This window comes from Carcharhinus amblyrhynchos, chromosome 24 (genome assembly GCF_965287045.1).
Source record: "Carcharhinus amblyrhynchos chromosome 24, sCarAmb.v2.hapA, whole genome shotgun sequence".
In the NCBI taxonomy this organism is placed as follows: domain Eukaryota; kingdom Metazoa; phylum Chordata; class Chondrichthyes; order Carcharhiniformes; family Carcharhinidae; genus Carcharhinus; species Carcharhinus amblyrhynchos.
The window spans coordinates 8,051,174-9,204,606 of NC_137347.1; the positions used below are offsets into that span (position 1 = coordinate 8,051,174).

Below are 1,153,433 nucleotides of genomic sequence, written 5' to 3' on the forward strand. Positions count from 1 at the left end.
AGACAACGGATGAGAACCTGCTAGCAGGTGACAGGAAGTTGGGAAATAAATTAGGAAAGAGTGCAGAGGAGGTTTAGAATTAATAATCAATCCAAATCAGTCTTCAAAATGGCTAATTTTCTGTAAGAAAATATAAGAATGCAAGGATGTTACCAGGGTAGAAAAGTATAGCTATGAGGAGAAATTGGATAGGTTGGGTTATTATCCTTGGAACAAAGAAGGCTGAAGGGTGATTTGATTGAGATGTACAAAATTATGAGGGGAAGAGATAGAGTGGACAGAATAAAATTGCTTCCCTTGGTAGAAAATTCTAGAACTAGGGGGACATAGATTCAAGATAAGTGGCAGTAGGTGCAGAGGGGACATGAGGAAGAATATTTTAATGCAGAGGATGGGTGTCTGGAATTCATTGCCCGAATTGGTGCAGGAGGCAGAGACTCTAAACTCTTTTAAAAAGTACCTGGATCTGCACCTCAAGTGCTGTAAACTGCAGGGCTATGGGCTGTGTGCAGGAAGGTGCGATTGGAGAGGTACTTAACTGTGTGTCTTCAGGCTGGAATCGACAAGTTGGGCCAAATGGCTTCCTTCCGTGCTGTAACTTTTCTCTGGTTCGATGGACTGCAGCAGTTCAAGAAAGCAGTTGGCCACCACCTTCTCAAGGGCACCAAGGGATGGGCAATAAATGTTGCCCTAGCCAGCCAATGCCCACATCCTGTAAATGAAGAAAATAAAATATTCCCTGAGTGTCACCAACTGAGAGAAATGAAAGGTCAAAAGTGTGAGGGATGATTTTAAGTCACCCATCAGCAGAAAATGAGCCATTTTTAAGACTGAGTTGGATTGATCATTAATTGACAAGAGAACCAAAGGGATCATTAATTGACAAGAGAACCAAAGGGAGCTGAGACCGCAGTCAGATCAGTCATGATGTTACTGAATGGCGGAGCAGGCGCGAGGATTCATATATTTGTGTGAAGTGTAACCTCAGCACTGTTCCAAACAAATGATTAAACAGTATCTCTGAAATCTTGTGGGATCTTATGGTCCCACCGACAGTCCCACCCTGCAGTCTTGACTTAATTTGAATCATAGAACCATAGAAATCCTACAGTGCAGAAGGAGGCCATTTGGCCCATTGAGACTACACCGACAACAATCCCACCCAGGCCCCATTTCCATAACCCCACATATTTGCCATGCTAATCCCTCTAATCTATGCATCCCGGGGCACTAAGACGTCACTTACCATCAATCAACCTAACCTAACATCTTTGGACTGTGGGAGGAAACTGGAGCACCTGGGGGAAATCCGCGCAGACATGGGGAGAATGTGCAGACTCCACACAGACTGTGACCCGAGGCCAGAATCGAATCCCAGTTCCTGGAGCTGTGAGGCAGCGGTACTAATTACTGTGCCTTTGATCACATACTTCCAGTTGGACTACTTCATCTGAAAGTGTAACATCGTCTAATGGGACTAATCCCTTTATCTCTGAGGTGCTTCTTGATGGAAAGAACCACTCAAAATCCTCTCCTGAAGAGCATCTCCAGCTTGAATATTCTAAAGCTTTGAAAAGCAAGTTTCTGAGATTCCTGCAGTTCCCAATCTTCTCACACTCTTCAAGTTGATCACCTTATTGTATTCATATATAATATACACCTCGAGAGGTTAACCATTTCCTTCAGAGCATTTCTTTCTCAACTGACTGAACAGCTGTTAATGTCCTTTCTCTGGTCTATTTATTTATCTTCATTACCTGCTCTTTCCCATTTATTATTGTCACACATACTGAGATACAGTAAAAAAGTACTGTTTCACATGCTATCCATACAAAACGGACCACACACAGCTTGCGAAGAGTCGCCATGCTCCAGCACCATGGCCGTCACTCTTCCACACTATGTGTGTTCAACGGGACGCTCTGTTGGCAATGTCAGGACCACAAGACACGTCACCAGTGAGTAGTGCATCACTGCGCTGCACACCGCAGAGGAGAGGAAAATCCCGCCCAATGTTTTATTGTTCCTGGTAAATCCAGAATGGGAAAGAGGAGGTAATAAACATAAATAAACAGACCAGAGAGAAAGGACATTAACACCAGATCAATCATTTGAGAAAGAAATGCTCTGAAGGAAATGGTTAACCTCTTGAGGTGTACATTATATATGAATATAATAAGGAGATTCAACTTGAAAAGTGTGAGAAGATTGGGAACTGCAGGAATCTCAGAAACTTGCTTTTCAAAGCTTTAGAATATTCAAGCTGGAGATGCTCTTCAGAAGAGGATTTTGAGTAGTTCTTTCCATCAAGAAGCACCTCAGAGATAACGGGATTAGTCCCATTAGACGATGTGACACTTTCAGATAAAGTAATCCAATTGGAAGTATGTGATCAAAGGGAATAAAAATTGATTGATGGAGATTTTCTATACACCACCAGTCAAACCAAAGATAAAGAGAACAGGTTACACAGAGATAAAAGAAGTTACGTGCCTCGCAAAGAGGTACGGTGGCACAGTGGTTAGCACTGCTGCCTCACAGAGCCAGAGACCCGGGTTCGATTCCCAGCTTGGGTCACTGTCTGTGCGGAGTCTGCACATTCTCCCTGTGTCTGTTTGGGTTTCCTCTAGGTCCTCTGGTTTCCTCCCACTGTCTAAAAGACTGGTTAGGTGCTGTGCTCAATTCTCCCTCTGTGTACCCAAACAGGTGCCGGAGCGTGGCAACTCGGGGGTTTTCACAGTAACTTCATTGCAGTATTAACATAAGCCTACTTGTGATATGAATAAATAAGCTTTAAATGTAATGGGTTGTAGGGATAGGACCTGTGTGGGGTTGTGGACGGTGAAGACTCGATGGGCCGAATGGCCTCCTGCACCATAGGGATTCTATGATGATGACTCTGAGATCATGAATTAACAGTAGCAAGTATAGCTCACACTCAGATATAAACTGGAATTGCCCAAGCAGTTATGGATTGGAGTTAATAAACTGAGTGAACGTGTTAAGAAGCCATGATGGGTGACTCACATCATGACCTGTGAATGTCAAGTGACCTAAGTAGCGTACTGGAGCTGGTAAGTGTAGCCCTGGGCAACAGTGCCACCACATGATTAAACTGATGTGATGTGGAACAAAGCAATACTTAGGTATGCAATTTTATAAAGGTCAGCTTCAACACAATAATCACAGCACATTGGCTGAGGCGTAACTCTTGTGAAACCTTTCATTGACAACAATAGAGAGTAGCTTTCAACTCAGTCTGATGGACAAATGTCACAGAATCATAGAACCATACAGCACAGGAGAAGGAAATTCAGCCCATCGGGCCTATACTAGCTCTTTGGTGGAGCAATCCAATTAATCCCAACCCCCTCCTCCTGCTCTCTCCCAATTACCCTGTAGTTTTACCTTTCAATTGTGTATGAAATTCTCTTTTGAATCTTACTGTTGAACCTGTTTCTAGTCCCTTTTCAGACAATGAGTTTCAGATCACAACAACTTACTGTGTAAAAACATGTTTCCTCATCTCACTTCTGATGTGAAGTTGGGTAGAGTGATTGTAGATTGGTGTTTGTAAAATTGTAAAATGCTAGGGAGAAAGCATTGCATGGTCCCTTTAAAAGGTAGTGCTTTGGGAGTTTAAAAAATGAAGTACACAGAGAGCCCAAACTGAAACATTTGTATCGAAAGACCAAGCAGCAATGTTACCAAGCCAATAGGCTTTTGAGTTTTTTTTTAAATTCAGCTGCTCAGTTTGAATTAGGCACTTAGATGCCAAGGACCTATTAAATTTAAACCTGATGGTTTTGACAACCTAGAACCAATCTTATTGTGGGAAATATTGATATGTCATCAGAGGTATAAAAGAAGAGGGAAGTGGGACAAAAAAGAGAGAGCAACGGCCACCTGCCACAGTTCACAGCTCTCAGCTCAAAGCATCAACTTGGTAGCAAAGGTAACAAAGAAGAAAGAAGTTTCAGGCAGACGAGAAGGCACAGAATATTCCAGAAGACACAAAACCTGGTTGTAATTTAAAGAGTGATTAAATGTATTTTTCGTTAATCAGTGTATTGTATTTACTTGAATAACATTCCATTAGAATCTTGTTTTATTTGGGAATAGTTAATAGTTAGAAGGGATTTATACATTTTGTTAATAGTTTAGAAAATTTGTTCACTGTTAATTGGATAAATAAATTGTTACATGTTAATTTTAGAGCGAGTATCAGGGGTTTATTTTGTATTTAACCACTTGAAGTTGCTGAAGTGCAGGTCAGACCACTTCATACACACATTTACCAGTCCTTGTAGCACTGGAAACAACGGAAACTCCTTATTTACTCTTTCAAATTCATTCATTCATGGGCAGCTCAGTGCTTGGCATTGTTGCCTCACAGCACCAGGGACCTAGATTCGATTCCTGCTTGGGTCAGTCTGTGTGGAGTCTGCATGTTCTCCCCATGTCTGCGTGGGTCTCCTCTGGGAGCTCCGATTTCCTCCCAAACTCTGAAAGACATCTTGGTTAGGTGCACTGGCCATGCTAAATTCTCCCTCACAGGTGCCGGAGTGTGGTGACTCAGGGATTTTCACATGTTTTAATGTAAGCCTACTTGTGACTCTAATAAATAAACGGTTAAAACTTTTCTGCTCAAAGGAGAAAAAAAAATAGGAAGTGTGGATCAAAGCAGATTGGCCATGAATTAATGAATTTAATATATGTCCAAAACAAAAAAGCTCCACAGAGGCTGGAGTAGGAAAAGTAAAGAACTCAGAGACCTCCCAAAAGAGGCAGCACAAGACACAGAGGGAGGATTAAGACTGGCCCCACCTGTAAACACAAAATGCAATTGTTAGAAACTCTTTCAGAACACTAACAGCTAATAGGTTATCAGGGAAGAACTGAGACCCATTAGTGTGAAAGTGGAGATGAAACTGAGAATGAGCTAAAAATAGTCAATGTGTTTAATAATTACTTCCTTGAAGTACTCACCACAGATGATAGTAGTATCTTGACATACATCAAAGGAGGTTAATTACTAAGCTTAATGACTTTGATATCACTTGCACGGATGTCCCAGACAGGTTTCAAGAGCTCATAACAGTCCCCCAGGGTACTAATGAATCTTGAGATGAAATATATAAAGTGCTGACAGTCGTCATAAGGGAAGTCAATGAATGAGAGGTAGGTCACACTGGATTAGAAGCAAGTCCCTGCGACTCGCTTTCAAGAAGATTGGGAAAACATAGTTGGGTAATTACGGATTCGGCAGCCCGGGGAGGAGCAGGCAAATCTCTTCAGCAGCTTGGAGAGGACCTTTTACTACTTTCTCCTTGTCTGAGACCAAAGGAGCCAGATTGCAAAAGAGGCCCCTATTTCCTAAGTGTAAAAGACAGACAACATCCTGCAGCACATCCTCAAGGAGTATAAATCCATAGAAATAGGAACAGGAGTCAGCCGTTTGGCCCTCGAGCCTGCTCCACTATTCAGTAGGATTATTGTTAGTCCTATGTTCTTCTTGTCCACTTTCCTTTCCTTTCTCTGAAACCCTTGATTCCTTTACTGATCAAAACTCTGTCCATCCATCCATCCATCTATCCATGCATCCATCCCAGCCTTAACTATGCACAAGGGCTCTGCCCCCATAGCTCTCTGTAGCAAAAAACTCCAAAAACTCACAACCCTTTGAGTGAAAGAATTCCTCCCCTTCTCAGTCTTAAATTTCCACCCCTGTTTTCTGAGACTGTGCCTTCTAGTCCTAGACTCTGCCATGAGGAGAAACATCCTCTCAGCATTTACTCTTCAAGCCCCTTAAGAATCCAATAGGTCTCCATGAGATCTTCTCTTATTCTTCTAAATTCCAATGGGTCATGCCCCAATCTGTTTAACCTTTCCTCATAAACCATTTATTTAAAAAAGATCTAGGCAATATGGGTTTCTCACCTAAGTCTCACAGGGCTGGGAATACACAGCAGAAAGGCCTGTACTGCACTGTAATGTTCTATGTTCTATGACCCACCAGCGTGAGCTAGCACAGGTAAAGGTGCTACAATGGTACAATCAAGGCAGTCTGTTATTGCTGGATTCTCTTGGAACATATTGGATGTCTTACTATAGCATGAGATCTGACTTGGGGGGGGGCAATGATCTTTTCTTAAAAGTATTTATATCACATAAACAGCTAGAATCATAGAACCCTACAGTGCAGAAAGGGACCCTTCAGCCCATCGAGTCTGCATCGAACACAATCCCACCCAGGTCATATCCCTACATGTTTTACCCACTAATCCCTCTAACCTATGCATCATTGGACACTAAGGGGCAATTTCTTAGCATGGCTAATCAACCTAACCTGCACATCTTTGGACTGTGGAAGGAAACTGGAGTACCCAGAGGAAACCCATGTAGACATGAGGAGAATGTGCAAACTCCACACAGACAGTGACCCGAGCCGGGAATCGAATGCAGGACCCTGGAGCTGTGAAGCAGCAGTGCTAACCACTGTGCTACCGTGCTAGCTTCAAGAATACAGAACACCAGGACACAGCTATTGCTTCTCTCTAAGATTCTTCTCCCTCATGTCTCTCTGACTCACATCATTTTGACATGGCTCCTCACTCACATGCTTAGTGGTAGTGTTGGAGTGAACCATTTACTCAGAGATAGGTTTTTGTTGTTGACCTTTTGAATAAACATTGGTTTAGGCTCCATGGAGATGTGCTGCATAATGCTGTCAGTCTTTTACACGTAGGAAAGAGAGACCTCTCTGGTGATCTGTCCCCTTTCTGTGTGACCCTTCCAATGAGGGCAAAATGCTGGAAGGGGTGAGAAGGGCTCCTCAATTGGGCCCTTATGTACTTCAACTTGCCATCTGGTGGGCAGCCAGGTTGTTGAGGTTCCCTTCATTGGCAATATGATAATATTGTGATTGCCTCCCCTCTGCTACCCACAACACTCTCCCCACCATATTCACTTACCCACTCTATCTCCAAAAGCCTGGTAAAATGCAATTGTAATGATCCGCGAGACCCAGGAGGTGGTCCCCTGGAGTATGAGCTCCCTGATTGAGGTAACGATTGACTTCCCAATCAGGGAGTCTCACCTGTGTATATAATGACGAGGGTCAGGGCTAGTAACACTCTGGATTAGGACTTTGTACCTGAATCACCCTTAGGAGTGGCGATACGAGTGTAAATAAAGGGAATCTGGTGAACACCAGCCTGCGAGGAGTATTCCAACAACCCAAAACTTGACTTCCATTAATGCTCACAAAGATTGATGACAAAGATTAACATCGAGGACACCTGTAAAATGGGTCGCACAAGTTTAGAAAAAGGTCCAGAGCTTGGGCAGGAACATCTGAGGTCATCCTAATGCTAAATTGGTCCACCCTGCATCTGTTTTAAGTCCGCAGAGCTTCATAATCAGCAGTGCCAGCTATTTATGAGGTCAGTTTAGCACACAGTGCTACCAAAGGACTGTAAAGTCTTCTGGCATTAATGTATATTAGTGTAAATTACTTTAACTTCTGCAGCTCTAAGCCCAGAAAAACTGGCAGAAGTTTGGGAGCTATGTTAATCCAGAGCAGAACACGATGCAAAAAATGAATAGCCAATTTTCCTTCTGCTTGTGTCTGTTTCTGTTGCCCCAGGCACTGGTGTGCAGGGGACAGAGCCACCCTAAGCAGATGCCAATCACGGTCCAGTTCCAATTTAGCCTGCGTTAGACAGTTCAGCGACAGACAGTTTCAATATCTCATTAGCATTTCAAAAGTGGCTGATGACATTGTTGAAACCAGAACACTTATTTAAGATGAATAAAGGCTCAGCTGACTCAGAAGGCACTGAACAAAATCTTTTCTAAGTGGCAAAAGGGAAGCATTAATAATCTTCCATTGAGTGAAAGAGGGCACAGTCGCTTAGGCGTAAGAATGTGCAACGTTCGGTCGGAAACCAAGGTATGGCCATGTATACTGGTGCTCTTCATGAACAGATAGCTAATTTTCAAATCCTCTGAGGACTGGAGGACATCAAATGTGGTGCCATTATTCAAGAAGGAAAATAGGAAAAAAAAAGGTAATTACAGGCCAGTGGCATTAGCGGTGAGGGAAATTATTGGAAAAAATCCACAGGGACAGTATTAATCTCCACACAGACAGGCAAGGGTTAATCAAGGATAGTCAGCATGGCCTTGTCAGGGGGAGATGGTGGCTAACACACTTGATTGAACTTTTTGAGGAGGTGCCTAGGTGTGTAGATGAGGGTGATGCAGATGATATAGTTTACATGGGCTTCAGTAAGGCTTTTGACAAGGTCCTGCATGGGGGACTGATCAAGAAGGTAAGAGCCCATGGGATCCATAGTAATTTGGCAAATTGGATCCAAAATTTCCTTAGTGGCAGGAGGCAGAGGATGATGGTCAAAAGTTGTTTCTGTGACCTGCAGCCTGATTCCATTGGTGTATTCCAGGAATTGGTGCTGGGTCCCACCCTGTTTGTAGTACGTATTTATGATTTAGACATGAATGTGGGGGGTATAATCAATAAGTTTGCAAATGGTGTGAAGATTGGTGGTGTGTAAATAGCAATGAGGAAAGCCTTAGATGACAGGACAATATAGACAAGCTGGTCAGTTGGGCAGGACAGTAGCAAATGCAATTTAATCCTAAAAAATGTGAGATGATACATTTTGGGAGGACTAATAACGCAAAGGAATACACAATGAACAGTAAGGCGCTAGGAAGTACAGAGGGCCAGAGAGACCTTGGGATGCACAGAACTCATAGAAGGCAGCAGGACAGGTGGTTAAAGAGGCATATAGCATACTTGCCTTTATTAGCCAAGGGATTTAATATAAGAGCAGAGAGGTTACGATAGAGCTGTATGAAACGCTGGTTAGGTCACAGCTAGAGCACTGTGTGCCGTTCTGGTCACCACACTATAGGAAGGATGTGACTGACTAGAAAGGGTGCAGAGGAGATTCTACCAGGATGTTGCCTGGGCTGAAGTATTTCAGCTATGAAGAGAGGCTGGTTAGGCTGGGGTTGTTTTCCTTAGAGCAGAAAAGGCTGAAGGGGAACCTGATTGAGGGGTACAAAATTATGAGGAACATGGATGAGTGGCCATGAAAAAACTCATTCACCAAAGTAGAGGAGTAAGTAACCAAGGGGAATAAATTTAAGGTAAGGGGTAGAAGATTTAGATGGGATTTGAGGAAAAATTTCTTTCACCCAGAGGGTGGTGGGAATTTGAAACTCACTGCCTGAAAGGCTGGTGGAGGTGAGAACTCTCACAACATTTAAAAAGTACTTACGTGAGCATTTAAAATAGTAAAAAGTCTGACAACACCAGGTTTTTGTCCAACCGATTTATTTGATAATAGACTCACAAGCTTTCGGGTTAGTCCCTTTGTCAGGTGAATGACGATTGGTTGGACTAAAACCTGGTGTTGTCAGACTTTTTACTGTGTTTACGCCAGTCCAACGCCGGCATACCCACAGCATTTAAAATGCCATGGCATACAAGGCTACAGACTAGAAAATGCAATTAAGATAGATAGGTGAGTGATGGACATCACAGATGTGAAGGACTCCTTTCTATGCTGTAAAACTCTGACTATGATTCGATAATAAAATAATGCCCAGCACTAAATTGTTCGATATTTGACTTTCATTTTCTTTCTTTCCAAAATGTCACCACGGCAATCTGCCAGGCTGAAGAATCAGAGAGCCTAGACTATGAGCTTCTCATTATGTATTTATACCACATCAAGGAAGAGGCGATGGCATGGTGGTATTATTGCTAGACAATTAATCCAGAAACTTCAGCTAATGTCCTGGGGATCCAGGTTCAAATCCCACCACGACAGATGGTGGAACTTGAATGCAATAAAAAAAAATCTGGAACTAAGAATCTACTGATGACCATGAAATCTTTATCGATTGTCAGAGGAAATTTGGTCACCAATTAGTCACTAATGTCTTTTAGGGAAGGAAATCTGCCATTCTTACTTGGTCTGGCCTCCATGTGACTCCAGATCCACAGCAACTCAACTGCCTTCTGATATGACCAAGCAGGGGTGGCATAGTGGTTAGCACTGTTGCCTCACAGCTCCAGGGATCTGGGTTCGATTCCTGGCTTGGGTCACTGTGTGGAGTAGCCGCATTCTCCCTGTAACTGCGTGGGTTTCCTCCAGGTGCTCCAGTTCCCTCCCATAATCTGAAAGACGTGCTGGTTGGGTGCATTGGCCATGCCAAATTCTCCCTCAGTGTACGCGAACAGGCGCCGGAGTATGGCGACTACAGGATTTTCACAGTAGCTTCATTGCAGTATTAATGTAAGCCTAATTGAGACACTAATACAAAAAACAACACCGCAAGCCACTGAGCTCAAGAGCAATTAGGGATGGGCAATAAATGCTGGCCAGCCAGTGACACCCATGTGTCAAGAATGAATAAAAGAAACAGGTGCTCCGTGGCATTCTGAAAAGAGGGGAACCCATGACTGCCTGGGCAGGATCCAGAATCCACAAGTTAATTCCTAAACAGAAAATGCTGGAAAATCTCAGCAGGTCTGGCAGCATATGTAAAGAGAGAAAAGAGCTGATGTTCCAAGTGCAGATAACCCTTGTCTCTGAACTCAGCACATCAGCTCTTTTCTCTCCTTACAGATGCTGCCCGTCCTGCTGAGATTTTCCAGCATTTTTTCTTGTGGTTTCAGATTCCAGCATCCCCAGTAACTTGCTTTTATCCACCATTGAATTGTTGGGTTTCCCAGGAACTGGAGTTCATATCCAAGTGACACCAGAAGAGAAAAAACAAACAGTAGAACGGGGAAATGAGAATTCTGGTCCGAACTGTTTTTGTCCTTGTCTGGTGAGGAATTGGGGTTTTGAACCTTCTGCTTGAGTGGCTAAACTGTTCTTCCAGTCGGAGAGGGAAATTAGGGGCGAGGCAGGAAGCCTGCAGACTGGGTAACAAAGATGATGAGTTATTCTAACAGCAGGGAGAGTGAGTGGCGGTCAACCTCTGTCACAGAAACATATAAGCTCTCCAGATTAATGAGTAACTTAAGGTCATAACATATCTAGTAAAATCCGCCCAACCTGCTTCCATTGACTTAAAAAATAACATTTGTTTAAACACTAGATCTCAGGGAAATGGGTTTGAATTCGGTGCTGAAATGTCAGACCCAGCCTTAGGTAGAAGGTCTTTAGCAGACTGGTTAGATATCATCCAGCCAAAATACATCTCCACCTGCAACAGCTCAAAAATAGCTCCTTCATATTTTGAGAGCTAATGCTCAAGGAAATAAAACAGCCTAAATCTTTGCTCCTCATATATAACGATTTCTTGTTTAATGCGAGAAGCTTATATGTTACTGGGTCAGAGGTTAATCAGGATCTGTGTTTCTTGTTGGAGAAAATGGTTGTTAGTGTTATTGAGCCTTCCAGAACACAAGCTCACCATTCCATACACGCTCCTGAGATGTAGTAAACTCCAATTATTTTTGAATACTTATCCAGAGCTGGGTCCATCCTGTTCAAAACCTTTCCCTTCCTCCTTTATTTTATTGCTCAGTTGCAGATATAATTCATTTACGAACTATTTTGTTCTACTCCCTACGGTGTGCTGTAATGGGGGAGCTTAATGTTAATCTGCCTCTTACCTGCAGCGATTGAAATGAAACAGCTCAAGGTGCGAGGATCAAGGAGCTTCAGACTTAGAACATCCCCTAAAAGATTAGGCTGAGATTTTAAGGATAAGGAGACGGCTCTGCCGTTAGATTTCTTTTAAATGGCGTAGAAGAATTGCAATGATTAATACAAGTGTAATAATGAAACAGCGCGATTCAACATTTTAACAGTCAGGGATCTGTAAAATAAATTCTGTGCTCATTAGGTCCTGAAGGAATTGTCAGCAATGCAGAGATTTAAGGAGGGCGTTCCAATACTTAGGAAGCTTAGGAGCACCGTTCCCAATGGTACAAGCAATGGAAATTGGGAATGCACAAAAAGTTAAAATTGAGGAGTGCAGATAACTGAAAATTAGTGTGGCGCAGTGGTTAGCACTGCTGCCTCACAGCTCCAGACCCGGGTTCAATTCCAGCCAGGACTATCTGTGTGGAGTTTGCTCATTCTCCCCACGTCTGTGTGGGTTTCCCCTGGGTGCTTCAGTTTCCTCCCACAATCCAAAGATGGATTGGCCATGCTAAATTGTCCCTTTGTGTCCCAAGACATGTAGATTAGATGGAATTGGGGAGAGGGACTGGATGGGATCCTCTGTCAGAGAATCAGCGCTGACTTGATGGGCCAAATGGCCTCTTCTGCACTGTAGGGACGCTATAATTCTATGATTGTGGAACAGTAGGATGTTTAAGAGGTAGAAAGGAGCGAGGTCAAGAAGTGGTTTGAAAACAAGGTTGAGAATTTTTACATTGGCTGCCAGTCAGGAGATTTATGTCAACTAGGAAGGAGCTGATGGGTTAACAGGCTTCGATGGAAGTTAGGAATGGAGAGTGGAACTTGGATAAGCTCAGGTTTACAGAGGCAGCAACGTCAGAGGAGCTATTCCCTTGCATCACTGAGATATCTCCCATTTTTTCAACAGTTATCCTCCAAAAGATAGTTTTATTTTGTGGGCTTTTGTCCAATGAGACTGAATTTCTACTGCCTGCAGATGGGTCAGTTTGAGCTGCCTTAGGCACCCTTGGGGGGAATATTCCAGCAGTGTGCATGACTAGCACATGCCTCGCTAGCTTCTACATCTTAAAGACAGGCTGCCCCTCCGAGAAGGAGGTTACTCTCTCTGTGTGGGTTGCCTGTGAAAGACTTGGTAAGAAGCAAAATTGCAGAAAATGGAGCAATGGGTGAGAGGGAGGGCAAGAGAGGTCTGCAGGAAGGGAGAGAAACAACATTTCTGGAGGAAGTCCTCAAGGCACATCCACATGGGACTGCCATTAAAGGAAAGATTAAACAGGTCGGGTCTGTACTTCTGGGAGTTCAGAAGAGTGAGAGGTGATATGATTGAAATGTATAAGTTTCTTCGCGGGGGAGTTAGACAGGGTAATAAATGCATATCATTGCAGATGCTGGAAACCTGAAATAAAAACAGAAAATGCTGGAAGAACTCAGCAGGTTTGGCAGCATCTGTGGAGAGAAGCAGGGTTAAGGGGCCAAATTGTCCCATCCCACAGGAATCTCAGCGGCTGGAGGCGGACAGTGCAAAGGTCTGTTGACCTCAGGTGGGAATTTCCAGCCTTGGGGTGAGCGCAGCTGGAAAATCCTGCCCAATGTTTCGGATCTAAGTGATCCTTCTTCATCTGTTTCTTTCCACAGATGCTGCCAGACTTTCTGAGATTATCCAGCATTTTCTATTATATTAGACAGGGTAATACTGGGGGGACGTTTCCACTCATGAGAGAGTGTCGGAGAAGAGGAGACAGTTGCAGAATAAGGGGGTGCTGTTTTAAGACAGATTTGAGGAGGAATTTATTTTCTGAAAGAGTTTAGAATCTTTGGAATTCTTCACCCTGGGAAGCTGTGAAGGCCAAGTCCTTGAAGATTTTCAAGGCTGTGATCTACAGGGCAAATTAGAAGACAGGAAAGTGGACCTTAGTGAGTGTTGGAATAGCCATGATCTGATTAAATAGCAGGGCAAGCTTAGTGGGCTGAATGGCCTACTCCTATTTCACAGGGTCACCCTGAGAGGGGAATTGGAGCCAGTGACATGGAGGCCAGTTGTTGTAAGGCCAGGAGTGGGACTGACTGGGTGAGTCAGGGTTAATCATGGGGACTCTTACTTTTGGTCATTGTCTAATGATCCGTGCCGGGAGAGCTGATGAGTGAAGGAAAGGTGAAACTCTGCTTTGATGACTTCCGCAGTTTCACAGCCTGCCAGTGCTCACATATGATGAATAGTCACCCAAGTGAGGTACCGAAACTCCGCTGATATCCAAGGAGTTCAGCAAATTCAGTGCTCCCAGGCAACAAAGGAAACACATCAGCACTTTTTGAAGAAGTTTGTATTTTGATCCACCCCTTATTCAATAATTCAAGATCCGCAACAGTCTTTTACCCCCTAGGCCCTTTGCTTTGAGAATGGACTCGATTAGTTTCTATTCCTTTTGAGCAATAAGATGAATAAGCAACTATTTTTGTAGTTACTTTTTCCAACATTACAAGCTTCAATTGGTGCATTCACCACTAACCCACACATCCCACGTCTCTACGATCGGACATCATGATGGCCCCAAGCTCACAGAGGTTACAGCGTTGTAGACGGCCATTTGTCAAACGCTCATCACTGCTGCTCCCTCAACTCGAGCTATCTACTCTACTCTATATCTCTGCATAGTATCAAATCTTCTGATCAAATCCACTCAAATAAGATGATACACTGAAACAGCCCAGATTGTTCCGCTCTGTCACTTCATCTTGTGATCAAATTGAAGATATTAAGTGACCAAACCAGAATTATTCTCTTGAACATTTCCAATCAGATTAGAGTCATAGGCAATGCCTCGCAAAATGGGTTTGTTGATGTGAAATGCAACCAGTGGCCTTTATTGTTGCAATGCTTTTTTTAAATTAATCTATGGGACATTGGTGTCGCTGACTGGCCAGCATTTATTGTGATGTGGGTATGCCGGCGTTGGACTGGCGTAAACAGAGTGAAAAGTCTGACAACACCAGGTTTTAGTCCAACGTATATATTTGATAATATACTCACAAGCTTTCGGGATTAGCCCCTTCGTCAGGTGAATGGAGAGTTCTGGCCTCAGACAGAGCATATAAAGCGCAGACAGTTTAGAGATTACTGATTAGAATGCGAATCCTTACACCTAACCTGCTGTTCAAGACCTGAAGTGGCTGCCAATGTGAGTGGAAGGAGCACTGATCACAGGTTACAGAGATGTGTATTGTCTCCAGACAGTACAGCAAGTGAGGTTTTGCAAACCCAGGCAAGTCACGGGGGTTACAGATAGTGCGACGTGAACCCAAGATCCCTGTTGAGACCGTCCTCATGTGTGCGGAACTTGGCTATCAGTCTCTGCTCAGCGACTCTGCGCTGTCGTGTGTCGTGAAGGCCGCCTTGGAGAATGCTTACCCGAAGGTCAGAGGCTGAATGCCCATGACCACTGAAGTGTTCGCCAACAGGAAGGGAACAGTCTTGCCTGGTGACTGTCGAGCGATGTTCATTCATCCGTTGTCGTAGCATCTGCATGGTCTCCCCAATGTACCATGCTTCGGGACATCCTTTCTTGCAACGTATCAGGTAGACAATGTTGGCCGAGTTGCAAGAGTATTTACCATGTACCTGGTGGATGGTATTCTCACGTGTGATGATGGTATCCATGTCGATGATCCGGCATGTCTTGCAGAGGTTGCTGTGGCAGGGTTGTGTGGTATTGTGGTCACTGTTCTCCTGAAGACTGGGTAGTTTGCTGCGAACAATGGTCTGTTTGAGGTTGTGTGGTTGTCTGAAAGCAAGAAGTGGGGGTGTGGGGATAGCCCTGGCGAGATGTTCGTCTTCATCAATGATATGTTGAAGACTCCGGAGAAGATGTCGTAGCTTCTCCGCTCCGGGGAAGTACTGGACGACGAAGGGTACTCTGTCCACTGTGTCCCGTGTTTGCCTTCTGAGGAGATCGGTGCGGTTTTTTGCTGTGGCGCATCGGAACTGCCGATCTATGAGTCGAGCACCATATCCTGTTCTTATGAGGGCATCTTTCAGGGTCTGGAGGTGTCTGTCACGATCCTCCTCATCTGAGCAAATCCTGTGTATACGGAGGGCTTGTCCATAGGGAATGGCTTCTTTAACATGTTTAGGGTGGAAACTGGAGAAGTGGAGCATTGTGAGGTTGCCTGTGGGCTTGCTGGTACAGTGAGGTGCTGAGGTGACCGTCCTTAATGGAGATGCGTGTGTCCAAGAATGCAACTGATTCTGGGGAATAGTCCATGGTGAGTCTGATGGTGGGGTGGAATTTGTTGATATCATCATATAGTTGTTTCAGTGATTGTTCACCATGAGGCCAAAGGAAGAAAATGTCATCGATGTATCTAGTGTACAGCATCAGTTGAAGATTCTGTGCAGCGAAGAAGTCTTGTTCGAACCTGTGCATGAAGATGTTGGCATATTGAGGTGCAAATTTGGTCCCCATGACTGTTCCATGTGTCTGGATGAAAAACTGGTTGTTGAAGGTGAAGACATTGTGGTCCAGGATAAAGCGGATGAGTTGTAAAATTGCATCTGGAAACTGGCAGTTGTCTGTATTGAGTACTGAGGCAGTCGCAGCAATGCCATCGTTGTGGGGGATGTTGGTGTAGAGCGCTGAGACATCCATTGTGACGAGGAGTGTCCCTGGTTCAACTGCTCTGTGTGTGCTGAGTTTCAGTAGGAAGTCCGTAGTGTCGCGACAAAAGCTGGGGGTTCTTTGTACAATGGGTTTCAGGATGCCCTCGACGTAGCCGGAGAGGTTCTCACACAGAGTTCCATTGCCCGATACGATGGGACGGCCAGGTGTGTTTGCCTTGTGTATCTTTGGGAGGCAGTAGAGATCGTGACAGACACCTCCAGACCCTGAAAGATGCCCTCATAAGAACAGGATATGGTGCTCGACTCATAGATCGGCAGTTCCGATGCGCCACAGCAAAAAACCGCACCGATCTCCTCAGAAGGCAAACACGGGACACAGTGGACAGAGTACCCTTCGTCGTCCAGTACTTCCCCGGAGCGGAGAAGCTACGACATCTTCTCCGGAGTCTTCAACATATCATTGATGAAGACGAACATCTCGCCAGGGCTATCCCCACACCCCCACTTCTTGCTTTCAGACAACCACACAACCTCAAACAGACCATTGTTCGCAGCAAACTACCCAGTCTTCAGGAGAACAGTGACCACAATACCACACAAGCTTGCCACAGCAACCTCTGCAAGACATGCCGGATCATCGACATGGATACCATCATCACACGTGAGAATACCGTCCACCAGGTACATGGTAAATACTCTTGCAACTCGGCCAACATTGTCTACCAGATACGTTGCAAGAAAGGATGTCCCGAAGCATGGTACATTGGGGAGACCATGCAGACGCTACGACAACGGATGAATGAACATCGCTCGACAGTCACCAGGCAAGACTGTTCCCTTCCTGTTGGCGAACACTTCAGTGGTCACGGGCATTCAGCCTCTGACCTTCGGGTAAGCATTCTCCAAGGCAGCCGTCACGACACACGACAGCGCAGAGTCGCTGAACAGAGACTGATAGCCAAGTTCCGCACACATGAGGACGGTCTCAACAGGGATCTTGGGTTCATGTCGCACTATCTGTAACCCCCGTGACTTGCCTGGGTTTGCAAAACCTCACTTACTGTACTGTCTGGAGACAATACACATCTCTTTAAACTGTGATCAGTGCTCCTTCCACTCACATTATCAGCCACTTCAGGTCTTGAACAGCAGATTAGGTGTAAGGATTCGCATTCTAATCAGTAATCTCTAAACTGTCTGTGCTTTATATGCTCTGTCTGAGGCCAGAACTCTCCATTCACCTGATGAAGGGGCTAACCCCGAAAGCTTGTGAGTATATTATCAAATAAATAGGTTGGACTAAAACCTGGTGTTGTCAGACTTTTCACAGCATTTATTGCCCATCCCTAGTTGCCCTTTGTGATGACTTCAGCCAGGCTAATGAGGTTGGCTTGCTAGAGTATGAACTACCTGATGAGTCCTTAAAACTGTGGCAAGACAGAGTGAAGGGAAATGGCCAGCACCAAACAACCAGCCTGCAAGTCCACCGAGGGGCAAAACCCCCCACAAGCAGCTGGCTACAAAGGTGGCTCGCAAGAGTGCCCCCTGTGACTGGAGGTGTGAAGAAGCCTCACCACTACTGGCCCTGGCACTATGGGAGATCCGACGCTACCACTGAGCTGTTGATTCGCCAACTGCCTTTCCAGCGCCTGGTGCGGGAGATCACCCAGGATTTCAAGACTGACTTACGCTTCCAGAGCTCGGCTGTCATGGCCCTGCAGGAGGGCAGTGAAGTTTACCTGGTGGGGCTCTTCGAGGACACCAAACTGTGCGCCATTCATGCCATCGGGTCACCATCATGCTGAAGGACATTCAACTGGCCTGATGTATCCATGGGGAGCGCACCTGAATCTGATGTTAGCTGCATAGAAATACTTGATAAGTCCTTATATTTTGTTGGTGTGAAAAGGCATATCTGATGAGTCCTAATTGATGGTTAAATCAGGGAGCCTCATGCTTCTTATTTAAAGCGGGTGTGTCAGACTCCCAACCTGCCTTCAGCAGGGAGCAACTGGGGAGCGTAAATAAAGTAACTTGGTAATGGGGCTTTCGCCTCCGTGGAGTTATTATAGGCTTGTTTGGAGGGAAGTTGAGAGTCAAACACATTGCTGTTGATCTGGAGTCACGTGATGAACAGGATGGTAGATTTCTTTCTTTCAAGGACACCAGTGAAGCAGATGGATTTTCCAACAATTGACAGTGGTTTCATTGATGGTCATCGGTAGATTCTTAATTCCAGAATTTTTAAAAATTGAATTCATATTCCACCATCTGCCATGGTGGGATTTGAACCTGGGTCCCCAAAACATTACAGCAGCTTCTGGATTAAGAGTCTAGTTATAATACCACTAGGCCATCCGAGCTTTGTATACCAAAGAAGGTGAATAACACCCATGGGGAATTCGAGCCTTCTATCTGAGCTAGCAACAATAATAACAACATACAAAGAACAAAGAAAACTACAGCAGAGGAACAGACCCTTCGGACTTCCAAACCTGCACCGACCATGCTGCCTGACTTAACTAAAACCTTCTACGCTTCCGGGGACCATATCCCCCTATTCCTATCCTATTCATGTACTTGTCAAGAATCCTCTTGAAAGTGACTACTGTACCCGCTTCCACTAACCCCCCACGGCAATGAGTTCCAGGCACCCACTACTCTCTGTGTAAAAAAATCTGCCTCGTACATCTCCTTTACACATATTTAAATCTTTAACTTAATAAAGAATCCCAAGTTCTTTCTCAAGCAGCATTATCCGATAACATTTGACACTGGGCTAAGGAGCCAGAAGGACAGATAGCCAAAAACTTGGAATTCCAGGACTTGAAGCCTAGACAGATGAAGCTGGTGGTAGATTGGAGGAAGAAACAGCTGAAGCTAAAATATTGATTCGTATCCTCAAGGCGTTCCAAAATGTTTTACAGCCAGTCAATTAATTTTGATATGCGCCCATGTTACACAGGCAAACACAACAGCTAGTTTGTAAACACCGTGATTCCATAAACAGCCGTGTGATAAATAATAGCCTGAGCTTATCGTCCCACATCAGGAGTGCAGAGTCTGGACAATTTTCCAGCTCCATGAACCCCATCCTGGGAAAAAGTGCCCTGGAAATTTGGATTTTGAACCCAGTGGCCAGGGGAAGATAAGAATTGTGGCGGGTCATACTTTGTTTTATAATGTTCATTCGAAATGCCTTAAGGGATTACTCTACATTAGACACGTTGTATAAACAGTTGTTGCATTTGGCTGGTGTTATAAGGACTGTGGAAACTCTTGCCTAAGGTCTATTTGAATAAGTTCAGCTGGAAGACAGTATCTCCAACAATGTCTTAGAATCCTGCAGTGCAGAAGGAGGCCATTTGACCCACCAAGTGCGCACCAACCACATCCCACCCAGGCACTATCCCCATACCCCCATGCATTTACCCTAACTAGCCCTCCTGACACTAAGGGGCAATTTAGCATGGTCAATCCACCTAACCTGCACATCTTTGGACTGTGGGAGGAAACCCATGTAGACACGAGGAGAATGTGCAGACTCCGCACAGACAGTGACCCAAGCCGGGAATCGAATCCGGGTCCCTGGTGCTGTGAGGCAGCAGTGCTAACCACTGTGCCACTGTGCTGCTCATAAATGCCAGCACACCTTCAATCCTACACTGGCGTGAAAGGCTTTTATTGGCAGACAACACTGGACTGAAGACAGGGGCTGCCAGCTGAGGAGGTGGGTTGGATGAAAGGCTGACATCAGTACACTGGAACTTTGTCAAGGCTATGAAAACAAACAATTAGATTAAAAACAGCCCTCCAGCTAATACCCCTCATGTTCTCTTACCCCCTCAGACAACTCACATGTCCCCTCCATGCCAGCCCATGCCCTCCTATGCATATTTCATGGCTGCTCCTACTCTCCATGTCAAACTTTTCCCTTCAATCCATCTCCTATGGCTTTCCATAGCCCACATAACAACATGGTCCCAACTCATGCCAACCCATGCGCCCACCCACCACCTTTTTCTTTTACAATTGCCATGCCAACCCACCCAGTAATCATGATAGGAAACCTCAGGAGCCAAGCTGAGATTAAATTCTTAAGTGTCTACCAATTAATTCACTATAAAAAAAAACACTCTCATTGGTAATAATTTATTCACTACATTCAACTTCCTTTAATACTTTATGAAAACAAGCTCTCCTATATATACTTCCACTTTAGAGATTATTACCACTTGGAGCTGACAATGAAACTGTGAACTGACAGGCAACCCAAAAATATACTTTATTCATAAAATTTATAAAGATGTCTTTCGTAGCAGTTTAACTTTGATATTACATACAGTGTAATGTTTTCTTCAATGCAGTATATGAGATGTCTCACTACTCTGGCCATCACAGGTTATATTTACAATGGACATTTACATTTCATGTCAGACATTCTCTTGTGCCTATGGGCTGAGGGTATTTCCATGGTTTACTATGGCAGAAAGACCTTAGACAGTGTTTTTTTCCCATTGAGCCTTTGTCTGCAGCACTCCGTTATCAGCAGTTCTTTGCACTCTAAGACCTGCATGTTTTGGGCAGTCCAAAGAGCATCTTTCACAAAGTTGATGTTCTCCCAATAGCAGTTGATGCTGGTCTCAGTGAGTATCCCTGGGAACCACCTGAGAGCACTGAGTTCTGTGTTACAGAGCTGTGTAATGACCTCAACAAGGCCCATGACATAGGCCGCTTGGAGTATGAGCTGCCTGATTGAGTAATGATTGCCTGCCCAATCAGGGAGTCTCACCTGACTACATAATGAGGATGAGAAGGGTTAGGTCTACAGTCACTCTGGATCCTGATTTTGCACTTGAAGCACTCTTAGGAGTGGAGATAAGCTTGTAAATAAAAGGAAGAAACACCAGCCTCTGGGGAGGTATTTAAAGCTGCTTAGCATGTGCTTTGACAAAGCTATTACGGCTCTTTACCGACCTACTTTTCAAAAGTGCAATTTAGAAGAAAGTGGCTGTTGGCCTCTTCCTCAGTGTAGTAACCTCTAGGACAGTGTGAGACTCCAGGTATGCAGCAGAGATCATACCACCGGCCACGGTACAACCTGGTGTTTGTTTGACAATTCTGGTGATGGGGCAAGTGTGAGGTTATCCATTTTGGCAGAAATAATAGTAGGAGGGATTACTATTTAAAGGGTGAAAAGCTGCAGCATGCTACAGTGTAGAGGGACCTGGGGGCCCTTGAGCATGAGTCACAAAAACCCAGCCTGCAGGTGCAGCAGGTGATCAAGATGGTGAATGGGATGCTGGCCTTTATAGCGGGGGGGATAGAATATAAAAGCAGAGAGGTCTTGCTGCAACTGTACAGTGCACTGGTGAGGCCACAGCTGGAATACTGTGTGCAGTTTTGGTCACCGCACTTGCACAAGGATATTTTAGCCTTGGAGGGAGTGCAGAGGAGGTTCACCAGGCTGATACTGGCAATGAGAGTGTTGGACTATGAAGAGAGACTAAATAGACTGGGTCTGCACTCGTTGGAGTTTAGAAGGATGAGGGGGGATCTTATAGAGACGTAAAAGATAATGAAAGGGATGGATAGGGTAGAGGTAGAGAGATTTTTCCTGCTTAGAAAGGGTAGCAGGACTAGAGGACACAGCCTCGAGATAAGGGGGGGGGGGTACAGTTTAGATCGGAGTTGAGGAGGAACTTCTTCACTCAAAGGGTGGTGATTCTCTGCCCGTTGAAGTGGTGGAGGCTGCCTCGCTGAATATATTTAAGTCACGGGTAGATAGGTTTCTGATAGACAGGGGAATTAAGGGTTATGGGGAGAAAGCGGGAAAGTGGAACTGATCCACTTCAGATCAGCCATGATCTTATTGAATGGCGGGGCAGGCTCGAAGGGCTAGATGGCCTACTCCTGCTCCTATTTCATATGTTCTTATTTGACCAAAAGACTTTGACAGTCAATGCAGGAAGTCACCTGACATGGTCCATCATATTTGTTTCCCACAAGGCCTCATAGACATTACTTGTGAACCACTGCCAGATGGAATTTAGGTCAAATGGGGCATTTTTACACAATTGTTTTCCAAGATAGACAGGTGACGTGGCCCGAGTGAATGGAGTGTTCCAGAACAATGTGCTCAGACTCATCCTTCAAAACACCAAGTTCAGCATGTGGTGGCATTCAGTGTATGTGAACCAAAGATCTATGCATAGCCGTATCCAAAAGTAGCCATCAGGATGAGAGCAACATTGGTACTCGTTCTCCTTTTTTTAACCTAAATCTAGGTGTTTAGTCTTAACCTTAAAATTGAAGTTTCATTCCAAACTACTGCACTTCTCTCAATGCAGCACTCCCTCAGGAGTATACTGAAGCATCAATCTCTATTGTAAACTCAACACTTGGAGTCGGTCTTTATCATAGAATCATAAAATCCCTATAGTGCAGAAGGAGGCCATTCGGCTCATCGAGTCTACACCAACCACTATCCCACCCAGGCCCCACTCCTGTAACACTACTCATTATTTACCCTGCTAATCCCCCAACACTAATGTCAATTTAGCAAGGCCAATCAACCTAACCCGCACATCATTGGAGTGTGAGAGGAAACTGGAGCACCGGGAGAGAACTCACTCAGACATGGGGAGAATGTGCAAACTCCACACAGACAGTGATCCGAGGTCAGAATTGAACTCTGTTCCCAGGTGTCGTGAAGCAGCTGTGCTAACCATTGTGCTGCCCCAGATTAACCCATAATCTGTAGACAATTAAATTGCTTATTAACGATTTAGCGATTTAGCAAATTATCAAATTACAAGAAATAAAAAATGAAAGCCAAAATAATGGCATGGGAAGGGAACAATGCAAATATTGCTCTGAATAAATGTAACTTTTATGTTTAATTGTGCCATCACCTTCAAGATAATTTCTTCAGTTTTGTGATACATTTGGTGGATCTCCAATTTGAAGTGTTACTTATCTCTAAGGGGCTCCTTGTGGTGAAGACTGCACAGGCATATTGCTTATTGAATGGTGTGCCAAATGATTAGTGTAATTGTTCATTTAATAGTTGTCTATAAAGAAGAAATAAAGAATTTTCATTAATATACCAGCTTTCCACCATCCCTCTGAACACTGTTATAATAAAAATGCTGTCATTATTATGTAACAAATATGGCAGCTCTTTTACACTCAGCAGGTGAACAGCCAGTTAATGTGTCTTGGGTATCGAAGGAAGAATACTTTACTTCCAGTTTATTTTTTGTTATTCATTCATGCGTGTTTAGCAAGGCCAACACTAATTGTCCATCTGGAATTGTCCATGAGGAGCTGGCAGTGAGTTGCCTTGGAAACCACTGCACTTCGGGAGATGGTGGCGCAGTAGTCATGTCACTAGACTAGTAATCCAGGGCCCTAAGATAATTCTTTGGGGGACACAGGTTCAAATCCCACCACGGCAGCTGGTGGAATCTAAATTCAATAAATATATTTGGAATTGAAAGTTACTCTCAGGAATAGAAAGCTATCATTGATTGTTGTAACTGGTTCACAAATGTCCTTCAAGAAAAGCAACCTGTCATCCTTACCTTGGTCAGCCTATATGTGACTCCAGATCCACTTCAGCAATGTGGTTGATTGTCAACTGCCAGGTCTCTGAACAAGTGAGCTAACCACTCGGTTTGAGGGCAATTAGGAATGGGCAACAAATGTTGGCCTTGCCCACACCCCATGAAAGAATAAAGGGAAAAAAAGCTCTTGTGATGAAGGCAACCCATAGCCACGCTTGCACCAAGACCAAATCTAAATCAAGGGATTTCTGATAGACAGGGGAATTAAGGGTCATGGGGAGAAGGCGGGAAAGTGGAACTGATCCACTTCAGATCAGCCATGATCTTATTGAATGACGGGGCAGGCTCGAAGGGCTAGATGGCCTACTCCTGCCCCTATTTCTTATGTTCTTATGCATGGTCCACCCCCTCACCTGCTAAGATTCCCGTGGCGGACAGGACGGGAAAATTCCACTTATAATATTCTTAGGGAGGCAGTTGCAAGATTTTAATCCAGTAACAGGAAAGGAAGCGATATAGTCCCAACTCAGGATGGTGTATCGCGAAGAGAGGAACTGGTTGATGGCGATGTTCCCAGGTGCTTTCTACCCTTGCCCTATGAGGTAGTAGAGAGTGGGAGTGCTGTCAAAGAAATCGCTCTGAGTTACTGCACTGAAACTTGTGGATGACACTTCCTGCATTCGTGAGGTACTGGTGGCAGAGGAAGTGGATATTTGAAGAGTAGCAAATGGAACTAAACATTATGATAAAGTGCCACACCACAGACATGTGATCAAATCTAAAGCTCATAAAGTAAAAGAGACAGCAACAGCATGGATATGAAATTACCTTACGACATGAAAGATAAAGAGTTGTGATGTTCAGTTGTTTCTTTGGGTCTGGAGATAGTTACATTGGAGTTTTCCAGAGATTGCTGTTTGGAACCCTTCTTTCTCTAATATATATTAATGACCTCCCCCTTGATGTACACAGTAACATTTCGAAATTTGCAGATGATGCAAAACTTGAAAGTATTATAAAATATGGGGAGGATAATGTGCAAGTTCTAAAGGACAGATTGGTGCAATGGGTGGACAAGGAGCAGATAAAGGTTAATGTAGAAAGCATTAATTCATTTTAGTAAAAAGAACCCAGAGTCACAATGCAAAGGGAATAATTCTAAAAAGGGTGCAAGAACTGAGTGATGTGTGTGTGCATAAATAACTGTAGGTGGTGGGACAGGTTAGCGGTGATGGCGGCATAGTTACAATGTCATTGGATGAGTAATCCAGAGGCCCAAGGCAGCACGATGGTTAGCACTGCTGCCCCACAGAGCCAGGGAACTGGGTTCGATTCCTGGCTTGGGTCACTGCCTGTTGGAGTCTGCACATTCTCCCCAAGTCTGCGTGGGTTTCCTTCAGGTGCTTCGGTTTCCTCCTACAGTCCAAAAGATGTGCTGAATAGGCGCATTGGCCTTGTTAAATTCTCCCTCAGTGTACTCGAATAGGCGCTGGAGTGTGGCGACTTGGGGATTTTCATGGTAATTTCACTGCAGTGTTAGCCTACTTGTGACACTGCTAAAATGAACATAAACATTTATATATTCTGGGGACAGGAGTTCAAATCCCAACATGGCAGCTGGTAGAATTTAAATTCATTTCGTAAATCTGGAATACAAATCTTGTCTCAGTTCATGATGATGTGAAACTATCATCGATTATTGTAAAGGCCCTACTGGTTCACTTAATGTCCTTTAGGGAAGGTAATCTGCTGACCTTACCTGGTCAGACTTACATGTGACACTAGAACAGCAGCAATGTGGTTTATTCTTAACTGCCCTCTGAAATGGCCGAGAAGGGCTCTTCCAGCAACAAATACATCCCATGAATGAACTAAGAAAATGAAGGTTACAGAGTAGTTAATTAGGGACATGGCATGCTGGGTTTTACCAGTTTGGTCATAGAATACAAAAGGAAGGAAGTGATGATGAGCCTGTATGAAAAACTTGTTTGCCCTCAACTTGAGTTCGACATCCAATTCTGGGCACCAGACCTTAGGGAAGATGTAGAGTCATTAGACATTTTGCAGGATGAGGAAGTTCAGTTACATAGATTGGCAAAGATTGCAGAAAAGAAGACTGAGAGGAGAATTGATAGAGATATTTGCAATCATAAGGAATCTGAACAGAGTACAAGGGGAAAACTTGGTTCCATTAATGGAATGTCAAGAACCAGGGGGCACGGATTTAAGGTAATTGGCAAAAGAAGCAATGACAACATGAGGAAAACAACCCTTTGCACTCAGCAAGTGGATAGGATCTGAAATCCATTGCCTGAGAATGTGGCCAATGCAATGGAGGCTTCCAAAAGGAAATTGGACCGATACCTGAGAAGCAGACAAACTGCAAGGGTTTGTGGGAGAGGTACCAGGGGAATTGGTCTTTCACATGGCCAACACATGTACAGCAGGCTGAATGGCCTCCTTCCATGCCGTAATTGTTCTGTCATTCTGTGCAATGATCAACGAACACCCCCATTTCTGAGCTTCTGCTGGAGGGAAGGTCATTGGTGCAGCAGTTGATTGGATCTGCCCTGAGGAGTTCCTGCAGCAATGTCCAGGGCTGAGATAATTGGCCTTTGATAACCACAGCCATATTTCTTTGTGCTCGGTATGTTTCCAGCTACTAGAGAGATCTCCCTTTGATTCCCATTGCCTTTGATTTGATTTGATTTAGATTTGTCACACGTATTAGCATGCAGTGAAAAGTATAGTTTCTTGCGTACTATACAGACAGAGCATACCATTCATAGAGGAGGAAAAGAGAGAGTGTAGAATGTAGTGTGACAGTCATAACTAGAGTGTAGAGAAAGATCAACTTAATGCGAGATAGGTCTATTCAAAAGTCTGACAGCAGCAGGGAAGAAGCTGTTCTTGAGTTGGTTGGTACGTGACCTCAGACTTTTGTATCTTTTTCCTGAAGGAAGAAGGTGGAAGAAAGAATGTCCGGGTGTGGACCTTTGACCTCAATTTTATAAGGGTTGCTGGATGCTACATGTCAAAGACTCATCTGGCTCACTAATGTCCTTTTAGGGAATCATCCTGTAGCAATACCCTTACTTGCTCCGGTCTACATGTGACCCCAGAGCCACAGTAATGTGGTTGACTTTCAACTGCCCTCTGAACATGGGCAGCTGGGGATGGGCAATAAATGCTGGCCAACTGACAATGCCCATATCCCATGAATGAAACAAAAAACTTTTAAAATTGATGTCTCAACCTTATGCTCACGAGCATGATTAGTGCTGCAATGATGTCAAGGGCAGTCACTCTCATCTCATCTATAGGATCCAATTCTTTTATTCTTGATTAGATCAAAGTTTTGCTGAGGCCTGCAGCTCACTAGTTCTGGGGGAAACCCAAACTCGGCATCAGTAAGCAGGTTATTGGTGTATCAATTCATAGCACTATCAATTTTAGTTTATTTATTAGCGTCACAAGTAGGCTTACATTAACACTGCAATGAAATTACTGTGAAAATCCCCTAGTCGCCACACTCTTGCACCTGTTCAGGGACACTGAGGGAGAATTTAGCATGGCCAATGCGCCTAACCAGCACATCTTTTGGACTGTGGAAGGAAACTGGACCTCCCGGAGAAATCGCACAAAGACATGGGGAGAGTGTGCAGACTCCGTACAGATGGTGACCCAAGCCAGGAATCGAACCTGGGTCCCTGGTGCTGTGAAGCAGCAGTGCTGACCACTGCTGTGCTAATCTTTCGTCACATTGCTGATTACTGAGAGTAGACTGATGGGGGTGGGTACATGGCCAAATTAGATTTTGAACTGCTAAATTAAGATATCATCTTCCGTTGAAATTGACTGATGGAATGTTTTCATTTCTGTATTCCAGGTATTAGCGTTGTTATTTTCATCCTTGAGATTGTAGATTCAACCTCCATGGTTAGGTCTTGAGTACACAAACTCATTTGGCATTTCGGGTTAGTACTAAGGGCTGCTGTATTATCAACGGTGCCCTTTCTCCAGATGGGACATTAAACTCATGCACTTTCTGCCTCACCAGATGGATGTAAGAAATCCTGTGGCATATTTGCCAAGACAAACAGAGAGCTGTGAGAGCACAGAGGAACAAACCAATAAGACATGAACCAAAGGGCACCAGACAAATCATTAACTTCCTCATCCCAATGTTTTCTCAAGGAGCTGCCTGGAAATTTACCATCCGCTTCAAGGAAAACAACATTGTTCCCTGGTATATTCTCACCTTAACCAATCAGTACCCGTTTCCCCTGTAGTGCAAAGTGTTGCTCCCTTTGAAATTTGGCACTCCTCCTCCTGTCCTGACGGCGCAAGACAAAAAAATTGTCTATTTTATCAGCAATACCCAAATTACAGCGGGTTATAGTTGCTGTGAGTAAGTTTTAGTGGCAGTATGGACGCAACTGATCATATGGCACAAAGAAGCCCCCAAATTTGTGGGCTTTGATCATTAAAATCAGTAATTGGCAGCACTACTCATGCTCTTGAGTCACGGTGTTGGGACATTGTAGAATCCCTACAGTGCACAAAGAGGCCATTCGGCCCTTTGAGTCTGCACTGACCACAATCCCACCTAGGCCCTATCCCCATTTCCCTACATATTTACCCGCTAATCCCTCTAACCTACGTATCTTGGGATGTTAAGGGGCAATTTAGCATGGCTAATCCACCAAACCCGCACATCTTTGGACAGTGGGAGGAAATCAGAGCACCTGGAGGAAACCCCCGCTGACACAGGGAGAATGTGCAAACTCCAGACAGGCAGTGACCCAAGCTGGGAATCGAACCCAGGTCTCCAGAGCTGTGAAGCAGCAGTGCTAACCACTGTGCTACCATGCCGCCCTTACAATTTTGCAAGTTTTTTTTATTCATTCATGGGACATGGGCAGCATTTATCACCAATCCCTAGTTGCTCTTGTTCAGAGGGCAGTTGAGAGTCAACCACATTGCTGTGGCTGTGAAGTCACATGTAGATCAGACTGGGTAAGGATGGAAGATTTCCTTTCCTAAAGGATGTTGGTGAACCAAATGGGTTTATCGACAATGGTCATCATTAGATTCTTCGGGTGGAGTTTCACCGGCATGTCCGTCTAAGGTTTGTATGTCCTGCCCAACGCCAACGGAGAATGCCATTCTCTGAGCCTCACCTGTCCCCGATATTGGGGCAGGTGGGCAAGTAAATTCCAACCTACGTCCAGATACTTATTACTGAATTCAAATTGCACCATCTGCTGTGGCGGGATTTGAACCTGGGTCCCCAGAACATTTGCTGAACTAATAGTCTAGCGATAATACCACTAGGCCATCGCCTTCCTGACATGCTTTAAAACCACCTCCTAAAAGGGAGAGACAGTCTAGCTGGAGGTAACTATGGGAGGCACAGGGAAACCTGCAAGGGTCTGACCCTCTGACCCACTGATTATCCCGGTGTTTGGACACGGCCGTACAGGTTTTGGTGAAAGAGTTTGGTAGGAGGAAATCATAGAAAATTCACAGCACAGAACAAAACCATTCATAAGAACGTAAGAACATAAGAAACAGGAGCAGGAGTAGGCCACCTAGCCCTTCGAGCCTGCCCCGCCATTCAATAAGATCATGGCTGATCTGAAGTGGATCAGTTCCACTTTCCTGCTTTCTCCCCATAACCCTTAATTCCCTTGTCTAGCAAAAACCTATCTACCTGTGACTTAAATATATTCAGCGAGGCAGCCTCCACCACTTCAACACGCAGAGAATTCCAGAGATTCATCACCCTTTGAGTGAAGAAGTTCCTCCCCAACTCCATTCTAAACTGCTTCCCCCTCACCCCCCTTATCTTGAGGCTGTGCCCTCTCGTTCTGCTATCCTTTCTAAGCGGGAAGAATCTCTCTACCTCTACCCTATCCATCCCCTTCATTATCTTATACGTCTCTATAAGATCCCCCCTCAGCCTTCTAAACTCCAACAAGTACAGACCCAGTCTATTTAGTCTCTCTTCATAGTCCAACCCCCTCATCTCCGGTATCAGCCTAGTGAACCTCCTCTGCACTCCTTCCAAGGCCAATATATCCTTCTGCAAGTGCGGCGACCAAAACTGCACACAGTACTCCAGCTGCGGCCTCACCAGTGCCCTGTACAGTTGCAGCAAGACCTCCCTACTTTTATATTCTATCCCCCTCGCTATAAAGGCCAGCATCCCATTCGCCTTCTTGATCACATTCGTGTCTGCGCCAGTTGAAAAAAGCTAGCCAGCCATTCTAAACCCACCTCCCAGCACTTGGTCCATTGCTCTGCCACTTCGTCTACAGCTCACGTTCCTTTTAAACGAGTTGAGGATTGTTGCCTCAACACCAATCTAAGAAGTGAATTCCAGACTCCCACCGCTCTGTGTGAAAGAGATTTTCTTGACATCCCCTCTAAACCTTTTCCCAACCACCTTAAATCTGTGTCTCCTGGTTATTGATCCTCCCAGCTAGGGGGAAGACATCATCCCACCTCACTCTATCAAAGCCCCTCATGATCTGGTATACCTCAATCAAGTCACCCCTCAGTCTCCTCTGTTCGAAGGAAAACGATCCTAGTCTACCCAATCTTTCCTCATAGCTGCAATGGTGAGAGGGAGAGCTCCAGGTTGATGGTGGTTTTGGTATCGCATGCCAGTTCTCAGTGTAATACAGACAGGGCTGCAAGGCAGGATGAAGTTCAATGGCCCCATAAGGATAGCTGAGGTAAGGCACCTAATTCAGGACAGGAAACAGGCCCTTTGGCCCTACAAGCCCATGCCACCCATTTAACAAACAGTGAGTGCCTGACTCAAGTCTTTCATTGCTCGTCGACGTTCTTGTCTACCTCTAGTGGAACTCCACAATAAAGGGGGTGCAGATTTAGGTAATTATATGATTCCCTTAAGATTAAGGGAGATCCAATTCAGGGACAATTTATTGACACCAATCAGCCTAAAAAGCACATTTTTGGGATGTGGGAGGAAACCGGAGCACCCGGAGAAAACCCGCAATATCTATCTTCGTGACGAATGCAGTGTAAACTGCTGTCTAGGCACTCAGCATCCTTCTCTCCCTCATTTTTTTTGTAATCACCCCACTTCCTTCCACTGATATTCCCGCATTCTGCATCTTTTGCCTGCTTAATCTTCTCGCCCCTCTGTCACTCTCCTCTGGCAGAGCGAGCTGCCACACAATGGGGAGCATGGAGGCTCAGGAGGAAGAATGTGTCACCTCAGGCATGTGCTGTCCTCAGTTGAAAAATGCATTACAGACAATGTGAGTAAAGGCCATGTCAGGGGCTTGGCGTAGAGTGAGGCTGGAGGATATGCCCTGCAAGGTCTTAAACCCACTTTCTCTTCCTCGACCCTACCTACCCTGTTTGACAAAGTGTTGCTGCTTCCCACTCATCTGATCCTGCTTAGCTGCCATATTAACTAGCCTCACGCCACCGGGTTAAAATCCAACAGGTTTATTTGGAAGCACAAACTTTCGGGATGTTGCTCCTTCATCAGGTGGGTGAAGCAGCAACCCTCCAAAAACTCGTGATGCCAAGTGAGCCTGTTGGACTTTAACCCGGTATTGCGAGATTTCTTACTGTGCCCACCCCAGCCCAACACCGGCATCTCCACATCATGGCCACATTAAATGATAAGTCTTAGGCCTTTTCTTGCCTTCGAGGTGCATAAGGTGCACACACAGCCCTCAGGAAGAAGAGGTGGCAGTGAAAGAGAACCCCCAGCACAGATGCAGCTAACACCAGGGCTCAGGAACATCACCAGCAAGGATAGAATGACCCAGGGCGCAGCTTGACAAAGGGAGAGCTCACATTCTAGCCCAGCTTCACAGGTTATGGATGAAGCCATCATGGAGCCACCATAACGAAGAAGGCGGATCACAACCTATGTGGACTTTCGAAGCATGCTGAGCTGTCTGCCAGAAAACATACACACAATGCCTGAGAACATGGAAGAGTCCAGCTCCAACTGTGCGTTGCCTTTACAAATTGTCTTCATATTGTTCAAACATGGAGACGGTAATTAGCTCGTTGAGCCATGCAGGCAACCCCACAGTGACAGACCCTGGAGTTGACTCTGGATTCCAGCTTCTCCTCTGTCTAGCAAAGCCTGAAGGAAAGCATTCACTGGGACTTTCAAGAGTGTCCCCGCACACCTGCACTCAGTTCTGGCACTGAACTGTGGGAGAGTTAATTCTCCTGTTCCTTAGAGTGACAATAATTCTATAGCGGAGACATCTGCTGTTTCCTTTCAGGATAACAGTGTGCCTGCTCCCCTGAAAGCCTATCAATCAACGTCCTCTTCGATGTGGAACTGAAACCCACATTTTGCGACCAGCGCTACAATAACCACAGCAGTTTGTAAGTGTTCAAAGGAGCAATCTCAAGTACCCTCAAAAGAAATGTAGCAGACTTCTGCCTCACCAGCTGTAGCCACTGGAGAATAATCTCAATTAGAACATCTACTGGAGCTTTGTGCAAAGGTGATTTGTGAATGGGTACTACTCAGGTCAAATGAAGCTTAGAGTTAATTGAAGTGGTGAAATTAAGTATTTTGTTTTGATATAATTTCTGGTCTTGATAATCTTATTGATGTGAGGAGAAGCACAGATATTGCAGTTTCAGTATATTGATATGGTGATGCCAGGAGTGGGTCAAATGGAAAGGGTTGGTGCATTGGGCAGAGGAGAAATTGATGAAGAGAATTTCAGCCTCTATTTTCTCAGGAGGCTAAGGAAATTCAGCATGTCCGCTACACCTCTCACGAACTTTACAGATGCACCACTGAATGTATCCTTTCTGGATGTATCACAGCTTAGTATGGCTCCTGCTCTGTCTAAGACTGCAAGAAACTACAGAGGGTCGTGAATGAAGCCCAGTCCAACACGCAAACCAGCCTCCCATCCCTTGACTCCATCTACACTTCCCACAGCTTCAGAAAAGCAGCCAGCATAATCAAGAACCCCACACACCCCGGACATTCTCTCTTCCACTCTCTTCCGTCAGGAAAAAGTAGCAGAAGTCTGAGGTCACGAGCCAACCGACTCAAGAACAGCTTCTTCCCTGCTGCTGTCAGACTTTTGAATGGATCTACCTTGCATTAAGTTGATCTTTCTCTACACCCTAGCTATGACTGTAACTCTACATTCTGCACACTCTCCTTTCCTTCTCTATGAACAGTATGCTTTGTCTGTATAGGGTGCAAGAAACAATACCTTTCACTGCATACTAATACACGTGACAATAGTAAATCAAATCAAACCATTTTGCTTCTTCCTGCACTGGCAGATCACAGAACTGCAGAATCACGTTCTTCTGAATCCTCTGACTCCTCAACTCTTCCTTCATCTTCCTGCTGTACTTTTTCATCCTCAGGAATTTCCAAGGTGGCTCTCTTTTGAATGGTTAGATTGCAGATTATGCAGCAAATGATTCTAAGGGGGTTTGACAGGATAGCTTCTGAGAGGCTGTTTCCCCTTGCGGGAGAGTTTAGGACCAGAGGGCACAATTTCAGAGTAAGGGACTGCCCATTTAAAACAAACACTGAGTCATTGAGGTTTACAGCATGGAAACAGGCCCTTTGGCCCAACATGTCCATGCTGCCCTTTCTTTTGAACCCTGAAGCTAGTCCTGATTGCCTGCATTTGGCCCAAATCCCTCTATACCCATTGTACTCTGGTAACTGTCTACGTGCTTTTTAAAAGACGAATTGTACCGCCTCAGCTTCTACCTCGGGCAGCTTGTTCCAGACACTCACCACCATCTATGTGAAAAAATTGAGCCTCTGGACCCTTTAGTGATGAGGACAAATTTCTTCTCTGCGGGTAGTGAATCTGTGGAACTCTTTACTGCAGAGGCTGAGTCGATAAATATGTTCAAGACTGAGATAGACTGATTTTTAAAAGGGAATCGAAAGTTATGGGGATAAGGTGGGACATGGAGCTGGAGATTATATCAGATCAGTCATGATTTCATTGAGTAGCAGAGCAGACTCGATGGGCCGAATGGCACACACTTCTGCTCCAATGTTGTTGTGATAATGAACTCTGAGGCTCGCTCTGGGCTGTATTGAAGAATCCATGTTCAGCTGTCCAAAGAGCAGAACTGGTGTTATATATTTCCTGTTCAATGCGAACACTTGATGATGCAAGGTCCTCAGCATATTGGAACGGGGCATCTGTGCCTGGGTTCCTGACAGGAGTCATGAGCCAGTTAAGGAAGGAACCGTTCAAGTCCCCAGCAGCCGGCTGGCTGCCTGATGGTCGGTGTGAAACATATGTCGAGGATTGACGCAGTACGAAACATCGCAATCACTGTTAGGGAATCAGACACTGACTCCGTGACTCACCACTGTCTGTGGTCACAGGCAACTTACGCGTTGAGCAAAGGGCAGCCTTTCCTATCCTGTGACAGGAACAGGACTGCGTCAGGATGAGGAGCGCACAAGGTTCTGTGTGTGCTGTCAGTGATGGTCTGCACATGGGAAATCCAGCCAATCCCAGCACTTTTTCTTCCTGCTCATCAGACTCTGTAGGGAAAGCAGATCACTGGTTGTCACCAACAATAGTTATGATGTGGAGATGCCGGTGTTGGACTGGGGTAAACACAGTAAGAAGTCTCACAACACCAGGTTAGAGTCCAACCAATTTATTTGATAGTAAACTCACAAGCTTTCGGGGTTTGCCCCTTTGTCAAGTGAATGGAGAATAAATTGGTTGGACTTTAACCTGATGTTGTGAGACTTCTTACTGTGCACCAACAACGCAGAGTCGCTGAGCAGAGACTGATAGCCAAGTCCCACACACATGAGGACAGCCTCAACTGGGATCTTGGGTTCATGTCCACACTACCTGTAACCCCCACTTGCCTGGGCTTGCAAAATCTCACTAACTGACCTGTCTGGCAACAATACACATCTCTTTAACCTGTGCTTATTGCTCTCTCCACTCACATTGTCTGTACCTTTAAGACTTGATTAGCTTGCATTCCAATTATTATTCTGTAAATTGAGTTTGTATTTTTATATGGCCTGTTTGTGAACAGATTTCCCACCCACCTGATGGAGGAGCAGCGCTCCGAAAGCTAGTAGAGTTTGCTACCCAATAAACCTGTTGGACTTTAACCTGATGTTGTGAGACTTCTTACTGTGTCACCAATCTGTCAGGAGCTCAGCTGGAAGTATACTCTATCTGTGCAGGTTATGAACTCAAGCCCTCGCTGCAGGGGAGCTGAACACAAAGTCAAGGCTGACACAGCACAGGGCTGAGGGAGTGCTGTCAGATGCTCTTCCAATGCACGATTGAATGAGATCATGCCTGCTCTCTCTCAGGTGGATGTCAAGGATCCCAGTGCACTATTGGACGAGCAGGGAAACCCTCCCTCATGTCTTGACCCAATCTTTATGCCTCAGCCAACATCACTGAATGACCTGATCATTATCATGTTGCTGTTTTGGAAGGAACTTGCTGTGTTCTGCTACATTGCCTGCATTGCTGCCAGGCAGTGCCTCAATAGACAGACACTTGTCACCATAAGACTCTAAAACAAGGAAATAGAGATTTAAGGTAATGATGGTGAGGATTCCTTTCAATATTGCTCTTTCAAGCAGCTTAGTAACTGTCCCCAACATGATTTACTGAACATCACAAAGCACAAAGCATGAACTCTGGGAAACATTTAAACAATGCATGTCTTTGTTGCGTGTGTGTGTGTGTGTGTGTGTGTGTGTGTGTGGGGGGGGGGGTGGTGGTGGAGGATGGCTATCGCGAATCTTTTCCAATATAACATTATGCACATTTCCAGATCTTTCCCTTCAACTCACTTGGCCACTGAAAATGGATGGGACACAGTGCCGATTTCTACCGCTTGGTGGTTATTTTGCCTCATTTGAACTAACTCATAGCAACCAACCAAAGTTCTGTAGCATTTACAAGATCAACACCCCCCCAATAGGATTAACAAAAACTACAAAGTGAACAAGTTTTTTTATTCATTCTTGGGACATGGGTATCACTGGCTACCAAGCATACATTGTTCAGAGGGCACTTGAGAGTTAACTGCATTACTGTGGCTTGGCATTCACCTGTACACCAGATCAGGTACGGATGCCAGATTTCCTTCTCTAAAGGACATTAGTGAACCAGGTGGGTTTTTCCAACAATGGTCTTATGGTGGGTTCTTAATTCCAGAAACTTTTTATTTGAATTCAAATTCCACTATCTGCTGTGACAGGGTTCGAACCTGGGTCCCCAGAACACTCGTTGAGTTTCCGGATTAATAGTCTAGCGATAACAGCAAAAGGCCATTGCCTGCCTGTGCTGCCTGCACCGCTCCCCCCCTTATTAAAACACCAAGGATAATGCAGGTGGCAGCATATATCAAACAGTAAAACCATAAGTATGTGTTATGAACTGACTGAATTCATTGAGAAGGTTGTATTGGTAGTTCAAGTTTGCTGCAGTAATTCAACACTACACGTTACTATCTCAGTGTCCAAGATTGACAGAGGGTCGGCGAGGTTACTTCAGATTAGGTTCTGTGTATAATTGAGAATTGGACAGCTCTGAATCGCAAGTCTGCTTAAAGAAAGAACTTGTATTTAAACAGCCTGTGTCTTTCCTGACCTCAAGCTCTTCCATTGTGTTTTACAGCCAATGAAGTACTTTGCAAGTGTACTTACTGTTGGAATGTACTTCAACTCATTGCTGATAACCTTAACAGCTTTCACAATTATTCCAGGGGTTTATACAAACTTGACCTTCCGAGTCCCTCGAAATGCTTCTTCTTTGCCTCCGGGACTTCCATGAAATGAGTCTCCGTTTGTCTTTGTAGTCTTTCTTCCTTCTTCTGAAGTCTCGATCTCTCTCTCAGCAGAATTAAGCTCCCATCTGTTCTCAGGAACTTAAACATTACATTCAAATGATGCACAGAATCATTTGCTTCCCTCAACTGCAATAGCCTCGCTCAATATCGACACTTTTTTCTACATGGCGGTTTTTGTGTACTCTTCCATATTGCTGGACTTTTGTGTTAAAAATACTATTTTTGATCAGCATTGGTGGAGGGTCATCGCTGTTTCTTTCTGCACGGGTGTTACCTGATCCACTGAGGGCGGCACGGTGGCACAGTGGTTAGCACTGCTGCCTCACAGCACCAGGGACCTGGATTCCATTCCCGGCTTGGGTCACTGTCTGTGTAGGGTTTGCACATTCTCCCCATGTCTGCGTGGGTTTCCTCCGGGTGCTCCAGTTTCCTCCCACAGTCCAAAGATATGTTGGTTAGATCGATTGGCCATGCTAAATTGCATCTGAGTGTAATTTCCCTGAAGGAGATTAGTAGGGTAAATATGTGGGGTTATGGAGATAGGTCCTGGGTGAGATTGTTATGGTTGCAGGCTCGATGGGCTGAATGGCCTCTTTCTGCACTGTAGGGATTCTATGATTTTATTTTTTAATTTTGAATTTGCACCTTGCACAATATTTCACTGTGGTTTTATTATCTTTTATAACTTGTGTTCTCATAATCAAATTTAGCTTATTTGAGTGATAGCTTACTCCAAGAATTCCCTTTTTTGCTGCCAAACACCTTCGACAAACACATAGCAGGAACTCAACAACAAGCACATTCTAATGATCTCATTAAAATTAAATGCATTAAAACCATCCAACTAGGGATGAGGTCATTCTCAGGTTCACTTGTATTGCCAACATAGCCCTTCATTCGAATTCCCTCAATGTCAACAAAATGAAGAAGATAGTTATTGACTTCAGGAAGGGTAGTGGAGGACATGCCCCTGTTTACATCAATGGGAATGGAGTTGAAATGGTTGAGAGCTTCAGGTTTTTATGTGTCTAAATCATCAACAACCTATCCTGGTCCCCCCATGTTGGCACTATAGTTAAGAAAGCCCACCAATGTCTCTACTTTCTCAGGAGACTGAGGAAATTTGACATGTCCGCTACAACTCTCATCAACTTTTACAGATGCACCATAGCAAGCATTCTTTCTGTTTGTATCACAGCTTGATCGCAATAAACTACAAAGGGTCATGAATAAAGCCCAGTCCATTACTCAAAGCAATCTCTCATCCATTGACTCTGTCTACACTTCCTGCTGCCCTGGAAAAGCAGCCAGCATAATTAAGGATCCCATATTGCCCAGGCATACTCTCTTCCACCTTCTTCCATCAGGAAAAAGATATAAAAGTCTGAGGTCACATGCCAACCGACTCAAGAACAGCTTCTTCCCTGCTGCCATCAGACTTTTGGATGGACCTCCCTCACATTAAGCTGATCTTTCTCTACACCCTAGCTATGACTGTAACACTACATTCTGCACTGTCTCCTTTTCTTCTCCATGTACTGTACGCTTTGTCTGTATAGCGTGCGAGAAACAATACTTTTCACTGTATGCTACTACGTGTGACATGAATAAATCAAATCAAATCAAATGCCTAATAGGGAAGCATGAGTCAACACGATGGCTTTCATTCTGTGCAGAATAATTTGGAACACCATGGGAGAGATACCCTTGAAACAAACAATGCTTCTTAATAGGGATACACCAAGGAAATTTACTGTTATTGGCTATTGGACTGCAGTCCTAAATCAGACTAGCAACAGCATCCACCTGCAGTACATCAACGTGAAAGCAGGAACCTTCGCTCACTCTCTGGACCTGTTCTACTTGCTGACTCCACCTGAAAACTCCGACTCATTGACTGTGGAAGACATCACAGCTGCTGATATCAACTTTAAGTTGCAATCTTCACTTTGGAAAGAAAACATTCAAGCAATGTGTCCACAAAGATATCTCACCGAGACTGATCTGAGATTTCATCCTGAGGCTTTTTTTTTAACATGTATCTGCTTTTAATCTTTGTATTTGCATGTTAGTTAATAACTTTATCACGTTTATCCTTGCAACTTTCAGCAGTTGCGTTTGTAATAAATTAAACTTTATCTTGTTTAAGATTAAAGCTTCTCTACAGGGTTATCTTTACATTGAACCACTTATAAATTAAAAGGGGCTACGTGTGCTGTGCAGGCGCGCACGCACACACACACACACACACACACACAAAAACACAGGCGTGCACACACACACACATACACACACACAGGTGCACACACACACACACACACACACAAACACAGGCGTGCACACACACACACACACTTACAGGCATACACACACACACACACACACAGGCACATACACACACACACAAAGCACACACACAGGTACAAAAGCACACACGTTGGCACACACAGAAACACAGAAACACATACACACAAAAACACACATGGAAACACACACACACAAACACAGAAGCACATGCACAGACACACACACACACATGCACACAGACACAGACACACATACACAGACACACAGGCAGTTACAGACACAGAAACATACACATGCAGACACACAGAGAAACATACACATGCAGACACACACAGAGACACACAAACAGATATACAGGCACATGCATGCGCGCACATTCAGACACACGTATATAGACTAGTTGTGCCAAATTGTTTCATTCTGTCCTGTACATTCAATGTAATTTATTGCACATGTACATTATTTAGAACACCCTGAAATGAAAAAGGCACAATATAATTTTTCTTTACTGGGAATGTGAAAGATAGAAATGCCGGTGAATGGGATCATCTTCCATTTCTGGTTTTGTGTAATAATGTAAAACACATGGTAGTGAGGTAGCAGCCTGATTTTTATCTCTACAGCCAGTGCTCCATCTTCAAAAGAGTATCCCTCATCTCTGAATTGAGGGTTATGAATTCAAATTGACCAATAAGATTAAAGTTTAATTTCTCTGCTGGTTGAAGTTAGTTGAATTCAGCCCAGTTTTAGGAGGGATGACTCCACGATATAAAACATTGATTATTTCATACAGGTTGACAGTGAATTAACAATCTCACTGCAGGACCATAAAGATGGCTGATATGGCCATAAATTATGTGACACTTTTCCAATTAGGCCCACTCTTAGTGGTCTGGTGTTAAGCAGCGATGGGGAGCCTTTGCTCTGCGGTGTGCCATTCCAAACTAGCAGTGCTTACTATTGACCCTGTGTCCGAAATGAAGTACAATGGGGGAGGCAATGGTCTTATGATATTATTGCTAGCCTATTAATCCAACAGCTCAGTCTGAGGGATCTTGATTCAAATTCCTGCCACGGCAGATTTGAACTCAATAAAAAATATCTGGAATTAAGAATCTACTGATGACCACTGTCGATTGTTGGAAAAATGCATCTGGTTCACTCATAAGTCCATGAAACATAGAAGCGGAATTAGGCCACTCGGCCCATCGAGCCTGTTCCGCCATTCAATCATGGCTGTTTTTTTTTCTCATCCCATTCTCCAGCTTTTTTTCCATAATCCCTGATCCCCTTATCAATCACTGATGTCCTTGAGGGAAGGAAATCTGCAGTCCTTACCTAGTCTGGCCTACATGTGACTCCAGAGCCACAGCAATGTGGTTGACTCTCAACTGCCCTCTGAAGTGAGTCACTCAATTTCAAGGGCAGTGAGGGATGGGCAAAAAATGCTGGCCAGGCAGTGATGCTCATGTCCCAATAATGAATTAAAAAAACAATCTCTATCTCTGGCATCACCTATTCTATGGCCGTCAAAATTTCTCCTAAAAGAATCAACCAAAATTAACAGGAACCTCATTCAAGACAACGATCTCTCTTGATTTTCTGTAGCAAAATTTGTTGATATTCACTTCAAAAGTGGAAGCTTTTAAATTGTGTTGATTGTAACAAATCCTCACGTATATTCTGTCAAAAAATTAGGCAAATGTATTAATGCACGTAACAGTAATAAAGTACAAAGCATATAGGGTGTCAATTTGGAAAATGAGTTCTCTGTATCATACTAATATTCATTAAAAATGCATTGTAAAAATATTTAAAATATTAAATTAGAATGCAAATTAAGCAGTGAAAGCACAAGAGGAAGTACTACACAGAGGTGTGTTGGAATGGTAGGCTGAAGGTTTGAACCTATGATTCACATGTCCAATTTCTCAATTTTGGTTAACCCTCAATGGGAAGGTTGCACACTGGCAAGGGACACTGCTGTCACATTCATGGAATGGCCATAACTTTCATGCAAGTTAAAAGTCTCACAGCACCAGGTTAAAGCCCAGCAGGTTTATTTGGAATCATGAGCTTTCAGAGTGCTGCTCCTTCCTCAGGTGGTGTCTAGTTAAATCTCCATGGAGGATGTTTCCAACTGTTCTGTTTCACAGTAAAAACCTAGTTCAACATCCTGACAACTGTTCATGCATTACAGAGTACACCTGTTTCTCTTGATCTCTCAAACCCTTGTGGATCATCTCATCCTGTTTTGTTTTCCTTCCCATGTCTATAGAGGGTTGAGCACACAGTTTATGAACACAATATTCAGTTCCTTTTGTGCTTTGCATCTTGGAGATACGCAGAGATGACATGCACAAGGTTGAACAGGAGGACACGAAGTCTAGAATTTTACCACCCTGCCCGTATGGGAATCGGAGTGGGCGAGGGGTGGACAATGAAAAGGTCGGTTGTGGAGGTGCACAAGATGGTTAACTCACTTTCATTGATTTCATTGACCTCGGGTGGAATTTTATGGTTCTGGGATGTGTGAGGCCACAAAATCCCACCCAAAGAATCTTTGCGATATGAAAGTGGTTGACAGTAGCACTAAGATCGATTAAGTTGAGATTGTGGTCCTTACAGATTGCTTTCTAAACTCTAATCACATCAAGGGGGTTGGAGAGGGAGTGGGAGTATGACATTGAGATAGAGTATCAGCCATGATCATATTGAATGATGGAGCAGAATCGAGGGGCTCACAAACCTTCTCCGAATTTCTATGTTTCTGTCACCTCGGTGAAACTGATGATCAACACTGTGGTCGCTCAATGGAAACAGAAAGTGATCTTCATAATCAATGTCCTTGAGCTATCCTGGTCTGGTCAAACAACGTGCTTTATGTTGCTGTGTAACAGAAGTGTCGGAAACAAACAACCACTTGATCTGCTTTTGTCCAGCTAGAGACGATTCCAGTTTGTTGTCACATTTGATGCAATGCCAATTTCAGATTGTGGTCTTCTAGACATACTCACCCGTAAAAGTAGGGATTCGCTTTATTCTGTCTATTCTGCTTTTCACTCTGATGTTCTCATTGGATAGCTTAACGAATGGTCAGTGGAATGCGGAAGTTATGACCGGCTATAAGTTTGGCCAGTGTCTTTCCAGTCGGAGTTTGGCATCGATCAATATGTGAGAAGTAGGACATGGATAGATAGTTCAAAAAAAGTTTTCTTCCAACTGCTGGACTGTCCTTGATCGCTCTGTGAATCACTCGATGGTGGATTGGATCGCAATGTCAGATTGTGGTAGCTCGCTCGGAAGTCCATGAGCTGACTGGAAACCAACCATTGTCTGTAATGACAGTCTCTGGCAAATCCCATTTTGTAAACATCATGCCTAGAATGTCACTGACTTATTTGTTGTTAGCGAGTTTGTTGAGCGTTTTCTGGTCATTTGCTATGTAGGTCATGAACAACAAGCAAAAAAAAAAGATTCCTCGGGGCTGCCTGCATTTCTCCAGAAATATCAAAAAAACATGGTTTTGTAGGCCATGGGGTCGGCTGTGGAGGTGCACAAGATGGTTAACTCATTTTCATTGATTGTACACAGTTTTAAATTAACTCTTAGATGTGGTGATCTATTGTTGACCACCAGACTGCTTTACAGAATCATTGCTTCATATTAACAACAGGCGGATTTCCTGCAAACAAAGGGTACAATATATGCTGTAGCACCTCCTGGATAAACAGTCCAGCACTGCGTTCAATATAGTTGCCATCAAACAATGTGAGTTCATTGTATATACTGTCACACAAGACCAATTCTTCATCTATTTTGTGAGGCTACTGGATTTTTATATTTTGGTTTACTTTCTGCAGTATGCTGCCTGTCTTTGACTCTACCTTCAACTCCTCTGGCGTAACAAAAATCACAGTTGAATACAAAATCAGCACAATCACATAGCTTTCAATCTTTCATAGAAATCGTAGAAACCCTACAGTGCAGAAGGAGGCCATTTGGCCCATCGAGTCCGCACTGACAAAAATTCCACTTAGGCCCTATCCCTGTAACCTCACATATTTATCCCACTAATCCATCTAACCTGCACATCCCAGCACACCAAGGGGCAATTTAGCATGGCCATGCACCTAGCCCGCACATCTTTAGACTGTGGGAGGAAACCAGAGCACCCGGAGGAAGCCCCAGGCAGACATGGGGGGAACATGCAAACTCCACATAGACAGAATCAGAGGCAGCAGTGCTAACCATTGTGCCACCATGCCACCCAAGTTGTTACACTATTGTGACAGTAGTAGAGTGAAGCATGCTAGCTAATTGATTGTGTGAACCTGTGCAGTATCTAACCTCAAAAGTTATACTCATGAAGGGAATCTGACCATCTGTAGAGGTGTAGTGGGTGATGACCTGACCCAGATGTGGATAACAGTGTGGTCAATGCTTGTTGGTTGATGCAGAGACTCAACAGAGATACATGTCAATGTTCACATGGATAAAGATACAGGCTAATGCTTCCCTCTCTCCAGTAGAGTCTTTGTGTCTGGTTTCTGACAATGAGAGTGACACATATGCCATTGGTTATTCATTGCATTGAATATACTGTGAAAGTAGATCTCTGATCTCATTTCCTGATGCATGTCGACAGACGTTTCTGCATGTGTGAGGACTTGTGAGATGCTATCTTCACCTTTAATATATCCAGCACTGTTTACTGTGCAGTTGTCTATTACATTGTGCATCTTTATGCAGAAGCTTCCAAAGAAGTTTCATGATCTCTGCGTACTTAGGAATGAATTTGAAACAAATAGGAGAGGCAATGGCAGAGTGGTAATGTCACTGGACTAGTAATCAAGAGACCCAGGGTAATCCTCTGGGGACCTAGGTTCGAATCTCACCACAGCAGATAGTGAAATTTGAATTCAAAAAAAAAAATCTGGTATTAACTGCTTAATGATGACCATGGAACCATTGTTGATTGTCGTAAAAACCCATCTGGTTCACTAATGTCCTTTTGGGAAGGAAACTGCCGTCCTTACTCCATCTGGCCTACACGTGACTCCAGACCCCCAGCAAGGTGGTTGACTCTCAGTTGGAATGGCCGAACAAAACATCCAGTTCAAATGCAATTATAGAGGGGCAGCAAATGTTGACCCAGCCAGCGACACCCACATCCCATTGAAGAATAATAAAAAAACATTGTTGGTGGTATTGGGGAAAGATACTAACTCTTTCATGCTAGGCTGGGTTGGAAGGGTGTGAATAGCTTTGATATTGTTGTTTGTAGGTTATATCCAGCTACAGTCACTCTGTACCCGAGAAAGTCAATCTCAGATGCCGCGAACATGCATTTGTCCTTGCTGACCATTAAGCTATGTTGTATGGATGGAGTGAGCGTTGCTGACTGTGTTCTGCTTTGTCCCTTCCACGAACAAGCAGGTTCAGTGTCCCTTCAACATCTGACAATACTGAAGAAATGGTCCTTCTGGAATGTGACAGAGTCCATTGGGCATTCTGCAGTGCTGAAACAAACCATAGTGATTCTGAAAAGTTGTAAGACATCGGTTTGGCTCAGAATCATAGAATTCCTACAGTGCAGGAGGCCATTGGGCCCATTGAGCCTGCACCGGCCACAATCCCACCCAAGCCATATTCCTGTAACCCCTCATGTTTACCCTGCTAATCCCCCTGCCACTGCGGTCGATTTAACATGGCAAATCAACCTAACTCACACATCTATGAACTGTAGGAGGATACTGGAGCACCTGGAGGAAACCCATGCAGACATGGGGAGAATGCGCAAATTCCACACAGACTGTGACCCAAGGCCAGAACTGAACCCCAGTCTTTCGTGCTGTGAGGCACAATGGTTAACACTGCTGCCTCACAGAGCCAGGGTGCTTGAAGACAGTTCCATCACACTTTGAGCTTTCTGAAGATTGTGGCATCATGAAATGATGCAGAAAGTTCTTGGATGTTTGGGAGTTGGTAAGTGTTTGGAACGATTGCTTTGCTGCCTTCCTTAAGATTGACACATTTGCCAATTTTGTGTTGTGCAGGGTTCAGTGTCCGCTAGCTTGAGTTAAGTCACTCAAAGATACCATCTGCTTCAATCATTTCAGCTCCTGTGACATTTCAGCATGGATAGAAAATGATAAGCAGGTCATTACTAGGTCATGGAACTAGTGGAATTGACATCTTGATATGAAGAGAATGAGAGTGCTCCTTAATCCCACCAGACCTGGTACATAAGGATGCATATAGCCAGTGTCATTGAGCACATCAATGTGTACCTTGGTAGGGTCTACAGATTTGAATCCAAGCCTATTGAAAAAGTTTACCCTCACGTAGTCGTGAATGTTAACCTAAGTTGATGATTTTGTAGCGCACTGATTTCCCTCAAACTGAATAATAGTCATCGTAAGCTTGAAGGATGTGTATCACGGAAGTGAGAAAACGGTCACAAACATTAACAGTGGGAAAGTTTGTCACTCTATACAGATGAGGACTGGCACTGAGATGCTTGCAATCTCTATTGTGCAATCCTTACCTGGGGCTTCACTGTCTGTGATGATATGTACAATCCCTGTAGAGACTGACAGCTTTTTAAAGGGTATATTTGAATTTCTAGTGGCCAACTGAAAGGCTCACGCAACACAATTTCAAATTTTAAGACTTTTACTATAATAAATGAACTAAAATCAACATTGACTAAACACTAATTTTTGTAGGCAAACTCTAGAATACAGAAAGGTTTCCTCCATTTAACTTATAAAAAGATTAAAAATTCCCAATCGCAATTGTAACTTACTCTTCTATAAATTGATCACTAAGTAGTTTTTTTTATCAAAGCTGAGACGAAGGGTTATCCAGACTCAAAACATTGGCTCCATTCTCTCTCCACAGATGCTGTCAGACCTGCTGAGATGTTCCAACACTTTCTGTTTTTGTTTCCAATTCCATATATTTTGCTTTTATTTTTGTTTAGTGGTTTGTCTGCCAAATGTACTTGGGAAAGCCAACTGCTATGAGTCTGCCACATGCGGTTTTATGAGTTAGAATCATAGAATCCTACAGTGCAGAAAGAGGCCATTCAGCCCATTGAGTCTGCACGAACCACAATCCCACCCAGGCCCTATCCCCATAACCCTACATATTTTACCCACTAATCCTTCTAACCTATGCATCCTGGGACACTAAGGGGCAATTTAGAATGGCCAATCAAACCAAGCCCGCACATCTTTGCGCTGAAATTTCCCTGCTGAAATGTACACTGTTTGACTCTCAGACTTCTTTCTTTCAAAGTATTTTGCAAGAGCACTTAACATCACATCAAACACAGACGTGCCTGCTGTGATCTGCTTAAATACACACTGGCCTTTTGCCCAGAGGCAATGAGCAATAGTTGTCTCCTTGCTGTTTGCTACTACCTGCAGATCATCCATTCCCATTTCAACCAAACAGCTCAAAATCCGTGGTATGAGTGGATGTCCTGGTGAAGAACACAAAGATGCTGGAACCAGTAAGCTTGAAATATTCTCCATCATTGTTACCAGACATTGGTCCGAGATTTACCACCCCACCGTAGAATCGGAGCGGGCGAGGGTCCGAGAACAAACACCTCCATTGACCTTGGGTGGGAATTTCCAGTCTCGCCCCAGCCAGGCCGCAAAATCCCACCCATTGCGCTTTGTGCCTTGGAGATAAACAGGAAGGGCATGCATTACGCTCTGTGGGTGCCCAGGTAGTTTATTTAAGAACGTAAGAACATAAGAAATAGGAGCAGGAGTAGGCCATCTAGCCCTTCGAGCCTGCCCCGCCATTCAATAAGATCATGGCTGATCTGAAGTGGCTAAGTTCCACTTTCCTGCTTTCTCCCCATAACCCTTAATCCCCTTGCCTACCAAAATCCTATCTACCCGTGTCTTAAATATATTTAGCGAGGTAGCCTCCACCACTTCAACGGGCAGAGAATTCCAGAGATTCACTACCCTTTGAGTGAAGAAGTTCCTCCTCAACTCCGTTCTAAACTGCACCCCCCCCTTATCTTGAGGCTGTGCCCTCTAGTCCTGCTGTCCTTTCTGAGCGGGAAGAACCTCTCCACCTCTACCCTATCCATCCCCTTCATCATCTTATACGTCTCAATAAGATCCCCCCTTATCCTTCTAAACTCCAACGAGTACAAGCCCAGTCTATTCAGCCTCTCTTTGTAGTTCAACCCCCTCAACTCCGGTATCAGCCTAGTGAACCTCCTCTGCACTCCCTCCAAGGCCAAAATATCCTTGCGCAAGTGCGGCGACCAAAACTGCACACAGTACTCCAGCTGTGGCCTCACCAGTGCCCTGTACAGTTGCAGCAAGACCTCCCTACTTTTATATTCAATCCCCCTCGCTGTGAAGGCCAGCATCCCATTTGCCTTCCTGATGACCTGCTGCACCTGTAGGCTGGGTTTTTACGACTCATGCACAAGGACCCCCAGGTCACTCTGCACTGTAGCATGCTGCAGCTTTTCGCCCTTTAAATAGTAGTCTCTCCTACTATTATTCCTGCCAAAGTGGATAACCTCACACTTGCCAACATTGTATTCCATCTGCCAGGTCCTCACCCACTCGCTTAGCCTATCTAGATCCCTCTGCAGACTTTCCACACCCTCCGCACAATTTGCTTTTCCACTTATCTTTGTGTCGTCAGCAAATTTCGACACCCTACACTCGGCTCCCTCCTCCAGATCATCTATATAAATGGTAAATAGCTGATGCCCCAGCACCGATCCCTGGGGCACTCCACTAATCACCGACCACCAATCCGAATAGCACCCATTGACACCTATTCTCTGCCTCCTATTAGACAGTCAATCCTCTATTCACGCTAACACCTTATCTGGATGCTTTTAAAATACCTGCCTTCGCCTGAGTGTGGTTAGCACTACTGCCACACAGCACCAGGGATATGGGTTCAATTGCAGCCTCAGGTAACTCAGGAATTTGCATGTTCTCCCCGTATCTGCGTGGGTTTCCCCCCAGATGCTGCTGTTTCCTCCCATATTCCAAAGATGTGCAGGTTAGGTTGATTGGCCACGATAAATTGCCCCTTAGCGTCAGGGGCATTAGTAGGATAAATACATAGGGTTACAGGGATAGGGTTTGGGTGGGATTCTTGTCGGTGCTGGCTTGATGGGCTCAATGGCCTTCTTCTGTAGGGATTCTATGATTCGAACTTACAGCTTGTTTCAGTTTCTCTAACCATACCCACAGGCTTGATTCACAGCACAGTCAACAGACACTCACAATCAAATACTGAAACTCAACTGTCCTTGTTCCATCATCTTTAAGCTCAGCCTCACCTTGATCCAGCCTTCAACCAATCTGGTTGTGTGTTTATTGGAATTTAGTTTGAAACAGGAGTAAAATATTACGGAAAAGGATTGAGGAACAAATCAGAGCCTCTAAACGTTTCATACGCAAGCAGATTTCACCATTGATTAAATTACTTCTGAATGATTTCACTGTTGTTTAACTTCTGGCTGCAGTTGCTTTACTGAAATTCGGAACAATGGATGAAAATTAAATGGTGTTTAAGTACTATTTATATTCCCAGTAATTCGTTTTAAACTCAATATAATTGCTTCCCTCTCCCGCCGTCGAAACAGTAAATATCTCCAGTCCTAGTAATAAAAATGAAGTTAATTCAGATGTATGTATAAGATAATCTGCTCAAAACAGGCAGATCTCTTTCTGCATGGCACAATATAAGGTTCTGAGCAAATGGATTGTGTAAAAATGGTGTTGGTTTCACTGAATCATATCCAGAAGTATTTTATGCAATTGGTTTCTCATCTTCTCGATTGTTGTGAGTCCTTGAGTTGATCATAAACTGTAAGATTCCCTGTGGGTCACAAACCTATTGAAGGAAAACTTTCCATTTGTGTGCATGAGCGTATCACAAATACAGAGAATGATGGAAAGACTCCAAAGCATCTGCAGGGAGAGAGAAATAGAGTTAATGGAAGTACTTTTACAGGGTCACTGGGAGGTGACAGTCTTGGAAAAATGGCGTGGGATGGCCTCAGTTGGCGTGCCATGCCATTTTGCCAGTGGAGGGAAAGGTGGCAGGCAACCTGCCCGCCTGAGGCCCAATTAAGACACTTAAGAGGTCTATGAAGGGTCTCTTCTTGCCACTGTTGGCATTTTATCAGAAGCAGTGTCTATAATCCTAATAATGTGGAGATGCTGGCATTGGACTCGGGTAAACACAGTAAGAAGTCTCACAACACCAGGTTAAAGTCCAACCAGTACATAATCCTGGTAGTCAGTGGTGAAGAAATAAATCAGAGCTACTCTTTATTTGGAATAGATTTACTCACAGGGTGAAAATTGCAGGCACATATCCCCTTGCATGACCCAGTCCCTATATCAGTAAGTCTTTCTTTATATGTACTCAAGTCATGATCCAATTAGTGGTTAGCATTGCTGCCTCACAGCACCAGGGATGTTTAAACTCATTAGCAGCATAGAATATTTCAAGGACCAAACTGGTCTTAATGACCGCTCACAGCATTACGCTTTTTGTTTCTGTTATGTTGCCTTAAATGATAGATAATTATAACTCAGAAAAATAAGTCCATGAAATTTCTACGTTATCCAGTTTTGAGATGTTAGCCACCTATACTCTTTATTTAAAGCCAAAGTAAATATTTGATTTACTGGGTTTGATTCCTGGCATGGGTCACTGTCTGTGTGGAGTCTGCATGCTCTCCCTGTGTCTCTGTGGGTTTCCTCCGGGTGCTCCAGTTTCCTCCCACAGCTCAAAAGATGTGCTGGTAAGGTGCATTGGCCATGCTAAATTCTCTCTCCGTGTACCCGGACAGGCGCCGGAGTATGGCAACTAGGAGATTTTCACTAGGGGACTTAATTGCAGTGTTAATGTAAGCCTACTTGTGACAATAATAAATTAAACTTAAAGCAATCAATGTCCTTCACTTGTATATACTTAACTTCAACTAATATATTTAACACATGGGGTCTTCAACTACATGAGGAGACTGCATGGTAAATCCTGATGATCTTCCAGTGAGTTCTGAGATTGGGAAGGGGGGACACACCATTGTGGGCACTCTTTAACCCAAAATGAAATATCTTGGGGACAGTGACCCCAAACTGCGTCACAAAGAACCGCTTGCGCTCAACAACCCACCTCCTCATTGCTGGGTCCTGCCTGACTGGGCCTGGGTCATAGATGTCCCCCCATAAGCTGAAACTTCCAAGGACTGCCTGACTGGGCCCCCAGCTTCACAGTTTGTGAGGGACCATTTCTATCACTGTGCCCTCGTCTTCCAGGTTCAGCCCAGGAGTGACCATCGCTCCAGGCGATTCTACTGATGCTGCTGGTCCTCTGCTTGAGCGGGGGGCAGCTTCTGCCCAGCTGGTGGATGCCTGTCTCCTCCAAAATCATCCCAACCCGCATTTCAGGTTAGAGGTGAACATTTCCAACATCTCCTGTTTTTAATTCTGATTCCCAACAGTATTTTGATTTTGCACCTCAGTAAACATTAGGATGGAATACTTGGGAAAAAATATTTGCCGGAACTTTACCACCTCACCTGCCTGAGGCTTGTAAGATCCCACCTGGATGGAGAATGGCATTCTGTGAGCCTTGTAAAAGTGCCAGTAAAATCCTGGCAATTGATTCTGGTAGGTTGTTCTGATGTGGAGGTGCCGGCATTGGACTGGGGGAAACACAGTAAGAAGTCTCACAACACCAGGTTAAAGTCCAACAGGTTTATTTATTAACTTATTAATAAAGTTGTTGGACTTTAACGTGGTGTTGTGAGACTTCTTACTAGGTTGTTCTGAGGTAGAGATTTGAATGAATAGAACAATATCCCTGGGACTATGTTGGTGACTCATTGTCTGCAGTGATCACCATGTGTGACGGGATCCCATATTCATCCCATCTTTGTGATGAGCTAGCTGAGTTTAGCGTTGAAGCGCTGTCCTTGTTGCTGAGTGAGGAAGGTGAAATATCCTTCTTCTGATAACCATCCCCTGAGCCTTACTGGATAGAATGGGGTTCTTGTGTTGGAACAGTGCCAGTTAAGAGTGAGATACACCATTGATTGGTTTGATTGATTCGCTCCCCACTATCCCATCTTTCATTAACTCCAGCCTGTACAACACTCTACAGCTCAATCCTCCACAAAGTCCTGTTTGCCCACCACTTCTCATTCACCTTGCCATCCATCCCACCTGGCTTACCCTGGCTGCCCTTTCTTTCAAGCTCAAATGTCTTCAATTTCACTGGAAACCTCACCACACCTCCATTTCCACATCAACTCCCCAACTGGTGCGGCGCCCAAAACTGCACACAGTACTCCAGCTGCGGCCTCACCAATGCCCTATACAGCTGCAGCAAGACCTCCCTACTTTTATATTCAATCCCCCTCGCTATGAAGGCCAGCATCCCATTCGCCTTCCTGACCACCTGCTGCACCTGCAGACTGGGTTTTTGCGACTCATGCACAAGGACCCCGAGGTCCCTCTGCACCATAAGAACATAAGAACATAAGAAATAGGAGCAGGAGTAGGCCATCTAGCCCTTCGAGCCTGCCCCATCGCCTGCTGCAGTTTTTCGCCCCGTAAGTAATAGTCCTTCCTACCATTCTTCCTACCAAAGTGGACCACCTCACACTTGCCAACATTAAATTCCATTTGCCATTTCCTGGCCCATTCGCCCAGCCTATCTAGATCCTTCTGCAGACTCTCCACACCCTCCGCACAATTTGCCGTTCCCCCAATCTTGGTGTCATCAGCAAATTTCGACACCCTACACTCGGTTCCCTCCTCCAGATCATCTATATAAATGGTAAAAAGCTGAGGCCCCAGCACCGACCCCTGGGGCACTCCACTAGTCACCATCCGCTGGGGAGAAAGCGGGAAAGTGGAACTGAGCAGCGACAGATCAGCCATGATCTTATTGAATGGCGGGGCAGGCTCGAAGGGCTAGATGGCCTACTCCTGCTCCTATTTCTTATGTTCTTATGTTCTTAACCCCAATATTGCCCCTGAACTCTTTGTTACTCCAAAAATCATTGTAGAATTCATTCCCCACCGCCAACAACACCCTTCACCCCAACAATGGGGGACTATGCTTCCAGGTCTCACTTCCCAGAATATATTCCCACAAGTTCCCTCAGTTCTCCACTTTCTCAGAGAATCACAGAATACTACAGTGAAGAAGAGGCCATTTGGCCCATCGAGTCTGCACTGATGAATGAAAGGCCCTGACCTGCCCACCTAATCCCACTTACCAGCTCTTGGCCCGTAGCCTTGAATGTTATGGTGTGCCAAGTACTCATCCAGGTACTTTTTAAACTTTGTGAGGCACCATCCTCCCAGGCAGCACATTCCAGACTGTCACCAGCCTCTGGGTAAAAACGTTTTTCCTCAAATCCCCTCTAAACCTCCCACCCCTCACTTTTAACTTGTGTCCCCTTGTAAATGACTCTTCAACTACGGGGGACAGCTGCTCCCTATCCATCCTATGTCCATGCCCCTCATAATCTTGAACACCTCTCTCCTCTCAGATTCTCAGAAAAATCCAACCCTTTTCATCAAACCTTTGGTCAGCACCCCCACCCCCCCCCCTCCCAATTTCCTTCCCCTCCCCTGTTATCCCCTGCTTTGGCTCAGTGTCCATACTCTTCATTGTGCCTTGATTAAATGCTTTGAGATGTGCTACAATGCAAATTGGTGTTGTCTGACTGGAACCTCAGTGAATAGCTAACTCTCGCTCCAGTTATACTGACACTCCAGATCAAAGTAGGTCTTTGCACTTTAATCAGCGTTAGTTTTACGGGTGGATGGATTGTGAACTGCTGACTTTTGGCATTTGAATTGAAACCACGGTCACCTAACAGGTTGACTTGAATGTCAAATAGCTTGCTTTCAGGAACGATCACTTCGATACTGATGATAGATGACAAGCACACTTTTACTTTGCATTTCAAAGGCCTGGCTCAATTAATTTTTTAAGTATTGGTTATTGCCACAAACCAGGAGATCACGTGGAGTTTAAAACTAAGACCTTTGAAGAATTTCTTCTGGAGATCTTATTTGATTAGATTTATTATTGTCATATGTATTAGTATACAGTGAAAAGTGTTGCTATAGAGACAAAGCATAGTAAGGAAGGGAGAGTGTGCTATAGTCATATCTAGGGTGTAAAGATTAGCTTAATATGAAGTAGGTCCACTCAAAAGTCTGATGGCAGCAGGAAAGAAGCTGTTCTTGAGTCGATTGGTACGTGATCTCAGATTTATGTATCTTTTTCCCAATGGAAGAAGGTGGAAGAGAGGATGTCCTGGGTGCGTGGGGGTCCTTGATTATACTGGCTGCTTTTCCGAGGCAGTGGGAAGTGTAGACAGTTTCGATGGGTGGGAGGCTGGTTTGATGGACTGGGCTTTGTTCATGACCATTTGTAGTTTTTGTAATCTTGGACAGAACAGGAGCCATACCAAGCTGTGATACAACCAGAAAGAATGCTTTCTATGGTGCACCTGTAAAAGTTGGTGAGAGTCGTAGCGGGCATGCCAAATTTCCTTAATCTCCTGAGAAAGTCGAGGCAGTGATGCACTTTCTTAACTATAGCATCGGAGAGACTGGGGAAGGTTGGACATCCAAAAACCTGACGCCCTCAACCATTTCCACTTCGTCCCTGTAGACAGGGGCGTGTCCTTCCTGAATGACAGTACCCATGATGATCACAAATTCCCTGACCATTTGTAGATGTTTTTAAGAACTGTGGCTTCACTACCAGTCTGTACAAGGTGATAGCTATAGACATACTTGGGAAATTTGAGCAGTAGAGATTGTACACCCTGGAGCTCAGTTTCTCTAAGGGGGTCTTCATTTGTATAGACAAAGATCTCGGGGATGAAATTGCTCTATATTGACAGCACTAAAACAGACTTGAAGTGAATCATTCATTTAACTTTCACTGTGGACAATCAAAGTTCCACTGAAGTTCGCAGAACGAGGGTTCAAATTCTTTGTCAAGACTCATCTTTTAGCCTCACTGTCACTCTTATCTGCCTTAAGTTTAAAAACCTTACAATATTTTCCAAGTTAATGGAAAATTGGAACTGAGGCAGTGAAATCATTTCCACTATGAAACTCTTCCACGCTGTTGACTTAGACCAATTTAATGCTTCACTAAAAGCAAATCACTGTGGATCTGAATCGAGAAACAGAAAATGCTGGAAAATCTCAGCCGGTCTGGTAGCATCTGTGGAGAGAGAATAGACCAACGTTTTGAGTCTAGATGACCCTTCATCAGAGCTAATGAAGCATTTTCTTTTGCCTTTTTGCTCCAGGCAACCATCCCAGGCACCTAAAGATCATCCAAGAGCATTATGTCATTGGCTATTCTTCAGGATTCCTGGACACGCAAGATTTAGTCCTCGAAACTGCTCATTTATGCCATCATTTTTTATAGCTATGACCAACATGTATCCCTGATGTTGTTATGGTTGATACATGTGTTCAATCTCAGACACACACCGGAACTCTCAACTTCCCAGAACAAGGTGGAATAGCCGTAAAATCATGGAATCATAGAACCATAAAATCCCTATAGTGCAGAAAGAGTCCCATTGAGTATGCACTGGCAACAATCCCACCCAGGTCCTACTCCCGTAACCCCATGTATTTACCCTGCTAATCTCCCTGTCATTAAGGGGCAATTTAGCATGACCAATCCACCTAACTTGCACATCTTTGGAGTGTGGGAGGAAACTGGAGCACGTGGAGGAAATGCACGCAGACACGGGGAGCATGTGCAAATTCTGCACAGACAGTGGCCCAAGGCCAGAATTGAACCTGGGTCCATTGCACTGTGAGGCAGCAATGTTAACCAATGTGCCACCATGACTTGTAAAAACAGCCCATGTTATTTAGGGGTGATACCAGAACACACTTCTTCACACAAATGGCTGCGGAAACTGGACCGCTCATCCTCAAAGGCCAGTTGAGATTGGAGGGTCAAAAAGAAACAGAACTGGGAGTGGTCAATTTCTGTTAGACAAGGATATTAAAGCTTATAGAACCAAGGTGGGTCAATGGGTGTAAGGCCTAGATCAGCTATGATTTTACTGAATACAGCATCCAGACACTGAATGGTCTACTCTTATTCTTAAGTTCCTTTAACATCAGTGAATAAATAAAATGGGAGGCAATGGAATAACTTGTCCCTCGTCACTTGTCACATAACTTGCCACATGTCCCCTGTCTGAAATGCATCTGGGACCCTAGACTCAGCACACTTGGGTAAGAAAGGAAAAATTGGAAAGAGAAGGGCAAAATAGCATCCCAATTGCACTCAGTGATTGTAAATTAGGGTAGGTGGGATTCGTCATTCTTCGTAAATGTTTCTTGCTGATACAGTAAAATGAAAATGAGTTGAAGCAAATAGCTAATTGGTGCCGGTGCATTTTAAGAAGAGAATTTGATACTCCCCGGTTTAAACACTCGGTGTGATGATAAGAGGCTCTGTACAACACAGTGCACGTATTTCAGATTACTGCAACTGTTAACAATTCCTGTACTAGATTCCTGTCAAAGTTGATTTGCTTAATAGTGGGCTTTGAGTTTGATTTTGTGCAATGGTATAAAATGGTTGACAGTGAATTGGAAGCCATTTCACATGTCCCCAAATTTTAATTCCCCTGAAGTCGATGTGCAGAGCGGTACAACGGGTGGGTCGACTGGCTGTTGCCTACTTTCACATTGTGCAACATTGGGATCTACCTGAGGAATAGTGATTCTATAGCTTGTGCTGTTCAGTGAGTGATGCAGCAAACCAAGATGGATATCCCCTATCTTTGAGTTCACCTCATGAGCTGAAACTTCCAAGGTGAGGCGATGGCTTATTGGTATTATTGCTAGACTATTAACCCAGAAACTCAGCTAATGTTCTGATGGACCTGGGTTCGAACCCCACCATGGCAGATGGTGGAATTTGAATTCAATAAAGAGTATCTGGAATTAAGGCCCCTCAATGGGGGAGGCGATAGCCTCAAGGTATTATCACTGGGCCTTTAATCCAAACATTCAGCTAGTGCTCTGGAGACCTTGGTTCGAATCCCACCATGGCAGATTAGAATTCAATAAAAAATACCTGGGATTAAGAATCTATTGGTGCCGATGAAACCATTGTCAGGAAAAATCCATCTGGTTCATTAATATCCTTTAGGGAAGGAAATCTGCTGTCCTTGCCTGGTCTGGCCTACAAGTGACTCCAGAGCTACAGCAATGTGGTTGACTCTCGACTACCCTCGGGCAACTAGGGATGGGCAATAAATGCTGGCCAGCCAACGACGCCCATGTCCCACGAATGAAGAAAAGTGCTGTCATTTGCATGTGCACACCCTCAGCATACATATTCAAACAAATCAAACTCAAAGCCCAGAACTGATATGTTCAATGCTTTCAATCAAAGCCACAAATTATAATTAGTGTAGACATTGGTAAATAGAGATGCTTCATTTGGGTTATATTGCACCATACCCAGTCCACGTTATTCAGACAGAATCTTTTAGTATCAATGTTTGTACATCTGGTTATGAAAGATTAAAAACTGTCCCTCACTTTTGTCACACATTTTGGTCGTCAAAAAGGATTTTTTAAACATTCGGAACAGCAGCTCCCCCTATTGGCTGAGAGGGCAAAGGCACTACATGGTTTTGATTGCAGCCATGCAGACCTGGAAAGTGAGGGGTTCAATTCTCATTAAGGGTAGTACTGGAACCACCAGTGTTTCTTCACTGCTCCACTGTTGTGTTATCTTTTGTGCTCAGAATATGGGGTTTGAAGACACAACTTTCTGACTCAGGAAACAAACCTTGCTCCTGCTCAACTAAGAGTGACAATTGACAGATCAGTGCAGGGTTCAGTTGTGAAGACCCTCTGTAATAAGTTCACAGAGGCAGAAGTCCCTTCAGCAGAAGCCCTTTATTTATAATTCCAACAGCTGTACACAGAGTGCTCAGTCAGTAGTCTACCTTCCGGAGTGCCAGAGGAACTGACACGCCCGGTTATATACAAGGAAAAGACTCCCTGATTGGCCCAACAATTGCCTCCCCTAATCAGGGAGTTGGCATTTCAATAGGCCAACTTCAATCGCCTGATTAAAGTCATTACACCCTCAGAATTAAATAACTTCCTCATCATCACTGCCTGAACTAAAAAGCAAAAAAAAACACCTTGACCCACTGCCTGTGAACTTATATTCTCGTGTGAGAACATTTATGGGGATCATACCAGCTGTATGGCGGCGATTCGAAACACAGCAAAAGGGGAAAGTACAATTGATTTGTCTTCCAAAATCTATCTGAACAAATGACAGTGCAATGCCACTATTCAGGGTTTGACAGAAGGTTGTGGGTTCGAGTCCCACGCAACATCCAGGCTGACACTCAAGTATTGAGGGAATGCAATGATTTGATTTGATTTGATTTATTATTGTCACATGTATTAACATACATGAAAAGTATTGTTTCCTGCGCGCTATACAGACAAAGCTTGAGATTCACAGAGAAGGAAAAGAGAGAGTGCAGAATGTAGTGTTACAGTCATAGCTAGGGTGTAGAGAAAGATCAACTTAATGCAAGGTAAGTCCATTCAAAAGTCTGGCAGCAGCAGGGAAGAAGTTGTTCTTGAGTCAGTTGGTATCTGACCTCAGACTTTTTTATCTTTTTCCCAACGGAAGAAGATGAAAGACAGAATGTCTGGGTGCGTGGCGTCCTTAATTATGCCGGCTGCTTTGCTGAGGAAGTGTAGACAAAGTCAATGGACAGGAGGCTGGTTTGCGTGATGGATTGGGCTTCATTCACAACCTTTCGTAGTTCCACTACAAAATGCTGTCGGAGGTGCCGATATTCAGATGAGATGTTAAACTGAGGCCAGTCTGCCCTCTAAGGAGGTTGTAAAAGATGGAGTTCTACAGGGGATAGTTGCAGAGAGAGTAATTACGGTGATTATGATTTTCCAATTTTCTCTGGACTCTAGAATGGCTCTAGTAGATTGCAAGTTAGCAAATGTAACAACGCTATTCAATAAAGGGAAAGAGAGGAGAAACGGAGCGATATAGACCATGAGCCTGATATCGATCATGGCAAAATATGGAATATAGTTGCATTGAAGATGGTACAGCAAAGCTTCATTTGATTGGTTTCTGGGATGAGAGGGTTGTCTTATCATGAAAGGTTGATTAAATTGGGTCTATGTTCTTTGGAGTTTTTTTTATTATGAGAGGCAATCTCATTGAAGCATGCAATATTCTGATGAGGGTTAGTGGATAATCACCTACATTTAAGAAGCAACATTAAGACACCACATTTAAGAAACATTCAGGTGAGCACTTGAAATGCCATAACTTACAAGGTGACTCACTGAGTGCTGGAAAATAGGATTAGAATAGATAGGTTCTTGAGAGCCAGCACAGACGCAATAGGCCAAAGGGCCTCTTTCTGCACGGTTAAAGTCCATGAGCATGGGTAGGATTTTCCAGCCCCGCTGAAGGGGATCCCTCCCCACAGCAAGTTCCCGGATGGTGCGGCCCATGAGCAATGCAAATGGCCACAAACATTGGCAAGGCAGGAAGATCCCATTGGTGGCCACTGGCAGGCTGAAAAGTCCCCTGGGTGGCGCTGGAAAATCCCAGCCTATAATTCCCCTAGCCGGGGAATCTAGAACATGGAAGCACAGGGTGGAACTTTCCAGCTGTGCTCCCTCCGAGACTGGGAAATCTTGCCCCAGATCAATGGACCTTTACATGGTCCGTGTCCCACCCGCTACGATTCCTGTGGCCGGCAGGATGGAAAATTCTGCCCACTGCCTCAGGATGAGGAGTTAATCATTTAGGACTGAGATGAAGAGAAAATTCTTCACAGATTGTGAGTAGAAACTCCAATGTTGAGTATATTTTAGGCTGGAATATACAGATTTTTCGTCTCTCGGGGAGTCAAGGGATATGGGGAGCGGGTGGGAAAGTAAAATTGAGACAGGACATCAGCCATGATTGTATGGAATGGGGGACCAGGCTCGAGGGGCTGAATGGTCTACTTTAGCTCTTAATTTTTTTATAACATGTTGGAACGTCCTGAGGTTGTGAAAGGTGGTGTATCTAAAGAGAAAACTTCCTTCGACATATATTGACCCACGATTTGACTTACACACCGAATTAAAGGTTAATAGATGTTTGTGAGTGCAAGTCACACAAGATCTATCACAACTGATCTGTACGTGATTACTTCCTGCAGAACGGAACAGCACAATATATAAAAATGAGTTATCCTAGTTTACTTACAAACTATGTTGATACTATAGAAGACACGAAAGATTGAAATGAATTGTAGCCTCACGCCACATTCTGTCTACTGAACGAGAGTAGGAAGAGCAGCAAGATACAGTGAGTCATAGAATCGTCAAATCATTACAGTGCAGAAGGAGACCATTTGGCCCACTGAGCCTGCACCACCAACAACAACCATTAGGGTGGGATTTTACAACTTCGCTCGGGCAAAGCTCACCCGAGATCCCTACGGAGATTTCCACCCTGGGAATGGTAGGGTTTCGACCTTAGAATTAGAGCTTTTATTTTTATGCTGGAATCTGTGATTGATTCCAGCAATCTGCGACTCGCAGGCCTTAAATTCATCAAATCTATTGTTGTTGAAAAAGTCTCTTTGCTAATATTTCAGGTTAGAAACAGAATCACATTAATACCTCCTTTTAGAACGTGTTTTTACCAGGTTGCAGACAACTTGTTATTCCATACACAATCATAGCTGTAAGAACAACTTCCAGAATTAATTAGAAAAACAGGGCTTGGTGCCCAGGCATGATACTGTAAGTCAGACAGGTTAAATAGCGTCTTTCTCATTGCTATTTTGTTATGCTTTTAGAGAGGGCGCCATACATAACATTGGCCTGTGATAAATAACTGTAACAGTGTGTGGACGGTGATGTTTCATTTGGATGAGATTTGGATACAATCTCATCCATAAGTGACGTGCACTAGTGGAGCTGTATTATTTTGGTGATATTCCTAAGAACACAAATCGAGTTTCTCCTGTATAAACAACAATGTGTTTGACTACCCGGGAAGAGTAAAGCGCAGTGAACAACTTTTTTTTAACCATTCCCATTTAGATCATAGATCATAGAAACCCCACAGTGCAGAAAGAGGCCATTCGGCCCATTGAGTCTGCATTGACCACTATCCCACCCAGGCCCTACCCCCATATCCCTACATATTTACTCGCTAACCCTCTAACCTACGCATCTCAGGACAATAAGGCGAAATTTTAGCATGGCGCATCAACCTAACCCACACATCTTTGGATTGTGGGAAGAAACCGGAGTACCCGGAGGAATCCCACGCAGACACGAGGAGAACATGCAAACTCCACACAAATAGTTCCCCAAGCCAGCAATCGAACCCGGGTCCCTGGAGCTGTGAAGTATCAGTGTTAACCACTGTGCTACCGTGTCGCCCACTCGCGAGGTAAGATGTTCCATACATCTTATGCGTAGACAAAGGTCATAGGTAGAAGGGGGCACTCACAATATTAAAATGGCGGTGCGGGCTCGTTGGGCCGAAGGGCCTGTTTCCCGTGCTGTGTTGCTCTTTGTTCTTTATCTCTTGTGAGTGTCAGATGTGACCAATGCAATAGTTATATAACCCAGGTGATCTTAAACTGGGGACGCAAGCATGCAGAAATATGAATTAGGAACAGGAGTGGGCCATTCAGCCCCTCGAGCCTGCTCTGTAGGCTGAGCTGATTGTTACCACAATCCCCCCCCCCCGATAACCTTTCACCCCCTTGTTAGTCAAGAATCTGCCTTAAAAATATTCAAAGACTCTTCTTCCACTGCCTCTTGAGGAAGAACTTTCCAGAGACTCACAACTCTCCAAAATAAAACATTTCTTCTCATCTCTGTCTTAAATGTGCGATCTCTTATTTTTAAACAGTGATGCCCCCAGTTACAGATTCCCCTACAAGATGAAGCATCTTTTGTAAATCCAGCCTATCAAGACTCCCTTTTAATTCATTTGTGGGACACGTGTGGTGCTGGCTGGTCAGCATTTATTGCCCATCCCTAGTTGCCCTTGGAGAGCAGTTGAGAGTCAACCACATTGCTGGGGCTCTAGAGTGACATGTAGGTCAGACCAGATAAGGATGGCAGATTTCCTCCCCTAAAGGACATTAGTGAACCTGATGTGATTTTCTGACAATTAACAATGGTTTCGTTGTCATCAGTAGATTTTTAATTCCAGATATTTTTTATTGAATTTAAATTCCACCATCTGTCGTGATGGGATTCTAACCCAGGTCCCCAGAACATTAGCTGAGTTTCTGGATTATGGGTCCAGCAATAGTACCACTAGGCCATCACCTCCTCCTCTCCCTCCTCATTTCAATCAAATCTTAGTCTTCTAAATTCTAGCTCACAAGCTGACCCCTGGAGTTCACGAAATATGGCGGAAGCCTGTCAGTTGGGCTCGTCCGTGGATGACTACTTAGGGTGCAAAGGTCAAGGTTCAGATCTCATCTTGCCAGCAGATAGATACTTCCAGCTACTGCTTATAAAGGGATCTTGGTTGAAAGCCCCACACAGGATGATATGTGAGATGCTAACAGAACCTGCAGCCTCTTGCATTGCTGCACAACCGGTCAGGGAGATGCATCAAATGCCAAACTAGCTTGGAACTTCCACTGGCCAGTCTCCCAGTGTTCTGTGGAGTCACTGCTGTTTCAATGTAACCAATAGCAACACACTGCGATGGCCAGTTGGCCAGCTGACCTGGTGGACAATGTAACCAATGGCAACATACTGTGGTGATCAGCTGACCTGGTGGACAATGTAACCAATGGCAACATACTGTGGTGGTCAGTTGACCAGCTGACCTAATGGAGAATGTAACCAATGGCAACATACTGTGGTGACCAGCTGACCCAGTGGACAATGTAACCAATGGCAACATACTGTGGTGACCAGCTGACCTGGTGGACAAAGTAACCAATGGCAACATACAGTGGTGGTCAGTTGACCAGCTGACCTAATGGAGAATGTAACCAATGGCAATGTACTGTGGTGATCAGCTGACCAGCTGGCCTGGTGGACAATGTAACCAACGGCAACATGCTATGGTGGTCAGATGACCAGCTGACCTGGTGGACAATATAACCAATGGCAACATGCTCTGGTGGTCAGTTGACCCAATGAAAATAGGAAGCAAAAACAAAATGCTGGAAGATGTCAGCAGGTGTGACAGCATCTGTGGAGAGGAAATGGAGCCAATGTTTCGAGTCTAGATGACCCTTTGTCAGAACTGATTATTATAGAAGTAGGAAGCAGGCGGGGATTGGTGAAATATTTGCGGTCCAGGGTGTGGCCCAAGTGGTGGTGCAATGAAGGATCTTCGTGCAATCTTGACTTTGTGGAGGTTGGTTTTGTTTGTTTTTTGTTGCTTGCTACTCTGACCACTTCTCACTGCCAGACAGTCAACTGCTTCACCAGACTCTGTGAAACAAATTCAATTGTTAATTATTTCAGATTTCTATGAGCGTTTTGTGGTATCGTTTTCAGGAACTCCATTTATTTTTCCTTGAAAAAAGCAGAAAGATTGTTTTCTGCGCAGAATGTCACTCTCAAATAACATGCCAAGGATAGACAGACTCTGCAGTGAGAACCACAACAATCATCTCATTGATAACTGTAAGGTAACACCAGTTTTCTTAAAAAAAAACATTTTTAAAGACTCTGTATGGTAGTAGTCTCACGTTGTGATTATTATATAATACTTTGATTTGCACAGTTGCTCCATGATTACCAAGGCATTTTTAGAAAGGGATTCTTCATAGAGTCAGAGAGGATTACAGCAGGGAAACAGGCCCTTCGGCCCAACTTGTCCATGCTGTCCTTTTTGTTGAACCGCTAAGCTGGTCCCAATTGCCTGCATTTGGCCCATATCCCGCTGCACCCATCTTACCCATGTAACTGTCTTAACGCTTTTTAAAAGACAAAATTGTACCCACCTCTACTACTACCTCTGGCAGCTTGTCCCAGACACTCACCACCCTCTGTGAAAAAAATTGCCCCTCTGGACACTTTTGTATCTCTCCCCTCTCACCTTAAACCTATGCCCACTAGTTTTAGACTCCCCTACCTTTGGGGAAAAGATATTGACTATCCAGCTGATCTACGCCCCTCATTATTTTAGGGACCTCTATAAGGTCACCCCTCAGCCTCCCACGCTCCTGGTCAAAACTACTTCAGTGTGCAACTGACACAATGCACAACAACTTTATAAGACCCTTGTCAGGCCTCATTTAGAGTATTGTGCGCAGTTCTGGTCGCCTCACTATAGGAAAGATGTAGAAGCTATTGAGAGGGTACAGAGGAGATTTACAAGGATGTTGCCTGGACTGGGAGGCATGCCTTATGAAGTTAGGTTGAGGGAGCTGGGACTCTTTTCCCTGGAGAGACGAAGGTTGAGAGGCGACCTGATAGAAGTTTACAAAATGTTGAGAGGAATAGATAGGGTGGACTCTCAGAGGCTATTTCCCTGGGTTGAAATGGTTGCTACGAGAGGACACAGATTTAAGGTGCAAGGAGGGAAGTTCAGAAGTGATGTTAGGGGTAAGTTTTTCACTCAGAGGGTGGTGAGTGAATGGAATCGGCTGCCATCAGTGGTGGTGGAGGCGAACTCGCTGGGGTCTTTTAAAAGACTTCTGGATGAGTATATGGGGTTTAATGAGATTGAGGGTTATAGATAGGTCTGTAGGTTGGTAGGTGTTGATGTGATCGGCGCAACTCGTGGGCCGAAGGGCCTGTTTGTGCTGTAGTGTTCTATGTTCTATGTTCTATGTTCTAACACCACTATTATCGGTTCTACTGATTATTGTGGCAAATTAGCAGAAGTATAATTGACCCAGGATCTGCCTCAGATAATTTTCTGCCTCCATCTGTGCCAAGAACAGTTGCTTGTTGCCTGGAAATCACAAAGGAGGTGGTCACAAAATTCTTCCACCTCGATAGCAGATCTTCAGCCTGTGGTGGCATTGCCAGTGGTTCTGAAAGTGAATGCCTTCCATTTCCTCATCGAGTCATAGAATCCCTACAGGGCAAAAGGAGGCCATTTGGCCCATCTAACTTGCACTGACCACAATCCCAGCCATGCCCTATCCCCGTAACTCCACATATTTACCTTGTTAATCCCCCTGACACCAGGGGCAATTTAGCATGGCCAGTAAGAACATAGGAAATAGGAGCTGGAGTAGGCCATCTAGCCCCTCGATCCTGCCCCACCATTCAATAAGATCGTGGCTGATCTGAAGTGGATCAGTTCCACTTTCCCGCTTTCTCCCCATAACCCTTAATTCCCCTGTCTATCAGAAATCTATCTACCCATGACTTAAATATATTCAGAGAGGTAGCCTCCACCACTTCAATGGGCAGAGAATTCCAGAGACTCACCACCCTTTGAGTGAAGAAGTTCCTCCTCAGCTCCGATCTAAACTGCACCCCCCCCCACCCCCCCCCCGTTATTGTGAGGCTGTGCCCTCTAGTCCTGCTATCCTTTCTAAGCGGGAAGAATCTCTCTACCTCTACCCTATCCATCCCCTTCATTATCTTATACGTCTCTATAAGATTCCCCCTCAGCCTTCTAAACTCCAACGAGTACAGACCCAGTCTATTCAATCTCTCCTCATAGACTAACCCCCTCATCTCCGGTATCAGCCTAGTGAACCTTCTCTGCAGTCCCTCCAAGGCCAAAGTATCCTTCCGCAAATGCGGCAACCGAAACCTAACCTACGTTAACCTAACCCACGCATCTTTGGAGGAAATTGGAGCATCCAGAGAAAACCCACACAGAGAGCATGCAAACTCCACACAGACAGTGACCCAAGGCTGGAATCGAACCCGGATCCCTGGCACTGTGAGGCAGCGGTGCTAACCAGTGTGCCACCATGCCGCCCCCCCATGTTGTCAGTGTCCTTTAAGGCTGGAAGAGGTGCCAGAGCTGAAATCTTCCAGCTCACCATCCGCGATTCCAACAGGGAAGCTCTTTACTTCCGAAGAGAGGATTCAGCATCTTCGCTCGGACAGTCAGGGCAGGATTTTCCGGCCGCAATCACCCCAAAACTGGAAAATCCCACTCGAGGTCAATGGGCCTTTGCATGGTCTGCCCCGCCTGCCCGCTAGGACTCCCATGGCAGGCGGGATGGAGAAATTCCCTCCTCAGAGTGGGCAAGTGGTTTACCGGAATAGGTGGAGGTATTAGCTTCATGCCTGTGACTTTGCAGACGCTGCATCTTAATGGTGACATACCCAGAAAGCACAAAGGTTATCACGCTTGCAGTGAGTGGTAATAGTGTGGGATGACAGGAACAGCAAGGACAATTCAACGCCCTGTGCACCTACTATTAGTGCAGCAATGGAAATGAGACTTTCTATGCGGTGAAGAGTGGAAGCTCCAGAGGTTCAAGGTGCAGGGGCAGCCAGTTGGCACTGTGATTAGCACTGCTGCCTCACGGCGCCAGAGACTCGGGTTCAATCCTGACCTCGGGTGACTGTGTGAAGTTTGTATGTTCTCCCCATGTCTGTGTGGGTTTCCTCCGGGTGCTCCGGTTTCCTCCCACAGTCCAAAATGTGCGGGTAAGGCGGATTGGCCATGTTAAATTGCCCCTTCGTGTCAGGAGGACTAGCTAGGGTAAATGCATGGGGTTATGGGGATAGGGCCTGGGTGGGATTGTGGTTAGTGCAGACTCAATGGGCCAAATGGCCTCCTTCTGCACTATGCGATTCTCAGACATTGGCCATCAGACCTTTGGACCCAAGAGGTTAACAACTACTGTCATAGAGCTGGCCACCATTTCCACACTGGGAAATATTCAGCTCTTCACCATATTAATTAACACCTTAAGTGATGAGGCAGAAGTCACATATCCGAGTTTACCACTGACATTAGGGCATTGTAAGCAGTGGGGATGGAAGGACTAAATCACAAAGAGATAAAATAATGTAGTGATAGGGCAAAGCTGTTTAAAATGGATTTGAATATAGGCAAATGCGAGCTCTCCCACTTTGAACCTAGAATGGATAAAACAGATGGTGAAAAGTTGGAGGTCCAGAGGTTTGAGGCACAGGGGCGGCACGGTGGCACAGTGGCGCGGTAGTTAGCCTCTCAGTGCCAGGGGCCCGGGTTTGATTCTGGACTCGGATCACTGCACATTCTCCTCGTGTCTGCGTGGGTTACCTCCAGGTGATCCAGTTTCCTCCCACACCCTAAAGAAGTGCAGGTTAGGTGGACTGGCCATGCTAAATTGCCCCTTTGTGTCAGGGAGACTAACTAAGGTAAATACATATGATTACAATGACCTGGCTTGGGATTGCTGGCAATGCAGGCTCGCTGGGCCTAATGATCACCCTCTGCACCATTGAGATTCTGTGATGCTGAGGTATGAAAATTATTCAAAATACAAATGGGATGCTGGCTTATTTCTCATGAAGACTAGAAAATTACAGGCATAGAAGTCATGCTTCAGCTGGTTAGATCACACCTGGAATATTATGAGCTGTTCAGGGCACCACACTATAGGGGGGAATACATTGGCCATGGAATTACCAGAATGATACCTGGATTCCAGTGATTAAATTATGAGGTGAGATTACACAAACACTGGCTGTGTTCCCTTGAATTTTCCCTGAGATGCCCTGATTAAAGCATTCAAGATTTTAAGGAGAACAGGCACAGATAGATATTTTTACTGGTAGAGGGTTAGACTGCTGACATTGACTTCAATGGCTATCTGTCCCCACTGCCCTCTGACTGGAGGACCTCTTGGTCCTAAATGGGTGGGGGATGTCCTGCACAAAGTTTCCAGCAGGGTAGCAGTCAGCTTTGGGATATGCCCTCTTGCCTGTTGTGCCACTTTTAAAAGTGCTTCCTGCTATTTAACTCCTCTTTTCCCACTCCCCGTCCCCACTGCAGACAGAGAACTTCTGGCAATTAAAAGGTTCAGACTGCTTTCAAATAGTGCAGGCTCTTCAAGTGCTGCGAGCCTCACTTGAGTTTGGACCCATGCTGGGGAGTGCAGACACACAGTAGTGGATCACATGCTGGGCTACATGCTGTCACCATTATAATTAGCAGGCATTTTGTTTGCAGGCTGCCTGTATAGCTTTGAAAGGCCATGGGTTAATCGCATATCTCCCCCCACAATTTTGGGGACTAACCCGTTTTGCCCTAACCCTTTCTCGCATGTCCAGTTTGGTCCAAAAATGGGAAGACAGATTGCTATCTGGCCATAAATTAGGAGAGACCTAGGTGCCCTTGTACATCAGTCACTGTAGCTAAGCGTACAGGTGCAGCTGTTGGTAAAGAAGGCAAATGGTATGTTGGCCTTCATAGCGAGAGATTTGAATTCAGGAGTAGGGATATCGTGATGCAATAATACAGGGCGTTGGTGAGGCCATACCTGAAACATTGTGTGCAGTTTTAAGAACATAAAAAATAGGAGCAGGAGTAGGCCATCTAGCCCCTCGAGCCTGCCCCACCATTCAATAAGATCATGGCTGATCTGTCGTGTCTCAGTGCCACATTCCCACCCTCTCCCCATAACCCTCAATCCCCTTGCTTATCAAAATCCCATCAACCCGCGTCTTAAAAATATTTAGTGAGGCAGCCTCCACCACCTCAACGGGCAGAGAATTCCAGAGATTCACCACCCTTTGAGTGAAGAAGTTCCTCCTCAACTCCGTTCTAAACCACCCCCCCCTTTATCTTGAGGCTGTGCCCTCTAGTCCTACTGTCCTTTCTGAGCAGGAAGAGTCTCTCCACCTCTATCCTATCCATCCCATTCATCATCTTATACGTCTCAATGAGATGTCCCCTCATTCTTCTAAACTCTAACGAGTACAAGCCTAGTTTATTCAGCCTCTCTTCATAGTTCAACCCCCTCAACTCCGGTATCAGCCTAGTAAACCTCCTCTGCACTCCCTCCAAGGCCAAAATATCCTTGCGTAAGTGCGGTTACCAAAACTGCACACAGTACTCCAGCTGCGGCCTCACCAATGCCCTATACAGCTGCAGCAAGACCCCCCTACTTTTATATTCAATCCCTCTCACTATGAAGGCCAGCATCCCATTCGCCTTCCTGACCACCTGCTGCACCTGCAGGCTGGGTTTTTGCGACTCATGCACAAGGACCCCGAGGTCCCTCTGCACCGTCGCATGCTGCAGTTTTTCGCCATGTAAGTAATAGTCCTTCCTACCATTATTCCTACCAAAGTGGACAACCTCACATTTGCCAACATTAAATTCCATTTGCCAGTTCCTGGCCCATTCGCCCAGCCTATCTAGATCCTTCTGCAGACTCTCCACACCCTCCGCACAATTTGCCGTTCCACCAATCGTGGTGTCATCAGCAAATTTCGACACCATACACTCGGTTCCCTCCTCCAGATCATCTATATAAATGGTAAATAGCTGAGGCCCCAGCACTGACCCTTGGGGCACTCCACTAGTCACCAACCGCCAATCCGAATAGCACCCATTAACCCCCACTCTCTGCCTCCTATTTGACAGCCAATCCTCTATCCACACTAACACCTACCCCCAACTCCATGCCCCCTGACCTTCTGTAATAACCTCTTGTGAGGTACCTTGTCAAACGCCTTCTGAAAATCAAGAAACACCACATCCACCGGCTCTCCTCTATCCACCGCCCTAGACACATCCTCATGGAACTCCAATAAATTCGTCAGACACGACTTCCCCTTAAAGAAACCGTGCTGCGTCTGCTCTGCCAAACAATTCTCCTCAAGATGCCTCGCTATTTTCTCCTTGATCGCGGATTCGAACATTTTTTCCTACAACAGACATCTACTTAGACTACTAATCTGAAAAAAGATTCTCTTGCTCTGGTGGGAGCACAGAAGAGGTTTACCAGACTGATTTTTGGGATGGTAAGACTGACATATGAGGACAGTGTCGGTTAGGATTATATTCACAGTTCAGAAGAACCAGGAGGATCTCATCGAAACTTACAAGGAATCTGTCAGATTTTCTACAGTTTGTTGCAGCCAGATTATTTCTTGAACCTGGATATAGATCTAGAAAAATCTCTGATAGTAAGTCCAATTTTTTTTTACATTTAGTATTCTGAAATCTTTCCAGTTACATTAAGCTTTCCATTTCATAGAAATGTCCTATATCTTAGATGTAAGAGACTGGCTTTAAGTTTGAAATGTATTCCTGTGACAACTCAACGTTGTTTTGCTATTTTGAAAGCTGGCTGGATGTTGCACAAGATGTGGCAATGATGGTAGATATCTGTGCCTCAGTTATCTGTGGAATTCCTTTGAGACTGGTACCAACTCCCATGACTGACCCTGCCAAAGTTCATAAGGTCAAGGGACAGTCTATTCATTTTCCTATAATAAGAACATAAGAAATAGGAGCAGGAGTAGGCCATCTAGCCCTTCGAGCCTGCCCCGCCATTCAATAAGATCATGGCTGATCTGTCGTGGCTCAGTTCCACATTCCCGCCCTCTCCCCATAACCCTTAATCCCCTTGCCTATCAAAAACCCATCAACCCGCGTCTTAAAAATATTTAGCGAGGCAGCCTCCACCACTTCAACGGGCAGAGAATTCCAGAGATTCACCACCCTTTGAGTGAAGAAGTTCCTCCTCAACTCCGTTCTAAACCACCCCCCCCCTTTATCTTGAGGCTGTGCCCTCTAGTCCTACTGTCCTTTCTGAGCGGGAAGAGTCTCTCCACCTCTATCCTATCCATCCCATTCATCATCTTATACGTCTCAATGAGATGTCCCCTCATTCTTCTAAACTCTAACGAGTACAAGCCTAGTTTATTCAGCCTCTCCTCATAGTTCAACCCCCTCAACTCCGGTATCAGCCTAGTAAACCTCCTCTGCACTCCCTCCAAGGCCAAAATATCCTTGCGTAAGTGCGGTTACCAAAACTGCACACAGTACTCCAGCTGCGGCCTCACCAATGCCCTATACAGCTGCAGCAAGACCTCCCTACTTTTATATTCAATCCCCCTCACTATGAAGGCCAGCATCCCATTCGCCTTCCTGACCACCTGCTGCACCTGCAGGCTGGGTTTTTACGACTCATGCACAAGGACCCCGAGGTCCCTCTGCACCGTCGCATGCTGCAGTTTTTCGCCATGTAAGTAATAGTCCTTCCTACCATTATTCCTACCAAAGTGGACAACCTCACATCTGCCAACATTAAATTCCATTTGCCAGTTCCTGGCCCATTCGCCCAGCCTATCTAGATCCTTCTGCAGACTCTCCACACCCTCCGCACAATTTGCCGTTCCACCAATCTTGGTGTCATCAGCAAATTTCGACACCCTACACTCGGTTCCCTCCTCCAGATCATCTATATAAATGGTAAAAAGCTGAGGCCCCAGCACCGACCCCTGGGGCACTCCACTCGTCACCAACCGCCAATCCGAATAGCACCCATTGACCCCCACTCTCTGCCTCCTATTTGACAGCCAATCCTCTATCCACGCTAACACCCTACCCCCAACTCCATGCCCCCTGACCTTCTGTAATAACCTCTTGTGAGGCACCTTGTCAAACGCCTCCTGAAAATCAAGAAACACCGCATCCACTGGCTCTCCTCTATCCACCGCCCTAGACACATCCTCATAGAACTCCAATAAATTCGTCAGACATGACTTCCCCTTAACGAAACCGTGCTGCGTCTGCTCTATCAAACAATTCCCCTCAAGATGCCTCGCTATTTTCTCCTTGATCACGGATTCTACATTTTACCTACAACAGACGTTAAACTAACTGGCCTATAATTCCCTGCCTTTTGCTCGCCATCCTTCTTAAACAACGGCGTAACATTAGCCGTTTTCCAATCTCCCGGCACTTCCCCGGAATCCAGCGACGTTTGGAAAATAATCACCAAGGCATCCACTATCACCTCCGCCATTTCTTTCAGAACCCTCGGATGCACTCCATCTGGTCCTGGGGACTTGTCCACAATCAGTCCCTCCAGTCTGTCGAGCACCGCCTCTCTAGTAACAATAATGTCATTGAGACCCTCCACTCCTACCATCTTTCCATCGCTAACACCCGGCAAATTATTCACATCCTCCTCCGTGAAGACCGAAACAAAAAAGTTATTCAAGGCCCCAGCCATTTCCCCATTCCCTACCACTAAGTCCCCCCTCTCATCCTCTAAGGGTCCAACGTTCCAATGAGTAAGTACTATGATGTTGAGGTATTGTCGGGGGGGGGGTGGGGGTGGGGGGTGGGGTGCGTTTTAACAACAGGGCCTGACGATCAGGTGTACATGCTCAGACCATGGTGTGGTGGTTGAGGTAATCTCACTCCACCAGCCCAGATATAGCCGTTGCTAATAGAATATATACAGTACTGAAGGAGGCCATTCAGCCCATTGAGCATGCACCAACAACAATCCCACTCTATCCCCTGTAACCCGACATATTTACCTTGCTAATTCCCCCGAAACCAGGGTCAATTCAGCATGGCCAATCAACCTAACCCGCACATTTTTGGACTGTGGGAGAAAACTGGAGCACCGAGAGGAAACCCACACAGACATGGAGAGAATGTGTAAACTCCACACAGTCACCCAAGCTGGGGGGATGAAAATATAGTGGGATTTTACTGGACAACGTAACCCAGGGGGCCTAGACTAATGCTTTGGCAATATAAGTTAAACACTAGAGGAACATAATTCAATTAATTAATCTGGATTTATCTCATTGATGGTGAAACTACTGAACTAATTGAGCTGGTTCACTAATATCCTTCAGAAGAGGAAATTTTCCATCCTTAATTTGGCCTACATATGAGTTCAGAACTCAATATAATTGGCTCTTAACTGCCCTCGGAAATGGTCCAGCTAGCCTCACAGTCGCAGAGGACCTTTAGGAATGAACACATACTGGCCTTGCTGTTGGCACTTGCCACCCCCCCTTTCACTCTACCACCACCCCCTGCCTTCAGAACAAATAATACAGTAAAACAGTTAGACGCTATGAGGAATCCTCCACCAGTCAAATGGACCTTGAACTTGAGACTTTCCCGCAGCCATTATTAATGCACTGCAGCAATTCACCAAAGATCCTTAGACAGCACCTTCCAAACCCGCGGACATTTCTATCTAGAAGGAGGAGGGCAGAAGATACGTGGGGACACCGCCACCTGTCAGTTCCCCTCCAAGCCACTCACCATCCTGGCTTGGAAGTATGTTGCCATTCCTTCGCAGTTGCTGAGTCAAAATTCAAGAAGGCAGCTCACCACCACCTTCTCAAAGTTAACTAGGGATGGGTAATAAATGCCGGCCAGCCAGCGACGCCCATGTCCCACAAATGAATTTAAAAAAGGGCAAATGATAGAATAAAAATAGGTGAACGCTATGAGGAATCCTCCACTGGGTCAACTGGACCTTGAACTTGAGACTCTTGTACAGCTACCAGTAATTGTCCGAATGGCAGGATGGATCGGGGCAATGATGTGAGTTATCAGCTTGTTCTTGCGCCCTCAGCTCTACGTTGAACCTATGTACACTGCTCCTTTTTGACATTCTAGCCGAGGATTGACAATACAGCACAGTGCGGTAGAGGTTACACTGCCTGTCTCTGTTCTTTCCTGCGCAGTTAATCTATGGGAGAATGATACACCACGCAAAGCAGTTAATTCTGAGTGTTTTTACACCAGGCTTTGGAATTGAGCTGTTCCAGTGTTTGCCTTATAAATGTCTCACTGAACCACAGTAACACGATCCATCGAATAAATATTAAATGCCAGCCTGTTGTTGTACCCCTCAAGGGTTGCTAAGTGAGGTGCCATATATTACAGTCTGTGAGCTGTGTCATATTAGAGTGCTACCATTTTAAAGGTCATCTTTCAGGCACAAGGTAGCTTTTCCCATACTTGATTGATCACACAAATAACTACGATGAAAGGTCAAGTGACAAGGTTTTCTATTTCTTTCTGCAAATTTATGTGAGGACTGAGATGCAAAGTGCTACCATGTTGAAATTTTAATTATTTGCATCTGTAATGTGGCTAGCTGTTGGTTACAACAGCAACGGGTTAATAATAATTCATTATGTGTTTGAGGCTTATTAATATTCACGAGATCCAACCCAGAGCCATCAGCGGATGTCATAGCTAATTAGATTGCCACCAGCTTTAATATTGAGCATCTCAGCCAGAAGACGCAAGGGAAAATATTGAAAGAAGAGCAGAAATGTTATTGGAAATAGTGGGTGGGATTTTCCAATCCCGTCCATCCTGGGATCTGGCTGGCACAGTGGTTAACACTGCTGTCTCTCAGCGCCAGGGATCCAGGTTCAATTCCAGCCTTGGCTGACCATCTGTGCGGAGTTTGCACCGTGCCTGCGAGGGTTCCCTCCGGCTGCTCCGGTTTCCTCCCCCAGCCCAAAGATGTGCACCTTATGTGGATTAGCTGTGCTAGATAGTCCCTTGGTGTCCAAAGATGTGTAGGTGATGTGCACTAGCTGTAGTAAATATGCAGGGTTACAGAGATGGGGTGGAAGGCTGGGTCTGGGTAAGGTGCTCTTTCGGAGAGTTGGCGCAGAAACAATGGGCCGAATGGCCGCTTTTTGCATTGTATGGATTCCAGGGAAACTCCTGTCCATGATCAATGGACTTTTCACTTCTCCTTCTCACTCGTGACGATTCCCACAACTGCTGGGACCTGAAGATTTAGGCCAATGTTTATCAGAATCAGTGATGGAAAAGGAAGTGTCAGGCAATTTTAAAAATAAATTCATTCATAGGACATGTGAGTCACTGGCTGGCCAGCATTTATTGTCCATCCTTTGTTGCCCTTGAGAAGATGGTAGTGAGCTGCCTTCTTGAATTGCTGTTGTCCACGTGCTATGGGTTGACCCACAATGCTGTTTAGGACTTCAGGATGCAAACAGCTTGATCATTAGTGCTGATGCCAAACCCCCACACATTTTACACCCTTGCCACCCTCAGTGCTTCCTCCAAGCTCTGTTCAACATGGAGCAATACTGATTGAAGGATGATGATGCGTGGTAACCAATAAGAGTTGCCCATGTTTTAACCTGAATTCTTAATGGGGTTCAGAGTCAATGCTAAAGACTCCCAGGGCTACTCCCTCCCGATTGTACCCCACTGTGCTGCCAGCTCTGCCGAGTCTGTGCTGCCGGTGGGACAGAACATATCCAGGGATGGCGGTGTCTAGGGTATTATCTGTAAGGTATAATTCCATAAGAAGACTATGTCAGGCTGTTGCTTGACTAGTCGATGAGAACAGCCCTCCCAATTTTGGAGCTAGGTGTTATCTAGGAGCACTTTGCAGGATCGAAAGGGTTGTTTGTTTTGCCGTTGTCTTTTCCGGTGCCTCGGTCGATGCCTGGTGGTCTGCCGGTTTAATTTCTTTGCTGAGACTTTGTACAGATTGATACAATTGAGTGGCTTGCTAGGGCATTTTCAGAGGGCAGCTGAGAGTCAGCCACATGGCTGTGGCTCTGGAGTTACGTGTGGGCGAGACTTGGTAAAGGCGGCAGATTCTCTTCCGTAAAGGACATTAGTGAACCAGATGGGTTTTTCCGACAATGGTTTCATGGTCATCAGTGGATTTGTAACTCCAGATACTTTTTTATTGAAATCAAATTCCACCAGCTGCCGTGGCGGGATTCGAACCTGGGTGCCCAGAACATTAGCTGAGCTTTTGGACGAATAGTCTATTGACTGTAGGTCCCCTGCTCCTCATTTAAAGTGTGAACCTTAGTCATTGTTTTCATTGAACAGAGAAGTTGGTTTATAAAGATCACTGTGTCCACAAAATGAACATCAGCTGGCTGTGCTGTGCAGGTTCCGTGACTCAGTCGAGGAACTGAATCACTTGCTGGAATTTTCCTGGCTCCTCCGACCACCCCCCCCCCCCCCCCCCCCCCCCCCCCCCGCAGCCCTGCTGCGGGTTCTCCTGTGGGTGGGGTTGACAAACCATTTAAATCTCCATTAACATCCGTGGCACAGGTGGATCCCACTGGTGTGAAGGGCTGGAAAATTCTGGACACTGTGTCACCAGGACAAAATGTGTGTTTCCAGCCTAAAAGCTGTTCATTACACATACTGTGGTAAAACCATCGGAAAATCTCCCTGGATTGAATGGGTCTTTTGTGGAAAAAATTAACTGTTTTGACCCATCGAAGGGGATCTCTTAATCAATGGGTCAGTAATCTAGGAACAACAAAGCACAAATAGGCCACTGTCCAAGAACACCTACGTATTTGATGATGGAACCAGAGTTGTGAGGAGACACATAGTGGAATAGCCATATTTGTCCTTATAACATAAGAAATAGGAGCAGGAGTAGGCCATCTACCCCCTCGAGCCTGCCCCGCCATTCAATAAGATCATGGCTGATCTGAAGTGGATCAGTTCCACTTACCCGCCTACTCCTCATAACCCTTAATTCCCTTATCGATCAGAAATCTATCTACCCGTGACTTAAACATATTCAACGAGGTAGCCTCCACCACTTCAATGGGCAGAGAATTCCCATTATGAAACTTGCAAATAACAAACACAGCCTGCAGAGAGAGAGAAAACATTGCAACATCTGGAGGATAAAGTTTATTTATTTATTAGTGTCACAAGTAAGATTACATTCACACTGCGGTGAAGTTACTGTGAAACTCCCCTTGTCACCACACTCCAGCACCTGTTCAGGTACAGTGAGGGAGAATTTAGCATGGCCAATGCACCTAACCAGCATGCCTTCTGGATTGTGGGAGGAAACAAGAGCACCCGGAGGAAACCCACGCAGACACGGGGACGAATGCGAAACTCCACTCAAACAGTGACCCAAGCTTGGAATTGAACCCAAGTCCCTGGTGCTGTGAGACAGCAGTGCTAACCACAGTGCCACCCTGCTGCCAATAAACCCTCACTTGGCCTGTGCTTTCCCCAGCCTGCAAAACAGACTAGTGTTTACCTGGATATGAACCCACACAAGGACTGACTGGTCACCAGTGAGGAAAAGGCCAGAAACCAACCTCATCCTTGCCAGAAGATTCCTTTAAAGCTCTTCAACCCTGACTGTTGGAAATGCTGTAACCCACTCTCCGATTAATGAGCAAGCCAGGAACCATGATTTCCAGACGAGATCAGACAGGTTACATATGATCATTTCCCTTTGTTCTATAACCTGTAACAGTGCTCTATCTTTTACCCCATCACTGTTTTATCTTGAGTTTGTTTGTGTGAGTGATTTGTCTCATGGAATAATGTTCATATTTGGGTTACTTAATTTAAAAAGAGACAAACAAATCATCGCTAAAACCAATTCCTGAAGGCCTGCTGCTGTGCAATGTCGAGACTGCGCACTCGGGGGGAAGAAGATAAATTCACAAACTGTTCCCAATTCTTGTAAATCCACTGATCACAGGCACTTTCAAAAGGAGATGGGAGTTGTCGCTTTCAAGTTGCCCGTGAGAGTACGTTCCCATTTATGATCTGGACTTTTTACTGACACAGCAGAAATTGAGAGCAGAAATGGTCTTCTTGGCTGTTGAACCCTGAGGTTTGTTGTTCATCGTGACTCCCCCAAGGGAACATGTGTCGTAACCGTTACGCGGTTGGCTCATTACATCCTGAAAGATATTTAAGTTGAGACTAAGTCCTGAGAACGTTTGGCACTTGTGTTAAGTGGAAACTGTAAGATATGATGACCTTTGACTGGGAAACAGTATAGTGAGGAAAATGTTGTAATTACTTTAAAATGCCTGTAGAATCTAATTGTAAATGTTTGAAAAGGATCTTTAAGACTGTTATGGTGGCCACAAAGGAAATGGGGGGATCATCAATAGATATCCCCTTAGCTTCATGGATTGTGACCTCCCCTATTGAGTGAGCCATGGATCACTGAAACAAGCAGGAGGGGCTTAAAACCAGCTGCCTTAACCCAGACCAGTGTTCTGTATTTATTTATTAGTGTCACAAGTAAGCTGACATTAACACTGCAATGAAGTTACTGTGTAAACCCCCTAGTCACCACATTCAGGCGCCTGTTCGGATACATTGAGGGGGAATTTAGCACGGCCAATTTACCACGGTCCCCGGGAGGGTAGGGGGTTTTAGTTGAGTCAGGCAGCATGGTCAGTGCAGGCTTGGAGGGCCGAAGAGCTCATCCCTGCGCAGTAATTTTCTTTATTCTTCGGTGCACACAACCAGCATGCCTTTCGGACTGTGGGAGGAAACCTGAGCACCCGGAGGAAATCTATGCAGACACGGGGAGAACGTGCGGAGTCTGCACATACAGCCACCCAAGCAGGGAATTGAACCTGGGTCCCTGGCGCTGTGAGGCAGCAGTGCTAACCATTCTGCCGCTGTGTGGCCCCCGTGTCACTGTAGGTCTCCAGGCTTGCACTTGTGTGCTGTAAGCCACTGATGCAGCCCTTCTCTGCTTGTAAATAAAGGGTTGTATTGTTGGAAGACTGGTCTTGGCGAGACTATTGCAAAGATTTGGGGCGGGTTCTCCAGCTGTTCATGCCAGCAGAATTCTCTGGTCCCAGAATTTTCTGGTTACTGAACAGAGATTTGGCTGAGTGCCAAATTCTTCACCCTCTCTGGCAGCAGTGGCGGATGTGAGCGGGTGAACAATTCCAGCTTTCGTATCAATTGTAAAAGACGTCAAATGGAAGTTTCTTGGATAATAGGAAATACATGTCCATGTGATCTGGAAACTCTCAACCTGAAGGTGCTTTCAACAGTAAAGGAGTTAAGGTACAAAGGTTCATAGCGAGGGGGATTGAATATAAAAGTAGGGAGGTCTTGCTGCGGCTGTATAGGGCATTGGTGAGACCGCAGCTGGAATACTGTGTGCAGTTTTGGGCGCCATACTTACTCAAGGATATTTTGGCCTTGGAGGGAGTGCAGAGGAGGTTTACTAGGCTGATGCCGGAGTTGAGGGGGTTGAGCTATGAGGAGAGGCTGAATAAACTAGGCTTGTACTCGTTAGAGTTTAGAAGAATGAGGGGACATCTCATTGAGGCGTATAAGATGATGAATGGGATGGATAGGATAGAGGTGGAGAGACTCTTCCCGCTCAGAAAGGACAGTAGGACTAGGGGGCACAGCCTCAAGATAAAGGGGGGTGCGGTTTAGAACGGAGTTGAGGAGGAACTTCTTCACTCAAAGGGTGGTGAATCTCTGGAATTCTCTGCCCATTGAAGTGGTGGAGGCTGCCTCGCTAAATATATTTAAGACACGGGTTGATGGGTTTTTGATGAGAGAGGGGATTAAGGGTTATGGGGAGAGGGCGGGAATGTGGAACTGAGCCACGACAGATCAGCCATGATCTTATTGAATGGCGGGGCAGGCTCGAAGGGCTAGATGGCCTACTCCTGCTCTTATTTCTTATGTCCTTATGTTCTTATGTCATGTATTCTAATACAGAAAAGACAGGCAAAAAAACTACTGCTGTATAGAACAGAGGAGGTCTCGAGGCAGAAGATGATCAGCGCACAGATGCAGACACAAAGAGAGAGCAAACAAAGGCAGAAAGAGGAACACAGAACCTCTCAGACATGAAGTTGGAATCATAGAATCATAGAACCCTACAGTGCAGAAAGAGGCCCTTCGGCCCATCGAGTCTGCACCGAACACAATCCCACCCAGGCCCTACCCCCATATCCCTACATATTATACCCACTAATCCCTCTAACCTACACATCCCTGGACACTAAGGGGTAATTTCTTAGCATGGCCAATCAACCTAACCCGCACATCTTTGGACTGTGGGAGGAAACCGGAATACCCGGAAGAAACCCACGCAGGCATGAGGAGAATGTGCAAACTCCACACAGACAGTGACCCGAGCCGGGAATCGAACCCAGGACCCTGTTGCCAAAACTTTTATTGAAAAGGTCAGTTTTCCACTTAGCAGTAAGGAGAAAAATGGAATTCTAGAAGCTCTTGGGGAGCTAATGTACGAGCTGTAAGGGACTAAATACTAAAAGCTCTGACAACAGCTCAGGCGTGTGAAAGAGCTGAGAGTTTGTATCAGAGGAGCAGATCAGGAACAGCGTGTAGTTTTGTCAGTCGAAAAGGAATTCTGGAAAGCTGCACCCGTGACCCAAGTGATAGAGGGTTTGTGGTTGTGTGTCTTGCTGGGGTTAACTGTATATGGGGACCTTGGATAGAATACAGCTGCCAGGGAAAGTGATGCCAGGGCTAAATCCAATGTATAGGAAAGAGAAAGATCCTATGCATTGGTCAAGGTGGAGAACTTTGGAACTGCATGTCATACTGTGTGTGAGGGGTACAATGCTGGGACTTGAATAAGACATCTTTCTTGTATCAACGACTTAAAGTGAAATTCACCACTTTCTTTGCAGTTAATTCATGTTTAATTTATGTTGATTCTGATTCTTGTTAGAGTAAGAGTTATAAAAAAATCTTGTTGGTAATTCCTTCATTTCATAGACTCCTAGAGCGCAGAAGGAGGCTTTTCGGCCTATCGAGTCTGCACCGACCACAATCCTACTCAGCCCCATCCATATATTTACCATGCTCACCCCCCTGGCACTAAGGGGCAATTTGACATGGCTTGCACATTTTTAGACTGTGGCAGGAAACCGGAGCACCTGGAGGAAACCCACGCAGAAGAAAATACAAACTCCATACAGACAGTGACCCCAGCCAAGAATTGAATCTGGATCCCTGGTGCTGTGAGGCAGCAGTTCTAACCACTGTGCCACCCTTTGGGGGAGTGTTTTTCAGTACATCTGCTTTCTGTTGATGGTTTTCCCCACAGGGATCATAACAAAGTGAGGAACATTCCCTTGTGTTCGTTCTTTTACTGTTAACATGACCCAATTCCTTTTGGATTTGCTGCCAGTACCAGCTGTGTGTTTTTCCACCTATTTTAGTCCATCTTAGCTTCTCAGCCGTTTAACTGTTTCGCTACAGAAGAGCATGCGTCCAACAGCTACAAATCATTTTGTTACCTCCAGACTCGTACATGACAAAGTTATTCTGGCCAGCTTCCTGTCTTTCAAACTCCATCAACCTGAGCTCATCTCAAACTCTGCTAACTGTATCCACACTAAGTCTTGTGTGCACTGACTTACATTGTTCACTAACAGTTCCATTATTTTTTTTAACATTCCCAATCTTGTGTGCAAGTTCCTCCATGATCTTGCTGCTCTTCCAATGTGGAATATTTGTCAATTCTACAACCTTTCAGGAACTCTGTATTCATCCAACTCCAGCCGAAATCACTTATTGTTTTTACTCCCACCCATTGGCAGCCATGTTTTCAGTCATCTAGGCCTCAGGCTCCGGGTTTCTTCGCTAAATCACGTCCCTCTAAGACTTCGTGATGCTCCTTAAGTCACGCTCCTTCAACCAAATCTTTGTTCACCAGTATTACCAGCCTTCGTTTGCTTCGTCTGGGGGACAAGTGTCAACGTTCATAGAATCCCTACAATGCAGAAGGAGCTATTTGGCCTACTGACTCTGCACCGACCACAATCCCATCCAGGCCCTATTCCTGTAATTCCACACATTCACCCTGCTAATCCCACTGACATTAGGGTCAATTTTGCATGGCCAACCCACCTAACCTGCACATCTTTGGACTGTGGGAGGAATCCTGAGCACCCGGAGAAAACCCATGCAGACATGGGGAGAACATGCAAACTCCACACAGACATTTACCTGAGGCCGGAATTGAACCTGGGTTTCTGGCACTGTGAGGCAGCAATGCTAATCACCTGATAAATAATCTAATATTGCATTTATATCCCAGTAACTGACAAAAGAGTCAGTGAGGAGCAGATGGTGGCTTTTTTCATTTGTTCAGGGAATGTGAGTGCTCTTTCATAGAATCCTGGTAGTGCAGAAGGAGGCCATTCAGTTCATCATGTCTGCACTAACCTCCATAGAATCATAGAAACCCTACATTGCAGAAGGAGGCCATTCAGCCTATCGAGTCTGCACCGACCACAATCCCACCCAGGCCCTACATGTTTACCTGCTAATCCCTCTAACCTTTGCATCTCAGGACTCTAAGGGGCAATTTTTAGCATGGCCAATCAACCTAACCTGCACACCTTTGCACTGTGGAAGGAAACTGGGGCACCTAGAGGAAACCCACGCAGACATGAGGAGAACGTGCAAACTCCACACAGACAGTAACCCAAGCTGGGAATCGAACCCAGGTCCCTGAAGCTGTGAAGCAGCAGTGCTAACCACTGTGCTACCGTGCCGCCCATGATAGAATATTTCTGATAGGATATTTTACCCAGGCCCTCTCCTCGACTCTATCTCCATAATCCCATATATTTATCATGACATATCCATCTAACCTGCACATCTTTGGGCTGAGAGAGGAAACTGGAGCACCTGGAGGAAACCCATGCAGACACAGGGAGAATGTGCAAACTCCACACAAGCCATCCCCGAGGCTGGAATTGAACCTGGGTCCTTTTCACTGGCAGCTCTAATCAGTATGCCACACTTCTGGACAACTTGGACGGAGCTGTGAGCAGCAGCACGGTGTTACAACTGGCAGGCTGTTGTTGGAGGAGGGTGGGGCGGGGGGAGAAGCGGGTGTGGGTAGTGATAGGTCACAGTGATGGATCACAGCGAGGGAAAACTGAAAATCCTGTCCTGGAGAAGGCCAGTTTCTGTCGGCTTTCTGGTCAGGACTTTGCACATTCTCCCGGTGTGTGTGTGGGTTTCCTGCGGTTGCTCCTGTTTCCTCCCACAGTCCAAAGATGTGCGGGTTAGTTCGATTGGCCATGCTAAATTACTCAGGAGGACCAACTGGGGTAAATGGATAGGGCTTAGGTGGGATTGTGGCCGGTGCAGACTCAATGGGCCAAATGGTCTCCTTCTGCCCTGTAGCAGTCTATGATTCGATAACAACAGCTACAGTCCAAAAACTGTAGATCAGACTATCCCATCTGTGTCCCTGAGGGAGGAGTTTGAGGAAAATCTGGAAGGGTGAAATGTAGACAGAAATGGACATTTAAAATGAGGAGTGTAAGATTCCATAGATGTAAAGCTGTGGAAACACATTTTAGCAGGAAGGTGAAAGAAGACATCTCTTGACATTTGAAGATGAAAAAGCAGTAAAATTCACTGCTTTAGAATTCAGACATTGCCCTTTTTAGAGCATTAAATTAAAGTCATTTGTTACAAGCCGATTTGAATGAGAGATGAAGCACCTGCTGACACTAGGGGTGGGATCCCCATACAATCATCTGCCACACTTCCCACTTCCATTGCCAGGTCATTGCGATAAGCCAGTCTTCTCAATCTGTTGACGTAAAACTGAGCACCAATGAGATAGGCGCAGATCCTTACCCTGCTGAATTGCACTGCAGAGCCCAGGCGTTTTGCCAGCAACACAAGACTGAGGCTGAGATTGGGAAAGGTACTGTCTTATTCATTTGGTGTACGACAGAGAAATGAATGCCAAAAGTGGCCCCCTTTGAACAACTTTCTGGATGGGAAAAAACTTTTCCAACATTTTATTTCATTTGCCTGGAGAAGGTTCACTAATAGCTCTTGATAATCACTAGACACAACAGTGATGATGTTAATCTAAAGTGATCATTCACCCGCTCTGCAAGTAAAGGTTATTTTGAAAATTGCAAGAAAGAAATGGTCAGTGATAAAACAAAGGTTAAAAAACACTACTTCTGCCAAGTAGCAGGAATAAGTGGAAGGTTTATGACTGCTAGAGTGAGTTCGTTCAGATCCGGTGCTTAACAGAGTCTCAAGTCAGGATCACAAAGAACACCCTGAATGAGCTCATCTCTTGTCAACCACAACCAGACATATTCCCCAGTGAAAAGTGAACATCGAAAATAGGAACAGGGGTAGGTTGTTCGGTCCTTCGAGCCCACTCTGCCATTCATTACAATCATGGCAGTTCTCACCCAACTCAGTAGCCTGATTCCCGCCCCCCCCTTCCCCCCATATCCTTTGATCCCTTTCACCCCAAGAGCTATATCTAACTCCTTCCTGAGAACATACAATGTTTTCCCTCAAATGCTTTCTGTGGTAACAAGTTCCGCCGACTCACCAAACCCTGGGTGAAGACCACATCTCACTGCTAAAATATATACTCTGTATCCTTCGACTCTGACTCCTGGTTCTGGGACATCCTTCCTGCATCTACTCTATCTAGCCCTATTAGAATTTTATAAGTTTCTGAAATCCCACCTCATCTAAACTCCAGTGAATATAATCCTAACCGACTCAATCTCTCCTCATGCATCTGTCTGCCATTCCAGGAATCAGTCTGGTAAACCTTCTCTGCGCTCCCTCTAGAGCAAGAACATCTTTCCTCAGATAAGGGGGGGGCAAAACTGTGTGTAATATTTATGATGTGGTTTCAGCAAGGACCTGTATAGTTGCATCAAGATATCCCTACTCCTGTACTTGAATTCTATCGCTATGAAGTCCAAAGATGTGCGGGTTAGGTTGATTGGCCGTACTAAGAAATTGTCCCTTCGTACCTAGGGATGCGTAGATTAGAGGGGTTAGTGGGTATAATATGTAGGGATATGGGGGTAGGGCCTGGGTGGGATTGTGTTCGGTGCAGACTCGATGGGCCGAAGGGCCTCTTTCTGCACTGTAGGATTCTGTGATCTATGATCTATGAACATACCATCTGCCTTCTTTACCAACTACTGCACCTGCATGCTTCCCTTCAGCGACTGGTGTATGAGGACACCCAGGTCTTGTTGCACCTTCTCCCCACCCCCTTTAATTAATAGCCATTCAGACAATAATCTAACCGCACAATTATCCACATATTGCATCTGCCATGCATTTGCCCATTCACTTGTCCAATTCACATTAAGCATCCTCTGTGTCCTCCTCACAACTCACACTCTCACCCAGCTTTGTGTCATCTGCAAATTTGGATATATCACATTTAGTTCCCTCATCTAAATCATTAATACATATTGTGAATAGCTAGGGTGCTAATACTAATCCCTCCAGTAACCCCCTGGTGCCATTTGGAAAATGACCCATTTGTTCCGACTCTCTGGGCCCTATTTTACCATTTTAATTCTAAGTGCTGGGCGGAATCGAAACTGGGAGTGTTTCAGATCTGACTTTTAGACCTGTTCTCAGGCTCCCTCATACACACTCTGCCTGAACAAATTGCAGCAATTCTGGATCATGCTGCAGGAGCCTGTGCGCAGGGCTTAACGCACCTGAAATCCCCACCAGAGATAATGCCCCACCAGAGAGCCATCTGACCCACCTACCCCACCCCCCCCACCACCGATCTGAGTCAGAGCTGCTGGAAGCTCTAAACTTCGCTCCTCAGAAGCTGTTGCACCCAAATTGGACCTTTGTGGACCATGTCTGTTTCGCACCAATTCTCAATGGGCGAATGTGGTGGTAAAGGGGGAACTGACGGTAGAGTTGGGCGTCCAGCCCATTAATTCAACTTAAATGTATTTAAATTGCTCTCGCACCGGTTTCAGGTGCGGTCCCGATTACCGCCATTTTCAGCCATGGGTAAAGGAAGAACGGCTGTGGAGGTATATCTGTTTTGCAGGGAATGGCCACAGGAGATTCCTGCACTGCCTGCCTAGTCCACTTAGGCAGTGGAGTATTAACCTGTGGTGTGACCCCCCCTCTCCATACTCTCCGCCATGTTGACGCTCCATCATGTCTCCATCTACTCAAAAGTCCAGGCTTTCAAGTTCTGCAGCTAGCAACACTTCCTGTGCACATGCTGCTCCAGGGCACTGGAAATGTTCCTGGCTTCCCACGTGGAACACGAGGAGCACACCACGGCTTTGCGCTCTCCTGCCATGATTTACCCATTTAAATGAAACCTTTGAAAGATGCTTAATATCAAATAATATCAATTATTCTAGGGCCCTTCTTCCCTGGTCTTCATTACTACAGAGTAGAAACACAGAAGATAGGAGCAGGAGAAGGCCATTTGGCCCTTTGAGCCTGCTTCGCCATTCATTATGATCATGGCTGATCATCCAACTCAATAGCCTCATCTAGCCCTATTATAGCCCTTACAAACTCTAAACCACAAAGAGGCCTGATAAACTAGAAGCAATGAAAGTAATAAGTAAGTCCCTAAATTAGTCTCCCCTCAATCTGGTTTCCAATGTGGAGTGCCATAAGCGTAGACAAAGGTCATGTGTGGAAGAGGGAACTCGCAATGTTAAAATGGCAGCGCGGGCTCGTTGGGCCGAAGGGCCTGTTTCTCGTGCTGTGTTGTTCTTTGTTCTTTGTTTTTACCTGACCTTACCCTCTACTTAGCTGTCATTTCTCTCCCCTGTAGCCTCTACCGCTGTGGCAAGGCAAGACTACTCTGAAGATTTAAGAAGTTAGAAAGCAAAGGAGGGAAAAAGCAATAAGGACCTTTTTCCTCTTTGCAACACATTCCCCCCATGTTCAAATTCCTGATGACCACACTCACTCTGGTTGTGTTTCACTCAGGATGAGGTCTCTCCCACTGCTCGTGCACATAGTTCACAGGTATTATTGAATCTAGCTCATATAATCAGCCTGCCATATCAAAGCCTTTATGGCCTCATCACCCAGTTCATTGGAAAGTTGGCACAGAGGGTGGTACCCTGACTGGGCACCTCCAACATGGAGGCACAGTCTCAGGATAAGGGAATAATCATATAGGACTGAGATGGGGGAGTTTTGAGGTGGGGAGAAATTCTATCACTGAATATATTCAAAGTTGGGATATGCAGTTTTGGTCTTGAGGGAATGAAGGAATATGGGGAACGGGCAGGAAAGTTGAAGCCCAAGGTCAGCCATGATGAATGGTGGAGCAGTCTCGACAGGCCCAAGGTGTGTTCCTGCTTGTATTTCTTACGTTCTTATATTTAACAAGAAAGTATCAGTTGATTTCAGTCTGGGAAGCTCCAATTGCCTTCGCCCTTTGGGGTATAGAATCCCTGATTTCTACTTGAAGAAAAGATGAGACTTCATTGCAAACTTCCAGTCTGTTGGCAAAGAATACAAATCATTGGCACAGTGGTTAGCACTGCTGCCTCACAGCGCCTGGGGCCCGGGTTCAATTCCTGGCTTGGGTCACTGTCTGTGTGGAGTTTGCATGTTCTCCCCGTGTCTGCATGGGTTTCCTCTGGGTGCTCCGGTTTCCTACCATAGTCCAAAGATGTGCAGGTTAGATGGACTGGCCATGCTAAATTGCCCCTTAGTGTCAGGGGGACTAGCTAGGGTAAATGCATGGGGATATGGGGATAGGGCCTGGATGACATTGTCATCACTACAGACACGTTGGGCCAAATGGCCTCCTCCTGCACGCTAGGATTCTATGATCAGGACTTCCTGCTAAGCTCTGGAGTAAGATAGAGATGAGATTATGCCAGAGGTTTCTGTTGGGCTGTGAATTGAGCAGGGAATGAGAGGGGGGTGGGAGATGGTGTTATGAAGGGGTAAGTCCAACCTGCAGTACTGAAACCTACCTAATCCTCCCCCAGTATGCATTCATCTCAAAAACCGAGTCCAGATATTTTAATGACTGAATATAGGCAGAGTGCAGCAATCTATTTTACTAACCTCTGCACTATCATAAAATAATTTGCCCAAGAATATCTTCATCACTGAAGATTTGCAAGCGCATAATTATTAGCAGATCACAAGCTAATTCTGCACGCAGGACATATTATTTTCATTTGCTCACATCAAAGTGAAACTGCTCCAATAGTGATACGCAATAAATTGACAATATTTCTATTGTTGCAGTAGTTACATGAGCAATTCTTGTAGAATACAGCATTATCCAGCCAGTTCACAAGGGGTTATCTACCCAGTCAGGTGAAATTCTTTCATACTTCTGGTAGATATTAAGATAACGTATGTGTTTCTCAGACCCCATGGGTACAGTGAGAGGGATTTTACAGCCTTGCTCATCCCGAAACTGAGGTCAATGGACTCTTTCCATGTTCCGCTCCTCGCCTGCTCCAATTCCCGTGGCAGGCGGGGTGGGAAATTCCAGCCAGTGCACAGACCAGCCGGATTGAGGCAACTTCACACTGAGAAGCCCCAGAATCTCTTGCTTCCTCAGCTAGATAAATCCAAACTGAGCAAGAGGTTGGTCATTCTGTAACATTCACATTCGTTAGAGGAGGCAATGGCTGAGTGGTGTTATCACTGGACTATTAATCCAGAAACTCAGCTAATGTTCTGGGGATCCGGGTTCAAATCCTGCCACGGCAGATGGTGGAATTTGAATTAAATAAACAATATCTGGAATTAAGAATCTACTGATGACCATGAAACCATTGTTAGAAAAACCCATCTGATTCACTAGTGTGCTTTAGGGAAGGAAATCTGCTGTCCTTACCTGGTCTGGCCTCCATGTGACTTCAGAGCGACAGCAATGTGGCTGACTCTCAATTGCCCTCTAAGGGCAACTAAGGATGGGCTGTAAATGTTGCCCATGTCCCATGCATGAATAAAATAATATATATATATTTCTCAAACTCGATGGACATAGCGGCAGGAATGAGGCAACTTCACAGTGAGAAACCCCATTCCCAGTTTCAATGACATCAATCAGGCCATTAAGGTTGGCCAATTGGAGTATGAACTCCCTGATTAACAATCCAGTTGATGGACCAATTAGGGAGTCTTTGCCTTGTACTAAACCGGGAGTGTCAGTTCCTCTGACACACCCAGAGGTAGACTGCTAACTGTTAGCACTCTGTGTACTGCTTTTAGGATCGCAAATAAAATGATTTTGGCGGAGGGATTTCTGCCTCTGCAGCCTTACTATACCAGCCCACAGCTCGATAAACTGAGCAAAAAGTTGGTTGTTCGGTAACAGTCACACTCTGGGTCGCAAACCGACCTTATTTGCTTTTCAGCTATTGTTGAATTTAACAGTTTTCACCAGAGATTTTTTGCTGGGCTGTGAGTTGAGTGTGGGATGAGAGAGGGAAATAAGGTAATGTTATGAAGGGACAGTCCTCATAAAGCGCCCATAACTATCTAATCCTCGAACAATACATGTTCAGCCTTATCGTAAAGCCTGATAGTGTATTAATAGAGTGAGAACAGCAAGCTACTTTATCGTCACCTGTACTGTCATAACATAATTCAAAGAGCATTACAGTAGCTTTGCAACTTCATTATTGCAGACTTACAAGAGCATAATTATTAGATTGCAAGGTTATTCTGCACACAGGATATATTATATTCATTTTCCAACATCAAAGTTCTCAGCATCTCCAACAGTCATACATAATAACTTACTGCAAAAGTAATATATTTATCTATAGAATTCTCTTTGCCACTATTATGAGTATTCTCATTAATACATTTCAATCCGTTGCTTCAGGTAACTTTATTGCTCATTATTGGGTATAATGTATTTAATCTGGTGGTTGGCATTAATTGATGACTTCACATTTTTCAGGATAGATATTTCTCACACATTTTCAGCGCAGGGCATGCACTCCAGGTGATAATGGAAAGACACAGCCACATCTCCTGTGTCCTTTGGAAGGGACGATTTTACAAGTTATTGGTGTGGCAGTGACTGATCTCGGTGAGGCTGGGTGCAACAGCCTCATTCACTCTGGTATGTTCCTGTCTTTTTCAAATCTCACTTCACTCTCTTCCCAAAATTGAGCATCAAATGCTAAATTGGGTCAGTTTCTTTCCAACCAATTCACTCCACTTCCCCCATCACTAACCCTCCCCATCCGCAGTTCTGCTTTCAATTACCCTGTACAGTGTGAAGCATGAAGGAGCTGAACCAGACTGATGACTGACGAAGGAACTCCATCACTCAGTTCAAACATAGAAGTCCCAACACTGCAAATATCATAGGTCAGTATAGGAGGTGGTTTCAGCTGTAGTGAGTGGCTAGACATTAGTGGGTCAGCCATTGTGTATGCCTGTCGACTCCCCTGGGGGCAAGGTTACAGGTAAGATTTCCCTCAGAGGAGGACTCCACTGAGATGTGCATAGTAAAGGATTGTTGGCAACGCGTACAAAACTGCTTGGTGCATTGTCCGGCCTACCACAGAGCACCTTGTCATTGTTAAGGAGCATGGAGGAGTCCAACTCCAACATGTCACAGGCCTTGGTGTCGAGCTTATAAACTACCCTTTTCAGTGTGGACGTGGTGACCAACTCCATGACAGGCCTAAGGGTTCCGACCTGACATCGTGAATGAAAGGGGTACCTGGAGGGACATCAAGGTGTCCCGTTCCCCTCTCACGTCACCCGTGGCAACAGTGATGGAGTGTAGGTCTGTGTGCATCACTGCGTTCTGCTGGATAAGAGTCTCCATGGCGACAACCACTCCTTCCATAGAGAGTTCAATGGATCACTTCAAAGACCGGCGAATGGATTCCTGCGACTCACATGCCCCATTGTCATAGGCACCCAGCAGACCTGCATGATATTGCTCAGTCTCTCACTGACTCTCCATTAGATGGAATGTCAGTTCCAGAGGCCCATCATCAGACTAGGGCCTCACATATGCCTCTTCCCCAGCTGTCCTCCGACAGTCAGGGCGTTGGGCTGAACTTGCCCCTTGAGCTACCGACACGTGTCTGTGCGGTGACTGCCTGTTTGTGTGACCCAACCTAAACTATCACTAATCACCCCCCCCCCCCCAACAGTGTTTAATTTGATTTGATTTATTATTGTCACGTATTACCACACAGTGAAAAGTATTGTTTCTTGCATGCTATACAGACAAAGCATACTGTTCATAGAGAAGGAAAGGGGAGAGTACAGAATGTAGAGTTACAGTCATAGCTAGGATGTAGAGAAAGATCAACTTAGTGCGAGGTAGGTCTATTCAAAGTCTGATGGCAACAGGGAAGAAGCTGTTCTTGAGTCAGTTGTATGCGACCTCAGACTTTTGTATCTTTTTCCCGACGCAAGAGGGTGGAAGAGAGAATGTCCGGGGTGCAGGGGTCCTTAATTATGCTGGCTGCTTTGCCAAGACAGCAGGAAGTGTAGACAGAGTCAATGGACGGGAGGCTGGTTTGCGTGATGGATTGGACTACATTCACGATTTTTTGTAATTCTTTGTGGTCTTGGGCGGAGCAGGAGCCCATACCAAGCTGTGATACGGCCAGAAAGAATGCTTTCTATGGCACATCTGTAAAAGCTGGTGAGAGTTGCAGTTGACATGTCAAATTTCCTTAGTTTTCTAAGAAAGTAGAGGCATTGGTGGGATTTCTTCACTATAGTGTCGGCATGAGGGGACCAGGACAGGTTGTTGGTGATCTGGCCACCTAAAAACTTCAAGCTTGAAGTGCGTGTGTCTGAGCTGGTAGAGGTGAGTAAATGATAGATGTGACACCTCAAATGGTGCGGAGCTCTTCTCTTCCACTCCCTCCTGGCTCACTCTTGGCCTGGTGGAGAGGATGGAGAAAGGGTTTCTCCTCCTCTTCCTCCTCTGGTCTTGGTCACTTCTTGGATGTATCTAGAATCATAGAATCCCTACAGTGCAGATTGCGGCTGTACAGGCCATTGAGCCTGCACCGACAACAATCCCACCCAGCCCATAACCCCATGAATTCACCTTGATAATCTCCCTAACCTACATATCCATGGACATCTAAAGAGCAATTTAGCATGGTCAACCAATCTAACCCGCACATATTTGGAGCGTGGAAGGAAACCAGATCACGTGGAGAAAACCCATACAGATATGGTGAGAATGTGCAAACTCGACACAGGCAGTTGCCCAAGCCAGAATTGAATTTGGGCCCCTGGCGCTCTGAGACTGTGCCACCGTGCCATGTTGAAAGTGAGAAAGAAAAGTGCAAGTGAAAGCAGCAGCTGCCCCAACGTGGAGGTGGAGGCATATTCGACTCCAGGTCCCCATTTAATGGGACTATCCTCAGTTGGTGCTCTGTGAAAGCCAAGCTCCGCATCACCAATGCCTCTGCCGTGTTTGGTGCCTGTGAGCTTTTAGGCCCTTTCCTCATATTCAGTGACATGACAGATTCCACCGACTCCCCCCCCATCACCCCCCCATCCCGGTCTTCTCCCGCTCCCTCCGGTTGTACCAGAGCTTCTCCTGGTCAAAGAAGAGAATGCTTGCATGTTAAATTATTTGGATCGCCTCATTTCAGATCATTCCTCGTTGCCCTCTTTGTAAGGTTCTGTGTGGCACTTCACACAGGTGCGAATCGGGCAAAGGTTGTGAACCATCACCCTTTAGAGCACCGAACACATCCGCATGCAAATAGAAAGCTCATGCATGCCTGTGATGTGGAGGCTGTTTATTCCCTCAATATCAGGTCATCCCCCCGCCCCCCCCCCCCGCATTCCCCCTACCCTCATTCCATGCAATGTCCATGTCTGCTGAAGAATGGGGGAGGAACAGTAGAGCTGTGAGGCAGGACATAACATTGTCGCTGATGTATGGACCCTGATACTTCAGAGTTTAAGACTGGCTCCATCAGGGTAAGTCTCACCCATGGCTGCACAATGGGATCATTCATCCTCTTTTGGCACTGGGTTGCTGATCTTCTCTGTACCCTGTGCACTCATGCTGTGTTTGCCTCCCATCTGAGTTATCAGTCTCTACAATCTGACCTTTAGTTGTCGATGTTTAGCAATGGGGATAAATGACGAACAATACTGGCTTCTTTGGAAACATGCTGGTATAATATGGCTGGTTATCAGCAGACAGGGAGAAGCACAGGCTAGACATCTTTCAGAGTAGACTAAACCACTTAGTTGCTTTATTCACATGAGTTGAACAGGGAAGTGGAGCATTCTCCAGCCAAGACACGAGGGGCTATCTATCCAGTCAGATGAGATTATTTGAACACTGTTGGCAAAAATTAAGATAACATATTTCTCAGAAGCAGATCCAGTGGACTCAGTGTGCAGATTTCTCAGGAATGAGGCAGTTTCACACCCCATCATCCCCTGCTCCACTGCGAAATAAATCCAAGCTGAGCCAACAATTGGTAGATCTGCGCCCTGGATCCCAGCTCCGTCTAAAATTTGCCTTTCAGCTCGTGCTGATCAAGGGAGAATTGTGATTTCAGCACAGGCTGGAGGTTGGACACAGGACATGAGAGTTGTAGAAGATAGTGTGAGGAAACGATAGTCCCCTAAAGCACTCATGAAGCTCCACCTGTAGGTGTTTAGCCCACACCAGAGTCTGTGTATTTTACAGACGGAGAATGTATATGAGGACGGCAAGCTATTTTATCAACAGCTGCACTGTCATAAAATAATTCATCAAAGAGTATTCCAATGACTTCCTCTCATTGTAATTGGAGATTTACAAGAGTGTAATTATTAGTAGATCACAAAGTAATTCTGCATACAGGACATATTATATCCATTTTCCATCAAAGCTAACAGCTTAACAGTGATATATAATAAATCAACAATGTTTCTGTAACTGCAATATGTTTAAAAGCAGAATTCTTATTACCTCTCTGAATATTCTCATTAATAGATTTTCAATTCACCACTTCAGGCGATATCATTTCTAATCATTAACTGCAATGTAATTAATATGGTGATTGGCATAAATTGATAACTTCACAGCCCACAAGATACATATTTTGCTCTCTTTTTCAGGACAAGGTCAACACATTACAAGAGGCAGTAGCAGAACGTAGGTGATAGAAAAGCAAATTCACATTGCCCGAGTCCTTTGTCGAAATTATTGACAGGGCAATGACTGAGGCTGTTGCTCCCAGCGTCAGTGAAATCATTCACTTTGATGGTATGTTCCTGCCTTACGCACCTTCACAAACCTCACTTCACCCTGGTCGCAATGTGGCCTCAAGTACGAGCTGCAGATGATGTTACCTTGGATCTCATTCTGACCCCTCACCTTCGCACTCAAGACCTGTTGAGTGGCTGGCCAGTGAAGCATGACCATGAAGGACCTGAGCAGGAGTAGATGACTGAAAGAAAAGCTCCATGAGTTGAATTTATGCCACGGCACCTCCGCCTCTCCTCCGCTGGCCGTGTTTTCTGCAGGGTGGGCACATAAAATATGCCAGGCGAGCAGTGGCACATCCTTCCTGTCCACCGGCAACACATTGCCCATTATAGGGGGATGAGTGGGTAAGGCGTCCATTAGTCCGCCCACCCTTTGTCCTTTTGAGGTTATGAAGTGACCAATTATTGGCCATTTAAGGCCCTCGCTCTGCCTCCACTGCCAAAAAGACTTGGCAGTGGCACACGGACAGGAGTCAGAAGGCCGTTTATTTTTCAAACTGCGCTGAAAAGGCAGGAAGATGCATAATTCAGGGGTGTTGTGGACACACCAGCTCCAACCCCAAGATGTTAACTAACTTTCTTCCTCGCTGGCATCCAACCCGCAACAACCCCCCCCCCGCCCCCCCCACCCCCCATTCCCACCGTGCCCCCGCATCGCCCATCCCCTCTCTGCACCCTCCCTCAGGTTCCCAATCTCTTCCTGCCCAAAAAGCCCAGGACTTACCTGGGCCCAGTGACCAGTGATGATCTCCATGTAGTGTCTCCTTGTAGTCTCAGTAGCGCCCCCTACTGAGTTATAATGTTGCTGGGACACTGCCGGCCAAGCAGATTGGCCAACGGCTCTTGAGGGTAGGACCTCTTGTCTACTGAGAGGCGGAGATTTAACTCTCTGGCTTATTTGGTCAGTCCCCCAGCATGTTTGACTGCTGTGCGGCAAGATCTTTAAAGGTTGGACTGGTCACACAACTGACTTTTATTGCAAAGGGTGTGGGGAGAGGGGAGGTAGGAGTGTCTCCATCCTTGCCATCGCACCCCGCCTTCTCCCCCACTAAATTCAGCCCCACCACTCGAGCCAGCACTTGCAACCACCAGCAGATTGGCACTGCACTTTAGATAGGAACAGCAGTAGGCCATTCAGCCCATCGATCCTGCTCCGCCATTTAATCCAATCATGGCTGATTGGACACTTACCCACTAACCCCATAACCCATTATTGTTCATCAGAAATCTACCAATCTCTGCTTTAACCATAGTGAGCTTCCACAGCCCTCAGACATCAAGAATTCCAAAGATTCCCAATCCTGTAAAAGGAATTTCGCCTCATCTCGGTCCTAATGGCATCCCCCTTATTTTGAAATTGTGCCCCCGGTTCTAGATTCCCCAACCGAAGGAAACATCCCAACTGCATCTACCCTGTCTATCCCTTTAAGTGTTTTGTAGGTTTCAATGAGATCACCTCTCATTCTTCAAAACTCTAGCGAATACAGACCCAGTTTCCCCAATCTCTCTTCACAAGACACTCCCTCCATCCCTGGAACAAGGCTGGTGAACCTTCGGTGCGGTCCTTCAATGGCAGTAGAAAGATGCTGGGCAGGATTTGACGGCTGTGCTCGTCCCGAAACCGTAAAATCTCGCCCAAGATCAATGGACCCTCCCAGTTTCCGCCCCTTCACCGCTCTGATTCCCGTGGGGTGATAAAATTCCGGCCGATCCCATCAACACGCGTTGAGTCACTGGTCAGAAGTGGGTGTAACCTGTTCAGGTGGGAGAATGAACGAGTGCATTAACCCAGGAGTTTGTGGATTATTGCTACCGATAGAGCTTACAGCTGAGGCACAGATAATTGGTCTTCCTAACTGCTTGTTGTTGCTGTACGTTAACTTCTGGTCATTGTAGATAAAGACCCCGCAAATGCCTCTGAATAAATGTAATTAAAATCTCACTCTTTAAAAAGCAAATTTGTTTTTTTATTCTTTCACGAAACTGGATAATTTTGCATTTCCCCACTTAATGTTCCATCTGCCATCTTCTTGCTCGATCAGTACTGCAATCGCTGTATACCTTTCTGAAGACTTACCTTCCCACTTAGCTTTCTATCTTCAACAAACTTACATCTATCACATTCCTCGTTGATAAGGATTGTAATGTTTGCGGCCTTATTTGTGATCCTTGGGCACTCCACCAGAAACACCCTGCCAAAAAAAGGCTCAGATTTCTTAATTCATTCACAGGATGTGGGTGCCACTGGCTGGGCCACATTTGTTGCCCATTGCGAGTTTCCCTTGAGCTTATTAAGAGTCAACCACATTGCTGTGGGTCTGGAATCACATGTAAGCCAGGGAGATAAGGATAGCAGATTTCCCTCCCTAAAGGATATTAGTGAACCAGATGGGTTTTGATGACAATGGGCAATGATTTCATGGTAATTAGCCTTTTAATCCCAGATTTTAAAAATTTAATTCAAAGATCACCATCTGTTGTGATAGGATTTGAACCTGGATCCCCAGGGTCTCTTGATTATTAGTCCAGTAACCATACCATTAAACAACCACCTCCCCATAATAGGTTTCCCACACAAGCTTTCAACTTTCATAAGATCATAGTGTGGTCTTCTAAGTGCCCTGTTACCACATTGTCTCCAGTTAATGCAATAGGCAGAGGTCACTACATTCAGAAGTCTAATTGTAGAAGATTAGTAATTGAGATGCAAAGTGCCACGTCACAAACAAGAATCCCTTCTTTACAAACTTACTGATGTAATAGTGCTTATGTCACTTTGGCAGACAAACACTAACAGCAGCCTAGACACCTTTCAGAGCAGACTAAACCATTAAATTGGTTGATTCACACGAGTTACTCGCAGAAACCAATGTTGAACAGACAAATAAAGCATTCTCCAGCCAGGTCACAAGGGGCTATCTACCCAGTCAGATGAGATTCCATGAACGCTGCTGGCAGAAATGAAGATAACACATTTCTCAGGAGCAGGCTCAAACTGTGCAGATTTATCGGGAATGAGGCAATTGCGAACTGAGAGTCCGCCACCTCTCCACAGCTAGATAAATCCAAACTGAGCAAAAATGTTGGTAGATCTGTATCATTCACACATTGGATCCCAGCCGATTTAAATTTGCCTTTCAGCTCATTTTGAACGAGAGAGTTATTTTTTCTTCTTGTGGGCTGGGAGTTGAGCACGGGCTGAGAGAATGCTCGAAGGTAGTATTATGAAAGCCCCCTCAAGCACGCTTAACTACCTAATCCTCCACCTGTAAGTGAGCAGGTCATACCACAGAGTTCTGCTAATTACGGTGCAGGAAAACATGTATGAGAAAAGCAAACCAGCTATATTATCAACACCTGTACTGTCATAAGATAATTCATCAAAAATATTGCAGTTTATTATCATTGAATCCCTACAGTGCAGAAGGAGGCCATTCGGCCCATCAAGTCTGCACCGACCATGATCCCACCCAGGCCCTATTCCCATAACCCCACATGGCAGTTGTAAATCAAATAACCAAATTTATCAGGCAAATCCCAGATAAAGAACAAATAAAATTACAGCACAGGAACAGGCCCTTCAGCCCTCCAAGCCTGCGTGCTGCCCAACTTAACTAGAACCCCCTACCCTTCCTACTCTTAAAGGGTCTGCTATTTACTGTATATTTCCTATCTTTATTATACCTTCCAAAATGCATTACCTCATATTTATCCGGATTAAACTCCACCTGCCATCTTTCCGCCCAAACCTCCAACCGATTTATATCCTGCTGTATTCTCTGATGGTCCTCATGTTATCCACAAATCCACCAACCTTTGTGTCATTCCCAAGCTTACCATTCAGAAATTGCCAACAAGATTTCACTTCTAGTTTTTACTTCAATACCTCAAAATAAAAGGTACATTTCACTTTAAATAGTAATTACAACAAAGATACACCTTTCACAACAGCATCAACCTTTTGGCAGACATGTGGCATTAAGTGCAGTGCCAAAATTCTCAAATTCAGCCTCATCTGAATTTCCTACTCAATCAATCTGGCCCATGAGCCCTGCTCACTGGTAGCTGTATTCCATCACTAAGGTCCCCAGTTGTGGTCATCACCTGAATGGCACATACCCAAAGAAGAGGGTGGATGGGAAGCTCTTCAACCTGAGGAGACTTCAAGCTATTCCCAAAGTGAAAGAGACTGTTCTGAGAGATTTCCTCTTTGCCGATGACTGCGCCCTGTACGTGGCTCAGAGCCAGAGATGCAAGTCAGTATGGACAAATTTTCCACGGCTTGTGACAACTTTGGACTCACCATCAACATTAAAAAGACTGAAGTCATGCACCAACCTGCTCCTCAAGCACTGTACACAGAACCCATAATCACAATCAAAGGACAGAAACTACAGGCAGTGGACCAGTTCACTTATCTTGGCAGCTCCCTCTCCCAAGCAGTGACTGTTGATACAGAAGTTAACTGCAGAATAGCAAAGGCAAGTTCTGCTTTCAGTAGACTGCGCTCCACTGTCTGGGAACATTGAGGAATCAGCCCAGCAACAAAACCAAAGGTCTACAGCGCCGCAGTTCTCACTACCCTCCTGTATGCCTGTGAAACGTGGACTGTGTATCGAAGGCATGCAAGACAGCTCAATCATTTCCACATGACTTATCTTCGCAGAATATTACGCATCAGATGGCAAGACAAAGTACCAGACACTGAAGTTCTCTCTAGAGCAAGTCGACCATCAGTCTACACACTGCTGATGAGAGCACAGACCCGGTGGGCAGGTTACGCCATCCGTATGTCAGACGAGGGCATAACCCAGCAGCTCCTTTTTGGGGAACTCTCTGCTGGAAGACGCTCGCATGCAAGGCAGAAGAAATGTTTCAAAGACACACTCAAGGCCTCCCTGAAGTCGCTTGACATTGACACAACTATCTGGGAAATGCTGGCACAAAACTGCCCTACCTGGCGCTGCCTCATCCACAAAGGCTGTCAAGCTTACGAAGCAAGGTGTATTGCTGAAGCACAACTTAAGCACAAGCTGCGCAAGTCCAGAGCCACCAGCGCAATAACTACAGTGTCCACACAAGTCTGTCCAATATGTGCCAGGACATTCCGTGCCCAAATTGGCCTGATCAGTCATCTTCGGACACACTGCAACCAGCCTCAAAATGACTAATGGCGTCGAGGTCCTCATCAATGACGATGGATGAGCAACAACATACCTGCAGAACCCCCTTTGTTAGATTTATGACCATTTTGATGGCATGGATTTCCCAGAGACTTCATTATCCAACCCTTTAATAAAGCTTGATTAGGCTCTAGCAAAACGTAAGCTGCAGCAGTAAAATTGTTTAATTCACAACCTCGGCTCTAACCCTGCCTTCGACTTCCTGCCCACTTTAACTGTATTACTCACAGCTTCTTGTAAATGTGCCTTCTCTGTTCTCCCCTCTGCAGCTCTCCTTAGTTCCTTAGAGCTGTAGCTGACTTATCTATTCTTTTCTGTCTGACCTTGTGATTCCTTTACCTTAATTTCCTTTTTGATATTACTGTTTTCAGTTTAATGATAACCACAGCTCACATGGACCAGTATTTCTTATTACTCATAAAAGAGGCTGAATGGCCATATAATGGTTAACAGTGATAGGGACCTGGGTTTGATTCCCAGTTTAAGTCACTATCCGTGTGGAGTCTGCACATTCTCCCCGTGTCTGCGTGGGTTTCCTCCGGGTACTCCAGTTTCCTTCCACAGTCCAAAGGACCTGTTGGTTAGGTGCATTGGCCATGCTAAATTTCCCTCAGTGTACCCGAACAGGCGCCAGAGTATGGCGACTAGTGAATTTTCATAGTAACTTCATTGCAGTGATAATGTAAGCCTACTTACGACACTAATAAATTCTCTTTTAGGAATTTACAATTGGTTTATTTAAATTGAAGCAAATTCCTTTTCAAACAGCAATTACAGATGCCGCAGGCATTTAAAAAGATTACAAATTTTCCTTCCTGTATTGTTTCTGGTCAAAGGTGATCATAAAATCAACAGTATTTTTGTAATTGTAATGTATTTATAGAATTCATATTGCCACTCTGAGAGTGCTCTCATTAATAGGTTTCCAGTTCAAAATTTCAGGCAACCACATTATAATCTTTGAATGCAATATAATTAAAATTATAATTGGTACAAATTGATAACTTCACTGCTCACATGATATATATTTCACTCATGAAAATCAATGTTGGACTGTTGTTACATAGAGGGAAGCAGCTCTGCAAATACTCATTAATTCTTTCTGGTTATATCACAGCTTGCTTTTGCTCCTGCTCTACCGATGACTGCAAGTAACCACAGAGAGTTGTGAATGTAGCCCAATCCATCACGCAAACCAGCCTCCCATCCATTGACTCTGTCTACACTTCCTGCTGCCTCAGAAAAGCCACCAGCATAATTAAGCACCCCACGCATCCTGGACATACTCTCTTCCACCTTCTCCCTTCGGGAAAAAGATACAAAAGCCTGAGGTCACGTACCAACTGACTCAAGAGCAGTTTCTTCCTGCTGCCATCAGACTTTTGAATGGACCTACCATACACTAAGTTGATCTTTCTCTACACCCTAGCTATGATTGTAACACTACATTCTGCATTCTCTCCTTTCCTTCTTTATGAACAGTATGCTTTGTCTGTGTAGTGTGCAAGAAACAATACTTTTCACTGTAGACCAATACATATGAAAATAATAAATCAAATCAAAACCAAATTAATCTACCCCCTCAGCTTTAACAAGGGCACTCGGAAAATTGAGAACACTGTGAGGAGATTCCTTTCAGAGAGACCATAAGAATAGGTTTACATAAGAAATAGAAGCAGGAGTAGGCCATCTAGCCCTTCGAGCCTGCCCCGCCATTCTTCAAAGCATGGTTGGAGGAAGTAAAATATAAGTGATGAAGGGAACTTTGTTCAATTCAGACATGTCTCATTTTCTCATTGCAATAGGCATTATCAACGCCTATGTTCAAAACTTTAATTGTAGATATTTAGTAATTGGGATACAAATTGCCACACTAATAAATACTTGCTTCACTGGAAACTCGCTTGAGTTTGCTTGTGTCACTTCAGTGGACAGATGATCTGGGCTGGCTTGACATTATTCCATACAGACTAAATTGCTTTATTCGCAAGAGTTATTTACCATAACCAATGCTAAACAGACAAACACGGCATTCTGCAGCCAGTTCTCGAGGGGCTACCTACCCAGTCAGATGAGATTCTTTAAATTCTCCTTGCAGAAATTAAGATAATATTTTTCTCAGAAGGAAACTTGTAGGCCAGACTAGAAAAGAGCGGCACAGTAGCACAGTGGTTAGCACTGCTGCTTCACAGCTCCTGGGACTGGGTTCGACTCCCGGCTCGGGTCACTGTCTGTGTGGAGTTTGCACATTCTCCTTGTGTCTGTGTGGGTTTCCTCCGGGTGCTCCGGTTTCCTCTCACAGTCCAAAGATGTGCAGGTTAGGTTGATTGGCCATGCTAAATTGCCCCTTAGTGTCCTGGGATGTGTAGATTAGTGGATAAGTGTGTAGGGGTTTGGGCATAGGGCCAAACAGTGTTTCCGAAAGCTTGTTGGATTACTATCAAATAAACTGGTTGGACTTAAACCTGTTGTGTGAAACTTCTTACTGTGCAAACTCCACGCAGACAGTGACCTGGGGCCAGAATCGAACCCGTGTCCCTGGTGCTGTGAGGCAGCAGTGCCAACCACTGTGCCGCCGTGTTACTCTAACTCACCAAGGCTCCTTATACTGTATCTTCCAAACCCACTACCATTACCATCTGGAAAGACGGGAGCAGCAGATATCTGGGAAAACCACCACCTGGAGGTTCCCCTCCAAGTCACTCACCATCCTGACTTGGAGAGTTTTTGCTGTGCCTTCACTGTTGCTGGGTCAAAATCCTGGAACTCCCTCCCTAGCAGCACTGTGGGTGTAACTACACCTTGGACCCTCAGACTTCAGCAATTCAAGAAAACAGCCCACCATTACCTTCTCAAGGGCAACTAGGGATGGGCAATAAATGCTGGTCTTACCGTATGTGTCTACATCCCATGAAAGAATAGAGAAAAGCAAAGATTTTTCTTCAGTATTGCATGTAGCAGATTAACCTTCAATTCCTATAGACAATTCTGATGATTGACACCCTTTAACAGCCTGAGGGTTTTTCACTTAATGTGTTTATCAAGATGAGTTTATTCTCACTGCAATGAGAGGTTGGTGGATGCAGATACCGAAACGCAAATCAATAACTTTAAGACAACATTGGGTTATGAAGCTATGAAAGAGAATTTGAGGATGGATGATATTATGTCCCCTGACTTTTAATTTAAAAAAATATCAAATACTTGGATTTACACAGCATCTTTCACAAGACCAGAATGTCCTGAAAACACTTCACACCCAGTTATATACTTCTGAAGTGCAGCCATTGTTGCAGGATTAGTTTCATGGCTGCCAATCTGTACACAGCAAGGTCAAGCAAATAGCTATCAGATAGTGATCAGATAAACTGTTTTCAGCTGCCTGTTAAGTGATAAAAATTGATGAATATTTGCCCTGAGCATGCCCCCCCACTTCCTACATCGCCCCAGCCCCCCATCTCCAACCAATCCCCATAAATCAGCGTTACTTAAAGAGAGTGACAAGTTACAAGCTCGTTGTTAATTACTCCTTCTGGCTCTTGTTTCAGTCTTGCATGTTTTTGGAGCTGTCCTATATGTCTGGCCAGTGGTGGAGTACTTTTTTTTTGTTGGTTTAAATGTGCTGAAGTAAACTGCTTGTGGACAGGGGTGTGTGTGAACCTTCTTCTTAGGATTGAGCATGACTGGGAGAAAGACTGGAGGCCATGCAAAGCAGGACAGCTGTTGGAAGAGGGAGGTTGAGGGAGCTGGCTACCATATCTACTCAGATCCTCAGGGATGAATTCTCTCACCTGAATTTCAATGAAAGATCTTTGCTTCATAGAAAAGGTTACCAATGGTTGCAGTTCTGGCTGAGAGGGAGCAGGGACAGCATTGCATTTGGCTATTAAGGTGAACCTGAATGTAAACATTTTTGCATCTGGTTCCTTCCAGGCCGGTGCTGGAGATTTAAGCAGCGTGTCACAGTTTGCAGAACATTACTGAATAAAGGAGGTCACTGGAGGCTCTTGATACAAAGAAAGACAACTTCATCTTACCTCCCCCTTGCCAAAGAGAAGCAGGCAGAGTGAGCACAAGGGTTTGCAGGTTTCTCCATTGTGCAGGCTGCCATTAACTGCATCCTTACTGATTTACCTACACCTCAGAGAAACTTTATCATTTCCCAGAATTGAAAAGGATTCCAGTCCCTAAATGTGCAGCTGGGCTGAGATCGCTAACAGTGCATCATGCACATGGATATCCCCACAGTATTCCTGATTCCTTCATTCTGCGTCAGTCCACCATGGAGATCAAAGGGTTACAAGGGTTATTTGCTCAGGAGAAGGCTCATAACACTGCTACTGAACACACACACACACACACACACACACACACACACACACACACACACACACACACACACACACACACACACAGTGAAAACAGACCTACCTGCCTCAGGACCTGGCATTGCGAGATCACGTGATGGCATCTCTTCAACTTCATTCTTCTTGTAATGACTGGGCTCTTGAGTATCAGAATGAAAGGGAGACAATGGCTATGTTGTGCTGAGAGGAGAGAAGGAAGTTAGAGAATGTCTGTGTATTCTCTCACTCTCGAGATTGAAGGACCAGGGAGAGAAGGGAAGGCGGTCTGAGTGCGGGGCTAACCTCTTCACCAATCGCAGAGGTAGTCAGCCTGACCATGGCTCCAGCAGTTCCCTTTCCAGAGAGGCTAAAACAAGCAGTCACTCCTCTCTTCCCCCTTTATGTTTGACTGATGTGGTTGTCATGGTTGATTAGCTGCCTGTGGGTGCAAGTTGAGCTTTGTGCAGTGTGTGCTGAGTTTGTAACACAGTGCTAAGGTCCATGAATGTTTGTGTTGAGTCCTGATTGGGGGAGATTGTTGGTTGGTGACTGATGTGGGTGCCGTGAATGGAGCAATCACCTTGACAACTCAGTGAGTTCATTCAACTTCTTCCTGCACTGTATGCATGTTCAACACACATCACTCCAGATATTGAGCTTCAGTGCCTGAACATGGATGTGGGGAACCGCCTGCCTCTACTGAGGATACATGCCATCCTGCCTCTGTGCCACACACTATTAGAAAAGTGTCGTGCGTAGCGTCTAGCACAGCACAAGTGCACCTCACAAAAGACTTCCAAGCATCTCCTTTTTAAGAGGTGCAGACTGCCTTAAAGTTGCACTAGTCACCTGTGATACTGGGTCTGCTGCTATGATAATTAGTCATGCTGGTTGCAAGAGGCAATACTCTTGCAACTCGCCCAACGTTGTCTACCTAACTCGCTGCAGGAAAGGATGTCCCGAAGCATGGTACACTGGGGAGAGCTTGCAGACGCTACGACAACGGATGAATGAACACCGCTCGACAATCATCAGGCAAGACTGTTCCCTTCCTGTTGGCGAACACTTCAGTGGTCATGGGCATTCGGCCTCTAACCTTCGGGTAAACATTCTCCAAAGCGGCCTTCACGACACACAACAGCGCAGAGTCGCTGAGCAGAGACTGATAGCCAAGTTCCACACACATGAGGACGGTCTTAACCAGGATCTTGGGTTCATGTCACACTATCTGTAACCCCCATGACTTGCCTGGGTTTGCAAAATCTCACTTACTGTCCTGTCTGGAGACAATACGCATCTCTTTAACCTAGCATAATGCTCTTTCCACTCACATTGTCTGCATCTTTAAGACTTGAATAGCAGGTTAGTTGTAAAGACTCGCATTCTAATCAGTAATCTGTAAACTGTCTGTGCTGTTATATGCTCTGTCTGAGGCCAGAACTCTCCATTCACCTGTCGAAGGGGCAAACCCCGAAAGCTTGTGAATTTACTCTCAAATAAATTGGTTGGACTTAAACCTGATGTTGTCAGACTTCTTACTGTGCATGAGGCAATCACATAGAACAGCAGGTAGCATGAATTTAACATCATGCAGGCATTGCAATGGATAGGCATGTGTTAATTGCAAATCATATCTATCACATCCGTTTTCAGGTCTTGCCCAAGTTTCCTTTTTGCCCTCAGTCTTGTTGGTGACAAACTTCACAGTTACATAACACAGAGAGAGAGAGAGAGAGAGAGATAGAGAGGGTGCACTAACAACGGACCAAAGCGCAGCCTTCTGTAGACTCCAGAGAAAAACAACTTTTGCATTATCTTCAGCTGAATGGGAAAGGATGTTGCAGCATTGACATACCCTGAAAAGGGATGGAATGAATAATAGGCTGGCTGATTCAAAGGCAAGTTACATAAAAGGAATTGCAAACAATGGAGGAGATTAAGAGGATTGTTGCAAGGTTAGAGGTTGATGTGTGATTAAACAACCTGCAATGACAAGTCTAAAGGCACCCTGCTCAAATAGTAAGCTAATAAACTGAACCTCAGAACAATGGGAGGGATGCAATGAAATGCATACAGTAAACACAATTAAAAAAATCAAAAATAGTCTTCAAAGGAGTTAAATTTGGGGGGGAAAGATTTGAATGCAGGTTAAAAAACTGAGAGAGAGGAAACACAAAGACTAATATTTTAATTGCGGTTGGGTCTCACTAGCGATAAAAGAGAAATGCAAATTCTGAAAATCTTTTTAAAACAAGCAGTCTAGTCCACAAAAGAAGAGGAGCTTCAGGGTTCTATTAAAGGATCCAACCAAAATGTTGCTCGATCGTTCTCTTTCAGATACTGACTCATCCACTGCGCATTTCCAGTGTGTACAATTGGTGCCATGGTTACACTGGTTCTCATTGTCCTTGATGATATCTGTTGCCTCGTACAAGGATTCTGACATTTTAACTATTTAGTGTCCTTTAACCCGTTTGTCTAGGTATAAAATACCTACATGCACAACAGCTTTATGTTTAATTCTGAGTTTTGGCTCCCCCTCAATTTCAGAGTTCTCTCACCTTGGTTTCATGTCTTAACGATACAGTTACAAGCCGATAGGCTTGAATTTCTTCCAGGTATTCTTGTACCCTGACCTGAACTGCTCTGAACCTGAATCTGAACATGTCCCAGTCTATCATGCCAACCAGCCTCCAATCCATTGACTCCATCTACACTTCCCCACTGCCTCGGAAAAACAGCCAGCATAATCCAGGACTCCAAGCACCCTGGACATACTCTCTTACATCTTCTTCCATTGGGAAAAAGATACATGAGTCTGAGATCACGTACAAAGTGACTCAAGGATAGCTTCTTCCCTGCTGCCAACAGACTTTAGAGTGGACCCACTATATATTAAGCTGATCTTTCTCTACACTCTAACTATGACTGCAACACTATATTTGGCACCCTCTCCTTTCCTTCTCCCCTGTGCGTTCTATGAATGGTATGTTTTGTCTGTAAAGCATGCAAGAAACAATACTTTTCACTGTATTCAATGCGCGGGGCAATAATAAATCAAATCAAACCAAATCATTGCCTCCAGTGTGATGGGCAACTCACCCTTCAGAGTGAGGATGTTCAGAGTGGATAATGATGTAGTTGATTCTGACACCAGGGTTCTGAATCTCAGTAAAGGTAAATATGATGGTATGAGGCATGAATTGGTTATAATGGACTGGGAAACACTGCTGAAAGGAAGGAGAGTGGACAGGCGATGGCAGGCATTTAAAGAATGAATAGGCGAACTCCAGAAGTTGTTTATGCCTGTTTGGCACAAGAATGGTAAGGGAACTGTGGCCAAATCATGGCTTACAAGGGAAATTAGAGATGCTATCAGATTAAAAGAAGAAGCATACAAATTGTCAAGAAAAAGCAATAGACCTGAGGATTGGGAGCAGTTTAAAATTCAGCAAAGGACAAGGGGACTGATTCATAAGGGAAACATAGAGAATGAAAGTAAGCTAGCAAGGAACATAAAAACTGACTGCAAAAGTTTCTATAGATATGTAAAGAGAAAAAAAGTGACACAAACGATTGTGGGTCATTTACAGTCAGAAATGGGAGAATTCATAACAGGTGAATAATGGGGAATAAAAAAATGTCTGAGGAATTAAAATTTGTACTTTGCTTCAGTCTTCACAAAGGAAGACATGAATAATGTACCAGAAGTGCTCAGGGAAACATGTTTTAGTGAGGAGCTGAAGGAAATCAGCATTAGCAGAGAAATGGTTTTGGGGAAATTGATGGGATTGAAGATGGACAAATATCCAGGTCCTGATAATCTTCATCCCAGAGTACTTAAGGAAATGGCCCTGGAAATAATAGATCCATTGGTGGTTATTTTTCAAAATTCTTTAGACTCTGGAATAGTTCCTGTAGATTGGAGAGAAGCTAATGTAAACCTGCTATTCAAAAAGGGAGGTAGAAAGAAAGCAGGGAACTATAGACCAGTAAGCCTAACGTCAGAACTGGGGAAGTTGCTAGAATCTATTATCAAAGATTTCATAACTCAGCATTTAGAAGGCAGTGGGATAATCAGACAAAGTCAGCATGGATTTACAAAAGGGAAATCATGCTTGACAAATCTATTGGACTTTTTTGAGGATATAACTAGTTGAGTTGACCAAGGAGAACCAGTGGATGTTGTTTATTTAAACTTTCAGAAGGCTTTCAACAAAATCTCACATAACACATTACTATGTAAAGTTAATGGGATTGCAGGTAATGTCTTGAGATGAATGGAAAGCTGGTTAGCAGACAGGAAGTAAAGAATTGCAATGAATGGACCTTTTTCTGATTGGCAGTCACTGACTAATGGGGTTCCGCAGGGATCTGCGCTCGGGCCCCAATCATTATATATTAATGATTTGGAAGTGGGAACTGTGCATTACCTCCACTTTTGCAGATGATACAAAGTTCGATGGGAGTGTGAACTGTGAGGAGGATGCAGAGATGCTTCAGTGTGATTTAGACGGACTGAGTGTGTGGGCATTTGTATGGCAGATGCAGTATAATGTGAGGTTATCCACTTTGGTAGGAATAATTGGAAGGCAGATTATTTCTTGAATAAGTATAAATTGAGAAAAGTAGATATTCAATGACACCTTGGAGTCCTCACACATCACTGAAAGTAAGCATGCAGGTATAGCAGGCAGTAAAGAAGACAAATGGTATGTTGGCCTTCACAGCTAGAGGATTTGAGTATAGGGATAGGGATGTTTTGCTGTAACTGTATAGGGCCTTGGTGAGGCCACACCTGGAGTATTGTGGGCAGTTTTGGTGTCCTTATCTGAGGAAGGATGTCCTTGTTATAGAGGAAGCACAGCGCAGGTTTATTGGGCTGATTCCTGGCTTGGTAGGTCTGTCATATGAGGAGAGACGAAGTCAGTTAGGACTATAGTCACTGGAGTTTAGAAGAGTGAGAGGGATCTCATAGAAACTTATAAAATTCTAACAGGGTTAGACAGGGTAGATTCGGAGAGAATGTTTCCAATGGTGGGGGAGTCCAGAACTAGGATCATAATTTGAGGATAAAGAGTGACCATTTTTTGAACTGAGGTGAGGAGAAGTTTCTTCACCAAGAGGGTGGTGAATGTATGTAATTCACTACCGCAGAAAGTAGTTGAGGCCAAAACATTGTCTGATTTTAAGAAGAAATTAGATTTCACTCTTGGGGCTAAAGGGATCAAGGGATGTGAGAGAAAGGGGGGAAAATCAGAATACTGAATTTGATTAGCCGTGATCAAGATGAATGGAGGAGCAGGCTGGAAGGGCTGAATGGTCTATTCCTGCTTGTAGTTTCTATGTTACTACGTTCCAATACACCTTTCCTTATTCGTTTTCCAGATGGATTCTTGACCACGAATGGAGCAATCTTTTGATCCTTAATGTGTTGGGAATCAGCCTAGAGAATGTAGATAGCCAACTCTCATACACCAGAGGAATCCACTGTTCACTTCCAGGCAATTTTTGGTGCGTTTGTTGTCAAGATATAATTATTAATTCCATGGACGAAGTTAATGGAACCACCAACTGCAGTGCCCGCATCACCATTTTCCAGGAAGGCTAGGTGAAGAAAGCGTCAACTATACACTTTCTGGGCAGTGGTGAGCCTTCACTGAATTTAAAGATCCTCAGGGTGGAGGTCCCGTCCACTAAGAATTTCCAACCAAGCCAAGGCCAGCAGCTGATCATTGCTCAGTAGCGCCACTTGGAGGCAGTGGCTGCTGGCTGTAATACACCCACCTGAGGCCCAGGATCACTGAGAGTTCCAAGCCACAGGACAGTGATGGCAGAGAGGGGATTGTGGGGTAAGGTTCATAGGGGATGGGGGAGGTGGGTCATCAGCAGGGGCAGGGAATGGATCCTACTGGACCACCTTGCCTTCCTGATATCAGGTACCTGAATGCCTGACAACAGGAATCTTCTCTGGGTGCCTGCAAGCAAGGCCAACAGTATTTGCTTTAAAGGCTTTCTGCCTGGTGAGTCTCCTTGAATAATTCCAGCGACAGTGGGATAAACCCGTAAGTGGACATTAACTGCCCATTTAGAGGCCTTGACTGGTGATGGGTTGGGGAGATAGCACACAAGCCTTGCCACCATGGACTTAACTGGGGCAGAGATGGGGACAGATTAGGGCTTCCACTCACCCAATTAAATGCCATCCCCTCCTTCCCCCCTGAACTGCCATACTTCCCATGTGTGAGGACATTGAAGTTTGCCCCATTTGGGCCATAAAATGGTCAAATTTAAAAAATATCATTCCCAATCTGCTTCACAAATTTCAGTGACATTTTAGCTCATGATTTTTAGAGTAAAATATGATGAGATTGTGAAAGGTAAATAAGCACAGAGCAGTTTCTCTCAGCTACATTCAGTTTCTCTCGGGAACAGAGATTACTCTTATTATTCATTTTCTCTCAAATTTCAACCAATTCTGTTTTTCCTGGTTCATTTCCTCCGTATCTTTGACATTCCAGTATAAACAAATAATTGCAATGTGGTTTGGTTAAGGTAGATTGGAGTAGCTCAAAATAACCCCATCACCCTTCCAGAAGGAACAGAAAGAAATTACGTTAATATAGTGCTTTTCGCAACTACAAATATCCTCAAGAGCTCTCCAGCCAACAAAGTGCTTTTGACATGCAGTCATTGGGTCGAATATTCTGAAGAGTAGTGTCACCCATCAGATTGTCATGCTATTCCCATTCCTTTATGATGTGGAGATGCCAGTGTTGGACTGGGGTAAACACAGTAAGAAGTCTCACAACACCAGGTTAAAGTCCAATGGTTTTATCTGTTAGCAAACGCCACTAGCTTTTGGGGTTTGCCCCTTCATCAGGTGAGTGGGAGTTCTGATCACAAACATAGCATATAAAGGCACACACAGTTTACAGAATACTGATTAGAATGTGAGTCTTGACAGCTAATCAAGTCTTAAAGGTGCAGACAATGTACTGGAGATAGCATTAAGCATAGTTTAGGAGATGTGTATTGTCTCCAGACAGGACAGTAAGTGAGATGTTGCAAGTTTAGGCAAGTCATGGGGGTTATCACCTCCCGATCATCTCACGCGAGATCATTCACCAGGTACGTGGCACATACTCTTGCGACTTGACCAACGTTGTCTACCTGATACACTGCGGGAAAGGATGCCCCTGAGACATGGTACACTGGGGAGACTATGCAGACGCTACGACAATGGATGAACGAACACTGCTTGACAATCACCAGGCAAGACTGTTCTCTTCCTGTTGGCGAACACTTCAGCGGTCACGGGCATTCGGCCTCTAATCTTTGGGTAAACGTTCTCCAAGGCGGCCTTCACGACACATGACAGCACAGAGTCGCTGAACAGAAACTAATAGCCAAGTTCCACACATGAGGACGGCCTCATCTGGGATCTTGTGTTCATGTCCACACTATCTGTAACCCCTACGACTTGCCTGGGCTTGCAACATCTCATTTACTGTCCTGTCTGGAGACAATACACATCTCTTTAACCTGTGCTTAATGCTATCTCCACTCACATTGTCTGCACCTTTAAGACTTCAGTGTAAAGACTCACATTCTAATCAGTATTCTGTAAACTGTGTGTGCTTTTATATGCTCTGTTTGTGATCAGAACTCCCACTCACCTGACGAAGGGGCAAACCCCGAAAGCTAGTGGTGTTTACTACCAAATAAACCTGTTGGACTTTAACCTGGTGTTGTGAGACTTCTTACTGTGTTTATCCCATTTCTTCACACAGCACCGGAACTCCGCATTGCTGGTGGCAACTTCCAAACTGCGCCTCTTCAGGACGTATCTGTTCCTGGGGTCGCCCATCGTAGTGCAGGATCCTCGAGCGAAAGCAAGCCATATATCCCTTTTATGGCACTAGCTGTCATATTCTGGGAAGCGTTCATTCATCGATACACTGAAAAACTTTGGGGCATTTAAATAACTTTTTCACCATGTCAGTAAAATGAATGTGAGTGAGATAAGTAGACAGGGTGGTGGTGTGCCAGCTGGGTGGTAGGTGACAAGGTGATAGGTGGCGAGGTAGTAGAAGGGTAGTTGATAGATGATAGGGTGCTCGCTGGAAAAGGTGGGTAGTATAGCAGTGTAATGGAGTTGGTCATAGAACAATACAGCAGGGAAACGGGTTTTTCGGCCCAACCGGTCCATGCCCACCATGGTGCCCACCCAGCTAGTTCCAATTGCCCGCATTTGGGTGGGAGGTGGATAGGGTAACAGCTTTTGGAGTAGTAGGTGTCAGGGTGGGTAGGGGTATTAGGTTGATCGGGAGGTGATGTCAGGTCAGGTCAGATTGTGGGGGTCAGGAAAGTCAGGAGTGTTGATGGGAAGTTGGAAGTTTGGGTGGAGAGGCAAAAAGTCAGGGAGGAGTTGGAGGTTCGGGGGCAGAGTTAGGGGATTGTCAGTGGGGAGTTAGTGGGGTCAGTTGTACTGTTACTGTTACTGATATGGTTACCTAGGAGTTCGATATGTTTTTTTTTCCTGTCGGATATTTCTTGGGCAACCATCCAGGTGAGTGAGTTGGAATTGTCCAAAGTCCCTGACTCTAACTCAGGATTAGGGAATGACCCTGTGGAAGGTGCAACTTCCCAGGCAATTCCTGAGGAATCCTTTCACTGGGGCTTTTGAGGAATCCCCCAGCACATTTTCAGGATATCTCCAGGATAGAATGATGTGCAGAGGGTAGCGGTGTCATTGCGGCATTGCCACTAGACTAGCAATCCAGAGTAACCTTCTGGTGAGCCGGGTTCAAATCCCACCATGGCAGATGGTGAAATTTGAATGCAATAAAAATCTGTAACTAAAAGCCTAATGATGACCATAAAAACCCATTGGGTTCACTAATGTCCTTTAGGAAAGGAAATCTGCCACCCTTATCTGGCCTGGCCTACATGTGACAGTAGTGCGGTTGACTCTTAAACGGAGGGAATTGGTTTGGGCAATAAATGCTGGCCCAGCCAGCGGGTCTTGCATTCCGTGAGCGAATATATAAAAGAACTGGAAGATCTGGGCCAATGTTTGAGTGGAGATATTAGCAGCCAATTTGCACAAAGCAGGCTCCAATGAATAAACATACAGTGAAGCTGTTTAAATGTTGTTTTCTGCAGGATAAATATTGATTATAACACTGAGGAGAACTTACCTGCTCTTCTTTACAATAAGGCGAGGGAATCTTTTCCATGTAGCTGGGAGAGTGGACAAGCCCCTGGTTTAACATCATTCAAAAGATTCTAATTCTGACATTAAGATACTCCTTCTGTGCTACATGTAAGTGTCACCCGACATTTTGTACTTGGGTGATGACGGGGATGTGGAATTCACCAGCCCTATTCGTCACTGGTGGGATTGGCGACATTCTGCTGAAGGGAACGTGGGGGCTAAACTGGGATTCCCGACAGGTGTCAAACCCGGCTTGCCCACTGACCGAGATCAAGTTCTTGCCCAGCAATTCACTGACTATGCAATTTGAATAGAGTTAGCAGACTTGAAGCCCGATTCAAAGCCCTCCAGCAAATCACCCACCTCCCCAGCAGGATTGGATAGGCTTCAGTGCTGGTCATGAGCGACGTGGACCTGGCATGGTGGACCCCGAGGGGTTCAAGGAGGTCAGTGCAGGACCCACCTGACCCTTTGCTGCTGCCAGGATGGTTCCAGTGTCCTGGGGTTTTGGAGGGCGAGGGCTGGGCTATGGAGTTGATCTTGGCACTACTCTCTGTGAACGAAGTCCTCCTGGCTTCCCAGGGTTAGAATAGACAGTCCTGACACAAGACCCCCATCCTGGGGACAGCGCTGAGTCCAACCCCCTTTGCCCCATCCTGAGCACAACCAAGCGCATAAGCACTGCACCCACCTCCTTACCCACCCTCCCTCCCACCCCACCCTTTGGAGTACAAGGCGGCAACAGGTTAGAGTATCACTGCCTCTGTGCAAGGGGCCAGTGTAAGGTTGGTACTGAGAGTCCTGAGGGGGTGTTGGAGAAAAGTCCTGAGGGAAGTTGTGAGGGGGGTCCAGAGGGGGAGTCATGAGGAAGATTATGGGGGTATTATTGGAAGTGTCTCTTTGTGAGGGGGCAGTACAGGCTTCTGGCTGAGGGGGTGGGTCACCCTCATGCCTGCGTGGTTTGCTGGGAATTGTCTCATTCTTTCTGTGGTGGGAGGGAGGGTGTCCCTCTGCAATGTGATGCTCCCATAGTCAGTGAGGGAGGAGGGGGTAGGGGTTACCATTCCTACTGCGGGAGATATTGGGGCCTGTCCATCGATACAGAGAGTGAGGTGCCCTTCGAAACGGGCTGGCGAGGGCGTATCCCGCGATGCATAAATTTGCATCGATAGGGTGGGAGAATCCCACCTCACAGCCGCTGCTAAGGGCTGTGGGGAACACTCAGTGGGCACTTAGAGGCGATTCAGGAGAATCCCTGCCCAAATTTCTGGCGTGGGTTTTAAAAGCCCAGCTTTGAAGCCAATGTACAAGACTGCTGCCTCCTAGCTCCTAGGCTATTGCCTCAGGCTCGAACTTAATTATTATTATTCATCTTAACATTTAATATTTAAGTCAGTGCTGTGAGATATCAGTCGCTGATGTTGACACGGTATATATTCCTCTATTCATTTCCATATGTGCTCTGGGTTGGGGGCGAGGGGGGGTTGGACTCAGTGCTCTCCCCCAGAATGGGGGTCTCGTGGCTGGACTGCCTGTTCTAACCATGGGAAACCAGAAGAACAGGGGGTAGTGCCAAGGTCAACCCCTTATCCCCGCCTCGCCCTCCCAATACCCAGGACACTTTGGGGACCCTCCCTCTGCAGCCTGGCAGCTGCAAAGGGTCACTTCCAAACTGAGGAGCAAATATGTAAGGAGATTATTGATAGCTCCAAGAAAAATAGGGTGTTAATAGTTGGAGATTTTAATTTTCCCAATTTTGACTGGGACAGCCATAGTATTAGAGGGTTGGAGGGAGAGAAATTTGTTGAGTGTATTCAGGAAGAATTTCTCATTCAGTATGTGGATGGCCTGCCTAGAGAGGGGGCAAAACTTGACCTCCTCTTTGGAAATAAGGAAGGGCAGGTGACAAAAGTGAGGGATCACTTTGGGACCAGTGACCATAATTCTATTGGTTTTAAGATAGCTATGGAGAATGATAGCGCTGGTTCAAAAGTTAAAATTCTAGATTGGGGCAAGGCCAATTTTGATGATATCAGGCAGGAATTATCAAAAGTTAATTGGGGGGAGTCTGTGGGAAGGCAAGGAGACGTCTGGTAAATGGGAAGCTTTCAAAAGTGTGTTAACCAAGTTTCAGGGTAAGCACATTCCTCTCAGAGTAAAGGGCAAGGCTGGTAGAAGTAGGGAACTCTGGATGACTCGGGATATTGAGGCCCTGGTCAAGAAGAAGAAAGAGGCACATGACATGCAAAGGCAGCTGGGATCAAGTGAATCCCTTGAAGAATCTAGGGGGGTGTCGGAGTAGAGTTAAGTGAGAAATCAGAAGGGCAAAAAGGGGACACGAGATTGTTTCGGTAGATGAGGCAAAGGAGAATCCAAAGAGCTTCTACAAATCCATAAGGAGCAAAAGAGTAACAAAGGAGAAATTAGGGCCACTTAAGGATTAATAAGGTCATTTATGTGCGGATCCACAAGAGATGGGTGAGATCCTAAATGAATATTTCTCATCAATATCTACTGTATTTACAATTTAGTGTTTACAATTTTAACCTTTAAAAAGCATTTAGATAGTTTAAAGGGTACAATGGGTATAGACGGATATGGGCCAAAAGTGGGCAATTAGGATTAGCTTTGGGGTTTAAAAAAAAGGATGGTGTGGACAAGTTAGGCCAAAGGGCCTGTTTCCATGCTGTAAACCTCTATGACTCTATTACTCCTGATTCATTTTCTTTACTGTTATTTTGATGTTTAACTAGCCACTCCCAATTCTGAATCCATATTTTATTTTAAACCTTGTTTTATATATATATTTCTTTTTTTTATTAATTCATGGGACATGGGTGTAGCTGGCTGGCCAGCACTTATTGCCCATCCCTAGCTGCCCTTGGAGAACAGTTGAGAGTCAACCACATTGCTGTGGCTCTGGAGTCACATATAGGCCAGACCGGGTAAGGACTGCAGATTTCCTTCTCTAAAGGACATTAATGACCCAGATGGGTTTTTCTGACAATCGACAATGGTTTCATGGCCATCAGTAGATACTTAATTCCAGATTTTTTTTATTGAATTCAAGTTCCACCATCTGCAGCATTGGGATTAGAACCCGGGTCCCCAGAACTTTAGCTGAGTTTCTGGATTAATAGTCTCATGATAATACCACTCGGCCATCACCTCCCTTCTACACACACATATATATATATGTATATTAAAGAAGATTAGCCTTCACACGGCATTCAACTACCTTTTGGTGGTCAAGTTATCACAATTTTCAACAGGGATGGGAGCCTGACACTGGATCATTAGTCGTCAAGTCTCGACCCTGTGCTGCGCTGGCATTTTTGATATGATATCTTTAAATGCAGGCTCCTTAACTGGGCCAGAAACAAGACCTGCGCCCAAATAGTGGCACCAAGTGGTGACAGGAGGCAGGAATGAACTTCAGAATACAATCCTCAAAGGCAGATGGCAGTCATGATGGGGTCTGTCACTACCTTACAGAACAGAGGAGACAAGGAGTCAGTCAATCAGCAGCCTCACTGCACTGACAAGTGGCAAATCAGTCAATAGCAAGGTGCTCAACCTGCACTGTGAGAATTAGCCTTAATTTGTACAATAACACCAGGAGATAACTGCAAAGGAATGGTGCTTTATTGCACAAAATTAAGTAAAGCAAAACCACAAGCCTGTGGTGAACACAAACAAGTCTCAACCGGGACAATATAATAATGGACCCACTCAGGGGCCTGCTTTATACAGGGCTCGGTGTACGAGCTCCACCTGGTAAGGTAATTATCAATCAGCAGAGAGCTCGTAATCCGTGAGTCCTACAGAGATGTTAATCAATGATTCCCCATGCAAGTCCTGGGAGTTATCACGCTTTGCAAAAAAATGTTCAGTTAAAACATCACTTTAATGGCCTCCCACATTACCCCCGAGGGCTGCGCTCTAATGAATGCTTTTGCCTGTCTGCAGAATTGAAATTGGTCTTCTGGGCCCTCTTCCACCAATTCACAAGTTCCTCGAGGAGCTTAAAGGCACTTAATGAGAGTTGAGCAAGTTGCCAGCCGTTCTACTCTCCTGTAGCCTCGTGGTATGGATCACGTACTGGTAAACCGCAAACCGAGAACAGTGCCCTGGAATTCCAGGTTTGAATCTCACCATGTCGATTATTAAACCTGAATTCTAATGTAAACTTCCACTCCCCTGCCCTTGTTTTGAAAATAGGAGTGTGTTCTGGACGCCTCGCGGCATTGACAGGCCACTGAGAAGTGTGATCTTCAAAGTACACTTGCACTTAACCTCATCTCCATGGGCAACTGAAAAATAAAACCCCTCAGCTCCCTCTTTCTACATTTCCACTGGAGTATCAATAAAATACACTTTTCGATTCCAAACTGACCGTTGATGGCCGCAAAGTTGTCTCCCTAGGATACAGGCTGAAATGTTTTATTTTAGTTCAGGTCCTTCTCCAAACTCCAATAATTATCAACCTGCAACATTTACAGTGACATCATCCCTGCTAATTATGGCTACCTATTTGTCAGTATGATTGAGGTCAACTGGGGGGTGATGGCACAGTGGTAATTCAGGGTAATGTTCTGGGGACCCAGGTTCGAATCTCACCATGGCAGATAGTGAAATTTTAACTCACCTTAACTACCTGTGTGGAGTTCTCCCTGTATCTGCGTGGGCTTCCTCTGGATGCTCCGGTTTCCCTCCCACGTTCCAAAGATGCGTGGTTTAGATGGATCGTCCTTGGTAAATTGGCCCCAGTGTCCCAAGATGTGTATGTTAGGTGGATTGGTCATGGTAAATGCACAGTGCTCCGGGGATAGAGTCATAGAGATTTACAGCATGGAAACAGGCCCTTCTGCCCATCTTGTCCATACTGCCTTTTTTTATTCACTAAGTTAGTCCCAATTGCCTGCATTTGGCCCATATCCCTCTATACTCATCTTACCCATCTGTAACTGTCTAAATGCTTTTTAAAAGACAAAATTGTTCCCTGGCAGCTTGTTCCAGACACTCACCGTCCTCTGTGCGAAAAAGTTGCCCCTCTGGACGGTTTTGCATCTCTCCTCTTTCACCTTAAATACATGGTTTTAGATTCCCCTATCATTAGGAAAAGATGTTGATTATCTAACTGATCTGTGCCCTTCATTATTTTATACACCTCTATAAGATCACTCCTAAGTCTCCTATGATCCAGGTAAAAAAGGCCCAGTCTATCCAGCCTCTCCTTATAACTCAAAACCATCAAATCCTGGTAGCATCCTAGTAAATCTTTTCTATGATCCAGGTAAAAATGTCCCAGTCTATCCAGCCTCTCCTTATAACTCAAAACCATCAAGTCCCGGTAGCATCCTTATAAATCTTTTCTGCACTCTTTCTAGTTTAATAATATCCTTTATATAATAGGGTGACCAGAGCTGTACACGGTATTCCAAGTGTGGCCTTACTAATGTCTTGTATAACTTTAACAAGATATCCCAACTCATGTATTCAATGTTCTGCATGCGGAATGCCGACTTCACCACTCTGTCCAGCTGTGACCCCACTTTCAAAACGCTATGGTGTTGTGCGCCTGGGTAAGTTCAGTGGGATGGTGCAGACTCGATGGGTCGCAAGGCCTCCTTCTGCATGTAGGGATTTTATGAAGGACAATTAGGGATGGATTATTCCCTCAGGTGGATGTAGTTGTTACTAGGGGGCATAACTTTAAGGTTCATGGTGGGAGATATAGGAGGGATGTCCGAGGTAGATTCTTTACTCAGAGAGTGGTTGGGTTGTGAAATGCACTGCCTGCTATGATAGTGGAATCAGACGCTTTAGGAATTTTCAAGCGGTTATTGGATAGGCACATGGAGCACACCAGAATGATAGGGAGGGTGATAGCTTGATCTTGGGTTTGGACATAGCTCGGCACAACATCGAGGACCGAAGGGCCTATACTGTGCTCTATGTTCTATGGGTGAAAATTGCTGGCCCAGCCAATGCCTACATCCCATGAATAATAAAAAAGAGATGCTGCTTCTAATGTGTTGACTTTGCTGGGTATTTTTGACAAACCAATAAGCTTTCCGCAGTTAAGTTGGGGCAGAATGGAAGGTCTGTGATAGGGTGGAAGACAGAAGTGGTTTAAATGAGAAGATCTCAGTTCAAGGCAAAATACTGTGAGAATTCAGAAATGTGAAGAAATAAAGAAACAGAAAATGCTGGATAAACTCAGCGGGTCTGGAGGCATCTGTAGACAGAGACGTAGAGTTAAAAGTTCAAATCCATGTGACCCCTCTACAGAACTGAAGAGGGATCGAAATGTGATAAATTATTGGAGGGGCAGAAGTGAAGGTCAGGGACAGGTCAGAGCTCAGGAGGGATTGACAAATATGTCATGGACATGGAACTCAGGAGGTGTTAATGGTGCTATGAAGGACTGGAGAATGCTAATACTGCTGAATAAATTAAGAGATGGGTTCAGAAGAGGGGGTAAATGGTTACAGCAAAACTATTAGCAGCAGCTATTGGCTGGAATTCTCCAATCTTGCACATCCTGCCAGTAAGTATGGAGAATTTGGCATTCAGCTAAATCTCCCTTCACAGCAGCGGGACTGGATAATCCCAGCCGGGGGCGAGGTTGGAGAACTCTGTGCTGTGGTGATGAGCTGAAGTTGTTGAATGCTGAGGCAGTAAGATTGCAAAGTGCAGAGGGGAAAGATGAGGGGCTGTCCCTCAGACCACGCGAGCATGGGCAGCAGGGTGGCACAGTGGTCAGCACTGCTGCCTCAGAGAGCCAGGGACCTGGGTTCAAATCCAGTCTTGGGTGACTGTCCATGTGGAGTTTGGACTTTCTCCCTGTGTCTGCGTGGGTTTCTGCCGGGTGCTCTGGTTTCTTTCCTCCCAGAGGTGTGTGGATTTGGTTGATTGGCCATGGTAAATTCTCCCTCGTGTCAAGGGTAAATAAGTGGGGATAAGGCATACAAGATGATCAAAGGATTGGATAGGGTGGACAGTGAGAGCCTTTTACCTCGGATGGTGATGGCTAACACAAGGGGACATAGCTTTAAATTGAGGGTGGTAATTATAGGACGGATGTCAGAGGTAGGCTCTTTACTCAGAGGGTAGTAAGGGTGTGGAATGCCCTGCCTGCAGCAGTTGTGGACTTGCCAACTTTGAGGGCATTCAGATGGTCAGTGGATAGGCATATGGATAACATTGGAATAGTTTAGGTTAGAGGGTCATTAGATTGGTTCCACTGGTCGGCGCAACATCGAGGGCCGAAGGGCCTGTACTGTGCTGTAATGTTCTATGTTCTAAGTGGGGCCTGGGTGGGATTGTGGTCGGTGCAGACTGGATGAGCCAAATGGCCTCCTTTTGCACCGCAGAGATTCTATACTTAAAGTTTCCACTTTCTGATATTCTGATCGAAATGAAACAAAACAAAAATGAACGTGTCGGAAATTTGAAATGATAAAAGCCTTAGAATGCTTGAAATGCGGTGCGGCTTAATCAGCAACTGACAGCAAGAGAGGCTTTACGCTTTTGGTTTAATTCTTTGTGAGAACTCTATTACAACCTGTCGTTCTCTTTCAGACGCTGACATCCCTGCTGTGCCTTCCCCAACATTTGTCTGCTTTCATTCATCGAGACAATCAGGAAACATTAGTAAGATGAAAGGAATTTTCTGCTGGAGGAAATCACTGTGATTATGAGGGGGACTTTGGCCTGACCGTGAGTCTCTGCTTGTGGGCTCCCTTTCAGCCAGGGGTCTCAGGCTGCTGGAACCAAGCAAAGCGAGACGGTGCATCCAAGATCGGCTCAGGCGGGCGGAGGCAAAGGATTACAGTTGATTTGCATGTTTTGACTGGAGGACTTTTCCAGTGGAGTTCGGCACAGATGCATTTACCATTCGTTTCAAATATCATCGATGTTGATTTAAATGTAGAGAGGGATGGGGGATGATTACAAAGTTTGCAGGTGATATGAAAATGGGCTATAAACAGAATAAGCAAGAGCACTGTCACTATGCCAAACTAGCAGTTACTCCTTCTCAGTATATCTGCGCATTACTGGTGGGTTTTGGTAGCAGATGGATTTCATGCTTCACAGCTTTTCTGTTCATTTTTGGATGGAATAATCCCACCGTTAATTTAATTACTGCAGAATAAATTCATCCCGTATTAAGAGGAGGGAATAATGAGGGTAGTGCTTCGAAGCGAAATGAAGGCATTTTTAAAAGGCTATTTTATACAATCTTTCTCTGATTAGCAGAAGATGCAAAAGCGGCAGGTGTCCTATTGCTTCAGCCAAAAGACCATTGCCACTCACTCACACCCACGGAGTTTCTGAGTCATGTGTCTTTATTTACCGCAAAAGAGAACTCTCTTGTGAGTCACCCAAACGGGTGGCACAGCCTTTGTTTAATCGATAAATTCATTGTGCGGGGAGGTGGTGAGAAGGATGAAATAATGTACAAAAGGCAGAAGCAAGCCAGCCAGAAGAAAATGAAGTCGGGAGCGCAGGAGATCATATCTCGGCTTACACAGACAAGACATGCTGCAAACACACACAAAGCAGTTCAGCCAGCGCTTGAGGGAGAGACGCAACACTTGACAAATTTAGCCAGCTTTCATTTCAACGTGCTAATCTATCTCCGATCCAATTCCTGTTCTCATTGTCACCCCATCGCTATGGTGATTGTCCCTTTAAGAATGACGCAGCAGAGCAAAGGCCACCTGGCCTGGAAGACTTTTCTGGACTCAGACACGCAGATTTTCCCGCTCCGCCGCCCACTCTGGGAATTGGAGCCGGCGAGGGGCCAACCCTGGAAAGGTCGACTGAACTCAGGTGGGGTTTTCCAGTTTCAGGGCAAGCATTGCCAGAAAATCCCACCCAGAGTGTGGAATAATTCCTGGCCAGTCAGTGACGCCCGAGTCCCACAAATGAATTCAACAAAATTCCCATGGTGAGAAAGGCTCTTTGGCAGAGATCTTCTGGGAGCTGCTGTGTGGCTGGTGTAAAGTTCTTATCCTGGTACCTTGTGTTATTTTTATTATTCACTTGCAGGATGCATGCATCGCCAGCTAGTCCAGCATTTATTTGCCCATCCCTAGTTTCCCTGACAAGGTGGTGGTGAGCTTGCCTTCTGCAATCCCTGCAGTGTAAATACATCCACAGCGCTGTTAGAAAGGGAATAACAGGATTTTGACCCAGTGACAGTGAAGGAACAGAGATATATTTCCAAGTCGGGAAGGTGAGTGATTTGGAAGGGAACTTCCAGGTGGTGGTGTTAGAATCACAGAATCATAGAATCCCAACAGTGCAGGAGGAGGCCATTTGGCCCATTGAGCCTGCACCGACAACAATCCCACCTATGTGTAGGCTGCTCTCGTCCTAGGTGGTAGTGGTTGTGGATTTGGAAGGTGCTGCTGAAGGGACCTTGGTGAGTTCCTGCAGTGCATGTGGTACACGCTGATGCGACTGTTCGCCGATGGAGGGATTGAATGTTTGTGAAAGGGGAAGCAATCAAGCGGGGTAGTCTTGGGTAGTGTCTAACTTCTTCCGTTATTGGAGCTGCACTTCCCCACGCAAGAGGAGAGTATTCTATCAGTCTCCTGATTTACGCCTTATAAACGGCTTTGGGGGGAATCAGGAGGTGAGTTACTTGTTGCAGGATCCCGAGCCTTTGACCTGCTCTGGTAGCCACCACATTTATATGGCTAATCCAGTTCAGTTTCTGGTCAATGGTAACACCTAGGATATTGATGGAAGGGGATTCAGTGATGGTAATGCCATCGAATGTCAAGGGGTGATGGTTAAATCCTCTCGTTTTGGAGATAGTCATTCCCTAGCATTTGAGTTGTGTGGCATGAATGTTACTTACCGCTTGTCAGCTCAAGCCTGGATATTGTCCAGGTCTTGCTGCATTTGGACATGGACTGCTTTAGTACCTGAGGAGTTGCAAGTGGTGCTGAACATTGTGTAGTCATCAGCAAACATCTCCACTTCCAACCTTATGATGGAAGGAAGGTCATTGATGAAGCAGTTGAAGATGATTGGACCTAAGACACTACCCTGAGGAACTCCTGCATCATAGAATCCATAGAATTCCTACAGCACGGAAGGAGGTCATTCGGCCCATCGAGTCTGCACCAACCACAATCCCATCCAGACCCTAATCCTGTAACTCCGCACATTTACCCTACTAATTCTCCTGACACCAGGGGCAATTTAGCATGGCCAATCCACCTCACCCGCACATCTTTGGATTGTGGGAGGAAACCGGAGCACCTGGAGGAAATTCACGGGGACACGGGGAGAAAGTGCAAACTCCACACAGATGGTGACCCAAGGCTGTAATTGAATCTGTATCCGTCCCCTCCCCTGCCCCCCCCGCCCGTGATATCCTGGTGTTGAGATCATTGACCTCCAACCCATCTTCTTTGTGCTAGATATAACTTCATCCATTGGAAAGTTTTCTTCCTGATTCCCATTGAGACCAGTTCTGCTGGGGCTTTTTGATTTCATGCTCTGAAATGCTGCCTTGGTGTCAATGGCTATCATTCTCACCTCACATCAGCTTTTCTGTCTGTGTTTTAAACAAGGTTGTAATGAGGTCAGGAGCTGAGTGACCCTGGCGTAACCCAAACTGAGCATCTGTGAGAGTAGCTTATTCCTGAGTAAGTGCTGCTTGATAACACTGATGACTCCTTCCATTACTTTACTGATGATAAAGTGTAGATTGATAGAGCAAGAATTGGCCAGGTTGGATTTGTCCTGTTTCTTGTGTACAGGACATTGTTGGGCATTTTTCCACATTGCTGGGTAGATGCCAATATTGTAGCTGTACAGGAGCAGTTTGGCTAAAGGAGCAGCAAGTTTTGGAGCACATCTTCAGTGATTATTGCTGGAGTATTGTCAGGACCCATAGCTTTGCAGTATCCAGTGCCTTCAGCCGTTTCCTGATATCATGTGGAGTGAATGGAATTGATTAAACATGATGCTTGGACCTCTGGAGGAGGCACTCGGCACTTCTGGCTGAAGATTGTTGCGAATGCTTCAGCCTAATGTTTTACACTGATGTGCTGGGCTCCTCCATTATTAAGGTTGGGGATCTTTATGGAGCCTCCTTTTTCAATGAGTTTTTTAATGGTCCATCACCATTCTTGACTGGATGTGGCAGGATTGCAGAGCTTAGTGTTCAGGTCCTGGACCAGAATCCTAAATTAGGAAGTCGGACTGGACCTCAATATTTTTTCTGTTTCGGCGTAAACGTGAGGATAGGATACTTCACCCCAGAAACAACTCCACTGACAAATTAGTGATATTTTAGAGTAAAACAAACTTTATTTAATAACGCAGTTTAACTATAACTCTCACAAAGGAAACAGCATAACTATTAACAGGAGAATAACTACAGCAGGCGACGGTGCCGAGGGACCTCGGGGTCCTTGTGCATGAGTCGCAAAAACCCAGCCTGCAGGTGCAGCAGGTGGTCAGGAAGGCGAATGGGATGCTGGCCTTCATAGCGAAGGGGATTGAATATAAAAGTAGGGAGGTCTTGCTGCGGCTGTATAGGGCATTGGTGAGGCCGCAGCTGGAGTACTATGTGCAGTTTTGGTCGCCGCACTTATGCAAAGATATTTTGGCCTTGGAGGGAGTGCAGAGGAGGTTTACTAGGCTGATACCGCAGTTGAGGGGGTTGAGCTATGAGGAGAGGCTGAATAAACTAGGATTGTACTCGTTAGAGTTTAGAAGAATGAGGGGAGATCTCATTGAGACATATAAGATGATGAATGGGATGGATAGGATAGAGGTGGAGAGACTCTTCCCGCTCAGAAAGGACAGTAGGACTAGGGGGCACAGCCTCAAGATAGAGGGGGTGCGGTTTAGAACGGAGTTGAGGAGGAACTTCTTCACTCAAAGGGTGGTGAATCTCTGGAATTCTCTGCCCGTTGAGGTGGTGGAGGCTGCCTCGCTAAATATTTTTAAGACGCGGGTTGATGGGTTTTTGATAAGCGAGGGGATTAAGGGTTATGGGGAGAGGGCGGGAATGTGGATCTGAGCCACGACAGATCAGCCATGATCTTATTGAATGGCGGGGCAGGCTCGAAGGGCTAGATGGCCTACTCCTGCTCCTATTTCTTATGTTCTTATGAAACAACTTTGATTTCTAGCTTATCACTATTTCAGTTCCAAATAAGCAATTTGCTTTTACAGACTTAAAAATCCACTTTAACTACAGTTAGCAACCATAAATGTAGTTGCTATAAAGGGTGTAAATAGCCTTGAAGCTTTAAAAGAGATTTTTATGGAGAGACAGCAGTTTGCAGACCTTTCTCTTTAAACAAACCCCACGCAATCTTGAAAGCTGTTTTTTCTCTGCAACCTACATAGTTCCTCCCATTCCCCACATTATCACATGACACTGTCAATCAATCTAATGAAAATCCCCAGGGAAAATCTTCCTGTATTGTCAAAAATTCATTAGCTCCTTCCTAAGTAAACAAAAATGCTGAATTTTAAAACATTTCTTTGAACATAAAGGGTGCGAACTTGCCAATTCACCATGACTGTTGATTGGTGTAGTGAGCTGGGAAAATTGCCAAAAATCTGATTTGCGTCCAGCGCAAATTTGATTGCTATCTTCCTGGCCCCTTTTTATTGGCAAGAGCCAGTTCGTACCTAGAAAGAGCGCATAACTTATTAGCATCAAATTGCCTGGATTTACATCTCATTAAGGGGTTCAGCATGGCAGCTCCCCTCTGCCTGGAAGCTTCCCACCTCTTTGGCAAGACATCATGCTGGTCTGAATCACTACTGGTTTCCACCAATGCAATTCAATGCAGACTGCTTGCAGAGTCGACATAAATTTTAAATGAGCAGTAGAAATTGCGCTGGCCATGGGAAACTCTGCAAAACATGTACCAGAGCTCCAGAGCTCACAAAATGGTGACATTCACCAGTCTGGGAAGGAACATGCAGCCAGCCGTGGTGCCAAAGTCATCGAAGCATCTCTGGAACGGCGAACAATTTAATCCACCAACAAAACAGAAAGGTACAGAATAGGCAATCAGCCAGCAATGCTTAAAGGGGAATGTTATGGTGACTGGTTAGCACTGCTGCTTCACAGTGCTAGGCAGCCATGTTCGATTCCTGGCTTGAGTCACTATCTGTACAGAGTCTGCATGTTCTCCCCGTGTCTGCGAGGGTTTCCTTCGGGTGCTCCGGTTTCCTGTCACAGTCTGAAAGACATGCTGGTTAGGTGCATGGCTAAATTCACCCAAAGAGGTGCCAGAGCGTGGCGACAAGGGGATTTTCACAGTAACTTCATTGCTGTGTTAATGTAAGCCTATTTGTGACTAACGAATGAACATTAAACTTTAACGGTGATGTGGAGGTAAGCAGACAGGGCCTCAGTTTATTATCTCATCCCATAAACTGTTCCTCCACTACTGCCTGGAGTGTAGGCCTAGAACAAGTCTCTGAGGGAGAAATTTGAACCAGAAAGCGTATTGGAGTAGTCCATTCTGAAGATGACATACATACTAAGAAAAATCTTAGAGAAATTGATGGAGGCAAATGAAGGTGAAGGTCTTTGTGAAGGAGAGGGAGGGGGCAGACCGGGGGAGGGAGGGTCACAAATTAGCATCAGGATCATATGAGATGTCAAGTTTTGAATTGACTCACTGAGATTCAGACAGTGGCCAGAACAGGCAGCAAAGGCACTCCGAATTGGTGCAAGAACTGAGAGCATTGGCTGTGGTGTTTCCAGATCAGTCGGAGGTCCCAGTCAAGAAGCCACTCCTGGAAACCTGGCCACAACCAGGTTTGCAACTACAGGCAGTGTTTCCCAATGACTCAGCGGCTGGTGTGGTGTGGTTGATTGTTTCAAAGGCTGTGAAGAGGGCACAGTGGGCGAATGCGTCACTGGAGCAAGAACAGCGAAGCCCGTTTATAACTGTCTGCTTCAGGGTGTCTCAGTGCCTCAGCCAGGCCGGATATCTGGTTGGACAGCTTGAACTGAGGAGTAGATGGACACTGAAATCATAAATGTTTGAGGACTTTTGAGTGGGAAGGAGATTGGAGATGGGGTGCTGGTTTGTAATCAGAGATGGTTTGAAATTGCGAGGGAAGGGGTAGATGATAGAAAGTGAAGGTAGAGTTTGCCTGAGTATAGAGAACTCCTAGTGATGTCAGTCTGTAAAGGGACCCAGGTGGGAAGTTGAATTTTGCAGAAGCAGAATCAGGGGACCAGGTTATGTGGCTCAGTGTCTAACTCCGAGAGAGCACACAGGCAGAGAGAAAAGAAGCCAGAGAGAGGTAGGGATTCAGGGCCAGAGTAAAGGGGTTCTGGGGGATGGTTGATCTTTATCCTCGTCACAAAGAAACTCACAAATTTCTTGCTCCTGCTGCAGCTGAGAACAGAGGTGGAAGGTGAGGGGGTTGGTGATTTGATTCATTATTGTCACATGTACTGGGATACAGTGGAAAATATTGTTTCTTGCATGCTATACAGACAAAGCATACCATTCATACAGTACATAGAGGAGAAGGAAAGGAGAGAGTACAGAATGGATTGTTACAGTTGTAGCTAGGGTGTAAAGAAAGATCAGCTTAATATGTAGTAGATCCATTCAAAAGTCTGGCAGCAGCAGGGAAGAAGCTGTTCTTGAGTCGGTGGCGTGTGATCACACTCTTCTGTATCTTTTTCTCAATGGGAGAAGGTGGGAGAGAGAATGTCCAGGGTGTGTGGGGGTCCTTGATTATGCAGAAAAGATAGCGCGGGAGAGAGGCGACTTCTTGCGAGCTGTCCCCAGCACTCCCTCCAATTCTATCTTTTACTCCCGTTCCGTGCTTTTAAAACTTAACTCTGACCCCTTTAAACTGTCCAGTAATGTTCTCTTTAAACCTCTTACAGGTGTGGCGATGTTCCGGACTCCGAAGACCTGGAAAGTGACCAGGATATAAAGGGATGGTTGGTCATGGAGTAATGGAGCTACGAGGAGGGGGTATGGCAGTGGGATGGGGAGGGGAGGTTGCTTTTATTTCTGGGATGATCAGGAATGGTTTGTGTCTCTGATTAATCTGCAGCAATTATAATCACAATCTCAAACCCTTGACGTCTGCCGGGAGATTTAGCATTGATTTTTTTTTGTTCAATAAAGTGCAACACGAATTCAAACGAGCCCACAAATTCCTCCACAGAATAACACGTAGGTTGATTACAAAGCAGCAATCTTGTTTTTTTTTTGGAATTCAGTCGACGCCTTTGCCCTTTCTGAGGTTCAGTTTTGTGCTACCTAATCTGAATCTCTGACAAGATCGTCATCACTTAATCAGTGACGAGTATTCTTAATTCTTCCAGTAACCTTTCATTATTTGGCAATCAACTGACAACCTCGCTCCACACAGTGGGAAACTGGAAAGTGGCGGGTGTCAATGCAGTCGGGATTTGCTCTTCCTCGAAAGAGTGGAAGCAGATTTATTCTGGATTTAACTCTGTGGGAATTTGGGAGAGTGACGCTGAATGCCTGAAGCGTTCGGGTATTCCCCCCGCCACACCCAAATTGCTCCTTTTTAAAAAAAAATGTTCATTCGTTTCTTCAAGAGACGCAGCGCTGTTACCCTCTATCACGGTGAGAAGTCTCACAACACCAGGTTCAAGTTCAACAGGTTTATTTGGTAGCAAATGCCACTAGCTTTCGGAGCGCTGCTCCTTAATCAGGTGGGTGGGAGATCTTTCCACTCACCTGACAAAGGGGAAGCAAGTGCTCAGAAAGCTGGTGGCGTTTGCTACCAAATAAACCTGTTGGACTTTAAGAACATAAGAACAAACCCTTTAATGACTTTAACCTGGTGTTGTAAGACTTCTTACTGTGTTTACCCCAGTCATAATAAGAACATAAGAAATAGGAGCAGGAGTAGGCCAACTAGCCCTTCGAGCCTGCCCCGCCATTCAATAAGATCATGGCTGATCTGTCTTGGCTCAGTTCCACATTCCCGCCCTCTCCCCATAACCCTTAATCCCCTCTCTTATCAAAAACCCATCAACCCGCGTCTTAAAAATATTTAGCAAGGCAGCCTCCACCACTTCAACGGGCAGAGAATTCCAGAGATTCACCACCCTTTTGAGTGAAGAAGTTCCTCCTCAACTCCGTTCTAAACCGCCCCCCCTTTATCTTGAGGCTGTGCCCCCTAGTCCTACTATCCTTTCTGAGCGGGAAGAGTCTCTCCACCTCTATCCTATCCATCCCATTCATCATCTTATATGTCTCAATGAGATCTCCCCTCATTCTTCTAAACTCTAACGAGTACAAGCCTAATTTATTCAGCCTCTCCTCATAGCTCAACCCCCTCAACTCCGGCATCAGCCTAGTAAACCTCCTCTGCACTCCCTCCAAAGCCAAAATATCCTTGCGTAAGCACGGCGCCCAAAACTGCACACAGTACTCCAGCTGCGGCCTCACCAATGCCCTATACAGCCGCAGCAAGACCTCCCTCCTTTTATATTCAATCCCCTTCGCGATGAAGGCCAGCATCCCATTCGCCTTCCTGACCACCTGCTGCACCTGCAAGCTGGGGTTTTTGCGACTCATGCACAAGGACCCCGAGGTCCCTCTGCACCCTCGCCTGCTGCAGTTTTTCTCCACGTAAGTAATAATCCTTCCTACCATTATTCCTACCAAAGTGGACCACCTCGCACTTGCCAACATTAAATTCCAATTGCCATTTCCTGGCCCATTTGCCCAGCCTATCTAGATCCTTCTGTAGACTCTCACCACCCTCCGCACAATTTGCCTTTCCACCAATTTTGGTGTCATCAGCAAATTTCGACACCCTACACTCGGTTCCCTCCTCCAGATCATCTATATAAATGGTAAATAGCTGAGGCCCCAGCACTGATCCCTGGGGCACTCCACTAGTCACCATCCACCAATCCGAATAGCACCCATTGACCCCCACTCTCTGCCTCCTATTTGACAACCAGTCCTCTATCCATGCTAACACTCTACCCCCAACTCCATGCCCCCTTACCCTCTGCAATAACTTCTTGTGAGGTACCTTGTCAAACACCTTCTGAAAATCAAGAAAGACCACATCCACCGGCTCTCCTCTATCCACCGCCCTAGACACATCCTCATAGAACTCCAGTAAATTTGTCAGACACGACTTCCCTTTAACGAAACCGTGCTGCGTCTGCTCTATCAAGCAGTTCCCCTCAAGATGCCTCGCTATTTCCTCCTTGATGACGGATTCTAACATTTTACCTACAACAGACGTTAAACTAACCGGCCTATAATTCCCCGCCTTTTGCCTGGCACCCTTCTTAAACAACGGCGTAACATTAGCCGTTTTTCAATCTTCCGGCACTTCCCCGGAATCCAGCGACGTTTGGAAAATAACCACCAAGGCATCCACTATCACCTCTGCCATTTCTTTCAGAACCCTCGGATGCATTCCATCCGGTCCTGGCGGCTTGTCCACAATCAGCCCCTCCAGTCTGCCGAGCACCACCTCTCTAGTAACAGTAATGTCATCGAGACCCTCCAGTCCTACCACCTTTCCATCTCTAACATCCGGCAAATTATTCACGTCCTCCTCCGTGAAGACCAAAACAAAAAAGTTATTTAAGACCTCAGCCATTTCCCCATCCCCTACCACTAAGTCCCCTTCTCATCCTCTAAGGGACCAACGTTTACCCTAGGCAGCCTCTTCCTTTTTATATATTTATAAAAACTCTTGCTATCCTTTTTTATATTAAGCGCTAGCCCAGCTTCATAGTTTCTCCTACCCTTCTTTATCAACTTCTTTGTCAATCTTTGTTGACATTTAAACCTCTCCCAATCCTCTTCTCGCCCACTACTCTTAGCTACTCTAAACGCCTCCGCTTTTAATTTAACACTTTCCTTCACCTCCTTCGTTATCCACGGCTTATTACCTCTCCTCCTACGGTCCTTTTTGACCATCGGAATAAATTTCTGCTGAGCACCAAGAAAGATCTCCTTAATGATCCTCCACTGCTCCTCAGCAGACCTACCTTCCAACGCGCTCCCCCAGTCCACATGCGCCAATTCTTCTCTCATCCTACCGTACTCCCCTCTGTTCAAACAAAGGATGCGTGTCCGGGAACCCACTTTGTCCTCCTCCATCTGCACCAGAAACTCCACAACGCCGCATCATGACCCTCTATCACTGCAGCTGACTGAAAAGAAGGAAAGTTCATCTGAGCACCACACCAGCAACGGTGAATATTTGAAACAAAGAAAAATCCTTAGAATCCCTAGTGTACAGAAGGAGGCCATTTGGCCCATCGAGTCTGTACTGACCACATCCCATCCAGCTCCTATTTCCGTAACGCCGCACATTTATCCTGCTGATCTCCCTGTCACTAAGGGGCAATTTAGCATGGCCAATCAACCTAACCTGCTCATCTTTGGACTGTTGAGGGAAACCAAAGCACCTGGAGAAAACCCATGCAGGCATGGGGAGAATGTGCAAACTCCACACACATAGTGACCCAAGGCGGGAATTGAACCTAGTTCCCTGGCACTATGAGGCAGCAGTGCTAACCACTGTGCCACCGTGTCGCCCTTTTTCCTTTTGAGGACACCACAAATACAACTGATTTTATTCTACCAACGATTTAACCCCACAAAAGCAAATTCAGAAATGAACGTCCACGCCCAATCCCCTCTCTACCTAAGAAAGGACATGTTTGTTGTGAAGAATAATGACTATCTGAACATAACCACAATATTTCTGCAGCTGTTTAATCACACCTGCACATTCACCTTTGATTCAATCGACCCCAACAAAATGCGTACCCCCTCGCGCCCAAGTTGTTCTCCTTGGTATGTGTCCATCATCTTTGCTCCTTTAAGTTCCCTTTTGTGCAATAACACTCCTGTGAAACGCTTTAGGTGGGTCACTACGTTAAAGGGGCTGTATGCATGCAGCTCATCATTGTGCAAGAGGCAGCTGAGGTTGAATCTCACGCTACAGGCAATCTTCCCAAACACTCATAAGAACATAATAAGAACATAAGAAATAGGAGCAGGAGTAGGCCATCTAGCTTCTCGAGCCTGCCCCGCCATTCAGTAAGATCATGGCTGATCTGTCGTGTCTCAGTTCCACATTCCCACCCTCTCCCCATAACCCTTAATCCCCTTGCCTATCAAAAACCTATCGACCTGTGTCTTAAAAATATTTAGCGAGGCAGCCTCCACCACTTCAACGGGCAGAGAATTCCAGAGATTCACCACCCTTTGAGTGAAGAAGTTCCTCCTCAACTCTGTTCTAAACTGCACCCCCCCCTTATCTTGAGGCTGTGCCCTCTAGTCCTACTGTCCTTTCTGAGCGGGAAGAGCCTCTCCACCTCTATCCTATCCATCCCATTCATCATCTTATATGTCTCAATGAGATCTCCCCTCATTCTTCTAAACTCTAACGAGTACAAGCCTAGTTTATTCAGCCTCTCCTCATAGTTCCACCCCCTCAACTCCGGCATCAGCCTAGTAAACCTCCTCTGCACTCCCTCCAAGGCCAAAATATCCTTGTGTAAGTGCGGCGACCAAAACTGCACACAGTACTCCAGCTGCGGCCTCACCAGTGCACTGTACAACTAAACACTCAGGGCGGGATTTTACAGCCTCGCTCGAGCGAGACCCGAAATTCCTGCCCGAGGTTAATGGACATTTCCATTGCCCGCCCATCACCCTGGGGTGGGATTCGGGTCGTTGTCGATCTTATAATCTGCCTGATTTTACTCTCCAATGAAGCCGAGTTTGACTAAAATCAGGGCGAGATAATCAGGGAAAAGGCCATTTGTTCATTAATTAATTAGCAATATCGAACCATTCATCCTCTGCCCGGACCGTCCCAATTTCCACCCTCTTCCAGATGGCCATCAGATTTATATGTCTGATATAAGGCCCTCGTCCACTCTGATTCTGTGGCTGGCGGGGCTGTAAAATTTTGGCGTCAATGTTTACCGAATGAGTTGAACTCTTTTCGCTGAATTCCATCCTTGTGATTTGATTCCGGCTGGAGTTTCTCCTCTAACCATAAAGCACTCACGTTCTCACTGTGAGTTATAGTAAGCAGTCGTACCAGGCAGAATTTGACACTAAGGTACATCAGCAGATATTGTGACAGGTAACTGAAAGCTTGCTCTAAGAGGTAGGTTTTGAAGAGTGTCTTAAAGGAGGAAAGGTAGAGATGCAAAGAGGTTTAGAGAAGGAATTTCTGCTGTTATGATCTAGAAGATTAAAGGCCTGGCTGCCAATGGCGAGATGGAGGAAGTGGTGGATATACAGAAGGGCTGAATTGGGGAAATGTCAAGTTTTGGTGGGTATTGGGGCTGGAAATTGTTATAGAGATTGGGTAGGGCGAGGCAATGTAGGGACTCGAACACAAAGGACTCTGCCCAAGGCCACAAGAAACTACAAAAGGTCATAAATGAAGTCCAGAATATCACTCAAACCAACCTCCTATCCATTGACTCTGTCTACACTTCCCACTGCCTCAGAAAAGCAGCCAGCATAATCAAGGATCCCATGTACCCCGGACATTCTCTCTTACACCTTCTTCCATGGGGAAATAGATGCAAACGTCTGAGATCATGTACTAACCCACTCAAGAACAGCTTCTTCCCTGCTGCCATCAGACTGTTGAATGGACCTACCTTGTATTAAGTTGATCTTTCTCTACACCCTAGCTACGAGTGTAACAATACATTTTGCACTCTTTCCTTCCCTTCTCTATGAACAGTATGCTTTGTCTGTATAGCACGCAAGAAACAATATTTTTCACTATATCCCAATACATAAGAACATAAGAAATAAGAGCAGGAATAGGCCATCTAGCCCTTCAAGCCTGCCCCGCCATTCAATAAGATCATGCTGACCTGAAGTGGATCAGTTCCACTTTCCCACTTTCTCCCCATAACCCTTAATTCCCCTGTCTATCAGAAATCTATCTACCCATGACTTAAATATATTCAGCGAGGTAGCCTCCACCACTTCAATGGTCAAAGAATTAGAGATTCACCATCCTTTGAGTGAAGAAGTTCCTCCTCAACTCCGACCTAAACTGCCTCCCCCCCCTTATCTTGAGGCTGTGCCCTCTAGTTCTGCTATCCTTTCTAAGCAGGAAGAATCTCTCTACCTCTACCCTATCCATCCCTTTCATTATATTATGTGTCTCAATAAGATCTCCCCTCAGCCTTCTAAACTCTAATGAGTACAGACTGAGATAAATATAAGTTGTAAGAGAATATTATCTTCCTGTGCACACAGTTATTGTGCACGTGAGACAAGTTGTATTACTTCAGGGTAACTGAGTGAGAATAAATAAGTCCTGTATTTTAAACTCACAAAAAGCTTGCTGCTGAAATCATTTAATTGGGACTGAGGGTAAGAAACAAGGACCACTTTCATACAAAACATGCTGATTCCAGGAAAAGCATTAACACGGTCTGCACGGCTCAGCAGAGCTGACCTTGTGATCAGCTTGATTAGTGTCATCAGAGCTTCATCTCAAGTTCCCGGAACACAACGCAGGTTGTATCCCAGGGACAGAAGACTGTATGAGTCACGGAACAATTGGGGATGGTTTCTAGCATTGGGAATTGGATGAAGGAAATGGGAAGTGTGAATGAGGCGGTTTATTGTTTTGATATTGGTTCCCATCACCAAAAGCATGGACCCACTCCAAGCACAAGCATTTTTGTTATTCGTTTGTGGGACATGGGAGTCACTGGCAGTTCAGCATTTACTGCCCAACCTGAGGTTCCCCTGAACTGAATGGCTTGCTAGGTCTCTTCAAAGCACAGTTGAGAGTCACATGTAAGCCAGGCCAGGTAAGGACGGCAGATTTCCTAAAGGGCATTAGTGAATCCAGAGGGGTTTTTCTGACAATTGACAATGGTTTCATGGTCATCGGGAGATTCTTAATTTCAGACATTTTTTATTGAATTGAAATTCCACCATCTGCAGTGGTGGGATTCGAGTCTGGGTTGCCAGAACATTAGCTGAGTTTTTGGCTTAAAAGGAATTTCTGTGGTTAGGACCAAGATTAAAGATAATACCACAAAGCCATCGCAGTAACATTGTGTGCTGATCACTTTGACTTTCAGGTTTTGTCACCCATTAAAACCCACTATCCGGGTAAATCAGACCAATCTTCCAGAATTAAATATTCGCTAGTTGAAATTGTATTAAATGCTGGTGCACTGAATTCATTGATGATTTGAATTCATGTGAAACAAGGGGAATCAGCAAAGAGATAGGAGAGAGAGCCCTGAATACATGAGACTGGGTTCACGGCTGATTTGTAAATTTGCTGACATCTGAAACAGGGATACTACAGGGACTTTGAGTCCCCTAATAAGTAGGGTAACTCAGTGTTAATTCCGGTGAAGCCTCTAAATAACTCATTAAATGATGCCTATATTCACTCTGTAGTGTTCCTTACTGTGTAATTTCCCAGGAAATTATGGCTTATCTCCCAGAGTTTATTTGACAACAAGCATTATTATTTATCGATAGTTGCGGAAGCGGCTCCAGCAATAGTCTAAATGTGTGTGCCAATGTCTTTACATCCATGTTATTAAATAGATCAACACCATCGTTAAACATGCACACACACAGACACTGTTAACAGACTCACACATCATTAGTATACTCAGCCCACTAAACGTGCTCACACATCACTAAACAAACTGATCACCAAACATACTCACGTCTCCAAACTTATTTATACATCACTGAACATTCTCAGAATTGAACATTCTTGTCACTAAATAGATTCACATACCACTAAGTTCACTCACTCACCATCAAGCACACATATAGAAGCAGACTTCAGGAGGATATTGGATTAGTGGAATGGACAGAAACGTGGTGCATGGAATATAATAGAGATGTGCAAAGTTTTGGTCGGGAGAATATGGAGGTGCAATGAAAATTAAATGGTACAATTTTAATGGGCATGCAGAAATAGAGACATCTAGGGTGGCACGCTGGCACAGTGGTTAGCACTGCTGCCTCACAGCGCCAGGGACCCGGGTTCGATTCCCGGCTTGGGTCACTGTCTATGCGGAGTCTGCATGCTCTCCCCATGTCTGCATGGGTTTCCTCCGGCTGCTCCAGTTTCCTCCCAAAGACTGGTTAGGTGCATTGGCCATGCTAAATTCTCCCTCAGTGTACCCAAACAGGCGCCGGAGTGTGGCAAGTAGGAGATTTTCACAGTAACTTAATTGTAGTATAGATGTAAGCCTACTTGTGACACTATTAAATAAATGTAAAACAACTAGGGGTGCAGACACAGACCTTTGAAGGTGGCTGGGCAGGTTGAAAAGACTGTTAAAAATATGGGATCCTGGACTTATAAATCAAGGCTAAGAGTGCAAAAGCAAAGCAGGTGTACAAAGAAGGTAGGGGAGGCAATGATGTAGTGGAACCAGAGGCCCAGGCTGATGCTCTGTGGACATGGGTTCAAATCCCACCACATCAGCTCGTGGGATTGAAATTCAATTAATAAATTGGGAAAATATAAAGGCAAAAACAGAAAATGCTGGAAAATCTCATCAGGTCTGACAGGTCGGGTCAGGGCTCTGACAAAGGGTCATCCAGTCTTGAAATGTTGGCTCTATTTTCTCCCCACAGATGCTGAGATTTTCCAGCATTTTCTCTTTTTGTTTCAGATTCCAGCATCCGCAGTCTTTTGCTTTTAAGCTAGTTTCAATGATAGTTCCAATGACATTGATTGTTTGAGTGGCACAGTGGGTAGCCCTACTCTCTCACAATGCCAGGGACCCGGGTTCAATTCCGGCCTCGGACGACTGCCTGTGTGGAATTTGCACGTTGTCCCCATGTCTGCATGGGTTTCCCCCGCGTGCTCCAGTTTCCTCCCACACTCCAAAGATATGCAGGTTAGGTGGATTAGTCATGCTAAATTGCCCCTTAGTGCTGGAGGGGTTAACAGGGTAAATACGTGGGGTTACGGAGATAGTGCCTATGTGGGATTGTTGCCGGGGCAGGATCGATGGGCTGAATGGCCTCCTTCAGTATTGTAGGGATTCTATGAAAACCTTTGTAAAACATTGACAAGTTGTGGGTGCCACACTTCAGTGGAACATTTCAAAGTTTTAGGGATGGAGCAAGGGGCTGGCATCAGAAATGAAAGACTTCAATTCTGTGAAGGGACTTGGGAAAGAGAATCTGTACTCCATACATACAGCAGAGACGATTATGGGGAGATTGACAGAGGTTTTCAAAATCTTGATGGATTTTGATGAAGTTAATCAGGAAAAACTGTTTTCAGTGGCGAGGGTCGGCAATCAGAGGATTTAAAGTGATTGGACAAAGTACCAGAGGGCACACTAGGAAGATAAAAATTCTGATGGTCTAAACGTGGGAAAAGGAGGTGGGAATGAAATTAAGAATGACTTTCAAAATAGAATTGAATAAATAAAGGAAAGAAATTTGCTGGACTATGTGGAAACAGCAGTGGAATGGTACTTAGTGGACTGCTTTCCAAAGTGCTGACACAGGCAAAATGGGCTGAATGGCCTCTCCCTCCAAAGCTGTATCTATCTACAATTCTATGATATCACAGAATCTACTCACATACCCACCCAATTTATCACGTGGTCAAACATATACACCCAATGCCAATTAACATAAACACGATTAAACATACATGCATTAAACATCCTGAGACACTGTTAAACATACACATTCATCTCTAAATATACACACGTATGATTAAATATATTTACCATTATTTGTACATACCCTGAATCATTCTCACAGGCTACAGAAGATGTTTACATGAGCTTAAGCACACAGACTCACTGTTAAATGCAGATTCCCTTAAAGATGTTGGCACACTATCATACATTTAATTTTAACAGTTTACTGTGCTTTATACCAAAGCAATTATGCAAATTATGCACCTTTAATATGACATTAGCTTGATAAACAGGCACAACTTTTCAAAGTTTACCCACTCCCCACCTTAAGCTAAAGGACTTGGTCAACACTTTACCTACCACTACCTAACTTAACGAAATTCCATCTTTAGAAAAGTGTCAAATCATTGCTTAGAATGAGGGAGTGCTGAGTAGAATACACAGCTTACTACAATCTTGTGTAAAATTATCAAGTTATCTATTTGCATGGTGGATGGCATGGTGACACTATGGTTTGCACTGCTGTTTCACAGTGCCAGGGACCTGGGTTTGATTTCTGGTTTGGGTCACTATCTGTGCAGAGTCTGCATGTTCTCCCTGTGTCTGTGTGGGATTTCTTTGAGTGCTCCAATTTCCTCCCACAGTCCGAAAGACATGCTAGTTAGGTGCATTGGCAATGCCAAATTCTCCCTCAGTGTACCCGAACAGGCGCTGGACTGTGGCGACTGGGGGGATTTTCACAGTACCTTCATTGCAGTGTTACTATGAGCCTACTTGTAACACTAATAAATAAGCTCAGGCTTAAAATGTGATACTGTAGCACTTCATAGAAGAAGGTGAATTTTAGCCTCCAGCCATATTTAGACCCCATTCCCCCAGCCATCCATATAGCCATAGGAGAACCACTGACATTTACAGCACTGAATGTGTCTCTGATAGTAGGTTGCTCAAGGAGTCCAAAGCTAAATCCAGCACACAATATTCAATAATAATTTAAAATTATTTTCCCCTTCTCTCTCACTCCCTGACCAGAGGAGATGGTCTTTCCCTACTCACGGTGTCAAGACCCTTCATAAAATTAAATACCTCCATCAAATCTCTTTGTATCCTTCTCTGCTTCATTGGAAATGGGTCCAGTGTCTTAAATTATTTCAAAATACAATAACCATTAAATAATGTTGGATCTGTGGCAACCTCCTGGTGAATCTATTCTGTATATCTCAAAAGTTTAAATGGTTTCTTTATAATCAACTACCGCTCTCCTGGTTCAGTTCTGCTCCTGAGACATGACAATACAATCTAGTCTGGCATTAGAATCATAGAATCCCTACAGTGCAGAAGGAGGCTATTTGGTCAATTGAGCCTGCACCGCCAACAATCCCATCCAGGCCCTATCCCCGTAACTGCCTATATTTACCCTGCAAATCTCCTTGACACTGAGGGACAATTTAGCATTGCTCAAGTCAACTAACCCACACATCTTTGGGCTGTGGGAGGAAACCGGAGCACCCGAAGGAAACCCACGCAGGCACAGGGAAAATGTGCAAACTTCACACAGCCAGTCACCCTGAGGCCAGAATTGAACCTGGGTCCCTGTGAGGTAGCTGTGCTAACCACTGTGCCACCCTGCTGCCCACTTCAGTGCAGTCCTAAGGGAAGGTGTCATTATCCAGGTAAAACAATAAGCTGAGGCAGTCTCTGCTCTCCAGGAAGGTATAAAAGATCCCATGCCACCATTTTGAAGAAGAGCAGGCGACCAATTTGTGGTGTCCTGTCCAGTGTTACTCCCTCACTCAACACAAGAAACTGATTATCTGGCCATTATCACATTGCTGTTAGTGGGTGCTTGCTGTGCACAAATTGACTGCTGCTTTTGTGACAATAGTGACTTCACATCAAAAGCATGTAACTGATTATAAAGCTAAATTTGTAATATCCTGATGTTGTAAAAAACACTCTATAAACTCAAGTCTTTTTCCTATGTTAAGATGCTTCTTAAAAATCTTTTTAACTGAGCTTTTGGTCTTCAGTCATCATCATTATGTGCACTCTGCTCAGAGGTAGGTCCTTGGTAAATTTTTTTCTGTATCTCACTATCTTGTGCAAGTCTGTTCAATTTCCAATAACTACCATGTTCAACCCACGCAGCATTGATATTATCTTCCTCCATTTATTCTTTGAAAGCTTCTCTCCATAACATCATCAACAGGTTCAGTTCCTCTGAAACTCTGTTCCGAATTATGTCCAGTAAGTGTTGTTATTCATTTGCTCTTCACGTACGCTTTATTTTTAGTACCTATCTGAACTTTTCCATTCTCCTCCTAACCCGTATTTCAAAGCAATTGAGCAGGTTGGCTTTCGGTCTCTCTGTAACGTCCAAGTCTCACATTCACATATTTGTCTGAACATCTCTTTATTTGATTTGACATCCATTATTCTCCTAAGTATGTTCATGCTCAAATGTGTTATATAAATGCAGTTGGTGCTCTCGGACAAACCACTTCCTTCAGTATCTTTTGAATAATGGGGTGGCACGATGGCACAGTGGTTAGCACTGCTGCCTCACAGTGCAAGGGATCTGGGTTCGATTCTCGGCTTTGGTCACTGTCTGAGTGGAGTCTGCACTTTCTCCCTGTGTCTGCGTGGGTTTCTTCCAGGGGCTTTGGTTTCCTCCCACAGTCTGAAAGATGTGCTGGTTAGGCGCATTGGCCATGCTAAATTCTCCCTCAATGTATCCAAACAGGCGCTGGAGTGTGGTAACTAGGGAATTTTCATAGTAACTTCATTGCAGTGTTAATGTAAGCCTACTTATGACACTAATAAATAAACATATACTTAAATTTCAACATCCATTCCTTGCCTCTCATCCTTCATGCATATCGATATAAAATTCATCTGCCAGATCTATCAACTTGTATGTTTTCTTCAATACTTTACTGTCATTTTTAAAACATTCATTAGTGGAATGTGAACATCACTGGATGGGCTAGAATTTGTTGCACATTCTTATTTGCCCTTGACAAAGTCTTCCTGAACCACTGCAGTCCCTGAAGTGTAGATACACCCATAGTGCTGTTAGGGAGGGAGTTCCAGGATTTTGACCAGCATCTGTGAAGGAACAGCGATACATTTCCAAATCATGATGGAGAGTGTCTTAGAGGGGAACTTCCAGGTGTTAATGTTCCCATGTGTCTTTCTAGTTGGTAGTGGTTGTGTGCTTGGAAGGTGCTGTCTAAGGAACCTTGGTTAGTCCCTACAGTGCATCTTTTAGATAGTCGCCACAGTGCACCAGTAGTGGAGGGAGTAAATATTTTTGGATGGGGTGCCAATCAAGCAGGCTTGATTGGTCACAGAGCACAGAAGCCATTCAGCCCATTCTGAATGTACTTCCTCATTTTTTTTGCCAACCCTCCAACTTTGCATCATCAGCAAATTTTAGGACTGCGTTCTTTGTCATGAAATCCGCTGTGTACAAAGAATAACAATGTGGCAATGCCGGCATTGGACTGGGGTGGGCACAGTAAGAAGTCTCACAACACCAGGTTAAAATCCAACAGGTTTATTTGGAATCATGAGCTTTGAGAGCGCTGCTCCTCCATCAGGTGAGTGGAGAGGTGGGTTCACAAACATGACATATATAGGCAAAGACACAATTGCAAGATGAATGTGAAACCCACCTCTCCACTCACCTGCTGAAGGAGCAGTGCTCTGAAAGCTTGTGACTCCAAATAAACCTGTTGGACTTGAAACCTGGTGTTGTGAGACTTCTTACTGTACAAAGAACAACAGGCACCGTGTTGACTGACCTTTGGAACATGTCATGACCCTGCCATTCTCCAGTCTGAGCCACATCTTCTCTTCCCTTTCTATCTACCCGGTCGTCAATTCTGATGAGTCACCGACCAAAAAATGTCAATTTTTTTCCCCCCACAGTGTGTCCAGAAACACTTGTCCCACTAGCGCTGCCAGCAAGGCTGGAGAATTCGGCTTGGGGCCAAATCTCCATTCACTGCAGCGGGACTGGAGAATCCCAGCCGTGGGCGAGGTTGGAGAATTCCAGCCGGCTCTTCTCTCCAAACAGATGCTGTCAGATTAGATGAGATTTTTTTCCCCAGCATTTTCTATTGTTGTTTCAGATTCCAGCATCCCCAGTATTTTACCTGTATCTGCCCACCCCCAACCACACCCGCCGCCCCCCCCTCCCGCTTGACCTGTTGAGTGTTTCCTGTTTTGATTTCCCTACTTTAACTTTCAGTATTTCTACTCAGAGAATTTCTGTCGTATCATATTCTTTTCCAACGAGCCTTTTGTGAGGCAAATTATCAAACCCTTGAAAGCCCACACATGTTGCAGCTGCTGTATGTGCCTTTAATGGGTGAAAATGAAACTCAATGAAATCCATCAAACGCGACTTGCCTTTAAGAACTGTTCGTCTCGATCAAGTCAGAGTATTTCTAAGCCGACTTGACTGCAAAAGAACGGGTTGTGAGAGTTTACCAACATCACTGTGGCACAGCATCACTCTGTCTGTGATCTTAATGCAACTGTGCTGAAACTTACAAATGTTCCACTCGATGCCTGTGAATGATGTAGAAATTTCTTCATCTTTATATAATTCAACTGTCCAAGTGTCAGTTCCCAGCTCTTTTTTTTTCCTTTTCTTGGGGGGGAGAAAAACGGGGAGGGGGTGGGGAACTAAAGTAAATTAGCTGGCTGGAATTAGACCCAGCCACTTGAAATGTGGAGCGTTTAACAGCGATCAATATAAAAAATTATTGTAAATTTCTTGCTCCCGGGGAGGTTGTCAAAGGGCAGGTCCCGGCTGTCGAACTGGATACACCTCTTTGGTCCCATTGGTCAGCTCTGACACTGGACCCGCCTTAATTGAGCCACTCGGCTCACCTATTGGCTGATAGCCCCTCCATCAACACTTCCAGGGTCCCGGCAAACGCCTGATCTGGGTTGTCATTGGCCCTTCCTGCTGTCAATCAGTGCCGGATCCCCCCCTCCCCCCTCCTCCTGGAAGACTTTGCTTCCACCTCGTTGATAATATTGGAGCAGATACCGGAATATTATAAAATATAAGGAACAAGCGGGGACAGTGACGACCTTGAGCTAACAAGAGGGAAATAAGCAGAGTCCATTTGAAATAGTTGTCAGTGTGCAGGCTGCTGCTACTGGGAGCAAAGTGTCGGGACAGGAAATTAAAATGACTTTGGTGGGAACCGCTCGCCTGCGCTTCTGCTGTCTCGTCCTCCTGAACTTTCTCCGACACAGTCCCCGGAGCGCTGCTAACGAAGGTGAGCAAGCGGCTACAGCCCTGTTAGAGGGAGCATGTAACCCGGGGGGAGCCTAGGGGCAAGTCAGGGAACTGGGGGGAGAAAGCTCGCTGCAGTGATGGGTGAGTGGATGGTCCGCAGTGTTCCTATAGTAAAGTCTGTCTGGGGAGGGGAAGCCTGCTTCCTTCTCTCTCTCCCCCCTCAATCCCGCTTCTTTCTATCTATCTAACCCTAACCCCTCCCACCTCCCTCTATCTATCCTCCTTCTCTCTATCCCACTTCTATCTATTCCCTCTCTATCCCACTTCTCTCTATCACCTTCTCTCTATCTCACCTCCTTCTATCTATCCTCCCTCTCTCTATCCCACTTTTCTCTAGCTAGTCCCTCTTTATCCCACTTTACTCTATTACCTTCTCTCTATCCCACTTTCCTCTATCTATCCTTCCTCTCTCTATCCCACTTCTATCACCTCTCTATCCCATCTCCTTCTATCTATCCTCCCTTTCTCTATCCCACTTCTCTCTATCCTCATTCTTTCTATCCCACTTTCTATATGTTCCCCTCTATCCCATTTCTTTCTATCCTTTCTCTCTCTATCCCACTTGTCTCACTTCTCTCTGTCTATCCCCTCTCACTCAATCCCACTTCTATTTATCCCTCTCTCTCTAGTCCACTTCTCTGCCATTCCACATCTCTCTATCACCCCTTTCCCTTCTATATTCCTCCCCCTCTCTTTCCCACTTCTCTCTCTCTATCTATCGTCCTCTCCATCCCACTTCTCTCTGTCCTCACTTCTCTCTATCTCACTTCTATCTCTCTCTCATTTCTCTCAATCCCACTTCACCCCACTTCACCCCACTTCACCCCACTTCAACCTATCCCCCCTCTCTATCTCACTTCCCTCTGTCATTCCACATCTCTCTATTACCCCTCTCCCCTATGTATCCCTCCCTCTCTTTATCCCACCTCTATCTATCCACCTCTTGCTCCATCTCACTTCTCTCTATCTATTCCCCTCTCTCTATTCCACCTCTTTCCTATGAATCCCCCAGCTCTTTCTTTATCTCCCCTGTGTCTGTACTCTTTGCCTGTTCTCTTTTTCTCTGCCTCTCTTTCTCTCCTCTTTCTGTCACCTCCTCGGTGTCCCTCTCTATTCCCACTCTCTCTGTCCACCACTCAGACTCTGTCCTCTCACTCTCTTGCTCTCTATCTCTGCTCTCTCTCTATCCACAACCTCTGTCTATCAGCACTCACTCTCTATCCTCCAACACTCTTTGTAACCCCTTACCCTCTCTCCCTATCCCACAATCTCTGCTTATTCCCCCACCTTCTCTCTCTAACCCACAATCTCTGCCTATTCCCCCACCCTCTCTACTCCCTGCTCTCTCTCCCTATCCATACTCTCCCTATCACTCACACTCTATCTATCCCCTGCTCTCTCTTTCCCCACTCACTCTTTCTCTCTATCCCCCACTCCTCCACTCTCTCTATCCCCCACTCCTCCACTCTCTCTATCCCCCACTCCTCCACTCTCTCTATCCCCCACTCCTCCACTCTCTCTATCCCCCACTCCTCCACTCTCTCTATCCCCCACTCCTCCACTCTCTCTATCCCCCACTCCTCCACTCTCTCTATCCCCCACTCCTCCACTCTCTCTATCCCCCACTCCTCCACTCTCTCTATCCCCCACTCCTCCACTCTCTCTATCCCCCACTCCTCCACTCTCTCTATCCCCCACTCCTCCACTCTCTCTATCCCCCACTCCTCCACTCTCTCTATCCCCCACTCCTCCACTCTCTCTATCCCCCACTCCTCCACTCTCTCTATCCCCCACTCCTCCACTCTCTCTATCCCCCACTCCTCCACTCTCTCTATCCCCCACTCCTCCACTCTCTCGTTCTATATCCCAGCTCTCTCTTTCTCCCGGTCTCTCTCTATCCCCAATCTCTCTATCTTCTCATGCTCTCTCTCTATACTCTGCTTTCTCTCTGTCCCCCCACTCTCTCTGTCTGTCCCCTGCTCTCTCTCTCTCTGTCTCCCACTCTCTCTTTATCCCCTGTGCTTTCTCTCTATCCCTTGTTTTCTCTATCTCTTGCTCTCTCACTCCATTCCCCACTCTCACTCCATTCCCCAGCCTTGCTCCATCGCCAACTCTCGCCCCATCCCCGGTTCTCTGTCTATCACCTGTTCTTTCTTTCTATACCCTCTCCATATCCCACTCTTTCTCCATCCCCCACTCTCTCTGGGACGGAGAGTGCTCTGTCCCCCTGTGCTCTCTATCCTCCTGCACTTTCTCTCTTTCTATCCCAACTCTCTTTTTCTATCCCCACTCTCTCTTTCTAAGCTCACTCTTGATCTTTCTAAGCCCACTCTCACGCTCTCTATCCCTGCTTTCTCTCTCTGCCCACTTTCTCTCGACTCCACCACTCTCTCTATCCCCACACTTTCTCTATCTCCCTGCACCTTCGTCCTCCCTGCCCTCTCTGTCTCCCTGTGCTCTATCCCCATTCTTTCTACCCCTAGTCTCTTTCCCTTTCTATCCTCATTATCTCTCTCTCCCTATCCCCACTTGCTCTCTATCCCACTCTCTTTCCCCCTTTGCCCTCTCCCTACCTACCTCTCTCAATCTCCACCTCCCTCTCTCCCATCTCCTCTCCCTCTCTTGTCTTGTCTATCCTCTGCCCATCTCCCGTCCCACTGTCTCCCCCAACCTTCCTGTCTCCCCCTGTCTCCTGACTCTCTCCCTGTCTCCCCTCCCCCTCCCACTTTGTCTCACCCCTCTTCTGTCTCCCCCTCCCTCCTGTCTTTCTCTCCCACTCTCTTCCTACCCCCTTTCCCTCCCCCTGGCTCTCTCTGCCTCTCCCAACCCCGCGCCCTCTATGCCCCTTCTTTCTCTCTCTACCCCTTTCCCTCCGTCTCTTTCCTTTTCCTTCTCCCACTGTTCAGGTTCCTCCACTCTTACCTGCACAGTTATGTTTTAGTGAGTGTGTGGATTCACTCCGCGCTACACTGCACTCCCACCAGGGAGAGAGAGAGGCCCGACGTGCAAACTGTTAACGTCAGGTTTTCGCCTTGTTTTTAGCCGGGGTATGTGAGTGTGTGAGTGAGTAGATACTCCGGCTCACTGCTCAGTGTTTGAACAAGACGCAGAACCTGTCTATGGAGCAAATGGCGCATCCTGCTTTTCTGAAAGCTCTCATTTCTTTCCCTCCGGGAGGAGGCGGGTGGATTGTAGCTGGCAGTGTTTGGGGTGGTTACCCCGAGTGCAGCACAGATTTCCCCCCTCCTGGACAGTGGAGGCGAGGTTTAGGAAGAGGCAACATGGAATCTGCAGAAATGTTCAGGGGAAATGGATGGATGGATAAATGGATGGATTAATGAATGGATGGATGGATAAATGGATGGATGGGTGGGTGGATAGATGGATGGATTAATGAATAAATGGATGGATGGATGGATTGCAACACAAAACGCGAGGTAGTCTCAGCTTGATGCCAGGGTGACTGGATGGTCATGGGGAAGGTGAAATGGGAAACTTGTCGCGTGTCTTTTGTTTCTGATCGGGTCAGAGGTGACTTTATATCCTGTCAAAATGTTCAGAATGTAAATGAGTTTCTTTGTCTCCAATTAGATGTGAGGCTGAGTGAATGGGAAAGCAGACACAGTAACTCCTCTCTGCCTTGCATCACTGTGGGACTGTTGTGTACAGTCGCCACTCGCCTCCATCCTTTCCCCGGTGTAGACTGGATGTTGAGCTCTCTATTATCCTGGATTTGATTTAGCCTGGAGCCTTGTGGAGTATGCTTGTGAGGATTGGAAATCGCTGCTGTCAAATCAGGCTCAGTTTGGGGAGAAGGGTATGGTGATAACGCTGAGAGTATCTCTCACATACACACACCCTAACACTGGGCACAGACAGAGTTCCAATCCCACTCTGTATCATTTTTTTCAAACCCTGTGAGCATTCATTATTGTTAAACAATTTACTTTGCCTGGACAGTGTGGATAGAGGAACAGGGTTCAAACGGTTCGCTTGCCGTTTGATCATTAGTTTAGTTTAATTAAGAAATAGCAAACTTCCAACTTGTTCCGTTCCACTGTCTCTGCAACCAGACTAGAGAAACATTTCTAGTCAAACGCTTCACGTCTGGCGTACCTTTGGAATGTGTGATTTTTATATCTTAAAAGAACTAGTCTTGGCTGGGTTCTTGAGTTAATTTTCCAAACCTTCTTTCCGAATATATAGGCATCGACAAATTATTTTCCTGTTGTATCGCTATTATTTGAGATCTACTTAGAGCAGGGTGTGTGTGTGTGTGTTAGACAGATCCTGCAATCTCGCCAGGATTCCTAATGGTCAGGGCTATTGGTGGAAACATCACACTGTTCCACACCCCACAGGCAGACACACAGAAACCTCGAGCTGTTCAGAGCAGGTTAACCCCATTGTTGTATGCAGGATGAGGAGGGGAATATTTTTATGTAAATAAACAGTGCAGCTTACACCGTTTTCCATTGAACAGATACACATAACCTGGCTCACAGAGCATTTATTTTTGCATACTACACACTAACCTGTGTGGGCAGACTGAAACTTATATATATAGGCCTGTGTACTGAACTGTGTACTCACCACCCAGTGTAGTCATACTATGTCCTTCACTCGCAGTCCAGTGAACTGGGCACCTTCAGTTATGTGCAGGCTGTCTTGTGTTAGGCAGTTTGGCACACTAAACAGTGAACATACCACCATGACTGAATGGTGTGCACATTGCTGTGTGTGTGGTACATTGAGTTGTGTGCATACAGCCCTGTGTCTGGTACACTGAGTGGTGTATACATTACTGTATGCCTGGTACACTAAGCAGTGTGCACACGACCCTGTTTCTGGTACACTGAGTCTTATGCACATTGCCCTGTGTCTGGTACACTGAGCTGTGGGCATGCAATCCTGTGTCTAGTACTCTGAGCGATGTGACATTTCTCTGTGTCTGATACACTGAGTCATGTGCACATTGCTCTGTGTCTGTTTCACTGAGCAGTGTGCATATTGCCCTCTATCTGGTACACTAAACAGCATGCATGCTACCCTGGTCTGGTACACTGATTTGTGTACACATTTGTTCTATGTCTGGTACACTGCACGGTGTGCACATTGCTCTGTGTCTGATACCCTGAATGATGTGCACATAACTCTGTGTCCTGTACACTGAGTGTTGTGCACATTACCCCATATCTGGCACACTGAGCGGTGTGCATATTGCCGTGTGTCTGGTACACTAAATGGTGTGCACATTGCACAGTATCTGGTACACTGTGTGGTGTGTACATTACCCTGTGTCTGGCACACTGACGTGTATATTGCCCTGTGTCTGGCTCACTGACTGGTGTGCATACTGCTCAGTATCTGGTACACTGAGTGATGTGGACATTACTCTGTGTTTGGTATGCTGAGTGGTGCGCGTGTGACCCTATGTCTGATAAGTGAGCGTTGTGCACATTGTTCTGTGTGTGGCCCATTGAGTGGTGTGCACATTGCTCGGTATTTGGCACCAAGTGGGGTGCACACATTGACCTGTGTTTGGTACATGAGTGGTGCATACATTTCTCTGAGTCTGTTACACTGAAGCACAGACTGAGATCCCTGCTGGGGAGCTAAATGCATGTGCAGAGTTCCAATTACAAGCCTTCAACTGTGAGTGATTTTTATTTGTTTTAAGTCAGGAAAAAGTTGACTGTCCCTCTAGCTCTTTGCTGCCTTAAACTGCAAGCAACAAAAAAGCTTTTGGTGAAAGAATGCTAATGTTAAAGTTTCTAAAATAAACTTCATGCTGGCTGCAGCTGCATCCGCTGATGGTCTCATGCTGTTAGAATACTGTCGTATTAATGTTCTATCAGGACAATCAGACTGTCTGTCTTGCATGAGGATTGCATGAAATCTGCTTCTCCATAACAAGCTCCAGAATGATTGCACTGCCGTAATGACATGAGTCACGTAGAATCACATAGACTAGGGCGGCACGGTAGCACAGTGGTTAGCACTGCTGCTTCACAGCTCCAGGGACCCGAGTTCGATTCCCAGCTCGTGTCACTGTCTGTGTGGAGTTTGCACATTCTCCTCATGTCTGCGTGGGTTTCCTCCGGGTACACTGGTTTCCTCCCACAGTCCAAAGATGTGCAGGTTAGGTTGATTGGCCATGCTAAGAAATTGCCCCTTAGTGTCCCAGGTGCTTAGGTTAGATGGGAATAGTGGGTAAAGTATTTAGGGATATGGGGGTAGGGCCTGGGTGGGATTGTTGTTGGCGCAGACTAGATGGGCCAAAAGGCCTCTTTCTGCACTGTAGGGTTCTTTGGTTCTATAAAGAGGCGAATAACATTCATATGTTTAAGAGGCAGCCAGATAAAGAGTAGACAGAAAGATAGCCTGATAGAATGACAGAATGGTTACACCACAGATGGGGATCATTTGGCCTGTTGTGTCTGTGCTAGCCCACTGGAGGGGCAATTCACCCAGTGTCCGCTTCCATAGACTGCACTTTTTTTTTGCTTTGCTAAGAACCCAATTTCCCCTCACATCCCACTGGAGGGGCAATGAGGATGGGAAAGGTTCACGTGAATGGTTACAGGGATAGTTTAGCAGATAGATTGGAGAAGTTTGAACTGCTCTCCTCACAGAAACAAAGGTTGAGAGGGCATTTAATCACATTGTTCATAATCATGAGAGGTTTGGACAAAATAGATAGGGATAAATCATTCCCTTTGGTGGGAGGATTGAGAGTCAGAGGATGTGGATTTCAGGATTAAGGGATTCGAGGGGAAATTGGGTTCTTAGCAAAACAAAAAAAAAGGTGCAGTCTGTGGAAGCAGACACTGGGTGAATTGCCCCTGCAGTGGGCTAGCACAGACACAACAGGCCAAATGATCTCCATCTGTGGTGTAACCATTCTGTCATTCTATCAGGCTATCTTTTCTATCTACTCCTTTCTCTTGTATCTACTTATCGAGCTGCCTCTTAAACATATGAACGTTATTCGCCTCTTTATAGTAAAGCGTTCATAGCAAAGAGTTCCACGTTCTCTCCAATCTCTGGGCAAACACATCGGTTTTGAGCCCTGACAAAGGGTCATCCAGGTCTCAATGTTGGATGTTTTCTCTCTCCACAGATGCTGTGATTTTCCAGCATTTTCTGTTTTTGGCTCCTGAATTTTCTATTGGATTTATTAGTGACTGTCCTTTATTATATCCCTTGGTCTCTACACCAAGCGGAAACAGCTCCACACATCTATCCTCCCAAACTCGACCATAATTTTAACAACCTCTATCAGAATAAATATCCCCAGCCCCCTTTAATCTTCCCCGAGAATTCGAACTTCTACTTGAGATGTGACTGCAGGACCCATCCATGGGTCACTTTGCTGCTCTTACAGTGGACACCGTGACACTGTTAGCAACTTCACATTTGCCCAGATGGTCTTAGGGGATCTTGAGTTCTCCACTGATTCATGTCCACGTCATTCAGTTCCTGTTGGGTTGGAGGCTGGCTGCTACTTCCAGCCCAGTGGCTAGCCTGTATTTCTCACAGCTTCCTTCTGAATATATGCAGCACTCATTCTACGTCAGTGTTCCCAGCTTTGCATGTTCCAGACTGTTTTGCATCTGTGCTATTGACTCGTTCCAGTAATGCATTCCTTTCTCCCAAGGGGCAGTGCTTATACAAATTGTCAGCTCTGCTTGCTCAGTTTAGCCTCACATGTAAATTTGCATCCTTTCTCAGTCTACGTATTTTCAGTTGTTTGTTCTTTGCATGTCATTGCACAATAATGAATCATAGAAACCTCAGCGCAGAGAACACTTAGTCAATCATCCCTGTTCCTGTGCTAAGTCCAAGTCGGAACTGGGCATTTTGAATTCCATGATCCACACAGGCTTTAATAGTCTTTTTTCCACCTCCCAAGTGTTTTGCTAAACTCCCTCCTAAAATGTTGTCCTTGTCCCTGAGGAAATGGCTCTTGCCTCTGAGTCAGAAGTTCACAGGTTCGATTCCCACTCCTGAGACTTCAGCACCTAATCATCAGCTGACTCTTGCCACCAAGTTTTGAGGGAGATTTGCACTGTTGGAGGTGCTGTTTATTGGGTCAGATGTTAAACCAAGCCCTGACAGCCCTGTGGATGTAAAAAATCCCACGTGCTATTTAAAGAACCATAGAATCCTTACAGTAAAGAAAGAGGCCATTTGGTTCATCGAATGTGCTCCGAAAGAGCATCTTACCCAGGCCTGCCAGCTTCCCCCCCAATGGTAAATCCACCTAACCAACACATCAATGTATGCTAAGGGGCAATTTAGTATGTCCAGTACACCTAACCTGCACATCTTTGGACAGTGGAAGGAAACCAGAACACCTGAAGGAAACCCACGCAGACAGGGGGAAGAACATGCAAACTCCACACAGACAATCACCCGAGGCTGGAATCGAACCCAGGTCCCTGACACTGTGAGGCAGCAGTGCTAACCACTGTGCCATCGAGATGCCCGAGAAACACATAACATTTCACTTCCCCTGATGTCCGGGCCAACATTTATCCCACATCCACAAACAAAAAGCAGATGATCTAGTTTATTTCATTTTTGCTTGTGGATGGTTACGGGTGGAAATTGGCTGCTGCCAATGAGCTACACCCCAATTGTATTTTAATAGCTGTAAAGCCCTGAGGTTGTGTAGGGGGTAATATAAATACAAGCCTGTCTTTTAATTGTCACATCGACTTTCTTGTCAGGACTTAAAGAACTGAGTTATCGTGAGAGATTGGACAGGCTAGGACTTTTTTCTTTGGAGCATAGCAGACTGAAGAGCGATCTTATAGAGGTGTATAAGATCATGAGGGGCATAGATAGGGTAAATGCACTCAGTCTTTTTCCCAGGGTTAGTGAATCGAGAACTAGAGGGCATAAACTAGGAGGGGAAAGAATTAATGGGAACCTGAAAAGTAACTTTTTTACACAAAGGGTGGTGTGTGGAATGAGCTGCTGGAGGAAGTGGTTGAGGCAGGGACATTAACAACATTTGGACAGATACGTGGACAGGAAAGGAGGGATATGGGCCAAATGCTGGCAAATAGGGTTAGCTGAGCTGGGCATTTTAGTTGGCATGGACCAGTTTGGGTCAAAGGGCCTGTCTCCATGCCATGGATTCGATAATTCTATGAACTTTGGATTTGATAGCTACTTTTATTAATATCTTGCATAATCAACATCAGGCAATCAGTCAAGTATCATTAAAAAGGCAGAGAAAGATCCTGTGACCATCTCATTTGGTCTAAAGATGTGTATTCAGTTGAGAGAGAGTATGGTGTATCTGTGGCTGGCTGGTTTTGCATCTGAATTTTACTGTACTGCAGGTTAGATTGAGGTGGACAAGAGGACATCTACGTCAAAGACTGTGATTCTCTTGGTAATTGCGTTGTGTAGTGTGGACCTGAGATTGTAGATCAGGACAGTTTGGTGTCTGAGCCAAGCTCAGCGTTCTGATTGCTGGCATCAGTCACAGTATCAGTGAGGATGCTGAATGTCCCTAGGCTAGGGAGCATAGTGAGACAGTCAGCCAAAGTTCTTGTCTTTGATTGTTATCAGGTGGAAAGTGACTGTGTGAATATTGAGAAGACATGCTTGGGATTGGTCCTGTCTCCAGTTCCGCTGTTTGACTTGTTTGCCAACGCTGACAGGTTGCCATCATACATCACTGGGCAATGCAGTGCAAGGAGTGTTTTGCCTGTGGAACCAAAACCCTGACACACGTCTTTGGTTTTAGGAGAGGAGGAGGAAAGTTATATTGCTGAAAATGATGGGACATGTGCATCTTTTTCATATCGCTCCACAAAATGTGGGTTTGCTTTTTACGTATATGTGGCACAAAGAACAAAACACTGCAGATGCCGGGAATCTGAAATAACAGCAGAGAAAAACACTCAGCAAGTCGAGCAGCATCCGGGCGGAAAGGAAATGAACAGCCTGCAGTTTGCGGTGAGCAGTTCACTAGTAACATTCACCATGTTAACACAATGGTTAGTACTGTTGCCTCACTGTGCCAGGGACCCCGGATTCAACTCCAGCCTTGGGTGACTGTCTGTGTAGAGCTTGCACATTCTCCCCATGTCTGCGTGGGTTTCCTCCGGGTGCTCTGATTTCCTCCCACAGTCCGAAAGATGTGCAGGTTAGATGGATTGCCATGCTAAGTTGCCACTTGGTAGCCACAGAAGTGTATTTTAGAGGGGATTGGTGAGATTGGGGCCTGGGTAGGATGCTGTGTTGGAGAGTCATGAAGACTTGATGAGCTGAATGGTCTCCCTCTGCACTGTACGGATTCAATGATTTGCACTTACACTTAGACTTTCTCTGGGCTTTCTCTCTGCACTTTGCAGTTGTTGAAGAGTCTTAAACAGTGCGGCACCCTCGACTGTGAGCAGAGACAGCAATGGGTGAGTCCCTTTAACCAGTCAGATTTGAGAAATGCCAGCCCACACATGAAGCCTAAACCAGGAAGTGTAACTTAAGCTATTTAGTTTGACGTAAGGTGGGGACAGAAAGTGAAATGGGGAGGGATTGAAGGGTGGGATTAAGAGAAAGATAAAGATACAGAAGATATGCTTATAAAATGTAATTTTTAATTTTTTGTAATCCCATAGGAAATTGAAATAGAAGGAATGGGAATCCACACTTATTAATTTTCAATGTCAGAGGATGTGATCATGCCAGTAAAAAAGAATCCTTTTAACTATTATTATTAATTATTATTTATTGTCACAAACAGGCTTACGTTAACACTGCAATGAAGTTACTGTGAAAATCCTCAGTCGCCAGACTCCGGTGCCTGTTCAGGTACACTGAAGGAGAATTTAGCTTGGCCAGTGCACCCAACCAGCATGTCTTTCAGACTGTGGGAAGAAACTGGAGCACCCGGAGAAAACCCATGCACAAATGGGGAGAACGTGCAATCTCCACACAGATACTAACCCAAGCTGGGAATTGAACCTGGGTCCCTGGCGCTGTGAGGCAGCAATGCTAATCACTGTGCCACCATGCCGTAGGAAATCATAGAAATCCTACAGTGCAGAAAGAGGCCATTTGGCCCATTGAGTCTACACTGACACAACCCCAGCCAGGCCCTACCCCCATATCCCGACACATTTACCCGCTAATCCCTCTAACCTACCCATCTCAGGACACTAAGGGGAAATTTTAGCATGGCCAATGAACCTAACCCGCACATCTTTGGACTGTGGGAGGAAACTGGAGCACCCGGAGGAAACTCACGCAGACAACTGAAGAATGCGCAAACTCAGCACAGACAGTGACCCAAGCCGGGAATTGAACCCAGGTCCCTGGAGCTGTGAAGCAGCAGTGTTAACCACTGTGCTACCATGCCACCCACTTGAATGGACAAGCTCTAATATTTTCTGGCGTTTTTAGTGGGTATGTGATCATTATGCATCCTAACTGCACATCCTTCATTGTCTGTGAATGCTGAGTGCATCTGCGAGATATGAGTATAGCCCACCTTGTGGAGAGGAAGATCAGGGCATTCTGCCGAGTGTGGTGCTGATTTCAGTGTTTAACTACACATGGAAGGATGCTGCAAGTTGCCATCTGTCCGATTTATTTCTTAGTAAGACTGAGCACTGATAGACCTGAGGCTTTCACCAGAACACTCAGGGCTCAAAGTCAGGGGATGGCTCTGTTTCTCTCTTGTCTGATGCTGCCTGACCTCTCTGTAACAGGGTGCGTGTCGAGAATGTGGCTCCTGCCCTCTGCCAATGCTGACCTTTGTGTGGTCTGGGGGTTGTGAGTTGGCCTCTGGCATCCTTTCCATCTTCACAAGCAAAGACTGAGCAGAATGACAGAGCCAGTAGATTTAAGCTTTGACACTGTACCACAGGGCTGCAATGCATTGTGCCACTGCAGTGCCATCGGGAACCACTTAATTGGACATCAAAATCTCAAGCTGTCATGCTACTTTTGAGTGTGAGTGGATAGCTGTTCTGACTTTAATGTGATATTCAACTGACTGCTGAAAGTTTAATTTTCCATCGAAGGGGGCCACTTGACACCAGATCAATGAAGGTGCATTGGAAATAACTTGTTTTAATTTACAGATTCCTTTACTCAAAGGATTCAGATATATCAGCTCTGAAGGGTTATGATTCATGATTATTTAAAAAAGTTGAAACTTTAATTTGGAGTTGCTAATTAATAAAAGTAACTGGATCTTTGCTTTTATGGAACAGAAAAGCTTCTGTGTATGAATCCATCTCGCAGAACCGCACATGCTTTTATTATCAAACTATCAGGTTACTTTTTTTGGCAGCCAGACATCACTCAATCCCCACAGAAAGACAGCATTCAATTTATAAAGTTTGATTAAAAAGAAATATATTCATTTAGACAAAATGAGTTATGAAATGAATGTTGCAGGATTGTTACACTGTTAATAGTGAACTCTTCTATGCTGTTACAGCTCATGATGTGACTGGATGTAACTTTGGCCCCTCTTGCATTGCAAAATGCCCTCAAGGAATGGAGTTGTAGCCAAATTCTTCCACCCTTGTCTGCGGCTGGGATTTTCCGGTGCTGCTGAAGTGAATAGAGTTTTGGCTGGATTCTCCATTCCCGCTTGCAACGGTCCCTCCACGGATGAAGTCGGAGAATCCCACCCGCTATATTAAACTAAGACTAGGATCTGTCCTTTCCATATTCTTGTGGAAGGGGTTTGATGAACACCATCTCATTAGAGACACAAACAGTTTTAATCCTTGAGTTACTTTAAGATCTCTCCCCATGGTCAAAGCTCCCAGTATTGACCCCGCTGCAAAGTAAGCTGGGACTTTTATCATGCTGTTCACCAGGCAAAGAAAGAATTTCATTCATGTAACACCTTTCACAATCTCGGGAAGGATCAAAGTGCTGTATGAAGTGTTGTCACCTTTGTCTGTTGGAAGTATGGCAGCCATCTTGGGTGCAGCTAACTTCTGCTGATGACAATATAATAATGAGGGATACACATCGGCAAAGACATTCCTGCTCTACTGCTGAAGTGTGTTATGGAATCTCTGATAGAGAAGAGAGGATCTCAATTTAACTTTTCATCTGAAAGACATTTCATTGGAAATCTCCAACAGGCAGTACTGATTTGATTTATTACTGTCACATGTTTTGGGATACAGCAAAAAATATTGTTTCTTACTAGCTATACAGACATAACATATCATTCATAGAGTACATAGGGGAGAAGGAAAAAAGATGGTGAAAAATATAGTGTTGTAGTCATGGATAGGGTGTAGAGAAAGATCAGCTGAATATATGGTAGGTCCATCCAAAAGCCTGATAGCAGCAGGGAAGAAGCTGTTCTTGAGTTGGTTGGTACGTGTTCTTAGCCTTTTGTATCTTTTTCCCAATGGAAGAAAGTGGAAGACAGTATGTCTGGCATTTGTGAGGTTCTTGATTACGCTGGCTGCTTTTCAGAGACAGTGGGGAGTATAGACAGCGTCAATGGTTGGGAGGCTGGTTTGCGTGATGGACTGGGCTATGTTCACACCCTCTGTAGTTTCTCCTGGTCTTGGGCAGAGCAGGAGTCATACCAACCTGTGATACATCTGGAAAGGATGCTTTCTATGGTATAAAAATTGGTGAGCGTCAGAGCAGAATGTTGAATTTCCTTAGTCTCCTGAGAAAGTAGAGGCTTTGGTGGGCTTTCTTAACTATTACGTCAGTGTGGAGGGACCAGGACAGATTGTTGGTGATCTGGATACCTATAAACTTGAAGCTTTTGATCATTTCCACTTCGTCATCATTGGTGTAGACAGAAGCATGTCCTCCACTAACCTTCCAGGAGCGTCAACCCAAATCTCTGTGCACAAGTTCCTGGGGCGAGACTTGAATCCACAGCCCACTTCTGACTTTGGTGATCTCACACATACATTAGGACAACCCCGATCATTGTGTTTAACCGTCAACTGCACTTATGGTGATCTCTTTGTGACTTGAATTCATGATCTCCACCACTTTGTTGCTTCAGAAGTAGCGAGGGAAGGCAGAGGAGGGGAGGGTACAGAGTGAATTCTTGATGTGAACTGGGGAGCAAATATGGTGTGAATTACTCTCCAACCTCCTGCACATGACTGAAATTTGAACTGGTATCTGTAGAGAAACAGAGATGGGGATGGTTGATATTAGAGTGGGAACAAGGCTATCGATTCCTCCAGGACTTTAAGAGATAAGGGAACAAGGCTGGTTGATTTGAGTTCAGATTCAGTTCTGTCATAATCGAATTGTATGAAGTCTCTCAATACCAGGTTAAAGTCCAACAGGTTTGTTTGGAAACAGGTTTGCTTTCGGAGTGCTGCTCCTTTATCGGGTGAGCCTAATGAAGGGGCAGTGCTCCAAAAGCTTGTGATTCCACATAAACCCTTTGGACTTTAGCCTGGTATTGTGAAACTTCTTACTGTGCCCACCCCAGTCCAACACCGGCACCTCCACGTCATAGGGCTGAATGAATGATCTCTGTACCTACCTTGCCATATTGTATCATAGCAGCTATATACTGCGATCTTTGTGTCTATTTATGAATGTGCAAAGCTTTTATGCCTGTTTACTGCATTGACTCTGCATTTACCGACTTTTAAGATCCTCTGTTTATTTCACAAATGATTATTTGTTGCTAAGGTGCCTGAATTTGGGAATATTATTTGGTGGTGCAAGTCAAAATTGGGGGAACTGGGCCAAACTGTGTTTCCACAGTACCGGTGATATTTAATCAATTGGGATGTTTTCTGGATTAGCATGTTCAGTGAATTACTGTGTGCAGTTCGCTGACTTAGGCACTGCTATTTGCAACAAATGGGCCGTTTACGCACATTGAGTAAAGTGATGTACAAACAGCATTGTGAAACATCTGTGGGTCGAAAATTGGACCAAGTGCCGATTAAATGATACACCAATAAGCGAAGGGTTGCCAAGGATTATTGTTTAAGAGTTTGTTACCTTGAACTGGCAGTGCTTTTGGTGCCACGCAATCCCAGCATGTTGTCTTGCTTATAGAATTAGGCTCAGAAGGAGACTATTTGGCCCATCCTGCCTGGACCAGCTCTCCAAATGAACATTATGACTGAGTGCCAATCACTTGCCTTTTCCCCGTATTCCCTGCACTTTGTTTCTATTCAAATAATCATCTAATTCCCTCTTGAATGCCTCGATTGAATCTGCCTCCACCACGCTTCCAGGCTGTGCATTCCACACCCAAACCACTGGTTGTGTGAAACAATTTATTTTCTCACATCCCATTTCTTCTTTTTGCAAATCACCTTAAATCTGTGCCCTCTCCTTCTCAATCCTTTCATCAGGGAAGGGGACAGTTTCTCCCTGTCTACTCTGTCCAGCTCCCTCATGATTTTGAATTTTTAATATCAGTCATAGTCATACAGGTTTGCAGCATGGAAACAGGCCCTTTGGCTCAACTTGTCCATGCCATCCTTTTTTTTAAACCACTAAGCTATCCCAATTGCCCACGTTTGGCCTATTCCCCTCTATACCCATCTTATTCATGTAACTATCTAAATGCTTCTCAAAAGACGAAATTGTACTTGCCTCTGCTACTACCTCTGATTGCTTGTTCCGGACACTCACTACCCTCTGTGTAAAAAGAACTGCCCCTCTGGACCCTTTTGTATCTCTTGCCTCTCACCTTAAACCTACGTCCTCTAGTTTTATACTCCTCTACCTTTGGGAAAAGATTGTGCCTATCTAGCTGATCTGTGTCCCTCATTATTTTATAGACCTTTATAAGATCAACCCTAAGCCTCCTACGCTCCAGGAAAGAGAGTCCCAGTCTATCCAGCCTCTCCTTTCAACTCAAACCACCAAGTCCCAGTAGCATCCTAGTAAATCTTTTCTGCACTCTTTCTAGTTTAAAGTGTTATAAGAGAACAGTAATTGCCTCCAGGAATTTCTGATCCGAACCATGCGGCACAGTAGCACAGTGGTTAGCACTGCTGCTTCACAGCTCCAGGGACCTGGGTTCGATTCCCAGCTTGGGTCACTGTCTGTGCGGAGTTTGCACATTCTCCTTGTGTCTGCATGGGTTTCCTCTAGGTGCTCCAGTTTCCTTCCACAGCCCAAAGATGTGGGGGTTAGGTTGATTGGCCATGCTAAATTGACCATAGATGCGTAGGTTAGAGGATTAGTGGGTAAAATATGTACGGATATGGGGGTAGGGCCTGGGTGGGATTGTGGTTGGTGCAGACTCGATGGGCCACAGTGGTTAGCTGCCTCATGGCGCCAGAGACCTGGGTTCAATTCTGGCCTTGGGTCATTGTCTGTGTAGAGTTTGCACATTGTCCCTGTGCCTGCATGGGTTTCCTCCAGGTGCTCCGATTTCCTCCCACAGTCTGAAAGATGTGCAGGTTAGGTGGATTGGCCATGGTAAATGCACAGGGTTACGGGAATGGGACGGAGGGCAGAGCCAGAGTGGATGCTCTTTCAGAGAGCTAGTGCAGACTCGATGGGCTGGATGGCCTCTTCTTGCACTGTAGCGATTCTATGATTGCACGGAATTATCAATGAGTGAGTCACCTGCTGCATTTAATAGAGGTATCCCAGAAGCTGCATGTCTGGATTAACAGAGATATCTCTGTATTATGCCCTAGTCAATGCCGTGTAGTGTTTCACATGAAGATGGTCACTTTACATTTGTTGTTCTTGCATTTCTCTCTTTCACTTCTTTTTTGCTTCTCTCTCTGTGTCTATCTTTTTCCTGCCAGCACAGTGGGAGCTGGTGATGGGAATTGTGTGCCCTTGTATGATGGGATGCAGGTGGGGGGACCCTCAGGGTGGAGGTGGTGGGGAACGTATAGGCCCCCTCAATGAGCTGTGACTTCCCCTTATCGTTTGTATCTTGTTGTACCACCTTCTCTATCCCTTCACCTTGTAACTGTCCTTTCCATTTTTCTTACACCACGACCCAATCCTCTTTGAACAATCCATTTGTTCTTTACCATCCTATCCTCCTTCCTGTTTTCAAGATTGAACCTCATTCAATTAACAAACAGGAATCAAATTAGAATAAGGAAGGAACGCTGCTTCTGTTTCCTTGCTTGAAACTTATTTGGTTTCCCATCATTCCAGCACACGTGTAATAACAACGCTCATTTATTTCTCTCTCTCACGTTTAAAACACAAGAAACAAAATCATAGTAAAGCTTTGGCAATTTGTCACATTTATTTGAATAAAAGCTATTGAGAGGTGCAGAGGTTAAGAGAAAGATCTGGATATTACAGATGACGCTTCCTTCAGACTTTAGTTCACAGTGAAAATTCAGTTTGCAGACTTAATGAGTGGGCAGAAGCATAACAGCTGATGTTCAGTATGACGATTTGTGAAGTCACCCACTTAGAATCTGGAAGCATATTTTGTACATGCACTGCGTTGTAAAACACTTTCTCACAAAGGTCAGCAGATGTGGGGCCAATTGAAATTTTCAAGACTGGGTTTGGAAGATTTCTATTGGGTAAAGGTATCAATGAATATGAGAAAAGGTGGGTTAAAATGGGTGGGCAGCACAGAAGGTGGCACAATGGCACAGTGGTTAGCGCTGCTGCCCCGCAGCGCCAACGACCTTAGTTTGATTCCGGGTCACTGTCCATTTGGAATTTACACATTCTCCCCGTGTCTGTGTGGGTTTCCTCTGTATGCTCTGGTTTCCTCCCTTAGTCCAAAGATGTGCAGGTTAGATGGATTGACGATGCTAAATTGCTCCTTGGCGTCCCAAGATGTATAGGTTAGGAGAATTGGCCGCCTGTGGGATTGCGGGGGTAGAGTAGGGAAGAGATCCTGGGTAAGATGCTCTGTCAGAAACCTGGTGAAGACTTGATGGGCTGAATGGCCTCTTCCACCCTGTAGGGATTTTATTATTCTAGGATTGAAATTAGAATTAAAATGAGGTAGAGAGGCTGAACTAATACTATCGAACATGGGTGGCACAGTGGTATGGGCGGGCTGGTGGCAGAATGGTTAGTACTGCTGCCTCATAGCACCAAGGACCTGGGTTCAATTCCAGCAACAGGTGACTGTCAGTGTGCAGTTTGCACATTCTCCCCGTGTTTGCATGGGTTTCCTCTGGGTGCTCTAGCTTCCTTCCACACTCCAAAGACGTGCGGGTTAGGTTGATTGACCGTGCTAAAATTGACCCTAGTGTCAGGGGGATTGGCAGGGTAAATATGTGGGGTACAAGAATAGGGCCTGGGTGGGATTGTGGTTGGTGCAAACTCGATGGGCTGAATGGCCTCCTTCTGCATTGTTGGGATTCTATGAACAGACGTATGTGTGAATGGCCTCTTCCTGTTACTGTGCAGAATCACAACTCTGGGCAAGTCCAATATAAGCTAGCGAGAGAGGCTGAGGACTTTGTAACTTGAATGAAGGCATTGAATACATAAAATTCAGTGTAAAAATTCATTGCAAGGTCTGACATTTTTAGCTTGAAATCTTTAGTTGTGGCTTTTTGAAATTTCACTCTCTGAGGACAGTGGATTAAAACATTTTCAGAAAGCATTGTTAATGTGGTGATCAGAATGCACACACAGAATAACATGCACTAATTATAAAATAGAAGCATTGTATATCGCACACCGTGACACCAAAAAAGAAAATATCTACTCCAGCACCACCTAATGGACTAGCAGGTATTGCAGGTAACTGCTAACCTTTCATGTCCCAATCTCCCAAATCAATAACGTAAAAATTGGAAAGGAGACTTCCTTCCCACTGAAAAATCAGTGAATGCTTTATTTAGGAACACAACATATTCAAACATTGCTTGAGTGGTTGGATTGGAGAGGCTCATTTCAAATGTTAACATTTGTGGCTTTTCCCTAGTTCGTCCTCAGGATGTGGGTGTTGCTGGCAAAGCCAGTGTCCACTGCCTATCGTTAATGGCCATTGAGAAGGTGGTGGTGATCTGCTCTCCATATGCTGCATGGGAGCAGATATGATAGCAGCATTTAAGGGGCAGCTGGAGGAATCCATGAACAGGATGGGAATGGAAGGATATGGACTCTGTGAGTGCACATGGTTTTAGTTTAGGCTAGCATCATGACCAGCGCAGGCTTGGAGGGCTGAAGGGCCTGTTCTTGTTCTGTCCTGTTCTTTGTATTCCCACAGCGAGGGAGGATGTTCTAGAATTTTGGCACTGAAAGGTCAGTGATATCGTTTGAGGTCAGGATGGTGTGTGACTCGGAGGGGAGCTTGTAGATGATGACGTTCCCATGCATCTGCTGCCCTTGTTTGGGGTTTGCTCAAGGAGCTTTGGTGAGTTGCTGCAGCACATTGCGTAGATTGTACACACTGCAGCCACTGTGCGCCTGTGGTGGAAGGAGTGAACGTTGAAGGATTTGGATTGGATGTCAGTCAAGCGGGCTGCTTTGTCCTGGATGGTATCAAGCTTGTTGTTGGAGCTGCATCCATCCAGGCAAGTGGAGAGCGTTCCATCACACTCCTGATTTTGTTCCTTTCAAATGGTGGAAAGGTTTTGGGGAGTCAAGAGAGGTCAATGCTCAACTGTTTACAATCTACAGCAATGATATTGATGAAGGGACCAAATGTAAGGCAGCTGAATTTGCTGGTGACACCAAGACAGGCAGGAAGGAAAGTTTTGAAGAGGAGTTAGAGTTTGCAAGATGGTGTGAACAGGTTAAGTGAGTGGGCAAAAATCTGGCAGATGAAGTATAATGTGGGAGAATGTGAACGTGACATTTTGGGAGGAAGAATAGGAAAGCAAGAGAGATTGCAGAACTGAATGGTACAGAGGGATCTGGGTGTCCTGGTGCATGAATCACAAAATATTAGTATGCAGATACAGCAGACGATAAGGAAGGCAAACAGATCATTGATATTAAATACAAGGGGACTGGAATACAGAAGCAGGCCATTCAGCCCATCATATCTCTAGCAGCTCTCCAAGTGAGCACTGCACATTATTATTTTCCTGCCTTCTCCCCATACCCCTGCACATTGTTTCTTTTCAAATAAACATCTAATTCCCTCTTGAATGCCTTGATTGAATCTGTCTCCACCGCACTCTCAGACAGTGCATCCGAGACCTTAACCACATCTGTGTGAAAAAGAGTTTTCTCATATTGCTTTTGCTTCTTTTCCCAGTGACTTTAAATATGTGCCATCTTATTCTCAATCCTTTCACTGGTGGGATCTGTTTCACCCTATCCATTCTCTTCAGGCCTGGTGACTATTTATTAGTGCCACAAGTAGGCTTACATTAACACTGCGATGAAGTTACTGTGAGAATTCCTAGTCACCACAATCTGGCACCTGGTTGGGTACACTGAAGGAGAACTTATCATGGCCAATGCACCTAACCAACATGCCTTTCAGATTGTGGGAAGAAACCAATGCAGACACAGGGAGAAAGTGCAGATTCCACACAGGCAGTGACCCAAGCAAGGAACTGAACCCGAGTCCCTGGCGCCTTGAGGCAGCAGTGCATCGCGCTAAGAATTTAAGTACTTCTATCAAATCTCCTCTTAGCCTTCTTTTCTCCATGGAAGAGAATCCCAACTTCTGCAATCATACTTCATCACTGAAGTTCCTCATCTCTGGAATGATTCTCGTGAATCTTTTCTGCACTCTCTCCAATGTCTTCACATCCTTCCTACAGTGCGGCACTCAGAACTGGACCCAATACTCTGGTGGAGGTCTAACAAGTGTGTTATACATGTTCAATATAACTTCCTTGTTCTTGTACACCATGCCCATATTAATAAAGCCCAGGATACTGTATGCTTTATTAACTGCTCGCTCAAACTGTCCTGTCACCTTCGATAACTTATGCACATACATACCCAGGTCCCTCTGTTCCTGCACCCCTTTAGAGTATTTTGCTGCAACTGTACAGGGTGTTGGTGAGACCATATCTGGAATTCTGTGTGCACTTTTGGTCTTATTTGATTAAATGTCTGATTGAGTTTGAAGCAGTCCAGAGAAGGCTCATTTGTCTCATTCCTGGGATCTCTGAAGAAAGATTAAACAAGTGACTTTAGAAGAATGAGAGGTGATCTTATTGAAACGTAAAAGATCCTGAGGGCACTTGTTAGGATAGATACTGGGAGAATGTTTCCACTTTTGGGGAACACAGTTTAAGATTTTCTCTGCGCTGCGTGGATTTCCTCTGGAAGCTCCGGTTTCCTCCCATAATCCAAAGATATGCAGGTTCGGTACAGCACAGCACAGGAAACAGGCTTTCAGTCCTACAAAATTGGCCAGGCTAAATTGTCCCTTGAGTGTCCCAAGATCTGCAGGTTAGCAGGGTAAATATGTGGCTTAACAGGGGAAATGGCCTGGTCAAGATGTTCTGTCGGAGGGTTGGCACAGACCTGATGGGCTGATTGGCCTCCTTCTGCACTGTAGGTTTTCGATGATACTATAAAGAATAGGAGAGCTCCCTTTTAATACTATCGAACATGAGATGAGGTGAAATTGTTTCTCTTAGACGGTTTATGCTAGGGGCAGTTCTTTTTCTCAGAAAGCAGTGGAGGCTGGATCATTGAATTTATCCAAATCACAGTCAGACAGATTACTGATGGATAAGGGAGTTGAGGCGAATCGGGACAGACAGCAAACGTGGAGTTGAGTCCGTAATCAAGATCAGCCTTGAATGGTGAAGCAGGCTCACAGGGCTGAATGGCCTACCCCAAATCCAAAGGCTTATGTTGCGAGGTTTCACTTCATAGATTTGGTTAGCCATGAGCGTATGACTAAGAAAATAGTTTGGTGAAAGTGTGTGCTTTGACAAGTACAAATTGAAAAAATGCCATTGCTTAACTTTGCCTTATTCCTAACAAGTCTGATTTATGATCGGCTTTGAGTTTTCAAACAGCATATTGCAGCAAATGACGTTAGCTTTATATTAGAAAAGAATGCACACTTGAAATGAAGAGCATTTTGTACATTCATTGCATGATATATTTTTTAAAATGTTGAGTTGTTGGAAATGTGTCCCTGGAGATTTAACTTCCAAGTGAGGAGATGTCTGGCTGTTGCACGTTGGACGAGGGAGAGCACTCAGGGTTTGAAATCGAAGGGAAAGCCACAAATGCTGGGAATCTGAAACAGACATGGAAAAACCTGGAATGCAGAGCTGATTAAGGAACATCTGAAAGACACTCGGTGTAGGCACAATGAGTTAGGACCTTTATGCAAAGGTGAGCGATTGGTGCAAACACTTTGAGATATCTATGTATTGTTGACCACTCTCCTGTTCACCCACCAGCCTCCAGCCCCAGTAAATTTGCAGCAATTTTTGTTTTTATCTCAATTAAGATTCAGACTGAATCATCTTCCTTCCAACATTTTGTTGGGAGTGAGCCGGTGCTGCTGCAGTTTCACGGGTTAACATCTGAAGGAGAGGATGTGTTTCTGCAATCAATCTGCTTTGTAGAATAGAAGGAGAGCTCGTTTGATATGATAGCGCACTGGTGGGTTCTGGAAGATTCTTGTAGAGGGTGACGCCAACTTGGCCACTCCTTAATAGCTGATTTAATAACTGTTTCACTAGGGCTGTGCTTTGAGATTACAAATGAGCATGTATTACATCTTCAATTACCTGCTTTATGCTTCAAGGTTACCTCTGAAAGAACTGATGAAGGCGATTGTGTGGCATAAAGGTCTCAATGTTCCTGCTAAGGGCGGCACGGTAGCAAAGTGGTTAGCACTGCTGCTTCACAGCTTCAGGGTTCTGGGTTCGATTCCTGGCTCGGGTCACTATCTGTGTGGAGTTTGCACGTTCTCCTAGTGTCTGTGTGGGTTTCCTCCGGGTATTCCGGTTTCCTCCCACAGTCCAAGGATGTGCGGGTTAGGTTGATTGGCCGTGCTAAGAAATCACCCCTCAGTGTCCAGGGATGCGTAGGTTAGAGGGATTAGTGGGTATAATATGTAGGGTTATGGGGGTAGGGCCTGGGTGGGATTGTGTTCGGTGCAGACTCAATGGGCCGGAGAGCCTCTTTCTGCACTGTAGGGTTCTATGGTCTAATCAAACCCTCTCTCTCAGTCTTTAGGTGTTTTTGGTGTGTAACAAATGTTGGACAAGGATCAGGGGATGGACTAGTTTTCCTCATTGCCGCCTTATGCAGATTACTCACTCCACTAGACTGTGCCATCTGGAATGTGCCAGCGGACTGTGAAATAACTGGTGTGTGGCAAAGCTGTGTCCAGTTGGGCTGAGATTGGTGATTCTGGTCAGGGCATGCGAATCTGAAGTAACCCCATTGTTAGTTCTGGAAGTGGGTGTGTGTAGATGAAATATGATCCACTGCTTTCCTTTGATCCATTCATTCCTTTGACTAGACAAGGATAGCACTGGTACAATGAATTTCTTTTATTGGACAGAACTTGAAGAAAATTAAATCTTTACAGAAACAAAAAGGAAGAAAAGTTGGGGAGACTAGCTTTTCCTGCTGCGTCAGTACTGATCACATTGACGTGGGCTTGAACAACATCCTGAAAACAAAACTACACAAACACATACTTAAACCAGAACATATCTCAACCTAATCTTGTTATTGTAAATGTTTCCTGCAAACTGCCTCTGTCTGGCATACACAGGTCTTGTAACTGTTATCAAAACTTGTGTTGCTTGTGATGTACTTTTCAGGAATGTGGTCATTTTTTAGCTAACCCAGCATGCCTTCTGAATTTTAAAATGTAGTCAAGTTTAGCTGTCAATTTTTTTTTAAACTTAGCAGAGTTAGTTGCATCGGCAGAAATACCTTAAAAGCAAACGGAGCTAAGCATACATAGTGTCCCTCAGCCATCTCTCCCATTTGTACACCCTGGAGATCCCCAGCAAAATTGCTGTGGATTCGGACTATGTCGAACCTAGCTGTGTGATCACTTCTATGTTGGAATACACAATTGGCAGTTGTCAGTGGTGAGAGATTATTGACCTGAGCCCTGAGATACAGAAGGGTGGGGTGTTCTAGTTCATGAATCACAAAAAGTTGGTTTGCAGGCACAGCAAGTAATTAGAGAATCTAGTAGAATTTTAATGTTTATTGTGAGGGGAATTGAATACAAAAAGTAGGGAGGTTATGCTCGAGTTATACAGGGCACTGGTGATACTATATCTGGAACACTAGTTATTTAAAGATATATATATATATATAAATGCATTGGAAGCAGTTCAGGGATGGTTTGCCAGACTAATACCTGTAATGGCTGGGATGCCTAATGAGGAAAAGTTGGGCAGGCTAGGCTGGTGCTGGAGTTTAGAGGAGTAAGAGGCAACTTGATTGAAACATAAGATCCTGAGGGATCTTGACAGGGTGGATAAGGAAGCATGTTTCATCTTGTCAGAGAATCTAGAACTAAAATAAGGGGCCACCCTTTTAAGAAAGAGATAATGGGAATGTTTTTTCTGAGGGTCATGAGTCTTTGGAATGCTCTTCCTGAAAAGGCAGTGTGGAAGCCGAGTCTTTGAATATTTTTTAAGATCAAGGTGGATAGATTCCTGAATAACGGCGGCATGGACAAGTTGGGCCGAAGGGCCTGTTTCCATGCTGTAAACCTCTATGACTCGAAGTGAGGGGGTGAAAGTGGAGGTGATGTTACAGCGAGGTTAGCCATGATCTTATTGGTTGGTGATGCAGGCTTGAAGGGCTGAGTGGCCTACTCCTGCTCTTAACTCATATCAAAGGTCACGTACAATTAATTTGGGTCCAACAAGGCAAAACCGGCAAGGAGAATAAATAGCATTGGTTGATTTGTGGGAGGTGATGGCCTAGTGGTATTGTCACTAGACTATTAATCCAGAAACTCAGCTAATGTTCTGGGGACCTGAGTTCGAATCCTACCATGGCAAGTGGTGGAATTTGAACTCAATAATAAATTAATTTATTAAGAATTAAGAAACTATGAAACTATTGTCAATAGTCAGAAAAACCCATCTGGGTCGCCAATGTCCTTTAGGGACAGAAATCTGCCATCCTTACCTGGTACTATATGGGACTCCAGAACCACAGTAATGTGGTTGACTCTCAACTGCCCTCGGGCAACGAGGGATGGGCAATAAATGCTGGCCAGCCAGCGACGCCCATGTCCCATGAATGAATAAAAAAAGAGTAACATTACATGATTGAATCTGAGTCTCGTCTTACTGTTGTTGTAAATTTGTTTGAGGTTATAAATAGACCATCATCGTCAGCAGAATTGTTAACCAGAATTGTAGTAATACTTCCTTCTCAGAGGTAGTGTCACGATCAGGCTTCACTCTTGGTAATTGTTGAATTCCTCTTCTCTTTGTTGTTTGCACCTTGAGATATGATAGTTGGCAGAAGTGTCTAGAAGGACACTGAACATATTGCGAGGGAGCTGGCACGAACAGCATACAATACAGACGAGAGCATCACTCCAGCTTCCCCGGAGACAATGATCCCAGTACATCAATTGATGCTAATTCAGTAACTGCACTCAACCTAGTTTCCCTATCGTCACCACTTCAGTATTTAGCCATTTTCTCATTTTCAGCGTTATTAATCATATGTCTGTTGGGACTCAGTCTGAGTTCCATCCCTGAAGCTCCGAGTGTAGCCCATTATTATGAGTCCAGGGGCTGGACTAATAATCTAGAGACGTGAGTTCCCATCTCATGACAGCATTTGAGGAATTTAAATTCAGGTAATTAAACTATTCTGGAATGGAAAATGAATATGAATATTGCTTAGGCTGAAATTATAGAATTGTTGAAAAGATCCAATGGATCTAATCGTGTTCTCCTGGACAGGGGATCTGCTCTTTTTTTTGCTGGTCTAGTCTATATATGTGACACCAGGCCAACAACAGATTAGTGGATTCTTAACCACCCTCTGAAATGGCATAGAAAGCCCCACTTTCTTGAGGCCAGTTCGAGGGGTGACACAGTGGCACAGGGGTTAGCACTGCTACCTCACAGCGCCAGGGACTTGGGTTCAATTCCAGCCTTGGGTAACTGTCTGTTTGGAGTTTGTATGTTCTCACCATGTTTGCATGGGTTTCCTCCGGGTGCTCTGGTTTCTTCCCACAATCCAGCGATGAGTAGGTCAGGTGGATTGGCCATGTTGGCTTGCTTCTTAGTGTCCCAAGATCTGTAGATTAAATGGATTAGCCAAGTTAGATGTATGGGATTACAGGGATAGGGCGAGGGGGAGAGCGCCTGAGTAAAATACTCTGTCAGAGAGTTGGTGCAGACTCGATGGGCTGAGTGGCTTTTTCTGCACTGTAGAGATTCTAGGAGATGGGCTATAAACACTGACATTATCAATGTCCGCATCCCATGATTAAAAGGAAGCTATGTCCACCTTGGCTGTGGTTGCTGAGTCAAATTGTTTTGCCTCCATCGCTACCCTTGTTAAGGTGGGTGAAGTCAGTACACATCAAGAAAGGAAGATGAGATTTTCCTGGTCTGTAACTCCCAGCTAACACCCAGCTCCACATTTCAGCCAGGATTTTCCACCATCCTCACAAAATAGATCCCTACCTGGATACCATTCCATGGCCACTTGTGGTTGCTTTGGGACCACTTGCAATTATTGATGTTACAGTAAATGGCTCGCCCACTGAAGCTGGAGGTACTGAGGCTAAGTGAGATATCCTTACTGCCAGTCCAGGCACACTGGTTAGCACACTGCTGCCTTACAGCACCTAGGTTCGATTCCCGGATTGGATCTCTGTCTGTGCGGAGTCTGCACATTCTCCCTGTGTCTGCGTGGGCTGCCTCTGGGTGCTCCAGTTTCCTCCCACATTCCGAAAGACGTGCTGGTTAGGTGCATTCTCCCTCAGTGTATCGGAACAGGCGCCGGAGTGTGGTGACATATTGTATAATGTAAGTCTACTTGTGACAATAATAAATAAACTTTAAACTTGGCACAGACTAAATTAAATCAGGTACCTTCCTGGTCTCTGATCAACCTATCGTATGTGTGATACCTACTCACTGCGCCAGCACAGGACCCCAGTGATTGCTTCATAACATAATCATAGAATCCCTACAGTGCAGAAGAAGGCTATTCGGCCCATCGAGCCTGCACCAACTACATTCCTGACCCGGCCCTATCCCCGTAACCCCATGTATTTAGCCTGCAAATCCCCCTGACCTAACTCGCACATCTTTGGACTGTGGGAGGAAACCAGAGCACCCAGAGGAAACCCACACAGACACACGGAGAATGTGCAGACTCCACACAGACAGTGAGGCTGGAATTGAACCTGGGTTCCTGGTGCTGTGAGGCAGCAGCGGAAACCACCCTGTCATCTTGCTGCCATAACAAATTGTTTTGGGTGGTTTTCAGGCAGGCAGAACAGACATGTTCTTCATGGGTTTACATCTGTTTAATGTCAAGAAATTAGGTATATTTCAACTTGAACTGATCCTTCCAAACACCCCATTTATTCAGAAAGATAAGATTCCATCCCAATTCTGAATTGGAATTGGAAACTCAAAAGTTCTGACTAACACACAGTGACCAATGAGAAGCTTTGTGTGATTAACCAGAAAGGGACATCCCAAAAGACAACCCCACATCATAAAATTTGATACGAATGCTGCCTGCAGTGGGAGATATTGGAAAGTGAGAACCATCAGTTCATAATAGACAGATCTGGGTGGGATTGTGTTCGGTGCAGACTCGATGGGCCAAAGGGCCTCTTTCTGCACTGTAGGACTCTGTGATTCTATGATCCTATCAGACACAAAAGCAAATGGGAAAAGCTATTGTGACTCTTAACTTTTCAATTCCTGGAGGCCAACAAATAAGTTTCAGCTTTTCGGGGAAGTTAAAAGATGGGCACAGATTTCCGTTCAGCCCTTGGCGCTCTGGAGTTGGGTTCAGTGCTATCTTCATGACCTCAGCTCCTGGATGTCTGCCCCTGTAGAGTTGGTGGTTAATTGCTGCAGCATCTGGGCATCATACACTGGCACGAGGCCCTGCAAATGGAGCAGATTGGGCATGTGCATTTGGAGAGGGAGAGGAGAGCATCTCCTCAAGCGAATAGTTATCGATGGACAATTGTACATGTTTAAACTTCTATTGTGGCCTTAATGCTGTAAAAACATCCCCAAAGTTGCTTCACAGGAGAGTAATCAGACAGAAATATGACGTTGAGCCACATAACCATTGAATCCCTACAGTGCAGAAGGACACCATTTGGCCATTCGAGTCTGCGGTGACTCTCCAAAAGAGCATCTTACCCAAGGCCAGAATCGAACCTGGCTCCGTGGTATTGTGAGGCCGCAGTGCTAATTATCACTCTGCCATCTATGCCCTGATACATTAGGCCAGACGGTCAAAAACAGAAGTAGGCTTTAAGAAATGTCTTAAAGGAGGAGGGAGAAGTGAAGTTACTTGCTTTGAGTTACTTGGGAGGTGGTAGAGATGCTTGACCTCTGCTGGGGAATGAGTAGTTTAAAATTCTGCCTTGTAGGAATTCAGAATGAACGGTGCAGCACCAGAGATAGGTTCTCAGCTGTCTGTCCCTATCTCGACCCCACTATCCAACCCCAGCCATATCTCCCATGTTTGACCCTGGCCCAGTCTCAGTGTGATGGGCGGTATGGACTGCTGGAGGAGGCTGGTCTCCAATGCTTTGATTGATGCCACGTGGAGTGTAACTCTGCTGGGGTATCCATAGTATCCCTACAATAGAGAAGAGGCCATTCGGCCCATTGAGTCTGGACCAATTCTCTGATAGGCCCTCTTTCCCCGCCTTATCCCTGTAACCCCACACATTTCTCATGGCTAACCCATCTAACCTACACTGGTGCACTGTCAAACTAACTTGCATTCATATAGCACCTGTCACGTCCTTGAGATATCCCAAAGTTCTTTGCAGTTATTGACTTGCTTCTGAAATGCAGGCTGGAATTCCGGGATGGGCGAGGCTTGCAGAATGACATTCTCTGTTGGCTTCTGACGGGATTTTACGAGCCTCGGGAGGCTGAGGCGATAAAATTCCAGACGCAGTTTCTGTTGTAATGTGGAATAAAAGCACTGTGTTAAAATTAAAACTATTCACGGTGTTCTTGCACCTGCTGTCGTGTTAGGACCTTATACCAATGCTTCAGGATCCATGTGGGAATAATTCTGTGGAAGTTCTATGCCTCATAGTTGGCGATGAATATTATTGAAGATTCTTATAAAAATCATGTGATGCAGTTAAATTAATAAACAAAAAAAATTGAACAGCGCTTTTAATCAGAAGAGTAACAAAGAAGCATTCAGTTTATCCGTAATCTTTAGGGGCAGAATCTGGGATAAGGTTTATTTATCCAAAAAGCTGGGAATGACGGTTATATTCATTTGGAAGCTTACATTAACACTGCAATGAAGTTTCTGTGAAAATCCCTAGTCGCCATGCTCTGCTTGAGTACTTGATCTAGACCGACACTTCATGGCAGTACTGAGGGGACACTTTATGGAATGAGATAATAAACTGATGCCCTGTCTGGTTACCTCCACATCATTAAAGTTTATTTATTAGTTACAAGTAAGGCTTACATTAACTCTGCAATGAAGTTACTGTGAGATTCCCCTAGTCACTACACTCCAGCACCTGTTTAGGTCAGTGCACCTCATCAGCACGTCTTTGAGAATGTGGGAGGAAACCAGAGCCCCAAGAGGAAGCCCACGCAGACACGGGGAGAATGTGCAAACTCCAGATAGACAATGACCCAGGCCAGGGATTGAACCTGGGTCCCTGGTGCTGTGAGGCAGCAGTGCTCACCACTGTGCCATCGCGCCTTAATCATTAACATTGCAATGAAGCGACTATGTAAATCCCCTAGTCGCTACACTCTAGCGCCTGTTCGGGTGCACTGAGGGAGAATTTAGCATGGCTAAAGCACCTAACCAGCACATCTTTTAGACTGTGGGAGGAAACCGGCACACTTGAAGGAAACCCATGCAGAGATGGGGAGAATGTGCAGATTCTGCACAGTCAGTCACCCAAAGCCAAAATAGAATCCGGGTCCTGTGCCACTGTGCCGCCCATGGTGATGGGAATAGGGATTATGAACCAACTCCCCTTCAACCATCCTAATAGTGGCATAGAACAGCAATAATGGTTTTTTTAACTAATCATAACATATCAGTGTCTCTCAATTTGTCTAAAACAGACTGAGGCATAAGATGAGGGAAGACCCCTGTGCTGGAGACTTTTCATGGAATCCTAGGTCCGATGTCAATGATTCATCTCACACACTGGGGATGTGACCAAGATCAAAATCCTTGAGATCCTGAGGGTTCTTGACAGGGTGAATGTGGGGAGGATTTTGTGGGAAATCTACAACTGTGTGGGGGGGTGTGGTTACTGTTTAAAAAATTATGGGTTACTCATTTAAGATGGAGATGAGGAGAAATTCTCCCGATAAGAGGGTGCTGAGTCTCTTCTTCAGAAGACAGTGGAAGACAATCTTTGAATATATATGAGGCAGAACTAGATAGATTCATGATTAACAAGCGGGTGAAAGGTTATTGGGGGTTGGCAGGAACGTAAGGATGAGGTTACGGTCAGATCAGCCGTGATCTTATTGCATGGTGGAGCAGGCTCGAGGAGCCGAGTGGCCCACTCCTGTTCCTAAATTTGTATGTTTGTGACTGTAACAGTGGTATGCACTCAATCCATTGTTCAATATTTGATAAAGAATAGATCAGGAGGGACACGGTTACTGTCTGGATGTCCCTTGATCTCTACTGTAAGGATACTATGGATATCACAGCAGAGTTACATTCCACATGGAGTCAATCAAAGCATTGGAAACCAGCCTCCTCCAGCAGCGAGTTAGTAATGGATTTCCCAGAATTGGTTAGATAAATGGGGTGATTACAACCAGGCAGAGTTATTTTTCCCTGATTGGAACTTGCAGGTCTGGGCCTGCGGTTCTGAACGGCGTACGATGCAGCAGACTCCTGTCAATCTAGGTATCAAGGCCTGGTGATCGGCTTAGCAGGCGTGTGGTGCAGGTTGGGAAGGGGATATCTCACTCCTTTGGCCCGATGTGAGAGCATATGAAAAATGCTTGGCGTCATGTTTGCAAGCACTGCAAAGCTGCAGGGGACAAGGAATCTAAACTGGGATTTGTAAGGGATTTACAGAAACCGGCCCGACTGGAAACTAATTCACACAGGCGTAAAGGGTCAGTTCCCCTGCAATAACTGTTTAGCTTTCCCATCTGTCTGGTCAAAGCTCTAATCTTAGGAGGTAAAGCTGCAACATGCAAGTTCACTGATCACATGGTCAGTAATAAATCATGTCGGAAATTATGGGATCATTGAGGTTCTCCCAGTTCCCTGAAAGAAAGGAATGGCTTACACTTTATGAAGCACATTTCAAGACCTCCAGATCTTTCAAAGCTTTTCACAGCCAGTGCATTACTTCTGCCAGTGCAGCTAATCTGTGTGCAGCAAGGTCCCACCACAATCTGATAATGATGTATGAGTGATGTTAGTTCGTACGGCATAGTGGTTCGATCTGCGGCCTCACAGCGCGAGGGATCCAGGTTCAATTCCAGCCTTGCATCACTGTCTGTGTGGAGTTTGCATGTTCTCCCCGTGTCTGTGGGGGTTTCCTCTGGATGCTCTGGGTTCTTCCCACAGCAAGAAGTCTCTCAACTCCAGGTTAAAGTCCAACAGATTTATTTGGTAGCAAACAGCTAGTGGTGTTTGCTGCCAAATAAACCTGTTGGACTTTAACCTGGTGTTGTGAGACTTTCTTACTGAGCTTACTCCAGTCCAATGCCGGCACCTCCACATCATTCTTCCCACAGTCCAAAGATGTGTGGTCAGGTGGATTGGCCATGCTAAATTGCCCCTGCGTGTCCAAAAATGTGTAGGTTAGGTGGATTAGCCATTGTCGATGTGTGGGCTTGTGAGGATAGGGTGGGGAAGAGGGTCTAGGTAACACTTTCTGTCAGAGAGTCAATGCAGACTTGATGGGCTGAACGGCCTCCTTCTGTACTGTAGGGATTGTAGAGAGAAAAATAACTTCCCTGTTCTTACAAATAATGTTATGGGATCTTCCACCTGGGGGACAGACTGGGCTTTATCATTCCGCTAGAAGGGTGGCATCTAGTGGACAGTGGAGCAGTCCCTCTGTGCTCCCCCTTATGGGACTAGCCCTTTATACCATCCACTTGTGAACCTAACTCTTGAGATCAGGGAAGAACGGTGCACTAGCTTAACTGTGCACATACTTCTCCCAAGCAGTAAACTTCAAGTGTGTTGTGCGAATGAATGGCAATTCTGTAGTGCAAAATTATGTTCAAAGTGGTTTCAGATTCTGTGCCAGAGTCTTGAGCACACACTCCAACTGACGTTCCAGTCCAGTGCTCGGGGAGTACCACAGGATCAGCAGTGCCATCTTTCAGATATGGTGTCTTCAGATAAGCATATCATAGCATACTACTGTGCAGAAGAGGCCCTTCAGCCCATCAAGTCTGCACTGATGCATGAAAGGCCCTGACCTGTCCATCCAAACCCAATTGCCAGCACTTGGCCCATAGCCTTGAATGTTAACAGATATAGAAATGAAAAAAAAACCACCTAATTTTTACATCATGCATTTCGGACTTCCACAAGTCCAAAGCAGTTCACGGCTAATGAACTATGTTTGCAGCATCACTGTTGCCAGGAGTACTTGATCACTTGGTGCACAAGGTCACAGAGAAGTGAGCTAATTATGTTTTAGTGAGACAAGGTTGGGGGTACAATTCCTTGGTCCTCTTTAAAGTAGAGCAGTGGGGTTGTTTATACCCTTGGTTTTAATGTCTCATCCAAAACCAAGAGTGGTAATCTACTGTGTAGAGCCCAAATTCACAGACAGCACATGACCCTACGTGTCAATACATGTGGATTCTAGCACTTGTGAGGAAACAATACTGCAAGCCTGACTCAGCATCTTAAATTGCATTTTTTGGTGGTGTCCTAAACACAATCAGCCTTGATCAGAGGGTGTTGCCCACATCACATCTGATATTGGATTTTGTGTTCTGAGTTTTGCAAGCGTGGAACTGGCTGGTACAGTCAGTATTATGTCTATTTTGAAGGGTTATGTTGTTTGACACAATCCAGATGTCACTGGGACATGCGTCCTATACACCTGGCATCAGACTTGCACTGAAATTCACAGAACACGGTGCTCATTTGTTTAACAAACAGAACATCTTTTGACTTGACGACAGCACCCTGTTAGTGGAGAATACCGTTAGTGCAGTGGGGTTGTTTATGGTTTTAATGTGTCATCCAAAATTTGGCATCTTTGGCAGTGCAGGTCTCTTTCAGCATTGCACTGGAGCGTCAACTTAGACTTTTGTGCTCAGGTCTCTGAAGTGGGACTTCACCCCACAACTTTCAAACCCCAAGATGAGGGCTTACCATTGGGTCAACCATCATTCTCTTTACATCTGCCAGATTCTTGAATCAGAGCATCAGTGCCAATAATCCTAACCAGGCACCAACAACCAGTGAAGTAGTTCCAAAGTGCCTGATAATGAGATTAGAGTTGAGTAAAGCTTAGCGAGCCGGTTTAATGTCCAAGTGAAACAGTCTAGGTCTCTAGAGATAAAAGCAAGTTATTGTGAATGAATTGTAGAATCCCTACAGTGCAGAAGGAGGCCATTCAGCCCATTGAGCCTGCACAATCAACAATTCCACCTAGTCCCCATCCCTGTAATCCCACACTTTTGCCCTGTTAAGGGGCAATTTAGTATGGACAATTACTCAAACCGCACATCTTTGGATGTGGGAGGAAACCAGAGTGCCCGGAGGAAACCCACACAGACACGGGGAGAACATGCAAACTCTGCACAGACAGTGACCGGAGGCCAGAATTGAACCTGGGTCCCTGGCGCTGTGAGTCAGCAGTGCTAACCCACTGTGCCACCATGCTGCCCGGAATCGGAAACAAAACAGAAAATGGTGGAAAACCTCAGCAGGTCTGACAACATCTGCGGAAAGATGATAGAGCCAACGTTTCAAGTCGACATTAGCTCTGTTCTGTCTCCACAGATGCTGTCAGACGTGTTGAGATTTTCCAGCATTTTTTGTTTTTGTTGTAGCCTAAGTCTCCCTCCACTTCTATGCAGGAAAGAGTTACAAGATGGGAAAGTGTGTTTTGTACCGACGTTTAATGGAAAGAATCTCAGTCTCAGATTGCTGCTGTCTCTAGCAGTCAATTTGAGAAAGATTTCCACTGCAAATATTCATGATATCACCACTATTTGCTTACTCTTCTTTTGCAAAGTCAATTCACTTAATAATTTAAACAGAAGTTAGTTCCAGTGTTGTAATGTTCCATCAGTCACTGAGACATACTAGGGAAGCAGATGATCTTACCAGCAGCCAGAAAGCAATTAATGGGAAGGTTTTTTTTTTGACATCTTCCATTACGTGGACATCAGGGCTAATGTTTGTACTCTGATGCAGATCCCAACCTTCCATTAGAGTCAAAAAGACTAGAGTAAGGAAACTATAACTGACCCAACAATATAAAGTATGGAGTGTGGAGCTGGGGGTGGGGTGGGCAGTTGGATATCATGGTCAGACCTGACGCTCTCTTTGCCTGTATCCATGCGCACGCATTTTCCAAAGGTGTCTCTGCATAGTAACTTGAACCAGGAGAGTTGGCTGGCATTTTCTTCCTCCTTTTACCCCTAGTCATAGTATCCTCACTCTGAAACATCTGTATGATTAAGATCTGTGCAGTGCAATGTATTCGTCACTGAAGCAGCGAAGATGGCCTCCCTTTTGGGTGCAATCCTTAGCACAATCAGGCTTGTTCAGAGGGTGTTGCCTAATCGTGAAATCGTATCTCATGTTGGACTCTGTGTTTTGAGTTTTGCAAGCATGGAACTGGTTGGGTACAGTCAGTGAACAGCTGAAGGGACATGCTGTTTGGTATGATCCAGCAGTCATTGAGACATGTATCCTACATACCTGACATCAGACCAATACTGAAATTCATCAAACACAGTACTTATTTGTTTGACAGACAGAACATCTTTATGTCTTGAAGGCAGCATCCTGTTTGTGGAGAATACCACTCGTGTTGCTACTGCATCGTAACGGCAGGCAATGGCGCTATACCCGTAACCCCATGCACCTACCCTAGCTCGTCCCCCTGACACTAAGGGGTAATTTAGCATGGCCTATCCCACACACCTTTGGGCTGTGGGAGGAAACCCTCGCAGACATGGGGAGAAGGTGCAAACTTCAGTCACCAGTGGAGTGCCCCACGGATCTGTTCTAGGGCCCTTGCTGTTTGTCATTTTCATAAATGACCTGGACGAGGAAGTGGAGGGATGGGTAAGTAAGTTCGCTGATGACACGAAGGTCGGTGGTGTTGTGGATGGTCTGGAAGGATGTCAAAAGTTGCAGCAGGACATAGATAGGATGCAGGACTGGGCGGAGAAGTGGCAGATGGACTTCAACGCGGATAAATGCGTAGTCGTCCATTTTGGCAGAACCAACGGGCTGAACGAGTACACTATCAAGGGCAGGAGTCTTAGTAGTGTTGAAGAGCAGAAGGATCTTGGGGTCCGGGTCCACAGGACTCTTAAATCGGCCTCGCAGGTGGAAGAGGTGGTCAAGAAGGCGTATGGTGTACTGGCCTTCATTAATCGAGGAATTGAGTTTAGGAGTCTGGAGGTAATGCTGCAACTTTATAAGACCCTTGTCAGGCCTCATTTGGAGTACTGTGCGCAGTTCTGGTCGCCTCACTATAGGAAGGACGTAGAAGCTATTGAAAGGGTACAGAGGAGATTTACAAGGATGTTGCCTGGACTGGGAGGCATGCCTTATGAAGTTAGGTTGAGGGAACTGGGACTCTTTTCCCTGGAGAGACGAAGGTTGAGAGGCGACCTGATAGAGGTTTATAAAATGTTGAGAGGAATAGATAGGGTGGATTCTCAGAGGCTATTTCCCCGGGTTGAAATGGTCGCTACAAGAGGACACAGATTTAAGGTGCGGGGAGGAAAGTACAGAAGTGATGTTAGGGGTAAGTTTTTCACTCAGAGGGTGGTGAGTGAGTGGAATCGGCTGCCATCAGTGGTGGTGGAGGCGAACTCGCTGGGGTCTTTTAAAAGACTTCTGGATGAGTATATGGGGTTTTATGGGATTGGGGGTTATAGATAGGTGTTGATGTGATCGGCGCAACTCATGGGCCAAAGGGCCTGTTTGTGCTGTAGTGTTCTATGTTCTATGTTCCACGCAGACGGTAACCCGAGACCAGAATTGAACCTGGGTCCCTGGTGCTGTGAGGCAGCAGTGCTAACCACTGTGCCACTGTGACTGTCCTTGATTAATCCTTGGCTTTCTAATGATCATTTATGTTGCTCCTCTCAATTTTCTCCAATAATTCGTCCACTACTGAAGATAGGTTCACTGACCTGTAATTACTCAGTCTATCACTTCATCCTTTTTTAATCAAGTGTACAGCATCAGTTGTCATCCAGAGCTCTAGCACTGTGCTTGTAACCAGCGATGATGACAAGTTGATGATCCACGCCTCCGCTATTTCTTCCCTTTCTTCTCTGACTAGCCTGGAATACATTAATCAGTCCTGAAGAATTGTCCATTTGCAAAGATTTTATGCCCCTTAATCGTGCCTCACTCACTATGTTCATCCCATCCAGTGTTTTATAGTCCTCCCCTTAATCACAGGACGGAATTTCCTGTCCCGCCAGCCACAGGAACCGTAGTGGGCCACGCAAAGGTCCGTTGATCTTGGATGGGAATTCCCAATCTTGGGGTGAGCGGGACTGGAAAATCCTGCCCACAGTACCTGTATTGTCCACCACCTTTCAAACATTTCCTGACCCGTCCACCACGGGTATCATAATGGGTGGGACAGGACCATGCAAAGGTCCATTGGCCTCAGGCGGGATTTTTGAGTCCTGGGGTAAACCCAGCTGGAAAATCCTGCCCAAAGTATAAGAAACATGCCCCCATCTTCTTCATCCATACAGAAGTTATCTCCTTTGGTCTCCAATTGGCCCTACTTTTTTCTCTCAATATATTTATTAAAACATCTTTTTGTCTTTTCCTTGATATTACTTTCCAATATGCACATGAAACATGAAGCTCTCGACCATTTCCACTTTGCTCCTGGGTCCCGTGAGATTTAACCTAATGCAACAACCTGCCATGCATTACCCTGTCAAAGGCCATGCTAAAGTCGATATAGACATGGCCCACTGCACTGCCCTCATCTACCTTCTTGGTTACCCCTTCAAATATCTCAATCAAATTTGTGAGACATGATTTTCCACTCACAAAGCCATGCTGACTGTTCCTGAACAGTCCTTGCCACTCCAAATGCCTGTAGATCCTATCTCTCAGAATACCTTCTTGCAACTTACTCAGTACAGACATTAGGCTCACCGGCCTGTAGCTCCCAGGTTTTTCCCTGTAGCCCTTCTTAAACAACATTTACTACCCTCCAATATTCAGGCACCTTACCTGTGGCTGCCGATGATTGAAATATCTCTGCTAGGGGACCCACAATTTCCTCCCTAGCCTCTACAACGTCCTGGGATACACTTCATCAGGTCCCAGGGATTTATCTACCCTGATATGCTTTAAGACTTCCAACACCTCCTTCTCTGTAATACATACACTCCTCAAGACATCTCTGTTTATTTCCCCATGTTCCCTAACATCCATGCCTTTCTCAACAGTAAATAATGATGAAAAATATTTAGAATCTCACCCATCTCTCGTACGTAGATGACTTTGTTGATCCTTAAGAGGTCCTACTCTCTCCCTAGTTACCATTTTGCCCTTTATGTATTGGTAGAAGCTCTTTGGATTCTCTTTTGCCTTACCTGCCAAAGCAATCTCGTGTTCCCTTTTCGCCCTCCCGATTTCTCTTTTAACGCTACTCCTACATCCTCTATACTCTTCAAGGGATCCACTTGATCCCAGCTTTAAACACTTACAGCCTGTGGAGTGAATGCATGTGACTAACTTGCATATGCATGCTTATTTTCTTAACACAAAGTAAGATGGCAAATGAATTGTATTCTAATTTCAAGTTAATTCAATTATCCTTTCTTAAAAAATAACTGTATTCAGGCAAGGGGAGTAGGTCACTGATGCAGGTCTTTTGACTTAAAATATTCCAGACCAAGTATAGCAATAGACTGCATGGTTGTAAAGATTCTTCCATACTGTGTGACGATACCTTTATCTCATTTAGTCCTTTCCCAATAGCATTGGGATAGGTTACCCGCCCGTGTCATGTTGATGTTAGTGGGACTTGTTGCCGCATTTCTCACATTACAGCATGCCTACACTACATAATAATGTTGTCACTTGACTTCAACATGCTTTGGGCCATTCTGAGGTTGTGAAACACAAGATATATGCTGTAGCGATTTGGCAGGGAAAAGTAACCTCCTGTTTAAAGTAAGCAAAGTTTGAAATACAAGTAACCCATTTGTAGAATAAAACCACAAGCTTTCACAATTTCAAACAAACAAAATAAACTGAATAAATCATATTCGATAAACCTGCTGGGTTTTTTTAGGATGTTACTGGTAGAATAGATAAGGGAGAACCCGTGGATGTTATATATTTGAATTTTCAGAAAGCTTTTAGTAAAGTCACACGTAAGCAGTTAATGTGCAAAGCTGATGCCACAGTGGTTAGCACTGCTGCCTCACAGTGTCAGGGTCCCAGGTTCAATTCCTGGCTTGGATCACTGTCTGTGTGGAGTCTGCATGTTCTCCCAGTGTCTGCGTAGGCTTCCTCTGGGTATTCGGTTTCCTCCTACAGTCCGAAAGACGTGCTGATTGGCCATGCTAAATTGTCCCTCAGTGTACCCGAGCAGGCACTGGAGTGTGGCGACTAGGGGATTTTCACAGTGACTTCATTGCAATGTTATTATAAGCCTATTTAATAAATATATAAAGTTAAAGCGTATGGATTGGGGTATGATATCGACATGGATTGAGAATTGGTTAACAAATAGGAAACTGAGAGTAGGAATAAATGGATCTTTTTCAGAGTGGAAGGTGGTTACTAGTGGGATACCACAGGGATCAGTGCTTGGGCACCAGCTGTTCATAACATACATCATGATTTGGATGATAGAATCAAATGTAAACACAAAACTAGGAGTTGTGAGTGGTGAGGAGGACATAAAGAAGTTTCAGGACAATTTGCAAAAGTTGAGTGAATGGGTAAATACATGGCAGATGCAGCACAATATGGACAAGTGCAAAGTTCTCCACTTTGGAAGGAGAAATAGAATGGCAGCGTATTAATCAATTGATGATAGATTGGGAAATGTTTCCATAAAAAGGGATCTTGGTGTCCTAGAACACCAGTCACTGAAAACAAGCATGCAAGTACAGCAAACAGTTGGGAAGGCAAATGGTATGTTGGCTTTTATTGAAGATTTGAGTATTGCAACAAGAATGTCTGTACAGGGCTTGGTGAGACCATACCTGGAGCGTTGTGTGCAATTTTGGTCTCCTTACTTAAGAAAAAATGTAAGACAGTGTGACAAAGATTCACCAGATTGATTCCTAGGATAGTGGGATTAAATGGGGAGTGAACGTGAGCATGGTGTTGAGATGGAGGATCAGCCATGATTGTATTGATGGGCTGAATGGCCTACTCCAGCTCTACTTCCTTTTTTTTAAATTTTTCTACCTCACACTCTTTGGCTGAATATTTGCTCCCAAGTTAGGACAGAGGAGTAGGGAAAATGCCTACCTCTGCAAAGCTGACTCAGTGAAAGTGCCCCGGATCTTCAGATTTTCATTCCAAAGGGGTGGGTGTAGGTGGGGATTTGGTCTTCCCACTCTAGAAAAAGTTCTGAGGCAGCACAGGGGCTGTCAGGTACCAAGCAGCTGTTTACAAGGCCCACCTTGGTGCTCCTGCACATTGTCTCAGCTGTATACTCCTTTATGGTCCTCACACTCCCCCTGTCCCAATTACATCCCCATGACCCATCGAACATCCCTGCCCAACTATACCCCACCTGCCCCATGTCAATTTAGTGCAAACCCTTGTTAACCCTTGACTGCCCACCCACCACCTTTTGCCTTTGCATCTTGTATGCCAACTCACCCAATTTCCACCATGGGCAGACCTCAAGATGCATGGAGTGATGAATCAAAATAAAGTTCTTGATGGCTTCAAAAATTATTTCTTTTTAAAATCAGTACACTTAAATTACCTCAGATACTTAATCTCTTACAAAAATAAATATTTCATTCAAGTACTTAATCCCTCATTAAAACAAGCATTTAATTTCATCATTGCATTTTATAACCACTTGGAGCTGTCAATCAAACCATGAACTAAAAACCCCTACCCCTCACAAATCGTGAGAATGGAAGGTTGTGGAATCAATCATGTAGCACTAATCCTTCAATGATAACCCTCAGACTCATCACAGAATCACAGAATACCACAGTGCAGAAGAGGCCCTTCAGCCCAACAAGTCCACACTGATGCACGAAAGGCCCTGAACTGCCCACATAATCCTACTTGCCAGCACGTGGCCCATAGCCTTGAATGCTATCACATACCAAGTACTTATCCAGGTACTTCTTAAAGGATGTGAGGCATCTTGCCTTCATTACCCTCCCTGGCAGTGCATTCCAGACTGTCACCACCTTCTGGGGAAAAAAAAAGACTTTTCCTTAAATTCCCTCAAAAATCTCCCACCCCTCACTTTTAACTTGTGTCCCTTTATAACCGACCCTTCAACTAAGGGGAACAGCTGCTCTCTATCCACCCTGTCCAAATCCCTCATAATCTTGAACATCTCAATCAGGTCACCCCCACCTCAGTCTTCTCTGCTCTAGAGAAAACAATCCAAGTCCATTCAACCTTTCTTTCTGTTCCATCCCAGGCAGCATCCTGGTGAATCTCCTCTGCACCCCCTCCAGTGCCTTCACGGTCTTCCTCTAATGTGGTGACCAGAACTGCACACAGTACTCCAGCTGTGGCCTCACCAAGGTCCTATACAACTCTGTGATGATCTCTCTGCTTTTGTAATCTATATCCCGATTGATAAAGGCGAGTGTGCCACATTCCTTTTTCACCAACCTATTAACCTGCCTATATCAAAAAAGAGCTGGCGAACATGCAAGCAGTCACAGCAGGTTGCTTTTTGTTTCAAAATGTAAAGACGTTACGGATTTAAATGCCTTGATTTGAATGTCAATCAGTTTCACTGAGTTTATCCAATTTATTTTTTATGCACAATCAATTTATAACAAATTCAGCAGCGCTGACCCTTCTTAAAAAGGGTACTTGACCCTCTCAAAAGGAGCATTTGGCCTCTTGCAAAATACTCTACATCTCCATTAACTCCACCAGCTTTATACACTTTTCTCAAATATCAAAAGCATCTTAAATATTCCATGAATAATGTTCTTTTATAGACGCAGCTGCCGCCATGAACTTGCTAACTTAAGATCTGCCTCTGTTCCTTCGCTCCCCCCGATACCCCATTGAGTCCAGGTCTGGGTGTGAATTTTCTGGACACAGGGTTTTGGCACCAGATTGGCTAAGGCACAGAACCCTTCCTACATGTGTGAAAATTTGGTCCTTTTCTAACCAAAGTTTTGTCCTGACTTGTTTGCTATGATACTTAGCTGTTCCGGCTGAGAAAGTGAGTGGAAATCTCCTTTCCTTTCAGTCTGGAGGACTGAACAAAAGCCACCTGCATCTGCAAATGTTCACAAGATTTTCTTTCCTGTCTCTGGATTGAGAGCGTATGGCATCTGCTGTGTGCCTTTGAGTGATAAAAGCTACAGTTGGAAACTGAGAGCCTCAGTGAAAGTCCTCCTGGTCTGCAGTACTCTCATGAGATTCGTTCCTCATTTGCTTAACCTTAAGTCTTTGGTTTATGTACACTGTATACTCTGAAATGTATGGAGTACATAAGAGTTGTGAATCTGTGGAATTTGCTACCCCAAAGTGCAGTGGACGCCGGGACAGTGAGTAAATTTAAGAAGGATTTAGGCAGATTCTTAATGGGTAATGGGGTTGAAGGGTCATGAGGAGAAGGCAGGAAAATGGGGATGAGGAGCATATCAGCCATGATCGAATGGCAGAGCAGACTCGATGGGCCGAATGGCCTAATTCTGCTCCCATATCTTATGAAGTTATGAAGTACTCATATCTTAATATTTCTAACATCTTACTCTATTAAAAAATTCAAATTTGAAAGGAAGAGGACAGATTGTTGGTGGTTTGATACTTGATTGGACCCTCATTTCTTTGGGAAAAATGAGCATGAGGGGGGCATGGGGCAGGATTTTCCAGCTGCGCTTGCCCCAAACCAGAAAATCCTGCTCATGGTCAACAGACCTTTGCATGGTCTGTTGCCTGTTATGATCCCCGTGGCGGGTGGAATGGAAAATCCTCCCCCCCCCAACCCTAGTCTCAGTGCTCCAGCTTAAATGTTTGCATGCTGATGTGAGCTGCTTCACATTTCACGTTGCCCTGGTGTAGTCGACACTTAGCCTGAGCTCAGTGCTGATTGCTGATTAATGGGCATAGAATCCCTACAGTGCAGGAGGAGGCCATTCAGCCCACCGAGTCTGCACTGACCACAATCCCATCCAGGCCCTATTCCCATAACCCCACATATTTACCCTGTTAACCCCCCTGACACTCAGGGTCAATTTAGCAAGCCAATCCGCACATCTTTGCAGCATCTTGGGCAGACAGTTGCGTGTTTTGCAAATTCCCACAACATTGAGATGAAACACCTTAAGAAAGATAAGAATTCTTTGATTAGTATTGTGCCCAGAATGTGGGTACTTGGTTAAGATTCCTGTTGGTGCAACAGAGCCCCCCATCATCTCTCCTGTGCCCTGGGCATTGATTATTGGCGCTGTCCCATCTCTTTTGGCACAAAACACATGATCTTGAAGGAATTATTCGCGTATCATCTTTTCGCTATAGTAGGAAATCTCTGTCCTGGCCAACTGCAGTGAAGAAATGTAATATTGTATTTGTCCTTTCGTGCTTTATCAACACTTCCTTCGTGACACTCACACATACGTCTCAATGGATGACTCCTTCAGTTGTACCTGAGCAGTACGGCGGCACAGTGGTTAGCACTGCTGCCTCACACTGCTAGGGACCAGGGTTCGATTCCCAACTTGGATCACTGTCTGTGTGGAGTTTGCACATTCTCCCCGTGTCTGTGTGGGTTTCCTCCAGGTACTCCGGTTTCCTCCCACACTCCGAAGATGTGGCCTGAGGATTGGCCATGCTAAATTGCCCCTTAGTGTCAGGGGGACTAGCTAGGGTAATACATGGTGTTATAGGGATAGGGTTGGGGTGGGACTGTGGTCAGTGCAGACTCAATGGGCCAAATGGCCTCCTTTTGCACTGTAGGGATTCTATGATTCTATACCTGCATCCTTTGTTCACTTTTGGTTTACAATGTGTGGTACTTATTGCTGTTAAGTGCTGTCTACTGTCAAGGCTGTGTCAGTCTATTCAGCTGATCTGAATGAAATCCAAGGTTTGTCCTTGGTCGCCAGCTGTTTTTATCCCACAGATGAACATCTGTTAATAGTGCTTACATCTGTGCTCAAGCTCTTGTTGCTGGGAATGGTGGCACAGTGGTTAGCACTGCCACTACGCAGCTCCAGGGACCCGGGTTCAATTCCGGACTTGGGTCACTGCACATTCTCCCCGTGTCTGAGTGGGTTTTCTCCCACACTCCAAAGATGTGCGGGTTATGTTGATTGGCCATGCTGAATTGCTCCTTAGTGTCAGGGGGGATTAGCAGGGTAAATTTGCGGGGTTACGGGAATAGGCCCTGGGTGGGCTGGTGGTCGGTACAGACTCGATGGGCCTCTTTTTGCACTGTAGGGATTCTACGATTCAAACAGATTTTTGTCTGAATCTAAAAACCCCTTCAGCTGGCCCTGCTGTTATTTACTGTACAATCTTTTAAGGAGCACAAAAATACATTAAACAAGAGCGAGAGGGGGTGACAGTCCCTGCTGTGGCACTGTAATTAAAACATAATATCAAATTTAACTAACTGAACCAAAATGTCACTCCTGGGAGGGTGATTTGACATCCCAGCCCCTGTGGCACCCACCAGTTGCAGACGGCTTGAAGTGCGGAGGTGGACTCCTCTTCCAAGACCACCCTGCTGCGAGTATGGCCACGGTAGAAGGGCAGACAGTCGGGTCGGCTGATCCCCTCGACCGCCTGCTGCCTGGACCCATTGATGGTCAATTTGACCAGGCCCAGGAGCACGTTTATGAGTAGGTCCTCACCCCACCCCCTTCTGCGCCAGCTGTTATTTAGTAAACCTGAAAAAGCATCAAATGACTGTGTTCGAACAAAGTGAGGGAGATGCAGATGGGTGGTACAATGCCATAGTGGTTAGCACCGCTGCCTTACAATGCCAGGGAACCAGGCTCGATTCCCGGCTTGGGTCACTGTCTATGCGGAGTCTGCATGTTCTCCCCATGTCTGCATGGGATTCTTCCTGTTTTGTCCCACAGTCTGAAAGATGTGCTGGTTAGATGCATTGGCCATGTTAAATTCCTCCTCAGTGTACCCGAACAGGTGCCAGAATGTGGCATCTAGGGGATTTGCACAGTAACTTCATTGCACTATTAACGTAAGTTAACATTACATTGTGAGATTAATAAAGTCAATTAAACTACGTGTCCTACACGTTGCGGCACAGTGGTTAACACTGCTACCTCACAGCGCCAGGGACCCGGTTTTAATTCTTGGCTTGGGTCAATGTTTATGTAGAGTTTACACATTCTCCCTGTGTCTGACTGGGTTTCCTCTCACACTCCAAAGATGTGCAGTTTAGGTGCATTGGCCATGCTAAATTCCCCTTTAGTGTCTCAGGGTGTGTAGGTTAGGGGGATTAGCTTGGTAAATATGTTTAGGGGGATAGGGCCTGGGTGGGAATGTGGTCAGTGCAGGCTCAATGGGCAGAATGGCCTCCTTCTGCACTGCAGGGTTTCTATGTTTCTACGCTGCTGGTTTGGATGATTATTATTGACAATAGGATGTATTTACTCTTTAGTAATGGATCTGAATTATTGGTAGTTTTATACCGTCTGCGTTTTATCCAGAATGTTCACAAAATCTACAGTAAAAGTATCTCTGATGTCTCAGCCACTGCCAGCCTCTCAATTCCCGGCATTGCTTCCTGAAGCTTTGCTTCCTCCAAATTGCCAAGGATGTGTAAGCTTGGCTGAGATACATGCCTTGGGGAAGATTCATTCCGTCTGTTACTTGTACCAAAGCCATCGCATTTGCTTCACGCTTAACTGGATAGTTTTCACTTTCTGCACAAGCAGCAAATGGAGAAAATCCTGTTGAGCTCACTTGTCTTGACTGAGTCAGCTCTGCTCTCGCACTCTCCCCGTCACATTACACTTGCTGTCATTATGGTGGGGCCTCAGTGACAAATCCTTTGACTATTCCGTCCTGATGGATCTTTCAGTTAGAGTTATAGAATCGTCGAATCCTCACAGTACTGAAGGAGGCCATTCGGCCCATCGAGTCTGTACCAACCACAATCCCACCCAGCTCCTATCCCCGTAACCCTACAGATTTACCCTGCTAATCCCTCTGACATTAGGGTAAATTTAGCACGGCCAGTCAACCTAACCCGCACGCACGTCTGTGGAGTGTGGGAGGAAACCCACACAGGCATAGGGGGAATGTGCAAAATCCACACTGACAGTGAGCCGAACCAGGAATTGAACCTGGGTCCCTGGCGTTGTGAGGGAGCAGTGCTAACCACTGTGCCACCATGCCGTCTAAGAAGTTTCACCTTATTATTTCCCCCCAAACCTTCCAGCATAGCATCCAGTTGCTTTCCAAATGGTTTCAGAGTTTTGATTCCAGGACATTCTCTCCTGAAGTCCTGATCACCTTCTTTTTCAAAGGGGAACTTCATAATACTGTCTTGGTACCATCAAAAGTCTGAGCAAGGAGACTCTAACAGTGGGAATGGAATTGAGAGAATGCAAAACCAGTGGAATCATTTTGGTCAACCATTTATACAAAGAGTTTGTTGTTTAATTCTATTGAAGCCACTGGAACTGAAACCACCTAAAAAGTATGATGCATCATTGCTTGTTATCTGGAATAAACTTGATTTGATTCATTATTGTCACATGTAGTGGGATTCAGTGAAAAGCACTGTTTCTTGTGCACTACACAGACAAAGCATATTGATCGTAGAGTACATAGGAAGGAGGAAAGGAGAGAGTGCAGAACGTGGTGTTACAGCCATAGCTAGGGTGTAGAGAAAGACCAACTTAATATGTGGTAGGTCCATTCAAAAGTTTGATAGCAGCAGGGAAGAAGCTGTTCTTGGGTCAATTGATACATGACATCAGACTTTTGTACCTTTTTCTCAACAGAAAAAAATGGAAGAGAGAATGTGTGGGGTGCGTGGTGTCCTTAATTATGCTGGCTGAGGGAACGGGAAGGGTAGACGGAGTCAGTGGATGGGAGGCTGGTTTGCGTGATGGTTTGGGCTACGTTCACAACCCTTTGTGTCTTCTTGCAGTCTTGGACAGAGCAGGAGGCAAACCAAGCTGTGATACATTCAGAAAGAATGCTCTCTATGATGCATCTGTACAAGTTGGTGGGAGTCCTAATGGACTTGCTGAATTTCTTGATGCATCATTGCTTGTTTTGGGTCTCCACATACATCAGAGGGGTGAAGCTGAATATGTTACAGTTTTTCCAAACTGCTCTGCTTTGAGTTGTCAACTAGAATGGGAGAGAAAGAATCCACTCCCTTTTTTGAATTGAAGTTCTGAAGTTTACAATGGGCAATTCAAATCTATCAGAAATGTTCTCCCTTGGTTCAGTTGTAGTACGCTTGCTTCTGAGTCAGAATGTTATGAGTTTGAGATGCACTCTGGAAGTTTGAACGCGTAGTCTGGGTTCACCTTTCAGGCCACTACTGAAGGAATCATCAGAACAAGACACGAAATTAAGATTCCTGAAAATATGATGTTACTTGAAGTGGAGATCGTGGCTGTTCCAGTGTTTTGACTGAAACATAATGGGCATAATCTTACCAGCCGTTCACACCATGTGCCCACTGCAGCGAGGTTGGAGAGTTTGGCGCCCAGCCAAATCTCCATTCACTGCAGTGGAACGGGAAAATCTTGCAGGTGCGAATGGCCATACCATTCTGGCCATTATCTGGTCACATCTCAATCTCTCGCTCTCTCATTCATATGTTCACCCCAATAATTTTTTTTTAATCATTGAGGAATAGTTGGGGAAGTGGTGGAAGGATTTCCCAGCTGAGTATCAGCACGTTGACCCGCATTATGAACGCTTTCTCCCCAGCCAACAAATCCAGGCATTGGACTCAAACCTGGGTTTCCTGATCCAGAAGTAGACGTGCTATCACTGTGCCACAAGGCCGCCACTTATTTTGTTGTTGCTACAGAGATAATGATGCGTGCAAATTAGCTGCTGTGTTCTGACTAAAGGGCTTCATTGGCTGTGACATGCTTTGGTATGTTGAGGTCAGGTTGAATGCTCTATAGGCAAGCTGGTTCCTCAAAATGCTGCCCCCTGTTGAGCAAGGTTCCACAATGCTCAGCAGCCTTTTTTATACAAGCGGCCATTTTTCATGAGTAGGCTTTTTGACAAAGGGATTTCTTTGACTGAGTTTCATCAGATCTAGCACCTGACTTTTTGCTGAAGGCACTTTGTTGTAATCAAAGGTAGGAGCTCAGTTCCAGTCCTGCGCTACCACCCCCTCCCCCCACCAAGCCCCTTCCCCATGACAATCAACACACATGATGTGGGTATGCCGGCGTTGGACTGGCGTAAACACAGTAAAAAGTCTGACAACACCAGGTTTTAGTCCAACCTATTTATTTGATAATATTCTCACAAGCTTTCGAGGGGTTACCCTCTTCGTCAGGTGAATGGAGAGTTCTGAACTCTCCATTCACCTGACGAAGAGGGTAACCCCTCGAAAGCTTGTGAGAATATTATCAAATAAATAGGTTGGACTAAAACCTGGTGTTGTCAGACTTTTTACTGAATCAACACACAGACAGTTGAGCCACTGAGACAGGCTATAATGTCTGCTGTAGGAACGTGGTGGCACAGTGGTTAGCATTGCTGCCGCACAGCGTCAGGGAGCTGGATTTGATTCCCAGCTTGGGTCACAATCTGTGTAAAGTTTGCACATTCTCCCCGTGTCTGTGTGGGCTTCCTCCGGGTGCTCTGGTTTCTTTCCACAGTCCAAAGATATACTGGTTAGGTGCATTGGCCATGTTAAATTCTCCCTCAGTGTACCCGAATAGGCTTCGGAGTATGGCGACTATGGGATTTTCACAGTAACCTCCTTACAGTGTGAATGTAAACCTACTTGTGACTCTAACAAATAAACTTTTTACTTTAGAAAGGTTTAGAACATAGAACATAGAACATAGAACATTACAGCGCGGAACAGGCCCTTCGGCCCACAATGTTGCGCCGACCAGTCTTATTTTTTAAAAAAAAACATTGACCCACTAATCTAAACCAATCCCTTTTCGTCCATAAACCTATCCACCAATCTCTTAAACGCCCCCAAACTAGGCGCATTTACAACTGCAGCAGGCAGGGCATTCCAGTCCCTCACCACCCTCTGGGTAAAGAACCTGCCCCTGACATCCGTCCTATAACTACCCCCCCTTAATTTAAAGCCATGCCCCCTCGTGCTAGCTTTCTCCATCCGAGGAAACAGGCTATCACCATCCACCCTATCTAAACCTCTAATCATCTTATATGTTTCTATAAGATCCCCTCTTAGCCGCCTTCTTTACAGTGAAAACAACCCCAAATCCCTCAGTCTCTCCTCATAGGACCTCCCCTGCATACCAGGCAACATCCTGGTAAACCTCCTCTGCACCCTCTCCAAAGCCTCCACATCCTTCCTGTAATGTGGTGACCAGAACTGCACACAGTACTCCAAGTGCGGCCGCACCAGAGTTGTGTACAGTTGCAATTGCAATTGCAATTATGTAGGACATAATTGGCAACATGGACCCGTTAGGCTGAACAGTCTATTCCTGTGCTGCCCATTGCATTTAATTCTCCAATGTGGCCCAAATCCACATAGCCCGAGATCGCCCAGTTGTGTATGACGTTGTCCCACATTAGATGGTGTCTCCAACTGGATCCATCCTGCTCGCTCACTGCTACAGCCTCACCAGTTGAACCATTGTTAGCCCTAGATATGAGAGGACATGGAATTATTTGGCATCACCACCTTCTGATCTCCTGCACACTGACTTACCAACTGGCAAAATTTATGATTTAAAGTCATAATTTTTCTAAAATGATTTGCAGAATTGCTGCTGCTCTTAGCATTGTATGACCATCACTAGTTCTTTTTTGGATAATTATGCTGACTACACACACACACACACACACACACACACACACACACATATATACACACACACACACACACACATATATACACACACACACACACACACATATATACACACACACACACACACACATATATACACACACACACACACACACACACACACACACATATACACACAGACATACACATACACACACTAATTTTATATGTGCTTTAGCTAACGTGGATCACAAACTCAACCCTTTTTAATATCCAATGCAGTCACAGGGTTAATAAATAAGAGAATAGACTTTTTGAGTCTGACATCAGCTTAATTTTCTTTCTTTTTCACCATTCATTGATGAATAGTTCAGAGTTTTCTTTTGCTTTTCTGTTTTTCTTCTAAGCAGAAGCTCCATGCCATGTATTATGTGTGACGGATGCTGGCCAGACATTCTGAAGATGCTGCGTGTCTTCATACACAGCCTCAGGACTATTGGCTCACCCCACATTTCGACCAAACAATAACTACGCTGTTTAAAGGCACAATCCTGAAGTTACCTCTCTGAGCTGCCCTAATGCAAAAGCGCTCTGTGTGCCTAATGCTTTGTATCTGTGAATATAATAGAAGAAAGAAACTACATCTGCAATAAAAATTTGATTCCAAACATTCATGGGTGTTTTGGCACCTCTGAAAGCTGCCTCCTCCACCACCAGAAAGGACAAGGGCAGCCAGTGTTGGGAAGAGAATGTCTAAATATTATTTAAATGGGGATAGATTGGGAAGTATTGATGTTTCCGCCCTATCCCCATAATCCCAGGCATTTATCTCGCTAACCACCGACGCCCCCCCCCCCCCCACAACCTATACATTTTGGGACACTAAGGGACAACTTAGCATGGCCAATCCATCTAACCTGCAGATCTTTGGACTGTGGGAGGGAACCGGGGCACCCGGAGGAAATTCACGCAGACACATATAAACTCCACAGCAACCCAAGGCCAGAATTGAACCTGGGTCCCAAACGCTGCCCACACCATCTCCCCCCATCTCTGTTGCTCCAATGTAGCTCACGTCACTCCTTTGGAGGCCACGCGGTCTGATTTCACATTCTGAGGTCATTTCAAAGGTAATGGGCGGGATTTTATGGCCTCGCTCGTCCCGAAAGCGTAAAATCCTGCCCGAGGTCCGTGGACCTTCTCATTGTCTCGCCTGCTCCGGAGTGGGAAAGTTCCGGCGAATGTTTCACTGTAGCTAAGCAGCAATGAGAACCAAATGCCTGCCGTCCTCTCTCAAATGTGTCTTTGTTTCACGGAACTTAGACATCTCTTTTTTTTTTGAAAAAAAGAGCAAGTGACTCACACCAGGGTTTTTACATGCAGATCGATTTAACAAATGTTTCTGTGTGACAGCAAGTAAAAGAGCAGTAATCACTGCGGTAATTCTCTCAGTGGTTTGTGTGTGTGTGGGTCTTGATTCCACTTCCTGCTGCTGGTGGGGTCACGCTTACCCAAGTCCACTTCATCTGACTTAGTCATCTTAGACTTTTTTTTAAAAAAGGTGTAAACTGGGTGAGGTGAAGGGCTGAAGTGAGATTTGAGACAATTTAGCCGAGGCCTGTTTGCTATGTGGGTAATCAGTGAGGACTTGCCCTCGGTCGTAGACGGCTATTGTCTCTAATTGATGTCGTTTGGGTCAAGCATAAGGAAGTTGTCACATCAGCGCTGCTGTTAATCATTCTTTCTGCAATATGTAATTAAAGCACTTAAACCACGGGCAGAGTGATCTTCTTTAACAGTTGGATGCTGAAATTCACGTTATAGCATAATGAAAGGTTACACATTTAAATATGAGCCAGTCATTCGCGGCTGTTGTAAGTGTGCAGTTTTAGCTGAGATTTCAGGAGTCTGTGATTAGTAGGTTACATTTGCAACATGCGTTCCAGCTCCTTTCATTCCAGTGACAGGCCCCAATCCTGTCAGGGAAAATTAATGTTCACCCAATCCCATTAGTTCCTGACAGGTGGGTTAGGTTAAAGTTACCCCTGTTATGGTTTCCGATTTGGGTCCATCCATGTCAGCCAGGTTTGGTAGTCACGCTCTCCCTTCAGAGGGCAACGGCCTAGTGGTATTGTCACAAGACTATTAATCCAGAAACTCAGCTAATGTTCTGGACACCCGGGTTCGAATCCCACCACGGCAGGTGGTGGAATTTGAATTCAATAAAAGATATCTGGAATCTACAGATGACTAGCAAACCATTGTCAGTTGTTGGAAAAACCCATCTACTGATATCCTTCAGGGAAGGAATCCCATCTACTGATATCCTTCAGGGAAGGAATCCCTTCTACTGATATCCTTCAGGGAAGGAATCCCATCTACTGATATCCTTCAGGGAAGGAATCCCATCTACTGATATCCTTCAGGGAAGGATAGTCTTACCTGGCCTGGCCTATATGTGACTCCAGAGTCAGAGCAATGTGGTTGATTTTCAACTGCCCCCCTAGGCAACTTGGGATGGGCAATAAATGCTGACCAGCCAGTGATGCCCAAGTCCCACAAATGAATTTTAAAAAAAAAGTTGCAAGATTGTGGAGGCGACTACTGAAATTGTGCTCACAATGTAACCATGCAATACTGAGGGAGTGCCACATTTTCAAGAGTGCCATCTTTCAGATTTCTTTAATCAAGTCCCCAAGCTACTCTGTGGCCAATGATTTCCCCTCTAACTGGCATTATCCAGACAGATTATCCAATCATGAATATCCTTGTTGCTGAGATAACAGTATGCCGTGTGAAAATTGGCTGCCACATTGCCGCAGTAACCACACTTCAGAGGCCGTTCAAGGGTTGTGCAGGACTATGGGATATCTTGAGGATATGGATTGCATTACATAAATGCAAGTTACCTGGTTCTTTCCAAGATGGCTGCCAGGATAGCACTGTTCGATTTAGCAGCAGTCCTTGGTGACGTTAAAATCAAACCTGTCGCTTTCTGAGGCAAGCCTGGGGCAGGGACTGTGGGAAGGAGCAGTGACCCAACTTTTAAAGCGCATTAATCTTGTTGACCAATGAGGCCTGGGTACCTACTTGTGCTTCCCCACAATCCCAGGTGCCATTAACCAGATCCCAGTAACACAGTCGAGGGTTGGGAGTTGAGGAAAAGTCGAGAACCCATACACATTACTTGTAAAGTCCCTTTTGCCTCCAGACTGAGAGTACGGGATTGGTCTCATCCAAACACCCTCCTTCATCTTCTAGAGACAGAACCCTAGGGGGGTTTTCATTGTTCCCTTATACAATTGTGTTCTATATTAAGGAGTAATACGGGGCACAAATCTGACTAAATTGGACTTGAGGAAAGATAATCAGATTGCTACATTCAAATTAATTAAAATGTATTAACAAATATTTCCTCTCTCTCGTATCCAGCCTCCCCTGCACACACATGAATAAAGACCACTCTGGTACCATTATAGCTCACAGACTCTCACACTTGACAATTTAAAAAACAAAGGGCTGCAAGCTTAAAAAAGACAAAGCATTTTAATTAGTAGCAATTTTTCTGTATCTGCTGTCCTTATCCCAACTGGTAGCAAGTCCCAATCACCCAATACTCTTCTGTTCACTTGACTCCCAGTCTGGCAATGTGTTCTGTTTTTAGAACATAGATCGTGGAACATAGAATCTTACAGTGCTGCAAGAGGCTGTTCAGTCCATCAAATCTACACCGACCACAATCCCACCCAAGCCCTATCCCCACAAACCCATGAGTTTACCTTAGCTAGTCCCCCTGACATGAAGGAACAATTTAGCATGGCCAATCAACCTAACCTACACAGAAGGAAACCGGAGTGCCCAGAGGAAACCCACGTGGACATGGGGAGAATGTGCACACTCCACACAGGCAGTGACCCAAACTGGGAATCGAACTTGCTGTGAGGCAGCAGAGATTTGTTTTCAAATCTTTTCATGACCTTGCTCCCTCTCATCTCTAAAACCTCTACCATAATCTTCTCTGTATTCCAATTCTGAACTCTGATGTGTCCCTGATCTGCACTATTCCACCATTGGTAGTTGTGCCTTCCACTGCCTGGGCCTTAGGCAATGGAAATCCCACTCTAAACCCCTTTACCCCTCTCTCTTCTTAACACTCCTTAAAACTTACCCAGCTTTGTGTGTGCCTGTCCTACCTCCTTAAGTGGCTTGTTGCCCAATTTTGTGAAGTGCCTCTGGATGTATCATTCCACAGGTGTGCACCTCTGCATGCTCGTTCTGTACTCTGCATTTTTCTCTCCATTTTGAGTATCTAATTTTAACTCACCTTTCCAGAAAGCATGGACTTTTCAGCAGTAATGACAGCAATGCTATCAGCATTTGTCATCATTGCTTCTCTGAAACTGACAGCAACTTCTGGGGTCTACACGTGTGGTGAAATATGGAAACCCCAGAAGTTGGTCTTGGTAATTCTTCTTGGTAAAGCCGCTCCAAAGGAGGCACTACTGAGGTGGCCCCTGAATTTCAATCAATAAGAAATCATTGAACAGATGAAAACTTCCACTCTTTGATCTCACTGGAAAAACCCTTGGAAAAGTTGCACGTTACTGAGTGAGAGGTAACTTGTTTTTTTTAATCGGGTATTCATTTCTTCATTATTGCTGGACAGCCTCACTGCCCCTCAAAAATTAAGTTGATATTTGTGGATTGAAATTGAAAAAGAAAAGTTTGAGCTTCCACCTTAATCTCATATGTTTGCCCTAATTTTTCATTCCACGGTTCATAAAAATTAAAAAAAAATTAAACGGAAGGAATTTGGAAGGAAAGGCTTCACTTTCTGTATTGCTGTCTGTGGGGCTACTTCAAGGTGATTGGCTGCTTGTTGACACTGCTGTTGTTGGACTCCTGGAGATCTCATTGACTTGGTGTCAGAGATGAGCTGCTGTTGGGATGTGACAGAGCTTGTTAGATCTTTGCGGTCACCTTCCTTTGAGAGCTGTGGTGAACAGCGAGCCCCTGGAGATCTAAGCCTACCAGGATCCAGTTGGCTTTTATAGGAGTTGAGATTTGACAAACTGCTTTTTGTTCAGACTCTTTGTTATTTCATGTTGCCACTAAGTCTAAGTAAATGTCATAGAACATTTAAAGTGAAGTAACCTGGGATTAGCTGATAGATCTGTTTGAGATTTTCACTGTTGCAGTTTGTGAGGTTGCCCCCAACGTGACTTCTTTTTAACCTGTAATGCTTTGCAGCTTTTGTTGGATGTAAACCATCATTATAATGTGGGAGCGCTGTCCATGGTACCTGGGTATATGTCTCACTGTTCATTGGGAAGAATAATTCATTCTAGACCCTCGAGATGCGCCTTTCTAATCCAGGCTAGAGGTTTCAATGAATGCAGAGACAACCTCATGCTTGTGTCCTCTGGGTCGCTGTGATGTAGAATAGAGCTAGCAGTGTTCCCAGGTTGGAATGTTACAGGGGAGTTTGATGCTTTGAGGTCAGTCTCCTACAACAGTTTAGTTCATTTATTAGTGTCACAAGTAGGTTTACATTATAACAGCACTGAAGTTATTGTGAAAATCCTAGAGTTGCCACACTCTGGCACCTGTTTGGGTACACTGAGGGAGAATTTAGCATGGTCAATGTGCTTAACCAGCTCGTCTTTTGGACTGTGGGAGGAAACCGGAGCACCTGAAGGAAACCCATGCAGACATGGGAAGAACAGGCAAACTCCACACAGATAGTGACCCAAGCCAGGAATTGAATCCCTGGCACTGTGAGGCAGCAGTGCTAACCACAGTGCCACCCTGAGTCAACAGGTTCATATCAGAGTGTCATTAAATACACTTCTGGGAAATACTGTCAATGTATGGATTGTCTATCTTTTTCTAATCAGGGTTTAAGAGCTGACAAGCTCTTAAACACGGGGTAATTTATAAGGAAACTCAGTTTTAGCTCATGCAAAATTATGCTGCAGCAACATTTGAGGGTGGTGCATTCTGATGGAGTCCTGCAGAGTGGGAACATCTACTTATTCAGCTGGCAAAGCCCTGAGTATGGGTGCACAGAGAGCAATGTGCATGTATATCTAACCCTGTTCTCTGGCTTCTGAATGTAAGCTATTGTTGAGGACCTCAGTCCTTTGGCTGTTGCATTTTTAATGATAAAGTAATTCAATTCATTACTGGCCCCTAGGAACTTGTTAAAAGTTTAATTTTGAACAGAAGTTTGCTTTGTCAGTTGTGTGAAAGTGATGAAGATTGTAGGGTGGTAGGTGGTTGAATAAACACTAGCTATTGGTCAGGTAGCTCTCATACCCGGAGCTAAAGGACGCTGACTTAGCCACTCTGAGAAAAACTACTTTGCAATGATCTAGGACTAGCTATCAATAGTATATCACTCCACAGATTTAGATGGAGGCAAGTATTACTGGCAGTAACATTCCTTTTCTTTTCCCTCTCCCTCGTGTGGTTTTTGACTTCTGTATTATTTAAGGTATGAACGCTCATTGAAAGCAGATCCACCCATGTGAGCTGAATTAACATGCACCTTATCGACACACTCTTGCAGTTAATGACTGTGCTGTTATCATTTCAGTCTCCTTGCACTGTCAAGCTGAGCAACTGCATCCAGCCTTGTCCCCGCTGTCATTAACACTCACTGTTTAAATGCCTTATCAAAGTTAAAAACAGCAGAACGAGAAATTAATGTGGCAAAGGCCATCAGTAAATAAGGAGCATCCGCTCGGGAAGGACATTCTCATCGTGGTTGGGAGAAAATTTCACTTTTGTTTTGCTCGACGGTTACATTTGGGCCCAGGACCTCAAGTGGTTAACACTGCTGCCTCACAGTGCCAGGGACCCAGGATCCATTCTGGCCTTGGGTCATTGTCTGTGTGGAGTTTGCATGTTCACCCCATGTCTGCGTGAGCTTCCTCAGGGTACTCTGGTTTCTTCCCACAGTCCGAAAGACGTGCTGGTTAGCTGCATCAGCCATGCTAGAGTCTCCCTCCGTGTACCCAAACAGGCATTGGACTGTGGCGACTAGGGGATTTTTCACAGTAACTTCATTGCAGTGTTAATGTAAGCCTACTTGTGGCACTAATGAATAAACTTAAACTTTAGTTTCCACACTATTTGCTCCAGATTCACAGCAACTTTCGGAAGGGCACAAGTCAAGTTACCTCATGATTATTGCAAACCAAGTTCAAACTCACCATGACAGGTTACGAAACTAAATTTGAATAGATGCCCACAGCTGGAAATCCACACAGTGTGAGTGCTACACAATGTAATTTTGTTATTTAAAAACCCAAACAGTTTGTGCCTGTCCTTCAGAGAAAGGACTCTTCCACCTGCTCTAGATCCACACTCTGTGCCTGACCCGACAGCAACTGGAGATGGAGGATAAATACTGCTTTGCCAATATCTTGCATCGCACAAAGCCTGCAACCCATGCTCCTCCAAGCACAGATAAGAAACTCAAAATGAGCAAAGTCTCAAAGGTTTTAACAACGAGATGAATTACAGAACTTGGAACTTTTTGCCTAGCAGAATTACATTGTTTTATGTGGGGCATATATTTTAAATTTTCTCTATTACTGGGGATTCTGTCCAATTAGTCACTGGGTAATTAGGAATCCAGATGTGGCTAATTATATTTTCAACTAATAATAACTATTCCTTGTTTTCATATGTTATTTCATTTCATTTGTTATCGCAATATTCATCATCACATGACTTGTGCACTTTGACCTTCATGTTTGATGGTGAGACACAAACCAGCCAGTGTTTTTTTGATCATTGGAGCACTTCATTCGCTATTTGATCATTTTGAGTGGTGAGAAATATTTATACTCGCATATCACCTCTGGACATACTTGGCTCTGCTTTGCGAGATTTTTCCTTAATGGGTTTCTGACAATTTATTCTCTTTGTCTTGAAGGTATAAATGTTTCAGTCTGGTAATTTGAGTCACCTCAGTCGCAACATTGGTTGTGATTTGGAATATGAGTTGATGTTTAAGGCTACTTTGATGGACTAGTAATGGCGATGCTGAGTTATCTCAGAGCGGCACAGTGGCACAGTGGTTAGCACTGTTGCCTCACAGTGCCGGGGACCTGGGTTTGATTCTTGGCTTGGGTCACTGTCTATATGGAGTTTGCACATTCTCCCCATGTCTGTGCGGATTTCCTCCAGGTGCTCTGGTTTCCTCCCTCTGTTCAAAGATGTGCAGGTTAGGTGGATTGCCTGGGCTAAATTGCCCCTTAGGGTCAGGAGAACTAGCTAGAATAAGTGCATGGGGTTATGGGGAATAAGGCCTGGGTGGGATTGTGGTCAGTGTAGACTCAATGGGCCGAATCTTTGGCTGATAGGATTAAGGAGAATCCTAAGGCGTTCTATAGGTATGTCAAGAACAGAAGGTTGGTCAGGGCAAGATTAGGGCCAGTTACAGACAGCAGGGGGAAGTTGTGTGTGGAACCGGAGGAGATTGGAGAAGTATTGAACCAATATTTCTCTTCGGTGTTCACGCAGGGGGACATGAATATAGCTGAGGAGGACATTGGGTTGCAGGGGTGTAAAATAGACAGTATTACGGTTGATAAAGGGGATGTGCTGGAAATTCTTGAGGGGCTGAAAATAGATAAGTCCCCTGGTCCGGATGGGATCTACCCTAGGATTCTCTGGGAGGCTAGAGAGGTGATTGCAGAGCCTCTGGCTCAGATCTTCAGGTCGTCATTGGTCTCTGGTGTAGTCCCGGAGGATTGGAGGATAGCGAATGTTGTCCCATTGTTTAAGAAGGGGAACAGAGACTTTGCCGGGAATTATAGACCGGTGAGTCTTACTTCTGTTGTGGGCAAGGTTTTAGAAAAATTTATTAGGGATAGGATTTATAGTTATTTGGAGTGTAACGAATTGATTAGAAATAGTCAGCATGGTTTTGTAGCGGGTAGGTCGTGCCTTACTAACCTTATTGAGTTTTTTGAGAAGGTGACCAAAGAGGTGGATGGGGGCAAGGCGGTTGACGTGGTATACATGGATTTTAGTAAGGCGTTCGATAAGGTTCACCATGGTAGGCTTCTGCAGAAAATGCAGATGTATGGGATTGTGGGTAATCTAGGAAGTTGGATCAGGAATTGGCTATCAGATAGGAGACAGAGGGTGGTGGTGGATGGTAAATATTCATCATGGAGTACAGTTACGAGTGGTGTGCCTCAGGGATCTGTTTTGGGGCCACTGTTGTTTGTAATTTTTATTAATGATCTGGATGAGGGTATAGTTGGGTGGATTAGTAAATTTGCTGATGACACCAAAATTGGAGGTGTGGTAGATTGTGAGGAAGGGTGTCATAGTCTGCAGGGAGACTTAGATAGGTTGCAGAGCTGGGCCGAGAGGTGGCGGATGGAATTTAATGCAGAGAAGTGTGAGGTAATTCACTTTGGTAGGAGCAACAGATGTGTCGAGTATAGGGCTAACGGGAGGACTTTGAATAGTGTGGATGAACAGAGGGATCTAGGTGTGTGTGTACATAGATCCCTGAAAGTTGGGAATCAAGTAGATAAGGTTGTTAAGAAGGCGTACGGTGTCTTGGCGTTTATTGGTAGGGGGATTGAATTTAGGAGTCGCAGTGTAATGTTGCAACTGTACACTACTCTAGTGCGGCCGCACTTGGAGTACTGTGTGCAGTTCTGGTCCCCGCATTACAAGAAGGATGTGGAGGCGTTGGAGAGGGTGCAGAGGAGGTTTACTAGGATGTTGCCTGGTATGGTGGGGAGGTCCTATGAGGAGAGACTGAGGGATTTAGGGTTGTTTTCGTTGGAAAGAAGGCGGCTAAGAGGGGATCTTATTGAAACATATAAGATGATTAGAGGTTTAGATAGGGTGGATAGTGATAGCCTTTTTCCTCGGATGGAGAAAGCTAGCACGAGGGGGCATGGCTTTAAATTAAGGGGGGGTAGCTACAGGACGGATGTCAGGGGTAGGTTCTTTACCCAGCGGGTGGTGAGGGATTGGAATGCCCTGCCTGCTGCAGTTGTAAATGCGTCTAGTTTGGGGGCGTTTAAGAGATCTCTGGATAGGTTTATGGACGAAAAGGGATTGGTATAGGCTAGTGGGTCATTGTTTTTGTAACTGGTCGGCGCAACATCGTGGGCCGAAGGGCCTGTTCTGCGCTGTAATGTTCTATGTTCTATGTTCTATGACCTCCTTCTGCACTGTAGGGACTCTATGATTCTAGAGTCTCACTTGGGTTCAAAGCTGTAGTCTGGATGAAATAGGAATGAGGAGCAATGGTCAAGTATTGTGTTAAAACAGTAATTTCATTAAATATTGAATACTGATTGTAATAATGTGACATTATAATTTATAATATATATCAGAAGAATATGTAAGAAAAATGATGGCCAGGATTCTCCGATCTCGTTCACCCTTCCACCACTGCTTGCGAGAATGGGGAATTTGGCACTCAGCCAAACCTCCATGCATTGTGGTGGGACAGAAAATGCTCAACTGTGGGCAAGTTCAGAGAATTCCAGCCAATATATATAAATAAAAGGAAGAAAGATGAGTTTATTGAAAGAAGGAAACGCTTTATATAAATCTGAAGAAAAAAAAGACAGACTGATGTTAGTTTAAATGTAGATTTAGCCAGTTCCGCGACAGCTCTCCCACATTACTCGGTACATACATTACCAAGTAACTAAGTGACATTAATGGGTGGATACTATGGTCATTCCTGGCTCTTCCTGCGTGGTTGACTATTCCACTTGGCTGCAGTACTGTGACTCTGAAGCAATGTTCAATTGGATTTTTAGCTCCATTCCAGTCTCTGGAAGTTTGCTACACAGTCTTTCCAAAGACAAATCTCAGCTCGAAAGAGTTCCCCGCACAGGGGACCTCAAGGTTAAGCAGACTCTGCAATGTTCAGGTTGTTTATGGAGCTCTTGGTGGTGTCTTCCCACCTGTCATCAGGTGTTATGTTCACTAATTAAACTTCATCATCTTAGGCTTCAGGTAACCAGACCAGTTAATTACCCAGTGACTTGGTTCGCTGTTCAATATAAATTAAGTTCTAATTTACAATATATATCAAAAGAATATGTAAAAAAGAGATGGCCGGGATTCTCCGATCTTGTTCACCACTCCACCTCAGCTAGTGAGAATACAGTAGAACAGTACTTTAAATATACTTGAAGACCTTACTTTAGTGTTCTAGCTTGAGAAAGTGGAGAAGTAGAAGATTTAGTCACAGCAACAGCTGCATGGGGCAGTAAAGAGAGGAACAAGATCTGGGTAAGCAGGTCATGCCTGATTATTATTGACTAATTAATCAACACACTGTCGTAGCTAGGTTAAGATCTGTGTCTGTCAAGTGAGAATATGCAAAATAACTTTAAATGTTAAAAAAATCAGAGCAGAAATAAAATGCAAAACTGCAAAAGTTAGTGGCTGCAGATCTCAGGCCTCGGGCCTACAGGGAACAGAAATCTCCCAATGAAAGCAAAGTGCACCATTCCAATTAAATCATCACGCTTTTGTGCCTATTGTCCAGGAGGCGCTGTATGCTCTGTGGTGCCTTCTGATCTGGTCAAATTAAATAAAACTGCCTCCCTGTTTTTCTGCTTTTGAGGTTTTCTATCAATCCCGATTGCCTCCCAGCCTGTGCCATTTCTATCCTGTGGTCTTCCATGAGTATCTGGCAGTCTTGTCTGCCGCCACATAAATGCCAGACTTTTCCTTGGTCCCCGATCCCCTTCCCCTCTGATCGAGGTGCGACTGTGTGGGAGGGGGGGCAGGGGGGGTTTTCCCGTCTCATGCCATGGGAATCATTGCGGACAGGGAGCGGACGATGCAAAGATCCGTTGTCCTCGGTGGGATTTCCCAGTTTTCGAGCGAATGCAGCTGGAAAATCCCACCCTGTATGTGAATCTTTGGCACACACTGTTGTCAGTAAACAGTGTATCAACGTCCTGGGTACTACCAGTGACCAGAAACTGAACTGGACCAGCCATATAAATACTGTAGCTACACAGGCAGTTCAGAGACTGAGAGTCCTGCTGAGAGTAACTCATTCTCCATTGCCTGCCCACCATCTACAAAGCACAAATCAGGCTTTGATGGAATACTTTCCACTTGCCTGGAAGACTGCAGTTCCAACATTCAAGAGTTTCGACAATCACCCAGGACCAAGCAGTGTGTTTGTTTGTTGTTCCATCCACCAACTTAAATGTTTGTCACAAAGTGGCGGCAGTGTGTACCATCTACAAGATGCACTGCAGCAACTCACCATGGCCCCTTCCATAGCATGTTCCAAACCCATGATATCTTACACCTCTAAGGGCAACAGCAGCAGATACATCTGGAGCACCATCACCTGCAAGTTCACCTCCAAGCGACTCACCATCCTGAGTTGGAAATCTATCACCGTTGCTTCACTGTCATTGGAACTCCCCCTCTAACAGCACTGTGGTATACCTACACCCAATTCTTGAGGTGAATTCAGGCTGGGCCATATGTGCTGCTCTAACCAGCGATGCCCAGATCCCATGAATGATTACAAAGAATAAAGAAAAGTACAGCACAGGAACAGACCCTTCAGCCCTCCAAGTCTGTGCTGATCATGATCCCCTAACTAAACTAAAAAAAGCCTTCTGCCCTTACTCGTTCTGTATCCCTCTACTCCCTCCCTATTCATATACCCACCCAGATGCCTCTTAACTGTTGCTAATTTGCCTGCTTCCACCACCTCCTCAGGCAGCTCATTCTAGGCACCCACCGCTCTCTGCATGAAGAACTTCCCCCGCACATCTCCCTTAAACTTTCCCCCTCTCACCTTGAACCTGTGCCCCCTTGTAATTGGCACTTCCACTCAACAAAGATGCCTATGTCAGACTCGTATTTATTGACTGCAGCTCAGCCTTCAACACCATTATTCCTACAAAACTCATCTCCAAACTCCATGGCCTGGGGCTCAGCTCCTCCCTCTGCGACAGGATCGTGAACTTCCTAACTCATGGACCACAATCAGTAAGGATAGGCAACAACACCTCTTCCACGATCACCCTCAACACCGATGCCCCACAAGGCTGTACCCTTAGCCTCTTACTATACTCCTTACACACCTATGACCGTGTGGCCAAATTCCCCTCCAACTCAATTTTCAAGTTTGCTACTGACACCACCGTAGTGGGTTGGATCTCAAACAATGACGAGAAGGAAAGAGATAGAGAATCTGGTGAACTGGTGTGATGGCAATAATCCCTCCCTCAATGTCAACTAAATAAAGGAGATTGTCATCGACTTCAGAAAGCGTAGTGGAGAACATGCCCCTGTCTACGTCAATGGGCTGAAGTAGAAATGGTCAAGAGCTTCAAGTTTTTCAGCATCCAGATCACCAACAACCTGTCCTTGTACCCCCTGCCTACACTTTAGTTAAAAAAGTCCACCAATGCCTCTACTTTCTCAGAAGACTCAGGATATTTGGCATGTTCACTATGACTCTCACCAACTTTTACAGATGAAATAGAAGTAGGAGTAGGCCATCTAGCCCCTCAAGCCTGCCCCGCCATTCAATAAGATCATGGCTGATCTGAAGTGGCTCAGTTCCACTTTCCCGCTTTCTCCCCATAACCCTTAATCCCCTTGCCTACCAAAAACCTATCTACCCGTGTCTTAAATATATTTAGCGAGGTAGCCTCCACCACTTCAACGGGCAGAGAATTCCAGAGATTCACCACCCTTTGAGTGAAGAAGTTCCTCCTCAACTCTGTTCTAAACTGCCCCCCCTTTATCTTGAGGCTGTGCCCTCTAGTCCTGCTGTCCTTTCAGAGCGGGAAGAATCTCTCTACCTCTACCCTATCCATCCCCTTCATCATCTTATACGTCTCTATAAGATCCCCCCTCATCCTTCTAAACTCCAACGAGTACAAGCCCAGTCTATCCAGCCTCTCCTCATAGCTCAACCCTGTCAACTCCGGTATTAGCCGAGTGGACCTCCTCTGCACTCCCTCCAAGGCCAAAATATCCTTGTGCAAGTGCAGCGACCAATACTGCACACAATACTCCAGCTGTGGCCTCACCAGTGCCCTGTACAGTTGCAGCAAGACCTCCCTACTTTTATATTCAATCCCCCTCGCTATGAAGGCCAGCATCCCATTTGCCTTCCTGATCACCTGCTGCACCTGCAGGCTGGGTTTTTGCGACTCATGCACGAGGACCTCCAGGTCCCTCTGCACCGTAGCATGCTGCAGCTTTTCGCCCTTTAAATAGTAATCCCTCCTATTATTCCTGCCAAAGTGGATAACCTCGCACTTGCCAACATTGTATTCCATCTGCCAGGTCTTCGCCCACTCGCTCAGCCTATCTAGATCCCTCTGCAGACTTTCTACACCCTCCACACAATTTGCTTTTCCATTTATCTTTGTGTCATCAGCAAATTTCGACACCCTGCACTCAGCTCCCTCCTCCAGGTCATCTATATAAATGGTAAATAGCTGAGGCCCCAGCACCAACCCCTGGAGCACTCCACTAGTCACCAACCACCAATCAGAATAGCACCCATTGACACCTACTCTCTGCCTCCTATTAGACAGCCAATCCTCTATCCACGCTAACATCCTACCCCCAACTCCATGCCCCCTAACCTTCTGTAACAACCTTTTGTGCAGCACCTTATCAAACGCCTTCTGAAAATCGAGAAACACCACATCCGCCGGTTCTCCTCTATCCACCGCACTAGACACATCCTCATAGAATTCCAATAAATTCATCAGACACGACTTCCCCTTAACGAATCCGTGCTGCGTCTGCTCTATCAAACAATTCTTCTCAAGGTGCCTCGCTATTTCTTCTTTGATGACGGATTCAAGCATTTTTCCTACAACAGACGTTAAACTAACTGGCCTATAATTCCCTGCCTTTTGCCTGCTACCCTTTTTAAACAGCGGCGTAACATTAGCCGTTTTCCAATCTTCCGGCACTTCCCCAGAATCCAGCGAGGTTTGGAAAATAATCACTAAGGCATCCACTATCTTTCTGGTTGTATCTGGCTTGGTATGGCTCCTGCTCTGCCCAAGACCACAAGAAACTACAAAGGGTCGTGAACAAAGCCCTGTCCATCACTCAAACCAGCCTCCCATCCATTGCCCCAGAAAAGCAACCAGCATAATTAAAGACCCCCACACACCCCGGACATACTCTCTTCCACCTTCTTCCATCTGGAAAAAGATACAAAAATCTGGGGACATATACCAACTGATTCAAGAATAGTTTCTTCCTGCTGTCATCAGACTTTTGAATGGATCTACCTCGCATTAAGTTGACCTTTCTCTACATCTTGGCTATCTCTGTAACACTACATTCTGCACTCTCTCATTTTCCTTGCTACGGTAAGCTTTGTTTGTATAGTGCGCAAGAAACAATGGTTTTCACTGTATGCATGTGACAATAATAAATCGAATCAAATCAAATTGATTGACCTCAAAACACCTCCTTCCAGATGAGTAACGTAAGTTAATATTCCGATTTTTGCTGTTATGCCTTAAGAACCTTGGAGCCTTCATTGGGCTCCAAAAATATTTTTCCTTTTCCCCCTCCAGCATAATTGTCTCACCTGGTTCCATTAAAGCACAAACATGAATAAAATGCATTAAAGTATCAGCAGCGCTGCAAAGAGTTGCAGTGGCAGCTACTGTGTGTGGGGTTTCTTACACTCAGAGCCTGACTCATTGCAAATGGGCTTCTAATTTTCAACACTGAGCGTCTGGGGCAAATTAAATTCTGAGTATCGATTTGTGGCAAATACTAGGTGACTTCAGCAGGTGGTTCAGCAACTACACAGTGACCTTTTGATCGGAATTCTCTTAACACCCCCATCCCCTGAGTTTGGTGGTGGGTAGATGTGAAGAATTTGACATGTTTGATTGAAGTACTATCCGATTGTTTGATCGAATACAGTCCACGAAGGGAGAATATGTGAGGTTATGGGGATAAAGCAGGGGAGCGAGACTGGGTCGGATGTTCCTTCGGAGAGCCAGTGCAGGCTCGATGGGCCAAATGGCCACCTTCTGCACTGTAAATGTTCTGTGTGAGCCAAAAAAGTCAGAAACCTGCTGGTGACTCCCCCAGTGGTGGGTTAATGGCGGGTCAGTGTTCCCGCTGGGAGGTGGCATGAATTCCATTTGCATTCACTTGCATCTGATGAATGCTCATTAAAACAGCCGCCCGCCAGCATCCCATCAGGCCTTCAAATAATGCAGGAAGCCACGTTCTGCGTGAAACCCGATTTATAAAGAATGCCATGCACAAGGCGACCCTCAGTTCACCAGAGACTTTGGGGTAAGTGCAGCAAATGGGACCGGTCACCACACTGCAATGCTCCTGATGCACTGTTCACTACTCTGCCAGGGCAGACTGGTTCCTGTCCCCATTTCCATGCTGAGCTGGTCTTTATGGACAGCACCATGCTGCCGGGTCCATGGATCCTCCTGTGTCACCGAGTCGGATCAGTAGAGCCTGCGGTTGGGGAGTACAGGATCGCCCGCCCTCCTCCTTCCTGGTTCCGCACACTCGTGTCCATCTGGACAGCACCGTGCCACAGGACTACGCAATCACTGCAACAAAGATGGGAAGTTCAGGGTGAGAGTGCAAAGTGAGGACGGGAGTGGCCTGATGAAGATAACTAAAGACTGGGCAATATGTGAGCAGGGCTGTGCTCGGAGGGGTTGGGGGATGTGTGAGGACTTACAATGGGAGACAGAGGCAGTAGTCAGTGGGTGAAGCGGTCAAACAGTGGAAGTCAGATGGAAGGTTGCATGGAACATAGACAAGCAAGGCAAGGGTAGGGGGTGGGGGGGGTTCAAATGGGTATCACGTGTATTACTGGAATGGGATGAAGGCGGACTGCAGTTTATGAGATGGGGCACATTAGGGAAGGTTTGCACAAACCCACACAAGCACAGGAAAAATGTGCAAACTCCATACAGTGACCTGAGGCCAGAATCGAACCGGGCTCCCTGGCGCTGTGAGGCAGCAGTGCTAACCATTGTGCCACCATGCCGCCATCCTCAGCAAGAGCGCAAATGGCATCTGTTAACAGATATGCATCTGTTAGTTAAAAACAGCTGGTGACCAGTGCTAACCACTGCACAGTAAGAAGTCTCACAACACCAGGTTAAAGTCCAACAGGTTTATTTGGTAGCGAAAGCCACTAGCTTTCGGAGCGCTGCTCCTTCATCAGGTAAATGGGCGTTCTGTTCACAAACAGGGCATATAAAGACAGAAACTGAATTTACAAAATAGTGGTTGGGATGTGAATCTTTGCAGGTAATCAAGTCTTAAAGGTACAGACAATGTGAGTGGAGAGAGCATTAAGCGCAGATTAAAGAGACATGTATTGTCTCCAGACAGGGCAGTTAGTGAGATTTTGCAAGCCCGGGCAAGTCATCACCGTACCACCATGCCACCCTGGTAACCATCTGGCATGGATGCTGGCATTGGACTGTAGTAAACACAGTAAGAAGTCTGACAACACCAGGTTTAAGTCCAACCAATTTATTTGATAGTAAACTCACAAGCGTTCGGGGTTTGCCCCTTCATCAGGTGAATGGAGAGTTCTGGCCTCAGACAGAGCATATAACAGCACACACAGTTTACAGAATACCGATTAGAGTCTTTTAAAGACTCGCATTCTAATCAGTATTCTGTGAACTGTGTGTGCTGTTATATGCTCTGTCTGAGACCAGAACTCTCCATTCACCTGACGAAGGGGCAAACCACGAAAGCTTGTGAGTTTACTAACAAATAAATTGGTTGGACTTAAACCTGGTGTTGTCAGACCTCTAACCATCTGGCAAACATGGTTAACATGGCATCAGAGGGATACTGGATGAGGAGGAGGTGTGGGGTGAATATATTTTTGAAGAGACAAAGGCAGGCTTCTGTTGGGACTCTAGGACACCAGCTCCTCTCCAAAGTCTTTAATTTCCCCTTGTGTGTGTGAGATTGGCCCTATTTCCTCGGGGTCCGATTCCACTTGGCGGCCTCTCAGTCCAATACCACCCCCACGGCACAAGAGACCAGATAAAGCTAGAGAAAAGTGCTTTGACTGATCCTGGAGCAGCTTATCATTAACGTCAAGACATCAGACTCCCTGTTTCAGAAGCAGTTTCATTTCACCGGGAGGGAAATGGAGAGAACCCTTTGTCCTCAGCTTTCCCACTTCGGCCGCCTTGCTGAAAGATTGCACTCGGGGTCAGGAAATTACAAAATTGCACCTATTAAATTCTCAGACAGCGAAGAGAAAGAGAGAGAGATGCAGCATTAGGTCCCGATGACAGAAAATTAATTCGCTCATTACGAGAGAACCAGTGGGAGTTGGTGTGAAACCCATGAGACAGAGCGTGGTTAATAACTTGACCTTTTTCCGAGGACACTGCTTTGCAATCTTGCACTTTTAATCCTTCTATGGATTGGGGGAGGGTTGGGAAGAAAAAAAGGGAGAACAGCATCTCTCTGTGAATCTGCTGATTCTGGTCATGCTACAGTTAATTTTAATTTCGATTTTATTTTAATGGTTCATGTCTCCACGCAAGAGTGCGATAGGTTGCTGGCTGGTGCTCATTAGTAGTTTTTGTACTTCGATCCCTGGGGCAACATCTGTTGTATCTGCGCTTTCCACAGATTTTTTTAACCGCACCGTAATCTTTCCCAACAGCCTTGTACTAAACAGTGATTTACACAAATGATATTGTGTAGTATTGGCCCTGCTGTCTGACACAGTACCATTAGACAGCTAGTTGGTCATTCTGACCTTCTATTTCTTGAGAAAACAGATGCCAGTTCCTCAACTTCCACAGAGCTAAAAACCTCCAAACTAGCAAATTTGTCAACACACATAATTCTGGTGTACAGTCTTGTAAACCCACCAATCTGATCCCTGGTTTCAAGGTGTTTGCTGTCTCTCAGTTAGGTCTGAGAGTACCTTGTGCCACAACAAGTTCCAGACTAAAAGGAGGAAGATTGTGCCTGGTCTCTGAAATAATTCCTCAGAGGCCAGTGTCTCATCACCAGATTCCCTGTTATTTACAAACTCAATTCCACTCTTCCAGTGCGTCAGGTACACAGTCAGAATCCAGAGTGTCAGTAGCACTGACACTCCTCTATATATATATATATATATATATATATATATATGTGTACAGATGAAATTCCATGATTGGGCAAACAATCATTACCAACCAAATAAATTAAAAGGGGACAAATTAAAAGGGACAGCTCCCAAAAGGTGGAGAACTGCCTGAAATAAAAGACAAGGTGGCAAGGAAACTTAAAACGTCAACTCAAAATGGGATTAAAGGGCTCAAAAATGCATCCCAGCCCCTGCCGTATCCAGCAGGCATGGAAGCAGGAAATCATTGCCACAACCAGGGACATCTTTCTGTGTCCAACCAAATAGATTAAATCAAATTAACTCAGGGACAAGTCAAAAAAAAAGTAGAAAGGAAACTTAAAACATCAAATTAAAATGTGATTAAGGGTGTCAGTAAAACACCCCAGTCCCTGCGGTGCCCAGCAGGTACGGAAGGCATCAACTGTGCCCTCGGCCACCGCATGCTCCCTTTCCAGGGACACCCGGCTGTGAATATAGCCGTGGTAGAGGGGCAGACAGTCAGGTTGGACGACCCCCTCGATTGCCCGCTGCCTGGACCTGTAGATGGCACACCTGATGTGGAGATGCCGGCGTTGGACTGGGGTAAACACAATAAGAAGTCTGACAACACCAGGTTTAAGTCCAACTGATTTATTTGATAGTCAACTCACAAGCTTTCGAGATTTCCCTCTTCGTCAGGTGAATGAAGAACTCTTCATTCATAATCTCGAAAGCTTGTGAGTTGACTATCAAATAAATCAGTTGGACTTAAACCTGGTGTTGTCAGACTTCTTACCATGGCACACCTTGCCAGGCCCAGGAGCAGGTTCACGAGGAGGTCCTCCTCCTTCCCCACCCCCCTCCCCACCAGGTGTACCACAATCAGGGAGCTCATACTCCACCTCATGGGCCTCATTGAGTTCATTACAGTCTCCTTCCATTGGCCTTGCTGGGAAAGGTGCATGTTTGTGAACAGGGTTTGGACTGGGCTCACTTTAAAGTTTAAATTAATCCTGCTCCAGCCCTTGCACTCTTAACTGTGGATGGGCAGCATCTGGGGCAGTGGCCATTAACCATTTCAACAAACAATGTTGAATTGAGGCCAAAAACAAAACAGTCTTTAATCACAGAGAAGGATTGAAGTAATCCTGTGAAAGTTTGAAGTCACTTCCTAGAAATTAATATGGAGCTCTTCTGAATTTTATATTTTGCAAGGAACCTAGCCCATTGAGAAAAATTAGATTTCGGATATCGCTTTTGGTGGCTCTCTTCTCATTTCAGTTGCAACTAATTTGCACGGTAGCAATTGCAAGGCGTAATTTCAATGAGAGATGTTCTCTTTCACAAGCTGCCTGACTTCACACAACAGTACCGCATGACATGTGAAAATTGTGCGGTGAAGCACTGATTTATGAACTTCCTGAGGGTTGTGTTTTTTAAATTAGTTTATTTTTAGAAGTCTTTTCATAAAGCGCCGTACTATTTTTTTTCCCTTGATGGCTTGTCTCCGCGGTTAAGAGAGTGTGAGACTGCAAGTTAGTCAACTGCACAGTGATCTAAAGTTGTGGGTAATTGAATGAACAGCAGCCATTTGTTTGACGCTTTTTTTTTAATGGAGCAGAAATTCTAATCCCATTTCGTTGGGAATTTTGATTAATCGTACGTAGGTCAAATAGTTGAAACCTGTTGTCCAGTCGCCGGTGCAACTGATATAAGCAGAGATCAAAAGACTTCCTTCTCGGCAATTTAAGACAAAAAAAATGTGGGCACTGACAATGCCAGCAGGGAGTACTACCCTGCAGCTACTGATCCCGCAGTGTGATGAGCCTAATTGGTATTGTCAATAAGTAATTAGTCCATGTTGCTTTATTACGACTGTCACTTCGACAGTACCAAGTGAATTTGCCTTGCTGGGGGCTGTCGTTCCTACAATACTACTGTCAGCGGCTAAAAGGATGCTGAGAGTGGAAGCACTGACGCTGTCACATCACCAACTATCTGTTAAGAATACTTACTGTAAAAAAAAATTTTAAAATCACAGAACAGCCCCGATCCCACCTTGTTTGTTTACGTCTTTGAGGCAGAATGCTAATGGGCAGGATTTTACAGCCCCGCGGAGGGAAGGGCTGTAAAATGCGGTGATGCATTGACAGGACTGGAAGATCCGGCGGGACCGTAAAATGCCACCCCACATTTTTTCACAGAGACTGTTCCTTTTTAGTATAAATCTTCATAACTGTTCTCAGTAAAAAAGGACCAACTTGGGTTTTTAAGGTGACTGACTACTGGCGAATAAATCATTGATGTTAAATGGTATGTCTGTAAGAGATGCCATCATAATATTAGCAGAGTCCTCTCCTGTAACCTGGCCAATAGACAACAAACATCACTAAACACACAATCTGCTTGTTGCTGTTTGTGGAAGTTTGCTGTATGCAAATTCACTCCCACGTTTCCCTTCATTAACACTAAATAATACTAAATTTTGTCGGCCATGCAAAGTTTTAAGTTCTTTTTTAAGTTTTATTTTATTACCGTAGGCATATATTAACACTGCAGTGAAGTTACTGTGAAAATGCCCTAGTCGCCACACTGCGGCGCCTGTTCGGTTACACTGAGGGAGAATTTAGCACGACCAATGCACCTACCCAGCAAGTCTTTTGGGCTGTGGGAGGAAACCGGAGCTCCCGGAGGAAACCCACAGAGATGTGGGGAGAACATGCGGACTATGCACAGACAGTTAAACAAGCTGGGAATTGAACCCGGCACAGTGGCAGCAGTGCTAACCACTGTGCCACTATGCCACCCAGATGTATGCATCTGTATGCAGTCGCATACAGGCTCGAAGGGCCAGATGGCCTACTCCTGCTCCTATTTCTTATGTTCTTATGTTCTTATACATTGTGTACCGCACTTGACACACAGACCATGCAGACTGCGATTGACACATGCAGCGTGGTGTCGATCTCCCATCCTTTGCCTAAGGTGCCTTCCTGGTTCAATTTTCTGTTTGAGTCAACCACTACAATTGCGTTTTGTTCTGTAGCTGTTGGCCCACGTTTAATGCGCTTATCCATGATTGTGGCACACTCCATGTGAATGTGTATGCATTTTGCCTTGAATGAAGTTTAAATTCCTGATTAAGGTTTCAGCTTTCAAAATTATTCCAGATCAGTGGCGGGGCGAGATTTATACAACCCATTAATTCCACAACTCTTAAGTAGATTGTTCCACTGTCTCCAAGAGGCTTAGATTGTTCACTACTGGCGTTGTTTTATTTGTGAAAAAAACAATTCTAGTTTTGTGATTTATTTAAAAAAATAATTTTAGTTTGTAATTATCTTTTTAGTTATTGATTATCATTGTTCACTGAGTCATTTTTTTTCTAGTCAATGGAATCCAATTGCCAGTTTGGTTATGCCATTCTTTGGGATTAAGGAATCATTTTCAATCTTCACGGTTTGCTATTTCCGCTGATATGTTGCTTAATGACATTAGTTCAGGAATGAAGAACTGCCCTGAAATGACCATCAAAATGATTATTTTGTAATTTTCCAGTAGCTTGCCATAACTGAGTCAAATGTTATTTCTCTGGAGTTGATGCTTTTTACTGTTAGTTTCCAAATATAACGCGAAACTAGACTTCCATAAAAAAGAAATGTTGAAATTGACTCATCACCATAGATTTCTGATAGACAAGGGAAGGAAGGGTTATGGGGAGAAAGGGGGAAAGTGGAACTGATCCACTTCAGATCAGCCATGATCTTATTGAATGGCGGGGCAGGCTCGAAGGGCTAGATGGCCTACTCCTGCTCCTATTTCTTATGTTCATACATCTAGATTGTTGCAAAACTGCAGTCAAAGTATTGTCCTTCCTGAGGATGGAGGTTGTGGGGGGTGTGGGGGTGGGGAGGGGGAAGTGGTGGGAGTTGGGGGGAGGGGGCAGATGGGCAATGGGGTGATGGTGGAGGGGGGGAGTTGGTCGGTGGGGGGAGGATGGGGGGGAAGCAGGGAATGACAGGCCAGTTGCTGTTGATGCATTTGGCTGTGGGACACATTTGGGAGTCCCACACTCACAGAGGATTCCTGCACTGCCTGCCTCTTACATGTCTTGTTATATAATTCGTGAACTGACATGCCGGGACCATTGGCATCCAAGTAATCACCCCACAAAAAGACTTAGAGTGGCAAGGGTGGCATGGCAGCACAGTAGTTAGCTCTGTTGCCTCACCATGCCAGGGAGCCAGGTTTGATTCCAGTGTTGGGAACTATATAGAGTTTGCACGTTCTCCCCATGTGTTTCCTCTGGGTGTTCTGGCTTCCTTTTATACTTGTGTGGGTTAGGTTGATTGGGCATGTTAAATTGCCCTTTAGTGTCAGGGAGAGTAGCAGAGTAAATACATGGGGGTGGGATTGTCAGTGCAGGCTCAATGGATCGAATGGCCTCCTTTTGCACTGTAGGGTTTCTATGATTGTATAATTCTATACTGTTAATGATGCCAGTGGGTTCCTTAGTGGACTAAAGCCTTGCAGTCCCTAGCTGGGGGTTGGTCAGCTTGAGTGTGATGTAGAATGGTGCCAACAAAGCTTAGGGTCAGTAGCTGTACCGGGCTCTGGTAGTTTAAGGAGATCTGCATCACTGCCTTGCCTACACTTGATGTGGCTACCCCTCAAGTGATACAACAAACTATCTCTCATTAGTGGAGAGGGATGTTTTGAAAGATGGTTGATCTGTCCCATTGAGGCCCATTTATCAACTGCAAAAGTCCCAACTTCTGCTATAGAATACTCGAACAAACCTCCACATCAAGTGTGGGGAGATGATAGCCTTTTGGTATTGTCGCTAGGCTATTAATCCAGAAACTCACCTAATGTTCTGGAAACCCGGTTCGAATCCCACCACAGCAGATGGTGGTATTTGAATTCAATAAAAAATATCTGGAATCTACTGATGACCGTGAAATCATTGTCAGAAAAACAAATCTGGGTTCACTAATGTCCTGTAAGGAAGAAAATCTGCCGTCCTTGCAGAGTCTGGCCTACATAGCCCACACAGCAATATGGTTGACTCCCAACTTGCTTGGGCAATAAATGCTGGCCAGTCAGTGATGTCCATGTCCCACGAATGGATAAAAAACAAATCAACTTCTTTTGGGAAGAACTGTGTAATATACTCTGAAAATGATGGTATATAAGAAGAAACTAACCCAGAAAGCTAGTCCTTGCAGTTTTTCAAGTGTTTCAAAAGGATCATTTAACAATTTCCTTCTGAATAATTTTTCTTAACTTAAGTTTTCAAATTGGGAGTCGGTGGAAGAGGAAGTCTAGATTAAATGTCTGCTTCATGACTTGCAAGAGTAATCCCTGCTACTTCACCTGATTTAAAATTCAAATTTCACAATTACTTCACCAATCCTCTTTTAAAAATTAGGATGGAATGGCGGGGGAAATGTAAAACTTTTTAGGGGAATTCCACCGAGTTTGAAAATCTCAGATTAAATGATAAAATCTTTCTCTTTGTGAAAGGTTAACATTTTTAAAATGTCTTCTCTTGCTCCATTAATGAGTTTACTTTGGTCAGACTGTATTAACTGAGAGTTTATTGATGGCCCCTCGAGTCTGCACCGACCCTCCGAAAGAGCAGCCAACCCAGGCTTTCCTCTCTACCCTATCTCTGTAACCCCATGCCTTTACCATGGCTAATCCACCTATCCTAAACATCTCTGAACACTATGGGACAATTTAGCTTGCATAATCCACTTAATTAGCACATCTTTGGACATTAAGGGGCAATTTAGTATGGCCAATCCACCTAACCAGCATGTCTTTGGGACTGTGGAAGGAAACTGGAGCACCCAGGGGAAAACCACACAGACACAGGGAGAATGTGCACACTGTACACAGACAGTCACCCAAGCTCGGAATCGAACCCAGATCCCTGGCACTGTGAAGCGCAGGCCTAACAGTGTAATATCATGGGATCAAGCTGTGCTCCCAGATTTAAGCAGTTGACGATAGGCCGATTTTTGTGTGGTGCTTTAGAGATGCAGCCTTTCAGATGAGTTAGAAGTGTAGGTTACTTTGGTGTCTGGTATAGAAATTGCGGGGAGCTTCTGAATCAATGTTGTGAGATGGATTTGCAGTGTTCAGTAGGTGACCATTTGGCCTATTATAAATCTACTGCATCTTTGGACAAGCTTCCAAATTATTCCCACTTGACTGCTCTCTCCCCAAAGCCTTGAAAATTTTTCTTTCTTAATTCTGTATCCAATATCCTGGCACATCCCTGGAGTCTGCCCCCATTGCTGGGTCACAGGAACTTTCACCTCTTTAGCTCATTTTCGATGCTCCCTTCTCCGTCTGGTATTCTGCTGTTGTTATTTATCCCTTTTGTGACTCTTTTTAAAGTTGTGTCTTCCTTTACTCTTCCCCTTTTGCCTTCCACCATCATTCCCTTTGTTATTTCATCAGTCCTGCCATCCACCCTGCCACTGAGCTTCTAGTTGTTTTTTTTCCTGCCAACACTTCCAGCACCAACGCCCACCCCCAGCGCCAACACCCACCCCCCATGCCAACACCCGCACCCAGTACCAACATCCAGCCCAACACCAACACCCACCCCCAGTACCAACACCCACCCCCAGTACCAATATCCAGCCCCCAGCACCAACACCCACCCCCACTACCAACATCCAGCCCCCAGCACCAACACCCACCCCCAGTACCAACACCCAGCCCTGGCACCAACACCCGCCCCAGCACCAACACCCACCCCCAGTACCAACATCCAGCCCCCAGCATCAGCACCCACCCCCAGTACCAACATCCAGCCCCCAGCACCAACACCCACCCCCAGTACCAACACCCAGCCCCCAGCACCAACACCCACCCCCAGTACCAACACCCAGCCCTGGCACCAACACCCACCCCTGGCACCAACACCCGCCCCAGCACCAACACCCACCCCCAGTACCAACACCCACCCCCAGTACCAACACCCACCCCCAGCACCAACACCAACCCCCAGCACCAACACCCACCCCCAGCACCAACACCCACCCCCAGCACCAACACCCACCCCCAGTACCAACACCCACCCCCGGCACCAACATCCAGCCCCAGTACCAACACCCACCCCCGGCACCAACATCCAGCCCCAGTACCAACACCCACCCCCAGCACCAACACCCACCCCCAGTACCAACACCCACCCCCGGTACCAACACCCACCCCAAGTACCAACATCCACCCCCAGCACCAACACCCACCCCAGCACCAACACCAACCCCCAGTACCAACACCCACCCCCAGTACCAACATCCACCCCCAGCACCAACACCCACCCCCAGTACCAACACCCACCCCCCAGCACCAACACCCACCCCCAGCACCAACACCCAGCCCCGGCACCAACACCCAGCCCCGGCACCAACACCCAGCCCCGGCACCAACACCCAGCCCCTAGTACCAACACCCACCCCCAGTACCAACACCCACCCCCAGTACCAACACCCAGCCCCAGTACCAACACCTACCCCCAGCACCAACACCCACCCCCAGTACCATCACCCACCCCCAGTACCAACACCCACCCCCAGCACCAACACCCACCCCCAGCACCAACACCCACCCCCAACACCAACACCCACCCCCAGCATCAGCTCCCACCCCCAGCACCAACACCCAACCCCAGCACCAACACCCAACCCCAGCACCAACACCCACCCCCAGTACCAACACCCACCCCCAGCACCAACACCCACCCCCAGCACCAACACTCACCCCCAGCACCAACACCCACCCCCAGCACCAACACCCACCCCCGGCACCAACATCCAGCCCCCAGCACCAACACCCACCCCAGCACCAACATCCACCCCCAGCACCAACATCCACCCCCAGCACCAACACCCACCCCCAGCACCAACACTCACCCCCGGCACCAACACCCAGCCCCGGCACCAACACCCAGCCCCGGCACCAACACCCAGCCCCTAGTACCAATATCCAGCCCCAGTACCAACACCCACCCCCAGCACCAACATCCACCCCCAGTACCAACACCCACCCCCAGCACCAACACCCACCCCCAACACCAACACCCACCCCCAGCATCAGCTCCCACCCCCAGCACCAACACCCAACCCCAGCACCAACACCCAACCCCAGCACCAACACCCACCCCCAGTACCAACACCCACCCCCAGCACCAACACCCACCCCCAGCACCAACACTCACCCCCAGCACCAATATCCAGCCCCAGTACCAACACCCACCCCCAGCACCAACACCCACCCCCAGCACCAACACCCACCCCCAGTACCAACACCCACCCCCAGCACCAACACCCAGCCCCAGTACCAACATCCACCCCCAGCACCAACACCCACCCCCAGCACCAACACTCACCCCCAGCACCAATATCCAGCCCCAGTACCAACACCCACCCCCAGCACCAACACCCACCCCCAGCACCAACACCCACCCCCAGTACCAACACCCACCCCCAGCACCAACACCCAGCCCCAGCACCAACACCCATCCCCAGCACCAACACCCACCCCCAGCACCAACGCCCACCCCCAGCACCAACACCCAGCCCCAGTACCAACGCTCACCCCCAGCACCAACACCCACCCCCAGCACCAACACCCAGCCCCCAGCACCAACATCCACCCCCAGCACCAACACCCACCCCCGGCACCAACACCCACCCCCGGCACCAACACCCACCCCCAGTACCAACACCCACCCCCAGTACCAACACCCACCCCCAGCACCAACACCCAGCCCCAGTACCAATATCCAGCCCCAGTACCAACACCCACCCCCAGCACCAACACCCACCCCCAGCACCAACACCCACCCCCAGTACCAACACCCACCCCCAGCACCAACACCCAGCCCCAGTACCAATATCCACCCCCAGCACCAACACCCAGCCCCAGCACCAACACCCATCCCCAGCACCAACACCCACCCCCAGCACCAACGCCCACCCCCAGCACCAACACCCAGCCCCAGTACCAACGCTCACCCCCAGCACCAACACCCACCCCCAGCACCAACACCCAGCCCCCAGCACCAACACCCACCCCCAGCACCAACACCCACCCCCAGTACCAACACCCACCCCCAGCATCAGCTCCCACCCCCAGCACCAACACCCACCCCCAGCACCAACACCCACCCCCAGCACCAACACCCAGCCCCAGCACCAACATCCACCCCCAGCACCAACACCCACCCCCGGCACCAACACCCACCCCCGGCACCAACACCCACCCCCAGTACCAACACACACCCCCAGTACCAACACCCACCCCCAGCACCAACACCCAGCCCCAGTACCAATATCCAGCCCCAGTACCAACACCCACCCCCAGCACCAACACCCACCCCCAGCACCAACACCCACCCCCAGCACCAACACCCAGCCCCAGTACCAATATCCACCCCCAGCACCAACACCCAGCCCCAGCACCAACACCCATCCCCAGCACCAACACCCACCCCCAGCACCAACGCCCACCCCCAGCACCAACACCCAGCCCCAGTACCAACGCTCACCCCCAGCACCAACACCCACCCCCAGCACCAACACCCAGCCCCCAGCACCAACACCCACCCCCAGCACCAACACCCACCCCCAGTACCAACACCCACCCCCAGCATCAGCGCCCACCCCCAGCACCAACACCCACCCCCAGCACCAACACCCACCCCCAGCACCAACACCCAGCCCCAGCACCAACATCCACCCCCAGCACCAACACCCACCCCAATACCAACACCCACCCCCAGCATCAGCTCCCACCCCCAGCACCAACACCCACCCCCAGCACCAACACCCACCCCCAGCACCAACACCCACCCCCAGTACCAACACCCAGCCCCAGCACCAACACCCACCCCCAGCACCAACACCCAGCCCCAGCACCAACACCCACCCCCAGCACCAACACCCACCCCCAGCACCAACACCCACCCCCAGCACCAACACCCAACCCCAGCACCAACACCCAACCCCAGCACCAACACCCACCCCCAGTACCAACACCCACCCCCAGCACCAACACCCACCCCCAGCACCAACACTCACCCCCAGCACCAACACCCACCCCCAGCACCAACACCCACCCCCGGCACCAACATCCAGCCCCCAGCACCAACACCCACCCCAGCACCAACATCCACCCCCAGCACCAACATCCACCCCCAGCACCAACACCCACCCCCAGCACCAACACTCACCCCCGGCACCAACACCCAGCCCCGGCACCAACACCCAGCCCCGGCACCAACACCCAGCCCCTAGTACCAATATCCAGCCCCAGTACCAACACCCACCCCCAGCACCAACATCCACCCCCAGTACCAACACCCACCCCCAGCACCAACACCCACCCCCAGCACCAACACCCACCCCCAACACCAACACCCACCCCCAGCATCAGCTCCCACGCCCAGCACCAACACCCAACCCCAGCACCAACACCCAACCCCAGCACCAACACCCACCCCCAGTACCAACACCCACCCCCAGCACCAACACCCACCCCCAGCACCAACACTCACCCCCAGCACCAATATCCAGCCCCAGTACCAACACCCACCCCCAGCACCAACACCCACCCCCAGCACCAACACCCACCCCCAGTACCAACACCCACCCCCAGCACCAACACCCACCCCCAGCACCAACACCCACCCCCAGTACCAACACCCACCCCCAGCACCAACACCCAGCCCCAGTACCAATATCCACCCCCAGCACCAACACCCAGCCCCAGCACCAACACCCATCCCCAGCACCAACACCCACCCCAGCACCAACGCCCACCGCCAGCACCAACGCTCACCCCCAGCACCAACACCCACCCCCAGCACCAACACCCAGCCCCCAGCACCAACACCCACCCCCAGCACCAACACCCACCCCCAGTACCAACACCCACCCCCAGCATCAGCTCCCACCCCCAGCATCAGCTCCCACCCCCAGCACCAACACCCACCCCCAGCACCAACACCCACCCCCAGCACCAACACCCAGCCCCAGCACCAACATCCACCCCCAGCACCAACACCCACCCCCGGCACCAACACCCACCCCCAGTACCAACACCCACCCCCAGCATCAGCGCCCACCCCCAGCACCAACACCCACCCCCAGCACCAACACCCACCCCCAGCACCAACACCCAGCCCCAGCACCAACATCCACCCCCAGCACCAACACCCACCCCAATACCAACACCCACCCCCAGCATCAGCTCCCACCCCCAGCACCAACACCCACCCCCAGCACCAACACCCACCCCCGGCACCAACACCCACCCCCAGTACCAACACCCAGCCCCAGCACCAACACCCACCCCCAGCACCAACACCCAGCCCCAGCACCAACACCCACCCCCAGCACCAACACCCACCCCCAGCACCAACACCCACCCCCAGCACCAACACCCAACCCCAGCACCAACACCCAACCCCAGCACCAACACCCACCCCCAGTACCAACACCCACCCCCAGCACCAACACCCACCCCCAGCACCAACACTCACCCCCAGCACCAACACCCACCCCCAGCACCAACACCCACCCCCAGCACCAACACTCACCCCCGGCACCAACACCCAGCCCCGGCACCAACACCCAGCCCCGGCACCAACACCCAGCCCCTAGTACCAATATCCAGCCCCAGTACCAACACCCACCCCCAGCACCAACACTCACCCCCAGCACCAATATCCAGCCCCAGTACCAACACCCACCCCCAGCACCAACACCCACCCCCAGCACCAACACCCACCCCCAGTACCAACACCCACCCCCAGCACCAACACCCAGCCCCAGTACCAATATCCACCCCCAGCACCAACACCCAGCCCCAGCACCAACACCCATCCCCAGCACCAACACCCACCCCCAGCACCAACGCCCACCCCCAGCACCAACGCTCACCCCCAGCACCAACACCCACCCCCAGCACCAACACCCAGCCCCCAGCACCAACACCCACCCCCAGCACCAACACCCACCCCCAGTACCAACACCCACCCCCAGCATCAGCTCCCACCCCCAGCACCAACACCCACCCCCAGCACCAACACCCACCCCCAGCACCAACACCCAGCCCCAGCACCAACATCCACCCCCAGCACCAACACCCACCCCCGGCACCAACACCCACCCCCGGCACCAACACCCACCCCCGGCACCAACACCCACCCCCAGTACCAACACCCACCCCCAGTACCAACACCCACCCCCAGCACCAACACCCAGCCCCAGTACCAATATCCAGCCCCAGTACCAACACCCACCCCCAGCACCAACACCCACCCCCAGCACCAACACCCACCCCCAGTACCAACACCCACCCCCAGCACCAACACCCAGCCCCAGTACCAATATCCACCCCCAGCACCAACACCCAGCCCCAGCACCAACACCCATCCCCAGCACCAACACCCACCCCCAGCACCAACGCCCACCCCCAGCACCAACACCCAGCCCCAGTACCAACGCTCACCCCCAGCACCAACACCCACCCCCAGCACCAACACCCAGCCCCCAGCACCAACACCCAGCCCCAGCACCAACACCCACCCCCAGCACCAACACCCACCCCCAGTACCAACACCCACCACCAGCACCAACACCCACCCCCAGCACCAACACCCACCCCCAGCACCAACACCCACCCCCAGCACCAACACCCACCCCCAGCACCAACACCCACCCCCAGCACCAACACCCACCCCCAGCACCAACACCCAACCCCAGCACCAACACCCAACCCCAGCACCAACACCCACCCCTAGTACCAACACCCACCCCCAGCACCAACACCCACCCCCAGCACCAACACTCACCCCCAGCACCAACACCCACCCCCAGCACCAACACCCACCCCCAGCACCAACACCCACCCCCAGCACCAACACTCACCCCCAGCACCAACACCCACCCCCAGCACCAACACCCACCCCCGGCACCAACATCCAGCCCCCAGCACCAACACCCACCCCAGCACCAACATCCACCCCCAGCACCAACATCCACCCCCAGCACCAACACCCACCCCCAGCACCAACACTCACCCCCGGCACCAACACCCAGCCCCGGCACCAACACCCAGCCCCGGCACCAACACCCAGCCCCTAGTACCAATATCCAGCCCCAGTACCAACACCCACCCCCAGCACCAACATCCACCCCCAGTACCAACACCCACCCCCAGCACCAACACCCACCCCCAGCACCAACACCCACCCCCAGCACCAACACCCACCCCCAACACCAACACCCACCCCCAGCATCAGCTCCCACCCCCAGCACCAACACCCAACCCCAGCACCAACACCCACCCCCAGTACCAACACCCACCCCCAGCACCAACACCCACCCCCAGCACCAACACTCACCCCCAGCACCAATATCCTGCCCCAGTACCAACACCCACCCCCAGCACCAACACCCACCCCCAGCACCAACACCCACCCCCAGTACCAACACCCACCCCCAGCACCAACACCCAGCCCCAGTACCAATATCCACCCCCAGCACCAACACCCACCCCCAGCACCAACACTCACCCCCAGCACCAATATCCAGCCCCAGTACCAACACCCACCCCCAGCACCAACACCCACCCCCAGCACCAACACCCACCCCCAGTACCAACACCCACCCCCAGCACCAACACCCAGCCCCAGTACCAATATCCACCCCCAGCACCAACACCCACCCCCAGCACCAACACCCACCCACAGCACCAACACCCACCCCCAGTACCAACACCCACCCCCAGCACCAACACCCAGCCCCAGTACCAATATCCACCCCCAGCACCAACACCCATCCCCAGCACCAACACCCACCCCCAGCACCAACGCCCACCCCCAGCACCACCACCCAGCCCCAGTACCAACGCTCATCCCCAGCACCAACACCCACCCCCAGCACCAACACCCAGCCCCCAGCACCAACACCCACCCCCAGCACCAACACCCACCCCCAGTACCAACACCCACCCCCAGCATCAGCTCCCACCCCCAGCACCAACACCCACCCCCAGCACCAACACCCACCCCCAGCACCAACACCCAGCCCCAGCACCAACATCCACCCCCAGCACCAACACCCACCCCCGGCACCAACACCCACCCCCGGCACCAACACCCACCCCCAGTACCAACACCCACCCCCAGTACCAACACCCACCCCCAGCACCAACACCCAGCCCCAGTACCAATATCCAGCCCCAGTACCAACACCCACCCCCAGCACCAACACCCACCCCCAGCACCAACACCCACCCCCAGTACCAACACCCACCCCCAGCACCAACACCCAGCCCCAGTACCAACATCCACCCCCAGCACCAACACCCAGCCCCAGCACCAACACCCATCCCCAGCACCAACACCCACCCCCAGCACCAACGCCCACCCCCAGCACCAACACCCAGCCCCAGTACCAACGCTCACCCCCAGCACCAACACCCACCCCCAGCACCAACACCCAGCCCCCAGCACCAACACCCACCCCCAGCACCAACACCCACCCCCAGTACCAACACCCACCCCCAGCATCAGCTCCCACCCCCAGCACCAACACCCACCCCCAGCACCAACACCCACCCCCAGCACCAACACCCAGCCCCAGCACCAACATCCACCCCCAGCACCAACACCCACCCCCGGCACCAACACCCACCCCCGGCACCAACACCCACCCCCAGTACCAACACCCACCCCCAGTACCAACACCCACCCCCAGCACCAACACCCAGCCCCAGTACCAATATCCAGCCCCAGTACCAACACCCACCCCCAGCACCAACACCCACTCCCAGCACCAACACCCACCCCCAGTACCAACACCCACCCCCAGCACCAACACCCACCCCCAGCACCAACACCCAGCCCCAGTACCAATATCCACCCCCAGCACCAACACCCAGCCCCAGCACCAACACCCATCCCCAGCACCAACACCCACCCCCAGCACCAACGCCCACCCCCAGCACCAACACCCAGCCCCAGTACCAACGCTCACCCCCAGCACCAACACCCACCCCCAGCACCAACACCCACCCCCAGTACCAACACCCACCACCAGCACCAACACCCACCCCCAGTACCAACACCCACCCCCAGCATCAGCTCCCACCCCCAGCACCAACACCCACCCCCAGCACCAACACCCACCCCCAGCACCAACACCCAGCCCCAGCACCAACATCCACCCCCAGCACCAACACCCACCCCCAGTACCAACACCCACCCCCAGCATCAGCTCCCACCCCCAGCACCAACACCCACCCCCAGCACCAACACCCACCCCCAGCACCAACACCCACCCCCAGCACCAACACCCACCCCCAGTACCAACACCCACCACCAGCACCAACACCCACCCCCAGCACCAACACCCAGCCCCAGCACCAACACCCACCCCCAGCACCAACACCCACCCCCAGCACCAACACCCACCCCCAGCCTCCCCATCTCCTCTCCCCAGACCAACACCGCCCCCACCCCAGCCAATCCAACTTTTTTCCTTGGCTCTGTGTTGGCTTTAACCTCTCATACAATCCATCCAGGCAGCCACTAATCAATGTGAAATGTAAGCTCTTCCTTCTCTCCATGCCTGACCTGCTGAGCGTTTGAAGCATTTTCTGTTTTTATTCCAGATTTGGAGCATTCACATATTTCGCTAGTGTTTGGACATTCATGGTGTTTTTCTTGGTAATAAATGGATGCAGGAAGGATTGTGCTTGGGCAATGTTTTGTTCAGAAACCATTTTCTGAACAATTCAATGAGTACCATTTTAGACATGATAATTTGACACTCAATCTGAGTGGAATCATGCGTTCCGGTGCATTCAGATTGGAGAAAAAAACCATTACATTGTTGATGAGAAGAATTTGATATTTTTTGGAGAGATTTCAGTTAGCAGGGGTGATATGAAGGGGGATGAAATGTCTTGTATTTTCTTTGTGTTGGGAGATTTGCTTTGCTAACCCATTGGACATTAGGGACAATTGTGACTCACTTGGTAGCACTCTCAACTCTGAGTCACGAGATTCATGGCCTCAAGTCCCAGCCCAGGACTTGAGTGCAAAAGTCAAGCTTACCCTCCAGTGCAGCACACAGGGGGTGCAGCATTGTTGGATGTTACATTTTTTAGACAATAGCCTAAGGCTCTGTCCGCCTCCTCAGGTGAAGGTGAAAGGGAACATGGCATTATTTCAGAGGAGAGCAGGGGAGTTATCCCTGTTGTTCTGGCCCATACTTATCCCTCAATTTACATCACAAAATCAGGGAAAATAAACCATTTGTGGGAGCTTGCTGTCTGCCGGTTTGCTACCCTGGGCGGGAACAGATAGCACAGCGGGAAAACAGCACTGTAGACATTGGCGGGATTTGAAGGTTCCAATGGCAAGCTGCCTCCACCGCCAGAAAACATGCTAAGGGGAGTTGGGGGGTGGGGGGGAGGTGGGGTGGCGGGTAGGGTGCCAGTAATCCTCACCTGGTCGAATTCCTGGCAGTGCAGCATTCCTTCAGTGGAATGCTCAAGTATCTGCCTTCATTCTTTTTACACAAGGACTGGAGGAGGGATTAATCTGTAGTTGATATTTGGGGGGAGAGGGGGGAAGATGGCAGGCTGGGGGGGCAGTTAGTAGGCTGGTCAGTGGGGGGGGGGGGTTGAGGGGGGCAGATGAATCTGATTGAGGAAGGGAGGGGTGAGATTGTGATTGGAGACGGGTTGTAGCTGAATCCTGCTGCAATGTGCAGGAATTTGAGGTTTATTAAACGTTTATTTATTGATTAGTCACAAATAGGCTTACATTAACACTGCATTCAAGTTATTGTAAAAATCCACTTGTTGCCACGCTCTGGCACCTATTCGGGTACAATGAGGGAGAATTTAACATGGCCAATGCACCTAACCAGTCTTTTGGAATGTGGGAGAAAACTGGAGCATCCAGAGGAAACCCACACAGACACAGGGAGAATGTGCTAACTCCGCACAGACAGTGACCCAAGCTGGGAATTGAACCTGGGTCTCTGGAGCTGTGAGGCCAGCAGTGCTAACCACTGTGCCACCATGCAACCCTCACTGAATCATAGAATCCTTAAGAGTAGAAGGAGGCCATTCAGCCCATCTTGAGCTTGCACCAACCACAATCCCACTCAGGCCCTATTCCCGTAACCCCACATATTTAGCTTACTAATCCCCTTGACACTAGTGGCCAATCCACCTATCTGAAGCATTAAGCAGAAAGAGAGAATTGTCAATGGCAGTGGGATGGTCAGTAGGCAGAGAACGATGGAGGTGGTTGCCGTTGGTTGTGCTGTGGCTAAAGCTGAAATTTACATAGCAAAGCCAGGCTCCTGTAAATTATCTCCTGCTAAAATGGAGATAATTTACATCCTGGATGTGCCTCTCAGGATTATTTATCTCCTCCTAAAATGGAGATAATTTGGAGATAAACACGTGTTGAGTTGTGAGAGGCCATCGTTGTCACCTCATTGTTACTGACTAATAGCAAATTATTAGTGTATGGATAAATTATGAAAATGCAGTTAATAACTAATACTGATTTGAGTGGTGAACTAACAAGCTGTGTACATTTGTAACAGTCCCCAGGCACCAACTCTACTCCTGTTGTACAAGACATTTCTAGTTTGCATATCTTGCCTTGTGAAATTGCCCTTTATGAGTGCAGACAATTAAACTCAGCGCGATAGGGATCAGACAATTTAAGTACAGTGTAATTATTGAGGCTCTTCTGTACATATCTTTGAGATCAAACTCTGTGTAGACTGTGCCATTGAAGTTTACATAAATGTATGAAACACTCGTTTCCCCAATCAAAGGAATAATGTTATTAGGGAATTATGATTACATAGCTGTGGAGAGGTTTATATCATAATTCTCAATATTGGTTCATACATCAAAGTACTTAAATTTGGATTATTTCCTCCCTTTGCTGCCTGATTTCTTTCACTCTCACTGCTTTAAGCACTTTCCTTGTGGCTAAATCAACTGACATTTTTGGGAGCACTTTTCACACTTTTTTTATTCATCTGTGGGACATGGGTGTCACTGGCTGGCCAGCATTTATTGCCCATCCCTTCTCGCCCCTTGAACTGAATGGCTTGCTAGATCATTTCAGAGTCAACCATATTGCTGTGGCTCTGGAGTCATATGTAAACCAGACCAGGTAAGGAACGGCAGATTTCCTTCCCTAAAGAACATTAGTGAACCAGGTGGGTTTTTACGTCAATCGGCAATGGTTTCATGGTCATTAGTAGATTCTTAATTCCAGATATTTTTTACTGAATTCCACTACGTGCCGTGGTGGGATTCGAACCCAAGTCTCCAGAACATTAGCTGAGTTTCTGGATTAATAATCCAGTGATAATACCACTAGGCTGTCACCTCCCCAAATCCTGAACGTCTGCTCTGATCAGTCTTTTAACTGAATAAGCCTCAGTTTGTTCATGCTGGTGGCAATTCTGACAATCGTATGTAGCATTTCAACCTTGAGGTTCTGTCCATTTACTTCCAGACACCAGCATCTTGGTAATAATGGATGTGCCACTCAGGATTATTTATTAACTTAGTGATGTGTCAGACAAGTTGGTGAAGTATGTTTCTCTGTTCTACCCCACTTCCCAAATTGCTGAGGTGAAAGACCGGGCAGGGATTTTCCTTATGAGTTGGGGTGTTGTTAGTTCTCAATGCTGCACGACAAAGATCCTGATCACTGCTACTGGGCACTTGGCATGAGGCCTCCTCGTTTGCACAAACCAATCTGTTAGCTATTAATAAAGGGCAGTGACCTGGGTGTTGTGGTGAGCAGTGAATCTTGCCATTGACCTTGAAGAAATCAAGACCAGAAAGAATTGGGAGGGGGGGCAGCAGCAGGCCATTCAGCCCTTTGAGTCTGTGCCGCCACTTCATAAGATCATGGCTGATTCAACACCCATATATTTCTGTAACCCTTAATTCCCTAAAATTTAGATTTAGATTAAAATAGATTAAAAATCTATCTATCTCACCCTTGAAAATGTTCAAGAACTTGATTTCTACAGCTTCCCAGGGTAAAGAATTACAGAGAATAGCCACTCTTTGATAGAAGAAATTCTTCCTCAAACTCATCTTAAATGACTACCCCCTTTTCGCTGCAACTGTGCCTCTGATCCTACACTCGCCCAGAAGTGGAAACATCCTCCCAACATTTACCCATTCTAACCCCCTCCAATCTTGAGCGAGATTCTCCAGCCTCCCAGCTGCATGTTTCCAGCCTGTGGGAGGTGGCGTGTTGTTTGCTAGCGGCAGGATTCTCTGGTCCCAGAGCTTGTAACAAAGGCAATGCAGGATTTTAATCTCCCGAGAGATCGGATCAATCAAATTGGCAAAGGTAGTCTGAAAGACTTGTGTATGGAATGTTTTCGTGACATTCCCTGGAGTAATACATTGTGGAGTCAACAAGGGATAAAGTTACTTTAGCTCTAGTATTGTGCAATGAGGCAAGGTTAATTAGTGAAATCACAACAAAAGATCCACTAGGAAATAGTAATCATAATACAATTGAATTCAACATTGAGTTTGAAAATGACAAAGTCCAATCACAAACAAGATTAAACAAAGTCAGCGACCGAGGTGTGAGGGGAGTCCTGGCTAAAATTGGTTGGGTAAGTAGGATAAAAAAGTTTGGCCATAAGCAAACATTTGGAAATATTTAATGAAACAATTCAAAAAGCTCAACAAAAAAAATTGAGAAATAAAAGCTCCTGAGAAAAATGCATATCATAAATTCCCTACAGTGAGAAGGAAGCCATTCGGACCATTGAGACTGCACTGATTTTCTGAAAGAACAGAGACAGGAGAAATGATCATGAGGAATGAGGAAATGGCAGGATCTCTCTGTATATATCTTCACAGCAGGAAACACAAATTATCTATCATAAATGGAGGGTAACCTAGAGACTAAGAAGAGTGAGGAAATTAGGATAATTAATATCACCAGACAAAAAGTATTGGAAGAACACCAGGGACCACAATTTGGGAAATGCCTGGCACCTGATGGGTTACATCCTAGGGTTCTAACAGAGACAGTTGCAGAAATGGTATTTTCACTGATTATTATTTTCCAAAATTCACTAGTTTCTGAAATGGTCCCAGCAGATGGCAAGTTCGCAAATCAAAGACCACTATTCAAGAAAGTGAGAAGGATGAAGGGGAGAGGAAAGATAGAACTGTAGGCCAGTCAGGCTGATGTTAGTCGTTTGGAAAGTGCTGTAATTTATCATTAAATGTGTCTTAATGATGCATTTGGAAAAGCATGGTATGATTAGAACAAGGCCAAACAGTTTTATGAAAGGAAAATCCTGTTTGTCAAATGTTTGGAGTTTTTTTTTGAGGAAGTAACTGGCAAGAAAGTGTGATGATTCCTTAGTGCAATTGATATAGAGCCATAGATGTTTACAGTACAGAAACAGACCCTTTGGCCCAATTTGTCCATGCCACCTCCTTTTTTAACCCGTAAGGTAGTCCTAATTGCCCACATTTGTCCCATGTCCCTCTATACCATTTTACCCATGTAACTTTCTAAATGCTTTTTAAAAGACAAAATTGTTCCAGCCTCTACTACTATCTCTGGCAGCTTGTTCCAGACACTCACCAACCTGTCTGTAAAAAAAAATGCCCCTCTGGACCCTTTTTGCCCCTCACCTCTCACCTTAAACTTATGCCCTCTAGTTATAGACTCCCCTACCTTTGGGAAAAGATATTGACTATCTGGCTGACCTGTGCCCCTCATTATTTTATGGACTCTATAAGATCACCCCTAAGCCTCCTACGCTCCAAAGAAAAATGTCCCATTCTACCCTGCCTCTCTTTATAACTCAAACCACCCAGTGCCGGTAGCATCCTAAAAAATCTTTTCTGCATTCTTTCTAGTTTAATAATAGTCTTTCTATAATAGGGAGAACATGTATATACATACATTTATGTTTATGTTTAAGGGGAATGTTTAAAAATTCAGCTTTATGCTATAGACTGTCAGTATGCGTGGAAGGAATGCAGCTCAGATTTTGGGAAAGCAGGATAATTAGTCATTTCAACCTTGCAAATGTTTGTGTTAAGTAGAGCTAATGGATTTTTGTTTACTTAAGTTATCCTGGAATTTCTAATTAGAGTGATTGACTGGGTCATGTGATAATGTGGTTAATGTGCAGAGCTGGATCTGTAGTAGAGAGGAAAAGGCTTTTGCAGCAAGCAGTTAAAGTCTGGTTGAAGTTAGAAGGATTTTGCAGGCTTCTGGAACTCTATTCTCTCCAATCGTGTTAACAAATGTTAAAGCAAGTACGCTTGGGTTTGCTAACTGTGTTTGGTTAAAATGCACTTGATCTATGCATGAATGGGGCTTATTTGTAACTGGAACAGTCATAAGCTATGAAACCGTTTTGTTTCATTTTTAAATATTATTCAACTGTTAATAGTTAAGCTGATTCATTTATTAAAATTATATTTAAACTGTACTGTTAAATAATGTTAGTTTCTTAAACAAAGATCCTACTTTGTCAGTGAAATCATTCCTGGAAAGAAATATCCTTTCCTTACATTTATGCTGAAAAAGAAAAAAATGTTGAGTTCTAGTCCGGCTTCCTAATATAACTTGGGGTTCTTGTCCAGCAGCCTAGCAGTAAACAAAAGGGAACTAATAAATGTAATATACTAGCATTTTCAAAAGACATTCAATTGAGTACCACACAAAAAGGTTAATATGCTCAATAATGGCTAATGGGGGTTAGAGATCATATATTAGCATGGATAAAGGACTTGTTCATTGACAAGAGGAGAGAGTAGGGATAGATGGGGTCTTTTTAAGTTCGTAAATTGTGACTGGCAAAGTGCCACATGGATCAGTGCTGGCACTTCAACTAATTACAATCTTTAATGACTTAGAGAGTAACATATCTAAATTTGCTGATGATACAAAGCACTGTAAGCTGTGAAGGGGACACAGTGCTACAAAGTGATATGGACAGATTAAGCAAGTGGGACAACAAGGTGGCAAATGGTGGCAGTGGAGATATTCACTTCCAACATAAGGATTGAAAAGCAGAATATTTTAAAACTGCGTGACGCTTGTGCACATTAATGTTCAGAGAGACTTGTGTGTGCTTGTACAAGGAACACAAAGTTAGCATGCAGGTATGGCATGTAATTAGGAAAGCAACTGGCATATTGACCTTTATTACGAGGAGACTGGAGTACAAGGATAATGAAGTCTTGCTACTGTTGTACAGGGCTTTGGTGAGACTGCACCTGGAATACTCTGTGCAATTTTTGTCTTCATACTTAAGCAAGCACATTCTTACGCTGGAGGCAGTACAGCGAAGGCTCTCTCCATTCACCTCTGGGATGAGAGGCTTATCCCATGATGAAAAGCTGAACAAATTGGGTCTATATTTTCTGGTGTTGAGAAGAGTGAGTGGCAATCCCATTGGAACATTCAGGATTGTGAAGGGGATTAATGGGGCAGATGCTGATGGGTTGTTTCCCCTGGCTGAGGAAATCTAGAACATCGGGACACAGTTTCAGGTTAAGGGGCTAATCATTTGGGACTAAGATGAACATTTCTACACTCAAAGGATCCTGAAACCTTAGCATTCTCTAGCCCAGAGTGTTGTGGATGCTCCATCGTCAGGGCGGCACAGTGGCACAATGGTTAGCACTGCTGCCTCACAGTGCCAGGGACCTAGGTTCGATCCCCGGCTTGGGTCACTGCCTGTGTGGAGTTTGCACATTCTCCCCTGTCTGCGTGGAGTTTCCTGCGGTTGCTCCAGTTTCCTCCCACAGCCCAAAGATGTGTGGGTTAGGTGAATTGGACATGCTAAATTGACCCTTAGTGTCAGGGGGAACTAGCTGGAGTAAATGTATGGGGATAAGGCCTGGGTGGGATTGTAGTCAGTGCAGACCCGATGGGCTGAATGGTCTCCTTCTGCACTGTCGGATTCTATCATTGAGTACATTTAAGAATTTCGGGGAGGGACTTTACGTTCTCATTCATTCCAAAACCACACAATCCCACTCAAGATCAATGGATCTTCCATGGTCTGCTCCTCACCCACTCTGATTCCCATGGCAGGTACATGGTAAAATTCTGGCCTTGGTCTCTTAGGGAAATAAGAGATATGGGGAGTGGCTGGGCAAGTACTCAGCCTTGGTCACATTGGATGGTGGAGCAGGTTCAGCAGGCTGCATGGTTGTCTTCAGCTCCTATTTCCAATGCCAACCAACTGATTCCATCTTCCGTACGTGGTCTGGCCTACATTTGACTCCAGCCTCACACTACCGAGAGAAAAACCAGGCAGAGTGTGCAGACACAGTGTGACCTGGTCTTTTCTGTTTCCCACTCGGTAGTTTAGGTTGAAGTGACCCATGTCCTCCCACAATGTGTTCATTCTTGCCAATGTAATGAATATTAATCTGGTGTTGTGAGACTTCTTATTCTTGCCCATGTCCACTGAAGAGCAAATTAAAAACTACACCTAGGATCAGAGCACGCTGAGTGATGCATAAAGGATTTCCAGTCCATTCCAAATTGGAGAAAATCAATCTTGACTGAGGCTTTGAAGTCTTGCTTCCAACAAGGAACAGGTGGACTGGAGGTTTTGGATTCTGGAGAGCAGGTTCATTCAGAATTTGTGACAGAGCTGTCGAAATTCTTTGCATGAATCAATTAAAATATACTGATTGTCGATTTAGTCATTCATATCTGTGTCTCGGCTATGAAGGCCTCCCTTTTTATAGAATTAACAATGATTAATTGATTTGTGTAACTTACCCTGAGTTTGTTTGGAATATGGAACTTGCTACCCTGTGGAGTAGCTGAGGCAAATTGAATTGATGCACTTAAGGAGAAGCTGGATAAGGACATAATGGGTGGCACGGTAGCACAGTGGTTAGCACTGCTGCTTCACAGCTCCAGGGACCTCGGTTCGATTCCTGGCTCGGGTCACTGTCTGTGTGGAGTTTGCACATTCTCCTCGTGTCTGCATGGGTTTCCCCTGGGTGCTCCGGTTTCCTCCCACAGTCCAAAGATGTGCGGGTTAGGTTGATTGGCTGTGTTAAAATTGCCCTTAGTGTCCTGAGATATGTAGGGTAGAGGGGTTAGTGGGTGGATTGGGGGGTAGGGCCTGGGTGGGATTGTGGTTGGTGCAGACTTGATGGGCCAAATGGCCTCTTTCTGCACTGTAGGGTTTCTATGACATGAGAGAGAATGAGATGGTTATGCTGATAGAGTTAGGTGAAATGATGAGGGAGGAGGCCTGTGGGAAGGGTACACACTGACATTGACCAGTTGGGCTGAACTGCTGATTTCTCTTCTTGTAGTTTGTGCTGGGTGGCACAATGGTTAGCACTGCTGCCTCACTGCGTCAGGGATCCGCGTTCGATTCCTAGCTTGGGTCACTGTCAGTGTGGGGTCTGCACATTCTTCCTGTGTCTGCATGGGTTTCCTCTGGGTGCTCTGGTTTCCTCCCACAGTCTGAAAAATGTGCTGCTTAGGTGCGTTGGCCGTGTTAAATTCTTCCTCAGTGTACCCAAACAGGTGCCACAGTGCGGCAACTAGGAGATTTTCACTGTAACTTCATTGCAATGTTAATGTAAGCCTACTTGTGACACTAATAGATACATCATAGAATCATAGAACCCTACAGTGCAGAAAGAGGCCCTTTGGCCCATCAAGTCTGCACTAAACACCATCCCACCCAGGCCCTACCCCCATATCCCACCCACTAATCCCTCTAACCTATGCATCCCTGGACACTAAGGGGCAATTTCTTAGCATGGCCAATCAACCTAACCCGCACATCTTTGAACTGTGGGAGGAAACCGGAGTACCTGCAGGAAACCCACGCAGACACGAGGAGAATGTGCAAACTCCACACAGACAGTGACCCGAGCCGGGAATCAAACCCAGGACCCTGGAGCTGTGAAGCAGCAGCGCTAACCACTGTGCTACTGTGCTGCCCACCAGCTTAAGCTTAAACTTCTATGTAATCCTATGGATGAAATTCCTGTAACCGTTCACCCCTTTATTGAGAATCCCACTGTCAGCATTCACTCACATAATACAATACTGAGGCACAGCAGAGCGTGGAAATTCAGATGTATGTACAATCCCTCCCTGTAAATCTCCCATAGTAGGCTTTGTTCCTTCGCTGAGGATTAATGTTCTCTACTGTGTTCGGAATCACTACTTTGTCAAATTCTTTCGTGCAAACCACACTTTGATTTGAGAAAAATGTTAAATCGCCCCTGATTCTGTGGATCTGTCTTGCTAATGTCCGTTATACATCCTCTGAACAGCCATTCCCTGTTGATGGACCAAGAGCACACATTCATTGCTTTATATGTTGCCTATTATTGGACGCTGAGTGAAAGATTTGTTGCGCTGTTAGACTTTTTTTTCAGTCCACAGTTTTTCACCTGGTTAAGCTCTGACCTGTCATTGTAAATGTGTACCGTTATAATTTACTGAAGAAATACAGGGTGGAGATGAGATATCGGGTGGAGGCGGTGCTCTGAGGGACAATGTAGAAGTGATAGGCTTGCAATGGAATCAATTCATTGAGAGGTGAATGGGGTGGTGGGGGAGCGGGGGAGAAAAAGTCATCACATCTTAGATGAGTTGTTCACTTCTCCAGAAACAATCAGCTTCCACCAACAAAACACTCAGCGCTGTAGATGTTTTGTCTCTGTAAGGATGGCTAATCATTTTGTCTTTTTGAACATTAAGATGAAAACTCGGAAGGGATACATGGACCGGGGTTGGATCTCCGACTTGGGTCGGTGTCTGTGGGAGTCTGCACATTCTCCCCGTGCTTGCGTGGGTTTTCTCCAGGTGGTCTGGTTTCCTCCCACACCCCAAAAATGAGCTTTTAGGCTGATTGGTGTCAACAAATTGTCCCTAAATTAGACCTCCCTCAATCTGGCACGCATATAATTCTCTAAATTTGCACCCCTTTATTGTGGAGTCCAAGAGGCGTAGGCAAAAGTCATAGGCAGAAAAAGGATTGGAATGAGGCGCTCACTGAATGTTAAAATGGCGGCGTGGGCTTGTTGGGCCAAAGGGCCTGTTTCCTGTGCTGTGTTGTTTTTTGTTTTGTTTGTCTGACACATAGGAACCAAGAAATAGGCCATTTAACCCCTCGAGCCTGTTCTGGCATTCAATCAGATCATGGCTAATGTGTAGTCTAACTCCACTTATGCCTTTTGCCCCCTATCTCTTGATATGATTGGCTAGCATCCATCGATCACAGTTCTAATGATTGATCTAGCATCAACGGTAATTTGTGGAGGAGAGCTTCAAATGTCCAGTGGAGGCTGGAAGAGTTTCATACTTTAATTCCTGAATGATCTGCTTCTAATTTTCAGATAATGCCCTTTTAATCTTGACTCTCCAACCAGCAGAAATAGTTTCTCACAATCTACCCTGTCCACTCCCCCAAATATCTTGAGAACTTGAATCAACTCACTCTTAACCTTCTGAATTCCACGAAATCTTGCTTAGAGATTTTTAACCTTTGGAGCTCAGTCGCATTCTGGTAAGTCTACACTGCACTCATTTCAAGGCCATTGTTCATCCTAAAATGCAATGTCCAGAGCTGCTCACAATACTCCAGACGTGGAGTATTGTGTGCATAGCTTGACTAGCTTGCTGACTGTCTCTGGTTAGTAACCGGTCGGAATTATTTTTAGATGGTCTGAGTGGCGATCTTAATTAGACAGACAATTAAGGGACTGTAATTGGTCTTAATGTCTCTTAGAGGTTAGTAAATAGGCTGGGATTTGTTGCCATATCATTCTCTACTCAAGGCCAGTTCATTTGCCAGTATTTGAAGGTGTTCCATTTTAAAGTTCACAAGACCAGTTCGGAACAGTATCCTTATTTCCCAGTTTTTACTGGAGTAAATTTCCCTCTTCTGCCCGTGATGAGAAATGTAGTGGGGCGGACCATGGAAATGTCCGTTGACCTTGTGAGAGTCTCAGTGTGAGTGTGGCCAGAAAATCCTGCCCACTTTTTTTTCCTTCATGCTCTCCAGGTAAATATACTCCACATGTTTACACTTTACCAATGCTTACCACCATTCAGCAAGCGGGGCATGTAAAACACATCAACTATCAAAACAATCCCTCTCATTCTTGTCTTTTCATCCTGCAATTTTTTCAGTAAATACACGTGGTTACAGTCACAAACCATGCAAATCTGTACTGAGGTCTCATGCTGAGCAATGGTGCCTTGTTATTCATTATTTTACTTGGGGCAACACGGTGGCACAGTGGTTAGCACTGCTGCCTCATAGTGCCAAGGACCCGGGTTCAATTCTGGCCTCAGGTCACTGTCTGTGCAGAGTTTGCACGTTCTCCCTGTATCTGCATGGGTTTTCTCTGAGCGCTCCAGTTTCCTCCCACAGTCAGAAAGACATGCTGGTTAGGTGCATCAGCCATGCTAAATTCTCCCTCAGTGTACCCAGACAGGTGCCGGAGTGTGGCGACTAGGGGATAGTCACAGTAACTTCACTGCAGTGTTCATGTTAAGCCCTTTTTGACAATAGTAAATAGACTTCACTTCCTAATTAAGTCACATCTGGATTCCCAATTAGTTGCATGACGCTAGTGGTTCCCATATTGGACCTTGCTGGAAATGTTCACCAGATGGTCACTGCTGTTTTAGGCTCAGCAATTACTGGGGGCAATTAGCTTTCTGACACTCACAGATAGCCAGGCACACAAGATTAATGAATGGTTGGAAGAGGGGACCTGTTCCCAGTAGCCCAGTAAGGAATAAACACCTCCAGAAGAGCAGGGTATAAACAACACACCTGGGAGGAAGATTTGTTGGCAAGAGCGAGAGACTAGTTGTAATGTGAAAATGATTAAGCCGGCTGTAGGATTCATGTGGAACTAAATAGGGCAGAGCATGAAAACCAGAGCATGAAATAAAAACCTGTACATAAGATGAATTTTGATGCAGCAAGGTGGTTCAACAAACAATGCAAAGAAGAAAATTGAGTTTATTGTGGCCTGACTCTCGCAGCATTGCAAGGCGTCTGATCTACTCATTGAGAATATGCCTTTTGATTTATGCCTGAAAGCTAGCTGGGTGGCGGGGAAATCAGGCTTTATCAAGATTGAAGAGCTTAGTGAGTATTTCTGAAATCCATTTAAAATTTGATCAGTGTTTTGAAAGTGCAGTGTTCTGCTCGGTTGCCCATGCTCCTCTTCAGACTCGATTAAGGAGAGCCAATCTTGGTTGGAGGAGTTGGAGCGGGAGGCTGATTGTAGACTGCAGCAAGGAGAGGTGGAAGTCTACAACACACATGGACTGTTTAAAGGCCAGATAAAGCTGAGGGGGGATCTTATAGAGATGTATAAGATAATGAAGGGGATGGATAGGGTAGAGGTAGAGAGATTCTTCCCGCTTAGAAAGGACAGCAGGACTAGAGGGCACAGCCTCAAAATAAGGGGGAGGGCAGTTTAGATCAGAGTTGAGGAGGAACTTCTTCACTCAAAGGGTGGTGAATCTCTGGAATTCTCTGCCCGTTGAAGTGGTGGAGGCTACCTCGCTAAATATATTTAAGTCACGGGTAGATAGGTTTCTGATAGACAAGGGAATTAAAGGTTATGGGGAGAAAGCGGGAAAGTGGAACTGATCCACTTCAGATCAGCCATGATCTTATTGAATGACGGGGCAGGCTCGAAGGGCTAGATGGCCTACTCCTGCTCCTATTTCTTATGTTCTTAAAGCGGTTTCTATGGGGAACGTGCGTCCAGAGGAGCTTGTGGAAAAACTTATTAGTTATACGAGTCATAGCAACCTGGGTGCACCAGCAAAGCATTTTGCACAAACATGCATTGGTGATGAGTGGATCTGAAATATAAAGTTTTTAAGTTTATTTATTCCTCATAGAATCACTACAGTACAGAAAGAGGCCATTCAGCCCATCGAACCTGTGCCGACCACAATTTCAACCAGGCCCTATTCCAGTAACCCCACACATTTACCTGTAATCCCCCTGACACTAGGGTCAATTTAGCATGGCCAATCAACCTAACCCACATATCTTTGGACTGTGGGAGGAAACTGGAGCACTCGGAGGAAACCCGTGCCAACACGGGGACAATATGTAGAGGCTACACATACGGTGTCACGAGTAGGTTTATTCGTGTCACAAGTCGGTTTACATTAACACTGCAATGAAGTTACTGTGAAAATTCCATTGTCACCATGTTCTGGCACATGTTTGGGTACACTAAAGGAGAATTTAGCATGCCTAATCCAACTAATCAGCACATCTTTCGAAACGTGGAAGTAAACCTGATCTCCGGGAGGAAAGCCACGCAGATACGGGAGAACGTGCAAACTCCGCACAGGCAATGACCCAAGCCGGGAATCGTACCCAAGTCCCTGGCATTGCGAGGCAGAAATGTGCCAAAATTTGGGCTGGAATTCTCCAACTTCATCTGTGGCTGGAATTCTCCAGTCCCACTGCAGTGAATGGAGTTTTGGCTGAGTCCGGTGCGGGGGGCTGGGGGGGAGGATGGTACGAGATCGGAGAATTCAGGCCATAATTTTTTACAATTAATTTATGGAGTGTGAGCGTCACTGCAAGAACTGCAGTCCCTGAAGTGTAGGTACACCTATAGTGCGGTTAGGAATTCCCTCTGCCAGTGGTACTGTGAGTCTGCCGACACCTCAGCGATTGCAGTGAATCAAAAAGGCAGCTCTCCATCATCTCCGAAGGGCAACTCAGGATGGGCAATAAATGTAGGTCTAGCCACATCCCATAAATGAATTTTAAAAAAGGTCATATTTCAGACTCAGTCAGAGATGAGGAGCTTATGTTGTGAAGGCTTGAATCACCAAGAATGTCCAGAGTTGTCCACACACGGTGAGTAGGATCCAGCAGAAATGGAAAATGGGAATAGCCAAAGTGTTTGGAGCTCAATAATCACCGGAACTGTGGATGACCAGAGAATTCCAAATCAGCCCTTTGGAGGAAGTAATTGATTTGAATTAGCCTTATAGATTAGTTTGTCCAGCATATTTTAACAAGGAAACTGTTCAACATTTAGCTACAATCAACATCCATCTAAAGATTCACCTGATTGAAATGGGCCTCGACACGGTGGATGCGGAGGGGATATTTCCCCTGTTGGGAGAATATAGAATAAAGGTCAATGTTTAAAAATGAGGGGTCACTAATTCAAAGCAGAGATGAGGAGAATTCTTTTCCCTGAGTGTCGTGAGCCTGGAACTCTCTTCCTCAAAAGGGGGCAGAGTCTTTGAATATTCTTAAGTCAGAACTAGATAGATTCTTGATTAACAACAGGGTGAAAGATTACCAGCAGGAATCATAGAATCCCTATAGTTCAGAAGGAGGCCATTTGGCCCATCGAGTTTGCATTGACTCGTACCCAGGCTTACCCCATAATCCTATATATTTACTCCACGAATCCTCCTAACCGATATACCTTGGGACATTGATCAACCTAACCTGCACATCTTTGGAGTGTGAGAGGATACCGGAGCAACCGAGGAAACCCATGCAGACACAGGGAGAACATGCTGGAGTCAAAGGCCCCACGCACTTGCACAAAATGCCAAACTCCTGGGAGAAGTGAGAGTGACAGCGAGAGGTTTAAAAAGAAACAGGGAGGAGTACAGGAAGAAATTCAAAACAGAATTCCCAGTAAGGGAAGAAGACAGAGAAAATAGGAGATGTGCTTCAGAATTTTTTGATCGTATGTAAGTGTGCCATGAAATATAAAAACGCTGGAAATAAGTGCTCTAAGGTATGTTTAGTACCACTCCCAGTGCTTTTTCTTCAGAGGTTTTGTGTAGCTCTTATCCTTCATGGTGAGGCTGCAGTGGCTGATCTTGGGAATCAAAGCAGAAATGTGGAAGAGGAGAGTTTGGAATGACTGTTGTGTTCAATGGTTTAATTGTTCAGTGTTTGATTATGTTAGTCTGCTCAGTTATCTATGTTCACTGTACTTGATTGCTTCAGCCTGCTGGTGGACACCACATGGAAGGTTCTAGAATCTGGGCTGTGAGCATGCATGTAGAAATCCTGTAATTGCTGAGATATTTTAAAGCACTGTAAATAAAACCTTATGTAGATGTAGAACTGCAGTCATCTCTGCATTGTGTTGAGTTAAATCCAATATGTAAGATGTACAGCAAATCTGTGAACGTGTAACTGGGAAGGAATGGGAATTGGTTGGGAAAAGAGGCCCTTGAACACATCATTTGCGGTTTGGAATTCGTGACAAATGACTGGATGAGGATGAGGTGAGGTTTGGAAAGGTACCTTCCTGCCTAATGTACCTTAATTTAAATGTTTTTGGCAATGTTGGATTCAATTCTCTTAATCACAGCTGGTCCAATAATGCTGACCAACATCACCCCCAGAGGACTTGGTTCATGTAGACAAATTTGTCTCCCACTGGTTCTCTGCTCCTCCCTGTCATTGTGAGCCATTCTTCCTGTGAGAGCCTCCTGGTCCCCAGTTGGAATCTCTCCCAATTTTCACCTCCTCACTAATTCCTCCAGGGCCATATTGGAAAGCCTGTGATCCATCTCCCCGGCTCTCTTGCTCCATTTCCGATGCTTTCCTTTCCAGAGACAGTTAAAACAACTCCTGCAGCAGGCATGCAGCTTCCCTTTTGGAGGACAGGCCGCCTTCAAGAGCTCCAGGCATCTGCACATGGTTCCAGCCATGCTCAGTGCTGGGCCCTCTCTTTGAGAGTACAGAGTGTGTTCTGCACTGGGCTTTACACTGAAATCGTTCTAGTGAGACACAGAATCCCTGCTGTACAGAAGGAGGCCATTCAGCCATAGAGTCTGCATCAACCACAATCTCACCCAGGCCCTATTCCCATAACCCAATGCATTTACCATAGCTAGCCTCCCCGATACTAAGGGACAATTTAGTATGGCCAATTCACTTAACCTTCACATCTTTAGACTGTGGGAGGAAAACAGGACTCCCGGAGGAAACCCATGCAGTTGTGACCCATATCAGGAATTGAACATGGATCCATGGCACTGTGAGGCAGCAAAGTGTTGCCCCTTAAGGAGGCAGTACAAAGCATCAATGCTGCCTGCCTGAATGGGACTGGGTGCACCGTGATTCCCCTGCCCCCAAAATGGTTGTTTCCAATCCCCCCATCTCCATCCTGTAAAATTTGCTCTTTTAGTTTCCTTCACTTGTTTCCAGATCCTTTCCAGCCTCAGGAAAAAAAATGATTGCATCTCCACCTCGGCTCCCAAACAAAGCTAGCTCTGAGAAACAAGCCTCGCTTTATCTCGCCCTGCACTCCTTCAACTCCGTCCGTGCCTGCAGGTCAAACCTGTTTCTGCAAACGGTCTTTAAAGCTGAGCGGCGTTGATGGGGCTCACCAGGCTGCCTGCTGAGCTGCCAGCACACTACCCCTGCCCCATTGCCTCTGGCACCATTGTTTTGATAAAATTGAAACACTGTGCCATCTCAGCAGTAACCTGACCTTGCTGGAATGAATAGCTGCTGTTAACAGAAAAACCCTTTCAAGGAATTGTTCCCCAGCATCTCATTGCAAAGTGTTGTGCTACTGTGCGGAGCATATTTATTGCTCAGTTGGCAGCACTTAAATAGGCTCTTGTCACAATAGTATTGTTGAACATAATGGTTTATCTTTTGCGCAGATGAATCACCACGTTCACCCCCTTCCAAAATGTAAATTCTGACTTGTATTCCCAATGTCTTTATCTGGGAGTTGCGACCTCTGCTTTAGGAACTGGTGCACAGATGGTGCCAGAAACTATTTCCCCAAGCCCATTCCCGTTATGAAAGAAGTCCAAAGGAAAATACATTGATATTAACTGTCTAACGCCAAGCAGTGAATTAGGTACGAGATTTATCCCATCTCGTTTTTGTTTAAAGGAGTTATGGGGATCGTGTGGGATAAAAGACGTTGAGGTGTTCGATCAGCCGTGATTGTATTAAATGATGGGCTGAATGGCCAACTCTGTTCCAATGTTCCAGGATGCTGCCTGGATTAGAGGGTCTGAGCTGTAAGGAGAGGCTGGACAAACTAGGGTCATTTTTCTCTGGAGTGACGGAGGCTGAGGAGGGGAACCTGATAGAAGTCTATAATATTATGAGAGGCACAGATAGGGTTGACAGTCAGAATCTTTTATCCCAGGGTTGAAATGTCTAATACTAGAGGGCATGCGTTTAAGGTGAGAGGGGGAAAGTTCAAAGGAGATGTGAGGGGCAGGTTTTTTACACAGAGAGTGGGAGGTGTTTGGAACACGCTGCCAGGGGCAGTGGGGCAGGCAGATATGATAGGGGCATTTAAGGGGCTTTTAGTTAAGCACATGAGTATGCAAGGATTAGAGGGATAGGGACCAAGGGCAGAAGGGATTAGTTTAATTTGGTGTCATACTTGGCACAAGATGGTGGGCCAAAGGGCCTGTTTCTGTGTTGTAGTGTTCTATGTCTGAAACGCCTCTGCTGAGTTGACTACAGAGAACAGAGAACAAAGTACACCACGGGAACAGGCCCTTCGGCCCTCCAAGCCTGCACCGGTCATGATGCCTGCCTAAACTAAAACTGTATGCACTTACGGAGTCCGTATCCTTCCATTCCCATCTTATTCCTGTATTTGTCTAGTTACCCCTTAAATGCTGCTATACTACCTGCTTCCACCACCTCCCCGGGCAGCATGTTCCAGACATTCACCACCCCCTGCGTAAAAAAATTCTTGCCTCGTACATCTCCTCTAAACTTTCCCCCACACACCTTAAACCTAGGCCAGTTATCTGCCAGAGAATATCTCAGTTGGAAAGAAAACTTATAAACGAGGGCAAAGAGGCAATTTCTCCCTTCCTCTGTTATACCTGCTTCCCAACCAGAGCAGGTTCTCTCTGATTGGAGTAGGTTTGGTGGATTCAATTGACACACGACAAATTAGAATAACTTTGCTGTGCTTCTTAACTAACTTAACTAACCATTTTTTTTGTGTTTCAACTTCAGTTGTTTTGCTGGATTCTAAAGAGTCACAAGCTGAACTGGGATGGACTGCTCACCCATCAGACGGAGTAAGTATGAATTTCTTTGCTGGTCAGATGATCTTCACATCACAATTCGTTTAAAGCCAAAATTTCCAGGACCCGCTGTCAGCCACCATCAATCTTGGGGAAACAAATGGATTTGAGTTGATTATTGGAGACTCTGGGCCAGTTTCTATATCTCGTGTGGCGTGGTGCCACAGGGGACGGGGCTAGTGTGCATACCTCTGGAAAGAACCAACTTTGGGATTTGCCCTACACCCCCACTCCTGCTGAATTAATCTGATTCCTGCCCGCCAGATTAACATCTTTACATCTCCATTTAAATACGTTTATTCAATTTCAAACCGGATTCTCCCTGCTTCCAGGAGTAACTGACTCTGGGACACAACAGGAACCTGCAAAAGGAGACCAGGCACGATGGCCTGGTGAAGCCTGCAGGTCAGGGAAATGGATGGGTAGTGTGCTGGCATTGTCCCCTCCAGCGCCTAGCAGGTTGGCTCTGACAGGCTGCATTTGCCAGGGTGCTCGGGAGCAGTGCCAGGCTGCCATTGCCAGCAGTGCCAAAGGTGGCAGGACTTAAGCGGGACATGGGCCGTCTTCTGAAGGGGGGAGGGGATGGCGTCTCCTGAAAGGGGGGAGGTCATGGGGGGCTCTTGAACGGGGGGAGGGGATTGGGGCTGCTGAAGGGGGGAGGGGATGGGGGTTCCTGAAGGGTGGAGTGCATAGGGGGGCTCCTGAAGGGGGGAGGGGATTGGGGCTGCTGAAGGGGGGAGGGCATGGGGGGCTCCTGAAGGGGGGAGGGCATGGGGGGCTCCTGAAGGGTGGAGTGCATAGGGGGGCTCCTGAAGGGGGGAGGGCATGGGGGGCTCCTGAAGGGGGGAGGGCATCTGGGAGGCTCCTGGAAGGGGAAAAGCAAGGGGGCTTCTGAAGGGGGGAGGGCAAAGGGGGCTTCTGAAGGGGGGAGGGCATAGGGGGCTCCTGAAGGGGGAGGTCATGGGGGGCTCCTGAAGGGTGGAGGGCATGGGGGGCTCCTGAAAGGGGAGATCTTTGGTGACCCCATTAGCAGGGTGTCTCTCACTTAAGAGGAGTGGGCTGAAGTCTGATGTCAGGGGTTGGGGAGGATGGTGGACAGGTGTATAGGGTTGATCGGACCCTAATCTCTGCGGAACCAGCTTTGCTGGTGTCTTTAGGTTCCCACTCTAAAAAACATCCGAAGGGGCAATCTTACTGGTCAGTTGGTGTGGGACGGAATCACTTGCCTCAGTGGCCAGGGCAGCGAATGGCTGGGGAGGGTATCGGGACGGCAATCAGTCACAGAGGCCAGTAACTGGGAGGGAGGGGGATGTTTGGGGATGAAGATGGAGGGGGGTGCTGATGGGATAATATTCAGGACGGGGGAGGTGTGGAGGAGTGACAGATTTCTCAGTGCTCTGTGTACACTTGTACACAGAACACTGAGAGAGTGAGGCGCATGCGCAGTAGCACACCTTGCAGTCAGCTTTCGGCTTTCTGGTGAGAATAGCCTGTCCACTCCCCTGACTGGCATAAATTGCACTTTGCCTTCTTTTTGGCACAAGATATCATATGATTGCATCTGAATGCGTGCTCAAAAAACTGAGTGTGATTCTCTCTGTTTTCATGCTCGTTCGGCACTTAGAATTGTTTTTGGTAAGATCGCCCCCTTTGGGTGGGAGATCTGTGAGAATCCGCCCAGACTCCAAATCATTTCTAAGGCCAAAATTCTCCCATCTAGCTGGCAGCTGGGATTTGGCTGAACGCCAAATTCTCCATTCACACAGTGGCGGGGCGAATGCATCAGTGAATTCTGGCCTCATTGTGAATGAATGGCAAACTGAATTTCACCAACAATCCCAGCAGGAATCTCATCAGCTTTCCCTACTGGGAATAACACAGAGAAGTTTTTTTGGGAGAATTCTGACCTGTCTCTTAGAAGGCCTGTGTCTCTGATCTTCTTGTCCTGCTGTGTCAGTCTGGTTAAGAGTATCATGCCATACAACAGTTTTAAATTCTGCTCACCGAACAGTTTAGTGATATATTGAGTGCTGTGTCTCGTGGTATCCTGAAATTCAAAATAACCACATTTTTAGACATAGACATCAGAACTTTGATAAATGTATTTTATAGATCGCAGTGTGTGCATGCGTGCGTGTTCAAATTTACTGCAGTTTCTCGCTAGTTTCTAGAGCGGCACGGTAGCACAGTGGTTAGCGCTGCTGCTTCAGAGCTCCAAGGACCTGGGCTCGATTGCTGGCTCGGATCACTGTCTGTGTGGAGTTTGCACATTCTCCTTGTGTTGGTGTGGGTTTCCTCCGGGTGCTCCAGTTTCCTCCCACAGTCCAAAGGTGTGCAGGTTAGGTTGATTGGCCATGCTAAAATTGCCCCTTAGTGTCCAGGGACACGTAGGTTAGAGGGATATGAGGGTAGGGCCTGGGTGGCATTGTGGTCGGTGCAGACTCGATGGGCCGAGGGGCTTCTTTCTGCACTGTAGAATTCTATGTTTGAATTGTTGCTAAGTAATGATCTGAGGATGAACTAGGTTCATTTGTGTTACTAAATCTACAGCAATCAAAATAGTAATTCAATCACTTCTATTCTCTGACGACAGCAGGATAGGTAGACAAGGTAGTTTAGATAGCATGTGGAGTACTTGCCTCTATTAGCCGACGCATTGAATATAAGAGCAGGGAGGTTATGATGGGGCTATATAAAATACTTGTTAAGCCACAGCTAGAGCACTGTGTGCGGTTCTAGTCACCATACTATAGGAAGGATGTGATTGTGCTAAAAAGGGTGCAGAGGAGATTCATCAGGAAGTTGCCTGGGCTGGAGCATCTCAGCTATGAAGAGAGGCTGGTTAGGTTGGGGTTGTTTCCTCAGAGCAGAGAAGGCAGAGGGGGAACCTGACTGAGATGTACAAAATTATCAGGGACATAGATTGGATGGATAGGAAGGAAATGTTCCTCTTTTCCAAGGTCCAAAGATGTGCGGGTTAGGTTGATTGGCCATGCTAAGAAACTGCCCCTTAGTATCCAGGGATGTGTAGGTTAGAGGGATTAGTGGGTATAATATGTAGGGACATGGGGGTAGGGCCTGGGTGAGATTGTGTTCGGTGTAGACTCGATGGGCTGAAGGGCCTCTTTCTGCACTGTTGGGTTCTATGATCTATGATCTTAGTAGAGGGGACAATATCCAGGGACATAGACTTAAGATAAGAGGCGGGAGATTTAGTGGAGATTTGAGGAAAGACATTTGCATCTCGAGGATGGTGGGAATTTGAACTTTCTGCCTAAAAGGGCGTTGGAGGCGGGAACCCTCACAACATTTAAGAAGCACTTAGATGAGAACTGGAAACACTATAGCACACACAGCAGTAGACCAAGTGCTGGAAAATGGGATTAGAATAGATAGGTGTTAGATGGCTAACATAGACACGATGGACCAAAGGGCCTCTTTCTTTGCTGTAAAACTCCACGGGTAGAATTTTCCAGCTGCATTCGCCCCAAAACTGGAAAATCCCACCCCAGGTCAACAGACCTTTGCATGATCTGCCCATGTCCACTACGATTCATATGTTGGGCAGGATGGGAAAATCCACTCTCTTCAGTACTAATTACCAGTTTACAGATTTTGAGGATTCACATTCACACAAACCTAAGCAACCCTACATTAAAACGATAGTCTTCTAACTTATTCTTTTTTTTTAAGATGAATGAATTCTTGTGCCCAGCAAGTGTTGCAGCAAATTTTGGATGCTCACAGCAGCATCCTTTCGAAAGTTATGTTTTGTTACGTGTGGCCGATTCATTTAAGTGCATGGGCCCTTTAAGATTTTTTGCATGGCTGTGCATGTGAGGTCACTCAGAGATATCGATTTGTGCTTGGCCTGTGTTGACCCTTGGTGTCAGTATTGAACACTCCTGGGTCAGAATTAACCGAGTTGTTTAACAAATAAAGCGTCCCCTACTTTGCCTCAAATGAAATGCCGGAGTTCAGCTTCAGGACTCCTGTATTTGACAGGTTTTATCTTCCCACAACAGCCACCTTGCATCCTCTCTGAATGAGCTTGATAAATTAGGGCCAATGCTGTATTTCATTCAAGACCTTCGACTTAAAACACCCAGAAGGTACATAATTACCTCTTGAGCAATGCCTTCATGGTACGTTCCTGTAGTTACTTTCAGGACAATCATTACCTATCACCATTATTCATTTGCTTTAGAGTTTAGTCTTCTATTGATTTTGAGATCATTAAAGATGTCCAAAGATGAGACCATTGTTTACTCAGTTATCGTATTTGATTAAATGGTCCTCTGCTGGATTATAAAGCCATTAGTCCTGCTGATACTGAGATGGAATGGTGTAACTTAATATGTTTTTACAGCGAGATCCACAAAGAACATTAGAACTGTGTGTTGCAAACCGTTGTTGTTAAGCCTGGTTTTGCGAAAGCATAGTAGCCGTGTGTTTCTCAGCAGAATTTAATGGAGTTTTAACTTTAGATTTTAAGGGGTTCAGGTGATCTCGGTCACCTCGCTGCCTTTTGGTTCTGAGTTCTAAGCTTGGTGGTCCTCAGACAATCTCACTCCCCCATTGAGTGGTATCCTTTGCTTCATTCACCTGCCTGCAGGTGTTGCCCCAGCGCTCCCACTCTCCCAACCCATCACACATCTCAAGGCAGCTTCCTGCTTCAACCTGTGAATGGAACCACTGCTTCTTTTGACCTTTCAATTCAGCAAGGTGCCTGTTTGCTCTCATTGAACACTGAGCCCCTCGCTGTCTGTATTGTAAAGAAATAGATTTATTTTCTATTATTATTGCGGCACAGTGGTTAGCACTGCCACCTCACAGTGCCAGGGACATGATCATTAAAGATATCCAAAGATGAGACCATTATTTACTCAGTTATTGTACTTGATTAAGGGGTTCTCTGCTGGTCATGCTAAATTTCCCCTTAATGTCAGGGGGACTAGCTAGATTAAACGCATGGGGTTACAGGGATAGGGCTTGGATGGGATTGTGGAAGGTGCAGACTTGATGGGCCGAACAGTCTCCTTCTGCACTGTAGGGATTCTATGATAAGCGTGAAAGAATGGAAAAATACCTAAATGTGACAGACCGTGCTAATTACAGACTTGTTGCAATTTTTGTTTATGCTGAAATTATAAATTCCATTCCATTATTTTTCTCAGTGGAATAACTAAATTGTATGTTTGTGTGATTTGAATACAGACCAAGTGACTAATTTGAGTTGGTTTTAAATTTCAAGATTTAAAGGAAAGTTTTTAATTATTTTAATTCAAATGCTTATGGGGATAAGATACAGGCATCTTTCCTCATCTTAAACTGGGTCAATTTTATTACATGAAAAGTGACTTGAATTTTGAAAGAGGGAGCCATCGATGCACAACCAGGAAGCAATTACAATGGTACGGTGGCACAGTGGGGTTAGCACTGCTGCCTCACAGCACCAAGGACCTGAGTTCAATTCCAGCCTCGATAAATGTCTGTGTGGAGTTCTTCCTGTGTGGGTTTTCTCTGGGTGCTCCGGTTTCCCCCCACAGTCCAAATACGTGCAGATTAGGTTGATTGGCTATGATAAATTGGCATCGGGGGATTAGCTAGGGTAAATATGTGTAGTTATGGGGCTAGGGCCTGGGTGGGGTTGTTGTTGGTGCAGACTTGATGGGCCAAATGGCCTTCTTCTGCACGGTAGGGATTCCATGAAAATACTGAATTCCGTAGAGATCTGCCGGAAACATTCAACACCATTGAGATAATCTTGGAGACCATCATTCCATACTTTCAGATCCTTGGCATCTCTCTCCCCAGACTCTGGGAATCTGCCAATGAGCCAAGTGAGATTCCACCAGTAGCTCTGCTAAGTCCTAGGTCCCCTGCTACAGGGATGCCAGACCAAAGGACCCTCCCTCCAGATAGTGCCACATTCTGGTCTCATCCATCCAATGCAGCTGAAGCAGAGAGTCACTCCGCACTGTAGCTAAACCCCTCCCCTCCCCCATACTGCAAAATAGCTGCCTCCGACTCTGCATGTTGTGAAATCAACTGTCTTCCCTCTGCTTTACAGATGATAATACATAGTTATAAGAGAAAAATAAATGTAAAGAACCATTGATTTACAGTTTTCACAGGTTTCAATATCTTATAAAAAACAAATTCCACAGGTCTGCTCATCCTCTGAGAAAATGTGAATTTCTTAAAAGGAATGTGGTCTAAAATGATCAAATCCTTACTTCAGGTACATTTGACAATTTTCTCATTCTGTAATAGGAATAGTTCAGTGTTACCTCACAATAGTCCCTGTGATGTATGGTACTGTATCCATTTATTGACATTTAAAACAGGAAATAAATGTTTCTTTCTCTTGGCAGAACTGTTGAATCCTTGGAGATCCCACATGGTGCAGTACACACCTCAGTGTCTCCAGACCCTATGATCCTAACCCATGAATATTTGAAAAAAACAACACCATGTGCTGTTAGCTAGTCAATATATTAAAGATTCAAAACCTGCAGACATCCCAGTCCAGATATTACCTTGTTACAGATGCTAACATCATCTTGCTGCTGAATGCTTTCTAATGGCAACCTGATATTGGCGAGAGTATGAAAATCCCAGAAGTTCCCTCACTAAACAATAATAAAAATATTGCACTATTGCGTCTGACAGGTAACCACTCTGCCAATTTCACTAACCAAACCAAAGCTTACTTCTCAATCAGCCTGAGTCTATTTTTACTGAACATTAGACTTCGCAACAGTTAACCAGTTGTTGAGAAGTGCACAGTGTGCGGATCTGTTCCTTCTGTCTGCAAAGGACAGGGCTCTGTGTGTGAATATATGTAGCCCCTTGTGTGTGTATGTGAGCCATGCTGCTAGCCCGGCTGATAATCTTAAATTAGTCTTCAGTGTAGTTCTTAGCACAATCAGGGTTGTTTAACAGGTGTTACCCAATCATGGAATCACGTCAAATGATACACACTATGGCCGGAATTCTCCAGCCGTTCACACTAGCAGGGTTCTTTGGTTGCTCTGGCAGCACACCCCATCCATGGGTTTCCCAGCAGTGAGCGTGGCCTCAGTGGGAAATTCCATTGACAGTGGCAGAACAAGAGAATCCCACCACCACCAACAAATGGCCAACTGCCTCCCGCCACCTAGAAACATGTAGCTAGGAGGTCGGAGAATCAGGCCCAATGTTTTGGGTGGTGCAGTGGTTAGCACTGCTGCCTCACAACGCCAGGGACCCGGGTTCAATTCCCAGCTTGGGTCACTGTCTGTGCAGAGTTTGCACATTCTCCCGTTGTCTGTGTGGGTTTCCTGTGGATGCTCCAGTTTCCTCACACATCCAAAGATGTGCAGATTAGATTGCTTCTTAATGTCAGAGGGATAAGCTAGGATAAATGCTTGGTGAGGATAGGGCTTGGGTGGGATTGTGTCGGTGCAGACTTGATAGGCCGAATGGCCTCTTTCTGCACTGTAGGATTCTATGATTCTACCAGTTTTGCGAACACGGATTGATTGGATATGGTCAACAGCTTGTCTGGTACCCATAACCAAAGGTCCATGCTTTGTTATGGCCTTTGGGACGTAAACTGATTTTACTAACAATTACACTATAAACCGATGTTGGATTTGTCAGTCAGACCTACAGAGTGGCTCACTTATGCAGGCTAGAAACCTCAGATATCCACACACAGGACCTTTCCCTTGGCAGACAAAAGGAACATGCCCACATATTGTACATTTCTCAGCTAAAGAAGAACTTAGGCAACAGTCATTTCCTGATTCATTCTCCAAGGCAATGCCATGACCAATCAGAGCCAACCTGGCCAATTTGATCTTTGAACAAAGCTGGCCAGTTAGCTATTCCATGCTGTTTCTCCATGTATTCTCCACCAGTCAGAGTCTACTTGCCAATAGGTTGCTGTACAACCTATTGTTTCCCCTTTAATTTGGAAATTTCTAGTGAGAAATCCTGATGAGTGCAAGGTGAAAAGCTTTGACAGTATGTCTCTTTTTTCAGCAATGCTCAATCTCTGTACCATCAAATCAGTATTGTTGCATAATATTTCGCTGTGGTAGTGAAACCTCACTTAAAACTTTTTTGTTTCTGTCTTCACGGAGGAGGATGTGAATAATTTGCCGGGTGTTAGCGATGGAAAGGTGGTAGGACTGGAGGGTCTTAATGACATTACTGTTACTAGAGAGGCGGTGCTCGACAGACTGGAGGGGCTGATTGTGGACAAGTCTCCAGGACCGGATGGAATGCATCCGAGGGTTCTGAAAGAAATGGCGGAGGTGATAGTGGATGCCTTGGTGGTTATTTTCCAGACGTCGCTGGATTCCAGGGAAGTGCCAGAAGATTGGAAAATGGCTAATGTTACGCCGTTGTTTAAGAAGGGTGCCAGGCAAAACGTGGGGAATTATAGGCCGGTTAGTTTAACGTCTGTGGTAGGTAAAATGTTAGAATCCGTCATTAAGGAGGAAATTGCGAGGCATCTTGAAGGGAATTGCTTGATAGAGCAGACGCAGCACGGTTTCATTAAAGGGAAGTCGTGTCTGACAAATTTACTGGAGTTCTATGAGGATGTGTCTAGGGCGGTTGATAGAGGAGAGCCGGTGGATGTGGTCTTTCTGGATTTTCAGAAGGAGGGAGTGCAGAGGAGGTTTACTAGGCTGATACCGGAGTTGAGGGGGTTGAGCTATGAGGAGAGGCTGAATAAACTAGGCTTGTACTCGTTAGAGTTTAGAAGAATGAGGGGAGATCTCATTGAGACATATAAGATGATGAATGGGATGGATAGGATAGAGGTGGAGAGACTCTTCCGGCTCAAAAAAGACAGTAGGACTAGGGGGCACAGCCTCAAGATAAAGGGGGGACGGTTTAGAATGGAGTTGAGGAGGAACTTCTTCACTCAAAGGGTGGTGAATCTCTGGAATTCTCTGTCCGTTGAAGTGGTGGAGGCTGCCTCGCTAAATATTTTTAAGACGCGGGTTGATGGGTTTTTGATAAGAGAGGGGATTAAGGGTTATGGGGAGAGGGCGGGAAAGTGGAACTGAGCCACGACAGATCAGCCATGATCTTATTGAATGGCGGGGCAGGCTCGAAGGGCTAGATGGCCTACTCCTGCTCCTATTTCTTATGTTCTTATGTTCTTAAAATACTGGACTGAGAATGAATAGCTTCAAGAGAATTGCAAACTGCCACCAAGTAATAATTAATTTTCAGAGCTTCAGTTGTAATTTACAAAAAAGACTTGCAAGTTGCATCATCTACACAGTAAACCAGCAAAGTGCTTCAAAAGATGGGAATGGATACTAGGTAGCAAATGAGAAAGGGTTAGTGGAGTTACCAAACGTCCTATTGCAAAAGTAAGCTTTTGAAAGTGGCCAGTTTTGGGAAGGCAATTGTAGAGTCCAGGGTCAAGAAGGCAGAGATAGCTTTGTGTTAATGTTACACAAACAGACTTTGTATAGATTATTTAAAGGTATCCAGGGTTGGCACAGTGGCACAGTGGTTAGCGTTGCTGCCTCACAGTACCACGGACCGAGGTTCGATTCCTGGCTTGGGTCACTGTCTGCAAAGTTTGCACTTTCTCCTTGTGTCTGCGTGGGTTTCCTCTGGTTGCTCTGGTTTCCTCCCACACTCCAAAGATGTGCAGGTTGGGTGGATTGGCCGTGCTAAATTGCCCCTTTGTGTCCAATGGCCTCTTTCTACACTGCAGGGATTCTTTGTTTCTGAGAAGAGAATTTCAGCCAAAAGGTCCATCCTGGATTTAAAGTTTATTTATTAGTCAAAAGTAGGTTTATGTTCACATTGCAATGAAGTTACTATTAAAATCCCCCAGTCGCCACACTGCAGTGCCTGTTCAGATACACTGAGGGATAATTCAGAATGGCCAATGCACCAAACCAGCACGTCTTTTAGACCGTGGGAGGAAATCAAAGAACCCGAAGGAAACACATGCAAACACGGGGGAAACATGCAAACTCCACACAGACAGTGATCCGAGCTGGGAATTGAGCCCGGGTCCCTGACTATTGTTGGATAATACTTCACTTGAACATGCCTTTACCCCATACCAAGGTGCAGTGTGGGCCAATATCACACTGTTAGCACCCAGCATGTTCATGGAGATGAAAAGAATCTACAAAAGCAGCTAGCTCCGTGTTGTGTAAAACTTGATTATCCTTTTGAAGAATGATAGCTGACAAGAAAATTATAGCATTATGTCTCTGTTTGTGTGAAAAAATTTGGAAAGAAAGTAATTCCCATTTATGAGTGTATATACGTGAATAAAAGATTTGGATAAAAGGGGAGGGGACAGTCGTTGGATACACAGCCCTGTTGCTATGTTTACTCTATAATGCACCTGTATTTGGAGATCCAAGATTGGGAGAGATGATGGCCTCGTGTTATTGTCACTGGATTAGTAATCCAGAGACCCTGCTCTGAGGTCTTGGGTTCAAATCCCGCCACTGCAGATGGTGAAATTTGAGCTCAATACTTCTCTGGTGGAATTAAAAGTCTAATGATGAGCATGAAACCAGTGTCAATTGTTGTTTAAATTAAAAACCCCACTTGGTTTACTAATGTTCCTTAGAGAAGAAAGTCTGGTTTGGCCTACGTATGATTCCAGTCCACAGCAATATCTTGGACTCTTCACTATCCTCAAGGGCACTGAGGGATAGATGATAAATGCGAGTCTAACCATGACACGCACATCCCATGAACAAATTAAAAAAAAGTTTATCAGATCTTGTCCCAGTTATCCACTTCCTGTTATAAAAACATATGACGGAATATGTGGAGGCCATTCAGCCCTTTCAAAAGCTTTCATCCAATTAGATTGTGATTGATCAAATGGATAACAAAGAGCACAGGAACAGGAACAGGCCCTTCAGCCCTCCAAGCCTGCACCAATCACATTGACCGATCTAAGCCAACTGCTCATATCCCGTTTGTTCATATGCCTATCAAGATAAGTCTTAAATGTGGCTACTGTAATTGCCTCAACCATCTCATTCATTCCAGGCCCCCACCACCCTCTGTGTAAAAAGCTTCCCTCCGCACATCTCCACTGAACTTTTCCCCCCTTATCTGGAACTTGTGGCCCCCTTGCAATTATCATTTCTGCCCTAGGAAAAAGCTTCCAACTGATCGCTCTATCTATTCCTCTCATAATTTTATAAACTTCTATCAGTCGCCTCTCAGCCTCCATCTTTCGAGGGAGAACAATCCCAGTATATTCAATCTCTCCTCAGACCTGATATGTGGAAGTTTGGTCACAAACAATTGTGAAAATTAAAGTTCCATAATGCGAAATGAGCAATTTTTCTAATCCTTCATTTGCAAACATATCCACCAATCGTAGCATAGCCTTTTGCCCTTTCTCGTCCAATAGAAAACTGTCAGTTCTTCATTAATGTAATATGCCCCCATACCTTGCTATTTGATTATTGTCATGGTAACTTGTACTTTGTTTCTATCCTGTGTCCGAGTCTTGGAACGCGGTGTTTACGGAACAAGGTTTTTGCATTTAGTTGCGTATCTTGAGAATGTAAGCATTGGCCTTACTGACAGCACTACTGAAAACCTCAATAAAGACCTTCTTTGGCTCATAATTCTTTTCCATTACTTGACAGAGGTTTTTGACAATTATAGAACTTTAATTCTCACAATTGTTTGTAAACTAACTTCCACAGATACCGACCCATTTAGGTTATCTACCCATTTTGGCTGCCAGTCCTTAATACCTTTGCCTGACAAAACTCTGTTCATCTCCATTTTGATGTTTTGAATTGACCGAGGTGCTCACAGTTTCTTTGCGAAGGGTCCTCTGCGTGAAGACTGGCTTTCGAACATCTTTAGGCCGTGTTCTAATTTCCAGGTTCAGTCCCCTCGTTCTGGACTGCTCCAGCTATCTATCCCGGTTTCTCTCTCTGTCTCCTCTTTTGACTGCCATTTAAATCACCTCTTAAATCCTGGCCACAAATCTCGTTTTGGACTGGGGAAAATTGACGTTGGGCTACGAGGAATGAGAGAGAGGAATTAGATATAACTCTGGGGGCTAAAGGGACCAAGGAATATGAGGGAACTGGGCGGGAAAGGATGTTGAATTTGATGATCAGCCATGATCAGAATCAATGGTGGAGTAGGCAAAAGGGCTGGATGGCCTACTCCTGCTTCGAGTTTCTATTGAGGTGAAATGCTGATTCCATAATCTTGATTTGAGGTTTGTAAACTTTGCTTTTCTCTCTCTTCAGTGGGAGGAGATCAGCGGAGTGGATGAAAACTATAAACCAATTCGCACTTATCAGGTCTGTAACGTCATGTCTCCCAATCAAAACAACTGGCTTCAGACCGGCTGGATTCCCCGGCGGAACGGACAGAGGATCTTCATTGAGCTGAAGTTCACGTTACGAGACTGCAACAGCATCCCGGGCGTGGTGGGAACATGCAAGGAGACTTTCAATCTCTACTACATTGAGTCAGACAACGACCTGGGCAGGAACATCGAGGAGAGCCGCTATGTGAAAATTGACACGATAGCGGCGGACGAAAGCTTCACGCAAGGGGATCTGGGCGAGCGCAAAATGAAACTTAACACGGAGGTTCGAGAAATTGAGCACCTGCGCAGGAAAGGATTTCACCTCGGCTTCCAGGACGTGGGGGCTTGCGTAGCCCTTGTTTCCGTGAGAGTCTACTACAAGACGTGCCTCTCCACGGTGCAAAGCTTGGCTGTCTTTCCGGACACTGTGGCAGAAGCTGCCTTCTCGACCCTGGTGGAAGTGCGAGGATCCTGTGTTAACGATTCCGAAGCAGAAATGGACAACCCCCCCAGGATGCACTGCAGTGCAGAGGGTGACTGGTTGGTACCGATTGGGAAATGTACTTGCAGCGCTGGGTACGAGGAGAAAGATGGCAGGTGTGAAGGTAAGCGCTCTGTTGCAGAATGTTTCCTTTTTGGTTCATGGGATCTTTGGGTTAGGAAGGCAGGAAGACAACCACGGAAATCGGCATTGATTAACTCATTGGTATTGCCAGGAGCTACAACGTGTTTTTAAAAAAGAACAAATATTGAGATTTTCCAAATGCAGGCAAAGATGCACTTATCACCTTTCCCCAGTTACCATGAAGGGATAATGGCTGGCTTCTTGAACTATTACTCTCTTAAAGTGTTGGATCTCTCACAATGTTGTTAGCTCGGTATTTTCGGGCTTTCAATTCAGTGGTAATGACAGAATGAGCCAATATTCCCAAGTCAGGGAAATGACGAACTGGGAGATGGTCTTGTGAGTTTGCTGTTTGCTCTTTCTTGTGGTGGTAATGGATGTGCCGGCTAAGTGAGTGAGTTACATCTTGGGGTCGGTTGCTTCACTGCATGTTGCGGCCAGAGTGAGCGGTGGATAATGGGTGTTTGAACCTCTCAGTTGCTGTGAAGGAGACACGAGTTCTGCTTCTTCGTAAAGTACCTTTATTTCTTTGATTCAACTCAACACACAATTTACCACCAACGATTAGTGCCATCTGTGGCCCCTTTATATATCAGTGACTTCTACTGAATAATTGACATCCAATTAATTGGAAGGTCTGTTAACCCATTTCTAACAATAGGTTCCATGGTTTCTCCTTGAATATGTCACTCTTCCTGAGTAATGTTGCAGTGGCAGCCACAGTATAAGTGGTGAGTGAAGCAGCACACTGCTGACTGGTGTCTTTGTAGATGGCAGAAAGGGTTTTGTGGTGAGCTACTTCCCTCATAATGTGGCATCTGCCCTGATCCTATTGCTCTCGCGAGATTGCTGTCATTGATCTGGCTGCTCCACCAAGCTTCTGGTTAGCGATGAATGCCGACGGTAGGGTACTCAGCCTGTTCTTGTTGGTCGTGATCATTACGTGGTACTTGAGAATGAATGACATCTGTCAGCTCAAGCCTAGTTGGTGTTTAGGACGTGCTATGGGCTGGTAGGGGCGTCTCCCTTATTTGTAGAAGTGGAAATTAAAGGTTGTCAAAATCTCAGCAGAAGGCTTGTGACTGGGCCACGGATAAAGCAGCTTGGGCTTTTTCTTGTAGTAACGACCTTAAGATGTGCTAATTGACCTCTCACAATCTCAACCATCTTCCCTGCGTGTACATGACTCCAGCTGAAAGCTTTTGTTTCCCCCCTTTTGACCTCAATTAACCTCTGGGTTGCTGGTGTTTTGATCTCTGGCTCCAGACCAGGACAAAAATCAGAAAATAAACATTTTCAACAGACATCCTAACTAAAAATATTAATAAGCAGATAATGGGTGAGTGGTTATTGTTTAATGGCACTCGTTAGTATTTATTCATTTGGATCATGATTAAGGGGAAGGAGACACATCAGTTGACCTCATTAATGTTATTAGAGGAGAGAGGCTCCCATTGCTGAACGATATCGAATTGAATCTCGGTTATTTTGACCCAGGTTCTTCACCAAGGCAAAGTTTATCTTTTTCCATCGCGCACAGTTGTGCAGCTAATTGGAGTCTATAATAACATTGCTGCAACTCATTTCCTTTCTGACTGCTAAGCTACAGATGGACTTCACATTGTATTAATGATGGATGGCAAGCACAATAAATTGCCTGGATATAAGGGAACAAAGTAATGGGTATGGTGAAATTTTGTTGAATTATAATTTCCCATAATGTTGCTTGGAGACTAATGCTTTAAAGTGCTTGATGTATTCTCTGTGAGTTTGTAAATAGATTGATAGCTTTTAAAAATTGATTTAAATTTTAGATTTCTCTCCCATTTTAGGTCACCAATTATTGCTGCATCCTCCAACCATTAGGAAGACTTCCAGGTCCCAAATTGTTGTACAAATGTTGAATATGCATGAGGCTGTTCAGCCTTTTTAACAGATGCCAATCCCATTAAAACAAAAGAAATTCTAACTCTGATTTTTCTCAAAATTCTTCTTCCGTGTAATTTAACCCAAAGGTTAGGGCAGCATGGTAGCACAGTGGTTAGCACCGCTGCTTCAAAGCTCCAGGGTCCTGGGTTCGATTCCCGGCTCGGGTCACTGTCTGTGTGGAGTTCGCACATTCTCCTTGTGTCTGTGTGGGTTTCCTCCAGGTACTCCGGTTTCCTCCCACAGAACATAAGAAATAGGAGCAGGAGTAGGCCATCTAGCCCTTTGAGCCTGCCCCGCCATTCAATAAGATCATGGCTGATCTGTCGTGGCTCAGTTCTACTTTCCCACCCTCTCCCCATAACTCTCAATTCCCTTGCCTATCAAAAACCTATCAACCCGCGTCTTAAAAATATTTAGCGAGGCAGCCTCCACCACTTCAACGGGCAGAGAATTCCAGAGATTCACCACCCTTTGAGTGAAGAAGTTCCTCCTCAACTCCGTTCTAAACCGCCCCCCCTTTATCTTGAGGCTGTGCCCTCTAGTCCTACTGTCCTTTCTGAGCGGGAAGAGCCTCTCCACCTCTATCCTATCCATCCCATTCATCATCTTATACGTCTCAATGAGATCTCCCCTCATTCTTCTAAACTCTAACGAGTACAAGCCTAGTTTATTCAGCCTCTCCTCATAGTTCAACCCCCTCAACTCCGGTATCAGCTTAGTAAACCTCCTCTGCACTCCCTCCAAGGCCAAAATATTCTTGCGTAAGTGCGGCGACCAAAACTGCACACAGTACTCCAGCTGCGGCCTCACCAGTGCCCTGTACAGTTGCAGCGAGACCTCCCTACTTTTATATTCAATCCCCCTCGCTATGAAGGCCAGCATCCCATTCGCCTTCCTGACCACCTGCTGCACCTGCAGGCTGGGCTTTTGCAACTTGTGCACAAGGACCCCGAGGTCCTTCTGCACCGTAGCATGCTGCAGTTTTTCGCCATGTAAGTAATAGTCCTTCCTACCATTATTCCTACCAAAGATGTGCAGGTTAGGTTGATTGGCCATGCAAAGAAATTGCCCCTTAGTGTCCGGGGATGTGTAGGTTAGTGGGTATAATATATCGGGATACGAGGGGAGGGCCTGGGTGGGATTGTATTTGGTGCAGACTCGATGGGCCGAAGGGCCTCTTTCTGCACTGTAGGGTTCTATGATTCTATATAAAGTACAACAGTATACTTCTGTACCATTTTTCCACTCACTAGCCCCAGCCCCTACAACCCCATCCCCCTGGAGAGGAGTCTCATTCCCGCTCTTATTAATGTCGTAAAGAGGGTGTACATTAACACTGTAATGAAAAATGTGAAAATCCCTGAGTCACCCCACTCTGGCGCCTACTCGGGTACACTGATGGAAAATTTAACATGGCCAATACACCTAAGCTGCATATCTGTGGGAGGAGACCGGAGCACCTGGAAGAAACCCACACAGACATGGGAGAATGTGCAGACTCTGCACACGCAGTCACCGAAGCTGGGAATTGAACCCAGGCCCCTGGCGTGGTGAGGCAGCAGTGCTAACCACTGTGCCACCACGTCCCCACCCTGTCTAGGAAAGCTTCTAGGCTCCGCGCTACTCAGTGTCAGGCATTCGCAGATTATTTACTTGTGCTAAGTTGAGGGCTAATCTAAATTGAGATCCTTTAGATGATTTAAAGTGATTTTGGGGCAGGTAGAAAAGTGTTTCCTCTTGCCATAGAATCCCTACCGTACAGAAGGAGGCCATGTGGCCCATCATGTCCACACCCACTTTCTGACAAACCCACACCCCTGCCCTATCCCTGTAACGTCATGATGTGGAGATGCCGGCGTTGGACTGGGGTAAGCACAGTAAGAAGTCCCACAACACCAGGTTAAAGTCCAACAAGTTTATTTGGATAGTAAACCCACAGGCTTTTGGAATGCTGTTCCTTCATCAGGTGTGTGGAAAGTTCTGATCAGAGAAGGACATATAAAGACACACACAGTTTACAGAATACTGATTAAAATGCGAGTCTTTACAGCTCGTCTGCTATTCAAGTCTTAAAGGTGCAGACAATGTGAGTGTGTTCCACTCACCTGCCGAAGGAACAGCGTTCCGAAAGCTTGTGGGTTTACTATCAAATAAACTTGTTGGACTTTAACCTGGTGTTGTGAGACTTCTTACTGTGTCTATCCCTGTAACCTCATGCATTTACTTCACTAATTTCCCTAAACCACACATCCTGGGACACCAAAGTGCAATTTATCATGACCAATCTGGCTAACCTATACATCTTTGGACTGTGGGAGGAAACTGGAGAACCCAGAGGAAACCCATGCAGACGCTGGGAGAACATGCAAACTCCCCACAGACAATGACCCGAGGCTGGAATTGTACCTAGGTCCCTGGCATTGTGAGGCAGCAGTGCTAACCACTGTGTCACCGTGCCACCCAGGTCGTAAAAGTTGTCAGGTCTCGAGGATTGTCTCTTGTGGGACAACCCAGAAAAGGAGAGCACAATCGTAAAATTCGAGCTTAGCCAAACCATGAAAACACTTTTTCCACATAGAGGATAAAACAAATCAAGAAGCAATCTTTCACTAAAAGGCTTTGAAGGCTGAGTCAATTAGACCTCTCAAGATGGAGATCGATAGATTTTTGCCAGTAACAGTATCATGGGATAAAAATGAAAAGTACTGGAATGACTCACCAGGTTTGGCAGTGTCTCGATGGATTATTCCCCTTGAAAGTCCGTGAACTTTTGCTGGGCTGCCATGTTAAATCTCATCCACTATAATCCCGCCAATGTCTCGAGCGGAATATGACTTCTCCAGAGATATATTGGACTCAAAATTTTGGCTGGGATTTTTCTGCTCCCATTATTTTTGGGGTGGGTTTGGTGACAGGAGTGGAAAATCCCATGAGAGACTCAAATCGTAACATTCACATTCTCCCTGTGTCTACATGGGTTTCCTCCGGGTGCTCCAGTTTCCTCCAAAGATGGGTGGGTTAGGCTGAATTGCCCCTTAATGTCAGGGTAAATATGTAGGGCTACGCAGGTAGGACACGACCTGGGTGGGATTGTGGTCGGTGCAGGCTCGATGGGCCAAAAGGCCTCCTTCTGTTCTGTGAATTCTATGATTCAATGTAGAAGTGTGACAAGCCCCCGCTTCCTCCACCAGTGATGTAATCAGACATCATGTCCATATATTAACATCTCATTTGCAGGCCTCTATGCATGAATCCTCCCATCCCTACTCCAGTAAGAAAGTCCATTCAAGTCAACATGAGAACAGATGGGTGTGAATTAGTCCATAGAACCCCTACAGTACAGAAAGAGGCCATTCGGCCCATCGAGTCTGCACCAACCACAATCCTACCCAGACCCAACATATCCCCACATATTTACCCATTAATCCCTCTAACCTGTGCATCTCAGAACACTAAGGGCAATTTTTAGCACGGCCAATCAACCTGACCGACGCATCTTTGGACTGTGGGAGGAAATAGGAGCACCCGGAAGAAACCCGTGCAGACGTGGGGAGAACATGCAAACTCCACACAGACAGTGACCCAAAGCCGGGAATTAAACCCGGTTCCCTGGCATTGTGAGGCAGTAGTGCTAACCACAGTGCCACCGTGCCATGTTTTGGAATTGTTAATTGGACAAATGGTGGGCGGGACACTGAGAGAATGCTTACCACATATTATTTAGCAGCTACTCAAACCACTGAAGGCAGGAACAGTTGCCATTCATACAATAAACAGTCGTATTCACCAAATTCCCATGCGATCAGTGTAATTTACTGCTGTGTGCACTACTCATTCAAATAGTCATTTTTCACCCAAGGATGTATTTTGCAAGATTTAAGGAGAATTAATTGAACTTGTTTTTCACTAATGCTCTGAGGTGTGGGCTGACTTTTGTTTTAAAATGTCTGTTAATTTGCATTTATCAAACAATATTGGAAGAAGAACATGGAATTTTTGCAATGCCTTGGTCAACATTCTTCCCTCAATCCTCAAAACCTTTAAGATCCTGAGGGGTATTGACAGGATGGATGTGGAGAGGATGCTTCCTCTTGTGGGAGAATCTAGAATTAGGGGTTACCATTTAAAATGAGGGGTGGCTTATTGTGGTGAACACAACTCCCACTCACCGGACGAAGGAACAGTGCTCCGAAAGCTTGTGCCAAATAAACCTGTTGGACTTTAACCTGGCGTTGTGAGACTTCTTACTGGCTCATTTAAGACAGAGATGAGGAGATTTTTTTTTCTCTCTCTGAGGGTCGCGAGTCTGTAGAACTCCCTTCCTCAGAAGGCAGTGGAAGCAGAAGCCTTTGTAATATTTTTAAGGCTGATTCCTGATTAACAAAGGGGTGAAAGGTTATTGGGACTAGGCAGGAATGGAGGGATGTGATTACTATCAGTTGTGATCTTGTTTAATGGTGGAACAGGCTCAAAGGGCAGAGTGGCCTGCTCGTGCTCCTAGTTCATAAGGGCGATTCTCTCAGCCCACTGCGTTGCTTTTGTAACTGCTACGCTGCCTGCCACTCCAGCGGGAATAGGGCTCGCGCACAGATTCATGCTTGGGCACTCTGCAGTGCACAGAGTTTGGGAAATTCATTTTGAAACTCTTGCTGAAACAAACAGCGGGATTTACTCCAGTTTTTATGCGAATTCGACAGTGAGAATTTTTTTGGGAGAAAAGTTAGTTTTAAGGGACTGGTAAACATTTGAACAAAGAGATAGTTTTAAATAGGTTTAATTTAATGTTTCTGTCCCTAGACATGTAAAACCTGGAGCTAGATTCTTGCTGGACGAAGTGTATGTGTGAATGTTGGTTTCAATTCCGACTGTGATTCTATTGTGCTTAGAAAATTACACTGATCGCATGGGAATTTGGTGACTACGACTGTTTATTGCATGAAAAATAAAGAGGCCAGCAGAACTATACAGGAGTTGCTTAGCTACTGGAAGCCTTTTGAAGGTTAGAAAAGCTTGTAAATATTCATAGAATTCTTATAATGCAGAAGGAGGGCATTCAGCCCATCGAGTGTGCACCAGCCACAATCCCACCAAGGCCCTACACCTGTGCACACAGAAAAACCCCAAAAGAGCAATATATGAAGATCAGAAGCAGCACGATGGTATAGTGGTTAGCACTGCTGCCTCACAGCGCCAGAGAACTGGGTTCGATTCCTGGCTTGGGTCACTGTCTGTATGTTCTCCTCGTGTCTGTGTGTGTTTCCTTCAGGTACTCTGGTTTCCTCCCACAGGCCAAAGATGTGCGGATTAGCACATTTACCTTAGCTAGTTCCCCCTGACACTAAGGGACAATTTTAGCAGGGCCAATCAACTTAATCCACACATCTTTGGACTGTGGAAGGAAACCAGAGCACCCGGAGGAAACCCATGCGGACACGTGGGAGAACATGCAAATTTCACAGTCACCCAAGGCTGGAATTGAACCCGGGTCCCTGGCACTGTGAGGCAGCAGTACTAATCACCATGCCACCATGCATGTATTTGACCACAGACAATCTGTGTGTTTACAGGGATTTTGTGTAAATAAGACCATTGTAATTTAAGATGTACTTTGTAATAAAGTACAAAGAACAATACAACACAGGAACAGATCCTGTGGCCCTCTAAAGATCATGGGAGAACATGGAAATTTCACAGTCACCTGAGGCCAGAATTGAACCCGGGTCCCTGGCTCTGTGAGCCAGCAGTGCTAACCACTATGCCACTGTGCATGTATTTGACCACAGGCAACCTGTGTATTTACAGGGATTTTGTGTAAGTAAGACCATTGTAATTTAAGATGTACTTTGTAATAAAGTACGAAGAACAAAGAAAAGTACCGCACAGGAACAGATCCCATGGCCCTCTAAATTTGTGTGGGATCATTAAATTAATGAGGAAGTGAAGAAGTAATGAATAATAATCAAACTTTTCATGTCTAATCATTTTCTTTTCTTGTTAAAACTAATTCGTGGTCCTGTGACTCTGTTCGTCAACGTTTTCAAAAAACAGTAAAAGTTACTGTATTTTGAGCCAGGGTTCCATTCTGAGATCGTTAGTTATAGCACCAATTTGGACCATAACAGTATGTAATCATAGCACCAGACACAGGTAAACAGGTCCAAACATGGATATCTTGGCCAACAAAAATTTCCTGTCAGAATTGTGACACAGCTTCAGAAATGAGGAGTCTGAGATGTCCTGAGATTGCGATAAGAATCTACATGATGCAGGTTCAGCCTGCCTAGGATTGGCTAAAATGTCAGTGAGAATTCACAAAATATTAACAATACCACTTAAATTTCTTTCCTCCACCCGCCCCCCTCCACCAGTTGCCTGTTTATTGTGTAGTTTATGTGGTTGTTGGGTGGTGTCAGTAGTATCGTCATAGGATGTGATTGAATCATAGAGTCCCTGTAGTGCAGAAAGAGGCCATTCGGCCCATCAAGTCTGCACTGACCACAATCCCACCCAGGCTCTATTTCCTACATATTTACCCTGCTAATCCCCCGATACTATGATCAACTTAGCATGGCCTAACCTGTACATCTTTGGAGTGTGGGAGGAAACAAGAGCACCCAGAGAAAATCCACACAGACACGGGGAGAATGTGCAAACTTCACACAGACAGTGATCCAAGGCCGGAATTGAACCCGGTCCCCGAGCATTGTGAGGCAGCAGTGCTAACCACTGTGCCACCCTGCCATCCAATCTCAACAACAATCTAAGATGAAGCTTTGGTTCTGAACCTACTGTTCCCAGAGCTGCATACTTTTTATGTGGTTATTAATCCACCTTCCCTGATCCTGGCCAATTGCATTGTGCATAAATTCATACTCTCACGGCAACAATCTTCTGCTCTTGGGAATGTGTAAATTAGTGATTTGGACACATTGGAATTTTAAATTCTTCACTATAATAGGCATTGTTTTGTGTCAACCGTAAACCAGCAAGAATAGAGGATGGGAGATCACCCTGGTGAGTTCAGGTTTCTGTTCCAGAATCTTCTTGGGAGCTTTTACCTGTAAATAAATGTTTTCTTATATTTTCCTAAACTAGTGAACAAAATTATTACGTTGTCCATCCCTAATTGCTCTTGAATTGAGTTGGTTGCTGGGTCAAGTAAGAGTTAACCATGTTGCTGTGAATCGGGAGTAACATGTAGGCCAGACCAGGTAAGGACAGCAGATTTCCTTCCCTAAAGGGAATTTGACAATGTTTTCGTTTCACTTTTAATTTTGGATTTTTATTGAATTCAAATTTCACAATTTGCCATGGTGGGGTTTGGATTCAAACTTAGGTTTCCAGAGCATTACCCTATCTCTGGATTACTTGTCCATTGGCAATACCACTATGCAGCCACTTGCCCCTTGGCAAAAGTGGACTAGAAACAGCTACTTGAAGGTAAATCAGTGGAAGCATTCAAAGGGGTTTAGAGTTAACCTGTTCCCACAGAAGAAAAGGGTTGGATGACTAAATCCAGAGCCCCCTGGATGTTAAGGAGCTTACAGAGTAAGAAAAGGCAAAAAAAGAGGATATATGTCCAAAGATATGTGAGTTAGGTGGATTGGTCATGCTAAATTGTCCCTTAGTGTCAGGGGGACGAGCTAGGGTAAATGCGTGGGGTTATGGAGATAGGGCTTGGGTGGGATTGTGGTCGGTGCAGACTCGATGGGCTGAACGGCCTCCTTCTGCACTGTAGGATTTTATGATTCTACGAATGATCTGACTTTTTGTAAAACATAAACTGCTCATCTTGGCATTGCAAGTGTTTGGGAAATCTTTAATTTTGTGTGATACGCCCCTGTCTTTAGAAACAATAAAGGACAAACTTAGATTTTTAAGACACCTTTCACAACCTCAGTGCTCCCAAATGGGTTAAAGAAGAAAGGTTCACCAGACAGATACCGGAGATGAGGGGCTTAGCTTATCAGGAGAGATTAAATAGACTGGGCCTGTACTCATTGGAGTTTAGAAGGCTGAGGGGGGATCTTATAGAGACTTACAAAATATTGAAGGGGCTGGATAGGGTAGAGGTAGAGAGATTCTTTCCACTTAGAAAGGGAACCAGAATTAGAGGGCACATCCTCAAAATAAGGCGGGGGGGGTGGGGTCAGTTTAGAACAGAGTTGAGGAGGAACTTCTTCTCTCAGAGGGTGGTGAATCTCTGGAATTCTCTGCCCATTGAAGTGGTGGAGGCTACCTCGCTGAATATATTTAAGTCACAGGTAGATAGATTTCTGATCGATAAGGGAATTAAGGGTTATGGAAAGCAAGCCAATTAAAATTTTGTTGGGGCAAAGAAGATTGACGGGTAACCTGATCGTGGTATACAAGATTATGAGAGACATGGACAGAGTGGATAAGGAGCAGCTGTTCCCCTTAGTTTAAGGGTCAGACACAAGGGGACATATGTTCAACGTGAAGGGCGGGATGTTGAGAAGGGATGTAAGGAAAACCTTTTTTACCCAGAGGGTGGTGACTGCCTGGAATGTGCTGCCTGGGAGGATGGTAGGGCTGGCTTGCATTTGGCACGTCATAACATTCAGGGCTATGGGCCAACTGTTGCTAGATGGGATGAGGTGGGAGTTCAGGTGTTTCTCATGTGTTTATGCCAACTCGATGGGCTGAAGGGCCTCTTCTGCACTCTATGGTTCTATGATTCTAAATATGTTAAGGGTGGCCATTGTTGTGACGTAAGGAAAGTAGTGGCCAAGATACCACAATCAGCAATGAAATAAATATCAGATAATCTCCTCGTAGGTGTGTGTCGATGGATAAATGTTAGACTTCCCTACTTTGATTCTTTTTAGAAATAGTGCCATGGGATTTTTTATAACCACCTTCCATTTGGCACTGCTCTGGGCTGTCAGCCTGGATCATAGATATGATGTGGAGTAGGAATTGAGGCCATGTTTTTCTGATTTTTTTCAGGGTGCATGGTGGCATAGTGGTTAGCACTGCTACCCCACAGTGCCAGAGACCCAGGTTCAATTCCAACCCTGGGCCACTGTCTGTGTGGTGTTTGCATGTCTTCCCCGTGTCTGCATGGGTTTCCTCTGATGCTCCGGTTTCCTCCCACAACTCAAAGACATGCAGCTTAGATGGATTGGCCATGCTAAATTGTCCTTTAGTGCGAGGGGATTAGCAGGGTAAATATGTAGGGTCACATGGATAGGGCCTGGGTGGGATTGTTGTCTCCTTCTGCACTGTAGCGATTCTATGGTTCATTGATCTAGTTGAAAGTGCTGTCACTGTACCATAGCTAATTTTAAACCTGTTTCTTTAAACAGCATGGAAGGACGGCACGTTGGCACAGTAGTTAGCAGTGCTGCCTCACAGCGCCAGGGAGCTGCGTTCAAATCCTGGCTTGGGTCACTATCTATGTGGAGTTTGCACATTCTCCCCATGCGTGTGTGGGTTTCTCTGGGCGCTCCGGTTTCCTCCCACAGTCGAAAGATTTACGGAGTAGGTAGATTGGCCATGCTAAATAGTCAGGAACTAGCTAAGGTAAATGCATGGGGTTATGGGAATAGAGAGTGGGTGGGATTGTGGTTGGTGAGACTCAATGGGCCAAATGGCCTCATTCTACGTTGTAATATTCTATGATCTATGATCTACGATTGTAAGCACTGTGTTTTCCTTCCCTGACTATTCGTTTTACTTGACTGGGTTGTAGGACAAGTGCACAGAGATAAATGTTGTGAAATTACATGGAAAATGCAGTGACTCCATTTTTGCTTGTACTTTGTCCCAAATGAATGTCCCATTGGTGGACGGCACCCTTGTTGCTCTTCAGAACTTGCCCTCAGGACATTAGACAAGGTGGAAATCTTACGCTATTTTGCAGCGGTGAATTTGGTGTAACCAAATGGAAAATGCACCTTCCTGTACTGGTCCTTTGGGTGGCCTTGTATGTGCCCTGAGAGCCAAATGGTGTGTACGGTGGAGCAGGCTCGAAGGGCCAAATGGCCTACTCCTGCTTCTAGTTTCTAGGAGTGCCTTTTCATTCATAGGCGGCCTGTCAATCACTGTCTGACCCATCAGGCTTCCTTTGGTGCATTGACCCAACTGTTGCCAGCCAGTACACCCCAACAACACGAGCAAAGGAAAAGCTCTTGTTTTATAAACACCTTCTTCCCTGCTCATTTACTTTGAAACACTTGATCTTTCAAATTGAACTGTCACAGGGACATCATCAAGCTGTTTTTCTGGCATCTTCCCGAGTCTCAGTAATTGACTCTTTCACCAATCAATACCATGGCCAAAGGAAAAGGAGGCGCATTGCTCTGGAAGATGCAGAGACCTGCACTGAGCACCATGCTTCTCCTGCCTTTGTATTGACAGTGATCACAAACCAGGTTGTTAGCCTGTCACTCGTTAGGCATAAGTCTGCGTCTTTTAGAAGATTACTCAATCTGTTTATATACCAGACACAAACACGGAGAATGGACGGGAGGATTATTTTGTTCACCAGTGTCTGCTGTCCTTTACTAATTGAGCTATTCGAGCGCCCTGCCAGCTGTGTGCAGAACCGCGTGTAATGTGTTGTGTCCCTCAACACATCAAATCCTGCAATGGAGATTCACCTGTTCACCTGAACACGAAAACTCACTAGGCTGATCCGAATGCACGTCTCCATTTCCTATCTGACCCCTTTGAGAATCGTGGCATTGTAAGAACCTGTTCAGATTTATAACATGAATCAGCTTTAACAATGTCCTTGCCGCACCGTGCGCTGTGCGGAAGGTACAGGTGTGGAAATTCTAACCGGGCTGCATTGAACATTTGTTGAAACTCATTATTGCCATCTGGTGCCTTTCTGCCAGTTCCATAATATCAAACTTAACCCCTAGCTGTGCTGGATAAATTAACTCGGACACGTTCAGCTCCACAAATGCTCATTCAGTGCAATTTCCATTTGCCAGCACAGCTCACAGAGTTAAAACTGATGATAACAATTGCAGATAGCGAGTATTGTATTCCAGGTTGCCATTGTTCCTTTGGATTTGCAGTGTTGAGTCCCAATAACTCTTCCAGATTTGCCAGTATCACGCCCAATAAAGTGCCATCCAACCTTAGTAGGAGTCGTTGGGTTGTTTTCGTCCATAGCAACCATTTGTTTGCTGTTAAGATTGCCACATTGCTGTCTTTAATTCCATATCTTTCACCTACTGCCATGTCCTTTCCCTTCCTGCCCTGCATAATAGGGCGACGCGGTGGCACAGTGGTTAGCACTGCTGCCTCATGGCGCAAGGGGACCTGGGTTCAATTCCTGGGCTTGGGTCTGATGCATGGTCTGCACATTCTCCCTGTGTCTGCGTGGGTTTCCTCTGGGTCCTCCAGTTTCCTCCCACAGTCTGAAAGACGTGCTCTTTGGGTACATTGGCCGTGCTAAATTCTCCCCCAGTGTACCCGAACAGGTGCTGGAGTGTGGTGACTAGGGATTTTCACGGTATCTTCATTGCAATGTTAATGTAAGCCTACTTGTGACACTAATAAACTTAAACTAATAGAATCATGGAATTCCTATAATACAGAAGGAGGCCATTTGGCCCATCGACCCTGCATCGACAATGATCCCACCCCGGCCCTCTACCTATAAACTCGTTTATTTACCTTGCTAATCCCCCTGACACTGATGGACAATTTATCATGACCAATCCACCTAACTCGCATTTCTTTGGAGCCTGTACTCACCAGCTTCACTGATTTTCACTGAACACAGATTCACTGGAGGGACAGGGAGGGGAGCAGTCCTTTTTTTTCTAATATTTGATTGTTTCTGCACGATTGGCAAATATACTTTTCCTTCTGACATTTTGGGTCCATTTGTGTTGAGTGCCTCCTTCAAAACTGAGCTGTAAGCCTGAGGAGAGGTTTCTCAGCCGTCGTCTTGGTTTTATGTTGATGGTGTCAGCAGCTTTTCAGCATTCATCAGCATAGTAAGCAGGGGAGATCTTTTTCAAATCTGTAGAAAGGTCTTGATCACCACATTGGCTTTATTCCAAGTAGTGATAGATGACTGTCACTATTATCCTTGAGAGTTGGGAATAGCTAGTTTAATTTGTCTATCTACAAATAACTATAAAAAGAATAAAAGCAGGCAGAACAATTGGCACCAGTGCTGGGCACAATCAAGGACACACTCAACCCCACATCCTGACAGAGTCTTCCTCAGTAACGTCCAGGAAATGATGACAAAATATCGGCAGCAATCCCATAAACAAGTTGAGCAATAGCCGGACAGAATCATTCTCACAGAATGCACCTTTTAGCCATTGTCCAACACGAGAAAATCTACCCATCTTCCTTTGAATTCAGCAGCTTTCCCCTCACTGACTACCCCACCATCAACATCCTAGGGTTACCGTTGACCGGGAGCTGAACTGGGCAGCCTTATAACTACTATATTTACAGGAACTGGTTAGAGGCTGGAGATTCTGGGGGTGTAATTCACCTCCTGTCTCCCCAAAGCCTGTCCATCATTTACAAGTCACCAAACCTTCTTCAATAGCACCCCCAAATCCACAACCTCTACTATCTAGAAGGACAAGAGCAGGAATAAGGGAATACCAGCACTTACAATTCTCCTCTAAGCCACAGATCATCCTACCTTGGAAATATGTTACCAGTCTTCCATTGTCATCGGCTCAAATCCTGAAAGTCCCTTCCTAACAGTACTGTGGATGTACTTACACAACATGGACTACATTGGCAAGAATAATCAGCAATAGCACTAAATGTTGGCCTGGTTAGTGCCCTGTCCATAAAAAGCAGATGTCAGGGAAGCAAAGGTAGTTTTAGATGAACTATATTTGTATTGTTAAATATTAGAAATAAGGTATTGTTTTGGGTGGGTTGAATTTAGTGCTGCTTTGTGAGGAAGGGTACAACTCTAAATAGATTCATGATAGACAAAGGTGTTTGTTTATGTGGGGGTTTGGTCAATTCAAACTATGCTTCTGTTGTCTTCGAGAGAGTTATAGACTGAAAAGTGATCAAGCTGGGAGAAATATACTAACCAAGGGCACCTTTAGAGTAGGAATGTTTTTTGAGTGTAGTTATTACCTAAATTCCCAGCAGTTAGTTATGGAAGGCTGGAAAGGAAACATCTCTCTCAGCTTTTCTAGAAGAAAAGCCATACCATGGACTAATGGATAAGAAACTAAGTGCAAGGAACTTAAAGATTTGCTACTTAAGGAAACTAGAAAAAAGAAGAGAAGTCTGAAATAAAAAGGCTGAAAGAGGATCTGCCTTTTTGGAACAGGATATAGTTTATGGAAGCCTAAAGTCACACCTAGGAAGAGAAGAGCTGAGGAGACTGTCTGTAGAAAAGCCAAACATCTGAAGCATTCATAAGGTTTGGTATCCCTATTTCTAGTGTTTAAAACAATAATCTTCTGTTGGTGTTTGTGTAGAATTTTGGATGTATGTTACAATTCAAAATAAAGGAAGTCTTAAAGGAAAATCTGGCACTGGATACCTTGTCGAAAGTGGAATGGAATTGTTTGAAAGGATCGTTGGAAAATCTGAAATGGATTTGTAATGCAAACAGCTGATGGAGAGCATTGTTTGGAAGAAGATTTTAAAGTGTGTCTTTTTGGGAATGGAGTTTGGAAACCCTCATGTAGTGATCATCTGCGAGGCCGGGGTGGGGATATGGGAGGGTGGTGGGGGTGATGATTGCGAGAGAAACCACAGAAGATTGGTTGAGTGGTATTGGCCGTTTGGTTTTAGAGTAGGATGTTACCTTTGAAAACTGTATATACATTTGTGAAGCTAAGGGGGGAGTCGATGAGTATTGTGTCATGATCAAACCTTTCATGTTTATTAAATGCTTTTGTCTTATTGTTAGAACTAATTAGTTTTAATTAGCAGTCATAGACTCAGAATCACTACACTACAGAAGAGCCATTCGGCCCATCAAGCGAGCACCTGGCGGATACTCTGACAGAGTATCTTACCCAGGCCCTCTCCTCCGCCCTATTCCCGCAACCCCACACATTTACTATGGTTAATCCATCTAACCTCCTTGAGACAGTAAGGGAAAAATTCCCCATGACTCCGTTCCTCCAGTTTCAAAAGAAATGTAAAATATTACAGTCGTTCGAGCCAGAGTTCCATTCTGGGATCTTCCTGTCCGCCAGCAACATCAGCTGTGTTTGTAACACTGGACAAATCCAGTCCAGCTGGCTACCACCCCATTGATCTACTCTCAATCATTAGCAAAGTGACGGAAGGTGTCATCTGTAGTGCATCAAGTAGCATTTGCTTCACAATAACTGGCACACCCGTGCCAAATCTGGGACCTGCTGGGATTACTCCATTTCAGAATTCATTACGGCCTTGATCCAAATATCAGCAAATGAGCTGAATTGAAGATGTGAAAATGATTGCCCTTAACATCAAGGCAGCACGTGAGCAAGTGTGATATCAGCGCAGGCATCTACACAGTCCAGTAAATGTTTAGTCAGTGGAAATCTGAGGTGGGTGGCAGGGGTATCTCTAATATAACTGGCATCCTACCTCGCACAAAGGTGGCCGAGGGATCTCTCATAGGACCAAAGAAGGTGGTTGTGGTTGTTGGAAGCCAATCCTCTCAGCCCCAGGAGTTCCTCAGGATACTCTCCCGCTATTTTCAGTTTCTTCAGTATTGATATTCCCTCGACCATTCGGTAAGAATTTGAGTGGTTTGTTGCTGATGATTGGACAGTGCTCAGTCCCTTTATAACACCTCAGAAAATTAAACAATCCCTATTCGTATGCAACTGGACCTAGACAACCTCCAGGCTTGCGTGGGGCAAATGAAATTCATGCCACACAATTGCCTGACAATAACCAACAAAAGACAAGCTAACCAGATCCTCTAGATAGTCAATGGCATTACCAGCACTGCATCACCACCATCAACATCCCGGTGGTTGACCACAAACTCTACTGGACATGTCATCTAAATGCTTTAAGAACAAGTCAGCGGTTGGGAGTTCTGTGGCAGATTTCTCCCCTCCTGACTCCCTACAACCTGTCCACCATCTACACGGCACAATACAGGAGTGTGATGGAAAACTCTTCACTTGCCTGGATAAGTACTGTGCTCATAACATTTGTACTTGACCCCATCAAGGACAAACCATTTGATTGACATCCTGGGTGAGATTCCCAGCCGTGTGTTTCCTGCCACCAGGAGGTGACGTGTTGTTTGCTAGCAGTGGGATGCTCTGGATCTGCCGCTCTCAATGGGAATTCCCATTGACCTCATCCCACGCCAGTGGGAAATTCGTGGGCCTGAGTGCACTGCCGGCGGGACTGGAGAATCCCACCAGTGTGAGTAGCTGGAGAATTCTGGCCCACATCTTCCTCCAGTGGTACACAGTGGCAGCAGTATGTAATATCTACTTGATACATGACGGCAACTCACCAGTTCTCCTTCGGTAGCGCATCCCAAACCTACAACTTCTCACACCCGGAATTCCAACGGCAACAGGAAACCATCACCTGAAAGTTCCCTCCAAGTTGCACACCACCTTGTTTTGGAACATCTTTGTTTCCAGTGAGAGGCCTAGGAGGAGTGGACAGGGGGAGGATGTTTTCACTAATGGGAGAGACTACAACTTGAGGGCACAACCTCAGAGTGAAGGGACATTCCTTTAAAACTGCCCTACCCTCATCAGTCATCCTTGTCACTTCCTCGAAAAACTCAATCAAGTTTGTGAGACACGACCTCCCCTTCACAAAACCATGTTGCCTCTCACTAATACGTCCACTTATTTCCAAGTGGGAATAAATCCTGTCTTGAAGAATCCTCTCTCCAATAGGCTGACCAGCCTGTAATTACCGGGATTATTGGAGTGCAGAGGAGGTTTACTAGGCTGATACTGGAGTTGAAGGGGTTGAGCTATGAGGAGAGGCTGAATAAACTAGGCTTGTACTTGTTAGAGTTTAGAAGAATGAGGGGAGATCTCATTGAGACGTATAAGATGATGAATGGGATGGATAGGATAGAGGTGGAGAGACTCTTCCCGCTCAGAAAGGACAGTAGGACTAGGGGGCACAGCCTCAAGATAAAGGGGGGGGTGGTTTAGAACGGAGTTGAGGAGGAACTTCTTCACTCAAAGGGTGGTGAATCTCTGGAATTCTCTGCCCGTTGAAGTGGTGGAGGCTGCCTCGCTAAATATTTTTAAGACGCGGGTTGATGGGTTTTTGATAAGCGAGGGGATTAAGGGTTATGGGGAGAGGGCGGGAATGTGGAACTGAGCCACGACAGATCAGCCATGATCTTATTGAATGGCGGGGCAGGCTCGAAGGGCTAGATGTCCTACTCCTGCTCCTATTTCTTATGTTCTTATGAATTTCTTCAGCCAGAGGGTGATGAATCTGTGGAACTCATTGCCACAGAGAGTTGCAGAGGCCGGGTCGTTGAGTGTCTTTAAGACAGGGATAGATGGGTTTTTGATCAATAAGGTGATTAAAGGATTCGGGGAGAGGGCAAGAAAATGTGGAAGAGAATCATATCAGCCATGACTGAATGGCAGAGCAGACTCGATGGGCCAAATGGCCTAATTCTGCTCCTGTATCTTATGGTCTTCTGGTTCCACCATCGTGGCAGTGTTATGATCTTGGAACAATGAGTGTTTCTCATTCAAGAAGCACTTCAAGAAGATCACCCATCACCACCTCTCCAGGGCAATTGAAGATGGGTAATAAATGCCTCCCTTGCCACCAATGCTCACATCCTGTGAAGGAATGAAGGAAAACAGATCACTGTCATCCCTGGTTTCCTGGGCGGAGTGGCAATGTTCAATGGTGATTATAATCCAGTCACATCTTGTGCAGCTATTTCTTTAAATTGTTCTTTGTTTTGATTTATTTTGGTGCTGTTGGAAGGACACAGTGTGGAACCTGCACAGCACAGTAATTCTCTATTGGTGCTGATTGATCAGTGACATTGAACAGCATCTTGTAAAGGATTTGAGAATCAGGCATGTAGATTCCCGTAGAGCTGACTTCCGGCTTTCCGACATATATAGATAGGTACATTTTCGAGCACTCGAGTAAATATATGTTGTCGCTATGTTTTACAATCAGACAAGTGGAAGGCTGGATTGTAGATTGTGTTGATGAATTCCATTTATAGTCATTTGCAATGTACTGTCTTTACAGATTAAAGAAAGTCTGTTATTGGACTTCCACTGTTCTTTCCTAGTACACGCTAGCGCAGTGGTTAGCACTGCTGCTTTACTGCTCCAGTGAGCTGGGTTCGATTCCCGGCTCGGGTCACTGTCTGTGTGGAGTTTGCACATTCTCCTCATGTCTGCGTGGGTTTCCTCTGGATGCTCCAGTTTCCTCCCACAGTCCAAAGATGTGCAGGTTACGTTGACTGGCCATGCTAAAATTGCCCTTTAGTGTCCTGAGTTGTGGGGAATTAGGAGGTAAATGTGTAAGGATGGAGGGGTAGAGCCTGGGTGGGATTGTGGCCGATGCAGACTCGATGGGCCAGATGGTCTGTTTCTGCACTGTAGGGTTTCTATGATTCCAATTCATTTCTATGATTCTACAACTACAGTGCAATTCAGAGAAGAATATTTGAGAAATGGTTTTCTTAAAATTCAGAATACCATAGAGGTGATCCAACAAGTCTCAGACAATAATAGTGTCATCCCACCTAATACAAATTTGATGGGGATATATAGTATAAATGGAGTATGTTAAACTAGGTCACATGAAGGATTCTTTATTCATTCTGAGACATAGGCATCATTGGCTAGCCAGCATTTATTGTCCATCCCTACTTGCCCAAGTGCAGTTGAGAGTTGACCACATTGCTGTGTGTAACTCCAGAGCCAAGTTGCACACCACCTTGCTTTGCTTACAGAACATTTTTGCTTACAGAACACTGAGAGGCCTAGGAGGAGTGGACACAGAGGGGGTATTTTCACTAATGGGAGAGACAAGAACTTGAGGGCACAACCTCAGAGTGAAGGGACATTCCTTTAAAACTGAGGAATTTCTTCAGCCAGAGGGTAATGAATCTGTGGAACCCATTGCCACAGAGAGTTGTGGAGACCAGGTCATTGAGTGTCTTTAAGACAGAGATAGATGGGTTTTTGATCAATAAGGTGATCAAGGGATTCGGGGAGAGGGCAAGAAAATGTGGATGAGAATCATATCAGCCATTATTCAATGGCAGAGCAGACTCGATGGCTCTGGAGTTACACGTAGACTAGACCAGGTAAGGGAGATTTCCTCCCCTGAAGGTCATTAGTGCACCAGATGGGTTTTTCAGACAATTGACAGCGGTTTCATTGTAGATTCTTGATTCCAGATTGTTTTAATTGAACTCAAATGCCACCATCTGCCATGGCGGGATTCGAATCTGGATCCCCAGAACATTGACTGAGTTCCTGGATTAATAGTCGAGTGATAATGCCACTTGGCCATCGTCTCCCCACTAGTAATTGTAATACTTCATGATGCCATAGAAGGACGTGACCTATTCCCTTATTCTGAGTGTGTAGGAGAAAGACCCGAGTGTAAAGGCATGTTCTCATGACTGTAAAAATGTTACAATGAAGTTATGTTTGCAGCTGATGTTTTCAGGAGTTATTGAAATTACTCCAACCCAACCACTCAATCCTATATCATAGAATCATAGAACCCTACAGTGCAGAAAGAGGCCCTTCAGCCCTTTGAGTCTGCACCGAACACAATCCCACCCAGGCCCTACCCCCATATCCCTACATATTATACCCACTAATCCCTCTAACCTACGCATCCCTGGACACTGAGGGGCAATTTCTTCGCATGGCCGATCAACTTAACCTGCACATCTTTGGACTGTGGGAGGAAACTGGAGCACCCGGAGGAAACCCACAGAGACACGAGGAGAATGTGCAAACTCCACACAGACAGTGACCCGAGCCAGGAATTGAACCCAGGTCCCTGGAGCTGTGAAGCAGCACTGCTAACCACTGTGCTACCGTGCTGCCCATGTGGGTGAGAGTTGCCCCACTAGAGGTGTGCAGTGTCCTTGGTGCAAAAAAAAGGAGCATTTTCAGGTAGCATGAAATTAGACAGTAGAAACAAAACAGACAGAATGTGCAAAAAGAAAGGATCTAAGTCCATGAAGGCGAAGATTCACACGACATTCAGACATCCTTAGGAGAGTTAAAAGAACTCAGTGCAACCTATTGGAATGCAGAGATCCTGGTAGAAGGTCACAGGACACGTGTATTTTAGACACAGAAGCAGCAGTTTCAGTTCTTTCTGTTGCTGAACCAGGGTCAAACAAGTGCGGTCTTCCATCCTACACAAAAAATACATGGATCTGGCAGGACAGAACTGAACGTTCTGGGAGAAATAACAGCTATTTTAAACACAGGGAGAAATTATTGAGGTACTGTGTGCAATTTAACATCTGAGATGAGCAGAGAGGTATGAATAGGACTGAATCTAATTCTCAGAATTGAAGAAATAAAGAATTCTGAAGATCCATCAGGAGACTTTGGAGCTGAATTCCTGAAGTTATTCATGAGATTGGAGAGTTAAAAACAGTGCATCATAGGACACCAAGCCCTGAAGTAAGCAAAACCAATATAAGACCATAAGACGTAGGAGCATAATTAGGCCAAATAGGTCATGAGAGTGAGAGCAGAGGAGATGGCGAGAGGCAGGACTGACGCTTAATAATAAGTGAGTTTCCACAGACATCAGTCAAGTTTCTTGGTGACAAATACATCAGGGATAAAGGCTGATCCACCAAAGACCAGAATGAAGTCTCAGAACACCAGGTTAAAGCCGAAGAGGTTTATTTGGAATCACAAGGTTTCAGAGTCGACTCATCTGGTGAAGGAGCAGTGCTCCGAAAGCTCGTGATACCAAATAAACCTGGTGGACTTTAACCAGGTGTTGTGAGACTTCATACTTTGCCTGTCCCAGTCCAACACCAGCATCTCCACATCATCCCTGAAGACCAGAGTCACAAAGCCCTGAGGAACATCATGGTGCTACAAATTGTTGGTGGCACAGTGGTTAGCACCGCTGCCTCGCAGCACCAGAAACACAGGTTCGATTCTGGCCTTGGTCACTGTCTGTGTGGAGTTTGCACGAGCTTTCGGAGCGCTGCCCCTCCATCAGGCACTCACTGTTGAAGGAGCAGCGCTCCTAAAGCTTGTGCTACCAAATAAGCCTGTCGGGCTTTAACCTGGTGTTGTGAGACTACTTACTGAGCCTTCCCCAGTCCAATGCTGGCAACTCCACATCAGTTCTGATAGTGTGCAAGGCGAGAAAGCTTTGATTCTTTCAGTTCCCCCCACAAGATGAAGCTCTTGTATTCCTTCCCCCCCTTGCCTTTTGCAGGGAAAGGAGGCGTCACTGAAGGCTTTCACAGCGACTGTCCTCTGACAACTGCAAATGAGTAGGATGACTGGAACCATGACTTCTCCGTTGGGTTGGTGTTTGCACTGTTGCTACTCAATGAGACTCTCTCAAACAGTGGTAGCTCTTACAGCTTTTCAAATAGACTCTTTATGTTCGGCTAAAAGGAGTTGCCTCAAATCATTCTCAGTCTTTGTTAGTTGGAATGTGGGAAGCCATGAAACCATTCTCCACTGCGGTAATGTTTTAGCCAGATTGTCAATCCCGCCAGCGCTGCGAGTTGCTGGAATCCTGCCGTCAATCATTTGATTTTAACAATAAAAGTCAAGAAAGGTGAATACTGAGGATGAAAGATGCCAAAAGCGATCTGATTGCATTCACTGAAACCGACTCCAAATTCTTGAAAGATTGCATTGTCAGTTTAAACAGTTTAATCTCACGAGGCAGTACAAGGCCAGTTATTTATTTGGTAGCCTTGTTGAGGAAATAAATATATGCTAACCTCCCATTCCCCTCCCCCCCCCCCTCAAAAAAAGAAAATTACAAGTCAAAAGACTGATTTGTGAAGCGTTGCTCTAATGGACATGAATTCAGTGACCAAATGGCCTGTTATTAGATGATGCCCTTGTTTTTGAAAGTAAATATTTGACGCAGGCACCATTTGTAGCTCCATTGGAAGTGCACTCTCTGCTGAGTCACAATGTTCTGGCTTTAATCCTTCTCTATTGAGTACAACAATCTTCGCCAGGTTTTTCAAAGTTCACCAGGCTGACACCGGAGATGAGGGGGTCAGCCTATGAAGACAGATTGAATAGACTGGGTCTGTACTCGTTAGAGTTTAGAAGGCTGAGGGGGGATCTTATAGAGACGTATAAGATAATGAAAGGGATGGATAGGGTAGAGGTAGAGAGATTCTTCCCGCTTAGAAAGGAAAACAGAACTAGAGGGCACAGCCTCAAGATAAGGGGGGGGGCAGTTTAGAACGGAGTTGAGGAGGAACTTCTTCACTCAAAGGGTGGTGAACCTCTGGAATTCTCTACCCATTGAAGTGGTGGAGGCTACCTCGCTAAATATATTTAAGTCACGGGTAGACAGGTTTTTGATTGACAAGGGAATTAAGGCTTATGGGGAGAAAGCGGGAAAGTGGAACTGATCCACTTCAGATCAGCCATGATCTTATTGAATGGCGGGGCAGGCTCGAAGGGCTGGATGGCCTACTCCTGCTCCTATTTCTTATGTTCTTTTGTTCTTATGTAAGTGGGGGTCGTGACTCGCAGGTGGATCACGGGATTTTAAAAATGGCCCTGTCAGTTGTTGCTGACCTGTAAACTGAATCTGTTCAAAAAAAAAACACTTTATTAATGTCAAAAGTAGGCTTATATTAACACTGCAATGAAGTTACTGTGAAAATCCCCTTGTCGCCACACTCCAGCACCTGTTCAGATACATTGAGGGAGAATTTAGCATGGCCAATGCACCTAACCAGCGCGTCTTTTGGACTGTGAGAGGAAACTGGAGCACCCGGAGGAAACTCACCCACCCACCCACACGGGGAGAATGTGCAAACTCTACAGAGACCATGACCCAAACCAGGGAATGAAACCCAGTTCATTGGCACTGTGAGGCATCAGTGCCAAACACTGTGCCACTATGCTGTCCTGTGATCCTTATAAAAAAAGAACATGGCATGTTCCGTGGTCCTGTGAAAATAAACAAGCAATGTTCGTTCAACCTGTTTTTAAAAAAAAGTGGGATTTTCTCTGATGCTGTTTAAAAAAAAATGCGAGATGTTCCGTGATACTGTGAAAATAAATGTGCGATATTCTGGTCCTGTTTGAAAAAAAAGGGATATTCTGTTTATAGTGCACAGCTAAGTAACTTTATTGCGGTGTTAATATAAGCCTGCTTGTGACACTAATAAACTTTTTTAATGTCATGCCAATGAGGACATCTCAGGCAATAACATAACTCCAGCTTGAGGACATTTTTTTTGTTTATTTATGAATCACGAGTTGGCTTACGTTAACACTGCAATTAAGTTACTGTGAAAATCCCCTAGTCGCCGCTCTCCGTCACCTGTTTGGGTAATTGAAGGATAATTTAGTGTGCCAATGCACCTAACCTGCGCATCTGTCAGACTGTGAGAGGAAACCAGAGCACCCAGAGGAAACCCACGCAGACATGGGGAGAATGTGCAAACTCCACACAGACAGTGATCCAGGTCCCTGGTGCTGTGAGGCAGCAGTGCTAACCACTGTGCCACCATGCCACCCCATGTCCTCATGTTAGTACAAATGGAAAGACTGTGTTTCGTTACACATCCCACGTGACGTGGGTCACAAGGAATGACCATTTGGTCAAAGTGGGTCACCAGAATAAAGGATTGAAAAACATTGATCTGGGCTGGCACTCGAGTGCAGTACTGAGGGAGTGCTGCATTGTCAGAGGTGCTGTCTTTTGAAAGAGATGTTAAATTGCATGCCAACTTGGGTGGGTGTAGAATCTCCCACAGTCTTATTTCAAAGAAGAGGAAGGGAGTTCTCCCCGGTGTCCTGGCCAAGCATTTAGTCCTCAATCAACAATACCGCAACAGATTATCTGCCCATTAACACATTGCTGACTGTGGGAGCTTACAGCAGCAATTTAGAATCATAGAACCCTACAGTGCAGAAAGAGGCCCTTCGACCCATCGAGTCTGCACCAAACACAGTCCCACCCAAGCCCTACCCCCCATACCCCTACATATTATACCCACTAATCCCTCTAACCTACGCATCCCTGGACACTAAGAGGTGATTTCTTAGCATGGCCGATCAACCTAACCCGCACATCTTTGGACTGTAGGAGGAAACTGTAGGAGCACCCAGAGGAAACCCACACAGACACAAGGAGAATGTGCAAACTCCACACAGACAGTGACCCGAGCCGGGAACCGAACCCAGGACCCTGGAGCTGTGAAGCAGCAGTGCTAACCACTGTGCTACCATGCTGCCCATCTGGCTGCAGTGCTTCCTGTTTTATAACAGTGACTGCACACAGCAATGTACGTCAGTGGCTGGAGAACGCTTTGATACGGTAGTCATGAACTATGCTACTGAAATGAAACTGCACTATAGGGATTCTATGAAATGCTGGCAACCCACATCGAATAGCACCTGGAAGAATAGAATACATTGTTAGAGAGTGGTTACAGCACCAAAGGAAGCCATTCAGTTAGACATGTCCATGCCAGGCCGCTGCAAGAACAAATTGAGTCCGACTACCCAACCCTTTCCCTTCCAGCAGGTGAATGATTTCTCTTCTGGTGCTTAGCCAAGTCAGTTTTGAGGGTCATGCGTGAATCGGCCTGCAGCATACCCTCAGGCAGTATATCCCAGATCCTCACCACTGGCTGTGTGAAAAAGTTTTCCTCCATGTTGCCGTCGATGGGTCTGCATTCTCATTTGAGGTATCGGCCGGAATTTTCCAACCCGTTCATGCCAGCGGGATTTTCCCATCCCACTGCAGCGAACGGAAACTTGGCTTGTTGCCAAGTTCTCTGTCTTCGCTGCAGTGGGGGCGTGGCATGAACGGGTGGGAAGATCACACCCACCGTGTTTGTAATGACCCTCGTGGGGACCGACAAACCAGAATCACTTTGACTAAACCATCCCAATGAAAAACCAATGGGCAATATTTCACTCTTTGTAACTTCTAACAATAGAACCAAAATCAACGTTAATAGAATAAGCCCAGTCAGTTTCAATGTCACATTGAATAGCAGACACAACAAGAAGATATCTTTGGTTTTAGCAGGTAATCCACTCTGCATTGTTAACACCAATTACAGCAACAAAGTCCTCCAAAACTCCTGTGTTCTTCGGATAGAATTCCAGCTCTTTTCCTTCAAAGATGCAGCTGATAAAATATTCAACAAAATGCCAGAATCTTCACAGCTCTTCTCTTCCGGTCTTAATGGCATAGATCCATCAGTATTACCTTTATCCAAACACTCCTTGTGCCTTACATGGCTGAGTCTGGTCAGCAATTTGCTAGCTTCTGAGTCCAACCTTCATTTAGTTCAGCCCATCTACACTGCACTGCTGGATGATGGAGCTCAAATGGTTCTGTGTTGCGGTCTGGTTTCAACTAGTTTCAGTTTCCACGGAGACCGGAAGTTTCAGTTTCCCTTTGACCTCACACCCTGTCCCCCCATGCCCCTCACTGGTCCCACAAACTGTGATTCCAACAAAAGTTGGTGTTGTTCCACATGTGAAATGACTAATTAATGTCATTATCCAAAGATGTGTGGATCAGGTTGATTGGCCATGATAAATTGCCTCTTGGGGGCATTGGCAGGGAAAATATGTGGGTTTTGGGGACAGGACAGAATTTGGGTGGGATTGTTGTCGGTGCAGGCTCGATGGACCAAATGGCCTCCTTCTGCACTGTAGATTTTATTCTATAACGAAGTAACTGTCAGTCTAATGGAAGCAATCATCTAATTTCAAGGAAGGTATGTTGGATCCCTTGGTACTCGATTAGAGACGGGATGCAGAAACATTGCAGTGTTTCCAGAGCAACGAAATAGATCTTTCCATTTAAAGATTAATCCAAAACCAGGGCAAACAAATACAAAATAAGATAGAAGCAAAATACTGAGGATGCTGGAATCTGAAACAAAAAGGGAGAATGCTGGAAAATCTCAGCAGGTCTGACAGCATCAGTGGAGAGAGGATGCAGCCAAGGTTTCAAGTCTAGATGATCCTTTGTCATGTAAAATAATTCCCTAATAAATACAATAAGAAATTCAGGAGAAACTATTTCACTCAGTGAGTGGTGAGAATATCGATCTTACTATCTATCATGTGGAATAGTCAAGTCAAGTGACATGGATACATATGATATAAGTCTGGGTCAGCGCATGGGGGAGAGAAGGATGTGTTGAAATGAAGTAAAATAGGAGATATGTTTTGTATGCAGCAAAAACACTGGTCAAGTGTCTTGTTTCAGTGGGGTAAATTTTGACATTTTATATCATTTACTCCAGAGAGTCTGGTAAAGAAGGGTCACTCGACATTATAGTATTTGTGCACCAAATACCGGTGCACTTAGGTTGGAGTTTTTTTTAGGAATGCTAGCACTGGTGTATTTGTCTTTTCAAAGTGGCTCTCTTCCTGCCTGAGAAAGTGCTGAAATTTCCTAACATTACCAGAAAGGTGGACAACGGCACCCTTTTTCACTCTCATAGCTTTTAGCAACTTTGGGTTTTCTGTCGAATGTTATGTTGTGAAAGTTCCAGTTTGACTCTCTGACCTCAAGTCCCCCTCATTTTTCAGCTCTGTGTGTGATTGAGTTCCAAATTCAGAACACGGAGCAATAGAGATATCACAGTGCTGACCTGGAGAGACCTTTCTCGCTTTCCTGAAAATTGTTGATTGTGTCCCTGAGTTTGGAAACCTTGTTCAGTGCTTTCTTTTTCCGTAATAATTTGTGTTCAATTTCTACAGAGAGAACAAAACAAAATGGATGGGTAATCTGGCCTTGCAAACAGCCTTGCCATTGTGCAGTTTCTGCTTTGTTTGCAATTGGCCATCAAGGCACAAATTGCATCCAAAGTTTTGTTAGCTTGGAGAATTAGTTTCCCTCCCCGCCCCAATCAAGGTCTGCTTATCTCTTTTACATGTTGCCAAAATAGGATCTGGTATGAATAAGCACAATTTGGCCACTTTGTGGAATGCAATTTTTTTTTTAGAAAAGATACTTTGACATGAAAAAATATACCTTGAAATATTTCAGTTGTGAGCTGATGCAGTTTGATCATGGGCGGCACGGTAACACAGTGGTTAGCACTGCTGCTTCACAGCTCCAGGGTCCTGAGTTCGATTCCCGGCTCGGGTCACTGTCTGTGTGGAGTTTGCACATTCTCCTTGTGTCTGCGTGGGTTTCCTCCGGCTACTCCGGTTTCCTCCCACAGTCCAAAGATGTGTGGGTTAGGTTGATTGGCCATGCTAAGAAATTGCCCCTTAGTGTCCAGGGATGTGTAGGTTAGAGGGATTAGTGGGTGTAATATGTGGGGGTAGGGCCTGGGTGGGATTGTGTTCGGGGCAGACTCGATGGGTTGAGGGGCCTCTTTCTGCACTGTAGGGCTCTATGTAATCGGTTTCTGGTCCACCATCTATGAGTAACCTTCAGTTACATTCTCCTGTCCCACCTGCTACAGAAAATTTAATGAACCATCTAAAAGGTCCATTGACCTCAGGTGAGAATTTCCAGTCCCGGAGTGACTGGAAAATCCTAACCCTGAATTTGAGTAATTGAAAACAATTTTAGAAAGTTACACCAGCACACATCTGTAAACCATATGCGATAAATTAGTATCTTTTGCAATAGTACGATAAACCCCACACCACTCCACCCTTCCCGTGCCATCTTGTCATGCCCATCCCGTTCCTTCCTTTTCTCTGAGCCCCATTTCAGTTCCCATATTCCCTATCCCAACTCTTCTCCCTTTGTATGCCACCCCCATCAAATATTGCCTCCCAGACTCTCTTCCCAGCACCCTCCTCGATCCCAATCCCTCCAGCCCGGGTCACATTGTTGGGTTTCCCTTTCATTCTGCTGTTCGTTTTCTCCACCAGCAGCTCCACCGTTGACCATCGGCAGCTGCCAAAGCAAGACATGCTCCAGTGCTGTGTGCATCCCGTGTGCCCCCATGTGCGCCAGGTTCTGGTCACCAAGTCAATGCAGCAACCAGTCAGAAAACTCTGCATTATTATTATAGATATTGATATATTCAAAAGTTTTTAAGAGGCGTCCATTAATATCCCCAGGCACAGCGGAACAGTAAGAGGCTTCTCTGAGGTCCACACGCAGACTGGCATAATTAATGAAACACAAAGTGTGGGAGACCTGGTTAGTCCTATGGGCAAGTCTAGCTTCCAGCCTGATTCATTTTAAGCTATTGCAAAAATATTGGAGAAATTCTATTTGTGCTCGTAATTGGTGATTAAAAAAATAATTCTTTTGGCTAATTTCAGATCAGTTGCACCAAGAGAATCCTTGTGGACAATCTTTAGTTGCTGCCATCCTGGCCATGCCAACCTGAAAACGTCCTAGCTCTTGATGAAGGGTCATCTGGACTCGAAACGCTGGTTCTATTCTCTCTATTCTCAGGAGTTGCCAGACCTACTGAGATTTTCCAGCATTTTCTGTTTTAGTTTCAGATTCCAGCATCTGCAGTGTTTTGCTTGTATGTTATGGCAGTGTCCTGGGCGGCAGTGTCAGGGGCAAAGCCTCTGGGTGCCCCATCGGGTGGGGGGGATTCTCCTAATGTGTGGTGGGGGATCTCCAAACAAGCACGGGGCTTCCCTCCACCCAAAAGCAAGAGGGCACCATCCACACAAGCATCTGACATTCTCCCACCTCAAGCATCAGACGCCCCCATCTCAATCCTTCCAAAAGCATTACGCAACCCCCCCTCCCTCATCCCCCGCCTGATGTTTATCAGGGGATGGGGGGGGCTGCACGGTGTCCCAATGCTTTTGGGAGGGTTGAGACGGGAGCGTCTGATGCTTGGGATGAGAGAATGCCAGATGCTTGTGTGGATGGTGCTCTGATGCTTTTGGGTGGTGGGGAGTGGGGGGGGGGGGGGGGGGGGGGGGGGCGGTGACCTTGTGCCTTTTTGGGGGTCCCCTGTGTGCATGAGGGAGGAATGGTGGGGGCTTCTTCTTCATGCAGTTTGGGGCTCCCTTTAAAGATGATGCACTGATCTCTGGAGCCCGCATACAATGGCTCTTTCAGGACCCTCCTCACCGCACCACACCCCCAGTCTCACTGTTGCAAAGAATGCTCTAAAATCTGGAAAAAAAGAATGACTAATGTTAATTTCAAGAAAGTATTCATAACAAATTCTGGCAGCAGGCAAAGTAGTTTTGAAGAAATGTGGGTACGTGTTACGACTGATTACCCAAGACAAAGCAAACTTGTCTGCCCCTAACCACCTGAAAGTTTCTACAGAATTGTTACAGAGCAGAGGGAGGTCTTTTGGCCCATCATAACTATAATAGCTCTCTAAATAAGCATCATGACTTAGTGTCAATCTGCTGCCTTTTCCATGCAACCCTACACCTTGTGTCCATTCAAATAATCATCTACGCCCTCTTGAATGCCTCAATTGAACCTGCCTCTACGTTTCCAGGGAATGCATTGCAGATCCACAATCACTAGTTGTGTGAAAAAATTTTAGTCTCACATCACATTTGCTTCTTTTGCAAATCGCTTTAAATCTGTGCCCTCTCATTCTTGACCTTTTTTACGAGCAAGAAAAGATTCTCTCTCGCCACTCTGTTCAGCCCCCTCATGATTTTGAAATTCTCCAACGCCTCTGTCAAATCCTATGGAACACCTATCCATTTTCAACATAAGCCACCATATATACAATCTCTCCTTTCAAACCAATACCCAAACAGTCACTGGAGTGTGGTGACTAGGGGATTTTCACAGTAACTTCATTGCAGCTGGAGCTGGCTTGCATCATGGAGTTAAGAAAGTAAGAGATATCGGCGTTACAATGGGTTGCACCAATCCATAACTACAAATTGGCCATCAGTCAAACCTTGGTGCACTTGGCAATTGGAATACCCTTGCAGAAGTTTGGAAACTTCCAGTTCTCCATAACATGAAGATTAATTTCTGCGAGAAAATGGCAATTGCAGGTACACTTTTATTTATTTATTAGTATCATCAGTAGGCTTACATTAACACTGCAATGAAGTTACTGTGAAAATCCCCTAATTGCCACACTTCGGTGACTGTTCGGGTACACTGAGGGAGAATTTAGCACGGCCAACGCACCTAGTCAGCGCATCTTTCAGACTGAGGGAGGAAACCGGAGCGACCAAAGGAAACCCATGCACGCATGGGAAGAATGTGCAAACTCCACATAGACAGTGACCCAATTTGGGAATCGAACCTGGATCCCTGATTCTGTGCGGCATCAGTGCTAACCGCGTGCCACCCCATATATGTGTATGTACATTTTATCATCCTCATTAGCCTTAGGAATGGTGAGTTCTGGCAAATATTGTGCACTTTTCCCCCTTTTCTCCTATTTCAGAGATGCGATGGTCCGTTGTATCGCCCCTATCACCTGCCAACTCATTACTGGGTAGAAACTGAGCCCAGGATTTTCCTGGTCTGTGTATATGGGTCAGTATATCCCATAAAGCAGTGAATTTACCCACCAAGCTATCCAGGGGCCTGAATCAGATCTTGCATTCTGTGCAGATTGAGAATTAAGAAAAGCATCCTGATATTCCTGACGAATTTACTCATTTATAATATAGCTTTTATTACTTTACTATATTCTCTTGTGTACAATATACCACAACAGCATTTATTTAATAAATAAAAACAGCTTTATATCTTGTTATCGTTTGGAGCAGCCATCGCTTGCTTGGCAGCACGCCTAAGGTAGCCATCTGTTTGAGAAGATTTTTTTTATGTATCAAGTCCCAGTGGACCTCTTGTAATGTTTCCACATTTCTTTGTACGGGGTTTAAATAATTCATATCCTCCAAGGGAAAATATTAGAAGTAATTTATTTAATATAATTAAGTTTTCTGCTTTAAAGGGGCTGAGTTATTGTCTCTGGGGATGGGTTTTAGATGTAAAAAGGTTAGCAAGTCCGAGCCCAAAAAAAAACGTTTGCGCAAATTTTGCTTTTTTTTGAAAACCATGGGCATTCAGTGTGGAACATTTTTTAAAAGGTATAATAACACTTTTTCCTTGGACTTGCGTTCAAACACACCCAAAATCAAAATAAGGAAAAGAGGCTTCCTGTTTTGAGCATTAGCGAGGTTCTAAACCAAAATGGACTTAGATATTCAGTCTAATTCCTCAAGAGCTACTGTCGCCATGTATTAAGAATTTATTGGAATGTTTGCCAATCTGCCAGTGAGAATTAATGGAGTTTATAAAACTGTCCCTGGGAAGGAGCTTTTAAATGAAACAGTTACCTGGTCTTGAATTCTCATATTATCCGCTGGAATATTTGTTTTTGGGCAAAATGACTATTTTCATTTGGGTTCTGCCCTCACTAAATGTGTCCCCGTGCCCCCTCAGGAAACATTGTCTTCCGGCACCCGGGTGCTCAGGCTGGTGCATTGCCCAATGGCAGCCGCTCAGGCTTGATCCTCAACAATGGCTGTCCAATACATCTCTGGCCATGGTACTGCTGCCAAATCCTATCCCCGTCCTTATTCTGTGCCTGATCCGTGCCCACTTTCAAGGTGGTGTTTCCTGCTTAGCAATCGGGCTGGGAACCTGGCCAATTACTGCCTCCCCCCCTGTCCCCCGGATCCCGGGCACTCAGAAGCCTATTGCAGCAGTCTGGTGCTGTCCTGGCTGGGACCAGCTAACTCTGAGCAGATGGAAAACCTCACCTGGCACCATTGGTCTGCCTGCTTCACTGGATTAACCTGCTGAGCCATTGGGAGAGTTTTGCATTTCCTAATTGTTCTCTGTCTGGTTTGTCTACTTGCTTCCCTTGGCTGATCTTTCTCCATTTGGACCAACACCCTGAGCTTGTGCAATGGAATTACTTGATTTCCATCTTTTCTAAGATGTAGATGCAGTTCCTGTAATGTGGGACCAAGCACCACTATAGCAACTCTGAAACCTGTATAATTTAGGCTATGTTTATTTGATTTGAACTATTATTGGCGTGTGTATTGGGATATGGTGAAAAGTATTGTTTCTTGCACGCTATTCAGATAAAGCATACTGTTCATAGAATACAAAGGGGAGAAGGAAAGAAGGGAGAGGGAGAGGCTGCAGAATATAGTGTTACAGTCATAGCTAAGGTATGGAGAAAGATCAACTTAATATAAGATAGGTCCATTCAAAAGTCTGAAAGCAGCAGCTGTTCTCAAGTCAGTTGGTACGTGATCTTAGGTTTTTATATCTTTTTCCCAATGGAATAAGGTGGAAGAGAGAATGTCCAGGGTACATGGGGTCCTTGATTATGCTGGCTGCTTTTCCAAGGCAGCAGGAAGTGTAGATGGACTTAATGGATGGGAGGCTGGTTTGAGTGATGGACTGGGCTTCGTTCACAACGCTTTGTAGCTTCTTGTGGTCTTGGTCAGAGCATACCAAGCTATGATATATCCGGAAAAGATGCCTTCTATGGTGCATAAGACATTGGAGCAGAATTAGGCCATTCTGCCCATCGGGTTTGCTCCGCCATTCGATCACGGCTGACATTTCTCTCATCCCCTTCTCCTGCCTTTTCCCCATAACCCCTGATCCCCTTCTGTAAAGATTGCTGAGAGTCGTAGCGGACATGCCGCATTTACATGTTAAATTTAGTGTATGGTTGGATTTCAGTGACAATTAAGATAACTGATGTGCCACCAATAAACTTTAAGGTGCAGCTATCTAATGAATGAGCACCCTGTTAGCTTTTATCTAAATTGAAACAATTTGGACCACTTTATTCGGATTGATAAAATAATTTCTGGAATAATTTGAAGCTGTCAACATTTTAGTCGATGAGGACTTTTCAGAAAGCATTTGATTAAAAGTTTTCATGCACAGAATTCAGAAGAACTTTTAGCTTTGTCGGAATTATTCATGAATGAACTTAGGTGGATCCAAATCGAGATGAGAAGTGTTAAAATTGACCATGCTGCTCAGCACCTGTGTAGAGAAAGGACTGGTTGTTATCTCACATCTGTGCCCTTCATCTGAACTTTAATTTTAGTTTGATAAATTGCATGGATTGATTGCAGGAAGCAGGTGATAATTGATGGGAAGTCTGTCATGTGGGGAGGGGCAGCAGCCTGTGTTTCTCTGTAGGGGGCCGTTCACGTAGCACTGAAATAACTTGGAGGCGCAAGTGTTCTGCCGATAATATGACAATTTGATGGCGCCAAGCTATGTGGCCAGACAATAAGTACAGGAGAAAATTGATGCTATTCGAAATGATCCTGACCAATTAAGCAGATGTGGCAAAAAAAAACAGCAGATGGATTTTAACGTGGATACATATAATATATCGCACAGGCTGTTAATTTATGGGAGGTGTGGATAAATGGAAGCTAACTTACACTGCTGCAGGAAGCCTGAAATATGTGCGCAGGGAAAGGGTCCAATGTGATGTGAGAGGAAAGAGATTTGGTTAAAAGGTTATTCATGTCACAATAGGCTTACAATAACACTGCAATGAAGTTACTGTGTAAATCCAGTCATCAGCTAGTCAGTGAAGAAGTTGCTTGCTTTGTAAAGGAATTTGGTTAGAAATTGAATGACTTTCCTCTTGGAAGTGGCACAGTAATTAGCACTGTTCCTTCACAGCGCCAGGGACCCAGGTTCGATTGCGGCCTTGGGTCACTGTCTGTGTGGAGTTTGCACCCATCACAGCCTCCCATTCGTTGAATCTGTCTACACTTCCCGTTGCTTCGGAAAAGCAGCCACCCACTCCAGACATACTCTCTTCCACCTTCTTCCACCGGGGAAAAAGATACAGAAGTCTGAGGTCATGTACCGACCGACTCAAGAACAGCTTCTTTCCTGCTGCCATCAGACTTTTGAATGGACCTACAATATATTAAGTTGATCTTTCTCTACACCCTAGCAATGACCGCAACACCACATTCTGCACCCTCTCATTTCCTTCTCTAAGAACAATGTATTTCGTCCATGTAGCACATAAGAAACAATACTTGTCGCTGTAAACCATTACATGTGACAATAAAAATCAAATCAATTCATGTGGACCTGGCAAGATGCTCTGTTGGAGAGTCGGTGCAGACTCGATGGGCCAAATGGCCTTGTTCTGCATTGTAGGGATTCTATGATTTTAAAGAGACAAAATATGTGCACAGATGAGAACCCCCTTTAGAGACATAGCTCCTAAAGTTCTCCTGAAGCATTTTTTTCCCTTTGCCTCTTGCCCTGAGACTAAATATCAGAACCACAGAGATGATAGGTCTTATCAGGCGCTAAACATTTAAAAAAGTTGCCAAGAACAGATTGATGGCAGCCAGGGATAAGGGACTTTTGATGATGTGGACAGACTGGAGAAGCTGAGAGGGAAGCAAACTCCTGCAGCTGCTGGAAATCTGAAAGAAAATCCAAATCTGGAAATACTCAGCGGGATCACCAGACAGCAAATGAGGAGTGAGAGACAGAAAAACGGGGTTAATATTTCACATTGTGACCCTTCATCGAAACTGAGGAAATTTTGCAGTGTAATAGGCTTTGAACTAAGTGGTTAAGAGAAAGGTCAGAAGGGAAGGTCTGTGACAGGGTGGAGGGCGGAGGAGATTAAAGAACAGATTGTTTTGTAACACAATGGCCAGAGGGAGTTAGTGGGTAGAGTAATGGGTATAGTATGGTCGGCGAGGTGGCACATTGGATAGCACTGCTGATTCACAGCACGAGGGATCAGGGTTCAACTGCAGCCTTGGATGACTGGCTGTGTGAGTTTGCACGTTCACCCCATGTCTGTGTGGGTTTCCTCCGGTTTCCTCCCATACTCCAAAGATGCACAGGTTAAGCGGATTGGCCATGCTAGATTGTCCTTTAGTCTCAGAGGGACCAGCAGGATAAATAAGTAAGGTTGTGGGGATGCGGCATGTGTGGGATTGTTGTTGGTGCAGACTCAATGGGCTGAGTGACCTCCTTCTGCGCTATAGGGATCCTATGATGTATACGAGAGTTCTGCCACTGTACCAAAGCAGATTAGATGGGTTGGCCATACTATATTGCCCCTTAGTGTCCAAAGATGTGTAGGTTAGTTGGATTAGCAATTGTAAATGCGTGAGGTTACAGAGATAGGGCAGGGGGTCACTGGGGGTGTGGGCATGGGTATGATGTTCTTTCGGAGAGTCAGTGTAGACTTGATAATCCCAATGGCCTCTTTCTGCACTATAGGGATTTTATGACTTCAAAGACATAAAAAATACTTTTTTTTATTCATTCATGGGACATGAATGTCACTGGCTGGCCAGCATTTATTGCCCATCCCTGATTGCCTGAGGACAGTTCAGAGTCAACCACGTTGCTGTGACTCTGGAGTTACATGTAGGCTCAACCAGGTAAGGACAGCAGATTTTATTTCCTAAAGGACATTAGTGAACCAGATGGTTTTTTTTCCTGACAATTGACAACGGTTTCATGGTCATTGGTAGATTCTTAATTCCAGATGCTTTTTTAAAATTCAAATTCCATTATCTGCTGTGGTGGGATTTGAACCCTGGTCTCCCGAGCACTGGCTGAGTTACTGGATTAAAAATCTAGGAATAATACCACTAAGCCATTGTCTCCCCTTAAACGCACATTATCTCCCCATGTACAGATGAGGTGCATTTGGCTGCATAGTAGCCATACAAGTGCAACATGAAGGAATAAAGAAATACTTAAGATAAAACCAAAGCCATAAAAAAGGCTGTACGGTGCTGAGTGGAAAGGTGAGATACTATTCCTTGGACACATTGTCCTCCTTGGTGCAGAAAAGTTTATGAGGGGATTTGAGGGGTGTTAAAATTCGTAAATAGTTTTGACCGAGTAATTAAGTGGAAGATTTTGCAGGGTTATGGGGAAAAGGCAGGGGGAGGGGCACTCGGTGAGAGAGCCAACACAAACACAACGGGCCAAATGGCCTCCTGCTATGCTGAAATAGTTTTATGATGAGGAATAACTGCAGCCAGTGCTGCAAGTGTCTCAACAAAGTAACGCAGATTTAAAGCACCGAGGAGGAAAGACACAACAAACTGCTATGATCTGGAACATGCTGCCTGAACGGGTGGTGGAAGGAGATACTTTCAAAAGAGAATTGGATAAATAATTAGACTTGGAAAACAACATTGCAGGGAAGGTGCAGGGGAGTGGGACTAAATGAATAGATGTACCAAAGAGCTAGCACAGCCCTAATGGGATGAATAACCTCTGTGCTGTAGCATTCTATGATTGTAATAACTACTCACTCCACTGGATCACCAGGCTGTGAACAATTAAAAATGCCCTATTACATTTTAACTGTATTTATGCAAACTTCAACTCAAATTCCTAGAAAAGAAGTCTTGTGGATAATTGAGTGTGGACAGTAGGCATGTAGATAATTATGTTTCTGTTACACTCTAGATCAGAGGAGTACCTCATTTACAGTAATGTATTCCTGTGCAATTCAATAAAATTGGTTACTGGTATGCTTCCTTAAGCCTCAGAATGAGAGATATGTTTCTTGAAAAATGTGCAACGCTTAAGAGATGTTTTATGGAAATCAGTTGAGGGCATTGTCACACTACAGTTAAGAGTTTTGTCACTTCGGAGAGATGAGGACTTTTTCTCATTCATTCATGGGACATGGGTGTCACTGGTTGGCCAGTATTTATTGCCTATCCCTTGTTGCCCTTGAGAAGGCGGTGGTGAGCTGCCTTCTTGAATCGCTGCAGTCCACGTGCTGTGGGTTAACCCACAATGTCATTAGGAAGGAATTCCAGGGTTTTGATCCAGTGACAGTGAAGGAATGGTGATATATTTCCAAGTCAGGATGGTGAGTGGCTTGAAAGGGAACTTGTATGTATTGCTGTTCCTATGTATCTGCTATCCTTGTTCTTCTAGGTAGAAGTGGTCGTGGGTTTGGAAGGTCCTGTCTAAGGATCTTTGGTGAATTGCTGCAGTGCATCTTGTAGACAGTGCACACTGCTGCTACTGAGCATTGGTGGTAAAGGGTGTGGATGTTTGTGGGAGAATTAGCAAACTTGACTGACATCTCATTGCCGTATCTTCATTTGAATTTCTTATGGATACAGTGAATCTGGAGTGTGGGAGATACTGTGCAACGTAACTTTTCCATCAATTGATTTAGTGGCTTTAAATCTCTGACTACCTTCCAGGCTTCAGGAGGACTCAGGTTGTGTTGCAGTCCATTGAGAGCCTTGGGTGGAATGGTGAAAAGGATGCCTAAAATACTGGCAAGTCTGTGGGCAATAGAAGGAGCATCCAACTTCACAACATATCACTACTAAAGGGGACATAGTGCCACATGAACTAGTTTGAGGAACGTTGCTGTCTCAGTGGAAGCTTAGGGGATAGCATTGAGTGTGAGGAAGTGGAATGCTGTGACCTCTGTTTGTCCTTCAAGTGGCAGTTGGGATATCATACAGCAATGTGAACCTTCTCTGACACAAATAAAACTCTTCAAAACAAAATCACAATATTGTCGGCACAGAGGTTACACTGCTGCCTCAGCGCACTGGAGACCTAAGTTCAATTCTACTCTTCGTAACTGTCTGTGTGGAGTTTGCACATTCTCCTCATGTCTGCATGGGTTTCCCCAGGGTGCTCCGGTTTCCTCCCACAGTCTAAAAGACGTGCTGGTTAGGCGCATTGGCCATGCTAAATTCTCCCTCAGTGTACCCAAACAGGCGCCGGAGTGTGGCGACTGGAGGATTTTCACAGTAGCTTCATTGCAGTGTTAATCAGAACATTATGGGTTCAATCAAACTTGAACACAGTTGTTCAAATGCATTGTTCAGTTAACGTGGCACAATCTCAGGTGCTGCCTTCTGTTAAGTGAGCTTTTGTTATCCTCTGAGGTAGTCACACGAGATCTAACAACACTATTTTGTAGCCAGCATTCATCCTTCAATCAGAATATTGAAAGATATTGAAGTAAATTTGCCAGGTCACAGGCTTCTCCCCCATCTGAGGAAGAGAGCTGACTGGTGGTGATCTAACCTATGGATCAGCACCCCTCAGGCAAGGGGCAAGTTGAGAAGATGTGGTGTTCATGAATAATCTCAGATGGTTTGTGAATTGAAACCGCACTGTTGCTGTTGTTCTGTGTCACTAATCAGCTGTCTAGCCAACTGTGCTAAACCAACCCCTATCGCGGGATATAATCAAAAGTAATCAAAAGAATTTGATTTTTGACCTATCTGGCTATTACTACTTTGTTATTTCTGGGAACATGCTGTTCATAAATTGGCTGTTGTGTTTCCTACATCAATACAGCGTCTACACTCCTAAAGTAGTTTACTGGCTGTAAAGTTTATAAAGTTTCTCTTTTTAACTATTAAACTCTTGCCTATGATCCAATTTTGAAATTCACAGGGTCTGAGAACTATAATCACAGGATGCATTAGTCTTTCTGCACTGTTGCAGCCTGTCTGAAGATGGTTTTCAATCCATGGCGGCCATTAGAATACCTCGTAAACTTTAGGTCTGGCATCCTCAAAAGGGTCAGTAAACTGACAAATTATTTTGATACTTTTGTGATGATACTGTGCCTTTAAGTAAGGTACTTGTATCATGTTTCTTGTAAGGGATATGTTCAAAATTCAGTGGGTGCCAAGTTGTCTGGGCAAATGTTGAGAATGCAGGATAATGACTGATTTTAGCTAATGGTGTTTGTCTGAACAGAGTTTGTGCATTTTTGTTTGTTTGGGTTCAACATAGAGTTTTGATTAGGCTGGTTGACAAAGACAGAAGCGTGTGTTAATGGGAGAGCTAAACATGCAGCGAAGATATACAGTTTGTCTTTTATTTTAAACCGGTCAGTTGCTGCCAGGTTCTGAAGGCAATGAAAGGAGTCTTTCTCTCTCTCTCTCTCTGGAGGTTGTTGTTTTGGCTGTCAGAAGACAAGTATCTCTCTGTCTGTCTGTCTGTCTGTCTGTCTCTCTCACTCACTCTGTCTCTCCAGAGGTGTTCAAAAGGCTCTATGACTGTTAACAAGTACCAGCATGTAAGCCAGTGTTTTGCTAACTGATTTTGAAGAGGAGTTTAAGTCTCAAAACAGATTATTGCTTGAATTGGAACTAATAGAGATAGGTTAGCAGTTAAGAATTGTACCTTGTCATGCTTTTAGTACTGTTCAAATGTTAAACGTTAAGTTGGTCCATTTGTTATATTTAAACTGTATTGCTGAATAAAGTTGGTTTTGGTAAAAAAAAATCTTATCAATAGAATTGCACCTAGGGTGAAATATCTTCCCTTCACACTAATGCTGAAATAGCAAAACTGTTGGAGTCTAGATTGATTTAATGGTATATCTTTGGGTTTATGATCAGTACCCTAATACTTTTGTACTCATGGGGAGTAATCTTCATACTTAGTAAGCAAGTAAAGTATGTCATGTTGATTTTTTTCCCCTCCTGGATAATCTTTCTTTAATAAATCCGATTATTGGTTTCTAGCCTCTGTTACAGTATTTGACAATGTATCCATTAGACATCAGAAGATTGGGAGAAATCAATCAGGCTGGAGTCCGTGCAGTAAGTTACGATGGAGACAAGGTGTAATAAATCAAAGACAGTTTGATGAAGCTAAATAACAAATAGCTTTATTGCCAATGAACAATTAATTATATTTACAACAGAGTCAAACAGAATAACCGTGCATTTGTACAATGCTTCTATCTGGCTCTAACTGTAGCTCCTCCCCTGATCCGGGAAACATGCCCTCACACATCATTGGCTCAGCTTCCCACTTTGACAGTCCTTAGCATCCAGTCTGACCATGTGGCCCTTAGGGAATGCTCTCTCAAAGAGGCCATGCCACCACACATGATTTGACTTGATTTGATTTATCATTGTCACATATATTAACATACAGTGAAAAGTATTGTTTCATGTGTGTGGCACAGACAAAACATACCGTTCATAGAGAAGGAAATGAGAGAGTGCAGAACGTAGTGTTACTGTCATAGCTAGAGGGTAGAGAAAGATCAACTTAATGCGAGGTAAGCCCATTCAAAAGTCTGACAGCAGCAGGGAAGACGCTGTTCTTGAGTCTGTTGGCACATGACCTCAGACTTTTGTATCATTTTCCCAACAGAAAAAGGTGGAAGAGAGAATGTCCGGGATACGTGGGGTCCTTAATTATGCTGACTGCTTTTCCAAGGCAGTGGGAGGTGTAGACAGAGTCAGTGGATGGGAGGCTGGTTTGCTTGATGGATTGGGCTACATTCAGGACCTTTTGTAGTTCCTTGTGGTCTTGGGCAGTGATACAACCAGAACCAGATGCTTCCTATGGCACACCTATAAAAATTAGTGTTGAAGGCTGAGCTGTTGTCAATAAGTAGGAGTCTGACATAGATATCCTTCTTATTGAGGTCTTCCAGGGTTGAGTGCAGGGCCAGGGAAATGGTTTCTGCTTAGACCTGTTGCAGCGGTAGGCAAACTGCAGTGGATCCAGGTAGCCCGGGAGGCTGGAATTGATTCGTGCCATGACTAACCTTTCAAAGTACTTCATAATGATGGCGATCAGAGCCACTGGCCAATAGTGATTAAGGCACTTGGTTTTTCTTAGGTAGTTTTCTCAAAGCTTTGACAGACGGTCATCTGAACTCTAAACATTAGCTCTTTTCTCTCCGTACAGATGCTGCCAGACCTGCTGAGATTTTCCAGCATTTTCTTTTGGTTGCAGATTCCAGTATTGGCAGTAATTTGCTTTTTTTTTACACATGACTTCTTGTTTGATCCATTTGCCACATGGGGATTAACTGTTGGTGGCAGGAAGTAGGCAAAAAGGATTGGCTACCCAGCTCCTTTGGCTTGAATGGTAAGGACACCCAGCAGGCAAGTACAAGATGCTCTACTTCATGCTATCTGCCACTGCAGTTCACCCTCAATGGTCCAAAGTTACATTCTGGTGTGCAGGGTGCCTAATCCTGAGCATGAGACAAAAGCCGAATAAAACCTAAAATCAGAGTAACGTTAGACAGACATGATTCTTTCCATATTCCCTGCCACCATTATGTAGTATCAGCCTTATTTAAAATTGATTTTGAAATATTTATCATGGTTACCATCATTGTGGTGCATTTTAAGTTCCCGTCACGTTGAGCTTTGGAGTTTTATTTTCTGTTTTTCGAATCAAAAATGTATTTGTTTTTGTGCACTGTTGGTTTAGACTCTGTTGTTAGAGCAGAAACCTCTCAGAATGATTCACAGGATTTAAAATAAAAGTGAAAAAAAATTCTTGAGCTTCCAAATGTGAATGGATTTGGGATAAATTAAATCAGTCACAAGTTGGAAAACAACTGAGCCGGGGAACTGTTCAATACAAAACAGATTTATACAGTTAGCAGACAATGTGATACTTCGGATGATGTGAAGAGTTTCCAGGAATGTTTATGATGCCAGTGTTTCTTGATACATGACGAGGGTAATTCTGACTTTGATCGATGTCAATTCTGCAGCCTGTTGTATCTGTCGCTCCTGCTTTTTATTTCTCTTGTAAAAATGAGTGAAGGGTTTCCACAAATAAAAAAAAATCTGTTAAGTAGTTGGCAGAGTTGTGTGCGTGGTTTAAAGGCACCTTCTACACAGTGCTGATTCACCAGCTGACAGCTGGGATGGGGAGAGCTCTGAGATACTGAAACTATTTGCAATGAAGTGGGGTAAGCTAAGAAGGAATTTAATAGAACTTTTGTTGAGATAATATCGAACTTTGTGGTGAATGAACGGGAAAAGGTATGGCCAATGAGGGGTGATCCACTTGAAGATATCAATAAATATGAGCAGTGAGGTTGAAAAATATTTCTTTACAAGTAATGCTTTGTTCCGGAGAGTAGTTGAGACATTGCACTTGCAAAGGAAAATTGAACACAGCTTGAAGCAGAGAAAGGTGCTTTGTAATTTTGAGTTAAGTTTTAAAGGTTTTTTTTATGTTTATTTATTAGTGTCACAAGTAGGCTTAAATTAACACTACAATTACTGTGAAAATCCCTTACTCTGATGCCTGTTTAGGTACACTGATGGAGAATTTAGCATGGCCAATGCACGTAACCAATTGTGGGAGGAAACCAGAGCACTCGGAGGAAACCCACGCAGACACGGGGAGAACATGCAGACTCTTCACAGACAGTGACTCAAGCTGGGAATCAAACTCGGGCCCCTGATACTTTGAGGCAGCAGTGCTAACCCCTGTGACACTATGCCGCCTCAAAGACTTGGGACCTTTAGTTTCCAACTAGTCACTGACTACTCTGGTATGAGGCATTTGGTATAAGCAGTACTATGTTTATTAAGAAGGTGCATAAATGGTGTGACAAATGATATTTAGCAAGGCAGTAGCCACAATCTGTTCTTACAAACAGTTCTCCGGATCCTCTAGTTGATTGGAGTGCTGCATCCTGCTCTGTTTTTGCTGTTGCTGCCGTCTTGTTGATTGGCCGCTCTCTTCCTCTCCTTGGCGACACGATGGCACAGTGGTTAGCGTTGCTGCCTCACAGCTCCAGAGAGCTGGGTTCGCTTTGAGGCTTGGGTCACTGTCTGTCTGGAGTTTGTACGTTTTCCCCGTGTCTGCGTGGATTTCCTCCCACAGTCAAAAGATGTGCAGGTTAGGGGGATTGGCCGTGATAAGTTCCCCCTTAGTGTCCCAGGATGCGTAGGTTAGAGGGATTAGTGGGGTAAATATGTGGGGTTACGGGGATAGGGGCTAGGTGGGGTTATTGTTGGTGCAGACTCGATGGGCCAAATGGCCACCTTCTGCACTGTAGGGTTTCTATGGTTGTGTACTGAGGGTCGCAAAACTTCTCCTGATTCCCTTCTTAGGCCGAGCCTTCTGCTGTATTCAGTGAAAATTTAATTACCCTTGAGTGGGGTGAAACCTCGTCTTAGCCAACCTGATTAGTTTACTGTTATGTTATTACTATCCTGATTAATTTTCCGTGATTTCATTATTGTCTGTTACTGCATTGTGAACTTACATGTCCCTCATGCATGATGTTTTTGTCCACTGAGCAAGCAACCTTTTAATTAACAGAGCCACACCTCTTTATCTTTGCTATTGTCTTATAGAGTTTGTCAGGAAATGTTAATCAAAGCTTCAAGTCAGCCAAAGGACAAGAGTACTTCCTGACCTAAGCTGCTTTAACTGTGTGACATTGCTTTCCACCATCTTCCATACATTGGAATCTTACATTAACTAAATTATTCAAAATTATGCCTCGCATCTCAGCATTTTCCAAATTCATTTTTCCACACTAACTTACAGTATAATTCCCAGGACTGATCAGGAGTTTTGGATTCTTCAAATCATAGATCCTACAGTGCAGAAGGAGGCCATTCAACTTATCGAGTCTGCACTGACAACAACCCCCCATATAGTCCCTATCCCCATATCCCCACATACTTTACCCTGCTAATCCCTCTGACATATGCATCCCAGGACACTAAGGGGCAATTTAACAAATGTACCAAACCTGCACATGTTTGGACTGTGGGAGGAAACCAGAGTACCTGGAGGAAACCCACGCAGACATGGGGAGAATGTGCAAACTCCACACAGACAGTGACCCGAGCTGGGAATAGAACCCAGGTGCGTGGTGTTGTGAGGCAGCAGGGCTAACCACTGTGCCAGCCAAACAAACGCTTGTCTTTTTTTTCGCTCAAGGCAACTTCATAGCAGATTTCAATAGATTGACTCTTTGTGATCATCCAAGCTGGTCTTAATTTAGGTATTATTTTTCTGTTGCTATTTATCTAATCAACAGGGATGCCACTTGCCACCATTCCATAACACATTTCCTCACTCCCTATGGATTATTGTGATCCTTTGAAAACTTGTTTCCTATTTCTAACACAGGGAACTGAATTAATGATTGGCATGCAGCCATGACGTGAATACAGTGGCTTTTCTGACACTGAAGACATATGTATCTGTACAAAGTCCTCCAATCTAAAGCACTCACCATCCTGGCTTGGAAGTATATCAGTGTTCCTTCACTGTCACTGGGTCAAAATCCTGGAGCTCCCTCCCTAACAGCACTGCAGCTGTATCTACACCACATGTACTGCAATGGCTCAAGAAGACAGCTCACTACCACATTCTCAAGGGCAATTAGGGATTAATTCTGACCTAGCCATCCCATGAGTGAATAAATAATTACAAAATTCGTATGTGTCATCTTACTATCCTCATCAAATTCGGTGGCACAGTGGTTAGCACTGCTGCCTCACAGTGCCAGAGACCTGGATTTGATTCCCCGTTTTGGGTCACTGTCTGTGTGGAGTCTGTACGTTCTCCCCGTGTTTGTGTAGGTTTCCTCCTGGTGCTCCGGTTTCCTCCAATTGTTCAAAAGGTGTGCTGGTTAGGTGCATTGGCCATGCTAATTTTCCCCCAGTGTACCCGATCAGACGCCGGAATGTGGCGACCTGGAGATTTTCACAGTGACTTCATTGCAGCGTCAATGCAAGCCTACTTGTGACACTGATAAATGAACGTTAAACTCAAACTGAAGTAAATGTAAGTAGCAGCCACTGTTTTTGAAGAACATCCAATTAGTTACTTGCTCTCGTCAATATAGTCCTGCCACAATTGACAGCACACATGGGGCGGAAGGTTCAAAAGGAAGATTGACTGTGGTAGTCACAATATTACGTTTCTAGAACTCATAATTTATTCAACTGCTGAAAAGAGATGTCCTGCTGAAAAAGCCAAGGGTACGGCTTCCAGCGATTCCATTCTTTGGAAAGGTCTCGGCCGTATTTGTAACACAAACTCCTTTTGTAATTGGACTTCAGACGGAATGAAGGGGCTGATTATTTCCTTCAATCCTGTTGTGAGCAATCAGTAAAGGAAAGTTATACCTCCACCGTTGCGCCTTTGCACAACAATTTACCTCAACTCCCAATCCATTATTGGGATACTTTGACAGTTGCAATTCCCACAGCTGTCATCGTTGTGTGGCCCAGATGACTGACTGCCAGTTTGATCCCAGTTAGTGTTGACTGAAGTTAGTTTCCTACTGGGACCCGCGCCAGCTGGGATCTCAATTGCAGTTGCCCAATCTAATTTCACTTCAGACTTTCACAGCCAGAGAGATCACCATTTCATTCTTTTTGTCATGTTTGGATCCAGGGTCCCAAGGGTTTTCCAATTCAATTTGCCACTCAGTTCAAAATGTAATGGCTATCTTTGTTTACTGCACAATCTACCCTTTGCTAGCCGTTTCAATACTTCTCCTTTCCCAACAAGTATTTTCTTCCAACACGAATTAATATTAGAAATAAGACTAGCAGCAGACTTTAATGAGCACCAGTTTGCTTCGCTATTCAATACAAGCAAAACTAGTTATCTACCCTCCACTGTACTCTCCTGCTTGCTCCCAAATCCTTTCATTCCCTGAGATACTATAAATCTGTCTACATATGCTCCATAATCGGGCATCGACAGCCTTCGACCATTCCAATGATTCACTATCCTCTTGACTGGAGAAATTTCTCACTATCTCAGTCCTAATGCTCTTTAGGGAAGGAACTATGCCGTCCTTACCTGGCCAAGTAACTCCAGTCTCACAGCAATGTAGTTGACTCTTAACTGCATGCAGTTCAAGGGCAATAAGGGACTGGTAACAAATGTTGGATTTGCCAGCAATGGGCACGTCCCATGAAAGAATAAAGGCAAAAAAAAACTTATTCTGACACTGTGCCCTGTGCTCTAGGTCACCAATTCAGTTCTGGCCTTGGGTGACTCTGGAGTCTGTGTGTTCTCCCTGTGTATCTGCGTGAGTTTCCTCCTGATGTGGAGATGCCGGCGTTGGACTGGGGTAAACACGCTAAGAAGTTTGACAACACCAGGTTTAAGTCCAACCGATTTATTTGATAGTAAACTCACAAGCTTTTGAGGTTAACGCCTTTGTCAGGTGAATGGAGAGTTCTGGCCTCAGACAGAGCATATAAAGCACAGACAATTTACAGATTACTGATTAGAATGCGAATCTTTACACCTAACCTGCTATTCAAGTCTTAAAGTGGCTGACAATGTGAGTGGAAGCAGGACTGATCACAGGTTAAAGAGATGTGTATTGTCTCCAGACAGTACAGTGAGGTTTGCAACCTCATTAACCTGTGATCAGTGCCCCTTCCACTCACATTGTCGGCCACTTTAAGACTTGAATAGCAGGTTAGGTGTAAAGATTCGCATTCTAATCAGTAATCTGTAAACTGTCTGTGCTTTATATGCTCTGTCTGAGGCCAGAACTCTCCATTCACCCGACGAAGAGGTTAACCTCGAAAGCTTGTGAGTTTACTATCAAATAAATCGGTTGGACTTAAACCTGGTGTTGTCAGACTTCTTACTGAATTTCCTCCCACAGCCCAAAGATATAAAGTTAGGTAGATTGGCCATGTTAAATTGCCCCTTACTGTCCCAAGATGTGTAGGTTAGGGGATTAGTGGGGTAAATATGTGGGGTTATGATGATGGGGTCTGGGTAAGGGCTGTTGGAGAACCTGTGCAGACTCATGCTGACTGGCCTCTTTCTGTACTGTAGGGATTCTGTGATTCTAAGGGAATGTACCTTGTGCCTGTTCTGTCAAATTACTTCAGAACCTTGCATGTTTCAATGACTTTACCTCACATTTTTTGACACTCCAAAGATTATTGGCTCAATTTCACTCAGTCTTTAATCCCAGGAACCAAGCTAGTGAAACTTTGCTGAACCGTCTCCAATGCAGTACCCCCCTCATTCATTATGGATACCACAAGCATACATAGTACTCCAGATATGGTCATACCAAAGTTCTCTGCAATAGTAAGAAACAAAACACTTGCTTTTATGTAGCCCATTTCACAACTGCTGGACATCGCAAAGCACTTTATATCCAGTGAAGTCCTTCTGAAGTGTAATCATTGGCCAGAATTTTCTGGCTGTTTCAGCTGGTGAGATCTTCCGATCCTGCCAATGGTGAGTGGCAGAAGGTGCCAAACAACAGGAAAATCTGTTGGCAGTGGCAGGACTGAGATATCCTGGCGCCAGTCAATGGTGGGCAGCCTCCACTGCGGGGGAGCAGAAAATCCCACCCATTATTTTAATGTTGGCGCAGTAGCACAATGGTTAGCACTGCTACCTCACAGCGCCTGGGACCCGGGTTAAATTCCGGCCTTGGGTCACTATCTGTACAGAGTCAGCACGTTCTCCCCGTATCAGTACGGATTTCCTCCCGTATCCTCCCACAGTCTGAAAGACATGCTGGTTAGGGTGGATCGGTCATGCTAAATTCAAGCTGGAATGTGGCGACTCGGGAATTTTCACAGTAGCTTCATTGCAATGTTAATGTAAGCCTACTTGCGACACTAATAAATAAACTTAACTTTAAACTTAATTTAACGTGAGTAACATGGCAGTCAATTGGCACACAGCTCACAAACAGCAATGCGATAATGACCATACAATCTCATCTCTTATGATACTGATTGAGGGGGTGAATGTTTGTTGGGTTACGAGTGAGAAGTATCCTGGTGTTTGTTGAAACAGTAGCGTGAGATATTTGCCTATTTTCTGATGCCTTGTAGAGATATCAGCCTTATTGAAACTTGACTTTGAAATATTTGTCATATTTACTGTGTGAACGTCAGTATGGTGGACTTTAAGCTGCAGATTCAATAAGCTTTGTGTGCATTTAGCAATTACCTTGGTACCAAAAGTGTAATTGTTTTCCTACCCTGTTGTCATAATTTTATACTTGAAATTTAAAACTTGATATTTAAAACAAAAACAATCGGAATAATTCACAAGATTTGAAGTGTGTGAAATGCAGTGCTTAAACTTATGGACAGGAATGGATTTGTGATGATTGAGATAAATTATACTAATCACAAATCAGAAAATCGACTGACGCGTGGAATACATCTCACCCAAAGAGGCTAATCTGGGCCTTGATTTAACATCTCTTCCAAAGTGGGAGATTTCTAATCAGTTAATAAGGTTTTAGATAGTATATATTAAAGTACTGACGGGATTACCACTAAAGAGAAAAATGATTCTTGAAACAAGTTAATAAGCTAATGATAGAATAGTTTACACATATGTGAATGCAGGAAAAGAAATAAACAAGTAATTAATTATGATTTCAAAATTATACATGCTGATATTTTAATGTATGAATAATTGGTCACTTTAGCTGTAGGTAAATTGCCGCAAGGGGTGATGGTAAAGGTGAATAGTTCAGAACCAAAGGCCTGGGAACCCTGTACTTAGCAAAATTCATTTCAGATAGTTTCTTACTCAGGAACATATATTCCAACATTTCATTGCCTGGACTTAGGATGGGAATGTGCCCGGATGTGGGATCACGTGTCTATCCAGTTTGGCAATGATCCGGTGGGAACATCCACTTTGACCCCTGTGGCGAGCGTCCAGGGTATTTTCTATTGTCTAAAGTTAAGACAGTACTGGTCATCTCGATATACCCCACAGCAAAAGGTGGCACTTCCAACTGTGACACCGTCACTCAGAACATTACTGAAGCTTTGATTTTTGCAGGCAAGTCCTGGAGTTAGAATTAAACTGGGACCTTGTGCCTTAATGACTAGATTAATATCCAATAAACATTAGCAGCAAACATTCTAGGTTTCCTTACTCTGCTCTTGCAATCTTGTAGCAGTAAGAGCTAAAATGCCTTTTGCCATCTTGATGACAGCATGCCTGAATGCCGACTTTCTGTATTCCTTGTGTGTACACATCCAAGTATCTCCAAAATCAACGTTTATAAGTTTTATGCCTTTTTTTAAAAATCTTATTTCTTTTATTCCTACAATCTTCCCCCAACTTCATTTCCAATCCTGTTGTTCACTTACTTGACATGTCTATGGGAAGTAATGGCCTATGGTACTATCGCTAAATTAATAACCCAGAAACTCAGTTAATGTTCTGGGGACCCGGGTTTGAATCCCGCCATGACAGATTATAGAATTTGAATTCAATAAACAATTATGGAATTAAGAACCTACTGATGACCATGAAACTATTGTCAATTGTCGGAAAAACCTATCTGATTTACCAGTGGCCTTTAGGGAAGAACATCTGCTGTCCTTACCCAGTCTGGGCTACATGTGACTCCAAAGCCACAGCAACGTGGTTGGCTCTCAACTGCCCTCTGAAATGGCCTAGCAAGCCATTTGGTCGGATTAGTATTTCAAGAAGGCAGCTCACCACCACCCTCTCAAGGGCAACTAGGGATGGGCAATAAATACTGGCCAGCCAGCGACACCCATGCCTCATGAGTGAATGAAAAAGAAACTCTTTGCAATCTCTTTGTAACCCCAAGGCATATACCGTGAGTCAATCCACCTAATCTGCACATCTTTGGAATGTGGGAGGAAACCGGCAGAAATGAGGAATGTGTAAACTCCACACTGACAGTCACGCAAGGCCAGATGTGGATGGCCATAAAACATTAGATAAGGGTCATGGGTGGAGGGGGGGGACTGGTGGTGTTAAGATGGCGGCACGGGCTCGTTGGGCCGAAGGGCCTGTTTCCTGGGCTGTTTTTGTACTTTGTTCTTTAATCGAACCTGGACCCCTGCCGCTGTGAGGCAGCAGTGCTAACCATTATGTCACTGTGTCGCCTATAATAAATAAAAGGGTAGTCTCTGTATCTTCCTCTCATGAGTGATTCAAGACTGGTTATATTCGCAATGGGGGAAGTGGCCAAGTTTTTGTGGCCTCTCCTGCTCGATAGACTATTACAGTCCCGCTGAAGCAAACCAACAACTTAAATGACCAGCCGCATCCATCATGGTGGTGGGGGAGGGGAACGATATGGGAGAGGGGGACATGGCCTGGGGTGGGTGGGGAACATGGCATTGTGGTGGAGAGGGGAATACAGCGTGGGCAGATCTGTAAAATCCTGGCCGCAGAGTTTCCAACTCTACATGATTGTCCTCAAGTTTCCAGGTCTTAAAATCTAATCTGTGCTGTGACTGCTCAGGGGAAAGTCATGGATATATTTGGGGAAAAGAACCACGTATTGCTCATTCCTTCCTCGTTTTTAATGAAATTGGAGATTCCGAGGGGAAAAAAGGAGGTTGTTTGAGTGTCGAGGTGCTTGGAGAGTCCTGTAATGAAACATCTGTGATAATAAGGGGTGACTGCCTTGGGAATGGAAGGGCTGAACTTGGATGACAAAACGTTACATCGGTAATAGAAAGCAGCAGCAGCTGGCTTGCACCAAGGTCATGATGTGGGTATGCCGGCGTTGGACTGGCGTAAACACAGTAAAAGGTCTGACAACACCAGGTTTTATCGGTTGGACTAAAACCTGGTGTTGTCAGACTTCTTACTGTGTTTGCACCAAGGTTGCAGTGATTCCACAAAGTCACTCTGCATGGATTTAATGCATTAGTTTGAAACCTGCGATTGTCAGTCCAGCTTTGCGATCAGCCTTTCCTCTTGTGTTCTGGGAGAAACAGGCTGTCCCTTCCCATTGCTGCTCCCCAACTAAAAGGTTTTCCCTGTACGTCCTGATAGGGCAGCACATGAACAGACAGGGGAACTGAGAGTAACGCTGAGTAAAACATGTTTGCAGGGCAGATTGCGGGGAAGGTCAGGGTCAAAAGAGAAATGTCATCCATCAAATCCTTGACATGCAGGTACCTCAGAATATTACCGACAGCACCAGGTTTAGCAGACTACCTTAGTTATCTGTTAGTTGGTTTCTGTATGCAAAAGTGGTGGTTGCCTTGGGTGGAAAGTGGCAGGATGTGAACAGATGTGATTTGCATTAAAAGATACGACTGACTTCTCTCATTAGATCCAACTGTTTTGTTTGGGCTTTTGCTTTGGGTGGTTCCTTCTCATTTGTTCTCACTTGTGAACAAGCCAGATAATAAATGCCCCTGCCTGGCAAATGGGAAAAGAGAACCTTGGTGTACTGTCCGACAATAGGGCGAAGAATCTGAATTTTATTAGTGAGCTGGGGTATGTATCTACTGTATAATTAACAAAAAGGGAATGGGTGGATAGAAATTGTTGTAAAGTAAGAATTCTACCAGAGTTTAAGTGATGTCTAGCAGAGTAGGAATGAATCCTGAACAATTTCTAATTGGTCCCTAATCCCAGAGATGAATATACAAATTGGGATTGCTCAGGCAGTCTAATGAATCTGTTATGAAGGTGAAAGACGTCCATTCCAGTCTGTGCATTTCCAGCATCAATCCTTAATTCTTTGTTGATGCTCAGGGGGTGGCACAGTGGTTAACACTGCTGCCTCACAGCGCCAGGGACCGGGGTTTGATTCCCATGCTTGGGTCACTGTCTGTTTGGAGTTTGCACATTCTCCCCGTGTTTGTGTGGGTTTCCTCCAGATGCTCCGACTTCCTCCCACAGTCCAAAAGACGTGCCGGTTAGGTGCGTTGGCCATGCTAAATTCTCCCTCAGTGTACCTGAACAGGTGCCAGAGTGTGGCGATTAAGGGATTTTCACAGCAACTTCATTGCAGTGTTAATGCAAGCCGACTTGTTCTACAAATAAATAAAATAAAAAGTTGTGTTCCCTGTGCGATTAATGATCCTAACAGAAATGCATTGATTTTTAATCCAGAATTGATCACTCGACAATAACTTGCTTTTAAATTTTTGAAAATACTCAGGGCTTGATGGGTGAGGTGAGGGTAGGGGTTGGGGGGGGGAGGCAGTTCTCCCAGTTCACTGGAAATCAGGGTGCCTGTACAATGCTGCCTCAAGCTCTCTGCAGTTAGCTTCACCGGTGAGGTTAGACTTCCCCCTCCCCCTACTGGTGAGAATTGCATTTCTGTCCAAAAAAATGATGGATTGTCATAAACTTGTACTTTCAACCTTGCCTGGATCTGAAACCCTCTCACTTTCTCGCTCGTTCAGCAATTCAACATTTTTTGAGAAGATCTCGACCTTGCAGTGAGCTTTAGTCACTTGTGTATCTGTGTCAGCTGCTGAGCACCTTTGTGTCTGGTGCCTGGTCTCGGTCAGATGATGAATAACTTGCCCCGGAGGATCCATGATGCATTGTGAGCAGATAGAAAGGTGCTGATCAAAAGCAACCTGTGCCTTGAGAAAATGATGAGAAACAGAGCAAGCTTAACCCTTGCCTCTAGTGCATTTCAACGCTGAAGCATTCTGTGGTCTATGTGGCGTCCAATGATGCAACGTATTGCTTCCAATTTATGGCACATCTGATGCAGGATTGGCAATGTGCAAAACAAGACACATTGGGCTCTCCAGCTAGGCAGGAATCGTTAAGTGCTTGTTGCAGGGTATTGAGACAGAATGAGGGGCTGAGGAAACAGTTTTGCTTCCAAACACCTGATAAGGGTGCCACAGATTTTACCAATTGCTGGTTTGGGTTGCCAATTCTCCAGTATCTAGCAGTTGAAGCTAATCTCCTGGATGCTGCTACAGGCAATACAGGAAAAAAGCTCGGGGGCACGATAAAAGGAAAACAATGCTTGTATTGGACTCGAGGGGAAAACTGGCAGTTTGATTTAATTATTGATTTGATTTACTATTGTCACATGTATAAAAATAAGTGAAAGGTTTTGTTTCTTGCGCGCTATACAGACAAAATATACTGTTCACAAAGAAGGAAAGGAGAGGGTGCAGAATATAGTATTATACTCAGAGCTGTGTTATAGAGAAAGATCAAGGTAAGGCGAGGTAGGGCCATTCAAAAGTCTGATGGCAGCAGGGGAGAAGCTGTTCTTGAGCCTGTTGGTACGTGACCTCAGACTTTGACTGTTTGGACGTGAGATCATGTGATGGGACCTTTGAGACCAATGGCAACTATAGTTGGGATGACAGTGGATGTCCTCAACTTTCAACAGCATGTATATTTATTAAAGTAAAAAGAGAAAATGCTGGATAAATTCAGCAGGCCTGGCAGCATCTGTGGTGAGAGAAATTTGAGTGCGTATGACTCTTTGCAGTAGAGGACCCTTGAAGGAGGAAGCATGTTATGAGGGCCACATGATTGACAAGGACCCTATAAGAACATAAGAACTAGGAGCATGAGTAGGCCATCTGGCCCCTCGCCTGCTCCGCCATTCAATAAGATCATAACTGATCTTTTGGTGGACTCAGCTCCACTTATCGTAACCCTTAATTCCTTTACTGTTCAAAAATGTATCTATCCTTGTCTTAAAAACATTCAATGAGGTAGCCTCAACTGCTTCACTGGGCAGGGAATTCCACAGATTCACAACCCTTTGTGTGAAGAAGTACCTCCTCAACTCAATCCTAAATCTGCTTCCCCTTATTTTGAGGCTATGCCCCTTAGTTCTAGTTTCACCCGCCCCGCCAGAGGAAATACCTTCCCTGCTTATATCTTATCTCTTCCCTTCATAATCTTGTATGTTTCTATAAGATCTCCCCTCATTCTTCTGAATTCCAATGAGTATAGCCCCAATCTACTCAGTCTGTCCTCATAAGCCAACCCTCTCAACCCCAGAATCAACTTAGTGAATCTCCTCTGCACCCTCTCCAGTGCCAGTATATCCTCTCTCAAGTAAGGGGACCAAAACTGTACACAGTACTCCAGGTGTGGCCTCACAGCTGCAATATAACCTCGCTGTTTTGAAACTCCATCTCTCTAGCAATGAAGGACAAAATTCCATTTGCCTTCTTAATTACCTGCTGCACCTGCAACCAACTCCTTGAGATTCCTGCACAAGGACACCCAGGTCCCTCTGTACAGCAGCATGCTGCAATTTTTTACCATTTAAATAATAGTCCATTTTGCTGTTATTCCTACCAAAATGGATGACCTCACATTTACCAACATTGTACTCCATCTGCCAGACCCTTGCCCACTCATTTAGTCTATCTATATCCCTTTGCAGACTTTCAGCATCCTCTGCACATTTTGCTCTGCCACTCATCTTAGTGCCATCTGCGAATTTTGACACACAATACTTGGTCCCCAACTCCAAATCATCTATGTAAATTGTAAACAATTGTGGTCCCAACACTGATCCCTGAGGCACACCACTAGTCACTGATCGCCAATCAGAAAAATACTCATTTACCTCCACTCTTTGCTTTCTGTTAGTTAACCAATCCTCTAACCATACTAATACATTACCCGTAATACCGTGCACCTTTATCTTATGCAGCAGTCTTTGGTGCGGCACCTTGTCAATTGCCTTCTGGAAATCCAGATACACCGCATCCACAGCTTCCCCATTGTCCACTGCACATGTAACGTTCTCAAAGAATTTCACCAAATTAGTCAAACATGACTTTGCCTTCATAAACCCATGCTACGTCTTACCAATGGGGCAATTTATATCCAGATGTCTCGCTATTTCTTCCTTGATGATAGATTCAAACATTTTCCCTATTACAGAAGTTAAACTAACCGGCCTATAATTACTCGCCTTTTATCTACCTCAGTTTTTAAACAGTGGCGTCATATTTGCTGTTTTCCAATCTGTGGGAACCATCCTGGAGTCCAGTGAATTTTGGTAAATTACCACTAGTGCATTTGTTATTTCTCCCGCCATCTCTTTTAGTAACGCTGGGATGCATTCCATCAGGACCAGGAGACTTGTCTACCTTTAGTTCCATTTGCTTGTCCAATACTACCTCTTTTGTTATAATGGTAGTTTTTAGGTTCTCACCTGCCATAGCCTTCCTGTCATCAGTTTTTGGCATGTTATTTGTGTCTTCCACTGTGAAGACCGAGACAAAATATCTGTTCAATGCCTCAGCCATTTTCTCATTTCCAGTTATTACATCCTCCTTCTCATCCTCTAAAGGACCAATGTTTACTTTAGCCACTCTTTTTCATTTTATATATTTGGAGAAACTTTTGCTATCTGTTTTTATATTCTGAGCTAGTTTACTCTCATAATTCATCTTACTTTTCTTGTAGGTTTTTTTCATGGCTTTCTGTTGACCTTTAAAGATTTCCCAATCTTCTACTTTCCCACTAATCTTTGCCACTTTGTATGCATTTTCTTTCAATTTAATACCCTCCTTTATTTCTTTAGATATCCATGGCTGATTATCTCTTTTTCTACAATCCCCCCTTATCACTGGTATATACTTTTGCTGAGCACTGTGAGAAGTTGCTTTGAAAGTCCTCCACTATTCCTCAATTGTCCCACCATAACGTTTTTGCTCCCAGTCTACCTTAGCCAACTCCTCCCTCATCCCATTGTGGTCTCCTTTGTTTAAGCACAAGACACTGGTATTGGATTTTACCTTCTCGTGGTCCATCTGTATTTTAAATTCAACCATACTGTGATCGCTTCTTCTGAGAGGATCCCGAACTGTAAGATCATGAACTATTCCCGTCTCATTACACAGGACCAGATCTGGGATAGCTTGCTCCCTCATAGGTTCCATTACATACTGTTCAAGGAAGCTATCGTGGATACATTCTATGAACGCCTCCTCAAGGTTGCCTTGACCAACCTGGTTTGACCAATTGACACTTGGATCAAAATCCCCCATGATAATTACTGTACTATGGATTGCTCTGACTATGGGTTGAAGGGGAACTGGCCATTAGAGCCATGAGTCCAGAAGAGCAATGGCACTTGTAGTCTAGTCTTACCTTTATTGTATAAGTATATGGATACTGTTTCAATAAAGCCTTTATAATGAAAGCTGCATCAAAATATCTATCTATCTATTGTTATTCTTCAACTCTGAAGAAGAAGAGGGCTTGAAACGCTGGCCAGAATTTTACTGCCCTGGGAATTGGAACAGGCGAAGGGAGGACAATGGGAAGGCCCGTTGACCTCAGGTGGGATTTTATGGTTTTAGGACAAGCGAGGCCATAAAATCCCCTCCGTTAACTCTGTTTCTCAGATGCTGTCAGACCTTCTGCGTTTATTCAGCATTTTCTGATTTTTTAAATTTCAGATTTCCATGATATTTTTTGCTTTTACAGAAGTTTCCTAATTGCTGTTTCATGAAGGGCGTGCCTCTTTTGGTGGAAAACACATTCAACTTCTGCCTTTGGAAATGGCCAATATTATAAAGAACAGGTCTTACATTGTTTGTATGTTGCATGAAGACAGAGCTGTGAGGTTTCGATCCTGGCAGCAGAGCCTTGCTGGGTCAAATACAGGGCTCGGTGCCTGTGTTTTTGTTCATCGCAGTACACTTCATGGCCAGTTCAAATTGCAGGAGAGAAGTTGTGCGAACCTCAGTGAAACATGATCATTTAACTCATCGGATGCCACACCGCAATTCATAATTCACATCTTGCCTGCACGGTATCATCCAGTATTTCCAATTCAGATCCTTAATTGGCTTCTAACTTGCTCTTGGTTGATGGTGGCACTGTTGGCAGCATGGTGGCACAATGGTTAGCACTGCTGCCTCACAGTACCAGTGATCCAGGCTCAATTCCCAGCGTGGGTCACTGTCTGTGTGGGTTTCCTCCAGATACTCCGCTTTCCTCCCGCAGTCCAAAGATATGCAGGTTAGGTGGATTGGCCAAGCTAAATTGTCCCTTAGTGCTAGGGGCACCAGCTAGGGTAAGTGCATGGGGTAATGGGGATAGGGCTTGGGTGGGATTGTGGTCAGTGCCAACTTGATGGGCCGAATAACCTCGTTATGCACTATAGGATTCAATGATTCTATGATTTGTAAAGTACATGTGCTTTTCCTACTTCCTATCCTGATACTTGACCCAAGTGCTCTTTGAGATGTAATATCCAAATGCTGTGTGGTGCTAGGATTTGTGGTGTTGTCCACATGGGAATAGAGGAGTTTTAAGTCTATTTATTATTGTCACCAGTAGACCAGAGCATGATATAGCCTATCGCTATAAGCAGCATGGTGGCACAATGGTTACATTGCTGCCTCACAGTGCCAGGAACCCAGGTTCAATTCCCGGCTTGAGTCACTGTCTGTGGGGAGTTAGCACGTTCACCCCATGTCTGCGAGGGTTTCCTCTGAGTGCTCTGGTTTCCTTCCACACTCCAAACTGTGCAGCTTAGGTGTATTGACCATGTTAAATTGCCTCGTAGTGTCCAGGGGACTAGCTAGGGTAAATACATGAGGATAGAGCCTGGGTGGGTTGTGGTTGGTGCAGACTCGATGGACTGAATGGCCTCCTTCTGCTATGTAGGGATTCTATGAAAAGTGCTGCCCTTCCTATTCTATGAATTTTTTAAGCGTGTGCCTGATGACTGCCATCTGAGGCTGCAGAAATCCTGGATGAAAGAACCTATGCACGACCATTCACCAGTTCAGGAAATACTGAAGATCTTTATACATGGTTAAGTTCTTTTGAAGTGTAGTCACTGAAGTTAAGGGGAAACATGGCAACAAATCTTTGTACAGCAAGCCTTGACAAATAGTAATCTGATAATGACTAGATCATCTGCTTCAGACATTGGCTGAGGGAAAAATATTGGCAAGGGTTGCTCTGTCTTTTGAAATTGTGCCAAGGGATCTTTTAAATTAAGTTAGATAGGGACTGGGCTTAATATCCTCTTTGAAAGACAGCACGCCTGACACACACAGGGCAGTGACAATCCAGGGGCCCAGGCTAATGCTCTGGGGCACCGGTTAAAATCGTAGGCACGGTCTTACCAACCGTTCATGCACCGCTGAGAATGGAGCAGTGGTGCATGAACGGTTGGTAAGATTGTGCAGTGAGAATGGAGAATTTGGCACTCAGTCAAATTTCAGTTCATTGCAACAGGACTAGAAAACCCTGCCCTTCCACCACAGCAGCTGCTGGAATTTAACAACTCGAATCTGGAATTTCCATTCTGGAATCAGTAATCGCCGCCATGGAATTATCATTGATTGCCATAAAACCTTCAGTAATATCCTTCCGGGAAGGAAATCTGCCACCCTTTCCCAGTCTGGCCTACACGTGTTTCCAGATCCACAGCAGTGTGGTTGACTCCTGACAACCCTCTGAAATGGCCGGGCAAGCCACTCAGTTAAAGGGCAAGATCCCATGAGAGAATAAACTAAAAAAAAACACTGATGTGTCAGCCGTGGCTATGTGTTCTAGTCTCTGAACTGGGGATTAAGCCATCCAAATTCAGAGGCAACAAGGTTACCACTGAGCCCAGGCTGAGGAGACTGTGTTGTGAGGATATCGGGATATTTTCAACTACCTCAGTGGGAGTGTTGCAGGTCACAAGCTTAGGCTGGGGTTTTCCAGGCCTTGTAAGAAGTCTCATAGCACCAGGTTAAAATCCAACAGGTTTATTTGGTAGTGAACGCCACTAGCTTTCAGGGTTTGCCCTTTTGTCAGGTGGGTGGGAGTTCTGATCACAAACAGAGCATATAAAGACACACACTCAGTTTACAGAATACTGATTAAAATGCAAATCTTTACAGCTAATCAAGTCTTAAAGGTGCAGGCAATGTGAGTGGAGATAGCATTAAGTATAGGTTAAAGAGATGTGTATTGTTCCAGACAGGGCAGTAAGTGAGATATTGCAAGCCCAGGCAAGTCATGGGGGTTATAAATAGTGTGTCATGTACCCAAGATCCCAGCTGAGGCCGTCCTCATGTGTGCAGAACGTGGCTATCAGTTTCTGCTCAGTGACTCAGGCCTTGCCATGGGCGAGATGGAAACTTCAGAGAGGCAGCCAAATGCCCATTGACTTTGAGTGTGAATATCCAGTCCTATTCAATTTGGCCTGGCCTGCCCTAAAAATAAAATGCTCACTTTACACTTTTTCTGATGCCAAACTTCTTCTTTGTTCCCTAGAAACACCAATTATTCTGTTGGTTATTTCTATCCCAGCAGTTGTATTTTTATAAGAGGGCTGTCTTCTGCTTCAGAGACAAGGGCCCTTTGTTACAATCCAGGCCAGAAACTCCAAGGTGTTTTATGAAGTCAGCCTAGACCATACGTTTTGCGCTTTGAATTTGGCACAGGTAAGCATAAGATGTTCTACTCCAGGTATGATTCAAATGACCCACTAGGGAGCTTTTAGCAAACAAAGTTTATTTAAGAATACAGTTAACATACAGTGCGGGAATCAGCAATGAATTTTACCAATTACAAAAAAAGTCTATAACAATGTATAAGAATGCTGTTCCAACACAAACATCCCTATGAACATACACCCCATTCCAGGCTTAGCAAAGTATGCTCGTGTGATGTTGGACCTTGCCGCTTTGCAACACTTGCTGGGAATTAGTCGCCCTCCCGCCTCATCCAATACACAGAGCCCAGTTATTTGTGGAGGGGAAGGAGGAGGAGCTGTAGCTTTGCAAAATTAGCTGAGTCCAGCTTCATCCTTACCACACAGGCTCACCCATGCCATGGGTAAAATCAGGGTATCAAGGTTTAAACTGGAACAAATTAGACTTGCCTTTTTAAAATGACGGCAAAATTCCTCCTGTCAATAATTTCTGTAAGGAACCTGGTATGAAGCATAGTTTTAAAGTTTAAAGTTTATTTATTAGTGTCACAATTAGGCTTAAGTTAACATTACAGTGAAGTTACTGTGAAAATCCCCTTGTCACCACACTCCGGTGCCTGTTCGGGTACACTGAGGGAGAATTTAGCATGGCCAATGCACCTAACCAGCACGTCTCTCGGACTGTGGGAGGAAACCGGAGCACTCAGAGGAAACCTACGCAGACACGGGGAGAACATGCAGATTTCATACAAACAGTGACCCGAACTGGAATTGAACCTGTGTCCTGGAGCTGTGAGGCTGCAGTGCTAACCACTGTGCCACCAGGCTGGGGTAATGCCAAAGTTTAAGCCCATTGGGCACCGGTAGTATGGTTACTGCCGTGGGTGTAAATAGCAGAGTGTAAACTCTCAGGCCTTGCCAAATGAACAGTAGGATAGACTGACCTACACACACACCTACACACACACACAAATTCCTTGCTCCTATCCCAAGATCCCAAGCTGCTTTCACTGACCGTAGACCACACGCAGTCTCTCTTCATCACTGCTATTCTGCTCTGGCTGATTCACCTCCCGGCAGCTCCTGCCTCATTTTGATTTCACTGTTGGCTGTGGATCTTTCTACCCAGCAACAGCGAGATCAAATGAGCCAATCAGAGCAAGGCCTCATGGGACACTGGATGCTGTATTCAGTGCTCCCAGAGGCCTTGCCCTGTTTGGCCCATTTTGATGTCTCTGATTCTTTTTAAACTCTTCGCATTCAAGTCATTTTTTCCCAGTCACATCATGGCCTCCAGCCTCACGGACCCCTTAGGTCCTTTTCAGCGACCTCTGGGGATCCACGGATCCAAGTTTGGGAACCGTCGCTCTAGTTTGTGTACTGGGCCTGGGACTATGCAGCAATATAATAATGAGCCAGACCAGGTTTGGAGCACATTGCTCTGTGGCTATGTGTGCTACAAATATCACCGTAAAGAGAAAGCTTCCTCCACACACAGAAGGCCTCAATCTGTGGCCTTTGTGTGGCCATTGCTAAAATGACAGAGGCTAGTTTGGGTTGGGAGTACACTCAGTATCTGTGCTGGCTGTTGTTCAGGTGTCAAAGCTATCTATCCTCTGATCATGTTCCTTTTAAAGAATGCTAAATATGAACTATTTTAAAATGGCAACATCTGGGTACAATAGGCATCTGCTCTTTTTGGCTTATTCTTATTAAAATTAAGGGTAGTATTGGAACATCAAACTCTTCACAGGCCTGAATTTTGCAGCAACCTATTTGTGTTTTCCTCCCAGCACCCACTGAAACAGGATAGAGACAGGAGGAGGCCATTTGGCCCTTTGAACCTGCTCTGCTATTTATTACGATCATGGCTGATCATCCATCTCAATAGCCTGATCCCTTCTCCACCCCTCCCCAGCCCGAATATTCTTTGATCCCCTTCACCCCAAGAGCTATATCTGCCTCCTTGAAAATATACAGGCTGGGATTTTCCGGCCAAGCTTGCCCCAAGACCGGAAAATCCCACCCGACGTCAACGGACCTTTGGATGGTCCACTACGATTCCCGTGGCATGTGGGACAGCAAAATTCCGCCCACAACATTTTGGCCACGCTGCTTTCTGTGGTAGTGAATTCCACAGGCTCACCACTCTCTGGGTGAAGAAATTTCCCCTCATCACAGTCCTAATATGTTCACCCTGTATCCTTCAGCTATCTATGTATCAGTGATGGACAACCTAAGCTGGTGAGTGGGGCTGTGTGAGTGACCCTCCTTCATCTTAATGGACCACAAGACTGAAATTGGGCTTGTACGCTAACCATGACCCCATGAATAAGATTCAATATGCGCCAAATATTTCACAATGAGTTAAAGCAAATGCTTAATCATTATTACATTAATAGAACTCTCATCAACTTCAAATAAAAGAAATATTTACACTTTGGGCACAAGGGGAGTGCACAGCTCTCACAGTCAATGTTGTGACTGAGTACAGCCCCAAAGCTAACATCCAAGTGTGCGAATTAGGGGTTTCCTTTAGAATCATAGAATCCCTACAGTGCAGAAGGAGGCCATTCGGCCCATCAAATCTGCACCGATAACAATTCCCCCCCAGGCCTTATTCCCGTAACCTCACATATTTACCACGCTAATCCCTCTAACCGACACATACCGGGACACAAAGGGACAATTGAGCATGGCCAATCAACCTAACCCACACATCTTTGGAGTGTGGGAGGAAACCAGAGATCCCAGAGGAAACCCACGCTGAGACAGGGAGAATGTACACCTCACTTCACTTGCCCTTGCTTTATGTGTATATCATTTTAATCATACCAGTGGGAAACAAACTGCGCAGATGGAAATCAGTGGATTGTGGCAACCCATCTCACGGTAAATGTTGAATAAAATGTCTTGCGGGCCGCACTCAGAAGCCTGATGGGCCGCACATGGCCCCCGGGTTGCAGGTTGCCTGTTAGTGGTAGATATCGTCATTGACTTGTGTCTGTCTAATGCTGAGGTTTAGTGTGTTGTCTCAGCTTTCTCTTTGCTCCACACTTCACTGCTTGGCTGATCAGAAAGATGGAAAGTGGCCCAACCAATGTGGCTTGAAGATGTTTTCAATGTCGTTTTCTGGAGAATGCAGGAATTGTTTGTATATAGGGTGGCACGATGGCACAATGGTTAGCACTGCTGCCTCACAACTCCAGGGAACTGGGGTCGATTCCCGGCTTGGATCACTGTCTGTCTGGAGTTTGCACATTCTCCCTGTCTCAGCGTGGGTTTCCTCTGGGTGCTCCGGTTTCCTCCTACACTCCACAGATGTGTGGGTTAGGATGATTGGCCATACTCAGTTGTCCCTTTGCGTCCCGGTATGTGTCGGTTAGAGGGATTAGCGAAGAAAATATGTGAGGTTACGGGGATAGGGCCTGTTGTCGGTGCAGATTCGATGGGCCAAATGGCCTCCCTCTGCACTGTAAGGATTCTATGATTTTAAAGGAAACCCCTAATTCGCACTCTTGGATGTTAGCTGTGGGGGGGGTGGGGGGTACTCTGTTCCTCATCATGTTGTCTTGTGAGTGATGCTGAACTGGATCCTGTGGCTCCAATCATATCTATGGGACAGCGGACACGGTGAGAAGCCTGTTCTGTGACCTGACCGTTTCTGCAAGTGCAAGATACCTCGCACGGACCCCACCTTGGGGCCGGCGGAACCTCGCTTTGCATATTTAATTTTGGTACTGACCCCGGTGGATCACGCAGCAAATTGCTGTTTTTATGGTTGTGGGAGCAGGTTCGGAGGAGCCCAGTAAGGCTGCACCTTGGCAGATTCCACCTCCACATTTGCTGCGCTCGTAGTCTTATCTTGCACGGCCATACAGGGAGAGAGCAGCATGCTGGCTGAAACACAGATAATGTTCCAAAGAATGGCTGGAATTTGTAAGAAGCGTCTCTGCTATTGTCCAGGCCAAATGGTTCCACATTAAAATGAGCGGAATATATAAATATGAAGCGGTTAAATGCCGCAGAGTAAATGTATGGGATTTTACCACCGCTGGTTCCTTTGCCTCCTCTCCCTCTTGACACTATTTGCATTGTTGTGAAGTCCGAATCCTTTTTGCTAATACATAAGGAGAATTTCAACGAAGCACAAGGTTAATATTTACAGATCTGCCATGTTGTAGATGTGAGCACTGGAAAGAAATGTTGAATTAATATGATGGAGGCATTATAGCAGTCTGACAACTGGTACTGTTAACAGCAACATATGGATTTCCTTCTGCATCTGCCTTCACCAATATGCCATTCTAACACATCACCCTTTCCTTCTACTGCACTGAAATCATCCATGCCGTTTCCATTCAGGTGGTTGTGCTTTATTTTTAGCGGTTGAAGAAGCCACAATTTCTCAGCCCGCCTGCCAGCTTTGTGTTGTGTTTGGCCTCGGGTTGAGTTCACGACTCCATCCCCCAGCACTGCTGAGACTCCCTACTTCCGTCTCTGTAACGTCCTTCAACATGGACTCGGTTCCTCTGCTGCTGAAAAATCTTTGATCTCCCAGACTTCACCATCCCAGAGCTCTCCTAGCACCCTCCCAACTTCCATGTGGATGGCACAGTGGCGCAGTGGGTAGCACTGCTGCCTCACAGCGCCAGGGACCCGGATTTAATTCTGGCCTTGGGTGACTGTGCGGGGTCTGCATGATCCCCTCATGCATGGGTTTTCCCTGGTTGCTCCAGTTTCCTCCCACAGTCCGAAAGGTTTATGCATTGACCATGTTAAATTCTCCCTCAGTGTGCTTGAACAGGTGCCGGAGTGTGGCAACTAGGGGATTTTCACAGTAACTTCATTGCAGTGTTAGTATAAGCCTACTTATGACACTAATAAAAAAGCAATAAAAATAAGGCACAAAAAAATTGCACCATCTAAAACCCTGATTGTTCTTGCTTCACGTGCTCTGAATCTCATTCGCCCATCATCCTTCGGGACTTGCTGATCTTTGCTGGGTCTCGGTCTGACAATGCCTCAAATTGAAAACCCTCATCCTTGTATTCAAATCCCTCCATGACTTCACTCCCTCCCTATCTCTTCCACACTAAGTAGTCTCACAACACCAAGTTAAAGTCCAACAGGTTTATCTGGTAGCACGAGCTTTTGGGGCATTGCTCCTTCATCAGGTGACTGATCTGATGAAGGAGCAGCTCTCTGAAAGCTCGTGCTACCAGATAAACCTGTTGGACTTTAACCTGGTGTTGTGAGACTACTCACTATGCTTACCCCAGTCCAATGCCGGCAACTCCACATCATATCTCTTCCACACAAGCATCTGAAATCTCCTTGCCCCTCTAGTGCTAGACCTTTGAACATCCCTGATTTTAATCACTCCACTAATAGTGATTATGCTTTCAGCTGCTGAGGCACCTCACTGTTTCTTGACTTTATTTAATTGCATCTGTAAAACTACCTCTTTGATTAAGTATTTGACCATCTGCCCTGATCTCTCTTGTGGCTCAGTGTCAAAAATGTTTATTTTTATTGCTATCACTCTTCTTAAGTGCCTTTGAGTGTTTTAGTAAGTTTAATATACGACATAATTGTGATTTGTTATCAACGGTGACTTCCAGCAAAATGCTCATCCTGAAGATTTCTTTCCAGGAAAATTCTTTTATGGGATATGGGCATCCTATATCTGCTCTTGAACTAAGTATCTTGCTTGGCTGTTTCGGAGGGCAGTTACAAGTCAACCACATTGTTGTGGGTCACATGCAGGCCAGACAGGTAGAGTTTGCAGATTTTTTTTCTTTCATTTGTGGGTCATGGGCGTCGCTGGCTGGGTCAGCATTTATTGCCCATCTCTAGTTACCCTTGAACTGAGAGACTTGTTAGGCCATTTCAGAGGGCACTTGAGAGCCAGACACAGTGCTGTGCCTCTGGAGTCACATGTAGGCCAGACCAGGTAAAGACGGCAGATTTCCCTCCCTAAAGTGCATCAAATGGGTTTTTATAACAATCGATAATGGTTTCATCCCAGATTTTGTTAACTCAGATCCCACCAGCAGCTGCGATGGGATTTGTCCTCCGAGCATTAGCCTGCTCTTCTGGAGAACTAGTCCAGTGCCTTTAAGACTACACCATTGTCTCCCCACCCCTCTCCTCCCCTGCCTTACACTACCATCTTCCTCCCCTTTGTACAAGTGTTGTCACCATTGGTGCACACATTCAACACTATTAGTGCGGCAGTGGCAGCCTTGAGAAACTGGTGTGGCCACAGTGCACTGGAGCACCAGTACACGGTGCCATGAACCCAATGGGAGATGCGTCACATTTCTCTCATTCTGCAGAACAGATGTGGGTAACTTGCTCTGGGAGTGAGGGACGCTGAGCAGAAGCCAGGAAGTCCCCAGGAGGGTCGAGAGTCATCCCAGTGCTATTGTCACACTGTAACAGCTCATTCACACAGTCATGAAAGGGATTATGAAAGGGACTTATCATTTTATGGATGATAGCAGTGGCTTATCCCATTACCTGTGTAAAGGTGGCGCAGTTTTATCGTATTAGGGATATGGGACTTCAGATAAAAACAGGGATTGATCTGAGAGCAGAGAAAGTTAAATGGAGATTTGGATTCTAATTTATGAAGGGTTGAGGAAGAGTAAATAAACGCAAATACTTTTCTGTAGCTGAAAGATCGATGATGAAAGGACTTGAGTCAAAGGTGATTGGGGTACAAAAGGTGCCATGGAACATGTTTTGCATGGTGAGTTATAGGGATTTGGAAAGCACGTCTGCGAGAATGAAAGAAGATTCAATAGTAACACTCAAAAGAAAATTAGTCAAATGCTCGAAGGGAAAAGAAGCTATAAGGTTAAGGAGTAAGAGCAACAAGCGGTAATCTGAAAACACATCAGGTTCTACTCTGACAACACTAAGCTCTGTGTCCACACACCCCCATCCCCCCCACCCCCACCCCCCACCCCGTTTTGTCTCCAATTTGTCAGACATCTTGTTTGACGTTCAGTACGAGATGAGCAGAAATTTCCTCCAACTAAATGTTGGGAAGACCAAAGCCATTGGTCAAAACCTTGCTGCTGTTCACGCTGGCAGGATCTTCCAGACCCCCCGGTGGTGTAGCCCTGCCATGGAAACGTACATACAGAGAACAGAAAACAAAATGGGGGCAAGAGATTCTGGTCCAATAAAGCTGTCAGGTACATAATTGAAAAATGAGGTGCTGGTCCACTGAGTGTGTGTTGACATTACTCCCATTTTTGCTTTTGGATGCCATTAATCGTCTGCCATTTACACCTCCTGGAGACAACATTTGGCGGGATTCTCCTGTCTCATCTGTGGTGGGACCCATGTGAGTGTGAACAGCATTCCAGAGGGAATTCCCTCCAAAGCCTTCCTGTCTCTTTGCTTCTCTTTTCTCATTCATGGTATTTAATACATAGCTTTTTGAACCAGTTTTTGGTTGTCTGCCCTAATCTCTTGTGCGTGCTTGGTGTCACATTTTCCATGAAACACCCCAGCAGAATTCACAATGTTGAAGTTGCTATAGAAAGAAAAGCATTTATAGAACAGTTGGCACAGGTTGATGGGATAGCTTCCTTCTGGCTGCATCAATGTGTTTGTCTCCCTTCCCCTCCTCTGCACTCCACTGAACTGCAAATGAGGATTGGTTCCTTAATCAAAACTGCAACATTTTTCTTCATTTTAGTTTCTGCCAAGCTTTCTTCCAGTAACCCTCATTTCCCCTGCTAATCCTCCTGACATTAGGGTCAGTTTAGTACAGCCAATCAACCTAACCCGCACATCTTTGGAATGTGGGAGGAAACCGGAGCACCCGGAGGAAACCCACGCTGTTGCAGCTTGACATTCTAATGGCATCAGCCTTGAATTATTTTTTAGTTCATTCCTGGGAAGGTGGACATCACTGGCTCGGCCTGTATTTATTGCCCATCTCTAATTGCCCCCGAGAAGGTGGTGCCTTCTTGAATGTGATGCTGCTGTACTAAGACCATAGTGAGCCATCAAAGTTGGAAATGAAAGCACTTGTTCAGTGATGCAGTCAATACCTGTGTTATTAGGCACATCAATCTAAAGCCACGCAGTGTAAATCACAGGCAAGCTGGATAGTGGTTGCCACTTAACACTTTGCACTCGGCATCTCTAGAGCTCGTGCTGAGGGCGGAGAGCAATGATTTCCTGGTTCATAAGTTCACCAATCAAATCTTCCACTTGTCAAGGAACAAATCTACAAATAACAACAACAAGGCCACCGACAGAAATTGAATGAAGCCAAGTCTGAGTGGTGCTTATTACATTCCGATAGATTTCATGCCAAGAGAACGGTATGAAGGAGTTTTCAGTTTCAATAGCCTGTCAAGGCCAAAAGGGCAAATGCAAGCTATTGGCCGTGCTTTTTATAAAACAAGCTTCTTCATTTGCATGTGCATCTGTGCAATGACTGCAATTTCAACCATGAAAGTGACTTCAGTATTTGAGTTCATTTACAAAGATGAATGGGCCCTTTCCACTGCCTTCACTCGGTGAGGCCGCAGTGACGCGTGAACAACACATTATTCTGGGGAGAGACAGCATTTGCCGACACTAGAGTTAAGAAGGCCCACCAAAGCCTCTCCTTTCTCAGAAGACTCAGAAGGAAATTTGGCATGTCAGCTACGACTCTCATCAACTTTTACAATTACACCATAGAAAGTATTCTTTCTGGTTGTATCACAGCTTGGTATGGCTCCTGCTCTGCCCGAGACAGCAAGAAAATGCAAAGGGTCATGAATAAAGCCCAGTCCATCACGCAAACCAGCCTCCCATCCATTGAGTCTGTCTATGCTTCCTGTTGCCTCGGAAAAGCAGGCAGCATAATTAAGGACCCCACACACCCTGGACATTCTCTCTTCCACCTTCTTCTGTCGGGAAAACAATATAAAAATCTGAGGTCACGTACCAACCAACTCAAGAACAGCTTCTTCACGGCTGCCATCAGACTTTTGAATGGACTTACCTTGTACTAAGTTGATCTTTCTCTACACCCTAACTATGACTGTAACACTTCATTCTGCACCCTGTCCTTTCCTTCTCTATGAATGGCATGCTTTGTCTATATAGTGTGCAAAAAACAATACTTTTCACTGCGTACTAATATATGTGATAATAATAAATCAAATCAAATCAAAATCAAATCAAGCATTTGATGAGGAAGCTATGGGTTAAGGAAAATACATTTCTTGCAAATGATGCCGATACAACAGACTATGAATGGTGATCGAGAACGCAACTGATTTAGTTAGTAACACAAACTGAGACAGCAGTGTGAACCACTGAGCCATCATGCCATCCCAGAAATCATGTCAGGCTCACGGAGTATTTCTGGAATGACATGGCGGCATAATGGTTAGCACTGCTACCTCACAGTGCCGGGGACCTGGGTTCAATTCTGGCCATGATGTGGATGTGCCGGCGTTGGACTGGGGTAAACACAGTAAAAAGTCTGACAACACCTGGTTTTAGTCCAACCGATTTATTTGATAGTAAACGCACTAGCTTTCGGGTTAGTTCCTTTGCCAGGTGAATGGAGAGTTCTGGCCTCAGACAGAGCATATAAAGCACAGACAGTTTAGAGATTACTGATTAGAATGCGAATCTTTACACCTAACCTGCTGTTCAAGTCTTGAAGTGGCTGACAATGTGAGTGGAAGGAGCACTGATCACAGGTTAAAGAGATCTGGAGACAATACACATCTCTTTAACCTGTGATCAGTGCTCCTTCCACTCACATTGTCGGCCACTTTAAGACTTGAACAGCAAGTTAGGTGTAAAGATTCGCATTCTAATCAGTAATCTCTAAACTGTCTGTGCTTTATATGCTCTGTCTGAGGCCAGAACTCTCCATTCACCTGACGAAGGGACTAACCCGAAAGCTTGTGCATTTACTATCAAATAAATCGGTTGGACTAAAACCACGTGTTGTCAGACTTTTTACTTCGATTCTGACCTCAAGTCAGTGTCTGTGTGGAGTTTGCACATTCTCCCCATGTCTGCGGAGGTTGCATCTGGGTGCTCCGGTTTCCTCCAAAGATGTTCAGGTTAGGTGGATTGGCCGTGATAAATTGCCCTTAGTGTTCAAAAACATGTAGGTTAGGGGGAATTAGTAGGAGTTACAGGAAAGAGCCTGAGTGGGACCCTCTGTCGGATAGTCGATGCAGACTTGATGGGCTGAATGGTGTCTTTCTGCACTGTTGGGTTTCTATCATTGTCTGATTGTAAGCATAAAACCTGTGAGCGTGAGTTGGGTTTGGGAGTGTACTTTCAGTGCAGAGCACTCTCTGGCATGGATTTTCTATTTTAGTTTACCTTCCCCACAATCTCTAATTTACTCTTCTTTTCTTTGTTCATCTGCCATGTTATATCTTGGTTAGCTGCCAAAGCAACATTACGGGGAAAGGAACTCAGCATAGGTTTGTACGACAGTCCATTATAAAAGATTTAATAGCAGAGCACTTGGAAAACAGTGGCAGGATCAGACAGAATCAGCTTGGTTTTATGAAAAGGAAATCATGCTTGACAACTCTACTGTAATTCATCAAGGATGTAACTAGTGGAATTGACAGGGGAGGGGGGAAGGGTGGTTAATGTGGTTTATTTGGACTTTCAGAAAGCTTTCAACAAGGTCCCATGCAAGAGGTTAATGTGTAAAACTAAAGCACGTGGAGTTGTGAGGAGGGTACAGGGATGTTTCAATGTAATTTGGGTCAATTGAGTGAGTGGGCAAGTGCATGGCAGATGCAGTATAATGTGGCTAATTGTGAGGCTATCCACTTTGGTAGCAAAAACAAGAAGGCCGATTATCTATGGATTGAGAGAGGGGGGATGTATAATGAACCTGGGTGTCCTCATACAGCAGTAAGGTAAGCGCACAGATGCAGCTGGTGGTGAAGGAGGCAAATGGTACATTTGTTTTCACAGCGAGATGATTCAAATAGAGGAACAGGGTTGTCTTGCTGCAATTATACAGGGCCTTAGTAAGGCCACACCTGGAATACTGTGCACAGCTTTGAACTCCCTACCCGAGGAAGGATGTTCTTGTTAGAGGGAGTGCAGGGCAGGTTCACCAGACTGATTCCTGGGAGAGGGGGACTGAAATTTAAGGAGAGAGTCAGTCGGTTAGGATTGTATTCACTGGAGTTTAGAAGAATGAGGGGAATCTCATAAAAACCCATGAAATTCTAACAGGACTGAAACAGGGTGGTTGCAGGGAGGATGTTTCTGCTGATGGGGACTCCAGGACTTGGGATCACAGCCTGAGGATATGGGGTAACACATATAGAACTGAGATGAGGAGACATTTCTTCAGCCAGTGAGTGGTGAGCCTGTGGAATTCTCTACCACAGAAAGTAGTTGAGGCCAAAACATTGTATGTTTTCAAGATGTACCTCTTGGCACCAAAGGGATCAAATAAGACGGGGTGGGGGGGGGGGGGGGGGGGGGGGCGAGGAGGGGTGGGGGGGAGGATGGAGAGGGGAGAGGGGTGGAGAGGGGGGAGTGGGAACAGGTTAGTGAGTTGGATAAAAGCAGATGATTTTGGATGCTGGAATCTGAAACCAAAATGCTGGGAAAATCTCAGCAGGTCTGGCAGCATTTGTAAGGAGGGGAAAGAGCTGATGCTTTGAGTCCAGATGACCCTTTACAAAGATTTGACAAAGGATCGTCTGGATTTGAAATGCTGTTTCTATTCTCTCCTTACAGATAGTGCCAGAACTGCTGAATTACTAGCATTTTCTCTTAGTTACTGAGTTGGATGATCAGGCATGATTAGAATAATTGGCAGAGCAGGTTTGAAGGATCGAATAGCCTCCTCCTGCTCCTATTTTCTATGTTTCAGTGTTAAGAGTGGACGAGATATTCATCCAGTGATATCCAACCAAAGCCTTTTTGCCCTCTGTTCTGAGACAGTGGCATATCTAGAATTGAATGGGGGTGCTCCATAATAAATGGCAACAGGTACTTCATTATGTCTTCAAGTGCAGCTGGATTCTCCTTCACGTGGTGAAGCTCTGATGAGAAGGAGGATGCTCCCTGCAGATATCAATAGAACGTGTGGGTGTATGTGCCCTTGAAAGGGTCTGCTTTCACTGAGCTTTACTGTAGCTAAGTAACTGAGGTGAATAGTTAATTACAGAAAGACTTGTGTCGGGCACTTTGACAATGACACACATTCTGTACAGAGAAAATATATAAGTGGAGAAAATATACGATTTGCACTGCCCAATGCAATGGTGAGTGTTGCTGGAGGAATAAGCCGATTGTAATTTTACATGTCCCTTCCATTTAGCAACCTCCAGCTATGCCACCTCCAAGATTGCATTTGGAATTGTCAATCATATTCATGTTTATCTTTTCCCTGTTGCCTTACCTGTCACACATCGTACAGTTACACGTATTTCTTTTTGTTCCATTTCCACTCGTTAGCCATTGTGCCCACAGTTGGCTTCTAGTCCTTGAGCATTATGACTTTGCTTCCTAGGATGTAGCTTTATAATGAAGTCCCATTTAATGGAAAACATAGTTTCTAGGGTAATTTGTATAAAAGTACTTATACTCCCATGCGGCCGCTTGCTGCTTATCTGCAAAGGAAACAGATTTGAAATTCTTTCCTGTCAAAGGAAGGTTTGTGTTCAAATTGACCAGTAATGAAGATTCTCTTTGAATGCACAAGTCCCATTGCACCACTACCATGGGCAGCACGGTAGCACAGTGGTTAGCACTGCTGCTTCACAGCTCCAGGGTCCTGGGTCCTGGGTTCGATTCCTGGCTCGGGTCACTGTCTGTGTGGAGTTTGCACATTCTGCGCAAAGATATTTTGGCCTTGGAGGGAGTGCAGAGGAGGTTTACTAGGCTGATACCGGAGTTGAGGGGGTTGAGCTATGAGGAGAGGCTGAATAAACTAGGCTTGTACTCGTTAGAGTTTAGAAGAATGAGGGGAGATCTCATCGAGACGTATAAGATGATGAATGGGATGGATAGGATAGAGGTGGAGAGACTCTTCCCACTCAGAAAGGACAGTAGGACTAGGGGGCACAGCCTCAAGATAAAGGGGGGGCGGTTTAGAACGGAGTTGAGGAGGAACTTCTTCACTCAAAGGGTGGTGAATCTCTGGAATTCTCTGCCCGTTGAAGTGGTGGAGGCTGCCTCGCTAAATATTTTTAAGAAGCGGGTTGATGGGTTTTTGATAAGAGAGGGGATTAAGGGTTATGGGGAGAGGGCGGGAAAGTGGAACTGAGCCACGACAGATCAGCCATGATCTTATTGAATGGCGGGGCAGGCTCGAAGGGCCAGATGGCCTACTCCTGCTCCTATTTCTTATGTTCTTATGTTCTTATGTTCTTATGTCTAAGTGGGTTTCCTCTCACAGTCCAAAGATGTGTGGGTTAGGTTGATTGACCATGCTAAGAAATTGCCCCTTAGTGTCAAGGGTAGCAGAGGTTAGAGGGGTTAGTGGGTATAATATGTAGGGATGTGAGGGTAGGGCCTGGATGGGATTGTGTTCAGTGCGGACTCGATGGGCTGAAGGGCCTCTTTCTGCACTGTAGGATTCTATGATCTACAACAGTTCAGTAATTACCCGGTCCAAACTAAATTAGTCCCACATGTGCAAGGGTGGAATAAATGTGTAGAGGGCAGCACGATGGCACAGTGGCCAGCACTGCAGCCTCACAGCACCAGGGACCTGGGTTTGATTCCCAGCTTGAGTCACTGGCTGTGTGGAGTCTGTACGTTCTCCCCATGTCTGTGTGGGTTTCCCCCAGGTACTGCAGTTTCCTTTACAGTCCGAAAGGCTTGCTGGTTAGGTGCATTGGCCATGCAAAATTCTCCCTCAGTGTACCTGAACAGGTGCCGGAGTGTGGTGATTTTCACAGTAGCTTCATTGCATGTTCATTCAATGTAAGCCCACTTGTGACACTAATAAATAAACTTTAAAATACTTGGAATTCTTAGAAACTTAGCAAATGGGTTGACTAAATAAAGGAAAATGTGTTGGTGAGTGGGAATGTTCTGTTTGGCTGGGCTTGGGTTGAGAATGAAATGTGTTTCTGTTTCACTTACACTAGAATCAGCGAAAGGTGAGGTGTGCATTGAGGTTTTAAATTCCAAAGTCTCTCCTCCACAACTTTAGAAACAAAAGCAGCCAAAGCAACCAACTGGATGGCACAGAATCAACTGGGATCAATACAATTAATGCTGAATTCTGGACAGTGATGGATGATGGCACTGTATGGCAAGAGTTAGACTTGCTGTGCCCCCATTCTTGGTTTCTGACTGGCATCTGCCTAATCTGTTTTATCCGGCTAGGCTGGTCGGAAAGCCTGCTCACAAAGCATCTGTGTTGGAACAGATGACGGGGGACAGACGCGAGCAAGGCAACATTGCCGAGTGTTTACAGCTGCCTTCAGGTCTCGGTTCTAGAATGTCCATACGCCGCCTGTGTAAAAAAATAAACAGGGATTGCTGGAGATGGAACGGTCAGTGAACAGCACCGGGTCTGGATAAATCGGAAAGTTTGGTAGCTCCAAGCTTGGTTAATGCTACGCACTGCACCACTTCATCAGATTAGATGCTGAGCAGCTGGCAATACAGATCCAGCATTTTTTATATTTCAGTTTGTACATTTTTTTTTGCCTGCTTTCCGTCTGCCTCTGCTTCACATGTTCAAGTAATGAACGGATCAGCGTCCTCCATCACTCAATAAATTTGGAACTGGAATTAATGGCCACTTGCTGAAGAGTAAAAATCCATTATTTTAATAAGCTTTCTCCAAACACAAACTGATAAGTACTGCACAGGCAAGGTCAACGAGGGCATTTTAATTGGAGCTGACTTAGCATGGGAATAACAGAACCATTAAAGCCATTTTCATCCCAACCGTGAAATATTGGTCCACTTGGTAGATATAAGACAACTATGGAATCAATTCCCAACTGGGAATATGTAATAGAAAAATAGAACGTGTTGGACAAACTCAGCAGGTCTGGCTGCATATGTCTAAAGCTTATTTATTCATGTCACAAGTAGGCTTAATATTAACACTGCAATTTAGTTACTGTGAAAATCCCTTAGTTGCCACAGTCCAGTGCCTGTGCAGGTACACTGAGAGAGAATTTAGCATGGCCAGTGCACCTAACCGGCACATCATTTCGACTGTGGGAGGAAACCAGAGCACCCGGAGGAAACTCACACAGACACGGGGAGAACATGCAGACTCCACACAGACAGTGACCCAAGCCAGGAATCGAACCTAGGTCCCTGATGCTGTGAGGCAGCAGCGCTAACCATTTTGCTGCCTTGCTGCCCATCTGGAAAGAGAAGCAGAGTTAATGTTTTCAAGACCAGTGTGACTCATCTTTGAAACTGAAGAGAGGTGGAAAGTGATGCTCTTGAGAAAGGAGGTGGGGGGAGGTGGTGTGTCGGGTGGTTAGGTGGAGAAGTAGGGAAGGTTGGGTGGAGGCTAGAGGGGAGGGAAATTTAAATTACACAGATGCCGTGGAACAAAGAGCGTGGTGATTGCAGTAGTAAAGGAACAAAGCAATGGTGCAAGAGCAGGTGTTAATAGCAGATCAAAGGTCAGTGCTGTCTGAAAGTAAAGGAGCAGAATGAAGGACAATACAGGACAAGAGGACAAGATACCGACTGGCACTTGGAGGGAAGAGTCAAAATGGGGGACACAGTTCATGCTCTGAAGTTGTTGAACACAATGTTGAGTCCAGAAGACCGGAATGTGTCTAATTGGGAGATGGGGCGCTCTTCCTTCAGCTTGTCTTGGGCTTCACTGGAACGATTCAGCAGGACAAGGACAGGGATACGAGAATTGCAGCAAAATATACTCGCATCGATAAGCTTCATTTTGAATCCCCCAACTCACCTTCTTTTGGGAGTTAATTTAGGGAAAAGAACAATGTGGGTGACGAGAGAAAGAACACGTGACTCAAAGGAACATTTAGTGTGCAGAAACAAAAAAACAAACTTGTAAAAACTACAGCAAAGGACCAAGCCATCAACAATTAAGGAAAGGAATGGGTTCCAACCAACATTCCCTTTAACCGTTAGACTTGACTAATCGAGCTTCATCCCCAGTTCTTCCCATTTCCCACTCCCTGAGTGAAAGGATTTCAGTTCCACTCCAGAGTCTGGTGTCCACACTGACACTCCAGTGCAATACTGGGGGAGTGTTGCACTGCCAGAGGTGCTGTCTTTAAGATGAGTTAAACCAAAACCCCTTCTGTCTTTTTAAGGGGTGGGGGCGAGGTGGTAACAGATTACACTATCTGATAACCATCTGCTAATGCCATGAACAGCATTTAGTCTGTAACAAATACCATCAAAACAAAGGATTAGCTGCCAATTTTTTTCTCATACAAACATACAAAACAGGAGTAGAGGTAGGTCATTCGGCCCTTGAGCCTGCTCCGCCAATTGATAGGGTAGTGATTGGTCTTTTTTCTGATGGTTTTGTGTGGGACCTTGATTGCATAATAATGACTACTCTCCAAAATACGTCACTCGTTGTGAAGCACTTTGCAATATGAAAAGGGCTATATCAATGTAAATGCTTTACTTTCTCAATAAGGCTTAAATTGTTACCTTTAGCATTCCACCCACTCTTCTACTCGACCAGTGCTTTAACTCAAAAGCCTTTTGGACGGCCTATTGGAAGTTTCAAAAAGATCCCGATCACATCGAGCTCCCAAACTTGGGTGGAAATTTCAAGCCTCCAAACGAAGTACTTTAAATGATCAGGATTGAGGCTGTGTGGAGTAAAATATGATGTGGAGGTGCCGGCGTTGGACTGGGGTGGGCCCAGTAAGAAGTCTCACCACACCAGGTTAAAGCCCAACAGGTTTATTTGGTATCACAAGCTTTCGGAGCGCTGCTCCCTCATCAGGTGATCAGGAGTAAAATAGCTCGTTCTCTCTATGTATGAAATTATTGGTAAAGCGTAATTCACTCAACCTTGTGGTTTGGCAACTCCTGCTCAATTTTACAAACACGGGAACTAAATGCTCAGTTCCCCGGAATTTCAGACTTATGGACACATTACCATTCCGAGATCCGCTGGAAATATACTCTGTCGCTGCGCACATAGGACAGGACTTTGAGGCCTGGCGGAGGTCAGGAACTTCATTAAGAGCCTTGTAAACAGTAATAGTTGAAGGAGGCTGCCTGGAATTTTCAATTGGCTTCCAGTTTCGCCACTCGGGTAGGGGAGGAGTTTGGGGGGGGGGGTGGGGCTGGTGAGGAGTAATGCAGTTCCACTGGTTGGAGGTGGGCAGCCAATGATAGACCAAGGAATCAATGCTCCACTCAGTCCTACAGATCCCACCCTGTGCTCCCAGGTCTGAGTGTCTGCCAATTCAGGTTGTTCTGTAGGATTCGCTCCCCACCCCACCCCTCACAGAATTTGTAATAAGGTGTATCTTCCCATTGAGGCACCCTCTCAGCTATTTACCCTTCAGTGCAGGTTTACCCACCCCCCCTCAAGTTAAAGGGTCACTGACTGGACGTCCAGCTTCAAGAGCCCCCCACCCCCTCCACCTCCAGCCCCTGCTCCCTCCTCTCTCCCTCCATTGCTCTTAATTGGATTGAGACCCTGGTTCCATGCCAGTTAAAGAGGGGTTTCCTCATCAAAGTCCCAAGGAGTGGCCATTGCCCGCACCACCGATCCTGGGGACAGGATTTAGATCTGGAAACATTCACCTCTAAAGCAAAAACTCAGGATCAGAGGCACTTTGTAGATCAGGATTTATTCAAACACAATCAATGTATTAATTTAAAATATCTAAATTGCAAAGTTCTGCTGTGATGGCTGCAATTTTGTAAGTAATTTGCAGTGAAATTTACAGTCGTGCAGTCATTTACTTGCTCATAAGTTACTTCGAACTGCAATTATTCCAGAATAATGTAACCTGGCAGCACAAGTCGTACAACATGACTGTATATATCCCTCAGCAGTGAAGTGGTGTACGATTAAAGCACGCACACGTGCATTGATGTGAGAGGGACAGGTAGCGTGTTTGTGGGAAAGAGCCTGTAGACCGCGTGGTCACGTGGGAATGTGATGAAGTGGCTACGAAAGAGTTCAGGTGGCGGGAGCGCCGGAGTTATCTCCGGGAGTGAGGGCAGAGTACAATGTTGAAGCAGCTGCAAAGCTAGTGAATAAACTACTCTTTGCTGACAGCGATTCCTGGCTGTCAGGGATTCGGGAACCCAACATATTTACGGAGCTGTTTACCTGTTCTCAATTCTAATATTAATAGAAGTAAGATACAATCAAATTGGAACACTGTGACCATACTGCAGGCAGCGCGGTGGCACAGTGGTTAGCAGTGCTGCCTTACAGCGTCAGGGACTTGGGTTCGATTCCAGCCTCGGGGTGGCTGTCTGCGTGGAGCTAACGTGCGTCTGGGTGGGCTTCCTCCCAGAGTCCAAAAGACATGCTGGTTAGACACACTGGCCATGCTGAATTCTCCCTCAGTGTACCTGAACGGGTGCTGGAGTGTGGCGACTGGGGGATCTTCACAGTAATTGCATTGCAATCTCAATGTAAGCCTACTAATAAATAAACTTTGTACAGTTTGCCATTAAATCCAGCAGGTAGTAAAAAGGAAGACAGACAGTCATTTCTCTGCCAAAAGCACTGTAATGATTATCATTGCAGGTTAGTACATAAGATAAAAGCCAACTTCTATTTCATTACTTGGAAGGGAATCATTGATTAGAATCGCCACACACCGATAAAATTAAGGTTGTCCACAGAATCGTATGTTTGCTCTATTCATTCTGAGGCTGGTTTATCGAAAAGAAAATGATCAGACTCTTCTGCATGTTGTAAGGAAGCAAAGCAGCTTTCGGCTGCTTTAGCCCACTCTCGAGAATGAAGAGACACGGAGCTTGGCAAATAAAACAATTATTTCCTCAGCACTCTGCGATCGGAGGAAGTTATTTGGAAAGGAGAAATTCAGCCAACTATAGCTGTTAAATTAGTGACGTTAAAGCTCTGTGAAATAACCTCTACCGTTCCGCAAACTTCTCAAAATTGCTTTGGTGCTCAGTGGCTTGCTGAGGGGAGATTGTCACGAGAAGGGAGCCAGGCATCTCAGCAAGTGGAGAGGAACAGATTGAGGATTAAGGAGGAATTATCAGCACTGACATTTATGATCTGGCTAATATAAAATGGGCATATATTTCTCCTTCGCCTGAGAATTCAAGGTCTCAAAATGATCTGGCCTGGCCCGACATTTACTTATGCATAATTTGGAACGTCTTGGTACCGTCGGAGTCTGCTGTAGGTCTGGAAGAGACTATGGCAGACGGACCAGCACCATAGCAGCTTTAGTTAACCCTTTTGTTACTGGTAGAAATCCGATTGGCACATTGGTTAGGACTGCCGCCTCACAGCGCCAGGGACTCGGGTCCAAATCCTGGCTTGGGTCGCTGTCTGTGCGGAGTCTGCACGTTCTCCGTGTGGGGGTTCCCCCTGGGTGCTCCGGTTTCCTCCCACTGTTCAAAAGACATACTGGTCGGGTGCATTGGCCATGCTAAATTCTCCCTCAGTGTACCTGAACAGGCTCTGGAGTGTGGCGACTAGGGGATTTTGACAGTAACTTCATTGAAGTGTTAATATAAGCCTACTTATGACAAATAGATAACTTATAATTCGCCACTAAACTTAACTTAATTTTAACTTTATTTAGAGTTACTTTGTCTGTCATCTATTGCTGGTCTATGCACCAGAAGTCTCTACTACTCTGATGAGCAATCATGGTGTGGAGATGCCGGCGTTGGACTGGGGTAAAAATACAAAGAAGTCTCACAACACCAGCTTAAAGTCCAACAGGTTTATTTGTAGCAAACGACACAAGCTTTCGGAACAGGCTGTCCCTTCGTTAGGTTGGTGGGAGTTCTGATCACAAACAGGACACAAAGACACAAAATCAATTTACATCAATAATGATTGGAATGTGAGTCTTTATAGCTCATCAAGTCTTAAAGATACAGACAATTTGAGTGGAGAGAGGGTTAAGCACAGGTTGAAAGGATGTGTATTGTTTCCAGACAGGAAAATTAGTGAGATTTTGCGAATCCAGGCAAGTTGTCCACTCACATTGTCTGTATCTTTAAGACTTGATTAGCTGTAAAATTGGCCATGCAAAATTGACCACAGAGACAGGGGGATTAGCAGGATAAACGAGTGTTACAGGAATAGGGCCTAGGTGGGATGTGGTCTTGATTAGCTGTGACCCTAGTTTTAGGGGGGAATAATAGGGTAAATTCTGCATGGTAGGATTATATGGCATTTCTTCTATGATGTTCAAGAATCATCGATTTGGGTTAAGTAGAATCAATTGGCTTTCTACCTGGAGGATGGAAGTGCCTGGCAGTCAATGGCAGAACTGTTTGGGTGGGAAGGTTGGAATCAGTAGGTCATGTGCTTTCAGTTTCAGGAATGTGAGCAGACAGATAGAGGAACTCTGATTAAATACATTCCCAGAGGCTTCACCGTACAATTTTCCTCCACACTCCAACCATTAGTCGGCCAACACCTTCACCCTCTGTGATACCCTGCTTTCCTACACCAATTGGAAAGAAAAAAGACTCGCTGGCCAGTTGGATGATGCTTGATAGTCAGCCAAACAACTTTTCCTTTCAGATGTCCAGAGATGTGCGGGTTAGGTTGATTGGCCATGCAAAGTTGACCCCAGTGTCGGGGGATTAGCAGGGTAAATGAGTGTTACGGGAATAGGGTCTAGATGGGATGTAGTCGGTACAGACACGATGGGCCAAATGGCCTCCTTCTGTACTATAGGGATTCTATGATTCTTAACCCATTTTCAATATTTTAATATCATGGTAAAAAGAAATGTTCAAAGAAAATTTAATAAGTGAAAGTATACGTTTTCATGCTTCCATACTTTTCTCCAGGGTACCACACAGTGTTTCCTGGAGATTGATCTTCATGGAATCATAGAATCGCGACAGTACAGAAGGAGGCCATTCAGCCCATCAAGTCTGTACCGATCACAATCCTACCCAGGCCCTCTTCCCGTAACTCCTCTCGTTACCCTGCTCATCACCCTGACGCAAGGGTCAATTTAGCATGGCTAGCCACCCTAATCGGCACATATTTGAACTGTGGGAGGAAACTGGAGCACCTAGAGGAAACCCATGCGGACACGGGGAGAATGTGCAAACTCCACACAAACAGTGACCCCAGGCCGGAATTGAACCTGGGTCCCTGACGCTGTGAGGCAGCTGTGCTAACCGCTGTGTCACCCAATACTTGGAGGCTGCAGACCAATCCTGGAGAGTTGGCAATCCCTAAGGGAAAAGCCAGCAGACCCAGATGATCTCAATCTGACCTTTGTACCATCGGTTCAGTGAGCTGGAAGCGGCAGGAGAGAACATCGCCCAATGCCACGGCAACATGTACTCAAATAGATTGATCTTATTTAATGTCGCAAGGCTGTTGCTTGCTGTTCGGATGCCTTTGGCTTGTCCCCGGAGATAGTAAGCGGAGATCATTTTCAATAAGAAACGGCGCCAGCATCGTTCAACTCAGTGAAGTTATAGATACGCAGCATAATGCAAGCCGATCAGTTCCACTTTATGCACTCGCTGAAATATCTTTTTTTTAATTGAACTGGTTTGCAACATGCAGGCATGCAGTCTTAATCCGCAGAATGTTGTATTTTCAAGCATTCGCAGAATCTTTGCTGAGGGAGTTACAAGCAGCGATGTATTTTTTTCAACCTGCGCTGAATAGTTACGAATGCAAGTAAACTCATATGAATGAAGCTTGTGGAACCGTGGCTTCACTGGCCCATCAGTGAGGCAGAAAGTATTTAAATATAACAAGCAAATGAACTCTAGAGCAGTGCAATATCTTAGTGTCTCTGCTGTGGGCTAATGTTGAGTTTTCTTTCGAGATTCACCAATGGTAATGTGTAGAATTTAATTTTGTGACATTCCATTGCAGAATGTACTGTTTGCTTTGGCCTATGTACCCTTTGCAGGTGCACTGTGGAAAATATCACTGCCCTTTTGCCTAGACAGTGATGGCTCTGCTACTCATTCATTCAAATAAGCTGCAAGATGGCATTGTGTATTTAAATTATTTGGAATGTAGTTAGAAAGCATGACTCGCAGGCACCCCAGATGAGGCGAGTGGCGTAGATGCATTTAATTTTTAAAGTTTAAAGTTTTAAAGTTTATTTTTCAGTGTCACAAGCGGGCTTACATTTAACACTGCAATGAAGTAACTGTGAAAATCCCCTAGTCGTCACACTCCACCTCCCGTTAAGGGTCACTGAGGGAGAACTTAGCATGGCCAATGCACCTATCCAGCACGTCTTTCGGATTTGTGGGAGGAAGCCAGAGCACCCACAGGAAACCCATGCAGGCATGGGGAGAACGCGCAGACTCCACACACCAACAGTGTCTTAAGTCTGGAATCGAACTCGGGTCCCTGGCACTGTGAGGCAGCAGTGCTGAGCCACCGTGATGAGCAGATGGGACAGTAAGGAATAGAAGATTCTGCTGATAGAATTAGATGGCGAGGAGTGGGGAACGTGCAAGAGATAGAGTCGTTGAGTTTTACAGCACAGACAAAGAGGTCATTCAGCCCACCGTGTCTGCGCTGGCCATCAAACACCTATCTAATCCCATTCTCCAGCACTTGCTTCATAACCTTGTATTGTATGGTGAGAGTGTACACAGTAAGAAGTCTCACAACACCAGGTTAAAGTCCAACCAATTTATTTGATAGTAAACTCACAAGCTTTCGGGGTTTGCCCCTTCATCACCTGATGAATAAATTGGTTGGACTTTAACCTGGTGTTGTGAGACTTCTTACTGTGTTTACCCCAGTCCAACTCCGGCATCCCCACGTCATGACTACTATCGAGAGTGTACATGCCAGAATGAACCAGTTGAATAGCTTGTTTGTGATGTCAATTCCATGTCTCATTCAATGTTATTGGATGTGCCTGAGGCTGGAGCACACACAACACAATAATAAAGACAAAATACTGTGAGTGCTGGAAGCTGAAAATGCTGGAAAATCTCAGCTTGCCTGACAGCCTCTGTGGAGAGAGAATAGAGCCAGCGTTTCAAGTCTGGATGAGCTCTGACAAAGAAACATTGGCTCTATTCTCTCTCCACAGTTGCTGTCAGATCTGCTGAGATTTTCCAGCATTTTCTGTTTTTGTCACAGAGCACAATGTTGGATCCACGAAAACGGAGTGAGTTCTCATTTTGTGCTTCTATTGAACAAGTATGTGACTACCTGCATGGTTCTCCAATGTTAACCTGCACTTGAAACTCTAGGTGCTATGACTTAGTTCATTCTGGTAACCGCAGAGACCCAGAGTTTGTAGACGTATTGCCAGATTCATCAGCTCTGTTTCTGCCCACTGAATGGGTGTCAATAATTTAGTACATGAATAAGCCACAAAGATAGGAATATAAAATCATCAGTAAGGTCAAAATTGGCTAAGAAAATTGGGATCAAATAGACACTTGAATGCAATTATTATAATCTTATGGAGAAAAAATGTGCAGGTACACAAACCACTGAAAGTAATGAAACTGCCCAAAAAATAGAGTTTAATCCTGACAAATGTGAGCTGTTGCGTTTTGGAGGATCAAATTTAGGTGTGAATTACACTGTAAATGACAGAACCTTTAAAAACATTAACATATAGAGGGATCTGGGCATGCAGGTCCACACTTCCCTAAATGTGGCAACACAGGTGGCCAAGGTGAGTAAGAAAGCATATGGCATTGAGTACAAAGGTTGGAAAATCACTTTGCAGCTATATAAAACTTGGTTAGGCTGCAGTTGGGGCATTGAGTGCAGTTCTGGTCATCACATTACCAGAAAGACGTGGAAGCTTTGGAGAGAGTGCAAAGAAGGTTCACCAGGCCTGGCCTCGAGAGTGTTGGTTATGAGGACAGGTTGAATGAACTAGGATTGTTTTCACTGAAAATACAGAGGCTGAGGAGAGACCTAGTAGAGGTCTACAAAATTATGAGAGGCGTAGACAAGTGGATGGTGAGAGCTTTTTTCTTAGGGTGGAAGTGTCAATTGCATGGGGGCACAGGTTCAGGGTGAGAGGGGGAAAGTTTAAGGGAGATGTGTGGCAGAAGGTTTTCACGCAGAAAGTGATGCCTGGAACACGCTGCCAGATGGGATGGTGGAAGCAGGCACGTTAGCAACATTTAAGAGACATCTGGATGGGTACATAAATAGGGAGGGAATAGAGGGATACAGACCGAGTAAGGGTGAAAGGTTTTTAGTTAGGGCATCATGATCGGCACAGGCTTGGAGGGCTAAAGGACATGTTCCTGTGCTGTACTTTTTTTTGCTCTTTATTCTTATTTCTCTACCACCACTTTATCAAAAACATTCTTGATGTGTGCATTGGTGTAAATGCGATACCGGCTGTGTTACTGCTGTCAGAGCCTGTGGCTGGAATTCTCTGACCGTTCATACCAGCCGGATTCTCTGTTTCTGGTGGTGGCGCAGTTCCTGCCAGGATTTCCTGGAAGCATGGGAATTCCCATTGACAGCGGCAGGACCGGAAGATCCGCTGCCTCTCGCTGCCGAGAAAAACACTGAGGGGAGACCCAAGATATGACACCCAAGTGCCATAAATTGGGCACTATTCATTGGAGTTTAGAAGAATGAGGAGTCATTTCATTGACACATCGAGGATTCTTAATGGTAAATGCTGAGAGGGTATTTCCTCTCATGGGAGAGCCTAGCACCAGAGGGCATAGTCTCGGAATTAGGAGCACCAATTTAGGGGGAATTTCTTCTCTCAGAAGGGTATAAGTCATTGGAACTCCTTGCTACAGAGAGCTGTGGGAGCAGAGTCCTTGTGTATATTTAAGGCTGAGACAGATAGAATTTTGGTCAGTGAGGGAACAAGGGTTATGGAGAAAGGGCAGGAAAGTGAATGTGGGAAATGTTGGATCAGCCATAATCCTGTTAAAAGGCAGAGCAGGCTCGAGAGGCTAAATGGACTACTCCTGATCCTAGTTCTTATGGTCTTAATTTCTCCCTTTGATATGCTACTGGGCCTTAAGAGAAGAAAAAAATATTTCATGGAGCAAACTGTTTTTGTCTACTTGTGAGCATCAGTGAAGTGATGGAAGGGGTCATCAACAGTGCTATCAAGCAGCACTTACTCAGCAATAACCTGCTTACTAATGCTCGATTTGGGTGACACCAGGGTCACTCAGCTCCTGACCTCATTACTGCCTTGGTTCAAACATGGACAAAAAAGCTGAATGTCCGAGGTAAGGTGAGAGTAACCACCATTGACACCCAGGCAGCATTTGAACCACTGTCGCATCACATCAAGGAGCCCAGAGCAAAACTGGAGTCAATGGAAATCAGGGGGAAGACTCTCAGCTGATTGGAGTCATACCTGGCACAAAGGAAGATGGCTGTGGTGGTTGGAGGTCCATCATCTGAGCTCCAGGATATCATTGCAGAAGTTCCCCAGGGGAGTATCCTAGGCCCAACCATCTTCAGCTGCTTCCTAAACTGGTTATTTCTCTGTCTGACCTTCCTTCCATCATAAAGTCAGAAGTGGGGACGTTCGCTGATGCTACACAATGTTCAGCACCATTTGCGACTCCTCAGATATTGAAGCAGTCCATGTTCCATGTCCAAATGCAACAAGTCCTGGACAGTATTCAGGCTTGAGCTGGCAAATGGCAAATAACATTCATGTTGTGCAAGTGCCAGGCAATGACCATCCCCAACAAGAAAGAATCGAACCATTATCTCTTGATATTGAGTAGCATTACTGACGCTGAATCTCCCACTACCAATATCCTGGAGATTCCCATTGACCAGAAACTGAATTGGACTAGCCATATAATTACTGTTGCCACAGGAACATCTCTGAGGCTAGCAATCCTGCAGTGAGTAACTCATTTCTTGACTCCCCAGACTCTGTCCACCATCTACAAGTCAGGAATGTGATGGAGTACCCTCCAATTGCTTGGATGACTGCAGCTCCAACAACACTGAAGAAGCTCGACAGCGTCCAGGATAAAGCAGCCTGCTCGATTGGCACCTCTTCTGCAAACATTCATTCCCTCCACCATCAACAAACAATAGCAGCAGTGTGTACCAGCTACGAGATGCACTGAAGGAACTCACTGAGGTTCCTTAGACAGCGCTTTTCAAACCTACAACCATTACCATCTAGAAAGACAAGGGCAGCAGAGACTTGGGAACACCATCATGTGGCGCTTCCCCTCCCAGTCACTCGCCATCCTGACTTGGAAATATAGCTCCATTCCTTTACTATCACTGGGTCAAAATCTTGGAACTCTCTCCGTAACAGCACTGTGGGTATACCTACACCTCAGCACTTCAAGAAGACAGCTCACCACCATCTTCTCAAGGACAACAAGGGATGGGCAATAAATGTTGACCTGGCCAGTGAAGACCACATCCAAGAATGAATATGAAACAAAGTAGCGGAGGATGACATTGGCTGGAATTGAGAGCATTTTTCATATGTCTTTGCCCATATGTCTGTGGGTCCCAATGTACCAAATGTGATTAAACAGGCCCCAGAATTGGGTATCACCTAGAGGTGCAGACAGAGAAATAACCAGTCTTATACTAAAGCAGGTGAGATCCAGGTGTGTAGTATCTCTGGGAAGTAATGGGACATAGGTATCTCCTGAACTTTCTCTATCCTAGTGAACTATGTAGTAAGTTTTGGTCTTTTTCCAGTTATCCCAAACTGATGCTGTATTGGTAACAGTGGGAGGTTGTATTTGATCTGACTTAATCTGCGGATTAATCTGAGGATTGTGCTATTCCAGTGTTCATTGGGTAAAAGTTGTGGCTCCTGTTTCTCTTCAGTTCCCCTTCAATCTAGGTGCTCTCTGCTGAATCTCAAGCAGTGAGATTCGTTCTAATCCCTGGCTATAACAAGAGCTTGCGGCAGGAATATGGCCATCCAAGTTTTCTCTCCCTACCTAACGGCACGGTAGCACAGTGGTTAGCACTGCTGCTCCACAGCTCCAGGGTCCTGGGTTCGATTTCTGGCTCGGGTCACTGTCTGTGTGGAGTTTGCACATTCTCCCTGTGTCTGCGTGGGTTTCTTCTGGGTGCTCTGGTTTCCTCCCACAGTCCAAAGATATGTGGGTTAGGTTGATTGGCCATGCTAAGAAATTGCCCCTTAGTGTTTAGAGATGCGTAGGTTTAGAAGGATTAGTGGGTATATGTAGGGATATGGGGGTAGGGCCTGGGTGGGATTGTGTTCGGTGCAGGCTTGATGGGCCGAAGGGCCTCTTTCTGCACTGTAGGGTTCTATGATTCTACCAAACCATAATATCTGACTTTAGTCTCATCTCCAGTTTCTATTGTCTCTGGGCTAATTGTTCATTCTGCAGACTTTAAGCCTAATGTGTTCACGTTTCAAAACATTACCTTCTTTACTAATTTAATTAGAGGAATGAATGTATCCGTGGCCCAACAGAGTTAAATGTAGTCTACCAAGGCCCAATATTATAAACTAATCAGAGACTATAGATTGTACAGAGGAATAAACAGATACTTATTAGACTGGAAAATCCCATTATCAATTGTAGCAATTAAGGTAAATCAGCAATTCTAGGACAAAGCACAATTTTAAACTCTTTCATGTGAGTTTCCCCAAATACCTTTGATGTTATAACCAGGTTGCTAAAAATGCAATTTTTACTCTGTTGGATATTTAATTGCAGTGTGAAGCATTGCAAGTATACACCTCCTAATTCGACCATACCCCAGTTTCGGTGCGCATCCCTTTACATCTGTTCAAGTGAAAGCCCAATTCATGCTTGCGTGTAATTAAACACAAATAATATAAAATTAATATTGTACACCCACATTTCTTTTACAACGACCAGCAATTTAATTCAGGGTATCAATGGAATGGCTACAGCTTCTGGCTAGTTGATCTAATCAGTAATCTAATTGTCTATGTACGGTTGATGAGTTGAAGTTGGCTACTATTCAGAGGTGGTTGTATAGCGAAGGAGAGTAAACCATATCGCCCTGAAAAATGTCACCATCACCCTTAAAGAACCAACACAGGGTGGGAAATTCAGGTATCAGGACACAGCCTGAGATATTGGCTCCCAAGATTAATTTTGAACATTTCTAATGTTGAAGTAACTGAGATATCAAGAGCGGAGTTTTCCCGTTGACCTCGGGCGGGGGTTTCCGGCCTTGGGGTGAGGGCAGCTGGAAAATCCTGCTCCCAAATCTCCAAACCGGTGCTTTTAACACAAACATTACAATGTGGGTCAGAGAAGAGAAGCTATACAGGAACAGGGAGCAGGAGTGGGTAATTCAGCTCTTGAGCCCACTCTGCCATTCAAGCCATCATGGCTGACCTCAGCTTATCCTCAATTCCACTCTACTGCCCATTCTCCATATTCCCTCAATCCATTACTAATTAATAATCCACCGATCTCCTCCTTAAATTTATTCAAATCTTCGGCACCCACTCTGTGGTAACGAATTCCACAGACTCACCGGCCTTTGGGAGAAGTAGTTCCTCCTCATCTCTGTTTGAAACCTGGTATCCTTTATCCTAAAACTATGACCTCTTGTTCTAGATTGTCCCACAAGAGGAAGCATCCTCTCTGTCCAAACCTTTCATCATTTTATATATCTCAATTTGAAGCTCGGAGGTTTAAGTTTTGCAAGCAGGATGTGCTAGTCCATTGAGTGTGAAAACAAATATTTCTGCCTTTTCAATTTTATTTGGTTCTGTCAGTTTATTTTATTGTACAGTAGGACATTGTGAGATATGAATTATAAGAGAAAATTATTGCCAAGGTTTTGTTTTACTGTTCATACCTTGTGTTTCATCTTTGCTATAAATTGAGTCATTAACTTATCTTGACTGGTCTGCATTATTCTCACATGACTGTAGCTGATTAATTCAATTTATTCCTTTAGCTGTGTTGCATACTTTCCAAATATTAATCATTAGGAACAGTCTGTAATGGGGATTTTCAAATTATAGAGATTGTTTACAACCTTGATGTCATATTTGATTCCAAGATCAACTTTCGACCTCAAATCCGCAGTGTCATTAAGAAGGAACACATGAGTTTGGGAAGAGCTCGGGGGTGGATAGCGCTGAAATTGCCAGCACATTGGCAAGTCAGCTACAATGCAGTGAGTTCTGCATTTAACTGTAGTGTGTTAGGTTGTGTAGAGGATTTCAATACAATTTCACTCATTAACAATGATATTAATATGGATTGTGGAATTTAATTGTTGGTGCATGGATTTCCTGGGCTCCTGAAATTCATGATGTAGAGATTGGTCCTGCAACCCAATTCTTTCTGGAATTCAACCAGTAAAAACATAGTAAGCACAAAATGGAAGTACAATGGTTAGTACTGTGTCCTCACAGCACCAGGGACCCAGGTTCAATTCCTACTGTCTGTGCGGAGTCTGCATGTTCTCCCTGTGCCTGCGTGGGTTTTGTCCGGGTGCTCCAGTTTCCTTCCAAAATGTGCAGGTTACGTGGATTGACCATGCTAAATTGCCCTGTGGTGTCAGGGGGGTTAGAAGGGTAAATACATGGGTTTGCAGGGAGAGCGCCCTGTGTTATTGTTGTTGGTACTGGCTCAATGGGCCAAATGGCCTTCTTCTGCACTAGGGATTCTATGAAATGAAAGCTCCATGAAAGTTGGGAGGATTGAAGACTTGGGATGGCGAGATGTCAATATTTGAAATGTTACAGCTGGAATCTTGTCTTCTTTGTACAAAAAGCTTAGCTTATAAAGGTGCCCATATATTATGGAGGTGTCTATAGTTTATAGAGGTGCCTGTAGATTATAGAGGTGCCTATAGATTATAGAGGTGCCTATAGATTATAGAGGTGCCCATAGATTATAGAGGTGCCTATAGTTTATGGAGGTGCCTATAGTTTATGGAGGTGCCTATAGATTATAGAGGTGCCTATAGTTTATGGAGGTGCCTATAGATTATAGTGCCTATAGATTATAGAGGTGCCTATAGATTATAGAGGTGCCTATAGATTATAGAGGTGACTATAAAGGTAACTCTCAACTCTGGAGGTTTGTATGTCTGATCTCCACTTTGGATCCATGACCAATCTGATCAGCTTGGGTGTTGCTAATGCAGTTGTGGTTTGGACCTCACGATGACCCTGCTGACCAGCAGCATCCACAGTCTGCTCCTCCGAGACCTTCCCATTCACAGGACGGAGGGGAAGAGCAGAAAGATGCAGTTCGGAGGAATCCTTACCCACAACACTGGCCGAGGTTAAGCTCCCTCACTGTGTCTAAACGCCAGCATCTCAAAGGACTCGGGGTCTTAGGTCATGCAGTGGCAGACATTTGCAGTCTTCTGGAACAAGACCTGGTGGCCATGCTTTACCAGTGATTGCTGAAGCAGCCGCCACCCTTGACAACTTTGCCTTTGGCTCCCTCCGGGATGGTGCCAGAGACCTTTGCAGGATCTTGCAGCCAGTGACCCACACTGATACAATTAAATAAATTAACACAGACAGAGAGAAGGTTCTCAGTGATCTGCCAGGCTTAAAATAGATAAATCTCCAGCGCTGGATGAAATGTGTGTCAGGCTGCTGAGTGAGGCAAGGGAGGAAATAGCAGGGGTGCTGGCAATAATTTTCAATTCCTCTCTGGCCACGGGAGAGGTGCTGGAAGACTGGAGGACTTAATTTGATTTATTATTATTGTCACATGTATTAACATAGTGAAAAGTATTGTTTCTTGCGCATTATACAGCCAAAACATACTGTTCATAGAGAAGGAAACGAGAGAGTGCAGAATGCAGTGTTACAGTCAAAGACAGGATATAGAGAAAGATCAACTTAATGCAAGGTAAGTCCATTCAAAAGTCTGATGGCAGCAGGGAAGAAGCTGTCCTTGAGTCAGTTGGGATGTGACCTCAGACTTCTGTATCTTTTTCCCAACGGAAGAAGGTGGAAGAAAGGATGCCTGGGGTGCGTGGGGCCCTTAATTATGCTGGCTGCTGTGCCAAGGCAGCGGGAAGTGGAGACAGAGTCAATGGGTGGGTGGCTGGTTTGCCTGATGGATTGGGCTACATTCACAATGTGGTAGCATTATTCAACAGCAGAGGAAGAGATAAACCAGGAAGTTGCAGTCCAGTCAGTCTAACCTCAGTGGTGGGGAAACAATTGGAAGCAATTCTGAAAAACCGAGTGATTGTGCATTTGGAGAGGCAGGGGTTAATCTAGAACAGTCAGCATGGTTTTGTTAAGGGGAGGTCATGTCTGACCAATTTGATTGAATTTTTCAAAGAGGGGACCAGATGTGTAGATGAGGACAATGCATTTGACATGGTCCATTTGGACTTTAGCAAGACTTTTGATAAGGTCCCACATGGGAGACTGATAGCAAAGGTAAGAGCCCATGGAATGCAAGGAAATTTGGCAAATTGCATCCAGAATTGGCTGAGTGGCAGAAAGAAAAGGATAATATTTTGAGGGATGTTCTCCTGACTGGAAGTCTGCGCCCAGTCAGGTCCTGCAAGGATCAGTATTGAGGCCCTTGCTATTTCTGGTTTACATCAATGATTTAGATCTGAATGTAGGAAGGTTGATCAGTAAGTTCGAGGATGGTGCAGAAAGAAAGCTCGCGGATGATACAGAAATTGGTGAGGTGGTAAATAGTCAGGAGGATAGCCTTGGATTGCAGGAGGTGAGATGGGCTTGTCAGATGGGCTGTTTAGTGGCAATTTGAATTCAATCTGGATAAGTGTGAGGTGATGCGCTGAGTAGGACAAACAAGGCAAGGGAATAGATGATGAATGGCAGAACCCTGGGACTCACTGAGGATCAGATGGACCTTAGTGTGTTTGTGCACCAATCCCTTAAGGTAGCAGGACAGGTGGATAAAGTACTTGTCATTATCAGCCAAGGCACAGAGTTTGAGAGCAGGGAAGTTATTGTAAGTGTATAAAAATTGGTTAGGCCGCAGCTAGAATAGTGTGTGTAGTTCTGGAAACTACATTATAGGAGGGATGTGATAGCACTGAAAAGGACTCAGAGAAGATACACCAGGATGTTGCCTGGGGTAGAGCGTTTTATTTATGAAGAGAGACTAGATAGACTGGGGCTGTTTTCCTAGGAACTGAGGAGAGTGGAGACATGGCTGAGATATATAAAATTATGAGGGGCATAAACGGAGTAGAGAGGAAGAGACTTTCACCTTGGAGGGGAAAGTAACTAAGGGAGCATAAAGGCAAAGTAAGGAGCAGGTGATTTAGAGGGGATGTGAGGAAAAACCATTTCACCCAGAGGGTGGTGGGAATCTGGAAGTCACTGCCTAAAAGGATTGTGGAGGCAGAGACCATCGTGACATTTAAGAAGTATTTAGATGCGCTGTTGCGATAGAAGGCTATGGGCCAAGTGCTGGAAAACAGAATTATAATAGCTAGGTGTTTGTTTTTTGATTGGCGCGGCCTTTTCTGTGCTGTGAACTCTCAAATTCACTATTAGTGCTAAATTAACTGTAATAAAAATTAAATGCTATGACTTATTTAAGAATCGAGTACATTTGGTGCAGACCAAACACCAGTGAGAGAATGTTCTTCAAAATAATAATCCTATCGTGTGTTTCGCAACTTTCAGAATTTTGGGTTGTCCGCATTGAATTTAAGATAACTCCATGTTATGGGAAGAGAATTTACATTCATCATAAGACAAGTTCTTTGATCAATCCTTAGAAAATTTTGGGTGGAATTTTATCTATTTTATGCAGCATGTTGCAGCGGGGAGGAAAATTGGCATTGAAACCACTGGTACCAAAGGCAGCATTCTCCCGCTGGATTACTAGGAACTTAATACATTACCATCTGCATCAAATGTATTTGATTCTTAAATAATTCATAGCATTTAATGTATGAAATTGAAGGAATGGGTCCCACGATGCCCGGCGAGCTCTGATGGAGCCTGAGCTGCCAGCAATTCAGTTTTTATAAAGATTGAAGTGTCATTGCACTAGCCACTGGCACATCCCGGGTACTGCTGGCATGTGACCCTCTTCGCCCTTGGTGATACACTCATGTGAGCTCCTCTGGTTGGTCTGTCTGCCCGCCAGGCGCACGCCATTGGAAACCAGTCGTAATTCACACCAGCGCACTCTCAGGCCAATGTGAATGGATTACCTAACGGGGGATGCGGGAATGATCAGGTTAAGAGGCTTGATAGTGACGTGCAAGTTTAGAATCGTAGAAAAACTACAGCACAAACAGGCCCTTCGGCCCACGAGTTGTGCCGATCTTATCTCTACCTACTAGGCCTACCTATAACCCTCAATCCTATTAAGTCCCATGTACTCATCCAGAAGTCTCTTAAATGACCCTAACAAATTTGCCTCCACCACCATCGACAGCAGCCGATTCCACTCACCCACCACCCCCTGAGTGAAAAACTCACCCCTGACATCTCCTCTGTACCTACTCCCCAGCACCTTAAACCTGTGTCCTCTTGTGGCAGCCATTTCAGCCCTGGGGAAAAGCCTCTGAGAATCCACCCGATCAATAATGGATTTCCGACATTGAACGTTGGCATTCCCATAATGTCACTGACTGGGGTGGGGGAGGAAGGGGCAATCGTGGCGAGACTTCCGACCGATGTAAAACATGATTTGGGCTTCTTGCAAGATTTTCCATTCCCATCACCAAACCCACCCCAGAAGAACAGGAGCGGAGAATCCCGGCCTCGGAGTTTTGCAGCACACGTTTTGGGATAATTTGCGAGGCCCTGAATTTTCACTTGGATTCAGCTAAGCCTTCCCCATTTCTCCCACTTGAAGTGTTGAATCTTTCCGAAACATTCCATTTTTTTTGTGTGTGTGTGTGGAAATAAGTGAATAATTGTCCTCTTACTTCCACAAAGAAAAAATGTACAAAGATATGTAGAAGTAAGGAAAGAGTTCAGTGTCTTTTACGTTAAGTTTGAACAAATCCACCATGATACAACCATATTTTCATGATTCTTGCGCACCTAGATGGATAAATCACCATGTCAAAAGCAATAATTACAATTATAATATCTGAAGAAGTGGAGAATACTCTGACGAAGGAGGGGGACTGGAACATTCTGAAGTTCAAGGATATAATACAGCTGGGAAATAGGTAAGGGGTGGCATGGTAGCACAGTGGTTAGCACTGCTGCTTTACAGCTCCAGGGTCCTGGGTTCGATTTCTGGCTTGGGTCACTGTCTGTGTGGAGTTTGCACATTCTCCTCGTGTCTGTGTGGGTTTCCTCCGGGTGCTCCGGTTTCCTCCCACAGTCCAAAGATGTGCGTGTTAGGTTGATTGGCCATGCGAAGAAATTGCCCCTTAGTGTCCAGGGATGCGTAGGTTTGAGGGATTAGTGGGTGGGATATGGGGGTAGGGCCTGGGTGGGATTATGTTCGGTGCAGACTTGATGGGCCGAAGAGCCTTTTTCTGCACTGTATGAGTTCTATGATTCTATGATAATCAGGAAGAACATTCCCAGTGGGCCCAGAACCTACCGTAGGAATACCCAACACATGGCTGCAGCAGCGATTGAAGATTTGGAAGGGCACTTTACTCACACAGGTCAAAGATTATCTTATTCAGTTTGACATATCAAAAGCAAGGTGAGGGGTAGGAATCACAGCAAAAAGAAACCTGTCATGGATTCGAGGCAGCCTGATTTACATTAGTTATTGCATCCTCTTGCTGCAGTTATCCAGCAATTCTCTGTGGAATAAACCCATAGACTGCACAAGGCTGTTACACTCCTCCATGTAGCCCACGGAACTTTGCTCAAAGCCACATAGTACTGTCTTATTTTCAGCCTGGGGAGATAATCTAGGAGCAATTATGCCATCTTGCATAGAAGCTCTGACCCTACTGGGATTGCTACAGGTTTAACCTTATTCACAAATAATAGATCCATTGATTGTAATAAAGCAAATTCCTGACGATCTAAGGTGCAAAAAGGTATTTTTCTTGGCTCTGAAGTCTGGTTGAATATTGCCTTAGTACATCACCCCTTTCAATTCTTGCTTGAAAATAAATAAAACTTGACTTAAGGCTCCACATGAACTTGCTCCGACCTTAGCTCATTGAATCCGCACCAATACGTTAGAAACATCTGACCTCCCGCTTAATCCCATTTACCAGCACTTGGCTATTAGCCCTGAATGTTATGTTGTGCCAAGTGCTCATCCAGGTACTTTCTAAAGGATGTGAGGCCTCCACCATCCTCCCAAGCAGCGCATTCTAGACCGTCACCATCCTCTGGGTAAAAAAAGCTTCACCTCATGTTCCCCCTAAACCTCCTGCCCCTTACCTCGGACTTGTGTTCCTTGTGACTGACTCTTCAACTAAGGGGAACAGCTGCTCCTTATCCATTTTGTCCATGTCCCTCATAATCTTGTACACCTCAATCGGGTCGCCCCTCAGCCTTCTCTGCTGCCTCAAAAACAGCCCAAGCCTATCCAACCTCTCTTTAAAACTGAAGCATTCCATCCCAGGCAGCATCCTGGTAAATTTCCTCGACCCTACTTTGTTCAACCTTATCACCTATCTTTTGATTCCCTTCTCAGTCACATGTTTATCTAACTTCTTTGCAGTGCCACTTGTGTATAAGGGTGTTTGAGCTGCTAAAGGGATAATGGGGGACTGGAGAATGGTACTCCAACCCTCCCCCCCACCCATGCCCCGCTCCAACAACATGAGGTCAAGAGTGACATAATAGTGCACCATGTGTAGAAGATTCTGGAAGGAATTAGCATGGAGTCTGCGCCTTGGAGATCATAAACTGTGTTTTTACCAATGAACAGTTTATGTTCAACAATACAAGTCTCTGGACCTCTTAGTGAGACACCAAACAACCACACAACACCTTTTCATTCATCACAACCACTCCTTCGCTGTTGGATGGTGTTCACCACTCTCTGGGTGAAGAAATGCTTCCTAAAATCTCCTGCTGAGTTTATGAGTGATGCTTACCGCTCTGTCTTTTCACATTAAAGAAAGACCCCCATCCTGTTTGATCTACTGAGTGAATTTAGCATGGCCAGTGCACCTAACCAGCACGTCAGTGTCCCAAGCCGGGAATCGAACCCGGGTCCCTGGTGCTGGGAGGCAGCAGTGCTAACCACTATGTCACTGTCGTGCTGCCCAAAGACTATGATCTGAAATTATTGAATATCAGCGTGGAGCTTTAAAGGCTGAAAAATTCCTAATCGAGAGATGGGGTGCTTGTTGGACTGATTTCTCATCTCATAACTTTAAAGATGAACCTTTTTAGCAGTCTTTGAGACATCAGACAATGTGAATACATGCTTTTTATTGAGCTTACAGTCCAACATGGGGACCTGGATACACTGCGTGACCGTAAACTATAATATGCATAGCATGCGCAGCAATGGGAAAGGCAGTGACAAGACTCATTCTACATTTGGTTTCTTATGGTCATTGTCCCTTTAAAGATTATTCTGCAGTGTAAGGATCACATGATCTGGGGAACCAATTGGGAAGCAAGGATCAACCTGGTAAGTGTGGGCTCCTACACTTAGAGTCATCTCAGGAGCTGATTGCAGTCATGAAGCTACAAGCCTTTGTATAGGTTTAATCTCTAAGTATACCAGTTGTGTATTCCCTAAACTGGTGAGCAAGTATTCTACATTTCTCAGTCCCATGCATAGTATCACCATGACACAATACATCAAAGAAACAGAAAGGTGACATCCTGTGGTACTGAAGGAGTGCCCCACTGTCAGAGGTGCTGTCTTTCGGATGAGGTGCTGGCTGAGTTGTTTAATCGCTAGACTATTAATCCAGAAACTCAGCTAATGTCCTGGGTGGCTGGGTTCAAATCAGCCAATGGTGGAATTTGAATTCAATAAAGAATATCTGGACCTAAGAGTCTACTGATGACCATGAAACCATTGTCAATTGTTGGAAAAACCCATTTAGTTCAGTAATGTCCTTTAGGGAAGGAAATCTGCCGTCCTTATCTGGCCTGGCCTGGCCTACGTGTGACTCCAGAACCACAGCAATGTGGATGACGCTGAATTGCCCTCCACTGACAACTAGGGATGGCAATAAGTGTTGGCCAGCCAGTGACACCCAAACAAGATCTGCATACACGAGGGGATGTAAGAGCTCCCACGGTACAGTTTTGGAGCAGGGCAAGGGAGTTACCCCTGGCCAATATTTATGCCTCAATCAACATCACAGAAAGCAGGTTATCTGGCCATTATCACACTGCTGTGTGTGTGAGCATTTGCTGTATGCGGTTGGCAGCTGCTACTTCTACATTTCAACAGCGACTGTACTTCAAAAATGTACTTCACTGCTCGTGACGTTCTTTGAGGCACTCATGAAAATCATTGCATAGACACGAGTTTGTCTTTCTGCTTGTCTCTGCCTTTCTTCCCTCCCTCTCGTTCATGGAGGCCCACTTGAAAATTGGAATGGATCCGACCTCAGGACTGAGTTGATACCGACTGCTTTGGTCAGGCTACCAATTACCTTCCACTCAAATGGTGCAGGAAGAACATGATAATCCCTGTTATTTTCAAATCCTATTTGTTCTCTTATCAGCACACGCTCTCTCCCTCCAAATACAACCTCAGCTTTTATTGATTTTTTCAGCTGAAGATTCATCAACTTGTCCAGTTTCTTCCGCGTATTTTTTTTGTGTGTAAGTCTTGTGAGTTTGGAGGGCAGATTTTGTGTACTTGGCTCCATTTTGCCACCTGTTTTAATGTCAACCTTCTGAAGCAAAATGACCCTTGATCTGGAGGTACGTATAGGCTGGGATTTCCCGGTCATTCACGCCGGCAGGATTCTCCAGTCCCGCCGGAAGTGCACTCCCGTCTGCGTTTTCCCGCCAATGTGAGCTGACGTCAGTGGGAATTCCCATTGATGGCGACGGGATCAAACAACGCTCCATCTCTCACTGGCAGGAAACACGCGGATGGGAGGCCGGCGAATCTCGCTAACGGTGTTTACAACCTTTGTCAATTATATTCACTTCATTCAGTTAATTAGGTGCCTTCCCTTTTGAGTTCTTGAACCCTCAATGAAGCATTGAAAAAATATACACTGTAATTGAGTTTGTCTTTCTGGATTCCATTGGGTTTAGAATCATTTTGTCTTCCTGTTTCGTTTGGTACTTGCTCCATGTTATAATTTTCAAAATATCTTTGATATCTTTCATTTTCAGGGGTGGGATGAAGTTAGGGTGGGGTGGGTAGCAGGGTGCGGGGGGGGTGGGGGCAGGTGCGCTTCAGTGCAGAAAAATGCATGAAAAGTCAACATACAGAAAGTCAGAGTTTTCTAACAGATGAACCATCATAGTCAAAGTTATTTGTTTGGCTGTCACTTGTATGGGTTTAAAGTTTATTTATTAGTGTGACAAGTCGGCTTACATTAACACTGTAATGAAGTTACTGTGAAAATCCCGTATTCGCCACTCTCTGGTGCTTATTTGGGTACACAGGGAGAATTTAGCATGGCCAATGTGCCTAAACAGCAGGTTTTTTGGACTGTGGGAGGAAACCGGAGCACCCGGCGGAAACTCATGCAGACACGGGGAGAATGTGCAAAACTCCGCACAGAAAGTGATCCAAGCCGAGAATCGAACCCATGTTCCAAGAGCTGTGAGGCAGCATTGCTAAGAGATTTACTGTTTAAAATGAGCTAGGTCTCAAACTATTTCATACGCAATGAATGAATGTTGTTAGTAGAGCATTACGGCAGTTGTTTTGTCCCAGTAGTTAATCTGATTTTCGTGATGTAGAGTGGAAGGGGAATCCTAACCAGACCAGCTACCTGACACTTCAAACCATACCATAGCACACTTTCCAATTCTAATTCTCTTCAGGACTCTGTTTCCAGAGCTAGTTGTTCCTGGAACAGGTCACTAGTCCGTCCTGAGGGACTCGTAGCTTGCGGGGAGCCACTCCACATCAAGCGTGGCTGCCCAGGAGTCTCTCCCACTCTTACCTCCAGCCATTGGTGTGTTTGGAAGGATTTGCAGATTGATTCTCAACCTGTTGGGCCGTGTTATGTACCCACCTTCCTTGGCCGGCAAATCCTGGGTGGGACTCGAACCCAGAGCTTCTGGCTCAGAGGCAGGAATACTAACCACTGTGCCACAAGACATTCATGGCTTACATCAGATAACGTAATGAAACAGTCAGTTGGCAGCCTGTACAACTACTTCCAAGTTAACTAGTTAATTAATTCACATTCAGGGAAACATGTACCCAGAAGTGGCATTTCATCCCACCAGCAGGAATGATCCCAGCATGGCTGGGCTGGCACCCAAAGACAAAGGAAGCAAGTTGCCATCTTCTTCAGCTGTTGTCTTTGGCTAATTTTCAAGGATAGCTATTAGTTCCATAGAAGTTAGTAAAAACATTGACTTTAGGGAGTCGTGGCAGACAGATGCAGGCTCCCCAACTTAGCATAAATATTCAGTGCAATTGACTTAAGTATAACTTTGTGATAGGCAGAAATCTGTAGTCTCTCTTAGGAGTGCTAAACATTTGCAGGAACTGAATTTATCTACTATAAATGGTTCCAACGGGGATTAACATGGTAGCAATGAGTTTAAACCTATTCTTCAAGTTCTTTAAGCAGCCTCCTCTGCAAGATTTTCGAAAATGAAACCTCCTATTTAGGGAAAAAAAACCTTTCTCAGGCTGTGGGCATCATTGGCCACACTAGCATTAATTGCCCTTCAAAAGGTGCAAGGTTCCAAGTTTCACTCCCTTTCCCAGTTGGGAGTTTGTTCAGAGAGCAATATGATGCTTCATTGTGAAACTGTAACACAATGATGATATTTGCCCAAAAGATATTTTGTTGACCTTTTATGGTATTTGAATAATTTCTGATTTAAATTTTGTAGTCTTTGCCAAATAGCTAGTGAAAGATAATTAAGTGTGCTCAGTGATCGGCTCCAGTACTGTAAGTGCTAATCTACAACATCAGGATACAGTGAGTAATTTTGCAGTGACCTAATGTCACTATTTGCATGTGCAAAGTGTAAAGTGCATGTCCGTAGATGGCTGCATATCTAACTACATTGGAATATCTTCAAGAGAGAACAGGGTGCTTTTTTTTGAATTAACATAGGATTGAAATGTCATAGAAATTAGTAACAGTCTTTTTTTATAACTTTCAGCTGATAGGTTGCTGTTTTTATCTTGGATGTATGCAGTTAGAACAACACCTGATTTTTAAAAAAATCACATAAAGCAGCCATGTAGCTTTTTTACCCACCCTTTCGCTGACTATTGATCAACACTCATCATGAGAAAAATTCCAATGTTTTCTCTTCACAATTTATATTTATTTAATTTTAGATCTGCAACTCAAGGGGGGAAGAAAATAATCATAATCTTATCAACTAAATGTAATAATCCCCATCATCAAGCAAAGGATGTTCCAGTGATAGTTAAAGGGCTGGAAAGACTGCACACCATCGGATAGTGTTCAAGCACAGGAATCCCCGTGAATACCCACCCATTGTCTGAAATGCCTCACAGCGTCAGGGTGCCGGGTTTGATTCCTGGCTTGGCCCACTGCCTGTGCGGAGTCTGCATGTTGTTCCCATGTCTGCATGGGTTCCTTCCCACAGAACGAAAGACGTGCTAGTTAATGCTTTAAAGTTTATTTATTCGTGCTACATGTCGGCTTATATTAACATTGCAGTGAAGTTACTGAGAAAATCCCCTAGTTGCCACATTCAGGCGCCGTGTCAGGGTACATTGAAGGAAAATTTAGCATGGCCAATGCACCTAACCAGCGTATGTTTCGGGCAGTGGGAAGAAACCACAGCACCAGAGGAAACCCACACAGACACGGAGAGAACATGCAGATCCTGCACAGACAGCCACCCAAGCCAGGAATTGAAACCAAGTCCCTAGTGTTGTGAGGCAGCAGTGCTAACCACTGTGTCACTGTGTCGCCCAAGTTAAATTCTCCCTCGGTGCATGCGAACGGATGCCAGAGTGCGGCGACTAGGGGATTTTCACAGTAACTTCATTGCAGTGTGAATGTAAGCCTACTCATGACACTAATAACTAAACTTAAACCTAAAAATGAAAACTCCTTCCTGCAAATGATGGTCTCTGCAATTTATGCAGGAAAAGAAAACAAAAGATCTTGGATTCATTTGGGATGTAGTGATGTCCTGGGGGTGCTCCAAGGTATTTTGACATCCAGTTAATTATTTTTGAAGAGCTGTAGTTTGGGTGCCTTCTCCAGTCCTTTGTTCAGTGTTTGGATTTTGTGGAACTTTTCGATCACCAAATGTTGCTGGTTTCTTTCATGCTGGAGGCATACCCACCAGGACAATTTGTAAGTGCTGGGAGAAGTCCTTGGGATTTACATTATAAATCATCAAAAAAACATGATTGCACAATGAATTACTACTCGCCTGTTCCTGTGCACTGTTTTCCTAAAGATTCGTAATGACATCACCTTAATCGGCTCAGTCAACATACTAGTTGCTGTCATTTATCTTTTAGTCGCTGTTGACTGAAGGTTGGAGTCCAGTGAGGATTCAATTTCTGCCCTCTGAGGAAGACAGCAGCCAAACGCGCAGTAAATAATTTAGATGCAAATTTATTGATTACTTAGAAAGCGAGTTTTAATTACAAGGACATATCATTGCAGAAAGTAGCTTCTTGATGTAATCGTTCAGGGGAACCTTAATTAACAGAGGGCAATCGTTAATAGACCAAAGCATTCACCTAGTCCATTAGCCGAGGCTCATTATTGTCTCTGTTTAACAAGAAACGGTTGTTGGGAAGTCACTGCAAAGTGTAGCTGTTTGATCTGTTGCTGAGTCTTTGTAGACACAGTTAGTTTGTTGGTTGCAGGTGTAAAGCTGCATTTACAATGTAGGTCCCAGTTTGATACGAGAAGGGACTTGCAGCCATTTGAGGTGGCAGCACTGATTCATTGGGCATACACCATATCGTTTCAAATTCCATGCAAACTGAGGGAGTGGAGCAATTTTTAGAAGTGCCTAACCTCACACAAGCAGTGCTTTGCTGTCTAGCACCCTGATGTTTAAGTTAGTCAAGCTGGTCTGTTCTTTAGCAGCATCAATAACTTGAATTAAATTAGTCACCCAAGGCTGCAAAATTAAAGATGAATAAATTTACTTTGCACCTTGCTCCACTGTAGCTGATGTGGAACCGGATCTGAGTGCAAGCAATAAGGAGCTTTCAAAGGTGATCTTTATAATTTGAATAAGATTGCTATTTATATTATAATTCAGTTTAATTTTAATTATATTGTGCTTGAATTTGCATGGATGTAATGAAATGTCCTAAAGCTCTGCCCAGGAGTGTTAATGTTGAGTGTTAATGCAGAGTCACATAAGGACAGGTGAGAAAAGCTTGATTTTATTCATTTATGGGAAGTGGGCATAACTGGCTGGGTCAACAATAATTGCCGATCTCTAATTGCCCCTTGAACTCTGCAGCTCTGAGGGCATTGCTGTAGTTCTGGAGTTACATGTAGGCCAGACCAGGTAAAGGTGGCAAAGGACGTGAATGAACCAGATGGGTTTTTACCAATAATCAGCAATGGTTTCATGGTCATCATTAGACTTTTAATTTTAGATTTTTATTAAATTCAAATTTCACCATCTGCCATGGTGGGATTTGAACCCCGGTCCCTGGGTCTCTGGACACTGCAGTTCAATGACAACACCACTTCATCATTGCATCCCCTATATGATGTATGAATGATCATGAGGACACAACTTTTTTCTTTAAACAAATCTTATGGGACTTGGTTTACATTTACCTGAACAGACAGGTAGTATTTAACATCGATAGATTGGTATTAACCCCTCAGCCTTCTGATGCCACACCCTAAGAGGGTACCCAGACGTATTGACTTCCATTGGATTGGTTCATGAGTATGCCTGAATGTACCACAGTGGTTGCTGTTGCTTTCTGCAGGAGGCTTCTGTACCAAACTTTAGATAGGATATTTGGTCACCTATTTTAATATGTCCTCATATTTCAGTAGCATCTTAAATGTGGAGACTAGGGTGGACAACCAGAGAAATACTTGGAGGGAATTCCAAGGAATCTGTGCCGCTGGTGAGGCAAAAACTCTCAAGGGACCAGAACTGGTGGAGTGTAGGTGTCCTGAATGGTTGTAGAGAGATGGGGAGCATTGAGGCCATGGAGAGATTTGAAAAGTAGGATAACATTTTCAAAATGGAGACATCAATGGACTGGAAACTGGTGTAAATCTATGAGCATCTATTCTTAGATGTTTGATGAATTACTTTGACACAGAGTCACTTAAGCATGCTGAAGAAGTGGGTGTTTTGCAAACCATGAACAGAAGTAAAATGAATGATCAAATGAATCTGCTTTAGTTTAAGGAGGAATTGCATCTCATATGAAACCGAACTGGATGAGCCATATTAATGGTCTGGTTACCAGAGCAGGTCAAAGGCTAAGAATCATGTGGTGAGAAACTCACTTCTTGACTCTGAAAAGCCTGTCCACCACCTGCAAGGCACAGTTCAGGAGTGTAATGGCATATTCCCCACTTGCCGGGGTAAGTGCAGCTCCAATAACATTCCTGCTCGATCGTTGCCCCTTCCATAAACATTCAACCCCAGTGCCACCAACCAGCAGTGGCAGCCATGTGCACCATCTACAACATGCAGTGCACCAAGTTCCCTTAGGTAGTACCTTCCAAACACATCTCTGCTACCATGTAGAAGGACAAGGGCAGATACCTGGAAACACTACCATCTGGAGGTTCCCCTCCAAGTCACTCACTGTCCTGACCTGGAAATACATCATCGTTCCTTCACTGTCACTGGATCAAAATCCTGGAACTCCCTCCCCTAACAGCACTGTGGTTGTACCTACACCTCACCTTCTGAAGGCCAATTAGGGATCCGTAAATGGATAGCAAAAACACTGGCAAGCCAAATCCAAATCTTCGATTTCAGTTTTAATTGCTGTGAGGCAGAAGTTGCTGCATAGTGACCCAGGAAATGGTGCACAACTGGTTTGTAAGTGTGGATATTCAATGTTTTGAATTTCTGTGGAGAGAGGATTGAGGACTATGTTTTACAGAGTGGGAGAAAACAGCTCACTGCAGAGATCCCATTAATTAAAATACAGTTTTGTGCTCAAGTTGTGTTCTCTTAGTGATATATTCACTGTTCTTAGTGCATGGATGAGGCTGTAGTTTAAGGTTCCAATAATTAGTTAGAAGAGCAGCAATGACATTTGCATTTCTCACATAACCCTAAGGGGGTCTGCCTGCCAAATTGTACACGGTCTTGTGTGCTTGACTCATCTGTGCTGGGAACTGAGCCAACGCTGCCCAAACCTATTTAATTCAGTACCTGTAAAAATTGTCAGTGGGAGAAGCCTCTTACTCTGTCCAACTTAGCTAGATCCAAGCCCAGTAACCTGGAGAGTGAAGTGGTCAGTGAGTTTCAACTATTATGTTGCTCTGTAGCTCATGCACTTCAATTTGTTCAACCAAATTAACTGTTGGCCCAGTGCGTTGGATGGCAATATCGGAGTTTAAAAGGTGCAGCGATTGGAACTATCATCACACAGTACTCGGGATATGTACCTTTGTCCCTGACTACCTCCTGGATGGATGTTTAGCACAGTAGTTAGCACTGCTGCCTCACAGCGCCAGGGGACCTGGGTTCGATTCCTGGCTTGGATCACTGTCTACGTGGAGCCTGCATGCTCTCCCTGTAAATGTGTATGTTTCCCCCGGGTGCTCCAGTTTCCACCCACAGTCTGTAGGACGTGCTAGTTAGGTGCTAAATCCTCCCGCAGTGTACCCAAACAGGCACCAGAATGTGGCAACTAGGGGATTTTCACAGTAACTTCATTGTAGTGTTAATGTAAGCCTACTTGTGGAACTAATAAATAAACTTTAAACTCTGATCTCATTTAAAATATTAATAACTTCAGGAGGTTGAATGGTTTGTCTGCACTGTATTTCTTCTGTGAACTTATGGATAAAGGAGTGATTTTAAAGCAGCTAATGTGAACCACGGTCAAATTCACAAAACCAGCTTCCCATCCATTGACACTGTCTATACTTCCTGCTGCCTCGGAAAAGCAGCCAGCATAATTAAGGACCTCATGCACCCCGGATATGCTCTCTTATAGAAGCAAATTACTGTGGATGCTGGAATCTGAAACCAAAAGAGAAAATGCTGGAAAATCTCAGCAGGTCCGGCAGCATCTGGACTTGAAATATCAGCTCTTTTCTCTCCTTACAGATGCTACCAGAGCTGCTGAGACTTTCTAGCACACTGTCTTCCACCTTCTCCCATTGAGAAAAGTCTGAGGTCACATACCAACCGACTCAAGAACAGCTTCTTCCCTGCTGCCATCAGACATCTGAATGGACCTACCTCATATTATATTGATCTTTCTCTACACCCTAGCTAACATTGTAACACTACGTTCTGCACCCTCTCCTTTCCTTCTCCCTATGTACTCTATAAATGGTGTGTTTTGTCTGTGTGGCATGCAAGAAACAATACTTCTCACTGGATCCCAATAGATGTGACAATAATAAATCAAGTCAAAAAAAATTCTGTTTCCTTTACATTTCAACTTAGGCTGATTTTTCACCAACAATGTTCTGAGATTTACAGCTTCAACCAAACGATACCTAGGCTGGGATTTTCCATTCCCCTAGTGATTGATTTTCTAGTCCCGCCGAAGACAGTGACATTTTCCACGTCTCGTCGGCTGCCAGGGAAGCCTATGGTAGACTGCCTCTGCTGCTGGAAAACCTGCTACAGCAGGGGCTGGAAAATCATGGCCTTACTTCTACTGAACTAACACTACACAAGAAATATTTCAACCCTGTTTCTTTTTCTTGTAAAAGAGCTGATTTCCCTCAGCAGATACTACGTTGGAATATGATGTGGCTATCACATAATCCGTAACTGTGAGAAATAAAACATAACCAGAAGGAGGATTGGGAATTCTTCCCAATGGCACTCGAACAATCTCCTGTGGCAGCCTGACTGTTAATGGCTACATAGCTTGGATGGAGATATTCTAGATTTAGTACTCTTGGAACCGAGCTTCATGTGATGGGAGTACGTATAAATTAAAGTACAGTGGTTAGCAAGTGCAATTTGTCGCACATTAATTTTAATGAATACCAAATTGTATGAGTCATATAGTGAGCACAGTAATCACAGTTTCCACATTCCTTACGTATTCCCATCTCACAAAGCTAAGATATAAAATTTACTCCAATGTGTGTTCCTTGGGTTTTAACTCAGACTTATTACAGCAATGAGGAAAGGCCATTTGTCTCTCGCAAGTCCCTGTTGGACGTACAATGGATATGAATATTTCTCTGTTCTCCCTGGAATCCTATCCTCATATTAGTTATGTACCAAACAGATCAAAGTCTCCTCTCTAAAAGACTTGGTTTAAAGTTAAAGTTTATTTATTCGCGTCACAAGTAAGTTTACATCAACTCTGCAATGAAGTTAGTGTGAAAATCTCCTAGTCGCTACACTCCGGCGTCTATTTGGGTACACAGAGGGAGAATTTAGCATGGCCAATACACCTAATCAGCATGTCTTTCAGACTTTGGGAGAAAACCGGAGCACCTGGAGGAAACCCACACAGACACGGGGAAAATATGCGGACTCCACACAGACAGTGACCCAAGCTGGGTCCCTGGTGCTGTGGTCCAGGAGTATGTTTAGTCAAGTGCCGCAGTGGTTTGCTGTTGCTTTCTGCTGTACGGCTGATCAGGAAACTCTCCCACTCTTACTGGAAGGACAGTAAGAAGCCTCACAACACCAGGTTAAAGTCCAACATGTTTGATTCTTGGCTCGGGTCACTGTGTGGAGTTTGCACATTCTCCCCAAGTCTGCGTGAGTTTCCTTCGGGTGCTTTGGTTCCCTCCCACAGTCCAAAGATGTGTGGGTTAGATGGATTGGCCATGCTAAATTGCCCCTTGGTGTCCCGGGATGTGTAGGTTAGAGAGATTAACGGGTAAATATTGTAGGGATACGGGGATAGGGTCTGGGTGGGATTGTGGTCAGTGCAGACTCAATGGGCCGAATGGTTTCTTTCTGCACTGTAGGGTTCTATGGTTTATTTGGAATCATGAGCTTTCAGAGTGCTGCTCTTTCATTGTGTGAGTGGACACTCTAACGCCGACATCTCCACATCACTGAAAGGTTACTGAAAGGAATGACAGGCTGATAATCAACCTGTTATGAAATCACCTTCCATGGCTACTAGAACTCCGAGATTCCGGCCCAGAGGAAGGGATGCTACTCGTGGTGTTACAAGACCTCTTATACCCCCCTGAGTCTAAATTACCTAAATCTTAGATCAGGCTTAGCACACAACTTCCCGCCTTTAGTGAGAGCGCTAAGGCCGACACGATGATTGTTAAAAAGTTATTTCCGTCTTAATGGTCAATAGCCCAATGCAAATCTCAGAGAGGCAATGACAACTGTACCCACCTGTTCACAGGCCTCAAAATCTGTGGGTAACTTAATGGATTGAGCAATCTGATACCAAATGCTATTAGTGTTAAATACAGGTGTCATAAATTAGACCCTTTTAGCTACAGCATAAAGATCTTGTGAAATCCTCAATAATTAACAGCACCTCATTATGCTGCTACATTGCAGGCCACCAGAGGAAGTATTCTAATGGAAGACCTGCATGTGTTAAAACCAGCTGCCATCCACTGCCCAGGGGGCCTGTTAGGAGACCTTTGACTTTTCCCTATATTAGTAGAATTGTTTCAATTATACTGACAGTAATAGCTCGACAGTGTTTAGCACCAGAGGCACTTTAGCACCAACGTAGTGCTTCATTTCTGTCTTGTCACGTAAGGGGAGAAGGCATCCCGTCGGTGGCAGCTAATTTGAAGCTATCAAAAGTGAGGCCTTTGCCATGCCTGAAATGGAGAGATCGTGCTCTCAGCGGAAGTCCAGCTTTGCTTTCTCGCAATTTGGCTTTGTGTCACTCACACTGAAAGCCTAAGACAGCTAACTCTCACTTTCTTTCTCCCCCCGCAGTGAAAATACTTACATTCTGCAGGTTTTCGCAGCATCTTGCAAAGGTGTGGAGCCATTTCCTCCAGTTGTGCGATATAGGCGCTTGCAAGTTCCGCTTATACCCCGGTTAAACATAAATTTTGCCCCACGCTTCAACTCCAGTGGGAGCCACTTCTGGGCCAGAATGTTCTCAACCTGATTTACACAGCAAACACGCTTAAAACTGTTTCTATACTTCTATGATTCTAAAACATTAATGTCCGGTCTTACACCTGTCTTGCCGAAGGCAACCCGCTCTGAAAATTTCCTGAGAATCTCGTCAGCATATGTCTAGATTTAAGAGCCAGGGTAAAAGCAGCAGAAATCAGCATAAACAATTAGTGCCTGAAGACAGTTTGGAACATATGCTGTCTCTTATATTTACGCCGTGCCAATTGGGGCTTGGAGCAATTATTTATTCATATTAAATGTGGTGTGTTTAAGTGCCCACCCGGCTTCAACCTGTCATGCCAACATCGGGCAACTCCTCAAATATTTCCACACTGCCAGAGGCTGTAGTAGAGGCGGGTACTATCTTGTCTTTCAAAAAGCACTTAGACAGTTACATGGGTATAGCGAGATATGGGCCAAATGCGGGCATTTGGGACTAGCTTAGTGGTAAAAACTGGGTGGCACAGACAAGTTGGGCCGAGGGGCCTGTTTCCGTGCTGTAAACCTCTATGACACACAGGCCGAGGACTTTTGTGCAGCAAGTGGGCACAAATGGGGCCTTGCAGGGAACCGTAGGCGTGGTTCTCCTCAATCAATGACTTAGAGCATTACAGACTGCCCTCTGACAACATTCAGCAGAGGACTCATGGAGCTCCACCTATTCACTGCGGAAGCTATTCACAGAATCACAGAATTGTTACAGTGCAGAAGAAGGCCATTCAGCCCATTGAGTCTGCATCGACAACAATCCCACCCGGCTCCTATCCCCTTAATACCAAGTGTTTACCCTGCTAGCCCTCCTGACCCTAAGGGGCAAATTGGCATGGGCAATCCACCTAACCTGTACATGCTTGGACGACTTGGTAATTATTGCAAACACTAAAAATAAGCCAGTATGGTGAAACTACAAAAACGCTTTAAAGCATGCATTTTAATTCACCAGAAATAGTGATTTCAAGCCCTAAAGCGTTTAGAAACATAGAAAGTAGGAGCAGAAGGAGGCCATTCAGCCCTTCGAGCCTGCTCTGTCTGTCATTATGATCACGGCTGATCATCCAACTCAATAACCTGATCCCGTCTTCCCCCCATATCCTTTGATCCCTTTTGCCTCAAGAGCTATATCTACCTGCTTCTTGATGATATACAATGTTTAGGCCTCAACTATTTTCTGTGGTAGAGAATTTCATTTCTGTCTTGTCAGGTAAGGAAAAGCCATCCTGTCGATGACAGCTAATTTGAAGCTATGAGAAGTGAGGCCTTTCCAATGACTAAAATTGCTGACCAATCTCTGGGTGAAGAAACTTTTCTTCATCTATGTCTTAAACCAACTACCCTGTATCCTAAGACTGTGACCCTGGTTCTGGACTCCCCCACCATCAGGAACTCCCTTCTTGCCTCCACCCTTCTGTCTCGTCCTGCTAGTATTTTATAGGTTTCTATGAGATTCCTCCTCATTCTTCTGAACTCCAGCAAATACAATCCTAGCTGACTCAATCTCTCCACATACATTTGCCCCACAATCCCAGGAATCAGCCTGGTAAACCTTTGTTTCACTCCCTCCATAGTAGGGACCTCTTTCCTCGGAAAAGACCAAAACTGCACACAATATTCCCGATGCGGCCTCACCCTGTACAACTGCATCAAAGTCAAAGTTTATTTATTAGTGTCACAAGTAGGCTTACATTAACACTGCAACGAAGTTACTGTGAAAATCCCCCCAGTTGCCACACTCCGGCAGCTGTTCAGGTACACTGGGGAAGGACTTAGACTGGCCAATGCACCTAACCAGCACATCTTTCGGACTATGGGAGGAAACCAGAGCGCCCGGAGGAAACTCACGCAGACATGGGGAGAATGTACAAACTCCACACAGACAGTGACCCAAGCCGGGAATTGAACCCGGAATCCCTGGCACTGTGAGGCAGCAGTGCTAAACACCGTGACACCATGCAACCCAGACATCCCTGCTCTTGCATTCAAATTCTCTCGCTATGAAGGCCAACATACCATTTGCCTATTTTACTGCCTGCTGCACTTGCATACAACCCCCAGTGATTGGTATGCAAAGGTGCCCAGGTCTTGTTGCGCATTTATTGCAAACTTCTGCCTATTCAGTCCTAGTGTAAAGGCATGGGGCTTAGACTATGTTAGTGATTTAAGTGATGTCCAAGTTGGTATAAAAGAAGAAAGTCCCCTGCACGTATTTATTAGAGTAAACTAGTCACATGTCAATACCTTTATCTGGAGCCTGTGTATGGTTTGCTTCAGTTAATGCAGAGACTTCATTTTAAGATATTTCTGCCTGTGTAACTAACTGTGCTAAGCTTTAAAGCTAACTTGGCCACATTTTAAAACTTAGCTGGGATGCTGTGATTAGCTTGGAAAGTTGGCTCCATTCTTTGAAAGTACAGCGCAAGCAAGGTGTTTTCATAAGCAAAACAAAGTTTTTTATAAACAAAGCCTTTGTGGCCACAACTGCGAATTGTTTATGAAAGTTAGAGACACAGCTTGTACCAAGTCATTTCATATCACAGAGAACGGCAAAGTTATAATGCTCTCTATAACGATATGTGGGCAGTGTAAGGATTGGATCAAGTCTGTATCAGGACTGGCTTTTGCTGGCCTCTCTCTCTCCAGAAAATCGGTTCTTTCACTTTCTGTAATATGTTAACTTTAAAATCCTGCACAATAAAAGAACTTCAAAGTTCAAGTGCTGTCTACGTCTATTCTGAGGAATGAATGGACCCCACACCTCAGGAGAAAACTGCGTTAGGAAGCCTTGATCTTTGCAACACTCAAAGCTAGAAGGGTTTAACAGAAGCAGAATGCAGTGACAAAAAGGCTGGAAGCAATCTGCAGTCCAAACATAATTGCTTGTGGAGAGAATAATAGGGTAAACATTTCATTGTTCTTATCTTCCTCTCTCTACACCTGCTGCCTGGCCTGCTGAGCATTTCCCGTTCTGTTTCAAATTTCCAGCATTTGCTTTACTCGCTTATTTGACATCAGGTTGAACACAAAGTGGGGAATCTTCTGTTTCAGCAGCTCTGCACTTAGCCCCTGGACTGGTTCAAGAGCAAAAACAGAACATGCTGGAAAATCTCAGCGGGTCTGACAGCATCTCTGAAGAGAGAATAGAGCCAATGTTTCAAATCAGAGCTGCTGATGGGTCATCTAGACTCGAAACGTGAGCTCTATTCTCTCTCCGCAGATGCTGTCAGACCCGCTGAGGTTTTCCAGCATTTTCTGTTTTTGCTCCAGCATCCGCAGTATTTTGCTTTTATCCGATTGGTTTAAGAAGGCTGCTGCCCATTTGACGCTGGGAGCCAGCGTTCAGTCTTACTGAAAGCCCCAGCTGAAGAGCAAAAGGCCGAAGAGTGGCAAAAAAACAAAGGACTGGAGGTGATTTTAACCAACAATACTAAACCTGGATTTCAGAAGCTTGTAGATGGTCTCAGAAAGGGAAAACTCAAAGTGGAAAGTAATTGTTTAAATTTAAGTTTGGGGAAAGAGTGAGGGAGAGTGAAACTGCATTGAGTGTTGATTTGAGCAGGGAATCATAGAATCCCTACTGCACAGAAGGAGGCCATTTGGCCCATCGAGCCTGCACCGACAACAATCCCACCCTGGCCCTATCCCTGTAAAATTATATATTTACCCTGCTAATCCGCCTGACACTAAGGTCTATTTAGCATGGCCAATCAACCTAACCCGCACATCTTTGGATTGTGGGGGGAAACCGGAGCACCCAGAGGAAACCCATGCAGACGTGGGGAGAACGTGCAAACTCCACACAGACAGTGACCTGAGGTTGGAATTGAACTTATGTCCCTGGCACTGTGAGGCAGCAGTGCTAACCACTGTGCCACTGTGCCACCCAGTGATCTAGGGTACAGAGGTGACAGTGTACAGATAGCATGTTGATTTTCGAAACAAATACTTTGGAAAGTCTGCGAGGCTGCAGAGGGTTTACATGGTAATGTGGCTTAAATATTGGAGAAGTAACATTCAGCTCCTGTCATCCATCTGTCTACACTCCAACCCTATTCCCAACATACTCTTCCAGGCTCACCAATCCAATTCTTATTCATTGGCCACAACTGAGAGGCTGTAGCGTAATGGACTAGTCATCCTATGACCCAGGCTAATGCTCTGAGTTCGAATCTCACCACAGTAGATGTTGAAATTTGAATTCAGTAAAAACATCTGGAATTGAAAGTCTAATGCTAGCCATGAAATCGGAGTATTGAGTATAAAAGTTGGAGTGTTATGGTAAGGTTGTATAAGGCATTGGTGAAGCCGAATTTAGAGTATTGTGTACAGTTTTGGTCACCTAGTTGCAGGAAGGATGTAAATAAGGTTGAAAGAGTGCAGAGAAGGTTCACAAGGATGTTGCTGAGACTTGAGAAGCTGAGTTACGGAGAGAGATTGAATAGGTTAGGACTTTATTCCCTGGAGCGTACAAGAATGAGGGGAGATTTGATAGAGGTGTATAAGATTTTGATGGGTATAGATAGAGTGAATGCAGGCAGGCTTTTCCCACTGAGGCTAGGGGAGGGAAAAAAACCAGAGGGCATGGGTTCAGGGTGAAAGGAGAAAAGTTTAAAGGGAATATTGGGGGGGATTCTTCACGCAGAGAGTGGTGGGAGTGTGGAATGAGCTGCCGGATATAGTGGTAAATGCGGGGTTACTTTTAACATTTAAGAAAAACTTGGACGGGTTCATGGATGAGAGGGGTGTGGAGGGAAATGGTCCAAGTGCAGGTCAGTGCAGCTAGGCAAAAAATGGTTCAGCACAGACAAGAAGGGCCAAAAGGCCTGTTTCTGAGCTGTAATGGTTCTATGTGACTCCAAATCTGCAGCAATGTTAAAAAGAATGCTCCGAAATGGTTCAGCAAACCATTCAGTTCAGGTGCACTAAATGCTGGGTAGCCAGCAATGCCCACTTCCCATGAACAAGTATACATATATAAAAACAAAACACAACTGCAGCTGGCAAAGTCTGCTGTGCAATGGATGTCACCCATTTGCGTTTTCCCCTATTGGGCCTAGTTCCTTGCTTAAGCTGATGGCGAACAATGTTTTGTGTCTGGATAAATCAACTGATTTAGATGCCCTTGGCGTGACTTGGATCAGCACAGAGGAGCGTTCTGAGCCTTGCTCTTGGGAAATGGTGGACAACTGAGGAAAAGTTACTCTCAAAAGTCTGGGGTGGGCGGTGGCGGTTCGATTCAGCGCTGCTTTTGAGGAATGAGAGGGGAAATTTCAGAGAGAAAACAACTGCTGCGAAAACTGGCAGCATATGCAAGAAGGCAGTGCAATGGGCCAAATGGCCTGCTCTCGTGCCACAGTTGTTTCAGTATTTCTAAGGTGGCATCAGACGGAGAGATTAGCAGTTGAGGATGAGAGGAGAATTGTCTGTTGCCCAAGTGGATTTTATTTTATATTCTCATTCAGGGGGTTTGAGGGAGCTTCACTAGATCTCCTTTGAAGTGCTGGAAGGTGATGATATGAAGTGCAGATTTGCAGAATAAACGGTGCTTTCTTTTTTGGCTTTCTTTGCACATTGAAAGCACAGTCCTGCGTGTGATGCAGTCCTTTTGTGCAATTAATATTTTGGCACGCTTTAACAGCCAAATTAATGCCTTTTGTTAAACGAATTGAAACCAACTGTGAAGATCAAAGTTAGCAAAATGCACATTCTAGTAGAGAATAATCTGAACAGGATGAGCAGCTGTTTGTTGGCCTCACATCTTAGTGTGGATACTTAGTAAGCAATCTTTATACATGCTTCAGAATGAATAAAAACTCATCAAGATCACTCGACTGAAATAAATTAGGGTTTTCAGTGGGAAGTGAAGAGTTCCAGTTAAGCATGATGCATGTGAGGAATTGAGAGAGTGTGTCAGATGCCAAGGAGTCCTCCTGATAAAAGGTAATGCAGATCACAATTATCTCTGCTTTTAAACCACAGAGCAGAGATTGATCTTACAATCCGCCTTTTGGCCTTAACGTTTGAACATAAAATGCTTTGAAATGATCTCTTAGTTCTTCACAGTTCCTTTCCATGATTGAATTGCAACTTTTTTGCATTTGTTTATTTTACTCAGAACCATAGACTCCCTACATGGGGCGACATGGTGGTTAGCACTGCTGCTTCACGGCGCCAGGGTTCAATCCCTGACTTGGGTCACTGTGTGTGTGGAGTCTGCACCTTCTCCCTGTGTCTGCGTGGGTTTCCTTCGGGTGCTCCGGTTTCCTCCCACAGTCCAAAAAACATGCTGGTTTGGGGCATTGGCCATGCAAAATTCTCCCTCGGTGTACCCGAACAGGTGCCGGAGTGTGGCGACTGGCGGATTTTCACAGTAATGTCATCGCAGTGTTAATGTAAGCCTACTTGTGACACTAATAATTAGTAAACCACAGTGCAGAAAGAGGCCATTCAACCCATTGAGTCTGCACTGACTGTCCCAAAGGGCCAGACCCCCCTCTCTGTTCTATTCCCGTAGCCCTGCCATGGCCAATGCACCTAACCTACATATCTTTGGACACTAAGGAGCAATTCACCTAACCTGCACACCTTTAGACTGTGGGCAGAAACCAGAGCACTGGAGGAAACTCACGCAGACATGGGGAGAATGTGCAGACTCTGCACAGACAGTCACCCGAGGCCGGAATCAAAACTGGATCAAAACTAGGTTGATTCCAGGGTTGAGCGGATAAGCTTATGAGAAGAAAATGAGTAGACTGGGACCATACTCATTGGAATTTAGAAGAATAAGGGGGGGATCTTATAGAAACAGAAACAAATTATGAAGGGAATAGATATAATGGAAGCAAGGAGGTTGTTTCCACTGGTGAATGAAACCAGAACTAGGGACATAGCCTCAAAATAAGGAGGAGCAGATTTAGGACTGAGTTGAGGAGGAACTTCTTCACACAAAGGGTTGTGAATCTGTGGAATTCCCTGCCCAGTGAAGCAGTTGAGGTTACCTCATTGAATGTTTTTAACACAAAGATTTTTGAACAGTGAAGGAATTAAGGGTTACGGTGAGCGGGCGGGTAAGTGGAGCTGAGTCCAGAAAAAGATCAGCCATGATCTTATTGAATGGCGGAGCAGGCTCGAGGGGCCAGATGGCCGACTCCTGCTCCTAGTTCATATGTTCTTATTAGATAAATCACAATAATCTTGTCAGGTGATCATTTGTTACAAGTTGCTAACAAGAAAGAAATCTCGAGTAGAATTGGTGCTCAGTGCAACTTTGACAACATATTAACACTGACAGTTGTTGAGATGGCTATTTATTGCTCCATTCACACCTTAGCTCAGTTTTGATCAGGTAACCTTTTGCTGATGCCTGATACATTTAAGTGCAATATTGAATTGTGAGATTGATTGTGAGACATTTTGCCAATGCTCCTGGGGAGAGTTTAAACCAGTTTGGCAGGGCTGGGTGGGGACCTGAAGATAGATTCAGTTAGGACAAATACAGAAATGAAAACGGAAGGCAGGGGAAACAAAATATAGAAAACAAAAAGAAAAGATTTTGACAGTGCTGAAGGGTGTGTACTTCAATGGAAGGAGTGTAGCAAATAAAGCAATTGAGTGGAGGACACAGATAGAAACATGGCAGAATGCTATCCCAGCTATTACAGAGAGGTGGCCAAAGGAGGGCCAGGAATGGCAGCTCAATATTCCTGGTTACAGTGTTTTCAGACAGGATAGAAGGGGAGGAAAAAAGTGGGGAGGGTGGCAATTTTGGTCAAAGGAGCAATATCAGATGTGAAGGGGGATGATGTATTAGAAGGATCATCAATTGGGATTCACGCCAGCCGAATTCGCTGGTCCCGCTGCATTGAATGAACACTTGGCTGAGCACCAAATTCTCCATCCTCGCTGGCGGTGGCAGCAGAGCCATGGACAGCCGGTGGCTGCTAAGGAACAGCTAAGGAATAAGATAAAAAGGGGCAGTCACACTGCTGGGAATTTACTGTAGACCCACAGTCAGACGAAGATAAAAAAGCAAATAAGTCGACAAGAAAACAATGGAGGATTTTTAACTACCCCAATATTAACAGGGGTAGCTTTAGTGTAAAAGGAATTGGGGTGGGGGGGGTGGCAAAGTTTTGAGGGGCATTCCGGAGAACCTTTTTGGCCAGCATGTAGCAAATCCAACAATAGATTCTGCGATTCTGGATTTTGGATTTAATTTTAGGAAATTAAGCCGTGCTATGGGAGTGGGGAGCATTTTGGTTACAGTAATCATAATTCAGTTAATTTTAACATGGTTAAGGAAAAGATAGTGCAGGAGTTCTAAATTGGTACATGGCCAGTTTTACTGAAGAGTGATGTTCTGTTCTGTTCATTGCTGAGTTGGCCACCCATTTATCATGTGTGCTGATGCCCCTTTAAGGATCCAGCTGTAGAGTAAGAGTCACATGACCTGGGGAACCAATCAGGGAGCAGGATGGGAGATCACCCTGGTGAGTTCAGGTTTCTGTTGCAAATCTTCTTGGGAGCTTTTACTTGTAAATAAATGTTTTGTTATTTTTTCCTAAACTAGTAAACAAAATTATTACATTGTTTACTAGTTAATTGCTCTTGAGTTGGTTGCTGGGCCGAGTAAGAGTTAACCACATTGTGGATTGGGAGTTACATGTAGGCCAGACCAGGTAAGGACAGCAGATTTCCTTCCCTAAAGGGAATTTGACAATGTTTTCATTAGACTTTTAATTTTGGATTTTTATTGAATTCAAATTTCACAATTTGCCATGGTGGAGTTTGGATTCAAACTTAGATTTCCAGAGCATTACCCTATCTCTGGATTACTTGTCCATTGGCAATACCACTATGCAGCCACTTGCCCATTGACAAAAGTGGATTAGAGACAGCTACTTGAAGGTAAATCAGTGGAAGCGTTCATAGGGGTTCAGAGTTAACCTGTTCCCACAAAAGAAAAGGGTTGGATGACTAAATCTAGAGCCCCCTGCATGTTAAGGAGCTTACAGAGTAAGAAAAGGCAAAAAAAGAAAATATATGTCCAAAGATATGTGAGTTAGATGGATTGGTCATGCTAAATTGCCCCTTAGTGTCAGGGGGGCGAGCTAGGGTAAATGCATGGAGTTATGGGGCTAAGGCCTGGGTGGGATTGTGGTTGGTGAAGACTCAATGGGCCGAATGGCCTCCTTCTGCACTGTATGATTCTAACACTGGAACTTAATACCATCAAAAGCCGAGGAGTATAAAGAAAGTGGGGGAACAAAATCAAAAAGATAATTAGAAAAGTGAAGAGAGGGTGGCACAGTGGTTAGCACAGCACCAGAGGCCCAGGTTAAATTCCAGCCTTGGGTCACTGCCTGTGTGGAATTTGCATGTATGTTCTCACTGTGCCTGCGTGGGTTTCCTCTGGGTGCTCCAATTTCCTCCTACAGTCCAAAGATGGGCAGGTTAGGTGGATTGACAGAACTAAATTGCCCGTAAGTGACCCAGATGTGTAGGTTGGGGGATTAGTGGGATAAATATGCGGGATTGCAGGGTCTGGATGAGATGATTTGTTGGCGAGTCAATGCAAACTCAATGGGCTGCTTCTACTCTATGAAATAATATTGGTAGGCAATGGAAACATGTTTTATCAATGCATTATGAGTAAGAAGATAACTAAATAAAGGAATAGAGCTCATCAAATACTATAAGGATAACCTGTATGGAGAGGTGGGAGGTATTGGTATCTACCTTCACAACAAAAGAGGACAATGCAGAATTGTAGATGATAAGTAGTGAAGTATTGTATGTGATAAACTTAGGGAGGAAGTGTTAAAGAGACTAACATCCCTCAAACTGGATAAACACCAGAGCTTGATTACATTTGTCCCTGGCTGGTACAGGAAGTCGGGGGGAACTATTGGAAGGTAATTCTGTCCCATCACTGGGACAGAAACAAATGCTGCACAAAAAAAAAATTAAGATGGAGGGGATAGTTCACAATCTAAACTTGTTGAATTCTGTGTTGAATCCAAAAAAGACTGTAATGTGCCGATATGGAAGATGAGGTGCTGTTCCTCCAGTTTGCGTTGGGCTTCACTATAACATTTCAGTAGCCCAAGGACAGGCATGACAGCATAATGGTGCGTTGAAAGCCATGGGAAGGTTGAGGTCTGCAAAATGGTCACCCGGTCTATGTTAATGTCCCCAGTGTGGAGGAGACCGCATTGGGAGCAGCCAATGTGATAGATGAACACTGACCTTTTCTCCTTCTATTCAGCTACTGCTATCTTATTTTTATGCCACTGATTCCCTCCTATAGTCTTTAACAGTGCCATTGTTGTTTCCCTTGTCTTGTTCCCTTGCACAATCTTGCCTAGTTCCCCTATCCTTGATCTATTTCACTCCACCCTCTCCCGCTTTGTGCAGTATAAAATCCAACACGTTTCTCCCTCTTTTGCTCTGAAGCAAAGTCAGATGGACTTGAAACATTGGGTGGAATTTTCCAGCTGTTCACACTGGTGGCATTCTCCAGTCCGGTTCCAGTGATGGAGATTAGGCTGTGCGCCAAATTCTCCGTCCATGCTTGCAGCTCAGTGGGGCATGAGCGACCAGGATGATTGCGTCCAATAACTCTGTTTCTTTCCCCACAGATGCTGCTGGAACCGCTGAGTTTACCGAGAATTTTCGGTTTTTATTTCGAATACCCAGCAATCACAGCTTTTTGCTGCTAAAGTGGTATCTTTGTTAAATAGGAGCCAGGGATAGATTGAATAATTACAGACCGGTCAGTCTGACCTCAGTCGTGGGAAAATTATTGTAATCAATTCTAAGAGACAGGAGAAACCATCTCTTAGAAACACACAAGCCAGAATTCTCCCTTCAGAGAATCCCACCCACAGATTAATCATGGTGGCGCAGTAGTTAGCACTGCTGCCTCACAGTGCCAGGGACACGGGTCCGATTCCTGGCTTGGGTCGCTGCCTGTGCGGAGTCTGCACATTCTCCCTGTATCTGCGTGGGTTTCTTCCAGGTGCTGCGGTTTTCTCCCACAGTTTGAAAGACGTGCTGGTTGGATGGATTGGCCACGCTAAATTCTCCCTCTGTGTTCCCGAACAGCTGCCGGAGTGTGGCGACGAGGGGATTTTCACTGTAACTTCATTGCAGTGTTAATGCAAGTCTACTCCTGACAATAAATAAACTAAATTTTAATCATGGATAGTCGGCACGGATTTGTTAAGGGAAGGTTATGTCTGACTAACTTGATTGAATATTTTGAGGAAGTAACAAGGAGGATTGATAAGGACAGTAATGTTGCCTTAAAGTTTTCAAAGAGTCTGCTCCCCTGCCTTTTGGAGAGAGAGTTCCAAAGACATTCTAACCTCTGAGAGAGAAAATTCTTCTCATCTCTGTCTTAAGTGAATGACCCCCCCAGTTAAACAGTAGCCCCTAGTTCTAGATTCTCCTACAAGAGGAAGCATCCTCTCCACATCCATCCTGCCAAAACCTCCCAGGATTTTACATGTTTCAATCTTTTTTATTCATTTATGGGACATGGATGTCACTGGCTGGCCAGTATTTATTGCCCATCCCTAACTGCCCTTGAATAGGTGGTGGTGAGCTGCCTTCTTGAATCGCTGCAGTCTATGTGTTATGGGTTGACCCACAATGCTGTTAGGGAGGAAATTCCAGGATTTTGACCCAGCGACTGCAAAGGGAAGGTGATAAATTTCCAAGTCATGATGATGAGTGGCTTGGAGGGGAAACTTGCAGGTGATGGTGTTCCCGTGTATTTGCTGTCCTTGCTTTTCTAGGTGGAAGTGGTCGAGGGTTTGGAAGATGCTGTCTCAGGATCTTTGGTGAATTGCTGCAGTGCATCTTGTAGATAGTTATTGTAGATAGCTATTACTGAGTGTCGGTGGTGGAGAGATTGGCACCACAAACATTCAATCAAGCAGGCAAAAAAAAATTCTGTAATACTTTCCTGGCGCTTATTGTCAGTAACTAACTAAATGAAATGAGTACAAAACTAAAAACTTGAATGAAAAAGAAACGAAAGGTTCCACTTATCAAGAAAAGCTGAACAGGCTTTGGAAATCTTCCTCTGGAGAAGAGAAAAGGGTCAGGGGGTGATGGAGATCTTTAGAACGATGAAGAGATTTCATAGAATTGAGATAAAACAGTTGCTTCTCTCCTCTTGTGTGGGTGGGGGGAGCTCTAAAACTAAGGACTATTTGTAGAAGATATTCAAGAATTAATTGGATAAGGGATTCAGGAATTTTTTTACCTGGTGAATTGCTGGAGTGTGGAACTCGTTACCACAAGAATAACTGAGGCAATACGATAGAGCAGAAACTAGATATGTCCATGAGAGAGAAATATAGAACCTAGAAGCAGGAGTAGGCCATTTGGCCCATCGAGCCTGCTCCACCATTCATTTTGATCATGGCTGATCATCGAATTCAATATTGTGATCCTGCCTTCCCTAAATGTTCATGGGATGTGAGCATCACTGGCTGAGCCAGCATTTATTACCCACCCCTGTGGGTATTTAGAGAAGGAATAGTGTGAGAAAAAGACATTTTTTAAATTCACGTTGTGGGGTGTCAGTGGCTGGCCGACATTTATTGCCCATCCCTAGTTGGCCTAGGGCAGTTGAGAGTCAACCACATTGCTGTGGCCCTGGAATCACATATAGCCGGATTTCATTCCCTGAAGGGCATTAAGGAACCAGACAGGTTTTTTTTAACAGCAGTGGTTTCATGGTTCTCATTGGACTTTGAATTCCAGATTTTTATTGAATTCAAATTTCACCATCTACCATGGTGGGGGCTTCGAACCCAGGTCTCCAAAGCATTACCCTGGCTCTCTGGATTATTAGTCCAGTGACAATACCACTGCCTCCTCTAAATCCCTTTAGCCCCAAGACCGCTATCTAATTTCTTCTTGAAAGGGATAGAGAGACGATCGGGTCGGGTACGCTTGAGTGAGAGGAGAATAGTGTGCAGCGTTTACACCAGCAGAGACTGGTGAGGCTGAATGGCCTGTTCCAGTGCTCCAGAGAGAAAGTAACCATCTCAGCTGAACTCCATTCAGCGAATTGTAGTCTGGGTGCTGCTGTTTCTTAGCGGGTGGAGCTCAGCGATTGCTGTCGTTTGCCCTCCCACCCAAACATTCCTCATTCCTTTCAAGCAACCAGTGGCACCTGATAGTCACCAGTCCTTCACATTTGGCATGATTACAGCCCTTCCGTTTTTCACTCAGACACCAAAAGGTTTTAAATTGTAATTATTAACAGTTTAAATATTGAAGTTCTCACAATATGCTTGCCATCAATTTTGGTGGAAGTGTAAGGAGTGAGATTGATCGCTTCAGTCTGTTCAGAAACCTGTGGCCCGCGCTAACTTAGTATTGTGCATAATTACATGGCAGAGTCCTTGTGTTTGTAATGTGCACTTTTACATTTGAGAGGGAATTAGTGTGTGTTTTTCCTTTGTCCGGTAAGATGTGCCACTGAAATGGGAAATCACTAGTGTCTCAGTGACAGAATCATTTTGTGATGGGATTGAAATCTCCACAGGGATAGATTTTACTGCAAAATCCACAGCAGTTCTACCGCAGTCGAAATCTTTAATGCTCCATCTATCCATTTTTACATATTTGCATCCATTCCGAACACTAACAAGCCCTGGTAACCAGACTTGCCAATTGAGCGAGCGAGAGTTTTATTTCTATTTAAATTTCTCTCCTTCCTCTCTGAAGACAGCTCTTCGCTCTATGTGTATCTCTTCCACTGGAGAATTCTTTTTCATGCGGATTCTGTACCTCAGCAAGGAGGCTGACAGATTATCCCCTCCGAGAGCTGGATGAGGGTGAAATTTTCTACCTTTGCAGCTGAACTCAAAGGCAGTCAGTTGGCAATGCAAACCTAGATTTGATCTTTGTCCTCTGTAGGACACAGGCTCTCAAACAGTTGAAGCTCCCGCAATTGGGCCCCACTCATTGCGATTAGTCAGATCAACACAGATTAAGAATTAAATTGCTGATCTCGGTGGCTACATTTCACATGCGGAGAGTCCCCTGAACAATGGAGGTTCCCTTTTTAAACTGCAATGAGTTTGGAGCTAACGACGACGTCACTTATACAAGGAATGTTATGTAGCCGCTCAAAATGGCAACTCTTGTGTGATCAGGGCCCAAGGTTGAGGCCGTGTTGGTTTAATGCAGTGATTACAGAGTTCTGTAGCGAAGACAGTGATATATGGAGAAAGTGAAAGCCCTTGTAATTGCTTAATGGAATGTTCTTAAGGTTCACGAAAGGGAGTCTTATTTTCTCATCAATGACAAAGATGAATGTAATTATCACCACCTAATTTTCTCTGTCCTGTCACTTCACCCTACCTCATTGCTGGTTAATATTTGGTACTCTTGACCCAAGACTCTGATTAACAAACCTATCCATTAAATACAAAAGGTCTGGACTTGGGAAATAAATTATGGAGTGGGTAAACGTACAGTGTCAATAATTGTGTAAATGCCACACTGACTAATGTGGAGACAAATTGGTACGAAATTCTTTTGTGTGAACGTTTTTTTGCGTGTTGACATGTCAACTAATGCATGACAACTGAAAGGCTGTTGCCGCAGGAAATGACTGGTTTATTAAAATTGAATGCCTGCAATTTGTGCTGCAGCCGTAGTGTTGTCGTACAATTTCATTATGTGCCAATCTGCCATGCTGCTGTGCGGTAACCCCCATTTAATATTGCGAAGGGCAGCGTAACGGGCCATCTCAGCCCCTTCAGCTAACTTGGCAAAAACAAATTCCTGTTAGCAAAATTGCAGCAAGTCAAATGAAGGCCAAAGGTTTTAATATAACAGGCGTCAGTCATGGCTTATCAGTAACACTCTTGCCTCTGAATCAGAAGGCCAGGGATCTCCTATTCTGGTGAAAATCTATACTGAAGCTCCAGTGTAGCACTGAGGGACTGCTACACTGTCTGCGGAGCCGGGTTTTGGATGTCACAATAAACCAAGGCCTCATCTGTCTCTCACCTGGCATGGTGGTTAGCACTGCTGCCTCTCAGTGTCAGGGAGCCGGGTTCAATTCCTGGCTTGGGTCACTGCCTGCACGTTCTCCCTATGTCTGCGTGGGTTTCCTCCAGGTGCCCCGTTTTCCTCCGAAAGACGTGCTGGTTAGGTACATTAGCTCTGTTAAATGCCCCCTCAGTTTACCCAAGCAGGTGCCGGAATATGACAACTAGGGGATTTTCATAGTAACTTCATTGCAGTGTTAATGTAAGCCCGCTTGTGACACTAGTAAATAAACTTTAGTGGGTGGGAAAGATCATTTGGCACTATTGGAAGAAGAGCAGGGGAGTTCCCACAGCCGATAGTTATCCTTCACCCAACATCATTTACCTGGAGTTTACTGGATTGATAACAGTAAGGGTGTCTCTGTGACTGGAACACTGTACTCTGCACCCTGTCCTTTCCTTCTCCCCTGTGTACTCAATGAATGATATCGTAGAATTCCTACAATGCAGAAGGAGGCCATTCGGTCCATTGAGTCTGTACCAACAACGATCCCACCCTATCCCTGTGACCCCACATATTTATCCTGCTAACCCTCCCTAACACTAAGGTCAATTTAGCATGGCCAAACCAGCTAACCTGCACGTCCTTGGACTGTGGGAGGAAACCCACACAGACACGGGGAGAATGTGCAGACTCCACACAAACAGTGACCCGAGGCCGGAATTGAACTCAAATCCCTGGTGCTATGAGGCAGTCGTGCTAATCATTGCCACCTTGCCACCCCACGTCTGTGTCTTGTCTGTACAGCGTGCAAGAAACAATACTTCTCATTGCATTCCAATGCATGTGACAATAATAAATCAAATCAAAGTATGTTTTGCTGTAATGGGTAGAACTGGCAGCAAATTCTGGGATCCCTGCATAGATAGTTGAATGGAGAAATTAGGAAGTTGCTATAGATGCCTACAATTGCACCGTTACAAAGGAACGTCAGTAGAATCTACACAGGAATAAGTGTACAGTCGTGACATGAATTTAGAGTAATTACCCATTAGTCTCATAATACAGAAATTTGAATAACTTATCAGGATCCTCAAACTGCGGCGGTCCGTGCCCGCACACAGAGAGACCTGGACATCATTGTGGATTGAAATGATAAGTCACATCCATATCCCACAAGTGCCAGGCATTAACCGACTCCAACAAGAGAGAAACTGACCATCTCCCTTTGGCATTCATTGACATTACCATCATTGAATCCCCCAGCATCAATATGGGTTTACTGTTGAGCAGAGGTATAACTGGATCAGTTATAACTGGATAACTGCAATAATGGGTCAGAGGCTGGAAACTTTGCAGGGAGTAGCTCACGTCCTAATTCTCCAAAGCTTGTTCCCCATCCAGGAGGCACGAGTCAGGAGTGTAATGGAATATTCTCCACTTGCCTGGATAAGTGGAGCTCAGGACCGTTCAGGACAAAGTAGCCCGTTAACTTCTTAATCCTTAATCCACCCCCGCCCCCCCCACCCTACCCACAGTGTGTATCACCTACAGGTTGCACTGCTATACTCACCAAAGCCATTTTGACAGCACCTCCCAAACTTACCACCTCTACCACCCAGAAGAACAAGGAGAGCAGGCAAAAGCAAAATACTGCAGATGCTGGAATCTGAAACAAAAACAGAAAATGCTGGAAAATGTCAGCAGGTCTGAGAGCATCTGTGGAGAGACAATACAGCCAATATTTTGAGCCTGGAGAGCCTGTGGAGAGAGAACACAGCCAACATTTCGAGACTGGGCTCTATTCTCTCTCCACAGATGCTGTCAGACCTGTTGAGCATTTTCTGTTTAAAGACAGCAGACATATGGGAGTGCTGCCACTTGCAAATTCCTCTCCAAGTCTCACACTATCTGTTGGGTCCATTCATTCCTCAATAGACGAAAACAGCACTGGTACTAATTTGAATTTCTTTTATTGGACAGACATTAACATTACAGAAAGCAAACTGAAAAGGATTATGGAGAGAGAGAAACATTGGCTTTTGCCATCCTGTACTGATTAAAGTAGCATTAATGAACTAATGACAAAGATCTGTGGCTACAATATCTGTTAATTCTTATCTGTGTTATTAAAATTGTTTAGTTCGTGCTGTCTCTGGCTGCCAAAACAACCCTGTGGCCCTGAAAAGCTGCTCTTTTTGCTTGCCTTGTACTTTCAAAAACTTTTCCTAGCTAACCCAGCATGCTTTGTTTCTTAAAATGTGGTCAAGTTATAGCTGAGTTAATTATTTTTTTTGAAGCTTAACATTAAGATGTTATTGTATAGGCAGAAATATCTGAGTAAAATGAAATCTTAGCATAAGTGAAGCAAACAGAGCTAAGCATACACAGAATCCATCACCATCTTTATTTGGAAGTATGTTACTGCCCTGTTGCTGGCTAAACCCTGGAGCTCCCTCCCTAACAGCACAGTGGGTGCAGTGATACTGTATAAACTGCAGTGGTTTAAGGTGGCAACTCACCACCACATTCACAGAGGCAATTAGAACTGGGAATTAAATGCTTGCCCTGCTAGCAATGCAATCATCCCATGAATGAATAAAGTAACAACACCGATTATTATCTCAGCGTTGTTTGTGGGACCTTGTGTACAAATTGATTTCCACGTTTCCTACGAATACATCTGCGACCACATCCTTAAATTTGTTTGTTGGTGAAGGACTTTGGGACATTCCGAGGTTACGGAAGGCGCCTCATTAATCTGAGTCTTTGTGTTTTGATTTATATTTCTCTCTAAAGCAGTGTCGGTGATGGAACAGAAATAACTGGTCTGCACTTTCTTCCTTTGTAACTTTATTAAGAGCAATGTCGAGTGTACGTGTTTGGAATTGCTTGGCCGAGGGAGTTTCTGAGGGCGCCCCACAGTTTCACAGCTGTCTGAACCTGGGAAACATAGCCCATTAATCAGGTTCATGATCAGTCCCAAGTACCTGAACCAAGGAAAGCTGTGGCGAGAGAGGTCACCGCTTCCTTCAGGGTGATTGGTTTGCACTGAGGCACAGGAATATTTCTTAGTAATGGGAGAAGGTACCAGGAGCATAGAGTTATAGAGATATGCAGCACAGCGATGGATGCTTCGGCTTAACTTGTCCATGCCAACCAGGTTTCCTACACTGAACTAGTCCCACTTGCCTGAATTTTTAGCCCATGTCCTCTAAACCTTTCCCTATCTGTGTACCTGTCCAAATGGCTTTTAAATGTTGTAATTGTACCCACCTCTACCATCTCCTCTGGCAACTCATTCCAATTACACACCATCCTCTGTGTGAAAAAGTTGCCCCTCAGGTTCCTTTTAAATCTTTCCTCTCACTTTAAACCTATGCCCCTAGTTTTGGACTCCCCTACCCTGGGAAAAGACCTTAGCTATTCACCTTATCAATGCCCCTCGTGATTTTATAAATCTCTCTATGCCCCTCATATAAACCTCCATAAGGTTACCCCTCATCCTCCTACACTCCAGGGAAAAAGGTCCCAGCCTCTCCTTGTAATTCAAATCTTCCAGTCCTGGTAACATCCTTGTAAATCTTTTTTTTCTGCACCCTTTTCAGTTTAATAACATCCATCCTATAGCAGGACAAACAGAATTGCACACAATACTTTAAATGTGGCCTTACCGATCTCTTGTACGGTTATAACATAACATGCCAACTCCTGTACTTGGTGATATGTTTAAACAATATCCAACCACATCAACATTGAAAATGGTGGAAAGTTACCAGATGGGCAGTATGGTGGTACAGTGGTTAACACTGCTGCTTCACAGCTTCAGGGATCTGGGTTTGACTCCTGGCTTGGGTTGTTGTCTGTGCGGAGTTTGCATGTTCTCCCCGTGTCTGCATGGGTTTCCTCCCACAGTCCAAAGATGCACGGGTTAGGTTGATTGGCCATGCTCAATTGCCCCTTAGTGTCACGGGATGCGTGACACCAAGGGGCTCCCTCTGTACTGTAGGGTTCTTAGAAAAGTTTCTTCTATGAAATATATTGTACAAATACCTGGGAGCTGTCTCACTTACCCGGTCCGTTTGTACGTTTGAACAGTTCCCAAACCGAGCTGCCAATGATGGCGGGGGATTGTTCCCAAATTCCAATTAAACAGAATGACCCACAAGCTCCTCTCGGAGTGGAATGACTGTCTTGTAACCAGTGCTCTCAAGTTGAAGACTGGAGGGAATTTCACTCCCAGGCCTCATTTTAATATTCATGTATTTTAATATTCAAGCAAGCCCGTTCCCGACCAAATCTGATAGAAATGATTGCCTGCATTATGGAGGAGGGGAAGAAATGGGGGAGGCATGTAGAAATTTGAGTGGCCTGAGGCTTAAGTTAAGAGCTGGCATTCCTCAATTTGAAACTTAATTTGCCGCGGCCTTTGCTCTCCTTGATTCAGCTCCCAGCAGGTTTTCCGTGGGTCTTTTTCTAAAGAGAATGTCACCAGCCCTGGATGGCCAGGTATTTGTTGGGATTAGAATGCATGGAATAGAATACTTACCATGCAGAAGGAAGCCATTCGGCCCATCAAGTCTGCACTGGCTCGCTGACAGAATACCTTACCCAGATCCACCATCCCGCCCTATCCTGTGGCTAATCTATCCGACCTAGACATCTTGGGACACTAAGTAGCAATTTATCATGGCCAGTTCACCTAACCTACACACCTTTTGGAGTGTGGGAGTAAACCGGAGTACCCGGAGGAAACCCACATAAGTGCCGGGAGAATGTGCGGACTGTTCACACATGGTCACCCGTGGCTGGAATTGAACCGAGTCCCTGGTGCTGTGAGGCAGCAGTGCTAACCACTGTGCCATCGTGCCGCCCTCATTTGCAGCTGGCTGAAAAATAGAGTTGGGGAAAGGTTAAAGTCAATGTGTGAATCTCCAAAAGGCTTTTGTTGTAAATGAGGTATCTCTACAAATTATCTCAGAATCACAGGTTGAAAGTGTGCCAGTGCTATTAGTATTTAGTCCCGTGCATTTGTGTGGAATTATCTTTATCTTTACTATGATTATTTCAAATGCTTAGTGACCATAACATTGCAAGTAGGATCTTTCATATGAATGCGCCCAATTGTTCATCACTAATATAGCACAAAAGGCTTATAAACTCAAATTGATAAACTGTGCAGGAATCCAGATTTCTCAATTATCAGTCAATTCCAGTTTGCCAAACAATTACTTTCTCATATCACATGACTCCTAATTTAAGTAGACTGACTAAATTATCATCTTGTGAGTTCTCCAAGGTGGAGGGAGGAATTTGAAGGTTCTATCCCCAGTGTGGAATTTGAATTTAATAAGAATATCTGGAATTAAGAATCTACTGATGACCATGGAAACCATTGTCAATTCTCAGAAAAACCCACCTTGTTCTAATGCCCTTTAGGGAGGGAAGTCTGCTGTCTCTACCTGGTCTGGCCTAGAGTTACTCCAGAGTCACAGCAATGTGGTTGACCTCACCTGCCCTCTGTGGGCATCGCTGGCTGGCCAGCATTTATTGCCCATCCCTAGTTGTCCACGTCCCACGAATGAATTGGGAAAAAGAGTCTTTTTCCCACACTACCCTCATATCCCTTTATGTCATTGTTATTTAGAAATCTGTCAATCTCCGCTTTAAACTTAATGACTGAACTTGCACAGCCCTCTGGGGTAGAGAATTCCAGGGGGTTCACAGCCCTCTGTGTAAAAATAATTCCCCTCATCTCGGTCACTGATTGTCGTACACTCATTTGGTTCACTAATGAACTTTAAGTTTAAAATTTATTTATAAGTGTCACAAGTAGGCTTACATTAACACTGCAATGAAGTGACTGTGAAAACCCTCTAGTCGCCACATTCCTGTTTGGGTACACGGAGGGAGAATTTAGCATGACCAGTTTAAAGTTTTTTTAAGGGAAGGAAATCTGCCATCTTTACCTGGTCTGGCCTACATGTGACTCCAGACCCACAGTGATGCTTTAACTGGTGACTGAAATGGCCTGGAAAGCCACTCAGTTCGAGGGCGATTTGGGCTGGACAGTAAAGGCTGGCTTTGCTAGTGATACCCACATCCCATGACAGGAAGAAAAATAGTAGAGTATTGAAATATCCAGCAGCATAGTGGTAACAGCAATAGGAGTACTTCAAAAGGAAAGCTATGAAAAATAAACCTTTGATAAGCTTTCACAGTAACTTCATTGCAGTGTTAATGTAAGCCTACTTGTGACACTTAAATAAATTTTAAACTTAAAGGACTTAAGTGAACCAAGTGAGTGTATGACAATCGGTGATAGTCATCATTTCTGAGACCAGTTTTATCTTCCAGATGTTATTAATTGAATTTAAATTCCAGCGCGCCCCCAGAGTATTAACCTGGATCTCTGGATTACAATTCTAGTGACATTGTTACTACTCCACTGTTTTCGCCCAACGTTGGGCATAACCAAAATGGAATAATAATTTATCTGTGTCCCCCACACTGTTCCAACTAACTTCACACAAGTTTCAGCAGCTGCGGTTGTGAGGAGCCATCGACATCTAAAACCCTGCACAGCCACTGATCGTATTTCAACAACAGTGGCAACTGGCAGGTTGCCTCTGCCATTGCCAAACATGTCGTGGTGGACAGGAGGGACACAGAAAATCTTGAGTTCACGTGACTGTAAACCATTTGTGCTTTTATATATTTTATGATATTTGAAACCGTGTTGTCCACTGCTACTTTATAATAACTTCCAGATGTTGCCTGCTGTCTGTCGGGGTTATGGGATTGGAATCATTTCTGATCAAATGTAGTGAGGTAGTGTCACCATAGCTGTCCCTTGTGTGAACACATCTCACAGTGCCGTGACATGCTAATGCTTGAATTGCCAGTTGCTGCTTGTGCAAGTATGGGTCTTACATAAGAACGTAAGAAATAGGAGCAGGAGTAGGCCATCTAGCCCTTCGAGCCTGCCCCGCCATTCAATAAGATCATGGCTGATCTGAAATGGCTCAGTTCCACTTTCCCGCTTTCTCCCCATAACCCTAATTCCCCTGTCTATCAGAAACCTATCTACCTGTGATTTAAATATATTTAGCGAGGCAGCCTCCACCACTTCAACGGGCAGAGAATTCCAGAGATTCACCACCCTTTGAGTAAAGAAGTTCATCCTCAACTCCAATCTAAACTGCAAACCGCCCCCCGCTTATTGAGGCTGTGCCCTCTAGTCCTGCTATCCTTTCTAAGCGGGAAGAATCTCTCTACCTCTACCCTATCCATCCCCTTCATTATCTTATACGTCTCTATAAGATTCCCCCTCATCCTTCTAAACTCCAACGAGTACAGACCCAGTCTATTTAGTGTCTCTTCATAGCCCAGCCCCCTCACCTCTGCTATCAGCCTAGTGAACCTAGTGAGTCTTAACTCAAATAATCCTGCATGTTTATCTGTTTTTCATTTATAAAAGAAATTTCAAAGCAGTATTTTAAACTTGGGTTCAAAAGCGGGAAGTGCACATGGTGTGAAATAGACATGGCAGAATTCTTCAATGTCACCTGCTTTGCTGCCGCTGCCAGTGAGGATGGAGAATTTGGCGCTCAGCCAAATCTCGCAGCGGGACTGGAGATTCCCAGCCACAGACGAGGTTGGAGAATTGCGATCAGTGTTGTGTTGGCTGAAGGGACCGAGTGTCAGTCGGTGCTTGTAACTTTGCACGATTCCTCGGCATGTCCACGCATAAGGAGACTCGCCTCACTCTGGTAGCAACCGTGAACAGTTGATGGTCCGGTTTTTGGAGAGGGGCCTCCATGCTGCCTCACTCTTGTTGGCACCTGAGTAGAACAGTGCAAGGTAGAGAGTGAAGTGATGGGGAATGGCAGGAAAGATGGCGCGAGAGAGCACCAAGGATCTGGGTTCGATTCCTGGCTTGGATCATTGTTTTTGCGGAGTCTGCATGTTCTCCCCACATCTGCGTGTGTTTCCTCCGGGTGCTCCGTTTTTCTCCCACAGTCCGAAAGACAAGCTGGTTAGGTGCAACGGCCATGCTAAATTCTCCCTCAGTGTACCCAAATAAGCGCTGGAGTGTGGCAACTAGGGATTCTCACAGTAACTTCATTGCGGTGTTAACATAAGCCTACTTGTGGCACTAGTAAATAAACTTTAAGCGTTAGAGTACTGTAATTTGTGTGAAAGAGCAATGCAATGGTAAAATAGCTTTAACCAACACATAGTTGGATATTATCTGAAAACTCTTTGATTACAAGTTGCAAACAATTTTTTGTTGTTCAGTGTACTGGTGACTCGCTCGAGCGCTCCTGCAAGTAAGCGGAAATTGTCCTTTTTCCCAGTTATCCATTTCATCCTGCTCTTTGGGCTTGCAATGTAAGACATTGATTCCTTCTCAACCAGCTTACTGGTATTGTGGCATGAACTACGCTGTTGTGTCAGCCCCGAGTATGAAGTAACATTTAAACGCAGTTAGAAAATAGATTGATCCAAACATCTCCATTAAGTTCATGCACGATTTGAAACAATGGTGGGCTGAAAGCAGGTTCTGTTGGGGACAAATAGATCCAAATTTCATACCTGACTGGTTAGCTTGATGCTATCATGCTTTTAAGTTGTCATGTTAGACTAATGATGTACTAAATCCCCAACCGAACGCAAGTATTTTGACTTCTCTGGTGATATGGATGTACTGCTATAGACACAAGGTATTATTAACTTGAATAGAATGACAAAAGTGCTTCACCAAAGACAGGGAGAACAATGGGCTTATTGTTCATGTACAGACAATGGAATTCCTAGCACCTGATGGTGACTGTGCTGCGATTAAATCCAACATGATTTATGGATTCATCACATTCAAGAATGGAACAATTTTTGTACCTATCAGACCAATACCAACACTCGGCCATAGAACTGTCCATCGGGATTGAATATCGAACTGAGAATTTAATGAAAAACACGGTTTTATAAAGGAAAGGTCTTAACTTAGTTGAGGAAAATGCACCATGGGATAAAATGACTCATTTTGGTTCTGTGATAGCAACTTCGACCGAGTTTGTCACCTCTCTGTTTTTGATGGATGGGAAAGTCAGTGGAGGCGGAGAAACCAACGGGAGGCCCCACATGGCTTTTACTCTACTTCCTGTCTTTGCCAGCGACGTAATGAGGTTCCCGCCATGAAAGGTCAGGAACCCTATTAGCATACATTTAAATATCATTAGCTGGGCTTCCCACTCACATTGGGAATTTATGATGTAAGACCTTATGATGTAAGACCTTAAGATATAGGAGCAGAATTAGGCCATTTGGCTCATCACATCTGCTCCTCCATTCAACCATGGCTGATATGATACTCAACCCCATTCTCCTTCCTTCTCCCCGTAACCATTAACCAAGTTAATTAAGGGTTTAATCAAGAACTTATCTATCTCTGTCTTAAAGGCACTCAGTGACCCGACCTCCACACCCTCTGTGGCAAAGATTCACCATCCTCTGGCTGAAGAAATCCCTCCTCATCTCAGTTTTAAAGGAGCGCACCTTCACTCTGAGGTTGTGCCCTCAAGTTCTCGTTTTTCCTGCTAGTGGAAACATCTTCCCCACGTCCACTCTACCCAGGCCTCTCAGTATTCTGTAAGTTTCAATTAGACCCCCTCCTCCACCCTTTATCCTCCCAAAGTCCATGGGGTATAAACCCAGACCTTTCAACCACTTTTCATATGACAAAGACTTAATTCCTGGGACCATTCTTGTGAACCTCCTCTGGACCGCTTCCAATGTCAGCACATCCTTCCTTGGATATGAGGCTCCAAATCGCTCACAATATTCCAAATGGTGTCTGACCAGAGCCTTCTCCAGCCTCAGAAGTACATCCCTGCTCTTATATTCTAGCCCTCTAGGTTGTGACAAACAGGGATCTAGAAAGTAAGTAGTAGTAAGTACAGCCTCGAGGGCCGGGGAGAGGGTCAGCTCCAGGCGGTGCTCTGGCAATGCCCCCTGGTAGGGCTGAGGAGCATGGCATTGTACAGGTGGGTGTGGGGGGGGGGGGGGGGGTGGTAGGTTACTTACTTTTTAAAAAAATTGTTCATGGAATGTGGGCACCGCTGGCTCGCCAGCATTTATTGCCCATTTGTGTGGCAATTGAGAGTCAGGCACATTGCTGTGGATCTGGATTCGCATGTAGTCCAGCCCAGGTAAGGCTGGCAGATTTCCTTCCCTAAAGGACATTTGTTAACTAGGTGGGTTTTTACGACAATCGGCAATCATTTCATGGTCACCATTAGGCGTTTAATTCCAGATTGTTAGTGAATTCAAATTTCACCATCTTTCAAAGAACAAAGAACAGCACAGGAAACAGACCCTTTGGCCCTACAAGCCCGCGCTGCCCATTTTAACATCAGTGAGTGCCTTATTCAAGTCCTTCTTCTACCTATGACTTTTGTCTACATCTCGTGGACTCCACAATAAAGGGGGTGCAAATTTAGGGAATTATATGTGTGCCAGATTAAGGGAGATCCAGTTTAAGGACAATTTATTGACACCAGTCAGCCTAAAAGCATGTTTTTGGGGTGTGGGAGGAAACCGGAGCACCCGGAGAAAACCCACGCGAGCATGGGGAGAATGTGCAAACTCCCACAGACTTTGACCCAAGCCGGAGATCCGGCCCGGGTCCCTGTAACTGTACAGCAAACAGTGATAGTCACTGAGCTGTCGTGTTGCCTGTCAATTGGTCCAGTTTAAGCGTACACTAACGACGTGAAGCACTAGGCAACTCTTGAAGCAACACCCAAGAGCAGCCCTCGCACGACCCACCGCGTGTATTTTGTGGTGGGATTCGAACCGTGGTCCCCAGAGCATTACCCTGGATCTCTGGATTACTAGTCCAGTCAATACCACCATGTCACTGCCACCCTATGGGGATAGGGCCCCATGCCCCCAGGAGGGATGGGGGGAGGGGTTACAGTGATATGGGGGGAGACTTTTCTTTCTGTCAATTTTTTTCAGATTAAAAAGAGTGGTCCAATTTTTTAGGAGCGAAGATTGGTGTTGGGGAAGGCTCCATGATGGCGTCTGTTCCACTCCTTCCATTTTCTTCCCAAAGTGTTTCAAAATTTGGTGGGAAAAGCCGGGCAAGGTAGCGGACAGGCTGCCCTCCGCCTTTCCCACTCGAGACATTCTGGGGCAGAAATAAAAGAAAAAATTCCACTCTATCTCCTAAACCACAATATAATCAGCCCAAGTACCACTGCAGCTATTGAACATGTAATGTAGGCTGACACGTAGGGGAAGTGTTACACTGTCATTGGCGCTATCCTTTGAAATAGATGTTAAGCAGGTGTCTTGGCCACTAGTTGTTGCGTTTATAAATGATCCTATGGCATTGTTTGAGCAAAAGCAATGAGTTCCACCAGTAGCTGAGCCAATACTCCCCTTAAGTTGCCATCAATCTCTCAGCCAAAACCATCATAACATCACAACCTTTTGTAGTTCCTGGTGGTCTTGGGCAGAGCAGGAGCCATACCAAGCTGTGCTACAACCAGAAGGAATGCTTTCTATGATGCAGCCGTAAAAATTGGTGAGAGTTGTAGCTGACATGCCAAATTTCCTTAATCTTCTGAGAACATAGAGGCGTTGTTGGGCTTTCTTAACCATAATGACGATACGGGGGGACGAGGACAGGTTGTTGGTAATCTGGATACTTAAAAACGTAAAGGTCTCAACTCTTTCTACTTTGTCCTGTTGATGTAGGCACTTAGTGGGCATGGTTGAATGTAAGCACTAGTGGAGATAGGGCACCATTTTGTATGGAATGTTTGGCATTAAAATTCACTTTGTTCGCCCACAGAACTGCCACCCTCTCTGTTCCTGCCACCAAACTTGTGGGAAATCTCTGCACCTCTCCCTGTGAAGTGTGAGAATGGCAGTGCCATGTCCATCCCACCTTCTTGCCAGAGCCCACTAAAAAAGGACATTCCTTCAGCTGTGATATGGACAGGAACCCAGAAAGGAGGAGATGGGAAGTGTTGCCAACATACCAGCTTTGGCAACCCCTTTAGAGAAAGGGACATGAAGAGGAGGCAAGGTCAGTCAGTGACCCTTCTTGACCGCTCTTCCCAGAATGAATCTGGGACCCCTACCCCAGGCTCCAAGCTGTACTTATCCATGTTCCTCAAGTTCTCTCTCATGCCCCCTGAGCAGGGCACTCTGCAGAGGGTGCTGGTCACCTGAGCACTCCCCTTCGAACTCCCGCCTGGAGGTGAAGGCACCATCTTCACACATATGTAGAAATGTTCAGACCATAAGACATAGGAGCAGAATTAGGCCACTCGGCCCATCAAGTCTGTTCTGCCAGTCAATCCTGGCTGATATTTTTCACGTCCCCATTCTCCTGCCTTTTCCCCATAACCCCTGATCCCCTTATTAATCAGGAACCTATCTATCTCTGTCTTAAAGATACTCAGTGACCCTCCACAACCTTCTATGGCAAAGAGTTCTGCAGATTCAGCACTCTGTGGCTGAAGAAATTCCTCCTCATCTCTATTTTAAAGGATTGTCTCTTTAGCCTGAGGTTGTGCCCTCTGGTTCTAGTTTTTCTGACTAATGGAAACATCCTCTCCACATCCACTCTATCCAGGCCTCGCAGTATCCTGTAAGTTTCAATAAGATCCCCCCCTCATTCTTCTAAACTGCAACGAGTGCAGACCCAGAGTCTCAACCGTTCCTCGTGTGACAAGCTCTTCATTCCAGGGGTCATTCTTGTGAACCTCCTCTGGACTCTTTCCAAGGCCAGCACACCCTTCCTTAGATATGGCGCCCAAAACTGTCCATAATACTCCAAATCGGGTCTGACCAGAGCCTTATATAGTCTCAGAAGTATGTCCCTGCTCTTGTATCCTCTCGACATGAATGCTAACATTGCATTTCCCTCCCTAACTGCTGACTGAGACTGCACGTTAACCTTAAGAGAATCTTGAACCAGGACTCCCAAGGCCCTGTTGTAAATGGTGCTGGCGTGATGTCACACCAATGATATGACATTGAATATTCAGTGAGGGGGAAGTCTTAGAGAGAGGGCTCATTAATGACATGTTAATGTATTAAAATAAGCTTTCTGCAGTCCTGTGGCATGTTTCCCGTCGTTCCCCTGGCAAGGGGCTGGTAAGATTGGAACTCAAACTTACTGGCACGAATCGCAAATCGATTTTAAATGTGTGCCACCAGTCCTGCAGATGGAAAGCATAGGCTCAGAATTGCTCACCTTTTATTATTGGCTGCATTGCACAGTTTAAAAGGCCTCTAAACTAGGTACAAGTTTTTTTTTTAAGTTTAAAATTTATATTAGACCAGATATAACTAGAACCCTACAATGAGAAGGAAGCCATTTGGCCCATCATATCTCTGCTAACTCTCTAAAGAGTTAACCAAATAGTTACAGTCTTCTGTTCTTTACCATACCTGTGCACGGGTGGTATACTGATTAGTACTGTTGCCTCTTAGTGCCAGGGACCGGTTCGATTCCCGGCTTGGGTCACCATCTATGCGAGGTCTGCACGCTCTCCCCAAGCCTGCCTGGGTTCCCTCCGGATGCTCCGGTTTCCTCCTATAGTTGGAAAGATGCGCTGGTTAGGTGTTTTGGCCCTGCCAAATTCAGTGCACCCAAACAGGTGCCGGGGAGTGGGGTGACTAGGGGATTTTCACAGTAACTTCATTGCAGTGTTAATGTAAGTCTACTTGCGACACTAATAAATAAACTTTAAACTGCAATACTTTCCCTTTCAAATATATTTATCCAATACCCTTTTGAAGGTTACCATTTAATCTGGTATTTATTTCTAAAGCGCTGCAGCTTGGCACAATCCTATGGAGAACTAGACACTGAATGCCTGCCCTACACCAGCCATGTTTCCATTCTTAATGGGAGCTTCCTGACTTTGTCGAGTCTCTTGTACTCTCCAATACAGGGAGAATGGTGGTGGTGAAAACCCACATTCCTCCTTGCAGGGTTTTTTTGAACTAGACTTAATAGATCCTGTACAAATGTTGTCAGTGAGAATGATGAAATGGAGCTCTGTGTAAACTAATGGAGCAAGCTACTTGTTATGTTCAAGGCAATAGAGTATTCCCGCACTGAAATTGTTGAGACAAGCAATTACTGGTTGGCTGTATGCCTGTGTGCATTTGTTAAATGACCCTCCAGTGCTGCCCTTGAGATGTCTGACATTCAGTTAAAAGGTATTTGGTAAAGAATTACAGAGAAAATAATTTTGCCTTGTGTTCTAATGCAATGTCTAATATAATTAGGGAGCCCAGAAGCTTGTTGCACGCTGAGATTTATTGCATTTAAAGCGTCTGCTTCGAAACCATTACAACTGCAGTTGAAATAAACTGATATTAACTAATTAGTTGACGTGGTGCCATGTGCAGAGCTAATGTAGAAAGGGCTTTGTTAGAATGAGCTACAAGGTGTACCCTTTTTAGCAGATTTTCTCTCACAAGTTTTCCTCACTGCTGTTTGAGGGAGCTTCCTTTGGGAAAAGGCAACTTGTGTTTAGCCAGCATCTTTCACAAACTGTCCCAAAGCACGGTGCAGCCAGTGAAGTATTTCTGAAGTGTTGTCACTGCGGTAATATTGGCAACGCAGCAGATAATTTCTGCACAGCAAGCTCCCAGTTGTCACCAGATCGTCTGTTTCTTTTTTTGTGTGATGTTGTTCAAGGAATAAATATTGGCCTGGCAGCTGAGGGTAATCCCCGCCTGCTCTCCTTCGAATTAGTGCCTCAGAATCTCTACATCCATCAGAGAGGACATTAACGTCTCATTCAAAAGCCTCCAACAATGCTGCACCTGAAGTATTGCGCTGGTGTGTCAGCCTACGTATTTGTCCTAGAGTGGGACTTGATTCCTGACATCAGAACAGTGACTATACTTCCAAAGCACTTCATTTGATGTAGTGTCAATACATTTTGACATTGTGAAATGTGCCATATGAGTGAAAGTTCCATCTTTCTCTTAAGAAGACAGTAAATGCTTTGTGGGACACCATTGTTCCAGTCTTCCTGTCGCTTGTCATTTCAACTTCACATCTTGCTCTCATGCCCACGTCTCCAACTCTGTCTCTTATTAGCAAGTGGGTGTATGCTTGGCATGTCTGCTATGACTCACCAATTTCTACAGGTGCACTACAGAAAGCATCCTTTCTGATCGTATCACAGCTTGGCATGTCACTGCTCTGACCAAGAATGCAAGAAACCTCAAAGGGTTGTGAACAAAGCCCAGTCCTTCACGCAAACCAGCCTCCCATCCCTCAGCCAGCATATTCAAGGACACACACACACACACACACACACACACACACACACCAGCCATACTCTCTTCCACCACCTTCTATCGGGAAGAAGATACAAAAGTCTGAGATCATGTACCACAACTGACTCGAGAACAACTTCTTCCCTGTTGCCATCAGACTTTTGAAAGGACCTATCTTGAATTAAGCTGATCTTTCTCTACCCCCGAGCCAGGAACGGAACACTATGTTCTGCACCCTCTCCTTTCCATCTCCCCTATGCACTCCATGATGGGTGGTACATTGGTAAGCACTGCTGCCTCACAGTGCCAGGGATCCGGGTTCGGTTCCCCGCTTGGGTGACTATCTGTGCAGAGCTTGCATGTTCTCTCCATGTCTGCGTGGGTTTCCTTCCACAGTCCAAAGATGTGCATGTTAGGTGGACTGGCCATTCTAAATTGCCCCTTAATGTCAGGGGGAATAGCTAGGGTAAATGCATGGGTTTAGGGATTGGGTGGGATTGTGTCAGTGCAGACTCGATGGCTGAGTGGCTTCCTTTTGCACTGTAGGGATTGTATGAATGGTTTGCTTTGTCTGTAAAGCGCACTAGAAACAATACTTGCCACTATATCCCAATACATGTGACAATAATAAATCAACTCAGTTTGTTGAACAGTTTGCCCAGTTGAAGTAATATTGTTTGGAATTTATATCCTGACACTCGACCTTACTGTATATAACAAAGTTCCTCTGAAGAACCCATTACTTGTGAACAAACAAGCCCTTAGTAGTGAACATGAGTTACTGCTGCTGCTTGGCTGGCAACCTAAAGAAATAATCGATGGAAAGAGCACGATAAAAAATTATTTTCTGTGTATTGAACAGTTGGATGAGAAAACGTTATCACGTATTGTGGGAGGTGGACTACAGTTTAGTTCTATGTGCCAATGTTGTAAAAAATGGGTACGTATAAAACTTCATATTGCTGCAATATTTGCTTTGGTACTGAAATATTTCCCAAAGCCATTGATCATCATAAACCAGCTTGGACAGAACTGAATTAGAAATAGTGTGACCTTAAGCGCTTGTGATTTTTGTACCATTTTTTTCACAAAAGTAAACTAAAGCAAGTGATGGAGATCATTATAACTAGAGATGCATTGTAGGTTAGAGGTGGAATATCACTGAGACTAACATGCTATTCAGTAGTTGTGTAATTATATGCTTCTGTTATAATACTTGTGCACTGCACTTTCTGTTACTATTGTGTGGGCCTCCCTATCTTACAATTAAGATACAAATGTCAATATGTATAACATGTACAAAAGATTCTGCTTATCTATCACCCTAAAGCCTAAAAAAGTGAAGAGACTATTTCAATTTAACTACTACAATTTAATACAGTGTGCCAGGTGTATGGAATGTACAAGCAAGGAATGTAGTGAGGGTACGGTTTCATAGAACATAGAACAGTACAGCACAGTTCAGGCCCTTTGGCCCTCAATGTTGTGCCGAGCTATGTCTGAACCCAAGATCAAGCTATCCCACTCCCTATCATTCTGGTGTGCTTCATGTGCCTATCCAATAACCACTTGAAAGTTCCTAAAGTGTCTGATTCCACTATCACAGCAGGCTGTGCCTTCCAGCCCCAACCACTTTCTGAGTAAAGAATCTACCTTGGACATCCCTCCTATATCTCCCACCATGAACCTTATAGTTATGGCCCCTAGTAACAGCTACATCCACCCAAGGAAATAGTCTGAGTTTCAAAATTGAGAGAGTTGGGTGATCAACTGGATAGTCTTCTGAAGCTGGATGAGATATGAGATTTCCCAGGCACTGAAATCACCAGATGGAGTCCCCTGGCTTTTTTTCTGGTCCCTTATATTCTGATAGACTCACAGAATCCCTTCGAGTCCGCACCAACAACAATCCCACCCAGGCCCTATCCTTGTAGACCCACATATTTACCCTGCGAGTCCCGCAGTCACTAAGGGGCGATTAAGCATGGCCAGTTCATCTAACCCACACATCTTTGGAATGTGGGAGGAAACCAGAGCACCTGGCGGAAACCCACGCAGACGCGGGGAGAATGTGCAAACTCCACACAGTCACCCAAGGCTGGAATTGAATCCAGGTCCCTGGCACTGTGAGGTAGCAGTGCTAACCACTGTGCCACCTTGCTGCAAGACATATTGGCATGTCCAAAGAGCTCGGATAGATGACAATTTTAAGACCTGTTTGGCAGAGGTAATGTTGAGCACTTAGTATACTGGGAGTGATTGCACATTAGGTCAGTGATGGTGTGCTTTTTACTCTCAGGGATTGAATCGAGCTGCAGTCCTTTTACATCAGTGGTGCATAGCTAATTGGGAGACCTTTTGAGTATATATAACTAAGTAGTGAGACCACTTAGCAAATGTTTGCACCTGATGAATTTCCAAATCTATGGTCGATACTCTTTTGGATCTGCTGACATTGGGTACTCAGTTGAGTGAAACTTGTGTACGCTGTTATCAGCAAGTTATCTTTTGCTGTGCCTTTAACCTTTTCTGATTTGTTGATGTTTTAGTTTAAGCACCATCGGCTGTTGTTATCAATTGACTGATTGACCAGGACTGTTTGCACCCAAGATGGCGGGCGTGTTGAGTTTAAGCAAGAGTGTAAGATGGGAAAGAACACCTTAATTACAGCAAAAGCTACTGAAAGAAATTCTTTGATAAAACACTTGTCATGACTATTGTAGCTGTGTCAGTGTTTACAGCCAATGAGGTAGTTTTGAAGTGGTTTAAAGTTTTATTTATTAATCACAAGTAGGCTTACATTAACACCGCAATGAAGTTACTGTGAAAATCCCTTAGTCGCCACAATCCGGTGCCCCTTTGGGTATAGTGAGGGAGAATTTAATATGACTAATGCACCTAACCAGCACATCTTTGGATTGTGAGAGGAAACTGGAGCACCCAGAGGAAACCCACACAGGCACGGGGAGAATGTACAGACTATGCACAGACAATGACCCAAACCAGCAATTGAAACTGGGTCCCTGGCACTGTGAGGCAGCAGTGCTAACCACCGTGCCATCCATTTGTCCATGATATAATGAAGGAAATCTCTGGCAACTAACTTGCACACAACAAAGTCCCACAAACAGCAATCTGATACTGACCAGATAATCTGTGTTTTTAGTCATGTTGACCAGGTGATAAATTTTGGCCAGGACACTGGAGGTAATTCCTTTGTTTCTCTTCAAAAAAAAGCACCATGGGATATTTCACATCTATCTGAGCAGTAATTTTTGGGGTCTTGGTTTAAATCTTATCTAAAAGATGGTATGTTCAACAGTGCAGTGATCCTGAGTGCAGTATTGAGTGTCAACCTCCGTTTCTGTGCTCAGGCCTAAAGGGTTGACGTGGTTATGAGTACCAGTCCAGGTGGGGTAGGAAAACTAGCACGTGTGAACAGGTCTTTCCTCCTCCTTCGTCTTCTCATTGCCTCACAGCTTGATGGTTTCTCAACTATGCAAGAGCGTGAGCATGGATCTACCCTCAGGAATTTGTCTTCGTGGCCTCCTGAAGTTCCCCAAGTTGACCTAGATGAATTACTGATAGAGGCTTATGGCCAGATCCATAAAATGGTGAAGTCTTTGTCTAAACCATGGGCCCGCCCTTAATGGTATCTATTACTTGCTTTGCGTGTAACTTCTCTCCTTTATCAACCAGACCCTTGCATTATCATCACCTTATCTTGTGTTGTTTCCTGGAGCTTCAATTTCTTCAACAAAAGTCTCATTTCCAACTATCAACCTAACCCTCAAAGTTTTCACTATTTCTATCTTTGTTTAAGTTTACTGTTTCATAAGATTTGGATGAGCATGTCGCTGGCAAAACCAACCTTTGTTGCCCGTCACTAATTGCCCTTGAACTGAGTGGGTTGCCAGGCCATTTCAGAGGGCAGTTCAGAGTCAACCACATTGCTGTGAGTATCACATGCAGGCCAGAACGGGACAGCAGATTTCTCCCCCTAAAGGACGTTAGTGAAGCAGATGGATTTTCCAATAGTTTTATGGTGGCCATCATTATGAGTAGTTTCCAGTTTTGAATCACTGAATTTTAATTTCTCCAGTTGCCACGTTGGGATTTGAACCCGTGTTCCAAGAAAGTTAGCCTGTGCCTGTGAATTTGCTAATCTGTTCTCTTATCGCTGGTTGATGTCTAAGGCTGTTCATAGAACCTGTTAGAGCTGGCTACTGCGGCCTTCATTATTTCCTTTCAGTTGAACTCATGGCTTGTTCACTAAAATAACTCCCATTTACCTATGCACACTAATTAACTTCTGTGTTTTGGTGAGTATCATAATTAATAGGATTAAGTGACAAACTGGTTACAACTTCTCAATATAATGTTTGTTTAAGTATGTACCCAGTTTTTTTTCCTGTATTGCAAAGTTCAGATCATGGTCCCTTTTTAAGATGATCTAAGCGGTCACCATTACAGGTTTCAGTAAAACCAAACTCACTGCACTATCCTATATAGGGTGGCACAGTGGTTAGCACCGCTGTCTCACAGCGCCAGGGACCTGGGTTCAATTCCAGCTGTGTCTGTGTGGGTTTCCTCCGGGTGCTCCGGTTTCCTCCAAAGATGTGCGGGTTCGGTTGATTATCTGTGAAAGATTGCCTCTGATTGTCAGGGGGATTAGCAGGGTAAATCTGTGAGGTTACAGAGATAGGACCTGGCTGGGATTGTTGTCAGTGCAGGTTCGATGGGCTGAATGGCCTCAGTCTGCACTGTAGGGATTCTGTGATCATCTTCACCCATTTCAGACTGATTACTAAATATATATTTATTTTAAGCATCTTTCTAATTCTAGTACTATTTTGTTGAATATCTAGTTGTATATAGTGGTGTGACCTGAAGGCCACAACAATGAAAGTCCACATTGTGTGCACTGGATGATATCATCTCTCAATGCCTGCCTTCTGTCTTCTGCAAGGCAGACTGGAGTGAGATTGTTTGCAGTGTTTTAGGGCTTTTGTATACTTGGCAGTGTTTTTGTGTCTTTGAAGCAGTTTGTATTGGAGTTAAACTGTTTATTGCCAACATCGCTGTGTCTGGACTTGTAACGAATGTTCTATTAATCAGCCGATATTATGAGACCTGCATGACTTATAACTGCTGCGTGGCACTGGATTTACAATGTGCTTCATGTGTCAGCTATAGCATTCAGAACAGTATTGTGAATAATGTTTTGTAGTGAAGACATTGAGGTGCAGAAGTCAAGCTCTTGCAGCTATGACTTGGTGCCTTTTCGGGTTGATCCCTGTTACCACAACCAATCCATTACAAGTTTTAGATCCTGATAAATTCTAGCAATAAAATTTATTGACAGAAGTTGACCATGGAACTTGTGGAGATTATGTAGCTTATACAGCTGCAAAGTTCATATTTCTGTTCTGCCAGTGAAACTACCATTGAGATCTGGCCGGAAGGCTTTGCAAATCTCCCATTGCAATATTGATACTTCAAACCTTATAGATTAGCTTCTGTGTTGTGGGTGACACGGTGGCACAGTAATTAGCATTGCTGCCTCACAGTGCCAGGGACCCAGGTTCAATTCCCGGCTTGGATCGCTGGCTGTGTGGTGTTTGCGCATTCTCCCTGTGTCTGTGTGGGTTTCCTCCGGGTGCTCTGCTTTCCTCCCACAATCCAAAGATGTGTGGGTTAGGTGGATTGGCCCTGTTAAATTGTCCCTCAGTGCCAGAGGGACTAGCTAAGGTAAATGCATGGGTTTATGGACTTATGGCCTGGTTGGGACTGTGGTTGGTGCAGACTCCATGAGCTGAATGGCCCCCTCCTGTGCTGTTGGATTCTATGAAAATAAAATCTTGCTGCAGTAAATGTATTGAAACAGTTGGCACTACAGGAGCCAAGTCAGGTAATGCCTGTCGCAATTTGAACTCCAATGATAGCCAATACTTAGCTCCTATATTGAGGGCATTAGAATTCAGTGCCAGAGCTTAACTCCAAAGATTCCCAGTAAAAGCAACACAGTCTCTGCCTCAAGTAAATGTGCTGCTTAAATTGCACTTTGTAACTCAAAATATCAATTTCCTGCAAAATGTCCCCTCTCTGTCCCTCTTGCTGAGAGGTTTTATTTTTCACTTTTTTTATATAACAAGAACATTTCTGAAGCTCTGCCTTCAAAACGGCAGTCACATCCTCTGCACTTGCTCGAGGCATGGTAATGGTGCAAAGTTAACGGTCTCCATATGATGTTAACAGGGGTCAGTCAGGCTTCAGCAGGCAGGAACGGGTAACTGTGGCATTATTAACTGCCATAGCACCAAGGAGAGGGACTGGAGAAGAGAAGATGTGGTAATGTGGTAATTCACGTATCATTTATTTCTAAAATCCTTCTTCCTTTTCTCTCCTGCTTCCTGGGGTGTGAGATCCCTCACATTACATGTCATCCCGATTGGATAGGTCAACAATTGATCTGCTCTGAGGCCTGTGTTAATGATCCTCTTTAACCAATCTCAGAAGTTGGTGGAAGCGAGTCTACCAGCTTTCCTCCTCAGTGTCGAACTGGTTGAGGTTCAGTTCTCAGCTCAAGATCCCATGACTTAAGTCAATGACTCACGTAGTATATGCCAGCTGTAATCGGACAATTGTGTTACCACTCTCCATTACGCAATGCTCTAGCCAACAAGGGTCATTTGGACTTCACACTAATACTATTTCTCTTCACAGACTTTACCCAGTGGTTTCTGTCTTTATTTCAGAGTTCGAACATCGGCAGTATTTTGCTTTTATTTCAGTTGGCATTTTAAGTTTAAATGTCTTGAGGGGTGTCTGTGTTTGGGTGAGTGAATGGATTAGTAGGGAGGGTAAGGTGGTAGGTGCATAAAATCAGGAGGGATAGTCAGGGGACGGGGCATTTGAGCTGCTGACGAGATTGTCAGGTTTCCGGTATGGAGTGCCATAAGCGTGGATAGGGGTCATGGGTGGAAAAGGGGACTCACAGTGTTAAAATGGCAGCGTGGGCTCTTTGGACCGAAGGGCCTGTTTCCCATGCTGTGTTGTTCTTTGTCCTTTGTTCTTTGAGTTGGGCCTGGCATGAGTTTAGTCAGTGAGGGAGTTGGAGGAGATGCAGAGATCAGTGTTTTTTTTTAAATTCATTTGTGGGGCATGGGCATCGCTGGCTGGCCAGCATTTATTGTTGATCCCTAGTTGCCCTTGTTCAGACGGCTGTTGAGAGTCAATCTCATTGCTGTGGTTCTGGAATCACATGGAGGCCAGACCAGGTAAGAATGGCAGATTGCCTTCCCTCAATGACATTGGTGAACCAGATGGGTTTTTCTGCCAATGGTTTCATGATCATCAGTAGATTCTTCATTCCAGATATTTGTAATTGAATTTAAATTCCGCCATCTGCTGTTGCAGGATTTGAACCCGGGTCCACAGAACATTAGCTGAGTTTCTGAGTTAATAGTCCAGCGATAATACCACAAGGCCATCACCTCCCCATGTGTGATTTAGGTGTCACTATAATTATAGAACTACAATAGTTATCCCCAACGATAGACTAGAAGATGTCTAGGCAACTAGAGTCAGAGATGTTCATAAGGTCCCTGATGGCAAAGTGATTCCCTGTCAGGAGTTCAAACTTCTCGAGGAACTCCCTTTGAGGCCTCCATGTCAGGACTTCACATGGTCCAATGCACATCTTGAATTGTATATCTGATGGCCAACGATCGAGAGACCAGAAGAGCTGAGCCATGATTATTATAAGATAATTGTAAATCAGATGTTGAAATGTAATCCACCTGATACATTCCAAACATGGAGCATCCGTTCCCTATGTTACCAGGAGGCCAGATTCTTTCAAGGTTTGATCTGACTTATGCTTACTTGCAACTTGAGATAGATGATGTGTCTAAGTCACATTTGATTCATGACACACACAGGTTTACTGTAGGTTCATGGTCTGCCATTTGGTGCTGCTTCAACCCCTGGAATTTTTCAAGGGATGAAATTTTGCAAAGAGTATGACAAGATATTCCAGTTGTGGAAAGGAAATTGGTTTTGTACCATGTTTGTACATCACTATGTGTCCAGAGAGATTAAGCTAATACATGATGCCTCTCTATACAGAGAATAGTACAGTGCTGTGATCTCTCTTGCATTGGTCAATGGCGAAGAGAGACCAATTACATTTGCTTCACGTACCCTCGGTGAGTGAAGCTATGCTCAGATAAAACATGAAGCATTGTCTTTGATTTTTGCAGTAAGAAGATTTCATAAAAACTTGCGTGGTCATCACTTCACAATCAGAACTGATCATAAGCCACTGACAGCTATGTTCAGTCCAAAGTCTCCAGTACCTACTTTAGCTGGAGCCTGAGTGCGGAGATGAGCTTGGACTCTGTCTGTCTGCTTATCAATATGACATTAAATATAGATGATCAGAAGATCCTTGCAATACTGATGCGATGTCTAGATTATTCATCAAAGGCCAACAGGGAAGATGTACTTTTCTTTTCACATATAGACAAGTTGCTAATTACAGAAGATGACATTGTCAGAACAACTCACAGGGGCCCTGTATTGACAAGGTTTGAGTGGCCTACACAGATACTGGATTTTGAAATCCAGCAGATGAGTTGTCAATTGATAAAGGTTGTGTAATGAGGAGAGCCAGAGATGTCATTTCTTAAAGCTCCTCGTTGCAGTTACTCCGTTACATTCATAATCATCATGAGCTTAACAAAGCAAGAAGCTGTCTTTGGTGGCCAGAGTTAGATAAGAGTATAGAAGACACAGTGTAGAGTATGTCAAACAGTAGAAAAGAGGCTTCCATCAGTACCTTTGTAATCATGAAAATGGCCAGCTAGGTTGTGGCATAGGCTGCACATAGGTTTGAATGGCAACAGCTCTTCATTATGATAAATAGCCATTCAAAGGAGGTTGAATGGGTTCTAATGAGCCAAACAATAATTAACAAAACCCTTAGGGTGGAGTTTTCCCATCCTGCCCACCAAGGGAATCGTAGCGGGTGCGACGCAGACCATGCAAATGTTCGTTGAGCTTGGGTGGGATTTTCCAGTCTTGGGGTGAGCATGGCCAAAAAAAAATCCCACCCCTTAGGTATTCTCACAAAGTTTATTATGGGTTCCCAGAAGAAGTTGTGTACAAAAAGGAAGATGTTTTGTTCAGAGGAATTTGTAAAATTCATGAGACTGGGGAACACACTGGAGCTCCACTGTATCACCCTGCTTGAGGTAGAGCAGCAGAGTACAAACTGTTAGCCAAGCCCTTGTTAGACCAACAGGAAGAAACGTCAGATATTGAATCGCAAACGGACAGTTGTTCTGTATATTTTCCATAACTCACCTCACTATAGCCAGCAGCACGCCAACTGAATTGTTTCTTCAAAGACAGTCTGGTTAACAAGGTTTTAATTGCTGAAGCTACGTTTAGCATGGTCAGTTTAAAAAAAAATCCAAGTAGGAAGAGTTATGACTGGTAGAAGAGTAAGGGAAAGGAAGTCTGAAGTTGAACCATAAGGTTAGGGTGAAAGATCAAAAGTGGTTGCCAAGAAGGGTTTGTAAAAATATGTGGCCCTCACACATTTTTACCAAGATGGTTGGTAGTGGAAAGGTTAGGTTTGTACGTATAGATCATAGAAATCATCATAGAATCCCTACAGTGCAGAAGGAGGCCATTCGCCCCATCGAGCCTGCAGCGCCAACAATCCCACCCTGTAACCCTGTGTATTTCTGCTAGTCTCCCTGATATGAAGGGGCAATTTAGAGTGGCCAAAGCACCAAACCAGCACATCTTTGGAATGTGGGAGGAAACCGGAACACCTGGAGGAAACCAAACTGGCACAGGGATAATGTGCAAACTCCACACAGAAATTGACCCAAGCCGGGAATCGAACCCAGGTCCCTGGAGCTGTAAGGCAGCAGTGCTAGCCATTGTGCTACCCATTTTACCTTCATGAATTGGATAGCTGGGATATGAGTATCAGTGGTTAATCCAAAACAAATTGAGCTTGGAGCTAGTTCCAATGTGAGTCAGATTCAGACAGACACGTCTGAAGTGAAAAAATTAAATTGAGGGTCAGGAACAAAATCCGTCTTTGGAAAAAACATTGTCTCAGACTCAGGCTAAGATGGATCTAGGAGCTTCCCTGAGTGATGAAAGTTGGTCAAGAAAGACAATAGGAATAGGAAACCAGTGGCTAAGTTTGAATTTGTAAATAAGTGAAAAATAAGAAATATATGTAAGTTGTATGGAATTTGAATATTGTGTACCCTTTTAATTAAGGAGGGAGAATTATAATAACTCTTAGGACCTCTGGTGCATTGTTATAACCCAACCATGTGATCCAAATTCCAAAAAGGGAAGGTTGACAGACCATCACAAGTATTTTCAATTTACATTTTGTCATCAGAAAATATATGTATTAACCCAGGAATCATAAATTTCAGTACCACTTTTGGAAATGTTAAATATTAAATTAAAGCATTTATTAATGAAAGAAAACTTAAAGTGTTGGCTGCCAGTATAGTGACAACATTAGATGACTCTGTGCAGTGGTTACAAAACTTAAATAGTGCAAATTGTTTTGCACAATTTGAATGGATGATCCTTCTCAGCCACGCATTGGTACAGGAGTCAGACACTTAATCCTTTGAACCTTCTCCATCATTCAGTTGCACCATGGTTCCACTGTATCCCAACACCATTTATTCAGCTTGGACCTATATCCTCAGTTTTAACACCCTCAAAAACTATCCATCCGAGTTTTGAAAATTTCAGTTGGCTCCTGGAGGGCAAACTTCCAGATTTCTACTGTCCTTTGTATGAAGAGGTGCTTCTTGATGTCATTCTGAAATCATAGAATCCGTACAAAGCACAGTGAGACCCTTTGGCCCATTTGAGTCTGCACTGACTCACTAACAGAGCATCCCACCTAAGCTCTATTTCCATAACCCCACGTATTTTTCCCAATAATCCCTCTAACCGACACATTGGAACACCTAAGGAACAATTTAAACAAAGAACAAAAACAGCCCGGGAAACAGGCCCTTCGGTCCAATGAGCCTGCGCCGCCATTTTAATATTACCAGTCCCCCCCTCCACCCATGACCCTTATCTATTATTGTTATGGCAATCTACATTGAGGGAAACTAATTTAGGGACAATTTATTACTTCCAGTCAGCCTCATAGCACATCTTTGGGGTGTGGGAGGAAACCGGAGCACCCGGAGAAAACCCACGCAAGCACGGGGAGAATGCGCAAACTCCCACAGACACCAACCCAAATCCATGTGTCTGCACAGCAAACAGTGATAGTCACTGAGCTGTCGTGTTGCCCAGTATCTGGTCCAGTTTAAGCACACACCAGTGACATGAAGAACTAGGCCAATCTCAAACATTCAAGAGCAGCCCAAGTACGACCCGTCGCATGTATGCCCCTCGTTGGAGAACAAGGCAGACTGACTTAAAACTTGTGAATTAAAAGAGAAAAACATTTAGCATGGCCAATCCACTTAACCTACACACCTTTGGACTAGCCTAGCTCTGCTTACAGGATTGTGTGGCCTCTTACTCTGGAATCCTCCAGGCAGCACAGTAGCACAGTGGTTAGCACTGGTGCTTCATGGTGCCTGGGTTCAATTCCTGCCTCTGGACACTGTCTGTGTGGAGTTTGTACATTCTCCTTGTGTCTGCATGGGTTTCCTCCCAGTGCTTCGGTTTCCTCCAACAGCCCAATGTGGTGTGGCTTACGTTGATTGGCCATGCTAAATTGCCCCTTCGTGTCAGAGGGGCTAGCTGGGTAAATAGGTGGGGTTATGGGGATAGGGTCTGGGTGGGATTGTTGCTGGTGCAGGCTCAATGGGCTGAATGGCCTCCTTAGGCACAGTAGAGTTTCCATGATTCATTGAATCCTCCACCAGGGGAATTTTTTTGTTCTCTGTATTGGCTCTGCCAAACCCCATTTATAAGTAAGCTCAGCCTGGGTCTCTGTAGCTGCTCTCAAGTGCCTTCTGACTGCAGTAAGCTGGGTTTAAAGGTGAAGGCATTGGTAAGGTAAATGAGGCAAGGGGAGTTCGATAGTTGTCTGATGAGAGATCGATTTGAGGGGGTAGGGAACTTGTGTACGAGAGGAAAATAAGCAGAGTCATGGAAGAATCTGGGATTGCACTAGATCGAAACCTGGCGTGGAGAAATGAAATTGCGATTAAAAGTTTAATGAGATTTGTGTTTTCGTGTGACAGCTTGCTTTGAGAATTGGTTGTCATGATGGCCATCTGGGAGGGAGGTTTGGCAGCCCCTTTACACTTGTTTTGAGTTCTCCGCAAGCTCCCTGAGATTGAAGTGTGATTGCAACAGGAGTCTTGCTGAGCATTCCATCTGGGAGCGCTCACTGAAAACTAAGACAATCAACCTGTAATGGAATTCTTTCTCTCTTTCTGAGCCATCATTCAATTACGTTTCCAACAGAGCCTCCAAAACTTTTCAAAATTGCACTCATCTGCTCTTTCACTTTCAGGAGGTTTTTGGAAAGTTTCTTTCATTCTGAGAAATTCTTAAAATCTACTTTTCACAAATTGTTGAGTAGAAGTGCTTGATCATTTGGACCAACGATGATTCTTACCTTCCACTTACTTTGTTCCTCACCATAGTTTTATATGCAGACAACTTATTTTTATTTTATTTATTTGTGTCACAAGTAGGCTTACATTAATACTACAATGGAGTTACTGTGAAAATCCCCTAGTGAAGAGGATTGTCAGAGGACACAACAAGATATAGACCAGCTGGAGACTTGGGCAGAGAAAGGGCAGATGGAGTTTAATTCGGACAAATGTGAGGTAATGCATTTTGGAAGACCTAATGCATGTAGGAATTATGCAGTAAATGGTAGAACCCTTTGGAATATTGACAGGCAGAGAGATCTGTACACTGATCACTGAAAGCAGCAATGCAGGTGGACAAGGTAGTCAAGAAGGCATGCAGCCTTCATCGATCTGTAAGAAGTCTTACAACACCAGCTTAAAGTCCAACAGGTTTATTTGGTAGTAAAACCCACAAGTAAACCTGTTGGACTTTAACCTGGTGTTGTGAGACTTCTTACTGTGTTTACCCTAGTCCAACGCCGGCATCTCCACTTTGTCGATCTGGGCATTGAGTATAAAAATCCGTAGGTCATGCTGTAGCTGTACAGAACCTCAGTTAGGCCTCGTTTGGAATATTGTGTTCAGTTCTGGTCACCACACTACCAGAAGGATGTGGATGCTATGGAGAGGGTACAGAATAGGTTTACCAGGATGTTGCCTGTTCTGTTGGGTATTAGCAATCAGGAGAGGTTGGATCAACTTGGTTTGTTCTCACTGGAATGACGGAGATTGAGGGGCGATCTGATAGAGTTGTACAAGATTATGAGTGACATGGATAGAGTGGATACTCAGATGCTCTTTCCTAGGGTAGAAAAGTCAAGTACTAGGGGACGTAGGTTTAAGGTGCATGGGGAAAAGTTTAGAGGAGATGTGCGAGGCACATTTTTTTACACAGAGGGTGGTGAATATCTGGAACGCGCTACCTGGGGAGATGGTGGGAGCAGATATGATAGTGGCGTTTAAGGGACATCTAGATGAATACATGAATAGCATGGGACTAGAAGGATATGAACTCTGCGAGTGCATACAGTTTTAGTGTAGGCAGGCATTATCATTGGTGCAGGCTTGGAGGGCTGAAGGGCCTGTTCCTGTGTTGTCTTTGTTCTTTGTAATCTTAAAACTTAAGTTGACCGTGTGTGTTGCTGAAACAATCTGACCAAATCATAGTTGGGATGGTGGGAAATAAGCATAGTAACAAATAAAGTTTATATATAAAAAAAACTTTCTTGAATTGAATATTGTTTCAATTCTTAAGAAAAAAATGTATCTTAGTTGTGCAACACCCTACACAAGATATTTGAGATAATACCAAATTGAGATCAATGTCCTCATAGGATAACTTCCTATGGCTGCAGTGGAGGCTTAAATTAATTTGGCAAAGAGATAGGAATCAGGAGATCGCATTAGAAACATGGTGTACAGAGGATTGGAAGCAAATAGCAGTAGAATAGTAAGTAGTAAGGAATGAAGTGAAGTTAAATTAAGGGTGCATAGCAGCACCTAATTCAGGTTCACGGTGTGTGTAAGCACAGAGGGTGTGAAAAGTAAGGTTGGTGAAGCGTTCCAGGTGCAAATGGTCATGGGGTCATATGATATCATGGGGATAACTGAGACCTGGCTTAAAAAAAGAGCAGGAATTAGTACTAAATATTCCTGGGATTTTCTATCCCCAGTAAGAAGTCCCGCAACACCAGGTTTAAGTCCAACCAGTTTATTTGATAGTAATCCCACAGTGTGTTTCCAAAAGCTTGTGGGATTACTATCAAATGTGTGGAAGATTCTGATCAGAGAAAGGCATATAAAGACACACACAAGTTTACAGAATACTGATTAGAATGCAAGTCTTTGCAGCTAACCTGCTATTCAAGTCTTAAAGATGCAGACAATGTGACTGGAGAGAGCGTTAAGCATAGGTTAAAGAGATGTGTATTGCCTGCAGACAGGACAGTAAGTGAGATTTTACAAGCCCAGGCAAGTCATGGGGGTTACAGTGCGACATGAACCCCAGATCCCGGTTGAGGCCGTCCTCATGTGCGGAACTTGGCTATCAGTCTCTGCTCAGCGATTCTGCGCTGTCGTGTGTCATGAAGGCCACCTTGGAGAACGCTTACCTGAAGATCAGAGACCGAATGCCCGTGACCGCTGAAGTGTTCAGACAACAGGGAAGTGTTCAGCCAACTGTCCTGGCTGGAGACGATACACATTTCTTTAACCTGTGCTTAACCCTCTCTCCAATTACATTGTCTGTACCTTTAAGACTTGCTTATCTGTAAAGACTCGCATTCCAACTATTGTTTTGTAAATTGAGTTTGTGTCTTTACATGGCCTGTTTGTGGACAGAACTCCCACTTGCCCGACGAAGGAGCAGCTCTCCAAAAGCCAGTGGCTTTTGCTACCAAATAAGCCTATTGGACTTTAACCTGGTGTTGTGAGACTTCTTACTGTGTTTACCCCAGTCCAATGCTGGCATCTCCACATCGTGGATGGCAGATGCCAGGTTGGTAATACAAACACTTAAGAAAGTGACTGAAAATAGAAAGTTCTTAAAATTGATAAGGTACCTGAACTAAATGGGATGCATCCAAGGATGCTGAGGTAAGTCAAGGTGGGAATTATGATGAGACTGCTCAGTCTTCCAATCCTGCTGTCACATGGAGGTGGTACCAGAGGACTGGAAGGTTGCAAATGTTATACTTTTGTCTGGAAATGGATGTAAGGGTTAATTCAGCAATGACAGGTCAGTCAGTTTGAGCACATGTTTAGAAATGAGAAACTAGGATATTTGCACTCACTCGGATAAGCATGGATTATGATGAAAAAGCAGCATGGAATTGCCAAAGACAAATTCTGTTTAACCAATTAGATTTGAATTTTTTGATGAAGAAACAGAAAGGATGATCTGCCTTCCAACAGGCAGATAATAAAGATTATTTATTGTTGTTACAAGTAGGCTTACATTAACACTGCAATGAAGTTACTGTGAACCCCCTAGTTGCCACACTCTGGCACCTATTCGGTTACACTGAGGGAGAATTTAGTATGGCCAATGCACCTAACCAGCACATCATTCTGACTGTGGGATGAAACCGGAGCAGCCGGAGGAAACCCAGGCAGACCCGGGGAGAATGTGCAAACTCCACACAACTCCAGGGGCCCAAGCCAGGAATCGAACCCAGGTCCTTGGAACTGAGAGGCAGCAGTGCTAAACACTGTGCTACCTTGCTGCACCTCAAGCTCCTACAAACAGTAGGGACCTGATCTGTCTTCAATGTTGGTTGATGGATAAGTACTAACCAGGACAGTGGGAAGAACTCATCTGCTCTTCTTTGGAATAATTCCTGAAGGAGCAGATGAGACTTCAGTTTAACTTCTAATCAAAGGATCCCTAGACCAGCGTTTATTGCCCATCCCTCATTGCCCTTGAGAAGGTGGTGGTACATAGTCTTCCTGAATTGCTGAGGCCCTGTTTAACAGATACGCTCAGAGTGCTGTTAGGGAGGGAGTTCCAGGATTTTGATCCAGTGTCAGTGAAGGAACGGCAATATATTTCCAAGTCAGGATGGTGAACGTCTCAGAGAGGAACTTACAGGTGATGATATTTCCATGTGCCCTCTGCCCGTGTTTTTCTGGGTGTGGAGGTCGAGGGTTTGGAAGGTGTTGTCGAAGGATTCTTTGTGAGTTGCTGCAGTGTATCTATTAGATGGCACACATTGCTGCCTCTGTGCTTTGATGGAGGAAGTGAATGTTTGTGGAAGGGATATCAATCAACTGAGCTCCTTTGCCTAGGATGGAGTTGAACTTGTTGAGTGTTGTTGAAGCTGCACCCACCCAGGCAATTGGAGAGTGTTTTGTTACATTCCTGGTTTGTGTCTTATAGATGGTGGACAGGCTTTGGATAGTCAATAGGTGAATTACTGTCTGCAGAATTCTCAACCTCTAACTTACTTTTATAGCCATAGTATTTATTTACTGGTCCAATTTAGTTTCTAATCAATGGTAACCACCACGATGTTGATAGTGGGGGTTCAGCTAAGGTAATGTCTTTGCAACGCAAAGGATGAGGGTTAAACTCTTCCTTGTTGGAGATGGCTATTGCCTGAATATTGTCCAGGTCTTGGTGCAAGTGGACTTGGACTGTTTGGGTATCTGATGAATCACAAATGGTGCTGAACATCATCAATCATTAATGAATGTCCCCACATCCAACCTTATGGCTGGTTTATTTTAGTCTCTAATCAATGGTAATCCCCCACTCCCAGAATGTTGGTATAAAAGCAGGTTGCATTCTCCCTTATTGGAGATGGTCACTGCCTAGCGCTTGTATGGGGCGAGTGTACCATAGAGTCCCTACAGTGTAGAAAGAGGCTTCCGACCCATCAAGTCTGCACTGATTCTCCGAAGGAGCATCCCACACAGATCCTTCCCCTCTGCCTTCTCCCCATGCTACTACCCCTTTACTATGGCTAATCCACCTAATTACACGTTCTTGGACATGAAGGGATAGTTCAGCATGGTCAATCAACTTAATGTGCCCACGTTTGGAGTGCAGGAGGAAACCCACGCAGACACCGGGAGAATGTGCTGATCTACGCACAGTCAGCCAAGGTCGGAATTAAACCTGGCTCCCTGTCACTGTGAGGCTGCAATGCTAACCACTCTTCCACCCTTGACAGATGTTACTTGCCACTTATCAGCCCAAAACCAGAGTGTTGCCTAGATCTTGCTGCATTCGGACATGGACTGTTTCATTATTGGAGTCACCGTGAATGGTGCTGAATAATGTGCAGTTGTGAACGACTATCCCCACTTTTGATCTTATGACGGAAGGAAGCTCGTTTATTGAAGCAGCTGAAGATGGTTGGGCTGTAGAAACTACACTGAGGAACTCCTGCAGTGGTGTCCTGTGGCTGAGTTGATCGACTTCCAACCACCACAACCATCTTCATGACATTGGAAGGTTCCCCCGCACACCTCAATTGCCATTTTAGTTTCCAGGTAGAAGTGTTTGCAGCAGCAGTTTGGCTTGGCTGCAATTACAGACAATGTGGGGAGGCAAGTACACAAAGCATGCTTGACAGCACTGTCCTCCTATTTTTGCAGCCTACTGTCATGTTTACATAAGTTGCGGGAAGCGTATCCGTTGCCCAGCTTTATTGCTTTGCCATAAGTTATCAGCTCATGTTGATTGGTTAGAGCTGCAGAAATATTTGCCTTGGCTACAGGACAGGGAGAATATATGTGCTTGCTTTGTCTTCTGCACTGTACTGAGGGGTGAATCAATTATCCAGCCTATTCCTATGGAGGGAGCTACCTGTCACTGACATGCAGACAGAATTCTTTAAGCTTCACGCCCCACTGTGCCAGAGAGCTCACTGAGATCCAAAGTGCATCAATTAGGTTTTCTGTATGGTGTTTCATGACTTTTTTTTCAGTTGGAGCTACATTCCTGTGAAGTTATTTTGGATGTTTCCAGAATACAAAACCTGCTGTTAATCAGGGCAGTGAACTTATTCCGTCACTGAGATTTTTGGGAAGCGAGAAATTGACTGCCAGTGCTATGCCAAGCAAGTTGGAATTTGGGTCAATCTCTCTGTATGAGAGCTGCATTATTGAAAAGTATTCAGTTTTTGAGTCCTGCCCACAGATCCAGGCTAACTTCCCAAAACTTGCCTGTGATGAGTTGTTAGTAAAGGGGTTGATAGATGTTGTCCCATTGTATGTGCTGACCTTTGAGGATATGTCAACTTACTGAACGGCCCTCCAATGGGAGCACTCAACGTAGGAAGGCCCAATTGCTAGTCTTACCTCCTTTTGTGTTTTTGCAAGTTAAACAGCACGAGAATGATGCTGAGGGGAATCTCCCGTTATCAGCTGGAATCTGGCATATCTGGCCCTTTTTCACAGCCTTCTGCTGCACTGTGGCCAGAGACACATGTGAGAGTGTTCTGAATTACCCATATGTTCAACCTTTTAGTGTTTAAACAATATTCATTTATTTTATTTCACGAAACTGGGGAAGTGCCAGATGTAGATGGCTCAATCTACCTCCCACCAGCCCATTTCCTGGTACCATCCCATCTCACCCCATCTTAGACGTTAGGTCAGGTTCTTGGGATCGGACAGAATTGTTCCCATTGTGGTGAAAATCCCTGTTGCACAATTTTAATTTATGTGACCTCCTACTGACCCCGCAATTTTCCAATTCGATAGGTCATGCAGAGGAGCATAGGAACAGGGGTAGATTATCCAGCCAGTCGAACCTCCTCTGCCCTTTAATACAATCATGGCTGATTGGATAGGGTGGCTTGATGGTTAGCACTGCTACCTCACAGCTCTAGGGACCCTGGATTCAATTCTGGCCTTGGGTTGCAGTCTGTGTGGGGTTTGCACATTCTGCCCGTGTTTGCGAGGGTTTCCTCTGGGTGCTCTGGTTTCCTCCCACAGTCCAAGGGTGTGCAGGTTAGATGGATTGGCCATGTGGGGTTACAGGGATAGGACAGGGGATAGGGCCTGGGTAAGATACTCTAAGAGTTGGTGCAGGCTCAATGGGTCGAATGGCCTCTTCTGCCTAATGGGAATTCCAACGACTATGACTCTTCAAAGCCTTTTATCCACATTATCCTGTGACACTCCATATTATTAAGAACATAAGAAATAGGAGCAGGAGTAGGCCATCTAGCCCTTCGAGCCTGCCCCGCCATTCAATAAGATCATGACTGATCTGTTGTGGCTCAGTTCCACATTCCCGCCCTCTCCCCATAACCCTTAATCCCCTCCCTTATCAAAAACCCATCAACCCGCGTCTTAAAAATATTTAGTGAGGTAGCCTCCACCACTTCAACGGGCAGAGAATTCCAGAGATTCACCACCCTTTGAGTGAAGAAGTTCTTCCTCAACTCCGTTCTGAACCGCCCCCCCTTTATCTTGAGGCTGTGCCCCCTAGTCCTACTGTCCTTTCTGAGCGGGAAGAATCTCTCCACCTCTATCCTATCCATCCCATTCATTATCTTATACGTCTCAATGAGATCTCCCCTCATTCTTCTAAACTCTAACGAGTACAAGCCTAGTTTATTCAGCCTCTCCTCATAGCTCAACCCCTTCAACTCCGGTATCAGCCTAGTAAACCTCCTCTGCACTCCCTCCATGGCCAAAATATCCTTGCGTAAGTACGGCGACCAAAACTGCACACAGTATTCCAGCTGCGGCCTCACCAATGCCCTATACAGCCGCAGCAAGACCTCCCTACTTTTATATTCAATCCCCCTCGCTATGAAGGCCAGCATCCCATTAGCCTTCCTGACCACCTGCTGCACCTGCAGGCTGGGTTTTTGCGACTCACGCACAAGGACCTCGAGGTCCCTCTGCACCGTCGCCTGCTGCAGTTTTTCGCCACGTAAGTAATAATCCTTCCTACCACTATTCCTACCAAAGTGGACCACCTCGCACTTGCCAACATTAAATTCCATTTGCCAATTCCTGGCCCATTCGCCCAGCCTATCTAGATCCTTCTGTAGACTCTCCACACCCTCTGTGCAATTTGCCGTTCCACCAATCTTGGTGTCATCAGCAAATTTCGACACCACACACTCGGTTCCCTCCTCCAGATCATCTATATAAATGGTAAATAGCTGAGGCCCCAGCACCGACCCCTGGGGCACTCCACTAGTCACCATCCGCCAATCCGAATAGCACCCATTGACCCCCACTCTCTGCCTCCTATTTGACAACCAATCCTCTATCCACGCTAACACCCTACCCCCAACTCCATGTCCCCTGACCTTCTGCAATAACCTCTTGTGAGGTTATTGTTAATCAGAAATCTATCAGTCTCTACTTTAAGCATACCCGATGGCTGAGCTTCCACGCTGGGCTGGACATTTCCAAAGATTCATAACCCTCCCTGCAGTTTCCAATCTGTGTATGATTACTGGAACCACTGCCCCACTGTACACCTGGCCCAAGCACTCAGCTCCTACCTTAGGAAAAGGGAAAAAAAAATCTTTCATTTAAATAACACCTTTCACAAGTCATTGTAGTAATCACTGTTATAATGTTTGATTTGATTTATTATTGCCACATGTATTAGTATACAGTGAACAGTATTGTTTCTTGCGTGGCATACAGACAAAGCATACCGAACATAGAGAAAGAAAGGAGAGAGTGCAGAATGCAGTGTTGCAGTCATAGCTAAGGTGTAGAGAAAGATCAACTTAATGTGAGTTAAGTCCATTCAAAAGTCTGACAGCAGCAGGGAAGAAGCTGTTCTTGAGTCGGTTGCTGTGTGACCTCAGATTTTTGTACCTTTATCCCAATGGAAGAAGGTGGAAGAGAGTATGTTGGGGTGCGTGGGTTCCTGACTATGCTGGCTGCTTTCCTAAGCCAGCGGGAAGTGTAGACAGTGTCAATGGGTGGGAGGCTGGTTTGAGTGATGGACTGGGCTTCATTCACGATCCTTTGTAGTTTCTTGTAATCTTGGGCAGAGCAGGAGCCGAACCAAGCTGTGATACAACCAGAAAGAATGCTTTCCATAGTGCATCTGTAGAAGTCGGTGAAAATCGTAGCTGACGTACCAAAGTTCGTTAGTCTTCTGAGAAAGTAAAGACGTTGGTGGGCTTTCGTGGCTATAGTGTTGGCATGGGGGGCCCAGGACAGGTTGTTGGTGATCTGGAAATCTGAAAACCTAAAGCTCTCAACCATTTCTGCTTCGTCCCCATTGATGAAGACAGGTTCCTGAAGTCGATGACTATCTCCTTCATTTTGTCCATTCAAAAGTCTGACAGCAGCAGGGAAGAAGCTGTTCTTGAGTCAGTTGGTACGTGACCTCAGATTTTTGTATCTCTTTTCCAGATGAAGCAAGGTGGAAGAGAGAATGTCCAGGGTACATGGGTGCTTGATTCTGCTTTTCCAAGGCAGAGGGAAGTGTAGACAGTCAATGGATGGGTGGCTGTCTTATGTGATGGACTGGGCTATGCTCACAACTCTTTGTAGTTTCTGACTCAGAAGCAAGGGTGCTTCCACTGAGCCGTGGCAGTTGCTGGAAAGTTGGTAAAATATCATGAGCTACACACATGGAGGTGACTGAACCAAACCTGTGAACCATCTGAACGATTGATGACCTACAGGCCAGAGCTGAGGGACAGGAATCAGTTTCTAACTGGTTTATCTGATCTCAGTAGCATTCTCTCGACAGCAGTGTTGAACACTAGACTGAGAAAATAAGAGAAGTCAGTGATGCACACAAAGACAGCTGGCCCATGAAGCTGATCTCTTGATCAAGTTGATCAGAATTCTTCATAGCAAGTTTAAGACAGGCCTAATAATGAGGCTGCTACATTGACTTACCATTACTTATAAGTGAATCTAAATTCAGTTGAAGTTCCTTCATCAGACTGAATCAACTCTAATATTCTTGTGACGACTTTGTCTCACATTTAGTTCCTGTTTTCTGTCAAATGAATCAGATATTCTCTATTTGTGAGCTTCCTCTGGTGGTCACACATCAGCATACAAACAACAGAAGCATCTTGCATTTACATAATGCCTTTGATCTTCCTTGGCATTTATAGAGTGCAATTGTACCAGTATCACCGCAGATGTAAAGGGGGAGATAATGAGACAGGTGACCAAAAACAGGATTGAACAGGCAGTAGTGTCTTAAAGGAGTAAAGAGAGAGATAGAGGTTAAACTGCACATCCATTCCTGGTTTTGCTCAGAGTGATTAGTACACTGATGTGAGTCATGTTTATTTTATTATATTTCGATTCCAGCGTGTAATATTGAACCATGTCTAACAACTGCCGGCATTTTAATGTCCGCTGTATAATTCCAATGAGAACTCTGGTTAGAATGAGTTCCTGCCTACAGCAGGGGTCAATGTTGTCAGCAGTAGGAGTTGCCCGGAGGAAAGTGGTAGACTGGTCCTCAATTCCATCTCTTAGTGGTTGGTCTTAAGCAGCAGTGACATTGTAATGAATGGTATTAGAGAGAAGGCAGTGGAAAATTCGAAATGGAAATTTCTTCAATACCATAACTCCCACCACTTGAGCCCAAGTCCACACTCCATGTTAAAATAATACCTCCTCCCCGTGCTGGGTGTAAAGGTTGTAAACAATAACTGGTTGGACAAACTTAAAGCAATTCTTAATAGCTATTGGCCTAAGCAAAAAGGGTCTTAAAGTAAGACATTGTAATAAGGATATTAATCAGTAAGGTTGCCAAGAACAGACGTGGGTGGCATGGTGGTTAGCACTGCTGCCTCATTGTGTCAGGACCCAGGTTCCATTCCCGGCTTGGGCCACTGTCTGTGCGGAGTCTGCACATTCTTCCTGTGTCTGTGTGGGTTTCCCCTGGGTGCTCCGGCTTCCTCCCACAGTCTGAAAGACATTCTGGCTAGTTGCATGCTATGCCGTGCTAAATTCTCCCTCAGTGTACCCGAGCAGGTGTCAGAGTGTGGCGACAAGGGAATTTTCACAGTAATTTCATTGCAGTGTTAACATAAGGTTACTTGAGACACTAATAAATAAACTTAAACAAGACAGAATCCAACCTATGCCCTTTGACATTCAATTGCTTTACTATCTCTCAATCCCCTACTATCATCATCGTTGGGATTACTATTGACCCTAAACTGAACTGTACAAGTCACATAAATATTATGGCTACGGGAGCAGGTCAGAGGCTGAATGAGTGCAACTCCAACAACACTCGAGCGTAATACCATCCAGGACAAAGCAACCCATTTGATTACCATGTTGCGATCTCAGTTGATATAATTGGACAGGAAGATCCCAGAATAGAACCCTGGCTCAGAAGACCAGAAAACATGGAGAAACAGAGTCACAACAACAAAAGAAAAAAAAAAATTAGAACATAGAAAAACTACAGCACAAGCAGGCCCTTCAGGTCAAAAGTTGCGCCGAAAAATATTTATTAAACATGAAAACACTGATTATGATAAAATTATTCCCCTTTCCCAAATATGCGCAAATTGTGCGTACGGTTGACGTGAAAGTATATCTTAGACTATAATGGTCTCAGTGATACAAAATCCCTTTAAATACACAGGCTGACTGCGGTCAGACACACTCCATTCCGAACCCGAGTGAATGCCAGTGGATTTCAACTCAAAATCCTCCCAGAAGATTCTTCTATCAAAAGCCATCTTAACTCTGGCTTTCTCACAAGTGATTTCAAATTCCACTTTCAAAAAGATACACTTTCAAATCCTTTAAATGATGCTTTCTCTCAGCTGTTCCCATCAAAGTTTCACTTCTAGGTTTTACACCTCCCTCCTCAGAATTTATTTTGTCTTAAAGGCTGTTACACAAACTCTGAGGTCCAGCCACCCATTTTCACAATTATTTCAAATAATCTCTCCCGAAGTGTAGTAAAATCACCCAAACCAGAAAATCCTTTCAGATATCTTTCTGGCATCTCAGATTCTTCTTAACTCTGTCTGTCTTTACTGAACCGTTCTCTGTTGTTGTTCTTTTAACATCAGGCTTCTCTTCATTTTTTTTTTGGTTTCCTCAACTCTTGGGATAACCATTACTCCGACGTATGGTTTTTCATATGGCTAAGCTGAGAGAGTTGTTCCCTCTCTAGCCTTCTAAACCAACTGTCAATGAATTCAGCTCAAACTAAAAACAGATGGTTTTTCCTGCCATAAAAGGGCCCCAGCTTGCTAAGCAATGACTATTATTTCTCTAATTTTATTCTTCACACCATAACTTCTCGAAGCACAATAGAAGCAAAGTTAAAATTATAACCAAAACTCCCACACATACGAATGCTTTTGTCCAGCGTGAATCTAACTCGAGTTTTATCCTTGTACAGAAACACTAAATTAATCCCCCTGAAAACTATACATTATCAAATACAACTATAAATCACTTGGAAAAAAAAGACCTTTGTTTTCTTGACCGGCATCTCATCCCAAACATTGATTCTCTCCACCACCAATGCACAGTGGGAGCATTGCATACCACTCACAAGTTGCACTGCAAGAATTCAACAAAACTCCTTAGGTAGGACTGTGGCTGGGTCCTTTAACATGGAGGATTATGTGAGCTTGTGTTCAAGTGGCGGGAGTTGTGGTATTGAAGAAATTTTCATTTAGAATTTTCGACTGCCTTTTCTCCAATACTATTCGTTACAATTCCACTCCTTACACAACTCAGCAAGATCCCTTCCAAACCTATGATTACTACCATGTGGAAGGACAAGGGCAGCAGACACATGAGAATATCACCATTAAGAAGTCCCCTTTCGAGACACTCACTATCCTGACTTGGAAATATATCGGAGTTCCTTCACTGTGACTGGGTCGAAATCCTGTTACGGTAGGTGTACCTACACCGCATGGACCACAAGAAGGCAGCTCCCCTCCACCTTCTCAAGAGCAATTAGGGATGGGTAATAAATGCTGGCCTATCCTGTGATGCCCAAGAATGATTTTTAAAAAGGTGACTGGCATGAGAAATGGAGAAACTGTTCAGATTTTAATTGATGCTAAGCCCAGGCTGCCAAAAAGAAGGCGATTTGGAATGATGACATGTTATTGTTCCTGGTTAACAGCGAGCAGTTTCTTTATATGAATGTCAGTCATAAAAAAAAATGACAGATGGCCATTGCTGGGACCAGTGTTGTATTTTCCCACTCTTTGCCCCAAGCGTTGACCTGCGCCATTAAGTGTATAGTGTGAAAACAAGCTCGCAAGCTGTCCTACAACGACCTCTCCCGACCCTAGCAAAAGAGCACCACACCAGCTCTTTCAGGGCCAACTGCGTTTGGCATGTAAACGTGAAGAGCTAGCTTCAGATTACTCGGCTCTTGCCAATATACCATTGCTGAAGCAGCCATCATCAGTCTTAATGGTCTAGGTTGGATCTGAATCACGGTTAATAGGTCCCAGACAATATTGCATTATTTGGATTTCCTGATGAATGGATACAGCAGTTTGCTCACAAAACATATAATATTTAATTGGAGTTGGATGGGTTAGCAGTTTGACTGAATTTTATTGATTTGATTTACAATTGTCACATGTACTGGGATATAGTGAAAAGTATTTTTCTTGTGTGATATATAGACATACCGTACACAGCTGGGAGAAGGAAAGGAGAGAGTGCAGAATATAGTATTACAGTCATAGTTAGGGTATAGTGAAAGATCAGCTGAATATCAGGTGGGTCTATTCAAAAGTCTGATGGCAGCGGGGAAGAAGTTGTTCTTGAGTTGATTGGTATGTGACCTCAGACTTTTGCATCTTTTACCTGATAGAAATAGGTGGAAAGAGTATGCCCAAGGTTGTGTGAGGTCCTTGATTATGTTGGCTGCTTTTCCGAGGCAGGTGGAAATGTAGACAGAGTCACTGGATGGGAGGCTGGTTTGTGTGATGGACTGGGCCTTTGTGTCTTGTAGTGCTAGTGTTTTGACTTTATGCATCAGACAAAAATACCATTAAACCTACAGCAAACCGTAAGTTAGTTTGTTAACAGCAGAGAACTCTGTGCCAGCCTTTGTCAATGCTATCTTTGAGTCATGTTTCAGGGTTCTATCAAAATGTGGAATAAAATTCATTTTCCAGTTGAAGTGACAGGAATTTCCAAGAGAGGTATTCAACATGGTCCAATACCCTCTTAAATAGGTGGCTGGCTATAGTTTTATCTGCTGTGATACGGAGCTTCTAGCATTCAAAGGCAGAGGAAGTTCAGATTCTGGTTACATTGGTTCCTGCTTCCTGACCATGGTGGGACTCTCTGGGAGTGTCTTGATAGGTTTCCAGAGTAGTTACATAAGAACATAAGAAATAGGAGCAGCAGTAGGCCGTCTAGCCCTTCGAACATGCCCCACCATTCAATAAGATGATGGCTGATCTGAAGTGGATCAGTTCCACTTACCCACTTGCTCCCCGTAACCCTTAATTCCCTTATCGATTAGAAATCTATCTATCCGTGACTTCAGGACTAAATGAACAACTTTTTGTCAGGGATTGAATTTGGGGCAGTCCGATGGCCACAAAATGTCACAGACACAAGTACAAGGACAAGCCCTGTTTAAGCGAAGGGAGCAAAGAAATAGATTCTGAATTAAAGAAAGGGATGTCGTTAGCAGTCTGATTCCACGCTGTGGGCTGGAGGATCTTCAAAAGTGGAGATTGGAAACCCTTGTAAGAACGATGAAGTTTCAGTGAGATTGGTTGACTCAATGAGTCTAATGTATGGGTGATTGCTTGAGAAACCCATGGACTCTGACATGGTTGCATCTGTCATTTACTCTGTGGCGTGGTGTGTTTGACTACAGTTTGTTAATTCACATATGCCTCACACTAAGTGTAAGATATATATTGTAAATTGTTTAACTTTTTTGAATTTTTATGGTAAATTTTGTTTTTGTTTGATCAAAACCCGTGGAACCTTTTGTCTTTATTCCAAAAGCAGTTGTCTTTAACCTCAGCCTTAAACTACTTTAAACAAAATGTTACATGGTCCCTAACGGGATCTCCCCTCATGTCCCAGAGTCTGGCCAAGGATAACAATGTAAACAATACTATCCAGCAACATCTTAGGGTGGCACAGTGGTTAGCACTGCTGCCTCACAGTACCAGGAACCCAGGTTTGATTCCCAGCTTGTGTCATTGTCCGTGTGGAGTCTGCATGTTCTCCCCGTGTCTGTGTGGATTTCCTCCAGTAGCTCCAGTTTCCCCTCTTAGTCCAAAGCTGTGCAGGTTAAGCGGATTGACCATGCTAAATTTCCCCTTGGTGTCAGGGGCACTAGATAGGGGTAAATGCATGAGGTTAGGGCCTGGATAGGATTGTAGCAGGTGCAGACTCGATGGGCCGAATGGCCTCCTTCTGTTCTGTAGGGATTCTGTGATTCTATCTGCGTCAGCAGGCAGGTGTGTGCATTGACTTTACAGAGAGAGGCCATTCGGTTTTTACTTACAACCCTATCAACGTGTCCTTTCTGCCTCATTTACTTATCTGGCTTCACTTGAAATATTATTTGCCTCAACTATTCCATGTGGTAGCAAGTTAACACTCTCTGGGTAAAGACATTTCTCCTGAATCCCCTGTTGTATTTATTAGAGACTGTCATATATACGAAGCTCCTAGTTTTACAAGAGGTTGTGTGTCGTAATGAAACAAAATGGAACGTATTGAGTTCCAGACAGGAGTTATGTTCGATTGAAACACAAACTCTGTTTCTTTCTCCACAGATGCTGCCAGACCTGCTGAGCTTTTCCAGCATTTCCTGCTTTTATTTCAAACGGGACATTTATTTGTACTTCGATCAGCCTAAGGATTTATCATTATGTTGAGATTTGAATGACTCAATTTGACATTTGATTAGCTGTAACAAGCAATTTGAATTTCTTTTCTTCACTTGCAAGGAAGAACCGTATTTGCTTTAATTGAGTACTGATTGTTATTTGGAGAGAGATGAGGAAACGTGAGGAGGATTAGTTGGGTAATAGTATGTTTTAGAAACTTGAAGATTATATCAGAAAGGGAAGGAGTTTGAAAGGTGGCTGCTGTTCACACCACTAGGGGGGTGTTGTAGGAAGGGTTTCGAGACCCATGCTACAAAGGAACTGAGTGCTTAAGTCACAGCAGCCCATGTAAAGGTTGTGCCGTATTGAAGTTAGATTGTAGCCTGCTTCACAATGTCCGTTCCTCCGAAGTCTCATCTTTTTTTCCCACTTAAGCAAAAATATAATTACCTAAAAACGCAGCAACTCTGTTGAAGACTTATCTGAGTTTTAAAGGAAGGAGTCTTGGCCACACAGGCCTTTGGGAGCTCAGCACTGACAAGTTCGGTGCTTGGAATCCAATCTTCAGGTTATTGTTCAACATAAACAGGCCACTTTTGAGAGAGGAGTGAGTTTGAAGTTAAATTGAGTTAGAACACTGTCTTTTTACCTCTGGGAACTGGGTCTGGATCTAACCTGGACAGATGGAAGGAAAAGGCTCTTCTAGTCTGTTAACATAATTACATGAAATGAGTATTGGGCAAAAGCAGCCAGTGCTGGTAGGTTAGTCAATGCAATAAGAAGTCTCACAACACCAGGTTAGAGTCCAACCAGTTTATTTGATAGTAATCTCACAAGCTTTCGGAAACGGTGGAACCTTCCACACACCTGACGGAGGAACACCGTTTCCGAAAGCTTGTGGGTTTACTATCAAATAAACAGGTTGGACTCTAACCTGGTGTTGTGAGACTTCTTACTGTGTTTATCCCAGTCCAACGCCGGCATCTCTACATCAGGTTAATCAATGGTCAGTGCTCCATTGTCGTCCTGTATAGTATGCAGCAGTTCCCATCTTCAGACACCTTGTTTGGCTAAAATAGAAGATTGATACAGCCCTTGCATGGAATAAAGCATTTTATAACCAGTGAACTACTTGTGAAGCATAGTCACTGTTGTAATATAGAATAAATTCCCTTCCTCATGAAACCTGCTTTTGATAGCATTTGGTTTGATTTATTGTTGTCCCATGTATTGGGATACAGTGAAAAGTATTATTTCTTGTGGACAAAGCATATCATTCATAGAGTACGTGGGGAGAGGGAAAGAAGAGTTTACAGTCATAGGTTATAGAGAAAGGTCAACTTAATACAAGTTAGGTCTATTCAAAAGTCTAATGGCAGTAGCGGAAGAAGCTGTTCTTGAGTCGGTTGGTATTTTGTATCTTTTTCTCGATGGAAGAAGGTGGAAGAGAGAATGTCTGGGATGCGTAGGGTCCTTGATTATGCTGGCTGCTTTTCCGAGGCAGCAGGAAGCGTAGACAGACTCAATGGATAAAATGGGATAAAAGCAAAATACTGAGGATGCTGAAATATGAAACAAAAACAGAGTATGCTGGAAAACCTCAGCAGGTCTGACAGCCTCTGTGGAGAGAGAACAGAGCCAATAGTTCGAGTCTAGATGACCCTCCATCAAAACTGATGGGAGGCTGTCTTGCAAGATGGACTGGGCTATGTTCACAACCCTTTGTAGTTTCTTGTGGTCTTGGTCAGAGCAGGAGCTCTCTCAGGCTCTGCCTCTTTGCCGTTGCCTTCAGACTCTTTAGATCTTTCCTGTTACTGTTGCAACGTTGTAAACACAACAACCAATACGCACATGGGGATGTCCCACAAACAGCAATGTGATAATGACCAGGCAATGGGTTTTGAGTGATGTTTAAGGTTTAATATTGGCCAGGGTCCCTGGGGGGGCTTCCCTGTCCTGCTTCAGATCAGCACCATGACATATTTTTGATCTACCCGAGAGGGTACAGAAGTTTAATGGTCACACGATTACGTGACTGGACTATTAATTGGGAGGTTCGGATGTTTAATTCAGAGACACGAGTTCAATTCCTGCCACTCAGCAACTTGAGAGTTCAAAATTGGTCAATTAAATAAATCTAGCATTAAAAAGGTAATTACTATGAGTAAGTGTGAACATGAAACCCCTGGATTACTATAAAACCGCAGCTGCTTCACCAATGCCCTTTCAGGAAGACATTGTGCTATCCATACCTGGTCTGGCCTACAGATTCCAGGACCTCAGCAATGTGGTTGAAATGTAACTGTCTTCTGAAATGACTGAGCAAGCTCCTTAGCTGTCCAGGGGTAGGCAATAACTGGCCTTAACAATGACACCTACCTCTTACGAATGAAGAGTAAAAAAAAAAGTGAATCATCTTAACAATTCATTCCAAAGTGGCGCCTCCGAGAGTGTGATGCTGTGCCAAAATCTCTAAAGGAGGTTTCGAAGCAGCAACCTTTTGACAAACAGACTTGGGAACACAGCCTCAGTTGACAACTGCCGTGCTGCTCTCCTCTAATAGCATGTTGCTTTACTAAATTCTGTACACGGTATCAAAAGCGTCCCATACTTTTATCTGAGTTGAGATTAGGCCAGCCGGGTGGCACAGTGGTTAGCACTGCTGCCTCACAGCACCAGGGACCTGGGTTCAATTCAGGCCTCGGGTGACTGTCTGTCTGTGTGGAGTTTGCACATTCCCCCTGTGTCTGCGTGGGCTTCCTCCGGGTACTCCAGTTTTCTCCCACTGTCCAAAGATGTCCGCACTAAGTTGATTGGCCATGCCTTAGTGTCATGTGGATCAGCAGGTAAATATGTGACATTACAGGAATAGGGCCTGGCTGGGATTGTTATTGGTGCAGGCTCGATGGTCCGAATGGCCTCCTTCTGCACTGTAGGGATTCTATGATGCACTGAGAACTTGGAATGGTGGGCGGGGGGGGGGGTGCAGAAAGTGCTGCTGGTTTATTCAGGCTAGTGGGAAAGTATCAGAGTAAGATTTTCAGCTGGTGCTTTGACATGTTATGGGCCCCATCTTAAACCATGGGGGTGCGGCTATGAGAGTGTTGGGATTTCACAGTGACACAGCGCTGTTCTGGGATGAAGGATCTCAGAGATAAAGAAAAGTACCCTGAATAATTTTTATTCCCATTTCCTGAAGAGAACAGAGGGTAAATGTGTTAAAGGTCAAAGATCCCTTCCAGATCAATTGATCTCTCTCAGCTCACGGTGACATCAACACTTCCTCTCAGTAGGTGTGGCTTCCTCTGGGCCTAACTGGGTCAAACTCCCAGAGTATCCCAGGAAGGGCCCCAGACATTCCCTATTGTTCCTTCTGAGAAAGGTCCATTCCCAAACCGAGCTCAATTTATAACCCTTGTTGGGGCAGAAACTCGGCCAGTATTGCATCCCATTCCTTCTCTGTCCAGATTGGAGAATTTTAAGTCTTTCTGCCTTGACAGTGGCCATCACTAAATGATATTTGGAAGGGTGGAAGACACATTGGAGGGCTATGGGGAAAACACAAGGAAAAGGAACTAATTCACGCCGGCACAATGGTTCGCACTGCTGCCTCACAGCACCAGGGAGCTGGTTCGATTCTGGCCTTGGGTCACTGTCTGTGCAGAGTCTGCATGTTCTCCCCGTGTCTGCGTGGGTTTCCTCTGGGTTCTCTGATTCCCTCCCACAGTCCAGAAGGCATGCTGGTTAGGTGCATTGGCCACGCTAAATTCTCCCTCGGTGTACCCGAACAGGGGCCGGAGTGTGGCAACTTGGAGATTTTCACAGCAACTTCATTGCAGTGATAATGTAAGTCGATTTGTGACAGTCGTAAATAAACTTAAATGTAATCGCATAGCTCTCTAAAAAGAGCTAGTGCAAACACAAGCGGCCGAATGGCCTCTTGCTATACTGTATGATTCTGGGATAACCACACTGATTGGATTATGACGCTTGTAGAATGGAAAAGTGTTCTACTGTCCAAAAATTAACGAAAAGGAAAATGAAGAGAATCTAGGTGATTAGTGCTTGGTAATAACGTTCAACATGTTGTTTATTGTGCATTTCTGTTTATCCACCGGATGAGAATGATAGAGGGATGATTAATTATTCTGCAATGCAATAATTAGAGGCAGCTTGAAATAATCACCAGTCTAGAACAGACAAATTATGCTGTGATAAGTATAGATTTATCAATACCTGCCTTGTACATTGTCAGCAGTCATCTGCCTTGTTCATTGTTTGATATAAAACAAACATGTTACATACTGTCAGGAATACTGTAGATCGGGAATGAATCAACAAGGCTGGAGCTTAGTTGATATCATCTTATTCTGCATCTGGCAAACATAGAAACTAGAAGCAGGAATAGGCCATTCGGCCCTTTGAGTCTGCTTCACCATTCATTTTGATCATGGCTGATCATCAAATTCAATATCCCTATACCCCCTTTCCCCCCATATTCCTTGATCCCTTGATCCCTTTACCCCCAAGAGCTCTATCTAATTTCTTCTTGAAATCGGACAACATTTTGCCCTCAGCTACTTTCTGTGGCTGTGAATTCCACACATTCACCACCCTCCAGGTCAAGAAATTTCTCCTTGCCTCAGTTCGTAGAATCCCTACAGTACAGAGAGAGCCATTCAGCCCAATGAGTCTGTACCGACCACAATCCCACCCAAGCCCCATTCCCCTAACCCCACACATTTACCCTGCTGACACTACAGTCAATTTAGATTGGCCAATCAACCTAACCTGCACATCTTTGGAGTGTGGGAGGATACTGGAGCATGCGGAAGAAACCGATGCAGACACGGGGAGAATGTGCAAGCTCCACACAGACAGTGACTCAAGCCGGGAACCGAACCCAGGTCCCAGTGCTAACTACGGTGCCACCATGCCGCCCTTCTAAAAGGGCTTATCCCCTAGTTTTGGACTCCCCCACCATTAGGAACATTCTTTCTGAATCTACCCATTAGAGTTTTGTAAGTTTCTATGAGGGACCACGTTGTTTGTAACTTGAGAAGGTTATGTTTAAAAAGTTGCAGCATACATCCCGTCCCTTCTGTGGATGTCTTGTTAGGACCATGTTGGCCTTGCTGCGAGGTTCTGTCCATGACTACATAGGAAAACTCTTATTTGTCCTTGAGTTGTGATTTTCTTTCTGAGAGGCTTGCCTAGCCTCCAGCCTCCTGCCAAATCTGGGAATATCGGCCGGAATTCTCCCATCCCACCTGCCACTGGAATTTTAATGGGCGGGTTGCAGACAATGTGAAATCCCACTGACAGTTGGACAGGAATTTCCAGCTTTTAGACCAACACGGCCAGAGAATTCCGCCCATCATATCCACCTCTGTCCTTATGCTCCATCCTATAAGTAGCTCAGCTGGGGTGACCCCCGTGGTCACCTTTGGCATGATGTTGTAAGACAACAAAAAATTGGCTATCCATGGGGTTAGAGGCTGATTGACTTGCTTCATTATCAATGATTAGAACGTTTGTACAGCATCTTCTGTTAACCCATTAGAGGCTGGGTGGTACGGTGCCAACCTGACATGGTGAATACCATTTGATTTGACAAACTTTTGAACCACCTCCATTGTGAATGATATGCCATTGCCAGATACGAGGAGCTCTGGGATGTCAGAAGGCATGTTCGCTTGGAAGCATATCATTTTTTCATTGTCACAGAGTCAAAATCCAGAAATCCCTTCCTTTCAGCATTGTGGATGTATCTACGTTACATGGACTCCAGCGGCTTAAGAAGGTAGCTCACTTCCACATTCTCCAAGGCAACTGATGGTGGCTGAGCCAGCAATCCCCCACCCCAATATCCTGTGAACAAATACATAAAAATCATTTTGATGGACTCCAGTGGAAAGAAAAATCAGTTAGGGTGTGGAACCCACACTTTTAAGAAGTTATTAGGTACAGAGGTGTCATGAGGTTGAGGGAAGCGGTTGTCCTTGTATATCTTGGGAAATTGACCACTAGCCTACAAACTGTAGGGGATCATAAGGTTTGGGAAGGGAGTTAGTTTGTTCTACATTATTACAGTGACTGCATTTCAAATGCAATTCATTGGCCCTGTTGTGTCACCATAAAAGGAGTTAGTTTGTCTCCTATTTTCATTCATTTATGGGACATGGGCATCACTGGCTGGGCCAGCATTTATTGCCCATCCCTTGTTGCCCGAGGGCAGTTGAATGTGAACCAAGTTGCTGTGGCTCTGGAGTCACATGTAGAGCAGTCTAGATAAGCACAACAGGCTTCCTTCCCTAAAGGACATTAGTGAACCAGATGGGTTTTTCCAACAATTGACGATGGTTTCATGGTCATCAGTAGACACTTAATTCCAGATATTTCTTAATATCTAAATTCCAGATATTTTAATTAAAATTGAATTCCATCACCTGACGTAGCAGGATTGGAAATTGGGTTCCCCAGGGCATTAGTTTCTGGATTAATACCGATAATGCCACTTCGCCATCGCCTCCCCATGAGGAAGAAGACACTTGATGCCCTAGTCACTCTCTCCTGCTCCCAAATATTTGAGAACTATTTCTGTAGCTAGCATCTGGCGCATCATTGGTTAACCAGCAGGAAAACAAGAATAAACTGGAACAACCTGAATTACATTGCACTTTCTGCTGTTGCCCGTTAATGTTCCATTTCTTTGAAATTATACGGTACAGGTCCACATTGTAGGGAAACTGCAGAAAGAGCAGATGCTGCTATTCCCCCTGTCCCCTTGCTATAGGCTCACAGGGCACAATATCACAGGTCTGTGAAGGAAACAAATGATGAGGACAATCATCTTTACACTATCTGATTCACCCTCGGCAATGCCATTGGGAAGAGAATGCTGGAAGGTACAGCATTTACAGGACGGATTTGGATTTCTCCCACTTCAAACACTAATTTTCTTTTACCCTGGGAACCAATTAGTGGTTTCAACGGATGAAAGGTCCCATAACCAGGGCAGATCGCTGTCTTCTTTTCTCATCCCTGTGCTTTCCTGAGGTGAGAGACAGAGGAGGAGGTGGAAAGTGATGAATTCATTGATATCGCCCATTGTGATGGATATTTCCCCCCGTCTCGGTCAGGTCCTTGTTCAAATACTGTTACACTTCAGTGGGCATTTAGTAACTTTGCAGATGGGATAATTACCATGTCCTTCCAGCTTCCTTGTGAGTCGAGTGAAACGTATTTTGCTCATTCTGTAATGAAATGTGTGGGATGAAAATCTGCCCCTGCCTTTCTAACACCTAGACTGGGTTCATTTTCATTTGGTCTTTTCCTCTCTGAATCAATATCTCTTTCTTGTTTCCCACACAGAACACACAACCCTACAGTGCAGAAACAGGCCCTTCGGCCCATCGAGTCCGCACCGACCACAATCCCACCCAGGCCCTATCCCCATATCCCTACACATTTACCCACTAATCCCTCTAACCTGCACATCCCAGGACACTAAGGGGCAATTTTAGCACAGCCAATCAACCTAACCCGCGCATCTTTAGACTGTGGGAGGAAACCGGAGCGCCCGGAGGAAACCCACCCAGACACGAGGAGAATGTGCAAACTCTACACAGACAGTGACCTGAGCCGAGAATCGAACCCAGGACCCTGGAACTGTGGAGCAGCAGTGCTAACCACTGTGCTACCGTGCTGCCCGTTTCCTGGCTGCAGACTGCTAGTTTTACAGATCCATCAGTCTTTTTGCTCACATAATCAGATGCCTTTTGCAAGGACGTTTACTTCCTATGTGACCATTCCAAAGAATGTCTTCTCTGATTAATTAGGACAGCATGGTGGCATATAGTGTGTTAGCACTACTGTCTCACAACATCAGGGAGCCTGATTTAATTCCAGCCTCAGGTCACTGTCTGTGCAGAGTCTGCACATTCTCCCCGTGTCTGCATGGGTTTTCTCTGGGTGCTCCAGTTTTCTTCCACATTCCAAAGATGTGCAGGTTAGGTGGATTGGCCACAGTAAATGTGCAGGGGATAGTGTGGAGGTTGGGCTTGGGTAAGGTGCTTTTGGAAAGTTAGTGCGGTCTTGATGGCCTGCTTCTGCACTGGAGGGATTCTGTGTTTGCATCATGCCAGTTATAGTCGATAATTGTGCGGATTAATCTGGAAACAGGTTAGCAGTGTAATTCCACAGGAATTGGTGTTAGACCGACAACTGTATATTGCTTTCAATCTCTGAAAAGTTGGGTTGAACGTACGATACCAATGTCTCATTCATGGAACCAGAAAGGGAGACTTATAGAGTCACAGAAGTTTACAGCATGGCCCAATTTGTCCATGCTGCCCCTTTTTCTTTAACCACTAAGCTAAGCCCAGTTGCCCATTTTTGGGCCATGTCGCTCTGTACCCATCTTGTCCATGTAATTGTCTATGTGTTTTTGAAAAGACAAAATTGTACCCACTTCATTGTGGACGGTGAAAGTATTGAATTCTCTTGAAGTAATCTAGTAGAGCGATGTTCTTTGATAAGAGAGTCATAGTTGGGCAAGCAAGGAAGCTTATTGGTGCTAAGTGCTGAAAAGCTATGCAGTTTTTAGCTGATTGAAGTCCAGCAGTGTCCCTTCACACAGTTGTTTGTCCTGAAGCCTTGGCTCAGCCAACTTGTTTAAGTCAGTAGGATATGACCCGAACGAGAAGAGAATGATCCATGGTGGTCAGATAGATGTAGGTTGATTTGTGGCCTGTTAAAATGAACGGTGAAACTTTCGGCGTGCCTTGCATTCAGGTGATTCTAAATTAATCTGGGAAGAGTCAAAGGATGTTATTGTGTCAGGGCTCCTCATGGGAAGAATTGAATATGAAAACAACATTTGGAATTTTATCACCGACATTTTTGAGTTCAATAAAAATATCTGGAATTAAGAATCTACTGATGACCATGAAACCATTGTCAATTGTTGGAAAAAACCCATCTGGTTCACCAATGTCTTTTAGGGAAGGAAATCTGCTGTCCTTACCTGGTGTCGCCTACATGTGACTCCAGAGCCACAGCAATGTGGTTGACTCTCAACTACCCTCCAAGGGCAATTAGGGATGGGCAATAAATACTGGCCAGGCAATGATGCCCATATCCCATGAGTGAATACAAAAAAAATCTCTTTATGGAAGTATGCCATTCAGCCCATTGCCCCTATTAGATTATGGCCAGTCTGTAGCTCTGTTCTGTTTCCTCCCTTAATATCCTTGCCTAACTATCTAACTGTCTGAAGCATCTATTGCTTTCTGGGGGCATGAGTTTTAGATTCCTGCCTTCCTTAATGTGAAGAAGCATTTCTTGGCATCAGCCATGGCTGCCTAGCTCTAACTTTAAAGTTACCTTCTCTTTCTGGGATCAGCTCAATGTCAGTAAACTCATTATTGGCTGCCTAGAAGATTTTTGATGTGATTTATTATTGTCACGTATTGGTATATAGTGAAAAGTACTCTTTCTTGCACATTATACAGACAAAGCATACAATTCAGAGAGAAAGAAAGCAGAATGTAGTATTACAGTCGTAGCTAGGGTATAGAGAAAGATCAATTTAATGCCAGACAGGTCCTTATAAAATTCTGATGGCAGCAGGGAACAAGCTGTTCTTGAGTCAGTTGGTATGTGCCCTCAGACATTTGTATCTTTCTCCTGACGGAAAAAGTGGAAGAGAGAATGTTTGGGGTATGTGGGGTCCTTAATTATGCTGGCTGCTTTTCTGAGGCAGCAGGAGTGTCAATAGATGAGAGGCTAGTTTGTGTGATGGGCTGGGCTTCGTTCACGACTCTCTCTAATTTCTTGCCGTTTTGGATAGAGCAAGAGCCATGCCAGAAAGAGTGTTTTCTATGATGCACCTGTAAAAGTTGGTGAGAGTCATAATGGACGTGCCAAATTTCCTTAGTCTTCTAAGAAAGTAGAGGAGTTGATGGGCTTTCTTAACTATAGTGTTGGCATGGGGAGAGGGTGGGGGGTGTCCAGGAGAGGGTATTGGTGACTTGGACACCTAAAAATTTGAAGCTCTTGACCCTTTCTACTTCATCTCTGTTGAAGTAGACATGGGCACACTCTCCAATACCCTTCCTGAAGTCAATGACTATCTCCTTCATTTTGTTGGCATTGAGGGAGAGATTATTATATTCCTGATCCTCCACCTTGTCCATTAGTCTCATTAACATTAAATAGGGAGGTGCTGGTGTCATGTTTTTGTCAATAGACCAGTAATCCAGGGTAATGTTTTAGAGACCAAGGTTCAAAACCCAGCACAGTAGATGGAGAAATTTGAATTCAACAAAAATCTGGAATTAAAAGTTGAATGATGACTACGAAGCCACTGTTGATTTTTCTAAAAGTGGCATGTCAGCTACAACTCACACCAACTTTTACAGATGCACCATAGAAAGCATTCTTTCTGGTTGATTCACAGCTTGGTATGGCTCCTGCTCTGCCCAAGACCGCAAGAAACTAGGAAAAGTTGTGAATGTAGCCCAATCCATCACACAAACCAGTCTCCCATCCATTGACTCTGTCTACACTTACCACTGCCTCAGCAAAGCAGCCAGCATAATTAAGGACCCCGCGCATCCCGGACATTCTCTCTTCCACCTTCTTCCATTGGGGAAAAAGATACATAAGTCTGAGGTCACGTACTAATCGACTTGAGAGCAAGTACCTCCCTGCTACCTTCAGACTTTCAAATGGACCTACCTTGCATTAAATTGATCTTTGTTTACACCCTAGCTATGACTGTAACACTACATTCTGCACTGTCTCATTTCCTCCTCTATGAACGGTATGCTTTGTCTGTGTAGCGCACAAGAAACAATACTTTTCACTGAATGCTAATACAGGTGACAATAAATCAAATCAAATCATAAACATTAACTTTGAATTTGCCACTCTTGTTCCAGTCTGAGCCCCCATCTCAGTTGAAAACACTTAGCAACAGGCTAACTTTATAAAACATCTGTGATGAAGAACATCGAGAATTGTGGAAATTGGGCTGAAACAGAAAATGATGGAAATATCCGAGAAATCAAAGACACTTCAAATGAGATTCTGCTTGAAAACTTGACTTGAATTCTATTGCAATAAAACTATAGAATCGAATCATAGAATTCTTACAATGCAGAAAGAGGCCATCTGGCCCATTGGATGGAATTTTCCTGCCACACTTGCCCTGAAACCAGAACATTCCGTGGTCCGCCCCTTGCCTGCTCTGATCCCCATGGCGGGAGAATTGGAAAATTTGCCCCATTGTGTCTGCAAGGTCATCCCACTCAGGCCATCTCTTCTGCGCTATCCCCGTAACCCCACACATGGCGAATCACCCCAACCTATACATCTTCGGACTGTGGAAGGAAATCAGACTACCCGGAGGGAACGCACGCAGACACAGGAAGAACGTACAAAGGGGCGGCACGGTAGCACAGTGGTTAGCACTGCTGCTTACAGCTCCAGGGTCCTGGGTTCGGTTCCCGGCTTGGGTCACTGTCTGTGCGGAGTTTGCACATTCTCCTCGTGTCTGCGTGGGTTTCCTCCAGGTGCTCCCGTTTCCTCCCACAGTCCAAAGGTTAGGTTGATTGGCCAGCTAAAATTGCCCCTTAGTGTCCAGGGGTGTGTAGGTTAGAGGGATTAGTGATTAAATGTGTAAGGATATGGGGGGTAGGGCCTGGATGGGATTGTGGTCAGTGCAGACTCGATGGGCCGAAGGGCCTGTGTCTGCACTGTAGGTTCTATGTTCTACATCCACACAGAAAGGTGGCAATCAAACCAGGCTTCCTGGTGCTGTGAGGCAGCAGTGCTAACCACTGTGCCATCAAGAGACTTAAATATTTGTGGTTTAATGTACCTTTCCTCCCTTTAAATGATTCCCTTAATTTTTGATCTGCCTGGACGTGATTTAATAGTTACTGAGAGGACAGACAGCTTACTGCTGCCCCATTGCTCCTGCTACACCTGCGACCCATCACATAAAGATGCCAGTGCTTACCTTGGTGTGACTGACTCTCCAATAAGTTCTGCTTCCTGCAGGGATTTAGCACAACCTCAGCTCCGTCCCTCTATGCTTGGCACAGCACAGATTAGTAATTGAGCTGAACAAACACTTGGCACCTCTAGCACCAGTCAAAACTAATCCTCCGGCCTTGTACTTTCCTCTGCTTCAAATGTTCTCCAATTTTCCCTTTAAATGATTCAATCATTTCTGTTTCAGCAACTGCCTGAGACACACAATTCCATGCTCCAACAACCCATTGCATAAAATATTTCTCTGAACGTCCCTGGATACATTATTGGTGATCATTTTAAATCAATGGTCTTGAATTGAAGAAATAGTTTTTTCCCTATTCGCTCTGCCAAATCACTCCTTAATTTTAAGTCTTTTTATTCATTTTCCTCTGAGCCTTTTGCTGTTTTAATGTTAACAGTGTCAATATCTCAAGTCTTTCCCCTGTCTCTGGCTTCGTAGAATCCCGACAGTGCAGAAAGAGTCCAGTTAGCCTATCCAGACTGCACCGACTCTCTCTGACAGAGTATCTCACCCAGGCCTTTTCCCCCACCATGAGTCAATAATCCCACACATTTACTATTACCTAACCTGCATATCTTTGGATTGAGAGATCACCGGGTAGAAACTCACGCAGACATGGGGAGAATGTGCGTACTCTGCAGTCACCCCACGGCTGGAAACAAACCCAGTTACTGGCACTGTGAGGCAGCAGTGCTTACCACTGTGCGTAGATTCACCTGGTGAATTTACGCTGTACACTCCTATTATCCCAATGTCCTTTCTCTGATGGGACATCCAAACTGGTTCTCTGATTGTGGACTGACCAGTGCTTTGTCTACATTTTTCATTCCTCTCCTGCTCTTGTACTCACAGAACATAGAACATTACAGCACAAACAGGCCCTTCGGCCCACAAGTTGCACCGATCACATCCATACCTACCAAGCCATAGAACTATCTGTCACTCCCAATCCCATTAGATCCCATATACTCATCCAGAAGTCTTTTAAAAGACCCCAGCGAGTTCGCCTCTACCACCACCGACGGCAGCCGATTCCACTCACTCACCACCCTCTGTGAAAAACTTACCCCTAACATCTCCTCTGTACTTGCTTCCCGGCACCCATGCTTCCCATGTTTTTGTTTCATTCAATCTTAACTGCCATTGGCCTTTTTTATGGCTCCCACTGACACGTGTACTTCCAGGGAATTGTGTGCTTCAACCTACAGCTGCTTCTTTTCATCCTCGATACTTTTCCCTTGAGTGAATATCTCACACCTTTCCACGTTAAATTGCATCTGCCACATGGCTGCCCATTCCCACTACTGGTAACCCTGGGGAGGTTTTCACCAGCTCTACAGATCGGCAAGAACAATTGATTAGAAAACATCTGCACAGTTTACTGGAGATCAGGATCAGTCGGGAAGATCTGCTGTTCTGGCATTTGCCTCCGATATACTCCCTGCAGATCGAGGGGAAGGTCAAAAGTGGAACTATGGCCGGGGTTCTCAGATTTTGTTTGACTCGCCTCCGTTGCAGCGAGAATGGTGAATTTGGCGTTCAGCCCAAAACTCCATTCGCTGCAGCGAGAATGGAGAATCCCAGCCACAGGCGAGGCAGGAGAATTCTGACGTATATCAAGTGCGATGGAATGGACCACATGAAATTTCGCCAACCGTAGGCATTGGAGATTGTGGCATGAGTGCCCCTTCGTTCTGTTAATTCACCAATTGGAGGCCAAGACAGCCCCCTCTATCTTGGGTTTGACATAAATACCTCCTCCAACAATGGTTTTCATTTGCTCAGCTTTGCGGGTGGGGAGGGGAATGGCCGCAAAGCCGTGGAGGGAGAGATTTAGACAATGGCAAACTAAATTCTCATGTATTTTGAATTTGCTCTATGGCTACCCCATAGTGTTGTATAGTTGCCTACGATGTGGGTATGCCAGCGTTGGACTGGCATAAACACAGTAAAAAGTCTGACAACACCAGGTTTTAGTCCAACCTATTTATTTGATAATATACTCACAAGCTTTCGAGGTTTCCCTCTTCGTCAGGTGAATGGAGAGTTCTGGCCTCAGACAGAGCATATAAAGCGCAGACAGTTTAGAGATTACTGATTAGAATGCGAATCCTTACACCTAACCTGCTGTTCAAGACCTGAAGTGGCTGCCAATGTGCGTGGAAGGAGCACTGATCACAGGTTACAGAGATGTGTATTGTCTCCAGACAGTACAGTAAGTGAGGTTTTGCAAACCCAGGCAAGTCACGGGGGTTACAGATAGTGCGACATGAACCCAAGATCCCTGTTGAGACCGTCCTCATGTGTGCGGAACTTGGCTATCAGTCTCTGTTCAGTGACTCTGCGCTGTCGTGTGTCGTGAAGGCCGCCTTGGAGAATGCTTACCCGAAGGTCAGAGGCTGAATGCCCGTGACCACTGAAGTGTTCGCCAACAGGCAGGGAACAGTCTTGCCTGGTGACTGTCGAGCGATGTTCATTCATCCGTTGTCGTAACGTCTGCATGGTCTCCCCAATGTACCATGCTTCGGGACATCCTTTCTTGCAACGTATCAGGTAGACAATGTTGGCCGAGTTGCAAGAGTATTTACCGTGTACCTGGTGGATGGTATTCTCACGTGTGATGATGGTATCCATGTCGATGATCCGGCATGTCTTGCAGAGGTTGCTGTGGCAAGGGTTGTGTGGAATTGTGGTCACTGTTCTCCTGAAGACTGGGTAGTTTGCTGCGAACAATGGTCTGTTTGAGGTTGTGTGGTTGTCTGAAGGCAAGAAGTGGGGGTGTGGGGATAGCCCTGGTGAGATGTTCGTCTTCATCAATGATATGTTGAAGACTCCGGAGAAGATGTCGTAGCTTCTCCGCTCCGGGGAGTTGCCTACGTACAGTTTTTCTCAGGTGACCTGCTGCATATTTCTTTAGGAAAGCTTAATGTCCATAAAATAAAATTCTGCCACATTCTTTCAGGTATCAAAACCCAGGTGTGTTCTCCATGCTCAGTGTTAATGATTTGTTAATCGTAGAATCTCTACAGTGCAGAAGGAGGCCATTCAGCCCATCGAGTCTATACTGACCACGATCCCACCTGGCCCTATTCCCCATAACCCCATGTATCTACCCTAGCTAATCCCTCTGAAACTAAGGGGAAAGTTAGTAGTACCAACGTACCTAACCCTCACACCTTTGAACTGCGGGAGGAAACCGCAGTACCCAGAGGAGATCCACGCACACAACGTGCAGACTCCGTACAAGACAGTGACCCAAGCTGGGATCAAACCCAGGTACGTGGCTCTGCGAGGCAGCAATGCTAACCACTGTGCTGCCCTAACATATATAGCTAAAGGGCATTGTTTAATTAAGTACTTTGAGCATGTTCCAATGACTCCCAGGGGGATATCACCCCCTCCTGTTTTTGTTTCATTTATTGATCTTTTATTTTATGAAGAGTATAAGTTGGGGACACACCCAGTGAGGAGGGAGAGGGGGCAGGAAGGGCAGGGGACCACCCTATAAGTCTACCCCTGGGCTAGGCCGAGGTGGCCATCCAACAGATCCTGGTGGCAAGCGACCAAGGAGGTCTCTTACCCTGACTACCTGCTCTCTACTGCGGCCAGGTAGCCTTGAGGAGGCATGGTGCCCATTGGTGTGCTTCAGGGCTTCCATGACCGGTGGGCATCCTGGGGACTGGGGTACGTCACCCCCAGGAATGACTTTTTAATTTGGTTTTGTAAGCTTTCTTTGAAGTTTTAATTTGTTGTTACAATGCCCATCAGGGGCTGTCACACCTTCCCCTCACTTACTGATCTTTTAGTTTAATTTATTGATTACTGAAAGAGGGTATATGTAGAGGACATTCCATGACCAATGGGCATCACAGGGGCTGGAGTGCTAAAAAAAAACAGATTTTAATTTGATTAGATAAGCTTCGTTTGGAGTTTGTTTCTTTTGCAGTACCCAATTAATAGCTATCACCTGAATTTCATAGAATCCTTACAGTGCAGAAGGCCGTTTGGCCCATTGAGCCTGCACTGACAACAATCCCACACAGGCCCTATCCCTCGTAAACCCCACGCAGACATGGGGAGAATGTCTGTGTGGACTTTGCATAGTCATCCAAAGCCGGAATTTTTATCGAGTTAAGGGAGAGTTGGGACATTGGGTGAGTGAGGAGAGAGCTGTGAGACTGAACAAAGTCAGTAAACACTCTAAGTCCAGAAAATGTTCTTTGGCTTAGTTTTTGACTTCACCAAATATCTTTGTTAACACTAAGGATGTGAGAATTATTAAGGGCTTTGACAAAATAAGATTGAGAGAGATCATTCCCATTGGCTGAAAGTCCAGGACCTAGATTGGAACAAGAACCAAATGCAACTTGAGGGAAAACCAGTGGCATTGTGGCACAGTGGATGGCACTGCTGCCTCTCAGTGCCAGGGACCCGGGTTCAGTTCTAGCCTTGGATCGTTGTCTGTATGGGGTTTGCACTTTCTCCCTGTGTCTGTGTCCGTGTTTCCTCCGGGTGCTCCGGTTTCCTCCCACAGCCCAAAGATGTGCGAGTTAGGTTGACTGGCCATGATAAACTGACCCTAGTGGTAGGGGGATTAGCAGGGTAAATATGTGAGGTTACAGGAATAGGGCCTGGGTGGGATTGTGGTCGGTGCAGATGCAATGGGCCAAATGGCCTCTTTCTGCACTGTCGGGGCTCTATGATTCTGTGAATGCCTGCCATTTGGAATGAAAGAAAGGTTGGTGGAGACAGATTCTCTCATGGCTTTCAAAAAGACAATTGGGTTTATATGTGAAGGGTGAACAAAAATTGCAGAACTACAGGGAAAGGGCAGGTGAGTGGAGCTAGCTAAATTGCATTAGGCCTTTTGGCTAAGATCAAGTGTAGTATCGACACATTGTGCTTGGTTGAAGTCGTTAGGTTACATTTTAGCTTCATTTGAAACAATTTTTAAAAGCGGCATCTTTTGGCTAAGATGCAAATGAGATCAAACCTTGGAGGGGGAGCTATGCCTACTCCAATCAGCTTGGATCATGTAGATCAAGCCCAAGACAGGAGGTGAGAGCCCTGTCTTGTCAGCTTGGATCAGGAATGTCCCAACTTGTTGAGACTCTGAATTGGACTTGATTGGATTGAATTAGAATGAAGACAAAAAAAAGGCACTCAGAGACATGATGGGCCAAATGGCCACTTGCAGTTTTATATCATTCTGTGTGAGAAGGGGGAGCTGGAGGTGTGCCGAGGCTTATGGAGGGCATTCCCGTGTTGAAGATGTGGACAACAGGTGATGTAGTTACCAATAGTGAGGGGAAGGAAATGGCCATGAGGTGAGAGGCAAGCGAATAAAGCGTCAAGAGTTGGAAGACTGAAGAGTGCGCTGAGATAACACAGTAATTTTCTCGTGTCTTTGATTAGTGCTCAATAGCCTGAGAGACTGACTGTATACCTGCTACCCACAGTCATTCTGTACAGCAACACCTTTTTAACGGCAATAGGTTCATTTCTTTAACACAACACTGTAATCAGTTTTGGGGAATAACCTCAGATTGGGCTTGTGAAAAGTGAGTTGATTGGATGGATTGCAGTTATACCGTCTGTCTTACAATGGCGTAAAATAGATTTGGGATTGCATCCTTACAGATGTGGCAGTCTATCTGACTTAGTCCACTAAAGTGCAGATCATGGAAAATGCTGGAAAATCTCAGCTGGTCAGACAGCACCTGTGGAGAGAGAATAGAACCAACGTTTCAAGTCAGGATGGCCCCTTATCACGTTGGCTTGATTCACCCTCCACAGATGCTGCCAGACCAGTGGAGGTTTTCCAGCACTTTCTCTTTTTGTTTCTGATTCCAGCATCCAGAGTATTTTGCCTATATAAGGCTGCAGGTCACTTTGCTCAGTACTTGGTGCACTTCCAAAGCTACCCGTTAGAACCTTCAGAAGTTATTGTTCAGTAACTTAGCGTGAGGAGAAAGCAGAAGAACTGCCTGTGTTGGTGCAGCATTTGAAATGAGCCACCCAGTGCACGATGTGTACAGTCTGCAGTATAACTCCAATGTGTGCGATCCATATTGTGAATGTTAGCATCTGAGACTGGTATCTGCTGCATTACTCCCACCATCCTAAACTGTTGGAACGAATGTGGAATTCACAGAGATAATTGGCAAGAGACTTGGGTGGCACAGTGGTTGGCACTGCTGCCTCATAGCTCCAGGGACCCGGGTTCAATTCCAGCCTCGGGTGACTAGCTGGCATGGAGTTTGAATGTTCTCTCCATGTCTGCATGGGTTTTCTCCAAATTCCTTCCACACTCCAAAGATATGCGGGTTACGTTGATTGGCCATGGTAAATTGTCAGGGTAACTACGTAGAGTTACAGGGATAAGGCCTGGGTGGTATTGTGGTCGTTCTACATTTTACATTTCACGCTGGCATCATTTAAGACTTATCTGGATAGTCACATGAGCAGACTGGGAATGGAGGGATACAAACGAATGGTCTAGTTGGGCCAATGAGCGGCACAGGCTTGGAGGGCCGAAGGGCCTGTTTCCTGTGCTGTACTGTTCTTTGTTGTTTGATTGCCGTGCAGACTCGATTTTCTCCTTCTGCACGGTCGGGATTCTATGATTCTTTGGCTGCAATCTGGCCTCACTCTGCATCATTATGTGTTTCTGACAGAGGCAAATATTGTATTGAATGTCATTCCCCAAAGAGAGCAGCTTCATTGCACCGCAATAGACAGCAAAACATTTAAGTCAGATTTTCACTAAATATTTTCCTACGACCTCGTACATTGGCGTCTCCCCCTGAGCAGCCACAAGCTGTGACTGGATTGCTGTCCACCTGTGCACTTGTCACATCGATAAGCACAGTCTCCTGGATTCTCACCAGCCAGTTCAAACACTTTCTGCCTCTGAAAGCAGACATGCTGGGGAAAGCCTGTCTCGCGAGCATGGTTGCTAGCTCACCAAGTGAAAAGTTTTGAATAGGCTGTTACAGACTAAATGACACTTCTTTTCCCCCCAAATGATTGCAGGGAAGCTTTATAGTCCCCGTTCCTCCTTCGGAAGCTATGTGTGCCGTTGTGGACCAGTAGGGGGGTCAAGGCCTGACTCTTGAAGAAAAATAAATGTGCTGGCTGTCAGAGTGTCCACCCTGCAGCTGGATTTTATTCTTGTGTTGAGGCTTCATTCAGAAACAGTTTGGAATTTTACACTGACCTTTTCAAGCCTTTTTTTTGAAGAGAATTAAATGGTATTGTGGACCTTGTTTCTAGTGTACAGATTTTGTTCTGAAAACAATGTATGTTAATAAAATTACTCTTGACAACTTGATTGGCTTCAGAGAATTAAATTACAATGAATTTTGATTAATATCGGTGGAAGATAGGACATTTATCATTTTAACCAGCATTATTAAGTGTGCTAGTCCTGATGGACGTAGCATTTCTGTTCACTTACGATGTAGGACAACATTTTTGTATATGCAATGCTGAAGCATTTCGGTTTTGGGTTAGGTTACAGATTCTCATTTATACTGCCTTCTCTGGAATTTGCCTGAGTTTTTGTGAGAGTTTTTTTATTTCATTTGTATTTCTTCCTGCCGCAATCTTCCATAATTTGTTACCAGATCTTGTTTATTGTCATGGACTTTTGGTTCAGAGGTGTGAGCTGGATTTTATGTTACCCTCCACTGAGTGTGCCTGCAACATGTCAGGTGGCCACGCTGCCTTCCTGCTCACCCCATCCGGTTCGCATAATACAGAGGGTGGATAAGGTGCCCTCTAGCCCATCCTTAGACCTGTTGAGGGCCTTAAGCAGCCTAGCATTTCTCCATGAAGGCTCTCGATCCTGCTACAAAACGCTTGGCAGTGACAGGCAGGTGAGAGTGGGAAGGCTATTTTTTTAAACAACCTTGATGGAAAAGCAGGAAAGAAGGGGGTCGCATATCATTTTGAGTCTGCTTGTGTGTGCTGGGTACATCTGCTCCCCCGCACGTGTAATTTCCCCATGCTTTGGCCCTCTCTACCCATCCAAACCCCACACTTTTGACAAGGTACCGCGTGGTAGGTTGTTGCGTAAAGTTAAATCTCACAGGATCCAGGGTGAGGTATCTAAATGGATACAAAATTGACTTCTTGACAGAAGCCAGAGATTGTACAGAGTTATTTTTCAAACTGGAGACCTGTGACCAGCGGTGTGCCTTAAAGATCAGTGCTGGACACTGTTATTTGTCATTTATATTAATGATTTGGATGAGGATATAGAAGGCATGGTTAGTAAGTTTGCAGATGACACCAAGATTGGTGGCATAGTGGACACAGAAGAAAGTTATCTCCAATTGCAATGGGATCTTGATCAATTGGGCAGTGGGCTGACGAATGGCAGATGAAGTTTAATTTAGACAAATGCGAGGCGATGCATTTTGGTAGATTGAATCAGGGCAGGACTTAGTTAATGGTAGGGCACTGGGAAGACTTACAGACCAAAGAGACCTAGAGGTACATGTTCATAGCTCTTTGACAGTGGAGTCACAGGTGGATAGAATGGTGAAGAAGGCATTCGGCATGCTTGGTTTCATTAGTTGGAACATTGAATTGGGATGTCTTGTTAAAGTTGAACAGGACATTGATTGCTAAGGCCACACTTGGAATACTGTGTGCAATTCTGGCCACCCTATTATAGAAATAATATTATTAAACTAGAAAGAGTGCAGAAAAGATTTACTAGGATGCTATCAGGACTTGACAGATTGAGTTAAAAGGAGAGGCTAAATAGACTGGGACTTTTTCCTCTGGAGCTTAGGAGGCTGAGGGGTGATCTTAGAAACCATAGAAACCCTACAGTGCAGAAAGAGGCCATTTGGCCCATCGAGTCTGCACTGAAAACAATCCCACCCAGGCCCAATCCCCGTATTTACCTGTTAATTCCTTTAACCTAAGGGGCAATTTAGCTTGGCCAATCCACCTAACCCGCACATCTTTGGACTGTGGGAAGAAACCGGAGCACCCGGAGGAAACCCATGCAGACGTGGGGAGAATATGCAAATGGGGAGACAATGACCCGAGACGGGAATCAAACCCAGGTCCTTGGAGCTGTGAAGCAATAGCACTAACCACTATGCTACTGTGCCGCCCACCTTATAGAGGTCTACAAAATAATGAGGGGCATAGACAAAGTAGATAGTCTATATCTTTTCCCAAAGGTAGGGGAGTCTAAATCTAGAGGGCATAGGTTTAGGGTGAGAGGGGAGAGATACAATAGTGTCCAGAGGGGCAATTTTTTTCTCACAGGGTGGTGAGCGTCTGGAGCAAGCTGCCAAAGTTAGTAGTAGAGGCGGGTACAATTTTATCTTTCAAAAAGCATTTAGATAGTTCCATAGGTACGATGGGTATAGAGGGATATGGGCCAAATGCGGGCAATTGGGATTAGCTTAGGGGCTTTTAAAAAAAAAGGGTGGCATGGACAAGTTGGGCCGAAGGGCCAATTTCTACGTTGTAAACCTCTGACTCTATGACATGCCTGCCTACTTTCTCTCCCATTCCCTCCCACTTCCCCCCCACTCCTCACCTTCCCAACTCCTCACCTGCCCAACTCCTCACCTGCCCAACTCCTCACCTGCCCAACTCCTCACCTGCCCACCCAGCACCCCCCTTCCCCCCTACTGTCCACTACTGAGTTCTGGGACTGCATTCAGATTGACTGGCAACTCATGAGTGTGGGTCTTCCTTTGACTGAGGGCCAGTAGCCTTATTTCAAGTCTTTTTGTTTAGAACTGACTTTCCTTTTGAGGAAATCCAGCCCTGTCAGCTCCACTGCGTTGCTATTCTCTCACTGTATGCTGTGCTGAAATAAGAGCTTTGGTGTAATTCCCATTTTAGGAGCTAATGGCTTGTGGTTTCAGAGTCTATGAGAAGAAATGTTTTATAGAAGATTAGTAGTGCTATGGTGATGAAGCACTTGATCTTGGTACTCGGGTGAAGATGGAAACTGGACGCCGTAGGCTTGAACGTTGGGTGGAGTGTATAACAGATATCTAATCAGATGCTCCCCATTTTGTGTTGCATTTATGATGAATTCCTATCCCTTTTGTGCATAATACTTGTGCCTGAGTCAGGTCATGCTAGTGGTAGAGGGAGACGATAGCCTGGTGGCATTATTGCTACACTATTAATCCAGAAACTCAGCTAATGTTGTGGGGACCCGACTTGAATCCCATCACAGCAGATGGTGGAATTTGAATTCAATAGAAAAACTTGGGGTGGCATAGTGATTAACAGTGCTGCCTCAGCGTCAGGGACCTGGGCTCGATTCCTGGCCTCAGCTCACTGTCTGTGTGGAGTTTGCACATTCTCCCCGTGTCTGTGTGGGTTTCCTCTGGGTACTCCAGTTTCCTCCCACAGCCCAAAGATGTGTGGGTTAGCTGGATTGGATACATTAAATTGTCCCTTAGTATCAGGGGGACTAAGTAGGGTAAATGTATGGGGTTATGGAGAGAGAGCCTGGGTGGGATTGTTGTTGATGGAGACTTGGTAGGCCAAATGGCCTCATTCTGCATAAGACCATGGCTGAATACATAGTAACCTCGAATCTGCAACCCTTCTACCCCGGATAACCCATTACCTCCTTGCTTGCCTAGAGTCTGTCCATCTTTGCCTTAAAAATATTCCAAGATTCTGCTTCCAGCACCTTTTCAGGAAGAGACTTCCAAAGACTCTCAATCCTCCAAGTGAAAAAAATTCTCCATATTAAATTGGTGATCCCTTATTTTTAAACAGTTGTTCCTAGTTCTAGATTCACCCACAAGAGGAAACATCCACTCTGTCAAGATCCCTCAGAATCTTACATTTTTGAATCAAATCATCTCTTAGTCTTCTAAACTCCAGCAGATACAAACCTAGCCTGGTAAATCTTTTCTCCTAAGACAACCCACCCATTCCAGGTACTAGTCTAGTAAATCCTCTCTGAACTGCTTCCACTGAATTTACGTCCTTCCCTAAATAAGGTGACCAATAAGGTCTAAATGACTAAATAAGGTGACCAGTACTGTACATGGTGCTCTAAATGGGGCTCACTATTCTCCGATATAAGTCATAACCTCCCTCCTTTTGTATTCAATTACACTCGCAATAAATAATTACATTCCATTAGCTTTCCGAATTACTTTAATGACTCATATATTAGGACACCCAGATTCCTCCACACCACAAGCTCTGCAATCTCTCACCATATAGATAACATGGTTCTTTTTTAATTCTTCTTGCCAAAATGGACAATTCACATTTTCCCACATAATGCTCCATTAGCCAGATCTTTGCCCACTCACTTAACCTATCAGTATCTTTTTGTAGCCTCCTTGTGTCCTCTTTACAACTTACTTTCCTACTTATCCTTGTATCATCAGCAAATTTGGCAATCACCTTTTTAATCCCTTCACCCGAGTCATTTATATGAATGGTTGAGATCCCAGCAGTGGTCCCTGTGGCACACTCCTTATTGCAACTTGCCAACCAACCTGCAAAAGACCCATTTATGCCAACTCTCTGCTTTCTGCTAGCAAGCCAATCTTCAATCCATGCCAACATGTCACCCTCTATAACATGAGATTTTATTTTCTGGAGTAATTTTTGCCTTGGCACCTCATCAAATTCCTTTTGGGAATCTAAGTATAGTACATTCACCAGTTCTCCTTTATCCAGCACATAGCATCATAGAATCATAGAAACCCTACAGTGTAGAAAGAGGCCATTTGGCCCATCGAGTCTGCACTGACCACAATCCCACCCAGGCCCTAACCCATATCCCTACATATTTTGCCCACTAATTCTTATAACCTACACATCTCAGGACACTAAGGGGCAGTTTTAGCATGGCCAATCAACCTAACCTGCACATCTTTGGACTGTGGGAGGAAACCGGAGCACCCAGAGGAAACCCACACAGACACAAGGAGAATGTGCAAACTCCAGACAGACAGTGATCCAAGCCGGGAATTGAACCCAGCTGCCTGGAGCTGTGAAGCAGCAGTGCTAACCATTGTGCTACCATGCCACCCATTGTTTCTTCCTGATAGAACTCCAATAAGTTGGTTAAACATAATTTCCCTTTCATAAACTCATGCTGACTCTGCCTGATTATCTTGAGCTTATCCAAGTACTATGTTATCACTTCTTTAATAATAGCTTCTAACGGTTTACCTGTGACAAATGTCAGGCTAACTGGTCTGTGGTTTCCTGCTTTCTGTTTCCCTCCCTTTTTGAATAAACAAGTTACATTTGCTATTTTCCAATCCATTTGGGCCTGCCTTGAGTCTAGGAGTTTTGGAAAATTAAAACCAATGTAGCAACCGTCACACAAATCTCGCAAGACATTTCTTTTAAATCTTTAGGATGAAGTCCATCTGGACCCAGGCTCTTGTTAATCTGCAGTTCCAACAATTTGCTCAGTACCACTTCTCCGGTGACTGTAATTTTCCTGAGTTCCTCCCTTCCACTTCCTGGTCCATATCCGCTTCTGGGATGTTGTTTGTATCCTCCATAGTGAAGACTGATGCAAAATCCTTGTTTACTCCACCTGGCGATTAATTTATATATTTCGGTGTCTCATTATAAAGTGGGATTTTACAGCCATGCTCATCCCAAAACAGCAAAATCCCACTCAAGGTCAACAAATCTTTCCAATTTCTGTTCCTAGCCAGCTCCAATTCCCATGGCTGGGTGGGTGGGAAAATTCCAGCCTAAGAATCTTTGTGAAAGGGTTAAGGCTTGTATATTTGTATCTCAAGATTCAACTCCTGCCTTTCCCCTAGTGTTTCAGGAAATTGACACCTCTTTTCAGATTGGATGGCGTTGACGGGGAGATAAAGACCACTGTACCTCCAAAGAAGCTTTTCATGCACATTATTATCTCAGCCCTAAACCCCAATGAACACGTCTTGAAGTTGTGATCTTTCTTTTCAGCTTGCCCCCCAGGGTCCTATAAGATCTCAGCGGGAGAGGAAGAGTGCTCTTGGTGCCCTGAGCATAGCTACACAGAAGAAGCAGGATCAGTGCAGTGCAACTGTGAGGACCACTATTACAGACTGCCTTTGGACCCTCCATCTGCTCCTTGCACCAGTAAGTCTACCAACTGATTTGTCTTGTTGCAGTAAAGAGAGAAAATGCTTGGGAGGCATGTGGGACGACTCAACAGCGTCTGTGGGACAGAGAAACAGAGTTGACAGGTAAGATTTTCCAGTCCTGCCTGCCCACCGGGATCATCCAGTCCCACCAAAAGTCAGTGGAATTCCGGCTGGCCCGTCGCATTCCCTGCAGCGGCTCCTGCCATAGCAGAGTCAGAAAATCCCAGCCAACATTTCGAGTCCCTTTGACTTCTATCAAGGGGGGAAGGGGTGGTGTAGTGATATTGTTGTTGGACTAGTGATCCAGAGTAATGATGTGGGTTCGAATCCCGGCGTTGGACTGGCGTAAACACAGTAAAAAGTCTGACAACAACAGGTTTTAACTAAAACCTGGTGTTGTCAGACTTTTTACTGGGTTCGAATCCCACCATGGCAGATAGTGAAATTTGATTCCAGTAAAAAAAATATGGAAATAAAAGTCTAATGATCACCATGAAATCATGATTGTCATAAAAACTAATGTCCTTTCGGGAATGTCCTTACCTGGTCTGGCCTAGGTGACTCCAGACCCGCATCAATATAGTTGACTCTTAAATGCCCTCCAGGATGGGCAATAAACACTGGCCCAGCCAGCGACACCCACATCCCACGAACAAATAAAAAAGAAACACGGATTCGAAACATTAACTCTGGGCGCGATTTTACCGACCGTTCACGCCACGTTCCCACTGCAGCAAAGCTGGAGAACGTGGTGCCCAGCCAATTCTCTGTTTGCTGCAGCGGGGTGGGAAAATCCCACTGGCGTGAATGGCCGTACGATTCCAGTCTCGGTTTCTCTTTCTCCAGTAATGTTGAGTTGTTTTCACCACCCTTTTCTATTTTTATTTCAGAATTCCAGCATTCGGAGTATTTTGCTTTTAGTTTTGTATTTATTGCAGGCTTTTATTGTGAGACAATGGAGAAATGAGCCAAATTACTTTCTCGGTCTGGCTAACCGAAACGTCTTAAGGGGCTCGCTAAAGCCAGGACTGAAAGAAAAATTCAGGTCAATATCTGAGAGTGTTTCTGTAAAATTATAAATGTTCAGGAGGAGATCAGTGCTTTTACTGGTGGAGTGTGTCTTAGGCCCTTTGATACTTTCTTTTTATTGTGTGGTAACGGTGTGCATTAGTTAAATTGCTAACCCTTGTAGCTGAACAAAGATAATTGGTGAGCGTCTCGCATGTGAATAATGCAATATCAATAAGGTTATAAAAGCTTGGGACTGGTAAAGCACAAGAGTTATTGAATCAATGCTGTTCATTTTATTACTGGCCTTTGGAAAGAAAATTGCGAGATGTAAATTCATTCCGTTTCCCCGTTGGAATGGGTATGTTCCTCAAAAACCATCTTTCAAGTATTCCAGTCCATTTTTGCCCCTGTAATTAAGTCTCCTTCCTCCCCCCACCCCAACATCTCCAGTTTGGTACGGAGTGGAAAGGGGTAGTCTGCTTTATGGTTCAGGAATGACTCGTCTCCCACCGCTGGGGAGACAATGGCCTAGTGGTAATATCACAAGGTTATTAATCCAGAAACTCAATGTTCTGGGGACCTAGGTTCGAATCCCACCACAGCAAATGTGGAACTTGAATACAATTTTTAAAAGATCTGGAATTAAGAATCTACTAATGAATATAGAACCATTATCGATTGTCAGAAAAATCCACCTAGTTCACTAATGTCCTTTAGGGAAGGAAATCTGTCATCATTGTCTGATCTGGCCTACACGTGACTCCAGAGCCACAGCAATGTGGTTGACTCTCAACCGCCCTCTGGCAAATAGGGATGGGCAGTAAATGCTGGCCAGCCAGTGACATCGCAAGTCCCACGATTGAGTAATAAAAAGTCAGGTAGTCTAGACAGTGTTCAGGAGTGGTTTATGTTCAACCAACTGTCTGTTCCCTGTCATTAGCATACATGTAAACAGCAGGTGGGAGAATAGCACTCTGTAGGACTTCTGAGGTAAATTGGTGGGGAGGCAGTTGGGGATAGAGTGAGGGGCTTATACTCCTTTGCAGGAAGGAATACTTCTGATTGAAACCAAACCAATAGAGGAGAGGCAGGGAAGAAGATTAGAATAATGGACTGAATTGAATGCTGACAAGGAGAGAAGGAAAATGTGAATCTCCGTGCAAATCTGTGCATTGGAAACGGAAGTTGAGAACTTGGCCAGAGTCAAAATCCGGTGGAGAGGGAGAAAGCGATAAGCCCTTTAATAGCGTTAACTGTGTCAATTAATTGTGGCACAGTGGTTAGTACTGCTGCCTCATAGTGCTAGGGACCTGGGTTTGATTCCCTATCTGTGTGGAGTCTGCAGTTCTTTTTGCATCTGGGTGGGTTTGCTCCGGTTTCCTCCCACAGTCGGAAAGACGTGCTGGTTGGGTGCATTGACCATGCTAAATTCTCCCTCAGTGTACCCAAACAGGCACCATGTGTGACGAGAGAATTTTCACAGTAACTTCATTGCAGTGTTAATGTAAGCTGACTTGTGACACTATTAAATCAACTTTAAGCTTAACTTAAACATAAATATATAGGTTAGGTAAAGAAGGCAATGCAGAAGTTGTGGGAGTTTCAGGAAGCAATATGATTATGGATAATCAGCACAGCATTTGGAAACTAGTGGTATAATCAGACTAAATCGGCATGGAAAATCATGGTTGATGAATCTGTTGGAATTTTTTGAGGATGTAACTGGTAGGATTGGCCAAAGAGAACTGTTGGATGTGGTTTATTTAGACTTTCAGAAGGCTTTTGATAAGGTCTCACATTGTAGAATATTATGTAAAGTTAAAGCGCATGGGATTGCGGGTAGTGTCTTGAGATGGATCGAAAGCTAATTAGCAGGTAGGAAGCCAAGATTTGGAATATATGGGTCTTTTTTCCAATTGGCAGGCATGACTAGTGGGGTGCTGCAGGGATCTGTGCCAGGACCCCAGCTGTTCACCGTATATATGAATAATTTGGATGAGGGAACTAAGGGCATTATCTTCAAATTTGCAGATGATATAAATTGGGTGGGTGGGTGAGCTGTGAGGAGGATGCAGTGATGCTTTGGTATGATTTGAACAGCATGGTGGCACCGTGGCTAGCAATGCTGTCTTTCACAGCGCCAGGGACCCGGGTTTAATTCCAGCCTTGTGTGACTGTCTCTGTGGAGTTGCACGTTCACCCCTTGTCTGCATGGGTTTTCTCCTGGTGCTTTAGTTTCCTCACATAGCCCCAAAGATGTGCAGGATAGGTGGCCATGCTAGTGTCTCAAGATGTGTGGGTCAAGGTGTTAAGTGGGGCAAATACATGGGGTTTAGGTGATGGGGCCTCGGTAAGATCAAAAAGGTGGGTTGGTGCAGATTCAGTGGGCTAAGTGGCCTCCTTCTGCATTGTAGGGATTCTATTTAATGAATTGTTCAGTGGGAATATGCATGGCAGATGAGGTATAATGTGGATAAATGTGAGGTATCTCCTTTGATAGCAAAAATAAGAAGCAGATTATTATCTGAATGGGTGTAAATTCAAAGAGGTGGATACTCAGCGAGACTTTGGTGTCCTTGTGCATCAGCTGTTGAAAGTAAGTGTGCAAGTACAACAGGCAGTAAAGAATGCAAATGGCCTTCATAGCAAGATAATTTGAGTATAGAAATACGGATGTTTTATTGCAATTGCATGGAGCATTGGTGAGGCCACATTTAGAGTAAGTACTGTGTGCAGTTTTGGTGTCCTTATCTGAGGAAGGATGCTTTTGCTATAGAGGGAGTACAACAAAGGTTTACCAGGCAGATTCCTGGGATGACAGGGCTGTCATATGAGGAGAGACGGGGTTATGTTAATTGGAGTTTAGATGAGGGAGAGGGGATCTCATAGAAACTTATTAAATTCTAACAAGGTTAGACAGGCTAGATTCAGAAAGAAATGTTCCTGATTGAAAGGCGGAGGTGGGGAGCGGTGGGTGGGAGGGGGGTGGAGAGCGCAGAACTAGGGGTCCCAATGAGGGATATAATCCTTTTAGGACTGAGGTAAGGAGAAATTTCTTCACCCAGAGAGTGGTGAATCTGTGGAATTCACTACCATAGAAAGTAGTTGAGGCTAAAATGTTGTGTGATGTCAAAAAGAAATTAGATATAGCTCTCGGGGGCGATAGGGATCAAGGGAGGGGAAGATGTGATCAGGATATTGAATTTAATGACCAGCCACGAGTGGCAGGTTAAACGTGTGACTGAAGGCGAGGTGTGGGAGGCACGGATTTCAATTATGGGGTTTGGGCAAACCGGGAGTAGTGGGAGCTGTTTCGCTGAGACAGAATCCATTTAACCTGGTGTTGCAATCCAGTAGCTCAGAGAGTGGACAGTGCTTCAAACTAATAGGGATGTAGGAAGATTTGGATAAAGATCAACATATAAATCTGAAGAGAACTGTTAAGGCTGTGGAACAGAATAGTGATTGAAGGGATGATGAGATTGGCGATGGTTAAGAGGGAATTAGTGAATGAACACATTTCAGGGATGAAAGGTAAAAAAAGAATTAAAATTAAAGGTGCAACATTGCAATGTGTAAAACACTTGCAACAAGGTAGATGGATTAATGGTACTGACGCTGATTAATATATTTGATCCCGTATTCGTTACAGAAACATGGTCGCAAGAACTAATATTCCGAGGCTTTTCGAAAAAGATAGGCAAAATAGGAGAGGAGATGAGATAATTACAATAAGGAAGAGTGAGATGAAGAATGATGAAAAGGATTTTCACCCTGAAAGTCCAGCTGTGGACCCTGTGGAGCTACGAGATTAAAATAAGAATGGAAAGCATTGGTGCAAGTAATGTATAGGTTCTCAAACAGCAATCATTGTGCTGGACAGAAAGTCCCAGGAGAATGTGAGGAGGGTTGTTAATCTTCATCAGGACAGGGCAAACCAGTAGTGCAGAGGTATTGTCACTGGACTACTAATCCAGAGATCCAGGGTAATGCTCTGGGAACCTGGCTTCGAATCCCACCATGGCAAATGGCGAAATTTGAATTCAATTTAAAAAAAACCTGGAATTTAAAGTCTAATGATGACCATTGCCAAGTGTTGTAAAAACTCATCTGGTTCACGAATATCCTTTAGGGAAGGAAATCTGTCTTCCTTATCCGGTCTGGCCTACATGTGATTCCAGATCCACGGCAATATGGTTGACTCGCAAATGCCCTCTGAAATGGAGGGCAATAAATCCTGGGCCCAGCCAGCGATGCCCACATCTCATGAACAAAAAAATTTCTAAAACAATTAGTGGAATTTTCCAGGCCCATTACGATGGGGGAGCACTGGGGCTGGAAAATGCAGCAAGCTGTTCAAAACTTCATGGACTTTGGCAGGACTGGAAGATCCCACTGGTGGGAAGAGCCAGAAAATTCCAGCCAATGCATTGAGGATCTAACCAGGGGACAGGTTATTTTATATTTAAGTGTGTAACGAGACATTAGAATTGTTAAAGTAACGGACCCTTAGGTGAAGATTTGTTGTAACATTAGATTTTCATGTTGAATTCAAGAGTGATGTGATCAAACCTTGAATCTTAAAATTAAACAAAGCCAGGTACAAGGGTATGAGAGGTGAGTTGGCTGAAGTAGTTTGGGAAATTAGGTCAAAAGTTGCGTAAGAAGATAATACACATTCCCTTGAGGAATAAAAACATGTTTGGAAAAGTGATGCAGCCTTGGTTAACTAGAGAAATTATTGTTGTTTGTTTCTTTTTCTTTTCCCACACAGAATGGTACACAAGGCAGACTTTGATCTGTTCCTACAGTGAGGTTTTTCTTGGAATAGACCTCTTGCCCACCACCAGGGGCTTGTAACTTGAGGGGCACCGCTCTGCATCAAGCATGGTTGACAAGTCTCTCCTGCTCTTCGTGCCAGCTATTGGCATGTGCTGGAAGTGTTTTATAGGTTAATGTTCTACATTTAGCCCCATTATGAACCCACCTTCTGTGGCCATCAAGGCCTACAGTGGAATTTGAACCTGGAGCCTCTGGCTCAGAGACAGGGACACCACCCATTGTGTCGCAAGACCTCCAAAGTTGTGACTGGTATTAGATTAAAAGAAGCTGACAATATTGTCAAAAAGTGTAGTCAGTCAGAAGATTGGGCAAGTTCAAAAAAATCAGTAAATGATGACTAAAAATTAATGGGAGGTGGGGAGCATAAAATCTGTGTAGCAAGCTAGCAAAATTTCTAAGAACATGTTGTTAGAACTTTTATGCGTGCAAGTTCAGAGGGGATTAGTGAAAGTGAACTGATAATAAATGGATCTCTTAGAGGCAGAGACAGGAGAAATTATAACGGAGAAGAGAGGTATGGCAGAGTGTTAAACAAATATTTTGTATCTGTCATCGTATTGAAGCCAAAACGAACATTCCAGAAGTTGTGGGAAATCAAGATTTTAATGAGTGAGGAATATCAAGCAAATCATATCAGTAAAATATGCGTGATAAAGTAATGGGACAAAAAGCTGCCAAATCCCCTGGACCTGAATGGCTACACCCCAGACTTTGATAATGGCAAAGGAGAGGCAGTGGCGTAGTGGTATTATCACTGGACTGGTAATCCAGAGACCCAGGGTAATGCTGGGACCTGGGTTTGAATCCCACCATGGCAGATGGTGAAATTTGAATTCAATAACAATTGGAATTACAAGTTTAATGATGACTCTGCAACCATTGTTGATTGTTGAAAATCCCATCTGGTTTATTAATGTCCTTCAGGGAAGGAAATCTGCTGTCCTTGCCTGGTCTGGCCGATGTGTGACTCCAGACTCACAACAACGTGGTTGACTCTTAAATGCCTGAGGGATGGCCAATAAATGCTGGTTAGCCAGTGACGCTTACATCCCATGAAAAAAAAAGGATGCATTGGTTTTGATCTGGTAGAAATCCTGGGATTCTAGAATGATCCCTGTGGATTTGTAGGTAGAAAGCCTCATCCTGCTTTTAAGGAAAGGAAGGCAAGAGAATATTGTAAAATGTTAGCTGGAATTCTCCGGCCGTTCATGCTGGTGGGATTCTTTGTCCCGCTGGTAGTGCACCCCCAGCCGCAGGTTTGCCAGGGGTGTGGGATGGCTTCAATGAGAATTCCCATTGATAGCAGCAGGACCTGAATATCCAACATCCAACGAGTAGCATCCCGCTGCTGAAGGGAGGCCAGGGAATCTCACCCATAGCCTGACATCAATAGTCGGAAAAATGCCGCTAAGGATATGATGGCAAGCCACTTGGGGAAAAAAAAAATCACAATATGATTCAGGAGACAGCACGGTTTGATGAACAGAAATTGCAGTTGAAAAATCTCTGTGTTCGAGAGTGTACCTAGCAGGGCAAATAAGAGGAAATTGATGATTGTAATAGATTGGGATTTTCAGAAGGCATTTGATTCAGTGCCACATGAAAGGCCTGTTGCCCGGGAGACCCGTGGGATTGAGAATAATATATTAGTGTGAATTGAGAATCGGTTAACGACAGAATTTGGGGAGCAGTAATCAACAGGTCAATCCAGAATGGCAGAGTGTAACTGGCAGAGTGTTTCACAAATCATTGCTTGGGCCTCAGTTATTTATTCATGTCAAGGAACCAATTCACGTTTGCAAAGCTGAGTAGGGAAGTAAGACGTGAGGTCAGTTCAAAAAGATGCCAAAGGGGTATGGATTAGTAATTGGGCAAGAGATTGGTAGATGGGGGCCATGCAAAGTGATCCATTGTGATGTGAATAATGAAAAAGTAGAACGTTTTTTGGGATGATGAAAGATTAATAGATGTTGTTATTCAAGGAGGTGTTTGGACGCCCTTGTATGTAAAATCACACAAAGTTAACATGTAGGTACAGCAAGCAAATATAAAGGAAAATGGTATGATAGGCTTCATTACAGCAACTGCACAGGGCTTCGATGAAATTAGACCGGCATACACTTTTGGTCTCCTTACCTAAGGAAAGATGTTCTTGCACTGGAGGGGGTGCGACAAAGATTCATTGGATTGATTCTTGGGATCATTGAACTGTTCTGGGGAATAGATCTCTGGGATTTAAAAACATATTATTGAAGTGGGGGGCACAGTGGTTAGCATTGCTGCTTCACAGCACCAGGAACGCAGGTTCAATTCCCAGCCTCAGGTCACTGTCCATGAAGAGTTAGCATGTTATCCCCATGTCTGCATGGGTTTCCTTTGGATGCTCCAGTTTCCTCCCACAGTCCAAAGATGTGTGAGTTAGGTGGATTGGCCGTGCTAAATTGCGCCTCTGTGTCAGGGGGACTATCTAAAGTAAATGCATGGGGTTATGGGTATAGGGCATGGGTGAGATTGTGGTCGGTGCAGACTCGATGGGTCCAATGGCCTCCTTCTGCACTGTAGATTTTAAGTGGATGAAATTCATAGAATGGCTGATAGGGTAGGTGCTGAAAGACAGCTACCTCTGAGTGTCTCAAACTCGTCTCAGGATAAAGGATCAGCTTTTTAGGACGGAGATGAGGAAAAATTTCTTCACTCAGAGTTGTGAAACTTCGGAATTCTCTAACTAGAAGGTTGTGGATGCTTGGTCATTGTGTATGCCGAAGGCAGAGGATGATAGATTTTTTGGATACTGAGGATATGGGAAAAGGGCAGGAAAGTGGAGATCATGTAGAAATTTAGCCATGATTTTACTGGATGGTGAAGCAGCCTTGATAGGCTTACTGGGCTGTGTCTGTTCCTACTTCCTATGTTGAATCCGTTGTTTATGACGGTGCTCAATAGGATTACCTGATGGAACATCATTGACTAAGGATGTTGTGCTACTCGTCTTTTGGACCTAGACTGCAATTTGAGTTTAATTTCCCTCTGATGTCCCTGGTCCTTAGTCCCTCTCCCCTTTCCATCTTTTCAAAGGTTTCCAAAGGGCTGAGTTTTTTTTTGAGGTTTTCCAAATGCTGTAAAATTTCTCTGTTTTACTCACTTTCCTATTTTCCTCTTCATTATCCACAACATTTTTGATTTTTATCGAATCACAATTTTCCACTCTGGTTGTCGATGTGATTCCAATAATAAATCTGTTCCTGGGATTGTGAATAATAATGTAAGTTAATTGGGGGAGACTGTGGCACAGCGGTACCGTCACTGGATTAGTAATCCAGGCGCCAGGCTAATTCTCTTGGGTTGCGGGTTCAATTCCCAACATGGCAGCTAGTGAAATTTAATTGATAAGTCTGTGATATAAAGCTGATCTTAGTAATGGTGACCATGACCAGTGAGCGGCATAGTGGTTAGCACTGTTGCCTCACAGAGCCAGTGACCCAGGTTCGATTCTAGCCTTGGGTGACTCTCTGTGTGGAGTCTGCACACACTCCCTGTGTCTGCGTGGGTTTCCTCTGGGCACTCTGGTGTTCAAAGTTAGGTGGATTGGTCGTGCTAAATTGCCCCTTAGTGTCCCAAGAGGTACAGACTAGACGGATTAATTGTGGTAAATGTGTTGAGTTATGGGGATAGGGTGGAGGAAAGGGTCTGGGTAATATACTCTGCCAGAGAGTCGGTGCAGATGCAATGATTGAATGGCCTCCTTCTGCACTGTAGGGATTCCACCTGGTTCCCTAATGCACTTTAGGGATGAAAATCTGCCATCCTTACCTGGTCTGGCCCAATGTGACCCACAGCAATGTGGTTGACTCTTAACTGCCCTCTAAAATGACTGAGCAAGTCACTCAGTTCGAGGGAGATTTGTGATGGGCCTTGCCAGTGACACCCACATCCTATAAAAGAAGAGAAAAAAAGAAAATCCAGGGAAATTAGTTGCATTTTACCATTCCGGTGAGCTTTTAGTTCTAGCCCAGTTGTACCACCACATAAAATTCAGCGTGCTCACCTAAGTACAGAGATCAAGCTACAACAATGATCATAGCCAAAGACTGCCTGAATGTTCAATCATTTGGCTTCCACTCTGGTCTCTGAGGTCAGGAATTCCCTGCTCAATCCTGAGGAACGGGAACTGGAGCTGTCTGTCTGTGGTTTGACGTACCCGTGCCATCATTGTGTCAGTCCCTGCTAGTGCAGAATTATAATATTTACATACACGTACACACACACGGTGACCAATATACTCAGTAACGATGCTAGGCTGACTCGTGGTATTTTACTGGTCAGTGTCTCCATTGTTGAGCAGTGTGACTGTTTACTGCACGCTTTTTTCAAGGGCTCTCTGGAATGCAGCCTTTTTGCATGAACAGTACAAAGCACTTGTGGGCAATAATTGCTTCTTCTCACTCTGCCTTTCGAGGATGCTCTTGTGCACGCAACCAGCAATGTCCCCTTTAAAATCCTGGCATGCCAGCTCATCCCTGCAACTCGCTGCCAATGTAAAAGGAGCAGAGCTGCATCCCTTTGATAATGCGTGCACCCCTCCTCTGCTGTGGCCTAATGAGGCTGTAGTTTGTGAATGGGTTTGCCATGGATGGGGCTGGGTAACAGATAGATGGGCCACTAATGCAGTTCCTGTGTGATGACGGTCAATGCTGCAAATTGTCCCTTGACTCTGAATGATTGTGTGTTTATTACACACTACGAAACTCAGTGACTTTATGATTGGCTCCTTTACACAAATCAGTTGACCTTTACAATATTGACTTAGGATTATGACTCAAAATTGCAGAGAAGGGTAAAATATTTATTGCATATATAAATATTTCACTTCCTTATATTCGAGTTGTTTACCATCAGGAACAAATATTAATCACTTTATACCGCGGTAGTTTTTTAATTTAATTTAGTCAGCGTAATATTAAAATATTAACTAGACTGTCACATGTCAATCACCTACATCATGTTACCAAAACATGCATTATTTTTTAATTTGTTAATGGGGAGTTGGCAGCAGTTGCGAGGCAAACATTTATTGTTTAATCTTAATTGTCCTTGAGAAGATGATGGTGAGCAAATTACTTGAACTGCTGCAGTCTGTGTGATGAAGGTTACCCCCCCCCAGATTGCTATCGTTGAAGGAGTTTCAAGATTTTGACCCATTGATTGTGATGGAGCAGCAATATGGTTTCAAGTCAAGCTGGCGAGCGACTTGGAAGGGAACCAGGCAGTCTTATACCCAAGTGTCTGTTGCCATTTCCTGGCATGTAGAAGTCAGGGGTTTGGAAGCCATCACCTAACCAGCCTTGGCAATTGCTACGATGCACCTTGTAGTATGTCAGTGTTCAACAGAATTGATGTTGAAGTTGGTGGTTGGGGTGCCCAGTCAAGTGGTGTTTCTTTGGCCTGGATGTTGTTGAGCTTCTTGAGTTTTGTTGGTGCTGCACTCATCCAGGAAAGTGGGCAGTCTTCCATTACTTCAAACTCGAGTCTTGTAAATGACACACGGACTTTGGGGAGTCAGGAGGTGAGTTACCACAAAATTTCCAGCCTGTACTCTACCCTGGCAGCCAAAGTATTTATATAACTGGTCCAGTTAAATTTCTCATCAATGGTAACCCTCAGGATATTGATCAATGGAATCCAGAGATGGTAATGCCATTGAGCAGCAAGGGCAGATGGTTGGATTCTCTCTTGTTGGGGGTATTATTGCCTAGCACTTGTGACAGTTAGCTATAATCACGTAATTGTTCTTTCACCCCCATTCTTAATACAAATCTTTATTTAAAATCCACAGTCAACAGTCATGTATGTTGGTGCCACTGGGAAAAGTGGTATTTGAATGGTGGTTTGAGACTGGAAGATGTGTACCCTGAATAGAAGTGCAAGTCTAAGAGTACACTGATGGTGAGATTGGAGGGTGTGTGCAGTGAATGGGGCGGGAGACTGAAGTTAACGCTTGGTTAATGGGTGTGTAAGGCAGTGTGACTTGTGTCATTGCTGAAGCGAGTGACCAGTTACCGTTGGTTTAACAGCTTGCATGTGGCTTCACTAAAGTCTACCTTTGTTCTGAAGAAATTATTTTACATGAATTTCATAAATTTAGAAATTAACACAAGTCTCAGGTTAAACATTTTGGCCCCAGACATCCATATTTATGATCTTAGCAGCGAAATCAGTGTTAGAATTTGGGTGATCAGTTCAGACGGTCATTAGCACAATGTTGGATGACATCTGCACATCTGAATGTGCATCTTTGGTGCCCTTGCCTCATGCTGCCCAAATATCTGCTGTCCAACCAACTCTAGGTGCCCAGCCACTATGCGCATACATAGCCTCCATCACCCCATCCCTTCCCTATCTAAGACCCAATTCAGGTCCTTCTAAACTCCATGTAGCTGAATCAATTTTCAGATATCCTGTATTGTGGAGTTACTTTCCTGTCTTGCATCTTCTCGTGGGGACCAGTTCTTCATATTCGAGAGCTAATTAGCCTCAAGAGGATAGGCATCCGGTGCTTCTCTTGATCTGTGTCTACCAGTAGAGCAACAGAGGGAGCCCTCACTCCTTGATATTGGGCATAAGGGTTGTAAGCTTAGCAAGCCAACCAGTATTGCACAATTGAAGTCAGAACTTGTTATACATTGACCTAAACTATTTATGATGAGGAACTTCAGTTAAAAGCAGTAACTGGAAGAGCTGGGATCATTCTCCTTGGAGCGTTGATGTTGAGAAGGTATTTAATAATAGGTTCAATATTGTTTTGGTAACACAACTAAAGAAAAGTGTTTTCCCCTGCGAGGAAGGTCAGTAACCAGCAGTCAAAGATTTAAGGCGATTGGCAACAGTGCCCAAGGTGTTGTGAAGATGATTTTGAGAAGTGAGTTGTTATGACCTGATGAGTACACTGCCTGAAGAGTGGAAGGAAGCAGGTTCTACAGTAAATTTCCTGAAGGAATTAGATGGATATATATTTGAAAATTGGGGGGAAAAAATAAGGTAGGAGCTTGGAGAAAGAATAAGGAATGGGACTAATTGGATAGCCCTTCAAAGAGCTGCCAAAGTTACGATGGGCTGAATAGCTTTATTGTCTGCTGTGTGATTCTGTGACTGATTTCAATGGATTCCATCCTGAGTGTCAGCTGGAATATGCCGGAATCCGCTGGGGATACTCACCCCTATTTGCTTTAATGGGTCTGAAATTAACTTAGATCGAATCCAGCTATTTTAAGAAATCAATTTTTAGAGTTAAAATTGAAAAAGAATGTCTGTGTACTGAGTTATACAACTTGCCAGTAATTCCCAGCCCATCAGAAACCGAATCATACGCCATGCCTGCTGTGTTGTAGAGTCATAGAAGGTTTACAGCATGGAAACAGGCCCTTTTGGCCCAACTTGTCCATGCTGCCTTTTTTAAAACCACTAAGCTAATCCCAATTGCCCGCGTTTGGCCCATATCCCTCCATACCCATATTACCCATGCAACTGTCTAAATGTTTTTTAAAAGACAAAATTGTACCCGCCTCTACTAATACTTCTGTAACTTGCTCCAGAAACTCACCACCCTCTGTGTGAAAAAATTGCTCTTCTGGGCACTTTTGCATCTCTCCCCCCTCATCTTAACCCAATGCCCTCTAATTCATATATGTTCAGTTACTGTGTCGTGTTCCACACTTCACTCAGTCAAAATCACATCACTCTTACTTTTACGAAAGTGATTATGAAAAGTTAAGACACCTTTGAGCAAATCTGTATATATTTTTTTCCTTCTCTGTTTAAAAGATTTATTCGTGAGTGTCACAAGTAAGGCTTACATTAACACTGCAATGAAGTTACTGTGAAAATCCCCTAGTCACCACACTTCGGCGCCTGTTCGGGTACACTGAGGGAGAATTTAGCGCGGCTAATGCACTTAACCAGCCTGTCCTTTGGACTGAAAGGGGAAACTGGAGTGCCCGGAGGAAACCCACGCAGACACAGGGAGAACGTGCAAACTCCGTAAAGACAGTGACCCAATCCAGGGATCGAACTGGTCTACGATATCAATGTCACCCACTCTCTCACAAATTTAGGGCAGAATTTTCCTACTTTGCCCGCCACAGTGGGTGGAGGCGAACACTACAAAGGTCCGTTGACGTTGGATGGGAATTCCCGGCCTTGGGACAAGTGCGGTCAGAAAAATCCCTCCCTTAGTCTGAGTCATGGGCCCCTGTACCAGGTTTCTTGTTGACTTGGTTGCTGGAAGGGTTGAGAGAGTCCCACATCCGATTGGGCATCTTCCTGGGGGCACGTTCACATGACCTCTTGACTCCAACTGTTCCACCCCCAAGCTCCTATCACTGGCCACCTGACATGTCCACCTTCATAGTGCTCCACGTTATACACCAATCAGAAAGCAGACAGACTACCTTCGTGGGGTAATTTTCACTGTCAGTCGGTTCCTTTCATTGCCATTTCTGAATGAACAAAAGGATTCATCGAAAACATTTTTTTAAAGCAAAAACAATTTTTATACCCCACACTTGAGCAGACCAGTTGCTTAGAATGTGGCGCAGAATAACGCCCATGGTACATGTTCAATCCTCATCCTGGCAATCCTCATGGTGCTTCATTGCCTTGCCCCATGGTGGCATCGTAACATCTGCTAGGATTAAAAGCCTCAGGCCATGAAGGTGCTGCGGGAGTGAGGGATGTGAGTAGCAGTCTCCCAGAGATTTATCTTTAATTCCTGGGGCCTTCAGGTTAATCCTGTGTTGAAGGGTTGAATCTCTTCTCTTTCTCTCCCTTTACCCTAATTCCAACATCCATCAGGCCTTGCCTCAGTCGGACTCGGTTATTTTCCTGACGGGTTATTCAAAATCTAGCAGCTCAATACGGAACAGAGGATTTTGCCCCATGTGGCAGTGAAAATGTCAGCGCAAAACTGCTTTACTCTCCCATTAGTGAATGGCTATAGGAAACCAGAAGGAGCCACAAGCTCAGTGCAGTTCCTACTTCTATAAGCACAGCATCACTTGCTGTTAACAAATCTCAGTGGAAAGTTCCTACTTTGGTCGCCAATTATAATCTGCATTTTGGAGGTCTTTGAGACGTTTTAGCAGTTACGTTCTCAGTTAGTTTCCTTTCTGTGGCAATGATAGTTACTCTAGTTAAGAATGTAGGACTGACAGCAAATCTCACCACATTAATTTTGCACCCTGCTTGAGCTGCAGTGGAATCTGTAGTCAAAAAAGTCGAAGTGAGCTGAATATCAAATGCATGGTTAGCATCGACAGAATTGCAAAAACTGCAAGTGCAATAGAGAAAGAACCGCTTTGTGCTCCTGCACTTGACGCTGTTGCTCTGTTTCGTTCCCCCCACAGAACCCCCAACTGCTCCGCAAACTCTCGGTTACAGCACCAGGCAGTCGGCGGTGCTCTTAGACTGGAAGCCCCCTGAGGACAGTGGGGGTCGGACAGATGTCATGTACAACGCTCTGTGCAGCAGGTGCGCGGTGACCCTCCAGACGTGCGGGCCGTGCGACAGCCGCATTGAGTTTGTCCCCCAGCAGCTGGGATTGGTCGATACGGCCGTCACGGTGGTTAACCTGCTGCCGTACGTCAACTACACCTTCAGGGTGGAGGCTGTGAACGGAGTCTCGGACCTGAGTCCCTCTCCGCGGATGTACGTGGAGATTACCGTGGTCATAAGCCAAGGAGGTAAGTGCTAGTGGTTTCTGATTATCAATTAAAAAGTACTTCCTGGAATTTCTTCAGCCCCAATTGCTGATGAGTGGTTTGCTGTGCAGTGGACTGTAGATTGTTACCCAGAAGTATTCGTATAAAGGATCCTGGGAGCCGGACAAGACAGGGGATTTATTGTGCTTTGTGAAGACCTTTCGATTGGAGGGCTCATGCTTTAGGTCAGGAACAGTAATAATCACCATTGGATCCTTGAGTCTTATGTGATAAAGAAACTTATTTGGCACCATGTGGCATTGCCACAGTGCGTTTGGAAGACTTAGCCCTGGATTCCAACATGTTACGCACCTGGAATCGAACTGGATGTTGGCCCATTGGCATTGAGTGGCAAGGAGATGTAAACATCTCCACCGCTATTTTCCAGAGACACCATCAGCCTTGACCGTCTTTGTCCACAACCCGTTAATTATGGTGGGCAGGTGGATAACGGCAAGCAACCCATTTGTTCCATCTATAGCCTCTTCCCCCACCCAACCTTTACCCCAGTTTGTTCAGGAGCATTGGCAGAGAGGGTAGCAGGCCACAGTTTGTAGGTGGGAAAGAGCGAGCAATGATTGCTTGCTCTCTCTCTCTCTCTCCCTAATGTCCAAAAAACCCCACTCGTTGGAGCCCCATGTCTTGTCCGCAGCATTTGAAACACAATGCAATGAAGGTTTTGGGTTGCGCCTCATATCCTGACTTCAGTCGACGTGAGCTCCCTCTTAGTGAAGGTGCAATGTGACCCTCGACCTAGGAAGTGAAAGTAGACTCCTCGTGGTCTGAGCAGCAAGAGAAAGCATGAGGATTGTTGTAGATTTGCATCATGTGGTTTGTCTGTGAAGAAACAACTGCAGCACTGTGATTTTTAGATTGTACATTTACCCTCCAAATGTATTGATTTTGCTGCAAATGGATTTTGAGAAATGGTTCTTGAGAAATAGTCTGCAGGAAGCTATCTCCATTTGAGTATTAGAATTAGTGAAGAATATATATTTGGGCAGATGTCAGATGAAATTTAATGCAGAGGAATGTGAAATGGAAATCGCTGAAGATGATGTGCAATGCTGTAAAAGTGAAGAGAATGGCTAATATGGCGGGAATTCTAAGTTTCATAAGTAGAAGATCAGTGCATAAAAGATGTGCTGAGACATTTAGATGAGGGTGGGTGGGAGGTGGCACAGTGGTTAGCGCTGCTGCCTCACAGCGCCAGGAACCTCGGTTTGACTCATGCTTGGGTCACTGCCTGTGTGGAGACTGCACGTTCTCCCTGTGTCTGCGTGGGTTTCATCCGGTTTCCTCCCTCAAGACGTGGCATTGGCCATGTTAAATTCTCCCTCAGTGTGCCCGAACAGGTGCCAGAATGTGGCAACTAGGGGATTTTCACAGTAACTTCATTGCAGTGTTAATGGAAGCCTACTTGTGACAGTAATAAATAAACATTTAAGATGGCTTATTTCGACCTTAACACCAGTAGGAAGCAGTTGGGCCAAATGGCCCGTTTCTGTTCTGTGGGAGGAAACCCGCGCAGACACAGGGAGAACGTGCAGACTCCACACAGACAGTAACCCAAGCATAAATTCCATATCTGAAGTTAATGCTGAACAGGACATCAGTCCGGCCACAAGTTCAAATACTGTGTCCAGTTTTGGGTGGTTTAACTGGAGAGGCGTTTGGAGGTTAGAGGGTGGGTTATAGAGTTGAATTGTTGCCTGCGTGGCTCAAAGGGTTGGGCTGTTAGACCCTGGTAACATCTTAGTGAATTTGATAAGAATCCAAGGGCTCCAAAGCAGATGGGTAAAGATCAATTATCAACAAGATACAAGCTATAGTGGAGGACAAACTCCTGAAAGCCATCCTAATTGGCACTTTCATAATGAGGTTGGGAGAAGAGCTTAATAACGGGAGAGCTACATTCTGAGCTTCCCAAACAGTGTGACGTTTCAGCAAGCTAGCTCAATTTAAAGTGAAGAATCACAGAATCATAGAAACTGAAATGCAGAAGGAGGCCATTTGGTCCATCAAGCCTGAACTGACAACAATCCCTCCAGGTCCTATCCTATCCCCTTTTCATAGAATCATAGAACTCTACAGTACAGCCCTTCGGCCCATCGAGTCTGCACCAATCATAATCCCACCCAGGCCCTACTTCCATACCCCTACACTTTTAGCCTCTAATCACTCTAACCTACACATCCAGGATACTAAGGGGCAATTTTAGCAAGGCCAATCAACCTAACCCGCACATCTTTGGACTATGGGAGGAAACCGGAGCACCTGGAAGAAACCCATGCAGACATGAGGAGAATGTGCAAACTCCACGTAGACAGTGACCCGAGCTGGGAATTGAACCCAGGTCCTTGGAGCTGTGAAGCAGCAGTGCTAACCACTGTGCTACCGTGCTGCTCTCCTAAATCCCCTTGACGTTCAGGGGCAATTTACCATGACCAATCAACCTAACCTGCACATATCTGGACTGTGGGAGGAATGATGTGGGTATGCCGGCGTTGGACTGGCGTAAACACAGTAAAAAGCCTGGTGTTGTCAGACTTTTTACTGTGGGAGGAAACCAGAGCACCCAGAGGAAACCCAAGCAGACATGGGGAGATTGTGCAAATTCCAACGCCAGGATCCCGGATGCGATTGGGTCACTGTCTGTGCGGAGACTGCACGTTCTCTCCATGTCTGTCTGGGTTTCCTCGAAGTACCCAAGACCGGAATTGAACTCGTCTCCCTGGCGCTGTAAGGCTAGTGATGTGCCTCAGGGATCAGTATTGGGACCGCAATTGTTTATGATTTACATAGATGATTTGGAGTTGGGGACCAAGTGTAGTGTGTCAAAGTTCGCAGATGGCACTAAGATGAGTGGCAGAGCAAAGTGTGCAGAGGATGCTGAAAGTCTGCAAAGGGATATAGATAGTCTATATGAGTGGGTGAGGGTCTGGCAGATGGAGTACAATGTTGCTAAATGTGAGGTCATTCATTTTGGTAGGAATAACAGCAAAATGGACTGTTATGTAAATGGTAAAAAAATTGCAGTATGCTGCTGTGCAGAGGGACCTTGGTGTCCTTGTGCATGAATCACGAAAAAGTGATTTGCAGGTGCAGCAGGTAATCAAGAAGGCAAATGGAATTTTGTCCTTCATTGCTGGAGGGATGGAGTTTAAAAACAGCGAGGTTGTGTTGCAGCTGTATAAGGTGCTGGTGAGGCCACACCTGGATTAAGAGTGTACAGTTTTGATCTCCTTACTTGAGAATGGATGTACAGGCACTGGAGGGGATGCAGGGTAGATTCACTGGGTTGATTCCGGAGTTGAGAGTGTTGGCTCATGAGGAGAGACTGAGTAAACTGGGACTGTATTCATTGGAATTCAGAAGAATGAGGGAAAATATTATAGAAACATATATGAGAATATGAAGGGAATAGATAAGATAGAAGCAGGGAAGTTGTTTCCACTGGCAGGTGAAACCAGAACTAGGGGGCATGACCTCAAAATAAAGGGGAAGCAGATTTAGGACTGAGTTGAGGAGAAACTTCTTCACACAAAGGGTTGTGAACCTGTGGAATTCCCTGCCTAGTGAAGCAGTTGAGGCTACCTCATTGAATGATTTTAAGGCAAAATTAGATACATTTTTGAACAGTAAAGGAATTAATGGTTATGATGAATGGGTGGGTAAGTGGAGCTGAGTCCATGAAAAGATCAGCCAGGATCTTGTTGAATGGTGGAGCAGGCTCGAGGGGCCAGATGGCCTACTCCTGCTCCTAGTTCTTATGTAACCACAAAGTGACCACTCCCCTAAAACAGATTGTAAAGCACAGCATTGGCAGAAGCAGAGTTGAAGGAGAAATCAAGCTCTTGGAATAGTGGTCAGTTTATTGCGATAAAGAATCACAAGCGAATTATACTATCACACGAAATAGGAGCAGAAGTAGGCCATTCAGCCCTTTTGAACCTGCTGCACCATCCTCTAAGATCATGACTGATTGGTTTGTGTTCCAAGTTCCACTTCCCAATCTACCCCCATAACCTCGATTCCCTGGCCTAAGCAGAATCTATCTACATCTGCCTTAAAACTACTCAGTGACCCTGCCTCCACCACCTTCTGAGCAAGTTCCAGAGCCACATAACCCTCAGAGAGAATTTCACCACATCTCTGTCCTAAAAGGGTGATCACTAACTTTAAAATAGTGCCCTTTAGTTCTGGACGCACCCACAAGAGGAAATATCCTTTCCACATCCATCTTGTTGAGAACATTCAAGATCTGATACACTTCGATCAAATCATTCCTCACCCTTATAAACTCCAGTGGAAACAGGTCCAGTCTGTCCGACCTTTCCTTATCAGGCAACCCACTGATTCCAAGTATTGATCACGTCAATCCATTTAGAATGAAGCTAACTTTGAAAGGGAGAAAGTTTACTGAAAGGGCAAACTGACTTGAACAAAGAGGTGAAGGGCAAATCAAAGTAAAATCGGGGGGGGGGGGGGGGGGGGGGAGAGAAAGAGACGTTTTTGAGAGATCATGAAGCATGTTTGCTATGGGATGGTCCTGAAAGAAAAGGCCAGATTTAATCAATGGATTAGGCACTGAAAGGTCAATTAAAAGGAACCATGTGATAATTGCAGCACTCCTGTGACAATAGTCATAGAATGATCTGTGTGCCACTTGATCTAAGAGTCAGAGTTACCTATCTGAGGTGAATAAGACCCTTTACAAGAACCTTGTCAGACCCCACTTGGTGTGCTGTGCACCGTTCTGGTCGCCCTCACTACAGGAAGGATGTGGAAGCTATTGAGAGGGTGCAGAGGAGATTTACAAGGATGTTGCCTGGATTGGGAGGCATGCCTTATGAAGATAGGTTGAGGGAGCTAGGTCTCTTCTCCCTGGAGAGACGAAGGTTGAGAGGCGACCTGATAGAGGTTTATAACATGTTGAGAGGAATAGATAGGGTGGATTCTCGGAGGCTATCTCCCAGGGCTGAAATGGTCACTACGAGAGGACACAGGTTTAAGGTGCTGGGGAGCAAGTACAGAGGAGATGTTAGGGGTAAGTTTTTCACTCAGAGGGTGAGTGAGTGGAATCGGCTGCCATCGGTGGTGGTAGAGGCGAACTCGCGGGGATGTTTTAAAAGACTTTTGGATGAGTACATGGGATTTAGTAGGATTGGGAGTTACAGATAGCTCTATGGCCTGGTAGGTAGGGATATGATTGGTGCAACTTGTGGGCCGAAGGGCCTGTTTGTGCTGTAGTGTTCTATGTTCTATGTTAATAGCTTGGTCTTTCAGACAATCAGTGCAGGGTTAGATGGTCTCATCCCTTTCTGTGGATTGCCATCTTGCCGTGGTGAAGAGTCTTGAGCTTTCCATTGATCCCAAGAGCGAAGCTGTCGGGAGTCTTAAACTCCTGGTAGGGTCACCCATGATGGTAAGGTCAGAGGGGAGGAGCCTGACAAATACACAATCCAAAACAAGTTCTCAATGTTGGATCAGGCGGTAGATTCTTGTGTGATATCAACTGCTGTGATAGCGGATGGAGACTGCAGCAGTAGGGAAATCCCTAGTCATTGAGGTTCCTTTACCACTGGAACTTGAGTTAGCTTCTGTCAAGGGAAGTTGTGTCTGCTGATGTGCAACAGTGCACCCATGTTAAAAGTTGGCATCTACCTAGAGGAAACAACATCAACCGCGCCCCCCCGCCACCCCCCCACACACACACAGGAGCCCTGCGGCAATTGGTGAGAGGTGACAGGGACAGGACCATGAGACCTGGAAGTCCCTAGCTTCAGGCTGGTGTGTAAGCGTGGAGTTTCATTCAATTGTTTCAGTTTTGGAATAGGAAGAAGAGATCATTTCAGCAGCTTTCCTCGCGACTGAGTGGCCCTTTTCAGGCTCCAGTCTCCTCACCCCCATGGAGAAGCGCGTAGAAAAGGTGCCCTAAAAATAGTCTGTTCTCCTTTGCCCAGCCCAAGGAAGGCACCCAAACAAAAGGAGGACACATTAATGACTTTGCAAATTAAAACATTACAGGTGGCAAAGAATTTGTCAAGTATTGAGGAGGATAATGACAAGAGTTCAAGAGGAGATGGACAGTGTGATGGAATGGGCAGAGGTCTGGCAGATGTAATTTCAAGAAATGACGTGAAGTCTTCAGAGAAAGGTTTCCGGGAATGGTTGTAAGGATGAGGAACTTCAATTGCCGGGATAGATGGAGAAGATGGAGGGGAGGCTTGAAGTGGACAAGCTGGGTGAATGGGCAAGAAAATGGCAGATGGAATATGAGTAAGTGTGAAGTTATCCACTTTGTGGACAGTCTGTGGGTGGTATTGTGCACTGAGTGCTGGCAGGGGTGAAAAAAAACCAGGGTGCAGCTTGTCAGTGGCACAGTCGGGCTTTTCTCCAGATATTATGGCACTCTACACAAAATATCTGGAGGCACTGTCTTCACTGTCATAGTGGTGGGTGCAGCCTACGCCAGTTCCCCAGAACCATTTTTAAAGGATATCCTGAAATGAAATAAAAATACAGTTAAAAAAAAGCTCATTATGTCACTGTTGCGGGGTGGGGAATTAAAAAAAAATGAGATCTCGCCGGCGAGAATCTCGTTTTCCGATTCTTGTCAGATTTTGCACCTGTGTCACCATTTGTGATCATGGCTAATGCGGGCGCTAAATCAGCCTCTGTCTCTAAATGGTGAGATGTTGGGAAGTGCCAGCGTCCAAAGCGACCTGGGTGTCCGTGTTCATGAGTCATCATGCAGGTGTAACAAGATGTGTTGGCTTTCGTCACACGGGGCTTGGTGTACAGAGGTAAAAATGTCTCGCTTCAATTGTATAGAGCTTTGTTCAGACTGTACCTGGAGCAAAAGAGGCACGGTGGCACAATGGTTAGTGCTGTTGCCTCACAGCACCAGGGACCCGGGTTCGATTCCCGGCTTGGGTCACTGTCCGTGTGGAGTCTGCACATTCTCCCTGTGTCTGCGTGGGTTTCCTTCGGGTTCTCCGGTTTCCTCTCACGGTCCAAAAGACGTGCTGGTTGGGTTAACTTTAAAAACAATGTACAAGTTTTGGTTTCTTTATCTTATGGAGGGTATAAGGAGGGAGTGCACTACAGATTCACCAGACTAATCTCTGGTGAATACCTTATGAGGAGCGACTGAGGAAGCTGGACACGTATTATTTAGAGTTTCGAAGAATGATCTCTTTGCAAAATTCATACAGGGCTTGATAGGATATTTTTCCTGGCAGATGAGAGTCGAAGCTGAGGACATAGACTCAGAATTTAAGACAGCATTGGGGAGAAGGTTCTTCACTCGGGGTGAATCTTTGAAATTCTCTACTCCAGAGAGCTGTGGAAGCTTAAATCACTGAGCATGTTCAAGAAAGAAATCAATAAATTTCTAGCAAATAATGACATCAACAGATAGTGTGGGAAATTTGCTTTGAGGCAGATGATCAGCTGTGATCAAATTAAATGGCGGAACAGGCTGGATGGCCTGAATGGCCTACTCGTGTTTCTATGTTCCTCCGAGTAGGTTGAGGAGATTGGGTAGAGGTGTTCAAAATTGAGTCATCAGGATAAAGTAGACAGGAAAATCTTTTCCCATTGGGTCAAAAACCGGAGGGTCCCATTGAAGGGGATTGACAATTGAGCCAACAGAGGCCTGTGTGGTTAGGATGTAGAACGCATTGCCTGTGTGTGTGGTAGAATCAACATCCAAATGCGGCCTTCAAAAGCGGATTGGCGACGCATTGTAGGGAAATAGCTAAAAACTGGAGGGGCTGAAGGGCCTCTTCTGCTCTGTAGCATTCGGGAATAATTTGCAGGCTGACGAGGAGGGGATGGAACTTGTCAAATTGCTCTTGCAGAGAGCTGGCCTGGACATGGTGGGCAGAATGGCCTCCTGTCCTACAATGATCTTTATGTTTTTTATAATGCAAAAAATAATGCAACCACTCCATACTTTAGTTCCCTGTTCTAGCAATTCTGTCGGGAATGGGAAAGGAAGCTCTGAGCAGGTGCGGTTGCTGGAGCCCCTGAATGAGAGTCTGGTCCAGATCGTTCAGTTTCCACATCGTCAGGGGCCAGCCTTGTGACTCATGATACGCAGGGAACCCTGCAGACGTTCTGCTGCACTAACCTCCGTGGGAATAGCCCGGGAATTTGAACTTTGCCGTTTCTCTGTGAATGTGGCAGACACTGAATTAGAGACTACAGAAGGTTCCACTGTACGTATTGTGATGGTTACCCAGCAAACACCAACTCTCTGCTTGAATCCCACCACCAAACTCACATCCTCAGACTGCATCCTGATTCTCTCCAGATACCTCCTGATTTCCCCCCCTACAACTACCCCTTAACCCTTGCAAAATGTCCGCTGACTCCACTCGACTACTCCGACCTACCCTCCCCACTAATCCGCTGACTCTGTCTGACTACCCACATCACTATCCCTCTGACCCCTGAGCCACCACCGCACACCCCCACCTCCCCCCTCCCCAACAGCCTGACCATCATCCAACTACCCCTCCTGATTCATCCCGACTACCTTGATCCACCTGCCCATCCTACAAGCCTATCCATTCATACACCCACCCATTCACCAACATTCACATTGGGCATTTAGACTTGCCATGTGGCAACAATCCTGTAAAAAAAGGACATGTAACCTGGTTCTCCTCACCAGGGCTCCAGCTCTGAGGTGGAACTTTCCATTAGTCGCTGGGCTCGGAGCTCCTGACATGAAAAGTGGAGCAGCATCACGGGGCGGAAATGTTTCGGTGGAGAAGATCCCCCCGGTCTGTGTAGGTTTCCTCCGGGTTCTCTGGTTTCCTGCCACAGTCTGAAAGACATGTTGCTTAGGTGCTAAATTCTCCCTCAAAACAGGCGCCTGAGTGTGTTGACTAGGGGATTTTCACAATAACTTCATTGCGCTGTTAAGCTCGTGACGCTGATAAATAAACTTCAACTCCGTGGGCGACCTGGGCCTCTTTCTTGAAATTGCGGTCAGTTTAATGGGCAGCGGTATGTTTGGTCGTCAGGGTCAATTGCCAACCAGCAAGTATCAGGGAGATTTGGGCATATTAGCCCATATCTGTGCTGGAGGCTCCACCATCTTGTACGTCGGTTATCTCTGGGCACAGTTGTGGAGGCTGGTTTCAGAGTCGAGCTTTCTGCTATCCAATAACAATCTCAGAGAAACATTGCTAGTGACAATGGAAAGAATGATCCAGAATACTCGCTTATTTAAGCAGATACATCAACGTGTTAGTAGGGCTGATGCGCAATGAGTTCTTGCCTTCATGGATAACATTCTGGCAGATCCACTACTTTAGGGAGACCATGAGCAGTAGTGTGCCTCCAGCTAAAAGTCTAACATATGCTGCATGTCTTGAGCCTTTTCCAAGTAGAGCTAGATTCAGGGACTTGAACGCATAATCCGTGCTAACACCCCAGTGTAGTGCACTGCAGGAACTCACCGAGGCTCCTTAGACAGCACCTGGCAGACCCACTGACATCTGGAAGGACAAGAGACAGATGGGAAGACCACCATCTGGAGGTTTCTCCCAAGCCACTCACCATCCTGAATTGGGACTACGTCGCTGTTCCCTCATTGTCAGTGGGCCAAAATCCTGAAACTCCCTCCCTAACAGCACTGTGGGTGTCCCTACACCACATGGACTGCAGAGGTTCATCACCACTTTCTCGAGGGCAGTTAGGGATGGACAATGGATGCTGGCCTAGGCAATGGCAGACATATCCATAAATTAAAATAAGTATTGAGGGAAAGCTGCGCTGTCTGAGATGACATCATTCAGATGTTAAACTGAGGATCCGTATACACCTCTCAGTGAACATTAATGATCCCAATGTTCCAATCAGAGATGATAAAGGATGCTTATCCCAGTCTCCCGGTTAATAATCATCACTCAAACAACATCACTGAAACAATCTCCAATTGTGTATCGCATTACTGGATCTTGCTATGTGCAAATTGGCTGCCATATTTCACTACATTACAACAATGATTAAACCTCACAAATAATTCATTGGTTGTGAGGTTTTCCTGTGGTTATGACAGAAGCTACAATAACGCAAGCTAATTCTTATCGTTCCAAATCTTGTTTTGTAAGCTGCACTGGGGCTACAAGTTGAGGGGCACATCTCTCCCCAATCCTTCATATATCGAGGTCAAAATAAACCATCGGTATGGAATGCTTCCATTTATTTACGGCAAAGGTGTTGAGGACGCTACTCCCAGCAGGATATCATGGTCCCACTGAAGTAAATGGCAGTTTAAATTGCCCACCACATCTGCTGAGTGTGGGAGAGGAGCACCATAAAATCTTGGCCAAGGACTCGGCTGTGAAACAGATGGCGGGGGGGGAAGAGAGATCCTAAAGAAATCTTCCCATTTTTTCTTCCAGTTCCACCACCCCCCGCCCCCCAAGATTGGCTTAGGGCTTTAGCTGGAGATGTTATTCTCGCAGGAGATTGCACAGCCTCTGTGTTGTGGATCTATTATGATCAAAGGTTCCACAGGCCAGGCTGCAATAAAGGATCTCTGAGGGCCTTTGCCCATCCGTCCTGACTCATAGGAAGTAATGACTTTGGAACCCTGAGATGTTTCTGGAAAATTGAGCTTCCAGCTTTGAATGCTTGAGGGGATGGCGGAACTGATGTACGAGGAAAGATTGACTCGGTTAGGATTGTTTTCGCTGGAGTTCAGACGAATGAGGTGGGGGGGGAATCTCAGAGACTTATAAAATTCTAACAGGACTAGACGGGGTAGATGCAGGGAGGAAGTTCCCGATGGTGGGAGTGTCCAGATCAAGGGGTCACAGTCTGAGGATACAGGGTAGACCATTTAGGATGGAAATGAGGAGACATTCGTTCACCCAAAGAGTGCTGAGCCTGTGGAATTCATTCCCTCAGGAAGTAGTTGATGCCAAAACATTGGATGTATTCAAGAGGCGGCTGGATATAGCATTCGGGGTGAATGGGATCAAAGGTTATGAGGAGAAAGCAGGGTTTGATCATGATGAATGATAGAGTAGGCTCAAAGGGTCAGATGGACCCCTCTTGCTCCTATCTTCTATGTTTCTATGAAAATATTTGATGCTTTTTTTTGTTAAAATAGTTTCAGATTCCGTATGTTTTCATTGGCAAGGTGAGGAGTAAACACAGTAAGAAGTCTCACAACACCAGGTTTAAGTCCAACCAGTTTATTTGGTAGTAATCCCACAAGCTTTCGGAAATGGTATTCCTGATGTGGTGTGAGAACCTTCCACACACCTGACGAAGGAACACCATTTTGGAAAGCTTGTAGAATTACTATCAAATAAACTGGTTGGACTTAAATGTGGTGTTGTGAGACTTCCTCCTGTGTTTACCCCAGTCCAACGCCTGCATCTCTACAAGGTGAGGAGTGACCAGCGGGTCTCTGTCAATTGTACGAGACTTCCATATACCCTGGTTTGATACTCGGCTATTGATCGGAGCCAAAACGATTACATAAACTGCAGCTGAAAATAATTAAAGAAAAGGTTTTGTCCTTCGAGGCGGTTAAGCATCCATTCCACATTACAAATGTGAATCATTGTGAATGGACTGATTTCTATCCTTCAAACAGTGCATTGAGAGGGAGAACTGGACTTGGACATGTATTACTTTGGAGGCAAATTGAAAGAGCTTCCTGATAAGCTGATAGCAGGCATTAGTGGTTTCATGCAATCTCTTTTTTTTCAATAGGTGCTTTTGTTGTATTTCAGATGGGAAAAAAAGAATGGCTTTGGTTTAATCCCACGAACTGGCGTCTGTCTGGAATTGGGCTACAATCAAAACTGTGCCCACTTAAGCTGCAGAAACAGCAGCGCAGAGTTACCATCTCCCCAGCCTTTGTTTCCCCGGGACATTGAAATAGGTATTATCCTTATCAGACGTACAGGTGCTGAGGTGCTGTCAAAAGCTAAAACTGTCGCCTGTTAAAATTAAAAGCTTCTACTATTTAATCTATTGCTCCTCATAAGCACACTTTGGGAATGAAAGCAGTTTTTCCACACTTGCAATGATTAACAAATTCTGCAACATCATGTTCTTCTGTTTGCTTATCTTGTTGAAAAATAATTAATGCTACCTGTATTTAGATTTCCCAGTGCAAGTCCTTGCAGTTAGAATATTCCTGTTGCCCAGGCCACTAAACAAGCATCACATCAATGGCTTTGACAACTCTCTAACATGGATCTTAACAGAAAGGCCAGAGATCCAATCACAGAATTCCTACAGTGAAGAAGGAGGCCTATCGGGACTGCACTGACCCTCTGACAGAGTATCTTACCCAGATCCTCTCCCCGTAAGCCCACACATTTTATTAGCTAAGCCTTTGAAGCTACACATTTTGGGACACTAAGGGACAATTTAGCATGGCCAATCCACCTAACCTGCAGATTTTTGGACAGTGGGAGGAAACTGGAGAAAACCCATGCAGACATGGGGAGAATGTGTGGAGTTTGCACAATCACCCAAGCCTGGAATCGAACCCGGGTCCCTGGAGCTGTGAGGCAGCAGTGCTAACCACTGTGCCACCCAATAAATGAACTGAATTATAGAATAGAATCCCTACAGTGCAGAAAGAGGCCCTTCGGCCCATCAAGCCTGCACCGAACACAATCCCACCCAGGCCCTACCCCCATATCCTGACATATTTTACCCACTAATCCCTCTAAACTACGCATCCCTGGACACTAAGGGGTAATTTCTTAGCATGGCCAATCAACCTAACCCGCACATCTTTGGACTGTGGGAGGAAACCGGAATACCCGAAGGAAACCCACGCAGACACAAGGAGAATGTGCAAACTCCACACAGACAGCGATCCAAGCTGGGAATCGAACCCAGGACCAGGGAGCTGCAAAGCAGCTGTGCTAACCACTATGCTACTGTGCCGCCCTATTAATTTATTTATTATTGTCACGTTTTGGGAGACAGTCAAAAAGTATACTTTCTTGTGAGCTGTTACAGACAAAACATACCATTCACTGAGGCGAGAAGGGAAGGAGAGGGTTCAGAATATAGTGTTGAAGTTACAGATAAGGTGAAGAGAAAGATCAACTTAATGTGTAATAGGACCATTCAAAAGTCTGATGGCCACAGGGAAGAAGCTGTTCTGCAGTTGGCTGGTGTGTGTTTTCAGTCTTCTGTATCTTTTTCCCAATGAAAGAAGGTGGAAGAGAGTATGTCCGGGGTGTGTGAGGTCTTTGATTATGTTGGCTGCTTTTCCAAGGCAGTGGGAAGTGTAGACGGAGTCAATGGATGGGAGGCTGGTTTGCGTGATGGACTGGAAGCTGTGTGTCTGGAGATTACAGACGTTTTCGCATAGCTGGTTCCCAAGAGATTACGTTGTGTTTTTTTTCAATGCATTTCATCCGAAACCAGTCACACCAATGCAAAATGCCATGTGTTTCTAGGTATAAATTTAGCTTCCGCTATTTTTGGAATGATGTAAAATGTCATGTCAAAGGCTGACTCCACCTACGGAATAGGCCACAATAGGTCAATCATTCCTGCACTGACTCTCTGACAGAGTATCTTACCCAGACCCTATTAGTAGGCCCTGGAGGAGATTATACAAACACACAAACATATACAGCAAGGCGCAGGAGTAGGCCATTCTGCCTCTTGAGCCTAACCCACCATTAAACAGTCATGGCTGATATGATAGTCACCTCAAATCTGCATCCCACCTACATCATATAGCACCCCCTTGCTTACCAAAAAACTGTCCACCCGTGTTCCACCATCTTTTCAGGGAGAGACTTCCGAAGACAACTGTATCTAAGACTGCAAGAAACTACAAAGGGTCCTGAATGATGCCCAGTCTGTCACACAAACCAACCTCCCATCCATTGACTCTGTCTACACCTCCTGCTGCCTCGGCAAAGCAGCCAGCATAATTAAGGACCCCTGCACCCCGGACATTCTGTCTTCTACCTTGTTCCATTGGGAAAAAGATACAAAAGTCTGAGGTCGCGTACCAATCAGCTCAAGAATAGCTTTTTCCCTGCTTCCATCAGATTTTTGAATGGACCTACCACGCACTGAGTTGATCTTTCTCTACACCGTAGCTATGACTGTAACAGTATATTCTGCATCCTGTCCTTTCCTTTTCTATGAACGGTATGCTTTGACTTTATAGCACGCAAGAAACAATACTTTCCAGTCTATGCTAATACATGTGACAATAAATCAAATCAAAAAAGACGTATGGCCCTCGGAGGCAAAAAATCATCTTATCTCTGTTTTAAATGGGTGACCCCCTAGTGACACCTCGTTTCAGATTCTTCCACAAGATGGATGAGCATGTTGGTCACAGTACTATGGTTCAGGAAACCATTTAAGTTGCAGGGGATCAAAATGGAGTGGGGGGGCGGTGGCGAAAGCACCACCATTGCCCCCAACTCCTCCAATCCCACTCCCATGAAAATCTGGCTGGGATCTTTCTAGTCTTAAATAATGGGCTGATTTAGATGTCACATTGGGTCTGTTGCCATTTTGAAGCAGTTGTTATTTAAACAAGGTGGGAGCCACATATTTAACAAAAATATATTTATTATTCGCCTTTAGTTCCTCTGAGACCATTGAGTCACTTGTGTTCGGGTATATGTTCCTTCCTTGGAGGCCACTAGAAGGCCTTACATTTATATCGCGCCATTCGTGGCACCATGATTGCTCCAAGGTAAGTGTCGCCAGTGAAGTCTCTTTTTGAAGTGCAGTCACTGTTCCGATGTTCCAGTCAATTTGCACTTGCCAACCGCAAAAACAGGATTAAGATGATGGCCAAGTGCCCTGTTTCAGTGACATACTCAGTATTGGCCAGGACTGCAGTGACATGTTCACTGAGCTTTTCAGCTCAAGTCTTGAGAGTGCGACATGAACGTGAGACCATCTGATGCAGAGACGCAAGTACAACATTGAGTCATAGAAATCATAGAAACCCTACAGTACAGAAAGAGGCCATTCAGCCCATCAAGTCTGCTCTGACCACAATCCCACCCAGGCCCTAACCCCATATCTGTTCATATTTTGCCCACTAATCCTTGAACCTATGCATGTACGGTCAAGTTAGCATGGCCAATCAACCTAACCCGCACATCTTTGGACTGTGGGAGGAAACCGGAGCACCCAGAGGAAACCCACGCAGACACGAGAATGTGCAAATTCCACACAGACACTGACCCAATCTGGGAATCGATCCCTGGTCCCTGGAGCTGTGAAGCAGCAGTGCTAACCACTGTGCTACTGTGCCGCCCCTCCACTACATGTCATTGAGTCACCGCTGACCTGGTTATACCAGTTGTGATCTTATGACAGTCCAGCAGATTTTATGGCTATTTGCTAAGACCAGAAGCAAGTTTATTGAAGACAATTTCAATCGCACAGCAAGTTGCCTGAGGTGACCATCGTCACCGACTTGCTTGTACAACCAAATTGAAACTTAAAATCTCAATTATGTGAGAAGTGATTTGACAGGAAGACACTTTCTGATTTTCCTCCTAATTGATATTTTTACATCATACTTATATTTATTGAGCTTGTGAGCAAAGCTCCTCAATTGGAGGAGATTGGGGGAAAGATCATAAGCAGTTCGAGCGACAATCTTGTGTGTACTTGGTCTCTTCGTAACATTGATACTTCTCTCGTACAGACTCGTATCAATCAGACTGAACCCGCCCACCGCTTTCTGCCCTGATATACTACACACATCCTTACATTGTTGAATTATCAGATGGAAACTGAAGGGTGTATTTTTGTTACTGGGGGCAGGAAAGGCCTCAGAGGTTTGCCATGTTTATTAAACTTGGACTCGAAGACAAATGTCGGGTGTTCATCAGGCTGAGCACTTCTTAGATTCGTACAATCCCAACGATGCAGAAAGAGGCGATTCAGGTCCATCAAGTCTGCACCAATCACAATTCCTCCCAGCCCGTATGCCTGTAGCCCTAATTATTTACCCTGCTAGTCCCCCTAACACTAAGCGGTAATTTAGCATGGCTAATCCACATAACTCGCCCAATTTTGGACTGAGAGGAAACCGAGGCATCCCGAAGAAATCCATGCAGACACGTTGAGAATGTGCAAACTCCACACTGACACAGAGTGTACCATCCGAACTATGCCCACCCTTGCTTACTAACCAAATCCTATCTATGGGTGGCACAGTGATTAGCTCACAGGACCAGGGACCCAGGTACAATTCTGGCCTCAGGTCACTGTGTGTGTGGAGTCTGCACATTCTCCCCGTGTTTGCGTGGGGATCCTCTTGTTTCCTCCCACAGTCCAAAGAAATGCGGGTTAAGTTGATTGGCCATGCTAAATTGCCCCTTAGTATCAAGGAAATTAGCCGGATAAATATGGGGATGGGGCCTGGGTGGGTGTCAGTGTAGGCTTGATGGGCCGAATGGCTTTCTTCTGCACTGTATGAGTCCATCTCTGGGTATATTAAAACAGGTAATAAGAAATGCATGTATGTTTTAACATGCTGATTAAATGCCAGATAAAAAGAGAAACGTGCAATAATTGTGGAATTCAATTTCATTTCTGCAATGATGCGAAACAGATGAAATCAATTTAAGTGCACAAAGGGAGGTGTGTGCATATATCTGCACAATAAACTACGCAGGAACACCAGAAGGGGTTGTTGAGCTTATTTGTGTGTGTATAAAAGATCTCACTGTCCAATTATCTCTCTCTTGTTCCAATGGGGTAGTGGCTTGCGATACACATAGCTGTGATTTGGTTTGCTTGTGCAGTATGAACAGAATAACTGAAGACATTAAAGTTTAATGTTTATTTATTAGTCTCACAAGTAAGCTTACATTAACACTGCAATGAATTGCTGTGAAAATCCTCCAGTTGCCAGTGCCTGTTCGGGTACGTTGAGGGAGAATTTAGCATGGCCAATGCATCTGACCAGCACGTCTTTCCGACTGTGAAAGGAAACCGGAGCACCCGGAGGGAACCCATGCAGACACTGGGAGAACATGCGGACTCCACACAGTGACCCAAGCCAGGAATCGAACCCGGGTCTCTGGTGCTGTGAGACAACAGTGCTAAACTACAGTCTCCAGCTGGACTGGATAAAACTGTAACGGTGTCGGCCCTGACTCAGTGGTGGCATTCACACTGCTGAGTTCGAAGGTCAAGGATTTGAGCTCCACTGCACAGAGACTAGTACAGTACTGAGAGAGTGCGGCACTGTCAGAAGTGCAGCCTTCTGTGGGAGGGGGTGTACTGAGACCCTAGCTGCCCCCTCTCCCACTGAGACAGATTGCCTCTGCTGATTGAGATCTTGCTGCGCGCATATTGAAAAACATTTCAATGTCGATTACACTTCGGAGCTGCTCCGTTAGCTAGCAAGTACTGTGGGCTGTCTCAAGATAAAAGTGCGAGATAGGAGATAGAACACAGAACACTACAGCACAAACAGGCCCTTCGGCCCACAAGTTGCGCCAATCACATCCATTACCTACCAGGCCATAAACCTATCTGTAACTCCCAATCCCATTAAATCCCATATACTCATCCAGAAGTCTTTTAAAAGACCCCAGTGAGTTCGCCTCTACCACCACTGACGGCAGCCAATTCCACTCACTCACCACTAGAATATTTTGGCCCCCTCCCCAAGAAAGGATATACTTGCCATGGAGGGAGTTATTCATGGGATGGCAGATTGTTGTACGAGGAGAGATTGTGTTGACTCAGCCTTTACTCACTGAAATTTAGGAGAATGAGACGTCTTCGAAATGTATAGATTTCTGACAGGGCTGAACAAGTTGGAGATAGAGATTTTGTGAAAAACTAAGTGAACTTTGTGAAAACTAAGTAACTTTGTGAAAAAATAAGTGAAAAACTTACCCCTAACATCTCCTCTGTACTGGTTTCCCAGCACCTTAAATCTGTGTCTACACTTTTTTTCCTTTATACCCAGTTGTCTGTCACTGATTCTCCTATTTGATATTTTTAAATTACAGCCCTGGGAATAAACTCCTCAGGCAATATGAAAAGTGTAGAAATCAATACTTTTTTTAAAAGTAGTATTGGATTTAAACATTTTCCATTGCAGCAGAAAGTGTCATTCCTGCAGCATGACATTTTATGCATTGCATTGGTGTTAAAGCATAGAAAATAGGGGGAGGAGCAGGCCATTCAGCCCGACCCAAGCCCGCTCCGCCATTCAATATGATCATGGCTGATTCTCCATCTCGATGTCCTGCGTCCGTTCTCTCCCCATACCCCGTGATAACAGAATCCCTCCAGTGGAGAAGGAGACCATTCGGCCCATTCGAGTCTGCACCAACCACAATCCCACCCACATCCTATCCCTGTAACCCCACGTATTTACCCTAGCTAGTTCCTCTGACACTGAGGGGTAATTTAGCATCGCCAATCCACCTAACCCCCACGTTTTTGGACTGTGCGAGGAAACCGGAGCACCCGCTTAGACATGGAGAGAAGGTGCAAACTCCACACAGGCAGTGGCCTAGGCTGGGAATCAAACCCAGGTTCCTGGTACTGTGAGGCATATGCTAACCACTGTGCTACCATGCCACCCCAAATGATGCCTTGAGTGTTTAGAGGGGGATAGATAGAGTGGACATGCAGAGACTATTTCCTTGGGTGGATGTAGCTGTTACTAGGGGGCATAACTATAAGGTTCATGGTGGGAGATATAGGAGGGATATCCGCGGTAGATTCTTTACTCAGAGAGTGGTTGGGGTGTGGAATGCACTGCCTGCTGTGATAGTGGAGTCAGACATTTCAGGAACTTTCAAACGGTTATTGGATGGACACGTGGAACACACCAGAATGGTAGGGAGTGGGATAGCTTGATCTTGGGTTCAGACATAGCTCAGCACAACATCGAGGACCAAAGAGCCTGTAATGTGCTGCACTGTTTTATGTTCTATGTTCTCCATCTATTGTCTCCTTAAATATGTTCAGCGAGTTGGCCTCTGCAGCCATCTATCGTAGAAAATTCCACAGGTTCACCACCCTCTGAGTGAAGAAATTTCCCTTCATTTCAGTTCTAAATGGCCTACCCCATAACCTGAGTCTGTGACCCCCATTGTTCTAGCCCCCTCTAAGCCCGAGGAAACAAAATCTCTATCTCCAACTTGTTCAGCCCTGTCAGAAATCTATACATTTCGAAGACGTCTCATTCTCCTAAATTTCAGTGAGTAAAGGCTGAGTCAACACAATCTCTCCTCGTACAACAATCTGCCATCCCAGGAATAACTCCCTCCATGGCAAGTATATCCTTTCTTGGGGAGGGGGCCAAAATATTCTAGATGTGGTTTCACCAAGGCACTGTACAGCTGCAGTTAGACATCCTTGCTTCTGTACCCAAGTCCTCTTGCATTGAAGGCCAATGTACCATTTGCCTTCCTAACTGCTTACTACATCTACATGTATGCTTTCAGCTACTGGTGTACTAGGATGCCCAGGTCCCATTGGACATCAACATTTCATAGAAATCATAGAACCCTACAATGCAGAAAGAGGCCCTTCGGCCCATCGAGACTACACCGAACACAATCCCACCATATCCCCATATCCCAATACATTAACTTACACATCCCTGGACACTACGGGACAAATTATTAGCATGGCTAATCAACCTAACCCACACATCTTTGGACTGGTGATAGATTAAATGGTGTTAGATTTCCCAATCTATCACCGTTTAAATAATACTCTGCCATTCTGTTTTTTATACCAATGTGGAAAGTTTCATACTGTATCCGCATTATGCTGCATGTGCCATGAGTTTGTTCATTCACTCAACTTGTCTAAGTTGCCTTGAAGCCTCCTCACCACTCACATTCCCACTTAGTTTTGTATCTTTAGCAAACTTGGAGATATTACATTTGGTTCCCTCATCCAAATATATTGTGAATAGTCAGGACCCAAGCACAGATCCCTGCGGGATCCAACTGGTTATCGCTGCCACTTCAAAAGAGACTCATTTATTCCCACTCTTTATTTCCTGTCTACTGACTAATTCTCAGTCCGTGCCAATATATTACCCCCAATCCCATGTGTTTTAATTTTGTACGCTAACTTCTCACGTGAGACTTTATCAAAAGCTTTCTGAAATATGCTACCGGATGCCTTATCTACTCTGCTAGTTACATCCTCAAAAAATTCCAGTAGGTTTGTCAAATATGATTTTCTTTTCATAAATCCATGTTGACTTTGTCTAATCCTGTTGATATTTAGTAAGTCTCCTGTTCTCACATCCTTTGTAACAGACTTGAGCTTTTGATGTTAGGCTAATCGGTCTGTAATTCCCTATTATCTCCCTCCGTTTAAACAGCGGAGTTACATTTGCTACCCACCATTCAGTTGTAGAATCCACAGGTTTTGGAAGTGATGTAGTCACTTTGAGATGACTGATATGCATTGCTAAAGTTAAGGTGTTTTTTTTTAACATGGGCTAGGCCAGCATTTATTGTTCATCCTTAATTGCTATTGAGAAGGTGCTGGTGAGTTGCATTCTTGAACCTCCTCAGCCCATTTGGTGTAGATACACCCACTGTGCTACTTGCGTGGTGGTAGCAGTGGGGTATGAGGTGGTGTTATGTGGAATTCAAGGATTTTGACCCAGCGACAGTGGAGGAACAGAAATATGTTTCCAAGTCAATATACTGTTCAGGATGATGGTGAGTGGCTTAGAAGGGAACTTGGGTGCTTGCATGTATCTGCTGCCCTTGTCCTTCCAGGTAATAGAGGAGCCAAGTTTGGAAGGTGCTCTGTAAGGAGCCTTGGTGAGTTACTGCAACGTACCTTGTAGATGGTGCACATTGCTGTCACTGTGCATGCGTAAAGGAGGGAGTGAATGCTGGAGATGGTAGATGGGGAACTGATCAAGCAAGCTGCTTTGTCCTGGATGGTGTCAAACCTCAAGTGTTGTTGAACCTATATCCATTCAGATATGGAGAGAGGATTCCCATCACACCCCTGACTTGTGCCTTTTAGATGGTGGACAGACTTTGGAGAGTCAGGTGGTCAGTGACTCCTTATGGGATTCCTAGCCCCTGGCCTGCTCTGGTAGCCTGATTATTTACATGGCTGGCCCTTTTCAGTATCTGGTCAGTGATAACCCCCAGGTTGTTGACAGTGGGAGATTCACTGATGGTAAAGTCATTGAATGTCAAGGGAAGATGGTTGGATTTTCTTTTGCTTGAGATGGTCATTGCCTGACACTTGTATGGCACGAATGTCCCTTATTGGTCCAAGCCTGAACATTATCCAGATTATGTTGCATTTGACATGGTCAGTTCTTGTACTTGAATCATGAATGATACTACACATCAACTGCAAACATCCACACTTCTGACCTTATGTTGCATGGGAGGTTTTTGAAGAAGCAGCTGGAGATGGTTAGGCTGAGGACAGTACCCTGAGAACCCTGCAGTGATGCCATGGAACTAAGGTGGTTGACCTCAAGAACCGCAACTATCTTCCTTTGTACCAGGTAGAGCTCCAATTAGTGCAGAGTTTCCCCCTGATTCCCATTGACTCCAGTTTTACTGGGGGTAGTTGATGCCACACTCAAATACTGCCTTGATGTCTCTCACCTCACCTCTGGAGTTCAGCTCTTTTGTCCATTTTTGGATTAAGGCTGTAATGAGGTCAGGGGAACCCACAGTGAGCAGGTTATTGCTGAGCAGAGTTCTTGATGACCCCTTCCATCACTTTATTGATGACCGAGAGTAGGCTGATGGTGTGATAACTGGTCTGGTTGAATTTATCCTGCTTTTCATGGCAGGACCTCCCTGAGCACTTTCCCACATTGCTGGGTAAATATCCGTGTTGTGGCTGTCCTGGAACAGCTTGCGAGATGGGAAGTGTGGTGAGGAACGGCTAGTGTGGAGGGGGTGTCTCTGCTGTAGCTGAAGCCTGAAGTTGTTCCAGGATGCTGGTTGTGCCCATTCAGGGAGACCTTCAAGAAGTCGAGAAGTGTTTTCAACCTCAGCATAGCTTTACCAACATTCAGTTGAAGCAAATTATTCAGGTCTTGATGTCTGGTAATTTGTGGGTCGAATCTTGGTGAATTAGATTAGTGAAAGAGCTCAGGATGAACTTAGTTTTATTATCATGGTAAACGTACTCGTTAACACAAGGGAGATATCACCTATTGTATTTTATATGTTCAGCAGTGGGATGGCAGGCGGTCTCCATGGCAGCCCCGAAAAGACATCTGCACCTATTTAATTCTGGCCTTTAGAGTCCCCTATTTTAATTGCTCCTCCACAGGTGGGCATACCTTCAGCTGCCTTGGACCATGCTCTGGAACTCCCACCCTAACCTTCTCCACCTCTCTCTCCCCCATTCAGACATTCCTTAAAAGCTACTTCCTTGACCAAATTATTGACCACCTGCCTGAGTATTGCTTTCAGTGACCCGGAGTCACATTGGGATTTATAATGCTCCTGGGAAGGTTTCATTAACATATTCTTTTACAACAAATGGCACTAAATAAATGCAGGATGTTCTGAGTATCAAAAATTAGAATTGGTCAGTTGAATACTGTAGTAATCTCGCCAGTGCCAGTCCTCCACTGCAACACTGCTGTATTAAAGTTTATTTATTAGTGTCACAAGTGGGCTTACATTAACATTGCAATGAAGTTACTGTGAAAATCCCCTAGTTGCCACAGTCCGGCGCCTGCTCAGGTACTCTGAGGGAGAATTTAGCATGGCCAACGCACCTAACTAGCACGTCTTTCAGACTGTGGAAGGAAACCGGAGACCCCAAAGGGAATTGACACAAATACAGGGAGAACATGCAGACTCTGCACAGACAGCGGCCCAAGCTGGGAATCGAACCCAGGTCCCTGGCGCTGTGAGGCAGCAGCGATAACCAGTGTGCTAGCGTGTCGCTCAAGGCTTCACTGAATATTGTAACAGTCACTACACTTCAAAAGTACTTTGACTGTCAAGAGTTTTGAGATGCCCAAACATTACGTAAATGCAAGTCTTTTCTTTAAAACAACAGGTTTTCTGAGTTGCAGAATAATTTCGCCATAGATGACAGTGCATTAAGAGACTTTCTGTAACATTTTGTTCTTTTGTACTCAGCCTGTGAAAGGAGGTGGTTTGATGATCCATTGCTCATTCCGTTTTCCTTAGCTGCTTTTATTTCTATTCATCAAGATGAGAGATGGCGGTGCTGGGAAGCAGATCAGTTCTATTTAAAAACCATTGCATACTCGGATCAGATATATGGCCTACTTCAGATAGCTTTTTTGCGTTTAAAAAGAATTGAATTACTCAAAAGTTTGAATTAATCAAAGTCAAAAAGCAGACAGTGTGCAGAGTTTAATACTTAATAAATGGATTCATGTAATTTAAGTTGTGTTTTGAATTAAAAGTAGATGGTAACATGAATTGGATATTAAAAACGTGACCTAGCGTCAACAAATTATGTTCCAGAATTAATACCATAGATGCCAGTACCTTGACACAGTACATGGTACTACATTGTAGCTGTGTGTTACCAAAATCTGTAGTGCTGGAATTCTCTGGCTGTTCACGTCAGTCGGATCTTCTGGTCCCAATAACGGCACGCCACCAACGCGGGTTTCCCGATGTCAAAGGGTACAGTCAGTGGGGAATCCCATTGACAGCAGTGGACCAAAAGATGCCACCGGCAGTGAACAGTGCGCGCCTTCTGCTACCAGAGATACACTGTGGGGAGGCCAGAGAGTTTCCCCTCATGATTTGGGTGTCCTTGTTCTAGCATGCTGGTACAGCAGATAATAAAAAAAAAGCAAATGGAATGTTGGCATTTATAACGAAAGAACTAGAATATAAAGGTAAGGAAATATTGGTGAGACCTGGAATATTGTGCTTGGAGTATTAAGCTTTGGTCCCCTTATTTGAGGAAAGATGCAGTGGCATTGGAGGCAGTTCAGAGGAGGTTCACTAGACCGATTCCAGAGAAGAAGGATTTGTCGTGCGAAGAGAGATTGAACAGTTTAGGCCTATATTCTCTGGAATTTAAAAGAATGAGGGGAGATCAAATTGAGGTATGCAAGATAAAAGGTATGGATAAAATAGACGTGGAGCGGATGCTCTGAAAACCATCAGCATATGAACTTCAAGGCCTCAGTAGGGTATCATGGTAGCACAGTGGTTAGCACTGCTGCTTCACAGCTCCAGGGACCTGGGTTCGAATCTTGGCTTGAGTCACTGTCTGTGTGGAGTTTGCACATTCTCCCTGTGTCTGTGTGGGTTTTCTCCGGGTGCTACGGTTTCCTCCCACAGTCCAAAGATGTGTGGGCTAGGTTGATTGGCCATTCTAAATTGCCCCTTAGTGTCCCGGGATGCATAAGTTAGAGGGATTAGTGGTAAATATGTAGGGAAATGGAGATAGGTCTTGGGTGGGATTGTGGTTGGTGCAGACTCCATGGGCCAAATAGATTCTAAGATTCAAGCAGCTTTCAGACTGACCTGGAATCTTATCGTTCTGTAGCTTTGAATTCCTTAATTCAAATAAACTTCTTCGCCTCCCCAGAAATTTAAGAACTTTTGCTTTGACAGCTCCAGTCCATTTCCAGCAGGGGATCCCCAGAGAGCTTAGAATAGTCACATTAAGTTCTTTGAACTCCTCCAATCCATTTCAAAGTAGCTCTTAGCTCTGTTTCTTTACACAATTACTTCATGCTTCATTAACCTTTACAGCTCCTGAGATTGACAGGTCCAGGCTAGTTCAAAGCCGGCAGAGAGATTGTTTATTTACACAAATTCTTTCATGGCCCATTAACTATGAAGTTCTTCCTCTTTTGAGCAGCTAACTGTATTCTCCAACTGCAGGTTTTCTCGTAGTGGACCTTTTTATCTGAAATGGATTATAATAAGGACAGGTGCTGATATTTCAGATCCTTTACTGCCTGAATTGAATACCAGCACTAGAGGTGGCATTCCACCGTGCAGGCGACTGGCACTACTCAAGGCATTGAGGTTCAGGGGATCCTTGTTGTAGCCACTATTCAAATCCCTGGATAGACATCGTGACCTCACTGGGGGCACTGAGAAGCCTTTGTAGCCCCTGGTGGTCAGGGACATGGCTGTACAGTTCCCAGGCCCTGCCCCCTGGCACCTAGGAATTGCCAACATGGCAGTGAGTGGTTGATACTGCCAGGTTGGAAATGTCAGAGAGAGGGCAGTGTCAAGTTGGCTCTGCTGAGATGGAGGGGGGAGCTGAAGGAGGAGGGGCCTTTGGCAACCTGAACGCAGAATGTTGCTCACTTGTTAAGGGTGCGAATGATGCCGGCGAGGATGGAGAGGGTTGGGCCACCATAATTCTTGCATTGTGTGGATGGCATAATTTGAACATTTAGCAGTAGGTGGTGGGCTGGGAGTTTTCCCCTGTGTGTTAAAAGGTGGAGGGGTGTTCCCCTTGTCTCTAGAGGACAAGGCCACAAGAAACATTGGGGAGAGGAAGGGGAAGGGGGGCAGTCACTGTTCTTTTAGATTGGGCGCCCTTTAAAAACAGCACTCCAACCTCTGTGAAGCAGGACCTGTCAGCATGTTTAGGCCCTGCCCCTCAGTGCAAAACTTGTTCTTCTCCAAAAAAAAATTCCAAGTGTGGTTGATTTCCTCCTCATAACCACTGCCAGGGCCATGGTAACTTCATTGCCGTGTTAATGTCAGCCAGGGCCAATGAAAAAAGTAACAATTTTCCTGCAGTGTCGGCACTTCATTTTTTTTTTACAGACACTATTGCCCATTGTGTTCATGCCTTTGCAATGTTTAGGCAATCGGCAGAGCAAGGGTTAATATGGGACTGGAGGGTGGTACTGCCCACGGTATGATGTATAGAGGCACATGGTAATAGACTCAGAGAGAACACCCTGAAAGCCTCCCCTACAAAGGGAAGCAGCTCCATGCATGACAATAACCTGGGATCTGTAAACGGTTAAACACTTAACAATAAACGGTCTGTGTTTAAATGTACAAGTTCTAAGATCTCATTATTGAACCATCAAAACAACCCATGTTACAATAATGGCTGCCATAGAAATATTAGCTGAGTGGTGAATTTTTAAGGTCAGTCTAAGTCTCATTTATTCTGCATCTTACCTGCAAGTGCTTAATGCTGCTGTGAAAGTGAGGCAAACTTACTGTTGTTTGGCACACAGCAGTGCTAGTTTAATAATGGTTATAGCAGCAATCTAAATGCAGACTTATGTAAGTAGTGAGCCTGTTAGCTGGATGACAGCTATTTCTGATTGGTGCCCTGGTGAACAGTGGATGAAAGATAACCTGCAGTTTTAAGATGAGAGATTGTGAGAATTTTACACATCATTGGCCATTGTGCAACTGCTGGAGCATTGCCTCAGATGTATCCGACAGTGATCGATGACCAAGCTTCACTTACGATTCAATGGTGGTGATACCATTTTAATATGTAGCTTTAATGGTTCAGAGAAGTTGCAGCAATTAAGGCACGTCAGTTTATCTTTTTTGCTGAAAAGAGTTTTAAAGTGTATATTACAAATGTTGAGGTGACTTCCTGCATGGTGGCACGGTGGTTAGCACTGCTGCCTCACAGCGCCAAGGACCTGGGTTCGATTCCCGGCTTGGGTCACTGTCTGTGCGGAGTCTGCATGTTCTCCCCGTGTCTGCATGGGTTTCCTCCGCGTGCTCCAGTTTCCTCCCACATTCTGAAAGACGTGCTGGTTAGGGTGCATTGAACAAACAAGGCTCCGGACTGTGGCGACTAGGGGAATTTCGCAGTAACTTCATTGCTGTGTTAATGTAAGCTTTACATATAACTAATAAATAAATTTTAAGGTTGAAATTTCACTCAGGTTTGGTCAGTGGGCATAAATCCATTATTAGGTTCTTGCTAACACAGAAAATACAGTAAGATTGAAGAGGGAAAATTGACCTGTGCTAACAAATTAAATACAGGTTCACTAGTCTGTCTCCAGTCAGATAGACAGTTTTGTTTGAAGCCAGTTTAAAATGTCACTTGACCATTTTGCCACTTTACCAATTGCCATCTTTAAGACAGTGGAATGGGAATAAACAGGCAAAGGCAGAAATGCTTCCTCTCATCGTCAAATGTCAGTGCAGTGGAGGTTAGAGGTACTGGGACCATATCGGACAGTGATAATCAGTTGTTTAATTATACATCTACTGTGAAGACTTGGATCCACTTTCTATCCTGTTACTGGCCCTACATAAGGAGAGGAAGCAGTCATAAAGTTGTTAAAACATATCTTTACGTATCTTTCAGTAAACTATAAGGGATTTATCATCCAGTGGAGTTTAATTGTATTTAGGCTCCTTCTAAGAGTCCTTCCTATCGCAGCTAAAACTCAGTCCTGAAATTACTTACATCTGCTAAATTCATAGGTTATGTGGATTGGCCATGTTAAATTGCCTTTTGGTGTTCCAAGATATATAGATTAGATGGACTAGCCATGCTAAGTGTGTGGGGTTACAGGGATAGGATGGGGCAAAGGGCCAGACTAAGATGCTCTGTCAGAGAGAGTTAGTGCAGACTGGATGGGCCAAATGGCTTCCTTCTGCACTGTAGGGATTCTATGATTCATTCTTTTACAGACCTTTACAGAGTGGTACTGATGTTCCAATATGTAGTGCATAGATCAAGCATGGTTTTTCTGTTGTGACATTCTACAGCATGACTTTGTATTCTAAACCACACCACCAGAAGAAGAAGCCATGTGGCATCCAGCGTGTGCGGGCTCTGGAACAATGAACGTTAAGGAGTACAGTTACTCTGACCCCTCTTCCTGACCTGACACTCTCAGCTTTGGCAAAGACTCGGAAACAGGTTCCATTTTTCCGCTGTAAGCATTAATACAAACCTTTTGGCTTCCACACTCACTACATTATTACCATATTTTACCTGGCACCATTATCTTTGCACAGGAAACAGGTTCCTAACTTTACCCCTGCTCCGGGAATGATGTCCATCAGTGAAGGATCTAAAATAGGACAAAACACAAGAATTAAAAAACTGAAAATGGTGACATTTTATGCAGACGCTAACAATGAGAAGCTGACAGGCCCAAGTTGTTTTGACACTTTAACTGACTCAGCACGTTTTTCTACTCATGAACTGACAGGATGAAGTTCTCACGTAAGCATTAGGCGATGCTTGTCGGTGCACTTTGCAACTATTGCTTTTGCGTGCTTTGCCAATGTCGTCTGGTTCTGCTAAATGAACAGCTAGGGGTGTCTTGAGGGAGCTCGGTGATGTTGCCTGGTTCATTTTTCATTGTCATGTGCCTCTGCTCGAGTTATGAATCAAATTAGGCATGCTGCTACCAGTTATGCACACAATTACTGACCGTAATTATTAGCAAACCCAGTTACCAGAACAGACATGGAGAACTACTCAAACTGAATCGAACACACTCAGCTAAGGGAACGTCATTCAATGATGTATAGAGAGTACTGAAGGGCAAATTATAGAATGTGATTTATAACACTTGAGCGTGCTATGTAGGTTATCTTTACTGGTGTTTTGCATACGTCTGTACTTCAGAATTTTGTTGATGCACAAAATGTGTTAAAAGCCAATTTGCTTAATGCCACGGTGTTCGTCAGGAATGCTGAGCCAGCAGGAATGCTGATGTCTGCATTCTGGGCAATTGTTCTATTCCCCTTGGCTACTCTGGATTTCAAACAAAGAAGCCAATCCAAAATGGGAACAAAAAAAATTCCAGAGACGCTCATCAGGTCAGGCAGCATCTGTGAGGAGAGAAATTGAGTTAATGCTTCCATTGGGTGATCTTTCATTTGGGCCAAATACTTTTTGAGCGAGTAGAGAGAAGGTTGGGGAAGGCGGATCAGAAAGAATGAAAGAGAAAGTGCGTGAAGAATAGGATTAAGTTTAAAGTTCATTTATTAGTGTCACAAGTAGGCATATATTAACACTGCAATGAAGTTACTGTGAAAATCCCCGAGTCACCTCACTCCGGCACCTGTTCGAGTGCACAGAGGAAGAATTCGGCATGGCCAATGCACTTAACCAGCATATCTTTCAGACTGTGGGAGGAAACCGGAGCACCCAGAAGAAACCCATGCAGGCATGGAGAGAACCTGCAGACTCTGCTCAGACAATGACCCAAGCCGGGAATTGAACCCGGGCCCTTGGCGCTGTGAGGCAGCGGTGCTAACCACTGTGCGATGATAATGACGCAAGGTAAAATATGGTAATAGTGTAACAAGTGTGGAAGCCAACGCTTAAAGCAGAAAAGTGGCACAGAAAGTGTTACGGATGCAGAGAGGGTTGCTATAACTTTGAAATGCGGTGAAAGAAATGTAGGCCTGTCAATATATTCTCAATTCAATTGAGGTTTATTGATAATTACATTGTTCAAGTTAAGAGAAACAGGTGATCGGTATTACTTGTCTCTGAGCACAGATTGGTAGAGATTGGCTGCAACACTGGGGAATGGGAGCAGAACTGAGACCGAACAAGTCAATAAACTCTCCCAAAAAGAAAAACATTTCATGTCTCGTTTTCTGTTCCAGCATCCAGTTAAAATTTTGTTACAAGAATTAGTGCACAAGGTATGTGGACTATGCAATCAGCCATGTACTAATCGGGGATGACCAGCACAAACTACAGTCCACACCTAGCTTTTGGATGACATTTTAAACCGAGTCATTGTATGCTCCTCTCAGGTGGATGCCAAAGATCCAGTGGTGCTTGAACAGCAGGAGACTTTGCTGCAGCTAACGGTGAACTAGGTGATTGCAGATCCATCAAGTGTGGAATCACAAGTAGTCCTGCCTACTTGTGATTCCAGGTAAATGGGCCAAGATGCCTTTCTAACTCGATGAAAGTTGATTTCTTTTTCGATTCATATATGGGACCTGGGTGTCCCTGGCTGGCCCACATTTATTGCCCATCCCTCCTTGCCCTTGAAACTGAAAAGCTTGCTAGACCTTTTCAGAAGGCAGATGAGAGTCAACCACATTGCTGTGACTCTGGAGTCACATTTTCGCCAGACTGGGTAAGGATGGCAGATTTCCCTCCTAAAGGGCATTAGTGAGCCAGATGGGATTTTTCAACAATTGACAATGGTTTAAATGTACTAATTTGGCTTTGAAGTGCTTGGAGACATTGTGAAGTAATAAAAAATGACAATTAATGTAAGCCTCTAATTAATAAAATGTCAGCCTTTATCATGGGTGGCACGGTGGCAAACACTGCTGCCTCATAGCGCCAGGGACCCAGCCTCGGATCACTTTCTGTATAGAGTTTGCACATTCTCTCTGTGTCTGTGTGGGTTTCCTCCGGGTGCTCTGGTTTCTTCCCATAGTTCAAAGGTGTGTGGGTTAGGTTGATTGGCCATGCTGAATTGCATCTTAGCGTCAGTGGGTTTGGAGGGGGTAAATATATGGAATTACGGGGATGGGACCTGCGTGGAATTGTGGTCAGTGCAGACTCAATGGGCCAAATAGCCTCCTCCTGTACTGTAGATTCTATGATTATGTAGTAGTGGAAGTCTCCCAAACAACTACTGATGTTGGGTCAATCAAAACTATTGGTAGACTGTTGTTGGTTGATGATATCAAGGACTTTTGAATAAATAGAAGAGGTAAACAAACTTGGGTGCAATCGAATTGAATGTTGGGACTGGTTCCAGGAGCTGGATTGCCTCCTCTGGTTCCGAAGTAAAAATGTTTTTAGGTAGTTGGATTGCTAAGCAGGAAATTCTCCTTGTTTTACACTGCCCAAGCAGGTGTGCAGATCAGGAATTTAGGTGCACCCCCTCCCTCTATTTATTTCATGTTGGAAGTGTGAAAGATTCACCACGTGTGTACGTGTACAGTCGTGATGTGGATATGCTGGCGTTGGACTGGGGTAAACACAGTAAAAAGTCTGACAACACCAGGTTTAAGTCACTTAGTGAGTTTACTATCAAATAAATCGGTTGGACTTAAACCTGGTGTTGTCAGACTTTTTACTGCATGTACAGTCGCGCAGACCTCTGCTTTTCTGAGTGAACTGGTGCCATGAGCAAGGCCTGTGATGTGTAACCTGAGCCAGTCAGGAGATCCAGTAAAAGGAAGCCTTTACAATAGCCCTTGATAATTTAATCAGCTTTTAACATGTAACGGCATGGTGGCACAGTGCTTAGCACTGCTGCCTCACAGCTTCAATGACCTGAGTTCAATTCTAGCCTCGGGACACTATCTGTGCGGAGTCTGCATATTTCGCGGTGTCTGTGTGGGTTTCCTCCGGGTGCCCTGGTTTCCTCCCACAGTCCAAAGATGTGCGGGTTAGGTGTATTGGCCATGCTAAATTGCCCCTTGTTGTCAGGGGGGATTAACAGGGAAAATGCATAGGGTCGTGGGGATAGAGCCTGGGTGGATTTGTTGTCAGTGCAGACTCGCTAGGCCAAATGGCCTCCTTTTACGCTGTAGGGATTCTATGGTAATTATTGTAGGCCTGCATTTGTGTGCACTAAAAATGAAATTTATCAGGTTTGTAACATTTTGCACTAATCTTCCTAACATACATATTTTGGGAAAATGAGGGGCAATTTAGCATGGCCAGTCAATCTGACCTGAAAATCTTTGGGATGTGCAAACTCCATACAGTCACTCAAGGCTGGAATTGAACCCTGTCTCTGGCACTGAGAGCTGGCTGTGCTTATCACTGTGCCAATGTGAAATGAAAGAATTATGATATCTGTTCTGAAATCTGCCTAACAACAAGCCTGGGTGATGTGGCTGTTAAAGTTTAAAGAGAGGCCTCAGTTGTTTTGTTGGAAAGATGGTCTGAGGTTTTCACACTTGGAGACAATAGCGCCAGCATCTGTGTTTACTATGGTTGGACAACTAATCCTTTGAGTCCTTGGTTGGCGTTAAGAATGTTGGGTTGTATTTTAAACTGTCTGTATACTCTCAAGATAGAATATGTCTAAAGAACAGCAAATCAGAATTTCTACCTGACTACAGGCCCATGTGATCTATGTTGCCATGGCAGTGGGCTTTGAGAGGGAGAGAGTCCTTTGGAACCATTGAAGGATCTCTGAATCTCAAAAACAAGTTAGTCTTCCAGGGTCTAGGAGAGAGAGAGCAAAGGAGCAAAAGGCTCTATGGTTCACTGCACACGAACGCGGGTGAGACTTCACACTCGTAATGAAAAGACCAAATTTGTAAGGATTTGAAAAGTGGCTCGAAGGTTCACATAGCTTGTGCTAGCAACAGAATCTTCAGCAAAGAAACCTTGCCAATGAATGGGGTTACCAACTAGGAAAGGGGAAAAAATGGATACAAGCCATTGGGAGCTAAGAATGTCTACTTAAGAACAGTGTGGTTCTTAAGTGGGATTTCTGGCTGTGTTAAAAGTTAGAAGGGGAACATTATGTTTGGTAGCTTAAAATATAAGTTGCCTGCAAATAGTGTTTAATAAGTGTTGCTCCTAGCTTCCTTGTTACAGTAAAAGTCTCAAAACGTGAAATTGTGTTCTGCCAACTTTTCAGCTGGAAGTTCTAATTTCATTTTAAAAGTTATTGGAGTCGCAGTGTTTGCAACAATGTGGGATTGACACCTGATAAAATATGCATCACCTGATGGAAGATAAAGTAATGAATAATCATTAGAAACTCAGGGAATTGTATTTACATAGAGCTGGCAAAGCGGCGTGGAGGTAGGAATTAATGCAACTTTTTTTACTGTACGTTATAGAGCCACATTGCACCAGTCAAATATAGAAGCTGCAAAGCCACACCATAATTGAAATAATGTGCGCAAGTGCATTTTTCTAAGGTATTTCTCTCCCTCGGCAACCCATCAGCCCTGGGTTTTCCTCTGAGTTTTCAATTTGCACAACTGTGGCCCAACATGTCGCTTTAAGTTGCCCCTCATCTTGCAGCTGTTTTTGGATTTGGGAAGATGAGACCTGTGAGCCAGTGTTTATCCTCCCTTATCCCAGCGACCGTCCCACAAACACGGTTTTTCAGTGCCTGCGCATCTGTTGCAAGGATTTTCAAACAAAGCCTGATTGAATGACTGCAGATCCTGGTTTTCTAGAATCTAATTTAAAACAGCTCCAGTATAAAGGCGATTGTACTGAGCCATGGATACACACATTATAGTGAATGACGCTTTATATATAAGTGAAGTACCTGTGTTAATAGCTCCTTTAAGTATCGTTCCATTTCAATTGTCATTCTAATAATAAAAGAGATGGGCACCACCGAGGAAGCAATTTTGTTGAATTAAAAGGCCCAGTGGATTGATTATTCCCCTCCCCTTGGATTTATACATTCAACTTTCAAAGCTTTTGTTGTATTTTTGCAATAAAAAAACTTCCACTTGTTATATTACAGCCATTATTATTTCAGCATCATATTGACACTTTTGTCACTCACACATAATAACCCGTGTCCTTCATTTTAGAAAAAGACTCCCACCAACTACACTCTGCACATAAGTGGTTCCACAGTTGTAATTACAACGAGATTCAATCTTCTGAATTTGTTGTGCAGACTGAGCTCCGGGACAAGCTTGAGGCCTGCAGATATCCTGAATATTTAATATTCTCTCCGCTGCCCACAGGGTTTCATAGAATCGTACAGCCTACATTGCAGAGGGAGGCCATTTGGCCCATTGAGCCTGCACCAACAACCATCCCATCCAGACCCTATTCCCATAACCCCGCAGTGGCACAGTGGTTAGCATTGCTGCTTCACAGTGCCAGGAACCCGGGTTCGATGCGATTCCCGGCGTGGATCGTTGCCTGTGCAGAGTCTGCTAGTTCTCCCTGTGTCTGCAAGGGTTTCCTTCAAGTGCTCCGGTTTCCTCCCACATTCTGAAAGACGTGCTGGTTCGGTGCATTGACCTGAACAGGCGCTGGACTGTGGCGACTAGGGAAATTTCACAGTAACTTAATTGCAGTGTTAATGTGAGCCTACTTGTGACTGATAAATAAACTTTTCTTCACTTTTTATCTTTACAATCCTAGTCCCTCTGACACGAAGGGGCAATTTAGCATGGCCAATCAACCTAACCCACACATCTTTGGACTGTGGGAGGAAACCAGAACACCCGGAGGAAACCCACGTAGACACGGGGAGAATGTGCAAACTCCACACAGACAGTGACTTGAGGCTGGAATTGAACCCAGAAACCTGGAGCTGTGAGGCAGCAGTGCTAACCACTGTGCCACCGTGCTGCCCAAAATGCACGCATCCGTTTCCAAATATGCCCATTCCTCGATCCAACCAACATCTTTTATTGGTTCATTGGTCAGTTTAGGCTGTCGCATTATTTTGACTGGTGCAAGTACCTACTTGAGGATCATCTGCCATTCTCTGAGCCTGACAGTAGGAGTGGCCTGTGGGTTGCATGCAGAAGTACAAAGGATTTGGTAAAATTTCCTCAGTCAGCACTTTGACATTCGCTGGTGGATTCTCATCAACTTGAAAACATGGAGCCCTTTATCACTTTAACAATCTCACTCCATTTCTGGTCTACTGCTGTCATCTCATTTTTATTGTAAAGCAGAAGACAACATGACTTGGCAGGCCACTTTGCCAACAAGAGTGGCACAGTGGCACATTGGTTAATACTGCTGCCTCACAGCACCAAGGACCTGGGTTCAATTCCGGCCTTGGGTGACTGTCTGTGTGGAATTTGCACATTGTCCCCATATCTCCGTGGGTTTCCTCTTGGTGCTCTGGTTTCCCCCCACACTCCAAAGATGTGCAGGTTAGGTGAATTAATTGCCCCTTAGTGTTTAAAGATGTGTTGGTTAGAGGGATTAGCCAGGCTGAATGTGCAGGGTTATGGGGATAGAACGGGGGCTGGGATGGGGGTGAGCCTGGGTAAGATACTCTTTCAGACAGTCAGTGCAGAATATCCTATATTCCAGCCACTGCTTCTTCAACTCGGTCTTGTTGCTGAAAGACTCTCCTCGGGTTGATTTCATGATGGGGTGAATGGCGGCCTCCTACCCTGTAGGGATTCTATTATTCTAAGTCTGAGATAGGTGTCAGGTGAGGTAACTTGTGGGTGTTTAATTATTTTGCAATCCTTCATAAATCCATCTCTGTAGCTGGATTTATGCACTACATGTGTATTAGGAATGGAACTGCCATAACCCTGTACCACTGGAATGTCAGCCCAGTTTAGTTTCTGGTCAATGGTAATGCCCCATTGAAGAACCACCTTCTTTGAGCTGGACCATTGCAAAGAATCAGGGGCTTGCTTGGGGAAGGGGCCCAATTTCACGCATAAGGCTCTATTCAACTGTGAGGGGCATCTTTATGTCTGTACTCATTCACTTTTGTTTGTTTGACCTGCGGTATTATCATATCCTGATATTAGGCAGATGCAGGAGCCTGAACTGCACCACCAATGGGGGAGTGATGCATCACCAGAGGTGCTACCCTTTAGATAAGGACAAAGTTGTGTCTGTTGCTTTGGGTGGACACTGAAGATCCCACAGCCGTATTTGAAAAGGTGTTGTAGGGTTTCCTCTTGCGTCTTTGCCAACTTTTACTCTTCAATCAACGTCTAAAACAGATGATCCAGTCACTTTTATCTCCTTGCTGTTTGTGGAATCTTGCTGTGCTCAAATCGGCTGTCACTTTGGCCTATGTTACAGTGGTACCTGCAGTTCAAAAGTTCTTCATTTGCTGTAAAGCAGCCTGGGACATTTTCAAGATGTACTGTTAAAGTAAATGTAATTTATTTAACTGTGGTGAGGGAAGGAAAAATCAGGTTAAACAACAGAATCATACAGCATAGCTATTTGCCTTTGTGCCTGTGTTGGCCATTTGAAACAGCTATCCAATTAAACTCTTCCCACCGCAATCTTGCAATTTTTTTTTCTATACCAAGCTTACATCCCTTCTGAAAGTTAGTTTTCAATTTGCTATCATTGCCATATTGGATAGCCCATTCCAGGCAATAAAAACTCACTCCGGGGACACATTCACCTTATCCTTGTGAGGTTCTTGGGACTTGAAACAGGCAGCGACAGGCCAGAATAAGAACTACATGAGAAACTCAGCTCCTTTATTAAAACAGCTTTCTCAGACTCTCTGCCTTGGTGTGTAGACTCCCTCTGCTGGCACAATCCTAGATGCTAAGCTCGAGTGAATCAAACATATACATTGCACTTTTAAAACAGTAGAGGTGCAGACTCAATGGGGGGGCGGGGGGGAAGCGTCTTTTGTGTGCTGCACAATGCTATGACTCTATAATTCTATACAATTTCCTTCTCATTGCTGTGGCTATTACTTTAAATTACTGTGTCCTCACTTACCGAGTTTCCTGCCAGTGGACAGTTTCTTCCTATTTACTCCATCAAAGCTGCTCATAACAACAGCCTCGTGTTCCTGGTATCTTTCTGATAAATCTCTGCACCCTGAATGACCACATGGAAGCCGGTTTCCTTAACTTGCCCCATGCTTCACGCAGAATGGTGCCTTTCAAGCTGATAACCATTTCTCTCTCTCTCATTCTAATAGAGGGATGTCTATGGCCCTTCAGAGACTGTGGCTAATTGACTGCATCCTTTCTAAAGCCTTGACAACCTTCCTGTAGTGCATGGCCCTGAATTGAACACAATACTCCAGCTAAGGTTTAGTAATTTATAACTCCATTGGTCAGTGGAAATGTTGAGCATGAGAGAACTGATGTTTTCCGCTGCTTAGTGTTGGGTGTATATTTTGGGAGTGGAAGATGTAGGTCTTGTGGCCATAAGGCATGGAAGCAGAATTAGGCCACTCAGCCCATCGAGTCTGTGCTATCATTCAATCACGGCTGATACTTTTTCATTCTCATTCTCCTGCCTTTTCCCCGAGCCCACTGATAAACAAGAAAGCCTGTGCCCTTGGTTACTGATGCTCAAATGAAGCAGGACACAGATCTCGTTGTGAACAGCATGATGCTAGTGTACAGGTTGCTTCATTAATCTAGATGTTGACAGCCCCAATCTGGAATCCCAGTGCGGTAACTGCTGGCAGCTGAAGGGAAATGGTTGACCTCACAGCATTGAATTGGCCAGACATTTGAGTTGAATGAGTCGGGATTGTGCACTGGTGGACGGCATGGTGACACAGTGGTTAGCATTGCTGCCAGCCAGCGCTCGGATTCTATTCTGGCCTCGGGCCACTGTCTGTGTGGAGTTGCACATTCTCGCCATGTCTGCATGGATTTCCTCCGGGTGCTCTGGTTTCCTCCCACAGTCCAAAGAAATGTAGGTTAGGTACATTTACCTAAAGGTAGGTAGGAAATGTAGGTAGGTTAGGCCATGCTAAATTGCCCCTTAGTCCCCCTGACACTATCATGATAAATACATGGGGTGATGGGGAAAGGGCTTGGTTGGGACTGTTTTTATTGCAGGCTACATGGGCTGAATGGCCTCCTTCTGCACTGTAGGGATTCTATGAAAGCTATGAAATAAAGTAACCAAATAATTCTCAATGGAATTGAGAAGTAACTACCCTTTAATCCAACTGAGGTCAAACATTAAAAATTGCTTCAAAACACTGGATCTATTCTCTTTAGTAAAAGGCTTTACTCAATTTGCAGAGAACTTGTTCTCAAACAGCTCAATTACAAGAGTGTCCATCGAGTTAACACGGAATGGAGGGCAACCCAGGTGAAGGATCCCTGGGGCGATTGGAGAGGAAGTCTGCCATTGTAACCCTGCCATGATTAGCTAACAGAAATGTTAAAGAATGAAACAGAGTTTACTGGTATACTTGATGTGTACAGACAGCTGCATTGAATAATAAGAATTGTATTTAGCCCTCAGCCACATATTAGCAGTCATGTGAACTCTACATTGAGCTCCAAAGAGAGGCATGTTGGACTCAAAATGTTAACTCCAGAACGTGCCGGGCTTGGCAGATTCTGGAGTTAACATTTTGAGTTCAGTTCTACAGTCCCTGTTGGAAAATCTCAATTTTCCTAGTGCTTCGGGCTTTTATTTCTGCAGTGATCCCATGGGTGAGATTCTCCGATCTCATCTGTATCTGTCCTGCTCCCAGTGAATTTGGCACTCAGCCAAAACTCTGTTCACCTCAGCAGCACCGGACGATCCCAGCCGCAGACTAAGTCGGAAATTCTTGACGCACGTCTCTAGACGTTGGCTGAAGGGAGCACTGTAGTTTCCTGTTACGTTGGTGACCAACCAAACTCAATAATGTCCATTTGAGAGCAGTTCTGAAGTTTGTGAGTATAGAAACCTATGTTTTCTATACAATGGCTGGTGCAGCGACAATGTTGAATTGTGTAATGCCACCACATTCCCTGATAAAGTCTGCACATGATTGATTGATTTATACCATTTTTACTCCAAAGCATTCTCTTCATGTGTACACTTCCAAATTACATGTGCTGAAACCTCACTTGGCTTGTGAGTGTTAGTCCCTCCAAATCTCGACAGGCATGAATGTAAAATCATAGAATGGCTAGAAGAGACCGTGGGAGGTGATAGCTTAGGGGTATTATTGCCTAGACTATGAATCCAGAAACTCAGCTTATGTTCTGGGGATCTGGGTTCGAATCCCACCACGGCAGATGGTGGGATTTGAATTCAGTAAAAATATCTGGAATTAAGAATCTGCAGATGACCATGAAACCATTGTTGATTGTCAGAAAAAAGCCATCTGGTTCACTGATATCCTTGAGGGAAAGAAATCTGCCATTCTTATCTGATCTGGCCTACACATGACTCAGAGCTACAGCCATGTAGTTGACTCTCAAGTGCCCTCAGGCAACTAGGGATGGGCAATAAATGTTTGCCAGCCAGCAACACCTGTGTCCCACAAATGATTAAAAAAGAACATCGAAGGTGTACCAGCCCTTTACAAGAGCAGTTTAGCTTGTTCCCCCTGTTCCCTCCCCCCACCTTTTCCCTTTAGCCCTTCAGTTTTTTTTCCCAACAATTACTTACGAAATTCCCTGTTTTAAGCCATGATTGAATCTGCCTCTGCCATGCTTTCAAGCAGTGCCTCCCACATCCTAACCACTGGCTGTGTTTAAAAAGCATATTCTCCTGAGATCACCTTTAGTTCTTTTGCAAATCATTTTGAACCTGCCTCTCCCGGGTTTCGATCCTTCCATCATTGGGAAAAATTGCACTCCATCTACTCTGCCCTTGTGATATTGAATCTCCACTTCAGCTAGTCTTTTCTAAGGTTAGCAATCACAGCTTTTCCAGTCTGTGAGTATAAATGAAATGCCTCATTTTTGGAAACATTCTTTTTCTGCACCCTTTCTTAAAGCTTTCACACAGTCTTCCTAAAACATGGTGTCTGGAATTGGACATAATATTCAGCTGAGGCAGAACCTGTATTTTTATCCTTTTCACTAAAATACTTCCGCCCAAATATCCCCAGGACTCAAAAGTTCATTTATTAGTCACTGTATGTTTGAATTCCCTTAGTCGCAACGCTCCGGTGTCAGTCTGGGTACACTGAGGGATAATTTAGTACGGCCAGTGCATCTAACCAGCATGTCTTTCAGACTGTGGGAGGGAAACTGGAGCACTCGGAGGAAACCCACACACATTACAGGGAGAATGTGCGGAGTCTGCACAGTGACGCAAGCTGGGAATCGAACCTAGGTCCTAGCATTGTGAGGCAGCAGTGCTAACCACAGTGTCACTGCGCCACCCAGGAGTTTCTGGAATGCATCACATTTTGTATTGTATCCTTGTGTTTGTACAACATTTCCTTAATTTTCTGACCAAAATGTATTATTTTGCACTTCCCAGTGTTAAATATCATCTGTCATCTGGCTGCTCATTCCTGTCTATATCTGGAGTCTCTCACTATCTCCCACAGTTCACATTACTTTGAGTTTTGCATCATTGGCAAATTAAAGTTTATTTATTAGTGTGACAAATAGGCTTACATTAACTCTGCAATGGGGTTACTGTGAAAATTCCCTAGTCGTCACACTCCAGTGCCTGTTTGGGTACACTGAGGGACAATTTAGCACCCAACCTGCACATCTTTCGGATTGTGGGAGGAAACCGGAGCACCAGGAGGAAATCCACGCAGACGTGGGGAGAAGCCATACCAAGCTGTGATACAACCGGAAAGAATGCTTTCTATGATGCATCTGTAAAAGTCGGTGAGAGTCATAACGGACATGGCAAATTTCTTTAGTCTTCTAACAAAGTAATGGCCTTGGTGGGCTTTCTTAACTGTAGTGTCGGCATGGAGGGGACCAGGATTGTTGGTGATCTGGACACCTAAAAACTTGAAGCTCCCGACCATTTCTACTTCGTCCCCATTTATGTGGCGGCACGGTAGCACAGTGGTTAGCACTGCTGTTTCGCAACTCTAGAGGCCTGGGTTCGATTCCCGGCTTGAGTCACTGTCTGTATGGAGTTTGCACATTCCCCTCGTGTCTGCGTGGGTTTCCTCCGGGTGCTCCGGTTTCTTCCCACAGTCCAAAGATGCGTGGGTTAGGTTGATTGGCCATGCTAAAAAATTGCCTCGCTGTCCTGAGATGTGTGGGTTAGAGGGATTAGCGGGTAAATATGTAGGGATACAAAGGTAGGGCCTGGGTGGGATTGTGGTCGGTGCAGACTCGATGGGCCAAATGGCCTCTTTCTGCACTGTAGGGGTTCTATGATTCTATAACGTGCAGACTCTGCACAGACAGTGACCCACCAGAAATCAAACCCAAGTCCCTGGTGCTGTGAAGCAGCAGTGCTAACCATTGTGCCACCGTGCCCTGTACTCTCTAAGCCCAAATCATTAACATATTATCAGGAAAAGCAATAATTTTAACTCTCATCCCTGGGGAACCTGTCTGTATGCTTTCCACTGGTCTGAAAAGTAACCATTCACCACTACCGTTTCCTGTCACTCAACCAACACTATCCATGCTGCCAATGTTCATTTTATTCACTGGGTTTACTGACAAGCCTGTTATGCAGCATTTTATCAAATGCCTTTGGCTGCATGACAGTCAAAATGCTCTCTATTCCCCAATCAAAAAGTTCAATCAAATTTGTTCATTATGATTTGCCTTTAATAAATCCATGCTGGCTTCATTAATCCACACTTTTCCAAGTGACTGTTAATCATGTCCTGCAGTATCTTCCCAAAATGTTTTCTCACCATCAATAGCTTTTAAACTGACAGACCCGTAGTTGTCGCTTTATCCTTAGACCCTTGTTGAATAAGATTGTAATACTGGCACTTCTCCAGTCAATGGCATCTTATCAGAAAAGGATTAGAAAGTTGTAGCCTGTGCCCTGCAATTTCCAGCCTTACTTTTCTCAGCAGCCCAGACGCGTTCCATCCAGGTAAATTAGCAACTTTAAGTGCAGGCAATCTTCCTATTACCTCCTCCTCATCAAGTTTAATCCATTCAGTGTCTCTTAACTTGTCTTTCAATCTGGGGTGCCAATCAAACGGACTGCTTTGTCATAGAATCATAGAACCCTGCAGTGCAGAAATAGGCCCTTCGGCCCATCGAGTCTGCACCGAACACAATCCCACCCAGGCCCTACCCCCATATCCCTACATATTATACCCACTAATCCCTCTAACCTACGCATCCCTGGACACTAAGGGGCAATTTCTTAGCATGGCCAATCAACCTAACCCGCACATCTTTGGACTGTGGGAGGAAACCGGAGTACCCAGAGGAAACCCACGCAGACACGAGGAGAATGTGCAGGCTCCACACAGACAGTGACCCGAGCCGGGGATCGAACCCAGGACCCTGGCGCTGTGAAGCAGCAGTGCTAACCACTGTGCTACCGTGCCAATTGACCTTGATGGTGTTGAACTTCTTGAGTGTTGTTGGAGTTGCATTCATCCAGGCAGGTGAAGAACATTCTGTCAAACCCCTGACTTGTGCTTGTGGATAGTGGACAGGCCACGGGGGGTCGGGAGGGTGAAATACTTGCTGTAAGGAATCCTAGCCTCTGACTTGCTCTTGTAGCCACAGTATTCCTATAGCTATTCCAGTTCAGTTTTCAGTCATTGGTAATCTCTTCCCCTCCCTATCCTTTACACTATTGCTGTCCCAGCTTCTATAAATAAAATTCATGACTGAGCTTTCTTCTTACATTGATTAAATTAAATAGACATACATCAGTGCCGTTCACCGACTGGGAGGAACTGCTGCTTCCCTCCCTGCCTGGGCGCTCCATGCCCAGCCTTGTCTACTCACTGCTGCATTCCCAGGGTTCATCCCACTGTATGACTCCACTGCCATCATTACCCTTTCTGACTGCTCCACTTGCTGCATTGCCTTCTCCCCCGTCTCATCATTCTGCTCCCAGTCTCAGCCACTCTGAAGCTCTTGCTCTCATTGCTGCCTCACCTTTTAAGTTCAGTAGGAACCAAAATCACCATTTCCTGCTTTATTAAGATCTTTTTGATGTTGCTTACTGATATCTGTGCTGCACTTGGCTGATTTTTATGGTACTTAAATCTGCAAAATTTAAAAGCAGCGATTCTGCCATCGTATTTTGTCTAACACGCTGGTTAATAAACAAGGATTTGATGTCTTCCAATTTTAAACTCTGCTCACATCAGTAAGTGAAAGAGGTTAGGTTATCTGCAGTTATCTTGGTTCCCAGCTGCTCAGACTGATTTCCATTTGTTTTATGACCGCTTTTGTATTCCATATTTTCTAAAGAGATTCTCAGGAAATTTTGCTAAGTTGCTATTAGTAAGGTCAGCATAGATGCCGTGAAAAATGGCAATGTAAGTCAGATAGAGAAGGTTACAGCCTAAATAAATAGGGAAATAAGAAACTGAGCTGTTTGAACAAAGGTGAGCATTAGAAAAGGGACTTGCAATCTCCCCGTGTCAATCCTCCCTCTTTTTATTTGGTGGATGTGATGAGGAGATGCCGGCATTGGGCTGGGGTGGGCACAGTAAGAAGTCTCAGAACATCAGCTCCGAAACCTGTTTATTTGCTAGCACGAGCTTTCGGAGCGCTGCTCCTTCATCAGGTGAGTGGAGGTTTTATTTTCAAACACGGCGTATATAGGCAAAGACACAATTGCAAAATAATTACAGATTGGAAATTGAAGAATGGTTATCTGTAAAGACTCGCATTCCAACCATTCCGTAACCAGTCCAAAACTCAAACCAGCCTCCCATCCATTAACTCCGTCTAGATTTCCTGCTGCCTCAGGAAAGCAACCAGCGTAATCAAGGATCCCACGCACTCCGGACATACTCTACCTTCTCTTTTTTTTAACAGAGGTCTGAAAACATGTACCAACAGATTCAACAAAAGCTTCTTCCCTGTTGTCATCAGACTTTTGAATGGACCTATATTTAATAAGCTGATCTTTCTCTTCGTCTTAACTGTAACTGCAGCACTATATCCTTTTCCCCTCTGTACTTTATGAATGGTATGTTCAGCCTGTGTAGCATGCAAGAAACAATACTTTTCACAGTATCCCAGTACATGTACAAATAATAAATCAAATCAGATCAAAAGATCCCATCAGTATGAAGGGCCAGGAAATTGTGCCCATGGTCTCTGATCCTATGAAGTTTCAGACTGTGGTACTTTTCATTCCAAATTGTCCTTAACTGCGATGTGGAGATGCTGGCCTTGGACTGGGGTAGACACAGTAAGTAGCCTCACAACACCAGGTTAAAGTCCAACAAGATTATTTGGCAGCATGAGCTTTCGGAGCGCTAGTCCTTCATCAGGCACCTGATGAAGGAGCAGCGCTCCAAAAGCTCGTGCTGCCAGATAAACCTGTTGGACTTTAAGCTGGTGTTGTGAGGCTACTTACTGTCCTTAATTACTGTAGTTTGTTGTGGCGCTCTTTCAATGGAAAACTGCCTTAAGGAACACAGAAGGCAGTGAAGGGAGATCAGTGGAAGAACAGTAAATTAGGTGTTGACTATATATCAAGTTCAAGTTTCCTTTTCGACACGAGTGAACGGGAAGGGTGCATAAATACAGTCAACTGCCAAATGTTGACATGCTCCTGACTTATGTTGTCTGTTGAACACAAAGCGATGTTTGTATTAAATTTTGGTTGTGTGTTCTTTGGACTGAAAGTTCTGCTCCACATGCACTAAATAACAAAAGAAGCCATCCTTCCAAGCAATTTTGTGTCTCGTGCTTCAGTGACTTTCTGTTGTCACTGCCAGTTGGTCAGATGGTTTAATTTTTAACTCCACACGACGACCACTGGTGAATAGCTGATATGTGAAATTTGATGGAACATTTCAAGCAGAAGTATTTTCATTATCCTTCATCATGGGAAATGGGATAATACGGCTGGGAATAGTTTCACGAACACAGTCTATCCCTCACTATGCAATTGCAGTTTATTTATTATTAAAATGTCACATTGAAAAGGTGACTCCTGTCAGTCAGATTGGAAATCAGCAAATCCGTTGTTAAGTTTGATTTCCCTGTGCAATTTGAAAGCTGTGATATTTTTACCTTCCATGTTCAGTGGGCGAATGTGAAATTGTGACTCTCCTTTGCCTCTACCTTTTTCAAACATAATTATGAAAATCAAAAGTCAATATATCGAAGGTAATAAGCTTTTGTCGTGAAAGAAATGTGCTCATGTTATGAGCTGGTCAACCAGTAACCTTTTGAATAAATTGCCTTTGAAACTGGTGGGATTTTGTCCCTTGGGTGGCTGACCCCTTTTCCCAGAATAAGAATCCAGCTTTACCAGGGCCTAATATCATCTACTCTCTAGCTATGGCACGTAGAGAGTAGGGGGAGGGTGAGCAGCCAGAGGTGGTTGTACGTAATGGTAGCAACAACGTAGGTAGGAAAAGAGATGAGGTCCCGAAGTGTGAATATAGAGAGTTAGGCAGAAGGCTAAAGTGCAGGACCTCAAAGGTAATAATTTCAGGATTGCTATTGCTGCCACATGCTACTGAGACTAGGAGTAGGAGGATTAGGCAGATGAATGTGTGGTTTGAGAGCTGGTGCAGGAGGCAGGGGTTTAGATTTCTGGGTCATTGGGATCTTTTCTGGGCAAGGGCTGACCTGTTCACATGGGATGGGTTACATCTGAACTGGAGGGGAACTAACATTCTGGCGGGCAGATTTGCTAGAGCCACTCGGGAGGGTTTAAACTAGTTTGGTTAGGGCACTGGGATCCAAAACAGTAAGGAGACAGAAGAGAAGTTTGAGGAGAGCACAAAAGTTAAGGAGAGATGTTAAGTAGTAAAGGTGGTGTCAGTAATCCCAGTACCAGACAGATCAGGCAAAAGCAAGACAGAGAGCAAGGGAAGTCCAGATTAAACTGCGTTTATTTCAATGCAAGAGGCCTGACGGGCAAGGCAGATGAATTCAGGGCATGGATGGGTACATGGAACTGGGATATTATAGCAATTACTGAAACATGGTTAAGGGAGGGACAGGACTGGCAGCTCAATGTTCCAGGGTACAGATGCTATAGGAAAGATAGAACAGGAGGTAAGAGAGGAGGGGAAGTTGCACTTTTGATCAGGGAAATCATCACAGCAATAACAAGAGGGGATATATCTGAGTGTTTGGCCATTGAGTCTATATGGGTAGAACTGAGAAATAAGAAGGGGGAAATCACTTTGTTAGGGTTGTACTATAGGCCCCCAAATAGTCGGCATGAAATTGAGGAGCAAATACGCAAGGAGATTACAGATAGCTGCTCCAAGAAAAATAGAGTGTGATAGTCAGAGATTTTAACTTTCCCAACATTGACTGGGAAAGCCATAGTATTAGAGGGTTGGATGGAGAGAAATATGTTGAGTGTATTCAGGAAGAATTTCTCATTTACTATGTGGATGGCCCGACTAGAGAGGGGGCAAAATCTGACCTCCTCTTGGGAAATAAGAAAGGGCAAGTGACAGAAGTGTTAGTGAGGGATCGCTGGGACCAGTGACCATAATTCTATTGGTTTTAAGGTAGCTATGGAGAATGATAGGTCTGGTCCAAAAGTTAAAATTCTAAATTGAGGCAAGGTCAATTTTGATGGTATTAGGCAGGAACTTTCAAAAGTTAATTGGGGGAATCTGTGGGAAGGGAAAGGGACCTCTGGTAAGTGGCACACTTTCAGTCCAGAGATGTGTGGGTTAGGTGGATTGGCCGTGGTAAATTGCCTCTTAATGTCAGGGGGACTAGCTGGGATGAATGCATGGTGTTATGGGGATAGGGCCTGGGCGGGATTGTGGTCAGTGCAGACTTGATGGGCCTCATGGCCTCCTTCTGCATTGTATGATTCTATGAGTCACGTTATCCAGATCAGATCAGGACTGGAGATTTCCTTCCTTAAAGGATATTAGTGAGCCAGATGGGTTTTTATGATAATCGACAATAGTTTTGTGGTCATCATTCGACTTTAAATTCCAGATTGTTATTGAATTCAGATTTCACCATCTGCCATGGTGGGATTGGGACCCAGGTCGAGTCTCCCTGGGTCTCTGGATTACTAGTCCAGTGACAATACCACTGCACTACCGCTTCCCCTATCCTTTAGAAATATTTATCTCATTTCCGTTAGAAAGTTAGCGTTGAATATGCTTCCACCATCTTTTGAGGCAGCATGCTCCACAGCTCTGCGTATTAAAAAGATTCTCCCCGTCTCCAATCTGTTGCTTTTGCTGATTTATCTTCAGTCTCTGATTACAACCCTCTTAATAGCAGACACAGCTTCTCATTTTTTACTCCTACCTAAATCTCTCTCAAGTTTGAGCTTCTGTTAATTTCTGATCAAAGGTTAACGATTTCAACTTCTTTAGCTTCTGCATTATAGGTTTAACTACTCAAAGATAGGCTGAGAAGTTTCCTCCTTTTATTGCTTTTATTCATTCATGGGGCACGGGTGTCGCCGGCTGGCCAGCATTTATTACCCATCCTGCCTTGGAGGACAGTTGAGGGCATTACTGTGGCTCTGGAATCATATGGAGGCCAGGCCGGGTAGGGACGGCAGATTCCCTTCCTTGAAGGACGTTGGTGAACCGGAAAGGCTTTTCCGACAATCGTTTCATGGCTATCAGTAGATTCTTAATTCCAAATTTTTTTTACTAAATTCAAATTCCATCAGCTGTCACGGCTCAGGTGCATTAGCTGAGCTTCTGGATTAATAGTCCAGCGATAATACCATCACCTCCTATATGGGGGGAGGAGGTGGCAAAATGCTCAACCGAAGTCATATCTATCTTTTCAGGTTTAGAATCATAGAATCCTCCAGTGCAGAAGGAGGCCATTCGGCCCATTGAGCCTGCACTGACAACAACCCCACCCAGGCCCCATCCTTGTAACCCCATGTATTTCCCCTGCTAATGCCCATGACTCTAAGGAGCAATTTAGCATGGCCAGTTCACCTAACCCGCACATTTTAGGATTGTGGGAGGAAACTCACACAGACATAGGGAGAAGATGCAGACTCCGCAAAGACAGTGATCCGAGGCTGGAATTGAATCCGGGTCTCTGGCAATGTCAGGCAGCAGTGCTAACCACTGTGCCATGTTAAACACAAGATCACATTTTTCTAAGATGAGTCGGCCCTCTGTCCTGGCCATTGTTTATTCTTCAGTTAACAAGCTGCTCTGGCTATTGTTATCTGCAGGTTGTGGGATCTTGCTGTGTGAAAATTACCTGATTCATTTTCCACATTACAACCGTGATTGCTTCAAAAATATCTTAGTTGCTGCAAACTTTTATGAGGCTGGGTCATTAAGTATGTTCAAGGCTGAGAGGGGCAGATTTTTAATCAGTAAAGGAATCAAGGGTTAGGGGGATAAGATGGGAAAGTGAAGTTGAGGATTATCATATCAGATCAATCATGATCACATTGCAAGGTTGGGTAAACTTGAAGGGCTGAATGGCCTACTTCTATGTGTTAGGGGCACCCTGATTGTAAAAGATGCAATATAAATGTATGTCTTTTTTTCCCCATTTGACATTTTCTGTTCAATAGAATATTGTTTGTTTCATCAAAGATAATGTGAACTTTCCATAGACATATAATTCATAATATCTTAACCACAGTGGTCCATTCATAATCTCAAACCCATGGGCTGTTTGTGAAGCAGTTGAGCAACACAGTAGTGGTTGAGACCTCATTGTGTCCTCCTGGATTAAATAATGAGACTGTCTTATGGAGAGAGACTGGGAAAACTTATAGAATCATAGAACTTGGTCAGGGTTGTCCAGAACTTTGAAGAATGAGAGGTGACCTCATTGAAAACTACAAAACATTTAAAGGGATAGACCAGGGGAGAAACCAGTAAGATGTTTCTTCCTGGATGGGGATTCTCGAACCAAGAGGGGTATAATCATTCCAGGGCTCAGTTGTAAAGGAACAGTGCTTTTATCACACAAAATAAAGTAAAACAAGAACCACGAGCCTGTGGTGGACACAACTGGTCCCAACTGGGACAATGAAATAGTGGACCCTCTCAGGGACCTGCTTCACGCAGGGATCGATATATGAACTTCACCTGGTTGGTTAATTACCAATCGCCAGGGATTCGTATTCAATAATTCCGACACTTTAAAATTATTTATTGGTGTCACAAGTAGGCTTATATTAACACTGCAATGAAGTTACTGTGAAAATCCCCTAGTCACCACGCTCTGGCACCTTTTTGGGTACGCTGAGGGAGAATTTAGCATGGCCAATGCATCTACCTATGTCTTTTGGACTGTGGGAGGAAACCAGAGCACCTGGAGGAAACCCACGCAGACACTGGGAGAACGTGCAGACTCTACACTCGTAGCGGCCCAAGCCGGGAATTGAACCCGGTTCCCTGGTGCTTGATATGAAAGTCATGGGGGTTATCAGAGGGACACAATTTCAAAACAAAGGGAGAAGCCACTTGGACCCGAGATAAAGAGAAATATTTTAACTCCGAGGGTTGTTGATCTTTGGAATTCTCTACCTTAGTGGACTGTGGATGCTCTGTTATTGAGTGTGTTTAGAGACTGACAGATTTTGAAATGTCAGTGGTGTAAAGGGATACGGCGATAGTGTGGCAACAAGGTCTTGAAGTGGATAGTCAGCCATGATCACATTTAGTGATTAAACGATTTTCACAGTAACTTCATTGCAGTGTTAACGTAAGCCTACTTGTGACGCCAACAAATAATTTTAAAGTGTAGGAATTATTGAATACGAATCCCTGGGGATTGGTAATTAACCAACCAGGTGAAGCTCATATATAGGTCCCTGAGATCTCGTACCAACCGACTTAAGAACAGTTTTCTTCCCTGTTGCCATTACGCTTTTGAATGGATCTACCTTTCTCTGCGCCCTAGCTATGACTATAACACTATTCTGCACCCTCTCTTTTCCTTCTCCCCTGCAGCCATTAGACTTTTGAATGGACCTATCTTATATTAAGCTAATCTTTCTCCACGCCCTAGCTATGACTGTAACACGACATTGTGCACCCTCTCCTTTCCTTCCCCCCTGTGTACTCTTTGAACGGTTAGTTTTGGCTGTATAGTGCGCAAGAAGCAATGCTTTTCGCAATATCGTAATATACGTGACAATGATAAATCAAATCAAAACCAAGCATCAATAGATGATGCAATTCGGGACAACTCAGGAAGTGCCTGGATGCTTTTGCATCTGAGTTGAGAAATAATTGAGCAGAGACTGCTGGCTACAGTAATGAGGCTGTTTTGAGTGTGTTGGGTGTTCAGTGGCTTATGGAATGGTGCTCCGGATGGAAGTCTGCATCTTCAGACTTTGCAGGTTTTGTAAGCAGTTGACATTTTGAGTAGCTTGTTACTGTGGCTCAAGCTGATTGTGCTCCATATGTATGGGAACAGCAGGAAACCTCCAGGCAAAGATAATGGTTATCAGCTCATAAATTATATAGTTCATGAATACTTGATTACAGCTACTGTTCAGTATGCCTGTGGTAGAAGCTGTGTTTCTGCGAGGGGGAGGGGGAGGGCAGTGGCTGGTATGGGGGTGGGTAGAGAGTCTGCAGCGCTGGCTAACAGTCGGCACATTGTGAGGCAGGACAACAGGGGCAGCTCTGGCAGCGGAGGGTAAGGATGATGGATGAGATTGAATCGAGGTGACACCAAGACAGAGTGAGAACAAAAGGCAAACGCAAGGAGGTGAGTGCTCAGCTGATGCCTTATGAGCGGTGATGGATGTTGATACACGCAGCCCAGCAGATTTGCGTGGAGCTCGTGGCTGTGTCAGGGTTACGGAGGACACCAGCCTACAATCAATTAAACGAGACATGTGAATCTCAGGTCACCTCACACGCCTCGGTATTTATCACTTTGTCTCCCCTTCACTTGTAGATCTGCGGCTAAGCACAAGCTGTGGAGTACTTAATGTCCAACAGGAAGGTCATACCTGGACTTCCCAGTATCCCAAACCTACTTACCTCAGTGCAGGTTGTGTTGTGAGGTCACTATGGGCCCCCAGAAGGGGATCCAAGTGCTAATGGCCACTTGGTACAGCAGTAAAGCTGGGGCTCGCGTTGTTTAATGTTCTCGCTCAAAGCATTCCCACTTCCCATCAGAGAGTACACCCGCTGGTTGTACCACTGTGGTGGACAGAGAATAAAAGATAGGTGCACGTTACATTATCATTTCCATTAGGTTTGTACAACTTCAAGAACTGTTGGCTGAGGAGATGAGAGAGGAGTTTGTCTGTAGAACGCTATAGAATCTCTACAGCCCATTCGGCCTAACTGACTCTCCAATAGAGCGGCATCCTGCTCAGGCCCCTTCTGGAACCTCTCACATTTGCCATGCTAATCCCGCTAATCTATACATCCTGGGACATAAGGGGCAATTTAGGATTGTCAACCCACCTAACCTGCATGTCTTTTGGACTGTGGGAGGAAACCAAAGCACCCGGAAGAATCCCATGTAGACATGGCGAAAATGTGCAGACTCCGCGCAGACGGTGACCCGAGCCAGGAATCGGTGCCGGGTCCCTGATGCTGTGAGGCAGCAGTGCTAACCACTGTGCTGTGGTATTGTTGTAGAGAGCTATTTCAAGTTGATGCCTGAACTTCTATTTTATAAAAAGCATGTGCAGGTGAACTTAATATCAGCCAGGTAAATGTTCCTGCAATTGCAATGGTTGGGGAGGGGGTGAAGAAGACCACCAGGTGTAGAGGCTTGATAATAAGATTCAAACTGACGTAAATGGGGATTCTGACTTCTCAGCCTTTTGGTTAAGATCAAGCTTCTGACCTTATCCAAAATGGGGTGCGATGCCTTATCTTGTTCACTTGGATCTTGCTTTTCTCTCTTGCGAGGACCGTGAATTGGATTTGGATTTTGGAGCAAGCAAGGAATGGAATGAGGTTTGTCTGGTCCATCCTGAGCTTTGGCTTTGTAACTCTAAGAATGGAGTAAATATTAAAGTTGGAATTCCTGTTCCATTGTTGGTGAGGTTTGGGGGGAGGGGGTAGTTGGAGAGACAGCGGGGAAATCTTGCCAGAGCAAAAGCCATTTTGGGAATCTCCTTCGATTCTCTGCTCCCTCTGCTGTTCCCACAACCACATCTCCTCCCTCCCCACGCCCCCACCACCACCACCTCCTATCTCCTGAAAACAGGGGCTGTAAATCCTGACCAGTAATTGTCACTTCCCAGTTGACACTAAAAGCCAGCATTCAGATGGCAAAGCACGTGCAGTGATGTGGAACTGGCAACGTGACTCAGGTGTGGCAGCCCCATGTTACTGTAAACAAGAACTCTCACGACACCAGGTTAAGAGTCCAACAGGTTTATTTGGTAGCACAAACCACGAGCTTTCGGAGTGCTGCTGCTTCATCAGGTGAATGGGAGTTCTGTTCACAAACAGAGTATATAAAGACACAAACTCAATTTACAAAATAATGATTGGAATGCGAGTCTTTACAGGTAATTAAGTCTTAAAGGTACAGACAATGTGAGTGGGGAGAGTGTCAAGCACAGGTTAAAGAGATGTGTATTGTCTCCAGCCAGGACAGTTAGTGAGATGTTGCAAGCCCAGACAACCGTGGGTGTTACAGATAGTGTGACATGAACCCAAGATCCCGATTGAGGCCGTTCTTGTGTGCGGAACTTGGCTATCAGTCTCTGCTCAGCGACTCTGCGCTGTTGTGTATCGCGAAGGCTGCCTTGGAGGATGTTTACCCGAAGATCAGAGGCTGAATGCCCGTGACCGCTGAAGTGTTTGCCGACAAGAAGGGAACAGTCTTCCCTGGTGATTGTTGAGCGGTGTCCATTCATCTGTTGTCGTAGCATCTGCATTGTCTCCCCAGTGTAGCATGCCTTAGGACATCCTTTCCTGCAATGGATCAGGTAGACAATGTTGGCCGAGTTGCAGCAGTATGGACCTGTTGAATGGTGTTTTCACGTGAGATTCTCACCAATTATTCTGGCTGAAGACAATACATATCTCTTTAAACTGTGCTTAACTCTCTCCACTCGCATTGTCTGTGTCTTTTGACTTGATTACCTGTAAAAACCTGCATTCCGATCATTATTTTGTAAATTGAGTTTGTGTCTTTGTATGCCCTGTTTGTGAACAGAACTCCCACTTACCTGACGAAGGAGCAGCGCTCTGAAAGCTAGTGGCATTTGCTGCAAGTAAACCTGTTGGACTTTAACCTGATGTTGTGAGATTTCTTATTGTGTTTACCCCGGTCCCACACCGGCATCTCCACATTATGATTGTAAACAAGTACCAGTCGGAGGGAGACTAATCACCACAACAACATTGCCATAATTTTGGTAGGTCAGATCATAGCCCTGTGTTGCTGCTGGTGTTTAATTGTGAAGTGTAGTGTTGAGCTCAAAGCAGTGTGCGTTTGACAAGGCTGGAGAGGATTTGTCTCTTGTTGCAGGTGAGATTACTGGGAATACATAGTGACTTCTGGAGCATCTCAGCCCCATAGCGCTTACTGTTCCTCGGGCAGTTTTCTGATTCATTCACCAGTGCTTTACTTTTATCTTCAACCCAACATGATCACATTCCTCCTGGGAATGCATCTGTTAGGCTGGAGTGAAAGGACATTCCAGCTTCAGTCCTTGTTCTGGATTTATCCTTCTGTTTAAGCTAATAAATCATTCAAGCTACTTTCAACATCCCTGATGTTAAAGGAATTGATTAAATCTTAAGTTTCCCCGCCGAAACTTTGCCTTCAGAGGGATTTTTCTCCAAATAAATGTACTTTATTCATGAAACATTGTAAAATTGTATTCCATAACAGTACAAATTGCACATCAGAGAAAATGAAATTGAGCTCAAGATTTTTGCATACATCTTAAGGTATCGCAATAAAATAGCAATTACACATGATATTTACGACACATGACAGATATACCACCCAATGGGTTTTACATAGTTTCTAGACCCGTGCTGTGCTATAGCACAGGTGGGACGTCAGAAATGTTCTTTCGCCATTGAACCTTTTGCTGTGGCTGTCCCAAGCTTTAATGCATCACTCAATTTGTGGTCCTGGAACTTGGAATGTGCCAGTCTGCAACAATCAGTCGTGAACAATTCTCTACATTGGAAGACCAACAAGTTTTAGACAGACCAAAAAAGTGTCTTGTACCAAGTTGATGGTTCTCCAGCAACAGTTAATATTTGTCTTGAATGTGTCCCTGCAAACAGTCCGGAGATCTCCCACTCCTGTGTTACGGAGCTGCTTGGGATAAACTTGACAAAAACCATTGCATCTTTTTTTCTATATTCACTTGTGGGCCATGGGCGTTCCTGGCTGGCTAGCATTTATTGCTTACCCTCATCTGTCTCCAGACTTGCTGTGCAAAGCCACATTTGAGGTGGACAATGGTCTCTTCCTTACTGCAGCTACCTTGAGCAGAAGGTGCAGAGGAGATGAGACTCTCAGATTCTAACATGCAGCAAGGATCTGATGGGAAAGTGTGCCTCACTATCGCTGCCAAACTACATCTTAATGCTTGTGTAAAAGTTCTGGTAATGAGGCACTCCACCAAAGTGGTGAAGTACTGTACTCGGGAAGCACCTGACAAGATCCATCATCTCCTTCTCCCACAAGCCACTGTCTTTATGTCTTGTGGTCAAAGGTTTTTTCTGCATTAACTTCTCTATTAGGAACAGGTAGTACTGCATAGTCTAACTGGCTGGAGTATTCCCTGGCAACGTGGCCAAACCTGTCCTTTGCAACAGGGACGTATAGAACTGCAGCATGTAGCAACACTTTGTTGTTGCCTACCATGAGTCTACACAGCTTGATTCAGACACGTAGAAAGATGGTCACCAGGTTGAGGGAGACGTTGGGTATTTATTTTCCGCCTTTGCCTGATGACTTGTCCATCATATTCCTGTGGACACGGTCCATTTTCAATCTCCAGGCACAGCAGAAGATTGCACAGATGACCACCACAGTGGAGAAGTGTGGAATGGGCCAGATCTGCACCACATACACCAAAACCCAGAGTGCCTTGCACCGGAGACCAGGAACTACATAAACGCTTAAAATAAACATCTCGACACACCTGCCGGACCATAACACCAGTCTGTACTTTTTCTAACAGCATTATTCTTTTGTCAGTGTAGATGTTGTGCATCCTGGATAGTCAGATGCTCTTTCATAGGGTAGAAAAGTCAAGTGCTAGGGGATATAGGTTTAAGGTAATAAGGTAGGTAGATTTAAGGTGCATGGGGAAAAGTTTAGACGAGATGTGCGAGGCAAGTTTTTTTGCACAGAGGGTAGTGAATGTCTGGAATACACTGCCCGGGGAGGTGATGGGAGCAACGATATCTAAAGAACATCTAAACAAATATATGAATAGGATGGGATTGGAAGGATACAGACTCCGTAAGTTTTAGTTTAGGCAGGCATCATGGTTGGCTCGGGCTTGGAGGGCCGAAAGGCCTGTTCCTGTGCTGTACTGTTCTCTGTTCTTTGTCTCTTGAGCATGTGCATCTTTGTTTTAAAGTGATGCACGGTAGCATCGACTGATTTATCAGAAACGCTTGATCACGTTGTTAAGATTGTGGAGGGCTCACCATTAAATGTAATACACAGCATTTGACTCACCGTTGTGTAAACTTCATGTTTAATGCAAGGAATATCTGGCAGAGTTGCTTAGCTCTGTAATTGCAGTCTGTGGTTGCCCTGAGTCTGCTTTCTCAGATCTTTTGTGGACGAGTCTGTTTGGATGTTAAGAAATGTGCAGCCCTGCTTACGAATCAGCAGCGTAACTGTCTGCTGAATGCCCCCCAAGGTCACTGCTGCCATTTAATTATATAGCTTACAGCCACTTACCAAGACCTTCCATTAGCTTAGAATTCTCAGGGCAGTGAACAGGGTCCATGCAGATAAATGTGCCAAGACTACAGTCTGAAAGCTCTACTTTCATTTAGAAGTGAAGCACAGTTATCTTCCTGTAAATATTTTTCAATAAGTATTTCCCTCAACAAATGTGTCTTCCAGCTCTTTTTCTTTCCTTATGCCGCTGAATAAATATGACAAGTCCACGGCGAGTATAAATTAACATCTGGAGATGCTGCCTGCAGAGACAAAACACTACCCTTACTTCAAACTCATTGTTTTAAATTATTTTGATTTATATGTCACTCAATCGATCTGTTATTAATAACTTTCCTTCATTAGGAGCTTAATTACTTTACCATTTGATGCACATTGTTATTACCTCTCCGGCTAATTAATTTCTTGCGCTCTGGCGCTACTTTTTTCCCCTTTGGCAATCGTCATTCTCTTCAGTGCTCCAGCACTTCACGGGTCATTAGGGAGTCGCGGTGAGACTTTAATGCAGGATTTTTAAACGAAAACTGTTCCAAGCACTCTGAAGTATACGCTGTTTGGTTCTGCTGGTCTGAGTGATCAATACAACTTAAAGACGTGGCTGTAAATTTACTCCAAGTGAAATACAGACTGAACCAGCTAAACTGTGCATTATGTCCTTATCGCTGCCATGCAATTTCTTTTATTCATTTGCATAGCAGTCCATTTTATATCCAAGGTTAATGCAGATGAATGATTTCCATGTACTTTTCGAAAGGAACTTCCAACGCCATTTAATTAAAAGGAGGACAGGTTTTGTTTTGTCTTCTCGGGAAACGGTTTTATCCATTTGGAGTGGATTTTCCTCCAGTGTTCTTCATCTGGGGCAGCCATGATAACACAGTGGTTAACACAGTAAAAAGTCTGACAACACCAGGTTTTAGTCCGACCGATTTATTTGATAGTAAACTCACAAGCTTTCGAGGGGACTCCCTCTTCATCAGGTGAATGGAGATCAAATAAATCGGTTGGACTAAAACCTGGTGGTGTCAGACATTTTACTGTGTTTACCCCAGTCCAACACCGGCACATCCACATCAACACAGTGGTTAGCATTGCTGCCTCACGATGCCAGGGACCCGGGTTCAATTCCCAGCTTGGGTCCTTGTCTGTGCGGAGTTTGCACGTTCTCTCCCTTGTCTGCATGGTTTTCCTTTGGGTGCTCTGGTTTCCTCCCACAGTTCGAAAGACGTTCTGGTTAGGTGCATTGGCCATGCTAAATTCTCCCTCAGTGTATCTGTGCTAGAGAGTGATGACTAGGGGATTTTGACAGCAACTTCACTGCAGTGTTAATGTAAGACTACTTGTGACAATATTGAATAAACATAAACTTAAAAACTTTTTCATTTGTCCTTCCGTAGGATGTGGACATCCCTGGCCGGGGCAGTATTTATCATCCATCCCTAATTAAGAATCCCTAGTTAAGAATTAAAGACATTGCTGTGGATCTGGAGTCACCTGTACCTGTAAGGACATTAGTGGACCAGATGGGTTTTTATTACAATGGTTTCATGGCCATCATTCGACTTCCAATTCATAAGAACATAAGAACATAAGAAATAGGAGCAGGAGTAGGCCATCCAGCCCTTCGAGCCTGCCCCGCCATTCAATAAGATCATGGCTGATCTGTCGCTGCTCAGTTCCACTTTCCCGCCCTCTCCCCATAACCCTTAATCCCCTCTCCTATCAGAAACCCATCAACCCGCGTCTTAAAAATATTTAGCGAGGCAGCCTCCACCACTTCAACGGGCAGAGAATTCCAGAGATTCACCACCCTTTGAGTGAAGAAGTTCCTCCTCAACTCCGTTCTAAACCGCCCCCCTTTTATCTTGAGGCTGTGCCCCCTAGTCCTACTGTCTTTTTTGAGTGGGAAGAGTCTTTCCACCTCTATCCTATCCATCCCATTCATCATCTTACACATCTCAATGAGATCTCCCCTCATTCTTCTAAACTCTAACGAGCACAAGCCTAGTTTATTCAGCCTCTCCTCATAGCTCAACCCCCTCAACTCCGGTATCAGCCTAGTAAACCTCCTCTGCACTCCCTCCAAGGCCAAAATATCTTTGCGCAGGTGCGGCGCCCAAAAATGCACACAGTACTCCAGTTGCGGCCTCACCAATGCCCTATACAGCTGCAGCAAGACCTCCCTACTTTTATATTCAATCCCCCTCGCTATGAAGGCCAACATCCCATTAGCCTTCCTGACCACCTGCTGCACCTGCAAGCTGGGTTTTTGCAACTCATGCACAAGGACCCCGAGGTCCCTCTGCACCGTCGCCTGCTGCAGTTTTTCGCCCCGTAAGTAATAGTCCTTCCTACCATTCTTCCTACCAAAGTGGACCACCTCACACTTGCCAACATTAAATTCCATTTGCCATTTCCTGGCCCATTCGCCCAGCCTATCTAGATCCTTCTGCAGACTCTCCACACCCTCCGCACAATTTGCCGTTCCCCCAATCTTGGTGTCATCAGCAAATTTCGACACTCTACACTCGGTTCCCTCCTCCAGATCATCTATATAAATGGTAAAAAGCTGAGGCCCCAGCACCGACCCCTGGGGCACTCCACTAGTCACCATCCGCCAATCCGAATAGCACCCGTTGACCCCCACTCTCTGTCTCCTATTTGACAACCAATCCTCTATCCACGCTAACACCCTACCCCCAACTCCATGTCCCTCGACCTTCTGCAATAACCTCTTGTGAGGCACTTTGTCAAACGCCTTCTGAAAATCTAGAAAGACCACATCCACCGGCTCTCCTCTATCCACCGCCCTAGACACATCCTCATAGAACTCCAGTAAATTTGTTAGACACGACTTCCCTTTAATGAAACCATGCTGCATCTGCTCTATCAAGCAATTCCCTTCAAGATGCCTCGCAATTTCCTCCTTAATGACAGATTCTAACATTTTACCTACCACAGACGTTAAACTAACCGGCCTATAATTCCCCGCCTTTTGCCTGGCACCCTTCTTAAACAACGGCGTAACATTAGCCGTTTTCCAATCATCCGGCACTTCCCCGGAATCCAGCGACGTTTGGAAAATAACCACCAAGGCATCCACTATCACCTCCGCCATTTCTTTCAGAACCCTCGGATGCATTCCATCTGGTCCTGGCGACTTGTCCACAATCAGCCCCTCCAGTCTGTCAAGCACCTCTTCTCTAGTAACAGTAATGTCATTAAGACCCTCCAGTCCTACCACCTTTCCATCGCTAACACCCGGCAAATTATTCATGTCCTCCTCCGTGAAGACAGAAACAAAAAAGTTATTCAATACCTTAGCCATATCCCCATCCCCTACCACTAGGTCCCCTTTCTCATCCTCTAAAGGACCAATATTCACCCTAGCCAGCCTCTTCCTTTTTATATATTTATAAAAACTCTTGCTATCCTTTTTTATATTAAGCGCTAGCCCAGCTTCATAGTTTCTCCTACCCTTCCTTATCAACTTCTTTGTCAATCTTTGTTGACATTTAAACCTCTCCCAATCCTCTTCTCGCCCACTACTCTGAGCTACTCTAAATTCCTCTGCTTTTAGTTTAACACTTTCCTTCACCTCCTTTGTTATCCACGGCTTATTACCTCTCCTCCTACTATCCTTTTTGACCATCGGAATAAATTTCCGCTGAGCACCAAGAAAGATCTCCTTAAAGATCCTCCACTGCTCCTCAACAGACCCTCCCTCCAACACGCTCTCCCAGTCCACATTCGCCAATTCTTCTCTCATCCTACCGTACTCCCCTCTATTCAAACAAAGGACGCGTGTCCGGGAACCCACTTTCTCCTCCTCCATCTGCACCAGAAACTCCACCATACAATGGTCACTCTCCCCAAGAGGATCCTTCACCACAAGGTCCCTAATTCTACCCGCTTCATTACATAGCACCAGATCCAAGATAGCTCGCTCCCTCGTCGGCTCCAACACACACTGTTCGAGGAAACTATCCCGGCAGCATTCCAAGAACTCTTCCTCGAGCCCCCCACGTCCAACATGGGTCGACCAATCAATATTCAGATTGAAATCCCCCATAACTACGGCCATCCCATTCCTGCACGCCGCACTTATTTGCGCGTTAACAGCCCGCCCCACCTCCAGATCATTATTCGGAGGCCTATAGACGACACCCACCAGCGTCTTCCTCCCTTTGCTGTTCCTAATCTCCACCCACAGCGATTCCACCCTCTGCTCCTTGGTTCCAATATCATCCCTTGCTACCACCGTGATGCTCTCCTTAATCAGCAGAGCTACGCCCCCCCCTTTTCCCTCCTGCCTATCCTTCCTAAACACTTGATAGCCCTGTACATTCAGATTTTTAAATTGAATTCAAATTTCACCATCTGCAACGGTGGGATTCGAATCTGGGCCCTCGGAGCATTATCCTGAGTCTCTGGATTACGAGTCCGGTGAGGATATCTTACCCCACTGCATCTCTTTGATCACTTCCTTCTTGGCTGTGGCTACTCTATTTTCCAATCTTCCCGCAGCCCCTGGCTACAATGGCAATAAGATCTGCAGTTCAGTTGCTTTGATGTAAGACATTAAGACCCCAGAGAGAGTGCAGAGGAGATTTAGCAGACCGTCACCAGGGATTGAGGGACAAGTTACATGGAGGGACTGGAGAAGATGGCGGTTGTTCTCTTCGGAGCAGAGCGGGCTAAGGGAAGATCCCATAGAGGTGCTCAGGATAATTGTGAGGTTTGACAGAGTAAATCGAGAGAGAGTGAGTTTCCTGGCAGCCAGGTACATAACCAGAAGAGAGAGATTCCAGGTCAATCTCAACCGGGGAAGGGGAGATGTGGACAGAATGACTTTTAATGCAGCGAGTTGTTATGATCTGGAGTGCACAGCAAGGAAAGCCAGTGGAGACAGATTTAATGCTAACTTGAAAAAATGACTTATAATGATCGATTTACTTCAAATACTACTTCATTGGCAAGAAAGCCTATTGAAATGCCTGGTGCTAAGTGCTATATAAATCAGAAAACAAGAACATTTATATTTTTGTATTGTATTGCTGCCAATCATGTTGTTGCAAACAATTGTTGCTTATGGAAACATGTATTATCTCAGAATCCCTACAGTGCAAATGGAGGCCATTCACACCACCCACAATCCCACCCAGTCCCTATTCCCATAACCCCATATATTTATCCAGTTAATCTGCTAACGCTAGGGTCAATTTAACATGGCCAATCAATCTAACCCGCGGAGAATGTACAAGCTCCACACACAAAGTCACCCGAGGCCAGAATCAAATCTGAGTCCCTGGCACTGTGAGCACCAGAGACCTGGGTTTAATCCTGGCCTTGGATGACTGTGTGCAGTTTGCACATTCTCCCTGTGTCTGCGTGGGTTTCCTCCGGGTGCTCCAGTTTCCTCCCATGATGGGCTGAACAGCCTCCTTCTGTGCTGTAAGATATTATGGGTGAGATTTTGTGGCCCCCACATCATTTGTGTGCATCATTGTGGCAGGACAGGAAAACTAGCTCTCCAATGCTTCCAAGGCAGGGAATTATAGGCCGGTTAGTTTAACGTCTGTTATGGGTAAAATGTTAGAATCTGTCATCAAGGAGGAAATAGCGAGGCGGCTTGAGGAGAATTGTTTGATAGAGCAGACGCAGCACGGTTTCGTTAAGGGGAAGTCGTGTTTGACAAATTTATTGGAGTTCTATGAGGATGCGTCTAGGGCGGTGGATAGAGGAGAGCCGGTGGATGTGGTCTTTCTTAATTTTCAGAAGGCGTTTGACAAGGTACCTCACAAGAGGTTATTGCAGAAGGTCAGGGGACATGGAGTTGGGGGTAGGGTGTTAGCGTGGATAGGGGATTGGTTGTCAAATAGGAGACAGAGAGTGGGGGTCAATGGGTGCTATTCGGATTGGCGGTTGGTGACTAGTAGAGTGCCCCAGGGGTCGGTGCTGGGGCCTCAGCTGTTTACCATTTATATAGATGATCTGGAGGAGGGAACCGAGTGTATGGTGTCGAAATTTGCTGATGACACCAACATTGGTGGAACGGCAAATTGCGCAGAGGGTGTGGAGAGTCTGCAGAAGGATCTAGATAGGCTGGGTGAATGGGCCAGGAACTGGCAAATGGAATTTAATGTTGGCAAGTGCGAGGTGGTCCACTTTGGTAGGAATAATGGTAGGAAGGACTGTTACTTACGTGGCGAAAAACTGCAGCAGGCGATGGTGCAGAGGGACCTCGGGGTCCTTGTGCATGAGTCGCAAAAACCCAGCCTGCAGGTGCAGCAGGTGGTCAGGAAGGCTAATGGGATGCTGGCCTTCATAGCGAGGGGGATTGAATATAAAAGTAGGGAGGTCTTGCTGCAGCTGTATAGGGCATTGGTGAGGCTGCAGCTGGAGTACTGTGTGCAGTTTTGGGCGCCGTACTTACGCAAGGATATTTTGGCCTTGGAGGGAGTGCAGAGGAGGTTTACTAGGCTGATACCGGAGTTGAGGGGGTTGAGCTATGAGGAGAGGCTGAATAAACTAGGCTTGTACTCGTTAGAGTTTAGAAGAATGAGGGGAGATCTCATTGAGACATATAAGATGATGAATGGGATGGATAGGATCGAGGTGGAGAGACTCTTCCCGCTCAGAAAGGACAGTAGGACTAGGGGGCACAGCCTCAAGATAAAGGGGGGTGCGGTTTAGAACGGAGTTGAGGAGGAACTTCTTCACTCAAAGGGTGGTGAATCTCTGGAATTCTCTGCCCGTTGAAGTGGTGGAGGCTGCCTCACTAAATATTTTTAAGACGCGGGTTGATGGGTTTTTGATAAGAGAGGGGATTAAGGGTTATGGGGAGAGGGCGGGAATGTGGAACTGAGCCACGACAGATCAGCCATGATCTTCTTGAATGGCGGGGCAGGCTCGAAGGGCTGGATGGCCTACTCCTGCTCCTATTTCTTATGTTTTAATCCCACGTGGGATGATGCTAGCAGAGCTGGGGCTGGAAAATCCCTGCCTCTGATGCTCAACCTGGAATTGTCCAGTCCTGCTGTGGAAGAACTTATTGTGGGGGATGCCAGCCGTAAGCCCATTGACTTTTGGAGGGAATGTCAGATCCTGGCCATAAGTGGGGATGGAAAACCCCAGCCAATATTTCTATGTGAAATATGTAGAAATAGTGGCAAAATACATTAAACATTCCAATTCTGGACTTTATAAATGGGGAAACCAAATTTTAAAAAGTGTTGGCTTTTTCCAGCATTAGTTTTTCTCTAAGTGACTATGTTTGAAGTTTGCGATATTAAATGCCAGTTATGTAGCATTCGGTTACAATTGCAGCAAATGTACTCTCCTTCTGACAGTGAGACTTTACATTTGGCCCAAGTGTAGAGATACAAGCCAATATTTTCTTGCTCTTCCCGCTGGCGGGATTTTCCGATCCTGCTGATGGTAACCCTCTGCAGCAGGTTACCTGGCGGCAGGATGGGTTGACCACCCCATTGTCATCTGTGGAACGGGATGGCGATTTACATTCCTTGCCTGCTCCACTGTTGGGAAGCCCGCGCTGGGGGACAACTTTGATGGGACCAGAAGATGCGACGGGAAGGGCTGGAAAATTCTGCACGTTGGGAGGGAATTCCATCCCTTAGGCGCCTGGACAACTGAAGCCATAGCTGAGAGATTGAACACAAGGATAAGAACTTTAATGGCAAGAGACTTTTGGATCAATGTAGCTCAGTGAGCACAGGGGTGATGGGTGACCCAGCCATTGTGTGATTCAGGAAAGCAAAGCTTTGGATGATCTCACATTTACGGATTGTCATGACTGGGATGTTGGCCAAGATAGCATCAGAGTAGATGTGTCTGAAGCTACCCAAAACATGAGGCTTCTTCAAAAGCAGAAAGGCTGTGGGAAGTGAAGGGCAATGTTAGGGAGATGATTGAGTTGCCTTGGCAGTGGGGGAGGGGATATGGGATCTGAAGCTCAGCTTAGGGTTGACCTCAGATCTGGTTCAGACAGTGACCACAGGAAATATTTTGTCATTGGCTCGAGATGGAGGTTAGTGAGTGCTTCTCAATATTTAATTATGGGAGAATTCTGATTTCAGGCTGGCAACGTGACACGTCATTAGTGGAATGATCAAGGGAGATGATGGTGAGGCAGAGTTGGGTGTCACCAGCGTGCATGGAGAGCCTGTTGTGTTGTTAGATGACACCATCAGAGGGTACACATGTATAAAATGACTCTTATTCTGATCTCATGGGAGCCAAAGGTTTCAAATATCCGTTACTTCCATGAGGCTGGCTGGTCCTTTAACTCCCGCCATCTCTTACAGCATATGTTAATTTATTCTCCTAACTCTGAGAAAAGAAATCCTCAGATTTCCTAGCCTTAATCCAGTTTGAGTTGTCATCCGAAAACCTGTTGTCAGTGGAGTGAGAATGCAGCATCTGGGCATTCAACTGGTACTGGGCAGTTCCCAAGAGGCAAGCCAAGGTCACCACCCCCCAGACAGAGCAGCAATCAGAGTCAAGAAACACATGAAACCACCTGTCTTGGACTTTTGTTTTATATTTTCAACATACACTTATTTCCCTTTTGAGAATAGTGGGAAAGTGTTGGAAGGGTTATGGGGATCAGTTAGCACAGTTATTAGTTAGCATGTGAGTAACACCAACAGCAATGGGTGCAGTGCTCTGTACTGGCTGTATTCATGGAGGCCTACCACATTGCCTTGCCCTGTGTTGGAGTGCAACCCTCAGGTTGTATAATCAATTGTCTGTCTCAATGGAGAGAGATAACCCAGGTTCCTTTGTGGGTTTTGGCTAATTGCTTCTGCTGGATCTTCAACCTGTTGACCTGTATTATAAATGCTCCTTGAGATAAGATTTCGGAATACTTGGAAGTGCGTGGTAAAATAAGGCAATGTCAACATGAGTCCATCACGGGGAGGTCATGCCTGACAAACCTGTTAGAACTCTTTGAGGAGGTAACAAGCAGGTTAGACAAAGAAGAGCCAGGGATATTATCTACTTGGATTTCCAAAAGGCTCCTGACAAGGTGCCGCAGAGGACGCTGCTGAGTAAGATAAGAGCCCACGGTATTAGATACAAGCTGCTAGCATGGATAGAAGATTGGCTGACTGGCAAAAGGCAGAAGGTGGGGATAAAAGGGTCCGTTTCAGGTTGGCAGCCAGGGACTAGTGGAGTTCCATAGGGGCCAGAGTTGGGACCGCAACTTTTTACTTTATACATCAATGATCTAGATGAAGGAACTGAGGGCATTAAGTTTGCAGATTATACAAAGATAGGTGGAGGCACAAGTAGTCTTGAGGAAGCAGGGAGGCTGCGGAATGACTTGATAGGTTAAGAGAGTGTGCAAAGAAGTGGCAGATGGTATACAATTGGGAAATTGTGAGGTTATGCACTTAGAAGAATAGAGGCATAGACTAATTTCTAAGTGGGGAGAGAATTCAGAAATCAGAAGCACAACAGGATTTGGGAGTCCTGGTTCAGGATTCTCTTAAGGTTAACTTGAAGGTTGAGTTGGTAGTTAGGAAGGCGAATGTGATGTTAGCATTCATTTCAAGAGGACTAGAATACAAAAGCAGGGACGTACTGCTGAGGCTCTGGTCAGACCACATTTGGAGTATTGTGATCACTTTGGGGCCCTGTATGTAAGGAAGGATGTGCTGAGGGTCCAGAGGAGGTACACGAGAACCTGGGAATGAAAAGCTTTGACTTGTCAGGAGCGGTTGACGACTCTGGGTCTATACTCGATGGAGTTTAGAAAGATGAGGGGGAATCTCATTGAAACTGACGGAATACTGAAAGGCCTGGATAGAGTGGATGTGGAGAAGATGTTTCTATTAGTAGGAGAGACTGAGGGCACAGCCTCAGAATAAAGGGATGACCCTTCAGAACTAAGAAGAAGAGGAATTAATTTAGCCAGAGAGTGGTGAATCTATGGAATTCACTGCCACAGAAGGCTGTGGAGGCCAGCTCATTGAGTGTATTTAAGGCAGAGGTAAATAGGTTCTTAATTGGTAAAGGGATAAAAGGGGGGAGAATGGGATTGAGGAATTTATAAGCCATGATTGAATGGTGGAGGAGACTTAATGGGCTGAATGGCCCAATTCTGCTCCTATATCTTGTGGTCATATGATCTGTTTGTGTAGCATTACTCCATGCACAGAGCATGCTTCTAGCCTTCCTGTTTCCCTCCAGTCCGTCCCTAACTAGCTGCCTCCACCAGCTCAGCACAGACCGGAAGGATGATATATTGTAAAGGATGCCGAAGAGATTTACCAGGAAGTTCTTGGTTTGGAGAATATGGACTGTGCAGAAAGGATGAACAAACTTGGATTGTTTTCATGGAGGGTCGAAGGATGAGGGGGGACCCGTTGCGGTTAACAAGATTATGACAAGAGTGGATAGTCAGTCTCTTCCCCTGGGTTGAAGGGTCAATTACCCAGGAGCTTAGGTTGAAAGTGAGCGGGAGAAAGTTTAAAAGAGATATAAGGGGCAAGCTTTTCACATACAGGTTGGTGAATGCCTGGAACATGCTGCTGGAAAAGGAGATGGAAGCAGATTCTATAACAGTATAACAGAGAGGCATCCAGATAGATACACGAATAGGCAGTGAATGGAGGGATATGGACCATGTAGAGGCAAGGAAATATTAGATTAGAGAGGCATATGTGTCAGCATGGACTTGGTGGGCCGAAGGGCCTGTTCCTGAGCTGTACTGTTCTTTGTACTTACTTCACTTACTCTACTAACCTGCTAACTATATACATATCTACAGCAGAGTGTATAGATATGGAGCTGACTCCATTCTAGGTCTTTACATTTCATTCTTGTATCACCATTTGGTGATACAAGGCTCAGTCCCTCTATCCTTTATAGGGGAGGTGATGGCCTAGTGATATTATCACTGGACTATTAATCCAGAAACTCAGCTAATGTACTGGGGGGACAGGTTCAAATCCCACCATGGCAGATGGTGAAATTTGAATTCAATCAAGAACGTCTGGAATTAAGAACCTACTGTTGTTATGAAGCCATGGTCGATTGTTGGAAAAACCCATCTGGTTCAGGGAAGGAAATCTGCTGTCCTTACTTGGTCTGGCCTACGTGTGACTCCAGAGCCAGCAATGTGCCATTAGGCAACCAGGGATGGGTAATAAATGCTGGACAGCCAGCCATGCCCATGGTCCATGAATGAATAAGAAAATGTACTAGACCCTATTACGACAATTCACACTCGCTCACTGGGTGGGTTTGATTAACCAGCCACCATGGTACATCTTGGAGTGAAAACCAATAAGAGGCTAGCAAAGTGCAGCAAAAGGTTGTTACTCTGCTAACATTGTGGCTGGAGGCGTTGGAGTGCGGCACTGGAGAGATGTAATGATCTGTATCATGGAGAAGGCAGCACTGCCAAACATAATACAATGTCTCCACTTTTTCATCTAACTGTGATTTTAATGGGACAGATTTGTACAGAGAAAATAATTTCATCCTTTTCCACTTCGATTTCCAATCCGATGCAAGGAGGAGAGGACAAAATTAATAACCAAAAGAGAAAATGCTGGAAAATCTCCGCAGAACTGGCAGGAGAGAAAAGAGCTGACATTTTGAGTTCAGATGACTCTTTGTCAAAGCTAATTTTTCCAATACTAAGAGAGAAATGGAAATCAGTGAAGGTGGACAGGGTGGGGAGAGATGTACAGAAGTCCTGTCGGAGAGAAGAGAAATACTTCTTCAGGTTAGGCATTCGTGGAAGAGACATGGCAGTGAGTTAAACACTGGATAAAAGCAAATCCAGTATCTTTTATCCAGTACAAAATTAATAATGAATTTCTGATGTTTCAAAGTGTAGTGGTGAAGAATGGCTTTGATGGGCACCAGGGGATGGAACAGAGGTTCAGAGCTCAAGAAAGGAGCAACAAAACAAATGAGAGAGAAATGCAGAGTGTTGGGTGAAGCGAGGGAGAGAGAAGGAGCCTGAGGGGAGGCAGAGCAGGGGCATGGGTGTGAAGAAGAACGTGGAAGAGAGAGAGAGGGAAGGGAGAAAAAGAACCTGAGCAGTGTAGAAAGAGAGAGAGGCAGAATGTTGGGGAAAGAGAGGGCTTGAGGAAGAAAGGAGGGGAGAGAGAAAGAGACTGACCTGAATGGACAGGAAAGGGGGGAGTGGGCAAAGTGTTGGGGGGAAGCTTTAGGAGGAACAGAAAGAGAGTGGGAGGGTGGGGAGAGAGGGAGACAGAACAGGGTGGATGGGGAGAGGGGCAGAATGCTGGAGGTGAAGAGGGAAGAAAGGAAGCTTGAGGGGAGAGAAAGCGAGAGAGAGAAAGACAGTGGGAGGGAAGAAGAGGGGGAGGAGGATGATGAGAGAGAGAGAGACAGCCCAAGATGGGGAGATGGCTGGGAAGAAAGAGAGAGCACAGTTGAGAAAGAAGGAAAGCAGAGAGTGGGTAGTCAGAGGCGGAGAGAGAGCGGGTGAAAGAAAAACAGAGTATAGGAGGGAAAAACCAAGTTGGGGAGATGGAGGGTGGCAGAATGGGGAGATAGCAAGAACGAGAGACATACAGTCTCGTTCTTGACACTTACGTTGATTGTGTAATATCCTTGCTTTACACTTTGGAAAAGACATTAGGTTAAATATTTTTGTTTGTAGGGTTTGTGTTGCTACTTCAGCTTTAATATTTAACACCCTGTTACTGATTCCCCATGTAAATTTAAAGTCATTTATACAAACATATGAACTGGAAGCAGGATAAGGCCATTCAGCCCCTTGAGTCTGCTCCACCATTCAATAAGATCATGGCTGATCTCATTTTAACCTCAATTCCACATTCCTGCATATCTGATAACCTTGCACCCATTTGCTTAATAAGAATCTATCTAGCTCTGCCTCAAAGATATTCAAACACTCTACCTTAACCACTTTTTGAAGAAGAGAATGGCAAAGTCTCATCACTAAGAGAAAATGTTTCTCCTCATCTCTGTTTTAAATGAGGGATCCCTTATTTTTAGACAGTAACCCCTATTCTAGATTCGTCCACAAGAGTTATAAGAGGTTTACAGCATTGAAACAAGCCCTTTGCCCGAACTTCTCCATGCTGCCCAATTTTTACCACTAAGTTGTCAATTGCTTACGTTTTGCCAATATCCCTCTGTACCCATCTTAGCCATGTAACTATCTAAATGTTTTTTAAAAGACAGAATTGTACCAGTCTCTACTACTACCTCTGGCAGCTTGTTCCAGACACGCAACATCCTCTGTTTAAAAAAAATTGCCCTTCTGGACCCCTTTGCATCTCTCCCTTCTCATCTTAAACCTATGCTCTCGAGTTTTATACTCCCCTACCTTTGGGAAAAGATGTTGACTATCTAGCTGATCTGTGCCCCTCGTTATTTTATAAAGGAACCATCCTCTCTGCATCCACCCTGTCAATATTCCTCAGGATCTTATGTGTTTCAATCAAGTTATCTCTTTTCTAAACTCCAGTGGATCCAAGACAAGCCTGTCCAACCCTCTCCTCATAAACTACCCTGCCCAATCCAGATACTAAAATGGCAAACCTTCTCTGTATTTCCAATGCATTTACATCTTCCCTTAAATAAGGACATCGATATGTACATATTGTACATATCCCTGATAACCTTGCACCCACTTGGTTAATAAGAATCTATCTAGCTCTGCCTTAAAGATATTCAAACACTCTGCCTCAACTACCTTTTGAAGAAGAGAATCGCAAAGTCTCATCACTAAGAGAAAATGTTTCTCCTCATCTCTGTTATCAATAGGGGATCCCTTATTTTTAGACAGTAACCCCTATTCCAGATTCTTCCACAAGTCATAAGAGGTTTACAGCATTATAACAGGCTGTTTGCCCCAACTTGTCCATGTTGCCCAGTTTTTACCACTAAGCTGTCAATTGCTCATGTTTGGCCCATATCCGTCTGTACCCATCTTACCCATGTAACTGTTTAAATGCTTTTTAAAAGACAGAATTGTACCAGACTGTACTCCTACTTCTGGCAGTTTGTTCCAGGCATGTACCAGCTTCTGTGAAAAAGTTGCCCTTCTGGACCCTTTTGCATCCCTTCCTTCTCATCTTAAACCTTTACCCTTGAGTTTTACTCCCAATGTGGCCTCAACACAGCTCTGTACAACTGAAGCATAACTTCCCTACTTCCATAAAAGCAAAATATGGGGATGCTGGAAATCGGAAATGAAAACAGAAAATGCTGGAAAATCTCAGCAGGTCTGGCAGCATTTGTTATGAGGTGCCAGACCAGCTAAGATTCTCCAGCATTTTCTGTTTTTCCCCCTAATTTGTGTATTTAATTCCCCGCTTAGTAAATTATAACATTCTGGTAACTTTGCCAGTTGTTTGCTGCGCTTGCATGTTGACCTTTTGTGATTCGTGCACTGGGACACCCAGATCCCGCTGCACCTCAGAGCTTTGCAATCTCTCACGATTTAGATAATTTGCTTCTCTTTCATTCTGCCAAAATGGACAACCTCCCGTTTTCCCACATTATACTTCAATTGCTAGATCTTTGCTCATTCATCTAACCGATCATAACATTTGCAGCCTCCTTATGTCCTCTTTACAACTTACTTTCCAGCTGATCCTTGTCATTCACTTGTAAAACACTTATGAAATTAAAAATAACCTGTTACTATGGGCATATATTTGGAGAAAAGAGCATATTGTGCAAAATATGTTTTTATTTATTTGTGGCAAATGGACATTGCTGGCTGGGCAGTATTTATTGCCCATCCCTAGTTGCCCAAGGGCAGTTGCGAGTCAACCACGTTGCTGTGGCTCTGGAGTCACGTGTGAGCCAGACCCAGTAAGGACGGCAGATTTCCTTCCTTGAAGGACATCAGTGAATGAGATGGATTTTTATAACAATCGACAATGATTTCATGGTCATCAGTACATTCTTAACTCCAGATATATTTTTTAATGGAATTCTAATTCTACCATCTGCTGTGGTGGGATTTGAACCCAGAACATTGGCTCAGACTCTGGATTAATAGTCTAACGCTAATACCACTAGACCATTGCTTATTAAATGAACGATTAAACAATAATATTTTTGGTATAATGTTTCTCCTTATGCGTATATTAAAGAAAAGATTCATTTTAGAGACAAAGTCTCCTTTCAGGCATTGAAAATATTCATAAGAACATAAGAAATAGGAGCAGGAGTAGGCCATCTAGCCCTTCGAGCCTGCCCCGCCATTCAATAAGATCATGGCTGATCTGTCGTGGCTCAGTTCCACATTCCCGCCCTCTCCCCATAACCTTTAATCCCCTCTCTTATCAAAAACCCATCAACCCGCGTCTTAAAAATATTTAGCGAGGCAGCCTCCACCACCTCAACGGGCAGAGAATTCCAGAGATTCGCCACCCTTTGAGTGAAGAAGTTCCTCCTCAACTCCGTTCTAAACCGCCCCCCCTTTATCTTGAGGCTGTGCCCCCTAGTCCTACTGTCCTTTCTGAGCGGGAAGAGTCTCTCCACCTCTATCCTATCCATCCCATTCATCATCTTATACGTCTCAATGAGATCTCCCCTCATTCTTCTAAAATTCATTCGAAGAGCTTGTCTGGATACTCCCTCCGAACCTTATATGTTCCAGGAAAGCTAGCTGGAAAGGCTCATTGTAACTACCTGGATGACTGTTCACTATGGAGCTCATTTTCCCCTCACAAAAAATACTCAACAATACCCTCAACAAGAATCATGGGCTGAATTCTCCCAAGTCCCAGCCCGCAGGTTCAATCACCGACTCGGAGGGGGGAAAGAATTTGATGGATTGAATCTCATTTACTTCAGGATGCAGGTAAAGGCCTGACCAGAACCTTCTACCAAAGCCCAATTTTCCACAATACCATTGGGAAATGCACCAATGTGAAACACATATGGAACAATGTGATGTGCAGATGTCTAGACTCACATGAACAGTGCCTGGGGCTGCCTTTGGAGTTCAGGATGGAGGGAGCAGTACGATGGCACAGTGGTTAGCACTGCTGCCTCTCAGCGCCAAGGACCTGGGTTCAATTCCCGGCTTGGGTCACTGTCGGTTTGGAATCTTCATGTTCTCCCCATGTCTGCATTTCATAAGAACATAAGAACATAAGAAATAGGAGCAGGAGTAGGCCATCCAGCCCTTCGAGCCTGCCCCGCCATTCAATAAGATCATGGCTGATCTGTTGTGGCTCAGTTCCACATTCCCGCCCTCTCCCCATAACCCTTAATCCCCTCGCTTATCAGAAACCCATCAACCCGCGTCTTAAAAATATTTAGTGAGGCAGCCTCCACCACCTCAATGGGCAGAGAATTCCAGAGATTCACCACCCTTTGAGTGAAGAAGTTCCTCCTCAACTCCGTTCTAAACCGTCCCCCCTTTATCTTGAGGCTGTGCCCTCTAGTCCTACTGTCCTTTCTGAGCGGGAAGAGTCTCTCCATCTCTATCCTATCCATCCCATTCATCATCTTATACGTCTCAATGAGATCTCCCCTCATTCTTCTAAACTCTAACGAGTACAAGCCTAGTTTATTCAGCCTCTCCTCATAGCTCAACTCCCTCAACTCCGGTATCAGCCTAGTAAACCTCCTCTGCACTCCCTCCAAGGCCAAAATATCCCTGTGTAAGTACGGCGACCAAAACTGCACACAGTACTCCAGCTGCGGCCTCACCAATGCCCTATACAGCTGCAGCAAGACCTCCCTACTTTTATATTCAATCCCCCTCGCTATGAAGGCCAGCATCCCATTAGCCTTCCCGACCACCTGCTGCACCTGCAGGCTGGGTTTTTGCGACTCATGCACAAGGACCCCGAGGTCCCTCTGCACCGTCGCCTGCTGCAGTTTTTCGCCCCGTAAGTAATAGTCCTTCCTACCATTATTCCTACCAAAGTGGATCACCTCGCACTTGCCAACATTAAATTCCATTTGCCATTTCCTGGCCCATTCGCCTAGCCTATCTAGATCCTTCTGCAGACTCTCCACACCCTCCGCGCAATTTGCCGTTCCATCAATCTTGGTGTCATCAGCAAATTTCGACACCATACACTCGGTTCCCTCCTCCAGATCATCTATATAAATGGTAAATAGCTGAGGCCCCAGCACCGACCTCTGGGGCACTCCACTAGTCACCAACCACCAATCCGAATAGCATCCATTAACCCCCACTCTCTGTCTCCTATTTGACAACCAATCCTCTATCCACGCTAACACCCTACCCCCAACTCCATGCCCCTTTACCTTCTGCAATAACCTCTTGTGAGGTACCTTGTCAAACGCCTTCTGAAAATCAAGAAATACCACATCCACCGGCTCTCCTCTATCCACCACCCTAGACACGACTTCCCCTTAACGAAACCGTGCTGCGTCTGCTCCGTCAAGCAATTCCTCTCAAGATGCCTCGCTATTTTCTCCTTGATGACAGATTCTAACATTTTACCCACAACAGACGTTAAACTAACCGGCCTATAATTCCCTGCCTTTTGCCTGGCACCCTTCTTAAACAACGGCGTAACATTAGCCATTTTCCAATCTTCAGGCACTTCCCCGGAATCCAGCGACGTCTGGAAAATAACCACCAAGGCATCCACTATCACCTCCGCCATTTCTTTCAGACCCCTCAGATGCATTCCATCCGGTCCTGGAGCTCCGGGTGCTCCAGTTTCCTCCCACAGTTTGAAAGATATTTGATTAGGTGCATTTGCGATGCTAAATTCTCCCTCTGTGTACCCGAATAGACACTGGAATATGGCAACCAGGGACTTTTCGCAGTAATTTCATTGCAGTGTTAATGTAAGCCTATTTGTGACACTAATAAATAAACTTTGCTTTTAACCCTGGACCCCAGAACACCACAGGAATGGGTGGGGTGAGCATTTACAGGTGGACATTCCCTCTTCCGGTCCCAGAATGTCTGTGAGATCCATCTTAATTTTCAGGAAGCCCACCTTTTTTCAATCATGGTTCAGTGATGTTGGGTACCTTTTCAATATGGCACCGGGATAGCACGGTGGACTATGTGCTGTCGGGCCTGCACACCAAGGAGTATCCTACAAGACATTCAATTGGTTAATTAACAAGCTCGGGGCAGAAAGATTTGCCGTGTTTCCCCTCTGGTCTCCGGAGCAGGAAACACTCCCCGTTCCTGCCCATCATGAGCTTCATTCCCAGGATGGGAGAATTCCATCCCATGTTTTTAAATGGTCACATCAATGAGTATGTTAATTAAATTTTCAAAGGTACTTGAAGCACAGTCTGTGGTGGAGTAATTTCTCAAGGTTGCTCAGTTCTTTGGTGGAGCGGTTGACAGGTTGCTTAGAATTAAATAGCACACAGAACGTGACTTGTAAATAACACAAGCCCAAACTAGACTGAGCATCGGTACCAGTAGTCAGCCCTGGTAATATCCTTTTTCCTTCATGTTTATCCCTCAACCAGCATCATTGAAGTGGATTATCTTTTTTTATTCATTCGTGAGACATGGGCATCGCCAGCTGGCCTGCTTTTTTTGCCCATTCCTAGTTACCTAAGGGCAGTTGAGAGTGAACCACATTGCTGTGGCTCTGGAGTCACATGTAGGCCAGACAGGGTAACGATGGCAGATTTCCTTCCCTAAAGGGTATTAGTGAACCAGGTAGTTTTTCCAACAATCAACAATGGTTTCATGGTCATCAGTAGATTCTTAATTCCGGATTTATTTTTATTGAATTCAAATTCCACCAACTACCATGGCGGGATTCGAATCCGAGTCCCCGGAACAGTATCTGGTTGCCGTCATGTTGCTGGGAGCTTGCTGTGTGCAAGTTGGTGTGCCTTTCCCATATTGCAAAAGTGACTATATTTCAAAAAGAAATTAATTGTCTGTGAAGAATTTCAGGACGTTATGGTTTTGCAAACAGTGCTATATAAATGTAGGTTGTTAATTCAGCCTTTCGCTGTTCTCCAGAAGGCACTGATTCATGCTGAGTTCTGTGGAACTTGCACCTCTTTTATCTGGAGAAATGTCTTTTTAAGCTCTACGCTGTTTAAATTTAATATTTAATTTAATGTGATCCGTATCCGAACAGGAGAATCCAGCATAAACTATGGCTTTAAGTGAAATGGATTATTTATTATATACCAGACTAATAGGAGCCTAGAGTTAACATTTCTACAGTTCTTAAATCATTTAGAATTGCTTTAGCAAACAAAAAAAACCGTTTGAGTCAAATGCATACTGTTATTAAATCCTGAAAGGGCCAATGTTATTCTAACTCCTAATAAGAAAGTTTGACATATACTTAGGCATTCAGCTCTGTTGAGGTCTTGTAGATGTCTTAATGCACGTAGGCAGTTGCACTGCAAATGTTTCCTGAGGGATCAAAGCAGTATTAAAGAAGCAGTGAAGGGCAGCAAAGTATGGCTTCCTCTATGAGACATTTTGGTGTTTGTTTTTATTCATTCGTGGGACATGAGTGTTGCCGGCTGGCCAACATTTACTGTCCATCCTTTGTTTCCCAGGGCAGTTGAGAGTCAACCACATTGCTGTGGCTCTGCAGTCTAATAAGGACAGTGAAGCCATTCTCAATTGTTATAAAAACCTATCTCATTCACTAAAGTTAAGGTTAAAGTTAATTTATTAGTCACAAGTAAGGCTGACATTAACATTGCAATTAACTTCTTGTGAAATTCCCCTAGTCGCCACAATCCGGCGTCTGTTCGGGTCAATGCACCCAACCAGCACCTCTTTCAGACTGTGAAAGGAAACCCATGCAGACACGGAGAGAAAGTGCACACTCCACACAGTGACCCGAACCCAGGTCCTTAGCACTGAGGCAGCAGTGCTCACCATTCTGTCACCGTGCAGTCCTATGTCCGTTAGGGAAGGAAATCTGCCATCCTTACTTGGTCTGGCCTACGTGTCAATCCAGCACCACAGAAAGCTGCTTGGCTCTTAAATAGCCGATCAATTCAGTAAGTTCAAGGGCAATTAGAGATGGGCCATCAATGCTGCTCCAGCCAGCGACACCCACACCCCATGAACTACTAAAAAAAAAGTCCACTATTGGCAACTGTCCCTTGGGCTGTCTAGACCCCAACTTCAAGGAATACCTCCTAAAACCTTCCTGTCCCTATTTCCCCTGAGGACACTTTACTATGTTAAAGGTGCCAAATAAATGCATGTTTTTGCTGTGGTTCAGATACAGCTGAAGAATCCAGTCGCACTCCCTTGCCTCCATTGTGCCAGTCTCCATGGCGACCAATCTTCCTTTTGTGTCCACAGTGAAGAATGAATTAATGATCTTTTAGTCCAGTCTTTTTGAAGCCAGGTTCTACCCCTTCTATCAACGCTTTATTGATTTTTTTTCTTCCCTAAACTATCCAGGATGTTATCCACAAATCAGCCCAGTACCTGTCCCCAACTGAGATTCGAGCCAGTGCCCTTCCCTCTAAGGGTTGTGAGGCATTGATTGGATGCTTTTGCCCCTTCCCTGGGAGCATAAAGGTCAATTGTTATTTACTATGGTCTTTCCAGAGATCTGCTAACACAGCAGAGGAGATAAATCAAACTGCAGACATTCCCAACCTATGTAATTCAGCACCTAATTTTGTAGATCATTTATCTGCAGGGCTTCTGGGGGGAGTTTTTAAGATCCTTTAACATGCTTTGTTAATAAGGTGACCATATATATTTTCCAGATATTTGTGTTGTTTTGATTCATTACACTCCCAACGCATTGGCAAATTGTCCAATTAGCCCTCCTTCATCTTGTCAAGGGCAGCAAGGTAGCACAGTAGTTAGCACTGCTGCCTCACAGTGCCAGGGATCAGGGTTCAATTCTCAGCTTGGGTCACTGTCTACGTGGAGCCTGCTCATTGTCCCAGTGTTTCCCTGTGTTTCCTCCGGGTACTCCAGCTTTGTCCCACAGTCTAAAAAACACGCTGGTTAGATGCATTGACCATGCTAAAATCTCCCTCAGTGTTCCCAAACAGGAATGTGGCGAATGGGGATTTTCGCAGTGACTTCATTGCAGTGTTAATGTAAGCCTGCTTGTGACAGTAATAAGTAAACTAATTGCAAAGTCACCTTTCCCTTGAATATCAGCCTTGGTTTGCCATTGATTATGTTCATACCCCCTTTTCATTTTTGTAAGAATAACTATAGAGACAAATCTTATATTCTCAATCAAATAAAATGTTCTTTTTGGAAAAAAGTAACCAACTTTTATGACTTGATGTTTGATAATGGATTTAAGAAGGTGTAGACTGGAATTTTCCAGTCCCGCCTGCCATGAGAGTCATAGTGGGCGGGTCACAGACCATGCAAAAGCCTGTTGACCACAGACAGGATTTTCCAGTCTTGGGGAGGGGGGAGCGCAGACGGAAAATCACACCCTATGTAGCGATTGATGGATAATTTAGTACTTAAGAAATGGAGGTACCTCTTTATAATCCGATGTTTTTACTTCTTTCATTATTCCAAAACTTAAAACGTGAACATGTTTGCAAGGAATTAGAAAATCTCTTGTCCTGTGTTGAGCTTCCACATTCTTTCGCCTGAATTTTAAGATTTGGAAAATGTGTCAGAAAATGTCACTGTAGTGCAAACTGTGCAGCGATGATATCCGAAAGTGAGTGTCATACTTGAGAAGTATCATCAAAGTAATTTTGTGGGAGTTGATTTAATAAATAGAGTCTGTTGCCGTGGAAACCACACAGGCAGAAATAAAGTCATTTAGCAAGGGACCAAAATGGTGCTTAACTTCTATTGTGAAGTGGTGCGTGAGGTACACTTTAAGACATGTAGGTTGAGTCAGATTAGTGTAGAAGTGTATGGGCCCAGTATTGCAAATAAAACAGGATAAAATCTAATCAACGCTGTATTGTTGAAAACCTCCCAATTCCACTGAATTATGAAAAGAAGGACGCCGGTTGGAAGGATTTCCTGCCCTCTCTTATTTTCCGCACTGATTGCTTCAAGATTGGAGTGGAGTTGCAGACCTCACAATTCGTTACTGGTCCAAAGGTTTGAGAGTGTCATATGCAAATGGTTCATTAATGCAGCTTCTGATGTCACCCCGGCCGACTCGATGTTCCGCGCTGATGAATTCAGCTGCTTATAAGCCACGCTGGTTGTGATGGCAGCCGGAATTAAAAAGGCGCTCTCACAAAAAAGGGCGAGCAAATTGCATCGAGCGCTTATCATATTAATCAGATCCTGAAGTGCTTTGAGCTACCTTTTGGAGTTGAAGACTATCAGCGTGGGGAAATGAGAAGCTTTGCACACCAAATATCAGCACCAAAACCACAATAATCCTTATTTATGTGGCCATCGATTCCTATAGGATGGAAGGAAGCCGTTTGGCACCATTGTGTCTCTCTGCTGGGTGTTTCAAAGGGCTGCCCAATGAGTTTCACTTCCTCAGCCTTCCCTGCAACCCTGCAAACTTTCCCCTGTAAAAAAAGGTCTCCTGAAGATGAAGGGGCCTGTACGTGCAGGGAAATGCAATGTTTTCCTTCTTTGTGTGTCAGCATAAAGCATTCCCAGGTTTATATCAGTATGAGTTGGATGCAGAGTGAACTATCCATTGTTCTAACTACATAATGGGGCTAATTTTGATGTTGGGCAATAGTGTAATGTTTCCTGTTTCTGTGTGTTCTAATCCCAGTTGATACTACTAGAAGGAAGGTCCCAGAATGGAACCATACTTCAAAAGACCGTAACTTTTACTTATTTCAGAAATTGAGACTAAACAGAGTCACAGGACTGTTTTTAATAACAAAAGATATTTATTAAATATGAAACTTTCGACTATAATACAATATTGACTAGAATTCATTCCCACTTCATAAATGTATGCAGATTTTAAGGTTAACAAAGGTTACAATATATATCTCATGCTATAATATTTCCATAAATATATGATAAATATATCGACAGCACCCCACTCTGAAACTAAGTGGCAGAAGCTACCCAATTGAACTTTTGTAAATCCCTCCAGATAATTATTACATTCTAAACCAATTGGCCTCACTGGATTCCAGTTTCCATGTGAATGTTTCCAAACTCCACTCTCAAAAAGACATGCCTTAGTATCTTCCTCTAAACAGCACTTTTTCTCAGATATTTTCAGCAAGGATCCATTTCCAGGACTTCCACCTCTCCTTTCGGTATTCCTCTGTCTTGAATTACCATGTACATTCAAGCTTCCACACAATCTTCAGGTACTTTGCCACCGTAGAATAGAACACTATTGCTTTACAGGCTTTACTAAGGTCACTTTAGGATTGCTTCAGATATCTGGCTTCTTTCCACCCAACTTCACCAGGCCTTCTCTTTGCAGCTGTCTCTAACTTCAGTGAACAGTACCTTGTTCAAATTCCAGTTCCGTTTTAATCTTTTGACTTCAATCTTTCTGAACCTTTTCATTTCCGGGTTTCTGGAATTAGCTGTTCTTTAGTTTCTGGGACTTGTTTTTCTGCCCATTACTCCATTCTTCTGCTTTGACACAGTGATTAGCACTGCTGCCTCACAGTCACTTGGGTCACTGTCTCTGCAGAGGCTGCACGTTCTCCCTGTGTCTGTATGGGTTTCCTCTGGGTGCTCCGATTTCCTCCCACGGTCCGAAAGACGTGCTGGTTGGATGCATTGGCCACGTTAAATTCTTCCTCAGTGTACCTGAACAGGCATCAAAGTGTGGCAACTTGGGGATTTTCACAGTAACTTCACTGCAGTGTTAGTGTAAGCATACTTGTGATACTAATAATAGACTTTAAATTTTTGGCAGAGCTGCTTTTTCTCCTACTCACTACTCCAACTGCCTTGAGTCCAATTAAAACTAAATTCAAAAATCCCTCAACCTAAAATTGGCATCTGGTTGCTAAGCAACAACTCAGTCTTTCTTTAAACTGTTGTCTTTTTTTACGTTGCAAATTCTCTACACAATGAGAGCATAGTCTAAAATAAAACCAAAATGCATGTGAACACTTTTGATTCACATGAATCTAAATGGATGTTGATCCTTGCTTGCACAGAAACACTAAATTAAACTTGCTTAAATCTAGACTGTACTTTCTAATACCCAGCAATAGAAACATAGATTATTCAAAGCTACCTCTGCTTCCTGGCAGGTCTGTTTACAATTGAAGCTCACTGTGCTTGCTTGGTTAAACCCGGACATGGACTGAGGGAGAAGGAGGAGTAAATAAACTGTAGTAGAAGCGTGGTGGAGACATTTTAAATCATTGGAAGTAAAACCTGTGGCACACACACAAAGAAGTGTTTGGATGCAAGATATAAAACTGAGATAGTACAACCACCAAAATCAATGGAAATTGGCATGGCTCAGTCATCGTGCCACCAGGGAACCCATTGCGGGGTTAACTTTGGTGGGACCAGAAGATCCAACAGCCTGATTGACTGGGAAACCCATTGTTGCTTTGGTATGCTGACTGTAGCACAGTAGTGACTGATGCAGCATTCAGGATGTACATGCACAAATAAATAACAATATATTCCTGACACTTTCCAAATAATATAACAAGCTAGCACTTAGTATTCATTCACAATCTGCGTTCTCATATTGTAATTTGGGGTATTGCGTGCAATTCTGGTCACCACACTGCCAGAAGGATGTGGAAGCTTTGGAGAGAGTGCAGAGAAGGTTCACCAGGTTGTTGCCTAGTCTCCAAAGCACTGACTATGAAGAGAAACTAGGATTGTTTTCACTGGAAAGATGGATGCTGAGGGGAAACCTGATAGAGGTCTACAAATTATGAGAGGCATAAATAGGTTAGTTAGAGGGTGGAGGTGCCAGTTACAAGAGGGCACAGATTTAAGGTGAAGGAGAAAGTTTGAGAGAGATGTGTGGAAGAGTTTTTCACTGAGAATGGTGGTGCCTGGAATGCACTGCCAGAAGAGCTGGTGGAAGCAGGGTTAACAGCAACATGTAAGAGGCAGTTGGATGTGTACATTAATGGGGGGATTTCAATCAAGTAAGAGTAGAAGTTTGTTTTTTAGTTTAGTTAGGACAGTGTGATCGGCACGGGCTTGGAGGGCTGAAGAGCCTGTTCCTGTCCTGTACTTTTCCTTGTTCTTTGATCCTGTCATCTCTACTACCTTTGTACCTGCTGTTGTTCTGGAATCGATCATAAACCCGGCTTGTTTTTAAGGGTTGGTGCAGAGGTCCTGTGCACTAGGATTTCAGGCATGCCACTAATGCATAGGAAGCCCTGAATTCGTAGATCAGAATCCGTGCCGGCTCTTTGTTCCTGCCAAGTTGCAATTCAGCAATCTGGGATTTAGTGAAAGACTTGTTCCCATTTTACACGCCGCACACACTAAGGACCGAAGCCACAAAGAATGAATTTGAAAGTGATACAGTTTGTGCAAGGTTTGCTCTTTTTCCCGTGTCCTCCCTTTTGAGTGGAGACGAACTAAGATCATTGGAGTGGGTAGGCGAACCCGTAAAGTGACAATTTATAGAGGAAATGCTTCAAATGTTGGTACAAAACTTAATTCAAGTTTATTTATAAATACACTGTGAATTGAACTCAATTTGAATTGGTTTCTGGAGCCAACAAGGAGATGGATTAAGATCTTGTTTTGTCCACTCTTTGTAACTTTAAAAATGGAGCAAAAATTAAAAGATCTCATTGGTAAGTGGTGCAAAATTGTGGCATGTAGCTTTGATCACTCAACCACTTCCACAAGACTGGAATTTGGGGTTTAGATCCCTAAATTTACTTCAATATCGATTGATTAATAATTGCAGTGACGTTGCTGGTGGAAGAATCAGGTAGTAATCTATTATTTATTGTTGGTTTTGACCAGGGAGATTTGGCTTTTGATTTGATTTATTATTGTCACATATTACAGTGTTATTAGTGTTGTAATGAAAAGTATAATTTCTTGCGTGCTAAATAGACAACGCATACTGTTAATAGAGTACATGGGAGAAGGAAATGAGAGTGTGCAGAATGTAGTGTTACAGTCATAGGTAGGGTGTGGAGAAAGATCAACTTAAGATGAGGTAGGTCCATTCAAAGTCTGGCTGTTCTCGAGTCAGTTGGTATGTGACCTCAGACTTTTGTATCTTTTTCCTGACAGAAGAAGGTGAAAGAGAGAATGCCCGTGGGGTCCTTTAGTTATGTTGGCTGCTTTTCCGAGGCAGCAGTAAGTGTAGACTGTGTCAATGGATGTGAGGCTTGTCAATGGATTTGAGTGATGGAGTGGGCTTCGTTCATGAAGCTTTGTAATTTCTTGAGGTCTTGGACCGAGCGGGAACCATAACAAGCTGTGATACAACCACAAAGAATGCTTTTAATGGTACATCTGTAAAAATTGATGAGAGTTGTAGTAGACATGCCAAATTTCTTTAACCTCCTGAGAAAGTAGGCATTGGTGGACTTTCTTGAATATAGCGTCAGCATGGAGGGATCAGAACAGGCTGTTGGTGACCTGGTCACCTAGAAACTTGAAGCTCCTAACCATTTTTACTTTGTCCTCATTGACATAGACAGGGGCATGTCCCCCATTATGCTTCCTGTAGTTAATGACTATCTTTTTTTGACTGACATTGAGGGAGTTGTCAGCATTGGATTAGTTTCTGTTTTGGCATTCAGCATCAAAGAGGGCATTTCTAGATCAGCTATTGCATAGACTATCTGCGAGGGTAAAACTCCCTTTCAACCAGCTTACCACATGACAAAAAATTGGCATTTCCATTTCCTACATTAGTGCTCTTTGTGAAGAGGCCTTCAACTAATCAGTCAGGAAAAGTTTCAGATCCTGGGCCCAGAGATGCCAGGAGGAGTCCCAACCTGCTGCAAAAACTGGACATGTCCTCATTCTTGACCCACATGCTTGGTATCATGGAATGAAATAATCATGCAACACAAAAGGAGGTTAATTAGCTCATTGCCCCCCTCCTTTGAAAAGGCTAGTCGAGCAGTACCGCTCACTAACCCTTTCCACATAAAGTTTGATTCTTCAAATATGAACAATTGAAGCCTTTCGGCAGATGCTGAATGATAACATTTTCTTCTCAGAAAAAAAAATGACCTTTGCCAGTAGGCGTTTAAATTGCTCACTTTGTAAAGTTGCAGTGATTGATGGCCAGTGTCGAGAAAGAAATGGAATTATGCATCTCAATTAGAAATAATGTTACCAACTCCAGGACAGCAAAGGGATTCAATACATGGCAATCTATTGTTCAGGGGTTCAAATTGAAAGAGTTATTGTAGCGTTGATGCATAAAAATAGTATAGGAATCTAATCTTCCCCTTGGCTTTTCAAACTATGGATGGCTGGTAATCTCTACAACATGACCAACATTGGCTGGTTCTTACTGAACAACTGTGCAAGGTTATGTCAAGGTACTGGAATAGTTGACTATGCTGATCATTAACATTGCAGTTAAGATTAATGTCTTCGTTCATCATTCTTTGGGATGTGGGCATCATTGACAAACCAGGATTTATTTCCTATTCCGAACTGGTGATGACCTAGAAATGATCATTATCACTAAAGAGGTGGTGTTGGGCAACTTAATGGGGGGCTAAAGGTAGACAAGTCTCCTGGCCCGGATGGAATGCATCCCAGGGTACTAAAAGAGATGGCAAGGGAAATAACAAATGTCTAAGTGGGTAATTTACCAAAATTGGCTGGAATCTAGGGTAGTTCTGACAGATTGGAAAACAGCAAATGTCACACCACTGTTTAAAAAAGGAATAGACAAAAGGCGGGTAACTATAGGCCAGTTAGAAAAATGTTTGAATCTATGATCAAGGAAGAAATATCGAGACATCTAGGTAGAAATTGTCCCATTGGGCAAACACAGCATGGGTTCGTGAAAGACAAATCATGTTAAACTAATTTACTGAAATTCTTTGAGGACATTGAGTGTGGTGGACATCAGGGAGCTGGTGGATGTGGTGTATCTGGATTTCCAGAAAGCATGCGACAAAGTGCCACACAAAAGGTTGCTGCATAAAGTTAAGGTGCATGGCGTTATGGGTAATGTATTAGCACAGATGGAAAATTGGTTTACTAACAGAAAGCAAAGAGTGGGGATAAATGGATGTTGTTCTGATTGTTGATCGGTATCTAGTGGTGTGCCTCAGGGATCAGTGTTTGGACTCCAATTGTTTACAATTTACATAGATGATTTGGAGTTAGGGACAAGTGTAATGTGTCAAAATTCGCAGATGACACTAAGATGGGTGGTGGAGCAAAGTGTGCAAAGGGCACTGAAAGTCTGCAGAGGGAAATAAATAGGTTAAGTGAGTGGACAAGGGTCTGGAAGATGGAGTATAATGTTGGTAAATGTGAGGTCATCTATTTTGGTAAGAATAATAGTAAAATGGACCATTATTTAAATGGTAAAAAAATTGTAGCTTGCTGCTGTGCAGAGGGACCTGGGTGTCCTTGTGCATGAATCACAAAATGTTGGTTTGCAGATGCAGCAGATAATTAAGAAGGCAAGTGGGATAGGGTTTAAAAACAGCAAGGTTATATGGCAGCTGTATAAGGTGCTGGCGAGGCCACGATTGAAATACTGTGTATAGTTTTGGTCGTCTTACTTGAGAAAGGAGGAGGTGCAAAGGAGATTCATGAGGTTGATTCCAGAGTTGAGAGGGTTGGCTTATAACAAGAGAGTGAGTAGGCTTGGACTATGCTCATTGGAATTTAGAAGAATGAGGGGGGATCTTATAGAAACATATAAGATTATGAAGGGAATAGATAAGATAGAAGCAGGGAGGTTGTTTCCACTGGTGGGTGAAACCAGAACTAGGGGACATAGTCCTAAATTTGGTCTTCCTTATTTTTAGGCTGAGTTGAGGAGGAACCTCTTCACCCTAAGGGTTGTGAATCTGATATTTCCTGCCCAGTTGAAGCAGTTGAGGCTACCTCATTGATTGTTTTTAAGGCAAAGATGGAGAGATTTTTGAACAATAAAGGAATTAAGGGTTATGGTTAGCGGGTGGGTAAGTGAAGTTGAGTCCACAAGAAGCATGATCTTATTGAATGGCGGAGCAGGCTCAAGGGGTCAGATGGCCTACTCATGCTCCCGGTTCTTACGTTCGTATTGCCCTCAAGAAGGCAACTGTGAGCTTCCTTCTTGAAGTCCGTGTGGTGAAGTTGCTCTAGTGATGCTTTGAGAAAGGATTTTAACAGAGTAACAAAGAGTAAATGACAGTCTTGCATGTCCAAGTTAGGATGGCATGCAACCCATAGCTGATGGTGCAGCCCTTGCCCTACTAGACGGTAGAGGTTAGTAGGTGCTATTCAAGAAAAGAATTTATTAGTCACAAGTAGGCTTACGTTAACACTGCAATGAAGTTAGTGTGAAAATCCCCTAGTTGTCACACTCTGGCGCCTGTTCAGGTACGCCAGAATCTAGCATGTCTTTCATACTGTGGGAGGAAACCCATGCAGACAGGGAGAATGTGCACAACAGTGACACAAGCTGGGAATTGAACCTGGGTCCCTGATGCCATGCGGCAGCAGTGCTAACCACTGTGTCACCGTGCTGCCCAGATTGCCATTATTATGGGCTGCATGGTAGCACAGTGGTTAGCACTGCTGCTTCACAGCTCCAGGGACCTGGGTTTGATTCCCGGCTCGGGTCACTGTCTGTGTGGAGTTTGCACGTTCTCCTCGTGTTTGAGTGGGTTTCCTCCGGGTACTTCGGTTTCTCCCACAGCCCAAAGATGTGCGGGTTAGGTTGATTGGCCATGCTAAAATTGCCCCTTAGTGTCCTAAGATGCTTAGATTAGACGGACTAGTGGGTAATAATATATGGGGGTAGGGCCCGTGTAGGATTGTGGCCGGTGCAGACTCGATGGGCCGAATGGCCTCTTTCTGCTCTGTGGGGTTCTATGATTTCATAGTTGCAGAACTAGCATATGTGAATTTTCGAAAAGAGCTTGTCTCATGCCACGTTACTATTGAAGGTTTATGGAGATTTTAATTATCGGACAGAATATGCAAGGCACAGAAGATCCTCACTGGGCATTCGTTCGGCATTGCCAAACCAGCAGGACTCATTATATGGAGCTCACCAAAGACATGACACTTCCTGCTTCATGAAGAATGCCAACATCATACAATTAGAATGTCCATAGTTGATGAATATGTCACAAAATAAGAAAACATTGATTGTCTTTATGCTGCAGGACAACATTCGGGCAAGATGTCAGGGGTAATTAATAATCTGGCAGGTAGGTGATTTTTTTTGTATGGAGCAGGATACCATAAAGGATATCCTGATAACCAGACTCGCTACTAAAGGACACCATGTGATATCGTTCCTACCTTGGTGCTGAGAACAGTGGGGTGGATGTCCTTTGGGTACAAGTGCAGACATTTGTCCTGCTCTACAATCAGTATAGGAACCTGTGAAAGATGATTTATTGCGGTTTACAGCATGGAAATAGGCCCTTCAGACCAACTTGTCCATGCCACCTTTTTTTTTAAAAAAACCTAAGCTAACCCCAATTGCCTGCATTTGGCCCATATCCCTCTACATCCATCACACCCATACAACTATCGAGATGCTTTTTAAAAGATAAAATTGTACCCGTCTCTACTACTACCTCTGGCAGTTTGTTCCAGACACTCACCACCCTCTCTGAAAAAATTGCCCCTCTGGACACTTTTATATTTCTCCCCTCTCACCTTAAACCTATGCCCTCTAGTTTTAGACTCCCCTACCTTTGGGAAAAGATATTGCCTATCTACCTTGTCTATGCCCCTCATTATTTTATAGACCTCTATAAGGTCACCTCTCAGCCTCCTACGCTCCAGAGAAAAAAGTCCCAGTCTATTTAGCCTCTCCTTATAACTCAATTTAAATACTGATATGTGTACCTCATAATATTGATATCGAACACAAGATTATAATTAAAGATGAAGCGATGGAGTTTCAGGATGATTTTCCCATTTTTTTTCTATAGTAGCTGCCTAACCCACAGCCTATGCACATGGAGCAGTTTCTGGTGTACCTTCAATGATGTTCCCTCCATGCGTTTTAACCTGTTCACTTGGCACCTAGTAATCACATGATTAATTGGGTGACACTTTTTATTCAGAAAACATGTAAGCTGGAGCCTCTGAGATTGGACTGGTGACTAGGTTTTAGTTTCCTGTGCCAGCACAAGAGTAAATATAGACATCAGTTCTTCCATAATGGAAATGTGCAAGAACGATCCTGTCCAATATGTTAGGCAATATAACCATGTGTGGCTAATTACAAATACAAATCTGTCAAATTGCTAATCAGATTAGTAAATAATAAATTAGTAATACTCATATTGTTTCATCTCAGAAAACCAGCTGGTAAAGAACGGAGCTGCAGGCAATCTTTCACATGCTTTCATGTTTATTTACAGCATTGCACAATACAAGCATGTTGCTCATCCATCGTCATCGATGAGGACCTCAACACCATTAGTCATTTTGAGGCTGGTTGCGGTATGTCTGAAGATGACTGATCAGGCCAATTTGGGCACGGAATGTCCTGGCACATATTGGACAGACTTGTGTGGACACTGTAGTTGTTACGCTGGTGGTTCTGGATTTGTGCAGCTTGTGCTTAAGTTGTGCTTCAGTAATACACCTTGCTTGGTGAGCTTGACAGCCTTTGTGGATGAGGCAGCACCAGGTAGGGCGGTTTTGTGCCAGCGTTTCCCAGGTGGTCGTGTCAATGTCAAGCGACTTCAGGGAGGCTTTGAGTGTGTCGTTGAAACGTTTCTTCTGCCCTCCATGCGAGCGTCTTCCAGCAGAGAGTTCCCCAAAAAGGAGCTGCTTGGGTACACGCTCATCTGACATACAGATGACATGACCTGCCCAGCGGGTCTGTGCTCTCATCAGCAGTGTGTGGACTGATGGTAGACTTGCACCAGAGAGAACTTCAGTGTCTGATACTTTGTCTTGCCATTGGCTGCATAATATTCTGCCAAGACAAGTCATGTGGAAGTGATTGAGCTGTCTTGCATGCCTTCGATATACAGTCCATGTTTCACAGGCATACAGGAGGCTAGTGAGTGCCACGGCGTTGTAGACCTTCGGTTTTGTTGCTGGGCTGATTCCTCAATGTTCCCAGACAGTGGAGCGCAGTCTACCGAAAGCAGAACTTGCCTTTGCTATTCTGCAGTTAACTTCTGTATCGATAGTCACTGCTTGGGAGAGGGAGCTGCCAAGATAAGTGAACTGGTCCGCTGCCTGTAGTTTCTACCCTTTGATTGTGATTATGGGTTCTGTGTACAGTGCTTGAGGAGCAGGTTGGTGCATGACTCCAGTGTTTTTAATGTTGATGGTGAGTCCAAAGTTGTCACAAGCCGTGGAAAATTTGTCCATACTGACTTGCATCCCCGCTTCGGTCATTGTCTGTGTGGAGTCTGCGCATTCTCCCTGTGTCTGCGTGGGTTTCCTCCGGGTGCTCCGGTTTCCTCCCACTGTCCGAAAGACGTGCTGGTTATGTGCATTGGCCATGCTAAGGTCTCCCTCTGTGTACCCTAATGGGCACCGGAGTGTGGCGACTAGGGGATTTTCACAGTAACTTCATTGCAGTGTTAATGTAAGCCTACTTGTGACACTAATAAATAAACAATTTTTTTGTTGGGGTTAGTGTGAATCTTGTGCTCCTTTCGATGAGCTATCAATGCTGAGAATGGGAACATTTTCATGCCCACAGTGCCGGAAATAAGGTCAGCTTTGTTACCCGTTATTGATCTGAGTCTGCCCCAGCGTCATCACTTTGATGGAAATGTTACTGAGAGGGACTTTATTGTTGTTATTATTATTTCAAAAAAAAACACCTTCAAAGCTGGAATTGGAACATCCCCGAGTGAGTGGGTTGGAGAGATGGTCACAGGACTGGGTGAGGGTGTTAAGAGTTCTTAAATTTATAGTGTGTCAGGAAACCCTCTCCAATCCAACCATTGAATTCAGCATTTAACAGCAGTGTGTTAGGCTGCGTGTGAGCTCACACCTCGGAAAAGGCGGCTTGTATCTTCCGATATGCTAATAGCTGATTAGAAGCTTTTTTAACAAGAGTTTCCCAGGTTCCCCTTCACTTAAAAATGAAAACAAGTTAAAAGTAAAGTTTACTTATTAGTCACAAGTAGGCTTACATTAACACCGCATGAAGTTATTGTGAAAATCCTCTCGTTGCCACACTCCAGTGCCTGTTTGGGCACACTGAGGGAGAATTTAGCATGGCCAATGCACCTAACCAGCACGTCTTTCAGACTGTGGGAGGAAAGCGGAGAACCCGGAGGAAACTCACGCAGACATGGGGAGAATGTGCAGACTCTGCACAGTTGGTGACCCAAGCTGGGAATCAAACGCAGGTCCCTGCACTGTAAGGCAGTAACACCAACCACCATGTTACCGTGCTGTCATTGCTAGCACAGCAGCAACAGGGACCAAATAATGAGGGGCTCAACTTCCCATTATTGCTGAGACCTCACTCTTGCTTCTTTGTGTAATCATGTGAATTGCTTTTATTCGCAGCACCTATCCTGAGAATTTACTCTCACTGCTTTTATTGGTGATTCCTACCACTTTGGACTTCCCTTTCACTATGAGGGTGTCTGATTTCCACTTTCCCTCTGCGATTATAGAGTCATGGAATGGGAGTTCCCAGCTCCTCTCCCCTGTGGGATTTTCCGTCCTGCCGAAGTTGAGCTTTTGCAACCGATCGCTTGATGGCGGCGCGTGTGAGCCACGCAGAAACCCATTGGCTTTGACAGGACCAGAAGATCCCTTGGGTGGCCAATGGCTCACTGGATACCAGTAGAAAATCTCGGTCATATAGTTAGGAAGGCACACAATGAGGCTGTTCTGCCCATCATGCCCATGCACCACAGAAGGCTATGGAGTCCAGGAAGAGATAGATAATGTTTTAGATATTAATGGCATCAAAGGTAATGGGGAGAAAGTGGGAATATAACATTAACATTGAGGATTAGCCTTGATCATATTGAATGGCAGAGCAGGCACAAAGGGTTGAATGGCCTACTCCTGATCCTTGTTTCAATGTTTCTGTGAATTTGTGTGGGTTCTCTGAGACAATCCAGTTAGTCCCATTCTCGTGCGTTATACCACTTTAGCCCCACAAGCTTATATCCCTTAAACTCTCATCGAATTTCCTTTCCAAATCTTTGATTGCCTCCCTTGTAGGCTGAAAGTTCTAAGTCATCAGGTCAGTGTTGGCACCACTTATTTGATTTTAGTTTGGATCCTAGATGAGGAACAGGGTGACCACATCAGCAGCCTTTTCCTCATGGACCGACTGCTGAGAAGGGGAAGTGGAATGCACCGAGAGAAGCAGCTGACAGGAGGACGCTGCCACTGCAATTGGTGCAAAAACAGAGGATAAACTTCCGAGACAACAGTGCATCAGGAGGCTCAGAGCTTTACATCAGGTGGTGGCAGACATCTGTAGCCTGCAGGAGCAAGACCCACTGCCCAGGTGTACCAGTTATTATAATGTAACTCGTGATAACATTGGATCTATTGTAATGTGACCAATGGTAACCGGCTGTAAGAGTCACCTAACCCTGTAAACCAATGACAGCATGATATGAAGGTCAGCTGACTCAGTATAAATTAGAACCTGTTGGGAATTGTGGGGAACTTGGAATGGCTCAGGGTGAGGCCTCAAGTTTGGAGTAATGAAGTTTCTTTATTAAACCTTTTCTTTAATTTATAAGTTGGAGTAAATTTTGTTATATTTTTATTGTCTATGCTGGAAGGGTTCCTTCTGGAGCAATGCTAGAAGGAGTGTGTCATTTACCAATGCCTGTCAGAGTCATCACTTCCCTTACATCCTTTGTCTCCAGCACTTCCTAGAGATCTACAGGAGATAATTTCCAGGATTGTGGAGATTATGCCCCCCCGCCCCCCCCCCCCCCCCCCCCCCCCCCACCACCCCCCAGCCACTCCAAACACTTCACATAGGCAACCTTGACCATGGCCAAGACTAGCGTGAACATATTGGCATTGCTGATGCCAGTCAGAATGCTTGGTGGCATCCGTGCCTTCAGATTAGTTTTCCTACAAGTGCAGGGCATCAATAACTGCACAAATTGGCAACTCTGGCAACCCCAGATCACCCAGTAATATCCATGAAATGTAAAGTCTTCCAAACCATCAACGTACAGTGCACCCTCAGTAAGATGACTATACAGGTAACTCCAAGATTTGCAGGGGCTTTCTTTTATCATTTAAGCGATGTGGGCGCCACTGGCTAGGCTGACATTTATTGCCTATTCCTAATTGTCCTTGCGAAGATGGTGGTGAGCCGCTTTCATGAACCACTGCAGTCCGTGTAGTGTAGTTTCCCATTGTGCCATTAAGGATGGTGTTCCTGGATTTTGATCCTGCCACAGTGCAGCTACGGTGATATATTTGTGAGTCAGGTTAGTGAATGGCTTGGAGGAGAAGTTCCAGTGGTGTTGCCATGTCTCCGCTGCCCTTGTCCTTCCAGATGGTGTGTTAGTAGGTTTGGAAGTAGTGTCTGGGAAGGCTTAGTGAGCTGCACTGACGCATTTGTCCTGCATCTGTCCACTGGCCTTGAGGCATTGACACCTCGAAACGGGCTTGACTAACTGGCTGCTTGGTGACAGGGGCCACCCTCTTAAAACATGATACCCACGACCAGCCCAGGTACTTGGGCCCCTGAGTGCCATAGCTATAATAAGGGAGATCATTGAAGAAGAAATCAGTGCACTGAAAATATATTTCAGCTGCCTCGACAGATCTGTAGGAGTTCATGAAAGTGGAGGAGGCAAGCAATTCAATTTAAATCATCCTCCAATTTGTGCTGAGGGAGCCAGATTTAAATATTCTAAAGATGTCCCCCATCCCTCTGTAAAATGGAACATCTGTTGAGTTTGTCTTTTGTACATTTTTGAGGGCTCAAACCTACCCCCACTCCCACTCCCACCTCCAACTCCCTCCCGTTATCGTGTGGGTGGGGGATGGGGATGGTGGGATTTGTTATCGAGCCTTAAGTAACACAGAATTCTGGGAATTGGAAAGAAGAATGGCAAATTGTACCTTTTCATTTTAGGTCAGCTGGACACTAAAGGAGAAAGTGAGGTTGGATCTTTTATTGGAACTGGGTCCAGTAAGGCTGGGATTCTCCAAGCTCCTTTGCCCTGCTACCGCTCCAAGTGAGAACGGAGGATTCGGCACTCAGCCATATCTCCATTCACAGCAGCGGGACTGGAGAATCTCAGCCACGAGCAAGACTGGAGAATTCTGGCCTAAGTCCATGAATTCCGGGAGTGTACCATCAGATAGCCCTGAACCAGTGAAAATAACATTTGTTATTACTGAGTTCCAATAATTCAATGATTTCAGTTGATGCTCATACCTGTTGATGGGATAGCAAGGGCACTGACCCACATCCAGAATCTTCTACACCCCTGGTAAGGACCCACTGTCATGGAACGGAGCTGAAAGAATGTTGAACATAGAATCTTAGAATTCTACAGTGCAGGGGTAGGCCATTCGTCCCATCGAGTCTGCACCAACCACAATCCCACCCAGGCCCTATCCCCATAGCCTTATGCTCTTATCCTAGCTAGTCCCTCTGATTGTCCAATTTAGCATGGACAGTCCACCTAACCCACACATCTTTGGATTGTGCAAAGAAACCAGCGCACCTGGAGGAAACCCATGCAGACATGGGGAGAATGTGCAAACTCCACAAAGACAGTGAGCCAAGCTGGGAATCAAATCTGGGTCCCTAGTGGTGTGAGGCAGCAGTGCTAACCGCCGTGCCACTGCCCCTGTGTACCACCGATAAAACCGGCTACAAATTGAATTCTGTCAACCGCAAACCGCTTGCGTTTGATCCTTTCACAACAGTGCACATTTGTCCAGTAATTATGGACTTCACTCAGACATTAGCTCCACAGCTTAGTGCCTGGTGACATCTTGTCCTAGGTCCAGTTCACACTGTCATGGTGCCAAGTTTCACTGTTCACCCTGGGGACTAATATCCCAGATAATCTGTGGGTGTTGTCAAGTTTCAGCCCAGAGAAAACAGACTTGATTCTGGAAGCTAAGATTCGTGGCGGAAGAGCACTGGGAATTAGCCTGACCTGTAACAGCTGCATTTTGAATAACAGCTACAAAACTATGATGTGCACATTAATCAAAAACTAACCCTAAAATAGACTGCACAGGATTTGAGATCAGTTCAACCCTATTATGGCACTGTGCCCTCAACAGAATCTTTGGAAAGTATATCAGGCTGAGTGGCACATTGTGTAATGTTGCCAAGGTGTTCTATAAGTTTCACTGGAGACCTTGATTATGCTGGCTGCTTTTCCAAGGCAGTGGAAGCACAGATGGAGTTGATGGATGGGAGGCTGGTTTGTCTGATGGACTGGGCTTCGTTCGCAACCCTTTGTAGTTTTTTTTGTAGTCTTGACAGAGCAGGAGCCATGCCAAGCTATGATGCATCTGGAAAGGATGCTTTCCATGGTGCATCTGTACAAATTGATGAGAGTCAATTGTACATTGTTCCCAACAGACCCGGATAGATTTCCTCTTCTGTGCAGTCCAGCAGTGTTTTGTGTGAAAGGTCAAGATTACAATTATCTGGAGACTCAGTGGTTGTCCTTCAGGTCCTCTCCTAGAATGGGCAATTCACCAAGGAAGGAACAAATCCCAAAGCACATGACCAATCAGCTAAGTAAATAGATGCACTTGACTGATGAAGTAACCTTTAAGTGTCTAAATCAAGTCAGACTGAGATGTCCAGATTGAATTTGCACACCAGCGGCTTACAGAGGTAATAACCAATGCTGAGCATTAACTCCCAGTCCTCCTTAGGTGTACAGAGGGTATCAGAGGATTGGAGAATTGCAAATCATAGAAACCTTACAGTGCGGAAGGAGGCCATTTGGTCCATTGAGCCTGCACCAACAATAATCTCACCCAGGCCCTATCCTCGTGATCCCATGTATTTACCCTGTGAGGCTCCCCGACCCAAAGGGACAATTTAGCATGGCCAGTCCACATCTTTGGGCTGTGGGAGGAAACCGGAGCACCCGGAGGAAACTCGCACAGACACGGAAAGAATGGACAACCTTCCCACACGTGGATCTTCCGGATTACTGGTTCCTTGGTAGTATCATTGAGCCATCATCTTCCTCAACCAAACATACCGGTAGTTTGCCTCATTGCCAATAGCCTATGAATCATTGGCAATTTTGATGTATGACTCAGTGTTGTATGGCAGATGTTGTCAAAACCCATTGCTCTTTGGAACTCTTATATTTCATCAGTTAGATTTATGTGTTTGAGCCACATTGCATGTCAAGGCCTCAGAGGTTAAAGGTCAGTGCGCTGACACCCCACATCATCCAGTGAGCAAAACATGAGCAATTTGCATTAATTCCCAACACACAATCATGGACAAAACCATTTCACTTTTGGTTCCTAAACTCTGACTGTACAGTCCATTAACATCATTTTTGTTAATGCACAATTTTAGAAAACAATGTCGACTGATTCCTTTCCACAGATCAGCTGATCACAGCACCAGCATAATAACTTTGACTGTTTGTTCTTTATGTGCGACAAATGTGAAGCCTCTAGTCAGTATAGCTACTTGCTTCTCGTTTTCAGAATCAGTTTATTATGGCACGGCGTGGCGATACAGTGGTGAGCACTGCTGCCTCACAACGCCAGGGACCCGGGTTCGATTCCCGGCTTGGGTCACTGTCTGTGTGGAATTTGCATGTTCTCTTCGTGTCTGCGTGGGTTTCTTCTGGGAGCTCCAATTTCCTCCCACAGTCTGAAAAACGTGCTGGTTAGGTGCATTGACCCGAACAGGTGCTAGAGTGTGGCGACGAGGTGAATTTCACAGTAACTTCATTGCAGTGTTAATGTAAGCCTTACTTTTGCTAATAAACAAAGTAACTAATAAATAAGCAAGTACTAATACCACAGTTTGTTTTATATTTGAGTTCTCCTACACTGAAATAAAATTGTATCCCCCTGTTGAACTACCGTTTGCTATTTGAAGCAAGCAAAGTAATGAACTGCGGGTTTTGGGATGATGATAGAACTGATTTATTTTCCAAACTAAATAATGCATATTTGCATTAGGCGGGGTAGGGGTTGGTTACTTATATTTGTTGCATTGATGTTGAATTGTGCAGCAGTTCTCAAACGATCTAATAGGTTATTTTAAATTGAATATAATGCAGCCATTAAATATATATCCATTGGGTGGTAAATCTTGGTGGCTATCTCAATAATTAATGAGCGGTGCATATTAGATTTTAATTTTGGATCTTTGAACCAAGGGAGGGGGTCTATAGCCTGTTCTTTCCATCTCGGCCCCTTGCTGGTTTTAAGATAGCTGAAAAACGCATCTATCCTGAGAAAGAACCTTCAGGGATTTTCAAAACTTAAGCTGTGTAAGGCGAGCTTGGTGTAATATTGATTGTTTGCTGCGATCATTCATCCTGGGTAAATGCCGACTACTTCACTACTAATTGATTTGTAATACAAATCGCCATCTTGCCAAATTGCATTGTGCTTGAATTATATTGATGTTCACCTCCCCAACCTCTTATCAACAGAGCCACAAATTTATATCCCACGTGAAGTAAGTGCAATCTTAATGTATGCGGGTAGGAGCTGTACAAGAGAAGGTCACAGCTCTTTTGATTTGATTTGCTTTGATTTATTATTGTCACGTATTAGCATACAGTGAAAATATTGTTTCATGCACTATAGACAGAGCATACTATTCATAGAGAAGGAAACGAGAGCATGCAGAATGTAGTGTCTTCACAGCTAGGGTGTAGAGAAAGATCAACTTAATGCGAGGTAATTCCATTCAAAAGTCTGACAGCAGCAGGGAAGAAGCTGTTCGTGAGTGGGTCGGTACGTGACCTCAGACTTTTGTATCTTTTTCCCAACAGAAGAAGGTGGAAGAGAAAATGGCAGCAGTGTGTGGGGTCCTTGATTATGCTGGCTGCTTTCCTGGGGCGGTGGGAAGTGTAGACAGAGTCAATGGATGGGAGGCTGGTTTGCGTGATGGATTGGGCTACATTCACGATCTTTTGTAGTTTCTTGTGTTCTCGGTCAGATCAGGAGCCATTACCAAGCTGTGATACAAGCAGAAAGAATGCTTTCTACGGTGCATCTGTAAAAGTTGGTGGGAGTTGTAGCTGACATGCCAAATTTCCTTAGTCTCCTGAGAAAATAGGGGCGTTGGTGGGCTTTCTTAGTGTCAGTATGCTTTCTATGGTGCATCTGTAAAAGTTGGTGAGAGTTGTGGCTGACATGCCAAATTTCCTTAGTCTACTGAGAAAACAGTGGTGTTGGTGGGCTTTCTTAGTGTCGGTATGGGGGGGGGGGAAACCAGGCCAGGTTGTTGATGGTCTGGACATCTAAAAACTTGAAGCTCTCATCCCTTTCTCCTACATCTCCATTGATGTAGACAAGGACATGTTCTCCTCTACATGTCCCAAAATCGATGACAATCTCCTTAGTTTTGTTGACATTGAGAGAGGGATTATTGTCGCTGCACCAGTTCACCAGGTTCCCTATCTCATTCTCGTACTCTGCTTTGACACTGAAGCTTGCAGTCTGTAATATTGAAGGTCACGCTAAACAGAACCAGCAAGCTGACAACATTTTGCATTGCTATATATGTTTTGAGGAGCTTATTCATGCTGAAAGTAGGCAGATGCTCTTTTGGAGCACTAACACCAGCACTAATTTTATGTGTTGGTGGTTATGGGCTTGCCCTGACACCCCTCTTCAATCTTCCACCATCCACATTATCATGGACAGTTTGCATTCCGTAATCCACTCCAGGTTTTCCAAACAAAACTTTTCAAACAAATGTTCCGCTTCACTTTTGACAATTAATCCAGTCCAGAATTTCACCAGCTCCTTCAGCATTCCTTTGCCTTGACTGCTGTACAAACTGTTAACAATTGTTTCAACTCTCGATTCCCAAACTTAAGTAAAATGGCATCAAATGTTTCATTTACCTCTGAAGTCTGCTGTCCCACTTTAAGTGTGGTAGCTGCAATTGTCTCTAACTCAGAGTGCTTTGTGCACTCTTCCTTGATTTCTTCTGAACAATAACTTGGTTCTAAGGAGGAAAGCAAAGTGAGAGGTTTAGGGATGGAATTCTAGAGCTTGGGCCACAGTGGCCCAGTGGTTAGCACTGCTGCCTCTAAGCTTCAGAGACCCGGGTTCAATTCCGGCCTTGGGTGACTCCCTGTGCTGAGTTTGCACATCCTCCCCGTATCTGCGTGGGTTTCCTTCAGGTGCTCCAGTTTCCTCCCGCAGTCCAAAGATGTGTAGGTTAGGTGGATTGGCCATGGGAAATGTGTGGAATTATGGGAGTAGGGCTGGGTAGAGGGCCTACTTAAGATACTCTGCCCAAGAGTCAGTGCAGACCCAATGGGCCAAATGGCCTTTTCTGCACTGAAGGGATCCTATGAAAGGAAATTGATGAGCAAGAGGCTGGAATTTGGGGAGTGCAGAGATCCTTGAGGGTTGTTGGGCCAGAGGAGGTTATGGAGATGGAGATGGGTGAGACCATGGAGGCATTTCAGCACAAATCTTGAATTTAGAATTGTGATAATGCAGGTTAGTGAGCACAGGAGTGACGGTGAATGGGATTTGGTACGTGTTAGGGCAGCAGAGCTTAACAGAGAAGGAAGTCATCATTCCCCATTCAGTGCAGAAACTTGCTAATGTTCCACTCTTTGAGAGAATGTTGTGTTGGCACCATGCTGGCTCTGAGCATGCTCAGAAACTCAGCACGATAGCTCCTACTGTAGTGTGCCTGTGGAGCAGTTGTTGATGGCACAAAATGGATGTGACCCACTGTCCCCAGGTACAATACAAGATCAAAATAAGTGATTAGTGTTGATATCTTGGGGCCAGGGAATGGAGAATGCTTATTTCTGAACCATTGAAGTTCCACACTGGTGATTTCTCTTGGAAATGCAGATATAACATTTGCAAACTTTGGGAAACAGCAGCACGGAAGACCAATGAGCTCCCATTTCTCTGCCAGCTCTTTAAGAGAACTATCCAATCAGTCTCAATGTTCTGCACTTTCTCCATAGCCAGTTTTTATTCCAGATACTATGAACTCTCAAACAATGCCTAAAAATTTGAAGTTTCTTCCCACAATCCAAAAATGTGCAAGTTAGATGGGTTAGCTATGCAAAATTGCAGAAGGAGGCTATTCAGCCCATCGAGCCTGCACCAACTCACCAAAAGAGCACCTTACCCAGGTCCACCCATTATCCCATTCATTTACCATGGTTAATCCATCTTGCCTGGACATCTTTGGACACTAAGAGGCATTTTAAATTGTCTATCTACCTAACCCGCACGTCCTTGGAGTGTGGGAGAAAACTGGAGCACCCGGAGGAAACCCATAGACGCACAGGGAGAACATGCAAACTCCACACAGTGACCCAAACCGGGAATTGAACCCGAGTCCCTGGCACTGTTCCTCAAGCTGATTGAGGTAGAAGTTGTGTAAGTTGACCAAGTGCTCATGTTGTCTAACTAGACCCAGGCTACAGGGGCATCGCAGCTGAGCATGGTTTGCACACGGGAAGTTTCCAGCCTCAGCCCCTGTGTAGTGATGAGGAACAGGAACCCTGGCTGGATTTTAGCCCTCTTCATCCCTGTGAAGTGCCACTGGAGGCAGGTGCAGTACCTGTGCCCCACCTGAGGCTGGGCAGTCCCACACCCACACAGCGGGTATCTCTCTGTGACTGAGTAGCACAGCCAAAGCAGGCTATTCATCACTGCCCAGTTAGAAGAGCTGCCAGCGGTCTCGGTTCATAGAGATAGAGGGGTTTATAGAGACTGACAGCAGGAGGGCCACCAGATTCACAGATAAAAAGCAACATGAATTATTCATCAAGCTGCCTCTAAACAGTGAGCAACAAACAGTGGAAGAAAAATGGGAACGTACAACGATGTAATAGGTTTCTCGGGAATATCTCGACTGTCCCTAAGGAACGTGAGTGATGTTTACAGGTTTTTCAGCAAATTCATTACAAACACTTGTCCTGGTTTCCCCCCTTATAGATTCAACATTTAACATGTGGAAAAGAAAACGGGGAAGAAAGCCTTGTATATCAAAAGCATTTTTCACTATCTTGGGATGATGTATAGTGAATGAAATATGTCTCAAGTGTAGTTAATGCTTTGTAGGAAGCGTGGCAGCTGGTTTCCACATAGCAAGATTCCACACGCAGCTGTGGTTAACACTGCTGCCTCACAGCGCCAGGGACCTGGGTTCGATTGGGCCACTGTCTTTGTGAAGTCTGCACATTCTCCCCATGTCTACATGGGTTTCCTCTGGGTGCTCTGGTTTCCTCCCACAGTCTGAAAGATGTGCTAGTTAGGTGCTTTGGCCATGCTAAATTCTCCCTCAGTGCACCCGAACAGAGTGTGGGATTTTCACAGTGACTTCATTGCAGTGTTAATGTAAGCCTACTTGTGACACTAATAAATGAGCATAAACTAAACTAAAAAAAAGTGTCAATGACCAGATGAGAACATGGAGGTATATTGGCCACAATTTCCTCAATTGCGGCATGGTGGCACACTGGTTAGCACTGCTGCCTCACAGTGCCAGGGATCCAGGTTCGATTCCTGGCTTGGGTCACCGTGTGGTGTTTGCATGTTCTCCTTGTGTCTGCGTGGGTTTCCTCCCACAGTTGAAAGACATGCTGGATAGGTGGCTTGGCCATGCTAAATCCTCCATTAGTGTCAGGGGGACTAGCTAGTGTAACTACATGGGGTTATGGGGATAGGGATGGGATTGTGGTCGGTGCAGACTCAATGAACCAAACAGCCTCCTGCACTGTCGGGATTGTATGGTAACAATTAGCAATGCAAAGAATCGCAGAATTTTAAATGAATTGTGCTCTGCATGATCTGAGTTTCCATGCCCTTTTGCACCATTTTAAAATATTGTGTGAGGAGTTAACCCCAGTTATTCACAATGGAATCTTCCGCTGATTTCACTCACTGCAGGCCTTGGAAGAGAACCCAAAAATGAAGCTGGATCTTTTGGGGCAAGGGGACGTGTAGGTGAATTTTCAAAGGCGATTTTTTTTTTAAACATACAAAGGAACACAGTGGCACAGTGGTTAGCACTGCTGCCTCACAGTGCGAGGGACCCAGCTTCAAATCCAGCCTGGGATCACTATCTGCGCGGAGTCTGCACGTTCTCCCCGTGTCTGCGTGAGTTTCCCCCGGTTTCCTCCCACAGTCTGAAGACGTGCCATGCTAAATTGTCACTTAGGGGGATTAGCAGGGTAAATACATGTGGTTACAGGGGGTAGGGCCTGGGTGAGATTGTTGTCTGTGGCGGCTCGATGGCCCGAATGGCCTCCTTCTGCACTGTTGGGATTCTATGAGCAGATTACTGTATCACAAGTTAACTAGAAAATCATTGTGTACATTTTTAAAAGCCTTTCTCATCATTTAAAGTGTCGTTACTTACTGGTGATGCTTTTTATTGTGGTAAACCCATTTTCAGCTATATTAATCAAACAGCACCAAGTTGCTATTCTTAAATAATCAAGAATCACAGGATTTAGGAGCAGGGAGTGGTCCATTTGGCACTTTGAGCCTGTTCCCCATTCAATAAGATCATGGCTGGTCTGGTTGTGGTCCCAACTCCTCATTATGCCTTCTGCATAACCCTTGACACTCTCGTTGAACAGAAATATTCTCTTAACTCAACCTTGAATAAATTTAAAGACATAGCTCGCATTGTCTGTTGGAGAAGAAATTTCATCACTCTAAATACCCTCAGAGAGCAAGTAAATTCTTCTTCACTGCCTTAAGCGGGAGATTTATTATTCTTAAACCATGTCCTCGATTTCTAGTGCCCTTCTCAAGGGGAAGCATCATCCTCCTCCGATCCACCCTATCTAGTCCCCTTAAGATCTTATGGCCAGGATTCATCTGAATTGAGTGCCCCCTTCTGTCAGGCAGGATTCACCAACCTGAACAATGCAAATGAGACCACCTTAACAAATCCACTGGCTAACCCAGCTGTTCAGAGATTGAAGGGCTATTTTTAGAGGGTACCCCAATCTCTGGGAGATGAGTCCCTCTACCCGACCCAAAAAATGAAAATGGCCCTTCGCGCCAACCGATCTCCCCCCCCACCCCAGCCAAGAGAGACAACCCACCCCCCAACTAAAGCGAGCCCCAGTTGAATGGTACCCCTGACCAGTACAGCACTCTATGACTCTGTTAAAGTCCTTGGAGTGCAAATTGAATGCTTAACCTTCTTGGAAACTGCAGTGCTACCAATGAGCCACAGCTGAACACAAAAGATTTTAGGAACACAATTCCAATAATAAATTAGCACCACGCCATTATCCTTCAACTAATTTCAGTTCGCAGGCAACAACCGCAAGAAATATTTCTTGCTATGTCTTGAACTCACTCTGTTATTGAAAGTTGCATTGACTATGTACATCCAAAGCATTTGTTCTCAAATCTTTTATGTGTATGAAATGTACAAAAAAAAAGCTTGAGTGAGGAGAAAAAATGTATATAGTCTGTGGGTCTGGTTTGTCTGTCTGTCTACCTGCCTCTGTGCATGTGCTGGTGTTGTAGAGTGATGCCAATAGCGCCGGTTCAATTCCCGTACCGACTGAGGGGTTATTCAACCTTGCCCCTCGCCTGAGGTGTGGTGATCCTCAGCTTAGATCACCACCAGTCAGCTCTCCCCATCACAGCGGAGAGCAGCCTATGGTCATCTGAGACTGTAGTGACTCTACCTTCACCTATACCTACGTACAGACACATATATTCTCCCCCCTCACAGAAGCTTTCTTGATTCAGGGAGAGAGATGGGACCTTTCGTGCAAAATATTGATGCGCTTTATCACCTAGTAGAAGGATCAAGCGAATATCAGGGAATGGCATTGCGATTCAAGGTAGCCTTTGGGCATGAATCCATTGAACGTGTGTTATTATTATGCAGGATCGCTGCTGCGGCGATGATTTGAGGCTTAGCATGAAGTTAAAGTCGGCTGTGCTACCGAGTGATGTTCATTTCAGAAAAAAAAAATGTTCTTTAGGTTGAAAGACTGAGTTCAAATGAAAGAGAGCTGGTTTGAATGAAAGGCTCTCCTGTTACAATGATATGCTGAGCAAAAAGGAATGAAGGACAATTCATTCTTGCGCCGTGACTTTGTGCAAAGTTGCAGAATCTACTTAGAGACCCATTAGAATATTCTGTCTGCCATAGTTGGCCACACAGTTGCGCTCACTGTTTAATGTCAGCATTTCTGGTGATCCAAAATCCCTCAATGAGACATTCTTTTCAGGTTTCACCTTCTGGTTCAGTATTTTTTAAGTTTTTTTTAAAGTTTATTTATTATTTTCACACTTACAGCAACATTGCAATGAAGTTACTGTGAAAATCCTCTAGTCGCCACACTCCGGCACCTATACACTGAGGGAGAGTTTAGCACGGCTAACCAGCACATCTTTGGAGTGTGGGAGGAAACTGGAGCACACAGACGAAACCCACGCAGACACGGGAGAACGTGCAGACTCCGCACGGACAGCGACCCAAACCAAGGACCAAACCCAGGTCCCTGGTGCTGCGAGGCAGTAGTGTCACTGTGCCACATTAGTGCGGAGCTAGCTATGCATAGAGTGCAAATTTATTCTCTGCAGACTATATTCTCGAAACTCACCCCTACAAAAAATGTTCTGCATTGTACCGTTTTCATTTGCCAACCCCCAGGCATCATTATTGACTTTACTGGGGATATTGTCAGTTTGGGCTATATTAATAGCACAAGTTATGCTCCATTTGCTGGTGTCCAGTAGGAATTGGTTTGAGACAGCCTGAGTCTCATTCCACCCTCTGACCTCTACATCCAGCACAGCTCACTGGGGGAATTGGAATTTTCATTTGGCAAAGACAACGTGCTGGGAAGCAGTTAAAATAGAGCAAGTTATTAACCCTCTCCATTCCCTTCCTCAATCTTTTTGACAGCAAGTTTAAAGTGCAGGCAGCAAGCACACCTGCCTGGCCTGTGAACGGAACTCCCACTTACCTGACGAAGGGGCAGCCAGCGCTCTGAAAGCTCGTGGATTTTGCTACCAAATAAATCTGTTGGACTTTAACCTGGTGTTGTGAGACTTCTTACTGTACTCGCTTTAATATTTGCAGGTGTGGAGATCAGCCCAGCACCCTCTAATTTAGCACTCAGCTTGAGTGGAAAAGCAAACACAAACTGTTGGGAACAGCTAGGTTTTTAATTTTAAAAAAAAGAGCACGTTTCTTGGTGACCCACAGAAAAATTGGGCCTGGCCTCCCCTGGACCTGCCCCAGCCTGGACTTTCCTGGGACCTGGTGTTGTCAAACTTTTTACACAGTTCCTGTGTGCCAGGATTCCCCTGAGTGCTGCTGAGTCGCGCCCGATTTCAGCAACTGGACAGCTGCTTTGCACTGAAGTCATGATGTGGAGTTGCCGGCGTTGGACAGGGATAAACACAGCAAGAAGTCTCACTGCACCAGGTTAAAGCCCAACCAGTTTATTCGATAGTAAACTCACAAGCTCTCGGGGTTAACCTGGTGTTGTGAGACTTCTTACCGTGTCGCACTGAAGTGCCAGTTGTTTGGTCCAGGAGTCGGGGCCCGCACAAAGAAAGCAGCTTGGCCATTGAAATGGACGAACCTCACTGCCCAGTGACTGGACCGTGCCGCTGCTCCTGAGAGACAGCTGACCCCAAGATGTCCCCTGGGTTAGATTAGAACCTCAACTCGAAAGACAAAGTTCATCCACTGTGCTAGTCAATGTCTAGTCTGAAGAGGGATTGTGTGTATTTTCCTTTGAAACCCAAATGCTCCTCCACTGCCTCTTCACTCTGTGAATTCATGGCAGGAAGAATGGGGGCGACAGTGAGGACCATTCTCCCAGCCCGCTGCACTCTGGCAACCGGATTTCCAGAAGGCAGGATAAATTATTCAGAATCTAATTTGAACGTATTTTAAATATCATTAGCGGGTCTGGGTCTGAAATCTCTGGGCCTGTTCGCGCCTCCCTCACCAGGAGTATTTCACTCCAACGGGGTTTATAGTCACTGCCCGCTTGCGGGGAGCTGGCGACCGGACCTCACTGGAATGAAGGGAGGGGCAGGTGCTGGGGGGAGGTGCCCCCAGGCATTGCCACCTTAGCCAACTACGGCAGACGGAATATTCTAATGGGTTTCTAAGTGAATGATATAATCTTGCACAAAGTCATGGCGTGAGTATGAATTGCCCTTATTGCTTTTCATATCTTTGTAACAGGAGACCCCCTGCCACTGCTCAAGGGGCAAAGAGGGCAACATGACACTGCCCACCAGTGCCAAGGGATGGGGCCTAATGTGGAGGGGCTGGGCCCCTGGGGCAATGTGTATGGGTGGGGGAACTCATGCCACTCTGCACAGGAATCACAAGCAGAGACCGGAAGGCCAGCAATTGGGGCTGGTCATCTTGGGGGGAGGCATGGTCCTGCTGGAGGGTGTAGGGGATGCTAGCGAGGGGGGGGGGATCAGGGCTGCTGGGGGTTTGGGAGGGGTGTCAGTTCAGGGCTTCTGGTGGGGAGGATCAGTAGATTGGGGCTGTGGGTTGGGGGGGGGGGGTGTGTCGGGCTGCCAGTGGGGGTCGGAGAGCAGGGTAGATTGAGGCAGGCGAAACATTTGAGGCTGGCCTGGGCACGTTCTGGGTGGAGGGGGGCGCAGATCAGGCCATGCGGGGGGGTTATACAGCAGCAGTGCAGGGCCGCGGGGCTGGTCAGTGATCAGGAGGTCAATAGACAGAGGCCTCTGCGCATGTGCCAATCTCAGCGCTGACAGATTGGCACAGTGGCCCACTCAGTGTGAAGCTGCCAGCCTCTCCAGCGGGAATAGACCCCGCGCACTGATTTTCAGCGTGATTCACACTGAGGCACACCGCAATGCAGAGGGTGGGAGATTTGTTTCAAAACTCCCACTGAAAAAAAAACAATGGGATTTACTCCAGTCTTTACATGAATTTGATGCTTGGAATATTTTGGGAGAATCGCCCCCGACCCCACCATATTTTTGGCAACTAGTTAAAAAAAAAGACACCATGTGGTCCACATTCAACCAAAGGCTGTTCCTGAAATGGGCCTATAGTTTCCAAACCTCCTCAGATATCCTTCATCTTCATATTAAACTCTCAGGCAGTGTTGTGATGAAGAATCATCAGGTCAATAAAACTGATGGCTGCAATCTTACCACCGTTCACACTGATGAAATTTTCAGTGCAGTGAATGGAGATTTGGCTGCCTGTCGAACTCTCCGACTTTGCTGCAGCGCGAGTGAGATGTGAACCGGTGGGCAAGGTCGCACCTGGGGTTTTTCAAACTTCCTTTGATTATTTTGTTTAACGGGGTGGCACAGTGGTTAGCACTGCTTCAGAGAACTTGGGTTCCCGGCTTGGGTCACTGTGTCTGTGTGGGAGTTTGCACGTTCTCCCCATGTCTGCGTGGGTTTCCTGCGGGTGCTCCCGTTTCCTCCCACAGTCCAAAGATGTGCAGGTTAGGTGCATTGGTCGGGCTAAATTGCTGCGTAGTTTCCCGGGATGGAGGGATTAATGGGGTAAAATATAAAGGGATAGGACCTGGATGGGACTGTTGTGGGTACAGATTCCATGGGCTGAATGGCCTCCTTCTGCACTGTAGGGACTCTGTGGTTATGAAAATGTTGGACATGGCCTTCTGATTGGCTGGTTCCACACAGCCAATCAGGTAATGAAGAGCCTGTTCTCTTTCTGATTGGTGGATAAAGGTTGTCATGTATGAAGAGGACTTGCTAGGTGACCAAGGGTGGGAAGGTATGGGCGGCGTGGAATTAAATGGTTGCAGGTGGTCATGTGGTGAAACCTCCAGAAATATGTCCAACCAGAATTGGTAAGCTGCAATTACAACTCTGAAACTCAGCTTGAGCCCAAGGTGAGCTTAACTGAGCCCTCCTTGTCTGTGAATGTTAGAATGAAGCGTGGGTTAGTAAATTTGCTGATGGCATCAAGATTGGAGCAGTGGATGAGGTGGGGGGCTCTTGTAGGCTGCAAAGTGACATTGATAGGATGCAGAGCTGGGCAGAAAAGTGGCAGGTGGAGTTTAACCCTGATAAGTGTGAGTTGATTCATTTTGGTAGGATAAACTGATATGTGGATTATAGGGTCAATGGCAGAGTTCTGAAAAATGTGGAGGAACAGAGAGATCTTGGGGTTTATATCCACAGATCTCTGAAGGTTGCCACTCAAATGGATAGAGCTGTGAAGAAGGCTTATAGTGTGTTATTAACAGGGGGTTTGAGTTCAAGAGCCATGGGGTTATACAGGACCTTGGTGAGATCACATTTGGAATATTGTGTGCAGTTCAGGTCACCTCACTATAAGAAGGATGTGGAAGCATTGGCGAGAGTGCAGAGGAGATTTACCAGGATGCTGCCTGGTTTGGAGGGTAGGTCTTATGAGGAAAGGTTGAGGGAGCTGGGGCTTTTTACTTTGGAGCAGATGAGGATGAGAGGCGACTTAATAGAGGTTTATAAGATGTTGAGGGGATAGATAGAGTGGACATGCAGAGACTATTTCCTCGGGTGGATGTAGCTGTTACTAGGGGGCATAACTATAAGGTTCATGGTGGGAGATATAGGAGGGATGACTGAAGTAGATTCTTTACTCAGAGAATGGTTAGGGCGTGGAATGCACTGCCCGCTGTGATAATGGAGTCAGACACTTCAGGAACTTTCAAGTGGTTATTGGATAGGCACGTGGAGCACACCAGAATGATAGGGAGTGGGGTAGCTTGATCTTGGGTTCGGACATAGCTTGGTACAACATTGAGGGCTGAAGGGCCTGTACTGTGCTGTACTGTCCTATGTTCGAATGTCAGGATGGAGTGTTGGGCAAATCACTCACCCTTGTAAAGATGAGGGCAGGAGACAGTGCAGTGTGTTGAAATGAAGTAGACTCCTAGTTCCGTCTCTGGCAGCTGGGGACTCCGGTGCGTCTGAGTCTTTGTGAATCACACACATCCCATTGATATCACCGGAATGATATTTTATTGATTCTCATTTATAAGAAAAAGACAGTATGGTTAATTAGGTAATAATATGGTTGATTTCCTGCCCAGTGATAGCTTGAAAGAATATTCACAGCAGGACTTAACACAGCGTATCGCCACATGAAATGTAATTAAATTCTTTATTACTCCATGTTAGGTAGCCAGTCGAATTAAGTGATAACCGTAAAGACCACAATGGCTGATGTTAAGAGAAATTTCCATTATACTCATGATTTGGCTTCACTTTTAGCCTTGCGGTTTCAGGTCAGTGCAGACTCTTGGCTGCATCTCAGGATTTGGTTAGACAGACTCTTCCCTCTATGGGCAGCACGGTGGCCCAGTGGTTAGCACTGCTGACTTACAGCACCGGGACTCAGGTTCAACTCCCGGCTTGGGTCACTGTCTGTGTGGAGGTTACACGCTCTCCCCATGTCTACATGGGTTTCCTCTGGGTGCTCCGGTTTCCTTCCACAGTCTGAAAGACGTGCTGGTTAGGGTGCAGTGACCCGAACGGGCGCCAGAGTGTGGCGAATAGGGGAATTTCACAGTAACTTTGTTGCAATGTTAATGTAGGTTTTGCTTGTGACTAATAAAGAAACTTTAAACCTTGTATGGCAAAAGTGTTCAAGCCACGTTGACCAAATCTTGAGGATGTGAAGGGAAATCCTGCCATGTGGGTCCATATAGTTGGGGAGAGGGGTGTGCGCGCTGCCATTGCTGAGAGTATGAGGCTGTGTCAGAGCTGTAACATAGAAAATAGGAGCAGAAGGAGATCAATCAGCCTTTCTGCACCACCATTCAGTAAGAACACGGCTAAATATCAACTCAGTAGCCTGATACCACCTTCCCCCCGTATTCTTTGATTCCCTTCACTCCAAGAGCTATATCTAACTCCTTCTTGAAAACACAATGGTTTGGCCTCAACTGCTTCTGTGGTAGTGAATTCCACAACAACCATTCTCTGGATGACGAGATCTCTGCCCCAAAAGATTTACGCCAGATCCTTAGACTTTGACTCTGGTTCTGGATTCCCCTTACTGTTGGGAACATCCTTTGTGCATCTACCCTGTCTAGTCCTGTTAGAATGTTATAGGTTTCTATGAGATTTAACCCTCACCCTCCCCCATTCTTATAATTCTAACTGACTCAGTCACTCCTTATACGTCAGTCCTGCCATCCCAGGGATCAATTTGGTAAAGCTTTGTTGTATTCCTGGAGCAAGAACATCTTTCCTCAGATAAGGAAACCAAAACCTCTTCATAGAGAGAGGGCAAACAGGAGAGAGAGTGTGTGTGTGTGCGCAAACTGTAAGGTTTGGAATTATGGGACAGATGGTGTTTCAGCAGCTGGACAGCGGATTCAGATACAGGACAATTATGTAAAATAAGGGACAGCTGGTTATCCTAGTGTCACAGCCACTATTACACATTCAGTTGAAGGATCTGTCTGCTGCAGCTCTCATTTCCTTAGTTAGAACCATAGAACCCTACAGTGCAGAAATAGGCCCTTCGGCCCATCGAGTCTGCACCGGACACAATCCCACCCAGGCCCTACCCCGATATCCCTCCATACTATACCCACTAATCCCTCTAAACTACACATCCCTGGACACTAAGGGGCAATTTCTTATCATGGCCAGTCAACCTAACCCGCACATCTTTGGACTGTGGGAGGAAACCGGAGTACCCGGAGGAAACCCACACAGACATGAGGAGAATGTGCAAACTCCACATGGACAGTGACCGGAGCTGGGAATCGAACCCAGTACCCTGGAGCTGTGAAGCAGCGGTGCTAACCACTGTGCTACCGTGTCACCCCAAGTTGGTGCAGGAACGTTCAAAGATCCGTCCTTGGTGACCTTTGTAATGGGGTGCAAGGAAGAGCAGGGAGGCAGCCTCAAATATTTTCAATTGCTAATCAAATGGCTCCCAAAATTGATTACCTCCATTGTTCAAAAACTCTCATTTTCATATTAGGAAACATGTATTTCCCCGATATCAAAGGACGGCATAAGGTCTGCTTTCTTCTTGTGAATAGACGTAAGCACAACTGTTTTGAAATAGAACTTCTTCAGTGAGCATCGTTTAAAATGAGCATTTACAGAAAGCAAAATAAGGATTACTTAAGAAAGAGAAAATAGCGAAAATAGCGAAAGCCAGTACTGTGCTGGCCAAAGAACTCAAAACGTAGTCTGGATCGAATTGACTATAATTGACCTGTGTCTACAGTATAACTGAATACTTACCTTTGGTATGAAATGACTGGAAACAAGTAGCCTTTAACTTTCATAAACAATTGGCAGCTGTGGCCATGAAACACCACTGTTTACCATATGCGAAAGCCTGTTTACCTTACATTATACTTTCAAAGAATGTAACCAATTTTCTAGGCTCAACCCAGAATTCCAAGTTGGGTTTTAAAATGTGGCCAAGTTAATTTGAGTTAATGTTGAAGCGTAGCACAGTTAGTTACATTAGACAGAAATACTTTACATTGAAAAGCCTTTGAACTAAAACCAACCGTACAGCGGATCCCACGGAAGGGCTGTGGTCTCTGGCTTTTATGATCATTCCAGCCCAGAGATTTGTCAAAACCCATCAATCCAGCTCCTTTTAAAAAGGTTAATTAATTATTTCCAGCAGATTTTGGGTCAGGTGTCACAACCTTGCTGTGGGCGCAGGAAGGATTACCAGAATGCTACATGGGATAAGAAATTCAGTGATGTAGTGACATTGGAGAAGCTGGAATTTTTGTCATTCGAGCAGAGATGGTTAAGGGGAGATTGGGTAAAATTGCTGAGTATTAATTGGCAAATAGGCTCAATCTTAGGGACTACTTGCAGGTGGCAAAGAGATGGGTGGAGCTGTGAATTAGGATGCCATGCAATCGCTGGTATACCTGCTACCAGTTCACCCACACCCACCTCTCCAACATTTCATAGGTGGCTGAGATGGCGTTAGATAGGTCACTTAGCTTTGGCTCAGTTGAGGCCCTCAAGTGAGTGATTAATGCCCAATTAAGGATCCAATATAATGGGTGGTGAGAGAGGCTTGTGCCCGGCATGGAGCTGAACAGGTTTAACTGTGAGATTTACTGGTCAAAGTTGAGGGAAGGAGAATGTGGTGGGGAACTGGCTGCTTCCTGGATCCCCTGTCTCAATCAGAATCCTTCCTCTCTCCTGCCCTCCCCACACCGCTGCTCGTTCCAACTTCCCCCATGCCCGTTCTCAAGGGTCTGTAAGCCTGGGGTGTAAAACCTGCCTGAAAGTCTAGGACCCGCGCCAACACCGCTAACTTAACCTATCAGTGGCCCCAACAACAGCCACTATTTCAGGTGGTGTTGCTGGCTTCCAACTGGCTAGAAGCTCATGTGAGTTGGGATCTCCTCCTGGAGATGGACGTAAGTCCCACCTCATACTACTTAAAAGGGCCATTGGTCAAAAAATTAAAGTGGGGTGAGTGGGCCAAGTGGAGTTGGGTTTGCTCCAGATGTTTACACTGGGGTGTGGTGGGGACTGCCCTCTGGGTCATTAGCCAGATGGACCAATCACACTCTCTTTGTGCTTTTCTGATTCTGTTTGTCTCGCTTGTATTCCTTTAGTCAGTGAGTAGAATGTCGCTTCACTGGGAACAATGTGTCTACTGAAGTAATACCAGGAGTGTGTTGCTAGGTATCTTCAGTATTGGTTTGTCACAGCCCACTAGCTTGTCATTTTGTTAAATGTCAGCGTCATTACTTCAAGTAGCCCATTCTTGATAGTGAATTGATATTGCTCTGTACTCCCCTTAGCTGAATTGCCTTCCACTACCGATGCACCAAGATGAGTAGAGCCTGTCACTTGCCATTTTTATAAGTTTTGATTTGATTTATTATTGTCACGTGAATTAGTATAGATGAAAAATATTTTTCTTGTGCACTATACAGACAAAACATACCATTCATAGAGAAGGAAAGGACAGAGTGCAGAATGTAGTGTTACAGGCATAGCCAGGCTGAAGAGAAAGATCAATTTAATGTGAGTTAGGTCCATTCAAAAGTCTGACGGTAGCAGGGAAGAAGCTGTCTTTGAGTCAGTTGGTACGTGACCTCAGAATTTTGTGCCTTTTTCCCGACGGAACAAGGTGGAAAAGGGTATGTTTTGGGTCCTTCACCACACCACTCTGCTCTCCTGTCCGTTCTTGGCTTTTTGTAATGTTCCAGCGAACCCCAACTCAAACTGGAGGAACAGAACCTCATCTCGCGATGGGGCACTTTAGAGCCTTCCGATCTGAACATTGAGTTCAACAACTTCAGAGCGTGATGTCTTCTCCCTTCACCTTCATCCCATTTCCATTCTTCTTTTCATGTCATTCATCCATTGTTATCATGTTTCATTTTTCTTTTTTCCCACTTCTGAAATCTCACACTCTTATCTTGTTTCCAAACCTCCCCTCCCTGCCACCCCTCCTCCCACCCACCCCCTTCAGAGCCAACTGCCATACTTCTCAGTCCCTTAACAATCTGTATCTCTGTTCTGTCGTTCACACATTCCAGTCACTCAATGGATGCTTCTAGCACTTTTTACAGCCTTCATCATCACCATTTACATTTCCTTTGCCCAATTACAGCCCGCCCACCGACCCTCATTGTATAAATATTAAAGCAAAATACTGCAGATGCTGGAATCTGAAACAAAAACAGAAGATGCTGGAACTTGCAGAGGGTGCAGTGAAGGGTTACCAGAATGCAACTTGGGATGGTCGACTTCAGTGTTGTGGTGAAATTGGAGAAGCTCTCATGTGAGCGAAAGGTTGGCTCTGTTCCCTCTAAGAAGTCTCTCAACATCAGGTTAAAGTCCAACAGGTTTATCTCTCTTCCTGTCCGACCTGCTGAGATTTTCCAGCATTTTCTATTTCAGATTCCAGCATCCCAGTATTTTGCCTTTATGATATGAGTAGAACCAAGTTCCTTTAAAGATCAGCAAAGATTGAACTGGTGAAGTGCCCCTGCACTCTGTAGATAGATTGGAGAAGTTGAGACTATTCTGATTGGCGAAGGGAAGGCTGAGAGATTTGATTCGGGTGTTGAAAATCCTGTGGCGTCTGGACAGAAAGCATGGGGAGAGGTTGTTCCCATTGGTGGAAAGGTCAAGAGCCAAAGGGCACAGACTTGAGAAAATTGCCAAAAGGAGCAATGGCGAAGCGAGGAGAAGCCATATTGCACAGCGAGTGCACGAATCTGGAATGCACGGTCTGGGAGTGCAGTGAAGACAGGTTCAATCGAGGTACTTAAAAAAAAAAGCAGAGTGATCACTATCTGAAAAGGAAAACTGTGCAAGGCTACTGGGAAGAGGTTAAGGGAGTCCTCCCACAGAGGGCCAGCATTAACATGGCGGGCTGAGTGGCCACCTCTTGTGCTGCAGCCATTCTACGTTAGGAACATAGGAATAGGGTGGCACAGTGGTTAGCACTGCTGCCTCACTGTGCCAGGGACTGAGTTTGATTCCCAGCTTGAGTCACTATCTGTGCACATTCTCCCCGTGTCTGTGTGGGCTTCCTCCCACTGTCTAAAAGACATGCTGGTTAGGTGCATTGTCCATGCCAGAGTGTGGTGACTAGGGGATTTTCACAGTTTAAAAAAAAGTAGTCCATTCAACCCATCGAGCCTGCTCCACTATTTAATAACTGAGCAGACACTTCAATGCTGTTTACATCCACTGTTCCCATAACCTGAGAATTCTGTGAAGAAGTTGAAGTTTGAAATGAAGATACAGTGCTGGCAAAGTGCCTGATGAAGTGTCATTGCTCATTCTTCAGAATACGTAGTGTAATCCGTTTGCAGTGCTGTGTCAACTGCTTGCTTGTATAATTAAATATTCTCTCAAATGCTGAAACTGTTGATCAAATATTATGCACTTGACTTGCAGCAAATTGCCACATTTAGAAAAGAAATGTGAATTAATTTTCTTATCGTGGTTTTGGATGTTGTTACAATAAAAGCTGCTTTCTGTCCCCCCCTTGATGTTCTGTGTTTCCTTTCCTGGCTTGGGTCACCGTCTGTACGGAGACTGCACGTTCTCCCCATGTCTGCGTGGGTTTCCTCCGGGTGCTCTGGTTTCCTCCCACAGTCCGAATAACATGCTGGTTAGGGTGCATTGGCCATGCTACATTCTCCCTCAGTGTACCCGAACAGGCACCGGAATGTGGCGACTAGGGGATTTTCACAGTAACTTGATTGCAGTTTTAACGTAAGCCTACTTGTGACACTAATAAATAAACTTAATAAACTTTATGTAGCTTTGGTTGTAGGCTGTGCCTTTCCCTGGGGTGCTGAATCATAAACTGTCTGGTCAGTTCTTTTTTTAATTCACTCACGGGACATGGGTGTCACTGGCTGGCCAGCATTTATAGCCCATCCCTAGTTATAAGCATGCTGTTCTTATGAATGTAATAAAATTAATTGCACATGTGCCTGCTGAACAGATGTTTGTTAGCTCCAAGGTACAGAGTTGTCTTCAGTCATTTTTTTTTGAAGTGAAATGGACTGTGGACAGAAATATTACTGGGAGAGCTTCGTGTTGAATGGACTGATTGTGACTCACTCTCGATGTAACACCTTTTACGGCCTTTCAACACATTAAACCAATGTGAAATAGCTTCCCGTTGTGTTTGGGTTATAGTTTCAACCCAAAGGCATCTCAGCAGGTCAGCAATAAACATAAACCTTGAAGATTTAAACTGCTGGAGGAATGCTGTAACGTGCACATCGATGCTTTGCAGTGACCCAACAGTGCACTAAGACAAATGGAAGGGGATGTCCCCACCAGTCCCTCCTCCCACTCTCCCTGTCTACAGTCCGAGTTCTGCTGTAGTGTTTAGAAAAGCTACAGAATAAAACCCACTGAGGGAGTTAACACTGGAAGATTGAGAACATTCCCACACACCTCAATAAAGGGTATTAGATTTACACCTGCCCCTTTTCTTTATCAGATTAGGAAGTAACATGTATAGAGTCATTGAATCCCTACAGCGCAGAAGGAGGCCATTCAGCCCGTCTAGACTGCACCAACAACAACCCCATCCTATCCCAGTCATCCTACGTATTCACCCTGCTAAGTGCCCTTGACACTAAGGGGCAATTTAGTGTGGCAATTAACCTAATATCTTTGGACTGTGGGAAGAAACCGGAGCACCTGGAGGAAACACATGCAGACATGGGGAGAATGTGCCGATTCCACATGGAGAGTCACCCATAAACCAGAATTGAACCTGGGTCCCTGGCGCTGTGAGGCAGCAGTGCTAACCATTGTGCCACCGTGCCAACCGCAATGGGAAAACTACAACCACGTTGCCCGATTTGATTTTACTAGTGGGGTGATGTTGTCTTCTTCAGATTGTGCAGTGAACAGGATGCATCCAGCTCTCGTGCCCACTTTAATTCTGCTATTCATATCGAGGTATGAGGAGTATGAACTGTTTAAGACTAGCCCCATGTAGAATGAAGTGTCGAACTTTCTCAGAGTTGCTCCCCACTGAGCCGCACTGCGCAATATATTTTTTCAACGATGTAAGCTGAACAGATGATTCAAACTGCTAACCCTCTGAAGTGTGCAAGGTTCTGGAGCCCATGTTATGAAAGGGATGTGGGGCGTTGCTGAAGGCGTATAAAAGGTGAGATCAGAGTTGCCGAGTTAACCATTATCAGCACAGACAGGCTGGGGCTTTTTGCTGCAAAAGGAGAGAGGGCTGAGGGATGACGTGACAGTGGTCTGTACAATTATCAAGGGGTTTGATCAGTGTTTTATATGGTGGGTGTAGGTAATTTGACCAACAAACGGGTGGATTTGTGTCAGGCAGCAAGTAAAAATATCAAAAACCGACTACATCCTGCCTCAAAACTTTCCAGGGGGTTTTAATGGAACCAGGAGGTGGAAGGTCAAAACATTTTAAGCAGGCCACATGCCTCCGTTTTAGCACGGTTACTATTTTTAAGTAATCATGTAAGCCAGGATTTCCAGAGCGCATATAACCTGGCAGGCAGGAAGGACAGAATTCATTATGCCGAGTGCCTTTACAGCACAGCTTGTGGGCCAGGAGGAGCAGAAATATTTCCTCCAGGTCCTACGAGCTAACCCTGTAAATCCAATTCCCCGCAGGTGGCTGTCGCACATAGCGTACCCGTTTTTCTAGTTGTATATGACGGATCCTCGGCAGCTGCCCTGTCCACTGTGGTGGAGAACGCAGACAGATCTCCATGTGGTGTAAGGGTTAACCTGGTTGCTGTTAAACACCACCGAATGAAGATTGCATTTCAGTATGGATATTAAAGTGTAACAGAGTGTTAGCAAGCCCTTTACACAGGTTTTGTGTGACCAGTGAGAAGCGTAACTGAGCATGAGACTGAAGAATCATTCAGAGTACGTAAATCGCCCCATGAGAGCAGGTGCAGCAAATATACTGCAGCTCTCGTGTCAAAAATGTAAAGAAGTTCATCGACGAACTTCAGAAAAACAATATTTCCACGAGCAAAAGGTAATAGCTGTGGAACGAGCTCGTACGGATGGTGAAAGCAGATAGTGTTGATTGATTCATTCGCTTATTAAATCTGTTCCAGTAATATTTGATGTATGAGTAATTGGAAATGTGAGGCATGGTGAGAGTCAGATGCTTGGGTGGAACAAATGACTTTGAAACTATGTTGGTCAGTTACTGAGGCAGTCCATATCCAAATGCAGCAAGACTTGGCCAATATTCAGGTTTGGGCTGATAAGTGGCAAGTAACATTCACGCTAGCCAATGACCATCTCCAGCAAGAGAGAATCTAACCATCTCACCTTGTTGATGCCACTGAATGTCATCATGGAATCCCCTACTGTCAACATCCTGGGAGTTACCACTGACCAGAAAATGAACTGGACTAGTTGTATGCATAGATAAAAGCTCTTCTCCACTGAAGATTCTGTGCATATCAAGCCCCATAAAAACTAGAGGTAAGAGTAGGTCACTGGCGCCTGCTCCACCATTCATTTTGATCATGGCTGATCATCAAATTCAATATCCTGATTTTCCCCCCTCTCTTCCCTCCATATCCCTGAATCCCTACATTCTCGATCTGCTGTAGACTACTTGATAGAGTTAACTGATATTAACAGTCAACAGTTCCATGAGTGGTGTGCCACTTGTCTACTAGGATGTTAGAAGCCAGCCAGTTGGACCTTTGTCCATCTTAATTTTGCAGTTCTTGCATTTGAAACCACCTAGCAATTAGAGCGTAATGTGGATCATAAACGTTAGCAGTGCGAAGCGCTGCAAGTTTCAAATCTGCAAAACAAACTTACATCTTGCAAATACTTTTGATGGATTTCACTTCGATTTTGTTTCCTTAAAAACATTCATTATACCGAATGCCAATGTAGTTTGCACTCTATTAAGTTCAATGAGGTTTTCATTCAGGACATGGAGGAAATCAGGAGGTTTGTTACTCTGCAGAATTTCCAGCATCTGACTTGGTCTTGTGTCCACAGTCTGTGGACTAACAAAAACAGAAAATGCTGGAAAATCTCAGCAGGTCTGACAGTACCTGTGGGGAGAGAATAGAGGCAATGTTTTGACTCCAGAGTGTCACAATGGAGCCTCAAAACATTGACTCTATTCCCTCTCCACAGATGCTTTCAGACCTGCTGAGATTTTCCAGCATTTTCTGTGTTTGTTTCAGATTCCAGAATCCGTAGTATTTTGCTTTTATCGATGGATATGACTCGTCCAGTTCATTTTCTGGTCAGTGGTAACTCCCAGGATTCCGTGATGGTGATGCCACTGAATGTCAAGGTGAGATGCTTAGATTCTGTCTTGTTGGCGACGGTCATTGTCTGGCATTTGTGTCGCATGAATGTTACTTGCCACTTATCAGCCCAAACCTGAATGTTGGCCAAGTCTTGTTGCATCTGGATATGGACTGCTTCAGTATCTGAGGAAGCACGGATGGTGCTGAACATTGTACAGTGAACACCTCCACTCCTGACTCGAATGGAGAATGGTGGGGCATAGGACACCACCCTGTGATTATCCTGCTGTGATTTCCTAGGACTGAGATGATTGACCTCCAACAACCACCATCATCTTTCTTTATGACTCAAACCGTTGGACAATTTTCCTCCAATTTCTATTGACTCCAGTTTCGCTGGGACTCTTAGATGCCACAATGGGTTAAATGCTTCCTCAGTTTCAAGGGCAGTCATTCTTGTATCACTTCAATTCTTCTGCGCTGGAACAATAACCTAGCTTTGGGAGTGAGATTTCAGCCAGGACCTGATTCAGAGGCAAGAATCCTATTAATAAAGCTAAACTAATCAGTCCAACGCAGGACTGTGTTTCTTCTCAATATAAATACATTTAATGGGCAAGATTTCTCTGACCTGCCTTTCTGAAATTGATTTTTAAGTTTAGCTTTTTAAATTCAGGCACTGTGATTATAACTTAAATGAAATAACTTTCCTCATTCTGCATACTGATTTCTAGTTTAATTACTTGGACCATCCTTTACAGCATCAGATTTCTGAACTTGCTCAGACCTGAAAGATGGTCCTGGTTCATATTGCTATCAATATGAGTTTTATGTGTTATATTGCAGAGGAGAGTGGTCCAAAGCTACATTGTTAGATGTTTCATTTTAAGGGGTTTATTGCACATCTCAACTCAAATATGGATCTGCCTGCCCACCACACACACATACCTCCCTCCCTCTCTCTCCCTCACACGCGCATGCACACACACACACTTTTTTCTCCCCCCACACATAGACACACTCTCTCGCTCACACACAACACATGCACGTACAGACACATGCGCACCTCTCTCTCACACACACCTCCCTCTTTCGCACACACACGTCTTGCTCTCTCTCTCTCACTCTCACACACACACACACACACACACACACACACACACCTCTTGCTCTCTCTCTCACACACACACACACCTCTTGCTGTCTCTCACACACACACACCTCTTGCTCTCTCTCTCTCACACACACACACACCTCTTGGTGTCTCTCACACACACACCTCTTGCTCTCTCCCACACACACACACACCTCTTGCTCTCTCCCTCACACACACATACACACACACACCTCTTGCTCTCTCTCTCACACACACACACACACACACCTCTTGCTCTCTCTCACACACACACACATCTTGCTCTTAAATACACATTCTCTCTTGCAGGGAATCAAGAGTTATGGGAATAAGTGGAGTTGAAGATTACCACATTGGGTCAGTCATGATTTTAGATGGGCAGAGCAAACTCGATGGGCTGAAGAACCTGTTTCTATTCCTGCGTCTTGTGGTCTAACTTGGAAAGCAAAGCTTTCTCCTGTTGAAGTAAATCTTCATTATCCCACATTGTACCGACAGGATAACAATCTCAAATAGGGTAAATCGAATAGCTTAAAGAATCTGTGATAAAGTTTGATGAAGTCACTTTATTGTGATTTTATTACCTTAATAAGAAGAAATTAGCATTCATTTATCCGATTGTGACAGCAACGACCTACCCGGGCATCATTCGGTGGTGCTGAATTCCCACATCTCTGCTTAAAAATGATTTGATTATTACGGTCAGAGTAACAGCTTTTACGATGCATATTTATTTCAGTCTTACTACAAACGTAATTTGTGTTTATAGTAAAAATGTAACATCCATGATTCATAGTACTTCACTAAAATGCAGTTCCTTTTGCATAATATGATTCAAATTCATAAAAATAAGCCTGTCTGCCCCTCAAGGACCACTGGGTGAGTGCAGCATGTGGTTTACTTCTACACTACACAGATTAATTATTTTTTATGACTCCTACTTACCTCACAGCAGACGCATTCTTTACTTATGTTAGAGTGTTTCATAGCTGGTTGTCTTTTTTTTAGTGTAGTCAGTGTTGTTTGAAGGTGCACACACTGGGGCCAAGGGGAGGTGATGGCCTTGAGGTATCATCACTAGACCATTAATCCAGAAACTCAGCTAATATTCTGGGGACGAGGGTTCGAATCCTGCCACGGCAGATGGTGGATTCGAATTCAACAAAACTATTTGGAATTAAGAACCTACTGATTACTATGGAACCATTGTCGATTGTCAGAAAAACCCATCTGGTTCACTAATGCCCTTTAGGACAGGAAATCTGCCGTCCTTACCTCGTCTGGCTTACTTGTGACTCCAGACCCACAGCAATAAGATTGCCCTCCAAGGGCAACTAGGGATGGGCAATAAATGCTGGTCGTCCAGCTATGCTCATGTCCCACAAAGAAAATCTGCGTGCAACAGGTAACTAAGTGTGTGGATGAAGGTAGAGCTGTTGATGTCGTCTACATGGATTTTAGTAAGGCGTTTGATAAGGTTCCCCATGGCAGGCTCATGAGGAAGATAAGGAGGTGTGGGATAGAAGGAAATTTGGCCAATTGGATAAGTAACTGGCTGTATCATAGAAGACAGAGGGTGGTGGTGGAGAGAAAATTTTCAGACTGGAGGTCAGTTACCAGCGGTGTGCCAGAGGGGTCAGTGCTGGGTCCTCTGCTTTTTGTGATTTTTATCAATGACTTGAAAGAAGGGGCTGAAGGGTGGGTTAGTAAATTTACTGACGACACCAAGATTGGTGGAGTAGTGGATGTGGTGGGGGGCTCTTGCAGTCTGCAAAGAGACATTGATAGGATGCAGAGCTGGGCCGAAAAATGACAGATGGAGTCTAACCCTGATAAGTGTGAGGTGATTCATTTTGGTGGGACAAACTTGAATGTAGATTACAGGGTCAACGGCAGGGTCCTAAGGAATGTGGAGGAACAGAGATCTTGGGGTCTATATCCACAGGTCTCTGAAGGTTGCCGCTCAAGTGGATAGAGCCTTGAAGAAGGCTTATAGTGTGTTAGTGTTTATTAACAGGGGTTTTGAGTTTAAGAGCCGTGGGGTTATGCTGCAACTATACCGGACGTTGGTGAGGCCACGTTTGGAATATTGTGCTCAGTTCTGGTCACCTCACTGTAAGAAGGATGTGGAAGCATTGGAGAGAGTGCAGAGGAGATTTACCAGGATGCTGCCTGGTTTGGAGGGTAGGTCTTATGAAGAAAGGTTGAGGGAGCTGGGGCTTTTCTGTTTAGGGTGGAGGAGGTTGAGAGGCGACTTAATAGAGGTTTATAAGATGATGAGAGGGATTGATAGAGTGGACGTGCAGAGACTATTTCCTCAGGTGGATGTAACTGTTACTAGGGGGCATAACTATAAGGTTCATGGTGGGAGATATAGGAAGGATGTCCGAGGTAGATTCTTCACTTAGAGAGTGGTTGGGGTGTGGAACGCACTGCCTGCTGTGATAGTGGAGTCGGACACATTAGGAACTTTCAAGCGGTTATTGGATAGGCACATGGAGCACACCAGAATGATCGGGACGGGATGGCTTGATCTTGGGATTGGACACAGCTTGGCACAACATTGAGGGCCGAAGGGCCTGTACTGTGCTGTAGTATGTTTCTAAGATGCTTCCACAATCCACATTTCTGGTGACTTAAGGGATAATTGTTAGCTTGAATGGCTGGCAGGAACTAACATCTGGGCAATCTTCTTCCTAATTATCATTCAGTAACCCATGCAGGAAATGCATCTACATGGATGCCAGCTGAAGAAGTGTTGTCTCCATGGTCAGGTAGTCTACTGGCAGTCGATAGCGGAGCTCTGTATGGTAAACTGTGGCCTGTGCAACCTGGACAGAGTTCAGAGCAGAGAAGCAAAGTGTAAAAAAACTGCAATGTAAGAAATAGCGTTGTGAAGCAGCGGTTGATTGCCCCCCTCTGAGAACTAACATCTAACCACTCAAAGAGAAGTACCTTGCCCTATAATCTGTAAAAGTAAGTGTGAAGCGGCGTAATCTGCTCGTCAGCAACATTTAGTGATTAAATCAAAATAACTCCCTGACACACACACACACACACACACACACAAGTAACAATGTATTTACCTAACTAAGAGTGAACAAGTTAACTAAACTTAATAAACCAAATAAAACACAATTCTAATGGAATGCTGTTCCAGCAAATACAATTCCCACTCATTAACAAAAATTAGAATTTTAATCATGCTCTAAATTGCAACCAGGTTTTGTGTCTTCGAATATTCTGGGCCTCCTCTGTTGATTCTTCTTTGGTATCTAGATGAGGTTTTGAGCTGTGGTAGGTGATAGTTGCTCTCTCCCCTTGTCCCACTGCCCCTTTCCTTTTATACCAGTGATGACGTATCACTGCCCCCACTATAGGATTGGTCGTAAGTTGCCAAAAACCATTAGATTTAAATTTAATAGGTTGTTGGTCTCTCAGTGCCTGATTCAAACTGGCTAAATTTCAAAAGCCTGTTCTGATTCAAATTGATTGGCTATATTCAAAAGCCTGTAAGCTGGTTGCCTTGGTAATACTACTGCTTGGTTGTTTAAAAATATTTCTGTTTGGATACTCTGTGCTTGCACTTTTAACCCCCAAGCCCAAAAAACGCCTTTTAACAGAACCATGCAATGCTTCCTCTTCTTGAAGTTTTAGAAACACAAATCTACAATTGCTCTACCCAACTTCACAACAAAAGATCCAGATATACATGCTCCTATTCTGCCTCCCCAAGGATAGGGGTGGCGAAGTGATATTGCTGCACTGGTAATCTCAAGACCCAGGGTAAAGCTCTGGGGATCTGGGATGGATTTGCAGATTTGGGGTGACCAGCAACAAGTAACATTCACGCCACACAAGTGTTAGGCTACGGCTATATCCAACTAGAGAAAACCTATCGATTGACACTTGATATTCAAGGGCATTGCCATCACTGAATCCTTCACTATCAACATCCTAGGGGTTACCATTGACCAGAAACCCTACTGGATTAGCCATGTCAATACTGTGGTTACAAGAATATGTCAAAGGCTGTGGTGAGTAACTCATCTTCTGATTTTCCCTAAAGCCTGTCCACCATCTACAAGTCAGGAGTGTAACAGAATACTCTCCCCTTACCTGTATAAGTGCAGATCCAAAAGCACACAAAACGCTTGACGCTATCCAGGATGAAGCAGCCCTTCTGCAAACGTTCATTCTCTCCACCAATGTAACACAATAGCTGCAGCGTGCACCATCCACAAGATGCATTGTAGGAACTCACCAAGGCACTTTGGATAGCACTTTCTATACCATCTAGGACAAAGACAGCAAATACATGGGAGGACCACCATCGGTAAGTTCCCCACTTGGCTACCCGCCATCCTGACTTGCTGTACCTTCACTGTCACTGAGTCAAAATCCCCAACTCCCTTCCCAACGGCACTATGGGTGCACCTACACCACATGGACTACAGCGCTTCAAGATGGCAGTTCACCACCACCATCTCAAGGGCAATTAGGAATAGGCAATAAATGCTGGCCTAGCCAGTGAAGCCCACGTCCCTCGAATTAATGAGCCCACTTGTGACAATAATAAAGAAAACTTAAAAACTAAAGTCCTACCTGTTGGCTCAACAATGATCAACGTGTCTAGAAAGTTATATATGTAACCGCTTCCAAATGTGGCACACATTATTGCAATTTTGCACCACAGATTTTCAGTGTAAATTCTGCAGTATTGAATGGCAGGCTTTGCTTACTTAGTGCAGAGCAGACCTGTTCAAAGCATGAATGTTAATAGCACAACAATTGGCCTATAAATCCCCATCTCCTGAGATTACTGAGGGTCCAAAAAAACAACTGATTTGAATTTAAGACGAGTGGGAGGGGGAAGAGGGGTGGATGGGTTGTGTGTTACACTCATTAGTCACTTCATCATGAAAGAATTCAGTGTTGCCCAGTTAGCGTGGCACCTCACAGATATCACTGCGAGTTCAGTTTACCTGCTGGGACATCAAAAGCTTTCATCCTTTTAATGCATTTTCAGATGTGTCTGTAGCAATTCTGCTTGTAGATAATGTGACATATTTTAAAGAGTTATCTAACCTGCCAGTTTCTGTGTGCCTTCTTTCATTGATGACGCTAACCCTTTTAATTTTCTGCTTTCGTCTTCAGGGATATTACAGATGACCGATATCAGGACGGAACGCATTGATCAGAAGAGTATCACCTTGGCATGGCACGAGTTGGACTACTCCAGTGATAACGACACAGAGTACGAGATCAAATACTACGAAAAGGTGCTTTATGCCGTTCTGTGTAAGACCCGATATGTTTGAAAGGAAGGAACACAACAGTTTTAAAACCAGCTTCATTTCCACTAATTTAAAGTTTATTTATTAGTGTCACAAGTAGTCTTACATTAACACTGTAATGAAGTTACTGTGAAAATCCCCTAGTCGCCACACTCTGGCGCTTGTTCGGGTACACTGAGGGAGAATTTAACATGGCCAATCCACCTAACCAGCATGTCTTTCAGATTGTGGGAGGAAACCAGAGCACTCAGAAGGTGTAAAGAAAGATCAAATTACTGCGAGATAGATCCATTCAAAAGTCTGGCAGCAGGGAAGAAGTTGGTTGGTATGTGACTTCAGACTTTTGTACTTTCTTCCCCCCATGGAAGAAGGTGGAAGAGAGACTGTCCAGGGTGCATGGGGACCTTGATTATGCTGGCTGCACTTCCGAGGCAGTGGGAAGTGTAGACAGAGTCAATGGGTGGAAGGCTGGTTTGAGTGATGGATTGGCCTACATTCACAACCCTTTGTAGTTTCTCTGGAGATGGGAATTCCAAACACTTGTGTCCTTCTGAGAGAAAATCATTCTTCTCATCTCTGTCTTACACTCCGTTCCCTAGATATTGTCTATCATCCAAAGGGAAATTCCCTTTCAGCATCCACCCCATCATGTCAGAATCTACTATATTTCAAAAGGTTATCTCATTCATCTAGACTCCAATGGATATAGGCCCAGCCTGTCTCCCACTTCCTCATAAAATAACCCTCCATCAGTTGCATGAATCTTCTCTGAACTGCATGACAATGCACTTATATACACTCTGAAGTAATGAGACCGAAATTGTACACACTACTCTATATGTAGTCTCAGCAATGTTCTATACATTTGTAACAAAACATCTCTGCTAGTATATTCTATTCCCCGTTAAATAAATGTCAATATTCTATTTGCCTTCCAATCACTTTCTATACCTGCATATTAACTGTAAGTGGTTAATGTACCAGGATGTTCTGCAATCTCTCTCTATCCTGTAAAATAGAAAGTTCAAATTTTCCCACATTATGATCCATCTGCCAATTTTATGTCTACTTAATTGATCAATCTATATCCCTTTGAAGACTCCTTCTGTCATCTTTATAACTTAATTACTATCTTTACTCCAATCATCAAATTTAGCACCATGTCCCTTCACCCAAGCTGTTGATATGAATTGTAAATAGTTGAGGGTGTCACACTGATCCCCGTTACATCTTGCCAACTCAAAAATGGCCCATTGATGTGTATTTTGTATAACAACCCTTGATGTGGAATCTTGTCAACTGCCTTCTGGAAATCTAAGTATAGCACATCCACAAGTTCTCCTTTATCCACATTGCCCATTACTTCCTCAATGAACTCCAGTAACTTAATCAAACATGAGTTCCCTTGCACAAAACCATGCTGGCTCTTCCTGATTGCATTGAGATTTTCCAAGAGTTCTGCTATACCCTCCTTAATAAACAATTCCAGCAATTTCCCTTTGATAAGTTAACTGTAGTTTCCTGATTTCTGTCTTTCTTGAATAAAGGAATCATATTCACTATTTTCCAATCTGATGGAACCTTTCCAGAATCTAGGGAATGATGGTCGATTGCAACCAATGCATCAACTGTCTCAGCAACTTCCGTCGGGACCTGGGGACTTGTCAGCTTTGCAGCCCAATAATTTTCTCTCTACTGTCTCCTTGATGTTTGGAATTGTTTAAAGTTCCTCCCTCCCTTTTTCTCCCGATTCACGATTATTTCTGGGATGTTGAGAACTCCAAGGCCAATTTCCTCCTGACTGTATATCACTGTGCATGTCCCTTTGGTGCTACCAGATGGTGATTTGATTTATTATTGTCACATGAATATCTAAGGTATTATTTCTTGTGCGTTATACAGACAAAGCATACCTTTCATAGGGAAGGAAACGAGAGTGTGCAGAATGTAGTGTTACAATCATAGCTAGGGTGTAGAGAAAGATCAACTTAATGTAATGTAGGTCCATTCAAAAGTCTGATGGCAGCAGGAAAGTAGCTGTTTTTGAGTCAGTCAGTATGTGATCTCAGACTTTTGTATCTTTTACCTGACGGAAGAAGGTGGAAAAGAGTATGTCCGGGGTGCGTGGAGTCCTTAATTATGCTGGCTGCTTTTCCAAGGCAGCAGGAAGTGTAGACAGAGTCAATGGCTGGGAAGCTGTTTGAATGATGGTCTAGGCTTCATTCTTGCTCTGCCTTGGGCAGAGCAGGAGCCAAACCAAGCTGTGATACAACCAGAAAGAATGCTTTCTATGGTGCATCTGTAAAAGTTGGTGAGAGTTGTAGCTGACACACCAAATTTCCTTAATCTCCTGAGAATGTAGAGGCATTTGTGGGTTTTCTTATCCACAGTGTTGGTATAGAGAGACCAGGACAGGTTGTTGGTGATCTGGAAATCTAGAAACTTGAAGCTCTTGGCTATTTCTCCTACATTCCCATTGATGTAGACAGGGGCATGCCCTCCACTACGCTTCCTGAAGTTGATGACTATCTCCTTTGTTTTGTTGAAGGAGAGATTATCGGCGTTGCAGCAGTTCACCAAGTGATGGTGATGTCTGGGACTTTATCTGTAAGGTATGATTCTATGAGTATGTCTAAATCAGGCTGTTGATTGATTTGTCGGTGGGGTCACTCTTCAATTTTGGTACAAACCCTCAGATATTAGTAAGGAAGACTGAGTGGCTCGCTAGGCATTTCAAAATGCACCACCTTGCTTGGATCTGGAGCCACATGTAGGCCAAATCAAATAAGGGCAGAAGATTTTACAAACCTAAAGGACATTAATGAACCAGGTGTGTCAATTGTTGTAAAAACAATGACTTCCAGGTCACTATGACCAAGAATTAAGTCTTCATTCCAGCTTTTTTATTATTGAAGCAAGATTCCTCTAGTTGGAATTTGAATTCCGTGTCCCCTGGGGATAAGCCTGGACCCTGGGACTATGAATCCAGTGACCCTACCACCTTGCCATTGCCTCCTCTTTTGCCTGAGATTTGCTTAGTAACAAGGTAGCAAAATTGCATTCAACTCACAAGGTTGCAGTGTGGTTTCGGTGAGTTTAAATTCACTTTGTAGACAGGTTGTTGCTGCTGTTAGAGTAACTCAGTGCTGGCACTCCAGACTGAGAGTCAGGAACTTATTGTTTAAAGGCTCACCCTCAGGATTTGAGCAAAACTGACAACACTACTGTGGTCCTGCGGAAATTTTTCTTTTGAGATTCTGTCTGCTTCTCTGTGCAGACGTTAAAGTTCCCCAGGTGCAATTTTGAAGAAGAGGAAGGGAATTCTCTCCAGTTTCCTGGAAAACTCTTACTCACTAACAAACGTACTGACCACAGATTATATGGTGATTATCGCATTGTGTTCGCTGTATGGAAATTGGCTACCACCTTCCTGATATTACAATAGTTACTCCACCTCAAGGAGCACTTCATTGACCTTAAACGCTTTGGGATGCCCAGAGATGCTGGACGGGATTCTCCGGCCTTTCCCGCCAGCTCTGCTGTTGCTGCAGTGAACGGAGATTTGGCTGAGTGACAAATTCTCCGTCCTCACTGGTGGGGTGTTGGGGGTGGGTGGGTGGGTGATGGTGGCGAATGGCCAGAGAATTCCGGCCACTCTAAATCTTTGTAAATCCGCGGTTGGACCTCAGCTCGAGTCCTGGGGACAACCTGTGCACCTCCATCACAAAGATGCAGATGTGAAGGTCTAAGAGGAGGTCTACCAAAGTATTACCAGGGAGAAAGAGTATAGTTACAAGGAAAGTTTGGAAAAACTATGACTGTCCTCCTTTGAACAGCAATGGTGAAGAGATGACCTGAGAAATTTTAACAGTGGTGACAGGTTTTTGTGGCCAAGTGGTTCACATGAGGACGTGATGACAAAGGAGGTTAGGTGGCTGGAGTGTGGGAGTTTCACCTGGGAGCACACATGTTGAAGTGGTTGCTAAGTTAGTGAATAAACTATCCTTTGTTTCAAGTCCTGGCTGTCAGTGATTCGAGAACCCACAACATGTAGAGTTTTGATTGAATCGATGGGGTAAAGCTATTTCCCTCTGATGAGCAAGTCAACAAATATTTAAGACAACACATTGGAATAAGAGGGGAGACGAGGAGAAATGTTTTTCTGCTCTGCGTTGTTGGCATCTGGATCAATCTAGTTGAAAAGATAATCATAGAACCCCTACAGTGCAGAAGGAGGCCATTCAATCCGTCGAGCCAGCACCGACAACAATCCCAGCCAGGCCCACTGCTATAACCCTACACGTTTACTCTGCTAATCCCGCTGACACGAAGGGTCAATTTAGCACGGCCAATCAACCTAACCTGCACATCTTTGGATTGTGGAAGGAAACTGAAGGAAACCCACGCAGACACAGGGAGAACGTGCAAACTCCACACAGACAGTAATAGAAGCTAATTCCACAAACAATATGAAAAGCGAGTTGGACAGGCAGTTGTGAGCAAGGAACTTCCAGGGTTGTAGATAATAAAAAAAAGAGTGAGGGCCATGGGAGTGCTCATTTAAAGAGGCCATATGGGCACATTGGGTTGAATGGTCTTCTGTAAGTTTCTTTGATTCTATATAAGTACAGCCTGTCTTTTTCTTTATGCCTCCAGTGTTAGGGCTGTGCTTTGTTTGTGTAAGAATAAATGTCTCTTTGAGTAGCGGGCCGTTGTTAAAATCATGCTGTGTTGTTCTGTAGTCACTTTTGGGTGATTTCTACGCAAACCTTTTGCTGCTTCCTTTCATCAGTTGGCTTTTCATTCTTAACTAGCAGGGCACATAGTGTAACATTCTCTGACTTTATACTGCTACTTTGTGAGGGCTTGAAGACTTTGATGCAATTATAGCTCTTAAGGACTTTTATGTTATTGATCTAAGCTTGCGGTCAACTTTAAAAGACCCTCTTGAGCTTCGAACCTCTCTTAAACATTCATGGTGCATTTCCTCGTACTTTCATCATTTTAAAGATCCACACAGAGAGTCCCACCTTGGGTGGCCTAACTAATCAGGAGGTATTTTTATTGCAAAGACCCCACCGAGGTGTCAGAAGTGCCATGGGCAATTGTAACTGTCAGCCTATAGTTTTAAGTTTTATTTTAAAGTTATTTAGTAGCGTCACAAGTGGGCTTATGTTAAACACTGAAATGAAGTTAGTGTGAAAATCTCCTAGTCGCCACGCTCTGGTGCCTGTTCGGGTACAGTGAGGGAGTATTTAGCATGGCGTCTAACCAGTACGTCTTTCAGACTGATCGGAACTTTAGTCAGGGGGCATGCTGCATGTAAAGGTTTAGTGCACAGTGCCCTTAATTATAAAACAGGCTGGTCCCTGGTCTTATCCAAGGACCAAGCTCACTTGACCTAGTGAAGAACACTCCTTCCTTGATCCACTTCACCTCTTCATGTAGGGAAAAATCTATTTTCATCTGAATGCTACATTACCTGGAGAAGGAATTAATTTTTTTTTAGCTGAACAACTGGAAATTAATCCCTTTGTTGCACTTCAGTTATTACACTGATAATTATGTGTATTCCTCCTGTTTACTTTACAGATGGCTGTTGTGTTTCTTTCAGCTACGGGATATTAACCAGCAGTGCAGTTTGAAAATCCCACTCTATCTATCACCATGCAGGTGCAAAGTTCCCATTCTGTCTTGCCCCATTGTGTGTGAATGCACTTCGATTTTACTCGGTGGGTTTGTCATGCAAAGACCCTTTATGACAGCAGTGTGCTCAGGTTTTCAGCGACTAAACGCCAGCCAGAATTGGTGTCGCATTGAGCATTGAAGGGCCACAATGTAACATGAGTCATTTGTGTTGATCTGCAGTTAATTTGTCTCAGATTGCATACAAACAGTTTGATAGATACGTGCTTTGCCTATCTATGTGGCGCTGACTGATGGAGAGTTGTATCTTAGATGGTTTCGTTCGAGTTCTGCCAACTACCTTTTTTCTTCTTGGACTGAAAAACTTGTTTTAACACACCTTTTGTGTCACCTGCTGTTGAATCCTTTGACATACACCTGTGGGGAACCAGCATAGACCAGAGTGTGTTCTTCACTTTCTGCAGCAGTCATTGTTCTTAGCAACCTTACAGTGCAGAAGGAGGCCATTCTGCCCTTTGAGTCTGCACCAACGACAATCCAACCCAGGCTCTATTCCCCTTAACCCTGCTAATCCCCCTGACATTAAGGGGCAATTTAGCATGGCCAATCCACCTAACCTGCAGACCTTGGTATTGCAACATCAGTTAGTCTTTATTTGATCCATTCTCTTATAGAAATGAGAAGATTAGAATAACCTAGGGTAAAAACATGTTCCTTAAAGCTCCTTAAACCTCAAAATATGTGAGTTCTGTATCTCCAGCAAAGTGCAGCATGGGGATTTGTGGAAAGATAAAATTGGCCCTGAGCTTGGAAAATAAATCCTGGCATCCCTGCCGCAATATTCCCTCACAAATGTTCCAGAGAATAAATAGCCTCCGACTGTTGTTGCAGTAAGGAGATAGAAGTGGCCTAGGAAGAAAACTTTCTGACCCACACCCGGCATTCGTGGAGCCATACTTCATGTTTAGTTCAGTTTAGTTTATTATTGGTGTCACAGGTGGACCTACATTAACACTGTAATGAAGTTACTGTGAAAATCCCCTAGTTGCCACACTCTGGTTGGGTACATTGAGGGAGAATTTAGCATGGCCAATGCACCTAACCAGCACATCTTTCGGGAGGAAAGCGGAGCAGCTGGAGGAAACCCACACAGACACGGGGAGAATGTACAGACTCCACACAGTAACCCAACTCGAGAATCGAACCCGGCTCTCTGGCGCTGTGAGGCAGCAGTGCTAACTACTGTGCCACCGTGCCGCCCAGGGTCCCCAGCGGGACAGAAAATGTCTCTGCTTCTTCTCCTTCCACAAGGCAATATTTAAAATAAGTAAAATCCAGAAACAAGATGGATATTGTTAGAGACCAGATCAGAAGCTCCAAGATATACTGTGTACTCTGCCTGGACCCCAGGGTGAGCATAAGGTGTTTCACTCCAGATATGATGCAATTGACCCACTAGGAAGCTTTTATCAAAGCAAATTTACTTAACGACATAGCTGGAATGTAACAAAAAGGAATAGCATAACTTTTACCAATTTAAATACTTAAACATGACAAAGTATAATTCTTAATAGCGATCAATCTCTCTTGTTTCAATTTAGCAGCATCCCCACAGATACAAACCCCTTCCTCAGAACCAATTAGCACCAAAAGCACAGATGCTCATATGGATGCTAGATTTCCAGCCTTTTAACGCCTCTGGACTGAGATCCAGAAAAATATATATCTTCTGACACTCATGTAGCAGACTCTCGGAGAAAGATCCGCTGCCGAACAGCAGAATCCCCTAGTTGCCACACTCCTATACCTTTCTGGGTACACTGAGGGAGAATGCACCAACAATAGACAAACTACCAATCCCAATCCCATCCAGACCCTATCCCCATAACCCCATGTATTTACCCTGTTAGTCCCCTGATTCCACAGGGCAATTTAGCATGGCCAATCAACTTATCCCAACATCTTTGGACTGTGGGAGGAAAGCTGAGGACCCAGCAGAACCCCACGCAGACAGAGGTGGAATGTAAAAACTCCACACAGACACTGACTTGTGTCTGCATACCATTCAGTCTACTAGAATTTAATCTATTAGTGGCAGTTTCCAGTATTGAAACAGATCTTTGTGTGTGTCACAATAGTGAGTAACGGTTGAGAACTTGCAGCTGCATTCATTTGTAAGTACAATAATGATAATACTGAAATTATGACTGCTAGATAGCCCAGCAAATAAGTCTTCAGTCAGTGGCAGTGGATATTGCTTAGCAGAGAATTTGAGTTAATCATCGTCTTGAACTCTCCAGGTACCTAAATCTCCACATATCTTTGAGCCATCAGGTTTTAGCACAGGCTCTATTGGTGTAGCCCAATCATGTAGTAAGTAACTGGTGCAGAGACTCCTATGAGGACCAGCCTTTCTAGTTCTTTGACTTCTGGCTTGAATAGAATAGACGGGAGGAAGATGTTTCCACTGGGATCCGAGGGCACAGTCTCAGAGTAAAGAGATGTTAAAACCGAGATAAGGAGGAATTTCTTCAGTCAGAGAGTGGTGAATCTATAGAATTCATTGCCACAGGAGACTGTGTAGAGACAGGTCATTGAGTGTATTTAAGGCAGAGATAGATAGATTCTTGATTGTTAAGGGAATCAAAAATTATGGGGGGGAAAACGGAAGAATGGGTTTGAGAAACTTATCACTGGTAGCAGTCAGTAAAACATGGCAACAATTGGTAGGTATTACTTAACCAAAGCAGTGTAGGTTATGAGCAAACTGTACCGCATTTTGATCCGGCCACACCTTAGCCAAAGTTTTCTGTCCTTATTCATGGCTGAGATTCTCCCTGTGTCTGCGTGGGTTTCCTCTGTGAGTTGCCTCTGCATGCTTTGACTTTTCCCCACAGTTCAAAAGACGTGCTGGTTAGGTGGATTGGCCATGCTAAATGCTCCCTCAGTGTACCCAAACAGGCACAACTAGGAGATCTTCACAGTAACTTCCATTGCAGCGTTAATGTGAGCCTACTTGTGGCATCAATTAATAAACTTAAACTTAAAGTATCCAATTGATTCTAATATAAACTCAGAGCATTTAACTCCATTGGTCTATCTAGATGTCAGTCTACATGTTGACAACGTTTTCCTGGGAAGAGGAGCTTCCTGATATCTGTCCTAAATTTGCTTTTAACCGATTCACACTTGTAATTCCTTAGCTTGCCTTCACAGTTTCAATTGAAGCAAATTCCTTGATGAAAAATTCCTTTTTGATATGAATTACAATGTGGTGTATCCTCTCAAGGTTAAAACACCCAAGCTCCTCCGACCTGAACTCCGAATGCAAGCCATGAGCACTGAGCTCATCCTTGTATTTCATTGCACTCTCTCCAATGTTTGTTACTCTCAATGCCCAGAAGTAGACTCAGTATTCAAGGGACGGGATTCTCCGGTCTCATCCCATTGTGAACAAGGACGGAAACTTAGCGTTCCTGCCAAAAGTCCATTCACTGTCAAGGGCACTGGGAAATCTCAGCCGCGAATGAGGACGGAAAACTTTGGCTAAGGTGTGGCCAGATCAAAATGCGATACAGTTTGCTCATAACCTACATTGCTTTGGTTAAATAGCACCTACTGATTGTTGCCATGCTTTACTGACTGCTTCCAGTGATCTCTCTGCCTCTGTCCACTTCAGCCTCAAGCTTAGAAACACCTTTCGCATAAACCCATCTGAATCAGTGCAACTGTTAAACCAATGTAATGCCCCCAGTACTGGTTGGAGAGAGGCAGTGGCATTGGAATATCACTGCTATAACCTGCTGCTTAGAAATACAAATGGATGAAATAGGAGCGGAAGAAGGCCTTTTGGCCCGTCGAGCTCTCTGTCATTCAATTAGATCATGGCTGATCTGTTGCTCTTCCTGCTTCAACATCCCCATCGACCCCCGGTGACCTTAAATTCCTATTAGACAAGAGAATCAATCTACCTCCTGCCTTAACAATATTCAATGACTCGGATTCCATCACTTTCTGAATCAGAGTTCCAAAGTCACACAGCCCTCAGAGAAACAGTTCTCCCCATCTCAGTCCAAAGTGGGCGGCCTCTGATTTTAAAATGGTACACTCCCCGTCCTCATTCTGGACTCTTTCCATGGTGAGAGGGATAATAATCATATAAACTGCTATGAGAAAAGAAAAGGCCTTTATAAAATCTTCGCAGATAAGCACCAAGGCCTTTAGTCTGAGAGAATTCATTAAAGCAGATAGCTAGAACTGGGAGAAGGTAGTGATATCCACAGAGAGCGACACAGACTGGGACTCACTGATAACTTGGAGCAATGAAGAATTAGGTCAGCTAACATGATTATGTCTTCACACTGAATGGATATTATAATTGAGCAAGCATGAGGTGGTTTTGTTTGGTTTTAATATCTGTATCTTATGAATGATGTAAGCTTAATCAATAATTGTGAATGGATAAGAGTTAATAACTCCTGTACTTTGATTGGAATATGTTAATGGCGGGCTGCATGATGGCACAGTGGTTAACACTGCTGCCTCACACTCCAGAGACCTACCTGGGTTTGATTCCTGGCTTGGGTCACTGTGTAAAATTTGTACATTCTCCCTGTATCTGCATATATTTACTCCTCACAGTCCAAAGACGTGCATGTTAGGTGCATTGGCCATGTCAAATTGCCCCTTAGTGTTCCAGGATGCATCAGCTAGTAGGATTAGCAGGGTAAAAATTTGGGATTACTGGGATAGGGCCTGGGTGGGATTGTCGTCAATGTAGACACGAAGGGCTGAATGGCCTCTTTCTGCACGGTAGAGGTTCTATGAAACTATAATTGCTTGTGTATCCCTGAATTCTGGGCTCTGGCTAGTTACCAGCACTGACCTGTGACCTTCCAGTGATCTTCCTATAGCTTGAATTAAAACAGCGTGACTCGGTCTGGTTACTTGCAGAGTAAGGCTGTGATCAATTAGAAGGCTAACATCAAAGCCCACAACACACGGTATGTTCTGAGTGAGGACACACCAATTTAAGTAAACTCATAGAATCCCTACAGTGGAGATGGAGGCCATTCAGCCCATCGAGTCATGTCGCCCGCATCAGCATATTCCAATCAAGGTACAGGAGTTATTATCTCTTATCCATTCACAGACCATAATCCCACCCAGACCCTATTCCTGTAACCCTATATATTTACCCTGCTAATCCCTGATACTAGGAAAAATTTAGCATGGCCAATCCACCTAATCTGCACATCTTTGGACTGTGGGTGGAACCCGGAACACCTGGAAGAAACCCACACAGACACGGGGGCAATGTGTAAACCCCACACAGCCAGTGACCCACGGCTGGAATTGAACCCAGGTCCCTGGCACTGTGAGGCAGCAGAGCTAACCACTGTACCACCCATGCCAACTCACAGCCGTTTAGTAGTGTTCAGTGCTGTAATCAAAAATATATCCCAACAGTGTAGATCAGTCGCTTCCTTAAGGAACATCTCAGCCTTGTGTTGTACTGCAGTGATTTGGACTGGTGCCAGCGATGGCTGTCATTTGTGTAGGCTGTGGACTTTCCATGATGGGTGACTGTGCACTCCCTTCCTGATGCCAGATTTCTGTGAATCCCATTGTAGATTCTGTGCTGAATTGCTAGAATAAAAAGAACATAACATTCTGAAATATACCCAGTACTCAGTGTTGAGACTGCAGCCCTATGCTCTCCCAGACACTTGCTTTAAGTGAGGCATTAATTAGCTGTTTGTATTAGCTGTCTGCCTTTCAAGTGAGAAAGTGCACGTAAATGACCCCATGGCGCTATTCAAAGATGAAAGGGAAGTTATCCCCTGTGTCTTGGCCAATGTTTATTCTTCCACCAACCCTACTGAAACAGATTAACTTGTCATTGCCACTTGTAGGCTGTACAATGCCCAGATTTGGATACAATGCTACAGCAGTGACAATGCTGAAGTAGTCATAGAATCCTACAGTGCAGAAAGAGGCCCTTCGGCCCATCGAGTCTGCAACGACCACAATCCCACCCACGCCCTACCCCCATATATCTACATAATTACCCACTAATCCCTCTAACCTAAGCATCCTAGTACACTAAGGGACAATTTAGCATGGCCAATCAACCTAACCCGCACATCTTTGGACTGTGGCAGGAAACCGGAGCACCCGGAGGAAACCCATGCAGACACGAGGAGAACGTGCAAACTCCACACAGACAGTGACCCGAGCCGGGAATCGAACCCAGGTCCCTGGAGCTGTGAAGCAGCTGTGCTTTCATGTTTTGCACTTTTCATAGTCATCCTATGAAAGGTGCAAAATAAATACAAGGACTTTCACCTTTTTCAGTGATATCTCCTCCACTGTGAACAGCTTTCACAGCAACTCGAGATGTCTATGTGACAGTAAAATTATAGAATCCCTACAGTGCATAAGTGACAGTGACTCAAGCCAGGAATCGAACCCAGGTCAACTTTATAATGAAATAGCTTGGAGATGCAGCTTTCCTGTCCTGTAACACTCATGAATGGCTTGTCCGTTCTCTACATCGCATCACCTTATGTTCCAGCCATGGCTTTCTCTTATTGCCAGTTTCTGCTCATCAGGCTCCATAGTTCCACCCGTGTAAATCTTAACTCTGCTTCCCAAGATCTTGCTCACCCACCTTCGAGGGACACTGAGCAGGAACAGGAATCCTGATTATTTTTCCCCCTTTTCCTTGAGGGGGAACTACTGCCAGCTGATGAACCCCTGCTATTCCCCCTCCCTCCCTCCCTCCAATCAAGCAACTAGCCATGCAAGAGATGGAAGCAGAAGTCTCTGTGGTATGTATAGCTGGTCATTACATTCCTGGCAGGCAGCAGGGTGGCACAGTGGTTAGCACTGCTGTCTCACAATGCCAGAGACCCAGGTTCGATTCCCGGCTTGGTGACTGTCTGTGCAGAGACTAAATATTTTCCCCATGTCTGCTCCAGTTTCCTCCCACAGTCCAAAGATGTGCAAGTTAGTGGATTGGCCATGCTAAAGTTGCCCCTTAGTGACCCAAGGTGTATAGGTTAGATGGATTAACCATGGTACGTGCAAGGTTATGGGGAAAGGCCGGGGGGTGGGCCTGGGTAGTTCGTCTTTCGGAGAGTCAGTGCAGACTTGATGAGCTGAACGGCCCCCTTCTGCATTGTAGAGATTCTTTGGATTTTCAGGAACGGGGTTGTTTTTAAAAACAATAACATATGGATCATAAGCAATCCTTTTCTTCAAAATTCCAACAAGGCCAGTTTACTGTAGAGTGGATCAGCAGAGTTTGATTTGTCATTATTGAGTAAATCTCATTAAGGTGGTAAATAAATGGACAGCTTTGAATGCTGCCTGAATCACGTGATTTGCAACTAGAAGAGATCACCAGAGAATTGACTTTGAATTGCAGTCATTGTTGTACCAGATAAATGTTGGTAACCAAGTTGTACACAGGTTCTCAAAAATAATAATTCAATAATAACCAGATTATCCATTATTCTGTGATATTGGTCGAAGGATAACTATTGGCTTTAGTAACTCCTCTGCTGTTCTTGGAAACTATGCTAATCATGATTTTACGTCTGCCAGACAGGACCTTGGTTTAACATCTCATTAGAAAGATGGTGTTTTAAGACAGCACAGCACTCCCTCAGTATGACACAGGAGTAGCAACCTAATTTTCAATAGACTTGTATTTGATATACGCTTACTCCTTTTACAATTTGCAGATCTAAAGAGAGAATATGGTAATGTATCATTATTTATTAAATTAGCAAGCTGCCCAATTGACTTTTTACACTGTGAATAGATAGAAAAGTGACGCCCCTTTGGCAGGGTTCAACAATACTCTGAGGAACATGAGTTACAATGTGAAGCCAACTCTCAGGGTGGCACAATGGCACAGTGGTTAGCACTTCTATCTCACAGTGCCAGGAACCTGGGTTCGGTTCCCAGCTTAGGTCACTGTCTGTGTGAAGTCTGCACGTTTTCCCCATGCCTGCATGGGTTTCCTCTGGGTGCTCCCCTAAGATGCGCTGGTTATGTCCATTGGACATAAGATTGGAGGAAAGGCAAATTGTGCGGAGGGTGTGGAGAGTCTACAGAAGGATCTAGACAGGCTGCGCGAATGGGCCAGGAAATGGCAAATGGAATTTAATGTTGGCAAGTGCGAGGTGGTCCACTTTGGTAGGAATAATGGTAGGAAGGATTATCACTTACGTGGCGAAAAACTGCAGCAGGCGACGGTGCAGAGGGACCTCGGGGTCCTTGTGCATGAGTCACAAAAACCCAGCCTGCAGGTGCAGCAGGTGGTCAGGAAGGTGAATGGGATGCTGGCCTTCATAGCGAGGGGGATTGAATATAAAAGTAGGGAGGTCTTGCTGCGGCTGTATAGGGCATTGGTGAGGCCGCACCTGGAGTACTGTGTGCAGTTTTGGGCGCCGTACTTACGCAAGGATATTTTGGCCTTGGAGGGAGTGCAGAGGAGGTTTGCTAGGCTGATGCCGGAGTTGAACGGGTTGAGCTATGAGTAGAGGCTGAATAAACTAGGCTTGTACTCGTTAGAGTTTAGAAGAATGAGGGGAGATCTCATTGAGATGTATATGATGATGAATGGGATGGATAGGATCGAGGCGGAGAGACTCTTCCCGCTCAGAAAGGATAATAGGACTAGGGGGCACAGCCTCAAGATAAAGGGGGTGCGGTTTAGAACGGAGTTGAGGAGGAACTTCTTCACTCAAAGGGTGGTGAATCTCTGGAATTCTCTGCCCGTTGAAGTGGTGGAGGCTACCTCGCTAAATATTTTTAAGACGCGGATTGATGGGTTTTTGATAAGAGAGGGGATTAAGGGTTATGGGGAGAGGGCGGGAATGTGGAACTGAGCCACGACAGATCAGCCGTGATCTTATTGAATGGCAGGGCAGGCTCGAAGGGCTAGATGGCCTACTCCTGCTCCTATTTCTTATGTTCTTATGGATGTGATAAATTCTCCCTCAGTGTAACCGAACAGGTGAAGGAGTGTGGCGACTAGGGGATTTTCATAGTAACTTCATTACAGTGTTAATGTAAGCCCTCTTGTGACACTGATAAATAAACTTTAACTTGAAGTGATTCAGCAGCTGTGTTAATTAGATAGTGATTTACCTATTGTATACGTGTGGCAGAACTGTACATTAGATCTTTCAAAATGATTTGGAAGTGCAGAGATCACCAATACAATGAGGGAACAACTGTTTTATGCACAGGTTTAGGTGAATAAACCTACCTGAGGGCAAATATGCAAACTTCAGAATCTCAGTGTAGTCTATAACCAAATCTTGTTGAGCAGCTTTAATAGGGCAGTTCAAAGATGTTGTTTGTTTGTCTACATCCTCAAAAGGCCTCTTCACCTCTTGCTGGGAAATAATTCAGCAATCCCTGCCAATCCCTTATCTAAGTGAGCGTGTGGACTGCCTAGTCAGACATGGGAGGGTATCACAGCTGAATCTAACACTCCTTTGACATCTTGACAGGTTGCAGTGGTGTTAAGCCTTGTCTCAGTGGTAGCATGCTTGGGCCTCTGAATCAGAAGATTGGAAAGCTCAAGTCTCACTCTGGAGCCTTGAGAAGGAGTCTTGCACTGATGGAAGGGATGGACAGAATGCAGGGGACCCTTGTGTCTTGGGTGCAAATCTTGTTATGGCCATTAAATCTCGTCAGAGGAGATTTGCGCCAGCGAGATCTCAGTTTGAGATCTATCCCACTGCTTGTCAGTGATGTGATTAAGGTTTACAGCCAGAAAAGGCACAAAAAGGTGAGTAAGAAACAAAGGTTGAACTGACTTACCGTTAAATAAAGTGGGTAGACTTCCAAGCTGCAGAGACCGCACACGTGCCAAAGGAAAACGGGTTGTGGGAATGGAGACTCACAGGACAGAAAAGAAAACTCTGTGAAGTGTTAAAGAAACTACCCTTCTGGGAAAAGGAAACAAAAAATTCCAAACAAAAGAACAATGTTGCATTGTTGGTTGGGGTGACCTCTTGCATAGTAAGAGGAAGAAGGAGAAACTGAAGAAAGTATAAAACCTGGGAGCCAGTAACCAAAAATGGTGGGAAAAGGTGACGCAATGGATGAATTTGATGAAGATTGACTGACTTGAAACTCTCATGAAGAAAGATTCTAATATTATCTTCAAGTAAGTGGAATACCAGATGACATAAAGGTTGTAATATTTCTCATTTTGGTAGGATGTAAGATTTTAAGTTACTACGAAGTCCAGTCCAGCCAGCAAAGCTAAATGTTAAAACCTACAATGAACTCTTGCCAAAGCTCGTGCTTGTTGATCCATTAGGCAAGTGGAAGCAATTGGACAAACAGCAGAGTTGCCTCTTCACGTTATCCGTGGGGACTTTATGAAGGCTAGCTAAATTGTGAAATTAGTGCAACGCTTGATAATACTGTTTGCAGTAGGTTGGTATGTAGATCAGAGAAAGCTGCTCACTAAATGAAACCTGACTCTTAAATCAGCAGTAGAAGTTGCAGTGTCAATGGAGCTGGCTGCGAAAGAGGCTTCGCATAGAGGAGGTAACGCAAAGTTTCACAAAATGGAGACCACTAAAAATAAATCTGCAAAACTACAGCATGTCACTGATGTGCACATGTTGGACACTCAGCAGGAAAATAGGGAAAAGAAGTGAAAAAACTGTGGCAAAAAGGCCAAAGCATTTTCGTTCACTAATATCCTTTAGGGAAGGAAATCTTCCGTCTTTACCTGGCTTACATGTAACTCTAGAGCCGTGGCAATGTGGTTAACTTTCAACTGCCCTCAGGCAACTTGGGGGCGGGAATAAATGCTGCTTAGCTAATGCCGCCCTTGTCCCTCAAAGAACATGGCAAACTTTCCTTATACCAAAAACATGCAAGAGAAAGAACACATCACAGTCGGCAAGAAGGAACAATAAAATGGCAGGCGAAGGTGAAGACATCTTTGAATACAGTGTGCCAAGACAAGTTCAGGAGTTGATTCTTGGCATCTTGTCAAGACATGATGATCCACGTTTTTGAGCATTCCCAAAACTTGATGGCTAAAATGGAATTGGATACTGGGGCTGCAATATCATTGATATCTGAGATTATCTACAATTAAAAGTTAAAGCATTTGTCGTTGAGACATCCTATGGCTGTACACAGAAGAGGCTGTATCACTAAAACTGGGAGTAAGTGGACAAACAGTGGAGTTGCCTCTGCACATCATCTGTGGGAACCTGCCTGCTTTATTCAGTACAGCATGGTTGGGAAAAATTAAACTCAATTGGGGAGCTCTAAATCAAATGGTCGATAGAAAGACAAACTTCTAGAAAAGTGCAAAAATAATTCTAATCTCACGATGTGGCTGGGTGTTAAATTTTACTTTATAATGCTAAGAACATAAGAAACAGAAGGAGGAGTAGACCAGATGGCCTGCTGAGCATGCTGTATTGTTCAAGATAATCGTAGCTGATCTTCGGCTTCAATTCCACTTTCCCGTCCCATATCCCATAATTCTCTGTGATTCCCCTGTGAAGCATTTTGGAATATTTTATGTTAAAGGCGCTTTTTGATACAAGCTGTGACTTTTTCTTACTGCACCAAGGATTTGCAATTCCTAGCTTTCTCAAAAAGAAGATGGCTAAGCTGCCATTCACAAGGTCACATGATAATTTAGCACCAGAAAGCATCGGTTAAATGTTGGTCCATCTTAGCTCATCTACCAAGAGTAACTTGAAAGATCCCATTGCAGGATGGTGGCACAATGGTTAGCACTGCTGCCTCACGGTGCCAGGGATCCAGGTTCGATTCCCCACTTTAGTATGGCCAATCAACATAAACCACACATCTTTGGACTGTGGGAGGAAACCAGAGCACCCAGAGGAAATCCATGCAGACACGGGGAGAATGTGCAAACTCCAGAATCCAGTCACCCAAGGCTGGAATCGAACACAGGTTCCTGACGCTCTGAGGCAGCAGTGCTAACTATTGTGTTACCCTGTCGCCTCCCACAGTCTGAAAGATGTGCTGGCCAGGTGCAGTGGCCATGCTAAATTCTCCCTCAGTGTACCGAACAAGTGCCGGAGTGTGGCAACTAGGGAATTTTCGCAGCAATTTCATTGCGCTGTTAATATAAGCCTACATGTGACACTAATAAATAAACTTTTAAACTTTAAACTTGAGAGAAAGCCTAGCTTGGTGGGCTAGGGAAAAGGAGGGAAGTGGTTAATATGGGAATCACATTAATACAATCAAACCCAGAAAATGGTTAGAAGGAAATCATCGTTGATCATATTTTAGCCCATTTAAAATGTATCAAAATGAATACTAACGTGTGAAAAATGTATGAATACTCTGGATATTTTGTGAAGAATTATCAGTCACTGCATTTGAAATTCCAGTGATGACAAATCATTCCAGTTCAGAGGGGTCTGTGGTTGTTTAACAAGAGGAGATTGATAGCTTTTCTCTATGTCAGCTCCATGAGTTTTCTACTCCTTTTCAAAGGGAATGTTAAAATAACAATTGTATGGCTGCGGTGTAGTTTCAACATCTATCTGTTAGCTTTTAATTTCTTTCTTTCATTCTCTCGTGCTGACAAAATAATACCATAATACAAGTGAACGCTGATGATTAGATGGTGACCTCTGGGCTGCAAAGCAGTTCAATTAACATCAGAGGCTGAAAATGACATGATCGCTGAAGCACTATTGATTAATGTTGAATTCCTTCATTGAATTTACAACACAGAAGGTGCCCCTTCTGTTGAACATGCCTGAGCTCGTTCAAACTCTTCAACTGGAGCTAACTACTCTACAACAACATCTTGCGTTCACATAGTGCTGCTAATGTAGGAAAGGGTCCCAAGGCGCTGCCACCAAAGTAAAATCTGACACAAAATCCAACATCGAGCCAAAGAAGGAACGCTGAGGAATGGTAAACTCGTAGCTTTTGTCATCGTGGTAGGTTTTAAGGCAGGTATTTAAAGGGGTGAGAAAGGCAGAGAGGGGAGTGGGAAAGGAATTACAGTTTTGGACCTCAATGGCTTAAGGCAAGTGGGCACCAACGATGAGAGGAGAGGCTAGTGTTTGAGAACTGTGGACAAAATTTATTCCACCTTGTAGTTTCTCAACTAATGTTGGCAGAGAGTTAGATCCCATTAATTTGGATGAGACTTAAACTAATTGCCACAGATGTAAAGGGCTGGCTGCTTCAGCCTGTGTCCTTTGCAGACTTATTTTGAAGGCTGTTAAATATGTGTTACGTAATCTTTCTTTTAATCAGGTAAGGATGTGGTTTTCTGAAGTTCCACCACATGGAATTACGCAGCCTGTTACTATGCTTTAAGTTTTATTCAGCCCAACTGACTCACCTGTGGGTGGAATGTGGCACAGTGATTAGCACTGTTGCCTCACAGCACCAGGAGCCTGGGTTCAGTTCCCGGCTCGGGTCACTGTCTGTGCGGAGTCTGCACATTCTCCCTATGTCTGTGTGGGCTTCCTCTGGGTGCTCCTGTTTCCTCCCACAGTCCAAAAGACGTGCTAATTAGGTGCATTGGCCAGATTAAGTTCCCTCTCGCTGTAACCTGAATAGTTGCTGCGTGTGGCAACTAGGGGATTTTCATAGTAACTTCATTGCAGTGTTAATGTAAGCTGACTTGTCACTCTAATAAACTTAAAAACTTAAACTTAAGCTGAGTGTTTATGTTCAGCACAACCTTTCTCCCGTCCCACCTAATTCAAACACATCGGCATATTCTTCAATTAATTTTCCCTGATATAGTTTCCAAGCTTCCCATTGCGATCCAGAACCCGAAAGAACACCGCCCCCCCCCCCTCCCCCGCATTGTGAACCAGAAACATACAATGAACAAGAGTGAATATCCTTTAACTTCACATTTCTTCTCTAGGTCCTTGCCCGAGTCTTGAACTTGAACTTGAACATTTGGCTTTTCTAGGCTAGGAAATCTCTCCCTCTGTCCTCCACCCATCCCCCTAACTCCTCTTTCTCTCCCCATCTCTGCCCCTTTCCCTCCCTCTCCCCGACCAGCTGATTGCATCCTCTTTTTTTTCAAAACTTCATTGCACAAGAGAATTGTGTGTCCATAATATCAATTTATTTAACAGTAACCAATGTAGTTCATAAGAACATAAGAACTAGGAGCAGCAGTAGGCTGTCTGGGCCCTTGAGCCTGCTCCGCCATTCAATAAGATCATGGCTGATCTTTTTGTGGACTCAGCTCCAATTACCCGCCTGCTCATCATGACCCTTAATTCCTTTAATGTTCAAAAATTTATCTATCCTTGCTTTAAAAACATTCAATGAGGTAGCCTCAACTGCTTCACTGGGTGGGGAATTCCATAGATTCACAACCGGTTGTGTGAAGAAGTTCCTCCTCAACTCAGTCCTAAATCTGCTTCCCCTTATTTTGAGGCAATGCACCCTAGTTCTAGTTTCACCCACTGGTGGGAATAACTTCCCTCCTTCTATCTTATCTACTCCCTTCATAATCTTGTATGTTTCTATAAGATCTCCCCTCATTCTTCTGAATTCCAATGAGTATCGCCCCAATCTACTCAGTTTCTCCTCATAAGCCAATGCGCTCAACCCCAGAATCAACCTAGTGAATCTCCTCTGCACCCCCTCCAGTGCCAGTATATCCTTTCTCAAGTAAGGAGACCAAAACTGTACACAATACTCCAGGTGTGGCCTCACCATACATCCCTCTTATACTTCATCTCTTAGATCTCACATCTTGTACAGCTGCAACATGACCTCGCTGTTCTTAACCTCCATATCTCCAGCAATGAAGGACAAAATTCCATTTGCCTTCTTAATTACCTGCTGCACCTGCAAATCAACTCCTTGAGATTCCTGCACAAGGACACCCAGGTCCCTCTGTACAGCAGCATGCTGCAATTTTTTACCATTTAAATAATAGTCCATTTTGCTGTCATTCCTTCCAAAATGGATGACCTCACATTTACCAGCATTGTGCTTCATCTGCCAGACCCTCACCCACTCACTTAGACTATCTATATCCCTTTGCAGACTTTGTGTCCTCTGCACTCTTTGCTCTTCCATCCAACTTAGTGTCATCTGCGAATTTTGACACACTATACGTGGTCCCTAACTCCAAATCATCTATGTAAATCAAACAATTGCGGTTCCAACACTGACCCCTGAGGCACACCACCAGTCACTGATTGCCAACCAGAAAAACACCCATTTACCCCCACTCTTTGCTTTCTGTTAGCTAATCAATCTTCTATCCATGCTAATATATTACCCGTAACACCGTGCACCTTTACCTTATGCAGCAGTCTTTGGTGCGGCATCTTGTCAAATGCCTTCTGGAAATCCAGATACACCACATCCACAGCTTCCCCACTGTCCACTGCGCACATAATGTTCTCAAAGAATTCCACCAAATTAGTCAAACATGACTTGCCCTTGCTGCGTCTTACCAATGGGACAATTTATATTCAGACATCTCGCTATTTCTTCCTTGATGATAGATTCAAGCGTTTTCCCTGCTACAGAAGTTAAGCTAACCGGCCTATAGTTACCTACCTTTTGTCTACCTCCTTTTTTTTAAACAGTGGCGTAACATTTGCTGTTCATCTCTGCCAAAGCCATTATTCCGTCTCATTACAGCTCTCTCCATCACTGACTAAATCCAATCCCAGAAACTATTGTCGTTGTGCCTATGGTGAGCCTGTGGTGGGGGAAGAAACTACTTTGGATTCCCAGTTTTTAACAGTTTTACGTGCATTTGCACCGTGAAGTTGCCCATTGTTAACCTGTTTGGCTAGTAACTTAAAACATTGCTTATATCGAGTGCTACTAATTAGAAAAAAATGTGATCAAGATTTTATCATTGAATAGAACCATAGAATCCCCACAGTGCAGAAGGAGGCTATTTGGCCCATTGAGTCTGCACCAGCTCTCTGATGGAGCATCTTACCCAGGCTCTCTATTCCATCCAATGCCCGTAACCCTATGCATTTGCCACCATGGCTAATCCACCCAACCCCCACATCTTTTGGAGTGTGGGAGGAAACCGGAGCACCCGGAGGAAACCCACACAGGCACTGGCAGAGCTCGCAAACTCCACACAGACAGCAACCCGAGGCTGGAATTGAACCTGGGTCCCTGGCGCTGTGAGGCAGCAGTGCTAACCACTGTGCCTCCCCTTAGGATGCAGAAGATTAAGGGGAACTGGAAGAGAGATATTCAAAATGGTGAGATGCTCTGATGGAGAAAGTGTGGGCGGCGCGGTAGCACGGCGGTTAGCACTGCTGCTTCACAGATCCAGGGATGTGGGTTCGATTCCCCGCTCAGGTCACTGTCTGTGTGGAGTTTGCACATTCTCCTCGTGTCTGCGTGGGTTTCCTCCGGGTGTTCCAGTTTCCTCCCTCAGTCCAACGATGTGCGGGTTAGGTTGATTGGCCATGCTAAAATTGCCCCTTAGTGTCCTGGGATGCATAGGTTAGAGGGATTAGCGGGTAAATGTGTCGGGATATTGGGGTAGAGCCTGGGTGAGATTGTGGTCGGCGCAGACTCGATGGGCCGAAGGGCCTCTTTCTGCACTGTAGGATTCTATGTTTCCTCTGGCAAGTGGCTGGACAAATCGCTGTGAGGCAACAGTGCTAACCTCTGTGCCATTTTTCTTGTAAATAAATACTTTGATCTTCATCTTCACTAAACTGCTGTAATGCTTCAGTGAGATTTCCTTTCCTACTCAGAGTTTGAGATTGGATTTTCTGTAACTCTTTATTCTGTTGACTCCATTCAATCATCTTTGTTGGACCTGCGGTGAATTAATGCAGTCAACAGAATTTTTAAGGCAATGGTGTTGATTAGCAAGGCTGGCCATCTTTGGAATATTTACATGAAGGACTCTGCCAAGCACTAACATCCCAGAGTTGAATGTTGGCAGTGTGCAGAGGATGCCCACCTGCATGCACAAATGGAAACTTAACCATTCAGAGATAATGGCAGGCAGCCCTTCACACAAAGGTTAGAGGGGATCTGGAACACTCTACTGTGAGAAGGAAAATGAAGCTATGTAAAGCTGGAAATTTAAAACCGAGATTGGTTGGATTTTGTTAGAAAAGGGCACTGAGAACCAAAACAAAGAGATGGTGTTCAGATTGAGGTATTCAGTAATCTATTTGAATGCTCTACTCTTGAGTACAGGGACAGCGTAGTGGTTAGCACTGCTGCCTCAAGGCACCACGGACCTGGATTCCGTTCTCAACTTGTGTTACTATCTATATGGGGTTTGCACATTTTCCCCGTGTCCACGTGGGTTTGCTCTGGGTGCTCTGGTTTCCCCCCACAGTCCAAAGATGTGCTGGTTAGGTGCTTTGGCCATTAGTGCCAATTGCCCCTTAGTGTCCTGGGATGCAGAAGGTTAGAGGGATTAGCAGGGTAAGTATGTGGGGTTGTGGTGATAGGGCCTGGGTGGGATTGTTGTCGGTGCAGACTCGATGGGCCAAATGGTCTCCTCCTGCCCTGTAGGAATTCTAGGATTGTGTGTGTGTGTGTGTGTGTGTGTGTGCGCGCGCGTGTGTGTGTGCCTTTTTTAGATCACCAGTAACCAGTGTTACAGATCGGCCATTGATTAGCTATCGTCACCGTTGTTGATCTGTCCATCCTTCAGTGTTGGGCGCTTTTCATGTCGGTAATTTATAGTTTGGATTTATCACTGAAACCACGTACATTTTTCTGGCAGGAACAGAACGATCAAAGCTACTCAACAGTAAAAACCGCATCGACGACTGTGACCATCAATAACCTGAAACCTGGGACGCTGTACGTATTCCAAGTGCGAGCGTTTTCATCCACCAACTATGGGAACTACAGCCCAAGCATTGAGGTGCAGACATTAGGGGAGCGTAAGTAACACTGAAAGGGGGAAATGCCCATTTTGTTTGTGTTTACCTTCATGTGCCTGAGAGTTTAAAAAGTTTTAAGTTTTATTTATTAGTCACAAGTAGGCTTGCATTAACCCCTACAATGAAGTTGCTGTGAAAATCCCCTAGTTGCCACACTCCGGCGCCTGTTCAGGAACCCGAGGGAGAATTTAACATGTCCAACATAAGATTGTGGAAGGAAACAGGAGTACTTGGAGGAAATCCACGCAGACATGAGGAGAACATGCAGACTCCATGTTCTCCTGTGACCCAAGCCAGAATCGAACCCAGGTCCATGGCACTGTGAGGCAGCAGTGCTAATCACTATGCTGCCCTGAGAGTTAGTGTCTCATTGTAACTCCTATTACTAGAGTATTGTTGAATCTTGCCAATGGGCCATCACTCTTCTACTTATTCACCAAGTAAAAAGTCAATTGAGCTGCTTGCTAATTTAATAAAAATTAAAATAATGGTGCATTACCATATTCTCGCCCTAGATCTGTGGGTGATTTAAGCTGTGTTATTATGCAATCATTACAAAGCCTAATGAGAACTTCAAAGGGCAGATCTCCATTTTATCGACTTGAACTTTAGTCTTTTCAAAACCAGTGACTCCTGAATGAACCTACATCTAACCAGGCAATGGGACATATATGGCTGTCACACTCTCAACTGTAATTGAGCCATCTCACAAACTCAACTAATTATTGCAGAGTGTAGCAATCTCGAACATATACAATGAGTTTCAGGCTTTCCGACTGTACTTAACTACATCACATTACAGAGGATGCAGCACTTCAATGGGCTGTTCGGCCCAACCAATCCTTGCTGGTGTTTTATGCTTCACTCAAACCTCTTCCCATCTTTTTCCATCTAAACCTATTGCTGTAACTCTCTGTTCCTTCTCCCTCAGATACTTGTCTTGCTTCCCCGTCGATACTACGCACCCCAGTCACTCCCTGTGGCAGCGGCTTCCACATTCTTACCATCCTTTGGAGGCAGAGGTTTCTTCTGAATTCCCTACTGGATTTTTTTGATGGTCATTTCACATCGCTACCTTCTAAACGACGCTGTTTCCCACAAAAGGAAACATTCTCACTGTATCCGCGCGATGAAAACTTTTCAGCAGTTTAAAGACTTCTGTTAGGGCATCCTTCTTTGAAAAAGCACACACCCAAACTGTCAGTTGATATGGATAAGCCCTGCCCACCCTGTGTCACCCTGTAAATCTTCTCTGTAGTCTTTATAATGTCTCTGTATCCCTTTCATAATAGGATGATCAGAATTGCATGTGGTGCTATGATTTAACCCAATGATACAGGTTTTGCATCACTTCCATATTTCTCAGTTCTGTCCCTCTCAGAATACAACACAGCGCTTGATACACCTTTTAGGAGGATTGGCTAACCTGTGCACAACTTTCAGTGCTTTTGATATATTTATGTTCTGAGATCCCCTTATACCTGTACCCCACTTGGCATATGCTAAGCTCTAAGTAAGCTCCCTATCCTTCCTACAAAACTATCTCGCATTTAAACAGGAAGTGCTGGAAAAACTCAGCGGGTCCGGCAGCATTTGTGGAGAGAGAAACAGTTAAATTTTCAAATAAACATGTCTCTCCTGAATTCTGAACTTTTCATGTCAGTGATTTACGTATTCAAAAAATTAACTCTCTTTCTCACTCAGATGATGCCAGACCTGCTGAGATTTTCCAGCATTTCCTGTTTCTATTTCAGATTTGTAGCATCCGCAGTATTTTGCTTTAACTTCATGTTTATCTGTGTCAAACTTCATTCGCCAAACATTTGCCCATTCTGTAAGTTTGTCCTCCTGTATTTTGTTGCAGTCTTCCTTAGCATTGCCACTTCCCCTCTCTGCACCTCCACCAAGAAGAAAATTGGTGTAACCTGCAATTTAGAAACTGTGCTTTCATTGTAAAATCCAAATTATCAATTGTGACAAGCAATAATCCCACTGCTGATTCTTGTGGAATATCACTCCCTACCTTCCTCCACTCTGAAAAATTACTCCTTACTCCCATTCTCTGACTCCTGTCTTGAAGCCAGTTAGCCACCCATTCTGCCACTTGTCCCCAACTCCACATTGTCTGGTGCACGGCTGCCTCACAGCGCCAGGGGACCCAGGTTTAAATCCAAGCTTGGGTGACTGTTTGTGTGGAGTTTGCACATTGTCCTCGAGCCTGGGTGGGTTTCACCCAGGTGCTCTGGTTTCCTCCCACACTCCAAAGATGTGAAAGTTAGGTGGATTGGCCAAGCTAAGTTGTCCCTTAGTGCCCCAAGGTGTGTAAATTAGGGGGATTAGTGGGGTGAATGCATGGGTTATGAAGATCGGGTGGGCGGTGGGGCTGAGTAAGACACTCTGATGGAGATTCAATGCAGGATCAATGGGCCGAATTGCCTCTTCAGTACTGTAAGGATTCTATGAAAATAAGTTTTTTTTTCACTTGTTTAGCTAATCTCATGCATAATCCAGCCTGTAAATTTGACATTTACTCTTCGCCATTAGTAAAACTACGCTGAGCTGCTGATAAAACTTTTTGCGACCACGATACCACTGCTCATAATGTGCAAGGGTTTAAAGCTGAAGTTGTCCCATTCTATAGATTGTGAGGACATGGTTTGTTACCTGATAAGATCGTGCTTTCTATTTTTGGATCTGGATGCTTTCCACAACAAAGCTCCCTTCACATCAGTTTAGATGCCATGAATCTCCAGATAATTATCAAGGGAGGTTGAACAGGCTGAGGCTTTTATTCTCCAGAAAAGAGAAGCTGAGGCATGATCTCATTGATTTATTTGATATGGTCGATGTAGGGAATATGCATATGTGATAATCCAAAGCCAGAGATCATAAAAATCAACGAATCATCAATCAACCTGAAAGGAACTTCCTTATCCAGAGGCTGGTAAGAATGTGGAACTTGCTATTAAAGAAGTTATTAAAATACACAGGACAGAAAGGAAGCAGCGATCGAGAGTGGCACAGTGGTTAACACTGCTGCCTCACAGCGCCAGGGACCTGGGTTAGATTCCAGCCTTGAGTAACTGGCTGTGTGGAGTTTGTACGTTCTCCCCATATCCGTATGGGTTTCCCCCGGGTGCTCCGGTTTCTCACCCATAGCCCAAAGATGCTCGTTAGCCTCCCTAATTTTGGGAGGAGTAGCAGAGTAAATGCACGAGATTATGGGGATAGGGTGGGCTGTGGGCCTGGGTGAGGTGCTCTGTTGATCATTATCTAGAGGTTCACTGCATCTAAACCGATGGGAAGGGAGCTTTGTCGTGGAAGGCATCCAGACCCAAAAGCAGAAAGCGTAGTCTTATCGGTTAGCTAACCACGTCTTCACAATCTATAGAATGGGACAACTTCAGCTTTAAACTCTTGCACATTATGAGCAGTGCTATCGTGGTTGCAAAAAGTTTCATGGGCAGCTCAGCGTAGTTTTACTAATTGCGATGCAGCAAATGTCAAATTTACAGGCTGAGTTATGCATGAGTCAGTGCAGCATTGAATGGCCTCCTTCCGCACTGTAGGGAATTTAAAGATATGCTCAGAGGGCGAGATAAAATATGATGGAAGGAGGTTTTCTGTGAAGCATAGACTGGCTGGGCTGAATGGCCTATGCCTCATAGAATCCCTGCAGAGCAGAAAGAGGCCATTCGACCCATCGAGTCTGCACTGACCACAACCCCATCCTATTCCCGTACCCTATTAATCCCCTGACACGAGGGTCAATTTAGTGTGGCCGATCCACCCACACATCTTGGGACTGTGGGAGGAAACTGGATGAAACCCACGCAGACACAGGGAGAACGTACAAATTCTGCACAGTAACCTGAGGCCGGAATCGAACCTGAGTCCCTGGCGCTGTGAGGCAGCAGTGCTAACCAATTTGCCGCCATACCACTGCTCTCCTGTGTGATAGATTTTATATTGTTGAATTCTATGGAAGCTCTCCAGTGAGATTGAATGTTGTGCCCTTTCGATGGCGCAGCTGTTGTGTAGCACAGATAAGTGGCATTTTGTCCGAGTTGGACTATTCTGCTTTCACAGATTGAAGTAATATCCAAACATAGCAACATTTGATTGGAAAGGTAATGTAGCTACAGCAACAGGATTATTAGGATTTGATTTGAAGGCAGCCCATCTCCCAGGGGAATTTTGAATCACCAGTGCAGAGACCTGCTGCCCATCATTGCAAGGATCCCTGCTCCCCGTGGCACTGCTTGTAAATGCACCTTTTGAGAGTTTTCCTGCATTCCAGGATCATCTCCCGAGTTTTGAAATGTTGTATCATGTTTAAACAAGAGACTAGACACGCAGTGGGGGGAAGTTGGTAATTTGAGCATTCCTATATAACTTTAAAGGGATCTTGAATCACCACCGTGCAGAAGAGGCCATTCAGCCCATCAAGTCTAGATCAGCTCTCCAAAAAGGCATCCTACTCTGACTTGCACATCTTGGGACACCGAGGGTCAATTTAGCATAGCCAATCAACCTAACCCATTCATCTTTGGACTGAGGGAGGAAATCGGAGCACCCAGAGGAAACCCACGCAGGCACGGGCAGAATGTGCAAACTCCACACAGACAGTGACCCAAGGCCGGAATCGAACCTGGGTCCCCGACGTTGCGAGGAAGCCGTGCTAAGCACTGTGCCACCGTGCTGGCACTCAAACTGTTCAAAATTATCCCCTTCCCAAAGCTGGCAGGAATATAGTCTTGGCTGCTGGGTGAGACCGTCAATTTGTGTCTGATTAGTGCTGGGGTGACGGAAGGAGGCTGAGTTGATATTGATGCTGGGAGGGAGAGGAAAGGCCAGGAGTGAGGGGGCCCCAAGGATAGTTTGCAGGGCTCAGAGAAGGACTTTGACTTGTCCAGACCGTAATGGTCTTTCTTGATTTTCAGAAGGCGTTTGACAAGGTACCTCACAAGAGGTTATTGCAGAAGGTCAGGGGGCATGGAGTTGGGGGTAGGGTGTTAGCGTGGATAGAGGACTGGTTGTCAAATAAGAGGCAGAGAGTGGGGGTCAATGGGTGCTATTCGGATTGGCGGATGGTGACTAGTGGAGTGCCCCAGGGGTTGGTGCTGGGGCCTCAGCTATTTACCATTTATATAGATGATCTGGAGGAGGGAACCGAGTGTAGGGTGTCGAAATTTGCTGATGTCACCAAAATTGGTGGAAAGGCAAATTGTGCGGAGGGTGGGGAGAGTCTACAGAAGGATCTAGATAGGCTGGGCGAATGGGCCAAGAAATGGCAAATGGAATTTAATGTTGGCAATTGCAAGGTGGTCCACTTTGGTAGGAATAATGGTAGGAAGGACTATTACTTACGGGGCGAAAAACTGCAGCAGGCGACGGTGCAGAGGGACCTCGGGGTCCTTGTGCATGAGTCGCAAAAACCCAGCTTGCAGGTGCAGCAGGTTGTCAGGAAGGCGAATGGGATGCTGGCCTTCATAGCGAGGGGGATTGAATATAAAAGTAGGGAGGTCTTGCTGCGGCTGTATAGGGCATTGGTGAGGCCGCAGCTGGAGTACTATGTGCAGTTTTGGTCGCCGTGCTTACGCAAGGATATTTTGGCCTTGGAGGGAGTGCAGAGGAGGTTTACTAGGCTGATGCCAGAGTTGAGGGGGTTGAGCTATGAGGAGAGGCTGAATAAACTAGGCTTGTACTCGTTAGAGTTTAGAAGAATGAGGGGAGATCTCATTGAGACGTATAAGATGATGAATGGGATGGATAGGATAGAGGTGGAAAGGCTCTTCCCGCTCAGAAAGGACAGTAGGACAAGGGGGCAGAGCCTCAAGATAAAGAGGGGGCGGTTTAGAACGGAGTTGAGGAGGAACTTCTTCACTCAAAGGGTGGTGAATCTCTGGAATTCTCTGCCCGTTGAAGTGGTGGAGGCTGCCTCGCTAAATATTTTTAAGAAGCGGGTTGATGGGTTTTTGATAAGAGAGGGGATTAAGGGTTATGGGGAGAGGGCGGGAATGTGGAACTGAGCCACGACAGATCAACCATGATCTTATTGAATGGCGGAGCAGGCTCGAAGGCCTAGTTGGCCTACTCCTGCTCTTATTTCTTATGTTCTTATAAGCAAATACTTATTCCAACCTTTACAACAACTCTGCTGATTGCCCACTTAGATTTTGCCAAGGGTTTTTGACAATGTCAGAGGCACTCCCTAGCTAAAATTGCATTGGGGTGTGAATGATAATATTATGCCATGATATCTGAATGTGAGGTAAGCCAATATCTACTTGGGTTGGTGTGACCACTCAGAAAAACATGTTGCTGAGTTAAAGTGGCGTCAAGAACACATTTTAGAGTCTCTGTCAGTTGCCTACCTTATGATGTATGCATATAATATATGTGAGGGGTTGAGGGGTGCGTACTGCCCCTTTAAGAGTGCAGGTCAGGCGACCCTTGAGGATTAGCTCCTCCCAGTGAGGGACCCAGTTGTGCAGTCTTAGATCTGACTGTGGAACAGTGCACATCTGTAACAAAGAACTCCCAATGTTCCAAGTTACCAAGCCTAACTCGTGATTCTTCATGTGCCCTTAAAGTTTAAAAAGTTTAAAGTATTTAAAGTTTATTTATTAATTTCATGAATAGGCTTACATTAACACTGCAATGAAGCTACCGTGAAAATCCCCTAATTGCCACACTCTGGCACCTGTTTGGGTACACGGAGGGAGAATGTAGCATGGCCAATGTACCTAACCAGCACGTCTTTGGGCTGTGGGAGGGGTGAATCTGTGGAACTCTTTGCCACAGAGAGTTGTGGAGGCCAGGTTATTGAGACAGAGATAGCTAGGTCCTTGTACTGTGTGCAGTTTTGGGCGCCGTACTTACGCAAGGATATTTTGGCCTTGGAGGGAGTGCAGAGGAGGTTTACTAGGCTGATACTGGAGTTGAGGGGGTTGAGCTATGAGGAGAGGCTGAATAAACTGGGCTTGTACTCGTTAGAGTTTAGAAGAATGAGGGGAGATCTCATTGAGACGTATAAGATGATGAATGGGATGGGTAGGATAGAGGTGGAGAGACTCTTCCCGCTCAGAAAGGACAGTAGGACTAGGGGGCACAGCCTCAAGATAAAGGGGGGGCAGTTTAGAACGGAGTTGAGGAGGAACTTCTTCACTCAAAGGGTGGTGAATCTCTGGAATTCTCTGCCCGTTGAAGTGGTGGAGGCTGCCTCGCTAAATATTTTTAAGACGCGGGTTGATGGGTTTTTGATAAGAGAGGGGATTAAGGGTTATGAGGAGAGGGCGGGAATGTGGAACTGAGCAGCGACAGATCAGCCATGATCTTATTGAATGGCGGGGCAGGCTCGAAGGGCTAGTTGGCCTACTCCTGCTCCTATTTCTTATGTTCTTATGTTATGGGGAGGAGGCAGGAGAATGGGGTCGAGAAACGTATCAGCCGTAACTGAATGGCAGAGCAGACTCGATGGGCCTAATTCTGCTCCTATATCTTATGAGAATGAGGCTCCACACAGTGACCCAAGCCAGGAATCGAGCCTGGGTCCCTGGCACTGAAGCAGCAGTGCTAACCACTATGCCACCGTGCTGCCCTCAGAATACTTGGGGCATATGTAAAATAATCCTCCTCTTGCTGGGTTAAACTGGGGCTATAGTGCCTTGATGCCTCTTATCAGAAACATCTGAAGGCATTCCACGTAGGCAGAATTACCTTTTGAAGTGTGGTGACTGCTGTTATATAGGCAAATAAAAAAATCGTGCCACCCCGCTGAGTTTATCTGTCAGATCAAATCCTGATGGTTATTTTTTAAAATCGAATGCTAACTGAGTGTGTGACAGCCTGTTCGCTCTGAGGTAACCATGTAATCTGTAAAAGCTTGTGCAATTTTAATTCAGCCATACATTATTTATATTTTGGGAAAAAAAAGTAGAGTAATTATAGTGTATTTTCTTCACAATTAAAGAACACGCATATTGAACGTAGCTAAATGTGGACATAATGAAGCTGAGCAGAATAATCTGTCGCAAAGAAATAGAGGTACAGCGTCACGTAAGCTTGAAATGTTCTGGAGGGAGATGTCAGTGTGTGTTCAACAATGCGATTTGTGATCTGAGAAACTGTTGATGGCAGGGCACCGGGGAGAGGTTGCTACATTAATGTCTGGTGGCAGTTCACAGGGAGGACTGAGAGAGGGTCATTGCTGTAGAGGATTATCACTGTTTGAAGGTTGGCAAGAGGTGTAAATTTGGTCAGTCATCATTCCACTTTAGACCTGCTCTCTTAGGATTTGGTTTGATTTGCTTTGAACATAAGAACATAAGAAATAGGAGCAGGAGTAGGCCATCTAGCCCTTCGAGCCTGCCCCACCATTCAATAAGATCATGGCTGATCTGAAGTGGCTCAGTTCCACTTTCCCGCTTTTTCCCCATAACCCTTAATTCCCTTGTCTGCCAAAAACCTACCTATCCGCGTCTTAAATATGTTAGCGAAGTAGCCTCCACCACTTCAACAGGCAGAGAATTCCAAAGATTCACCACCCTTTCAGTGAAGAAGTTCCTCCTCAATCTGTTCTAAACTGCACCCCCCTTATCTTGAGGCTGTGCCCTCTAGTCCTGCTGTCCTTTCTGAGCAGGAAGAATCTTTCTACCTCTACCCTATCCATCCCTTTCATTATCTTATACATCTCTATAAGATCCCCCCTCATCCTTCTAAACTCCAATGAGTACAGAACCAGCCTATTTAGTCTCTCTTCATAGTCCAACCCCCTCAACTCCGGTATCAGCCTAGTGAACCTCCTCTGCACTCCCTCCAAGGCTAAAATATCCTTGCTCAAGTGCGGCGACCAAAACTGCACACAGTACTCCAGCTGTGGCCTCACCAGTACCCTGTACAGTTGCAGCAAGACCTCTCTGCTTTTATATTCAATCCCCCTCGCTATAAAGGCCAACATTCCATTCGCCTTCTTGATCACCTGCAGACTGGGTTTTTGTGACTCATGCACAAGGACCCCCAGGTCCCTCTGCACCGTAGCATGCTGCAGCTTTATTATTGTCGCATGTGTTGGTATACAGTGAAAAGTATTGTTTCTTGCGCACTGCACAGACAAAGCATATCCTTCATTGAGGAAACAGGGGAGAACGAAAGGAGAGGGTATAGTATGTAGTGTTACAGTCACAGGATGAAGAGAAGGATCAGGATAATATATTCAAAAGTTTGACGGTAGAAGGAAAGAAGCTTTTCTTGAGTTGATTGCTATGTGATCTCAGACTTTTGTATCTTGGAAGGTGGAAGGGAGTAAATCCCAAGTGTGTGGGGTCTTTGATTATGCTGGCTGCTTTTCTGAGGCAGCGGGAACTGTAGTTGGAGTCAGTGGATGGGAGGCTGGTTTGCCTGATGGACTGGGCCTACTTTCACAACAATTTGTAGTTTCTTGCGGTCTTGGTCAGAGCAGGTTGTTAACTCTGAAAGCACCAGGTCCCCCTAGTGCAGAACCTCCTTGTCTTCAGCAAAGAACAAACCTTGTTAATGCACCGCCTGAGCAAGTCAGCAAAGGAGCAGCATCTTGCATTCCAAGTGCCATTCACATAATAAGTATGTCAATCCCCTGCTCTTTAGCTATTTAAATACTCGATAAATTGAGGATCCCAGCAATGGCGAAGGAACGGCGATATATTTCCAAGTCAGGATGCTGTGTAGCTTGGAGGGAAACCCGCAGGTGGTGGGCATGCCCATGTATCTGATGCCTTTGTCCTTCCAGGTGGTGAAGGTTTGGCAGGTGCTTTTGAAGGAACCTTGGGCAGTATTTATTGCCCATCCCTAGTCACCCTTGGAGGCCAGTTAAGAGCCAACCACGTTGCTGTGGGTCTGGAGTTACACGTGGGCCAAACCAACTAAGGAAGGCAGATTTCCTTCCCGAAAAGACACAAGTGAACTAGATGGGGTTTTCCTGCAGTGAATTGTTTTCCCAAAACAAATTTTGTCCAGTGTGAATTGAGCTAGGAAATTATGTTAGAGATTTTCCGCCTGTTTCTTTTAACGTGGAAAATATTGGAATTTGGTATTTAAATTAGAAAATTATTTGAATTGTCATGAAGAAGATGAAAGGAGGATCAAAGGTAGAACAGCAGGAAAGTGGGTTTTTGGGTTAAAAAAGGAAAAGATTTTATTTCCTGTATAAAAGGTGATTTTTTTTTACCATTCATCAGTTCATTTAATTGCATAAGGTGGGGTTTTCACATGTGTCACTGGTGACAATACCACTTTATTAGGAGCCAATCACAACTGCGTTTATAATGATTCTTGTATTCATTCATGGGACATGGGCATCGCTGGCTGGCCAGCAATTTATTGCCCGTGGCAGGCAGTGAGGATCAACCAATTGCCCATGGCGGGCAGTTGAGGATCAACCAATTGCCCATGGCGGGCAGTTGAGGATCAACCACATTGCCCAAGGTAGGCAGTTGAGGGTCAACCACATTGCTGTGGCTCTGGAGTCATGTGTAGGCCAGACTGGGTAAGGACGCAGATTTCATTCCCTAAAGGACATTAGTGAACCAGATGGGTTTTCCTGACAATCCACAATGGTTTCATGGTCATCGGTAAATTCTTAATTTCAGATTTTTTTTTAATTGAATACTAATTCCATCATCTGCTATGGTGGGATTCGAACCCAGGTCCCCAGAGCAATAGCTGACTTTCAGGAATAATAATCTAGTGATAATATCACTCGGCCGTTGCCTTTTGGAGTAGTTCCTGAGTTATCTCTCCAGTCTGAGCTGAGCTGTTTGTAAATGAATTGTCAGGGCTGAACCTTTTGGATTTTGGAACTTCCTGGGTGTTGGATCCATCTTCAGCTCTCAACCCCCAATCACAGCGAGAGAACTTCAAGCTCAATCTACTGCACGCTGACCAATTGAGAACTCTTCCTCCCCGCACCCCCCCCACCTCCCCACCACCCCACCCCGACAATCCCCTGGCCTTCAAGTAATGCCATTCAATTAAGGAGGAGGGGGTGGATACAGTGTGGTCTGTTGCTAGGGCAGCTGGCTGTCTTCGCAGTGAGAATACTGCTGAGAGGCAAGGAGAAGCGGTGGTTGGGGGGCAGAGAGGGGAAGTGGGGGGTAGGCACTGAAGGTGCCATTGTTATAAGTCCCAACATTATCAGAGACATCAATCACTGGCCCCTCACACTGGGTGGGATTTTCCATGCCCCTCGTACTCTGTACCATAGCAGGGGAGGAGGTCCACCAGTGGCCAGTGGCTGGATCATCTGGTCAATGGGGTGACCCATTGTGTGCATCCCCTGCTGTCAGGGAACCCATGGTGGGGGATCACCATCAGCAGGACCATCATATTTTGCCAGGGGAACCAGTCAGAATATTCTGACCACTATGTCCGGCCTCAGACGCGGGGATGCATTCACTTTGTCATCTTCCTGCTCTTGAATATTAATAAGCCATATGCAGCCACTGTGTTTATTTATTAATGTCACAAGTAGGCTTACATTAACACTGCAATGAAGTTACTGCGAAAATCCCCTCGTTGCCAAGCTCCAGCACCTGTTTGGGTACACTGAGGGAGAATTTAACAAAGCACGTCTTTCTGACTGTGGGAAGAAACTGGAGCATCCAGAGGAAACCCACACAGACACAGGAAGAATGTGCAAACTCCGCACTGACAGTGACCCAAGTCGGGAATCGAACCTGGGTCCCTGGCTCTGAGAGACAGCAGTGTTATCCACTGTGCCACCGTGCAGCCACCTTCTCCGATTTGCTGTGGTGTTGATACAACAGGAGGGCCCATGCAATGCAAGCAAACGTACTATTTTGTATAAATCAACTAAACAATTAAACAAAGTCAAATAAACTGAGGGACAACAAAATCCCCTTGTGCGGGAAAATCATTGAAAATTGACCCCTTAACTACCTTTATTGGCTTCCTGCCGTGTTCGCATGGGCTCCTGCCATTAATCCAGCCTGCCCTTGGGAAAATTGACCGGAGGAGGGAGCACCGGAATTGTGTGGGATATTTAGGTGAAGTTTGAGGAAAAAGGAGAGATTAGAGAGCAGGCCTCACTTGTAAATTAGGAAGCTGCTCTCAGTGATTAATGTGGGCTGACTGTGGGTTTGGAATCCTGTCCTCTGAAGATCTTGCTTCATCTTGAAGAAATGATGTAGAAACATCAGCACAAACACTTTGTCATTGTGCAGAATCACGAGCCAAAAATAAACAGGACGGAAAGATAGAGGGAAGGATTTTCTCTTCCCACTGATGGCGACTGCCCCCTTATCCCCCACCACGGGTTCCCCAGCAGCAGAGTGTGCAAATTCCATTGGCAGCAGCGGGACTGGAAGATCCTGCTTGTAATTTTTAAAGGTTTGTGAAAAGTGACGGCCAGTGGCTGAAGTGTAGAACCTGCTACCATATTTACAAAGTTGATACAATTGAGGGGAAGCCAGATAAGCACATGAGGGAGAAAGGAACAGAACGGTATTCTGAAAGAGTGAGGTGATGAAAGATGGGCTGAATGGCCCATTGCTCCTGTGTGTGACAGTATATCAGTCTGTAAGATGCAGAGAGTGAGGGAAATCAGCATAACAGCTAGCATAATAATCATGATCCATATTACTGTGTAAAGGTATGCATGTTGGCTTACATGTTTAATAACGCACTAATGCAATGGATAAATGATCTGGTGTTCCTTAATTTCATGCTTGCATTCTTTATAGATTCAGGAGAACTTGTTGGTACAGGTGCAGAGCACATAACATGACCAGCCCCACTTGAATCACATCTGTGCACAGCTCCACACACACATTGCAGAGTTCTGTAAAGTAAGATTCACATACAGCTCAGGGTAGTGAAGTTCCCATTTTACACAAAATGATTGACTACCTTTTCCCAGCTCTATCTCATCATATGGGACAGCAGCAGACCATGACACGCACAGTGTAATTTAGTTAGATTTGACCAACAGTGGCTGCGTGACGTGGGTCGGAGGTTTTCAGCGGGTTTTCCTGCAGCTCACCGTTGGCCATTGGCGGGCGGGATGTGCCAGTCCCACAGATGTCCTGCATGGCTCACTTGCCCCGCCATTGGGCAACCCATAGTGGGGATCGACTGGCCGATCCCGTTGGTGAGAATCCACTGTGTTTTGAGTAAGTGGCACCATTAGTGTGTCTACTTTGGGACCTGGGTGATGCAGGGCAGAGCCAGGGGGATGGGTTTTCCCCATGGATGTTCGCATTGCTGCTGCTTTGGGTTAAGACCCAAACAGCAGGCCATAAGCCACAGCCTGCTTCGTCTGACTTGCAGACAACTGTGAGCAAACAATGTCTTACAACCTCTCCGTGTGGTTTATAGACTGATACAGCTGGGCACTTGACTTCAGTGCAGCAATAAATGTGGCACCTGGATGCACATTCACATAAAAATAAGGTTTCCTAGCTCTTTAAGGGAATAAACAGTAAAACTTGGAAATGAAGGTTGCCAGTAAAACTTGTCCCAACTGCCTTTTTTGTACCTTAAAATTGAACTCCAGTATTACTGATTTGTATCGGGATTTGAAAATTTTCAGCCGGTTTTTCCTCAAGATTTTTGGAAGTGTGGAGAGAGATAGAATCCCCGCAGTGCAGAAGGAGGCCATTCGGCCCACTGAATCTGCACAGACCACACTCCCACCCAGGCCCTAGCCCCATAATCACATGTACTTACCCTGCTAGTTCCCCTGAGACTAAGGGACAATTTAGCATGGCCAACGCACCCAACCCACACATCTTTGAACTGTGGGAGGAAACTGGAGCACCCGGAGGAAACCCACGCAGACATAGGAAGAACGTGCAAACTCTACAGAGGCAGTGACCTATGGCCGGAATCGAACCCAAACCCTGTAAGGCTGCAGTGCTAACCACTGTGCCACCCTGACTGTGCCACCATGCCATCCTTGAACACTGTCCATGATGCCGCACAAATCTCCCTGGAGAATCTCTACTGTCTCAGAAATCCCTGAAACGAGGTCGAAAGTTCTGGGCTGTAGGGCAGACAACCCCTTCAGTTGGCTGCAGGAGTGTTGGTGGGTGCACTGCCAATCCGTGCCTACGTCCGCTGACCAAAATGTCGCACAAATGCAGGATGACATTGGGTGCATCGCGTGCTATTTTACGCTCTCCTGGTGCATGTGTGCCCTCCTGGGACGCATAAAATTCTGCCCAATGATTACGAGGTGGGTGACCTCCATTGCAAGTCAGGGGATGGCGTGAACATTCGGCCTCGGGGCTGAAAACAGATGCACGCTATTCGGGTCATTGTAATTTACTGGTGAGAGAGGATCAAAAGCCAGCAGCTCCTCCTAGTCGGTGACATGTGTAGGTATGTTGAGAGGACAGATTGGCATTCTAGCCGGAGAACCATCAAATCCTTACAGTGCAGAAAGAGGCCATTCGGCCCATTTGAGCCTGCACTGACAACAATCCCACCCAGGCCCTATCCCCGTAATCCATGCATATTTGACCTGTTAATCCACCTGGCACTAAGGGTCAATCTAACCCATCTTTGGAGTGTGGGAGGAAACACATGCAGACATGGGGAGAACACGCAAACTCCATACAGTGACCCTAAGCCAGAATTGAACCCGAGTCCCTGTATTGTGAGGCAACAGTGCTACCCACTGTGCCACCCCTTGGGTAACAGTTTTGGCTGAGGTGGTATCTTGGTAGAATATTAACTGTGTGCAACTTCAGAAAGCATGTTTCTAAATACAATTAATTGGGAGAAAGGAAACATTTTGGTTATGTGGCGCGATTATGTAAATTACACACATTCCCACTGGAACTGTGTTGATATGACTGCGGTTTTTACAGAGAGCCAGCCAATCGCCCAACACCCCCGCCCCCCCCCCACATCACTGATCTGTGTCTTTCCTGCTTCAGCCACTGGTGGCGCTGCTGAGCTGCTGGCTCCTGATTGTCTTCCACCCAGGTCTGATCACTCTCCATTCACCTGGCGAAGGGGCAAACCCCGAAAGCTTGTGGGTTTACTATCAAATAAATTGGTTGGACTCTAACCTGGTCTTGCGAGACTTCTTACTGTGTTTACCCCAGTCCAACGCCGACATCTCCACAAGTTGTGATTCAGCCAGCCTTCCTTCCAGGAAACAGCATGGACCTTTGCTGGAACTCCCTTCCTGTCAATGTTGCGGGTGTTCCCGAGACATAGGGACTTCCGCAGGTGGCTTATGATTTGGGGTTGTGAGCCAGTGTCAGTAGCCATGACTGAATGGTCTTGTCTTTGTCCCAGGTTAAAGCAAAAGCCAGGATAGTTCACTACCACAACAAATAAGTTCATGATAATTATGACATAAGACATACGAGTAGGAGTAAGCCTCTTGGCCTTTGAACGCACCCCAGCATTGAATAAGATCATGACTGATCTGATCATGGCCTCAACTTCACTTTCTTGCCAACTTTTGACTGCCTTGTGGATCAAAAATCTGACTAACTCAGCATTCAGTGACCCAGCCTCCACTGTTCTCTGGGTAAAGGATTGCATAAAGTATGGCAGGAGCTTTGTCTAATGCATCAGTCTGGTCATGTACATCTTGAACATGAATGGAATGAAATGCTTTTATTCATAGAATCCCTACAGTGCAGAAGGAGGCCATTCAGCCCATTGAGTCTGCACCAACAACAATCCTACCCAAGCCCTATCCCCATCGCCCCACACATTTTTATCCTAGCTAGTCCCCCTAACACAAAGTAGCAATTTAGCATGGCCAGTCCACCTAACCGGCACATCTTTGGACTGTGGGAGGAAACCGGAGCACCCAGAGGAAACCCACGCAGACACGAGGAGAATGTGCAAACTCCACACAGACAGTGACCCAAGCAGGAATCGAACCCAGGTCCCTGGCGCTATGAGGCAGCAGTGCTAACCACTGTGCCACAGTGCCGCTCATGTTTAGGCTCATGACATCCTGAGGTGTCCTGCTGACAACACAAGAGCAGTCGATCACACCCTGGCACCATAGCCCTGAATCTTAAGGCCCTATCTTTATTGTTATCTAAAATATAAAGTGATGTATTGTCTTACAGATAGTGCATCAGTGATTTGTTTGAAGTGTTCATGGAAGGTGTGAGAGATTCTTTGCGTGTGCCCAGTCTCGTTTGAGAAAGATGCTGAGGCAATTAAATTAAAGGCAGTAGGAACTGGGATAGCCTCATAAATGTCATTGTCCCCGGTTGAAGAGACGGCAGATTTTGTTGTGGTGACTGTAGAGATCAAACACTGCCAGCAAGCTCAGGAGAAGCCACCTCTGGCACTGCTCCTCAAGTTACTTGAGAAAGCCACCCTTGATCTGATTTTGATTTGATTTATTATTGCTACCTGTATTTAGCATACAGTGAAAAGTAATGTTTCTTGCACATTATACAGACAGGGCATACTGTTCACAGAGAAGGAAAGGAGAGAGTACAGAACGTAGTGTTACAGTCCCAGCTGGGGTGCAGAGAAAGATCAACTTAGTGCAAGGTAGGTCCACTTAAAAGCCTGACAGCAGCAGGGATGAAGCTGTTCTCGAGTCTCAGACTTCTGTTTCATTTTCACGATGGAAATATAAGAGAATATGTCCGGGGTGCGTGCGGTCATTAATGATGCTGTCTGCTTTGCCGAGGCAGTGGGAAGTGTGGACAGAGTCAATGGATGGGAGGTTGGTTTGCGTGATGGATTGGGCTACATTCACAACCCTTTGTAGTTTCTTGCGGTTTTGGTCAGATCAGGAGCCATACCAAGCTGTGATACAACCAGAAAGAATGCTTTCCATTGTGCATCTGTTAAAGTTGGTGAGAGTCATAGGGTACATGGCCTATGGACCTTGCTGTTGAGATTTTCTCTGGTGCCTATGGAAGGGTTAAGATCCATGTATTCCTGTGCATTGAGAGGGCGCTCCTTCCTCCCTTTCCTACATGTAGCACAGTGCCACTCTTTCCTGTTTTACTGATGGTGTTAGCTGAAATCCCAAACCAAACCAGTACCAAATTGGCAACTGCCAGACTGTCCGAATTGAACAAGCTTCAGATTGGAACCATTCTGAACACCTTCCACATGTACCTCCACATTCTTCAGCCAATTCCATCTACTATCCCTTTTGATTTGATTTATCATTGTTGCATGTATTGGTATACAGTGAAAAGTATTGTTTCTTGCACACTATTCAGATAAAGCATACCGTACATAGAGAAGAAAAGGCGAGAGTGCAGAATGTAGTCATAGCATTGTTAGAGGGTTTAAAGGAGTTAGAATGAAGTTTCAGAAGCATAGAATGAGAGTAAAAGATAGAATTAGAAAATATGCTGGGGACAGCTTGCAAGACGTTGCCTCGGTCTGGTGCCATCTTGAGAAACAAGAAACAACTGACCAGTATATGGGACATCCAGCTCAATTGTGCTAAAGTGGCATTGGAATCCAGATTTTATCATAAAACCCCTGACACAGGTTGTAACAATGAGCCTCCTACCTGCCTGTCACAAGACCCCCAACCCTTGAAACTCTGAAGATAAAATATCGGATGATAGGAATGGAGTAATCGAAACTGGTAAATTGGGTCAAAACAGATATCACTCCTCCCATACAGTTCCCACTGGGGGAGGGTTGCTAAAATTTGAAGTGTGTTCTGTTCAATGTTTTTTGTCTTTTTTTCTGACTTTGTGTCTTTCTATCTTTAACTCCATCAGTGTTGTTGTAATTGACATTTCACAAGCACAAACAAGATAGCTGTTTGTCACCAATGTATAGATATTTCTCTTGACATCAGCTAGGAATTAAAATTCAGTGGGACTCTGCCTTTACCTTGGTCTCATACTAATCTGTAACTAACAAATTATGGTCTACACCATCTCTGTGAATTATGGGCACAGGCTGTACAGAAATGAGCAGGCAGAATTAATATAGATTTTTTTTTACCCATTGCCTAAATCATTACCAGTCGCTGTAATAAGCATTAAATTGAACCATTAGTGATGTGTATTGCACATATACCCATCAAAAGTAAAGATACATCAGTTTGCATTTTAATACAATTTTCTTAGAACCAGTTCCATCTGCAAATAGACGCTCTGTAGCAAATCAAGACAATTTGAAGCCTTGTTAACTTTCATCTTAAAAAGGGCAGGCGGTGGAGATGTTATACGGGTTTCTTCAACAACAAATGAAGGTTAGAGAATTGCTTTTTTTTCTTGAGTTGTACAATAAATGTGAAAGTACACGGGAAAAGGAGATTGTTTCTCAAAATATATCACCGTGTAAGAGGCAGCACGGTGGCACAATGGTTAGCACTGCTGCCTCACAGCTCCAAGGACCTTAGGTTTGATTCCTAGCTTGGGTCACTATCTGTGTAGAGTCTGCATGTTCTCCCCGTGTCTGCGTGGGTTTCCTCTGGATGCTCTGGTTTCCTCCCATGGGTTATGCGGGTTAGGGTGATTGGTCACGCTAAATTGACCCTTATTGTCCCAGGATGTGTAGGTTAGAGGGATTAGCGGGGTGAATGTGCGGGATTCTGGGGATAGGGCTTGTTTGCTGTCGGTGCAGACTTGATGGGCCAAATGTCCTCCTGCTCTGTAGGTTTCTCTGGTTTCTATAATTTCTATGAAATGCAGGTCTTATGAAAGAAAAGCATCTCGGAGAAAATTTTCAAAGCACTTAATTCAGCACACTAATTCTATGGGCAGAATTACCTGGCCCCAACATCAGCAGACATTGTTGTGGGGTGGGGAATGGGAACCCTTGAAGAGCCATAACCTGTCCCACAGAGGCACTGCCCAACAGAACAGAAAATATCCCACCCTATATCTTGATTTTCTGAGCTAAGATCCTTTCTTGCAACTCTCCTTAGTGGATCCTGTGTTTCACTAACAAAACTTTACCATTGTGTTCATCTCTTCAAAAAATCAAAGATCTTCGAATATTCAGTTACCAGCCTTGGTCACTTTGCAAATAGTAATAACCATTGAATAAATCCATTTATTTCTATCTGTGCTATTAATTATCCGTTCTGTTGTGAATGCTCCATGCATTTATATCAAATGTATTTAAACTGAACTTTCAAATTTTCCCAACTTAGTCGCTAATATCCCATTCCCTTTGTTCATCTCACTATCCCTCTCTGACCCACTCAGCTCATTTTTATCTCAATCACTCCTCTGCTCCACAACTTTTCTTACTGTTTTTGAGTTTAGTCTTTCCTGAATCCTCCTAGCTTAAACCCTTTGCGTGCATTCCCCCCTCCCCCGCCTTATCTTATTTCAATTCCCTATTTATTAAATTCCCCGGAACAATATGGCCCCATGATGTGGAGACACTGGGGTGGACACAGTAAGATATCTCACAACACCAGGTTAAAATCCAACAGGTTTATTTAGAATCACGAGCTTTTGGAGCGCTTCTTTGATGTGTCTAGGGCGGTGGATAGAGGAGAGCCGGTGGATGTGGTCTTTCTTGATTTTCAGAAGGCGTTTGCCATGGTACCTCACAAGAGGTTATTGCAGAAGGTCAGGGGGCATGGAGTTGGGGGTAGGGTGTTAGCGTGGATAGAGGATTGGCTGTCAAATAGGAGGCAGAGAGTGGGGGTTAATGGGTGCTATTCGGATTGGCGGTTGGTGACTAGTGGAGTGCCCCAGGGGTCGGTGCTGGGGCCTCAGCTATTTACCATTTATATAGATGATCTGGAGGAGGGAACCGAGTGTAGGGTGTCGAAATTTGCTGATGACACCAAGATTGGTGGAACGGCAAATTGCGCGGAGGGTGTGGAGAGTCTGCAGAAGGATCTAGATAGGCTGGGCGAATGGAATTTAATGTTGGCAAGTGCGAGGTGGTCCACTTTGGTAGGAATAATGGTAGGAAGGACTATTACTTACGTGGCGAAAAACTGCAGCAGGCGACGGTGCAGAGGGACCTCGGGGTCCTTGTGCATGAGTCGCAAAAACCCAGCCTGCAGGTGCAGCAGGTGGTCAGGAAGGCTAATGGGATGCTGGCCTTCATAGTGAGGGGGATTGAATATAAAAGTAGGGAGGTCTTGCTGCGGCTGTATAGGGCATTGGTGAGGCTGCAGCTGGAGTACTATGTGCAGTTTTGGTCGCCGTACTTACGCAAGGATATTTTGGCCTTGGAGGGAGTGCAGAGGAGGTTTACTAGGCTGATGCCGGAGTTGAGGGGGTTGAGCTATGAGGAGAGGCTGAATAAACTAGGCTTGTACTCGTTAGAGTTTAGAAGAATGAGGGGAGATCTCATTGAGACGTATAAGATGATGAATGGGATGGATAGGATACAGGTGGAGAGACTCTTCCTGCTCAGAAAGGACAGTAGGACTAGGGGGCACAGCCTCAAGATAAGGGGGGGGCGGTTTAGAACGGAGTTGAGGAGGAACTTCTTCACTCAAAGGGTGGTGAATCTCTGGAATTCTCTGCCCGTTGAAGTGGTGGAGGCTGCCTCGCTAAATATTTTTAAGACACAGGTTGATGGGATTTTGATAAGAGAGGGGATTAAGGGTTATGGGGAGAGGGCGGGAATGTGGAACTGAGACACGACAGATCAGCCATGATCTTATTGAATGGCGGGGCAGGCTCGAAGGGCTGGATGGCCTACTCCTGCTCCTATTTCTTATGTTCTTATGTTCTCCTTCATCAGGTGGGTGGAACTCACCTGATGAAGGAACAGCGCTCTGAAGCTCGTGATTCCAAATAAACCTGTTGGACTTTAACCTGGTACTGTGAGTCTTCTTATTATGGTCCCAATTTAAGTGGAGTCCATCCCAATGGAATAGCTCCCTTTTTTCCCCTGTACTTGTGTCGGTGACCCATGAAGTGAAACCATTGCCTCCCACGCCACCCCTACAGCCACACAGTTAACCTTCCAATCTGTTTGTCTCTGTATTGTTGGCTCAGTTATTATTCCAGGGGTTTTTACCTGCAAGAGTCTGCATTTCAATTTCAACCCAACTCCTCAGACTCTTCCAGGAGAAGCTGATTCCCAGTTCCGCCAGTGTTATTGCTTCCTATGTGAACCACGACAGCTGAATTATCTCCCTCTACAGCTGCGGAACTGTTCTTAACTCTGAAACTAATCACACAAGTCAACTTTCCAAGTTCCTGGCCATGGTTGCAGAGAGCAACATATACCCCCTTGTCTGCTATCATTACCATATTTCCTTTCTGTCCCTCTTTCTGTGAATAGCCTCCTGTGTAAGATGCTGTGGTCAGTTCGCTCATCCACCCTGCAGACTTTGTCCTCATACGCACAGGCACCGAGAACCTTTGTACTTGTCGGAGAAGGTGAAAGGTTCAGTCTCCTTCAATACTACATTTGGACCCCTCCTCATCTGTCTAAATTGTAGACACACTCCTGTCCCGAGTCAGTGACCAAATCTGTACAGCCAGTTAATCGTGACTGCTCAGGACTACCTTCTGTATCAACGTATTCAGATAACCTTTCCCCCTCCTTGACTGTAATGATGGTAGCTTCATCTTCAGCTCTGAGCTGAAGTTCCTCAGGATTCAGACAATCACTGCAGATGTGTATCCTCTACGATCGCAGTGCCCTGCATAAAATGCCACTGTTTTGTAGTCGAGGAACAGCACCTCCATAGCCATGTTTTATTCATCTAATCATTAAATTAGGGAATCTTTTTTTAAACTTCGCCGATTCCCACTTTTCACCTTTAATCCTTGTGTTTTTTTGGAAATAACTTTTTATTCCGTACCTGACCATTACCCATTGGCCCAGGTCTTCCAGTCCATTTCAAACACGTGGCTCGTGCCACTGACTGCGTTTTGAATTATCGTAGAATCAAAGAATCCCTACAGTGCAAAAGGAGGCCACTCAACCCATCGAGCCTGCACTAACAATGATCCTACCCAGGCCCTATCCATGTATTTACCCTACTAATCCCCCTGACAACTTAGCATGGCCAATCAACCTAATCCATACATCTTTGGACTGTGGAAGGAAACTCACGCTGACACAGGGATAATGTGCAAACTCCACACACACAGTAACCGAAGGCCAGAATTGAACCTGGGTCCCTGACACTGTGAGGCAGCAGTGCTATCCATTGTGCCACCCTGGTGTTATTATCATAGGAACCTTGCAGTGCAGAAAGAGGCCATTTGGCCTATCGAGTCTGCACTGACAACAATCCCACCCCAGGCTCTATCCCCACAACCTCACATATTCACCCTGCTAATTCCTCTAACTTACACATTCTGGGACACTAAAGGACAATTTAGCGTGGCCAATCAACCACATCTTCGGACTGTGGGAGGAAACCAGAGCACTGGAGGAAACCCACGCAGACACAGGGAGAACATGCAAACTTTACACAGATATTGACCCAAGCCAGGAATAGATCCCAGGTCCCTGGCACTGTGAAGCAGCAGTGCTAACCACTGTGCCACCATGCTGCCCATTATTATCTTTCTCGTTGGTTGCCACTTATTGTTCTAAATTCAACTTGCTTCTTGAGGTTCACCTTCAGTTTAGGTGTTTTAAAGTCACTTTTTAATCGATGTTTCATTCCAGCTTTGCTCTCCCTGCATCTCCAGAGCCACTCACCAGCTACAAACAAAGGACACTTTCTAAACCTGCCAGCGATGAAACTAAGACAAATGCACTTCTCCAAGTGAGTGCATCGTTTTGTTTTCCATCCCAGCGGTGTTACACATCTAATGTACTATTCTGCCCTTTCTGTTGTCTCTTTACAGTTGCCATGGCATCCAGCGAGCAAAACCCAGTGATTGTCATCGCCGTGGTTTCGGTGGCAGGCCTGATTGTTCTGGTGTCCATGGTCTTTGGATTTGTCATCTGGAGAAGGTAGAGGCAGTTCGCACTGGGGCCCGTTTCTGCTCTGACCATGAGGGGAGGGAGTTGATGTGACTGGCCTGATACTAGAGAAGTTGTACGCTTCCCCGAAAACAGAACTATGGAAAATGCCACCTTCCTTCACTCCCCACCTGGAGTGATTACTGATTTTTCTCTCCCGACTGCTCGTCCAACCCTTATTCTACCAGGATGGAGGAGCAGCTGAATTGACCGTGTGACTGTTAGAGGTTGCTGGAGTCATTGTATTTGTTCAGCATTCAGTCCTGAGGCCTAGAGTAATATAAACTTACTGTGCAATGTTTTAAGGCAATTCAACAGATTGAATGTTTGTCCTGCAGATAAATGTCACGGAGCCAACAGTGAAGTATTTGAAGCATATCACTGAATAATAGAATCCCTACAGTGCAGAAGGAGAGACTATTGAACCTGCACCGACGACAATCCCACCCAGGCCTTACCCTGCTAGTTCCTCTAACGCCAAGGGGCAATTTATCATGGTCAATCCACCTAACCTGCACATCTTTGGAGTATGGGAGGAAACCAGAGGCCACCCACACGGTCACGAGGAGAATGTACAAACTTCACACAGTCACCCAAGGCCGGAATTGAACCCGGGCCCTTGGCGTTGTGAGGCAGCAGTGCTAACCACTGTCCCACTGCCTCAGTGAGTTGTTTCAGGAATCCTTATTGTTCTTTTCTCTCCCTGCCACAAAGTACAAAGGTTGGCATTCAAGTATTTTGCTAATTTGCCTGGTGCTCTAATTTAATGAACTGCAACATTGGGTTTGCCCAGAATCTAAATGAGCTGTTAACAAGTGAGCTATTTAAGACCATTCAGCGACACAAGATGTCTCTCAAGTTGTGAAATCAGTTTGGGTCTTTCTGTCTGCAGAGCTTCTCTCTTTCTCTCTGCACAGTGGCACGGTGGTTCGCACTGATGCCTCAAAGAAAAAACAACCTCAGGTGACTGCGGAATTTGCATGTTGTCCTCCTCATGTCTGCATGGGTTTCCTCCAGGTGCTCTGGTTTCCTCCCCCAGTAAATGTGCAGGTTGGGTGCATTGGCCATGCTAAATTGACCCTTAGTGCCGGGGATTAGTAGAGTGGATATTTGGGGATAGGGTCTGGGTGGGATTGTTGTCAATGCAGGCCCCAAGGGCCAAATGGCCTCATTCTGCAATGTAGGGATTCTATGAACTTGTTTAACTCTTGCAAGAATAGTGCTTTTGAACAGCTGATGTAGGAATGATGGGTAGAATAGCCTCCTTCTCCATGTATCTCTAACAACTTTACACTAGAGATCTGCCAAAATTGACAGATGGGAGAGAACAGTGGGGGGGGGGCGGTGGGATGTGACAGGCAAGGGAGAATATCTTTGTATAATTCCATAGGATGTGAAGTCATTAGAGAGGAGACAGAAAAGGTTTGTGAAAAAGGTTCCAGATGTTTAGTTACGTGGACAGATTGAGTGGGATGGTTCCTCTTGGCAAAGAGAAGATTAAGGGGAAATTTGATAGAGTGTACAAAATCATGAGAAGTCTGGGTATGGTAGTTATGGAGACACTGCTGGCAGGAGGGTAGAGCACCAGAAGGCACCCGTTTAAGGTGATTGGCAAATGAAGCACCAGCACCACAAGGGAAAACAGTCCAAAGATGTGCGGGTTAGGCTGGTTGGTCATGCTGAAATTGCCCCTTAGTCTACTAGGATGCTTAGGTTAGAGGGATTAGTAGGTAAAATATGTAGGGATTGGGGGTAGGGCCTGGGTGGGATTGTGGTTGGTGCAGACTCGATGGGCCGAAGGGCCTCTTTCTGCACTACAGGGTTCTATGGTTCTATGCAAAATGTTTTTACACATCAAATGGTTAAGATCTGAAATGCACTGCCTGAGAGTGTGGTGGAGGCAGATTCAATTGTGGCTGTCAAAAGCGAATGGACAAGTACCTAAAAAAAATGTAAGGCTACAGAGAGAATGCAGAAGCGAGAGAAACTAGGTGAGTTTATCTTCCAAAGAGCAGATACAGGTTAGCTGGATGAAATGGCCTCTTTCTGTGCTGCAATCCTTCTATGATTAAGTGCTTAGCTGAATCTGAGAAACTCTGAAGTTGTGGGGGCTGGTGGGAGAGAGAGATGATTGTTGAGTTGGCAGACATCAACAATGATGATGTAAAGTTCAATAGAGTTGACCTGATCAGGTACTCTCCTGTGGGAGCCATTGTCCTCTTGATTGATGTCAAGTTGGGGTTTATTCTTTCTTCAAGGCTGTGCTTGTCACAAAAATACTGCCACACACACAAGGAGGGCCTTGAATCAGTCTCCAGTTTGTGTTGAATAAGCCCAGCATGAGTCAGGGTGTAAGTTGAAGCTATATGGTGAGATCCGCTGCAAAAAAAGCTCGGGAGAGAAAGGAGAGAGAATCGTCCAGTGGTCCTGCTCTTGATTGCAAAGCACCATGTTTGATTTGATTTGATTTATTATTGTTACATGTATTAGTATACAATGAAAAATATTGTTTCTTATGCACTATACAGACAAAGCTTAGAGAAGGAAAGGAGAGAGTGCAGAATGTAGTGTTACAGTCATAGCAAGGGTGCAGAGAAAGATCAACTTAATGCAAGGTAGGTCCATTCAAAAGTCTGACAGCAGCAGGGAAGAAGCTGTTTGGTTGGTACATGACCTCAGACTTTGTATCTTTTTCCTGATGGAAGAAGGTGGAAGAGTGCGTGGGGTCCTTGATTATGCTGGCTGTTTTTCCGAGGCAGTGGGAAGTGTAGACAGAATCAATGGATGGATGGCTGGTTTGAGAGATGGGCTGAGCTTCATTCATGACTCTTTGTAGTTTCTTGTGGTTTTGGTCAGAGCAGAAGCCATACCGAGCTGTGATACATCCAGAAAGAATATTTGCGTGGGTATGTGCAAGGCAGATTGCCTTCCAGTTATCATTAGCTTGGCTCAGACTTGTATAATAATTATTTGGATCAAATGGCAGAAAATGACTGCAGCAAAAGCTGTAGCCAGTGTAATGATGAAAAGAGAATTGGCAAATTGTTATTTTACAGCTAACTATTGGGCACTGGGAATTAAAAATATCATTTCAACAGTTGTGTACATCAAATTGGGGTGTATTGTCAAGAATGAGAAATACAGTGAGAAACACTAAGAAGACATTGACCTTGGAGAATGGATATGTAATTGCAAAATGAATTTCAATAAAGCTAAGCATCTTGGTAGGAAGAATAAGGAGGTCACATATTCCTTGGAAAATGGAGATAGAGCAGCAAAGGAATGCAGGGATACTGAGACACAAATCATTAAAGGAGCAACGCATGTTAATAAGGTTATTAAGAAGCAAACAAAGCAACTGAGGTTTATTTCCAGAGTGACAGAATTGGAAAACAGCGGTTAATTTAAAAGCTTAGTTGGCCCTCAACTGGAGTACTGTGTACATACTCAGTCCTGGTTTTGTGCAAGTCATACAAAACACTGGAGAACGTGCCAAAAGGGTGATGAGAGGGAATGTCTAGCAGGAGATATAAACAGACTGGAAATGTTTTCCCTGCAAAAGAGAAAACTAAGAGGTGACTTGATTAGTATCTTTTTGCCTGTGAAAGGTTTTGAAAGGACAGATATAGAGACAATGTTCCCAATTCTGAGAACCCCACAGCTTTGAGTTCATATATATGAATGGTCATAAATTAAGAGGCGGGGGGAATGTACAACGAGATCTGGGTGTCCTCACACAGCAGTTGCCGAAGGTTAGCGCGCAGGTGCAGCAGGTCGTAAAAAAGGCATATGGTATGTTGGTCTTGATAGCAAGAGGATTTGAGTGCAGGAACAGGGATGCCTTACTGCAATTATACTGGACCTTGGTGAGGCTACATCTGGAATATTGTGGACAGTTTTAGTCTCCTTATCTGAGGAAGTATGTTCTTGCTATGGAGGGAGAACAGCGAAGGTTTACCAGACTGATGCCTGGGATGGTGGGACTGATACATGATGAGTGATTGAGATGGTTAGGATTATATTAATTGGAATTCAAAAGAATGGAGGGGGGGGGGAATCTCATAGAAACTTATGAAGTTCTAGCAAGACAAAACAGGTACATGAAGGATATCCCTGATGATGGGGGAGTCCAGACTCAGGGGTTATAGTCTAAGGGTGTGGAGTAAGCTTTTTAGGACTGAAATGAGGAGAAATTTCTTCATCCAGAAAGTGGCAAACTTGTGGAATTCATTACTCCAGAAGGCAGTTGAGGCCTAAACATGGTATGACTTCAAGAAGGAGTTAAATATAGCTCTCAGGGTGAAGAGCGTCAAAGGATATGGTGGGGGGAGGCAGGATCAGGCTGTGAATTGGATGATGAGTCAGCCTCGAAGGGCCGAATGGCCTACACCTGCTCCTATTTTCTATGTTTCTAAAATAGTCACCGATATAACTAATACTGAATTTGGGAGAAATTTCTTCAGCCAGAGAGTGGTTAGAATGTGGAACCCATCACCATGTTGAGTTGTTTTGGCAAATTGTATAGATACATTAGTAGAAAAGCTAGATTAATACGTTCTGAGGAAGAAAAGAATAAAAGTTATGACAATAGGGTGACATAAAAAGGGATAGGAGAAAACCTGTGGGGAACATAAGCACCAACACTGGCCAGTTGAGTTGAGCTGAGCGACTGTCTCTGCACTGTACATTCCAGATAGCTGTATAAAATGGACAGACTACTTTATGAGCGCTGTGTTCAGTTCATGGCACAACACCAGAGGGAAGATATACTAGCCAGCAAGGTGCCATGTACATATACCAGAATGATCACCTGCGGAAAAATGGTTATATTGTACAGGCCAGGCATGTATCTGTTTGAGTATCGGAGATTAAGGAATTGAGGTATTTAAAGGTGATTAAAGGATTTGATTGGGTAGATAGAAAGAGAGTCTATTTTCTTTGGTAGCGAAGTACAGGATAATGCAATAGAATCTGAAGATTGGAGCTGAGTCATTAAGGTGATCTTAGAAAGCACTTCTTTACAAGAAAGGGTATTAAAAATCTGAAATCCTCTCCAAAAAAGTTTGATTAAAAATGTAAATACTGAGAGTAATAGATTTTTCGTCAGTAAGTGAACTGAGGTCTCTGGTCAAGGTGCATAAATAGAACTTGGATAAAGAGCAGTCAAAATCCAACAGAATGATGGAGCTGCTTTGTGGGGTTGAATAGCCAATTCCAGTTCCTATGTGCCTGGAAAAATAAGTGTTGAAAATCTTCAAGATTCACTGGCAATTGTTTTTGGATGATTTATTTCTGAAGATGGTTGGAATTGTAACACATGATGATGTGAATTTTGAACTCATCTCTTTCAGGCATTGTGGGTACAGCAAGGCCAGTCAAGATGGCGATGAGGAGCTTTACTTCCACTGTAAGTACCACCCGCAAACTAACAAGAGATGCACAGGTTACATTTCACAACAAGACGCTCCCATAATATTGTTTTAATAATGCACTTCCTGAGTGGGGTTGTTGGTGTGCTGTCGGTACAGTTGCTCCTTTCTGAAGTGTAGTTACCCCTGGTGAGTTTATAATAAAGCTCACCCGGAGATGGTCAAATTGACAACTTCATATTCCTATTAACCATGCTCCTAGCACAGACAGCACAAAGCAATCATACATATATAAGAACTGGGAGCCTCAGGCAAACCATGCCATGAATTATTCCGTTGAGTCTTCTGTACTGGCTCACTGCAGTTTTTAGATATTTGGATGTTGTGTTTGCTGTAATTGAAAAGTTTTCTTTCTTCTCCTTCGATCAGTCAACTTGTAGCAGTAAATCTCGGATTCAAATATGCTTTTATCTTTTGTGTAACGGTGGTTATTTGACTGCAGTTGTGACGAGGGACTGGTTGCATGATTCCTTGCTGAGAACAACTTCTGTTGGGTTCCTTCCTCCAATGCCTTCTCTCTTGCTTGAAAGCATCAATCTTGATAAGATTGCAGAGTATGTGTAATGTCATGTGTCAAACAGGTGTCGCATAGAATTGTATAAAAATTACAGCACAGAAGCAGATAATTCGTCCCATCTGGTCTGAGTCACTGCTTTTGTTCTACACAAGCCTGCTTCCATCCCATTTTATTGTCAGCTCATCCTACCTCTTTCTACCCCATGCAATTATCTTGGTTCCACACACATGTATCAGCGCTATTTTCCTCAACTACTGCTGATGGCAGCAGGTTCCACGTTCTAATCACTCTCTCGATAAAGACATTTCTCCTGAATTCTATACTGGGGCGGCACAGTGGTTAGCACTGTTGCCTCACGGTGCCAGGGACCCAGGTTTGATTCCTGGCTTGAGTCACTGTCTACGTGGATTCTGCGCATTCTCCCCATGTCTGCGTGGGTTTCCTCCGTGTGCTCCGGTTTCCTCCCACTGTTCGCAAGATGCGCTGGTTAGGACACCAGAGGGTGGCGACCAGGGGAATTTCACAGTAACTTCATTGCAGTGTTAATCTAAGCCTTACTTGTGACTAATAAATAAACTTTTAACTTCTTTCCCTCAGTCCCCGAACAGGCACCAGAGTGTGGCGACTAGGGGATTTTCATAGTAACTTCATAATTAATCTTAAACTTTCTTTAGAATATGAAGACCAGACCCAGTACCAATACTGAGATCATTGAGAGCTCTGATTAATCCCCTCCTCGCCATGGTGATTGTTGGTGATCTATCAGCTTCACTGGTGGGGGTCAAAGTTATGAACTGTTAGAGAACTCCCAAATAGGGCTAAAGAAACCAGAGCACTCATCTAAGTATATCCAGAATTGGAAAGAAAGTCAACAACTATTTCTAAGTGTCTGAATGAAAGGAATCAATCACAAAGGGCCTATTTCATAAATACAGAATCACATTCATCTATACCATGAAAGAGGCCACTCAGCCCATCATGCTTAGGCATACTTATTGCTACCCGAACAATTCTAAGCTAATCACGTGGCCCATCATCGTGGAGGCAAAAATAGAAGGTGCCATAAAAAAGGAATGAAACTGAGTCTCAAACATCATATAATCAATGTAGTGCAAGAACATCATTCTGTCCTTCTCCAAGAACTGAAGTGGAGAGAGCAGCAAGAAAGAAAGGTGCCAGGTTTTAACTCTGCCTTTCGCATGGGATTAAAAAGAAAATTCTCATTCATGAAATGTGAGCATCACTCACAAGGCCAATGTTTATTGCCCATTCCTCATTGCCCCTGAGAGAGTGGTGGTGAGACATCACCTTGAACTGCTGACGCCCATCTGACAGGGGTACATCCATAGTGCGGAGAGTGTTCCAGGTCTTTGACCCAGCGACAGGAAGGGCAGACATTACATTTCTAAGTCACTCTTGGAGGGGAACCTGCTGATGTTCCCATCCTGCCCTTGACCTTCTGGGCAGTAGAGGCTGTGGGTTGGAAGCGGCTGTTGATGAATCCTTAGCAAGTGGTTGCAGTGGGTGTTGTAGGTGGTCATGATGTGGAGATGCTGACGTTGGACTGGAGTAAACACAGTAAAAGAAGTGTCACAACACCAGATTAAAGTCCAACCAGTTTATTCGGCCAACCCCAAAAGCTTGTGGGTTTACTATCAAATAAACTCGTTGGACTTTAACCCGGTGTTATGAGACTTCTTACTGTTGTAGGTGGTACACAGTGCTGACACCATGCATTGGCGGTGGTGGGTGTGAATGTTTAACGGTGGTGGGTGGGATGCCAATCAAGAGGGCTACTTTGTTTTGGATGGTGGTGAGCTTCTTGAGTGTCGTAGGAACTGCACTCATCCAGGCAAGTGAGGAGTATTCCATTAAACCCCTAACTTATGCCCTGTGGATGGTGAACATGCCCTAGGGAGTCAAGAGCTGAGTTAGTAACCACAAAATTCCCAGCCACTGACTTGCTTTTGTGGCCGCAGTATTTGTATAGCTAATCCAGTTCAGTCTCTGGTAAATGGTAACCCACTGGGATGTTGATAGTGGGGGATTCAGCCAAGAGGCAATGGTTAGATTTTGTCTTGTTGAGATGGTCATTGCCTGGCAATTCCGTGGCATGTATGCTAATTGCTATTTCTCAGTAGCAATTGTCGAGGTCTTACTCCTTATGGATGTAATTGAGGAGTCGCAAACGATGCTGAACATTGTGCAATCATCAGTAAACATCGCCACTCCTGATTATATGCTCGTAATGTGCTAACTATGTTAGGGGTTGTGGGTTTTAAACAAAAAGAAAAGATGTTGTTTGCACACACAGATTCAAACTAGCGACAACAGATTAATTCTAGCACCTCTTGTCTGTACAGATAACAAAGTAAAACAGCGATCTCTGCAACACCTGAATGACATCGCCATCAAATCATGTGATCAGTTCTTAAAGCAACTGTGCAACCATTTAAATATATAACAATGATGAAGATGAGGGGGAATGGACATTGCTGTAAGGAACGAAAACAACTTCCTGGGGCTGAGATAATTGACCTCAAACAACAATGGCCATTTTCCTTTGTGCTGGGCAGGGACTCCAGCTAATGGAGAGATTTTTCCCTTATTCCCCCTTGCTTCAATTTTGCTAATTGTCTTTGATGCCAGACTTGGTCAAGTGCTGTCTTGATATCAAGGGCAGTCACTCTCATGTCACCTTATTGTCGAGAGTTCAGTTCTTTAGTAGACCAATGGATGGTAATTGACCAGATTGGATTTACCCTGCCTTTTGTGAACTCCACATCCGGAAAATTCTCCACATTGCTGGATCGATGTTAGTGTTATAACCGTACTTGAGCAACTGGGCTAGGGTATGGCTAGTTTTGGATCAATCTTAAACACTGCAGAGAGGCTGTTGTTTGGATCCATAGTCTTTGCTGCATCCAGCACACTCACCCATTTCTTGTGGAGTGAATTAATTTGTCTAAAGGCTGGTGTGTGTGTTGATGGGGATCTCAGAAGGAGGCCAAAATGGATCATCCAGTCAGTACTTTGTGTCAGCCTTGTAGTTTGCACTGATGTGCTGTGCTCCACCGTCAGTGTGGATGGGGATGCCTGTTTGCGGAAATGGGGTAGGTACCAAAGTATTTAAGTCGAGGAGGCAACCTTCAGTCCAACTCTTATCTCGCAGGATATCATTTTAACTTATTGCATTTAACAGAGGTAGGACGGATTCATTAAAAGGCAATTGGAAATATAACAATGTAGGGAATAGGAGCCGGAGTAGGCCATTCAGCCCCTTGATCTTACACCCACCATGCAAATGGATCGTGGCTGATTTTCTACCTCAATGACATTTTCCTGCACTATCGCCATTTCCCTTAGTGTCTTTACTATCTAGAAATTTATAAATCTCTGTCTTGGACAGATGCAATGACTGAGCCTCTATATACCCCTGGGATAGGTAATGCCAAACGTTTGCCACACTCTGAGTTAAGAAATTCTTTCTCAGCTCGGTCCTAAATGGCCGAGCAAACGGCGTTCCATTAATTATCCTGAGTGGGCTCTGATGATATCATTGGGGCGTGACAGTAATTTTTAACCAGTGCCTGAGAGGTGAAGCCATTCTGGGTTCTCCACAAGACAAACGTAGCAGCGAGGGGACAGGGAAGAGACCCAGAAAGGTCAGTCATTTAAATTTTTGTTTGTGGGGCCTAAGTGTTAAGTGTTCTCCTTCAGGCCTGAGTGTCTCCTGTTGTCCCTTCCATGCCTACCTCCAACACCGCCATATTCCCAGCCACCATCAGTACCCCTTTCCCATCGCCTGAAATGTTGTTGCGTCTCTCCTGGGTCCCTGGTTCTGGATTGGTTGGATAGCCTTGAACCCAGCTGGTAAGTTAACCCTGTACTGTACTGTCTTGGCGTGACGTTTGCACATCATTAACACTGAATCCCTTACCTATCAGAAACGAGATTGCGAATTGCACTGAGTAGGCAATTTTAAACATGATTACTGAACTTAGTTCATGATCTCACGGGGATGGGCCACAGCACAATGCCAATTACTTAGCAGTCCAGTTAGCTCATTGTGCACCCTATACTGGCATTAAAAATCTGATTATGCAACGGCGCAGCAGAAATCTTGTTGTCCATTACCAGGACTTGGATTGATGTGAAGATCTCTAATGTTTCGGAAGTGTGCTGGCATCAGCACTTCTGTTTGTTTTAGTAAAACTAATTCCATGGGGGGGTTTTAGCTGTCAGGCTTATCTCTCCAACTCTGAGTGCTATCTCATAGCCTGAGCACTTCCCGGCACGGTGCACAGCAAAGATAAGAATAATGAAGGAAAAACAGCTTTAGAAGTCACTCAAGGTAAATGAAGCTTTTGAAAGAGCTACTCTTCAGGGATTGGGAATGCTGGAATAGAAATTTCAAGGAAAGCATTCCATAACACCAACAACCAATTTACAGTGATATAGTGCCATTAATGCATCAAAGCAGAGACTTAAGAAATGTATGCTGGGTCAAAGCAGGGGATTTTTTTTGTTTGTTTATTTATGGATGAGGACGTCGCTGGTTAGGTCAGCACTTATTGGCCATCCCTAGTTTCCCCTTGATAAGGATGTAGTGAGCTGCCTTCTTGAACTGCTGCATTCTCTAAGGTGTTGGTACACCCTCAGTGCTGTTAAGAAGGAACATGGAGGTGCCGGCGTTGGACTGAGGTGGGCATAATAAGAAGCCCCTCAACACCAGGTTAACGTCCAACAAGTTTATTTGGTATCGCGAGCTTTTGGAGTGTCGCTCCTTCAACAGGTGATGAAGGAGCAGCGCTCCGAATGCCTGTGATACAAAATAAATCTGTTGGACTTTAACCTGATGTGAGACTTCTCATTGTTAAGAAGGGAGTTCAAAGATTTTGGCCCAGTGACCATTAAGGAACAATGCTATATTCCCAAGTCAAGATGGTGAGTGACTCGGAGGAGAACATCTACCAGGGGTTCAGGTGTGCGTGCACTATCTCTGATTTCCTGAATATTTTTGCACAGCAAAAATCTTCCCTGCTGCCTGCTGAAGAAATGATGTTCCCCTGAGTTAGCATAGACCAAAGGGCAGAAGGCCCAGAGTAACCAAAGCTCCTACGTGCTCCCTGTTCAAAGGCAAATGGTCTGATTACTTTTCCATTCAGGAAAGGGAGCTCAATATTTATGGTGCATGTTTAACATCGCAGAACAGGAGGAGGGTGTTGGAGATGCAGTTTATTGGTGTGTCCAAATACTGGTTTGTGGAGGAGTAAGACATGTGATTTACCTCCTGATCCACCTTCTTATCCAAATCTCCCAATTCCAGGTCCTCCAAGCAGTGACCGGATGCTAACAAGAGCATAGATCTGCCCTATTCTAAGAATGGCACAGTGGTTAGCACTGCTATCTCACAGTGGCAGGGCCCCAAGTTTGATTCTGGCCTTGGGTGACTGTGTGAAATTTGCACATTCTCCCCGTGTCTGCGTGGGTTTTGTCCGGGTGCTCTGGTTTCCACCCACAGTCCAAGGATGTGCAGGTTAGGTGGTTTGACTCTGCTTAATTGTCTCTTAGTGCCCAAAGATGTGTTGGTTAGATGGATTAGTCATGGCCAAAAGTGCAGGATTATGAGGGTAGAGGAGAGCGCTTGGGTGGGATGGTCTTTTGAAAACTTGGTGCAGACCTGATAGGCTGAATGGCCTTTTTCTGCACTGTAGGGATTCTATGATTTGTTTGGGGGATACTTTCTAACGCACCATTTCTTACATTGATAATGCCAGCTCTGTTTATGATGTGGTTATGTGGAAACCTCGGTCCCTCTGATACTACGTGCAGGAGTGCCAATCCTGATCTGTAATCAGAGAGATATAGCTGTATCAATCTGGAGTTAGGGTGTAGGGTCCCTGCTGGATTTCCACAATGCAAGAGAGTGTTCTTTTAAGACCAGTTAACTTGGCACAGACCAATCCAGTCCTGTTGTGGAGGCTACTGTCCAGGGTTTAACTAGTGGTCTAATTAGCTTCCAATGGGCATACTCCCACAACAGCACAGAGGGTTTACCTTATTCTTTCATGGTGTACAGGTTTGCTAAGGCTAGCAGTTGTTGCCCATTCGTAATTGTGCTTAAGAAGGTAGAGGTGAGCTTCTGGGGTGGGGGGCAGAGAGGATGAGGAGCAGGTGTTGGGGGAAGAGGCACTGGTGGTTTACTGGCTCTCCTATTCCTTGCCACAAAATGGCAATGGGTGCCCACCTCGCCCATGGGAAGGTCTAGTTCCAGGAAATTGCAGATCTCCTACATCTCCTGAGGTAGTGGTGCTCAGACATGTCAGGAGAACTGATCCCCTGCATGTAGACCACTGGAGTGAGGTATGAAGTTCTCACCTTCTTTCAGCTGTACATTGTCCCTTCTGTCCTGCGGAAAGCCATTTGGCTGAGGGAAAAGCTTCTAGTGTTGCCACTGCTGCTGGACGAGCTGATGGTGGTGTGAGTACTTCTCTGAATCTCCAGCAGGAATGGATGATGGGAGGGTGAATAAGCGTAGTGGTGTTGCCACTGGACTAGTATTCCAGAGACCCAGGTTCGAATCCTGCCATGGCAAGATGATAAAATCTGACTTCAGTAAAAATCTGGAATATGACCATGAAACCATTGTTGTTTAATGTCATTTAGCAAAGGAAATCTGCTGTGGGTCCAGAACCCCAGCATTGTGGTTGACTCTGAACAAGGCAGTTGGGAATGGGAAATAAATGGTGGCCCAGCCGGTCATGCCCACATCCCATGAATGAATTAAAAATTGTTACATGGTGACAGCTGGCAATAGCAAAGTAGCACAGCAGGTGAATGAAATGTGAGACAGCTGAAGTATCTTCTATCCGGTTGTCAATCACCTCTCGTGCTGTGAAAGCACTCTCTGAGAGAAGAGGCGCTTTAAACAGTAGGCCCGCAATGGCCATAGCTGAGGCTCTTCAAGATAACTAATCAATACCTTCCCAGTTAGTCAGTCTTAGCGAAGAAGCTGTTCCTTTCAGGTCACTGTCTGTGTGGAGGAGTCTGCACGTTCTCCCCGTGTCTGCATGGGTTTCCTCCGGGTGCTCCAGTTTCCCCTCTCAGCCCAAGGATGTGCGGGTTAGGTTGATTGGCCATGATAAATTGCCCCTTATTGTCCTGGGATGCGGAGGTTGGAAGGATTAGCAGGGTAAACATGTAGGTTTACGGGCATAGGGCCTGGGAGGGATTGTTGTCAGTGCAGACTCAGGCCTGCTTCTGCACTGTAGGGATTCTATTCTATGATTTTCTGCCATGCTCTATTCCATGAGTCTATGGTGACCCTAGCGACTTGCTTTCAGGTTGCATCACTGGGAAATTGGGGAATCTGGGGTAGAGCACTTCACAACTGGTTCCATAACTGCCTTGACAATGATCTGATTACTCCCTCCATAGATTGAAGGAAGTTCCCTGCTCCCTTTCAATCCCACCCAGGGGAATCCCAGAGGAGGACAGGATCATGTTGGAAATCTGACCTGACGTCAGTTCCTGGGAATTTTTCACCCTTGAACATGTGTCCAATCAGCTGGAAAAATTCTGTGCTCTATCTCTTTGCAGAGATGCATTGTACCTCGACGGTGTTGCGCCAATCCGATGACTAATTAATGTAATGATAAATAGGTAGAAATCTGCATTATTAATGAGGCAGCTCCAAATTTATTCACTTTCTCAAACTGCGAGATGTTTAATGCAGGATAATCATTCATCTTGCTGCACCAAATTAATAATTTTCTTCAGTAATTGGTGTTATCTGTACTATTGCCTGTTCTTACAAATGGGAGATTGCATTTTCTCAATATCAGGTCAGATTACATTTCAGCCTGTGTTCTTTTAAGAAACTGAAAAGATTTAGTAGGGAGTATTGAGCCAGACTTAGTGAATAATTCAGTAAGAGAACATTTCCCTGTGTACCACAGTGAACATAATCTGATAGCAATTCAATGTTTGGTTTGAAAAGAAGAAATCTAACTCATTTGTTAAACTTATTAGATTTTGGTACCTTATCTTTAATAGAATGAGTTATGCATACCTGTTCAGAAACCTCAACCCTGCCTCCTGTTATCCATCCTGCATAAACTGGAACTCCTTCAAGTCCACGTGCAAAGTCTCGTTTGGCCATCACCCTTGTTGTTACTTGTCATAAATTGGCTGCTGGTCTGGCATTTCACGAAGTTCTGTTTTTATTTTCAACTCCCCACTGATTGCTTCACTCATCCCTACCTCTTAAAGTCTCCCCCAACCCTAAACTCTACCAAGAGATATGTCCCCCTCCTATTCTGGCCTCTTTACCATCTCCCATTTTCACTTTGCTGTTGGTAGCCATGACAAGGTCCAAGGCTCTGGAATTTCCCTCTCTAGCTCTCTCTCCCACTTTAAGATATTTCTATAAATCCACCTCTTTGACCACGGTTTTTGTCATCTGACCTGATGGGTGGGATTTTACGGCCTTGCTCGGGGAGACTGGAAATTCCTGTCTGAGGTCAATGGAGATTTCATTGTCAAAACCTTCATCCACACAGATTCTGTGGCGGGTGAGGTGGTTATGTTCTGACCAATATCTCCTAGGTGCCTCAGTGTCAAATTTTGTTTGATAATGCACCTTAGGATATTTTATTTGGTTAAAGACATGAAAAAAACATATGCAAAAGGTGTTGACTGATGGCAGTAAACTGGAGAAAAACCATTACTGGGTAATAAGCAGACATAATGTAGAGTTGCTGGCGTTGGACTGGGGTAAACACAGTAAGAAGTCTCACAACACCAGGTTCAATCTACTAAATAAACTAGTAGATAGTTTAATCCCACAAGCTTTGTCAGGTATGTGGAAGGTTCTGATCAGAGAAAGGCATAAAAAGGCACACACGGTTTACAGAATACTGATTAGAATGCAAGTCTTTGCAGCTAACCTGCTATTCAAGTCTTAAAGATGCAATGTGAGTAGACACAGCATTAGCACATGTTAAAGAGATGTGTATTGTCTCCAGACAGGACAGTAAGTGAGACTTTACAAGCCCAGGCAAGTCAGGTGGGCTACAGATAGTGCAGACACAGACACACAGAGGGATATGTTCATAAAAGAAACAAGCTCAATTGAGGGCTAGTCAGGCTAGGAACTCTACTTTCTAAATACACAGATAGCCATAGAAACTCTTACTGTTTATTTTTACGCTGTGTGCAAATTTCTGTCAAAATTCATTTTCTGCCTTCTTATGAACTTCTTAGTCCTTTGCTGCTGGATCCTAAAACCTTCCCAATTCTCTGGTCTACCGTTATCCTTGGCCACTTTGCACATCTGCTTTTCAATTTAACATTATCCTTGGTCTCCTTTAACTACGGATTTTTCCTTTCTCTTGTGGAATCCCTCTTTTTGATTAGGATAAATTCCTGCTGAGCATTTTGGACCAGCTGTTCGAACACCTGTAACAGCTCATCTAACTGACTGTATCTCAGCTTGTTTACCCAGTTCACCTTGAACGACTCCTTCCTCATACCATTATAATTGCCCTGATCTTCGCTCCTCTGAATTAACTGATAAATTGTGTAGCTGTTGTGATAGACTGGATGGCAGGGAAACCCTGGATCCCAGTTTGAATAGTTGCTAACTTTGTCAACACTAGCTGCTGTCTCTGAGCTCCGAGTGGAGGGTGTTGCCTTCAACCAATTTTATACCCTTGCTTTTTACTCTAATCCTGTCCTGAGTTATCAATCAGACTCTCTGGAACCATTAGTGAACTTTCTGCACTTATCTCTCTCTATAAGAGTCTCAATCTGCCAGTCATACACTGTGTTCCCAGGAACTGTTAGATAATGTTCTGCACTTATCTCTTGGTGTACAGGTTGCAGCTGTCACTCGAGAACATGCCGGTATCTGTATTCTTACGTCAGGCCTCACTGAGTGTCTACTTCCTTTCACTATTCTCCCCGTTTACAATGCTCTGTTTTATACTATATTCTGAATGTTCCCAGTGGTGGAATAAAAGAGTCTTCAAATCTCCCCTGTGCTCCAACCAGATATGAAACAGGCGACAGAAGCAACATTAACCTGCCAGCGATAGTAGCACGCACGTGCTTGTTGCCAGCAGGCTGTAGCCTGAGCTGGGGAGGAGGTGGCAGAGATGGAACAGTTGGAGCTGGGAGGGAGGCAACACCGCATTAAACCCAGGCCCAGGCCCCGTTCTGGCAGTGAGATGGACACAGAGAGGCCAGAAGCAGAGCCCAGGGAGCCAGTGTGGAGGGAGGGGTGGGAGGAAACTCAAGCAAAGCTTGGTCCTGGGGACTCATGCCAGATGGGGAATACCATCCCGGGTCTGCTAATCGTATGGAAATGTCAATTTCCATGACATTTTGATATACTCAGCAAGAAACTGCAGAAGGTCGTGAATGTAGCCCAACCCATCACGCAATCCAGCCTTCCATCCATTGACTCTGTCTACACTTCCCACAGCCGCAGAAAAGCAGCTGATATAATTAAGGACCGCATGCACCACGGACGGTCTCTCTTCCACCAGGAAAAAAGATACAAAGTCTGAGGTCACGTATCAACAGACTCAAGAACAGCTTCTTCCCTATTGCCATCAGATGTTTGAACAAACCTACCTCACACTACATCGATCTTTCTCTATATCCCAGCGATGACTGTAACACTACATTCTACACCCTCGCGTTTCCTTCTCTATGAACGGTATGCTTTGTCTGTATAGCGCAAGAAACAATACTTTTCACTGTATACCAATACATGTGACAATAATAAATCAAATCAAAGCTCTGTGTCGGCGCAGAGCTGATTGCGCTAAAGAAAAGCATCTGGGAGCTTGTGAACCTTGCGAATGGCGCCCCGCTTTTGCCTCCCAGTCCGCTTCACTCAAGAATCCCAGCCACAGTCTATTTGTTAAATATGTTTCCTTTAATTGTCTTTACTTCCCAATACCTTATGTTGGGTGGAAAGTTTCTCTTGAGCGGGAACTCTTATTACATGGAAGAAACCAGAGTAGCTCATTTAACAGTCTTATTTGTAAAACACCACAGTGCCACAAATGAAATTGAGACACAGTTTCTCCACAGATTTATTCAATCCTTGTGACGCAATGCTGACCTTAATCCAGTTTATTATAACCGCTGCTCGGAAAACATCTTTTAAACCACGAGGTGAATCAATACAAAAGCATCTCCACTTACTGCTGCACAATTTTGTTAAACTTCTAACACCCATTCAGCCAAGAAAGGGTCATCTGTTCACTGCACATGAGATCATTGTGATTTGATTTGGTCCTACGTAAGGTATTTCCATTACGCTTATGCCCTGTGGTGGTGAGTTCAGTCATTGAATGCACCATTGTGCAAAAACTGACTGGATAATGGACAGAGACAGGATTGGAGCGTTGACCCGCACAACATAAGTATAATAGAAAGATGACAGCATACTGCAATCAATATAGACATAGGAGTGGAGGATGTTAAGTCAGAAATTGCACTGTCATATTTTGATACGACTCCGCAGGTGAACACCATACATTGAAGAGGAGAGAGGGTGCCAGTTTGTAATCAAATGGAGAGACCACATTGAGTGCAAAGCTTAAACCTCATGAATCGGAGATCCGTTCCCACTGCCTTTTCTGCTATGAATTTTACACTAGCTGTCCTCGAAATCATAGAAACCCCACAGTGCAGAAGGAGGCCATTTGGCCATCGAGTCTGCACCGACCATGATCCCACCCAGGCCCTACCCCATATCCCTACATATTTACCCACTAACCCCTCTAATCTACACCTCTCAGGGCACTAAGGGGCAATTTAGCATGACCAATCAACCTAACCCGCACGTCTTTGGACGTTGGAGGAAACCCATGCAGGCACAAGGAGAATATGCAAACTCCACCCAGACAGTGACCCAAGCCGGGAATCGAACCCAGGTCTCCGGAGCTGTGAAGCAGCAGTGCTAACCACTGCGCTACTGTGCTGTCCTCCCATGGATAGTCTGGAATCTGTAACATGATCCTGATGTTTCTATGCTAGAGATGGCAGGGTGAATTTGGTAAAAAGTCTGACAACACCAGGTTTTAGTCCAACCGATTTATTTGATAATCGGTTGGACTAAAACCTGGTGTTGTCAGACTTTTTACTGTGTTTACGCCAGTCCAACGCCGGCATACCCACAGGGTGAATTTGGACATGAGATTTGGCACAAACCAGGTAAAAATCATGTTAGCTGAACATTATATGAGACACACAATGGATCTATTGTATTGATGTCAATGGAATCGAACTCCAGGTAGAATGTAGAACTAGCAAGTGATGTGATGCTGATCATTTTGCTGCTCTTTCTTTATTTGTTCAGAGGACAAGTGTGTCACTGGCAAGGCCAGCAATTATTGCCCATCCCTGACTACCCCATGTCTAGCTTTATAGTCAGTTTGGCTCGTTAAGGCCAAGAAATCCCTTTGAAAAAGTGACTTGAATCAATGCTGGCTGGAGCTAATAGTTGATGTAAACATGTGTTAAGCAGATGACTTTTATGTACGTGAGTTTATTTCCTGCCTTGCCACACATTAGAAAATGGCCACGTTCTTCACAGTAGGCACAAGCTCCTGATTTCCAGGGTCTTTGCTCAACAGGAATGGGATAATAATGAGCTGGAAAGGATCAATTTCTTCCTCCCAACATGGATGCTACCACATATATAGGAGCCTTGTTGTTGTATCCACAAAGGACACAAGGCATCATTAACAGATCTCAAAATGGGCTTCGTGGAACTCAAATTTCCCCAGTGAGCAAACTCAATGAGACATGAGCAGTGGGCGTTTCAGATCCGTGGTCGCAGGCTGGATTGGGGTTATGTCATTCTGGAGCACTGGTTTGAGTTGATGTAAATCTTGGGCGTGACCCTTTCCTTTATTTCAATAACGTGGAGGACTGGCCTAGGCCAGGTTGTGATAGACCTCAACACAGGCTGTTCTGAAGCCTGCCCCTCTCAGATAGTAACCTATCTTCAATATGGTGACCTCTGTGGGACCCGCATACAATTTTTGGTGCACCGATGGGCAAAGCGCGAGCCACACAGATTACATTCAATGCTACCAGAGGCAGAACTGTTGACCCAGTGATCCTTAAGGGTGGGCTAGTGTTGGTCACTCAGAAAAGGGGAATTTTAAGATTTCCTTTTTGAAACTTTTACGCGGCCAGGACAGGCATGCCTTAAGTTTTCGTGCCCTCTCCCCAGACTCAAACATTCACCTCCACTGTTGCCCCCCTCCCACCCCCGTCCAACCACTTTGAAAATACAGCTGAGGTCATCCTAGCATTGGAACCTGCTTCATATTGAATTGGAAGCAAATTATGATTGACTCCACAAGAGTCTTCGGCAAATATTAACCAACCTTGTTTCTCTTTGTGCCTGTCACACTGGGAAATGTCAGAATGAAAATACACTTCTTCCATTTCAAATTACTTTGAACTTTGGAAAGGCTCAGAAGGGTTTTTTGTCAGGAGCCAGCTGTCAAAACTCAACACATAAAGCCTAAGCAGGCAAGAATACAAAAAGAGCTAAAAAGTTTTTTTTTTCTGAAAGTTTATTTACTTTTGTCACAAGTAGGCTTACATTAACACTGCAATGAAATTACTGTGAAAATCCCCTAGTCGCCACATTCTGGCGTCTCTGGTGTACTGAGAGAGAATTTAGCATGGCCTAACCAGTATGTCTTTCAGACCGTGGGAGGAAACAGGATCACCCGAAGGAAACCCACACAGACACGGGGAGAACGTGCAGTCTGTGCACAGACAGTTATCCGAGCCGGGAATCGAACCCGGATCCCTGGTGCTGTGAGGCAGTCGTGCTAATGACTGTGCCACTGTGATGGAAGCCTAAAGCATCTGTGAATATGTGGCAGCTGAACCCAACATCCGAATCCCTTTTTGATGGCTGATCAAATGGAAGTAGTGTTTCACGTGGCGGCAGAGTGATGCAGGGCAGTAAGTAGCAGGATTGAAATGAGGAGAGTTGAAGGAGCAATGAATGATTCACTCTGATGGTTCACGTGAGCACACACTTTGCACCTGGCTCCCAGCTGATTGAAATTGCGTTCCCACCAGCATTGCCAGGAAGTTATCTGAGAGTTTGATGCTATCACTCTATATCACAATGATGGCTGCACTTTAACATCATGCACTGGCTATAAAGCACTCTGAATCCCACCATGCCCTTTGGATCTTGTACTTTAAATCAATGTTCTTTCATTTTTGCTTTCAAGTTAAAAGCCTTAAAGGTACTGGAAAACACAGAATACAATGTTTAGCCAACACTAATTTTTAACACTTTTGTTACGTTGCATGCTTTCGGTGGAATCCTGCACTCTCCCCTACTCTGATGCCAAGAAAGTGTGGGGGGGTCCTTAAGTGGGCAGTTAATGCCTGGTTAAAGGTATCATTCCACCGCCCATTGGGAGAGGATGACAATGCAGAGAGACTATTGCTGTAAGAGGTTGCCTTAGGACTCCCAAAGTAACGAGGTTTAAACAGTACAAATTTTTAAAAGTGCTTTGGATTAAAAGCAACTGACAGCTTTCTACCTCCCAGATGCTGGATGAATTGGTAATATAACCAGGCAGGAGTAGACCTAAACGGGCTGTTGACATCTACACTCCAGTTGTAGCTGGGCAGAAACTCATTCATTAGCAGCTTTGCGTTTCAGGGCTCTGGTACCAGCTATTGTGGGTGGACAAAACCCATGGCACTCCAGTATTCCATGGTACTGGGCTTACTGGTTTGTCCCTCGGGGGAAGTGGTAGGGTGGATGAGGGTCTGGGGGGGTGGGGGGTGGTGGCGGTGGTTCTAGGTTGTGGCTGCGGCATGGGTTCTTCATCCACTTGCTGATCAAAAACTCGGCACTGAACAGCCAACATCCTGTCTTTTTTGCTGACTTTTCCCCCTCGTGACCCCAGCACGCCACCCCCTTCTGCCATTACTCATGTCTGGCCTGAGATCCAGAAACAATCTGAGGCCTCGGGTGGGTGCAATACCAAATGTAGCCAGCATCTCCCAGAGGCAGTGCAATCCATTACAGATGCCGGCCTCTGGTTGGTGCCTGTTGGTGAGGGGGGCTTCCACCTCTGGGTCCTTGATCCCAGTGAAGGCCTATCCCCACCCCGTTAAATGCCTGATTGCAACAAAATGCGATAGACCTTCCCATGAAGAGTTGATTCTGGTGGCAGCTCAGTCCCCCGTTGTCTCCGCAAGATTCCATTGTTTGTTTTGAAGCAATAGACTGAAGGGGATAAAAATGTCGGTTGAAAAATATTGGGAGATTTTAATCATTTTATTTTGCAATGTTCAGCTGTTGTGGCTATTAGTGTTATTGACTGAACTACAAACATTGTTTTTAATATATGATTTTTAATAAATTGTGATTCATTGCGCATGGGCGACAGAAAATTGGCTGAACTTCAAATAAATACACTTCTGGGATATCAACTTTATCAAGAGCAATGTAGATGATAGTTATTTAAACCCATAACTGGCCCTGGTACCAATCTCACCCTTCCTCCATTCCTCTTCAACAACTTATATCATAAAACATTTTGAGGTACTTCACAGGAGCATTGAAAAATTTGACATTGAAACCACCTCCTGAGGTCTCGAGCATCACGGTCTTCAGCCAGTTCAGGTCATGCCACATGATACCAAGAAACAGCTGAAGGTGCTGGGTACTGCAAAGGCTATGAGCCCTAACTACATTCCAGCAATGCCACTGAAGACTTGTGCTCCAAAACTTGCTGCACCCCTAGCCAAGCTGTTCCAGTGCAGCTGCAACACTGGCATGTACCCGGCAATGTGGATAATTACCCAGGTATATGTCTAGTGTGCAAGGAACATGATAAATCCAAATCGATCCTTTACTGTCCATCAGTCTACTTTCGATCATCAGTAAAGCAAAGGAAGGGGGTCATCGATAATGCAATCCAAGCAGCACTTATTTAGCAATAACCTGCTCACTCATGTTCAATTTGTGTTCCGTCAGGACCCTGACCTCATTACAGCCTCATTCCAAATTTGGACAAAAGAGCTTTTGTCCACCAGCAGTGAGGTGAGAATGAAGACAGCTGCACAAGAAATACTTCCTCCTGCGATTTGAAATATGCAGAATGGACTTCAGTTTGTCAAAGAACTGAGAGATGGTTTAATTTTTTTTTAATGTTTGTTTATTAGTGTCACGAGTTAGTGTTACATTAACACTGCAATGAAGTTACTGTGAAAATCCCCTAGTCGCCACACTCTGGCACCTGTTCACATACACTGAGGGAAAATTTTGCATGGCCAATGCACCTAACCAGTCTTTCAGACTGTGGGAGGAAACCCATGCAGACACGGGGAGAATATGCAAAGTCCACACAGAGGTGACCCAAGTCGGGAATTGAACCCTAGTCCCTGGCGCTGTGAGGCAGCAGCGCTAACCTTGGTATGGACCTTGTAAGGAGTAGAAATGCAGAAGGGTGTAATGGTGTGTGTGTGTTCATTAGGGACTAAATTACATTTATAGGATGCAATCACTACATCTCTGAGACATCTCAGTACTGTACTGAAGTGGCTGCCTGAAGAGACCAGTTCACTGCATCTTCAGTGCATCTAATCATGTTTTGTACAGAGCAATACTAGTCAATGTTGGCTGAGTGCTGAACCCTGCACCAATGTATTACATAACCTGCTGATGTTTAACTCCTGTCTTTACTTCTGTATGAACCTAGGCTGTACTTTTTATTGCAGTTAAGATTCCAAGTCGAAGAACCTACATTGATCCAGAAACTTGTGAAGACCCCATCCAAGCAGTGCAACTTTTTGCCAAAGAATTGGACCTTTCCTGTATCAAAATTGAGAGAGTTATTGGAGGAGGTATTGACGGTTTTATTACATTTTCCACATCGAGAAAGAGGTCATTGGAAGTGTATCTAAAATCAGACTCGAGACACTGACACTGGAAACAGTTTGAGTGAGAGCTAGATGCATCATAAAGCAGCTCAGATCAGCTGCTCTGTAGGGAAGAACAGGTAGTGATTTGTCACATAGGTCGCCAGTGCAACATGTTCAGAGTGACAGCTCTCTAGGAGCATGTCACTCGTTCAGCTTTTTGGCTGGCCTTGGGGCAGGAAGATGTAAAGAAGAAGAGGGGTTTCCTAACAGAATACATTTGCAAAGTCAGTGTTTGCAAAATTGTTTTTTATTCAATAGTTGCAGTATATCCATTCAGCCCAGTGAGTGTGAATTCATATCACCCATCAGCTTGTGAAAGCTTATTCCTATCACATGTACAATCATAGATTCCCCACAGTGCAGAAGGAGGTTATTCGGCCCATCGCGTGTGCACCGACTCTCAGAAGGAGTATCTTACCCAGCCCCAATCCCTGTAACCCCATGTGTGTATATATATATATATATATATGCATCTACACCCTACTAACTAACATATCTTGGGACACTAAGGGGCAAGCTACCATGGCTAATCCTGTTAACCTGCACATCTTGAGACACTAAGGGGCAATTTTGCATGACCAGTCCATCTCACCTGCATATCTTTGGACTGAGGGAGGAAACAGGAGCACCCAGAGTAAACCCACATATCGAACATGCAGACTCCACACAGAGAGTCACCCAAGGCTGGAATTGAACCTGGGTCTTTGGCACAGTGAGGCAGCAGTGCTAACCACTGTGCCACCGTGCTGCCACCCATAATGGCAATCCTCACATCTCAAGTACCCGCAAAGCCACATCCTGCACCCTGCTCCAAGACACAGCAATGACCTCCCGCCCCGCCTCATCTTACATAAACCATATAGTGGAAGGAGCCTTGATGAAGTTTGTTGTCTCCTGCAGGGGAGTTTGGGGAAGTTTGCAGAGGCTGTCTTAAGCTGCCAAGTAAGAGAGAGCTTCCTGTGGCCATCAAAACTCTGAAAGTTGGCTGTTCAGAAAAACAGAAGCGCACCTTCCTGACAGAAGCAAGTATAATGGGGCAGTTTGATCACTCGAACATCATCCGGCTCGAAGGAGTTATCACTAGAGGTAAGTATTTCAGTGGGACGATGCCTGTTACTTCGAACATCTCTGCCATTGCGTATCAATTATAATTGTATAATACATACAACATAGCAATTCAAGGGGGACATTGTGGCAATTTCACTCAACTAATGCTCAGTCTGATGCTCTGGGGACATGGGTTCAAATCCTGGGATGGTAACTGATGGAACTTGATTTGAATTCATACACCTGGAACTGAAAACTAGCCATTGAAATCATAGAATCCCTACAGTGCAGAAGGAGGCCATTCAGCCCATCGAGTCTGCACTGACCACAATCCCACCCAGGCTCATAACCCATAACCCCACGTATTTACTCTGCTAATCCCTCTAACCTACGTATCCTGGGACATTAAGGGGCAATTTAGCATGGCTAATGCAGCTAACCCACACATCTTTGCACTGTGGGAGGAAACCGGAGCACCCAGAGGAACCCCATGTAGACATGGGGAGAACATGCAGTCTTCACACAGACAGTGACTTGAGCCGAGAATTGAACCCAGGTCCCTTGAGCTAAGAGGCAACTGTACTAACCACCACGCCACTGTCTCAGTAGCAGTCATTATGAAACAATCATCATTAAAAACCCATCTGATTCACTAATGTCTTTTTGAGAAGGAAATTTTACCTGCTTTGGTCTACATGGGGCTCCAGAACCACAGCAATGTTTTTGACTCTTAATTGCCCTCTGAAATGGCTTCAGAAGCCACTCAGTTCAAGGGTAATTAGGGATGGGCAACAAATGTTGGTCTTGCTGGTAACACCTGCATCCCATGAAAGGATTAAAAAAAGCATAGAATCCCCACAGTGCACAAAGAGCTCATTCAGCCCATCATCGAGTCCACACTGATCACAATCCCACTCAGGCCCCACTCCACATATTTAACCTGCTAATCCCCCTTACAGTAGGGTCAATTTAGCACGGTCAATCAACCTAACCTGTTCATCTTTGGACTTGCAATTTTAAAATGAAACATGCATGATATAAGGAAATGGACAGAATTTAAAATATCTAAGCTTGAAGTTGAATCACTTAAAGTTATTTTCTAATAATTCTACAACGTGTGTTTTTCAACGGTGGGTAAATTATGTACAAATCAGATTAATTCTTTGGAACGTCTCATTGTGGTTAGATTGGAATGACTGAAGTTCAATGGGATTGTGTCTGTACTGTTTCTATGGTGACACTTAGTCAGGAGGAACATTAATGATCAGTTGCATGGATGAGGTGGGATTTTCTGCAGCTCAACATTGGCAAGGCTGAAGGCACCAGAGGCGTGAAATTCAGATCCGTTGTGCCCCTGGAAATGGCACGACAGAACAGAAGCCGGAGGCCTTTTGAGTGGGCTGCACAGTACATCCGGCTCCTCCTAGTGTGGTCTGTCTAGCATCCCATACTGAGAGGTTTGCTTGAGCCCAGTGCCCTGTGTATGCCAGAAACCAGAAAGTACCCCCAAGATGCCAGTCAGCCCTACAGCTGATCCATGGCTCTCCTTGCAAACTTGCGCCAGGCAAGTACAATCATTGTATTTGCTTTTCACTGACTAAAGATCATGTTGCCTACAACTGGGGCTAGCTTTACTTAAAGGCTTAGACATCCAAATTGCAACTCAGGTCATTTATTGTCTGTTGTTGCAAAATTTCTGAAGTATGTGGAGTTTTTTGGGAGGTTTTGGGATGAGTTTCTGGCTTTGACAGGGATTTTGTTTTTATTAATTCAAGTGAAATGGGTGTCGATGGCTAGGCCAACATTCATTGCCCATGTTTAATTGCCCTGAGAGTGTTGCTGGCTGACTAGGCCAGCATTTATTGCCTTTGGGAGTGTTGCTGCAACTCCACAGGGAGGGAACAGGGTTTGGTGAGTTTTCCACAGGACTTGTGGGAGGAGCAGTGTCAGTGCCTCTGGATCAGCAGCATAATGGAGATGGAGCAGAGGCTGCGGAGAGGATGAGTAAGTGTGATGCCCTCTACCAAGTTGGAGTGGCACTGCCAATTCTCCTTGGCAGTGACAGGAGGGTGAAAACTTGCCCAGAATCTCATTTGGCTTCCTTGACAGAATTTTCTTGCATCCCACTCCGTTCAGGTTCTCATCTGAATCTGCTGCAGCAGAACTGATCTGTGCCTTTGCCCTCTGGGTTGGGGGGAGCTGGTGCAGTTAATGTCCTTTCCCCCGGCCTGGCAGCAGCTCACTTATTCCCAGAAGATTCAACACACGCAAATCTCAACCTGCTGCTTGCCTTTAAGCTACATGCAGGGCCAATATTTTGGCTGGTGGCGGTGAGTGTCAGATCAAACGGTGAGGCTTCTTCATGTTAGCTGGACTGTTGCTGTCTCTCCTGGGTGTGCTGCTTTCTCGGGAGAGTTGGTGCAGACCCGATGAGCCAAATGTCTCATTCTGCACTGTAGGGGTTCTAATGGTTCTATCTCCTGCGCATTGCCTTTCTGTGCATTCCTTCACAGAGCCTTAAGGGGAGTCAATGGCGTAGTGGTATTGTCACTGGGCAAATAATCCAGAGACCCAACGTAATGCTCTGGGGATCCTGGTTCGAATCTCACCACGACCAATGGTGAAATTTGAATTCAATAAAAATCTAGAATTAAAAGTCTAATGAAGACCCTGTTAACTGTCACAAAAAAAAACCTTGTCTGGTTAACTAATGTCCTTTAGGAAAGTAAATCTGTACCCATTGCATGGTCTGGCCTACATATGACTCCAGATCCACTGTAATGCCCTCTCAGTTCAAGGGCAATTAGGGACAGGCAAAAAATGTCCAGCCAGCAATGCCCACATCCAGTGAATTAAAAAAATCATTTTGCCACATTACGGGATCACACTGGGGAGGTTAGGAAGCAAATCTTCAAGTTGTTGCCTGATTGGAGGTTGACGAAGAAAGGTTGGTTATTTTCATTGAACATTGGAGGCTGAGGGGAGATTTAATTGAAGTGTATAGAATTATGTGACGTTTAACTAGCGTGCACATGAAGAATGTATCTGACGAAGAGTTATCCTGACTCCAAATGTTGGCTCTATTCTCTCTCCACAGTCAGTCCTACTGAGTTTCTCCAGCATCTCCTGTTCTAAGAATCATAGAATCCTATGGTACAGAAAGAGGCTGAATAACGATAGCATCCAGTGCCTATCCCCTTAACACCACATTTTTACCCGGCTTATTCCCCCTATCACTAATGGACAATGTATCATGGCCAATCCACCTTTGGACTGTGGGAGGAAACCAGAGCATCCAGATGAAACCCATACAGACACTGGGAGAACTTGCAAGTTCACACAGACAGTGACCCAAACCAGGAATCAGAATCGGGTCCTTGGCGCTGTGAAGCAACAATGCTAATCGCTGTGACACTGTGCCACCCATCACTGGGCCACCATGCAGTTTCACCATTGCAGATTACAGCATCTGCAGTATTTTGCCAAATTCTGTGTTTGTGTTGGCAGTGGTAGCAGGGCGAAGAAGTTAGGAGAATCCTGACCATTGCCTTAAAATTCGCAATTAACACACAATTTCTCCTTTTCATTGTTGCATCATCTACCGATAAATCTCTTTCCAAAAATGTTGAATTCTGTGATGTTAAACCGATATCTAAGGGATGCCCAACATCCCAAGCCTTATTTCACTCATCATGCTGCTTGTGTACAAACTGCAAGATTTACGATGTGCTCTAAGATGGATTATCACCCAAATGCACAAAATATTAGGTGTCGCTAATTTTTCAAAATTATTTAATTTTTACTTTTTTCTTGTTTCTGCTGTGGCTGCAAACTCATTGCAATGATGCATTTGACTGTCAGCAAAGCCCTGCAGTTTGTAAATGGAAAATGCTTTTGTCCAGTGTCTACAATTTTTCACTGTGTGTTTTGTATTGTTACAGATCATTAACTTTGTGATTTTTCCATTTGCAGGTAAACCCATGATGATTGTAGTCGAATACATGGGAAATGCAGTATTGGACTCCTTCTTGAGGGTAAGGCATCAGATTTATTTGGCATTTTTGAGCCAAATAGCTGCTAAGACAAATTGCCTTTGTACCAAACAGCAACCCATAGCACCACACGTCAATGAGATACAATGCAATCCTTCACACCCTTCAAGTTGGTCGTTTACCTGAAGAAAGACCAGGTGGATATGGACTCCCTAAGAACAATAAGAACTAGGAGCAGGAGTAGGCCATCTAGCCCCTTGACCCTGCTCCGCCATTCAATAAGATCATGACTGATCTTTTCGTGGACTCAGCTCCAATTACCTGCCCGCTCACTGTAACCCTTAATTCATTCACTGTTCAAAACGTCTCCTATCCTTGCCTTAAAAACATTCAGTGAGGTATCCTTAAATGCTTACTGGGCAGCGGTCTCCAAACTTCTCAGTACGAGGGGCCACATCGTACATTTTACACATTTTTGAGGGCTAAAGGAAAAAAATGGTTCTAAAGTTAGGGGGTTACTTTAACATAAAAGTTATTTTTCTAAAAAAAAGTGCCAAATAATTTGAAATTCATTGTGATTGGTGACTGCGTTACAGCAGCACACGGCAATTGGCTGCAGCAGATGTCAATCACAATGTGGGTGTTGCGTTGAGCACATCGCTCTACGATTGGTCTGAGTTGCTGCTGTCATTGTTCTCGCTCATATCAGACGGATGGAGCTTACGGATTGGATAAATTAGCTGTCACTCAGTCAATGCAGAGCGGCAATTGGATAACGGATGTCACAATTGCTGATTCGTTTAATGAACTGTCAGTCACAGGGCGGGATTTTCTGATTGGACAATAGGCCAGTAAAGAGGGTGGGGATTCCTATGGGTCCATCAGACACCGCACAGGGTGGCAGCAAATGTCCGGCCTGTGCCTTCTGTCCCCGTGTCCGGGTCCTGAGTCAGCAGCGGGGTTCCGGACGCAGGAATGTTTTTGGCAGCGGGAATCCCGTCCCGTCCCACTGGCTGCGGGCCAGATGTAGCCTGCTGTGGGCCGGATGTGGCCCGTGGGCTGTAGTTTGGAGATCCCTGGTCTAGGGTGAAGGGAAAAGCAGAAAGAAGAATTCCATTTCTTACATGATGTTTTGGACGAAATCTTCTGATATGGGGGAGGTGGGGGGGCGGGAGTGGTGCCTCCAACAAGTGCCATTGCTGATGCACCTTGGGACCTTGAGGGGGTCCTGACATACACACCTCCGTGGTAAAGCTTTGATTGCTGGTTTTACCCAGCCCAGATTGCTATCTCATTCCAGCCACAGTGGGACCACATGGTCTGAACTATAGAGATTTGGTCCTTTTGAGCTCAATTTACCCTGGTTTTTACTTCATGATGTTCACTCACGGTATAAAACCAGCCAAACATTAACTAAATCAGCTGGATTATCAAAGCATTCGATAATCCACAGAAATGGTCACTGCTGCCCAAATAATGTTCGCTACGCCCAGCAATGCCCACATAATGTTAACCTCCCCAATCCCACAAATTCAATTGCTCACACCAGTGGGATTCTCCGGTCCTGCCGGCTGTGCAGTGCTGCCCGTGGGGTGACATCAGTGGGAATTCCAGAAAATCCCGCCACTAGCAAACAAGGCGCCACCTCCTGCTAGCAGGAAACACACAGCTGAGAGGCCGGAGAATCTCATCCAAGATTGGGAGCTGCGTGGCTTGGAAGGAAACCTGGAGGCAAGGTTTCTTGTCAATCTTGGTGTGTGTTAAAAATAACTGCTACTTTTCCCTAGAGCTGGTTAGAACGAATCTATTTTTATGTGCAATGCCTCAGAGTGTCCTGATAGATGTGATAACACGCTACATGGATGTAAGACTCTATATTCCAGTGTTTATAGAGATAGTAAAGTCTCTTTATGAAGACTACATCTTTATACAGGTTGCACCACTGCTAAAGATGCTGGGATAGCTTCTTGCCTCATAAACCTCGATGTTAAAAACAGTAAATAACAGGAGAAGCTTTGACATTACTGCCATTATCCAAATGTTTGTGATCCTTAGGCAGGGTAGTGACAATCTAGAATGTGAGTCCTCTTTGGAAAGCAGCAGGATTTGAAAGCTTTGCCAACTCACGTTACTCGAAAGGCATCAACTGTCAGACTAGTTTGTGAAAGATTAGCTCTAGTCAGCAAAGGACCACAGTCACCCCACTCCATTAGCGAAAGCCAATTGGTTGTATATAACTTGAGGGTTAAGTTATGAACAGCAGTGTCCCAAGGAGTGGTTTCAGCCTTCCCTGAAATGCTCAAGAAATGGATTAACAAATCCCCCGATAATCTGAGGGATCATTCGATCAGAAGTCTGACCTAGACGAGTAGACCATCCTCCAAGAGGAGGCGCTTGTTAATCTTGAGGACGGCATGGTGGCACAGTGGTTAGGGCTGTTGCCACACAGTGCCAGGGACCCGGTTCGATTCCCGGCTTGGTGTGGAGTCTGTACATTCTCCCCGTGTCTGCGTGGGTTTCCTCCGAGTGCTCCAGTTTCTGCCCACAATCCGTACTAGTTAGGTTCATTGGCCATACTAAAAATTTTCGCTCAGTGTTCCCGAGGTGGCGACGAGGGGATTTTCACAGTAATTTCATTGCAGTGTTAATGTAAGCCTACTTGTGATAAAACTTTAAAAAGAGTTCTTAGGCTGAATAGCATTTCCCCCAGAGTTTCTGGTGACATCATTCTGGATGTTTGGAAAAACCCCAGAGACCATTCAGTCACATGGTGTTTTCTAGATGATGCTGGTGGCAATTGGCCAAGGCACACTAGAAAGGTGGGTCCACACCTGAACTCTCAGCATTCCCAATTTTTCCTCTGGAATAGAGCAAACTGCACTCCCACTCCAAGTACTGTCCTGAATTTCACATACCAAAGTGTGGTTCATTCTCTCTGTGTTGTGCTCTTTGTCTGTCAGTTCTCACTGTTCCTCTCGCCCTCGTTTACTCCTGTACGTCATCAAATCAGCCCAATCAAACCGTGAAACTATATTGTAAAGTACTTCCATTTACTTAAAGCCCTCCTAAACTAAAGTTGGCCTCTGATTGCTAAGCAACAGCTCAGTCTTTCTTTAAACCCTTGTTTGTTTTCACATCACAAATTCTCTACACAATGCAGACAGTCTAAATTTAAACATTCAAAATATCTGGTTACTCAATATATCTTCAAATGAATGAAATCAATTGGAGATGAGACCAAATCTTGGTTGCCGGAAGAGATTCTATACTTTGATTTTGTTCTTTCACATCATAAAGGTCATGATTCAGGCCAAGATCAATCTTGTTGGGGTGTGGGGGAAGAATGGAATGTAAATGGTGACTGCAATCTCCTGCCTTGTTTCTGCTCTACTAATGGCTGTATCCACTTAAATAATGTTTTGAAATGATTGGTGTTTCTGCAGAAGCACGAGGGCCAGTTCACAGTTATTCAGCTGATTGGGATGTTGTGCGGAATAGCATCTGGGATGAAGTACCTCTCCGAGATGGGTTACATACACAAAACCCTGGCAGCCCACAAGATCTTGGTCAACAGCAACCTGGTGTGCAAAGTGGCCGGTTTCAGGCAAGCACATGAAGAGAAGGCGGATTCTGTGTTCACAACCATGGTGAGTGGAATAAAGCACCAAAGATCTGCCCAAACTTGGTAAAGGTACCACAAAGTGTTACCATGGCGCACACGTCAGCAGCGGCATCTCAGGCACCTCCACGTGGGCTCCTGCCTGAAAGTACAGTCATTGAAAACTGTGTTGGTAACAGAAGTAGGGACGTTTCATGTAATTTATAAAAACAAACTGAGTCCCATTTGATAGTTGCTTTGCGTACTGTTCCAATTCTGGATGTTACTTTCAAATATAATGGCCTGGATTTTCACTCTGAAGGCAGGCAGGCAGGGGGAGTCGGGAAAATTCCCGGATCAGCCCATTTGCCTCAGGAGAAAGTGCCAACTGTGTGGGTGTGGGTGTGTGTGTGGGTGTGTGTGGTGGGAGTGTGTGTGGGTGTGTGTGGGTGTGGGTGTGCGGGTGGGGTTGTGAGCAGAGGGCGGAGGAGGGTTGGGTTTCAGGGACTGTAGGGACTATAAGGCATGGAGGTGGGCTGTTTAAAAAGCCTGCCTTGGTACTGTGGGATTTCATCACAAAGACCCTTCAAACCTCACCCTCATGCACTGTTCATTGCCTCTCTTGAACGCAGTGCCAACCCTCCCATGGTCCCTCTTGAACCCATGCCAAACTATGACACACTCCATCCACTCCCATTATCCCTCAAGCCACCAGTTCCATGCTATGCTCCATTACCCCCCAACCCTCCCTCTCTCCCTCATACTCCTTAAGTCAAGCCATTGACCCACTGTAAAATGTACAAAACCAATGAATCCTATAGTGACAGTAGGTTTTTATATTAAAAGAAAGCATTTAAAAAAGTAATTTGTTTGTGCATTACTTTCCACTCATTCTTTAAGCTTGGATGAAAGGCCAGCAACCCATTAGTCTTGTTGAAACAGCTTCCCCCAGAGATATCGTTTCTTGATTGACAGGTCTGGCTATCTGATCTCTACAGTTAATTTCACTATCTTTACTTAGACAAGCTAAGTGATTTCAATGGTTTGTGGTTTCTGTTCTGGATACTTTGAGGACTCGGATGATTGAAACTTTTACTGCCTTGTAGCGAGCAAAATGACTTTTTTGATCAATGAATGATTCTTTGAAACTTTCCTACACATTACACATTGGCACCGATTTCGAGTATGGTCTTTTGATGGGAACCAGCCAGGACCCTTTAAAAGCATTCCTGAAAATCAGACAGCCCAAGAATCTGGTTGGGAACCTCAGGAATCAGGACCCAGAGTCATTTTGGAAGGGTTCCCAAGTCATCACAATGCTGTGAATACTCAAGTGGGCCTGTCACCTAACCACCAGTCCTCTTCGGCTCAATTTCCTGATGCCCTTTTGTTCTTTATTTTGCTTTCCACAAACCTGCTTCCTTAGGTTTGTGAGTACTGGACTGGTGGTTAGGTGACTGGCCCATTTTGACAGACTACCTACCATTGGGCTGGATTTTTACTGAGTTGCAATGATTTAGGAGCCATTTGAAATGGGCAGCAGGTCCTCATTCTAAGACTCAGGACCCCAATCTCTTGCTTTCTCTCTTATTCGCTCTCTTTCATGTGCTCTCTTTTCTCTCTTTTTGTCTCTTTCCATCTCATATTTTCTCTCTCACTCCTCTCCCCCTTAATTTTCACAGTCCCATCATCCTTTTCACCCTCTATTCCCTTCACAATACATTCTCTTCTTCTGCAATGGGTGACGTGTGAAACTGCATGGAAATTCTATGATTTTTATTTATTAAACAATTTGCACTGAAATGTAAGAACAACAATATCTGTTATGTAATGTGAATATAAAACTAGGGAGGTCTTGCTGCAACTGTACAGGGCACTGGTGAGGCCTCAGCTGGAGTACTGTGTGCAGTTTTGGTCGCCGCACTTACGCAAGGATATTTTGGCCTTGGAGGGAGTGCAGAGGAGGTTCACTAGGCTGATACCGGAGTTGAGGGAGTTGAACTATGAGGACAGGCTGAATAAACTGGGCTTGTACTCGTTGGAGTTTAGAAGGATGAGGGGAGATCTCATTGAGACGCACAAGATGATGTTGGGATGGATAGGATAGAGGTGGAGAGGCTCTTCCCGCTCAGAAAGGACAGTAGGACTAGAGGGCACAGCCTCAGGATAAGGGGGGTGCAGTTTAGAACAGAGTTGAGGAGGAACTTCTTCACTCAAAGGGTGGTGAATCTCTGGAATTCTCTGCCCGTTGAAGTGGTGGAGGCTGCCTTGCTAAATATATTTAAGACGCAGGTTGATAGGTTTTTGATAGGCAAAGGGATTAAGGGTTATGGGGAGAAAGCAGGAAAGTGGAACTGATCCACTTCAGATCAGCCATGATCTTATTGAATGGCGGGGCAGGCTCGAAGGGCTAGATGGCCTATTCCTGCTCCTATTTCTTATGTTCTTAATATTAAACTACATTTCTTAGGCCATGGTGACTTTATGGCACAAAACAAGGCTTCAATATGAGTTCAAACAGCTCCAGTTACGGGTGTGAATAGTTAAATAGGATCACAGGAGTTCGGAGCAAGTAAGCAATTCAGCCCTTTGAGTCCGCTCCGCCATTCTATACAATCGTAGCTGATCTCCATCTCATCCTAACTCCACTCCCCTAGCCCTTTATCAGAATGAGTAATATATAAACCCCTTAAATTTATTCCTTAAATCAATTATTCTGAGTGTAAGGAAAGATTCACCTATTTTGCGATAACCACATTATTTTGAAAATATTTATTATAAGCTGACTGAAATAGAAGAGGCAGAGAGTGTGGTGTACATGGATGGATCTGTAAGGAGGTATCTCATAGGATGCCTTGGGGAATCTGTCCCGGGGCTGTTACTGTTTGCAATATTAATTCACTTTGAAATGGTGGAGGGAATGAAAAGTCTCAGACTTTTCGCTGGAACCAAACTGGAAGGGATAGCGACCTGCAGGAAGCAGGTTGCGCGAGTACTAAAACAGATGGGTGGATCCCAATCAAAAAGTGCTCAATTTCACTTAGTATGGACAAGTGCCAAGTGATGAGATGAAGCAAGGATAATAATATAAGCTAAATGGTTTTAATCTATGGGGGCGGGGGAGTTGGAGGATCTGGCAATCGATCACTGATGGCACCAGGAAAGAGTGTAACAGCAGTAAGGCTAGCAAGTAGAATCTGGACTGTAAACTCAAAGGGAGAGGGTACTAAATCTCAAGTAGTGCTGGAATTTGTGCTAAGTGCTGTTCTGACTTGAAGCAATTCCCACCTCTATTCATCATAAAATAAAATCATAGAACCCCTACAGTGCATTCAGCCTATTAAGTCTGCACTGACTCTGAAAAGCATCTTACCCTGGCCCTCTCCCTGTAATCCCACATATTTGCCATGGCTAATCCCATCTAACCTACACGTACTGGGATACTAAGAGCAATTTAGCTTCCACTTAATCTGCCTACCTTTGGACTGTGGAAGGAAACCCACGCAGACACGGGGGAAAAAGTGCAAACTCCACACAGATGCTGACCCAAGGCCGCAATTGAACCTGGGCCCCTAGCACTGTGAGGCAGCAGTGCTAGCCACTGTACCGCACTCAGAATAACATGTGACTATTGGAGACAGTACAGTAAAACCCATCCAATTTGATGGGACCATTCAAGCAGGAGTAGGACATTCAGTCACTTGAGTCTCTTCTGCCATCCACTTTGATCATGGCTGACCTTATACTTCCTTTAGTTTGTATCTCCAATGCTTGTATCCAAATCTGCCAGGTCTTCAGTATTCACACAGGCGTGTTTGGTTCCATCTAAAATCATGACTGTCTGAGATTTCACCTGAACTCCAGAAGCTAAGCTTTAAGAACATAAGAACATAAGAAATAGGAGCAGGAGTAGGCCATCCAGCCCTTCGAGCCTGCCCCGCCATTCAATAAGATCATGGCTGATCTGTTGTAGCTCAGTTCCACTTTCCCGCCCTCTCCCCATAACCCTTAATCCCCTCTCTTATCAAGAACCCATCAACCCGCTTCTTAAAAATATTTAGCGAGGCAGCCTCCACCACTTCAACGGGCAGAGAATTCCAGAGATTCACCAGAGATTTCCAGAGATTTCTTGGGGGGAATTCCACATTTCCATTATCCTTTGCGTGACAAATTGTTTCTTGATTTCAGTCATGAGTGGCTTAACTTTGCCGAGAGAATGCTGAGCGGGTGTTTCTAGAACAAGGGAGTGCAGCTTAAAAATAAGGGTGGGCCTCTCATTTAAAACCAAGATGATGAGTGTTTTCTCTCGGAAGGTGGTGGGTTTAGCTCAATGGGCTGGACGGCTGGTCGGCGACGCAGAGCGACTTCAACCGCGTGGGTTCAATTCCTGTACCGATTGAGGTTACTCATGAAGGCTCCGCCTTCTAAACCCTGCCCTTTCCTGAGGTGTGGTGATCCTCAGGTTAAATCACCACCAGTCAGCTCTGCCCTTCAAAGGGAAGAGCTATGGTCAGCGGGAACTATGGTGACTTAACTTTGTTAACCATTTGGAATTCTCTTCCCCAAGCGAGCAGCGGGGTGTGGGCCATTAACTATATTCAAAGCTGAGGAGACAGATTTCTGACTGACATGGGAGACAAAGGTTATGGGTTGGGAGAGGACAGTCAGACAAGTGGGTGTTGAAACTATAATCTTATCAAATGGCGGAGCGGACTCCTGCTCCAAATTCTTGTGTTATTGAATTGAGGATTGAGCTCCCGTGTTCTGGAATTCCTCTACAATGGCAGTAGATTCCCAGGATTTATTTACTCCTTTGTCTGCTCTGTGTTTTGAGATCTCCCCCATATAATCTTCCTACCAAGTGTTCCAACCACATCAAATCTTTTGTGTTTTAAACTCCCCAGTTAGAACCAGCGAATCCCCACAGTGCAGAAAGAGGCCACCCAGTCCATCGAATCTGTACCAAAGCTCTAAAAGCCCATCCCTTTGCCCTATCCCAGTAACCCCACACACTTACCATATGCCAATCCACCTAACTCACACATCTTTGGACACAAAGGGGCAATTTAGCATGGCCAATCCACCTAACCCGCACATCTTTGTGGGAGGAAACTGGAACACCTGGAGGAAACCCACGCAGACATGGGGAGAATGTGCTAACTCCACACAGTCACCCAAGGCCAGAATTGCACATGGGTCCCTGGCATGTTCGAGGCAGCAGTGCTAACCATTGTGCCACCAGGCCACATCCATCCTTCTGTAGTCCAGGGTACATGAATCTTGTGTTTGGGTCTGTACTCGTTGGAGTTTAGAAGGCTGAGGGGGGATCTTATAGAGACATATAAGATAATGAAGGGGATGGATCGGGTAGAGGTAGAGAGATTCTTCCCACTTAGAAAGGATAGCAGGAAAGGATAGAGGGCACAGCCTCAAAATAAGGGGGTGGGGGGGGCAGTTTAGATTGGAGTTGAGGAGGAACTTCTTCACTCAAAGGGTGGTGAGTCTCTGCCCATTGAAGTGGTGGAGGCTACCTCACCGAATATATTTAAGTCACGGGTAGATAGGTTTCTGATAGACAGGAATTAAGGGTTATGGGGAGAAAGCGGGAAAGTGGAACTGATCCACTTCAGATCAGCCATGATCTTATTGAATGGCGGGGCAGGCTCGAAGGGCTAGATGGCCTAGTCCTGCTCCTATTTCTTATGTTCTTACAGCCCTGCTGTTAAATCAACTGTTTTCTGAGATGATATTCAGACCAAAACTTACACCAAAGATTGTACATTCCACAGCTGGATTAATGGATCAGTTAATATTTAATGGCTCATTACCTACTTAAGCAGTTTTAAAGAACCATTTGGTTGACGATTGGCTGCTAATTTTTCACTGCTGCTAACATTCTTAAAAATCATTTGGTTTAAACACGGGTGCTCCTGTAATCCATTAATTATCGGCTGAAAAAGACCATCCTTTTCTCCTGCTTCTCGCACAGAAGAAGATTTTCAGCCCAGAGAAGCCTGTTCAAACTGACATGCATCGGGTTCCAGCTTCATCATCTTACTGTCCTACAAAGCAATTTCTGGGTGAAAAATCCCTTTTATCGGCCAGGTGCTTTCAATGTTCGTGATCATCAGGAAAGTAAAGTGACCACAGATTTCTTCACAGCAGCACAGAGTGAAGGCTGCAGCTTTTCACCTAAGATTTCTAAACCAGGGCCAGTTAGCTCCTTTCTTAAAATTGCAACGTGTTCCTGTTCCTGGTTTCCACATGTTTAACGAACAATTTTGCTTTCTGTTGCACTGTGAAGCAGTGCTCTTTTCTTTATCTATTAATCACAAGTAGGCTTGCATTCACACTGCAATGAAGTTACTGTGAAAATTCCCCAGTCGCTACACTCTGCTCCAATTCGGGTAAACTGAGGGAGAATTTAGCACGGCCAATGCACATAATCAGCACACCTTTCGGACTGTGGGAGGACACTGGAGCACCTGGAAGAAACCCAGGCAGACACAGAGAATGTGTAGACTATGCACAGACAGCGACCCAAGCCGAGAATTGAATCCGGGTCCCTGGCGCTGTGAGGCAGCAGTGTTAACTACTGTGCTGCCCCAAATTACTGTTATTGAAGCTCAAATGCTCATTCTACAATGGCCTTTTAGAGTTGCTGTGTATGTTTTGGATACTTTATGAAAAGAGCTTAAGAAAATGATTTGATGAACACTTTATTTCCCAGTGCATGTAATGAGCCAAGTGTTGTTTTTGTTCTATCACAATGACGTCACACCAGAGCCAAACATAATGAACAAACACATAAAAGCAACAACCTCATCAAACCTCTTGTCCTCATGAAAATGGTTTCTATTTTTCATTCTTATTTGTTTGACCAATGCAACAAAATGAGCATCAGTGTTTTACAGCAGGAACTTCCCCGTTGCTGGGATTATCCAGTCCCCCTGCTGCGGAGGGAGCTTTGGCTAGCGTCAAATTCTGTCTGTCAGTGGGGGAAGGCCATGAAATTGGAGAATCCCACATTTAGTATTGGTAAAACTACAGAGCGGTCTTTGCTCCTGAGTCACAACTTTGTGGGTTCAGTTTAAAAACCTGTGTAGATGCCCCAGTGCCGTACCCAGGGGTGTGCTGCACTGCCGGAGGTGGTGTCTTTTGGGTGAGACGATGGCCAAAATTCTCCAGCCGTTCACACCTGCCACCGCTACCAGTGAACGTGAGACAATCTGGCGTTCAGGCAAATATCCACTCGCTGCAGCTGGGCCAGAAAATCCTGCTGGTGTGAACGGCCGGAGAACAGTGCCCATTAAATCAAGACCACATCTCTCTGAGACCAATTTAGAAAATTCCATGGCACTATTTCAAGGAGGTTTAGGGAATTTCATCCTGCTGTCCTGGCCACTAATTTAGCCCCCTCCCCACACCCCCAACCCCACCCTGAATCTACATCTTTTCATAAAAATCTGTTCATTATTGCATTGCTCTTTGTGGGAGCTTGCTATGCAAATTTTTGGCTCCTCTATTTCCGATGTTACCACATCGGCTACACTTCAAGAAGCACTTCAATGGTTCTGTAGAGTTCCTACAATGCAGAAGGAGGCCATTCGGCCCATTGAGTCTACACTGACCCTCTGGAGCTTACCCCTTCCCCCATCCCCATAACCTAATACACTTACCATGGCTAATGCGCCTTACCTGCACATCTTTGGATGTAAATCACTTTGGGATATCGTGGAATGCATGATCTAAATTCAAATTGTTTTTTCTATTTTAAAGTTTTATGTACCCAGTTTTCCTATCTTTTTATTAAAGGGCTTGTTGAGGAACATAGGAACAGGAGTAAGCCATTTTAAAAATGTATTTATTCATTCATAGGGCATGGGTGCCACTGGCTGGCCAGCATTCATTGTCATGCCTCTTGCTCTTGAACTAAATGACTTGCTAGTCCATTTCAGAGGGCAGTTGAGTGCCAACCACATGGCTGTGGGTCTGGAGTCACGTGTAGGCCAGACCCAGTAAGGATGGCAGATTTCCTTCTACTGAAGTGGATACAGTATTCATTGTCAAAAAGATCAAAAATAAATTTAGTGGGCGGCACAGTGGTTGGCACTGCTGTCTCACAGTGCCAGGGACCCAGGTTCATTCTCAGCCTCAGATGATTGCCTCTATGGAGTTTGCACGTTCTCTCTGTGTCTGCGTGGGTTTCCTCTAGGTGCTCCGGTTTCCTCCCACAGTTTAAAGATGTGTGAGTTAAGTAGATTAGCTATGCTAAATTAACCTTAGTGTCAGGGGGATTAGCAAGATAAATATGTAGGATACGGCCTGGGTGGGATTGTTGTCAGTGCCAGCTCGATGGGCCGAATGGCCTCCTTCTGCACTGTAGGGATGCTATGATTCTAGGTGTACAAATATGACCATGGATCGAAAGCAAGGTAGAATTCACAATGGGGTAAATGCACTGTGTTACTCCTCGCGGCTAAGCTGAGAATAAAATCTCAAAGGGCAAACCTTGGTGCAAAGTTGGCCATATGTTTTACTATCATGAGCCCCATCTCTCTGAAACAGGGCGGGAAGGCCTCGGTCCTGTGGGCAGCTCCAGAAGCCATCCAGTACCACAGATACAGCACGGCCAGCGACGTCTGGAGCTTTGGGATCGTTATGTGGGAGGTGATGTCCTACGGAGAACGACCTTACTGGGACATGTCCAATCAAGACGTGAGTTGAGTAATTGGACCTTGGATGTGTAATTGTTGTTCGATTTCAGGCAAGATGGCTGCTAATGAATTTTTGACTTCACCCTTAGGACAGGTTGATGCAATTTATTGTCACTCCTATACTTGATTGGTTGTCGCGTAATTGGATTTCCTGAGACAGGGTGTGATTAGCAACTAGATATTATTGTTGTGGAATATTCAGATGTATAATTTTGTCTGATAGGATTTTGCACAAAGGGACCATTTTAAACTTAGTAGCAGGAGAATTGTGGAATGATTGTAGATTTGGCCAAGATTCAATTCTCTGTACAACCAATTGTGAATTTTCACAACCTTTAGATGAAAGTGATGTCTCTGTTGCCCTGTGTTGCCTCTGCAGGTGATTAAAGCAGTTGAAGAAGGGTTCCGTCTCTCTGCTCCCATGAACTGCCCTTCCAGGCTCCACCAGCTCATGCTGGAGTGTTGGCAGAAGGATCGCAACGACCGGCCCAAATTTGCACAGATCCTGGGCATCCTTAGCAAGATGGGCTGTAATTCCGACAGCCTGAAAGCCATCCCCAACGGCTGCCACAGGTAAATGCCAAGCAGAGTCTCGTGCTCCTTGCCTAAGCCTGCGTCTTACTGATCGGATTGGACCTTGGGCTGGTCGTACGATGGTTCGCGGTGCTTTATTTATGAACTTTTTGACTGGAGATGACGGAACTACACTGCATGCAGATTTCACCATTAAAGTCCCCTTGTGATTCTCTAATCATCCACCATCTGCTTCATCTTAATAGCATCGAACTTGATATTTGTGGATGTAACATCTGCCTCGGGTAGTAACGTATCAACTATATTTTAAATGTAAATGACTTGAGAATCGACACACGCTCTCCTCTTCAACTTTATGCTCAGAAATATGAAAGCTAAATATAAAAGAGACTAGTTTGTATACATTTGTGTTCCTTAATCCTTTGAGAGCCTTCGACTGATCTTGCTACCAGGGTTTTAATCGAGCCCAGACAGATAAAAGGCTTCATTTTTAATTGATGAGGAATGAGTTTGTGCGGTGTTTGGAAAGTCTCCTGACAGAGTACCTTTGTAAATGAACATTGCACCGCTGAGCATAAAACATCACGCATTCAGCAGCTTCACTCAGGCGAGACACAAGGACATTGGTCTGAGAAAGAAGCAATTCTGTTTGTGAATGTATGAATTAGGAGCATTAGGAATTCTCCTGAATAATTGTTTAGAACATTAGTGAAGATGCTAAAGGGTTTTCATTTTCACCTTGAATCAGGTCCATGATCTGGGACTGCTTAATCAGATATGTCATCCAGTATTAAGGTTGTCCACTTGATTTGACAGCACTTCACACTGACAATAAGTAACTATAAGTGAACCCAGGCCAGGGACCTGGGGGTCAATTCTGGCCTCGGGTCACTGTCTGTGTGGAGTTTGCACATTCTCCCCGTGATTGCGTGGGTTTCCTCCGGGTGCTCTGGTTCCCTCACATCCTCCAAAGATGTGTGGGTTAGATTGATTGTAAGAAGCCTGACAACACCAGGTTTAAGTCCAACCGATTTATTTGATAGTAAACTCACAAGCTTTCGGGGTTTGCCCCTTCATCAGGTGAAGAAGGAAACCTCAAAAGCTTGTGAGTTTACTATCAAATAAATTAGTTGGACTTAAACCTGGTGTTGTCAGACTTCTTACTGTGTTTACCCCAGTCCAACGCCGGCATCTCCACATTTAGATTGATTGGCCATGCTAAATTGCCCCTTAGGGATTAGAAGGGTAAATATATGGAGTTACAGGGATAGGACCTGGGTGGAATTGTTGGTGGTGTAAGCTCGATGGGCCAAATGGCCTCCTCCTGCTCTGTAGATTCTGTGAAAGCATGTGGGACCAGGTAAGGTGGTGGCATAGTGGTATTATCAGTGGATTAGTGATCTAGAGACCCAGGGTAATGCTCTGGGGACCCGGGTTCAAATCCCATCGCGACAGAAACTTGAACTCAGTAAAACAGTCTGGGATTAAAAAGTCTAATGACGACCATGAGACTGTTATTGTCAAACCCACCTGGTTCACTCATGCCCTTAAGGAAAGGAAATCTACCATCCTTATCCGGTCTGGCCTACCACCCATAACAATGTGGTTCCCTCTTAAATGCACCCGGAACAAGGGATGGGCACTAAATGGAGGCCTAGCCTGCGATGCCCATGTCTCATGAAGGTGTTAAAAAACAGTGACCTCACTCCCTCATGTGCAGACAATAACAGATGAGTGAATCTTAATCATCGGAAACAGCTTGATATTTGTGGTTTATTCGTGACCTGTCAGATGGTACAGTGCTCACCAGGCAAGCAGATTCAACAATGCCCCCTCCCCTGACTGACAGCAGGGCATCACTCGCCCCCTCCTTCACCCCCAGTCGGGTGTGCTGTCTGCATCTCTCTTCCACCCTCCTCCTCGCCCCTCTCTCTCCCTTCCTTCCTTACCCTTTGCCTTTGGGGGTGACTTGTCCCGTTGGGACCATTTTGTTTTACAGTTAAGTAGAACATTTTTGTTGGTGGGAAGTAATTTGGGAACAAACCGTACTTGGAGAGAAATGTTTGAGTTCTTGATTATTTGTTTTCTGTTTCCATTATTCACCAGTTAGATTGAAACACTTAACCTGATGAGGAAAATAAATTGACTTCATGGCTCAAAAAATATGACGTTAAACACAGGTACAAGAAATTATGAGGTAAAATGGAGGCAATTTAACTGTCATCTTACTCCCCCATCATCACGGTGACATTGTAGATAGTAACAATCCATTGTTTGGCGGTGAGGTCACTAGGGTATTAAATATTGTGATGCAACCTCATGAGAAAGAGGAACTGAGTAGGCCATTTGGCCCATCCAGCCTGCTCGCCATTCAATACTCTCATGGTTGATGGTGGCCTTAACTCCCCTTCCCTTCCTACCCCCACTCATAACGCTTCATCCCTTTGCAAATCAAAAATGTGTCTAACCCAGCCTTCAATATATCTAATTATCCAGTCTCTACTGCTCCAAACACTCTCTGAAGGAAGAAATTCCTCCCCACCTCTGTCTTGTGATGCCTTACTTTTAAACTCTGACCCTAGGTTCCGGATTCCCAAAGGGAATCCTCTCCGCACCGACCCTGTCAATTCCCCTCAGAATTGTATGTTTTAAAAAGATCACCTATCGTTCTTCTCATCTCCAACAGGTTTTTCTCATAAAACACCCTTTCATCCTAGGAATCCTCTGTGTGATGCTTGTCTGAGCTGTTCATAATGCAAGCATCGCCCTCCTTGAATAAGGTGACCAAAACTGTACACAGTATCCTGGCCTTGGTCTCACCAAGTACAGTTCTAGCATAATTTCCCTACTCTCTCACTAATCACCTTTTTTTCTCTTCCTACCATTCCTCTCCAAACTGTCATCATCCACTCTCACTCCTCCTATTCTCACTCCCCTCATAGTTCCTCCCGCTCCCCTCCTCTGTCTCCCCTCACTCACCGCCCCTCTCCCCTCACTCACTGTCTCTCTCCCCTCACTCGCCACCTCTCTCTCCCCTCACTCACTATCTCTCCCTCTCCCCTCACTCGCCGTCCTGCCCCTCTCCCCTGCTCTATTTCTCCTCAATTCTACTTACTCACCCCTCGCAGCTCCTCTCTCCTGCTGCTTGTTTTATCCCTTGACTCTCCTCTGTTTCTGTGTGTGTACTTTACTTTTCCCTCTGCATTACGTTGCCTGTCTGTCACTCACTATCTATTATCAGCGCTGCCTTCGACAGGCCGGACTGTCACTCTCTTTAAAGTTTGGCTTGTAGGGAACGAAAGCGATGTTGCCCGGTATTTAGCGAAAGATTTTTTGCAGACATTTTTGTTTCTGTATTTCTTATGAAGGAAAAGCCTCACGTTGCTCAGTGGTTTGCTGCTTGACACGCGGGACAGACCATTTTTGTGACACTGATGGTGCAGGACAGGTCATTTTCGAACACTTGTGCTGACTGAACTACTTTACAGAACTGAGCTGAAATCTGTCAGAATTATTTCATCTCAAATACGGCTGGGAGGAATGTGTCATATTCCTACACTTGCCTTGTCACTGTGATTTCCACGTGATCATCATCAGACTGAGCTTCAAAGGAATGCCACCCCCACCCCTCCCCATTCCATCAGTGACTATGGTCACATTGCCCTCACTGCCTCTGTCAGCAGCAGCCGAGAACGTGGAGTTGAGTTTAAAGTTTTATTTATTAGCGTCAGAAGTAGCCTTACGTTAATACTGCAATGAGGTTACTGTGAAAAGCCCCCAGTCGCCACATTCTGTTTGGGGACACTGAGGGGAGAATTTAGCATGGCCAATGCAACTAACCAGCACGTCTCTCGGACTGTGAGGAGGAAATCGGAGCACCCGGAGGAAACCCACGCAGACATGGGGGGGAAACGTGAAAACCCCACACAGAGAGTGACCCAAGCCGGAGATTGAATCCCGGTCCCTGGTGCTGTGAGGCAACCGTGCTAACTACTGTGCCACCTAAGTTGCAAACAGATCTGCCATGATTTTATTGAATAGTGGAGCAGGCTCGAGTGGCCTACTCCTGCCCCTGATTTCTATGTCTGTAGTTACTGGAGTTCTTCTACACTTACTGGTGACCTCAAGATTTGACTTTCAACTCTACCAAAGCCTGGACCTAACCCGAACTAAATCCAGTTCACCCATCAGCCCTTCTTTTTCTAATTTCCCTGTCATCTAAATGGTGAGTTTTTTTTTTCTATTTGTTCATGGCAATGTCATTGGCAAGGCCAGCATTTCTAAACATTGACCCTGTAAGAATGGCCTTAGGACCTTACTGAACCAGATGGGTTTTCTGTGCCTCAGTCACCTTTACTTGAGTCTAGCTTTCAATTCCAGATTTATTTTTAATTGAGGTTTTTTTAAAAATCCATTGGATTTAAATGCAGGTGGCCACAGCATTAGCCTGGTAATCATGATGCCACTATCTTCCTGATTGTTTTGCCTTTGTTATTAATTTAAATTCAAATTTTCACTCAGTGCCAACCTTTGCAATCTGTCCCAGCCTTGTCGACCAGCTTGTGTTCGTTTTGACCTCCTGTTACCCCCCTCCCCTTCCCTTTCACTCCTCCATTGGTGACAGATCCTCCAGCTGCTTCAGCGCTATGGCTACCACCTTTAACCCCCTTCTGTGGCAGCTTGGTCCAATTGGTAAATATCTTGAATCAGAAGTCAGAAGGTTGTGGGTTCAAGCCCCACTTTAGGAGACAGAGTTTTCAAGCTCCTCCCCCATTAGAGGTTTTCCTTTGGCAGGGCTGGAAAGCCTTTGCAATCTCCATTCACACCATGCAGGACCAGAAGATCCCATTGGTCATAGAGTCATAGAGCAGTACAGCGTTGAAACAGGCCCTTTGGCCCAACTGGCCAACCACAGTGCCTTCCCATTGCCCGTGTTTGGCTCGTATCCCTCGAATACTTTCCCATCCATGTACTTATCCAAATGCTTTTTAAATGTTGCTGTTGTACCTGCCTCAACCACTTTCTCTGGCAGCTCATTCCATACATGGAAAAAATTACCCCTCAGGTCTCTTTTAACTCTTTTTCACCTTATACCTACGCTCTCTGGTTTTCAATTCCCCTTTCCTGGCAAAAGGACTGTGGTCGGAATTTTACCGGCCCGCTAGCCACAGGAATCGGAGCAGCCGAGGGGAGAGCTGTGGAAAGATCGGCCAGGCTATAAAATCCCGTCCTATATAAGTTGACCCTACCTGTGCCGCTCATGATTTTGTACACCTCAATAAGGTATGTGTGTTACCTCAATAAGCCTCATGGTGTGAAGGGCTGGACAATTCTGACCTCGGTCTTAAGGACAGAATCTAGGCTCGCGTTTCAATGACGTAGTGGGGTAAAATTTTAATTGTTGCTGCGATGATTGTTTCCTTAAGAGCAACACAGCAGAGTAAGGGTCACCCAGCCTGGGAGACCAGTTGGGACTCAGTGGGGAATCAGCTCAGGGAGAGGAGTTCTCTGAGGCGTAGTCATTCCAGAACCAGCTGCTGCTATTCTTGTAGATCTTTCAAAATAAATCCTTTGCTGTTCAGTAATGGAGTCTCAGAGTGCATTGTTACTATTGGCAAAGCTGTCTTTAAGATGAGACGTTCAACCGATCCCTGTCTGCTCTCCCGGATGGATGTTCGCGATCCCATAGCACTTTTGGAAGATCAGTTGATTCCAGAATTCACTTGAGTGCTTCTTGGTTGCTGTATTTGTCTAGCGTACACTTCAAAAGTAATTGTATCAGCAGTAATTGTTTTTCTTTGCATTCCAATTGGACAGAAAGATTTACTGTGTTTTCAGAGGGGTGTTACTAAGGGCACCACCCCATCCCTGTCATGGAGTGGTGCACCCACGGATATACTGAACTACCATCAGCCCTGCGTCAGCTCAGCAGACTTGGCATCTACCTTGCGTTCAAGGTCTTGCTTTCTTGCAAATTGAGTGCTTTAAAGGCTTGGATTTCCAATTAAAACATTGGCTGAGATAGTCACAGGCAGGTTAGAAAATTTGGTGAACCAGCGAAATGTGTAGCACATGGAGAAATCCCAACCTTTGAATGTGGAACTCACTGACCAGTACAGGTGTTCAGCCCTAAGCTCTGTTAGTGAGTAAGTCTGTCTGTGGGGCTTTAATCTGAAATACTGGAATTTCATGATGATACAACACAGCACTGACAGAGTGGGTGGAATTTCATGAGAAAAATTCTAAGTGCCCGGCTGGCGTGAAAATGGGAGAGTTGCAGATCTATTTTTTTGGGTGAGTTTCTACACCCAGCCTGATGCACATCATGTGTGAAAAAATAGGCTAGGTGGTTTTTAGCTCCTAGGGGCTGTGGGCAAGGCTTAATGCACCTGTCAGCCTGATCAGGCAGCAGGGGGAGCTATTGCGCATGTGCAAACCTCTGAGGCTGCATATGCGCAATTCAAACAACAGAGGCCTGACAGAAAGAGAGAGATCTGTCAGGCCTCTGCTGCTACAGCCAGCCTCAACACAGAACTCCCCTCCACCCCATCGATCCCCAAACAATCACGGGGGCCTGCAGCCGATCTTAAGCCCCACATGGTCTGAAAATGTAGCCGTCACCACCCAGACCGATCACACCCCTGCCTCGCCAATCTGCCTGTTGGCAGAGCGACAGTAGCCCCCCCACATCCTCTCCCTACTGATCAAAGCCCTGCTCCCTATAAGCCCCACCCTGGCACTGCACAGTGGGCAATTGCCAAGGTACCAAGTTGCTACTGCCCAAGGAGCACCCCTAATTGTCCTTGACCTCCTCGGGGGCCTCTCTAGCGCTTGGCTCTTCTGGCAAGAGCAACACAACTGCCCCATGTTTATGGGGAGCGGATGTTTTCCTAGCTGGAGAGAACCTCTCCCGATGCAGCTATAAAGGCAAGTGAACCTGGACGATTGGGCGCTGGGCTCACTAAAGACATACAAAACACTGAAATATTTTTCCATAGTTTATTAAGCCTCATGTCGGAAATGGGCGAGAGGCTGACCTTGCTGGAAACCTGGTGCCAGTAAAATCACGAGAAATCAGGCGCAATCCCGATTCCTCAGCTGTTGGGGGATGTTACCAGCTTGCTGCACCCACCGATGGGAGAGGTGAGCTGGTAAAATTGCGGCCGGTAGGTCATTGCGGTTGAGTGATCTGTTATTTTATTTGTTATTTTAGATCTTATTTTAAACCTCCAGATTGCCCAATCAGAAACCGGATCCTCCAGTCCCTGGCCGAGTGCGTGACAGCCTCGAGGGAAAGGGAAGGGACGGCAGAGGATGTCACCGTCCGTGCAGGAACCATTCGAAAACACTTCGCTGTTTGCAATATCGGTGACCTCCTGTCCCCTCTCTTTTCAGCAGCAGACCTCAGAATCTGCACATTCCCCTCATGGAGCAAAACTTCCCGGCGTTCCCGTGCTTCGACTCCGTGGGCGAGTGGTTGGACGCCATTGAGATGGGCAGATACAAGGACAACTTCACAGCTGCCGGATACTGCTACCTGGAATCGGTCGCGCGAATGACAGTCCAGTAAGTGATCTTTCATTCAGACCAGGGGTGAGCACCCTGCGGCCTGGGGGTGGGGGCATGTGCCGCCCATCTGGGTTCTGAGTGCGGCCTACGAGACATTTTGTTGACCGTTGGCCACGTGCAGGGTTGTCACTTCCTGCCGATTTCCATCTGTGGTGTTTTCCAGCGGTTGAACTGATTCACACATAAAACAAGGGCAAATGAAGGCTCGCAACTTTGACTGTGAGAGCCGTGTGCTCCCTCTGGGTCCCAATTGTAAATACTTATTTTGTTTTTATCATTTGAAGCTGATGATAACTCTATATGAGTGATGAAGCATTTTCTATAACTCGTAATGAAATATTCAAAGAACAACACAGCACGGGAAACAGGCCCTTCGGCCCAACGAGCCCGCGCCGCCGTCCCATTGTCTCAGTGACCTATTCATGATTTTAGTCTACGCCTAATGTGCGAGGATCAGGGAGGTCCAATATAGGGACAATTTGTTACCCAATCAATCAGCCTAAAAGCGCATCTTTGGGATGTGGGAGGAAACCGGAGCACCCGGAGGAAACCCACGCAACCACGGGGAGAACGCGCAAACTCCCACAGACACAGGCCCAAATCCATGTGTCCGCACAGCAACAGAGATAGTCTCTGAGCTGTCATGTTGCCCTCGAGATGGTCCAGTTTAAGCACACTAACGACATGAAGCAATAGGCAACTCCCGAAGCAACGTCCAAGAGCAGCCCACTACAACCTGCCGCATGCATGCCCCTTGCTGGTCAACAAGGTGGACTTAAATGCCTGTGGAGACAAAAAATTCATTATTAAACAGGCAAAGACTGTAACATCCCTGAGGCAAAAACGGTTTATTCAGCGTGTATTAAATGCGTTTAATCATATTCAAGTGTCATGATGAGTGAACAAGCCCAATTTCAACCTTGTAGTCCACTGGGGTGGGGGTGGGTGAAGTAGTCCTGAACACATGATCTAAGCTGAAGTGAAATCGAGTGTATTTCCTTGCTCTGATGGAACTGGCACATCACCCAGGCCTCTTTTTAGATGGTTGGTGAAGTGGAGGTGGATACAGAGAGCCTGGCCTTGCTTAGCATCCTCCTCGGAGGACAGCATAACTGGCAAAAGTGGTGTCCACTTGAGGGAAGATGGCATGTATCATCAGACTGTCAGGTACCATTTACCAGGGAGATGGCCACAAGCGTCGTCACTCCCATTTCCCTGTCAGGCTCTGAACCTGCCGGCTAACCTCATAAAAGCAAAATATTGTGGGTGCAGGAAAGCTGAAATAAAAATAGAAAATGCTGGAACCATTCAGCAAGTCTGGCAGCACCTGTGGAGAGAGAAACCGAGGCAATATTTTGTGTAGAATGTGACTTCTTTCAATTCACTGGGGAAGTTGCATTAGACTCGAAACCTTGGGGATGATTTTCCGGTCTGTGTGCCCAGGGTCAAATGGCATTATGGCCACACAGAGAGGCTGAATGCAATTTGTGCCAGGGTGAACCACCTTTGGGGTTCTCCCCTGCGGTGATGTAATCTGGTTCACGTCCAGCGAGGCCGATGGCACTGGGGCATCGAGGATGGGTGGGGAGAAGAGAATGGGATAGTGGTTGAGGTGCGAGTGGGAGTGGGTGGGGGGGTTGGTGGTGGAGGGTGTGGGGGGGGAATTGGGGGATGAGGGTGGAGGAGTGAAGGGGTTGATAGGGGGTGAGGGTAGGGGGATGATTGGGGGGGGTAAAAGTGCAGGTGATGGGGGTGACAGGGGGTAGGGAGTGAAGATGGGGGCTGGGGGTTGAAGGTGGGGATGTGAGGGCGAGAGGGACTGGGAGGGGTGAGGGCGGGGAGATGAGGGTGTGGGAGGTGGGGAGTGAGGGTGGAGGGAGCGATTGGTGAGGTAAGGATGGAGGTGGTGGGGGGATAGTACGAGTGAAGGTGGGGCTGCGGGGTGAAGGGGGGGGGAGTCACCCTGATGCCTGTATGATGTTGAGGGTTAAACCTCCAGGATCAAAGGCTGGGGGTTTCCCCTATGCCTGCGGGAGGTCATGATGTCTGTGGTAGGTGTTAGGGGAACCTTCAGCTTTACTCTGAGATTGGGACGTCCAGCCAGCTTTGCCAGCACCTTTCCGTCCTGCGCAGCCCTTCCGTGGCCCCAGTCACCCCAACTTCCAAATAAATATCTAAGTGCGGGTGGGTGCATTGGTCCTGAGTCACTCGGCAGGAATCACACCGCTTTTCCTGCCGGAGAGCACATGTAGAGGTGTTTTGGAAGAATTGCGGCCTTCAATTCTGTTTCTCTTGCCACAGATACTGCCAGGTTTATTGAGTTTTCATTCTTGTCCTTGCTTTTCTCAGGATCCTGAGATGTGTGGTGTCTGCTGCACTGATTTCCATCCCAGTTTGGGGGGGGTGGGGGGGAGCTGGATATTTCCCTTTGTTTACTTATCAAAGACATTCTTGGGCATCCCATTTGGTCCAACAGCACGGTCATTAAAGTGGATCCAGTGATCACGATATCCCATTCGTAGCCCACGTTTCATATTTCAGTCAGACTTTAAACATTGAGTGGCACCGTGGTAAAGATGTGCTACTTTAAATATTATTCGAACAGGCAGTATTTTCAGCACACAAATTGACACAATGGGTTAAATGGAATTGCCGTTAAAATAGCTCACTGAACTTTACCATACGACATGGTTAAGCCCTGTAAAAGCTATGTGCATGACATAGGTAAATTGGCAATTTAGCAGGGCCTTATTAATCCTTTGCTTGTCTTCTTGGGGGAGTCAGTGATGGTTTTGGAATTCGTGATGAATTTCTACTAAAGCTTTCGTTTCTTTCCCCCCTTTATTTCCTCTGACAATGATAAAATTGAAGAAACCTCAAGGAAAAAGACTTTTAAATGGGCCAAAAAAAACCTGACATATCCTGCCTGTAAATGCTCTTGTAATTTGCTACTTAAAACCGACAACCTTGGTCCTGTCACATCATCGGGGCAGCACAGTGGTTAGCACTGCTGCCTCACAGTGCCAGGGGCACAGGTTCGATTCCCAGCTTGGGTCACTGTCTGTGCAGAGTCTGCATGTTCTCCCCGTGTCTGCGTGGGTTTCCTCCTGGTGCTCCGGTTTCCTCCCACAATCCAAAGATGTGCAGGTTAGGTGGATTGGCCGTGCTAAATTACCCCTTTGTGTCCCAGGATGTGTGGGTTAGAGGGATTAGTCGGGTAAATGTGTGGGTTTGTAAGATAGGGCCTGGGTGGGATTGTTGTCAGTGCAGACATGATGGGCCTAATAGCCTCCTGCTCCACTTTAGGGATTCTACAAAGGACTTAATGCATTAAATAGTTACTTTAAAAATAAATATCCCTGCCTGATGCATGGGCACTTGCTGTCACAGGCTGCAGGGTAGCTGTTTTCAGTGCCTGCTCTTTTGCTGGGAATACAGTGTCATTAGCCAGCATTGCTTTAATGTCCTATTGGAATGAAGACAAAACTGTTACCCGTGTTGACCTGAACTACTTGGCTGGTATTGTGGCTAATGCCCGCTCTGGATACAAAGAGGCAGAAGGTTCTGAAGGAGGCAGTGTCCTTGACTGCCAATGACAGTCAGGGTGGCTACACTGGCTATGTGTACAACAGGTAGCCCAGATTGGCTGCCGGGAGCTCACGGAGCCAGGTCCCCACAGTCACAGACAGGCTGGTGTGCCAGACCCTGTTGGCATGACTGGCAGGAGTGGGCAGGCTCTGCTTCCTGATGAGACATAAGTTGCTGTCTGGGCAGGGCATCCGATCAGTTTCAGCTTACCAACTCCCATTAACGCCTTCATTCTCACCAAGCTCCTGTTACAGTTTGACTGTAAAAGTCTGCTTGGCTTTCCTTTCTTTCCCACGCTTTATTCTGCTGGAATCTTAGAAAGATTTGGACCTCAAGGTTTTCCCAATTCATAAATATTCAGCACTTTGAGAAGAAGGAAGATAATTCCCACTCCAACCCATATTCTCCTATTTTAATTTGTGTTGGTATTTATTTTTATAAGGGCCCATGGGAACAAAATGGTTGCAGCACAGAAGAAGGTTCTTTGGCCCATTGTTGCTATGCCAGCTCTCGGCAAGAGCAACTTGTCTAACCCTACTGCCCTGCCTCTTACCCGAAACCCGGCAAACCTTTCCTCACCATTCTCTCCACTCCTGCTAATCCAGTTCACTTTTGAATAGATTGGAATAGGGTGGCACGGTGGCACAGTGGTTAGCATTGTTGCCTCACAGCACCAGGGACCCAGATTCAGCTCCAGCCTCGGGTCACTGTCTGTGTAAAGTTTGCACGTTCTCCCAGTGTCTGCGTAAGTTTCCTCCGGGTGTTCCCGTTTCCTCCCACACTCCAAAGATGTGCAGGTTAGATGGATTGACCGTGCCAAACTGCCCCTTAGTGTCAGGGGGATTAATAGGGTAAATACATGGCACCATGGGGATAGGACTTGGGTGGGATTATTGTTGATTCAGGCTCGATGGGCCGAATGGCCTCTTTTTGCACTAGAATGCTTCCAAGTTTTGAGTCATCTACCACATTTGAAATTTGTATGCGTGCCTAAGCCTAGGCTATTAAGGAACAGACCGACACTAAAAACGTGCCACAAAGTTAGAAAACATAAAAGAAACCTAAAATCCTAGGCCCTCTGAACTGTTCAACCCAAGCAACTGATCTTGGGGTTGATAGGCAAAGAGAGAATCCAAACAAACCTCAATCACTCACTGAAATGCTTTTCAATATCTAAATGCTGCCATGGTGGGGTTTTTGCAAAAAAAAAATTGGATTGGTACAGATGCAGTTTTTTTCTTTTTGTGTTTGAGCCATAGTTTCTAATTTTCCTCCCGTGTTTGTTCCATTTAGGGGCGGCACGGTGGTACAGTGGTTAGCGTTGCTGTCTCACAGTACCAGGGAACCCGGGTTCGATTCCCGGCTTGGGTCACTGTCTGTGCGGAGTCTGCACATTCTCCCCATGTCTGCGTGGGTTTCCTCCCACAGTACAAAGATGTTGGGTTAGATGCATTGGCCATGTTAAATTCTCACTCAGTGTACCCGAACAGGCTCCTGAGTGTGGCAACGAGGGGATTTTCACAGCAATTTCATTGCAGTGTTCATGTAAGCCTACTTGTGACTAACAAATAAACTATTTTTTTTAATATACCACCAGCCTGAGTAAAATATGCCCATTACACTTTAATCCAAGGTGGGGATATTGAAGCCTCTGTATGTGGAAAGCGGTACTGTAGAACCTGCAGCAGATTAAAGCCTCTCTCTGAATTCCACCAGTATTGTCACTATAGGCGAATCGTGCGTGATAATAAAACAGCATCTAATGTTGTGTGACAGCCCCCGACTGAACCTGTAATAATCAACTGGCGCTGTCCTCTACGAGGAAGTTACAATTCCAATCTCCCAGGAACCAGTAAATCGAAGCAACCATACTTGAAAACAGCTCATGGAGCCTTACAGCTTTAGGCATAGCTTCTGAATGAATGGAAAAATGTGAAGGAAAGGCATATCTTTCAGAGTTTGTCTATGGCTTGGGCTGCATACGTTGATAAATGTTTAAAAGTAGCAAAACCTCCAGCCAAAAATCCAGTTGTGGTTCTCTGGCAACCTTATTACACCGAGCCTATAGCGCAGGAACAGGCTATTTAGTCCAACTGGTCCATGCTGGTGTTTATACTCCCCAGCGCCTCCTTACCTCACTCTGACAGCAAATCCTTCCATTCCTTGTTTGTTTACTTGGCTTCAACTTAAACAAAGTTATTCACCTCAACTACTCCAACTGGTCGAGAGTTCCGTATTCTCACCTTTCTCTGGGTAAAGAACTCTTCCCTCAATTTTCTGTTGAGTTTATCAGTGACTTTCTGGTATGTATTATCTCTAGTTTGGGTCACCCCCCACCACCTCGCCCCTGCCACACCACCACCACACACCCCCCCACCGACACCCCTGCCACCACCACCACCACCACACACACACACACACACACACACACACACACACACACACACACAAAAGCAGTAAGGTTCCTTTTCAAAACCAAGCCACAAAAAGCAGAAGCTGGAGAATTCGCGCACCAAAATCACAGCAACATTTGAATGGCCTCTACAAATTTGGAGACAAGTGGTTTTAAAACTCAGTTGGGAGTGCCAGTAATTCTCTACACGCACTTAACTCCCAGCTGTGTTCCCCACTGAGTATTAAAGATACTGTACCCAACACAAGCCAGACTCTAACAACCAGACCAGATGTGACTGCTGGATGCTAAACAGAGAAAAACCATGAGTAGTACCATCAAAACAGAAGCACCCCTCCCCCCCTCCCAACCCCTTGAATCTTCTTTCTGAAAACCATGAACCATAACCTCCCCTTTGACTAAAAAAATTAGTGTATTCAGTAAGGTCATCTCCATAGTCTAATCCTAAACCAAGACATTAAACCACAATGGGGAGGCTGTGGCTTAGTGATATTATCGCTGGACAATTAATCCAGAATCTCAGCTTGTGTTCTGGGGACCCGGGTTCGAATCCCACCATGGTGGATGGTGAATTTGAAATCAATTTAAAAAAAAACCTGGAATTAAGAATCTACTGTTGAGTATGAAACCATTGCCAATTGTCAGAAAAACCCATCTGGTTCACTGATGTCCTTTAGGAAAAGAAACCTGCTGTCCTTACCTGGCCTATACGTGACTCCAGAGTCACAGGTGACTCTTTACTGCCCCCTGAAATGGTCGAGCAAGCCATTCAGTTCAAAGGAAACCAGGGATGGGTAGTAAATGCTGGCCCACCAGCAATACCCACATCTCACAAATTAATAAAAAAAAATTGATCCTATCAGTCCATTTTCTGTTGCTTTGCACTCAGCAAGTTGGCATAAAGTCCAGTATGGATGCAAAGTGCGGAAGCCTGGCTTAGGTCATTGTCTGTGTGGAGCCTGCATCTCTCCTCGTGTCTGTATAGGTTTCCAGTTTCCTCCCACAATCCGATATGGTCAAGTGCATTGGCCATGCTAAATTCTCCCTCAGCACTCACCATCTAGGCTTGCAGATGGAAAATGGCCACATGGGTAGATCGTGCAAAACCCTGCACCAAAATTACCATAGCCAGAACATTCAGGAAAAAATTTAAAGTTTATTTATTAGTGTCGCAAGTAGATTTACCTTAACACTGCAGTGAAGTTACTGTGAAAATCCTTTAGTCGCCACACTCCGGCGCCTGTTCAGGTGCATTGAGGGAGAATTTAGCACGGCCAATGCACCCTAACCAATATACCTTTCAGACTGTGGGAGAAAACCGGAGCATGCGGAGGAAACCCACGCAGACATGGGGAGAACGTGCAAACTCTGCACATACAGTGACCCGAGCTGGGAATCGAACCTGGGTCCCTGGCGCTGTGAGGCAGCACTGCTAACCACTGTGCCACCCAAAAGGGAAAAATCAAAGAGAGAGTTTTTTTTTTGTATGGAAAAAAAGAATAAAGGAATTACAGTACAAGCTTGTTGTAAGCATGCAAAAGAATTCTGTGATTACTTGGGTCACTCTTCTCATCCAAATCCATCTGACCTTGATGCAACATATCAAAACTCCCCCAAATTCAATGCCTGGGCTGCTTCATCCATCTCAATTGAAACTGTCACCCAAAGAACAGCCTTTAACCATCAGCCTTTCATGGCGTGATGTGAGTCTATTCTAATCTTTTCAGTTTTGGTCAATTGTGAGAGATTTCAATAAAACACCCGTGGCAGGTAATTTAATGGATGAAGTGCCACTAGGAATGGGAACTTGTACAAGCTGATTATGTCAGTGTGATTATTATACTTAGCTGTGCTTTTCATTCAATCACCAGCCTGGCCCCCACTCTTAGCCGCCGTAATGGAAATGGATAGCAGCCGACGGCAAGCACTGAATTCTGTGTGGTTTTCCTTCCGCAGGGACGTAATGAGCCTGGGGATTACATGTGTCGAACACCAGAAACAAATCCTGAGCAGCATTCAGACTCTACGAGCACAGGTTATACAAATGCACGGACGCGGTGTTCAGGTTTGACAGCGGCGTTTGCCTAGGTCTTCTCTGCAAACTGCATTCTTGACAAATTACCAACGGAGAGCTGCCTGGTGGAAAGCAGCGTGTTCGAGAGATGATGCCAGTGCGTGGGGTGGCCGGGGAAGAGGACCCAAGACCCGGCCTTTATATTCGCTTTTTTTAAAAAAAAAATGAAATGATTTCAACGAGGGGTACCTTGGAAAGGATTGCTCAGGCAACCGGCCACGTGACATCCCTGGAACGCGGAAGAGGATAGGATGCGAGCGGCAGTGTTTAAAGTTACCTTTTCTATATTGGCTCTGTTTATCTTCGATCGTCGTGGTCTGGACAGCGCTGTTCACTTTGATGAATGCGGAGCTGGTACAGGCACTCTGTGTCACCAGGCCTCTGAACTTAAGACGTCAACTTGGACTCGAGAAATTCTGTTTTAACCTTCGGTTGAGTACCCAAGACCATATGTTCTCGTACCATCATTGAAAACAAGTTCAGTCATATAACTCGTGTGGCCAACTTCTTTAAGGCTATGAGTTGTGTGTGTCTGTGTGTGTGTGTATGTACGTGTCATGTACACTTCTGACCACACATTTTAGCCTTGGCAGCACAGGACCTCAGAGGATGAGGTGCCCATTTCATTCTTAATCTGGCTCCCAGAAGGGTTAACTGCTCAGCAAGTGCCTGAGAATAGGCCACAATTATTTTGTTAGCTAATTTCATCTCATAGTTCAATAGCCGTGAGCTAGACTTAAGAAATGAATCTCACTACAGGTGGGTCAGCAATAAGTCTTGTGGCCTGCAATGTATCCAAATCCAAATATTCAACCCCGAGTATAGCTAAACTATATCCAATACAGGGTAACAAATCTTGGAACTCCTCTTTCTGGGCAACTGGGCCTTCTTGACTTGAAAGGCTATAAAAGGTGGGGTCATAAATACTGTTTATTACATTTAAAATGATTCTCTAGGCTTAAGCAGAGGAAATTGGTCACAGATAACAAGGATTCATAATTTGGATCAGCTGTATTGGAATGTTTGCCCTGGAAGTGTGCTTACACGTTTCATGGCTATCGGTGAGTCACCACATGGATAATCCATCTAACTTCACTGGTGGTCAAATTATTGGAACAAATTCTGAGAGAGGCTATATGTCATTATTTAGTGGGGTCTGGAGTAATCGAGGGCAGTCTGTGTGGATTTGTTAAAAGGAGGTTGCCTCTGACGAACTTGATTGACTTTGTTGAGGGGGTGACAAGGAGGATCAGTGAAGGTATTGCATTGATGTAACCTCCATGGGTTTTAGTCGGGTTTTGAACATCGTCCCACATGGCAGGCTAGTCGCAAACAAGAAAGCTCATGGGATCCAGGAGGAAGTGGCACATTGGATCCAAATTTGACTCAGTAACAGCAACAATGACATAGATTAGTGAAAATTGTTTGAATAGTCCCCAAGTTAACTCCTGGCCAATCAATACCGCTTGCAATTGTGAGCGGTGCATTTATTCTGCTTTATCTTTTCACTGGATCCACATTGACCTTTCTGTATTAGCGCAGCCTCGTCTGCCAAAGTAAAGACGTTCCCACACCTGTTTGTGGATTTCTCATCAGGAACCAGACAATAATGTTGGAGATAAAGATCCTATTTCCAGATCAGGGACTGTTTCTGTTCCCTTGCTGCCCCCAATAAGCTAAGGGGCAAGAGTTAATCTCAGGGAAGTCGTCCCGCCCCCAGTATCAATTAGGATTCAAGCACAATTTCTTGTCCAACTTAAACTCTATGGACCAGTAATTTCCAGGTTACCTTTATCTCCACTTTTCCAGACTCGTGCATCTTTGCATAAGGGACTGGATATTGTTCCTACTGGCTCTGAATTTAATCTATTTTAAATTTGCTTTCTATCCAGAAATAGCGAACTAATTTTTACTTTTCAGAATATTTAATTTCATTTATCTTGCTAACTTCACAGTTTCTTGGCACAATCTTACTCCTTCAGCTTGGCAGGAATGGTTAAATCACAATGATTAAAGCATTGACTATTCTTAGAGCTTTCTAAGAGCTTTGTTCATTTATTAGGCAAACACTAATTTCATTAAAATGTTTAATCTGTGTCAAGTGAAGGAGAGAAGTTGATCAAATTTAATAACCAAGTGCTCATGTAAGAATAAGATGTGTTCAATCCCATCTCAAACATTTCCGAGACAATGATCTTTGCAGTGGTGCCCATCCTGCAACTTTACAATACCTAACTCGACTTAATCTGCGTATTCTCAATCGTTTCATGAGAGGTGATGTTTTTGAGCTGAAATGCAGTCCCATTTTTAACGATTCGGCAACGCTGTGCAAAGCAGGTTGGCATTTTCAAATTGTGTTCTGAACAGTGAAGCTCGTCAAGCGCAGAATTGGAAAATGATCCACAAAATAATCTGTTTAGGATCTATCTAATCGCTGATCACCAGTCAATGTGACTTTCGTTGCATTGGTTTTAAAAAAAACATTACATTGGAATTGGAGTGATTTGTACTGATAATGTCTGAGCTCCTTATAAGGTATTCTGATAGAGGAGAGCAAAAAGCTTGATTTTCATTGGCTTTAATTGAAGAGTGTTGCAGAGATTGTGTGCCTGAGGGTGAAGCCATGTTCAGCACTGTCTACGCACCACTGTCTAACCGCTGCCCATTGCTGTGTTCATTTTGCGCGGTAAGAAGTCTCACAGCACCAGGTTACGGTCCAAAAGGTTAATTTGGAATCACGAGCTTTCAGAATGCTGCTCGTTCATCAGGTGAAGAAGCAGCGCTCCGAAAGCTCATGATTCCAAATAAACCTGCTGGACTTTAACCTGGTATTATGAGACTCCTTACTGTGCCCACCCCAGTCCAATGCCAGCATCGCCGCTTGATTTGTACGAGATACACAACTTGCAAGCATCGCAACCATTTTCCCTGTAGATCCAACATTTAATAGGGAACACTCCTGTTCCTAATCTGTTTCCATTTGCGTTGTCAATGCAATTTATCTGACGCGTTCTAAGCTTTTGTTTTGGCACAAGAGGCAGCCTTGAAAAACACTGGACCAGTTCCATTTTGGTGACCAAGTGAATTCTTCACAATGAAATTGGTTAACCCCAAAACCAAGGAGTTCTGCAATTGTTAAAAAGTTCCTAATTAATTAATAAAACTGCTGAGGGCAGTCAGAAACAGATTCATCATTGATTCTCTTTAGTGTGGTACTCTATATGTTGGTTTATACCGATGGCATCCTTGGTATGGCTTTGGGGCCAAGTTTCCCCTTCTCTTCCTCCCACACATCACTTTAGCCTCCCACCAGTGTTGCTGTTTCATATCCACCCAGGTTTGGATCTCGACTGAGCTGGATTCCAACACTTAAGAGTCATAGGCCCTGATTTGACTGGCATGACCCCCCCCTGAAATTGGAGTGGGCGAGTGTTGCAGAACGGCACTCCCTGTTGGCCTTGGGCCCAATCTTATGAGCCTCGGACAACCGTGTTGGTAAAAATATGGTCATAGTGTTTTACATCACAAAAAGTGGCCTTTTGGCCCATTGTGACTGCTACCAGCCATCAAGCACCCATATATTATAGTCCTGTTTTCCAGCACGTGGTCATAACACTCTCTTCTATTGTTGAGGGAAAGGTAGGCAGTGAGAGGCTATGAAGATTCCGGTCTCCAACGTGCACAGGTAGAACCTTTATTGAAATATAACAGTTGCTCCCATAGCTGCTTTCATTCACTTCCCATCATAATACATCATCTTCCCTTCAAAATTGGCCACAGTAATCGATCATTTGCTCACTGATGAGTGGTAGATGGCCCTCACACATCATCTCTCTCTGTGTTTGCCATTCCAGAACATGATGCCACAGCAAGACATAAGTTGGGTGAGTGGTACTTGACCATAGGTTAATGGGCTTTACTAGTTCCTTCAACCAGCATGTTCAACCATCTTTCCAGGCATACTCTGGCACAGCTCCTGTCCATTAATTCATTGGATTAGTGAAGCTCAGGGGTTATATGACTGGAAGAACAGAGATGTTTTCAAGAAGGACTTTTCTAAAGAATTGTGATGCATATAGGGATACCATTGAGTTTTCTTTTAAAAGACTGAACCAATTTGATTCTTACAGCACTTGCATCTTTTGAATTCTCCCCGTGGGCTATAATGATGGGTAAATAAAATTCAGCAGTTGTTTTATTAACCTGCTCTCAGACTAAACAAAGATGTGTTCCAACAGTTAACGTGTAGCGCCAACAATATGCCATCGTACGCTTATTCTTTTGTAAGAAATCGGGGTGAAAGCCGATCGTCCCAGCGTAGCACACAACCCAAGGCTGGCCAGACTAAAAGATAAACCAGGGCACGGGGATTAGGTGAGTTTTAAGTACCTGTGGCTACCGGGTCTGTTTTACATTGTAAGGGATAGCAAAAGGGCTTGTATTTACATAATGCTTTTCGCATACTCCAATTCTTCTGACGTAACTTTTTAATTTATTTTCTGGTCCCCTGCATCATGTCCCAGTTGTGGTGATACACAGATGCCCTTCTCCAGCGATTGGTCAGTTGATGCCCACCCATTACGAGGGTCACAGGAACCTCTTGTGCGAGATTAACTTTCAACCATTATTCTGGGAAAAAAAAATTGTTGACACTTGACAACTTCCAGCTTGTTTTAGCACCGGGATTGTCTTAACACTGAGATGAAATCTTCCTGGCACCCTGGAGACAGGTCAGGAGGTGGGACCAGGAACAGAATTTGAAGTGAGCTCATTGAGTCAACTCCCTATCTCACAGCAACGTAGCCAAAAGTGAGATTAATGTGACAGAAGATACTCGACAATTGGTTAATTAGGATCAACTTGGGGTCCAATTGGGAACAGTTAAATAAAATTGTTTTATTAACCTGCTCTCAGATTAAACAAAGATCTGTTCCAACAGTTAACATGTAGCGCCAACAATATGCCATCGTACGTTTATTCTTTTGTAAGAAATTGGGATGAAAGCTGTTATCATTGGGATCTTCCTTGTATCACACAGGCCCATCACTCGGGCTAAATAAAGCCTGGGAGGTAACTGGAGATGCATCCTAGAAGCAGGCCGGTAGCCATTAGTGAATCCTCTAATCCAATGGCCACAAACACACGAGATTTCTCCCTCCACAATAATGGCATACCAACTGTGGCTGTTATTTATTTTTTCACGTATCTTCCAGGAGCAACTCCATTTTGAGGCACCCCCATTGAGCTCAGCATATCCCAGATGAACAGAAGTTCTTTTGCGTCTTGGCCAGTACCATCAAGCTGGTCCTTCTTCCAGTGTGCGGGTTATTAGTCCCAGTTGTGGGCACATTGGTTGCCATGTTCGCCAATATAACACAGTGACCATATTGCAGAAAAGTACATTGTGATCTATTGCTTTGACACACCTTGAGGATGTGACGAGACACTATATAAATACAAGTTTGTTTTTGCTGTGGGGTACTTAAAATTCTTAAATCCGGTTTAAAAAAAAGGAATAATTTTATTGAGGTTTAAGAATGTTACCTGCAGGAAGCATAATGGTTTGCAACCTCTCCCTGGAGACTTCCTTTTTCACTGGGAGAGAGTACATGAAGCCAGTTGTGTAAATTTGTAGGCACCACATGCTAAGAGAATGTCTCAAAATTTTGGGAGGGATCCTCCGGTCTCATCCGTGGCAGGACTCGTTGCAAGAGAGAACGGTGAATTTGGTGTTCCAGCCAAAACTCCGTTCATTCTCAGCAGCACCGGAGAATCCCAGCTGTGAATGAGGACGGAAGACTTCAACCTATACTTTCAAATGGAGAATGAACTCGGCTTCTGAGCGGACTGCACAGCACTGTCACAAGATGACCGTCATCTCTGTTGAAGCCTTGTGCAATGATCCAGCATTGGAGGGCACGCACCAACATCCATGTGAATTTCTAAAATAAGGGGCAAGCATTTTCAATTTTAGACTGGCCAATTGTTTTTATTAATGGGCCTCCCCTGTTGGGGGACAGCTGTAGTTCTGATGGCAATGGGCTTCACTGTATGCGGGCCCATTGATCCGTGCACAACAGGATTTGGGTGGCACAGTGGTTAGCACTGCTTCCTCACAGTGTGAGGGACCTGGGTTTAATTCTGGCCTCTGTCTGTGTGGAGTTTGCACATTCTCCCCGTGTCTGGGTGGGTTTCCTACTGGTGCTCTGGTTTCCTCCCACAATCCAAAGATGTGTGGGTTAGATGGATTGGCCATGCTCAATTGCCCCTTAGTTTCAGGGAGTTGTGGGGATAAGGCCTGGGGGGGGGCGTTGTTGTCAGTGCAGGTTCAATGGGCCTGATGGCTTCCTTGTGCACTGAACGGATTCTACAGTATGTAATACGTCAGTCTTTAAAGCAGCACAGCGGTAAGCACTGCTGGCTCACAGCGCCAGGGACCCGAGTTCAATTCCCGGCATGGATCACTGTCTGCAGAGTTCTCCCCGTACCTGCGTAGATTTCCTCCGGGTGCTCCAGTTTCCTTGCACAGTCCAAAGATGTGCAGGTTAGGTTGTTTGGCCATGTTAAATTGCCCCTTAGTGTCAGGGAGATTAGCAGGGTAAATATGTGGGGCATGGGGATAGGGCCTGGGTGGGATTGTTGTTGGCGCAGGCCCGATGGGCCAAATGACCTCTTTTTGCACTGTAGGGATTCTGTGAGGATACTTACTGAGGTAAATACACCGTTACTGAAAAGTAATATAGTCTGTGGTTAGAATTCGGTTCTGTTCTGTGCAGAAATTAAATTTTGACTCTCTTTGGCTTATAAAAACAGGGAGAAAGACGTCAAAAGCAATGATGCTGTACATCAGGTTGGTTCAGAGTTTCCTTTTTTTAAAAAAATGTTCATTACCTTTGTGTGAAGCAATGTAAAATATATTTAAAAATGCAATATATTTTTCTAATTTGTCGAGGGATTAAAACAATTGAATCGTGGTGGAGTAAGTGGTTAAAATAAAAATAATAACTCGGTGAAGCTTGGGTAACACACGAAGCACTCGGCAAAATATATATGATACGTTATGATGAAGTGCTGAAGCTTCTTTGTCAGGGTCAGTGGACAGGGCAGAACAGGCAATAAAATACAGACGTTATTTTGCGACAGAGATTGCAGTGTCTCCTCGAGCTAAAACAATGAGAGGAGACTCGATAAGGAATAAGAAGTATCTGGTTTTTGAAGTGTGTATGTGTGTGCACATACCTGCCTGGTGTTGAAGTTGAACAGTCTATTTTGTATTTGTATTTTCTTTTTCTTCTATGTATAGTGATCCTTGTATTTGTAATGGTTTTGCTGCCTCTGTGCCTATTGTCTGAGTTTCCTCCGGGTGCTCCGGTTTCATCCCACAGTCCAAAGGTGTGTGAGTTAGGTGGATTGGCCGTGCTGAATTGCCCCCCTTGGTGTCGGGGGGATTAACAGCGTAAACGTGTGGGGTTATGGGAATCGAGCCTGGATGGGATTGTAGTCACTGCAGCCTTGATGGGCCAAATGGCCACCTCCTGTACTGTATGGATTCTATTCTATGAAAAACATAAGCCCTGCCATTTATAAAGAATATGAATTCAATTTTATTAAGCATTGGACATGAGCAAAACCTGCCCAAATTTATAAGGAAGGGAATTAATTAGATTATATCAATGCACATTTTTGCCCTTCTTTTGAAAAAATATTAATGTCATGCAAATTATTGTGAGCTGCTAAAGCTGGGGGAATCAAACACTTTCTATTTTAAGTATGTACTGTCAGGATCAAGCAGTGCCAGGTCTAGGATTGCTCTCTGATGCTTCTCACCTCCAATCCAAGAAAAGATCCCTCAGCTGCACTAAACTCTAAGATGCTGTCGGGGTGAAACTTCCAATACTGAGCCCACCTTTATTCCCTGCTTGACCTTCTCGTATTAAGCCAGGAGAGAACAAATTCAAAAGGGGGTCACCGATTCCTTGTGGCACAGTGGTTAGCACGGCTGCCTCACAGCGCCAGGGACCCAGGTTCAATTCCAGCCTTGGGTCACTGTCTGTGTGGAGTTCGCACGTTCTCCCCGTGTCTGTGTGAGTTCCCTCCGGTAGCCCAATTTCCTCCCACAGTCCTAAAATGTTTAGAGCAGGTGGATTGACTGTGCTAAATTGCCCCTTAGTGTCGCAAGATGCCCGTTGGCACAGTGGTTAGCACGGCTGCCTCACAGTGCCAGGGAACCAGGTTCAATTCCAAGTTTGGGTCACTGTCTGTGCGGAGTCTGCACGTTTTGCCCGTGTCAGCATGGGTTTCCTCCGGGTGCTCCGGTTTCCTCCCATAGTCCAAAAGATGTGCAGATTAGGTGCATTGGCCATGCTAAAATCCCCCTCAGTGTACTGAACAGGCACCGGAGCGTGGTGACTAGGGGATTTTCACAGTAACTTCATTGCAGTGTTAACGTAAGCCTATTTATGGCACTAATGAATAAACTTAAACTTTGTTGTCTAGGTTAGATGGATTAATCATGGGAAATGTTTGGGGTTACAGAGATAGAGCATCTGGATACAATACTGTCAGAGAGTCAGTGCAGCCCCGATGGGCCAAATGGCCTCTTCTGCACTATGATTCTATGAAAGACAGATTTCACCCTGATTGGATGAAAGTTTCCAAGATCCGAAGTCACTGCAGGTTTTGCACACAGCGAGCAGCTTCCGGGGAAAGCCTAAGAGAAGTGCAGTCGATTTTCTATTCACTGATGATGCTTTAAGGGTTGTAACACCAGTTACATACACCTTTTCAGCAAATGGATGGATGGAACTTGGAACCAATGCTGAGAGCTCACTGTACAGCAGTGCACTCTGTGGCACAGCGTGAGAGTGGAATTTTGGGAGCATTGCCAATCTAGCCTGAATCTTGTCTGAAAGCGTCAATACAACATGTTTGAAGTACTGGCTGCTAAAACTGCTTCATCATTTAGTTCTTCTGGGCCCACTCCCAAATGAGATTAATATTGAAAAAAATCATGGATTCAGAAAAACTGTCGGATAGCGACTACGGCATTGTCATGTTAGTGGACAACTGTTCCAGAGTTCGAAACCCACCATCATAGCAGTATGAAAATTTGACTTTGCTTTAAAAGAAGTTTTAGAAAATCTGGCATCAATAAAAATGACCATGAAGCTGTTGGCTTTTCATTGAAACTCAATTGGTTTACAAATGCCCATACTTAGTCTGGCCAGTGTATGATTACAATTCCATTGTCATTGAATGAATATCACTGGATGTATTCAAGAGGCAGGCGGATATAGCACTTGAGGAAAATGGGATTAAAGGCTATGGGGAGAAAGTAGGATGAGGCTATTGAGTTGAATAATCAGCCATGATCATGATGAATGCCAGAACAGGCTCGAAGGGCCAAATGGCCTCCTCCTGCTCCTATCTTCTATGTTTCTATGTCAGTCTTCTCCAGGGAAAGTAAGGATGGTCAATATATCAGCCATATGAGGAATGTTGATTGAATCATTATAAAAAGACGCTATAATTCCACAAAGGTTTAAACACACCCTTTGTGTCGGTTGTGATTTGTTGGTGATTTCATGCATTCAGCACTAAGCATGCCATTTGCCATCACTTCTCTTAAAGACCTGTTTTTCTGGATTTATTTTTATTACTGGGGTGAACTGTAAGTGTGTGATCAAGCCCAGACACCAGCAAGGTTAGACAGAATAGCAGAAAAGATGAGTTAAGCTAAGCTGTAACTATAAAGCAATGGCCTTGTATTGTCACTAGACTAGTAATGCAGACATCCAAGTTCAAATCCCACCACAACAGACGGCGAAATTTGAATTCAACAAAAACCTAGAACAAAAATATTAATGATCGTGAAACCAATGTTGATTGTCATAAAAAACCATCTCCTTCACTAATGTCCTTTAGTGAAGGAAATCTGCTGTTCTTCCTGCTGTTCCCCCAACCAAGATTGGGGGAACGGCAAATTGTGCGGAGGGTGTGGAGAGTCTGCAGAAGGATCTAGATAGGCTGGGCGAATGGGCCAGGAAATGGCAAATGGAATTTAATGTTGGCAAGTGCAAGGTGGTCCACTTTGGTAGGAAGAATGGTAGGAAGGACTATTACTTACGTGGCGAAAAACTGCAGCAGGCGACGGTGCAGAGGGACCTCGGGGTTCTTGTGCATGAGTGGCAAAAACCCAGCCTGCAGGTGCAGCAGGTGGTCAGGAAGGCGAATGGGATGCTGGCCTTCATAGCGAGGGGGATTGAATATAAAAGTAGGGAGGTCTTGCTGCAGCTGTATAGGGCATTGGTGAGGCCGCAGCTGGAGTACTGTGTGCAGTTTTGGGCGCCGTACTTACGCAAGGATATTTTGGCCTTGGAGGGAGTGCAGAGGAGGTTTACTAGGCTGATGCCGGAGTTGAGGGGGTTGAGCTATGAGGAGAGGCTGAATAAACTGGGCTTGTACTCGTTAGAGTTTAGAAGAATGAGGGGAGATCTCATTGAGACGTATAAGATGATGAATGGGATGGATAGGATACAGGTGGAGAGACTCTTCCCGCTCAAAAAAGACAGTAGGACTAGGGGGCACAGCCTCAAGATAAAAGGGGGGGCGGTTTAGAAAGGAGTTGAGGAGGAACTTCTTCACTCAAAGGGTGGTGAATCTCTGGAATTCTCTGCCCGTTGAAGTGGTGGAGGCTGCCTCGCTAAATATTTTTAAGACGCGGGTTGATGGGTTTTTGATAAGAGAGGGGATTAAGGGTTACGGGGAGAGGGCGGGAAAGTGGAACTGAGCCGCGACATATCAGCCATGACCTTATTGAATGGCGGGGCAGGCTCGAAGGGCTAGATGGCCTACTCCTGCTCCTATTTCTTATGTTCTTATGTTCTTATGTTCCTTGGTCTGGCCTACATGTGACTCCAGAGCCACAGCGATGTGGTTGATTTTTAACTGTCCTGTGAAACAGCCCAGCAATTACCCTCAGATCAAGGGCAATTAGGGATGGACAACAAATGCTGAATGAATAATTGCAAAGAATTATCAAAGTTATATCACAGTTGCGAGTGTGATTGATACAGGGGGGATGTGCTTGCCAACGTTAACTCCCAGACTGGTTCAAACTTTCTTTGCCAAGGAGACGATCTTGAATTGCAATGGAAGCATATTGCGTGTGGCAAACTGATGCTATATAGCAAGTGGCACACAGGTATTACAAGACAGCAATATATCCAAGGGTTGAGTTGCACCACATATCACGTGAGTGAGAGTCGAGTAACTTCTCAGCATAATTTAGTACCCCAGGCATTAATGCTTATAAATCATTGCAACTTATTTAGTTCCTGGTTTTAATAGTTGGCAAGGTATTTTTCTGATTCAGGTCTTTTCCTCATTTTGTGGACACAGCCAAAGGGAATTCTATCTTCCCTCACTCCCGTTGAGTTAACCGATTTCTGATGTGTTGGTAAAGGGTAGTTTCAATTGACGTAATTTCCCTGAAGCTTGGGGGGCAATAGGAAAATAGGACTAAGGAACAAGTGTAGGCCATTCAGCCCTTTGAGCCTGTTCCAACATTCAATGAGATTATGGTTGATCTAGTCAATTTCACTTTTCCATTTGCAATTGACTCTGACAAAGGGTCATCCCGACTAGAAACGTTGACTCTATTCTCTCCACACAGATGCTGTCAGACCTGCTGAGATTTTCTAGCACTTCCTGTTTTTGTTTCAGATTTCCAGCATCTGCATTATTTTGCTTTTAACCCAGGGTAATGCTCTGGGGATCTGGGTTCGAATCCCACCGTGGCAGATGGTGGAATTTAAAATTCAGTAAACATTTGGAATCAAAAATGAAACCATTTTGATTGTCACGAAACCCTCTCTGCTCACCAATGCCCTTTAGGAAATGAAATCTGCTTTCCTTGCCTGGCGTTACCCTACGTGTGATTACAGATCCACAGAATTTATTTTTATTCTATTACAGAATGTGGACAGTACTGGCTGGGCCAACATTTATTGTCCATCCCTAACTGCCCTCCATCTCGGAGAGCATTTGAGAATCAACCACGTTGCTGGCTGACTCTTCAAGGTCAGGGGCAGTTAGGGATGGGCAATAAATGCTGGCCTAGACAGCCGCACCAGCACCCCATGAAAGAATAGTGGGAAAAAAAGAGAGTTAATTCCTCCAGGTTCCGCAATCCATTTCTGGAGGTTTACCAATGTGGAAATTGGTAAATCCTGGAGTGAGTTCAGAAATGATGCCCTCCATGGGGTGGCACAGTGGTTAGCACTGCGGCCTCACAGCGCCAGGGACCCGGGTTCAATTCTGTGCTCAGGTCATTGTGTGGAGTTTGTACGTTCTCCCCGAGTCTGCATGGGTTTCCTCTGGGGGCTCCAGTTTCCTCCCACAGTCCAAAGATGTGCAGGTTAGGTTGATTGACCATGCTAAATTGACCCTAGAGTCAGGGAATTAGCAGGGTAAATATGTGGGGTTACAGGAACAGGACCTGGGTGGGATTGTGGTTGGTGCAGACTTGATGGGCCGAATGGTCTCCTTTTACACTGTAAGGATTCCATGTAGATCATCTTAAAAGCTAGTAAAAGCTACCAACTCTCTCAGGCAAATCTAAATGCCACAACGCCCAAGTGCCCAGAATTGCTGTGTACAGTTCTGGTCATCCTATTATAGAAAGGATATTAAAGTAGAAAGAATGCAGAAAAGATTTACTAGGATGCTACTGGGACTTGATGGTTTGAGTTATAAGGAGAGGCTGGATAGACTGGGACATGTTTCTCGGAGGGAAGAACGCTGAGGTCTATAGGGGTTTATAAAATAATGAGGGGCGAAGATAAAATAGATAGTCAATATCTTTTCCCAAAGGTAGGGGAGTCTAAAACTAGAGGGCACATGTTTAAGGTGAGAGGGGAGAGATAAAAAAAAAAGGTCCAGAGGGGCAATTTTTTCACACAGAGGGTGGTGAATGTTTGGAACAAGCTGCCAGAGGTAATAGTAGAGGCAGGTACAATTTTGTCTTTTAAAAAGTGTTTATACAGTTACATGGGTAAGATGGGTATAGTGGGATATGGGCCAAATGCAGGCAATTGGGATTAGCTTAGGGGTTTTAAAAAAGGGTGGCATGGACAAGTTGTGCCAGTTTCCATGCTGTAAACCTCTTTGACTCTAATTGTACTCCAGCAAAACCCTACTGGTTTTCTTGAGTTTTCTACTCGCCCCACTTCAAACTTTTAACTCCTCGGCTCCCTGTCCAATTTTCAACACGTACCTCACTCCGTGGCCACTTGAGCGGTCAACACAATGTTCCAATCCTTCTCCAAAATGGAAGCAGTGTCAGTGGACTGGGGGGAATTCAGATATTGCACTCGAACTCAAGAAAGGAGAGAGGGATAAATCTGTCAATTACAGGTCCATCATTCCCATCTCAGTGGAGGGGAATACGTTTGGAGACCAGAATCCGAGACAAAAATTGTGTGTTCAAAAATTAAAGCCAGCACACGTTTGGTAAATACAAATCATGTTTGATCAACTTGACTTAAGTTCTTTGACAGAGTAATGGAGAGAGTAAGGCTGAGGGATACTGTGGTTAATGTTGTGTATAATGGCCTTCAAAAGGTGTTTGATAAACTATCATATAATAGACTTGGTAACAAAATTGAAAATGATTGGATTAAAAGGGCAATGATGGGAAATAAGAGACAGAAAGACAGCAGTAGCGGGGGGAAGTTTGCAGTGGGGACCCCTCAGAGCCGGGATTGGAACCACTGGTCCTTTGATCGTACATTTAGAGTGTGTAATGGGACTGCCTTCTTTATCATTAGGATCTGAGTAGTAAGCCCAAATTTCTATTGGCTTTCTCTCCAAGGAGATAAAGGGACTACAGTTTCCCCTTCTGGCTTGTCTCAATCCTGTATAATCTTGAAGGTGGAACTTTTTAGATGAACGTGCTTTCCTTCTGTTGCTGTATATCCACAATGTCTCTTTGGGTTTCAGCACTGGTGACTCGCGTGCTCTACATTGAAACTGCAATCCAGGTTGCTTCTCTGCTCTTCCTCACGCTATTTTACCCTCTCGTGGTCGGTCTTGGTGATATTGGTTTGAGTTTTAGAGATACAAGCTGTGTTACTAATCACCTGCCCTTTGGTAACTCTGATGGTGAGGAATCATTTTGTAGGGAGGGAGGTTCAATAGCACAGAAAGGCTAGTGTAAGGTTTCTTTTTCTTCAATACAGCATTGACGGTTCGTACCCCTTTACTCAACTTTTCCATCCACTTGAGGTTAGCCGAGGGAAGTAGTGACCTGAACAAAGCAACGTTTGTTTGTGTGATAGTGGAATAATTCGTTAGCAAAATGCAGCCATTGTGGATACTGTGATATCCAGGATGTTGCGTGTGGCTTAAATTCTCTTGAGAGATTGGGTGATTGCTTTTTCTGTGACACTAGCAATCTGTTCAATTCACAGAGTAATAACCAATGAGAATCTGGAGGGTTTCCCCCTCAAATTCAAATAACTCCATCCCCAGGCAACCTCACGGCCTTGATGGAAAAGAAGGTAATTGTTATCCTTTATATTCTTTATCTTAAGTTTATTTGTTAGTGTCACAAGTAGGCTTACATTAACACTGCAATGAAGTCACTCTGAAAATCCCCTTTTGGCGCCTGTTCTTGGCTGTTTATGGTACAAGTGAGACGCTTAGAAATCATTTCTCCTATGGAGTGAGTAAGGCCTCACCACAAGGCTGATTGCTGTGGTCTCACATGAACTTTGCTATTTCGCGATGACCTTCATGAAGCTTTGGAAGATTATCTGTGTGACTATATTCTCATTGAAGACTGGTAAGTCCTCAGTACTGTAAGGTTCCTGTGCTGTTCAAAGTGGTGAAGTAGCATCAGATTATTGGAGATGTATGTACAGTTTTGCCATCTTTCCAGTTATTATTCTCAGATTTTGAGACATTCTTCATCTCACTGCTGCCAGGGATGGTGGTCCTGGCAGATACGCTAGGGGCATTTAAAGGGCTCTTAGATAAGTGCATTAATATGCAAGGAATAGAGGGATATGGACAAAGGCAGGCAGAAGGGATTGGTTTAATTTGGCAATATGTTTGGCACAACATCGTGGGCTGAAGGGCCTCTTTCTGTTCTATACTGTTCTATATTCTATTACTGGGCTTGTTCTGTTTTCATGCAACATTTTTGCACTAGCTGGTAACTGCTGAATTATTAAGGATGTATGTGCTTCAACCTCTTTCATGAAGTGTAAATCCTTTTGTTTGGTACCTTTTAATGATATTCTTGACAACATATCTGCTGTCATTTCATACCTTCTTTGAACATCCTCTACTTTGGACTCGTAACTCATCAGTCTGAATTTGAGCTTCTGGATTCCAGGTGGCATCTTCTCAATTTCTTTCATGTCCAGAAGGGTAATAAGTGGCTTACGGTCTGTTTTGATTTTGAAACGCAATCCCACAACACAGTCTGAAAATGTTTTGCATGGGCAAGTTACTGCAAATGCTTCTTTTTCTGTCTTGACCTGTCAGTGTTCTGTTGTCAGTGACCTAGAGGCATCATGGACTGGTCTATACTTGTCATCTCTCTGTACTTTTGTTTCCCCCCACCAAGACCTGTGGACAATGCATCTGCTGCTGCTGTGGTCGTTAATTCTGAATTGCAATATGCCAAGATCTCAAAGGAGATTAAATGTCGCTTAATCCTTTTAAAAACATTTGGCTGGTCCACATTTCAGCACCACTATTGACCCTGTCTCAACAGTTGTCTCAGGGGCTCTTTGACTGCTACTAAACTTGGCAGGATCTTGCCAACTTGGTTGACCATCCCAAGGCATCAGTGACACTCAATTATGTTCCTATTCTGTGGAAATTCCATGATTATTTTTGTTTTTTGTGGATCGATCAACAAAAATTTCCAGAATTAGTCCCTGGAGCAGCGGGGAGAGCATTACCAATAGCGGGCAGAACATTAAGCAACAGGACTTAGTCCCTGGAGCAGCGGGGAGAACGTTAACACATTCTACTGGTTTGTACTATATGACCAAGTAGCCTGACCATAGGTTTGGGATACTCACATTTTTCACTGAACGTTAGGCCTGTATCATGTAAGATTTTTGGGACTGCTCTGACACTGAGATCAAGCTATTCTCTCGTGGAGTCATGTGTATGACATCTGTATGGCATATTACTCCTTCCACACCTTCTTGAGTGTGGGACATTGTTCTCTGGAAATTTTCTGGAGCAGACACTCAAGGGTGAGCTAGTGAAACAATAATGACTGAACAACATTATAAAATATAGTCAACAATCTGGGTTCTTTGTCCAGAAGCAATTGCCAAAATCCACTCTTTGCAACCTATTTGGTAAATAAAGCACTCTTGGCTGGTTTGACAAGGCTGTCATCCATTGAGTCCATTGGGTGGATCTCACATTCCACTGGTTTAGTTGAGTTAAATGCAGATTCTTCTCAAGCCGTTTGGTTTTGGAACTCTGACCATTCCTGAACACCATTCTGTTGGCAAGGTGACCAGTGAGATAATGCCTTGCTGTTGCATCTTTTCAGTTGCATCCTTGACTTTGTCAAAACATTGTTAAGGGGCCGTTCTCAGTATGAGGAAGAAAACTGGTTTAGCATCCCCCCATGGTGTGATATGCTACTCAGTCTTTAACTTCCCTTGGCCTGCAAATTTTGAAATGTATTGCTGTAATTCTCATCAGTAACTTCATCCACTTTATAGATTAATTTCACTTTTAGATGTGCCGTTTCCACTCAGCAGCAAGCACTCTTGATTTTGAATGACATTGAGAGGTTTGAGAATTTCTCAAGCTTTAGATTTCAACTTTGCCTTGAGTTGACCTTTGACTTTTAAAGTTGCCCCATCAGGAACTTCTGATTTGATAGATATGGGATTGCAATCTGACCTGTCTGAGCTATTTGACTTCATCTCATAAAACAGATATCCCTGCTCCCGCGTTTAGCTTTTGAAACTCTTTGGGGTGTCCATTCACTTCCAGTTCAATACTCCATGATTTGTTTTCAATTTCATTTACCTTTCCAATGAAGGTTGATTCCTTTGTGGTTCTACTTTTTTATACGCGGCTCTGTGTTACATTTTTCTCCCATTTTTTGCATGTTGTCAGTGTTTTTGAGCAACAAGCAGTTTTGAAATAAACTGATTTGTATAGAATCCCTACAGTGCAGAAGGAGGCCATTTGGCCCATCAAGTCTGTACTGACTACAATCCCACCCAGACCCTATCTCCATAACCCCATGTATTTAACCCTAGCTAGCCCCCTTGACACTAAGGTGCAATTTAGCATGGCCAATCAACCTAACTTGCACATCATTGTATTTTACAACTGTTCCACAATAAATGTGCCATCTGAGATGTGTGCCCATGTATTATTACTTATAGGTTCTTAGTGTTGCATATTTATATAATCTGTCATCTAAACTTAGATGGATGCATTCGGTTTTTATCATATAAGGGACCTCTTGTAATTAGCTTCGTCTCAATCCAAAGACATCTCAGAGAAAGTACATATGTACAATCTTGAGTTTAGTTTTTCCACTAAGAAATGTGTAGTCTCTATAGCAAGACGTCTGACAACACCAGGTTTAAGTCTGTTTTCTTGCATCTCTGTAAAAACTTGATGTCTGTGTCGATATGCGCAATCTTCTTGGAGATCCTGTCCACTTAGATCTGGCAGTTTGCGGTGGCGATAGTAGTCATGATGTGGAGATGCCGGCGTTGGACTGGGGTATTAAACCTGGTGTTGTCAGACTTCTTACTGTGTTTACCCCAGTCCAACACCGGCATCTCCACATCATGACTACCACAGTCTCTGTAGCAGCAGCCTCATATTTCAACTGTTTTTCTTTTGCTATGCGTAACTTTAGGTGCTCCTCTCCCCTAAAAGAATTAGCTTGCGTTGGCCCTGCAAATCTATTTTTGCACAATTATAGGACTCTGCTCTCACTGCTGAATAATCTTCTCACTTTTATAGTTCATTCCCACCACATCAAAGATATTTCAAGATGACTGTTGGCACACTTTTCCCCATCTGATGGGCTTAGGTTTTGGCATGCTTTCTCTCTTATTGCCTATAAACTGAGTGGTCTCACTCAATCATCTCTAGTGGACCTCTCCTTCCCTGCAATTCTGTTTCCTGAATTAATTTTGCCTCACAATCTGCATTGCCTTCACTGGTATTGAATCATCTGTTGACTAAGAGATCTGATGATGTTTCTCTCGGATTCTGGCTATGAGCTTGTCTCAAATTAACTCATCCTTTAAGACTCTGTGACCACATTTCCCTGCCAGCCTGTAAGGATTGTTGATGAGCAAATCCAAGCTTTTGCCTGATCCTTACTTTCTTTTATTAAATACCAATGCATGCTGAAAGCTTGCAGGATATTGCAGTTTCACCAACCCCCTGCCTTGCTACCACATTGTCAGAGATGGATCCCACTGCATCAATTAGTGTGCTGACTTGATCTTTTAAAAAAAATCTTTTTATGTGTAATCCTGAACCTTTTTCTTCAGTTGTCTTAACTCTGGGCCTGTTGTGAGCCACCTGCGCTTTGAAATGGTTCTGGGAGTGGACTACCACCTTACTACTGCTTCTGTCTGTCCAAAAACATTCCCAAAGGTCTCCACCAGGCTTGACACTGTATATTACTAAAATATCACCTTTATATGACCTAATATCAAGCCTGCCTACAGGCCTTTCTATTTTGATTTCAATTTACTCCATGGTTTAGTTGATGACTAATCTCCGACTCGTGATCCATTAGCTCAAAGGTTCCCTTGAGAAATGTCCTCTCTATATCACTGACCTCTTCTATTTGTCATCCACCCCCATCCACTCGTTTCCCGGTGGTTCCACTTTGCTTGCATTACCCTCCTGCTCATTGCAAGCTTTCAATCTGATTATCAGTCTAATAGCTACAACCCTTTGACCTTCTTTATTCATCAGCACTCTTGGGGCCATCCATCTTTGCAAACCTCCCGTGCAACTCTCAAATCATCGTCTACCTCAAAGCTATTTTCCTCTATCAAGCCACCACCTCCACAACTCTTAACTCTGCAGAGAACGAAATGATGTCCAGCTGAGCGTGTTGCTCCCATGTTTCGGGGGCTCTGTCAGTGTTTATCTGATCCCCTTGCAAGGTTATAAAGGCAGATCTGTTCTTCATCTGCAACATCTACTTCCCTTGCATTTGACTATCTTACAACGGTCAAAGTTCATCTGAACCTACCTCTCTTTTTCCTCATGATGTGGAGATGCCGGCGTTGGATTGGGTAAACACAGTAAGAAGTCTCACTTAATCCGGTGTTGTGAGACTTCTTACTCTCTTTTTCCTCCACAGTGTATGATTGTTGTGTTAAACGAAGACACGTTCATCTAAAGGATCCAATAATAACTACCTCAAAAGTGAGGTGCCTCTTTTCACCTCCCCCTGTCCTTTCCTCTTTTAACGATCTTCAGAAATTTACAATATAAGTTAGGCATTACCTAATTCTTCATCTTCCCATCTACTGCAACTAAGGTAACTTCCTGTACTGTGGGCTTCAGTTCTCCACTACTCTGGAAAGAAATGGCCATATAGCCTCCTCAAATGATAAGGCAATGGTCTAGTGATATTATCGCTAGACTGTCAATCCAGAAGCTCCTCTAATGTTCTGGGGACCCAGGTTCGAATCCCACCACGGCAGATGGTGTAATTTGAATTCAATAAAATATGTCTGGAATTAAGAATCTACTGATGACCATGTCGATTGTCGGTAAAACCCAACTGGTTCACTAATGTCCTTTAGGGAACGGAATCTGCCGTCCTAATCTGGTCAGGCCTACATGTGACTCCAGAGCCACAGCAACGTAGTTGACTCTCAACTGCCCTCTGGCCACTGGGGATGGGCAATCAATGCTCGCCAGACAGCAATGCCCATTTCCCACAAATGAATTTGTAAAAATACACGCTCTCTACCTTATCGTAGCTCAGACGATGAATAGTGGTCAGCTCGGCAAAGTGTGAAGGCACCAAACATTACTCTTGAAACAGCATCCAGGCAAAAGCCAGCAACTTGAGGAAGCATGAGGAGAAAAGGGACTAAAGATGAGAGAGTGAGGTACTGACTAGGAGCAAAATCTTCAGCTTTTATGTTATCAGTTCTATACTACACCACCATCGCTGCTCCCAAACTATCCCTGACACTCACCGGACAGGCAAAATCAGGGCCAATTTCACCGCTTGCTCTCAAATGGATTCTTTGTAGTCAGTGCCAGCAGGTGATCTTATTCGCCAAATGTAAGATTTCCTTCTTCCTCACTGACTTTAATGAATTATGATAATAAAAATAAATGGGTTATCGAATGCAACATAAACGATGGAATATTCATGGTTGCCTTGTCAGACTGAAATTATTTTCTCCCCCAGCAGCTGCCTTCCTGTCACTTTGTGTCTAACATTATGACTTGGCCTGATAACATAATGCTTCAGCTGAAACATTATTCAAAATCGCCTGTCTGCAGTTTGAGAAAGCCCATGACAGGACGCATTTTCCCTTGTCTCAGGTATTGTAATGTGCTTCTTATTACAGACAGATGGCTAGGTGTTTGGGAAAATTATATAGTGTGTACCTTCACCGCAGCAAGGTGGGTGACAGAAGAGGGTGATGAAATGTCTTCAGGCCTTACCTTGCTTATTTTAAAGCTCCGGTAATTCTGCACAAGGGAGAACTGAGGAGAGGGGGATGGATGTTTTGCGCTATATTTACCCGCCGTTGTCTTTCATTTGATCACTAGCTGTTATCTGCCTTTACTTAAAACCCCAGCTTTATTTTTCAGAGCATTTTTTGCACTGATTTCTGCTCCATGAACCTCGATTGCGTCACAAGAATGTCAAGGAAATCATAACCCTTGCACCAATTGAGATCAAAATTGTGCATGAAGTGTCTAATTTCCTGATAGGTGTGTCAAAGTGGAAATTATAGCTGAAGAGGCAGATAGATATCGCACTTGCGGTGATCAGGATCAAAGGGGAGAAAGGAGGATTAGGCTATTGAGTTGGGCAATCAGCCATGATCATGATAAATGGTGGAGCAGGCTCAAAGGGCTGAATGGCCTCTTCCTGCTTCTGTTTGGTCAATGGCATGGGAATTGAGAAAGAGACATTGCAACTGGTTCTACCGGGTTATGTTCTTCTGAGGCAGTCTTACTCTTAATGTTTTTTTTAATTCATTCATGGGATGTGGGCATCGCTGGCTGGGATGTTCCCCATCCCCTAATTGCCCTTGAACCCCCCCTGAGTGGCTTGCTTGGCCATTTCAGAAGGCATTTTAAGAGTCAACCACATTGCTATGGTTCTGGTGCCACATGTAGGCTAGACCAGGTAAGGATGGCAGATTTCCATCCCACATTAGAGAACCAGATGGGTTTTTCCCAACAATCGATAATAATTACTTGATCATGATTAGACTTTTAATTTCAGATTTTTATTGAATTCAGGAATACTGAATTCAATTAAAATCATTTAAAAATAAATAATGTTAAAAAATCATTTAAAAATTTTCGATAAAAGTCATAAAAAATAAAAATCAGGAGCATTATCCAGGGTCTCTGAATTACTAGTCCCAGAGTAATACCACTACACCACTGACTCAGGATACTGATATGCAGAGCACCTAAAGTAGAAAGGTGCTCCGATCTCTAGCGCGGATAAATAAATCCGTCTGTAATTCACATGATCAATAAAATTAAATGATCCTTGAATTTTGGTGTCAGAGGGACCAGTAAGGTAAATATCTGGGGTTAAGAGAATAGAGCCAAGGTGGGATTGTTGCTGGTGCAGACTTGATGGGCTGAGTGGTCTGCTTCTGCACTGTGGGGATTCTGCAAAGCAATAACTGAACGGTTCTCATCATCTTGTAGTGTGATAGTATAATCAGGTTGAAGCAGAAGGACTGAGAAGAAACCATTTCAGTGCTCATTGGAATTGTGTTCCCTTATATACTCTGTCCCCTTAACCCCACATATTTACCCTACTGGTCCATCTGGCACTAAAGGGCAATTTAGCATGGTCAATCCACCTAACCCGCACCTCTTTTAGGGTGTGGGAAGAAACTGATCCTTGACACTGTGAAGCAGCAGTCCTAACCACTGTGCCACCAAAATTCAAGGATCGTTTAATTTTATTTACCATGTGAATTATAGGTGGATTTATTTATCCGCGCTGGAGATCGGAGCATCTTTCTACTTTAGGATAGGACCTGGGTGGGATTGTTGGTGCAGGCTTGATGGGCTGAATGGCCTGCTTCTGCACTGTAGCGATTCTGTAAAGCAATAACTGAACAGTTCTCATCTTCTTGCAGTGTGGTAGTATAATCAGATTGAAGCAGAAGGACCCAGAAGAAACCATTTCAGGGCTCATTGGAACTGTCCCTGGTGTGGAATTTTTTTTTTAAAAGATGAACAGGTCAGAAAGACCAGTTGAAATTCAATTGCCAATACTTGTCTGGCAAGCTGCTCATTTAGATATGGATAGAAATGGATTCTATCCATAGATTTTTATTTCAATTATATGCTGCTATGATCGTGGGTGTTCATAAAACAGGAGTCAGATGGGAAAAGTCACTTGAAAAGAATATTTTTATCCTCTTGCTAATTTTAAATAAAGTATTTCTTAAACAGAATTAGCACACAGATGATCAGTTGTGACATTGCTGAATGGTGGGGGTATTCTTGATGGGCCAAATGGCCTACAGCTCCTTATGTTTCTTATTTCTTATATTTCATGCGTCCTTATCACAAGAGGAAGCTTTTTTTTATTACTCAAGCATTGTTATGATCTGCAGTGGATTACCTGAAATGATGGTGGAAGCATACTCAGTCATACCTTTGAAAAGAGAATGTGGGAAATTATTTGAAAGGGGGAATGTTTGCAGGATTACGGAGGAAAAACAAGGAAATGGAACTCATTGCACTGAGTGTGCAGTGGGGATGAGTTTCAAATTTTTATTAATTTAAATTTTTTTTTCTCTCTCAAGTTTCCAGATGTAAATGTGTATAAATCTATGTGCCTGTGCCTTTTGGAAAAAATGGAGGTGAACAGAATTGTATTAGAGAATGAGAAGGACTGAAAGGCTTTGTAATTTGTGGTGAGTAATACACATGCTCAATAACTAGGTGTTCTTGTCTCTTTTTTCCATATGAGGAAAGGTCTGTATTTTGTTGCCAATATCGATTGTCTAATTGACCCTGATGAAGGCTAGTTGGTCCCTAAGACCATAGCAGTTGCTTGTACCCTCACAGTGGAGACTCAACCCACCAGAGTACTTTGGGCCAGGACCCTTTTGGTTGGGTGGAAATCGAGCAGCGCCTGGTTTAACAAGTAGATCTCACTCCGACTTGTCGCGTATTTGGAATTAATGAAAGATATAGAGCTACTGGTGGAGGTGCCGCATTGAGAATATGTCTGTGCCATCTACAGCGTTTAAACAATTAAACACAGCAGCACAAGTATGAATTATTGCCTTCAGGAGTTGGGGCTGGGAATGGATCCAGGCTTGAAGTGGGCCAAAGTTTGGAACATTATGGTTTTGTTCTACGTATCGCAGGGCCATTGCTACTTCAACTTTGCTTGGTTATGTTTTTTTTCTCATTTACTTCCAATAAATGTACAAATGTATCGATGACTACTATGTAAGTTTCCCACTATCACATTTAGTTCTAGTGATGGTTAGAAATGGATCAACCGTGTTTCCAACGAATAAAAGCAAACTTATTTTGACATTTATTTGGTATTTATTAACTGTGTGTCAAAGCTGGAATTTGCTTTGAATATTAATAAAGAAAACTAGTCGGAAGAAATGATACTGGTATTAGTTTCTGTGTGTGTGCTTTCTGTTTGAAAAGAACCTGAAGGTACTTATTAATGTTCATGGTAATTAGCATTCCCTTGATACAAAAGGTGCAAAACACTGTGTACAACTCAAATGTGCTAATTATTCATTAATTACTGTCATGTAAGGTGGCATGGTGGTACATTGGTTAGCACTGCTGCCTTACAGTGTCAGGAACTGGGTTCGATTCCCAGTTTGGTTCACTGTCTGTGCAGAGTTTGCACATTCTCCCCATCTCTTCGTGGAGTCTGCACATTCTTCCCGTGTCTGCATGGATTTCCTCCGGGTGCTCCGGTTTCCTCCCACAGTCCGAAAGATGTGCTGGTTAGGTGCATTGGCTGTGCTAAATTCTCCCTCAGTGTACCCAAACAGAAGAGTGGTGACTAGGGGATTTTCATAGTAACTTCACTGCAGTGTTTCACAGTAACTCCATTGCAATGTTAATGCAAGCCTACTTGTGACACTAATAAATTAACTTTAAACTTAGCTAGATGCAGGTTCAGATAAGGAAGGACACTATTTGTGGTATTGTCTATGTTCATTATAATTGTTGGGCTTCAGATTAAAGACTCAAGAAAACATAAAATGTTCACAGTTCAGCCAGCCAGGTTCATTGCACCTACAAACCAATGCCAACCATTTCCTAAGGCAGGGAAAAATTAGTTCTGCTTGTATCGAATTAAAAAATCAAAGTTCAGGAGATAACACATTAACTGGGCCAACATTCAGAAAGCATGCAAGATTTTTTTGCCATCTAATTTTTAAAAATATTGTTAAGTGCATTAGTTCCCTCTCGTACCACACCTTTCCCTCCCTCAACTTTGGAGTGGTTGTCATGCCTGACCCTGTTCCTTCTCTCCCCCTATTAGTACCTTATGTCCTGCTCCAGGAGATCATTTTGTCTGTAATTCTAAAAATATGGAATTTATCGGTTAGTTACAAATAATATTAAGGAGTTACCAGTGTCTGAGACACAAAGCAATATGTGTATTACAGATATGTCTGTAGTTGACTGTCTACACTTCCTGCTGTCTCGACAAAGCAGCCAGCATAATTAAGGACGCCACGCACCCAGGACATTCTCTCTTCCACCTTTTTTTGTCGGGAAAAAGATACGAAAGTCTGAGGTCACATACCAACCGATTCAACAACAGCTTCTTCCCTGCTGCCATCAGATTTTTGAATGGACCTATCCTGCATTAAGTTGATCTTTCTCTACACCACTGTAACACTACATTCTGCACACTCTCATCTCATTCTCTATGAAAGGCATGCTTTGCCTGATTGGCACGCAAGAAACCATACTTTTCACTGCATACCAATACATGTGACAATAAATCAAATCAAAATCAAACCTTACCTATGCCCTCGGTAATGTGGGAAAGACAAGTTTCTGTTTTCTTTTGTGGAGTCAGAAGGCTTGGATGGTTTACATGCTGCTTGCTTTGGTGATTTGCTACAGTGCATCTTGTAGATGGTACACCCTGCTGCTACTATGTGTCGGTGGGGTAGGAGTAGGTGGTGGATGGAGGGACCATTAAGCAGGCTGCTTTGTCCTGGATGGTGTCAAGCTTCTTCAATGTTGTCGGAGCTGAGCACATCCAAGCAAGTGGAGATCATTCCATCATACTCCTGACTTGTGCCTTGTAGATGGTGAACAGGTTTTGGGGAGTCAGGAAGTGACTTGCAGTTTGCAGTTTCCTAGCCTCTGACTTACTCTTGTAGCCACAATATTTATATGTCTAGTCCAGTTCAGTTTTTAATTAATGGTAACCCCGAGGATGTAAATAATGAGGTATCCAGCAATGGTAATGGCATTGATTGTTATGGGATGACGGTTGGATTTTTTCTTGTTGGAAGTGGTCATTGCCTGGCACTATTTAGCATGAATGTTACTTACTAGTTATCAGCCAATTCCTGAATGCTGTCCATGTCTTGCTGCATGTGGGCACGCACTGCTTCACTATCTGAGGAGTGGTGAATGGTGCTGAACATTGTGCAGTCATCAGCAAATGTCCCACTTCTGACTTTATGGTGGAACACAGTAAGAAGTCTGACAACACCAGGTTTAAGTCCAACCGATTTATGGTGGAAGGCAGGTCATTGATGAAGCAGCCTAGAACACTACCCTGAGGAACTCCTGCAGTGATGTCCTGGAACTGAGAGTAGACTGAAATTGGCTGGGTCGGAGTTAACCTGTATTTTCTGTATGGGACGTGCCTGGGACACATTGGCGGGGAGATGCCAGTCTTGTAGCTACACTGGGACAGCTTCGCTAGAATGTGCGGCAAGTTGTGGAGCAATAGTCTTCAGTACTATTGCCGAAATAAAGATATGGTTCATAGGCTTTATAGTATCCCAGTGCCTTCAGCTGTTTTTTGATATCAGATGGACTGAATTGAATTTGTGATGCTGGAGACCTCAGGGGAAGGGCAAGATGGATTATCCACTCAGCAACTCTGGCTGAAAATTGTTGCAAATTTTTGAGCCTCCCCTTATATGGGGTTTTCCCATCATTGAGGAAGTTGGTATCTGTCGAGCCTCTTCCTTCAATGGCTGGTTTAATTGTCCACCACCCTTCATGGCTGGATGTACCAGGGCTGTAGAACTTAGATCTAGTCAGTTGATTGTGGGATTGCTTAGCTCTGTCCATCATTTGCTGTTTCTGCTGTTTGGCACTCAAATAGTCCTGTTTTGTAGGCAATGGCCTAATGGTATTATCATCGCCAGACTATTAATGTAGAAACCCAACCAATGTTCCAGGGATCCAGGTTCAAATCCTGTAATGACAGATAGTGGAATTTGAATTCAATAAAAAATATCTGGAATTAAAGAATCTGCTGATGACCGTGAATTCATTGTTGGAAAAACCAGTCTGGTCACTAATATCCTTTAGGGAAGGAAATCTGTCGTCCTTAACTGGTCTGGCCTACATGTGACTCCAGAGCAATCTGGTTGACTCTCAACTCCCCTCTGAATAAGGGCAGCTAAGAATGGGCAATAAATGCTGGCCACCAACGAAGCCCATGTCCCATGAATGGAGTAAAAAAAAGCTTTACCAGTCTGACACCTCACTTTCAGGTATACCTGGTGTTGCTCCTGGCTTGTCCTCTTTATCAGACCAGGATTGATTGCTTGGCATGGTGGTAATGGTAGTTTGGGGGAAATGGCAGGCCATGAGTTTATAGGTTGTGGTTTGAGTACAATTCTGCTGCCTCATGGATGTTCAGCTTTGAGTTGCTAGAACTGTTCAAAGTCTTTCCCATTTAGTGCCACACAACATGATGCAGGATATCCTCAATGTGAAGATGGGACTTTGTGATCGCTCCCACTGAGACTATCATGGAAAGATGCACCTGTGATGCGTGGATAGGTGAGCATGAGTAAAAGTAGGTTTTCCTTCCTCTTGTTGCTTCCCTCACCACCTGCCATAGACTGAATCCAGCAGCTGCGTCCCTATGTCGCCAGCTTGGTCTGTAGTGGTGCTACTGAGTCATGCTTAATTATAGACAGCAAAACCCTCCACCCAGCACCCATTCTGCACCCTTGCTGCCCTCAGTGCTTGTTCCAGATGGAGGGGTACTGATTCATCAGCTGAGGCCTGGGTGTTAGTTGGTAATCAGAAGGAAGATTTCTTGCTGATGTTTGACTTGATGACACTTTATCGGGTCAATTTTGAGGACTCCTAGGGCCACTCCTTCACTGTGCATCATTTGTACCCTCACCACGGCTGAGTCATTGCTGTCAGTCTGTCCTGTTGGTGGGGATATGGTGGTGACGGTGGTGTCTTGGCAATCTGATGTATGATTCTGTGAATATGACTATATGTCGGGCAGTTGCTTGACTCGTCTGTTGAACTAGTCTCCCAATTTTGATGCAAGCCCCCAGATGTTACTGATGTTATGGAAACAAAGGGAATACACAATGACTCTGAAGCATTTTCACTGTTTTTCTCCATTATCCTTAGCTTTCACACCTGGTCGGTTTTTCTAGCTGTGTTTTGCTAGAGATTAAGTCACTACAGCCGATTAGCCCAAGCTGTTTTCTGGTTTTACAATTTGTACAGTTCTACTCGCCTGCTTGTCTGGGAATATGGGAAGAGGTACTTAGCAGGGACATATAAAGGCCATGAGCAGACAAAATAGACTTGAACATGTAGCCGACTGAAGCTATATTGTGTATAAATATATGTCTCTGAATCTGATTCAGCTGGACTGCATTGATGTTAATACTCCATGAGTCTCCTTTCTGTCTATCTGTTTCATTACAGCCTTTCAGTATCCCTGTAGTGCAAAAGGAGGCCATTCAGCCCATCACATCTGCAGTGACAATAATCCCTGTGACCCCATGTATTTACCCTGCTATTCCCCTGATACCAAGGGGCAATTTAGCATGGCCAATCAACCTAACCTGCACAGCTTTGGACTGTGGGAGGAAGCTGGAGCATCCAGAGGAAACCCACGCAGACACAGGGAGAATGTGCAAACTCTACACAGACAGTCACACGAGTCTGACTGAATAAAACCCGGGTCCCTAATGCTGTAAAACACTATGCCACAATGCCATCCATGTGCTCATGTACTCCCATCTTTCATGTATTCATTTTTTTTCATTGCATCTGAACTGTTTGCCTTGACCACATCATGTGATAGCGAGCTCTTAATCTATCCACTCTGAGTAAAGAAATCCACTTATCTCCTTATCCCTTGTATTTATGACCCTAAATTTGAATTTTCTCACAAGTGGAAACATTCTCTTCGTGTTGAGTTTCTCCAACATCTGTATGATTTAATGACCTTTATCGGGTCACCTTGAGAAAAACACAGACTTTTTACCATATCCTGAGAGTTGTAAACTCTCAGTTGTGACATTGTCCTTGTAGGGCTATTTTGTGCTTCTCCAGTTATTCTACAGAATGTCCTTTTGACCATATAGTGACTGGAGCTGTGCACATTGCCCTAGGAGTGGCCTGACCACTGTCCTAAGCAAGTTTAACATCAAGTCATTGAGGTTTGCAGCATGGAAACAGGCCCTTCAGCCCAACTTGTCCATGCTGCCCTTTTCATAAACCCCAAAGCTTGTCACAGTTGCCTACATTTGGCACATATCCCTCTATACCCATCTTACCCATGTAACTGTCGAAATGTTTTTTAAAAGACAAAATTGTATTGCCTCTATTACCTCTGGCAGCTTGTTCCAGGCACACACCATCCTCTGTGTGGAAAAAATTGTCCCTCTGGACACTTTTGTATCTCTCCCCTTTAACCTTAAACCTATATCCTCTAGTTTTAAACTCCCCTACCTTTGGGAGAAGATATTGACTATCTAGCTGATCTGTGCTCCTCATTATTTTATAGACCTCTATAAGAGCACCTCTCAACTTTCTACGTTCCCAGTCTATCCAGCCTTTCCTTATAACTCAAACCATCAAGTCCCAGTAGCATCCTAGTAATTATTTTCTGCACTCTTTCTAGTTTAATAATATCCTTTCTATAATAAGGTGACCAAAACTGTACACAGTGTTCCAAGTGTGGCCTTGCCAATGTCTTGCACAACTTCATCAAGACGTCCCAACTCCTGCATTCAATGTTCTGACCAATGAAACCAAGCATGCCGAATGCATTCTTCACCACTCGGTCCACCTGTAACTCCACTTTCAAGGAGCTATGGTCATGTACCTCTAGATCTCTTTGTTCTGTAAGACCTCCCCTCATTTTTCTGAATTCCAAGGAGTATAGCCCCAGTCTACTCAGTCTCTCCTCATAAGTCAACACTCTCAACTCCAGAATCAACCTAGTGAATCTCCTCAGCACCCTCTCAAGTGCCAGTATATCCTTTCTCAAGTAAGGAGACCAAAATTATACACAGTTCCCCAGGTGTGGCCTCATCAGCACCTTATACAGCTGCAATATAACCTCACTGTTTTTAAACTCCATCCCTCTAGCAATGAAGGACAAAATTCCATTTGCCTTCTTAATTACCTGCCGCGCTACAAACCAACTCCTTGAGATTCCTGCACGAGGACACCCAGGTCCCTCTGCACAGCAGCATGCTGCAATATTTTACCATTTAAATAATAGTCCATTTTGCTGTTATTCCTACCAAAATGGATGGCCTCACATTTACCAACATTGTACTCCATCTGCCAGACCCTCACCCACTCACTTAGACTATCTATATCCCTTTGCAGACTTTCAGCATCCTCTGCACACTTTGCTCTGCCACTCATCTTAGTGTTATCTGCGAATTTTGACACACTACACTTGACCCCCCCAACCCCAAATCATCTCTCTAAATCATAAACAATTGCAGTCCCAACACCGATCCCTGAGGCATACCACTAGTCACTGATCGCAATCAGAAAAAACACCCATTTACCCCTACTCTTTGCTTTCTGTTAGTTAACCAATCCTCTATCCATGCGAATACATTACCCGTAACACCATGCACTTTTACCCTATGTCGCAGTCTTTGGTGCGGCTCCTTGACAAATGCCTTCTGGAACTCCAGATATATCAAATCCACAGGTTCCCCATTGTCCACTGCACATGTAATATTCGCAAAGAATTCCACCAAATTAATCAATTAATCAAATGACTTTCCCTTCATGAGCCTATGCTGCGTCTTACCAATGGGACAATTTATATCCAGATGTTTCACTATTTCTTCCTGGATGATAGATTCAAGCATTTTCCCTGGCAGGTACTGAGTTCCAGACCTTAATTTGTACATGCAAAAAAATATTCATTTCTTTGCTACTTCATTTGCCAATTATTATAAACTGTGACCTTTGGTTACTGATTATTCCTCCCTACCTTCTTTATCAAAACTCTTCATGAGCTTGAATACTTCTCTATATCTCTCCTTAACCTTCTCCACTTTCATGGGAATAGTCCCAGATTATCCAATCTCTCTGTATCGCTGAAGCACTTTGTTACTGGTATTATCCTGTTAAGCTCTCCCATGCCTTTACATCCTCCCTGAAATGCGGTGGCCAGAACTGTACATGTTACACCTCCTGAGGCCTTACTAGCTGTTTGTAGTTTAATGGTGTCTTTGTTTTTGTATTCAATGTCTCTATTTATAAAGCTGAGTGTCCCGTATGCTTCATTAAACCTTTGATCAAATTGCATTGCCACCTTCAAAGATTTTGTAAATAAGAACCCTTAGGTCCCTGTGCTCATCTGTCTCCTCCCTCAAGATAATAATACCATTTTGATTAACATCTTGTTCCTCCCAAAGTACATCATGTCACACTTATTCTCATTAACTTGAACCTGCCGTGTGGCTGTCTGTCCAAATCTATATAGTCAGAGAGTCATAGGATGGTTACAGCACAGATATAAGCTATTTGGCTTGCGGTGTCTGTGCTCACCTTCTACAGAACAACTTAACTAGTTCCACTTTTGCAGCCTTTACCAGTAACTCTACAAATTTTCCCTCTGTGCGCTTATCCAATTCCCTTTTCATAGATCATAGAATCCCTACGGCGCAAGAGGCCATTTGGCCCATCGAGTCTGCACAGCCACAATCCCATAACCCCATGCAATCACCCTAGCTAGTTCCCCTGACACTAAGGGGCAACTTAGTATTGCCAATCCACTTAATTTGCACATTTTTGGAGTGTGAGAGGAAACTGGAGCACTTGGAAGAAACCCATGTCAACACGGGGAGAACATGCAGACTCCACACAGACAGTGACCAAAGCCAGGAATTGAACCCGGGTCCCTGGCACTGTGAGGCATCGACGCTAACCCTTGTGCCACTGTGTCGTGAAGGCCATGATTGAATCTTCCTTCATCAACATCTCAGTCAATGTTCCAGATCCTAACCACTTGCTATGTAGAAAAGTTCCTCCTCTAATTACCTTTGGTTCTTTTACCATTGACCTTAAATTTATGTCCTCTGTTTCCTTCCATTAATGGGAACAATTCCTTGCCACGTAAGTTGTTTAGACCACGTGATTTTGAACACTTCCGTCTAATTGCCTATTAACCTCACTTTCACTAAGACAAAAAGCTCCAGTTTCCCCAATCTGTCCACATAACTGAAGTCCCTCATTCTCTCTTCTGCACCCTCACACCCTTCCAATGTCCAGGATTGGATGCTAGTTGAGACCAAGTCAGTGCTTTCTGAAGGCTCACTGTAACTTAAATAAAAGTAAAATACTGCGGATCTTGAAATCTGAAACAAAAGTAGAAAATCTCTGCAGGTCTGACAGCATCTGTGGAGAGAGAATAGAGCCAATGTTTCGAGTCTGGATAACTCTTTGTCAGAGCTGCTGACTCTGCTCTGATGAAGGGTGATCCTGACTCAACACATTGACTCAATTCTCTGTCCATAAATCATGTTAGACCTGCTGAGTTTTTCCAGCATATTCTATTTTGGCTATTATAACTCCCTTGTTTTATCTTCTATTTATAAAGCCAAAAACCTGCATGCATTTTTGATAACTTTCTCAACCCGCCTTCAATGATTTGTTCACCTGTTCCCAGCCTGGGTCTCTCTGTTCCTGCACCCTGTTTTGGAATGATATTTTTTTTTAAATGAGGTTGCCTTTCATTATTCTTCTCATCGAAATGTATCACTTCACATTTCTCCGCCGTAAATTTCAGCTGCCAGGTGTCCACCCACTGTAAGCATCCTCGTCAAATCTCTCCCCATTCTCCCCACAGACCACAACACTTCCAAGTTCCACGCCATCTGCAAATTTTGAAATTAAGCCCCGCACACTGGAGGCCCAGGCCGATAACATAGAAAGCAGTAATCCTAATACTGACACCTGGGAAATGCCAGTCCAATCCGATAAACCACTGCAACCCTTTTCCTGTCACTTAACTAACTTTGTGCCCATTCTGCCACTGTCTCTTTCATTTTCTGGATTTTAGCTTTGCTGGAAAGCTATTATATAGCAGTTTGCCAAATCTGCTTGAAGTCTGCTGCTGTCTTCCTCATTATTTCTTACGTTGCTCAGTTTTGTACAATCCACATTACATTCCCCACACCCAAGTCTCGTTCATTTATATAAAACGAATGAAGCAATAGCCCTAATATTGAGGCACCGCACAGCACACTCCTCTCCATTCAAAATAGCATCCATTCAGCACTCTCCTCTGTTTCCTCTCCTTTAATCAGTTACCTACCCAAGTGTAACAACTTTAGTCAGGAATTTGAGATTGGCCTGCTTGAATATGAACTCCCTGATCAAAGGCCAAATTGATGGTCCAATCATGGACCATGCTCTGTACTTAAAACTGAGTGTCAGTTCCTCTGGCACTCCAGATATAGACTATGTACTGAGAGCATGTTGTACAGTGTTGTTGGATCTTATAAATAAAGGAATTTTGGTGAAGGGACTTCTACCTCTGAGGACTTATTACACCAAGTTAGCACCATCTCTTTATTTCCCTGGGCTAATCATTTCCCGATCAAGTCTGTTTTGCGATATTATTGCAAATACTCTGTGACTACCCATTTACTGTATTGTCCTCATCACCCATTTCTGTTACTTTATCAAAGAGCTCTCCCAAAGCCACAACTGATTTGCTGTTAACAAACCCTTGCTTAGCAATCTTTTATCTTCAAGTGGGAAATAATTTTGTCTTTGATAACGTTGGGTGAGATTTTCCAGCCATTCACAAAGATGGGATTTTCCAATCCCGCTGCAGTGAATGGAGATTTGGCTGACCATCAAATTCTCCATCCTTGCTTGTAGCAGTGGCGGGACGTGAATGGCTGGAAAATTCTGGCCATTCTCTCATAATTTTCCTACCACTGGCATGAGTCTATTGTTGGAGTGGCTAACCACTGATTACCAGGTTTATTTCTCCTTTGTTTTTGAATAGATGATTATCCTTTGCAATCTTCCAGTCTTGGACACCATTCGCCCAGAGAAATGAAGATAAGAGCAGAAGGAGGCCATTTGGCCCTTCGAGTCTGCTCCACCATTCATTACGATCATGGCTGATCATCCAACTCAATAACCTAATCCCGCTTTCTCCCCATAACCATCGATCCCATTTGCCCCAAGTGCTATATCCAGCCGCCTCTTGAATACATTCAATATTGTCATCCAGAAAAAAGATTGAGAAGTTCTGATTACAGCTGTTATTTCACCATCTTATCAACCTAGATACATCACATGAGAGTTGGGTGGCCTGTTAATTTTGAGTGTTGTCAACCTATTTAAACATCCTCGCTAATCATTTTTATCCTTCTTCCTCACCCTGTGCTGCAATATGAATTTCATCCCCTTCTTTACGAGAGAGAGAGAGAGAGACAGAAAGACAGAGAGAGTTTGGTTCCACTTAAGTCAATGAACAAGAGTTAGAGTCAGAGAGGGTATTCAGTTTATTGGAATAATTGACCTGATTATCAGACAGGCTTTACAACAGGCAGCCTACACAATAACATGCACCAAGCTGAATATCTACTCCGAGCACAATCGGTTTTAAATCTGACGGTTTACATTGGCACTTTTGGAAGTAAACAGGATGACATAACGTTTCTGACTTTACAGAGGTAGGGTTGAAAATTCATTGCAATCACACTTTTTCAATTTGTAAAACAATGAAATGTCCTTTTATTCCAGTATAGAAGACTGAGACATTTAAAATTTAATTAAAAAAAAGGCTGGAGAGTTCGACAAGGGAGATGCTGGCTGAAACAAGGGAACATTAAAATCCGGTAAATCTCTCCCTACAGATGCTGCCCGTCCTGCTAAGCATTTTCAGCACTTTCTCTTTTCATTATCTTTAAAATGAGGGCTGGACAAATTGGGGAAGCAATTAATACAAAGTGTCAAGAGGAATTTGGAATTCTCTCCACAAAAGACTGGGGGGAGTGGGGCAGGGGTGGGGAGGCTGGGGATCTGTAGGTTTCATGGCCGAGATTGATTGATATTTTTCCACAGAGTCCTGAAGAAAACAGACTCGAAACATTAACTCTGTTTGCCTCTCCACAGAGGCTGCCAGACTTGCGGCGTTTTTGTTTTCATTTCAGATCTCCAGTGTCTGCAGTATTTTGCTTTGATCGTGTTGTTGGATTTGTGTTGGGTTAAGGTGGGAGGATGAAGTTGAGGAGCAGGTCAGTGGTGTTTATTTGAATGGAGGGGAGGGCATTTTTGAGGGGCTGCATGGCCTTCTCCTAATATTGCTTTGTCATTAACTATTGACTTAGCCACAGTATAATAAACAGCTGATCTGATCTTGCCAGCTTCACACACTGGCCAAGGTTGAAAGGTCTGTCCGTTGTATCTTAACACTTATTTGGGAGGGAGACTCTACAGTTGTGATGCTGCCAATTGCCACATTTGCCGTGTGACTGACTGCACAGTGTGATTCGAGCGAGTTTGGCACAACACAGTGGGCAGATTTTTAGTGGATCAGCAAGTCCGGTTAACACTTGGTTAATATTTGACAGTTAAAGCAAATGGTAACATTTCTTCAACCCATTGGTATAGACTGACCAGATGGTAGAGGAGAAACAAGGTGGAAATTCCTGACTCTTGTGTCAACCCAACCACCAGTTTTCTAGGGTTTCTTTTATAAACACTTGGATAGTTCAATTGTAATTGCTAAGAATTGGGAATATTTGACTTGAGATCTTGCCGAGAGAGGTGACTGGGGATTTTACGTATTGATGGGTAAGAGAAGGATTGTTGTTGGCAACATGGCTCTGGGATAGAAAGGATGAGTCAGGAGTGTGGGATTGCTAACCCTTCTGATCATTCTGGAACCAGCAACAATTAAAGCTCAATTTCCATCTGTCAGCAGCCAGGCAGAGACAGAACAGGGGCACCAAAAGGATGTTGTGATCTATTTAATTTTTCTTTGAACATTTATTTGAAAGCTAGCATGTGGTGATAACATTGGAGATTGGAAAGAAAACTCAATGATGTACATTCAAGAAAAGTAGGGAAGTGATTGCAATGGTGTTAAAATAGGAAGCAGGGATGAGATGCTGATGGACGTGCCACATGGCCAATATCAGAAGCATGGGGAGAGGGCAATTAGAGGTCAGGGTTAATGGTTGGGGGGCTGGCGGGGGTGGGGTTGTATATTGGTAACCCCGGAAAAAAACTCCAATCAATATTGGCAACCGTAAGCAGGAGCAAGACAGGGAAAGTGTGCATGGATTGGTGAAAATTTAATAACATAATGCTCAAACGTAGTGATCAGTTAATGACAAGAGGATAATTTAATCATCTAAGTGGGTTATAAAGCACTCCTCGCTTTCCTTAAGCATACAATCGCAGTGTGGAAAGAACTTCCTGTGATTAACATTGTATTCCAAACTTTTATTTAAAAAAAATGCATTACTGTCTGTCGGGAATAACGTACAGATTGGATCATTTCAACAATAAATATTCATTCATAGCAAATTTTTATTAAAATGTCAAGCAACACCCATCAAACCCCGGCCCCAACTCCTCGCCCCCTTTGACCCTCCCTGCCAAACCCATCCTACCCAATATGAGTAGAATCTTACAACAGACCATATGGAAACAGGCAACTTGCATTGACTTCTTTTATTTAAAATGCAGGATGCCACCCTCGATGTATATGTATATATGATCTGGGGTTTCTTTCCTGATATCTTACATTAGTAAAAAAAAGAAATGTCACCAGTACCAACCGGGCAAAGGTCGATGCTAATGCTTCATAAAGTGCAGGAGAGGTTCACTCACTCAGTTTGACAGTCTGTTTCTCCATAGTGGATGGCATCGCTACAGAGCAAGCAGCTCACGTGGTGGCCAGCATTGTACGTCCCTGGGCTGCACACCACACAGCACTCCTTGCATTGCGGGTGCTTCTTGCGGTCCTTGCCGTAGCCGGGCTTGCAGCGGTCGACCCGGATCACCTGCAGCGTGCCGTCGATATAGTAGATGACGGGCAGCAGGCCGAAGATCTGGCGGTACGCCTCCGCCTGCTTGGAGAAGAAGGCCTCCACCCGGTGCCGTACCTTCTCCAGCCGGAGGTTGTGGTCGCACTCCGCCTGGTTGTTCTCGCAGATCGTGTCCAAAGCCTCCACGTTCAGGTGCACTTTCAGCGTGAGGAAGAGCTCGTACTGAATGCCCGCCAAGGGGACCTTCAGTGTGTGACACTCTGACTTGTATAAACTGATTGTGTAGGCCAAGTCGGCCACCAGCTGGTTCAGGGCCGTGTGTAACCTTTTCAAGAACAGACTGTTGTAGGAGCTGTGGCAGTTGGCTGCGTGATACTGGGCCTGAAATTCATAGGTGTAATTGGGGTCATGAAATGCATATAAGAAATACTTAAGATTCAAGGATTGCAAGGACTTGGTGCCAGGATTGTAGAATAAAATGCTGCATATATAAACCCCTGATGACTCCTTGTTGAAGTTTTCAATGATCAAGGTGCCCGTCTGCGTTATTGTTACGCCTGGTTTTTCAGAAAGCTTTACCTCCTGTGGTCCTTTCCAAGTGAAAGTGGGATCCATTAGCTCCATGTTCCTGAGCTGTGGCGTGGTACAGAGAATCCGCGGGCTGGTCCCGTACTGTTTGATATAGACTTTCACAGGGCCGTCATCTGAGCCAACCACTTTGCCATCTGAGGGCCTGGCTTGGAAGAGGTGAGTCTCAGTGAAGTCGCTGGCAGTCATGCCAACCAGGGAGTTCACAATCAGCCCACACACAATGAGGCACTTGAGGGTGGGAGTCAGTGGGAATAGCTTCTCCATTTCCTCTCTTAATCATCCTGCCTTCATTTTGCCCCTCTGCTCTGTGAAGGTAAACCACATGCCAATTGTCTGATGTCAGCCTCTTCCCATTGTCACAATGACCTCAGTTGTAAAGTCACACGGTGTCTTGTGACATCAAAAGGGATCCTTACTGTCATAGTTACAGCTGAGGTTCTGCAGCAGTTGCTAATAAGAATGCGACCAGAGTTTGGGATTTCAGTCATTTAGAACAACACTTCTTTTGTACAATTACAAAATTGTTGTTGGGTAAGTGTGAAACTAAACCCTCCAATCGAGGGTGCTTAGCTTCTCCAATTGCACAGCTATCTTTGTGTGAAACCGAACCATTTTTGTACCAGAAACACCAAGGTTCAGATTGTCACTCCCTGGTTGAAGGCGCGGAGTTGGGAGAATTTGTGACTCCAAGCTCCAAAAGTGTTTCCCTGAAAGTTTGATTTTCAGTCCTTCTCAAGGTCCTATTTGAGGAGTAGATCATCAACAGTGAAGTCCCTGTACCCTGGAGGAGATGTCATTGCTTTGTCAGGTGAGTGTCAAAGGTATGAATGTTGACTAACTCTTCACGATCCCTGAAATGGGTGACCCATCATAGGCTTTCTCTAAGGAGGAAATTGTCATTGTTGCTGCCTAATCAACATGTCATTAGTCATAGAGGTTTACAGCATGGGAACAGGCCCTTCAGCCCAACTAGTCCCTGCCGCCCTTTTTTTTAACTACTAAGCTAGTCCCAATTACCCACATTGCCCCCATATCCCTCTATACCTAACTTAGCCATGTAACTGTCTAAAAGCTTTTTGAAAACAAAATTGTACCCGCCTCTACTTCTGCCTTTGGCAGCTCGTTCCAGACACTCACCACTCTCCGTGTCAAAAATTGCCCCTCTGGACACTTTTGTATCTCTCCCCTCTCACCTTAAACCTATGCCTTCCAATTTTAGTCTCCCCTACCTTTGGGAAAAGATGTTGACTAATTAGCTGATCTATGCCCCTCAGTAATTTATAGAACTCTATAAGATCACACCTAAGCCTCCTGTGCTCCAGGGAAAAAAGTCCCAGTCAATCTAGCCTCTCCTTATAACTCAAGTCCCAGCAGCATCCTAGTAAATCTTTTCTGCACTCTTTCTAGTTTAATAATAGCCTTTCTATAATAGGATGACCAGAATTGCACACAGTATTCCAAGTGTGGCCTTACTAATGTCTTATACAACTTCAACAAGACGTCCCAACTCCTGTATTCAATGTTTTGAATAATTAGCTGATCTATGCCCCTCAGTATTTTATGGACCTCTATAAGATCACACCTAAGCCTCCTATGCTCCAGAGAAAAAAGTCCCAGTCTAGCCAGCCTATCATAAAATCATAGAAACCGTACAGTGCAGAAAGAGGTCATTTGGCCCATCGAGTCTGCACCGACCACAATCCCACCCACACCCTGTCCCTTATCCACCTACTAATCCCTCTAACCTATGCATCTTAGGACACAAAGGGGCAATTTAGCATGGCCAATCAACCTAACCATCACATCTTTATCCTTATAACTCAAGTCCTGGTAGCATGCTAATAAATTTTTTCAGCAGTCTTTCTAGTTTAATAATATCCTTCCTATAATTGGGTGACCAGAACTATACACAGTATTCCAAGTGTGGCCTTACTAATGTCTTATACAACTTCAACAAGATGTCCCAACTCCTGTATTCAATGTTCTGACCAATGATGCCCTCCACTGAGTCATCAAAATGATGGAATGGATTCTCAAGACACAGCCATGGGGGTGGCATCGCCATTCCACCAGTATCTGGTACAGATAGTATGCAATCATGTAGCAGCTAGCTGCCAAGACACAGTGGATGGATGAATGATGAACAATGTCATCCTCAGGAACCTCATCCTTTTGCCCTTTTATCGTCCCTTGATCAGGATGTGCCCACACTTGACCCTTGACAAGGGTCCCTCGCAGCTGTGCATTGTCACAGCAGAACAGTGTGGCTAAGGAGGAGTAAACCAAGAGGGCAGTTGGTGGTGGCAGCATGCAGCCTGCCACTTGGGAGGCACAGCCGCAACATACATGACGCCAAGCGCTTGCTCAGAGCCAGTTTCTCCACCCACACCTTAATTATTGACGAGAAGGTGAAAATGGTGAGGGGACATAAGCAGACAAAGGTGAAGGAGAGCATTGTAACCCAAATTGCTCTCGGCCCTTTTCACTCTCAAGGAGAGCTGGGCATGTCCTTTGGAGTTTGCAGAAGACCTCCCCTTCCAGATATCTTGCTAGGTTTATGTGTCCTAGTGAATGTGTCAACAATTTGGGTTGTAATTAGATGCTGTACACTTCACGGATCTGTGAGAATCGCTTTGTGCCTGCATCCATCCTTGAGTAGAATCATAAGAGCCATAGAGCTTTACAGCATGGAAACAGGCCCTTCGGCCCAACTTGTCTATGTCACCCTTTTTTTAAACGCCTAAGCTAATCCCAATTGCCTGCATTTGGCCCACATCCCTCTATACCCATCTTACCCATGTAACTATCCAAAGACTTTTAAAAAGACAACATTGTACCCACCTCTACTACTGCCTCTGGCAGCTTGTTCCAGACAATTACCACCCTCTGTGTGAAAAAATTGCCCCTCTGGACACTTTTGTATCTCTCCCATCTCACTTAATTCTATGCCCTCTGGTTTTAGACTGCTCTACCTTTGAGAAAAGATATTGACAATCTAGCTGATCTACGCCCCTCATTATTTTATAGACCTCTATAAGATCATCCCTCAGTCTCCTGTGCTCCAGAGAAAAAAGTCCCAGTCTATCCAGCCTCTCCTTATAACCCAAACCATCAAATCTCGGTAGCATCCTAGTAAATCTTTTCTACACTCTTTCCAGTTTATTAATATCCTTTCTACAATAGGATGACCAGAACTGCACACGGTATTCCAAGTGTGATCTTAGCGATGTCTCGTACAACTTCAACAAGACGTCCCAATTCAATATTCTGACCGATGAAACCAAGCATGACGAATGCCTCCTTCACCACTCTGTCTACCTGTGACTCCACTTTCAAGGAGCTATAGACATGTACCCCTGGATCTCTTTGTTTTGTAACTCTCCCCAACATCCTATCATTAATTGAGTAAGTCCTACCCTGGTTCAATCTACTAAAATGCATCACCTCACATTTGACTAAATTAAACTTCATCTGCCATTCGTCAGCTCACTCTGTGATGTTATATATTTTGGGTTTATTCAGTAGATCTCTCTGGAATCTTCCATGGGAGCGAATGTGATGCCCAACTCAACAGTTCTGTCCACTAGCTCTGTGTTTTCTCTTCAGCCACTGAAGAAGTGGCCTACGGATTCTGTAGGTTATTCTCGAAATGTTATGAATTCGAGTCGGTGAATACGGAAATTTAAACTGATTCTGAAGCCCTCTTCCGAGCTACATATTTTGGGGATGTTGCTGTTAATTTTGATATGTTCAGCCTGTGCAGACCTGCATCCCCAATTGCTAGGATCTTTTTTATGTCTTGTTCGTCCAGTTCAGACGTAGCTGAATCAAGAATCATCAAATCCCTACAGTGCAAAAGGAGGCTATTTGGCCCATCGAGTCTGCACCAACTCTCTGACAGAACACCTTATCCAGGCCCAGACTCCCACACTAGCCCTAATTTCTCGGGCAACACAATTGCTGCCTCAGAGCGCCAAGGACGCGGGCTCAATTCCAGCCTTGGGTTACTGTCTGTGCAGAGTTTGTACGTTCTCCCCGTGTCTGTGTGGACTTCCTTCGGGTGCTCCGTTTTCCTCCCATAGTCTGAAAGTCATGCTGGTTAAGTTGATTGGCTATGATAAATTGACCCTAGTGTTGGGGGGATTAGCAAGGTAAATATGTGCGGGCACGTGAATAGGGCCTGGGTGGGATTGTGGTCAGTGCAGACCCGATGGGCTGAATGGCCTCCTTCTGCAGAGTAGGGATTCTATAACCCCCCATGACCCCACATATTTACTCCGCTAATCCCCCAAACCTACAAGTCTTGGGATACAAAGAGACAATTTAGCACAACCAATACCCCTTACCTCATAGCTCTGTTATTTAAACATTTTGAATTTTGATTGTAGATCAGCTCCATCCCAGTTCAACTGGGAATCTGGGGACATTTGAAAAGCATCCCTTTGCGCTTCTTCCCCTTACAGTACCTGGGATGAGTGTCACTGTAGTTACTGACAGAGACTTTTCTGAAGCACTGCCCATTATATTGGCAGCATTCCTTATGGCCCAATTTTGATGACTTTTTTTTGTTTGACTCTCCCTCGCTCAGGTCTGCACCCTGGCCACTCAACTTTCCCAACTGAGCTAACCCAGTGCTGGATCTCTTGATATGCTGTCCAGCTCACTGAAGTGGAAGACTACGCACTGCACTCTCACTAGGAGGGATCTGTCTGGCAGCCAGAACTTTATTGGAGCGCTATCTCACTCTGTGTTCCAAAATTTTCTGTGCAGTCAGCAAGCTGTGTTTGCAACACCCTCTGACACTGTCACTTTGTAGTCATCTGGCCAAAATGTCAGCAGTCACCTCGCGCCATGTAGCCTGATCTAAGTCTGTTCACCATGTTTTGATTTGATTTATTATTGTCACATGTATTAATATACAGTTAACAAGTGTTGTTTCTTGCATGTTATACAGACAAAGCATACCGTTCATAGAGAAGGAAAGGAGCGAGAGCAGCACATAGTGTTACAGTCATAGCTAGGGTGTAGAGGAAGATCAACTTAATGCAAGGTAAGTCCATTCAAAAGTCTGACAGCAGCAGGGAAGAAGCTGTTCTTGAGTTGGTTGGTATGTGACCTCAGACTTGTGTCTGAGAAGGTGAAGGAGAGTATGTCCAGGGTGCTTGGAGTCCTTTATTATGCTGGCTGCTTTTCTGAGACAGCGGGAATGTAGACAAAGTCAATCAATGAGAGGCTGGTTTGCATGGTGGACTGGGCTACATTCACGACCCTTTGTAGTTTCATGTGGTTTTGGGCAGAGCAATTGGTACCTGCATGTAACTTTACTTCCACACTGTTTGACCACCACTGAGCACCTTGTCATGTTTATGCAATGATATAAAGGCTACAAAGAAGATTGTGCAAATTGGTTTGGGGTCATTTATTTAGACGATGCATGTGGGACCATTAACACACAGGTATAAAGCTTGGAGACATCAGCAGCTGAGCTGTGTTCTGCTCAAGGCAAAAGTGAAAACTGAGACAAGATCACATGACACATTTCCCTTCTAGTGATGACATGCTACTAGCTCTTAAAGGATCTCACAACACCTCCACAAAGCACATCTATCAGGCAAACTAATGCAGTTTGCCTTGTTACCATGAAGGGGAAGGCAAGTCACCACTTGTCGGTGTGTTGAAGGTGTGGGGGGAGAGGGGGTTTGTGTCTGTGATGATAGGGGGGGCAGGAGAAGGAAAGGGTCACATCAGTCAGCCATCGCAGCCAGGGGGCTGATAAGTGGGCCATGTGTGATGGGGTTTGGGGGTGGGGGTCAGTAATGTTGATGAACACACATGAAGGAAGGCCATGTGGTGGTCACAGACCTCTAGGATATTGATTGAATGCAAGAACTTATGTTGAAAAATGTGTCCGGCTGTTGAGATGGCGGCTTTGTGACAACAGTAATGCAATCAGTAACATCCTGCGTCTGAGGAAAGCCTGCTGATTGGGAAATGATTGTGTCTGTCTAAAGCTGAGACTCCAAATCCACGGGGAAGTAAATGTGTTGCACCCCATGTGTGAACAGGGCACTAGTTACAGCCTTTATGCAGCTGTGTGGGACAGACTGAGATATACCACAAAGTTTTCTTAATGATCCCTGGAAATATCCTGAGGCATAGAAGCTGAGAGTGTTAGTTACCTTTACAGCCCCATTGGAGGCCATTGCGGGGTAAGGGGGGGGTGAGGTCAATGAACTGTGGCTCAAGTGGCTGCTGGACCATGTGACATATGTCTGCCATCACCTCACGGCTTAGCCTCAGTCACCTTTGACTCTGGTTCTCTGACGTATTGTGAAAGTGTGCCCTAGATTTGTAAACCCTTCCAACAGTACCTGCTCCGCCTCTTCTCTGGTATGCATGTAACAGCCACTCCCCCCAGCCTTGTGCCTCCCTTTGGCCTCCAGTTTGTCAGGGTGACTGGCCTCTGTGCGAGGGTGCCACGCTCCTTCGCATGAAGTGCCACGCAATCTTCTCCAGCATTAAGCTCTCCCTGACAGCTGGTTGGATGAATCAGTAGCAGCTACACAAAACTGAGACACTGAAAATGGAAGGCACAAATTTTCCAGCAAATTCCTGAGTCAAGTGTGTCACACGCCCCACCCGTTGACACTTCTACAGTTCCCATCTGAATAGCAGCCAGCATAATTAAGGATCTCACGCACCCCGGACATTCTCTGTCCCACCTTCTTCTGTTGGGAAAAAGATACAGAAGTCTGAGGTCACATACCATCTGACTGAAAAACAATTTTTCCCTACTACCATCAGACTTATTTAATTATCCTCTACACCCTAGCTATGACTGTAACAGTAGATTCTGTGCTCTCTCCTTTCCTCTTCTATGAACGGTATGCTTTGTCTGTATAGCGCACAAGAAACAATATCTTTCACTGTAAACTAATACATATGACAATAATAAATCAAATCAACTCAAAACATGTGTTCTAGAAGCAGACAGAATATACAGGTTATGATTTCACAAAACGCTCCAGAGCGTACGTTCTGCCAATGTGGATCACACAGTTCAATTTAACATTCTCTCATAATCACTGCCATCTCAATATTCTACACAAGGAAACCACCACATGGGTGCTCTTCAAAGGAGCAACCATGCAACTTGTATGTAGGATGCTTTTGTGAAATTTTTGAAAGTATCGTTGTGTGTTCTTGAAGGGGTTTTGGTGAACTTTTAGATTTTGAACAAAGTCTTGCTGCTTCCTAGCAGGGACGCCAGAGTTTTCTAGCCTGTCATCAGAATGTTGGCTAAAGGGTACAGAGGCAATAGTAGCAGTTCCTCTTGCTTATGTCAAATCTTTGCATCAAGCCCTGTGCCAAATTATAGACAGGTTCCTCCATGTACCTTCACAGTGACAGGTTCTCTGGCAGACCTGCCAATACGTAGGGGCTAGCCTATGAAGAGAGACTGAATAGACTGGGTCTGTACTCATTGGAGTTTAGAAGGCTGACGGGGAATCTTATTGAGACATATAAGATAATGAAGGGGATAGATAGGGTAGAGGTAAAGAGATTCTTTACACTTAGAAAGGAAAACAGAGCTAGAGGGCACAGCCTCAAAATAAGTGGGGGGGAGCAGTTTAGAACAGAGTTGAGGAGGAACTTCTTCACTCAAAGGGTGGTGAATCTCTGGAATTCTCTGCCCATTGAAGTGGTGGAGGCTACCTCGCTGAATGTATTTAAGTCACGGGTAGATAGGTTTCTGATTGACAAGGGAATTAAGGGTTATGGGGAGAAAGCAGGAAAGTGGAACTGATCCACTTCAGATCAGCCATGATCTTATTGAATGGTGGGGCAGGCTCGACGGGCTAGATGGCCTACTCCTGCTCCTATTTCTTACGTTCTTATGTGCTCCATGAATCTCAGTCTGTATTTTCATCAATGTTTTCCTGCAGGTCGCTTTGTCAAAGGCTTCACCTGAGTCCCCTGCGGCAAAACCCATTTGACCTCACCCCCCACCTCCCATGACCTGGTACAGGAAGCTGGCCTTTCTCCTTTGCCTGGCTGTAGCCCACATGCCTGGTGACTCACCGAATGCTGATCCCAACTTTACACCACACTCAAAGCTATGCTGTGTGCCAAACTCAAAGTGTACAAGACATTGGTGAGGCCATACTTGAAATACTGTGTGCGGTTCTGGTCACCCTATTATAGAAAGGATGTTATTAAACTCGAAAGAGTGCAGAAAATATTTACTAGGATGCTATTGGAACTTGATGGTTTGTGTTATAAAGAACAAAGAACAGCACAGGAAACAGGCCCTTCAACCCCACAAGCCCGCGCCACCCACTTTAACACTCAGTGAGTGCCTTATTCAAGTCCTTCATCTTCCTACGACTTCTGTCTAAATCTAGTGGACTCCACAATAAAGGGGTGCAAATTTAGGGAATTATATGTGTGCCAGGTTAAGGAAGATCCAATTTAGGGGCAATTTATTGACTCCAAAGGAGAGCTGAATAGACTGGGACTTTTTTCTCTGGAGCGTTGGAGGCTAAGAGGTGGTTTTATAGAGGTCTATAAAATAATGAGGGGCACAAATCAGCTAGATAGTCAATATCTTATCTCAAAGATAGGGGAATCTAAAACTAGAGGGCATAGTTTTAAGGAGAGAGCGGAGAGATTCGGAAGTGTCCAGAGGGGCAATATTTTTACACAGAGGTTGGTGACTGTCTGGAACAATCGGCCAGAGGTAATAGTAGATGTGGGTACAACTTTGTCTTTTAAAAAGTATTTAGATAGTTACATGGATATTTTGTGTATAGAGGGATATGGACCAAATGTGAGCAATTGGGATTAGTTAGGGGTTTAAAAAAGATGGGCGGCATGGACAAGTTGGGCCGAAGGGCCTGTTTCTATTCTCTAAACCTCTATGGCTCTGACTATTATCTGACTATCAGACCAAATGATGGTGCTTGTCGTTGGAGGCCTGGGTTTGCTCTCGCCCTGCCTCATGAGGCTGTAGTGAAGATTGGCCAGGCAGCATTCCTGAGTACCTGAGAACAGGAAGGTGAAGAGGAGGGTTGGGGTGAGGGAGGATGGAATGGAGTGAAAAGCAGGAGGTCCACTTTTCGCAGCTTTCACTTTCATGCCAGAAAGAAGGTAGAGAGTGAGATTGGAGTTGAGAAAGGGCAGAGACAAGAAGATACCATCATCCTGGATATTCTCAAAGTGCAATGATCTCAGTCACAGCTATCTAGTGATCCAGAGAACTGCCTGCTCCAAGAAGCTTGAGTGGTGCAGATATCTGAGACCCTTTCCCATTCCCTCAAGTTACTGACCACATATCCTGCAAGGCAGCAGGAAGAATATCAGGAATTGTGTTGCAGTATCACTGGGAGATATGGTTGAATAGCTGGAGTTAGGCAGAAGCAGCAGGAGGGGAGGGTAAGTTGACAGCATTGGAACGTGTGTGAGAGTGAGGCAAATGTGAGGTGCATGAGAGAAGGGCGAGGGCTTCCAATTTTTCTGATGTGACATTGGAAACATCAACACAGGGGATGGAAAGAACGAGAGAAGCCATGTTTCCTCAGGGGGCTGACGAGCCTGATGGTGGAATGGGAAATCAATTCTGAGAATGTGACTTGGCAGCAGTGCCAGATGAAGTTCACTGACCTCACAGAGGTAGTCAGGCTGGTGGACGCATCTTCAAAGCTCTAACCTCAAGCTCAGAACTTTTCATTCATTTAACTGTTGGTGCAGTTAATTACGGAATTTGTTGACAAGCGTAAGACCAACTTTTCATTGTTGTGCTGGCAATGGGGAGTCTATCTGCTGACTACACCAAACAGAACCTTGGCCCAAAAGAGTCATTAAAGTGCAGAGTGTTGTACGATGCAGGATCGGGGTTCTAAGCTGGGGAAGGGGATTTGGGGTTATTCTACTATGTGACTGATTTAACTTCTCTTCAATACCTGTGATGGGGTTATTATCTAATTTCTACTGGTTACCCTACCATGCTTGTGATTGATTTCAATTATAGAATCATAAAATCCCTACAGTGCAAAAAGACAGCTGTTTAGCCCATCGAGTCTGCACTGACAACAATCCCTCCCAGGCCCTGTTCCTGTAACCTCATATATTGACACTAAGGGGCAACTTAGCATGGCCAATTAACCTAACCTGCACATCTTTGGACTGAGAGAGGAAACCGGAGCACTGGGAGGAAACGCATGCAGACACAGGGAGAATGTGCAAACTCCACACAGACAGTGACCCAAGGCCTGAATTGAACCTAGGTCCATGGCATTGTGAGGCAACTGGGCTAACCACTGTACATGCCCCCCTATTGACCCCAATCAATGTATTGGAGTCAATATTCCCCTGACTATTCGAAACGGGAGCAGAATGAGGTCTGTTTGTTATTCCCCTCAGTACATCGTTCTTTAGTTTGTACTTGTTTTATTTGAAAATATCTCATTCTTCTACTCTGTGTGAGGAATTTGAGTTCTCATTTCCATTTGTCAGTGAAGGCCTCAGTGGTTCTTTACTGGGGTGGTTACCACATTCTGAGTGTTATTGTCTGAAATCCTTGTTGCATTAACATCTAAAGAACCTCAGACATGGCAGCAAACAATTTGAAGGAAAATTGCACACTTCAGCAACGAGCCTGTTCCGTGGCTGTGAATAGCATTTTCATTGCCCAGTGAAGTGGGAAATGCAAGCTGTTCGACGACGCCTCTCTGTGGAACACCATTCTTTATTTTAAAAAGTCGATGTTATCTCTTGTTTATCTCCTTGTGCCTCAAACACAACCAAAGCTTTGAGATCACAGTCAGAGAGACTCTTACCTTGCCATTAGGTGATGTTATGAACTGGGGGTGCTTCCTGCTCCAGCATCCTTTCCTACTCTGCTTCCATTGTCCACACAGCTGATACAAAGTTAGAAGCTATTGCTGTACAATGGGGGTGGAATGTGGGTGTTCTTACGCGAACTGGTTTCTTTTCAGCTCTGTTTGTTAAGCGTAGTTCAGAGGTGAATTGCCCTTTAGTATCAAAGATGTGTAGGTTAGGGGGAATTTGTCACGCTAAGCTGCCTCTTGGGGTGGAATTTTGCCCCTTATGGGCAGCGCAGTGGTTAGCACTGCTGCTTCAGAGCGCCAAGGATCTGTGTTCGATTCCGGAGTTGGGTCACTGTCTGTGTGGAATTTGCACATTCTCCCGATGTCTGCATGGGTTTCCTCCGGTTTGGTCCAACAGTTTGTAAGACATGATGGTTAGGTGCATTGGTCACGCTCAATTCTCCTTCGGTGTCTCCAACAGGTGCCGGAGTGTGGCAACTAGGGCATTTTCACATTAACTTCATTGCAGTATTAATGTAAGCCTCCTTGTGACACCAGTAAATAAATTTCTTACTTTATTTTCCCCTCTTGCCCATCACAAGAATCATAGCAGATGGGAGCGAACCATGCAAAGGTCCTTCGATCTTGGGTGGCATTTTTTGGTATGGGGCAAGTGTGGCCAGAAAATACCAGCTTGACTTGAAACTGGGAGTGTTGCAGATCCGACTTTTAGGCCATTCCCAGGTGCCCCCATACGCACCCTGCCTGAAAAAATAGCAGCGATTCCAAATCGCGCTGCAGAAGCCTGGGGGTGGGGATTAATGTGTCCAGAACACTGCAGCTCCAATCGCTGCCTCCAACTACACGTGCTGTAAAAAAAAGTTGAAAAACGCTCTCCTGTCCTATTGCTCCCGAGCCGTATAAATGCCTCCCCTAGACTCCCACAGACATTGCCCCACCCCCCACAATATAACTGACCCCCTTATCCCTCCAGCCCCCTGCCACCTAGACTAATCATGGCCCTCCATTCCACCCCTACTGATCACACGCAGACTGATAGCGAACTCCCCTTCCACCCCACTGATCACAGACAGAGTGACAACTGAACCCCACCCTGTGCCCCCCCACTGTACAGCCATCTGACCTGCCTCCCTCCCCCTCCCCAACCAGACAGCCATCTGACCCACCTCCCTCCAACCCACCCCCACCACCGACCTGTGTACGAGAGCTGCTAGAAGCTTGAAACTTACCTCCTCAGGAGCTGGGGCGCCCAAATCGGACCTTTGTGGACCATGTCTCTTTTGCACCGTATCTGGAGGGGCAGACAGGGCGGTAAAGGGGGTTAGCCTATGAAGAAAGATTGAATAGACTGGGTCTGTACTCATTGGAGTTTAGAAGGATGAGGGGGAATCTTACAGAGATGTATAAGGTAATGAAGGGGATGGATAGGGTAGAGGTAGAGAGATTCTTCCCGCTTAGAAAGGATAGCAGGACTAGAGGGCACAGCCTCAAGATAAGAGGGAGGGGGGGCAGTTTAGATCAGAGTTGAGGAGGAAATTCTTCACTCAAAGGGTGGTGAATCTCTGGAATTCTCTGCCCGTTGAAGTGGTGGAGGCTGCCTCGCTAAATATATTTAAGTCATGGGTAGATAGATTTCTGATAGACAGGGGAATTAAGGGTTATGGGGAGCAGGCGGGAAAGTGGAACTGATCCACTTCAGATCAGCCATGATCTTATTGAATGGCAGGGCAGTCTCGAAGGGCTAGATGGCCTACGCCTGCTCCTATTTCTTATGTTCTCAAAGGGGGAAGAGCCGGTAACGTTGGGCGTGCTGTCCATTAAGTTGATTTAAATGCACGCAAAGACATTTAAATTAATGTTACGTCTGTTTCGGGCACGACCCCGATGGTGACCATTTTTGGCCATTAGTAAAGAGGGAACGGGTGCGGAGGTGGGCACAGATTGTACTACTTGCCTCGTGCCCAACTTTACCAAGTTTCTGTGCCCAAAAATGGGTGCAACTTGATGGTAAAGTCGGGCCCTTAATGTCCAAAAGTGTGTTGATTTGGGGATTAATGGGAAAAATGAGTGGGATTGCGGGGATAGGGCGGGGAATGTGCCTGGTAAGATGCCCTGTCGGAGATTTGGTTCAGATTTGATGGGCTGAATCGCCTCCTTCTGCACTGTAGGGATTCTCTGAACAAACCGTACTCGTATCACTTTATCTGAAAACATCACTGAAAGCTGGATCTTCCAGTTCAGAGATTTGTGTGCATGTTTCATATTGTATAACACTGTGTCTTGTTACAAAGTTATGCTTCATAAAAATGACGTTATGCATTGACTGGCTAAATGTCAGTAAGTTTTAAAAGGACTAAAATAAGAAGCTGTTCAGTGGCTGCCAAGGGTCAGGTGACCTGTGTAATTTCTACGCAAATGTAGAATTCCCTTAAGTTTCTGGAAAGTTCTTAATGAAATGACCCTGGGTGGGATGTCCTGCCTGAATGGACAGGCTGACACAGAACCATTGATGGAATGCACACTTCCTGTTGTCCTAACACTTACCCAAAACTCAAAGTCCACATCCCCACAAAATCCTCCACTCACAATCTGTAATGTATTTGGCTGTCAAAATAATTGAATTTGGCAGAATTTGTGAAAGTACTTATACTGGACAGATCTGACCGTTAACTATTCTATTCTTACAAAGTTTTATTAAAACTAAATCTCTTCATATGAGATAAACCTGATTGAAACCCGATAAACCTATCCATAGTCACTTTATCGTTATTGAAATTAACGCAGTGTCAATAAAATTTAAGATATCAAAGCATGGAGTGAGAAAATACCATTCAGCCCATGAGGAGGCAATGGCAGAGTGGCAATGGCACAATAATAGGGCAGCAGGGTGGCGCAGTGGTTAGCACCGCTGCTTCAGAACTCCAGGGACACAGGTTCAATTCTTGGCTTGGGTCACTGTCTGTGTGGAGGCTGCATGTTCTCACCGTGTCGATCTAGGTTTCCTCTGGGTGCTCCCACAGTCCAAAGATGTTCTGGTTAGGTGCATGGGCCATGCTAAAACCTCCATCAATGTACCTGAACAGGCACTGGAGTGTGGCATCTAGGGAGTAACTTAAGTGCAGTATTAATGTAAGTCTACTCGTGACACTAATAAATAACCTTTAACGCTAGTAATCGAGGGGTCCAGGTTATGGAGACATGGGTTCAAGTTCCACCACAGCAGCTGATGGATTTCGGATACTTAAAGAACCTAGAACTGAAACAGCGATGATCAATTGTTGTAAAAACTCATTTAGTTCACCAATTATCTTGAGGGAAATAAATTTGCTGGCTCTAACCTGGACTGACCTGCATCTGATTCCAGATCAACAAAGAACTTTGTGCTTTATTCTGATCCTTTGGCCAGTCTACAGGCCCTTCAGCCCCCAGGTCTGTGCGACACACATGCCTCTCTAATCTAATATTTTCTTGCCTCCATGTGCTCCCTGCCCATTCATGTATCTATCCAGATGCCTCTGGAACATTGTTATAGAATCTGTATCCATCACCTCCTCCAGCAGTGTGTTCCAGGCATTTACCACCTTCTGTGTGAAAAACTTACTTCTTACATCTCTTTTAACCTTTCCCCCTCTCACTTTCAACCTATGTCCCCAAGCAATTGACCCTGAGATCCTGGGAAAAAGACTCAGACTATCCACTCTATCCAAGCCTGTCATAATCTTGTAAACTTCTATCAGGTCCCCCCTCATCCTTTGACGCTCCAATGAAAACAATCCAAGTTTGTTCAACCTTTCTTCATAGTCCATATTCTCCAAATCGGGCAACATCTGGGTAAATGTCTTCTGCACCCTTTCCAATGCATCAACATCCTTCCGGTAGTGTGGCGACCAGAATTGTACAGAATATTCCAAATGCAGCTGAACCAAAGTCTTATACAGCTGCAACATGATTTTCCAATTCCTAAACTCAATGCTTCGATTAATGAAGGCCAGAATACCTTCTTGACCACCTTGTCCACCTAAGTTGCCACCTTCAGGGAATTGTGGATCTACATGCCTAGATCCCTCTGTTTGCTAATATTTCTAAGAGCTCTACCACTTATTGTATACTTTCCTTCTGCAGTAGACCTTCCAAATCACATCATCTCACATTTGTCTAGGTTAAATTCCATCTGCAATTTTTCAGCCCAAGTCTCCAGCTGATTTATACCCTGCTGTATCCTTTGACAAACCTCCTCACTATCTGCTATTCCACTAATTTTTGTATCATCTGCAAATTTACTAATCAGACCAACTATATTTTCCTCCAAATCATTTGTACATATTACAAACAACAGAGGCTCCAGCACTGACACTTGTAGAATTCCGCTTGTCAAAGACCCCAGTTGGAAAAGTACCCTTACACTATTGCTCTCTGCTTTCTACGCCCAAGCCAGTTTTCTATCGATCTTACCAGCTCACCTCGGATCCCATATGGCTTCACCTCCTGTATCAGCCTACCATGAGGAACCTTATCAAAAGCTTTACTGAAGTCCATGTACACAACATCCACCGCCTCAGAACTCTGCTGAAGGGTTATCCAGATTCGAAACATTGACTCTATTCCCTCCCCACAGATACTGTCAGACCTGTTGAGATTTTCCAGCATTTTCTAATTTTGTTTCAGATTCTAGTATCTGCAGAATTTTGCTTTCAGTTAAATTCGGTTGACAGGCAATTAGAGATAGGCAACAAATGCTGGTCCTTTTGGCTACACCCATATCCCAACAAAGAATAGAATCATAGAATCACTATAGTACAGAAGGAGGCCATTCAGCCCATTGAGTCTGTACCCATCGCAATCCCACCCAGGTCCTATTCCCATAACTCCACACATTTACCCTGCTAATCCCCCTGACACTCGGGCCAATTTTAGCATGGCCAATTAACCTTCCCTGCACACCTTTGGACTGTGGGAGGAAACTGGAGCACCGGAAGGAAACATGGGACGAATACACAAATTCCACACAGACAGTGATCCGAGGCTGGAATTGAACTTGGGCCCCTGGCACTGTGAGGCAGCTGTGCCACTGTGCCGCCCAATTACTTAATAATGGGGAATAATTAAGGAAAAATAAAACTCCCTCTACAAATCAATGCAGGTCCCTTCAAATCATTTCAGCGCTTGAGTCAACGTTCTGTACTAATAATTCTAGTTGCCTACAGACTATCAAAACCGGTTTGAAGGGTTAAATAGCCTAATCCTGTTCTTAAGGGGAATTTTATGGAGCCTATAAGGGTGAAAACTGTCATGGTCAAGGTGACTTAATTCAGCAGAGCTGGAATTTTTTGTTGGTGGATTGAAATCCAGAGATTAAGTCAGTGTGTGTCTGTGGCAGGTTGGACCTGTGGCAGATTCCCCCATGTAATACCCATGCCATGTACACTCATTATATTAAAACTTTTCTGTAGCTACAGCCTACTTTCAAGATTAAGCCAGCCGCACATGAACATCTCGAGGGCCAGGCTTCTCCTTTGGTTAATGGTTGAACAGTTGTCTTTGTGCAGTTGTGTCCGAGGTCAGTGACATTCCTTTCTGAACTCCAAAGCACAAAGGAGAACAAGTTTACACGAAAGGTCGGCAAGGGTGGGGTGTAGTGGGGGGTGCGGTGTGGGGTCAGGGGCATGGACCAAGTGGAAGTGGAGAGGGCCTGATCCTGAGTGTGGTATGTTGGGGACAGTTAGACAAGGTAAAAAAAAGTAGGAGCCTGAAGGGTGGTGTCACTGCCCATAAATGGGTCTATCTCGTGATGTTAACATAGAACATAGAACATAGAACATTACAGCGCAGAACAGGCCCTTCGGCCCACGATGTTGCGCCGACCAGTTACAAAAACAATGACCCACTAGCCTATACCAATCCCTTTTCGTCCATAAACCTATCCAGAGATCTCTTAAACGCCCCCAAACTAGACGCATTTACAACTGCAGCAGGCAGGGCATTCCAATCCCTCACCACCCGCTGGGTAAAGAACCTACCCCTGACATCCGTCCTGTAGCTACCCCCCCTTAATTTAAAGCCATGCCCCCTCGTGCTAGCTTTCTCCATCCGAGGAAAAAGGCTATCACTATCCACCCTATCTAAACCTCTAATCATCTTATATGTTTCAATAAGATCCCCTCTTAGCCGCCTTCTTTCCAACGAAAACAACCCTAGATCCCTCAGTCTCTCCTCATAGGACCTCCCCACCATACCAGGCAACATCCTAGTAAACCTCCTCTGCACCCTCTCCAACGCCTCCACATCCTTCTTGTAATGCGGGGACCAGAACTGCACACAGTACTCCAAGTACGGCCGCACTAGAGTAGTGTACAGTTGCAACATTACACTGCGACTCCTAAATTCAATCCCCCTACCAATAAACGCCAAGACACCGTACGCCTTCTTGACAACCTTATCTACTTGATTCCCAACTTTCAGGGATCTATGTACACACACACCTAGATCCCTCTGTTTATCCACACTATTCAAAGTCCTCCCGTTAGCCCTATACTCGACACATCTGTTGCTCCTACCAAAGTGAATTACCTCACACTTCTCCGCATTAAATTCCATCCGCCACCTCTCGGCCCAGCTCTGCAACCTATCTAAGTCTCCCTGCAGACTATGACACCCTTCCTCACAATCTACCACACCTCCAACTTTGGTGTCATCAGCAAATTTACTAATCCACCCAACTATACCCTCATCCAGATCATTAATAAAAATTACAAACAACAGTGGCCCCAAAACAGATCCCTGAGGCACACCACTCGTAACTGCACTCCATGATGAATATTTACCATCCACCACCACCCTCTGTCTCCTATCTGATAGCCAATTCCTGATCCAACTTCCTAGATTACCCACAATCCCATACATCTGCATTTTCTGCAGAAGCCTACCATGGTGAACCTTATCGAACGCCTTACTAAAATCCATGTATACCACGTCAACTGCCTTGCCCCCATCCACCTCTTTGGTCACCTTCTCAAAAAACTCAATAAGGTTAGTAAGGCACGACCTACCCGCTACAAAACCATGCTGACTATTTCTAATCAATTCATTACACTCCAAATAACTATAAATCCTATCCCTAATAATTTTTTCTAAAACCTTGCCCACAACAGAAGTAAGACTCACCGGTCTATAATTCCCGGCAAAGTCTCTGTTCCCCTTCTTAAACAATGGGACAACATTCGCTATCCTCCAATCCTCCGGGACTACACCAGAGACCAATGACGACCTGAAGATCTGAGCCAGAGGCTCTGCAATCACCTCTCTAGCCTCCCAGAGAATCCTAGGGTAGATCCCATCCGGACCAGGGGACTTATCTATTTTCAGCCCCTCAAGAATTTCCAGCACATCCTCTTTATCAACCGTAATACTGTCTATTTTACACCCCTGCAACCCAATGTCCTCCTCAGCTATATTCATGTCCCCCTGCGTGAACACCGAAGAGAAATATTGGTTCAATACTTCTCCAATCTCCTCCGGTTCCACACACAACTTCCCCCTGCTGTCTGTAACTGGCCCTAATCTTGCCCTGACCAACCTTCTGTTCTTGACATACCTATAGAACGCCTTAGGATTCTCCTTAATCCTATCAGCCAAAGTCTTCTCATGTCCTCTTTTAGCCCTTCTCAACTCACTCTTCAACTCCCTCCTAGCCAATCTAAAGCTTTCTAGTGCACTATCTGAGCCCTCCAATCTCATCCGAACATAAGCCTCCTTTTTCTTTTTAACCATCGACTCAACTCTTTTAGTGCACCACGGTTCCCTAGATCTACCAAATCCACCATGCCTGACAGGGACATACCTATCAAGGACTCGCAGTAGCTGCTCCTTGAAAAAACTCCACATTTCAGACGTTCCCAGTCCCTGTAATCCCCTAATCCAATCCATGCTTCCTAATTCACTCCTGATAGCCTCATAATCGCCCTTACCCCAGCTAAAATTGCTGACCCGAGGTTCATGCCTATCTCTTCCCATCACCAAGGTGAACGTAACCGAATTGTGGTCACTATCACCAAAATGCACACCAACTTCCAAGTCTAGCACCTGGTCTGGCTCATTTCCCAGCACCAAATCCAATATAGCCTCACCTCTAGTTGGCCTGTCTACATACTGAGACAAAAAACCTTCCTGCACGCTTTGTACAAACACTGACCCCTCTAGCGAGCTAGAACTATAGCAACTCCAATCAATATTCGTAAAGTTAAAGTCCCCCATAACAATTACCCTATTACTTTCACTCCTAACCAGGATTGTCTCCGCAATCCTTTCCTCAACCTCTCTAGAACTTTTAGGAGGTCTATAAAAGACTCCCAACAGGGTGACCTCTCCTCTCCTATTTCTAATCTCCGCCCATACTACCTCAACTGACAAGTCCTCATCAAACTTTCTCTCCGACACTGTGATACAGTCCTTGACTAGCAATGCTACCCCACCCCCCCTTCTACCTTCTTCTCTACTCCGACTAAAGCATTTGTACCCCGGAACCTGCAACATCCATTCCTGACCCTGCTCTATCCATGTCTCAGAAATGGCCACAACATCAAAGTCCCAGGTACTGATCCACGCTGCAAGTTCATCCACTTTATTGCGAATACTCCTCGCATTAAAGTACACGCATTTCAAACCCTGCTCCGCCCCACCCCCACTATGCCGTGCCTTGCATTCCCCAACTATGCCCCCCTCACTTTCACCCCCTTTCCTCACTATCCCTCCCCCCCTCCGAATCAGTTTAAACCTTCCTGCATCGCTTTTGCAAATTTACCCCCCAGGATATTGATTCCCCTCTGGTTCAGGTGTAGACCATCCCTCTTATAGAGGTCCCACCTTCCCCAGAATGAGCCCCAATTGCTCAAGTACCTGAACCCCTCCCTCCTGCACCATCCCCTCAGCCACGAGTTCAAACTTTCCCTCTCCCTATTCCTCTCTAAACTATCCCGTGGCACAGGCAAGAGTCCAGATATAACTACTCTTTCTGACTTCGCCTTTAGTTTCCACCCCAACTCCATAAATCTTTGCTTAATATCCCCTTCCCTTAATCTCCCTATGTCATGTGTCCCCACATGAACTATAACTTGGGGTTGATCTCCCTCTCCCCTAAGAGTCCTGAATACTCTGTCCGATACATCCTGGACCCCAGCCCCTGGTAGGCAACACACCAGCCCAGAGTCCCTACCCTTACCTCCAACTCTCCTATCCGTCCCCATAACTGTGGAGTCCCCAATCACGAGGCCCAATCTCTTACCCCTAACCACCTGAGGCTTGCCAATAGGCTCACCCCCAGAGACCTGCTCCCTTTGGCTATCCCCAGTTGATTTCTCCTCAACTGTAGGGAAGTCGTCACTAGGACGCTTACCGGTAGTTGTAGTTTTTTTTTCTCTCGTGCCCCTAACACTATAAATTAGTGCAGAGAGGATTCCCGATTCTCTACACTGGTAGAGAATCCCACCCTTCCACCTCCTCTAACCTAATTATAAGTGTGAGGGAAGTTTTTTTTTTATATTTTTACTTTTCTGCTGGTAATTGATTCAGGGATGGCAGTTCAGGCTGTAAGCTGCATCTCCTGTGGGATGTATGTAGTGAGGGACTCCCACAGTGTTTCAGGTGATTTTACTTGTGGGAAGTGTGTTAGATTGCAGTTTCTGGAGGAGCGTGTAAAGGAGCTGGAAGGGGAATTAGAGGAGCTCCGTATAATTCGGGAAGTGGAGGCGGACATAGAAAGGAGTTATAAGGAGATAGTCACTCCTAGGAATAAGTCTTGGGTCACTGCCAGGAAGAGGGGCAAAAAGCAGTTGGGGGGACAATCCCCTGGGGCTGTTCCCCTCCAAAATAGGTTCTCGGTCCTGGAGGCTACAGTTGAGGAGAAATCAACTGGGGATAGCCAAAGGGAGCAGGTCTCTGGGGGTGAGCCTATTGGCAAGCCTCAGGTGGTTAGGGGTAAGAGATTGGGCCTCGTGATTGGGGACTCCACAGTTATGGGGACGGATAGGAGAGTTGGAGGTAAGGGTAGGGACTCTGGGCTGGTGTGTTGCCTACCAGGGGCTGGGGTCCAGGATGTATCGGACAGAGTATTCAGGACTCTTAGGGGAGAGGGAGATCAACCCCAAGTTATAGTTCATGTGGGGACACATGACATAGGGAGATTAAGGGAAGGGGATATTAAGCAAAGATTTATGGAGTTGGGGTGGAAACTAAAGGCGAAGTCAGAAAGAGTAGTTATATCTGGACTCTTGCCTGTGCCACGGGATAGTTTAGAGAGGAATAGGGAGAGGGAAAGTTTGAACTCGTGGCTGAGGGGATGGTGCAGGAGGGAGGGGTTCAGGTACTTGAGCAATTGGGGCTCATTCTGGGGAAGGTGGGACCTCTATAAGAGGGATGGTCTACACCTGAACCAGAGGGGAATCAATATCCTGGGGGGTAAATTTGCAAAATGTTGGCTGGTACAATCCTTACCAGGGTTTGAATTCACCTACAATGTTTCAGATTTCCTGCTGAGAGTAATTTTGGACAGTGGCCATTATAATGTACGGAAGGGAGAGCCAGCGGAGACTGCGCATTCAGCCATGTTCTACAGAGTGCTGAGCACAACACTGCACGCTAATATGAACATTCAATAAAGAGGGAATGTAAAAAACATGCTGAGCAGAGTTTTCAGGCTGTTCCCGCTGGCGGGGTCTTCCAGCCCTGCTGATTGCAAACCCCCACCACAGTGATTAGCACTGCTGCCTCTCAGCGCCAAGGACCCAGGTTCGATTCTCGGCTTGGATCACTGTCTGTGCGGAGTCTGCACATTCTCCCCATGTCTGAGTGGGTTTCCTCTGGGGTGCTCCGGTCTCCTCCCAAAGTCCAAAGATGTGCTGGTTCGGTTCATTGGCTGTGCTAAATTCTCCCTTAGTGTGCATGAACAGGCGCTGGAGTGTGGTGACTAGGATATTTGCACAGCAACTTCATTGTAGTGTTAATGTAAGCCTACTTGTGACGCTAATAAATAAAGAGGGCCAATGTTGGATCATTTCCAGTGCAGATCACACTGTAAGCATAAGCAGAAAATCCCACTGTTGTTTGTTCCACACCAGAGAAATGTCCCGCTTTCCCCTGCAAACAGCAATGCATGCCAGCTGCGAGGAATGCCAGTGTATTTAGCTCTGTGACTGAGCTAGTCTCAACATATAATGATGATGCCAGTGTGAGTAAAGTGAAACCCAGCTATGAAGCATTTACAAGTGAAAGTGAATTTGAAAAACACCTGTGCCAACTTTGCGCTCTCAGAAATGCTTAAGCCAATGGCAATGTCACTAAGCCAATGTCAACAGTTCGTGGCTGTGACGCTGAGCTTTCCTCTTTGCACAGGAGACTCTCTTATCGATCTCCTGTACCTACTGCATTGTCAGCTTTTGGCGGGTCCCACTGCTAGGTGACACCTGAGGGAGGCAGTGGCCTAGTAGCATTGTCACTGGACTAGTAAGTCAGAGACCCAGGGCAAGATCTGGGGGCCTGGGTTTGAATCCCACCACAGCAGATAGTTAAAATTTGAATTCAATGAAAAATCTGGAATTAAGGGTCTAAATGATGATCATGAAACCATTGATTGTTGCCTACCTCAGGGAAGGAAATCTGCTGTCCTTACCTGGTCAAGCCTACATGTGACTCCAGACCCACAGCAATGTGGTTGACTCTCAAATGCCCGCTAAAATAGCAGACAGTTAGGGATTGGGAATAAATGCTGGCCCAGCCACATCCCGTAAATGAATTCTTAAAGTTTTAATTTTAATTAGAAACTGGTTTGAATTGGCAAAAAACCAACAGAACAGATGTTGTGCCCACTTGTGATTCTGCCATTGGAAAGATGCACCAAGAGGGGGATCTTATTGAAACTTATAGGATACTGCGAGGCCTGGATAGAGTGAATGTGCAGAGGATGTTTCCACTCATAGGGAAAACTAGAATCAGAGGGAGCAACCTCAGACTAAAGGGACAATCCATTAAAACAGAGACGAGGAGGAATTTTTTCAGCCAGAGAGTGGTGATTCTGTGGAAATCTTTGCTGCAGAAGACTGTGGAGGCCAGATCTTTAAGGGAGAAATAGATAGGTTTTTCATTGATAAGGGGATCAAGGGCTATGGGTAAAGGCAGGAGAATGGGGATGAGAAAAATATCAGCCATGATTGAATGTTGGAGCAGAGTCAGTGGGCCAAGTGGCCTAATTCTGTTCCTATGTCTTATGGTTAAAATTCTACCCTCATCTCTATATCCCATCTCCTTTTTCTCACACAGAGACATCATATTAAGGGACATAGTCATTCTTGCGTTGAATAGCACCTCATCACTAGGATTGACGGGGGAAGATGATGGGGAGAATTTGGGTTGCGTCAAGAGTAGAGGATTTTTGAATAGATGCGGGATTTCACCTCAGCCCTGATGACCTCCTCAACTGGAAAACAAATATTAATAAAAAAGTTGTAAGCACGTTACGAGTCAGGAATTCTAAATTGATGGCATTTATCACAATGGAAGAAAGAACAGACAAGATGGAGTGCCCGACTAACAGTTTCCGAAAATGCAATGCAATTAAAACACTTTCTTTAAAAAATTAGCTCATAAGTGTCAGAATTCTGACAGATGAAAATCTAGTACACCATTAGTTTCTCTGATCCAGCTGTGTCAAGGAGGAACCTTCAGCTGCCCTTGCTTTCCGAATTGCAAACCATTTAATAGCCTATTAACGGCGGGCGTTTGATTCCCTCACTGGAACCTTTCTGCAAAGCAGATTGATGAAAGGGTAGATTTACACTGTGGACCTCAATGGTTTATCTCTCAACTGATATCAGAGCCACCTAAAAGTGAGGAGAGCAGTGGAAAATAATCAGACACTGGACATTCTCACATATGCAGAATGTTTTTACAACTTCAATCAATGAAGGGAAAAAAACCCCACTTTGGGCCAATATTCTTATTTCCCTGTTTTATTATCTTTTTTTCTTCTGGGCATGTATAAATTTAGGTTTTATGGCACCTTGAGAGGGCACTGTGACAAAGGCAGGTCTCGAAAGGAGGCCCTGACAGTTCACTGTCACTAAAGCTATTAGAGTTCTGCTGTTAGGAAGTCCATATGTGGAGAATCAAATTAAAGCAAACCATCTTTCCCTGGGTTGTTAGCGCAACTGTTGTTGTGATAATCTATTCATCTGGGGCTTTAACTGGTTTAGCTTTCTTTTTCCACTGTGTAAAAGCAAAATAATTTACTTCAACAGCAACAGTGTGCTCTGAAGATTACAGAGACCCTACTGCACTCCCTAGTATATCGTTTGTAAAACAGGTGCTGTTCCACATTTCCGTGCCCAACTGTCTACTCTTGGCATCATAATCTGAGCACTAAGATAGAGTAGACCATTTGACCATGGGAGCAGTAAGGGTAATAGACTTGAACCAGGTTTTACCTTGGTTTGATTTCAATTGGCGGCATGAACTCTGGTAAAACAATTCAAATTGAGGTTGCGCCAGAGGCCAGGTATCTTGGTGGATTGTGGGTGTGGAGCAGATTACAGTGATAGAAGGGAGCAAGGCCATGGAAGGGTCAGAAAAGAACAACTTTAAAATCAGAACATTGTTTGACCGGAAGCCAATGTATGTCAGCAAGTACAAAGGAAACGGGTGAATGGGAGTTAAGAAACAGTCACAAGAGTTTTGGATAACCTCCAATTTATGGAGGGTCGAATCTAGGAGACTAATCACAGTTGCATTGGAATAGTAAAGGGGCAACAAAGGAAGAGATGAGCCTTTAAGCAGCAGATGGTCTGAAACAGGGTTGAAGTCTGATACTACTATAGAGGAGAAAAAGCTGGTCAGAAACTTGTCTTGCGATCAAATATGACACAAAAGTTGCAAACAAACTGGATTAGTCCCCAGCTGTTGCAAGGATGTGGGATGGAGTCAGGAGCAGGGGAATGGAATTTGGAACTGTGATGGAAAACTATGACTTCAGTTATCCCAATATTTAACTGGAGGGAATTTCTGATCAATGTCAGGTAAACAGTGTGGTTATTTAGCAAGTGGAGTTATGAGATAGAATTGGGTGACGTCAATGTACATGTGAAAACTAATGCTGTGCTTTTGGATGCTGCCACCAAGGGCCAGCATATAGATGAAAAATGGGACAGGGTCAAGATAAGATCTTTGGGAGGTAACAGTGTATGAACAGGAAGTGAAGACATTGTAAGTGATACCTGGATACAATTAGATATGCAATTAATAATGGAATGAGGCAAGAACAGTTCCACCATTCATGACTCCTCAGATACTCAAGCAGTCCAAGTCCTGGATAATATTCAGACTTGGGTGATAAGTGGCAAGTAACATTTATGCCATTCAAGTGCCAGGCAAGGACCATATTCAAGAAGAGAGAATCTAACCATCTCTCTTCGATATGCTAAAGCATCACCCTCATTGAATCCCCCACTATCAAAGTCCGGGTGATTACCATTGACCAGAAACTGAACTGAACATATAAATCCGATGGCAACAGAAGCAAGTCAGAGGCTGGAAATTCTGCAAAGAGTAACTTACTCCCTGACTCCCCAAAGTCTACACATCATTTTTTTTTATTCATTCGTGGGACGTGGGCCTCTCTGTCTGGTCATCATTTATTGCCCATCTGTAGTTGCCCTTGAGAAGGTGATGGTGAGCTGCCTTCTTGAATCGCTGCAGTCCACAATGCCTTTAAGGAGGGAATTCCAGCATTTTGACCCAGCGACTGTGAAGGAACAGCGATATATTTCCAAATCAGGATGGTGAGTGGCTTGGAGGGGAACTTCCAGATGGTGGTGTTCCCACTTATCTGCTGCCTTTGATTTTATACATGGAAATGGTTTTGGGTTTGGAAGCTGCTGTCTAAGGATCTTTGGTGAATTGCTGTAGTGCATCTTGTAGATAGTACACACTGCTGCTACTGAGCGTTGGTGGTGGATAGATTGAATGTTAGTAGATGTGGTGCCAATCAAGCAGGCTGCTTTATCTGGGATGGTGTCAAGCATCTTGAGTGTTGTTGGAGTTGAATTCATCCAGGCAAATGGGGAGAATTCCATCATACTCCTGACTTGTGCCTTGTAGATGGTTGATAGGCTTTGGGGAATCAAGAACGGTATTCTTAGCCACTGTATTCCTCGCCTCTGACTTGTGTTTATGTGGCGAGTCCAGTTGAGTTTCTAATCAATGGCAACCCCAAGGATGTTAACATTGGGGGATTCAGTGATGGTAACACCATTGAATGTCAAGGGGTGGTGGTTGTTAGACTGTCTCTTATTGGTGATAGTAATTGCCAGGCATTTGTGTGGCACAGATGTTATTTGCCACTTGTCAGCTCAAGCCTGAATATTGTCCAGACCTTGTTGCATTTAAACATGGACTGCTTCAGTATCTGAGGAGTGGTGAATGGTACTGAATATTGTGCAATCATCGGCGAACATCCCCACTTCTGACCTTATGACAGAGGGGGGGTCATTGATTAAGCAGCTGATGCTAGATGCCAACCTAAGGGACTCCTACAGAGATGTCCTGGAGCTGAGGTGACTGACTCTCCGCAACCACAACCACCTTCCTATGTACCACGTATGATTCCAACCAGCGGAGAGTTTGCCCTTGATACCCACTGATTCCAGTTTCACTAGGGCTCCTTGATGCCACACTTGGTCAAATGCAGCCTTGATGTTAAGGGCTGTTACTCTCACCTCAACAAGGCTCCAGTCAGGAGTGTGATGGAATAGCCTCCCCTTTCTGGATGATTGCAGCTCCAAAAATACTCAAGAAGCTTGACAAAGCAGGATAAAGCTGACTTGATCAGTGTCCCATTCAGCACTTTCATTATTCACTTCCTCGACCACTGATGCACAGTGGCAGCAGTGTGTACTATCTCCAAAATGCACTGCAGCCACTCACTAAGGTACCTACAACAGCACTCTCCAAATCTGTCATCTCAATGACCTAGAAAGACAAGGGTAGCAAATACTTGGGAGCATCACCATCTGCAGGTTCCCCTCCAAGTCCCTCACTATCCTGGCTTGGAAATATATCACCATTCCTTCACTGTCCCTGCATCAAAATCTTAGAATTACCTTCCTAACAGCACTATTGATGTTCCTACAATACATGGACTGCGGCTTTTCAAGATGGCTTCCTCTCAAAGGCAATTAGGGATGGGCACTAAATGCTGGCCTAAACAGTGACTCCCATGAGCAAGAGTTGGACAACAATGGGGCAGGGTCAGAGGGAAATAGTGTGGTTAATTGTGTCAAAAGCTGCAGCCAAACCAGGGATGATGAAGGGAGTTAGTTTACCCAGGCTCAACCCAGATTGGTGAGTAGGTTGCATGAGCGAAAACCATAGAAAACCTACAGTGCAGAAAGAGGCCCATTGCGTCTGCACTAACAACAGTCCCACCCAGGCCCTAGCCCTGTATCCCTACATATTTACCGCTAATCCCTCTAACCTACGCATCCCGGGACACTAAGGGGCAATCTAGCTTGGCCAATCAACCGAACCTGCACAACTTTGGACTGGCCCTCCTTCATGTCAGCGGGCCTCAAGATTACAAACTATGACCCCATGAATATGACTAAATACATTTAATACATGCCAAATATTTCATAATGAGTTGTAGAAAATGCTTAATCGTGAAAATATTAATAGAAACGTCCTGAACATCAAATGGTAAAAAACAGGTCCTTACCTGGTCTGGCCAACACAGAAATAGGGTTGACTCTTTAATTCCCCCTTGCAATGGCTTCCCAAGCCACTCAGTTCAAGCACAGTTAGGGATGGCCAACAAAATACTGACACATGCTGTGAATGAACAAAACAAACAAATAAATAAAAATTAGGGATACATCATGGTAAAAATCACGTTGAATTTCTTGGTTCTTTTAACAGGGGTATTAGTCCCTTTGTTTCAGGCAATTTAAGTAGAGAAAGAAATTTAAATGAATGCATTAAGAATGTACTCAATGACATCATTAACAGTAACAAGGAGTTTATAATCCTTTCTTCTTTGGGACCTGTTGTTAGATTCAGAAACACCGATGGGATGAAAATTGTTTCTCTCTGTTGATCTTTGAGATGTGAAATGAGATGAGTTTGTGCAATCTGATCATACAAAGAACAGTACAGCACAGGAATAGGCCCTTCGGCCCACCAAGTCTGTGCTGACACAGACGCCTCTCTAATATTTAATCTAACCTAATATTTATCTAATATTTTCTTGCCTCTGGAATAGTTTAGGTTAGAGGGGCATTAGATTCGTTCCACTGGTTGGCGCAACATTGAGGGCTGAAGATCCTGTACTGGGCTGTAATGTTCCATGTTCTACATGCCCTGCTTGCTCATGTATCTATCCAAATGCCTCTTGAATGTTGTTATTAGAATCTGCTTCCATCACCTTCTCTGGTAGCGCGCTCCAGGTATTCACCAACCTCTGTGTGAAAAACTTGCCCCTTCCATCATAGTACCTCATAGGCACAAGACTGCTACACAAAACATTAGTGAACACCAAATAGCTATTAAATTGGCAAACTCACTGAGGGATCACAACAGTCAATGTGTGACAGACGGAAATATAAAATTAGTGCTGGGCACAACAGGGTGCAATTTCTACCTCGTAGGCTCTAACACATTTAAGATGGAATATTGGATATCACAAGGTGCAATTCTAAGTCTTGAAATGGTTTGCAAGAGAGGGAGTGAAACCACAGATGGTCAATCAGAATTCAACTCTGTCTACATTGCAGTCAGGATCAATGGGGTACTTGAGGTGCAGTGTACTTTGAAAGGAAATCAGACTAAACACAGGTGGCTGGAAGTTGATAGAATTCCATTGATCTGACAGCTGAATCTTATATGAGGCTCTGCACATTGAACTAGTTACAGATCAAAGTGCAATGGAGAGGGTTCTGCTAGCTGGGAAGCCTCAGCAACTTCAACTCAGAGGTATGTGCACACATTGGGGCGGAGTGTACAGCTGGGACTGGTCTGCTCTCCAGTCGAAATTGTCTTCTCTTTGTCAGAGGGCTTCAAAGTTGTGTGATCTCACCTGCAGCTTCTGACAGGGAGAAATGAGAATCTCTGCTGCAGAATGGAGTACTGCAATGATTTAAAATCCTGTTGGGTGACCGGGACTGTGGAGATTAAAATGAACTCTCCACGTCAGAATTTTCACAGCCAACAGGCAGGAATGCTGAAATTAATCACAGAGCTGCCTGAAATCACCATGCCAGGGGTGATCTTCAGATCTGCCAGGGTTAAAAGGGGCAATCCAGCCACGACGCCCCCACCCCAGAGGAGAGTCATGAGGTTCATTCACCCCTTGTCCCCAGCCGAGCTCATTCAACCTCCAGGATCCTTAAGAGACCCTTCCTCTGCAGCAGAGCACTGGACATAGACCCTTGAGCCCCTTCGGGGCCCAAAGCACCAGACCAGGGTTTCAATGCCAGGGTACTAGGGGGCAGTGCACTCTTGGCACTGCCAAAGTGTTTGGCCTGATGAGAGACTGAGCGGAGGGTCTGAGGAGGGAGGGGGGCTGTGGTGGGTTGGGGGCGGATAAACCTCATGCCTGCGTGGTGTGGGAAGGCGGATGGTTCGCATTGCTGAGGCACTGGTGGTGCATCATCAACTCTTGGGGTTCAATGAGTCAAACCCTTGTTTGTGAGGACTTGTACCAAATGCAGCTCGCTGCGGATTCTGCTGGGGAGGAGGGTTTGAATATACATCAGAGTCCCTGGAGCTGGCATTGTGTCCTGGGAGGGTTGCGATGGGTTTGGCACCCAGTGCAAAACCCACTTTTCCACTGACTCCCAATTCTCAGGCCATTGCGACTCGCGGTCAGGGCTAGCAGGTGTAGAACAAACCCCCGCCCGATCTATGTTGATTTGAAACCCACGCAGACACTGGGAGAACGTGCAAAGGCAGAATTGAATCCGAGTCCCTGGCGCTGTGAGGCAGCAATGCTGACCAGTCCTAATTGAACATCGCTTTCCCTCGAGACCTGGAAGTCAGCACGGGAGCTGCAGCAGAATCTTTAGCACTTCTGAACCAGAAGAATCCTGTGTAGTTGTTTTGTCCCAGAGTTAGTTGTCTGTAGAAAACTGCCCTCGTGACAGAATTTAATGCGGTCTTGTCTCCATATCCTCAGCAAGTCTTCCCATTGCTTAGAGCTGAGCAACCTCACACAGTGTGGCTCTCTTAGCATTGCCAACTGCAATGCAGTACAGTTGCTCTTCTGCAATACAGTTGGGCATCATAGTGGCACAGAGATTAACACTGCTACCTCACAGTGCCAGGGACCCAGGCTCAATCTGGCCTCGGGTGATAACTGTGTGGAATTTGCATGTTTTCCCCGTGTCTGCATGGGTTTCCTCCCACAGTCCAAAGCTGTGCTGGTTAGGTGGATTGGTCATGCTAAATTGCCCCTTATTGTTCCAAGATTTGTAGGTTAAGGGGTTTGCTGTGGTAAATCTGTAAGTTTATGGAGATTGGGCCTCAGTAGGAGTCTCTGTCAAAGTGCCAGTGCAGACTCGATGGGCTGAATGGGCACTTTCTGCATTGTACGGAATCTGTGATTCTAAATCACCTCTTCTTCTTTTCCAATCTTACAGGAAGTTGATTGTTTTCCTTTATTGTATAAGTTCATTGAAATCTTAGATTTTTAATGCCCTTCCAGTCTTTGCTACAATGGTTGAGAAGACACCTGTAACAGTCTTCTCTGAAGTTTTATGTCTTTTTTCTTCTGAAGCTTCTTCCTAGAGTCTTTCAAGAGAGCAGCAAGTTCCTCAGAGAATCCTGAGTTCTCTTCTTGTGCCAGAATGTCCAGAGGTCGATTCTCTTCATTCTTCCCTTTTGATTCAGTCTTTGGTTGAAAAGTCTTCCTTGTGCTTGCAGTTCAGACCTGTTAATAGGGCTGCTGCTAAAATGTTGTCCTATTCTGCAGGTGGTGATGTCCTACCAGCTGTAGAAGGAAGCTCTCACATCTCCATCTCATCTTCACTGCGGGCCAAGAATACTGAGGGAGATTCAATCGTAGAATCATAGAATTCCTACAGTGCAGAAAGAGCCATTTGGCCCATTGAGTCTACACAAGCAAAAATCCCACCTATCCCCATTAGCCCACGTACTTATCCCACTAATCCCTCTAGTCTATGCATTCCAGTTCACTAAGGGACGATTTAGCATGGCCAATGCACTTAACTCACACATCTTTGGACTGTGGGAGGAAACTGGAGCACCCCAAGGAAATCCACGCAGTCAGGGAGAACATGTACAAAGTCCATACAGTGACTGAAGCCGGGAATCGAACCCAGGTCCCTGGAGCTGTGAGGCAGCGGTGCTCACCACTGTGCCACAGTATCCTCCCTAGCTTGGGGAGGAGACAAGTAGGAGTTGGAGTTGGTTAGGAGATATAGTTGTAAAACAGGGAGTAGGGAATATAATGTACATAGTTAAACATACAAGGTGGGATTTTGCTCATTTTGAAACCATAAAATGCCATCCAAAGTCAACAGATCTTGCCAGTGTCCAACCCTCGCCTGCTCCGATTTCTGTGGCAGGTGGGCCAGTAAAATTCTGGTCATTGATTTATGTGGCTGTTAAAAAACAGGCTAGCGCAGTTGCAGGAAGGTGTCAAATAAGGGATCAATAGATGGGAAATACTAATGTATGATGTAGATGATGATGTACCACCGACGTTAATCAGTCATCTCTTAAATTCTTGAGAGAGAGAGGTTAGAGACATACCTAGGAGCTAAGTGCCTACCCTGTAATCTGTGGAAATAGTACTAATAAACAAATGTCAAGCAGGTACCAGAGTATGTCTACAGTCTGTCCAAGAACCATGTCTAGAGGTTAAGGGAGAGGGGCCCAATCTCATAAACAGGATGTAAGTAGCAGGACAGGACAAGTGTCAAGAAAGACGTTTGATCAGAACACATCAACTTCTCTTTTGTGTATGGTTGCTGAATATCCTGCCGTGTATTTCCACCAGATTGTGCTTTTATTCTAATCCATTGTCCTGATCCATCTAATTTTAATCTCCTCTGGCACTGCAATGGTTAATTTATCTAAAATTTATTTGTTCCTGATTTAATGCTAAATTGGAGCGCCCGAACAGGTCTTTTTGTGGAGCATGTCTATTTCATGCCAATTCTGGATTGGGCGAATGCGGTGGTAAAGGGGGCAAGTGCCAGTAAGGTTGGGCGTGCAGCCATTAAGTCAACTTAAATGCATGCAAATGCGTTTAAATGACCGTCGCGCCCATTCCAGGTGCAGTCCTCATGGGGGCCATTTTCAGGCCTTGATAAAGGGAGAACCAGTGCGGAGGTGGGCGTGGATTGCGCTACTCGCCTCGTGCCTGACTTTACCAAGTTTTCGGGCCTGAAAATGGGTGCAAGTTGATGGTAAAACCACCGTAATTCAGATATGGCTCCTCTACCTTGCATGTTTTTTTAAAAATTAAGGCATAATCCAGAATCGAATAAACTGCAATGAATCATGTTGATTTCCTTAATGATACTGCGTGCTCTGGAGCATGTCATTTTAGTCTGTCAGTCTAACTCATCAAGTATTGATGTTGGGGAGATCGACGTTGCAAGCAGTTAGTTTCATTATTAACGTATTTAGTGCCTGCGTGTCAGAATCTTGATTGATGGTGGTAGATACAGAATCCCCTAAGAGGTCGCAAGCTGTGATGTGCTATCTTTAGTCTCTTTGATTGAAGTCTGTACAATAGCGGAACTGGCTGAAATTTCAGGGAACACTATACCGCAAACAATTCCAAAGTCCCACTGCCAATTATTCAGGGAATAAACGTGATTAAGTGGCATTATGTTCTTCAACGATGGCAGTACTGACTGCAAACCAATTTCGTCCTGATAATTACCCATTGTGCTACTTGCAAGTTTATTGACCCAAAAGATCAAATTGAAATGTCCCCAATTTACACATCAGGGGGGATTGGGAGGCACATGGCGAGTTTTATTGACAAAATGAGATTTGAACTGATGTGTTGAGAGTACTGTCATTGGAATTGATGTTCTGCTATATTTCATCTCTACACAAAGCTGTGAAGGTCCATAACTAGCGATTATCAATAAAATGTAACCATTACCAAATTCCAATAGGAATCCAGGAGAAATTTCTTTACTCGAAGCGTAGTGAAAATGTGAAAAGGGTTGTGAACGTAGCCCAGTCTATCATGCCTCCGATCCACTGACTCTGTCTACTCTCCCTGCTGCCTCAGAAAAGCAGCCAGCATAATCAAGGACCCCAGGCACACCGGACATTCTCTCTTCCACCTTTTTCCTTCTGGAAAAAAAATTCAGAAGTCCGAGGTCACGTATCAACCGACTCAAGAACAGCTTCTTCCCTGCTGCCATCAGACTTTTGAATGGATCTACCATATAGTAAGCTGATCTACTCTGTGAATAATATGTTTTTGTCTGTACATTGCCCAAGAAACAATGCAATTCACTGTATCCCAATACATGTGACAATAATAATCAAATATAAATAAGCTCAAGTCCTAACAGAGCAGGTCTAAAGGGAATGATAATTGACTGCACACCAATACAGGTGACAATAATAAATCAAATCAAATCAAAACATGGAGTAGTGAAGGTGAGAAGCAGAGAAGCATTGATGAGATTGTTAGGTGGTTATGGGAAGGTGAAAGTAACAGAAGAATATGCTGATAGGGTGAGGTGAAGTCAATAAAATGGGAAGAGGCATGACTACTGACTGGCTTAGACCAGTTGGCCGATTTCTGTATGGTAAATTCAATGGATGGCGCGATGTTTAGCACTGCTGACTCACAGTGCCAGACACCCAGGTTCAGCTCTGGCCACGGGTCACTGTCTGTCTGGAGTTTGCACATTCTCCCCATGTCTGCAGGTTCTCCCAGTGTCTGTGTGGGTTTCCTCCCACTGTGCAAGATGGGCAGGTTAGGTTGATTGGCCATGCCATGTATATTAGCAGAGTAAATATATGAAATGACAGGGATCGGCCCTGGGTGGGATTGTTGTTAGTGCAGGCTCGAGGGGCTAAATGGCATCCTTCTGCACTGTAGGGATTTTATTATTCTATGATTCTATACTCTAAAGGCATCAGACGCATTTGAACAGCACCCTGTCACCCTTGATCAAATGGGCTCAGCTGCCTTCTGGCTCCAGCCAGAGTGAATTTCCTGTTTAAGAGGAGCAGGGTTGGCTTTAAGTAGCTCAGGCTATCTTGAACTCCTGCTAGCCTCTCACAATTCCCAGCCTCTGCACAAGCCTGCAGCCACTTAGCAACGTGCTGAACACACTGGGCGTACTGCAAAGTTTGTGTGCTGCCTACAGCGGAAGCTGCCAGCACAGATTAATTGCGCAAAGTGATCCATGTACTTGTGTTTGGATCTTCTAGAACCTGAGTGATTACCACAGTAACAATCTCCAACATGTATTCTGTATTTTTCAAACTAATGTTATGGTGAATTGGCGTTCAATGTTATTGTGTTTGGACCCAAATTGGGCTTGAGTTTAGTTGGAGCTACTGCAATGAAAGAAATACACAGGGTGAAATTCTCTGACCTCCCAGCTGTGTGTTTCCTGCTGGTGGGAGGTGGTACGTTGTCTGCTAGTAGTGCCACTACTGTCAATGAGAATTCCCATTTACCTCATCCCATGCCAGTGGGAAACCCGCAGAAGGAGGTATGCTGCCGGCGGGACAGGAGAATCCTGCCAATGTGAACGAACGGAGAATTCCAGCCACAGCTTTTGAACAGAAGTAGATTTTCTATTTGCCGTTTCCCTCTGCAAAAGACGTATAGGCCTGGGTTGCTTTGAACTTGGTCACTTCGCAACCACTGCCAGCGGAAATGGAAAATTCGGCACTCAGCCAAAACTCCATTCACTGCAGCGGGACTGGATAATCCCAGCCCTGGGTGAGGACAGAGGAATCTGGCTCTGATCTGAAATGTTTTTTTCTGCATCTTGGCTGCGGACATCTCCAAGACAACCATGATCGACAATCTCTGAGCAGTTGGGAGGATGGATGATCGCAATGAGGTAAGCCGGAGGGTGTGAAGGTTTCCCTTGTCCCAGGTGGAAAACCCACACGCCACTTAGTGAGATGGTGAACAATGGAAACTCGCCAAAATCAGACAAATGTGTTAAAGTGACAACACCTGAATTCCCTACTTTCCAGTTTGGATGCAAATCCTCCGCAACTGATGCGCCTCCTCCAGTGCCTCTGGTGTGGGCACTGACAAGCTGCCACTGCTGGCATGAGGAGCTGCCACCCTCTAATTAGCTGGCACCTCCTGGCAGATTGAGCATTGAATTATAGAATTCTTACAGTACAGAGTGAGGCCCATTTGACCCATCGAATCTGCCCTGACAACAATCCCATCTAGACCTTGTTTTCACGACCCCGTGTATGTACCCTGCTAATTCCCCTGACACTAATGGTGAATTGAGCATGGCCAATCAACCTAACCAGCACATCTTTGGACTGTGGGAGGAAACCGGAGCATCATGGAGATGTTCTCTTTAGTTGCATCGTTCCTGTTCCTAGTAGTGAGTATTCCTGTAAGGTACAGTCTAGTACTGGCCTTAGCCTCTTTCCTAGACAGCACGCATTTGCCTATGCCTGAAACTTTGTCTCGGATGTGATCTTTAGCAGTGCTTGCAATGGTCCATTGCCTGGCATCGACCTTCTGGAACATGTTCCCTAGTAATCTTAAGGCTGTCACCGCCTTTCCTTGACTTCCTGGTGATACAGCCTGGGCTCTGGTGTTGTATTTTCTGATGCTTTACTGACACACTTTCTCCCAGTTGAGGGGTGAACGTTGCACAAGGCCTCTCCTCCTAATTGGAGGACCCTGTTGGCTGATTTCCCCTGTGCTCTTTTCTTCCTAAGCTATCTCAATGGCCTCTTTTAGATTGGGCTCTGTAATAATTTGTTTTAAAATGTCACACTGTTAACTCTGCGTGCCAATCAATAGGTGGATTTTTTAAGGCATATAATTTTTGCATTCTTGGGACCGGTGTGATTGGGTGGGGATCTGGAGGGATGAGGTATGTGCGAGATGGATCTAGAAATGGAAGTGAGCACAGTTAACTTGAGACGGAGAAAGAGACAAAGCTAACAAACTCCAAAGATGTGCAGATTAGGTGGACTGGCCATGCTAAATTTCCCCTTGGTGTCAGGGGGACTAGCTAGGGTAAATGCATGGGGTTTTGGGGATAGGACCTGGGTGGGATTGTGGTTGGTGCAGACTCGGTGGGCCGAATGGCCTCCTTCTGCACTGTGGGTTTCTATGACTCTAACACCTTTAGAAGTCTGATGGGGAAAAAAAAAATCTTCACTGCGCTGACATTTTCTGAGATATTTGGATAGCCCTTTTCTCCTGGAGATATAAATAGCTTTTCTCACTCACTGGTGTAAAATGAATGAATTGCTAATGTGCGTGCTGTGTGATCAAATCTATTACCACGCCATCTGTACTGAACAAGCAGTTTGAGGCCTCCTGTAGTTATTTTGTACTCAGTTTCCAATACAATGGCCTGGGTGTTTTGATTTGCTTAATGGACACATTTATTTTAATAGGCTACCATCAGCTTTACAATCAGAAAACCGAGGCATGTAAGTTTAATAATTTTCTGTTGCAGGTTTGGAATTTGGTTCTGAGCGACTCGAGTGTTGTGCTTCATGTTCCAATCAGACACTCCTCTGTCAGGTATTGGATGATCTCGATGTTTTGCCAATTCTTCCCCTGTGAGATTTCATTTCCCCATGAGTCACATTTCGAAATCAAATTCCCTATTTACTGCTAACTTATGGCCAATATTAACCACTATGAAAAGTGTTGTTGTCACTTCAAACTTAAGTTTGAGTTTATTTATTAGTGTCACAAGCATGCTTACATTAACACTGCAATGAAGTTTCTTTGAAAATCCCCTAGTTGCCACACTCTGGCGCCTGTTTGGGTACACTGAGGGAGAATTTAGTCATGGCCAGTGCACCCAACCAACATGTCTTTCAGACTGTGGGAGGAAACCACAGCAATGGAGGAAACCCACGCAGGCATGGGGAGAACTGTAGACTCAGCACAGACAGTGACCCTGATAGGGAATCAAACCCGGGTCCCTGGCACTGTGAGGCAGCAGAGTTAATCACTGTGCCACCGTCCTTTACAGGCATAAGAGAGACCATGCGCTAGAAAGAAGTGTCCAACTTTGATCTCCCTTCCCTGAACATGTTTGGAAAAATGTGGCGTGCAGAAATTTAGACTTACCTGAATGATATCTGGGGTTGCCTCTGGAGTTTGAGATGGAGGCTGCCAGCAACCCTGGACTCTGGAACACCACAACTGGGACTTCCTTCCAAGGGCAGATGGAAGTCCCACTGCCAATCAACACTCAAACGGGTGTTAAATAGCAGTGGGAGATCGCGAGTCAGTAGCTGCATGTTAGGCACTAACTCTTGAGATGGTGAAAGCCAATTGCTCACCATACTTAAACTGCACCCCCCCCCGCCCAGTGCAGATAGTAAATTTTGCCAAATCACAACAGCCACCATGGCCTGCAGTTCGTCAGTGTAAAGAACAAGGTAGACTGGACCCGACAGAAACTTAGAATAACTAGTTTTGAATTAGCTCGGATTTCGAATGTAGGGTCCTCCTTGACACGCTGCTTACATGGGCTATCATTTCTGATTTCCCACTTTTGTTTTGTTTCCTTCCAATTAGCTTCAACTCAAGGTACAGACCCTGGAGTGTTGAATAATGCCGAGGTGTTCCTCCCTGACCCAAGGGCTCTGTGGCCAATTGTAGCATCCGTGTTGGCATCAGCTAGTTGAGTATAGATTGGAGGGCAACACTTGTAGCTTCCTGGTTTGCATGCCATTGGCGGAAGGGTTCAGAACTCGAGTACACTGATTCTCAAATGGCTGACAGAAGGACAAGAGACATCATGGGGAAAACCTTTTTTTAAACTGCAATTTTCTTAGTTACAATCTGGAACATGCTGCCTGAGAGAGGGTGGTGTAAGCATATTCAATCTTAACTTTCGAAAGCCATGATGTGGAGGTGCTGATGTTGGACTGGGGTGGGCACAGTAAGAAGTCTGACAACACCAGGTTAAAGCCCAACAGGTTTATATGGAATCATGAGCTTTTGGAGTGCCGCTCCTTCATCAGGTTGACTCAAGGTCAGAGAATTTGGTGACCAGCCAAAATCCCGGCAGTGTGAACGTGTGATAATACTTAGGCCTATAATTCCATTTCAGAGTGGTCATTTCATTTACCCAACAGAGAGCTTTGGGAAGCTGCCACTGACTAGTTCTTGTTCTAATGACCTGGTCAAACTGGCTGTGTGTGACAGTTCAAATTCAAGTCACATTCTTACAAAGCTCTGACGAAGGGTAATCTAGACTCGAAATGTTGGCTCCACGCTATCTCCACAGATGCTGTCAGGCCTGTTGAGATTTTTCTGCTTTTTTCTATTTTTGTTTCAGATTCCAGCATCCGCAGTATTTTGTGTTTATCCAGTCACATTCTGTTCGGACAACACAATATCTTTTAAGAATCTTTCGTCCACCAGTTTGAACCAGTCAAAATAACTTGAGTGATATTTCAGCAGTGTTAGTGCATAATTAGATGAGAGAACAGCCTCAACCTTATCGATTTATGACGATTGAAAAATTAGCACCTATAAAAATTCTGCAAATCCTCTTTCACTGCGACACCAACTCCAGGTTCATTTACCAAAGTGAAAATCCAAGCAATTGAGTGGAATAATTTTGGGGTCAGGAGTGTATGGATTCTTGTGTACATCAATCATTGTCCAAAAGTCACCAGACTAAAGGAGTTGGATGGTGTTATGAATGGCTTATGTTAAGTATATCCAAGCTTAATTTTAAACCTGAACAAAAAAGGAACTCCTTGTTGTCATCTCCCTTTTGAATCATAGAATCCCTAGAGGGCTGAAGGAAGCCATTCAGCCCATTGAGCCTGCACCATTAACAATTTCACCAAGGCCCTATCCCCATAACCTCATGTATTTATCCCACTAACCTCCTGACACTAAGAGGCAATTTAGCATGACCAATCAACCCAATCCATACATCTTAGAATATTATTGATCTGAACATATGATATTGTCGATTCTTGGAAAAACCCATCTGCTTCATGAATGTTCCTTAGGGTGGGAAATCTGCCATTCTTACCTGGTCTGGCCTACATATGACTTCAGAGCCGCAGCAATGGGGTTGACTCTCAACTGCCCTCCAAGGGCAACTAGGGATGGGCAATAAATGCTGGCCAACCAGTGATGATGTGGAGGTGCTGGCGTTGGACTGGGGTAAAACAGAAAGAAATCCCACAACACCAGTTTAAAGTCCAAACAGGTTTATTTGTAGCAAAAGCCGCAAGCTTTCGGGACAGCCTGTCCACTCCCAGCCAGCTGACGAAGGGATAGGCTGTCCTGAAAGCTTGTGGCTTTTGCTACAAACAAACCTGTTTGGACTTTAAACTGGTGTTGTGGGATTTCTTTCTGTCTCAGCCAGTGATGCCTATGTCCCACGAAGAAATAAAAAAATACATCTTTCCTGAATCACTTCTGTGCACGATTTCCATGGTTATATCTGAATCTCACTATCTCTGCCAAAGGAAGGGCATCCCCTCAGTGAGAGACATGCAAGCCCCTACATTTCCAACATCTCCCTGCCCACAATTGCTGAAAATGTCCACAACCCATGCTGACGGTCAATGTCTGACTGAGGGAAGACCCCAACCTTCCCCCATGCCTAAGCCCCCAAAAGCAACCCAGAAGGAAAAAGAAAGCAGATCGGACCAGTATTCTTATTTCCCCCTTTTACTGGTATTCCATTTTAACGTCTGCAAAATCAGTGGAACTCAGTATTTTCATTACCCACCCCCCTTTTAATGTTTATTTTTCCCTTCTAGGAAGAGGGCTGATCTGTAAAACACAATTCAGAAGAGCTTCCTTTTACTCGGAGGTGCAAGCCATTTGTCTAACAAGCGACGGTTGTGAGGTTCACCTCCCTCCTTGTGGCAATTGTGTGACGATCAGATGAGGAAGGCTAAACTGGCTCCCCAACATTCCCACCTCTTATATAAAGGCAAAACACTGCGGATGCTGGAATCTGAAACAAAAACAGAGAATGCTGGAAAATGCTTTTGATCAGCTTGGTGTTAAACAGTTTGCTAAGCTCAAAAGAAGATTAGTTAGACTTGATCTTCTCTCTTCAACAGATCAGTTACCCAAACATGATAATGGTTAGTGGATTTCAGATCTAACATGATTACGTCGTGGCTGGATGATTTCTTCTCTCAGCCGGCATTCATTATTTGAGGAGATTATGACTAATATTTAGCCCCTGTTTGGGTAGGTCTGGATTCTTTGTGAATGGGTGACAATATGGTCTATTCACACACGCCTTTAAATTGGTTGTTTCTAATGGAGTTTTCTGGACAGGAAGGGCAGGAATTACGGCTGCATTCATCCCAAAATTGTAAAATCCCACCCGCAGGCAATGGACCTTTCCATGGTCAGCTTCTTACCCGCTCCGATTCCTGTGGCGGGAGGGGCAGTAAAATTCACCCTGATGGCCCTATTTTAACGGCTCTGGAATTTGTGAGATGTAATCATGCAAACATTCAGCCATGTGAGAAACTATTGTTTCAAGTCACTGGAGTGTTGCTTTGGCCCCTCCATGCTGACGCTATAGTTAAGAAAGCCCACCAGTGCCTCTACTTTCTCTGGAGGCTCGGGAAATTTGGCACATCCACAGCGACTCTCACCAAGCTTTACAGTTGCACCGCAGAAAGTATCCTTTCTGGTTGTATCACAGCTTGGTGTTGCTCCTGCTCTGCCCAAGGTTGTAGGAATCTACAAAGGATCGTGATCCAACCTCCCATCCATTGATTCCATCTACACTTCCCGCTGCCTTGGAAAAGCAGCCAGCATAATCAAGGATCTTACACACCCCGGACATTCTCTCTTCCACCTTCTTCCGTAGAGAAAAAAATACAAAGGTCTGAGGTCATGTACCAATTGACTCAAGAACAGCTTCTTCCCTGCTGTTATCAGACTTTTGAATGGACCTACCTCGCAATAAGTTGATCTTTCTCCAAACACAAGCTCTGAGTGTAGCATTGCATTCTGCACACTCTCCTTTCCTTTTCTTCGATGTACTCTGTGAATTGTATGCTTTGTCTGTATAGCGCACCAGAAACAATACTTTTCACAGTATCCAACAGATGTGACAATAATAAATCAAATCAAAAAACAGTCAGCAGTTTTCAGCCAGTGAATACAAAAAGTCATTTTTAATACGTAGCATGCTTTTATGAGAGCTGGTTAGGTTCACTTGACTGCATCTATTGCCCCTGCAAAAACACTCAGTCCCACCTATAGGTCAACTCCCAGCTATGTGCCTTGGTAGTCATTTCCCTTGCAAAAATTCACATCCTTTTAAAAATTATACATTGTATTTTGGACTGTCTCTCCTCTTTCTTTCTACCAGGACTTGGGGGGCGGTGGGTGGAAATGGCCTTGTGGTATTATCACTAGACTGTTAATCCAGCAACTCAGCTAATGTTCTGGAGACATTGCTCTGCGGGTTCGAATCCCACCACGGCAGATGGTGGAATTTGAATTCAATTTAAAAAATAATCTGGGATTAAGAATCAACTGATGACCGTGAAACCACTGCCGATTGTCAGGAAAAAAAAACATTCATTAATGTCCTTTAGGGAAAGAAATCTGCCATCCTTACCCAGTCTGGCCTATATGTGACTCCAGAGCCACAGACTTGCAACTATCCTCTGAACAAGGGTGACTAGGGATGGGCAATAAATGCGGGCCAGCCATAATGCCCATGTCCTACAAATGAATAAATAAAAACAGAAGTCTTTAATTGTTGACCGGAATAATTAATTAAATGAAGGATTTTTGGAAGGACTTAAGGTTGAGAAAGGCAATGTAAAATGGAAATCTTTCTTTCTCTTTCCTTTTTGCAGTATATTGTCTGCCAGCAATAAACAGCACCATTTGAGAATGACATTTCCATTTTCCACATTCACTCGCCTCGCGGCCTGCCCAAGTGAGCCTTCTGATTTAGTGTCAAATTACGGGTAGATCTGTGAACATGTCCACAAGGAAAAGGATGGACAGAGCCCTGAATGCAGTTATTAAAAACAGATAAGCACCTGTTTTGAGGGAGAATGTCTTCAAAAGAGACTGACAAGTGAAAATTGACAATACGTTTTGATATCACTTGCTGAAGCTTTGAGAGGATATTCCCTGAAATATGAAGCAGATTTTTCCTGTGGAACATGCAGACTATTTCACTGTTGGACTGATGATTTAGTAAACATTCAGTTCTGTAGAAAAATATTGAATGACAATCAATAATAACTCTGATACAGGTTGGCTATTTCGATCGATTTTGCAATACCCAGCTATCTTATTCTAGTTACTTATTATTCCATTTACTGTACAGTGTTGCTTCTATGGCATGTAAGTTACAAGAGAATAAACAGGTGGTTCTCAAACTGGGTCCACAGGAGGCTTTCTTAATCATTGAATCATACAGTGTAGTAAATGCCCTTCGGCCCGTCGAGTCTGTACTGACACGTGAGAAACATCCAAAATCCCACATAATCCCATTTTGACCAGCACCTGACCCAAAGCCTTGAATGTTACGACATGCCAAGTGCTCATCCATGTACTTCTCAAAGGATGTGAGGCAACCCACTTCTGCCACCCTCCCAGGCAGCATATTCCAGACCATCACCACCCTCTGGATAAGAAGGTTTTTCCCCACATCTCCCCTAAACCTCCTGCCCCTCACCTTTAATGCACGGTGGCACAGTGGTTAGCACTGCTGCCTCATAGCGCCAGGGACTGGACCTCAGTTGCCATCTTGTGTCACTGTGTAGAACAAAGAACAATACAGCACAGGAAACAGGCCCTTCGGCCCTCCAAGCCTGCGCCGCTCATGCTTCCAACTAGACTATTCGTTTGTATTCCTCCATTCCCAGTCTGTTCATGTGACTATCCAGATAAGTCTTAAACGATCCCAGCGTGTCCGCCTCCACCACCTTGCTTGGCAGCGCATAGCAAGCCCCCACCACCCTCTGTGTAAAATACATCCCTCTGACATCTGTGTTAAACCTTGTCCTCCTCACCTTGAACCTGTGACCCCTTGTGTTCGTCACCTCCGACCTGGGAAAAAGTTTCCCACTATTCATCCTATCTATGCCCTTCATAATTTTATACACCTCTATTAGGTCTCTGCTCATCCTCCGTCTTTCCAGGGAGAACAACCCCAGTTTACCCAATCTCTCCTCATAGCTAAGACCCTCCATACCAGGCAACATCCTGGTAAACCTCCTCTGCACTCTGTCCAAAGCCTCCACGCCCTTCTGGTAAGCCATAGCCGAAAGTGGAAAACAGTTGTGTGCACTGGAGCTTGGAGTGACACAGTCGCTTCTAGACCATGCTTTTAAACAACTGTAATCATGGTATAAATAAAACAACTTTGGAGATTCAGGAGGTAACAAATATTTAAGCACCAGTACTGCTGCAGTAGACATTGTTTTTTTTTGTGGGGGGTGAATTTTTGGCCTTTCATTCGATCTGAAGGAACGAACTCATTTAACAGAAACCCTGGGAGGTTACTCACCTCTTATTGATTAGTTGAAAAGAATTCCTCTACACATCGATGGCAGGCACCCTGCAAACCGTCTTCCCTTGTGAGAGCAATTTAATTTCATAATTAGAAAGCCAGTACAGGCTTTATCTCGCTGAGGTTGGCAGCTACACTGGACATCAGACAACGCTTTGCCTTATCACTTCCGAACAGAACTTTGATTTACCGATCATTTAACCATTCCAAACATATCCCTGGCAGAAACAAAACAAAAAAAAACACAAGTAAAAGAAATAAGAGGTACTTTGTATTCACAAGACAAGGGATAATGATTTTTTTTAACCAATCAAGCAAATTGGAAAACCAGCAAATAAAACTGCAAGCGGATCGGGGGCTAAAGTTTTGGCACTGAATAGATGTTCATTTTTGCGGTCCATCTGAATTATAAGGCTATCACAAGACAATAAGCAGTGGATTAATGCCTGATGAAAAGGAATCCATGGCACACAATAAGGCATTAGAGGATTTATTCCGCGTTTGTTATGACCATGGAACCACTTGTAGCTGACTTTACTGAAATGTTTTTGAAGGACAAAACAACACTGGTGTTGGCATGTGCGACTGAGAGATTAACAGACTGGTTTTCACTTCCATTTTCTACTATTTGACGCTGCCTCAACAGAGCTTCTGCATGACATTGAAAGCAACTAAAAGACCTGCGTAAATACAATGGGTGAGATTTTCCAGCCACGCTCGCCCTGAAACCAGACAATCCCACCTGAGGTCAACCTACCTTATCCTGGTCCATCCCATGTCTTCTCCAACTCCTGTGGCAGACAGAATGGGAAAATTCGTCCCTGTGCTTTTCACAAACATCGGGCCTCACAGCCAATAATGAAGTGCTTGTATTAAGTAAGAGAACAAATTGAGCACAGCAAGATCCCACAAACAACAATGTGATAATACTTAGATCACCAATGTTCAAGTGAAGTTCCCCGAGGCATAAATATTGGCCAGAATCCCAGAAATCCTTTGTTCCTCGCCGAATAGGGGCGTTCTCACAAAGATCTGTAAAATAACGAGGGCCATAGATCAGCTAGATAGTCAACATCTTTTTCCCAAAGTTAGGGGAGTCTAAAACTAGAGGGCGTAGGTTTAAGGTGAGAGGGGAGAGATACAAAAGGATCCAGAGGCGTAATTTTTTCACACAGAGGGTGGTGAGTGTCTGGAACAAGCTGCCAGAGGTAATAGCAGAGACGGGTACAATTTTACTTAGACAGTTACATGGACAATATGGGTATGGAGGGATATGGGCCAAACACAGGAAACTGGGATTTGCTTAGTGGTTAAAAAAAAAGGTGCCATGGACAAGTTGGGCCGACTCTATGAATGTATGAAAACATCTATTGGATGTTTTGGGTCCATGTGAGAGGACAGGATGTGATTGGTGCAATGCTTCATCTGAAAGACAGCACTGCCAGCATTATGGAATATTATTAGTGTTGCAGTGAGGTGTCCCCCTAGATTGTGGCAGGTATGGGTTCAGTCTTATTTTTGGACACTTATATTCTTTCGGAGCTTGTTTTTCACCCTGTTTCTTCAGCATTAAAAGGAAGAATTGTAGTATCAGCTCACACTTTAACCCATCTGTCCCCATTTTTCATTAGTTACCCAACCAACAAGCATGGAAACCCATCACCATGCTTACTGATCTTCAAACTGAACAACTGAAAAATCCTTAACTGTCGAGTTCGATAATGGAGCTTGCAGACCGTCTCCCTCTCGAGACCCTGAGCTTAGCTTGGAGCATTTGGGAAGATGTTGGAAGGAGCCATGGCTTAGGGAGCAATGCACATGGGTATTGCTAGAGCAATGTACCATCACAAAACACAGCTAAATGTTTTACTGTCAACCAGGATCAGCCTTCCTACTTGGACACAAACTGAAAATGCTGGAAAGACGCAGCAGGTTTGACAGCATCTGTGGAGAGAGAATAGAGCCAAACATTTTGAAATGTTAGCCAGAATTTTAATGCCTCACCAGCCCCAGAATTGGGTGAGGCTCTCAGAAAGGAAATCTCAGTTGGCCTCAGCAGGATTTTATGATCTTGCCCAAGCAAGTTTGTAAAATCCCGCCTGCTAGCTCTATTCTGTCTCCAATTGATGCTGTTAGATCTGCTGAGTTTTTCCAGCATTTTCAGGCAGATTCCAGCACCTGCAGTAATTTTGTATTAGGGCATTTGCTTTCGAGTGATCTGGGACTGTGTGGGAAGAATCCCAGTGCCCAGTAGTAAGTTCTGTCAAGGGAAAGTCAGTGGAGAGACCAGCCAGCCAATCATCAAGAGTAAGCTGAGGTCCCCATCTCGATTATAGATTGCGGAGGTTTGCTACAGAACATTGACTCAGGTATACCTACTTACCAAGGCAGCTGGTGACTAGTTTGCCATCATGCATTGTTTGTGTTGCTTGGTGGCATTGCCAACAGCCAAACTTACTGCCGAATGGGTGCGTGCACTCCCATATTCCCCTGACCAAAGCTTTGGCACACACTAAACTATGGATAGGTGAGTCCACACTCACATACAATACAGCAGATAGTTTACCACGTCTCAAAGTTTTCACATCATCTTCCTGGCAGCTAAGGAAGAGCTTTTACACCTTCAACCAACAAGCTTAGCAGAGCTGAAAGCACGGCTGATGGCGGGGAAGAGATGGGGAAGGGTGCGGAGGAAGATATGGGGTGAAATCATGTTTTAAAATTACATATATCTCCTGAACTGTTGCAGAATCAAATGATGTTGTCAAGAAAGGATAAAGACTTTGGATGCGGTCTTACCAGCCGTTCACGCCACGCTCCAGCCGCAGCAAGAATTGGCCCGCCAGCCAAATCTCTGTTTGCTGCATTGGGATCGGGGAATCCTGCCAGCGTGAATGGTGGTGAGATTGTGCCCTTTGTGTAGCTGGAGGTGTTTGTGTAAACAAGGCCCTGATGAGATTACACAGAATTCAATGGGCCGCTTTAGTACACAAAGAATCATAGAATCCCTACTGTGCAGAAGGAGGCCATTCAGCCCATCGAACCCACACCGACAACAATCCCACCCAGGCCCCATCCCCGCAACCCCACACACTCATCCTGCCAATTCCCCTGACACCAAGGGTCAATCCAGCGTGACCAATGGGCCTAACCCACACATCCTCGGACTGTGGGTGGAAACTGGAACACCCGGAGGAAAGCCAAGTAGACACGGGGGAGAACAAGCAGACTCCACAGACAGTGACCCAAGGCCGGAACTGAACCCAGGTCCTTGTGAGACAGCAGTGCCATCCATTCTGCCACCACACCATGTCGCCAGCGTCAGGATATTTACCAGATAGACAATTGTGATTTGCTGGAACTAGCAGACAGTCAACTGTTACTTTGATCTTCACACGATGGAACTGACTGAAAGGAAGTCAGCGCAGGCTCGATGGGCCAAATGGCCTCCCTCTGCACTGTAGGGGTTCTATGATTCTATGGAAGTCTGTATAACATGGACAGTTCATGCAGGTTTCAATACGTTTGTAACAAAGATTATAAATGAATATGATCTAAGGTTATCACCACTAGGTCAATGAGGCCTTAGTGATGAAACATCTGTGCACCATTGAAAGGAAAAAGTACAAAAGACACAGTTGCAGTAATGTTATCCCTGCCCAGGGAAAAAAGCTGCAGCCAAAGGGCATCAATTGTCAGAAGAAAAATGGCAATCAATGAGAAAACTCAACTCATCCCCAGAAGAATGTCTGTTCTGTTCTCAGAACTGAATGCTTACTGAATGACTGATGCATTCTCAGAAGGAGATCAAAAGGAGTTTTCCACATCAGAGTGATTGTATGACTGTTCATTGTACATTTGAGTATTGTGCTGTGAGAGCACCTTTGTCAGCAAGAATCGACTAAGGGGGGGGCATTATGCTGTTGGATTGAGGAGATTATGCACTCAGATGGAAATATCTTTGTGTGCATATGTGTGTGATCATTGGTGTAAACGTGATGACTTTTCTAGGAACTTTCTTACCTCATTTATGGTGGTGTTTCAGAGTCCACAGTAGAATAAAATTTTGCATTGTATGCCTAATCTAATAAAGCTTAGTATTTAAATATTTAAGTGCGCTTTTGTTATTTCTAATAATTCCCAAGTCTGAACCGTAGAGTAACCCAGAGGGACGTGTCTACACTTCTTACTTGTTGCATTCTCAGCATTCCAATTTGGAGTTTTACCAAATAAATTGACCTCCAGACTCCGGGTACATATAGACAGGAATTCTCCGGTTGTTCACGCCAGCGGGATTCTCCAGTCCTTCCAGCAGTACACCACCGCCCACGGAAATGCCATTGACAGTGACGGGAGCGGAGAATCCCGCCGTGAGCAAACAACGGGCCACCTCCCAATGGCGGGAACCACGCGGCTGGGAGGCCAGAGAGAATCTCGGCCATAATCTTGGACTCATCTTCTGACTTCAACGTGTTTTAAGGTAGATGTGTCATTTTCTTTCTTTGATTGGGTCTTCATTTATTCATTTTTCAAAATATTTTCCTCAGTCTTGTGCTGGGAAAGAGAATATTTTACCGAGGATGGAATTCTTCCAACTTCTGTCAGGCCCTGAGTGAAAACCAACACATGCCTTTTTAGATTCACTGCCGAGTTTTCAGGACAAATCTTGAGCCATTCTGACAAAAGTAAAATCAGGGGGCATGGTTTACAGCGCCAGTCCGGCAGGGCGGGGACTAATACACCTGGCAAGGCTGGCTCCACCGAGATCAGGGCTCCATCCATAAAGGGCGCCATGATTGGCACTTCAGGTTAAGCTATCCCCAGCACCTACACCCGACAAAACTTATCAGGGAACATAGAACATAGAACATAACAGCGCAGAACAGGCCCTTCGGCCCACGATGTTGCGCCGACCAGTTAAAAAACAATGACCCACTAACCTAAACCAATCCCTTTTCGTCCATAAACCTATCCACGGATCTCTTAAACGCCCCCAAACTCTCCCTCCCCCGCCTCCTCCACAACAATCACAGGGCCTTATCGCCACAAATACCCCCCCACCCCGCCCCCCCCCCCCCCAAGCCTCAATGCCAACTGCTCTCTCCGCCCACTCAATTCAAGGTCCATTCCTGAATGCCTGCATCCTGGAAGTGCCAGTCTGTGCTAGGGGGCAGTGCCAGGATACTAACCAGGCATATCCCTCTCCCACCAAGGGCTATACTGACCTTGGCATCCCCAGGCAGGATCCCCTCGATTCTTTCTTGTCTTCAATAAAGCTGTTGCGAACCTCGCTGACGTGAGGCGTAATCATGTGGCGGGTTGGCCCTTTAATGCTATGCAGAATCATTATAATATATTTAAATGAGATCCCCACTCAGATGTCCCCAGTGAGGGCAGAGAAAATAAATCTCGCTGGTGAGAATCTTGTTACTTGACTCTCACAGTGTTTTGCATCCGCATTTCATTCTCGTTGATGGCAAACACAGGGCAACATTGAACCATAGCATCATAGAACCTTAACAATGCAGATCGAGGCCATTCGGCCCATCAATCCTGCACCGACAACAATCCACCCAGTCCCTATCCTGCAATCCCCCTGACACTACTGGACAATTTATCACAGCCAATCAACCTAACCCGCACACCTTTGGAATGTGGGAGGAAGCCAGGGCACCCGGAGGAAACCCATATTGACACGGGGAGAATGTGCATACTCCACCCAGACAGTGACCCAAGCCGGGAATCGAACCCGGGTTCCTGGTGCTGTGAAGTAGCACCTGCCACCATGCTGCTCTGCTCTCCGCAACAGTCAGCATCAACAAGTACTAGTGGAACAAGTGTCACAAGGTTCATCGCTGTCACTATTATTTTTGTGCCACTGAAATACATAATCAGTGAATCTGCGTCATCCAATATTTTCCTGAGCTCTTGCTTCCATCTCCTGCAGCTGTCAAGAGCATTTCAGTTCCATTCAGTGCTATGAACATTGCATACATTCTCTTTTAGGTTGAAATGTAGCACTTGTGTTTTTTATTAGCTATCTGTGCCTGCATGTTTGGCCAGCAACAGTGAACAATTACAGGTACTCAGCGTCAGAGAAATAACGATGGCAAACAAAAGTTAAAGATTTCGATGGAGAATTTCAAAGTGGTTGGGTCTATTTCTCAGAAGGTAAATCGAAGTTGGAGAGACATATTTCATGTTGCAAACTCCCACTCCCTCGTCGCCCCCTAAGATGTAATGTCTGCCTATTTTGGAAGGCAGCAATTTTGAGGCATTGGAAATGTCCGCTGGAATAAGGTATGAAGGCAGCTTGCAGACACAAGCTGAACTCCCTGTGCTACTTGTCAGATGTCAGATGGGTTCCACAGGTGATTCGGTCCGCCTTGTTGTCCAACAAGGGGCAACCACACGGTGGGTCGTGTGAGGGCTGCTCTTGGATGTTTTGAGAGTAGCCTTGTGCTTCACGCTATTAGTGTACGCTTAAACTGGACCAGCTGATGGGCAACACGACAGCTCAGTGACTATCACTGTTTGCAGTGCAGATACATGGATTTGGGCCAGTGTCTGTGGGAGTTTGCACATTCTCCCCGTGCTTGCGTGGGTTTTCTCCGGGTGCTCCGGTTTCCTCCCACACCCCAAAGATGTGCTCTTAGGCTGATTGGTGTAACAAATTGTCCCTAAATTAGTCCCCCCTCAATCTGGTTTCCAATGTGGAGTGCCATAAGCGTGGACAGGAGTCGTGGGTGGAAGAGGGGACTCACAATGTTGAAATCGCAGCGCGGGCTCGTTTGGCCGAAGGGCCTGTTTCCCGTGCTGTGTTGTTCTTTGGGTGGAACTTGTGCCGCCCCTGCTCTATCCAGTTGTTCCAAGTCTTGAGTGACCTCATGGAGGCTTTTGCAAAAGGTTACTGGGGACCTCTGAGAAAAAGTTAAATAGAACTGCTGCTCCTCCTGGCTCCAATAGAAATGCTGTGAACCATTGCAAGCGCAGATTCACCACTTAGCCACCCCCTACCCCGTCCTCCCTCCCCCTTCCCGCGTAACCCCCAGGACCTAAGTAAAATCTCATTCATCAGGAAAAGTACATTCACGTTAAAATTGTATATGGATCAGACAAGGTCATCACAATGTACCTGTGAAAGTCTGCTGGCTTTGTTAAAGCAATTTATGACAGAAATCAACAATAAATTGCTGAGTGAGAAGGGGCACCTTCAGAGAAACTGAGGTTAGGCCATGAAATGTGGCATTGCAGAGCTGGACAGGGCAACTCCCTACCGCGCTCCACCCCTCCACCAACCCCCCTCCACCCCCAGCCCCCCACAGTGCAGGTTTGCTGTCACTCTTCTTACAGCACCAGTTGGATTCTCCACAGTTTCATGTATTCATTTCTTTAAGAAATCATTTATGGAATGTGGGTGTCGCTGGTTAGACCAGCATCTATTGCCCATCCCTTGTTGCCCTCGAGAAGGTGGTGGTGAGCTGCCTTCTTGAGCCGTTGTAGTCCCTGATGTACAGAGACACCCACAGCGCAGTTAAGGAAGGAGTTCTAGGGTTCTGACTCAGTGACAGTGAAGGAACGGTCGATATATTTCTTAGGCAGGATGGCGTGTGGCTTGGAGGGGAAACTCTAGATGGAGTAGTGTAACTATCTCTTCCTACGTGTGAGCTGCAATCAATTGTAAATGGAAACTACTCCCTTCCTACTTTCCTTTCTTGTGTACTCCACGTTGCACATGTAACAACCTGCCCACTCTCCTTTCCCCCCCTACATTTGTGCATTACAATCAAAGCTCAACCGATGTCCCCTTTAATACCTCATTCAAATACACCTTGAATCCGCACAGTGCCTTTATGTTCATGAAATGCCCAAAGAGGCATGCCACTGAACGTGAATTTGGAGAAAGGGTGGGGAAAAGGTTGTGATAGTTGTGGGTAGTACCACCACAGCTGGCCCCTGGGAGGAAACAGACTGGGGGGAATCATCCAGTGACAACGCGCTCTGAAGAGTAGATAGTATAAACATAGGCCAACAGGGAGAGGTTTGCAGACCGAGGGAGACTGACACAAAGGTTTGTAACAGTTTCCAAGTGACAGGGAGCCAGTAAAGGGTTTGGGTAACATGTGAGCGAGTCATAGCTTGGGACGGGATGTGGGCAGTGAGGTTTCTATGATTTGGAATTTTTGGAGTATGGAATATTGGAAATCTGCTGAGCAAGCATGGGAAACAAGGAGCTTAGAGGTAGCAGGAGTGGAGAGGAGACAACGGCCTAGTGGTATTACCACTAGACTATTAATCCAGAAACTTAGCAAACGTGCTGGGGACCTGGGTTCGAATCCTGCTACGGTAGATGGTGGAATTTGAATTCAATAAACAATACTTGGAATTAAGAATCTGCTGATGACCATGAAACAATTGCCGATCGTCGGAAAAACCCATTTGGTTCATGAATGTCCTTTAGAGAAGGAAATCTGCTGTCCTTACCTGGTCTGGCCTACATGTGGTTCCAGAACCACAGCAATGTGGCTGACTCTCAACAGTCCTGGGATAACCATGAATGAATAATAAAAAGCTGAAGGTTTTATTATGGCGAGGTAGAGGGATAAAGAAGGTTGATACTCCAGAGGTGCAAAGACTACTTGTAATCGACTGAATATGGGCATAGCAGTAGTGAGCAATCAGATGCAGCATGACAAAGCAGCCTTGGAAGGATGGTTTACAGAGCAGAGTTTCCAGTCAGAAAACAAGATTTATCTCATCTTTTATTTCAATTTAAAAAAAATCATGGTATCTGGGTGTTTGTTGCCCATCCCTAATTGTCCTGAGTGGCTTGCTAGATCATTTAAGAGTCAACCATCTTGCTGAGGATCTGGAGTCACATACAGGCCAGAGCAGGTGAGGACAGTGGATTTCCTTCCCTAAAGGATATTAGTGAACCAGATGTTTTTTCTAAAATCGACAATGATCATCATTAGACTTTTAATGGAAGATTTTTACTGAATTCAAATTTCAAACTTTTCTTGGTGGGATTCGAACCCCAGTCTTCAGAGTATTACCCTGGGTCTCTAGATTACTAGTCCAGTGACAATAGCATGATGCCACTGCCTCCCCTGTTGGCTAATATTTAGCCATCAAGAGCTCAGACCTATTAGAACGTGACATGATACAGTTAGCATAAAGTAACTGAAAGTGTGGAATTAAAAGTGGAATAGAGTGGTAAAGCTGTGATGTGTATGCTAACCAGATATGTATACTAACCAAAATAAATGCAAAATACTGTGGATGCTGGAATCTGAAACAAAAGCAGAAAAATGTTGGAAAATCTCAGCAGGTCTGACAGCATCTGTGGAGACAGAATAGAGCCAGTGATTCTTCAGAGCTCTGACAGGGGGTCAACTAGACTTGAAACATTGGCTCTACTCTCTCTCTCCACAGATGCTGTCAGACCTGCTGAGATTTTCCAGCATTTTTTTGTGTATACTAACTAGTTGTGTACACATGTAGACTAACTACACACTTACAGATAGTTGCCAATAGGCAGCAAGGAATAGGAGAGGCCAAAGGCTGAAGATTGGCACAACCTCCAGTGACCATCTAAACATGAGAGGATAATATATTAGCAAAAGTGAATAAGTACTGTCTCCCTTTAATTCTGATGAAGAGTCAAACAGACTCAAAACATTAACTCTGCTTTCTCTCTCCACACATTCTGCTGAGCTTTTCCAGCATCCACTGTTTAGATTCCAGCATTTGCAGTATTTTGCTCATTCTAGTATACAGGCTGTGTTGGGACAGGTTGAAACTGAACCATGAAATGGTACAGAGATGGATTAAAGTGCACATTCAGTCTTTCCTGACCTCCGCTTTGGGCTCGCCTCTGACTTTGTGAAGGCTTTGTACAAAAGCTCAACCTCTGTATCGAGGCTTACGGTAAGACTCTGAAACATCTTGATTTATCCCACCCGTGGTGAATAAGGACTCAGAACACAGCTGAAATGTATTGTTGAAAATAATTCACCAGAACAATCAATACTAATTGGCTATCATGGTCACACACTCATGCCTGACCGTTTTAGGCTGGGCTGGTGTCAGCTGTAAAACCTGAACTGGATCAGCACGCTGGAGTGAAACGGATGCCAGTGAAAGCATTCAGGAGAAAGAAATGGGGGCAGGGGAGGGTGGAATTTTCCCATGCCATGGAAATTGTAGTGGATAGGAGCAGTGGACCAGGCAAAGATCCATTGACCGCAGATGGGATTTTCCGGTCTTTGGGCGAGTGCAGCTGGAAATTCCCACCCGGAGTGTCGGATTCTAAAATGTTCAGCGATGGAACAGGATCAGCACAGTAATAAAATCAATCCTTCTGTCAGTGAAAACAGTTTATTTGCTTTATTGAAACATTTAATTATCTTTTCTTAAAAACCCGCATCTTGACTGGGTGTGCTTCGTAGCTACGATTATATATTAATTTTAATTTTTGCAACTTAATAACCTAACTTCTATTAAAGTCCATTGATAAATTGATTTGCTTTCACATGTTGATGTTCTTTATTGTATTTGTCTATATAGTGCCGTGCTGGAACAGAATTGGGGCTGCATGTTTGCACAGTGTTTAGCACTGCTGCTTCGTAACGCCAGGGACCCAGGTTCGATTCCCAGTTTGGGTCACTGTCTGTGTAGAGTCTGTACGTTCTCTCTGTGTCTGCCTGGGTTTCCTCCCGGTTCTCTGGATTCCTCCCACATTCTGAAGGACATGCTGGTTAGGTACATTGACCCGAACAGGCACTGGTCTGTGGCGACGAGAGGAATTTCATTGCGTGCCAACGTAAGCCTTATTTGTGACTAGTAAATAAACTTTACTTTACAAATAAAGACTGCAGTCCTGTAATGTCTGAGCGATTGAGAGTCACAACCAACAAAATGTCACCTCCAATCTAATCGCTTTATTCCCACAGACTTAGAGCAGAATTTTCGCAAAAGAATTCTAAGGGCGGAGTTTTACGGCCTCGCTCATCCCAAAACCGTAATATCTGTCCAAGGTTGATGGACCTTTCCGTGCTCTCCACCTCACTCACTCTGATTCCTGTGGTGGGCACGCCGATAGGTTTCTGGCCTAAGAGTCAAATGGGTGAGAAAATGCTTGGTGTTCTTATTGGTTCTTACAGTGAGGTAAGTAACACAAATTTACAGGACACTGCGCAAAATGGGAGCTGTCATACAATTCTCACCAGTAGGAGAGGGGTGGACCTCAGCTTGCCTGTGAAGCCACCTGCTGAGCTCTAGGGGCGCAATTGTGCGGGTGCCCCGATGGACTGGCGTGGTGAGCCAGAAAGATCGCACCTTTAAACTTGAAAGCAATACAGAGTGAATTAAACCACGCTCCCTGGTTAGTCAGGCTAGATTGACTGGGTCAATTGGATCTGATCACCTCTCCACCCCAATCCACTTACAGCAGGATTTATCCTGTTGACAGTTTTGCCCCCAGTGATGCTGCCTCAAACAGGGTGTTTAGCCTGATTATATATGCTGGTTGCATGGAAACCGCTTCTCATGCTCAATCCCCCTGAACCATCCCATTAGCTGCCTGGTGTGTATGGTGACACGTTCCGAGAATCGTCAGCTCATTTCCCCGGCAGATCCAAAACAAATCTTAGAATGTTGTCTTACAAATTAAGAACAGGAGCAGGTGACGCAGCCCCTCAAGCTTGCTCCTGTCATTCAGTAAGATCATAACCAAACTTCAACCCCACATCTCAAAGCTCCAAGGCTTCCATTCATGAATTACTTGACACTTACCACAGATCCCAACACTTTTCAGCCCAAGCCCCACACTGCAATTTGGTAACTGGCCAACTTTCAAGCATGATATGGTGATACCGGCATTGGACTGGGGTAAGCACAGTAAGGAGTTTTACAACACCAAGTTAAAGTCCAACAGGTTTATTTGGCAACACTAGCTTTCAGCGTCTCAAGCTCCTTCATCATCAGATAAGTGAGCAATCAACAGATGAAGGAACTTGAGACTCCGAAAGCTAGTGCTGCCAAATTAACCTGTTGGACTTTAACCTGGTGTTGTGAGACTTCGTAACCAATTTTCAATCTCCAGTGTCAAGGTGGTGTCAGGAGTTGAAAAAATTGTTGGCAAAGGGTAGATGGATTGACATGCAGGGATTAGGCCTCCGTCTGATTATAGTAACCTTCCTCATAACAGGGAACACTGTTATTTGTTGCAGATGGTGATCCCTGGATGTTTGTTGCTGAAAGTGTCACAAGATCTGTCATTGATGATTTCATCAGGCTGGCCAAAGAGTCTAGCATGTGGGAATCTCTCTCACTGGTTCTTGGGTGTGAGCGGCATTGTCTCGCAATGACTTGGAGGTTTGAGTGGCTGGTTACATTTCTTGTTAGAATCATAGAATCCCTACACTGCAGAAGGAAGCCATTCAGCCCATTGAGTTTGCACTGAACACAATCCCACCCAGGCCCTATTCCCATCACCCTACTGATTACCCTAACACTAGGATCAATTTTGCATGGCCAATCAACCTAGCACATCTCTGGGCTGTGGGAGGAAACCAGAGCACCTGGAGGAAGCCCCTGCAGACATGGGGAGAATGTGCAATCTCCACACAGGCAGTGACTTGAGGCTGGAATTGAACCTGGGTCCCTGGCGCTGAGAGGCAGTAATGTTAACCAAACCACTGTGCCACCGTGCCGCCCTAATTCATGTTTTGTCTGATTTCTGGAGCCAATGATTTTACACATGGCGCAATAATCTGATTCATTAATGTCCTTTTGGGGAGGAAATCTGCCATCCTTACTCCGTCTGGCCTACATGTGACGCCAGGACCGCAGCAACTGCCCGGGGCAACTAGTGATGGGCAATAAATGCTGGTCTGCCAGCGTCACCCATGTGCCACAAATGAATAAAAAGTAATAATCGGTGGGATTTACTTTTGGGTTAACACATTATCCATTTCTACGTGGGGTAACTTCCTCTACATTTGGATAATGTAGTCGATGTTATGATTTTTGTTTGGCGCACCACTCTGTGTTGAAGTCTTAGCCGTGATTCAGTGGTGCTACTCACACTTCCTTGTCAAGAGATTTGTGGTTTCAAATCTCAGGAGCAGATGGTGTTTTCCCAAGGAATCTTGGCCAATATTTATTCTTCAACCAACTTAACAAAACAGGCGACCTTTTCATTTTGACATTGCTGTAGGCGGGAGAACACGATGCTCAAATTTGTTGCCACGTCTCCCACAATAAAACAGGAAATACACGTCAAAAAATACTTTGCTAGAGGGATTCTCTGGCTTCTCCGTATTTTTCACATTGATTGCATCCCATACCGCTGAGAAACCCATAGTGGGCTTGTGCCATCAGTGGAACCAGAGGATCCTGCTGGCATGTTGAGGCAGCGGGAAGTGTAGGCACAGTCAATGGATGTGAGGCTGGTTTATGTGATGGGCTGGACTATAGTCTTCTGAGAAAGTAGTGGGCTTTCTTAAATATATAGGGTCAGCATGGGGGGACCAGGACAGGTTGTTGGTGATCTGGACACCCAAAGGCTTGAAACTCTCAATCATTTCTACTTTCTCCCCACTGATGTAGACAGGGGCATGTTCTGTTTACGCTTCCTGAAGTCGATGGCAATCTCCTTCATTTTGTTGACATTGAGGGAGAGATTATTGTTGCCACACCAGATTCTCTACCTCATTTCCTGTACTCTGTCTCATCATTGTTCTGAAGCTTGGGCCTGTGAGACTCTCACCTGATGCCACTACAATAGGGGTGAATATCCAAAAACCTGTCAAGGTGGCCTCTGCCATGACTGCTACCCACTGGTGCATGCCATTGTGAGCATCTAAATTCTATCCTAGAGTCTCTAAGATACTTGGAGTGCCTTTCTCTGAGTTGGTGTCTGTGGCAGGAATTGAAGCAGTTCCTTCTTCCTGGTTCTTCTCTTCCTCCAGTGGTATGCTGAGGGTACATCCTATCTCCTCGACCAGTTTCTCTGGGCGTGCCAGGTGGCGCTGCAATGATAAAGCTGGAATGTTTATGTTGCAGCAGCTGTACCCACAACAGGAGAATGTGTGTGTTGGTACCATATGAAGGATTGGATTTGGGATGTAGGGGTCATGAGTATTTGTTGGAAACCGGAGTGATATGTCTTGCTGCTATGTCTCCTGCCCTGCCTGTGCCCTGTACAACACTCCCTTGTTTACTGAAACATGGAACGAACACTTTGAGACAAAAATATCTGGAATAAATTCCTTTTATTTACGAAAAACGCAGCACAAATTACAAGTGAGCATGCACTATCTCACTGCAATCCCAGATTACACATGAGCATTCCCCTTTTACGCTAAAGCAAGGTGGCACAGTGGTTAGCATTGCTGCCTCACAGCTCAGCGGACATGGGTTTGATTCCTGGCTTAGGTTATTGACTGTACGGAGTCTGCATGTTCTCCCCGTGTCTGTGTGGGTTTCCTCCGGGTGCTGTGGTTTCTTCCCATGGTCTGAAAGAAGTTTATGGATCAGGTGCACTGGCCATGCTAAATTCGCCCTCAGTGTACCCGAACATGGAATGAGAGTGGAGAGACTAGGGTAACTTCATTGCAGTCTTAATGTAGGCTTACTTGTGACAATAAACTGTAAAAGTAAATATAAGAAAAAATCATCATACGGGCAAACACCAGCGAGGGGTCTGTTTGACAGTGACTTAATGGCCGGAATTTTACTGGCATGCCCATCCAAGGCTTGTAAGATCACGCCTGAGGCCTACAGAGAATACTGATCTTTGAATCTCGGAGTGGGCCTGTTGGTCAAATCAGGGCCAATGTAACTCTATAACTGGTACCTGACTGAGCTTCCCTCAATTGTGTCCCTGACTTACTCTTTCTCAAGGGCTGTTATATTGGCAAGGCCTTATTATCCTATGAAGGTTGCCCTTATTAAAAATGCTGAGTTTTTTGTCTAAATGATGGAGTAAAAACCCACCCTTGTATATGATCTGCCTTCCATGGACTTCCAAAGCTTTAACGTGTGCCTTCTATCTGTGATTAATCTATCTTTACATCCACTGCCTTATGCTATTTCCCAAGATCACTTCCATGACTCCCTCAAGACATCCCACCTTCAGCATTCAAACTCGTTGTTAGGGAGATTCATTTATCGTGTTTTCTTGTTATCAGTTGTTCCTGCTTAGATGTGTTAATAAACTCCTCACCAGTCTGACAGTTCTTGCTTCTTATCAGACCACCAGTTTGTTAACCATCTTTGGCCTCAGAACCGCACGTGCCATGGCCTGGAGATGTATTTGTTTCTTGTAATGGTCCAAAGGTTCATTCCCCACAGGATCGTTCTTATCAGTGAAGAACAGCTTGCAGCATTCAACAGATTTATTTCACTTTGAACAGTATGCTACTACAAGACATTTGTGACTTTGGTCACAAGTTGCAGCAAATTGTATGTCAGTAATCTGTGTTCCTATCGGGGTCGATTTAGCTCAGTTGGCCCGTTAATGACGCAGAGCGATGCCAACAGCGTGGGTTCAATTCCCGTACCGGCTGAGGTTATTCATGAAGACCCTGCCTTCTCAACCTTGCCCCTCACCTGGGGCTTGGTGGTCCTCTGGTTAAATCACCACCAGTCAGCTCGCCCCATCACAGCGGAGAGCAACCTATGGTTGGGATGACAGGGTGGCACAGTGGTTAGCATGCTGCCTCACAGTGCCAGGGACCTGGGTTCAATTCCAAGCTCAGGTCAAAGCGTTGTGAATTTGTGGAGTGTGGTGGATGCTGGGACAGTGAGTAAGTTTAAGGAGGAGATAGACAGATTTTTAATTGGTGAAGGGTTATGAGGAGAAGGCAGGAAAATGGGTATGAGGAGCATCTCAGCCATGATCAAATGGCAGAGTAGACTCAATGGGCCAAATGGCCTAATTCTGCTCCTATATCCTCTTAAAAAAAAGTGTGGTTGACCAGGAATCTCTCCTATCCTTACTGCCAACCTTTGGTGTATTGGGAAGGATTTTGCAAGTTGACACACTCAACTTCTTTGTCCGTGCTTTGAAGTAATTAAATCTTGGTGTGGATCTCAGACCCAGTGTTTCTGGCTCAGAGACAGGGACACTACGCACTGCATCACAAGACCTCCAATATCAATGATCGCATGGCACTATATTAGAAGAGCATAGGCATTCTCCCCAGTGTCCAGGCCAACATTTATCTCTCAACCAACAAAACAAATCACCTTCTCACTCTGTCATTGCTGTTTGTGGGATCTTACTTTCCACTAACGCCTGTGACATTTCCTATGTTATAACAATGACTCCACTTCAAGAGTAAATCACTGACTGTAATATGGTGTAAAGATAAACTCAGCAACCACTGGCCGGTCTGATCAACCTCGGTGATGGGAAAGATTTTGGAAACATTCAGCTATGTCAAAATGAAAGACGGGATTCTCCAGTCTCATCAGGTGGCCGGCTAATGCCCCATTGAATGGAGCGTCAGCCAAAAATTGGGATTCCTGCTGGGTGTGAGGGCTATCAAAGGGAATATAAGTTTCACTTCCTCTTTTGCAAAGTGCCACAACACTGGTTACCCCAGATATTCTATATTGTGCACACCACAGGTCCAGTGATTGCAAGGAAGTATCCATAGCCAACTTCCAAGATACCGTCAAGGCTTTGACAAGGACCTCAGACCACAAGGAGCACCACTGGAAACCCTGTGCTAATACTCAGAGAAGACTACCAAACTCTTCAACACAGATCATCAGTCAACAGGCTGTGCAGTACAGTTTGAACAGTTTATTGCACTGTGAAAGCATTAAGCAGAGAAACCTTCCCAGACTCCACTTATTGCCCAGAAAACATAAAGCAAAAATCAGGGGCAGGTGAAAGTTGCCCATGGGTGGCATGCAGGTAGTGAGTTTTCCAACCTTAAAGCTGGACAGAAAGTTCAAGTCCAACATCTGAGTGCTCATACAGAAAATCCAGTAGATATCATCAGCATATCCAGAACCAAGACTGTGTCAAGTACGGGTGGCATGATGGCACAGCAGTCGACACTACTGCCTCACAGCACCAGGGACCCGGGTTCAATTCTGGCTTGGGTCACTGTCTGTGTGGAGTTTGTACGTTTTCCCGGTGTCCAGTTTCCTCCCACAGTACAAAGATGCGTGGGTTAGGTTGATTGACCATGCAAAATTGGTTCTAGTGTCGGGGGGATTAACAGGTTAATGTGAGGGGTTACCGGATAGGGCCTGGGTGCGATTCTGGTTGGTGCAGACTCAATGGGCTAAATGGCCTCCTTCTGCACTGTAGGGATTCTATGATCCGATTATGGCCACTTTGCCTGATTCTTATGGACCAGAGCATTTGCCTCTTCCTTCCCGATTGCCGCCAGCATTGACTCCTCAAGGGCAGTCATTTCATGGTGTTGAGTTTCCTTTTCCTCAGTCAGGTCCAGCAGCCATTTGATATGTGCAATATTGACCTGAAAGAAAGAGAGTGGTGATTGTGAATGAAGTTTGTTTTTACATTAGGTGTTGAAGAGTTGCAAGTCTGATGTTTGAATAGTACCTGATGAGGGTAAGGTGTGTGAAATTCTGTGTGGAGATACATGGTGAATGCAAATGTGATGCAGATGACAATGCAGATGTTGAGAAGTGTGCTCGTGTGATGGGACTTTACCATGGCCACTCGTGTCAATCATTCCTTTTTTAGGAGTCCGGCTACGACCTCTTCAAAGTTTTCCATCCACATTCATCACAATAGTTGCCTCTGTGGTATCCATCCCTCCTTGCCTTTACCATCTCCACCAGGACCTGCCCTTGGAGAACCTGTGAGCCTACGGTAGCACAGTGGTTAGCACTGCTGCTTCACAGCTCCAGGGTCCTGGGTTCAATTCCCAGTTCAGGTCACTGGCTGTGTGGAGTTTGCACATTCTCCTTGTGTCTGCATGGGTTTCCTCCGGGTGCTCAGGTTTCCTCCCACAGTCCAAAGATGTGCGGGTTAGGTTGATTGGCCATGCTAAGATTGTCCCTTAGTGTCCCGGGATGTGTCGGTTAGAGAGATTAGTGGGTAAAATATGTAGAGACATGGGGGTAGGGTCAGTGCAGACTCGATGGGCCAAAGGGCATCTTTCCACACTGTAGGATTCTATGATTCTCCCTCAGTCCCTGAGCCATCCTCAACAGAATAAAATCCCTACAGTGCCGAAGGAGGCCATTCAGCCCATCAAGCCTGCACTGGTAACAATCCCACCCATTCCCTTTCCTCCTAATGTCCCCATGACACTAAGGGACAATTTAGCATGGCCAAACAACCTACCCCCCACATCTTTGGACTCTGGGAGGAAACCGGAGCACCCGGAGGAAACCCACTCAGATATGGGGAGAACATGTAAATTCCACACAGACAGTCACCCATGGTTGCAATTGAACTCAGGTTCCTGAGGCATTCCATAGATTCACCACCCTCTGGCTGAAGAAGTTCCTCCATATCTTGGTTCTAAAGAGTGAACCCTTTACTCTGAGGCTGTGCCCTCAGGTCCTAGTCTCATAAAACGGTGGAGACTAGCACCACTTCCATCTCACAAGCCTCACCTCGCCAAGAGTGGAATTCTATTGTAATCCCATCATTTGTGACCAACTGCTGCTGGAAGGTCATCAACTCGGTGAAGGACACACTTTGGTCCGCCCGAAACTTGCTGATCTTCCAGCTGAAAGAACTGTCCTCGACCGGGTGTTGCAGACTGGCACATTCCAAGGTCCAGGACTACGTGCTGAGGGACGCGCTGAAGCTTGGGGCAGCCGCCGCAAAGGCACAATGGGGAATGGCCACATTTTAAGGCATTTAAACAGAGGCAGACCGAGGGCCCGGGAACTGCAGAACACCCTCAACCTGCATAACTCTGTGCCAATCTGACAAATAACAGCACACAGTAAATTTTGAGCCATTACATGGTTTTAAGTTTTGAAATGTAATGACTGTAATTTGTATAGGACTGTAAAAATGTTTTTAGTCTACACTGTTTGCAATTTATAGACATGTAGATTTGTATTGGTTTAATTGAGATTTTTATGAATAAAGTATATTTTTGAAATTAAAAAAGATCTCGGCCTTTTGGCTAAGATCAAGTGTAGTATCGACATGCTGGTTGAAGTCATTCGGTTACATTTCAGCTTCATTTGAAGCAATTTTTTAAAGTGGCATCTTTTGGCTCAGATGCAAATTAGATCAAGCCTTGGAGGAGGAGCTATGTCTACTCCAATCAACTTGGATTATGTAGATCAAGGCCAAGAGAGGAGGTGGGAGCCCTGTCTTGTCAACTTGAATCGGGATTGTCCCAACTTGTTGAGACTCTGAATTGGATTTAATTTGACTTGATTGGATTGGAATAAAGTTTTAAAAAGTTAAATTTTGGATTTTAAGTGATACAAAATGAAAATCTACAAATCTGTGCTATGACTGAAAAACTTAGGATAAAAACTCAGTGGAATGTTGCTTGTTATAATTAAATAAGCTGGAGCAATGTCCCAGCACCTTTGGGCTATTTAACGAGTAGGTGTGATAAAGAGGATAGTGCGACATACCCCACGATGCACAATAGGGAAGCCACAGGAAGGCATTAAGAGACAATGCACTGGGCTATAAAGAAGAGTTGGCTCAAACATGATATATTGCACTGATCCATTCCACACTTTCTTTCTGGCATGAGTCCGATTGGAGGTCAGAATCGACAGAGTGATTACAAGAAGCATTTGAGTTTTTCTGAACTACCATGCAGTCTGCCTCTTTGTTTGTTGTATTGGCAATCTGAAGCACATCCTGAAGCACATAATATTTTGGGCTTTGTGCTGTAATTCCTTCACTTATCTGAGGAAACGTAAACAAAATAGCTCCTCTGCCTCCCTGAAATACAAAGTTGAAAATACTTGGTTGAATTGGATGCACAAATTGACAGGGCAATTGACAGTGCTAGATAAATTTTGCCAGACATTGTTGTCAAAATAATGGTGCTCGCCAGTATTTAGGGAGAATTGGCACAGTGGCTTCAAACAAGGAGCAGACGGGTAGTTAAATGTTGTTGATGGGGGTTTTCTATTAAGGCTGTGCATTGCTAAACTTAAGCCAAAATACAGAGACTCATGAAACTCCATTTACTGATGTGCCTTTATTGGCCAAATGATCGAATGGGAGAATGATTTAAACTAACCCAGCACTCCAGGTAGAGAATGCAGGCAGCCCAATATTGCTCTGAAAAACAATGCCCCCGCGAGGGCAATTATACATTTTCAAAATCATATTTCCCACCTTTCCATTGGGCATTATCCAAAAAACATTAATACAAATCGGTCAATAATCATCTCTTGTCACCAACTCCAGCCAATAACAATTTACATCCTGACTTCTTATTAATTTCAGATGTTGCATCCCTCGGTTGCCCAGTAACACAGGACACTTGGGTCATGAAATGGGAGAATGATTCCCACAGACTCAAATCCATGTGACACTCACCCAATCCTGAGAAAATCCTTATGTCTGCCTTGCACCTGTGTTATCAGTTTTGAGCTGTATAATTCTGTTCATCAAGCTGGCATTGGTCTCCATTTTATTCCCGACCACTGCTGATAAAGTGGCCGCATTCGGTAGAACCATTATCCGTCGGAGTGCAGGCTCCATCAGCTATTTCATCCCATCAAACCCTGTTGTATCTTACTGTTGGCTGAAGTTTCACAAAATCTATTCTAAAAGCAAACTGCATCCATTCTATACATTCAAAATACATGTTTTAAATGAGAAATACTTGTTATTCAGTCAGAGCTGTCTTTTATAATGAGAGGTCTTGTCAGTGTTCTCTAGAGTCTAAGATCACTCACTCTTAAGTCAGTATCGTGCTAATGTTCTCACACCATGATTAGTTTTCTATTAGCCTAATTGAGCTCTCCTACATCAAATGTGAACCTCCGAAGCTCTGAGCTGAGTTCCACAAAATGGTAATCCAAAGTGCCAAATAGATCTTGTCTGTAATATTGGGGTCTGTTGCTGGTTACCATGGCTTAAACATTCTAGATATCTACACATTTATCACTCAAGTGGTAGTTAGGAGCAATTGTCATGAAGTAGGCTAGCTGACAGACAATGACTTGAACTAAGATCAATGTTCTCTCCAAGCTGCGAAGTTGTCCTAAAGTAATCTGTAAGCTGTGAACAGATTGGTCCTTTACAGATACTGCACATAAGCAAATCATGCTCAACTTCAAAAAACATTAGCGGCACGGTGACACTGTGGAGGCCAGGTCATTGAATTCAGAAATAGATAGGTTCTTGATTGGTAAGGGAATCAAAGCTTATGGGGAAAAAACAGGAGAATTGGGGTTAAGAAACATATCAATCGTGATTGAATGTCAGAGCAGCCTCGATGGGCTGAATGGCCTAATCCTGATCCTATATCTTATAGTCTTATGAATTTGATTTGATTTGATTTATTATTGTCACATGTATAGACATTCAGAGAAAAGTATTGTTTCTTGCACGCTATACAGACAAAGCATACCATTCATAGAGAAGGAAATGAGGGAGTGAAGAATATATTGTTACACCTACCATGAGGGACTTCATCAAACGCCTCACTGAAATCCATATGGACGACATCCACGGCTCGACCTTCGTCGACCGTTTCTGTCACCTCCTCAAAAAATTCTACCAGATTCGTAAGGCACGATATGTAGGTCATAGCTAGGGTGTAGAGAAAGATCAACTTTATACGTGGTAGGTCCATTCAAAAATCTGATGGCAGCAGGGAGTCAGTTGGCACGTGACCTCAGACTTTTATATCTTTTTCCTGACAGCAGAAGGTGGAAGAGAGAATGTCCGGGATGCATGGGATCCTTAATTATGCTGGCTGCTTTGCCGAGGCAATGGGAAGTGTAGACAGAATCAATGGATGGGAGGCTGGTTTGTGTGATGGATTGGGCTACATCCATGATCTTTTATACTTTTGGAGGTTGATTCAGAACAAAGTGGGCACGATGGAAGCTTTGGTAGGGAACACCATGAGCGTAAATTGAATCCGTGTGGTGATAATTAACGCAGAAGGAATGGTTTCAGGCAAACACACAGCAGGTAATAGTGGATGCAACAGTAAAGTGAAAATATCAAATCAGTTGCCTTTACATGCATTCCTTTCCCAATTTTCATTTCATTTTCATCTCCTGTACCTCCTGTGCCCACTCATCAGAGAGTGGGAGATCAATAAAGAAACACATTAGGCTACGTCAATGTGCATCAGAAAATGTATCAGGCAGGATAAATTTGTCAATGTCATTGCTGTTTTACAATTTATTGAGGTCTAGATATATCTTAGTTCCCAGCTTCCAAGCACTGTGTATATTCTATAACCTTTGAGCTGTAAAATGTGGTGACAGACACTTTTAATTAAATGGTGAAGAGTGTCTTACATAATGCATATTACATAATGATCTCTTCCCAGGTCAGCCAGTCACAGTACTGCAAAAGGTGACATCTAATGCTACATAAATCATAGGCAGTCCCTGACAAAATAATGTAGCAAATGTCTCCGTGTTGGACTGTGTCTTCCTAATTTGATGTAAAATTCAGTCCAATCTAACAATTGTCCTCGCATTAAGTGGCTCCTACGTTTTGATTAAGAGCTTAGCTCTCAGTCCCAACACTTAATTACCAGCCCCAATATTTCCAAATTTCCCTCCAGGAATATTTTTCTTCCGTTACTGCAGTCAAAATATGTATGTTATTAAACACTTATAACGTGAGCTCAGCGACAGTTCCAGAATTAATATTGGAGTCTTTATTCCAGCATGACAGCTCTGATTTGAGGTCAGCACAGGATTCTTCCTTTTTAGGAATTCAATTGCTATAAATGTCATCTCTAAGTCTGATGGAATTTTACTGCCGATCTTGTCTTTGCTTATTGTAAAATGTTTGATGGGCTGAGGTGTATTTAAAATGAGGTAATGAAAGCAGAGTGAAATGAAATCTTTCCCCACCCAGTGTAAGGTCCCGCACTCTCCAATCAAGTTCAGTAAGGGCGCAATGTAATCCTTCATTTTACTCTCCTTAAAACCAATCCCATTTTTCCACTCATTTTATTGAGACTTTCACCCTTGTCACAGCTTTGTAACTAGACTGCGTTCCCTCCCTGCTTCTGCTGCTCGATTATTCCTTCTTTGCTGGCACTTTTCATTACGCTGGTCTGGCACTAATCCACTGTTATTCATCCTGCTGTAGGTTCTGTTCTTACAGAGCTCAATGATATCTACTTTACTGCTACTCCCTCGCTTCCCGTGACTGCAGATGTCCTTCTCTTGCACCCATTGTTTGGAATTTAAGTTTAAGTTTATTTATTAGTGTCACAAATAGGCTTACATTAACACTGCAATGAAGTTATTGTGAAAATCCCTGAGTCGCCTTACTCTGATGCCTGTTCAGATACACTGAGGGAGAATTTAGTATGGTCAATTACACCTAACCAACATCTCTTTTGAACTGTGAACGAAAATTGCAGCACCCTGAGGAAACCCAAGCAGACACAGGGCAAACATACGTACTCCATGCAGACTGTGACCCAAGCCAGGAAATGAACCTGGGTCCCTGGCGGTGTGAGGCGGCAGTGCTAACCACTGTGTGACCGTATCACCTCACTCTATTGTTATGCATGTTGGGGCATGTATCTAAAAAAATGGGTCAGGTGGCTCGGGAGTCAAGTCCCACCTTGTGTGGAGTCTGCCTGGGCAGTCTTGAGCTCACTGTGCTAGGAGATAAATGTGTGATAAACTGTTCCATTCATTTACTATCACTGACCTCACGGTCTTTATTAGTCTTTAATATCAGACCTCATAATATCTATCACCCTTCATTAGATGAATGTACAGGTTCCTAAAGCTCCTTCTGTTTCTCCCAATCATCCTAGGTCTTCACTGATCCTGGATCTACTCTTCAATGGCTTCAGCTCACTGACATTCATTATCTTAATTCTTGGGTTTTACTTCATTGCTCCTTGCCTGCCTCATTATATCCACTGGCTTACGTTCTGTGCTATCTCCTACCTGGACCCTGGCGTCAATGTCTGCGAGCTCATGGTTGATTCCTTGCTCATCCTCAGCCCTGTCATTCCACTGAATACCTTCCACCAGCCCCTCAAAGATCTATTTGATCCACTCCCTTTGCAGAATTGATTCTGAACACTTCTGCTGAAATTATGGCGAGAATTGATTTAATATTAACTTCTTACTGTCATTCTTCAGGATGTAAGCATCACTGACAAGGTTGGAATTTTTGCTGATCCCTGGTTGAGAAAGTGTTGATAGACTGACCCCTTTTAGTGCCGCAAGTTGCAGCTGATAGTTTCTCTATGCCCTTGCTGTTCATAGATGCTCCAATCTGATCTGTACTGTCATTCAACCAAGGGACTTTAGGACTTTGGACCGCTTTGCATTGTTTGTCCTCTGTTTGCAATCAAGACACGTTTCAACCAATTTCTGCCACACCTATACTCTTCTAATTCCAACTGGGTCCATTTGCATGTCCACAAATGGACACAAGCCCATTGTTACATCTTCAGTAATCTCTTTGTTCCCTTTCAGCCTCTCTCCAGACGCTGACCCCTGTCTAGTCTGTCCCACTCTCACCATTTATCCATGCCACTTTTTGTGTTTTTCCTTCTTAGAAACTTTACACCCTATACCCAAAGCCACCTTACTCTACTGCTGCTGTCCCAGACTTGAATTCTCCTTTTTCCACCCAACTTTCCCCGGCCACCTCTGTCCTTTGGGGCTTACATAGAATCATAGAACCCTACAGTGCAGAAAGAGGCCTTTTGACCCATCGAGTCTGCACCGAACACAATCCCACCCAGGCCCTAGGCCGTATCCCTACATATTATACCCTCTAATCCCTCTAACCTACGCATCCCTGGACACTAAGGGGCAATTTCTTAGCATGACCAATCAACCTAACCCACACATCTTTGGACTGTGGGAGGAAACCGGAGTACCTGGAGAAAACCCACGCAGACACAAGGAGAATGTGCAAACTCCACACAGACAGTGACCCGAGCTGGGAATCGAACCCAGGACCCTGGAGTTATGAAGCAGCAGTGCTAACCACTGTGCTACCGTGCCGCCCTTATATAGTAAGAAGTCTCACAACACCAGGTTAAAGTCCAACAGGTTTATTTGCTAGCAACCTCTCCGATTTGGAGCTTCAGCAGTGGATTGGTAATCATCGTCGCACTCTGCTTCTCTTGGTGAACCACACTGTCTAAATGCAAACTGGTACTGAGGATTATTCTTCTTATTGTTCCTCCTTTAAGGAAGATATTCTAAAATGGACGTAACATTTTCACTGTGGTTGAAATAATAGTGAGGATTGATTTAGTATTAACTTTTTATTGTCAGGATGTGAGTATTGCTGACAAGGTTGGAATTTTTGCTGATCCCTGGTTGAGAAAGTGTTGATAGACTGACCCTTTTCACTGCTGCAAATTGCAGGTGATAGTTTCTCCATGCCCTTGCTGCCCTAGTACTTGTGGATGGTGGAAGTCAAAGAAAATGCAGCAAAAAAAAAAATTTTGGCATCTTGCTGCACTGCATACAAACACAACACAAAGAAAATTACAGGCCCTTCAGCCCTCTAAGCTTGCAGCAACCAGGCTGCCCATCTGAATGGTAACCCCCTACCCTTCCAGAGACCATGTGCATCAATTCCCATCCCATTCATGTATCTGTCAAGGCCCCCCTTAAAAGTTGCTATCATATCTGCTACCACAAACACCCCCGGCAGCAAGTAAGGCACCCACCACCCTCTGTGTAAATAACCATGCCTCATACATCTCCTTTAAATCTTGCCCCTCGCACCTTAAACCCATGCCTCCAAGTAATTGCCTCAAATTGAGTGGAGGATTGACTGGAGCTCACTTCTTGACTCCAGCCCGACCATGCTGTTGCTGACAGCTCGCATGTCCTCTCCTTAGGACAGCTCCAGTGCCCGGTCCTCAAAAGGGATCCAGAGGTAAGGTTTACCACCCAATGTCTTCGCCCTCTGAGGGGTGTGTCATGATATGCTGATGGTGGAGTGAGCGGATGTTTAATCCAGTGGATGGGGTGCAGACAAACAGACTGCTATGTCCTGGATTATCTTGAACTTATTAAGTGTTCTTGGAGCTGCTTGCATTCGGTCAATTGGAGAGCTTCCCATGACACTTCTATTTTGCGTTTTGTAGGTGTTAAGGGGCCTTGGGGAATTAGAAGGTGTACCACCCCTATATCTCTTACCCATTCTAGCAATCACAGCATTTAATTAACTGTTCCTGATGACTTTCTGATGAATGGGACATCCTGACGTTATGAATGGCGCTATATAAATGGAAGTTATTTTTTTTTATTACAAACTGGTACTCCAGCACAACATGATATAACAATAATTAAGAAGCCACAAGATGTATAATGGCAAATCAATATACCAGCCATTGGTATCCTAATCAATATACATTAACACACAAGGGAATTGGTATGTCAGCAACATGTTGTCACTGAAGAAGACAGCTCACTACCACATCTCAAGGGCAATTAGGGATGGACAATAAATGCTGGCCTAGCCAGCAATGCCCATACGGAACGAATGAATAAAAAAACCTAAAAAAGTTACATTTATGACTTCACTTTCAAAACGTCCATTCATGGCACACTTCTATTTATGACAATCCAATTGCAGTTCGACTACAACACTCTCCAACACAAGGTAAGATTCCAGATTAATGACATGCAAAGTAGGTAGAAAATATTTATCAAAGTGTCAGCGCTCAGGTAATGCATCACCACGGTATCCAATGGAGTGAACATGTTGGATGTGAACATCTGGATTACCTGGAGCAGTACATCACACTGCTTGAATAATTTCCCAAACAACTTGTGTACAGCAATTTTGTGGAGCACACAAAGTTAGCCAAAAATTTTAAAGTGAATTGATACCAATAATCAATAATCAAGTTATTTCATTATTAAACAATCAATTAGGTGACGAATAAAGAGCAGATAAATCAAAGGAAAAATAAAACTATAACAGGTCAAATAACCATCCTCACCTATATTTAAATAACATCTGTAAGGGCGGCACAGTGACACAGCGGTTAGCACTGCTGCCTCGCAGCGCAGTTGTTCAATTCCAGACTTGGGTGACTGTGTGGAGTTTGCACATTCTCCCCATGTCTGTGTGAGTTTCCTCCGGATGTTCCAGTTTCTTCCCACTGTCCGAAAGATATGCAGGTTAGGTGGATTGGCTATGCTAAATAATAATATTACACAGACAATGACCCAAGCTGGGAATCGAACCCAGGTCCCTGCAGCTGTGAGGCAGCGGTGCTAATCACTGCACCAGTGTGCACCCCCACCACCATCCCCACTCCCAATTACATCAATGCCTGTAGGAGATATATTGCTGCAGGATATCCCACCATTAGAAACCCCATCTTTCAGCTCTTACGATATTTTGTGCCTCCATTTCCACCCATGGCAAACAGGGGTGCAAAATCCCAGCCTGTATTACTATTAGTGAAACATTGCTGTGTACAAATTGACGCCACATTTCCAACTTAATAACAAGTTTTGGTTCATTATAATATTGAGGTCATCCATATTTTGTTTTTAACACTTTCACTGGCCATTGCTACTAAATATGATATGACCATTATTCTCTTCCACAATTATTAGTACGGATTTTACTCCCCTCAATGAGACACAAGAAAATGAACAATTGTTTGAGGCCTTTAGTTGGTTGTCTCTTTTCCAAAATGTCTAACACCGAGTGAGAGGATGTCTAATATGAAGTGAGGGAATTAAGATTATTTGCAGTGATTCCTTTTGAGTGACAAATCATCTCAGATTTAAAGATGCATTGTTGCTTTGTAGAGTAAAGTGGTGGGACAGGATGAGCAACCCAGATGTTGTTCCAGTGTGAACAGTTACTAGCTGAATTTAACAGATCTATTCATTTGTGGGCTTGACTATAAGAATGTTAGAAATAGGAGCAGGAGCAGACCATTGAGATTTTTAAGCTTCTTCAATTGTTCAATATGATCATGGCTGACTTTTTGCCTCCATTCCATTTTCCTGCCTGCTCCCCATAATACCATCGACCTTCCCACTTCATGCTGTGGTGATACCAGTAAATGATGATGGAAGCTACTGGATTGATAGTAAAACTCTACTCACTGTCAAGCTCCTTAAGGAAAGCAATTTGACATATTTATCTAACCTGACTTTCACACGGCCTCATGCCACACAATTGACTCTTGGGAGCAGAGGGTTGGATGATAAATACTGCCTGCCAGTGTTCTTCAGATCCCAAGAACAAGCCAAAGAAACAAAATGTTTTATTCATTCTATTAGAATGACACTGAATTAATTCAGATTGTTTCAGTATCAAATGATCACAAAAGTTAAAAACGCCACATGGTTTGCTTGGATTTCTTTCATATGTTGAGTTTCAGCTCATTAATGCCAACTTATCAGGAGTTTAACATTGCATTTTTCTTGTTCATTCGTGGGACATGGGCATCACTGGCTGGCCAACATTTATTGTCCATCCCTAGTTGCCCTTGAGAAGGTGGTGTTGAGCTGCCTTCTTGAAATGCTGCAGTCCATATGCTGTGGGTTGACTCACAACGCTATTAGTGATGGAATTCAAAGATTCTGATCCAGCAACTGCGAAGGAACAGCGATATATTTCCAAGTCAGGATGGTGAGTGGCCTGGAGGGCAACTTGCAGGTTGTGGCGTGCCCATGTATCTGCTGCCCTTGTCCAACAAACTAATGGCTTGTGGTGAAAGTTTACTCCAGCAAAGAACTTTGCTCCTATTTTAATAATCCAGCTTACAATTGGCATTGTTCAAAAAGACTGTTTGCTACTTTATACAGGGCTGATCCTCGGTTACCTAGTTAATCTCTTCAAACCTCAGTGATATAACTTTTCGTATACTCTGCCATGTTTTCAAAACCTGAATGTTACAATGTAGAAGTTATTCCCTTTACCTCGCTTCATAGTGTTTGGGAAAGTGCTAACTGTTCTACAATAACGTTTACAGGTTCACTAATGTAAAGACCGGACACTTGTTTTAAGTGAGTAATTAAAAGGTTATTTTGTTCAACCAACCAGGAACGTTAGCTAAATCAGTGACATTTTAATTAAAGGATGGCACGACTGAAATGCTCCTCAAATAACGACAAGGACCGTTCAGTACTAAAACAGTAATAATGGAATTTAGTTACTCTCAAAAAACTATATACAACCAGGTCTGATGTCTTGGCAAAGATTTGGAGTTTTGTTCTGATGATTTCTCTGTCTGTAAGGTCTCTCTGACTTGATGTTCTGTTGTTAGATAGATGGAGAATTCTCTTCAGAGATAGTTCTTTTAGCTGGCAGGGTGGAGAACCGTTCCAGAGATTGCCTTCTCAGTTGAACTCACTAACTGAAGTCACTGAAGATAGGCAGTTGAATTCTGATATTTATACTCCTGATGACCTATGCATTTTCTACATCAGAGCTAGTTTGATGCAGGTAACAACAGCAGATTCAAATCTAGATAGGTCCCCTATAGCCGAGTGTTTAATTTAAACTCATAGGCTGTTAGCTGAGTGCATTCTTTAATCTGATATGCTATCAAAACGCAACTGCCTGCAAAGTCTGTTACCAAGGCAACCCTGATGCATAGTCCTAATAACAATTGTTGCAATCTATGTACCCTGTATTTTAAATATTCAAGCCCTGAATACAGAATCAGCTTTTAAAGGGACCACACACACTGCTGTTCTTTTCACTAGTATTTTATATTCTTTACAAACACTCTTTACATCTTCAAAAACCCAACTTCATGATACTAAACATGCTACTTTGTGTGTGTGGAGATTGATCTTTGACCCGTGGTCAGATTGACGATGGTCCTGATGCTTTAATATGATTGCTAATTCTGCCCACTAGATGGTGCGTAATGTGGACTGGCTTTCTGATATCTTGTTTAATGGAGGGTCAAGACCACCATTTCAATTGTGTCAGACAACAGGTACTGGAATCTTAAACCATCCCGGGCACTTCTTATTGGAAAGGACGATAACGCCTTAGAAAATTGTCACAACTTTTCTGTATTTAGGTTGGGGGGCATTTTGTTGAGTTACTGTGAAGGAAAAGTTGGAATCTTCAGCTTAACTCTGTCTCACAGTAACCATGTTGAATTCCTGTAAAGTGGAATATAAGTGGAATATTCCATTTAAAGTGGAATATAAGATTACTTTATTATTGGAGCATGAAGATAGTTCAAATTAAATTACTAGTATAACCCATCAGTGTGTGATGAGAATCATTTACTGATGTTTTTCAGCAGCCTATTACCAACATTATATTTGCATGAATACAGGTTTGATTTAACTTGATCAACCTCAAAAATTGGCCAAATTTTAACCAGCATGCTTTTCAGGGCCAGACAAAACTGTGCTGCTGAGTTTGGCAAACTGACTTTCACATATAAGGGAGGGCTTGGAAAGGCACCAATGTTTCAAATTGTTAACCACGGTATAAATCTTTGCGAATTATTTTGACTCTACATGGCCTTTGTGAGCAGCTCTAAGCATAACTCTAGTAGCAGGCAAAGACCAACAAGGAAGTCTCTGAGGATATCATTTAATGGAATTATGGAACTGGCCATGGGAAATAGAAGGGGATAAGAGGCACATGGGGACAGCAACATCTGCAAGTTAGCCTCTACTTCACACCCTACGGTTGTGCCTTCACTGTGGCTGGGTCAAAACCCTGCAGCTACCTTGTTAATAGCAAAGCGCGTGGACTGCAATGGTCACTCCAACACCTTTGCAAGGGATGGGCACTAAAGATGCTGGCCTGGGCAGTGGTGCCCACGCTGCATGACAGAATCACAAAATGGGTAATGAATTGAGTTAGGAATAAGTCAAAGGTTCACTTACCCCAGCAAAGAGGATTCAATCATTAACCCATTTCCTACACTGCGGGACGATCCAGCTATGGACCCTACATGTGCTGACCACCCTGGCAACCTCCTCTCAGGCCACTGTGGTCTGTCAGGGGGACCTCCTGCTGACCTCCCTTGGAAAGAGGATGCCTTCCTTTCCTCTACAGCTTGGATGACAGTCTCCAGGGAGCCACCACTAAATGGTGGGGGTTGGAGATTGCGGCATTCTGTTGGACTTCTTCCTGCAGAGGTCCTGGCACTGTTGCTGAAGAATGGATGCCTTTTAAATATGGTGCCTGGACAAGACAGTGAGGATGCCAGCTTCCTGCCCACCCTGCCATAAAACTCGGTGAACCGCGCACAGACGTAAATAATGAGGCAGGAGTGCATGCTTGTGCCTAATAGCCCGTCCCGTTCAACAGTGGGAGTCACTCTGACTTCCTCCTCATCTCGGAATTTAGGGCAGGAAGAAAAGATTCTGCTAAAGTGTCATTGTGGGATTTTATTCCAGGCTGAGCAGCACAGTGATTAGCACTGCTGCCTCACAGTGCCAGGGACCCTGGTTCAATTCCAGTTTGGGTGGAATCTGTATGTCCTCCCTGTGTTTGTGTGAGTTTCCTCCAGGTGCTCCGGTTTCCTCCCACACTCCAAAGATGTGCAGGTTAGATGGACTCACCATGCTATATTGCCCCTTAGTGTCAGGAGGACTAGTGTAAATACATGGTGTTACCATAAGACATAGGAACATAATTAGGCCACTCAGCCCATCAAGTCTACTCCTCCATTTAATCATAGCTGATGTTTTTCTCATCCCCATTCTCCTGTCTTATCCCCATAACCCCTGATCTCCCTATTAATCAAGAATCTATCTATCTCTGTCTTAAAGACACTCAATGATCTGGCATCCACAGCCTTCTGTGACAAAGAGTTCCACAGATTCACCACTCTCTGGCTGAAGAAACTCTTCCTCATCTCTGTTTTAAAGGATCGTCCCTTTAGCCTGAGGCTGTGCCCTCTGGTTCTAGGTTCTCCTGCTAGTGGAAACATCCTCTCCACGTCCACTCTATCCAGGCCTCGCAGTGCAGTGCAGGCTCGATGGGCCAAATGGCCTCCAAATGGCACTGTAGGAACTCTTATGATTCTATGAAAGATAAGAAAGGTGCCAGCTTTCAGAAAGACTTCTTCAGCTGCTGGGAAATTGATTTACACAATCCTGCAGAGTCAGTGGAACAAATCAGAGAGAGGCCCTTTCGATTGTTTTCTCAGAGTGTACAGCTGATGGTAATCACTGAACACAGGCATTTGAAATAATCAATGTATATCGGCAGACAATTAAATAATGCCAAGATGCTATCTGGACCGCATTCGCATAGGCAGCATTTATCAAGCACCGCAGCCTGCTTCCTTCTTAGCATGTACGGAGTTGGTTGCTCATTATTCAGGGGAAATGCTTCAGACTGACCTCTCACAAGAAAGGATGGCATTTGAAGGGTTTCGGATGTACACGATCAGAGGGTTTTGATTTCTGATCTTATTCGGCCTCTCTGGGCTACACGTGGCTTTGTGCGTGAGTCACCTATGGTTTCTGAGATGGGGTTGTGCTCAGTGGAGTTTGAATGGTTACTCCTGGTTATTTGATTAACATTTTGTTCTGGAAATTCTGCAAAATAATGCTCTTCAAACAAGCTCAGTCGACTGGAGTGTCTGTGTAAATCAAGGAGGCTACATTATTTGGACTTACTTTTATGGGTCATTGTTCCATGTTGTCAGTGGAAATAATCCTATTTTGTTAAGTTAGTCTGTGGCTCTGTAAGATGTGACTAGTTTCAACAATCTCTCCAAAGTGATATGTGAAAGTAGTGGGAATCTTACTTATGTTACAGGACCAAAAAAGAAACATTTGATTATTTGCCCAGTTTTCTACGATTCTTTTAAGTATAGGCCACAATCCCAATGTTATCAGTTGTGGCCTGCCTGTGACAGATGGCACATGTGTTGTACATGAGTAAAAGGCCTCACTGTTGCCCAGGGAAGGATTTTGGATTTGGAGTGAGAGGTGATTGTGGGGATTGTCCCTTTAAGGGTAACACAACAGAAGAGGGTCACCTGTCTTGAGGAGAAAATTGGGACTGAGTGGGTAACTGCTCCAGAAGATGGAACCCTCTCTTGGGCAGGAGACAGTCTGAAGGCATGTAAAAGACATATACGGACTGGGGCAGCTGGGGAACTGCCGGCCTCTGTACACCTTTTCTTCATCAGTAAATACCTTTTGTGCTCCTGATGTGCTTCATCACAGAGCAGGGGGAGGGGAGATGGTGAGACGTCAAGAGTTATGGCAAAATGCCTCAAATTGGCGTGTTATTTATCCAAACAGATCTCTGCCCATGGGCCTGACAGACTTGGTTGCCACTCAGCCTGGGAAACCTAGCAGCATGAAGATCCAGTCTGGAAGCAAGCAGGATTAGCGGTTTGTTTATGGTGGAGATTGCAGAGAGTGTTGGGGCGAAGGGGGTCGAGGCATAGTGTGGTTGGGAGGATGTGGAGTGGATGGTGGGGGTGCAGAGACTGGGCCCTGGGGAACCCATTTGACTTGGGCTAACAATAGAACCCACTAAAAAATAGAAGCCTCCTTCAAAGGCTTTAATGGTCGATGCAATCCCTGGACATGGATTGGTCAGTCAGGTTTGAGGCAGGTTGGGCTCCTGTTTGGTATTTTAACCTCCTATCTCACCCAAACACATCAATTTTTGGGAGATAAAGTTTACCCTGAAGTGGCTGTGGGAGCCTGAATCATAACTAAAGTTTGTACTTTATCCCAATTTCACAGCAATTTACACATGGCTTCACAGAGAATAAGTCACAAAGATCTCCAATTTCTCTTCATAAATGCAGTACAAAATGTATTCTTTATTGACTGTTTCAGTACTCAACTTTCCCAATACTAATTTTTACCGCGAACAGCAGAAGATTGAACATATAACCCAGGCTGGCAAACCAGTGTAGTACCTTTGGGCTGCTGCACTGTCAGAGGAGCTGTCTTTTGGATGAGGTTCATGTGTTTACAGCACAGAAGGAGGCCATTCGACCCATCATATCCACAGCTGTCACCAAAAGGGAGGCGATGGTCTAATGGTATTATCACTAGACTATTGTTTCAGAAACTTAGCTAGTCCTGGGGACCCGGGTTCAAATCCTGCAAATGGTGGAATTTCAGTTCAATAAAAGAAAATCTGGAATTAAAAATCTACTGATGACTATGACACTATTGTCAATTGTTGGAAAAACCCATCTGGTTCGCGAATGCCCTTTAGGGAAGGTAATCTGCTGTCCTATCCCGGTAACCCTACTTATTTACCCTACTAACCCCTGACACTAAGAGTCAATTTAGCATGGCCAATCCACCTAACCCACACATCTTTGGGCTGTGGGAGGAAAACGGAGCACCCGGAGGAAACCCACGCAACCACGAGGAGAATGTGCAAACTCCACACAGACAGTGACCCGAGCCAGGAGGCAAACTCAGGTCCCTGCTGCTGTGAGGCACTGTTGGCTGCAATGTTTCCTACACCTTGTCTGTAGATTACTTTGTGATGACCCGAGGTCATGAAAGGCCCTATATAAATGCAACGTTTTCTTTTGGCCTAGATATTGGGAAGAGAAAGGTATACCTTGGTATGATTTGATTTATTATTGTCACATATATTAACATACAGTGAAAAGTGTTGTTTCTTGCTGGTATACAGACAAAGCATACCGTTCATAGAGAAGGAAACAACAGAGTACAGAATGTAGTGTTACAGTCATAGCTAGGGTGCAGAGAAAGATCAACTTAATGCAAGGTAGGTCCATTCAAAAGTCTGATGGCAGCAGGGAAGAAGCTGTTGTTGAGTTGGTTGGTACATGACCTCAGACTTTTGTATCTTTTTCCCAAAGGAAGAAAGTGAATGTTCGGGGTAGGTGGGGTCCTTAATTATGCTGACTGCTTTGCTGAGGCAGCAAGAAGTATAGACAGAGTCAATGGATGGGAGGCTGGTTTGCATGACAAATTGGGTATATTCACGACCTTTTGTAGTTCTTTGCGGTCTTGGGCAGAACAGGAGCCATACTAAGCTGTGACACTGCCAGAAAGAATGTTTTCTATAATGCATCTGTAAAAGTTGGCGAGAGTTGTCGCTGACATGCCAAATTTCCTTACTCTTCTGAGAAAGTACAGGTGGTGTTGGTGGGCTTTCTTAACAATAATGTCAGCATGGGGTGACCAGGACAGATTGTTGGTGATCTGGATGCCTAAAACCAGAAGCTCTCGACCCTGGAGATTCAGAGCACCACTAACTGGTTGGATGCTATTGCTGAATGTGAATGTCTTAGGCATCTTTACATTCCAGAGCTGCAGCTGACTGCACACATCAGAGTCACTTTCCACTACATTTTGGAGTGTAAACAATGGTTTCAAGAACATATCATTATCAGAAACTGATGAAATATGAGTGATAAATCTGCTTCCACATTTAGGGAGTCCACACTAGTTGTGCGAATGCAAGGTGAAGTCAATAATTGCACATTCTGGAAGCAAAGGGCCATTTGTGAGCAGATTTACTTCTATTGATGACAGGCGCACCGCTCCAAACCAGAATTTAATTTCTCTGAAATCTAGAAAACTTCTTCTATCTTCAAGCAATGATGTGGGGGTGCCGGCATTGGACTGGGGAGTTTCATAAAACTGGGTTAAAGTCCAACAAGATTGCTTAGAATCACAAGCTTTTGGAGTGCCGCCACTTCTTCAGGTGAGTGGACTCATCCACTCACCTGAGGAAGGAGCGGCGTTCCGAAAGCTCATGATTCCAAATAAACCCATTGGATTTTAACTTGGTGCTGTGAGACTTCTTACTGTGCCTTCAAGCAAAGAGAGTGCTACTCTGCCACATAATAGTATATTCGACCATGACTCATGACTGTATCACAAAAGTACAGGTGACTGCATGCCCTAAACTAGTGAGATGTTGGTTTCAAAAACAGAAAATGTTGTAAAATCTCAGCAGACCTGACAGCATCTGTGGAGAGAATAGAGCCAGTGTTTCCAGTCTGGATGACCCTTTGTCAGAGCTGAAGACAAGGAAAATAGGTAGGGATTGATACTGTAAGGGTGGGTGGGGGAAACGGTGGTTGGGGCGTTCACAGTATTACTTATCGACTGGAGTCGAATCGTATTTTATGGTTTTGCTTTTTAACCCTTCAGGCACCAAACTGGCAGGTTCGGACAATTGGAGAAACAGCACATTGTCAGCCATAGCATTTATTTTGTATGTATGGTGGCAGCGTTTGCAGTAATTCAACACAAAGATACATGACAGGACCAACATGGGAGAATTTTAACCAGAAAGAAATAATAGGCAGGCGCTCAGCTTTGGGTGGGAGGTGAAAAGTAACATGGCCTCAATCTGCTCCTCCTCTGCCTGCTGCTACTATGCCATGGTAGGATCTGAGATAGGGAATCTTATTATAATATTTAAATCAGGCCCCCTAGCAGTGCAGTTGGGAGATTGATTTTAATTTAATGCTGTCTGGTTGTGTGTCTCCCGGGGATACCTGGCAGCTGAGTGGAGATGGGGTCCTGCAGGGGAGTCCTTTTTACAGCACTCCTTGTGGGCCAGGAGGAGAAGGAATTCTCTCCCCTGACCCCTCAAGCAAACCTTCTGGGGAAACCTCCAAACCCATTGTTTCCCCCAAGCTTTATGCCCTACAATATTTACTGAGTATATAGCAGTAGGCTGTAAACATAGGTCTTTCAATCTAACAGCCAGACAATCTGTCGATCTGGCTGGATGCCAGCTGGGGAACAGAATAAAGAAAGTTGATAAATCAAGAACTGCCATGAATTTTGTCCAGATCTTCATGTTCTTGGGATTTTCAACCTCCGCTCCTTCATTTCCTGTCCTCCGCCCCACATTATCAGAGCCCAAATCTTGCTATAAACAGATGGAACCAATTTAAAGTGAGCGTTTTCTCATTGAGAATCCAGTACTTTCATGAAAAATTGAAATGGATATTTGCCCATCATACGAAAAACCTCTCCCGCACTTGAACTGTCTCAACATTTTGAAAACAACTATCATAATATCTTTTAATAAAATAAATGCTCTCTGACAGGTTTCCTTTGATACAGATTTGGGAATTTTTAAGGTTAAATGTCAGCCTTGTCTTTGAAACCTTCTGTAATACCAGCACGTCAGAAAGATAATGTTGAAAATTTGAGGAGACAGTTATCATATTGTCAAGATGTAGAAGAGCGTTTCTGCTCCTTAAAGTCTTTGGTAAACACTTGGGATCTATATTAGTTCAAGCATGTTTGCACTGAAGTAGTAAAGCCTGGCCTGAGGATTATGGTAAGTATTGATTGGATTTACTGACAGTATCTATCTCTAACTAGGCACGTAAGTCAATCATTCAAATCATCTAAGGTTTTCTCCAGTGTAAGTAATGGGTTGATCATTTTAAGTGCTGATAAATGCCAAAGCCAATGTTATCCATTATCCCTTATGACCATTATACAAATGAGTAAGTTGATTGCGAGGTTTGTAATTCCTTTATCAGAGATTGTTTGCCGGAATTCTATCGCCTCGCCCATCCTGGAATTGGGGGGAGGGGGCAAGGCTCGCAGAACGGAATTCTCCGTTGGCCTCAGACGGGATTTTACGAACCTTGCTTGAGTGAGGTCATAAAATCCCAGCTATTGTATCTATTTATGCCTTCAAAATGGACTGCATTACGGGTAAGTGTATTTTGAGATATTTGGCTACTATTAAGTGTTGGAATCGCAGGATGTTATAGCTGTTGGGAAAATTAAGATTAAAAAGTGAAATTGGGATAAAATAAAATAGAAGAAAGATGATATAAGGGGACTGGTAAGTGCAGCTGTTTTAAAGGGTGTGCTGACATGTGAATTGATATACCGGTGATTAAAGCAAATATTTACTTAATTGTTGAGGGGAAAACAATGGAGTGTAGAAGACGTGACTGCACAGTGGGCAGATAAGGAAATTGGCACATATACGCTCAAAGCTGGGTCCACAGGGTGGGCAACATCAAAGGGAAAAAATTATATACCCTTAGCACGATAACTGGAGAAAGAGACACAGTAGAAACAGTTACCATCACAGCTATACCCAGCTGTAGAAAACAGGCCGGCTCCTCTGAAAGCAAATTATTGCTAAATGACCATTGTTTAAGATTCAAAACTTGAATAGGGAAAATTATTCCTTTTCTGAAACTGAAGATAGCTTTCATTAACATGGACAAATACACTGTAGGTGGTAAATATCTGCTGGATTTAACTCATAGAGTTATATATTATTGGATGTTGGGGAAAAAAGGGTATTTCTCAGAGTTCAGGTACCATAGCCAGTTGGGAACATGGGGTATCTTCTTTAGAAACTATTAAGTGTGTATTGTTGTAGCATATTAAAGCCCTTCATGTTGTGTGTTTTCTTGTAAGTTAATAAATATTCTTTATTAATTATTTATTCAATGATTTAACTCTTCCTCCCTGGTTTGCGTAGCTTTCCTCACATAATATCAAATTGGCAATATATTCCATTGAGAACCAATGTTCCAAGTGACCCTTCTAGGTTTTGGGATACCCTTGCAATTGACATTAGTAGGGTTTGTAACACAATACATTTGATTTGTTGATTCTACACATATGTTTTTCTCCACATAAGCCACCTAAGCTAACCCCACTCTCCTACTCAGCTCCCATACCCTTTGTTCAAGAGACAACTAATTCTCTTACAAAATAACTCATGGAGTTTATCAAAATCTAACCAAGTTGACTGATCTCACCAAGGCGGATGTGTGAACCAAGTAAAAGTCCATTAACTTAATCAGGAAAATCCCACTGGCATGAGGGACTGGAAAACTCTGGCCTTTTTTTTTCATACCTCCATTTTTTTGCAGTGATCATTCATTTCTATCTCACAAATCAGTGAGGATAATTCATCATCTTATCATTACACACTGCAAATCTGAAGACTTGTATCAAATCACCCCAGACCCTTCACTTTTAGTTAATAAAGTTTTCATTTTTAAGTTTACTTTCAACCAGAGATGCATGCCAATATCAAGGTGTCAGTCCCAAAGTCAGCCATAATGAACACTGAAGGGAGAAGGTGAGACAGGATTCTTGTTCTCTCTTCAATTCTATCTGTTGTCAGGCACATTTGCGGCTCATGAACGGCAAGGGATGTGGTACTTAAAAGCTGTACAGATTCTAGAAGCTGTCAGTATCAGAATAGTTCAGGTAAGGCGGGCATTCAGGGGGTCACCTCATGGCATATAGGGGGTTACCTCATGGAATCACCCTACCTCTGTAAGTGGAGCAATAGGGCAAAGAAGTACTGGATACTGGGTAAGAGAGTGCCCTTGGATGCACAGGTGGCAGCAAGAGTGAGCATTCAGGGACTAAACTTTGTACATGGCTGGCACTCAAATAAACTTAAAAAAATAACTCTACATCTTGGTAGATCCCCATTGTCCACAGCAGAGATAGAGACAGTCTGCTGACTATGATGGCATTGGAGGACATCCTCTGGAAGGTTGAGGCCTGGAATTCTTGAGAATTCCCCGAAGGCTTTTCCGGAATGCTTGGTTGACTTTTCAAAATTACAATTGTCTCATGGGAGTTCTGAGTTCACAGTTTGATTGACAGGTGGCTCCTATGTCTGCATCACGTGATATGTAGGTCATAAAAGTCATGGGGGAGGAATTTGGGGGTGGGTGGGGTGAGAGCAATAGGGCCTAAAATATTTTAACTCAACTAGGACGAAGTGTGGGTCTTCTTCCTGACTCCCCTCGGCATTGGACTGTCCTGAGGCCACCTACACTCTGCTTAGATTCACAGAAACCCTACAGTGCAGAAAGAGGCCATTTGGCCCATCGAGTCTGCACTGACCACAATCCCACCCAGGCCCTACCCTCATATCCCTATATATTTACTCACTAATCCCTCTAACCTATGCATCTCAAGACACTAAGGGGTAATTTTAGTATGGCCAATCAACCTAACCCACACATCTTTGGACTGTGGGAGGAAACTGGAGCACTCGGAAGAAACCCACACAGTCATGAGGAGAATGTGCAACAGGCAATGACCCAAGCCGGGAATTAAACCCGTGTCCCTGGAGCTATGATGCAGCAGTGCTAACCACTGTGCTACTGTGCCGCGTCACTTCTGGTGTTGATGTGCGTGATTCCACCTTTCGTTGTCCTCTCCACTTCTCGGAAGAAAAGAACACAACATTTTGGGGGCCCTTTATCAGGCCCAAACCCGGCAGTTGGGAAATTTCCTGACTCAAACTATCCCTCTCAACAGTGTGAATTCAACCTTCAATGACAGCCATTCGATGTGAATGTGACAGCTTAATTAATCAGAGTAAATTGTGATATTAAATTGTTGTTTTGTTTTTTTCTCTCTCTTGTTTTGGTATCTGAATGGAAGTTGACAGCAGTAGATGGTAGTGGAATTAATGATTCTGTTTCTGGTTCTCAGCTGTGGTTTTACAGCTGTTAAAACTAATTGGGATGACAAGACATGCTTGCTTTCTTAATGACACCCGCTATAGCTTTTTTTTAATTTGAAAGGCTGCATCTACTAACAAAGCAAATGATTAAAACAGTGACATTTTCACCATAGTCACGTAATTATATAACATCTTGTCACTGAATCGATAACATTATAATGTTTAGACAATTTACACTAAGAAGCAAAAACATATTTTAATTGTGAATTTGTTATGAAACACCTACTCATCATTAAGACAAAGTTTCCAGCCTACAACTTACTCAATATTAAATCTAGTCTAGCGTTTAAGCAGAATAGAGGGCTTTTTGCAACTTAGTAAAGAACTTCTTGGAGGCTTTATCAATTCCTTTGGGTCCCTGATTGGATTGTTAAAGTTTAAAGTTTATTTATTAGTGTCACAAGTAGGCTTACATTAATACTGCATTCAAGTTAGAGTGAAAATCCCCTAGCTGCCACACTCCAGCGCCTGTTTGGTTACACCAAGGGAGAATTTAGCATGGCCAATGCTCCTAACCAGCATGTCTTTTGAACCATAGGAGGAAACCGGAGCACCCAGAGGAGACCCATGGAGAGAAGGTGCGGACTCTGCACAAACAATGACCCAAGCCGGAATCAAACCCGGGTCCCTGGTGCTGTGATTGTTGTTATTCACAAGGATCTTACTCAGTCATTTGAAGCTGAATATGTGGCTTCCTTCTCCCTGAACGTTGATTTGTCACATTGAGAGTGATTTGGGCTGAGACTGGATTAAATGGACAGGGGCTGGGATACACATTGAGAGGAGTGGGATAGGATACCATTGAAGGAAAAGGTGGAATCCCATTCAAACATGGCACCATCTCACCCCTTCCCAAAAATTATGAATCATAAATATATAAAGAATAGATGAAGGTCATTCAGACTATCATTTCTGTAACAATTTTCTATGGACACAGTAAGAAATATCACACGTTAAAGTCCAACAGGTTTATTTGGAATCATGAGCTTTCAGAGTACTGCTCCTTCATCAGGTGACTAAGAATGACTTATAATGCATCACCTGATGAAGGAGCAGCGCTCCAAAAGCTTGTAATACCAAATAAACCTGTTGGACTTCAACCTGGTGTTGTGAGATCTCTTACTTTGTCCACCCCAGTGCAACACCAGCATCTCCGCATCATAACTTTCTCTGAGAACAATTAAAATTCCTTCCTCAATTTCCATAGACCCTTATTTCCCTCTGCTTCAAATCTTTATCCAATATTCCCTCAAAAGAAGCTGTTGCCTTGGCTGCAACTATTTTCCATGGCAAATTATCCAAGCTTGTAATGTCCTACCTATGTTTGGAGCCGTGGGTTTTACACAAAAAGAAAACTTACGGTTTGCATACAGATTCAAACTCACAAGAACAGACTTATTGAAAGAGATGTTTTCTGTTCTGCACAGAGTATAAACCTAAACTAAAAGCAGGAAGCTGTGAAACACCGCAATGAAATTACCATCAAATCATATGACCTGCTCTTAAAAACAATCATGCAACTACTTAAATATATAACATCACTTAGTGGTAGGGGATGGGGAAATGGCTGAGGTCTTGAATAACTTTTGTGTTTCGGTCTTCACGGAGGAGGATGTGAATAATTTGCCGGGTGTTAGCGATGGAAAGGTGGTAGGACTGGAGGGTCTCACTGAGCCACGACAGATCAGCCATGATCTTATTGAATGGCGGGGCAGGCTCGAAGGGCTAGATGGCCTACTCCTGCTCCTATTTCTTATGTTCTTATGTTCATCCAGTCACCCTATCTGTAAAAACGTATTTCATTGAACTTCTAACTTTCCAAATGACAGTTGTAAATTTATGATTCCTAGTGACGACATCCCTAACTGGAAGAAATAATCTTTCCCTATTCACTTAATTAAAACCAATACACAATTTAATAAGCTCAATTAAGTCTCCTCTTGATCTTCCCTGCTCTGTGGAAATCTCCCAGTATCTCAAACCTTTCTTTGTACCTTCAGCTCCCCTCCTTTCTCTTTATCCGGGCTTTTCAATTTACATGTGAAAATTCAATTATCGTTCTACTTACAATAATCCTGGCCCCCTCAGTGGGGCTATTGTTAAAAAGGTGAGAGAAAGCCAGAACAAATGCTGCCAATACCAATATTTTCTCCCTGATTTTCCACACTTTTCTGCTGTTTTAATATCTCTGGGATTAGTATCACAAATTAACGATTCTTCAAAGACTCAATCAGCATGTGTATGCTACAGTGTGCAATACATCCTCCACAGGTGACCTGTGCTCCCGAACTGAGTTGGAGTAATTCAGCCTCAGGGGAAGATGAACACACCAGTGAGTAATACGCTTCCAATTTGCAGCAGGGCACAGATCCTAAAACAGGAACAACGGCCTTGCTGCAAGTTCAGGAGCACTCACACCACTTCCCCACAGACCTGTATGTATTCAACTGTCCTGCACATGAACTATTTTCATTTGCTCTGTCTTCATTTAAAATAGGTTCATTTTAAAGTGTCATCACATTTGAAATGGAAGTTGGCTTTAATTAAAGACAAAGAGCAAAAAAAAATACAGCACAGGAACAGGCCCTTCGGCCCTCCAAGCCTGCACCAATCATGTGTTCCTAACTAGACCATCCGTTTGTATACCTCTATTCCCAGTCTGTTTATGAGGCTATCTAGATAAGTCGTAAATGATCCTAGTGTGTCTGCGTCAACCACCTTGCTTGGTAGAGCATTCCAAGCCCCCACCATCCTCTGTGTAAAAAACATCCCCCACATATCCATACTGAACCTTGCCCCCCTCACCTTGAACTTGTGACCCCTTGTATTTGTCATTTCTGACCTGGGAAAAAGCTTCCAACTATTCACCCAATCTATGTCCTTCATAATTTTATTAACTTCTATTAGGTCGCCCCCTCAATCTCTGTCTTTCCAGGGACAACAACCCTAGTTTACTCAATCACACCTCATAGCTTCCATACCAGGCAACATCCTGGTAAACCTCTTCTGCGCTCTCTCCAAAGCCTCCACATCCTTCTGGTAGTGTAGGGACTTGAACTGGACGCAGTATTCCAAATGTGGCCTAACCAACATTCTATATAACTGCAACATCACATGCCAACTTTTATATTCTATGCCACATCCAATAAAGGCAAGCTTGCAATTTGCCTTTTTTACCATCTTCTCCACCTGTGCTGCCACCTTTAAGGATCTGTGGACTTGCACACCCAGGTCCCTCTGTGTGTCTATACTCCTGATGGTTCTGCCATTTATTGTACAACTGTCCCCTGCATTAGATCTACCAAAATGCATCACTTTGCAGTTATCTGGATTAAATTCCATCTGCCATTTCTCCGCCCAATTTTCCAGCCTATCTATATCCTGCTGTAATCTCCGACAATCTTCATCACTATCAGCAACTCCAGCAATCTTTGTCTTTACTAATCAGACCAGCCACATCTTCTTCCAAATCATTTATATATATCACAAACAGCAAAGGTCCCAGTTCAGAGCCCTGAGGAACACCAATAGTCACAGACCTCCAATCAGAAAAAGACCCCTCCACTGCTAGCCTCTGTCTTCTATGGCCAAGCCAGTTCTGTACCTATCTAGCTTCTTCACCTTTGATCCAGTGAGATTTAACCTTTTGCACCAGCCTGCCATGAGGCAACTTGTCAAATGCAAAATGCAAAGAGGCAACATCTGACTGTGATTGACAGTTCAACATGTCCTTAACTACTTCAACACTCTGCTAGCCAGGTCATTCCTTTATCTCAGTGAGATTCAACCATGAATTTGGGAAATGGAGTAGGCATTCAGTCCCTCAAGCTCGTTCTACCATTCACAGAGAACATGACTGATCTGTTACTTAATTCCATTTGGCTCCTATACATTTCACATCCTTGCCTGACAAAAATCTATCAACCTCAGTTTTGAAATTTATAGTTTGTCCCTGGCTTCAACAGCTTTTTGAGAGGGAGGGAGAGCAAGAGAGTTCTAGCTTTCTGCTATTCCCTTTTTAATGCTCTTTCTTAGAATGTAGCTGTCTCTTGTTAGAATGTAACTGATGATAACATTGGATCTGTTGTAATGCAACCAATGGTAACAAACTGTAAGGATCAGCTGACCCAGTAAACCATGTAACCAATGACAGAATGATGTGATGACCAACTGACTCAGTATAAATTAGAACGTTGGGTGTTGTGGGGAGCTTGGAATAGTCTATAGTGAGGCCTCACGTATGGAATAATGAAGTCTCTTTGTTAAACCCCTTTCTTTGATTTATAAGTTGGAGTAAGTTTTGTAATTTTTTTATTGTCTACATTTGGAGAGTTCCTTCTGGATTAACATCTCTGGCCCGGCCAGCATTTGTTGCCCATCCCTAATTGCCCTCGTAGAGGTAGTGTTGAGCTGACTGCCTGAATTGCTGCAGTTCCTGTGTTGTAGGCACACCCACAGTGCTGTTAGAGAGGGAGTTGTGTGAGGAAATGCTTCCTGACATCTCCTGTGACTGTCTTAGCTTGAAGTGTTACGCCTCCTTCCTCTGGACTCCCCCACCAACAGCTCAATGGAAATAAACCTTTGGAGAAATGTAAATCTCGCTATCACCCATTCTACACCGTTACACAAAGTCAAGAATTCCTTTTTTCTGCAAGCAAGACTGCGAGCAATTCTGGTTTGTACAAACAAATGGCTTATCTTCTGAAGCGATGTTTGCGAAAATCTGCAAACCTCTGCTCTTGATGTGACCTTGTTCAGCAGGGGTATATTGATCCGAATTTTATTCAGTTACGGGATGTGGGTATTGTTGACTAGGCCAACATTCACTGAGGTCCTTGAGAAGATGATGATGAGCTGATTTCTTAAAAGTCTACAATCCCTGAGTTCCAGGTATACCCACATTGCTGTTAGGATGGGTGTTCCAGAACTTTGATGCAGCCACTGTGAAGGATCAGCGGCACTTCTCAGGATGGTGAATGGCTTGAAGTGGAGCCTGTAGGTGATGGTGTTTCCATGCATCTTCTACCTTTGTCTCTTCCAGGTGGTAGAGTTTAAAGATTTGTAAGGTACTGTTGAAGGAGCCTTGACATCTTCTAAATCATACACACTGCTTCCACTGTGTGTGAGTGGTGGAGGGAATGAACATTGAAGGGGTGCCAAGTGAGCTTCTTGAGTGTTATTGGAGCTGCACTCATCCAAGCAAGTGGGAAGTTTCCATAATACTTACCTTGTAGAAGGTGTTCAGGCTTTGGAGAGTCAGTGAATTTCTAACCTTGGACCTGTTATTGTAGCCACAATATAAATTTGACTAATCCAGTTCAGTTTTGTTGATAGTGGGGGAGTTCAGTGATGGTAATGCCATTGAATGTAAGCACATCTGCTTGACAATGGGTTGTGCAGGTTAGTACACATGATTTTAAGGGGAGGAGCCGGCCTACTGGTATTATTATTAGACTATTAATTCGAAAACGCAGCTGATGTTCTGAGGATCCTGGTTCGAATCCCACCAGGGCAGATTGTGGAATTTTAATTCAACAAAAAATATCTGGAATTAAGAATTTACCGATGACCCTGAAACCATTGTCGATTGTGGGGAAAAACCCATTCGATTCACTGATGTCCTTTAGGGAAGGAAATCTGCCATCCTTACCTGGTCTGGCCTATATGTGACTTGAGAGCCCTAGCAATGTGGTTGACTCTCAACTGCCCATGGGCACCTAGAGATGGACAATAAATGCTGGCCAGCCAGCAATGCCCATGCTCTATTAAATGATTTTTCAAAAAATTCCAGTACTCCTGATTTTCTGTTCATTAAAATCGATGAACAAGAAAACTTGGAGTATGGTAAATTTTGTGCATCGTGCTCTACAAGTCAATTTTTTTACTTTGCACTCACTGGTAAACCTTGTATTTTGCTAATCTCCTGTTGACTTCATAAATTATTGTGCTCTTAAACCTCAGAGCACGAATTATAACAATACATGTATTGAAGCCAATGTTGAAATTACTTATGTACAATACCTCAAGGCAGCATAAAGGCTGTAATTAAGTGGCTGTGAGCTATACAGAGGTTGCTGCACAGACCAAGTCAATGACGATGTTTATGTATCCTCACAATCTACCGCACTTAACTCTGTCCTTCTGCTCTTTTCTCCTTCATTTATTTATCCAGCTTGCCCTTTAAATTAATTATGAGTTCATTATACCTAAATAGCAGTCCAGTCCAAGTTCAATTCAATAACTCTTGTCATTTGTGGACTGGCATCAGGAAATAACAATGAAAGCTATTGAATTGTTATAAATGCCCATTATGAACGATTATGCCACTACTTGGTCTAACCTACTTTGGTCACATTAAATGGTTGATTCTTATTAAAGGCACCAAGGAAACAAAAGGTGGACAATAAATAAGAGCTGGTCAGTCAAAGAGCAAATAAGAAAGATTTGCCTTCAGTCTGACATTAGGAAGTGTATACAAATGGGCTTTGAGTAGACTTACCAGAGTGACAAAGTTACTGAAGGATTAAATTGAGAATTGACTGGGTCAGTGTTCATTGGAGTATAGAAGACTAAGGGGAAGTGAGGCATATAAAGTTTATTTATAAGTGTCACAAGTAGGCTTACATTAACAGTGCAATGAAGTTACTATGAAAACCCCCGATACTCCGGCGCCTGTTCGGGTACACTGTTACGTGGATTTGGCACGTCTGATCCACCTAACCAGCACATTTTTCAGATTGTGGGAGAAAACCGGAGCATCCAGAGAAAACCCACACAGACACGGGGAGAACATGCAGACTCTGCACAGACAGTGGCCAAAGCCAGGAATCGAACCCAGGCCCCTAAAACTGTGAGGTAGCAGCACCACCCATTTCAGAATGTTTCAGGTGAATAAAGGATCTGATGGGGGTAGCGAGAGAGAGAAAGTATTTCTGCTGACGCAGGAGTACAGAACAAAAGGAGCACAATTTACAGCACAGTTGTTCAGTGCTGTCAGGAAGAACTTCTTCAAAAAATGGATGTTGAAATTTTAGAATTCCAATTCAATCCAAGCCATCCCACCACTGTCTCCTCCACATTCCTGCACTGCACCCCCCCTCCTCACCTCGCAACCACCGCTCCACAACCAAAGAAATATACCGTAATTCTACCATCCCACTCACCACAGGGACCAGAATGGGTGAGGGGTGAACAATGAGAAGGTCGTTGATCTTGGGCGGGATTTTCCAGTCTCAGATCGAGCGATCATTAGTACTGGTAACTTCCATCAGTGGCACACAATGCTAAACTGGATTGATTTTAATGCTCCTCCTAATGCTATTCCTTGTACCCGAGAGGCATAGGTGATGAGATATCTCCAGCCTATCAGATATGGATCATGGTAGAGTTTGTTAGCATTACTGTGCAGTCGTGTTGAATGTTGCTTTCAGCTACTTCGATGCAGTGATTCTGGCCACCTGGAGACTATGCATAGCACAGAATATTTGTGAAGGCATCCATATAGTACTTGCATTGAGTTATTTAGAATATTGAGCACAGAAACAAGCCACTTAATCTAACTGCTTTGTGCCAATGTTTATACTCCACATCAGCCTTCTTCCATCTTATTTTATTTAAAGTTATCAGCATATGTTTCTATTTTCTCCTTCATATGCTCTCACATTTCCTCCTCAAATGTATCTATCTTATTTGCCTCAGCTATCCCTTGCAATAGCAAGCTCTACATTTTCACTACTTTCCAGTCATTAAACGTTTCTCTCGAGTTACTTTTTGGACTTATTAGTAACTGCATAGTCGTAGAATCATAGAATCTCTATCGTGCAGAAGGAAGCCTTTGAGTCTGCACTGAATATAAATGTACCCCGGGGCGGCACAGTGGCACAGTGGCTAGCGCTGCTGCTTCACAGCTCCAGGGACCTGGGTTTGAATCCTGGCTTGGGTCACTGTCTGTGTGGAGTTTGCACATTCTCCCTGTGTCTGCATGGGTTTCCTCTGGGTGCTCCGGTATCCTCCCACAGTCCAATGATGGCGGGCTAGGTTGATTGGCCATTCTAAATTGCCCCTTAATATCCTGGGCTGCATAGGTTAGAGGGATTAGTGAATAAATAGTAGGGATATGGGGATAGGGCCTGGGTGGGATTGTGGTTGGTGCAGATTCGATGGGCCGAGTGGCCTTTTTCTGCACTGTAGGATTCTATGATTCTACCCAGGCCCTTTTCCAATCGAGCCTGCACCGACAACAATCCAACCCAGGCCTATCTACATAACCTCATTTCACTACCCTGTTAATCTCCCTGGCACTAAGGACAATTCACCATGGCTAAGTTGCACATCTTTGGAATGTGGGAAGAAAACAGACCACCTGGAGGAAACCTACACACACACAGGGAGAACATGCAAACTTCATGCAGGCAGTTACCCAAGGCCAGAATTGAACTTGAGTTCCTGGTGTTGAGGCAACAGTGCTAACCACTGCGCCATCGTGACAGCATAATACTTATACACTTGTATTTTAGTCTCATCCACAAGTGTCAATATCATCTCTATGGGGTGTGTTTTAAGGGACAATGTATCACTACCCCAGCCTCCCAGTGAAGAGTGCCCATCAGTGCACTCTTTCCCAGTGAGTATTTCCTCGCAGTGAAGACTTCCAAAACTCAGGAGCTCCTTCCCAGATGGAGCTCTCAAACTAACTGTCTCTTCCTCAGAATTTGCTCCATCATCTACAGTTGTTTGGTTACCATTCAAAGATGTGAATGGGTTCAGCCTGGTCTAGATCAAGTCCATTTTACTCGGGGTCCTCGGATATCATTGTTTTACCCGCATGAGTGAGTTAGCAATTTGGAGTCCCAGAACAACGCATGTTATTCATGGGGCAAAAACCTTCAACCTCAGCCACGGTTGGGATCCTCTGGTGGCTCTGCTGTGAATGGAGTTTTGACTGGAACGCCAAATTCTCCATTCTCACTCGCAGCAGGACGGGCACAGGCAAAATCGGAGAATCCCGCTGTAGTCCGTCATGCCAAATCATGGATCTGAAGGGCGGGATTCTCCAATCTCATCCGTGACCGCCCAGCTACAAGTGAGAATGGAAAATTCGGTACTGACTAAATTTAATTTTGAGTAAATAATGCAGCTCCCAGAGTTAAGTTGCTGGGGAGGCTGTTGGTAGTATCCAGAGAAGTGGCGGTTAGCAGCTTTGGCCTTGCCAAAATGTCCCTTAATGGCCTGGGATACGTAAGGTAGAGGGATTAACAGGGTAGTGATTATAGGGTTCCAAAAATGGTAAGAAGTCTCACAACATCAGGCAAGCCCTGATGAAGGAACAGCATTCCAAAAGCTTGTGGGCTTTACTACCAAATAAACTGTTGGACTTTAACCTGGTCTTGTGAGAGTTCTTACTGTGTTTACCCCAATCCAACGCCGGCATCTCCATATCATTCCAAAGATGCGCAGGTTAGATTGATTATGGGGATAGAGCCTCGGTGGGATTATTGTCAGTGCAGGCTCAATGGGCCAAATGCACTGTAGGGATTGTGTGATCATGGGTGGTGTCCCCCTGACATTATAGCTGGATGAGGGAGTGGGGTAACGGGAACCAAGGCATTCCATAAAATCCAGTCTCTTTTTTCCTAGAGCTGCACTACCTGCAGCCATTTCAACCTGACTGAATATTGGATATACTGGTTACATAGTGGTTAAACCAAGTCCTGATATCAGCCAATAGCTCAGCGGGTAACATGCTCGTCTCGGGTTCAGAAGAATGTGGGTTCAAGTCCCACTCCAGGAAGTTGACCACAAAATCTAGCTTGCATGCCAGTGCAGTATAGAGAGTGAACTACATCACTTGAGATGCTGGGGACAATCTTACTGGCTCATTCTCCCTGGTCAATTGGCAAGCTGGTAAGATCAGACGAGAGGCAAAAAATTGGGCTTGCATTTGGTTTTTGTCCTCTCGCGATCTTACCGGCTCCTGCAAAATTGGCTTTCCGCCGATATTCACTACATTAATTACATGTAATTAATGAATCCTGTTGGCCATTGAAATCCCCTGGGTGATCAGGGGCAGAGTCAGGCAGTGCTCCTTGGGCATCTATTGGCGGGAGGGGGTAGGCTATGTCTGGGGGAGCGTTGGCAGGGGTGTGGACAGGAGATCGCCCAGTACACAGTGCACTGAGAGACCGGGGCACCTGCACGATTTTGCCCCAGATCTCAGCAATAGATTCCATCCTAGTGATGAGAATTGCATCATGGATCTTCTCTTTGACTAAATACCATAACGTTGCATTTTCAACTCGCCAAAGATCAAGTCTGAAACTCTCCCATCTTCTCACTCATTCAGCACTTAGTATTTTTCTGTAGGATCGTCTCCGCTGTCTTTTGAATTTGGTATTAAAACGAGTTCTTGTCTGCCCTCCTGGTGGCTGTAGCAGATCACACCACCTTATTTCAAAGAGGAAGTCTGGAATTCCGACTGATGTCCTGGCCAGTGGTTATCTCACACACACGTTGTTAAAAGAAAATCAGATTATCGGGTTATTATCACATTGCCGTGAGTGGGATCTTGCTATGCATAAACTCATTACAACAGTGACCGCACTTCAAAAACACTGAATCAGCTCTTCGGCATTTTAGAATCATCATAGAACCCTACAGTGCAGAAAGAGGCCCTTCGACCCATCGAGGCTGCACCAAACACAATCCCACCCAGGCCCTACCCCCATATCCCTCCATGTGATACCCGCTAATCCCTCTAACCTACGCATCCCTGGACACTAAGGGGCATTTCTTAGCATGACCAATCAACCTCACCCGCACATCTTTGGACTGTGGGAGGAAACCAGAGTACCTGGAGGAAACCCACGCAGACACGAGGAGGATGTGCAAATTCCACAGAGACAGTGACCTGAGCCAGGAATTGAACCCAGGACCCTGGAGCTACTGTGCTGCCCATTTTAGGTCATCCTGACATCGTCAAATGGAAGTCATTGCTGGAAATTTACTGACACGCTTGTCATGGAATCAGGAAGGGCGAGGCTTGCAGAACAGCAATCTCTGTTGGCCAGGCAAGGTGGTAAAATTCCGATAATTGTTTCTTTCTGAAACAGTTGTGTCTGAAATGTGTCGTGCTACCCAGCACATGGGGGGGATATGGTAGCACAGTGGTTAGCATTGCTGCCTCACAGTGGCAGGGACCCGGGTTCGAGCTCCAGCTTGGATCACTCTGTGCGGAATCTGCATGTTCTCCCCATGTCTGCATGGGTTTCTCTGGGTGCTCCGGTTTCCTCCCACGGTTCGAAAGATGTGCAGATTAGGTCCATTGGCCATGAAAAATTCTCCCTCAGTGTACCCCGAACGGGAGCCAGAGTGTGGTGACTAGGGGATTTTCACAGTAACTTTATTGCAGCGTTAAAGTAAGCCTACTTGTGACTAATAAATAAACTTTAAACCAGCAGGAGGAATGCTGGGGATAATCGTATCCTCTGTCAGCCTACCAAATTCCCCTCTGCTTCTTATTTTTTTTTGAAAAAGGAAGGCTTAAATATTCCCATATCGTTCAACTGAAAGACTTGTAGCATTTTTAAACTTTCCACGTAGCACAGAACTGTTAATTATCGGTGATAAAAAAGAAGTGGACCTTCACTCCATTGTGTCTGTTAGCCCTCTACTGGAGCAATGAAGCACAAATCCCCTGTCCAGCCCTCACCCCTTAAACATTTTATCTGTCAAATATGTATCCAATGTTCCCTTAAAAGACGCATTAGTGTTTGTCTTAACCACTGCCTTCAGTAAAGCAAATTGATGCTTGCGAAATCCTGCGTGCAATGAAATATCTCCTAATTAACCTTCTTCTTCACTCATTTAGGTATCTTTTTAAATTGATAAATCCCGTCCAAATTTATTCCCCATCTGAGGAATTGGCCTTTCCCTATTCACCCCCTGGATGATTTTAAAAAAACCGTCAAAACATCCTTTTAATCCTCTCTGTTCCAATTAAAGGAAGAATGGACTTGAATTTATTTATAAAGCCTCGGGCCATCGCAAAGTGCTCTACAACCAATGAGCTACTTTAGAAGTGTGCTCACGGCCATTTTGCGACTGAAGCAATTAGATAACAGCCAAAAATTTCCCATCCTCGTTCGCGCTGGGCTTCTCCGGTGCCGTTGAGTGAATGGAGTTTCGGCTGGAGCGCCAACGTAATGACTTCAACGATGTCCATGAGGTGGGCCTCTTGGAGTATGAGCTCCCTGACTAGGCAGGCAATCATTATCTCAATCAGGGAGCCTCACCTGTACATAAAAATAGGTGTGCCAGGGTCACTGATTTTATGCCTGAAGCACTCCAGGAGTTTGCAAATAAAGGGGTTTTTTTAAATTCATTCATGGGTCATGGGCATCACTGGCTGGCCAGCATTTGCTGCCCATTCCTAGATGCCTGAGGGCAGTTGAGTTAACCACAATGCTGCGGCTCTGAAATCACATGTAGGCCAGACCAGGTGAGGACAGCAGATTTCCTTCCTTAAAGGACATTAGTGAACCAAATAGATTCTTCCAATAATCAACAATGGTTTCATGGCCATCAGTAGACTCTTAATTCCAGATTTTTTTAATGAATTCCAATTCAACCATACGTCAGGGTGGGATTCAAACCCAGGTCACCGGAATATTAGTTAAGTCTCTAGATTAATAGCCTAGTGATAATACCACTAGGCCATCGCCTCCCTCTACCTGATGAAGATACACCAGTCTTTGAGGATTTATTTCTATCAAAGTTTGTGTTTTCTCTCACAACAGGTCGCACCACGATCAGGACTGGAGAAACTTGCCCAATTGCTTGGTTAAAGTTTATTTATTAGTCACAAATAAAACTTACATTAACACTGCAATGAAGTTAGTGTGAAGTTCGCCTAATCTGGCGCCTGTTCGGGTCAGTGCACCTAACCAGCACGTCTTTCAGGCTGTGGGAGGAAACCCACGCAGACACGGGGAGAACATGCAAACTCCACACAGAGAGTGACCCAAGCCGGAAATCGAACGCAGGTCCCTGGCTCTGTAAGGCAGCTGTGCTAACCACTGTGCCACGTGTTTAAAGGTCGTGAGAATCCTCGGCACAGAAAGAGGCAATATGGCCCTTTGTGTCCGGAGCTGACTTCTTTTAAAAAAAAAGAAATATCCAAAAAAATGAAGGAAACCCACACTGTCGAAAAGCTATTCAGGACAGATAACATACAAGAGCAGTGAATCTCATGAGCGTGACTGGCATCACAAATGGTGTCGAACGCTACACATCTTCGCATGTTCCCAGCAGTCCCGATGTCTCTCGGAGAAATTGCTTTTAACTATCCCCCTACAGCTCAAGTAATTTATCTTGGCATGCATTATCTTCAGCATTCCCATTATGTTACTTTCTCACCTGCTTGCCACTCTGCCAGTAAAGGCATTAATTAAACGTGAAAAAAAACGTGATTACCCGGGAACGATTGATTGTTCATTATTCTGAAGTATTGATGCAATTAAAATTCCTGCATCAACATTCCACAGATTGTTAGACTAATGGTTAAAGGAGAAAATTGCTTTAATATTTAATTAAAAGCAGCCGGCTATAATTCTGCTGCCTAATTGTTAAACTGTTTGACTGCTATTCTCTTGCCAAGCTGCTGAGTGGCAGCAATTTCCGTGGCTCCTAATAGAGATGTGGGGCTTGCGATACAATTTTGTAATAGTAGTCTTCTAGATCGGTCGAGCCAGTGTGAAGACCAGAAGTTAAGTTGGGAATTAAACTGTTTCCGTGACAGGGGTTCAAATGAGTCTAAGCTTGGTCAGTTAAATAAACGCTATGCTCTCTCCCTTGGCATAATTGAGATGATTTACATGAAAATAATGATGATGTAAACAGAAGGTGCATAATAATGTGATATTTCATTGACACACACAATAGTATGATTACAAAATAGAATTCCTATCTGCCTTTGGCCCTCTGCTCACCATGGCATTTTTTGTAATGACTAATTAACTCAACTGCCCCCTCCTTTATACCTTTGATCTGGTCCCCATTAAAAGCATTATTCTCTCCCTCAACTGAAAATCATCTTAAGCTCCTCTTCCCAGTCTACTCCATCCTCATTTCTAATAATAAGTTGGAGTGGCACGGTAGCACAGTGGTTAGCGCAGCTGCCTCACAGCACCAGGGAGCCAGAATAGGGGTGAATAAGGGGCTTTTAAATAAGCAGATGCAAGGAATAGAGGGAAATGGACCAAAGGCAGGTAGAAGGGGTTAGTTTAATGTAGCCTCTTAGTGGTCAAAGATGTGTAGGTTAGGTGGATTAGCCATGGTGAATAGGTACAGTTATGGCAACAGGGCGGAGGGGTGGGCTTGGGTAACATGGTCTTTTGGAGACTTGGTGCAGATTTGATGGGCTGAATGGCCTCTTTCTGCAGCTTAGAGAGTCTACTGGGCAAATTATCCTTTCAGCTCATCCTGGTCTCAAAAATAAGAATTTCAGCAAATATAAAGAATACTCATCATAGAATCCATACAGTGCAGAAGGAGGCCATTTAGCCAATTGAGTCTGCACTGACCACAATCCCACCCTGGCCCTATTCTTGTAAGCTCTCATATTTACCCTACTAATCCCCCTGACACTAGGATCAATTTAGCACGGCCAATCAATCTAACTAGCATATCTTTGGACTGTGGGAGGAAACCGGAGCACCTGGAAGAAACTCACCCAGACACGGGGAGAATGTGCAAACTCCACACAGACAGATGACCCAAGCTGGGAATTGAACCCAGGTCCCTGGCGCTGTGAGGCAGCAGTGCCAACCACTCTGTCACCATGCCACCCCATGCAAATAGGAAATAATATGGTGTGTATGCTGCGCTGTTCTAAAATATCACACTGAATCCAAGGGTGTGTTGTGATTAGTGGGGCTATTTCTGGGAATTCAGTATTGGGGAAGGGAGAATTACCCCCACCCAAAAAGATTCTCCTTTGATGGAATGATCAGTGCTTTAAAATTGAAGGTTTTTTTTAAATGTACCTCCTGTATAAAATAGAATTGATGTAAAAATGAAATATAAAAAGAAAAATAGCACATGCTTCTGATTTGAGAGAATTGGAATTGCAGGAAAAATAGGCAGAGGTTTGTCAACGTTTTCAGGCTAGTAGTGATGTATGGGATAATGTATGGCACAGTTAGAATTGATACTTTTAAAGTGTACATCAGCATTCACCGCTTTCCCTTTAGGGGCAGGCTAACTCCTGTTCAATTTCGAACAGGATGCTTTGATTTTCATTTTTGTGAATGAGCAGGGATATATTAGAAAATGGCAATTTAAGCAAAAGATGTGCTGTGCTTTATGGTTCGAACGACAAAAAAAATAGCCTCCTGAGGTTACCTCAATTCCAGTTTGTTTAGGGTTTCACAAAAATGAATGGAAAATAGTCATTGTAAAAGGTTTCCAGGATGCCACATGTCAGTGAAACAAATAATGACAATGTGGCACTCCGGTAAATCAGGAAATGTGGGAGGAAATTTGAATTGCTGAGCAGTCGATCATTCTATCTGTCCCGTACCATTTCGTTTCACTGTAGGATATCTCCAAAGAGTTGACTGGGATGAGAGTTGCTGAGGCATTGTTACTTGGAGTTACTGGTAGGGAGCTGTTAATGTAGCTTTACTCACCATCTTATTGTTCAAAAGTACCTTTTAAAATGAGGTCTGTTATTATCACAGAGGGAGATTCATGGGGTTGTTTATTTCTGTGAAGCTCTCTGATAGCTTCAGATCTAAAGTTCATTCCTTGGCATGCCAAATTGCAGCTTTGTCATTGCTGGGGCTTAAATCTCTTGAAAAGCACACCGGCTTCCCATAATAAATCCAACGTAGTTAGGGGCTTGTCAGCTGGAACCTGCCCACTTAGCTGGAAGCTAAGGGAAAAGACAAGAAAGGCAGACATTTATACTGCGCCTTTCATAACCTCAGAACACCTCAAAGCGTGCTGCAACAAATGAAGTGTAGTTTTCAAAGTGTGATCACTTCTGTAATGTGAGAACCAGCGTTGGCCGATTTTCACACAGCAAGATCCCACAGAAGGCAGATAGTGAGAATAAAGAAGTCTTTTTCAAGATGGCAGAAATAAATCCCACAACCCCAGCTTAGAGTCCAACTGGTTGGACTCTAAGCTGGTGTTGTGCAATTTCTTTGTGTTTTACCCCAGTCCAATGCCGGCATCTCCACATCAAGATGGCAGCCAGTGACTCGTGGTGTGCCTCAGGAGTCAGTGCAGGGGCCACAACTTTTCACAATATACTTTAATGATTTGGAGGAAGGAACTGAAGGCACTGTTACTAAGTAACTAAGATGAAACAAAGATATATAGAGGGGCAGGTAGTATTGAGGAAACAGGGGGGTTGCAGAGAAACTTGGACATGTTAGGAGAGTAGGCAAAGAAGTGGCAGATGGAATATATTGTGGGAAAGTGTGCAGTTGTGCACTTTGGAAGGAGGAATAGAGGCATTGACTATTTTCTAAATGTGGAAAATGCTTAGGGAATCAGAAACACCAGGGGACTTGGGAGTCATTGTTGAAGCTTCTCTTAAGGTTCTCTTAAGGTTAATGTTCAGTCGGCAGTTAGAAAGGCAAATGCAATGTTAGCATTCATGTTGAGAGGGCTACTATACAAGAGTGGGGATATATTTCTGAGGCTGTATAAGGCTCTGATCAGATTCCATTTGGAGTATTGTGAGCAGTTTTGGGCCTCATATCTAAGGGAGGATTTGCTGGCCTTGGAAAGGGTCTAGACGAGGTTCACAAGAATGATCCCTGGGACGAAGAGCTTGTCATATGAAGAATGGTTGAGGACTCTGGGTCTGCACTTGTTGGAGTTTAGAAGAATGAGGGGGGGATCTTATTGAAACTTATGGAATACTGTGAGACTTGGATAGAGTAGACATGGGGAAGATGTTTCCGCTAGTAGGAAAAACTTGAACCAGAGGGCACAACCTCAGGCTTAAAGGACAATCCTTTAAAACAGACGAGGAGGAATTTCTTCAGCCAGAGAGTAGTGAATCCTTGGAACTCTTTGCCAGAGAAGGCTGTGGAAACAGGTCATTGAGTGTCTTTAAAACAGAGATAGGTTCTTGAAGGCAGGAGAATGGGGATGAGAAAAATATCAACCACGATTGAATGGTGGAGCAGACTCGATGGGCCGAGTGGCCTAATTCTGCTCCTATGTCTTGTGGTCTACAACCAACAATATGATAAACAGCTCATCAGTTTATTTTTATTTATTTTGTTTATTAGTGTCACAAATGGGTTTTTGTAATATGTCCTCAGAGGCAGAAGTCTCTTCACTAAAATCTCTTTATTTACAAGTTTGACAACAGAGTGCTTTCAATTAGCCATCTCCACTAGGAATCCCAGAGGAACTGACACTCCTAATTAAATACAAAGCAAGAGGCTTCCTCAATTTGGTCCTTAATCAGGGAGTTCATATTCTAACAGGCCAACCTCAATTGCCTGATTAAAGTTGGTACAGCTTACAGTAACACTGCAGTGAAGTTACTGTGACAACCCCCTGTTTGGGTACACTGAGGGAGAATTGAGCATGGCCAATGCAACTAACCAGCACGTCTTTCACACTGTGGGAGGAAACTCATGGGGAGAACATGCAGAATCCACAGCGACAGTGACCTAAGCCAGGAATTGAACCCGGGTTCTTGGTGCTGTGAGGCAGCAATGCTAACCACTGCTTTCGGGATGTTGGAGAAATGAAGCAGCTGGAAAAGAATAATGTTCTCAATCCTGCTTTAACATCATTCAGAGGAGATATTGGACCGAGGTCCCGTTCTATCCTCTCAAGCAGGTGTGAAAAAATCTGACAACACTGCCTTAAAGGGGTCATTCTTAAGCTGCGATTCTCCTGAGATTGGACTAAGTGCCCACGCCAGTGGGGAATCTGGAATGTTTCCTGTTGGTGTTAGCAGCAGTTAACTGGTGTTAGTCTCAGGTGGGATTCTCCCATCTGATGGATGCTAATTTATTCATAGTGGACAACCCGTTGGCCATCCCATTTCTCCAAACCGGGCCATCATTTTTAAATGGTGACCTCCAATCTCCGCATTCAGACAGACCCACCTTCCACAAAAACTTAAAATGATGGGCCCCATGCTGACCTGGGAAGCACCGCTGATCCCTCACCAAAGAGAAGCGTCCTCCCCACCCACACATAATGTGCAACACCCCCTTGCTCCAACATCACGCAGACATGAGTGATCCAACCTCTGCACTCAGCCCTTCACCCCCACTCAGCCTTCCCTCCCCCACCTCTCCCTACAGACCCCCCACTTAGCCCCCCATCCCTCAGACCTTCCCTGAGTGGTGGTGGGAGGTCAGGTTGGGTAAACCTTATGCCTGCATGGTGTGGAGGATAGATGGAATGACTCCCATTGCTGAGGCGTTGGCAGTACTTCCTCAACGCTTGGGCTCCAACGTGCCAGGTCCATGATTGTGAGGGCCTGTCCGGTGCATATCCCGCTGGGGAAGTGGGTGAACAGTGAGGGCCCTTTGACTCGTGCTGCAAGCGCGCTAATTGTATTGGAAATTGTGGATTTGAATATGCACTATCTGCCCTGATCAGGAACCCGATCGGGGCTGGCAGTGCTACCTGAGACGGTTGCTGCGGTGTGGTGACTGGTACTGACTTCAGATTCTCCCGGCCATCGTGATCCTTGCCAGGAGCTAATGGACCTGGAGAATCCCCCACTTAATATATCCTTCAACCAACATGACTGAAATAGATTAACTGGAGATATCTGCACACTGGTCAGCTATTATCTACCTTGGGTTACTCAGGGAGTACATTTCTGAAAGTACCTCATTGGCTGTGAAACACTTTAGGATGCCCTAAGGTGGTGAAAATGTGATGTGACTTCATTAAAATGAGGAAAATTCTGATTGGAGTCTTTGGTGGAGAAAAACAGGCCTGGCTGGCGAATACCTCCCCTGTTGAAGATGTGTGAGATTCTGCTGGAAGAGCAACAAAGTAAGGCCATTTGGTCCCACTCTCTAATCTCTCTATGGACTGCCATTAGCACCTCTTAGCCTTTCCCCTTGTTTTTGCGGCTTTGACTCACCTTTCATTCCCTCACCCTACAGTATAAACATCTCCCACTTCCTATGCCTTTGAGTAAGAAGTCTCACAACACCAGGTTAAAGTCCAACAGGTTTATTTGGAATCATGAGCTTTTGGAATGCTTCTCCTTCACTCACCTGAAAGTTCGTGATTCCAAATAAACCTGTTGGACTTTATTGTGAGACTTTTTACTGTGCCCACCTCAGTCCAATGCCAGCAGCTCCATCTTTTGCCTTTTAGCTTTGACAAAGAGCTATCTGGGCTCGCAACATCAGCCCTTTTCTCTCCTTACAGATGCTGCCAGACCTGCTGAGGTTTTCCAGTCTCTTCTCTTAAAGTAAGGCAGTTGCTTGGTGTGTTTCCAAGGGACCCAAGCCACAGGAGAACTGTGGTCTCAAGATACATAAGCTGGAAAATCTCAGCAGCCTTGACAGCACATGTGGATCGAGAATAGAGCCAATGTTTCAGGCCAGGATTGATCACCCATACACTATTCAAATACATCAATGGGATTGTATCATTTAGACTTGAACATGATGATTCTTGACGATAGCATGTAAGTATAAATGCAGAATTTTTGATAATACTAATGCATGATATTTATTTCCAAAAGTTAATTGTTGGGATGTGTTGGGTGGGGGTGGGGGGTGGGGAGAGAGAATGCAAAGCTGTAAGTTTGTTGAGGATGCCTAATAAAGGTGCACATGCCCTGTCCCACTCACTCATACTTGCTAATCTCCAATGGTCATAGTACTCCCAAAAGCCTCAGATTTAAAGTTTGTATCCTTTTTTGTTTAATTTCTTCCATTCCCATTTTGCAACCTCCTTCAGCCAAAACTATGCCCTGCCCCATCTATGCCTCCAATTGCCCTAATTCCGCTCTCCTTTATGGAACACAATTCATAGTGCCAGGTAAGATGCAATCTTCTGCCTGAGTTGTGGGAACAGAAAAAACTGCTATTAGCAAAAAGACCTTGTCGAGGCTCTGAAAAATTCGTAGCATCATCGAACCCTATTGTGCAGAAAGAGGCCATTTGGCCCATCAAGTCTGCACTGACTACAACACCACTCAGGCACTATCCCATTAACCCCATGTATTTACCTTAGTTCTCCTGACACTAAGGGGCAATTTAGCTTTTCAAATCCACCCAACCTGACATCTTTCGGACTGTGGGAGGAAACCAGAGCACCCAGAGGAAACCCACACGGACACAGGGAGAAGGTGTAGACTCCACACAGATAGTGACCCAAGCCGGGAATCAAACCCAGGTCCCTGGCATTGTGAGGCAGCAGTAGTAACCTCTGTGCCACTGCGCCAACCACTGTGTCACCATGTGTGAGACAAGCAGCATGGATGACAACGCTTTTGGGAGACCATCAATGACAGACTAGGAAGTAATCTTTTTTACACAGACTTTCCCCAGGAACATGTCTTTCCGTGCCACAATCTCTGGTTTCCTCCGAGGATTGCAAGTGTTGCAGCTACAGCCCATTACTCAACTCAAATGAGTTCAAAGAGTGACCTTGCTAGAAGTGGACTATCTGCCTGGTATTTGTATTTATGTTTAATCAGCTCAAAATAAGTAGAGTAGGTGAATGTCATTGGTTGAACTGACTGAAAATTGCTAAGGCTTCAGTTCCATAGACGCAAGGCTAGTGGGACAATTAATCTTACGTAACGATGGCTCACCAGAAAATGGGCCCAAGGTCAGACAAAACCTCTTGTAAAAGTGGTAGAGAAACTGGAAAACATCTAAACAAGCAAACACACTGCAAAGCTGTTCATTTAACCTCCTTTAATTAAGATTCTTGCTGGAGTGCATGGACAAGATTCTCCAGCCCCGCGCGCCCCATGGCCGGTATTTCCTGATGCTGGCATTGGACTGGGGTAAACACAGTAAGAAGTCTCTCAACACCACGTCAAAGTTCTGTTGGAGTTTGACCTGGTGTTGTGAGACTTCTTACGGAAATTCCTACCCATGCTCAACAGATCTTTGGTCTGTCGAATTTTCCCTTTTGCCCTGATCAAAGATATCGAGGGGATGATGGTCTAGTGGTATTATCGCTAGACTATTAATCTAGAAAATTTAGCTAATGTTCTGGGGACCCTGGTTCGAATCCCATCACAGCACATGGTGGAATTAGAATTCAATCAAAATATCTGGCATTAAGAATCTACTGATGACCATGAAACCATTGTCAATTGCTGGAAAACCCACCTGGTTCACTGATGTCCTTTAGGGAAGGAAATCTGCCTTACCTGGTCCCATCTACATGGGAGTCCAGAGCTACAGCAACATGGTTGACTCTCAACTGCCCTCTGAACAAGGGCACCGACGCCCATGTCCCAGTAATGAATAAAATATTTATAAATTTGGGAAAGTTCAGATGGTGGGGGGGTAGGGGGGGAATATCTCTGATTAAACATCCCTGAGATATTCGGATGTTGAGATGACCTTGGCAGCAAGAAATGGGGAAAAAAAATGCATGTAAACTTCTCATCCAATCTAAACCTGTTCCCAACACAAGTTGTATGATTTTGCCATTTTATTAGTGTGAGATATTGTAGTTAAAAACTGAACAGCCCACACTGACCGCACAAATCCTGATTGATTTGGTCAGAAGTCTTATGTTGCAGTGGTATTATCCCTACGGCTGGACCAGAAATTCCGGATTCAAGTCCAATGTCAGGACTTGTTGGCCGGGGAAGGAACATTCATAACATAGTTCAACAGGCTAATCATCACCTCAGGAATCCTTTGACCACTTCTGCACTATTCCCCAAAGGGTTAAGAAAACAGTATGAATGTTAAGATACACTTAAAAAAAATTGATTGTTTGGACAGTGATAATTCACAAGTAACTTGCAAATTTTAATATCATCCAAAGTTTTAGAATTATTACAATCCTCAATTTGCTCCATCGCTTAGCACTATGCACCACTGAGAAACTGGATGAGTGCCACTCTAACAACACTAAGAAGCTTGACACCATTCAAGACAGAGCAGTCTGCTTGATTGGCACCCTATTTACAAACATTCAATCCCTCCACTGCTGAGGCACAGTGGCAGCAGTGTATATAATCCACAAGATGTACTGCAGGCACATTCTAAACTCATGGCCACCACCGCTGGGAAGGACAAGGTCAACAGATACCTGGGAACACCACTACCTGGAAGTTCTTCTCCAAGCTGGTGGCACAGTGGTTAGCACTGCTGCCTCACAGCGCCAGGCACCTGGATTCAATTCCAGCCTTAGGTGACTGTCTGTGTGAAGTTGGCACAATTTCCCCTTGTCTGTGTGGATTTCCTCCAGGTGGTCCAGGTTCCTCTTGCAGTCCAAAGATGTGCAGGTTATATTGTTTGGCCATGGTAAATTGCCCCCGTAACCTATATCCCAAGATATATAGGTTAGGAGGATTAGTGGAGTGAATATTTGAGGTTACAGGGTAAGCCTGGACATGAGTCAGTGCAAACCTGATGGGCTGAATGGCCTCCTTCTCCACTGTATGGAGTCTATCGAAGACACCGCCACCCTGACTTTGAAATATAATTGCCATTCCTGATGAACTATGTTATGAATGTTCCTTCCCCGGCCAACAAGTCCTGTCATTGGACTTGATCCCGGAACTTCTGGCCTAGCCTTAGGGATAATACCACTGCAGGATTTGAGTACAGCCAATAATGTGTGCTGTTTAGTTTTTAGATAGAATATCTCATACTGCCACTAGGTCAAAACCCTGGAAATAGAAGCTTCTTCTTGGCGCACAAAGGTTGCCCATTGGCAAGCAAAATCTCTCAATGATGATTAAATAGGAGATAGTAAATTGTGCTTCTGACCACTGGTGTAGATCCAACACAACAACCTCATAGTGCCATTGTTCGATTACTGAATGCACTGAAGATAATTTGCTGCCAACAATGGGCTGAGCAGTGAAATGGGAAAATAACCTTGGAACAAAGTCAGCATACTGCCCTTTTAGGCTTTTGCAAGCAATAAAGTTGAGCAGGCAAGGGTCCGGGAGGGATGGCACATATCATAAGAACATAAGAACATAAGAAATAGGAGCAGGAGTAGGCCATCTAGCCCTTCGAGCCTGCCCCGCCATTCAATAAGATCATGGCTGATCTGTTGTGGCTCAGTTCCACTTTCCCGCCCTCTCCCCATAACCCTTAATCCCCTCTCTTATCAAGAACCCATCAACCCGTTTCTTAAAAATATTTAGCGAGGCAGCCTCCACCACTTCAACGGGCAGAGAATTCCAGAGATTCACCACCCTTTGAGTGAAGAAGTTCCTCCTCAACTCCGTTCTAAACCGCCTCCCCTTTATCTTGAGGCTGTGCCCCCTAGTCCTACTGTCTTTTTTGAGCGGGAAGAGTCTCTCCACCTCTATCGTAGCACAGAAAACAGCCTGACCCAGAAGTTGCATCTTGCATCCCTCAGAAGTGAAGTGTACGTTTGTTGTAGTCGGGCACCATTGCCAACGTGGCCTGTGGGTGACCTCCTGTTGGCAGGATACAGATTTAGCAATATGTTTTGCACAAAGTGGCGTAAGATTGGATTTTTAAACTTGCCCAAAAAACAGGTGTGAAACTCTTCTGTTTTTACACTTGTTCAGCACTTAGTATGTTATTGGTAAGACCACCCTCTATATTTCTGTGTGACACTGAAAAACACACTAACAAGTCAGTAGCCAGTGTTACATCTCTTCTAGATTGTACTTCCAAATTGCCATCTCACAGGGTCAATGGTAAATTTGAGGATGAATCAGTCAGAACGTAAGAACATAAGATCTAGGAGCAGGAGTAGGCCATCGGTCTGTCAAGCCATTTAATAAGACCATGGCTGATCTTTTCATGGACTCAGCTCCACTTACCCACCCGCTCACCATAACCCTTAATTCCTTAACTGTTCAAAAATTTACCTATCCTTGCCTTAAAAACGTTCAATGAGGTCGCCTCAACTGCTTCAGTGGGCAGGAAATCCCACAGATTCACAACCCTCCTCAAGTCAGTCCTAAATCTGCTTCCCCTTATTTTGAGGCCATGCCCCCTAGTTCTTGTTTCACCCGCCAGTGGAAACAACTTCCCTGCTTCTATATTATCTATTCCCTTGATAATCTTATATTTCTATAAGATCTCCCCTCATTCTTCTGAATTCCATTGAGTATAGCCCCAGTCTACTCAGTCTCTCCTCATAAGCCAACCCTCTCAACTCCGGAATCAACTTAGTGAATCTCCTCTGCACCCCCTTCAATGCCAGTATATCCTTTCTCAAGTAAGGAGACTAAAAGTGTACACAGTACTCCAGGTGTGGTCTCGCCAGCACCTTATACAGCCGCAACTTAACCTCGCTGTTTTTAAATTCCATCCCTCTAGCAATGAAGGACAAAATTCCATTTGCCTTTTTAATTACCTGGTGAGGGAGATCCATTCTTATTGCTCTGTGCCTCCTAAGCCTGAACTTTAACCTGTTGGTTCGATGTGACTTTGCATGGGTCAAGACATTGAGAATTTGATGTACGCTGCACCCAACCTGATGGGAAAAATTTATTGTTCAGCGGTGATATCACTTGTGTAAACAAAACCCTGCAGCGATGGGACAGAATTTCCTTGACAGCACTGAAGCAACTACTCAAAGAACAAACATTTGGCGCTAGGCTATCACCAAATAATCCTGAACTCCATAAGCACAGGATTTCTAGTGAATGCTCATTTGTAGCCACAAAACTGGTGTGCCCACTCATTGTGTTGATCCAGAAGGAACTTTTTGAGTATAAACAATAAAACTTACTCCAGTTTATAAACCAAAGAAAAGGTTTAATAAACTTCATTCTTCCAAACTTGAGGCCTCACCCTGGGCCATTCCTAGCAACTTAATTCCCAACTGGTTCTTATTTATACTGAGTCAGCTGATCAACACATCGTTCTGTCATTGGTTACATGTTTTACTGGGTCAGCTGACCCTTACAGCTTGTCACCATTGGCTACACTACACCAGATAGAATGTTATCACTGGTTACATTCGAACACATTGGACGGAATTTTTCAGCCACGAGCCCTCCAAGCCCAGAAATTCCCATTTCAGTTCAACAGACCCTTCAGTGGTTCACCAAATTTTCTGTCTTGCAGCAAGGGGGATGGAAAACTTTTGGCCATTGTCTTGAAAAGCAATATGTAACATAATCTATGGTGTCTTTAAAATAGAAGATGCTGGAAATACTCAGACGCTGACTATTTCCAGTGTCGTCTACTTACTATTTTTACCTCTGATTTTCAGCATCTTTATTTTATTCATTCGTAGGACATGGTGTCGCTGGCTGGTCAACATTTATTGCCCATCCCTAGTTGCCCTTGGAGGGCAGTTGAGAGTCAGCCACATTGCTTTGGCTTTGGAGTCATGTAGGTAAGGACAGCAGATTTCCTTCCCTAAAGGACATTAGTGAACCAGATGGATTTTTCCAACCATTGACAATGGTTTGATGGTCATTAACACATCCTTAATTCCAGATTTTTTTTATTGAATTCAAATTTCACTGCCTGCTATGGTGAGATTTGAACCTGGATGCCGAGAACATTAGCTGAGCTTCTGGGTGGACAGTCCAATGATAATACCATTTAGACCATCACCTCCCCTTTATGCAGTATTTTGCTCTTGTACTTTCCACAGTGAGCTCAGGGCAATATATTTTTTATTTGTCTGAATAACAATGCAAGAAAAAGTACTTATCTCCTTTGATACTGTGAAATGAAAATGATTCCCTTTGCAAAGAATAAGATTGGAATATTAACCAAGCCTGGTTGGGAGAGAATGCAAAGCTAATTAGTTTTTACAGATCTTTGAGTTATATCCACAGATTATGCTGACGTTCACTTTTGATGTGATCACTGGCTTCATGACTGACGGAATCACTTACCATTGAATAACATCGGGACAGGATGCTGATCAAATGTGCTGGCTTTCTCAAAACAAGTGTTTAAATCCTGCAATTGTGAGCACTAATTTTGACAAGGTATTTGAATCGCTTGCAGAGATCGTGGCTCTGACTTTGGATTTTAAAAAAACTCTCACCATACTTGGATCACGCTCCTTCCTCACTACAGCAACTCTCATGCATAGTCAAGGCTTAAAAATGTATTCATCTGAAGCCGAAATAACCAGCATAATGTGTGGAAGAAACCAGACAATGCTCCGGTTTAATTTTCTTGAAATAAATGAGTTGAACTCGGCTGTGAGTGTAATAGAGACATTGGTGCGTAACAATAGAAAAGATTTTGCTGTGCCCTTGTCTTTTCTATTTTTCTTGGCTCTGCATCTGAGATGGATAAAGGGGGCTCCATCAGGGAACATGGCACCGCGACCCTAATCTTCCTAATTGGGGCACCTTATCTTGTAATGCTGAATGTAACATTCATCATGGACACGTAATAATCAGCCCTTTCCCCGCAGGCTAAACATGTGCCTCAGAATGATGCATAGTATTGTGCTCAGTTGTCACCATGAAAAATGGTAACCTTACATCCAGAAGCACGTTGCAAAAAGTGCCGTAATAAATCTAAGTGGAGTGAATAAATTGGAAATTATAAAAATAATCAAATGGCGATGGTCGTGACTTGCTGCAATGATCTCTTTTGTTGTCCGATGTGTTTGAATGCCAGAAATCACGGAACAGCTTCTTCGGTGAGGTTGTGTATAATTAAACAGTGCTTTACAAGAGGAAATGTCCAATACACCCTCTTTCTTTGTGAGCTGATTGATTAATTGTTTCTTTATTCACCTGTGACATTTACGGGAAGCCAACTGATGTCAGCAGAACTTTTGTTTCCAAAGCACGTCCCTAAGGGTGTCCCTGGTCCATTGGCTGGAACTGGAATAGTGCAGTTTTACACGTTTTCGTTCAATTCCATTCAAATCCACTCACGCTCCTCAGCCAGACATGTCGGTGGTTCAAAATCTATGTCCCACAAAATTCCAATTGTGGAACTGACCATTTCTCCGTTGCGCAGTGGTTAGCATCGTTGCCTCACAGCATCAGGGACCCGGGTTCGATTCCTGGCTTGGGTCACTGTGGAGTCTGCATGTTCTTCCCCTGTGTCTGGGTGGGTTTCCTCCAGGTGCTCCGGTTTCCTTCCACAGTCTGAAAAATGTGCTGGTTAGGTGCACCGGCCATGCTAAATTCTCCCTCAGTGTACCCGAACAGGGGGCCGGAGTGTGGCGACTCAGGGATTTTCATAGTAATTTCATCGGTGTTAATGTACGTCTACTTGCGACACTAATAAATAAACTTTTAATGTATAGTTTTTTAACAAATTTCTGTTCCTTCTGGGGAATGCTGTTTGGTTGGGAACTGTGATGTGAAGAGCTGTTTTTTTTGAAAAAAAACCTGTCCGAGTTATTCAGTCCAGTATCGAAAGTGTGTCTAAATTTGGACTGCAGGAAGAGAAAAGATTGCATTGTAGTGTAACACAGTATGCAGCCAAATATTGATCTCAGAACACACAAAGGATAAACAACACAGTCAACAGAAATTTGTCAATTGAATTTCATCATTGGATTACTGCAAAATTCACTGAAAGTTACCTATTATAAATAATGCATCTATTCTATGGTAGACCTCTGTCAGTTGGGTTTGGATCCAAGATTCGCTCTAAGAATTTGAGAATAATTTTTAAGTGGATAATTCGGGCAGGGCTTGCGAAGTGCTGTACCATTGCAGATGTCCCCTTTTGGATATGACATCTACCATATCCAGTAGATGTGAAAGATCACATGTGCTATTTTGCAAAAAAGAGCAGGGCGAAGATTTTTCCGGGCGTCCTGGCTAGAACTTAGCCATTAAATAATAGGAAGAATGTACAGATTAGATGATTGCCACATTGCTGTTTGTGGGACCTTGCAGAGTGCAGATTACCGAGGTTATGCATTGAGACAGCCTGGAGTTGTGTAAGTTATGATTTAAATGCAACCTTCTTTCTTAGTTTTTTTTCCAGTGATTTTGAAGATGACGTGTTTCCCAGGCTTGGAAAATAGAATATTCTCCCACTTTCCCAGAATCTTGGGCAACAAAGAACAAATATTTTGGTGGCACAGTTGTACAGTGGTTAGCACTGCTGCCTCATAGCGCCAGGGACCTGGGTTCAATTTTCAGCTTGGGTGTCTGTGTGTGTGGAATTTGCACATTCTCCCCATGCCTGCGTGAATTTCCTCCGGGTTCCCCAATTGCCTCCAACAGCCCAAAGATGTGCGGGTTAGGTCAATTAGCCATGCTCAATTGCTCCTGAGTGTCAAGAAGCTTAAAGTTTATTCGTTAGTGTCACAAATAGGCTTACATTAACACTGCAATGAAGTTACTGTGAATATCCTCTAGTCGTCGCACTCCTGTTTGGGTACATTGAGGGAGAAGGTCTTCCAATTTTGCTCCACGCTAGCATCTAAAACCTAATCTCTGAAGAATTGCGTGCACAAGGCTGTCCTCAGTTTGCAGGAGACGTTGAGGCGTATGCAACAATTTTCTGCCATGGTGCCGCACTCCTGGTTTTTTATATAACATTCTGCTGGGGTATCCCATTCCTGCCTTCCATCTCCATGCTGAGCTGATTTTGATGGACAGCACCGAGCTGCTGGACCCTGTGTCACCATCTCGTCTTGATTCAGCACAGTGCTGGGAGGCGGGGAGTGCAAAGGTCTCCTTCCACTGCCCCTTCCTCCCCCTTCCACCTAGGTTCCATGCACCAGTATCTATCTGGACAGCACTGTACTGTGGGACTCATGGAGTCACTGCAACAAAGGTCCAACGTTCAGCCAAGGACAGAGTGTGAGGTGAGGGGTTGTTGGTCAGTGGCCTGACGAAGACTGGGGGTGGGGGGGGGGGGTTGGTGAATTGTGAAAGAGTTGTATGAGGAGGGAGAGGTATGGTGAGGGCTCTCACTGCTGCCTCACAGCGCCAGAGACCCAGGTTCGATTCCCGGCTTGGGCCACTGTTTGTGTGGAGTTTACACGTTCTCTCCGAGTCGAGGTGGGTTTCTTCTGGGTGCTCCGGTTTCCTCCCACAGTCCAGAAGACATGCTGGTTAGGTGCACTGTCCATGCTTAATTGTCCCTCAATGTACCTGAATAGATGCCAGAGTGCGGCGACTCGGGGAATTTCACAGTAACTTCATTGTAGTGTTAATGTAAGCCTACTTGCGACTAATAAATAAAGTTATTAGCAAGCAGAGAGGCAAAAAAGGTGGAGGTGGATGAAGATGACAAACAATGGAAGGCAGAGGGAAGTCTGAGGGGAGGGGAGCAACTGGGCTTTGACAAGGATGTGTGAAAAGCTCTCAAACAAGAGGATCAAAGGCATACTATGCTGTTTATTGGACGGGGAAAAGGGGGGAGCACTGAGATTCTCAAGGCACTGGGTAGAGGTCCTTATTGGGCATGGATGCTTCGTGGATGATGGGTTTGGGGGGGGCTGACGGTTGAATCGAGGAACAGACTTCTTCCTGAGGCTGTTAACCTGGTGAAGATAGTTGACTTGGAGAGAGCGATATGAGTGTGTGGGATGGGTATTTAAACATGGCGCCAGGGCCTGTGAACCCACCAGCCAATGGCAGTGGATGGATGAGTCAGCTACTGGCCTGCCAGGGAGGGAAGTTGGGCCTGTGACTAATTAATGAGATTCTAAGCGCAGACTCTGATGTGCAATCCTGCCACTCTGGCCAGTGAGAATGGGTGCCACAGGAGCTGACGGCCATCACACTTAGTCTCAAGTGTGGAGAGTTCAGCCCAGGGTAAACATTTCAGATCATTCACCACAATTGCCTCCTTTTAAAACAGAAATATGTTTAGACTGGGGAAGGGTATCCCAAAGTGAAGGGATCCTTTTTAAATTAACCTTGTTGCAGCCAACCGAGGGACTTGAATGAAGAAGGGGAGCCAATTAATTCCTCCTCATCTGCGAGCATAACAATGTGGGAGTACCTTGTCCGGAATCATAACAAATTGGGGGACCCAGGGATCCGTCGTAACAAACTGCGGGCTCATGGCCAGAATTTTCCCCACAGCCAAAGCTAACAAATTAGAAAGGGGAAAGTAAACTGTTTCTTTGAAACCAATTTTAAAAAACTGCAAAAAAAATCTTGCCTGATTCTGTGTTACTAAGTACAGAATTGCCCACATTTTGATGCCAGTGTTTTTCTGGGAGAATGAGGGGGAGTAATTCTTGAGGATTTAAAAGTTCTGACCCTCAAACATGTTAAAAGATTTAGCAAGGCACTTGGGATTAGAATCTCATCTGAAAGCTCAGGGGTCGGTCACAATAATTGCTTGGGTGAATGTAAAGGATTCCATGGCAATATCTGAAGGTGAACAGGGAGGTTATCCCCAGTGTTTTGGACAATATTTATCCTTCAAATAACCCATCACAAAAAAAACGATTACATCATCATTATCACTGTTTTTTTTTCTCCACATCTATTGGTGCGCAAAGCAGACTTGTCTGTTTCCAAAGTGACTTTTTGCTGGGACAGGTCACTAGTCTGTCGCCACCGGATTTTTTTTTTATTTATTAGTGTTACAAGTAGGTTTACGTTAACACTGCAATGAAGTTACTGTGAACATCCCCTTGTCGCCACATTCTGATGCCTGTTCAGGTGCACTGAGGGAGAATTTAGTATGCTAATGCACCTAAGCAGCACGTCTTTCCGACTGTGGGAGGAAACTGGAGCACCAGAAGGAAACCCACGCAGACATGAGGAGAACATGCAGACTCTGCACAGACAGTGACCCAAGCCGGGAATTGAACCTGGGTCCCTGATGCTGTGAGGCAGTAGTGCTAACCACTGTGCCACAGACTTGCCCCTATAGCTTGAGGGGGCACCATTCCACATCAAGTGGGGTCTCTCTCGGTCTTACTGCCAGCCATTGGTATCTTCTAGAAGGGTTTTGCAGTTGATACTCAAACCCGTTTGACGGCATTGCGAATAGTCATCGAATCCTGGGGTGGGACTCGAACCTGGGACTTCTGGCTCAGAAGCAGAGATGCTACCCGCTGCGCCACATAGCTTCCTCCCCACTTCTGGTCTGTGTGTGCAAATTAGCTGCCACGTTTCCAATATTAATACTGAGGCAACACTTCAAAAGTACTTAATAGGCTGTAAAGTGTCGTGGGATGTTTTGTGTTCATGAACAACACCATATAATTTGCAAGCAATTCTTCCAAAACTTTCTTTCTTTGAAACATTCAAAGCATTCTTTCAGCACAGCCAGTTTGAAAGTGACTCCACTGTTTGTTGCAGCAAATTATTGAAAAGTTCACCAAAGGTAACACCTGTTCTTGTTACAGTTGAAGAAATATCGCTCCCTTGATCTCAGCAGCTAACATTAATTATCATTTCCAAAATGTTCATTGCAATCCATACTTACATTAATTTCAGGAAACTGAAGCCCCTGACTGAAGTAAAATGCTGTCAATTTCATTTCTTTCCTTCTCTGATCAATAACTGTTCAATACAGACATTACGAGTTATACTTCTTCTGATATATTTTAATTTCTTTGGGGAAGTGGACCAAAACCTTTCACATTTTAATCAGGTGATGCGATGGTTTTACTGAAGTTATCAAGCTTGAGGTAATGTTTCCAGGGTGTTTGATGAGTTTTGGACCATAATCAGGAGATAACAGATGGGATTTCACAGCCTCGCTCATCCGGAAAGTGTAAAATCCCGCCTGAGGTCAATGAACCTTCCCATGATCTGCTCCCTTTGCCCGCTCTAATTCCCATTGGCGGGCGGGCTGGTAAAACTCTGGCCAATGAGCTTAATCTGTCTACCAGGCAAAGATGTGCCGATTAGGTGGATTGGTCATGCTAAATTGCCCCTTAGTGTCGGGGAGCTAGCTAGGGTAAATGCATGAAACATGCCCACCTGTTTTTTTTTGTGTGGCTGTGTGGAGCAAGATCTGGAGGGAAACATTCTGCTTTTATTGCCACGTTTTCCTGACCATTTGTATCCCTTGGTGTTCCCATAAGTCAAAAATCTGTCCGAGTTCTGCAATTGACATATTCAATGATCGAACCTCCATTGGCCTCCTGGGTAGAGAACTCCAAACATTAATGACTCTCAGAGAGAGAGGAACCTCCCCCTCATCACTGCCCCGTGGAAGTTATCAAAGTTTGTTCTGCATGAGGGGAATCATCCTCGCTGCATCTACACAGAAGGGTGGAGGCCAAGTCAGTGAATATATTATAGAAAGAGATGGATCTTTGTTTCGATTTTAATGGCACCAAGTGTTATGCGCAGAATTGAGAGCATGGATGAGCCATGATCATGCTGTATGGTGGGGCAGGCTTGATGGGCTGAACGGTCTACTCCTGTTTCTGGCTTCTATCTTCTCAGGTCTGCTTAGAATCTTGTGTTTCCATGATCTCACGGCTAAGTGGGAGCGAGTAGAAGGAAAGCTGGAGCAGCTGTGACCACAGCACCTTCCCCACATACTGCTCTTGGGTTAAGACCACAAACAGAGTCCCCAGTGATGTCAGTGGGATCCCTTCCCATGTGTAGCTCACTCACCAAAAGAACAAGTTAAAGTTGTAAGTTGAGGAAGAAGAGAAGAATTGGAGATGGGAGGGAATGTTGAATCATTGGTGGCCATTTTAACAGCCTGACCTGTAGAATCACCAACTCTGGTTGGACACATTTCCTAGAATAGCATCCCTACAATGCAGAAGGAAGCCAATCAGCCCATTGAATTTGCACCTACTCTCCAACAGAGCATCGTACCCAGGCCTATCCCTGTAAACCCATGCATCCACCCCACTAATCCCTGAACCCGCACACTCTGGGACGCTAAATATCAATTTACCACGGCCAATCTATATTACCTGCACCCTTTAGACTGTGGGAGGAAGTAGGAGCATCCGGAGGAAACCCACATAGACACGAACTTTGCACAGTCAGTGACCCAAGCCTGAAATCGAATCTGGGTCCCTGACGCTGTGAGGCAGCAGTACCAACCACTGTGCCGCCCTGGAGGTTTCATTACATGCTGCATCACGTCTGCCCCACACACCTTTCCTCACACTGTTCACCATTCCCTGACTAACTGGAAAAGGAAACAGACTGGACGATCCTTGCCCAGTCGTCAACATTTTCCTCTCCGTCTCCGATACATTTTTCATAACTGACAAACTGACTGAACAGAAATAAACCTCCGTTTTGTTTGAATGCCCCGATGATACTTCCCCTGAATTGTTTGCAGCCACGTCCAAGGGATTAACCTTTAATTCCTTTAGAAAGCTGGAGGGTTATTGTCAATCCTGCTGATCAGAAACCTTCACCACTCTATTCACAATTAAAGGGCAGTGTTACTGGGCAGCAGGATGTCACTCCTCGCTCCTGGCATGGAGTATACAGAACTTTAAAATGAGGCAAAGTAAAATATTAACAACCATCAACAGAGAGGAAACTCAGACTTGGCAAATAAAGAGAAATACATTACTTCATCTGAACCACCATGTGATGAAAGAACAGAAAGTAACTTGCCAGAGCCCTCACAGCGCCAGGGACCTGGGTTCGACTCAGGTCACTGTCTATGCGGAGTCTGCACCTTCTCTCTGTGTGTTTATTCATTAGTTACAAGTAAGGCTTACATTGACACTGCAATGAAGTTACTGTGAAATTCCCTTAGTCGCTACAGTCTATCGCCTGTTCGGCTCAATGCACCGAACCAGCACATCTTTCAGAATATGGGAGGAAACTAAAGCACCCGGAGGAAACTCACGCAGACATGCAGAATATGCAAACTCCACACAGACAGTGACCCGAGCCAAGAACCAAAACCTAGATCTCTGGTGCTGTGAAGCAGCAGCGTTAACCTGTGCTATCGTGTCTGCATGGGTTTCCTCTGGGTGCTCCGGTTTTCTCCCACACTACAAAGATATGCAAGTTAGGTTGATTGGCCAGGCTAAGTTGCCCTTTGTGTCAGGGGGACTAGCAGGATAAATAGGTGGGGTTAAGGAGATAGGGCCTGGGTGGGAGTGTGGTCATTGCAGATTTGATGGGCTGAACAGCACTGACTCTAAGCAGCCTTTGATCAACAAAGAACAATACAGCACAGGAACAGGCCCTTCGGCCCTCCAAGCCTGTACCAATCATGTGTTCCTAACTAGACCATCCGTTTGTATCCCTCTATTCCAGTCTGTTTATGTGGCTATCTCAAAAAGTCTTAAATGATCCTAGTGTGTCTGCCTCAACCACCTTGCCTGAGAGTGCATTACAGACCCCCACCACCCTCTGTGTAAAATACGCCCCCCTCATATCTGTATTGAACCTTTGCCCCCCCTTATCTTGAACTTGTGACCCCTTGTGTTTGTCATTTCTGACCTGGGAAAAAGCCTCCAACTGTTCACCCTATCTATGCCCTTCATAATTTTATAAACTTCTATTAGGTTGCCCCTCAACCTCCGTCTTTCCAGGGAGAACAACCCTAGTTTACTCAATCTTACCTCATAGCTAAGACCCTCCATACCAGGCAACATCCTGGTAAAACTTTTCTGCAGTTTCCCCAAAGCCTCCATGTCCTTCCGGTAGTGTGGCAACCAGAACTGGACACAATATTCCAGATGTGACCTAACCAACGTTCTATATAACTGCAACATCACATGCCAACTTTTATATTCTATGCCCCGTCTAATAAAGGCAAGCGTACCTTCTTCGCCACCTTTTTCACCTGTTCTGCCACCTTTAAGGATCTGTGGACTTGCACACCCAGGTCCCTCTGTGTGTCTATACTCCTGATGGTTCTGCCATATATTGTATAGATCCCCCCTGCATTAGATCTACCAAAATGCATCACTTCACATTTATCTGGATTAAATTCCATCTGCCATTTCTTCGCCCAATTTTCCAGCCTATCTATATCCTGCTGTATTCTCTGACAATGTTCATCACTTTCCACAACTCCAGCAATCTTTGTGTCATCCGCAAACTTACTAATCAGACCAGCTACATCTTCTTCCAAATCATTTATATACATCACCAACAGCAGAAGTCCCAGTACAGAGTCCTGCGGAACACTACTAGTCTCAGACCCCCAATCGGAAAAAGGTGCCTCCACTGCTACCCTCTGTCTTCTATGGCCAAGCCTGTTCTGTAGCTATCTTTGATCCCCTGAGATTTAACCTTTTGCACCAGCCTGCCATGAGGAACCTTGTCGAATACTTTACTAAAATCCATGTAGACGACATCCATGGCCCTTCCCTTGTCAATCATTTTTGTCACCTCCTCAAAAAACTCAACCAAATTTGTGAGGCATGACCTCCCTTGTCCGAAACCATGTTGTCTATTGCTAATGAGACTATTCAGTCCTAAATGTGTATAGATCCTATCTTGAAGAATTTGTCTGGGGATTTGTCTACCCAATGCTTCCTAAAACATCTAACACTTCCTCCCTTGTAATTGCAATTTGTTCTAACGGGTCTACACATCCCTCTGAGACACTACCAATCAATGTGTCCCTCTCCTTTGTGAATACTGATATAAAGTATTCATTTAGGATCTCACCTACTTCCTTGGCTTCTAAGCATAATTCCCCTCCTTTGTTCCTGAGTGGTCCAACTCTTTCTCTGACAACTCGCTTGTTCCTAATGTATGTATAAAATGCCTTGGGATTCTCTTTAATCCTGTCTGCCAAGGATATTTCATGACCCCTTTTTGCCCTTCTAACTCCCTGTTTGAGTTCTTGTCTACTCTCTCCGAATTCCTTCATTGCTTCATCTATTTTTAGCTGCCTGGACCTTATGTATGCCTCTTTTTTCTTTTTGATTAGACCCACAATTTCCCTGGTTATCCACAGCTCTCGAATCCTACCTTTCCTGTCCTTCCTTTTTACAGACACATGCCTGTCCTGTGCTCCTATCAACTGTTCCTTAAAAGACTCCCACATGCTGGATGTGGATTTACCCTCAAACAGCCTCGCCCAATCAACAGCCACCAAATCCTGCCTAATCTGGCTGTAGATAGCCTTCCCTCAATTCAGCACCTTACCCACAGGACAGCACTCGTCCTTTTCCATGACTATTCGAAAGTTTACAGTATTGTGGTCACTATTCGCCACATGTTCTCTCACTGAAACGTTGATGACCTGGGCAGCACGGTAGCACAGTGGTTAGCGCTGCTGCCTCACAGCTCCAGGGACCCAGGTTTGATTCCTGGCTTGGATCACTGTCCGTGTAGAGTTTGCACGTTCTTCTCGTGTCTGTGTGGGTTTCCTTTGGGTGCTCCTGTTTCCTCCCGCGGTCCATAGATGTGCGGGCTAGGCGGACTGGCCATGCTAAATTGTCCCTTAATGTCAGGGTGACTAGCGAGGATAAGTACATGGGGTTGGGCGGATAAGGACTGGGTGGGATTGCAGACTCGATGGGCTGAATGGCCTCCCTCCGCATTGTAGGATTCTATGATTCTATGAAGTGGATTGCACAGTGGGAAGTCACAAGAGGGAGGTGGAGGTATGGTGTTGGAAGCATGAGCAGGAAGGTAATGGCCTCCTTGATGCTGGGTCCCATGATTGGATGCTATGTCTCTGATAATGTCTCCCTCCCACCCAGGGAGGGCCTAGCATACCCGACTGGGTTCACTGGACAGCCATTGGGAAGTGGGAAAGGCAGTGCGACTCCCATTTAATTCCTGAGCCAGCAGCGAAATGAGCTGGGCTCGAGTAATGTGTGTCAAGTGGCTCATAAATGGGCCTAAATGACACCCTACTGTTGACATCCTGGAATCCCTTGTCATCCCCTTCTACTCTCCAGCTGAATCGGGAGGGGTTTTCCATCACCTGGAGCTGTCCCCATGATTAAATTTGTTTCCTACCGTGTCAAGCTGGATTAAACTCTGCCCTAAATTACTTCTGCGTGCACACGTTGATGTTTTTGGAAGAAAGAAATGGTTTGCATTTATCTAACAAATTAAGAAATGTATTTATATCATGGTTCTTGTGAAAGATATGTTAAAATTTCAACTCTGTTTAAACGGTGCCACTTTGTCTGCTCCAGGCAACCCACATGCTGAGAATGTAGAAGAATCACTGTTCCCAGATATTGGGGTGTTTGCTTTAATCTGAGCTACTACAGTTTTGTTTCTTTTTTGGGTTGTCACCTGGAGTTTCAGAGTAGGGTTTAATTAAGTTGATTGACAGAGGCTGAGTCACATGTTAATGGGCAGAGCTACGCTTACAGAGACAAGCAGGCAGTTTCTGCTTGGGCCTGTAAGGAACAAGAGCTCTTCTCTCTCTCAAATCTACAGTGTGGGACCTGCTGGAAAATAGATATCTCTCACCAGAGGTGTTCTTGAGGCTTGGGGACTAGCAGCCCATGTATCAGCATGTAAGCCTGTTGTTCGCTAAATGATTTTGAAGAGGAGTTTATGTCTATGAAGAATATTGCTTAAGTTGGAACTAATAGAGACAGACTAGTAGTTAAGAATGGTATCTTGTCATGTTTAAGTATTTCAATTGGCAAAAGTTACACTAATTGAATGCAGCAGGATCACTAAATTCAGCCTGAAGCCAGTCAAGTCACCAACTTCCGTGAGCGGTGTACCATTTTCATTTTCACTGGATTCTAACGTGCTAAATCAATCCTACCATTTTCTGTAATCTATGTGCAAGTGTGTTGAAGACTTTGAGTCTGTGTGTGTATACAAAAGTCAAAGTATATTTTATCACTTTACTTAGACTCGATTATGTACAACAACAATTGTCCTCTTTTCCTCATTTAAACCCAAACCTGTCTGATTGTGTCTTTTATGACCACAGCACGTAAACAGTTAAACACCTACAGAATTGGCAAGTATATCCACATTAACAAAAGAAAAGCATATTGTGGTCAGACAAGGAAAGGGAGAAGGAGAGACGTGCGACCATTCCTCATCCGATCATAACCATGCTTACAAAAGCAGGAGCTGTACTAACAGTTGGCAAGAATTTCAATGTCATTTCACCTGTGTTGTCACATGTAAATTAATGGATCAAGGGCAAGTTCCTAGTCACGATCGCTGGTGCCTGATCTCCTCCAAAAACTGTGCCAGCTGCCAAATTAGATCTCTCGGTGAATCGAGACACCAGCCTGCCACAGGCTTTAGAGACCTTATGTCTGGAAATGGGACCCAATCACCAGTTGTAAGATCCTGGCTGAAATTTGTCCACAAGTGGGTGGACCTTACAACACATTGTTCCTGTTCTTCGAAGCTACCAACAGAAGCTATCAAAAAATAGCCTGAAGGAATTCTCCAGCAGATTATCTATGACCTGTCATGGTTTGTTGAGAATATACCCTTTCTCTAATAGCCTGCTTGTTTGCTCGACTGTCACAGACTTGATATAGTAGCTCGAAAGGCAACAAGAAGTTATTGTTTTTAATCACACTTGGTTGACTGATGCTCAGATGAGTTAGACTGTGAGAGGGAACAAGAGAGAGAGAGAGATTGACAGAGGACGGAAACAAGTGCTACTTGCTATTAGAACTATCTCTGTTTATATTAGAAAGTGGCCCCAGTTTTTGTGGGGACGTAGGTGTGGAGCAGGGGAAGGGCGGTGTAGGATTGAAGAAGTTAAAATCTTGGAATATTGGTTTTCTGTGCTGTTGCCTCTGCTGTGACAATCATCATCAGTTCAGGGATGGTCAATTCGACTGATACCTGGGATGGCGGGGCTTCATCTGATCCAGGAAGGTTGGACAGGTTGGGCCTGGGAGTTTAGAAGATTGAGAAGTGATCTTGTTGAAGCATGTATGATCCATGGGAACCTTGACAGGGCGGACGCTGAAAGGAATTTTCCCATTGTGGGAGAGACTAGAATTAGGAAATGTAGTTAAAGAATAAGGGGTCTTCCAATTAAGATGGAGTTGGGAAAGTGACCTTCTCTCATAGGGTTATAAATTAGGAACCTTTCTCCAGATAGCAGAGAAGGCAGGGTCATTGAATATTTTTAAGGGAGAGGTAAATGCTTCTTGACTAACTAGGGAGTTAAATGTTGGCGGTAATCAGATCAGCCACAATCTTATCAAAAGGTGAAGTAGGCTTGAGGGGCCGTGTAGCCTACTCCTAATTCATATGTTTATATGTATCTTAGTATGTTAATATTGTAAAAAATTTCCTTGGAGTATAATATTAGAAATTTATACTGAATCACATAAGAACACATCAGGGCAGATCACCAAAAGATTAGTTGAAGAGACACGTTTGAGGAAATGACTTATCGATGGTCTTCTACTGCAAAACATAGCTTTCAAGATTACATTCATGACATTATGGTAGACACTGTTAGTGCGATTTAAATGGCCCTTGAGCACTTCACCCATTACAAATATGTTAATAAACCTACAATTCACATCATCTTTTAATATTGAAATTAACAAATCACCACAATTTTTTTCGATTTGACAGAATACTCAATAATGAGATGATAATTAAAATTGGCCAAAAATATTCTGTTCTGGAGTGTAATTAATCAGAGATATCAACACATCTCTCATTCACGCAAAATGAATTGATAAAACATTGACAACATGTCGATGGGAAGTAATTAATTGCTCCTTCTCCTTTGTCAACAAGCTTGAATATACGTCCATAGCAACCAATGTTACTTACTGTGTAAATAGTCCATTTGCCACCCAATGATTTATTGGGCAGTGGCGTCGCTCACATTGTTCTAAGTTACGTAGACCAGCAAGATTGTTCCATGTGTAATCCTTGATCTTTGAGTTTCTTGATCTCAGTCAAGGCAACAAATTGGCATAAATGTACCCAGACTTTTTTTATTCATTCACGGGACATGGGGAATTGCGGGCTAGCTAGTACTCATTGCCCATCCGTAGTTGCCCAAGGGCATTTGAGAGTCAACCCCATTGCTGTGGCCCTGGAGTCACATATAGGCCAGACCAGATAAGGATGGCAGATTTCAAGATCATCAGAAGATTTTTAATTCCAGATTTTTTTAAATTGAATTCAAATTTCACCAAATGCTGTGGTGGGATGCAAGTACGGGCCCCCAGAATTCTGGCTCTGATGAAGGGTCATCTAGATTCGAAACATTGACTCTATTCTCTCTCCACAGATGCTGTTGGACCTGCTGAGATTTTCCAGCATTTTCTGTTTTTGTTTCAGATTCCAGCATCTGCGGTATTTTGCTTTAATCCCCAGAACATTAGCTCAGTTTCTGGATTAATAGTCTAGCGATAATACCACGAGGCCATCGCCTTCCCTAATGAAGGGAGAACAGTTGAGCAGCATTTTGGTTCCTGAAGGTCATGCAGTTGCCTCAATGGGAAAAATTGAGTGACGTTATGACTTGTTTTTCCCATAAATTTGACATAATCACATTTTTGCATACAAATACTGAACTTTCATCAAGTGTATTTTTTCTGGATCTGACCACACTTCTATCCCATGAGATGACGTTATGCACAGTGGTTGGCCAAATCTTGGTTAACCACACTGTGGTTCAGCAGCCTCACTCTAACATGGCAGCCTCTGCTCTATTCTCGACAGAGGAAGACAGCGGGCTGAGAAGGTGCACTAGTCTTTCTTTTCTCCTCTTCTCAGCCACTCAAGCATTCTGTCTCTATTTTCATCTTCAATGACCATCCAAAAAGTTGGCCTCTAGAGATCAGTCACTATGAGGATCTCCCAGTTGTCAGCGTCAATACACATCATCTTCCGTTAATTAAAGAGGGTGTTAATACTGACGTGAGAATTGAGCTTAGTTCTAAAGATCAGTTTGGTTACAACTAAGGGTCAAAAAGCATTAGTTGGAAGAATTTATGGGGTTCCGAACAGCAGGGGGACTAAAAATCACAGTAAAAATCAGGAAATTAGAAGTGTGATGTAACAAGGTTAATACAGCAGTCATGGGGGGTTTCAATCTACCGATAGACTGGATAAACCTAATTAATACTAATTTTATGGAAGACAAAATCTTAGAATGTGTGCAAGATGCATGGTGGCAAAACGTTAGCACTGCTGCCTCACAGCGCCAGGGACTCAGACTTGGATCAGTGTCTGTGTGGAGTTTGTACATTCTGCCCATTTTGTGTGGGTTTCCTCCGGGTGCTCCGGTTTCCTTCCACAAGGATATCTACGTACGTCGCAATCCCCCCACCACCGCACCAATCCCTCCTCACCCCCAACAGCATGATGTTATGCCGGTGAAAATCATTACTGGTTTTCAAAAATTAAAGCCTGTCATAGTGACTGTGCCAGGGCAGAGATGTGCCTGTAGACCCCCAGGGGTTTGAGAAGCATGACCGGGCATTCCCCCTGGCACCCTAGCAATGCCAGTGCACTGGCAGTCCAACTTCATTGGGTGCTTGGAGTTTAGGTTCTGTGCTCAATAAGTGGACAGAATCCCTCACACCAGACAAAAAAAACCCAAAAACAGTAGCAAAAAAGATGCCAACTCTTCAATTGGCAAGCTGGAACCACAAGACACTGACAGGAGACTTGCAGCTGGCGAATAATGTGTACAATTTGGCTGTGACCATCAGATCTCACTATGTCCTGAGGAACAAAAACTTGTTGCTCTGGTGCACTGATTCTAGTCATGATGTGGAGATGCCGGTGTTGGACTGGGGTAAACACAGTAAGAAGTCTCACAACACCAGGTTAAAGTCCAACCAATTTATTTGATAGTAAACCCACAAGCTTTCGGGGTTTGCCCCTTCGTCAGGTGAATGGAGAGTTCTTTCCTCAGACAGAGCATATAACAGCACACACAGTTTACAGGCTACTGATTAGAATGCGAGTCTTTACACTGATTCTAGTGCAGTGGTGAGGGATGTGCCATTCTGACTACACATGTATAATTAAATATGACAATATAGTTCCTAATTTATTTATGGAATAGGATAACAACATAATGGGTGGCATGGTGGTGTAATAATTAGCACTTCTGGGTCTCAGCACCAGGGACCTGGGTTCAATTTCAGCCTTGGGTGATTGTCTGTGTTGAGATTGCACATTCTCCCTGTGTCTGCGTGGGTTTCATCCAGATGCTTTAGTTTCCTCCCATTGTCCAAAGATGTGCATGTTAGCTGGATAGGCCATGCTAAATTGCCCATGTGTGCATGTATGCATGTGTGTTTGTGCATGAGTGTGTGTGGCGACAGACTAGCGACCTGTTCCAGCAATAAATAGCTGTGGAAACAGTTGGAAGTCTGACCCAAGCACCATCGTGTGGAAGGGTTTCAGTTTTCATCAATGATTGTGACCCTCGTGGCGGAAGATCACGCTCAGCAAGATACAAAAGGACTGACAAAACCCAATGAACCACAAACCCGCTGGAGGTTGTTAAGGAGTTAATTTAATCCCAGCTGTGGAAGTGAAGTTACATCTGTAATGCCGCTATCAAATAGATGCTTGTTTGTGGCGTACATCAACATTGTGATTCATTTCTTTCCACCTCTGTGTGAATTTCATGGCTGAAATTCGAGACAGCTTTTGACAGCAGTTTTCTCTCAGCCTGTGTCATTCAAACACTGTTATTGTTCTGACTTTTTTCATGAGCTGTTATTGCATTCATCATAATATTCATGAGAGTCTACAAAATTTTCAGCTGTACACATCACCAATGTTATGGAATGTTGTATTTGAAAATTCATGTTAATCTTTGTTTACTGAGATTTTCATTGAAGGCCATGAATCAGATGCTTCAATTAGGAATGGCAATAGACTGGAAAGATATCTTTTGATAATTCTCTTGGAACTACATTGTGTTGTATAGTATTTGCCTAGTGGGATGAATTTACATGCAATATTAAAAAGTAAGCTATTTATATTCAGAAAGACCTGCAATTATATAGTATCTTTCACATCCTCAAAACAACCCAAAGCTGTTCCCAGCTAATGAAATGCTTTGGTAGTCACTGTTGTACTCAGCAAGATCCCATGAGTTGTAATAACTATCTTCTGTTGACAATGAGGTCTGGTGGATAAATATTGGGCAGGATTTCCGTGTTACTCTTCAAAATAATGCAGTGGACCTTTTCTCTGGGCTAGAGCCCAGAGAGAGAGATGGTTTAAAAGCTTGTTTTGAAAGACAGCACCTCTGCCAGTGCCGCACTCCAGTAGCACTGCGGTAGATTGTCAGCCTAACTGGTATGATCAGATACTGGAGTGAGATTTGAATCTACAATCACCAGACTCGAAGGTAGGATTACTATCAACTGAGCCATAGCCGTGACCAGACGTTCCAGTTTTGTCCATTCTTTTCTATGGTTTATTATCATTCGAGAAAAGTAGTAAATTGGCTGCATTGACCAAGAGTGATAGAAGTGAACAAAACTTGTCTTGATCATGTAATATCTAACTTGAACTCTTCAGACTCGAGGAGAAACAAAGTTGAAAGAAGGTCAGGAGTTCCATGTTCTTCAAGGTCAAAGGGGAAACCGTACAATCAGACTTGCTTCCAAAACAGCCAAAATGTAAAGATGGAGATGGCCTATTTGGCACATCAGAAATATAATCCAAAGAAGGAAATAAGAGATGAAGGAAAAAGAAACAAAGGAAGGTCGTAGAGATCTGCAATTGCACGATTGCTAAAACCAGAGACCAGAAAGGTTGTCTCGATGTCTAGATAGAAGGATTTTCTACTGGGGGGTGGACCTGGGTAAGATGTCCTTTCGGAGAATCATTGAGATTTGGCCTCCTCCTGCAATGTAGGGATTCTGTGTTGGGCATGTATGGGGTGTCAGGGAGGGGTAATACCTGTGGTGGGGGAACATGTCCATCCTTTGTCCCCACCTGGCACTCAGCTCTCACCTGCGGCTCCCCGTAGCTGTTGGCATGCGACAGCCGCCACACCCCAGGCAACGGCCTCGACAAACTGACTAAACCAGGTGAGGGTAGCCGACGGGTCTCAACCCTCGGTGAGGTAGGGAGATGTCTATCCCAGCAAGTGAAAACAGAGTCTGGAGGATTGAGTGGAAGAGACCAATGGAAGGTCCAACCGTCAAGAAGGTTGTCTCTGCAAGCGTTGTGGAACGTGAAGAGCAGGACAAGACACAGAAGGCGTCCTGATCATCCACTGCGCCTCGTCCCACCTCCAGCCATCTTGCCTTGCCACTGGATCTAGATGGGAATTAGGAAGACAGAGTGAGGCTGACGCTGCGCAAATCTCCCTCACTTTAATCCAAACAAAGCGCTAGTTTCAACACCATCATCATCAGTGTCCTGTTCAGCCCTTGAAATCCTGTGGCGATGGACAAGCAATGAAGCAGGTACACTGGGAGCTGTAGTCATGGACCTGCACACAGGCGGCTCAGGTCTAATGGTCATTTTCTGCTGACTGAAGCAGCAGTGGAATTTGGTGTCTACCTGGGCACACGTTGCTCACCTCTGTAGAATGAGGAAGGGGCTAGAAAAAGAATCATTCTGTGACTGTATGGATAGTTGAAGATTAGAGGTCAGATCTGAAAGACAGATCAACAAGTATTTTTGAGCTACTAAAAACAGAAAGCAGTGGAAAATCTCAGCAGGTTTGGCAGCATCTGCAGAGAGAGAAAAATGGAATTAACAGCTGGAATTCTATGGCCTTTCACGACCCACCACTACTGCCAAAGAAAATGGTGATTTTGGCACTCGGCCAGATCTCCGTTCACTGCAGCGCGACAGGAGAATGCCGGCTGCAAGCGAGATCGGAGAATCCGGCCCAACGATTCTGACCGTTTCAGAACAACTGATGCTCTAGAGGAGAGTCATACAGTATTAACTCGGTCCCTCCATCCATGGAGGGTGCCACCAGTCCTGCTGAGCTTTTCCAGACCTTCCTGCTTTTATTTCAGCTCTCCACCAGCATGTTGCTTTTGCATGCGTCATGTTTCTGAAACCTTATATGCAACCTCCGCTTACATATTCCACTAAGATCCTTGAAGTCAACTGTTAATCCTCTCTTGATATTTCACACGCAAGGGGAAAGCTTATGTAAACAGCAAACTCCATGGGATTCCAGCAACAAGATTTGAGCAGTGTTATAATCAGGGTAGGATGACGATCCTCCCATTGTGTTCTCAGAATGAAATGCAAAACTCATTACTGTTTGCACAGTTAATACCTGAAAAGAGGTTTGAATCCTTGGCTCCTCCGATTAGATTTGTTATAATGAGAGCACTGCGGATATTTTGATGTAATTTTTTTTTAATATTATCTCACTATGGACAGCAAAGTTAAAACAAAGCCGCAGCTGATGGCTTATTTGGAATGGATAAAGATACTCTTTGCAAGCCGACTCGTGTTTCTAACAACTTCTATCTAATGGATTGGGTATTACAGGATCCGATTGCATTGAATTGCGAGTAATGTGTTTTGTTACCGTGACCTTGAATCAGTAAATTCACAAAAACAAACTTCAAGCCTACGTAGCAGGACTTTTACTAAGTGACAATTATATTCGCTCGATCAGGTCCACAGTGATTCAGCCCCGAGGTTTTAAAGGAAGCTATAGCTGTGACTGCACAGGATGATACAATTGCTGGGGCAATTGTTACAGTTTTGGAATTTAATTTTATACACCACCTCCATGTATGGTCCAGCAGACCTTCTCATAAGCTAACTGTCTTACGCAGTGGGTCGTGCGAGTGCTGCTCTTGGATGTTGCTTCAAGAGTTGCCTGGTGCTTCACGTCGTTAGTGTACGCTTAAACTGGACCATCTGACGGGCAACACGACAGCTCAGTGGCTATCACTGTTTGCTGTGCAGATACATGGATTTGGGCCGGGGTCTGCAGGAGTTTGCACATTCTCCCCGTGATTGTGTGAGTTTTTTCCGGGTGCTCCGGTTTCCTCCCACACCCCAAAAACATGCTGTTAGGCTGATTGGTGTAACAAATTGCCCCTAAATTAGTCTTCCCTCAATCTTCCCCAAAAGGTGTAGACAAAGGTCAGAGGTAGAGGAGGTCACTCTTAATGTTAAAATGGCGGTGCGGGCTCATTGGGCCAAGGGGCCTGTTTCCCGTGCTGTGTTGTTCTTTGTTCTTTGTTTGTTCTAACAACTTGGTATGGCTCCTGCTCGGCCCAAGATCACAAGAAACTACAAAGGGTTGTGAATGAAGCCCAGTCCATTACTCAAACCAGCCTCCCATCCACCGACTCCGTCTACATTTCCAACTGCCTCGGAAAAGCAGCCAGCATAATCAAGGACCCCAAGCACTCCGGACATACTCATTTCCACCTTCTGTTGGGAAAAAGATACAAAATTCTGAGGTCAATTATCAACACCTTCTTTCCTGCTGCTGTCAGACTTTTGAATGGATCTACTTCGCATTAAGTTGATCTTTCTCTTCACCCTAGCTATGACTGTAACACTAGATTCTGCATCCTCTCCTTTCCTTCTCTTTGAATGGTATGCTTTGTCTGTGTAGCGCGCAAGAAACAATACTTTTCACTGTGTACTAATATATGTTGTTAATGTTGCAATCCTTCTTGAACAGCTGCAGTCCCTGAGGTGTAGGTGCATCCCAGTGCTGTTAGAGAGGCAGTTCTAGCTGTTCAAAAATGGTATCACAAGGGCAATGATGACTTGCCTGTACGTGACCAAAATTTAAATTTGATCAAAGAACCAAATTAATACACGAGGATTTTTCCAGTGGGTTTTTACTGCTTGGACTGAGAGTCTGATGACTACAGTTGGGTTGACTTGGAGATAGTGGGTGGAATTTTCCCTAAAAACCGGGGAGAATAATGGAAGGATCCACACTGGTGTCTCAAGCATGTTCTACACCACCATTGTCCCACACTCAATCACTTTTTTTGGTGAGCTTCACGCTGGTACTGGGGTAGGTGGAGGGGTAGAGTAGTGGGGGTAGGTGGGGGAGGGCAATTGGGGGGGTGGTGGATGGGAGTGGGGAAGGACTAAACACACCAGTGAATCAGGCGCCAGAACGTTTGGTTGCAAAACCTTTCTGCGTTGCATCTCCCCTCCCCCCTCCCCGTCATAGCCCTCAGTACAGCCCACACTCTGGCCCACCACCTTGGCACTGCCACCCAACTGGCACTGCCAGGGTGTCTGGTGGCCACTGTCAGTGCCAGGTGCCATGCCCCTGGCCGTGGACCTGCACTAGCAAACATAATACATAACAGAATGCATGAGATAGGCAGGCACGTAATGGCTTATCTAATGTCTAAGAAATACAGGCAATGCATTACTTTAAAATACATTGATATGACAATTATACAATTAGTTCTGTAATGTTACTTAATAACGATTAATAGCTCGTTAACAAAACAAAATACAGTGAAGAATGTGTTTTCATTTGACTGTGGCTGTCTATTGTATTATATGCTGTGTATTATTAAGTGATATATTTGAAGGGGGAGGTTGGTGGTGGGTTGGGGTTAAAATACAAACTGCTACATGCACCAACACATCAATTATTGCCATGTTGCAGTTGTATGAAGATGTTCATTCAGTGGCTGCTCTGTAAGAGATCAAAGCGATCTTGGATCCGAGATGACTTGTTCACTGATTAATATTGCTAATGACTCCTTGGGCAATTACGGGAGCCATTAGCAATGTCTGAAACATCAGCAATTGGAACAAACCTTGCAGGAGAAGGTAGGAAGGTTATGCAACAACCTTGCATATATATGATTAGAGGAAGCTTTATAGCCTATCTATGAATTCCAGCCTTTTACATTTTGCTTATTTGAAAAGGGTTTTAACAGTTTACTTAAAGGAAAATAGAAGGAGTTTCCGAAAGTTGATATTTCATCAAATTCTCAACAGCGGAATTGAGGAATGCGACTGACCATTGGCTGGAACTTGGAGTAAATAAACCCTACCTTTGGGACTCAAAGGCATAATACTACAGAATGTAATATCAAAGCAGAAAGTGTGGCAAGGACTTTCCCACCAAAGTCAATGGATGTTTGACTGCTGCTCTGACTTTTCCATCTTGAGCGTGACAGGTTCTGAAATCCCTGGTCAACATTTCTACTTTTTGATAATTTGTGTACTAATGTACGTTGTTAATGTTTGCAGTCCTTCTTGAACAGCTGCAGTCCCTCAAGTGTAGGTGCACCCCAGTATCTTTCTTTATGCTCCTTCCGCTCACATTATCAGCCACTTCAGGTCTTGAACAGCAGGTTAGGTGTAAGAATTCGCATTCTAATCAGTAATCTCTAAACTGTCTGTGCTTTATATGCTCTGTCTGAGGCCAGAACTCTCCATTCACCTGACGAAGGGGCTAACCCGAAAGCTTGCGAGTATATTATCAAATAAATAGGTTGGACTAAAACCTGGTGTTGTCAGACTTTTTACTGTGTTTACGCCAGTCCAACGCCGGCATACCCACATCTTTCTTTATAGCCATAGAAACATACATAGGAGCAGGAGGAGGCCATTTGGCCCTTTGAGCCTGCTCCACCATTCATCACGATCATGGTCGATCATCCAACTTAATGGCCTAACCCTGCTTTCTCCCCATAACCTTAGATCTATATCAAAGTGCTATATCTAGCTGCCTCTTGAATACATACTACTTCCTGTGGTAATGAATTCACAAGCTCACCACTCTTTAGGTGAAGAAATGTCCCTTCACCTCTGTCTTAAATGGTCTACCCTGAACCCTCAGACTGTGACTCTTGGTTCTGAACTCCCCCACCATCAGGAACATTCTTCCTGCATCCCCTTTCATTCATTTGAACCCTGTCTAGTCCTGCTAGAATTTTATAAGTCGCTATGAGATCCCCTTTTATTCATTTGAACCCTGCCTATCCCCCCACATCCCGCACATTGCCAAATTTTGTCTAAAAACTGGATATTTTGTATCATAACCTTACAGATAGGGTCTTCAGCTTTGATCAGTGGTCAGGGAGAGCAGGGTGGGATTGTGAGTGAAGGACGAAAGGAGATCCAAAGACAATGAGTGTCTTTGCGATTTGAGGTTTGAAGCTCTCTCATCTTGTTTGGATGAGAGTGACTGCACAGTGGATGAGCTGACTGACTGTGGCACTGTGATACAGGGAGCCATTCAAGTGAGGTGACCAGAAAGGAATTAAGTGGCAGTAGGGGTAAACATAATGAAGGGGCTTGACTCCATTCTCTGTAGCAAAGAAAAAGAATACAGAGGCTGTCAGAAGTCTCACAACACCAGGACAAGGATTTGGGATATTGGCTCAGGGCGGGAGTGGAAGGAGGTGGGTCAAGTCATTGTGGTCCATATAGGTACCAACGACATAAGTGGGGCAAGAAAAGAGGTTCTGCATTGTATATGGAACTAGACACCAAATTAAGAAGCAGAACCTCCAAAGGTAATAATCTCTGGAATGCCTTGCGAAAGACTGGTGGGGTAGAAGTGGACCTTGGATTGTCAGGCACTGGAATCAGTATTGGGGAAAGAGGAGTTTGTACCATTGGAACCATCACATCTGAACTCTGCTGGGACCAGTGAGCCGTATAATGAGGGAAGTGGTGAGGATTTCATACTAAATAGTGGGGACATGGAGTCAACTTCTGGCAGATGTGATAAATCAAGAGTAGAGACAAAGCAAGAGATAAAGATACTAATATGGGAAATGATAAACAAATCACAATGCAAAGGGGCAGAAAGTACAGATTGGAGACTAAATCAGCAGAGACTGGAGGTTACAAAATTATCAAAACTAAAGGCTGAACCAGGGAGTGGGGAATGGAGAATCAAATAGGAGGCTCAAAATGACTTTATGCCCGTGGGATTTCCCCCTTGATTGTTCCAGTCCCTTCCAATGACATAATGGGGATCCTGACTTTAAAAGTTGGGATCCTCATTTTACAATGACTGACTATGCTACCCCCCCGTGGGGAGAAGAGTGGGGGGGGGGGGGGGGGTAGGGGGAGCGGTCAGTGGATGGGTGGGATGTCCTGTGGGGGAGGGGGTGGGTGGTCAGGGGGTGGGTGGGTGGGGTGTTCCATGGTGGGGGGGTGGTGGAGGGAGAGAGCAGTCGGTAGGTGGGCGGGGTGTTCCATGGGGTGGGGGGGGGGACAGGGCAGTTAGTGGGTGGGCGGGGTGTTCCATTGGGGGGGTGCAGGGCAGTCAGTGGGTGGGTGAGGTGTTCCATGGGAAGCTCTTCTTTTTATTTTCTTTTTTTTAAATTGGGGCGCCCTTGGTTATTTGAAAACCTAAGTTGCAGGTGTGACCCTGCCCCATCGGCTATTTTTCAAAGTGGTTAAAAATACAGAAAACTATAGGCCAGTTAGCTTAATGTCTATCACAGGGAAAATATTGGAAGTTGTTATGGGCAACACAGTGGTTAGCACTGCTATCTCACAGCGCCAGAGACCTGGGTTCGTTTCCTGGCTTGGGGGTGAGTGTGTAGAGTTTGCATGGATTTCCTCTGGTTTCCTCCTACAGGTTAAAGCTGTGCAGCGGGGATTGGCGGGGTAAATATAAGGGGCTTCAGGGATAGGGCAGTGGGTGGGCCCACTGGCAGGATGTTCTATCGGAGAGTTGGTGCAGACAAGATGGGCTGATTGGCCTCTTTCTGTGCTGTAGTGATTCTGTGGCTCTATGACTATTCAAATTGCTACAGTGGAGCATTTAGAGAAATTTTGGTAATCAGGACAAGGCAACATTGTTTTGTGCGAGAGAAATGACCTCTAACCTTTAAATGGAGTTCTTCGAAAAAGGAATGTGATGTGGGATAATGGAGATCTGGTAGATGTACTGTACTTAGAATTTCAGATGCCTTTGCTAAGGTGCCACCCTCATGGTATTGTGGAGATAAATCTCAAGATATAGGGGTTAACATAGTGGCATGATTAGAAGGTTGGCTAGGCAACAGGAAACATGGGCATAAAAGCATGGTCAGGGAGGGGACGAGGCTAGCCCATTGCACGGGGTTGGGTGGGGGGGGAGTGTGCTGATGCCTGCAATTGTGGTTTGCCTAAGCTAGTGTAGAGGAAAGGATCAGGGTAGCCGATGATTTTAAACCGAGGCTTTGCCTGATGCAATTTTTCAAAGCCATCTCAGCCTTTTGGCTAAGATGGAGCATTAGATGAAGCCTGGGAGTGGGTGCAAGGCCTCATCCTGTCAGCTTGGATCCTGTTTTGATTGAGCCCAGGGTGGGATGCAAAGTCTTGTCTTGTCAGCTTGGATCTGGTTTGCCCCTCATGTGGGGAACAAGGATTGCACATAATTTGAATCAGCTTTTCTTAGAAGTAAAGCATCGAAAGGAGCCAATGGAAAATGCCATTTTCTGTTGGCAAGATATTACAAATGGTATGTCAAAAGGATGAGTATTGAGGCCTCAACCTTTCACAATTTATACAAATGACTTGGCTGAAGGGATATAAGATACTGCTGCTATTTGCTGCTGAAACAAAGATAGGTAGGAAAGTAAGTTATGAAGCGGACATAAGCAGGCCACAAATAGATATAAACAGGTTAAGTGGGAAAAGATCTGGCAAATGGAGTATAATGTGGGAAAATGTGAAGGAATAATAAAAAAGCATGTCAGCTAAATGGCGAGAGGTTGCAGAGCTCGGACATGCAGAGGGATCTGGGTGCCTTAGTGCATGAATCACAAAAGGTTAAAGTGAAGGTACAGCGAGTAATTAGAAAATCTAATTGCAAGTTATTGTTTATTATGAGGGGAGTTGAATACAAAGATAGAGAGATTTATGCTTCTATTTTACAGGGCCTTGGTGAGACCACAGCTGAAGTACTGAGTACAATATCGGTCTCTTTATTTAAGAAGGATGTAAATGCTTTGTATGCAGTTCAATGAAGGTCACATGTTTAATACATGAAATGGGAGGGTTGACTTATGAGGACAGGCTTGGCTTGTATCTGATGGAGTTTAGAAGAGTATGAGGCAACTTGATTAAAATATCATAGAAACCCCACAGTACAGAAAGAGGCCATTCAACTCATCAGGTCTGCACTGACCACAATCCCACCCAGGCCCTACCTCCATATCCCTACACATTTACCCACTAATCCCTCTAACCTACACATCTCAGGACACTAAGGGTATTTTTTTTTAATGTGGCCAATCATCCTAACCCACAATCTTTGGGCTGTGGGAGGAAACCGGAGTACCTGGAGGAAACCCAGGCAGACACAAGGAGAATGTGTGAACTCCACACAGACAGTGACCCAAGCCGGGAATCAAACCCACATCCCTAGAGCTGTGAAGCAGCAGTGCTAACCACTGTGCTACCGTGCCGCCCCCTATATAAGATCTTGAGTGTTGTTGACAGGGTGGATGTGGAAAGGATTTTTCGTCTTGTGGGAGAACCTAGAACTAGGGGTCACTGGTTAAAAATAAGGGTCATCCATCTCTTCCTGAAAAGATGATTAAAGCAGAGTCTTTGGATACTTTTAAGGAGAGGTGAATAGATTCTTGGTAGGTATGGGGCTGATAGGTTATGGGAGTTGATGGAAACATGGGGTTGAGGTTGCAATCAGATCAGCCATGGTCTTATCGAATGGTGAAGCAGGGTCGAGGGGTCGAGTCTGCTCTGAAATTATAGGTTCGTATGAAATTTTACAGCATTAAAGATGCCAAGCAAATATAAATTGTTCCTATTGAAAGAGTTATAAAATTAAGTATAAAATCTGTTTACTACTCAGGATAATTAGCCCATTAAAAATATTCCAGTTATATTTACAATTTATACTTGTATCTTTAGTATTTGTCAAATAGTTTATGCATCTTATCGCTATTTAATTTGTAATTGATTTGTTGGTTACCAGAGTTTGTTATTCAAATGTAATAACTGTGATTAATGAAGTGAGTGTGATAGCATATCGCAAGACTAAATTTAACCCATTTGTATTATTGAAATAATCAGACCTTGTTAACGTTACGTGTCAAAATACACAGTCAAGGCAATATATTACTGAAAACTATAACTTCCAGGTGAGAGGTTAATCAGAGGAACTATTAGGAGGTATAATTGTAAATAAAAATGTAAAATTATAGGCAAAAACAGTGCAGGGTCTGGAATTTTGGTTTGCTTGCTTTGTTTGCTTCTTTTTAGTGATACCAATTCCTCTGACAACAGTGTAACCACACAAGCAATCATGGCATTTTAAATGTAGTTTGCTCTCAGTGCCTACCACACCACCAGAAGAAAGTAGATGTATTGGCAAGGGTGCAAAGAAGATTTACCAGGATGTTGCCTGGTCTTTGAGGTAAAGTTTAAAGTTTATTTATTAGTGTCACAAATAGGTTTCACTGCAGTGAAGATACTGTGAAAATTCCCTAATCGCCTCACTTTCACAGTAACTTCATTTCAGTGTTAATGTAAGCCTACTTGTGGTTTTAAATTTAAACTCCGGTGCCCGTTTGGGTACACTGAGGGAGAATTTAGCATGGCCAATGCACCTAACCAGTACATCCTTCGGACTGTGGGAGGAAGCTGGACCACTCGGAGGAAACCCATGCAGACATGGGGGAAAATGTGCACTCTGCACAAGCAGAGACCCAAGCTGAGAATTGAACCTGGGTTCCTGGCACTGTGAGGCTACAGAGCCAACCGCTGCCACTGTGCCACCCATGTATAAGGAGAGGTTGGAGAAACTCGGATTGTTTTCACAATGGAGATTGAGGGGCGACCTGATAGACATCTACAAAGTTATGAGAGGCATAGATAGTGTGGATAATCAGAGGTTTTGTCCCAGGGTGGAAAGGTCAACTACAAGAAAGCACAGGAACGTTTTTCATGCGGTGAGTGGTGGGTATCTGGAATGCACTGCCAGCGATGATAGTGGAAGCAGGCACATTAGCAATATTGAAGATATATCTTGATAAACACATAAATGGGAGAGGAAGAGAGGGATAGAAACTGGGTATCGGTGCAGGCTTGGTGGGCTGACGGCCGTTCCTGTGCTGTGTTGTTCTTTGTTCTTTGAGATATTGTGATCTTTTGCACTAGTTTTAAAAAACCTGGTGCTAAAAGCCCTATCCATAAAACTAGCCTGGACAATGACACCCACCCCCAAACCACACCCCATGCCCATCCTCAAGGGGTACATTAATCACCATTAGCAACAGAAACCTCTGACCTCGCTGGGATTCTCTGGCGCTGCTGTATTGAATGGAGTTTTGGCAGTGAGGTGGGAACAAACAAGACCAGAGAATCCCACCCCAGGAGTTCCCATTGTGTTTATTGATGATTTTACAGAAGACTAAAAAAAATGATGCTCAAGAACACTCATCAGCAGAATTTGAAATGTTTTGGTTCAGTTCTTTTACAAATTTACTGAAGAACTGATTACCATCTCTTAATTTTGCTGGAAAATAGTTTGATAGTTTGTACAGACCTGTTGAGTACTTCCAACATTTGCTGTTTTTATTTCAGATTCCCAGCCGCTGCAGTATTTTGCTTTGGTTCTCATTTAATTGTTGGTCAATCAATTACTTTTCCTGCTCTAATCTGTTATTTGGGTGTAGTCAGGTGATCAATGATCTCCAGGATTGTTACAGAAATGTTGACATGTTTTTAATGAGTCATAGAGGTTTACAGAATGGAAACAGGCCTTTCGGCCCAAGCTGTCCATGCTGCCCTTTTTTATAACCACTAAGCTAGTCCCAATTGGCCCATATCCCTCCATTCCAATCTCACCCATGTAACGGTCTAAAAGCTTTTTAAAAGACAAAATTGTACCCATGTGAGCATGGATAAAAAATCGAAATGTGGAAGCCAAGCTTAAACCTAGCCAAATTCTGCAATTTGCAAACTGTAGAGCTGGAGCAGACGGTATTCATGCAGTCAGGCCTTAGACAGTCAACTTCCCGTCAAAACCAGACAGGCCTGAAAATGCCTGGCCAGATGCTAATGGCCATATTGTTTCAGAATGAACCATGCTTAGGCCTCCAGTGAACCTGCTTTATCTGCCTTTTGGCTAAGATCAAGTGTGGTATCGGCACGCTGTGCTTGGTTGAAGTCATTAGGTTACGTTTTAGCTCCATTTGAAGCAATTTTTAAAAGTGGCATCTCGGCCTTTTGGCTAAGATACAAATGAGATCAAGTCTTGGAGGAAGAGCTATGCCTGCTCCAATCAGCTTGGATCATGTAGATCAAGCCCAAGACAGGAGGTGAGAGCTCGATCCTGTCAGCTTGGATCGGGAATGTCTCAACTCTGAGTTGGACTTGATTTGATTGAATTGGAATAAAAACAAAAAAAAATCTGTAAACAAAAGAATGTTACACAGACTTGGTGACACCAAATCAGCAGAAGGCCAGAGACATAGTGTGACAAGGACAGCATTTGCCAATTGAAAACTCAAAACCATGTTTTGCGACCTCCAAATATGGAAAGTAGATATCTCATTGGATCGTCCTGTCCCGCCTGTACTTCAACTGGACACAGACAACAGAATCTTCAAGAAGGATGCCAAGAGGAGGAAAGAAGGGACAACCTGGAGCTCCAGCTCTCTCTGCTTTTGTACCTCCTTCAATGGCGTCTGCAGAGAGCACCATCGACTGGTAGCCACACAGCACGGAATCTCGTGATCCTTGTACCCCACAGTGAACATCATCAGGCTGACTAGAAACAGAAGACCACCCTTGAGAAATGAACTGAAGACCAGAATCAGCCCTAGAAGAGAGGAGAAGCACAAATCATTGACTGCAGATTCTGAAACATCAGCCAACACTCAAACTCTGAGGAAGAGCCTGTCCCAGCCTTTTTGAGTGGGTATTAGCAATATTTTCAGACAAATAGTTCAAATAAAGTGGTAGGGACCTGTGGTTGGTGTGTAGCAAATCCTTGAAAGTATATGTCAGAAGTAAATAGCTAGTGTTGATTTGAAACTGTTTACTTCGAGATTTAAGACAGTTTAAGTTTATTTATTAGTATTACAAGCAGCCTTACATTAACACTGCAATGAAGTCACCGTGAAAATTACACTTTTCACAGTTTACTGAAGTGATCCGTGACTAGTTTGATAGAGTTTAATTAAAGTCCAATGGTAGAGTTTGATAAATACTGTTTTTCCTTGATAGAGTGTTCAATAAATTTGTGTTGGACCTTCCCCTGACTCTGGTTCCCTTTGTCTATCTCACTGAGTAATGAGCCGGTCTTAAAAAATGTTACTGCAAACTGATCAAGGGTTAGTCAGGATGCTTCTGTTCACCTTTCACTTTACAACATGGGAAAACAAGACAGCCAGCTTCCTTTAATCTTCATATTTCAATGTCATTGTTTCTGGAGAGAATAAAAACATAGTTTTAGCAACAAAATATTTCTTCACATTAACACAGCAATTGTTACCTTTTGTGTTCAATTATAGAATCCCTATAGTGCAGAAGGAGGCCATTCAGCCCATTGAGTTTGCACTGATCACAACCCCATCCAGGCCCTATTCCCGTAACTCTACATATTTACTCTGCTAATTCCCTGACACTAAGGATCAAGTTAGCATAGCCAATCAACCTAACCCGCACATCTTTGGAGTGTGGGAGGAAACCGGAGCACCCAGAGGAAACCCACGCAGACACGGCGAGAATGTCTATGTGGGGTTTGCACAGTGACCCAAGGCTGGGATTGAACCCCGGGCTCTGGCTAACCACTGTGCCTTCGTGCCATCCCAAATGATTAATGATCAATTAATTAATCAATTAATAATCAGATGAGATTTAGAATCCAAGGAGCAAAAAATATAGTCCATCATTGTTTATTGGGTGAAAGGAGGTTTTCAGTTTGCCATCTTTGCAAGGAGCCACAATTTATTCATCTAACATTGAAGCTGTTTTCTGATATGACAACAGCTCGCAGATCAGGAGAATCTAATCTAATGAAGCCAGTATGTATTAACAAACAATTGCATTAATTGGTCAGTAGAAGTAAGGCATTCCTGAGCACAGATGGGGGGAAGGCTGGTGGCTGGTTAGGGGGCGGTGTGACAGCAGTGATGTTAAGATGTCCACGTGGTTCTAATGAAAACAAATGACCTACTTAAAATATACCCTATGATCAATATTCTGTTTCATAATTCTAGTTTTTCAGAGCCTGGATTCCAAACCACTGGGTCAAAACTAATTTTCTTTTTTGCATAGTTCAGGCAACAGAGTGAAACAAATCAGATAAGCAAGACCATTCTTTTGTTGCTGCGAATACTTGTCTTCAGGTAAACATGATACAGCTTCGCTGATGAAGTTGCGCTCGACTGTGCAGAAACTGGAATCTGCGATTGAGAATAATAATTTATAGTACTCAGTTTCTCAAACTGTAAGCAGCAACGTGGCAGTTGTCTAAATTTCCTACGGGTTCTTTTCAATCCTGATTTCTATCCCTCGCCACTACTGTATGCCATCAGCATTCAGCAGGCAACCTGTCGAGATTTAATTTAAGTTTATTTATTAGTGTCATAATAAGCTTACATTAACATTACAATGAAGGTGGATTGGCCATGCTATATTGTCTCTTAGTGTCAGGGGGACTAGCTCCGGTGAATGGTGAGGTTGTGGGGATGGGGCATGGATGGGATAGTAGTTGAGGTAGACTTGATGGACTGAATGGCTTCCTTCTGCACTGTAGGATTCTATGATTCTACAGTGAAAATCCCTAAATTGTCACACTCTGGCGCCTGTTTGAGGGCAAATTTAGCATGGCCAATGCATATGACCATGTCTTTCAGACTATGGCAGGAAACCAGAGCACCTGGAGGAAACCCATGCAGACCTGGGGAGAACATGCAGACTCCACACAGATAGTGACCCAAGCTGGGAATCAAATCCGGTTCCCTGGCACTGAGAGGCAGCAGTGTTAACCACTGTGTCATCATGCCACTCCACTGCCAGTGTCATTGAAAAAGCAACTGAATTAGTCCTGTTCCTCTACTCTTTCTTCAAATCCCTGAGTATCACTCTTTTTCAAGTGTACATCCAGTTCCTTTTTGAAAATTACGATTGAAGATGCATGCCTTCCTATTCCAGGTAGTGCATTTGCGATTGTGGAGTTAATGGTTATGTTAATCAAACAATGGAGTAAATAAGGATGTGAGCGTGATATTAGAGGAAGACCAAGAGAGCAAGACACAGTAAAGTCTGTGCCCAAAGAACAATGCAATTTGCCATGAGGTCTTGAATGAGTTCTAAATAAATCATTTTAAGAAAAACAAAATGCTGACTATCTCCAAATCAGTTGTCGGCCTGAATGTTACCACCATTCACACCCATGGGATTTTTCCAGCCCGCTGCACTGAATGGAGATTTGGCTGGGCGCCAAACCCTCCGACCTCGCTGCAGTGGGAGCGTGGCTTGAACAGCCAGTTAAACCACTCACCTTAGATTAAGTGAAACCTCATCAAATCGTAACAGCTCCCTACTTAGAACATTTCTCATCTGCTCTCTGGTTCATTTGTCTATAATTTTGTCCTCTGGTGTTGACTCTCCTGCTCCTGGCAGCTATTTCTCCTGATTTACTTTATCGAAACCTTTCATGATTTGGAACACATCTCTCAATCTTCTCTGCTTTAAAGAGAACAATCCAGGTTTCTCTCAGCCCTGGTACCATTTCAGTAAATCTCTGCTCCTTCTCCAAGGCCTGGAACTCCTTAGTGCAATGTGATGACCGCTCCAAGTCAGGCCTAATTTTGGAGGGTTTAGTTTAATGTCCTTGTTTTCTGCTCCAATGAGTATAGAAGATGAAGAGCTGATCTAATAGGATAGAGGTGGAAAGACTCTTCCCGCTCAAAAAAGACAGTAGGACTAGGGGGCACAGCCTCAAGATAAAGGGGGGGCGGTTCAGAACGGAGTTGAGGAGGAACTTCTTCACTCAAAGGGTGGTGAATCTCTGGAATTCTCTGCCCGTTGAAGTGGTGGAGGCTGCCTCGCTAAATATTTTTAAGAAGCGGGTTGATGGGTTTTTGATAAGAGAGGGGATTAAGGGTTATGGGGAGAGGGCGGGAAAGTGGAACTGAGCCACGACAGATCAGCCATGATCTTATTGAATGGCGGGGCAGGCTCGAAGGGCCAGATGGCCTACTCCTGCTCCTATTTCTTATGTTCTTATGTTCTAATTGCTGATGGGCTGATAGAGAAATTATTTCTTCTGATGTGAGCCACACATTTAAGATTGGGGCCACCTTGATGTCAGGAAGCACTTCTTAACACAAAGGGGTAATAGAAATCTTGCCCCAAAGCTATTGAAGTCATGTCAGTTGAAAATTTCAGAATTGGGTTTGATAGGCCTTTGTTCAACAATTCAGGGTGTCAGAGATCCTTGGGCACCAGCAACCTTAAGCACACTTCGTTGACTCTTAATCCAAACAGCGCTGGACACAATGCATCCAATACAAGACCTTTAGTTGCTTGTGCACAAGGAGAACTCCCTTCCCTCTATAGAAATGGTTAGAGTGGTTCTGGCATTATGGAGAAACAGCTCAGCAGTTATAGTCAACTGCAGCAAATTAGGAACAAGAGATTTTTCACATCTTTCACTGACATACATATTTGCCAGTTAAATCCTGGCTTTTCACCCTTTCTCATTTGATGAAAAATTGATTTCTGCTAATTTATTTGTATAGTATATCCCCATATCTCGCCTTTGGTATTTGTTATGGAAAAAGTCTGGTCTTGTTCACCCTCCAGTGAAGGTCAAAAAGCAGCATGTTACGTGGCCTAGTCTGAAGCAGACAGTCTCCTTTGAAGGTCCACAGCAGATAACATTCTCACAAGCTGTTACAGCGAAGACATCATTTTTTTAATATCTGAGCATTTAACTTCCACAAGTGGACCAAAACAGATAGATGGAGGTAGGGTATAGATAAATCATCAATAATCTAATTGAATGTGAAATAGGCTTGGAAGGCTGAATGGACCACTCCTGTTTCTCTATTCCTTTCCTTTGCCTTAATTTATAAAGTAAGAAGTCTCACAACACCAGGTTAAAATCCAACAGGTTTATTTGGTGTTTGGTACCAAACAAACCTGTTGGACTTTAACCTGGTGTTGTGAGACTTCTTATTGTGTTTACCCCAGTCCAACACCGGCATCTTCACATCATTAATTTATAAAGCCAAGGATCCCATATGGATTTTTTTTTCATTACTGCCATTTCAACATGTTCCATTATCTCCAGAGACTTGTGTCTCAAACTCCATAGTCTCTCTTGGTCTCTTCACTTCCTTGGCAGAGTGTTTCGAATTTTTATCCGTGTTTATATTAAAAAAAAATTGCAGCCTCAATGGTGAAAACTGCCATTTCTGTCCTTAATTGATGTGGAAGTGAAATTTTGTGTTAGTCAAAGTGAGGAATGTTTGAGCTGGGGTGTTGTGTGAACCAGATGGCAAGAAACTCACAACAAGTTGGTTTGCTGCAGTTAAAACTTATCCAGAGTCCACCTGAATTTATGTTGCATGTTAATCCTGTGAAGCTTACTCTTTTACATATTTCATGAGATTGCATTTACACATATCAGGCAGGGCACCTCGACTGGATCAAGGAGGCAGTTCATCACCATCTTCTGCAGGGCAACTAGAACGGGCAATCACCTCTCCAGCAATAAGAACATAAGAACATAAGAACATAAGAAATAGGAGCAGGAGTAGGCCATCTAGCCCTTCCAGCCTGCCCCGCCATTCAATAAGATCATGGCTGATCTGTCGCTGCTCAGTTCCACTTGCCCACTTTCTCCCCATAACCCTCAATCCCCTCTCTTATCAAAAACCCATCAACCCGCGTCTTAAAAATATTTAGCGAGGTAGCCTCCACCACTTCAACGGGCAGAGAATTCCAGAGATTCACCACCCTTTGAGTGAAGAAGTTCCTCCTCAACTCCGTTCTAAACCGCCCCCCCTTTATCTTGAGGCTGTGCCCCCTAGTCCTACTGTCTTTTTTGAGCTGGAAGAGTCTCTCCATCTCTATCCTATCCATCCCATTCATCATCTTATACGTCTCAATGAGATCTCCCCTCATTCTTCTAAACTCTAATGAGTACAAGCCTAGTTTATTCAGCCTCTCCTCATAGCTCAACCCCCTCAACTCCGGTATCAGCCTAGTAAACCTCCTCTGCACTCCCTCCAAGGCCAAAATATCTTTGCGCAGGTGCGGCGCCCAAAACTGCACACAGTACTCCAGCTGCGGCCTCACCAATGCCCTATACAGCTGCAGCAAGACCTCCCTACTTTTATATTCAATCCCCCTCGCTATGAAGGCCAGCATCCCATTCGCCTTCCTGACCATCTGCTGCACCTGCAAGCTGGGTTTTTGCGACTCATGCACAAGGACCCCGAGGTCCCTCTGCACCGTCGCCTGCTGCAGTTTTTCGCCCTGTAAGTAATAGTCCTTCCTACCATTCTTCCTACCAAAGTGGACCACCTCACACTTGCCAACATTAAATTCCATTTGCCATTTCCTGGCCCATTCGCCCAGCCTATCTAGATCCTTCTGCAGACTCTCCACACCCTCCGCACAATTTGCAGTTCCCCCAATCTTGGTGTCATCAGCAAATTTTGACACCATACACTCGGTTCCCTCCTCCAGATCATCTATATAAATGGTAAAAAGCTGATGCCCCAGCACCGACCCCTGGGGCACTCCACTAGTCACCATCCGCCAATCCGAATAGCACCCGTTGACCCCCACTCTCTGCCTCCTATTTGACAACCAATCCTCTATCCACGCTAACACCCTACCCCCAACTCCATGTCCCTCGACCTTCTGCAATAACCAATGCCCACATCCCATTAAATGAATTTTAAAAATATATCATAGAACCCCTACAGTGCAGAAAGTGACCATTCAGCCCATCGAGGCTATAATGACAACTGTCCCACCCAGGCCCTATCCTCGTAACTCTACCTATTTACCATGCTAATCCCCCCTGACACTAAGGGGCAATTTAGCAGGCCAATCAACCTAACCCGCACATCTTTAGAGTGTGGGAGAAAACCGGAACACCCGGAGGAAACTCGTGCAAACACAAAGAGAATGTGAAAGGTCCACATAGTCACCCAAGGCCCGAATTAGAACATAGAACACAGAAAAACTACAGCACAAACAGGCCCTTCAGCCCGCAAGTTGTGCCAATCATATCTCTACCTACTAGGCTTACCTATAACCCTTAATCCTATTAAGTCCCATGTACTCATGCAGAAATCTCTTAAAAGACCCTATTGAATTTATCTCCACCACCACTGATGGCAGCTAATTCCACTCACCCACCACCCTCTGAGTGAAAAACATTACCCCTGACATCTCCTCTGTACCTACTCCCCAGCACCTTAAACATGTGTCCTCTCGTAGTGACCATTTCAGCCCTGGGATAAAGCCTCTGAGAATCCACCCAGTCTACACCTCTCAACATCTTATTTTTTTTTAAACTTTATTCCAATCCAATCAAGTCAAATTAAACCCAATTCAGAGTCCCAACAAGTTGGGACATTCCCGATCCAAGCTGACAAGACAGGGCTCTCACCTCCTGTCTTGGGCTTGATCTACATGATCCAAGCTGATTGGAGTAGGTGTAGCTCCGCCTCCAGGGCTTGATCTTATTTGCATCTTAGCCAAATGGCCGAGATGCCGCTTTAAAAAATTGCTTCAAATGAAGCTGAAATGTAACCTAATGACTTCAACCAAGTGCAGCATGTCGATACTACACTTGATCTTAGCCAAAAGGCTATACACCAGAATTGAACCAGTTCCCTGGCTCTGTGAGGCAGCAGTGCTAACCACTGTGCCGTATTCTCTTGAAGTAATCCACATCTTTATGTAATTAATTCATTGACCATATGAACAATTGTTAACTTTTTCAGCCAATTATGGTACTCAGATGTCCTATGTGGCATGTTGGCCTTCCACCACTGTCAGTAATGCAGACTATCTAGTTACTTATAGGTTGGCTCTTTATGGGGGCTTGCAGTATGCAAATAAGCTGCTGTGTTTGCCGGCATTACGTCATATGACTCTATGTCAAATTTACTGCCAAGCACTCTAAGACATCCAAAGGATGTAAAAGGAGATATTTAAATGTAATTTGATTCTTTCATGCGTATGAAGCTCGATTAATTGAGATTACATAGGGGAATATTTCCTCAAATCACTGATGGAATTATGACACTATTCTTTTAGAATGCTTCTACCATGTTGTTAAAAATAATAACTAAAGGAATGCCTTCTACTTGGCCATTGAGTTTCATAGAATCATGGAATCCCTTCAGTGCAGAAGGAGGCCATTCAGCCCAATGAGTCTGCACTGACTCAGAGAATGCACCAGCTAAATATTTTACCCCTGTCAATTCCCCTGCCTTATTCCCGTAACCGCATATATTTACCATGGCTAATTATTCTAATCTCACATCTTGGAACACCAAGGGACAGTTTAACATGGCCGATCCATCACACCTTTGGACTGCAGGAGGAAACTGGAGCGCCTGAAGGAAACCCATGCAGGCACGGGGAGAGTGTGCAAACTCCGCTCAGATAGTGACCCAAGGCTGGAATTGAGCCCGGGACACTAGCGTTGTGAGGCAACAGTGCTAACCATTCCTTTCCCTTGCTATTATCCAGCAACTAATAATCCAGTACAGCCAGATGTAAATGAGAAGTGACCTTTCAATCATTCAAGCTATTATCAAAATTGATGTGATAGCGTGCGTTTATGTACGTACAGAAAAGCAGCAGCAGTTTCTGAATCTCCCACTTTAGAGCCTTTTCCCCTTCACCCTGTCACCAGGAAGAAGTGCTGGAACAGCAAATGTCGGATTTGGAGGCTGCAATCCAGAATTGTGGCTGTTACCAGGTGGGTCAAAAGCCTCACCTCCCTCCCCATCCTGATCCCTGGAAACTGGTAGAAGGCCATGCCCAGGCTCCTGCACCCAGGAACAGCTTCAGAATCCGCATTAGTTCCAATCAGCACTGTAAATAAGGTCAGTGGCTTTCTACGCATGATGTGGGTATGCCGGCGTTGGACTGGCGTAAACACAGTAAAAAGTCTGACAACACCAGGTTTTAGTCCAACCGATTTATTTGATAATGGAGAGTTCTGGCCAGAACTCTCCATTCACCTGACGAAGGGACTAACCCCAAAAGCTTGTGAGTCTATTATCAAATAAATCGGTTGGACTAAAACCTGGTGTTGTCAGACTTTTTACTGTTTCTACGCATGCACAGATGGGTATCTGCAGCCATCTTCCACAGCAGCCATGAGTTGGCAGGAGACACTGTATCACTTTCTGCCTTCCTACAGTCTGAAAAACAACCATTCACCTCTGTGCTCTGGCTGGAACTTGGCCGCCATGTCTTTTCAGAATGGTGGTGAGGGGCGTAGTGTTTGTGTTGAATCTTAAGCCGTGTTCAGTTTGCAAAAGAATAGCACAGTATTTCTTGGTTTTGACATTGTTCTGATTTGTTTCCTGGGCAACAAGTGATGTCTGAGAAGATTTCTCTGCTTAATGGTAATTCATGGCATTGTTTTCACAGTACATATTAGCTTCAAACTGTGCTGCACAGCCTGTTGACTGATGATCAGTGTTGAAGAGTTCAGTTGTCTTCTCCGAGCATTAACATAGGCTTTCAAGTGGTGCTCCTTGTGGTCCGTGGTCCTTGTCAAGGCGGTATCTTGGGTATTGACCATGGATACTTTCTTGGGATCACTGGTCCGGTGGTGTGCACAATATAAAATATCTGGGATAACCAGTGTTGTTGTGGCACTTGTACAAAAGAGGAAGTGAAACTACTTATATTCCCTTTAAAAGGATTCTGGATAGCCCTCACGCCCAACTGGAATCCCAATTTTTTGCTCATTCAGCGGGGCATCAGGATTGCCGCTGCCATTTAGTGAGACCGAAGAATTCCGCCCTTCATTTTGACCTAGCTGACTGTTTCCAAAATCTTTCCCATCACCGAGGTTGATCAGACCGGCCTGTAGTTGCTGAGTTTATCTTTACACCATATTACAGTCAGTGATTTACTCTTGAAGTGGAGTCATTGTTGTAATGTAGGAAATGTCACAGGCGTTAGTGGAAAGCAAGATCCCACAAACAGCAACGACAGAATGAGAAGATGATTTGTTCTGCTGATTGAGGGATAAATGTTGGCCGGGGACACTGGGGAGAACGACTATCCTCCTCTTAATATAGTACCATGTGATCATTGATGTTGTAGGTCTTGTGGTGCAGTAGATAGTGTCCCTGTCTCTGAGCCAGAAACACTGGGTCTGAGATCCACACCAAGGTTTGATTACTTCAAAATGTGGACAAACAAGCTGAGTGTATCAACCTGCAAAAATCTTCCAAATACATCAATGGCTGGCAATAAGCATGGGGAGGACTCCTGCTCAGCCATTTTTTTTTAAGAAGATATAGAGCAGAATTAGGCCATTTGGCCCATCGGGTCTGTTCTGCCACTCAACCTTGGTTGATATGCTCCTCATCCCCATTCTCCTGCTTTCTCCCCATAACCTTTCAACCCATTAAATCAATTAAAAATCTGTCTAACTCCTCCTTAAATTTACTCACTGGCCCAGCATCCACCACACTTTGGGGTAGTGAATTCCACAGATTCACAACCCTTTGGGAGAAGTAATTTCTCCTCAACTCTGTTGTAAATTTGCTACCCCTTATCCTTAGACTATGGCCTCTCATCCTAGGATGCCTCACAAGAGGAAGCATCCACTCCGCGTCTACTTTATCCATACCTTTTATCAAATGGAATATGTCAATTTGATCTCCCTTTTTCTAAATTGCAGCGAATATAGGCCTGAACTGTTCAATCTCTCCTCATACGACAAACCCCTCATCTCTAGAATCAATCCAGTGAACCTCCTCTGAACTGTCTCCAATGCCACTGCATCTTTCCTCAAATAAGGGGACCAAAGCAGTGAGTAATATTCCAGGTGCGGCCTCACCAATGTCTTGTGACAATACTTCCTTGCCTTTATATTCTATTCCGTTAGCTATACCTGATTTGGAGTGGCGCCCTGCAAGCTACAAGCACCTGGTGGCAGACTAGTGATCTTTCCCAGGAATTACTAGCTATAAAAACAGATGAAAGTCTGCCCTCGTGTGTCACTAGATGCAGAAGGAGAATTGGAATGTATCTTTTATGTCTATCTGTGGAGGCAAACACCAGTAGGTTTAATGGTTCATCCAAAAGACAGCGCTCAATCTCAGTTTAGGGGTGGGATTTTCCAGACACGTGTGCCCCTGACCAGAAGTTCCCACCCGAGGTCAACAGATCCATAAATGTTTTGCCAAATTTTCTGTCCCACCTACTACAATTCCTGCGGCGGGGAGGATGGGAAAGTTATTCGCCCTAGATATTATGATGAAGAAAGTGAAGTGGAACTTGAACCTACAATACTACTGCTCAAGTGAAAGGCAAGAAAATAAAAAATCATACTAGATTTGTGCATTTACATCTCTTTAACACCTTATAAGAAATCACTGTTTTTTTTTTCCTTCTTGTGGTGAGTAGGGGGTTTCCAAGCTGCTAAAACTGGACAAAGGTTTTGCACTCAATCTAACTCATTTCTTCCAAAGTGAACATCAAGAAACCTGCATGGGCCCTGTTAGTATTCATAGCAATATTCACCAACACCTGAATAAGTAAGATCCATCTTACTTCATCAGTTGGTCATTTTCATTTTTTAAGCCAGTTGCAAGAAGAAGATGTGATTGAAATGATAACAGGTAAACAGGCCACTTCTGTAAGCTCATTATAACTAATGTAGATAATTATCTTTTAAACAGAAATGCTAAGGTGATAGCAGGCACTTCAGTAAAATGCATTGACTCACTGAGTTAGCAGGCGGAAGAATCAGTGCAACACAGTTGAATGGCCTTTCAGAGTCAAAGGTAATGGAATACAGGAGGATCCATTGAACAAGGTGCATTTTTGCATTCGAATACCTGACGGTGACAATCTCAGGGTTCCCTTGTTTCTGACACTGCAGAGCACTTTTTAATTACCCATCATCATTTTGTAAACAGAACAAATACAATCTTTAAATTCTGAGTGGGAACCATCTGTCCTCCTAAGTTTAAGGTTAGCTTTGCGAACTTTCAGGCATATTTGCTGCTGGCGGTAGATGAAGCAGTTCTATATTTATGCCGTAAACAGTAAGCCTTGCATCAATATGCATGTTGTGCGAAGTCTCACAACTGCTTGCTATCCTCAGTGTCAACAGAGTCAGGCGAGCAGATGGGGTGCGTGTGTGTGTCTTCCGAAGATGTAAGTCACAAAGATGCTTCCGTGGCTGATGCATATCTTCAGCCTCTTGTTCCAATTAGGACACATCCGTGTGGGATAGCAGTGTTAGTCAGTCATGCTGGTGCACCAGGGACGTATGTGCTTAGACGCATTTAATTACAGACCCATTTCATTTACACCCATTCCCTCAAACAGAAGGAAGAAGTGGAAAGACTGAATAGTTACAAGATAAGGTTCCAACTGCATTTAAAGTAGGTGGTAGTTCGTCTTAGTTATGTGTCAGTAATAGAAGTCCTGTGGTCTGAGATATTTTATGTTGCATTGGAATAAAATACATGACCGTCACAGGCCTAATTTATTTTTAATTTAAATCACCTCTCTATGTATTTAATTATCTCTCCCAATAGTTCATTGAATATATGTGACTAGATAGACATATATCTTGCACATTCCCGACTTCCATCATTCGACTGTTAGTGGCCATGTCCTCCCTATTTCCTTCCTAACCCCACACCCCCCACCCCCCACCTGGCTCGCGACTTCTCTCTCCTTTAAGTTAAGAACATAAGAACATAAGAAATAGGAGCAGGAGTAGGCCATCTAGCCCTTCGAGCCTGCCCCGCCATTCAATAAGATCATGGCTGATCTGTCGTGTCTCAGTTCCACTTTCCCGCCCTCTCCCCATAACCCTCAATCCCCTCGCTTATCAAAAACCCATCTACCCGCGTCTTAAAAATATTTAGCGAGGTAGCCTCCACTTCAACGGGCAGAGAATTCCAGAGATTCACCACCCTTTGAGTGAAGAAGTTCCTCCTCAACTCCATTCTAAACCGCCCCCCCTTTATCTTGAGGCTGTGCCCCCTAGTCCTACTGTCTTTTTTGAGCAGGAAGAGTCTCTCCACCTCTATCCTATCCATCCCATTCATCATCTTATACGTCTCAATGAGATCTCCCCTCATTCTTCTAAAATCTAACGAGTTTGCTCGTTAGTTGCTCCCTAAAACCAAAGAACAACAAAGAACAAAGAACAGTACAGCACAAGAACAGGCTCTTCGGCCCTCCAAGCCTGCACCGACCACTGTCCTATCTAGACCAACTGCCTGTATCCCTCTGTACTCCTTCTGTTCATGTGTCTATCCAGATAAGTCTTATATGTTGCTAACGTGTCTGGTTCCGGGCCACCACCACTCTTTGTATAGAAAACTTCCTCCACACGTCTCCACTGAACCTTCCCCGCTTATCTTGAACTCGTGCCCCTTTGTAATTGTCATTTCTACCCTGGATAAAAGCTTCCAACTGTTCACCCTATCTATACCTCTCATAATTTTATAAACTTCTATCAGGTCGCCCCTCAGCCTCTACCTTTCCAGGGAGAACAATCCCAGTTTATTCAATCTCTCCTCATAGCTAACATCCTCCATACCAGGTAACATCCAAAGCCTCCATCTCAGAGACTGATCAATGTCGGCTCCTGCAGTATGACACAGGGTCCTGTGGAATAGGTGGCAATCCTATCCTAGTAACTTCAGAAGTCACTGCCACTTGGATTTCAACACCACCGAGTCATTCCAGGCTTCACTTGGGATACTTGTCCTAATCAGCCACAGACAATAGGATACTGGATTTCATCGATGGCCTGTTCAAAGGGGTTGACGATTCACCCCAGACCCCAAGCGCCAGAACTGTCGGATTCGGCTCCATGTTGGATTCTGCCAAGTGTGAGCTACAATTGATTGCACGCGTGTGGCACTGAGATCTCCCTGGGGCAGCCAATAGCCAACAAACCAAAAGGGATTTTTTTTTCCCCTATCGATATGAAGCTGGCTTGTGATCATTGAAAACAAATCCTGCAGCTGTGTGCTTGCTTCCTGGGGAGCTGGCATGGTTCGCTCACCCTCAGTAACTCTCAGTGCTCCTTCTGTGCAACAGCAGGGAAGGCTCCATGGTGACAGGGGCTATCCACATGAGACCTGGCCCATGCGAGATCCACAGACTCTGGCAGAGGAGCGATACAATGCCTCCAATGTTGACAAACCTAGAAACCACCAGATGCCAAGAAGCACAGATCTGCCACTATCTCTCAGGTACAAAAGATGGCGCATCCTTAACTCTCAAATCCGATATCATCAAGTTTCAGTGGGAAGCCAAATTCAATCTGGATTCAAAAGCCTCTTCATTCAACACATCTGAATAGAATGCTCAAAACTATGGGCAGGATTTTACATTCTTGCTCGGACGGGACTGGAAATTCCTGTCCAAGGTCAGCGGAGATTTCCATTGTTAGACCCTCACCCATGCCAATTCCATGGCGGACAAGGTGGAAGAGTCCCAGCCTATATATTTTCACATAAACTTATTTGCCAGATTTCTAGTGCCCCACCCGCCACGGAATCTGAGCGGGTGAGGGGCACAGAATAGAAATGACCTTGGGCGGGGTTTTCCAGTCCCAGATCGAGGGAGGCCATAAAATCCCATCCATAATGTTATAAAAACTTGGCCACCTGTGCTATCTTTGTGCTATTAGATCGTTTTGAGCTTATGTTTTCTATCATTGTGCCACTATGATACCTGTAGCTGAGATGGAGGTAGCCTGCTGAGTGCCGTGCCCTATTGCTGGAGATACCCCTTGGTTACCGCCCTCTGGTAAGTCTCTAACAAGGCTTACAGGGCTCTGGCCTGCTGAGAATCCCCCGCACAGGTACGGTGTACCCTCTTCCTAATCAGCTGCAGGAGGCAAAGGGGGCTCTAGCAGAGAAGAGAAGCAGTGGTCATGAGCACCAATGTTCCTCCTCCTCCTTGTCAGCACATGCTGGCCCCTTCCAGATTTAAGGAAGAGAAATTGCACTGGGCAGAAGGATGAGGTGCTTCATCACCCTCCCCTTCGGCACTCCTGTATATCACCCCTGTCAGAGCAAACGAATGCAAACATGCTCATGTTAGGTTAATTGGCCATGGTAAATTGCCTCTTAGTGTCCAAAGGTGTGTAGGTTAGGGGATTAGCTGGGTAAATGTGTGGGGTTATGAGAACAGAATGGGAGCGGGGGTTGAGGGGTGGAGTGAACCTGGGAAGATGCTCTGTTGGAGAGTTGGTGCAGACATGATGGGCCAAATGGCCTCCTTCTGCACTGTGGGAATTCTATGAATCAATGATTCTATGCAGATCTGAGGGCATATCTGGCAGCTTCTGAGAGTTCCACTGAACCTGACACTGAGTGACAGTTGCCGACCTCTCCGTGGAGGAAGCCATGCTAGAGCCATACTTATGACTTGACATGGACTCCCTCACCATTAATGTAAGGCTGTGTATTGCCTTTGGCATCTCTGCTAGATGTTCACTTGCCTGTCTCTGCATCTCTATCAGGCTTCTTACAGTCATTTCCAGAGGTTCATCAGGGGCCTGGTCTCCAGCAATCTGCTGTCGACTGTCAGTGACATTGGCTGTCACTTTATCCATCAGCTGTGAGGATGTGTCTCTGATGGAGGGCTCACCAGATAGTGACCGCAAAAGCAATAGGAAATGCATTTCCACCAAAGTGACAGTCTCTGGGGCTATTGGTGGTGCCAGGGAATGGCGTGACAGTGCACTCTTTGAGTGTTTTGTGTCACGGGTGTGAAGTTCAAGTTTGAGTTATAAGGAGAGGCTGGATAGACTAGGACATTTTTCTCTGGAGCTTTGGAGGCTGAAGGGTGATCTTAGAGTTCTATAAAATAATGAGGGGACAGATCATCTAGATAGTCAATATCTTTTTCCCAAAGGTAGTGGAGTCTAAAACTAGAGGGAATAGGTTTAAGGTGTGAGAGGAGAGATGCAAAAGTATTCAGAGGGGCACTTTTTTCACACAGAGGGTGGTGAGTGTCTGGGACAAAATTCAGAGGTAATAGTAGAGGCAGGTACAATTTTGTCTTTTAGAAAGCAGTTAGACAGTTACATGGGTACAATGGATACAAAGGGATATGGGCCAAATGCGGGCAATTGGGACAAGCTTAAGGGTATGAAATAAAAAGGGCAGCATGGACAAGTTGGACCGAAAGGCCTGTTTCCATGCTGTAAATGTCTATAACTCTGAGGCAGCAGTGCTAACCACTGTGCCACTACTGTGATGAAGGTTACAGCAGCAAATGGGTGAAGACAGGGGCAGAACCACATGATGTTGCCGAGGTGGAAGAAAGCGGCCTGAATGTGGCACAGATATGTAGTTGGAAGCTAACCATGAAGTCAAATCAGATGCCAAAGTTGCAGACAGCCTGGCTTGCCCTCGGCCAGTAGCCAGGGAGACGGGCGTAATGTGAAATAAAAGCAGAAAATGTGGAAACGTTAATCAGCAAGTCCACTTTATCAGCAATGGAACCAGTTAGGATTAACAGAAATAAAAATGGCTCAAACAGACTGACTTCACCGTTTGATATTGAGACTCAACTTTTTCTCACTTGATTGTCAAGAATTTGTTTATATTGGATTGTAAATGCTGGTAGAATTTGGTAATATGCTTACTTGATTCAAGTCAATGAAGGAGAAAGAAATGCTCTGATTAAGGCCTAAGATTGATGGCGGGGGTGAGTCGGTGGCTGCTGGGACAGCTAAATAGATTTTTCTTCTAAAATGTAATCAAAAGCATAATTGAAAAACTAATGACCTCCTTCAACCATTGGAGAGAAGCAGTGAAGTAATTTGAAAAAAACCCAAATTTTTGTTATTATTTAAGATCTTGGCTGGAATTTTTGCTGGCGAGATTCTCCAGTCCCGCTGCAGGAATTCATTGAATCTTACAGAACAGGAGGAAGCCATTCAGCCCATTGTGCTGAAGCAGCTTGGGGAAAGAGCTATCCAATGGATCCCATCCCCGTGTTTTTCCCCATAGCGCTTTTCAAACATAGATCATTGATGTGAACTCAAGCAGCTGGTTTGCAGCATCACTGAGTTGGTTCACCAAATAACGAGTGCGTTATGCTGCCTCATCTCAATACCAAAATCGATGCCTTGATTTGTTTCTGGATTTTTTGTTTGTGCTTATGAAGCAAAGTAGAGTGAACTATTCTTATATCAACCTCATAACCTATAGCTGTGAAACTCTGGGCACTGGAGAATATGAATCTCACCGCAGAATTTGAAGGAGAATCTGATCCAGCTGGTTTCTGCCCCTACGTGTACTGACCCTTTAAATTGTGGATTGGCAGCTCTTACCATAGAACAATAGAATTCCCACAATGCGGAAGGAGGCCATCCGGCCCCTCCAATCTGCACCGACTCACTGCAAGTGTTTCTTATCCACCCCCACCCCCCCAACCATTCCGTGCATTTACAGTGGCCAATCCACCTAACCCGCTGTTGTCTCACCTACCTGCTGCCCTACTCCTCTCCTCTAACACCTGCTGCCCTACTCCTCTCCTGTAACAGAACTATGGACGGGCTTAGACCAAATCCCGCCTAAGCGCAATGGACCTTTGCATGGTCCACTCACTGCCTGCCGTGTAGCACTACGATTCCCATGGTGGGTGGGTGGGACAGGAAAATCCCCCCATATCTGCTTGGAAGACATTGAATAAAGAAGAGGATTTATTTTGTGTTCATATCATGGAAGGTCACAAAATACTTGATAGCCAATTAATTGCTTTTCTGATGTATAGTCACTGTTGTGAGGTCAGGAATACAGCGATGACTGTGTGCACAGCGAGATCCCGTGAGGAGCGACATGATAATGAACAGGTAACATGGCCAAGATTTTCTGGCCCCATTTAAGATTGAGATTAGAATTAGTATCCACTTACGGTTAGGTGGAAAGGCCAGGTTGGGTGGTTACTGAAATGTTGTCTGGGATGGAATGGCATGGATCTCTGATATCCTCACATCTCATCTCGAGTTTTGAAGTGGTTGGGAGCTAGTTAAGTATGTACAATGTTGCTTTTGGCAAGGCAGCAGTTGTGTGTTAAAATTAGTAACAGAAGTATAGAAGATAGGAGCAGGAGGAGGACATTTGACCCTTCGAGCCTGCTCCACCATTCATCATGATCATGGTTGATTGTCCAACTCCATAATCCTGCTTTCTCCCAATGATCCCATTCACCCCAAGTGCTAGATTTAGCTGCCTCTTGAATACATTCAATGTTTTGACATCAACTGTTTCCTGTGGTAATGAATTCCACAGGCTCACCACCCTTCTCTGTCTTAAAGGTCTACCCCGAATCTTCGGACCGTGACCCCTGGTTCTGGGAACATCCATCCTGCATTGTAGCTGAGCAGGATTTTATGGACCTATGGATTTCACAGCAGGTGCACAGGATGCGTTGGGCGCACAGACTTTAAGTGCCCCAGCAGGCATATGAGGGCGGCAATGAGGTGTCAGCGAGTTAAGTGCTGCATTCAACAAGTATTGGGGGGGAGGTAGTGTGTCTTCAGAGAAACGTGATGGCACAGTTGTTAGCACTGCTGCTTCACAGTGCCAGTGACCTGGGTTCAATTCTTGGCTTGGGTCACTGTCTATGTGGAGTCTGCATGTCCTCCCCGTGTCTGCGTGGGTTTCCTCCAGGTGCTCCGGTTTCCTCCCACAGTCTGAAAGACATGCTGGTTAGGTGTGTTGACCCAAATACTATTTATTATTGTTTCTAATAAATAAACTTCAACTTTGAACACAGGATTTAAGTGTGGGTATTGGCCATTCTGAACTTTGAACCTGTTCCACCATTCAATAAGGTCATGGTTGGATCTGGTTGTGGTCTGCACTCCACTTTCCTGTTGATCCCCCCATAACCCATGACTTCCCTGCCTATCAATGACCCAGCCTCCACTGCTCCCTGGCAAAAGTGTATTCCACATACTATGAAGCCCGTGCGAGGAAAGTAAAATTCTAAGCTCAGTTTAAAAGTGAAATGTTTCATTTACAAATTGCATCCCCAAGTTCTAGTCTCTCCCACATTGATATTGAACCTATCAAGTCCCCTCAGGATCTCAGGAAGGCTCGTGGAGCGAGGTGGGACCATTTTTCAGCGAAGAGCGAGAGTTGATACTAGAACTTTGGGGAATGTGTCTCTATCGTGTCATCTTGCTGTTGGCACTTGGATGCCTTGAAAAGAGGCTAAGACAGTGTGAGTTGGTTGGAGGACTTATTCAGCAGGGTGGTCCTTCAGACTAGCAGTAGGTATTTTCCATGAACATAGTTCACACCGCAGGAGAATTCTCTCATGAGGCGGAGAACCTAAGAGAGCCAGAGCTACAACCACAGGGCTTCTGAGAGCAGTAATCTCACTGTCACCTCCAGGAGCAATCTTGGGATGAGGAGGCAGTGGAACGCTGCAGAAAAATGACACCAATGCGTAGAGGCAGGTACCAGGGCAGCTACCTCAAAAAGTTGGAGCAACAGTGCGACTGGAGACTGTACCTCTTCCAAGAGACAGATCTTTGTGAGATGATGATGGATATGCCGAGCTCCATTGGGGTCATCCAATACCAATGCTGGTGAGCATCATTGTGGCTCTTAATTTCTGCCCCTTACATTCAATCCTGGGTTCACTGAAGACATGGTGAGACATCAGTGGCATATCATTGCATCAAGGTGCTGGGGAATGCCCTCTTCACGCAGGCCAACCAGAGTAAAAGTGAAATCACCATACTCCCAGGTGACTAGAGACTGCTCTCCCTCAAGAAGTGATAGCTAACTGGTGGTGGTTTTAACCAGAGGATCACCATACCTCAGGCAGGCTGAGAAGGCAGGGTCTTTATGAATAACCTCAATGAGTACAGGAATTGAACCCATGCTGTTGGCAACACTCTGTATCAGAGACCATCTGTCCAGCCAGCTGAGCTAAACTGACCCCAGTGTATCTGTAATTGTGCTGATCCTGTTGTAATCTCTAAGGGGAAGTGTAAACAGGAAGGAATCGAATTTACTGAATAATCCCAAATAAAGAAATAACAAGATTTCACTGTTTGATATATTTACCAAATCTGTTTGAACAGGAATCAGCACCAACATAAATTAAGTATGAATTAACAGGCAAATGGTTCTTCAAACCTTATACAACTACAAACATTGGTGTCTCTCCCCGCAGACATGTAGAATTACATAGCTACACAGTTCCACAATATGCTGTTCTTTATTCATACAGAATAGATAAGGAGTCCCATCTGACAACTGATTTCACTCTTGAGTTTCTCCAGTACAATGATCATTAGTAAGGCACACTGCTACAAATCCTCTCTCCCTTGTACCTGCTCATGAAATGATTCACTCTTCTTGCAATATAAATCTCCAGTAAGACCATAGGTCTGCTCTGTCAATGAGATCATGGCTGATTTGATATGAATCCATTTTTCCTGCCTTATCCCCATAACTTTTGATTTCCTTACTGACCAAAGTTCAATCTATCTCAGCTTTCAATATACTTAATGACCCAGGCTCTACAGCCCTCTGCGGTAAAGAATTCTCACAGATTCACCATTCCCTGAGAGAAGTTTTAAGTTTAAAGTTCATTTATTGGTATCACAAATAGGCTTACATTAACACTGCAGTGAAGTTACTGTGAAAATCCCCTAGTCGCCACACTCTGGTGCATCTTTGGGGACTCTGAGAGATAATTTAGCATGGCCAAAGCACCTCACCAACACATCTTTTTGACTGTGGGAGGAAACCAGAGGACTTGAAGGAAACCCATGCAGATACAGGGAGAACGTGCAGACTCCGCAAAGACAGTGAGCCAAGCTGTGAATTGAACCCTAGTCCCTGATGCTGTGAGGTAGCAGAGTTAACCAATGTGCCACCCCAAGAAGTTTCTCCTCATCTCTGTCTTAAATGGGCAACTCTTACTCTCAGATTATGCCCTCTAGTCCTAGACTCTCCCACAAGGAGATGCAACTGCTCAGTATCTACCCTGTCAAGCCCCCTGAGAATCCCAATTAGGTGATCTCCCATTCTTCTAAACTCCAATGAGTACAGGCCCAACACACTCAACCTCTCCTCATCAGAAAACCCTCCCATACCCAGGATCAACTTAGTGAACCTCCTCTGGACTACCTTCAATGCCAATAAACCTTTCCTTAGACAAGAAGATGAAAACTCTCATTGGCATTAACATTGCAAAAATTGGAGCCCCACTGCCACTCTGGGCCCTTTCCTTGGTATTGTGAGTTCTCTTCTCCTGCTAGAACAAAGAGGAGGAATATCAGTTCCCCACAGGACAGACACAGTGCTTCAGTTGCTAGCAGCTGACTTTGAGGCATGTGTGTGACATTGGGTCATTCGGAAGCAACCTTGCCAGGGCCATCACTACCAGATCTTAAGTTGCATCCTTTTTTCATACATTCATGAGATGGTGGCATCGTTGGCTGGGTTAGCATTTATTATCCATCCCTGGGTCTATCACATTTCTGTGGGTCTGGAGTCACACGCAGCACAGATCGGGTAAGGATGGCTGGTATCCTTCCCAAAAGAACATTAGTGAATGAGATGGGCTTTTACGACAATTAGCAATGGTTTCATGGTCATTGGAAGATTCTAAATTCCAGATTTTTATTGATTTAAAATTTCACATCTGCCATGGTAGGACTTGAACCTGGGTCTCGGAGCATTACTCTGGGTCTTTGGGTTACTAACCCAGCAAGAATATCACTACCCCACTGCCTCCCTATTGCCACTGCCATGATGAGCTCTCCTTCTCCAGCAACTCTACCCATGCAGTTATTCACTAATGACCCATTAAGGGAACTGTGGAATGGAGTATTCACACTTTTGGAGCAGAGATCATTGTAGTTCTCTGGATGGCCCTGTGGTGGCTGACATCTTCTGTAGCCTCTCTCCAGCCTTTCATAGCTGGACAGGATGAGTCAGCATGGGGGAGACAGGTCATTGGTGATCTGCACACCTAAAAACTTGAAGCTCTCGACCCTTTCTACTTTGTCCCCATTGATGTAGACCTTTACGCTTCCTGAAGTTGATGACAATCTCCTTCGTTTTGCTGACATTGAGGAAGAGATTATTGTTGCCGCACCAGTTCACCAGGTCCTCTTTCTCATTCCTGTACTCTGTCTCATTATTGTTTGAGATCCGACCTATTATGGTGGTGTCGTCAGCAAACTTGAAATCAAATTGCAGGGGAGTTTGACCGCACAGTCATAGATTTACAAGGAGTATAGTAGGGGGCTGAGAACACAGCCTAGTGGGGCACCGGTCTTGAGGATGATCGTGGAGGAGATGCTGTTTCCTATCCCTCTCCTTACTGATTATGGTCTGTGAGATAGGAAGTTCAGGATCCAGTCACAAAGGGAGGTGCTGAGGCCCAGGCCACAGAGTTTGGAGATGAGTTTCATGGGAATAATAGTGTTGAAGGCTGAGTTATAGTCAATAAATAGGAGTCTGATGCAGGTGTCTTGTTACCTAAGTTTTCCAGGGTTAAGTGCAGGGTCAGGGAGATTTTCCAGAGACTGGTTAGACTGTGGAACTTGCTACCACAAGGAATAGCTGAGGAGTTTCTATGTGGATGCATTGAAAGGGAAGCTAGTTAATTATATGAGGGAGGAAGGAATCGAAAGTTATGTTGATGGGACTACTGGGAGGCTGGAATTGATTTGTGCCATGACTAGCCTTTCGAAGCACTTCATAATGATGGCTGTCAGAGCCACCAGCTGATAGTCATTAAGGCACACTGCTTGGTTTTTCTTGGGTACCGGGGTGATGGTCATCTTCTTGTAGCAGATAGGGACCTCAAATTGTAAAGAGAATTTGAAGATGTCTATGAGTAGAGAAATGAACTGACATGTCTCATAATACCAGGTTAAAGTCCAACAAGTTTATTTAGAATCATGAGCTTTCGGAGCACTGCTCCTTCATTGTTTATATCCTGATACAAGATATATGGTGTTTCGAGAAGGGATTCTGCCACCAGCGGTGTGTTTTTGATGTCTGTGATGATTGGAGAAACAATTCTTACCAATTTCAATGAAGAAATCTACCTCTCCCAGCGCTGAATTTGAAGCCAAACTCGACAGGAACTGTCTGAGACTATAATTTATTAGCAGCTGTGGGTGTCCCAAATGACCTTGGACTGAGGTTTGATCCGTAGTTAGTTCATATTATCCCCAATTAACACTTCCGTAGAACTGAAACTTGAAAGCGGCCACAAAAGAAAATTCTTAAGCTGCGAGCACTTTCAATTGTAAAACTTACCACTTAGACACTTCAGAATACCTCTCAATTGGTTCCACAAACCTATAACAGACCATTGAATATTTTATAGGATTTTTGGGTCAGAGAAGAAATAATCATTTTGCAGCAAAGAGAATAAAAGATGAAGAAGGATTTAAAGAATAAGAAAACAACTGTCAGTGTCATAAATTTTGGATGAACTTGCCAGCAGCAACCTAGATGGGAAAAAAAGTCTGTTTACAGTCTTCTGGGGAGATCAGTTCACGTGAGTTTGACTCAGAGTTTTGCAAACTTGGGAAGATTGTAGTTTCGGGAAAAGACATTAAAATTAAAACAAAATGAAAAGAAACATACTGAGATGAATCAGTTGAATCCTTGCCTTTCCCCTCACAATATATATAAAGTTGCCGCAGTATGACCTGTTCTCGTGTTTGTTCTCTGTTCACTGCTTGACTCTGTTCAGCCTCACTAACCTTAACAACACCTCTGCTGGAGATTGTGAACATTCTATAACATGATCGCTCAGGGCTGGTAGCAACAAGGCTGACTGCCTCAGTAACAACTTGCATCTTGCGCCACCTTTTAACATTAAATGTTCCAAAGCATTTGCTTTTAAATTCATTTCTGGGACATGGGTGTCACTGGCTGGTCAGTATTTAATACCCATCCCTTGTGGGGTGGCACGGTAGCACAGTGGTTAGCATTGCTGCTTCACAGCTCCAGGGACCTGGGTTCCATTCCTGACTCTGGTCACTGTCTGTGTGGAGTTTGCACATTCTCCTCATGTCTGCGTGGGTTTCCTCCAGGTAATCTGGTTTCCTCCAACAGCCCAAAGATGTGTGGGTTATGTTGATTGGCCATGCTAAAATTGCCCCTTAGTGTACTGGGATGTATAGGTTAGAGGCATTAGCATGTGTAGGGATATGGGGATAGGGCCTGGGTGGGATTGTGTTCGGTGCAGACTCGAAGGGCCTGTTTTTGCACAGTAGGGTTCTATGATTATCGCCCTTGAGTTGAGAGTCAACCGCATTGCTCTGGTTCTGGAGTCACAAGTAGGCCAGGCCAGGTAAGGACGGCAGATTTCCCTCCCTAAAGAACATTAGTGAGCCAGATGGGTTTTTCCAACAACCGACAATGGTTTCATGGTCATCAGTAGATTCTTAATTCCAGATTTTTTTTATTATTAAATTCAAATTCCACCATCTGCGAATGGTATCAATAGAAATGTTGACACTGAGCTACAGGAGATATCAGGACAGATAACCACAAGGTTCTTTGCTGAGGTAGATTTTTAGGGGTGTTTTTAAAGGAGGAGCAAGTGGTAGAGTGGAGGAGCTTAAGGAGGAAGTTTCAGAGCTCTCAGTTGACAGTGGGGAAGCAACTAAAATCAGGACTGCACAAGATGGCAGAACTGGAGGAGCACAAAGATTGCAAAGGCTTTAGGGATGGAAGAGGGTACAGAGATGGCCATGGATGGTTTTAAAAACAAGAATGGATACTCTGGAATGGGGCGGGGAAGGCTCACAGAATGGAATTCTTCCTTGGCCTTGGGAGAGACTTTATGAGTCTCGCCCAAGCGAGGTTGTAAGGTACTGGCCAACATTTTATGTCCAGATAACCCTTTGTCAGCTCTGATAAAGGGTCATCTAGACTCGAAATGTTGGCTCTATTCTCTCCGCACAGATTTTCCAGAGTTTTTCTGATTTTGTAAGCCATAGAAATGGCGACGGGGGGGTGGACAATTAGCAAAGGGTCCTTTGTCCAAGTTGAGTTTTTTGGACAAGAAGGGATTGAGAATCTCTTGGTAGTTTTAATGCAATCTTGACGTGTGAGTAATTGCCACTTGGTGCGAGAAGGAGAACAATAATCCAGTCTTTAACACTGACACTCTTCACGGTGATGAACACAATGGGTAACACACTAAAAAAAGACAATTGCCTACAAACACAGGTAACAGGCTGAGTTAGCACGCAGTACATTTCTGAAGATATGCAAGACATGGGTGCTGCCACCAGTTTGTCATATTGATTTGAGAAGCCTGTTACGTGTAATTTATATAATTACACTGTTGCCGCTGTTAATCCGGTGATCTTCCATCTCTGTGCAGTAACCTGGGATACAAGTTAATGGCAGGCCTCTCAAAGTTTCATTCTGAGTGGGACAGAAGTCAGTGATTATAAATCAACATTCATCTTCCCACGGACCAAACAGCTGATTGAATTTCATCTACACTTTCGACGCGAGATATTGCAGCTGTTATTAGCCTCAGCTCGGGTGTGTTGGAAACGGAGTTAAATCATCCAAAACTCATTGCGCTTGCGCTCAATCACTATGCAAAGAAGGCAGGATTTGTATTTCCACCAGACTGGGCTGGTTACAAACTTATCAGAGGCAAAGTGTTAGCCGCTCCGTATTTTCCAAGTGATTATTTAGTTCGCTGGCCAATTTTGGAAGTTGGGGCGAGATTCTCCCATGGCGTGTCTCATGGAGGTGGGAGGCGGCCTGCTGTTGGTTGGTGGCAGAATCATCTTGTCCCACTGCTGCCAATGGGATTTCCCAGTGAATTTACCCCACTCCACCGGGATATCCGTGGCAGGGCTGCACTGTAGGCAGGACCAAAAAAAATCCCACCCATCACCTAATTTTGCATTTTATTGGCATTCCAATTCCAGTCCCATGGCAACTCCATTGATAACGAAGCCACCCATGTCAGCAAGACCTGGATAATATTTAGACTTAAGCTCACTTGGGAGATAACATTCTTGCCACATAAATAATGGCCAACTCATCTCCAACAAGAGAAAATCTATTCATCCTCCTTTGACATTCAGCTGCCATACCTTAGTTAAAGCTGCCCTCCCCACCCCCGACCCCATGCCAGAGGTTACACTTGATCAGAATCTTAACTGGGCCAGCCATTTAAATACCGTGGCTACAATATCAGGTCAGAGGTTGAGAATTCTATGGTAAGTAACTAACCTCCTGACTCCCTGCCCCAAAAGGTGGTCCACCATTGCCAAGACACAAGTCAGGAATGTGATGGAATACCTGAGTGCAACTCCAACAACACTCAAGAATCTCAATACAATCTAGCTAGGGTCGCTCGCTAACACAACTCAGTGTGTATTTCACCATTCTTGCTTCGCATAGTGTGGGTTGCAGCACTTTGAGAAGGCAGCTTCTCAAGGTAAATTAGGGATGGGCAATAAATGCTGCCAACCAGTGATGCCAACGTCCCATAAATGATGCAAAAAAACAGTTAGGTCAGAGAGACTGGGAGGGAAAACAGTTTCTTGTTTTTCCTCCAGTTTTCTCTCCTTTTTACCCCTAGGCTCGAATACCTGACCAGGTCAGCCACTTATTATGTATCTGTGAGCCTCGGTGCAATGAGAGGATTGGAAAATCCTGTCCCATCAAACACATGCTACCTGCTAATTAGCACTGCTTCAACTGTTGTATCACACATTAACTTGGATCACTTCCTATGATGGCACATCAATGTTTTAAATAAGCAATGGGCAAATTCACCTTCAGAAGCCCCAAGAAGGTCAGGCGAGGTCAATCGCAGGAGAGAAATAAAAGTACATGGAAGTGACAATGTTGACCCTCCAATCACAGGCAGTTTCTCTCACGTTTTTGCTGCTGATAAGCTGACAATTAAGCATATCAGAGCAAACATAGAAGAGAACCAGCCTGTGATTGGAGGAGCAGTAAGCAATGGGAGAGTAAATGGCAGTCTGAGCACCAGGGTGTTCGTGATGAGAGAGGTCTGGTGGGGAAGAGAGGCTGTGAGGAGGAGAGGCTGCATAGAGGCCTAGGATGGGGGGCCCTTGAGGGGCAGTGAAGGGGATGGGCTTTGAGGAAGAAAGGAGCTATGTGGCTAAGAGGTGCTGCGAAGAGGGGATAGGCAAAGGAAAGAGGCTATGAGGAGGAGAGGGGCTGGGCGAAGGAGAGAAGCTATCAGGAGGTGAGAGGCTGGGCAAAGGAGAGAGGCTATCAGGAGGACAGACGCTGGGCAAAGGAGAGGGGTTATGAGGAGGAGAGGAGTTATGAGGATGAGAGAGGCTGCTAAGGGGAGAAGGATTGTTAGGGGAACGGCTATGAGGTGGAAAGGGACTCTGAACAGTAGAGGGATTGCGAGGGAAAGACTGTGCAGAGGAGAGGGCTGTGAGGAGTAGAGGGGCTATAAAATGGAGAGGGAAGGCTGTGAGTGGAAGAGGTGTTGTGAAGGGGAGCTGAGTTATGTGAGGATAGACTGTAAGTGCAGTGAGTGAGCCTGTGAGGAAGGAAAGGAGCTGTGAAGAGAGGAGAGGGAGAGCTGCAAGGGGAGAGAGGGGGTGAGGGGTTGCAAAGGCTGGGATGGACGGCAAGGATGAAGGAACAGTTTCAATGTTGTCAACCCAGCTAACTCAGATCCAGGAAAGCTTGAAGTCTCTGAGGTAATGAATTCCTTGCGAAAGACAGTTCAGGGGTCACAGTATGAGAGAAATGCTGATATATTGAACATTGTGTTGATTGGATAACTTAAAACTGGGCAGCTTCATTTCCAAAAAAAATTGCATTTTTGTGTTATCACAACTCAAAGTGTTTCACATACTGTGAATTACTTACGGTGCAGTGACTGTGCTGGAGACATTTTGCATATACAAAGATCCCAAAAGTAATGAACAACTTGAATTTTAATGGAACTTTTTATGACTACAGGAGATCCCAAAGTGTCTGGAGTACTTTGGAAGTATAGTCTCTCCTGTAATCATTGGCAAATAGAAATTGGCAAAGTAAGTGACCCAGAAGAAAACAACAGTTCACAGAAACTGTTGGAACATGAAAAGGGACAGAGAGAAAGTCCCAAATTAAAGAGGAGGTTCTAAAAAAACAGGGAGAAACAGGGAAAAGTGCCAAGAAAACAGCTATGTCAAAGAACAAGGACAAGGACCATGAACAGATCTTGTTCAGAAGATAAGAATGAGGAGCAAAGAAGAAAGGCTCCAAGGTAAAAGACAAAGTTGTCGGAAGCAGAGGCAAATCGATATATGCTTGGAAGAAACCAGGGATCTGAGGACACAGCCAAAGGTCTGTAATTCCTTAAAGCAGGCTTGTGAAGCTGTGGTGTTCTGTTTGTATGGCTAGGTATCTGAGACGGTGTGTGGAAGACAAAGCTTGAATGCATATGGCAATCAGAGTAGAGGATCTTCAGATCAAAACCCTGCAGATGGATCTTCAGTGAAAGATCCAAGGGGAAGCATAATTTGAGAGAAGGTTTCAAGGCATATTCTTCAAGAGTGGAGACTGAGTTCCAGTGAGACCAGTTGCCTTACAGTGTGACAAGTATCAGGGGGGAATTAATAAGAAATGCATAGGAGGTGATCTGGATGGTATCTGTCACTCAGTTTCAGAGTGAGGGGTATTTGTCCACAGTTTGTCTAATGGTTTACATGGACTGGATACCTACTGTGAACATTAGAATACAAGATAGATTTGTAATGTGTTGATATTATGTCTTGAAGTGTATTTGTATCATTTTTCTTGTGAAAGGTATATTTAAATTTCAGCTCTGGTTTACCTGGTGCCAATCTGTTAATGAACCCAGCAGCTCCATGCTGTGGATATAGGAGAATAATTGAGTCTAGATTTTCGGGTGTTTCTTTTAATCTGAACTAATTCATTTTTGTTTATTTTTGGGATTTGCCACTGGGGTTCAGAATAGGGTTTGATTAGGTTGAATGACAAAAGGCCAGAGTCATGAGAGTGAGGAGCTGAACTTGTAGGGAAAAGTAAGTGGAAGTTTGGAACTCTGTCTTGTTCAAACAGCAATTGATGCTGGATCTGTATCAATGCTAGCTGAATAATTAAATTTAAATTGCAAGGAACAAATGGTGTCTTCCTCTCTCTCTCTCTCTCTCTGAAGGTTGCCGTTGAGTTTCAGAAAACAGGTGTCTCCTTGTATTTCTCTCCAAAAGTGTTGAAAGGCTATTGGAATGCCAACAAGCAAAAATATGTAAGCATGTGCTGTTTCCTAACTAATTTTGAAAAGGGGTTTAAGACTATGGGAATATTGCTTAAATTGGAACCAAGAGACTGGTTAACAGTTAAGACATGTACCTTGTCATATTTAAGTATTTCAATTGATAAACGTTAAGCTAATTCATTTGTTATTTTTAAACTGTACTGTTAAAATGAAGTTTGTTTTGATGAAAACTTCCAAGTGCATCAATAGAATCACCCCTGGAGTGAAACATCTTATCCTCACACCAATGCCAAAATAAAAAAAAAGTTGGGATCTAATGTAACTTCAGAATATATCTTGGTGTTTCTATTTGGTTCCTAATGGTAACTTCTGCTATCCTTACGGATCTGTATATATCTGTAAAGCTAATGCTGGGGTGAAGGAGACGTGTACTGTAGTTCATCATCTAATAAATGTTTTACTCCATCATTAAAAAATTGTTAGCAGATTCCTGTGACTCTGATCAGTAGTGACCCTCCACATTTCTAAACAAATAATAACTTAGGATTTATCAAGCCTGGTTCCACTCTGACCTATCAAGTAGTAACATGAGCTGGGATCATAACACAATGAAGAAAATATAATGTGGTAAATGATCAGTTAATTTAGGAGTCTAGGACTAGGGTGACAAGATGGCAAGTGGTTAGCACTGTTTTCTCACAGCGCCAGGGACCTAGGTTCGATTCCCAGCTTGGATCACTGTCTGTGTGGAGTCTGCACATTCTCCACATGTCTGCGTGATTTTCTTCCAGATGCTCCGGTATCCTCCCACAGTCCAAAGGTGTGTGGGTTAGGCGCATTGGCCATGCTAAACTGCTTCTTAGTGTCCTGGCGCATAGGATTGAGGGGTTAATGGGGTAAATATATGGGGCTATAGGGCCTGGGGGTGGGATTGTTGTCAGTGAAGACTTGATGGGCCGAAAGGCCTCTTTGTGCACTGTAGGGATTCTATGATTTTACGATAATCCAAAAGTTAGAACAATATTGTTCAGGAGTAGAATTTGGAAACAATTCAGTGCACAAAAGGTGGTGGAAGTTTGGGACTCTCTCTTGTTCAAAGAACAATTAATGCTGGATCAATGCTAACTGAATAATTAAATTTAAATCTGACATTGAGATCCAAGATGCAGTAAAAAAAAGGTTACCTACATTGTTAAGATCTTCCAGCTTTGTGCATATGCAACGAAAACACATTATCTGTGCCCTCACTAATCTGGGGATGACATATTTAGGGTGCTGGCTCTTTGTGTGTAGAGGTGTAATTTTGAAACAAAAAAATTTTGTTACTAACTTCTACCTGTTGTTTTTTTGTGTCAATATAAATACCGTGGTGTCTGGGAAATGAATGTTTTCCTTGTGCGATATGCCTTAAGTTTAATGGAGGAGTGATGATTATTAGTTGTACTGAGGAATTTGACAAAATCTACTGCTGTGTGAGTCCAAAAACCCCAAATGTCAGTACAAATATAGAAGGTGAGTTTACCCCCATATCACATTATATGGGAATCAGTGAGAATGGAATAGGAGCCCCTGGAAACCAAAGAGTAGCCCCCTGAATATCGAAATGTCACCCTCAAGAAAAAGGGTGGCACAGTGGCACAATGGTTTGCACTGCTGCCTCACAGCGCCAGGGATCCGGGTTCGATTCTTGGCTTGAGTCACTGTGTGGAGTTTGCACGTCGCCCCGTGTCTGCATGGGTTTCCTCTGGGTGCTTCGGTTTCCTCCCACAGTACGAAAGATGTGCTGGTTAGGTGCATTGATCCTAACAGGCACCGGAGTGTGGTAACTAGGGGAATTTCACAGTAACTTCATTGCAGTGTTAATGTAAGCCTTACTTGTGACTAATAAATAACCTTTAACTTTTCTCGGTGCACTTCTGAACTCAGTACATTCAAATCTCCTGTTTAAGGGCTGAGGCAGGCAGCTGGGTCATCCAACTCTACAAATGGCTTGTAAGCTTGCATCCCTGCTGATGTTTTCCACGTACAAAGATAGGTCTGCGGCTTATAGCACCGTTTCAACAAAGCCAAGTGCCCACTGCTAACACGGAGTTAATGCAATCCTGATTTTACTCATTTTTAAAGATAGGAAATTTTATTTATTATTCTCACAAGGAGTCGCCACAGTCCGGGTACACTGAGGGAGAATTTAGCAGCTAACCACCATGTCATTCAGACTGTAGGAGGAAACCGGAGCACCCCGAAGAAACCCATGCAGTTACCGGGAGAATGTCCAAACTCCGCTTAGACAGTGACCCAAGCTGGGAATCGAACCCAGGTCCCTGGCGCTGTGAGGTAACAGTGCTAATCACTGAGCCACCGTGCCACCCAACCCAATTGGATGTGTGACTGTGAAGGTGTTTTGAATAATGAAGGATGTAACCAAAATCCAACAGGTTACAGGACTCATTGACGCTTTGTACACTGGCAATGTTTGTACATTCTTCAATCTGTGTGAGTTCCAACCAGGTTTATTGGATGGATGGATGTGGCTAGTATTTCAAACTATTGGCCAATGCTTTTGATCTGCTGTTAAGAGGGCATTGATTTAAGATTCAATATGATTTGCAAAAGGAGCAAATATGAAGAGAAACAAAAAAACCTTTTTACACAGCGACTGGTTGGGGTTTGGAATTCACTACCTGGAAGTATGGTGGAGGCAGGTTAAATCGAGGTATTCCAGAGGGCATTGGATGATTACTTGTGCAGGGGTATGGGAAAAAGGCAGGGAAATGGTACTAGATCATAATGCTCATTTGGAGAGCCATTCCTTCTACATAGGAAAGAGATTATGCAGATTTAGTAGTCCAAGAGGAACACTGAGGGATGTTGGACTGAATAATCATAGAGAGGAAGTAATTGAAGGGTTGGAATCCTTGAAAATTGATAAGTTGCCAGGGCCAGATGGACTGTTTCTGGCACTGCTGAAGGAGGTCAGGGAGGAAATAGCAGATGTTCTGAGGATGATTTTCCAATCCCCACTAGATACAGGGGAGGTACTGGAGGACTGGGGAACTGCACATGTAGTTCCATTATTTAAAAAAGGATTGAAGGAAATGTAAAACAATTATAGGCCAGTTAGTCTTACATCAATGATAGGCAAATTAATAGAGCCAATCCTGAGAGATAGGATTAACTGTTATATGGAAATGCACGGACCTGTCGAGAATGGTCAGCATGGATTTGTTAGAGGAAAGTCTTGTTTCACAAACTTGATTGAATTCTTTGAGGCACTGACAAGAAGGGTTGATGAAGGTAGTGCAGTGGATGTTGAGTACATGGATTTTAACAAGATGTTTGACAAGGTCCCACAGGGCATTGCTCAAATAAGTAAAAGCCTATGGGATATAGGGTAATTTGGCAAACTGGATCAAAAGTTGCCTTAGTAACAGGAAACAAAAGGTGATGCTTGATGGATGCCCTTCTGAATGAAATGTTGTTTAAAGTGATGTTGCACAGGGGCCCTTGTTCTTTGTGTCATATATTAATGACTTGGACTTGAAAGTGGGGGACATGATTGGGAAATTTGCAGACAACACAAAGATTGGCCAAGTGGTGTAGATTCTAGAGGATAGCTATGATCTCCAAGATGATATAGATAGGTTGGTGGAGCTGACAGTAAAATGGCAGATGGATGTTAGTATAGACTAGTGTGAGGCAATGCATTTGGGGAAGTCAAACAGTTCTAAGGAATACACAATAAATGGCAATATACTAAAAGGGGTAGATGAAGTGAGAGATCTTGGCGTACAAGTACACACATCGCTAAAGGGAGCAGTTCAAGTAGACCAGGTTGCAAAGGAGGCATATCAAATACTCTCCTTCAGTGGCAGAGATAGGGAATATAGAAGTAAGGATATAATGTTGGAATTGTATGAAACACCCCTGAGGCCACAACTGGAGTACTGAGTGCAGTTCTGGTTATCATATTACAGGAGAGAGTGCAGCGGAGGTTTACAAGAATTCACCAGTAGCTATGAGGAGAGATTGGATAGGTTGGTGTTATTTTCCTTGGAACAAAGAAGGCTGAGAGATGACTTGATAGAACTGTACAAAATTATAGGGGAAGAGATAGAGTGGACAAGATAAAATTGTTTCACCTGGTAGAGAATTCTATAACCCAGGGACATAGATTCAAGATAATTGGCAGTAGCTGTTGGGGGCATATGAGGAAGAACCCTTTTACACAAAGGGTGGTGGTATCTGGAATTCACTGCCTGAGTTGAAGGTGGAGACAGAGACTCTAAACTCTTTTAAAAAGTCCCTGGATCTGCACCAAGTGCTGTGAGCTACAGGGCTATGGGCCAGGTGCAGGAAGGTGGGATTAGAGAGGGCACCTGGGTGTCCTCGGACTGACATGGACAAGATGGACCAAATGGCCTCATTTTGTGCTGTAATTTTTCTATTACTTTATACATAGGCCAAATGGCCTTTTTCTGAACCACAGCAATTGTGAAATTCTGTGATGGGTAAGGCTAAAAATAACTAGCTTGATAAATAAGATGTGTCAGGAATGCTATGCAATTGGATATAGTTCAACAAAACTATGCTTTGACTTGGTACAGGGAGTATTTTGAAAACCAATTGAATGTTGACCTTCCTAATTAATTGAGTACCACTTTATAATACTGCTGCTCAAGGTTCAATCCACCATCCTCTGGGTTATCTGATTGCCATGATGTGGAGATGCTGGCGTTGGACTGGTGTAAGCACAGTAAGAAGTCTCAAAGTATCAGGTTAAAGTCTAACAGGTTTATTTGGTAGCAAATGTCTGCAAATCTAGTGGCTTCTGCTACCAAATAAACCTGTTGGACTCTAACCTGATGTTTTGACTCTTCTTATCTGATTGATTCAGCGGTTTGGGAACACGTCCTCTTGCAATGTGTTCTGTGGAAAACAGCAACTAAAAGCACAAGCCAATGGCATCAGCTGTCATATTGTTAATGAGGGAGGAAGATGTTTGGCCTCTGATGCACAATGAAATGTTATTGTTGTGGCTGGCCTTCCCTGTCCGGTTCAAACTCAGCATTCTGCCCTCTCACAGCCAGCACGCTCATCATGTCTGAAAGTGATTAAGCACTGAAAACTTGTAGGTGGCATTTTTCACAGCTACCAATGTTGTTCCAAGGAATGAGTGCCATCATGTTTCAGAATATCATCATGACTAAACTAGGAACCTTGTGCTTGAGATATGTGAATATGCAGTCAGTTATTCGATCTCTGAAATATAAAGGGGTATGAAGTAAATAGCCATCCTGGGTTTCATTCTGGTTGACTCCTGACTTCCATTCTGTTCTCCTGTTTTAGGGGTTTTGCACTTCTGCACTCACAATATCCAAGGAGGAGTGATTCCCCCAGTCCCATACTTACCCACATGGATTATGTAAACTGCTAGACTTTAGTTACATCCTTCCATTATAAAAGCACTTTCATAGTTACAATCTCAATTGGATTGGGCTGCACGGTAGCACAGTGGTTAGCTCTGCTATCTCACAGTGCCGTGGATCCGGTTCAAATCCGGCCTTCAGACATATCTATGTGGATTCTGCACGTTCTCCCCATGCCTGCGTGGGTTTCCTCCAGGTGCTGCAGTTTCCTCCCACAATCCAAAAGATATGCTTTTTAGGTGCATTGACCATGCTAAATTCTCCCTCAGTGTATCCGAACAGGTGCAGGAGTACGATGACTGGGACATTTTCACAGTAACTTCATTGCAGTGTTAATGTAAGCCTACTTGTGGCACTAATAAATAAACTTTAAGTCTCTAAGTGAAGAAACTTCTTCTCATCTCAGTCCTAAATGGCCTACCATGTCACTTGAGATACCTATTCGGGTGTACGTTATTAAAATTTTTCCATTAATTTCTGAAATATGGGACAGGATTTTACAGCCTCACTCGAGGTCAACACTCATTTCCATTGTCCGCTCCTTGCCTGCTCCGATTCCTTGGCTTGCGAGGCAGTAGAATTCTGGCGATGGTTTTTACAGACAAACAGACTAACAGGGGCAAAAACATGACGTGGGATTCTGCTGCCTTGCAGCTGCTGGGATAACCTGCCCCTGCTGGAAGTCAATGGATTTTTGGCTGGGTGTCAAATCTCCTGCAGTGGGTCACACCATGACAAGGCTGGTAAATCCTGCTCCTTATCTCTGCCATTTCTCAATGTTATGCATATTGGTAAAACCCGGTTGCCCGTACAAGAATCTCAGGTGAACTCAGAAACCAGAATTTTCTGGGCTTCTTGTTGGCAAGATCTCGCAGTCCTGCCAATGGTGACCCCCTCCTTCCCTCCCAACACACTGACAGCGGTTCCCTGGCAGCTGAGGGTATGACCCAGGAAAAAACCCCACAGACACTGGCAGGACTTGAAGATTTTGCAACCAGCTGGCCTCCACTGCAGAAAACACACCGTGTTGGGGATGGGAGGGAGGAGACAAACCCACCCAAAGACCTTGAAAGGAACGATTTGACATAATGGTCCTGCATCAGATACAATAGATGGAACGTCCCTGTCCCGCCCACCAGGGGAGCATAGCAGGCGGGGCAGAAAATCCAGCGGCTCATGCAAAAGTCCATTGACCTCGGTGAGAATTTCCAATCCTGAGGTGAGCGCAGCAGGAAAATCCTGCCCAATTTGTGTTAATCCCCTGTATGCCATCACTGAAATAAAAGAATCAATGCCAAATTAAGAACATAAGGCATAAGAACATAAGAAATAGGAGCAGGAGTAGGCCATCTAGCCCTTCGAGCCTGCCCCGCCATTCAATAAGATCATGGCTGATCTGAAGTAAATCAGTTCCACTTTCCCGCTTTCTCCCCATAACCCTTAATTCCCCTGTCTATCAGAAACCTATCTACCCGTGACTTAAATATATTCAACGAGGTAGCCTCCACCACTTCAATGGGCAGAGAATTCCAGAGATTCACCACTCTTTGAGTGAAGAAGTTCCTTAAATTAAAACAAAACAAAACTATGCCATTTTTCTCTTAGTCATGGCCAGTCATCCACAGTAAGCCAAACATGAGATAAGGCTGTGATGTCCTAGCTAATTGTGAAGCCATTCCATGATGCCTCAATCATTTACCACCGAGGTGCCTGCACTGCTACAATGGGTAGTTTTTCTCCCTGTCTCGTTATGTTATATTCTTTACTTGTTGAACTAACAATATCAAAATGCAGACGGGTGCAATCTTACAGGCCGTTCATGCCACACGCTCACTGCAGCAAAGTCAGAGAATTTGGCACCCAGCCAAATCTCCATTGGAAAATCCCGCCAGCATGAACGGCTGTAACATTCTAGTCTTTCAGATCCAACGTGAACTTATGGACCAGCTGGAAGACTGACTAACACAAGTAAACTGTAAAGTTTGACTGTCAATTAAAATGATACAACAACTGCAATGATGGGTTTAGGTGGACCGACCTTGCTAAATTGCCCCTTAGTGTCACGAGGACTAGCTAGGGTAAAATGCTTGGGATTATGGGGATAATGCCTGGGTGGGATTGGGGTCAGTGCAGACTCAATGGGCCAAATAGCCTCCTTCTGTGCTGGAGATTCTATGACTCTACGACTGGTTAAAATTCACCAAAAATATGCATTTGGCTCTTGCTGTTACTGCTCTAACACTGTTAAATATATCCGACAGGCTTACTACGATGACTGACTACATAACTAAGATATTACAGATATTCTTCACACGCCTACAGATGCAGATGGGCAGCAGTCTGAACCACAGTTAGCTTTGAAGTGTCCTCAATTATCAGGAAATATATTAAAATAATTGAAAGGAGGAATTATATACTCAATATGCTTTACCAGACTTTACTGTAGGCTTACAAATGAGTGAAAATGGATTGATGCTAAGTAATAAAAGGGGAATAAAAGTCACACTTTCTTTAATCAATGCTATTTTATTAATCATCAGTAATGGCTTTCAATGAATTACTGGGGATGTTTTATTTCCAGTCAGATTTATAAATTCCAAAATCATCAAGACTTGACTCCACAATTCAAGACACTCTTTGTGAGAAATTCTGGACACAGAATGGTGCCTTAGGAAGCTATTTGGCCAAGTGATTCTACACGTAAAGCAGAACCCAGTTAGGAAAAACCCCTTCCCCATTTCCCCGCAATATTTTCCCCTTCAAGTAATTATCTAATTTCCTTTTAAATGATACTGTTGAATATTCATACAGCTCACCCTCTTGGACAATGGATTCCAAATCTTAACCATTCATTGCAAACATTTTTCCTCATTTTAGCAATCACCTTAGAGTTGTATCCCCTGGTTGTATTGGCGGGGGGGTGGGGGGGGGGGGGGGGGGGGGGGGGGCGGGGGCGGTGGATGGAGGGGGGGAATGGAGGGGGTGGGGGTTGGGGGGGTGGGGGGGGTGGATGGGGGGGGATGGGGGGGGGATGGGGGGGTGGGGGTTGGGGGGGGTGGGGGTGGGGGTGGAGGGTGGGAAACATTTATTCTGTTTCTCTCCCCACAGATGCTGTGGAGGATGGCATGGTAGCACAATGGTTAGCACTGCTGCTTTACAGCTCCTGGGACCTGGGTTCGATTCTTGGCTCGGGTCACTGTCTGTGTGGATTCTGCACATTCTCCTCGCATCTGCGTGGGTTTCCTCCAGGTGTTCCGGTTTCCTCCCACAGTCCAAAGATGTGCAGGTTAGGTCAATTGGCCATGCTAAAATTGCCCCTTAGTGTCCTGAGATGTGTAGGTTAGAGGGATTACTGGGTGAGGTATGTAGGGATATGGGGGTAGGGCCCTGGGTGGGATTGTGGTCCGTGCAGACTCAATGGACCAAATGGCCTCTTTCTGCTGCCTGACCTGCTGACTATATTTCCTGTTTCCAGGATTGATATTTTGAATTTTAACTCGAGGTATTTCCTGGAGTTTCACTCCTTTGTTTAAGGCATTATCCCAGTGACACACAGAGTTATAGTAACCTCACAGAATTCCCCCAAACTGTACATGAACTTTCCCCTCCCCCTATGTCCCCTTGATGTTCAATGGCAATCCTATGGTCAGATATCTGACCATCAACATCTTGGGATTCACCATTGGAATTAGAATCAATGAATCACAGAATTGCAACAGTGCAGAAGGAGGCCATTCAGCCCATCAAATCTGTGCCGACAACAATCCCACCCAAGCCCTATTCCCGTAACCCCACATATTTAGCCCACTAAGCCTTCTAACCTATGCATTCTGGGACTCGAAGGTGCAATTTAGCATGGCCAATGCATCTAACCCATACATCTTTGGACTGTGGGAGGAAACCAGAGCAGCCAGAGGAAACCCACGCAGACGCGGGAAGGACATGCAAACTCCACACAGATAGTGACCCAAACTGGGAATTGAACCCAGGTCCCTGGTGCTGTGAAGCATCAGTGCTAACCACTGTGCCACCGTGCCACCCATTGAAAGAAAGGTAACTGGAACAAGCACCTCAATAAAATGACTACAAAGTGCATGTCAGAGGCTGTGAATTCTATGGTGATTCTCGCTTCCCCCCTAACCCTGTTCACCATCTACAAGGCACAAGTCAACAGGGCTGGCAGCTCTTCAATCCCAGCAGTGCTACTGAACATTGCTGGGATTGTAACTACTCCCGAACTGTGAGGATGGAGGAGGGCCTGGTATATTGGACTTTCTGGGGGCATCCATGTTGTGGAGGGGGAAGGTAGAGATCTTTAGATGGGAATAGTGATTGCCACCAGGACATTTTTAATATAACTGATCAGGAGATCACGCAACACCTACCCCCACCCCCACCTGTGCAGCACACAATGGGGCCTTTGGCTTTTATTGAATACTCTTCCCAGGTGCTGAAACACTCCTCTTACCCCCTGGTCCCAGCCTAGAATATCAATGGTGATGAACTAAGGTGGTTATGTGATCCTTAATTGGCCTTCTCTCCATCTCACTATCTCAAGTTATACGGTAGGCCATTTAGGACTGAGATGGGAAGAAATTTCTTCACTTAGAGATTTCAAGTTTATTTATTAGTGTCACAAGTAGACTTACATTAACACTGCAATGAAGTTAATGTGAAAATATCCTAGTCATCAAACTCCTGCACCTTTTTGGGTATCTATTTTAATACACATGGTACGATCCCATTGGGTTGGGGGTAATATGTTAGCTTGGGTAGAGGATTGGCTAATGAACAGAAAGTTGAGTGGGGATAAATGACTATTTTTCGGTCGGCAAACTGTAGCTAGTGTTGTGCCACATGGTTCAATCCTTCGGCCCCGACTATTTACAATCTTGTGGCAATTGTCCCTTTAAGCAACAATCTGCAGAGCAAGGGGCACTTGACCTAGGGAACCAATCAGGGAGAAGGGTGGGGAATCACACTGATAAATGTGGCCTTCTGTCATAGAGTCATAGAGATTTACAGCATGGAAACAGGCCCTTCGGCCCAACTTGTCCATGCCGCCCTTTTGTTTTGAAACCCCTAAGCTAATCCCAGTTGCCTGCATTTGGCCCACATCCCTCTAAAACATAGCACCCATGTAACTATCTAAATGCTTTTTAAAAACTAAAATTGTACCTGCCTCTACTACTATCTCTGGCAGCTTGTTTCAGACGTTCGCCACCCTCTGTGTGAAAAAATTTCCCCTCTGGACACTTTTGTACCTCTCTCCTCCCACCAATGCCCTCTAGTTTTAGACTCGCCTACCTTTGGGAAAAGATATTGACTATCTACCTTGTCTATGCCCCTCGGTATTTTACAGACCTCTATAAGGTCACCCCTCAGCCTCCTATGCCCCCTACACTCAAAGGATCCTGAATCTATGGAATTCTCTACCTCAGGATGCATTGGTAGGTATTTAATTAGCAGCAGGATGGAGGGTTATGGGAGGGGGCAGGAAGTGAAGATGAGGCCAACACTAAATCAGCCATGATCGTATTAAATGGCAGAGCAGACTCGCGGGGCTAAACTTTGTCCTAGTTTTTTTGATCTTATGTTCACATTAACCTCAGGAAACAGGATGAATTGATTTTATTTTTTGGAATGTCGCACATTATTTTATTTAGGATGCTGTTGATTGTTTTAGAATCCGGCGGGTTATCTCAACTTCTGTGCTACAATTTGTCATGATGTGAGCAGAGTTCTCAGAGCAGGTTGTTGAATATGGACCGACCTGAAGCCTCCTCAGTGAGATGGAAGCTCTTAATAAAAAAAACATCTTTTCTTCAGTTTTGTAGTTACAAGGCAACAAACAGGCAGCGAAAAGCTTCAAGGAAGAGCTGGGTTTGAGTTAACGTGGTGTGGTAGAGGTTTGCAATCTGCTGAATGCTCCTTCACTTCTTCAGAAGGTTTCTGATTGAGACTCTTGAGATATTAACTGGCCCAAGTACTCCTGTCTGTGATAGAAACATAGTCCTATAGCATTGGTAATTTCTTTTATATAAAAGTAAACAACCTTTTTTTATTTTACTGAGGTTAAGATTCAATATTACTGTTACTTATACGCTTGTTCGTTAACTATTTATTAAGTTTGTTTGGCGAATAAAATTTAAAACAAAAATCAATACTCTATCATTCTATTGTTTTTCACAAACCGAGAGGATTCATTGGAGATACAGGATAGAACCAAAAGCAATCTATAGAAATTTTTAAGCTTAGTTCATTATATTGGGAGCGTTAATATTTATTAAAGTACCTTGGCAATTGTCAACACTGGATGGGAATGATCTTAATCTGCATTGAGGCGCTAAAAACTTATATCATCGAAAACGTGTCAAAAGTTTAGCAAGGACGAAGGCTTCCTAGTTATGAAATCGGGAGTTTCAAAATTATTATCCATGGGCCGTGTGCAATCACAGGTTGTTGAAAGCTGTGGTATGATGGAATTCCTACAGTGCAGAAGGAGGCCATCCGGCCCACGAGGAGATCAATCCCCCGTGTCCTTTTTGGCCATCCTAGAATCATTGAATCTTACAGTGCAGAAGGAAGCCATTCAGCCCATCGAGTCTGCCCCAACCACAATCCCACCCAGGCCCTATTCCTGTAACCCATCATATTTACCTTGCTAATCCCCCTGACACTAGGCTTAATTTGGCATGGCCAATTAACCTAACCTGCACATCTTAAGACTGTGGGAAGAAATCAGAGCACCCGGAGGAAACCCACGCAGACACTGGGAGACCGTTTCAATTATCTTACTGCTTATCAATGGATTTCATGGAATCCTAAAATGAGAGAGTAAGTGTGTGCCAATTTGTAAATAACAGCTGACCGATTATACAGGTTATGACTGTACTGGGTTGGTGGATTGGTGATGTTAAATTGCCTCTTGGTGTCAGGCGGACGAGCTTGAGTAAATGCATGGGGTTACAGGGGTAGGGCCTGGGTGGGATTGTGACCAGTGCAAACTTGATGGGCCGAATGGCCTCCTTCTGCATTGTAGGGATTCTATGATTCTATGACAGCCAAGAAGGACATGGGGGATTGTGGATAGATCTCCTCATGGGCTTCATGGAGTACAAACACTCTTACTGAGTGAGCAGAGGTTCACTCATTGGGAAATGAAGGAGGTTAAAACATGTTGCTGTAACCAGGACCATTGTTGTAGGTCCCCGAGGACTTGCCTGCTGGTCCTTTGGTTTCCAATAAAGGCTTTCTGACGATGGGAAACTGGTCTTGTCTGAATTACTATATTTTGGGTGGCCCAAAATAAGCTCTCCATTAGAACTATAGAAACACAGAATCTCTACAGTGCAAGAGGCGGCCATTCAGCCCATCGAGCCTGCACCAACGACAATCCCACCTAGGCCCGATTCCCATAACCCTACATATTTACCCTACTAATCCCCCTGACACTAATGGGCAACTTTGCCATGGCCAATCTACCTAACCCACACATCTTTGGACTGTGGGAGGAAACCAGCGCACCCGGAGGAAACCCATGCAGACATGAGGAGAATGTACAATCTCCACACAGACAATGACCCAAGGCTAGAATTGAACCCAGGTCCGTGGCACTGTGAGGCAGCAGTGCTTTCTCCTTTGTCACAGTAAGGAAGTGTGTCGCCTCCATAAGAGGAAGACTTAGATTTATGTGGCATCTTTAAGAACTTTAGGACATTCCCAAGCACTTAACAGCCAGGGAAGTGTTTTTCGAAATGTAGTCTGTTGTTATGTACTTTCTCTGATACCCTGACCTAAGTGGAGGAGTGGTATTTGCAATTTTGAGCCCTGACGTGCACACTTCCAATCTCTGATGCAAAGGGTTGGATTTTCCAAGTACGTTACCGCTTTGGAAAGGGTTAACACTGAGAGGTATAACTCACTCAATGATTTAATAATTCACAGAAACTGAACATCGGACATTTTAATAAAGGTTATGTCAGGTCTGACCTTTCCCAAAACAGTCCCAAAAATGTGCAGGTCAGGTGGATTGGCCATCTTAAATTGACCCTCGTTTCAGGGTAATTAAATAGGTGGGGTTACAGGGATTGGGACTGGGTGGAACTGAGGTCAGTGCAGGCTCGATGGACTAATTGGCCTCCTTCTGCATTGTGGGATTCTATGTGTAGCAAACTGCCATTCAACACATATTGGAGCAAGCCCATCTCTGTAATTTTACACAAATTATTATCACATATCACAAAGCTGCACAATCTAATATAGTCCAATTGTATTTGCAGCCCAGCTCCTCTTTGCCTCAAAGCCCTTGGCAAACCTATTCCTTTCATCTTCCATTTGTTGCTGTTTCCTGTTGATATAGTTTGGATTCTGGTGTGTTGATGTCTTTGTTATAAATCAAAAAGTCATTAAAATGCCGACATAAACCAGCAACTGTGCAGGAAACAACTACAATATCCAATTCACACGTGTGTTCTACACAAAGGGCTGCACTGTTATTCATTGCATGTTGCCAATGGAATACCATGCATAAGGAGTGGCTGCCAACTATTGCAGCCAACACAGAAAGGGGACTTTTATTCCAGTAGATGGGTTGCATTCAAGTCTGTTCTATTAAGGTGTGATGGCCCATAGCACCATCTAGTGCTCTCTTTGATCCCAACTTGCTGCACTTTCAGAAAACTATAATAATAGTGACATTAAATAGAGTTCAGCTGAGGAGAAATTTAGAATGGTGAACAGAAAGGATAGGGCAAAGTGGTAATAACCAGTCTGTTACAGGAAGGGACAGTGCATGTGAACTTAAGAGCGCGTTATTGTCATTGTAGAGAACAAGGCAAAACAAAATCCGATAATAATTCCCTTTATCTGAATGTGTGTAGTATTTGTATTGAGATAGTTGGGGTGCAAATAGAAATGAAGGATATGTTCTGACAGCCATTACAGAGATGTGGTTGCAAGGCGAACAAGATTGGGAATTGAGTATTCAGGGGAAATTGATACTTTGGAAGGACAGAAACAAAAGAGAAGGAAGCAGAGAAACCCTTTTAAGAAAGTGAAAGGTTAATACAATGGTGAGAAATGATCTTGGATCAGAAGATCAAAATATAGAATATATTTGAGGGGAGTTAAGATATAGGTATGGAAATAACTCTCCGCTGGTAGTAATCTGTAAGTCCCCTAACAGTAAGTATAAAGTAGGATAGAGTATGAATTAGGAAATAGTGGGATCTTGTAAGAAAGTTACTGCAATTTTTTTTATTATTCATTCATGGGACATGGACGTCGCTGACTGTCCAGCATTTATTGCCCATCCCTAGTTGCCCTTGAGAAGGTGGTGGCGAGCTGCCTCCTTGAATCGCTGCAGTCCCTGTTCTGTGGGTTGAGCGGCAATGCCGTTAGGGAGGAATTTCCAGGATTTTGACTCAACGACTGCAAAGAACGGCGATATAGTTCCAAGTCAGGAAGTAGCTTGAAAGGGAACTTGCAGGTGGTGGTGTTCCCATGTATCTGCTGCCCTCGTCCTTCTCGATGGAAGTGGTTGTGGGTTTGGAAGGTTCTGTCCAAGGACCTTTGGTGAATTGCTGCAGTGAACTTTGTAAATAGTACACACTGTTGCTACTGAGCATCGGTGGTGGGGAGATTGAATGTTGAACATTGTGCCAATCTAGCCAGCTGCTTTGTCCTGGATGGTGTCAGGTTTTTTGAATGTTGTTAGAGCTGTACCCATCCAGACAAGTGGGGAGTATTCCATCACACTCCTGACTTGTAGATGGTGAATAGGCTTTGGGGAGTCAGGAGGTGAGTTACTTGCTGCAGTATCCTTTACCTCTGACCTACTCTTGTAGCCATTGCGTTCATGTGGAGAGTCCAGTTGAGTTTCTGGTCAATGGTAACCCCAAGGATGTTGACAAGGGGGGTTCAGTGATGGTTATACCATTGAAGGTCAAGGGGCAGTGGTTCGTGTGTCTTAGAATCATAGAACCCTACAGTGCAGAAAGAGGCCATTCGGCCCATCGAGTCTGCACCAACCACAATCCCACCCAGGACCTACCCCCATCTCCCTACATATTTTACCCACTCATCCCTCTAAACTACGTCTCTTAGGACAATAAGGGGCAATTTTTGCATGGCCAATCAAGCTAACCTGCACATCTTTGGACTGTGGGAGGAAACCAGAGCACCCGGAGGAAATACACGCAGACACAAGGAGAATATGCAAACTCCACACAGACAATGACCCAAATCGGGAATCAAACCCAAGTCCCTGGAACTGTGAAGCAGCAGTGCTGACCACTGTGCTAATGTGCTGCCGTCCTGTATTGGTGATGGTCATTGCCTGGCATTTGTGTGGCATAAATGTTACTTGCCACTTGTCAGCCCAGGCCTGGATATTGTCCAGATCTTGTTGCATTTGAACATGGGCTGCTTCAGTACTTAAGGAGTCGCAAATGGTGCTGAACATTGTGCAATCGTCGATGATCATCCCCACTTCTGACCTTATGATGGAGGGAAGGTCATTTATGAAGCAGTTGGGCCTGGGACACAACCCTGAGAGACTCCTGCAGAGATGTCCTGGAGCTGAGATGACTGACCCTCCACAACCACAACCATCTCCCTATGTACCAGGTATGACTCCAACCAGTGGAGAGTTTGCCCCCTGATACCCATTGATTCCAGTTTCACTAGGGCTCCTTGATGCCACACTCGGTCGGATGCAACATTGGTATCAAAGGCTGTCACTCTCACCTCGCCTCTGGAATTCAGCTCTTTTGTCCATATTTGAACCAAGGATGTAATAAGGTCAGGAGCTGAGTGACCCTGGCGAAACCCAAACTGGGCTTCACTGACAGGTTATTGCTGAGCAGGTGCTGATTGATAGCACTGTTGATGGCCCCTTCCATCACATGACTGATGATCGAGAGAAGACTGGGCGGTAATTAGCCGGGCTGCATTTGTCCTGCTTTTTGTGTACAGGACATACCTGGGCAATTTTCCACATTGTTAGGTAGAGGCCATTTTTGTAACTGTACTGGAAGAGTTGGGCTAGGGGAGCAGCAAGTTCTGGAGTACAAGTCTTCAGTACTATTGCTGGAACATTATCAGGGCCCATTGCCTTTGCAGTATCCAGTGCCTCTAGCCATTTCTTGATATCATGTGGAGTGAATTGAACTGGCTGGAGACTGGCATCTGAGATGATGGGGACCACTGGAGGAGGCCAAGATGGATCATCCACTTGGTACTTCTGGCTAAAGATTGTTGCAAATACTTCAGCCTTATCTTTTTCACTGATGGGCTGGGCTCCTCCATCATTGAGGATGGGGATATTTGTGGACCCTCCTCCTCCAGCGAGTTGTTTAATTGTCCACCACCAATGGACCAGTATCCAGTGGAAGGCCTGCAGAGCTTAGATCTGATCCATTGGTTGTGGGATCGCTTAGCTCTGTCTATCACTTGCTGTTTTTGCCATTTGGCATGCAAGTAGTCCTGTTTGGTAGCTTCTCCAGGCTCATACCTCATTTTTAGGTATGCCTGATGCTGCTCTTGGCATGCCCTCTTGCACTTTCCATCGAGCCAGGGTTGATCCCCTGGATTGATGGTAATGGTTGAATGGGGGATATGCCAGGCTATGAGGTTGCAGATTGTGCCGGAATACAATTCCGCTGTTGTTGATGGCCTACAGTGCCTTGTGTGCCCTGTGTTGAGTTGCTAGATCTGTTCAAAGCTTGTCCCATTTAGCACGGTGATGGTGCTACACATGATAACGATTATCCTCAATGTGAAGGCAGGTCTTCATCTCCACAAGGACTATGCGGTGATCATTCTCACTGATACTATCATCGACAGATGCATCTGCAGCCGATAGATTGGTAAGGATGAGGTCAGGTATGTTATTTCCTTTTGTTGTTTTCCTTCACCACTTGCTGCAGACCCAGTCTAGCAGTTATAAGCTTTAGGACCCGACCACCTCTTGGTGGTGGACATTGAAAGAGTCAGCTTGGGCTGACAAGTGGCAAGTAACATTTATGCCACACAAATGCCAGGCAATGACCATCACCAATACAGGACGGCGGTACATTAGCACAGTGGTTTTGCGTCCTTGCCACCCTCGGTGCTTCCTCCAAGTGTTGCTCAATATTGAGGAATACTGATTCATCAGCTGAAGGAGGACAGTACGTAGTCACCAGTAAGAGGTTTCCTTGCCCATGTTTAACCTAAAGCCATGAGGTTCATGGGGCAAAAAGCCAATGTTAAAGATTCCCAGGGCAACTCTCTCCTGACTGTAGACTACTGTGCCGCCATCTCTGCTGGGGGTCAGTCCTGCCGGTGGGATAGGACATATCCAGGGATGGTAATGGTGGTGTCTAGGGTGTTATCTGTAATGACAATGAGAATGACTATGTCAGGCTGTTGCTTGACTAGTCTGTGAGACAGCTCTCCCAATTTTGGCACTAGCCCCCAGAAGTTAGTAAGAAGAATTTGCAAGGTCAACAGGGCTGTTTGTTTTGCTGTTGTCTTTTCCGGCGCCTAGGTCGATGCCAAGTGAACTGTCTGGTTTCATTTCTTTGTTGAGACTTAGTAATGATTGTCACAACTGAGTGGCTTGCTAGGCCATTTCAGAGGGCAGTTGAGGGTCAACCACATTTTTGCGACTCTGGAGTTACATGAAAGCCAAACACGTTTCCTTCCCTAAAGGACATTAGTGAACCAGATGGGATTTTACAACAATCCACAATGGTATCATGGTCATCAGTAGACTCTTAATTCCAGAAATTTTTTATTGAATTCAAATTTTGCCATGGCAGGATTTGAACCCAGTATCCCAGAACATTATGTGGGTTTCTGGATTAATAGTCAGGTGATAATACCACTAGGTCATCACCTTCCCGCAATTGTGAGTGATTTTAGTCTTCATATAGATTGGGTGAATCAAATTGGCAAAGGTAGACTCAAGATTAGTTCATGGAATATAACTGGAACAGTTTCTTAGAACACTAAATTTTGGAACCGAACAGGAAACATATTACATTGGACTTGGCAATAAATAATGAGAGGGGATTAATTAATGATTCATAGTAAAGGATCCTCGCGGCAAGAGTAATCATAATATGATTAAATTGCACAGTCAATTTGAAGATCAGGAACTTGGGTTTCAAACTAGAGGCTTAAACTTAAATAAAGTCAATTATAAACATGAGAACAAAATTGGCTAAAGTGGAATGGAAAAAAAACTGATTATTTGGTAAAATGGTAGATAAAAGTAGCAGACATTTGTAGATATATTTCATAACTCGTAACAAGAAAAATCAACTTAAAAAGGAAAGCCTCCACAATAAAGGTGAGTTATCTGTTGATAATTCAATAAGGTAAACTGGCATAAAATCGAGAGAAAAGACAAACAATGTGTTGAAGGTTAGTGGTAGGCCAGAAGATTGGGAACATTTTAGAGACCAGCAAAGGGTGACCAAAAAGAAAAGAAGCAAAATATACTATATGAATAAAGCAGTAAGAAATATAAAACAGTCAGTAAGATTGTCTACAGGTATATAAAAAGGCCAAGAGAAGCAAAGACAAATTCGTCCCTTAGAAGATTCCTGAAAGCCTTAAAAGAAGTGGCTGTAATAGATGAATTAGTTCTATTCTTCTAATATTCCCTCAATTCCGGAAAATGTAATAACCCTATTTGGGAAAGGAGTGAGAGACAAGGGGTGGGATTTTCTGGCCGTACTCGCCCCAGAACCGAAAAAATCTCGCCCAAGCTCAATAGACCTTTCCATGTTCCATCCCTCGCCCTCTATGATTCCTAGTGTGAGCGAGACTGGAAAATCCACCTCAAAAATTCAGTTATCTTAACATGTGTTAGTGGGAAAATGTTGGAATCCTTTATTAAGGAAGTAGCAGGTTAGAAAATCAATGGCTAGAATCTTACCACCGTTCACGCAGACAGGATTTTCCTATTCTGCTGCAGTGAATGGAAATTTTTTGGCTACCAAATTCTCCAACCTCACTGCAGCAGGAGAGAATGGCAGGTAAGATCACACCTAATATACTTAAGCAGAGTCAACATCATATTATGGAAAGGAAATCGCTTTTGACAAACAGTTGATCTACGGATCCAACACATCCAAGCAGAATTCTTTGAGGATATAACAGGGAGAGCGGATAAAGGAGAGTCAGTAAATGTTGTCTATTTAGACATCCCAAAGTCATTCAATAAGGTCTCACATAAAAAGGTTACCACTAAGCGAAGAGCTTAGAGTGTTGGGGTTAGATATTACCAATTTGCTGATATGGTGTCCTAAAACTGTGTGGACAGCCAGGTCATTTTGTACTGCAGAATTAGATAACAAACAAAAATCAGAACCAAGACAAATGGGTCATTTTAGGGTTGACAAACTGTAATGAGTGGGATGCCGCAGTGTTTGTTGTTGCAGCCTCAACTCTTTACAGTCTCTCTGAATGACTTTGATAAAGAGGCTGAATGCATTGCAACCAATCTTGCAGATGATACAAAGTGAAGGTGTGTTGTGAGGAATTGCATACAGCATCCGCAAAGGGTTAAATACAGGTTAAGCGAGTGAGTAAGAAATTGGCAGTTGGAGTAAAAATGTGAAGTTATTGAGTGTGGTAGGAATAATAGAAAATTAGATTATTATTTATTTCGAGAAGATCTACAGAATACTGCAGGACAATGTGATCTGGTTGTGGTCATACATGAAACACAAAATGGTAGCATGAAGGTATGACAAATATTAAGAAGGCAAGTAGAATTTTGACCTTTATTCTGAGGGGGTAGAGTATTGCAGAAATGTTACAGGAACTGTAACATTTGGAACTGCATTTCAGATGGATTTGAGGAAGAATTTCTTCCCTCAAAGAGTGGTGAATCTATGGAATTCTTTACCCCAGGAAGCTGTGAAGGCCAAGTCTTTGAACATTTTCAAGGTTGAGATCGATAGGCTTTTAGGGGAACTAAATGTTATGGAGATAAAGCAGGAAAGTGGACTAAGATCAGCCATGGCCTTATCAATTGGTAGAGCAAGCTTGAAGGGCTGAATACAGGGGAGGATTTAAGTACCATCATCATCACTAGAAAAATAGTATTGCACAACTAATAGGGCTAAAGGCAGTTAAGTCCCATGGCTGTAATGGCTTACATCCTAGAATCCTAAAAGAAGTAGCTGCACAGATAATGGATGCATTAGTTATAATTTTCCAAAAGTCCATGGACTCTGGAGAAGTACTGGAGGACTGGTAACGGTCAATATAACACTCCAATTCGAAAAGGGAGATTGGCAAAAAATGGGTAATTATAGGCAGATTAACACAACATCTTTTGTTGGAAAAATGTTGCAATCAATTATTAAGGAAGTAATAGCAGTATATTTGCAAAATCATTATCTAATCAAGGAAAGTCAGCATGGCTTCATGAAAGGGAAATTGTGTCTAATTTATTAGAGTTTTTCAAGGAAGTTTCAATAGCGAGTGGAGATAAGCAGTTCTTTTCCAGGTTGGCGACCTGTAACTGGTAGGGTTCCACGAGGATCAGTGTTTCCTCTCATGACAGAGTCTAGAACCAGATGACATTGTCTCAAATTAAAGGGGTGGCAATTTAAGATTGAGATGAGAAGTTGTGAGTCTTTGGAACTCCTTGTCACAGGGAGCTGTGGGGGCAGAGCCATGGAATCATAGAAACCCTATGGTGCAGAAGGAGGCCATTCAGCCCATCAGGTCTGCACTGACAAAAATCCCACTCAGTCCCTATCCCTGTAACCCCATACATTTACCCACTGATCCCTCTATCCTACATATCCCAGGACACTAAAGAGCAACTTAGCTTGGCCAATCAACCTAATCTGCACATCTTTGGACTGTGGGAAGAAACCGGAGAACCTGGAGGAAACCCACACAGACACAGGAAGAAGGTGCAAACTCCACACTGTTGTGGGAAATTTACCACTTCGGAGTCAGACTTGGAGGTTCAACAAAACAGTTTTATTTTGGACAAAGCTTTGGGAGAAATCACTGGTACTCCGCTGTACTTGGCAGCTACCTTTTCAACTACACAATGGTAGTTGGGCATCTTTTATACTTTTTAGACAATAGGCAGTACAGACATTAGCCATTAACACATTGTTACAAGTTGAGTAGACAGATTCGGACATCGACAATTAACACATCGTTACAAGCAGACAGGTACGGGCATGGACAATTAACACATCATTGTACATTGAATGGCAGTTATGTCCTCTATCAATGGCTGGTTTATATATATATATATACATTTATGCAGTTATGCCCCCATCAGTGGCTGACCTTGTTCTCAAACTCATTGTTCTGGGTCTGCTCTTTATCTCAAATCTTAAGGTGCCCCAGGTCTGATCAGTTTCCTGCAGCAATTCAGATACTGCAGGTTTTAACTCTTTGTGTACCTGTCTGTGCCCAAAGTCAATGCCTCTGAATGTCCCTTCCCATTTTGTGTCCATCACTTTAATTCCACCATGGCAACACAGACAGTGACCCAAGCCAGGAATCACTGAAGCTCTGAAGCAGCAGTGCCACCCATGTATTGTATATATTTAAGTCCTGAGATTTTAGGTCCGTAAGGCAATCAAGGGTTACAGGGAAAAGGCAAGGAAGTGGACGTGAGGAATGTCAGAGTAGCCATGATCCCATTGAATGGTGGAGTAGGCTCAAGGGGCTGAAATGCCTACTCCTGTCCCTATTTCTTAAGATATATCCACATATTACATTGTATATGTAGCGTAGATCAGCTTATGCAAGTTTGATGCATGAGATGTATGTTTAGTTTCCATGTATCTCAAACATACTTAGGATAGCTTGAAATTAATCAGACACAACTAAAGATGTCACCAAGCTGTCACTGAATTCAGTGCTAGATATTTCATAATGATCTCATCTATCACAACAATTATACTTGTAACTGAAGGTTAGGCAGATTGTAGCTTTCAGATGTCTAAATTAAGCACCATCTGTAACTCATATCAGGATCTCTTTAAATGAATCAGAGACATCTGCAAATGGCAACTTGTCTAAGCTGGTAAGAAGAAATGACATTTAGAGATGTGTGTAATTCATTTCTAGATACCTATAAATTGTTCTTATGTCTCTCGAAATGAACGTCGCCTTTCTTCGAATGCTTTCAGATGTAGTGATCTCCCAAATGCCATTTTTCTTCCCAGGTGGGCAGGTTGTCATTTAAACTGTTTCCAATTCACTTTGAGCTGTGAAATGCAATGCGCAGCCATTGAATTAGACAAGAGATCACAACAGTTTAATGTTACAAAACAAAATTTAAGATATCGAATTACAATGTGACAGATTTCTGAAATTTCTCAAGAAAATGACTTAAAATGAGTTGGAGTGTCAAGTAGTTTGATCGTTACTGATTGTAAGGCACTGCCAGCATTTGAGGTGGTGTACATGGTATCCACTTACACTGCTCTCAAATCAGCATCATTAGAATTCTAAGTACTTAATTGAAGCCCATTCATCAACTTCCAACTGCTAAAGAACTATTGTTAAGCTGTGTCGAGAAGGAAAGATGTTACAGCACCATCATCCTCACCTTCATCCCCCACCCACCCGTCATCCTCCCTCAGCCCATCACCCCTATACCCCACCGAACATTTTTACAACTTCCAAAGTTGGGCGTCATGGTGGTCAGCATTTCTGCCTCACAGCGCCAGGGATCCAGGTTCATTTCCAGCCTTGGATCATTGTGTGGAGTTTGCATGTTTTCCCCGTGTCTGTGCAGGTTTCCTCTGGGTGCTCCGGTTTCCTCCCACAGTCCAAAAGGTGTGCAGGTTAGGTGCTAAAATTGCCCCTTTGTTTCCGAAGACGTGTATATTAGGGGGTTTGCGAGGGTTGCTCTTTTGAAGGGTCGGTGCAGACTTGATGGGCCAAATGACCTCTTTCTGCACTGTAGGGATTCTGTGATACTATGAAAATTTTTTAGGATTTCTACTGAATCAGCTATAAGTTGCAGCTAGCACTTTGTATGAGAATTGTGAGGCCAGCCCTGCTGGTTATAGAATAATTGAATCAGTACAGTGCAGGAGAGGCCTTTCGAGCCTGCACTGACTCTCCTCAGTGCTCTCACACATTTACTGTGGCACTGGGAGTACTGACAGCAAAATGTCACTGGCAGTTTGGTAATGTTTTGCTGTTCATCTTGTATCAGGCAAAGGTGCCCATGTGTACAAGTGTAAATTTGTAGAGCTCCCTTGCCACGCCCCACCCATCCTGGCCCCTCCCAGCCCCCTCCAAAGCATCCACACATCAGCTTGAGTTTAAAGTTAGAACATAGAACATAGAACATAGAACATTACAGCGCAGAACAGGCCCTTCGGCCCACGATGTTGCGCCGACCAGTTACAAAAACAATGACCCACTAGCCTATACCAATCCCTTTTCGTCCATAAACCTATCCAGAGATCTCTTAAACGCCCCCAAACTAGACGCATTTACAACCTCAGCAGGCAGGGCATTCCAATCCCTCACCACCCGCTGGGTAAAGAACCTACCCCTGACATCCGTCCTGTAGCTACCCCCCCTTAATTTAAAGCCATGCCCCCTCGTGCTAGCTTTCTCCATCCGAGGAAAAAGGCTATCACTATCCACCCTATCTAAACCTCTAATCATCTTATATGTTTCAATAAGATCCCCTCTTAGCCGCCTTCTTTCCAACGAAAACAACCCTAAATCCCTCAGTCTCTCCTCATAGGACCTCCCCACCATACCAGGCAACATCCTAGTAAACCTCCTCTGCACCCTCTCCAACGCCTCCACATCCTTCTTGTAATGCGGGGACCAGAACTGCACACAGTACTCCAAGTGCGGCCGCACTAGAGTAGTGTACAGTTGCAACATTACACTGCGACTCCTAAATTCAATCCCCCTACCAATAAACGCCAAGACACCGTACGCCTTCTTAACAACCTTATCTACTTGATTCCCAACTTTCAGGGATCTATGTACACACACACCTAGATCCCTCTGTTCATCCACACTATTCAAAGTCCTCCCGTTAGCCCTATACTCGACACATCTGTTGCTCCTACCAAAGTGAATTACCTCACACTTCTCCGCATTAAATTCCATCCGCCACCTCTCGGCCCAGCTCTGCAACCTATCTAAGTCTCCCTGCAGACTATGACACCCTTCCTCACAATCTACCACACCTCCAATTTTGGTGTCATCAGCAAATTTACTAATCCACCCAACTATACCCTCATCCAGATCATTAATAAAAATTACAAACAAAGAGCGAGTGAGTTCTTTAGCTTTTGGCCACTACACTTTGGAACAAATTTTAAATAAAGATGTCATAATTCTCATTACAGTCATAGACTCATAGAATCCTACAGTGCAGAAGAGGGCCGTTCGGCCCATTGAGTCTGCGCAACTGCATTCCCACACAGGCCTTATCCCATAACCCCATGCATCCATCCTAGCTAGTCCCCCTGACAAGGTGCAATTTAGCATGGCCAATTCACCTAACCTGCACATCTTTGTACTGCGGAAGGAAACTGGAGCACCTGGAGGAAGCCCACACAGACACGGGGAGAATGTGCAAGCTCCACACGGTGACCCAAGGCTGGAATCAAACCCGGGGTCCCTGGCACTGTGTCACCGTGCCGCCTCCCCCAATTAAAACAGACACTGCCGCAACATTGCCATTATAAGGCTCTGCTGTAATTCTGATAATACATAAATAATGTGTCTTTGGGATGTGATGGAACTGTATTTCCTACTGCTAATTTACTGCTGGGTCAAAGCATGTTCCTGCAAAGGTGACTAATAATTAAAGAGGAAGCGTCTCTAGTAAAAAGTGCTATATCCAAGTACAATATACTGAAAGCTTTCACAAACGTTTCAGTGTTTTAGGAATATAGATCATCTATGGCAACTGTGTGGCCCGAATCCTTTCAGGCCCAGCTTTTCTTTTGCAGGTCGTCAAGCCATTTTTTTAAGTTCATTCTCTGACCTGCCACTTCATCCATAGGGAAAATCTTGGAAGAGCAGCTGAATCCCTGATGGGAGGAGGATGAGGCCATTCAGCCTTTTGAGCTGATTCCGCCATGTCTTATCTGTTAATTTCTTACCTAATAAAAACCTATCCAATTCAATCTTGGTTTCCAACTGACCTCCAGTCTTCACAGCTTTCCACAATAAGCCTTTTGGTGGAGTAATGCTTTCTGATTGAACTCTGTATGGTCTAGCTCCAACTTAAAGATGATGTTCATTGTTCTGGACTCTTCGCACAGAAGAAATAGTTTCTCTTCACCATATCAAATCTTTCAAATCATGTTAAATGTCTCAGTTAGAACAGCATTTAATCTTTTAACCTTTCCGTGCAAGTTCAGGAGTGGCATGTGTGTGTGCACGTGTACATATGTGCGTGCATGTGTATGTGTGTGTGCACTTGTACATGTTTGTGTGTATGTACATGTGTGTGTGCGCGTGTGTGTGCGCGCGTGCACTTGTACATGTTTATGTGTATGTACGTGTGTGTGCGCGTGTACATGTGTGTGTGCGTGTACATGTGTGTGTGTACTTGTATGTGTTTGTGTGTATGTGTGTGTGTGCGCGTATGTCTTTGCTTGATGTGATTTCGTTCTCCTCAGGCTATAACCCCTGGGGACAGACTAGCAAACTTTTCCATGAATAATTAGCATCAGAAACATCAGGGGTGGAAAAGTTCAGAGAGAGAGAGAGAGATGTAAAGCTTAAATACTGCTCTCAGGTGAAATAGTGCATAGTAAATTCCAAGGCAACTTGCTGCAGCCTCAAGCAATAATTGATTTATTAACCACAATACTTATTTATATATGTCAAAAAACAAGGGTTTAACAGAACTGTAATGCACATATGGTGGCACAGTGGTTAGCACTACTGTCTCATAGCTCCAGGGACCTGGGGTTCGATTCCCACTTGGGTCACTGTCTGTATGGAGTTTGCACACTCTCTCCGTATCTGTATGGGTTTCCTCTGGGTACTGCAGTTTCCTCCACAGAGATGTGCAGATTAGGTTGATTGGCCATGTAAATTGCCCCTTAGTGTCCAGGACGCGTAGGTTAGAGGGATTAGCAAGGTAAAAGTGGAGTTACGGGGATAGGGCCTGGATGGGATTGTTGCTGGTGCAAATTCAATGGGCCAAATTACCTCCTCCTGCATTGCGGCATTTCAATGATCTACTCTCTTCTCCTCCCTGGCTTCGACTGCGGTTCCTCCCCAACCCAAGACTCTCACCCTTGTTCCTGACTACCTCAGCTTCCCATATGGCCTTCCCACAGGTTCCGGCCTGATCATATGGTGCTCAAGGATCACCCCCTTAAAGGGGCCACATTACTGCACAATGATTTCCTTGCACTTTGCTTTAATTTAGTATACTGTATCCACTGCTCACGATGCAGCCTGCCCCCCATTGCAGCGATTAAAAGCCTGTCATTTTAATTCTGCATCCTGTTCCCACTTTGACTTCTGCAGTGATTATCCTGCAGTGTCCCAAACAAGCTCCACATAAACGCTGGAACAATAGACAATCTGTGGATCAGACAATTCTGAGTTGAACATTGAGTTTGATAATTCCATTCTGTTTTTTCTTTTCTTTGCAGGTTTCCATTTTCCCTGCAATTTTTTTTGTTCTTGTTTTTGCTCTCGCACAGTGGTTGTTCTTTATTCTGCCATTCACATCTCCTCTGGACACATCCTTTTGTTTCTTGTCTCGTTAGCACTCCCTTTGCTCTGCACCACAAGCTCTTCTGTCTAATCTCTCCTGTCTTCCACCCGCTCCCTTTTGTTCTTTTCCCCATTCACGTCCTTAAAGCTTGTTACATTTCTATCTCTTCACAGTTCTCATGAGGGGTCCTTGACCTGAAAAGTTGACTCTTTCTCTGTTCACACGGTCTTCCTAGTTTACTGGGGTTTTCTTCTTTAAATTTCAGATGTCTAGTGTCTGCGGTGGTTTGCTTTTGATGTAATCTTCCTAACTTGAGCGCTATATGCAGTTCTGGCTGAAGTGTGAACTTACAAAGATTACCCCTCATATGCAAATACTTTCTGTTGGTTTGGTTGCATGAGTTTAGTCCCAGTGCAAATCCAGGGTGATTTTCCCTGATACACTGGGTAGATGTGTCTGCCAGTCTGTGTGATGCAGATGCCTTTCACCTTCTGTCCAGTGTTTCTGTCTCCCCACTACTCTGAGGCCTGGCTGTACACACAATAACTCACACAAGGATTGAAGCATTTGCTCAATTTCCAATGATGAATGCCAAATCTGATCACTTTTTTATGTCCTTCTTATTTACAGTTTGCTTGCTGAAACTTGGAAAGTACAGTATTAGCCTGAAGAGTTAGCGACGGTTAGGTTTGAGGCTATGTGGAGCGTATGGCATAGTCTGGAATAACAGGTGACATTTTAATTCGGTTTTGCCTTTCATCTATCCCTTGACTGATATTTGACTTGGCTCTGATGGTAATTGTCCTGGCACTGCCTTTCACAGCTGAATTTATGTACTGCAGGCGCACTATTAATAAAGAGTCAGAGCCATATAAATATGTGAAGCAGTGATTGATTCACAACGCATCGCAGTCTTTAAAAGCAAAGTTTGAGTGGCTCAGTACCTTAAACACCAACCAACAGGACAGAACAAAGAACAATACAGCACAGGAACAGGCCCGTCAGCCTTCCAAGCCTGTACCGATCATGTGTTCCTAACTAGACCATCCGTTTGTATCCCTCTATTCCTAGTCTATTCATGTGACTATCTAGATAAGTCTTAAATGATCCTAGCGTGTCTGCCTCAACCACCTTGCTTGGTAGTGCATTCCAGGCCCACACCACATTCTGTATAAAATACGTCTCCGCATATCTGTATTGAACTTTGCCCCCCCCTTACCTTGAACTTGTGACCCCTTGTGTTTGTTATTTCCGACCTGGGAAAAAGCTTCCAACTGTTCACCCTATCTATGCCCTTCATAATGTTATAAACTTCTATTAGGTCACCCCTCAACCTCCATCTTTCCAGGGAGAACAACCCTAATTTACTCAATCTCACCTCAAAGCTAAGACCCTCCATACCAGGCAACATCCCGGTAAACCTTTTCTGCACCCTCTCCAAAGCCTCCATGTCCTTCTGGTAGTTTGTCGGCCAGAACTGGACGCAGTACCCCAAATGTGGCCTAACCAACATTCTATATAACTGCAACATCATATGCCAACTTTTAGACTCTATGCCCCATCCAATAAAGGCAAGCATGCCATATGCCTTCTTCACCACCTTTTCCATCTGCGTTGCCAGGATCTGTGGACTTGCACACCCAGATCCCCTGTGTGTCTATACTCCTGATGGTTTTGCCAATTATTGTACAGCTCCCCGCTGCATTGGATCTATCAAAATGCAGCATGATAGAGAGCTAACTGCTCCTGAATGGGCTCATTATTGGTGTTATATATTTAAATGCTTGCAGGTTGCTTTAGGAGCTGATCCCATGATTTGATGGCGATGTCATTAGGGTGCTGTTTTTCTTTCAGTTTGTACCCTGTACACACCAGAGCTCCGAGAATAAATCTGTTGTTGTTAGTCTGAATTTAGATATACAAACCACATTGCTTCTTTTTGCTAAAACCCACAACTCCCTAACATAGTTAGAACATTATATTGGCCACCAGTCTGTGTTAGGTTAGCTGATTCCAGGCTGCAGTGATTACAATTGCCTCCAGTGTCAAGGAGCTAGGAAAATGGAGATGGAGTGGTGAGGACATGTGGAGCGGCTGAGATCAGTCAGGGATTCTCTCACATTTGTTATCACTGACTTCTGCTGGAAGTTGAACACAGGTGGATACCACTTGAGAACAAGTGGAGGCTCAATGGTAGTACTTCCCAGAGTTAAACATCCAAGAGACACATTGTGAGCACTGGTCCACTTAGGTGAAATATCAAATAACAGCAGGACACTGTAGAAGAACACTAAGTATGAAGGAAAGACCATGATTTTGTACAACAATACTTGCAATCAATTATTTCCTTTCTGAAGTGCAGTTTATGTTGCCATGGAGTCAACATCAGCATCCTGGGAGTTACAATAAACAGAACCAGACTAGTCATTCATATACCAGAGCAGGTCAAAGGCAAGAATCCTGTGGCAGGTAACTCACCTCCTGACTCCCCAAAATCTGGTCACCATCTACAAAGCACCAGTCAGGGGTGTGGTGGAATCATCTCCACTTGCTCTGATGAGTGCTGCTCCAACAACATTTAAGAAGCTTGACACCATGCAGAAGGCAGTCCACTTGATTGGCACCCTGTCTACAAACATTCACCCTATCCACCAGCAATGCAGCAGTGTGTGCCATCTGCAAGATGTGCTGCAGGAATTTACCAAGGCTCTTTCGACAGTACCTTCCAAACCCATGACCACTAACATCCAGAAGGATGAGGGCAGCAGACACATAGAAACACCACTACCTAAAGATTCCCCTCCAAGCCACTCAACATCCTGACTTGAAAATATATTGCTATTCCTTACTGTAACTGGGTCATATTCTTGGAACTCCCTAACAGCACTGTAGGTCTACCTACACTACATGATCAGCAGCAGCTTAAGAAGGCAGCTCACCTCCACCTTCTCGAGGGCAATTAGGGATGGGCAACAATTGCTGTCTATCCAGTGATGTCTATATTCAATGTTCCACTGTATGAATAAAGATACAGGACAGCAATCAATACATGGAGAACAAATAAATGGATAACCAGTCACTGTGCCTTTACGAATGCTGGTTAAGGGCAGAATGCTGGCTGGAAGTCTTGGAGGATTCCCAACTCCACAGACTTTCAAAGGGATTGTTTTAAATAAACAACTATTCAAGCTATCGTTTAATGACTCATTCAAAATAAACAGCACCACTGAGAACGCAGAGCAGTTTTATGTGTCTAAAATAGTAGTGGGGCTTAACCCCATGATGGTCTGACTCAAAGATGATCAACAAAGTCAAGTAAGTAATTCATCAGCAACTTAAAGGGAGGAAGTAATTTAGGGATGATGGTGCTAAATGTTTAGCTCTACTCTGGAGCATGTTAGCACAGTGGTTAGCGCTGCTGCCTCACAGCACCAGGGACCCGAGTTCCATTCCTGTTTGGGTCACTGTCTGTGTGGAGTCTGCATGTTCTCCCTGTGTCTGCATGGGTTTCCTCCGGATGCTCTGGTTTCCTCCCGCAATCCAAAAGACGTGTTGGTTAGGTGCATTGGCCATGTTAAATTCTCCCTCAGTGTGCCCAAACAGGCACTGGAGTATGGCGACTAGGGGATTTTCACAGCAACTCCACTACAATGTTAATGTAAGCCTAATTGTGACACTAATACTTAAACTTAATAGTGATGGTTCTGTTTGAGGCCCCATTCATGAATTATTTTTGGGAGGGTAATGTCCGAATGATGTTAGGGGTTGTGGATTCAACAAGAAGAAAAGAAATGTTAGCACACGTGGATTCAAAGTAACAACAAAAGTTTTATTCTCGGAAATGTTCTCTGCTCAGGGTACAAACTGAAAGTAAAACAGCAACCGGTGGAACACCCTAGTGACATCACTATCAAATCATGTGATCAGCTTTTTAAGCAACCTGCAACCCTTTTAAATATATAACAGGGAGCAGTATTGTTATGTACTGTTTGGAGAAGCTTTGCATAAGATCCAATGCTGGTTGGTCTGAATGGCCTGTTTCTGTGCTGTATATCTTATGTAACCCTACGAAAATCTTCCAATGCTTCATGCAGAGTCTCCCTTGCTGGTGGTACCCATTATTATCCTTGTAATCAATTGGAAAAATCAAGAGCACTATTAATTGTTCCCCTCAAGCAAGGGTTCTACCCAAGATTAATCCTTACTCCGACGCTGACTGTGTGCAATAAATTGAATGGATAAAAGATAAGCTTGGCTCACAATATTTGTATACAGGAGCTGGTTCAACTGATGGCTTAATATTTGTGCATGATTTAGGTAGCTTCATTGAGGAATCATTGCTATAGCAACCAGTGATCACTTGCTCAGAAGCCATCATCATTGCCGCTATCCGTACTTTCTATGGCAAATTGCACAGACTGGACACCAAATCGTACAATGAATACAGACATCGATGGTGTTCCTGGCTTGCAGAATGTGATGCTAATTCTTTTGACTCAGGCATCTTATTTCGATCATCTTTGGATATTTTAACATACAAAATAGTTTTGATTTGCTTTTCACATCATGTATAGTGACTTTTATTTCACCTGATTTACTGGATGAGTGTGGTAAACTTCCGTAACAAAGGGTAACTTGAGGCTACATATTTTGCAACGTTCAGGATGACATAATGCTGCTCATATAGGCTGTGAAGTTCGAAGTGAATTGAGTTTGACAAGCCTCACTAAATCTGATAGAGAACACGGCCCCACAGCACAACACAGCTCTCTCTCAGTCAGAGATGCCACAAGGATGTCTAAGGTAGAAAGTGGCAAAATATGTTACTAATTCAGTGAAGGAACTTAGATTTATACACCACCTTTCGCAACTTTGTGAATTCTTAAAGCACTTTTCAACCAATGAGGTAGTTTTTGAAGTTTGGTCAATGTTGTAATGAAGGAAACACACAATTTGCAACAGCAAACTCCCACAACAGCAATGAAATAATCACCAGACAATTCGATTGTTCAGGATAGACCAAAGGATAAATATTGGCCAGGATGGCAAAGAGAATTCCCCTGTACCTTCCTCATATTACCATGAGAATTTCACTTTCGCATAAGAGGGTTAACAATGCCTCCATTTAACAACTGATCTGGTAGATTGTTATACAAAGAGCCAATAGAAATTTTGTGCTAATTTCTCTGAAATGGGTTAAATCCTCTGGGCTTGATCTTCTGGCTGTTCATGCTGACGGGTTCTTCTGGTCCTGCGACAGTGCACGCCTGCCATGTTTCCCAGTGAGCACGGGTGGAATCAATGGGAGACCCCACTGAGAGTGGCGGGACCAGAAGATCCCAATGCCGGCCAACAGCATGCCAGCTTCCACAGATGAGAAAAACACTGCAGGGAGGCCCGAGAATCGTCTGTCTCTGGCTCAGAGAAAGATTAACTCAGCCAGCAATAAAGTTACAGGATCTGAAATTCATTGTTGTGCAGACTAGAGGATGTCTTTTTGTTACTACAGAGGGTTAAAATAATCGAGTTAAAATTTAATGGAAAGCTTTGGTGAACGCACGTACGGGATATGAATTTCCCTTTACAGTGTGTATGTGCAGTTCAGTTTGGCCAGGCTACAATGGTGAGAAATCTGCTGTTGTTTTTGAAGAGTCCTTTAATAGATAAATGGTAACTCCTTTGTAACTCACTTCCAAGATCATTCTCCTTGCTTTACAGTCAAAAGAATCTGAAACTAAATCCTCCACCTTCCAGTCAGCTCCTCCTGACAGAACATTGATCTTTTTCCTTTATTCGTTGTTGCGATATAGGCCATCCCTAATTGCCCTTGAGTTGAGGGGCTTACTCAACCATTTCAGAGGGCATTTAAGAGTTAACCACATTGCTGTGCACCTGGAGTCACATGTAAACCAGACCAGATAAGGATATTACCCAAAAGAATATTAGTCAAAATCAACATGCATTTACAAAGGGGAAAATATGCTTGATGAATATATTGACATTCTTTGGTGATGTAAGTAGGAGGGTTGACTAAGGAGAACTGGTGGATGTGGTTTATTTAAACTTTCAGAAAGCTTTCAACAAGATCTCACATAGCTGGACTGCTATGTAAAGTTAAACTACATGGGATTGTGAGTAGTGTCTTGAGCTGGATTGAAAGCTAGTTAACAGATAGGAAGCAAAGAGTTGGCATAAATAGGCATTTTTCTGATTGGCAGGCAGTGACTAGTGGGGTACCACTGGGATCTGTGCTAAGACCCCAACAGTTCACATTATATGTTAATGATTTGGAAGAGGAACTAAATATACATCTTGTTTTACAGACAAATCTAAAACATTTGCAAGGGCTATCTATTTATCAGATTGTCGTTGTTTCTCTTCCTGCACCTAATACTGCACAGAGCAAACTTTCATCGGTTCCCATCAATAGGTATTTTCCTATAACAGGTCACTAGTCTGTCACCAGAGGTTTAAAGCTTGAGGGGGGCCACGTCGCATCAAGCTTGGCAGACCAGGAGTCTCTGTCGTTCTTACCGCCAGTCATTGGCATGTCTGGAAGGATTTGCAGGTTGACACTCAACCTCTTTGGCTGTGTTATGAACATACTTTACTAGGCCATCAAGTCCTGGGGTGAGGTTCGAACCCAGAGCTTCTGACTCAGAGGCAGGGACACTATAAGCTGCGCCACAAGACCTCTCACTTAACAGATTCCAACTTGGAGCCACCAGAGTCAGACATGAGATGAGTGGAGAAGTGATTTTACGCAATTGGCACAATCCCAAGCTGCAGAGAATGTGGAGAGAGGGGAAGTGCAGCTGAAGGTGAGTAAAATGCAAGATAAAGGGGGCTAATAACTGACTTCCAAGAAGTTGGAAATCAGTGGCGCACACTGTCAGAAGAAATGCTGTTTGAGCAACATCTCACTTAGGCAGACCTGCGGCTGATCAGTTTCCCTCTTTAAAGACTTCCCGGCCTGTTAGTTACATTGACATTCCTTTCTGCTCCTAAATGATTGCCTCTGACAAGTTCCCCATTGCTCAAGAAACTCATCCGCAGACTGTTAAAGCCAGAAGACTGGTTTAGATCCTGGGTTAATTGTAAATTTACATATTAAAAATCCTCAGGTGTTCTTCAGTCACCTGCGACTGCACACAGGTTAAACAAGGAAGTGGGAAGGGTGGGGGTGTAGAATCATGTTTGGTCCCCTGCATGTACTCAAACCCATCAATCTCACTCAATCCCAGCAATTAAAACTCTGCCCTTAGAAAGGATGTGGGGCTTTGGGAGCTTAAAGGAACAGTAGGCCTCAGAGGAGAATGTGAGATTAACAAAATGAAACTGAAACTTAAGAGAAGAGGAGATCTTGACCCTGAGAGAGGAGAGCAGAGAATTGAGAGCTTCAAATAAACTCTATTGTACACTATCCATCACAGTGATTCATCTATAATAGGGTCATCCTCAACTTTCAACAGTAAGATAAATCTCCAGACTTGTACATTGTCCTGCTTTTCATATTCTCTCCAAATCAGTTGTGCTGGAAGTGAAGCCTGTATCTCTCAGAGTTAAGAGTTCACCCATTCTGCCTGCACTTATATGGCCCTTGGTGTAAGAAAATGAATATTTGAATACAGAGAGCAGGATTTTACAACCTCACTTGGGCGAGGTTCATAAAATCCCATCTGAGACCAACGGAGAGTTTCGTTGTGCGAGCCTGGCCCATCCCAATTCCAGGACAGCCGAGGGGGTAAAATTCTGGCCTGTGCCTGTAATAATGGGAAGGATTGGCAACCACCAGCTATTATAATGAATTATACTGCTTTATTTACAAGTAGATAAATATTCAGAGTACTTTCACGATGGTAACAGTTCCAACTCTAAGCCTGTGCTCTGCACCAATGTCTCTGTGTTCATTCCCCAGGGGCAACTGGGTCACAGGATTATCCTGGTGTACAACCCTTAAAGGGACCAGCCACCACTATGTCCTTCACATTTTCCCAAATGGACCTTTCTCTAAAGGGGACGCAGGTTAATAATTTAGTGTGACCAATCACAAATTATTAATTATTATTTTACAATCAGAAAACACATATACTGAATAACAGTTATATAAAAATCTCACTTACATCAATTTAACCTAAATCTGCCTCATAAATAAAAATGACAAAGTGCACTGCTCTACCCTGGTTAATTGTAGTCAGCGCCAAAGCTGTGTAGCTGGGCTAGCTTCAATGTTAAGGTGGTGAGCCTCAACCTTACTTCCTTCTCAGTTAGACCAACTGGCCTCCAAATTGTGGAGCTTTATTCTCTCACTCCCGCCTCACACAAAATTCAGGTGTGTCTCTGATCCCTCTCTCTGTCCACTGTTAGCCAGTAGGACTGCCAATCACATTTTCCACCTCACCACCTCCTTGAGGCCTGTTTTACATAAAAATGAACAGGTTGCAAGCAAATCCACACCCCCACTCCCAAACACCCCTCAAAATTCTCAACAAAAATAGCAACAAAGAAGTAGTTTCTGGAAATGCGAAATAAGAATAGAAAAAGCTATAAGAACCCTGAAGGTCAGGCAGCATCTGTGGAGATAATCAACAAATTAACATAGAATCATAGAATCCCTACAATGCAGAAGGAGGCCATTCAGCCCATTGAGTGTACACAGACCAGAATCCTACCCAGGCTCTATTCCCAACGTGTTTATCTTGTTAATCTCCTGACACTAGGGTTAATTTAGCATGGCCAATCAACCTAATTTGCACTCCATATGCGAGGAAACTGGAGTACCCGGAGGAAACCCACAAAGACACAGGGAGAATGAGCAAACTCCACCCAGACTGTGACCTGAGGCCAGAATTGAACACGAGACCTGGCGCTTTGAGGCAGCAGTGCTAATCATTGTGCCGCCCCAAATCATTATGTGTGGGCTTTCCATCATTATCTTCAAGGCATGAATATTTATGACAGTAACTAACACATAAATATTCCCAGTTGTCTCTGGTTTTCAAAGGTATCAGTGTTGATGACTACTCATTAACTTGCCAAAATCCCTCTCTGTCTCAGAGACTGCAGGGTGGGATTGGGAACTTTTAAGTTACCATTTTTAAATATGTTGTTTATAAATACTTCCTGTGGAAAGTTTGTTGAAAATCCACATTCTTTATTATTATTTATTAGTGTCACAAGTAGGCTTACATTAACACTGCAACAAGATTACTGTGAAAATCCCCTGGTAGCCACACTCCAGCACCCGTTTGGATACACTGAGGGAGAATTTAGCATGGCCAATGCACCTAACCAAGACATCTTTCGGACTGTGGGAGGAAACTGGAGGAAACCCATGCAAACATGAGGAGAATGTGCAAACTCCAGACAGACAGGAACCCAAGCCGGGAATCCAACCCGGGTTCCTGGTGCTGTCAGGTAGTAGTGCTAACCACTATGCCACCCCATGTCATGACGCATGTGAAAATAGGCAATGTTAACTATTATAAAACCACTCAATTAATTTATGTACAGTGATACCTGGCTGGACTTCTATTTAATAATGTACAAAATAATAGCTACGATGTGTTTGCTGTTAGCAGTGGAGATTGTTATGTGGTCAGCACAAAGCATTGGATGGTATATTTTGGCCCTGTATTTCTTAGGAACCTGGAGCTCGAGAGAAGAAACATCTGAAACTTTGACAGAATTCTCCCAATTTTCCAATTTAACACCAGCAGAAGCAAACAGTTCTCGGGTGGATCTAGTGGGGTGGACAATGTGACCGGGGGGGTGCTCCGTTCACCTGCTGCCTGAAACCTCTGGGGGAGATTGCCATCTTCATGTTTAAAGCTTCCATCTTTTGACCCAAGCGTTAAGAGATTCCAATGTATTTGCAACCAGTTTTATCAGAGGAATTCAGATGGGGGCCATGGTGAAATTTTGCAATGCGTTTGAAAAAAAATGTGCAGTAGGTGTCAGGGAAACAAACGCAAATTTCAACAGAAAAGTAAAGTTCTTTCACTGAAGCATAAACATAGAGGCTGAGAATTGATTAGAATCTAATCTAACAGCCTAATGTTGAAATCAGGTCCATCTAGATGTAAATGTTGTGCAATTTACTGTGCAGATCCACTCTCATTAGTGCATTCACTGCAGTCTATAACTTGTGAAGTTGTCTCGTGCAGACGGCACATCTGTCTGAGTGCATCTGCAGCTGTGATTCCATTTGGCTAACCCTCCCAGAATCCAGGGCTGTGCTGAGAGTGCCAATCTCAGCCCAGAAAGCAATGCAATTGCATCCGTTGTCTGCAGTCCCAAGATGTGTGGGTTAGGTTCATTATTTCCCAACTGAAATTAATTGCGGTTAGGCAAGGAATTATGGAGCCATAGTGGATGATTGGAGTTAAGATGTGGATAAACTATTGAGCTTATTGAATGATGGAGCTGAATCAAAGGGTTCATCTCCCACCCCAGGACGAGATGGTCAAGGAACAAATCATAAAATCCCTACAGTGCAGATGGAAGCCATTTGGCCCATTTGCACACATTCTCTGAAACAGCATCCCACTCAGCCTCTATCCCTGTAACCCCAAATATTTTCCCCAGCTGACTTTCTTACAGTGCCAGCCAAGCCTGTGCTGATCATGATGCCCTAACTAAATTAAAAATAACCTTCTGCCTTACTCAACCCGTATCCCTCTATCCCCTCTCCACTCATGGACCCATCCAGATACCCATCTTTGAACACTAAGGGGCAATTTATCATGGCCAGTCGACCTAACCTGCACACCTTTAGGGTGTGGGAGTAAAGTCATGCAGACACAGGGAGGACGCGCTAACTCCACACAGACAGTCACCCAAGGCTGGAATCAAACCCGGCTCCCTTCAGTTGTGAGGCAGCAGCGCTAACCACTGTGTCACTAAGCCACCCTATTGCATCTGATGATGATGTGACCAAGCAGGTTGTTTATCAATCTGCAAATTTTTCCAACGAATGCCAATAGTAGATGGCAAGTTTGGAAGAGATTCCTGGTCATATGTGCAATGAAAAGTAAGTTGGATTCTGTACAATCACTGTAGATAGCTACCACATACATGTATAAGTGCATTTTGTTACAGCATCTTGGACTCCCTGAACGATTTGCAACACATCATTGCCACCGTAGTATTTACTTCTTCCTCCTTGTTGTGGGGGGAGGAAATTGCTTTGCTTCTGCTTGACAACACCCCATCATTTCATGATTGAAATCAGGACTTCACTGTGCAGAAATTAGCAGGATAACAGGTCTATGACCCATCAGTCTCCCTAGAATTATATTGCACCACTCCTGAGAAACTCTATGGAGTTGATCAACAGTGGGGGGTTACATTCTTCAATAGAAAAGTGCCTTACTTTACCTGTTGCACTGCAACACTTAAAAATTGGGCCTGGTCACCACTGTTATCAGTGATGAAATGCATTTAGAAATGGAGCAAGTTTCACTGTTAAGAGGAAGATTTAAGTCAAAATGACTTCATGCAAGATAGATTAGAACCAATTATAGTGCGGGGCTGAATAATACATTGCCTTGAGAACAACGTAAATCTAGAATTAATTTTCACTGTGCTTTGTGGAGGAAAAACCTCACTTTAAGAAACATTTCAACTGTCTTTTGATCTGTGTAACGTATGTTCCTGAAAGCCTTTGTAAGTAGAAATTGTGGTGGGCATAAATCTTTGTCTTGAACTAACTTGCAGGCTGCAATCTAATAGTCTTTCACTTGATTTCCGTGTAAAATAATGAGATGTCCAGAAGTGATTACAAGCTGTACCCTAAAGATTTGAAACTGCACAAGTGATTTACAATTATCATCCAGATCCACAGTTGAGATCATTGCATCGGCATCAGTCTCACGTATTTGTAACTTTTCGTGTCATTCCTTTGTCTGGGAACTACACCGAACTGAGTGAGGAACAGACAAAATCTGGAATCGTGGTTAGGGAATGCCAAACCTGGGTATTAAAAACTCATGGATCGGGGTGGGAAGGCGGACTAAAGAAGTCAGGGACATCTGCAAGCTTGTGCCTGGAAAACATTACGCTCCAGTGGGAGATGGGCAGCTCAGTCTTAACATCGATGCTGGAAGGGGACTATTTGCTCGGAGTTTAAAGGAAGCAAAGCAGAAAAATTCAGGAAGGCAATATCTATAGTAATATTAATAGAATATGGGAACGTGAGATTGTTACCGGAGGTGAGCAGTCAGATACGGATTCCATAATCCAATAGAATCCCAACAGTGTGGAAACCATTCAGCCCACTGAGTCTGCACTGACAATTCCACCATCTCCCATCCTTCTAACCCCATGTATTTACCCTGCTAGTCCCCCGACATGTGACTAATAAATAAACTTTAACTTATTAAGAGACAATTTAGCATGGCCAACCCGCACATCTTTGGAAGGTGGGAGGAAACCGGAGCACCTGGAGGAAACCCATGCAGACATGGGGAGAACGTGCAACACGGACAGTGAGCTGGGGAATCAAACCTGAATCCCTGGCATTGTGAGGCAGCAGCACTAACCACTGTGCTACCGTATCAAGCTTTTTCTCCATTCTATCCTAGAGTATGTATGTGTGAGTGAATGGTTTCATTTTCGGCTTCTCATCAGGTATCTGATGCTTGGCAGCAAAGAAATATCTTGTTTCCTGACTTTTATCTGTTCATCACCACTTTGAATCCAAAGCATTTTTATCTGTGTCTTTGGGGCTCCAATCTTTGCTGTAGCAGCACTTAAGGAAATGTGGTCATTTGTCTCCAGCAGCAGTCAGCCTGACACTTTGAGTGGGACAGTTAGATGGTCTAATAACTAATTCAGCTGAACTTGGGAGATGTACAGGTTGGGATTTGATGATGAACGATTTGTACAGAGGCGCCGATCACTGGGAAACTAACAATGGAATACCATGAAGCATTTTGTTTTTGCCTGATGGTTAAGAACTGAACTGCAATATCAAAAACTCATTAAGAATCATTACATTCCTGTCATTTTATACAGTAACCAAGCCTTGTGATGAGAGATTTTTGCTGCTGAGGTGAAAGATGGTTGTGTTTGAGACGGCAATATTTGCCCTGTTGATGTTCCAAATGGGCAAGCATTCTTGTGCGATTTGCATATTATTTTAAAAGAATGTTATTCCTTTCTCAGAGTTACAAAGCCAGTGTGCAGAGTAAACAGGGCAAGTCCTTAAACCATATCTTTGCTTGCTCCAAAAACCAATGCAAATTCAAATTGAATCCAACTGATGGCTCTCACAAAGGAGACACATTCAATCCAAGCTGATAAGACCAGGCATTACACCTGACCTCACACTTGATCCTAATATTTCCTCAAATTAACTTTGGGTATGAAATTCAATTGCTCTGATCTTTAGGTGTGAGGACCACAGTCCTTGCTGCTCCTATGCCCAGTCAGATCAAGATAGGAAAGACATAAAGTTAGTTTGCCCATTTTATCTGCATGATTTTAGTGCAGGGACCTCCACCTCCAGTGGTGGTCTCCACTTCTCAGTATTGCCAGCATGATCGGCACACAGTAGTTGGCATCAGCAGCGCTGTTTGCCAGTCACGCGATACAGGTTGCCTACATTTTCTTAATGACAGGCCGGGGCTCATGTAGAAGGTGGGAAACAAAGATTGACGTAGTGGCGACGCTCGAAAAATATACACGTGAGAATGAAGGAGATCCAAACTTCAGGAGGACAAGTTCACAAACAAGTGAACAAGGGAACTATGGTGAGAACCCGATAGGGTAGCATGCAGGAGAACATTGATGGCCATGTGCCCTGGGGTGCTGGGTGCATTACCTGGCCAGATAGACAGCCTCCTATCAATGTCCTGGATCATGGAGAATCCCAGCTCCAATTTGGAAGAGGACATGGCAAAGAGCTTGCCCTTTCCACAGCTCTCATCTCGGGTGCTGCTGGCACAGAGGCAGTGCCACTGTTGCCTTCATACCTTTTGAAGCATTTCACTAGACAACTCACTCACTCCTCTGCTCTCCCCATGAGAATACAGCAAAAAAAATATCTAGCAAATGCATCAAAACACCTCCAAATATATTGATCAGTGCTAATTCAGAAACCTTCCAGTAGAAATGGTTCCATAAATGTTAGTAACCTGCAATCTGTAGTAACCTGCAAGATGGCATGGTGGCACAGTGGTTAGCACTGCAAATTCAAAGCATCAGTGCAATTTGCATGTTCTCCCCATGTCTGGGTCTAGCAAGATAAATGTGTGGGATAGAATCTGGATGGGATTTTTGTCGGTGCAGGCTTGATGGGTCAAATAGCCTCCTTCAGCATTCTTGGGGTTCTTGGGAATTGTCTATGATGTTATGTCTCTGTGTAGCTACCACACTGAGATTTCAACACTCTCCAATGAGGTGGCTTTATTGCAGCCTGGTCTAAATGTCAAGGATCATCTCATGTCATGTCACGTGATCCAAGACTGTTCACCACGTTGTACCAGTACTGAATCCTGCTGCAAGGCAAGAACCATGTTGTTTGGAAGGAACCACTATTGCGCACCATGTTGTCCTTTTAAAATGACATGAAAGCACCAATCAATCACAAGGAATTAAATAAACGCGTCGTGGGTTCATTTATTGAGAACATAGTTGCAAAGGAAGAAAACTTTAAAGAAATCAGCAGCAGTGGTGTGTGTGCTGTGTTCCGCTGACAGGTCAAAGTGAAACTAGCACTGGATCGCATGATACACTTTCTTTCTAGCGATGTCATGCTGCAATCTCTTAAAGGCACATTACACCACAGCTTGCGGCCTCTCATTCACTCATGCTCATAGTTTACCAACTTTTCCTTATTTTCCTCCCTCTAGCTGCAAAGGTTGTTGCTTTTAACCATGGAAACTTTTCACTAGCAGCAGAAATAGTATGATTTTGATCAGTTAATGAAGGAAACATTCAAGAATAATGAGTTTGCAGGACCATTGTAATGTGGAATGCGTAAGAGCCAATGTTGTCATTGGGAATACGAGAGTTAATCAGACTGATGAGCTATAGTTTATTTGTCCTGATTTTGAACAACAAGGTTTGTCTAACCCTCATTGTAATTGTATTTTAAGATGACTATTTTATAATGACATTAAATCATTCATTAAATATAATCCGCAGTGAATTTGAATCAACGTCCATCATCTCATCTCCTACGGCACCTTATTCATCACTGTGTCATTATTACTGTGGTCTTCTGCTTTCCCCTTTTTACTCTGGGAATGCTAGATTAGTGATCCAGCTGCCTGGACTGCTGAGGCATGAGTCCAAGTCTTATCATAATAGCCAGGCAAATCTGGAATGAAAAGCCAGTATGGAGACCATGAAAATACTGGATTGAAGCACAAACACATCTATTTCGCTGCTGCACATTCAGGAAGGAAATCTTCCATCCTTACCCAGTCTGGCTAATAAGTAATTCTTAAGGACAACTAGGGATGGGCAATAAATGCTGGCTAGCTGGTGATGACCCTTGTCCCACGAATCAATAAAGAAAAAATTGCCCTCTGAAATAATGCTCACGTTATATAGGGATGGGCAGGAAGTGTTGGCCTTGCTAGTGATGCCCAGTTCCCTTGAACTGATTTTAAAAAGATCTGTTTTACACTCAGATTTTGTGTAGGCTGGAATTTTACCATCACGCCTGCCACAGGAATTGGAATGGGTGAGGGGTGGGCCATGGAAAGATCTATTGACTCAGGCAAGATTTTATGGTTTTGGAACAAACGAGGCCATAAGATCCAACCCATATATTCTTAAAAGTAACGTGAATAGCAGTGACAGTGGTCTGAAGTTTGATTCTGGTGTGACACTAGGCATTGGTTGGTTTAAACTGAAGATATTCAATACTTGCTGCCTAGTTGCTGCCATATTTCTAGGAGCTAAAAGCACATATATGTTTACCAGTTATGAAAGGTTTATGATATTTTTATACAGTGGACCCTCTTATTTGTTTAGCCCCACGTAAAAGTGTAATGCTTATCTAAGTTCTGCAATATATTTCCCTGTTAGTAAACCTGAGAATTCCTTAACACGGCAAAGCCAGATGCGATATGATTCAAAAATAAAAATTATTAGTTTTAAAAAAGAATTACTGTCTTGCAATGAATTGTATTGATGGACCAATTTATGCTTCCTGTCTAGTGTTTCACTTTATCATTTTCTTCATTATCTAATATTGTTGTTTCATCTTTCCAGTGTTATTTCATTCTTCAATGGATATGGAGCTCCCAGGTCAATATAACTGATCTTAATCTCTTAGCAATGTTAATTTTTCAAAGGCACATGATTTTCACATTACTCTTCTTTTATGAAATTGCACTCTCCTCCTGGCTGGTTCATTCACACTGACTGAGCGATCCTTTGCTATTTTGGATGTTTTTCCACTCTACTTCTCATATGTAAAATGTCTTTGATTCTTCTGATCATTTCCACTCGATTTCCTGTTGAATTATCTCCACGGTACACATTTACTCTCTTCACTTTCCATTTAACCTATACTGCATTTCAGAACTTGACAAAGCCTACAACTATATCCGAGGCAACATGTAATGAAGGATAAAGCATCCAAATTCTACAGATGGTTGACTCAGACAATAAATAATTGAGAGTCATAACGCGAATTAAACTTTGAACCGTTTCATATTTAATATGAAGTCTGCTTTACTATTTAATTCCAAGAAATGGATCCTTTTACATGTCCTCTCTTGCACAGGGTGGAATTTTACAGCTCTCTCATCAGTTGGATTTTTCATTCCTGTCAAAGTCAATGGAATTTTGATTCATAGAAACTCTACTGTGCAGAAGGAGGCCATTGGGCCCATCGAGTCTGCACCAATTCTCCAACAGAGCATCTTACTCCTGTAACCTCACATATTTACCCTGCTAATCCCTCTAATTTACACATCCTGGGACACTAAGGGACAAGTTAGCATGTCCAATCCACCTAATCCTCACATCTTTGCACTGTGGGATGGAACTGGAGCAGCCAGAGGAAACCCACACAGGTCAGTGTAGATCTTGATGATCAGGGAGCAGTTTTGGGTGGCAGGAACGGGCTGATACAGAACCTTTGTTTTCGGATGTTTAGTGTGAGGCCTATTCTCTCACATACCTCGATTAATGCGTTGATGACAGTTTGTGGATCAGCTTCTGAGTGTACGTGCAGAAAGATGTCATCTGTGTTCTGCAGCTTGATGACAAAAGTTGGGGTGGTCTTAGTTCTGGCCTGGTGGAACAGACGTTGAACAGTTTCCTGCTTGTCCGGTAAGTTAACTCCACTCCAGAGGGGATCCTCAAGGCCATGGGGTGTATACTGCTGCGAGGAAGATAGAGAAGAGTATTGGTGCGATAACTAGACCATCAATATAAATTTGTGAGCTACAAAAGCATCCCCGATACTGGATATTGTCCAAACTCCCCAAAGCCTCTCCAGGGCAATTGCAGCAACACCCACATCCAATAAGTGATTTTTAGAAAATTGCACTTTGAACAGGCTACATTGTACCTTGCAACACAGATTAGTTTAATGTTAAGGCACACGATGTGAAATGTCTCAATGTGCAGTTAACAAGAGTGATTACGCTTGGAGATGTTATTGTCGATCATTCTAACATCTCAATATGCTTTGCAAAGTATTGTGACGGCAAGCTCACCAGAATTTAGAGTAAGTGTTCACTATCATTACCAAGCACTTTCCCTGGATACTGATAACATATGAAAGATCATTTCCTACTAATCACCCTTCTTATCCTCCACTGGAATCAGATTATCCCCAAAATAAGTTGAATTTTGAGGCCTGTTCCAGTTACTTTGATTGATAATTCTCCTTGGACTGATACCTGAGGCAGGGCTTTTTATTTTGGACCAGGATTCCGACGGCAGGATTAAATGCAAAAGGTTAGTGTGCAGCAGGGACTTAGGAAGGCAAATGAAATGTTGGCCCTTATTGCAAGGGAGACAGAATATAAAACAGAATAGGAAACTCTTGTTAGAACTACGCAGATGAATAAATTTGATATGAAGGCAGTTCAGAGAAGGTTCACTAGGCTGATTCCTGGGATGAAATTAAAGTTTATTTATTAATCAAAAGTAAGGCTTACGTTAACACTGCAATGAAGTTATGTGAAATTCTCCTAGTTGCCACAGTCCAGCACCTGTTCAGGTCAATGCACCTAACCAGAAGGTGGGAAGAAACCAGAGCACCCAGAGGAAACCCACGCAGACAACATGCAAACTCCACACAGACAGTGACCCAAGCTGGGAATCGAACCCGGGTCCTGTGAAGCAGCTGTGCTAACCACTGTGCTGCCGTTCCGCCTCCAGGGGTTGCTGTACGAGGCAAGTTTGAACAGATTAGGGATACACTCATTGGAATTTAGAAGAATGAGAAACATAAAAGATTCTGAGGGGGTTTAACGGGGTAGACACTGAGAGGGTGTTCCTCCCAAATGGGGAAATCTAAAACTAGGAGGCACAGATTTAGGAGTGAGAAATTTGATTTCACCGAGAGTAATTTTTTTCTTCAAACAGCAATGGAGGCTGGATCATAGACCATAGTAACCCCACAGTATAGAAACAGGCTCTTTGGCCCATCAAGTCTGCACCAACCACAATCCCACCCAGGCCCTACCCCCATATCCCTCTAACCTACACATCTCAGGACACTAAGAGGCAATTTGCCCTCTAATCCCTCTAACCTACACATCTCAGGACACTAAGGGGCAATTTTTAGCATGGCCAATCAACCTAACCCACGCATCTTTGGACTGTGGGAGGAAACCAGAGGAAACCCACACAGACATGAGGAGAATGTACAAATTCCACACAGACAGTGACCCGAGCCGGGAATCGAATCCAGATCTCTGGAGCTGTGAAACAGCAGTGCTAACCACTGTGCTTCCGTGCCATCCATCGATCATTTTCAAGGCCAAGTTAGACAGATTTTTGATCCATGAGGGATTTTGGGGGGAAAGGCAGAAGAATGGCAGAAGAGTTAGGCCACAATCGGTCATGATCTTATTGAATCGTGGAACAGGATGGGCGAATAGTCTACTGCTGCTCCTATCTCTTACAATTTTATGTGCTTTTTTATATATGTGTTCCAACCTTGCAGTAACCTGACACTGATTTTGCTTGGATTGGTCAATCGGTGGCCAGAAGCTGAGTTCTCCATCCAAGTAAGCACAGCAGATAGGCTGTCAAAGCTGGAGAACCAACAAGAACCTTGGCAACACTGAAAGAGCCTGCCATTGCAGAAAAGAGAAAGAGATAATGCCTCCATCTTGAAGTACCATCTCAACAACTAATATTTGAACACAAAACGACTTTCCAGTGTTCAATAGGATCTTGGATGACCTGATTGTGGCATTCATAAAAAAATGACACAGCTGAGGGAATCCCTCTATTCAGCAGATTGTTGTTGCAGCTCTGGTCAGATCGGGTAGCGGGTGGGGTGGGTTAAGGGGGGGAGGCATTCAAGAGTGCCACAAAAGGGAGGGAGGTTGCCTCCAGAGCTAACTGGTCTGTTGGGGGAGATTGGGGAGGGGGACCGAGAGAGGTGAGGGGCGGGGCAGGCACCATTTCTTATCCTAAACGATCCTTCACTCTGCGCGACTAGTTACTTGCTGCTTGCATGTGCCATTTTGGCCCATTCCAACCTTCTCAAAAATGTCTTTGGGTCAGTGTGGGTCACTGGCAAGCTGGCCAGTGATATGGAGTCACTGGCTTCAGCTGCATCACTTTCTCACTGCGCTTTTCCTTCTCCTGGTCTCAGATCAGCTCCATCAATAAACGTTGGGAAGTGTGATATCATTGCTTCAGCTCCTGATGTTAACTCCGTACCCATGCCACATAGTTCAGATGCTTCCTTGTGACCTTTCTCAAGGTCACACTAGGTTAGTTGAAACCTTGCTATTCTATGCAACCCAGCTTATTGTGCTGCTTCCTCTCCACCACTAAGTCCGCCTATTTTCACCTCCATGTCATCACCTCCTTTTACCCCTTATCTGCTAGACTCATCTTCCACTCTTCACGTACATCAGTTTATCCAAAGCTTTCTTCTTGGTGACTTAGTGATCTCTCACCTATTACTCCTGTTATCACATGCAGGGAACATGTATGATTGGCTCCCAGTCCTCCAAAAACTCAGATTTAAAATTCTCTTGATATCTTTTTTTTACTTCATTCACCGGACATGGCAGCATTTATTGTCCATCCCTAGTTACCCTTGTTCAGAGAGAATCAACCACATTGCTGTGGCTCTGACATCACACATTGGCCAGACTGGGTAACGATGGCAGATTTCCTTCCTTAAAAGACATTATTGAACCCCTCCCTTCCTCTAAACTTCCTCTAGCCTGGGGAATTTCCTCTCTCTACCTTTTCATCTCTCTAACTTTCTTTAGAAGTCTCCCTAAAACCCAACACTTTGACTGAACCTTTCATGTGCTGGATATCTCCACCTCTAAGTCAGGCTCCATTGGTTTGATTGTTTATTTTGCCTGTCTGATAGAGATGGACAAACTTTTCCATGGTAAAAGAATGATATAAAAGTTCTTTGGTATTATTATATCGACCTTATCAAATATTTCACCAAAACTTCAATAGAAGGGGTAAATGCTATTGCAAAAGAGTAGATTTAACAAAAAACATTGGTGTCAAGATTGTTTCAGAAACCGTTCACAGTTTCACAAGAAATAGTGGAGATATCCTCACCAACCCATTGGCAAGATCACTCTACATCCCATCTAAATAAATCTTTCCTCCAATGTGAGGTGGCAGGCGACACTAAATTAAGCCCAGACGGATGAGAAAGATGGATCCCTATTTGCAGACGAAGGCAACTCATTATTGTTAAATGCTGAAGGGAACCGCAAATGTGAGGACGGATTTTAGGTTGCTTGAAGTCAAATGGGTTGTTGCAAAAACTCTGTGATGACAGAATCGACTTTAGTTAATTCGGGAATCATACCCATTCGAATTGTAGGGTCTCTTAGAATAGATGCAGGCACAACTGGTCTGAAGGAAAACTCCTTTTTATCAATTAACATGACACAAACCAAGAAGAATTATTTACTGGAGGAAGAAGAGGGAGAGAGAAAGAAAGTGAGAGAGGGCTCAGAAAACTGGTCCCAATACAGACTTGAACTTGAGCTTGTATAGGATTCAACGCAACTGAATACACATAGCTGTTACCACAATATATGATTTCTTTTCTGTGTTATGAATGAGTTGGGCACAGATAGTCTGTAATTTTCAAAAACAATTCACAGCTGTGTGACCGTGAAAAGCTTGTTTATGAAAAGAACCATTTCTGCTGACATCGCACTTTCAAATGTAGTCAATTTCGAAGTTCATCCCAGAATTCCCAGCTGAGTTTAAAATGTGGCCTAGTTAGCTTTAACGCTTAGCATAATTAGTTATATAGACAGAAATATCTTAAAATGAAGCCTTTTAACTACAGCAAACCATACAAAGGATCCACAGAATTATCATAGTATCCCATACATTACAAAAGGCTACAAGTAAACAGCGAAGAAGGACAGTTAAATAGCAGATGGTTCACTGAGTTTGTCCCAACCTGCTGTCATAGTTCTAAATACACTAGAGCAGCAGTTGGCTGTTCTCTGAAAACTCATGACCTCCACCATCTAGGAGGACAAGAACAACAAATACCTGGGAACAGCAACGCTTGGACATTCCCCTCCAAACCACTCACCACCCTGATTATAAATATATCCAGTAAGAAGTCTCACAACACCAAGTTAAAGTCCCACAGGTTTATTTGGTAGCAAAAGCCACTAGCTTTCGGAGCGCTGCCCCTTCATCAGGTGAGGGCAGCTCTCCAAAAGCTAGTGGCTTTTGCTACCAAATAGTCCTGTTGGACTTTAACCTGGTGTTGTGAAACTTCTTACTGTGTTCACCCCAGTCCAACACTGGCATCTCCACATTAGAAATATGTCGTCATTCCCTCACCGTTGCCTGGGTCAAGATCTTGGATCTCCCTCTCTAACAGCACTGTGGGCTGTGGGTGTACCTATACCACATGGACTGCAGTGATTCAAGAGGGTAGCTCACCACCACCTTCTCAAGGGCAAGTAGAGTTGGGCAATAAATACTGACCGAGCCAGCAACGCCCATATCCCAGGCATGAATTTTTAAAATACCATTCATCCCCTCAGGCCTGCTCCACCACTTAATTATATCATCACTCTCCTGTATCTCAACTCCATTTTTCCAGTTTTTACTCTGTATCCTGTAATACCCTTACTCAGCAAAAAAACTATCACCTTCAGTCTTGAAAGCTCTTTTGCTCCAGAACCTACTGCCTTCAGTGGGATAGAGTTCCCAATTTCCATTAACCTTTCTGTGAAAAAGTACTCCCAGATTTCTCTCCAGATGGGCCTAGCTTTAGGGTAATGTTCTCTGATTCTTGATTCCACCACCAGAAGTGATAACAGGCAGGATTTACGGCCTACGAAACCGTGAAATCCTGTCCAAAGTCAATGGACCATTCCGTGGTCCGCCCCTCGCCCGTTCCAATTCCCACGGCGGGTGGAATGGGAAAATTCCTGTCAATTTCTCCACGTCAAACCTGTCAAACTGTTTTTGAACACTTCAGTCAAATCCGCCACCCCTTCTGACCACCCATAGACAAACTAATACAAGGAGCTATGTTTATTCCAAGTATTTTAACCTTCAAAGCTCAGGAATCATAGAATCACAGCAACCCTACAGTACAGAAAGAGGCCATTCGGCCCATCGAGTCCACACCGACCACAATCCCATCCAGGCCCTACCCTCATATCCCTCCATACTTTACCCACTAATCCCTCTAACCTACACATCTCAGGACACTAAGGAGCAATTTTAGCATGGTCAATCAACCTAACCCGCACATCTTTGGACTGTGGGAGGAAACAGGAGCACCCGGAGAAAACCCACACAGAGACGAGGAGAATGTGCAAACTCCACGCAGACAGTGACTCAAGCCGGGAATCGAACCCAGGACTATCATCCTGAGGTGTAATAGTCAAAACTGAACCCAGTGCTGTGCCTGAGGTCTGAACAAGTCCCTGAACAATTCACTGTATCACATTGCAGGGAGCTCATTAGTGAGAGCATTCTATTTCATCAATCCTGCCAGCCCAGGGGAAGATCTCATGAAGAAATTCCAAGGAAAATGGTTTATCTTACAATCTTTCAATAAAGGCAGAATATAAAGATGCACATCAGGAACACAAAATGTATTTATTAATAAGGAAAAACTGTACAGAGGCCAACAGCCCCTCTCCCCTGCATCCCAGCGCATCAGCTGCCCCAGTCCTTACATGTCTATCACATGTCTTCAGACTATCTTCTGCCCAAGATAGAACTCCTACCCTTGGGGTGATTACACACTCTCAGTCTAAATGAGGCCAGCTCACAGCAGTGGAGGCATCGGTTTGATTCCAGCCTTGGGTGACTGTCGGTGTGGGTTTTGCACATTCTCCCTGTGCCTGCGTGGGTTTCCTCTGGGTGCTCTGCTTTCTTCCCATAGTCCAAAAATGTGCAGGTTAGGAACAACAAAGGACAAAGAAAAGTACAGCAGAAGAACAGGCCCTTCGACCTTGCTTGTGCTGATCACTATGCCCTAACTAAACTAAAAAACAAACCTTCTGCCCTTACTCAGATCATACCCCTTCGAGTCGCTCCCTATTCATGTGCTCATCGGGTGCCTGTTAAATGTTGCTAAAGTGTCTGCCTCCACCACCCCCTGAGGATGCCGTTCTGCGAGCCTTACCCACCCCAATTCCGGGGTGGACATGCCGGTAAAATTCCGGCCATGGAGTTCAATGCAGAAAAATGTGAGGTGATTGATATTGATAGGAAGAACATAGAGAAACAACTTAAATAAAGGTATACACTCTAGGAGTGTACACTTCTATAAGTCATTGAAGGTGGCGGGACAAGTTGAGAGAGCAGTTAACAAAGTATAAAGTATACTCAGCCTTATTAAAAAAGGCATGGAGAACAAGAGCAGGGGGGATATGTTAGACATGTATATAGACACTAGTTCAGTCTCAGCTAGAGTATTGTGTCCACTTCTGGGTGCCACACTTGAGGAAGGATATAAAGGCATGTTATTAATGTAACCAATGATAACATGTATGAGGATCAGCTGACCAGATACACAATGTAACCATTGGCCTAATAAATGGCTGTGATGGTCAGTCTTATAAATAAAAAGCAGATGGAGATTACGGGGAGCTTTTGTGGCCCAGGGGCATGGCCCAAGTCATGGTGCAATGAAGGTTCTTTATTAAACCTTTCTCTTTGTTTTACTTTGTGAAGTTAGTTCTATATTGCTTGCTACTAGAGTATCCTTAGTGTTGGATAAACATGGCATTTGAGAGAGTGCAGAGGAGATCCACAAGAATTATTCCAGAGGTAAACAACTGCAGCAATGAAAATAGATCGGAGAGGTTGGTTCTCCTTTTCTCGGAGAAAAGAGGACTGAGAGGAGAGTTGATGGAGGAATTCAAGATCATGAGGGACCTGGGCAGATTTGATGGGGTAGCTATTCCAACTCATGAAAGGATCGAGAATGAGAAGGCACAGATTTAAAATAATAACAAAAGAATCTGAAGTGACATCAAGTGAAACTTAAAAGCCAAATTATTGCGGATGCTGGAATCTGAAACAGAAAATGCTGGAAAACCTCAGCAGGTCTGATAGCATCTGTGGAGAGTGAATAGAGCCAATGTTTTGAGCCTGGACAACTCTTTGTCAGGGAGAAGCTTTTTCACACAGCAAGCTTAGCCTGAGAGTGTGGTGGAGGCAGGTTCAATCAGAGCATTCAGGCTGTTATTTGAAAACATGTAGGACATGAGGAGAAGGCAGGGGAATGGCGACGGGTGACATGTTAACAGGGACAACTGGTTCAAATTCAACAGGCCAAATGGCCTCCATCAAAGCCGTAACAGTTGTATGATTCTTTGAAAATGTTTGCAAAGCCACACACAACAGGTGGGGAGAGTGGAGCTAACTGAGTTGCTCTTATAGAGATTAGCATGGAAATGTGAGCCAAAAGGCCACCTTTCATTTATAACCATTCTATAAAATTGAGTTTTAATTTTATTTATTAGGCATGAGTGTCACTGACCAGCCACCATTTATTGCCCACCCCTAGTTGCCTGAGGCAGTTGAGAGTCAATCCCATTGCTATGGCTCTGAAGTCATATGTAGGCCAGGCCAGATAAGGACAGCAGATTTCCTTCCCTAAAGGATATGAGTGGACCAGATGGGATTTTCTGACAATCGATAATGGTTTCATAGTCATCAATAGGTTCTCAATTCCAGATTTTTTTGTTGAATTCAAAGTCTACCATCTGCCATGGTGGGATTCGAACCCAGGTCCCCAGAGCATTCGCTGAGTTTCTGGATTAGTAGTCTAGTGATAATACCACTAGACCATCGCTTTCGCACAATGAATGCAATTCAGTTTCTGCTGGTGGCCCACTGTGCCTCATTGATGCCCAGTTTTGAGTTGCTAAATCTATTCTGAATGCATCCTATTTTTCACAGTGGTTGTGCCGCACAAGACAGTGACCTAAGTTTGAAGACACGTGTGTGAGCATCATGCTAAGCCACAGGTTTATAAGCAGAGAACTCGGTATCTGAATGGAAGAGCAATAAAATCCATTCTCCACTATGCTCATTCCTCATTTAAACGAGCACACGCAACAAGAATAAAATAAACTGTAAAGAAAATGAGCGTCAGTAGAACCACCTGCTGCCAGTAAGTAAAGGCTACCCAGAGTACAATTTGGATTATCAGCGGGAACATTTAAATTGACAACAATTACCGTGTCCTAGGGAAATAATGCTGGAGATGAAGACTGTGCCTTGACAAGGACTGCGCAGTGATCACTCCTACCAATAGTATCAGAGACAGATACATCAGTGAAAGGTAAATTAGTGAGGAAGAAGCCAAATAGGTCTTCCCCTCTTGTTAGTTCCCTTTCATAGAATCCTACAATGCAGAAGGAGGCCATTTGGCCCATTGAGTCTGTACCGACCACATTCCCACCCAAGCCCTATCTCCCTAACCTCATGCATTTACTCTCGTGAGTCCCCCTGACACTGAGGGGAAATTTAGCATGGCCAATCTACCAAAATCTCACATCTTTGGACTGTGGACAGAAATTGGAGCACCCAAAGGGAACACACGCAGGCATAGGGAGAATATGCAAACTACACATAGACAGTGACAGGGAATCAAACTCAGTCCTCTGTGGTTGCGAGGCAGTGCTAACCACTGTGCCACTGAGCCACCCGATAGGCTTTCCATAGGTTTCAGGTCCAATCTGGCAGATTTCTCAATCAGGACATGGCCAGTTCTGTCAGTACTGGTGCTACTGAGCTACTTTTGGTGAAGGAGATTAAAGGGAGTTTGCACATTCTCCCCGTGTTTGCGTGGGTTTTCTCCCGGTGCTCCAATTCCCTCCCACACCCCAAAAACGTGCTTTTAGGTTGATTGGTGTTAACAAATTGTCCCTAAATTAGACCTCCCTTAATATGGTGCACATAAATTCTCTAAATTTGTACACCTTTATTGTGGAGTCCAAGAGGCGTAGACAAAGGTCATAGGTAGAAGAAGGATTGGAGTGAGGCACTGACTGAATGTTAAAATGGCGGTACGGGCTTGTGAGGCCAAAGGGCCCGTTTCCTGTGCTGTGTTGTTCTTTGTTCTTTGTTCCCACACCTAGCTATCTTGTGCGCCATTTTCACCCTCGGTGCTTCTTCCAATTGGTCTTCAACATGACAGAGCGCTGATTCTTCAGTCTGAGGGGGAACAGGATAAGTGGTAATCAGTGGGAAGCTTCCTTGGCTCTGTTTGATCCGATACCATGAGACTTCTTGGAGTCCAGAGGACATGTTGAAGACTAACTCTCTGCTAACTGCACATTGTGCCAGCACCTCTAGTGGATCAGTCCTGCTGTTGAGACAGGAATCACCCAGGAATGGTGATCGAGGAGGATGATTTGAGAACTCTATTCATTGAGAAACATCAGAGATCATCTGTCGTATCATCAGGACACCAGCACAGCGTCTGAATAGATTTTAGAAGAGAAATTGTAAATTAAAAACAAATCTTAATTACAGGACAGCTCCGGCTGCTCTTCCTGTAAATTTTATTTGTTTGTGATGTTATTTTGATTAGTAAAGGAGCCAAGTAAAATGGTAAGCCAGATGGAGAGTGGCATATGGATGCACTGGCTGTGGAGAGGAGTAGCATTTAAAAGGAGCAAATGATTACCTTTAGAAACCTTGCCCTCCAACACAAGCAGGAATACGGCCGTATTTAGCATCAGTCACCCTGTTCTACCTACGCACTTGACGCCCTTTTTATTTTGTCGGTACTTTATTTAACTGGGCCAAGAGTGGGACATTGCATTGTGGTGGTGCACAGTAAGGCTCCACAGCGACTTTCACGAGAGCATATTTATCTCCAGCATTATTTCCCCAGGACACGGTAATTATTGTCAATTTAAATGCTCCCACTGGTAATCCAAATTGTACCCTGGGTAGTCTTTATTTACTGGCAGCAGGTGGTTCTACTGACGCTCATTTTCTTTATAGTTTATTTTATTCTTGTTACGTGTGCTCATTAAGATGAGGAATGAGCGTGGTGGAGAATGGATTTTATTGCTCAACCATTCAGGGGCCGAATTCTCCGTTTACAAACCTGTGGCTCAGCAAGATGCTCGCACTCTTTCTTTCTTGCTAAAATGATTTTTCCGCAGCGTGTTCCCCAGCCCACTTCACTCTGGATTAGTGACGGTAACAACTGTGTAAATGCTCCTTCCAGCCCTGTGCCAGCTCCTGGGCTGCCAAAGCTGACAGTTCAGCCTTTTCAGTTACTTCCACCTACATCAGTGTTCATATAATGGAGTCACCAGTCATTAAGTCAAGTGAAATGGTGTAGTTTAAGGGTCTGGCATAGAAAGGGTTAACACTGGGGCTGGGTGCTCTATTGCCCAGTGTGATGTAAAGGAACACATGACCCGAGACTAGCGGGCATTTTTGTAATGGACAGAGATGTGTGTAAAGGCAATTACAAGGGTAGCTCCTGGCTGAAACCAGATGCTTTGTACATATTTATATCATACATATGCATTGTTACAAGTAGTTCATATAAGGCAGCACAGTGGCACAGAGTTTAGCACTGCTGCCTCATAGTGCCATCGACCCGGGTTCGATTCCAGGCTTGGGTCACTGTCTGTATGGAGTCTGCACATTCTCCCTGTGTCTGTGTGGATTACCTCTGGGTACTCTGGTTTCCTCCCACAGTCCAAAGATGTGCTGGTAAGGTGCATTGGCCATGCTGAATTTTCCCTTAGTGTACCTGAACAGGTACTGGAGTGTGGATTTTCATAGTGACTTCATTACAGTGTTAATGCAAACCTACTTGTGACTAATAAATAAAAACTTACTGTTACATCATACAAAATTCAAAACATCTTCAGGAGACATGCTGAACTATACACAACATTTAGAACAAATAGCACAGATGTGTCTAGGGGGTAGCTAGATAAGCAAAGTTTATTTATTCGTGTCACAAGTAGGCTGACATCAACATTGCAATGAAGTCACTGTGAAAATCCCCTAGTCACCACACCCCGGTGTCTGTTTGGGTTCACTGAGGGAGAATTTGTCAAGGCCAAAGCACTTAACCAGCACATCTTTTGGACTGTGAGAGGAAACCAGAGCACCCCGAGGAAACCCATGCAGACATGGGGAGAATGTGCAGACTCTGCACAGACAATGACCCAAGCCAGGAATTGAACCTGTGTCCCTGGCGCTGTGAGGCAGCAGTGTTAATCATTGTGCCACCATGCTGCCCTGGATTAGAAGCTTATGTTGGAGGGGTGGGATGACAAAGGAAAGGAGGCGGCTCAGGTGGAGCAGTTAGAGTGAATGACCTGTTCCTGTGTTGCAGACCCAGTATAATTCTAAGCAATAAATTTTCAACCTCAGCAAATCAGAAGGCCAGTCATAAAACTGCTCCTACCAGGTTTGGTGTTTGACTAAAATTGGAAATCATAATCAGTATTATAGGTGCTGTACAAAATTCCAGTTGTTTCTTCAATAAGGTCACCATCACTGAAGGTAGTTTAAAGGAGCAATATCTTATCGTTTCCTTTGATTTTAAACTTGCTTGGAAAAAAACACTCCATCTTTTAATTAATTACTTGGCCAGAATAATACAAAGTTTATTCTCTTAGTTTAAGCTGAGAATTGTCAACCAGATGGTATATGTGTGACCTTAGACTCCAGCCTGTCTGTAGCCACTGATACCAGTTATCAGTACAGGTAATGACCCTGATGGAGCGATGATTGCATACTGGATCAAAAAACCCTCCAGCTGGCCTCAAGAATGGGCAGCAGACACTCCAATAAATCACAATATCTGAACACCAACCAGCAGTTGACTGCTCATGTTGTAATTGGACACTTCTTCGCGACTGGGCAGGATTTTCCAGCAAAAACTGGAAAATCCTGCCCGAGATCAATGGGCCTTTGCATAGTCCACCCTCCACCTGCTACAATTCCTGTGGTGGGTGGGATGAGGAAATCCCTCCCTCCCCCCATTGAATGGGATAGTGAAGGTCTGCCGCAAGTCTTTGCCCATGGGGTTTTTGTAACATGGCAAATACTCCTGTGGGCAAAAAATAATTTGCATTTACATGGCATGTATAATGGCAGCAGGATGTAGAAAGTGCCTTAAAACTAACAAAGTGTTTCAACATTGGAAACTTGTAAGTCAGATTGTGCACAAGTTCTATAAAGAGTGACGAGATAAATGAATAGCTAATCGGCTTTAAGCGATGGGTAAATACTGTCACTCCTCTCTTCTTCAGAGTTTTCAGCACCTGTGCTCAGAGACAGTGAGTGGGATTCTTCGGCTGTTCACGCCAGCTGGGAGCAACAAAATCTCCCTCCTCGCTGGCAGCGGCAATAGGGCGTGAATGGTTGGAGAATTCCAGACAAGGGTGGCACAATGGCACAGTGGTTCACGCTGCTGCCCCACATCGCCAGGGACCTGAGTTAAATTCCCGGCTTGGGTCACTGTCTGTGGGGATCAGCACTTTTCCCCATGTCTGCGTGGGTTTCCTCCAAGTGCTCCGGTTTCCTCCCGCCGTTTGAAAGACGTGCTGGTTATAGGTGCATTGGCCAATTCTCTCTCAGTGTAGCCGAAAAGGTGCTGGAGTGTGGCAACGAGGGGAGATGCACAGCAACTTCATTTCAGTGTTAATGTAAGCCTATTTGTTACACTAATAAATAAAACTTAAACTTAAAAACTGCAGTGTGTTCTCAGAGCTGCATGAGGTTGTCGGTCTATATTAGGTGGCTTGATTCACAAACTCTAGAACCACAATCTGGGACTTCAGTATAGTGGGTAAGAGCACTGCAAACTGAGCCGCAGCTGATGCAAAGATAAATACAAACAAACAAAGAACAAAGAACAACACAGCACGGGAAACAGGCCCTTCGGCCCAACAAGCCCGCACCGCCATTTTAACATTATGACTGCCCTCCTCTACCTATGACCTTTGTCTATGCCTATTGGGGAAGATTGAGGGAAGACTAATTTAGGGATAATTTGTTACACCAATCAGCCTAAGAGCACATTTTTGGGGTGTGGGAGGAAACCGGAGCACCCGGAGAAAACCCACGCAGTCACGGGGAGAATGTGCAAACTCTCACAGACACGGGCCCAAATCCATGTATCTGCACAGCAAACAGTGATAGTCACTGAGCTGTCGTGTTGCCCATCAGTTGGTCCAGTTTAAGCGTACACTAACGACGTGAAGCACTAGGCAACTCTCGAAACAACATCCAAGAGCAGCCCTCGCATGACCCATCGTGTGTGTGCCCCTTGTTGGACAACAAGGCGGACCATGTTGTTGATTCAGGTCCATTAATCCACTGAACTATCAGAAGGCCGAGTGCATTTTACAGGCTGGCTGATGGCCAGAAACTCAGGATCACCCCCAGACCTGTTGCTGCAGTCATGCTTTCCCAATAGGTTGCACCATCGAACTGAATAAAAGAAGAGGGCCGGAATTCTCCAGTCGTTCACAGGAGTGGGATTTTCCGGTCCCGCTGGCAGCGTACCCCCACCCATGGATTTCCCGCTGGCATGGAGGTGACATCAATGGGAATTCCCATTGGCAGCGGTGGGACCAGACAATCCGGCTGCGAGCAAACAACACGCCACCTCCTGTCGGTGGGAAGCACATGGCTGAGAGGCTGGAAAATCTTGCCCAGTATCTTGCTCTCCTCCCTGTAGTCAGTGCCACAAGTTTTGAGTTGCGACTGCAACCTTCTGAATCATCCACTTTCATTTATTGTTCATTGAATAACCATGAGTTTAAACAAGAAGGTTTTGGTAAGTTATTGAGCAGGAAATGTATCACAAGCCTCTGTTCACCTGAGCGATCCATAACGCAGCCAATGCAACTCTTTATTCTCCAATTTTAACTCCTGTGATGAGCGGATAACAGAAACTTTACCCAACAGAATCACATTAAATTAAGAACCATGCTTGCTTCTTGTGACATTCTGGCTGATTTTACCGTTGCTTTAGATTAAACGGTACAATAAAAAGCATCACAAATAGTTTCAGTTATCCCATTGAGCCTTTTGGATTAAAAAGAAAGGATGAAAGAAAGATCTGCATTTATATAGCGCCTTTCATTGGCAGTCAGAAGGCCCAAAGTGCTTTATAGGCAGTAAAGTACTTTTTGAAGGGTTGATATTGTTGCGATGTAGGATTACGGGATTGGAACCTCCTCATAGGAAGGGATTCACTAAAGATTCAAGGAAGGCTCTCCCCACAACGCCCCCACCCCCCCACACCCTCACCACCCCACCCTAACCTGATATAACTTAACAGAAATTGAAGTAAGATTGTAAAATTAGGGGTAACAAGATAAACCCTTTCCTCCAACCCCCACCAATCCACCCCTCCCTCTCCGCCTCCTGCAGTCATCCACGATTGAACTAAAAACAGAACTTGATAACAAAGGCAAGCAGTTAGGTCTTGTGCTCTGATATATCCTGGATCTGCGGGTGATAGATTTTGCCAAGCGCAAACAAAAAGGTCTACCAGGAAGTCCTCCGGTCTGCTAACCCTGTGCACTTGGTAATAATTATAGGAAATTTCTAAAAGCAGCATATCCAGGGAATAAAAATGCAGTGATCTCTGGGCTATCAGGTGTATGTGGTATCAGGGAGGGGTAATACCTTTGGTGGGGGAACATGTCACGTCCTTTCAGGGTGGTTTGTCCATCCTTTGTCCCCACCTGGCACTCAGCTCTCACCTGTGGCTCCCCGTAGCTGTTGGCATGCGACAGCCGCCACACCCCGGGCAACGGCCTCGACAAGCCGGCTAAACCAGGTGAGGGTAGCCGACGGGTCTCAACCCTCAGTGAGATAGGGAGGTGTCTATCCCAGCATGTGAAGACAGAGTCTGGCGGATTGAGCAGAAGACACCAGTGGAAGGTCCAACAGTCAAGAAGGTTGTCTCTGCAAGCGTTGTGGAACGTGAAGAGCAGGACAAGACACAGAAGGCGTCCTGGTCATCCACGGCGCCTCGTCCCACCTCCAGCCATCTTGACTCTTGTCTTGCCACTGGATCTAGATGGGAATTAGGAAGAGAGAGTGAGGCTGACGTTGCGCAACTCTCCCTCACTTTAATCCAAATCAAGTGCTAGTTTCAACACCATCATCACCAGTGTCCTGTTGAACCGCTATCTTCGGACACACCACAAGCAGCCTCAAAATGACTATTGGTGTTGACGTCCTCATCGATGACGATGGACGAACAACAACATCAGGTGTTAAATAAGACCCCACATGTCTGACCTCGCAGGGGGATTTAAAAGATTCCAAGCCACACTTGCAGAAGAACTGGCGTATCAAATTGTAGGTGGTGAGAGCTGACAATGGGGCTTGGAGGGCAACAGGATGCCACAGAGCGAAATAAGCAACAAGACTACGTTCCTCAATGAGATTAAATTAATGAGAAATAAACGGATTAAGGAGGATGATTTGAAGGGGTGAATTTAATGTCAATCAGATGGAAAAGAAATAAAAGTGCAAAGGGAAGGAAATAGTGCATTAAAAGAGAGACTATAAACAATTTTAAATTTGACATTTCAAACATTTCCCAAAGGAACAAGACTCCACATGTTTAAATTGTTTAGCTCCCAGACTTCCGTATGTTGTTTACAAACAGGCTAACGGGTGAAAATATTACCTCTACCCATCTTCAGCACAAAGATAATAATTTTCAAATGGGAATAGAGTGTATACTCAAAAGGGAATACTTGCAGCTCTATGGGGACAGAGTAGGAATGAGACTAGTTAAACAGAACTTTCAAAGAGCTAGCACAGATAGGATGGACAGAAGAACCTTCTTCTGTGCTCTTCAACTCTTCAAGACTGTTTTTTTGTGCTTGGCAGTGCACTTAACCAGCATGTAGCTAAATGGATAGCAAAAGTAGCTAAATGGTAGCTAGAGGTAGCTAAATGGATACAAAATTGGTTTGATGAAAGAAGCCAAATGGTGGTTGTAGAGGGTTGTTTTTCAAACTGGAGGTCTGTGACTAGCAGTGTGCCTCAGGGATCGGTGCTGGGTCCACTGTCATTTGTCATTTACATTAATGATTTGGATGAGAATATAGGAGGCATGGATAGTAAGTTTGCAAGTGACACCAAGATTGGTAGCGTAGTGAAGGAGGTTATGTCGGATTGCAAAGGGACCTTGGTCAATTGGGCCAGTGGGCTGATGAATGGCAGATGGAGTTTAATTTAGATAAATGAGAGGTGATACTTTTTGGTAGATTGAACCAGGGAAGGACTTACTCAATTAATAATAGGAGAGTTACAGAACAAAGGGATCTAGAGTACATGTTCATAGCAACTTGAAAGTGGAGTCACAGGTGGACAGAGTGGTGAAGGAGGCATTTGGTATGCTTGGTTTCATTGGTCAGAACATTGAATACAGGATTTGGGATGTCTTGTTGAAGTTGTACAAGACATTGGAAGACCACACTTGGAATTCTGTGTATAGTTCTGGTCACCCGATTATGGAAAGGATATTATTGAATTAGAAAGAGTGCAGAAAAGATTTACTAAGATGCTACTGGATCTTGATGGATTGAGTTACAAGGAAAGGTTGGATAGACTGGGACATTTTTCTCTGGAGCGTAGGAGGCTTGGGGTGATCTTATAGAGATCTATAAAATAATGAGGGGCATAGATCAGCCAAATAGTCAATATATTTTCTCAAAGGTAGTGGAGTCCAAAACTAGAGGGCATAGGTTTAAGGTGAGAGGGACGAGATACAAAAGGGTCCAAAGGGGCATTTTTTTTCACACTTGTCTGGAACAAGCTGCCAGAGGCAGTAGTAGAGGTGGGTACAATCTTGTCTTTTAAAAAGATTTGGACAATTACACGAGTAAGATGGATAGAGAGGAATATGATCCAAATTCGGGCAATTGAGGGGTTTAAAAAAAAGGGTGGCATGGACAATTTGGGCCGAAGGGCCTGTTTCCATGCTGCAAAGCTCTACAACTCTATGACATCTTTCAGAATGTGAGAGGAGACTGGAGGGAACCCACGCAGGCACAGTGAACCAAGCCGGGAGTTGAACCCGGGTCCCTGGCGCTGTGAGGCAGTAGCGCTAACCACTGTGCTGCAAATTAAATTTGGCACTATCTTTGATTTATAATTTACATTGACCATGAATTGTCTGTTTATTCATGTTTAATTAATGTTGATTCTGGTTCGATTGTTAAAGTAAAAAGTTATTGAATGTGAGATCTGGTCCATTGGCTTCTTGTGGGGGGTCATTCAGTAAATTGGATTCTTTTAGCTTGTCAATCTCCAAATGCGTTATAATAAGTCGTAGCATCACAGGTCATTTAGGTGCCAGTGTTTTTTCAACAAAATGTGGTCCCATATGTTCATTATTAATTTTCATAAAATGAAAAAGTTTTCACCGTGTTCAATTGATGCACTTCTTGGCGAGAGATTTCACTAAATTGAACTATATGATCTGCAAAACCTTCCTCAAAACGTTTCATGATTTCTGTCCCCGTAGGAGCTGTCTGCAAATGTGAATTAATATCCCGCCTGTGGTTTTTCTGATATAAATTTGCACGGGATACCTTTCTTGCCTTCTAATGCCATCATGCTTAATGCCTCGACATTCTTTCCATTGTGAGTGACTGTTGCGGCTTTTGCAAAAAGTCATCTGCAACCAGATTATAATTGGTTATTTTATCCTGAAACATTAACCTGCTCAAATGTGTTTACCCAGTTAATGAATTGGTTTTAGCCTATTTAGCAGCAAACTACCCTTACACTTCTCCATATTATTTCAATTTATGATATCATTTGCCAGTAATTTATCTTTGATGCACAAGCAAATATTCAGAAGGCAAACAGGAAGCTGTGACCATTCAATATTTCACTTTCATGAATTTCAAATGGGTTGAATTTGCCAGGTGCCTAACTTAACCCTGGTATTTCCCATTTTCACTCTTGTGTTGGCAGACATTCGAGTGTGTAAATGCTACCTTTAATGTAGTGCCTCCGCATGTTTCACACTTGTTTGCAAATTTTATTCTCAGTTAAGTAAGAACTGTCGCTACTGGAAAAAAAGAAATACTGACACTTATATAGCATCTTCCATGATCTTGGGACTCCCAAAGTGTTTTACACCCAGTATGTATTCTTGGAGTGTGCAAACAGTTATAAAGTAGGGAAAAGATTGATTAGTGTAATGTAATGATTCATTTTGGTAGGACAAACTTGAATGCGGATTACAGGATCAACGACAGGGTTCTGAGGAATGTGGAAGAACAGAGACATCTTGGGGTTCATATCCACAGCTCTCTTCATTCAAGTGGATAGAGCCATGAAGAAGGCTTATAGTATGTTAGCATTTATTAACAAGGGGTTTGAGTTTAAGAGTTGTGGGGTTATGCTGCAATTATACAGGACCTTGGTGAGACCACATTTGAAATATTGTGTGCAGTTCTGGTCACCTCATATAAGAAGGATGTGGAAGCATTGGAGAGAGTGCAGAGGAGATTTACCAGCACGCTGCCTGGTTTGGAGGATAGGTCTTATGAGGAATGGTTTTTATGTTCTTATGTTCTTTAGAGCGAAGGAGAATGAGAGGCGACTTAATAGAGGTTTTTAAGATGATGAGAGGGATAGATAGAGTGGACAGTCAGAGACTATTTCCTCGGGTGGATGTAACTGTTACTAGGGGGCATAACTATAAGGTTCATGGTGGGAGATATAGAAGGGATGTCCAGGATAGATTCTTTACTCAGAGAGTGGTTGGTGTGTGGAATGCACTGCCTGCTGTGATAGTGGAGTCGGACACTTTAGGAACTTTCAAGTGGCTATTGGATAGGCATATGGAACACACTAGAATGATAGACAGTGGGATAGCTTGATCTTAGTTTGGACGTAGCTCGGCACAATATCGAGGGCCGAAGGGCCTGTACTGTGCTGTACTGTTCTATGTTCTATATAATGGATTTGTAATATACGGGATGGATTCAGTAATGTAACGTAATGGAATTGTAATGTAGGGGACAGACTAGTTAATGTCATGCAATGGAATTGTAATGTAGGAGATAGATTGGTTAATGTAATACAATTGTAATGTAATTAGGGAACAGAGACCTTCCAGTTTGCCAGCCCTAGGGTTAGGATCAACAATGGTGTTACATTTTTGTGTGCTTTCGAACTTCCTTATCTCAAATTTTATTTTGTTTCTTGTATCTTAAACCACACAGTTGGGTGGCTCTTAAACCTTATAATGTATCTATCCACCCCTGGAAATCTAGATAAGTTTTCACTAACGTGCCTGGAGTACTTAAAACAAGCCCTGTCTGGCATCTGCTTTTAGCTTACAGACTTATAATAAGCTTTCATAAGTTAGTATCTGGACATTAAAAAGCAGTTTTTCTGAAGAAGAGTCATATTGGAACTGAAATCCATTTCTCTGCCAGTCCAGCTGAGTTTTTCCAGAACTTTATTTCAGATCTCCAGAATCCGCAGCATTTTGCTTTGCCTTTGTAAACAACCATGGGCTCAATTTTCCGGCCTTTTCCGCCGTCGGGATCTTCCATATCTGCCAACGATGAATCCGGCATGGAGGACGGACAAGCCACGCAAAAACACTGCAGAAATTGGTAAGACTGGAAGAACCCACTGGCAGCCAATGGCAAGCCAACTCCCCCAACAGAAAACATGTCATGCGGTTGCGGGGGGTGGGGGGAGGGTGGGGATGAGCCAGAAAATCCCGGCCCCAAGACAGATTCCAGAATCCCAGCTGGAGATTATGAAGTGGCAACATAGTGGCACGACGGTTAGCACTGATGCCTCACAGCGCCATGGACCCGGGTTCAGTTCCGGCCTTGAACATAGAACATAGAACATTACAGCGCAGAACAGGCCCTTCGGCCCACGATGTTGCGCCGACCAGTTAAAAAGCAATGACCCTCTAACCTAAACCAAACCCTTTCCATCCATAAACCTATCCACGGATCTCTTAAACGCCCCTAAACTAGGCGCATTTACAACTGCAGCAGGCAGGGCATTCCAATCCCTCACCACCCTCTGGCCTTGGGTCATAGTCTGTGTGGAGTTTCTCCCCATGTCTGTGTGGGTTTCCCACAGTCCAAAGATGTGCCGGTTAGGTTGACTTGCCACAGTAAGTTGACCCTAATGTCGGGGAGATTGGCAGGATAAATATGCAGGGCTACGGGAATAGGGCCTGAGTGGGATTGTTGTTGGTGCAGGCTTGATGGGCTGAATGGCCTTCTTCTGCACTGTAGGGATTCTACAATACTATTCTATGAAATTAAGCACTTTGGCAAGGGGATGAACCACAAATTTTTCAGCTCTTGCTTCCTTGAAAGCAAGAGAGGTCAACCACATTTCTGAGATTCAGTAAAGGATCCTTGTTAGGCAAAGTGTGATACATAATGAAGAGAAAATCACTTGGCGGGGTGGGGGGGCATCATGTTCTGTCATAAGTAATGATAGTAAGAAGTCTCACAGCACCAGGTTAAAGTCCAACAGGTTTATTTGGTAACAAACACCACTAGCTTTCGGAGCGCTGCACATTCATCAGGTTCCCATTGGCGGGAGGTGGCGTGTTGTTTGTGGATTCTTGGATCCTGCCGCTGCCAATGGGATTCTCACTGACATCACCCCATGCCGACGGTAAACCCATGGGGGGGGGGGGTAACTGTCGGCGGGACTGGAGAATCTCACCGGTGTGAAAGGTCAGAGACTTCCAGCCACTATGAAGACAAATCAGGACCATAGTGGAAAGCAATTTCTGGAAACATCACTATCTATGTTGACCTAAAAGAAACCTTCATTAAGCAGTCCTAGAATGTAACAAATTCATCTGTGTCAGATACATCCTATAATTGTAATCCACGCAGCAACTATTGCAGCTACAACCAGTGTGTGTGAAAAAACCTGTGACTGTTGTGGCCCCATTATTAGTTGCAATGTTTTACATGAGGCTGGGTGCCATGGGAGTTTGGCAGAATGTCCGGAGACAATTACCAGATTAGTTGCAGCACCTGAAATACATCCGAATGATGCCAGTCAAAGACAAAGAATAAAGAAAATTACAGCACAGGAACAGGCCCTTCGGTCCTCCAAGCCTGCACTGACCATGCTACCCAACTGAGCTAAAACCCCTTACCCTTCCGGGGACCATCTCCCTCTATTCCCATCCTATTCATGTACTTGCCAAGATGCCCCTTAAAAGTCACTATCGTACCTGCTTCCACTGCCTCCCCCGGCAGCGAATTCCAAGCACCCTCTGTGCAAAAAACTTGCCTCATACATCTCCTTTAAACCTTGTCCCTCGCACCTTAAACCTATGCCCCCTAGTAATTGACTCTTCTACCCTGGGAAAAAGCTTCTGACTATCCACTCGTCCGTGCCTCTCATAATCTTGTTAGATTTCTATCAGGTTGCCCCCTCAACCTCTGTCATTCTAGTGAGAACAAACCAAGTTTCTCCAACATCTCCTCATAGCTAATGCCCTCCATGCCAGGCAACATCCTGGTAAATCTTTTCTGTACCCTCTCCAAAGCCCCCACATCCTTCTGGTAGTGTGGTGACCAGAATTGAACACTATATTCCAAGTGAGGCCTAACTATGGTTCTATAAAGCTGCAACATGACTTGCCAATTTTTAATCTCAATTCCCTGTCCAATGAAGGCAAGCATGCCTTATAGCGCCTTGACTACCTTCTCCACTGCATTATCACTTTCAGTGACCTGTGTACACCCAGATCCCTCTGTATCAATACTCCTAAAGGTTCTGCCATTTACTGTATATTCCCTATCTTCATTAGACCTTCCAAAATGCATTACCTCACATTTGTCTGGATTAAACTCCATCTGCCATCTCTCCACCCAATCTAAATCCTCTGATGGTCCTCATCGCTATCCATAAATCCACCGTTGCCATTCATTGGGTCATCATTGAGTCGTCCCCTTGGTGAAGCTTCTACACTGATCTAGAATAGGGTTTATCATCGATTCCCAATTGGCAGTGATCAGACCTGAACCTCCAATAAAGTTTACATGTATCTATTAGTATCACAAGTAGGCTTACATCAACACTGCAATGAAGTTGCAGTGAAAATCCCCTAGTCACCACACTACAGTGGCTGTTTGGGTACACTGAAGGAGAATTTAGCACAGCCAAGCACTTAACCAGCACATTCTTCTGACTGTCGGAGGAGCACTGGAGGAAACCCATGCAGACATGGGGAGGACATGCAGACTCCACACAGAGAGTGACCCAAGCTGGGAATCAAACCCAGGTCCTTGGTGCTACAAAGTGAGTTATTGGCAATGCAATCATGCCAATGATTCCAAATGATTTTGGGATGTTGGAACAATTGCAAGGCTTTCAGGGTTAATGTTAAGAAATGGCAACAATCTTCCTAACTCATTAATATTAAACATGTTAAAAAAGTGTCAGAAGAGAAACTAACAGAAAAATAGGTAGCAGCCCATGTATGAGTGAGTGGTTTTATTCTTGTAGAAGAATAGGATTGTTTGCTGTCTGTCCCTTGTTGTACTATTAGTCCCATCCATGGTTTATGATACTTGCATATTCATATTTAAGTTTTTTTAAAGCTTATTCATTAGTGTCACAAATAGGCTCACTTTAACACTGCAATGCAGTTACTGCGAAAATCTCCTAGTCACCACACTCCGGCACCTGTTCGGGTACACTGAAGGAGAGCTTAACATGGCTAATGTACCTAAACTGCATGTCTTTCTGAGTGTGGGAGGAAACCGGAGCAGACCCATCAGACACAGGGAGAACATGCAGTCTCCATGCAGAAAGTGACGCAAGCCTGGGAATCAAATCTTGGTCCCTGGCACCGTGAGGCAACAGTGCTAACCCATTAGTTGTTGTATCATTTGGGCAACTAAGGTTTGAGGCTTGAAGACATGAACAGCTTCACTAATAATTAGATCTATAACTGGTTGTGGAGGAGATTGCATGCTGTGGGGACCATGCATGGTGAGTTTATCATTCCACCTTACAGAAGGTATGAGTGGCAGTTTTCTGGTCAGGTTGCAAGATACTCAGTTGATAAGAGAATCACCGGAACATATTGATATCCTCCTTCTTGACCTACCAATAGCAGTCACATGGATTATAAGATAATAGGCAAGAAGTATTTACTGAATTCTTGGGTCTGCTGCAAGAATGAACAACTGGAAGTAGCATTGAGCTGTTGAAGGAAGAAGATCTTTGTTAGAGCAATTGACAGCAAGAAAAAGCCCTTCATTAAAATGTGTTTTAGCACTCTGTTGTGCTATTTTAAATGAAATGCAAGGTATTGTTACAATTCAGGGGCAAGTTGGATTGCCTCTGCCTTGAGAGCCTCACAGCGTCAGTAACCCGGGTTCGATTCCCCGCTTGGATCACTGTGGAGTCTGCACATTCTCCCCGTGTCTACATGGGTTTCCTCCCACAGTCCAGAAGACGTGTTGGTTATGTGCAATGGCCTTGCTAAATTCTCCCTTAGCGTACCCGAAGAGGCGCCAGAGTGTGGCAACTGGAGGATTTTCACAGCAACTTCATTGCACTTTTAATGTAAGCCTACTTGTGACACTAATAAATAAACTTATTTCTCTTTTCATGGATGACATAGACATTTCAGTAAACTGTTTTGCAAATTGAACTGCCAATTATTCAGCCCTTGACATCTATGTAAAAAACAGCAAATGTTCAGTGGGTTTGTGGCTGTGTCGAGTACAAGTCAGATTGGGTATCATAACAACATCCAGATGTTGACTTGACATCCAGGGCTGGTGGGGTTTTGTAGTTGCATTTGTAAATGAATATGTATGTGCACTACACATTAAATATGAGTATCTGCTTCTAATAATTAAGCTGAATGACAATCATTTTTGGAAGGTATAGGATGTTTCATTTAGTGTAAAGTATTAAATTGTCAAACTTAATGAAAAACAATAATGGCAATAAATATAATAGATTTCACAGTAGGCTTTTTCTATTAAGAACGGGGAACGTATGATCATCAGCCACTATACTATAAACCAACTTATTTTGGTTGATACCAAAAAAGATCTCAGGCTGGAATTCTCCCACCATGCTGTGGCTGGGATTCTCCGATCCCACTGGGCAGACAATGGATGGCACGGTGACACAGTGGTTAGCACTGCTGCCTCGCAGCACTAATTCCCATCTTGGGTCGCTGTCTGTGTGCGTTTCTCCCTATGTCTGCTCGGATTCCTCTGGGTGTTCTGCTTTCCTCCCACAGTCCCAACATGTGCAGGTTGGATGGATTGGCCAATGCCGACTCTCTCGCATCATGGGTTCTTCATCAGCAGAGGGTGAGAATAAAGGGAAAACCCTGTTGGCAGCTGCGGGACCGGAAGATCCCACCGCTGGCCAATGATAGGCTGCTGCGAAATATCATAGAATCCTACAGTGCAGAATGAGGCCATTTGGCCCATTGAGTCTGCGCAGGCCACAATGCCGTAACCCCATGCATTTACCCTAGCCAGTCCCCCTGACACTAAGGGGCAATTTAGCATGGTCAATCTGGCTAACCCGTACATCTTTGGATTATGGGAGGAAACTGGAGTACCCGGAGGAAAGTCATGCAGACATAGGGAAATGTGTAAATTCCACACAGACAGTGACCCAAGCTGGGAGTCGAATCCGGGCACCTGATGCTGTGAGGTTTAAGAACATAAGAACTAGGAGCAGGAGAAGGCCATCTAGCCCTTCGAGCCTGCCCCACCATTCAATAAGATCATGGCTGATCTGAAGTGGATCAGTTCCACTTACCCGCTTTCTCCCCATAACCCTTAATTCCCTTATCGATCAGAAATCTATCTACTTGTAACTTAAACAAATTCAATGAGGTAGCCTCCACCATTTCAATGGGCAGAGAATTCCAGAGATTCACCACCCTCTGAGAGAAGAAGTTCCATCTCAACACTGTTCTAAACTGCCTCCCCCTTATTTTGAGGCTGTGCCCTCTAGTTCTGGTTTCCTTTCTAAGTGGAAAGAATCTCTCTACCTCTATCCTATCCAGCCCCTTCATTATCTTGTAAGTCCCTATAAGATCCCCCCTCAGGCTTCTAAATACCAACGAGTACAGGCCCAATCTGCTCAATCTCTCCTCATAAGCTAACCCCCTCATCCCTGGTATCAACCTGGTGAACATTTTCTGTACTCCCTCGAAGGCCAATATATTCTTTCGCAAATAAGGGGATGAAAGAGGCAGCAGTGCTAACCACTGTGCCACAGGGGCAGTGGAAAATCCCACCCTCAAAGTTTAATCCTCCTTTACTATGCACCCGTGAAGTGCCTTCGGATGTCCTAAGCTTGGGTCACTGTCTGTGTGGAATTTACACATTTCCCTATGTCTGCATGACTTTCCTCCGGGTACTCCAGTTTCCTCCCATAATCCAAAGATGTACGGGTTAGCCAGATTGACCATGCTAAATTGCCCCTTAGTGTCAGGGGGACTGGCTAGGGTAAATGCATGGGGTTACGGCATTGTGGCCTGTGCAGACTCAATGGGCCAAATGGCCTCATTCTGCACTGTAGGATTCTATGATATTTCGCGGCAGCCTATCATTGGCCAGCAGTGGGACCTTCCAGTCCCGCAGCTGCCAACAGGGTTTTCCCTTTATTCTCACCCTCTGCTGATGAAGAACCCATGGTGCGAGAGAGTCGCCATTGGCCAATCCATCCAACCTGCACATGTTGGGACTGTGGGAGGAAAGCAGAACACCCAGAGGAATCCGAGCAGACATAGGGAGAAACCCACACAGACAGTGACCCAAGATGGGAATTAGTGCTGTGAGGCAGCAGTGCTAACCACTGTGTCACCGTGCCATCCATTGTCTGCCCAGTGGGATCGGAGAATCCTAATGTAAGTATAAGTTATTATTTTTACACCCCATCTCCTGGGCTTCTCACCTCATGGGTGAGGTTAAGATTACCTCCTATCTGCGGGACAAAACAAAGCGAGAAAGGTTTTAACTGAAAGAAATAAAGCTATCTCCTGCCCCTTTAAACACCGATTTTTAAAACATATATATATGTGCCCCTGTGTGACACCGGCTGCAGTATTCATTATCTCAACCTTCATTGGTAGTCGAGAGATACTGTGGGGCTGACATTGACGAACAAGGACTCCAGAGATTCCATCAATCAACGGCTGCTCTGAATTTAGCTTCAGAGACACACAGGCCACAAGGTCACAGTTAGTGGGAAATAAGCCTTCCATTTTAACTAGAACTTTTCTTCCCTTTAATACACAGTATATTGGAACAGCAGAAGCTCATCTCCACTGTCCTACCTCAATTTCTTAATTTAAATAGCTTCTGTCACTGTCTTCTGGGGCTGTAATCTTTCTTTGGTACAAAGTCTAATTAAAGATGAAAGGTAATAGCCTCTGAAATCTGAAATGAATTGGCATTGAGCTCTAAACAACAGTGTTCATCTGCTATAATTCTATCCAGGGTCATGTAATGTGAGTTGTCTAGTTTTGAGACAACTCGCAACTAGTGGCTTTTACAATTCTTTGTGTTAAAGTTCTCCTTGTTTGGGAATCTGCATTCCGATGGAATTGTAGGGTGGGGTTTTCTGGCTTCGCTTATTGTGAAACTGGATAATCCCGCCCAGGGTCAATGGATCTTTCCATTATCCATCCTTCGCCCGCTCCATGGATAGTTCGCCCCACAGAATCCCTGTAGTACAGAGGAGTCCATTTGGCCCATTGAGCCTGTAGCGACAACAATCGGGTGGCACAATGGCACAGTGGTTAGCGTTGCTGCCTCACAGCTCCAGGGATCCGGGTTCTCTTCCCGACTTGAGTCACTGTCTGTGCGGAGTTTGCACATTTCTCCCTGTGTCTGCGTGAGTTTCCTCTGGGTGCTTCAGTTTCCTCCCACAGTCCAAAGATGTGTGGGTTAGCTGCACTGGCCATGCTAAATTGATGTGGAGATGCTGGCATTGGATTGGGGTAAAGACAGGGTAAACCTGGGACATTAAGGGGCTAAATTGCCCCTTAGTGTCCCAGGATGCGCAGGTTAGTGAGATTAGCGGGGTAAATATGCGCGGTTATGGGATAGGACCTAGGTGGGGTTGTTGTCAGTGTAGACTCGATGGGCTGAAAGGCCCCCTTCTGCACTGGAGGAATTCTATGATTCTATGAATCCCACCAAGGCCCTATGCCCATTACATCATGAATTTACCCTGCTAATCCCCCTCACACAAAGAGGCAACTTTTTGGCATGGCCAATCCACCAAACTTGCACATCTTTGGGTAGAATCCGGGACACCTAGAGGAAATGCACACAGACACAGGGAGAACATACTCAGACAGTCATGCTCAACGTGTGTGATGGTCTCATAATATTTTTAAATTGTGTTAATTATTCTGCTCAAATGACTGTAAGGCAACTATGCAGCAGATGTTTGCCTAAGCCAAAGTTTATGGAGGGTGGAGATGGGGTTTGATGCATGAAAACATTGGACTAGTCAAGTAGCATGGCAACAATGGGGATAGATTGTAGAGCTCTGAGGCGCAGAGGGATCTGGGTGTCCTGGCGTCTGAATTACAAAAGACTAGTATGCAGGTACAACAAAGAATTAAGAAAGCTCATAGATTGTTATCATTTATTGTGAGAGGAATTGACTGCAAAAGTAGAGAGACTATGTGCTTCAGCTGTACAGGGCATTAATGAGATCACATCTGAAATATTCTGTACAGTATTGGTCTCCTTATTGAAGGAAAGAAATAAATGCTTTGGAAGCAGTTCAGAGAAGGTTTACCAGACTAATGTCAAAATTGGATGGGTGATCTTATGAAGAAACATTGTATCTGCTGGGGCTTTGAAGAGTAAGTGGCAACTTGATTGAAACAAACCACCGATAAGTCTTGGTAGGGTTGATATGGAGAGGACGTTTCCTCTGTATGGGACAATCAAGAACTAGATGTCATTGTTTAAAAATAAGAGGTCACCCATTTAAGACAACGATGAGAAGAAATTCTTTCCTTCAGAGAGTGGTGAGTCCTCAAAAGACACTGGAAGCAGCATCGATGAATGTTTTCAAGATTGAGTTTGAGAGGTTCTTGATTAACAAAGGGATGAAAGGATATTGGGGGAAGGCAGGAGTGTGGAAATGGAATCACAATCAGATCAGCCATGATCTTATTGAATGGTGGAGCAGGCTCGAGGAGCTGAGTGGCCTACTCCTCCTCTGAGTTCCTATGTTCGTAGGTTTGTATCTGCAAAATGCACTACCGCAATACGCCAGGGCTCCCTCAACAGCTCTTTTCACCTAGAAAGACAAGGGCAACGGGTGCATGGAACACCACCACTTGCAAGTTCCCATCCTAGCCACACACAGGAGTGGCATGGTGGCACAGTGGTTAGCCCTTCTGCCTCACAGGCAGAGCGCCAGGTTCAATTCCTGACTTAGGTCACTGTCTGTGTGGAGTTTGCACGTTCTCCCTATGTCTGTGTGGGTTTCCTCCGGGCGCTCAGGTTTCCTCCCACGGTCAAAGATGTACTGGTTAGGTGCATTGGCCATGCTAAATTCTCCCTTCATGTACCCAGTAGGTGCTGGAGTGTGGCAACTAGAGGATTTTCACAGTAACTTCATTGCAGCGTTAATGTAAGCCTTCTTGCGTCTAATAAATAAACTTTACTTCATTTTACACCATCCTAACTTGCAAATATATTACCGTTCCTTATCATTGCTGGATCAAAATCCTGGAACTTGCTTCATAACAGCACTGTGGGTGTACATTCACCATAGGGACTGCAGCGGCTCGGGAAGGTAGCTCACTGCCACTTTCTAAAGGACAAGTAAGGATGGGCAATAAATGCTGGCCTAGCCAGCAAAGCCTACATTTTGTGAAATAAATACATTTTAACAAAACTGTTCACTGCTTATGCAAAGAGCATTTACTATAGACAAGATTCCTCCTTAAAGCATAGAAATAATAAGCTTTAACTTTCTTTAAATCAGTCTATTAGCGAGGGTCACTGGACTGGATACTAATTCGAGCTTTGCAAATAAGTTGCCTAACAATAGTGAATATGTGAATCAGCCTGATTATGAGTCCCAGTTTGCACCCTTTAAGATAGGCTGTTGTTATCATTACAGAGAGAAACCGTCCTTTGTACTAGTTATGGTGTGAATTACTGTGTCTGGAGGGTTTGCTGCTTAATTGGGAGGGAAAAGATTAAAGGTGACCTCAGAATCTCCTGGGAAACTCATAAAATATAACCTATTAAGAGCGAGCTTGCTGTACCAGCATAGTAGATAAAGACCTGTTTGGGAGGATAGTCAGTAAAACGATTGGTCACTTACTATGCACATCAAATTAAACGTTTATAATCCTCAATTTAATTTTGCTTTTATGGTCACATTTATTCTGTTTGTTCCTCTCCCCTATTTAAACCAAGCTTCCCATTGATGATTTTAATGATTGAGCCCATAATAATCTCATAATTGGACATGATGGGTGGTACGGTGGCACAGTGGTTAGCACTGCTGCTTCACTGTCTGTGTGGAGTCTGCACGTTCTCCCTGTGTCTGCATGGGTTTCCTCTGGATGCTCCGGTTTCCTCCCACAGTCTGAAGTATGTGCTGGTTAGATGCATTGGCCATGCTAAATTCTCCCTCAGTGTGCCTAAACAGTCGCTGGTGTGTGGCAGGGATTTTCACAGTAACTTCATTACAGTGTTAATATAAGCCTACTTGTCACGTTAATAAATAAACTTTAAGCATTGCAGGGATTTAACACAGGAACTGAAGGAACAAGAGCAGAATGGGTCTCAGCAGCCCTTGAGCCTATTCCATCATTCAACACAATCATGGAAGAACTTGTCCCTCAATTCCACGTTCCGATCCTAACCCCACATTCTCAGCCACTCAGCATCTCCTCCATCAAGCCCTCAAACATTTCAATAGATCGCCTCTCATTTTCCTAATAAACCTTAATGAATTCTGTGCAATCTCCCTTAATAGTATAATCCTCTCATCCCACGTATCTACCTTGTGAACTTCTGTCGCAGCCCCTCCCTGTAAAACACATCCTTCCTTAGGGGAAGAGGCCAAGGCTGGGATTATCCATCCCCATCTGTCTGGGTTTTATGGCATTCGAGCAGGTTGCCACTGGCTCGGCGCAAGCAGCGAACTAGGCAAATGACCACTGACTTCAGCGTCACTGGGAGATTCCACTGGCACCCAAGGGGCAGCCACCTCCACCACCGGAAAAATCGCTGCGTTGGGTGTGGGGGTAGGGTGGGGATAGGGGGTAGTGGAAATCCAATTGAAGACTGAACACAGATCTCCAGACATGATTCGCAGCAACTCTACCTTCGTCTTTTCACCAATCTCTTCACAACAAAGACAAACTTATCATTTGTTTCTCTAAGTGCTTGCTATACTTGCATAGAACCATAGAATCTCTACATGCAGAAGGAGTCCATTCAGCCCATCGGGCCTGCATCGACAATGATCCCACCCAAGTCCTATCCCTGTAACCCCATATATTTATGCAGCTCATCCTCCTAACACTAATGGACAATTTATCATGGCCAACTCACCCAACCCGCACATCTTTGGAGTGTGGGAGGAAACCAGAGCACCAGGAGGAAACTGATGCAGACACGGGAAGAAAGTGCAGACTCCGCACAGACAGTGACCCAAGCCGGGAATCGAACCTGGGTCTCTGGCGCTGTGAGGTAGCAGTGATAACCACTATTAATTTCTTAGGTGATTTGTGTCCAAAAACACCAAAATTCCTCTTATTATCAACATTTACTAATCTCTCACCCTCTCAGAAATATACTGTTTTTCTGCACTTATTGGCAAAGGGGATAATTTGACACTTCCCCACATTTAAGGGAGAATTTTCCAAAGCAGGGGGGGTGGCTGTAAAATTTCTTGGATGGCCTTCCCACTCGACTCCCATCACTCTGACCTCTTGGATGATTGAGGCCTGGGCCAGGTCCCTGGCCCCAATTAAGGCCCAGTTATTAACTGCTTAAGGGCCACTTCCTGCGCAGTCTCACCTTTGAGGCTGGCAGGAATTCAGGAGTAGGAAGGATGCTGGAAACCTTCCTACGCCAGGCTTGAACACGGTTACTTTTCCAGCATCCTCCCTGCTCCTTGATTAGCAACCCAGCTTTTAACATTGGGTCGTTTCCCCCCGCTGCAGGTTTTAAAGGATTTGATATAAGGTGCACAATTTCTTTCTAGAAACGCTGAGGAAGAATTGAACTGTTTGAAAAATACCAGGCAGCGAGTAAAACAAATGAAAATAGTGGGAAAAGTGGGAACAAAATTTTCTGTAACTTTGTAATAATTTTAAAGGCGACATGTTGTGATTTCAAGTTATAAAGGGTTTATTACCGATAATATTTTTATTTATATACAAACAAGCGTCTGACAGAATACATGTCTACTCTCTTCTCCCTGGCTCCAACTGAGGTTCCTCTCCATAAGAACATAAGAAATAGGAGCAGGAGTAGGCCATCCAGCCCCTCGAGCCTGCCCCGCCATTCAATAAGATCATAAGAACATAAGAACATAAGAAATAGGAGCAGGAGTAGGCCATCCAGCCCTTCGAGCCTGCCCCGCCATTCAATAAGATCATGGCTGATCTGTCGTGTCTCAGTTCCACATTCCCGCCCTCTCCCCATAACCCTTAATCCCCACTCTTATCAAAAACCCATCAACCCGCGTCTTAAAAATATTGAGCGAGGCAGCCTCAACCCCGACCCCAGGATTTGCGCCCTGGCTCCCGATTGGCTTGGCTTCCCACTTTGCCTCTCTGTAGGGTCCGGCCTGACCATGTGGCCCTCAGGGATTGCCCCTTATGGGGGCCACGATACTACATCCTTACAATCCACTCATGCATTCTCCAATCCCATAGATCCTACACCCCCTGCCCCTCTGGCAACTGTGTTTTCTCTCCACCACACTCTCTGTTCTGTGTCCCTCACCATTTTCTCCACCTTCCCCCCCCCCCCCCCCCCCGCTCACTTAAAGGTCTCCTTTAAGTCCCTTCCACATATTTTGCTTCATTTGGACCCTGTTCCCTTCCGCACCACCCCCCCAACTACTCCCCCTCATCCTTCTGCACCCCCAACTTTGTGTCCGCTAACTATCCTTGCCTCTTCAAGCACGCTGAGGCAGGAGGACTGTCGAGATGTAAGAGCAGACTCGATTTGAAAAGCAGGTCGGAACGTAGAAGAGACAATTAAGGTCTAAAGTCAATTTTCAGTCCGGCGATGGCAGAGTGCCAAGGAGAAAGATTGTGAAATTTGTGTTTTGCTTGGTTGAACATGATGTGAGTACAACTGTGGAAAGAATTTGCATTTATATAATCTCCTTCATGCATCAAAGCACTTCACATCCAATGAAGCACTTCTGAAATGTCATCATCATCCAGTCACGGCAGTAATGGAGGGAAATTTGACAGCACAGAACAAGATCCTGCAAACAGCGCTGTAATAAATGTGGCTGCTAATCCAGGTAATCTGTGCTCCGAGATATCAGATGAATGATAAATGTCAGCCAGGACATCGAATTGTGTCATCAGATCTTTCATTCCCACCGAGGAAGCAAAACAGAACCTCTGTTTAACATCTCAGACAGAACACAAAGAAAGAAGAATCAGTTTAGTTTATTTATTTGTGTCACAAGTGTGCTTACATTAACACTGCAATGAAGTTACGATGAAAGTCCCCAAGTCGCCACATTCCGGCACCTGTTTGGTTACACGGAGGGAGAATTTAGCCTGGCCAGTGCACCTAACCAGCGCGTCTTTCGGACTGTGGGAGGAAACTGGAGCACCCGGGAGGAAACCCACACAGACACGGGGAGAACGTGCAAATTCCACACAGTCAGCTGAGGCTGGAATTGAACCCGGGTCCGTGGCGCTGTGAGGCAGTAGTGCTAACTACTGCGTCGCCCTATAAGATAAATAGCAGCTCCCTTCCCGTGGAGATGGTCGGTCAGTTTTTGCACAGAGGTGATTTTCCCTGAGTTTGCCATGTCAAGCAGGATGAGTCAGATACGGACTGGGCCAGTGTTGCCCACGGTTTGGGTCGTCACTCATGGTGAGACAGGCTGAGTGCTCAGCGCCTGAAAAAGTTCACGAGTCAAGTTCACGGTTAGACCTGAGAACAGAATGAAGAGGCTCTCTTGCGTCCAAATCCCACACCACATAATCTGGACTGAGTCTCCAGTGCAGCAATTGCTGCTTTTTAGGTAAGATGACTAAGTAACCAAGGTCTCACCTGTCCTCAGACGAACAAAAATCTCTTAGCATTATTTCAGAGAGCAGGAATGCGCTGGCCAACTTTATCAAAGATCAATGCAACACAGAAACAGGCCCTTCGGCCCATCAAGCCTGCGCCAATCCTAATCCTTATTTAGACCCACTACTTATTGCCCATACATCGTTTTTTTCCCCTCTGTTCATCTCACATTCATGTGTCTATCAAGTTCCGCCTCGAACATTGTTAATGTGCCCACTTCCACCACCTCTATTGGCAATGCATTCCAGGTGCCCACAACTCTCTGCGTGAAAAACATTCCCTGCACACCTCCCCTAAACTTACCCCCTCCCACCTTAAACCTGTGCCCTCTTGCAATTGACCTTTCCACTTTGGGAAAAAGCTTCTGATAATCCATCCTATGTCCTCTCATAGTCTTGTAGACCTCTACCAGGTCATCCCTCAGCCTCCATCTCTCAGGTGAAAACAGTCCGAGTTTACCCAAAATCTCCTCACACCTAAAATGTTCCAGACCAGGCATCATCCTAGTAAGCCTGCTTTGCGCCCTCTCCAAAGCATCCACATCCTTCTGGTCGTATTCCAAATGTGGCCTATCTAAAGTTTTATACAGCTGTAACATAACTTGCCAACTTTTATATTCGATATCACAGCCAATGAAGGCAAACATGCTGTATGCCTTATCCATCTGTGTTGCCACTTTCAGGGATTTGTGGACCTGTACGCCCAGATCCCTCTGTCTGTCAATATTCTTCAAGGTTCTGCCATTTACTGCATAATTCGGACCTGAATTTGATCTTCCAAAATGAGCCACGTCACATTTTTCTGGATTAATCTCCATCTGCCATTTCTCTGCCTATCTACATACCGATGTATCCTTAGGCAATACTCATTACTATCTGTCACACTACCAATTTTTGTGTCACATCCCTCAACTGTGGCCACCAAACACAAATGATTTGACCATTTACCCCATTACTTATTTTGAACCTTTAGCGTTTCATATGCAGAAGAAGACCATTTGGCCCATCGAGTCTGTACAAACCACATCCCACTCAGGCCTTACGCCCACAACTCCATACATTTATTCTGCTAATTCTTCCCTGACACTACGGGACAACTTACCATAACCAATCAAGCTAATGCGCGTATCTTTGGTCTGTGGGAGGAAACCCACGCAGACATGGGGAGAAGGCGCAAATGCCACACAAAGAGTGACCCGAGTCCAGAATTGAACCCAGGTCCCTGGCACTGTGATGCAGCAATGTTTGCCACTGTGCTACCCCATTTAGCAAATTTAGCAGCTGTTTTTCTCTACATTGTGGGTGACTAGCACTCAAAAAGCTTGTCACTGCCTGTGAGGTGTTTTGGAGTGTGCTGCAGATGCATGAAGTACGCAATAAATGCAAATTCTTTCATTGAGCTGAAAATACTTGCTCTTGACTTACTTCCTTCTTTTAAATACTTCAGTGGGTTAATGTGGTTTGTGAATGTGACTTCCAAAGGTTGGTCTGTATCAAAGCATCCAGCAGAAACTCAGAGCCTGTACATTGTCTTCCAGAATTCTGGCTTGATGATGAAATATTGGGATTTAATATCACCTCTTGACAGCTGCTTCGGTGAGACACAATTTTGTACACTCCTGGAGAATCTGTCAAAATAACACAGTCTGGACAACATCAAAACCAGCTGTTCCTTTTATTTGACCATCGGAATTGTGAACACGTCGGTGTTGGGCGTGCTCTCTTCATCTTGAGCAGATGACAGTCAACCCGGGGACCCCCAGAAATGAAGAAATGCCAAAACTCGATGAAGCAAAAGGCTTTGCAATTGAGAGACCAAACCAGCAGACAGAGTGTGACAGGAGTGAGTGCATAAACAGTAATGGTACAAGGCAGAACAATGAATTAGTAGGAACCACGGGGCTTAGGAATTGATTACTTGTAAGCTTGCAAAGGTGAACAGAATTTGTCAGTGTCAGAAGCATTACCCTGAATAATGCATGTATAGAGAAATCCAGTCCTTCTTTAAAATTTATTTCACTGTTTCAACTCCCATCAATGTGTAGAATTTTGTTTTTGTTAACATTTATATTTTTTCTGCCCTTTCAGTTTTCTCCTCTCTTCACCTAAGGGACTGACAATCCACAGGTGGAGTTTAGGTTAGTGGTCTTCATGTCAGGGTGGCACAGTGGTTAGTACTGCTGCCTCCCAGTGCTAGGGACCTGGGTTTGATTCCTGGCTTAGGTCACTGTCTGTGTGGAGTTTCCACATTCTTGCAGTGTCCGTTTTTGTTTCTACTGAGCGCTCCGATTTCCTCTCACAGTCAAAGATGTGCTGGTTTGGTGTATTGACCCAAATAGATGCTGGAATGTGAAATTTCACAGTAACTTCATTGCAATGTTAATGTAAGCCTACTCGTGACTAGTAAATGAACTTTAGATAGTGCACATCTTTGATTTGATTTATTATTGTCAGGTGTATTAACGTACAGTATAAAGTATTGTTTCTTGCATGCTATACAGACAAAGCATACCATTCATAGAAAAGGAGAGAGTACAGAATGTAGTATTACAATCATAGCTAGGGTGTAGAGAAAGATCAACTTAATGCAAGGTAGGTCCATTCAAAGTCTGATGGCAGCAGGGAAGAAGCTGTTCTTGATTTAGTTGGTACGTGACCTCAGACTTTTGTATCTTTTTCCTGACAGAAGAAGGTGGAAGGGAGAATATGTCTGGCGCATGGGGTCATTAATTATGCTGTCTGCTTTTCTGAGGCAGTGTGAAGAATAAACAGAGTCAATGGATCTGCAGGTTTATCAACTGTGAGGAACGTCATAACTTTCCGAAGCATGCACGGTTCAGCAGGTGAGAAGCCCATCTGAATGTTTGTCATCCTAATCACCAGGGTGATGCAGATAATTACAACAGACAGGTGTGGAATATCTCAGCATATTAAAGGCAAAATATAGTGGATGCTGGAATCCAAAATAAAAACGGAAAATGCTGGTGAAACTAAGCAGATTTGACAGCGTCTGTGGAACGAGAACAGACCCAACGTTTCAAGTCAGGATGGCCCTTCGTCAGAGCTGCAGAGGCTGGTATCTAAACCTGAGGCCTACTTCCTGTCTGCTGTTTTTCATTCAAAGAGCTTTAATCCAAGGACTGTCTTTTTCACGTGTTAAGATCTGCCTGCAAAACTAGCCCACGCGGACTGCACATACCACAGTCATAGATTCACAGAGATACACAGTACAGAAAAAGGTCATTCAGCCCATCATGAATGTGCTAGTCAAAGACTTAACTATTCAAATCTCAACTTCCAGCACTTAGCCCATAGTCTTGTATGCCTTCACATCACCAACAGCACATCTAAATACTTCTGAAATGTTATGAACGTCTCATAACATTTTCACCCCTTCAGGCAGGGAGTCCGGTCTCCCATCACCCTCTGGGTGAAAAGGTCCCTCCTCACATCCCCTCTAAACTTCCTGCCTTTACCTTAAATCTATGCCCCCTATTCATTGACCCCTTCATCAAGAGGTAAAGTTTCTTCCTGTCCACTCCCACTCATCTATCACCATCATAGTTTTACACATCTCAATCATGCTCCCCCACCTCAGTCTCCTCTGTTCCAAGGAAACTAACCCCAGTCTATCCAATCTCGCTTCATAACTAAAACTTTCCAGCCCAGCAACATCCTGGTAAATCTCCTCGACGCCCTTCCCAGTGCTATCACATCCCTCCTATAGTGTGGATTACAGAACTGCACACAATACTCTACCTGTGGCCTAACCAATGTTTTATATAGTTCCAGCATAACCTCCCTGCTCTTGAACTCTATGCCTCAACTAATAAAAGCAAGTATACCATATGCCTTCTTAAGGTAGCAGGATCTTTGGATAAGTTGGTTAAGTGATCAATGTATATGAATAAAAAGGTCCGCTCTGATCCTTGGTACTTCCCAAAATCCTGCCGTTCATCATATATTCCCTTGCCTTGTTTGGGCAGCAACACTAGTCCTCCAATAGTGGGAAGAACAAGCTGTGGAAGGGGTGTAAGGCCTCCAGCCTGCCTGAATCTATGAACTCAGACTCTTAATGGGAGGGAGAGATGTGATAGTAATAATGATGTATGAAATAAGCTGGGAAATACATTGGATAAAGACTGGAGGCGTGGTGAGGGGGGAGGTGCAGTAAAAGGGTTTGGCACATAAAGGGTTAATGTCAGATTGTGCACAGTACCACTCACACAGTGACACAAGAGAATTCACAGTGGGTAGCATCTCTGCCTCTGAGCCAGAAGCTCCGGGTTCGAGTCCCACCTCAGGACTTCATGCCCAAGAAAGGTGCGTTCATAACTCAAACAGATTGGATATCAACCTACAAGGACTAGAGGGCACAGCCTCAAGATAAGGGGAGAGCAGTTTAGATCAGAGTTGAGGAGGAACTTCTTCACTCAAAGGGTGGTGAATCTCTGCCCGTTGAAGTGGTGGAGGCTACCTCGCTAAATATATTTAAGACGTGGGTAGATAGGTTTCTGATAGACAAGGGAATTAAGGGTTATGGGGAGAAAGCGGAAAAGTGGAACTGATCCACTTCAGATCAGCCATGATCTTATTGAATGGCGGAGCTGGCTCGAGGGGCTAGATGGCCGACTCCTGCTCCTATTTCTTATGTTCTTATGTTTTCTGCCAAACATGCCGTCCTTTCCTGGTTGGCCTACATGTGACTCCAGAGCCACAGTAATATGGGTGACTCTCAATGCTCTTGGGCATCTAGGGGGTGGGTGATAAATGCTGGCAACCGGTGACAGGGTCAGTATAGTGTTGGATAGAGCCATGTGTAGAACAAGCATGGATACAGCTCCTAGCATGGACCTTTACTGCACCCATTCCAATTCTCTTCATTGGAATTGGAAGAGCAGATTTTCATCTGTTTCTATAGCTAATTATTCCTGGAACAGTTCACTAATCTGTTGCCAGAGGCTTAAATCTTGAGAGTGCCACTTTACATCAAGCTTGGCTGACCAGGAGTCTCTCCCACTCTTACCACCAGCCATTGGCATTTTTGGGAGAATTTGTAGGTTGATATCCAACATGTTTGAGTCCTTGGGCATGAAGTCCTGAGGTGGGGCTCGAACCTGGAGCTTCTGGTTCAGGGGCAGGGGCATTACCCAAGGTGCTATAAGACCTCCACCTATGTATATAGTTTCTAATAATAAATACTTACTGTCGAACTACCCAAGACTACTCTCCCACCTTGAGAGGACCTATTGAACTCTGCCAACCCCTGACTACAGAATCCTTGATTTGAATTTTTCTCTTCAGTTCACGTTTCCGATGGGAGGTGAAATCAGTCCTTGAGAAGGTGGATCCCAGTGCTGCTTTAGTCACTCCGAGTCAATAGTGAGTGCTTCCAGGTCAGACATGGCAGGACCCTGATACACAGTGAGGCTGCTTTAATTTTGCCCCTAACCCCACCATATCCCATTCCAGCCAGTCGCAGGGGAACTTTAATTTTCACCTCAGAAGAGAAAATTCTCCAATGTAATGTGCTTCTCACTAGCCAGCTCCACAGCCTCCCTGAATCGATCTAATGAACGTGTTTGGTGTTCTGATTTGAAAACTGTTGTAGGTAAAGATACGTCTGAGACCAATTGTGAGTCAAAGTCCAGCAAGTTTATTCAAAAGCTTTTGGGAGATACACCTGGTACCTAACAGCGGTTCGCCAAGCGTCTCTCTGAACACAACTTAAGACCATATATTTATACCCCCAGTTACGCATGCATCTTCTCAGTCTCAGCAGTTTCCTAGGCTTTAGGTTGTCCTCCATCGTGGGAACATGGCTGCCTCGACGTTTCTTCATGGTTACCTCAAGGCTGCAATTGTCATGTATGATTAGCCCTTAGCTAACATGCAGGGCGGCAAAACAAGTTAAAATTAACGGGACCGGTGTAACAATTTATGTCATAAGTTGTATAGCATATAATATGTATAATATGTTGGTACATGACACAAGCAGTACATAACGAATATATATGAATATATATTTAGAGCATGCAAGCTTCACTATATAGGCAAAAGTCCACAAAATTAAAGCCATAAATGTAGATATGAGCTGGGTCAGCTATGTTTCTGAATGGACTATCATAAACTTGTGTACAACAGCAAGGACAGCTGCAGCCACTCTGTCTGGGTCACCCGAAAACAAATTTTGCATCCATCTGAGATACATGAAAACAAGCTGCATGTAAGTTGCACAATATTTTTTTTCATTCTCCAAGTATTACAAATTTTATTAACCCATTCCCTACTGCAAAAACATTGGATTGTAGTGATTGTTCTCTATACGTGAATTTGCTGCACTAATCGTAAATCTTCATTAATTGGATTTTTTTGTTTCTCAAATCCATACTGACAAAGAGAACCCAGAAAATCTTATGAAAGAATGTGTTCAAATTTTTTGAGAAGAGAGTTTGGAACTGCTGAAATGAGTGTCATCTCTATTCCAGATTCACCCATTTTAAAATGCTTTCTCCTCAGTACTATAGGAATGTTGGCTCTGGATTCATGGTCCAGTTCTTACACACTGCTTCACTGTTTCACGAAAAGTCAGGGAAGAATGCACGGTCTCTGTTGAGCAGTTCACAGCATTCTAGGTCGGAAGGTCATGGCTTCAAATTCCGTCCAGAAATCTCAGCTCCAAATCGAAGCTTCACGCAATCTGTGTGGTAGCATCTCTACAGTGCAGGAGGAGGCCATTTGGTCCATCAAGCCTGCACCAACAACAATCCCATCCATACCCTATTCCCCTACCTCCATGTATTTATCCTGCTAGTCTCCCTGACACTAAGGGCCAATTTAGCATGGCCAATCCACCCAACCCACACATTTTTGTATTATTGTGTGGGACATGGGCGTCATCGGTTGGTCAGCATTTATCTCCCATCCCCTAGTTGCCCAAGAGCATTGCTGTGGGTCTGGAGTCACATGTAGGCCAGGCCAGGTAAGGACGGGAGGTTTCCTTCTATAAAGGACATTCGTGAACCAGATGGGTTTTTCTGACAATCTACAATGGTTTCATTGTCATCAGTAGGTTCTTGATTCCAGATTTTTTCTTATTGAATTCAAATTCCACCATCTGCCGTGGCAGGATTTGAACCCAGGTCCCCAGAACTCTAGCTGCATTTCTGGATTCATAGTCTAGTGATAATATTACTGAGGGAGTGCTACAATGTCAGATGTGCTGTTTTAAAGCAAGACTCCATCTGCCTTCCATGGCAGCGATACCATGGCACACATTTGTAAAAGATTATGGAATTCTGTCCCAGTGTCTTGGCCAATGCCATCAATAAAATTAGATTTTCTAATCATTGACTCATTGGTGTTTTAGGGAGCTTGCTGTGAACAAAGCAGTTGCTTCCTGCAATACGTAATGACAATGACCACGATTCTCCCAACCCGCTGTGTTATTTTTAAACGCATCGATTCCCCCCTCAACTCCGATCACTGCCCCCTCCCTCCAGACATCACCGATTCCAATGCAGAGTGGCAGCTTGACCTCCCCCCCCCCCCCCCCCCCCACACTCACCAATTGCCCCAAACCCTGCCTGCAATAGACCCCACTGCCTTGTCACTGCCTGATGCTTGGTGGGCAGTGCCAAGGTGCCCCCTCAGCATGGGCACAGTGTGAAACTGCCATGATGCCCATGCCCAGAAGGCACCATCCCTCCACAACCTGACCCCCTGAGAGGGCCCCGATTGCCTCCCCTTCACTCTGGTGAGGTCTCCCGCTAGTTCCCCAAATTTGGGGAGCTACTCTAAACTCTGCCAGAATGAAATACTCCTGGCGGGGTGGGAGATACTATTAGGCCCGGAGAATTCATACCAGGCCCAATGATCACATTTAAATGACATTAAAAACAGACTTAAATCACTTACCTGGTCTTCCCGCTGGTTTCCAGTATGGTCTCGACCGCGCCTATTCTCAGGCGTTGGGAGACGCCCATGCACAAATCTGCAAAATGATTGACATGTGCATCTCCCAATCCAACGCGCCAAAAAAAAACACATTGCGATGGAAGAATCGGGCTTTTAGAATTTTTTCAGGAGAATTCCAGCCAGTGGGCTGAAGAATGGCAAATGGAGTTTAATTTAGATAAACGTGTGAGGTGATACATTTTGGTAAGTTGAACCAGGGCAGGATTTACTTAGTTAATGGTAGGGCATTGGAGAGAGTTACAAAACAAAGAGATCTATGGGTACATGTTCATAACTCCTTGAAAGTGGAGTCACATGTGGACAGATTGGTGAAGAAGGCATTCGGCACGCTTGGTTTCATCGGTCAGAACATTGAATACAGGAGTTGGGACATCTTATTGAAGTTGTATAAGACGTTGGTAAGGCCACACTTGGAATACTGTGTACAATTCTGGTCACCCTTTTATAGAAAGGATATTATTAAACTAGAAAGAGTACAGAAAAGATTTACTAGGATGCTACCGGGACTTGATGGTTTGAGTTATAAGGAGATGCTGGATAGATTGGGACTTTTTTCTTCTGGAACATAGGAAGCTGAGGGGTGACCTTTTAGAGGTCTATAAAATAATAAGGGGCATAGACAAGGTAGATAGTCAATATATTTTCCCAAGGATAGGGGAGTCTAAAATTAAATGGAATAGGTTTGATGGGGGAGAGATACAAAAACGTCCAGAGGGGCAATTTTTTCACACAGAGGGTGGTGAGCCTCTGAACAACGAACAAAGAAAATTACAGCACAGGTAACAAGCTGCCAGAAATCTAGAACAAGCTGCCACAGGTAGTAGTAGAGGCGGGTACAATTTTGTCTTTTAGAAAACATTTAGACAGTTACAATGCGGGCAATTGGGACTAGCTTAAGAATTTTTAAGAAAAGGGCAGCATGGATAAGTTGGGACGAAGGGCCTGTTTCCATGCTGTAAACCTCTATGACATTTTCGGCCCATCAAGACTGCACCAACAACAATCCCATCTAGGCCCTATCCCAGGAACTCCATATATTGAACATGCTAATTCCCCTGACACTAAGGGATAATTTAGCAGGGTCAATCAACCTAAGCCACACATCTTTGGATTGTGGAGGAAACCGGAGCACCCGGAGGAAACTCACCCAGATACAGGGAAAATGTACAAACACCACACAGTGAGTTGAGGCTGGAATTGAGCCCAGGTCCCTGGTGCTGTGGGGCAGCAGTGTTAACCATTGTGCCACGTGCTGTCCACTCAGCTCATTACAGTTTGCAGGACCTTGCTGTGCCTATGTTTATTGTTGCATTGCTTACATTAGAACCGGTTCTCCAGGTCAAAATACATTTCATTGGCTGTAAAACGCTTTGCAAAGTCATGAAAATCACCATGTGAATGACGGTTTTTCTTTTCTTTATGATTGCTTTGTGTAATATGAGATTCCCTGTGAGTATTCCCTGTGCCCAGGGAATGTAACGGGCCTCACAGTTTCTGGTGGGCAACCATAGAGTACTAATGCTCAGCGCCCATTGTCAGGGTTCTAAATTGTCTAATCTCTACGGGAAGTATTGATACTCTACAAACACTGTGCTCAATGCAGCTGCAATTACCAGAGCCAAACAAACTCCTTCAACCGCAGGTGGTTGAGAGTGGCCTTGAATACGAAATTACTTGCTTTTATTTCTGAATTCCACATTTCACGATGCAGATATCTGGATAATTATAGAAACACAAAAGGAAAATCAACACAATGCAGGAGATGAGCTGCTTGGGCTGCTTTTGCTATCTTGATTTGAGGACATGCTTGGAGCATCTTGTATGACTCTTGTCCCTGTGTACTCAGTGAGAATAGATTTATAGATTTGAATAATGATTGCTCAGAAGAGTATGTACTAAACATTTTTTTCGACAATAGATGCTGTGTTCCAACCATCGACTCCATTTCACTAGGGGCTGAGTAGAATAACCTTGCACAAACACCAGTCACCTCGTAAGTGGAGCTAACCCTTTGGAAACCAGGGGAGGCCATTTCCTCTCTACATTTTATGTAGAAAGGAAACCGGCATTTGACTTTGACACAGGTAGCACAAAGGGCAAATACTCATCCTGTGTGGATTCTGAAATTTATAACATTTGATATAAGTTGTCATTTTTCTGTGGTCAGCCCAGGAAGGCTGAAACCTTAAAGAAACTCTGCTACCCTGAGGCTTTGGCATCTGTGCTGCATTTAAACTAAAATAAGTACAAACTTAGCACAAAAATCATAGTGCAGAGCAGCACGCACCCCAACCCCCACCCAAAGATACTCATCTGGTTATGGAACACCTTTTCAGTCATCTGTCACTCTTGGAGTTGGTCTCCCGATCATGGAGTATCTTGTCTATTGTAGATTATTTCAGTTATTTGTGGATTAGCACAGTTAATTGTCAATATTTTATTTTATCAAAACTTAAAATTAAGCTCTCTTAAACAGCACACCTACAAGATGCACTGCGGCAATTCACCAAAGATCTTTAGGCACCTACCAAACCCATGACCCCTTCCATCCAAAAGGACGAGGGCAGCAGATACTTGGGAACACCTGGAGATTCCCCTTCAAGCCACTCGCCATCCTGTCTTGGAAATACATTGCTATTCTTTCAAAGTGGCTGGGTCAAAGTCCCTGGAATTCCCTTTCTAATGCTATTGTGGAACAACCCACAGCACGTGGACTGCAACGATTCAAGAAGGCAGTTCATCTTCTCAAGGGCAATAAATGCTGGCCAGCCAACGATGTCTGTGTTCCACAGGCACAGTGGTAAGCTCTGCTGCCTCACAGCACCAGGGATCTGGGATCGATTCCCCACTAGGGTCACTGTCTCTGCGGTGTCTGGACATTCTCCCAATGTCTATGTGTAGGTTTCCTCCGGGTGCTTCAGTTTCTTCCCACAGACTGAAAGAATGGTTAGGTGCATTGGTCGTGCTAAATTCTCCCTCAGTGTACCCGACACCTTACTTCCTTCTCTTTGATCTCAGACAGCAGCAATTCCTGTTGTTCACACCTCCTCTAGATTTTTTTTAACCTGTCCCACTTGGCCTTGTGTCACTGGTGTCTTTTCAATCTTTCTTAACGCCACCCCCCCCCCTCCACATTCTATCACAAACCTTTGCGTTGATCTTTTTCCCCCCATTTACTTGTTTAAAACGCCTTATATCTGTAAATAATCCCCAATTTTGATGCAAGGTCATAGACCTAAAGCGAGAACTTTGTTTCGCTCTCCATAGATGCTGACATGGTTGCAGAGCACCTCCAGCACTTTTTGTTTTTATTTCAGGTTTGCAACATCTGCACATTTTTTTTTAATGTTCAAATTAACCTTGGGTGGGATTTTACGGCCTCACTTGACCCAACACTGGAAAATCCTGCAGGAGATCAATGGACGTTCCTGTTGTCCACTCCTTTTCTCGCTCCAATTCTCGTAACAATTGGGGCAGTATAATTCCAGTGCTTATATTTCTTCACCAACCTACCAGTTCCACATTATCCACAAGTTTTTAATTGAGCTGTCAGTCAAACAAAGGCAGGTTTCTCACCATTGATATATCCCAATCTGAAAGTGGATTAACACATTGTGCATTACAGCACCCTCCAGCCCATATGAAACAATGGGTCATCCAACTTATCCACCCAGGAAATTATTTTTATGATAGAAACAGAATCCACCCAGAGTGTGGATTACACGGTTGATCTCTTAAGCTGGGAGCCTGGGACCTCATTTATGAACTTGGTACTATGAAATGTTACTCTATTATCTACTGACTCGCAAAGTAGAATATCTGCACAAATTAAAGTAGGAACTCCTAATACATTTGTATTCAGTGTCTTTGTGCGCTGTTTTAATATGCTTGTTGAGCTGTTTATTGCGAGTTCATTTCAGCATTAAGGGATTTGTGTACTAAAACTCATGAGAATGTAATTTAACACTATAGAGATTTAGTGCTGCCAGACCTTGGTGCCTTCGTGCATCAGTTGCTGAAAATAAGCTCACAGATACAGCAGGCACAAAAGAAGGCAAATGGTATGTTTGCTTTCATAGCAGAAGGAATTGAATACAAGGAGAGGGATGTTTTGCTGCAATTGTGTAAGGCGTTGGTGAGGCCCTGGAGTATTGTGTGCAGTTTTTATTGTCCTTATCTGAGGAAGGATGTCCTTGCTATAGAGGGAGTACAGCAAAGGTTTACCAGGCTGATTCCTGGGATGGCTGGTCGGTTAGGGTTATAATCACTTGAGTTTAGAAGAATGAGGGGATCTCATAGAAGCTTATAAAATTCTAACAGGAGTAGACAGGATAGAGACAGAAAGAATGTTCCCAGTACTGGGAGAGTCCAGAACTAGGGGTCATAGTTTGACGTTAAGGGGTAAACCTTTCAGAACTGAGATGAGAAGAAATTTCTTCACCAAGAGAGTGGTGAATGCGTGGAATTCAGTCCCACAGAATGTAGTTGAGGCCAAAATAATGTCTGATTTCAAGAAAAAATTTGATAAATTTTGGGGCTAAAGGGATCAAGAGATATGGGGGAGGCAAGAAAATCAGGATATTGAATTCAGTGATTATCCATGATCAAAATGAATGGTGGAGCAGGCTCGAGGGCTGAATGGCCTACTCCTGCTTCGAATTTCTATTTTTCAAAGTTTGCCAATCCGATTTGGGTCAGTTGCTGCCAATCGACCTCCCTGACATCAAAAATGAACTATTTTAAGTGTGGAATCTCATTCCCTCCACTTGTGAATTGTTTTCGGAGAATTAAAATAAAATTGGCCAGAATTCTCCAGCCCCGCCTGCGACTGGGAGTCCCCAGTCCCGCTGCTGTGAATGGAGATTTGGCTGAGGGCCAAATTCTCCATCGTCACTTGACAGCGGTAGTGAGGTGTGTGAGAGACCAGAGAATTGCAGCCATTGCCAATAAAATTTGATGGGAAAAATGTGACAGCAAGTAATTCTGACACTTACAGGATGACTTAAACAGATGGATGCTGCTGGATTCTCCTGTTTCATCTTTACTGGTGGTACATTCACCCAGTTTGCGAGGCTCTTTAGAATGTTCGTTCCCCGTCTACTCCTGTTTTACGATCTATCTTTCCCATCATCCCCAGATTTTCGAAATCATGATTTGAATATGTGCCTAAGAAATTCCAGCTCTCTTTTTGAGCTGGGTTAGCAGAGTTCTTTGGGTCTCAAAGTTTGCTCACACCTCTTCACTGGCAATGTGACTTACCCAAGATATTTTCATTGTTCACCTCTTCAGCCTCAGTTCTTCTCTGCACTGCTTCGTCCAATGCTCACTACTGCAAGTCAAAATTGGTGTTGTGTAGCATTCCAGGATTCTCAACTTTGTTTTCATGGCTAATTTTGAGTTGATCATAATCTTAATCATTTTCTGAAATGTATCTTTTGCCACCCCAATCCTTCTTCCTATTTGTTGATCGCACTTTCCGAGTCATATTAATGCAGAGGTAACAAGATTCATCCACCTGTGTGACTTTTTCATTCTTCACTGTGACCTTTATATTCTAATACCATTCACATACTATGAGACATTTTGTTTTCCTTACAATTCATCCCCAGCCATTTCTTCTCACTTTCACTCACTCATGGGCGGCGCTGCTGCCTCACAGCGCCTGAGCCCCAGGTTTGATTCCTAGCTTGGGTCACAGTCTGTGTAGAGTCTGCACATTCTCCCCATGTCTGCGTGGGTTTCCTCCGAGTGCTCCAGTTTCCTCCTACAGTCCGAAAGATGTGCTGGTTAGGTGAATTGATCGTGCTAAATTCTCCCTCGGTGTACCCAAACAGATGCCGGAGTGTGGCGACTTGGAGATTTTTTACAGTAACTTCATTGCAGTGTTGATGTAAGCCTACTTGTGACACTAATAAATAAACTTTAAACTACTCTCTTGAAAATGCTTTGTAGCTTCCCTTCAGATTTGGCAATAAGAACTGTCTCATTGGCTTATTGATATTATTAATGTTGTAACCACCAACTAATAATCCGGAAGTTCTTCAGTTGCTCATATATGTAAGGACATATATATATATGATAAACATATAGATCAAATAAAACGTTAAATTAAACTTTTGAAAGATATTTTGTTTCAGATTACATCCAATTCTCAAAGGCTCTTCTTTCCTGCTCCTTATTATCAAATATAACCTTTACAAACTTAAAGCCACAGTGATTTCCTCTGAGACTACAAGTAATAAAATGATTAAATACTTAACTAACATTTCTACTTGCCAATCAGCTCTTTCCCTTGTGTCCTCTACTACTGATAATGTGGAGATGCCGGTGTTGTAAACACAGTAAGAAGTCTCACAACACCAGATTAAAGTCCAACAGGTTTATTTGGTAACAAAAGCCACGAGCTTTCGGAACGCTGGCTGCCCCTTTGTCAGGTGAGTGGGAGTTCTAATCACAAACAGGGCATATAAAGACACAAACTCAGTTTACAGAATAATGCTTGGAATGCGAGTCTTTATAGTTAATCAAGTCTTAAAGGTACAGACAACGTGAGGGTAAGACTACGTTTTGCTTGTCCTCCTCTCAGTGCCCTTTTTTTGGTTAGAGGAGGAGGGGAGGGAAACACTAACACAGTGTTTCGGGTTTAACTGCTCCTTGACACCAGTTCTTCCTCTACCCACTAGACAGTCAAGGGGGATTGTGATGACTTCTCCCGGAGTGCTCATCTGCGCAGTCTCCCTGCCGCCTCTGCTGGATATTCTTCTACTGTTTGTCTCTGGGGGGGTTCTTCCTCTACCATTATGCAGTCAGAGCGATGCTTGTATTACATTTATAATTACTAATCTTAAGTATCTGTACTAGGTTAACTTTGTCAGTCTGGTGTAAATGAGTAACTGCTTGGTATTCAATGCTCATTAATGATGAGGCAAATAGCAGAATGCCAAGATTCAGGGTCCAGTGGACAGTAACTTTTATTTTGTTGGTAGTGAGTGTATTTGTGGGCAGTGATTCAATTTGAACAGTTAATGACCATGAGGTGATCATACAAACTCCATAGACTGATGATCCGCAACATCGAGGGCCGAAGGGCCTGTACTGCGCTGTAATGTTCTATGTTCTATGATCCATATTTAATTTTCAGTCAATCAGTCCATTGCTGTTAGATTTTATTCAAACTATACCGCAAAAATATTTGATATTTTGCATGCAATTTAATAGCCAGGGTTCGCCCAAAAAAACCTCAAAGTTCCCAACAGGCAGGAAAATGGGGGTAAATCCTGCTGGTTTTGTTTTAAGCATGATTTCAAGGATTAATCTCCAACAATCAGGTGCATCACAGAGTGCCCTGGCGTGATTTCTTTTGAAATTTCTGGAGACGGGGCCTATTCCTGCCGTAGAGGCTGACAGCATGAGCGAGCCACTGAGGATGCGTTGATCTGTCAGCATCGAGATCAGTGCCTGTGCAATGGCATCGCATTGCCAGCGTCTAGATCACTAGCCCGTCCCACAACATCCCCCAGTCTCTGGCCTCCATGGGCAAGACTTCATTCCTGGGCCTGTTGAAGAAATGCCAATGAAGATTTTCATATTCTAATCAGTTCAGCGCCCATTTGCAACACGGAACTGACTTCACTGGAAAATTTGGCTTGGAGACCATGACACCCAGTGGGAAGGCTGTGAAAAGGTCTTCGCTGATGTATCCCATACGCTGCAGCACTCAGAGCATGCTGGGAGAGTCACCCCCAGTATCTTTACAGATTGAACTGTTGCTTGAGTGTTTTTATCTTGTATTTTTCATTTCCCCATTACACTATCCTTACTTCACATTAGCGACAGTTCCTGATCTTTATTCCCACCATATCCTCTTCCCTTTGGCCTCCTGATGGATTTCAGTTAGGTTGCTCTTGTTTTCTAATCACTCCCTTCATTAAGTAATTTTCAAAGGTATATTTAAATCCATTTGGATAAAAATAGAGATCAGTAGCAACATTTTCCGGTGTCTACTCTCAATGCTGGCTCTGGCAAGAATACTGATAATTCCCTGACGGCTCAGCTGGTTTTTCTCGTCAGATAATGCAGCACTTAGTGGAAAAATTCTGCAGGCATCCTTGACACTGTAACACTGCCCAGGCAGGGCCTGATAAAGCTGGCAACCCCTTTTTAAAGGGCACTCCAATCTTCGTTAAAACAAATGCTCCCTACCCTGCCACGGATATGGGGAACCCATCCCCCATGTGGGCAGATACATGGGAACCACCAGCCTCCCACCCCCCTCACAGATGAGGGGAACATCACTCCCACACAATCACCAGGGATCCCCCTACCATATGCACTGGGACACCCTCCACACCATGTGTAAAGGGAACCCCTGACCACAGAAGCGCCAGAGAAACCTCCCCTCCTCACCACACAAGGAGAACTACACACATTGGAGCACCCCAGAGGCACTGCCCCCTGGCATTGCCCTGGGACTGTATTTACCCATGCAGACATGACAGATTCCCTTCAGCTGCTACGCGTTTTAAAATATCTGTTGCAAACCTCGCTGACGTGACATCACATCAGCCAGCCTCCCATCCATTGACTCTATCTACATTTCCCACTGCCTCGGCAAAGCATCCAGCATAATTAAAGACCCCACCTACCCAGGACATTGTCCCTTACACCTTCTTCCTTCGGGAAAAAGATACAAAAGTCTGAGGTCACGTACCAACGGACTCAAGAGCAGCTTCTTCCCTGCTGCCGTCAGACTTTGGAATGGACCTACGTTGCATTAAGTTGGTCTTTCTCTGCTTCCTAGCTATGACTGTAACATTACATTCTGCACTCTCTTGTTTCCTTCTCTGTGAACAGTATGCTTTGTCTGTATAGCATGCAAGAAACAGTACTTTTCACTGTATATTAATACACGTGACAATAATAAATCAAATCAAGTGGAATTCTAAATGTGAAGGGGACCGTATGGTGGGAAGGTGGCTAATCAGATTAAAATGTGTTAAAATGTACTGAAATCTGGATGGAAACCTCATTACATTGCCGGTGAGGGGCAGGAAAAATCAAAAATGAGATTGCGGCGATGGGAATCTTGTTTTTCAATTCTTATGTGATTTTGTGCCTACATCACCATTTGTGCTCATAACAAACATAGGCATAAGATTTCCCCTCCCCCCAATATCAATATAGATTAGATCCAGGCTGTGGGCATCACTGAATGTTAACACTAAACCATCCTACTTATAACATTTTGGTGCATGATGATTGTTTAGATGTTGGTTGGTAAATGTGTGGCCAATTGTGGTACTCTATCACACAGGCAAGGAAGCACTTGGCTTTGCTGAACTGCCCAGGAAGCTGTTTGAAGAATTTCCATTGGGCACACTGAGGAAAAGGGGAGGTGGTGGGGCGTGGGGGTGGGGGATGGACCTAGCCCCAGTTGAAAGGAAAATAGAAAGGAACAGATGGACAAACAGATGAATCAACAAACTTAAGGAAAGGTCGAGAGAATGAACAGAAGGAAGAATAAAAAAATGAGCGACAAATAACGCCATCTTCGACCAACAGCAAATAAAAATTTTGGGCAGCATGGTGGTTAGCATTCCTGCCTTACAGTGCTCCACCAGGCCTTGGGTCGCTGTCTGTATGGATTTTGCACATTCTCCCCATGCCTGCTTGCATTTCCTCCGGGTGCTCCAGTTTTCCCCCACACTCCAAAGATGTGCGGGTTAGGTTGATTGACGAAGATGAATTACCCCTTAGTATCAGGGGGATTAGCTGGGTAAATTTGTCAGGTTATGGGGATAGAGCCTGGGTGGGATTGTGATCAGGGCAGAATCGATGTGTTAAGTGGCCTCCTCCTGTACTGTAGGATTCTATAATGAAAATTGATTAACTTGTCAATCCTCCTGCTATATGTAACACCTGACTGTGTGCAAAATGGTAGCTGTGCTCACCAACTTGTGACTGCTTTTCTGAGAAATAATTCAAAAAACCTCGATGGTATGATGTGGAGCTGTAGACATGTCACCTTCCTTTATCATGTCTGCCTTTCAATCATTAATCCTCATTCCTTCCATTCATTGATTCTTCCTCTCTGTCTTTTGATCAGTCTCTCCTTTCTTCTCCCTTTACGCTGTTCACACTGGTGTTTTTCTTTCATTTTTCTGCTTGTTCTTTCAATTCCTCCTCCTCCTTTTGCCTTTCCTCCCTTCCTTTCGCCTATTCTTTGTTTTGTTTGTCCTTTCTTCCCCCCTCAAGAAAATTAAAACAGTTTCAATTACTGGGTTGGAGGTAAAACTGGGTAACTGTGATTGAAGACTGCGAATCCTGTTGGCCAAGCAATATTGCCAAACAATTGACAGGAGGATACGTTGGGGGAATTGTTCACAGTTCTTTTGTGGAATTAAAAGAGAATTAAGAGTTCAGTCTGTATAGTATTTGTCACTTCATGAAGTTGTCAGGCTTCGCAGTGAAGCAGTGACATTGTTCATTCTTGTTTGCATTGGTGTGGCCCCACACAAATACAATGAATATTTTTCACCAGTGATGTATTATGACAGATCTTTCATGGATGTCAAAATGATTGTCATTTGAAAAAAAAAACGTCTATTTCTATACGTGCCTTGTCAAGTCCCAGAAGCATCTCAAAAATACTTTGCCCTCAGTGAATGACTTTTGAATTTCAGTGACTAGTTGACATGTAGGCAAAGACCCGTTCGTGCACAGCAAGATCCCGTAAATAATGACAAAGTGAAAGCAAGTTAAATCTGCTTTCGCCAGCGTTTGTTGAGAAAGTAAAGTCAGCCAGGAATGAAAGAATATTTACAATGTAAGGTTCAGCAATTTAAGGTTATCAGTCAGGCTTGTGGTTAGCCTCATTTATGCATGCTGGAAGCTACATGTATTCACACATTGGGCCTTGTCAAAGAACAAAGAACAGTACAGCACAGAAACAGGCCCTTCAGCCCTCTAAGACTATGCTGATCATGTTGTTCTATCTAGACCAATCATCTGTATCCCTCTATTCCCCATCTGTTCATATGTCTATCCAGATAAGTCTTAAATGTCACTAACGTGTCTGCCTCAACTACCTCACTTGGCAGTGCATTCCAGGCCCCCACCACTTTGTAAAAAACTTCCCCTGCACATTTCCGCTGAACCTTTCCCCCCTTTTAATTGTCATTTCTGCCCTGGTAAAAGCTTCCAACTGTTCACCCTATCTATACCCCTCATAATTTTATAAACTTCTATCAGACAAGAGGAGCATATCCAAACATTGCAAATTTTCCAACAAAACAAAAAGCTTGGGGGGAACAGCCTAGTTCATTCCTCATTGTAATGCTTGACCAATTAAGGTCAACCTATCTGATTTGAATTTGAACTGAAGCTTGACAGTTAACTATTTTCTATTGCATTCTCTCTGATAAAAACATTACCAATCAGAGTCCACATGCCAACTAATCAGCACCCTCTTCTCATGCAGTAGAAATTCCTGTACCCTTTACTGCTGATTTATTTTGCAAGCTGTCCTGTTGAGTGCAAGGCAAAAAGTGTTGATAGCATGCCCTTTTTTTAGCAATACTCAAATATTTGGAACTTATCCCAAAAGAAATAAGAGCAGAAATAAAGCATGTGGCCCATCGAGCCTGCTCCACCATTCAATATACAATTGTGGCTGTTCTTTGGTTCCAACTTCAATTTCCCATCTGCCACCCACGATTCTCTGGCAGAACAGAAATCTCTCTATTTCAGCCTTAAATCTATTCAATGATGGAGCATTCACAACATGCTAGACATTTCCAAAGACTTACAACCTTCTGAGTGAAGAAATTTCTCCTCATCTGTTACAAAGATGAGAGTTTACGAAGCAGATATGTTTTAAACTGCCTTTCAATTTAAGGTAAACCAGGATGTCCCCAGAATGAGGGATGGTGAATTCATGCTGACCTCTGCCCCGAGGCCAGACCATGTGATTATGTTGTCAGGGAGGGGGAGGTCCAGGCCGAAATCCATAGAACCTCAAGTGATTGCTTTCATGCCTCATTCTGGGACATCCTGTTTTACCTTAAATTGAAAGACAGTTTAAAACATTTCTGTTTCATAAGATCTCATCTTTGTAACAGATGCAAAAGAATGGCAGCTGGTCTTGCTGGACACAGACTTTCCAATTCAGGCAGATAGGGAAATCTGGACAGGAAGATCAAAAACAATCGCTGCTTTTCAGAGGGTTAACCGCCAAGCAGAATGCTGGTGAGGACAGATTCCCTGTTTGAAGAGATTGAGACTTATTTAAAGAATAAGGAGTCGTCAGTCAGTTATTTGCTAGTATGATGATACACAAGAGATTGAGTGAAGAGACTGCAGAAGGATGCTGGAAGACTTGGCAGAGAGGAGAGAACATGTTCAATAGTCTGCAGGAGTTTGAAACCTTATCTACAAGGCTACTGATCTGCCGAGAGAGTGGCGTATAAGTGTGGTAAGGTGTTTTTGGTTGTATTAATTGGTTATTGGGGAAGTATCTTTTCTGCAGTTTCACATATTAGTTGTCTATTGAGCAGATCTACAACGAAACTCACTGGGCACTGACCAATGAGGGGGTCGCATGCTGGAAGGTATCTGAGGGCACCAATCAGAGCCGGATAGCTCTACGTTTACCGACAGTCAATGCTGAGCAACATTGGACTCTAATTGGTTGAGTTCCCTTAGAGTGGGAAAACATTGATCCATTGAAGTAAGTAGGAGGGTTAGAGGCAGCAGTCAAGGTGACGATCTCCTATGGTTGTGGGGGAAAAAATCAGCAGGTTTCTCTATCTCAACCCAGGGCTGAGGAGGACAGGCCATAGCCAGGCAGTTAACAGCAAGGCGAGGTCAAGGTGAGGTACAAGGTACTGGTTAGAGGGGAGTAGGGGGCAACTCAACCCCCAGGCCTCTGACGATTGCCTAGAGAGGATTGTCCTGTGATGAGAGGCTGATTAAATTGAGTTGATATACTTTAGAGTTCAGAAAGGGTTTGACAGTATTGGATAGCAAAAGGTTGTTTCCCCTAGCTGGGGAATCCAGGACAGTGGTGGCACAGTGGTTAGCACTGCTGTCTCACAGTGCCAGGGACCCAAGTTCAATTCTGGCTTCAGGTTACTGTCTGTGTGGAGTTTGTACATTTTCCCTGTGTTTGAGTGGTTTTCCTCCGGTGCTCTGGTTTTCTCTCACAATTTAAAGTTGTGCGGGTTAGGTTGATTGGCTATGCTAAATTGACCCTAGTGTCAGGGGACTAGCAGGATTAAAAACTGTGTAGGGTTACGGGGATTGGGACTGTGGTCACTGCAGACTCAATGGGCTGAATGGCCTCCTTCTGCACTGTAGGGATTCTATGATTTCTATGACATGTGTGCAGAGTTTCAGGATCTGGGGACTACCATTTAAGACCGAGATTAGGAGAAATTTCTTCACTCATGGGGTCGTGAAACTTTGGAATTCTCCACCCAAGATTTGTGGGGGATGCTCCAACATTGAACATATTTAAGGCTGAGATAGACAGGTTTTTAATCTCAGGGAATCAAGAGACAGTGGTTGAGAAAGTGGAGTTAAAGATGAAAATCAGCCATAAACTGAATGGTGGAGCAGGCTCAATGTTCAAATAGCCTACAGCTCTGCCTGTTTCTTGTATTCTTATATTATTCCAGTCTCTGGCTAAGCCCCACTTCTCACCCCCTAATGCCCTGCATCATCGCTACTTTCACCATTTAATCATCCCTGCTCTCATGTTCTTCTTTTCCTTTCTTCTACATTTTAACAGCTGAACATCTTTAACGATTCTGACTAAAGATTGCTGAATGTTTAACTCTGTACTTTTCTTTTTTTATTAACTCGTGGGACATGGGCGTGCTGGCTGGCCAGCATTTATTACCCATTCCTCAGTTGTGCTTTAATTGAAGTAGGTGGCATTGTGCCACAATGGTTAGTACTGCTGCCTCTCGGTGCCAGGGACCTGGGTTCGATTCCTGGCTTGGGTCACTGTCTGTGTGGAGTTTGCACGTTCTCCCCATGTCTGTGTGGGTTTCCTCCCACAGTCCAAAGATGTGCGGGTTAGGTGGACTGGCCATGCTAAATTGCTCCTTAGTGTCAGAGGGACTAGCTAGGGTAAATGCATTGGGATAAGGAGATAGGGCCTGAGTGGGATTGTGATCGGTGCAGACTCGATGGGCCGAATGGCCTCCTTCTGCACTGTATGATTCTACGAATGGCTTGCTTGGCAGCCAACCCTTTTGGTTGGATTTGGAACAAGTGCAGAGATGGTGTTTAGGACGTGGACCCCATGATGGATGGGCTGAAATGATGCCGGGGTGAGTGAATCAGAGACAGGTCATCAGGAGCGTGCCATGAAATGTGGGAAAACTTTGTTTTTAAAAGTGGCTTTAAAAACTTCTCACCAACAGGATCCTCTCAACATTTCCCCTTGCTGAAACCGATACTTTGGGAAAATATTGGAAGATTTCACCCACACATTCTTTCCGGAATACAAAGGTATTCCCAAAAATAATCATCATATCCTGTGAATGCATCTGTTTAATTTGGTATTTGCTTGAGATTCAGGACTATCTGGAACAGGATGCTAAAGGTTATATGGTTTTCCAGTGACTATTTTAACACCATGCATGACATTTTGAAGTATAGTCTGAAAGTTCAGAATATACTGCAGCAAGACGATATTAAAAAAGTTATTTTAAGTTGTCAGTCGCGTAGATCAATTTCTAGTAAGCTTTACATGTGTAAATCCAGCTCCTGCTTTCTTATTATTTGCAGATGTCACACAGCAGGCTGGCTGCTGTTTTTACTGCAAAAATACTCTTGACAATTAATCAACCACGGTTTCCTGCACATTGCTGACAAGAATCTTCTCCCTTTATCAGCTACTGAAAATTCGAACCAAAATACTAGGCAATTCCATATTTCACGCACTGAAATTGTCTTCATCCTGGCTTAACTCATGCGGCTAAGTGTTTCTGTTCTGTACCTTACGGCCTGGCTCCCGTTGATGTGATAAGTGAGTATCTTTCTTTTGTCGCGAGCAAGTCATGATAGACGCTGGGGAGTGAAAAAAAACCCGCATCTTTCTTTCTGCTGAAGCTTACGTGCCAGATGGGCTCCAGTAGTTCAGTGAATATATACATTCCCTGAGCTGTTCGCAGTTGGAAGGTGACCAATCTCACCTGTCGTGGTGCCGACGTTGGCATCTTTGGACCCGGGGAGGGAATAAATTCAGTTTAAGTTTCCTACTCCTGGTCACTAACCTGTATTGCCTGGTGAGGGTTGTGGAAAAATATATATGTGGCTGTGATGCCTGCCCAGGCTGAATGGCGTAGGAATGAGGATCAGGAGGAGGCAATCCGAGAATTAACATGATCGTGGCTGAGCTTATCCCAGTCCCAACTCCACTTTCCTGCCTGCTATAACACAATATTTTGCACCCGCTCCTTTCTTTCTCGCCAATGTATTCTATGAACGGAATGGTCTTATACTTTTCACTGTATACTAAGACATGTGACAATAATAAATTAAATCAAATCAAATGCTCTCCGTAACCCTTTATCAGAAACATGTTTATCTCCGTCTTGAATCAGTTGATTGATTCTACCTCCATCACACTCTGGGGCAGTGAGTTCCACAGATTCACAACCCTCCAAGAGAAGTAGTTTCTTTGCCTCTCAGTTTTGAACCTATCTCCTGTCACTCTATGGCTGGAATTTTACCACTTCGTCCACTCCAGAATCGGGGCAGGCGAAGCTCTCACAATAGCATTCTTCATTGGTCTCAGGCCTTATGGACCTCGGGGCAGGCGAGGTTGTAAAATTCTGGCATATATCTTTGACCTTGCTGGCATCCAGATCTGTGGTGTTATTGCCAGCTGTGGCTCAGTGATAACACTCTCCCCCTACAGCCAAAATCTTCTGGTTCTGAGTAGCACTTCAACATGCAATCCAAGCTGATACTTCAATACAATACCGAGTGAACACTGCAGAATGTCAGAGATGCCCTCCGTTAGGTGAACCCAGCCTGTTCTCTAAGGGGAACATGAGTGTTCACCTGACACTATTCAAAGGAGAGCCGTGGAGCTCTCCCTGTTCTGTGAAAGAGTCACTCGGAAACACTGTTCCTCTCTCTACCCATGCTGCCAGACCTGCCGAATTTATCCAGCAATTTATTTTTCATTTTTAAATTTCCAGCATCTGCAGTCAAGCAGTTTTCTATAATCACTGATTTTCACAGGACTGCCTTATGCTTGGGCGCAGTTCACTGAAGTCATAGAAACCCTACAATGCAGAAGGAGGCCATTCGGTCCATCGAGTCTGTACCGCTGCACCGACCACAATGCCACCCCAGGCCCTTTCCCCGTAACTCCACATATTTGCTCGCTAATCCCTCTAACCTATGCATCCCGGGACACTAAGAGGCAATTTAGCATGGCCAAACAGCCTAACCCGCACATCTTAGGAATGTGGGAGGAAACCAGAGCACCCGGAGGAAACCCATGCAGACACGGGAGAATGTCTAAACTCCACACAGATAGTGAGCCCAACTGGGAATCAAACCTGGGATCCTGGAGCTGTGAGGTAGCAGTGCCATCATGCCGCAATATTTTGCTTTTATCTGAGTTCTCCCTGGTGCCCTGGCTAATGACCATCATCAGATTATCTGATCTCATTGATGGTCTTATGTTGGGAGCTTGCTGTACATAAATTGGCTGCTGCATTTCCTATAACACAACAGGACTGTAATTCAAACGTGAAGCACATTTCTGCATCCTGAAATAATGAAAGGCATTATAGGAATGGGAGTTCTTGCTTTTTAATCTCAGATGGAGGGAGAGGAGAAGATTGGAAATAAAAAACCACAGTAGAAAAAAACGCAGACTCTGAATTATTTACTTAAGCTGGACTTTGCACCTTGGGTTCATGAAGTTCTCAAGGTGGCACAATGGTTAGTAATGCAGTCTCACGGCACCAGGCACCTGGTTTCAATTCCAGCCTCAGGTAACTGTCAGTGTGGAATTTGCACATTTTCCCCATGTCTGCGTGGGTTTCCTCCTGTTTGTAAAGATCCCAATTGAAATATGAGGTGCTTTCCCTTGAGCTATTGTTAAGTTTCATTGGAACAATGCAGGAAGTCGAGGACAATGAAGGGAGATGAGGAGAGAAAGAAAGAATTAAGTACTAGGTGACTGGAAGTCCGGGGTCAGGTTTGTAGAATGAGTGGAGCAGTCACCCAAACTGAGCTGACTCTTCCCATTGTAGTGGAGATCACATTATGAGCAACGCGCGCAGCTTACTGAATCGAAGTTGTTGTTTGACATGGGAGGAGTGTTTGGTGCTTTGAACAATGAACTAAAAAGGGCAGTTGTTGCGTCTCCCAGAATTGAATGGCAGTGGGAAGAGGAAGTTTTATTTAGTGGTCTTAGGGGTGATAGTGAGGTGGATTAAAGTGGGATGGAAGGCACAGTGCCTTCTAAAGTGGAAACAAGGAGGGGAAGGAAAGATGAGCTTGGTGGTGACATCAAACTGGAGGTGGCAGGAATGACGGAGATTGACCCATTGAATGTAGAGTTTGGTGGTACTATTCCCCCTGTGGGGCAATCTAGATCAAGATCAAGAGATGGTAGGTTTAAAACTGAGATGAGGAGGAAGTACTTCTCGCAGAGCGTGGTGAATTTGTGGATTTCACTGCCAAGAGCTCAATGGAGTCTGAATTGTCAAGGTTTCAAGGAGGAATGGGTTAAGGGATATGGGGAACAAGTAGGGAGATGGATTTGAAACCAGGAAGAGATCAGCCATGATCTGATTGAATGGCAGAGCAGGCTCGAAGGGCAGAATTGCCTACTTCTGCTCCTAATTCCTATGTTCCTAAAGGAGTGACTTTTTTTTAAAAGTCACATAAATATGGGAACATAATTTTCTTTTCATTTCAAACAAAAAAGAATTGGCCAGGAGGGCATAAAGATTCACTGTAAAAAAACTGTTAACTGAAAAGTTGTAATTTTGATGTGTATTTAATTGTCCAAATTGTTTGTTAATGTTAGATTGTTTCTAAATACAAACATCAACAAATAATTCATTGTCATCATGGTGAATAATGTGGATTTTAATTACTGCAACTTTTCTCAAAGGCTTGCTGATCAAGTCTTTCCGTCATATTCAAACAGGTCTAATGTATCTCTAATTAATAAAGTGCTGTTGTAATATCTTGGAAGCACTTTTCTGAATAAACTAAGAGACCTTTGATTAGCCGAACTCACAAAAAACCAGAAAATAGTAGGATTGGCTATGCATTGTTGTCATGGCTATGTGAGAAAATGTAAAGCAGGAATTTATATGGGGGGGGGGAGCTTTGATTAGAAGACTTTCCTTCTTAATGTTGGGGAGTCCACTTCTGTTGCAGGCAGGGCATTCCAAGTCCTCACTACTCTCTGAGTAAAGAACTTACCTCTGACATCTGTCCTACATCTAATCACCCTTCAAGCTATATCCCTTCGTGCTAGCCATCTCCATCCGAGGATAAAGGCTCTCACTGTCCACCCTACCTAATCTTCTGATCATCTTATATGCCTCTATTAAGTCACCTCTTAACCTCTTGATGTATAATATATTAGTAATTTGAAAAATGACATGAGGCCAATGTTGCAAAGGCTGGGAGGAACAGCTGATTCTGGACATATAGGCCAGAACTCTACCATCTCGTCTACAATGGAATTAGTGTGGGCAAGGATCCAACAACAGGAATTTCTGCTGACTTCGGGTGGGAATTTCTGGTCTCTCCTGAGCCAGGCCATAAAATTCCACCCACAGGTTATCCAGGCATGTGGGGGCCTGTTGTGAACTAACTGACAAATATTGATGGATGTGAATGACTTTATTATTCATTTGACATGGGTGTCACTGGTTGGCCAGCATTTTTTGCCCAATCCTAGTTGCCCGAGGGCAGTTGAGAGTTGAGAGTGGCTCTGGAGTCACATGTAGGTCAGACCAGGTAAGGATGGCAGATTTCCTTCCCAAAAGGACATTAATGAACGAGATATGTTTTTCCAACAATCGGCAATGGTCTTCTGGTCATCAGTAGATCTTAATTCCAATTTTTTTTAAAAAATTGAATTCAAATTCCACTATTTACCATGGATTCGAACCTGGGTCCCCAGAACATTAGCTGAGATTTCTGGATTAATAGCCTAGCGATAATACTACTAGGCCATCACCTTCCCTAACTCAAAACAACAAATTCATTATGTTTGTACTAGGTGACTATCAGAATGGTAGAAAATGACCTAGGTGGATTTAGCTATTATTATGTTCCAATATTTATTGTAGTGGGTAATGACAGCAGGAGATCAACATTTAGGATTGGATTGAGTGAGGCTATGACACGATAGGAATATGAGGCCACAAGTGGTCCTATTGTTTGCAAGCTGTGCAGCAGCGAGAACCTCACATTCATTGAAAACTACTAGCTATTTTATTACCCTTTACACATTGCATTTTTGATAACGGCCAAAAGGTTAAGTTCATAAAAGGCATTTTGTTACAAATGGAACCAAGTTACTACAAATATAGAGATGTCACCCACTGTGTAATGATCTCAATAGATTTTCCTATCCTGATTATTTCCCCTCACCTCCTGTAGCAACTGATGCTTACCGGAATTATGGTTCCCTGGTAGGTCGTGCAGCATCAGTGGACAGAGACACACAGGCCAGAATCTTATCACCCTTCACACCAGCGGGATATTCCCCATCTACTACAATGAACGAAGATTTGGCTGTCTGCTAAATTCTACAACCTCATTGCAGCGGGTAAGATCACACTCAGTTAGCTGCAAGTATTTCATGACCTTGCTCGGGCAAAGCTCGTAAAATCCCACCCGAGACCAATGGAGAATTCAGTTCTGCGCCCGCCCCGTTTGTGGTCAGACATCCTGGTAATATTTCAGCCAGTGTTTCAGGTCTATGAACTTTTCTTAATTCTGTTTGTCTCTCAAGAAACGCTGCTTGCCCTGCTGAGTATTCCCACCATTTACTGTCTTGATATCAGTTTTCCAGCATCTGCAATATTTTTGCTTTTTTATGATACTTGGCACACCATGACAGAGGAACAGAAGTCCACTTTTCAGCCCCATCAGTTACACAATGGCTGATCCATTTCTTAACTCCATCTACCTGCCTTATTGCATAATCCTTCCTAGCAATAAAAATCAAACTTTTCAATGTGGCATAGTATCTCTGAAATGCAAATATTTAAGTGAAGTTTACTTTTGCATTAAGAATGGGTGACACAGTGGCTAGGACTGCTACCTCACAGCGCCAGGGCCCCTGGTTCAATTCCAGCCTCGGGTCACTGTCAGTGTGGAGTTTGCACATTCTCCCCATGTCTGGGTGGGTTTCCTCCGGGCACTCCGGTTTCCTTCCACAGTCCAAAGATGTGAGGGTTAAGTTGATTGGCTGTGGTAAATTGACCCTAGTGTCAGGGGAATTAGCAGGGTAAATGCATGGGGTTATGGGAATAGGGCCTGGGTGGGATTGTGGTTGGTACTGACTCAATGGGCCGCATGGCCTCCTTATGTACTGTTGGGATTCTATGAAATATTAATTTGAAAATAGCAACATCAATAATGGGAGTGACAGATATGGTGCAGGAAAATGAAATAATTTGAATTAAGTAATGTTGAATTTAGCAGAGATAGTTCTAGTGCTTCCAACCTTTTTCACAGAACATAAGAACATACGAAATAGGAGCAGGAGTAGGCCATCTAGCCCTTCGAGCCTGCCCCGCCATTCAATAAGATCATGGCTGATCTGTCGTGGCTCAGTTCCACTTTCCCGCCCTCTCCCCATAACCCTTAATCCCCTCTCTTATCAAAAACCCATCAACCTGCGTCTTAAAAATATTTAGCGAGGCAGCCTCCACCACTTCAACGGGCAGAGAATTCCAGAGATTCACCACCCTTTGAGTGAAGAAGTTCCTCCTCAACTCCGTTCTAAACCGCCCCCCCTTTATCTTGAGGCTGTGTCCCCTAGTCCTACTGTCTTTTTTGAGCGGGAAGAGTCTCTCCACCTCTATCCTATCCATCCCATTCATCATCTTATACGTCTCAATGAGATCTCCCCTCATTCTTCTAAACTCTAACGAGTACAAGCCTAGCCTAGTTTAAGCCTAGTTTATTCAGCCAAACTCTAACGAGTACAAGCCTAGTTTATTCAGCCAATTCCTATGGTACAGAAGGAGGCCATTCAGACTACTGAGTCCCCACCAATTCATCTTTTCCAGGCCCACCCACCTATCCCTGTAACCCCACACATTATCCTGCTAATTTCCCTAACCCACACATCTTGAGACACTAAGGCAATTTAGCATGGCCAATTCACAGTACCCGCACATCTTTGGACTGGACGAGGAAATCGGAGCCCCCGGAGGAAACCCACGCAGACATAGGGAGAACGTGCAAACTCGGCACAGACAGTGACCCAAGCTGGGAATTGAACCCAGCTCCGTGGTGCTTGAGGCTACAGTGCTAACCACTGTGCCACCCTTTGAAATACTTGTAGTCCTTGTTTACAGTCCTGGTGGTGTTGCCTTAAGGTTATGCAAAGTTGTTTTTGATTGACAACTGTTAAAGGCATCAATTCTTTGTGCCTTTCATTACTAAGATTTGAATCAAGATGATAAAGCCTGTTTGGTGACAGTTAGCCAGACAGGCTCTGAATTGATCAGGTAATAACATTTCACTCCTAACCTCTTCCCATCCTCAATCCACTTCTTTTGTTTGTTCCCCCTGAATGAAACAAATGTCCTCCCGTCAACACCTTAGTGTTTTAGAATGGAAAGTATGTTGTATTACAAGCTGTAAAGAAATCCAGGTCTCTGAGGCTTAGAGCATCATCTATTACTCAATAGGGTCTCCTCTGAAGAGAACTAATTAATCTGAAGGCTCTGCAGCCACCAAGCTGAAACCTCCATGTTCCCACTCAGCACTGGCATTTAATAGAATTCATAATCAAAGAATCATCTCTCTGTCACAGTGAGAGATAGAATTTACCGTGCTGGCAAAGTGCTTTAGACGGCCTTTGAAAACCACCGCAGTGTGAACCTAATTTTGTCAGGTTTTTTTTTCTCATTGGGAAAGCAAAAAGAAAAGATTTCACAAATAATCCACCTGCCGTACTCTTTATTTCATCTTGTGTACGGGCCTGATGTTTCTCCACAATAAAAAAAAAGCCACGGAGGCAGAAAGGTATTGGTTTCATTTCACACTACATCAGCAGCCTGAGAGGCTTTCCAATCAACCGTGACACCATTGTCAGCCCACAGATGTAAACATTGATGGAATGGTATCAAAATACACTCGGAGCTGCCTTTCCGCTTCCACTGCTTATTGGATCTGGTGGCAGAGAGGAGCACTCACTAAAGAAACAAAATGAAGCCAGTTCCATTAAATAAGCAACCTGATTTGTTCCTTTTGTTTTTTTTAAACCTTCTCCTGCTCCTTCTTTGAGACTGTTCACTTTTTTGATGAATTGTGGGAGTCAGTGAGGCGTTTGCATATACCTACGTTAAGTATCACCGACCTGGTTAACCTCATTTTCACTCCCGACCCCCATTCCACTTGTGACCACCACCACCCCCTCAGACACTTATCTCACCACTACCCCACTCCCAAAGTTCATACAGTCTCTCTCCTCCCCCCTCTCTCCCCAGAGCAGGGATAATTAGTCCCCAGCATATCCCCCTCTCTGCTTTTAAAATTGTAATGATGCGGAGGTGCCAGCGTTGGACTGGGGTGGGCACATTAGGAAGTCTCACAACACCAGGTTAAAGTCCAACAGGTTTATTTGGAATCACGAGCTTTGGAAGCACTGCTGAGTGGAGGGGTGGGCTCACAAACACAGCATATATAGACAAAGACACTATTAAAAGATAATGGTTGGAATGCGAGTCTTTGCAGGTAATCAAGTCTTTACCGGTACAGACAATGCAAATTGTACACTCTTTAAACTCTTCCCTGCTGCCATCAGACTTTTGAATGCACCTACCGTATATTAAGTTGATCTTTCTCTACAGCCTAGCTATGATTGTAACACTATATTTTTCATCCTCTCCTCCCCTATGTCCTCTACGAACGGTATGCTTTATATAGCTCTCAAAAAACAATATTTTTTACTGGATCCCAATACATATGACAATAATAAATCAAATCATTCAAAAGATGGAAAACCTGGCTCATTTCTTTCCCCTTTCTCCACCCCTGTTCCAATCCAGAGGCAGGAAGCTTCATTGTAACACTAATTTCGACCAGTTAACTAAGCACCAAATACAGATGGAAACTAAGGAACTTTCTGGATCTCATGTAATGCAGTAGCATCATGAAGGGACTCCCTTACAAAGGCAACTTGGACTTCTTTAAGTTGAAATGTCCCTCTAGGCTCCCACTCCCCAAAGTACAAAAAGTGGGCCCATCCACGCCACCGCCCACCTTCAGACAGCTCCTTGTGTAAACCTTGGCTCACTCCTGGGAGTTACAGTCTCCTGGCTTCAAGCTGCCCTCTAGAGATGGCAACACACAATCCAGGCTGCTACTTCACTGCAATACTGAGGGAGTGCGGCACTGCTTTTTCAATGAAAGGTCCCAATTGCCTCTGGACTGGATATAAATGATCCTGTGGTACTATTCGAAGAAAAGCAGCAAAATACTTCTTGGTGTCCAGTGTTAATCCAGAAGGAACTCTTCAAATGTAGACAATAAAAATATAACAACGCATACTCCAACTTATAAATCAAAGAAAAGGTTTAATAAAGAGGCTTCGTTACTCCGACCTTAAGATCTCAACCTGAGCCATTCTAAATACCTCACAATTCCCACATGTTTTCTAGTTTAATAATATCCTTTCTATAATAAGATCTACAGGCATTTAGAGATGAAGGACTGATTAGGGACAGAAAGCATGTCTTTGTGAGTGGAAAATCATATCTCACAAATTTGATTGAGTTTTTTGAAGGGATAACCAAAAGGTTGATGAGGGCAATACAGTTGATTTTGTCTACATGGACTTTAGCAAGGCCTTTGACAAGGCACCACATGGTAGGTTGTTGCAGTGGGAGTGTGGGGATGGCCTTGGTAAGATGTTCATCTTCATCGATGACATGTTGAAGGTTCTGGAGAAGACGTCATAGCTTCTCTGCTTTGGGGAAGTATTGGACGACGAAGGCTATTCTGTCTGCTGTATACTTTGTCTTCTGAGATTGGTGCGGTTTTTCGCTGTGGCATGTCGGAACTGTCAATCGATGAGTTGAACGCCACCGAGACATGGTATGTTGGGGAGACCATGTAGATGCTACATCCATGGATGAATGACCATCGCTCGACAATCACCAGGCAAGTTGTTGGGGAACACTTCAGCAGTCATGGGCATTCAGTCTCTGATCTTCGTGTAAGCGTTCTCCAAGGCGGCCTTCACGACACACGACAGCGCAGAGTCGCTGAGCAGAAACTGATAGCCAAGTTCCGCACACATGAGGACGGCCTCAACCAGAATCTTGGATTCGTGTCACACTATCTGTAACCCCCACAACTTGCCTGGACTTGCAAAATCTGACGAACTGTCCTGGCTGGAGACAATACACATCTCTTTAACCTCTGCTTAACCCTCTCTCCACTCACATTGTCTGTACCTTTAAGACTTGATCACCTGTAAAGACTCGCAATCCAACCATTATTCTGTAGACTGAGCTTCTCTTTATATGCCCTGTTTGTGAACAGAACTCCTGCTCACCTGATGAAGGAGCAGGGCTCTGAACGCTTGTGGCCTGTGCTGCCAAATAAACCTGTTGGACTTTAACCTGGTGTTGTGAGACTTCTTAATGCGCTTACCCCAGTCCAACGCCGGCATCTCCACACAATGCAGGAGACGCAGCAGCTAATTTGCACACAGGAAGGTCCCCCAAACATGTGATAACACGAACATGAATGGGAAGGCTGGACTGTAATACAACATCACAGCAGAAATGTATCACTTCCAACAATGAACTCCCCATTGCTACTGCACTGAAGCGTCAGCCTGGATACTTACGACCTGGTATCTGGGTGAGACCTGAGCCCAGAGCCTTTTGGCTTAGAAGTGAATGTATTAGCAAGAAGCCCCCAGGCTGTTGTCTGGGAAGCTAAGCTTTCTGTTCATTTTGTTGATTGCTGATCTGCAGTTAAATACCAGATCTCCTGATACCCTTAAACTTCTCTTTCAACATCGCTGCATCTTTAGCGCCAGGGTGTTAACAGATTCTTCAGCAGTGAATTAACATCAACACCTGTTGTGTTTCCTTAGCTCGTAGCTCAGTTTATTGAGCCAGACAAATACCCAGCAGCAGGCACTACCGAAAGGTGACGTGCAGAACTTGACAGTAAATTTACTGCCAATTGTATACGTCAGTAACTGGCGATGTTACAAGAATTCTTTTTATACTGATAAGCGGAAAGCAAGCCACGAGACTTGTAGAAGATTACTTCTCTTAGAAAGCTGCCATATGTTTCAGAACAGCTGTATGAAACGCTCCCACTCCATTTGCCGATTTAAACAAGACTGACCAATTTCCATTGCCCACAATGAATAAAAACTTTTACCCACTGTACAAAATAGGAATCTTCTTCAGCCTGCTGCCCCAATGCAGGGCTGACTCCCACTGCCATGACCTCCGTCATAGAGTAAGGAGTGGCGGATCCTGGATCCACACAGCTGTGATGCTTTTTTTTTCTAGTTTTTGTTTCATGCAAAAAAAAATTCAAATTAAATCCAATTCAAGGTCCCCACAAGAGACAAACAGGATCCAAGCTGACAGGACAGAGTATTGCAACCCCTCCCGGGCTTGATCTGACACTTCATCTGAGTCAAAAGGCCAAAATGGCTTTGACAAATTGCAACAGACGATGCCTCGATTAAACCTCATTGGCGACTCTGATCATTGATTCTACCCTGCATGCTGTTGGTAGCAATCTGATCCACATTGGCAATCCAACTAACTGGAGTGGCATGGTGGCACAGTGGTTAGCACTGCTGCCTCACAGTGCCAGGGACCTGGGTTCGATTCCCGGCTTGGATCCCTGTCTGTGTGGAGTTTGCATGTTCTCCCCATGTCTGCGTGGGTTTCCACCGGGTGCTCCAGTTCCCTCCCACAGTCCAAAGATGTGCAGGCTAGGTTGATTCGCCACACTAAAATTGCCACTTAGTATCAGGGGTCTAGCTAAGACAAATACATGGTGTTGTGGGGATAGGGCCTGGTTGGGATTATGGTCAGTGCAGACCCGATGGGCTGAATGGCCTCCTTCTGCACTGTAGGATTCTATTATTCTGTTCTATGGCCCACCAAGGAGTCTGAGTTACTGCGGCAACACACATCTTAAAGAGCATGTTGTAGTCCATAACTATGAAGAGTGTTGGCAAAGACTCCAATTTTCTTTCCTTTGCTTGGTTGACCAGGAATCTCTCCCACGCTTACCACCTGCCATTGGCATGTTTTGGAATGATTTACAAATTAATTCTCAATCTGCTTGGTCATATTATAAATGTCTCTTCCCTGGTTATCAACTCCAGGAGTCCTAGAGATTCAAGCCGGAATTTTACCATCCAGGCCACCATGGGAATCGGATCGGGCAAGGGGTGGACAGTGAGAAGGTCCTTTGACGTTGTGTGGGATTTTACTGTTTCGGGATGAGCGAGGCCATAAAATCTCACCCATAGAGTCATCCAGCGCTGAAAAGGCCCTTTGGCCCATCAAGTTCCAACTGACAGTAGCTACCACTAAAGTATCACTAATCTCATTTTTCAGTACTTGTCCCATTTCCTTGAATGTTATGATGTTTTTTAAATGCTTACCCAAATAGGTTTTAAAGGTTGTAAGGTTTCCAGCCCCCTCTACCTTACCAGGCGGTGCATTTCGGATTCCCACAACCCTCTGAGTGACATTTCTTTTCTCAAATCCCTTCTCAATCTCTTGCTGCTTACCCTGAAATTATGCCCCCTTGTGGTTGATCCCTCAACCAAGAGAAACAGCTGCTTCCTATTCACCCTGTCCATACCTCTCATAATCTGATACACCTCAATCATTTCCCCCGCCACATCTCCCTAACTCCCACCAGTCTTCTTTGCTCTAGAGAAAACAATCCAATCCTATCCAGTCTCTCCTTATAGCTCAAATGCTCCATCCCAGGCAACATCCTGGTGAACCTCCTCTGTATCTCCTCTAGTGCAATCACATCCTTCCTGTCGTGAGCTGACCAGAACTACACACAGCACAGTCCTGAATTAGGACTTGAATTGGGAGTTTCTAGTTTGAAAGCAACACCACAAGAACGCCCTAGAATAGGAATGGAGGTAGCTGAAGACTCCAGAAACTCACACCATAGGCCAATCTAGCAGCCAGTGACTACAACCTCACAATGATAGTTGACATTGCAAAATCAAGTTGGAGTTAGACCATAAGATATAGGAGCAGGATTAGGCCATTCGGCCCATTGAGTCTGCTCCACTGTTCAATCATGGCTGATATGATTGTCATCCCCATTCTCCTGCCTTCTCCCCATAATCCTTTATCCCCTTATGGATCAAGAGCCTGTCCATCTCTTCTTAAAGACACTCAATGATCTGTCCTCCACAGTCCTCAGTGGCAATGAGTTCCACAGATTCACCACCCTCTGGCTGAAGAAATTCCTCTTCATCTTGGTTTTAAAGGAGCGTCCCTTCACTCTGAGGCTATGCCCTCAAGTTAAAGTCGCTCCCACTGGTGGAAACGTCCTCTCCATGCCCACTCTATCTAGGCCTCTCAACATTCTGTGAGTTCTCCCCTCATCTTTCTAAACTCCATCGAGTATAAGCCCAGATTCCCGAACACTCCTCATACAACAAACCCTTCATTCCTGGGATCATTCTTGTGAACCTCCTATAGATCCTTTCCAAGGCCAGCACATCCTTCCTTAGGCATGGGGCCCAAAACTGCTCATAATATTCCAAATGGGGTCTGACCAAAGCCTTAAAAAGCTTCAGCAGTACATCCCTGCTCTTGCATTCTAGACCTCCAGAAATGAAGGCTAACATGCCAATTCAACCTGCATATTGACCTTGAGAGAATCCTGAACCAGGACTCCCAAGTCCCTTGGTGTTTCAGATTGTTGGCAAAGCAAATCTTGATCCAAAATGATACGCCAAAAACAATCATGAGAACAGGCTATAAGGTTTATGGACAGAGCACAATACTGAAACATGATGAAAAATAGTGATAAATAATTCCAAGGACGAAGGGAACTTGCAAGTGTTGATAAGATGGTGAAACAGAAAGGAAACAATGACAGATAAAATTTCAGTGCCAATTATTCTACTTTGAGGAAAGGTGGATGATTTTGTGGTTTGGCTTCCAAATATAAAAACACTTTCTGAAGTGGCTGAGGCCATAAAAAACTAATGGAATGCCAGGTTTTATAGCAAGTAATATGGAACATAAAAGTCAGGATTTATTAGTGTGTCTATGTAAAAGCTTAGTAACATCACAATTTGAGTATTGTGTGCAGTTTTCAGCTCCACCAATTGAAGAATGCCGGGTGAGTAAAGATACAGCATCGATTAATTAGGGAACTGCTCGTTATGGAGAAAAAGCAATACCAATAAAGGCTTGGGAAAAAAAAAATTGGGCTGATTTTATTAGAGCGGAGAAAATGATCAGAGATGGAAGTGTCTAAAATTGCAAGAGACTGAAACAACACAGATGAAAACAGATGGTTTCCAATGATTGAGAGATCAAGAATATGAGGGCATTTAGACAAAAGACAAGAAATTTAAGAGACATCAAGAATTTTTTTTTTAACTACCAGAGGGTTGTGGGACAATTTAGTGGTTGAAGTAGAGGTCATGTCAACATGTTGACTTGGTGGTTAAAGGAAAATAAAGGGATGTGTGAACTTGGGATATTACTGTTGCCTCAGTGGCAAATAAATATCATTTAGACTGCTGGAAGTGAATCACCCATTGTAATTTTGAGAAAGTAATGTGTATTTACATGTGGATTTAAGATGTTGCTGCATGTAGTAACTTGAAGAATTTTTCCAGTGAAAAGCATAGAATCTCTACAGTGCAGAAAGAGGCCATTCGGCCCATCAAGTCTGCACCAACTCTTAACCAGAGCATCTCACCCAGGTCCTATTTCTATAGACCTACATATTTACCTGCTTATCCCCCTAACATGCACATCCTGGAATACTAAGAGGCAGTTTAGCATGGTCAATCCACCTAACCCACACACATTGGGACTATGGGAGAAAACTGGAGGACTCGGAAGAAGCCCATGCAGACACAGGGAGAATGTACAAACTCAGCACAGACAGTCATCCAAGGCTGGGATCAAATCCAAGTTCCTAGAGCTGTGAGGCAGCAGTGCTAACCACAGTGCCATCCTTAAGAAAAAGAATGGGCCATCCAGCCTCTTGAGCCTATTTCACAACTCAATTAGACCAGGGCTGATCTGTATCCTGACTCTGAGATGTATCTAAGTGCCTTGGTTCAGCAACCTTAATACCCTTGCCCAGTAAAATTCAGCTGATGTCTTAGCCCTTCCTTTCTTCTATGAGAAATGCCTCTAGGCCCAATTAAAATTGTTTCATGGAGTGATTAATATGCAGATAACTACATTTCCCAGTAATCCCCCCACAATCCCAACAGAGGTGAAATCGATTCATTCAACTACTGCAGAATCTCAAATGTATACATGTCTTCTTGGACAGCTATGTCAACCAGTAGGAAATGATTAAGAAAGAAAAGTACTGGGAGTGTACAGATTCAGCACTAACATACATCCTTGTTAACAAGTCTGCACAATGGATAGATTTATTCAGCCGCAAACTATTCATTTCAATGTTAAGATTAAGCTGTCCCACTTGATGTAGGTAGGCCTTAGCCATGGGTTAGATTGAATCTGAGCCAGATGGGTTGTGTGATCAAGGATGCCCCATTCCAGAGATTTTCAGTGGGAATTCTAGGCTGGCACTCCAACATAGTGCTGAATTCTGTACTGTTAGAGACACAGCCTATTAGATAACAAGTTAAACTGAGGACATGCTGCCTTCTTAAGTGGACTTAATCCGCAGAACACTCTTTCAAAGAAGAGATGTTCCATTCTCCCTGAGGGTGCCACAGTGGTTAGCACTGCTGCCTCACAGCGCCAGGGACCCAGGTTCAATTCCTGGCTCGGGTCACGGTCTGTGTGGAGTTTGCACATTCTCCCCATGTCTCCATGGGTTTCCTTTGGGTGCTCCGGTTTCCTCCCACAGCCCAAAGATGTGAGGGTTAGGTCCATTGGCCACGCTAAATTGCCCCTTAGTGTCCAAAATGCATAGGTTAGAGAGATTGACGGGGCAGATATGTGGGGTAATGGGGATAGAGCCTGGGTAGGATTGGTGTCGCTGCAGATTCATTGGGTTGAGTCTGCTCTTCCTGAAATGTAGGGATTTTATGAGTCTACGACGTGACTATATTTATAGTCCCTACAGTGCAGAAGGAGTGTATTCGGCCCATCAAGTCTGCACCAACCACAATCCCACCCCATTTAACCTGCTAGTTTCCCTAACACTAAGAGTAGCATGACCAATCAACCTAACCCGCACATCTTTGGGTTGTGGAAAGAAACTGGAACATCCAGAGGAAATCCACACAGACACGGGGAGAACGTGCAGATTCTGCACAGACAGTGACCCAAGGCTGGAATTGAACCCAGGGCCCTGGCACCGTGAGGCAGCAGTGCTAAGCAGTGTGCTACCATGCCGCCCCCAAATCTCACAATCATTGGATTATCTAGTCATTAAACTAAACTTTGCTGCGCCACTGCATTTCATACAAGTGTGCCTACACTTCAAAAGTATTTCATTGTCTGTGAAGTATTTGGGGTTCTCCAACGCACTACACACATGCAAGCCTTTCTTTTCATATATCATGCTCTGATAGGCTCTGGACTATTTGGCAAGAATGAAACACTGCTTTTTTTTAACCACCTGATGAATTTTAGCTTTCATTAGGATCTTAGAATGAGAAGCAAGCTCATTGAATCCACTTCTTTCCATCCATCATCAGTTCAAGACAAATGGTTTCCTCCCCACTCTCCCACTCACGATCCCCTATATTGTCCTTGTTGTATTCATTGCTTCGTTTTTCCCGCAACTCCTCCTAAGTTCTCCTCCTGATCTGCAGAGATTCTATGGATTGGCACGGTGGCACAGTGCTTAGCACTGCTGCCTCACAGCGCCAAGGACCTGGATTCAATTCCCGGCTTGTGTCACTGTCTGTGTGAAGTTTTCACATTCTCCCCGTGTCTGCATGGGTTTTCCCCCGGGTGCTCTGGTTTCCTCCCACAGTCTAAAAATGTGCAGGTTAGGTTGATTTGCCATGCTAAATTCGCTCTAGTTTGAGGGGGATTAGCAGAGTAAACACGTAGTGTGCAGGGATAGGGTCTGGGTGGGATTGTTGTCGGTGCAGGCTTGATGAGCCGAATGCCCCCTTCTGTGTACTGTAGGGATTCTATATTTCTATGGTCTACTTGAAAGAAGTCTCGCAACACCAGGTTAAAGTCCAACAAGTTTATTTGGAATCACGAGCTTTCAGAGCACTGCTCCTTCATCAGGTGAGTCAGCATGGTGACCTACTGAACAGATGGCATCAGTTTTGATAAAGCTGAGGGCCAGATAAGCTATTTCAGAGGCCAAGAGTTAACCATGCTGGCCTGGGACTGAAGTCATATATAAGGCTAAGCCAGATAAGGATATCAGGCTTAAGTTTTAAAGTTTATTTATTAACCCCGCAATGAAACTACTGTGAAAATCCCCTAGTTGCCACACTCCAGTGACTGTTTGGATACACTGAAGGAGAATTTAGCATGGCCAATGTGCCTAACCAGCACATCTTTTGGACAGTGGGAGAAAACATGAACACTCAGAGGAAGCCCACGCAGACACGGGGAGAACATGCAGCGTGCACAGACCCCAAGGTGGGAATCGAACTCGGGTCTCTGACGCTGCGAGATAGCAGTGCTAACTGCCAAGGCTCCTTCACTGAAGGAGATTAAGGAAACAGTCTCCTGGTCACTATTCCTGATTTCTTAAAATCCAGGTTTTTTTTGAAAAAAAACTGAAATCAAGTTCTCAAACTGCCTTTGTGCGACCTGATCACATGTCTTCTGAATTATTGGTCAAGGCACTTTCACCTATTTGTCTATTGGCCATGCTAAATTCTCCCTCAGTGGACCCAAACAGTCGCTGGAGTGTGGATAAGTGTGTGGAAGAACATTACTGGTACATTTGGAATGAATCAATCTGTCCATTATTCTCAGCGCAACCAGAAACATGTCCTTTTAGAAAGTTTCTGTTGTATACAGATGTATTTGCAATGCCATGACACAAGACAAAGAACTGAATTCTTACCCTTACGTGTTTGCCTGGTTTCTCTATCTAGAAATGTCCCTTAAGTCTGAGGAACACAAACTCACAAAACTTCACCAGTTTGGTTTGTATTGTATACGAATCTGCAGAGGGCTTCCTGTAACACTTCACACAGAGGGGTTTTCTACCCCTTAACTTGCAGACCAGTTAAATGTACCTCTTACGTGTGTCCACCTCCCCTTATGTTTATGTCGAAAATACATTTTCTCTATTAGATTCGCAAATTTTGATATTACTCATGATCAGATCTCTGTCCCAAGTCGAGCGTAGGCACTGTCGTCATGTGGAAAAGACAAACTGCGCATGGCCGGGTCCCACAAACAGCAATAAATGAAATGATCAGAGCTGATTTGGCGACGAGAGCAGAGAACGCTGGTAAAACGCAGCAGGTCCGGGAGCTTCTGGAAGGAGAGAAAACGGAGTTAACATTTTGAATCATTTTGGCTCTTTGTCAGAACTGAAAGGGGGAGAGCGTGTGTCAGATGTAGCTGTGAGAGATTGCAACAAAATATAGCAACGCTTAAAAGCAGAAGACAGATGGCCTGATGTGTGCATGTGTGGGAAAGGGGTGGGGGAGGGGGGGCCACGGTTTGCTTTGAGACAATGCATATATAGAATCACAGAATTCCTACAGTGCAGAAGGAGGCCATTTGGCCCATCTCGCCTGCACCGACCAAAATCCCACCTCTGCTCTATCCCCGTAACCACACGTATTTACCCTGTGACAGTAAGGGGCAATTTAGCCTGGCCAATTCACCTGATCTGCGCATCTGGGGGATTTTCACAGTGACTTCTTTGCAGTGTTAATGTAAGCCTACTTGTGACACTAATCAATAAACTTAAGCTTAAACTTATCTTCAGGGTGTGGAAGGAAACCGGAGCACCCGGAGGAAACCCACGCAGACACGGGGAGAACGTGCAGACTACACGCAGTCACCCAAGATTGGAATGGAACCCTGGCCCCTGTGAAGCAGCAGTACTAACCCACTGTGCCACCGTGTCTCCCCCTGGAGATAGGGTTAAAGAGAAAGGTCACAATGGAAAGTTGCAGAATTTAACCCTGAGTCCCAAGAGCTGCACCGTGCCCAAGCTGCCATCAAAATGCTGCTGCCCCAGCTTGTGTTGGGCTTCACTGGAGCATGGCAGCGGGCATGAGAGCATAGTGCCGAGATCTGTTTCAGTGACGTGGGATAAATCTTGCCCAAGGAGAACTCTTCTGCTCTTCTTCAAGTGGTCCCTTCAGGCTATTTACCCCTGACAGGGAAGGCTAAGTGTCTCGATCTAAACCCTGATCCACAAAAGGGGGCAAATGATGAGCAAACTGGCATCTTACACTGCGACCCGCGGTTAACCCACAGGGCAGTGTTTCTGCTGCCACTTTTTCTTGGGGCTGAGTCAGTCTTTGCTGGCTTACTGCGGCTGGCACTTATGTAAACGAGTAAAGATGTTTTGTAGCAGTGAATCCCTCCCCATTCCACAAATATCACTTGGATTCATTTCAAAACAAAGCAACGAAGGATGAAGCTATTTAAATGCAAATACTTTGGTTGTTTCGTTATAAATTTGACATACAGCATGCAAAATCAAATAAACATATGGACCACAGATCTGAATTTACTGTTAGTTTCATATTTTTTTCCCTCAAGTTCCTAATGGATTATTTTATTACTAATCCAGTTTGGAAAGTTCAAAGATGTTTGTTTTCCCTGCTTAGGGGATTGTTCAAAAGTTAGCTTTTAGCACCGTCTGCTGGCTGTCTAGAAACTGGCTGGATATCGTTCACTGTACCGTTAAGCTTTATTATTTGTTCAATTTTTGAATAGATTCAGGTGAAATTGCTGGTAATCAGACCCATATTTCACTTAGATTAAAATAAAGCAAAATGTTCGGCATGGAAAACCGTGGGTTTAATCGGTGAAGGAACTTGTAAAGAACAAATACAACTTTCAGCCAAACAATTTTGGGAAGAGGGGACATTAGCTTATCCCTTACAAAACATTGTATAGTCAATGAGTTATTACGGAGGTGGTGACTGTCCCTTTAAGGATCAAGGATCAGGCAGCACGGTGGCACAGTGGTTAGCACAGCTGCCTCACAGCACAAGAGATCCGGGTTCCCGTCTGCATGGAGTTTGCACATTCTCCCCGTGTCTGCATGGATTTCCTCCAGTTTCCTCCCACAGGCCAAAGATGTGCAGGTTAGGTTGACTGGCCATGCTAAGTTAACCCTAGTGTCAGGGGGAGTATCAGGGTAAATATGAGGGGTTATGGGAATAGGCCTGTTGTGAGATTGTGTTTGGTGCAGACTTGATGGGCCGAATGGCCTCTTTCTGCACCGTAGGGATTTTATAAGCTGTTAGAGTGAGGGTCATACGACCCACGGAACAAAACGGAGAGCAGGGTGAGGCATCACCTGGGTAAGAGCTGGCTTCTGTACTCAGAGGAACACAGGAATCAGGAGCAGAAGTACAAGTTCAGCCCTTCGAGCCTGCTCCGCCATTCAATCAGATCATGGCTGATCTCTTCCTGGTCTCAAATCCATCTGCCCACCTGTTCCCCATATCCCTCTTTCTGTTTTCTTTCATTAGAAATCTTTCTATCTCCCTTGTGGATCCATTCAATGATTCAGACTTCAACGCGCTATGGGACAAGAGAGTTCCACAAATTCACCACCCTCTGCGAGAAGTAGATCCTCCTCATCTCAGTTTTAAATCTACTGCTTCTCAACCTATTCCTGTGACCTCTTGTTCTAGATTGCCCCATCAGAGGAAACATTTTGTCTACATTCACTTTATCAATCCCTTTTAAAATTTTATATCCCTCGATCAGATCCCCTCATCCTTCTAAACTCCAGCGAGGAAAAGCCTAAACTGTTTCATCTCTCCCCACATCTTAACGCCTTCATCCCTGGAATCAACCTGGTGAACCGGAGTTACCTCAGGACCTAATTGCAGCCATGAGGCTGCAAGCCTCTGTATAGTTTTAAGCTGTAAATAAACAAGGTTTTTTTTCCCTAAACCGGTGAACGAGTATCTTTACATGCAGTCAAAGAACAGTAGGCTATCTGAGCACAGCAAGGTTTCAAAAAATAGTAAATGAAGTGAATGTTAATACTTTAAATCTGCTTCAAAAATCTACCTTTTTGACCAAACTTTTGGAATATCCTTTGTCTTAATATCCATTTCCTTCTTGGGACAAATTTCTATGTTTAAATGCAAACTGTTGTACAAATATCTTACAACGGTCACAGAGTATGAAGAGTGAATCTCTTGGGTCCTATATCCAGGCCATGGCTTTTAAATTGTTGGTTTTGAAAATTAAACATCTGACCATTTTACAATTCTGACTGCTAGGGGCTTTCAACAGAATTTATTGGAGGGGGGGAGGGGGTAGGGAGCAGGGGGCGGTGTGGGGGGAATATGGAGGGGTTTTCACCTGCTAGCTGGGGAACCAGCAACAGCCCCACATCACCTACTTTTGGGAAGGCCCAACAAAATAAGTGCCAATCAACAACTTAATTTTTTGATTTAATCTGATTTATTATTGTCACATGTATTAACATACAGTGAAAAGTATTGTTTCTTGTGCGCTATACTGACAAAGCATACCATTCGTAAGGGAGAAGAAAAGGAGAGGCTGTAGAATATAGTGTTACAGTTACAGCTAGGGTATAGAGAAAGATCAATTTAATGTAAGGTAGGTCCATTCAAAAGTCTGACAGCAACAAGAAAGAAGCCTTGAGTCGGTTGGTGTGTGATCGCAGACTTCTGCATTTTTCCCGGAGGAAGAAGATGGAAGAGAGATTGTCCAGGGTGCGTGGGGTCCTTGATTATGCTGACTGCTTTTCCAAGGCAGGGGGAAGTGTAGAGAGAGTTGGATGGGAGGCTGGTTTGTGTGATGGACTGGGCTACGGTTACAACCCTTGGTCGTTTCTTGTGGTTTTGGTCAGAGCAGGAGCTATACCAAACTGTGATACATCTGGACAGGATGCTTTCTACGGTGCATCTGTAAAAATTGGTGAGAGTTGTAGCAGACATGCTGAATTTCCTTAGCCTCTTGCCAAAGTAAAGGTGTAACTGCTCGACAGCAGGCCTTCCACACGAATAAGGACCTTGGGTGTGGAACTCAGGCCTCTGGGAGTGTCCAACCAATTTGAGGTGACGAATTGTGCACTGCTTAGCAGCAGAACCAAAAGGGTTTTGGTTTCTGCCAATAATGGAACACACCAGAACGATAGGGAGTGGGTTAGCTTGATCTTGGGATCGGACATAGCTCAGCACATCATCGAGGGCCGAAGGCCTGGTACTGTGCTGTACTGTTCTATGTTCTAATGCATCCACCTGAGACCCAGGATCACCAAGAGACTAAGGTCATGGATGACTGATGGCAGAAGGGGCTGGTGAGGGCAGTTGGCCAAGGGATTGCAAAGGAAATAGGTCAGCAGCTAGGTCAGGAAGATGAATCTCAGTGGACTCAATGCCGGGTCTCTTGATCAGACCTTTGAACGAAGGAGCCAGCACCCCCACCCTCACCACACATCATATCAATCTACAAACAGTCCCAACAAGCTTTGCCTTTCAGGCTTCCTGAACGTTGAATCCCATGTTGATTGCCAACTTAAGGGCCTCAGTTGGCATCAGGGGAAGGAAGACATCCGTGGAAGTTCCTGCACTGGGTTTAATCAGGGGAGAGACAGAGTTCACACCTTTCATCCCTAAACTCACCCCAGGGAGAGCGTTTTAATTCTTTCTTCAGCGTATGCTGTCCTCCTCAGCTCTCCTGTAAAATACTTCAGCCAGACGTCAGGGAAACAGGCATCAAGAACAACAGTCATTAAACTGTGGCCTCCTCTCCTCCTTATTTTTATGCAGTCCTTCACCAGTAATCACCTTTTTAGCTATCTAAGCTTTGTAACATCTTCTCTGAACCTCTCAGCCTTTCCTGCTTTTAGAACTATCACATTTGACCACTTGCCTTAGTATCAGTTGTTCACGTGATTATGCTCCAGTGGAATGGGGCATCTTATGAATTGAAAGACACTATGTAATTGTTGATTTTGGAGAGTGTTAAGAAGGCCAGTCTTATTCAGTTCTATGTTGCTTTTGCTAGCTGATTGAATTCTGCTCAGCTGTGATTGTGACTTTGCATTGTGCCAGTGTCTGTCTTGATCAGCTGAACACTGTAACTATTCAAGATGTTCACCTGACGAAGAGGGGAACCTCGAAAGCTTGTGAGTCTGTTATCAAATAAATCAGTTGGACTAAAACCTGGTGTTGTCAGACTTTTTACTGTGTTTACGCCAGTCCAACACCGGCATACCCACATCTTGATCAGCTGAATCATGTCAATCCAGATTGTTGTTCTGTTTAATGTCAGTGAATGGAGTTGTCAAAATATCCTGGAATGTGTATGTGTGTGTGTGTGTTTTCTCGGTGGATTGAAAATAGAAGTGACATTGGACATCGTACATTAGTCAAGTTATATGACCTGTGGGCCACCTTGAGTTAGCTGCCTGTCGCAAAAGCTTATTTTATTCCGTCATCTCCTTTCAGATTGCAGTGGACGATGTCTCTGCCTCCGAGTCAGAAAGTCAGGGTTCAAGCCCCACTCCAGGACTTGTTAACCAAGGAAGGTGCATTCGTAACGGAACCAGATAGGTTGGATGGTGGCAGTGTGTTAAACTGCACTCAGCAAGTCGGAACTGCTGTGGCAACATATACTTTCATGTTGGACTCTGATATTACAGTCACAGACAGGATATACTCCTTCTTACTGTGCGTAATCAGTACATTTTGTATGGGGATAAGTATCCTTTTTTACCCTTGGCATGTGTATTCTAATTAAATGATGCAGCAGTAGGCTTTAATGAGTTTAAAATAAAGGTAATTTATTCTCAGACGTACTCCAAATAAATGCAATGAAATATACTGGCCAGAATTTTACCGTCCCACCCGCCACGGGAATCAGAGCCGGGGAGGGGTGGATCATGGAAAAGTCTATTAGTCTCAGGTGGGATTTCATAGTTTCACGATGAGCGAAACCATAAAATCCGGCCCACTGTATCTCAAGCACATGCACATTCAAAGATTGGGTACAGAAAAAGCTAGTGCACGCTTACAGATAACAGTTAATTCAGTTGCTCATTTATGATTTCCAATCTTTTAAATGGCAGATCTGTGAATTCTTGAATAGTTACAGTAATTTAGAGTTGAACTGAGGGCCTTTATAAAGTGAAAGGTTCACAGCAGCTTGTGAGGTTTCCTGTAGTTGAATATCTAGAAGGTTGTTTCTCGGGCAAACTTCAAAAACTGGAACAGGTTAGGTCTTTGAGTTGATGTCTTGTAGGTGGCTTCTGTATAGTTCACAGACTGGTAGAACTGATGGCTCTGATCAGCAAACTACTGTTAAACAGATAAAGAAAACATAGCCATCTCACCACGTGACTTTTCACTCTTCATATAATGTATGGTGTTATGTTGATTCCTCATCCAGTATTATGAATTAATACCTGAGTATTATATACCATATACCATGGTATGTGAGAGACTGTTATGCTACAGTACAAGGTTGACATTGGCTATTCAATTCTACCTGCTATAAAGTGAAATTTAGATCACGTCTCCCTGAAGAAAAGGAAAGGAATTAGGCAATGTGGAAACCCGAGTCATATGTATTGCTCCATCCTTAAGCCAAGAGATGGATGAATTTCACAGGTGGCTTTGCCTGAGTAATTAAGTATTTGCCTGAGGCTTCATTCTGTCTGTAGCCCAAATACTAAACATCATATGACTCATGGCAGCCATCTTAATAACTTGTTTAATGTTGTCCAGTGTTTAGAAGTATTACTTGGAAGACGATAATATGGCATGTCTGTAGCCTGAATACTAAAGGTCACTTGACTTGTGGCAGCCATCTTAATAGCTTGTTAACTATTGTCCAATCACAGAATCCCAATGGTGCTGAAGGAGGCCATTTGGTCCATCAAGCCTGCACCAACAACAATCCCACCCAAACCCTATTCCTGTAACCCCACAGATTTACCCTGCTAATCCCTCTGACACTAAGGTGTAACTTAGCATGGCCAATCCACCTACCTCACATATCTTTGGAGTGTGGGAAGAAACTGGAGCTCCAAAAGAAAACCCATGCAGACACAAAGAGAACGTGCAAACTCCACACAGATAGTGACCCGAGGATAGAATTAAACCCAGATCCCCGGTGCTGAGCAGCAGTGCTACCTACAGCGTCACTGTGCCACCCCAGAATATTTAAAAGTATTACCTGGAAGATGATAGTAAGGACAAGCCAGTACACAGCATGATATTAGTTAGTGATGGTGGTCTTTTCATCACATGGCTGATCAGGACTTTCTCCCACTCTTAGCCTCTGCCATTGGCACATTAGAAAGATTTCCAAGATGATACACTGATGACATTATCATTGCATTTTCCTTTGCCATCAAGACCTCAGGTAGGATTCAAACCCAGAGATCCTGGCTTAGAGGCAAGTATGCTACTTACTACCTCTTAACACCAGAGGAAATCCACATAGACAAGAGGAGAATGCACAAACTCCACACTGAATTGGAAAATGGAACTAAATCCAGATTCCTGGCGCTGTGAGGCAGCAGTGCTACCCACTGTGCCACCATGCTGCCCTTTCCATTGAAACTATTAGCCCAAATTTGAAAAGGAACAAAAAGATTAAACAACTACCTACCAGCTCATCCAATTAATGGGCTTAAGATCATGGGTCTGGCTGTCTCTGGTCCCCTCTTGTGGGCTATTCCTTTTATATAAAGGATCAAACATCACCTCTTCCTCAATGCGCCCAGCTACTAACTGCATCTGCTAAAACTCCTGCATTTATAGTAGTTCAGACTCAGTGATTCGAGTCAACTTCTGCTGGCTAGGGAACCAGTGCTAAACTAGCTATCTACTTAGCGCTGTAGCTGCCTCTTAGCAGGAGAGCTTTTGTTTTAACTAAGACTGAAAAATTACAAATTACTGTCAAGTGAAGAACCATTGTGCAAACTTAAGAACCATAGCACAGGAGTTCATTCTGCCCATCTTGTCCATGTCAGCCTGCAGACATCCAGGTGCCCTTTCTAATCACACCTTTCTGCACCCAGCCTACAGCTGTGTAGCTTACAGCATTTAAGGTGCAGATCCAGGTACTTCTAAAGAGTATTTACTCTGGGCAGTGAATTCCAGATATCCAGTACACTTTGCGTAAAAAGTTCATGTCCGCTCTATACCTACTGCCACTTATCTTGAATCTATGTCCCTTGGTTCTAGAATTCTTCACCATGGGAAACAGTTTTATACTGTCCAGAATATTGTTTCCCCTCATAACTTTGTACACCTTGATCAAGTCACCCCCACCACTCCATCTTCTTTGTTGCAAGGACTATATTTTAGAAAGAGATCAACCCTTCACATTGTCTCACCAACCAAATTCCCATAATTCCCTCAGCCTTATCACACCCAGACAAAGCTACATCTTCATGTAGTTACCTAAATGAGGCATGACAGTGCAACAGGACAGTGAGAGAGGAGAAAGACCCAAGAAGGGCAAGTTAAAATAAAGGCTTGGAGCAGCAGACAAAATGAACTTTCAAAGTGACACAGGAGAATTCAAGTTATCAAAGGTAACACATTATAGATTTGGACTATCTCTTTTCTTAGTCAGAGATTCCATGTAAGAATGTAATTGACCTGCCTTTTTCTTCGTTTTTATTTTTCCATTTAGACTTCCCATCAATGTATATTAGTTACCTTCGCACTGACTATTTTACTGTCCTATACTGCCACCTACAAGTGAAACAATGCAACATTTTAGCTCTAGGCTCCTTCAGCTCAATTTATTTCAACTGAGATTCATTAAATCTTGGACTTCTAGCTACCTGTTCCAAAGTGATCAGTTTCATAACTCAGATGTGCACCAGAGAGATTATCATTTATGCAACATTCAATGTGCATCATTTTGTGAATATCCAACCTCTGAAAGAGTTAGGTTTACAAAAAAAAACCCTCTCCACCAATGCTAATCCACTCCAGTACTGCGTTTAACAGCACACACTTAATTTGTCACATTTCCAGTTTTTGCCCTGGACATTCAAAAACAAATTTGGTCAGGTTCCTGGTATATTTTAGGCAATTCCTACAATTTTTTCTTTGTTAGGGAATAGTTACCACAGCAGGGAAAGCTGTTCAATCTATCCTGTTCTCAGAGCAACATCCTCTATGCTTTTCACTGCAAATTGTTTATTTTCATGTATCCAATTCCCACTTGAAAGCCACAGCTGAATCCATCTCCCCCTACACTCAGCTGTGCCTTCCACATCCCAATCACCTACAGCATAGGAAGTTTTTCCCTCGCCTCATCATTGCCAGTTTAAAGTTAATGGCAACAGAACCAATTGCTGGTTTTCACCACATACACTGATTTACTATCCAGACTCCATCACAATTTTTAATCAAGTCTCCATCCAACTTCTCTTCCCAACAGAGAGCTCCAGCTTCTCCAAATCAATCCATCTAAAGTCACTCATCTCTGGAACCATTCTCATAAATCTTTGTTTCACACTCTCTTCGCATCCTTCCTAAAATGTAGTGGTCATAATTGTATACAATACTCTAGCCAGAGCAATGTTTTTATAAGGTTCACCATAACTTCCTTTGTGTTTTATACCTGTTTGTAAAGCCCAGGATCCTGTATGACTTTTTAACCGCTTTCTTAAACCTATCACCTTCAATGATGTGTGTACATCTATCCCCAGGTGTCTGTTCTAGCACTCACTTCAGAATTGTACCCTGTATTTTATTTTACCTTTCCTTATTCTTCCTACCAAAATATGTCACTTCTCAGCATTCCACTTCCTCTGCCACATTCCCATCCATTTTCTTTAATGCCCTCTCCCAAGTTTTATCACTGCCTTTAAAGTCCACTAAACTTCTAAGACTTCAGTCATCTGAAAATTTTGAACTATGCCCAGCACACTCATTCTAGGTCATTATTATCCAAGGCCAGAATAGAACCTGGGTCCCTGGCGCTGAGGCAGCAGCGCTAACCCGGGTCCCTGGCGCTGTGAGGCAGCAGCGCTAACCATCATGCTGTCCAGGGAACAAAAATATCACTGAACTAATAATTTAGAGCCCGCAAGTTTAAAATCCCATCACAGTAATTTTTGGACTGAGAATTTGGACCGAGTTAAAGATAAATCTGTAAGTAAATCGAAGTGAATATCAGTAAGTGACCACAAAGCTGTCATCACTAAAACACAACTGCCTCATTAGGGAAAGGAAATCTGCCACCGTTGCCTGGTTGGATTTAAATACGATCACTGTCCCACGAAGGAAAAAAAAGTGTGGAAGATTCCAACTGCCCACGGATTTGGCCCAGAAAGCAAGTCAGTAATGAACTATTGAGCATCTCCACTGCACAGACAGCAGCTATTCAGGAATGAGAGTCTCAAGCTCCTTTCTAAGTGAGGTATGGCAATAAACGCTAGCCTGCAATTGTAGAAAATTAGTGTTGAAAATAGTTCATATCTTGTAAGAAACGTGGGTGCATGAGCCTGTTTGAAGTTGATGCAGTATTTATATTCGGAAGCAAGAACAGCCTCTTGCTGCACAGTGGTCAACTTGAACCAGTAGTGGATTGTTTCTGATTAATAAAAAATGATTTTATTAACAAAACAGTTTTTAAACAAGAACAGTTTTAATCACGATCAAACCACATTATAAATGGTATCATACTTTAAACAAGCATTCACACATAGGATGCCGGAAACTCCGAGCTTTCATTTCCTTGTCTTCAACATTTCATTGAGTTGACGCTACAAGATAAAAGCAAATGCAAATTATAATGTTGCACTTCAGTGACATTTACTCCACATTTCTTCCCCAAACTCCCCTCGCTCAGCCAACAAAATTACAATTAGAATTTATTTCAATTTCACCTTCTAACCAAGTTCTGCATTTTTTGACATTAATTATATAGCTCAGCACCCAAGGTTAGGAGATCTACAGAGGATGGCTGGAAGGAAAATATTCATGGCTTCTAAAACTCTAAATCTAAAACTCTAATCCTTTAAGGTTGGTCCATTTTACACATGGATAAGTTGTGTAATAAATTTATTACATTTATAAATGTAAAACAACGCCCAATAATAGAAATACCCAAGTTCAGAGACAGGCCTTTCCAAGGAAGGAGAAATGGCAGTCTTTTGGGAGCGGCAGCAGAGTGGTTAGCACTGCTGCCTCAGTGCCAGGCACTTAGGTTTATTTTGGGCTTTGGGTGACTGTCTGAGTGGAGTTTGCATGTTCTCCTCGTATCTGCGTGGGTTTCCTTCCACAGTCCAAAGATTTGTGGGTTAGTTGGATTGGCCATGCTAAACTTCCCCCTTAGTGTCCAAAGATGTGCAGGCAGTGGGTAGAAAAGGACTCAGAGGAGTCGGCAGCATCTAGAAGGGCAGGGGAAAATGAGAGACAGTGGGGGCAGGAGTAGACCAATGCCAGAGAACTAGGAGATAAACTGCAGTATTCCTACATCAAGTGAACATGCTAAATAATTCTCCCTACCTTTTCTGACTTGTTTTAGGATTAAAGGTCCGTAGGAAAAATTAGAGTAAAAAATTCAAGATCAGTAATAAAATTAAAATCAAATTGAAAATCTAATGAAGGCAGATTTGGCCCTCTGACTGCACAGGAAGACTAAAAGGCAGGACAGTTAACGAATCGTGGTAAACATTTAAGGAGATATTCAATTCCTCCAAACTAAAATATATTCCACAGAGTGAGATTTTAAGAGGTGGAAAATACATCTGTGGCTAAGCAAGGAGGCTAAAAGGAAACAAAAAGGCATAAACTGAGGCATTCCATATTGCAACTGTAGGTGGCAGACTGGAGGATTCGGAAAATTTTAAACCAATACTGGGTTACTGAAAACGTAATTAAAAAGAACAATGGTAAATTTTGAAAGAAATCTGGCATTAAATATATAAAGAGAGAAGCTGAAGTCGGTGTTGGTCCCTTAAATGACAACACTAAGTAACACAAATAGCAGAACGCATTTGGTAAGGTGCAACACAGGTTAACACAGAAGGTAAAATCTCTCAGGGCTGGGAGCAATATATTAGCTCAGATGGGGTATTGGCTAACTAACAGAAAGCAGAGAGTGGAGGTAAGTATGTCCTTTTTTGATTGGCAAGCTGTAACTAGTGGGATGCCTCAGGGTTCAGTCCTCAGCCCCAACTATTTACAATCTATATTAGTGACTTGGATAGAGGGATAGAATATACAATAGCCAAATTTATAAAAAACACTAAAATAGGTGGGAGTTTAATGTGCCCCCTGGTGAGCACTGTCAAGCTGCCATCCAACCCTCTGGGAGGCCCCCGATTGCCTGCTTTCCACCACCACCCCACCATTTACAACGACTTGAGATATTATGAGGGAAACCGGCCTCCCATCCTCTGAGCTTCTCAGAGGAGCATTCCGAATGAGTTGCATCATCACTATTAGCCATTTAGATATGCTAAAGGCAATTGTTCAGCGTAATAAAAATACTTACAGATAGTTCCTCAAAACTCTTAAACGTCTTGTCATCCAATTGCGTTAAATCTGTATTGTTTATTTTGCTGGCCAGAAATTGGATACTCTAAAACACAGGGAAATCCAGTTTAGTCTTCACAGCAGTTTCATTTAAAATTAACTTGCTGTCAGATTGTGTAAAAAAACAGAACCTACAAAATCCCATTTACAACAAGATCCTTAATCAATGGATGTTTGCTGCAGCAATAAGGCCAAGTTCTCAGTCAGCTCACCTGTCCATTCTCAGTTGGGATGCTGATGGTAACTTCTTTGGGTTCAGCAAGCGGGCTTCCTGATAAGCTATATATACATTCCCCGGCTTTCCGAAAGCGAGTTGTCGTTTTCAGCAACCTGCAATCCATTTTATAAAACAGGTGATCACAGCCACATCGTACCAAAGCAATTCAAAAACATAACTAAAACAAAGGCTTGCAGCTACTCAAGCCAAGTTTCAAAGCTTTGGTTATCAGAGGGGAGACAAAGTTCAAGGTATATTTTAGTGGGGGTGGGGAGCAGGATGGTGAAGGGAAATTGCAGTGCGCGTTTAAAGCAATTTGTCAAAAGGTATTTTTAAGAACAGTTGGTTTAGCTTGGATACCAGAGGGAAATAAATACACAGGAAATATGTCAACTTCAGAAAGGTAAAAGCTTCAATTTGATCGCTAAATACAAAGAACTCTTAATAAACCGACCGTGAATCAAATTTAGGTGTCATTAATGGTGTGGGACCCCATATATCACTGGTATTTGAAGGACGGAGACCCTTCGTTCGGCTGGTCCTGTATAATTGAGAAGACACAATGTCAAAAGTTACAATACAGGAAGAAAAAGCATTCTGGAGAGTCACACCCTTAAAAAGAAGGCACTTTTCATTTCAGTCCTAAATAGCTGATCCCTAATGACTCCTTGTTTTAAACTCACCAGCCAACTTCATTGCAATGTTAACACAAGCCTTACTTGTGACTAAAATAAACTTTAACTTTAGGAGAAACAGCCACTCAACATCCACTATGCCAAGCTCTCCCAGAATACTCTGGTTCAATGTAATCACATCTCATTCTTCCAGAGAATATAAACCAACTCCATTCAATCTCTCAGGCCAATCCTCTAGTGAAAAGCAACTAGGATTTATTCTTGGGTTAAAACAATAGCAGAAAGGCATGTGAACAAAACACTTGCCATCCAATGTGAATGGATAAACTGACATCATGGCCTTGACAAAAATCTGGTGAGGTCTAGTAACACCTTTCTTTAAAACTAACACACCCAGCCATGCAGTTCCGTTAATTTGTTCTTCCCAGGTCATCATGGTGTGACTGTCACCATCAAGTCAGACCTTGGTCTGTGTTCTTAGTCCTCTGGCACTCTCCTCTTTGAGCATCCCACCTTATTCCAGTTCTCCACCATCCACCCAAACATCATTAAAAAAACTATCCAAGAGAGTTTTGCTGCTACCCTCAATCAGACTTGACTTCTCATCCTCAAAGATTTTAACCGTCATCTCAATTTACCTTGCACTCCCTCTTCTATATTCACTGTCCTCTCCTTCCTCAATTTCCTCTGCCACACAAGCCACCTACATTCAGGGACACCTTCTTAAACTTGTCATCACATATTGCCTCAGAAGGCTTATTGTATCAATCGCATGCAAGACCATAACCAATGGTCCAAACGTTTGCCTTTCATTCACAAAATCTCCGCAGCTACTGATTTAGTCTACCACATCCGCATCTCTGCCTTTGCCACTAAAACTACTACTCTCTGGCCATCCCAGCTGGTACAACCTTCACCTATAAGGGATGCAGATTTGAATGGATACAGAGGACAATTAGTTTAGCCATCTAGGTCTGGCTCAACCATATAAAGTACTATCGGCTCCTGCTCACTATTCCAGGATCACACCCTGGAATGCAAAAATAACTCCGGAAGAGCTGACCAAACTTCCCTCTCTTGTTCCAATAATAACTGATATTGTGAATAGTTCCGTCCCTTCAGATACTGTCCATATATGGCTCCTGCTCTGTCGAACACCGCAAGGAACTACAAAAAGTTGTGAACGTAGCCCAATCCATCATGCAAACCAGCCTCCCATCCACACTTCCCACTGCCCCGGCAAAGCAGCCAGCATAATCAAGGACCCCCCACGGCGGACATTCTCTCTCTCACCTTCTTCTATCGGGAAAAAGATACAAAAGTCTGAGGTCACATACCAACCGTCTCAAGAACAGCTTCTTCCCTGCTGCCGTCAGACTTTTGAATGCACCCACCTTGCATTAAGTTGATCTTTTTCTACACCCTATGACTGTAACACTACATTCTGCACACTCATTTTCTTCTTTATGAACGGTATGCTGTTTGTATAGCGTGCAAGAAACAATACTTTTCATTACGTTAATATACGTGACAATAAATCAAATCATCTCTTTCAACCATCTCCTTAAAAACAAATCTCTTTATCTTCCATCCTTGAAACCTAATTGCTCCACAACCAATCTCCCTTTCCTCTTCACAATGTGAAGAATTCTCCAAATTTGTCCCATCCTTCCTGAAGTCCATTGTTTCAGTCCCTCAAATCAGACTTTCATCCAGTGCAATGGCATTAAAGTGGCTCTTTTCACAATTGACAACCTGTGTGACTGTGGCAAAGGTAAACTACCACACTTCCGCCTTCACAGGCTTTCTGTAGCCCGACATAGCTGATCACAGCTTCTTTCTTCAGCTTATCTCTATTGTCCACCTGGGCAAGGCTGCACACGCTTGATTCTTATCTAACTAATCATATTCAAAGCATCCCTTCTTGCTTCTGCATTGTTATCTCCAGTATTGGAGAGAAACTGTCCTTGGCTCTGCCATATTGCTCACTTACATTCTATAGCATCACCCAAAAATAGAGGAAATTTTTATCCTGTTTCAAATTTCCTCCCTCAGATACCCGCTCTCCTCCAATACTGGTCTCAAGCACCCGGATTTCAACTGTTCCACCATTGTTTGCTGTGCCTTCTATTGTTACAGAACTATGATCGTGAATTCCTTCCTTACACCTCTCTTCTTCATTAATGTTTCCCACATCACAACAGTAACCATACTTCCAAAAGTGATTCATTGTTTGTAAGGCATTTTAAGGATGTCCAATAATGGTGAAAAGCACAATATAAATGCACGTCTTTCCTTCTTTGAGACGATCCTTAAAAAACGTACCTCTTTAACCAAGCTTCCGTCTCATCTGCCCTAACACCACCTTACGCAGCTCCATAACAAATTTTGCTTTATAATGTCCCTGCTTTATTAGGATAAAAGCACTACATAAATGCAAGTTACAAATGTGACCTGATTTCCTCATCAAGTGGCACATCATGACAAGCCATCGGATTTGTGAGGAAATATTACACAGCTAATCATATCATGCAAAGTTTAAACCTGTGGGATACTGGCTGCTGAAATTTATTAACCTGATGAGGTTACCATCCCACAGGAGAATTTTGTTAAGAGATGTCGTCGACATGTCTTTGGGAGACTTTCACCGCTACGCTATTATTGAAGAGCTGCCTGAAGAAGTGAAATATGTGAAAGCCAGGTTGGCAAACCCCAGCAAATCAAATAGATAGCTTATAGAGAGTGTTCAAATTGCCTGGTGGAAGTCACATACTTAGCAGGAAGCCAGTGATTGAGTATGAAAGAATCTGCGGCCAGTGTTAGGATAGTAAATAATCTGAAAGACAAGATATATCTTTAAAAGTGCTTTAGTCAGCTTCACAATTATGCCTTTCCAGAAGGCGGGGGTTAGAGCAGCTCCCCGCCTGTGGGGAATTAGCGGGAGACCCCGCTAGAGTAAATGGGGGTGGGGAGCAATTAGGGCCACCCAGCAGGTTGGGCAGCAGTGTCCCTGCGCATGGCCCAAGTGGCACTACAAAAGTGGCAAAGTGCCTATGCGGAGGACACCCATGCCAAGGGGCAAGGCCTACTGTACAGAGGGCCTGGGGGACAATTTGTGGGGGTGAGGCTCCTGCTGCCACTCTGCATGGGGATTGGTCTAGGCTGAAAGGAGGTCAGCGATTGGGATGGGCATTGGGAGAGTCGCCACTGTGGGACAGGAGTTTGAACGGGCTGGACATCGGGACGGGACTGGCCTGGCCTGGGAATTGTCATGCAAATCACGATTGAGCCATGGTGGGGGTTGGGAGGTGATGAGGGGTGGGTTGGAGGGACAGTACTGCCGTGGTCCCGGGCTGGCCAGCAAACGGGGAGACTGACAGATAGGGACCACTGCGCATAGTTCCAGAGCTGCCAACCTCCGGCACGAATAGGCCACCCAACCCCCACCCAAGTTTTTAATGATATTCACAGCTGTGAGCTCTGCATTGCACAGAGTGTGGGAGGTTTGGGTCTGAAGTTCCCTGAAAAAACTGGCATGATCTAGACCAGTTTTCTCACAATTCAGCACTTTTGGGAGAATCGCTCCCTAACGTTTGGTAATGTTCCTCATATTATTCGAAAAGCATTTCAGTCAAAGCGTACCTGAGCTTATGTTATTTGTTTAGTTAAAGTTCCAGATATTTAAATAAAATATCTGATTAAATATTCACTTAAAGCGAGTGTCAGGCCTTTATACGAATGAACCTCTAAATGTTAATTAAGAACAGATAACACCTTCCCAAATAATTGTAGCAGATTACGACGTGAGGTAAAGGGGAGTAACCTCAGTCGTAACACAGGGATGAGAAACTTCAATTGCAGAGATAGATTGGGAAAGTTGAGGCTGTTCTCTTTGGAGAAGGGAAGCTTGGGAGATTTGGTCAAGGTATTCAAAATCAGAATAGATAGGAAGAAATCAGTCCTATTTGTGGACATGATCAAGGACCAGCAGACACTGATTTAATATGGCAGGTAAAATGTTTATTTAATGTCGCAAGTGGTTAGGATCTGGGATGCAATTCCTGAGTATGTGGTGCAGGGAGATTCAATTGTGGCTTTCAGAAGAGAATTGGATCATTATCTGAAGAAGATAAAACATTTTCCAGGAAAAAGACGGGACTGTGGCGTAAACTGCTCTTGCAGAGAGGTGACAGATTCAAAAAAAGGACATTGTTCTGTAACCATTCTGTGATCAGCACTGTCATTGCAAAGCCACAATCAGGACACAAATGTGAAAAATGATCAAAAAATTACTTGTGAATGGATGAACTTGTTAACTGTAGTGATCAGGGCATTTTAAGTTTTAGATTTATCTTCTGTAATAGGAAGAAACGTTGAGGCGGTACTTGCCTTCTGGTCCGAGTACCTGTGGCACATGCTGATGGAGGTCTACTTTTAACTGAGAAGGTTCCACCATTTTTAGCCTATTAGGAGAATAATTTAAAAGAAAATGTTATTGCTGACCATACAGTAGGATACGAGGCAACAGAGCACATCTTTACTACACATACCATTGCAATGGTCATCTTCACTACAACCCAACTCCCTCTCTAACCTTCAACCCACCACTATGTAAAAGGTTTAACTACAACCAGATAAATGCCATTGGCTATGACACAACAGAGGCAGGGTATTGAGGTTAGTAGCCCAGCTCTTGCTCTGCCAGAGAAATACTCAACCATTTGCAAGATTCAAATCAGGAGTCTGATTGCATACTCGCTAAGATAGCTACAGTCTCAAAATGCCCAAGAAACAATCACTATTTTCAACAAATGAGTCAGCTTGACTGGATACCCGAATACTGAATGCAATACCCTTAGTACCACAATTGCAGCATTATTTACAAGATGCATGCATCATCCCAATGCTCTGTCGCCATGAGTAAGACCAGCAATGATAAGGAAATGCCACCACACGCAAGTCCCAAAGCAACGGTACATAATCCATCGCTCCTGGGTCAACACCCTGGAATCCCACATCAAAAGTTATGCTGGGAATACCTACAGAATGAGGATTGCAGAGGTTCAAGTGTAGCTTCCAAGGACAGCGAAGGCTCGACAATGAATGAATACATTTTTCCTTGGACTGACAAATTTTTAGAAGTTTGCTATTATAGATCCTACTTACTTTAGAATTGTACCGGGAGGTTATTTTAAAAATTGTAAGCAGAATTTTAGGAAGGCTTTGAGAGGAATTAGTTGCTCTCAAATAAACACAGGAACATCCCTCTTGAAAATTATTTCTCAGTAATGGATCAAACAGCTTCATGCATGCAAATACAAGTACACATTAGAAAAGTATGCCTATAGAATGGAAAGCCGCAAGCCAGTCCCTGATATATAACACAGAAGAAACAAAAACTTAAAAACAGATCAAATCCAGTAACAGGTCTTTGAACCAGATTGAAGGTGGCTATTGCCTGAAAGTAGCTTGCAATTGTTTCAGGCTAAGCAAGCACTCACACAGCTCTAGTATTGCAAACCCAATGTTCTTCCCCACCCTACACTTCAGTTTGGTGTTAAATAACCAACAATATTTAACAAGAATGAGATTTGCAACTGTAGTTCTGCTAGTCAATACTGTTGCATTGTGCAGATTTTCAATTGTTTACTGGCTACAATTCATTTGTCAAACAGTGACTAGAAACAAAGGATGGATTCTCTAGTGGCTCATAGCAGTGGGATCTTCTGGTTCTGGCAGCAACACTCTCCCAATATGGGTTTTTTTTGGCTCGGTGGGGCTTAACCAGTGAGAAATTCCATTGACAGTGCCAAGAATAAAAGATCCCACCGCTGACGAACAGCCTTCTGCCGCAAGAAGGCCGGAGAATCATACAATGCAGAAGGTGGCCATTTGGCCCATCAAGCCTGCACCAACAATTCCACCCAGGCTCTATCCCTGTAACTCCACGTATTTACCCTGCCAATCTCCCTGAAATTATAGGGCAATTTATCACGGCCAATCAACCTAACCCACACAAGATTTTTATAAGCACACTAACCTTTCGTAACATTTTGGTTGAAGGAGGAAGATTTTCATCGTCACTCACAATTCCATCATAGTCATTCTTTGCTTTGTTTTTACCTGCAGAGAATACATTGAAAATTATTTAAAATATTTACAAGTATTTACTCATTCATCTAGGGAGAAAAGATGAATCATCATTGCTCGCTCTATCCATTAGGAATTACACTGTTGGGCAACACTTTTCCTTGCTCTAATAATGCCAAATCTTATTATTAGAAAAACCTCTAAGCCAGCCTGCCAATTTGTACTTCTGCTGTTTAGTCCTGTAAAGGATATTGTGGACCTGGAGGTGTGGGAAGGGCAGTTTGTATCAACAACTTGATACAGTACATGAGAGTTAGTAGCAAAAGGTGTGTATGTCAAGATTCAGAGGTACATATGCTTTTTGTTGACCAAGTGGTTTGGTTTGAACACCTTTCATTCAGTGATACAATAGGCTACACCCTCTTGTGAATTTGGAAGGGGTGTTTTTGAATTTCCTTTGGAACTGTGCTGATCAATGGAAGGTTGCTCTGTACAATATTCTTCTGTGATCCTTAACTAATTTAAAGAAAAAGACAGATTTTTCATTGACAAGGGCATCGAAGATTATGAGGCCAATCTGAAAAGTGGGTTTGAGATAACAATCAGATCAGCCATAATCTGTTTGAATGGCAGAGCAGGCTTAAGGAGCCAAATGACTACTCTGGCACCTATTATGCACCACAGATATAAGAACTTTCCCAGCAAGAGAAGCGAAAAGAAAATAAATATACTTTCATTATAAGTTAATGAGGCATTTTCAATTCATTTTCTTGCCTTTCTTCATGAAAGCAGGAAAAGTCATCTATGTACGTCTCAGCTGTACATTCTTGAAAGCAACGGTCCAAAATGGCGACTTTTTAAGGCAAGATGCAACTTGATTTAGCACCAGACAACAACAACACCAACACCACCACCACAGGACAGTGCACAAGAGCACAACACACTCACCCTAACAGCACGTATTTCATTCATAAAATCTATGCATGTAGAAGATGGTTGACATTTTTGTAGGTCTAATGCTTTCAAGAAACCCATGCACTTTACAGCAGGCAGTTAAAATAGATCAGTGTACAAAAGCCAATATGATAATGACATTTCATACCAAGCTTGCGTTTTTTGGTGACCCTCAGAGGTGCAGCGTCTTTCAAGATTTCAGATTCGATGGCTTCAACTTCCAAACGGGCTGCAACAATACGTTTCTGTAGCAAAGAAATGGATTAGATAGGGCAGAACATTTTCCAATTCTTGTAATCCTCAAGGATAGAGAAGCATTTGACACTACATAAAAATTAATCCCAAGCAGATAACATTCAAAGAATAAAAGGCCATTTTTAAATAGGGCAAGGTGCATTTTTATTTCAGAGTAATCTAGGGACTGCTGGGTATTGTGGAAGTTAACAATACGCACTAGTACTTTTCCCAATTATCTGCAGGAACAAGGTAAAAACAGCAAGTCAGCACTTTGACCAGGATATTCATCTTTCTATTGCTTTTCAATAGATGGTATAGGAATAGGAGCAAGCTACTCGGCCCTCGATTTTGTTCCCACATTCACTTTGGTCAGTTCCGTCCTGCACTTCAACTCCACTCACCCAACTTGGATTCATTGCTCTTTGCTTCTTTACCTAATAAAAAAATCTCTTCCAGTCTTTAAAAATTCTATTGTCTCAGTGTCCCAACAAATGGGGAAGTTAATATTACATTTCCACCACTTTGTGCTTGTGAAAGCTTCCTAATTTAGTTCCCACATTGTCTAATTTTAAGTTGTACCCCTTTTTCTTGATTACCTGCTAAGAAATATGTTCCCTGGAGTTACCATCTGTCTCATTACACCATTTTAGAGATTTGCCAGGAGCAGACATATCTAAAAATGAAATGTCAACCTAGTGTAGTTACAACAGAGGACTTCATACATACCAAACAATAGAAGCACATATAATAAAGACAGAGCTAAGCAATCCCATAACTAAAAGATCAGATCAAGGCTCTGCAACATCTGCCTCATCAGTCATGAATGGTGGTGGATGATCAAGCAACGAACAGGAGAACGCTCCACAAATGTCCCCACCCTCAATGATAGAGGAAGAAAGCATCACAAGTGCCAATCTCCAGCCAATTCACTCACATGACATCAGGATACAGCTAAAAGCATTGGATACTGAAAAGCTTAGGGGCCCTGACTACAAATTTGAACTCCAGATTTAACCATGTTCTTGGGAAAATTGTTCTAGTGTAGCTACAATACTGGCATCTGCTTGACAACATGGAAAATTGCACAGGAACGTATCGTGGCACAGTGGTTAGCACTGTTGCATCACAGCACCAGGAACCAGAGTTCAATTCTGGCCTTAGGTCATTGTCCGTGTGGAGTTTGCACGTCCTCCCATTGTTTGGGTGGGTTTTCTCCGAGTGCTCCGACTTCCTCCCAAGTCCAAAGATGTGCAGATTAGGTGGATTGGTCATGTTAAATTGCTCCTTAAGTGTCCAAAGATGTGCAGGTTAAAGGGGTGAGCAGAATAAATGTGTGGGGTTACAAGGATGGGGCAGGGAGTGGGTTTTTAGTAAAGACGCTCTGTCAGAAAGTCAATGCAGACTCAATAAGCCGAATGGCCTCCTTCTACACTGTTAGGATTCTTTGATGATTCATATCCGGGAACACCACTACCTAGAGGTTCCCTTACAAGCCACTCACCATCCTGGCGTGGAAATATATCATTGTTCCTTCCCTGCACTGGTTTGAAATCCTGGAATTCCCTCCCTGACAGCACTGAGAGTGTATCTATATCACATAGACTGTAGCAGTTTAAGGCAACTCACCATCACCTTCTGAAGGGCAATTAGGGATGGGCAACAAATCTGAGCCTAGCTAGCAACATCCAAAATTAATTTTGAAGTCACCAGGAACAGGCTCCTTACTTTATCAGGAGGAAATTACACTGCAGTAAGATTTTACTACAAATAGTGCCCAAAGGTTTGTGGCAATGGCAAATCTCACTGGCAAGGCTAGCATTTATTATCTGGGACACCCATATCCCATAAAAAAGATAAAAGATGGGGAGAAAAACTTACTTGTTCAACTTCAGCTACTGCTTTTGAGCCTCCACCCATAGCTTTAAAGAAAAGAAAGGAAAAATTCATAACAGTACAGTGAAACTATACAAAGAAATACTCGCTGATAGTCCCACTAAGAGTGCACCTGATACCAGACCCTTGCAAATTTTCAACGGCAGACAAAGTTTGCAGACAAAAAGAATCCTGATGTACAATTCCAAATTTACATCCCATTCCAGACAATCCGGGAACCCAAGACTTCAGCCAGTAACTTTAACCTCACAGCTTGATTAATGAAAGCCATGTTCCTCTCAAGTTCTGCCTGAATGCAGGTCTGACCCACAGCGATACAATTTAACCATGGCTAAGGCAAGGAGGCAGGTCCTGAGACCACCCAAGCTCGAATGGGGATCCAACACAGTGCTGTTGGCACCAATCTGACCAACACTGATCATCCAGCCAAATGAGCCCATTATCCCCCACAAAGTAGTACAAGTTGCCGTGGCAACAAATTCTTTACATGCATGTTGTAGCCCAGAGCTATGTCTCGTGATGGTATCTCAAATTAATTCCATCACATTGCTGACCAAGAATGCTGTTAGAAGGACTTACAAGTTGATATTTATTGGCTATGTTATGAATGAACCTTCCTTTCCCTTCCAAGTCCTGGAGTGGGGCTTCAGTTCAGAGCTTCTGCCTCAAACAAAAGGACACTACCCTTTACACCACAAGATCTCATATTCAAAGCTATGTATTGTTTAATCTTGAAGACTTTAACAAGGGTGGTTCCAGTTACAATTCCAAATAACTTTATGTTGGCTCCTTTAGTCACTCTTCAAGAGGTTTATATTTCTTCATCTACACCTGTTCATAATTTGCCATTATTCTTAAAGTATTGCCACATGGACAACAGAAACATGGGGCCTGATTCTTCCATCCCGATGCACTGGGATTGGGAAATGCGCATTGGCCATTTCACATTTGCGCACGCATTCTTGACGCATGCGCGTCTCCCACAGCCAGAGACCAGAGGTAGTCGGGACTGCACTGAAAACTGGTGGGAAGGGACGTAAATGATTTAAATCTGTTTTTCATGTTATTTAAATGCCATTGTCAGGCCTGGCACAGAATTCTCCAGGCCCAATAGCATCTCCTACCCCACTAGGAGCATTTCACTCTGGTGAGGTTTAGAGTAGCTCCCCACTTGTAGGGGATGATCGGTGGGGGTGAGGTGTCCCACTGCCACTCTGCTGATAGGATCAGTCAGGGCTGGAGGGAGGTCAGTGATTGGGACAGGGCTGGAGATCAGGGCAGTCCGGGCTGGGGTGGTGCTGGCCCGGGAATTGTTGTGGAGGATGAGTTCTTGCTTAAACTATAAGATGTAGGAGCAAGGTAGGCCATTCAGCCCTGCTATTCAGTGCAACCGTGACTAATCTGAGAAAATAATCCTCATCTCCATTTTCCATATCCACAGATCCTCTGTTCCCTAGCTGATTAAAAATCTGGCTACCTCAGACTTGATGAAAGCTTTCCAGCCAAACATACTGATTTTGTCTTTTAGTCTTTTCAGAATCCTACTGTGCTTCAAGTTTGCCTTCTTAACTGCAAGACAATTCCCTAGTACATGGGGCAGAATTTAATTGCCAGATAGTGGTTTTATTGACCTATACATTCCAAATGATACAGTGTATCTGATGGTGTATAAATTGAATGATAATAATAGAGCATTTGCAAAGTTTGTTGTTTCATATTAGAAATTAAGCCAACCCAATTGCTTAGTTTTGTTTTTGCAATAAGGTAGTCCTTGGTATTGGAGATTTGTCCATTTTCAATTGACTGTTCATTAATTTTTTCTACTTTTGCCTCAGTCTTTCCTCCAGTTTAAATATTTTGCAATCCCCTCCCCCCATGTCCTGTTTTGCCTCTTTTGTTTCTCCATCACTGCTTCTCAGGGTCCTTGTATCATTCTGTGCTACTTTACCTGAGACTTCGTTTTTTTTATTTTTATGATGTCCCACATGAAAAGATGCTATTACAATAGAGAAGTCTAAAAACCTCAAGGCTTCAAATCTCCTAATTATATCTGCTGCTTTTGGGACTTCCAACTTGGTATGGTTAATCAGCCATCGCTGCTTCTCAAACAGCTGGAGATATCATTGAGTACATGTATAATTTCCTGCCATTGTTCTGCTGTTTTGTCAATATTGTGATACCTATTCTCTCAGAGTTGCCACTAGTTTCTGTGCATCATCGGCTTTATTCGTAATGTTTTAAAACATCTGCTCAATCCATCAGCTCTAGTTTCCAGCTCCTCCTACAGCTTTATTTACTTTTCTGAGTCCATATCCAAGTCGAACCAATCAAGCACTGTGTACATGATCAACAGGCATACAACTGAACACTAGGTATCATCTAATTCCCAGAGGTATCCTGAGATTCTGGTATCGTGTAAGTTTTGACATCAACTTACTTAAGATGGTGTGCCTGACTCGATAGTCTCAGAGATTATTCTCTTTTTCCAGGGTTATGTATTTTATTTATTTGTTATCTGAGGCCCATTATTTCCGTGATTACAAAAGAGTCTGATTCTTCATTAACAGATGGAACCCAACAGTCTTTTTATACTGATTTAAACACTTTTTGAAGAATGACTCAAAGATTTGTTTTTAAATTACCCCAACACAGGAATCACTTAATAATGTACATGCTATTGGTGAGGCATTCTTGGAGGTGGTACTGTTTTTGATCCATACACTTGAGACACAATTTTAGTGACTGGAGTAATGGGTCCATAGTTAAGTGAACTGTGGGGAAAGTGGGTGGCTTTTTTTCTATCTTTTGCAACAGTAGCATTGAAACATTTTTTAAAAAAAATCAGGTTAATGACTCAATTGCTCCTAGTTTCATTCATAATGTCCTTGTCACAACTTGATGTCACACCACCATGAAACCCTTCTGCCTTGGGGCACTTAGGTAGACCTCGCCAATTATAATTATTCGGGTCAAGAAATGGAACAATATTGGACCTGTTGCTATTGGTTTCCAATTATTAATATTTGAGGAGCTCTAGGTCTCCTGGTGAAGGCACATTTATTGCCTGGCCGCTTTTTTAGAACATCTAAAAGTGTTTCTGTTTTAATGAAATAAAAATGACAGTTTAGAAAGCAAAGTGGATCTGGTTCATGCAAAGTCCTTCAAATTTTCTAGGGAAGTGCTATCAGTTTGGCACATGCCCTTTTCCAGTTCATCCAAGGTGGATTTTATTTCTGTCTCGCTTATATGTTTAATGTCTGTACTTTTTGCTGTTCCAATGCATCCCCACAATTTCTTGATGTCAGTTATATTGCTTGGTTTCTTTGATATATTTCTAATTCTTTAGCCTCCAGGCAGAGCTGTTGGTTCTACCTGACCAGCACATCAAGTGCTGCTAACAGCTTCTTTTCCAGCACCCCTAGTACATCAAACATTAGCAGCTGCTGCACCCAGAGGGAGGTGGTTCTTGGAGAGGGGTCTACAAAAGGCAGGATCCTCCCCCAGTTTTGCTGGAATCTATCTGGTCATAGCACAGCTAATGTAGCCAACATAGCAGATCCCAAGATCAGGGTATTCCTTCCTCAGTAGGAAAATAAGAAGTCTCACAACACCAGGTTAAAGTCCAACTGGTTTATTTGGAATCACGAGCTTTCAGAGCGCTGATCATTTGTCAGGTGAGTGAAGCAAGGCCCCGAAAGCTAGTAATTCCAAGTAAACCTGTTGTACTTTAATCTGATGTCGCGAGACTTCTTACTGTGTCCACCCCAGTCCAACGCCGGCATCTCCACATCATGGCTACTCTCAGTAGAAAAGGGTAGCACGATGGCACAATGGTTAGCACTGCTGCTAAAGCACCAGAGACCCGGATTCAATTTTGGTCTTGGGTGACTGCCTGTATGGAATTTGCACTTTCTCCCCACGTGTGTGGGGTTCCTCCGGGTACTTGGGTTTCTTCCTACAATCCAAAGATGTGTGGGTTAGGTGGATGGCCATGCTAAATTGTCCCTTAGTGTCATGGGGGATACTTGGGGATACGGCCTGGGTAGGATTGTTGTTGGTGCAGACTCGATAGGCCAAATGACCTCCTTTTGCATTGCAGCGATTTTATGAAAGGGAACCTAATGAACAGAAAGTGATGTAAAGTCACATCCTACTGGCATTGCTGTCAAATTAAGGAAAATCTCAGGACTGTCAAAAAAAGGAAAAAACTGCAGAGGGTGCATCTAATCTTGGAATAATATGCTTATATAGTTTACTGTACATATAATGAACATTTCAAATAACAATTCCGAATACAAGTCCCTCAGGCTTAATGTGCTATTGGTTCAGGCCTTCAAAAATAAGTGATTCGTGTAAAAGCCCCATCAACTCTGCACAGTAGATTCAGGGAGAGCAATGCCTTACCGAGGTAATCCTGGAACGCCATCTGTCTAACAACCAGTGGAAGTTTCATAATTGCACGGCTGTAATACGTATCGACTGTGAGGAGAAGATCGCTCATCGCCTTTTCCATCTCTTTTGTCCGCCGTTGAACTACACAAAACAAAATCACAGCTCAGACCAGCAAACGTCAAGTGACTGACAAATTAAGCTCTGTTCATCTTCGTGCAGAATTTTGTGCTCAAGGTGAGGTGATTACTGGAGCAAAAGCAACAGCATTTCCTCAGTTCAGTAAAACCGATGAAACTCTGACAAGTACAAAGTGCCTCGGCAAAACATTGTCATCCAACCTCAAAATAAAGCTCTAACTATACCAATGAGGACTTGTTCAGAGAGAATAGGTATGATGGTGGTGGGGGACAGAAGACAAAAATATTGCTCAGAGACTGACTACAAAACGTACTAAAATTAAATAGCCAAACAAATCAGAAATAAAAATAGGAAATGTTGGAAACACTATCCAGGAGCATCTCTGGGGAAACAATGTTAGTATTTCAGATCATTTATCTTTCACCAGTAACCTGCAAGTCAAATTCACCAACTGGCCATTAATTACAGGATAAAGTCATCTCAGGGTCATGAATTTCAACTATAGGTCTTCATGTGACTGAAGAGACAGATCCTCAATGCACATATCTTTGCGCACCTGAAGCCAGATACTGCAAGAGTCTGTGGGATCCTCTGTGCAGGATTTGTGTTCTTTCTTTCTCTGCCTCATTTGGGCTTGAAGTATAAACATAGAAAGAAGGCGCAGGAGTAGACCATTTAGCTCTTCAAGCTTTCACCACCATTCAAAATGACCACAGTCGCTCATGCACTTTCAGTATCCCACTCAAGCTTTCTCTCCATTCCCCTGGGTCCCTTTAACCATAAGGGCAACTTCCAGCTCCCTCTTGAACATATCTAATGAACTGGCCCCAACAACTTTGTGGTTGAGAATTCCACAGGTTCACAACTGAGTGAAGTTCTTCCTCCCCTCAGTCTGGAATTGTCTTACCCTTTATTCTTAGGCTCTGATCCCTAGTTCTGCACTTCCCCAACATCGGGAACATTCTTCCCGCATATAGCCTGTCCAGTCTCATCAGGATTTTATGTTTCTGCGAGATCCCCTCTCATTCTTCCAAATTCCAGTGAGTACAAACCCAGTCAATCCAGTCTCTCTTCATATGGAATCTCAGAATCCCTGCAGCGTAGGAAGAGGCCGTTCAGCCCGTACCAAGCTTCCACCAATCTCACCCAGATCCTAATCCCATAACCCCACGTATTTACCTGGCTAATCCCCCTGACACTAAGAGGCAATTTAGCATGGTCAATCCACCTAACCCGCACATCTTTGGACCGTGGGAGGAAACCGAAGCATTCAGATGAATCTCACACTGACACACGGAGAATGTGCAAACTCCACGTAGACAGTCACCTAAGGCTGGAATTGAACCCGAGACCCTGGCACTATGAGACATCAGTGCTAGCCACTGAGCCACCACGTCATAGGATGCGCTTACTGGATAAGTTGCTGCCATTTAAATTATTGACATTAATGACCAGGGGGAGTTTGCACACAGCGCTATCATGTTTCACAAGGAACAGTTAAATATCTTCTCTGTCCTTCCTTGGAACGTTGGCCATGACAGAGTTGAGAAAACAGAACTTGGCAGAGGAGATGCTTTCTGGCCATAATGACAGTGTCCTGTCCATCAAAGTTGGTCTCATGAGAGTTTTGCCAAAATGCTTGTGGAGCTGCCATCTAGAAAGACACCAACATATATCTGATGGCCCTCCCATTGAATCCCAAGATTGTGGCAGGGCATTACTGCTCTTATGCTGCTCCAATGCTCTTATGCTGATACGCAGTCCAGGTCACACTACAGCATAGAGATGTGGTGACAACAACTGCTCTGTATGTTAGGATTTTTAGTGGCTTGCTTTGTTGTCAAATAGTTGTGGCCGCAGTGTGTAGAAGACTGAGCTAGTGTTGGATCTCCTCATGAATACTGCCTGTTGAGATAGGTGGTTGTCAAAATATGGGAAATGCTCAACATTTTCCAGTGCCCCCTTCAACTTAAATAGGAAGTGGAATGTTTGGCTCATCAGGTGAAGGGTGTTTTGTTTTGTCAATGTTCATGAACGACAGAGTTCCTTGTATGCAAAATTGAAGAAATTGGGACTGGCTTGCAAAACTGGTGTCGAGTGGGCAACAATACTGCTGTCATCTGCAAATAGTGGATCATACTTGTTTATGATAGTCAGTTTTGTTTTGGCATGGAGGCAACCAAAGTTAGAATTATCCATCTAGATGGTATTTCATATCCCAGATCTTTGATGAGGTGAATAGCCTCTGTCAAGTATATTGTAAATAGTATGTGGGCAAAAGTTTGAAAGTCAAATTCACATTGGCATCATTTCCTTTGATAAGCAAAATGCAACAGGAAGATAGGGTAAGTTAAATATGGACTGGCAGACAAGAAATGACACCTTTACAAAGAGAGAGGACACAGGGTTAGCTCATTTAAACAAAACACAGAATTAGGGAAAACTGAAAAGTACTGTCTGCAAAGCTTTCTTTGTCAAAGTTAATTGAGCTCACTACCTTCAATGTCAAAATCATTCAGGAAAGCTTGAAGCTTTTCATACTTCTTTAATTCCAGTGCATTCTTTTTGCGACCAGTTGCTTTCCTCTTGGAAGGCATGGTTTCCTGAAAGAGAGGAATTGGACATACTGCAATACAAGATAAACAATAATTGTTTTCATATGTTAAATGTGATTGTTGCCAAATATAAAATACTTGGATCAAGAATAGTATTTAAGTTTACTTTTCCCTACTTTTTAGAATTCAGATAGAGGATGTAATCTATTTAAAGCTGGTGTTTTGAAAGATCGGCAACACCGTGCTGGGTTAACAGTAACGATAGTTCATTAACTTTACACCATCCAGTTTCAATCCGTTTGATGTTTTCGGAAGTTGGGGCTATACAAATTTTAATAGTTCAGAAAGGAGAAAACAAGTCCAACTTAAGCCTAACTGGGCCAATACATCTGTCAAAGGACATACATCACCACAAAAGGACAATCGCTGATGCAGCCACCAACCAAATTCTTGCCTTTTGTGAAAAATCAGCATCACCAGAAATGGCTGAAGGACACTTCAATTATTTTCAATCTCCAGTGAATCTGCTGACGTAATTTGATCTCTTTGGGTGACTAACTCAACTACAAAACAGCCAACTCCCTGTTGTATTACTTGCACTAGGCTCCAGGAACTTCGGAAGGGGATCCCATTGAGTTGAATCAATAGAGTTACCTTCTAAGAGTTCAAAGACTTTTCCCCATGGCTGATCCAACTGTGGATGTATTTTATCGAGTCCAGACCTCAAATGCTGTATGCAGCACCAGGCAGCATGAATTGCTGCTGTGATGTTAGCCGGCACTCTGTCCCAGCATGCACACTTACCTCGAGTGTAATGTTTTCCTGCTGTACCAAGGTAGGTTTAGTTGGGAAGAGGACACAATTGCAATACCATCACTGCCAAAAACAGACAACCATGGGTGAGTGCTCCTGTCCCAATTACCCTTCCAGTTCTGCCTTGTTTCAGTTTTCCCTGGTGTAGATTGGGACCTTCTTGCTTATCCATTAACTCAAATTAGAACAGGCCTTGCACACTAAAGCCTTGAGTCCATTTGAGTCAAAGTGACAAAATAGGATGACCAATCAATCAGCAACCCATTCTGTATAGGACAGGCAGTTCCCATGTCTAAAGATATTTGGGACCAATGAGGACTTTGAGATAGGCATCACCATGCTTGATTATAAAGAGTGGAATGTGATTTACAGTAAGATTCAGACCCAGTGCATTTTTGATTACCTAGGGCGTTCTGACCCCCAAATCGTCATTCCTCTTTCCGAGCCCATTGGTTGTAGCAAAGACTTTAGCCTATATTGTTGGTTTGCGCGCAAGCCACGTAAGCAAGAGGCCAAGATATTCGGCAGCCCAGGCCCATTCGTACATGACAACTTAAACGAGAAACTAATGCTGCAAGAGTGTGGACAGAAGGCATCCGAGGCTCCTGACAGCCATTTGAAACTAATCCAACCACCTTAGAAAGGCCACCTCAAAATGCCTACTATATACTGTAAATTAAAGCGTTTAATATGAAGCAGACAACTGCTTCATAGCTTGTCCAAAGATGTGTGTGATCAAGCAGAGTTATGACACTTAAAACAAAAATCAATAAAATAGTGTGTCAGCCTGTAGGATAACAATTTCTTCATGCATACAGATGCTATGGAATTGCTAACACTTTATTTGGAATAAGGCCAGGGTTAGTTAGTCCCCTACAGCAAATGACTATCAAGAACCAGAAGCAAGAAATATCAGGGTAGGGGTGTTATCAGTGCTGTTGTGGCTTCATTTTGCTATTTCGCTACCACTTAGCTCATTTTTAGAAAGTTAAAAGTAAATTTATAAGTCACAAGTAAGGCTTACATTAACACTACAATGAAGTTTGTGAAATTTCCCTAATCGCCACAGTCCGGCACTGTTTGGGTCAATGCACCTAATCAGCATGTCTTTCAGATTGTGGGAGGAAACCGGAGCACCCAGAGAAAACCCATGCAGACACAGGGAGAATGTGCAAATTCTACATAGAGGTGACTAAGCCAGGAATCGAACCCAGGTCCCTGAGATTGTGAGGCAGCAGTGCTAACTATTGTGCCACCTGCCGTAGAAAATGATGCTCATTATGTGATGAGCATCAACCCATTCAAGTTACTTCCCCAGCCTTTAAGGAAAGGGGCCAATGAAAAGCTACCAATATTGGGACATGCGACAGATGACATTTTTATGTTCAGATGTTATTGCAGTTCAAGTTGTTTCTTTGTTGGACCCCATTGCCAAACCCCTGCCATTTGACAAACTGTTAGTCCCCTGCCAGTCTAGCCTCAGATGGAAATCCCGTGCAGCAGTGAATCAAAGCCACGCTTATCTCTCAATGGAAAATAATAGCTTGTTTGTTTTTTCTTAGGTATCCAGAGTCCACTTATTCAAGAAGCTTAAGTGCAATATAATGCTGGAGCTGAAAGCATATTCAAACCTTTCTGATCTCTTTCAAGCTTAAAACCAATCTAGCTAATATGGTCTGGTTAACATACTGAATTAACATTTTGAGATGGAAGACAGTGGTGGAGTTTAAAATGTTTGAGTTTCTTCAGTGTGGAGTGATTAGGAGAGGAAAGAGATAATTTAGGTGGTGGGGTTTAAAGTTTATTTATTAGTGTCATAAGCAGGCTTACATTAACACTGCAACGAAGTCACCATGAAAATCCCCTAATCGCCACTATCTGGCACTGTTCGGGTACACTGATGGAGAATTTAGCACGGCCAATTCTCTAAATGGATTGTGGAAGGAAAACCATGCAGACGCTGAGAGAACATCCAGAGTCCATACAGACAGTGACCCAAAGCCAGGAATCGAACCATGGACCCTGGCACCGTGAGGCAGCAGTACTAACCACTGTGTCACCACACCGCAGAGTCACAAAGGATTACAGCATCGAAACAGGCTCTTCGCCCCAACTTGTCCATGCTGCTCTTTTTTTTAAGCCCCTAAGATAATCTCAATTGCCCGCATTTGGCCCATATCCTTCCATACCCATCTTATCTAAGTAACTACCTAAATGTTTTTTAAAAGCAGAGTCATAGAGGATTTTAAGAATAGAGTAATAGAGTGGTTCACACTGCTGCCTCACAGCACCAAGGACCCAGGTTCAATTTCGGCCCTGGGCGACCTGCAAGTGCAGAGTCGGATTAGCATACATTAACACCCTTCCCCATGATCAGAGAGAGTAGGGATTATGCAGAGGAGAAGAAAAAGACAAATATAGTACAAAGGAGTGAAGCAGGACATCAAAGAGCATATCTAAGTAGGAAAACAGAAGCGACTCGCTCCTGGGTTAAATCAGAAACCAGGAAAGAGGCAGACAAACTACTGTTAACACAGCTTTAGGTAAAAGAAAAGGATTGTGTGAAGGCCGAGTGTAAACACCTAACAAACAGGAACTCCAGCACAATGCCACCATAGGTCACATTGCCATACAAGATGTCAGTCATCAGTTTAACTCAAGGATCTCTACACAAAGAAACCATTTCTACACAAACAAGTTCACTTACATCGGGCCTTCAATGTAAGAAAACACTGAGCACGTCATAGGAATGGGCAGTGATGTCAATGAAAATAGCAAGACAGGGCATGACGAGCTTAGGCAAATGAAAGCTCCCTAGTTCAGGGGTTAGAGCACTAGCCTTGTAAACTCGGGGCTGAGAGTTCAAATCTCATTGCGCCTTACCATGCTGAGTATAATTTTTGTGGGCAGCACAGTGGTTAGCAGTATTGTCTCACAACACCAGGGACCCAGGTTTGATTCCCAGCTTGGGTCACTTTCTGTGTGGGGTTTGCACATTCTCCCTGCGTCTGCTTGGATTTCGTCCAGGTGCTCTGGTTTCCTCCCACAGTCCAAAAGATGTGCGGGTTAGGTGGATTCGTCGTGCTAAATTGCCACTTAGCATCAGGGGGACTAGCTGGGGTAAATGCATGGGGTTATGAGGATATAGCCTGGTTGGGATTGTGGTTGGTGCAGACTCGATGGGCCAAATAGCCTCCTTCTGCACTGTCTGATTCAATGAAGGTGGTATGTTTTAAGACAGTCTTAGAGAAAAGAGTTGAAAATACAGAGAGGGGCCTGGGAGAAAATTGGCCAGAGAAAAAGGACAGCTGAATAGATGATTTTTCACAAAATCTCTACCGTGCAGGCCAGTTGGCCCATCAAGTCTGCACTGACTCACTAAGAATATCTTACCTAGATCAACCCTATTCCCATAATCCTGCATATTTAGCATGGCTAATTAATCTAACCCACATATCTTTAGACCAGGGGAGGAAACCTACTCAGACACAGGGAGGACGTGCAAACTCCACACAACTCCCCAAGTTCAGAATCAAAACCAGGCCCCTGGCACTATAAGGCAGCAGTGCTAACTGGCACAACAGTTAGCACCGCTGCCTCACAGCACCAGGAATCCAGGTTTGATTCCCAGCTTGGGTCACTGTCCATGTGGTGTTTGCACATTCACCCCATGTCTGTGTGGGTTTCCCCCACCAGTCCAAAAGACATTGTGGTTACTTCCAATGGCCATACTAAATTCTTCCTTCATGTACTTGAAGGTGCCAGAGTGTGGCATAACTTCATTATGGTGTTAATGTAAGCCTGCTTATGACACTAGTAAATAAGCTGTAAATCACCATGCCATCTAATCTAGTTCAGAAATGAGGGTCTGGGAGATCAGCAGTGGTGAAAATCCATGTTCAATGCAGGATAGTCTGCAAGCGTAGCCTGCCTGTCCATCCTGACAAATATCTTGCCCAAGTTTCATCCAGATCCTTAACCCCATGTGCCAAGTTGGGGCTTTCTATTCTCTATCAGTTAGTCATGATGGGTCATCTGCCCCTCTGAACCTCACTGATTGCTGCTGATAGACTGAGGGTCTCTGAAGTCCCTTCAGAGCCTGGGAGACCCCGAACCCAGGCCGGGACACAGCATGCTCTGCATCTAGCCCCCTCCCCGGTCACTCGCCGGGCTCTCCCCCTCCCCCCAGGGTTCCCGGTCACTCGCCGGGGTCTCCCCGGTTCCCGGTCACTCGCCGGGCTCTCCCCCTCTCCCCGGGGTTCCCGGTCACTCGCCGGGCTCTCCCCCTCTCCCCGGGGTTCCCGGTCACTCGCCGGGCTCTCCCCCTCTCCCCGGGATTCCCGGTCACTCGCCGGGCTCTCCCCCTCCCCCCGGGGTTCCCGGTCACTCGCCGGGCTCTCCCCCTCCCCCCGGGGTTCCCGGTCACTCACCGGGCTCTCCCCCTCTCCCCGGGGTTCCCGGTCACTCACCGGGCTCTCCCCCTCCCCCCGGGGTTCCCGGTCACTCACCGGTTCTGCTTCTCCTCCCGCCGCTGCCCCGCCGCGACTGTTTAAAATTTCAAATCCATCCAACCAACCAATCACAGGCATCACAGATCCGCAACCAATCACCTCTCAGCAGCTCCGAGCGACAGCCAATGACTACCCAGTTTATGTGGCGAACGGCCAATCACGGCCTGGCCATCCTCAGTGGGCCGGCCAATCCGGTGCCTCAGTGAGCAACCAATCATCACCGCGCATCTTCAGTAGCCAGCCAATCACTGCCTCGCCAGCTGACAGGCTATCCAACCGCAACCCACCGCACTCAGTGTCTGGCCAATCAGGGCTTCAGTAGCCAGCCATTCAGATGCCAGCTGCCTTAGAGGGGGGCCAATCAGATGCTGGGTATCTGAGTACGGCCAATCAGGTGCCGGCTGTGTCAATGAGCAGGCCAATCAGATGCTGGCTGTCTTAGAGGGAAGCCAATCAGGCGCCAGCTTTTCCAGAGGGTGGTAGGTCACAGCTCGGTTGGCTGCCTCCCCAATCTGAAAAATTCCCCAATAAAAGGTGTAAATCTGGAATATAAGAAATTTCCCCACTCATTTGACGAAGGGGCAGCAAGCGCTCCGAAAGCTAGTGGCTTTTGCTACCAAATAAAACTGTTGGACTTTAACCTGGTGTTGTGAGACTTCTTGCTATGTTTACCCTCGTCCAATGCTGGCATCTCCACATCATAAACTCAGCAAGTCAAGTCTTTTAAAAATGATTATTTTGGTATAAATGTTGCCAATTATTATCCTAGACTCTCCAATGTTTTGTATCTGTTCTGCCTGTTCCCCTTAATATCTAGAAAACTTTAATTGATTCACTCCCTAACCTAAAACCAAGGGCATATATCCCTAACTTGTGGTTGCAGGGACATTTGCTCCTTACAGATCAGTGGATCTGGTTGGTCAACCTGTGTTATGACATGCAGGGGGACACTGTGGCACAGTGGTTAGCAGTGCTGCCTTGCAGCACCAGGGACCCAGGTTCAATTCCCAGCTTGATTAAGTATCTGTGTGGAGTCTGCACATTCTTCCCATGTCTGCGTGAGTTTCCTCCCACAGTCCAAAGATGTGCTGATTCAGTGCATTGGCCATGCTAAATTGCCTGTCAAAATCAGGGGGATTAAGATGTGAAATACATGGGGTTATGGGGATCGGACCTGGGTGGGATTGTTGTCAGTGCAGACCCGCAGGGGTGAATGGCCTCTTTCTGTATTGTAGGAATTCTAAGATAGAAGCATCTGTCTTGCTTGCTTTGAATTCTGTTCAACTCAGTGTGTCACTTGTGGCTTTTCAGGAATAATTAGTGCAGGTTTGTCCAACACAGCAGCTCATTTTGGTCATCGGTCATGGACAAGCATAGATTTAGCCATTTTAAGGTATTTGTCCAATGTTAAATATTTAAACAGAGAAATGAGTATATCCCTGACATCAGAGCTAACACAGTACACAGAAGACACTTGGATGCAGTAGCTCCCCTCCCAGCTTCAGCAGATGGGTGATTGGAATTGGGGGAAGGTCGGGAGTGAGGGTAGATCTGCTGGTGACTGGGAGGATTATCTGGTTCAAGCAGCACTCATCCAGTCCTACTCAGGGATGGATGGGTGTAACACAGTCACAGTGTGTCAACTGTGATGGCTGTCTCAGTCCCAGGTTAGCAGTGGGGTAGGAGTGGAAAAGGGTAGGGTGCTCAGGTCTGGAGTTGTATACCACACCTGAGCAAAAGGCATAGCCACACTTGGATCTTCACAACACCCCCTCCTACACTTTGCCCCTGGCTGTGGCTACCATCTAAGAACATAAGAAATAGGAGCAGGAGTAGGCCATCTAGCCCTTCGAGCCTGCCCCGCCATTCAATAAGATCATGGCTGATCTGTTGTGGCTCAGTTCCACTTTCCCGCCCTCTCCCCATAACCCTTAATCCCCTCTCTTATCAAGAACCCATCAACCCGCTTCTTAAAAATATTTAGCGAGGCAGCCTCCACCACTTCAACGGGCAGAGAATTCCAGAGATTCACCACCCTTTGAGTGAAGAAGTTCCTCCTCAACTCCGTTCTAAACCGCCTCCCCTTTATCTTGAGGCTGTGCCCCCTAGTCCTACTGTCTTTTTTGAGCGGGAAGAGTCTCTCCACCTCTATCCTATCCATCCCATCCATCACCTTATACGTCTCAATGAGATCTCCCCTCATTCTTCTAAACTCTAACGAGTACAAGCCTAGTTTATTCAGCCTCTCCTCATAGCTCAATCCCCTCAACTCCGGTATCAGCCTAGTAAACCTCCTCTGCACTCCCTCCCTCTTGGCAAAGTGCCCCTAAATTTTCCCCTAAATTTTCCCCCACAGTTGGTCATCCAGGTTCTCTTACAGACTTTACAACACAAAACTAGACCCTTCAGCCCCTCTATTTTAATCCCATTTTCCATCACTTGTCCTTGTATGCTCCGTTCTGCCTGAAAGGCCAAGGGAAACAAACTCAGCAGGAACTAAATCGCCGCCTGAGTTTAGCAATTAGCAGGGACAGATATTAATCTCTACACCCTCCTCCTCTTTGAGAATGCCAGATACTTGGCTGGGGGGCTACACCTGCGCGCTTTGGGGAGGTGCGGTGGGCGGGCCGGAGAGTTGGTATGCGCGCGCGCAACTCTGGCGACACGCGCAGGCTCGGTGGCGATCGGCGTGAGCACTGTTTCGAGGCCGTGATATGCGCATGCGCGACTTTGATGCAGGGTGGGGAAGCTCGCAGGCGTATTTTCGTGTGGGAGGCGGGGCGGTCTCTGTGGCGGCCATTGCGCGTGCGCGGTTTCTGTGGCGGCGGCCATTGCGCGTGCGCAGCTTCTGTGGCAGCCATTGCGCATGGGCCATCGCGACACGCCATTGAGTGGGATGCGATTTAAGGAGCAGGTACTGAGTGAAAGCTGGGGAAAGTCTGTTAGAGTGTTAGTGGTCAGGGACTGGGGCTCTATAGGACCCCAATGGTGACTGCCTTCCTCTACAGTTTGTCTGCTGAGCACCAACCACGTTCCCATGTTGTTAATGGGGCCATGATGTGGAGGTGCCAGTGTTGAACTGGGGTAGGCACAGTAAGAAGTCTCACAGCACCAGGTTAAAGCCCAACAGGTTTGTTTGATAACACGAGCTTTTGGAGCGCTGGTCCTTTATTAGGAGAGCGTTTAAAAGACAAATATGGCTAACCATGGTGCGGTGACATTGTAGCACAGTGGTTAGCACTGCTGCTTCACAGCTTCAGGGACCTGGATTTGATTCCTGGCTTGGGTCACTGTCTGTGTGGAGTTTGCATATTCTCCTTGTGTCTGTGTGGGTTTCCTCCAGGTGCTCCGGTTTCCTCCTACAGTCCAAAGATGTGTGGGTTAGGTTGATTGGCCATGCTAAATTGCCCCTTAGTGTCCTGAGATGTATAGGTTAGAGGGATTAGTGGGTAGGGATATGGAGGTAGGGCCTGGATGGGGATTGTGGTTGGTGCAAACTCAATAGGCCGAAGGCCTCTTTCTGCACTGTAGGGTTCTATGATTCTATGAACCAGCTAAGCACAGCCAGAGTGAGTGTTCCTATATTCTCACCTGATGAAGAAGCAGCGCTGTGAAAGCCCGTGATACCAAATAACCCCTTGGCCTTTTGGCTAAGATCAAGTGTAATATGGACGTGCTGTGCTTGGTTGAAGTCATTAGGTTACATTTTAGCTTTGTCTGAAGCAATTTTTAAAAGCTGCATCTTGGCCTTTTGGTAAGATGCAAATGCGATCACACCTTGGAGGAAGAGTCATGCCTACTCCAATCAGCTTGGATCATTTAGAAAAAAGCCCAGTACAGGAAGTGAGAGCTGTCTTTTCAGCTTGGTTCAGGAATGTCTCAACTTGTTGAGACTCTGAATTGGACTTGATTGATTTGATTGATTTGATTGATTTGATTGATTTGATTAAATTGGATTAAATTGGAATAAAAACAAAAAGAAAACCTGTTTGACTTTAACCTTGTGTTGGAATTCTTACTCATTTGGGTTAGTGGATGTAAAAGGCATTGAAGTGTCCCATCAGCCATGTTTAATTTATTATTGTATTGGAATACAGTGATAAGCATTTTTTCTTGTGCACCTGAAGGTACAAGGGTGCTGAGGCTGAAAGCTACGTAAGAGCTCCAGTAGATTTTCACATACTTCAGATGGCCACTTTTACGACTTAACTCAAAATATTTTGTTTTAATTAAATATTAAGGTTATGCATCTTTAGAAATACTCTATTGGTGAGTTGGACAGTGTTGCGAGCTTTGATGTCAGCCTTTTAATTGATCACAACTTTACCCTCAAATAACCAGACCAAGTCACGGAGTTCTCATAAACAGCTATTTTAACACAAACAATAGCAAGGATGCTATAGTTCACATTTCTGTAACCAGAGTGATGTATTCCAAAATACATAACCAATTGTAGTTTCTGATTTGATTACAAGTAATCAGCATATATTAATTGCAATCATTTTACACTTGCTTCATTATCAATGGGAAAACCTAATACATTGTTACAAATTAGCATAGTCCAGCTCATGGATGGTATTTATCATGTCAGGTAGAGGGAAAGGTGGTAAACGGCTTGGTAAATGCAGAGCCAAGCGGCACCAAAAGGTGCCCCGTGACAATATTCAAGGCATTACCAAACCTATCAGGCGCCTGGCTCGCCGCAGAGGCATCAAGCATATCTCCGGCTTGATCTATGAGCAGGTCCGCGGGGTGTTGAAGGTGTTTTTGGAGAATGTGATCAGGGACTCGGTGACCTACAGTGAATACGCCAAGCACAAAACAGTGACCACAATGGATGTGGTGGACGCACTAATGTGCCAAGGGTGGACCCTGTATGGCTTTGGTGGTTGAGGATTGTGTAAAGAGGAACAGAGACAAATGTCTGATATAATGAACTTTGCCCAGACTAATGGTTTTGGTGCCAGTCTGTGAAGCCTGTTGTAAGAAGACCTTTGTTATTTATAGCATCTTGAGGGATTTTTAAACTTGTGTGATTATTAACCTTTTCAGATGTCTCTTGCAGATTTAAAAAAAAATATCAGGTACAGTGTCTCAAAACTGGCAACCTTGGGACTGTTCCGGATTTTAGTTCTTGCTGGTTTTCATGTTGTGCTGGACCAGGTAGAAAGTATTATGGTATGTTTTTGAAGTAAGGAGTGCAAATGACAGTTCTGAAAGAAATGGTGACAATGCTGCAAAATAAGCCAAAAAAAAATCTTTGGAGCTGCTTCAGATCTGTTAGTATCACCACTGCACTTCACCAAGCTGTTGGCAGTGGATTGGGAACAATTACAAGGAATTTTCCAGCCATGCAGTTAGACCAAAGATAGCAGTGAGGAGGGAAAGCCAAGTGATGGCAGCTTTAAAAATGTTAGGTTTGCAGACATAGCCAGTTTACAGATTTGAGGCACTGTACCTGTACCTCTATCATATTAAAAAGATTGGCTTATCAGAAAAACTACAGTTGTGCCTAAAATCATAGACTTCTCACTGGACTAGATAGGGTAGATGCAGGGAGGATATTCGCGATGGTGGAGTCCAAAACCACGGGTCATAGTCTGAGGATTCAGTATTGACCATTTAGGAAGGAGGAGAGGAGACATTTCTTCACCCAAAGAGTAGTCAGCTTGTGGAATTCATTGCCACAGTAAGTAGTTGAAGCCAAAACACTGAATGTATTCAAGAGGTGGCTAGATATAGCACTTGGTGCAAATGGGATCAAAGGTTATGGGAGAAAGCAGGATTAGGCTATTGAGTTGGATGATCAGCCATGATTGTGATGAATTATGTAGTTGGCTCAAAGGGCCAAATTGCCACCTCCTGCTCCTGTCTTCCATGTTTCTTTGGAAAGGTGAGAGACAAAATAAAGCATTTAGCTTCCAGTGCATTGATGCTGTGCCACCTTGCCGTTTTTTAAAATCTTCGTTCAAGGCTTAATGCACAGTCCCACGCGTGTGTAAATAGGCACTGTTTAACTAATTGCTCATAGTATGGTGACCATATGATGGGAGTCACTGCAGCAGAGGAGAAAGGGGCATGGACCACTTCACCCTTTATTCAAATAAAATATATAACTTCACCCCCATTAATTTGATTATCAGTCAGCAAGCACACATGTGATTAGGTCACAGTTACTAATGTGAATGGGCGTTTGGACGCAGTCTTCACTTTTTTCTGTTTATCAAGATTGAATAAGCAAAGCAAACTGAAAATGTAAAACCACTGTCATAAATCTATATCATTTAAGAAAAGTTAAATCCCAAGAAAGTGATTTCAAGTTGTAAGTATAATGCCTCCATTATGAATACTCTTGGGAAAGGAACAATGAAGAATGGAATATCTAATTGACTTTACAATGGATGTTTCTATTTGAATATGCATGTTTTTGACTCTTGAATTAAAGTCTACATCACAGAAACAGGTCACCCAGCCCAACTGGTTTATATTTCACTGATCCTCCTCCCACCCCTCTTCGTCTAATCCAATCAGCATTTTCGTCCTAATCCTTTTTTCCTGATGTGAATATCTAAATTCACCTTAAATGTGTTTGATTTTTGTGTCAACCACATAAGGTAGCAGCTTCCAAATTCTTTGGATAGAGAAGTTTCTCCTGAATTGCAGGGGTCTCGACAGAAAGCTTTGTATCCTCATTGGCTATCCTCTCGTCCTCTGGAATTTCACCTGTAGCCAATGTTGTTCCATTATTTAAGAAGGGTAGCAGGGATAATTATAGGCCGGTGAGCCTTATGTCAGTGATAGGGAAATTATTGGAAAAGATTCTTAGGGACAGGGTTTGCTCACATTTGGAAACAAATGGACTTATTAATGATAACATGGTTTTATGAAGGGACAGCTGGGCCTCACTAACTTAATCGGGTTTTCAAGGAAGTGACTAAGATGAAAGATGAGGCAAAGGCAGTGGATGTTGTGTATATGGACTTCAGTAAAGCCTTTGACAAGATACCTCATGGTAGACTGGTGCGAAAGGTGAAGTTACTTGGGATCAGAGAAGAGCTGGCAGGATGGATACAGACTGGCTTGGCCATAGAAGTGGAGATGCTAGCTTTGGACTGGGGTAAGCACAGTAAGAAGTCTGTCAACACCAGGTTAAAACTTGCTGGACTTCAACCTGGTGTTGTGAGACTTCTTACTTGGCCATAGAAGAGAGGATAGTAATAGAGGGGTGCTTTTATGAATGATAGACTGTGACTAGCGGTGTTCCACAAGGATCAGCTCTTTGTTCATGGTATATATAAATGATTTGGAGGAAAATGTAGTTGGTCTGATTAGTAAGTTTGCAGACGACACAAAAATGGTGGAATTGCAGATAATAAAGAGGATTATCAAAGATATAAACCGGTTGGAGACTTGGGCCGAGAAATGGCAGATGGTGTTTAATCTGAGTAAGCATGCGGTAATGCATTTTGGAAGGTCCAATGCATGTAGGAATTATACAGTAAACCTTTAGGAGTACTGACAGTCAGAGACACCTGGGTGTCCACCCATCACTGAAAGTGGCAACATGGGTGGATAAGGTAGTCAAGAAGGGATTTGGCATGCTTGCTTTCATCAGTTGGGGCATTGAGTATAAAAATTGGCAGGTCATGCTGCAGCTGTACAGAGCTTTAGTTAGGCCTCATTTAGTATATTGTGTACAGTTCTGGTTACCATACTACCAAAATGTTGTGGATGCTATGGAGAGGGTACAGAAGAGGCTTACCAGGGTGTTGCCTGGTCTGGAGGGCATTAGCTATGAGGAGAACTTTGTTCTCACTGGAATGACGGAGGTTGAGAGGTAACCTGATAGAGGTTAACAAGATTGAGTGCCGTGGACAGAGTGGAGAGTCAGATGCTCTCTCCTAGGGTAGAAAAGTCAAGTACTAAGGTGCATGGGGAAAAGTTTAGAGGAGATGTGCAAGGCAAGTTTTGTTTTACGCAGAGGTGGTAAATGTTTGGAACGTGCTGCCTGGGGAGATGGTGGGAGCGGGTACAATAGCGGCATTTAAGGAGCAGCTAGATGAACACATGTAGGATGGGAATGGAAGGATACAGACTCCATCAATACATATTGTTTTAGATTAGGCAGGCATCATGATTGGTGCAGGCTTGGAGGGTTGAAGGGCCTGTTCTTGTGCTGTACTGTTCTTTGAGTTCCATATTAGATTTATTTGGCATGCTTATATTTATGCCATTTGTCCTGGCCTTCTTGCTAGTGAAAACATTTTTTTCTATTTCTACCCTCACCCCTGCAGCCTTATCTCTAGAGAAGAGAGCCAGAGTCCTTTTAGTCATGATAAGTTGATAAGTATATCGTCTCAGCTCTGTTGTCATTATGAATTTTTTTGTCCCATTCTGGTCCCTCCATATCCCTTTTTTCACAAAATCTGGCAACCAGAACTGTGTACAATACTCCCAAGTGTGGGCTAACCAAGATTGCCACAAGTTTAACATAACTTCTCGACTTTTCAGTACCATTCCTCTAGAAATGAATGCCATTTCCTGGCTTTGCTCTTTTATTGCACTACTACCCTCTGTCACTACGTTTACTGACTTTGGATTAGTACTTCTAAATTCTTTTGCTCCCCTACTCCGTTTAGACTCATTCCAGCAATATATGGCCTCCTCGTTCTTCTTATCAAAATATAACACTTGTCCCTAATGAAGTTCATTTGCTAATAGCATACCCCTTCCACAAATTTATTAATGCTTTTTTTATCTTTTGTTGTAATCATTCCTCAGTACTTATTATACTCAGTGTCCACAATTTGATGTTGACCACTAATCTTGAAATTGTATCTATAATTCCAAAGTCTAAGTAATTTATGTAAACAGGAACAATAGCAGTCCCAGTACCAAACCTTAAGAATCACTACTTCACATCTTTTGCCAGTTTGATTATGTATGTTTAATCCCTATTTGCTGTTTTCTATTTTGCCATCAACTTGTTACCTATTCTGATACTTGTCCCCCAATTGACAAGTGAAACCAAATGCTCCTAGTCTACTCTTCAGTACCTTGTATTAAGTGCATTTTGAAAATCTCCCATTTATCTATTGTTTTATCCTTGTTCATTCTCTCTGTTACTTCAAACAATTCAGTAAGTGCAGTCAAACACAACTTCACTTTTGAAATCCATGCTGACTATCCTTCATTATAGTTTCATTTGACTGGGTATATTTCAATTACATCTTTGAGTAATGATTCCACTAAATTTCATTCCACTGCCATTAAGCTAACTGGGCTACAGTTCCCTGGACATCTCTCTCTTTAGATATAGGAATAAAATTAGCTACCTGCTAGTCCTCTGGCAATATTGTTTTTCCTAATGATTTTTTATGTAACTATAATAGCGCCTCTGCTATCTCCTCCCTAACTTCTTTAATTATGCATAGAATTAATCCTTTTGGGCCAGGAATTTTATTTGATTAGGTTGTCAATTGGTTCCTCACTTTCCATTTCAAGCATCTTAATAAATTTGTTGCTATCTTCATGCTGTCCTTAGTAGTTTCCCTGGTAAATGCTGAGCAAACTCATTATTCAATGCTTTTACCATTTTGATACACTTACCTACAAATTTATCATATGCATCCCTTAGTGATTTAACTCTCTTCTGATTGTTCTTTTTGAAACAAAGACCTACATTTATATGATGCCTTTCCCAACCATTGGACATCTTGAAAGGCTTTGTAGGCAGTTAGTAGTTTTGAAATGTAATTACTGTTGCAGGAAATTCATAGAATCATAGAATCCTGCAGTGCAAAAGGAGGCCATTTGACCCATTGAGTCTGCACTGACCACAATCCCACCCATGCCATATCCCCATAAGTCCACGCATTTACCCTAGCTAGTCTTCCTGACAGGTAAGAGGCAATTTAACATGGCCAGTCCACCTAACCTGCACATCTTTGGACTGTGGGAGGAAACCGGAGCACCCGGAGGAAACCCACACAGACATGGGAAAATTTGCAGACTTCACACAGACAGCAGCCCAAGCTAGGAATCAAACTTGGGTCCTTGGCACTCTGAGGGAGCAGTGCTAACCACTGTGCCACCGTCCCATCCTAAATTCTGTCGCCATTTTTCACTTTGCAAAATCCTACAAACAGCTATGTGATAACGAGCAGATAATCTGTTTTTGTAATGTCAATTGAGCAATAAATGTTGCCCAAGACACCAACTTGACTCTGCTTCTCTTTGGAATAGTGCCTTTGGTATTTTCTGTTTTCATCAGAGCAGACAGGACATCAGTTTAACATTCCATCTTTTAGCTAGTGCCCCCAAAGTGCAGCAATCCCTCAATATTGCACTAGAGTGTTGGCACTGATTTTTGTGCTCAAGGCCTGAAGTGGGTCTTGAACCCACAATCTTCTCAAGTCAGGTCAGCCACGGCTGATATCTAGTCACTTAACGTGTCCATAGAATATAACCTGATGTGGCTGAGTTCGAAAGACTTTTATTCTGTGAGAGCTTGCATGTCTCGAAGTGCTTCCCATTTAATGAAGTGATTTGTGGATGCAGACACTATTGTGGTGTGGTTTCATACAGCATTCTCATGTCAAATTTGTACAATGTTTTTTGAGATCGTAAAATCCAATTAATTCCATTTGATTAGAAAGGCCTCACCGAACTGGTGACAGCTAAGACCAACAAAAGAATAAAGTACTGGGAGCAGACAAGCTCATCAGCATCTGTAGAGAGAACAGAGGAATCAATATTTCAAGTTTGGCCCTTTGTTTAGTTAACTTTCAACGCTGAATAATCAGATCTTTAGCATCTATAGTTTAAAAGATGTAGTTTGGCAATTAATATATTTTTGAAAACATATTTTAATAGTTTGATCATTTGTGCAAGGGTTTTTTTTTTCTTATTGACCAGATTTAATATTTGGTGATTCTGTAAATTACAGGTTCTTGGAACAGGAAGTAATGTCTGAGGGACAAGTGTTGCTGGTTCTTCATCAAGCCCTAGAGAAATGTTTCCAGGTCATTGAGCAGCAACAGATTTCATGGGAAACTACACTGACTGAATGTCTCCCCATCCTGAGCTCACTGAGTAACCTGGCAGAGCAACTCCAGGCATGCAATAAAGTGGTGTTTAAGAATACTCCCTTTCGAGAATTTCCTGACCTGCAAGCCCGTCTGAAGTATAAGCTCAACCAGGCTATCGAAATCAATTTGCAACAACTTGGTGAAAAAATGTAGGCTCTACATCATTAACTTGTTGATAATTAAGTCTTAAGTGCATTATGGAACATTAATCTGTACAAGTATTGGCTTATTGCTGAAATCCGGCTAGATCTGATATTGGATACATTTATGGGTGTTTCATTCTTGTGGGAATGTGGATGTGCACTAAAACCACTCTTATCAATGTGTCCAAGCAAGAATTATATAATTCACAATGATATGGTTCATAAGTAAAGAGGAATGAAAAGATCTCCAGGTGACTACAATACAAAGAGTTTTTATAGTGAGTCACAGTCTCGGTGCAGCATTGTTGCCATTTAAAAAAAAAATTAAGCTGAAATTTCCCTTGGGAACATACATTCGATATTTATTATCTATGTTCTCAAATTTGACTCATCTGTTTTAGTATTGCTAAAAAGGATGCATGCTGTCAAAGCTTTTTCTCTTGCACTCAGCAGGGCAATTCACAAGAATTTTAATTGTAAAAGGAACAGCAATTTATAGTGCATCAGAGTCCATTTGCCATCCAGAGAGTATTCTCTATTCATGCAGTATAAATTGTTGTTCCCTTTACAATTTGGTATTCTTGTGAAAAGTCTTGACAGCGTGTGTCATTTATTTTATTCACATTGTTGTCGGCTTGAGGGTAACTGTGACTTGTCTGATGTTAGAGTGCTGGGCTCGGAGCCCAAGGGATGGTATGGAATTACATTAGATCCTAACAATTTTTTTATTTTTTGCATAAATGCCTCAGGAGTAGCTCCACTGACAAAGGATCTCTTGTCAAAAGAAGCTTTATTCATAACAAAGTTTATATAAAACGCTAATAAAATCAAACAGTTTAACTATTAAACATTGAACAATCTTTAAACATGAAAAGCAACAACTCGTAATTTCTAATTTATCACTAATTCAGTTCCAATTAAGCAATATTTCTCTTACAGGCTTAAACTTTACTTTCAAAATAATTAGCAAACACAGATAAACTTGCTCTAATTTGGATAACAGCCCTAGAACTTTCAGAGAGCTTTTTCAGAAAAATACTTGTTTGGAGCAAGAAAGCAGACCTATTTTTAAACCACTTCAATCAGTAACTGCCCTTTTCAAAATGAAAATGAAACTGTCTTTTCTACTACAAGCCTAGCTCCTCCCATTAACCTAATATCAGTCCCTGTATACCTAACTCACCTTCCATTTCTTTAATCAAAGAATATTACATGAAGCCTTTGCTAAATCAACACTTACGTGACTAAAATGAATAATTGTCATGCTTTCCGGCTGTATTCCTTCCAGACAAACCAACTGCTTGTAATAAAGCACTGCATTTGTAAGCGGTCTCCCACTAATGTAAAATATATCAGTAGTAGTATCATCACTCTGATAGTGCCATTTCTGAAAATTAAGAGAGATGCAGAATGGATAGCTGATCTGATGCCATCACCTGTTTTAGCCTACTTGCATGGTTAACATGCACAGACTCATGCTAGGGTTTACTTCTACAGGCGCTGGACACTCCTCAATATTTGGCCCAGGTGAGGTTAGGCAGTCGGTTTTGGTCTGGTATTCAGCTTGCTTTCAGTGTGTAGTCATTAACATGCGCTGTCCAAGAAATGGGAGCCCTTTTACTTTCTTCCCGAACTCTGCACTGAGATGCTGAGGCCGGATAGGTTGTCCAGTGGCACAACAGCAGAAGTCAGATACCCAATTTACAGTTCAGGAATTTAGATGGTGGTGGGCCTTTTGACCTGTATGGGTAGTTGGTTCCTTCATTTTTTTTTAATGAAACTTTGTCTTGAGCCCTTACAAATTTTAGTTACAGATTCATAATTATTATCAATTTCATCTGACTGAACCATTCACAGTCCAAACAATGAAGCTTTACTAACCTTGATTTGGTTGGATTGTTAATTCTCTTTTTGTTCAATCTAAGCTCTGAAAGGTAATCCACACAATTCAAGGATTCAGAAGAGTAGTGGAAAGTAGAAGCAAGTAAATAAAGCCTAGTCTAATATTAAGACATCTTGTTGAGAAGTAATCCCCATCTATTTGGCACATCTTTGAGATGTCCATGTGTACTCCGTATCAAATAAGTTACATTTGCAGTGGTGCTGAACCGAATGGATGCACTAAAGGTCCCACAAGTAGCAAATTATATGACAGGCAGCCTTGTCTGTTTGTGATGGTTGGGCTTGGGAATGGGTAAAGCTTACTGTACTTTGTCAAATTGTGCATTATGTATTAAATCAAACTCTGCTGGACATCTGATCTGAAAGACAGCAATCTATAATAATGCAGCATTCTCTGAGTGTCAATCAAGACTGCCTTCAAATGTTGAAGTGGGGCTTGAACATGCAACCTTCTGAATCCAAGATCAGTGTTCCACCAACTGAACCGAGCTGACTTGCCTGTCAGAACGACTAGGATAAATTATTTGACTGTTCACTGTGCAAGAAAGCAATGTTAAAGCTGAATGGAAAATCCATATTCTTTTATGAGTGATTCCAGAATACCAAAATGAGCCTGCAGTCCTGTGGAATCAGACTTCAACTGTGCTAACAGTTAAATTTCTAATGGCAATTTCAAAAAGATTCAGGGAGGAAAGCCCATGTGACTTTAACTTAATTTGTTTGAGAATTAATTTTGATTGAACTAATTCTGTTCTTTTCCCACATTGATCAAGGAGTGCTTTAAAAAAGGTACGGGACACGACGAATAATCAAGTGACAGCGTGCTTCCAAACATACGAACAACATGCTGATGCCATTGGTTTGACTGCAATCCTTGAGCGTTCATGTCTCTGCCCTTCAGTGGCAGATATGCTGGAATGGCTTCAAGATGTCCAACGCTTCTACAGAAGCCAGTATCCTTCACTGTTGGTCCCTGTGCCCCTAGGGCTCCCTTCCTGGCTGGTGTCACCCTGCTGTAACTTCAGGGTGCGAGATCCAGCACTGATATTATGGAAAAGTGAGGGAGAGGCTGAAAATGTGGCTGTAAAGATGATTGTTTGGAGGTGGGAGAGATATGGCAAAGGAAGGAATTTCAGAAAAGGGGTTAATTTATAGGCCTCATTCTGGCGTTAAAGGAAAACAGAGGGCAAGCAATATGTTTTCAAGCCATTTCTTAAGATAGGAGGTATCCCAAAACAAGTGTAATTGCAGAGGATTGGGGAGGGGGATGGGTGGTGTTGGTGGGAGGGATAAAGGCTTTGGGGGGGGGGACACAGGCAAGTGGGATGATGGTGAGAATGGTTATACTTTTGAACCGGCAGATCCCCACTGTGGACAGGCAGGTGTGAACCATCGATTCTTTGCATTCTGGGAGACTTGTGGACAATCCAGGAGTGTTGGCTAGCCTGTACTCTCCTTTACTTGCATTGTCTGCTTTTTCAGTCTGCTCTGTGCAATCCTTCTGTCTGCTCTACTAGTGGTGACAGACCATCTGGCTGTCTTGTGACCACATCAAAACTTAGGGATGGATAGTGATGACACTCTAGGATGACAACCAAAGTCCTTACTTTAATTTGTTTGATAATTAATTTTGATTGAACTAAAGCTGTTCTTTTCCAACATAGGTCAAAGAGTGTTCTAAAATGGACACCACGAATAATGAAGTGACAGGAGACCGCACCAACAACAATCCTACCTGGGCCCCATCCCCGTAACTCCACATATTTACCCCGCTGATCCCTCTAACCTGTGCATCCCGGGAGACCAAGGGGCAATTTAGCATAGCTAATGCACCTAACTGCACATCTTTGGACCGTGGGAGGAAACCTACACGGATACAGGGACCCGGGTTCATTTCCTGGCTTGGGTCACTGTCTGTGTGGAGTCTGCACATTCTCCCTGTGTCTGCGTGGGTTTCCTCCGGGTGCTCCAGTTTCCTCCCACATTCTGAAAGACGTGCTGGTTAGGTGCATTGGCCGTGCGAAATTCTCCCTCGGTGTAACCAAACAGGCACCGAAGTGTGGCGACTAGGGGATTTTAATGTGCTGGTTAGGTGCAATGATCCGAACAGGTGCCAGACAGTGGCGACTAGGGGAATTTCTCAGTAACTTCATTGCTGCGTTAATGTAAGCCTTACTTGTGACTAATAAATAAACTACTTTAACGTGCAAATTCCACACAGATAGTGACCCAAGCAGGAATCAAACCCGGGTCTTTGGCGCTGTGAGACAACAATTCTAACCACTTAACCACTATGCTGCCCATCTCCGATTAGTATTTTAAAAGTACTCACGTGAGCCAGAGCTCTGTGGCCTTGCAGCAGTTGGGCTGGGTGAATGTGTTACAGGCACACTGATGGTGGTAACGGGGCTGCAGCTTATCGTCCTCTAGTCCTGTTTTCAAGACAGTTTCCTTTTACACCAGAATGGAGGCCTGAAAATGAACCCCTTTTTTGAAACTCCTTCCCTTGCCATATCTCTCCCACCTCCAAATAGTCACCTTTACAGCCACATTTTCAGCCTCTCCCTCATTTCTCCATGATATCAGTGCCGAATCTCCAACTATTGGTACTTTGGAACGTACTGATGTGTGTATTAATGTCAGTTCTTCGTTATAGAAGACTAAGGACACTGACAGTGTAAGACATCCATATGATCTTTGAATTGCTTGTCATTTTACTACTGTGTTTTCTTTAACAATCATACAAGATATCTATCCAGGAGACTCTTACTTCAGGATATCAGCCCTGATAATCTGCCAAATCTTCGAGCTCTCCCCCAATCCTGGAGTAGTGCATCAGAACGGATGGATCAGGACTTGGTTCGAGGTAATTTGTAGTCACTTGTTCAGTTTCATGTTCTCATCTTGCTTCAACCATTTTCTCCGGCAGATTTAAAGGATTTGGAAGCTTCTGGAAACTGGAATTATAACCCATTTAGCACCTTCTGAGAGGCAAAGGAAGAGAAGGAAGTTAGAGAGCGGGGAAAAAAAATTAAATCTGAAACCTGGAACCGTAGTAATGATTTTATTTGGATCAGTTGAAGAAGGATGTCATTCAAAACAATCTGGAAATAAATTATTACAGGCCGGTCAGTGATGGGTAAGGTCTAAAAAACAGTAATCAACAAAAAAATCCACAGGCGCTTGGAGAAGGTTGTGTTAATAAAGGAGAGCCAGCCCAGATTTGTAAATAGCAATTAAAATGGATTAATTTGATTGCATTTTTTGATCAAGTAGCAGAGACGATCGATGAAAGGAATGAAATGGATGTTGTCTATATGGATTTTAAAAAAAAAGGTTTACGAAGTACCACATAAAAATCTGCTTAATAAAATTGAGGTTTGTGGAAAAGGAGGGGTAGTGTCAGCTTGGATTAAAAAAAAATTGGCACAAGGACAGGGAACTGTGTCATGGTAAATTGTTGCTTTTCAGACTGGGTGATGATGGATCATCACCAGGACCTATATCAAAGACTATGTCACTCCATCACCACAGCTTTAAAAAAAAACAATTTAAAATGTGTTTTCCATTACTATAGCTAACTTCTTTTCATAAGAAGTGGTGTTCCCGGAGGGTCAGTGCTAGGACCACTACTTTTGCAGCTGTATTGAAATGGCTACAAAATTAGAATGCAGGGCAAAAATACCAAACTGAAAGGTTTGCAAGATGGTGGGGATGATATCAGTCTTCTGTGACAGGACATTAGCTAGCAGAATGGGCATACAAATGGCAGATGGAACTTAATGCAAAAAAGTTTGAAGTGATACATTTTGACAGATGGGATTGAGAGAGGCACTATAGTCTTAATGGCACAATTCTAAAAAGTGTGTTAGATCAGAAGGACTTGGGGATTCATGTGCATAGATCTTTGGCAGGATGGATTGAGAGAATGTTAGCAAAGCATATGTAATCTCGGGACTTCATAAATGGAGATATTGGTACAAAAAAGGAAGTTATATTGAACCTGTACAAATCTTTGGTTACGGTGCAACTAGAGTATTGTGCCCAGTTCTGGGATCGCCACACTTGAAGGATGCGAGATCTCTTGAGAGGGTTCGGAGGAGATCAACCAGAAGAGTTTCAAGGATGAGGCGATTTATTTGCAAGGTGAGGTTGCAGAAGCTTTGACTGTTCTTGCAACAAAGAAGTTTGTGGGAGAGATTGGAGAGAGGTTTACCAGATTATGGCAGATTTAGATCAGGTAGACCAAAAATAGCTGTTCCCATTTGTTGACAGTATCAAGGACTAGGGTGGCACAGTGGTTAGCACTGCTGCCTTACAGGACCAGGGACTTGGTTCGATTCCCGTGTTGGGTCACTGTCTGTGTGGGGGTTACACATTCTTCCCATGTCTGCGTGGGCTTCCTCTGGGTGCTCCAGTTTCCTTCCACAGTCCAAAGATGTGCAAGTTAGGTGAATTGACCGTGCTAAATTCTCCCTCAGTGTACAGGTGCCAGATAGGTGACAAATGAGGGATTTTCACAGTAACTTCACTGCAGTGCGAATGTAAAAGCCTAATTGTGACTAATAAATAAATAAACTTAGACAGATTTAAGGTTTTGGGCGAGAGATACAGGGGAATGTGAGGAAGTTCGTTTTTACAGTGAGAGGAGATGATCATTGATTTCAGAAGAAAATTGGATAGATACTGAAGGAACTAATTTGCCAGGGCTCCAGGGACTCAGTATGTTAAATGACCTTCTTCTGTGACATAATGACACTACGAATCTATCCAAAGCTCGTACCAGTAAAATCGACCATAAAGTAGCTAGGTTGTTGGAAAAGCCAAACTGACTAATACACTTTAGGGAATGAAACATATTATCCTTATCCAGACTGGCCCGTATGTGCCTCCTAATTCGCCGACACCATGGTTAACTCGTTAACTGTCCTCTCGAGTGGCTTAGCAAGTCACTCAGTTTTAACAATAGGGATTAATAATCAGTGTCCTTCTGGCCAATGATGTCTACGTCTTGAAAATGAAAACAAAATCAGTAGCGCAAATATTACATCTGATTTGCGGGAACTAACGTGAAAATTTTGTCTGTCTGTGGTTTTCGACGGATCACTGACGTTGCAACTTTGTTTTAATGTTCCAGATACTCTACTAAAGGTGACATACTTCATGGAAACGCGCCAAGGCTCCTAGCACGGACACAGCTCTTTGCGGGAACTGTCAGGATTTCAACTTCTACTTGAAGCCAGTTGTCCTGAAAAGGCACAATTCAGCACGTCCCAACACGGAAGGTAGTTCAGAAGTGATATTCTCTACTGCGTATGTACTACAAATGTAGCTGAACTACTCCTCAAGAACAGGCCTAGTTGGTCATTTTACCTCATTTTCATCCTCTGCAAATATATCCCTTTTCAATTAAAGTTTAGATGGCAGCACGTTTCCACATTATGGAGCTCCAGCCCAATGCAGCAGTGGCCCGCCCATGATTTCCAATGTGGCATCTGTCCTGATGAGGCTGTGTCCTGCAGAATGTGAGGGAACAATGGAGTGAAAGTTGCCCCACGTTGTGCCCCTGAGAGATTAATTGAAGTGGCACTGTAAGACGTGGAAGCAAAGTTCCTGAAAATACTGGCGGAGCCTGGCATTGTGGAAAGGATTGGGAAAGGGCGGGGGGAGGTGGATGGGTGGATACAGAGGGTATTAGATAGAAACGCACACCTGGCAGTTGCCAGTGACCATAACCCATTCAAAAACGTGCAGTAGGCATTGACACCGCTGATGGTGCAACTGAGGTACCTGCCTGAATGGGGATCCTGCTACTGGTCTGAAGTTCATTTTTTTTCTTGCACCTCCAATTTTGGTAATACAACTGATTGTGCGAGTTAAAACTAGCACTCGAAGTACTAAATTCCTCAACTTGCTGCTTCCAAAGCCCTAGGGATACCCGACACCAGGGGTGCACAAACATCTGCTCCACAACATTGCTTAGGGCCTGAGTGAGGAAACTGGCTGACTCCTCATTCATATGACATTCTGATACAGCTGTCCATTGTCACCAGACACTTTATAAGTCAACCCCTCAAATTGACAGAATTTGTGGAGGGGAATGTTGGTTTGGAAAGGGAGGGAATCCTTTTGTGGCATCAGGTCTGGATCCAAACACCCCTTCATTCTACCATTCCAATTTGGAAAACCAAACTCATAACCTTAGGAATTTTGGAGGGAACGGGCTTAATTATATTTCCGAGGCTGGAAAATATGGTCACCCATTCAAAATTCTGTTGATCTCGGCGGGAATGGAAAATCCTGCAGGGTAAAAATTATCCAATATCCCTGGCATGAAAGAGAAATTAGAAGATAGGAAATAAATTGCACAGAAGTTGTTGCGTGGTGCAGTGTATATGCATCACAAGGAAGAAGTTAAAAAAAATGAATGTTCATCCGCAATAAAATCAAATTATGTATCATGAAATAGTTTTTTATATTCTGGTTTATAAATAAATATATTTTAAATCCCATTTTAAATTGTTATTCTTTATGTTATTACTATATATGGGATTCTGGTAGTCAGTGCTCTATTTATTGCAGCAATTAATCTGGCTAGAGTACACAGTTATTACTGGCAAATTGTTGGGCCGTTAAGTCAAGGAGGCCGCTATTCTTTAGTGAGTTTGTTTTGATTGAAAACCAGGTAAAACCACTTTAAAAAGGCTCCTAGCATTTATATTTTGATTTATTATTGTCACATAGAATCCTGACAGTGCAGAAGGAGGCTACTTGGCTCATCGATCCTGCATCGACAACAATCCCACCCGAGCCCTATCCCCGTAACCCTGTGTTTTTATCCTGCTAATCCCCCTGACGCTAAGAGGCAACTTAGTATGGCCAATCCACCAAACCCGCACATCTTTGGAATGTGGAAGGAAACTGGAGCGCCTGGAGGAAACCCGCGCAGATGTGGGGGGGAAGTGCAAACTCCACACACATAGTCACTCAGAAATTGAACCAGGATCCCTGGTGCTGTGAGGCAGCAGTGCTAACCACTGTGCTGCCCTATATTTGTGTACAGTGAAAAGCATTGTTTTTTGCACACTATAGAGACAAAGCATACCATTCATAGAGTACATTGGGGAGAGGGAAAGGAGAGGGTGCAGAATGTAGGCTTACAGTCATGGCTAGGGTTCAGAGAAAGATCAACTTAATATGAGGTAGATCCATTCAAAAGTCTGATCGCAGCAGAAGCTGTTTTTGTGGGGCTTGGTACATGATCGCAGACTTTGTATCCTTTTCCCGATGGAAGATGGTGGAAGAGAGTATGTCTGGGGTGCGTGTGGTCCTCAGTTATGTTGGCCGCTTTCCCAAGGCAGCGGGAAGGCTAGACTAAACCAGTGGTTGCAAGGCTGGTTTGAGTGATGGACTGGCCTATGTTCACAACCCTTTGTAGTTTCTTGCAGTCTTGGTCACAGCAGAAATCATAGCAAGCTGTTATACATCCAGAAAGGATACTTGCTATGGTGCATCTGTATGAATTGGTTTTGAAAATGATCAATTTGCTGTCATTAGATGTGTCCCTTGGTGAGTTTTAGGAAGTGAGTGCTTTGATTTGACAGTTTGTGGCAGGACTGGAAAAGCTGTTCCATTCAGCCTGTGCCCCACAGTCATTATAGAATCTCTACAGTGCAAAGGAGGCCTTTCGGTCCATCAAGTCTGCACTGACCATAATCTCACCCAGGCCCTCTTCCTGTAACCCCACATATTTACCCTGCTATACCCCTGACACGGGGGTCAATTTAGCATTTTCAATCAACCTAACTCGCGCATCTTTGGACTTTTCACAAAGTGTCTAGTCGTGACACCTTGTGAATCATGGACTGATGGTGCTTACTCCATCAAGAGCCAGGTAATCTCCAGGGAGAGGTGAATAAACAGACAAGGATCCTGGCCAGTTTGGATGGAACGGATATGGGGGTGCATGATCTGTGAACTTTCTCTCTGTGTCCCTTTTACTCAATTGTAAACCAGTCCAGGAGAATCACATTGACTCTGATGTGTATTCCAGGATACTTATTTCTTATACAACGTAATCTCAGTCCCATTCAGAAATGGAGCCAAGTGTCCTCACAATGTATACTAAATCAACAGGTTAAACAGAAAGGAGAGAAGGTATATTTGTAACTTGTGCAGCTGTCTTGTTCCTCTGGGTCCATCGAGATAGAGGCCTGAAATAAGAACAGAAAATGCTGGGTAAACTCAGCAAGTCAGGCAGCATCAGTCTCTTCTGGAAGAGTCCTACAAACTTGAAACATTAACTCAATTTTTTCTCTCTCGCTTTTGAGCAGCGGGTTGATGGGGGTCAGCGATTAATGGACAGGATGCCTCACATCCCACCAGAGGGGGTGGGTCAGTGGAGGCCAGTGCTATAGTTCTCAGAAACCCAGAAGTGCTTTTAATTCTTATAACTTCTCCCAGATAACTATTACTATAACCTAGTCAGAACCACCTGATTTTGCTCGCATTATTGAATAGATCCTAGCGCAGGGTAATTACCCATCAAAGGTTTCCCCTTGTCGTTCTAGGTGATGGAGGTTGCAGGTTTGCAAGATGTTGTCAAAGAAGCCTTGGCGAGTGGTGATATTGTGCACACTTTGCACTACAACAAGACTTGCATCTAAATATCAACTGTGGGCCATTGGCATGGGAAGATTAGGAGATTAAGTACCCCTCCAGAGATTTGAACTTAAAATCTAAGTTGACTGTGTAGCTCTAAAGAGGTGTTGCCTCCTTTTGGATGAGATGTTACTAAGGCCTCCTGTGCTATCCTGTCACCTGTAAAGAGATACCCTAACAGGAGGGCTTGTTCCAGAGTCCTGCAAAGTTAATCCTTCCACCAACTTGTTTATGTGACATTGCCTTGTACAAATTGGCTGCTGTGTGTCATACAAAATTGATTAGCCTTTAAAAATACATCGTTCACCATTAAAGTGCTTTGGTACAGCCTGCGGTTACAAGTAATGCTACATAAATTGCTATTAAAATTTGCTCTATATTGCGGGACTTCCTTTCTGCTTGAACATTCAGAATTGTCCTGGGGTCTTTTGGAATTTAAATTTAATCTGGGAACCATTGCGAGCAACTCAGGAGAAAATTTGAAGGGTATTAAAAAGAATTGTTACTTCATTTTCTTTGAATGCTTTCACTAGTGAGTTATAAAACTGTTGAATAGAGTCATAGATAGTTATGGAAGTTTACAACATTGAAACAGACCCTCCGGCCCAACTTGTCCAGCCGTCCCTTTTTTTTAACCACTAAGCTAGTCCCAATTGCCCATATCCCTATATACCCATCTTACCCATGTAACTGTTGAAACATTTTTAAAAGCAAAATTGTACCTGCCTCTGTTATTACCTCTGGCAGCTTGTTCCAGACACTCGCCACTCTGTGAAAAAATTCCCCCCGGACCCTTTTGTATCCCTCCCCTCTCACCTTAAACTTACGCCCTCTAGTTTTAGACTCCCCCACCTTTGGGAGAAGATATTGACTAGCTGATCTATGCCCCATGTCGAGGCTTGGGAATGTTGACATCCAAGCATTATCTAACCAGGGTGGGCATAGGAAGACTTAGACAACCAGTCTCATGACCCAGGAACAGTGAAGGAATGGAGAGAGATGGTAGAGTGGGTGCCACCAGCATTGGTGATATCATCCAGCTTTCACACACGAGGGACAATATGCAGATAAACTGATCATAGACCAAAAGTAAAGGTGCAGAGGCTAGGAGGAGAAGTCAGTCTTGAAGGCGAACAATTAACATAACCAGTGATGTACAGTCACAATAGCAAAGCACATAAATGCTGAGGAAATGTTGCTGCAACTGAATTGTGTTCTGGTCAGACTCCATCTTGAGAATTGCATCCATGGGCTCAGTAGCAACACTCTTCTCTCTTGAGTTGGAAATTAGTGAATTCACATCCCAGTCCACAGGGACTTGAATTCAAAATCTAGGGTGACCCTCTGTCGCAGTACTGAGGGAGAGCTGCCCCACTGAAGGTCCATGGGATTCATGGGACATGGGCATCACTGGCTGGCCAGCACTTATTGCCCATCAGTAGTTGCTTGAGGGCAGTTGAGAGTCAATCACATTGCTGTGGCTCTGGAGTCACATCTAGGTCACACCAGATATGGACAGCAGATTTCCTTCCCTAAAGGACGTTAGGGAACCAGATGGGCCTTTTAACAGAGGTGATAAACATATGGAACAGATTTCTGAGTGAAAACACTGGAAGCATTAAAAAAAATATTGGCTGAGACTGTAGGGTCCTTCTGGATGGACAAGCCAGGAAGGGTCAACCATCCTTCCTCATCCAAATTATCCTGAGATAAATCATTAAATGTTGATCACTCTGGAGGGTTATTCCTCATTCACTCTCCTGGGTACCATAGTTCCATACTACATTTTCAGGTTCCTGGTCTGCCACTCCCATCTCTCTCGGAGTATATTTTGAATATCATCCAACTTCACATCTCCACACTTCAGTTACTTGGGGGAAAAAAATGGAACCTCCCTGCAACAAATGATTGGAATTAATTTAGTTTGCCTATTTAGTTGGAAAAGGCGGCACAGTGGTTATCACTGCTGCCTCACAGCGCCAGGAACTGGGTCCAATTCCGGCCTCAGGTCACTGTCTGTGTGGAGTTTTCACGTTCTCCCCGTGTCTGTGTGGGTTTGCTCCAATGCTCTGGTTTCCTCCCACAATCCAAAGATGTGCGGGTTAGGTTGATGCAGCCATGCTAAATTGACCCTAGCGTCATGAGGATTAGCAGGGTGAATATGTGGTGTTGCATGGATAGGGTCTGGGTGGGATTGTGGTTGGTGCAGACTCAATGGGTTGAATGGCCTCCTTCTGTACTGCAGGGATTCTGTGATTTGTACGGTGGATGGACATATCGTGACATATTTTACTCTGATTGCACTTGGGCCCAACTCTTGGAGAACAATTGGGTGAGGGTGGGGGCTGGAAAGGAGGAGGGGTGGAGTCATTCACCCACACGGAGCCTGTCGCACCTCCTGCCGGTTAATGGGTATAGGCCGGAATTCTCCAGTCTCGTATCGCACCTCCCCTTCCCCCTCTCACCACCCTCCCCAGCGAGCACAGTGAGTTTGCCTTTCAGTCAATTTTCCATTCGCAGCAACGTGACTGGAGAATCCCAGCTGCGGGTGATGTGGGAGAATTCCAGCCATAATAGCGGGCAGCCTTCAAATCGATACTGCAATCCTCCCTATCCAGTTCTCTAGGGAATGTGTCCAAGAAGGTCTTTGTATCAAGCGTGTTCAGGATTGTTTGCCTGGTGCTTGTCAGCCTGCCTTAGAATCAAATTTCCCGCTCTCTTGGCAAACTGCCCCATCAGTCACCACAGCAAATTTGCACTTGAACGTCTGTCATTTGAATCACAATTGCCCAGGGGGGAATTATGCCTGTTCATTTTGGATATATTTATGTGTGATAGATTCTGAGTGCTGGGTGTTATAAAATAGTAACAATATCTATTCAGCAGTTTAGCTACCATTAACGCCCCACTTGATTGATGCCAAGTCAAATTTGCCTGCAGCCACAGTAGGCTATTTGTATTCATATCATTACATTGTCATTAGCTTTTTCATTTGATTTTCTTTTTGAAACACTGCCCGCAGTGTTCTGACAGGAAATGAATAGTTTCCTCTGGTGCTATTTTTTTTGAAGGCTTGTGGAAACTGCCTTGCAAGAAATTGAGTTGGTATGTTTGTTGTACTGAGCTCCGGTCACTGTCGGGAGAGTAGAATCCCCTGTTCCTGCGGCGCAGTGAGAGGAGCAAGCAAGGTCTCAGTGGGAGTTCCTTTGAGTGGATACAAAAAAAAATGACTTGCATTTATATGGCGCCGTCCACAATCTTGGGACCACACAAAAGCTTGACAAAAGTGTAGAAACTGTCACCGCAAGGATAGGTAGAGACAACAAATGTGACACTAGATTAACATGTGAGAGTGAAGAGAAGGATATATTGATGGGAATGGGTGAAGAACGGTGGGAAGAGTGAGCATAATCATCAGCATGCATCAGTTTAGTTATTTATCAGTGTCATATGTAGGCTTACATTAACACTACAATGAAGTTACTGTGAAAATCCCCTAGTTGCCAGGTGCACTGAGGGAAAAATTTAGCATGACCATTGCACATCTTACGGACTGTGGAGAAAACCAGAGCACCCGGAGGAAACCCATGCAGACACGATAGAACGTGCGAACTCCGCACAGATAGTGATCCAAGCCGGGAGTTGAACCCAGGTCCCTGGTGCTGTGAGGGAGCAGTGCTAACAACTGTGCCACTGTGTGGCTGAATGGCCTGTTTGTGTTTTGTAAGTACTTTGTATTATAACCAATGAAGTTTATTTCAAAGAGCAGTCACTGTTGCAATGCAGAAAAATACGACAGCCAACTTAGGCACAGTAACATCTACAAACAGCAAGAAAATAACAGGTGGTCTGATCTAGGTGTTAGTTATGGAACAATTTTAGAATCAGGACGCTAAAAGATGGTGAGCTTCTGGAACAAGCTGCCAGTTAGTAGTAGAAGCAGGTACAATTTTGACTTTTGAAAAGCATTTAGGTAAGATGGGTATAGAGGGATATAGGCCAAAGGCGGGCAATTGGGACTAGCTTAATGGGTAAAAAATAAAGGGTGGCATGGACAAGTTGGGCCAGAGGGCCTGTTTCCACGCTGTAAACCTCTATGACTCCATGTGAATGGTGGTAAGATTCCAGTCCATATCTTTTCAATGGTGATTCATCATTATATGAAAACAAAATTTGAGTGCGTGTCTGACACAAATATATATGTGAAGCCTCTATTTACAAAGGCAGGGATGCTGTATGTTATTTTTATGAAGCTCATCCACTCAACTTCAAAACACTTGTGTATATGAACCTCCAGATATTTTAATTCAATTCAGCACATAAAAACATCTGAACATACAAACATATGGAGTAGGAGCAGGGCTAGACCACTTGATCCTTTGAGCCTGGGGGTACAAGCCTTAACCTGTCCAACCTTTCCTCATAAGACAACCCACCCATTCCAGGTATTAGTCTAGTAAAATTTCTGTGAACTGCTACTAACGCATATACATCTTTCCTTAAATAGGAGGCCAATACTATATACAATATTCCAAATGTAAACTGTACCAATACCGTGTACAACTGAAGCATCATTGCCCTACTTTTATAATCAATTCCCCTCTCAATAAACAATAAAATTCTCTGGGACAGGGCCTCTGGTTGGACAGGAGATGTGGTGGCAATATCTCGATAGGACACTCCTGAACTTGGCCTAGTTGAATGAAGTCCCCAGCCACGATGAACAAGGCCTCGAGATGTTTGTAGTGGTATACATTTTGTTCAGCGTGGTCTTCACGTCCGCATGGGATGGGATGTAAACTGCTGTCAGGGTAATAGGGGTGAACTCGTGTGGCAGGGGTGGCATTTCAATATCAGGTGTTCTAGGTCTGGGGAGCAGAAACTCGCCATTAAGTGTCAGCGCCAAGAGGTGTTGATTAGAAGGCAGACCCCACCTCCCCTAGCCTTGCCTGAAGCCGCTGTGCAGTCCATTTGAAGGATTGAGGTGCCCTTTGGTTGTAGGGCACCGCCGGTGAAGCAGGAGTGAGCCAGGTCTCCATGAAACAGAGTACGCAGCAGTCAATCAGTACTCTTTGAAAAGTGCATCTGGCTTTAAATTCATCCAGCTTGTTTTCAATGTGATAATACCATGTCTTAAAGGGAACAATTGGCAGTTCTTTCTATGCAAAGTGCTCCACCCCTGAATCCCATCTCTGCCAACTTTTAGGAGGTATCCACACTTTTTCCAGAGTATTTTTGTTGCACTTCACCATTTCTCCCTGCACGTCTTATACTGTGAAGGGAACTTGCGTACTTTCCAAAGTTCATCTAATGATTTTAAAGCAAGAGTACTGTTCACATCAGCATGTTTTCTAACCCAGAGCCAGGGGCGACACGATGGCGCAGCAGTTAGCATTGCTGCCTCACAGTGCCACGGACTGGGGTTCAATTCCGGCCTTGGTCACTGACTGCGCGCAGTTTGCACTTTCTCCCCGTGAGTGTGTGGGTTCCCTCTGGATGTTCCGCTTTCCTCCCACAGTCCAAAGATGTGCAGGTTAGATTGATTAGTTGTGCGAAATTAACCCGAGTGCCTGGTTAACAAGCAGGGTAAATATGAGGGGTTACCCGAATAGGGTCTGGGTGGGATTGTAGTTGGTGCAGACTCAATGTGTTTGTGTGAGATCATGTCTTTTTTTCTCAGGTTTAGTAACTAATAAATTTGCTCTTTCTTGGATTCAATAAAACGTGATCCCATTGATTCCTTATTAAAAAGTAAATACATTTGGATTGGAAAAGACATTTACAGGGAAAATAAATGTTGCAGGTTGCGGAGAATGTGAAACACCATTGACGGTTGGTCAGGAATATCTGGCTTTTAGACCAACGCAGCTGGAGAATTCTGCCAATAGAATCTGCGGCACTGAGACTGGCTCTTCGGCGCAAAATGCCAACCAAAAAGGCCATCTAAGCTAACCCCATTTGCCTGCATTCATAGAAAAACGGTTTTGGTTATATACCCTGAGTTGCTCATCCCCTGAGATTTGACTACTGAATTTACCTGTTAAGTCTTTAACAGGGTGGGATTGTGGTTGGTGCAGACTCAATGGTAGAAAGTAGCTCATATTCATACCTCTCTCAAACGAGGTTTTCGTTGAGGAGAATTTTGATCAGTGAACATTTGCTCACCTCCTTGCTGTAGCAATGCCAAGCAGCAGATGGTGGTATTGCACTATGATAGCGATGCAACAGGCAGACTATCAATGACAGACCACAATAAAGAAAATTCTTTTTTACAGCTCCGTAGCTCTCAAACTTTTTAATCAGTGGATCACTTAGATAGGGGAAAAGACCCCGTGGATGATCTACTTGCCACTGGAAAGAAATCTCATATGAATTAGTGAATACTTATGGCAACCATAAATATTTTGCTGAATTTTTGCTGCTAATTGTAATAAGTTGATGTGCATTTTTAAAACATTAAATATCGTAAGTAAACCATTAATTCATACCAGTAACAAAAGTATGGACATTTTCACATCATAAATATAAGTATTACAGGAGAACATGTTTATTTCAAATATTCTAAAATGCTATTAAGTCATCAAAACATCTGGTGAGATTGTCCAACCTCCCAGCCGTGTGTTTCCCGCCAGTAGGAGGTGGCGCATTGTTTGCTATTAGTGAGATTCTTTGGTCCTGCCGCGTCAATCAAAATTCCCACTGATGGCTTCCCATGCTGGTGGGACTGGAGAATTTTGACCATTTTTCTTCTGGGAAGCTAATATTTATCTCACATCTATATGAATCAGTCAAACTCAACAGTAACTTACATTTTGTATGTGTTGTACATTGCTGTTGCATGTGCTTATAATACTCATACTGTGCACTTGGGAACTGGAAGTGTGGTCATTGTTGTAATGCAGGAGATAATGCACTGGAGCCAGTTTGTGCTTTGGAAGATCCCACATACAGTCTGGCGATAATTGTTTCAGTTTTAGCGTGTTTCAGTGAGAGGTCTTTATTCAAGTGACCTGAAGGTGTCTTCCTCCAGAGGCAGACTGCCTCCTGGGCAGAATGACGTGACCTTGGCTATCCAGTTAGTCAGTACAAGATTGCATTTCCAGATGCCAAACATCCCCTCTTCTCATATCAGGAAAAAAAACCCATCACTTTTTCATAACAGTTAACATAAGATACATTCGCCTGCACAATCCTGCATGTTTGTCCACTATATACACACTGTTCTCGTGTAATAACTGTGTAGTCCACTAGTCAGTCTCCACATGTGTTAGGGGCTGTTATAATGATTTTCTTGTTGTGTTTAAAAACTATCAAGTAGCCTAACAAAATAACAGAGTGGTTCTAAGATGAATTTTATTCTAACCAGCTACAGGACCCCGAATATCCACTGAAGACATTCAGAGTGAAAAAATCAGAAATACAAAAATAATTAAAGTCTCAGCTTTGATTACAAGTAATTAGTATTTACCAATAAAAGCTGCGGTTACATCATGCAAACATAAAGGTGTAACTTGTGCATGTTGTATCATCAAGAAATGATAGCTATATCTCTGACCCATGGTATCTCAGCCTCCCTTCCCATTGTTCCTTGTTCTAATAAGCAGAAATGAACTGCAGCTGCACATCATTTGATTAGACAGTCCTTGAGTGTTATCTGGGCTTATTTTAATCAAAACCTATCATTTACGCATAGATTTCCCTGTGTGACTGAGGTTCAGCTTGCAGCTTATGTGATTTTTTTTAACCCTTTCAACATGCATTGAAAGGTAGGCAGAATTATCCCTTGCCTCTGCTGGAAGATACAATGATGGATGAGGAGGGGCGAGTTTGTTAAGAGTCACTTTTATGCTGGCCTGAATCTTCTGCCAGCTTGAAACATAGATACTTGGAAAATAGAAGCAGGAGAAGGGCACTTGGCCTTTCGAGCCTGCTCCACCATTCATTTTGATCATGGCCCATTATCAAAATCAGTATCCTGATCCCTCTTTCCCCTCATACCCCTTGATTCCTTTAGCCCCAAGAGCTCTATTTAATTTCTTCCTGAAATCAGACAACGTTTTGGCCTCAACTACTTTCTGTGATAGCGAATTCCACACATTCACCCCTCACTGAATGAAGAATTTTCTCCCCTCAGTTCTGAAAGGTTTACCCCTTATCCTCAAACTACAACCCTTGGTTCTGGACTCACCCGCCATTGGGAACATTCTTTCTGAATCTAGCCTGTCTAACCCTTTTAGGGAATTATTTATTTCTATAAGATCCCCCTCTCACTCTGCTAAACTCCAGTGAAAATAATCCTGACCAACTTAGTCTCTCTTCATATGAGAGACCTGTCATCCCAGGAATCAGCCCGGTAAACCTTCATTGCAATCCATCTACAGTGAAAACATTCTTCGTCAGATAAGGACACCAAAACTGCACACAATACTCGAGATGTGGCCCCAACAATGCTCTACACAGTTGCAGTAAAACACCCCTATCTCTATACTCAAATCCTCTTGCTGTGAAGGCCAATATACCATTTACCTTCTTTATTATCTGCTGTTCTCGTGTGCTTACTTTCAGTGATTGATGCATGAGGACACTAAGGTCTCGATCAGTATCCACCTCTCTCAATTCACCCATTCAAATAATAATGTCTCCTTATTTTTGCTACCAAAGTGGATAACCTCACGTTTTTCCACCTTATACTGCATCTGCCATGCACATGCCCATTCACTCAGCCTATCCCAATCACACTCAAGCATCTCTGCATCCTCCTCACCCTCCCACCCATCTTTGTATCATCTGCAAATTTGGAGATAATGCATTTAGTTCCCTCTTGCAAATCATGAATATATAATGTGAACAGTTGGGGTCCTAGCACACATCCCTGCAGTACCCCACTTGTTACTGACTGCAAGTTGGAAAAATACCCATTTAGACCAACTTTTTGCTTTCTATCTGCCAACCAGCTTTCGATCCATTTCCCGCAATCTCATGCGCTTTAACTTTAGTAACAGTAGTCTGTAATGTGAGACATTGTTGAAAGCCTTCTGAAAGTCTTAAATAGACCACATCCACCGGATCGCCTTGGTCAACTCTACTAGTTGCACCCTTAAAGAACTCCAAAAGATTCGTCAAGCACGATTTCCCTCTTGTAAATCCATGTTGACTTTGTCTGATGATACTGCTGCCTTCTAAATGCTGAGCTATGACCCAGCTCCTGGACCTGGCCAAACTATTAATTAACAAGCCCAGGCTGCAGGCAACTAAAGGGGTCCTCTGGCCCTACTGCCTGCTGCTCTACCGTAGGTACAATTGAGACCGGGTGTCCCTGGAGGGGGTGACATGGTGCCCGCTGGCATTGTTGAAGCCTTTCATGCCTGATGGGCACTACAAGGACTATGTGCCTTATTGACCCTCTCAATCACAATTTGGTTTGATGTCTTAAGTTTCATTTGTGATTTATTTTCATTTAAAGCAGTATCCCTTTAAGGGTCCACTTCTTTTATTTGTCCCTCAGTTTGTTTGATTGATTTTAATTTGTTATTTAATTTGCCTAAAATCGGATTGTCCAGGATGCTGGGGAGAACTAATGAAGCCCTGTCCATCACGTAAACCAGCTTCCCACTCATTGACTCTATGTTCACTTACTGCTGCCTCGGAAAAGCAGCCAGCATAATTCAGGATCCCAGGCACCCTGGATATTCTCTCTTCCACCTTCTTCCATTGGAAAAAGATACAAAAGTCTGAGGTCACGTACCAACTGGCTCGAAACCAGTTTCTTCCCTGCTGCCATCAGACTTTTGAATGGACCTACCTCACATTAAGTTGATCTTTCTCAACACCCTAGCTATGGCTGTAACACTACATGCTGCACTCGCTCCTTTTCTTCTCTATGAACAGTATGTCTTGTCTGTATAGCACGCAAGAATCAATACTTTTCACTGTACACTAATACATGCGACAATAATAAATCAGATCACTTCAAATTAAATAAAAGCTTGTCTTTGAAGTAATGTCGTGGAATCTGTATGCGTTGAGATGGCAGATGGAATGCAATCTTGCCTGAAAGATAACACCCCAAGCAAATTCACACACCCTCAGTACAACACCAAAGTGATAGATAATGATGTCCAATCCCTGGAAAAGGATTTGGCACCTTCTGACTGGAAGCTGAAAGTGCTATCTGCAAAGCATAGGCTGAGACCGAATTAAATTCTTTAATGTCTTAATGTAAAGCAAATGAAAAAAAGACATTCCTAACGTTAGGGCAGCTCAATGGTTAGCACTGCTGCCTCACAGTGCCAGGGACCCAGATTTAATTCCTGGCTTGGGTCACTGTCTGTGTGGAGTCTGCACATTCTCCCCATGATAGAGTGAATGCAAGCAGGCTTTTTCTACTGAGGCTAGGGGAGAAAAAAACCAGAGGGCATGGGTTAAGGATGAAAGGAGAAAAATTTAAAGGGAACATTAGGGGGGCTTCTTCACGCAGAGAGTGGTGGGAGTGTGGAATGAGCTGCCGGATAAAGTGGTAAATACGGGGTCACTTTTAACATTTAAGAAAATCTTGGACGGGTTCATGGATGAGAGGGGTGTGGAGGGATATGGCTCAAGTGCAGGTCAGTGGGACAAGGCAAAAAATGGTTCGGCACAGACAGAAGGGCCAAAAAGCCTGTTTCTGAGCTGTAATTTTCTATGGTTCTATGGTCTGCGTGGGTTTCCTCCGGGTGCTCCGGTTTCCTCCCACAGTCTGAAAGACGTGCTGGCTAGGTGCATTGGCCATGCTAAATTCTCCCTCTGTGTACCCAAACAAGCGCCGGAGTGTGGCGACTGGGAGGATTTTCATTGCAGTATTAATGTAAGTGTACTTGTCAGACTAATAAATAAATAAAATAAACTTGTGTGGTCAATAAAATCAAAGAATCGTGCACCTTAACCTCTTGTTAAATATTTATGGCGAGGGAGTGTAAGCATTCCAAAGCAGAGCATGGCTCAGGTTAGACTGAGATTGAAATTCCTGTTCTCTTCCAACCACATTGCTCAATGTTAATTCTTGGAACAGTTCTTTCATCTCCAACACCAGTGCTTAGACCCATGCCTGGAGGTGGATTCTCAACAGTTCTGTGGTAGTGAGTGCAGGTCCCCATGGGATTGGGTTGGGATTTTTGCCCTGTTGCATAGATATGCTATCAGTTTTTTTTAAGAGAAGAAAGCCAAATGGATCTGAGTACAGGAATGGAGTGAAAGCGTTTGACATTTTCAGTTGAGTTTAACAGTTACTCGTGAATTTAAACACCGAAGAGAAGATGGCGTGGAAACCAATGAGGCATTATTCATTCACAAGGCTGTCTGGTTAAACTGCACGGGGAACTGACTCCTGAAAGGAATTTTATTCTTCCCTTTGTGACCCCATCAATCACAGAGTGAAAACTAGCACCGGACGGTTGGGGTGGGATGGCTGGAGAGGCTTTTGTATCTGGCTTGATATTGATCAGGGATGGACAGGCACTGGAAAAGACGCTGGAGGCATGTGTGCTGGTTCCCTGGCTCTGTCCTGCCACTTGTCCATTTCTGCAGAGCTAGGGTGGGGAGGTGGGAAGTGGTTAGCCAATTGCAATAGTTAACGGCCACTTATTGTCAGTGAGAGGAGGCAGGCAGGGATATTCCAGTCAGTCTTCAAGATCCCACAGGCAGCTCACACACCACCGGGGGCAGTCTAGTTGCCTGGAAATGGCCTCCCAGTTATAAACTAGACCAGAACCCCAGCCAAGCCCAGAGACACTCCCTGCCTTTCTTTTTCCAGTGTTTTATTTCTAATCAAGTTAAGTCCAATCATGGTCCCCACATGAGGGTCAAACAAACCAGATCCAAACTGACAGGATAAGGCGTTGCACCCCCTACTGGGCTTGGTCTAAAAGAATCACAGAATCCTACCGTGCAGAAGGAGGCCATTTGGCCCATCGAGTCTGCGCTGACCACAATCCCATCCAGGCCCTATCCCCACAACCTTTTACTCTAGCTAGTTCCCCTGATGCTATGGGGCAATTTAGTATGGCCAATCCACCTAACCAACACATCTTTGGACTGTGGAAGGAAACCCATGCAGATGCGGGGAGAATGTGCAAACTCCACAGACAGTGACCCAAGCTGGGAATTGAACCCGGGTCCCTGGCACTGTGAGGCAGCAGTGCTAACCACTGTGCTGCCCCAGTGCTGCATCTTAGCCAAAAGGCTGAGATGGCTTTGAAATATTGCATCAGGTATAGCTCGGTTTAACATCAATGCCTACCCTGATCCTTTAGTTTCTACCCTGGCTGAAGAAAACCACTGTTGCAGGCTTCAGCACATCCCGAGAGCAATGGGCTGGCCTTATCACCTGCCTGATAGTCTCACCCCTGCCTGGGAACCCCTAACTCTGCCTCCCCCGCCTGCGACCACTCCATCTCCCCCCCATCCCAGCCCACCCACCACCACCTCAGAGGTAGCATAGTTGCAAAACCTATTTTTTAAGTGATCAGTGTGAATGTTTGGAGAGACTGTGCTTCTATCTGTAGTGTTCTCTCCCTCACTGACCTTCTTCCATTGCAGCCTTTGCTTTGCCCTCCAGCTTCGAGACCCTGCTGGCTGCCCTTATTGGATAGTGAGGCCAATCTCTGGCCATCAATTGCAGGATGACCAACTGCCCCGGGATTTTCAGGGAACCCTCCAGTGATTTGGTCTCTTGTCCCCGTGTTCTGGTTCAGGTTTTCCCAGGACACAATCTTTCCTCCCAGATATTTCTGCCATGGATTTCTATTGCAAGGTGTACACATGACTGGTGTGGTAAAGTTGATGGTGTCCATTTAGGCTTGTCCTGCAGTTGTTGAATGGTGGTGTTTGAGCTAGTGATATTGGAGCAGGTTGCGTGGCTACAGGTGCCCACCCGAACCCCGCTGTGCCCCCACCACTGGCAAGTGCTCCAGTTTCCTGCCACAATCCAGAGGTGCGTGAGTTCGGTTGACTGGCCATGCTAAATTGACCCTTAGTGCCAGGGAGGATTAGCAGGGTAAATCCTTGGGGTTACGGGGATGGGGCCTGGGTGGGATCGTTGTCAGTGCAGACTCAATGGGCTGAATAGCCTCCGTCTGCACTGTAGGGATTCTGTGTACACACGAGGGTGCAAATCCATAGCCTCTTAAATGGATGCAACTATATTTGTTGCTGTAGGCATGACAAAAGAGGATGTGAATTCTGTGTGTTGGGACTTTGTGACGAGTAAAAATGTGAAAGTTTTCTGAAGGTAAACATATCCGTAACTGGCCAGACAGTCCTGCAGAAATCTTTCTAGTCACCATTTAGCGCGTGGAGAGCTCAGTTAATAAAGCAACAGTGGGAGCAGACTGATGCAGAGTGGGTTTCAGGACATAAATAACTCCCTACCACTATGTGGAGTGTGCCTTGGATTTGTAAAAGCCTAGAGAGGGCTTAATTGTTTGTAATTTGATGGCCTTTTATTAAAGAAAATAATATGCCATCACATCAGGGTGCCAGTCAGACTGATGTGATGACAAAAACGAACATACGCGTCCCTTCAGAGTTGCAAAATTATGAGAAAATAATTATAGATGAAGGCAAAACACAGTGGTGTGTTTTTCAGTGAAGGACAATAATTTTGTGCATTAGTTATTAAAAACATAATTATTCAAACATGATTTACAGACCAGCAGCAGCATTCAACACTCTGTATTTAAAAAAACAGCAAGAAAATTCAACTGCCCTGTGAAATCTTGTGTGTTTGTGTGTGGGAGGGAGATTAACTTTGTGGACACTGGTGTGAGCAACTCCTCCCAGACCTCACCCGCACCCCCCCCACCTGCTCACCCAACAGGGCAATTAAACTGAGTGGCGTCTCTTTATCTTCATTTTCATTGAAAGCTTACAATTATTCATTGCATCAATATCCTGAGATGCGAGAAAGCAACGTGGCTTAACTGAGAGTTGAGACCGCAGGAGTGCTGGGGTTTCCAATTGGTTTGGGCGAACATGTCAGCAGCCGATGGGACTGTAGGGGAGGAGTGGTTAGAGGCAGCTGGGCAAGTGACAAAATCGAAGGAGTTAGTCATCGACTAGTGAAGGATATAAGAACATAGAACATAAGAAATAGGAGCAGGAGTAGGCCATCTAGCCCTTCGAGCCTGCCCCACCATTCAATAAGATCATGGCTGATCTGAAGTGGATCAGTTCCACTTTCCCGCTTTCTCCCCATAACCCTTAATTCCCTTGTCTATCAGAAACCTATCTACCCGTGACTTAAATACATTCAGCGAGGTAGCCTCCACCACTTCAACGGGCAGAGAGTTCCAGAGATTCACCACCCTTTGAGTGAAGAAGTCCCTCCTCAGCTCTGATCTAAACTGCTCCCCCCCCCGCCCCCCCACCCCTTATCTTGAGGCTGTGCCCTCTAGTCCTGCTGTCCTTTCTAAGCGGGAAGAATCTCTCTATCTCTACCCTATCCATCCCCTTCATTATCTTAATGCCCCCTTCTACATCAACGATGATGAAGTGGAGATGGTCGAGAGCTTTAAATTTCTAGGTGTTCAGATCACTAACAATCTTGTGCTGGTCCCTCCACACCGATCCAATAGTTAAGAAAACCCGCTAACCCTTTACTTTTGTTGGAGACTAAGGAAATTCAGCATGTCCACTACGATTCTCACCAATTTTTACAGATGCACCATACAAAGTATCCTTTCCAGGTCTCGGTATGGCTCCTGCTCTGACCAAGACCGCAACAAATTAAAAGGGATTGTGAATGTAGCCCAGTCCATCAGACAAATCATTCTCCCATCCATTGGCTCTGTCTACATTTCCTACTGTGGGAAGGACGGCAGCTTAGCACTGCTGCCTCACAGCACCAGGGACCCGGGTTCGATTCCGTCTTGAGTCACCGTCCGTGCAAGTTCTGCACATTCTCTCCGCGTCTGCCGGTGTTTCCTTTGGGTATTCCAGTTTCCTTCGAAAGATGTGCTGGTTAGGTACATTGGCCATGCTAAATTTTCTCTCAGTGTACCCAAACAGGCACCGGAGTGTGGCGACTAAGGGATTTTCGCAGTAATTTCATTGCAATGATAATGTGAGCCTATATGTGACACTCATAAATAAACATTAACTTTAAAAAACTGCCTCAGGAAAGCAGTCAGCGTAATCAAGGATCCCATTCACCCCGGATATACTCTCTTTCACCTTCTTCCATCAGGAAAAAGATACACAAATTTGAAAACACGTACTACCAGCAGATTCAAGAACAGCTTCTTCCCTGCTGTCATCAAACTTTTGAACGATCCTATCATATATCTTCCTCTTCACCCTACCTGTAACTGTAACACCATATTCTGCACGCTATCCCTTTCCTTCTCCCTCATGTACTCTATGAACGGTTTGTTTTAAGAACATAAGAACATAAGAAATAGGAGCAGGAGTAGGCCATCTGGAGAGGTTTAAGGAGCAAATTGCAGAACTTAGGACCTTGGCGGTTGAAAGCACAGTTGCCAATAGGACAATATTGTCTGTATATTGCACAAGAAACAACACTTTTCACAGTATCCCAGTACATGTGACATTAATAAATCAAACTGAGGTGGCATGGGTGGTACAGTGATTAGCATTGCTGCCTCACGGTATCTGGGACATGGGTTCGATTCTCGGCTTGAGTCACTGTCTGTGTGGAGTTTGCACTTCCTCCCTGTCTCTGTGTGGGTTTCGTCTGGGTGGTCCAGTTTCCTCCCACACTCCAAAGGTATGCAGGTTAGGTGGCCATGCCAAACTCTCACTCAGTGTACCCGAACAGGTGCCAGAGTGTGGCAACTAGGGGATTTTCTCGGTAACTCAATTGCAATGTTAATGTAAGACTACTTGTGATACCAATAAATAAACATTAAACTTCAAATAAACTTTAAAAAATTAGTTCAAAGAAAGTCCCTAGAAATGTTCCCAACTGAACATGTCCATTTTAGTAGGATTTGGTCTGTGTTTGTTTTAGATGCTTGTTATAACATAGGAGAATAAACATCTTTCCACCTTCTAAGTTTAATATTTCTCAAATTGAGAAGCATAAAATGTGCACATAAGCCAGTAAACAATTTAAACTGCTCAGTTTGGCAGCTCACTCATCTATTGAGATAACAGTAGTGTTCCTATAAAATATCTGTGTGTGCTTATTTCATAAGGACAGTAATCCCATCTCAGTTATGCCTCCTGACATTAATTAGCTCTAAATGAATGTCTCCAGGCCACGCACAGTTAAAATCTTGTGTCTTTGATGCGATGCACCCAGGACGTTGGCACTTTTCACCGACTGCAGTAATCCTCACAAGGCCCGTCCTGGACTTAGGAGAGATCACTCGGCTGGTCAGTGAGCAGTGTCGTGCTGCTCGTTTTAAGCAGGGATAGAGACGTTGACAGTTACCTACTGTGCAGTGACGCCTCAGGACTCGGTGTAGAAAATGTCCGGACAAATGACAGCCGAGGGTACAGCTGTCATCACGCATGTTTAAACTGCAGCAAACAGGAATAAGCTTGAAACTTGAATCACAGATCTGTATGCGTCCTAAATAAATACACAATGCAGATAAAATGCTGCATTAATCTTGTACTAATGAAATCATGCCCAGTTTCCTTTGCAAGTAATAATGTGAGATCTGAGGATGAATAGATAACAAATCCAAACAAGAGGAAATGCTATAATTCTATTCTTGTTGTGTATGAGATGAGTCACTGCAGAAGGATAAAATAAAATCAGATTATAGAAGCCCTTCATTACAGTTTTACTATAATAAGTAGACCAGATAAAGGTAATTGTAATGTGCCTTATACATAATGATAATTCACAATGTGCCCAGGACAATATATGCAAAGTTATTATAAACTGTCAAACCACAAATTAACAAGTATTATAAGCTTAAACTGTATTTTATGTATATATTGTGTGTATATATGTGTGTATGTATATATTGTAATTAGAATGTAGTTTTCAATATGTTTGTGAACCTTGGCCAAACAATGCGCTAATGATCTCCTAAATCTGTTGACAGGTAGAACATTATTGCCTAACGTAATAATGTGTAATATTGTAGTTGGACCCTCCAGTTTGAGAGACAGGCTGGGCGGGATATTGAAGTGTTCAAGACAGTATATCAATTCTATGTTTATAATGTTAAGGCGGAGGTGATAGACAGTGGTCATTAGTTACTCTCTCCTGATGCATGCATTAGCAAATAAAATTCCTTTTCTTTCTTTAACTACACACTGACTTCCATAGTCTATGTATTGGTTTAGTGAGATCAACTAAGTAAGAGTACAACAGAGTCAACAGAGTACAAGACACCCCAGTGGGACACCTCAGAAAATTCCTCTTACTGTCACATATAATAGGGGAGGGGATGGTCAAATGGTATTATTGCTGGACTATTAGTCCATAAACTCAACTAATGTCCTGGGGGCTGGGTTCAAATCCAGCCATGGCAGATGATGGAATTTGAAATCAATAAAAAATATCTGGAATTAAGAATCTACGGATGACCATGAAACCATTGATTGTTGGAGAAAACGCATCTGATTCACTCACATCCTTTAGGGAAGGAAATCTGCCTTCGCCTCTGATTTGGCCTACAGGTGACTCCAGAGCCACAGCAATGTGGTTGATTCTCAACTGTTCTCTGAGGGCAACATTTAATGCTGGCCAGCCAGTGGCACCCACAATTAAAAATTGAATGAATAAAAAAGAATGAACCGTAATCATGCATGGATGATTTGTTATAAGTGCTGGTGTGTGGGAAGAATTTGGGTGATCTGGGACACTGCCAAGCTTACAGTCTTCCTTTACATTCCAATGGTCAAAGATGATGGGCAGATCATCCACAGCCTGATATCCAGAGTCTGTGTCTTAGGGAATTGCTGAGATCAGCCATTAGCAGGTCTCAGTGGAGCTTAGACCAGCTGACAGCCAGTGTACAGGATCACTCTGGAGGCTGATTTCCTGGACATTGAGGTGAGAAAACGATGAGGAAAATCTTGGGAAAAATATAAAACAAAACATTTCTCAATATTTTCATTCATTAATTACACCAAGAACCATCCAATTGTGCAGGGTGCCATCTGTTAGTCTTCAGCTTGGCATGGAAAGGTGGTACACAACAAAGATGGTGTCTGTGTCAGGGAACCAACAGTGGGAGCTTGCTGGCAGGGCAGTTGAGAGGCAGGTAGCAACATCCAGGATTATGTTGAATCAGCATTAACTATTTGAAGGTTGTAGAAGGACGAGAAAGGGCTGCAGGAACAAAGCATTCACTGGAAATGAAGATTGTTCTGCATCTTTGTTCCTTGGCCCAGGTGTAGTGTAGGGCACTGCTGAGCACCCTTGGCCCCTGATCTTATACCCTGACCTGACATCTCATTGTCTAACAGTGCAGCACTCCTTCAGGGTTAACCTGAAGTATCAACATGGGTTGGAGGCTTAAATCTTAGGACTGGGAGTTGAACCCACAGGTTTGTGATTCAGAAGTGGAAGTGCTAAGTGATGTACAATAGCAACTGGCCCCTGGCTCCTGATTTTGCCAAATTAATGCTGAACAAACCCACATTAGGTAGCTCAAAATTGAAGCTTTGGTTCCGTGAATTTAAAATTTCCAGCTGATTCCCATTGGCTGCTATTGTGATTGAAGCAGGAACCATGATGCACACTCAAAGTGACATCAGTTACAGCCTTTCAAATGTCTGCTTCAATTTTGCATTTTCCTGCATTTGAGACCTTTAGCAAGGCAGATAAGTTCCTGAAGTCTGTGCTTTGATTTTTACTTTGATTTAAAGTCTATGGCTGGAATGTTACTGGCTTGCCCTGCCCAAGCTTCGCAGAATGGTATTCTCCATTGGCCTCGGATGGGGTCTTATGAGCCTTGGGTGGGCAAGGCGGTAAAATTCTGGTATATACATCTATTGAGTCATTGAAAAATCTAATCAGAAATCTAGGCATCCAATTAGTCACCTTCAATAGTTTGCTTATATTCAGCTCCAGAGGGATTGTTTGTACAGCTGTGCATTAGAATCTCATTATGAATGCTGGGCTCCATCCCGCCAAAGAAATCGTGAATTTTGTTTGATTTACGGTTTTATGACCATTTAATAGGATTGTGTTTCCTTCAAGTTATTTTTGATGGCTGTGTGTTCGACTGACTATTTCATGAATTTCTCGGAGAAAGTTAGAAAGTGGTGTTTGATTTGATAATTATTAATTAATGAACATGTTGAATACTTCCCAGCATTATTATAGAGCTCATGAGTTTTGTCCATAATGGATAGTGGATGAATGGGTATGAATCATATGGAGAGGGCTAGGGAGATAAGAGGGTAAATTGGGGGGACAGGAATGGAGGTATAGAGAGGGCATGGATGGACGTTTGGAGTGTGGATGAGAGGACGATGTAAGACAGGGGCAGGGTGAGAGGTGAGGGCTAGGACTGTGATAACTGTGATGAATAGAACTGGGCAAAATCACAGTGAATGGAGGTGACCCTTCTAAACTGCAGGTTTGAACATAGACCGACCTCCATTACTACCTGATTCAGGAAGCTCCAACTCCAACATGACGCAGTCTCCCCAGGGAAAGAAACACATGTGTGTGGGCTTATGCAGGAGACAGAGACACGGCATAGTGAAATGGCCCAACTCATGACTCCTGGTGATCAAGTGAAAATTTGGCCCTTGGAGTTCTGTCTTTCAGATTTTTTCCAAGCTAAGTGATCTAAACAGAATGTGCGACCCTCAACCGTGAAAGCACAAGCCTTATTCCAATGATGTTAAATGGCATAAGCTGAGAAAAGTTAGTTGTTTTATTTACTTTTAAAAAAAAGTTTTATTTATTAATCACAAGTAAGGCTTACATTAACACTGCAATGAAGTTGCTGTGAAATTCCTCTAGTTGCCACAGTCCGGCGCCTGTTCGGGTCACTGCATCTAACCAGCATGTCTTTGAGAATGTGGGAGGAAACTGGAACACCCAGAGGAAACCCATGCAGACACGGGGAGAATGTGCAAACTCCACACAGACAGTGACCCAAGCCGGGAATCGAACTGGGTCCCTGGCGCTGTGAAGCAGCCGTGCCAACCACTGTGCCATCTCAGGAAATCCAGGGCATTGGCAATAAATCCCCTGCTTATTTTGCTGATGGTGCCGTGGGAGTCGTTTTTGACAGGATTTCACTTTAACATTTCATCTGGGAGCCAGGATTGCAAACAGCGCAGAGACCCCGAGGTGTGAACTGGAATGTCAGACTAAATGTCAGAATGTCAGACTAAATTTTGTGATCAGCTCCCTGGAGTGAGGTTTGAGCTCATGATCTACTGTCTCAAAGGTCAGAATACCAGTTTTTTATTTAAAGTTTATGTATTAGTGTCACAAATAGGCTCACGCCATCCTGAGCCAGGGGCAGATACTCAGTGTAATATAATAACATCCAATCATGTGATAAACTGTCAATTCCAGAATAGAGACACAGAAACTAGAAGCAGCAAGAGGCCATTCAGCCCTTCAAGCCTGCTCCGCCATTCATTTTGATTGCGGCTGATCATCAAATCCGATATCCTGACCCCCCTCTCCCCCCTCCCCCACCCACGCCCTTTGATTTCTTTAGCCCCAAGAGCTGTGTCTAATTTCTCCTTGAAATCACACAACATTTTGGACTCAATAGAATGATATCAATGATTTGGTTGAGTGGGTAGGGAAGTGGCAAATGGAAAGAGAAACGTGAGGTGATACATTTGGGAAGGGCAATCAGAGTAAGGGAATACACAAAGAAAACACGCGGAATGCTCTCCTTTATTGGATGAAGTGTTGAATAGAAAAACAGGGTTGGAATGCTGAAACTGTATAAAATGCTGGTTAGGCCATAGTTTAAATTTTGTGTGCGTGTGTACATGGGCGGCGCTCCTGCCTGACAGTGCCAGGGACCTGGGTTCAATTCCAGCCTTGGGTGACTGTGTAGAGTTTGCACTTGCTCTGGTTTCCTGCCCACAGTCTAAAAATGTGCAGGATAAATGGGTTAGCCATGTAAAAATGTGTGGGGTTAGGGCAGGAGGTGGGCCTGGGTAAGATACTCTGTCAGAGAATCAGTTTGATGGACTGAAAGGTCTTCTTCTGCACAATAGGGATTCTATGATTCTGTGGTTCTATGATTCTGGTTGCCACATTACAGGAAGGACATAATTGTGCTGGAGAGAAGAGATTTACAAGAATGTTTCCATGGGCTTGAAAATTGCAACTGTGGGGAAAGATTGGACAGGCTGTGGTTATTTCTTTAGTGCGGTAAGAAATCTCACAACACCAGGTTAAAGTCCAACAGGTTTATTTGTTAGTATAAGCCAGTTCTATTTCCTTAGAGCAGTAGAGACTGAGGGTTGATTAATTGAAATGTACATGATGACGAGGAGCTGGATAGAATGGACAGGGAAGACTTGTTTCCCCTTGTGAACTGGTCACGTAGCAGCGAGTGCAGATTTGGGGTGGCTGGTAAGAGGGTTGGAGGGGACACGAGGGAAACCTTCTTCACCCAGAGAGTGGTGGGTATATGGAATTTGCTGCCTGTTTTGGCAATGGAGACAGAGACCCTCAAGTAATTTAAAATGTACCTGGAAGGCTACAGGGGGTTGGGAACTGGGGTTATAACGGGCGATTCATTTTTTCACTTCTTACTTTTAAGCCGGCACAGACACAATGGGCTGAATGGCCTCTTTCTGTGCCGTAACATTTCGATGGTTCTACACCATTCCTGATTCAGATGGACTCCAGCAGTGAAAGCCCTGCATAATGCATTTCCACACAAACATCCTTTGATTGCCCCTCTTCAGTTGAATTCTCAATTGAACCAGATCAGTGTCATTTCAATTGTGCCTGATTATAGACTGTACATCGATTCAATGTAATTCGTTATTGCTCACGGAACCAGGTATATCATAATTCACAGTGACAAATAAATCGGGATTATCTGATTATCTGTTACTTTCATGTCTGCGTTAAGCTACATAAAATAAAATGTTCAGGAAATCAGGGCTGCAGACACCGCACCTGTCTCAATGCAAACCCCACATATTAGATTGCGATGTTAACATCGCCGTGGAATTCCCGCTGGCTTGTGTGTATCTCCGTCAGATACTAATCAAGCTGCCAGCCTGAGCCCTCATTAGCTCCTTGCAGAAGTTAGGAAAGGAGAAAGCCTACTTAATGAATAATTGAAACTTCCCTGAGTTAACTGATGCAGCGAACAGCAGGAATCCGACTGATAAATTTAACATGATGTATTCAGGAAATGCGGCATCTTTGCCAGCTGAATGCAGGTAAGCAGCATCGAATGTTACTTTTTCCTGCAGTGTCCATTTGACCCCTTCCCTCCATGTAAACACAAAATTCTCCAGGGGGTTGGGGAGGGGTCGCAATCTGATGAATTGGTCTCATGTCTTGTAGTTCTACTTGATGTGACTCCAGTTAAGTATAGACTAACACACGCACAAACTGCCTGATTTGATTTAATTTGATCTGACTTATTATTGTCATGAATATTGGGATACAGTGAAAGGTATTGGCAGTGGAAGGTGTAGACAGAGACAATGAATGGCAGGCTGGTTTGCGTGGGCTACGTTCACAACACCTTTGTAGTTTCTTTCTGTCTTGGTCAGAGCAGGAGCCATATCAAGCTCTGATACATCCGTGATGGTGCATCCGTAAAGGTTGGTGAGAGACATAGAAGACACGTTGAATTTCTTTAGCCTCCTGAGAAAGTGGAAATATTCGAACAACATTGGAATTCTATTTTCCTTGTGTTCTGAAGATGTGAAGGTTAATGTTCGTCAATTGCTGTCAGCTGGCAGCAGATCATGAGAACTGCAAGACTCTTAAGACTGGCCATTTTTACATGTTTTAGTCCCACTCATCTGATGCTCAAACAAACGTCAGGAGTATCTTCATTAATGTAACATCAGTGCAGATGTTGCTTTTTGTCACTTGATGTACAATGCTAATATTAGCATGCCTATGTTATACATAGGCAGTGATAATAATAAACATCTTGTGCAATTGCACTAGTCAATTTTTTAAATATATATTCATTCATGGCTCATGGATGTCGTTGACTGGTTAGCATTTATTGTCCATCCCTAGCTGCCCTTGTTCATTGTGGCTTGCTAGGTCATTTCAGACGTCGGTTGAGAGTCAGCTGCATTGCTGTGCCTCTGGAGTCACATGTAGGCAACACTGCGTAAAGACAGTAGATTTCATTCCCTAAAGGACATTAGTGAACCAGATGGGTTTTTCCGAAAATCGATTCATGTAGATTCTTAATTCCAGGTTTTTTTTATTGAATTCAAATTCCACCATCTGTTGTGGTGGGATTCAAACCCGAGTCCTCAGAACTTTAGCTGAGTTTTTGGATTAATAGTCTAGCGATAATACCACTAGGCCATCACCTCCCCTGAATTGTGGCAACACTTAATGTGTATATATACATAATATATAATAGATAATTATATATACATATAATTTATATATATTTATCTTTACAAATATATATATATAGGCAGGATTTTCCTCCCCCTCTGCAGTGTTTTTGATGATGGTGGGAAGCAGCACACCACTCATTGGCAGCAGGATCTTATTGTCCTGCCATTGTCAATGGGGTCTTCCTTTGAATGCAACCCTCACCACCAGTGACCCCATGGCATGGGCGAGCCATTGGCAGGACCATAAAATCGCATTGGCATAAATGGCAGCGAGATTTTTGGTGACATTATTAAGTAGTAGAATATTATGTCTACTGGAGCAGGTCAAATGCTAGGAATCCAGTTGGGAGTAACTCACCTCCTGCCACCCTCCGCCCCCCCCCACCCCGCCGCCGTCACCGCCACCCCACCCGCCACCCATCTCCAAAACCAGTCTACCATCTACGAGGCACAAGTCAGGAATGTAATGGGATCCACTCCACTTGCCTGGATCCAGCAAACTCAACACCATCCAGGACAAACACAGCCTCCTTGATTGCTACTCCTTCCACAAATATTCAATCCGTCCATCACCAATGAATGGTAACAGCCATATATATGATTGATAAGATGCACTGCAGGCACTCCCCAAGGTTCCTTAGGCAAAACCTTCCAAAATCCACAACCACTACCATCTAGAAGGACAAGAGCAACTGATAGCTGGGAACACCACCACCTGGAGGTTTCCTTCCAAGTCACTCACCTTCCTGACTTGGAAATATATCACCGTTTCTTCACCATCGCTGAGTCAAAATCCTGTAGGCCATTCAACCCCTCAAGCCTTTCCCTGTCCCCCTGCCCTGTAATCATTTAGTTTATTTATTAGTGTCACAAGTAGGCTTACATTAACACTGCAATGAATTTTCTGTGAAAATCCCCTAGTTGCCACACTCTGGCTCCTGTTCGGGTACATTGAGGGAGAATTTAGCATGGCCAATCCACCTAACCAGTACGTCTTTCGGACTGTGGGAGGAAACCGGAGCACCCGGAAGAAATCTACGCAGACACGGCGAGAATGTGCAGACGCTGCACAGACAGTGACCCAAGCTGGGAATCGAACCCGGGTCCCTGGCACTCTAAGGCAGCACTGCTAACCACTGTGCCACCATGCTGCCCACAATCATTTAGATTATGGCAAATCTGACTCAAACCTTGACTCAACTTTCCTACTTTTGCTCCGCATCCCTTAATGAACTTAGCCAAGCGAAATCTATTGGCATTAGCCTTGAAGGTGTCAATTGTTTCAAAATCCACAGCTTGCGCAGGGAAGAGAGTTCTAGTTTCTACCGACCTTTGTGCAAAAAGATGTAGATTTTACTCAAGAATGGCCAAGGTCAAAATTTAGGATTGTGTCACCACCATCTTGGGGTAAACAAATGAAAATTCTTTATTTCTTACCATTTTGTCCTGGAAATAGTTAACGATTAAAGAGTAGAACAGTGTGTTCTTTTTCTCCCCAACTTGAATTGATTTGGGAATTCCATTTAATTCAGTTTCACTCATATAGTTAGAGTAATTATTTCAGTTTTGCTATTCCGCTAAATGTGCACTGATGCACAAGGCCAATAATAATTTTACTGTTTCTACATTTTTATTACAGAAATTGATTTAATAAACTCATAAGGAAATGTGACTTCTAGGGGGATTAATATATTCCTCTGTCACTGTTTCTGCTTCAGTGCTGATAGAAATTCTGTCAGAGGGGAATAACAAACAGCAGTTGGTGGAGAATTCAGTTAAAAATGTGATGTAGCCCACGATATGACCCAGCATTTTGAATGTAATCTAATGTATAGTAAATATTGCAGACGCTCATCTTCAAGGCCTGCCTCTATTAGCTGTGTAATTCATGCAAATTGAACCCTTTAACCATTGCAATACCGATTAAATTGCAACCGAATCTTTCGACAGTAAGAAAAACACTTTTTATAGGTAGAGGCCGAAAGTATGATGCTTAAATATGTCGTTAGGTGTCGCGGGGTACAGCTCTAAAGGAGACGCTTGCTCTGACCGGAAAGTCCCGCCTGTGGTCATAGAATACATAGAATAGAACATAGGAACATAAGAAATAGGAGCAGGAGTAGGCCATCTAGCCCTTCGAGCCTGCCCCGCCATTCAATAAGATCATGGCTGATCTGTCGCTGCTCAGTTCCACTTTCCCGCCCTCTCCCCATAACCCTTAATCCCCTCTCTTATCAAAAACCCATCAACCCGCGTCTTAAAAATATTTAGCGAGGCAGCCTCCACCACTTCAACGGGCAGAGAATTCCAGAGATTCACCACCCTTTGAGTGAAGAAGTTCCTCCTCAACTCCGTTCTAAACCGCCCCCCTTTTATCTTGAGGCTGTGCCCCCTAGTCCTACTGTCTTTTTTGAGCGGGAAGAGTCTCTCCACCTCTATCCTATTCATCCCATTCATCATCTTATACGTCTCAATGAGATCTCCCCTCATTCTTCTAAACTCTAACGAGTACAAGCCCAGTTTATTCAGCCTCTCCTCATAGCTCAACCCCCTCAACTCCGGTATCAGCCTAGTAAACCTCCTCTGCACTCCCTCCAAGGCCAAAATATCTTTGCGCAGGTGCGGCGCCCAAAACTGCACACAGTACTCCAGCTGCGGCCTCACCAATGCCCTATACAGCTGCAGCAAGACCCCCCTACTTTTATATTCAATCCCCCTCGCTATGAAGGCCAGCATCCCATTCGCCTTCCTGACCACCTGCTGCACCTGCAAGCTGGGTTTTTGCGACTCATGCACAAGGACCCCGAGGTCCCTCTGCACCGTCGCCTGCTGCAGTTTTTCGCCCCGTAAGTAATAGTCCTTCCTACCATTATTCCTACCAAAGTGGACCACCTCACACTTGCCAACATTAAATTCCATTTGCCATTTCCTGGCCCATTCGCCCAGCCTATCTAGATCCTTCTGCAGACTCTCCACACCCTCCGCACAATTTGCCGTTCCCCCAATCTTGGTGTCATCAGCAAATTTCGACACCCTACACTCGGTTCCCTCCTCCAGATCATCTATATAAATGGTAAAAAGCTGAGGCCCCAGCACCGACCCCTACAGTGAAGAAGGGGGCCACTCAGCCCATCGAGCCTGCACCAGCAACAATCCCATCCAACTCCTATCCCCATAACCCTACATATTTACCCTATAATCCCCCTGACATCCACCTAACACTGAGGGGAAATTTAGCATGGCCAATCAATCTAACGCTTTTTTGGAATGTGGGAAGAAACTTGAGCACCCACGCAGACATGGGGAGAACATGCAAACTCCTCACAGATAGTGTCCCAGGTCCCTGGCTCAGTGAGGCAGCAGTGCTAATCACTGTGCCACCACAAAGGTCAACGGACATTTCCATGGTCCAGCCCTCACCTGTTCCGATTTCCGTAGCAGACGGGATGGTAAAATTCACCCCTTAATTTCGTTATTCATTTAAAATAGAAAAGATGCAAAACTTCTCAAGGTCTCCTAGAAGGACTGGGGCAGTCAGTTCATGGGGACACTACCACCTCAGGTTCCCCACTGAGCCACAAATTGTCCTGACTTGAACATATTGCTTTATGAGGAAAGGAATCATGATCCTGTGTATGAACATATGAATTAGGAACTGGAGTGGGCCACTCAGCCTTTCAAACCTGCTCTACCATTCAATAAGACCATGGCTGATCTGATTGTAACCTCAACCCCACATTCCCACCTACCCCCAATAACCTTTCACCCCCTTGTTAATCAACAATCTATCCAGTTCTGCCTTAAAAAATATTCAAAAATCTGCTTCCTCTGCCTTCTGAGGAACAGAGTTCTAGAAACTCACAATCCTCTGAGAAAAAAAAATCTCCTCATCTCTATCTGAAATGTGGGGCCACTTATTTTTAAACAGTGACACCTAATTTTAGATTATCTGGCAAGAGGACCATCCTGTTAATACCCCTCAGAGTCTTAAAAGTCTTGATCAAGTTGCATCTTACTCTCCTAAACTCTACAGGATACAAATCTAACCTCTTCAACCTTTCCTCATAAGACAACATGCCCATTTCTGACATTAGCCTGGTAAACCTTCTCTGAATTCCTTCTACTGCACTTACATCTTTCCTTAATAAGGAGACCAATATTGTATACAGTATTCTATATGTGGTCTTACTAGTGCCCTGTACAACTGAAGCATAACCATCCTACTTTTGTAATCAATTCCCCTCACAATAAGCAGTAACATTCCATTAGCTTTCCTAATTACTTGCTGTAATCAATGTTAGTAAAACGAAGAAGATAGTTATTGACTTCTTCATGAAGCATAGTGGAGAACATGTCCCTGTCCATCAATGGGGGTGAAGTGGAAATGGTCAGGAGCTTCAAGTGTTTAGGTGTCCGGATCACCAACAACCTGCCCTGGTCCTTCCACGCCGATACCATGGTTGAGAAAGCCCACCAATGCCTCTACTTTCTCAGGAGGCTAAGGAAATTCGGCATGTCAGTTACGACTTTCACCAACTTTTACAGATGCACCGCATAAAGCATTCTTTCTGGTTGTATCACAGCTTGGTATGGCTCCTGCTCTATCTAAGACAGCAAGAAACTATAAAGGATCGTGAACAAAGCCCAGTCTATCACGCAAACCAGCCTCCCATCCATTGATACTGTCTACACTTCCTACTGCCTCAGTAGAACAACCAATTAATCAAGGACCCCATGCACTTTGGACCATACTCTCTTCCACCTACTTTCACTGGGAAAAAGATACAAAAGTCTGAGGTTGCGTACTAATCAACTCAGTTCCTTCCCTATTGCCATTAGACTTTTGAATGGATGTGAAAGAGGATTCGCAACATTACCCTCCCATTCACACAGTAATGAGATGGAAAGAGAAACAAAAGATTTACAGTACAGAGACCAGAGAAAAGTAATATTGTTTCATGTGGGTTCCAGAGTCCGAATCAAAGCCCAATGAGGTCAGTGAACTGAAAACCAATGTTGGATAATTCACTTTTCTGGTGGTATTGAATTCACACAATGAGGTAGGTGTGCAGAAATGAATCAATCTCACAGGCAGACTTCCAGCAGAAACAGATGGAGCTAGGTGCCTAACCTGGGACAGAGCACCTTTTGTGTGGCCACCAGGCCAGCTGTTAAACAACACTGAGTTTTTCAGTACATCAAGGCAATATTACTTGTACCACAAGCCTGAGGTCAATGTCACATGATTCCCACCTCTCCATATTGTCTTTGACAAAGGATGTGTATCTTTCACAGGATCTCTACAGTACAGAAGGAGGCCATTTGGCCCATCAAGTCTGCATTGACCACAATCCCAACCAGACCCTATTCCCGCAACCCCACACATTTACCCTGCATTAGACTCAATTTATCATGGCCAATCAATCTAACCCATGCATCTTTGGACTGTGGGAGGAAACCGGAGCACCTGGAGGAAACCCACACAGACACGAGGGGAATGTGCAAAGTCCACAAAAACAGTGATTGAGACTGGAATTGAATCCTGATCTGTGGCGCTGTGAGGCAGCAGTGCTAACCACTGTGCCACAATGCCGTGGATTCTCAAGGTTGTTAAATATCTCAACCATTAAGAATTGAAAGGAATATTTGGGGTCCCTTTGTCTTAACAGACAAGCAGTCTCTTGTTAACCATCCTGGGTATGAAATTCTGATGGCCTTTGTATGGCTTGCTTTGAATTTGCCCTGTGCTGCCCCCAGTGGGTGGTTAGTGACTCCCCTGGTAAAACGATGTGTGAGTTTCCTCAATACTGCCAGGAAGCTCTTTTTGTTTAGGAGTCACAGACAGACATAGATTTAGCCATTTTAAGGATCCTGATTCATTTTTTTAAATTTTAGAAATAGTCATGAGGATATCTATATATCTGATTTATAAAAATGTGCTGTGTGAGGTCTTAGCCCCTCATAGCCCTAAGCGCCAGCCTAGAAATGATACAGCGTCTATTGTTGGCTTGCTTCAAGTTCAGCAATGGGAGAAATCCAAGAAATTGGAAGTACAATCAGTCACCCCCAGATGGCGAATGGCTGTACAGTGCTTGATAAAGAGAAAGAAAATACATTCAAAATAGGACGTCGGTGTGACGGGTGGCATGGTGGCACAGTGATTAGCACTGCTGCTTCACAATGCCAGGGATCTGGGTTCAATTCTGGCCTTGGATCGCTGTCTGTGTAGAGTTTGCACATTCTCCCCATGTCTGCGTGGGTTTCCTCCAAGTGTTCTGTTTCCTCCTACAGTCCAAAGATATGCGGGTTAGGTTGATTGGCCATGCTAAATTGACCCTAGGGTCGGGGGAATTAGCAGCGTAAATGTGTGGGGTTACGGGAATAGGGACTGGGTGGGATTGTGGTCGGTGCAGACTCGATGGGCCGAATGGCCTCCTTCTGCACTGTAGGGATTCTATTCTGTGCTGGAGTAAAACTGCAGCCTTCTGACTGTGAGGTGAGACAGAGAGCCACAGAACAGTTAATAGAATAAAAGCGTATCTGCTATATTATGAGCATCAGGAGGCAAAGCGAGTGGTGCTGGAGCCGTGGATACTGAAAGACTCTGCGAGAGAGGACGTCCGAGGTACACAATCATTATTCATTGTGAGACTGCCACATGGTATTTATTAATGAGCCCCTTAATCACCATATAATGCTCAGCCTGGTACAGATATATAATTTTAGAACAATTCCTGACATTTTCTGTTGCCTGTGTCAAGTAATTGGAATGTGCAATGAAATGGAAAGTGTGGAATTAACCCAATCAAGGGTTTGTAAGGATAAGCTCCCACTGTAACTGTATGATGGTAGTGTGTGGGCAGCTGAAGGTGTGGGTATGGATGGTGGGGTGGGAGTGTGGGTATGGATGGTGGGGTGGGAGTGTGGGTATGGATGGCTGAGGTGTGGGGGCAACAAGGCTTGCTTGCTTTCTCCTTTGGGGCTAAAACAAAGTAGGAATAATCTAATTTGTAAAAGAAAAGGCATATCCCACAGGGCCGTTACAAATGATGCATGATTATCTTTTTGCTTTTTATTCTGTGCGAGGAAATCTCCCCCGGGCTCACTCGCAGTCAGGCAAATAGTATTGTGCTAGAGCACCATCTCTGAAATAAAAATAACTGGCACTACCATCATCATTAAAGCATTAGCCATGGATTTTAATGCACTGCGGGGAGTAAGTGTTGCCAGCTCCAAAGTATTGTCGATATATTTGTGCCACGTTCTGCCCTGCTACCCTCTCTCGGTGTGGAGTACGTCACCAGGGAGGGATGGTAATGCACATGTTAAGAACAGACCAGATGGGCCAAATGGCCTCTTTCTGTAACTTGGAGGCTAAACTGATGCAATTCTAGAACAAAAAGAATGGAAGGATGTGCTGACAGGCTGGGTAAGTGGGCTACGATAAATGAAAATGCACGATGGCACAGTGGTTGGCACTGGTGCCTCACAGCGCCAGGGACCCTGGTTCGATTCCTGGCTTGGGTCACTGTCTGTGTGGAGTTTGCACATTCTCCCTGTATCTGCGTGCCTTTCCTCCAGGTACTCTGGTTTCAAAGAACAAAGAAAATTACAGCACAGGAACAGGCCCTTCGGCCCTCGAACGCTACACCGACCATGCTGTCCGAGTGAACTAAAACTCCCTACCCTTTAGTTTCCTCCCACAGTCTGAAAGACATGCCAGTTAGGGTGCATTGGCCATGCTAAATTCTCCCTCAATGTACCCGAACAGGCGCCGGTGTGTGCTGACTAGGGGATTTTCACTGTAACTTCATTGCAGTGTTAATATAAGCCTATTGTGACTAATAAAATAACTTTAAACTTATAAAAAAATGCAAGATAACTTGATGGAAGAATAAGCCAGAGGCTTTTAGACCAGAGAATGTGAGTACAAATCCAATTGGGACTGTTTGAAAAATTGAATTCGGTTTAAATAAAAACCTGGAAATAAAAAGCTGGTATCAGTAAAAGTGAAGCTGTTGGATTGTCATAAAAACTGAATTGGTTCAATTGGTTTGGATGGGGGAAGGTTTGCTGTTGTTACCTGGCGTGTCCAAAATGGACTGCTGATGGGTGGTCCGGGGAGGACTGGGGCTGGAAAATTCTCTGAGGGGGGTGTAGGGGAGGCCTTCTCGCCATCCATCTGCCCATCCCAAACCTGTCCAAAATTTCACAGGGTGGATCAGGACTAAGTCATCCATCCCAATTCAAACACCTCAGAGGTCAATTGTTGGTTTCTTGAAGGCCGCGTGCCACCAGGTCTCAATTTTGGGGTTGGTAGGCGTTCAGGGCAGGAGGGAAACCTGATCAGGTCACCTAGGAAGGAAGCCTGACCAGGTCACCTTGCTGGGGCCTTAGGAGGGAAGGAAATGCGGCCCTCCCCTACCATGACCTGGGGGTCACCTATCCTAACCTTCAAGGCCCTTAACCCTCTCTTTCTACTGCCACCTGGCCCTCACCTCCCCTTCCGGCCCTGAAACCTCCTGCATTACTGGTATGTATGAGAATAATAAACCACAAGGTCATGGGGAGTAAACTAACTGCAACAGTTTATTAATATGTCTTAATCCTAGCACAGTCAGCACAAGATTGATCAGGCTCCACCTCGGGTGAAGCTCGAGTCCCAGATCACCTGACCTGTTCTCTTAAAGGGGCATGCCCCCAAAACCTGGTCCTGGACTCTGAGATTTGGAATCTGCGCTCTGCTTACAATCCTAGTCCTGGCACTGGTATTTCTGACCAATCAGATGAGCCCGTGGCATCTGGAAGTGGGACTTCCGTCTGAGTGAGGGGTGCAAGTCATGTCCCCAGCAATCCTCGGGGAGTTAAATGGCTGCAGGGCTGCGATGGTTGGTGGGGACTTACAAGATAATGAAGGGGCTAGATAGGGTAGAGGTAGAAATTCTTTCCGCTTAGAAAGGAAACCAGAACTAGAGGGCACAGCCTCAGAATAAAGGGGGGGGGGGGGGTGCAGTTTAGAACAGAGTTGAGGAGGAACTTCTTCACTCAAAGGGTGGTGAATCTCTGGAATTCTCTGCCCATTGAAGTGGTGGAGGCTGCCTCGTTGAATATATTAAAGTCACGGGTAGATAGATTTCTGATAGACAAGGGAATTAAGGGTTATGGGGAGAAGGCGGGAAAGTGGAACTGATCCACTTCAGGTCAGCCATGATCTTATTGAATGGCGGGGCAGGCTCGAGGGGCTAGATGGCCTACTCCTGCTCCTATGTTCTTATGGATGTGCAGGGCGGAGAACCCCATCGTCCAAAAGAATTCTGCCTTACGTGACTCCAGTCTCACATTCATATGGCTTCAGGCCACCAGAATCCATACTAGAGGCTCACTGAGAAGCTCCACAGGGGTCTGAATGTAACCTGGCCACAATGTCCACATCTCCAGAATGAGTAAGTTAAAACCTAACAGACGTTTTTATTCTGAAATTAATCTTTAAATGAGGCTCGTGCCCGATAGATTCTGATGTACAGTATTTATTGTTTTCCTTAACTTAATTTGCTGCAGTTTTTAAGGTTGAGATAGATGCAGTGAAATGACTCTCACATTATGAAGTTTGGCACTAGTCAGTATTAATTCAGTACTTTGATTGAATTGTGTCAAGAAAGGATGTCAGAGAGAGAGATCCAGTGAATCAGACACTGAACGAGACCCCGGGTTGCTCTCAGCCTGTGAATAATCAGTCTCTTTGTGAGCTGTTAGCAGAATTGCAAAAGAAATGGAAATGACAAGACCACGATAAAATGTGAAGAAACAATAATAAAACCAGCATCTATTAGGAATGAACACTAGAACACAAGAAACAGAAGCAGGAGTAAGACCAGCAGGCCTGCCTCACCAGTCAATACGATCGTGGCTGATCTATGCCGACCTCAACTCCTTTTCTGTGCCAGTTCCCCATGGCCCTCTATTCCTCCGTCTATTAAATATTTATCCACCTTCACTTTAAATATTTCTAATAATCCAGCCTCCACCGCCCTTTGGGTCAGAGAATTCTGGACACACTCTGCCCTCTGTGAGATGAAATTTCTACCCACCTGAGTTTTAAATAACCGGCCCTTTATCTTGTGGCTATGTCCCCTTGTTGGAGACTCCCCCTCCAGTGAAAACATCTCACCGTCTACATTGTCAAGCTCCCTCAGGATGTTGTATGTGTGAATGAGGTCACCCCTCACTCTTGTAAACTCAGTAAGTGTAAGGATGCATTTCCACAAACTTAAAGAGTTAACACAAAACGGCATTTACTAATGCGGATATTCCAGCAGCCCCATGGCTGCAGTTTTTTCCCCGACATGTCTCCTGCCTAAGAGAGCTCCACCCCCTCCCTACTCTCCATCCCAATTGGTCCTCCAGGCCATGTGACTCTTGTTCTGCTGTGTTGCTCTGAAAGGGACAACCACCACATGGAACTATCATCTACCTGTTACGCCATTTTCCCCATGATCTACACATCTCTCGACATGACCTTCTCCTCTGTACCTGACCTTCTCAGACTTTTAAATGTCCTCTGAAATGACTGAGCAATCCGTTCAGTTCAAGGGCATTTGGGGATAGGCAGTAAGCGTTGACCCAGCCAGCGATGCCAATATCTCATGATTGAAGAAATTAAAGTAAAATAATGGACCTAATTTACATATCTTGACACTCTTCTACAAAGCTGCCCTTTTCAAAAGTATCACAACCCATTTGTGTGCATTCTAAATTTTGTTCACTCCTATAAGTCCATTCCTGTCCCAAACTTCCCCTAGATCTCTAGACCTACTGGTAAAAGCAATTTCCCACTCACCCGGTGCCCAAGGCTGTCTACAAAAACAAACATTCTCAAACATAATTCAACCTTTTGGTGCACACATGCTCTCAGACACACTGCCCAACACTATCCCACATGTTTCACCCCATTGACACCTAGCTCTTCTCTCTTTCCACTGTCCAAACCTCCTCCAACACACTTTGACCTGCTCTGTAATTCTAACCCGGCCTCAGAAACCCAAACCCTTTCTCACTGTTGTAAGCTCAACTTTATCACTCCTTCTCATGTCCAGTTGGTCCAGTCAGTGATCGAAGCATCTTACTTTAATGGCAGCTGAGCCACATAATCTTTTATCCACTTGTATGATAATGAGAGTGCCACCATATATTCCTCTATGATCTGGATTGAATATTCCATGTGTGTTTCTTAATTCACTTCAAACACGTGCCAAGCTAACACCTGGTTTGGAGAATACACTGTTTATTTCACAATAGTGAAATATAGCTAAAAACAGGCACGACCTGAGTGTTTTGGTTCAGATGGTGTTACTTATATTTGCTTATGAGTACAAACTAAAGAGCGTATGATACATAATCTCCCCTACACACACTAACCCTGTTATATACTTCCTACTTGAAAATATGATGTGGAGATGTTGGTGTTGGACTGGGGTGGGCACAGTAAGGAGTCTCAATACATTTAAGTTATTTGGAGCTTTTGGAGCATTGCTCCTTCATCAGGCAAGTCACTCTAACCTGAGACTTCTTACTATTTGAAAATATTCATACATTACCTCTCCTACAGTTTCCAAGCCTCACTCACATCCACTAGTTCCCCTGTATACATCAACCCTCTCACACACAATCCCACCAGCTCAAGTACATCCTGAACATTTCATATACACTCTGATATCCTTCTACATATCCCATCCCCAAAGACCACCCCTTTCTTTGATTTCCCAATCCCTCTCTTACACATTTCCGTCTAAGAGTAGTGGGCGAGAAGAGGATTGGGAGAGGTTTAAATATCAACAAAGTATGACAAAGAAGTTGATAAAGAAAGGAAGGATAAACTATGAAGCTGGGCTAGTGCTAAATATAAAAAAGGATAGTAAGAGTTTTTATAAATATATAAAAAGGAAGAGGCTGGCTAGGGTGAATGTTGGACCCTTAGACGATGAAAGGGGGGAACTTAGTGGTGGGGGATGAGGAAATGGCTGAGGCCTTGAATAACTTTTTTGTTTCTGTCTTCACGGAGGAGGACGTGAATAGTTTGCCGGGTGTTAGCGATGGAAAGATGGTAGGAGTGGAGGGCCTGAATGACATTATTGTTACTAGAGAGGCGGTGCTCGACAGTCTGGAGGGACTGACTGTGGACAAGTCCCCAGGACCGGATGGAATGCATCCGAGGGTTCTGAAAGAAATGGCAGAGGTGATAGTGGATGCCTTGATGATTATTTTCCAAACCTCAGTGGGTTCTGGGGAAGTGCCGGAAGATTGGAAAACGGCTAATGTTACGCCGTTGTTTAAAAAGGGTAGTAGGCAAAAGGCAGGGAATTATGGGCCGGTTAGTTTAATGTCTGTTGTAGGTAAAATGATTGAATCCGTAATCAAGAAGAAAATAGCGAGGCATCTTGAGGGGAATTGTTTGATAGAGCAGACGCAGCACAGTTTCATTAAGGGGAAGTCGTGTCTGACAAATTTATTGGAATTCTATGAGGATGTGTCTAGTGCGGTGATAGAGGAGAACCTGTGGATGTGGTGTTTCTTGATTTTCAGAAGGCATTTGGTAAGGTGCCGCACAAGAGGTTGTTACAGAAGGTTAGGGGGCATGGACTTGGGGGTAGGGTGTTAGTGTGGATAGAGGATTGGTTGTCAAATAGGAGGCAGAGAGTGGGGGTCAATGGGTGTTATTCGGATTGGCGGTTGGTGACTAGTGGAGTACCCCAGGGATTGGTGCTGGGGCCTCAGCTATTTACCATTTACCATGATCTGGAGGAGGGAACCGAGTATATGGTGTCGAAATTTGCTGATGACACCAAGATCGGTGGAACGGCAAATTGTGCGGAGGGTGTGGAAAGTCTGCAGAGGGTTCTAGATAGGCTGGGCGAATGGGCCAGGAATTGTAAATGGAATTTAATGTTGGCAAGTGTGAAGTTGTCCACTTTGGTAGGAATAATGGTAGGAAGGACTATTACTTACATGGCGAAAAACTGCAGCATGCAACGGTGCAGAGGGACCTGGGGTCCTTGTGCATGAGTCGCAAAAACTCAGCCTGCAGGTGCAGCAGGTCGTCAGGAAGGCGAATGGGATGCTGGCCTTCATAGCGAGGGGGATTGAATATAAAAGTAGGGAGGTCTTGCAGCAACTGTACAGGGCACTGGTGAGGCCGCAGTTGGAGTACTGTGTGCAGTTTTGGTCGCCGCACTTACGCAAGGATATTTTGGCCTTGGAGGGAGTGCAGAGGAGGTTCACTAGGCTGATACCGGAGTTGAGGGGGTTGAGTTCTGAGGAGAGGCTGAATAAACTAGGCTTGTACTCGTTAGAGTTTAGAAGAATGAGGGGAGATCTCATTGAGACGTATAAGATGATGAATGGGATGGATAGGATAGAGGTGGAGAGGCTCTTCCTGCTCAGAAAGGACAGTAGGACGAGAGGGCACAGCCTCAAGATAAGGGGGGGTGGTTTAGAACGGAGTTGAGGAGGAACTTCTTCACTCAAAGGGTGGTGAATCTCTGGAATTCTCTGCCAGTTGAAGTGGTGGAGGCTGCCTCGCTAAATATATTTAAGACGTGGGTGGATAGGTTTTTGATAGGCAAGGGGATTAAGGGTTATGGGGAGAGGGCGGGAATGTGGAACTGAGCCACGACAGATCAGCCATGATCTTATTGAATGGCGGGGCAGGTTCGAAGGGCTAGATGGCCTACTCCTGCTCCTATTTCTTATGTTCTTATTTCTTATGTTCTTATGTTCATCCTCTCTCCTACACCCCACCTCGTCCCTTTACATCCCAACCATCGCTTTACACCTCACCCCCTCTCCTGCACCTCTAGCCCCTCTTTTACACCTTCCAGCCCTCCTCTACACCCTAACCCTTTCCCTACACACTGCAATCCCTCATCTTCGACTCTCTCCCTCTTCCCTCTAATCCCTACTTCCACTTTTACAGATTCACCATAGAAAGCATTCTTTCTGGTTGTATCACAGCTTGGTATGGCTCCTGCTTTGTCCAAGACTGCAAAAAACTACAAAGGGTCATGAATGATGCCCAGTCCATCACTCAAACCAACCTCCCATCCACTCATTCTGACTACACTTCCCGCTGTCTCGGAAAAGCAGCCAGCATAATTGAAGACCCCACCCCAGATATTCTCTCTTCCATCTTCTTCCATTGGGAAAAAGATACAAAAGTTTGAGGTCATGTACCAACTGATTCAAGAACAGCTTCTTCCCTGCTGCCAACAGACTTTTGAATGTACTACCTTGCACTCAGGATCTTTCTCTACACCCTAGCTATGACTGTAAACACTACATTCTGCACTCGCTCCTTTCCTTCTCTACGAATGGTATGCTTGTCTGTAAAGTGTGCAAGAAACAATACTTTCTACCGTATACGAATACATGTGACAATAATAAATCAAATCAATCTCTCTTCTACCTTCTCTAAACCCCTTCCCTTTCTCGTACACACTGAAATCCCTCCTCCATATCTACCACCATGCATAAAAGTTCTGTGCATTGGAGGTACGCAGAGATGACACATTACTTTCTACATTGCAGCAGGATTTTCTTCAATGCTTGAAAATGTCCCCTCTCTTGCTTATTGCAGCTTGCCTTCAGTTTTGGTTTTTGTTAAGTGACTGCATCCAGGATTAATTAATCATGCACAGTGAGCAGTCAACAGACATATGTAAGCAAACATGACACGTTTGAACACAACATTGTGTACTTCATCCCCTCTCTCCTTCATCCCCTCCCCCTTATCTTACACCTGCCCCCCCCCACCTCCGCCATACATACTGCTCTTACACAGAACGACCTCCCTCTCTTTAATATAAACCCCTCTACTGAATTCCCCTAATGTGAAAATATTAACCTGGGAAAGGAGCTGGCCAGCCAGTGACAAGTTGATAATAAAAACTTAATTCGCTGCAACAAGATCGGTACCCTGGTAAAATCACACCTATTTACACCATCTGACATCTGACGAACGATGTTCCATGGATATATTTGTATCTAATCCTTTAGAAAATTATTCATCCTTAAATCACGGTATTTTAACATAATGAAATATAATTGCCCAATGACTGTGCTAAATACCCTTATTAAATATTTATCATTCAGTGGCTGTGCTGTGAATTGCTGATCACTTTATTATTAATGCAGCTGTTAACATATTCTTTTTATCTGCAGATGTTCCAGCTTGAACCTGTCTGAGTGGCAGTTTGGGGTTAGTGAATCTTTCCGCAGGGTGGGGAGAACTGTCATCCTCTCTCTCCAAATTTCCATCACCTTGCTCGACTTTCTTCCTCATTAACAAGGAGGACCCTGTCAGATTTGAGTCAAACAACTCTTTCCCCGGCCGTACATACAGTCAGGGCTGGAAACGCAATTAATTTGACATTTTAGTTCCTGGGTATCCAAGGATAAAAGCCATGCTGAGGGATTAGTTAAGATAAAGCCATCCCTATCTTGCCTAGTTATTGCTGGCCTGCTTATGAGTTTTAAGTTTATTGATTAGTGTCACAAGTAGGCTCACATTATTAATACTGCAATGAAGTTACTGTGAAAATCCACACTCCGGTACCTGTCCAGGTACACAGATGGACAATGCACCTAACCAGTACACTGTTTTACAAGCTGGTCCAATGCCAAATTGAAATACAAGCTCTGAAAAATATTTCTGGAGCGGGGGGGGGTCTCAGGGTTTGTGGGAGAAGTCAACTCCCACAGCTGTAGGCCGATTGAAAAGGTATCCGACTCATTTCCACTCACCCAGATGGAGAGGAAGGCACAGCTGAGACATGTTAGGAACAGCTCAATGCCAATTTATGGAAAAAGGCTTAATAACTCATTTTGCACATTCTTGTAAGATTGTAAACTTATTATAGGATTGGCTTTCTTTTGACCTGCTCATAGGAAATTGTAGTAAGAAGTCTCATAACACCAGGTTTAAGTCCAACCTGATTATTTGATAATAATCCCACAAGCTTTTGGAAATGGTGTTCCTTCGTCAGGTGTGTGGAAGGTTCTGATCAGAGAAAGACATGTGCGTCAGAAGGGAACAACTGAAGGCCAAAATGGTCCAAAGATCTCTAAACTTTGCAGTTCGCAGGTTCAGGGTTTGATGCCCTCTCCCCCTCCATACTATGATTACATTGGAGCAAGTTAGCCAAGTGAGGCAGTCTGATTGCACCCTGACTGAGGCTCCTAACTCCTAGCAGAAGCCAGGCAGATCCAAGTCACTGTGTGAAATCCCTGTTTTGTGTATCCCATTTGGAAAGAGGAGGACAGAGCTGCCCTAAGCCCAATGAGGACTGGGGCAAGGCGGAGGTGAGAATGCACAGGGACAGGAGGGCCAGAGACCCCCTTATTGCCACCTGCCCCATGCATGAAGACTGACTCGCTGTTTGACAGTGTGATCACTCCACAGCGCCCCTCCCCACCATTCCCCCGTCCCCACAGGATGTCATGACTCTCTGCAACCAGGAGATGAAGGTGGCTGAGATAGCTGGATCTGGGGAGTTCACGAGTCCCTGATGCCCAGTCACCGCAGGAGGGTGATGACTACCTGCAGTGGGGAATGGTTTGTGGTGCTCTTCAACCACTGCTTATGTCTGACTCCTGTCCATCTGTGACCAGCACGTGACTCCCTGGCTCACATCCGAGTGAGGTTTGGCCTTGGATTCCTTTGCCTCTTTGCATTAGAGGGGGATTAGAGATGAGGGTCAAGGGTTCACTCAATCATGTCTGAGCTTTATCACTTTGAATGAAACATTCTCACTGAAAGGACTAAACCATCTGGCAAACATGGAGGCCCAGAGAGAACAACTGTGCCCGAATGGAGAGAGTCAGAATGCCAGGGTTAAAGATCCTGAACTGATAAAGTGGAGAGCAACAATAATATTTAATGCAGTGACTTATCAAAATGTGACAACTGACAATGCCAGCCCCCTACTCCACCTGCGCCCACTACTACTGTTGCCTAACTTCACCTGTGCCCACGCTGTGCCCCTACAATTCATTAGCCTTCTGTACCCTCCCGCTCACATCTAGGTGTGTTCCCAGGATGCTCATCAGAGTTGGATGCAGCCTGCTACCTTCCATATCCTGTTTCCTTAGATGGTCTTGTAGGACGTCCTCCGGAGGGCTGAATCCCAGAGATCCCCAGTCTACTTTTAGGTGGCACAGAAGTTGTCATATCGCCCTCTACCCGTAGTTCCTGGGTTGAGCAGGTGGCAGGAAAAGGGTTGGCTGGGCACTCCCAGGCACTCCTGGGGCTGTGCTTCAGTGGATCCTCTTCCCTCTGGGTGCCCACGAGCCCCTGGATTACTCCATGGGATGGGCAGGCAGCTGGAGTGAGATCCAATAGCCTCAACAGCCTCTGGTACTGTCTGTCCTGGAGGCCTGACCATGCAGTTGAAGGGCTGAGCCATGGGCCTCAGGGTCATGCTTTGGAGTTGTCCCACTACGGATCTGATCCTGAACCCCAGGTTTTCCACGGTGGATGACAGCCTTGCAATATTGGCCTGGCTGCCATGCATCGCTGGCACCATGTCCTGCAACAGAAAGCTGTGGGGCCTCTCCATTCGGCCTTGCAGTCGCAGGAATGTCACTGACAATCCTTCCTGACACTGCCTTTGCATCTGAGAGACAAAAGTGTCCAGAGGCACGGTACCTTGCTGGGATCGAGCAAAGCTCCGATTGCCCGATCTCTGGAACATTCCCGAGACCTGAGCATAATAATTTAGGCTGGCACTTCAGTGTGGGAGAGCTCCACCATCAGGGGTGCCCATTGTCTGTTCTGAGGTGCGCATAAAAGATCCCATGGCACTGTCTTAAAGCACAACAAGGCAAGCTATCCCTAAGTGACCCTCCTATCATCACAAAAACAGATTATCTGGTCGCTTACACATAGCTTATGTACAAATTTGTGTCACATTTCCTGCATTGCCTTTGTGACTGCACTGCTAAGGTCATCTATTGACATCCGCAGTGGTGCACAGTAACCACAAGGTGGCGGACAATACATATATCAAACAGTCTTTCAGTGACACTTCCTCTAACACGGCTTTGGGGTCTTTTTGCAAAATGGGTGTTGGCAATGATAAGATGCCTCTGATTGGAAGTATGCTTTTAGCACACAATTTTAGTCCTAATTGCTGATTTCCGTACCCTGAGCTTGTCTGGAGGTACCAAAACCTGATATCTGCTGTTACTGAACCCATTCAAGTGCTGATCAGAAGCCATTTTCATTGGATGGCCACACAGCCACTGAAGGTGCAGCGTGCTCTAACTGGCAGTGAGCAACACCTTGCGGACTTTGCTCGGGGGCGAGGTCCTGGAGTGCAGCACTGAAGGGTCCTCATAGAGGAGGTCGAGAGGAGGGAGAACCTGCAGTGGGAAATGAGCGCTCCCTTATACCCCCTTGGCCTCATGTCCTCCGTCCAGCAGCAATGGGTGCTTCTCTGCCTGACCTCCCTCCCATCCCGCGCCCTTTCACCTGATGACCCCTGTAAGTTGTCCAATAGGCACAGCACTTATCCTTTCCAGGTGAAGCCCTCAGAAGGGGGGGGGTGACATGGTGGCACAGTGGTTAGCACTGCTGCCTCACAGTACCAGGGACCCGGATTCAATTCCTGGCTTGAGGTTCCTGTCTGTGTGGAGCTTGCATGTTCTCCCAGTGCCTGCGTGGGTTTCCTCCGGGTGCTCAAGTTTCCTCCCACAGTCCAAAAGACGTGCTGGTTAGGTGCATTGTCCATGCTAAATTCTCCCTCAGTGTACCCAAACAAGCGCCAGAGTGTGGCGACTAGGGGATTTTCACAGTAACTTTATTGCAGTGTTAATGTAAGACTACACTAATAAATAAACTTTAATTTCCAGAATAAACATTGAGAGTGTTGGTGGAGTCTTGAGAAAATGTTTCAGAAAATCTCCTTCAAAGGAAGTCTTCAAACCTCCAGGTGAAAGAGAGAAGTTTTCAGTTGTCAAAGATTGTTTGCGACAGCTAGCTTTCTCGGAAAGAGCTGGTCATCCTTAGCTAGGAAAGGATTTTAATTCAAGTACCAGGTATCAAAATACCAGGCATAAGAAGATAAGAAATAGGAGCAGGAGTAGGCCATCTAGCTCTTCGAGCCTGCCCCGCCATTCAATAAAATCATGGCTGATCTGAAGTGGTTCAGTTCCACTTACCCGCTTTCTCCCCATAACCCTTAATTCCCTTATCGAGCATCCTTGCTTGAAAATGCCAGCAGGTAATTTAAGTAAGCATCAATTGTTCTTTAACTATTGTCTGGGTGGCAGTTTTCATCACAATCTTCAACTCCGTTACCAAGATTTCAAGGGTTAAACTGACAACTCAGTTTAAGACTTGGAGACTCTTCAACAACTGAAGAGTCCTGGAAAAAAAATTGCCCGCTTTGTTTTTGGTGGTTCTTTTTGTGGAATTTTTTTTGTTGAAAATAGACAAAGTTGAGAGCAGAGTTTAATGCCCTCCTCATGAAATGAGCTTGGTCATAAAGGGATGGCGAAGATTGGCAATCCTTCATCATCCCACCTCTCCCCTGATTGAGTCAATGATGGGAAAGCCAGTGACAGCATTTCAGTTCCACCACCAATTGAAGGCCTTAATTGGGTATTCACCCAGCGACGGGTGGGGGGTCTTGCCATGCACGAAGTCTGAAAAGCAAGCCATGGCAAAGAGGCTACGGGCTTCTGGAGAAGCGTACCTTGTTCAAAAGTACTCAAGTGCCTGATCTCAGGAGCCAGCATGGGGAAGGGGGTGGAGCACTGAGAACCATCGCCCTGCCCTTGCTGCCAACCTTCCTATCGCCTCCCCTGCAAACCTCATCATGCAATCTTCCTCCTGCCATATCTCATGTTGACCTGGGTCTCTCGGCTATCCCGGGCCTTGGGGTGGGTGCATTACCAGCTGCAGCCACCACCTCCCTGGTGGCATTACTCACCCAGGCATAGCCGCCAACCTCTGATTGGCTGACAACTCGGGGCAGGTGGGACTTCCATCCTTGTACGGACTGGAGGGAGGAGGTCTTTGACCTCAGGTAAGGCCCATTGCTGCCCAGTTAAGTGCCCGATTGACATTCTGTAAAAGAGGGAACATGGGGTTCTTGCTAGCCCTCCAGCCACTGGGCAAGACACCCCCCCGCATCGCTGTCAGTAAATTCTACCTGAAGTTACAGGGATCTTTGCTCCACAACACTCCAGGACTTATAATGCAGAAGTCTTCTGGGTTGTGTAGCAAATTAGGATACCAAATTTTTTCTCAATTTTAGAGAAAAAGGAAAACTAAAGCTTCCAACTGGTGGGCAAGACAGACTCTAATGAAATAACTCCATTTGAAAAGGCAGGAATCATGAACAGGAGATCAATGAGGAAGAGAGAGGAATAATATCAGCCCCTGTCGTAGCCAGCTACAGCTCCGAGTATGCCATCCGCCATTTTGGTTCCCTCGTGTTGAAGAAATATATCTTCAGAATCCACAGAACCGGTTATTAGTAGTGAAAGTAAAACTACAATTTACATTCAAGATGTGGGTATGCCGGCGTTGGACTGGCGTAAACACAGTAAAAAGTCTGACAACACCAGGTTTTAGTCCAACCTATTTATTTGATAATATACTCACAAGCTTTCGAGGGGACTGCCTCTTCGTCAGGTGAACTCTCCATTCACCTGACGAAGAGGCAGTCCCCTCGAAAGCTTGTGAGTATATTATCAAATAAATAGGTTGGACTAAAACCTGGTGTTGTCAGACTTTTTACTGTATTTACATTCAAAACAGGCCCAAGTGGAACATGATGAAGCAATCAAAACAATAGCCTCCAGAAACTTTTCCTCAATCCTAAAACGGCTGCCTTGTATTTCTGGCAAGCAAAATGGTTTCCTAAGCTGCACCATGGCAGCAAAAGATATTTTGAAAGTATTCTGTCTGGAAATTCTAGCTCCTGGAAAAATCACACAGGGATGTGGGAACGAGATGGTGGGAGAGGAGGTAGTGCTTGTTCCAAAAGCAGAAGATTAAAGGGTGAAAGGGCCATAGTTACAGAGGCAATAGGAGGACTGAGGAGGAAACCATGATGCACTTAGAGATTGTGAAGCAAAATGGAAACAGTTGGAAGAAACTGAAATTGGGAAATAATGATGAAATAAAGGTATGAACAACAAAATTCAAAATAGCTGGAATAGTTCAAGAGGGAGTGAGTGTAGCACAGAGAGTGTGGGGGGTGGCACAGTGGTTAGCACTGCTACTTCACAGTGTCAGGGATCCAGGTTCAATTCCAGCCTTGGCTAACTGTGTGGACAGCAAGAGGTCTCGCAACACTAGGTTAGAGTCCAACAGGTTTACTTGGTAGCACGAGTTTTTGAAGCACTGCTCTTTCAACAGGTGACTCATTTTAACCGGGTGTTGTGAGACTTCTTACTGTGCCCATCCCTGTCCAACGTTGGTATCTCCACATCATGACTGCATGGAGTTTGTACATTCTCCCTGTGCCTGTGTGGGCTTCCTTTGGGTGCTCCGCTTTCCTCCCATTGTCCAAAGATGTGCCGATTAGGTTGATTGGCCATGCTAAATTGCTTTTTAGTGTCCCAAGATGTGTTGTTAGGGGGATTAGCAGGGTAAGTACATGGGTTAGGTCGGTGTAGACTCAATGGGCCAAATGGTCTGTTTCTGCACTCTATGGGATTCTATGATTCAAGCAGTGACTTGGAAACTTAGGAATATCAAGAACGATCATGGTAAAAGTCTTATTTTGTGTCTCTAACAAAGTCAGCATTTATTGTCCATCCCTAACAACTCTCCATTCAAGTGGTTCATTTCAGAGGGCAGTTAAAAATCAACCACATTTCTATGGAGTTACATGTGAGCCAGACCAGGTAAGGAGGGCAGATCTCCCCGCCCTAAAGAACAGTAATGAATCAGATGGGTTTTTATGACTGACAATAACAGTTGCCATGGTCACCAATCTACTGAGACTCGCTTTCAATTCCAAATCATTATTAATTGAGTTTAAATTCCAACCGGCTGCCATGGGTGGCATTTGAACCCATATTCCCAGAATATTTGCCTGTGTCTCTGGATTATGAATCCAGTAACCATGCCTTTGTTGTACTGCTGCCACTGCTCCAAATAAATGTACCAATTAGGAGTAGGCGAGTAGGCCAGTAGGCCCCTCGAGCTTGTTCAATAAGATCATGGCTGATTTGACTGTAACCTCAACTCCGCCTTCCCGCCTCCCTCCGATAGACTTTTGACGATCAATAATCCATCTAGCTCTGCCTTAAAAACATCCAAAGACTTTGGGGCGAATTTTACCGTCCTGTCCGCCATGAGAATCAAAGCAGACGAGGGGCGGACCATGGAAAGGTCCGTTGACCTCGGGTGGGATTTTCTGGTTTTGGGGCGAGCGCAGCTGGAAAATTCCCCCCTCTGTTTCTGCACCTTTTTTTGAGGAAGAGAAACTCAATAACCCCTGGAAAAAAAAATCCTCATCTCTGTGCAAAATTTACTAGTTGAGAACTCGGAGATATAATGAGCAAGAATAAAGTGAATATTCAGTACTCCTACCAGTCGAGTGGGGTTTTTGATGTTGAAAAATTTAGTGTAAATTTATCTCATTTCATTCCAAACTTTAATTTGTTTTTACAGTTTGGAGCAGGCGATATCGAATGCGGCACTAATTCATAGATGTGATCATATCTAATATACAGGCTAACGACTAAGGAGAAAAGATTTGCACTTACGTAACACCTTTCATGGCCACCAGACATTGAAAAGTTTTGCAGCCAATGAAGTACTTTTTCGGAAGTACAATCATTGTAGCAAGGTGGCACAGTGGTTAGCGCTGCTGCCTCACAGCGCCAGGGATCCGGGTTCAATTCCAGCCTTGGGTCACTGCTGGTGTGGAGTCTGCATGTTCTCCCCATGCCTGCATGGGTTTCCTTTGGTGCTCCAGTTTCCTTTCACAATCCAAAAGATGTGCTAGTTAGGTGCATTGGCCATGCTAAATTCTCTCTCAGTGTACCTGAACAGGCTCCAGAGTGTGACCACTAGAGGATTTTCACAGTAACTTCATTCCAGTGTTAGTGTGAGCCTACTTGTGACACTAATAAATAAGCTTAAAAAAAATTGTTGTAATGTAGGAAACACAGTTTGCGCACAGCAAGCTCTCATAAACAGTGGTGTGATAGTCACCAGGTAATGTGGCTGACTGGCCTGAGGTCATGTTGCAACTGTACAAAACTCTGGTGTGTGGCCGCACTTGGAGTATTCCATACGGTTCTGGTCTCCGCATTATAAGAAGGATTTGGAAGCATTGGAAAGGGTGCAGAGGAGGTTTACCAGGATGTTGCCTGATATGGTGGGAAGGTCTTATGAGGAAAGGCTGAGGGACTTGAGGTTATTTTCATTGGAGAGAAGAGGGTTACGAGGTGACCTAATTGAGGCATACAAGATGATCAAAGGATTGGATAGGGTGGACAGTGAAAGCCTTTTACCTCGGATGGTGATGGCTAACACAAGGGGACATAGCTTTAAATTGAGGGGTGGTAATTATAGGACGGATGTCAGAGGTAGGCTCTTTACTCAGAGGGTAGTAAGGGTGTGGAATGCCCTGCCTGCAGCAGTTGTGGACTCGCCAACTTTAAGGGCATTCAAATGGTCAGTGGATAGGCATATGGATAATATTGGAATAGTTTAGGTTAGAGGGTCATTAGATTGGTTCCACTGGTCAGCGCAACATCGAGGGCCGAAGGGCCTGTACTGCGCTGTAATGTTCTATATGTTATGAATGTGTTTTTGTGATGCTGATTGAGGGTAAATATTGGCCAGGACGCTGGAGATGATTTCCCTGCTCGGACTGGGGTCGATATTCTGGCCTTTGGCATTGAGGGATTTTATGATTCTATGATATTCAGAGCCTTGTGTTGTTATGATTACTCCTCGTGGTGCGATGTTGCGAAGCGGCTAAAGCTTTCGACAGCTGCAAAGCGCTTTGTGCCCTGAAGGAGGCTGCTCTCCCCATTCAAAACTTAGCAGTCATTTCCTTTTTCAGAACAGCTGCCTGCGTGACAGCATCCAGCTGTGCAAATTCTTTCGTTTCTGAAGGCGGATGCACTGAGCTGAAGATATCTCTGCGCTTCCTGACTGTGTAGGAAGATTTATTCTCTAATTACAAGGTTAAATCGACAATCCGTTTAAGAGACATGAGAGCATTTTAATCCTCTCTGAATGAGAATAGACTGCAAGCTGCATTTCTGGCATCTTCAAGGATGCTTTTATAAATGTTCTTTAAACTTGGAGTGTGCGCCTTGCCACGGATTAGCCGGAGATCGCATTGCCTGGCATTGTACAGGGCAGGAAGGATCCAAGTTCGAGTTAGTTAACCATAAATGGTGTAACAGCCAGATGCAACAATTAACGGCTTTAGATGAGAATCACACTGTGTTTCCCCACTGCTGACTGTTCTCCAGTGAACTGGACCAGATTACTGAGCCCAATTGTTGGGTAAGGACAAGAATAGGGCCTGGCTGTGATCCTTATCATTTTCTGGGGTGGTGTGATGGCACAGTGGTTAGCACTGCTGCCTCACAGTGCTAGAGACCTGGGTTCGATTCCTGGCTTGGGTCACTGTCTGTGCAGAGACTGCAGTTTTCTTCATGCTCTAGTTTCGTCCCACATTCTGAAAGACGTGTTGGTTAGGTACATTGGCCATGCTAAATTCACCCTCAGTGTACCAGAGTGTGGCGACTAGAGGATTTCCACAGTAACTTCACCGCAATGTTAATGTAAGCCTGCTCGTGACATTACTAAATAAATATTAAAATTTTCAACTTTCAAATAGCTGTTGTTACAAATTGTGTGGGTTTTGAGTGATGATTCATCATTAAGGCAGAACACAGGAGGGTGTCCAGTGCCAACAAATACAAATATGCTCAAACTTTGACAATTTCTCAAAACACTGCCACTGACCCCGTCCCCTCAAATCACCACAGCTGCTCCGTGCACATGCATTAGTACATAAGTGAAAATACCAATAAGTCGCTCCTGTTCAGGGAATTGTCTTCACACTTCCCCCTTCAGAACGTTCTAATCTCTTGGCAGCCATTGTGCTCTGTTATAAAATAATGAGGTCAGATAGTTAATGAAGCTCCAAGAGCTTTGGCATCTTGGCAAATCTGAAGATGACGGCAGAGATAGGCAGCTTCTTGCGAGCTGTGCCCAGCCTATCCCCTAATCCTATCTTTCACTCTCATTTGTGCTTTTGGGACTCTACCAAACTCTGATACTCTAACACTACATTCTGCACCCTCTCCTCTCCTTTCCTATGTAGAGTCATAGAGGATTACAGAATGGAAACAGGCCCTTTGGCCCAATTTGTCCATGCTGCCTTTTTTTTAAACCCGTAAGCTAGTCCCAATTGCCCGCATTTGGCCCATATCCTTCTATACCCACCTTATCCATGTAATTGTCCAAATGCTTTTTAAAAACAGAGTCGTAGAGGATTTTAAAAATAGAGTCATAGAGTGGTTTGCATGGTGTGCGTTGTCTGTATAGCACGCAAGAAACAATACTTTTTTTCACTGTATACTAATACAAATCCAGGGTAGCATATGGACAATCCTGGTCACCCTGTTATAGAAAGGATATTATCAAACTAGAAAGAGTACAGAAAAGATTTACTAGGATGCTACTGGAACTTGATGGTTTGATTTACAAAGAGAGGCTCGATAGACTGGGACTTTTTTCCCTGGAGCGTAGGAGGTTTACAGGTGAACTTATAGAGGTCTATAAAATAATGAGGGGCATAGATCAGCTAGATAGTCAAGATCTTTTCCCAAAGGTAGGGGAGTCTAAAACTAGAGGGCATAGGTTCGAAGTGAGAGGAGAGAGGTACAAAAGGGTCCAGAGGGACAATTTTTTCATTCAGTTAGATAGGCACATGAGTGAAACGAGAATGGAGGGATATGGTAGGGGCTATTAAATAGGGTTAAACCTCGGGAGACACCGGAAGGGCAGGCTGTATGATTAATATTTTTTGTCTTTATTCCACAGGTGGAGGTCCACCTCGTGTCAAGCGAGGGGCATGCACACGGCGGGTCGTGCGTGGGCTGCTCTTGGAAGTCCAGGAATGGCCTAGTACTTCATGTCGGTGTGTGTGCTTGATCCTGGACCGATAGACGGGCGCCGCAACAGCTCAGTGACTAGCACTGCTGGCTGTGCAGATACATGGATTTGGGCCTGTGTCTGTGGGAGTTTGCGCATTCTCCCTGTGGTTGTGTGGGTTTCCTCCGGGCGCTCCGGTTTCCTCCCACACCCCAAAGATGTGCTCTTAGGCTAATCGGTTTTTACCAAATTGACACTATTTCTTCCCTGAATCTGACTGAGTAGGGTCCCATTCGTAGACATGCAGGGTAAAATAGGTGTAGGGTGATGCGGCGGCGTGGGCTCGTTGGGCCGAAGGGCCTGTTTCCCGTGCTGGGTTGTTCTTTGTTCTTTGTTCTTTGGTGGTGAGTGTCTGGAACAAGCTGCCAGAGGTAGTAGTAGAGGTGGGTACAATTTTGTCCTTTAAAAAGCAATTAGACAGTTACATGGGTAAGATGCGTATGGAAGGATATGGGCCAAATGCAGGCAATTGGGACTGGCTTAGTGGTAAAAACTGGGCTGAAGGGCCTGTTTCCATGCTGTAAACCTCTATGACTCTAAGTGACAATAATAAATCAAATCAAATCAAAAACTCCCCAACATTTCTTCAACTGTATGTGTGTCCCCCACTCCCTTCTCCCCCATTATTGGTGGCATGCCTTCAGTTATCTGTGTCCCGTTGTCTGGAATTTCATCTCTAAATGTGTCCACCTCTCTTTCCTCAAGACTCTCTTTAAAATTTATCCTCTTGGTCAAACCTTTGGTCCAAAAGATTGTGCTCCGTTAGACCATATGTTGAAAAACCAGCTAGGGAACATGCGATCCTAGATTTGGTATTCTGGAACCAAAAGGGATTGATTAATAGTGCTGTTGTGAGCAGTCCTTTGGGGACTATAACATAACACGATAGAACTCTTTCAACAGATGGAAAGTGAAGAAGTTCAATCTGAAACCTGCGTCATAAATCGAAACAAAGGGTACTATGATAGTACAGGGTGGCACGGTGGCACAGTAGTTAGCACTGCTGTCTCAAAGCACCAGGGACATGGTTTCGAGTCCCGGCTTGGGTCACTGTGTGGAGATTGCACATTCTACCCATATCTGCATGGGTTTCCTCCGGATGCTCCCATTTCCTCCTATAGCCCAAAGATGTGCAGATTAGGTGAATCAGCCATGGAAAATAGCCCCTTGGTATTGGGGTACTACTAGGGGAAATGCATGTGGTTATGGGGGTTGGGTCTGGGTGGGATTGTGGTCAGTGCTGATTTATTGGGCCAAATGGCCGCCTTCTGCACCGTAGGATTCTATGATTCTACAAGACATGAATTGGGTAAGATAGATTGGGGAACTTTATTAAAAGGCATGATGGTGGATAGATAGTAACTAACATTTAAGGAACAAATTATTGCATTTCAACAGTTGTACATTCCTTTCTGGCATGAAAACACAAGAAAAGTTGCCTAACCAATGACAAACAAAACAAATTTAAAATGGTGTTAGGTCCAAAGAGGAGGCATATAAGTTGCTAGAAAAATATTGTAAGCCTGAGGGTGGCACGGTAGCACAGTGGTTAGCACTGCTCCTTCACAGCTCCAGGGACCTGGGTTTGATTCCTAGCTTGTGTCACTGTCTGTGTGGTGTTTGCACATCCTCCTCGTATCTGTGTGAGTTTCCACCGGGTGCTCCGGTTTCCTCCCACAGTCCAAAGATATGCGGGTTAGGTTGATTAGCCATGCCAAAATTGCCCCTTAGAGTCCTGAGATACGTAGGTTAGAGGGATATGGGGTAGGGCTTGGGTGGGATTGTGATTGGTGCAGACTCAATGGGCCAAATGGCCTCTTTCTGCACTGGAAGGATTCTATGACTCTATGATTGGAATAAGCTCATTTTCAGCAAAAGAGGACAAAAAGATTGATTAAGAGAAGTAGAGTATATAAGCACACTTGTAAGGAACATAAAAGGAAGATAAGGTACTGTAAGGTATCTAAAAAGAAAAAAAGATTCGTGAAGACAAATGTAAGTCCCTTACAGTCTAAGACAAAAAAAAAATTGGAGAACTAGGAAATGGCAGAGCAACTAAACAACGACTTCTGTCTTCGTTGAGAAGGACACAAATAACTCCCCAGAAATGCTAAAGAATCATAGGTCTATTGAAAAGGAATAATTGAAGGAAATTAGAATTAATAGAAATATATTATTGGAGAAATTAATGGGATTGAAAGCTAATAAATCCCCAGGGCCTGAAAATCTACATCCCAGGGTACAGATTGGAGGGTGGCAAAAGTAACCCTGCTATTTAAAAAAGGAGGGAGGAAGAAAATAGGGATATACAGACTGGTTAGTCTACTATCTGTAATTGGGAAAATACTAAAGTCTATTCATAAGGATGCAATAACAGAACACTTAGATAAGGATTAGACAAAGTCAACACAGATTTATGAAGGAAAATCTATGTTAAACAAACCTATTGAAGTTTTTGTGAATGTAACTAGCAGAACAGATAAGGGTGAACCAGTAGAGGTGGCGTATTTGAAATTTCAGGAAGCTTTGTTAACTTGCACATGGTGGATGGGATTGGGGCTAATATATTAGCATGGGTTGGGAACTGGTTAGCAGATTGGAAACAGAGAGTAGGAATAAATTGATCTTTTTCAAAGTGCACGGCAGTGACTAGTGGGGTCCCGCAGGGATCAGTGTTTGGTCCCCAGCTATTCACAACATACATCGTTGATTTGGATGAGAAAACCAAAAGTAATATTTTCAAGATCGCTGACAACACAAAACTTAGTGGGAATGTGAGTGGTGAGGAAGATGTTAAGAAGCTTCCAAGTGATTTAGACAAGTAGAGTGAGTGGGCAAATATGTGGCAGATGTAGTGTAATAAATGCAAAGTTATTCACTTTGGATGGAAAAACAGAATGACGGAATAGCCTATTTTCTATATTTGTTTTGGATGTTAAAAGTTTTGTATCTGTCAGTTACCATTATTTTTGAGTGCAGTTGTGGGAGACTGCCTTCTGGTATTACGTTACACAAACAGCCGGCTTTGAGTTATTAGTGACTCACTGATATTTATGTTCCCTAATTCTGGTGTCCCTCACAAATGGAGATACAGATCAGATCTTCCCAAAAATTTCAAGTGTTAAAGAAGTCCGAAAATGGGATTGTTCCACAACAGTCCTTGTGGATGATTTTGGTGCTGTAATCTCCCGATGCTCTGTCAGGTTTTCTGAAGGCTGGGAGCTGTGCACTTTTTTGAGCTCAAAGCCGTTCTCGTCAGATTAGAAACTGCCAATCATTTTTTTAGTCTCTCCCCCACAATCTTCCTGGCTCGCTGCACCAATATTCTCTATATTGACACCATTAGGTCACTCACTCAAATTTGACTTTTCTTGAAGAAAGATTCGGAGCTTGTTAAATCTTTTCTGATTGGTAAGGTTGAGTTTTTCATATTAGCTTTCCTGATAAACATTGAGGCAAAGTAATTATTTGCTATTTCTGTCATTTCTTCATCAGTTTATTATGTGTTTTCCAAAGTGGGCCTAATTCTATCTGGATTCCTCTTTATGTGATTTGTTTGCCTGCAGAATACTATTTCTTTTTACATGCCTTGACAATTTAATCCCATAAATTCTCTTTGCATTCCTGATTGTTTTTGACTTATTCCTCTAGCATTTTCATGTTCCCTTTCATCACCCGTTGCTGTCTTTGTAGTTAGTTAGGAATGTTTTTATTTCAATTTTGAGTTATTTTCTTATTCATTCATTGTGTGTCATTACTGGTTAGTTGTTCTTGTTTTTTAGTGGACCATATATAGCTCCTTGACTCATTAGGCTGCATGATCTCTTCCCACTCTATTTTGACTTTAAGGGCTGGATTTTACACTCCCTAGCTGGTGGGAGGTTTCAAGACAGTGGGAATGGAAAGTAACCTCTAATCGGGGACGTTCTCACACCTATCCACCTGCCCCTGGCCTGTCTAACATTTTATAGAAGGGGATGAGGTGTCTGGTGGCCTTCTGTCCATTGGCCTATTGAGGGCTACTGAAGGGCCTCATCCCATCCTACCAGTGTTTTACCCACAGTGGGTGTGGGGAAGGGGGGCACTTTAATATCTTAACAACTTCTTTCTGTTTCTCCATCCAAAGTGAATAACTTTGCATTTATCCACCTTACACTGCATCTGCCACTCACTCTACTTGTCTAAATCACCTGGAAGCCTCTTAACATCTTCCTCACCACTCACATTCCCATTAAGTTTTGTGTTGTCAGCAATCTTGAAAATATTACTTCTGGTTTTCCCAACCAAATCAACAATGTATATATATCGTGAATAGCTGGGGGCCAAACACTGATCCCTGCAGATCTCACTAGTCACTGCCTGCCACTTTGAAAAAGATCCATTTATTCCTACTCTCCGTTTCCAATCTGCTAACCAGTTCTCAACCCATGCCAATATATCACCCCCAACTTCCTTGCCTCAAGTCTTTGGCCCATCCTCACTCTTGTGGCTTTTGAAGGACAGCTAATTAGGAGCAAGTTACCCAGAGACAACTTTCCAAAATCTTTTGCATTAAGCCTGGAACAAAAGGAAATATGTATCTTTCATAACCATATTAGGCAGTCACACAGAGGTCATGGCTGTGCAAACCTCTTGTGGCTCAAACATAGGTAATGGTCGATTGCATCTCTTGTGGGTCAGTGAATAGGTAACACCTTACAATAAACAATATGTAGTGAGACAATCCCTTGTCTTACTAGAATTAATTTAGCATGAAGCCAGCAGTTAGCAGGCAACCTCAATGGCTTGGGAATTTAAACTGATGAAATTAATAAAGCCACTTAGTATCTGGAAGGCATTCTGTCTTGTGTCAGCCAACATGGACACAATCTTTCAATTAAACCTTTTTTACCCTCGAAGGTTTCAAGGCACAAAGAAAGATTCCAATAATATAATGTAGAGAAAAAAAAGCTTCATTCCTGTTGTAGTTTGAAGGACGTTCTAAGGCTGTCAGTTAGGACTATCTACTAAAATAATTCTAATGTATATTGTCTAGCACTTAAGAATGAGAAGCAGTACTAGGCCATTTGACCCATCGGGGCCTGCTCCACCATTCAGTAAAATCATGGCTGACCTGATTGTGGCCTCATGTCCACATTCTGCCTGCCCCTGATAACCTTTGACTCCCCATTGTTAGTCCAGAATCTATCTACCTCTGCCTTAGAATGACCCCAGCTCCACTGTTCACTGGAGAAAAGGGGTGGGATTCTCTGGCCACGTTTGCCCCAAAACTGGAGAATCCCACCTGCAGTCAATGGACCTTTGTGTGACCCACCTTCCCCCCAGCCCACTTTGAATTCCGTGGTGGGCAAGATGGGAGAAATCCCCCCAAAATTTTCAAAGATTCACAATCCTCTGAGAGAAGGAACAATTCTTCTCATCTTCTCCTAAATGGGAGACCATTTATGTTTAAGCAGTGTCCCCTAGTTCTACGATCCCACAAGGAGAAACATATTTTCAGCATCCAACCTGTTAAGTCTCCTGTTATGATCACTGACCATATGCCAGATTGTGGGAGAGGCCTGGTTAGGAACCAAAACGTTTTAAGCAGACAAAGTTTGAGATTCAGGACACTTAATGACTGAATAAAGCTTCGAGATTCCATGAATTTGGAAACAAGCAAAAATAGACTTTACTATTTATAGATACGGAAGGATAAACCAATTTGCAATATGTCAGTTAATGGACAAATGGTGCCTGAACACCTGGTACTACAGAATAAATGACAGATGTGACCAAACCCAGTTCCAGAGTGTTAGCTGTGGTTTTGCCCCATGGTCTGATGCATGGAGTCACCAACCTTTAGATCTTTTCTTGAATCTTCTCTCTTACCCACATTGCTTATCGTAGCTCCCTCTTTCTGCAACGTAGAGCCTATTTCTCGCCTCCTTTTAACTTAAAGGGGCCGGTTCCTAAGCCCTGTTTTTAATCCCTCTCATTTCTCTTTATCCCTTCCTGGGACACCTTCTTTATCCTATTCCCTCCCTTCTTTCTTGGTTTATCTCCCTCTCCCTAACCCCCTCCTGTGTCTCACTCACTGGGACTCCTGTATTGGCACTCCTCACCAGGTCACCTGATCTGACCTCGTGTGCCATCCTTCTCAGTTCTGATGAGGCACCAGAGGATTGGAGAGTAGCTAACATTGTTCCTCTGTTTAAGAAGGGAGGAAGAGACAATCAGGGAAATTACAGGCCCATGAGCCTTACTTCAGTGGTGGGGAAATTATTGGAGAAAATTCTTAGGGACAGGATGTACTTACATCTGTAGGAGAATAGGCTAATTAGCGAAAGACAGCATGATTTTGTGAAGGGGAGGCCATGTCTCATAAACTTGATTGAGTTCTTTGAGGAAGTGACAAGAAAAATTGACCAGAGAAGGGCAGTGGATGTAGTGTACATGGACTTTAGTAAAGCCTTTGATAAGGTTCCTCATGGCAGACTGATACAGAAGGTGAAACCACATGGGATCCAAGGTGAGCTGGTAAGCTGGATAGAAAACTGGCTTGGGCATAGAAAGCAGAGAGTAGCAGTGAAAGAGTGCTTTTCTAATTGGAGGTCTGTGACGAGCAGTATTCCACAAGGATCAGTGCTGGGGCCTCTGTTGTTCATAATATATATAAATGATTTAGAGGAAAATGCAAGTGGTCTGATTAGTAAATTTGCAGATGATACAAAAATTGGGGGAATAGCAGATAGTGAGGAGGATTGTCAGAGGATACAGCAGGATATACATCGGCTGGAGACATGAGCTGAAAGATGGCAGGTGGAATTTAACCCAGACAAGTGTGAGGTGATGTGATTTGGAAGGTCTACTGCAGCAGGAAAGTATGCAGTAAATGGTAGAGCCCTTAGAAATATTAGCATACAGACAGATCTAGGCATGAAGATCTATAGTTCCCTGAAGGCAGCAACTCAGGTGGACAAGAAGGTATATAGCATGCTGGCCTTCATTGGTCAGGGCATTGCGTATAGGAATTGGAAAATCATGTTTCAACTATATAACTCTTTGGTTAGGCTGCATTTGGAATATTGTGTACAATTCTGGTCGCCACACTACTGGAAGGATGTTGATGCATTGGAAAGGGTGCAGAAGAGATTTACCAGGATATTGCCTGGTTTGGAGGATATGAACAATGAAGAAAAGTTGAACGAACTTGGACTGTTTTCATTGGAGCACTAAGTATGAGGGGGGACCTGATAGACGTTTACAAGGTTATGACAGGCTTGGATAGAGTGGATAGTCAGAGTCTTTTTCCATTGTTTGAAGGGTAAATTAATCGGGGGCATAGGTTGAGAGTGAGAGGGGGAAAGCTTAAAAGAGATGTAACGGGCAGGTTTTTCACACAGAGGGTGGTGAATGCCTGGAACTGCTGTTGGAGGAGGTTGTGGAAGCAGATTCTATAACAACATTCAAGAGGCATTTGGAGACATACATGAATAGGCAGGGAATAAGTTGAGTTGTTCGTCCATCGTCATTGATGACGACCTCGACACCATTAGTCATTTTGAGGCTGGTTGTGGTGTGTCCGAAGATGACTGATCAGGCCAATTTGGGCACGGAATGTCCTGGCACGTATTGGACAGACTTGTGTAGACACTGTAGTTATTGCGCTGGTGGCTCTGGACTTGTGCAGCTTGTGCTTAAGTTGTGCTTCAGTAATACACCTTGCTTCGTAAGCTTGACAGCCTTTGTGGATGAGGCAGCACCAGGTAGGGCTGTTTTGTGCCAGCGTTTCCCAGGTGGTCGTGTCAATGTCAAGCGACTTCAGGGAGGCCTTGAGTGTGTCTTTGAAATGTTTCTTCTGCCTTCCATGCGAGTGTCTTCCAGCAGAGAGTTCCCCAAAAAGAAGCTGCTTGGGTATGCGCTCATCTGACATACGGATGACATGACCTGCCCAGCGGGTCTGTGCTCTCATCAGCAGTGTGTAGACTGATGGTAGACTTGTTCTAGAGAGAACTTCAGTGTCTGGTACTTTGTCTTGCCATCGGATGTGTAATATTCTGCGAAGACAAGTCATGTGGAAATGATTGAGCTGTCTTGCATGCCTTCGATACACTGTCCGTGTTTCACAGGCATACAGGAGGGTAGTGAGAACTGCGGCGCTGTAGACCTTCAGTTTTGTTGCTGGGCTGATTCCTCAATGTTCCCAGACAGTGGAGCGCAGTCTACCGAAAGCAGAACTTGCCTTTGCTGTTCTGCAGTTAACTTCTGTATCAACAGTCACTGCTTGGAAGAGGGAGCTGCCAAGATCAGTGAACTGGTCCACTGCCTGTAGTTTCTGTCCTTTGATTGTGATTATGGGTTCTGTGTACGGTGCAAGAGGGGCAGGCTGGTACATGACTTCAGTCTTTTTAATGTTGATAGTGAGTCCAAAGTCATCACAAGCTGTGGAAAATTTGTCCATGCTGACTTGCATCTCTGGCTCTCAGCCAGCATACAAGGGCAGTCATTGGCAAAGAGGAAGTCTGTCAGAAGTCTCCTTCACTTTGGTAATAGCTTGAAGTCTCCTCAGGTTGAAGAGCTTCCCATCCACTCTGTACTTGAGGCTGATTCCAGCAGCACTGTCCTGGAAGGCATCATTCAGCATGGCAGTAAACATCATGCTGAACAGTGTGGGTGTGAACACACAGCCCTGTTTGACACCATTGGTGACTGGGAATGCCTCAGAGGATTCTCTGCCATCCAATATGGAGACTTCAGTCCGAGGCTCACTATTGATATTTGAAGTAGATTAAAAATCCTCATTTGAATAAATTATGCAGCTCCACACTGATTTCTGGCATGGAGCTGACGCCACTGGAAATCCAGTGGCTGGAGATTCCCGCGGCTGTGGTGCCTATCAGAGACCCCACTAAATGGCCTCTGCTTGGGTCTCCTGTCCCACTGCACAATAGCAATGCAGTGGGTTGGGAGAATCGCTCCCCTCTTCCCACCTCCCCAGTCTTCTTATGGTGTTTTTCGCACCACGTTTAGGATTGATGAGTGAGACAGTGGGAATGTGGTCATTAGAATATATACAAGGGCTGGTATTGGAGTAACTCTCCCTCTATGTGTATGGGGGAGGGGAGGTGTTTGGCTTCCAATGATTGGATGAGCTTGGAAACTCACGGGGCTGTATATGTGTTAATCTATATCTCCCTGCTTTATTGTACACCAGTTCAAAACACTAGCGTACTGTACCATGCTGATTTCTTGCACTAAGTACAATTTCAGACTTACACTCATTCTATTATTACAGGTATGTGTGAAAGAACCATTGAGATGTAGCTGACATGGGGAAAACTGCTGGTTTGATTGTGTTATATCACATTTTTAATGGACATTGCGTGGGACATCAAATCAATCTTGTAATGAACTTAATTTTGGAGGGGCAGTTCAGTTACGGGCTTCAATTATTTTTTTCAGCGTTCTTGCAGCAATAGAGACTTCCAGAGGTAAATCCATAGCGAAAACTCAAAAAGATTGGTCTCATAAAAAATCTAACGTGAAATGCTTCCAGTGTTAATGTGAGACTGGGTTGTTCTCCCTTTGGTTATTCTGGAAGAAGGAAAAGTGGGAAGTGTTCTTGATTGTCAGCTGAACAGTTGATTGCTGATATGGCAGCCTCATATTCCTGGCACATACGGGCTGGTGTGATTCACATGGGGGCATTTTTTTTATTTTAAAGTGGTTGAACCCATTTCAGTTTCATTGCCAACATTAGCAGGAATCCCATCGATTTTTCCAGCTGGCAGCAGCACTTAGAATTCATTTGCAAGAATCGTGGCCTCCAGGACAAAGGTCATCTCTCAGTAATTTACCAATGACATCCTTAATTGACAGGGCTAGCACTCCACTTTTTCCTAGCTTCCTGTCCTTCCTAAATGTCATGTACCCTTGGATATTCAGTTCCCAGTCTTTTTCATCCTGTAGTCATGTCTCTGTATTTCACTTTTCATTGAATTTCTAGTCCATTTTGGTGGCTTTATTTTATTCATAGAGTCATAGAGTCAGAGGTTTACAGCATGGAAACAGGCCCTTCAGCTCAACTCGTCCATTCTGCCCTTTTTTTAAACTACTAAGCTAGTCCCAATTGCCCGCATTTGGCCCATATCCCTCTATACCCATCTTACCCATGTAACTATCTAAATGCTTTTTTAAAAGACAAAATTGTTCCCGTCTCTACTACTGCCCCGGCAGCTCAATTCAGACACTCACCACACTCTGCGTGAAAAAATTGCCCTTCTGGATCCTTTTGTATCTCTCCCTTCTCACCTTAAGTCTACGCCCTCTGGTTTTAGACTCTCCTACCTTTGGGAAAAGATGTTGACCTTATCTATGCACTTTATTATTTTATTGACTTCTATAAGATCACCCCAAACCTCCTACGCTCCAGGGAAAAAAAAATCCCAGTCTATCAAGCCTCTCTTTATAACTCAAACCATCAAGTCCCAGTAGCATTCTAGTAATTGTTTTTCTCCACTCTTTCATTCCTGGGATGCGAGTGTTGGGGGCTAGGCCAACTTTTATTTCCATCCCTAATTGCACTTGAGAGGGTGGTGGTGAGCTGCCTTCTTGAAATGTTGCAGTTGTTGTGGTGTAGGGACACCCACAGTGATGTTACAGAGGCAGTTCCAGGTTCTTGCTCCATGAGACTGAAGCAACATTTCCAAGTCAGGATGATGCATGGCTTGGAGGGAAATTTGCAGGTGATTGCTTCCTATCCTGCTAGGTGGTCAAAAGCACAGATTTCAAAAGTGCTGTTGAAGGAGTTTTGGTAATTTACTGCAGTGCATCTTGAAAATGCAGTCACTCTGCCTCAGTGCTGGAGGGAGTGAATGTTTATTGTGGTGAATGGGGTGCCAATCAAGTGGGCTGTTTTGCCCTGGATGATTTGGAGCTCTTCAATGTTGTTGGATCTGTACTCATCCAGGCGTGTGGAGAATATTCCATCATACTCCTGCCTTGTGCCTTGTAGCTGGAGGACAGACTTTGAGGAGTCAGGGTGTAAGTTCCTCTCTGCAAGATTCCCAACTTCTGATCTTCTCTTGATCTGATTTATTATTGTCACATGTATTAACATACAGTGAAAAGCATTGTTTCTTACAGATTATACAGCCAAAGCATACCGTTCATTGAGCAGGAAAGCGAGAGTGCAGAATGTCATCGCTAGGGTATAGAGAAAGATCAACTTAATGCAAGGAAAGTCCATTCAAAAGTCTAACAGCAGCAGGGAAGAAGCGGTTCTTGGGTTGGTTGGTACGTGACCTCAGACTTTTGTATCTTTTTCCCAAAGGAAGAAGATGGAAAAGAGAATGTCCAAGGTGCGTGGGATCTTTAATGATGCTAGCTGCTTTGCAGAGGCAGCGGGAAGTGTAGACAGAATCAATGGATGGGAGGTTGGTTTGCATGATGGATTGGGCTACATTCACGACCTTTTGTAGTTCCTTGTGGTACCAACAGTATTTATATAGCTGATCAAGTATAGTTTCTGGTCAATAGTAACCCCCAGGACGTTGACAGTAGGGGCTTTCAGCAATGTTAATGCCATTGAATGTCAAGGGAACATGGTTGGATTCTCTCTTGTTGGACTTGGTCATTGTGTAGCATTTATTGGCATGAATGTTACTTGCCAGTTATCAGCCCAAACCTGAATCTTGTCCAGGTCTTGTCGCGAATGGACATGACTGCTTCAGTATCTGAGGAATCACAAATGATGCTGAACATTGTGCAATCATCTGTAAAACAGTTTAGCGAGTTGAGAAAGGCCATGATTCCTCAATTTCAGAGGGAATTCTCAGCTCTGAAGACAGACTGACAAACTTGGAGGCTTTAGCTTAATAGGTAGAAAATATGTCTTAAAAGATACATCATAACTTGTGAAAAACGAATTAGCCAACTTTAACAATAAATCATACACAAGTAAGGAACAAGTTCAAAATCAATGTCAATAAACACTGGAATGGATTCTCCACACCTCCCATGATGTAATTTGTGGCAGCAGAGATGGTTCGCCCTTGGCCAGCAATGGGATTTTCTAGTCCCACTGCAGTCATGGGTTTTCCAGTTGTCCGCACCCTCTGCTGTGGGAAACATGCGGGGGGTGGTAGGGGTAGGGAGTGGGGGGGGGGGGGGGGGGGGGAGTGGAGAGCGGTGGGGGTGGGGGTGGGGGGGTAGAAAGAGAGATTTGCTGTTGGTGGGAATGGAAGTTTATAAGTTTATTTATTAGTGATACAAGTAGGCTTACATTAACACTGCAATGAAGATACTGTGACAATGTCCTAGCACCAACTCCGGCACCTGTTTGGTGGAGAACTTAGCATGGCCAATGCACCTAACCAGCACGTCTTTCGGACTGTGGAGGGGAAACCAGAGCACCCGGAGGAAACCCACACAGACACGGGGAGAATGTGCAGAGTCTGCACAGTGACCTAAACCGGGAATCGAACCTGGGTCCCTGGTGTTATAAGGCAGCAGCTCTAACCTCTGTGCCACTGTGCTACTGAAGATCCTGCTGATGTGAACAGCCATAAAATTCCGGCCATGATTTCACCGAAAAAAGCGATACATTTCTGAAATAGTCCTTCAGGGTCAGAAACCTGAGCCAGATATGCAGGACTTACCTGCATACTCAACCTGGGAATGTAACGCTGGTTAGAACCTGGTCTAACTCAGCATTTAGCCAGCTTAATACAACTGAGCACCTCAAATCACACAACTTCCCCCTATTCGTTCCCTGACTCAATGTGGCTAACCCCTAAATGGACTATTCCACACACAAATAAATCCCCCCCATACACCCACACACTTGGTCACCCCCACCCACTCAAAAACTGAGACTGTCAAAAACATAATGGAAGACGGCAGCTACTGAGGTAGTGATGTGAATTGTGATGTAACAGCGCCATCAGCAGTGATGTGCTAGAGATTTGGTGGAATGATTGGAATAGTCTGCACACTAGAGAGATGTACTTACCTAGAAGCTGATCATATGCATAGTGTAAATAAAACAGTTTTGAAGAAACCTAACTGACTCAAAGCCAAGTCCCTCATGAGTAGGGAGAAACCTTCCAAATATAGATGAGGCCACAAAGAAGACCACAAAATTCTTAAAAAAAAATTTGCACAACCAGGTATGTTTATTATAAATAATACCAGTAGCTGGGCAGCACTTGCAGGTTGAGAGATTACAACAATGGCTGCAATAAAAAACAGAAAAAGCTAGAACATGGGAACAGGAGTAGGCCATTCAGCCCCTCAATTACACCATGGCAGACATGTATCAACTCTAATTCCTATTCCAATCCCAACTCTCTTCCCACACCCACTGGTGCATGAAGGCGGACTTTTGCTTGTTTCCATAGTTAGTTATTTCTGGAATAGTTCACTGCTCTATCACCAGAGGAGTATAGCTTGAGGGGTGTCATTCAACATCAAGCGTGTTGACCCAAGGGTCTTTCCTGCTCTTACCACCAGCCATTGGCTTGTTCAGAAGGTTTTGCCAGTTGACAAATCACCTGCTTGATCACGTTATGAATGTACCTTCCTGGGGTGGGACTCAAACCCAGAGTTTCAGGTTCAGAGGCAGGGACACTACCCAATGTGCCAGAATCCCTATTTCGCTTGCCTAACGAAAAATTATCAATCTTAGTTTTGAATGTTTCAACTAATTCTCCCCCCCAACCTTCCCCTCTCCAGCCTCAACAGCTTTTTGGGACTGGGGAGATTTCCATTAATTTTTATATAAAGAATGCCGTCACTCCTGAACAAACGAAGAAGGAAGCCACAATGTACTCAACCATTGAACAATCAAATGCAAGAACAGCAAGGAGCAGTTGTACAGGCAATGATAGAGCATTCAATCTGATAGGGGTCCATCAATTAGATGGCATCATTTCTTATGTGCAGAGACAGAACGTATATAGATGGGTCACAGGAAAGGTCCAGGTGATTTTGACAACTGTGCAAACAGTAAATGAACACACAAATCGTTTTGTGGCTGTGTATATATGGGTCCACCTGTAAAAGTAAAGGGCAAAGGATAAAAAATTATAGAACATTCATAGAGTCTTCAGGACAACCCTACTTTGCAATCAACAAATTCAAATTCTGCAAGAATCTCATAAATTCTGCATAGCAAGATTCCAGCAGTCACAATGAGATAAGTGACCATGTAAACTCTTTTATGATTTGAAGCATTAATGTCGGCTACAACATGAGGTGGACTCCCTTTCTTTTCCTTGAACAGAAACACAGAAACTAGAAGTTGGAATAGACCATTTGGCCCTTCGAGCCTGTCTGCCGTTCATTTTGACCATGGCTCATCATCAAATTCAATATCCTTCGACTCCTTTCCTCCTATATCCCTTGATCCCTTTAACCCCAAAGGCTATATCTAATTTCTTCTTGAAATCAGACCATGTTTTGGCCTCAACTACATTCGTCGGTAATGAATAGTGTCAAGGGATCAGCCTTAGGTACTCGAGATTCTTGGTTTAACATCTGAATCATAGAACCCTACAGTGCAGAGACCCATCAAGTCTGTACTGAACACAATCCCACCCAAGCCCTACACCCATATCCCTACATATTTTACCCGCTAATCTCTCTAATCTACGCATCTCAGGACACTAAGGGACAATTTTACCATGGTCAATCAACCTAACCCGCACATCTTTGGACTGTGGGAGGAAACTGGAGTACCCAGAGGAAACCCACGCAGACACGAGGAGAGCGTGCAAACTCCACACAGACAGTGACCCGAGCCGAGAATCGAACCCAGGAACTGTGAAGCAACAGTGCTAACCACTGTGCTACCGTGCCACCCCTCAGCTGAGAAATGACACCTCCAGCAATGAAGCACGCTCAGAGTACAGCTAGTGTAAGTTATGAGTTAAGGGACGTGGAGAAAAGACAAATGTAGGGTTGCAGATGAGCTATGATTTGCAACTGACTGCCAGGATAAGCATCAAGGGGTTTAATAGCCAACTTCTTGTGTTCCAGGTGGTGCTATGAATCCACAATCCTCTGGCTCAATGTTGAGAGCGTCAACCATTGAACCAAGGTCAACTCATACTCTTATACCGGACTCGGGTGAATTAATTTCATTAATAAGATTGCAAAGCTTTGTGATGGGGGCAAATTCAGTTCTGATATATTAAGTGGCTCACACATCAATAGGAGCACTGAACCGCACCATGGAACGTGTCTCGTTTCAGACAGATGCCAGTATAACCTTTCTCACTGTTGCATGGCAGGTACATCTGTTCTGAGCTTACTGCTCGCAAACAATATCACAGCAAAAATCAATTGAAATTAGCAGCCGGTTAGTGCCAGGCTTATCGCAGCTCTCCCGCGCTCATCGGGGGGCCCTGGAGGGAGATTAACATTATCCACCTGACGATCCCAATATTCTAGGAGCTGGAGCTGCGCCAGTAATTCTTGGCACTTCCCAGTGACAAAAGAGGGAAAACAATAGTAAGTCTCACAGCAGGGGTGGGGTGGGGGGGGGCCTGTGAAATGAGAAAGAGAAGTGCAAAGAAGGGAAGGTGGAGAAAGGGAAGACAGACTAGTATTTGCATAGCAATGTCATGCTCAGTATCAATATCTCCTACTCTGTACTTCAAACTGATTTCTATTCTTAAGAACTGGATACAATAGGCTGAATAGATGGCTAGCCTATGACTTAACGTAAGAACATAAGAACATAAGAAATAGGAGCAGGAGTAGAAGTGTTGAAATCCACTACCCTATTCTAAGGGATGTACCTGCCATGCAATTGGGGTGGCACAGTGACACAGTGGTTAGCACAGCTCCAGGGACCTGGGTTCGATTCCTGGCTTGGGTCGCTGTCTGTGTGGAATTTGTACCTTCTTCCCATATCTGCGTGGGTTTCCTCATGGCGTTCCGGTTTCCTCGCACAGTCCAAAGATGTGCAGGTTAGGTTGATTCACCATGCTAAATTGCCCCTTATTGTGCATAGGTTAGAAGGATTAGTGGGGTAAATATGTGGGGTTACAGGGAAAGGGCCTGGGGTAGGACTGTTGTCGGTGTAGACTCGATGGGCTGAATGGCCTCTTTCTGCACTGTAGGGATTCTATGACCGTCTCAAAAAATCTCTGTGATAAAACACAACACAGGACATTTCAACATGAACACCACTCTTGACAACTGATTTGGGATCACATAAAGAGAGTTCTCAATTTCTCTGCTTCATAAAAATCAACACAAGTTGTCTAGCCAGAAGTAATTCAAACAGCCAAGGTAATTAACAGCAGTACCTTATAAGTGGGTAATCCCAACAGAGAAAAGGATGAGTTTAAGTTTATTTATTAGTGTCACAAGTAGGCTTACATTGACACTACAATGAAGTTACTGTGAAAATCCCAAAGTCACCACACTCCGGCACTTGTTTGGGTGCACTAGGGGAGAATTTCGCACCTAACCAGCACATCCTGCGGGCAGAAACTGGAGCACCTGAAGGAAACCCACGCAAACACAGGGAGAACACGCAGACTCCGCATAGATGGTGACCCAAGCCTGGAATCGAACCCAGGTCCCTGGCACTGAGGCAGCAATGCTTACCACCGTGCCCCCACCAACTTATTCCAACCTTCAGTTCACCTGCCAACCAAGTTGCCCAAAATTCAGGAAACCTCTCTGCGCAAGACCCTCGCTTCAATTTTAAAACACTGAAACTTTTTGAGAGACTACATGCCTGCCATGTGGGAGATCATAACCCTAAGACTTAGGTAATTAGAAACTGTGATAGTATATTATCTTGACCTGTATCTCATCTTTGTGAGTGAGTGTGTGAGATATTGCGTTTAAATTCAGCATATGGGAATGAGAAGCACTTTACAGTCAATGAAGTGCTTCTGAAGTGTACTTACTGTTGTAATTTAGGAAATGTCTCAGCCAGAGAGGAATTTAATGTAGGCCATGACAATCTCACCCATCCACTGGAAATTTGATGGGCGGGATTTTACAGCATTGCTCAGGCGAGACTGGAAATTCCCGCACGATTCTGTGGTGAGGATGTAGAGTTCCGGATGATGAGAGTGGTTGTGTCATCTCTTTTCAGGAAGGCCTGTCACAATAAGTCCAAAGAGAACTCCTGAGGTAGGGAAAGGGTGAATGCATTTTGTACCTAGAATATATCACAAACATAACCCTTCATCATGGTTGGTTTTCCCAGGCTTATGTTTCTCCTGGCGTTAATGTAAATTATTTTTTCATGTCTTACATGCTTTAACTCTCATTTTTATAAAGGCAGATGGTTAAATGTGACTGTTATTTTGTAGACTTTGCAAATCCTACCTGTCTGTATTAGTTGAACACCGTTACACAAATGGTAGTTCACGGTATTGGCTTTTAACAGGAAGAGTCCTGCTGGGACAGCCGCAATCGCACAAATAACTTCAAAGACAGGGATGCCAGTACTGCTGCAGAAGGGATTTGAATTGTGACCGGATTGAAGACTGTGTCGTGATTGCAGGATCGCAATTCCTGATTAAATCTGGGGCTGAATCATGACCAAAGAAGGAAGGCCCAGAGTTCTGACCGGAATTGGAAATTTGTATCGTGACGGACACTAAGGGCCCGATTTTACCAATCGGAGCCTAAGGGCCGGATCTGGGCGTAATATGGATCCCAGCCCCGATCCTCGTTCCAGTGCGCCCATACGCTTCTTGCCGGCTCTGATCCGATCCCCACTGTGGGCGGGGCTTAGCACTGCAGGAATGATCGGAGATCTGAAATGCGCATGAGCAGTTTGAAAAAAATCTGAAACAGCGTGCCCAGGTGCGAAAGAGAAAAACAGCAGAGAGCGGGGGGGGTTGGGGGTGGGGTGGGGGATGAGCCACTACAGGACACCCTGGGAGGCAGGCCCCCCCTCCCCCGAAGACCTGCTCCCCCCCCCCACCCCCGGAATGCAGGCCTCCCTCAGCAGACCCAACCCTCCCAGATCAGACCACCCCCCGAGTGGCAGGCCCTCCGGCAGACCCACCAGCCCCCCCCCACCACCCCCCGCGATCGGACCCTCCCTGGGAGGCAGGGCCGCCTCGGCAGAGCGCACCTCCAGCCTAATTCAATCGCTGCTCTCCCTCCACCCTCCTTCTGACCTGCAGTCCTTCGAGAGCCTGCAGCAACTTTCTGGCCTTCCGCTGGTGTCCACCAGAAGTTGTTGGGGGGGGGGGGGGGCGGATGTGGTGTGGGCTCAGATGGATCCCTGGTTGGGGGGGGCTGGGGGAGGACGGCGGGGAGGATGGACTTGGGAGGATCTCGCAAACAGAAAATAATGTAGCATCTTTGTGCTGCCTAATTATCTATGGGAAAGAGGTGGGGGGGGGAGTTGGGTTTGCCAGGGTGTTAGTGGGGGGGGGGGGGGGGTTTGCGAAGGATGGTCGAGGAGGACGGGCTTCGGAGTTTCCCCTGCAAAATAAAAATCAGCTTCGGGTTTTTATTTTGCAGGTTGCTTCCAGGACGGATCTGGAACGGATCTAAAGACGGTAATGTGGGATTTGGCGATACAGTTGGGTGTGTGGTTCATTAAGTCGATTTAAATGCATGCTTAGACGGTGCCCAAATCGGGTGTCGGTAAAGTCACGATCTGCTTGGATTCAGGTGCAGATTGCGTTAAAGGCCCAATGCCCGAATTTACCGCGATTCCACACCCGAATATTTGGTAAAATCGGACCCTAAGACTCATAACGTATAAATGCCCACTAGTGTTTGTGTTCAAGGAGAAGTCTGGCAGTCCTTGTTTGGAACCAGTTTCTCCCAAAGCTCTGGAATAAAAACCAGGGCTTTGAAATAAAAACCATTGCATTTTGACTCACTAACAATCTCAGAGGTATCATTTTACTTACAACACTCCCATGAAGAGCAATGTGCTAATGATCAGATAATCTGAGTGATGCTGGCAGAGAGATAATGTTACATTCATGTGAGAGGATAGAGGGGGCCTGAATTTAAATCATTACTTGCTCCAAAACTTAATGGCCTCCTTGTAGCAAGTTGGTAGGAAGTATTTAATTGGGTGGAAGGCGGGTAGTTGAGGTCCCCCCAGGTCCGTCCCAGTTAAGTCTGGGGTGCGATGGTATTTCTGGAAGGCTTATGGATTGCATTCCTACTTGGCTGCCAACTGAGGGCCTTGAGTGGCCAATTAGGTCCAGATTAATGGCCTCATCCAGGCACAGCTGGGATTCAGCCAGCAAGGGACTCACCATTGAAGTCAACACTGTCAGATTAAGAAATCCAGTATTAGGAGTGTAAGGAGGGGGCTTGGTAAGAGGCACACCCTGTTCCTGACCCTTCCTCCCCAATGACCACCCTACAATTCCTGACCCACTATCTCTCACCGACAGGGGCAATTGCCTTCCCAGTGCCATTGCTGGCCACAGAGGTTTACAGCATGGAAACAGACCCTTCGGCCCAACTTGTTCATACCACCCTTTTTTTTAAACCCCTAAGCTAATTGGCCGCATTTGGCCCATATCTGTCTATATACCCATCGTACCCCTGCAACTATCTAAATGCTTTTTAAAAGATAAAATTGTACCCGCCTCTACTACTACCTCTGACAGCTTGTTCCAGACACTCACCACCCTCTGTCTGAAAAAATTGCCGCTCTGGACACTTTTGTATCTCTCCCCTTTCACCTTAAACCTACGCCCTCTAGTTTTGGACTCCCCTACCTTTGGGAAAAGTCTCTGATTGGCCTGAGGTTCCCAGCAGGACAGTCTCCTCCCCAACACCACCGCCCCCCCCTGCCCCCCCCTACCTGCCTCGCCCGTCTCCTACCCCCATGCCCCAGGGATCCTTTACAAGGACTGTTGGTTCCCAGTTAATTGCTAGATTGGCATTACTGTGACAAGTCTTCCTGAAAAGAGATGGCACAAGCCTCTCGTCACAGGGCAATGCAATACTCCCTCTGTACTGACCCTTGGACACTGCAATACTCCCTTTAAACTGACCCTTGGACGGTGCAAAACTTCCCCTGTACTGACCATCAGATACAGCAGTGCTCTCTCATATTGAACCTTGGACAATGCAGCACTCCCTCTGTACTGAACCTTGGACAGTGCATTAATCACTCGGTACTGACCCTTGGATAATGCAATACTCCCTCTGTACTGATCCTGGCAATGCAATACTCCCTCTGTATTTACTCTGGGGCAATGCAATACTCCCTCTGTACTGATCCTGGCAATGCAATACCCCCTCCATATTGACCCTGGAGCAATGGAATATTCCCTCTGTATTGATCCTGGGGCAATGCAATAGTCCCTCTGTACTGACCCTGGACAATGCAATACTCCCTCCATATTGACCCTGGGACAATGGAATATTCCCTCTGTATTGACCCTGGGGCAATGCAATAGTCCCTCTGTACTCACACTGGGGCCATGCAATGCCCCTCTGTATTTACCCTGGGGTAATCCAATACTCCCTCTGTACTGATCCTGGCACGATGCAATACTCCCTCTGTATTGACCCTGGGCAATGCAATACTCCCTCAGTACTGACGCTGGGCAATGCAATACTCCCTCTGTATTGCACAGGCACAACAGCTGAGATTAGCAAAACAATAAGAAAGAGAAAACGAATTATTGCCAATCTGCCATTTCACAAGTCCTATTAAAGTGTCATAGAACTGTGCTTTTGATAGAAGCAGGCATCTCAGGTATGTTTGGGTTTTGAAATTTCACATTCCCCTCTATCCAATGTTGGCAGTTCTGCTGCAGAATTATCAACCTGAGATGTCATCACCATTTAAGTTCAAACTCAGGGTAACACAGTTGGAATATTCTGCAAAAGCACTCACCCCGCACACTGACTTCTGCCTCCGCAGAGACTAAGTAGAGGAAAAAGCGAGATCTTCACTGAATGAAGCTTGAAGGTTGTGAGGGCAACAAGGCCTGGTTGCTTAACTTAACCCATAATTAGCACAGAGCACTGCTGAACCAGGTCTTTCATTACAGTGTACCAGTCTACAACTCAAAAGCATAAAAGCAAATGCGGAGGAGGGATGACGCAAAAATTTCTACTTCAATTCCAGTAACATTTGAGCTAGCACCGCCTTGAAATCTGCCGGATTCATTTAAAAATAAATAAAATCATAATTTTGCTTCATTAGTCAAAGACAAATTTAGAAATCGATGTATCCTCAGATTTGAGAAGAATGATCACTGTAAATTAGTGAACTAAAAATAAGGGGGGGTGATAATTAACACCTTTGAACCTCCAACAATAATTAAAAGGTGCCTGTGTGAAGGTGCTCTCTCTCAGACCAGAGCCACCCAACAGCAAGTGGGGAATGGAGCTGGAGCGATTATAGTGTGGCCCACAACTGCATCGCATCAGGCTGTGATTCGCAAATTGAGGACTAATGAATTAAAGAGGCTGAGTTATGGATCTTGACATTAACAGCTACCACCACCAGCCCTGTCAAGAGAAGCAAAGGTTTAAAATCTTGAAATCTGAAATCCCATCTCCAATCTGTCAAGTTCTCAGACAGGATAAGCGCTGGATTTATTTTACAGCATGGCCACTGAGAACAGCACCGACTCAGGTGGTAGAGTATTATGGTAAACAAGGTTTTTCCCCCAACCCTAGCTGCAGTCAGACACTTCTCAACAAACGTATTTCCCCAAGTGCAGACAGGTAAGACAGCAGCAAACAAACAAACATCACAATTGTTAACTGAACATTGGGAAGACTGAAACTATCTTCAATTCCTAACTCATCCCAAATGTCTACACTTTTTTTTGGCCACCTCTCCCTCAGATTGTGGTGAAAATGTCTGGCTTAGCTTTAATCTGAATTTGATCCTTTGTATCCTACCCATTGTGGTTCCACAGCAACACTTTCCACCTTTAACTTATCGGTTTCCTCCCACAGTTCAATGATGTGCAGGTTAAGTGGATTGACTGTGCTAAATTGCGCCTTAGTGTTTAGATGTGCTGGTTAAGGAGATTGCCCATGCCACACTGCCCTTCAGTGTCCAAAGAGTTGTAGGTTAAGTGAATTGACCATGTTAAATTGTTCACTTAGTGTTCAAAGGTGTGCAGGTTAAGCAGATTACCCATGCTAAATTGTCCTTAGTGTCCAAAGCTATGTACGTTAAGTAGATTGATCATGCTAAATTGCCCCTTAGTGTCCAAAGTTGTGTAGATTATGTGGATTAGTTGTGATAAATGCACAGGGATAGGGTGGGGGTGTTTGGCCTCAGTAAGATACTCTTTCAGAGAGTCATTGCAGACTTGATGGGTGAAATGGCTTCCTTTTGTACTGTAGAATTCTATGATGGAAGAGAGAAAGACTCAGCACAAAGATCCCTCCTTTAGGGACTGCTGCCACCACCAGACAGCAGCGTAGAATACCGTGAACTGTTTGGTTAGTCAGTGAGGTTGTGGACATGAAGGGTGTGCAACCCATAAAGGAACACTTTGACATGGAACAAAAAGGCACACGGGGAATTTATGCGAGACAGATCAAATTGTGGGCAGAAGCTCCTAAGAGAGGTTTTGGGGCTTGGGACCTTAGTAAAGTTCTATCCAAATGAGGGTCAGCAGAGACAGGAGCAGTCCTTCTTTATTAGTGCTCGAGGTACTTGTTTAAACTATGTCCTTCGTTGTGTATCTTGACAATATAATTAACATGCCATTAACGGGACATGCAAAAAGCCAGGATTTTACAGTTTAAGTTTATTTATTAGTGTCAGTAAATATTAGGAGGCTTTGGGGAGGGTATAGGAAAGATTTATCAGGATATTGCCTGGTATGAGGAGAGTTTGGAGAAACTTGGTGCGTTCTCACTGGAACAACGGGGCGACCTGATAGAAGGCTATAAGATTATGGGGGTATGGACAGAATGGATAGTTAGAAGCTTTTTCGCAGGGTGGAAGAGTCAATTACTAGAGGGCATAGGTTTAAGGTATGAGGGGCAAGGTTTAAAGGAGTTGTACAAGGCAAGTTTTCTTCCGCAGAGGATGGTGGATCCTTGTGACTCACTGCCAGCAGGTAGTGGAAGCAGATACAATAATGACATTTAAGGGGCTTCTGGACAAGTACATGAATAGGGTGGGAATAGAGGGATATGGTCCCTGGAAGGGTACGGGCTTTTAGTCCAGATGGACAGCATGGTCAGTGCAGCTCGGAGGGCTGAAGGGCCTGTTTCTGTGCTGTAATTTTCTTTGTTCTAAATGCACTTACATTAACACTGCAGTGAAGTTACTGTGAAACTCTCCTAGTCACCATACTCTGGCACCTGTTCAGGTATACTGAGGGAGAATTTAGCATGGCCAGTGCACCTAACCAGCACACCTTTCAGATTGCTGAGGTTTTCCCTGATATTAAGGAAGATGCTGAGAATGGAAAGCCATGGACACAAGTTGGCCTTGTTGTTGCTGCTCTGATTGTGATGGGGGTAGACCTCTGGCATAGACCTTCAGCAGATGCAAGCAGTTATATAAAAGCAGTAACAATACTTGTATCATTAAACTATGGCTATGGTGAGAGCTGGTGAGAAGCCAGTCATGGCCATGAACTCTGGCAGGATTGAATCCTAATCAAGCACTTACCTCTCTGTGATCAAGTTTGTTGTGCCTTTGGAGGTATAGAATCCACCTCCATGAGTTGCTGGTCTATCAGAGATCTCCCAGCTCTTCAGTATCAGTTGTGTCAACAGAAGCAGTGTCCACTGCTGTACTGCAGGGTGTAATAGAAACTCATATTGAATGAGATGCATTAAATTGCCGTCAGAGGTTTTTGATTTGATTTAATTTATTATTGTCACACGTTTTAACTTACAGCGAAAAGTATTGTTCCTTGCGTGCCATACAACAAAACATACAGTTCATAGAGAAGGAAACAAGAGAGTGCAGAATGTAATGTTACAGTCATAGCTAGGCTGTAGAAAAAAATCAACTGAGTGCAAGGTAGATCCATTCAAGAGTCTGACAGCAGCAGGAAAGAAGCTGTTCTTGAGTCAATTGGTGCATGACCTCAGACTTTTGTATCTTTTTCCTGAAGGAAGAAGGTGGAAGAGGGAGCGTCCGCACGTTTGGTGCAATAGTTGTAGGGAACAATGTTATACTTAGCCCTTTAAATATGAAATTCCCCAACTTATATTATCGGCCCAGATGGCTCTGATCAATGTCGCCCCTTGTGTCCTGCAGGAGGGCTGGAACCAAAGTAAATGCTGTGGCCTCGTTGAAGTCATTCAGGCAGGTTCAGTAGAATTGAAGAGCAGGGGAGTATTCACATGGGGGTAGGCCCCTGCCATTAGTGGGACCTTCCGCTGGGCATGGGTGCTTGAAAAAGAATCCTCCGCCAGACATGTGACAATGATACCTAGTCACCCTCTGTGCTCAATACTGGTAAAATACCAGAGGCAATGGAATGCCACCTAAGGACCTTGATTTATCTGGTGTGTGAAGGCTGACTTCCACCTTTACTGGGGAGAAGTGTCAGGGGGCTAATGGCATCACACCGTACGAACTCTAGACTGATTAAATAATGGGGAGGAAAAGGGTGGCATTAGATTTCACGCGTATACTGAAATCAAGTGATTAGTCAAAGCTACTGGATTTAAACATTAACTTAATTAGATTTTCATCAGGACAGTTAAGAACACTTTGCATTGAGCGTTTGACCTGAGTCATGGAGGAAGTTGGAGATCAGGATCAGTAAACGTTGATGTGAGGAGCTATTGTGAACGGCCAGGAAGAAGGCCTTGACTGTGCCGTACAGAGAAATGGCCATCAGGATACAGGCAAGGAGGAGAGTAATGCAGTTCAATTTGCAAAGAAGAATTTCAAGCTATGGCAGGTTGTCACATCTCCCAGATTAAAGACTGGGCCCATTTGTAAACCAGCATCCATTGAAGGAAGTAGCAACCTGAGCAAAGATAAGATAGATAAAGCCAAGTGAGGTCATTGATCCTTTCCTACTTGTGAGCACAGTCACTGCCAATGAAGGAAATTTATGTTCCATTGCTGACATCCTTCATCTTAATGAGCACAGTTATACAGTGAGGTGATTCTTAGTTCTTCCATTAAGACAGTTGGATAATTGGAATTGAATGAGGATAATCACTACATAACTCACATCGAACACGTGTCAAACCTTCCCTGGTGATTTTGCCTAGGCTGAAGGTCAGACAAATATATACAGCAATAACAATGGGATTACAATAGATTACACTGTGCCTACCCCACTTGAATCCCTGGCTCCTCCACGATCCATGGTCCGTGACCTCTTGCTGATTGGCTCAGCTTTCTGCCGGGTGATCCATAGGATCCTTGCTGATCACATGGCCCTCAGGAAACACCCTCCCTATAATTCTTGCATCGACAAAACCTTTTTAGGAGTGTTCTTTCCCACATCGAAATCACACTTGGGCTCTCAATGTTACACCTCTTCTACCGGGCACTGTTGCACCCTCTCCTGAGCTGTTTTACATCACCACCATTTCCTGCCACAAAAGATTTACCTCGTTCGGCGTGACTCCATTATTCCCTGCTCTGTGCTTTTAGTCACCTGGGCCATCTACACAGCTTTTTTGATGGTCCCAGCCAGTAATGTTTTTGTGTATTATTAAGCTGTTTATACTACAGACTATTCTGTTCCTTAACATTTCACCCTGTGCTTGGCCGAACTCAGTGTTTTGCCAGACCTCTAAGCCTTGCCACGAAGCCTGACACTGTCTCATGGATTGCCATATGGAATTTGTATCAGTAAAATGATAGAGGGATGAGGATTAAAATAACTTCTGACCAGCTCCACGATCTGTTCAAAAGCCTTTGTGCTGGAGCATCTGGCAATGTTTACGTTCTCATCAAATGGTAAGTCTGTGGGCCACAGACTGTAAGCAAAATAACCTTTCACCTTTCTTCAGTGGTTATTTTATTTACTACAAAGAAATATCGCTCCCTTTCTATGTATATTCCTCAGCCATCTACCTGTGGGTCAAATGGCTTGATCTTTCCTATCATAGATAATGAGTATACCTTACTTCATTCTTATTCTCGATGGTCAAGTCTCCTTCCCCTCCATGTGGACACTGCGAACCCCAACAATGGTAGTACAATGGTTAGTACTGCTGCCTCACACCGCCAGAGACCCGGGTTCAATTCCTGGCTAGTGTCACTATGTGGAGTTTGCACATTCTCCCTGTGTCTGCATGGGTTTCCTCCGGGTGCTCCTGTTTTCTCCTACAATCCAAAGATGTGTGGGTTAGATGGATCGGCCATGCTAAAAATTGCCCCTAATTGTCAGAGGGACTAGCTAGGGTAAACACATGGGGTTATGGGGATAGGGCCTGATTGGGATTATGATTGGTGCAGACTCGATGGGCCGAATGGTCTCCTTCTGCACTGCGTGATTCTACGATTCTGAGCAACTTTGGTGTTCTGCCTAATTGCCAATGATCAAGGACAATTTAAGAATAATATATACACACAACAAGGTCAGACTAGATTACAATGTGACTGCTCTACTCGATACTCTGGTTCCAATTATGAGTCCCTTCTCGCCCGGTCGTGTGCGCCCTCTTGCCGATTGGCTCAGGAAGATCCCAGGGGTCCTTGCCAATCATGTGGCCCTCAGAAATGTCTGCTCTTAAAGGGCCATGCTTCCATGGTTTTATTACCCATCCCTGGTTGCCCTGAGAAGGTAAACTTTACAGTATTTTGATACCACTGAGCAACTTCCTAGGTTTCTTCAGACAGCAGTGAAGAGTCAACTCGATAAGTGTGGGAGTCCCGTATAGACCAGGCTCGGTAAAGGTGGCAGAATTCCTTTCCAAAAGGACAACAGTGAAACAGTTTTAACAATGTGATCATTTTTACTAATACCAGTCTTTATACTCAAGGTTTCTTTAATACTGAATTAAAAGTCTCAAACTGCCTTCGTGAGATTTGAAATGATGGGCTGAATTTTATGTGCAGGTCCCGCTCACTGTCAGGACGTTGGGATGTAAGCCCGTTTCCACCAGCCCTGCAATACACGCTGCAATCTTGCATGACCGAGGAAATTAATTGTCCAAGGTCATGACTTCCATACCCTGAGGCATGAAATCCCGCCTCGAAGAACTGCTGCCAACTGAGGGCCGTCAACTCTTCAGTCCCAACAGCACCACCAGGAGCAGCGGCCACTGCTGGGATTGCAGCCAATCTTCAAGAGGTGCAGTGATGGAGGCCAGAACACAAGGAAATGGGACGTCTCTATGGGGCCGGTCAGGTAGGGATAGGTGAAGGGGAAAGGAGCTGGTTATCAGGGAGCTGGTTATCAGGAAGCTGGGGGAAAGTGCTGTTCAAGTGAGGGGAGGCTCCTCAACCCCTTCCTGAACCGTATATCTGATGGCTTCATCAAATGGAATGACCATTCTCTCTTTGCTGGGATGGCAGGAAGAGGCCCTTATTTGAACATTAATTGGCCATAGCGCTCCTTCTATCCATTCCATCCCACTGGGAAGGCGATTGCCTAGTGGTATTATCGCGAGATTATTAATCCAGAAACTCAACTGATGTTCTGGGGACCCGGGTTCGAATCCCACCACGGCAGATGGTGGAATTTGAATTCAATAAAATACAATCCAGAATTAAGAATCTACTGATGAACATGAAACCATTGTCGATTGTCAGAAGAAGCCATTAATGCCCTTTAGGGAAGGAATTCTGCCATCATTACTTGGTTTGGCCTACACGTGGAGGGGACAATTCTCCCATTCTGACCTGCTAATTTTTTGACAGGTTTGTTCAGGAGAAGCTTGTATGCGCTGATTCTCCCATCTTTAGAAAGCAGGCATGGTCAGAACCATGCAGAGAGCCGGTGGGAAGACCAGGAAAGTACTTTTAATCTATTTTTAATGTTATTTGCATGTGATTATCGGCCCCGGGTCTGAATTCTCCAGGCCTGATAGCATCTCCCATCCCACCCCACCAGTGCAATTTCAATCTGGAGGGGCTTAGAATTGCTCCTCACTTTCGGGGAACTAGAGGGACACCCTGCTGGAGCGAAGGGGGCAATTGGGGCTCCCTAGGGGAGTCGGGTGGTGGGGGCAATGGTGCCCCATGAGCATGGGCACCCCAGCAGTGCCAGCATGAGCCCTCTGACAGTGCCCAAGGGGCAAAGTGCCCATGTCCAAGGGGGCACCTTGGCACTACCCACTGGGCATGGGGGCAGTGCCAAGGGAGTGGGGATGAGGGACGGGGACTGATGGGGGAGTGGCCTGCTCAAGGCAGGGCCTAGTGGGGTGATCAGTGGGTTGGGGGGGGGGGGGGGGGGGAGGTCCCACTGCCATACTGCCTTCTGGATCCGGTCGCCACTGGAGGGAGGCCAGTGATTGGGGCGGGCTTGAGGGGGTTTTGCGGGGCGGTTGGGGGGGGTGGGTCTGCCTCCAGTGGTGGGGGGGATGGTCTGCCTCCAGTGGTGGGGGGGATGGTCTGCCTCCCAGGGAAAGGGGGAGGTCAGCTGGGGTGGGGGCTGTGGGGGTTTGTCACTGCTGGGGGGGGAGGTGCTGGAGATTGGTGTACTCCAGGATGGGTGGGGGGAGGGGAGGGGAGGTCAGTTCTGGCCCGGGAATGCCCTTGGGGGCCACAATCAGGCTGCAAGTAGGCCATGGTGGGAGCTGGAGGGCAGCACTGCGAGGGTCCTGGGCTGGCCAGCGATTAAAACGGGCCAGTAAAGTGCAGACTGACCGATTGGGGGCACTGCGCATGCACTGTCTGAACTCCCACTGAAAAAAAAATTGTGATTTAAACCATTTTTTTCCCACGAATTCAGCACTTAGAACTTTTGGGGGGAATGGTCCCCATGATTCCAGAACCACAGCAATGTGGTTGACTCTGAGCTGCCCTCCAAAGGCAACTAGGGATGGACAATAAATGCTCGCCAGCCAGCGACACCCTTGTCCTACGAATGAATAAATAAAATCCGATTTTAGGTCCACCTAGCTGCCAGCCCAATCCCAGCTGGTGGCTGGCCTAATATTCCGAGACACATTCTCTGGTATTATTATCCGGAAAGCTCATCACTGGATTTCTGTTGAAATCCCCTAACCGTGGCTCTCTTCAAATCCTGTAAACGACACTAATAATACATGAAGTGATCGTATTACGGTCAGAGGTCTCTCGATGATGGGATGGTGCAGTGTCGGTTTACCATTTGCATTCAGAACGAGTCCCAGGCCCGAACCCTGTTGACACCGGGAATCGCTGAGGGGCAGCCAGGTGTTTCCATGCAGACAGCAGAGAGCAGGGCCGCTCTTTCCAAATCTACTCCCGTGCCTCTCTCAGGGATCAATTATAGAACAGAATGGACTTGTGAGCTGCTCTCTTATCCAGTAATTGCAGCAGACAGAAAACAGCATCAAATTTAGTCCTGCACTTGTCCGGATTGTTTCACTTTTCTGGAGGGGGGGAGGGAAAGTTCGGAACCTGCAAAAAGCAGGGAAAAAGCAACAGCACGAGCCTCCTTCCTTCTTCACACAGGATCATAGAATCATAGAGCCCCTACAGTGCCGAAGGAGGCCATACAACCCATCAAGTCTGTACTGACCACCTCCCAAGATCCCTGCTGAGACCGTCCTCATGTGTGTGGAACTTGGCTATCAGTCTCTGCTCAGCGACTCTGCGCTGTTGTGTGTTGTGAAGGCCGCCTTGGAGAATGCTTACCCGAAGGTCAGAGGCTGAATGCCCGTGACCACTGAAGTGTTCGCCAACAGGGAGGGAACAGTCTTGCCTGGTGATTGTCGAGCGATGTTCATTCATCCGTTGTCGTAGCGTCTGCATGGTCTCCCCAGTGTACCATGCTTCGGGACATCCTTTCTTGCAACGTATCAGGTAGACAATGTTGGCCGAGTTGCAAGAGTATTTACCGTGTACCTGCTGGATGGTATTCTCACGTGTGATGATGGTATCCATGTCGATGATCCGGCATGTCTTGCAGAGGTTGCTGTGACAGGGTTGTGTGGTATTGTGGTCACTGCTCTCCTGAAGGCTGGGTAGTTTGCTGCGAACAACGGTCTGTTTGAGGTTGCGTGGTTGTCTGAAGGCAAGAAGTGGGGGTGTGGGGATGGCCCTGGCGAGGGCCACCTCCCAGCCAGCCCTATTCCCGTAACCCCACACATTTACCCTGCTAATCCCGCTGACACTAAGATACAATTTATCGTGGCCAACCAACCTAAACAGTACATCTTTGGACTGTGGAAGGAAACCGGAGCACCCGGAGGAAACCCACGCAGACACAAGGAGAATGTGCAAACTCCACACAGACATTGACCCGTGGCCAGAATTGAACCTGGGTCCCTGGCAGTATCTTGCTTGTTCATGGACTCAGATAAGGCTGCTCAGAAATGCACGTGGGATAGTCAAAACAGGCACAGGGCTTAAACATCTGACTTCTACAGATGTGAATCAAGTACTTTCTACTCATTTCTGCCTCAATTATTGTCTTAAATGACAGTTGAACCACCACTGAAAGTCTGTCAGACTGATCAAAGAGGTATTCGCCAAGGTAACTCTTGTTACTGTGATCATCCCTCATAGAATAATCGATCAAATAGTGCAAAGCTGTCTTCTAACCATTAATTACAGATGCTATCAATACTATTACATTTGATTTGATTTATTATTGTCACGTATTGTTTAACTTTATGTTTATTTATTAGTGTCACAAGTAGGCTTACATTAACACAGTAATGAAGTTACTGTGAACATCACCTAGTCGCCACACTCCGGCACCTGTTCGGGCACACTGAGGCAGAATTTAGCATGGCCAATGTCTTTTGGATTGTGGGAGGAAACACACGCAGACATGGGGAGAACATGCAGACTCCACGTGGATAGTGAGCCAAGGCCAGGAATTGAACCCAGGTCCCTCGACCTGTGAGGCAGCAGTGCCAACCACTGTGCCACCATGCCGCCCTATTGGTATACAGTGAAAAATATTGTTTCTTGTACACTATACAGACAAAACATACATTTCATAGAGTACATAGGGAAGAAGGAAAGGAGAGAGTGCAGAATGTAGTGTTGCAGTCATAGGGTGTAGAGAAAGATCAGCTTAATATATGGAAAGTTCATTCAAAAGTCTGATGGCACCAGGGAAGAAGCTCTTCTTGAGTCGGTTGGTATATGATTTCTGACTAATGTAACTTTCTCCCAATGGAAGAAGGTGGAAGAGGGTATGTCTGGGGTGCGGGGGACCTTAATTATGTTGGCTGCTTTTCCTAGACAGAAAGTGTAGACAATGCCAATGGATGGGAGGCTGAATTGTGTGACGTGCTGCTTACATGTTAACTAGTTTCTTCCTGCCACGTAAAAAGAGACATTCTTGGAGCCACCTGTTATTGCTGAACACTTGTGCTGTTCGAGGGTGGCCCTCTAATGATATTCAGCCACATGCAGGATCCTTGTGGGATCTTTGGTGATATGTGTGGATATGTTAGCAGGTTGTAATTGCACTATGGAAAGTCCAATGTGTGAGTTTGTGACTTACTAGTCAGGCCTGAGGCAATGAGTTGCAACTAAAATATTCTTCAGCTGCAAGACTGTGCCCATTGCAAAGACTTCATTACAAGGCTGGGTCCTTGCTGGTCACCATTGCAAGCTATTGATTCTTGATTGTGTCAGAACTGCTTCTCCTGTATATGAAGGAAGGAGCACTGGATGTTCTATATATGGATGAAACTGTGACTTCCCAGTCTGGCTAACAATGCCAATGTAATAATTTGAGGGCGACTCAACGAGGCTAAAGAACCAATGGCTTTACTGCCTGCAAACAAATTACTGTATTTGCAACAGGGTCAGGCAGAATAACTATGTGATTGTACACTGCTCCTTCCTGGCTCCAACACCAGGATTCCTGTGGATCTTCCCCCAACCCGGGATACGCTCCCTCACACTCCATTGGCTCAGCTTCCAGCTTTCACACTCCACAGGGTCCAGCCTGACCAATTGGCCCTGAAAGAATGCCCTCCTTAAAGGTGCCACTCTACTCCTCA

The 1,153,433-nt window shown here is 44.6% G+C and overlaps 5 protein-coding genes across 5 annotated transcripts; 3 read left to right on the forward strand and 2 right to left on the reverse strand.

The window, feature by feature from the left end:
- Window positions 1-141,543: 141,543 nt before the first annotated feature.
- Window positions 141,544-690,381, forward strand: epha10 (EPH receptor A10). Its single transcript, XM_080211320.1, has 17 exons — window positions 141,544-141,634; window positions 244,334-244,398; window positions 256,680-257,349; window positions 449,015-449,170; window positions 464,427-464,762; window positions 587,268-587,392; window positions 610,821-610,983; window positions 633,741-633,849; window positions 639,210-639,265; window positions 656,602-656,727; window positions 657,706-657,891; window positions 661,825-661,886; window positions 665,288-665,491; window positions 674,011-674,160; window positions 674,539-674,732; window positions 682,089-682,259; window positions 690,220-690,381. Exons 1-17 carry the CDS (start codon window positions 141,544-141,546, stop codon window positions 690,332-690,334), a joined length of 2,979 nt encoding a protein of 992 aa, XP_080067446.1. The 3' UTR covers window positions 690,335-690,381.
- A 36,567-nt stretch (window positions 690,382-726,948) lies between these two features.
- Window positions 726,949-727,965, reverse strand: LOC145357705 (zona pellucida-binding protein 1-like). The gene has a single exon (XM_080211131.1). The coding sequence runs from the start codon at window positions 727,963-727,965 to the stop codon at window positions 726,949-726,951; it is 1,017 nt and encodes a 338-aa protein (XP_080067257.1).
- A 297,618-nt stretch (window positions 727,966-1,025,583) lies between these two features.
- Window positions 1,025,584-1,049,925, reverse strand: cdca8 (cell division cycle associated 8). The gene is made up of 11 exons (XM_080211509.1): window positions 1,049,902-1,049,925; window positions 1,044,523-1,044,628; window positions 1,041,900-1,042,028; window positions 1,037,481-1,037,521; window positions 1,035,514-1,035,610; window positions 1,034,362-1,034,444; window positions 1,032,711-1,032,784; window positions 1,028,141-1,028,227; window positions 1,027,682-1,027,799; window positions 1,027,429-1,027,515; window positions 1,025,584-1,025,692 (listed from the first exon to the last, which is right to left on the reverse strand). The coding sequence occupies exons 2-11, from the start codon at window positions 1,044,620-1,044,622 to the stop codon at window positions 1,025,657-1,025,659; spliced, it is 852 nt and encodes a 283-aa protein (XP_080067635.1). The 5' UTR covers window positions 1,044,623-1,044,628; window positions 1,049,902-1,049,925; the 3' UTR covers window positions 1,025,584-1,025,656.
- Window positions 1,049,926-1,052,744: 2,819 nt separating this feature from the next.
- Window positions 1,052,745-1,069,533, forward strand: airim (AFG2 interacting ribosome maturation factor). The gene is made up of 5 exons (XM_080211299.1): window positions 1,052,745-1,052,818; window positions 1,060,853-1,061,143; window positions 1,063,813-1,063,992; window positions 1,065,787-1,065,905; window positions 1,068,177-1,069,533. Exons 2-5 carry the CDS (start codon window positions 1,060,872-1,060,874, stop codon window positions 1,068,224-1,068,226), a joined length of 621 nt encoding a protein of 206 aa, XP_080067425.1. The 5' UTR covers window positions 1,052,745-1,052,818; window positions 1,060,853-1,060,871; the 3' UTR covers window positions 1,068,227-1,069,533.
- LOC145357955 (histone H4-like) lies at window positions 1,054,489-1,054,797 on the forward strand. Its single transcript, XM_080211580.1, has one exon. It carries the CDS (start codon window positions 1,054,489-1,054,491, stop codon window positions 1,054,795-1,054,797), a length of 309 nt encoding a protein of 102 aa, XP_080067706.1.
- Window positions 1,069,534-1,153,433: the final 83,900 nt, after the last annotated feature.

Coding starts and splice junctions, on each gene's coding strand:
- LOC145357955 (XM_080211580.1), top strand. CDS start 1,054,489: ATGTCAGGTAGAGGGAAAGGTGGTAAACGGCTTGGTAAATGCAGAGCC.
- airim (XM_080211299.1), top strand. CDS start 1,060,872: ATGTCTGAGGGACAAGTGTTGCTGGTTCTTCATCAAGCCCTAGAGAAA. Junction 1,061,144..1,063,812: donor CAACAACTTGGTGAAAAAAT/GTAGGCTCTACA, acceptor ACATTGATCAAG/GAGTGCTTTAAAAAAGGTAC. Junction 1,065,906..1,068,176: donor GGATCAGGACTTGGTTCGAG/GTAATTTGTAGT, acceptor TTAATGTTCCAG/ATACTCTACTAAAGGTGACA.
- epha10 (XM_080211320.1), top strand. CDS start 141,544: ATGACTTTGGTGGGAACCGCTCGCCTGCGCTTCTGCTGTCTCGTCCTC. Junction 656,728..657,705: donor TGAGAGAGTTATTGGAGGAG/GTATTGACGGTT, acceptor TGTCTCCTGCAG/GGGAGTTTGGGGAAGTTTGC. Junction 661,887..665,287: donor TATTGGACTCCTTCTTGAGG/GTAAGGCATCAG, acceptor GTGTTTCTGCAG/AAGCACGAGGGCCAGTTCAC.
- cdca8 (XM_080211509.1), bottom strand. CDS start 1,044,622: ATGCCTTCCAAGAGGAAAGCAACTGGTCGCAAAAAGAATGCACTGGAA. Junction 1,042,029..1,044,522: donor GAATGATTTTGACATTGAAG/GTAGTGAGCTCA, acceptor TGTTTTGTGTAG/TTCAACGGCGGACAAAAGAG. Junction 1,037,522..1,041,899: donor GGCGTTCCAGGATTACCTCG/GTAAGGCATTGC, acceptor TTTTCTTTAAAG/CTATGGGTGGAGGCTCAAAA.
- LOC145357705 (XM_080211131.1), bottom strand. CDS start 727,965: ATGGAGAAGCTATTCCCACTGACTCCCACCCTCAAGTGCCTCATTGTG.